Source organism: Triturus cristatus, chromosome 3_1, assembly GCF_964204655.1.
Source record: "Triturus cristatus chromosome 3_1, aTriCri1.1, whole genome shotgun sequence".
Classification (NCBI taxonomy): domain Eukaryota; kingdom Metazoa; phylum Chordata; class Amphibia; order Caudata; family Salamandridae; genus Triturus; species Triturus cristatus.
Window position 1 is genome coordinate 677,842,554 of NC_140583.1, and position 1,092,842 is coordinate 678,935,395.

Below are 1,092,842 nucleotides of genomic sequence, written 5' to 3' on the forward strand. Positions count from 1 at the left end.
TCGCTGCCTTGCATTGACTGTGGGACTTTTCAGGGCTGCTGTGGACCGTGAGTACGAGTGGTGCGAACTATGTTGTCTTTACGAACATTCTGCTGTGCTCTGGCACGTCAAAGTGCGTACAGATCGGATGGACCTGGTGCCTGTTGTTTTGTTGATGATTGCTAAGGGGGCACCGCACCACAAACTCGAGACTGCAATATTGGCGGGCACTGCTGACCTGAATGTGGCTCTAATAGGCCTGAGGGAATGGGAGATGCTGAACCAGATGTTGGGGGTTATGAGCAGCTCATTGGCGAGGGTCCTCTGATACATGTGGGGTCACGGGGTTGGCTGCAGGAATGTTATTGAGGTATTGCCCACCGACAAGCGGATTTGAACTGCTGTTGGGCCGTTGGCACCACTCGGTTCCCTGATTATTGTGCGATATGTCATACGACAGTAAGCTACCTGTACTGACATGGTAAAATCTAGGTCCCAACTCCTAATGTAATCCCGTCCACATACATTTAGTTGGATGGAGATGTGTGCTCTGGGCGATCCTCCGATGCGGGTGATCCCCGAACTCAGTTATTTTATGTTAACCTATTGTAATGGGGTGTGTCTTTGGCATGGTTGGGATGCTGAAGTGGGTGGGGGGAGGGGGAAAGGAGTTGTAAAGTTGGTTTGTTAGTCACAGTGCATGAGACGCATCGCTGAAATCCGAAAAATTGCACTAGGGAACAACGAGGTCCATGGGCGCTCAGATCCTCGCTGGAACGCGCTAACCGAATGCCTGTATTGGATCTGCCTCACTAGCACTATTGGTAAATGGGGGACGCAAGGGTAGGGGCCGGGTGCCTCAAATTGCTGACGTGGAATGTGCAGGGGCTTAATAACCCCCAAAAAATCAGACGGACACTAGCATACTTAGATAGGCTACACATAGATATTGCACTACTCCAGGAGACACACTGTGCGCCGGCGCATGGGTCTAGCATAGGGCGAAGGTGGGCTGAGTCGGTGCATCACTCTATGTACTCATCCTATGCCAGAGGGGTGTTAATACTGGTTAAAAGGGGACTGCAGTTTAAGATAGAAACTACGGTGACAGATGAAATGGGGCGCTTTGTGATTGTTACCGGTCTACTGCGGGGCAGCGACTGGCCATTGCGAGCACATATGGGCCGAATGTGGACGATCCTGTAATTCTACCATTCCCTATGGGGCAAGCTGAGGGACCTGCAGGCTACGCACTTGGTCTCGGGTGGAGATTTCAATATAGCACTATATGACGACCTAGACAGATCTGGGTCGACGACCGAGCCTCATAGACGGGTGTTACATGTATTGAGGATATAATGGTGGAGAGGGGACTTATTGATATTTGGAGACGTAGGAATCCTGAGGGGAGGGAGGCCACGCACGCATCGGCAGCACACAGTAGTTGGTCCCGCATCGACTACTGGTTAGTGTCTGGCGATATTGCCTTATGGACTCGGGAGGTTAGACATTTGCCACGGACACTGTCGGATCACAACCCAGTGCTCCTGTCCCTGGAATTCCCACGCTATATACCGCCCCCCTTCAGTTGGAGATTTAACGCAAAAGCCCTCTTAGATACACTGTATGTAGACGCTATTGGGCAGGCGATACAGGAATATTTTGACCACAATGCCCCTACTATGAAAGATCCCGGCGTACTGTGGGATGCTTTTAAAGCGACGGTCCGCGGCGTCTGTATAAGCACGAACGCCGGTATCCTAAAAGACATACGGCACCAGCTAACGGTGAGAGAAAACAAACTGCGACTACTGGAAGGGGAATATGAGAGAACACAAGATACTAAAGTATTGGGTGACATCAGAACAATACTGTCTGAGTACCAAAACCATGCGGAAGATGAAATTAAATACACGACGAAAAGGCAGATAGCGAGGGCTTATGGAGAGGGGGTTAGATCGGGCAGGCACCTGGCAGCTAAAATATGTGAAGGCCACGCACCGCAGACCATTCATGTGGTACGCACTAAACAGGGGGAAAAAAGATTTGGCGCGCAAGAAATCTTAAGCGAGTTTGTGACTGCATATGGTGAAACGTATGCCTCCAGACCGACGGCGGACTCGGCCGCAATAATGGAGTATCTAGAAGACGTGGCGATAGCGTGGCTGTCGGACACGCATAGGGAATATCTGTCTCTGCCTATCACGGTAGAAGAGGTCACGGAAGTGATCAAAACATTGCCAAATGGTAAAGCGCCAGGCCCCGATGGGTTTACATGTGAATTTTACAAGGCCTTTGTGGATCAGCTAGCACCTCGCCTGGTGGAGATGTATGGGAATGCCCATGAACAGCAGAGCCTGCCTCCGACTCTACGTGAGGCGCTCTTACTGGCCTTGCTCAAACCGCAGAAAGATCCAGAGGTCTGTGACTCGTACAGACCCTTGTCTCTTATAAATGTAGACAATAAGATACTGGCCAAATTGCTTGCTGCTCGACTCAACCCTTTAATGTCTAAGTTGATCTTGCCTGATCAATCGGGGTTCATCCCCTCGCGTTCCACTGCACACAACACGCGGACTCTATTTGCATTGTCACACTACCTGACACCCACGACTAAGGCCGCGGCGGTATTCCTAGACGCAGCCAAGGCCTTTGATTCGCTGGAATGGCCGTATTTAAATACAGTGCTACGGAGGATGGGCTTCCCGCCCATGTTTCTCCAATGGATACAATTGCTGTATGATGCGCTGGTGGCGCGAGTTCGGGTGAATAAATATATCTCCGAGCCCATTGATATCCGCAGGGGAACTAGACAGGGGTGCCCTTTGTCACCTCTACTGTTTGCTCTAGCGCTAGAGCCACTAGCATGCAAAATTAGGCAGGGACATCATTACTCAGCTCTGCAATTTCCACAAAGGCCGCTGCACATATCACTGTATGCCGATGGTATGTTATTATATGTGAAAGACCCAGGGGAAAATCTGAACCCATTACTAAGGGAATATATCAAGTTCGCACATCACTCAGGTATAACTATAAACTGGGCTAAAGCTTTGATTATTCCCTTGACGAACAGCACACAACCACACCCCATGGAGTACCCCTTGGAGTGGCAGACCGAGCCGGTGAAATATTTGGGTGTGTGGTATCACCGTGACCCAGAAATTGTCATTAGGACAAACTATGGGAGGGCGATCGATGCTTTGGAAGGGAGAATGCGGAGGTGGATTCAGCTGCCGCTATCTCTGGCGGACCGCATTGCCATTGTAAAAATGGTGATATTGCCTAAACTATTGTACCTTTTCAATACCATACCCATCCAGCCTCCCACGGAGGTTTTTCGTCTCATCACCTCGCTGGTCCTCCAGCTAATTTGGGCGGGAAAAACGGCTAGGGTTGACTTACAGACACTAACTTGCCATACTCCCAGGGAGGGTTCGGAGTTCCTGACTTTTTGCTGTACTACCTTTGTGCGCAAGCGCAATATGCGCATTTTTGGTATCACAAAGTCCCATACCTCACACATACGGCAATTGAGGAAGGGGACGCTCTGGCGATCCCGCTGGATACAATTATCACACATCGTAGGCCTCCATTACATAAGAATGACATCAACATGATCGATGCCACAAATAAAGCATGGCACCTTATGGCCAGAAAAGCAAATAAACTGCCGTTATATGCCCCGGCGCTTCGGCTCCACTGGCATCCAGAGATTTCGGTCACCCAAGAAGAGGTGGGGGTTGGATTGCTGAGACAGGTCGGTATAGACACTCTGGGGGACCTCTATGAAGATGGTAGTTTCAAAACGCTTGACAATCTGACATTCATTAGTAATAAGACATTACTGTTCCAATTTAATTATCACAGGATACAGAATGCTATTAAAAAACTGTACCCAACATACCCGGATGAACCCCCGGTACTGTCCGCTCTGCAGTGGATAATTACCACGCCGAAGGCAAAAAGCTTGGTGTCCATGCTGTATGCTAAACTACAAAGCGACATTGCGGCAAACACACATAAAGCCATGGAAAAATGGAATTGCTGTCTAGATGTTCCATTAACGGAGGACGACTGGGCTGTTGCTTGCACACTGACCGGTATGCTGACGCCTAATGGCAATCTACGCATACTCCACTTCAAGTACCTACACCAGACGTATTACACGCCTGCCAGATTGCACAGATATGGGCTACGCTCGGATTATAGGTGTGGCCGCTGCAATCAGGAAGGGGCGGATTTTATTCATTTAGCATGACGCTGGGAGATATGGTGGGTGGTGAGGTGGGCTGCACGGCTCGTATATGTTTGTTAGGTCTACTGCCTGGGGTGAAAGCTCAAAAGCGCAAATTTTGTGTGATTTCCCTACTTTTGGCTAAGCGGAGAGCATCGCTCTGCTGGAATGGCAGGAGGGCACCAAAACTTAAAGACTGGATTGCTGATTTAACGTATTGTAAGGATACACTAAAAACATATGAAGAAGAACTGCCTACCAGGTCGAAACCACGAGATTACTGGAAATACTTTACCAAATACCTGTTGCAGTCTCAGATGAACTAAATGCGTGTTCTCAATACAGTGATGTGCGGAGGGTGTGGAGGGCCTTTGATTAAGAATGCACAACGGATGATGGATGCTGTTGTACTGTGACCACATTGTTATGGTTGTCTTTACTTTGTATACCTTTTAAATGCTAATAAAAAAAAAAAGTATGTGAGGATGCCTTTTGGCTTAGGTTTGTATTCCAGAGGGGGATGGAAGAGGTTTTGAGGGGTGTAACAGGAGTCCAGACTTACCAGGATGATTTGTACATGTTTGGGAGCTCAAGAGTGGAGCACAATGAAAGATTATGTACTGTTCTTGCCAAGTTGGATGCTTGTGGGCTTACACTCAAAGTGTAGAAATGTAGGTTTAATGTAGCAAGCATAGAGTACTTAGGACATAGGATATCCTCCAATGGAATTTCTCCCAGGAGGAACTTGTGACGGCCATTAGTGGTATGTCCACTCCTGAAAAGAAAGAGGAGTTGATGAAATTCCTCAGGATGGTGGAATATTATGGAAAAGTTGTGGCTGGATTTGCAGAGCGAAGAATCAACATGAGTGCGCTGAGAAAAGAGGTAGAGTTCAAGTGGAGTAAGAATTGCAAAAGAGAAATCAAGACAATAAAATCTATGTTGAAGAACGCACCAAGTTTGTCATGTTTTGAACAAGGACAGGAGACTGTGCTGATGTCAGACGGCAGTTCAAAGGGTTCAGGTGCTGTACTGTTGCAGGTAGTGGATAGTGAGGGAAGGACCATATTGTTTGTATCTAGAAGTTTGAGATGGACAGAGAAAAACTACTCAGTTTTTGAGAAGGAGGTACTGGGTGTGTTTTGGGCAGTGAGGAAACTGCAGAGTTTTTTTATGGGGTAATACATTTTTGATCAAAATGGGCCACACACCTTTGAGAGAGAGTTTTATGTCTAAAGGGCTTGATGTGGTATTCTCTAGGATTGGTAAATTAGTAACCACACTGCAAGAATTCGATTTTGGCGATGAATATGTGCCTGCTCTTAGAAATATATTAGCAAACTCTGTGTCTCACATGTGTAATGATGAACTTGAAGCTGAGATGGACAATGACATTTTGGAAGGAGAGTGGTATGAGGACATAATAAAGATTTGTGAGGTTACTAGTGGTTAAATTCTTGAAGAAGAGTGGGTTAATGAGGCTAATAGTGACTGATCTTTACAAATGGTGAAGCAATGGATATTTACTGGTTGACCAAGAAGAGAGGTTTGTGGTGATGATATGAAAGGATATTGGGAGGTAAGAGAAGAGTTGAAGGTGTGTGGTGATTTGCTTTTGAGAGGTAATAAGTTAATTCCTCCTATGGCATTGGGGAATAGAATTATTTCCATGGGACACGAGAGTCAGTTGGGAATATTAAAGACCAAAATGAGGATCAGAATTGATTATTAGGGGCCTGGAATGGACGCGTTGACAGAACGGAAAGTACGGGATTGTGTTGAGTGCCTGGCTAGTGATATGATTTTGAAGATTAGGAGCAAGAATTTAGTGGTGAGGAAGAGGCCTTCTGTGCCTTGGGGGGAGATTCTTCTAAATAATGTTGGTCAAATCAGATCAGGAAGTGTTAATCAATATATTGTGAGTTGTATTGATTGGTACTTGCATTGACCAGAGGTGGCAGTTGTAAATTCAGTGGAGATGAAAGTTGTGATAAAATTCCTAGAGAAATTGTTTGATAAGAGGGGTGTCCTTTTGTGCTGTTGACTGATAAAGGGGTACAGTTGACGTTAAGGGAAATTGAAGAATTTCTCAGAGATAAGGGTGTAATTCACAAGAAGTCTGCCATTTATCACCCCGAATGCAACAGCATAATTGAAAGGTTCAACAAGGTCTTGAAATAAACCATATAGCATTCAAGGATGTCTGACAGGCAGTGGATGAAAGAGGTTCAGGATAAAGTGAGTATATATAGGTTTACACCACATTCAACTACAGGTATGGCTGGGTTTTAACTTTTCAGGGGAAGAAAGCCCAATGTTTTGTTATGTTATTTAAACTTGACGAGTGCACAAACACCCTGAGGTGTCTTGGCGCTAGATGGTGTGATGTGCCCCAGTTGGATAAAGAAGAGAAGGGAGATTGGTGTGAATGATGTGGTTTATGATGCCACGTGAAAGGGTAAAAAAGAAGGAAAAAATTAAAGAAATCTTTGCAATCGTAAATAAGTGAAGGTGACAAACATTTTGATTGGCAATTGGGTGAGAATTAAACAGCCTGGATCTTGTACTGGCATTTCAAAGTTTAGCGAGCCTATAAAGGTTTCAAATTATTTACTAATGCTGTAAAAACCGATGATCACATAATATGGAACTTGAGTGACTAAGTTCAACATGATGGATTTGGTGGGAAAGGAACTACCAAATTTGAAAATGACAAGAGTGGACAGAGATGTGAAGGTCAAAGAAACAATTCAAGATCTGTCATCAAGCCATCATATTTAAAAGACTTTGTAGAATAATGTACATATTGAAATGTAGTTGTTGTTATTTAGTAAGAAGGGCAGGTGTGTGGTATGTAGGGTTAGATCGTGCATGCAGGTGCTTGGCATGTTGCTAGGCAGGCGAAGGGTTCTTGGAATGTGGGTGTTGGAATTGGTGTTAGTTGGAGATCTGACTCTGTTAAACCTTTCTGATTTGAAAACCGGAGAATCTGTGGGGGAAAGTCTGCTGGCGCCATCCCTGACCTGCTGTTCCTGGGCGAATTAACACCGTGTCTCCCCTGCTGCCGCTTTACCATCGTGCGGCCGAAGAGCGGGGAGACTACATCCCCCAGGTGCCCTAGCGCCCGCCTCACGTAAAGCACGCGCCCGGAGGCGCTTAAGAGGACGAGGACCCCTCTGGGGAGCGGGAAACCTTTCTGATTTGAAAACCGGAGAATCTGTGGGGGAAAGTCTGCTGGCGCCATCCCTGACCTGCTGTTCCTGGGCGAATTAACACCGTGTCTCCCCTGCTGCCGCTTTACCATCGTGCGGCCGAAGAGCGGGGAGACTACATCCCCCAGGTGCCCTAGCGCCCGCCTCACGTAAAGCACGCGCCCGGAGGCGCTTAAGAGGACGAGGACCCCTCTGGGGAGCGGGAAACCTTTCTGATTTGAAAACCGGAGAATCTGTGGGGGAAAGTCTGCTGGCGCCATCCCTGACCTGCTGTTCCTGGGCGAATTAACACCGTGTCTCCCCTGCTGCCGCTTTACCATCGTGCGGCCGAAGAGCGGGGAGACTACATCCCCCAGGTGCCCTAGCGCCCGCCTCACGTAAAGCACGCGCCCGGAGGCGCTTAAGAGGACGAGGACCCCTCTGGGGAGCGGGAAACCTTTCTGATTTGAAAACCGGAGAATCTGTGGGGGAAAGTCTGCTGGCGCCATCCCTGACCTGCTGTTCCTGGGCGAATTAACACCGTGTCTCCCCTGCTGCCGCTTTACCATCGTGCGGCCGAAGAGCGGGGAGACTACATCCCCCAGGTGCCCTAGCGCCCGCCTCACGTAAAGCACGCGCCCGGAGGCGCTTAAGAGGACGAGGACCCCTCTGGGGAGCGGGAAACCTTTCTGATTTGAAAACCGGAGAATCTGTGGGGGAAAGTCTGCTGGCGCCATCCCTGACCTGCTGTTCCTGGGCGAATTAAGACCGTGTCTCCCCTGCTGCCGCTTTACCATCGTGCGGCCGAAGAGCGGGGAGACTACATCCCCCAGGTGCCCTAGCGCCCGCCTCACGTAAAGCACGCGCCCGGAGGCGCTTAAGAGGACGTGGATCCCCCCGCGTCGCGGGACGCGCGCGGGCGGCGCCGGGCTGAGCCCGGGCAGAGGGCGGGCCGTCCGGGGCCGACCAGGCCGGGCTGGGCTCTCCCCTTGATATTACGTTCCAAAAGTAAGCTGTTGCTGTTACAGTTCCCAGTTTATCGTCATTCGTGCAATCTCTGACTGCCGTTGCATAGAGGTCTGTGTATTTGTATTTGTTCTGGACTTTGCCCACAACCCGCTACAGGAGTAGCCTACCAACAAAACTGTTTACCTGCCCAAGGAGGAAGGAGTTCAACCAGCGTGGCCGTAGAGGAGGCGCGAGGCGCGGCCCCGGGACTGCGAGCCACAGCGTAAGTACCATCAGCTGTTTTCTCTTCCCGTGTGGGCCGCGCCCCCTCCCAGTGCCCTGCCCCCTTTCACCACTTACTGTCTTAAGCAAGGCTGCCAACGCGCATCGCGGGTCGACGCCCGGGCCAAGGGCGGGCCTGTTCAAGCCTGGGCAAGTCTGGTCTGGGCTAATCCATTGTCATCCCCACTAAATCCATCCTTATCCATCCCGTAGCGTGGCCCCGGTAAGATTATAATAACTATAATTATAGCTGCCACTATGACAACTAGGGCAATGAGGAATAAAACAGCACAAGGAGCGGGTCCCATAATTGGGCCGATCGATCAATTCATTAGTAAAGCTAATGACACGATCAATCAGGGGATAGTCCTCTTAGAGAGACGCGTCTCCCAGGACCTTGCAGCAGCACGTAGATCTTCAATGGGCCTTTTGGCCCTAGCTAAAACACCCACCCAGCAGGAAATAAATGTCCCATTACTGCGAGAAACCCGTGCTGAACTTCATACCATACCAACAAGCGTTGATCTATCTGTTACCCACTTATCACTTGAAGAAGATACCTTGGACGATCTCGAAAAAACACCAACTTTGATGATTAGCCCCACCCAAATCACCCAAAGTCAATCAGCAACTGCGATCGGGACACAATTCTTAACCCAGCCCTCACTTCTAATAGTAGCTCCTCCAACAACAACTGATAAGGAGATAAGGGAGGGTCCTTTTCCTAATGAAGATAGTACAAGACTAGTAGTCAAGAACAAGGTCAAGCAAAAAAATACACTAAGGCGCCTGAGGTCCAAAAAGACGACCCGTAATAATAACCGGAATAACACAAGCTATTCACCATCGGGAAACGCGGACGACCCCTCTGTTGCATCCGTACCGCCAGACGATCACAGGGGGTATGGCGCTACCAACTCGAACTATCTTGAGCTTAACTCACAAGTACTAGATGTAATTAAGGACCTCATAAAAACTCAACTAACACCAATAGAGCGAACCTTAAATAATATCGAAAAACAGATGGCAAGATTAATCAGCAACACTAGTCACCTTATGCCACCCATTACCACCTTAGCTCCTCTGGCTCCCACGACTTCCACCCATTCTAAGGTAGTTACAGTCAAGAAACCCATATCGACGTTAATAACCCTCCCGAAACAAAATTCTCACAGTAACAGTATAATTGCCGAAAGCAAATCTCCCACGCCCAATATAACATCACCTATCACTAAGTTAAACACTCAAACAGTCAACTTACAAATGGTAAGCACCTCTATACCATCCCAGAAAGGTTCACAGAAACCAGTGCAGAAACCTACACAACTAAATCAGCTTAAAGCAAAATCCCAGCAACCAAAGATACCATACGAACAACCATATAACTCTAGACAGATACCGGCACGCATTACCCTTCCACCTGAATGCGGAGCCTATGACCTTGTATTGGTAAATGTTCCAACACTCAAGCCAGAACAGAGTGAAACAACAACATCCCTGAAAAATAAGATACTTCATTGGCTAAGCCTGAATTGTAACTTCCCAATAGAATGTGTAGGGGAAATTTCCCACACGCAAAGAGTAGGTTGGATAGGCCCCTTACGGAAAAAATTCGAGGGGGATTGTGTAGTTATTACCTTCAGAAACCCCCAGTGGGCCGAAAAGACACTAGCCAAAGCACCACCACCCTCTACTTGGGAATTCAACACAACCCTTCTCCCATTAGGTTATTTCTACAGGCATTTACTAAATACAACCACCAATATCCCGCCTGCCCCTACTAATCCTTTTTTAGAAAGACATTATCCTATTACCTCTTACCCTTCCATCCCTCATCAGAACTCTAAAGTTCTATACCCAACAGGTTCGGTCCAGTGGCATCAGAGCCAAACGTCCATACCCCCACCTATCCATCCTTATCTCTCTGATACTTCCCATCAAGAGAATGGAGATAATCGGTGGAGGCAACCAGTTCCCCCGCTAGCTACTTCCTTTAACATCCCAATATATAACAGATTTAATGCCTTTTCTGGTTTAGATCTTAACGATTGACTTTTCAACCCTTACAATATTGGGGAATTCTCACAATCATCCAAAACGAACCCAACTTCAGCATCTAACACATATCCCACCTTTGTAATAACTCCTACGCATTTGCCTCTTCCTCTCATTAAACATGAGTGCTCAAAAAACAATTATGAAGTTGTTACAACTGCAACACCGATCCAAACTAATCAGGAAATCATCGAACGGAGGGCTAAAGCAGGCAAACCAGTTGACTCTATCTTAGATACTTTGCAGTTTCATTTTACCTACTGGAATATCGCAGGTCTCTCCGCAAAGAAAATTGACCCCGCCTTCCTAAGCCAGATCAATTTGAGCGGTTGTATCTGTCTTCAGGAGACGTGGGCCATAAGGCCTATACATATACTAGGCTTTAAAACTTTTTGGTCACCTGCGACGAAATCAACTTCTGGCAGAAATAGCGGAGGCTTAGTTATTTATTTCAAAAACACCCTTTCCGTGGATGAGATAATTCCCATAAATTTAGACACAAATTATCAGATCATAGCAGTTAAGGTCACCAAACAAAGACTTTACCTTATTATAAACTTCTATAATAACCTCTCCAACTCTGCTATGAACACGCTACTCCCAGAGATCTCCGCAATAATACAAAAGCAACGAACTATTCACATCAAAAAGGCATGCATAACAATTTGGGGCGGAGATTTCAACTTACATCTATGCAGTAATAGACAATAATAAATGTGGTATTAGTGATGAGTCCGATATAAACCTCACGCATTTTACACACTCTAATGGAGGGGAAAAAATGAATGAACTCATGGCTGAACTAGAACTAAACTTTGCTAATGAAACAAAGAACCCACCTGTTCAATTTCAGCCCACATTCAACGGAAGAGGCTTAACAAGTACAATTGATTTTATACTGATCTCATCACCCATAGGATCCTTCGTAGAAGATTTTAAGGTTTCTAACAACCCCTTAAGTGACCATTTTCCCATTATCATGGTCCTCGCTGAAAGAACAAAGAATAAGCCACATGACATTCTGACCGCTCTAAATCAAAGCGATCTAGAGCTAGGCTCTTTGAATGGCTTTACATTGAAGTGGGGTAATATTGATAAAGAAGCCACAATAAAAAAAATTGTCACAAATAACCAAACGGATATTATTAACTGCTTGGATTCCATCACTCACCCTAGTGAAATTATAGTAAGCTTTCTATTAATTACAACAACCATACAAAAAGAATTGACTAAAAAGCACAAACAAAGGCCCCAACTGAAGAAAGGGTGGTTTGATACAGCATGTACTAAAGCATCCACACGCCTAAAGGAAGCTCTGAACAGTAAACATAAGGACAGAGTCGAAATCATCAGACTTAGAAAAGAATATACAGCCGCCCTAAAAAACAGGAAAAAGGAAGTAAAAGCTGAACTATGGTCAAAACTGATCCAAAGCTCGGAACTTAACGATAGTGCTTTGTTCTGGCAGATAGTTCGTTCCCCACTCCTAACAGAGAAATCCAACCTTCCATCAATAGATGTATCTATAAGCCAACACGAATGGGTGAACCATTTTGCTAAAGTCTTTGCCATAGACCCGACCGAAGACACAGATCAGTCTGAACCTTTGCCACAAATTGTCTATCCGTTAAATCTTCACTTCTCCCATGAAGAGGTCCAAAAAGCTTTAAAATCTTCAAAAACAGCCAAAGCACCAGGCCCGGACGGCGTTCCGGTTGACGTTTTTAAACACCTTCCAGATCTTTGGACCCCACTACTAACTAATGTCCTGAACGCCACCACTGAAGTAGGTATCCTGGAATCCTGGAAAACATCAACCTTGGTACCTATCTTCAAGAAAGGAGATCGAAATAGTCCAACATGCTATAGGCCGATCTCCCTCCTGGACTCCCTAGGCAAAATGGCAGGACGAATATTACTTGACCGCCTCCAGGAGTGGGCCCTAGAACACAAAATTATTTCCGATCTACAATATGGCTTCCGGGAGGGACTAGGAACAACTGACCAGGCTCTAAACCTGTCCCTACTGGCGAGCAAATACCTGGACGCCAAAGGGTCCTCATTCCACATGGCCTATGTCGATCTCTCCGCAGCATTTGACTGCGTGTCACACTCAATGCTGTGGAATACAATCTTGAAAATGGGCGTTCCTACGCCAATTGTGGATTTCCTACGCGAACTATATACAGGCACCACTGGCAGGGTTAGATTTGGGACAAAGGGCGAGCTCACCAACTTCTTCAGGGTGGAAAAAGGGGTTAGGCAGGGGTGCGTATTGGCCCCCTTCTTATTCACCCTATACACGAATGGCCTAGAGGTGGCCATGCTACAAGGCAGTAAGGACCTCCCGGCAACAGGTCGTCGGCAGATACCAGCACTTCTATATGCCGACGATGCTGTTATCCTAGCAAGAACATCAAACGAATTACAAATGGCCCTGAACAGATATTGTGATTTTATGGCAAGTTTAAACTTGAAACTAAACGCAAAAAAAACGTACACAATGCACTCAGGGGAGCAAAGAAACGTGAAACACAGGAAGTTAATGGCGCAGGGCGAACACCTGGATAGGACTATAACCTATCCCTATTTAGGGATTGTCATTGACGAAAAATTCAAATGGACTCCAGCCATTAATACAAGAAAATTGATTTTCCTCCGAGAGACATCATCATTAAAAACCTTCTCGCAGAGATTGGGGCAGAGACCAATTAAAGAACTAGTGCAAATATATAACGCAAAATGTGTAAGCACTGCAACATATGGGGCGGGGATTTGGGGTTTCAAAAACGTGGACTCAATACAAACAATAGAGAACTCTTTCCTTAGATATTTGCTGGCGGTGCCCAAAACCTGCTCCACCTATGCCTGCCACTCTGAGCTGGGCATTGATTACATCACTGACATCATAAAACTACAACCAATAATGCTGTGGCGCAGAATATGGGTTACCGAGCAATGCCACTTGACCAGGACGATCATACAAGATATCTTAACGCTAGACCACGCTAAGAAAATCAAATGGCTGTCGTACGTCAAAGCGTTATTGACAGATCTTGGATATAGGAAATACTTTGACCATCCATCGCTGATAGAGGAAATCCCTAAAAAGACCTTAAAAATGGAGTGTTTAACTCATTTACGTCAGCTACGTTTATTATCCGAGGTCCACAAGCCATCAGTCCAACATTCCCTGCTAGTCCAGACTGCGTTTTCTGCTGAACCTTATCTAAATTTTAAAATAACACAGTTTGAAAGAATGCTGCTTACCCGCTTTAGACTTGATTTGTTCCATCTACTAGTTCTATTTCCTGAGCAAAATGTCAGGACTTCTACCATCTCTACATGCCCTTGTGACTTGGTATCGCCACAATCAACGATACACACAATGCTATTTTGCAAATTCTATAGCGAGCCCCGGAAGCGCTGGATACTCCCTATCTTGAAGTTCTGGGGTTTTCGTCAATGTCGCCCAGCGTATTTGGCACTACAATTTCTGGAAAATGAAAACTATGCGAAAGCGATTGTATCTTACCTTAAATTTTGTATACGCCACCGCACAAATTTATAACTTCGAACAACATTGCTTATACATATTAACGAAGGGACTGAGATAACAGAAAAACTGTACGTTTTTGCACATGTTGGAAAAATTTGCCCTAATGAAATTGTGATGCACTTTTTACTTCCATGTATTGCTGGCGGTGCCCAAAAATGTACATTTTAATAATCTTTTTAACTTCTTCTTTTATACAATTGTAACTGTGTTTTTATTCTATTTGAACTTTTATGGTGTTTTTTCAAAACTACCGAATAAAGTTGATATTGATTGATTGATTGATTGATTGATTGACTCTGTTAAGTCAGGCTGCACCAAGCTGGTTGGGGTGTTTGGATATAACGTAAATAAACCTGAGTAAAACAACTTACCTCAGTGTGTTGCTTCCCACTTCCACACCTGGTCATAAATGTTTAGGGAGTTTTGAAGTTGTTTGGATTTCTGTTTTCCCTTTGAGTAAACATCACATCTGGCCCGGTTAATTTTTACCACTGTTTCATTTTTGTAAATCATTAAGAATGCTGAAAATCATGTTAGTTACTGAAATGAGGGAAAAACAAAATGCCAGCTTCTTAAAGATGGGTTCTGCCTCAGCCCTGCCACACTTTCCAGAAACAAATGTGACTAGCTGCTCACTCCAGGAATTATTTTTCTTTGCAGTGCATACACGTTCCCAAATGCAAAGAGGAAGACAGGCCTCGACCAGCTACTTGGGATGGACTGTTCCTTTTGGAGAAGAAACCAAGAGTGACTTGCATTTGGCTGTCTCTTATATAAGGTGGCATGGTGGGCAAAAGAACGATGGGTTGGAATGTTACCCTGAGCGATTGTCAGTGGTTTGTCTTACTGCAAGCATTCCTCACATCACCTTTTGTGTGTTTGATGTAATGCCCTAAATGGCCAATGGCATGCCCAGATGTAGGTCCCTTGCTGAATGTAAATTGTAATAGTATTCATACATCGCTTACTACCCTTGATGAGGCACTGAATCGCTTTCCGATGAGTAGCAAGCTACACCAGAACCCAAGGTTAGCGGTTAATGTTTTTTGCGATTAGTCACATGCTCTCAATATACAGTTGCATAATTTACTCCAGTTATGTACTGATAGGTTATTATAATGTCAGTTAGGCTTGATCATTAGTGGGGGGGCTATGTGGTTTCAGGTGGATGGTTGGTAAAATATGCTGGCGGAGATTATGTATTGTTAAATTAACAGGGATTGGGTTTTAAAGAGCAGAGTTAGGATTTATGAAATGAGGTGTCAGCCAATTGCAGAATTACAATAAGGAGGATTAAGACTAAGAATACTCAGAAACCGAGGGCATGTAGGGGATGGAAGGTAAGAAGATGGGCACTCTGAAAAAAGAGTGGAATCAAGTGGAAGTAGGTTCAGATAATGTTTTTCTTGCAGGGTTTTAGGAGTATAGTGAGAGAAGGCTTTCTGAGATAGCAAGCAATAGGAGGATATAAATTGGACAAAAACAACATTTTACATAGTGCTCCATACCTACAGCAGACAGCTTAAACATGTGATTCCAAAGTGTACACATCATTTAACGATTCAGGCCCTCATTACGATGAGTGTCAGAAAGCCTCCGACCAAAGGTCAAAGGCTTTCCTAGCCTCATCACGGTATCAGTTTCGACCACCGCATTAAATGCAGGCAGTCGAAACTGAAACCAGACAGTCCTTCCAGCCCGTAGGCCAGTCGAAGACCAGCACGTAATCCCTATGGACGGCTTTTCCGCCGTAGGGATTACAATGTCGGTTTCCGACAGGCTTTCCATGTCGGGCTTTCTGACATGGAAAGCCTGTCGGAAACTGACATTGGGGGCCCCTAGCAGGGCCCTCTCCATCCTGCACCCACTGGTTGGGGGATGAGGGGGCGCCTATAGTACCCACATGTTAATCCTCGCACAGTGTGGCAGGCACATTGAGCTGTCTGCTACGCAATGCAGGGATGAACAGATTCTCCCAATTGTCTATGGGAGCTTGTGCTATGGACGTTTTACAGCCCTAGCAAAAGCTCCCATAGACAAATGGGAGTTTGCGACTGCAGCATGTGTGGTCGCATTGTAATTGTGCTATCTGGACCACTGACCGGAGGTCGGTTGGTCCCTAGACTGCAACAGAGTTGGGCAGATGTAAGTCCACCTGACATCATAATTAGGCCCTATGAGTCTTACCCTGATGTGTGACAAGCCCAGGACAGCACTATTAAACATAGTCTGGAGTATTCCAAGCTTGGTAGTGGGCCTGTAATTTGCACAGGGGGAGTTGGTGCCAAACAAAGTGAAGGTCTCATTAAAATCACCAACTTTCCTAAAAATTCAGAGCCTAACATTTGACCTCTGTCTTTGCACAGCAACTGTGACAATATAAAAACAAAACTTAAAGGCCTGTTTATTGCTCATTCTCTTCTTTACTCCAGCACAGGCATTTTGGGGGTGTTTTAGCACTCCCCACTAACCTACTGCCTCAATTTCCCACTCATGCCATAGGTGCTGAAAGAGGACTGTTTAAATTAAGCTCTTAATAAAGAGCACTGAGCAAAATAAACAAGCTCGTAGACAACATTGTTTTTCACTGGCATGCAAGATCGATGAACTTGGTAGTAGCAGAGATAAGTTGAACCAATCAGGCAGAAATATGGAAGGCAGGAAAACTTTTTAAAGAAATGCAGCACGTTTACTGCTTCCTGACATGGCATATAATGTGCCACTGGAACCAAGCTGCATCCAATTGGTAAACCCCAATCAAGGCAAAACCAGTTTTGCTTTGCTTGTCTTCCAGTGCAGGGACAATCTGGCATGGCCTTTTGGGCTGAACTGTTGCTATTGGAGCAGGGCCATGACTGATTTGGATATGGCTGGGTCTAGTCTGAGGTGGTGTAGTGGGCAAAAGAATGATGGGTTGGAATGATACCCTGAGTGATTACCAGTGATTAGACTTTTTGAAGGCATCAATAGTTAGACTTATTACAAGCATTCCTCCAATCACCTTTTACATGTTTGATGCAACGTATGCAAACACAGGTAAGCAGAAATTATGTTTATATGTGGTAGAGTATTAAAGGCAGAACTATTGGCTTTGCCAGTACTTGGTAGTGGTGGTATTCATGCTGGTTGTTTGGCTTTAGTAGTGGTTGTGTTTGCAGTAACTTTTGAAGTGATATTGGTGGTGTTATGGTATTGCTGGTGTCAGTGCTATTGTTGTGTTATGTTACGGTATGTTCATTGTTTTATAAAGCACACGTACACTGGATTGGTTTCATGGCGCTGCTCTAAGAGGTACCAGAGCCCTGGGGACTTATTCGTAGGCTTGTCTAAATAGCCAAGTCTTGAGGAGCCTCCTGAAGCTCAAGAGGTCTGTGCAGGATCGGATTTCAAAGGGGAGGGAATTCCAATATTTTGGAGCTAGAACGGCAAACCTAGTGCCGCCCAGACGCTTCAGTTTGAAGGAGGGAGTTGACAGTAGGTGCTTGTGGGCCGAGCGCATGTTGCACGTGGGTGAATACCTTTTGAATAAGGCTGTTCACAAATTTAGGGCTTCTTCCATTCAGTGATTTAAAGATGAGACCGCATACCTTAAAGGCACATCGCTGTGTAATAGGGAGCCAGTGCAGCTTTCTCATGAGGGGGGTGACCTGTTGTTGCCTAGGTTGCTGAAAAATCAATCTCGCTGCCTGGTTCTGTACCAGTTGCAGACGTTTGGTTAAGTGTAGTGAAATGCCAAAGTATAGGGAATTAGCGTAATCAATATGGGAAATAACCATGGCAAGAACCACCTGAGTCAGGGCTTCCTGGGTGAGAAATCTTCTGATCTTTCTTATTTTCCTCAACTAGTAGAAGCAAGTTGCTATCACTGACCCGATTTGGAACTTCATGGTAAGATCGCAGTTTGTTACCCCAAGACTTTTAGCTGAGGCGGATGGGGTGGGGGATTGGCCCAGTTCCCTTGGCCAAAGTGTGGGCTCCAAGGGCTATGGGTACCCCGTGTTAGGACTAGTTCAATCTTGTCAGGATTGAGTTTCAAATGATTGCTGTTCATCCACCCACTATTGAATAGTATGGTGGTCTGAAAATCACAGACCGAATCTGGGGGAGTTGCTGATGGAGAATATTAGTTGAAAGTCATCAGCGTAGTTGAATGTGCAGATTTTCCTCTCTTTCAAGGCTCGAATCAGTTGGAGGAGATAGAGGTTAAACAGAAGTGGGGATAGTGAGGAGCTCTGCGGGACTCCACATGTAGTCCTCATCTTAGGAGCTGTAAACTGAGCAATGCGAACTGACTGGGAGCTGTTTTCCAGGGAGGAACTGATCCAGCCGGGGGCTGATCCCTGGATCCCTGCGTCTCTGACACGATCAACCAATATACCATGGTCAACCGTGTCAAAAGCCACAGAGAGCTCAATCAGCACCAGGGTCTGCAGGCAGGTCCTGTCTGCCTCCTTCCGTAGAGTGTCCAATACCGTTAGTATGACGGCCTCTGTGGAATGTGCTGAGCGAAACCCTTCTTGATGGGGGTCGAGATATTCAGGCTGTTCCAAGAATACGGAGAGGCATCTAATTGATGTTTTACTATGGAGCGGGTATTTAGATCTAAGACTGATAACCTCTGAGGTCCATTTCTAGCCTGTAACTGGGAATGTCCTATTCTATGGATTGGGCGTAACAGTTCAGGGAAGGAGGTTCTGGTTACCATGATCTCATGCTTGACCAGGCTGGTGCAAGTGGAGGGATTGGGTATGACCTTGTCTGAGTGAAGCTGTTTAAGATCAGCTGAGGAGTAGGCTGTGATTTGGGCATAATAACTTACCCCTGGCCCCGGATGTCCGCGGACGGGCGCCGGCGGGCTTGCCTTTGGCTCGCCCACTTCGCTCTTGTGGTGCAACTGGCATTAAATGGCCGGTAGCAGCCTTAGCTCCACCCCCCTCCTCTGTGATTGGGTGCCCTGGTGGGCATCAGACCAGGAAGTAACTGGGGCCTGAGCTGATCCACAGGCGGATTCAGCGTTTAGCTGTGAGAAACACAACAAATTCAATACAGTGTAAGATTAATGCTTAAAAAGGGTTGAAAAGCTTTAAAAAGTCTTTCAAATTGTCCCGTAAGGCAGCAGCACTATCTCTGACTGGCTGCTCCCGCGCTGCAACCGAAATTAAATGGCCGGTAGCAGCCTTGGCTCCACCCCCCTCCTCTGCGATTGGGTGCCCTGGTGGGCATCAGACCAGGAAGTAAGGCCTGAGCCCGAGTTGTGGTACTGGTGCAGGTGATATTGGTTGTGTGTGGTATTGTTGGTGTGTTATATTTGTTGTGCTTTGGTTTGGTTGGTGATAGTATATGTGATGGTATTGCTACTATGGTAGTATTGGCAGTGTTGATTTAGTGGTTGTATTGGTATGGATGATACAGTATTGTGGTGTTTTCATCTAAAATCCTGGAAACATTTTAATGCATAACTGGATGTTTCCATCAGTCACGTTTGTTAGACTATTAACTAGAAAGTCGGGCTTTACAGTTAGACTGGGTTTGTATCTTAGCACATCAGTCTTTGGCTCAGCTCTACAAGGTTGTTTTCACACCCACTGGTGACAGTGTGAACCTAGTTCGTTGCACCAATGCTGAAATGTGAGAGAGTTTTTTTGTAGCCCGCCGAACTCCACTCGATACACAGTTGAATGGCGTCAATGTTTTTGGGTTACTAACAGTCCCTAAACAGGGATCAAGAGACACCACGGTGAATGGGGAAAAAACCTATTTCATTCTTCTCAATACCACACACCGAGACTGTACTAGGAAAAATAAACTTTAGCTGAAAAGCACGTTAATTTGAACAGGGTCACCCTGTTGCTTAGAATATCTAAAACAGAATATAAATAAAACTACACAAATTTATGTTGAGAACAACGAAAATAAAAAAGAACATTTATACCATGGTTAAAATATCATCTAATAAACCTAACATTCTAAAACCGACTTCCTTGCGCTACACTAGAATTGAATTGAGTAGTATAACCTGCATGTACAGTGTTTTTTAGGGAGAATTAGCACATTGCATACCTGTTTACAGCAAGACACTGTTGTTGTCAAAAGTCTGGGGAGACCATGAACCCTGCAAAAGGTTAACACACCTGGCATCAGCTCCTCTCCTCCTGGACTTGGGCTCGATATCCTCTTTCTGTAGAAAGTGTGATACGGCAGCATCTCTGGCAGTCGAGATGTTCTCTGGCAGTATCTTGCATGATGGTCTGGGGTTAAGGACCTCTCCTCACAAGTGGTCAAGTGCTGGGCCTTTTATACTGTATCTTATCTAAGAGGGGAATTTCCAACATCAGCTTGGGAATGTCAGGCATAACCAATGGACATCAAGATGGTAGTCTAAGACATAGTTTTATACACAAATAAGATAAAAATACGGCAATTTAGACTGTACTGTTTTGGCTATTGTCCTTGTTTGACCTTGAAATAGAGCTAACAAGACAATTGTTCCAGACTGTTGATGCATTAAGTGTCTAATCAATGTCATTTTCTGAGTAATTTGAGACTTTCACATGTTCTTGAGAAGATAAGGAGAGACAACACCTGCATCAAAGCAGACATTTTGATGGTTCTAAAAAAAAAAGAGAAAATGGAGTCTCATCCTGCTCAAAATGGATATAGATCTTATTGTGTTTACGTCCCCTGAAGCATGAACTTTGAAAATTGCTGTGCTCATAGAAGCTTCTTTCCTATGTATTGTTATTATTAGTAGTGTGGTATTGATGTTGTTGTATTTGTGGTTGTGCAGTTTATGGTGGTAGTGTTAAGGGAAACGGCCATTACCAAGCAGTTTTTACCACAAATTAGTTTTACCACGTAGCTTTACCACATATAGATCTTTACCACACATGGTCTTAGCACACGAGTCTTTACCACACATGCCTTTATCATGTGTATTGGTAAATATGGGTAATTAATTTCAATTCGCTTATAAATAACATTTTGGGTTTAATGTTTATTCAATATGTTATTTATTATTACATTTAATTATAAAAAAAAGTATAAGCCAATACTTGGGTATCCATTGTAAAAAAATTAAATATTATTAGACTCGTTGATAAATTAAATAGTGTGTAATAGGTCTTAGGCATGGGGTGCAGAAGAGATATAGGGGTATTGCGTCAGGGAGAGGAAGTGTATTACTACTCAGGTACTATGTAAAAGTACTCGGGTAGTTCTAAAATAATAGAATATTAGGTTATTGATTAAATATATTTAAATAATTTATAAACATTTTTAGGCATTGGGAGCAAGGGTTATTGGGGTATTGATGGGAAGTGTATTAATACTCAAGTAGTACCTATTAATAGTAGAGCAATAATTTCTAAGTTTAAATTAATACAAACGTTATTGCTTGGATAAACTAAATGCCAATGTACAATGACGTTTATGCATAGGATGAAGACATATAGGGTTATTTGGTGAGTAAGTATATTAATACTCAAGCATTGACTAGCAATAGATGTTTTTTTTTTTTGTCCTCATCTCACCAAGTAAGCGTCGGCAATTCTTGGATAGCCGCCCTTCCAACCTGTGCGCCCCGCGGCTGCTGCATTCGCTTTAGTCTGGTACCCAGAACCAGACCTGCCCCTTTGTTGGTGGCATGGTGTAATCATAGGACCAGGAGGTGTTACACAAAGCCCAGGCCTCTACCCCATACTAGAAAGGCCTGCCAGATATTTGAACAGTTGTCATTGTCACTTCCCTGGTCCAGTCTAGCCATATTGAAGGCAGCTTTAACCCAATCCTGGGGCTTGGGAGTCTTTCCACTTCAAACATATTTCCCTTCGAGCTATTAAAACAAGGTACAACAATAAGCCTCTATGTGTATGTCTCAACTTCTTGTTTAGTGTGCCGTCGTCTCCAAATAATACTATAGTCATATTTAGAATGATTTTCTCTCCAAAAATACCACATAAGGTTTCCTCAATACCCCTCCAGAAGGCAAAGAGTCTAGGACACTCGTAGAATATGTGTAGGTCATTGGCATGTATAAGATCACATCTAGGGCATTTGGGGTTGGAAAGAGGAGCAAACTTTACTATCATGGCTGGAGTGTAGTATAACCGATTAATGACAAAGAAGTGGTTCTTCCTGAGATTTGCCGATTTAACATACTTGTACAACAGCTTCAGAGAGGGTTCATAAAGATCTTCAGTGGCACATTCTAAGGGGACCTGATTCCATATAAGATGTGGTGGGGGGAGCTCTTTATCCTCTGCCTCTAAAAACATCTTATACCATTTTGTAATCTCCTTACGTTTAAGATTTATATCTTTGAAGGAATGTTCAACCTCCCATATCCCTTGTATTTCCCTCTTTTCTGCAACAAACCAATAAACTAACTGCATATATTTAAATCTGGAGAAGCCCCCTCCGATTCTAGCTCTTAGAACCTCCCATGGATGTACGCCCTCCAGAGATACCAAATCTGACCAGATGGTGATACCTGCTCTTTTGATTGGGATTGCCAGGCTATCCTTGAGGCATTCCGGTGTCCCAGGGGAGTCTCAGATTGGAGCATACTCGTCGTAATACCCTATCCCCCATCTAGTTCTGTCCTTCTACCACAAGCTAAGGGCATCCTTTAGTACTTTAAAATGGGCTTTTTTGAAGTACCTAGGTGCTCCGAATTTATATAGGAAACCTTCCCGCCCCCCTGCCTTACCATCTCTGCTTAAAGTCTGCCCCAAGTTGACTCATCTGGTTTCTAGAGCATCATCCGGACATTTTTAAATTGAAAGGCAAAACCATACCACTTAATATCCGGAAGAGCCAACCCCCCTTTAATCAGCCTACGCTTAGCTTCTTCCACGCCAGTCTGGCCCCTTTATGGGCCCAGATGAAGCTTGTGATCTTACTCTGGATTTTACCGATATCTAATTTTGGAAAGGTAAGGTGAATTGCATTAAAGAGATATGTTAGTTTAGGAAGAATACCCATTTTGACTAGGTTGACCCTGCCATAAATTGTCAAAAGGAGATTTTTCCACCTGGCTAATAATTGGTCAACTTCTTTTATAGTCCTGTTTAGGTTAATCTGCGTAATTTTCTCAATCTTTTTAATGATTGTGATGCCCTAGTATTTAAACTCTTGACTTATGCTACCCTCCCAATTATCTATATTCCAGAGCATCACCTCAGTTTTAGAGGTGATAGCAAGGTATCCTGAGAAAGCTCCAAATTCTTCTAACGCAGCTTTAATCCTAGGTATTGCCCCCGCTGGATTATCCGTATATAAAATCCGATCGCCCGCATTTAAAGCGACCTTGCTGCTGTGCTGATGGGATTTAAAGGTAGTGATCAGATCGTCTGCCCTGATTGTTTGAGCGAGGGGTTCTATATAGATTTTGAAGAGTAAGGGCGAAAGGGGACAGCCCTGTCTCGTCCCTCTTAAAACATCAAAGCTAGGTGTTAAGACCCCGTTTAGTAATATTTTGGCAGAGGCCCCCTGATAGCAATTTACCAGACTCTGAATAAAATTAGGCCAAAAGCCCATTGACCTTAACACCTCCCAAAGATAAACCCAACAAACTGTATTGAATGCCTTGGCCGCGTCTAATGCCGCTAAGGCCAAGGGTTCAGATCGGGCTATGGCAAGATCTATATTGCTGATTAGTTGTTGCGTTTGTTCTTGTATATATCTTTTAGGAATGAAATCTTTCTGGTCGGCGTTGATCAGCTGTGGGGCGATTTTGACGAAACTCCCTGCTAAAATGCTCATGAAGATCTTATAATCAGCATTCAGCAGGGAGATTGGTCTATAGGAGTCCACCCTTTGCAGATCCTTTCCGGGTTTCAGGATAAGCACAATAGTTTCCCCTTTCCAAGAGCTAGGTATCTTACCCTCTGACTGGTAGACTGAATTAAATAAAACTCCCAAAATCGGGACCAATTCTTCCTGCAGAAGTTTATATATCTCACTAAGAAGTGCATCCGTACCTGCAGCTTTGTTGTTTTACACTTCCCGATTTGTTCTTTAATCTCACCCTCAGTTATTGGGGCGTCTAGAAGGACACGGCTGTCCGTGGATAGAGTCGAGAGGGATTTCTCCCTCAACCAGATCTTAAGTGCCTCCGTATTAGGTGTAATTTCCTCTTTATACAACTCCGAGAATAGTGAAATGAGCCTCGCTTGCATGTCCACTGAATTATTCGAGGTATCCCCATTTTCATTGATAATGAATTCAGATATATGTTTTTTTACGCTATCCGCCTTGGCTTTCCATGCCAAAAGTGCTCCAGCCATCTCTCCATATTCAAAATTCTGCATGGATTTTGACATCCACTGTGCTTTGCATTTTTGATCAAGCCTTACTCTAAACTCCTGATGAGTATTATCGAGATCCCTCTGAACTTGCGATATTCTTTCGGATGCCCACTGATTGACCCGGATCCTTCTGCCTCTAACTGGGAGATTTTATCCTCCAGCTGTTGTAGATCTCGTGCTTCCTCCCTGTTCTTTGCACATATACGGCTATGTAGAAAGCCCCTCATTTTTGCTTTGAAGGCCTCCCATACAAAGTCCATAGAGGTTGAACCAATATTATCTACGAAATAATTTTGAGTTGCGAGTTTAAGATCTCTCGCAATCTCAGGGTCGGACAACATAGACCTTTTGAGTGTCCATCTGGGTCTTACATTATCTCGACTCCTTTTTAAATTGAATATAACAGAGGCATGATCTGATATGTGGCTAGGCTGGATGTCTATCGATGTCGTGTCCTCTACAATAGACCTGTCGATCAAAACATAGTCGATTCTAGAAAGATGTCCATATTTCTTGCTGTTGAAGGTATACCCTATCTTATTACCCTTCTTTGTCCTCCACAAATCCACAAGCTCTAGGTCATGCATCATGTTATTTTAGAGTCTGACATACCCGAGGTGCCCCCACATTATGACTCTGGTTAGATCTGTCCTTTAAAGGACCTAAAAGAACATTAAAGTCTCCACCAATTACTACAGACGAGACTACTTCCATCAAGATCCATTTTAGCTTACAAATCTATCTGGGGTCATCTGTGTTGGGACCATAAAAGGATACGCATACCAACTTCGATCCTCCAAAGTCTAATCTAGCCATTATCCATCTCCCCGTTTGATCATTTTTTATTGATTTAATTGTACACCCTGCCCCATGCTTAATCAAAATGGCCACTCCCTTACAGTGGACTATCTGTTCTGAGGCACAGTAGAATTGTATCCAAGGATACCTAGCAAATATTGTGCGACTCTCTATATGGCTCAAATGGGTCTCCTGAATTAAACCTATTTGGGCGGGACTTTGCTCTAGATACGTCAGCGCTAGTCTCTGTCTACGGGGGCAACGTAAACTATTAATATTCCACGAAAGGAATTTTAGATCTCCAACTCCCATTGCGGGGTCTCCACTATTAATGGGTCCCATCGAGTAATAGCTACACCTAATACCAGGAACCAAGGCAGACCATCAGATATTAAAATTGAGATAGAGGAATATTTTTTTATTTTCTCCCACTGCGCCCCCACCCGTGCTCCCTCCCCTCTTCCCACCCTCCCATCTCCCCCCGTGCCCCTCCCACCATCTGGGGAACCCTCCCTACTATTTAGGCTATGAACCTAATTGGTGTTGGGTACTTGGGTCAAATATCAAAAACGATCATTACCCAGTTTCCTTCCCAGTTCTTTCTAGTCATTGGGGCCTCCTTATTTCAGTATTCAACCTCCCTTGCACTTCCCCTCCTTTCTTAATTTTATCAATAAGATCATGGCGGCCGTCAGCTAAGCGGCCGCTGGCGAACAGTCCTCGGGTGCGTTCCCAATCTATCTGAGGGGCTTCGACAGAATATTGCATGAATTTGGCCTCCCCACCTCTCCCCGACCTGAATTTTGCCTCTGTACCTCGTTTCTTCCTCCTCCTTTCGCTCTGTTTCGCATTGACCGTTACATGGCTCCGGAGCTCCGGGAAAGTGCGCTGGTGCCTTGAGCTTCCCGTTTGGAGGGCGCAGCTCAGGAGTGGCGTCAGAGCAGCACTGCCTGTCTCCACTTCCAGGCCCGGGCGCACCGGAGGCAGTGCAGGACTGGTTCTGGGACGCGAGTGGCAGACTCCCTAGGTGGGGCGTAGGGGACTTGGACGGACATCGGAGTCTCTGGGTGGGACTGGAGAGGAAAGTAAGAGCCTTTGTGGATTCCTTTCCTGTGGACTTCCTTGTGGACTCCAAATTCAACAGTTCACTGTCGCTACTGCTGACTGCGAAGCAGGAGGAGGAGGGGAAGCCCCATATTATATGGAGTGGAGAGAAGGTTTGAAAGTAAAGGGTGCACCTTTATTAAAAACGTGCAGCTACACCTTTAGGACCAGGACTGCCCAACCCCCTTTGGATATTGGTCTATGTAATCAAGATACTTCTCCCCCCCAGCAATTGCAACCCTACCAATTACAGGAAAGGAGGGTAAGGAGGCGAGGGAGAGAAAGTAGAGAAGAAGGGGGTAAGGGCAGATTCTTCAGAGTGTATCAAAAGTGGACGGAGAGGCAGAGGTAGAGGTAAGAAACCATTGGCCCAAAAATAAAGATAACCCCTTCTTTGAAGTCATACTATAAGGTTCTTACTGCTCCCACTGTCTGCGTTCCTAGTAGGGAGGGCTCCAATACTACCGTAAGGATGGATCTGAAACAGCCTCAAAATAATTCACTACTGGTAGTTACACATTCCCCCCCTTATGCCTCTAGCCCCTGATAACATAACGGCAGTACTGCCTGCGGATATTTGTGGCCCCCTGACATCTGTTCACCCGTCAGTTTCTTTATCAAATCGTTTTGGTCTGTTGGAGGTGCAAGATAGTGAGCCGGGTCCTTGCCTAGATCCAACGCAACAAGTAACAACACTCCAACATTCTCAACATCTCTCTACCTCTAGCCCAGGGTCAGTGGCTGATATTCTTCTTGAACTTAAAGATGATATAGGGAGTAGATTCACTGTTTCTGAGAACAACCAAGCGGCAATACAGGCTTTGTGTGCTGTATTAGCTCAGAAATTGTAAGAGGTGTCTCTAAGAACTGACGCTCTCGAGCAGGAAATCCCGAAGATCAAGGAATCTATGATTGCTTCCTCAGCAGAAATGGCCAAACTAATAAGCCAGAATAAGGAAATGAAGGATGATCTAGAGCGGCTGGAGAACCGTTCCAGGAGAAATAATTTGAGACTGGTCAATGTCCCCGAAGCTTTAGAGGGTTCCGATCTTAAGGGGTTCATGATTTCACTATTAAGAGAGACCGTGTTAAAAAATCCCCCCAACAAAGACGTGGAACAAGAAATACAACGGGTGCTTCACGGCCCCTATTAATGGAATCCAGCAAAACAGAAGCACATAAAAAACGGATACATTTTCATACATACACTTTTACGGAGGTAATTCTATCAACAGCATTAAAGGAAGAGACACTTGCATCTAATGCCCTCTCTAGCTCCTTCTCATTTAATATCAGGTCTGACATATGTCATACCACTGCACAGAAACAGTGAGAGATGGGTAAGCGAATGGTGGAATTGAATAAATTGGGGGCTAGAGCACAATTGAAGTTCCCGGCATCTCTTCGTACCATGTGGGATAATCACATGTATACCTTCCGCTCGGTAGAAGCGGCAGATAGATGGGTTTTAAGGCATAAATTAATAATGCATAAATGTAGATACTATAAAACTAATAAAATCGTAAAATAGGAATAAATCACTCTAAATAATAAAAACGCGTGCAATTGATTAAAATATGTTTAGCATATAAACATTACAATATATAATAAATTTCATCAAAATGATTCTTTAATACTATATCTTTATTTAACAAAAGAAATTAGGAATGTATTACATTTATTACCACCCAGAGGGAGATGGAGACATTTTCTGTAGATGCAATGGGGTGTAGTAGAGTTGCCAGTTACAAAAAAAGCCATATGTTTAAAGTTAGCCCCTCCAATGGCTTTATATGCCCATTCCTTATATACCTTCCATAAAGGTACTTCTGTTCTTCATCCTGTGAAGACCTGGATCTTTTGAAGGGCTTTTGAAGGGCTATCTGGACTATCTTTACATAGAGTTGTTGCTGGAATATTTGGTACCAATGTCCTAACACCCTTGTGTAACTCATATAAAAAGCTTGACTAATCAAAGTTGGTAGGGTACCACTTGAAAGCTGTATATGCCGCATAAAGTTGAAAAAAAACAAGTGATGGAGCTCCGGATTACCCAATTTTAGTTGATCCCACGTATTCACAGCCCCCTCTATCAAAAGATCTCTAAACTGGTACTCCCCAACCTTATCCCAGTCGATAATACTCCTGTCATCTAAATGAAGATGTAGCACATTGCAGTGCCCTCTTCGGATTTCGGGGTGAAATGAAGTAAACTGATATTCTTTCTTCATTTGGAAAAACCTGTGAAGAATTATTTGCAAAACCATGTGTCTGCTGCGATTTGGAAGCTGTGGGATTTTAACGAATGGGACAAGCTGGATATTGCTTTCTAAGAGCATTTGCCTGGGGTAAAAGGTTCCTTCCAGGTCCTGAGGAAAGACTGCCCATCCACACCAATCCATGGAGGCAGCTTCATAATATTTTTTGAAATGTGGTAACGCAAGGCCGCTATCTTCTTTACACAACTGGAAGGTTTCTAATTTGGTATGGGGTTTCTTTCCTGACCATACAAATTTGCGCAGCATCTGGTCTATCTCTTTATAAAAGCTTTGGGAAACTGATTATTACATTTTAAAAAAATGAAAAGAAAAAGAGGGAGTATCATTAGTTTTATGAAAATTTCACACAATAATAGAAAGTGGCAAAGGCTGCCTCTGGCTTAAAATATTCTTAGTCTTAGAAAGTGTTGACACATAGTTAAGTTGGAAAAGCTGCAAAAATTAATGCAATACGAAAATGCTCAGGTATCTAATTGAACCTGATTTACAAACCTGAGTCCGCAGGTCTATGGGAAGGACTTGGTCCAAACAATTTCAGACTTAGTGTGAGTAATCATGTACCCCAATAAATCTGAAAAGGTTTTTATCTTGTTAAAAGTTCTGGTAACATTTTGTTCTTCTGCTACCAAGTACGGAATTAAATCATCGGCAAATAATTTGAGGTTGGGGACCCCCAATAAAGGTGCCCTAATTTGAGAGTCTTCTAATTTGTTCTTCTGACACCAAGTACGGAATTAAATCATCTGCAAATAATTTGAGGTTGGTAGCCCCCAATAAAGGTGCCCTAATTTGAGAGTCTTGATGCAGTAGCGAAGCTAATGGCTATATATATAGTGGGAACAGTACTAGGAACATGGGATACGCTTGACGAGTGCCACAATTAATTTGTAATGAACCTGCCATGTTGGAGTTAATTATAATTTGTGCTTCTGCTTTCCTATATAAAATCTTTAGGAGATTCACCCATTTTAGAGGAAAATTAAACCTCAGTAGAGTGGCAAACAGAATGTCCCACTGGACCAGATCAAAGGCTCTTTCAGTGTCTAATATTGGAATTATTTGCAATAGTTCTTACTGGCAGCAAGCCTTATTGCGCTCTCTCCAACATTTCATGTCCTGAGGGGGGTTATTCTTGAAGCCATGATTTTAGTAAATAAATTCTAGTCAATATTGAGTAACCTAAGGTCAAGAATCTCCCAGCATGCTCACATTGCTCGTAGAGTTGTTGGAAGCATATTCTGATTAACTACTGTCTGAGACTCACAATGTTTCTTTAAATCCTGTCTAGCTTCTTTCAATCTGGATTTGGTCGCTTGCGAGTAATGTTTTAAATGCATCTGGGTTGCTTGATCTAATTCCCACTGTAGTGCCATTGTAGTCTCCTTCCTAAACTCAAGCACATTTACTTTGTAAAATATTGCCTCCTCTTTTCCCAAACAGATAAAATTGAAGCTGATCCAATATTCGTCTTGAGAAATTCAGTGAGATGGGCTTGCATAGCCGTGACCCATCCATCGTCGGTTAGGCGAGTCATGTCTAATATCCCCAAGGACGCTAAATCGGATTAATCTTAATCCTAATTTTGGTCACCGGGAAGGAATAGTCCGATAATGGATTTGAAAGAATGAAGGACTTTCCTTTGTCCCATTGATAAGAGGTTAAAAAAAGTCTATCCTTGAGGCAGAATTAAATCTCTTGGATAAACATGTATACTCCTGTGATAGCAGGTGGTGAACTCCCCAGGGATCAATTAATGCCAGGTCTCAACATATTCTGTATGTTACTGTAAGTACCTCACATAAATTAAACCAAACGGGTGGGAAAACAGAAAGGAAAAAAAAAGCCTGCCGGTTATCAGCCACTTAGTCGTGGGGAAGGAGGCAAATTCTTTTTTTTGTATAACCCTCTCACATTCTAGTAGCGTCATGCTTCATCATCGGGTTCACCCTGACTCTTGAAGGTCAGGGTGGGCTCGACCGTATTTCAGGGGGCGCTTACAAGAATATGGCCAGGGGTTTAACGATTAAAACTCCTCCTGCAGATCCAGGAATCCCTTTATTAGTGGAACTGCAGGGGATTAAAAATTGAAAAGGTAAATGTGGGTCGTTAGGAGGTACTGGTCCTATGACCCTAGTGCCAACATGTTTCAGTCCGTAAAAATCATGGCCCAATTGGGTCCCGGACTTTCTTCAGGGCAAAAAATCTTGTCCTCCCTGGTTGCAATTTCACAGGAATTGTCCTATATTTATATGTGTAAGGGGCAGATAGCTGACATTTTCTTGAATATAATATTTCTCATATGAAGTGGTGATGTTACTTGCATACTGCCACTAATCCCAAGTAGGTAGTAGTGTGATTACTCATACTGTGCCTTAGCACCACACCCACAACCATCCATACCATTCACTACATCCATACTGCCTCGCAAATGAATCCTATGTCTTTGTAATCACCTCCTTACCCCAATTTGGAGGAATTCAATCTTCACAAGAGATCGCAGCACTGCGGGGGGGTAGCCCTGTAGTCACACTCTGAAAAAATGGGTCCGACAAAGGGGAAGGGAAGAAGGCGAAAAGGGGAATAGAAGCAAGAGACCACTCGTGATTTTAGATGTGAAGTCATTTTAGCTGAGCGCAGACGTACCTTTGTTGTAGTGATACCATGATCGATTGTGCCATGTACTTACTACATGAAGGGTCCTGACCCGCTGTTACACCTATTTGGTCTGCGTCTCCGGGCTCTCGCACGGTAAAGTGTCAGAGCCCGGTATTTATCTACTTGTTCTAAAAGCTGTGCCGGGTGGACGAGGAGCCAAAACGCTGGCCCTGGCGGCACGTCATGATGACATATGGCTTTGTTCATGCTACGTGAACTACAACGTGTTGGAGGAAACTTGGGATAGGTAGTTTATGAGCCTATTTTAGGTCCATGTAACAGATATTACTATGGTGATTCTCCAAAGTAAATAAAGCCGTCAGAAGCACTATTTCCGTGGGGTCTAAGGGGTATTAATTTACGTCGCCGGTTATTTTACAAGATAAATCGGAACCATAAGGGCAATGTTGGAAACCCTATGGACATGGTGTATAAATGTTAAATGCCGACCTCATGGAAACGTTATTCGGCGTGAGGACTAAGAGATACCCATTTAGTTTGCCGGACTTTGTACAATGTAAATTGTGACTGTAAGGGAAATGACGGAAGCCCTTTGGACACGCTTGTACTGATATTACATACCGACCTCATGGGAAATGCCACGTGTGTCAGTCCCCTGACTTTTTCAAGTTACAGGAAGGGGGTCCAGAAGGCTTATGGAGATGTAACATTCAGTGCGTCAGGGCCTAGCCTTATTTGGTAATTCACAGGTGGGAATGTGGGAACAAATCTCAGCCATGTTTTCAGGGAACCATGATGTCTTTCGAACCTAAGGTCCCTGGTTTATGTTGTATTTAGTGAGGTGCCAATATATTTCTCTCTCTCTACATCCAGGACCCTATACTGACTGTTTGTCTGTGTAGTAGAATACGATAGGGGCTCATGATATTGTGTGATTAAGGACACTGTTCATGTCATCTATAGTCAAGTTGATTCCAAGGAATGGAATCGGTCAATCCATTCACATGAGTCTTTAATCTATAGACCCAACTTTGCTCTCTTTCAAGTAGTCTCCTAGCCATATTTGCACATCCTTTGACTTTTTCTATGATGGTCCACTCCAAATCTTGGTCCGTATGTCCCTTCTCAAGATAATGGGCTGTCAATTTGGTGGCTGTGATGGAGAGTCTGATAGTGCTCCGGTGCTCACTTATTCCCACCTTGGCCTTTCTGGTAGTCATACCAATGTACCTAAGTTTGCATGGACACGTGATAAGGTAAACTACATTGTCTGTATTGCAATTTGTGTGGTCACGTTGCTCCCAGGGGTATCCAAGGCCTAGTTCTATCTGTTTTGTATGTGCTGTGAAAGGAAATACTACGCACGAACCACAGGGGAAAGGACCGTTGACTGGGGGTTGGTTCCACAAAGTCAGTTGATTTTTTTTGCTTGGGTTTGTAAACGTCTGTGTAAACCAATGTGTTTCTCAAGCTCTTATTCCGTTTAAAAGAGTACATTGGTTTTGCAAATGAGAGTTGATTAGAGGTCAAAATAGACCATTTGATATTTATGATCTTTTTTATGGCGTTGGAAAATGTTGTATGTGGTGACACATATGAGTGATTTTATTTCAGTTCCTGTATTTGTCTCTAGTAGGGCGGATCTCTGGGTGTTGCGGGATCTTTTGCAAGCCTGGTCTATGACCTTCCTAGGATAAGCTTTCTGTTGTAGTTTTTGGGTCAGTTTGTCAGCCTCCTGGCTGTAGCTGTTTAGGTCGGAGCAGTTTCTCCGGATCCTCAAGTAATGTCCAATGGGTAGATTTTCCTGTAGTGACCATGGATGGGCACTTTCAAAATGTAGTAGACTGTTCCTATCCGTCGGTTTGGTGTACAGTGTACTTTGCAGTCTTCCACCTCTTGCTACGATGTTGACATCTAAGAAACACACTGTTTCGTTGTGAGCTGACTTTGTAAACCGTAGAAAAGGGTACAACAGGTTAATCCATCTTGTGAATTCTTCTGTGCTTCCCTCATCACCTCTCCAGATGATGAGAATGTCGTCTATGTACCTGAACCATCTACATATCTTGTCCGAATATGGATTGTTGGACCAGATGTGTTCATCCTCAAAGTTGCTCATGTATAGACAAGCTATACTCTGAGCAAATGAGCTGCCCATGGAAGTCCCATGGACCTGTAGGAACAATTGGTCTTCAAATTTGAAAAAATTCTCCGTGAGGGCCAGATGCATCAAGGTCATAATCTACTTAAATATTGCTTCCTAAGGCCACTCTTGAGTCTGTAGTATGTCTTCAATTACTCAGAGGCTCTCCTCTTGAGGAATACTGGTATACCGTGTCTCCATATCCAGGCATATCATGGTATTCTCTCCGGGGTCATATTCCAATTCGGCCAGTAGGTTCAGCAGGTACTTCGTGTCCCTGACATAGGATTTTATCTTCACCACCAGGGGTCTCAGGAACCAATTAGTGTACTTGGACAAAGTCTCTAGTACTGACCTATCCCTGACACGATCAGTCTCTCTTGGGGAGGGATCTTGCCTTAATGGATTTTTGGAATGGTATAAAACGGGGGAATCCTGGGTTCCTCAGTGATGAGGAAGTCTCTCTCATTTTTGGTGCTCCAGTATTTCTCCACGGCTTCCTGGGTCAGCGTTGTTATGTTTTTTTGGAGACACGTAGTTGGTCTCTCTGTCTCTTCTTGTAGTGTCTCTCGTCTGCAAGAAGGGTAAGGCAGGCTTCCCTGTAGGTATTGGTATCTTGAATGACTGTGGCCCTACCTTTATCGGCCGGTTTGATCACAATGTTGTTCCTGGGACTTAGAGATTTCAATGCCCCTCGTTCTTTTTTTGCTCAAGTTGTTAAATGTATCCCTTCTGGGTTGAAGTTGCTCTACCTCGTTAGTGACCGCCTCTTCAAATGTCATCAACTCTGAAGGCATCATAGCAGATGGGGGACAGAACGTGGATTTGGGGCGGAGGGGTGTGTACCTGGTGTCCTTCTGTTGTTCCTCTTTATTCTCAAAAAATGTCTTCACCGTGATTTTTTTTCTGAAGGACTCACTGAGTTCACACCTAACTCATTCTGGCCAGATGCCTGGATGTTTTGGATTTATTTTGAGCTTTGGTCTTCCGATAGGAATCTAAACGTAGATTCTGTAAAATATTGAAATCCCCTCCTATGACTATGTAGCCAGGCAGTAGATGAGGCATGTTTTCAAGCCCGTCTAGGGCAGTTATATTGTCTTCAATTGGGCCATAGAAACTAACTATCTGAAGGATCTGATTACCAATTTCAGGCTTACTACTATACATCTAGCTCGAGTTTTCCTAGTGGTCTGAAAAACCTCCCCCTGGCTATGGCACATAAGTAGAACCGCAACCCACGTGACTGCTGCTCACATGGATGCAAAGAAGGCTTAGGAAATAAAATTTGGAAATCTGGGGGGAGTGGAATGTGTTTTAAAGTGTGTTTCCTGAAGCAAGGTTATTTGTGCTTGTGCAGACATGAACCACTGGAGTGTGAATTTAAGCTTAGTTTGGTTATTGGCCCCATTGATACTGCAAGAAGCTATCTGAGCAATTTGGTTATCTGTCATTTGAATTAGAATTGCTCCTTCTTCATAACTGCCCTTTTTCGAACTTTGCTGGCCTGTCCGCATTAAAACACTTGATTCCAGGCAAAGTCTCATAGGATATGCAAACTTGTATCTCAAAAAATCTTTAATTCCTCCCATCCCTTCTACCTGTGATTTCACTCCCCTTTATCCCATCTGCATCCCATGCTCCCTAACCCTACCTCCTCCCCTCACCGGAGCCCTACCATTCACAGGCTCACACCCCACCAATACCCCATTCCTCCACCCACGCTGCCCCCCCAACCTCTTGATGAGTACCTTGGTATGGTACTCTTTGGACTCTTTCCTGGAAGGTGCAGCAAGACAGTATTTAAATCTAACAAAACCTGATTAACCTAGTGTATGTAACTGTACCCTTTGAAATCTACAGAGCTGCATTAAGTCCGCTTTGCTTGATACAACAAGTATCATCATATGCCTGAAGGACTTATCTCACGAGATTGCTGCCTCTTCGCTACCCCTTCCCCGTGTCTGCAAGCGGAAACTCTTTAGCCTGGTCAACTGTCAAAAATATATGGGACCGGCTCTTAGAAAAACTTTCAGTTTGGATTGCTGTATAATGCCAGCTATAGCACCAAAATGTTTATGTTCATCAATCAATCCAACAAATTCTTTGCGTCTTCACGCTGCTAAAATTGACATGTTTGAATATATTTGGAATGAGAAATTGTCCGAGGTGGAGAAGGATTTATTTTTAATTGCCTGTGCTAAAACCTGTTCTTTAATCCGGAAATCACCAAAGTTGGCCAGAATTGTTAGTGGGTGCTTTGCGTTTGTGGGCCGGACCAACGGAACCAGATGTGCTCAAACGATGTTTAGATCTCTGCCCTCAGCTACTTTTTATGGAAGCATATGTTTGTGGATCAGATCTGATATCCGTTTTATAGCCAATTGGTGTGCCTCTCGTACCTCGGGTATACCAACAAATCTTAAATTGGTGTGCCAAGCTCGGTTTTCAACATCGTCTTTCTTTAATTGAAGATCTTGCAGCTCTGTTTGCATTTTTACGTAGATTCCTTCTTGTTTATTGCAAGAATCTTCCAGAGTGGATACCTTCAATTCCACCCGAGTCATGCGGGAGGTGAGATGTTGAATATTTTAGTTGATCTGTCCAAGCTGTTCATTAGTTTTGCGATGAGCATTTTTTTGTGAAAGCTTCATTTTGCAAAGCTCGCTTAAAATTTGATCTAATGTTGTCTTAAAAGAAGGAGGTTGGAAAGGCTTTGTTAAAGAGATCTGTGGTAATGTGAGCATTGGCTCAGAATGCCCAGACATTGGAATGTGTGATGAGGTCATGAGGGCACTGCATTCCGATTGTAAGCAGTTGCTCCAGGGCCCCTTCATGGTGAGACTTATCCTCTCCATTAAACATCCTCACACCTTCACAGACTGCTTGGAGTCTTCATTATCAAACTGGCGACGACCTGGGATGTCTCTGGATGCCACTACGCAACTTGGATAACGACAAGATAAAGAAGGGGCCAGAGAGCAAACCATTTACTGGCTTGTTTTTCTCACGACTGAATTCGTCTTTGTTCACAAGTAAGTGAACCACCAAGGTGAGAGATCCATTTTTCTGCCATCTGCTCATCGTCTCCTAGTTTTTTTTTGTGGCTTTCACATTGATTTTGCCCTTGAGCCCTGCCTCGCGCTTCAACTGCCACTGACTCTGTTTGCGCTACGTCTAGAAAGCTTTGCACTACTTCTTTGACAAATCTGTGGTGTGGTGTTTTGAGCGCTGTGTTATTCCTTTGATCGGCCTCAGCCTCATTATCGGACTGCCACTGATTTTCAACCCTGTACTTCGTCTCTGTACTTGCCAGCAACCTGTGAGGGGCGCGCGTTTCCCATCGCACGTTACGAACAGACAGTGTTGTCAGCCTCAGTACAACTGTCACGCTCTTCCTCACGAGCTTTATCGGACTACTACCAGCGCGTGTTTCCCATCACTTGATATAAACAGGGCTCGATACTAACAGCACATCTGTACTTTGCCTGCATTTTTCAGCATGTAACGCTACTTTTGGCAAGCGCATCAATCTACATTACTACGAAAGTTTCCTACCTGCTGCCCTCCTTGTCTCGCACTAATTTTGACTGTCTACCTCGTTTGTACCATCGAGTTGAGCATTTTGCCAGAGAACTATTGTGCTTTCACTGCCATCTAGTGGTTTCTTTTGACAATTTTTTTTTATTTCAGTAACTTGCACCACTATCAAGCACATCTCTATTAGGATCAAGCAGCAGTCCTTCAAACTTTAACATTTGTTCTCTGTACCAACGGAATTATTATTATTATTATTATTATTATTTTTTTTTCCTTCATATTCACCAGCAAAATCTGTGACATTTTATTCCAAGCAGCATTCTTTAAAACAAGCAGCTTCTTCCGTGATGTATTTTCAAACTCTACGTTGAGCATCATATGCAAATCTACATTTCAGTGACTTGCACACTGGATTTACATGCAAGTCTTCTCGTCTCATCTCAGTGCAGATCCACGTTTCAGTGATTCGCACACTATAAATTGTATTCAGAGTTTCTATGTTTCACATTCCAGTGCAAATCCACGTCTCAGTGATTTGCACACTTGAATTGAATGCCATGTTCATACATTTCGCACTTCAGAACAGATCCGCGTGCCAGTGATTTGCACACTTATTTACTCTGCAAATTTTTTTTTTATGCTGTGTGCAAATATTTTTTTTTCTTTCTCTTTATTTTTTTTATATATATATATTTTTCTGTGATCTCCTCACCTTATGTCTAATACCATTTCGCATTTCGCCTCCAGCACCCTTTCTACAAGAACCAGGCGAACCCATACTGGAATGGAAATTATGGATTCGTTCATTTAATGCATATTTAATAGCTATTGATGCCACAAAATTTAAACCGGATAGGAAAAAAGGTTTGTTGTACTACCACTTAGGAGTGGAAGGGCAAAACATCTTTGATCACTTACCTGACTATCCTGATCTAGATGAGACTGATTTGGACGAATATCAACTTGCTACTGCTCAATTAGATAAATATTTTTCAAAGTCCAAAAATCTTGTTGTTCACAGATTTAAATTTTTCACACGAGTACAAAAACCGACAGAAAGTATTGACTCCTATGTTACTGCTTTAAAAGTACTAGCAGCTACCTGTGAATTTGAAGATTTTACTTTCCAATTGATAAGGGACCAACTTGTAGTTAGATGTAATTCAAAAAAAATACAAGAACGTCTTCTCACTTGTAAAAATCCATCTTTAGACAAGGCTGTTGATATAGCGAAAAGTATTGAGGGTTCTTGCCAAGATGTGAAGTTTTTAGAAGAGTCTGTTAACAAAAGTTCAACTTCTGGTGCTGTCATCAACAAGTCTATTCCTAGTTTTGACAAAAGTAATTTAAAAAATAACAACATTTCTTCAAAATCCACTTTTCAAACCCTGCATTCTTTTTCGCAAAATCGCAAAATTATCTGTTTTAAATGTGGATCACCTAACCATGTTGCCACTTTCAAACATTGTCCTGCTCTTGGTCAACAATGCAAGAAATGTGGTAAAACAGGTCACTTTTCCAACGTTTGCAGAGCGATGTTGTGATTAAAGAGTTATCATTAGGTGTCAGATGCATCAAACAAGAGAATGTCTCTTCTATTGCTGATCCAGAAATTGAAGTTTGGATTGACAGCATTTCCATCAAGCTCTTAGTAGATACTGGAGCTCGCATCACTATTATAGATCAAATCAAGTACACACAATTCTGGAGTTCACATCATTTATTACCTCCAGATGTTATGCCTGTGGCTTTTGAAGGCAGTAAAGTAGACTTGTTGGTGTATTTTTGGTCTTCCATTAAAATATTTGATTCTTCTATCAATGGTAAAGTATATGTAGCATGCAAAGGTATCAATGTTCTAGGTCTTATTCATCAAGCAGAGTTCAATCTAACCATCAGACCTGGTTCAAATAATCCCATCACTATTGAGAGACATGATATTAATTTGGTTACCAATGTCAACATTGATTGGGAAAATAAGTTCCCTAAAGTTTTTCAGAACAGTTTAGGAAAAAATTCAAATTTTGTATATTCTGTAAAAGTGAAACAAGACATTGCACCTGTCAAACACAAATTACGCTATATACCTTTTAGTGTCAGGAAAGAATTATCGGATATGTTATCTGATATGTGCACACAAGGTATTATTGAAAAAGTAGAGGGCACATTATGGCTTTCTCCAATAGTTTTGGCAAAGAAAAAGACAGGTGAGCTAAGAATGTGTGTTGACTTAAGAAGTGTCAATGAGGCCATCTGGGTAGACAACTTTCCCTTGCCCAGGATTGAAGATTTAATTACTAAAATAGGTCAATCCAATTGGTTTACCAAATTAGATCTCAGATCAGCTTACCATCAGGTAGAATTGGACAAAGCTCCTCGTCACTTAACTGCTTTCATTACACCTGATGGTACTTTTCAATTTTGCAGAATGCCGTTCGGCATAGCTTCTGCAGCAGCTGTGTTTCAACGCTTGATGTCTGAAATGTTTATTGGTAATTCGCAAGTCACTGTTTTCCAAGATGACATTTTACTATTCACTAAGAGTGAGTCTGAACATGACCTCTTGATATCAAAAGTCCTAAACATACTTCAATCCAGAGGAGCTACTTTAAGAAAAGATAAATGCATTTTTAAAACCACAGAAATTGAGTATTTGGGTCATGTATTTTCAGCTCAAGGAGTCAAGCCTAAGCCTTGTCTTGTCAAAAGTATCACAGATGCACCGGCTCCTAAAAACAAAGATCAGTTACTTTCTTTTTCAGGTATGTGTGAATTTTATAGTAAATTTCTAAAGAACTTTGCCAATTTAACAGAATGTTTTAGGCCTTCATTAAAGAAAAATTCAGAATTTCTATGGTCAGACATTTGTGAACAATCCTTTAATAAAATTAAAGAAAGAATCGTGAACGTTCCTGCTTTACAACCTTTTCTTGAAGGCAGAACCACCATTGTAACTGTTGATGCCTGTGATTATGGCCTTGGGGCTGTTCTCACCCAAATGGATAATGGGCGTGAATTTACCATAGGGTTTGCGTCCAGAACTCTCAGACCTGTTGAACGCAAGTATTCAGTCATTGAGAAGGAACTTTTAGCTTGTGTTTGGAGTGTAGAAAAGTTCAAAGCCTATGTTTGGGGTAGACCTTTTATAATTAAAACTGATCATTGTCCTTTGGTAAATATTCTATCTGGCAAAAACATCAAGCGTACCACGGCTCGCATTTCAAGATTGCAAGCTAAACTTTTAGAATTCACTTTTTCTATCCAATACATTCCCGGTGGAAAGAATTCACGTGCTGAATGCCTCTCTAGACTTCCGATTGACAAACCTGAAAATCAAGAATGGGAAACAGAAATAGAAGAGTGCTTTATTGCATATATAGGGGATGCTTCATTTTGTGAAAAAGATTGGATTTTGGCTATCCAATCGGATCCCATTCTCAGTCAAGTTATCACATTTGTAAAATCTGGTTGGCCAAAAGAATCTGTGTTACAATATGATCTTCAAACATTTTGGAAGGTCTTGGATGAGTTGTCCCTTGAAGGTGACATCTTAGTCCGAGGAGATAAATTAGTAGCTCCGTTTTGTTTTCGTCAACGTTTAATCAGTTTAGCTCATGGTGGTCATTTGGGTTCAACCTTGACCAAGAGAAAAGTTAGAGAGCGATTTTGGTGGCCTCGTATGGATTCTGAGGTCGAAGAATTTGTATCCAACTGTACCAAATGCAAACTTAGTGACAACGTTTTAATAACTGAACCTCAAATTCAATCTGTCAATCTTTGTCCCGAAAAACCTTGGCAACGCATTGGGGTAGATTTTCTTGGTCCTTACCAGATTCTTCCCAACTACATGAGATACTTTGTTGTAATGGTGGATCATCTTTCTAGATGGGTTGAAGTTGAGGCAATGTCTGAACCCACTACTAAAAAAACAATTGAATGTTTTCAAAGAGAATTTTTAAGAGAAGGTCTCCCAGGTGAGATTCTCACGGATAATGGGGTTCAGTTCACGTCCTCTGAGATGTCTTCATTTTTAGAAAATTGTGCAATAAAACACTTGAGAACACCACTTTATCATCCCCAAACCAATGGTAAAGTTGAACGCTTTAACAAAGTACTTGTAGAATGCATTCCATCATCCATCAAAAGTAAGTCTTGTGTTGCCAAGTCAATACTTGAGTTAGTTTGGTCACATCGTACTACTCCACATTCAGTTACTGGGAAATCTCCTTTCGAATTGATGAGAGGTAGAGAACCATCCACTGAACTTTGTCCTTTTTGGACCACAAGAATTTCTCAAAAAGATGGAAATGTGGATGACTTGTGGAAATCAGCTGAATTTAATTCCAATTTTGCTAACTTGAAGAGGTTTACTAAAAGTATTCCCAGTTCAAAAAGAGTAACCAGATTAAAAATAGGTGACTGGGTACGTGTGAAGAATCCAATCCTTGTTAGCAAAGGCTTGTCCAAATTCAAAAATCCAGTTCAAGTTTGTGAACTAGGGAAAAATTCTCGAGTGGCACCTGTTCCCCACGATGATATGTCTAGAAAAACTGAGAAGTATTTTTCACAACGTTCCTATTTCCCTATAAAAGAGCATTCAAGAAATAATGTGACCATCAGGAAGAGTTCTCGCATTCCTGTACGACCTAAAAAAATGAATGATTTTATTTAACTTCATTTTTTTTTAATCTTTCTATTTCTCTTCTCTTTTTCGTTTTTTCTTTGTCTCTTCCTTTCCTTCTTTTCCTTCTTCTTCTTTTTTGTTCTTCCTTCTTTTCTCTTTCATCTTTTCCTTCGTTTATATACTTTGTTTGTTGAAAGGGGGTATGGGCACTATATTTAAAGTTTTAGGTTTAATATGTTTATCTTACTTCATACTTTGTATAAATGTATTGGTTCATACTTTGTTTTGTAAAAAGGGAGATGTGTGGTAATGTGAGCATTGGCTCAGAATGCCCAGACATTGGAATGCGTGATGAGGTCATGAGGGCACTGCATTCCGATTGTAAGCAGTTGCTCCAGGGCCCCTTCATGGTGAGACTTATCCTCTCCATTAAACATCCTCACACCTTCACAGACTACTTGGAGTCTTCATTATCAAAAGATCCCTAGTTGATTCTAATCTATAGTCACCGGGGATTCTCTATCCAAAGCTGCGGATGCGTCAGTTCTAGTTTGCAAATCCGCCCTTGCATTACTCAGCTCTGATCCACTTTCTCTTTGACATCTCTTGGAAACCCCCAGCATAAACAGTGGATATGCCTGCTTTTCTTTCTTTTTAGGTGGCTCCTCAAGTAGAGTACTCTCCCTGGCAATTCGGAGGTCCAAAGTAGCTGAGACAGAAGGTGAAATTACATCAGGGCTTGGGGTGGGGTCCATCTTGTTACCCACTTCCTGTGAAAGATCGTGCCAAAATCTATTGGGGAAAAGAGTCTGCTGACTTGATGCCTAAGAGTGATTTGGCTTGCCCTTTATTTTTTTGCCTGTTGGCAACATCCCCTATCTTCTTTGAGGTTTTTCTTGGCTGTACAAGTTTTCATTGAAGGATCTCTTAAAATGGGTGTTATTGAAGCACCAGATGAAATTCTCTGTGTGCAGTTGAATACCTGAGTTCCACTGATTGACTGGTGGAAGCCGGAGTTATCAAGGGTAGCAGCAAGCTGCATCTGTGCTACACAGACCACCTCTGCAACACCCTGCCGACTCTCCAACTGAGACAGGACTTAGAGTCCCACCACAAGCTGCTGCTACCCCTCCTTTATTCGGATGCAGATTTGAGGCCAGTCTGCAGTGATTATCCTTATTCGGTTTGGGCCAGGTTTTCCGCAAAAGGTTGTAGCTGACTTGGAGATGACTGCACTTTTCTATAAGAATGAGCCCCCCTCCCTCCAGTTGGTGTCTGCCTCTTTCATACCTGAATGCAGTGCAGGAAAGCTATAGGGCAGGTTGCAACAAACAGGGCATTGGTTGTGTTAGATTATGGTGCGTGGTGGGGAAGATTTTCAGACAAGTGCGGCTTTCCAAACGAAGCTGTCTCACCTCCGCATTGATTTTTGTGTTTTTTTTCCCTTCTCTTTTCCCTAGAGCTCGCGGATTCCTGCCTCCCAAGCTCACCCAACACACCTGTCAGAAAGTCTGGCAAGTGCGCTCTATGGGCTGGGAGAAAAGATAGCTAGCGGATGTGACTCACCGGGCGAGGGCCACCTAGAGTTGTGCTGTCTCAAAGGTGCTGTGGCGCGCCGCCCCATCGCCGCCTCTGTTACTGGCCTTCGCAGGATCACAAACCTCACATCCTCACATCCTCGCACCACAGGGAGTCCAGGAAGCACACTCCGCAGGTGGGGAACAGATATAACCCACTGGGCGAGGGCAAAGGCCACCTGTGGCAGCAGTTGTCACGAAGGCACTGCAGTGTGCTGCATCAAGCACTAGCGCCCTTCCCCCATTACCGACTCCATTGCCTCTCTGCACTGATCACCCATCATCCAAGGTGTACTCTGGTGCCCTTTTCCCTGACAGTGAGGCACTCTAGACTATCCACCGGCTATCTTGCTAACTCCCTGGAATTAGCTCAACCACGGAGCATGATGGGAGCTCTATGTCAGGTTATGTTCTTGCTTGTCCATCTCTTTCTACAGTCGGTGGGCTGTAGCGGCCAAGATCGGAAGCACAGAGGAACTGCAATCTTGTTAGATTGAGATTAACTTAATGTTTTTAAAAGTCAAGTTATATGTTAGGTACTTTATTGTAAGGAGAGAGGGAGGGAGGTAGCCAGTAGTAAAATGTTGTTTTGAACTGGAATTGATACTACTTAACATTCCTTTTTAATTGTTTTCACTATTACCAAGTATGCATGCTTTTTCGCAAAAGAGTACAAGAAGAGACCATCCCATGCCAGACCGCTTCCAGGGATAAGGAATCACAGCAGCACTTCTGGGGAGTGACGGTCACTCATGAGCATGCGCGATGATGCTGGGCCAAAGCTGGTAGAGGGAGGATCAGTGAGGAGAGTGATATGTTACTTTTAACCAGTTTTACATGTCCATACAGGTTGTTCTCATATGCGCATATTGGGATGGTTATTTATTTTTTTAATTTTATAAAGAGGGTAAAAATGTATATTTATTTAAATATCTAAATCTAGTTGTAAAAAAATTACGTTTTTTAGAGGTCTGGTTTTTATTTGGTGTTTAAAATTAAAAGACGTCCATGTCAATTGAGAAGATAGAAGACCGCTTTAGTAGAGTGGATTTAAATTACTTTAAAAAAAAATTTAAATCGGGATTACTTGTTTTCCACTTGGAACTTTTTGGGATACCTGTCGATTGAACTGAGATATTTTTTAGGAAATCAAAGAAGGCAAAGTGGTAAATGATTTGTGTTTTTCTAATAATATGTTTTTTGAGTTTTGAATTTTTGATATAAATTAATTATTGGATTAGCAGTGACTCTTGGTGAGAAATTTGTTAATAAATCACTAAGAGCTGGGGACAGGAGACAACTACAGGTAGGGAAAAAACATTAATTTTGTAAAAACTATTTTCAAAAATGCCAATTGAATTTAGAAAAATTGTCAAAACACAAGAATAATTTTTATAAAACGTAGTAGGATTTAGGAGTGTAAAATGTAAGCAATATTGTCTAGGTAGTCTGAAGCTACCAACAAAGGAAACAGTTGCATTTATGCCAATAGTCTCTCCAAAATCTCTTTACTTTTTTGGGAAATTTCAGCATTCAGGCTACCTGTCAATGACTGAGGCATTCTCATTTTCTGGAAACTTTGCTTCTTTTTCAAAATTTCCAGGAAATGATAGAGGTTAGGATGAATTTTACCAATATAACTGTTAAAAGAATTATGACAACCCTCAATGACTTTGTTCCCTGGGAGCATGTCAAGTATCGGGTACACCATTCAGTAGGAAAACTTGCTTTTCTTCTGTGACCTGACCTGATTTCCAATCCATGTGTCTTAAAAGTAGTTTAGAAGTGATTTCAAATTTTCTTCACTTTGTGCAAGATATTTTGATTGTATCATTTTGGTATGGAAATTACCCACACATTCGGGAGGTACAAAACATAAATCTGTTAGTTTTCTTGGTTCAAATTGAAGTTTACTGTTTGACATATAATTCTCAACTGAGGGTGTTTTTTTGAGTTTTTTTCCAATATGCCTGGAAAAAGTGAAAAAACATCCTTGAACTTGGAATGTTGGGTACATCTTAGTAATAATGTTAATTAATTGTAATTCAAAGTCAATTATGATTTTCCTAGGACTTTTATTTACAGTTTTACATTTTACTACTGATAAAAACAAGATCTATATATTTTGAGGAATGTTTGTCAGGCAGTGCAACGGTTGTGTTATTTATGCTAACATGTATAGTTTACATTTGGATGAATTTATGAGGCGTGGATTTAAATGCGCCCTCCATCATCTAAATTTCACTATTTTCAAGAGTAAAAGTCTGATGAAGTGTAGCAAAGATTAGTATAGATTTTGAGGGTTGTTATTGCAGAGAAGGAAAGGTTGAAGGGCTCCATTAGCTCAAGGGGAATGTTAATATCAGGAAAAGATTGAGAAGTTACTCTTTGGGGGTTACTCATCTGTTTTTGTCATTCAACCATTCTTTTTAAATTTGGAATTGTGTGTATACTACTAGCAACAAGAATGGGGATTTTCTGGGCTACCTCTCTCAAAACTGGGCCACATGGTTCATCAGAGTTGGCCACAAGTGATTTTATGTTAAACATTCTCTATAACTCCTGCCTCTGTTGCAGAGACCGAGTGGTTATGCTCAGTGCCTCTTCCTACTTTTTCTTCAAGGGTAAGCACTCTGCCTTTGCAACGGGTTGAGAATTATTCAGCACACTTCCAACGACTCCTGGGCTCAGTTAATCTTCCCTTACACTAAATGTACCCCCCATATTTCACAAGCCTATTATGCCTTTTGGGTAACATACACTGAACCTGACATGGATTTTCCATAGTTTGTCGATCAAAAAACCAGAAAAAGTAAAACCTAGTGTAAAACAAGTTATTTTTTTAAGTTGTTCAATCTGGGAAAAAGGCCATGTTAATTTACTATTTTAAAAGTAGAATGTGATTATTTATTACACACACATTTATTGTGAAGGCTTTTGCCTTGTAGTTGTTTCTTTAGGTTTTTGAAGACTTGTTTTCTTTGCTTTGAATCTGGAAGTTTTTGGAGGTATCAGTTCTGGTGTTTTTTGGTTTCTTTGTCGTGTTTATCTACAAAAGAAAATTGCAAATTAGTTTTGTTTCAATTCCTGCTTGGGTTTTAACTTTTGGTTATTAAAGTTTTTATTTCCAAATGTACATTTTGTACCTTTTTTTAAGGATGAACAGTTGCCGTTTTGTCTATTTTGGGAGTTGGTTGCTTTTGTTTTATAGGTCTTGATTTGTTTTTTCGTGTCCCAAATAAACAAAAAAAAGCTTTTGTATTTCAATAAAGTAACACATTTGTGTTGCTGAGGTAGTTAAAGTTGGGTTATTATTTACTTTTTATATAAATTAGTTAGTGTATCCTTGGTTGCAAAATAGGTTTTCTATATTTTTTTTAAAGTAATTTAAGCTACATGAAAGTTAAAATTGTAAATGTAAAATGGTAATTAAAATTTTCTCAATTTAGCATTTAATTAGATGTTTTATTTATCAAGTATGTCAAGTTGTATTTGGTTCGCACCTTCCCAAGCTGGCCCTATCTAGAGGTAAGAATTGTAAATCTGCCCCCTTCACTGTCCAGCACGTACTCTGAGTTGGCTCTGACTGGAGTTAGGTGTAGTAACTCTGGCCACCTCACTGTCCAGCATGTTACTGGAGTAAGAAAAAGTAAAATTGCCCCCTATCATTGTCAAATTCCTACCCTGATTTGGCCCCGACTGGAATAGTAAATCTGTCCCCACACTGTCCAGCACCTACCCCGAGTTGTCCCTGAATGTAGTTAGGAGTAGTAAATCTGCCCCTTCACTGTCCAGCCCCTTTTTCTGAAATCGTAATAGGTTAATAAATTCACTAATAATTTAAATTACTTTTGCTGCAAATTATCAATAGCTGTAAAATGTCTATGCTATCTGAGATATATATATATTTCTAACATTAAGGACTCCGTGTAGAGAGCGTAGACCTCTTCAGGGCGGCCTCAGCGGGCGACGGAGCACCCCACTCAAATCAAACACACGCTCCCTTGCAAACCTTCAAAGGAGCACGCCGCACACCAGACCTTCAAACAAAAGGTGCTTTATTAATGCATACCAGTGAACACAGCTTTTTTTCAGCCCTTTCAGTCCAGACACGTCTCGGCCTCCATTCAGTCTTGATCACAGGTGAGTTGTCATGTGACTGAGGTGTAACTTCCTGCTTTTGTACACCCATTGAGACTACTGAATCTCCATGTGGTCTCACTAGTACTACAGTTCCCAGAATGCACCTTGACAGTCTTTGTTTTCTTGCCATAAGTATGCAATTAGTTTTCCAATTATTTTATTTTCAATGGAACATTGCATGCAAGGCCATTTTCTTTACGAACTTCACAAGGAGCTGCTTTTCAAACCCTTTAAAAAAGACTAGCTGCCTCTTTAAAAAGTCTTTCTTGCAACATCTTCCAATCAAAAGTCCATGTGAAGGACCCCGTCTCTTCACTCTCCCTTGCCACGCCTCCACCTCTAATTCTGTGGTTGGGACAATCCCATACCAGTTCTTGGTGCAGTGTGGGCGGGTCAGGCTCTCCCAACAAACCATCCAACATTAAGGACTACGTATAGAGAGCGTAGACCTCTTCAGGACGGCCTTGGCCTGTGGGGATGGAGCACCCCACTCAAATCAAACACAACCTCCCTTGCAAACCTTCAAAGGAGCACGCCGCACACCAGACCTTCAAACAAAAGGTGCTTTATTACCGCATACCAGCAAAGACAACTTGTTTTCAGTCCTGACGCGTTTCGGCCTCCATTCAGCCTTGACAGGTGAGTTGTCAAGTGACTGCGGTGTAACTTCCTGCTTTTGTACACCCGTTGAGACTACTGAATCTCCATGTGGCCTCACTAGTACAATCATTCCAAGATGATAAACGCCCATATTGGGGTGATACATTTAAAAACGTTTTTTAAAAAATGTACGCAAATGCTCATTTTCAGAAAGGAGTGGTCCCATTGCAAGTTGCAGCTGTCGGCCCTCCTAATCAGTAATAGAAAGAAAAATGGGACTATTGAGGAACTATGGAACAGTGGGGATGAGCCCTAAAAAGAGTCTGCTTTCTGTATACAATGCATGTATGAGACAAAGAATTTAATGCAACATCAATTGTGATGGTTGAGTGGACTTTTTCGATCTCGGCTAGTCCCTTTAGTTTTTCAATGCATGTATTCCATAGGAGGTGCAATGATACAGCAAACAGCCAATAGGATGGCAGTATGAGAGCTATACTCATCCAGGCAGATCTAAGATGTGATTGTCAATGTCTCTAGCCAGTAGCTGAAAGTGGCTGATCATTTAGGCAAATGGCTGAAGTGGGCTTACACAAATGGGCTGATTTAGAGTTTGGCACAGAGGGTACTCCATCACAGCGGCACTAGAGTACCCTCTCTGTCAAACTCGTAGTCTGCACACCTGATCTAGAGGTGGGTGAACCAAAAATATGCTGCTGACGGACCCTACTCTGGCTCGTTCTTAGACTTACTCTTTCAATGGGCCAATGGAGTACAGTTACTCATCCGACCACAGGCCCATCAGCCTGGCTGATGGGGGTGTTACCCTGAAACCAGTCCCAGGATGCTTGTTTTCGGTCCAGGCAAGACCTGTCTTGGAAGTTTGGCCTGGACTGTTCCCATGAGGATCCGGGTCAAGACTGATTTGCATATTGCTGGGTCGGAACTGGGATGGCAAAGTTAGCTAACGAATGATCATGGATTCAACCCAGATCAGTAACTATGGGTGAGTCTCTGAAAAGTTTCAGCGCTCAGTCCATCATCTCCTTGTTTGCTTTTCCCATGCAATACCCATGGATTTTGATGCTGCCCCAGATTTACAAAATCATGTAAACCTAGGAAAGCGCCAAATCTGTACACCTCAAGGTGAGGCATTACGAGGAGAAATATTTTTATTCCTCCTAGCTTTTTCCACTTTCTAGGTGTGCTACATTGTGCAGCACACATAGAAAGAAGAAACTGTTCTTAGGATTGTTTCTGTATAGGAAGGTGCCTCTTCATGCACAAAAACAATCCTGCTTCCAATGGAGGCACCTTTGCACCACGATGCAGGGATGCCTATGTTGGCATAAGGCTGCTGAAATGGTGCCAGGGCAGTGAGAAAGGACAGGAATGCACTATATTGCATAAATACAGTGCATTCCTGTCCCTTTACTTTGGCGTAGGGCAGCTCAACAAGGTGCCTTGCTGTACTGTCCTACGTCAACATCCTGTAAATGAGGGCCTGTGTATATTGACCCAGATGTTATAATCAAGCACCTATACAGCTCCATCCTTACTCGTTAAACTTCAGCTCTCTAAAGTCCATATGCAGCTAGCTTAGCAAAGCCTTATAAACAACAGCAACACTAATCTGATTGCTGCTCCCACAAATGCATCAAATGGTTCAAAGGGGGACTGGCTAAATTAAAACAAAAAAATGTAATTTAATTGGGAACTTCTGTACCATGGTAAAATAAAACTCTGAAAATAAATCGAGCACTATAGAAATAGGATCCACAACACACAACCCTTTACACAATATTGTATTAATGTCTCAATCCCACATCAAGCATTTTAAAGTAGGCAAGGAATTTTGCAATCAGAAGGCACTGACTAAATCCATTGTCCTTCTCCGGACGATGTAGTAAACTTATAGAACACTATAGAACCAAAAGCCCATGAAACACAGATATTTCATCAGTTAACATCAATGGATGTCCTTTGTGGGTCGTCCTGGGTCCCAAATGCAACCCCTGGCTTCAGGTGCGTTCTCAAGGGTCCTGCAGTCCCTGTGATGTGTGGCAACCATTCAAGGGCCCTCATCCACCCCAAGACAAAAGCGTATCTGTGATAAATGGGAAGTTCAAGGGCCTCTAATCATATTTTGCAGAAGGGGGGGGGGGCATCAATTTGCATTACATGACTGCCTGGCTTGCCCCTCATGACCTCTGGCACTACTATTGCAATCCTTAGGCTCAAATTAGTGCCAAGAACACAGGGGTGGCTCTGCATTCCTTATTTTCTGTCTGTTTAGGTATGCTGCTGTTTGGTTTGCTAAACACATCTTGGGGACTTTCAGAAAGTTGACCTAGGAATATATTCCGCCCATTGCTCACGATTGACTTTGTGGTTTGTAACTCACATTTACTTGCTTTCTATTTGCTGGTTTTATTTTCTTTAGTCTGTCAGCTCGATTTCATCCCTCCCGTTGCCCAAATCTTGTTTACTGTATTGTTTCACGAACTCACTTTCTGTGAACAGGCCTTTAAATCTTGTTCTTATCCTATCACATTTGCTGTAAATTCAAAGACCTAGGTTAAACGTCGGGCTGTCATTTCCAGGAAGATTGGTGTTTATTTTTCTTTGGCTTCAAAGCAGGAGGATTTATGTGACAATCATGCTGGTTAATGGGAGACCGCTTGAGGAAGGCTGTACAATATATATATTTTTTCTTGCACACAATAACATTTAAATGACTGTAAATAAACTCTGCTGACTATCAAATCAATACATTTTGTGATGAAATTTCCACTCATTATCGTTTGTGTGCTATATACGTTTATTACTAAAATTGTATGTGAGTACAAATGTCCTGGTCATTTCAACTGGAGAAATGTTATCTGTAAAGGCAGTACGCTACCATACCATGCATACTGCATGTTACCCCACTCCACCCTGCACCACTCCACTCCTCACTGCGCTACTCCATGCAGGGTCACTGCACTCTTATCTGCACCCTCTTTGCCACTGCACTCTACAACACCACACTCTATGCCAATGCATTCTACTCTGCACCACTCCACTGTATGCCAGTGCGCTCTATGCCAATCCCCTCTACAACACTCTAATCTACTCTGCACCACTCTCATCTACTCTGCATCACTGCATTCTACTCTGAAACAATCTACTCTACACCAGTACACTCGGTGTCACTGCACTCAGCACCACTCCTCTCTAATCTGCACAACTGCATTCTATTCCAATGCACTTCACACCACTTTACTAATAACCAATGCACTCTACGCCAGTCTACTCTGTGCACTGCCCTCCATGCCACTATACTCTATGCCACTGCACTGTATGCCATTGTATTCTGTCACTGCACTCTACACCACCCTATTCTACTCTGCACCATTGTACGGTATGCCACTGCTCGCTACGCCACTCTACTATACACTGCTGCACTCTACGACTATATACTCTGCAACACTGCAGTATCTACCACATTTCTCTATGCCACTTTACTCTATGACACTGCATTTTACGCCACTGAATTCTACGCCCCTGAATTCTGTATTGCTCCAATCTACACCACTGTATTTTAAGCCAATCCACTCTAAGCCACACTAGTTTACTATGAACAACTGCACTCTGTCACTCTGCTCTATACCACTGCACTTTATGCCACTTCACTCTACTCTGAAACAATCAACTCTATTCTACTGCAATTTTCACCACTCTATTCAACTCTGCACCACTTTACACTATGCCACTTTATTCTACACCGCTGCACTGTATGCCACTGGTCTCTACACCACTTTACTCAAAACCAATACCGTCTACGGCACTGCACTCTATGACAATCTACTCTACACCACTCCTTTGTACGCCACTATACTCTATGCCACTGCACTGTACGTCACTCTACACCATTGCACTCTACGTCACTTTACTTTGCACCACTCTATGCCACTGCACTCTACAGCAATGCACTCTATGCCACTCTACTGCACTCTACGACACTCTCCTCTGCAGCACTGCACTTTCTGGTGTAGAGTGGCACAGAGTTCCATGGCAGAGAGCGCAGTCATGCAGAGAGGAGTGTCAGAGTGTAGTGGCGTAGAATACAGTGGCACAGAGGGCAGTAGAGTCACATAAAGTGATGCAGAGCAGAGTTCAGTGGAATAGAGTAAAGATGTGGAGAGTAGTGTACCACTGCACTCTGACACTCTACTCTGCATCACTGCTCTCTATACCACTACATTCTACTACTCTGCACCATTCAACTCTGCCATGCCACTGCACTCTTCTCTGCACCACTCTATGCCAATGCACTCTACCCTGCATTGCTCCACTCTACGCCACTGTACTCTACACCAGTCCACTCTAAGCTTCTCTGCACCACTGCACTCTACAGCACTCGACTCTACGCCACTGCAGTCTATGCCACTCTACTCCACACCACTCCACTCTATGCCACTCCACTTCACACTATGCCACACTATTCTACAATGCTGCACTCTACACCAGTGCTCTCTACACCCCTTTACTTTGTGGCAGTCTAAGCCACTGCACTCTACACCCCTTTACTCTGCACCACTCTATGCTACTGACTGCTCTCTACACCACTGCACTCTGACGCTCTACTCTGCAGCACTGCACCCTCTGCCACTCTACTCTATGCCACTCTACTCCATACCACTCTACTCTGCACCACTTTACTCTTTCTATGCCTCTGCACTCTACTCTGCACCACTCTACCCCACTCTACTGCACTGTAAGCCAATTCACTTTACATCAGTACACTCTGTGCCACTCTAATCTACTATACACCACGGCACTATGGCACTGCACTCTACAGAACTTCATTATATGCATTTCTACTTTACCCTACACCACTCTACACTATGCCAGTGCAATCTACCCTACTCTACAATGTTCCACTGCACTCTTTGCCACTGCACTCTTTGCCACTGCACTCTTTGCCACTGCACTCTTTGCCACTGCACTCTTTGCCACTGCACTCTTTGCCACTGCACTCTTTGCCACTGCACTCTTTGCCACTGCACTCTTTGCCACTGCACTCTTTGCCACTGCACTCTTTGCCACTGCACTCTTTGCCACTGCACTCTTTGCCACTGCACTCTTCGCCACTGCACTCTTCGCCACTGCACTCTATACCACTGCACTCTGCACTACTCCACTCCAAAACACTGCACTCTGTGCCAATGCACTCTACCCCACTACTCTATACCACTCCACTCTATACCACTTCACTTTACTCTGAAACAACCTACTCTACACCACTGCACTCTATGCCACTCTATTCCACTGTGCCACTTCATCTGCACCACTTCCCTCTACACCACTCCACACTGTGCCACTCCGCATTATGCCACTCAACACTAAGCCAGTCTGTTTTACAATGCTTCACTCTACGCCACTGCACTCTACACCACTTGCTCAAAAGCAATACCTTGTACGCCACTGCATCACTGCAATCACTGCTGCACCACTCTACACCACTGCAATATATGCCACTGCACTCTAACCTCCACCATTATACTCAACCATGCACAATTCCACTCAACTTCACTCTACTCTGAAACAATCTACTGTACACCACTGCACACTGCACCTTATGCTACTCTGCACCACTCCACACCACTGTACTCTACACTGCACCACTCTAAACCACTTCACTCTATGCCAATTCACTCTACACCACTTCACTCAAAACAAATGCTCCCTACGCCACTGCACCCACACCGACTACTTTGCACCACAGCACTTTACGCCACTATACTTTACATCATTCTATTCTATGCCACTCCACTCTACACAACTGCACGTTACGTCACTCTAAACCATTACACTCTGCCACTGCACTCTATGCCACACTATACTACTCTGCACCACTGTACTCCATCACTGATCTTTGCATGACTCTACTGTGTACCACTGGACGCAAGTGCACTCCATGCCACTGCACTCTACTACTCTGCACCACTTAACTCTGCCATGCCACTGCACTCTATGCCACTGCACTCTATGCCACTGCACTCAACACGACTGCACTCTACTCTGCATCAGTCCACTCTATGACCCTGAAGTCCACCCTGCACAACTCTACTCTATGCCACTTCACTCTACATCAGTCTACTCTACAACACTGTTCTCACCACCACTCTACTCTGCATTGCTTCACTCTATGCCACTGTACTCTACACCAATCCACTCTAAGCCATTCTAATCTACTCTGCACCACTGCACTCTTACACTGTACTCTATACCACTGCACTCTACGCCACTTCACTCTACTCTGAAACAAACTACTCTGCCACTGCAGTCCATGGCTCTCTATTCCAATCTGCGCCACACCACTCTATGCCACTCCACACTATTCTACATTGCTGCACTCTACGTCCCTGCTCTCTACACCAATGCTCTCTGCACCACTTAAAACCAATACACTCTACACTACTGCACTCTATGCCAATCTGCTCTGTACAGCTGCACTGAACGTCACTATACTCTGCTCGACATCACTGCACTCTGTCACTTTACTCTGCACCACTCTATGCCACTGCATTCTACACCAATGCACTCTACACCACTCTACTCTACTGCACTCTACAACACTTTACTCTGAAGCACTGCACACTCTTCCTCTGACCTATATGCCACTATACTCTATACCACTCTACTCTTCTTTACTCTATGCCACTGCACTCTACTCTGCATCACTCTATGCCACTTACTACACTTTAAACCAATGCACTCTGACACTACACGTCACTCTAATCTACTGTGCACTGCTCTCTACGCCACTTCCCTCAATGCCTCTCTGCTCTACTTTACACATTGTTACTGCCAGTGCACTCTACCCCACTCTACTATGCACCACTGCACTCTTTGCCACTGCACTCTACACCACTCCAGTCTAGACCACTCCACTCTGCCCCACTCCGCAACATTGCACTCTGTGCCAATGAACTCTATCCTACTACTCTATTTAAATAATTTAAACAAACAATTCTTTATTCGATGGAATTTCATCATAAAAGATGCAAAATAAGCAGTACAGTACAATATGTAAAGCTACCAGACATAAAATTTAGAATATAAACAACGGTTTTCATTGCCCCATTATAAAATAGACACTAAAAACATATCAGACAAAGTGGAAATCCTAGCCATGGACTTTTAGCTAATAGATGGACAAAGGGGAGGTTTTACAACGCCTCATACGGGACCGCCAAGCACTACCCAGGAATTTTGCAACTCCACAGACCATAGCAATGGAGGAAGTATCAGTGCTGAGTATCCGCAAGGCCATTCTATGGCATCTAAGACCCAACCCCTTACATAGCGGCTTTAACCAGATCCTCCTGGCTACCCTGTATGCTGGGCAAGCAAAGAAAAAATGCGCCACAGACTCTGTAGGGGCTGCGCAGCCAGGGCATGAATTCGATCGGCCATCTTGCTTTTTCCACCCCGAAGTGAAATCATTTACTGGGAGGATCCCAAACCTAACCTTCAGATAAAGAGCTCTGTCCAAGGGCAGCTCGATGTAGTCCAGAAGTGGTTCGAAACTCCTAACCCATTTAAATGACAAGAATCGCTCTGTTAGGGGGCCCCCTAGACTACTAGAGAGGGTCTCCTTCTGGACTAGATCCCAGTACAGCTGTTTAATCGCTAACTTGGGTGGAGGTGATTGGCTTTCCCAGGAGTCACTCAAACCCAGAAGGACTACCATCCGCTTCAGGTTGCTCAGCCACTTAATCCTATTGTTGGAATTAAGCTGGATTAGTTCATCTAGGGCGGCGGCATATTCCTGAAGCTCCCTTGTCCTTCGTAAGCGAACCCAAAAAAGTAACGGGCGCAAGCGCACTAGAGCCTTAAGAGGACGGCTACCCATATCTGCCCGTAGAGGGATTAGCGGGGTGGAAACTGGGAGGGCTACCGCATCTCTCAAGAACTTGTTTTCAGATCTATCTAGCCCTGTAGTATTTTCGAACCCCCATAGTTCAGAGCCATATAAGGCGGATGGGAGAACTTGGCCCTCATAGATAGTAAGGAGCGGTGATAAGGGCTTACTCTTAGATTTCCGGTGTTCTCTCATAACCGCCCCAGAAACTCTTTTATAGTTTAACAGCATTTTGGCCAAGTGGTCCTTCCAGCTCATGCGATTGTTGGCCCTAATACCCAAATAATCAAAGGAGTCTACCAACTCCAAGGGCTCCCCATTAAGTAAAAAATTATTCCTGAATCTGGTGGAAGGAGCCAAGGCCATGAGCTTGGTTTTTAGAGTGTTGATGATAAGGCCTCTGTCGCTACAGAATGTACTAAAATGATTCAAAAGCTTTTGCAGGCCTGACGGGGACTTGGAGATCAAGATGGTGTCATCCGCGAAGAGGAGTGTGGGGATTTTTTCACCTGCCAAGGATGGAGCATCAGCTGGTTCCCCTCTCAGATGGTCCACCACTCCATTCACAAAAAGAGAGAACAGCGTTGGAGCCATAACACATCCCTGGCGTACACCCCTCTTCACGGGTATCTTCTCAGTCAATTGCCCTTGAGTACCCCACCTGATCCTAGCATAGTTCCCCTCGTGGAGATGCACAATAAAACCCAAAAGGGGACCTGGGAACCCCATATTCTCCAGAACTTCCCACAACCTCTCACGAGGGACCAGGTCGAAGGCCATCCTGAGGTCTATGAAAGCCAGGTATAAACTACCTTTATTGATGGTAACCGTCTTCCAATAGATCGCAAAGAAGCGAAAGACCTGGTCCATCGTGCCCACCTTTTGGCGGAACCCCGCTTGCAGATGGGACAAAACATGCATCTCTTCCATCCAGATGCCTACCCTCATAATAATTACCCTGCCACCACCTTCTGTAACACATCAATCAAACTGATTGGTCTGTAGTTGGCAGGGTCGTCTCTGGCACCCTTCTTAAAGACCGTGATTACCTCCGCTCCCTTCCACGAGTCTGGAACGGGGTATCCGTTGGAAATCAGGTTCATTATTTTTGCAATAAGTTTGGCCCATAGCTCCGGTTCCTCCAAGAGGAGGTCTCCGGGAATCCCATCTGGGCCAGCTGCTTTCTTCGGGGTAAGATGTCTGATGGCCAGCACCACCTCAGAGGGCAGAAAGGGTTCCTTGACCGGATGCAGGGGAGGGAACCTGAAAGCATAGTCAGGGGGAGAAAGGGACACTTCTGACCCACCATACAGGGTGGAAAAATGAGATTCCCATTGCTGGCTGGTTATGTGACTATCTAGAGGGCGAGAGCTAATCAACCTAGCTTTGTTGATCAGATCCCAAAACAGCGATGAATTCTTTCTTTTAGAAGCTGCCTTGAGGTCTTGCCAGCGTTGTTCCTCCCACTCTCGTTTAGCTTGCTCCAGAGCCCTTGCATATTCTTTCCTGGCTGCACTAACCAGAGATTGACTCTTTTTTCGCAGGGCAGTTCTAATCTCATTTCTTTTAACCTTACAATGGGCCGAGTACCAGGGGTTGCTTGCTATAGTTGTGTTATTTTCCCTACTGCCTCCCCTGCCCTTATTGTTTCCAATTAAAAAGAATTTCCCTACTTTCTCTATGGTGTTTTTGTACGCCTGTACAAAAAACGTACCCTGGGCGGTCGCTGGTTCCTGGTCAAGCACCGCCAATTCTGTACTCAAGTCTTCAACATGCGCCCTAATCTTTACCAAGTTGTAAACCTGCGATTGAACTTTCTCCCATTTCAACCTACGATTTCCCTGGAATGGTGTCACCTCATTGGTGGACCTCGGGTAGGTTAACCTCCTGTTGTTGTTCCGCTTCCCCCATCTTATAGTCATACATAAAGGGTTGTGATCACTGTCCTGAGAAGGGGTCACCTCCATGTCTACTAAATCACACCACAGTGTCACATCTAACAAGATGTAATCAATTCTTGACGGGCTACTTAGCCTGTTAAAGGTCATTGCACCGTCGGGGTCGGAGGGAGTCCTACCATTAAGAGCTCTAAGGTTGTGTTCCACAATAAGGGAATTAATCTGTATAACCTTTGTTGACCATTTTTTAATTGGGGCCAAGGACAAGGTCGGAATAGACCATCTAAAGTCCGCCTCCTCAATACCCAAAGGATCGTCACCTTCGAGTGGTTCAAAGGTACAGTTAAAATCCCCTCCCACAATAGTTTTAGAGGAAGGGGGGCAGTTGGCTAATGCCTGATCTAAGATAGATACGGTGCTTGAGTTTGTATCCCCTGTGTTCCCTCTTGCATAGATATTGAATAGCTCTATCCTACTGCCCTTGTTTAATCCCTCGAATGAAATATGTTGGATGTCACAACACCCAGAATCATGAGTAGTTACTGCCCAGTTCAGGGCGGTCTTGATCCATACATGTAGACCCCCGGCTGGTCTACCCCTTCCACTACTCTGAGCTGGTATAAAAAAAAGTGGTATATCCTGATTTATGTAATGGAAGTATGCTCCAAGTTTCTTGGAACAAACATACATCAAATTTTTCGATGAAGAGATTGCATTCAGGTAGAGCCAACTTTCTTTGCAGACCAGCCACATTCCATGAGACCAGATGTATGATCTTATTATCTGTTAGGTACAATTCAGAGAGGACCCCCACGTTCATATCCGGGTCAGGCGAGGTTTGGGCACCTATAGAATCTACTTGGACTAGGGGGTCTAGCAACCTGGGGTCTGCAGCACTATAGCCCAAGGGTGCGAGTGAGTAGGAGGATACAGTCCCGCCAGTAGCAATTCCAATTGGCGGGGATAATCCTGTGATCACAGGGACAGCTCCAGAGTCTTCCAGACACATCTCGCGAGTGCCAACCTCAAGACTGGGTGAACCTACTCGTCCCTCTCGGCCCTGAGGAGACATTAACCTTCAATCACAGTCTACCAAGCTAGAGAGAGCTTCGAACCGGTTCACTGTCTCTAAAGGAGTGGAAGGCCTCAAATGGTCCCATCCTCTCTTGTAGTTCCTGGTGGATCTAGGGGGAATAAAGTTCCACCTTGTAGGGTCAACAACGTGGGTAGTATGTGAGGCGCGTGTCAAATAGCTGGGTATAGATGTACCTGTTGGAGTGGGGTACGATGAGACCTGCTTAGTTATACGGGAAGGGGGGAACACCAACGATCTGGGGTAAAAGTAGGTTAACGCACGTGGGATGATGCCATTATTACCGTTTTCGGGGGGCCAATCCAAGATGTGCTTAACTGCTCGTGGGTCTCTAAAGTTTACTACCACGATGTCTCCCTCGATGTTTTTACTTTTACCACCCAGCCATGGGAGACGTCTAACGTGTAATATCTCCCCGTTGATGTTCTCCTCAATTGGTCTATGACTACTAAGCCAATACATGGTTTTATTTTTTAGCTCAGTATACCCTTCTCTTTTATTATCCATCAAAGGTGGAACCCCCGTCAAAACAACCACCAAGGGCACAGCTTCGGGAGGCAGGTCAACTTGTGGCATGTTATTTATTACAGGCTTGTCAATACTGGAACTTTCCCTCTTGTCCCGCAAAGTGATTATGTGGGCGTTTATTCCCCCCCCCTCTAGATCATCCAATATGGTCGCTCCCTCGGTGCTCCCAGTCGTAGAGGGCAGTGACCCATAATGAGTCGCAACTAACTGGTTAGATGGCTGAACTATAGCCTTGGAAAAGTGGGGATTGGGGTTAGGTACCTCAGCTATAGGATCTAAGCCACTAGAAGCAACCGCCTTCCCCTGTCCTATAGTCAGTTCTATTTTCTTGCTTATAGCGGCTTCTAAGTCTGCAAGTCTTTTCTCGACTCTTAATAAACTTTCAATAAGCGGTGCAATAAGGGACTTAATCACCTGGCCCCAAACGTCCTGGTAGACAGCAGAAGGGGTAGCTGATGATAGTGAGTCAACAGAGATGAAACCTGACTCAATAGGGGGCACTTCCGGTTCAAGGGTGACTATTGAAGCTGGAAGAGGCGATTTAGGTGTATAATCGCTTCGACTGCTATCCCTTTTGCTAAGTTTATGGCCTTCAATGCATGTTTCCCAAAATCAGAGTGGTTGGTCTTAAGTTTAACTGAGACTCCCCCTTTCTTGCATCTTCTCTTGCTCGGAGGTGGACCATGAGTCTTAACTGCTTTAAGCGGCTTAGTATACTTCTTGGCCTGTTTACCAAGTGATGGCGTAGATTTATTTACAACTTGGGGAGAACTAGAAGAACCAGGGGCATGATTTTCATGAATGTCCTGCTCTTTAGGAGCAGACGGTATGAGGGCACGTTCCCTTAACGGGAGAGAATCACTCGACTGTATAAGAGGGTCAGCTATGGCATTAAAACTGTCACCAACACAAAAAGGGACCTGCAAGTTAGAGTTTTCAGGAGTCCTAAGCTTTAGATTTTCAATGGAGCGACGACGCTCAGTTCTACGTTTGGCCAAGGTATTGTCCTTTTCCTCCTCATGTAGCACCTTTTTGAAGTAGGTATCTAATGGGCCGGCTGACATAACCCCCGTCAATTTGTGTACAGCTTTAGTAGAGCTGTTGGTCATGGTAGGAGATTATCATAGGGTGTGCGCGTATGCAGGCACTACAAGATACTATCGGGTTTATAACCAAGCCCAGCCCGGCCTCACTCGGCCTCTGAGGGCCTAAGAGGGCCCACCCTTTGCCCAGGCTTCGCCCCGGGCTACGTCCCGCGCGCGTCCCGCTTGCGCGTGGAAACAAGGTTGAGCTATAAGGACTGGGGGAAGTAGGGGGAGGGGCCGGGAAGAGGAGGTAGCTGCAAACACCGCCAAGCAGCCTGGTCCTCGCAGTCTCGGATTGGAATGCACAAAGTTAAAACACCCCCCGATCAGCACAGCGTCCACGGCAATGTCCTCGGTGAGCCACGAAATCCAGCAGCAAGAGCCCAGGTATGTAGCGAGCAATGGCAAGCCTACGAGCGGCTCCCGCGAAGCGGGGGCCGCGAGACGTTAAGAGCCTACGGAGGGAGGGGCCGGGAAGAGGAGGCAGCTGCGAACACCGCCAAGCAGCCTGGTCCTCGCAGTCCCGGATTGGAATGCACAAAGTTAAAACACCCCCCGATCAGCACAGCGTCCACGGCAATGTCCTCGGTGAGCCACGAAATCCAGCAGCAAGAGCCCAGGTATGTAGCGAGCAATGGCAAGCCTACGAGCGGCTCCCGCGAAGCGGGGGCCGCGAGACGTTAAGAGCCTACGGAGGGAGGGGCCGGGAAGAGGAGGCAGCTGCGAACACCGCCAAGCAGCCTGGTCCTCGCAGTCCCGGATTGGAATGCACAAAGTTAAAACACCCCCCGATCAGCACAGCGTCCACGGCAATGTCCTCGGTGAGCCACGAAATCCAGCAGCAAGAGCCCAGGTATGTAGCGAGCAATGGCAAGCCTACGAGCGGCTCCCGCGAAGCGGGGGCCGCGAGGCGTTAAGAGCCTACGGAGGGAGGGGCCGGGAAGAGGAGGCAGCTGCGAACACCGCCAAGCAGCCTGGTCCTCGCAGTCCCGGATTGCAATGCACAAAGTTAAAACACGCCCCGATCAGCACAGCATCCACGGCAATGTCCTAGGTGAGCCACGAAATCCAGCATGCAAGAGCCCAGGTATGTAGCGAGCAATGGCAAGCCTACGAGCGGCACCCTACTCTATACGACTCCAATGTGCCCTGCACTACTCCACTCTAAGCAACTCTACTCTGAAACATTATACTCTAAGACACTGCACTCTATGCCATTGCACTTTAGGCTGCTCCACTCCACTCCACTATATGCCACTGCAATCAACACTAAGCCATGCTATGCCACTGCTCTCTATGCCATTACTCTATGCCACTGTATTCTACCCTGCACCAGTCAACTCTACCCCACTCTACTCTGAATCAATCTACTCTACGCTGCTGTACTCTATGCCACTCTACTCCACTCTGTCACTGCACTCCACACTGCATCACTCTATGCCTCCGCAGTCTAAGCTATGCCACTGTACTATAAACCACTGCACTCTACACCACTTTACTCAAAACGAATACACCCTAAGGCACAGCACCTACACCAACTACTTTGCATCACAGCACTTTACGTCACTATAATCTACAACATGCAACTCTACGCCCCTACACTCTGACAACTCCACTATATGACCACTGCACTCTGAGCCTGCACTCCATGAGCCTGCACTCTACAACACTGCACTCTGCATGTCTGCACTGTATGCCATTGCACTCCGACACTGCATTCTACTCTATACCAATGCACTTTACACCACTGCACTCTACACCACTACACTCTGCACCACTGTACTCTACATCACTATACTCCATGCCATTGCACTGTACACCACTGCACTCTACACCTCTCCACTATACCCTGCACTACTCCACTCTACCCTGCACACACCACTCTGCCACTTCACTCAACGCCACTCTACTTCACTCTGCGCCGCTCCACTCTATGCCATTGCACGCTATCCCACTGTAATCTACTCTGCACAGCTGTACTCTGTTACTGCACTCTATGCCAATCTACTCTGCACCACTGTACATTATGTCACTTCACTCTAGGCTTCTCTACTCTACTCCACTGTACAATACTTCATTCTCTGATGCCTACTCATTTAAACTCTGCTCCATTGACACTCTACTCTATGCCACTCCACTCTGAAACTCTATGCCACTACGCTCTAAGACACTCTATGCCACTCCACTTGATGCCACTCAACTGTACATCACTCTACTCCACTCTATACCACTCCACTCTGTGGCAATCTACTCTGCTCTCCGCCACTCTATAACACTCTGCTCCACTCTATGCAACACTCTCTATGCCTCTCCACTCTGCTCTACACCACTCCACAACACTCTATGCCACTCCACTCTACAACACCCTATTCAACTCTGACACTGTACTCCACACTACACCTTCCACTCTGACACTCTACTCCCTCCACAACCCTATATGCTATTCCATGAACACTCCACTTCACTCCGCTCCTCTCCTCTCCACACAACTCAACCCTAAGGTACACCACTCTATGCCACTCAATGCCACTCAATAACACTCCGATCTACTCCACTTTAAGACACAAAACTCCATGTAAATCTCCTTTACCCCACTAACATTTAGCCATGCTGAACAGTGACAACTCTGGTGAACAACATTGCTAAAACATATTGGCAAAGACAATAGCTCTTCCATAGACTAGACATAATGGCTTTTCCAATGCTTGTTTAATTAGCTACTCAACTCCCTTATTCCTCCTACCTCTCCAGGACAATATTGGGTTATGCATGAGTGCAAAAGTGAAGCAAACATGAGCAGATGCTCGAACATTCAATTACTGTTTCTCAATATTGTTAATCAAAAGATCTTAAATAGTGCCATCTTGAGGGGTGGGAAGAGGTTTGAAGTGGGGTGTGGGAGGACTGTCCCATCACCAGCACCAGATGAAAGTTGTAGCCAGCAAAAACAGATACTTCCCTCTCAGCTTGGAAACAGTAATATTGCTCCTGTTTACATTTCACGTTTTTTTTACTTTTGCATTACCTAACAGTATTTACATGTTAAAGGATGGTGCATTTCTGTAGACTTTTGTCATTCATCATATTACTCTTGCGTAGTGTGAACTGTTGACAGTCCCTTCAATAGTGTGAGTTCAGGTTGTGGGTGGGTGTTTATAACAGACTATGATTGAGAGCCAAGTTTATGCCAAAGGAAGTTTACATTTCTCACAGTGCCCGTCAATAGGTCATAAAGAGTCAGAATACATGCTCATCAATCCTTTGCTTCTCTGCAGAGCAATAGTCAGGTGTGCCATTTGTAATTGTGATTGTATGCGAAAGTGTGTGAAGGAGGTACACAGTGTCTAAAATATTGAAAGGGTTAAAGAAAATGCAGTGCTTACAGGTGAGTGGGTGTGTTGTGTTTGTGTGTGGGTATAGTGAAGGAGATGCAAAGCAATACATGCAGGGGGCAGTGAAAAGAGGGTGGTGACCAGTGGCGGTGCACCTATTAGGGCTCTAGGGCATCGCCCTCCCTGCTGCCAGTGCAGCAAACATGAAAAATAAAACTGCAATAATTTGGTTTGATTATCGGTTTTTTTTAAGTGTAGCCGGCCAGCTTGAGCCAAGTGTTAGGGCACAGCCAACACTGCTGACTGGCAGCAGGGGAAGAGTAATAGTGCACACCTAAAGTTTAAAGTGCGCATGTCACTTTGGCCTGCTGTCTTGCAACAGCCAGCCTGACATGCGCACTTTAAACTGCTTCACCCAAGCTGTCTTAGACAGCTGGATGGAGACCAGGCACAGGCCTCCAGTGCATGTAGGAGCACTGAGCCAGCCTGCTCCAGCTAGCCCTGGAGCTGCTGTCATACTTGTTAACAGGGCAGTTGCTTTTAGAGATAACTTGCTGCCAAACTGCGGGACGGAGAGGACTGAATTGAGTAAGTATGTTTTTTTTCTTTTAATTTATTGTCATGTTTAATTTATTTTGACAAACTGTGAGGCAGTGTGAGAAACGTGCTGCCTTCAACCTCAACTCCATAGCTCCTAATCGCGGCCCGTTATAAACACTGTTTATAATGAACCACAAGTGAGAGCTTTGGGGTTGCGCCAAAGGGCATTCTGGAGTGCCCACCAGATCGCCTCAGTACATTTAAAATCAATCAGCCGCCACGGTGGTGACGAACAAAGAGATGAAATGTGAGATACACAGTGGGGGGGGGGTTTCAAGAAAATATCAGAAGAAAAAGGATGTAAAGTATCTAACTGAGGGACTGCCGAAGAAAGTGGTGTGAAGAGGAGAATGGTGGTGATTGAGATACTCCAAAGCTAAGATCGCTATCAATTCCAGAGACCACAGTAATGTTTAATTCACAGTGTACTGTTTCAAATATTTACAGGGACGTTATAGTTGGATTCAGATTTTATTAGCACAAAACCATAGAAATTCAACAGTTTTAATTACACTTATCTCAAGAAACCATAACAAGTGCCCTAAGATAACTATAACTCGCGCCCCTGCCATGCACAGTTTCATCATCAATAATTTTATTGCAAATGTTGCACTTGTATTATGAATGATGTCATAGAAGATGTAATTACTGATGTAATATGTGGGGTAAGTAGTAGTGCATGGCGAGGGAGCGAGTTATAGTTTCCTTAAGGCACAAGTAATCTTTTCTTACGATAAATAAAACTGTTGAATTTCTACGGTTTTGTGCATGTACAATCTGACCCTAACTATAGCGTCCTTCTAAAGTTTGATTTTTCAAATTAGATTTCCTAACTATAACGTCCCTGCAAATTTAGTTTTGTTCTGTGAATTTCTAGGGTTTTTCACCATTAAATAATATTTAAGTACCTTCAATCAATCAATCAATCATGGCATTTGTAAAGCGCACTGTGTAGAGGCTGAGTCGGCTGTTGAGGTACGTTGAACCGGTGTTGTGGAGTGCCTAGTGTGCGTGGGTGAGGAGTTTGAAGCTTACCCTCTTGTTGACAGGGAGCCAGTGCAGGTTTCTCAGGTGGGGTGTGATGTGGCTGCGGCGAGGGATGTCGAGGATCAGGCGTGCGGAGGCGTTCTGGATGCGTTGAAGCCGTTTCAGGAGTTTGGCCGGGGCTCCTGCGTAGAGTGTGTTTCCGTAGTCCAGTCTACTGCTGACGAGGGCCTGGGTGACTGTCCTTCTTGTTTCGGTGGGGATCCACTTGAAGATCTTGCGAAGCATGCAGAGGGTGTTGAAGCAGGAGGAGAGGAGGAGGTCCAGTCCAGGGCCTTCTCTTGGATTCCGGGTTCCGAATTCTTCAGCCAGTTCCTCCACTGCCCTTACGGCCCTGTCTGGATCGCTTGTAATTATGGCGATGTCATCGGCGTAGGCGAGAGTCTTAGTATCCCACCCCTGTAGTGTAATGGGCACGACATCTTGTGAGACTTCTAACATTCTAATAAAAGGGTCAATAAATAGCGCGAACAGTAGGGGAGACATAGGGCAGCCCTGTCTTGTACCCCTCTCGATTACATGTTCATGATCTTGATGGTGTCGTCGTCGTTGATGTTGGTCCAGGTGATCAGGCGGTTGGTGCGAGGTGGTGGTCATGGGAGCGGGGGTCTCAGTTGTTGCCGGGCTGGTGATGGCATTGAAGCTGTCGTGGAGGTCTGCGATCTTGCGATGGAAGAAGGTGGCCAGCGAGTCGCACAGGTCTTGTGAAGGTGGGATGTCGTTGGTGTTGGAGCTGGGGTTGGAGAGTTCATTCACGATGTTGAAGAGCTCTTTGCTGTTGTGTGCGTTGTTGTCTAGGCGGTCTTTGAAGGAGGTCTTTTTGGCGGATGTGATGAGGTTTTGGTGTCTGCGGGTGGCGTTCTTGTGGGCTGTGTAGCTTTCCGGTGTTCGTTCACGGTTCCAGTTTTTTTCGAGTTTTTGGCAGGTTCGCTTGGAGGCCTGGAGGTCTTCGGTGAACCAGCTGGCTTTCTTGCTAGTGTGGGTGTTGGAGGGCTTCTTGAGCAGGGCGAGGGTGGTCGTTGATCCACTGTTTGAGGTTGCGAGCGGCGGTGTCAGGGTCGGTCGGATCTGCGGGTGGGCTCCGGGCGAGGGCGGTGGAAAGCTGGTCCTCAGTGACTTTGCTCCAGCAGTGGCGCAGCATCTGTTGGGTGCGGTGGTGCGTGGTGGGTTTCCGGAAGGTGAAGTGGACGCAGCGGTGATCGGTCAAGTGGAGCTCGGCGGTGTGGTTGAAGGAAACGTGGGAGCTTGCGTAGAAGATGGGGTCAAGCATGTGGCCGGCGGAGTGGGTGGGTGTAGTGACGAGTTGTCTGAGTCCGAGGTTGGCGAGGTTGTTGATCAGGGTGGAGGAGTTGGTGTCGTTGTTCTCGAGGTAGAAGTTCAGGTCCCCGAGGAGGATGTAGTCCGTGGAGGTGAGGGCGTGTGTGCTGACGAGGTCGGTGATGGAGTCGCTGAACTGTGCTCGTGGTCCAGGGGGTCTGTAGATGAGGGTTCCTCTAAGGTGGTGTTGGGATCGGTGTGGATCTGAATGTGCAGGTGTTCGGCGGTGCTGAGGGTGTCGTCGTGTTGGTTGAGACTTTGAGAGAGTTCCTGTGGACAATGGCGATTCCTCCTCCTACTCCATTGGTGCAGTCCCTGCGGGTGATCTTATAGCCTTTCGGGTGCCGAGGCGGGGGTCAGCCAGGTCTCCGTCAGGAAGGCGACGTCTGGGGTGTTGGAGTCCAGTAGGTCCCAGAGTTCCACGGCATGTTTGCGTGCGGAGCGGGTGTTGAAAAGGATGCATCTGAGGTGGTTGGGTTCTTTGGTAGGTGGGTTGGCAGGCTGGATGGTGGTGAAGCTGCAGCAGGAGAAGGGTCCTTGAGTGTGCTTCGGGGTGGCCAGGCAGCAGGTGTGTGATCGTCCAGTGTTGAGTGCGTGGAGGGTGCTGGAGTCGTAGCAGAGGCGGGTGTCGTGGCATTCGCGGGGGCCAGGGGTCCTGGCGCTGGGTGCAGTCCAGGCCCGGACGGTTGCAGACTGGCTTGCCTTTGGCGCGCCATCGGCAGGGCCGTGCAGCGGCCAGCATATATGGGGAGGTGGGAGGGAGGAGCAGCTGGGAGGCGGGAGGCAGGGGCAGCAAATGGACAGTCAGGGGGCGGGCTGCATGGGACGCAGCGGCGTGATCGGTGGGGGAGCGACGAAAGGAACAGAAAGCAAAAACGGGCACAGAGTCACAGGGGCAACGTCAGGAACAGAAGGCAAGACGGGCACAGAGTCACAGGGGCAACAAAAGAAACAGAAGGCAAAAAGGGCACAGAATCACAGGGGCAACGTAAGGAACAGAAAGCAAAAACGGGCAAAGAGTCACAGGGGCAACGTAAGGAACAGAAGGCAAGACAGGCTCAGAGTCACAGGGGCAACGAAAGGAACAGAAGGCAAAAAGGGCACAGAGTCACAGGGGCAACGTAAGAAACAGAAAGCAAAAAAACAGGCATAGAGTCACAGGGGCAACGTAAGGATCAGAAAGCAAAACGGGCACAGAGTTACAGGGGCAACGAAAGAAACAGAAGGCAAAATGGGCAGAGAAACACGGGGACAGTGAGGGGAACAGAAGAAAAGAAACAGGCACAGACCAAGTACAGGCAGCAGGGGAAAACAGACAGCAGTCACAGACATTGAGTTACAATAAGGCAATAAAATGGACAGAAGGAGATACATATCTACGGCCTACCACTGGCCACCAGGGATGAGGCGCAGGTGGTGGCCTGCGGGTGGTGGAGGGCCTCGAACTTCCTCAGCAGCAGCAGCTGGGGCAGGGACACACAGGCGGTGCTGTGCGGAGGGGGAGCGACCTACCTGGAAGGGTCAAGGGTCTCTCCTTGTGCTAATGTATGTATTTCTTGTAAAGCGCACTGCTGCCCTGAGGCGTCGTGGCGCTGTAGACCGCTGGGGAACCCGTCCTGGCTATCCCTGTGAGGTGGTCCCTCCTGGGTATCTCCAAGGTGATACCAGGCATCCCCGGCGAATGTGGGGGGCCATTGTGGAGATGAGGCAAGCTAATGCACAGAGTTGCCGAGTGTGATCCCTGGTTAGAGTAGGCACCGAGGCGAGAATTATCGAGTCCGCTGGCCATGGTCCGCGACCCTGCCGCGTCGGGAATTAAACCCTGGTCCCGGGCCGTCCTCTGCTTCCGGGTCTGCTGCCTCTAACCAGTGAGCCACACTAATCCAACACCCATCACGCACGGCCTTTGGCTATGCATTGCTGGGGTTTGCCTCAGGACCCTGCGACCAACTACCTGTAGGTACCCAACCCCATGCTAGACCTTCAGCCATGTGCAGTGGAGGTTGGCGGCCAACACCCTGCAGGCACTCAAAAAACTGCTGCTCCCTGCAGGTGGGAGCAATTTTTGTTTTCCTGCCTGCTTGACAGCGGGCAGGAAAACAGATGAAAAGTCTGGTCCCAGCGGACCTGACCCCTGGGAGGTGGCGGTCCCCAGAACTAAATTTAGCCTTGGTGAGGAGGGACCGCGTGCCCCCTGTCACCAATATACTTATATAGATCTGCCCCCTGGGGTGGGGCTACATTTGCTTTTTTTTTGCAGAGTTTCGCAGATCCTCCAGGTTTTTTGTGACAAAGATTAATAAAAAATGCCTTTTGACCCAGGCCTAGAGGGTCAGGGTATTTCTACCCTGCCCCCTTCTCTTTTTTTAATTTTTGTTTTGGTGCTAGGCTGTGTCAGAGTCCCAAAATGGCTGGAAACACTTTCTGGTTGAAGTACTGCCAGCCAATCAGATTTCCGCATGAGATCTACCGGATCCTCTGAGGATTCACGTCCCGAGATATCTATATTTCTTTTTTATTAAATAACTTTAAAACTACTGAAGGGATTCACACCAAATTAGAAAAGGACTCTTCCTCGATCCAGACCTAGCTTTCTGCCAAAATTGTTTAGCGGTTCGGGCTTTAGTCGTGTTTAAAATCCCTATGGGAAATTTATATGGGGAAACGTGTTTTGGGACCCCCCTTTTTCTCAGCCTCGCTTGACCAATCACCCCGAAAATTTCCACACAGAAGCTGAACCCCGGTGCATTGTGATTTTGAAAACGTTGTCTATATTCTTCAAATGGCACCATGGTTATTAGCAAAACAAAAAATACTTTCCCTTTGGAAACTAGGTCCTAACTATAAATACCGCTACTGGCGACACTGTGTCTGGGGCTTAGACAGATTAACTATTTCAAAGAAATTAACAATTGTCAAGCTTTGCTGCCTTGGAATATCTTCAACTTTTCAAAGAAGAACCACACTGACCAGAGTGCACTGGGAGGGCCATAGAGTCTGATTTGTTTGAGTCCCAGTCCTGTTTTGAGTTTGGCCACATGGAGGTTGTTTTGCATAAATGTGTTCCCAGGATCAATGACTTGCACCACAGTGGTATGACTCTTGCTGTCACAAATTGTTTGTTGGACAGTTGAGAAGACACTGATCTTTAAATGTTATGCAACAAAAAAGTTTGGCACTCAGTACTTCTAATTCAACACTAAATATCTCATGAAGAGTAAAACTTGTGTCTGGGGGTTGGAAAAAAAATATTTGAAAGAAGTTATCAAGCTTGGTACCTTTGAAAGAACTGCACTTTGCAAAGATGGACAGCACTGGGAGTGCACTGGCAGGGCTACTGAGTCCTGTTTCACTTGCAGACTTTATTTAAGATTTTTAATACAAGCAGTACATAACATAGGCTCAGCCGAGCAATACAATAAGTAGTCTGGGAAGGTGTCAATAAGGAGAGGATAGGATGGTAAAGCGCACTATACCCGAAGGTGTCAAGGCGCTTAGCAGACAGAAACAAAGAGTGAAGCTCTATCAGCTGATTATGAAGAGAATAGTCCTGTTTTCAGAAGTTTTATGAAGACCGAGAGAGAGTCTGCATTGGCAATGAAGGGGGACAACGAATTCCAAAGCTTGGTGGCGGCTACAGAGAATGAGCAGCCGCCCCATCTGGACCTGTGAAATCTGGGCAAGACCAGTTTTTTCTGTGTGGATGATCTCAAGGTCCTCCCAGGAGTGTGCCATTGAAGCATGGTTTTTAGCTGGGGTGACCCTTTACTATGCATAGCCTTTTTATACTGTGCTCAGGACCTTGAAGGAAATACGCTTCCTGATAAGGAGCCTGTGCATGGTTTGAATCCCCTCCCTGGTGGACTGATGTTTAGGAATGTTAAGGATCTGTCTTGCTGCTGCGTTCTGTACCACCTGGAGCTTATTCAGTGATACCGCATTGATATTAAGGTACAGGCCATTGCGGTAGTCAAGATGAAAGGTGATCAGTGCAATGATGGTGGACTGGTGCAATTCAGATGGAATATACGGCAGCACCTTTCTAAGAGTTTTTAGAATATAGAAACGGGTGCGGACGGTGCGGCTGACTTGGGCTTCAAAGGTTAACTCTTGTCAAAAAATGACCCCCAGACAGGAAGAGGCCCGCAGTCTGCAGGCCACCAGGCATAAGACCAGATGGAATTCTTTGAGCTGAATACTAGCACCTCAGTCTTGTCTGCATTGGTCTTTAATGAGTTGCCCATCATCCAGCAAATAATGCTTGACATACACTGATTAAACTTCTCTGCGACTGATTGCTAATCATTCGAGACGGAGACCATGATTTGTGTGTTGTCCGCATAGGAGAGCACCTGGAATCTGAAAGATCTCACCAGCTCGACCAGATGGGTCATATAGAGATTAAAAAGGGTAGGCTTAGTGGGGAACCCTGAGTTCTGAAGCCTCCGCAGCTAACGATATGCGTTCTGCCTGTCATAAAAGATTCGAGCAGCAGCAGGGCCTTTCCCATAACCCCAACTTCCCACAGGCGCTGAACCATGTGCACAGAGGAGACCGTGTCGAAGGCTGCCAACAGATTGAGCATGAACAACACTGCCGAACCACCCTGATCAACCTGCAACCAGATACAATCGGTAGCCACGATAAGAGCAGACTCGGTGCTGTGACCAGCGCGTATCCTGTTCTGGGAGCAATCTAGGATTTCCTGGGATTCAGTGTATTTCATCAGTTCGATGTTGATGAATTTCTTCAAGATTTTGGCAGGAGCGGAGAGAAGGGAATTAGGACGGACATTTTTAAGTTCTGAGGGGTCGGCATTGGGATTCTTGAGGAGCAGAGAAAAAATGGCTTAACTCCAAATAGCCGGGTAGCTACCGGATGAAAATATCCTGTTGAATAACTTGCACAGAAAGTTGGCTACTAGATCAGGTGCCAGTTTAAGTTTAGAGGGCATACAGGTGTCTGAGGGAGCCCCGGATTTTAGGCCAAGTAGGAGTGCTTTAGTTTGTTGAACCGAGGTTTGTGGAAAAGAGGAAAGGACATTCTTCCTGGTGACCTGTAGGAGTTTAACACCATCCTCCATGGCTTCCCCACTGACCGAATCATCATCTTCAGTAGGGGTAAACTCGTGCAAGATCTTAAGGACTTTGTTCTGAAAGTAGATTGCTACTTTGTCACAGGGACGGGTTAACCGCATATGCCGCAATTGGGAAACATGCCTTTTGAGATGCCATCATTCCTAATCCAGGGAGCCAATGAAAAGAGTTACAAGAAAAGGAAGGAAATGGCCAGGAAAGAGGGTTGGGGCGGAACCAAGGGCCCCAGTGCCCCTCCATGGAACGGGAACAATGACACCTATCCTGGACACAGCCCAAGCCCCAAGACACCCTCAGGCGACCGCCCCCTGCCCAATCATGCATCATCAGTGAGGAACGGGGCCCACAGCACAAGTGACGGAGGAGGCCAGGGCACTCCAACTTGGAGGGAGCACAATACCAACCTTGCACCAATTTAAAGAGGCAAAACTTTATTCTGGCCTCCCGCATGTCACTATCTAGAACCTCTAGGCCCAGTCCTCCTCATCATATTCCACCTGTAGCAGCACCTGCCACGATCCAGTGTAAGTGAGGTGGGGAGTATTTCTGATGAATGATCAAGTTGTACAGACCCAATATCACCCTGTGGTAATGGCTCCACACACCGAAGTACGCAACAACAGGGTAGGACCCCAGACCCCACAGAGGCACCACCACATGGCTATGAAGACAATTGTGGAGTTGTAAATATCACCAGTACTGGCACGTAGGCAGTTGAATCTCATCCCGGAGTGCCATAAAGGGCTTGAGGGAGCCATCATCAATCAACTGGGAGAGCATTCCTATGCCCAGCCACCTTAATTCAGGCCATTCGGGTGGGGAACCCCTATGTGAATGCCAGTGTTCCGCCACAGAGGGGCCTCAGCACAAACATCGGTATACTGAAATGAGGGCATGCACCCTTTTCTAGGCTATAAAAATTGTCCATAGCATGGGGTTAGTTAAGCACGCCTTGAGGGGGCGGTATACATGAAGCGGGGTAAATCTGGACTGACTATTGGAGAGGCTCTGTTCTCTCAAAACCCATGGGGGGTGTCCGCCACTCCCCACTGCATATAGGTGAATTACAACCGGTATTGAACAAAAGCATAATGTTCCAATGCGGAGAAAACCCAGCCCACCATGATTCCTATGGGCAACATATTTGGAGACCATCAGCCGCGCATCCCCCATATAAAGTCCTTGATTAAGCTAACCACGGAGTGAAGGAGCAAGATTGGAACCTGAAAGGGCAACGTATCCAAAACATACGTAAACCTGGGGAGGATAATCATCTTAACCACCTGGACGCACCCCCAAAGGGAAAGATTGAGGTGCATCTATTTAGCGAAGTCCGCCCAAGTCTGCTCTAGCGTGGGTTCCAGATTGTCAGATGTCATGCTTTCCAACCCCCTATTAACAAGAATCCCCAGATCCTTGAGGCAGATCCGCGTTTAGCGGAGTTAGGAGCTCAGGACCGAGGCTGCCATTGAAGAGGAAGAAAGGGGGAGGGCCTCACTCTTCTCCAAGTTGATCCTGTAGCCCGTTATCTATGCAAAATCATCTATGAGAGCAAAAAGAGCTGGAAGGGAATCGGGGACATCCGTAAGTGTGAGCAAAATAATATCTGTCTAAAGGGGGATGGAGGAGGGACCTCCATGAGTCAGAATGCCCATGATCCCTGGCGATTGACAGAGAGAGGAACGGCAAGATAGCACAACCCTGGCATGTCCAGGAATTGATGTAGAAGAGAGCAGATTGGATCCCCTTAATTCACCTGTACTGAGGGGTCATCATACAACAACTGGGCCCTGGAAATAAAGTCAACCCCCAAACCTCATCTAGTAGTTCCTTTGCCAGCCAGAGGACATGAGCCAGGGTCCATAAATGGTTACAGGCGGCCAGGTCCAGAACAAAGCCGGCCTTTGTGGAATGTATCAGAGAGGGTATGACCTTCTTGAGCTGAGTGGCCAGGACACTGGCTAGGATCTTGCCATCGCGATTTAGGAGTGTGATGTGACAGTAGGTGCCACAGGATAGTGGGTCCTTGCCTGCCTTGGGGAGCACTGTGATGAGGGCCTTTTTAGAAATCGGGCTGAGTCTACCCATCTCCTCCGCCTCGGCATAGACTGCTGCGAGGGATTCCACCACAGCTCCAGAAGACCATTTGTAAAGCTCCTCATGGAAGCCATTTTTCCATGGAGCCTTACTGTAAGGAGCAGCAGAGATGACCTGCCTGATCTCTTTTTCGGTGATCGGCCTCAAAAGCAGGGCCCAGCCATGGGACGTCGGTCACTTTCCTCGACATCAGAGGTTGCAGTAGCTGGGGGCCAGCAGCCGGCCAGCCTTCCGGCCCTGCTCATAATGTGTATTTGGAGTTTGTGGAGGGCATGTTCAACTTGAGCGTAAAACAAGCAGTTGAAGTCCAGTTTAGCTCCTGTTGTGAACGGCCGCATCCTGCATGAGTTGTCCCCTGATGGTGGCCTTCGCCTCAACCCAGAGTGTTATTGCGGATGCCACTAAACCCTTATTGTCATCAAGCTATGTTGTGAGATGAGACCAGAGAAGCTGCTTCCAATAAGGTATCCGGTATCTCTGTCTGCCTCCTGGGTAAGTTCTATAGCTGCCCTCATAACTCTGTACTTTCCACTGTGGGAGTGTGCAGCGAAAAGCTGCTTCTGTAACCTGTCTGAACTGTGCTGCTGGACCGGAGTCTTGCAGTGGGGCTGATCCCCTTCAGAGCAAGAAGGCGGTGCTGTCTCCATGTCAGAGTCTTGCAGACTGTCAAGACAGGCCATGAGATTGTCTGGGTCCAGGAAGTTCTTGGACCGGCCATCCATGGTGATCCACATATGAGCCGGCTCCAGCAGTCTGAATTTATGTAGCATTTGTGGAGGGCTGGGGGGCATGGCCAGGAAACCACAGCGCTTGTTGTTTGTGTCCCTAGTGAAGTACCCTGTGATGCATATCTCATGGCCCTCCTAATCATAGGGGCCATGGGAGCGGGCCGTAACTAGTATCTGCCGGCCTTGGGCGTGGTGCAAAAAAAAGTGATGAGCGGATGAGGCTTGCCAGCAGTCACCGGGTGGCGGGCACGGATCCTATGTGCCTGCTCGGCCTCCAGGGAAGATGTGAAGGAGAGCCCCATAAGTTGCTGGAGAAGGTCACAAAGGAAGTGCCCAGCGTCATCCTGCTCCACTTTCTGCAGAAATCCCAAAAAGTGTACTTTCTCTTGCTGGTTCCTATTTTTCAGGTCCGTGATCTTCTGGGAGAGGCACTAAAGTTCAGCCCCCAGGCTCGTGGTGCTTGCAACCTGCACCTCGAATGTAGTGAGGTAGGGCTCCATGCTCTCCCGGTGGTCCTGCAACACCCTGATCTTCATCCATATCGATTTCATATCAGTGGTAAGATCCGTGATCTTGGCATACATCAGTTCAAGCTTGTGATCCACTGCTGTGATTCTCTGCAGGCGATGATCCATCGGGTCATCTGAGTTGCCAGGCGGGGTCCACATGGGGCTTTGTAGAGTGCAATAGCTTTGGCAAGAGCATCGGACGAGATGCTTTCCCAGTGGCCATGGGCAGCAGCAGGTGGTAGCAATAGAGAAGTGAGCCTGGTATGGCCGGAACCTACTCCAGGAGCAATGGTCCATGAGAAGGCCGAATCCGAGAACAAGACGCACACACACTGCTTATCAGCACATAGGGTGCCCAAAGGGTGATAAAAGAGTCAGCAGAGGCCAAAGAAGGGACCCCAGAAATCAACAGTCTGATGGAGTGAGCCAGAGGTCCGGTTAGGCAGGTAAAATCAGTCCGTATGCAGCCCCACGGGCAGCAGGAGGAGTAGTACACCCTGCCTAGTCAGTTGTCCAGACCAGTGGGCGGCTAGAGCTGACAGATAGGGCCTGGACAGGCCAGGCACAGACCTGCCGGACAAGAGGAGGGGCAAGTGTGGGTCGGATCACCAAGAGATCACCAGCTCCTCAGTTGCTTACTTAATCCAGAAGGTGCCCCCAAGATGGGAGAGTGGGTCCCTGACACCCATGCAGTCACCGTAGGGCAGGCTCAAAGTCCCTGTGGCTGGATGCCCACACTCATCACGGAGGAAGAAAATGGGAAGCGAAGCACAAGCATGGGGGGCCCTAGTAGTTCCGACTGGTTTCACCCGTCAGCGATGGAAGGGAGTCCCTGAAAGGTGCGACCCCTCCATGGGACCCCAACAGTCCTGCACAGGTCCCCTCCCCAGGCAGCTGCACGAGGCCCGTGAATGTGGCCTGGTCCAAAGCAGCTAGCTGCTGGGGCCACAGTGGGCCACGCAGACCTCTCCACTGAGTGAGGGTGCCGCCCGGGCCTCTTGTTGATTAGAACCAGGGTGGTCAACAGTCCTGAACAGGCCCCCACCTTAGCAGGCAGTAGGAGGACTGGAAGCGGCCTCGGTCGGTGTAGCCAGGCTCTGCGAGGCAAGCACAGAGGCCGCAACAGGCCACAGAAATCCTCCATCTGGGTGTGGGGGCCACTCAGGCACTGCAACGAGCATGACAGGTGGGTCCCCCAAGGCCAGCCCCAGCAGTCCTATATGGTCCCTGTCGCAGCGGCCCAAATAGAGCCACAGGAACGGGTCCCACTTAAGTGAGGCGTGGCTGTATCTGAGGTCGATCCCTCGCAGTGGCCTAATCGGGCTGGAATAATCCCTGCTGAATGCAGGTGCTCCTAAGGCACCACACCGTCTGTGTCAACCCCCGTAGGAGATGGAGAAGCACTCTGCTCCAGGGCCAGGGGGAGGGTAACTCACCATGAGTGCACCATGGAATTGACATGCGCAGTCAAGCAGCACACAGTGATTGACTGTCAACAGACACTTAATCCATTAAAAAGACAATGGCGAAACAATTAAGAGAAAAGGAGATTAATATAAGATGTGTAAGGCAAATTTATAGCCATTTTCATATTGGGAGAAAAACACAACTTCTTCTGCCTGAGGTTTTTGACAATAACACATACTATAGAAACTCATATATCAATTACCCTTCACTAATAAATACACCAATGCACTCTGACAAGAGGTGCCAATCAATGATATTAGGAATGTACTGCTTGCATGTATACTCACTTATGAGAGTTGCCGTTCACTGATGAGATAAAATACACTGTGTGAGAGCAGTCATTCACTGATGAGAACATACACCCTCTGATGAGAATTGCTGGTCATTGATGAAAACATCAATATCTGATGAGAGATGCCCTTCACTGATGAGAATATCACTATTTGAGGGCAGGTTCCCTTCACTGAGGACAACGTGAATAGTCTGATGAGAGCTACGGTTTACTGATGAGAACATACAACGTCCCATGATAGATGCCCCTTATCGATGAGCACATACACTGCCTGATGAGAGATGCCCTTCACTGATGAAAACACACAATGTGAGATGAGATGTCCTTCACTAATTATAAGATTGGTTACACTCTGAGAAGAGGTTCCTCTGCAATGATGATAACGTACACTCTTGGATGAGATGTGGCTCTAGTTGATACTCAGGTCAGAGTTGCCCATCACTGATAAGGCTACATTTCCTCTGACAAGTAGTATCTATAAAAGATAACACTGTGTACATTGTGGCTAAATGTAACTCTTGAAGAGGCCATCCTGTGATTGATGTCATAAAATGTCTGAACCCAAGCTGATATCATCAAACAAAGGAACATTCTAGAATGCTTATTGCCGGTGATTGCTAGCAATGTAATACTGGCTAAAGAGAATTGTTCTTATTATCTTTCCTCGACGGCTCTTTTAACAATTATAACAATACTTTCACTCAGACAATAAGGTGCCTCTCATTGATGCCAGATACAATTTGTTGAGAGATACTGCTGTTGTAGGTGTCCCTCAACTCGTGTCATAGTACATGTCAACTTCGCCCCCCACTCCCTGATTTCCAGTTCCTCATATGCAATTACAAGTATGGGGCTAGTCTTTTGATCTATTTAGAAATTTACTGTTGGGTAAATTGATACCCCAAGCTTTATATAGTGCTGAATTGGTTTCATTAGACTTAAAGGTAGACTGGAAACATATTGGAAGTATTTGTCTTAAGAAACTACTCTTTGTTCCTCAGTGTTGCATGATTCACGCTACTTGATTGGTAACCTAGCTCCTGTCTTGGAACTTGCTTGCTAAAGCTATCTCCTTGTCGTGGTACTTAGATTGTCCATTCATTAAACAACTCATCTATTGAAGATGAGCTATCCGTATTTTCTTGCAGAGCCTTATTTGGCAGTTCAGATACATTCTTAAAGGCAATACAATCTGTAGTCCATCAAGCTGTTTTGGAAATTAATATACAAGATTATGATCGATCACTAACCATTCTTCTGGGTAGCAAATTTTAAATATTATATAAATCGATAGGAGAAATGACAGACCTATCCTGCCAGCCAAAAGCTCTGTCTGGAGCTTCCACATCTGGATCAGAGCCAATGGAATATTCCATTACCTAGACAGGGTTCCAAATAAATATATAAGGGAAATAATTCTGAGAGTTGGGATTGGCAACAATCTATTGTGTCAGATCAAAGGTATTAAACAAAGGATTGATGCGAACGGTAGTTACTGTTTTTGTCATTTAAATGTGATATAGTTCACTTTCTCCTGGACTGCAAATACTTTATGTTTGAAAGGAAAAAGTTGTTATAGCCAGTATTTTTAAGGTAAGGGTGCTATACTAGACTCAATGCATTAAAGTTTTATTCACATTAAAATCGCTTGAAATTAAATTTTACCTTACTTAATTACATTTAGTTAATTTAAGAATATTTGGCACATAGTTATCCCTGTTTTTTAAGTTGGTAATTTACATTTTATTCTCTTTATTACGGATCTATGTATTTTGAAGCTGTATTTTAATGCTTTGTTGAGTCTATTTTACATGTTTTAAATTTTTATGTGACAAAGGTATTTTATTCCTTGTTATGGAGGAGCTTGTATATTGCTAAACTCTAATTAATACCACATATAGCCACATTAATACCCATATTAATAGGTTTTTCATAATTTATGTGAGCATGTTTCTCAGATATTATTAAGCAATAATAATTATTCTTTGTACATAGTTATTTAACCTATGACTGTCTGGTTTTGTCTGTAGACATTTAGTCTCTTCTGTATCTCACTCAGATTTGGTAAAACCACATTTAAACATTTAGTTTAGCTAAAGGATTTACTCATTTTTGTCTGTAGAACAGTAATACAACTGAGAGGTCAATACTAATTTTTGTTGTGGACATATTGCTCAGCTGATGACAAGCTCAATATTTACTTGTAGACAATTATCCCAACTGATAGATTATGCAAGTTTGGGTCTAGACCAGAGGTGGCTGTTTCGATAAGGGTACCCTTATTGTACTTACCACCTGTGCAGCAGGAGCATTAGAATGTGATATTTATTACATATTTTCAAATACTCAGTTTGCCACTTCCTCAGAAGGTGTAGCTGGCCAAATTAGCAAACTACATGTTGGCCAGAATGGGTCATGAACTGTGCTCGATGGGTCTGATATACAATCTATCAAATTTCATGAGTCTGGGTCAGCAATGTGCTCCTGAAACTGTGATTTTCCCTGTGTTTACTTTCTTTAAAAAACTCTCATGTAGATAATAGTGCTATAAGCTTATTTTTCGTTTTGCAGAACTGTACATTTTTTAAAGTTGTACCATCTGAAACGTTTGATTTTCGTGTGTCACGTCTTTGAAAATAATGTTGCTACTTTAAAAGTATTTTAGGCTTTTATTTGGACCTAAAATCCCCTGTCTTTAGGCTACTATTATGGACCAAGTTTACCAAAGGTCAGTCAACAATTATGCCCTAACAGGATCGTTGATTTCTTTCTGTCAAGTTTATAGGTAAACTATATTAAACATAATGAAAAATAATGTAATAATGAAAATTAATAAAAAAGGAATCTGTTACTTACATTATTTATGGTCTCCCCTTGACTTGGTACAATTTCTTTATGTGCCAGATTCACAGCCTCCCACCCAAGTGTAAATGGAAACATTATTTAAAGTATTTCTACTCACATTGAGAGTCAAACTATTCAAAGAGTAGGACTCTAAGGGTAACAATGAGTAGCTAATGCACATAACATTCTAAGCCATGGCAAGGATGGCGATCCATGCTGTAAATAGTCTAACTGGAGGCTTTGAAGCAGTGCTAAATTTTTGTTGTTAGCTTCACAAATCAAGGGCCAACATTTTCATTGTCATTACTGACCAAAGTATACTCCACCGCTCTATTTCTGTAGGTGGGGGTTCATTCTTCCAGTTAGCTTCTATTACCTAGTTAACTGCTGAAGTCAAATGGAAAGTAAGGATCCAATCATTGTAGGACATGCACTCTGTTTTAACAAGTCGCAATTCTAGTATAACCACAGAAAGGTTGTATGGGATTGGATAATCTAAGGATACCCTGATCTGACTCAGCTTTTCTTTCCACAACACCTATAAGACTGCAAAAATACATGTTGTCTCTCTCAATCCCACATTTCTTTAACAGTTACCATCCATGTAACGGTTCATCTTTTTCAGGCTACGTGGGTTTAAACACCAACTAAGTATTATTTTATACCAGGTCTATCCTTTCTGCACACTGCAAGTGGACTGCAGGATATCATGCCATAACTTCTGCATTGATCTTGTTTTACCATGACTCCCATTGTCTTGTCCCATGTGTCAAAAATAGCCATGTTTTTGGATACAAGTCATTTGATAGAATCTTAAGATGTAAACATATGATCAAAAAGTTTAGCTCTTTTGATCCAGCCAGCCTGTTTGCAGAAAAAAAGTGCACAGTGCCTAAGTTGTAGATAGTAGGTAGTGGATCTAAAATATCCCTTTGTTGGGCACCTGGGGAATTTCTTGGTGCATCCTCTCTATAGACTCTGACTATGCCTACCAAGTAATACTCACTCTCCTGCCCATGATGGAATAGAACTACACAGAAGCCTCCAAACGCTCACCCTCTGGTGATTCATTTGTGTTTCTAATTCTTTTATTGTTGCAACAGGACTTCTCTTCTAGATCTTCATTTTTTTCTCTGTGGTCTTTCAGTTCCTCTTACATATTTGCAGTAGGAGAATGTTTTTTCATTCAGATTTTGCTCATTATCACTATAGCCTTTTAATTTGCATTTACATGATCCCTAGCAATGCTGGTTGCAATCGGCCTCAATTTGTCTTGCAATAAGTCTTCATTAGTTACTGGTGCAGGGTTGTTGTTTTTGTTAGCTATTGTAGGGCTTTACTGGGTAAGAGGATCCTCCTCTACATTGGCCATGGCATTATTTTTAGTTCCCCCTTTCCGCTAACATTGGTTAAGTTCACATTTAATTGCAAGCGTACCTGATCAGTAGCCAGAGAGGAGTTGATAAAACTTTGCAGTTTCAATTTAGGCAGACCCCAATGGGTCTCCCAACTAGCAAGATCTGTGACGAGGAATAGATTAGGAGTGGGTATAACTGGTTCTCTGAAGCATAATTTCTCATAATTTTGCATTATTGTGTGAGAACTGTAATTCAGCCTGAGGATGCAGTTTGTTCTAGGAAAATAGCACTAAATGCTACAGGAAGTGAACAGCAGGAGACAGAAGTCACTCGCTCGTTCTTTTTTTTTTTTTAATTTGTTTTTATTAGAAACCGTTAGCACACAATAAAAGACATACAAGGGCCTACAACCACCAGGCCGGCCGCTATAGAGCCCGTGGGCCCACAGTGTAACGCCATACATTCAAATGAACCAGCGGCAAAGCATCCGGCAGTCCGTAAGCACCTATAACAGACCATGGCCTTAGGCCAGGAGCGGTTTAAGACAACGGTTTCATTTTTTATTAAACATAAAACACACTCAAGGCAATGAGAGTCCATGATAGCAGCGTGCTCTTCCCAGGACGGGGAACAACATACAGTGTCCAAAGCGATTCTGGTCCAGAAGCGGTGAAGGGGGGCAATGGGAAAACAAAGCATGAAACACACATCACACACTCCCGCAGAATGCGCGGCTAGGGGGTCAAAGCAATATCGACCTCTAATGGCAAGGGCGGGGCGCAGACACAGCCTCGATATAAATTCCACAGACCCCATACCCTACTCCATTTCCCTGGCTTACCTCTCGCCATATACACCGTCTTTTCCCTAAACATACACCAGTCCATATTCTCCTTCCATACATCGACCGTGGGCGGCCTCGGGGAGCCCCATAGCTGTGCAATGTTACGCTTAGCCACCATATACCCCAAGGTCACCCACTGCGTCTGTGCCGCATTGCAATCATTCGGTTCCCAGACATTCAGCAAACACCTCCTAGCCTTTGGCAACAGGGCCACGTGCGTGACCCCCTCCAGTACGGTATGGATACCGTTCCAGAATCGCACAATCTCCGGACATTCCCACAATATATGAAGGAACGTGCCCGGCAGGCCACATCCACGCTTACACAATCCATCCATCGAATAACCCATACGCAGCAAACCGGGCCCTGTGACATACACTCTATGGAGGATCTTCAGCTGTACAAACCGGAGGCGGGCCGGGATCGCCACTTCCTTCGGGGAGGCCACCGCCGACACCCAGTCCTCATCATCCAGCTCTAAGCCATCGCCTGTCCATGCCTCCCTCAGACGGAGCAGCAAGTCCGCGCGATCGTTGATGAGTTTTTTGTAAATCAGAGAAATAGTGCTGTCGGGCACATAGCCATCCAACACTCTATCCTCCAGTGGGGAATACTCGGGGATGGCAGCAGCGTCCGGAAAAACCGAACACAGCGCATGGTGGACTTGAGCATATCGGAAGTACTCTCTATCATTCAATTTATATTCCTTTTTAAGCATTTCAAACGTTTTGAAAGCTCCCTTCACCCAAAGATCACCCACTTTACATATACCAATCATGTCCCATTTCTCGAAGCCTTTCGATCTCCACAAACAGCCCAACCGCCCAGAGGCATACAGCGGCGTCGCCCGAGTCAAGCGACCCCTCCACCCCATCGCAGCATTCGCCGCGTGCCACACACGCACCGCCACCCGCGTGGGTCCCGTCAGCCGCGTGTCCGGGGTCACCGAGTACAGCGCCCTATTATAATCCCCACCCGGGAGCAGGAATTTATCCATCTCGAACGCCGGGTTTAAGGCAGGACCATATATCCCATGGTTCACAGCCGCCAACTGAGACGCCCAATAGTATCGTTTGATATCAGGGAGTGCAACCCCCCCATCGTACCAAGGAAGCGTTAACTTGGCGAGAGCAATCCGCGGCCGCCCGTCCCAAAACAGTTGACGCTGAAGACCCTCAACCTCCCGGAAATAGCGGGCCGGTACGACATCCAGAGTATTTTGCAAAGTGTACAAAAAGCGAGGCAGCGACATCATTTTAAACAACGCCGCCTGTCCAAGCAGTGAAAGCGGGAGTCGTCGCCATCTTGCGATGTCGGCCTTCAGTCGCTGGAGGGGAGGGAGAAGGTTTCGCTCATAGCGGACCGCGGGATCCAGTGAGATAAAGATTCCCAAATATTTGAACCCCAGGGTAGCCACCGGAACAGGGCAGTCTTGCGGCAGGAGGGGGGCGTCCCCAGAGAGGACGTAGACGCACGACTTGGCCCAGTTGATAACCAGGCCGGAGTTGCGGCCAAAGGAAGTCAACACGTCCACCAATACCATTAGTGACTGTCGGGGGGAAGTGAGATATAAAAGGATGTCGTCCGCGTAAAGGGAGACACGGTCTTCGAACTCCGGCGTCCATCTAATGCCTCGCAACGACGTCTCCCAACGCAACCAGGCGGCGAGAGGCTCCAAAGAAAGCGCAAAGAGAAGGGGTGATAGCGGACATCCCTGTCGCGTACCCCTCCCCAGTGCGAAGGGAGCCGACACCCTACCATTCACCACCACCTGAGCCAGTGGGTCAGCGTATAGCAATTTTACCCAGCCAATAAACTCAGGGCCGAATCCAAATTTCGCCAGAACGGCCCAAATATATGACCACTCCAAAGTGTCGAACGCCATAGTAGCATCTAAAGATGCCAAGATGGCCGGCTCCCGTATAAACTCGGCTCTAGCCAGCACACCGTGCAACCGCCTCAAATTTAGGGCGGTATTCCTATGGGGTATAAAACCGGACTGATCCTGATGAATCAAGTCGCCCGCGACCCGAACCAGTCGGTTAGCCAACACCTTAGCCAGAATTTTGGGTTCCGCGTTCATTAGCGAAATGGGCCTATAGGAGGCGCAGCGGTCTCGCGGCTTCCCATCTTTATGTATCACCACTATGGTGGCGAGGCGTTGGTCAGGGGGAAGGAAGCCCGCCGCACGTGCCGCCGAAAACATGTCGCGAAGATACGGCGCTATCTTATCAGGACGTAACTTATATAGTTCAATGGGAAGACCATTAGGACCCACCGCCTTACCAGACGCGATCGAGCGAATGGCCAAAGCAATCTCATCTGACGACAACTTCGCCTCCATCAATGTTGCATCTGCCTCCGATAAGGTTGGCAGTGCGATGTCTCTAAGCAACAGATGAGAATCCTCCTCCGAACGCACGGAAACCGGAGAGTATACCCCGCGGAAGTGATCCGCGAAGCAGTCAACAATCTCCACAGGGTCAGTCACACGCACTCCATCCATTCTCTCCACAACGGGCACCACCCTGCTCGCTCTCTCCTTCTTATCCAACCAAGCAATCAACTTTCCGGCCTTATCCCCCACGTCATACAGACGCCCTTGCTGCTCTCTATACATCCCTTTAGCAGCTTCCGTGACTAGCGCTCTATAATCTGACTGTTTGAGGCTGAGAACATGCAATTTCTCATCAGTAACTCCACGCTCCAAGTCATCCTCCATTTCAGCTATTTCAGCCTCCAGGCGAACCACCTCAGCTCTCTCGCACCTCTTAGTATGGGAGATAAGGGACAAGGCCTGCCCCCTGACCACCACTTTATAAGCCTCCCATAGGGAGACGGCCGACGAGACCGACCCCACATTATCAGTGAAGTAGTGATCAGTGGACTTGACCAACTCCGCGCGGATCTTAGGGTTACGAAGATACCAGGGGCCAATAGGTGCCACTCTTCCCTCTGTGCCAGGGTCAACCCTCAATTGCAACCATATAGGGGAATGGTCAGAAATACCTCTGGCTACATGACGCACCTCCCCAATCATCCCGGCTTGGGTCGCCGGCATGAGCATATAGTCGAGTCTCGAGAGACTCCCATGGGCCCCCGAGTGAAAGGTATACTGCGCTTGTCCCGGGTGCATCATTCTCCAGCAATCTACCAGTCCCAAAGTGTCCAAAAAACTCCCCATCCAGGCCTGAGCCCTAGGGAGATCCCTGGGGGGTGACGGTCCTCCAATCCAGAGACCACGGCATTAAAGTCTCCACCCAACACCAAAACCCCCCCAGGGAGCCCCAGGACCAAACGCCCCAAGTCAGCAAATGTAGTCGTCTGCAACCCCGGGGGCACATACACAGCCACCAGTGAAATGGTTCTGCCCTCCCATCTCCCCACCAGCGCCACATATCGCCCCCTATCATCGTAAAGCACCTCGTCCACTGCCAATGGGAGGGAGGTCCTAACCAAAATGCCCACTCCCCTAGAGCCAGAAGTGAAACCAGAGTGAGCGGCAAGGCGATAGCCCCTCCTATTTAGGGCCTGGAAGGAGTTCCCAACCAAATGTGTCTCCTGCAGGAAAACGATGTCGGGCGAGAGCCGCTTCAAGAACTGTAACACCACCCCGCGCTTGATCCTGTCCCCCAGACCATTCACATTCCACGAAAGGATTCGCAATCCCCTATCCCCCATCCCACTCCCGCACATGATAACTCGCTCGTTCTTAGTTCATTGTTCCTGTCCTCCTTCAATATGAGTTTTGCCCCAAATCACTTTTAAGTACTCAATTAGGCGTAATAGCGAATTTCTTTTTGCAACACAACAGTAATGCACAATTACTGAAATACACTCCAATTACTCCTGCAACTTAATATTTCTCAAAGGCATAGAATAGAACTGTTGAACCAAGCAAACATATCATTTAAATTACTATTTAAATCAAACCCGTAAAGGTTCTAAAAGAAAAAAATTGAAGGATGGATTACATTTCTGGCCCCCCTTTTTAGGTCTCGCCTGAGCCAGCGCTTTAGCGCTGCTCTGGCGAGAGCTATAGAAAACGGGGATTTGGAAGTGCAAACGAGTGCTTTTCAGGCCCCCAACTACAGAGCATGTGCGCGCGCACCATTTGGCAGCCTGCGTGTACATTTCGCGGGCGCTTTGATGTTCTCAGTGAGCCGCGCGGCCACTGCGAACATCAAAGCGCCCGCGGAATGATTACTTTCACGAAATGATTACTTTCACTTTAGCGGCCGCACAAGTGAAACATACCCTCTAATTCTTCTTTGGGCCACACCTAACCAACCCTTTCATCCTTACAATCTAACGTTCGCACCTACTTGGCAGACTGGTTCTCTGTTGGTCTTTCCTCCTTTGCTCTCTCTCCTCAGACTCCGTCCCTCCCCCTGATGCAGCAGCTGGCATTACACGGGGGAGGGTGGCTCTTCGTGCCTACCAAAAAATTTATGTGTACGTGTATAACGTAACTGGTGCTCATGTAAAGTGCTCCAATACAGAGTTCGCGCTATATAAATTTGCAATAAATAAATATAATGTGGTCCATGGAGCTTTCGCCTTCAACGTGCCTGCCTGTTCGTCTGATTTGACCTGCCAGAGTGATTGACCACATCTGAGATCGCTCCCACACTCTGCTAAGAAAAACTCTGATTCCTTCCAGCTCGCATCACCCCCACCCACACACACTTATCCCTTTGAGGTGCACGAGATTATCTCTGTGCCCCCTTTTCTCTAACCCCTCTGTGGATGTGCAGTCAAGAGAAAGAACCCCCCCTACGAAGAATCCCAGGCCCCGTGACCTTTAACCACCCCCAGCACCAGCCTGGCTATCATTTACCCCCCTCACCCACCTCGCAAAGGGATGTCATTACTCACTACAGAGCATCAATTACAGAGGTGAGCCCTCATCACCCATCATCCCATTCGGCACAGGAGCGCTGAATGGAAAAACAGCCCACCTCATGTCCACCCTGCTGTGCCGATATGGAAGCCGCCAGGGGGCTGCCGTAGTGCAACCCCCCCAATCCACATCTGGGACAAGCAGGGGAGGGGGTCGCGCTGGGCTGGAAGCTGCAGCTTCATTGACTCACCTAGACTTTGGGCTTTACACTTACCCAAGGCAAGCAGATGAATTCCTGAAGACCAACTCCGCTGCAACCGCGCTAACCGCCTGAGCATCCTAACTGCGGATCATACATATACAGAGCAGGTGGGTTAGCACGGGAATCTGCAACTGGCACATCAGCCCAAGATCTCCGACACCCATTCAGCTATCTAACTGGGAATGTAACCTCTGGGCCCGCAGTTCATGTAGACTGTATGATGCCAAGGGGTCATTGATCCTGCCCCAGAATTTTCTTCTAAAGGGGTGATCTATTTATCGAATTGTATTCACCAGAATGCATTTGGTTATACAATTTAAACCCAAGACCCCAATTGGAGAGGATATGGCCTAACGGCCAGAGCTGCTGACATCGGAGCTGGGGAACCAGGTTCGAGCCCCGACGTCGGCTCAAAATCCTGGTATTCTGGACAAATCGATTAATCTCCCCGTGCCTCCCAAAATTAATGTGTCCGTGTGTAACGTAAGTGGCGCTCAAGTAAAAGCTCTTCAATACCTTCAGGGCGAGTACACGCTATGTAAAACCGCAAAACAGAAAAAAAACTAGAACATGGACTAGTCTGTAAACTGCAGCCATCCGGTAAACCTTAGGTATGCTTGACATATGGTCATTATTCCTGCCACCACCCCCGGAGTGTCTTCTCACGCTGCTTCTAATTGGATCCATATCATGTGAGACACCTCTTGCCAGTCCTGGATTTGAAATCAACTGCATGTGCATGCTTTTAGATCGAGTTACCTTATGCTTTACGGTTACGGTGACTTGTGACCAGGTGGTATAACGCTAGTGTGACACCACTTTTCCATTGCTGGACTTTGCCTTACATAATATTGTCATCAGCTGTGTTGGTCCAATTGAAATTAACCCAGACTACAACTCCCAGAATACAATGACCTGTAAAATGCCCAGGAATGCAAACGGGGTGTTCTCTGACATGGAGCTATCTGATCACCCTGGTAATGGTAACAAGCATTGGCATAGCCAATAGGTCTCGCTTTTGGGACCTTATAAGTGTTTAACTATGCAACAGTTGCATAACTAAATACTTATAAGGTCCCAAAAGCGAGACCTATTGGCTATGCCAATGCTAGTTATGTACTGTTACCAAACTGGCCACATTCCTATTTCTTGGACAGGAAGCATTGTGGGCCCTCTCTTCAAAAAAGGTTCCCGCCTTTGTCTAAGCAATTATCAACAAATTGCTCTCCTGGATGCCATAGGGAAGATCTTCACGCCCAGTGTACTGGACCATCTGAATGACTGGGCCACATCCAGGGGAGCAATTCCTGTGGTTCAAGCAGGCTTTCATCGAAACCACTCAGTGACAGACAATATTGCAACTCTACAAACTATAATTGACAAATATGTAACCAATAATTCTCATGTAGTTTAGAGCCTATTTGTAGATTTTTATATAGCCTTCGATAAGGTGGATAGGCCCTCTCTGTGGAGAAAACAAATTAAACTGGCATTCTTTTTAAGACCTGTAGCAGCTCTCCATTCATCCACATGGTGTAAAGTCCAGATGGGAGGAAACAAAGGTCTTACTCAGTAGATTCTCAAGCAGGGATGTCTTCTTGCTCTCCTTCTATTCTCACTATTACTTAGCGACTTATCGAATTTCTTTCAGGGGGTAAACAATTTCCCACCACAAATAGCAACTCAAAAAATCCATCTCTTAATGTACGCTTCCGCCGTGGTCATATTTGACCTCACTCCAATAGGTCTTCAGCGCAACATGGAGGCACTTTTTAATTATACAGAAATTAACTTTTTTTAAATAAATATCTCAAAAACTAAACTATTACTGTTTAAGGGTAGGAAAAAAGTTAAATCCTTCACCTGGAATTTAGGAGGAAAACCAGTCGAAGTAGTATCTACTTACACCTATCTGGGGAGAGTTTTTTCTCAGTCTTTTGGAACCTTACCACATTTCCAACGGACCAAATTAAAAGTAGAAGCCCATCTTAGTGCAATAAAAAGGTTCTATTAATCTTCGGGGAGGCGACATTTTTCAGCCCTTCTTGAAATTTATTGCAGAAAGATCACCCCTATATTGATTTATGAATGACTGAATGGATGAATTAATTACCTTTACTGCATATAGTTAATTAAAACCGTTTACATAATTCATATTTAAAAATCAAATTCCATAAAGTCACATCCAATTTTTTTAAATATGTAAAACGTAAGTTATTTTTAAAATTGGAGATTAAAAATTAAAAGGCTGATAAAGTCTTCTTGGTCTAATTGCCCTTGGCTTGTATACTTCTTTCATCTCAATCGGCCAGGCAGGTTCCCATTGCGCAAACTTCATCTATTTTATTGTCTACCATATTTAGAAACTTCACTAATTTGCAGTTCAACTGAGGGTAATCAGAGTTGAAGCACACAATCACAGCTTGCCGTCGTGTGCGAATCCCCCGGGCATTAAATTCAGGTGTAAGTAGCCACGCCCTTTCTTGCTTTGGGTGCAGACCAGTACAAAACAAATGAGCCATGCCCTCTGTCCTGTTTCTACACAGACGACAATTAGTTGTGGTTTGCCACCTCTGCCATGGAGGGAAGTGCAGGATGAATGGCAGCTTTCCTAGTCTGTGTTTGAGGAATGTTTCTTTTATGCACCAAGAGTACCCCAAGCTGAAATAAGATTGTAAACTGAGTGTTTTGTAGCTACTGATGGTCATCCATGCATGGCTCTGTTTGCAAAGGAGGCTTTGTCGTCTGTTAGCGAGAGGGTCTTGATTGTTCTGCGTACTACTTTTTTGGAGAGTGCATGTGAGGTTGGTATGGCCCAGAGCACGGAGAGCCATGTAGTTCCGAGACTGCTTTTCAGATGGCTGGCCTTTGTGAGCTAAGCTGGAATTCATTCCATAATAAATGGTTTAGGGAGTTATCAGGGGCATGTCATATTTTGTGACAGCTAGTTAGGTAAGACCCCTGTCTTGCTAGCTGTTGATTGGTGAGTCCGAATTCCAGTCTGATCTTGGCCGGCGATGTATAAGTTGGTATGTTGAAAAGGATCCTGTAAGCTGCTATGATGGTGCTGTCTAGAGTTTTAAAATCTCTCCCTCTAAGCAATGCTTCCGTATGAGATGGTTGGTAAGATTTTTGCTTGGACAACCTGAAGAAAGGGAGAGAGTCTAGGACCTGTCAGCTTAGTTTTCAGTTGTTGCTAAACCCAAACCTTTTCTTCTGATTGATTCGAGTTGGTTAATAAATTGACCGCTGTTATCAATGTTTATGCATAGATGTTAATAATTTTTAACATTCTTAATTCTGACATTTCCCAATATTTTCTTTATTAATGTTTGGATTGGAGTACATTTGTATAAAAAGGTGGTGCTTTTTAAATTACAAAGAAGGGAAACTCTTGCGTTTGATCACCTCTACTAGCCAAGCCACATCGGTACATGCACTTTGGCTAGAATTAGAGGTAGTTAGCGCATATACAAGAGCCTTGGCAAGCCTTATCAGATTGGCCTGTAACCTATTACATGCCCCTGTAAGCTCACTGAGAGCGTTCTTACGTCAGGAAACTTTTATGGCTGACTTAAGGAAAAATACCTTCAAAGAAAACCTGGAGACTGCCTTTGAGTACTTTCAGTGTTCTACTAAACTCCTGCAAGCTTGGTCTTCAGTACTCCTGAAGTTTATCCTGAAAAAATCTACACCGAGATTGAGCTTTGAAATGGATAAGTCTCATTGTCTGCGGCTATCTCATTATAAGCCGTTTTTAGCCAGAGTAGAATATAAAGTTAGTCCAAAATATTTTAGAGTTTTATTAAACCATAATGTTAGGCGTTGCATTTTGATGTTAAGACTGAGGACATTACCACTAACTGATGTAACTAAAAACTGGGGTGGCACTTTAGATAAATCTGGCCGCTGCGATCTTTGTAGTGGAGGTATCCAAGACTTAGTACATGTCCTATTCATCTGTCCCAACAAACTCCTGTTCGAAGCACGCAGCCGTTTCATAAAACCTTTATGTATAAAATATAATATTTCTTGAATTATGGATCTGATTGAGTGCTCCCTACATTTTTTTAAACTTTTTCCCCACTGTTGTAGAGATGTTTAATTTATTAACAATATTTCCTGTATTTATTGTGTTTTTAATATTGTGGATCTCAGATGAGGTCTATATCAATAAAACTTGAGTTCAGATTAAGTTAAGACATAGTGATCCTCTCTACCCTTGGTCAGTGACTTCATTGGGGGAACACAACCCAGCTGCCACCCATTTGTTCTAATAGGCAGTGCTTCACCCAGGGGCGTAATGCAGGCCTGTGCAGCACCTATCGCGCTTGCAGGTCCCCCAACTCTTCAGGGGGTCCCATTCAGCTCAAGGACAATGAATGTCTGAGATTTGCGGGGCCCCTCATCACATTCATTTTTCACTATGCCTCTGATGTCGCCCACTCTTCACACCCCCATTCACTGTTCCTTGACAAACTATAATGATCCCTTGGTTAAATGCAATTAAAACTGATCAAAGTCCGATCTCTTCTATTGGCTGTGACATTTGGAACAATGTTTGCATGTACTGTAAATTGACGGTCATTATTGCCTTTTCGGCACCCACTTTATTTAGTACCTGATTTTTGGAGAATCTTAATATTTTGTTGTGTTTCCAACTTGCTAAGTTACTAACGTGAAGGCTCTGCTCCTAACTGAATTGTATGACCCCTGTCAGTCTCCAAAGAAAACTGCACGCATTACAAGTTTCTAGTGACAATGGCCATGGACGTCCCAAGAGCGTCCTCACTTTATCTGCCTCAATGAGCCTAGAAAAGCACTCTCCACAAAGAAGTTATAGCTGTCACCTTTTGAACCGGATTTCTTCAAAAGTCTGCCATCAGGAAGTGAACTCTGACCTCTGTTGCATCTATTAAAGTGGTACATACAAAATGGCTGCCACAGCCAGAACCAAAGGCAATGTGGTCTCTTCGGTCATCCTAGGTTTGGGGAGAAACCCTGTGAGAGCAGATCAGCAGCAACATGTCCTCAGCAGCTGGCAGTGTAAGTTAGCAGTTCGGGCTGGACTGTTCCCATGATCCACAGGGGCAAGACTGATTTGCATATAGCTGTGTCGGAACTGAGGTGGCAAAGTGAGCTAAAGAACGATGATGGATTCAACCCAGGTCTGTGACTTGGGGTGAGTGTCTGAAAAGTTTCAGCGCTCCGTCCATCATCTCCTTGTGTTTGCTTTGTTCACCAATAGTTGGCAGGGTATGCCCAGACATGGGTTCCTTGTTCACTTTGCCACTGGATTCAAGCTATCCTGGCTGATGAGTGGTGTGACCCTGAATCCGGTCCCAGGATGCTTGTTTCCGGTTCAGAAAAGACATGGCTTGGCAGTTCGGGCTGGACGGTTCCCATGAGGCACAGGGTCAAGATTGATTTGCAGATAGCTGGGTCTGAACTGGGGTGGTAATTCAACTGAGATCTGTGACTGGGGGTGAGTGTCTGAAAAGTTTCAGCACTCTCGTCCATGAGCTCCTTGTGTTTGCAGTGTAAGTTAGCCGCCAACTGCAATAAGACTCCGCATGGCTACTCAGAAATTTAATGAAATACCCACGATCACCCCCGGTGAGATTCTTAGTGCCCGTAGCTGCTGCTCAATGAGGCCCAGATTTGTTGGATTGAGCACCAACTACTTTTCAGTACTAATGTGACAAGAAATTGTCACTAAATTGCCTTCTGATGGTGTGTGAGGTACTGATGTTCCTTTGGTTGCAAGGTGTCCCCTTATCCTTTTTATGAATGCAAGAGCCAACATATAGCTGGCACTCACTGAGCTAACAATATCACCCTACTCTTCTTAACAATATATCACTCTATGATGCCATATGGTACATCTGTCCAACTCCAACCCACCAGCCCTCAGGTAATCCGCGTTAAAGGGGTAGTCTGTAACCTCACAAGATGTCATATTCCAAGTCACCTTAGACACATTCTCGGGTGATGCACCAACTAATCCTCTCAGACAGTAGATACCTGAACTGGAAAAAACCTCTTTCTACACCCGCCTAACAGCAGTAGCAATTATAACTCATGTACAACAATATATACATGAAAGCACCACATTATTAGTGATTCAACTCATACTAATATAAACAGACTTTGATCAGAAAGCAAGGCGTTCATTTTCCACTGCTATGCTGTAAACACAAATTATTGCACAGTCACACAAGTACACGTGCTGCAAAATATATTGCCTGCAAACACGTTAGCAAAAGGAGAAATGTACCTTCCATTTAAGGGTCTATTACTGTTATTTTCTTCTGTAATTGATGCTTTGTGCCGGCTGTTTCAGCTTACATAAAGAACCTAATAAAGGAGAACTTTAAATTCACTAGAATGTAAGCCACGGTAGATTTATTACACTTGGCTGTCCTGTGCTTTAACATCACAGGGCACCCAAGCGTGTCCTGATAGAAGGACTTCAGTAACAAAATGATTGCTCTTCTGACATGTGCTACATATGTAAATATGTGCCCTGTGCAGAAGTTCAGGCATTGAGTTGGCTGTCCACCCGCTTTCCTGGTCATCTGTGAGCTCGTCACTGCCCTGCCTCATGGTTAGTGCCCATCATCTTTATGGATCCTGTCACATGATGTGCAGGACTATCTTCACTATGTGCTTTATGGGTCGTTAGCTGTCTCGTGGCAAAAGCCAATGTCTCTAACACATTATATACACACAGGGGGCCTTGCACATGATTGGATGGCTTTTTTTGTCTGACTTCCCTGCGTCTGATTTGATGTCTTTTCTCGCTCTTCCTATATTTGTCCTGTCCGGGAGCATTTCCCTCTCAGTGTTCTGATTGGATGAGTTGGCTTTTTCTACTGCATACCTGATGGATAGTGTTATTCTTATGTATTTAACGTTGGAGTGCGTTTCCTACCGTTCTCTATCCCACTCTCCCAGTGTACTCTGTTTTCACAATCCCTCTCCTTTTTTAGGTCTCGCCTGACCCAGCGCATGCGCTGTCCTGGCGAGACATTTTGTGAGGGCTCCAAAAAGTGCTACCAGGCCAGCCTAGAGCTTCAGTGCATGTGCGCGGGCACGCGCGCCGCGCTTGACAGAGCTTATTTTCACTTTCGCGGCCGCACGGCCGCTTGGCATAGCCAATAGGTCTCGCTTTTGGGACCTTATAAGTATTTAGTTATGCAACTGTTGCATGGCTAAACACTTATAAGGTCCCAAAGGAGAGACCTATTGGCTATGCCAATGCTTGTTGCTGTTTGCCCTGCTCCCCACTCTGCTTCTCAACTCCTCTTTGTTATAAGTATTTATTTGTGCGCGTTTTTTGCTGTGGACACGCAGTTGCAACATGCTGTTAATCCACTTGCTCCTTTTCTGTGCTGTACAATATTTGATTTACCAGTCTAACTTAGTTGTAAGACATGTTACATCACTACATTAACAAGCATTTACAATGCAATGGTCTCGGCATTGGTAAAGTTAGAGCTATTGGCATTGCTCATGACATTATTTTTGTTTATGTGTTTGTTTTTAAAACATTTAAAGAAACGGCATTGTCATGAGCAATGCCAATAGCTCTAACTTTAACAATGCCGAGACCGTTGCATTGTAAATGCTTGTTATAAATTAATCCCCGATTGTGGCTTTTCTTCAAAACTCTGGGTACCAGTTCACCATCAGCATCTTCGTGTATTCTTCAAGTGTGTGGGTCGGTTTTCGGCTACCTTCATGCATGTCCTCATATTTGCTGTGGAAACATGTCGGCCACCGTAGTCAGATCAGACTGTTCTCAAAGATGAAACATGAGGCCCTCGCTGAATGGATGCCAGAGATGAAAGGGAACATATTAGCATGCGTGTTCTGTTCTGCAAGTACTGCCCTGAATTTAGGGAAGATGGCTTGTCACTGATGCATTTTGGGCTTTCTCATAATGTGTCTCGCACTCTAACCTTCGTTTTTTTGCTCGGACATTGATTCATGCCTCAGCGGGTTTATGCTAAAAGCGTGCAGTTTATTTCGGGCATCTTCGCTCCTTAGTTCCGCTTGAACTTCCATCAGAACCCCTCTCCTTTGTTCTCCCCCATGGACGTCAGTGATAGGTCACGCTCGTTCAATGACGCATTCCATATTCTCCATTCAGGGGGAGGAGAGAGAGAGTTTTCTTAAATCAGTTTCTTTGATCTGCACTTACAGTCACTAAACAAGTCTAGCGTTGCCCAGCCCGCTCCTGCCTGCGGCATCCACCCCACTGCCACACACTATCAGCTACAACTTAACATTAATGTGCGCTCAGACAAACAAACCAGATGCATCTGTTCGGCACTTAGAACGTAACTTAGTACATTAAAATGAAGCTGCCTGTTGTTGAAAGATGCAGGCTGCAAGCTTCATGCGCTTTTAAACTAGTTGATTTTTTACAAAGTTAAATTTCACATAATTAAGGAATATAGTACCCTATTTTAGGGGTGTCACTTGTTTTTTGCGCAATTGTAAATGTAAAATGTTGTACTTATTAGCCCATTCGCATTCCCACTTTTATTTTTTACCAAGTTATTACAGTGCCATGAAGGTATGCAAACCATAATTTCTAAACAAAGACCAGGCACAGCAGCGTCGATCTAATGTGCAGGGCCTTATGAACACCTGCACAGCAGCAGATTTATGGAAGCAATATGTGTACGCTTTCATCACGACTTCTTTCGAGACTCAAGCGGCAGCCTCCATTAAAATATGAAAGCGAAATCATCTTGTTGTGGGTCCTTCCTTCGCGGGTAACTTTGCGGTATGATGTTGAACGGCTGGCTATATGTGTGTGTAATCCGATCTAATTGCTAATGCGAACTGATCCCAAGAACATCTATTTACTTGTGTGTCTAATTTAGTGACCGGAGAAAGCTAGCGCATAATATGATAGATTGCGGCGCATTCTCTTCAGTGCCCCTGGATACATGGGCTGCTGGGTCTGTGTCCGTTCTCCCGGGAACTGTAGAATGGGCCCTTGGAGGTGCAGGTCTGTTATTTTACAACGCCACAGAACCACATTTCTGAGGCACCAAGCGCTATATAAATTATTGTAGCAGTGTGTTGTATCAGTGAGCTTGACATATTTGAATCCGCGTTCCTCAGCAAAAGCCGTAAATACATTACTACCTGTTCGAAATCTCGCCCGCCCGTCGTTGAGCGCCTAGAGACGACTTCGAAGTCAGTGCGACATAAAGAAGAGCCCGTAAGGCTTAGTTTAGTAGATCTTCGTGTTCAGCTCGAGGTGAATGAACCTCGATCGACTGAATGGAGTTGTAAACTGCTTCCATTCAACCCGATAAAATTACTTCGTTGGCTTTGAGACGTGTAGGAAAACAACTAAAACAAATACAGTTACACCCAAAATAAAACATAACAGTAGGCGAATTGGGAAGTCAGAAAAGGCAGAATTCCAGTTAATTGCGGTATTGTTCATTTAATAATTTTAAAAAACCACAGCAGCAGATTTATGGAAGCAATATGTGTACGCTTTCATCACGACTTTCGTGTGTCTGAAAGCATGCTGCCTGGGAGCGCGTGAGCTCATGTGCGGCTTTACGATGCGCATACCGAAACTTGTTAAAACAAATGAAGAGCAAAAGGCAACGGACACAGCGCAGATAACGGGAGAAACTTCAAAGGCAGGAGGGGGGCTCATTAGCATACTCGACCGCTTCATGCGTGTCTGGCGAGGGGGGAAGGAGGGGAGGCAGGATGCACTATTGAAATCTGCTTCCCCAAGGCGGGCCGCGTGCACAATCAGGCGAGCTTTGACAAATCCTCTAGGTGGCACCTTTGGGACCTTTTGGCTGTGCCGTGACCGTGAGTTGTGGTGGGGGAGGTGGGGTGGGGGAAGACCTAACCACTGAAGGATAAGAAAGTTATCCGATTAGAAGCCTGAACAAGCCGAGGGCACCGGAAGACACCACCGCCTTTCTCCGAGGCAGAGCAGAAATGCCTCGGAGAAAGGCAGCGGCATTTTCGGATTCGGGGGCGTGTTTGTCTTTTCTCTCCTCCAGCCATTGGCTGGAGGAGAGAATGAGACTTCTTGCAAAAAACACGCCCCCCGATCCGAAAAGGACGGGGCCTGATGGGAATGACTGACCTCTTCTCCAATGGCTGGCCAGCATTCAAGAGGCCAGCCAATGGAGAACAGGGGAGAAGAGGGGCGGGTTCAAGCCCCTCTTCTCCAAGTCATTAAATCTCGCGAGCGAGACTGCGCAAGCGCAGCCTTCGCTAGCCGAGACCTAAAAATGGCTGCCTGCATCATGATGCATGTGTCACGATGCACGTGTAAAGCAAGCATCATGACACATGAAGAGCCTCATTGGCTAACTTGGAATAGATTCTTTAATCGATTAGTCATTCTAAAAGTCAAGGCAAACCTATAGTAAATGAACACTTTCTTTTAGGACCACAGCAGCACAACCTCTAGTTCCAGTATATTTTCCTTAGAGGTTGTCAAGAATAAGGAACACAAGGAGATCTCTGTAGCAAAATGTCTTATGGACCAATTTCGATTGCCCACCGAATAAACCCGATTTCTAGCATTGATATGAATACTTTTGAGAGCTCAACAATCATCTTCACCAGTCTTCATTTGGGTGCATGCAGACAATACTGGGATTCCCAGGAGATCCTGTGGTACTGTACCGGAATAGATAGTGATGTTTGTCCTTTCCTGGTGCAATTTTGTAATTACAGCAGAGTGCCAAATAAATTATGAGACGGCATGGACGTCAATTCACCAAAATGCCTGGGGTTGCGGAAGTGACTTCACGTGCCCCTTGACCTTCACTTTCACTCCCCCATACATAGGCTTATACATACACCTGCATTCACACATGCACACACATACACACGCACTCTGCCTACACATACACGCACTCTCACTTATATAAACACACTCAAAACTGCAAGCAAGCACACAACATACCTACATTTAAAAGCATTCTTTTTTACTTACCTCCGCTGCCAGGGAAAGTCATATTCCAGCAATTTGAACCACATTTTTAATTAAATTAATAGTAAATAATGTAATATTATTATAATTAAAAATTGACAAGAAACGAGGTGAGTGGCGCAGCAGTGACCCCTGGCTACCCCCATTCAGTGCTTATATACGAGTTACACCGATGCCAAACATACTTAACAACAAAACCTACTAGTTTCAACGTAAGCCATTCACCGCTACTCTTCGCCCTGACTGATCAAAATAGGCCTACGGGCAGGGAGAAGGGTGTAATGGACACCGAGACAGAACATACACAATGGAGAACCTATCTCCCTTAAAGAAAGATTGATTCCCATCAAGAGATTTCCTCGTAAAGGAGATATTGGTCCAACTATATCACAGGCACCTTCTTGAACCTCTTTTTGCAGAGAGGTAACGCTGCATTGCAAATCCATCAAATCGTAGTCTCAATTTGAAGATTCTTGATGAATTTCCTGACTGAATCCACCTGTGTGAACATGAATACCTTCCCTTCGTAGTTCACTCTGAACCTGGCAGACTATGTTTTATGTTCGACAGCATCCTAGAAAGTCAGTGAGGGATCCCGTCACCCAGGGCTTTAAGTGGGATGAAAAAACTGGGGGGTCTCTCAAAAGAGCATGACCAATGTAATTAAGGACGTGGCTTAAAACACTTAGTCTAAAATTCTGTGCTTAGCATAGTGTGCCACCTGACTGGTATTTTGCTGTTTCTGTCATTGCATCCAGATGTATGATACAACAAGCAACATTACACCTACAACAAGTCAGGACTATTGGCTTTGTCAATGGTTCTTAGTTGCTTAAGATAAATAAGCAGCAACTATGGCTTGTATATAATATTGAAAAATCTTCCACTTAAAGCCCTGGTGACCCCAAGACAATGTTGCTGCTCCTGAGTTTCAAAATGAGAAGGGAAATCCAGAGAGAAAATGATTTCCCTTCCCCTACAACGCTCACCTGGCATGAAGTCATGCCTGCAGTCACTGCAGTCTGGGAAAAAAAAGGACCGCCTGTGCCAGGGGACAAAACAGAGCCCGATAGAGACCCGTTTCGAGGCCCCCTTTAAAAAACTGCCGGTGCTCAGACCCGGTGCGACCCAGCCCACTTAAAGCTCTGCCGTCGCCCATGCATCTATGTTCTACCCAAAATCCATAGGGGGGGAACTTCCACCCAGGACGATCCATAATTTTGGGCATTGCCTCCCCACTGAATGGATTTCCGAGTATATTGACGTCTTTTTACAGGCATTCGTCTGTAATTTACCTGCTTACATACAAGACAGCAAGGATATACTGCACAAGTTTGAAGATGTGTATTGGTCAGAAGACCTGATGTTCATGACTATGAATGTGACGGGTCTATATACCAGCATCCAAAACATTTTGGATTGATGGCCGTTGAATCTTTTCTCCGTACCAGGACTGCAGATCATCTTCACCATACAGAAATGTTGATGGAAACTATTGAAACCATTCTTTCAAAAAACGTTTTCCTTCATGATGGAAACTGATACCACCGGATACTGGCCACGGCCATGGGTTCCAGATTTGCTCCCTCCTATGCCGGCCTCTTCATGGGGTGGTGGGAGCGCGAGCATGCTTGGGGCCGATATGCCTTGCCTTGGACGGACCCCATAGTTTTCTGGGGGAGATATATAGATGATATTATCATACTCTGGAAAGGCACTGTGGACCAATTAACTGACTTCCACTTCTTTTAAATGACAACCCCTATAACGTCAGATTGACACTAAATCCTAACAGGGAGCCGATTGAGTGCCTTCATCTACTTTTCTGTGTGGAGAATAATACCATACACAGCACCCTGTAAAAGAAACCCACTGCATGCAACAGTGTATTATATGCAACTAGCTCTCATCTGGTGTCTGTTATTAAGAATATACCATTTGCTGAGATGGTGCGTATCAGACGCAATTGTATCTCAAATGATACATTCTCAACCAACATCTCTAACATGAAGCAAAGATTCAGGAATGAAGGAAACGATGAAGGCACCCTAAACAAGGCAGAGAAAAGAATTGGATGGATCACCAGAAAGGACACATTAGCTTTGAGACCCAGTGATAAAATGAGAAAAGACATGTACATTAATCTCTTTTGTCACACAGTTTACTACACAAAGTGACAAATTGTATAGAATGTTAAGGAGACATTGGGGCATATTGACAGAGGTCCCTGAACTTTAAGAAAATATAACAAAAAACCCTATGGTCACCTACCGGAGAGGTAAAACCATACGAAACTGGCTTTATCCAAGTTATATAAAGACTACCAAAAAGAAAACATGGTTACCTCCAACAGTACATGGGTTTTATACGTGCAATGTGTGACAATTTGGCAAGAACATAACCAAACGTTTCAACTATAACACATCCGACATCATAATCAATTGTAAAACCAAGTTTGTTGTCTACGTTATTGGATGTGGATGCAATAAGATTTATGTGGGAAGCACGAATAGGCTCCTCAAGCTGCTCATACAGGAACATACACGTGCAATAAGAAACAACGATATGAGGTATCCAATAACTTACCATATGGGAGAACAGCATACGGATAATAGCAGAATACGGTTCCTCTGGATTGATCACATCCCATCTTACCCGAGGGGTGGGAATTGGGAATTGGCCTAATGACTAAGGAGGCTGCATGGAAATCTCGCTTACATAGTATAGAGAGGGGTCAGAATACTGATGATGAGTTACATTACTTTCTATGAGAAGGTACCAGACCATATATTTTGGACCATCTGTATATGGTCAGAGTTACCCCTACCTGTGCTTGTACCTATAATACACATTAATATTGTTTGCTGTAAACAAATAAGGGATACAACCATCGCCATGGGAGTACCCTCCTTTACATCTTAAATAGCTGCTATTTTCTTCCTTTTCCCCATTCCATCCCCGTGACTCTCTTATTTTATATGCGTCGCCTATACTCACATGCTCTCGACCTCCTACATGCCAGGATTAAGGGTGGGCGTAGTGGGGCTACGTGAAGCAGCACGTAGTGTGCCCAAATCTACGCACACTACGCGCTTCGCGTAGCCCCACTACGTGCCACCCACCTCCCGCCCGCCCTCCTTTTAAATAATATCAGCAATGTAAAATAAATTAAAGTAAAGCGACTTACCGTAAGCGCGGCGTCTCCGGGGCTCCCTCTTCTTCGTTTCTAATTTCTTCTGACAAATGCGCATGCGCGGACGCCCGCGCATGCGCATTTCTCGCAAGAAATGCGCATGCGCGGGTGTCCGCGCATGCGCATTTGCCAGAAGAAATTAGAAACGAGAAAGAGGGAGCCCCGGAGACGCCGCGCTTATGGTAAGTCGCTTTACTTTAATTTATTTTTCATTGCTGATATTATTAAAAGGAGGACAGGCGGGAGGTGGGTGGCGGGTGGCAAGCAGCTACGCTTCGCCCTCGGCGTGTGCGTAGCGCTGGCCTGCTTTGCCTACTTCGGAAAGTGCGAAGCAGGCAGCGCTACGTACACTACGTGGGCGAAGCGTAGTGCTACGCCCGGGGTTAGCCAGGATTCAACGGCATTGTGGCCTACGTTTTTCCAATTTTTCCTGGTCTGCTTAGTTGCAATGTAGATTAATACATTACTCCTATAACTGTGGTCATTTTGAGTCACTATGTATATAATCAATATTCCACGTTTTTAAAATGGCTGGCATGTTGCCACAACATATAACACTCTTTTCGTCCCTTATCCTAGAAGCAGAAGGGATTTCCCTCTTCTGAAAGTGGCGATAGAGTCCAAGACTGCAGAGGTCCAGGAATCGAAGTTCAGGATATCAGATTCCACATCCTCAGTCAGGTGTGAGCAGCTTTAATATTCAGCTTTCACCCTCGACCACGATATGGATGATCCAGAGAGGGTAACCGAATGCGGGAACGATTTTAGATTTTTACACTGACAAATAACTGGAAATGGATCATATCAGGAAAGTAGACGAGGTGAATTTACTGAGAGCAGGGGAGTAACTCACGCCCCTGCCGTCTCTGCAGAGTTGGGGGCTCCCAACACTTCAGGGGACCGAGCCTTGAAGGTGCCCCCAATCAGCCCAAGGCCAATGGATATCTACAAGATATGGGAAAAGTGTGAGCCCTCATCACATTCTGCGGGGGCACCATTTTGAGTTCCTCTACTGTGTGATACAAAGAGTCAGAGTTAGTGTAAGAGGCCAGAGAGTGAAAGGGAACGGGTCAAACCAAGATAATGTGAATCAGGAGAGAGGCAGGGAGGTAATGATAAGGGAAGACAGTGTAAGAGAATTAGATTCCCGGGAGACATAAGGGTGACTGGACAGAAAGGAGTAATGCATATATTGTAACAATAATAATAAAGTAATAAGTGAGTGAGAATGAAAATGAGTCAAAGAGGAAGAGTGACTTGAATACAATGAACAGGCTGTGGGCAGGAGTGTAACACAGGCACCCTCAGCCCCCGCACCGTGCGGGGCTTCCCAAGCTCCAGGGGGCCTCCTCAGCACAGCCTTCCGGACAGAGAGCTCCTGATTGCAGTGGCGGCTCCTTTATAGGGGACAAAAGGGCGGCGACTTTCCAAACCCTCATGCCTTACTCTGCACCTCATATTATGATATTAGAGCTTTTACATGAAAGAAATGATCTTACCGATCGTTTGTTTGCATTTAAAAGCTGTAATATCACCCTTCATCATAAGAGGGCTCCCCGGGGCTGTATTGTGAATGTCAGGCGAGGGCTGTTCCTGCCCATCCTTTCAGAGGCAATACATATCGGGAGATCTGCTGTACTAGCCTCAGGCAGTGCAGCATGTCAGGGAAGGGTGAATTGGGGCTTGTCCCTCATGCGTTCTTATGACCCATCAGAAGCCACGATAATGGAAAAGGACAGCCTTCCGTCCTATCTGAGCTTCTGAGTGGGCATAAGGGTGTGAGCATCGCTCTGGCGCACTTTACTGCATCTGGGCAGTTGGGAATCGTGATTTGTGAAGTGCATCTCAAGGACTGCCTTGGGTACGTTTCACCTTATGTGTATGTCTGAGAGCATGTACATATTGTTTCTATGTGTCTGCGAGCCTGCACCAGTGTATGTGTATTTGAATGTGTGTATGCGTGAGATAGTACAAAATTGTATCCGCATAAGTTTAAAAAATGGCCTTTGTTGCAATGCTACCTGCGTCGCTTCCCCTCGCCCTTTCACCCTGGCAGTGTAGTCTAGGTCCAAATAATAACTTCTTAGGAAGCTCCAAAAAACATTTCAAACGTTCCCCCACTCCCCCAAAAATATTCTGCCAATGCATGCACCACGGAGAACAGATAGTCAGTAGCAGTGTTAAGGGTCATACATATCCGGTTTATATGGAATGCTACAGACAGATAAATAGATTTCTTATGTGTAAAAGTGAAGTTTCACAATGTTTGTTATTTTCTGATCTATGGCACAGCTCCACATTAACAAGCAGCATTTGGAACAATTAAATCTGGTTGTAGTCCTGAGCAGAATCGGGGGCCTCAATGAAATGTAATGCTAGGTGACATAGCAAAACTCCATTTGCAGCCTCAACTTTAGTTTAAGGTGTCCGATGGGAATGGCCTTTGAGTTTACCAATCGTTGACTTTGGTGCTGCACATGGTTATAAAAATAGAACGTTATCACAGAATTGTTTGTGTATATAGGTTAGGATAAGAAAGGGCATTACAGCCCAGTGAAGCGTGGACTAGAAATTGGCCCAGACAGAAGGGCTGACAAAAACAGCAGATCCACGATGCGAAAATAGATACTGCGAAGGAGTGAAGTTACATATTCTGTGTCATAAATGTACATTAAAATGTATTGATGTGTGTGGGGGGAGCATCAGGAGGGAATTACGTTCATGGAGCACAAAAGATGTGTTAAAATAGCTGAAAACCAGTTGGAGAGGCTAGTCTTGTGATCAGCTTCTTCCTTTCCTTTGTTTCTCCCTCTCCCCTTATTCCTTTTCTCCGCTTTATGTTGTTTTGCCCTTTCTCTTCTCTTTCATGTTCCTTGTTGTGCCATTGTCCTCCCTTTTCTCTTTTTCTTTCTTGCTCTTTTCTTTCTCCACTTCAGTTTCTTGCTTTCAATCTCCTCTTTACTTTTTCTTTCATCTTCTAATCATTTCTTGTCCTCTTACAGCTCAGATTCGCATAACTCATCCTATTTCTAGTTCCCTCTTTTACTTTTTCTTTCCTCTCCTCATCTTTCCTCTGTCTTTCTCTCCCCTCATGTTTTCACACCCTCTCCTTTTTTTACGTGTTCTCTTCCCCATCTCCTTTCCTCATTCCATGTTCCCTTCTATATTCCCCTTATATTATTTTATTCTCACATTGTTTATTCTCATCTCCTTCTTGCTGTCTTCCCCATTTCCATTACCACACTTCACAATTTTATAATCTCACTATTAACTCTCTCCCTTTATCTCGCCTCTCCTTTTTGTTTGCTCTCCTCTTTCTTCACTTTCTTTACATGATCCTCATCTTTTCATTCCATCCACTTTTCTCCCACCTCTTTCATTCTGCTGTCCACCTTTCTCTACGTTTTTCTCCTCTACCCTTTCCCTTTTCATGTCTTCTGTCTTTTGCTCATCTTTCCTCTGCTCCCTAAATTTACTCCTAATGCACTTCTCATCTCTTTAACACAGAGCCTCACAGCAGATCTAGTTCAACACACCTAAATTCCTCGCATACCTGAAAGTAAATGGTCCACCATTCTAATATTATTGAGAATGTGGATATATCACAGCTTCACCGACAGCTCCCGCCCATCATCTGAAACCTTCTCTATTACACCACTCTCATGTCACTCTGCCCATCACTTCACTTCCTCATGCTAGCTCTTCTCATCTCCTCTCACATTTAACTACAAGGTGCCCCTTCCTCTCACCTCTTCACTCTTTTCAACTTTCCCTTCAGTTGTAAAACTCTTGTCCCCCTGTCTCCCTCCCCCACACTCCCCAATTCCCCCACCACCAATTACTATACATGGCTCCTGGCCATCTTCCACATCAGAGCTTCCCACACGACAATACACCCAACATTATACCATTTCCTATAATCTCACCTCACATAACCATACAATACTTCTGCATTTGGCTAATATACTCTCTACAGTGGATTCCTCACTTTCTCATGCTCTCTCTCCTGCCTCTCCCTGTCCTGCTCACTGTCCACACCTGTTCTAGACCATCACTTACTCAACAACATGCCACCACTAAAACTCAGTCTCCAAATGAAACTCACCGGCTACTTCATCCCTCGTCCCTACTTTGCCTTCTCTTCTTACTGTACCACAATATTCCATGGCATACAACCCAGGTCACACCATATCATACAAACTCCACATCTAGAACACTACCTGCCTTCACACTTAGGCACATGACACAACACTGCAGAGACATGGTCAACCGCATCACTTAATACATCTCACCATACACCACCAGGTCACTCTTGCCTTAACTCACTTCAGCATACCACTAGCCCCCCCCCAAACATAGACTATCTTGTCACTTGTGACTAACACATTTCAGTACACCAATCTATCACAGCCCTTTCAGTGGCCATTTTACTGATTAAAGACCAATACATAAAAGTCCTATGTAAAAGCATATTTACAGAGAGCGAACCTTGCCGTTGGACATAAGTGCTCTTCACCAAAGACAGGCCAATATCGATTTTTTGGCACAAGGAGATTTTCTGAGAATCAAAAATGCTTCCTAGTGTTGTATGAATAGCAGCTATACCCACTAGGCAACAACGCCTTCAACATTTACCCTCCCCATCAGACGTCAATGCCATTAGTCAACTTAAAGGGAAGTCTGTTGTAATGCCCACCTTATATATGCCCTGGCAATTTAGCTTATTCTCTTTGCTGTCTTGCTTAGTCAAAAATCAAAAACATTGTTTATGCCTCACCACTTTCTAATTCCACCAGCCGCTACTGCCTGATTGAGTCCGGAGGGGGCCCCTCCATGTACCTTGCAGGGGGCCACCTCAGGTTTCGTTACGCCACTGGCTGTGGGGAATTCTTCAGCGGGAACTATCATCCCTACACAGCTCCACACAGCCCTCTGTTCATTCCCCCAAAAAGTATGTCTAGCGTCATCACACAAACAACTTATTCCAATTGGAAAATAACCCGTCAACATATTTAGCTTTATGCAGGGCTTTAAGTGGGATGAAAAAACTTGGGGGTCTCTCAAAGGGGCATGTCTGATGTAATTTAAGGCGTGGCTTAAAAACAGATAAGCTTAAAATCTGTGCTTAGCATAGTGTGCCGCCCGACTGGTATTTTGCTGCTTCTGTCATTGCCTCCAGATATATAATTACAACAAGTAACATTACACCTATAACAAGTCAGGACTATTGGCTTTGACAATGGTTGTTAGATGCTTAAGATAAATAAGAAACAACTAATGGCTTTGTTATATAAAATATGGAAAATCCTTCAGTTCTGAAATGATTAGGCTGTGAAACAACTATAACGAAATTCTTTGAAGTTGCATCAAATGCAGTGAAGAGTGGTACTGCTGCAAAGCTAAGATTTTATTTCCACCTTGAGATGAGGCCAGGAAAAAAATGGAGAGCCCGACAGGGAACCGTCGCAGCACCTGCTTTTTAGAACTGCTCGTACTGAGTCCGGCAGGACCCGGCCCACTTAAAGCCTTGCATTATTTCAGTTTGCAAATCCACCGCTATTTCCCAATTGTTAATTTCTTTTCAGGTTTGTTGAGCTGCACCTGGCATAACTTCCCACAAGGGGGCAGATTGTGTCATGATGTTCAGTGATCACTCAGTGACAGAGTAGCAGCAGGTCTCTGCTTCGGAAATTCGGTTGTCTTTCTGCCAGGCCTCTCTTACTTCTCAAGCCATCCTCATGTTGCTTTTATGTGTCTTTTCATACTCACCCCCAGTGGCGTAGCTAGGGTGGGGCGGTGGGGCGGTCTGCCCCAGGCGGCACTATTTTGGGGGCGGACAAAGGCAATCCAGATAAGGCTCGGCTTGCTTTCGTGGACGTTCGGGGACGGGCAGAGAAGGAATAGGACTCGGGCAATGTCCTCTTCTTTTTTGTGCTTGCAGCTGTCCCCCCCCTCTCTTCCTATTATTCCCTCTCTTTCTGTCTTGCTCCTCACTTACTGAAAACCTTGACTTGAAGAAACAGTTCACAAACTCTCTTTCCTTCTTTCATTTAGTTGCTTCCCTGTGAAATGGATCCAAAAAAGAAAAACACTCTTGCGAGAAATGCCCTTTTTCTGACATTTTTCTATTCCAAAGTGAAGCAGGATGGAGAGAAACAGAAGGTTTTAAATATGAAAAATAAATACATAACTAAATAATGCAAGACAGAGTGGTTGCAAAGTGGCCAGATTGGTTTTATTTACATCCAAATACATCAGCATCACTTTACAGAGTTTGCCAGTGAAGCGCTTCTTTTGTTTTCTTGTCTTTCTTTGAACAGCATTGTTGTCCCCAGGTGGGAAAGTGCACCATTCCTGGAGGTATTGCAATACCTGGTTGATGGGTGGATTGGAAAACAAAATGTGTACCATGGCTCTGTGTTTATGGATGTGGCCTTTTTAAACCATACGGCTTACGTTTTGTAAGGATATAAGCAATGGACATTGAAACGGTTCCCTTCAGGGCCCTCTAGTCATGTCCTTAACTTTTCAGGTAAAACCACTCGCTGATTTCTGAATAGTGAGTGAGAGATCGTTAAGGTAACCATGTTGTTTCTGCTTACATTTCACATGCTTTACTTAATCTTGCATTCCCTATGAGTGGTTGCTTTTACTTTTATTTTTAGGCAGCATATTACTCTTATCAAGTGCATGATTTGAATTGAGCCACATCCAAGTGTTTATAGCGGGCACAATTAGGTTATAGCTGAAGGCAGTGCGAGTTTCTCTCAGTGGGGAAGTATGGTGTTCAGTGGGGGAGAGGATGTGGCACTATGGCCAGAGCTTTCAAATTTGGAACTGGGGAACCGGGTTCAGCCTTCATGACCAGTCCACCAGACCGCTCTACTGAGGGAGCTCATTCCCATGTTAGACCTTAGAAGGCCCTACTAGACCATAGAAGGCTTGATGTCTTAGCACAAGCAGGTGTACCCTAGTGGTGTCAATTGTGAGTTAACCTTGAAGGCCTGTCCACCACAATCCATACTGAAGTTCATCTCCAGTCTTGCGGGCAGGCCTACGAAGCAGCACACCCTAGAGCAACAGTGATCCAGTCGCTGTGACTCTGTCACTGAGGTCACATGATCCTTGAGCAGGTTAGGGCGATGCGAACGATGTGACCGCACTGGGTACCTATTTCGGGTGGGTGCGTAGTGTTTGCAAGTATATTATGGTTTAAAAAAACTTGCTGCCTCCTTCCTGGCCTCCAGCAATTTTCAGAAACAATAAAAATGTCATGATAACTTCGGTGATTAATGTTCTTCCTAGAGAGAGATCAGAGTTTTGTCTAGTGGAAGGGTTGACTCCTGGAAAGGTAGCACAGTGGGTTAATGTGCCTGCTGCAAAGAACATGTACCATGCAGATCACAAAGTGCACTGCTTTAATGGGGGGATCATGATGAATGGTCATGTAATGTCAGCTGTAGATGATGGATCCCTGAACAGTGTCATGTATGTGCATGTTTGCATTGTGCTGAGGGGATTACCAGGTAATTATTCACGCAGCTCTCTGATGGATGTCACATGCGGTTTTTCTGAGTCCCCAGATAGATCATGCAGTATGTGTGTTCTCTTTTGTACTGCCAGTCACCAGTGTATTCAACTGTGTAGCCTTGCACCGTGTCATGTATGTGCATGTAACTTGCATGATCGAGGTAACTATTAGCGGCGATACTACGTGTCTCTCGGACCTCTTTCAAGTGCTCGCCGTCCTTTTTCCCCAGCAACCCCCCCTCCCCAGGGGCGGCAATCTGAGAGATAGCCCCGGGCGCCACAAGCTCTAGCTACGCCTCTGCTCACCCCATGTCCCCACCCCCTTTGCTGCTAACCTTCCAAGGCTGTTACACCACCTTTATTATTCCTATAACAGGTTTCATAATCTCCGAAGAACCGTTCTTAAAAAATTATTGATTTCCTGTTATGGACTCAAAACAAAAGATCTGCTGCGCTTCAAGGAAGAGTAAAGGCTTTAAGCCGTGGCATAATGTAATGATGGGGGCTCCGATGCCATGAGGCTTGAAATCGACCCAAAGGTATTGAAGTGTGAGTAGCATTACACTAGGGCACATTCTTTCTATTTTTTTAGGCATCTGGAGATTAAGTGATCTGCCCAGAATCATAGGATGTTAAACCTACGCCGAGATTCGAACCTGGTTCCAAAGTTGCTATCTCAGTCTGGCCGTTACTAGCTGGGTATTGATACTTGAGGGGGCCGCCCCTGCAAACTGCATGGAGGTCCCCCGTTTTCGACCCCAGTCAGGAGCTCTCAGGCCAGGGGCTCCCGTCCGTGCACAGTGCCCTTGTACAGCCAAGGCCTGAACATGCTGTGTAAATCATACAACAAACCACATAAAATATGATAAGTCTTTTAAAAAATCAAATTCTTTTTATATCTTTAACATGTGGAAGCTTTGACATAAACATGTTACATTATAGCACTGCACAGAGAAGTACTCATTTAAACGTGACAGTTTTTAAACATGAACTTAAAACGATTCCTGGCCCAGTCTCTGCACAAGAGACAGTGCCATTAGTGAACCAACATGGCTAGGTAAAATACACTGTCATTTATAATGCCAATAACTCCAACTCCAACAAATGCGAGACCTATTGCATTTCCAATGCTTGTTTTCTCTATTTCTTTCACACACCAAGTTCATTCTCTGTCGCTCTCTTTTTGGCAGTTTCTCTTTGTTTGTGGCTGTCGGGGTATTTCTGCCTACACAGCGTCCTCTTAAGGCTTTTTGGGGCCCCGGGCAAGACATATTTTGGAGGCCCCTGTTCCTTACAACCTTGAATTTTAGAACCAATTTCTGCTTATTGAAGTCTGCATGATGCCGAACAAACGTTGTTTAGAAACCGGGTCATACAAATAGTTGAAATGTGTCTTTCTAGGGGCCCCACAAACCTTAAGATGACACTGGGCAAAGAAAGACCGAGTCGGAGGAAGCGGTCGCCAGAAAGGAGAAAGGTTGAGAAACCGAAATAGACAGATGTGAGCTAGAGATGGAGAAAGTTCCCTTTCTCAGGGGAGCTGGGGTGGCTGGAGCCTTGGTCAACGGGGGCCTTGGGCAAATTCCCACTTTGCCCATGCCTTAACGTCTCTGTGCCGACATGGCTCAGTTCTTTCCTTTCTGACCTTATTGCCATTTTGATCTTTTCTTTGTAACTATAACTATCTGTCACCATGTTCAAGCCGTTGTTGCCCGGTGCTCAGCACAGGAATGGATGCTTCCTGTGAGCAGCTCTGTCCCTGCCTGTGTTTCTCTGTGTAGCTGTGTGCATAAGTACCTTCGTTTGGCTATAGCTCGCTGGTCACAAGATATCATTTTATACATTCCCATGGGTATACCAGTGACATTTACCTTTTAAATAGTAAAAATTACAATAACTGTTCATCAAATCAATTCAATCTGACCCGTTCCCAGAGACACTGCTCAAACTTAGAATGCGCCTTCAGTATATGGCTTGGTTCTCATCAATGGCTTTCTCAGACAGGGATTAGTCCCACCATTATGGGCAAATTACTAACCTAATGCTCGAACTAAAGCAATGCAAAAATCATCATGGAACAACCGGAATGAAAACCATCTGCTAAACAGCTGGAAATCAAGAATGTTTCTGTTGTGTCTTGTATCCTAATTATGCATCCCTTCCCTTAGTTACCTGTTCCCTGCTGCTCAGCCAGTATGGATGTGGTGTGTGTTTGTGGGGAATGTAGGAATGCTTGATGAGGTCGTGAAATGCTGGAGGGCCTGGTGTGCTTGAGAGAGAGACAATTGGTGTGTGTGGGCTGAGCAGCAGGGATGCTGCTCCTGGTGGGGCTGAACTTATTATCCTACTGAACATCCTGTAGCTGAGCTTAATAAACCTCTTACTTATAACCTACTTCATGGCTACCTCTGGACTTCTTTTGGAGTGTAACAGTTTCCTAATCCCATAAGTTTAACTGCACTACTAGAAGTGTGTCATATCCTTCAACTAACTCTAGACATTAAATTAGTCAAAGTGGACGTTTCCACCCTATCTAAAACACTCAACCAAAAAACAAGAATCGCAGACGTAGGAATAATTCCTATCAATACTCTTATTAGCTGTCCATATGTGGACTGGTAAACCTACTGCCAAGAAGGACAGAGCAGCACCACAGTCTCACCCCTCTCGTTTTGAAGTCTGGCTTGACAGCTCAGCTCTCTGCAAACACTTTGTTAGCAATTCTTTAAAATATACATAGAAATGGTGTAAAGTCCTCTCATAAAGTGAAGCTGTCAGGAATAAACAGGCTGCAGGCATATGGAGAATTCAAGGTAAAGTGTTTAGATATGCACCTAAACGACCAACAGATCAGGAATAGAACGTACCACCTCAACCTTGGCTTCCCTTCTCATTCCAGAAGTCCTCTCTTCCATTCCATACAACCCCTCCATAAGACCCAGGCTACCAATCACCTTCCTATCGAGAGCATTTGCAAATATTTTATGTAGTAAGAGAAAAACGTAAGCGCAATAAATTCAAAGAAATAAACACCCAGGGAGTAAGCAACAACCACTGCAGCTAAGAAGAATGTTTACTTGATGGAACACTTCCTAGGCCCCAGTGAACAATAATAGAGAAATAACCCTTGGGGTTGTTCTGGACAGTGTAATAAATTTGAGGCATAGTTCTTGAGATACTCTGGTTTCCGGGAAATCTTTCTTCCTCTGAACTTCGTTGTTCCAGAAAGTTCCATTCCAACATGAACTTCACACTTTCCCAGCAACGAATTTGAGACAAATGCCAGAGTTTTCAGTTTTCCTACTCCACACTGATACTCTGCTCAAATGACAAATTCTTGCAGGCTCCGTTTTCACGGCATAGCAGACCAGTTTCACCAACATCAATGGTTTAATAAACTTTGACCACTTTTCTGCTTCTGATCTCTCTCTAAGTATTTTACTAATGCTTATCAAAATGTTCCTGGCACTTCTCTTCTTGTCATAGTAGATTTACATTTTCTTTTGCAATCCGTCATTCAAGCCATTGCACCAACTCTTACTCCAATCCATCCAAACAAGAAAAACAACTTGTCATGTTTTCATTATCCGAAGGGTTCAATTGGAGTTTACCTTTTTAACTCATGTGGTGACATCCTATAAGCTTCCAGCCTGTTTTGTAGCTGACACCAACAGTCCAAACTATTGACTTTGGCGAGTTGAATGGCCTTTTATGATCTTATTCAGCCTTTTGTCAACCCAATTGGTCTTCAGATGGTATAGTGCACACAATTTGTGCTCATTCCCATACGCCTTCAAACATTTTTCTACTTCCTTAGGAAAAAAATGAGCTTGTTGTCTGTCAATATCTGTCAGGGAAACCCTCCCTGTGAAATATACTTTCCAAATAACGTAATCACACTGTTTGAACTGGCATCACCTAAAGTTTAGATCAACCAGAACCCAAAAATTCCAATCGTCCCACCAAATTCACAGTGATTTCTTCCCGTGGCCTTGCAAGTAGCCTTCTAAAATACTTTAATGGAGTGTGTGTCTTTAAAACATTGCCACTCCTTTTACATTTCCAACTGTCCCTGATGTTTATCTCCACTCTAAGTCCATCCCAGACAATTGAACATTGTATTTAATCTCCTCTTTCATCTTCACTACCTCTAGGGGACCCTTGTGTGAAGGTTTGACAAGTGTTTTCCTCAACCCCACAAGATGAATTAACCCTGTGGTTCTTAACAGGAGATCATCTTTCTTTGAAAGCACGTTTCATATTAATAAAAACGGTTTCAAACAAATATCCTTCTCTTTGCCATTGAGCCTCATTTCCTAAACCATCTGCTCTAAATCTCCAAATTTCTTATCTCTAGACACTTCCTCCTTCCATTCCTATTCCTAAATAGACTGACCTGTGACAACACACACCTTCTCCAACCTGCCCTCATCTTCGTTTTCAACCGCTTCCTATGCTTCTCCATTCGTGACCAATCAAGAGAAGCAATTGGCCTCAGTATAATACTTCCCTGGAAAGTATCTCACATCAAACATGTATTCCTGCAGATTCACTGCACATTCCTTAATTCCCACGGAGATAACATATAGATCTATTTCCTTGAAAAAATCTCAAACAAAAGGCCTTGTGGTCAGTCGCTACCATTAGCACTGTGTCCCAACGGAAATTTCTGAATTTGCTCACTGCTAAAAATAACCACAAGCACTTCTCTTCAGTTATAATGCAGTTCTGGTCCGGTCAGAGGCGTTGATGAAAATGCTATAGTATTCGTTTACCCTTTAATCACCTGCTTCAACACTGCCCCAAGACCCTTTTAGTCCGCATCAGTAGCCAATACACACTCTCTGGTGCAAAAGCTTTAAGAGATCAGGCTCTTTTAGGATAACTTTAAATGCTGTCAAATTCCTTCTGACCTTTCTACCTCCATTCAAATTTCAGATGTCGACTCACATTAGCAGATTGCTCAGATACATTGTAATTGAACCCTCTTAAAACTTCAACATTACTATGAAAGATGACATTCCCTCCTTGTTACACCGGACCCCAAAATGTTTAGTAGTCTCTACTAGATCTTTCTTTGGCATTACACCATTTGCCATGATTTCATGTGTTAGATATTTTATTATCTCATTTGCAAACTGCATTAACTTGTTCTTGATGTTAATACTTACTCTTCAAATGTCTCGGGAACATATTTTACTCTAGTATTGTCTTCTTCCCGTGTGCTACCATATCGTGCCACTTCATCCTGGTAACCACAACCAATATAGATAACGTAGATTTCAGAAGGAATGACAGCCGCGGCCTAATCAGGTAAGAGCCGTGGGGCAGTGTGACCGGGTTGGGGGCATTTCGACAGACAGTGACACCCGGCCCTACCGCTCTTACCAGCACGGGCCGCGGCTGAGGATCGATGCAGTAGAAATTAGGCCAAAGGGCATCATGACAAATTTTTATCTCAGATCAGAATGACCTTTCACTTTGGTTATATATTTTCTTACAACTTTTAGTCAAAACAAGACTCTTAAAGAAAAGCTGTGCTCATCACCAACAGACACAAACATATTGTATTCATCCTCTTGATACATAAACCTTTAGACAAAGAAAGGCTCTCCTACGAAAAATGTGTACACATTAACGACAGACAATAACATTCTTCCTTCTTATTCTACCATTGCATGGAGTGCCTATCATTGACTGACAAAATAACCATTTCTTAGTCAACACCCCACTGCTGTTAATACCTTTTTCCCCACTTCAAATAGGTGATGCATACTTAGCTTACACATATCTCTGTTCAAACCCTGACCTCTGTATGAGACTCCATTCCAAAATCTCTTGTCATTCCTTGTAACAGTGTGCTTCACTGTCATTCATGTCTGAGGAAGCCTCTCATCTGCGCAGCACATCTTGCTGTGGTGCACAGTTGAAGGCGATGTCTTGCTGTTGTAGGTGACTTCCTCTCAGTTTTAGTCAGGCTGTCTTTTCTTCCAGATCAGTGCTTACTTGTGTGTGTGTTTTTTTTTGTGTCACCTACACGCTGATGTCACTTGTTTTTTTCCTTATGATTCAATGAAATGGTCTATAGATACGTTTTACTGCTTCTCCAAACTTGTAAATAGATCCTCTTCCTTCCCTTCATTAGCCTTCCAAGGATATTATTGTTATTTTCGGTTTACTTTCTTTTCTTCAGATCTCAATTTATTGTTTTCCTTTTGCTGACCTATTAAGGTGGAACACTTCTCGTTATTCATCTCCAGTGTAAATTTCTCTCATTATGGAGATGCCGTCAGGAATGAACAGGCCTCAGGTGTGTGGCAAATTCAAGGTAAGTCTATTGGATATGCACTTCCGCCACTGAAAGATCTACTGACCAGCAAGAGAATGTACCAGCTCAATCATGGCTTCCCAGTTTATTCCAGTATAAGGCTTCACCATACCAGAATGTACCCTCTGAAAGACTAATGTAACTTCAGGCAGGTTGGGCTTCACCTAGAGATGTATAATTTTTTCAGCTCATGCTATGGGCTGTTTGCTATTCTGTCTCCCAAGTAGCGCTGCCTTTAGAATGCATGAGGAACTATTTTACATCAGAAAAGTACTCATTCATCACTCTGTCGCCTTCAATTCCTCATCTCTTATATGAATTCTACACAGAAAGTAATCTTTTGTTCATATATATTTTCCCCCAACACTACTGCAAGCTTTAAAATGATAAACATATTTGCAGCATACAGTGTATGTAAACAGCATTGCTCCTTCTCATTTCTCACAGCCAGACTAGAAACGACATCCTGAAACACCTCAGAGCCTCCTCCTCCCTCATGGAATTCCCTTCTCAGCACCTGGATACCCTCACGGGTGATTAGCCGCTCTCTACAAATTCACATAACATAACATCTGTGGATGCTTGTGTTTACAAGTATTGACACATTAAAGTTGTCTGTTAGGATCAGTATACAACAACAGTTTGACAAAAGTTTGTTTATGTATGTTTCTCACTGACTGTCCCTGTTTCTCTTAGCACTATCACCTGCCTGTGTGTTTTTCCCATTTATTTTATGCTATGTTTCCATTACTGGGTGTAACTGGATACCTCTCTATGACTGTCTATGATGCTCTGTCTTTGTCCTTACTCTCTGGATAACTCTAGGGTTCAGGTTTTACATAATGCTGCACCACATTCAAATTTGCTGTGCTGTGTTGCAAGTAGGGGAAACTCAGTGCAGAGATATATCTGCTAAAATTGGCCTGCTGCTGGTGTCCTCTCTAGGTGCGGGCACTGAAACAAGGTAGCCTTGTGTGATGCACAACCTTGCATGAAGTTGCAGAGGTGAGTGTGCGCTGTCTTGCATAGGATTTGTATTGGATATACACTCTTCCAGTAGAAACTCTTTTGTGTAGACCAACTCAGAAGGTTCCCACGTAGTGACGGTTGGTGGATTATTAAAATAGTGGGGTCCAAAATCACTATCCATTACTCTGCCTAGGGCCTAGCTTGCCAAACTCTGGGCCAGACTTTCACATTGCACTCAAGCAGACATGCATACACATTCAGTTGCAGGCATGCACACAAAGACATTCGCACACTACACATGCACTCCCCAGCGCACACTTGCACTTTTAAACACAAAAACGTACCTGAGCAGGCCAACGATTTCCGACTACCGTCTGTTTGCAGCAGCCAGAAGCAAACCCCTGATCTTCCTCCCGATCAGAAGCTGGAATTAGGTTGAAGTTGCCATTTATGATTGGGCAGGAGGCTGTGTGATTGACAAGCCCAGAAGCTCCATTATCTGACATGCTGCTCTGCATGATGCTAGTGCAGCATGTCAGATATGTATTGTGTATGCGTGAAATGCGAAACTATCCACCCAGATCATTGGTCTTGATGGGGCCCCAACAAATAATCAAATTGTGGATACTTCATTAGGTGACAGCATAGAGATATGCCTGTGCTGGCATCACAGATCACCCCTGCGGCGGCTAATTTTATTCGAGCAGACTGATTCAAAGCCATTGCAAAGAGTTGAAGTGCCTGACATGACATAGAGACTATGGGCCTTGTTACGATGTCGGTCAGAAAGACCGTCCGACCAAGCAGTCGCGGATACATTACAACCGACTGGTCGACTATGTCTCCGACCGCCGTATTATGATGTATAGCAGGGAAAACTCCGACTGCATTGGTCGGAGACGATTCTGACCCTACTGCGTTGGTCCAAAACATGTCCGAACCTACAGCGTTGCTCGGAAAGCCTGTCACATAGGGATTCCATTTACGCTGAGCAGATTAGGATGCATCTGATGCAGTTGTGGAACCATGTCGTTTTGTGTGCCACATAGCAAGTGCAAAACAGAAAAACTCAGGTCAAACAACAGCAAGCATAGGCAGTGCCCAAAAACATTGTTTAAATAGTAGACACACCCACCAATCCACTTATATAAAGACCACAAAATTACCATGATCCTTTGCTCACGCGATACAGCTGCAAGAACTACGTAGAACATTTGCCAGTCACTGCTGTCAGCCCTGCACACACTCACAAACTTCATTCACACCACTACTTGCACATATCACTATTTTGTTCAGATTCCTTTTCTTAGACACACCCTCTAATTCACATTCACCATCACACTCACCCTCACCCTCACCATGCCCAAGAAGATGCAGCCACGTTTTAAAGATCAGGAGTCGATAGTGCTTGTTGATGAAATCCTTATGGTAGAGCCACATTTATTCAGGACCATAATCCAACAGACCCCCCCAATGAGCCAGACAAATAAGATGTGGGACAGGATAATCAACAAGGTGAATGCTGTAGTGCTTGTCTGGTGCACAATGGATTATCATCCAGGCGGTACGAAGAGAGAAGGAGGGTCAAACTATTGTGCAGCAAAGAACACGAGGCTGCACAACAAACTGGTGGTAGCCCTCCTGCACCACCTGTGCATTTTACTCCCTAGGAGGAGAAGGTGCGTGCCATCATTCCAGCGGTCAGCTTGTTGGTATACCTGAAGGAATGGAGTCTGGTAAGTAGGTACTTCACATTTCACACAAGTTAGCAATGACACTCCTGAAGCCATCTCTGTAATGGTCCCAGTTAGATAAATGAACGTTTTTTGATTGAAACAAACTAATAGTTAAAGACCATGTGATGAGTATGTAATACAGATAACCCACATACCTGCAATGCTGAAGAAAAGGCAAACAACGATTACCATGTACACACTTCTCCCAACTCCCATCAAGGACTTATTCTCCAAACACCAGTCACCAGTGACAGCCATCTTGCCAGTGCATTTCCACTCACTGTAAGGAAAGCAGAGTTTTAGGGGAGCTGGCTGGGCTGGGTGGGAAGGTGTGTGTAGGACAGAGCCTGATGGGAGATGCCGTTATAGCAAACACTCCTCCTCCCATGCATCCTAACCAGCCTACATAGAACTGTACTGGCCAGATAGCTGACACTGGTTCATGGTGTTTGAAACACAAGGCCTTAATGTGAGTTGTGGCCATCTTGCTAGTACACTTCCCCTCACTGTCAGGTAACCATTGACAACCATGTTCACTTTGTTGACTGTCCCAAATCTCTATTCCACATCTGATGGAGGGTCAAAGTTGGACTTCAGAGTTGAATAACTGTGGCTATGCTCTTTTAGATTTCGTCAGCAAATACTCTCAACTCCAATGTGCACTTTTTTTTATGAGCACACCACCATTGTGTGGCTTCCCTCATGCACTGTTTGTCTAAATAAAGCACTTTACACAGCAATACTAGCTGTTGTGACTTTGACTTCAAAATGAAAATATTGTCAGCACCTTCTTATCATAATGATGAAAGTGTTACCAACATAGGTAATCAAGTACTTGTAAGTAGTAAACTAAGTGCCAGTAAGTTAATGAACTTTTGCACAGCATGATAGATGTACATAACCAGGGTATCAGATAGACTGTAGTACATGGTACGTATTCACAGGAAGTCAATTGTATACACAACTATCACTATTTGCCAGCCCAATCAACAATCATTGTTAGCCAACTAGTTCATCATGGTCAAACTTTGATTAGAACTTGTTTGGATGTGTGATATCAGAAAAGGCACACCTCAATGTGGAACATATTTTTATTGGTCAGATACAACCTGGTGCCTGAACACAAACTATAATTCTGTCACACGGTACTGAAAGGCACTAATAACAACAACACCAGACTATTATGTCTGAAGGAATTGTGTGCCAGGGAGTTCAGCAATATTTACATGTGGGTGTTTGTCACAGCATCATATGCCTGGTGAGGTCACAACTCTGCAAGTCCACTCTGTAAATGACATGGCAAAGTACCCTGGTAAAAATGCCTAAAGAACAGAGTTTAGCAATCATAAATAATGTATCACAAGTCAGAGAAGTATGATATATCAACCACAACAATGGCATTGTTAACCCTAGCTAGGCTTCAATGAAACACTATACATGTAAACCTCAACATTTCAATAACCAGTCTCCAAAAATACTTCAGGAAACTTATCATACACTTTCAAGCATACCTACACATTGTCCACCAACTAACAATGGTGGTTAGTCACCTCCTCTCATTGCATATTTGTAGTCGCGTGAAAAAGTTGTGGAGAAGCTGTTGTGTCAAATCCACTCCATCATCATCATCATCACCACTGTCATTGTTTCCCAGTTCAGCATCCTCCATTGTTGGCACCGGCTGATCTTCTTCATACTCAATTGGAGGTATGTTCTTAGGTATTGCTACATTGTGTAGCATGCAGCAAGCCACAATTATCTGGCACACCCTTCATGGGGCATATTGGAGGGCTCCTCCCGTCTTAGCCAGACAGCGGAATCTTGACTTCAGGAGGCCAAACGTCCGCTCTACTATCCGTCTGGTCCGCACTTTTGCTGGGGTGACTGTGTTGCGCAGTGGTGTCAGTAACCATGGCTGTTTGGGGTATCCAGAGTCTCCTACAATGAACACAGAAAATAGTTCAGTTGTCAAACAACATATCACTATCTGACATACAACTAACACACAATACAACATTCATATACAACATCATGTACCAACAAGCCAGGACCGTTCAGGTTGCAGTTGACTCATCAAATGTGGGCCGATGCTGTTATGCAGGCTATATGCGTCATGTGCAGACCCTGGAAATCTGGCACAGAGGTGTGAAATGCACATTTTAGGCAAACATACCACCTGGATATTGATGGAGTGGAAGTGTTTCCTGTTGCGATACACTTGTTCATTGGCCTGTGGTGGTATCAAGACAACATGAGTGCCATCAATAGATCAAATTACATGGGGTATCCATCCTAATGCATAGAAATCACTCTTGAGGTCGGTCAATTCTCCAGGTTTCAGAAACTTGATATAGTGGTCCATGTGTTGGGTCAATGCCTGAAACACATCACAAAGAACATTACTGAACATGGGTTGGGACATTCCACCTGATGTTGCCACTGTGTATTGGAATGTTCCAGTGGCAAAGAAATGCAGTGCTGCCATCACCTTCACCTTGGGGGGTAGTACTCTTGGATAGGTGCGATGAGGCCACAAATAAGGTGACAACTGCTGGCACATCTCCTTAATTGTTGCCCTTTTGAGATGGTATTTCTTTATAATGTTTCGTTCTTCCAATGTTTGTAGGTCTGGAAAGGGCCTGTACACAGGAGGCTGTCTTACGGCTCCTCCACGTTACCTATGTGTAGAGTGTATACACAATTTACCAAGCAACATGCACTTAGACCAATAGCAAAGAAAAATTAAACACACATAACACTCAATGTCAGTGAAAAGCAAATTTCAATTAACAATGTTAACCTTAGATATATATCACAGCATACAGGTCATTGCTAAACAGGTTTGAAGGTTTTGGTGAAACAGCAATTAGAGTGCAGTAGTGTAATCTTCACTAGTGTCAGTTATTGTTCATGTAAATCAAGCAGGACATACTCCAAAACTCACAAGCCAAGAGCCTAGACTTATGTTTGTGAGATCAATTATATGGTTCATCTGTACACACAATAGGATCATGTTTAGCATGGCATCAGGGACACATCATACATCAAGCGTATCACAATGCAATATATGCACACTAATGTCACAGGGTGCACACTGTCTTGTTGTCATGTCTGCATTCCACAGACAATTACATACACAAACCATTTTAAATTGTAGAAGTGTCCCAAAATGCAGTTGTACACTTAAATGTAGCACACCAAGATACCCTAGAAACTCACACATCAGAGCTAAGCATATGTGGCTGCTAGTCATTCCTCTAGATGTGTGGTATCCAGGACTTGAAACACACACCACCTTTACAGATTGCACATGGGGTCACATCGTCCTGTAATGCACTAACTATGTTAAAACTGTACTTGGAATGCACCAAATACGCATATTGACTGTAATCAACCCTAAGAGGCAAAATGGAGTAGTTTTATTTCCTGTTGGGATTAGCCTCCTAATCAGTGTGTCATGTGTCCCTCAAGGTTAGGTCATCATGGGAGTGTGAGCATTTCAGTTAGATGTCCCTTTCACCAGAAAAAAATGCTGCTTCCAGCCATGGAATATCACAAACTGTCAACATTTACAAAAGTGTTTGCACCGCACACCCATTTTTCAAAGGTCGCGGTAGGCGCATCATAACGGAATTGGTCACAGCCATAGGCTGTTAGTAGTTATGGTGACCGTTGCGGCTCTCAGATTGTATCTGCATCGCATGTAAACTGACACGGTAAACTTCCATTAGTCATGTATCAAAGTTACTTGCGGAACGCTGATATTTTTCTACCTCGCGGTAGGCATGGGCAAGGGAATGCATTGGTTGGGTTCGGAAAACACGACCGACGCGGACCAATCTCTTTGGCTGCCTGGACTGCCTATGTGGTCTAAATAGAAGTCTGGTGGTTCCCTAGAGACTTCACTTGCCTGCACTAAATGCATTGTTTCAGGACCTCTCCATCTCTCTGCTGCTGTCCACATCCTCTGGGAGCTACAATGTCTCACTGTACAGGGCGCAGGGCCCCAGCCTTCACAGCTGAGGAGAAGAAGATGCTGCTGGACACGCTCCTGCCCCTGTACAGGCAGACCTATGGCACCCCAGAAGAGCAAGTGAGTGATGATCGGACAGCATTGTTAGTTTACATGCCCATTTAAACCAGATTTTTAAAATGTTAAACTAGCAAAGTGTGTATGTAACTGTTCTGGACCAGTACACTGCTCTAGATGTGTATATACTGGTGTTAACATCATATCACTGTTCTCATGGGAAAGAGTCATCACTGAACACTGGTGAAGTGCACAGAATACCACTTTGCTAACTTATAGATCGTGTGGGCAAGCTGTTCATGACCTATGTATACCACTATTTGTATATGTACATGTTGCATGTGAACTAAGGGCCTGTCATTATGTCATCCTTACAGGTCTACTCCCGTCAGAAGCTATACCTGTGGAGGAACATCGCCCGGAAGGTGTGCTCCGTGGGGGTCTCACATCAGCGTAGTGCCCACTGTAGTAAACGGTGGCAGGACTTGAGAGGCTGGAGCCGGCAGATCGCTAGAGTCCAGCTGGGCCTGTTACCTCCAGGCAAGAGAGGTGCTCATTGCACCCTGACCCCCATAAAGCTACGCAGCCTTGCAGAGGTCTTCCCTTACATGGATCGACAGTTGAGAGGCAGACCGCAGCAAAGAAGGGATGAGTACGTGCCTTCTTGCATAACATATTAACCCATGCATGTGAAAGTATTTGAGCCTGGCTGCCTCTTTTTTAAGTTGTGACACGCACAAAACCACTGTTCAGTGTTAAAAGATGCATCTGCACCAGAATTTGTAGATACATGGTTATGCCGCTTTCATCGGGGACATGTGAGGATAAAAGGGTCAAGGTATTGACAGTAGTGCCATGCTATTGTAATCTGAACGCATGAGAACAACATGTGCAAGGAGATATCCTTCAGTTCTCTTGGTAATGCTCAGCATAGGTCAGGAAATTAACAAATGTTTGACCACAACAATGATGTAAAGTAAATAGATGTTGGATCACTCAACTGTGAAATCCCATGCTATTCATCCAGGTAGCAGGTAATGTCTATGTTGAGGGCCTGGAGAGTAGTGAATGGTCAGTGTGCCAATGTTAGGTCTCAGCACTGGTGCCCATGGTACTCCAATGGTCAAATTACAGGTTTGGTAACTCATATCACCAGTCACAGTGGCCTTTCACTTGATTGAGTGTAAGATTCCATCCTCTCTATTCCAAAACTGAGTCTATGTTTCTGACTCTGTAATAGTGACACCACATGCCATTCAGTGGCTAACAAAGTAGGTCTGTGGTGGAAACAGAGTTTTAATTGAAAGGGATGATGTTAAAAACACATTCACAATGGCTCTCATGTGTGTAAATGCTCTAAACTGGTCATACGTGATGCTTTGTAAACCATGGTTTAGTTGCCTTACTGTTGCATTCAGAGATGTCACATGAGCATCATTCTGAAGTGCTTTAAAAATACTGTGATGAAAAGCAATAGCATTTAAACTGTAAATTGTGTGCACGATGCAAGAAATAAGTGATGGACATTCAGACTTGGCCTTTACAAATGTGGACTTCTGCAGTGTTGACACAATGCTAAGAAGTGTGGAATACACATATTCAAGTAAGATGTTCAGGATTAATAGTTTGTACAGAAAATGAATCCAGGTGGCCCAGTGGCATAGTGATCCACATGAAGCATAAGGAAGATGCAGTCATTGGACTTCGCAGTGTGCTGACCTGTTTTTGCATGGCAAACTGGTATAATATTTCCAATATGGATGGAAATCTGATCCATCTTTCTAACACAGTGCATAAATGACACAAGACTGTGTGCCAAATATCTTTCACCCTAGCTATGCCTACTACCTTAGTGTGCCCACGATAAAAGAAAGCCATGTGACCTGACAAACAACTACTTCTGCTACTGAACATATGAGCAAGTTAAATATGACCTGTGTGATATGGCCCTTTCAATGACTACACCTGCTATGACAATCAAGATATGTAACCTGTAACACTGGACCTGCTGGTTCCCAAGTTGATGAATAGGCATAGCAGAATGGATACCATGTCCAAAATCAATTGTGTGACTCATGTTCCCATTATGAGGTCTGTTAGACCTGGTTCTTTTGCGTGGGTCTCCCTTCCATTTTTTGCTGTTGTCTCATGTGTTTTTGCTGGTTATAAATGCTTTGGGCACTGCACCACTGCTGTCCAGTGCCATAGTGCAAGTGCCCTCTATGGTAAATTGATGTATGGATTAGTGACTCCCTGATTGGCTGGTTTGGTTTACTTGTCAGACCCTAGTACAGTGCACTGAGTGTGCCTAGGGCTTGTAAACCAAATGCTGCTGGCGGGCTTGCAGCACTGGTTGTGCCACCCACAGAAGCAGCCTGTAAAAATGTGTCTCAGGTCTGCCATTGCAGAGCCAGTCTGGTATTGCCATGTTGACTGGGCAAGTGCACCCACTTGCCAGTCCCTAAACCTTCCCTTTTCTTCATATCAGACACGCCTATGGTAGGCCCAAGGGCAGGGTGCATTGTAAGTATAAGGTAGGACATGCCCTGGTGTGTGTGGCATGTCCTAATAGTGAATTACAGCCATTTTCGCTTTTCACTATTACACGGCTACCTGTTCCCCATAGGCCAGAATGGGCAGTTTGATTATTACATTTTATAATCCTAACTGACTCAGGGAACTAGGTAGAAATTCGAGTTTAGTATGCCTGAACTCAGAATGATAAAATGCGTCTTTTAGTAAAGGTTGGTTTTAACATTCTGCGTTTGAAAATACCACTTTTAGAAAGTAGGTATTTTCTTATCTAACCATCCAAGCCTGCCTCTGCTAGGTTGTGTATTCCTTGTCTGGAGTTTGACAGGGGCTGGGGGATTCCAGGAGACAGGGTGAGTCAGCACAGGGCTGAATAGAGAGATCTGCATGGGTATGAGGGGTTGCACCTGGGACCTGAATAGGGCTGTGCCTCTCCTTCATAATTCTGGCTCCACCTCCTATGGTGCGTCTGATGTCCCTGGCCAGCACACTGAAAGGAAAGAAGGAGTCTTGTCAACAAAGTACTCCAGGACTGACCAGAACTGGTTTGGACTAGGCAAAGGCCTCTCTGCCTTCAGAGAACAAAGATAAACTGTGTATAAAAAGGGGGACCCAGACCCCAGAACTTTAGATCACTTTTGGGAAAGAAGAAGAAACCTTTGCTGAGGAGAGGAACCAGAAAGACTGAGGAGAGACTAAGCTTGAGGGATTGGCCTGCAGTGGTTGCCTGACTGACAAAGAGAGGAGAAAGGAACTTAGTGTGTACTTTATTCAATTTGTGAAGGATCTCCAAGGGCTTGAGATAGAGCTTGCCTCCTGCTGAAGTCTCAGGGACAACAGACTTCACCCACCAGCTCCCCAAGAGTTCTTTGTAAGTGCCTGCAGTTGTGTTGGGCTTTCTGAGGGACTGCGTGTCACAAGAAGCTGGAAGCGTGTTGCGTGAAGAAGTGTGTCGCCGAACTGCCGCTGACGCTTCACAACGTGAAACCGCCTTGCATCATCGGAGAAGCGCGTCGCAGTCTTGGCATCGCTGGGGAAGTGTGTCGCCGCTGCAGTTGTCGCATCGTTGCGGAATCGTCTCGCATCGCTGGAGAAGAGGATCGACGTCCCATCAGACGTCGCCGCATCACCGGGAAGCGTGTCGCAGGGCCTGTCGCGGCTCAGAAGAATGCACGTATCGTGTCGCATCAAGAGGAAGACCAATATAAATCAAGAAAGAAAACCCACCCTCACATATATATGGAAGGGCCTACAACATAGGTCCCTATGTCAAAAACACTAAATGTGAACTGAAACTGCAATCTGACTTACATAAGGTATTAAACAGAATAAAGAGTTACATAATATGACTGGATGCAAAGATATACATTTCTGATTTATTTTATTCTTTTTTAGTTTGCATACAATACAAAGTTAATGTAAACGAATACTTTTTGTACTTTTTTTAAATTGAAAACAAATACTGAAATTCAACAAATGGGAAAAAACAATACACAGTATTGATATATCAAAAATAGCAGCATGTCCCGCTCAACATTCAATACACACATACCCACAATCATTCATCACAACTCAATAAGCATAAAACAGTGGAGGTGGCACGATTCCAATACAAAGGTTGTATGAGAGATGAACAGATGTGTCATCCAGGTGGAACACATACAAGTGGAATACTGTAGTACCAGGAGTACAAGCGCCAACGCGCGTTTCGGTGTAAGACCACGAACCGGGGTCACACCTTCATCAGGGCGCAAATAGATAAGCAGAGGGGGACATGCGTGATACCTAGGTTCAATCAAAAGGGAGATATATAAAGATTACAAATATACGACAATAACAGACACATATGATACATAAAATCTAAGGTACAATTATCAGACATGAAACATTGTCAGTGAGGATCAGCTCAAATAGTGTACATAAATTGATGCCATATTTGAATCACGGGTCCGGTCGGTACCCATAGAGAACGAGTGTAAGAGAGTAACTCCGAATTAAGAATTTTATAAATCAATAAAAAAACAAGATTATAAGTTCCTAGGAGGTAACAAACAATGAGGAGATGGAAAGTGGTGGAGATAAGGGAACCAGTCTGAGATAGACAACAGACAACTTTATTGCTATTCACTGCAAGAAAAACACAAATAAGATAGGTATGGAAAGTCTTACGTGTTTTGATTGAAGCGTCGACCTCAACAATGGAGGTTTAAATATACGTCAATAAAAAGAGAGAGTGTGCCTCGATTGAGTAATTCTTCTCAGGGCCGGGACGGTCTATAAGGAGCGGGAAGCAACATAGACCGTTAGCAGTATCTATACTTTTTTTCTCCGTAAGATTTTACATGGAGCTGGGTGAGCAAGAGGTATGTCAATTATAAGGACGGAAAGGACCTACCAAATGACTGATTTCTGAAAGAAGTGCTCAAAAGACCACAGGGCAGGTCATGGCTGGTAGGCTTTAAGTTAGGTAGCAGACGCGAACTTGAACTCCCTTGATGGATGCTGGTATATCTACAGGGAAAGATGTAAATACACCTAGTCAGGATGGGGGGGTGTGTAGAGGACTAATTTGAAAGATGGGGACACAGGTCGTCTCCTGAGAATGAGAGAGCAAGATGTATATAAATGGGCAGTCAGGAGACGACCTGCTAGCCAGAAGCTCGTGCCATATATCTTTAGACCTTCCCTGTTTTGCTGAACACGCTTTGACTATCAAACAACAGTTTGATTTTAATACTACGACGACGCTCCTTATTAACAGGTTGGTCTGCGCAAATATCCTCTTGCTCTATGCGATAAATAATCTTGTGTCCCCATCTTTCAAAAAAAGTATAGATACTGCTAACGGTCTATTTTGCTTCCCGCTCCTTATAGACCGTCCCGGCCCTGAGAAGAATTACTCAATCGAGGCACACTCTCTCTTTTTATTTACGTATATTTAAACCTCCATTGTTGAGGGTGACGCTTCAATCAAAACACGTAAGACTATCCATACCTATCTTATTTGTGTTTTTCTTGCAGTGAATAGCAATAAAGTTGTCTGTTGTCTATCTCAGACTGGTTCTCTTATCTCCACCACTTTCCATCTCCTCATTGTTTGTTACCTCCTAGGAACTTATAATCTTGTTTTTTTATTGATTTATAAAATTCTTAATTCGGAGTTACTCTCTTACACTCGTTCTCTATGGGTACCGACCGGACCCGTGATTCAAATATGGCATCAATTTATGTACACTATTTGAGCTGATCCTCACTGACAATGTTTCATGTCTGATAATTGTACCTTAGATTTTATGTATCATATGTGTCTGTTATTGTCGTATATTTGTAATCTTTATATAGCTCCCTTTTGATTGAACCTAGGTATCGCGCATGTCCCCCTCTGCTTATCTATTTGCGCCCTGATGAAGGTGTGACCCCGGTTCGTGGTCTTACACCGAAACGCGCGTTGGCGCTTGTACTCCTGGTACTACAGTATTCCACTTGTATGTGTTCCACCTGGATGACACATCTGTTCATCTCGAAACAAAAACTTGAACACGTCAAGTAAAAAGAACCTGACCAAGGTAAAGAAGGTGGTGTCAGAAACCAAACTTGATCCTGAGGAACACCAAATGAAAAGAAAGGAAGAAATTATCTCTTTCTTGAGTCCCCTCACTCACCAGGGTTTCCCCACGGTGACATGCTTCATCATAGGGGTCCTCCCAGTCCTCTACGGACTGAGGCGTGCTACAACTTGCGAGATTACGTAGGAGCACTGAAAAAATAGGGTATGTGTAGTGCAAGTGAAGGAAGTGGTGGAGTGGGATGATTTAAAATGATCAGCTAATGGGCCAAAAATAAACTTTATTGATGCTCTAAGCTGAAAAATTAAAACGGGGTGATATGCTAGAGAACCTCACTATAATGAAAAGGTGTGCCTAGCATATGATCTGGTCAACTAGTTTTGAGCTTCCCCAGCTCTTCATCAGGACTGCACTGGGACCAGCCCAGTGCCGAGAAACTTGCCACTCCTAGTTAGCCTAAATAAGGTGCAATAAGTGTGATGCCGCAACTATAAGGCATGCGTTATGGGATACATACGTAATGTACGTCCGCAATTCATTTAGTAAATAGCAACAATGTGCTTCATGGTCAACGGAGGGGGTGCGACGATCTCGTACAATTGTACGTCGAAAGCCACACTCGTTACTACCTATTGGGAACCAAACCTCATGGACCTCAGGTATTTTTCCTGGAGGGTATTCACTTAGACATGTCTGCCCTACAGAGATCCAATCAGGCTCTAGCCTCCACATTGACTGTAGCATTGTCCTAAATTCAGCTATCCCACCCCCCTACTGCCTCTTCCACATCCACAGTCCTGAGTACCTTCCCTGACCAAAGCACACGTAAACATAAACCAGGATGCCTGCCATGGTGATAGCGCGCTCTATAAATGTTTTAAATAAATAAATAAAATAATAAATAAATAATAAACCTCAACATCCACATGCAGCACACAAACACACAGACGTCACACTCACTACCACAGACATGCCAACAGACACTCCACCAGCATCCACAGACATCCCACAGACATCACAAACCTCTGCCTCCACAGCCCCTACCCTTGCCTCTCCTTGAACCCACTCTGGCCAGAAACTCCACCTCATTGCCCTTGACCTCTTCCCTACCCAAACCTACCTGCCCTTTCCCAAAAAGAAGAAAATGGCTCACATACCCTTCAGACCCCCACCACCCACCCAAAAAAAACAAAAGATCCACCCAAGTTTCCTGCAAAAGAAAATCCCCCATTCAAAAAAGTCCCCACCCCCTCCTGAAACCTTAACTTCCACATCCCACAACAAAACCTTGACCCCAAAAAATCCCAGCCCAAAACAGCACCTGCCCTCCCTATTCCCATGCACACCCTTCACCACTACCCTATTTCCAAACTCCTGAAGCCCAGCCCATCCCCCCTCCATCTAGCCCTCCCACTACAGTTGTCCAACTCCCCTCCATCTAACCCTCCCACTGAAGTTGTCCCACCCCCTCCATCTAGCCCTTCCACTGCAGTTGTCCCTCCCCTCATCCCACCCCTCCCAAAGACCAACCCAGTTCTCCCTAGTCTTCTCCCTTTGGTGCCTGGGCTGCCCCCTAGATGACCTCCCAGGGGAGATGTCCCTTTGCAGGACAAGTGCAAGCAAGAGATGATGGGCAGGAACTTTGTGGCCCATAGGACTTGCCATTGGCCTTTTTCTCTTCATAAAACATACATGTTATGCTGAATAAAGCATGTTCCAATTTTTGTTTACAGATTTCTGTGTCCCCAAAATATATTTGTAGTTAACTGTAAATCATGTGTAATTAGTTATGTAAGTATACAATGATGGTAGTATGGCATGGATTGCATATGGTCCATGAGGTATGAGCACTCGGTTAGGATGTGGTATACATTCTTGTGCCAACATTAGCTGGGTGTCAATGTCTACATTAGTTTTAACCATGAGTGCGACGTTAAGTCACAAACCTTTGTTTTTGAAATTAGATTTCCTCATAATTTCTGCTTACACAAATGTCAACATAGTGCAAGTGTGGCAAAGTACAATAGTTATGGAGAAGCATGCTGCATATGTATGTAATGGCCTGAACGACAGCTGTCTTATCAATACACCTAGATACATATGGACTCTGCGTACATGGTAGTGACTTTGGGCACACATATGTACACAGAGTAGTGATGTATGTGACTTGATAGTGGTGGAGCAATGTCTATGCCTTCAATCGATCTGGTTAACTAGTTGCAGTAACAACATTGTCATAGGTGGCTTCTACTGCAGTCCAATACCCTTTCAAGTCAGGTAACCCATATTTCACATGTCCTGTGCCTATGGTGAGTGTGAGGTAGGTATTGTTCTCACAGTGTCCTGACCCTGTTACCTTCCAGGGCTCCCCTTCCTTCAGATATTCCTGTTAGGCAAGGTGTATATGGTCTGTATCCTAGAGTGCATTTTAAATTAGATGTTAGTCATTACATCCTGATATTTTTTGGGTACATCACGTGGATGGTGTGTGTATTCAGGACATGTCTCAGTAAGTTACAGTGTTTTTCTGTCCTTATAGAGACACAAGCGTTGTATATGTTAGTTGCATGTGGACCCAGTGTATGGTACATGAATTGTTCTCACACAATTGGAATGCTAGTGGTGACATGGTCAGATTGGAGATTTTTACAGTACCTAGACCTGTGATGTACCTATCATTATTGGCTTATGCCACAGTTAGAGTGTGAGAGTCTGGGCATTTTCCTATTCTGTGAACTGTTCCTAGGCCACATCATGCTTATGTGATGTTCCTTTGGATTGTGTATTGGTGCACACATGGCCCTGTGTTTGCTTATACACCCAGAGATATGATGCACCAGACCAGAGTATGGTAAGCAACAGGAATAGGGGGTATAAGGCCTATCCCAGGGCAATGTTATTTGCAATTTGTTGTCCAAGCTTTGCAATGAGTATTTGTGAGAGAAGTGAATTTGAGTGTGGATACATGGTCAGAGAGGATGTGACATGCTAACCGTGACCAAAACACAATGCGTGTGACTTATGAGTTGTGGTTTTGTGGTGTTGTCTACTTATTGTTTGCATTCTGACATGCTTTATGTTGTTCCTTAAATGAACCCTATTGGGTATTTCAGTTTGACAAGGGTTTGATTGTGTCGAGTCATGGGGATGTGTATCATGAGTATGTGGCTACCTTTTCCACCCAAATGGGCAACTTGCTAGTGCATTTCACATATCGGCACAAGTTCCAAATGTTGTCCTTTCAGGCTTATGATGATACTGAGATTGGATATAACACACCTAACATTGTACCGAAGGTGGCAAACCATTTGTATTTGGCAAAGGCTGTGATAGTCATCTCAGTTATGTGACACACATGTGACTTTGCTTCAATGAGATTTGACGTTTTCACGATACTGACAGGAGTGGACTGTGCTTGTTGTGTCCAAGATATGTAATCTGCTTGTTCTGGGACACTGGTGGGTGCTGCATGGTCTAAGAGTGTCAATTATGTTTCAGACATTTAGCCGACCTTTCTTAATTTTTAAGTGGTATTTTTTCTGTACATCAAATTGACCTGTTAGGAATGCTGGGCTATGTCTGCTAGGCTATGTCAAGCCCTGTTAGGACATTATGAGTGAACAATATTGGTCTGTGCTTGGTCATCCAATGCCTCTTCTATCCCCCTCACATGACACAGCTGTAGGTATACCTTTTCAGGATGAAAATGCACGGCAACTATCTCCTTCTTGGCTCAGTTCATGCAAGCAGACTGAACCTCAGTCGTTGGTAATAGGAGTGGTGTAGAGTATTTTTAGTTCAGGGTGGATGCTTTCTGCCCGTGGACAGCTGTCCACGACCTCATAAATGCTAATGACTACAGGGCCCGGCAAGCAGAGCACTGCCTTCAGTGGGCTGTCAGTGTTACGAGCTATAGGTGGTCAGCCCCCTCCCTTTGGGTTTTCAGCCATGGTGCAGCAGGGTGATGCAAAATAAACACACAACACCCCTCACCTGGGTCCCTTAGGAATGGGATAAGATGTCAATATGTTTGGCCCAAACAGCCTTTCAGTTTACAAACTTGAATGAGAATGTTCAATTTGAGTTTCTTTTCCTGCCAGACTTGCTTTGCTGTCACCCCTCACTCGGCGTACGCAATTTATCGGCATCATGACGTAGAGCCACATCGCTTGAGGGTGCTATGGATGTGAACGGCACTGGCCCCTGCTTGAATGAACATCGGGGAATCCTATGGGGCGCCCACACAACTTAAGTCTAACAGCCATTATGCCATTGTGGCACAATGCACACTACTCACCAGGGATGACGGCAGAGGAAGAAGAGTGGCGAATGGATGAGATTTGCATTTTGTTCACACTTTTCTACATACAAATCTTTTGTTTGTACAAGCTATGACTACACTATTTTACCCACACATCGTTTGGAATTGAGCATATGATAGATGTGTATGTAGTCATTTGTGTATTGAAAATAGTGGATGAGTTTTGAGAAATGCTCGATGCTGGTCCAGAGATACAACAATAGGGCGACCCACTCTTCCCCAAGGAATTGGGTATATTCAGTCAAAATACAAAAATAAACCTTGAGGATTTATTCACCATATATTAATTATTTAGATAGTCACCATAGTGAACACAATTTATAAGAACTCAAAACCAGTATTCAAAAAGACCAAAGTTAATTTTTTTGTATTATTTTATCAAAGTTTGAATCATTTGATAAATTTCAATATTATCATTCCTTAGAGTAATGCACATCAATCAATATCTCTTTTCATGAATGGCAACACAACACTACTGTCTCGCTTTAGATCACATATGCAGTAGTATATGACACTTTTTACACACAGAAATGAGCCATACACATTTGGTCATACAATGAAATCAATTAGTTCATACAGATGTAATTCTTAATAGCATCAAATGATAGTTGTATGTATGAAAGAAGTGTCGTAGCGTCGACGTTTCGGTCTCAATATTGTCAGACAAATCACCAAGACCATCTTCAGGACAAAAGTTACACCATGAATCTATCATAAAAACAATATACATATATTTAATAAACCAAATTTCAACATGTATAATCATCCGAGTTCAAAAATATTTTTGTATTATCTATACACAAAAGGAAAACAGGTGTGGTCTACTTCAACCACCCGAGATCAAGTGCCAATCTAATGATCTGTACAAATTTGGAAACACCCATGCTGTAATGTGAAACACAGAGAGACCAACAAATCACCCTCCTGTGAAAACCGCATTTTCCAAGTAAAAGCCAGAAACTCACTCCATCGTAATTTTAAAACTCTCCGACCTGTTTAATTGCTTTGCAACGACCTTCAATAAGGGAAGCACTAGAGCCTAATCAAGAAGTTACCAATTCAGTAGATCGGCTCACCACATTGAAGTGTACCATCAAGCATACACATCACCAATATGGGGAAACCGGCTGCTACTTACATATAAGACGGCAACGTTCGTCTGCACCACTTTAACCTGTAAGTTAAACATAATACAATCCATTCAGACCCGAGTTCTGTTCGATCATAGGAGTCAAATACCACTAACTCACAGATAACTTACTTTTTAATTCCTATACCCACGACTTGACTTTCGTGTGTTTCACTCACCACACAGACCGAGCAACAAACGCGTGCTGTCTGAGAGAATTTAAAGCTCCGCCCTGTCAGCGTACCAGCGTTAATGAGGCAACGTGTCGGCCATCTTAACACTATGCAGACATCTTATTCTCTCCGTAAACTGAAGTTTTCAGGTTAAAATCCCCCATTATGTTTATTTTCTCACCTATATATAGCCTTTTACTCATTGCGAAGTCTAAGTAATAAATAAAAAGCAAATTATAGAGATATAGATTTTGTGCATAGAACGGCCTAAGGTGTAGCGCAACTAACGGGTGATTAAAACCCATGATCCCCAAACAGTAGTATGGGTCCACAACCAGTAATGCCATCTATGATGATAAGAAAACAGTATCTTATTGTCATTGGTTGGTAAAGCATGAAATATCTTACTAGTCTCTATTATATCCAGTTAACTCAGATATATCGCCTTAGGATTCACTAAAGTTTTCAGAACGTCAGAAGGCAGATGTAACGCCATCATACCAAAGGTTCCAATAGTGTACACCAAATCCAATTAACTGCGCCCCCATGGCAGTCGTGTAGGTGCATAAAAGCCAACTAGACCAAGCAAGCTAGGAATTTACAAAGTGGCCAAAGTGTGCCATTCAACAAAGGAATTTAGTCCCTTTTCTACTGTTTTGGCTGACCAAATCCACCTGTTTTCCTTTAGTGTACGAAGACGGTCTACATTTTGCCTTCGTTAGGATTCTTTACAGTCTCCAACACAAACCATTTCATGTCTGAAAGACTATGCTCTTTTGCCAGATAATGTTCGACCATTGGTGCAGTTACAGTTCTACATCTGATACGTGATTGGCGTTGAATTATTCGTTTTTTAACTTCCTGTGTTGTTTTACCAATGTAATATAATGCACAAGGACATTCTATACAATAGATAACATTTTTGGTAAGACAATTTGAATGTTGTCGCAACGTCCATTCTTTCCCATTAAGCACGCATGATTTCACTACTGATGTAGTAGGGAAGGCAGTACACTGTCCACATGGATAGTGGCCAATTCTAGGTGGCATCCCCCACAAGTTTGTTATTGTATTGGGGACTGGTTCTTTATATACCTTCACTAGATGATCCCTTAGATTTCTAGCCCTCTTAAATGCAAAACGGGGTAATGCCATTTGTGGTTCAGTTTTCTGAATCAGATGCCAGTTCTTTTTCACTATCTTTATTATAGAGTTGGACTCAGTTCCAAACGTAGTTACACAAGTGATTAACTCATGTTTAGGTGCCAGGCCATCTTTACTCTGAAGTAGTGCCTTACGATCATAATACCAGTTTCTTTTTAAAGAGCGTTTAACCAGCCTGTACGGATACACTCTCATGACGAATTTCGTTTGCAAGGTTTTAGCCTCTTTAAAATAATCCTCCCGTCTGGTACAGTTTCGTTTGATACGTAAAAACTGGCCAAACGGAAGGTTATCGCGTAAATTACGTGGGTGATGACTTGTGTATTTAAGAAGAGTATTCCTTGCTGTTGATTTAGTGAAGAGACTTGTTGATAGCTTACCATCATCATTCCAGATTTGTAAATCTAGAAAGTTGATTAATTGCTCATCAAACTCCATAGTGAAGTTTGGATGGTTATTCTGTTGGTTTAGCCACAAATGAAATTCTTGTAGTCTAGATATAGATCCTTCCCAAACCAGAAATATGTCATCTATATATCTGAGGTACTTCTTTATATGATCTCCAAAGGGATTATTGTTGTAAATCACCTGTTCCTCAAATGCGGCCACATAAAGGTTCGCTATATCTGGAGCAAAAATTGCTCCCATGGCGACTCCCTTTATTTGGCCATAGAAGTCCCCATTAAAAATAAAGTAGTTCTGTTCCAGTGCAATTCTTGCGCACTTGGTAATGAAATCTGATGGTACCTGGTGAGGGCGTGATCTTTGTTCTAATATTTCATTGATCACTGTTAAGGCCTCCACCTGGGGTATGCTTGTATACAAGCTTTCTATGTCCATTGTTACAAGGATGTTACATTGTGTGTTATATGGTTGTCACTCCAACCCCACGATCACATGTGTACTGTCTCTAGTGTAAGATTTGGTCAAAGGCACGAATGGTTTTATGAAAAAATCAACATATTCTGCCAGTGGTTGTAAAATTGATTGACAACCTGCCACAATAGGTCTACCGGGGTTTTTTTTGTCATCCTTATGAATTTTCGGTAGCGTATAAAACGCTGGTATTGAAAAGTCATTTTTATTCAGATATTCAAATTCTTTTGGACTGAGCCATAGGCCATCCCGTCCCAAGCTGGTGAGATCTAAGATCTCTCTTCTGATCCTATCCGTGGGATCTCTCATTAACTTAGCATAGTGATTAGTATTACTTAGTTGTCTCAATGCCTCTGTGTCATAATCTGTTTTATCTTGTATGATAATGATCACACAGACATGAACTTGAAGGATTGTTAAGGCTAGTGGATTGCCCTGTGCTATATCGGTTCAGCCGAGTGGACTGTGAGTCCCCAGAAGTGTTGTGGGCCCGTCTGCTGTGCATGTGCTACAGCAGCCTGTGTTAACCCATACAATAGATTGACAGACAAGGGAGGAGGTGGGTGTTGAAATGTGAAGCATAGCTGCACATGCTGTTGGAGAGGTTAATGTTGGGCTAGATAAACAAGGTTAGAGGTGAGAGTGAGTTGTGTTGCCATTTTGTACATGAAGGTGTAGTGTAGTTCCTATATCCTTGATAGGCTCTGCGCATTGGAATAATATACACTATAGTTTTGACATAGGACTGAGGTCAGTATGTCTCTGTCGAGTACATTAAACTTAATTACTTGTGTGTGCCAGCTAACTCAGAGGTCACTAGAAAACTTCTCGAATAATCAAGAAGGGATTAGTTTCTGTCAACTGCATAAACATGACAACTTTGTTTCCCTTAGAAGCGGAACAATCTCAGAATCGTGGAAACAATAGATAACAGTTTCACTCAGTCAATCATGCATGCTTCGTTTCTACAGAGTTACACAGAAATAGATAGATGGGCGTTTCAATAAAAGGGGGTTTATTGAACAGTCTTATTTCTCGTGCAAGAGATATGAACTGCTACAATCGTAAGACAGAATGCGAAGTATAATATGTACAGTGTTAGCAGTAAGATAAAATAATACTGCAATAGCATGGTTTGTAGCTATGACAGATATTCATAAAAATACATACATAAATAACAGACTAAAATGCTAATACTCATTTGATGCTTCTAGCTAGTTCTACCCCAGTGTACCTAACCTAAGTGTAGTACGAGGTAAGAAGTAGATGCTGTTTGTCTATAGTCTAGTTTAGCTATAGTTGCCAAGATTTGCCAAAAGTCCCTCTAGGTTCTAGTCCGCTCCATTCCTTAGAATGAGTGTGGTTGGAATCTCTTTCCGAGACTCAATCTCTAACACCCCACAAGGGAAGTCAGAAACACTGGAGCTGGATTTTCTGCGAGGAGGATGACAGCGTCTGGTCAGTGCGTCAGGGGGGGACTTGACTTCCTTCCGAATTTGCTGTGGCGAGCCGCGTCGTGCAAGTAGGCAGCCGAACCGTGGTTTGCCATGGTAAGTGAAGGTATATTTATACCTTGAAGGTGTTTAGGAAGGCCAGTATTGACGTAAAAGTCAGGCAGAAGAACGTCATGAATGAACCCCTAAGGAATAGATGTTCATACATAATGAGTTCTTGGAGAAATCAATATCCAAGCAAGGGGAAGTCCTAAAGGCTTAAGAGTCTGGTTTTCCAAGAACTCGTTGTGACGTAGATGAACGGATGTAGGTGGCCATGCCTGTATTTGGTTAGCATGGATAATGCCTAAATAAGGGCAATGCGAATTGTGCCTATATAAGGACATACATCGGGAAACCTATATACGGTATCTAAATCGACACACAACAAAGGGGAGACTCAGATGTAATAGGGGCAGAACAAGTAACAATGTAGATAAGAGTGGAAGGATGGAGTTAAGGTCAAAGGCAGTGCTTGTATAGGATACGTAGAGTATCCTCATTATTACAATGGGTAATGTAGGGGTATCAGAGTGTAGGACCTTGAAAAACTGCTTAAAGCCTTGGTGAGGTATGCTAGGAATAGATAGATGTGATAGAGGTAGAACCAGTGTGACAAAGTTAGAGGTTAGCAGGAGATGAGAGCTAAAGGCTGTGGCACTACAGTTAAAGATGTCTGTGATAGAGGAAGATTCATTGAGAAAGATAGTTGTTTTTATGCAGAAGTTAATAGAGGTATGGAGCATGGAACTGAGATGTGGATGTAAGAGAGAGACAGTGAGACAAGGTTAAAGTTTTTTAGGGAAACAAAGTAGATAGGTGGATGTCACAGGGATACACCAGCTGTGTAAGTTAGGATGCTGGATGGAGAGATGCGAGGTGTTGGCCAGTTGATGAATGTTGTGTTTGAATATGTGGACACACTAGTTTGTCAAATACCTATTAGTAGGCCTTAAGCAGAGTAGAGTGAATGAAAGGTGAGAGGCTAATGAATAAGGCAAGATTCATTGAGCAATGTAAGTGTCGGGGTGAGAGATGTGGTGAGGTATTAAGGGTGAATGTAAGAGGTGGATATAATGGTGAATCATGTCAAAAAAGAGTTCCCCAAAGCCAATGAAAAGGGGAGAGATGGGGATGAGAGAGGTACATTTGACATGATACGGTGATCGTCTGCAGAGGAGGTGATGAGTACAGTACATTGTGTGTATATCATGAATGGGAGAGGTGTGTACATAGAGGTGAAGAGTGGTGCAGGGAATGTAGGTATGGATGTAAGAGGTGCAGCACCAGAATGAGAATGTGAGAGTCTGGGTAGAATAGTAAGAGTTCAAGGGTAGAGCCTGGAGGGGAGAGATGGTTTTAAGGATGACAGCACAAGAGGGTGATTGTAAAGAGCTTGTGGATGAAGGATAGATTGAGAGATGAGCCTGTACTTTGAGGTGGATGTGAGAGGGGTCAGACCGGCACAAGTAGAGAATAGGCAGGCCAAGAGGTAATGTGGAAAGGTACACATGGAGAGGATAGGTAGATGTAAGTATGCAAAAACAGTTGCCAGATGAAAGTTTGAGAGGTAGTTTTTGTTAACTGAGGCTTGCAGTCTGCCAGTGATTGTTCATCACAGATTGTCAGAATGTCTGCTAGGAGACCACTAGCATATGTGAAACCTATTGGCATCACAGAACATGTTGCCTGCACCCTGCATGCCTTGGCTAAGTTGTGTGTGGGCATGACTGATAGTTTTCCCTTTGTAGGTTGATGCTGTCCCTGATTGCTTAGTCTTCCCCTTGGATACTGCCCTGCAGATCCATTGAGTAGCAAGCCATCGAATAGGGCCCATAGCCCCCCCCAGGAAATACTCCAGGGTGTATGTTAATGGCCCCCCTTGGGGCAGAATTCTCCTGAAACCCTACCCCACACTTCCTAGTACACTATGCACACATGTATACTCCTGACATTATGACTTTGAATGTCAAAGTTATGGGGTCGACAAGGAAGAGACATGCATTGTGATGATATATCAAGATGCACAGGCATTAAACATTGCTCTGTTACAAGGGATCCATGTGACACGGGAGCAGGATACCTATTCCCAGAAGTGCTTGCATAATCATTCTTTTTGCATCCTCTACTCTTGTTTGGCAAGGGGAGCCCTTGTGTGGGTCCGTACGGGGGTTCCATTTAGCACCTCCAGGGAGCCTGAGGGCAATATGTCTTTGTAAAGGGGCTCCTAGATGTTTGCCAATATTATTGGGCAGTGTTGATGTGCAGAATGTGACCAAACCAAACTTCATTCTGCACCTATCCCTCATCCTCACAAGGTTGACCCATATCCCCTGGCTTCAGGATGGCAATTTCAATTGTGTCCAAGAGCCACAGTGCTTCTGGACGCAAAAAAACACCCTTAAAGTAGGCTCGATTGTGAAGAAGGCTTATGTAGAAAAGCAAGGTCTTGCTCATGCCAATATTATTCACTTCTTTGAGGCCCTAATGGAGAAGATATGTAATTTAACTTCTATATCTTCCGGACCTCGTTTGCCCAACCAGGGTACGTCCCCTCTGATACCTTTAAATCAAGCCATTAACCGTCTTTTCCAAAAACAGTACATACATTTCCTTACTGATCGGCAGCAGGAAATTAATCACCTTACGTGAGTAAGAAGACGCTGTATGCTTTGTGGAAAAAGAAGGGAGCTAGACGCTAAGTGAATTGGGCTGAGGGAAGCCGCAAGGGCCAAAGACTCTAGAAAGTACTGGCACCTGATCGCAGAATATTGTGATTCTAGGCATAGGGCTCTACCCATACCGATCCCAGAGAAGGACTGGGTGAACTACATCTCCCGATTATACAAAAATAACAGCCCAGTTTCTCCTGTGATAACTGGTGGGTTTAAATCCACTTTTATTGAATTTAATGAATTTGGCCACCCGTCAGGGGAGGAAGTGATAAGCTATATAAAGAATGCTAGAACTTCCGGCACACAAGGGCCGGATGGAATCCCGATTGCACTAATCAAAAAGGAGCCAGATGCATGGGCATGTTTTTATAGGAATAAAATCCCCCCCCCCCCGCCCTTGGAAGGGGAGTATTATAGTCCCACTGTATAAAAAGGGACCAAAAACTCTGCCTGCTAGCTTTAGACAGATTGCCCTGCTGGACGCCTCAGGCAACCTATTCGCAAAAAGTATATTATGTCATCTTCAACAATGGACGTATGATCAGAATATTCTACCACCGAAACAAGCTGGTTTTAGAATGAACCAATGCACCCTGGACAATATAGCGGTCGTTCAGACTATTGTGGAGAAATATGTTTTCTCACGGGGTATGTCAGTGTATACAGCCTTTATTGATTTCTCCATGGCGTTTGACAAAGTGGATCGCCAAACGCTGTGGAGAAAGCTCCTTCCCCTTGGCATACCACATCATCTTCTGGGCCTTATTATGGACTTGCATCCAGATACCTGGTGCCAAGTTCTGATGGGAGCTTCACAGGGGTTATCATGTAAAAATAGAACATAAAACGGGCTTAAGCAGGGTTGCCTACTAGCACCTCTTTTGTTTTCTTTGTATAGTGCTGATCTCCCCGGCGCTCTGAACTCTGTGAGGGGGATGCCCCCAGAATCGGTACAGTGCCCGTTGGCTCTCTATTATACGCAGATGATGTTGCAATATTTGATCTAACGCCCATTGGCCTGCAATGTCGTAAATATGCAGAGGCCCATTTCCTGAAAATTAATATTGCAAAGAGCAAGATTTTGGTCTTTCGCAAGAAGGGGCTTAGAATACAGAGATGTCTAAAATGGATGCTTGATTCCGAAAAACTGGAATTGGTCGACTCGTACCTATAGTTGGGGAAGCTTTTTTCTAAAACAGGCTGATATTTGGAGCACATTAAACACTGTGTTAGTAAGGTTGTCTTCCAGGCAAATGCATTAAACAGATTTTACAAAACTTGTGGGAGACGCCACTTTGGCCATGTTTTATCACTTTTTAAGGTCAAAATCCTTCCTTCACTAACATATGCCGCCTAGGTATTGGATATGAATTATTGGCTCTCCTTTGATAAGGCAGAAGGATGAATCCTGCGTCAAATTTAAACTCTTTGGCCGCCCCACATGTACTACGTCTTGAATTTGGATTAACCTCGTCTTTTATTTTATCCTTGGCAGAGGCTCTGCGGTGGGGCAACTCCCTCTCTTGGGGGGCAGAGGGTACACTTAGGGCTGCCCTGAGAACAGAATTTTCGACACACTAAAAGATCAATCAACGTTTTTTAGGTCCCCGCTTCTCCTATGCCTAAGTCTGTATTGAAACAACTTTTAAAGAAGTCCATACCCTCTATCAGTTTGGTGAGAGATGTTGCCTCAAGTCAGTCCAGGTCCAGTAATGAGGTGGTTAGTGGGAGTGCCTTGGAGAATAAACTACAGCCTTATTTATCTTAGAATATCCCTCACAGGACTAGAAGGTGAATACTCCTACTGAGACTTAATTTGCTGCCTCTAAGAGAAGTTACTGGTATCTGGGATAAAATACCAAGAGAGAAGAGAATCTGCGAAATATGCCAGTTACAAATCCAAGATCTAAATAATGTTTTATTTGTATGTACAAAGTTGCAAAGTGTTAGGCGGGTGTTTTTAAAGCCATTTTTTATCAAATGTAATATTCACTCTGCCCAGGAGGCCCGATCTCTGCTTCTGTCTCCTCCGAAGCAAATGGTTTTCATAAGATATATCAATTTTTAAAACATTTCTGTCTATTTATTTGGGCATTTTTAATATTACGTTTTTTTCCTATGTCATAATGTGTGTGGGTTGGATATTTGATTGTTTTATGTAATTATTGCACTATTTTCACATTATACAGCACGCTTGATATAAGAATTCCCCTTAGGAGGCAGCGATGTATAAAGGAAGAATTTTGTATTATATATAAAGTTTGTCTTTTTTAATCTGTTTATGTTTTTTTGTGGACCTCCGTCGGAGTTCCAAAACACAAAATAAATAAATACAAAATACACAGATTAACCATTCTCCACCCCCTGCCTCCTCTCAAGTGTTGGAAGCATGCCTTAAACAAGGGACTGCGCACTGGTTCTTCTGACACTGTTGGTGGATCCTACATCCTGAGACCCAGGAGTAATCCTACTACTTTGCAGTACACAATCTGCACATTCTGAATGGAAATATTTGTTATCAGCACACACTACAGCCTGAAGTGCTAGTTGCTGAATACCTGTGAAGAGCATTTTAAGAACATATAACCCTATACACATACACATTGGGTGTTGTGTGCAGCGACCCCCTGTTCACACATGGTACCTGCAGCCTGTGTTGTTGATGGCCCATGCTTTTTCTGAATTACTGAGGGTATCCATCTCTAATTATTTCACTGAAAACTGCGACACAGCCACTTCTAGGTTTTTGGAGTGGAAAGCACTGAAAGCAGTACTGAGTGGCAGATGCTTGGGGCTTTGGTGGGAACATGGCCAATATCCACAGGGCTTTGATGTAAACATTAGGTCAGCAGGAGACTGTGGTCCGGTTGCAGCCTGGGATGTTGCTCACGCTGACAGATGCTCAAACACATCATACCCATCTCATTGAGCAATTGCGTTGCTTTGACTTTGAAATATGACAATCTGAGATGCACGCGGAGGGAGATCAGTCAGGGCAACTCCTGGCCTGCCTACTCCACGGCATAACAACAACACAGCTCACAACAGTGATTAGGGATCACCTGCACAAGATGCGCACCTGTCAGCCAGTCATCCATGAATCCTTCACAGTGTATTATCATGGCCTATACATTCCGCCATAGTCTAAGCGTAAGGTAGATATTTCCTAATTCCTGACTGGATTGAATCTGCCTGTACTTGATCCGGATGCACATGCGGTGATCAACAACCCCTTGGCTGGAACCAGAGATACACAGAGTGATTATGCGCACCGCAACATTGACAACTCCATGGTTGGATGGCCCTTCATTAAAGCTCTACAAGGCTTATGAGCTTTTACTTGCCCCCAGATGACTGTAGCCACCTTTCGCGTTTGGAGACCACCACAATCCATGCGGAAGTCTTTGTTGGGATCATTGGTAAAACCCAACAGCTTACCAGATGGAACTGTCACCCTACCATCCATTGTCCATGCTAGCAATGGATTATGAAACCTTAGTGTGGTAGTGGTGCCTCTCCTACTGGTACACATGCTGCATCTTGTGCATGAGATTCAAAAGGTTTATATCCCTGATAGATCCACAACGCTTAATATTCAGAGGAAAAAGAGGGTGCTGGATCTGGTCCAGGGGAGGTGGCTCTAGGTAGCCTGCTTAGTGCTGGACTTAGTAAAGACATTCCATAACGTTGATTGTGAATACCTGTTTACCACTCTGTCAAAGGGCAGATGCAACAACACATATGTCTTTTTCCTACCAAGCGGACTGGCCAGGTTAGCTTTTGAAAAGACATGTCACCCTCTTTTAGATTGGGCAGGGGGACTGATCAGGTCTGTCTGTGTTCCCCACTGCCCTTGCAATGTAGCCACTAGCCCTGCAGCTTTGTCAGGGATGGTAAGCATGGGGAGTTCCACTAGGCGAAGAGGTACATGTCATATCTATTGATGCAGACAACATGCTGCTCTATATTCAATATAAATGCAGGGAAATTCCAGATATTTCTGAGACTATCAGATTTCCAGAGTGTCTCGGGTTTGGGTGTTAACTGAGCCAAGTCTTGTGTTTTTTCCCTCTGTGTGGACTATCCTCCGCAAGAGGAAATGGTGGGTGAGCAGAAGGTGATGCTGGAGCTTCAAGTGTTTTGGTACTTAGGGATATGTAACTGTCATGATGCAAATTATCTTATTTTGTAAATCTGACCAGGGGCATATCCTTCTTACATCCACAGATGGCTTTTTGTAGCATTCTCCCAGTTACAGCCCAAGGATGTATATCACTTTCCAAGATGGTAATGCCCCCCTGCATCTTGTATTTTTCCCATCACCTAGTGGTGGCTGTACCTGGTGCCAACTCCAGGAAGTTGGACACCATGCTGCAAGGGTTGATCTGCTATAGGGGCAGGATAAGTGTGGCTCTGCGGAGGCTGCAGCTGACGTGTGAAAGGGTGTCCAGGGTGTGTGGTTTTTATGAAATGTTAAGTGGCAGCACCGCTGCAATGGCCGGTGTGATGTTTGGCTAGGAGGCCGTTGTACAAAGTGGACGTGCTCCCAACATGCCTCGCACAGGAGATGGTAGGATCAATATTACTCCCCGGAGTGCATCTCCCCTGTGGGGCTGACAGCCTGGTGAAAGTAGCCTATTTGAGCTATAAGGGTCTGAGGCTTGTGCCGGACATAATCCCGTACTCTCCGTCTGTTGGTCTGTACTTCCTAGCGCTGTTCCACACAAGCATTGTTAGGGAAGGACTGACGATATGGAGGGACGCAGTATTGACCTCAGTGCGGGACCTATTCAGAGTCTAGGAGCATGTTACCTTTGGCCGGTTGCAGGAAGATCCTGACATTCTGGGGGGGCCATTTCTTGGCACATGGCATACTGATAGCTGAGATGGGACACCTGTGGAGAGTCACAGACACTGAAGCGGAGCATCACCCCCTAACCCACGCCTTCCACGTCATAGGTAGAGGTCAGAGACTAGTGACCTTGTTTTTTAATGGCTTGGCGCACACGAAGACTGACCCACTGTCAGACGTTCACTGGCTATGTGACAGTGATATGGGATGAGCCCTCATGGCCAAGTAGTGGGAACGCATTAGGCAATAATACATTCAATTTGACATCCAGCACAGGGCATGTCTCACCCCAGCTGTCCTACCCCGAAAGTTTGTGTCCTGCCCTCTGTGGCCACAATGTCATGCACCTAATTTGGATTTAATACCTACGTTCTGGTCATGGTTGTATGCTGCGAACCTGTGGTCCAGAGTCACAGATGTACTTGACACAGTGATGGGCGGGGTCAACCTCCTTCCATTGGAGGGGTGCAGCTAGGGATATTCATGCAGATTTGGTTTTAAAAGGTATCCAGTGAAATGTTAATGCTCATAGCACGCCAGGCCATTTGCATGCATTGCTTCGTCACTGCACTCCCAACACTGCAACACTTGGGTGCAGCGATTCTCTAATGGGGTAGGGCTGAGGCAACTGGGCTGCACATGGAGTAAGTAGTGTGCCTCCACAGGATTGTACTGTAAGACATCTTGTTACAGGACTTACAGGATACACAGGAAGAGCCACTGGATGGGCGAAGGACTATGAAGGGCCAAGCTCACGTGGTCATGGACCTACCAGAGGTGGTCCTGACACGGCTAGATGTAGCAGCTGCTCTGTCATGTGAGGCAGACTGGGTGCCGGGCATCTCCTCCTTCGATCACGTGGAGGGGGTTCTCTTAGAATCCACATATGCCACAATGTCAACTGTTAACAATGGCTATTGTACTAGAGGCATGGTCTCACTCCTCATGTCTGGACTGTGGGGTATGTGTGATGCTGACCTTCTAAATGCCCAGGATCCCTATGTGCTCGTCTATCTTTGTATGATTATCATGCATTTGAAGTTGTTCAACATTAAACCATATACTCTTGTTGTAGTATACTCAGTGATGAAAGAGCTACATTGCCGGCTTAACAAAAGATTATTTACATCCATCCCAATGTATTCCCAAGACATGGTCATGAGATGAAAGTAAGAGATTTGTTTGGATGTTGAAATATCTTGTGACTCAAGTGCAGCTACATGCATTGGTCCATATGCCACCAAATGCAATTCCCTTCCTCTTTATTTTGTATGTGAAAAAATGTCTTAGTTTTGAGATGTGTGTCTTCCTTTCCCAAGGTTTTGTATAATGAACCATCTGTAATGTGCTTGCAGAATTGACGCCTGCTCAGTGTGGACTCATTACTCTAGACTTTCCTGAGAACTGTAACTACAAGTGGGGTATTTTGAGACCATGTCCTGACTGGAAAGGTAGGGATCCTAGCTTATGCCCTGCTGGCTGGCCTCAGTGAAGAGTGGTGGGGGAATGCCGCAGTTCCACCAGGGACATGTAAACCTGGCCGAACAAAGCATACTGGGACCAAACATAGTTGTGGGCCAATGTACTGGAGTGAGATGTGCGTGCATGCAGACCCCCAGTTACAGCCCAAGGATGAATGATGCATGATATGGATTGTATGGAAGGAATTCACATGTCTGAGTCCTGCTCTGGTTATGTGCTGGAACCTTCAAATGTTGCTATTACTGACACATACAACATCCCATGCTGGCTGTGACTCCCTATAGTGACTTGGTGCTAGACCTGGCACCTTGGCGTGGGTCTCCCTTCTATTTTTTGCTGTTGCCTCATGTGTTTTTGCTGGTGTTACATGCTTTGGGCACGGTGCCACTGCTGTCCAGTGCCACAGTGCAAGTGCTCCCTGTTGTAAATTGCTGTATGGATTAGTGATTCCATGATTGGCTGATTTGGTTTACTTGTCAGACCCTAGTACAGTGCACCAGGAGTGCCCAGGGCTTGTAAATCCAAATGCTGCTGGTGGGCTTGCAGCACTGGTTGTGCCACCCACAGAAGCAGCCTGTAAAAGTGTGTCTAAGGCCTGCCATTGCAGAGCCTGTGTGCAGTCTGGTACTGTCATGCTGACTGCGCAAGTGCACCCACTTGCCAGTCCCTAAACCTTCCCTTCTCTTCATATCAGACACCCCTATGGTAGGCCCAAGGGCAGGGTGCATTGTAAGTAGAAGGTAGGACAAGACCTGATGTGTGTGGCATGTTCTAATAGTGAATTACAGCCATTATCGTTTTTCACTATTGCAAGGCTACCTGTTCCCCATAGGCCAGAATGGGCAGTTTGATTATTACATCTTATAATCCTAACTGACTCAGGGAACATGGTAGAAATTCGAGTTTAGTATGCCTGAACTCAGAATGATAAAATACATCTTTTTAGTGAAGTTGGTTTTAACATTCTGTGTTTCAAAATACCACTTTTAGAAAGTGGGTATTTTCTGGTCTAACCATCCAAACCTGCCTCTGCTAGGCTGTGTATTCCTTGTCTGGAGTTTGAGTGACAGGGGCTGGGGCTGGGGGATTCCAGGAGACAGGGTGAGTCAGCACAGGGCTGAATAGAGAGATCTGAATCTAGATGGTGGGAGGAGTTGCACCTGGGACCTGAATAGGGCTGTGCCTTCCCTCCACAATGCTGGCTCCACCTCCTGTGGTGCGTCTGATGTCTCTGCCCTGCACTCTGAAAGGAAAGAAGGAGTTTTGTCAACAAAGTGCTCCAGGACTGACCAGAACTGGTTTGGACTAGGCAAAGGCCTCTCTGCCTTCAGAGAACAAAAAGAAACTTAGTATAAATATTGGGACCCAAACCCAAGAACTTTAGATCACTTTGGGAAACAAGAAGAAACCTTTGCTGAGGAGTGGAATCAGAAGAAACTGAGGCAAGACTATCCCTAAGCTGAAGTGCTACTTGTGGGATTAGCCTGCAGTGGTTGCCTGACTGCCAAAGAAAGGAGAAATGACTTTATGTGCACTTTATTCAACTTGTGAAGGATCTCTAAGGGCTTGGAAAAGAGCTTGCCTCCTGCTGAAGTCTCAGGGACAACAGACTTCACCCACCAGCTCCCCAGAGTGCTTTGGAAGTGCCTGCTGTTTTGCGAGTCTTTCTGAGGGACTGCATGTCGCAAGGAGCTGGAAGCGCGACTTACAAATGAGAAGCGTGTCGCTGAACTGCCGCTTCACAACACGAAGCGCCTCGCATCACCGGAGAAGAGGATCGACGTCGCATTAGACTCCGCCGCATTACCAGGAAGCGTGTCGCAGAAGAATTGTTGAGGCATCGCAGGTCCACCGAAGCGCCTCGCATCGCCGGTGAAGAGGATTGACGTCGCATCAGACGCTGCCGCATCTCCGGGAAGCATGTCGCAGGGCCTGTCAGAGCTCATCGCCAGAGAAGAGGATCGACGTTGCATCAGGCGCCGCCGCATCGCCGGGAAGCGTGTCGCAGGGCCTGTCGCGGCTCGCATCGTTGTGGAAGCAACTCGCATCGCCAGGGGAGAGGATTGACGTCACAACAGACGCCGCCGCATCACTGGGAAGCGTGTCGCAGGGCCTGTCACGGCTCGCATCGCGAGGAAACATCTTGCATCGCCAGAGAAGAGGATCGATGTCGCAGCAGACCCCGCCGCATCACAGGGAAGCGTGTTGCATCAAGAAGAAAGCGCCATCTTTGTTTCTTTGCACCAGATCTTCAACGCATCACCGTCCTTGCAACACTTTTGTTGTCTTGCGTTATGCATCTTAAGGTACATTGAACACTGAGTGTCGCATTTACCATCTTAAGAGAACTAAGCTAATTCCACCATTTTAAAGTAACAGTATTATGGATTTGTGTCGTTTGTAGTCTTGTGATAAGTCTATATAAAGAATATTTATTTTTGATATAAAACTTGTGTGGTGTCCATCTGTATTGGTGTCACTTGATTACTGTATGTGTTCACAAATGCTTTACACACTGCCTCTGAGGTAAGCCAGTCTGCTCGTGCCAAGCTACCAAGGGGGTGAGCAGGGGTTATTTTAGGAGTGTACCCCCTTACCCTGACTAGACGCAGGGATCCCTATTTGTCACAGGTACCTACCTATGCCAACTAGAGACCCCCAAATCTAACACTTGGCTACCTGCCCTGCGGTGAGGCTGGGATCATGGAGAGCAGAGGCTTTGGTGGATACCTGCTCCGACACTGCTGTATTCATCAGGACACAGGATGAGGACTGCACAGTTGGGCTGATTGGGTAGTGGCAGGCCAAGTTGGACTATATTATTCAGTTTAGTGTTTAGAGTCGTATTGATCTGTCAACAATTGGTGCATCAGGTTTAGTAAGATGCGAGATTGTAAACAAGCTAAGCCTAGCTTTTGCATCCAATTGGGTGGATGTATTATATTGACACTTGACATATCTGCCATATATTTTGACACCATTCTATTGTGGTGTTTATACATATTGTTGGCCAATTTCCAGATATCCACACTTAATAGAGTACTTCTTGCAAAGCTGGTTGAACAATGGCAGGGTAAATATGTTAATTTGATGTTACTTCCTGTAATGTGACTTCCTATGACATGACATCTTATGGTATTTATATGTATTTCATATATTCAGGTTCTGCCAGGGTAAAAGATTAATCTAGAGCGGCCCTGGTGCCAGTTCATATGTTTCTGTGGGCATACTTTTGTGAGTGCATTGATGTTCTGTTGCCATGTAATATTGCTTTTTTGTGCTGTGGTGTATTCATTCATTCATGTAGGTATACATACATGATTGTAGCTATAGCCATTTCTGATCCAATCTTAAATTGGTGGTCTCGCAGTATTTGCCGGTCAGATGGTAGATACCTGATGATGACATTCCTTCTTTCGCCATGCTCAACATGCTACGGGACACTTTAAACTCACTTGATAATTCTGTTAATGTGTAGGGGTAAGTGTATTACTTACCAGTAGCAACGTCTGTGTCAGTTCTCATATTCATCGATGATGTATAGTAGAGGGATGACATGCGCAATGGACTCCATAGTTGCTCTGCAGATTTCATAGGAAGCATGTTGTGCCAATTTTCACACTTGATATACTCCCATTCCACCTGCTCTGATGAGTTGGTTGGACCGACAGAGACGGCAAGTCCTAAATGCGCATCGTAATAGGGCAGGCGGTTCCAGGGTCGGAAGTCGCTCCGATCGGCTCCATTCGGCGTTTATGAGAGCTTTCCGGTCGGAATTTGCAGTCGGAGAGACCAAGTCGGTCAGTAAGCAATGGTTTTTTGGGCATCATTATAGAGCGGTCGGAGCAACTGCATCTGAAGCGAGATGGGTCAGTTTGGCGGCCTCCGATAGGATGGTGGAGGCACTTTCAACCGACCTCGTAGTATGCGCCTACGTGTTAAATCATTTGTTAATGTACACTGCTCCGATTTTGTACTTTGAATGATATATAGATTGGAGGGGTGACTTTTGTTTGTGAATTGCCCTTCTTATGCGGTGTAGTCCCTTAGGTGTCTTGAATTAATCAAAAAGAATAAGGAAGCAAAAGTAACTAAATGTTTGAGTCATCGGTCAACATGACCCAGACTAGTCGCAGATCAAACATGTATTTGCAGTACACCACAATCGGATCATAGATGTACTTGCAGTACACGCAATTGCCATTCATAATGAATTGCACAATGCTTGACGTTGTTGTGTGTTTCCATAATCAATAGGTCCTGCGTCATTGTTCAATGGTACATAGGGGTACAATGCACCTAACAGGGACAAATCTCTCAAAGTGGCACAAGTATCAGAGTGACATTCAGCCATTGCTTGTGGTCAGCCTAAATCCTTTTTTATTTTTAACTTGTTAATCGCTTATTTACTTTCTATGAGGTCCCCTAGGGATGGATTTGAAACTACTGTTCCCCCAATAATCACAATTCTGATTGAAATACTCTATTGTCCACGGTATAGCGGGTTTGGCTATGTATCTGCTGCTTACCCCGGATTGAAAAAGCCCAAAGATGTGGGAAGGAACTGCTATCCATATGTAGTACCACCAGGTTAAACGAGGACACACCCAAGAGGGTCAATGGGACTGGGCAGAGGGCTGAAGTAATGTCTCCAATTGTGCAGTTAAAAGCAAGTGCTTGTCTGATGGGGGGGGGGGGAGAATTTAATGACAGAGGATTACTAATCTAGGTGGAAATAACATGAGATTCGCAGATATGAAACCTAAATTGGTGACAGGGTCTTAAGTTTAAAACAAACACCACCACATAACCGGGAAACCATTGACTCCCCTGTAGTTATTGCATTTTTAGTCAAGTGCTAAAAGGGTGCGCTTAATTAAGAAAAGAAATTAGTTGTGAACAATGGCCTAGAGTAGATTTGTGTGCCAGATAGCATCAGTGCATTGCTCGAATTGGTATGGCCCTCCCCAAACATAGGCCATTTTATAAGACTCATATCCAATTAGAGTCATGTAATGTTCCAAGAGGGATAACGGGTGTGCCTCCCCACCCAAAACCAGGTATTTGTGGGGCAGCAACTGTGATTTCTTCCCTCCAAGGTCCCGAAAAAGGTACCCCTAGAATTCTGCTCCTTTTCCTTCACGTATTGACTGGAAACCGATCACTTAAACTAAAACGCAATCTGTTGAGGCTGAGTCGCAGTGCTGATACTCAACACCCAATCGTGTGCAGCTCAGTGGAAAACTATGATGAGGTTATCGCCTAAATTCTGACGAGGCAAGGTTTGAGAAGGTTGGAACATGGAGTAAAATGTACCTGCGGTCCCCTAAACTATGGAAATGCATAATGTTTCCCAATAAATTGTATTGGCAAAGAAACAAACAAGTGCTACCAAAACAGAACCTCCAAACCCCCTAGGTGCATCTGCCCAATGGCTGGAAATTCACGTTTGTTTAGCTAATACCCAGTTTACTTTACTTGTCTGAGTTGTGAGGTGACCGCATTATTATGGCATGCATTTGGAGCCTCAAATGAGTCTTAAACCTGAGAAAATGCACTGCCCTCCAGCAACTATTGTGTGCCCAGTGCCTCCATACCCGTGCTATGCTCCACCTGCTTATGCTCAGTTGCATGACTGTGCATGTTAGACAGTCGGCGTGAACAATCCTCTTTTATCTCCTTTAGAAGCCTTCTTCACATTTACTCCTATTGACAGGTCCTTTCTTGATAACATCTGTGGGTGTTTGTTAAATTCGTGTATGATTTGTCTACCAGCAAGGATATGAAGAAGCACACATCCGCCACTTCTCTGTGAGGGACATTCATCTGTGCTCTGTCTCTTTCCTCGATTGCAACTGTGCATGTGATTCTTAACCTAAGGGTTACACTGCGGTGTGCCAAGTGCTGCATGGTATGTGGCAGCGCGTCATGCAATGTAAGCCTCTAATTGAGTCCTCAAGGTTGGACGTACACAGTGCAGGTTACCTAACCTCCTGCCTCACGAGCAGGATGCCTGCGAGTCGCATCCCTGCTTATAGCACCACAGAAAGTGCTGTCTTTCTTTATGAAAAGGTGGAATCTATGACGTACAAGCCGCCTGGAGTTCAAAGCTCACTAAGACTGAGCGTTGCTAAGAGCAGGGGCCATCCATGAAGCCCGGGCATGTAAACTTTTTTACAAGTGGAAAGAACTCTAATGAAGTGGTTTTAAAATGTTGTTCCCCTGTACTTTGATCCATGGCATCTTTTGTCACCTGTGAATTTTAGAAATATTGAGATTCCCTGGCTGGTCGGCTGTAATCAAGTGTGGCCTAGTCTTGCTGGAGGCAAAGATTGTTACTTTGGGCTTAATCTGACTGCATATGTGCCATTGGGATGCAGAAGGGTTTTTAAAACTCTTCCCCTGCCTTAGTGGTTGCTATTTATCCGCATTCAGCATAGGACTATTCCTTATAGTTCAAACCAGACTCGACACTGCTGGACTGGGTGCTCGCTCGCCCAGACAGTATGACCCATGCAGTTCCAGGGTATTTAAGGAGGACCCTGCCCCTTAAGTGGCTTCATTCTCAGGCTCAAGCACTTCCCTCTCAAGCCCTGAGCAGCAGGAGGTGTGCAGCCTGCAAGGGAATGCTGCATCGAGTTGCTGCCTGCCAGATTGTCGCCCTGCTTGTGACGTAGGCAGTGACAGGTGTGTTGAATTGCAATAATCAAGTCTAGAAGTAATACTAGCATGAATCATAAATGTTCTACTGGAAGAAGGCAACAACTCCAGGACCTTTCTAGGTGACTTCAACAAAGTAAAAGCAGAAAGCTGAGACAGCTGTGACATGTGATCTAAAAGGAAGATAATGGTCAAATTGGATTCTCAAACTTCTTGAAAGGCAGAGGAATCTTACCCAATTCGGATAGCCACCAAGCAGCTGACCAAATGGAACTTGCAGTGCCAAAGACCAGGATTTTCGTTTTCTAGGATATAGCTGGTATCTGCTTTCAGGACGCGACGAGATGCACTGCAGGCTTTGAGCGGGTCGTGGAGTCCAAGTGCGTGCTGAGCATGGTGAGCGGAGAGTGCAGCTTGGCCCCGATCCCATCTTTCCATATCCTGCATGCACCTCCCGTGGCCTCCATGGCCGCCCAACCCACGCCTGCCCCTTAATTCCTGGTCTTTCGGTGGGGCTTGCGCTCTTCATTTCTTAGTCGCTGCTTGGGTTAGCGACAGGACCGCAGGGGGTGCTTTGTTGGCCCCCTGGAGCAGGAGAGCCTTGCGGGGGACGTCTTGAGAAGGCCCTTTCAGCTGGAGCTGCATGCTGTGTGCTGCTTGGTGCATGAGGGAGTGCCATGGACCTACTCTGGAGCTGTGGTAAGTTGCAGGAGTTTATTAGAGTGGTCGCTTTGTGGCACCATACAGGGTTGAGCTCAGTCGCACGGAAGCGGCCTCTAGGTAGTCGTGTGGCCTGTGAGGTCTGTGCTCCCCCTCTACCCACTCTAACCCACTCTCTTCATCCAAATTACTGTCCGCCCAGACCTATTGCAATGCATTAGTGAAAGCTTGTCGCCTGCTGTCTGTGCTATTAATTTGTACTTCACCCAATTGATGGTCAATTTGAAGTCACAGAATCGAGCAAAATAACCCTTGACACCATTATAAGTCGATAAGGCTCTTTCTGGATCTCTATGAGCCCCGGGGCCAAAGATTGTACTGCGCTGAAAGACTGGGAGCCTGGTGAGAGATGCCAAGTGCTATATAGATGCCACAACGACGAGGGCAGAGGACGAAGCGTGCTGGGAACCAGAACCAAGCAATGTGCGCATCTACTCTCCCGCCTGTGGTGCTGGGGTGGGTGAAGGAGAGCATTTGTCAGGGGTGTCACAGCTCCCACAGTGGGGAAGATAGTTCCATCTATCCGCGGACTCATGGTGCTCTTGTGGACATTGTAGAGGCTCTGCTGTGCCGATTGCCCTAGTAAGGTGAGAGCCGGGGGTCACTATCACCAGCTTTACCCTACACTTGAAAAGCTAGGTGTGTCTGCTGGAGTGGGGTTTTCTTTTAAAATCATGTACCCTCTCCATTTTGCATGTTTAAATTAATATGATTAATTAATTAATAGTAATTATACTAATGGTTTGCTGTGTGAATTGATCAACATTACTAATATAAGAAATACACGTGGGAATTGCAATGGCATGGCCTAACTAATGACGTATACTAAATTTGTATGCATATTAATAATATATATTCAGAAATTGCATGATTGTATGTTGTTTTTGTGATGTATCTGTTATTTGTGCTTTATTAATGTGAATATAACCCGCATTAAGTGTTGCTTTTGCTAGATAAATACATACACATATGGGTGTTAGTAAGGGGATAACAGATTATTAGTCATTTCTATGTATTAATTACATTTTTGTGTTTTTTTGTTTAAGTTGACCACAAAATGGCCGACGTCCCTGTTAGACGGGAACAACTCCATTATGAGCATCTCTGGGTGAAGTGCGCATGCGTCGCCATCAGCTGCCGCGGCCTTTACACGACCACGACTCAACTGTGACAACCAAGGCTATACCCCGGGCTTTCGGCCAAGCTGCTCTGAAAGAAACAATGAAAAGATACTATTGCGTGGATTGGAACTATATCTTAAGACACATTATATGTATGGGAAAGAAGTCGAACTTTCCCCAACGGACCAATCAGACTTGTTCAAAATATCAAATGTTACACTTTGGAATGTGAATTTACTATAAAAATGGTAGATTAGAGAGGATGAGTGCCTTTGCCTTTCAATCGTTCGAGACCCTTCAGAAGATTTGCGATTTGCAGACGGAGAGGACGGTGACACTGCAGGACAGCTGTTTCCAAAGACTCTGACAGTATGAACTGATGACCAAGATTTTGACTTAGAGGGCGACTTTTAGCCAGAAAAGGTAACTATGATGATCTATTTGCTTGATTAAAACCCAGAGACTCGAAACTCAATTATTTAGATAAAATTTAATATTCATCACAAGAACTGTGTTGGGTCGTTATTATTTGAGGAAATGTATTTATGTAAATGATGTTATAGATTTTATTATCACTTCAACCTGCAGCTAGTAGATCCATGGCCTATACATGGGAGGAGTACTAAAGGTGAAGTTTAGATCTTTTTGAATAGGGTTATGTGAGTACTCTCTTCCATTACAGCGAGTGGGACAATCACCTCTTTGAAACAGGTTATTAGATGGGTGTATGTTGGTGTTATGGGCCCCACCAGCGAATGTAGTGTTTGTGTGTGATCTATGATCTGTGACGAAGAGAGGGATTTTGCATTCCGCGCTGCATCATGTCGCATTGCACTGTGTGGTTACTGTTGGCTCTGGGCGCTTCCCCTATTACACTCTAGTCAGAAATCCTATCCAGTTGTTGCCCAATTGACCAATTCCACAGGAAAAGGTAGTTTTTCTGAAAGACTGTGTATTAACTTCAAATGTTTTGAGCATGCGTTGTCTGTGGGTGGAGGCAGCGATCATTGTCATCTGGGGAGAAAAGGCCTTCTTTTTGCTATGATGATAAAAAAACATAAAAATCGTACTATTGCAATGAAGCGGCAAGGAACACTGCAAACAGTTGAGAGAGAAAAGAAAAAATCTGCGCATATTGTCGCATTAGAAGGTTTCATATCTATACCTACATTCTTTCCCAAATTACCCCAGGTTAAAGCAGGAAATGAAAATGTCACTAAAGACAGGAACACAGGGGTTGCTAAAACTTTGTCATTGCTGTAGAATGTGCGGGAGAACATGGCTGCCGCCAGTTGAGCTGCCGCTTGCCTCCGGAGGCACCTATGTCACGCGCCTAATGCGTAGGCGAGGCTGAGACCCGCAATCCGTGATCCTGTTCTCCTGTGGTTGTTTCTTTTTAGTGGATTCACTCACCTTATCTGCATGGGGCCCGTGGATTCTTCTCTTTGTGGGGGATGTGCGTTGGCGCACTTGTCGATCTTCCGCACTGGACTGTTGCCGCCCTGGAGTTGAGAAGGGGCCACAGAGCAGCGGCTCGCGGACTCCTCCGGGCCGATACCAGCAGAGGCAGCACTGGGCGACTTTCTTCCACCCTGGAGAGGGCTGCCAATTCGAAGCAGACTGGCGAGTATCTGCTTCCTGAGGGTGGTAAGCTCTTGCCACAGCAACAACAACTGGAGCAGGTGCACGGGGGCCAGGAAAGGGGGGGGGGCGTCCTAGTACAGCTTCTGTCAGTACCGCGCTTACAACTGAGGGCAGTAAGCTTGTGTCACTCTCCTCGCAGCAACAACAACCGGAGCAGATACTGGGGGGCAAGGAGGGGGGGGTCCTTCCTAGCTCAGCTCTTGTTAATACAGCGCTTACAACGAAAAGTGTAAGGAGAGGCAAGAAACGTGGTGGGGCGGCGCAGGGATTGGCAAGGGTGAAATCTGATGGGAAACATACCAAGCAGCCCCTGGATGGAAAATCTGTCTAAAATAACAGTGTAAAGTGGCAGGGGAAAGGAAGCGCTACCCCGGTTACAGTTGCTGATAGTAGCTGTTCAACTTTCCAGCGCTGTGAGGTCAAGGGCAGGAGCATAGAAGCAGGCAGAGCTAAAAGTAACCCTTTGGATTTGAAAATAAGGATTACCCCCTCATTGCGGTCATACTTTAAAGTTCAACCACTGGTGCTGGATATGGTCAAAGAGGGGGAGGCCCTCAGAAAGAGCTCAGTAGGGCAGTTGGAGTTAAGGCCCTTCTTGGAGATGATGGAGGCGCTGGTAGCCCTCTCCCTACTACACTAACTTTACCTGCAATTTTACCTGTAACTCCTGGACCGGCTACAACTACGGCTTTGGATAAAGGCAGTGGCTTTCTGGGAGGGGAAACCCTAGCCTGTCAAAGTATGGCAGCTAGCGGCTGCACAGAGGTGGACAAAGTCTCTGAAGATCGTGAAATCAGGGGGTCCTCAGTGGCATCTCTTGAGGCTCTTTTTTCCACCCTTTCAGTAGATATCAGAAAGGGTTTCTCTGCCTCTGAGGCAAATCAAGGATAGATCAGGCTCTTCTGCGAGTCGCTAGAGAAGAAAATTGACCTCCTAAATTCCAGGACAGTGGTTTTGGAAAACTCAGTGGGAGAACTTAGGGATGACTTGGGAGTGGCTAAAGCAGACATAACATTGCTCAAGAGGGAAGAGGTGGTGCTTCGGAACAGGCTTGAGATGTTAGAAAATAATTCTCTGAGAAATAATTTGCGTCTTTTGAATGTTCCGCAGGGGAGTGAGGGGGAAGATCTCAAGTCCTTTATCTCTACACGTGTAAAAGAATCAGTACAGGTTGAAGAATCTGAGGAGGACTTGAAGAAAGATATACAGAGGGTCCATAGGGACCCCTTCAGGAAACATCCCAACCGGACAAAACCTAGGAAGATTCTTATACATTTCCGTACTTTCTCCTTCAAGGAAAAGATCCTCAACAGGGCCTTGAAGCAGAAATCTCTGAAACCTAGAAATTTCTCTTATGAAATCTGCTCTGATCTGGCCCGAGTCACCCTGACAGACAATGGGAGCTGGGCAGGAAGCTGGACGACTTTAAGAAGCTTGGTGCGGTTGTCCAGCTTAAATTCCCTGCAACCTTGAAAATCATGCATAACAACAAGATGTACACCATCAAATCAGTGCAAGAGGTAGTTGAGCTTTTAGATAGTCTCGGCCAAGTTATGAAATAATAAACTATTAAGTATTTATACATGTCACTTGCATTAGGGTCCCCTGGGTTCCCAGGGGTGGGTTTAATCTATCATAGGGTTTGAGCTCCATGTGGTATCAGACATCAGAGAGATAAGCAGAAAATACAGGCTTATATACTCATACAGGGTTACTCTCGGAGAAGCGTAGTTTAGGGAAAGTGGAGGTGGGGTTCTAGCCTTCGCCTCGTCTAGTATTTGTATATAAAGGGACAGGGTAGGTTGCCCCGTGGGCAGATACTGGACTACATTAGTCCAGGTACATGGGGGAAGGGTTCTCCAGGGAGGGGTTGTGGGGGTGGGGAGATGGAGGGAAGGGGGATGCACGGGTGGGGAGCATTGGGTTAAAAAATACAATATTTCCTCATTCACCTTTTTACCTTTTAGTTTGGCCTGGTCACGTTTGGTCTGGAATCGGTTTTCTAGGAGACTCAGTCGACTTATGGTTCAGGTGTTTAAACCTACATGAGTAAGATCCAGTTTTTATCCTGGAAAGTTAATGGCCTGAAACCCAGGAGGGCCAACAGTTTGCAGTATTTAAAAGATTCTCCCGCGCAGGTCATTATCCTTTAGGAAACCCATCTTTTAAGAAAAGACATGGCTGTAATATTTAAAAATTTAAAGTGGGTGGCACATTTGATGAGCTCTAATCAGAGTACTAATATCAGGGGTGTTGCTATTCTGATTAAAAGGCAAGCAAATGCTCGCATCCTAGATTCTATGGTAGACTCAAGTGGCAGGTGGGTTATTGTGAAATTGTCCATTCTAGGCTTCTTGCTCACTGTGGTGGCCTATTATGGCCCAAACCAGGATGACCCCTCCTCTCTGAAAACCATCTTGTCAAATCTTTTTGAATTTCCAGACCCAGTTATCATGGCTGCGGACTTTAACATAGTCTTTAACCCCAAGTTGGACAAGTCCCCCAGTAGTAGAGCTAATGTGTTGTCCAGGTCTCGTATGTACCGTCAATCGATGATGGCGCAGACTGGACTCTGTGACATTTGGAGGGACAGGTTGGGTTCCCAGCCAGGAGTCTCATTCTACAACATCAAATATGGCCATAAGTCAAGAATTGATGACATTCTAGTCAGCCATAACCTCAGGGGCAAAGTCAAGGACATTGGTTATTTGACTCCCTATCTGTCAGATCATGCAGGTGTGTGGATGGATTTAGTTTTGGCAGAAAAAGTACAATCGAGGGTTTGGACGTTTAATTGATCTTTACTTCTTGATGAATCCGAGATTAAGTATTTGTTTCAGGAAACAGAGCTTTTCTGAATATAATACTTGGTTCGGCAGGGACTTCGGTGGTATGGGATGCGTTGAAGACTTTCCTAAGAGGTATAGCCATGAGCAGGGTATGATATAAAAACAGACATTACAGGGAGGAGGTGGCTCACATGGAGACCGATATGAGGGCATTAGAGCTGAGCTTGCATACAGAGACTGACCCTGAGAAGCGTCAAGAACATCTTGCCAAACTTGGTAATTTAAAGGACCAGTTGGATACTATCATCCAGGCGAGAATTACAAGTAGGTGGGAAGCAAGTAAGTTTGCCCACTTTGTGAATGGAGAGGGGGCCGGCAAGCTTTTGGCGTGGAAAGTTAAGTCAGATATGATGCGATATTTGATAAAACAAATCGATAGTGAAGATAGGAATACTGTGTTATCCACAGATGAAGAGATTGGGGATGCTTTTTTTCAGGAGTTCTATGAAGAGGACAGTGCAGTGGACAAAACCACGACTATGGAGTGGCTACGCAGGAGCAAGCTTATCTCTCAATTCCTATCAGCGAGGAGATCTGGAGCTAGATATATCTCAGCAAGAGGTTAGGAAGGCTATTTTTGCCTGTAATGGAGGGAAGGCTGCAGGGCCCGATGGGCTCCCAGCTGAACTTTATAGATCTTTGGGGGAGGCAATAATCCCGACTTTGACAGTACTCTTTAATGAGATACTATCCGAAGGTGCTAGGCTCCCGGATTCATGGGGAGAAGCCACTATTTAATTGATCTTGAAAGCAGAGAAAAATCAGGCGAATTGTGGGTCTTATAGAATCATCTCGCTGCTGAATGCAGATTACAAACATTTTGCGAGGATCCTGGCAGATAGGCTGGGAGCAGTGGCGGGAGATATGCTTCATCCGGATCAAAAGGGTTTTGTGAGAGGTAAGAATATAGCTGACCACACCCACGATTTTGTTGGTGCAATAGACTTGGCTACCACTTTTTCGCGTACCCTCGCAGCAATGACATTAGATTCTACCAAGGCCTTTGATCGGGTCAATTGGGCATTTCTCTTCTCTCGGCAGTCATGGAAAAAGTTTACTTTGGTGAAAAATTCTGCTGAGTTATTCAGCTTATATATCGGGATCCTTCGGCGAGACTCCTGGTAAATAGCAAATTGACCAACCCTTTTAAGATCACCAGGGGTACGAGACAGGGCTGCCCCCTCTCCCCGCTCCTCTTCAATCTATATATTGAGCCCTTTGCTCAGCGTTTAAGAGATGAACCTGGTATTCTACCATTCAAGTATGGGGCTTGCGAGAGGAAGGTAGCCCTGTATGCCTCTGACGTCTTGATTCTTTCTTTTGATTTAGAGATGTCTTTTCCTCAGGTCATCAGGTTGGCACAGGACTTTGGGCAGGTTTCCGGTTACGAGGTTAATGCGGAAAAAACAGAGATCGTGTCTTGCAACCTGCTGGAGTGCTGATACCAGATTAAGCGTGACACGAGGTACTTGGGGATCAGAATTGTTCAGGACTTAGATAAGATTTCAGGGACTAACTTGGCAAATTTTTCTAGGGATAGCCAGAAATTAATGAAATCATGGGCCCATCTCACATTGACAATTCTCGGGAGGATCAATCTGATTAAGATGGTAGTATTAACAAAAATTACCTTCTTTTTCAATACTATTCCTTTACATTTTGAAAAATAGGCAATAGATAAGCTTCAGCAAACAATTAATTCATTTGTATGGGCTTATAGGGCTACGAGGATCGCTTGGAAGAAGCTGAGGCGCAGGAGGGAGAAGGGGGGTCTTGCACTCCCTGACTTGCAGTACTACTCATGGGCATTTCAGTTGTCTCACTCGAGAATGCTGCTGAAAACTCCAGACCATACAGGGGTGGGGGCCATGTTCTCCACTATGCTTAAGGGTGTGGGTCTGTCGCAGGAGTGATTTCTTTTTTAATATGGAGAACAGAAGTTCTTCAAAAAGATCAAGTTGAAAGTCCTGCTGTGGATGGCTCGAGTATGGGCTAGAATCAAAAGGTATACTGGTCTTAACTATTTTTCTAGCTGGGCCCCCCAGGGGTTCCAGATTGCCTGAAAGACAAACTAGCTATACCACTTAGAACAGCGGGATTGAAGGTTTGGAGGGATTTGGCACCTGGCGGCTCACTTATATCATGGTTGTCACTACACAATAGGTTAGAAGAGTGCCTGTCCAGGTTTAAATATGTACAGCTGCAGAGTTGGGCTCAGAACGTAAAAAACTCATAGGCATAGGAAACACCCTTGAGGAGCAGCTAGTGGTAAGACTGACAGGGAAGAGAGAGGTTTCTTTCCTTTATTGGTCCATAGAGGAAGCTATTGATGGAGAGTTTAAATTAGCTGAAGAACTGTGGGGGGCCTCCATGCCAGATGAACAGTGGGAAGGCCTGTGGCAAATTTCCTTTAACATACTGTTTGTTGTTGTAAAACCAGCTTCGCTTAGGAGGAACCACTTATTCACTACCCACAGGGCCTATTTATCTATGTTAAGACTGTCCAAAATATCAAAGGGACTTCCAGTCAGTTGTAAGAAATGTGATTTAGAAAGTGCCTCTGACATCCACATGTTTAAAGAATGTCCAGCGATAACAGAATTTTGGGGAAAAGTAGGGGCAACCATTGCTGACATTTTGGGATTTCCAGTCCAAATCACTCTTGCTCTGATAATTTTTGGTATATCTAGTGAGATAACAGGCCCTGCTAGGGCGTTCCTTTTCTATGCAATCTTGCTGGCTAGGAGGGAAATCTGCAAAAGATGGGTAGAAGTCACACCCCCTACACATTCTGAGTTGCTGTCCTCTCTATTTAAAACATCCAAGACAGATTTGGGTAGATTGCAGAATAGTAAGAAGAAAGCACTATGGGATTGTTTATTAAGTTGGTATAAGGTTTAGTTTTGGGGATTATAATTCAGGGGTATGTGTTGTCACGTTTAAAATAATTTGGATCCTTTTAGTAGGCCTCTTTGAAATTCCCTGACTGTGTTGGACCCCCCAGTTTCATCCCTTTGCAGGCCAACATTAACAGTCATCGGCTATACTTAAACTGGAGGAGAGTGTGACCACTCCTTTCCAACATGGGACCAGTGACATTTTCAGGACTGTTGTGTACCGGTAGGCGGGGCGCATCCTCCTGGTCCCCTTTCGATAGCCTAAGTCTCCTTAAAACCAAGTAACGGTAACGATGCTCTATTCTGTCAACTGGGGTCTGAGGCGAATGAGGATTAAAAAAAAAGACAGGAACACAATGATCACTGCACATCAAAATGACATCTCAGTAACACATCTGAGAGATCCAGTACCTAAGAATTCTTTAGACGTAGAAATAAACAGTGTTACAAAGGTCCAGGTAAGCTTTATTCACCGTCTCCACTGCTCCACTCCTCACAGCCTAGAGGTGCCTCACAAGCCCATCATTCTAAGGTAGCCTTCAGAACCCACAGTGGGAACATTCTATTTGACAATGGAGAGGAGGGGGGAGAGGAAGGTACCAAGTGGGAAGAATGATATTACAACAAACAGCATTTGCTCTTTTACTGAAACCGTCATTCAGCAGATAGCCCTGAGGTTGTTTTACTCCACGCACCTATTATGGATTATACTTTACCAGATATAGATTTAAGTCAGTGACCACATACTGTGAGAAATTAACCATTGAAAGAGACATTAGAACTTTTCAATAGTTCACAAGAGTAATGCCTCTGAGATTGAGGTGGATTTATCCCGCTCGCCAGACTTTCCCCTTTGCCCTTTCATCATCATTCCATCCTACAAAAGATTATGCTAACATTTCTGAGTCCTTGCTGGTATTACAGAGGATACTTTAATCCATTTTAACACTAAAGGAAAAGGCAGCTTCTAATTCTGATCACTCACTAGAAATTCAAACTGCAATATTGAAATCTTTAACTAATCCAAATGTTTCTCTATCTACTGCAAGGAATCTGGAGACCAAATATGTAAGGAGCCTAACAGCACATAACTGTCATCAGATTGAAACTCTTAAAAAAAATGAAGTGCAACTCAAACAGGCAAGACAAATTAAAAGGAAGGAAGGAAGGAGAATGAGAAAGGAGCAGTTTACTCACTTCAAAAGTTATTCTCTGAACCATCTCCAAATCAAGAGCTGCATTCTGACTCAGCTCCCTTCCCTGCTATCCAATTTTTAACATTCACTAAAGCTCTAATGACAAAGGAAATTCCCCCATTTCATCTCAAGCCACTCCAACAGCAAATGAAGTTGCATCAAGAATGGATGCCAGTTTTAATGTAAAGGAAAAGAGCACCGTGAGGAAAAATAAAACAGGCAAATCACAGAACCACTAAAATAAGGTCTCGAAGAATAAAATTCTCACAGATAGGTGAATAGAGGTAGCTAGGCGGAAAAAAAAGAAAAAGTCAATTAATCAGGATGTACATGGATTTCCAATTTTTCCTCTTTTATCTGTAAAGGAAATACAAGCTCCATTAAATCCGCTTGCTCCTGAGTCCACTAGACCTAAACTCTCTATGGAAAGTAGGTTAACTGCTCATGTTGTTTTGCCAGTAAATTCCAACATTGAGTAAACAAAGGGAGAGCCTACTCCAATACCTTTCGGGTTCTCCAAATTATGGATATTTTGCCAATGGACATGATCCATTTGAAAAATGTTCTAAGGTTATTACATAACTATCTACAACTTCATTCTCCTTCATCCGAAATAAGGTTGGTCTGATATCCAAATAGACATGGTCCCTTAACCGTGCAAATAGAATTTTGATCAAATTTAATTCCCACAATAGTGCTACAGAACAGTGAAAGGTTTAATATAAATGATTTAGATTTTCTAAGAATACACCATAAATCTTCCTCATCTCAGAATCTAAGACAAGGACCAGACAGATAGTTCTCCCCTTGACATCCCCTTCTCATCCAAATGACCACGTGTACAGTAGAGGCTCTACAGCTACACTCACAGAATATATCGACCAAGGAGGAAGACGAATAAGAAACCAAAGCCAGCCCACGGTGGATAATAAAAACATTGATGTCTCCTGGTCCTGGCTTTCGAGGAATTTGTATGAAAATAAATACAACAGTATTTCTAAACTCCCCTTTTAGTGACAATTTGGAGCTTATCTCTTGGAATCTGGCTGGTCGGGAAATAGATACATAGAATAGATTGCTGAGATTCAACCCAGCAATTATTTGTCTCTAAGAGACTTGGTCGACAGCAAAATGTGACTGGGAAAGTTATTCTGAAATCAATGTTCCGGCTCTAAGGGTTGGGAATAGCCATGCCACGGCTGGCCTCTCTATCCTCCTCTCAGTTGAGATTCAGTGGGAATTTGAAATAATACACCCCCGTTCAGTAATATTAGGTGCTCTGCAGATATTTTATTTCTATTTAATATTTATGTTCAACCTGGACTGCAGTATAATTCACTGTTAAATGAGAGATTTGATTTAATAGAGTCTATCCTTAAGTCAGGAGAACATTCTCAAATGATAATAATGGGTGATTTCAATGCAAATAGTCAAATGCCTAATTAAAAGCACACAAAAATAAGGATCTGGATGAAGCTCATAACATCCCTGACCCAGTCTTTCTGCATAAGGCGAAGGTAAGCAAACGATGAAGAATGCTATTGGATTTACTGCATGGAATAAATGGTGGGATCTTAAATGGAAGAGCTGATGGATATGTCGGGGCAGCCTACGCAAGAATGGGGGTTACTGGTTCCTCTATTATGAATTAAAATATAACTATTATGATTTATTCCATAAATTCCCATTTTTTCATTCTGAATTTGTCCAAGGTAGCGATCATGCAATATTAAATATACAGTTTGAATTGCAACAACAAAGGCCTTCTTGGACTTTAACAGAAGGAAATGACATAGCTACTATACCCTAGAATCAAGTTCGAATCATCTGGAACTCTAACAACAAAATTCGGATGAATATAGTAGTCATGTCTTTGTGGATTCAACACACACTAAAGACAAGGAACCCCATCCAAATATTTGAAGGTATAGTTTCAGATGCTGTGCATCAGATTCAGAGGATGTGCAAACTTTGTAAGAAAAAAAAGGTATTTTCTACCAAATGTCCTAAGGATACTGAAATTTCACACAAGCTAAAAAAGCTAATTCAGCACTAGTTTATTAAATCTTCTGTCACTAGGGGGAAGAAATTCAAGCTCTTCGTAGGAAAAGGAGAAATATTCATTCAGCAATCAACAAAAAAATAATAGATAAGAATTGGGTGGATCTGCAACAAGCAGACTTACATTAAAAACATTAACTCCTTTGGCAGCTCAACACAAAATTCTCAGGCAAATGGAAAAATTATTCAGCGATACCCATCCCCCTGTATGAATGGATTGACTGTTTCTCTGAACTCTGAGGACAATTCAGTTCCAAATAACTGTGAGGATTCCTTAATTTCATCTGATGTGCTTGAATAGCAAATAATATCTCTGAAGGGAAAACAGATTGAGATGTACATAAGAAAAGCAATATCTTCTGCAGCAATGGCTCTAATAAGATCCACATAAAAGTAATGAAGAATGATCCAGAAGGCTGGAGTAAACGTCTTACCCCCCCTTTCCTCCTATTGTTTTGCTATGGGGCAAATTCCAAACTCATGGACAGGATGTATAGTTGTTCCCTTGCACAAAAAAGTTTCTTGTCTCCCTCCCAGTAATTATTGTCAAATTGCCCTATTAGATGCTAAAGGGAAGATCTTCGCTATGGGTATTCTGGACTATTTTAAGGAATGGGCATATTCAACGGGTGTGATTCTGTGAGTTCAGCTGGATTTAAGACCCAAACACTCAGTGATTGATAATATTGCAATAGTCCAAACTATCATTGATAAATAATGTGTTCTTTAAATCGCAAGTTATATACTCTGAATTTGTTGATTTATCTACAGCATTTGATAGGGTTGATAGAGCCACACTGTTCAATTTATCTTAGTGATATACTAGCTTGCTTTGTAATGTTACTAATTTTCCTCTCGGAATTGCACTTCAAAACTTGCATGTTTTATTGTACGCTGATGATGTAGTCATTTTTGGTCTTACTTCTATTGGTCTTCAGCGCAATCTTGATGTCCTATTTAACCCCTTTGCTGCTAGGCCTCCCCATTCAACCCCTGTGTTAAGCCTTTTTTGGGCTATTTGGGGTAGTTTGCACTTAGGTCCTTGCAACTTTTTGTCCACATACGGTATCCACGCCAATTTTGCGTCCTTTTCTTCCACCATCTTGAGGATTCTAAAGGTACCCAGGGTTTGTGGATTCCACTGGAAGGGACCCAGAAATTTACCAAAATACATCTAATTGTATTTCTTTTTTAAATGAGGAAAACGTTTTGCAGAAGAAAGTGTCGTTTTTTTCCCCCTGCAAATGGCATGAACAGAGACTTTATGGTGCTGAAATCACCATCTCCTCAGCTTTCAGGGACAGGAAGACTTTTGTCAGAAAACGGAAAAAAAATTACACCAGTTAATGGTAGAAATGTGTGTGAAAGAAATAACGGATCCTGGAGAGATATATACTTATAAAAGAAGACACAATTTTGAATTCAGCAAGGAGTCATTTGTGTAGGTCCTTCAAGGTTTTTTTTAATAGAAACTAACAGTTGAAAATAAAAAATATTGAAATTGAGTTGAAAAAAACAATCTTTTGTGCCAACATTTTCACCTGTACCTTCTTCTAAATATGACAGATTTTTTAAAGCAATATACCATTACATCTGTTGAACCTTCTGAATGCAGGGATATATAGGACTTGTAGGTTCACCAAGCACCCGAGGAACCCAGAGCCAATAAGTGAGCTGCGTCTTGCAATGGTTTTTCATTGTGTACCAGGTATTTAGCAATTCATTTGGTAAAATATAAAGAGTGAAAAATAGGTACATAAGAAACCTATATATTTCTGAAATGGGAACAACATATAGAGTTTGGAAGCAGTGGTTACTTGCACAGCTCCAAAATTGTGGGTACCCAAACAAACATGTGAATTAGAGGTCATTTTTCAAAAGGACTTCTTTCTTTCAAATTGTCTTATATTTGAAAAGCAGAAATGCAAAGAAAGTCAATTGGTAATAACACTTGTTTTACTATTCTGTGTTCCCTAAGTCTTTCAATAAAAATGCTACCTCACTTGTGTGGGTAGGTCAAGTGCCTGCGACAGGAAATGGCCCAACAATCAACATGGACACATCACATTTTTTCAGTGAAAACTAAGCCTTTTTTTTGCAATGTGCCTAGCTGTGGATTTCAAACCCTAGCTCTACAGGTACCTAGGGTAACCTAGTAAACCTATACATTTTTATTTAAACTAGACACCCAGGAAAATCCAGGATGGGGTGACTTGCGTGACTCTCACCAGGTTCTGTTACCCAGAATCCCTTGCAAACTTTGTAAAAAAAACCCATTTTACTCATATTTCTGTGATGGAAAGTTCTGGAATCTGCGTGGATCCACAACCTTCCACCCACCCAGCATTCCCCAAAGTTACCCGATAAACATGGTAACTCACTTGTGTCAGTAAGCCTAGTGCTCGCGACAGGAATCAGCCCAAAAACCAACGTCGGCCCATCACATTTTTTCCAGTGAAAACTGACCCTTTTTTTGCAATGTGCCTAGCTATGGATTTCGAACCCTAGCTCTGCCAGCACCTAAGGAATACTATCAAACCTATACATTTTTTAAAACTATACACCCAGAGGACTCCAAAATGTAGTGACTTGTGTGGCTCTCACCAGGTATTATTACCCAGAATCCATTGCAAACCTCAAACTTTGTTAAAAAAAAAACGCATTTTCCTCACCTTTCTGTGATGGAAAGTCCTGGAATTTGTGTGGATCCACAAACTTCCACCCATCCAGCATTTTCCCAAAGTCTCCCAATAAAAATGGTGCCTCACTTGTGTGGGTAGGCCTAGCGCCCGCAGCAGAGAAGGGTCCAAAACGTAGTATGGAGACTTCAAAATTACATATCACAAAACGACTTCGTTTTGCAAGGGGGTCACCTTTGTTTTTGGTCCCAGGCTCGGCGGCCATCTAGGGAAACCTACCTAACCAAGACATTTCTAATAACTAGACAGCCGGAGCAGTCCAGGGTGGCATGGCTTGCATGGATCCCCCAGCGGTTTCCTTCCCAGAGTCCCCTGCAAACCTCAAATGTAGCTGAAAAAATCTTATTTTCCTCACTTTTCTGTGAGAGAAAGTTTTGGAATCACTGGGCTGACACAAATTTCCTATCATCCAGCATTTCCCCAGGTCTCCCAATAAAAATGGCATTGCAATTGTGTTGGTGGGTCAAGTACCCGCGGCAGTGGAGGGCCCAAAACATATTGTGGAGACATCAAAATTACCTATCACAAAACAACCTGGTTTTGCAAGGGGGTTACCTACGTTTTTGGTCCGGGCTCAGCGGCCATCTAGGGAAACCTACCTAATTCAGACATTTATGAAAACTAGACAGCCGGAGCAGTCAAGGGAGTTATGGCTTGTGTGGATTCTCCCAATGTTTTCCTACCCAAAATCCCCTGGAAACGTCAAATTTAGCTAAACAAAAACACATTTTCAAATTTTTCTGTGTCAAAGTCGTGGGATCATGGGGCCGACACAAATTTCCCACCACCCAGTGTTCCCCTAGATCTTCCAATAAAAATGGTACCTCACTTGTGTGGGTGGGCCAAGTACCTGTTGCAGAGAAGAGCCCAAAACCTATTATGGAGACTTCAAAATTACATATCACAAAACGACCTAGCTGTGGAAGGGGGTCACCTGCATTTTTGGTCCCGGGCACGGCGACCATCTAGGAAAACCTACCTAACCCAGACATTTCTGAATAATAGACAGCCGGGGCAGTCAAGGGAGTTATGGCTTGTGTGGATCCCCCAACGTTTTCCTACCCAGATTCCCCTGTAAACCTCAAATTTAGCTAATCAAAACACATTTTCATTACATTTGTGTGTGGTATCACCCCGCCAGCACAAATGTCCTAAAACCCAGCGTGCCCCTTGTTCTCACGATAAAAATTATACTTCATTTCTGTGGGTGCCCAATGCAGAGTTAGTCAAAAATATATTAAAAAAATAGCACGTAGAGCTCGCGGTGCTATCCCCTCAATCCCTATGTTTTTCGCCCTTCCCTGTTGCAGGATCTTGCAAGGTATCATTTTACTCGGTAGACTAAGGGGAATGCTGGGTGTAGGACATTTGTCCCAGCAGGGTGATCCCACAGAAAAAAAGTGATTTTTTTAGCTAAATTTGAGGTTTGCAGGGTATTCTGGGTAGGAAAACGTTGCAAGCCAGACCTCCCTGCACTCCCCAAGCTATCTAGTTTTCAGTTTAGGTAGGTTTCCCTAGATGGCCGCAGAGCCCAGGACCAAAAATGCAGGTGACTCCACTGCCCATCTCTTCACACGCCTAACACAACAATCACACCTGCTGGCGGATTGTGTGGACTGGCGTTTGGCTACCATTGTGTGTAGTGACCAGCAGGAAGTCCACACTCATACACCACCAGCCAATCGCTAGTCCACGCACTCTGCCAGCCAACCACCAGTTCATGCACACCGCCAGCCAAGAGACAGTCCACGCACACCACCAGCCAATTGCCAGTCCACACACAGTGCCAGCCTTTGGCTAGTCCATGCACACTGCCAGCCAAGCACCAGTCCACTCAAACCGCCATCCAAAAGCCAGTCCACTAACACTCCTAACCAAGCGCCAGTCTTCGCACACCGCCAGCCAAGCGCCAGTCCACGCACACTGCCAGTCAAGCACCAGTCCACGCACACTACCAGCAAAGTGCCAGACCACGCACACCGCAGCCAGGCGCCAGCCTACACACACTGCCATCGCATTTAGGATTTCTGTAATACAAAAAAGAAAACTCAAACAATATCTAAGTAGATGCAAATCTGCAAACACAAAAGCTGAAACTAAATACATCCCACTAATGCGAACCTTGAAACTGAACAAAAAATATAAAACAATACAGACCATGCAGTTCACTTTACCACTCATGGATGTTCCGAACAATTACTTTGCGTGTGGTACATTCTAAAACAAGCAGGCACACATAGCGCAGGGTTAGAAGGACACTCTGGGCAGTACATACAAGTCTCCGTCCGTGTACCTCTTCGGCAACAGACTCTACATCTCCTACTGGGAAAGTCCTTTATGGACATGGGAGGGATGTGATCAGGAAAGTGGTGATCTTTTAATCGAGCCACATCCTCCACCACTCCAACTCTAAGTACACATGCCTGTTCCACTATAGCAAGGCTGACTATCACAGACTCCTGAAACAACAAAATTCATTGTTGGCTCAGGACAACAATCCTTAAATGCAACAAAAGCATTAAAGGTTGCTAAGTGGAAAAGATGGATAGCCAAATTCTTATACCAAATGTAAGCCTTACGAAGAGCAGTGTAAGGTTCCAACCTCTGATCTACTACACCTCCCAGGTGCCTCAGGTTTCAGCACATTTTTCCAAACATATCTACATGTCATCACAATACCCACAGAAATGTGAAACATTTTCTCACACAAGCGTGCATCATTCTTAAGGTTGCCATTTGATAAAAGCGGGGATGTGAACTGTTCTTGTGTAACAGCATGCATAAAGTGGGCTTTGGTTGATGTTGTAACTCCATGTATCTCAAAATAATGATTAAAAACTGGCATTGTATTTGGGTTTCAGGTATGCTGCTGAGGAAGGGACTTACTTGTCCCGAAATGCATCAGGCATGGAAGACACAGGATGTGAACTTTTGTATTATGTAAAATATTACAGTATAGCTTTGATGCTAAAAAAAGTTTAATGTAAACTTATGTTAGAGAATGCAATGTTTAGATGATGTACGAGGCATTGTAAATAATGTGAAGATAACGAACTAAGGTTGAAAATAAGGAATTAAAATCGAAGTAGAACAGAGAACTTTGTATATTGCTCTAAATTGATGAATTGTTTATCAGTGAACAGTGCACCCCGCGTTCGAGTCGATCGGCTCGTTATAGTAGCTTGACAGATGTTCTACGTGTTAACAGCACAGGTAGCGGAGTAGCACCCCTGGATTATTTTGTGTACATTGAAAAAATAAGTGAGCAACAGGAGGGCACCTCAAATCAAATCATCCCTTTCATACTCTCCCCATGTCGCGCCCTTTGCCGCCAACCTTCCGAGACTGGTGCGTCACCTTTATTATTTCAATAACAGGTTTAATAACCCCCGATGAACCGTTCGTCAAAAATTATTGATTTCCCGTTATGTACTCAAAACAAACAATCTGCTGTGCTTCAAGGAGGAGTGAAGGATTCAACCCATGGCATAACGTAATGACGGGGGCCCCGCTGCCAAGTGTATGAGGGTATTATTTTTTATTGCAGTTTTATGTAGTGCGAACTCGACCCGAAGGCATTGGGGCGTGAGTTACATCACACCAAGGACCCGTTCATTCTCATTTTTAGGCAAGGGGGGATTAGTCGCCATCTTGGGCCCTTACATCACATCCTCTCCAGAAGGAACGAGGATCAGCTGAGGCGAGTGGCATCTGTTGGTGCCACTGCAAACTAGCGCTGGCTGCTGTTCTGCCCCGCAGCCACTGCTTGATGCCCTGGGGGGCATCTGCAAAGTGTCCCTCTGTCCCCAGCCGATAGGATGCCGGATGCTGAGGTGTGGTTCACACAGGGTCTGAAGGTTTAAATATGTGAGGAACTATTAAGCTGTGGTGAGGCTAAATAGCACACTGTAGACATTCATAGATGTGCAAACAAAGCACCATTCAGTTGGTAAAATGCTCAGTTATTAATCACGGTGTTCAGAAAGTACAAATATAACATTTAGCACTATTTAACGCATATTTTGTATTATTGACCTGTGATAACTTTTAGGCACTAAACATTTTTGTCTTGACACCGTTGGCCGTGCCACACTCAGTGCTTAATTTGTAATAAGAATAAGTGCCAGTGTTCTTGTCAGGAGGCCCCTGCAGCTTGCACACAGATTGCCCCTGCCATGCTGCCAACGATCGTAACAACACAACTACTAACCATCCCACTCCGACAAGTGTGGCAACTCGGACTATTCCAGGTCCCCAAAGCAATAAGAATGGCTTGGACGGCAGGTAAAAGTATATTTTAATGTATATTGAATTAATAAATAACTGTTGTTGTGCTCATCTCTAAAATAGCCAGACAGCGCCACACTGTGGCAGACTGTCACACAAGCCAGTGAGGACAATTAAGTGCTAGTGCTGAGCACCAGAAAGAACTCGCTCAAATTAAGCACTGGACACTCCTATATAGCTTCCCTGCCATCTACAAAGAAATCCAAATAAGAATTATCTTTTCTAAATCAGGCGGTGTGTACGAATCTGAAGCTGACCTTGTTTTTCTTCTTACTTTTTCCCTATACCTGCATGTCATTATTTTTTTTTTAAGTGTTTTGAAATTTTATTTGCCTCTTGCCATTATTTGAAACATTGCAAAGAATTAGATATTCTGGCAATAGTATTTTGGCACCTTTTACATATTCTGCCAAACATCTTTGAGGGTCTCAAACTGTGCTCCAAATGTGCTGTTCCCAATGCTTCACCAGTTGCATTTTTCTCGTATATTGTTCTTAACAGTGATTCCATCCTCCTGTGATCAAGAAATGAACAAAATGAAGGTGGGTAGGAATACCAACTAATAATTGTATTCCATTCTGAGGCGAGGACTTTCGCATTACTATATGCAAAATGACAGTTTTTCTTTGGCACCCTCCAGCAACAAAGCCATTTGTTGCACTCTCGCTCCTTCTTGTGGCCTCTTGCAGTGGTAATCATAAGGCAGCAGTCTACAGTGGCCTTAATGTAGAATCAGTCTTGTTTTCTTTTTTATTTACTGAATGTTTAAATGTTTTTGATTTGCCGCATTATTATTCTAATGAGAACAAAATATAGAAAAGAAACCAAATTAAGAAAATGGCGGAATTTGAAAAACATGATTGTGGAAAAAGTTAGAAAGGAAGAGTGAGATACGTAAGCAATTTCAGAAGATTTGAACAAAAAGTGCTGAACAAATATCGAAGGAATGACACTTCAGAATTTAGGGGATATTCAGGCTAAAAGAGAGGAAACGAAAAAGGCTGAATTGAGCAGAGGAAGAAACATGAAGGACATGAGAAGTAGAACTGTTATATAGTGTTATTTTTCGTGGTACCACAGACAAAGGACAGAATGACAAGAGGATAATGCACTTTATATACTTTTACTATCCCTGCTGTGGTTACGGTTTTCTAATCGTCTGGTCACGGTGAGTCTCTGGCCATGCTTCCTTGTCACTTCCCAAAACTCTTTCCTCTCTTCCACCACCTGTTCCTTTTCTCTTTCCTATCAAGGTCAGGAAGTATTGTCCAGTCAGTGACATGTTCTGAACCGGATATCCTGCTTTCTGGTTGTTATAAACTCCACTTTATCAGACATGAGTGAGAAAAGTTGGAGAGGGAGACAAATTCACACATGAGGAGGAGCCAGGCTTTCGATATATTTGAAGACCAAATTAAAAAAATAAAAATTTGAACTGGAAAGGAGTAGCAACAAAGGTGGAAGGTGATATATTTGAGGCATAGAGGAGATAAATGACAAGGCAAACTCCAGCATTTTGAGAAAAAAAACTTGAAAGAGAGTACAGAGAAGGACATATTACAAGTATAAAACAAATGGGATTGAAAAAAGAGTTATGTGCTAGGGAAACAGATGAAAGCTCCGTTTATAACAAGGTTAAAAGCAACAAGAGCAGAAATGAGGGTATTTGTGAAGAAAAGGATAGAGTGGGGTTAAGGGTCATGCTGAGATTAGAAACAGAAGATGAAGGGCAGATCAGACAAGAAAGGACGAAAACATAAGAGCAATAGTGAAACAGGAGACCACAGAGGATAGCAAACTCTTTCGAATTTAGATGAGATGAGGTGCTTCGAGTAGTTGAGTGGCTACAGATACATAGCAGAGGAATCGAAATATATAAAATAGTGAAAAGATTGGGAATAGGAATGGAAAAAATATCTAGTAGTCATCAGCATAGACATGTAAAAAACAAAACAAAACAAAAGGGATAACAGAAGAGAGACAACGGTGGTCATCAAGAAAAGCAGGTGCCCAGTACTTTAACCTGAGCTGGTGGTTCCCAGTGCTCAGCACCGGCACTTAATTATCAACCCCAGCACTTAGAACAACTGCCACATAGTGCCACTGTTGTGTAATTTAGAGATAAGCAAAACAACAGTTGTTTATTCATTCAATCATATACTCTGCATTTGTTGATTTATGTACATCATTTGATGTGGTTGAGAGACCTACACTTTTAAATTTATCATAGTGATTTATCAGCTTGCTTTAGCAATGTTAATAGTTTTCCTCGACGAAATTCACTTCAAAACGTGCATGGTTTATAGTATGCTGATGATGTAGTCATTTTTGGTCTTTAGCGAAATCTTGACGTCCTATGTAAGTATGCAGGGGAGAACATTTTGAAAATAAATGTATCTAAGACCAATGTGCTGCCATCTAGAGGAAAGAGGCGGTTTCATCCTTTTAATTGGAGGTAATTTCTTTTACTATTATTAAAGTTATAGTTTTTATTACTTTTACATTAAAGGTTTCATGCCTTAGGAGGTCTCTTGCCTACCTATGCATGTAATAAATTATAAGCCCATGAAATAATAAGAGCATAAGGCCCATGTACCGGCACAAATGCGAGAAATAAAAAAGGGGGGACATGGAGTGTGAATTACCTGGATTGCTTAATGCGCAGCCTTGTGAACTAGTTGGTTCCGTTAGTGAGTAGGGTTCCCCTGTCCTTTCTCTTTTTACTCTACATATTTGGCAAATGTAATCAGATGGCCTTATAATTTATTACATGCATAGGTAGGCAAGAGACCTCCTAAGGCATGAAAACTTTAATGTAAAAGTAATAAAAACTATAACTTTACTAATAGTAAAAGTTGCAATGGAACAATTACAGTGTACGTTGTACATATGCAGATGTGGACACCAGCAAAACTTTGAGAAATCTCCACGCAACACAGTGCAGGCTCGCGAGGCTGCGCTGCTTTGCTTGACAGGGAGGGAGCAGGAGAGTGCCATATTTTTAAAGCTGTGGCTCTCTGCTCCCCTTTCCCTTGAGTTTAGCAAAGGTTTTGTACAGGAAGGGTACCGTACCTGTACAAAACACTATGCTTAGACACAAGGGAAAGCTTTTGCCACTTTGTATGCGTGCTGCACAGTGCAGCACACATGCAAAGTCGGAAAAGGAAGGAAAAATGAAAGCATTTCTCCTTCCTTGCACCTAGTTTAAAAAGGCGCAGTTTTCTCACGCTAAATTCAATCTTCTTCACTTAGTAAATTGGGATTAGCGAGAGATTGGGTGGTTGCATGGGAAGGCCCATGCCCAACCCTTGGTACGCCCCCATGGCCCAAAGTAATGCAAAGCAGCGCTATGTGCTGCTTCGTATTACTTTTCCGGTATTTCCAGTGCTAAACTTGTTTAGCGCTGGAAAGTAAATAGGGGAAAATAAATTGCGCCATTTTGTGTTACTTTTGTGATGCAAACCTGACACAAAATCTTAGTAAATCCCCCCCTGAGTGTTTTGAAAAAATGCTGCTGCTAGAAGAAGCTACACTAGTGGTGTCACTCATTGATAGCTGCTCGAAAAATGACCCAGTGTATCTTTCAAGCAGAATCAAGGACACTTAAAATGTTCATTAGAACATAGTGTCAAGACAGAGGGCAAGATGGCGTCCGCACGACTGGTCGTGTAGGCAGGGTGAGCTGGTCTCTGCTGAAAACCACGGCTTAATGGTAGACGGCCTCGTTACCTGTCTGGATACTCGGAGAAGGCTGGCCCCGGTCTCACTCACCTTTTGGTGAATGCAGCGAAGGCTACTTTCCCGGAGTTTTTTTTTTTCTGAGGCATCGGTCTCAGGGGAGAGGATGTCCACGGCCGCGCTGGCAGAGCTGAACGACTGACCGGCTGTTGTTCCTTTTCTGTATCGCGGAGAGCTCCAGAGCTCCAGAACACTGAGCACTGAGCCGAGCGGTTACACCCACACAGGTGCTGCGAATTGACGACGTGGCGCGCGGCCAGGGAGTACGGAGCAGACAGCCGGTGGAGAGCTGACGGCGTTCACCTCAGCGTTTGGTCGGGGAACAGAGAACAGACGACCGGAGGAGAGTTGTAATGGCCCCGAAACATACTCGGAAAGCCCGTTTGCAAGAACTTAAATCGGGACCCTCTATGGAGTTACAGTCTTCTAAGACAGGTGAGAAAGACCCTATAGTAAGCTCAAAATCCGGGGCTGTGGTAAAACCCAAGCAGGCTATAGCTACTTTATTTTTAGCAGCGGAACAAAAAAAACGTAAAGATATGGAATCAAACGAGCTTCAAACAGGACTGACAATGCCTCAGAGTGAAGCTCTGACTGCCGCTAATGAGATAACCGAAGGTCTAATAGAGATTAACAACCCAATAACTCCATCTCGTGCTAGACTATCTTCAGAGGGTGAAAAAATTATTGTAATGATGATCCCAGCTGGTTCGTCTGAACTTGAATCCGGGGATTTTTATTCGGTGTCAGAGAATTCGATCTCCTCTTCTGAGGAGCTGGCCATGCAGTGTGTAAAACAAATGACTTTTGAACATGAGTCTGAGTCCGATGCGGACGAAGTGAATGCTAGCGCCGAGTATGAGGAGGAGGATACTCCAGTTACAGTCAGGGATGCCTCTGAGGCATCTATGATGGAGGGTCCTATTGATATTCAAAATGTTCAGGATGTACAAGCCGGGGACATTACACTTGCTACAATTTATCAGACGATTCTGAGCCATATGGACAAAACGGCATTAGAGAGCCAAAAAATTCAAAATTCATGTCGTAAACTACAAGGCTCAATAAGAAGGCTGGTGAAAGTACAGTCAGATTTTGGAGAGCGCTTCACGGAGGCTGAAACTAGGATCTCTAATATTGAAGATGAACTGATTAAACAAAAATCGGTCACGGAGACTTTGAATAGCAATAAAGAGGATGTATTGTGGAAAATGGCCGAAATGGAAAATCGCTCTCGTCGGAATAATTTGAGATTAATGCAAATTCCGGAGGGTAATGAAGGGCAGGATCCACGGAAATTCGTTATAGATCTTTTTCAGAAGGCGTTTCCAAAACTGAATAAATGGGACTGGGAGCGTGAAATTGAAAGGGCTCATAGATTTCCGTTCAAGATTCAATCACGCCCTGGGCAGAACCCACCCAGACCTAGGCCACTTCTTGTTGCTTTCAACAGCTTTCGAGCTAGAGAGGATATCTTTCAGCAAACTCGGCCTAATACTCAAGCGATGGCTGATGGATTCACTTTTTTCTTTACACCGGACTTTTCAAAGTACACAATGGACGTTCGATGGCAGCTGCGACAGTTAGTGGACTTATTTAAAAAAAAGGGCGCCCAGGCGTATGTTATGAACCCTGCCAAACTTAAAGTGATACATAAGGACAAATCAAGATTCTTTACTAATGTAAATTCAGCCAAGGAGTATTTACAAGCATTGAAGGATACTTAATTAATGTATAATCATTGTAAATTTTTGTAACTCTCTGGTAATTCTAGTTGAACTAAAATGCCTAATATTTGGATAAGTGATCAGATAAGAAACCTATAGGGTACAGGGCAGGAAGGCCTTTGTAGTTTTTTCTTTTTCTTTTGAATTGCCGTGGGGTTTAGCAGCGATGGGATCACGCTCACATCCATCCATAGGACTGTGTCCTAAAGCCCGATTTCAGGGAAGGGAGGGTTGGCTCTTGCAGAGGTTGGGGGGTGGTTTGGGGTTTGGGAGGGGCAAGGGTCATTGGGTAAGGTGTAAGGTTTGGGAAGGGTTGGGGAGCAATGGTAAAAAAAAATTCATGACAGTAACATGGGAGAGTGTTGGCGATGAAAAGGTTATGTTTGTTTCACTTGTTGATAGTCAAGGTGTAAAACTGTTCAATTACTGGCTCAGCAGTGTCAATGACTATCCTCTGATTTTGGGGAAAAATAAAAAAAAAAAGTCTGTATGAAACGTAGTATTAAGATCTGCTCATTTAATGTCTCAGGGCTTAACTGTAGCAATAAAAGACGCAGAATAGCTGCAGAAATACGATATATTCGCCCCGATATTGTATGTCTACAAGAGACACATTTATCTTGGGACAGAAGGACATTGGTAACAGATTTGGGCTATACGCTGATGGTAGCTTCTCAACAAACTAATAATACCAGAGGGGTCATGATTCTTTCTAGAACTGGATATTGCACGGTGAGTCGTAAATTAGCGGATAAATGGGGTAGGTGGGCTTTATCAGAAATTATAGTATCTGGAATGGCTTTTACCATTTGTACAATTTACGGCTCCAATTTAGATGAGGCTGAAGTTTTGCAACAATTAAATATTGAACTTGCCGATTGGAAAACTCCGTTAATTTTATGTGGAGATCTCAATATTAATCTGAACACCTGCGAGCTAATGGCTGGTCTAGAACACTATAATGGACGCAAACCACGAGTATTTAAGGCCCTATATGATTTAGTAATTGATCATGGGTTGATTGATATATGGAGTAAATGGCACTCTACTCTCCCGGGATACACTTTCTACTCTGCACCTCATAAGAAATTTGTTCGGTTAGATTACTTTTTTACGTCCTCAACTATACAACATCAAACTAAGATACAAACCTTCCCCAGAGTCACCTCGGATCATTCCCCCATATTACTTGAATGCTCTATCTTAGGGGACTATAGAGATATAAGGAGCTTCTCATTTGATAGGAAGCTGTGCTTAGACGAACAATATAGAATTCATATGAGGGGATGGATGACAGAATTTTTTTAAATTAATTTAGGTACCGCCCACATTTCAATACTTTGGGACACTTTCAAGGCTTGTTTTAGAGGAGAAGCTATAAGTTTTGGTTTATATAACCAAAATAAATTACGGTCTCAAATGGGGGAGCTTTATGAATCATTAAAGACTGCAGAAGTAGAGCTTGCTAAAGCAATAAAAAGACCGGACAACGCATCACAGATCACTATAGCCGAAGCAAAAATTGCACAATGTAAGGCGATGATAACTGGGGTTTGGGCGGAAGAGATTGCTCGGAAATACTTAATAAATAAAAGACATATTCATGAATATGGTGAATCTATAGGTCGCTCATTAGCGTTAAGATTAAAAATGAAAACAACTTCTCGACTGATCCCCAAACTACAAGATCAATTCGGGATGGAACAAGAATCACCAACGGCTATATTAGATATCTTTCATCAATTCTACTCTGACCTTTATACTCAGCAATCAAAGTCTAATGTAGTTCAAATTCCGGATGTTTGTATAATAAATCAATTAACCGAAATAGAGGCAGAAGCCCTGGATAGCCCTTTTACTATGGCAGAACTAGAGATTGCAGTTAAGAATATTCCGAATGGCAAAGCTGCCGGTCCAGATTGCATCCCGGGGGAGGTTTATAAATGCTTTTTTGAGTCAATGAAGCCTGTGATGCTAGAAACATTTAGGATGGCACAAAAGGGAACTGCCCCAAACACATGGAATGAAGCATCCATAGTAGTGTTTAGTAAAAAGGGGAAACCACCAGAGCTACCTGGCTCGTATTGACCAATATCCCTACTTAATTGCGACAGTAAGCTTTACTCAAAGATGATTTCGAACCGTTTATCCAAAGTTATCTCGTCATTAGTCACAACTACCCAACACGGTTTTATACCTAAAAGAGGAACGGTTTCTCATATTAATAAGGTTATAACCTTATTTGATATTGCAGAAGCTGAAAAGAGAGACTTGGCATTGATACTGCTCGACGCGGAAAAAGCTTTTGACCGGGTAGAGTGGGATTATTTATGGGAAGTGATGAGAAGAATGGGATTTGGGAAAGCTATTCTAACTGCAATTCAAGTTTTATATAAAACTCCTAATGCGAGAATTGCTGCTATGGGTCTTAAATCCGATAAGATTAATATCACCAGAGGGACACGACAAGGGTGCCCTTGCTCACCTTTACTTTTTGCACTGTATATCCATCCTTTTATTATTAGTTTACAAAATTCGCTCCATATTAAACCGTTTGTAGCTTCAGGTATTCCTCATTCTGTATTTGCATATGCAGACGACATTGCAATAACGACAACTGATCCCAGGGAATCAATAGTGGAGATTGAACTTTTAGCTAGAACTTTTGGAGCTATATCAGGGTATAAACTAAACTCTGCTAAAACCCAAATACTATGTACAAAAAGCATACAGTTTAACGAACCGCGTGTAACAGAAGAGGTTACTTATTTAGGCATTAAGATCAGAACTCAAATGTTAGAGATAACTGACAGTAATTGGAAAGAAATTATACTTCAAATCAAACAATCATTAGATAGATGGAGCCGACTTCAACTATTAATAATTGGTAGAGGAAATATCATTAAGATGAGTGTTCTTGCCAAGATATTATATCTATTTCGTAGTATTCCACTTGAATTTTCTCATAAACAGATACAGCAATTACAAACTATTTGTGCAAAATTCTTCTGGGCTCCTGGTAAGGTTCGAAGAGGTATGAAATGGCTAACACTTCGAGAAGAAAGAGGTGGACGAAACCTGCCTGATTTTTTATATTACTATTATGTCTGCTTTCTGCAGAAAATGAGTTATATTTTGACTGGTGATCCACCGAAAAATGATGCGGAAGCTCCTTCTATTTTTTTTTTAATGCTGGGAGAGCATGCTAAAGGGTGCTTATTAAAGGAACTGGAAGGTCACTACTATAAGCATACTCGCTTTAAGGTATTGGTCTCAGCGTTTAGAGTGTGGAGAAATATTAAGAAATTGATTAATTTTGGTAGAATCTCATATTACACACCTTTCGATGCGGATAAAATACTCCCCTCAGTTTTTTGGGACAATAATGCGAAAATTTGGGTCAAAAAGGGGATCTCCAAAATTGGTGATCTATATGACAATAAAGCAATATTTTTAACATATGCTAAGCTGATAGAGAAATATCAGCTTTCTCAATCCTCATTTTTTAAATATCTCCAACTTCGAGACTTTTGTTTTAAAAATCAGATAGCGGCATCTTCTAATAATATATTAGAAGGGATTCGCCTTCAAAAAAGGATTGCTTCACTTTATCAGGCTTTGATGGAATACAGACATGATGATTTACATAAATATAATTTGTATTGGATAGAACATTTGGGAGACCCTCTAATTGATATATCTGAATCTTTAAAATTGTCAAAAGAAATTTGTCTTGCCGCTAATCTAAAAGCTCAAGTCTATAAGACGCTCTTTAGGTTATATTATACTCCTAAACGTATGGCAAGTTGGGGAAACAAATATGATGGAAAATGTTTTCGTTGTGGGGATCCGGACGCTGATATAGCGCATATTTTTTTTTATTGTATAAAACTCTCTGATTTTTTTAAGGGAATTGAATCATTTGTATCGTTGCTACTAGCATGTCCTTTTAAAATTTCGCCTACACTTATGTTACTGGGAACTTGTCATAAAACGGATAGTCACTTACTAGATCATAAGTATTTTCTATTTCTTGCAATGACTGTGGCACGTTTATGTATTGCTTCAGAATGGCTATCACCAGACGCTCCTACTTTTGAAATTTGGAGATCCAAGCTGTATCGTATTTATGAAATTGAGTGGAATTTATATGCATTGAGGGGAGCTAGGAAAAAACGCATCGGTTTATTAATTTGGGGAGCGTTAACAAATTTTTTAGAGAATGGTTGAAGTCGGAGATACGGGATTTATTTAGGTATTAAACATTTTGTATCCTTTCAATTAATGCTACTTTTCCACTCCCAAAATATGTATGTGATGTATGAATTTAAATGAACTGTCATGAATAATAAAAAAAAAAAAAAAAAAAAAAGAACATAGTGTCAAAAGTTTTTAACTTCTGTTAAGATTAGGTAATTTAAAGTTAAATAACTTCAAAAAACACGGTCCTGATGAAGGACATAAGACCGTAAGGTGTGATCTTTGCCATGGCGGGACTGAAGACATTATGCTGGCTCTTTTTCTTTGTCCTTGCGTGGCGGTAAAGGAAGCTAGGAATTGGTTTTTAAACTGGTGTGTCTTAAATATAAAATATTCAAAGCCAATGAATTGATTGCCCTGGCAATGTCGCCCCCAGTTAATTTCTTTGTCATAATCTGTGTACATTTTTTAAAAATCATTTTTACCAAGGCACTGATCCTTAAAGTTTGCACTGAGACTGCTAGGCCTTTTTTATCTTCTCTTTTTAATTGTACATGTTTATATCTGTAATTATTGGTGATCTCGGATGAGATCTTAATCAATAAAATGTGTTTGTGAGTGTGAGAGATTTAATCAGAAATAGAGACAATCAACTGTGTGTAATTGGCATAAAGACACCATAGAGAGCAATTAACACTATGACAATCTTTTTAGAAGGGTTAGACAACGAAGGCAATTTATCTACATAATATATGGTACGTGTTTTTATGATCGGCCTTGAGTGCTGTTGTGTCACTTTTCTTGCATTCCTGATTGTAAGTGGATCTCCACTTCCGCTCAAAAACTTTGCAATTCCTTTGTTTGCTCTCTTACAACCTCTAGGAACCAAGGAGCAGAAGGGATTTCCCACTTCTGAAAGTGGCGATCGAGTCCAAGACTGCAGAGGTCCAGGAAGCGAAGAACAAGATATCAGATTCCACATCCTCAGTCAGGTGTGAGCAGCTTTAATTTTCAGCTTTCACCCTGGACCACGCTATGGATGATCCAGAGAGAGTAACCGAAGGTGGGAACGATTTTAGATTTTTACACTGACAAGTAATTGAAAATCGATCATATCAGGAAAGTGGGAGAGGTGAATCTACTGAGAGCAAGGACGTAACAAAGGACCCTGCAGCCCCTGCGGAGCTGGGGGCTCCCAACACTTCAGGGGGCCCGAGCTTTCAAGGGGCCCCCAATCGCCCCCAGGCCAATAGATATCTACAAGATATGGGAGACACGGGGGCCCTCATCACATTTGCTAAGGGGTTGAGGGGGGCACCATTGGGTTCTGTAGTATCCGGTGGGATACATTCTAGTGTTTCACCCACACTGAACATCCACCCACCACAGGCGTCATCAGTCAGGTGACCCTGTCAATACAAGGGGACGGAGTGCACGTGCTCCAGGCCAGTTACCGTACACTACCACCTGGTGTCTGTGTTCTTTACTATCATCGTGTGGGCCTGAGGCCCGACATCACATTGGCGATGAGGCGGGTAGCTAACCCCGCGTGCCTGAGGCTCGGCGCTTCGTCGTCCATCGTGTCAAAGGAAATTAGCCTTATAGGCAGCACCCCCCACCGCGCTGTTCACGGCCATCAGGGGATGCAGTGGTTATCGGGAGCGACACCGCCCTCCACAGTCACGGAGCAACGACCGGACACTAGCCGTGCCTCACCCCCACTGATGTCAGAAGTGGGGAAGGGTGAACATGCAATCCCGGTGAGTGCGAGAGCCCCGCAATGCCAGCAATGCGCCCGCTGCCACGCTCACCGGTATGCCTGCAGGGCCCAGTGACCCGCAAGTGAAATCCCCGCCCTCCTTCCTCTCGCTGGTGCAGCTGGCATCCACCCAGCAGCTGCCCCATTGCAGGTGTCTACCGCTGCGGAGGAGGGGGAATGAAGCTGCAGTCACGGTGAAGCGGATAGAGCACGCGAGGGCACAGCTCACTGCACGGCATGGTCAGCCCACCCCAGCAGTGAAAGAAGCACACACCGGCAGCCCCCAGTCCGGCACTGTCTGCCGGTTCACCCCATCAAGGAAAAGAGAAAACTGCAGTGACGGAAAAGGGAGCCGCGATGTCTTAAGGCGACTGCCCGGCACCACACAAATTCACCCAGGGTGGAGGAGCCCGCCATCCATCGGTGCCGCCTGAGGGACGAGTACGAATGCCCCACACTGCTGCACTGCTGGAGCTGTAAGGCCCGGTGAACTGAGAGAGGTGACTTGAATGCGGTCGCCACAGCATCACCTGCTGGTTGCCTACCGCACCGGCATCCCTGCCAATGCCTGTTAGCGCAGCACCGTGCATACCTGGGTGGTATTGCGGCCCCCTGTGAGGCGCCCCACCACATGTACCTGTGTTGGTGCCAAGTAAGGAAGAGGGGCACGTCCGCACCACTCCGGAGCACTACCGATGACAGAGGCCACATTGGTAGAACAGTGCCGTCCCCACGTTGCTCTGCTTACCCTCGCAACTACAAATCCACTGTGGTATTCAGAAAGCTGCTGTGGCTGGTGGCACCACCTAGCTGTCATACGGAAGGACCGCCTCGAGAGTGCACGGCTCAGGACGAGGGCCTTGAAGACTCGGCAGTCCAGCACTGACTCCAGTATGGCGAGACCAACCCAAAAGAGCTGGAGATGTAGCATAATGAATCCTCGCAACAGCTAGCAATCCCTTTCTACCCAGGCATGAGCACCAAACGACCCGCAGCGCAAAAGGAGGCTCAAACAGCCACTCAAGGCAATGCACGGCCACCTAGTGGTCGCCGGTACCACAGCGGAAAATAAAACGGACAGATAACCAGAGCAAACTCCCAAAGTGCGAGGCGGACGGCCAGGGCCTCCAACTTCGAAAAGCAACATTACTAACTGCACAATCTAATGCCTCAGTGCTTCCCTTCATACAAAGACTACAGGAGAATCTCAACAACGCAGCGTCAGGAAAGCTGCTAGGACACATAACTACTGCTGCAGTGCCACCTGGTGGACAACTCCGGTTACTGCACCAGCAGGAAAGAAAAACACGGGAAGGCCAAGCAGTGTCCCTACCTAGTCAGAGACACCAAGACAGTACCCCCCAATGCCAAACCAAGGGAGGAGAAACAAGCCAACGGAGCACCTCATGCCTCCTGGTGACTGCTCTTCACTCGCTGCAAAAAGAAGGAATAAAGGAACTGCAGCACCAAGTGTCCCCGCTGCCATAGAGGGAACGTAGAGACCGTCTAGTGCCCACATAACCTGTAAGGCTTATGTAGAAAGGAAGATGGCCGAGACCCGAGTGCAGCACCACCTAGCGGTCGCAGACCTGCACCGCACCCAGAGAAACAAAGCAGCAACGAGAACATGTAGGCCCACGTGAACTGCTGCAGGCTGGACGTGAAAGAGACCCCAAGGCGCCCCAAGCTCCACCAGCGCAAACTGGAATCATATAGGCATAAGCACTGCCTGCCACCTCTGCAAGGTACAAGGAGAGGCTGACAAACCCCGCAAAGAGCTGCAAGAAACTCAGAGCTATGCACGGACAGCCACCACCAACAAGAGTGGACGACCAGCCAGAGCAGCAACGTCGCTGTCCCCGCTAACAGCTCAAGAGAAGCTTGTGACGAGCGCTCACCACATGCGGCTGCCCTACGCCACTGCTCGAGGAGAGATCGCATCACTCGCCCCTCCTAGTACACAGACCTAATTGCAAGCTACGCTACAGGCACATGAAGTGCCAGAAGAAAGCGTCCAGACAAAAGACACAGCACGCAAAGTCCAAGGCACGCAGGAGACTGCGCCAGTGCACCTGACAGCACGGGCAGGTGCCCGGGAGATCGAGACATCTCCACAAGGAAGCGCCGCTGAACGCAGCACAGAGAACGACCACGTCTCCACCACCCCAGCGAAGCCCCGCAGTGGGCCGAAGACCACACACAGTGTCCTCCCTCACACTGCCTCAAGACAAAGTCAGCAGGGACCCAAGACAGGCAAGGGAGGAATCGCACACTCCATGTGGCAGGCCGCCACAGCGACAGGTGATTCGACTGCACAGCGCCATGTGACCGGACGTCACAGCGCATAGTAACATAGGAGCCTATCACGCAGAGTGACCAGTCTGGATGAACGCACCGGAAGAAAGGAAGAAGCAGGTGCCATGACGGCACAGCCTCGGAGCTCAAGCAAGACGCCATTGAGTGAAGAGAAGTGGGACACCAAGAGATCCCTGAAGATGGGATGGTGCCAATGGAAGTCCCCAAGAAGCACATGCAGGTCCGACGGACGGGACAGGCCTGCAACAGGCCGACAAGAGAGAAGGGAAGACCGTCATAACATCGACGCGACCAGTGAGATGTCCATGTGAAGCAAACATGAGACAGGTGGCAGGGTGCCACATCCAAGGAAAAACCTGGTTGGAAGAAGAATAGCGTGGCGCGATGCCATTCCGCAAAGGAGGAAAGAACAGTGGCATGACGCCACAGGGCAGACAACCACCACAGGCGCGCAATATGGAACGGAGAAGAGCGACAGGACCAAGGACTCGCACCAGCACTGAGGAAGGTCTTCATCCACACAAGCCAGCCACCGGGGTGCAGAGACATCACTGGAGACAGCTCCGCCGGAGGACCTACCGTAAGCCGCTAGCCAGCAGGATCTGCGTCCTGGCCCCACGCTTTGCAGTTCGACCGTCCTCTCACCTGTCACCGGCTGCTTGGTATTGATAGCACCACACCTCGCAGTGCACCTGCCAGCAGACAACGGAGCAGTGCCACCAAGTCCCTCAAGTCCTCCTCACTCCCTAAGGTCATCCCGACAGAAGAGTGCCACCTGTCTGCCCCCTGAAGAAAACTAAAAATCCTGTTACTACCTTCCAGGTGCATCATCACCAAGGAGAATCGCACCACCTGAGTGAATCCACACACACCCTGAACAACCGGAGCTCAAGGAGGCGAATCACCCAGGAACAGTCTGTGCACCCCAGTCAATCTACAGCCTGCCGAAGTCGAGCACAGCCGGCCATTGGAAGATCCGCCCTTGGGGACTACACAAGACTCGGCCGTGGTCCTGTTGGGAGTTCTGCAGCAACCCCTAAGAGTGGCCTGCTCAATGTCCCACACAGCCCACGCGGTCACGTGGCAGTCCAGGGGACAAGGGCCTCGACGGAGTTCCCGTGAAGAGGGAGTCCGAACAGGAGAGATGGGTCGGCCGCAGCTCCACGTCAGGCACAGGAAACCCAAAGGTCATGGCTGAAGAAGAGTCACCCACAAGATCGCCAAAGGAAGGCGCAGAACCCGAGTCCAGACGGCGAGGACACCCAGACAACGACACCACCCTCGGAGGCTACGTGAGCGACTTGGCTGTGAGTCAGTTGGCAGTTCCCCTAGCGACGCCTTTGCGCGGCTCACACGAAGCCACGCACGGTCTACACGGTCCCATGGCAGCCAGCAGGAAAAGCCCTCCAAGAGGCTCCAGTGGCAGAGGAGTCCAAGCGAGTGAGGCAAGTCGAACGTCGCTCAGCCGTCAAGAGTAAGGAGTAAGGAGAGTCACCAAGCACGACACCCCCACAGGAAGGCCTCAATCACAGAGATTGTCTCCGACACCAAAGTGGATTTCACCACAGCTCCAGATGCATCGACAGGGAACTTGTATACATAAACTTCACCACCGCGAGACCAGGCTGGTCTACAGAACATCGCCAAGGCCGAAGAAGGCATCCTGACCATGCGGTCCAGAACTCTAACACTGCCGAGCAGACGGCCTGAAGAGACTCATTTGGTGGTGATTTTTGCTTATGTGTTGTCTTACAGGTTGGACTTTTGTTTGTTTCTTTTCATTGACATTTTGGAGGGATGTAGTATCCGGCAGGATACATTCTAGTGTTTCACCCACACTGAACATCCACCCACCACAGGCGTCACCAGTCAGGTGACCCTGTCAATAAAAGGTCCGGAGTGCACGTGCTCCAGGCCAGTTACCGTACACTACCACCTGGTGTCTGTGTTCTTTACTATCATCATGTGGGCCTGAGGCCCGACATCACAGGTTCCTCCACTGGGTGATAGAGAGTCAGAGAGAGTCTAAGAGGCCAGGGAGAGAAAAGGAACGGATGAGACCTTCAGAATGTGAAGCTGGAGAGAGGCAGGGAGGTAAGGATAGGGGAAGACAGTGAGAGTGATAGAATCCCGAGAGACAGAAGAGTGACTGGACAGAAAGGACTAATGCATATATTGTAACAATAATAATAAAGTAATAGGTGAATGACAGTGAAAATGAGTCAAAGGGGAAGAGTGCCATGAATACAATGAACATAATGTGGGAGCTATCATCACTACACAGCTCCACACAGCCCTCTGTTCCTTCAAAGAGAATGTCTAACGTCATTACACAAACTTGTTCTGATTGAAAAATACCGTCAACATATTTAGCGTTATTTCTGTTTGTAATGCCATCGCTATCTCCCAATTGTTAATGTATTTTCAGTTTTGTAAAGCTGCACTTGACATCATTTCCCACAAGGGGGCAGAACATGTCAAGATGTTCAGTCCTAGCACGGTGACCGAGTCTCAGCAGCAGCTCTCTGCTTTCGGTTATATTCGGTTTAAAATGTCCTTGTCTTTCTGCCAGGCCTCTCTTACTTCTCACGCCATCCTCCTGCTGCTTTCGTGTGCCCTTTCATACTCTCCCCATGCCGCGCCCCCTTTGCCGCCAACCTTCCAAGACTGGTGCGTCGCCGTTATTATTCCTATAACAGGTTTAATAACCCCCGATGAACCGTTCGTCAAAAATTATTGATTTCCCGTTATGTACTCAAAACAAACAATCTGCTGCGCTACAAGGAAGATAAGGATTCAACCCATGGCATAACGCAATGACGGGGGTTCCGCTGCCAAGTGTATGTGGGTATTATTTTTATTGCAGTTTTATGTAGTGCGAACTCGACCCGAGGGGCATTGGAGCGTGAGTTACAAAACTCAAGGAACCGTTCATTCTATTTTTTTAGGCAAGGGGAGATTAAGTGATTTGTCCAGAATCACAGGATGTTAAACCTGCGCCAAGGTTTGTGGTTCCAAAGTCGCCAGCTCTTGCCCTTATGTCACATCCTCTCTCGAATGAACGAAGGGCACCCAACGCTGGTGGCAACTGGCAAATGCTCACCCCTGTGTGTGCCGCCTCCAACTAACGCTGGCAGCTGTTCTGACCTGCTGCCACTGCCTGGTGCCTTGGGGGCAACGGCAAAGTGTCCCTCTGTCCCCAGCCGATAGGATGGTGACTTCAAAGTATGTCTGAAGGTTTAAATATGTGAGGAACTAATGATATGTGGTAAGGCTAAAACATAATTTAGCCATTCATGATTTCTAGATCGTCAAACAGAGCACCATTCAGTTGGTAAAATAAACCCTTATTATTCAGGGTGCTCAGAAAGGAAAAAGATAACATTAAGCACTCACTATATTGTGGCCTTGAGGAGCGGCCGACCGTGAGGGAGGCTCGCACCCCCGGGGATTTTGGGCCGGGTGGTGCAGTCTGGGCCCAGTTGGGCTCTTTTTGGACTCCGGGCCATTACGGGAGCCGTGTCACCATTTTTTAAGGTGACGCAGCGAACGTTTTTGTCAGCACAGGGAAATATTTTTGTCAGGCTTAGTGTAGCCAGGAGTAGTGAGGCAGTTCCGCAACTTCGAAATGGTGGACAATGACGCTCGAGTCCAGGAAGCTATGAGGCTCCTGGCGGAGGCCGGCCACATGGACCTCGTCCAAGGTCACGAGGGGAAATCATTCTGGCCGCAGCGTTGCGCGGCGGGGTTGTGGCCCCTGCAATACTAGCGTGTTCCCCGCAGCGGAGCGGGGCAAGGAAAAAAGCTGTGGATGTACATGGCGGGGGATGCACAGCGAGTGCTGCCCCTGAGAAGCGGAGAAAAATGGGGAGGGGCTCCACGAGGAGCCCGCCCCTGACATTTATGGAAGAGACGGGAGGGGCGGTGTGTGAAAATAAGGGCAATGAGTGTCCCGCGGCGGTGATGGCCGCGGGTGCCACAAACAAGCAGGGGCGTGTGCCAATGGGGGGTACTGCGGATTTGGAGGGCCAGAGGAAGTTTGTGGGGGAGGCCCACGGGGATACGCAGGTAGATCCAGATCTAGGGGCTGGGGAGGGGGTGGGGTGTCTAGGGAAGAAAAGGTGGTTGGGTAGGCAGGGGGACACACGAGGAAGGGAGGCTGGGGAACCCCAGGCGGTCAGTGAGGAGGAGGAAGAGGAGGGGGGCAGGGACGAGGCAGTTGCGGCGCTGGACATTAGAGGGTGGTTAGACAGGGTCCCTGGGGGGTGAGGGATAAGTGGTCGGCAGAGTGGTGGTAGGGACTACAGGGGGTCGGAGGGGGACCTGGGGGAGATTGATTGGAAAAAAGGGGTGTCCAGCCTGGCAGTGAGAAAGCTAGCTTCGTTGCTAGAATGGAGCGAGGAGGAGGGGCCCGGGGAAGGGGGGAGAGATCCCTGCCGAACCCGGGCATATGGGTGAAAGGGGAATAGGAGGGGGGTGGGCCTGGCAACAAGGGGGGGACACTCAGAAAGTCTAGGCAGGGGAGGGGTCAGCCAGGTGGGGGCTGGGGAGCACAGGGGGTTCACCCAGGCAGCCTTAGGTAATATAGGTGGTTGGACCCAGTGAGGACACCTACCTTGACGCCAGGTAAGAAAGGGGGTGGGGTAGGACGGGTAGCCCAAGGCGGAGGGTGTGCACAGGGACAGATGCCAGAGGTGACAAAGGTGACAGGGGGATCAAGTTATGCAAAGGACAATACGTTCGGGACACAGGGGTGGGTACAGAACGGCTGCTGGTGGGACAGGAGGTAGTAAAGGGCAAAGATGGGGGGCGACGGGTGACAAGGCGCAGAAGGACTCAACAGCGACAAAGGGCTCAGGGGAGGACAAGAGCGATGGGGGGACTGGTCAATCGACAGAGGGCAAAGAAAGTAAGGAGGTCAAATTGCCGAAATGCTATACATTGGCATGACAAAACCATTGGGGGCACACCTCATGTTAGCTACGAAAGAAAAAATCTGGAAGGGAGAGTATTTAGACATGTTGAAGCTCCTACATAGGGAATTGCGATCCACGGAGTGATCGAAAGAGGAGGAGCTAGAGTTATCTCGACGGCCCAGGTTGCCCATGACCATAGAGAATTGGACGGCAGCCTTTTTAATTTTTGCAAGTGTGTACTGCGAGAAATATCCAGATAGGTCCGTGGCTTTGTACAAATACGTAGATGTAGTTAGGAGGGCGCAACTGACATACAGGGGTTACGCGTAGTCACATTACGACGTGGAGTTCCGAACCAGACTAGCATGGGACCCTGAGACAAACTGGGGGGAGATCGACACAGATTTGTATCAATAGACGATGGGGGCATTTAAATTCGGGAAGACAACATAGACGGCCAGTGGGTTGCCTTTAGTCTATCACCCCTTTCAAAGTCGTCCCACCTCGATACACTCCGAAGTCGGCAGGGGGAGGATCAGGGTCCTGTTGGGACTATCACAAAGGCACCTGTGCCCGGGAATATTGCAGATTCCGGCACAAATGCTCAAAATGCGCAGGAAGGCACCCATTGGTACAGTATTTCGGGCCAGGGTACGCAGGGCCAGACAGGGGGGCAGGTTCTCCAACACCAGAATGCCAATAGCGGACAGCAGGGGATGGGAGGCAGGGGATGTCGAGGGGCACAGGGTTACATGGGCAAAGGCTCATACACCCATTAAGCTGGATTGCTTAGAGGCCTGGCTAGCACATTACCCACGAGAACAGGAAGCGCGAATACTGAGTGCAGGTTTTAGGGAAAGTTTTAAATTGGAATAACAGGGCCCGAGGTTGGCAAGATGGGCAGAGAACTTGAAGTCGGTGGCGGCTCACAAATCAGTTGTTTGGGAGAAATTGCAAAAATAGGTACAAGAAGGGCGCATTGAGGGGCCATTTGCATTTAGCCCAATAAAGGACTTGATTATTTCTCCTGTGCAGGTGGTGCCGAAAAAGGAGAGAGGCCAGAATTGTTTAATTCAGCATTTGTCGCGGCTGCAAGGGGGGGGTTAGTAAATGATTTCATTCCTGAAGACTTGACGTCAGTGTCGTACTCCTCAGTGGCCGTAGCCAGGGCCCTGGTGGAAAGGGTAGACAAAGGGGCCAAAATGGCAAAATGCAACTTCAAGGCCGCCTTTCGGCTGCTGCCAGTACACCTAGAGGATTTTCAGTTGCTGGGTATTCAAGTGGACAGGAGCATCTTTGTGGATAAGGCTTTACCCATGGGGTGTTCGATATCATGTGCACTGTTCGAAAAGTTCTGTTGATTCCTGCAATGGGTTTCCTCTTGGAAAATGGGAAAAGAGACAGTGACACACTACCTTGATGACTTTTTCATGGTGGGCGGCCTAGTTCGACAGACTGCCAGCAGCAGCTGAACAGTTTCCAAAAGTTCATGGGGACACTGGGTGTCCCTTTGGAGCCGGAGAAGACACAAGGTCCAAGCACGGTGTTGTCATTTCTAGGGATTGAACAAGACTCTGTTGCTATGGAGGCCAGGTTGCAGGAGGATAAAAAAACTGCAAATGCGGTTGTTGATTGATGACATCATAGCCAAAAAAGAAAGTGACAGTGAGGCTGGTAAGGTGTTACTTGGGCATTTGAACTTCGCATGCAGGGTAGTGAGGGCAGGATGGACATTTTGCAGGAGACTGGACAGGTCACTGACACGCCTCACACTGCCACACCACCACATGCGCCTGTCTGCAGGGACAAAGGAAGACTTAAGAATGTGGTGAAGGTTCCTGGAAGAATTCAATGGGATACTCATGTCCCCACTAGAGGAGGGGGAATGGGATGTTCAAATATTCTCGGACACCGCTGGATCATGCAGGTTCGGTCTGTACTGGCAGGGCAAATGGTGTGCGGAAGAGTGGCCGCATCATTGGAAGAGCGGGGGCAGGAGCATTGCCTTTTTCGAATTGTTTCCCCTAGTGGTAGTGGTCATGCTTTGTGGGCAAAGGCTAGCACACAAAAGGGTCACTTTCAGGGTAGACAACATGGCAGTGGTGCAGGTGGTCAACAGGCAGTCCGCAAGGGATGAGCTGGTCTTAAAGTTAATGAGAGTATTCATGCTAGGTTGCTTAAAGTAGGACATACAGTTCAGGGCAAAGCACGTCCTGGGTGTAGACAATGACATTGCGGATGCTTTGTCTCGTTTGCAGTGAGAGAGGTTCCATGGCTCGCCACGGAGGCGGAATCTCACAAGACGCCAGTGCCCGAAGGGATGTGGTCCGTAGGAGAAAAAGGATGCTGCAACTGGTGGTAGGGTCGTTAGCGGTTTCTACTAGACGGGCTTATGGACACGCGTGGCAGGGAGGTGTGAAAAGGAGGTCTGGTACGTGGGCCAGGGAAGAGGACGTCATTCAGTTAATTTTAGATCTGACTGAGAAGGGTTTGTTGAAGGTTACCGTAGCGGCAAAGATGGCAGGGATAGCGTTCATGGGCAAGTCAATGTGGGGATATGCTCCAACAGCAGGCGAGCTGGGGAAGCGGTTGCCAGAGGGTTGGGCCAGGGAAGCGGTAAGGGGACAGCGGTAAAGTAGGCATGCGTTGGCACACGTTTTTTTCCCTTTTAAATAAGTTACTTCATCGCCTTGTTTTTCCGGATGTGCTGATAATTTACTTGGGGAGAACGATCTAGTGGTGTGTTAGGGTTTGTCTCTTCTGAAACAGATGAAACGGGATTTGAAGGAGATTAGGAAGCGGTGGTCAGGGTGCTTTGTGGTGTGGAGTGAATTTATTCCCAGAAGGCATTAGAGGGGGGCGATAGGCCTGTCACCATTGATAAGGCCAGGAGTAAAGTAAACAGGGACATGAGGGTTTTTTGCAGAGAGACAGGTCTGGGCAGGGTAGAGCACCCAGACCTAAAGTATTCGGCAGTATATTTTTTCAGAGATGATGGGGTGCATTTGTCTTGCTTCGGGATGGAGCTGTACTTGATACAAATAAAGGAAGGGCTAGATGTAGCCCTGGATATACAACGGTATCCTAGAAGTGGCCTGGGGGGTAAGAAAAGTCATAGAGACTATTTTTTGGCCAGTTTTACTGTTTCATTTTATGGTTGGGTACAAGCAGGTAATGAGGTTAGGATAGGATATACTTAGTAGATAGATCTTTAGACAGGTAGATAACAGATAATAGGGTTTAAAGGGTTAACAGTTATTGATTGAGTAGATAGATTTTTAGACAGGTTGAGAAGAGGTTACAAGGTTTTAAAGGGGCAAAAGTTATTGATCAAGTTGGGGACTGTTAAATAAATTGCAATTATGTTTGGGGAAACCTTATGGGTGGGGGGAGGAGGATACATAGATGAAGCTTGTATAGCTAGTTATAGTTTTGTGAGGCAGAGGCCAAAGTTATGTTTTTGTAAGGTGCACCTGTCACACATCTGGAGAGTCAATTGTGGTCCGCTATGCGCCTTGTGGCCCAAAACGCATATTTTGTATTTTTGACCAGTGATGACTTTTAGGCGGTAACATTTTTAGTCTTGAAACTGTCAGCCCTGTCACACTCGGTTTACAGCTTCTCTGCAACCTACAAATAAAACCAAATAAAAAATGTGATTATCGTTTAATCAGGTGATTTGTACCAATCTGAAGCTGACTTTGTTTTTCTTCTTACTTTTTCCATATACCTGCATGCCATTGTTTTTTAAGTGTATACAATTTTATTTGTCTCTTGCCATTATTTAAAATGTGTGCATAGAATCAGATATTCTGGCATTTTTTTTATACGTGTTTTACATATTCTGCAAACATCTTTGAGGGTCTCAAACTGTGTTCCAATAGTACTGTTCCCAATGCTTCACGAATTGTATTTTTCTCGTATATTGTCCTTAACAGTGATTCAATCCTTATGTGGTCACGAAATGAACAAATTCAAGATGGGTAAGAATACCAGCTAATAATTGTATTTCACTCTGAGGTAAGAACTTTTGGCACTACATGCAAAATGACAGTTTCTCTTTGGCACCTCCCAGCAACAAAGTCACTTGTTGCAATCTGGCTCCCTCTTGTGGCCTCTTGCAGTGGTAATCATAAGGCAGCAGTCTACAGTGGCCTTAATGTAGAATCAGCCATTGTTTCGTTTTTTATCTACTGAATTTGTAACATTTTTCAATTTGCCATATTACTACTCTAATGAGAACCTAATATATGGAATAAACTAAATTAAGAAAATGGTGGAATTTGAAAAAAATGATTGTGTGGAAAGTTACAAAGAGTCAGTGAAAAGAAGAGTGAGGTATGTAAGCAATTTCTGGAGATTTGAACAAAAAGTGCTGGACAAATATCGAAGGAATGACACTTCAGAATTTAGGGGATATTCAGGCTGAAAGAGAGGAAACAAAAAAGGCTGAATTGAGCAGAGGAAGAAAGAAGGACATGAGAAGTAGGACAGTGATATAGTGTTATTTTTTGTGGTACCAAGGCGAATGACAAGAGGATAATGCACTTTATATACTTTTACTATCCCTGCTGTGGTTACGGTTCTCTAATCGTCTGGTCACAGTGGGTCTCTGACCATGCTTCCTTGTCACTTCCCAAAACTCTTTCCTCTCTTCCACCACGTGTTCCTTTTCTCTTTCCTCTCAAGGCCAGGAAGTATTGTCCAGACAGTGACATGTTCTGAACCGGATATCCTGCTTTCTGGTTGTTATTTACTGCACTTACTCAGACATAAGTGAGAAAAAAATCTGAGGAGAGGGAGACAAAGAAACACATAAGGAGGAGCCAGGGTTTCGATGTATTTGAAGACCAAATTTAAAAATAAAATTTTAAGGATAAAGAGGAGTAAAGACAATGGTGGAAGGGGATCTATTTGAGTCATAGAGGAGACAAATGACAAGGCAAACGTCTGCATTTCGAAAATAAAATGAAAGAGTACAGAGAAGGACATAATCTAAGTATGAAAGATCCGTTTATAACAAAGTTAAAAACAACTTGAGCAGAAAGTAGTGGCAATGTGTGAAGAAAAGGACAGAGTTGGGTTAAATGTCATGCTGAGATTAGAAACAGAAGATGAAGGGCAGATCAGACAGGAAAGAAAGAATATAAGAGCAATAGTGGAACAAGAGACCACAGAGGATAGCAAACTCTTTCAAATTTGAATGAGATGAGGTGCTGCAAGTAGTTGATTGGCTACAGACACATAGCAGAGGAAAAGAAATATATAAAATGGTGAAAAGATTGGGTATAGACATGGAAAGAATATCTAGTAGTCGTCAACATAGATGTAAAAAAAAGTCAACAAATGGGATAACAGAAGAAGACAGGGGGCAGTGCGTAATTGGAGCCGGTCGTTTCCGGTGCTCAGCTCCTGCACTTAGGACTGCTGCCACATAATGGCACTGTTTGTGTAATTTAGAGATAATCAGAACAACAGTTGTTTATTAATTCAATATAATTCATTAATACCTGATCCCAAGCCATTCTTATTGCTTTAGGGGCCTCGAACACTCTCAATTGTCACACTTGTAGGAGTGTGATGGTTAGTAGTTGTGTAGGTCCTGTCATTGGCAGCGCTACCGGCTGCAATGGGTGGTGCAGGCTGGTGTGGCCTCTTGATGAGGACCCAGGCACTTATTTTGTTTTTACAAATTAAGCACAGACATGGGCCCAGCACCGTTCACGAGGATGAGGGACCAGGTAGGTACGCAAATTTAAAGGAGTTAGTGAAGTAGGCGAATAGTAAAAAAGCAGCACCCCTATAGATACCCATACAAATAGAGTTCATTTTTGATCATTTTATAAAAGAAAATATATTTAACACTACTGCTATTTCAGAATTACAACCATACTTTGTCAAAGAGTTCACATAAACAAAGAGAAAAGAGAATGTTTTCAGGTAATTCTTATTATCCATAAATAACAGGATAATCAAAACACGTGCTGGAGGTTGCAGTGGATTTGGATGATCCACCTTACCAAAAGCAGAAGAAAGACTAAATATGAGCATGGAGAAGAGTTTAGTGTGAAGAAGAGTTTCTGTGGAGTAGACAGAGGAAGAAATAGAGGAGTCTGAAAGGACAAGGCAGAAGAATCCTAAGATGAAAATCAGCCAATAGGAAATGGTCAAGTGTGAGTTTCTCGAAGCGAGAAAGTGTCAATGCGCATATAAATCAAGGCAGATTGCCATTAATTTAAAATAGATTAAGGAAAGCAGTTACAATGGTAATAAGAGTTGACAAGCCAATAGGCCTGGGTTTTTGTTTGAGAGGTTTTTAAGTGTATTCCCCGGTTTTCCCAATTCAGTTCTGCGACCAGTACCTTAAGCCGAACTATATACCCTCCCAGAATTAACACGCCCAAGCAAGCAATTAGCTTGATTATGGGTTACTATAATGCTAGAATAATGGATACTTATCCGCATTACTTTAGTTACTTTTATAGTACGACTAGTTACAATAAGAAAATGTATCCTTCACCTCATGGCTTTATTTTACACCCTATAAAGTACGTTTAAATCCCTGTACACAGAAAGCCATATGGACAGATAATAGATAAACCGATAGAAACTAATTGATCTGACAGTCCTCATTAGACCTATAGATATTGAATGCTTTTCCGTTTCTTTTTTCCTTCCTGCTTCCCTCCTTTTCTTTCTTTATGTCTCCTATCTCCTATGTTTACAGAATTGTACAGAATCTCAGATCAAAGATATTTATTTGATGAACTACATATTTTTATTCAAAAAGGAATCTACCTACTATTTAAGAAGGTACATATTTGTAGGCCTGGGCCAAAATTCCGTTCCGTTCGCGGAAATTGCGATAATTTGGCATTTTCGCGTTCCACGGAAAGTGCGAAAATGTCAAAATTTCCGCATTCCGCAGCTAAGTGATAATTTGTTTCTTGCTCGCGCTGTAAAATAATACATTCTCGCGTGCGCGCGATCGCCTTACCTGAATCCCCGCGTTCGCCGACAAGTTTTCCCGATCCGATCGCGTTCTCCACGAGATGTTGGATTGTTGGTAGCCATTTGCGCTGTCTCGCGACAGTTCGCGCCCGCAGTAACGTCATGCGTCACGCGATCATGTCTTTCTTCCCACAATCATGCACCGCGAGACCAGTGAAAACAAGATGGCCGCGCCCGCGAGCAACCGCATGGGTAAGTTGGCGAACTGCGACCACGCAGAAAATACAGCGAACAGGCGGGAAAAAAACTTCCGCATCTTCACGATATTTCCGCGTGTTTGCGGAGATTTTTAACATTTTCGCGATAATTTGCGAAAGTGAATTTCGCAAATTCCGCCCACCCTACATATTTGGCTTTATTATCATGTTGTATAAGATATCTACTCACAGAATGTATTCACACATACTAATGGCTCAGTCTAACTTGACTATGTTAAGGTCTCTATGGACTTACCTTATCATCTAACATCACATTTAAAACTAACCTCCTTGCATGACTAATTGAAGAGACCCTAAAGTTCATTCGAAATTGGAATGTTCGGTGCAAAAACTGTTAACAATCGTAATATTTCTGTAATGTTCCACTGCCAACACTATAATACTGCATTCCTTTACGTTTATAATCTGACATTTCGTTTTTCTATTCGAATCATGGTTCTCTCCTCACTTCATGGTGTTCAATAACTTTTCACGTTTCTATTCAGAACCATATCTTGGACCCTTTAGAAACCTGCACTTTTAAATGTAGTTTTAAACTTTTTATATAGTCGCCACGTTCGCCTCCTTCACACTGTGCACTTGTGGGGTGTCCACACTCGGTTCCATAAATTACATTGACTAATACTGTTTTACAAAATTCTGTTACAGCCTTGAGAAAGCCCTGGTCCCACTGACCATATAGGATGAAACACGTGTCGGCTGCTACAGTACTAACAATGTATTCCAGATAACAATCTGAACAAATGAGGATGTAACGGACACAGTTTGTTCAAGATGAAAATACAAAAAGAATAATAAAATAAAAAACAATTTCTAAAAATTTATTTACACCAAGTGGGACTCATCTGTGGATTTCTCATAGAAAATGCTAATTAAAGAGGAGTAAATACTCAATTCATTACACATTTGTTATAATAGTATCTGTGTCACTTGTCCCAGTCTCTATTACATGACTTTGCAGGTTCCAAACTTCCCAAAACTGACTCAGCTTTTTATCCTCCTTAGGACAACAACATGGCCAACAACATGACAACTATTAGTTCAAGTTCAGTTTTATTATGCATAATTCATTCAAATCATTCAATATACATAGTACCTTTAGGAAATGAAATCAAAATCCCAAGTGAATATAAATAATGACATAAATCTCAGTGAAAATATACACCTTGGCAGTAGCGGCTGGTGTCAAGGAAATGTGGTGAGCAGTGCGGGGGGAGGACGGGGTGGGGGGTCAGTACGGGGGGCGTGGCTTTAACAAACAAAACAATAAAAAAAACTTAGCTGCTGGACTTCTGCTCGCCGGTCTTCTGCTCCTCTGGGCACAGGCTAGAGCTCCTAGCATACCCTACGGCCAATCCAGATGCTGCAGTCATACCCATGAGAGCAGTGTCGGGATTGGGCGGAGTTGGCTTGTTTTGCGCTCCATTAGGAGCTGGAAGCCTGTGCCTGCTGGTCGCTCCACTCAGCACCGCAGCTGGCTGGGAGAGATGTCAGTGCCCATGATGGTATGGCCATCCTAAGACGGTCGGCCAAACTGTCATGCACACTTACAGCAGTGCCCACCGCTCTTCCTCCCCCTGCTGCAGTGCTGTGGCCCGCCCCCCAAGACTCAGCCACAAGAAAAAAAATTAAATTATCTGCATTTTATTTTTCTTATGCCTCTGCAGGTACTGGGACTATGGCGGAGGAGCCGCTGCTGCACCTTAGCTAAGTACATTCTAAAATGTTTTGTCAAGTTGGCATAACAGAAATCGCATGCTTTGTTTTACCCATCTCTTCGGTCATGTATAGGTCCTATAAGTTTCTCTACACTGGACAGGAATTGTGTAAACCACCAATTGAAGGTGGCAAATAAGGGGTCAAAACAAGCAATTATTGCTTCCCGGCAGATGCAGATGTTTGACACGTTAAAATGTTTATTAATAGGTTGCTCTGAGTCTTCATAAGGGAGTGACAAATGCACACTAGATGGAATAGATCCTCTTTGTCAGTCCCGCATGGCCTGTACATCACATTCTCTGTTTTCTTTAGCCACAGTGGCAAATGGTCAAGTGACAATAGTTTTCTAAACCGGGAGTTTATAAACTTCTTTTTATAAAAAAGTTTGTCCAGCCGCCTAATATGGTTGTGGTTATAGCATCTTGTAATTATTTATAAGCACCCACGCATTTCTGCATTTGGACAGAGCAGGCCCATTGTAGGAAAGTGGATTACTGGTTGACGGGGGATGAAACCCTACCCGAGCAGCAGTCACAATCCCTGTCAGGATGAGACAAAAGGAAACCTCAAATTAACCTGTGCTCCTCCCCCTGGTAGTTTGGCACAGAGCAATCAGGCTTAACTTAGAGGCAATGTGTAAAGTATTTATGTAGCACTTCAAATAATAATAAAACCAAAACACCAAGCAAGAAAAATCCCATACCAACCTAGAAAAATAGAACAAAATGTAATAAATAAATCAAGACCAAAATGACAAAAATCCAATTGAAAGAACCGGAGAGGGGCAATTAAAAAAAAAAATCAGTGAAAATAGCGCCAAAAGCCTAAAGCGCTACTCTCGGCTACCTGGTTGTGCGAGACCCGGAGAAAGTCACAAGTTCAGGCCGACCGTGATGGAGCTCAGGTCAGATTTGGGGGTGAAGTTAGTCGAGCTGAAAAATTATCTTCTAAGCACATCCCAAATATTCCTGTTTGCGGTAGAGGGGCAGCGAGGAGAAGAGAAGCGTTGCTGATGGTTGTCAATGTAGCATGAAGAGCAGGCCTAGCTTTGCAGATGGTTGTTGCTGTAGCGCAAAGATCCTGTTGTTGTCACAAATGGACTGGTCTGTGCTTCACGGTGGCACTCTTTGCAAGTGGTCGATAATGTAGTGCTCAGGGTCAGGCTGATGGAACTTCGCGTTGGCGAGTGACAAGGTTTCAGTACCAATGTGCCCATTTGCAGTAAGAAAGATCCCAACAACTTCAGTTCAGCCCCTGTGAGGCCACACCAAGGGGCCAGGACCTGAGAGGCACCACATGGGGGTCAGGAACTTGCTCCACCAGCTGGATCTGAGTGGTGGTGCAGGTGGTTGGGAGCCTGTTATGTCCCATTGGCTCTGAACAGGAGGACAGCAGACTATGTCTAAGAATCCCTCTGGGAGTCCTGGGTTCAGGTGCAGGTCAAAATCTCTCTAACTCAGGCAGTAGTCTAGCATGTCAGTAATCCAGCAGAATGACAGCCGAACAGCTGTCATTCTTCTTGACAAGGTATCCTCAGGTCCAGAAGTGTACTAAAGAGTTAGTGTCTAAGGTCCAATATTTATACCTGGGCCTTCCTTTGAAGTGGGAAAAGCTTCTAGAGATCTCCTTTTAAAGCTCAGTGTGTCCAGCTTCTCCCTCACATCCTGCCAGGGATGGCCAATCAGGCACAACTAAGGTCTCTAGTGTGTGTTGCAGTCTAGGAGGAATACACAACACCCAACTGCCAGCTACACCCATTCATGTGACCCAGTGACAGGCTGCAGGCACTAATTGGCTAAGATAGGAAAATGCAACTTTCTAAAAGTTGCATTTTCAAAATTGAAATTTAAAATCAGTCTTTGCCATTAGAGAGGATTTTTCATAACAATTCCAAAGACACCAAACATGAACTGGGCACCTGTTCCCATTTGAAAGTTACTACCTATTAAACGTAATAAGGTAACTTCAATGTTATCCTATGGGAGAGACAGGCCTTGGAGTAGTGAAAAATGAATTTAAGAGCTTTTCACTACCAGGACATGTAATACTTAAAAGTACATGTCCTACTTTGTAAATACACTATATCCTGCCATCTGGGCTGTCCAAAGCTTACCTGAGAGGTGACTTAGATGTATTAAAAAGGAAGGTTTGGGCCTCGCAAAAGGTTTATTTTTCCAGTTCAACATGGCAGTTTCAACTGCATGCGCAGACTGCCCTGAGACATGTTTAAAGGGCTACTTAAGTGGGTGGCACAATCAGTGCTGCAGGCCCAATAGTAGCATTTATGATACATGGCCTAGGCATAGGTAGTGCCACTTTATTAGGGACTCACAAGTAAATTAGATATGCCAGTTGGTTATAAGCCTATTCTGCCATGTTTTAAGGCGAAAGCACAAGCATTTTTGCACGGATCAGCAGTGGTAAAGTGTGGGAGTCCTAAAGCCAGCAAAAACGAAGTAAGCAAAACAGGAGGGGTGAAGGCAAAAAGTTAGGGGGAAAACCACGCCAAGGATGCCAGGTCTAACACTTATCTTCTATTGGTTAGTGCTTTCTATTTACAATAGTCAGAATCTTGTTAAAAGAGGTATGCATGTCATGCATATCCCATAGAGTTCTTATGTCAAAGATGTCTAGGAAATCTTCCAGGTACTTCTTTGCTGGTTATTGTTCCAATCCATTTTCTATTTCAGATGGAACCCCTCCAAGAATCTGGGATTTACTCTCGTTGTAGGGCATCATCAAAAACATGTGCTAGTTTCATAGCCTGAAAAGTAGGGTTTGTCTGGTGGATAGCCTGTGGGATTCCGTTCGGGCCAGGCACCCTAATGTGGAGTCCTTCCTTTATAACTTTCATGACTTGAGTTGCTGTACATGACATAGCTTCTTAATTAACTGACCCTAATACTTACAAGAGAGTGTCCACGGCATGTGGTATCAGCGGGTCCGATCTATGGTTTGAACTTCCTCTGGGGTTGAACTTTTTCATCTGCCTTTGTTGGTTTGACCATAGTGGAGGAAGGCTATAATGAGCTTCAAGAAATGATTACCAAAGAGGTTATGAAATATATAGGAGTTGTTTACGCAGTGAGGTTACCTTTAAATACTGTTAATTGTATACCAAAAGTTCTTTGGGTTAAGATCTCTGCTTGCCTTATAATAAATGTACCCAAACGTTGCTCTTGTTTTACCTTTTTCCCTCCCAGAGGACTTTTTTACATCTCTTTGGATACAGTAGATGTCAATCAAGTTGTGGCTGGACTGGAATTTCTATATGAATCTCCAGGCTTTACTTATTCCTCTTTTTGCTGACATGGAAGTAGCAGACAGCGTTGTAACTCGTGAAAAAAAACCTAGATTTCCTGAAGCTGATAGAATTTGTTGTTTTGTGTTGAGAACATCAATATGATGATCTCTGAACCTTTTGCAGGACTGTAATGGAGATAGATTAGTACCTTGACACGCCTCTATTAAAGCCTCTGCAGCTGGTTCAATTGATGTTATGAGTTTTTGTTTTTTATAGAGCACAGTGTCAGTAGACCCAAGGGAGATGTCTGGAGGATGATGGAGCTGTGGGGTGGCAAGCTATCATATTTTTGTTGGAGGTGATCACTTTTATTGCCTCTTTTCTACTTTGGAAGATTTTATATTGTGCAGTTGAGTGTGGAGTGTGATGTTCTGGAGTGTTTTGTCCGGACAGGTGGGCTATCTACTAGAAACCCTCTGTTTAGGGCACTCAACCCTAACTGTTTGAGTTCTGTTATGTATGTATCTCCTTTTAGATCCTGCCTCTGCCCTTTGTTTGGGAATGTTCCATAATAAATCCTGCAATAGCCATTGCTCGCCTGCTTCGGGTGTGTTCCTCAAATTTAGGTTGAAAATCAGGATTTCAGCTTCAAAAATACGATTTTTAAGTTCAATAATGACTGAGAGCAGCTTCTCTGCAAGCTTGTATTTGCTTTTTGGATTAGGATACACTTAGATGGTAATTAATACCAAAGATGAATGATTTCCTGGTAATCAGCTGTCCAATTGTACCATCAGGATGCCTGTGTCTGTGAGTGGTAAAGCTTTAGTTTTTGCTTGAATGGCTGCAGGACTGTAAGTGTTAAGCCCCACACTTGGGGCTCATGCAGTTTGTTTGTGCTGGTTTGTACCGCTTCTTCTTTTTTACTGATGTGGCTCGGCCCGCTGCATTTCTAAGTACGGAGTACACAGATTTTTTATTTCTGCCACACCTTTAACTGTGTCCATGAGTGACGTTTATCAAGCCTCTTACAAAACACAATTCAAGGCACTATATATCAGTGTGGATAGGAAGCAGTCACGGCACATTACCCATAGATTCCGTAACTGTGCCGCATTGCATGGGAGAAGTAGTTGTATAGGATAGTAAGAGACTGTTATTATCCTGTACCGCTCTCATATGGCCCTTTCTCCAAAAAGGCTGGCTTTTTAATGAGGAGGATTCTGGGGTTCAGGACACACTGTCCACCACAGAGCACTGGAGGACAGGTGTCTACCCGTTGGGTCTCCCTGTAACACTTTCCAGTTTTGGTGTAGGTCTGTAATCGTGGGCAGGTTTTTTCAGACTTATTCAATGTATCGTGCACTAGCGCAGTCAATCTCTCATTGGCATAAAAAGACCAAACGTTCGTCCACCAGACATGAAGCGGGCGGCTAGTTCTTGATTCCAGAAGTGTGCCAGCGATAGCCGGCCAGCTAGAAACAAATGAGTATTGTCTTTGCCTGATGTGGTAGAGAGTGGGTATATTGAGTTCTCACCAGAGGCCACAAATAAGAGGATACAAGGTTCCAACAGGAGTTTTTTTCCTGTAAACGCCTTCATTGCACGTTTATCATGTCTCTCCTTCCCCGACATCTTCTCCAACACAGCTCCGAACCCCCGCCTTCGCCTTCAGGAGGGTTGGTGTGAGATACTGTCTGGTGAAGATCTTATCTGCATTTTCTCTATGCTGCACACATATAGAGGATTTTGCTCCGCTGACCCACACTTTCCAGGATTCCTCTGATATCTCCCTTCCCAAGTTTCCGTCCCAGGCCACAATGTAAGATGATTAGTTTATTGCTGTACTGTACATAGAAAGGAGGACCCCTTTTTCCTAGTCTTGTTATGAAATAGAGTCTCTGGTGGGGTCCTATCTCTATTGGCCTTTAATTGTATCGGTCTGTTGCTAACCTAGTACAACAGTTGGGTCATCCTGTACTCGTCTTGTGGTTGGTGGTGATATTGGCCCACAGGGCTGTCTCTACCTAAAGTCACTTAAGTGCAATGGATTCCCATCATTCCAACATGAGAAGCCCGGACCCATTACACCAGGCAGAATGTCTGGATTATTGCCAATCGGGGTCATGGGAGAGGGGAATGCGGTCACAGTTTGTTTTCAAGAGAGTGTCTCCCAATAGTCTAGTAAAATCTTGGTGGGGTGAAGTAAGGTGGTATGTTTTGGGCTGTGTTTACGTGGCAGCCACAACATGTGAGATAGAGGAATCCGGGATTGGGTTGCGCCACTTCTGAGTGGAGTGGAGTGTAGGGGTTTTGATGCCAATCCAGCACTGGTCGCAGTTGAGTCACCAGTGCATAACCAGCAATGTGTGGGAATCCCACTCTGCCATCTGCAGGCTTCCTAAAGAACATACGTCTGGATACTCTTGGAGATTTATTAACCCAAACAAAAACTAGAAGCTTATTTTCTATCTGTTTAAGTACTGTTTTGGTGCAACTAAGTGAGAGTGCATGGAAGGCATATAATAGATTGGTAAGGAAATTAATTTTTATACTGGCCAAATAACCTAACCATGAGATTTCCAGCTTCCCCATCCTATATAAATTCTTATATAATACATCAAGCAAGGGTGGAATATTGTCCTCATAAATGTGTTACATAAGGAGAAATTGCCCTTTGAAACCCAAAACAGGCAGAACTGGTTTGCACTACTGTTAGAAGGTGGTTCTGACACTATGGGCCGTCCGGATTGTTCGCTTTTTGAGCACCTGATTGTTGAGCTTTTACTGTGGGGGAGCCTCATAAGGAGGACCTCAGTGAACTCAGGATGTAAGAGACTGCATGGGGATTTTACTGGTGTCCCCCTGGCTTGACCAGGCCTCTGCGCAGCAGCTGGAGTATGGGGCACCGGGCTGGTTACATGCAGACACATGTGTACATGCGTGTGCACACGTGTACGGGCTGCGCAGGGGAGATTCCTAGCGTGCACAGTCCAGGAGCAGCTACAAAGTGAATGGTGTGGCAGGACTTATGCAGTATTGGGTGGTGACATGGAATAGGCTTTATACACTGGAAAGAAACACGCCAGGGAAAGTCAGTGTGTCTTACTGTTTTTTTACTTCATTATTCCCCTATGGGAATGTGAAGCTTATGGGCTAGACTAGACTTACTTCCATTAGGCCTACAGATTCCAGACACGCGCTTAAGTCCACTGTAGTGGATGTGAAAATAAGTATTCTGCAGACTCCAAAGTCATATTTGTACTGCTTTTGGGTCATCCAGAACTGTCATATTTCTCTGAGCCAGCCATGACCAGACCCAGGCTGAGGGCTGACCTCAGCTGGATGGATTGATAACCTTTCTTCCACAAGCGAGGGCCTCCTCTCCATGAAGAGATGATGGGTGGGGCTACAGGCTCAACCATCACTAGGTGCCAGGCACCAGGCTGCACCAAGGAGGGAAGGAGTTGTGTTTCAGAGGCCATGTGGCCAGAGACACTGGACAACGCCATTTTGAACAAACCCAGAGGCTGGACAAGAAGGAGGGAGCAGGGGCAGGGAAGTGATGTGTCGCTGTTTGATAGGACCAACAGAGACTTCCTGCCAGTCCCCTACTCAACTTTTAAAAAGGCCCCAGGGGCTGCCCCCAAGAAGAAGTAAAGCCGGGGAGCGCCGTCACGCTCCCCGTGAAGGTGCCCGGCATGGGGGCCAGGAGCCCACCCTGGCCCCCACTGAAGATGGAGGCGGGGGGAGCGCCGTCGTGCCCCCCTGCAAAGATGTGAGCCGGGGAGCGCCATCACGCTCCCTGTGAATGTGCCCCCGCCGAAAAGTGAAGACGGGGAGCGCCGTCGCGCTCCTGTGTAGGTTTGCAGGGGGTCCCAGGACCCCATCCCCGGGCACCGAAGCTGGAGGGAGGCGGGGGGAGTGCCGTTGCACTCCCCTGAGGTCCACCGGCACCAGCGGGAACCTCCGTGTCTGCCCGCCAGAGCAGGCAGACCAGAATGAAGATGCCGGCTCCCGCGGCCGCACACGGAGGTGCGGGCCATGCGGGGAGCTGGCGAAGTAGCCGGGGGTGGGCTCCCCGAGCTGCCATGAATCCCCTGGGGGTCCGGGTGGGACCGGGCCCCCAAACGAGAACAGGAGACACGGCGAAGCCACAGTGAGATCGTGGCTCCCTCCGAAGCAGTGGGGGAGCCGCTACTATAATATGCGGCAACACCCATAATACCTTGCAGGCCTGGACCGGCCTGCAAGGAAAAAACAGCTTTTTCTCGGCTCGTTGTGGCCCCAGGAGGACGGGGTCACCACCATGTGAGTGCAAAGGTGCTGGGGGAACTGCTGGAGGACCGCAGTCTCCCCCAGCAAGAAGAAAAGTCCCACCCTAAGTTTCCTGGGGGATTTGAAAGGAATAGCCCCTCAAGGGCTCAGTCTGCATTAAACATCTTCTGGGCTGGAACTTAAGTTCTACAGTTGAAGGTGACTTAAAAAGTGCATCCAGGAGTTAAAGGCTGAGTTGGGGCTGTCTTGAGAAGGGAATCCCCTAGAGGTGAAGAAATGGAATTGCACCAGAAATGCATTTACTAATGGTTATTTCTTTTAGAGGGACTGAAGTTCACGTCTTCAATGTGAAGTACTGGTGTAAGGTGATGTCATAAGCAAAGTGGGGTTATGTGGCCAGACTTTCCTGCTAGGGTGTCTGGCTGTATTTGTAATCCTGTGATTTCATCTGTGATGCCCTTAGGGCTGCAATACAGTCTAAAGATCCACAAATGTGCTGAGTACTGTCATTCTAAAGTGTGCGTAAACATGTATTCTTGCAGCTGCGCTTAGGTGAAGACCCCAGACTGCTAGCCCTTAAGATATAGAGGTGCATACTTTATGGTCAGTAGGAGATGCTCAGTCAGGGTCATGTGTCACCAAGGCAGGTGTACCCCTTTTTAATGCTTGTTGAGGTAGTGGGGTGGGTCGCCACTGGGAAGGTGCCAGTGTGCAGGGCCCTCGCTCCAGGTTATGTTCAACTAACTGCATTGGAGGCAAGATGATGTGCATATATGGGAGTGGTGGTACTAGACCCCACCCCCCCTGTGGGAGGGGTGGAGAGGTTATGCAATTTCACAAAGTAATTCCAACAGCTTATGTATATTTGTAAATTGGTGCATAGTATTGCGTAGTGTGTGTGTTTAATAAATGTACTCTACTTTTATAAAGCAAAGTACAGACTGGACAATCAATTATTGAGTGTTATTTCTGTGCACCTGCAAATGGTGACTACTAGCCCACACCACCTCCCTTGAGTAAGCCTCAGACTGCTCTGCAACGCTACCCTCTGAGAGTCAGGCGCTACAATTGGGTGTTTGGTTCCCAGTGAAGGACAAATGTTGTCATGTTATTTGTGCAGGCCTCACAGATGCTGCCTCGTTTTCCAACAACTGCCCTCTGGGGTCAGAAGAACCTATCGCAGAGGATTTCGAGTTATACACTTAAAATCTGGAGACCAGTGTGAGCTGCTCAAACTTCCAGACCAAGGCCTGCGCTGCCAAGTACCATGCATCAGGCGTTAGTTTAATGCATCTCAGTGTGGTGGTCCGCATCACCGCACTGAAATAAAAGCACACGAATGATAGCGCCACTCAACTCTACAAGATTCATCGGCGAGAGAAAGGACCACATAGATAATAAAAATTGGTAACATGTTTTAAACTCATGCAGCTTGAAAGGGACAGCAAGGTGTTAAATCGGTTACTGATGGTAGAATTGGGAAAAGCCCTTTCTGCTCCATCAGTTTTTGGTAGCAGACTTGATGGTTAGATTGACTAAATGGGCAATTGTTTAGGACAGAATTGATTATTTTTTGGTTATGCTTGGTTTTTAATAACTGTATCTCTGTTATATTTTGTGGTCCGTCGTTGACCTTAATGGAGTAACATGTCCAGAGTGGCCTAAGATCCCGGGACAATATTTAGCTTAAAGGATATTGCTTTGTCTGATGTCGATCCGGTATTAAACAATAGTTACATTGTTAGTATTGCACAGGGAACTTTGGAGTTAGTATAGTGAGGATTTACTTGGGTACCTTTAGAAAGCGCAGCTGAAGAAGTCCAGAGAATTTTCACTTGTTCGACGGTAGAATATCGCACGTCAATATTCTGATTGTAGCGAAAGAATTCTTAGAGTGATCGTATCTATTTTCCTGTAGTGGAGCAGACAAGCAGGTTTGTTTATATGTTATAATCTTGTTTGTCTCAAAATAAAATTGTTATGTTTACTGCCAATTATTTTTGTAAAGGGAGGGTCAGTCGCAGGTGTTATGCTAATGTCACACAGAGCCGTGCTGGCAGTGGTCAGCTAGTGTGAATCGTCACGAAAGGGTGCTGTGCTGACATTGGTTGGTTGGTGTGAGTCACGCTGGTATAGGTCACTGTGAACGAATAGCGTTTGTGGAATTACGGAAGAATTTCCTTTTGTTTGTTTGAGTTTTAGTGTAACAAACTAAATAAAATGAAGTTTTTGAAATTGTTGAAGACCTTGCTTAGAAAAGATAAGCGTATACCTACTAGAGAGGGTATTCCTATACCACCTGAGGGTATGCCTGCTTCTTTTATGTCCTTAGAACAAGGAAATTATACATGTACGTGGTTGGAAAATTGGGTGAAATATACAGAAAGCTATGGGAATATGGCTTTTCCAGAGTATGGTACTTTCAATGTAAGGATTTTAGAAAATCTGAGACATCAAATGAATGAATTTAGACCAAATCCTAGACCTATGCAGTATGAAGGGCTTGAAGGAATGGGAACATGAGGCTTACAAAAGAGACAGAGACAGGTCTGAGAATAAATACAGAAATACATTGAGTAGATATTCAGACGCAAAATGGGATGCTCAAAACAAGAAGTGGAGGTGAGATGTGAAAGCAGTTGGTGAAGGTTATATCCAGTTTGTTTTTAGTAGAGGATCAGGAAGGAGGAAAGTGTATAGAGAAAAAGAAAAATGTTGTGGAAACAGGTTCAGCTCCAAATAAGGTAGATGACGAGTTGTTGGATAAATTATTGTTTAACAGACCTCCACCATATGAGGAAGAACAAGAAATAATTATCCCAAGTGCTCCATTAATTCAGGTAGACGTTCCTCAGTATTCTCAAAGGAAAAATACAAATGTAGTAAATCAGGTGAAAGATAATTTGACGAAAAAGATTACTCAATTGAATTTGAATGCAGGGGCTTTTTTCAGTTCCTGTGACAATTGATCCTATAGTTCCATTGTATAGTGAGAGCCAGAATGTTTCACAAGAGCATGCATTAACAGTGCCTGTTAACAATAGAGCTAGTGGTGTTGCTAGTGCTGGTGAGACAGGATAATTGATTGACATTTCAGAGAGGTCAGTGGAAACACCAAAGCGTAATGTGCAAATAGAACTAAGGCGACTAGTGCAGAATGAGAGAGGAATGACACGAGGTTCAATAGGGCCGTCTCCAGAAGAATTAGATGAATAGATTAGAGGGATGGTGTCTAACAAAGTGGATACGAGCATGGATGTGAGCAGATTAAAAGCTGATTGTGGGTACGATTAGTCCTGAGAGATTGAGTAAATATCAGGAGGAAGAATTATTATTTTTATGTAAGAAGGTTACGATGAGAGCGAAGAGTCTGCATGAGAGATTTGCTGAAGTTGCACAGACCTATGGTGTTGACATAGAAAAATTGAAAGTTTTACAGAAAACATATAGATTGGATTTTAGTGACAAGGATTTGGAGAGTTTGAATGCTTCAGGAAAGCGATTGTAAATTAAGGAATTGATTATTACATTGAAATGATGGGTCGAATTGGAACGATGGAAAGGCAGATGGGCTAAAAAGAAAGAAGAAATGGTTGTAAATCAAGGGGCTTCATCAATGTTTCTGGTGAGAGATTCAGGTACAGAGACAATGACTGCAATGATATGTCCAATGAGAGAGGTGGATATTTTCATGTCCCTTGGTCAAGGCAAGATATACTGGGCCATATGTAGGTAAATTACATTTACCGATTCTTAAATACCGAATTTTACCGATTCGGTATTTATGAATCGGTAAATGTAATGTAGGTAAAAAAATACCGATTCGGTAAGTGTCGGTATTTTAGAATCGGTATTTACCGATTCGGTAATGGTAACCTGTATCTCATTGATTCCTATGGGCCAGGAGGCCCATAGGAATCAATGGGAAGCCAGTTACCATTACCGAATCGGTAAATACCGATTCGGTAATGGGGGGAGCTCAATCAAGGGTGGCAGGGTGTCACATTGACACCCTGTTGCACCCCTGATTCCTGCATGTGTGCACATGTGGCACACATACATGCCCTGAGGGCATGTGTGCCTGCCACATTGCACACATCTAAGGGCCAAATAATGCCTTAACTGCGACATTCGTCATTTACCACCAACTTTCAGTTGGTGGTAAATAACGAATCCCCACACCCACCACACACTCCCACTACATCTCATTTCTGTATTCGGTATTTACCGAATTGGTAAAATTACAGATTCGGTAATTTTACCGATTCGGTAAATTACCGAATACAGAAATGATCCCCCTACATATCAAAAGCCTTAATACCGGTCGGTAACGGTATATTTACCGAAAATCGGCCGTTACCGACCGGTATTGGGCTACCTACATGAGGCTAACTGTCTTTTATGAATGACTTTCCCAGATTGAGAGAAAAACCAGTTGAATGGTACAAGGACGTAGAGAGATTTGTAAAGGTTTCAGAGGTCTTTGGAAGGATTTAGATGGTTTGTTTGATATTGTGGTTCCAGCTGATTTGTGGGTTGAGTGTAACATTGTTATAGATTGGCAAAGAGAAGAATATCCCAGAGATGCAAAGACTGGAGCATCGACAGACTAAGTGATAAAAAAATATCAGGTCTTTACCTATTTGAAGGGAAAGATTTCACCAAAGGAAACAGATTGGGTAAAAATAGATAGAACGACTCAGGAAGCAAAAGAAACAGTGCGTGCTTATTATGAAAGGCTTCTGCAGGTATTTAAACAATATTGTGGTTTTGAGAACATTACTGATGAGGATATGGGACATTTTGTATATAGGTTTGTGTTTGGATTGAAGCCGGAGATTAGTAAAATGATTCAGCAACATTTGATTTGTTGGCAAAGCAAAAGCGTAGAGTTGATACTGCGGTATGCAAAATATTGCAGTGATAATATCGAAACAAGACACAAGAAGTTGAAAGAGAAATTAATGTGGGCTCAGATGAAAGTGGCTCAGAAAGGTAGCAATTTTGTAGATTTCTCTCAAATAGGTTTCCAAGGAAAGAGTCAGAATCAAAAGGTTTAGGATGGTCTGACTGACACAATGGGAGGTGTCATGGTGAATGGTGGTGTTTCTGCTCAAGGAAAAGGTAGAGGTAATAAAGAGGAGATGAAAAAAAAAAAATTTCTCATGCATGCAGCAAGTTGGGACACTGGAAGCGCAAGTGTAATGCTTTTATAGGGAATAATTAAATGAATCAGAACTTTAATGAGCAAATGCAGTTTCAGAAGAACAATAATCTACAGCCACAACAGGTGGTGACACAGGTTCAAATTCCATAAGCTCTGAAACCAAATGAAAATATGAATGGTCAGGTGCAAAGATCCGGTGCGAGAAGAAGGGGTGGACAAAGCTGATCAGGATTGTCCGGATGTGACTGAGCTGTGTACAAAACCAATGCCTGACATAAAAGATATACCATTGTCTGAATCAGATTGCGTGATGGTTGTGGATGGATCATGCTTGAGAGATGAAAAAGGCATCTTGTGTGCTTCATATGCAGTCTGTACAGTAGCCATGGTCCTCAAAGCTTCATGCTTGAAAGGAGTAAGCTCTGCACACATTTCTGAACTTGTTGCATTGACCAGAGCATGCATCATTGGCAAAAATTTGAGAATAACTATATTTACTGATAGTCAATATGATTTTGGAGTTGTCCATGATTTTGGACAATTGTGGTTGCAACCTGGATTTCTAACATCATCTGGTCTGGACATGGGAGGAGATTAGACAACTGCAGGAGGAAGCGATTGAATAAGAAAAAGAAATTTGGATCAAGGCAGGTTGTTCACATAGGGCTGAAGATGAAGTGTGGGTTTATACAGATGCAAGACCAATAATGCCAGCCAGCCTGTTGTCGCAAATGTCCAGAATTTACCATAGTTTAACACGTGTAAGAAAAGATTCAATGATTAGGTTATTTAAACAAACCTGGAACAACCCTAAATTCAGGATCATTGCAGAAAGTTTTTACCAAAGATGTATCACTTGCCAGCAGCAAAATACAGGAAGAAAGACTGTTGTCAGCTGGGGACGAATTGGAAAAGCAGCAGGTCCGTTTACTATATTGCAGGATGATTTTATTGAACTGCCTCCATGTAATGGACTAAAATGTGTTGGTGATGGTTTTTCTGTTTTCTCGTTGGGTAGAAGCTCATCCAACAAGAAGAAATGATAGCCTAACTGTTGCTATAGTGCTGTTGAGAGAGATTATACCACGATTTGGATTTCCAATCTCTTTAGATTTAGAGGTACACATTTTATCAATAAAATAATTCGGGTGATTTGTGAAGCATTGCAAAATTAAACAAAAATTACATTGTGCCTACCGACCAGAAGCCTCAGGTGTGGTCGAGCAAATAAACAGTACAATTAAATCAGGACTTTCAAAAGTGTGTGCATCAACAGCATTAAAATGGCCAGATGCTTTAGCCTTAGTTTTGATGAGTTTAAGAAATATCCCTGATAAAAAGACTGAATTATCGCTCCATGAAGTGATTATGGGCAAAGCAATGAGACAGCCAATAGTCCCAGCCAGTCAACTGATAAATATAACTGCTGATGTAGTGCTCAATTATTGAAAGGGATTGGCTGATGTAGTGCGTTCTGTGTTTCATCAGGTTGGAGAAGTTGCAACCACAACACAGCAAGAACAAGCGCATGACCTAAGTCCTGGAGAGTGGGTCTTAGTGAAGAAATATGTGAGAAAATCGTGTTTGGAACTATATTGGCATGGGCCATACCAGGTGATACTGGTGACAACGACAGCAGTGAAATGTGGTGGCTTACCGAACTGCAAGAACACACAAGTCACACAAGAAGAGTCCCAAGTCCACTTAAGAAGAATGGAAACAAATGAAGTTGAAGAAGAGATTGAAAGTCAAAGAGAGTCTGAACAGAATCAAGTAAAGTGGCACCAGTTACTGGGTCAGGTGAAACTATTGTCAACACAGAAAATAATTTAAATGAAAAGCAAGAGCAAACAAGATGAGACGAATCAAACAAAAGGAGTTTTGAATCAAGGCTTGAATCTGGTGACTTTGTGCAAGTGAAAAAAGCAAAAAACGAAGATATATGGCCAAACGAGTGAAAAGACTGAGATACACTCTGAATACGGGGTTTCAAATACAATAATAGAAGCATTAAGCCAATCTGAACAAAGAGACACAGAAGAAGATACAGTTCGGAGAACAAAAAGAGCGAGAGTTCCAAACAGAAAGTACAGAGCATCTATATGGACATAATTGGTGACTGAAGGTGTTGAACCTACAGATCATTGTGAGGGAAAGACTGATGCAGAATCGAGCTCCAGAAATAGTTACGAGCCACTCTAAATAAACTGTGTTAAAATTAGGGTGAAGAATAAATTGAAAAAGCTGCAGAAAATTAAGCTGGAACTCAGTTAAAGGCTGTAGAGAAGAGAAAAAAAGAAGGGAGAAGCAAGAAGGCTTTAAGAGGTGTTTAGATACACATATATTTACACATACTTTTTATGAGTAGTTTTTCGATTTTGTAGGATTTGTTTTAGTTTAGATTTTTTCTTTAATTCTTAGAGAAAATGGCTAGAGCAAAATACCAAGAGACTGGATATAAAAATCAGGGTTTCAAACATAGCTGTATAAATGATTGCTTTATAAGTCTTTTACTAATGATGTTTGTTTGCTTAACATTAATTGTTATTGTGCTTTATTTTATGTATCCTGTGAAGAATAATATTACTAATGATCTGGGGAGTGAAAAATTAGATATAAAAGATCTTTAATAAGAAGATCCACAGACTAACATTAGGAAATTAACTGGTTATAATTTTCACCAAGATAACTCTATTAATGATTTCTCGTTGAATGTTTTTACTAAGGTATTGTATGAGTATGTAGATACTATGGAAGCAAGAGATTGTTATGTGTGCATGCATTTACCATAGTCTGTGTCTGAAGGGCTAACCTATCATCACCTACCCTTGATGTATAGAATTTCGCATAGTGTACTAACAAGTCTGTTTGATGGAAAAGGTAGTTTACAGTATTTTTATTCAAATTTTGATTTAGTTTTTTCTGAAGTGCCCATCAGAAAGAATATGAATACGATAAGTAGTGCGAGAAACGCTGAATATTTTGGGGAATTTTTTCATACTACTACACCAATAGACACTGTGTATGCACATCGTAATAACTTAACCTGTAGTTTGCGCCAGGAAGAGATTTAATTCATAAATATAGTGGAAGATTGGAGACAAAGTTTCAAGAAAAAGGCTGTTGTGCAAAAGTCCCATATACCTCCTTGGGCTTTTAGAGAAGTAAATTACAAAAAGGGTGAGACATCTGCTGCAGTGGCTCTGGATTGGCATCATAGGGGAAAGCTTTGCTTACTTAGACAGAAAACTGACTATAGTAATGATTTCATTGGTTCTAGTGAATGTGACCATACTTTCCTGATTACAGGGGGTTGGGGAATAAAAGGTGGTACTGAGCCTGTTTTCCCTGGAATATATTATGTGTGATGTAAGAATGCCTATTATAGGTTGCTCGCACGTTGGTATGGGTGTTGTTATATGGCAATTGTTTTCCCTAAAATCTACCATGTAGACAAAAGTCATGGAACCAATTACATGAAGAGTGGACTAACATGACATAAAAGGGGAATAAGTGCTGCAGAAATCGTGAGTGACATTTTTGGAGCATTCAGTTGGAGTAATATTGAATTCGCATAAAATTTGAAAATTGTCCACAGTGGTTGATCGTTTATCAACAGACACTGCTGGTAGGTTCTTAATGATTGATACTGAAATGGTGGCTATGAGAGCAATGGTTTTACAAAATTGACTTGCTCTTGATGTATTATTGGCAAAAGAGGGCGGAGACTGTAGCATGTTGAAAATCCAACAATGTTGCACCTACATTCCTGACAAAAGTATGAACCTAGAGGGATATATTACTAATATTATGCATTTAAAGAAAGATGTACCCGAACTGAAGGTTGATGGTACTTGGGAGAAACTTGGTAAGGGTTTCTCTTGAGTGGGTAACTAGTTTACTGCTTTTGGTAATAGCTTGCTAGGGAAAATATTAACGCCAATAGTTGCTATTGCTACTGGAATATTGGCGCTGGTACAAATATATAAGTGTTGTAAGTGCAAGAGTCAAACAGTGGAGCGAAGAGCAAGAAAGAGAAAGAGAGAAGAAATGGAATTAGAAGATAGAAGAGGAAATTATTAGGAGATAGTAAAAGACATAGATGGAGTAAGGTTTAAACAGAAGAAAACGACTGCTTTCTAAGTAGTATCATATGATGATAATCAGATTTTTGGGTTTTTATGATGGCTTAAGTTGCCATCAAAGGGGGGATTGATGGAGCAGGGTATTTACGAAATGAAACCTGCTCGGATCAAACCTCTCATTGTGGAGTATTAACAGAAGTTGTGTGAAAATTACCAGTAATGAACAAAAAAGACGGGAAGAACATGGAATTGCGCAAATGTGTGCTGGAGAAAGATAAGTATTTCCAGTGCTATTTTAGTAGGCCGCAAATGTGAATGAGTTTTAAAAGAGACATTTTCTCTTTGCACTAACTGTCTAAACTGTGCACATAAAGGGTAGAGAAATACAAAGCATTAATAATGGAGTGTTGTTGTGTTATGATATTTACACCTGTGTTTGTTTTTCCTAGAGAAAAAGCAAGTTTTTACTGTTCTACAGAGAAGGCCTTAAAAGTCTTTTTAGGTTTAATTTGCTTTCTAAAACATAGGCTGCAAAGAAATGTATTTTGTCTATCGAGAGTTCCTTAAGATGACCATGGTTGTGCGGAGAAAGTAATGAATGTTAATAATGGAATTTCCTTGCCGACCGGAGAAAGTGTTCTTGTGGACAATCATGCTGAAGGAATTAGCAACAATTTTGCTAAGTGTTATGTGCAAGCTGCGAAAGAGATTGTTGGAGTTTCTTCTACTGAAGGACGATGATGAAAATGTCCTAAAGACAAAGGAACTGTTGAAAGTCAGGTGCTTTGGAAGTGGAGCAATTAGACGCCCCCTGCCCTAGTTCAATCAGAACTCTGGATTTGTTCGTGTTTTGATACATGGGGGGCTGGATCTTTAGTGAATGAGGGTATAGTTACTAGTGCTGGAATTTCAGAAGGGGCTCGAGATGTTGACTTTATGAGAGGAGAGGGCTGTGTTGCTGATTTCCTTACTTAACTAGCTGGCTGTTGTTCTTCTGGTCCTGACTCTTTAATTTTGCTCCTCATATCTTTGTGAGGGTGCCCAGCCTACTCTTCTGGCCAGACAGGGGCTTTCAGACTATTAGCATTCTGTGCTATAGGTATTTAGGGTACTTATGATATTTCAAATTTGCATTTATCTTATTGCAAATGTTCTTTTGTCTCTTTACCTATCCACTCACTCATGCATTGTTTGAAATGTATTATGAGTTTCTGCTTAATGATTCTGTGTGGTGATCTATGATTCGAGCTGTATTTTCACCTGCTAAGCATTCATAATCACTTTAAAATTAGATAAAAGCATATTGATAAGAAATCAGAGTCTGTAATTATTAATGTAAATTTGATCTTAGTGTTCGAATATTTTCTTGAGTAGGTCCTCATAAGGTTATGATTCTGCCAATCATTGCCAATCCCTGTCAACTTTACAAGACTCATCGAAGAAAGAGAGGACCACATAGATAATGGAAATTGGTAACACGTTTTAAACTCATGCAGCGTGAAAGGGACAGCAAGGTGTTAAATTGGTTACTGATGGCTGAATTGGGCAAAGCCCCTTTCCGCAGCATCAGCCTTAATGATCATTTTATACATAACTCACTGACCTAAGTATTTTTGAAATTTCGAGACATTAATGCAACTCACATGTAGCGGGCAGCGCGCCGGCCGCTCGCTTTAATCTATTTGTTTTGTAGTAATCTGTGACACTGTCTTTTTAAGCAATACAGCCTGCCTGGCTGTGACCACTGTGTGTGCCACAGCCTCTCCAAAGGCTTGACCAGTCATGCTGTCCTGACTGGGGTGGCTGGAGTCCACGAGTCAGCTGACTCGATAATGATTATGAGATAGGCTCTGCTGAGGCAGCTGATATTGGTATTGTGGCCTCTCAAATCTGTTACAGACTCAGCCGTGTCTCCATGTGGGTCAGCGAGAACGACCTGCAGTCCTGATGCTCGTCTGCTGCATTTATGATTGATTGCCAGGGAGCAGTCGGAGGACCACCCAGTGAGTCAGCGTACTAGGCAGGTTAAAGCTGGCAGGATTATTTGTTTAGGGTGTAATTTTTGATATTTAAATGTTTCCCTCGTCTTCAATGCTTGAGTTTGCTCACGAAGAAGTATCACTCAAAGCTGTTGAAACGTCACTCATACTTACAGGAACATTATGAAAATGTCACACATAGAAATATGAAACCTTGGCAGCAATGCAAGGCTGGGAAGATATTTCTAGCTTAGTTATAAATCCATTTTCTTTTCTTATGTTCTTATTACTTGCTATCAATATTTTTTCTGCAAATAGGTCGGGATTAGATAGACAACCATTAGGGGCAACCCGTATATCATAATACACAACACATTTATAGATAGAGAACATGAAATGTTGAAAGTACACATTGCACATGATAGATACAGTGAAACATGAAACAGAGATAAGTGTAGTAGAAGCACCATAAAAGCGTTTAAAATGTAGGATGAAGAAAACACAAACATAAGGTAATATTAATACACAAAAAATGTTGCTCTAATGATTTACTTATACACGTTTGGCTTATTAATCTATATTAATGAAGTTTTTATGCTAAGTAGAGTGGCCTAGTGTTTTGATGCTCTTTGCTAATGTGCATCAGGTCAGTGCAAAAATGTGAAAGCAATGAAGTACAACCTTGATATTTTATAGAAATGATATTAGAGACATTATAGTTTATGAAAACCGTCAAATGATATTAAAAACATGTTTTTTGAAAAATGTGCGGTTATATGAATAACGTGAAAATATGTGGTAGTAGGGTATATCTAACGTTAGTTATTTCTATGTAATAATATTTTGTGAAAGATTATACATGCTTTATTTGAATTGAATTAATTTAATTATATTTGAAGTAAAGTTAAAGCTTATTTTATCTAAATATGCAATGCTAACTTAAATACCTTTTCGGGATGCCTTTTCTCTAGTGTTGACCTTTCCCCTGATTTAATACAATGGATCTTTCTTTGCAAGAGTAATGTAACTTGTTTGTCCTGTACGCTTCCATCCCCTGACATATTTTCAATACTTTTTTCGACATTCACAGCAAAATATTCCTGTGGGAATAGAATTTTAGCGATGGCAATAAGTTGCAACTTTGTATTTCTACTCTACCAATGTTAGGCCTGTGTGGAATCGCAAAGTCTTGTTTCCCAAGACTAGCATGATAACCTGGCTCTATGTTTCAACCGTCTCAGGTGACTTGATGTGAGCATATGCATGTGATGGTCTTTAAATGGTGGTGTGATGCCATGCCACTGGCTTTAACAAAGAACGTATAAAAGATAAAGATGCAGATGCAAACAACATTGATGTTTGCCATTTGATGACCGCTATACAGATTTCCCTATTTGAGACCCAGATGCTATCCTGTTCAATTTTTAAACTCTTTGCTAACTTTGTACTGCCTGGTCGATGCTACAGTCAGTAGCAGATGGACTGAGCCTTCTTTGCTGAACCCTTTCCCATTTCTTTATTTCTGGTAATGCTAATGGACTTGCCCTAATCAACTTTAACTAAACCCTTCCCATCCTCTGAGAATCTGAACTGGTAGAAAACAAACTATCTTCCCGCCTGATTGATGGTAGGACTCTAACTCTGGGGCTATTGCTGATTTGAATGCCTGCTTAAATGCTTGGCACTGTTAAGAAATCTGTTATATTTTTGACTGAACTTTTTAAGCAGATGCTGGTTATGATGAATTTTGTATCTCTAATACATTAACCAAATTATTCAACTTCTGTCTGTGTCTATTATTGAGTCCTGTTGATTCTTCCATTTGACTGTGATTAATGATTTAAATGTGTTGTAGGGAGAATCAGCGAGCTCTGACAAAACACCAGGTGTAGTAGTTGCAGAGTTATTGGTTTGTATAATCCTTACTCATCTTAACTTTTTTAGGAGGGTGGGATGTCCTATTGCTATTGTTTATTTTACAGTGTGGTCTTGAGAGTGGCGGATATAAATCTGATTTCTAACCTGTGAGTTGGCTATAAAGGAATGGTCCTCATTGGACAGCCAACGTGAAGTTTGGACATCCTAATTTCCACCCCTCCTGTCGGTGGAGAAAGACTAATCCGAGGATCATTACTCCTGAGGTAAATTAATTTGACTTTGTTGTCTAATTGTAAAGAGGAGTAAATGAGAGTAAGCAAAAAAAATTATTTGTTATAACACTTTCACTGCATCAAATCGAAGTGGATCGGACAAATTCTATGTACTCATTGTCACTTGAACTAATATTTTATTACACTGGTGTAGATTGGAGCAGCGTTAATAAGTTTCATAGTTTAGTATATCATGCTATCCTTTTAATCAATATTCTGGTATGAGGAAGTTGTTTTTGCCTTTGTCAGCTGATTTGCTTTGTTGATATAAGGAATCCTTTTTTATATACCTCCTGTCATGATGTATTTCAAGTTTTCTTGTGCCTTTGTTATCTGATTTGCTCTTCTGATATAAGAAGGCCTTTTTTGTTACTTACTGTTCCATAAATGTATTTAGAAATCTTCATAATAATAAGAGGGTTTTATATTTTTCTGTGGTAAAGAATTTATGACAGTAACCCTAATTTCATTATTTTCGTTTTTTGTGATGTCTAAATTGAAATAGCCCTCTTTGTTATACCATTTAATGATGTTCGTGCTCTTTTGAATTTTATTGTGATGAAGTCTGCGCTGTATTTTTTTTTTACTCCTTTAGCAGCTCGTATTAGTTAGTTAGCATGGCTAATATTTGTAATATTAATAATGGCGATTTTAGGAAGGTTGTGATCAGGATTCCTTACTCAGATGATCAGTGAATTAAAGATCATTGGAAGAGTGCTTAACTTGTTTATCAAGAGAGATCAGAAACATAGCATTGTGTGCATTGCAGTCTCTTGCTGTGCTCACTTTATAAGGTTGTTAAGGTCTGCTAATTTTATGTCTATAAAAGAGATGAATAATGCCGGATGATTAAAAATTATACCTGAATGTTACATTTCTTAGATTGACAACTCATTGCATCGACTGTTGCCTGGAAACTTCTTAATAGTGCAACCCAAGTGTCTAACTGAGGACCGGTGGTTTCTTTTTCTATCAATATGATGGTGTTATTTATGTCAATGTGTTTGGCTGACCTCTGGTCTTTTTTAGAGAGAAGGAATCTGGAAAAAGCTTACTGATCATATTTGTCTGTACCTCCTCGTTTTCATGCATTTTGTCCAGGTAGGTATCATTTTTACAGCATCTTCCCTCAGACTGTTCCACATCCAAGTGATCTGCTATATCTCTCTTCTTCTGAAGTAGTAGCATGAATGTAGATACCCTACTAAATTTGACCAGGGGCTTTGACGACATTTCAACCTTTTGAGGTTAGTGGAAGTTTGAAGATGCCAGAGGGGTTGGGTCACTCGTGGTGGAGGGGGTGTCAGTAACTGTTGTAACATGACAGTGTTCATTTGTTTTTGTTCTATTTTTTCATCCAATAAAATGTTGCTTGCTTTTGACGTTAATTGATGGTGGGTTCCTATTGGCTCTCAGGGTAGTAGCAGGGTGCGAGTTAAAAGACAATCAGTCATCGAATCCTCCCCCTCATAAACCAAAATGTTATTTTGTTAAGTGTTTTTATCGGTGGAGCACTTGTTTGTTGCTGCAGGTAGGTGGTCTTCTGTCGTGCCCTCCTTCTTGATGTTAATAAGTGCAAGTTCATTGACGATTAGAGTCCTCTCATTGTTTGATTCAGGGTTCAGGAGTTCTGTGCATTAGGTGGACTTGCTGATGATAACCAGATTCTGGGCTTTGATGAGCTCTTATTGCTTCCTAGTGAATAATTTTTACTGGTCTCATTGTCTCTTAGGACATTGTCACTTATCAGAGTGGAAGTCAGAGGTCATAGCCCAATGTCTTCATCTGTCAGTTTTGGTTGAAGCAGCCCAGAGTCTGTAAAGAAGCTGAAGTTCAGTGGGCTGTCAATGTTTTTCTTGAACATACACCCAAGGTCTAGGGTGGCCTATGTGCCATCCTTTGTTGATTTTGTTTATACATTAGTGGACTAATCACTTATTGATTCTTTCACCAGCTATGGTTTATGTGAGGGAGAGCCCTTGTATTCTGTGATCTCATTTATTTCTTTACAGTATACTTTTTCTTAAATATCTTTTGCAGCTTCTTTTTCTCAACTTGAGGCTTACAGAAGTGATTATCCTGTGGCTGACTGTCTGGTTTGATGCCCCCCCTGCTGTACAATGATTTTTGTACACTTATTTCTTAGGTAAAATTATCTTTTTCTGCTGGTGAGCCGACTTGTGATGGGTGGCGACACTGTGTTTTTGATCAGGGAGAGCTGTGTGGGCAGGAAGTATGGGTGTATTCAGGATAGTTTCCATCGAGTATCCAAATCTGTCATAGTCCACATTGGTGCCACCTTCTCCTAGTAGGAGGCCCCTTATCCCTCCTTGGCGGTGCTCTTCTGTTTCCACCTGCCTGCTCTATCGATGATGTGAAAGTTACAACAGTGGTATGCAGTTTCCAGGCGCTAGATGACAATGACTGAGAAGTGGGTGGACACTGGAGGGAAGGGAAACAGCAGGGGTACAGCAGGCACCTGGGAAACACCAGGTAAGTTGATCAGTGTGTTGCTTGTCCTGAACTGTCCGGCTCCTGGTCACATGCAGAGTCTTGCACTTCTGCCTTCTGCTTCTCCAAAGTTACAAGACTGGAGAGGGAGGCAAGAATGGATGGTCTGGGCTTTGCCTATTTTTGATGCTGGAGAGTGGCGGTCCAGAAGTCTGTTTGCGGTTTCATGGAGCAAGCGGTAATTGTGTAGGGGGGCAGGGAATACTGTGGATGCAAGCCGCACCACCTCCTAGACTGGTCGCCTTTGCATACCAGCTGATGCTAAATAACCACCAGTGTGACTGACATGCAATTCCCCCCTCAAGGCTTCACACCCACCTCATGCATTGAGAAGAGGCACTGGCAGCGATGGAAGTGGAGGATGGCTCCAAATCCACCTCAAATGTAAAGAGGAGCGTGGGCTGCAATGAACCTGCAGCTGTTGACATTGCTCCTGCTCCTCTGCGCACTGACTTCCGGCTTCTGACTCCTAAAAGGCCTTATACATGGCTTCTGCACTCTTGAAGAAACCCTGTCTGCCCTTCGTTTGACTCAGTCACCACTACAGAATGGTCACTGACAACAATGATAGTGGGGAAAAAGCAGGTATGGGATAGAAGGACAGACCGCCACTAGTTGCTTATCTGTTTGGGTCATCTCAGGTGTGGGTATTCTTGCTCAGTGAATGTTTGTCATTACATCGCATAGTAATACCACGCATGCCATTACAACGCGGTATTACTACGCGATGTCAATGACATCGTATGCCATTACATCGCAAACTATTACCACGAATATGCCTTTACCAGGCATGCGTGGTGAAGCTATATTCGTGGTTAGTTTGTAAGGTAAATGTCTACCCTACCCCTACACAACCCTTCCCCGCCCCAGTCCTCTCCCTACAATTACATTACACTACACGACCCCCCAACATTACACAAACACTACTCTAAACCGTAAAACACTACACAAACACTACCACTCTACCCTAAACCCTAAAAAACTACACTATCATTTACCCTTAAAATACTACACAAACACTACTACACTACCCTAAACCCTAAAACACACTACCCTAAACCTTACAACACCACACTACACAAACACTACACTACCCTAAACCCTAAAACACTACACTACGCAAACACTACTACTCTACCCTAAACCCTAAAAAACACTACACTACTACACTACCCTAAACCCTAAAACACTAAATCAGTACACTACACAAACTCTACAACACTACCCTAAATCACTACAACACTACCCTAAACCCTAATACACTACATTACACTACAAAAACACACTAAAACATTAAAAAAACCACACAGAACACTACTTTTACACTACCCTAAACCCAAACAATTAACTACCACCCCAAGCGCAAACCCCCTTACCTCTCTCCTCTCCAGCGTCGCCGTGGGATCCTGCTTCCTCCTTCCTGCTTGCTTCACGTCGTTGTGAGAAAACAGCCTGAGTTTCCTCACAACGACTTGGATAGCCGCCACATTACATCGCATGCGTTGTAAAAGCGCATGCGATGTAATGGTATGCGTGGGTTTACCACGCGTTGTAACATCGCATGCGTTGTAACGCATGCGATGTAATAGCAACGTGTGGTAAAACCCGCGTTGTAATGGCTGTTCCCCTGCTCGGTTCAACAGGTGTCCTGACATTAACAGGGCTGCACCCCTGATGTGCCCACCTACACATAGTTGGAAAACTGTTAGGTACAATATTATATTAAACGGCAATAACCTATTCAGGTTGTGGTGTGTATTGTGTAGTAAGTGCTGTGTAAAGTTTTCATTTCACAAGCGTAGTCTTGCAGAGATACCATTATCGACCCATCTCTAGCTTGTGGAGTTTTCTGATTTTCCGGTGCCTACATACTTTTTTCTTGTGACTGTTAGATCAGGAGACAGTAGGAGCGCGTGGATGAACTGGTGGATTGTAGTTGAACATGTGTGCTACTCCCGGGGACCCCTGTGTGTCATGCATCCCAGGTGCAGTGCAGGCAGGGATGAGTCGCCGCTGACAGTGCTAGACAAGGACATCTTCACTGCGACACCGAACCCGCTTATGCCGCACACAGGGCTGTTGTAATTACCCCGGACTGGAGTCCCTTTTCCAGCCCTGCCCTCATGTCTCATTTCACCCCCATGGATATCATGAAGTTTACCTGTGTGCTGAGTAAACCAGGCACTGTGACCGAACTTTGGCCTAGCATTTCCAAGGTGGTGCAGAGCTTAGAGCTGTTGACAAACTTTCACAGAAGTTATCGGTTAATGCTGGATGTCAGATGCCATCATATTGGGACCTTGGGGGGCAGCTGACCACAGGGAGGTATGTCCCACCCCGGGAAGTTTGGGACATGGTGCAGCTTGGGCTGCATTGGCCTTCATTTGGGCTTTGCTTGGGCTTGTCTGTGTTGTCTTAGCGTACTTATCTACAGTGTGATGGAGGACCGCCAAGTACAAGAGGCCATGCTTCTGTTGGCCAATGCAGGTTGCATGGACTTGATAACGCTGGGCGAGCGTTACTTAGTGCGCCAGGCACTATGTGCAACAAGCAGGGTGGCGGCGGTTATCTTAGCCCGATCGCCTCCACAGACGAGGAAGTGCGCTGGTAAGTAGGTGGAGCCACTCAGGAGAGCAGCCTGAATGTGCGCATGGCTCATGCACTGGGAAAGGTCCAGTGCGTTGTCACACGCTTAATTTATAGAAGGCAAAAGAGGGCGGGGTCAGTGCCCGACCAGAGCAAGACAAGGAGGCACGGAAGTTTGGAGTAAAACAGTCAATGAAGGAAGCAAAAGGGGGAGATGAGCTGATGGGCCATGGGCATCAGACAGGGATGGGTGTGTTGGAGTGGGAGTAGAAGCCACATGAGCAGGCTGGGGAGCAGTAGATTGCAGGGAGGCCGGGGTGGGGAGTGGGTTGAATGGGGGTTGTGGAGGTGCCCCCAGTGTCATTAGAGGCTAAGGGGTGGCTCGACAGGGCCCAGAGTGTGATACAAGAGTTATTGAGCGAGGATACTGGCTGGGGGTAGGGGTTGGAGAGCAGCAAGGACAAAAAGAGGACCAGGGTGAGCTGGAGTCCTGGAAGGGGTGCCAACAGTATGTGACAGGCCTGGCCTCCACCTTGATTGTGGCAGCCCTGGAATGGAGTGATGAAGAAGGCAGGGAGGAGGAGGGTGGAAAGGATGGGGTATGGTAAGGCAAAGGGGTGTGAAACTCCCAGTGAGGACCTATACCATGAAAGGCCACGGGAGGGGGGTCGGCAAGGAGGGGCAGTCACATAGAATGCAGAGACAGGGAGTGAGGGGTGGAGCCAGGGTGTAGAAGAGCATAGGTCACAGGAGGGGAGTTGGGTGTGGGTGCCAGAACAAGGGGGAGAGCAAGGTGTGAAGGAGCTTAACAATGGCACACCAGACCTGCATTTTCAGGCTCAGTGTCAGGATGGACATGCTGACTTGCGAGAGTCTTATGCAGCTCAGACACCCCGAATAGAAGAGATGGCAGGGTCTCGGTCGGCCAGCAGGATGACAACACTGTCTCAAGAAGGTCTGGGGTGGCCTCTGCTGTATGCTGGCCAGGACCGGTCAATGAGGCCTCTCGGACATCAAAAATTGTGGAAGGCAGAGCGGGTTGGGGGTCCAGGCAGGATGGTGTATTTCAGCCCACTGTCTGCCCTCTGTATTGGTAAGCGGGTCACACATTGGGGGTACAAGAGGTGGAGCATTTAGGGCTGAAGGACCTAAAACACGTACAGGAACAACTGGACTATAATGAGGCTTCCTTAGAGGAAGGGGAAAATGTGGATGATACCCAAGAGGAAGAGGCTGAGTGTTGAGGGAGGGGCGGACAGGGGGGTTCATGTAACCCACTTGTTTGTAGTTTGTTTCAGTAACATCATGACGGACGTGGGACAAGTCAGACGAAAGCAGCAGGCGGTGACCCTTCACAACTGGTTGGGTGGATGGCTTCATGGTGAAGGCCGACCTTGACTCCAGGTAAGGGTGCTGCAATTACATGGACAGCTACACAGTGACAAGGCATGGTGCCAGTGGGGGTGGGGATGGCGGCGGGGTGAGTAGGATGGGGGGACATACATCTAAGGAAGGGGAGATATGTAAAGGACTCAGGCATGGCCTCACCTGCACAGAATGGGGTGGAGGATGGGACAATATCCCCGGTGGGGCAGGAGAAAATAGTGATGGGCAGCCCAGCGAATGAAGGAAAGAAAATGCCGCAGGGAACAGCAGATGGGGCAGGCACTCAGGAGAAGGTGGGGGGAGGACACGAAGATGAAGGAGAACAAGGAAGTAGAGATACAGAAATTGCCTTATGTGGGGATGGCTAATCCACTGGGTGCGCATTTCATGCCGGCAACAAAAGAAATAATAGGGAAAGGGGTATATGTGGAGATGCTAAAGCTCCAACATAGAGAATTGAGGGCAAAGGAGATTTCCAAGGAGGAGGAAGTGGAATTGGCTAGGAGGCCTAGTGTACCTACAACACTAGAGAACTGGACAGCGGCTTTTCTCCATTTTGCGAGCGTACATTGCGAGCAATATCCTGAGCGGTGCGTATCATTATAATCATGAATTCAGGGCAAGGATAGCATGAAACAGAGAGGTGAAATAGAGGGAGACTGACACTGACCTATACCAGCAGACGGTGGGATCAGTCAAGTTCGATAAGACAGTGGGTAACCGCTGGTATATCAGCCCTTTCTGCCCTGCCTCACTCGCAGGGGAATGGGGCTCATGGCCATAGCACAAGGTGGGGGAGTGGGGTCGATGGGGACATGCTGGGACTGAAACAAGGGTGCATGTACCAGGGATTATAGCAATTTCAAGCATAAATGCTTGAAGTACAGTGGGCTAGACATTCATTTGTCTAATGCTATGGGGCAGGAGGGAACATGCAGGCCAAGCAGTCAGGTCAGTGGAATCAGTATCATGTGGGGATAACAGAGAACAGTGTAATCTGGCGGTGACAAATAGAGGAGGACAAGGGGCACATGGCAATATGGGGAAAGGCTCAGTTTGTGATGTCACATTTCTGTATCTTACATTTGTATTCTTTTTAGATGCTGTAGCTGGGCCAGATGCCAGTGATTCGTCTATATAGATCGTTGGACATTCATTTGTTAACCTCTTCTGTGCCCATGACGAGATAGTCTCGTCATGGAGCACGGTCGCGCTGTGCCCATGCCGAGACTATCTCGTCATGAACCCCACCCACTAATGAAACGCCCGGCACAGGAGGGGGAAAGGGCGTGGCTTAGAAGGGGTTAAATGGGCAGAATTACATGAACGTCAAAAAGGCATAGGTGGTAATCTTGGGTTGAACAGACAGCTTTTTACAGTGCAATGGCATGGAAAAGGTGATATGCATTGACATGAAAAGTTGCCTTCTCTGAATCGGCTAATGCGGATACACAGAGGCCCTGACAATTTAGTTTTACATTTGAGAGAAAATTACTTGGTGATATGTAAGTGCCTGTCAATGTTGAAAGACAAGGAAAAAAGTTATGTTGGGAATTAGGAGGCAGTGATCAGGGACATACATTATGCGGCCGCAATTTGTTCCACAGCAGCACTGGAGAGGGGGGAGCAGGCCAGCTGCCATTAACAAGGCCAGGCGTAAGATTAACATGGATATGAAGGTTTTTGTAGGTTAGAGAGGTTCGGAAGGGTAGAGCATCCGGAGTTGAGGGGCCATTTTTCTTTAGTAAGGAAGGAGTGCATCTGTCACTGAACAGGTTAGAGTTATATTTGATTAACATAAGAGAGGCTCTGGATAAGGTACTTACAGGTAGTAGGTATGGAGGCAGTTGCTAGAAAAGGGGGCCAGAAAAGGGTTGGGGAATAGCCCTTTTCTGAATGGCGGTAGGCACTGCAGCTTACATGGTTATACCTTAAGATGATGGTTATGAAAATAGGGGAAGCTGGATAATGGGGGAGTAGTCATAAAGTTAAAACTGGGGGAAGGAAAAGTTAACAGTTACAATACTGAGATAGTCAAATGATAATAGATATAGGTTGAAGTGTTTACCGTTGTAAAGTCTGATAGTTCAATGCAGGGGTAAGAGTTGCAGTTGTAAGATAAGGATGTTACAAGGGGGGGTGGTACATTTATGGGTGAGGTAAGGGGGAAATTAGGTGAAGCAATGCATAGAGAGGCCTTTTTTTGAGAGGCAAATGCCAAGGGTAAAATGGTATGTGATGTGCATCTGTCTTCAATAAAGGGTCATATGTGGTCTGTGCTGCGACTTATGGCCCAATAGGGTTTGGGGGGGGCAGCTGACCGCAGGGAAGTGTGCCCCCTCCCCCCTGGAATTTGGGACATGGTGCAGCCGGGGCTGCATTGGACTTCATTTGGGCTTTGCTTGGGCTGGCCTGTGTTGGGCTTTATTGCCCATTATAGACATGGCAATTTTATATGCCCTGTCACCATTTTGTGGTGACATGCTGGCTGTCATTAACTGTGGGGACAATTTTCCCTCCAAACCTTACCTGGAATGAGGTTTTTTGGGGTTAGGTTTCTATAAAATAGGGTGCCTTTTTTGGGGGACTTTAAAGTTATTTTTGGTGGTAATTGTTGGGTACAGGTACACAGGGAATGGGCTTTTTGTAATCTGTTGTTGCTTGAAACAGGTGCAGGCGGTAGGCATTTCAGTTGACATGGTTATACTTTTAAGATTATGGTTGTGAACTTAGGATAAGAAGGACAATGCGGGGTCATTAAGTTAAGCCTAGAGGAAAGAAAAAGTTAACAGTTAGGATACTTAGATAGTTAGAGGATATTAGATGTAGGTCAAAGTGTTTACCATTGTAAAGGTTGTGAGTTCAATGCTGGGGAAAGAGTTACAGTTGCAAGATACGGATGCTAAAAGGGGGTGGTAAATTTAGGTAGGCAGGCGGAAATTAGGTGAAGCAATGTATAGTGAGGTCTAGTTTTGTGAGGCAAAGGCCTAGGGTAACATTATATGTGATGTGCACCTGTCCTCAATAAAGTGGGCTTTTTTGCACTAGAAGTGAGTATGTGATCTCTACTGCTCCTTTTGGCCCAAACCGAGCATTGGGCTGTATGGACTCTCTGGGCCTTTCGAGCTTGCTCCCGCTCCCTCCCAGCTCTCCTGGCTCATTTGTTTAGGCGCAGCCTGCTTTTATTAGTCTGCAGCATGTAGAGGTCCCTCACTTTTCTCGTGTCCACTCTGCATTCTGCACTCAACATGCTGCATAGCCTCATTGTAACTTGCTGTTGCTGCCACGTCCTCATTTGTCTTGGCGGCAGTGTTGTCAACTTTGGGCAGTCTTGTGTAGATTTGGGCATTTTTTCTGTGGCTTGCCTGTGTCTTACCACCCTTCATCCTAGTGGAGTTGAGTATGTGTCTGTAATTGAAGATTGAAAAGTAAACCTGGTGCATTTAAGAGCAGTGAATTAGCCTGCGAGTTATATTGTGAATGAACCAGCAGGAATCTGCAAGCATCAACAGGCCCTGCAGTACTGTAGAGGGCGGCCCAAAGGAGGTGCAGAGAGAAGAGATAAGAGAAAAGGAGTGGAAAGGAGTGAAGAGAGTGAAGGGAGAGGAAGGGGTACCTGGGCTGAACTCTTGCGAAAGGAAGTGAATCAGGGACAGTCCAGACATAGCTCCTTGTTCTGCATTGCTGCTATATTGGACTGGCTGTGGGTGGAGGCAGCGATTATTCTCGGAGATGAGGTAAGTTTTATTGCTTCTCTCTTGTTTGTACTCCACTCCCACAGGGTACAGTGCTGTAGGTCGATTTACCAAGAGCTTGCACTAATTCAGGCAGATCAGCCCACAGATAAGCCCACCTGTGCAATTGGTCTACTTCACTTTATACTCCGAATTCTGTGCTAGCACCTCTTTGTTATTGCCTCAGTCACAGATACTGTCTGATAGCCCATTTTCCTTGCTATCATGGGGAAGTGCAAGGCTGCTCCTCCTACTCGCAAACCAATTCCTCCTTGGGTGGCTTTATCAACCGAGTAGTAGGAGTCTTGAAAAAGAACTCGTCGAATGCTGCTTGTCTATCACAACCAAATCTGCTGCTTAATTACAAAATCTGGTGGAAGACATTCCGTCAGGAGCCTCATTTTATCCTAGCATGACAGTCCTAATCTCTGCTCCCCCCAGTCACAGGCACAGGTAGTGGGGTAGGCCAGCCACATGGAGGAGAGTGATGGCACTCCTCTTTCCTCTCCTCTAGTCACCAGGGAACAGGGATGGTGTCCTGGGCCCCATCAGCCTTAGCTGGGAGAACCAATGCAGGCCCATCCCTGGTACTGTGTGACAGCTGGGTGATTGATACAGACCATGCTGACCCAGCCCTTTCCTCCTCAGGAGCTTGGAGAAGTAGTGCTAATTGCTCCTATTGTGGGTGGGGGGCTTTGTTCCTGCTGCTGGAGAAAATGTAATTAACTGGGCACGGCAGGATGAGACAAGGCCTGGGCTCTGATCCTGAGCTGAGCCAGTAAAACTCACAAACTCTGTAGGAACCATAAGGTGTACAGGCATCATTTTGAAAGTTACATCATATTTAGTTTTCTCACACAAGTTACACTCCAATTGAAGACATCAATGGTCTCTGTAAGCCATGGGGAAGTGAAACTGCACTCTAAGGCAGTTCTCTCTCTGTGTTTATTAGGGTGCCACTACGGGCAAACCTGTAAAGCATGCTGACTTTCCTTGTTAGTGTACACAACCCTTATAAGGTCTATTCCATGTGAATACCCAATCCTACAGAGTCCCCATTGTGCCAGGCTCCCTGTGCGCTGTTATGAGGTTGTGCACGACAGTAGTCTCCCACGCACAGCCTGGACATGTGTGCACACCTGCTCATGCGTAACCAGCCAAATGCCCCTTACTCTTGCTGGGTCGCAGCAGCCTTATCTTAAAGGCAGACCCTGTTGGTAAACATGCACAGTCCATTTGCCAAGTGATTACCCTGAGTGAGACACAGGTAGTGAGACTCACCCACAGTAAAAAGTCTAAAACCGGGTGATCAGAAAAGCAAAAAACTCTGGGCATACTGAAGATGCAGAACCCAATTGCAACAGTGACAATCGGGGTATAGGAGGGGACTGGGGACGGTTGAACAATATGTCAACCTGGGCCTTCTAACAGGGAAATACACAAGGTCCAAGCCCTGCAACCTACATTTATGTTTTGTTAATCTGTCACACACCTTTGATTTGGTCGATCACACAATTTTGTTGCAGACCTTGTCCTCCGTGGGCACATCATCTGATATTGTCTCTTTACTATCTCTGCAATATAGGAACCTACTAGCAAGGGTGCGCTATGGATCTAATGGGGAATGTTCCCCACCATTGAATATTGAGAGAGGAGTCAGTCAGGGGTGTGTGTTGGTGACCATCCTGTTCTACCTGTATGTAAATGGAGTGGACAAATTGCTCTAGGGTGTGGCTGCCGACTCACCACGAGTTGTGGAAGGGCAGTCCCGGTCCTACTTTGTGCGTTTGATGCTGTCCTACTCTCTAAGAATCTAACGGCCTTCATCGTTTATTGGACAGTTTCTCTGAATTCATGGAGGCAAGAGAACCTAAAGTAAACCTGAAGGAAACTTATACAGTGATCTGTGGTGTGGGCCTGTGTAAATCACAAAGTCATCTATTAATGACACACAGATCACAAGAGTCTCCTACCTGGGTATTCTCCTCACTTCTAGCAGTTCCTGCACTAAGCACTTCGAAAACATGAGGCTAAGGATGGTGTGGGCCTGTGAGGGTATTTTTAGGTTTGCCTCCATACCTGGAAGAGCAACGATCAACAAAATTTGTTCAGCTGTGTCACTCTAATTTGTGCAAAGAGGGGGCTGTGTTCACAAAATAATCATAGTAGATTGTCGAAGACTAAATAAGGCGATGAGAATTCCATGGCTCTTGTGTATTTCTAGAGAGTTGGCCAAGCTCAATGACACTCCGTCTCTAGACAGTCCAGACAGTATATTGCATTTCAGTAAGAGAAAACTAAGCTTATGCTTCTCAACAAAAAGTCTGTTGTTAGACATGCTAATGTCTCCCTTAGGCTCTCTGTGGCTGTATATCTTTCCATGACACCAAACGAGGGGCTACAACAGTATCTATTCATTACAACCAACATCCAAAACTTTATTCTGACATGATTATGCCTGGGCACAGCCGTTTTTTGGTGGCTTTCCCCAAAATGCAGCACTGGCCGGAGAAAACAGTAAAATGCCTGTGTGTTGAAATATTGTCTCAATCCACTTTGCATTTCATTTTTTGTAGTTTGTATACTGATATGAGGAACTTTTATCTTAAACCAGTGTTTATAGAAAACAACATCAGGATGCCTTTTTGTTGCTATGTTCCGATGAAAGTCAAATACGTCTTTTCGAGTTGCCTCTTTTATATGGAGAGCAACTCCATGAAGCTATCTCCTCCTGAGGCACAGCCGGGAGTGTTGTCTAAGTAACTGCTGATTGTTTTAAACCTGTATTTTTGCTAATTTTAATACTCACTCACCCCTTACCTGTCACACGACTGCTGTGTGCAGGCACTTGTTCTCACGCTGAAACGAGCGTTGGGAAGGGCGAAAATCGCCGCTGTTGACAAACGCCATTCTCCTCACACGGAGTAGGACATGCCCACTACGAGGCCACGCCCCCCCTGTACAAACTCTATTTAAAGCGCGCTGAATCGCGAGGGCGCTGATGAAGCTATCTCCTCCTGAGGCACAGCCGGGATTGTTGTCTAAGTAACTGCTGATTGTTTTAAACCTGTATTTTTGCTAATTTTAATACTCACTCACCCCTTACCTGTCACACGACTGCTGTGTGCAGGCACTTGTTCTCACGCTGAAACGAGCGTTGGGAAGGGCGAAAATCGCCGCTGTTGACAAACACCATTCTCCTCACACGGAGTAGGACACGCCCACTACGAGGCCATGCCCCCTCTGCACTCCCTATCTATAAAGATGTGCATGTTTAGGAAGCGCAGCGGACGCGTGCAGCGGGCGCGACGATTGCGCGCCGAATGCGCGCATAAGGCAAGCTCGTCTGCGCTCGTCCGCGCCGAGTCCGGGCCCTGGGCCTCCCCCCCTACACTGCAAGTGTCAGAGCACAGATATTATAGTGCCGAATTCCTCTACAGCCTTAGGCCCGTTGCCAATATCTGTCCTCGGCATATCTATCACGCCGACGCCCTGCCACTTGTATGTCCTACATGCCATATCCCCCTTAACATTAAACCTAGCCGGAAACTTACCCATGACTACCGCATGTTCCTTCTGAACTGCCGCTCCCTGCCGAAACACAGTGCCGAAATGGCACTGTTAATAGAGGAACACAATCCAGATATTCTGTTTTTGACGGAAACTTGGCTGACTTCTGAGTCCGACCCTGCGGTTGTAGACACTCTCCCGCCAGGCTTCCAACTCAGTCGGCTAGACCGACCCAAAGGGAGAGGAGGAGGTCTGGCAATTATCTACAAAGAACAATATCACTGTAGAGTTATGCCGGTAAACATCCCGGACTGTGAGAGTCTTGCTTTTAATATCGAACTCTCATCCAACAGTTGCTTCTCAGGCACCCTTGTCTACCGCCCCCCAGGCCCCTCAAAGCAGTTCCACGCTAATCTACCATTAAATATGGCCGAACGAATCAACACCACGTCCAACCTCACTCTGCTTGGAGATCTCAATTTGCAATTTGACTCTTCACTGGACCACATGGCCGCTACCTTAGCAGATGATCTAGCAGCCCTGCAACTTACTCAGCGTGTTACCACCCCCACCCACGTGAAGGGTCACCTGCTGGACCCCATCTTCAGCAACTGCTCTGATCTCCAAGCCGGCCCATCTATCCCTTTGCCATGGACTGACCACTTCCTGGTTCCATTTAGCTGGACCACGGTCAAACCTCCATTGACCATACCCACTATCAAGGTCATGCGAGCTTGGTCCCGCCTTGCAGTGGATAACTGGGCTACCGAACTTGCTAGTACCCTACCCTGTGATCACGAGGATCCTGGCCTAGCCAACCAGGCCTATGTCAACTGGATCACGCAAACCCTAGATACCACACTCCCTATAAGGAAGACCACACTGAAACGTTCACAAAAAACGGCCCCTTGGTATACGAACTCTCTTAGGGACAAGAAACGTCTATGTAGAAGACTGGAAAGACGTTGGCGCTTGGACTATGCGGCGGACAATAAATCCCACTACCGCAAATCTCTCAGTGAATACAAAATGCAAGTAAAAACAGCCCAAGCCACATATTTCTCCAATAGTATAGTGATGGCCAAATCGAAACCAAAGGAGATTTTTCACATTATAAAACAACTAACGAAGCCTCCCCCCGCCGTGCAGGTCGATAAGTCCACCACCCACTGCAACAACGTTGCTGAATTCTTTTACCAAAAAGTAAATACCATCTACTCAGCCTTCCCCCCCTATCAAAAACAGTACCTTTCCGACCTATCCCGATAAAGCCATAGCATCTTACCCCCCCCCCCACTTCCCCAATCCACTTTGACTCACTTCCCCCTACTGGACCTCACAACTCTTGAATCCTTAGCAAAGAGAGTCAAATCCGGGTCCCCGGATGACCCAGCCCCCCCTGATATAATTTTGGCCGCCTCCCAGGTGACCCTACCTATAATTAGGGAGGTACTAAATGCTTCAATCATCTCTGGCATGGTCCCGGCCGTCTGGAAGCAGGCCATGGTCAGAGCTCTACTAAAAAAATCCACTTTAGACCCTTCTGACCTGGCCAATTATCGTCCCATCTCCCTATTACCCTGGGTGAGTAAAATCTTAGAGACTCATGTAAACCATCACCTAGTAAATTTTTTGGAGAGTTTTCACCTGCTAGACCCCACACAGACGGGCTTCAGACCAAAACATGGGACTGAGACCGCTCTCCTCATGGTCACCGAGGAAGCAAGTACAATCCTGGATCAAGGAGGATCAGTGGCAGTGATCCTCCTTGACCTAAGCGCAGCGTTCGATACGGTCAGCCATGACACTCTGCTGTACCGTATGTCCTGTGCTGGGATTAAGGACAAAGCCTGGTCATGGTTTAAGTCCTTTCTAGAGGACAGATCCTTTAGAGTCTTCGAGGGTGAGTCCATGTCTTCTAGTAGACCTCTGAAGTGTGGAGTCCCCCAGGGTTCCTCTCTGAGCCCCGCACTTTTCAATCTATACATGAGGCCACTGGCTGAGGTTGTCCGCCCTTTCGGGATTAAGATCATCTCGTATGCGGACGACACGCAGCTGGTGGTCTCACTGACGCAGGATGATAACCTTCCTGCGTCAGGCGGGCTCAGAGAGTGCCTTGAAGAGGTGAAGACTTGGATGTCCTCCTCATCCCTCAAGTTGAACGGGGACAAGTCGGAGCTGATGCTCCTAGGTCCCCCGGATCTTCGTCTCCCCGATGCCCTATGGCCCCCGTGTCTGGGTCCTCTACCATCTCCCAAAGAAAACATCAAGAGCCTCGGAGTTTGGCTGGACAGATCCCTATCATTCAATACACAGGCCACGAAGCTGTCAGCTACCTGTTTTGGCATCATGAGGATGTTAAAGAAAATCTTCCCCCTCCTCCCCATGGAAGCCAAACAGGTGGCTATACAAGGGCTTATACAATCACATCTTGATTTTAATAATGTGCTCTATCTCGGCGCCCCAGACTACGTTTTGCGCAGGCTGCAGACAGTGCAGAATTGCGCAGCCCGTTTATTGCTGGAGATTCCTCGTAGACACTCTGTAAGGGCCGGACTGGCTAGCCTTCACTGGCTACCAGTTCGCCAAAGAGTTCTTTTTAAGGCAATGTGCATTGCCCATCAAGCCTTCTGGGACACTGGTCCAATTATTGCTCGTAACCTAGTCACTCACTACACGCCCAATAGAAGTCTCCGCTCCAGCCAGACCTTTCTAGCTGTGATCCCTAGAATAAAACGATACAGGTGTGGCGGCAGGACCTTTGCCCACAATGCCTCCAGGACATGGAATGCCCTTCCACTTCACCTCAGAGCTGATTCTAACCTTACCTCATTCCGTAAACAGCTTAAAACCTTCCTTTTTAATTCACCCCTCTAACCTCGTTCCCCCCCCCTGTGTTTTCTGGCTGGTTCTGGCTATCATCAGCGCTTGGACGCCTCAGGGCAGCAATTTGCGCTCTACAAATATAAATACAATACAAATACAATACAACTCGCATTAGGAAACTAGGGGTGGGTGAAGAATTCCGCTCCACCAGCAGAGTTTGCGGAGTTCTACCCACTCTGCGCAGAGTTCTAAAAACTCCATGAAGTGACGGAAGCGGAGTTTTTTCTCTCAAATGGCTTGCCAATGTTAAGTTGGCAAGCGCTTGAGCGAAATAATCGCATACTAGACCTCCTACTGGCAAGATTTCTCAATGCGGGTGATCGCGGCAGGTCACAACCACTCATGTTGAGAAATCTGCCACTCACGTTGAGGAAGATACCACTTGAGTAGACTGTCTACTTAAGCCGCAGAAAGCAGCAGCGCACTCTGGTGCGATGCATAGTGCCGTTCGTGCTGATTTTACAGTGCAGGACAAACTCTTGGTGCTAAAAATAAGTGCGAGCAGCTTGACTTAACAGACTCCACAGCTGGCGGAACTCCGCAGAGCGTGGCAGAGTTTTTCCGGTACTTTGCGAAGTTCCACAGAGTAAAACTCTGCGAACTCGGCCCAAGCCTAAAGAAACACATGAGCACTATGTAATGAATGCTCCAGTTATAGCCTCAGTGTAGACCTCTGGATATTGTAATAGCATGCTAATCTCTACTTCACATTAACATACCGGACCCTAGTTAGAAGTTTTTGTTGTGGCAATGTAGAGGTTTTCCTGCCCATATTTTTGTTTTGAACTAACCCTGGGTGGAGACCTCCGCTCTCCCCGAGGAGATTTGCCTCCTCCGTGTTCCACAGAGAACGCAGACAAGGCAAGTCTCCGCACACTCGCAGCCGAGTGGAGTTGGGCAGCCCCTATATTAACAATTAATTGTACATATTTTAAAATGAAATTAAAACCACTTACCTGGCATGCGGCATCCCTGGGCATGCATGCGCATTTGTCGCAAGGAATGCGCATGGGCGGGCGCACGCGCATGCACACTTTTCTCAAGAATTACCTGGACGGCGAGGAAGAGGCGAAGGGCAGCCCAGAGACGCCGCATGCCAGGTAAGTGGTTTTAATTTCATTTTAAAACATGTAGAAGTAATTGTTAATAAAGGAGGGGGGAGGTGGGTGGCGTAGGGTAGCTAGTGGAAGTTCACAGAGTTTGTTCACAACTCCATGGACCTCCGTATAGCCCACTACGCACACTACACCCGGGTTTTTTTAAACACAATGAATCCATGGGAAAGGGTAAATAACAGCTGCCACAAGGGCTTTTAAGCACCTTGCACTTTATGGTGGCCCTTCTAGATTTAGCCTTTAGTTGCGTACCCAGGAGTTGGCTTTCTGCACAATATATACTGCACTTTCATCACTTTGTATACCACTTTTAGCTATTTGTATATTATTTTACCATCATGTTTAAGGCAAGTAATCTTTAGATACATAGCTAGCCGTGCTATATTTACATCATAGTTTTTAGTCAGTGTATGTGCATTAATAGTTACTTTTACCATCTAATGTACTTTGGCTTTCATAGCCGCCAGAAAAACTCTCCGGTCTGTTTGTCTTGATGTTTTTAATGCTGTAATTCTTATGGTGTTTTAATTCATTTTTTTTATTTCTCTAATTTTCTGTGTTCATTCGATTCTGTGATATGTATTTATTGATTGCTTGTTTTCCCTTTGTTACATGTATTTGCTTTTATGGCCTTCTTTGGCCGAATAAAGTTATTTGAATCGAATCGACTATTAGCTGGTCCCACTTAAGTCATGCATTTGTTTGTGAGAGTGCATTGAATGCTTAGATGTTTTATGCAACTAATCTGCAACAATCTTGCACCTATAACTTGAAAGCATTCTGAATGCAAGCTCAAGTCTAGAATAGCTTTTTCTTTTGAGTACTATGAAACCTGATGCACTGGTAACTCACAAGCACTTTTGGTCTGAAATCATTTTTAGAATGTTTTTACTTTTTCTTTTTTATGACATATTTAATTGTTTTCCTCTCACAACTGAACCAATAACAAACGAAACCCAGGCCCACATGGCCCATGTTCAAGTGCTGCGCATCACACAAGAAAACAATCCGTGCCATATATGCTATATACGTGCCAATGACTGGTGAGTACACACAACAACAGGAAGAGTGGGCTCCTCATGCATCCAGTTTCGCTATCAGTCCACAAGTCCCTTAAATCTAGTCCATGGGCAACAAATTTGCTCATATATCTGCTGAACCCCGGTGTCTTAAACGCCAGTTTTTCCATCGCTGCACAGCTATCCATGCACTGAACCTATTAGTGCAGAGGTGGCGCTTGCACGTCTCTCCAGTGTCTGGCCAGGCCTCGCTTGGCCACCGAATAAGCTGCAGCAATGAGGGTTTGCATGGCTTGTGACTCCCCCAGCTAGTCCATGATTCCCAGCAGTACAATCTTGGGGTCTAGAGCCAACGGCACGCCTTCCACCCACCCAATCCTCCAGCTGTTGACCTCACTCCAGTACTCTTGAGCTACTGGGCAGTCCCACATTACGCGATACAGGGTGCCCGCGGAGCAGCAACACAGCAGACACGCCCCATGTGGCACAGGCACACCGGAGAGTAGTAAATCCGATAAAAATCCTTAAACTGGTTTAGGCAGATGCGCATGGAGATGACCAACATTTTAGAGGTCATTTTAGCCTCAACCCACTCCTCATTTTCAATGGCCTCTACATCCTCCTCCCACCTTGCCCTCGAGGTCCGCAGGGGGTCCGGCATGTTAGCAATGAGATATTTATATAGCAAGGAAATCCCCCCTTGCCCAGCTTGTTGGATACCAACTTACATTCTAGCGGGGCAAAGTCCTGGAGAGTACCCTGTTTTTCCTTGAAGTCCTACGGAGCGTGGCGCAGTTGAATTTATTTATAGAACTGAGACGAGTGCAAATGGAATACATCCACCAAGTCCTGGAATGACCACATGTGCCTCTCCCTCAAGACATCTCCCAGAGTAGAGATGCCAATGAGGTCCCATGAACGAAACCCAGCAAGGCAGACGGTCTCCGACAACCACGTCCCATGCCAGAGGGAAATCAACCCTGAGAGAGTACCATACCATTAGAGATGCAGAGATCCAAATACCAGCAGCGGATAGGGATCTGTGTGATTGGTAGCAGAGAGTGGGGGGTGCCCTGCTGTACAGCAGAGGTATTAAGCTGCAGGGGTGCAACCGTTCTAGCTCCAGCCTGTGAGTGGAGATTCCTCTGTTCCTGCAGAACCAGTCATTGATCATAAGTAATTGTGAGGCCCAATAGTATAATCAAATGTCACCCACCCTAACCTCGACTCAAAAAGAGAGAACTGACACTTCTTAAAAGGATACTCTGGGCATTTATCCCGCCCACAAGAAACTGGTGAATTGTGCCTATAGGTCAGTAATGACACTAGGGATGGTCACCATCTTAAAAAGCGCACCATGGCCTGCTATTTAGAGCGGCATCTTAGACCATTCCTCCATATCCTGCCGTCCCCTAGCCAGCAGCAGGGCTATATTAAGTTACCAATTCCTCAGTGGGGTGAGGGCCATCATCATGCCTAACTAATAAAAACTGTCCTCAGCTACTCGCAAAGGAAGGTCCACACTACCCTGGTCTATCACCCCCTTAACGCACCAGCGCAACTTCCTCAGTTGACCCTGAGCCCCGTTGCCTCCCATAGATCTCCAGGATCTCCATAAGCCGAGGGAAAGTGTCACTAGGTCTCTGGAAGATGAAGAACATATCGTCAGCCTACAGAGAAACCAGTTCCTACGCTGCTCCCTCCATTCTAGCCGAGAAAAAAAAGGACAATGCATGACATCGAAGGCCCATTTAATATGTATCAGGTGGTGTGCAGCATCCCCCATCAGGTCATCGGCTCTGGGTAATGCCAAATGTAAGTGGCACAAGCAATACCTAGTACTCCTGGCAGGCATAAAGTCATTTTGGTCAGCATGCACCACCGATCGGATCACCGTGGCCAGGCACGCAGACAACACTTTGGCTAAGATTCTCATCTCCAAGTTGATTAGCAAGATGGGGCGACATGACCCACAGTCCTCCGGGGGCTTACTGGGATTGAGAATGGCTGTAATAGTCGCTCCACGGAGGTCAATGGGACTATCCCAAGGGTATAGGCGTCTTCATACAACGTCCGCAGGTGCGGGATTAACAAGGAGGACTATTTCTTATACAGTTTCATCGGAAACCTAGTTGGAGCTGGTGCCTTCCTGGCGTGCATCGAAAAGACCACCTGCTGTATCTCCTCAGTAGTAAGCGGAAGATCTAGGTCTCTGCATTCCAGGTCTGAAAGCGATCATATGGGGCAGGTCATATATAATGGGCCTGTCACACTCTGGAGTGGCGGGCACCCAGCAGGCATACAGGGGCCCGGAAGTGAGAAGTCAATTTCTGTGACAAGAGGTCCAACCCTCTCAGTATCTCACCCGCCCCAGTCTGCAGCTCGGCCACCAAAATAAGTACCTAAGCAAAGTAGCCCATCCCCTAGACCCTCTGGTGTAACCTGAATAGTAGACTCTTGAAAATCTGAACTGCCCCGGAAAGGAGCAGTTGGTCCCCAGGAGGTGCATTTCTTTGAGCATGAGGACCACAGGACGGTGGTGCCTGGCCTACGCCATAATCACCCAGCTCAATTTTTTCATTAAGGCCATTTACATACCAGGTGACTATTCTGTGTTCTCCTAATGGACCTGCCACTGTTTCCACAACCATTGTATTTGACACTGCAAAAGACACAAATGTGGGGAAACGGGATGAGGTTCTGCACCTCGAACATTTAAACAAGATAACACTCCTGCAAATTAAACAACAACCCACTCTGGCCCCTGCTGCTGGCAGAAGCCATATGCCCATCTCACCCCCACACTACACTTTTCCCCTTGAAGCATCTCCCAACCTAGTGAACACACAACTAAAGTCCATAAACAAACTAAACAATACCAGCTGGAAGATCTCCTACGGCTCCGGTCAGTTGCAATTATACAACATGCTGTGCCTGTGTAGTGATGACACCGGACACCAGAGGATTGAAGAACAGACGTTTATTCAAAGACAGCAGGTTCCTCAGAGCGACAAAGCGAGCGTGTTAATGTCACGCCAGCCAAACACCAACTGACGCTCGTGGAATGGAGCGGCACGAACATTCCAAACACAGGGAAACAGGGGACTGGATGCAGCTGTGTCCAAAAAGGTAATTATAACATCACTACACACCCCCCTCCCTTCACCCTAAAAAGAAAGGGGAGAGATAAAGAAAGGGGAAGGAAGCGGGAAGAGAAAAAGATGAATAAAAATCATGTAAGTACATAGTCAGCCAAATAACTTGGCGGTCTGTGGTCACGGCAGGGGCGTGAGGACTCACTCCGCACTGATGGAGAAGAGGTACCACCAAGAATGTTGTGAGCATTTCCGGAGTCACGTCCTCGACCTCCTTCACTCCCTCCATTCCCTTCATTTGTTCCGTTTCCAACATCACTCAAAAGCCAAAAATCGTTAGGACATTCTTCAGAACCTTTCACTTTTGCTCCCTCTACTTTGTGTGCATGCTCCTTTCCTTTATGGTACAAAGCGACTTTACGCTTGTTCCATTTGTTACCATTCTCAACGACCACATCGTTTTGGAATACTTGCTTAACTTTGAACGGTCCCCAAAACTTTGACAGGCTGCGGAATGTTCTACCATGTTTAATTTTAACTAAGTCACCCACACAGATACCTGATGCTTTATCGCTTAAGATGATGTCTTGATCGATATGTGCATCGAGTGACACGAGCCAAGCAGGTACGAGTTTAGTACCCGGTTTCTTATCACGCATTCTCTCAAAAGGGGAAACTCCAGTCACACTGTGCGCAGTTGTACGATGCGCCCACACCATTTCATTCACCAACTTTTTCACATTCTTCTTGCTCTGAACTGCCATTGAGATGGTACCTTTGACCAGCCGATTGGCTCGCTTGACCATGCCATTGGCCTGAGGATTGTACAAACTGGTGCGGTGGTGTGTGATTCCGCACATGTCTAGGAAAGCTCTCATTTCTTTCGAAACCAATTGCGTACCATTATCCGTGACAAGGATACGTGGAAGACCCTTCTCCTGAAAGACCATTTTGAGTTTCTCTATGGTACTGTGGGTAGTGACCTCGGGCATGAAATGCACAATCAACCACTTAGAGTGCATGTCTACCATAACCAACGCATTCTTAAGCTGTTCATCCACGCCATGCATGGGTCCTATGAAGTCCAAGCAAACTGTATTCCATGCATAACCTGGATCTTCAATATGGCCAACGTTGGTCTTTGGACCAGTCTTGAGCATCTTCTCGCTCTGGACACATACCTCGCAACTTACCACCCACTCATTGATCTCCTCATCCATACAGGGTCACCAAAAGATTTCTCTAACGCATTTCTTGGTAAAAGTTTGGCCAAGATGGCCCTCATGGGCCAATGCTATGACTTTGCCTCTGATAGAACCAGGTAGGACAAATTTGTCATTCCTCATAAGTACTTTAGACTCACTCATACTGAGTTTGTCCAGTATTTTGATAAAGGGTCGCACACTAGGCCCTACAGTACTTTCTCTTCTTGATCCCATGATCAACATGTGTTCGACCTCCTCGAGGATGGAATCTTGTTCTATAACCATTTTCCATTCCTCTGAAGTCACTGCTCCACAAACACAATCAGCCACATCACACAAGGATGCCACAGCTCCTTCTTGCTCCCATTCTTTGCTTATGCTCATCTCAACTCCCATGCATAAAGACAATCTAGATAGACAGTCAGCCTGTGCGTTTCTCCATCCAGGTATGTGAGTCACCTTATACCGATACTCTTGTAAGCGTGATGCCAGTCTTGCCGACCCTTTACCGGCACCGCCTGGGCTCAGCACTTTGACTAAGGGCTTGTGGTCTGTACGGATGCAGAATTCAATACCCCACAAAAGGTCCTGAAATGTTCCACTGCCCATGCGGCAGCAAGAGCTTCATGCTCAATTACTGAATAGTTACTTTCGCACTCTATCAGGGTACGTGATGCGAAAGCAACTGTTCTCTCCCGTCCCTTAAAGTTTTGAGACAGGACAGCCCCCAGTCCGCAAGCACTGGTGTCTACAGTGAGAAAAGTAGTACGTTTGGTGTCAAATGGTGCTAATACAACTGCTTCACAAATCTCTCTTTTTATTTGCTCGAAAGCAACCTGCTGCTCCTCCCCCCATGCAAAAGAACACCCCTTTTTCAACAATGTTCTAAGTGCTTCAGTCTTGGTGGCAAATGAGTTCACAAATTTAGCATAATACTCATAAAGGACCTCAATTTGTCTTTCGCATTAGGAACAGGAGCATCACGTATTGCTTCAATCAGGTCTATTTTTGGCCGTACACCTTTACCAGAGATGGAGTGACCAAGGTACTCTATCTCTTCCACCAAAAACCTACACTTTTCTTTTCTTAGGGTTAGGCCAGCCTCCCTCAGTCTACCCAAGACTTCTATCAGATATTTGTTGTGTTTATCAATTGACTCCCCGAACACGAGGATGTCATCTTGGAAAAACTTCACATTCTCAACGCCCTTCAACACCTCTGACATAATGCGTTGAAAAACACTAGCTGCGGAAGACAGCCCAAATGGCAGTCTCCTGAACCGAAAGGTTCCCTCCATGGTGATGAAAGACGTGAGATTCTTGCTCTCCTCATCAAGTTTGATCTGGTGGTAAGCACTTTTCAAATCTAGTTTTGAAAAGTACTTGCCTCCACCGAGCAACAATAACAATTCATTAATGTTGGGGAGGCGAAAAGTGTCAGTTACAATATGCTTGTTAAGACTGCGCAAGTCCACGCATAGTCTCAATTTTCCGTCACCCTTTTTACTGATAACAACAGGAGAAACCCATTCAGTCGCTTCCACCAGTTCAATTACGCCATCTTTCTGCATCTGAGCCAAGAGTTGTTTCACCTCCTCCCGCACTACAACAGGCACTCTTCTCAGTTTGTGCTTGTCGGGGGTGGTCCCCCTCTTCAAAACTATTGTGTGAGTGTATCCCTTGAGTTCACCAAGACCATCACTGAACACATCTTCCATTTCTCTCAAGATCCCCTCAGTAGACATGTCGGATAAACATAGTACTTGCCCCTCTGAGTGCGGGTCTATGATTATGTGCAAGTCGAATTGATGTCCCCACCCAAGAATGGGGGGCACGTCCTCCGCAACATAGACTTTGCCTGTAGTAGTGTAGTTTCCACAAGAACTCAAGTAAACGTGGTTTACAATCCAAGTTGATTTAATAATTAGATATCCATAAAATAGTATGCTGGTAGTAGGAGTAATCACAAAAGCGACATACACAGGTGGAAGCCAACCGCTATCTAACTTAAACCGAATCAACATGTATGACCTATCCTCGTTCTAATCTAGAATCATGTCACTTAAAGAAACAGTAGTGAATCACAAATGAATACACAATACTACATACCCTCCCCCATATAACAAAACAAAAGAAATTGTGAAAGTAATCAATATAATACATAATCATTCAATTTTAACGGAATCTTGCAAATGTGATGATCCCACATAGGTACCGCATCCAAGGAGATGGAAGATCGACTTGGAGAACTTACTGTTGAATCTAAAGCAGGGTTGACAATAACATTATCTGCATTAAGATTGTTAGCCAAATCAGGACCAAAGAGAAAACCATCATCCTCTTCATCACATCTGTTTGCATACATTTTGTTGAAAATCTCAACTTGTTTGTGAGAAACCTTCACAAAATTATTTTTATTCCACCAACCTCTGTTTCCTAAAAATACAGAGGATTTTGTAACTTTGACGACCTTGACTGGTAATGTAAACTTAAACTGACCTTTGCAAACTTTAAAAGGTTTTTTTATGATAGCCCAATCGTCAATATTGGGAGGTGGCACATGATGAGGGGACTCACCATCATAAAACTTCTTTTGTACAGACTGCTTATGAAAGATTCTAGTTTTAACCTCCTGTTGATCTGTCATGTTGTTCCTCTTTTCGAGTAAGGCTGAGCCTGCTTTCAATTCATTAAACCAATGCGGCATGAGTTTAGATCTAGCTTCCCTGCCTCTAAGTGCTTTAAATGGTGTGATTCCAGTTGTGGAATGGGTTGTTGTCAGATAGGCCCATACCTTTGTTTGTAGAAAGACTCCTATATCTACATTTGTTGCAACGGCACTCTGAACACCTTCTTTAATGAAACGATTTGCCCTCTCAACTAGACCATTTGAGGAAGGGCTGTATAAAGCAACACAACAGTGTTTTATCTCAGCACTCTCCAGAAAACTAGTGAAACATTGAGAAGTGAAATGTTGACCATTGTCCGTGACAACGTAGTTTGGAGTGCCTTCGATTTTGAAAATGTTATGAAGAAATGAGACCACATTATTCGAATTTGGTGTTTGAACAAATGAATAATATAACCATTTAGAATGGTAATCTATAGCAACTATGCAGTATCTTTTCTCTACAGGTAGTAAATTAAAAGGCCCTGAAAAATCTAGAGCAATCTTGTCCCATGGGAAATCTGGGAAAGGAACAGTAATCAAAGGTTTAGTGTGAACCTTCCAATGTTTGTCTGAGACAACACAAGTGGGACAATTATCTATGAATAATGTCACTTGCTTGTCCATGCCTGGCCACCAGTAAAAGCTCTTAAGAGCCTTAAGTGTTGCAGAAATTCCTAAATTACCATTATGTGCAATATTTATCAACTTTTCCCTTAGAGATATGGGTGGAACAAACAAATCATTTCTCACACATACTCCATTTTCAAATTATATCTGTTCACTAATTTGAGCAAAAGCCTTGATATCATTACTTAAACCTTTAATAGCTGGCCGTTTACTTTTGTTGAAAATTCCCACTTTTTTGAGAGTTTCATCATGCTCCATTGCTGAAGCCCATTCCTCTTGTGATATGCTGCCATTGCATTTAGAGACAGCATCTATGAGACCAACTAACTACACAATCTTTGTGAAAGTCTTCTTCACCTTCACTACAATCGGGCAAAGGTATGCGAGAAAGGCAGTCAGCACGGATATTTTTACCACCTTGAATATACTTGATGTTAAGAATATATTCTTGAAGTTTAGATAGAAGTCTAACTAACCTTACTGAAGATTTTCCCAGACCATTACCACATAACAACGAGATCAACGGTTTGTGATCTGTGAAAATATCACAAGTGCCCCAAATGTATGTTTTGATTTTTTGTACTGACCAGACGATGGCAAGTGCCTCTCGTTCAATTGTGCTGTAGTTGCACTCCGTTAAGGTTAGAGTGCGAGAGGCAAATGCTATGGTCTTTTCTTTGCCATCAATCCATTGTCCAAATACTGCGCCCAGTCCCTTTTGACTAGCATCTACTGATAGGAAAGATTTTGCATTTGAAACAAAAGGATGTAGTGCTGGGGCATTGATAACTAGTGATTTCACTTTTACAAAAACTTCACATAATGCATCATTCCACTCAAACTTTATACCTTTCTTAAGGAGTTGTCTTAATGGTTGGATGACTTGAGCATAACCTGGTACAAATCTGGCATAGTATTCGCATAAACCAAGAAATGAGCATAAAGCTTCTTTGTCTGCAGGAGATGGTGCATCGCGTATTGCTTCTATATTGCAAAACTTCGCTTTGATGCCGTCACTTGAGATATTGTGACCTAAATATTCCACATTATTTACCAACAATTTACATTTGTTTGCTTTGACTGTCATACCTTTATCTTGCAAAATAGATAGTACTTTTTTAAGAATTGTTATGTGTTCCTCTTCACTCTCAGTGTGGGTTAATACGTCATCCTGGTACGCCTGTACCTGTGGGATATCACCAAATAGGTCGTCCATTAATTTTTGGAATACACTTGCGGCTGATGCCAGCCCAAATGGCAATCTTAAATATTTATAAGCTCCAAAAGGAGTTACGAAAGCAGTGAGAGCTTGACAATCTTTGGAAACTTTAATTTGGTGATAGGCGGAGTGTAAATCGATGGTGGAAAAAAACTTTGATTTCCCTATTTTTGCTAGCATCTCTTGTATGAGGGGCAGAGGATGGCAATCTACCGGTATGTTCTGGTTTAAAGATCTTAAGTCTACACACAACCTAAGGTCCCCATTCCTTTTTTTCCGTAAAACAACCGGAGAAATCCATTCTGAGGGGTTGATAGGGGATATTATGCCTTCAGTTTGTAAATTGTTGAGTAAAGTTTTCAAATCTTCCCTGACAGTAAGTGGTACCGATCTGATTTTGTGTATTATTGGTGTTGCATTCTTTTTCAACATTATGGTGTGTTCGTATCCTTTTACCACCCCCACTGTGTTCTTGAATACATTTGGGAAAAAACTTATAATGTTTTCTACCTTTATGTTGGATTGAATACTTGCTACAATGTTGGAGGGAATATCACCAAGCACTACAGGGGGATCTTGTCCAGGGCGTAATATTATGCCCAGGAGGGCAAGATCTTTCCAACCTATGATGTCTCTTCCTCTTACGGCTACGTAGATCTTTGTCTTAACAGCTCTGCCAAGACACTCTACTTTATCCTAAAAGTAACCTAGGAGATCTATATCTTGCTCCCCGAAGGCTTTTGGGTTGATGTCAGGAGCTATCAGTGGCATTTCAATCTGCCAAAACTTATAGATTGTGCTATCTGCAAGAATGGTAACCGGCAACTAATGCTCATGGGTAGAAGTGGGGAAGGGCTGTGCAGGAGGAGGTGTGGGATGGAGGGTGCGTTCCTACACGTTCTCTGGGAATGCCCACTTAACCAAGACTTCTGGAAGAAAATCCTGAAATGTATGAGTACGGTTTGGGGGGTGCCTTTGCTGCCCGAAGCCAAGAGATGCCTGTTGAACATTTGGGAGCCCACAGACTTAAATGTGAAAGGGAGGATCTGGGCTACACTCGGGCAGATGATTGCCAAGCGCAATATAGCACAGTTATGGGGGGCCGCTGAACCACCGACAATGAAGAAATGGAAAGAGGACATGGATTGGTGTATGGCGAGAGAGAAAACAGTTTATGTAGCTTGGGGGTGTCCTAGGAAATGGATAGCAATTTGGACTAAATGGAATGTATATCGGGGGGGCTGTGTGAACCCCCTTTTATCCCCTCCCTCGATGAACACTGTACGGTGTAAAATCCACTGCATGGACTGTAGATGTAAATTCCATAACGAAAGTAGTGTACCGATGCCTGTTGAGAAAGTCTATCATGGAAATGTACGAAACGCATATCTGTATTGCATGACCACTGTTTTAAGTTTAATAAACAGAATTATAAAAAATAAAAAAATTTACAGCAAACTCACAGGAACAGAACGTGAGCGGCTGTTCATGGTGGTTTTGTTTTTACACAATTTTTTAGCACAAAATGCATTGTAAAGTCAAAAATTGACACAAAGGCATTTTGCACTAAACCATAGCGAGAATGATGGTTAGCATTTCGCATATTTGAGTGTAGTTTTGCCAAAATTTCACATAATTATGCGAGAACAAGTTACTATTGCCAGTATGTATTTGATTTATTTACTTAGCTCACATTTTAACTGCTTGACTGTTTATGAATTTAGGTCATTGTTTCGGACGTGCTTGATGTTGGTATGACATAGTCAGTCATAAAGACACCTTGCTATTCATTGAAAAAGAAAAAAAAAAAAATAATGGTAACCGGAGCTCCTGAATCGGCCATCGATAAAATTGTTTTCCCATCAATAATCATGTCGACTAAAGGACCTTTAATCTGTTTACCCAAAGACTCTGGCACTTCAATGGTGACCACGACATTTGCAAATTGTGAAGTGCAATCTTGTACCTCTTGACCCTCCAATGAAATACTAGATACTTTAACTTTGCTCAAATTAGCATTCATGTTACTTCTACAGGCTCCTTGAAAGTGGCCAACCTTCTGACATTTAGTGCATTTTTTCCCTAACGCAGGACAACTAGGATTGTTCCCTATGTGGCTTCTTGAACCACACCGAAAACAAACTAATCGACCTCTTGGAGGTTGGCTTTTGTAATTCCTATTACTGTAATATGTTTGCCTGTTATTAATAGCACATAAAGCACTGTCATCAGAAATCAAACTCACGTTTGAAGAACATGGAGATTGCATATTTGTCTGTGTAGGAAAGGTTACGGTTTGGTTAGATTGACTGGACAACACTTTGGACGTAACAATCGACCTCTCAATGCTTTTTGCTATGTCAATTGTTTCGGCCAAACTCGGATTGCGCAAGGTAAGTAACCATTCTTGAATCTTCTTGGAGAAACAATGAAATACAAATTGATCTCTAATATAACTATCAATATCAGGACCAAATTCACATTTTTCAGCTAACACTCTCAAGGTTGCTATATAATCTTCTACCGATTCTTCACAAGACTGCTTACACATTGCAAAATTAAATCTTTCCAATAAAACACTCGAGGTATCAGAATACTGTTTGGCCATACGTAACTTCCCTTCAACATAAACATTCCACACTATGTCCTCCGAAGTGGGAGCAGGATGTCTCGGTAAGTTATCAAAAACCCTTCTGCCTGCTGTGCCCAAATGATTAACTAATAAGGCTAATTTCCTTTCTGGCAAGTATTTGTCTGCATCAATGGCTGTCAAGTAATTTTCAAAGTCCCTAAGCCATTCTGCCTATTTAAGTTCAGGTTTACCTGGTTTTAATAAAAATGGTGCTGGCTGGATGACGCCCTGACTTGAAGCCGTATGTAATGAAGGAGTAAAACCTTGTCTCTCCTGTTTAAAGCAACATGATTGGCTTAGTTCTCTTTGACTGGTTTGCAACAAAATTTGTTGTTCAAAAATAAATGTCAAACAATTTCAGAATTAATTAAATGAATGAGTTCTGAATGGGTTCTGTCTATCAGTACATCGCTAAATTCTCTCTGCCAAAATAAGAAGATAAGGTGTGTGAATCACCGTGTGTCACACTAGCAGGAACGTTGTACCTTTTCCTTTGCCATGACTGTGAACGAGTAATTGATCGATGTCTTCATTGCGGCGTTTCGTTGAGGCTCTAATTTGAAGTTATTGATGTTCACGAAGTCGCGCAGCGTAGAAACAAAATCTTTCCCCAACTTAAGATGGCCGCCATCGTGCGTGTACGGTAAGACGTCACGACGTCTCCCAGGATGCAATGCGGCAACGAGGAGGAAAGGAAAGAACACAGAACGCATGAACTAACGCTGGAACACTGGAGTCAGAACCACCGCCTCGTGTCGTCTTCAGAATACGGCCTCGAGGTAAGCAGCGTCGCTCGTTGAGCATTCAAACAATGCTAGTCAGCAACAGTCCTTCATTTAAGCCAGTATAACTCAACAAAAAATAAAAAATAATTTGTGATTTACTCCAACTTGCCTCGCTTGGTCCTCCCGCACTCCAGAGATCAAAATCTAGCTCGCGATCCTTGCGCGCAGAAGTAGGACAGATCAAGGAACCACCAATCTGCTGAAAAGTGTGGATACGGCAGACGAATTCTTATAATTCAAAACTTCCGAACATACCAGTCTCCGTAAAAATGGTCCGATAAAGTTTTCCTGATACTGTCACCATGGAAACCACAAATCTTCCAGAGATTGAAGTCGGACCCCACTCCTGGTACCAAATTGTAGTAGTGTAGTTTCCACAAGAACTCCAGTAAACGTGGTTTACAATCCAAGTTGATTTAATAATTAGATATCCATAAAATAGTATGCTGGTAGTAGGAGTAATCACAAAAGCGACATACACAGGTGGAAGCCAACCGCTAACTAACTTAAACCGAATCAACATGTATGACCTATCCTCGTTCTAATCTAGAATCATGTCACTTAAAGAAACAGTAGTGAATCACAAATGAATACACAATACTACATTGCCCACTGTGCATCTTGACTAAACATTATGGGTGCAATGAAGAAGCCAAGAACATCGATCCTCTCTCCTTGGTATCCTCTAGGATCAATGTCCCTAGGTTCCAGCTCAACGTCCGGCCACTCCTTCTTCCAAGTCCACTTTGGTACAATGGTGTACAAAGATCCACAGTCCACCATCAGTTCTACTTATTTGCTATTCATTTTAAATTCAGCTTTAGGGCGTTTTCTTTTCCCTTCCATTCCGCAGCCAGGTAGGACCATCAATACACGTTCTTCGTCTTCTCCATCTGAACTTGATGCTTCTGCAACCCCATGAACGTTCTGTTGTCTTGCACATCCTTGCATAGTGCACCCTACTTCTGCACTTTCTGCAGTCTTGTTTACTTGCAAAACACCACTTGGAGTCGCTTGTGTGAATTACACTTCCACATCTCGTACACACCTTTTGCTTCTTGCCTATGTCCCATTTCTCATTGGTTTTGTTTGACGTTGTCTATATTTGCTGAACCTTCCGCCTGATGGCTGCGACTTCTTCAGATGCAGCATTCTTTTTGCTCATGACCAACACACATTTCTCGGACTCTTCAACCACTTTAGCGATTGCCAGCGCATCTTTCAATGTGGGATTTTTAGCAACCCACAATCTCTCTTGTGCTTTTCTGCTGTGGCACTGCACAATGAATTGGTCGCGAATAAGGTCATCAGTCATCTGTCCAAAGTTGCACTTAATGGACAACTCTCTCAAAACTGACACGAACTCCTCCATTGTCTCATCTTGCTTCTGCGGCCTGGTATAGAATTTGTACCTTGATAGCACGACGTTCTCTTCCTTAACGAACCGTTTCTCTAGACGTTGCTTTGCTTCCAAGATTACATCCTCCAGTGGTTGATTATTAGTACCTAACATCTGTGGTAAATATTTAAAAATGCGATGGGCTTCCTTTCCTATTGTGCCCAGTAGGAGCACTTTTTTTCTCTCAGGTGAGAACTCTGCCCCATCTAATGCTATGATGTAATTCTCAAACAGGTCGATACATTCCTCCCAAGGCATTGAAGTTTGTCCCGGTTGTGCCATGAATGCCTGTGGGATTACGACAGATGAAGCTGCCATGACCTTTCTTTGTTACTGGTACCCTAAAAACACTTCTTACTTTAAATGGAAGTTCGTGTGTAATACACACAGTACCACAAGATGCCTCACTCCTGCTGTTGATTTGTCCGTGATAACCAACTTACACCGTCGATGTACTTCAAAGAATTCCGACTTGGAATCAGCCAGAAATCACAAATTGTAAATGTAGCCCAAAAATAGTTCTCATACACGGTGATGGAAGAAGAGCGCATACGTGACTATCCAGAGGCGCAACGAGAGCCAAATTTCGGGGGGGGGGGGGCTGACCAAAAATTTCGGGGGGGGGCTGAACTTTAAGCAATAGGCAGAGTGGAGCTGCAGGGGCTCTTAGAAGGGGGTGAAACAACAGCAAGGCCTCATTAACATGCAAATGGTCTTTTAAAGACCTGTGAAGTGCTCGGGTGCGGCTGCTTTTTTGCCCGGGAAGGTGTCTCATCCCGGGCTGCCACACACGACGGGGGGGGCTGAAGCCCTTTGAGTCCAATGGGTGTTGCGCGCCTGTGACTATCGGCGCTCACTCCTGTCACATTCTACTCATAATCCTGCTTACACAGCTTCCTGCGCCTCACTGACGATGCGCGTCGTGTGAATAGAATCTTCCTCATACATTGAACTCTCTGTAATGTAGAGGGTTGCCCTGGGGGGAAGTGTATTCTGCCAATTCCTGCCCCACAAACTACCAAGACACCGTAGGTATATGCAACTGCGTTTATTCTCGTACAGAGAAGAGCTCCGGGCACAACGCGGACCTCGCGGCTGAATCGCGGTCCTCGCGCATGCGCAGTCGCTCCGAATCACGCGTTCCCGCGCGCTGCGTCATCACGCAACGCTCGGGAACTAGAGCGCGACACTACATATCTCCCTTCTTTTCCAAACAAAACACAAAACAAAAGTCTTACTGTGTCCCCGACAGTTCAGCTGCTCCCCAGTTCATAGTCTCTGAAGCGGCTGGGTCTTACCACGGCTCTGCCTGCCCTGGTACGCCTTGCCGGAGCGGGGCTGCTCTCTGGGGTGCTCTCCCCCTCCGGGCTCCCTGCTTGGCCTCTCCGCGTGCTCGTTCCTCCTCCCCTCGGGGTTCTGCCTTCTTCTCTGCTTGGCCCCACGGAGGTAGGGGACGGTTGCCCCTGCGGCACTTCACTGCTCTCTTCTCCGCGTCCTCCTGCCTCTTCTGCTGTGTTGTTACCTTCTTCTTCTCTGGTGCTTGCTTCCTGAGTCTCTCCACCTGTCTCCTCCTGGGGCCAACCTACAATGCGGTTGCACTTGGACATCCGATCTTGCGACCACACTTTTCCGTCGCTGAGCAGCGCTGCTCTGTCGTACACCTCCTTCACCTGTAGGGGAGGGCTGTACTTGCTGTCTCCCTTCCTTTTCTTCATTGCCGATCTGACTCTCACCCATTCCCCTCTCTCCAGGGTGGTGGGCTTCAATCTCCTCCTTTGGTTATAATATTCAGTGTAGATTTGCTGGGCCCTCGCCAGGTTATGTTGTACCACGGCTGGCGACCACTTGCTGGTTACAGTCTTCTCTCTCCACACTACATTGTCCCTGGTGAAAGGATGCCTCCCCCTTAGGATTTGGAAAGGGCTGTACCCCGTGCCAGTGGGGGCGATGCGGTACGCCCATATCATCTTCTGCACCTCTTTCTCCCAGTCCTTGCCCATCATGATCGCTGCTTGGATGGAACCCATGATGACTCGATTGAACCGTTCCACCTGTCCGTTGCTCGCTGGATGGTACACGGACGTGTGTTCCACCTTGATACCGTTCCTTTCAGCATACTGGTACCATTTGTCGGACGTGAATTGTGGTCCGTTGTCACTCAAGATGACCCTGGGGATCCCTTCCCGAAGGAATACCGACGTCGCGAACTTGATCACTGCCTCCGTGTCCATTGTTTCTCGTGTGTCTATCTCTGGCCATTTGGAGTACTTGTCCACCAGGACACACAGGTATTTGGGCGTCCCTTGGCTGTCCAATACTGGACCCAGAATGTCAATCGCCACTTCTTCCCACGGATCCTTTGGTAACGGGAATCTCCCCAGTTCCGGCCGTAGCGGATGTAGTGTCTTGTCTGCTCTCTGGCATTGGTCGCATTCCCGGACATGCCGTTCTACTTGTTTGTCCATTCCCGGCCACCAGTACATGTGTTTCGCTCTCAGCTTTGTTTTCACTATCCCCATGTGTCCTTCATGCAGCATATTGACTAGGCGGGCCACCAACGCAGCTGGGGGAATGACTCTCTCACTTCTGTACAGGAAGATGCCTTCGTCTCCCACTGACAACTCTTCACTGACCTCATAAAACTTCCTGAGCTCCTCCCTCAGTCGCCGTTTCTCTGGCCAGCCGTGGACAATGTGGTCCTTGACCTCCTGTATTTCGTGGTCCCCTTCATATGCTTCGGTCCATTCTTGCCTGCTTATGACCTTTTCGAGGTCCTCCAACACCGCCACCATTTCTTCCTCTCCTGCTGTTTCCTCGGGGGCCCTCTCCATTGCTGCCGCCCTGCTTAGGTAGTCTGCGACCTTGTTCAGCGTCCCCGGTATGTATTCCACCTCATACCGGTATTCTAGCAACTTCAGCGTCATCTTGGCTATGCGTGGCGTGGCGCTGGCATGTCCACTAGAGGTAAGTACCTTTACCAACGGTTTGTGGTCCGTCTTGAGTGTGAACATCGTGCCCCATAGAAATTGGCGGAATCTTCCCATGGCCCATACCACCGCCAGCATTTCCTTTTCGATCACACTGTATCTTTGTTCCGTAGGTGACAGTGATCTGGACGCAAAGCAGAGAGTTTCCGTCGTGCCTCCCTTCCTCTCTTGCATGAGGACTGCTCCCAATCCTCTCTCGCTGGCGTCCGTAGTCAGTATAGATTTCCCTTGCGGGTCGTAACCTTGGAGGGGCACCGCTTGGCTGATGTCCCGCTTCAGCTCTTCGAATTCCTTCTGTGCGTCCTCTGTCCACCTAAACGCCGTCTTGTTCCGCATTAACAGTCTCAGATGGTGTGTTTTGGAAGCGAAGCGTTGGACGAATTTGCTGTAGTACTCCGCCATACCTAAGAACGATCTTACTTCTTCTTTGGTGGACGGAGCCGTGGCGTTGCAGATGGCGTTCACGTTTTCTCGCTTGGGAGTGATACCATGGCCCCCTATTTCGTGTCCCAGGTAGGTGACTGACCTCATCCCTAGGCGGCACTTCTCCCATTCTGCTGTCAAGCCCTTGGCTTCCAACACCCGAAGCACCTTGTCCAATTTCCTGTCGTGGTCTTCCCTGTCCGACCCCATCACCAGAATGTCGTCTTGGAAATATTGGAGGCCGTCGATGTCTTTGAGGAGGCGATGCATCAATTTTTGAAATACTGCCGCGGCGGAAGCCAGGCCAAACGGCATCCTGCGGAATTGGTAACATCCGAACGGCGTTATGAAGGAAGTCAATTTCCTGCTGGTCGGGTGTAGGTCGATTTGGTGGTACACAGAGGTAAGGTCAATGGTGGAGAACCACTGTATGCCTTTTGTTTTCAACAGCATCTCCTCAATGCGTGGCAACGGGAATTTCTCCACTACCACACACTTGTTGAGTTCACGAAGGTCCACACACAACCGAACCTTGCCATTGGGTTTGGCTGGTACTACCAAGGGGGCCAGCCACTCCGAGCTGTCAATTGGTTCAATGATACCATTTTCCTCCAACCTTCGAAGTTCAGTCTGGACCGCCTCTCTGACGGCTAGCGGGATATTGCGTACCTTATGCGATACTGGTCTCGAATTTTCCTTCAGTATTATTTTGTGGGTGAACTTCTCCAACTTCCCCACTGTCCCTCTGAAGACTTTCGGAAATTTCCGTCTCATTTCTCCCAAGTCTGGCCAGCTCCCTTGCGCCGTAAGTAGGACTTGTACTACTCCTCCAGGGTCTAGCTTAATCCCGAGGTCTCCTTGGTCCATCCACCCCAGGACGGACGGGCCTCTTTACGCCACGTACAGCTTGCACTCTGCACATCTTCCATTGAATTCAAAGTTTAACTTTCTGTATCCCACCATGGGAATGGGTTCTCCCGTGTATGACACCGGACGTATGTCTGGTGGAGCCAGATTCGATCCCAGGCTGGGCTCAAAGTCTTCCTTCCACACTGCTCTTTGCACTATGGTATACGGCGATCCCGAGTCTGCTACAATCTGTATTGGCACGCCGCCAATTCGCATGTCGCAGAAAGGTTTGCGGGAACGCTTTTGCCCCACACTCAATACAGGTTCGTCGACGCACAATATCTCGTCTTCCTCCTCTTGTCCATCTTCTTCCTCTGGTTGTTCGTGCATCACATACTTCACTATCTGTTTCTTCGTCTTCCTGCGGCACACCTTTTCGTAGTGCCCCACAACTCCGCAAAACGTGTGCTTAGCCCGGAAGTCTGGACATCGCCTGTCTTGCGCGAAATGCGTCGAACTTCCACATCTGTAACAGCCTGTGCTGGCCTCCCCGCTCGGCCTCCATGTCTTCCCTGGATTCCCTTTCCACTTATTCTGTCCTTTCCCTTCCGGCACCGTGGTTTTGTTCCGCCCCTGTGGTCCTGCATCATCCGCCTTGTTCACCATGGTGCGCTGACTGGTTTCCTTTTTGGCCGCTTCTGCGCACCTTTTTGACATCTACGCCTTTTTCACTAAGGCTATCACTTCCTTCAGCGACGCTTCACTGTTCGCCCACAGTTTGTCCTGTACGTTTTTGTTGGTGGTGTGCATGACTATCTGGTCCTTTATGAACTCCTCCGTCAGTGCTCCATACTTGCACATTATCGCCAGCTTCCTCAGTGCCGACACGTAGTCGTCGATGGATTCGCCTGGCTCCTGATTCCTTTGCTGGAAGTTGTATCTGTCAATGGAGACACTTACTGCGGATCGATAATGGTTATCGAGATCTTCTAGTGCATGGTTGAACACGTCCGTGTCCGCACTCTGTCTGACTGCGGGTACCAGGGTCTGATAGACCCTTATCCCTTCTGGGCCCAAATTATGCAGCAAGATCCGTTTCTTTCGCGCGCTGGAAAAGGCTCCCCCATTTTCATCTTCTAACGCCTCCACGTAGTTCTTGAAGTACTCCCTCCAATCTTCCCACTTCATTTGGGGTTCTCCCGGTTTCGGTAGAAACGGGATTGGATTGGTAAGCGCGGATGCTTGTGCATTCATTCTGGCGCCTGCCACTGGCGCTGCTCCCGGGCCTCTCGGGCTGCCTGGCGCGTTCGCGCTCTCACCTTGCGGACGGTCTTGCCGTTGGGGTTCGTGCGCTCTCCTGTCCCTGTGCGCTGCTGCGTCCGCCAGGGTCCTCCTTGGGTTTGACAGGTCCCCGCCTTCTTGCACTTGCTTGTGCTTGTTTCCTGGGAGCACCTTCCGTCTCACCACTGCCTCTGCCATGCTCTCCTCTTGTTGTGTTCCCAGAGGGTGTTTTTTCTCCCTCCTGAGGCCTTCACTGGTGTCCTTCTTGCTCTTCACCATTCCACGTGGTGTGTCTTTCTCTGGGTCCCCCTGTTGGTCCTTCCTGCATGCAGGTCCCACGCTCGTCGCCACTGTAATGTAGAGGGTTGCCCTGGGGGGAAGTGTATTCTGCCAATTCCTGCCCCACAAACTACCAAGACACCGTAGGTATATGCAACTGCGTTTATTCTCGTACAGAGAAGAGCGCCGGGCGCAACGCGGACCTCGCGGCTGAATCGCGGTCCTCGCGCATGCGCAGTCGCTCCAAATCACGCGTTCCCGCGCGCTGCGTCATCACGCAGCGCTCGGGAACTAGAGCGCGACACTACACTCTCCTTCACAAAAGTAAAAATACCACTGTCCCAGCTGAAAAAATTACTTAGCGATAGCCTTTTATAGATCTTGCACGCATGTGCCTTGAGTGCTTTCAGAAACCGCTGGTAAAATGATCACAAGCACTTTACTCCCAAACTGCCTCATAACGTTTCTTTTTTTGTAATTTCCTCAGCGAGCACATTCAGCCTATCAATTGCGTCCGAGAATTTCTTCACAGCTGTTGGAGATCACTTGCGCTGAATGAGAATATTTCCGTTTCTGTCACGCAGCCACTGACCCAGTCCAACAAGCAGAATGTCTCGCTCTCCTCTCAAGCTATAAATTATTCCAGCATCCGCTTTAATTTTTTTTTTTAAATCACAGTAAGAAAAAAAAATTTCCTCTTCTTACTTTTGTTTTGCTGAGAGTTGCTCCGTCATCTTCAATTGCTTTCTCCACATCGCCTCAGGCAGAAGACTTCAAACGCGCTGACTCGGGCTCCCGCAGCCCGTTTCGTAGCTCCCCCTACTGACCATTAAAGGGGTGCCTCAAACTCTGCCATCCACGCTCCTTGTCGCTCAGGTGTCACTACAAATGGCTGGCGCTCGTCGCCAAGAAATGTAGTGATGACATCGGACACCAGAGGATTGAAGAACAGACGTTTATTCAAAGACAGCAGGTTCCTCAGAGCGACAAAGCGAGCGTGTTAATGCCACGCCAGCCAAACACCAACTGACGCTCGTGGAATGGAGCGGCATGAACATTCCAAACACAGGGAAATAGAGGACTGGACGCAGCCGAGTCCAAAAAGGTAATTATAACATCACTACAGCCTGCCAGGATGGTGTCTCTTAGAACCCAGAATGTCTCGAATAGGCCTACAATTCTCCATCTCCGACAGTTCCGGGGCAGTTCCCCATTGAAGCTGATCTCAGGTGCTTCAGGCGGTATGGCATCGCCTCCTCAGACCTATGCTGCCATCCCTTCTTCCTGGTCTGCAGAGGCAACTGCCTCAAGGGAATGTCAGCCGGGTCCTTACGGTAGTGGATGGCAACCCACGTTCCGCAGGCCAGAGGACCAGAATGCGGTCATTGTGGATCACTTTGAAGCGCGTCAGAAATTGCAACATGTGCTTGATCTGAATGGCACAAAGCTTCTCCTTTACAGCCTGGAATGTGCGTCGCTGCTGCACGACCTTCAGCCTGTAGTCAGGGAAGAGCATTACCCCCCAAAGTGCAGCTCACCCAGCATCGTGGCAAATCTGAGCATAGCGTCCCTGTCTACAAATTTAAGGAGCCGGTCTTGTGGGCGGCCTGGCAGCAAGGGATCTATGGGTTCACTCCACCACAAAACAGCTTGATAAGGACTCCCCTGGCATCCATAAAAGGATCAAGTCCACAATAAAGATGGAGGGCCAGGGCCCCTCTGCCCCTTCTCCTAAACTCTTGCTATATGGACTTGCTCTTTCAAGACCAGCCCTTGACGTCCTCAGCTGTGCTCTCCAGGAGGCTCACTCTGCATTGCAGGGCAGCCAGCTTGACTTGAAAAGTCTTAGTAGTGTTGTGAAATGAAATGAAATGAAATGAAAAGGGGTTTTATTAAGCGCGACTGCTGCCCAAGGGTGTCCAGGCGCTGAGACAGAAAAAGATAGTACCTCGTGGTGCAGTAGCTTCGGGGGTAGTTCTTTAGTGAAGAGGAATGTTTTAAGCTTCTTACGGAAAGATAGCAGATAGTGTTGTCAACCTCTCACAGCCTCCCTTCCGCCTCCGACACCCTTGCCATCCTGTAGTGAAGATCTTGGTGGAGAAGGGACAGGTCAACGCTAAGTTCTCCTATTTTACCCTGCAGTGATGCTCGGGATTCAGTGATGGCTTGAAGAATGAAGGCTGTAGAATTTGGCGGAGTACCACCCAGCAGATTCTCATCTCCACCTCACTCCCTCTGGTCCGCTAAAGGTCTGGTGAACTTGTCGATCTTCTGCTGGGCAGGGGCTGTCGCCATGTACTTTCCCATCACGCTTCGTCAGCACACCTCGTCTGGCTATGATAGAGTAAGCGGCCACAAGGTCTCAATTCTCTGCCAACAGAGCAAGGGGGAAGGCCCAAATAAGGATGCTCCAGCACCACTGTGCCGCCCACCCAGTCTCCAGGGCAGCCTAGTCACTCAGTCCAACGACTGTCTCCAAGATCCCAGCCCTGCTGTCCAGCCTCCAAGCCCATGGTGCCCTTCTCTGCCACCAGACCGTCGCCCGCCTCCAAACCCTCTAGGAGCCCAGACGCTGATGAAAGGCTGTTGCTCTGAATGCACACCATCCCGGACCAGACCAACAGGGTGAATCTGCCTGCCTTGGGGGGGCCCACCGCCCTGCTGGATGGTGCTCCAAACTTCCTTGTGTCTTCCACTGACTCTCAAGCCCATGGGTCAGGGCCTCATGGCAGTGGCAGCTGCTATGTAATGTGGGTGGTAGGGTAGAGGGTAGGCGGGAGGTTGTAAATGAAAACAAATAACAAAAAAGCACTTACCTTCAGGCCGGCCAGCCGGCCGCTGCCTCTCGATCCGCTTGGCACCACCTCTTGCTCCTCGAAAGAAGGAACCAGGAAGCACCCAGGCTCCTGACTCCCCTATCCAATCACGACTGGTCTGAGCGCCATGGTTCAGCGCTCAGACGGAGATTGGCGGCCTGGGCAAAATCTCCACCCAGGCTGTATTGCAGCCTGGGTGCAGTACATGCAAAGTGCGCATGACTGTTTGGCCAGCCCAAGAGGGCCGGCCAAACAGTTAGGCGCCCTCTAGAGTGGAGCAACCACTCCTCCTCCTGTCCACTGCTCTGGCAGTCCAGCCCCGCCCCGCACCAGGAAAAAAAACCTAAAATGATTATAACACTGGTTATTATCATTTTAGTTTTCCTTTAAGTACTGCTCGCAGAGCAGTGGGGCAATGCTCCTCCCCCATAGCAGAGGAGAGCCACTGCCTCACGGGCCTCCACGCCATGATGCCAGGCCCGCAACCTCTACAGCACTAGTGTTGGTGGACTCACCTTCACGCTGCCTCCCAGCCCCTCACTCTAGGGCCAGCACCCTCGCTTGGCAGTGTGGCACCCACTCACCAGGCCTTCGAATGGGGACTGTCACTGGCCTCGCGGCCTCGGACACGCTCCCAGCGCCTCCGTTCCACCCTGAGCCCCGCGTGGGCCCTATGGAACCAAGCATTTTCTTATTTATCAACTTAATTGTATGTCATGAGCATTTTATGTTAAAATACATACATTGCTTACTTGTTGCTTGCAAGTGACTCAACAGAAATGCTTGCAAGTGTCCGGATTTTCGAACAGGAGCTCTCCCTGCACCCACCCTCAGGTACTGTGTGTGAGTTTTGCTAGAATTACATGTACTTCACAAGAAATAACTAAAAGATTTTGCATAGCCATAGTGTGCATTCTATATTAAGGGTGAGTATGGCTTACGCCTATGTTATGTTTTGTTAAATTAGATCTGTTGGGAATGTCTCTGCTTTAACGATATAAAGTTTCAAACTAATCAGGATGCTACATTTGTAGCAGTAGATAAAATGATTAACATAAAGGAGGAGCGTTCAAGAGCATTCTTGATAGATTAGCACAGACCAGCAACTCTGACAGAAATATAAAGCTAGGGCAAAGTCTGTTACATGCCTGGCTTAGTGTGGGGTTAACTTACAAAGGAACAGTTGAACCACCGCTCAACTTGGGACTGGAGAAAGGCTTACTGTAGATTTAGGCTCGTACCTCGGAAGACTTTCACAGAGTGGTTATTGCTTTATCCAGAAAGGGGCACTTTAGGAAAGTGGATTAACACCTTAGCGGAAGAGCTGCTTCAATCTTAAAATAGGATGCGGGTGAGTTCTCAGTTAGATGACGTCATGATCTGTGGCTTACCTTACAGCACTTGAAGGGTGCCTAAGTGCAATACCCCACACTCACAAGCGCAATGTTTATTCAGGGGAATAAGAAGGCTCCAAGTGGTCCCGGAGAGTTGGCGTTGCTTTGCATAAGGCTTGGCATCTCTGGAGGACGCACTGCGTATTGGTATGTGCCCACTGCTTCATTTGTAAAATAATAAGTGCCAGGGCCCTGACTGGGAGGCCACTGCCTGCAATTGCGATTATTCCAGGTCTCCAAAGCCAACGGAACGGCTGAGGAGGCAGGTGTTAGCATTTTTTTAATGTATGTTGCATTCATAAACAACCTTTGTTCTGCTCCTCTTTAAATTAGATGAGCAGTGCCACAATGTGGCAGAGTGGCATAAGTGTGGTGATGACAATTAAGGGCCAAGCATCGGAAACGAATTAAATGCCGGTGCCGAGCACTGGAAACCACCAGCTCAAATTGATCGCTGTATGTGCCTGAATGTAAATTTCATTTCCCATCCATCCACTGAACTATCACATTGTTTGAAAATGGCAAAGGCCATTTAGAAGTTGTCGTTGTTAGTCTCCTCATGATTCACAGAGTCCTTGTTAGGCAAACTCCTTTTTCTGCAGCCGCAGCTAAGGTATTTTTCCTATAACTTATGCAAAGTTTCCATAGCTTTTGTTTTACTTTGAGGGCATGTTATGGCATCCTACTTAACATAAAGAAATGGAAAGGATCCTCTTCACTTTTGAAGACTGCTGAAATATTCATGAGGCAGGGGGGTGCTAGAGGGTGCACGGCAAGATGTCTGCGCTATAGTGCAGCTCCGCTGTCCGAACACTCTATCCGCCTAATATCCTGCTCAAAGTCTGACATCCGAGGCCCGGGGGAGGCCCTTGCTGAGAGCTAGTGAGCAGAGTTGCCGCGTGGCGCTGCATGGGCCTGTGTAGGCCGAGGGCAGCTGTGAGAGGATAACCCTACCGGACGCCCGCTGAGAACAGGTCTGCCGGTGTGACTCGCTGCAGCCGGGTGGTCATCACCTGCGGAGACAAGTCGACGGGGTACGATACTATATTTTGATCCTTGCGGTGCATTTCACCTATGCCATGAACCCGCGTCCTGGAGGGAGCCTGGTACAGCGCTGCGGCAGGGAGACTGTGGTAAAGTGTGAGACTACGAAATCATCATTGCGGTAAGGGAGAATTCCCTGCTGGGTGGCCAGACCCAATGCACGGGATAACTGTGGCCATACAAGATTGTATGCAGAATCAAGCAAACTGGAGCTAAGTTCAATGTTGCTAAGTTTGCTCCGCTAGGGACCCCGCAACGCTTTCGATTTTTACCCAGGGCCAGTGTGAAGACGGATACAAAGCAGGCACTGCTGCAGGCCTGTGGAGCTGAATGCAGCGATTTGTCTAAGCTAAGTTGGTGGTGGGCCTCACTCCAGTGACATGCTCAACGTGAGGTATGCCACGGTCCCCTGTCTCCCAGTGAGGAAACGCTAAAGTCAAATTTCTGCACATCGACACAATAGGTATCACATGTTTCTTTGGAATTCAACGTGCATTGAGGCACATAGCTAAAGGGAAGACACTGAAATGTCTCTAGCACAACACACGCACCAGCAAACTGCAGTAGCGGCCTATAGAGCCTGCGAGGGATCCACTGTGCTCGGCGGAGTATCCTGGTGTGGCGTGAGTTCCTTTGGGGCTGGGAGCAAGTGGAGTGTACAGCCGGCCGGCGTGACATAATCCATACAGATGGCCGTGGCCTATTCGGACTAAATGGGCAAAACAGACAAGAATCAATCTCATCTCACCTTCGAGCTGCGGAAACCTGGCAAGTCGCAGCAGAGGGCAACCTCAGACTCAGAGCTTGATGAGGGCACGCCGTCATTTGAAGCAACCCTCCTTGCCATGTAAAGTAGCCTGCAATCCATTGATGGAAAAATTGATGCTCTTAATCTGAGAATAAATCACATGTCAGCGAAACTTGATAAGCAGGGCGCCATGCTGGGAGAAGTTGAAAAGCGTATTTCTAAAGCAGAGGACAGTCTACAAAGCGTTTCATTCAAAACCCTCAACATGGAAAAGGTGTTTGCAGTTATCCGGCTAAGAATGAGGACCTTGAAGCTAGGTTGAGGTGCAATAACCTGCGGATCACAGGCCTGCCGGAGTCGACCAACACAGGGAAATTGGAGCCCTACGTTGAGGAAATGCTCAAAGAGATTTTTGGAGCAGAAAATCTGTTGACGATGCTGGTTGTAGAGACAGCCCATCAATCACTGGCTGCCCGCCCACCTCTGGGCACTCCGCCGAGGCCAATCATTGCATGACTATTAAATTATAGGGACCGTGACTCAGTCCTGTGCATGTCCCATGAGAAAGGTACCATGAACTTTTGGGGAAATTACCTGGCTTTCTACTGAAGTACTGGGTTTTTAGAACCCAGCGGTGCAGGGGAACACACCCTAAGACTTCGGATTCTTCCTGTTTCAGACCCACAGAAACACAGAGTCTTCTAGGTGAAATCAAAGATCGTGTTTATTGGCTGCAGACCAATCACAGATATCCGAGACGTACACCACGATGTATGTTCTCAGGAGACTGCTCCCGAACCAAAAACCATTCTTTACTTATATACACAAAATTACACTTGGGGGCAACACCGCCCCTGTTTTACAAGTGGTCATTCACATATTTTAGTTTCAAAGAAACAACAGAGCCATAACGACAATCCCACATTTCAGTTCATTAAGCTTACAGTCATTTTACCCAGCAAGGCTCAGAACCCTCATCAGATAACAGCGGATCCCAATAAAACGGGCACCTCCTGCTCGTAAAACAAGCCATAAAGTAGGAAACAGAGTCAGGTGTGAAATAGCTTAGTCAGAGATCGTGTGCGAACAAGGACTTTATGATGGGTCGCGCCCTGATGCTAATCACATTAGGCCACGAGGAAAGGAACCGGCCGGACAGGATTGACCTCGGGCAGCGGAGTCAGTTTGCACAGGTCAGAGAGAAGTCACAGAGGGTGTACGTGTCCTTTTAGGCCTAGGCCGGGCCTTAGTGCACAGCCTATGTGAGGGCAACCACAAAATGGCTACTATTCTAAAATGGAACCCAAAGGGCTCAATATGTGGTATTGTATGCACGGTGCTTCATTAGTGAAACATGACGAAAACACTCATACCTACCGCGTTACTCATTTGCGGTTCGCTGATACCAAAATTCGCATGGTGGGACCATACCACCTACACGGTTCCGAATTTTAAAGTACCACAGACCCTCCTTTTGCCCTTACATAGGCAAGAACTATACTAGTCTGAATCCAGGTCTATATTCATAAAGTCATGGAGATGTTGCTGTAGCATCATCCTGTTACTTAGCTCGTCCCTTGATACGGGCTTCCTTACACATGATGTAGCACAGAGGCTACACATTACAGGAGCACACTGTATACATAGACAGAACAGGAAAAGAATGGCTAAGATCATCCCAATGACTATTAGAATCTTCCATCCCCAAGCTGATATCAGTCCCCAGAACCACCCCATCATTGACCAATCTCCTTTATCCACGTGAATGGATTCGGAAATCTTATGTAGTTTGGAAATGGCCTGGTAGACTGTAGGAGCGTTATCTGGTATGAAAATACAACAGCTCGATTGGATAACCTTGCATACCCCACCAAGGTCTGCAAGTATAACATCTAGAACCATACGGTTCTGCAACGTCATCAGGCGATCCGCTTGAAGCTCAGCTGTCAAGTTACCAAGGGCACCGGCCGTTACATTAACAGTGGATTCAACTACACGAGTCAGTTGTCTCAGGTTCCGACTATTGACCATTGGTCCCCAAAACGGCAGGAAACCCAGGAAAAAGTCTCCCGCTTCCTGACCGGCAGTATCTTCCTTACTAACAACGCCTCTCACAACTCTGGTCTTGTGATAATCAGAGGCGGCAGTAAATGTTGGCGGTAGTAAATTCGCAACATAACATGTGCCAGAGAAATCAGGGGGCAACCATGTATATGCTCGATCATTGCAGACAAAGTACGTACCCTTGGCAGCCAAAAACGCAGGGGAAAACTGTGATGGGAAAGTGTATGTTTCAGTACAGTTAGTCTTCCCTAGTTGAACTCTTGGATTCTGTCCATTGCCTTGTAAACAAAGGCGACCCATGTGTGGTACAACCCAAATTGGGGATGAACTTTTGCGCTGTTTTTCGCCCAAACTAATGCTATACCCTGTCGCGTTCCAACCTACATAAGCTCGCAACTCATCCTTAGGAATAGATGTATATACATCGATATCTCTACTCATATCTGCAACTCCTCTCATCAAGGCTTTATTGTTCTAGTTAGGTCTAGTGGAACGCGGTGGTCGCAGGGAGTAGGTTTCCAGCGCAAAAAGAAACATGGTCTGGAATGCCCATGATGAACCATTATAGCTAAATGGCAGTACTAGATATGGGATGCCCTTATTAATGGTATGCGGGATCAAACCACATACCCAGCAGTTCGTTGTATTCATAACTAGTTGGTGCTGGTGCAGGAGTTGGATGAATGAATTGTTTACAAATTCAGCACGTCTAGCTTGTTCGTGTTCTGGCAGAGGGTGGAAAGAGTGTGGAAAAACAGTAGGAAGAGGTGTGGGCTGTACAGTGGGTGCAAATGACACTTGGAAAGACAATAATACACAACCTACAGAAAACATCATTATGCTAGATAGCACAAACAGACATAATACTACGAAACATTTGCTAGTCATTATTTTACATATTCTGCTCTTGAAATTTATTTCCTCGGTGGGCCTCTTCATCCTGAGAAACTCCATCCTCTAATCGTGCTGCTCGCGGTGGATGAGTATCTTCTGCTAAGGAGTACACCTGTCAGTCCAGGGAACGCCCTAGACCAACCAGAACCATTGACCTAGCGTCTTCGGCTTGTACCCCAAAGTCTTGGCACCGCGACCCTGCAGCTGAAACCGGATGGTGGTTCGAAAAACAAAAAGTCAAAAAGTTTCTCAGATGAGAGAGCTGCACTTTTGAAAATATCAAAGGAAAATAATTTTTATTTGTCCATAGTCCTTGGCCTCAAATTATACCTGTTTTTCCCAGGTACTGTCTGGTCTTGAAACAAGAGTTCAGGCTCTGCGGTGTCCAATCGAATTGATGGCGATATAGCTTCTTGCAGAATGTCGTCACTTTCTTGCTCTGTGATTGTCCCCTTTACACGTGCATCGCTAAAAGGCACAAAACGAGGCACAGTCTCAGCCTCGGAGTCAGCGATCCCCTCCTGGACCCACCGATTATACGGTAGGGGCAAAGGGATCCTCTTGCAATGTATGCCATGTATCCAATTCTTCTTCCCTTTCACTCGAACCGCTGATCTTGTCGATAGCAGGACTAGGTGGGGGCCGATCCAACGGGGCTCATCATTTTTCGTACGTTGAAAATTCTTAATCCGCACCCACGTTCCAGGATTAATAGGGTGTCCTGGAGCTTCAGAGGCCTGGGGCAGAGTATCGTGAACCTGTTGGTGTAAGACACGCAATTTAGCCGTCAATTCATACAGATAATCAAGCAGTATTAGATGTTCGATTTCGCTGAACTTTGTCGGCCTTGGCACTCCCCATACATTGGCCGGACGGCCAAACACAATTTCATACGGACTAAGTCCCACTCGTGAATGCACAGTCATTCTTGTTGATAGGAGTGCTAAGGGCAGAGCGTCAGGCCATTTAAGATTGGAGCTCGCCTGAATTTTGGCCAACTTAAGTTTCAAGGTGCCATTATAGCACTCCACTAATCCAGCTGATTGGGGGTGATTTGCAGCGTGGAACTTCTGCTTAATGCCTAGTCCCTCACACACATCCTTCATCACTCGACCTACAAATTCACTCCCGTTATCACTCCATACCATCCTTGGCATTCCGAACCTAGGGAAAAATTCTTTGACAAGGGCTTTAGCTGTGGATAAGGCCGTATTGCCTTTTAGGGGATATGCTTCTATCCATCTTGAAAAAGCACAAACAACAACCAGTACATATTTCAAATTGTTGCACCTTTCCATGTGGATGAAATCTAGTTGCAGAACCTCAAAGGGATATGATGGAGGCGCAAAATGGCCAGCTGGAGTTGGGGTTCCCCTACCAGGATTGTATTTCAAACATACCATGCAATTTTTGACCACATTCTCTGCAGATTTAGGGATTCCAGCATTCTGCCATACTGGAGCCAACAACTTACAAATCCCTTTCACACTGATATGTGCCATTCCATGTGCCATCGTAACCACTGGAAGCACATATGCATCAGGTAACAACCATCGCCGGTGTTCTGACAAATCAATCCAACAACCATTTTCATCTAATTTACCCTTACTTTCTTCCCACATACTCAACTTTTTCTCTGTGGCTTCAGCTTGAAGGGACTTCACACTCTCTATCGTGTCTTCACACATTCCAACATCACCAACCCATCTTGCAGGGCCTGCAACATACATTCGGGTTGTCACATCTTTTGCTGTTTCTTTCGCGGTTTCGTCAGCAAATGCATTACCACGCCCAACATCATCGGTAACCTTCTTGTGTGCGCTGCATTTCACAATTGCGACTTGTAACGGCAAGGTCAGTGACTCAAGGAGATCATTCACTAACTGGCCATTCTGAATCTTAGCTCCATGCGAGGTCAGGAAACCACGTTCTTTCCACAAACGCCCAAAACTATGGGCCACACCAAAAGCATACTGACTGTCAGTATATATGTTCACTTTCATGCCTTTCGACAACACGCATGCTCTTGTAAGTGCAATTAATTCTGCTGCTTGGGCTGAATTATGTGGTACGCGTGCAGTTTCAACAATCGTGTGCAGAGTCGTGACAGCATATGCAGCAGTCGTATCACCATTCGGAAGCTTGAAGCACGAACCATCCACCCATAAAGTACCATCACATTCAACCAGGGGAGTATCTTTAAGATCCACTCTCCCTTTTGTTTCTTCTTCTGTTCTGAACAGACAATCATGCTGTTCAACCTCATCTGTGTCCGCTGAAATTGGCAATAATGTGGCTGGATTCAACGTATTGCACCTCTTTATGTGCACATGACTCGCTAGCAGCGTCAACTCGTAACTTGACAATCGAGCATTAGTTAAATGCTGTGTCTTGGTCCTGTTTAACAATGTGTCCACTGCATGAGGAACCATTACGATCAATGTTTTATTCATCACTAATCCAGCAGACTGTCGAATAGACACAGCTGCTGCCGCTGTGGCTCTTAAACAACTTGGCAATGCCCTCGCTACAGGGTCCAAAGTCGACGAAAAATACGCGCATGGACGCGGTCTGTCTCCAAAAGGCTGTGTTAGCACTGACAATGCGCAACCGTCCTTTTCATAAACATACAAGGTAAAAGGTTTACTATAGTCGGGGGTATCCAACACAGGAGCTGAACATAATGCCTTGCGTAATTCCACAAAACTTTTTTGACACTCTTCAGACCATGGGACAGGATTCGGTATATCTTTGTATGTTAATGCTAGCAATGGTTTTGCCAGCAAAGAAAAACTCGGGATCCAATGCCTACAGTATGAAGTAATGCCCAGGAAAGCACGCACTTCTCTCTTTGTCCTTGGCACGCTTAATTGTGCAATGGCTTGGATTCTTTCTGGGGTCAGCTTCCTTCCCTCCTTCGATAAGAGATGACCTAAATAGGTCACTTCTTGTCGACAATATTGCAGTTTTGAGAGAGACACTTTGTGATGAAAGGCAGACAAATGACGCAACAATGATGATGTAGCTCCTTTACAAATCTCCTCAGTATCTGCGGCGATTAGTAAATCGTCAACATACTGTATAAGGGTAGCACCATTAGGTAAAACAAGGGCATCAAGCTGCGCTTTTAAAGCCTGACTGTATATTGATGGACTTTCACAGTAGCCCTGTGGAGCGCGTTTAAAACGGAAGCTCCGACCTCCTAAACAAAAGCCAAAAATATCCCTGCTTTCCTCTGCAATCGGGATACTAAAGAAAGCATTCTTTAAATCGATCACTGAGAACCAAGCAGCGGAAGCTGGGATCATAGTCAACAAGGCAGTTATATCAGGGATGACTGGAAACTGTGGCACAACTACCTTATTGACCTCTCTAAGATCGATCACAAATCTGTAAACAGGTGGCTGAGAAGGGTCAGTACGTTTTAAAACAGGCAAAACCGGACTATTGCAAGCGTTGCCTCTTGTCTCTTCAATTACATCCTTCTCAATTAAATCATAGATAATTGCTAACAACGCTTTTTCACCTTCCCTAGAGATCTTGTACTGGGGAATGGGTGGCAATTTAACATTGGCTTTCAAAGTGACAACATACGGCGGTATTTCCAAAAGGCCCACATCATTAGGGCCAGTGACCCAAAGGGCATCAGGAAGAGACGACAATTCAGCTGGCAGTTTATTCTTCGACAAATACATGGGAGAAATCACTTCCTTACCCAGCGTAAGTTGTACTCCCGAGGGGGAACAATATAATGTCGCATGTAATCTCTTTAACAGATCCAATCCTAACAGGTTTTTACCACATCCTGTCGTTAGGATAAGGGGCGCCTTCAGCTCGCAAGGTCCAACAGAAAGGGCCATAGGACTTGAGATCGGGTTCCTAACCTGGGCGCCAGAAAAACCTACTGAAACATTCATTTCGCCAGACAAAGGCGCGCCAGGGAGTTTTGAGCGCATAATAGAACTCTTTGCAGCACCAGTATCCAGCAGAAAGGGCTCTGTTACACCCGCTGTGGTCACCTTAACATACGGTCCGTTCTGATCCACTGGCACTGAAACAACTCCCTCTCTCTGTCTATGGCTGTCCTAGTAATCATTACCTTCCGTATTATCATCTTCTGCATAATAGTCGTTATTATAGTACTGCGCTGTCTTGCCAGTTGCATTGGCTTGCTGATCAAAACTATTCATCGTATTTTGAGGCGGAAGAGGACGCGCGTTCTGGGGAACATTTCCACGCCCTCTACCTCTTGGGGCTTGCTGGCCACCTCTACCTTTTGCGCCATAAGCATTATTTGTGCGCTGCAACAATCTAAGACAATTATTTTTAAAATGACCTTCCTCCTTGCAATATGAACACTGATTGGGACCGATAGGGACACGTGGTTGCTAATACCCATACATTTGCTGATTATTCTGAAACTGTTGGGGTTGCTGATAGATACCCTGGGTTTGTCTATAATAATTCTGACCTTCACGTGGCGGATAAGCCTGCTGTAAAAGAACCTTCGTTTTCAACTCTTTCGTTTTCTTGTCTGTTCTATCCTTCTCATCTTTATCCCTATTTTCGTAATACTGTGCAGTAGCCAGTATTTGTGCTGAAGAGGAAACGGCCCAAGAACTCTCCGAATCTTTTAATTTTTTACACAACTCAGGAAGCAAATTATGCACAAATTTATCAACAAATAACCGTTGACCACCTTCTGTACTCATGTCTTGACCACTGTGGTCGATAAATGTTTCTTCAAACCTGGTGAAGAAATCGGACACTGTTTCATCTTTCTTCTGTTTGCATGCGGATAATGTATCCCAATTTACACGTATTGCGCGGAATTAAAGTTTTCATATAGTTAATTATTCTACCAGGGAGTTCTGCTACCGCGGGCTCAGGCTTGGCACCACCAACCTGTCTATTGTCTGCATTAATGATATTAGCCCATGTGTCACCTAGTTCTGCAGCATGATCTGCATTACGAATCAATCCCCACAAAGGCTGTGGAACAACATTTCCAAACAACATATCTATGTCAGCTAGATTCATGACACATGATTCTGCAGTCTGTGATAACTCCTTATAATACCCTGCAGGGTTCTTACGGGGGTCAGGCAATGTCTGCTTAAGCGCTAAAACTTCAGATCGTTTCCAGAGAACATGTACCCAAACGTGCTGAAAATGTGGCAGAACAGGTGGATTAGCCTGTGCATCACCAGGTCTCCAGACTGGAGGAACCTCACGCATCTGGTATTGTCGCGCTTTTACCTGTTTCCTTTCAGGGAATTCCTGTTCAAACAACGACTGCTGACAATCCCCATTCCTGAAAGACAGCAGTGTCGCAACTGCTTTCTCAACATCAGAACCCACAATCGTACCTTTTCCAAATTCAAATCGCACTTGGCACAACTCTTGCGGACTTGAGTCTAAATCATTATCTTCCAATTCCTCACATAGGATTTCACACTTTTTCTCAAAAACGTCTCTCTGTTGTGGTGCGTCCCACTGATGAAAAACATTCACAACAGACTCTACATCATATCTAGAAGGATAAACAATCCATCTACGTGCCATGCGGTCTAGTTCTTCTTTTTCTCTAGAACCAGGTAATTGACTACGTAACTGCTTACGTTGTGGACCAGGGGTCGTACTAGATGACCCAAAGAGGGGTGATATAAGACTAGTGACTGCACTAGCTATCCGTTGTCGTGTAGTAGGAGAAGTTGGGGCAAGAACCGGGGGAAAAACAGAGGGAAGAAAAACGGGTGTAGATACAGATACAGGGGAAGTAGCAGGTAGGGCACCAAGGGAGGCAGCTGATGTGCCAGGTAAAGTCGCAGGGAGCGCAGAAGTGGTAGGTAGCAAAATCGGCGTCCCTTGGGAAGGCTGTGCTACCGGGATAGGAGCCGGCTGAGGAGGAGCTGGCGGCTGCGGGAAAGCTTGCGGTGCATTAGCTGGAGGCTGTACATTTAAGGGTTGTGGAGGCGCTGTAGCATTTTGCGCATACGGGGGTGGCGAACTTAGCAAATGTGACATTAGGGAATCTTTCTCTTTCTCTTTTGACTCATCTTGTTGAAGGGGTGGCAAAACTGGGTAACATTTATCAATGACTAGTTTGCGTTGCTTGTGCAACTGCTCATTCATTTGGTCCTCTTCATTATCTTTAAACTGCACAGCTGCTTGCATCATCGACATACCTCTCTCTCTTTTATTTTTCTTTGCTAATTTAATTTCTTTTTGTTTGGCTTCCTTTCGCCATAGGCGGAAAGAATCAAACATCGCCGGCCGGGCTTTCTTCTTGAATAATTTAACTTCTAGGTTATCTAGGATCTCTGTGTCGAAACTACCATTTTGGGGCCATTTTAAAACACCATCCTTCCTGGTGTATCGGACCCATACTTCATTATACGTAATGGGGCCCACGCCATGTTTCACATAAAGCTCATAAGTTGGAGTTCCAATTGGAGGAACCGGACACGAATCCTCCAATCGGGAATCCCTTTTACAACCAAAACAAAACAAATTTCCAAATATACTAGAACCAGGCATCTCCGCTCACTAGTCTAGTTTCAAACTTCAAAGGATTATCGAATACGATAGTCTCGTGAAAACACGAGTCCTCTGGCTTTGGCACTTGCAAGGTCCAAATCAAAGCGATCCCGAAGGATACCAAAATCCCGAAAGATACCAAACAAACTGGGAGACGCTCCACTTATACTTAACTGAGGTATCGATGACTTCACCAGAAGACTCTCTCAATTGTTTCGCTCTACCAAATTGTCAAGGGTCCAAAACAGGGCGATTAATCAGGGCAGCAGTCCTTCGTAGCCGTCGGGACGCGGAGAACCTCGCAGAAAAGACTTTCGGACCACATCGACATGCAGGGGTCGATGAAGTGGCGGCCTTCCTCCAGAATTTCCACACGAAGCTCCTCACGAACCTCTGGCTTGGACCGGTACCGCTGAAATCGCCCCGAGTTGGGCGCCAACTGAAGTACTGGGTTTTTAGAACCCAGCGGTGCAGGGGAACACACCCTAAGACTTCGGATTCTTCCTGTTTCAGACCCACAGAAACACAGAGTCTTCTAGGTGAAATCAAAGATCGTGTTTATTGGCTGCAGACCAATCACAGATATCCGAGAAGTACACCACGATGTATGTTCTCAGGAGACTGCTCCCGAACCAAAAACCAGTCTTTACTTATATACACAAAATTACACTTGGGGGCAACACCGTCCCTGTTTTACAAGTGGTCATTCACATATTTTAGTTTCAAAGAAACAACAGAGCCATAACGACAATCCCACATTTCAGTTCATTAAGCATACAGTCATTTTACCCAGCTAGGCTCAGAACCCTCATCAGATAACAGCGGACCCCAATAAAACGGGCACCTCCTGCTCGTAAAACAAGCCATAAAGTAGGAAACAGAGTCAGGTGTGAAATAGCTTAGTCAGAGATCGTGTGCGAACAAGGACTTTATGATGGGTCGAGCCCTGATGCTAATCACATTAGGCCGCGAGGAAAGGAACCGGCCGAACAGGATTGACCTCGGGCAGCGGAGTCAGTTTGCACAGGTCAGAGAGAAGTCACAGAGGGTGTACGTGTCCTTTTAGGCCTAGGCCGGGCCTTAGTGCGCAGCCTATGTGAGGGCAACCACAAAATGGCTACTATTCTAAAATGGAACCCAAAGGGCTCAATATGTGGTATCGTATGCACGGTGCTTCATTAGTGAAACATGACGAAAACACTCATACATACCGCGTTACTCATTTGCGGTTCGCTGATACCAAAATTCGCATGGTGGGACCATACCACCTACACGGTTCCGAATTTGAAAGTACCACACTACCTGGATTTCACTGCAATGGTCCAGGCAGCGAGGCGGGAATTCCAGCCTGTCAAGAAACTGCTAATGGCAGAGAACATCCCGTATGCCATGCTATATCCTGCCCGGTTACAAATTGGAACAGAAGTCAAAGCCAGAATATATGAAAGCTCAAAATCTGCCATCGTGGAATATGCAAAAATACTCAAACGAAGCAGACTCAACGCTTCCGGAGCCCCAGAGGATGAGTAGGACTGAGGGTCGTTGCTCTGCAGTAACTCTTGTGCTGATCTTGGACCTTCATCCAGTGTTACAAGGGTGGGAAAAGTTGCTGTGGGCCGAGACTGATGGTTGGCATTTGATAGGGGAAATCAAATATTGTCGGTTCCTCATGGTCACTGATCGTAATCCTGCCCATTGGTGCGTAAGTGATTGTAATGATATTGTTGTTAACGACCCCATGCATATGGCCCCCCTTGTGGACATATACAAATCTAATGAGCAGTATTACTGTGTATGTTTGGCCACCTCTCTTTCACCTGGGAGGTTGATAACACTCTGGTGTCCCCCATGGGTGTACCCCACATCTATTTGGGGATAATGTTTTGTAAGTGGGTTATGTTCTCTTGTTTTTGGGATGGCTTTAGCATGTTGTGGGTGCTGAAGTGGGTGGGGGTGGGATGTTTGTTTATGTTTTGATTACTTGTTTAGTCGAGGTATTACTGCACAGACATGCACAATGGTCCGGACCACTCACTCCAGCTATTATATATAGAGTACACTGGCAGTACACTATGAAGAGACACTATGGCACGGTTTGATGGCAGTGTAAACTTTATCACATGGAATGTGAGAGGCCTTAAAAACCCCTGCAAAGTTAGGTTAGTCGTGTAATACCTGGACAGACACAATATTCATGTAGCTCTCTTGCAGGAGACGCACCTTGGTGGGCGTTCAGACAACACTATAGGCACCAGGTGGGCGACCTGTCATTTGGCCTCCTCGTACTCCACATATTTGCAGGGGGTCCTGCTACTGATCAAGTGCAGGATTCCCTTTGCACTCACATCCCACCAAGTAGATGATCAAGGTAGGCTTGTAATTGCACGAGGAAAGTCAGCAATACCTATGCAAATATAGATGATACAAAGTTCTTTTCAGATGTCTGGCGATGAGTACATGCTGTTTCACCTACACACATTATTTGGGTGGGAGGTCGTAACACATATTTAAATTCTGTAATGGATCACTCAATTGACACAGAGTGGCGGGGCAAACAGACAGCCAAGGTATTACGAGGCAGGCTGTATGATTACAGCCTGGAATATGCCTTGCATTTGAGGCACCCGACAACGAGGGAAGGTACATATGTTTCCACAGTCCATGGAACGTGGTCAAGACTAAACTATTGGCTACTCTCTACTGAGGCATGGCAATGGGTGGATGAAGTGCCAAACCTCCCTAGGACAATATTCGATCATGCGCCAGTCCTGTTACAACTAAAGGTTCCAAGTGTAGCCCTTGCCCCGTTTGTCTGGCATTTCCACCCGGCAGCGCTCTTGGATGCAGTGTTTAAGGAGGAAGTGCTCAAGGAAATAGAAGATTATTTTGCATTAAACATAGGTTCAGTGATTAGTCAGAGCTCACTGTGGGAAGCTTTTAAAGTTTTAAAGTTACACTCAGAGGGAAATGTATAAGCACACAAACAGGGGTACTGAGAAGTACCAGAACACAACTCAATAAGGCGGAGGATAAGCTCAACACTTTAGGAAGAGAGTTTGAACGCCACCCAAAGGAGGCTATCCTAGCGTCTATTAGAGAGCAGCTGTCGGATTATGAATCCCTGGAAGATGAAGAGGCTTGCCTTACGTCAAAACGACATGTGGCCTGTGTGTATGGTGAGGGCGGGAGACCTGGGCGTATCCTTGCACAAAAGCTTAGATCACAAAAAGGTCCAGAAGCCATAATCCATGTAGTGGATGAGGGAGGTACAGCGTGCTATTCAAACAAAACAATACTTCAAGCATTTAAATCATTCTATGCAAAACAGTATGGATTTAAAAGCACAGTATCACTAATTGAACTAAACCAATATCTAGAGGATGTGGCACTGGCATGGCTGCCGCCAGGACAAAGAGAGTATCTGTCACAGCCGGTGACAGTTGATGAGGTGAGGGAGGCGATCAATACATTGCCGAATGGTAAGGCCCCGGGACTGGACGGCTTCACTGGGGAATTCTACAAATAATTTTCTGACCTTCTAGTCCCACAGCTGCATGCAGTTTATGAGGAGGCATGCTGCCACCTTCATGGAACGAGTCACTCATAATAACATTGCTGAAACCAGACAATGCGCCAGAGAGGTGTGAATCCTATAGACCTCTATCTCTTATAAATATGTATGCGAAGATCCTGGCTAAGATACTTGCTAAATGGCTACAACCGCTGATGTCCAAGCTAGTATTACCTGATCAATCTGGTTCCATATCCACACGGTCCACAACACACAATCTCCAAACCATATTTACATTGCTGCACCAAATGGAGCCTACCCTCCCAGCAAAAGCTTTTGATTCAATTGCATGGACATATATGATCACTGTACTGGCACGCATGGGATGCCAGAGGCATTCTTAAAATGGATTAAATTATTGTATGAATCTCCAACTGTGCCCATCAGTAATAATACATCAGATGTCTTTAGGGTGCATAGGGGGACAAGAAAGGGCTGTCATCTGTCGCCTCTTATATTCGCACTCCTTATGGAGCCATTAGCCTGCATTATTAGGCAAAAACATGGAGCTGCGGCGCTCGGTTTTCACTTGCGGCCACTGATCATCTCATTATATGCCGACGATATGACACTTTATGTTAGGGATCCAGTCGTCAATCTAGGTCCGGTACTCCGAGAATATATCAAATTTGAGCACTTCTCTGGTTTGTGTATAAATTGGGCAAAATCAATTATCCTTCCGCTTGCATCGGGGACACAACCACATGACACTGAATTTCCACTGGAATGGGCATCAGGCCCTGTCAAGTATCTAGGAGTGTGGGTGCACAGCGACCCCAGTGTAGTACTGCAGGAAAATCACGGGAGAGTGATGTACAAGCTTGAAGACCGAGTTGCACACTGTATTAAATATTCATGAGGCACATAGTGGATTTAGGATAGCGGTAGGTGGTATGGGAACACATTAACTAGTGTCAGGGAAAGCAATATAATTCTGATGAAAGTTTGTTATAGTTCAGTTTTAAGAATGACAACCACTAATGTACACCGGTACCAGAGAGTGTGTGCTCACAAAATTAGAAGGTAGCCGCTATGTTAGAGGAGAACGCATGATTATCTTAATGGGTGAATAGCACTGATAACATAGATTTCATTTATGTTCCACTATTCAGGAAAACCAATGTTCCACTTCACCACAGAGGGTCTGAGAAATAGAGATATTCTGAAGGTGTATCATTTCCATTTAAAGTGATGCGTGATTATAGTGAGCAGGTACTCAAAGGTACTCACAGATATCACCTGTGACCCGTAGGCTTCAGTCTCAGTACAGCGAGGAGTCCGAGTGATGGTATCCCATGTCTGTGTTTTCTCTCTCATCCCACTCCCCTCCCCTGTGTCTAGAGTTAACCAGAATATTGCTACTGTGAAGGGTGGACTTGGGATATAGAAAAGTGCAGATGTGTTCATCGCTCCCCTTGGATCCGGTCTGCAAGGTTCGTGTTTTCTGAAAATTAAATCATTTCAAGCCTAGAAAATAAAACGTTGTTCTGTGAGGAATCTTGGGTCTACTTGTGTCTTAAGCAACAGGATTTTCTAAAATATGGTATATGTAAGGTATTCTAGCAGCATCAAGAAATACATTAGATAAGATACCCAAGCCATTTTAAAGGAACTAATTGATAATTAAATCGGCACCAAAATGACTACACTCAACTAAGGCTATCAGGAAGTATACATATTTAAAGAAAAAAATCATTCTAGTCCATGGAAAACAAGGAGGCGCTCATAAGATAGTCTATTGGACATGGGGAAACAGGTCAAAAGGCCCTTTTTTAGCCAAGAGCGATGGAAGGAGGGTCGAAAGTCAACAGTATTATCTTTTGAATTTTGGCCTTATTTAGCATTTGGGGGAGAAAGAGCCCCTTTAGAAAGTGACGGGGTCCTGCCCTTCCAGACTAGCAGTTCACTTCCCTGGTTTCTAACAGTGGTGCCTCAACTGGCTACACCGTCGGAAATGTTTGACCCAGTGGCCAATTCTTCACAGGAGAACTGGCTCATAGAAACAGATGTCTTACCCCTTTTCAAGATGGGGCTTCTGGCTTTTTTTCATGCCTGGGATCTTCAAGCAATGTGTGGCTATCCCTGGCAGAAAAATGGCCTTGACAGGGACATACTTATCTCGTTCTGCAGAAAGATCTTCATGCGTTTTGGATTTCTTTCTTCAGAACAAAGAAGAATGTTGAGAAGGCTGCATCAATTATCATGACATGCCCCCCATTCAGTTTTGCTGAAGGTCCAGCAATCACTCTAACAAATAAACGTTTGGCATTACGAGCCTGCCAGGCAGGCTGCTTTCAATCAATTTGGCAAGAGAGCTTCCATCGGGAAAGAGGAGGCAAAGGCCTCTGTCACCCCGGCAGGCTAGCACACCAGCCACCAAGAACTTAATATGGCCTACAGATTTCTTTTTCAGCATCCAAGAACCTCTAGTCGGGCAAGGCAGGCGCTGTGGCCAACATAGGCTCCACGAGGTTGTGCGTGTCAAACTTGCAATCTTGCTAAACCCTTATAGTTTGAGGCCAAAAGATCCAAATATAACATACTTAAAATTGTATCCATCAGCGTGCCTTCACCACCAGGGTCACTTTGTTGCCTTTTCCTGCTCTTGTGCATCATGTTGGGAAATTAGGTCCTGATGCAGAGTTTGCTGGATAAGAGGCAGTCGCTAAAAATAAAAACAGGCAGCTGTCCCTTCTGCTTTATTTAGGAATACACTCTAAATAGGGTGAACAAGACATCCACCTAATTTTGGTTAATATCATCCACCAAACTCTATATCAGGGCTTTAGTTACTTTTTCAAATTTTTGAGTTCTTCAGTGGATCAAGAGGGCAGTCCACAGCCAGGAGATGCCTAGTTTCCGCAGTCAGGCAAGAACCTCAGACTTTGATGGCGAAAGGTCAAAGTTGGAATATCCATGAAATGTTACCCACCAGGAGAGCACCTTGGACTTTGGACAGGTAGCCACAGCACCTCGTGCCAAGGAGCTGGAAAATGTTGAAACCTGTACATTACAAAAGGCACAATATCTCCTTCCTTGTCACTCCTACTATTCACAAACCTTCGCTAAGCGTTGCCAGAGTACCAGACCACAGATTGCAGTGTTATACAGGCTTCTCAACCACACCCCTCAGAAGGTCTCCATCCAAAATCCAGTGGCACGGGCCTGCTGATTCTTCTTTCCAGATTTGCCTCTCTCTGGACTTCATATCACCTCCCCAGCCCTAGTGAGAATGGTTTTAACAACTCGCTGCCCTTATATATTTCAGGTGGTGGAGATAGTGATTTTGTGTACCAAACTGTGATTTAGGACAAACTTTAAACCTATTACTAAAAGATGACACTGTATTTCGGCTGCTGTTGCTATACATCCTTTGCTTCAAGACAAAACCTGTCCGGCAAAGCACAATTTCAGGATGGAAGAGGGGATGCGTGGGTCTGTTCAGCTGCTGGTCTCATTGAGCTGCCCTCTGGGCATTCCCATTTGATGCAGATAAAACCCTCTCCCCATTAAAAATGACCCCACTCAGACTGGCCATCTATAAGGTGTCCACCCCTTCGGAGTAAGGTTCCAGTGGTCCATGAAAAGGCCTGCTCCAGGGGCTGTTTCCCATTCTGTACTGTCTCTGGAATGTGAATGAGACCCAGGGGCCTTCCTTCCTTTGTGTGGATCATCTGCCCAAACTTCGCCTTCTCCAAGCGACTGTTAACTTCTGTGATCATATTTCATTGTCCTGCTATTAGTGAGTGAACAGCAGGGACTGCAGAGCCCAAATGACAATTGTTGCCCCGTAGGAGCGCTTAGGGCCTGGCTTAGAGTCTGCCGAACGGGTTACTCCATCACAAACATGACGGATATTACGTCTGCTATATTACAACTCTACATCAGGCCCTTAAATACAAGAACTCATGGCCGGGGAGAAGTCTGATTACAGTCACTGTAGGAAGTCACTGGGCTGCCTGATTGGGTTTCATGTCTGTCGACTGGTGGTAAAATATAGCAACCTTTCTAGAAATGTTTGTACTATGCATCCAGGTTCACCACTAAATTGGGTTTTTAACAGTGGGTAAAATGTTGCAGGAATGAAATCTCTATACTGTTCCTAACCCATAATATAGAAATCCTACCAGGCAGCGAGAGCGACTGTCCTTCAGGTTGCACCGTAGACATTGCAAACAGGGGTGTCTTGAGGCAGAAGGTGTAGCATTCATTCAAAGAAAAGGAGCAATAACGATGAATAGGTGAGCCCATGTTTTCCACAGGGTTTGCCTGCGTTAGTACCCATTTCCGTCACTATTTTCCAATAGTAGCTTTTTCACTGCCTCTGTGGAACCCAGTGCAGTGCACAATAAACTGCATATGTGAGCAAATACTAAAGTGGTTGCAAATACTAGTTACAACATTTATATCACTTTCTGACATGTTTAATTGTCTTTCTTTATAGTTTAGTACGCCCCAGGGCCTCCAAAATACTGAGTACACCTTTGCAAAAATATACAAATAATGAAAACAACCGCATTCCCTTACTTATATATAGTTAAATGTATTCGATCATTATATATTGTTATCATGTTGGCAGTCACTCAATGCCAATCACTCTTTTCTTTTTTTTTTTGTTATATTTTTATTTTATTTCACTTATTTTTGGATAGTGCAAACAAGTTCCAAGAGCATCAAGGCATTTTTTGCATATATGCCATATTTCACAAGTCAGAAAGAGCAATCCTAATTCTACTAATGATGTATACACATAAATAAGCATGCATGCAAAAACATATGGAGATGAGATGGAAACAAATAAATACAGCAGATCAGGAACATCTTTGTCGATTCACATATAACGAATACTATAATAGGACTCAGCTAAAAAAAGAAGTGTGTATACACCATACTAGTCAAGGCATATACATAATGAGGCTTAACATATCGAACAATATCAAGGAACCTCAACTGACCCTGACTAAGCATGTCCTATAGAAGTTGTGATATCTGCAGATTCTGAAAACCGGATTGTATAATGTGGGAAATCTGTCCACCTGTCCGTCTACATGGAGGGTTACCTAGGACGCACCCGAAAACAACTTCAGAAATGGTTACAACGAAGTAACTAGAGTGAGTTTAAGAAGGTTTCGTTCCAGTGCTTTTTTGAAGGAGGGGAAATAGCGATTGGTGCAGACAGACCAGTGAATGGAGTACTTTTGTGAGCATACAAAATCCTCTAAAACCATTCAACGAATCATTGGTACTGTAAGTGACATATCTACTATGCAAATTGTCCGATTGCCTGGGCACAGCTTAGCATACAAAATATCCTCCCGTATTTTGCAGCACACTGTTCTTTCTTTCGTGATTGAAGCAACACCATGCCAGCGGTTAATGCATGAATCAACACCCTTCTGACAAACTTGTATTGAGTCAAGAGTTTCTTCTGCCCTTTCTGTGTGTAGGATCTTTGGCCTCCAGGACTGGATACTTGGAGTCATCTGATCTACTTGACTGCCTCCTGTGGTTGCCCCCAGGCTCCCTTGGAAAAAGTTAGCCTGGTGGCCTTTTTAGGTCTCGCCTAGCGTTGCAGTGCATATGCGCTTCTCGCTCTGCGAGATATATTGTGGATGAGGGGTTTTCAGAAGGGGACTTGAAGCCCCGCCCCTCAATTTCAGTGGCTGGAGTCATCATTTATTTAAAACGCTGGCCTCGGCTTTGAACTGAGCCTTTATTGTTGCCGCCCCTTCCCCTTTTCGTCCGGTCCATCAGCACTGGATCGTCTGCTTCACGGTTGTCGTGAAGCAATTTCTTATCTTTAGGGGGCCATCTGTTTTCACTAAGCCGTGTGTTTATTTTTGCATCGCGCTTTCACTTAAAGTGAAAGTGAAAGCGCGATACAAATATAAACAAGCGGCTGCCTTCTCACAATGGCAAGCGCTTTTCTTTTTACATGTGTGTCTGTAAACAATATATTTCTAGTGCTAGGATGCACCACACCCGTACACCCTTCCGGGGGGTTTCCGCTCTTCAATCTAGTTAAAACACGTGCTTTATTCAATCTAGGTGGCCAATCTCAAACCAACTGTTTTCGTTCACTGCTGGCTGGACAGCTAAGGTGGCAAAAGCCTCTGTGCACCTGTCTAGCTCCCACGATAAACATGTCTTCTCTTTTAGTATCTAGGAGTTCACGTGTGCAACAACTGACCATCCCCCATGTAGGTTTTAAAACGCTGCTGGCCGCCGAGTTAAGTGTAAAGTGCATGAAAGAGTTTGCCCTCCCCAAGGGATAGCCCACCACTCCCCGCAAAACTATCCACTCCGGTCGAATGTGAGTAGCATCCCATCCCCTCTCCCTTGATGAACCACTGTACCCTTCGGCGGAACATCTAAAATAACCTGTCCTGTTTCAAATCGGTTCACTACCACCGCCTCGCACCCTCTCACAAGGCCGTTGCTCTCCCGCACCCCCCTGGCGGCTCAGAACAGAAAGGGGGAGGAGGAGGCGGAGGAAGGAGTGAGGGAGGTGCTGCCCAGAGAGAGGTTAGACGCACACAGCACGTTTATCTACCACGCCAAAAGCCCCACGCTCGCTACTGTGTGTGCTTCCCGCGGCCCAGAACTCCGTCAGGTCGCACCAGCCGCCACCGCCATGGCTCTCTGCAATCGAGACACCTCCAAGGTCAGTCAGGGAGCGGGAGCACGGGGCAAGAGATTCACTCACAATGTTTAGGAGCATGGCCTGATGACTCCTTAATGGCCGGATAAGGCCTGTCAACCAAGATTGGCTTTTTATTAATGTGGCACATTTAGTGGAGGTGTTGTACTGCATTCTGGGACTTGTAGTCCCACCTGGTTTAATAATCGACTCAAGAGCACTACAAACCCCAGAACTGATGGAAACGGCTGAACTGGGTGAGCCACTCACTGACAAACTTAGGAACTCACTCACATACCAAGACGGACAGAGAGACACACTGACAGAACCCCTGATATGCATGGATGACGCACATAATGATAAGAAACACATGCTGCTAAACCCACTGATAGACACGGGGATAGTGACACACACACACACACTGATAGAGAAACAAGCGGATAGTAATGCACACTGATAGACACACACGCACTCACACCCCACACACCCCTCTCCCTCCCCACACACACACACTGATGGACTGCCACAGTGATAGACACACACACTGATGCAGACACACTGATAGAGAGACACACGGATAGTAACTCACACTGAGAGAGACCCTCACAGATGCACTCACACTAATGACAGTGAATGACACACACACTGATAGACGTTCAGCAATAGAGAGGCACGTGGATAGTAACACACTGATGGGCAGTCACACTGACGGGCAGTCACACTGATAGGCAAACACACTGATAGAGACGCACACGGATAGAAACTGTGGCCCCACGTCACATTCTGCAGGGGACCCCATCATCATGCGCCACTGGTGAAACAGCACTTAATTATGTGGCAGGGTTGCCAAAGGCATGCAGCAAGGGGAACGTGACTTATTTGGGAACTATTAAGGAAGTGTGTCACATAATATGCCAATGCAGGCCGAGTATGCAGCACGTTCTGAGGCGTTGGTGTCTTTTTGACATTTTATCACTCACATGGGTGCAAACCTAGGATTGCCGCCTCACTCCATGGCCACTGGGCGCTGTTTCCAGTACTAGGCATTCATTTTTCAACCTAATGCATTATGGGCGTTGTAGTCCAGGCTTGCCTCCAAACACCGACTTAAACCGGGAAAGCCTAGCCGTGGAAATGGGGTGTGTTCATGGCACAGAGCGAGTGGACCGCCCCAGACAACATAAAGTCAAACATTACAAAAAATGAATATATCTTAAATCTCAAACTCTGCATATTCCGCAGATGGCAAATGAAACTATTTCCCCCAGCAATTAGTGTTTTTCTCTTGCATAGAAGGACAGCAGCAACACTGTGTATTAACAGATTCCCAGAGTAAAGCACAAGCCGTGTTACCCTCTGCAGAGAACAGACGTATGTCTGCACACTTCTTGTGATAATAAAAGGTGCACCTCTTTTATTCTGCCTGCGGTGGTGTTTTACACCGTGACTGTTGATCATTTTTTTATTTTGCAAACACAAGCGATTGCAAATGCCTTATAGAAATGATAAGATTAGCCCCGGATAAAGTGTGGGGAGCCCCTGGCAGAGCGGCATTGGCACTGCCGAGCTGGGTGCAGCACTCAAGGCGCTCTCCAGTGAGTCACCACAGGGCTCTGCCCCACAACACACTCCTTTTTTTAATTTTTTTTTTTTACTTTAATAAGCACGGCGCCGTATTCACGGACACCGCTCTATGCAATGCATTAGGTGTTACTTTTGGTATTGTAAATAACAATGCCTTTTAATTTTTTTAAAGACATTGCCATTTACAATGTCTATAGCTAAAAATAATGTCATTGCGAGACCTACTGCATTGTACATGGTTGTTTTAGTTATAATCTAGAGGGTTCAGCCCCATTCATGACTACTCGTGTGTGTACTTGGGGAGTGTGCACTGTTTTGTACTACCATCCCCGGGTGACTATCTTGGCCCCCGAGTACATTGATATAAACATTCCCCAGATAATAAGGGCTGGTCCCATCTCCTTCTCTGGTTTGCCTGGCATTTCCCCTTGGTTTTCCCTTCTCACAGCGCACTGAAGAAGGTGGTCCGTATTTTGGTGTTTCACTGAAAACGCAAGTCGACGTAGCTGCAACCCAGATATAACCCAGAGCAAATGACTACAGATTATGTCAAGGATAACTAGTGTGTTACAATTATCAAAAAAAGGTTTTAAGTGTGTGTTCTATAGATGGCAACTTCTTTTCATGTTCAGTTGTGCAATTAGATTGTACTCAGCAAAATACTAGACAATTCATTCTGTACTTTAGGACATGATTTGGTTGGTAAAAATGTCATCGTTTGAATGTGCTTTGGCGTGAATGAGGTAGAGTGAATGAAGTTTGATAGATCACAGTATGGATATGACATTTTTGCATGCGTGGAGTGTTGGGTGTTCTGTTACAAATCTATCTTTTTTTTAAATACTCGTAAGTATGTCTTGGACAAATTGAATCTGTGATTCATACTATTCTGATATGAATTCTGACTTTTTTTTGCTTTACAAAATATAAAAATGAAATGTTATATAAAAAGAAAACTTTCTTTAACAATAAATGAATTTTGAGAATGTCTGATTCATGAATATATGTTATTGAACGAAATAACTAGAGTGATATCTATGTGAAACGTGTGGAGTTAGCAAAGTCTGTTCTTCTGTGTTCTTCTTTCCCCTGGTATTGCCTACTCTAAATCCTTTTTTCAGGGGCCTTTGTATGTTTAGTAGATTGTAGCATTTGGGCCAGATCACAAAGTACTTTTGACTGGTGCTATTTCATATCCTTGGTGGTGAGCTAAGGCATTGCTTGGTGCGACCACCTTTCACCACTGTCTTATGAAAGAGGTTTTCTGAAGGTGGTAGTGTTTCAGCATATTTGTTGTGGTGATGATGTTGTTTTCGTGCCGCTGTAATTTTGCGGTGCATTATTGAAATTTGATGAGATTGTGTTGTACTATGATCACGTTGCATTGGTCTTTGACTGATTTGTTGTGTTGTGCTTTTGTTGTGCTGCTTTGTGTATGTTATTGTGTTATATTCTGTTGTTTACTTTAGTTATGTCAACACACTTGTTACATTTGCAGCAAAAGAAATACATGCCTTTAAATTTGAGCACCCTGTGATTCTGGGCAAATCACTTAATCTCTACCTGCTTAAAAAAACTAAACAAAAATGAATGTGCTCTTGTGTAATGTAGCTGGTGCTCATATTTAGCGCTCCTATACCTTCGGTCAAGTTTGCGCTATATAAAGCTGCTAAAAAAGAAGAAAAAAATCCCTTGATAAGCAAACATTTTCCACTAAGGTGATAAAATACGGAAGCTCCAGTTCTTCAACTATTTATGACTCCTGCCAGCCGGAAATAGTGGCAGAGAAGTGATTTAAAGTAGATGTTGGAGTGCTCACTTTAAGTGACGCAGAACTTTATTTGTAAAATGGATGGGCCCCTGAGTAGGGCCTACTGAACTTTTTGTTCATGACATTATTTGCAGTAATATCATTTGGGATACTGTATATACTTTTTCAATCAGTCATTTAATGAATCCACTATTTACTTCTCACTCCCACTAATCTTCGCTTTATACCCGGGCTCGAACACCCGCTTTAGACACTTGTATTCAAAGCACATACCTGGTTTCCATAGACATTTGCTTATGGCCGTCCCTTCTAGAGACGTCTGTCTGCCAGATGCAGACGATTAGTCCGCGTGCTGCTGGTAAGGTCGCACAGCAAGCTCTGTGGTTCTTCTGATGGAAAGCATGCTAACAAGAAGATGCCGGTCTAATGCTCTGCAGCGTCACTAGAACCCCCTCCAGGAAGAACAGTGTATACAGATCTCCGAGAGGTAAGGACAGCCGGTACAAAGGGTGAGGCCCAAGGATGGAAACTTTATCGTGTTGAGCACAATTGGATGCGCTTACGTTGTGTTATAATATAGTTATTATTTGTGGTTGTTATAGCGCATAGTGGCCCTTTAGAATGCAATCTCGGAGCTTTCCTCGGAGCGAGAATGCCTTTACAGCCAGTCCCGAGGTTACAATCGCCGTCCCGAACTTGAAAAGGTTTGTGGATGTGCTGTCACTAAGGCGAATGAATGTACTTCCTTTGTGGCACTGTCAGCAGCGATTGCCACATCCACCGCTTCTTGGCACTTTAGCACAAACATAATTCTGGCATTATTTTTTTATTTGTAACTTTTTTCCCCAAGGCTTGCTGGAGCACTGATTAACCCAATCTATGCACTACTGTTGTGCCTTTGGTGGAGATGCGACTAGATAGCTCCGGGTAGCGAGTTTCTTTGGCGCCAACATTGACAGCAATACGGCAGGAGAAGGCCTGGCAGAAGTTCTCATTGTATAGAATGTACACATCTTGTTGGAATATGCCCAACCAATGAATGCCATTAATACCCAGGTTTATTGAGAGTAATGCAGGTGTGGCGCAAAGGGACGCAAAACTCTGCGTTGTTTTACTTCACGTTATTAACGCCTGCGGGCGCAGCGCACAATTCCACTGCGCATGGGCAACAACCCTTAGCAAATTATCCCTGTGTTACAGGAGAATCAGCCTTTTTCGACATTGCCCATTATTCAAACTCCAAAGTCCAAATAACCTGCAGCAGAAGTCCAAAATCTCTGATTCTCTTGTTCCATCTTTGGGCTCAAAACAGGAACCTCCAGCGATACTCTTACCAAAGGAATACATTGAACGTCCATAGTTATCATTGAGAACCGACTTCCCTTCCAAGCTTTGTGTAACCTAAAGGCGGTGTGACATCATCTACACTATTTGTCTAAGTTATTCACCGCCAAAGAAACAAAAAATGGTTATGGACTGCATCCTCATCTAAAGAGCGCCCTGAAGAAGCTTAGGGTGGCACCAAGCACTACAAAGAGCCACACATGCGATCAGTGCTAGGGATCCTTACTGTGTGCACTAGCGCAGGGAGAGGCAGAATCTGACCCCCCCTCCCCCCACACACATTTCAGAGCTCTGCTGTCTGCAGCTCATGCACTAACTGGGAGAAGTTAAGAGTAGGCACTCCAGACAGTGCAATGGCTTTAAAAAGGCGCCAAGCTCTGATCTGCTCCAGTGCACCTGTTCATGGTGCGCCCTTAGGGCCTAATCTATGGCATTTTGGCATAGGGCTGTGCAGCAAGGCACCTTGCCCTATGGCAAAGTGAAAGGGCATGAATGCACCGTACTTAAGCAATACGGTGCATTCCTGTACTTTCTGCCTGCGCTGGCGCTATTTTGACAGCCTAGCGCCAACATAGGCACCATGGACGTCAATTCACTGAAAGGCCAGGGGTAGCGGAAGTGACATCACACGCCCTTTGACCTCCACTTTCAGTCACACACACATACTTACACATCCACCCAAATTCACACATATACACTCTCACCTGCAAGCACGCACACACCATAATGTTTTTATTTAACTTCATTTATTCAGTTTTTGAACAACAGTAACTGAGCAGTTGCACACAGTATAGACATATATCATTCCAATAATTTCCATATGGTGACAGAGTCCAGCGACATATCAATCAAACATGTATATCTGCAAGAAAATATGGCCTTAAACGCATGCTTTACATTGGACACGTATGTAATATCGATCACACAGCATTACAGTATAACACAGCTCTTATCTTTATGGTTCACTATTACTATCAGAAACCTCAGTCTGACCATTCCTGTTGGGTTAAGAAGCTCCCTGCATAATTCCCTCCAGAGTGTGATGTCCTCCGCTAATTTGTCATCCTTTCTACTGGTTTCCATGTGCAACTCCTCTGCAAGAGACCATTCGCCCACATCTCTTGTCCAACTCTCTAATGTCGGGGCTAGAGCGCTCATCCAGCACATAGCTACCCTACGTTTGGCCAGCACCAATGCTAACTGTAGCAATTTGTCAGCCACTTTTCGTTTCTTGGGTTTTGGTGTCAGCCCCACGAGACAGTGCTCTGGTGTAGCCTCCACTCGGATACCCACCACCTCTCTGACCTTTGCTACCATTTTAATCCAATACTGCTGCACCTCTGAACAATCCCATGCTAAATGCAAAAACCCTGTTTGGGCCCTGTTACATCTAGAGCATTCATGGGGAGGAGTCATGACCATTTCATGTAGTCTCACGGGGTTAAGTACACCCGCTGCAGAAAGTTATAATGCAACAGTTTTAGGCCGGCATTACTGGATACTTTACATGTTAATGTACATGCCCTCACCCAGCTTTTCTCTGGCAATGGTGACTGTAAATCCTCATTCCAAACGTCCTGTGCCTTAATGGCTAGAGACCCTGAGTCCGCCTTCATGGCTTTATATAACATTGAAACCATCCTGCGCCCACTATCGCAGTTCAGCATCACGTCCAGAGTCTCAGACACCTGAGGTATACTTGAATACATAGGCCATGTAAACCTGACCAGCTCCATCAAGCCCACATATTGTATATACTGCCCCTGCCCCAGGTCGAAACCCTCTCGCGCCTGTTCAAATGTGAGAAAGGTGCCATTTACGTACAGATCTGCCAAGACCAGACATCCGCCCTCCCTCCAAGCCTGGAAGAACATATTCTCTGCCATTCTTTGTACTGGGGTCAATTGCCAGATCTTTAACTCCTGGTGAAATGTTGCACGCACGAGTACCGGTTCCACAACTTTTTGACATATGACTGCCATTTGTTTAATGACATATGGCAACTCTGTACTTGCACCTGTCCCCTCCATCAGTATAATAGGCAGGTTCTCTGGCTGCACTTGGCCACTAAGTAGATGCTTTTCCCAATTACCTTCCTCATCCAACCACCGCGCTGTGTGTTGAAGATGAGCTGCATAATAGTATAGATCTAACCTGGGTGCCTCCAGCCCCCCCTCCTCATAACGCTTCGAGAGGATCTGCAGTGCCACTCTGAAATGGTTACAACAAAGTAACTAGAGTGAGTTTAAGAAGGTTTCGTTCCAGTGCTTTTTTGAAGGAGGGGAAATAGCGATTGGTGCAGACAGACCAGTGAATGGAGTACTTTTGTGAGCATACAAAATCCTCTAAAACCATTCAACGAATCATTGGTACTGTAAGTGACATTTCTACTATGCAAATTGTCCGATTGCCTGGGCACGGCTTAGCATACAAAATATCCTCCCGTATTTTGCATCACACTGTTCTTTCTTTCATGATTTAAGCAACACCATGCCAGCGGTTAATGCGTGAATCAGCACCCTTCGGACAAACTTCTATTGAGTCGAGTTTCTTCTGCCCTTTCTGTGTGGAGGATCTTCGGCCTCCAGGACTGGATACTTGGAGTCATCTGATCTACTTCACTGCCTCCTGTGGTTGCCCCCAGGCTCCCTTGGAAAAAGTTAGCCTGGTGGCCTTTTTAGGTCTCGCCTAGCGTTGCAGTGCGCATGCGCTTCTCGCTCTGCGAGATATATTGTGGATGAGGGGTTTTCAGAAGGGGACTTGAAGCCCTGCCCCTCAATTTCAATGGCTGGAGTCATCATTTATTTAAAACGCTGGCCTTGGCTTTGAACTGAGCCTTTATTTTTGCCGTCCCTTCCCCTTTTCGTCCGGCCCATCAGGACTGGATCAGGACTGGATCGTCTGCTTCACAGTTGTCATGAAGCAATTTCTTATCTTTAGGGGGCCATCTGTTTTCACTTAGCCGTGTGTTTATTTTTGCATCGCGCTTTCACTTAAAGTGAAAGTGAAAGCACGATACAAATATAAACAAGCGGCTGCCTTCCCGCAATGGCAAGCGCTTTTTTTTTACATGTGTGTCTGTAAACAATATATTTCTAGTGCTAGGACGCACCACACCCGTACACCCTTCCGGGGTGTTTCCGCTCTTCAATCTAGTTAAAACATGTGCTTTATTCCATCTAGGTGGCCAATCTCAAACCATGTGTTTTCGTTCACTGCTGGCTGGACAGCTAAGGTGGCAAAAGCCTCTGTGAACGTGTCTAGCGCCCACGATAAACATGTCTTCTCTTTTAGTATCTAGGAGTTCACGTGTGCAACAACTGACCATCCCCCATGTAGGTTTTAAAACGCTGCTGTCCGCCGAGTTAAGTGTAAAGCGCCTGAAAGAGTTTGCCCTCCCCAAGGGATAGCCCACCACTCCCCGCGAAACTATCCACTCCGGTCGAATGTGAGTAGCATCCCATCCCCTCTCACTGTACCCTTCGGCGGAACATCTAAAATAACCTGTCCCGTTTCAAATCGGTTCACTACCACCGCCTCGCGCCCTCTCACGAGGCCGTTGCTCTCCCGCACCCCCCTGGCGGCTCACGACAGAAAGGGGGAGGAGGAGGCGGATGAAGGAGTGAGGGAGGTGCTGCCCAGAGAGAGGTTAGACGCACACAGCACGTTTATCTCCCACGCCAAAAGCCCCACGCTCGCTACTGTGTGTGCTCCCCGCGGCCCAGAACTCCGTCAGGTCGCACCAGCCGCCACCGCCATGGCTCTCTGCAATCGAGACACCTCCAAGGTCAGTCAGGGAGCGGGAGCACGGGGCAAGAGATTCACACGCAATGTTTAGGAGCCTGGCCTGATGACTCCGTAATGCCCAGATAAGGCCTGTCAACCAAGATTGGCTTTTTATTAATGTGGCGCATTTAGTGGAGGTGTTGTGCTGCATTCTGGGACTTGTAGTCCCACCTGGTTTAATAATCGACTCAAGAGCACTACAAACCCCAGAACTGATGGAAACGGCTGAACTGGGTGAGCCACTCACTGAAAAACATAGGAACTCACTCACATACCCAGACAGACAGAGAGACACACTGACAGAACCCCTTATATGCATGGATGACGCACATAACTATAAACACATGCTGCTAAACCCACTGATAGACACGGGGATAGTGACACACACACACACTGATAGAGAAACAAGCGGATAGTAATACACACTGATAGACACACACGCACTCACACCCCACACACCCCTCTCCCTCCCCACACACACACTGATGGACAGCCACAGTGATAGACACACACACTGATGCAGACACACTGATAGAGAGACACACGGATAGTAACTCACACTGAGAGAGACCCTCACAGATGCACTCACACTAATGACAGTGAATGACACACACACTGATAGACGTTCAGTAATAGAGAGGCACGTGGATAGTAACACACTGATGGGCAGTCACATTGACGGGCAGTCACACTGATAGGCAAACACACTGATAGAGACACACACGGATAGAAACTGTGGCCCCTCGTCACATTCTGCAGGGGGCCCCATCATCATGCGCCACTGGTGAAACAGCACTAAATTATGTGGCAGGGTCGCCAAAGGCATGCAGCAAGGGGAATGTGAATTATTTGGGAACTATTAAGGAAGTGTGTCACATAATATGCCAATGCAGGCCGAGTATGCAGCACTTTCTGAGGCGTTGGTGTCTTTTTGACATTCCATCACTCACATGGGTGCAAACCTAGGATTGCCGCCTCACTCCATGGCCACTGGGCGCTGTTTTCAGTACTAGGCGTTCATTTTACAACCTAATGCATTATGGGCGTTGTAGTCCAGGCTTGCCTCCAAACACAGACTTAAACCGGGAAAGCCTAGCCGTGGAAATAGGGTGTGTTCATGGCACAGAGCGAGTGGACCACCCCAGACAACATAAAGTCAAACATTATAAAAAATGAATATATCTTAAATCTCAAACTCTGCATATTCAGCAGATGGCAAATGAAACTATTTTCCACAGCAATTAATGTTTTTCTCTTGCATAGAAGGACAGCAGCAACACTGTGTATTAACAGATTCCCAGAGTAAAGCACACGCCGTGTGACCCTCGGCAGAGAACAGACCTATGTCTGCACGTTTCTTGTGATAATAAAAGGTGCGCCTCTTTTATTCTGCCTGTGGTGGTGTTTTAAACCGTGACTGTTGATCATTTTTTTATTTTGCAAACACAAGCAATTGCAAATGCCTTATAGAAATGATAAGATTAGCCCCGGATAAAGTGCGGGGAGCCCCTGGCAGAGCGGCATTGGAACTGCCGAGCTTAGCGCAGCACTCAAGGCGCTCACCAGTGAGTCACCACAGGGCTCTGCCCCACAACACACTCCTTTTTATTTTTTTTACTTTAATAAGCACGGCGCCTTATTCACGGACACCGCGCTATGCAATGCATTAGGTGTTACTTTTGGTATTGTAAATAACAATGCCTTTTAATTTTTTTTAAGACATTGCCATTTACAATGTCAATAGCTCAAAATAATGTCATTGCGAGACCTATTGCATTGTAAATGGTAGTTTTAGTTATAATCTAGAGGGTTCAGCCCCATTCATGACTACTCGTGTGTGTACTTGGGGAGTGTGCACTGTTTTGTACTACCATCCCCGGGTGACTATCTTGGCCCCCGAGGACATTGATATAAACATTCCCCAGAAAATAAGGGCAGGTCCCATCTCCTTCTCTTGTTTACCTGGCATTTTCCCTTGGTTTTCCCTTCTCACAGCACACTGAAGAAGGTCCGTATTTTGGTGTTTCACTGAAACGCAAGTCGACGCAGCTGCAACCCAGATATAACCCAGAGCAAATGACTACAGATTATGTCAAGGATAACTAGTGTGTTACAATTATCAAAAAAAGGTTTTAAGTGTGTGTTCTATAGATGGCAACTTCTTTTCATGTTCAGTTGTGTAATTAGATTGTACTCAGCAAAATACTAGACAATTCATTCTGTACTTTAGGACATGATTTGGTTGGTAAAAATGTCATCGTTTGAATGTGCTTTGGCGTGAATGAGGTAGAGTGAATGAAGTTTGATAGATCACAGTATGGATGTGACATTTTTGCATGCGTGGAGTGTTGGGTGTTCTGTTACAAATCTATCTTTTTTTTAAATACTCGTAAGTATGTCTTTGACAAATTGAATCTGTGATTCATGCTATTCTGATATGAATTCTGACTTTTTTTTGCTTTACAAAATATAAAAATGAAATGTTATATAAAAAGAAAACTTTCTCTAACAATAAATGAATTTTGTGTGATATCTATGTGAAACGTGTGGAGTTAGCAAAGTCTGTTCTTCTGTGTTCTTCTTTCCCCTGGTATTGCCTACTCTAAATCCTTTTTTCAGGGGCCTTTGTATGTTTAGTAGATTGTAGCATTTGGGCCAGATCACAAAGTACTTTTGACTGGTGCTATTTCATATCCTTGGTGGTGAGCTAAGGCATTGCTTGGTGCGACCACCTTTCACCACTGTCTTATGAAAGAGGTTTTCTGAAGGTCGTAATGTTTCAGCATATTTGTTGTGGTGATGATGTTGTTTTCGTGCCGCTGTAATTTTGCGGTGCATTATTGAAATTTGATGAGATTGTGTTGTACTATGATCGAATTGCATTGGTCTTGGACTGATTTGTTGTGTTGTGCTCTTGTTGTACTGCTTTGTGTATGTTATTGTGTTATATTCTGTTGTTTACTTTAGTTATGTCATCACACCTGTTACATTTGCAGCAAAAGAAACACATGCCTTTAAATTTGAGCACCCTGGGATTCTGGGCAAATCACTTAATCTCTACCTGCTTAAAAAAACTAAACAAAAATGAATGTGCTCTTGTGTAATGTAGCTGGTCCTCATATTTAGCGCTCCTATACCTTCGGTCAAGTTTGCGCTATATAAAGCTGCTAAAAAAGAAAAAAAAAATCCCTTGATAAGCTAACATTTTCCACTAAGGTGATAAAATACGGAAGCTCCAGTTCTTCAACTATTTATGACTCCTGCCAGCCGGAAATAGTGGCAGAGAAGTGATTTAAAGTAGATGTTGGAGTGCTCACTTTAAGTGACGCAGAACTTTATTTGTAAAATGGATGGGCCCCTGAGTAGGGCCTACTGAACTTTTTGTTCATGACATTATTTGCAGTAATATCATTTGGGATACTGTATATACGTTTTCAATCAGTCATTTAATGAATCCACTATTTACTTCTCACTCCCACTAATCTTCGCTTTATACCCGGGCTCGAACACCCGCTTTAGACACTTGTATTCAAAGCACATACCTGGTTTCCATAGACATTTGCTTATGGCCGTCCCTTCTAGAGACACCTGCCAGATGCAGACGATTAGTCCGCGTGCTGCTGGTAAGGTCGCACAGCAAGCTCTCTGGTTCTTCTGATGGAAAGCATGCTAACAAGAAGATGCCGGTCTAATGCTCTGCAGCGTCACTAGAACCCCCTCCAGGAAGAACAGTGTATACAGATCTCCGAGAGGTAAGGACAGCCGGTACAAAGGGTGAGGCCCAAGGATGGAAACTTTATCGTGTTGAGCACAATTGGATGCGCTTACGTTGTGTTATAATATAGTTATTATTTGTGGTTGTTATAGCGCATAGTGGCCCTTTAGAATGCAATCTCGGAGCTTTCCTCGGAGCGGGAATGCCTTTACAGCCAGTCCCGAGGTTACAATCGCAGTCCCGAACTTGAAAAGGTTTGTGGATGTGCTGTCACTAAGGCGAATGAATGTACTTCCTTTGTGGCACTGTCAGCAGCGATTGCCACATCCACCGCTTCTTGGCACTTTAGCACAAACATAATTCTGGCATTATTTTTTTATTTGTAACTTTTTTCCCCAAGGCTTGCTGGAGCACTGATTAACCCAACCTATGCACTACTGTTGTGCCTTTGGTGGAGATGCGACTAGATAGCTCCGGGTAGCGAGTTTCTTTGGCGCCAACATTGACAGCAATACGGCAGGAGAAGGCCTGGCAGAAGTTCTCATTGTATAGAATGTACACATCTTGTTGGAATATGCCCAACCAATGAATGCCATTAATACCCAGGTTTATTGAGAGTAATGCAGGTGTGGCGCAAAGGGACGCAATGCTCTGCGTTGTTTTACTTCACGTTATTAACGCCTGCGGGCGCAGCGCACAATTCCACTGCGCATGGGCAACAACCCTTAGCAAATTATCCCTGTGTTACAGGAGAATCAGCCTTTTTCGACATTGCCCATTATTCAAACTCCAAAGTCCAAATAACCTGCAGCAGAAGTCCAAAATCTCTGATTCTCTTGTTCCATCTTTGGGCTCAAAACAGGAACCTCCAGCGATACTCTTACCAAAGGAATACATTGAACGTCCATAGTTATCATTGAGAACCGACTTCCCTTCCAAGCTTTGTGTAACCTAAAGGCGGTGTGACGTCATCCACACTATTTGTCGAAGTTATTCTCCTCCAAAGAAACAAAAAATGGTTATGGACTGCATCCTCATCTAAAGAGCGCCCTGAAGAAGCTTAGGGTGGCACCAAGCACTACAAAGAGCCACACATGCGATCAGTGCTAGGGATCCTTACTGTGTGCACTAGCGCAGGGAGAGGCAGAATCTGACCCCCCCTCCCCCACACACATTTCAGAGCTCTGCTGTCTGCAGCTCATGCACTAACTGGGAGAAGTTAAGAGTAGGCACTCCAGACAGTGCAATGGCTTTAAAAAGGCGCCAAGCTCTGATCTGCTCCAGTGCACCTGTTCATGGTGCGCCCTTAGGGCCTAATCTATGGCATTTTGGCATAGGGCTGTGCAGCAAGGCACCTTGCCCTATGGCAAAGTGAAAGGGCATGAATGCACCGTACTTAAGCAATACGGTGCATTCCTGTACTTTCTGCCTGCGCTGGCGCTATTTTGACAGCCTAGCGCCAACATAGGCACCATGGACGTCAATTCACTGAAAGGCCAGGGGTAGCGGAAGTGACATCACACGCCCTTTGACCTCCACTTTCAGTCACACACACATACTTACACATCCACCCAAATTCACACATATACACTCTCACCTGCAAGCACGCACACACCATAATGTTTTTATTTAACTTCATTTATTCAGTTTTTGAACAACAGTAACTGAGCAGTTGCACACAGTATAGACATATATCATTCCAATAATTTCCATATGGTGACAGAGTCCAGCGACATATCAATCAAACATGTATATCTGCAAGAAAATATGGCCTTAAACGCATGCTTTACATTGGACACGTATGTAATATCGATCACACAGCATTACAGTATAACACAGCTCTTATCTTTATGGTTCACTATTACTATCAGAAACCTCAGTCTGACCATTCCTGTTGGGTTAAGAAGCTCCCTGCATAATTCCCTCCAGAGTGTGATGTCCTCCGCTAATTTGTCATCCTTTCTACTGGTTTCCATGTGCAACTCCTCTGCAAGAGACCATTCGCCCACATCTCTTGTCCAACTCTCTAATGTCGGGGCTAGAGCGCTCATCCAGCACATAGCTACCCTACGTTTGGCCAGCACCAATGCTAACTGTAGCAATTTGTCAGCCACTTTTCGTTTCTTGGGTTTTGGTGTCAGCCCCACGAGACAGTGCTCTGGTGTAGCCTCCACTCGGATACCCACCACCTCTCTGACCTTTGCTACCATTTTAATCCAATACTGCTGCACCTCTGAACAATCCCATGCTAAATGCAAAAACCCTGTTTGGGCCCTGTTACATCTAGAGCATTCATGGGGAGGAGTCATGACCATTTCATGTAGTCTCACGGGGTTAAGTACACCCGCTGCAGAAAGTTATAATGCAACAGTTTTAGGCCGGCATTACTGGATACTTTACATGTTAATGTACATGCCCTCACCCAGCTTTTCTCTGGCAATGGTGACTGTAAATCCTCATTCCAAGCGTCCTGTGCCTTAATGGCTAGAGACCCTGAGTCCGCCTTCATGGCTTTATATAACATTGAAACCATCCTGCGCCCACTATCGCAGTTCAGCATCACGTCCAGAGTCTCAGACACCTGAGGTATACTTGAATACATAGGCCATGTAAACCTGACCAGCTCCATCAAGCCCACATATTGTATATACTGCCCCTGCCCCAGGTCGAAACCCTCTCGCGCCTGTTCAAATGTGAGAAAGGTGCCATTTACGTACAGATCTGCCAAGACCAGACATCCGCCCTCCCTCCAAGCCTGGAAGAACATATTCTCTGCCATTCTTCGTACTGGGGTCAATTGCCAGATCTTTAACTCCTGGTGAAATGTTGCACGCACGAGTACCGGTTCCACAACTTTTTGACATATGACTGCCATTTGTTTAATGACATATGGCAACTCTGTACTTGCACCTGTCCCCTCCATCAGTATAATAGGCAGGTTCTCTGGCTGCACTTGGCCACTAAGTAGATGCTTTTCCCAATTACCTTCCTCATCCAACCACCGCGCTGTGTGTTGAAGATGAGCTGCATAATAGTATAGATCTAACCTGGGTGCCTCCAGCCCCCCCTCCTCATAACGCTTCGAGAGGATCTGCAGTGCCACTCTGCTATGTTTTCCTGCCCAATAAAGGGATATTAAAATTGATCTCAATTGTCTAAATACCGACATGGAAATATTGCACAGCGAATTTTGCAGGGCAGAAAGGCATTGGGGCAGGACCACCATTTTTGCCACAGCTATTCACCCATTAACGACAGTGGCAACGTGTTCCAAAATACTACTGAACGCTTCAGGGACTCAATTACCTTATTCATATTTAATTGGAGCAAATGTGGCTCCCCGTATGCTACCTGTATTCCCAGGTACCAGAAGTGGTACATCTCTCATCTCAATCCCAAACTGGGCAAATCCTCTGTTTTATGATCCTTCAGCCCTGCCAGTGGGAACACCAACGACTGGCCTATTTAGGCACAATCCTGAAATTCTTGCAATATGATCTAACAGCTGCAGGAGTTTGGGACCTGCCTTACTGGGGGATGCAACATAAATCAGTGCATCATCCGCATATAGCGAGACAAGGTGGGTGCCATCTCATATTTGTATTCCCCAGCAGTCGAGATCTCGCCTAACGCATACCGCCATGGGTTCTATGGTTTGGGCAAATAGCAAGGGGACAGAGGGCATCCCTGCCACGTGCCTCTCCCAACAACCACTGCGCAGATCTAATCTGACCCAATCGGACCCTGACACTTGGTTCCGTGTACAATATCCTAACCCACTTATGAAAACACAGTCTGAACCCTGATACCCTGAGCACCTCCAGAAGGTATCCCCAGTCTACTGTATCGAACGCCTTTTCAATGTCGATGGATACCAGTGCCATCTCTTCGTTGGTTGCCTGTGTCTCGTGCATTATGTGTGCTAGGCGCTGAATGTTCATAGACATGCTACAGCCCTGGATAAATCCGCACTGGTCTTCATGAGCCGAAAACCACATATACGGGGCTAAATCGTTAGGCCAGTACCTTGCAGAGTATTTTTACGTCAGTGTTCATCATTGTGAGCGGAGGATATGCCGCCAGGTCCTGACTGTCTCCGCCAGGTTTAGGAAGCATACAGATTACACAACATAAATTTAAAAACATTTTTTAATTACCTCAGCTGCCATGGAAGGGCTTATTCCAGTTTATTGTACTCCATTTTTATTACACTATTAGTGAATAATATATTTTATCTCTTCACTATTAATGTAATAAATAATTAACAGAAAATAAAGAAAGTGGGGCCCCAGCTGCTTCTGTGTTCCTTGCACAGAATTTGCCACCTCTGAGGCCAGGGGTCGCAAAGGCAGTGCTAGGGGTAGCATCGGGCAAGCCAAGGGTCACAGCTGCGACCCCTAAATGACATCCATGGTAGGAACCCTGGGTGTAAAGGTACCTTCGTTGCAGGCAGGATTGTTTTTGTGCAGGAGGAGGGCCCTTCCTGCAAAAAAAACCATCCAAAGAGGCGTTTTCCTCTTACTGGTAAGGGCTGAACAATTTATACCATCCTTAATATATGTCTTTAAAGGCACTATTTAATGGCCCTTGTTTTCTTTTGTAGAATTTTGATTTGCACCATGATGGTTCCTCATTAAAACATTCTCCATATTCCATTGGCTGTGTGGCATACGCAGGTCAGCACGCTTTGCAACCGTGACTCGCATATCCGGTCTATAGTATTGATAGACATTCTTTAGTGATACAACCAGTATGTATCTGTTATCTCATTCTCTTACTCTACTAATTTTGTCTTCAGCCTTACCACTAATTATTGCTACCTCTTCATTAGGGTCGAAACGTCGTCGACATCAATAGGAGATGGACCATATTTGTGTAGAATGACACACTGTATTTTCCTTGTGTGCTGCATAATCTAATGCAGGACCGGATGTCTCCTTAAAGAAACCAATGTACTTTTACCTTTTTTATTCACCCAAAAGATTACCTTCTTTTTCTCTGGTTCTGGTTTTCACTTTGGGCTTTTTTTCTCAATCTTTTCACTTTATCATAAATACAATGGGATGTACTTTTTCATGTGTTTCATTATAATAAAAAGTTTGGTTTAGCTGAATCAATTTGTATTAAGAAATATTGGAATACTGGTTGTCACATTATTCTAGCTTTTGATAGGATTCAGTTCTTGCAAAATACATGAATGCTTTGCTGTCGTTTGCTTTTCACAGATTTACCCTGCACAGAAGTCTGTGTATTTGCATTTGCATTTAAAATGAGTTCCAGGTGAACACCTGTTCGTAGTTGCTATATTAGTACCCAAGTTCACGTGGACATATTGGGTTGCTCTTATTTCTTTACATGTACTGATTTGAAGTTTGGCAGGCAGAGAATGTCCTTCAAATGATGGAGGACATTACCTCCACCTTCTCGAGGGTACTTCACCTGCCTGATTTAGAAATGACTGCCGGCCCTGCAGTCATGCCAGTATAATTAAAAAAAACTCCATTATGGGGGTTCCTTTCAATGTGCTACAAGTTTGCTGTATGGTTGCCATCGGTTTAGACTGCCATACACCAAACTATTGAAATTTGTTTGTTTTTCAAAAACACTTTTGAAAAAAATTTTATTTGCCTTCACCTGGGAGATCTCTCCAGAGTGTGGAGGTTATTATTGTTTTTTTCCTGTCCCTCACTGCCAGGCTTTTCCTGGCAGTGACAGCCTGGAAAATAAAAGCATTACACCTTTCACCCTAAATAGGGTGGATGGTGTAGTGTCCTTCCTGTAATAGCCCCCTAATTCCTCGGGCCATCAGGGAAAGTATTCCATTGATAGACCCAACTGGTGCTCCATCGACAGAATGCTTAAAGTCTGCCCATCTCTAAATGAGGCAGGTGGACTAAGGGTTGTGTGGGCAAAGTACTCCACTGTGTTTGGCGCTTTATTTTTCTTTTTGCCTCTTCTATTGGTTTTAGCCAAAACTTTATTGTGCATGAAAGTGTACTAACACCAAAACTGTTTTTATCATAAGTACATTTTAAGGAATGATAGTAACACTTTAAATACATATTTGTACCTATGAAATAATGCACACCTTGTAAATGTATTATATTGTATCTTTTATATAGTGAAAAGGGAAAAGATCCTTTGGGCAAAACTGTATTACCTAAGGGTACTTCAATATCTACACTTCAATCCAGCCTACAGTCCCCGCAGTGGACCTACCAATGGAACTAACCTAACAAATCATGAGCAACTACTTAAACTTTATAATTTAAAGAAAAAACGTATCCGCACTGAGCTACATGCAGAGTTTCTCATCGAATACCTAAAAGCAGGTGTAATACCAATTGGGCTTCAAATCAGAAATGAGCCGGGACTGTTCATTGAACACAAACAATTTCTAGAAACTTGGTCACATATAGCGAATCGTTGCAGCCGCGATTGGCTGATTCTTATTATAGAAACAGCCCGAGAGGTAATAATAATTGAAAAACAAGCAATTGAGGAACTAGAGAGCAAAATTAAAGATACTACAATGATAGAGGAAATTAAGAAAAGACTAGAAGAAATGAAACAGGAAACCGAGGTCTATAGAGACTATTTAGTGAACAAAAAGACTAATAAATTGAGAAAGGACATAGAGAAATTTAGCGCTGAGAGAATATATCCCTATTTAGGGAAAGATTCTTATAATGCCAAAAGAGACCAGAGATGGGAAAAACAAAATTATCAAAAACCAATATATTCCAGAGGTGGAAACAAAACGATCACCTTTTCCAATACCTCTTGTTCTAGCACGGATGAAGAAGATCAACATCCTGATACTAGGGGTCGGATGGGATTTAATCAAGATCCGGAGTCTCTATTAGGGCAACGCCACAAACGAGAACAGGGAAACTTGAGGAACCCCAATCGAGCGGAACCGGCAAGGAGCTATCATCCTTAGGCATATCTAAAGACGAGGAACCGCCGCTATTGGCGATAGATAAAATTCCTATTGTCAACCTTTCTTCTAAGCTATTAAAAACAGCAGAAATTGAGATTCTAGAGATAGGTTTCAGTTTCGCACCTAATGCAGCTCCTAATATTCTCTATATAAAAAATATATGTAATTTATTGACAAAATCACAAATAAAATAGGACAATAAATTCATGGACATTATACCTTGCAATAATCCTAAAAAAAGTTAATTTATACAATCCAATTGCAAAAGACAAAATCAGTAATAGATAAAAAGAGAGAATGTAAGACAGACAAACAAAATATGTCTTTAAGATTTACATATCCGTGATGTAACAGTGCATAGGGCGTGGAACTTGGTATTTTATGATTTCTACTCTTTCACCACCACCCGTGTTCACAAATGATGTAGTTAGTAGGGTGTCGACGCATTTTGATGGATACAACATTTTTCCATCTTTTACAAGACCAAACGATAAACTCTCTTAAATTGTTTCAAAGGCTTGTAAAAACGACCAGTAACAACCTGTGTAATAAAGCACAACATCAGTCCATTATTCCTAATCTGTACAGGGTTATAACTGATATTCGCATTTAGTGCTAACAATTGTCGTGTCCAGCGGTTGCAAATTTTTTTTTTTCCTATTACATAAAGAACATTAGTACATATAGGAGTAATTAATAAAACATACAGTATTCACAGAATACATTCAATTATAATATAAATATTCCAGCTGTATGCACCTCTAATTCAATGTAGATGAGACATGGAATTTAATCCTTAAGAGGGCAGTTCATAATAAATTATCTCTAAATATATATATAGTTCAATCTTCTCACCAATTGTACAAATTTAACGTAAAATGACAAGTAGGGAAAACACTCTACTACCAGGCAGGATGTACTCATACCTACATACTTCACAAAGGCCCAGAGTGGCACCAACAGTAACATACACTCCAATCACAAATGAATCATATTCATACCTACATCTAGTCATGTGGCACTTCCTAGATGAACCTCACCTATTATTGGTGACGTGCTCTGCACTCTGTTTTGGGGTCGAGAAGTTGTCACATGACTTCCCCGAAAGTATATCTGTAGGAATAGAGTTATAGTCATAGTAAAATAGGCCTCAGAAGGATATCCAAAACTAGCCTGACTATAGGCAAGAAATGAGAAAGTCTCACCTTCGGTATTTTTTAAAATGGTTGCTTTTGACAAAATACTTAGGGCCAATATATGTAGTAGCGGTCCCATTCAAGATTAAAAATAGTAGGTTCTATAAAGCACAAAATGTCAAAATCAATATTCGCTAGCTCAATAGTCCAATATCTCAAAGAAAAATGATAAATTGCTAGTATTTACCGTAAATATGGGCAACTATAGCTTGGATATGGTCTCTATAGTTTCTTTAAGACGTGTCGTAGTTGCTGTGGAGGCTGTTCAAATGATCATAGCCTGCAAGTGCTCCCATATAGATATACTGCCGCTAGTTTAAGTTATTACGTTAAGAGCCCCAATACAGCTCGTAGTGCTGCCTTTCTATAAACAGATACTCTAGTTAGATATGCCACCACTTACTTCAATGGATGCACGCTTCCGCGTGGAATCAGTCGGGGAATGGTAGAGGAGTAAAGATTACCTGATGTATTTATACTTTTGGAGGTTCACGAGCACGCCTAATTCTTGTAATTGATGTCACTCCCACTAATGTGACGCCGTGATCTAATGCATACTACCACTTTCGGGTTCGACTCAACCATAGAGTCTAAGCTGTGGGTGAAAGTACACGTTTTTCACTATGGGTGCCATCTTTGCCTGTTTTGAATATTTCCCATAAGACTACTCACGCTTCACGATTACAATAAACAATCGTATGTCTGAATCTGCCTCAAGATAAATCTCTATACAATATTCTTGAGCGATATTGGCCTCCTGAATCTCTAGATGGAGAACGATTTATCTTCTCCAAAAGAGGTTACAAATCTACAAGAGAGCGGGGAATAGAAAGCGCCATCTTGGAAAGGACTAAGTTCGATTAAGTTCTCTATAGTAATAGGTGAAAGGTTTAGACGGGGTACTTCCCTATGGTGTATTAACCCGTTATAATTAACGGAATGGCAGCCTATTGAACTAAGATTTGCATTGGAGAAAATATAATTCCTTTATTTTTTAATAAAAGAATAGTCCGCTAATTAAATATAGAACTTCAGTAATAAAATAGAGGGCTAGAGAGTCCACAAATGGAGAAGGATCGTTTTCACTTCCTAAAGTGTTTTAAGCACAGAAACCTATTCCTTCTCTCCCTCCACACGCTGATCTACCTACGCAATAAATGCCATCCAGTCTTCCCTAGAATTAAGGCCCTTAGTGATCGTATCTAATTTGCACATAAACCATTGTTCCCTCATTTTTCTCAGCTTGTCTACGTTACCACCACATCTATTATATTTGATTTTTCCAGTATGAGCCACTTGAGATCCTCGCACTTGTAATTATTCTGGAGAAAATGTGCTGTCAGTGGTGCATTTTCTTTTGAGGTCCGTTTAGCAGACTTATGTTCGGTTAGTCTGAACCGTAGTTCACGTCCTGTCTCACCCACGTAGCCAAGGCCACATGGGCAAACCACAAAGTAAACCACGTTTTTGGTTCTACAGTTGGTCAAATATTTTGATAAGTAGGTATTACCTCGATACTCTATCTTCTTGTAAACTATCCATTGTTCACAGACTGAACAAGTTCCACATTTATTGTTTCCTATTGCTCTAGTTTGGAACATAGTGGTTTGGATATTCTGTTCATTATCCATATAAGAATGAACTAAGGAATTGCGAAGGTTTGTGTTACGCTTGAAAGCAAACAAAGGTTTTTCAAAAGGTTCTTCTCTCTCATCATTGATGATTTTCCAATTCCTATTAATTATGTTTTTAGGTCTCGCCTGACCAGCGCTTTAGCGCTGGCTCTGGCGAGACTTATAGTAAGCGCGTTTTGGAAGTGCAAACAGTGGCTTTGCAGGCCTCCAACTACAGTGCATGTGACCCGTCCGGGCGCGCGCACCATTTGGAGTCCTGCAACCACTTGTTTGCTTTCACTTTAGCCGTGATTCATCGCACCATTTGGCAGCCTGCGTGCCCGCCCCCACTCCCCCTCCCACTCCGTCAGCTTCAGTGCGCGCTTGTTTGTATTTTTTGCATTCCTTCATGCTTGTGGCCACGATCGATGCACGTCTGTGTCATCCTCCCCTCGTCGTCACCCCCCACCGCCACCCGCCCTCTGTGTCGCCCCCACACTCCCCAGTGCCACCCGCCCCTCGTTCCTTATTTGGTTTCACTGTGCAGTGTTCTCGTAGCTCAGCTGAGCGCCCACTTAATGGATGTCGTTCTTTCAATTTTATATCTCTGCACCACACACACCTTCATGTATATTAGCTCAGGAGTGCTGCTATGAAGGAGACGGGCATACTTTTTGCTTTAACTTTATTTAATATCGGCGCCTGTGCGCTAATTGGCAGCAGTTCGCCATTGCCCGCTTTTCTTACATGACCACGGCTGTTGTGTTGCCTGGATGTAGGTAGCACCGACATCCCTGGAGCCCCTGCTCACTTTAGCCGTGATTCATCGCACCATTTGGCAGCCTGCGTGCCCGCCCCCACTCCCCCTCCCACTCCGTCAGCTTCAGTGCGCGCTTGTTTGTATTTTTTGCATTCCTTCATGCTTGTGGCCACGATCGATGCACGTCTGTGTCATCCTCCCCTCGTCGTCACCCCCCACCGCCACCCGCCCTCTGTGTCGCCCCCACACTCCCCAGTGCCACCCGCCCCTCGTTCCTTATTTGGTTTCACTGTGCAGTGTTCTCGTAGCTCAGCTGAGCGCCCACTTAATGGATGTCGTTCTTTCAATTTTATATCTCTGCACCACACACACCTTCATGTATATTAGCTCAGGAGTGCTGCTATGAAGGAGACGGGCATACTTTTTGCTTTAACTTTATTTAATATCGGCGCCTGTGCGCTAATTGGCAGCAGTTCGCCATTGCCCGCTTTTCTTACATGACCACGGCTGTTGTGTTGCCTGGATGTAGGTAGCACCGACATCCCTGGAGCCCCTGCACACATCACGGACAGAGGCAGATGGTTTGTTTACTTTAGCTGATCCTATCATCAGAACCTCTCTCTGAAAGCATGTTGCTCATGTTTGGGATTCCTTGTGGCAGCTTAAATGCATTGTCTTTCAGGCCATCTGTCTTATGCGCAGCAGTGTTTTTCACTTTAACCTCTATGACCCCTTCTGTTTCTTCGCCATTGCGATACATTCCTTAGTAAAGTTGTTTGTAAAAAAAAAAAAAAATTGCTTTGGCAAAACAGTTTTGAATGGGCACAGCATGCGCACCTCTGCATTAGTATGGGCACCGGGTGCACACTTCTGCACTGGTAGGGGCACAGCGTGCGCACCTTTGCACTAGTACGGCACCGGTTGCACACCTCCGTGGACTTGCAGGACCCCGTGTGAACACCCGTGGACTTCCGGCCTCGAGGTAAGGAAGGCTTTGGAATTTCAATAAAGTTTTAAGGAAGAAGCGCGAGTCAGATTTTAAGACCCTCTGCTGCCTGCTCGAAACCTCCAGAAAGTACATGTATTTTGTTTGTAAATGTTCGTATTATTGTTGATGAAGCGACAGCACTAGTTCATACATAGCAAGGATTAATAAAAACAACAAGCAAGTCCCTGGATTCCGTTAGGTTTTTACCAATACACGAGTTTTAAAGGTATTCATGTTAAATTGTTTTGCTTAAAATAGCAGGTAATGTATGAGAGCTCTGCTTGGGAAGGGAGGGGCTCAGGGGGAGTAAGGGTCACTGATAACAGCAGAGGAATGATTGGCGCAAATGAGGCATCAGTGCTGCAGTGATATCAGAAGTCCCTCCGAGGAAGGGGGTCAGTCTGAGGAAGTCCCCCACTCCTTACAAGCACAGGCTGTTTCCACAAACCCCTCAGCCTCTCAAGCACCCTTCATTTCTTCCTGCTGCACACCCCGAGGAGGTCAGCCGCAGGTACTATGCTGAGCTCTGTTTATTCATGCTTTTCGGTATAGCGCCGTATACCACGCGGGAATTTCATAGCACTGATCTCGCCACTGTGTTTCAATGAAGCATAATAATATTTCATATTTGCAATGCACACATCAAAGCTAATCTGTCCTTACCTGCCAGAACAAAAGGTCTTATAATTATCTAACACGCTGGCCCTAATTTATCCACTCCTTGACGGATTCGAACCTGTGATTAGGAGGTTACAAACAGCTCTTCATCAAGTGAGTATCACCGCTAAGGAATCTAAACAACTCTTTCGCCCATTGGCAGATAGGAATGGCAGCAAGGATATTTTTTATTTTTGTTTTATACAGCGCAAACTCGACCCAAATGTATTATAGCGCTTTATATCAGCACCAGTTGCGTTACAGTCGGACACATTCATTTTGTTAAGCACCTGGACATTAGGTAATTTGCCCACAATGTATACATACAGGTTTATTTTTGTTTCCTTTCCTTCCCTCCATAAACAATAGTCAGTGCCTAAAAATGGACCTGAGGATACCTTGTTGTTAGGTGAACCTAGAGACCTTTCTCCTCACCTCGACTTGCCCTCAGCTCCGCTCTAATCAAATCCTGCTTTGTGTGATCTTGTCTCAAAAGTGCCTCAGGCACCTGCCTGTTTTATTAAGAGCTCCGCGTGCTCCAGGTGTTCATGTGCACTAAGCACGTTGTGTGTAAAACGCTGCACTGTCTGTTTCAGAATGTTCAGGGGTGCAGCAGATCGATCAATTAACAAGTATTTGAAATGCTATAGGTCTCACATTTGCAAGAGTTTGAGCTATTGGTATTGTGAATGGCAATGCCTTTTATTTCGGTGTTTTGTAAACCTGCAGGCGGTGCAAAAACATGCACTTTGTACTTATAGTCGTTCCTTAGGAGAAGCAAAGCTGGCAGTAAAAGAGGTGCAGTTACTGCCAGCCTTACTTCTCATAAGCAACAACTATAAGTACAAAGTGCATGTTTTCGCACCGCCCGCAGATTTTCGAAACACATAAAAAGGCATTGCCATTTATAATGCCAATAGCTCAAAGTCTCGCAAATGCGAGACCTATTGCATTGCAAATGCTTGTTTATTTGGTTGCTCACTTGTGAGAACTTACTAACGAACACAATCTTTTCGGTGGTTTTGTTGTTCTCTTTCTTTCTTTTTATGTCAAGCATGGCCTCCCTATCATAGAACCTAGCTCTTTTAAAATAATTTTTAATCAATTTTTTGGGGTAACCCCTATCCGCTAATTTCTTTTTCAGATTATCAGAATGAACATAAAAGTCTTCTAAATTAGTGCAGTTCCTGCGCAATCGTAGGAATTCTCCAAAGGGAATGTTATCCTATTGTGCCTTGGGGTGATGACACTTATAGTGTAATAAAGTGTTTTTGTCTGTTGGTTTACTATATAACTCAACCTTTAATGTGTTATTACTATTTTTGATACAGATGACTAAAAAATTTACATGTGAGTTACTCCACTGTGAGGTAAAGTTGAGATTGGGGTCACCTAGATTGAACCAGGCTATAAATTCTTCCAGTTGGTCACTGGAACCGCTCCATATGAAAATGATATCATCAATGAAGCGGTACCAGTGATTGATGTTTTCGAAAAACTGAGCTAATTCATTGAACACATGATTCTGTTCAAAGTTGCTCACATAAAGACAGGCCAGACTTGGGGCGCAGATTGCGCCCATGCTTGTCCCTTTGATTTGGTGGTATAAATCCTTCTTATATAAAAAAAGGTTGTTCTTCAATACCATGCTTACGCAACTCCTTATAAAATCAATATTGCCTCCCCCTAGATCTTCTGCTTGAAGCATAGTTCCTACTGTTTTAACAGTATCATCTTGGGGAATATTGGTATACAAAGCTTCGATATCTAGGGTCACCAAAAATTGGGTCACCCCATTGAAGTTCAATCCCTCAAATGTTGCAATAGCATGCGCTGAGTCTCTCAAATAAGATCTCTGTCTGGCAAAGTCAGCATATTTGCTTAGAGGTTCTAAGATAGAACCTATGCTGCTAACAATGGGTCGCATCGGGGGATTCTTAATATCCTTGTGGATCTTGGGTAATCCATATATTGCTGGAGTAATTGGATCTAAATTGCATAAAAATGTATATTCATCATCACTAATCCAATCTTCTTGGGTGGCTATATCTAACAGTTCAAACACATCTTTTATAAGTTGGATATTTTTTGAATGGGACACCAGTTGGTAATGTTCTCTCACATTGAGTAGGCTCATCATTTTTGTATCATACTCATCTTGATCGAAGATAACAACCCCTCTGCCTTTATTGGCAGGTTTAATAATAATATTAGTGTCCTCTTTAAGTTCTTTAAGTGCCTTCCTGTGTTCAAATGGAAGGGTATTGTTAAATATATAAGGTCGATCCAATAGATTTTTTATCTCTACCTCTACAGTTTTTTCAAAGACAGCTATATTAGTTTTCACTTGTCCTAAATTGGGAGTGAAGGAGGATTTGCCCCGAAGGCCCGTGACGTTAATACTAGGGCGACTCTCCTTTCCTGCAAAGAAATCCTTTAATCTATGCTTTCTAAAAAAGAGTGTAAGATCCTTATCAAATTTAAATTTATTAGGAGCTTCTGTAGGTGCGAAACTGAAACCTTTCGCTAGAACCTCAATTTCTGCTGTTTTTAATAGCTTAGGAGAAAGGTTGACAATAGGAATTTTATCTATCGCCAAAACCAGCGGTTCCTCTTCTTTAGATATTTCTGAGGATGATAGTTCCTTGCCGGTTCCGCTCGATTGGGGTTCCTCAAGTTTCCCTGTTCTCGTTTGTGGCGTTGCCCTAAAAAAGACTCCGGATCTTGATTAAGTCCTATCTGACCCCTAGTGTCAGGATGTTGATCTTCTTCATCCGTGCTAGAACAAGAGGTATCGGAAAAGGTGATTGTTTTGTTCCCACCTCTAGAATATATTGGTTTTTGATAATTTGGTTTTTCCCATCTCTGGTCTCCTTTGGCATTATAATATTCTTTCCATAAATAGGGATATATTCTCTTGGCGCTAAATTTCTCTATGTCCTTTCTCAATTTATTAGTCTTTTTGTTCACTAAATAGTCTCTATAGACCTCGGTTTCCTGTTTCATTTCTTCTAGTCTTTTCTTAATTTCCTCTATCATTATAGTATCTTTAATTTAGCTCTCTAGTTCCTTCAATTGCTTGTTTTTCAATTATTATTACCTCTTGGGCTGTTTCTATAATAAGAATCAGCCAATCGCGGCTGCAACGATTCGCTATATGTGACCAAGTTTCTAGAAAATCTTTTGTGTTCTATGAACAGTCCCGGCTCATTTCTGATTTGAAGCCCAATTGGTATCACACCTGCTTTTAGGTATTCGATGAGAAACTCTGCATGTAGCTCAGTGCGGATAAGTTTTTTCTTAAAATTATAAAGTTTAAGTAGTTGCTCATGATTTGTTAGGTTAGTTCCATTGGTAGGTCCACTGTGGGGAACTTGATTGTTGAGTTTGTTGAATTGCTCTTCTGAAAAACTTTACGTTTTAAAATTGTCCATGTTTTTGGTGGTATAAATATACTACCACGTCTTGGGTGCAACAAGCTACCCAGCCAAATAGCCGTCGCTACCTATTCAGCCACAAGGGCTGTACTAACAGCTGTCAGAAAGAAGAAGAGGGGCCCCTTAGAACCAAAGGAGTAGGGCACTATTCAGTGAAAAGTGAAAAGATCCTTTGGGCAAAACTGTATTACCTAAGCGTACTTCAATGTCTAAACTTCAATCCAGCCTACACCATTACCATTCTATCTCACTCATTCATCCTAGAGAAGATTGAACCATATATAATCAACAGATGAACAAAGTAAAATAAAATTCTCTATATAAAAAATATATGTAATGTATTGACAAAATCACAAATAAAATAGGACAATAAATTCATGGACATTATACCTTGCAATAATCATAAAAAAGTTCATTTATACAATCCAATTGCAAAAGACAAAAACAGTAATAGATAAAAAGAGAGAATGTAAGACAGACAAACAAAATATGTCTTCAAGATTTACATATCCATGATGTAACAGTGCATAGGGCGTGGTACTTGGTATTTTATGATTTCTACTCTTTCATCACCGCCCGTGTTCATGAATTATGTAGTTAGTAGGGCGTCGAAGCCTTTTCAAGGATGTAAAATGTTTCCATCTTTTTCAAGACCAAACGATAAACTCTCTTAAATTGTTTAAAAGGCTTGTAAAAATGACCAGTAACATCCTGTGCAATAAAGCACAAACATCAGTCCATTATTCCTAATCTGTACAGGGTTATAATTGATATTCGGTTTTAGTGCTAACAATTGTCATGTCCAGCGGTTGCAATTTTTTTTATTTTCCTATTACATAAACAACATTAGTACATATAGGAGTAATTAATAAAACATACAGTATTCACAGAATACATTCTATTGTAATATAAATATTCCAGCTGTATGCACCTCTAATTCAATGTAGAAGAGACATGGAATTAAATCCTTAAAAGGGCAGTTCATAAAAAATTATCTCTAAATATATATAGTTCAATCTTCTCACCAATTGTACAAATATAACATAAAATGACAAGTAGGGAAAACACTCTACTACCAGGCAGGATGTACTCATACCTACATACTTCACAAAGGCCCAGAGTGGCACCAACAGTAACATACACTCCAATCACAAATGAATCATAGTCATACCTACATCCAGTCATGTGGCACTTCGTAGATGAACCTCACCTATTATTGGTGACGTGCTCTGCACTCTGTATTGGGGTCGAGAAGTTGTCACACGGCTTCCTCAAAAGGTCTCTATGTCAATTATAAATGGCCACGCAGAATATCTGTAGGAATAGAGGTATAGTCATAGTAAAATAGGCCTCAGAAGGATATCCAAAACTAGCCTGACTATAGGCAAGAAAGGAGAAAGTTTCACCTTCGGTATTTTTTAAAATGGTTGCTTTTGATAAAATACTTAGGGCCAATATATGTAGTAGCGGTCCCATTCAAGATTAAAAATAGTAGGTTCTGTAAAGCACAAAATGTCAAAATCAAAATTTGCTAGCTCAGTAGCCCAATATCTCAAAGAAAAATGATAAACTGCTAGTATTTACCTTAAATATGGGCAACTATAGCTTGTATATGGTCTATATAGTTTCTTTAAGACGTGTCGTAGTTGCTGTGGAGGCTGTTCAAATGATCATAGCCTTCAAGTGCTCCCGTATAGATTAAAAAGGGTCTGTGGAGCGAAAGAGAGGGACGAAAGACAGATATGAATATTGGCTTCTAGGTGCCTCTAACTACTCTCGAAAGCCAGCAAAATATGGCTAAAAATGCAAAGACTTTCCTGTATAATAGACAACCCCCTTATTTATGTGCTCAAAGATATTAAATAACGCACGGAGAGAAGGGAGAGCCTGAGTTCCTGCGAAGTCTACACGCAGATCCGAATCTCATCCGCTGATCTCTCTGAGATGGTCATATGAGCCCCTTTAAAAACTACTACGGCTCATGTATTAAATACCCCGGTTTGGCTGATGTGGCTGCCCGAATGTACTGGAACAGGCTCCTGACAGATATATTGCAGCTAGTTTAAGTTATTACGTTAAGAGCCCCAATTCGGCTCGTAGTGCTGCCTTTCTATGAACGTATACTCTAGTTAGATATGCTGCCACTTACTTCAATGGATGCACGCTTCCGCGTGGAATCAGTCGGGGAATAGTAGAGGAGTAAAGATTACCTGATGTATTTATACTTTTGGAGGTTCACGGGCACGCCTAATTCTTGTAATTGATGTCACTCCCACAAATGTGATGCCGTGACCTAATGCGTACTACCACTTCCGGGTTCGACTTAACCATAGAGTCTAAGCTGTGGGTGAAAGTACACGTTTTTCACTATGGGTGCCATTTTTGCCTGTTTTGAATATTTCCCATAAGACTACTCGCGCTTCACGATTACAATAAACAATCGTATGTCTGAATCTGCCTCAAGTTAAAACTCTATATAATATTCTTGAGCGATATTGGCCTCCTGAATCTCTAGATGGAGAACGGTTTAACTTCTCCAAAAGAGGGTACCAATCTACAAGAGAGCGGGGAATAGAAAGCGCCATCTTGGAATGGATTAAGTTCGATTAAGTTCTCTATAGTAATAGGTGAAAGGTTTAGACAGGGGACTTCCCTATGGTGTATTAACCGTTATAATTAACGGAATGGCTGCCTATTGAACTAAGACTTGCATTGGAGAAAATATAATTTCTTTATTTTTAAATAAAAGAATAGTCCTCTAATTAGATATAGAACTTCAGTAATAAAATAGAGGGCTAGAGAGTCCACAACTGTAGAAGGATCGTTTTCACTTCCAAAAGTGTTTTAAGCACAGAAACCTATTCCTTCTCTCCCGCCACACACTGATCTATCTACGCAATAAATGCCATTAAGTCTTCCCTAGAGTTAAGGCCCTTAGTGATCGTATCTAATTTGCACATAACCCATTGTTCCCTAATTTTTCTCAGCTTGTCTACGTTACCACCACGTCTATTATATTTGATTTTTCCAGTATGAACCACTTGAGATCCTCGCACTTGTGGTTATTCTGGAGAAAATGTGCTGTCAGTGGTGCATTTTCTTTTGAGGTCCGTATAGCAGACTTATGTTTGGTTAGTCTGAACTGTAGTTCATATCCTGTCTCGCCCACGTGGCCAAGGCCACATGGGTAAACCACGAAGTAAACCACGATTTTGGTTCTACAGTTGGTCAAATCTTTTGATAAGTAGGTATTACCTCTATACTCTATACTCTATCTTCTTATCAACTATGCATTGTTCACAGACTAAACAAGTTCCACATTTATTGTTTCCTATTGCTCTAGTTTGGAACATAGTGGTTTGGATATTCTGTTCATTATCCATATAAGTATGAACTAAGGAATTGCGAAGGTTTAATGTCCATGAATTTATTGTCCTATTTTATTTGTTATTTTTCAATAAATTACATATATTTTTTATATAGAGAATTTTATTTTACTTTGTTCATCTGTTGATTATAGATGGTTCAATCTACTCTAGGGTGAATGAGTGAGATAGAATGGTAATGGTGTAGGCTGGATTGAAGTGTAGACATTGAGGTACGCTTAGGTAATACAGTTTTGCCCAAAGGATCTTTTCCCTTTTCACTGAATAGTGCCCTACTCCTTTGGCTCCAAGGGGCCCCTCTTCTTCTTTCTGATAATTTATATAGTGCCTCATAACCTGTAATGAGGCACCGAAGTGTATTATCAGACAGGTAGTACAATACATTGTGGCGGGAGTGGATGTTTGATAGTGTTCTGTTTGCTGTGATTCTATGTTGGAGGCATTTTACTGACATTCATGAGTCACAGAGGTGCTCTTATGTTCTCTTGGGTGCAGCGTGTAGCTGTGTAATTGAGTAGGCGGTGTGAAAGGTAGGCATGCAAAGGGGGGAGACATGGGAAAGAGACAGGTAAAAGGGGCTGCAATCTAACTAGATGGTCTACATTATGGGTAGTCCAGTTTGGGGTCAGAAGGACTAAAGCATCTAGACAGCTACTCAGCACCAAGTCACAGGTGCCACAGGGTGCTGTGTGAGTGTACACCAAAAAGGGGGCAACCAGAGAAGGTCTAGTAATACATAAGCCAACAGGTCTAGGGCTCAGATGCTGTCACATGAGTAAAATGATGCCAAATGTGCAAACATGGAAGTTGGAAACACGAGCAGTAGCCATGATCCTTTTTAACAGCAGCTACAATACCTATTGCTGTACAAGTACACCTTGTAAGCTCAGAAAGAAGATGGAGGCTATTCAAGCTGGCCCAGATTTCACCTACTACTTCTAAGTCAAAGAATGCCAAAATTGTGAGCATTTTGTGCTCTGAGCACCTCTCAAGCTTTTCCATGGCACTGGAATGCCGCACACCCTCCCTAGTCTGCCACCATGCACATTTGAGGATGCAAAACAAAGTGCTTGGTAGGTTGGTGCCTTAACAGCACAAGGTTGAATCTGCCCACCCCAGGTTACCCTTCTGCCCTTGTCTTTCCATGCTTTTTCTGAGATCCCAGAGACTTTTGCTTTATTTAGCTCACCTGAGTAGGAATCCTTTTTAAAATTTCCTTCTAGAAAACTTCCACTTTCATTATTAGAAAGGAATGACATTTCAGTGTAAAAACAGATAATGTGGTAAAAGGAGACTATGTGGTAAATGGAGACTTACCATGCTTCCATTGTTTCAGCAAGGACAGCTGCATGGTATAGATTGGGTATTTTGCCTTTTGTTTATTAGTAGCGCAGCTCTTCTCTATTCTGTGAGGCTGGTGAAATACAGCTTTTTAAAAAATAAATGTCTCCACAAGCTTACTTTCATACCAATCTCCTCTGCTTGGTTGCTTTTCATTGTGCCTCATCCCCTTATTAACTCTGCTCTCAGAGGTTTTTGTTCCAAAAATAATAGTATGCAAAACAGGTGTCATACCTTGTTCTTGACAACTGCTAATTCAGCCTCTTTTAATGCTGGCTTCAGTCACCGTAGTATGTTAATTGAGTCTGCTGGACACTGCAGCTCATGTTTGGCCTGAGGAAAAGAGCTTTTTGATCACCTGTAGTGTTGTACTGTATTGTAAACACAAGGAGATAATGGACGGAGCGCTGAAACTTTTCAACCACTGACCCCCAGTCACAGATCTGGGTTGAATCCGTTATCGTTCTTTAGCTCACTTCGCCACCCCAGTTCAGACCCAGCCATATGGAAACCAGTCTTGACCCTGTCCCTCATGGGAACAGTCCAGCCCGAACTGCCAAGCCATGTCTTCCCTGGACCTGAAACAAGCATCCTGGGACCGGTTTCAGGGTAACACCGCTCAACAGCACCTGCCAACTTAGGACGTACAAAGCAAACACAAGGAGATGATGGACGAAGTGCTGAAACGTTTCAGATACTCACCCCCAGTCACAGATCTGGGTTAAATCCATCAGCATTATTTAGCTCACTTCTGCACCCAATTTCAGACCCAGCCATATGCAAATCAGTCTTGACCCTCTTCCTCATGGGACCAGTCCAGCCCGAACTGCCAAGCCATGTCTTCTCTGGACCGGAAACAAGCATCCTGGGTCCGGTTTCGGGTTCATAACCCTCATCAGCCAGGCTATCTTGAATCCAGTGGCAAAGTGAGCAAGGGACCCACGTCTGGGCATACCCTGCCAACTAAGGGCGAACAAAGCGATACCAAAGGGAATGATGGACTGAGCGTTTGAGCAAATCAAACACTCACCCCCAGTCAACTGATCTGGGTTTGATCCATCATCATTCTTTAGCTCACTCCACCACCTCAGTTCAGACATGGCCATATGCAAATCAGTCGTGACCCTGTTCCTCATGGTAACAGTCCAGCCTGAACTGGCAAGCCATGCCTTTCCTATACCGGAAACAAGCATCCTGGGACCGGTTTCAGGGTAACACCCTTCAACAGCACCTGCCAACTTAGGGCGAACAAAGCAAACACAAGGAGATGATGGATAGAGCGCTGAAACGTTTCGGACACTCACCCCCAGTCACAGATCTGAGTTGAGTCCATCATTGTTCTGATGCAAATCAGCCTTAATCCTGTTCCTCATGTGAACAGTCCAGCCTGAACTGCCAAGCCATTCAGCACTCCGTCCATCATCTCCTTGTGTTCGCTCTGTACTGTAGTGGTGCATTTACGTAGATATCATGCTATGCCAGGGGAAGTTGCCAGAGGGTTGTGTTTGTTGTGAACCTAGGTGGTGTATAGACAGCGGAGCTATCTATGAGGTCACACAGGTCTTGCAGGTAGCGTGTAAAGACAGCAAAGCTATTGCTCATGTCTCAACAATCATGCTGTTAGAGTGTAAAGACAGGAGAGCTATTGCTCAAGTAACACTGGCATTGCAGGCGAAATATAGAGACATCAGAGATACGGCTCAGCCTATAGAGGATTTGCAGGTGGGGTGTTAAGGCAGCAGAGCTATTTCTCTGGTTGCAGAAGTCTTGCAGGTAGAGTGTAAAGATAGCAGTGCCATTGCTAAGATCACACAGGTTCTACAGGTAGAGTGCAAAGATGAGAAAGCTATCTCTCAGGTCGCATCTGTCTTGCAGGTGGGGTGTAAAAAAAGAGTTATTGCTAAGCTCATACCACTCTTTCAGGTAGAGTGTAAGTGCAGCACAGCTATCACTCATACTCTACCTGAAAGAAAGGTATGACCTAAGTACAGCACAGCTATCACTCAGGTCATACCTTTCTTTCAGGTAGAGTATTAGTACAGCACAGCTATCCCTCAGGTCATACCTTTCTTTCAGGTAGAGTATAAGTACAGCACAGCTATCACTCAGGTCATTCCGGTCTTTCAGGTAGAGTGTACAGACTGCAGAGCTATTGCTCTGGTCACACAGGTCTTGCGTGTTAAATGTTCTGATAGCAGAGCATTCACGCAGGTAGAGTGGAAATACAGCAGAGCTATCACACAGATTGCACAAGCCCTGCAGGTATGGTTTAAAGACTGCAGAGCACCCTCTCAGGCCGCACCAATCCTTCAGGTAGCATGAAAAGACAGCAGTGCTATCGTTCAGGTCATACTGGTCTTGCAATTAAAGTGTACAGATAGCAGAGCTATCACTCGGGTCACAGATATCTTTCAGATATGGTGTTAAGACAGTAGAGCTACCACGTAGGTCCTAGAGGTTTTACAGATAGGGTGTGAAGACAGCAGAGCTATCGTTCAGGTCACAAAGAACTTGCAGGTAAAGTGTTAAGACAGCAGACCTATTGCTCAGCCCACCCAGATATTGCAGGTAGGATGTAAAGACTGCGTTGCTATCAGTGAAGACGCACTTGTCCTGCAAGTAGGGGATAAAGACAGCAAAGTTATAGCTCAAGTCATATTAGTCTTTCAGGTAGAGTGTAAAGTCAGCAGAGCTATCATCCAGGTCTCACAGGTCTTGCATGTATTGTGTACTGACAGTAGACAGGTCTTGCAGGTTGGGTGTAAAGTTAAAGACAGCAGAGATATCTCTCAGGTCTTACCAGTTTTGCAGGTATGGTGTAAAGACAGCAAAGCTAATGTAAGGTCATACTAGTCTTTCAGGTTTAATGTAAAGACAGCAGAGCTATCACTCCGGTCATACACGTGTTGTGTGTAAAGCTAACGGACAGCAGAGCTTTCACTCAGGTCACAGAGGTCTTGTAGGCAGAGGATAAATGCACTAGAGACATATTTCAGATCACACAAATCTTGCAAGTAAAGTGTAAAGACAGCAGAGCTATCTCTCCGGTCATATACGTGTTGTGTGTAAAGCTAACAGACAGCAGAGCTTTCACTCAGGTCACAGAGGTCTTGTAGGCAGAGAATAAATGCACTAGAGACATATTTCAGATCACACAAATCTTGCAAGTAAAGTGTAAAGACAGCAGAGCTATGGCTCAGGTCACACAGTTATTGAAGACGAAGAGTAAAGAAAGCAGAGCTATCACTTGTGAGAAGTTGGCCTGGCATATGCTGGTCACTAGTTATAGTGGCCACCTTGCACCAGTCCAGTTCGACTCTTATGGTAGATAGGTTTAAGACAATCTTTTAAAGAAAGCTATCCTAGTGGTAGCTGTGGAGAGCAGCCTTCAGGCTAAGTCTCTGAGGAATGTAAAGCAGCTTGTTTTACCTTATAATCTCTTGAATTACCAAATGAAAAGGACACCACACAGGTATATATATATCAAATATATATGTATTTATTTCTAGATACACTCTACTAATCTCTTCATGAGATTAGAACCCAGATACACATTCAAATGTCAACAGTTCTCAATAAATTAAGCACAAATATGGCTGGAGCCCTAGGGGCGTACAAGACCATATACTAAAAAAATGGGTTAACAAAGTCGACTTGCAAAATGACAAAGCCTAGGACCTTGGGAATCGCTGGGGCTTAACTACTACAGTGTTAGCAGGTAAGTAACAAGCCCACGGGAGACGCGTGCAGTGTCTAAACACAGCCGCGGGTTTCCTATAGGTTACAATGGAGCAAGTTGCGGTTTGTATTTTAAAGTTTTAGGGCACTTCGAAGAAGTCAACAAGCAAGCCACTTACAAGGTAAGTATTTTGAGGGCCAACGCACACTTGGGCACCAGAGTGCACGAGTTACCTCACCCAGGGAAGCCGGGTGCATAGGTCTCTTTTGGTGTCGGGTCGCGATGCTGTTTTCAATGGAGACCAATGAAGACTTGCTGCTTGAGACGACTGAAGAGGTGTCCGCTGGAATCTGAAGGTGTATTGAAGATGAAGAGGACCTGAAAATTGAGGGGACAGTGTTCAAAGTCACTTGCCAGTGACCGGTGGCCAGCAGGATGGATGACCACTGATGTTGCGTCGTTTCAGGTCATCGATGGTGATTTGTCTCTTCGCTCACGAGGTCCAGGAGGGATCAATGATGACCAGCAGCTGGATTCGGAGTGTCCCACAACGTCTGCAGCTGATGGCGGTGTTGACAACCGAATTGGAGCCAACAAGCCTTGGCAACTGCAAGTCTTGTGTGAACTGAAGATAGTCGGTGATGCAGACCAGCAAGGTCTGATGGACTTACCCAGCAAAAGTAAGTGAGGGCAGGTCCGAAGCAACCAGGAGAGCCCTTGAAGTTGATGAGAAAGTCTTTGGGTGAGTCACTAGCCAACAGGCAAGTAACCGCAAAGACGCCTTTGCAGGAAAAGTTTCACAGGAGCCCACGGTCACTCGGGACGGGATAGGCTGCTGATTTTCCGAACCAGATCTGCTAGGGACTTGGACTACAAATGGTCCAAAGCACAAGTTCATAGAACGTTGTTTAGGGTTTGCACTCGAAATCAGTGCACGGTTCCCTGGTATTGCTGTTCCTCGTCACTCGTGGGGTCCAGATGCCACAGCTTCACTGGGGACTAAAAATGGCCGTCGAGAGGTCAGGAAATCTGCTTCAGGGGATGCAGGGACTTCGGACTACGGCGGGAGCGGTGAAGTTTGCAACTGTCGATTGAAGTTACAGGTGCCTGCCAAGCAGGGGAGTCACTCCTTGACTCCAAGGGAGATTCTTCAGTCTTCCAGAGGTAGTGGAGCATCGAAGGTTGAAGGGCCAGGATTCTTCTTTGTAGAGCGTCGTCCGGAGTAATCTGAATTGCATTGGCAATGCTTGCCATCTTATAGTGAAGATAGGGGAGGGACTAGCTCTATGACTACTCCTCTAGGAGGGTCAGGTTAGTGGGTGTTTACACCCACTTCCCTTTGTCCAGTTTCACGCCAGAGCAGGGGCAGGTAGCCCCTGTACCGGTTTGAGCTGGCATATGCACAGAGGAGCCTACTGGTCCCCCAGTGCAGGACCTCAAAGCACTCTAAGAGTGCACCCACCCAGCTCCAATACACTAAATCCTGTCTGGGTGGTGGTGACACCTCCCTGTGACAGGATACCTTTTGTTGGGCTTCCTCCACTGCGAGTTTCGGTCAGCAGCAGGAGGGCATCCCAGTGTCTGTGCTGGTGGCATCCATTTTGTGATGCCAGGGCTCTAGAAGATTTCTACCGTTTAGTACAGTGGGTACATGTCATCCCCTCTAGAAGGGTGGGATCTTACTCCCACACCAGTTACTGGTGTGGGGGTATGATTCCAAGTTATTTGACACCAAACACGACATGTTTTGATGCAGTCATTCCAAAGTTAGCATTTACCGCGAGGTTATAATGCACTTAAGAGTATATGGTTTAACCGCATCCACAAACAGCAGCAGAGAATAGACTCTGCCAGCTACAGAGGGGTCCTGCTCATGCAGAAGCACCCCCTCACATAGTAAACCAAGCACCCTGCTTTCTGGATTGTTAGGGCCTGCAAGAGGGGTGGCTGATAGGTTTATATGTGTGTGTATGGTGAGATATAGGAACCTATACCTCAGTGAGGAGTGCTAACACTACCTCACACAGGCTGCAGTAGCAGGCCTGTGGTGTCAGATTGTGAATGCTTCCCAGGGGTGGCATAATACATGCTGCAGCCCCTGGTAGGCCTGTGAAATACCAATGCCCTAGGTACCTAAGGTACCATATAGTAGGGGCTCATAAGGTACCACAGTATCCAATCACTAGTGCACACCAAGTTGTTTAGAGAGATCAGTGAGACTGGGGCCCTGATTAGCAGGGGCCCAGCCAGACTATAGTCAGAAACCAGTGTATACATCAGAAAAAAAGCGGGGGCAACATAAGTGCAGATCCTACTCTCCTACATCACTCATGCAATGGAGGTTTAGCAAATAGTTGTTAAGGCAGCAGAGCTATAGATCAGGTCACTGAGGACTTGCAGGTAGAGAGTAAAGACAGCAGAACTATCACTCAAGCCACCGAGGTTTTCCAGGTGGATGTTAAGGCAGCAGACCTTTGCATGTTTACGTTTACATAGTGCTACGTTCCCGCTGTGAGACATGTATACCATCCAATGGAGCTGATAATAAACAAAAACAAAAAATCATCTCTGCGCACGCGCGTTTATCAGTACCCAATGTGAATTTCAATGGATTTTGCAGTTTTCACTTCCTGGAAACACTTTTACGAGACATTGAAAGATTGAGTAGGTTTTAGGGGCTTTTTTTAGTTCTAAACAACAGGTGACAGAACCATTACAGCAATATATATTCAGCCTGTTGCAGAGGAAAGTGACAAGAAACATTTAACACTGTCTTGTCCAGCAGGATGTCTCCCGGGGGGACACATGCGCTATTAAAACAAATCTCTGCAGCAATTGATTAGACGTCACATCATATTTTTAGAGATATGTCGCCTCATGTACCAAGCTAGTATTTGCCTCTTGTTCACTCCTGCAATGCTGAAACCCACAGGCTGCCACACATATTAATAGCAGCATGGTAAATGCGTTTCTGTTGTCATTACTGACGACCTTAGTGACTCCGGAATACCTCAAAATGGCCTCCTGTCTGCGATTAGTAACGGTCTTATGTTTTGCACAGCACAAAAATCATTTGTGATCATCTATATCCCTAATAGGTGGCCTTTGAGACCCAAGCTCTTTATTTCTTGCAACAATTGCATTTGCTATCAATAATGCTGGACTGCGAAGAAACATTAAGAATTTTAGCAAACATTGAAAGAATTTTATATGCAATTTCGAAATATCATTGTACATTTTTTATATTGAACCAAGCAAGGTTTAGGTGCCTGTTATAAATTATGTATGTTTTACAGGGAATATAGTTTTTTTATGTAGCCTATTGTCTCATTTTTAATTAACTAATGCATGGTCATAATTAAATGTCAACTGTTGACATTACAAAGGAAGTGTAATTCCAATTTGTTTTTGTTACTTTTATTAATGCTATGCCGGGAACACATAACGTTTCTAGGTTACTAAATACTAGCATTTTGCAAGATAAACCCTTTAAAATAAAACTGCCAGAATGTGCTTGCAGTGGCTAGAGGAGGTTTTGCAATATGTTACTGTTCAATCAGTCAAATTGTGAAGAAGCCAGGCATATATCTGCATATTCACTAGTGACGGAACAAAGAAGTTTATGTGCAATGTGGTTGTGAAACAGCTTCTCCTCTCACAGAATTCGCTTGAAAAGAACCTCAGTATGCAATTGCGAGAATGACCTCAAGTTGTCCCTCTGGCACAAACTTCCCACTGTGTGACTTGCCATTTGGGTAAGGGTGAAGTTCAGGTTCATGACACACATTCATGCCAATCGGGGTCTGAAGCTGCGGTTTGTTCTTGCATCCCTCTTTGCCTGTATTCTGCTGACCCAGGCGTTGGTTTGGGAAAAACGACCCAGGTCGAAAAGAAAGACTTTCCTAGAGTCATTCTGAAGTTATCTGATGACTCCAGCATGGCTATTTCATCAATGATATACTGAAGTCATTCGAAACCATCCTGAAGTGGTTGTGTGACAGAAGCACGCATGGCTAACCCATACATGCCTCAACAACGAATGCATCTTAACCACGCATTCCTTTCCCATGCATGTCTTTACAATGAATTTCATTATAAAGGCATGATTGCTAAAGGGATTTGTGTGGTAAATAACCATTTCCCAAACCCCCCTCCTCGCCCTGAGCCATAATATCCTTCCCCCTACCTTGGTCCCTGCGCCCTGAGCCCTAAAACTGACCGCTCTGCCCCTAAAAATACCCCTTCCCCTCCCCCGCTCTGAGGTCTAAAACCCTTCCCTCTACCAAAAACGACCCTGACCCCAGCACCCCTCCCTGAGCCCTAACTTATAACTACCCCTTCCCTTCCCTCTGTCCTGAAGCCTAAAACCCTGCCCCCTGCCAAAATCTACCCCAACCCCAGTACCCTTGCCCTGAGCCCTAAAACTTACCCCACCCCTCAAAACTGCCCCTCCCTGAGAAATAAAACCTGGCCCCAGCCCTTAAAACTATCCCGATCCCCCCTGCCCTGAGCCTTAAAACCCTGCCCCCTTCCAAAATACCCTGCCCCCCACCCTGTGACCTAAAACGGACCCCCACCACAAAAAACTACCCCCCCACCCGGCCCGAGTCCCACTTATCTGTTAGTGTCCAGTTCCTGTTCCGACGCTTCCTGTTCCTTTCCCCACCCATCCGGACATCTGTACCGATATTAACCTTAACCACGCTTATGCACTGTCAATATTTGGATGGCACCTCTTTTTCACTTAAATGAGAACTAGTTTTGAGGATATGGTCAGTGGTGATGAGGCACGAGGATATAAGGTCATATAATGATAAATGGCATGGATGCTCTAAGTAGCTTTGAGTGGTGGTTTATTTGGGAGGAGGTATGGGAACATTGGACTTTATGAACTAATAATCTGGTTTACAAATCTGTTGCAATTTGAGTCCAAATTTTTGAGAGCCGACCTATGTATAACTAGGTCAGTTCACAAAATATGGAATCTGAATGGGTAACAATCTAATCTACCACCTTAATATTAATGAGATAGGTTACAAATTGTGACTGACTCCGATTAGCGCCCATCACTGATATCAGCAGACCACCATGTCTGTGATCCCCATTGAATGAAAAGCTTTTTTTTTTTAATACAGCTGTTTTCCTTAAAGGAATTGGAGCTGCATGTAGGAATTTTCTTTTCACTTTTTGTTTGATAGTTTGTTTACGAGTTGGCAGCGGTCTATGGGACCGCTGCCTATTACCCACCAAACTTTTCTTTTCCATTCCACTGTGGACTCCTTCCCTTTTGTGAATGGGTTACCAGCCCAGCTCGGGACACAGTAACCTTTGAATGTTTTGTAACCAGGTTACAAATGCAAATATTGATACATTGCATACCAAAATATTTTGAAGTGACGCCCCCACCAAGCATGTTTGAAATAAAGATTTGGTATTCAGGTTGCTATCCGATTTTAGGAGTCAGTAAATATTACCAACTCCTAAAGTGGTATTAGTAAACAGGAAAAAACATTTTTCCTGTTGCGCATTCTAAATCAGAATGCAGTGGCGGCTAGCACGGATCAGGGGTAGTGGGCAGAGGGTGAGGGGGAAGGGGCTAAGCCGCCTCTCTCCACATTGTCAATCATCGTCGTCCTTCCACTCCGATTGGAAGAGGAAGCACCCAGGCTCCCCTAAGCCAATCACAGTGCTGCAATCCAGTGTTATGATTGGTCTGGCCAGGGAATGGGAGCCTGTGCATGTTCTCCACCTAGGCTGTAATACAGCCTGGGTGGAGAACATGCACAGTGTGCATGACTGTTTAACCGTCCGGAGCTGGCCGGCCAAACATTCATGTACACTTTACAGTGTCCACCACTCCTCCCCCTGCTCTGAGAGCAGAGCAGCCCTGCCCTGCAAAGCTGCAGCAGCAGGAATAAATAGAATGATAATACCAACAAGTTATTATCATTTTATTTTTCCTTTATTTCTTCTGCTGAAAGCAGTGAGGTGACGCTTCTCTGACTTAGTGGAGGAGCCGCCACTGTCAGAGTGTTTGTGACCATAAAAAGGATTTGCATACCTGATCGATAGCGTGCCAGAAAATAATATGTGAGCCATTGAGATTGAGGGAACTGTAAATGAGTGGGTGTAGGTGAACATTTGCAAACAAAGGTCACTGTGAGTAGCAAGGTGGCTGAAGGTGATTGACTGTGGGAAGCTGTGATTGGTGGAGTGTCTGTATGAGAATAGATGGTATTCTATAGATGACTGATGGAGTGACAGGAAGTTGTGATTGTTTGTTTGACTAGAAGAAATACTAAGGTCCTGGGAAGTTGAGTGGAAATGGATACGTTAATAGGCAAGCTATTGGGATAAAAAAAGCTGAGTGAGTTGTTCTGTATCAATATAATTGTGAGTGGTGGAAAAGGGAAGCTGAGAGCCACAGTTAGGTGATGAGAAAGTGTGTTAACGTACAAGTGGTTCTAGAAACGAATGCATGAGTAAGGACTTCTATAAGTGACTGCATTTAGGGTTGGGAAAACTGTAGCTGGCTTGGCAATTGAGGGAATTGATGATTTTAATGACTGTATGTAAGTGAAAATATGTACATATGTAATTGACATGTTCAAGTTGAGTTGCTAAGGGTAGGGAAAACATTTAATATATGAAACGTATACGATGCTATGAATGAATTGGTATTGCTTTGTGAGCATTCAAGGATAATGAAATCTATAATTCAGATGAGACAGGGGACAGAGGAAAGGAAAGATGAGTTAGTGGCCAAGTGTATATTGGTTAGGCAATTTAGGGTTGACAGCTATGAAAAGATGAGCAGCTATAGATGAGCAGGTCACAAAATGGGAATTTGTGAGCAGTCAAATTCCTGCTGAGTAGGTGGGTGATTGAGGGCAGTAGAAGATGCAGGTAGTTGAATGTAACTAGAGGGCAATTTAGGGTAAGGTAAGCTGGGAGTTCATGTGGCCAGGTGCCAGCAACTTAACCCATTAACTTTTGCATTATGTTTACTGTTGTTGTTTTCTCCATTACACAACATGGCTTCAAATACCACAAAGAAAAGAAAAAACACATATAGATGAACTTTTCAAAATTGTCATGTTTTGTGTATTGAGAGTGAAAGTTCAGAGCCTGTGTTCTTTACCAGGTTGAGGGTACAGAGACAATGTTCAGTGCTAGGAGTTGTAGGCCAGGGCCTGTGTTATTTATAGGGGTGAGTGTCCAGAGTAGTCTGGGTTGAGTGTCAGTACTGAGAGACCCTTTGTTGTAGGGAAGGACCTGGTGCCCATGACCTGTGTAATTTATTGGAATCTAAGGCTGCTGTTTAATGCCAAGGCAAGAGCACAAGTCCTTTGTTTTCTGTTGGGGTGGATGTACAGGACCAGTGTTGTGTGTAAGAGTGGGGGGTTCAGGGTCTCCGTGCAATGGTGGTGAAAGTCCAGGGACTGTGCTCTGTCTTGTGGGTGACAGTCCAGGGTATAGGTTGAGCAGCAGGAATGGGAGCCAATGGCTTGCATTGTGTACTGGGGAGTATGTTAGTCCATGGCTGGTGTTGAGTCATGGTGAGAGTCGAAATCCAGTTGAACGTGTTGCAGTTAGTATTCAGGGTCAGTTTTGAGTGTCTGGCGTGTGTTCTGTGCCAGGAGAAAGAGTAATTGGCGTGTAATATGTCAATGGCAAGAGTGCAAAGCCCTTGAAGTGAAGAACATTTTTGAGGGATTGCCTCAATCAAAATAGTCCAGCACGATAACACTCGATGTACAACTTTGTGAAACTCTGTGCTTCATTGCACAAAGGGGAGACAGCAGTGCAGAGCCATATTTATTAACAAGCACTGGTAAAGCCAATAGGTCCCTTCTTTGGGACCTATTGGCTTTGCCAATGTGTTTTAGAAATTCTCAGAAGTGTCAGGCTTTTTCCTGATGTTGTGCAGCATCATCAAAAAGAAAATGTGCGATGCCACGACCACCACTTTCCATTTGCTTTAACTTTTTATTTACTGATTCAAGATGATGGAAACCACTTTAATTGGTAACTAGAAAAATGTAAGATTTTTAGCACAAAGGCGAAAATATAAAAAAGACAACCTCAGGGGTTGGGTAACAAGAGTGAATAGGGGGAGCACCTGGAGCATTGCATGAGGGAGAGAGTAACATGGTGGTGGGCAGAAGAGTACACACGAAGAGAAGAACTTGGAGTACGGGTGGGGGAGCACATGAGAGAGCATGACAACTCAAAAGTGACAGCATATGAGGAGCATATGGAGTTGAGTACAACATGGCGCAGGGAGTGTCAGATGGATCAGTACACAAGAGTGAAACAAGGAGCGTGTATATTTTGGGGTAGTGAACTGGGAAAGATGGAGAGACCGGGAAGACACATACATCCTCATGGAGTGCTTAAGTTAAAAGAAAAAAGTAGTTCCCTAGAAGTAAGCAGTGGAAGGATAGAAGCCAGCCAAACAGAAATGGCTATTCTGTAAGAGAGGTAAAGACACCAGACTGCTGACACGCTGGGGAAAGGAAAGCCATCAGCTAAGAATGATGCAAATGAGTTACAATAATGCTAACCAATGGCAAGCAATGCAAGGGCTGTAAACCCCTGTAAGTTCTTGGCCAGCCCACAATTCCAGACCATTTGTGCTGCCTAGCAGGTAACCTACCAAGTATTAGCAAAGCCAATAGGTCTTCTCTCAGATTGATCCGGAGCCCGGCACCATCATGGCCGCTCAGAGGTGTTGCTCTGTAGCGATCCCTTGTTTCAACTTCCTGACCAGCATTCCGCTGCCTTACTTTTTCGCCTAAATCATCGATTCCACCACCAGAATTCAGGCGGATCCCCTGGAGACCAACCTTGTCCGATTAGCACTGAGGAGATTTCTGTGCTGACGGCAAATCAGCCCCACCTGGGATCGCTTGTCCCGAGAAGGCGGAGCAACCGGAGCGCAGCACCACCCACTCACAGCTAGAGCAGCGGCCCACCAAGAGAGTCAAGGCGGGGCACTGTTTGAAGCCTGCAGGTAGATTGGGGATGCTCCCAATGCGGGAATGAGTAAAAAATGTTCCCTTGAAGTCCACGTCCGCCATTGCTGACACCCACCGCGAGACGGAAGACGGTGAGCTGGGGGCATTTTCGTCATCACCGGAAGCACCAGGAGATCCGTTGACGAACCCGGGTGGCGGGGGGCTCCTGATTATGCTCTTCTAACACCCTTTGGGCATAGCCAGTAGTTTTTCTTCGAGTGTCCCTTCTGAAACGCGCTTGGTTTCAAAATGGCGCCCGCTGCCGATCGTCGCTGGGGGTCAAAGCAACACCCCAAGGGATGCCCCACGCCTGCTTCCTCAGCTTAAAGGCCGCAAAATTGATTGAAACCGCAATCACTGGTTTAGCCCTATTGGGTAGAACCTGATCAGCCTGAGGAACAAGCGAGAAGAACTCTGGAGGCGCCCCGTCTGACCCGAAAATGGAGGCCTTCTCTCCTAGTTTCGGATTTTAATTGACTACACTCGCCCACTAGGAGACTTACGGACACTGGCTCTTCCCTCATGCCACACTTCTGCATAACAAGCACCCTATTTTAATGAGTCATAGATAATAATTAGAACTAACTGTATTGGAACAGCAAAGACTTAACCTCCTTGCCTGACCACAAGATGGCCGCCACAGTGGACCTCACCACAATGTACTTCTACTCCTGGTCAATAAAACAACTGGTCATCGACCAGACCTTGATCATAGCCCTCATCCGACCTGGACCCTGCTCACCCTTCAGGATATTTACCCTGTGAACTTTCCCTCGACCGCTGAGACCTTGCTACCTGACCAATGCCCGGTGGAGCTACCTCGATAGCTATAGGGGAGATGGGCTGTGGATTCCCTCCTTGGCCGTCACCTACCCAGCCGGTCATTGGGCAGACCTTCTTTCGTCTCGCCTGCCGTTATCTGCCACCTCCCCCTTCACTCTACCCCTTACGCCCTCTCCGCACTATTATTTCTCGTCTTACCAGACCCTGATCATAGGCCTCATCCGACATTGATCAGAACCCCCATCCTGCTCACCCATCAAGACATTTATTCTGCGATCCTGCCCTCGACTGGTGAGACCTAGCTTTTTGACCGTTGCGCTAACTCGATAGCTATAGGGGTGATGGACTGTGGACCCCCTCCACGGCCGTCACCTACCCAGCTGGTCATTGGACAGACTTTCCTTCGTCTCTCCTGCCGGTATTTCCCTCCTTCCCCCTACACCCTTCCCGCCCTATTTCTCCTTCCTCTATGCTCCTTTAATGTGTTTCATATAATTGATGTAACTTGTAACTGTTATAACTGTGTAACAATGTGAAACCTAAATGTAAAGCGCTCTGATACCCACGGGTCTAGCCAGTGCTATATAAATCTCATTAAATAAATAAATAAATTGCCTGTGCGAGAGCTATTGGCTTTGCCAATGTGTTTTAGCCCTGTTCGGGGCCACTGGAATTATGCAGCAGGCGAGGGCCAGATTTTGCGATTGTATTACTTTATTATTGCCAACGCTGTCTGGGCATTGGTTGCAACCCATTAGTATCAGTTTAACACCCAAATATAGCAATAAACAACAGAAAGGTGACCAGTTAATCTTTGCAAAGGGCCCTACACTGTTTTTTGATAAAATCTGCAGGTTATGCAGCAGATGATGGATTATGTGGCAAATACAGCAAATCCATAATTATGCGAAAAACGCCAGCGTGATACAGTGATTGGAACAACCCCAACCTTGGTGCGGGTTTAGGGAAAAGTATTGCTTAGTGCGGAGAAATGTTTTACCTGTGGAGAAAAAAGCCCCCCAAAAATGGTTTCGCCTGGTGCAAAATTCCACTGTGTTTACAGATCATCTTCGGAAAAATAACTATAAGCAAGCAGTATTCATTGAAAATTGCTACTGGTTCAGCACCAGAAATGGAGAGCACTCTCCAGTCTCCACGCTTATGGTGGCCATTGACGTACTCACTCACTGTCATACCCATTCTTTATGAACTCATTTATACATTCATATGCTTTTTATTTATTCAAACAATTGACTTTGTATTCACTCACCCATTCACTTTCTCATCCACTCTTTGACTTGTTTTGACCTTATACCACTCAATAATTAATGTAAATATACACACAAAAGCGCCAATCACGGAAGATCGCTTTGTTTGCAAACTAGACAAGCCCAATAAATTAGCTTTACCAGCCAGCTGAGTGAGCACTCCATCTGGTACTGCAATCACTCCAAACAGTTGAGCCAGGGAAACATACCATTAAATGAAGAGGGCATTGAGTGGTCACGTACAAAATAAATAAAAAAAGATTAACCTTGAAAGCCACCCTGGACTAAATTATACAACTGCTGGCCAATCCCAGCTGCCATCAAAAAGCAAAACTAAAAACGTTATTGAAAGGCACTTTCTCTCCCCTGTGGGATTTTCCAAAATGTGGTTGTCACATCCAAGCAGCCCCTCCCACCCCCAGAAAACTTTGCAGCAGCAAGAATATTTTCTTGCTTGCAAAAAGAGCTGCTGCAGAAACTATTTTTTTTAACCTTGTAGAATCACATTTGGCAAAGTTAAAAAAGAAATCCAGGGTTGCAAATCACCTGAATCTGCAACTTTACTTGCCATTAGTGGAAATGTCAACATAGCAAAATAACTTAGAATGTACTGCATAACATGCAATCTTAGTTTGCAAAAGTTGTATTTCCCTGCTGCATAACTGTCTGTCCTGCTTCATAAATTCAGACTTCTTTGCCTCTTAATTTCAGCTGCACTGCCTAGAGTGCTCCATTTGCTTTATCATTGTTATAATGTTTTGAGTATTTTAAACAAGATATTTTCTCTTACCAATTATAAACGAAAATTTAGAAATTAAAACAATAAATATATGAACTAGTGACTTTTTGTTACACACAGTTCATTGAAGCAGGTGCCTTGCTTATTTGCACAGAAAAGAAAACTAATGTAATACTTAATGTGCTAATTTTGCAGGAAACAGCAAACAACTATGAAATCAACCAGCAGTTAACTTCTCCCAACAAAAATGAAACCAAAATGGTGGCCATGCTCTGAAGTAATCAGTAAATCATTGTCGAATAATCAAGAGCAACTCATCTTAGAAAGTCGTTGGATACTCATTTTCAATCATCCTGAAATCATCAGGAACAGCTGGACCTTGTGAAGGCATCAGATACTCATTTTCATTTCATCCTCAAATCATCAGGTACAAGTTTCTAAGCTTCACTGATGACTTCAGGAGCATGATGGTGTCTGATGGTGTGAAAATGACTTCCAATGTAGTTGGATGATCATCTAATGACTCTAGGATGGCTATTAGAGTCATTCTGTTTGGCAGGGTAGACCTTCCCACCATCACTTTCGCGTGCTCCACTGTGAAGCAATACAGTAATAATCAACCATACTCACTTTCCCTTACTAAGAGCACTGACAGGACTAGAATGCTCACAATAGATTAAAGATAAACATAAATAAAAAAAATCCTTAATCTTTTGCAAGAGGACAAAGGTCTGGAGTGACCAGCAAGATCTGCATGCCTCAACCTGTAATTCACTTGGCATCTGGTTAAATGCCCCCAAGATTTCATTCCACTTTATATAAAACCAAGTAAAGCACCATCCTTGACTATTGCATTGCGCAGATTATAGCTAATTAGTTTATCTGCAAAGCACGTCCTAGAGGTCATTCAATGCAAATTGATCTGACTTTATGGTATGAGACGGAGGTGTATCCAGGAGGACGGACAGATGCTTTGATCTAGCGGTAGGGGTCACATACTAAAGCACATTTCGTTTTCAGACATCCACTTACTAGATGCAAATAAGGCTAGAATTTGGTGCAATGGGGCAGGCCCTACTACCTGATGCCCAGCTTGTAGAAGCAGAAACCCTAAAAGAAGGAGTCTTTGATACTGCGAGCCGGGCTAGTAGAGGCACGGACTATTGCCCTTGTGTACTGCATGCAGTGGAGGCATGCATTACTACTGCTTGCACAGTTCCTGCATTGTGCGTTTGAATGTGTGCTTGTGTGTCAATGCAACGCAAGTATGTTTGTACTTCTGCTGTTCATACCTTGCATGTTCTGTGCGTCTGTGTGTAACTTCCCCAGATGATGCTTGTGCGGTACCTCTTATATGTATGTGAGAAAAGCATGTGCCGGTGCTTTTTGTACTCAACCAGTTCTTCTGTGTGAGGAAAGTGTGCATCGCTGTCAATGAAGCTGGACATGTGGTGTGTGTGAGGGAAGCTTGACATGCTAATACATGTACTGACTTCTGTAAACATGTGTGTCGGTATTTGTGTAAAGCAAGCTTTTCTTCGGTCTGTGTGTATGTGTGTGTGAGTAAAACATGATTTTTCTACTGCCTGTGCAGTCTGCACGGCTATTATTGTAGCTAGATATGTTGTGTGCGTGAGGGAAACTTGATCCCCTTCTATAAGTGCTGTCATCTGTTTGTGTGTATGTAAAACATGCTTTGCTTCTGCATGTGTGTTTGTAAAACATGATTTGTTACTGCCTGTACAATTTGCATGGCTTTTAGTGGAGTATGTCTTGTTGTGTGTTTGAAGGAAGCTTGACCCGTTAATATCTGTGCTGTCTTCTGTATGTCTGTGGGTCTGTATTTGTGTAAAACATGCCTTGCCGCTGTATATGTGTGTGTAAAACATGATTTTGTATTGCCTGTGCAGTCTGCATGGCTGTTAGTGGAGCTACACGTGTGTGTGTGTGAGGGAAGCGTAAACCAATTATATACGTGTTGCTTCTTGTTTGTGTATTTGTCTGTGTAAAACACGTTTTGCTGCTGTGTGTGTGTGTAAAACCTGACTTGCTGCTGCCTGTGCAGTCCCAATGGTTGTTAGAGAAACTGGATGTGTGTGTGTGATTGAGCTGTATCTGTGCTGTCTTCTATATGTGTCTGTGTAAAACATGCCTTGCTGCTACCTCTGCAGTCTGTATGGCTGTTAGTGGAGCTAGACCTGTTGTGTGTGTGAGGGAATCTTGACCTGCCTATATCTGTGTTGTCTTTAGTGTTTATGTGTGTATGTGCATCAAGCAGGCTTGCTGCTGTGTGTGTGTGTGTGTGTGTGTAGAACGTGCTTTGCTGCTGCATGTACAATACCTGTGTGTGTATGAAGGACCTGACTCTGCTGTTACTTGTGCTTCCCAAGCTTTGTTTATGTGAGGGGAGAGGGCATTGGTTTTGCCCGTGTTGTATCTGGTCTCTGCATGACAGAAGCGTCCACTGCTGCCTCTATGCACGATCTGTGTTGTGTTAAAGGTACGTTTCTACTGGTGCTGCCCATGCGGAGGGACGTTTCTCTGCTGCTGCTTCCGGTATGTGTTTGTTCTCAGCACTGTTGCTGTTCATGCTGTAACTATTATCTGTGTATATTCTTACATTGTTGCTGCTTAATGTGTAAAAAACATAAGTGCCAGGGCCCTCGTCAAGAAGCCACCACGGCTTGCACCACACAGTGCCCCTGCCAGCGCTGCTAATGACAGCATCTACACAACTACTAACCATCACACTGCTACAAGTGTGACAATTCAGACTGTTTAACCCCTTCGCCGCGGCACGAATTTTGCCGCGGCACTGGGAAGGTTCGAGGTGAGCGCGGCGCCGCCATGCTCGTGACGGAACCACTCCGTCATGAGCCACGGGCGCGCTGTGCTCATGACGGAGTGGTTCCGTCACGACTCCGCCCACTTGCATTATTCGCACGCACAGGCGGGGAATCAGCGCCGCATGGGCGGAGCGGCCGCAACGGCCGCAGCATGACGGAACCACTCCGTCATGAGCACACGGCGCCCGTGGCTCATGACGGAGTGGTTCCGTCATGAGCAGGCAAGGGGTTAAGAGCCCCAAAGCAATAGGAATTGCTTGGGATCAGGTATTAGTTGTTTTTCATGTATATTGAATTAATAAACAACTGTTGTTCTGTTCATCTTTTAATTGCAAAAACCTGTGGCAGCTATCATAAGTCCCGGTATTGACAATTAAGTGCTGGTGCCGAGCACTGGAAACCTCCCACTCAAATTAAGCACTGCTGTGGTATGGATGCTTCCCATTGCTGCTGCCCATGTGTTACCTTTCCCATGTGTCTTTTTGCAGCAGTGAAACATATTTTCAAAACTAAAACTTCAAACTTGTGTTCTGCTGTTTGCACTCCTCTATTTAGAACATGCAATTGAAAATTTCAAATAGAAATGAAAAGAAAATATGCACAGGCAAAGCCATCTCGCTTCTTAAATTGATAGAATTTTTGCAAAATGAGTTATTTCCTACGCCAAAAAATAAAGTCCTGCTCTCGCTTTGAAGGGCTGGAAATTGTAGTGGTAATCTTTAGGTAACAGCTCACATTTGTGGTGGCTTCTCATATATAAATATATATGTGTTTTTAGTTTTTGTTTTTGTTCTATTAGTCATCCAGAATCACAGTAAAGTCATATCAACAGTTAAACATCGCAGATGATTATCCTAAAAAATTCAACATTTTCTTTCAAGGATAAGACATGTACTTAAATAATATCTTGCATTATTGTAACAGATCATCGTGTCTGGATATAACATCATTGTCTCAAGGAAATATTTCATAACAGTTAACTCGTAACAACCCCCCTGACCCCCAGAGTCGCATAAAGGAAGCTCCTCCTCATACCATACATCCCAGGTCAGACTACGTCCCTCTGTCATATGTGTCGACTACATTCTCGGACTGTGGTTGCCCCCAGACGGTGCCGCCACCCTCGAGTCAGCTAGGTCATCCTGAGTCTCCGCTATCTCTTGCGAGGTGGAGACTTCTCTCATGGGAACTTCTGTGATCATGCTATTCCAGGACCTCGCAGCATTTTCCAACTTTTCTTCTCTCCTAACTTGCCTCATGCGGACTAGCTCCGCTGTAGCCCATTCCCGCAAATCTTTAGCCCAACTCTCCATCGTGTGGGGCACCAAGCTCATCCATTTGATTGCAAAAATCCGTTTGGCTAATACCAACCCCAACTGGAGGAACCTCCTCAGTAAGTTTTTGCCCTCTAGGTCAAGGAAGGAGTCCCAGAAGTATCTCCTTAATGGAGTGTGGCAGCCTCAACTCAGTAATCTTTTGTGGGCTATCTAGCACTGACCTACAGAATAACACCAGTTCCGGACAGTCCCAGGTCATGTGTAAGAAATGGGCATCCCTATATTCACACTTGGGGCAGTGGTCAGGGCAGTCTGGGAATATTTTATGTAGGACTCGTGGGGTCAGGAAAGTCTGATGGACAATGTTGTATTGGGTGAGCTTAAATCTGGCGTTGGAGCTAATTTGCTTGACCCCCTCGTGTACACTCTTCAATTCCAAGTCTGTTCATCTATTATCGCATCCCATTTAGCCTGTATTAAGAGGTAGTAAGTAGTAATGTCCCCCCTGAGCATCCTATAGATGTGGGAAACCAGCCTGTGTCCCCCTGCCAATGTCGAGAGAGCCAGTAGTGTAGCAAATATGGGTGGCTCTGGTGGAAACGTCGGCCACAATTCACGGGCCACTGCAGAGATTTTCGCATATTGAAGGTACTGCCCCCTCCCCAACTCAAACATCATTTCTGTCTCCTCCCTGGTGAGGAACTGCTAGTCAGAATACAAATCCCCCACCATACGGCATCCTCCTTCCTTCCATTTAGTAATAGACATAGTATGAGTTATACGTTTAGACGGTACCACTGCCCACAGCGGGGCATCCGGGGCATAAGGCACCTGTTTCACCACAAATTTGAGGGCATAAGGCACCCGTTTCACCACATATTTGATTGTGGATTCCCATGTTATGGCCACATGTCGAACAAGCATCCTAGGACGGGTTTTGGTGTTCTGCATTCTGTCCATCAATAGTTCTTTTTGCATTTGTCACCCTGAGTGGGACGGGTATTCTCAGACATGAGTCCCGTGCTCTCCATGCCACTGGAATCAAGCTATCCGGGCTGAAGAGGGGTGCAAGCCCGAAACCGGTCCTAGGAGGCTTGTTTCCAGTCCAGGGAGGACCTGGCCTGGCAGTTCGGGCTGGACTGTTCCCATTGGGCACAGGGTCAAGACTGATTTGCATATGGCTGGGTCCACGATGGATTTAGGCCCAGATCTCTGTACTGGGGTGAATGTATGACATTGTTCTGCATTCTGTCCATCAATAGTTCTTTTTGCATTTACAAAATGAAATGGGCATCTTTGAGAAAAGTTTTTTTTCTTTTATTCTTGAGTGATGCTGCACAGCCTAAAAACCATGTCACAGCCAAAAGGTCCTAAAGGCGAGGCCCACTGACTTGGCAAATGCTTGTTTTGAACTTGTTGACTCTTCTTTTAGCTAGGAGATTTTTACCCTAGAGTGATAAAGCGCTCTATAGAAGTCCCAAAACGAGATAGAAAAAAATAAATACCCTTCCGTAACAATTTAACTCGTCATATATTGGGAAGACGCCATCGATAAAGGTCGCTATTGTCATGTCCTCTTTAGCTTCTTTTCCATAGAGCCGCCATTTCGCATTACATGCCGCCCGAATGCTGTATTTTCAGAACTCCTCATTTCTTTGGTAAATGAGCTTGTTAGACTTGCAAACAAATTCCTATAAGCCCTGGCTGAAGGAGAAAACGAGGTTGCCAGAGCAGGGGGTTAAGCAAATGTGCACCGAATTCAAATAGCAGGGTGTTTTGCTTGCCCTGCTCTGGGGCTGGCGCTAAGGATGGCAGAGCCGGCCTTGCATATTTGCATTAGCATTTTGTACACAATAGATCATCTTGACATGACACTTTCTCATCGTTGTCCACAGGGCACGTGTAGATCTGCTGTTCGAAAGGCTCAGCTCCCTGGGGAACGCCTGTGGACACAGGCAGGCTCTTGTTACAGAATGTACTTTCTTTTGTCTTAATAGTTTGAAAGAACATTTTTCGTGAGGTTGAGCTCAGGAGTAGAAAGCCCGTCACTGTCAAAGGTGTTTCCTTTTCGGCAGCACATTGGGTCCTAGACAGAGGCCTAAGGCCTAGGAGAATTTGGAGTCTGATCAGCTTTAACATCCAATGGCATAAAATTCGAGGAAAATCTTCGCGTGGCCTTAACAATTACATCTTGTGCATGTCAGTCGTCCTATTCCTGGTTTCTTTTAAGTGAACTAGTAATATATATGAATGTGCTGTACTTGTCGTTTTGCACTTAATGTTGCAAATTCAGGACCTTAAATGCCAGAATACAGTGAAAAAATACTTCAACTCATTGAAGTTCTTACAGTTACAATTGCTATCTGTTGTTATATTTATCATCATATTATTTGGAACTAAGACGAATCTTTACCATAAGCTACATGCATTGACTCCCAACATGCCCACAAGATTCTTTAACTACATTGTTCAATGTATTTCTAGGTTATTAGTCGCAGTTACAGGACTCAGTAGGACATGACATTGTGATTACAGTGTCACCCAATGTCAGGAGGACGCCATGTATTCAATCCAGGTATTCCTTTTACAAATCTGTTTTAGGCCCTCATTATCAGTGACCCTGTGTTTGGGTATATATAAATGGCACCCAGTGAAATCCGACACTACTGGGTCGCAATACTTCAGGTGTACTCAATAGCACCCAATTTCGAGTTTGACCCGATAATGGGGAATAACATGTAGATTTTGGTGCTTACTGAACCTAATAGATATGTGCCAGTTATTATCAGTCATTTTTCCCTTGATGAATTTAGAAACATTTTCCCTGCTTACATTTTTCTGGAAAAACTGCAGGAGTGCGGTAAGGGTCGCCAAACTCATAATTCCGGTATGTGCAGTGTTAGACCTGGTACCATTGGCGTGGGTCTCCCTTCCACTTTTCGCTGTTTTCTACCATGTTTTTGCTACATGTATTGCTGGTCTAGATGCTTTGGGCACTTTGCCACTGCTAATCAGTGCCAAAGTGCAAGTGCTCCCTATTGTAAAGTATTGTAATGGATTAGTGACTCCATGATTGGCTTATTTGGTTTACCTGTCAGACCATAGTACTGTGCACCGCGTGTGCCCAGGGCCTGTAAATCAAATACTGCTGGTGGACTTGCAGTACTGATTGTGCTACCCACCAGAGCAGCTTGTAAACTATGGCTCAGGCCTGCCATCGCAGAGCCTGTGTGCAGTCCAGTACTGCTACGATGACTTGGAAAGTGCACCCACTTACCAGTCCCTCAACCTTCCCTTTTATACATGTTAGCCACCCCTAAGGTAGGCCCAAGGGCAGAGTGCATTGTATGTGAAAGGTAGGACATGCCCTGATGTGTGTGGCATGTCCTGATAGTGAATTACAGCCATATTTGTTTTTCACTATTGCAAGGCTACATGTCCCCATAGGCCAGAATTGGCAGTTTGATTATAACATCTTATAATCCTACCTGACCCAGGGAACATGGTAGAAAAACAAATTTGCCTGAACTCAGAATGATAAAATACATATTTTAGTAAAGTTGGTTTTAACATTCTGTGTTTGAAAATACCACTTTTAGAAAGTAGGTATTTTCTTACCTAACCATCCAGCCTGCCTCTACTAGGTTGTGTATTGCATGTCTGGTTTGTGAGTGACAGGGGCTGGGGTGGCTCCAGTAGACAGGGTGAGTCAGCACTAGGCTGAATAGACCTACCTGCATTGGGAGTGGTGGGAGGAGTAGCACCTGGGCCTGAATAGGGCCGTGACTGCCTTCCGCAATGCTTGCTCCACCTCCTGTTGTGCATCTGATGACCCTGGCCCACACTGACAAAGGAAGAAGTTGTGCACTGGCAGAGTGCACCCAGAAGTGGTTTGGACTAGGTACAGACACTCTCTGCCTTTAGAGACAAAGGATTTGTGTGTATAAAAGGGGGACCCAGACCCTAGAACTTTAGATCACTTCTGGGGAATCAAGACAAACCTCTGCTGAGGAGAAGAACCAGGAAGCTGAAGGAGGAGACTACCCCTATGCTGTGTGCTGTTTGGGGGTTGGCCTGCAGTGGTTGCTTCATTGCCAAAGAAAGGAGAAAAAGGACTGAGTGTGCTTTCATCCTCTTGAAGAAGAATCTCCGAGGGCTTGAACTGTGCTTGCCTCCTGCCTGAAGTCTCAGGGATACAAGACTTCACCACCAGCTCCCCCCTGAATTCCCTTGCTGGGAATTGAAGTGCCTGCTGTTGTGCTGGGCTGCATGTTGTTGTATCACCGAGTAGGCGTGCTGCCACTGCCGCTGTCGCCATCGCATCACCGAGGGGTGTCGCATCGCCGGAGAAGCGTGCCGCCACCGCAGAGGTCGTCGTCACATCCCGGAGAAGCGTGTCTCAGGGCCTGTCGCAGCTCAGAAGTTCGTCAAGTCGCCACACGTCCGTCAGCGTGCACACATTGCATCTACTATGTCGCACCATAACCAAGACGCCATTTTGTAGCATCGCACCGGAGCGTCATCGGATCACAGTAAGAAACCGGCGTGTCAACTCCCCACACAGTAAGGAAGCGAGCCTCAACTCCCCTGCGCAGCGGTAAGGAACCGACGCATCCACTCCCCTGAGTGTTAGGAACAGCGCTTCACCTTCCCTGCGACCCTTTTGTTTGTTTTGTGTTACACATTCCAGGTATTTGAGAGTAAAGTGTCACATTTACAATCTAAAGTAAACTGAGCTATTTGGACCATTTTAAAGACTTATTTTGATTACAGTATTGTGGGTTTTTGTTGTTTGGTCTTGTGTTAAGTCTAGTAAAGGTTACTTATTTTTCTAAACTGGTGTGGTGTCCATTTGTAGTATTTTCACTGTATTACTGTATGTGTTCACAAATGCTTTACACACTGCCTCTGAGATAAGCCTGTCTGCTCTTGCCAAGCTACCAAGGGGGTGAGCAGGGGTTATTTTAGAAGTGTAGCCCCTTACCCTGACTAGAAGCAACGGTCCCTATTTGGACAAAGGTGTATACCATTGCCAACTAGAGACCCCCATTTCTAACATGCAGATGCATCAGTTTCCACACATTATGTGGGCCACTTGTAATGAGGGCCTTCATGTTAAAGAGAAGATTACACGTACTGCACATTTTGTGAAACAGGCACATGTTGCCATGTGAATGATAAGCCATGTGTGAGCTCTGCTCGGTCACAGAAAAACCCTCTTCATTGGGCTGAAGTCTCTATGCCTGGATCTGTCTGTGTGCAGCCACGAAGCGCTGAAGAGCGTGTACAGCCACAGCACTAAGAACATAGCCCCCTTGCCCGAATACATATGAAATGAAACAAATTGACAGGGGTCACTAAATTCAACAGGAGTGACACAAAATGTTTGTGTCAGGTTGATGGTATTGGACTAGTTGAAGGTGATACCAACGTGGAGTCCTCACCCAGACTGACAGACTGGTGTCCACAAGCGTCAGGAGTGGTACCACATAGTTCCTGTCAGAAAATCATGTCACCTCTCGAGTTGTGGGTCACACATTTCAGACAAGTTTGGACCATGTGGTGTTGGAATTGAGGTCAAAAAACCGTTATGCAGATGGAGGCTTCTTTGGTTGATCACAACAAGAGCTATTATTTAATGTAAGAGACATTCCAGGTGATCAAAGTGGCTCACATGGCTGACCACCATTGCACTCTTGATGGTGGTAATTACTAACGGTGCAGTTTGAAAGGGCATGTGAAAGTTGCACCAGGTTGACAAATGAGGATTTGATTTACTTGGAAATTTGAATGCTTATCCTGTCATGTCTGGATGATTGTCACTTTACAGTGCAGTGTTTTACAATGAGTGAAGTTGTGGTTGAACACTGCTTGACTCCACGAAGAGTGCTCCCAGATGGTACTACTTTAGGACTGTTCAGCCAGTGTATCTATTGGTAACCCTCCGGTGGAGGAGTGAAGTTACTCTATCATTCAGTGGTCCACTGCCAATTCAGAGAGCGCTCCTTGCTTGTCAGCAAAGTGCAGCATTTACTCGTGAGTTCTCATCAAGTGTTACCCTTTTACATTGGTGTGTGGTCATGTGGCATGAAGTCCCAGTGGGTGAATCCCCTCTCATCGAGGTATTGTTCAAGTTATTGGTCTTGGAAAGGAAGCCTGATATTTTTATTTTCATTGGTATCCCATGAGTGGAGCTCGTTTTTCTCTATTTTCAGAATGACAGACCTTTGATTTGGCAGTTTCCAACAATTCAGTGGCCGGGTATTATGGTTTCACATCTGCCATGACCAGGACATGATGGCCATCATGGACGGCGCAGAGCTTGTGCCTACTGTGCCAATGGCTTCTCACTGGAAGGCTAAGAGTCTTTGGACGCCGGGCTGTTCATTGCCCTCAAGTCTGGCACATGGCAGACTAACTTTGATCGGTACAAAGCCAAACTCTCCATTATACACACTTTGGTTTTTATTGCATCTGAATTCCAGTTTATGTCAGTTTCACAATCTAGTCAATGAGAGTAACAGGGAGCATCAATGTTATGCCTTCGAGTACAAGCTCTCCCTTGTGCCATGCAGACTACGCTGGCTTTAGGCTAGGTGTACTCTAAACAAATGCCACATACATACATATATACATACATATATACATGCATACACACATTAATTAGGCCAGTGTTTCACGTGTCTGTTGTTCCCAACAATGTCTTGTACTGGTGTGCTAGTGTGATGGCCTCCAGCCATTGAGCAGCCACTGTTTCCCCAGATATTTCTACCAAAATGAAGTCTGTAGAATGGTTTCTAACAGAGCCTACACATGCTGTTCTTTATTTCCTGTTTCTATTTTGTTCCATGAATTATTTGCAGGTGTCTCGAGATGCAGTCAGCCACATTACATTATCAAGTTGAGTCATTATTTAAGCATTATCTACTATTCTTGTGACTGGTGCACCAACTTTTAAATGTGAGGTGGTGAAGGTTTATCTGATACTATGAAGAGGGCCACAGAGTGCTCAAAATGAGATGGTTTGCTAGAACTCAGAACTGGAACTCATTTTATACCACCATGACTTCTTCTCACTGCAAATGTCTGGTTTTCTAGCAAAGTTTTTAGGTATAGGATTAATGCAGTGCTATCCTCACCGAGCTAGAAAGTGACAAAGTTGTTTGCCTTTTTTACAACAACATTTTGTAAGCATAGGATTAGCTAGTGCCATCCATGGCAAGCTGAACAAGCAATGGGAAATGCTTTAGGTTTCGCCTATGGGATTATTAATAAGTTAATTTAGGAGCAGTGTATGAGTACAATGATAATGGTGTGAGTGCTCTCTGTGCAGCAGCACAATTCACAAGACTTCCAACAAAACAGAAAGGAGGTGAGGAAGCAACAATATACGATGAATGTTAAAATATAACTTTTGCACCCAGAAGTTTTTGTAGTTTAGTTAAGAAAAGATATGTTAGCAGCTCCTGTTAAAGGGAGAAGGATAAAATGCATTATGCAATGTAGTTGCGCATGGATGAAGAATAAATAAAGGGGAGGTGTTCGCCATACACTGTGAAGACAATGGACAGGGGGTGACATATATATTTGCATCTAACTGAGGACATATTTACTTAGAGTACCTGGAGGAGAACGGTTTCATAAAATGTTAGTATAACTTGGACAAAGGGATGCGTTGCTGAAAAAGTAGAAGGACTGTGAAGGTGGCTTGGTGTTCCTTGCTACACATTGATCTGTGTGTTTTATTCATCATTACATCATGGAAGTATAATGTCAAATTTATGTCAATAGCAGTTTAACAACAGGCACAGAAAGTCTTGTGAAAGAGCCAAATGTAATGTGAAAGAGTGTTATACAGGGCTCTGTAGCCTGGGGCCTCTAATGACAAACTAAATAGTTGTGGGGCATTTGAGAATATGTAAATGTGTGAAGTCCTGGAAGAAGGTCTTTTATTGTAATTACATTTATAATGTTTACTACCCCTGACGTATCTCTTCTTCAAGAAAGTATTCCAGTTGGACCTTTTGACTTAGATACCACAGACCTACAGCATTGTTAGTGACTGATTACCTTCTAAAAGTAGCAGAAGTCGCCTGTCCCTAAAAGAAAGTCACTGAATTATGCAGTTTAGTTCAGAGGTTTTATAAAGAACTCCAACAGCCAGCAGGCTCTTCCTCTCATCAATGGTATCGCCAGCTATAGTCGTTAGGAAGTAATATATCACCCTTAACTACATACTTGCTCCCACCCATGCAAAGGGGCTCTTCATGGCTTCGACGCAAGGGTGAAGACTTATATAAATTATACAGTGATGAAGACACTAGTAGCCCAGGAGCACTGCACTGCCCGCAGGCCAGTTTCTAAAGTCATACCACATACACTACAATGAAAGCGGCTGTAACACTCATGGTGGGCAGGAATAAGATGACAAGTGCCTGAATAACCCACATGCTCTACTTCAATGCACTACAGCTGTACCCGGCCCTTTGTTTACCCAATACCCTGTCCACCACTGTCCTTACACTGTGATATGGGCATTATAGTGGTGGTGCTGCCAGAGCCAATGCAGAGGTAGTAGCAGAGAACAGAAGGACGCCTGGGCTGCGGTGCAGAAGCCGAACCCATGGGCCAGACAGCCCCAGTATCTCTGAGGCCAGCAGCACGCACACTAGGCTAGATCCCCCTGCCTGTAAGCACGGGCAGCTAATGATAAAAATCCCCCCAAAAACTGTAGCAACTGAACAGTACTGCTTCCTGTCTTCTGTCAGGCAAGCCGCTAGAGCACTAACGCCAAGATGGTAGCTGTATATGCCACTGAGAGTCTCCCGAGGCTCAGTTATCCCAAGCAGAAAAGTTTAGAGATGGCGGGTCGGACCTGGGTGCAGTCCCTCATCTGAAGGTACCAGCTACTACTGCCCACCGTGCTGCTGATACCACAAAGAGTGGGGCAGAGGGACTTTAGAGGCATGCACTCTCTTAAGAGTGCATGCAAAGAAGTAAATAAGCGAGAGTGGGAGGAGGGCGGGAGTGTAGAGTACATGCTCGCTCATAAATGAAAGAAGTTCTGCAGATAAAAAGGAGTACTTGGGCTTCGGGAAACTGACAAGAGCCAATACACAAGGAACACCAGGAAATAGCATACTACAGCCAATAGAAGCGGAGGGAAATTAAGTGGCAAGCACAGGAAGCAAGGAAAAGCAAGGAAAGCAAAGGGGCAGGATGTAAGCCCATTTTAAGATATATTTAATACAATAGATTTCACATGCAGAGCACAAGCGCTGTGCAGACCTAAAAATGACAAAAGCCCTTTACCACTCCAGGCACAGTATTGCAGCTTTAGATTGGTAAGATACGGTCCAAGCTGACCTGGAATGAATAATAGCAACCCCTGACCTGTGTTGTGCTTAAAATGATTGCATCCATAACATTTGAATTTTGAAAATGTATTTATATTTCATTACTTAAAATTATTACATAAGTTAATAATCATTAAAAAACGTGTCCATGGTTGCACTCCTTGTGCAGTAGCTTATAGTTACGTTTTTGCACAAAAGAACTACTGCTACCACAGAAAACAAGCAGTGACACCAGTGGCAAATAAAGCCTCTGCCAGGTCCTACCACACCCTCAAGCACAGAGGGTGCCTAGATCATCTCTCATTGACTGACTTGGGTCAGCGAGGGCAAACCTGGCACTATATTACTGAACCTTTCAGTGGTGTGGGTCCAACTGACTGGTCTGGCAGCCACATGACCAGATTTAGAGACCCAGGCAAAACAAATGAAAGTTTTCAAGTTGACCTATGTCAGGCAAGTCACCTATCTACTCGTTAAGTAAAAAATGTTACCTTAATGCTTAGGAAACGTACATTTGCATAAACTTATAAATATCATGTAATATTCCATACTTTTCCTTAGAAACATTCGGGTGTCAAAGTAACTTTTGCATACGGGCAGCTGAGTAGGATACAGGGACATTTGCCCTGTAGACCAGGGAATTTCACCAGGCTTTTTTGTCATGTGCTCAACTCTGTTCCAGCCCTAGCAGTCAACCAGAAGCTGTGAGCTACTTAATGGACAGGAAAGTCCTCTGGTGCATAATACTTCAGTTTAAAGGTAGAAGGAGGATCATTTTGTACATGAAATAGGTGAGACTATAACTCCACATTAGGAGTCAAGTCTGCTGACCTCGTAGATGACACAATGGGTGGACAAGAACATCTTTTCGACCTATTCTTCTCTGCTCCTTCCTAAACACTAGACACTTGGTAAAAGTAATTTAGCAGACTGGTTTTTTAAAATGGATATAGAAGTTAGGTACATAGAAAAGTGACAATTCTAGAAAGTAAATATTCTTGAAGCCTTCTATCTTCATTTCAACTGTGCAGAATACCAATGCACGATCTTTTGATTTTTAAGAGCTTCTCCCTTGATTTCTTGAAGTTCAGGTTGGCAATACCCCTTCTGAGAGTGGCCGTTTTAAAAAAGCATGACTAGTGGTTCTGAGGATATTAATTTGTTGCATTCATTAAATGTGTGTGTTGTGAATGGTAGAAAAGTATTTTAGCTTCCATGAGCGATCTTACTATTCAACCAATCAAATGTTTGCTGTTCAGTGGGATCGTACTGCACTGGAAAAGCTCCTCCTTCTTGAACTCCATCCCTCTCCACCTGGGGCCTGAGGGATTGAACTTTAACTCAGGAGGCCTAATCAATTTTATGTCATGTAATCCCTATTGGGCAAACAAGTCCAAAGCTCCCAATATGCGCATTTGGTGGGCCTAGAAGTTGGGGTGATGCCTTAGAGAAAGAGAGAGATGCCTCGAATTTGATCACAAACACAAGATGTGCACTGATCAAAGGATGTACATCTACAGATCCCAAAGAACATATTACATCTTGCAAACAGCAGGAAACCCTATTATGTTTTGTGAAGATTACCCCGTTCACAAACATCAGGTAGATCAAAAAGTAAAATGAACAGAGAACGGTGCATTTTTTGCATTTCTGCGGCATGCTTGAGTACAAGCTGGCACATCCGCAATAGCGGAGATCTCCCTACGGTAAAGTATAGAGAAAAATGAAAATGTTTATAAACTTGTAAAAAATGAGTAAAAATATGTTTGTTTAATATTGATTTAAATTAATTGGATATATGTTTTCTAAATGTAGAGCAATATTGAAAATGCTATACTTAACATAACATGATTTTGAATTAGATATTTTTTATTTTAAATATGTTAAATTGACATTCTTAAAGATATATTTAAAAAACTCCCACCTAAAGCAAACTATGTATACTTATTTACATATTAAAATTAGTAAAGGTTATATGTAGAAATTTAAATGTAATAACTGTCTAAAAAATGTTAAATTTACATTTATTTTTAAGTTAAAAATGCCATTAAAATATTGTATAATAAAGTCATTTTTACTTTTTAATCAAGTTTACATTGTTAATACAAAAATATTTACTTTTATAGATCTCTCTCTCTCTCTCTCTCTCCTTCTCTCTCTCTCTCTCTCTCTATATATATATATATATATATATATACATATTACCTACTGGCGGTCGCCAGTAGGTAGTTATAGTTAGGACCACGTTTCCATAGGAAAACCTCAACATTCTATTTTGAATAACTTTGGCGCCGGTCGACGAATCCTCGCGAATTTCTCAAAATAGGTGGGGCGCTACGCTCCGCTCCTACCCTGAAAGTCTCGGGGGGATTCGTCAAGCGGGGGCTGAGATAAAAGGGGGGTCCCAAAACGCGTTTTTCCCATGCATTTTTCCATAGGACCTTTAGAACGAGCTACAGCCCGAACGGCTGAACAGAATTACTAGAAATTTGGCAGAGAGGTAGTCCCTAGGTCAAGGAAGTGCCTTTTGTAGGTTTGGTGTAAATCTGTTCAGTAGATTCTGAGAAAATAGCCTTTAAATCAATATATATATCTGAGCCCGCTTACGGTACGCTTACCGTACGCTTACCGTACGCTTACCGTAAGCTTACGGTGGCGTGCGCGAGCGCGATTCTGATTGGCTCTTAGATCTTAGTAAACATTCGAATCGGCCGAAACCAGGAAGCGGCGTCCGCCATTTTGTCTCTCGCACTGAGTGTTGTTTATCAAACATGATGGCCAAAAACATGTTACGGGGCTGTTTTGACAACTCCCTCCCACATAGTCATGTTGAGGGAGTCCCCAAACATCCCCCAAGAGCAAAAACGGTTTTATTTTTTTTTCGGCAATTTCGCGGGGTACGCTTACCGTACGCTTACCGTACGCTTACCGTAAGCTTACCGTACGCTTACGGTAAAAAAATAAAAATAAAAAAAACACTATCCACACTTACCCCACCCCCTGTGCTTTTGGTGGCCGCAGGCCACCAAATGTGCAGGGCTTATTAATAGAGAAAAAAAACGTAATTTTGGCAACATGAAATTATAAAATCGAAATAAAAAAAACACTATCCACATTGACCTCACCCCCTGTGCTTTTGGTGGCCGAAGGCCACCAAATGTACAGGGCTTATTAAAGTTGATAAAAACCGTGCACGGAACGAACTGCGTTAAGTGGGCGCGCACGCCACAAATGGCGTAAAGTAACTTAGCATTTAAAAAACCGTACAAATTCACTGAAAAAACCATAGGTTTCACACACGTTATAGTTAGGAAATAGCATTTAAAAAACCTTGCTAATTCACTGAAAAAACCATAGGTTTCACACATGTTATAGTTAGCTGGACATTTTACTGATAAAAAACCAATGAAATTCCCCCGTTATAGTTACTGTAGGCAACTATAACTCACGCGACCGTAATCCTCTGCTGATGACATATGTGTCTTTATGAAAAAAAAATATTTGTAATATATGTATAGCTAAAATTTAATGGAAGAAGATATGGGCAAATAAGTGTCTAAATACAGTATTAGCATCAGCAGAGGATTGCGGTCGCGTGAGTTATAGTTGCCTACAGTAACTATAACGGGGGAATTTCATTGGTTTTTTATCAGTAAAATGTCCAGCTAACTATAACATGTGTGAAACCTATGGTTTTTTCAGTGAATATATATATATATATATATATATATATATACCTTACTGGAAGTCACCAGTAGGTAGTTGTAGTTAGGACCTAGTTTGAAAAGGAAGAGCATTTGGTGTCGTTTGCCAAAGCCTTGCGAAATTTTCAAAACTAATATGATGCTCACTTCAGCTACTGTCTTGAACGTTTTGTGGTGATTCGGCAAGTGGGGGCAGAGAAAAAGTGGGAGGTCCCAAAACACTTTTCCTCATGTTAATTCCCATAGGAACTTTAGACACAGCTGTAACCCGAACCGCTGAACGGAATTAAACCACATTTGGCAGAAAGGAAGCTGGTGGTCCAGAGAAGTGCCTTTTATTCTGATCGGGTGTAAATCCATTCAGTAGTTGTGGAGTTATTCAAATAAATTCTAATTTGTATATAGGGACTCAAAGGTGCCAGGAACCTTGCCAATCTTGTGCTGAGATCTCATTGGCTGCTAACACTTCACACCAGGAAGTGTTGGCAGCCACCTTGAGACTCTGCTTGAGCTGAGCCCCACAAAAATGTTTTAAAAAATGGAAGAGGACAGGGTAGAAATACCCTGACCTCCAAGGCCTCTTGGGAGCGGGGGCTCCCATGCTTCTGTAAGGTTTTTCCCCCAGGTCAGGTCCTGGGGGCATGTGGGAAGTAAAAATAGGGGGGCACACAGGGTCACCCACTTGGGCTTAAGTATGCCATAGGGACCACCACCATCCCGGGACTAATATATTTAATGTTGTGGGGGGCCTACGTGGACCCCCCTGGGCCCCGGGACCACCACCTCCCCTGGGCTGTTTTAAAAATGAGGTGGTGGGAGCCGGGCAGACCCCCCAGCCTATACGAATCGGCACCTCCCCAGGACTATTTGTTACATTTAGCAGGGGACCTGCCGGACCCCCTGTGCCCCAGGGACCACCACCTCTCTAGGGCTTTCTGTATTTTAAGAAGAAGGTTCTCAGCCTCAGGATGCACCACCTCCCCAGGGCAGCCCGTTCTGAAGACAGGAGGGGGGCACGTGGCGGCCCTCCTAGAGCCACAGATGGTGTTGTGGACCGCCACCCCCCAAGGCCGGCTCCGGCTATGTCCCAGGGTGCCCACACCTAGGACATAGCTTTTTTTGCTGTGACTTGGTGGTAGCTATAAACGCTCCCACCACAGCAAACGCTCCTCTTCCACCAAGTGAGAGCGGAGAAATGCTCTCGCTTGCTGGAAGCTGAACATTTGTCGGTTTCCCTGCCCATTAACAAGCAAGCAGGGAAACAGACAAATTGTTTTCACACACAGGGAGCTGGATGTTTAATAGCTCACTGTGTGTGAAAGCAATGCCAGCTCCCACAGGATGTGGGGAGATGGCTTGGACAGCAGGGGCCTTGAGGCTCCCTGCGCTGTCCCCGGGAAGAACAGAAAGAGGCTAAATATAGGTCATAAATGAGCAGAAAGAAGCAGAATAAAGGTCAGAAAGAGGCAAGATAAAGGTGAGAAATGAGCAGAAAGAGGCAGAATAAAGGTCAGAAATAGGGAGCAATTGGCAGAATAAAGATGGAAAACCAGCAGAAAGAGACAGATTAAAGGTCATTCACAAGTAGAAATTGGGAGAATAATGTTCAGCAATGAGCAGAAAGAGGCTAAAGGTGAGAAACAAGTAGCAAGAGGCAGAATAGAGGTCAGAAATGAGTAGCAAGAAGCAGAATACAGGTCAGAAAAGAGAAGAATGTGGCAGAATAAAGGTCAGAAACAAGCAGCAAGAGGCAGAATAGAGGTCAGAAACAAGCAGAAAAAGGCAGAATAGGGGTCAGAAACGAGCAGAAAGAGGCAGAATAAAGGTTGTAAACTAGCAGAAAGTGGCAAAATAGAGATCAGAGACAAGCAGAAAGAGGCAAAATAAAGGTCAGAAACGAATAGCAAGAGGCAAAATAAAGGTCAGAAACTAGCAGAAACAGTCAAAATAAAGGACCGAAACGAGCAGCAAGAGCAGTCAGAAATGAACAGAAAAAGCAGAATAAAGGTCAGAAATGAGCAGGAAGAGGAAATATAGAGGTCAGAAAAGGGGCAAAAAGAGGCAGAATAAAGGTCAGAAAGGAGCAAAAAGAGGTGGAGTAAAGGTTATAAACAAGCAGAAAGAGGCATAATAAAAGTCATAAACGAGCAGAAAGAGGCAAAATAAAGGTCAGAAATGAGCTTGCTGAGAATTGCTGAGACCTCGTCGGAGGCCCTGCCTCCTTTTTCAACCACTCATCACAGGGGCCTCCTGAGGTACTACTGGTTGGGGGATGAACTCCCCTTGGCTGCTGAGGGTCATTGGGGGCCAAGAACCCCTATTGTTGTGATAAGTAAGTCTCCCGCAGCTGATTTGTTGAGATGTCTTTGGAGGCCTGTCCTCTTTTTTAACTACTCTGCACAGGGGCCACCTAACGTACTACTGGTTGAGGGGTGAACTCCCATTGGCTGCTGAGGGTCGTTGGGGGCCAAGAATCCCCATTGTTGTGATAAGTAAGTCCCCCAATGCTAGATCGCTGAGATGTTGTTGGAGACACTGCCCCTTTTATCAACCACGCTGCTCAGGGACCGTCTGGCATACTACTGGTTGCGGGATGAACTTTCTTTGGCTGCTGAGGGTCATTGGGGGCTAAGATCCCTATTGTTGCAACAAGTAAGTCTCCACAGATAAAATGCTGAGATCTAATCGGAGAACCCGCCCCCTTTCTCAACCACTCTGCAAAGAGGCCTAATGGCGCACTACTGGTTGGGGGATGAGGTTTGTCTGGCTGCTGGCGAGTGCCCGTGAAGTCTCATCACGCTTCCTGCACAAGCATAATGATGTGACAAGCGCACCAACGGAAAAAAAAGTTATGCGTGGTTGCGGAGTGTGGAGTTTATTGGTAACTCCGCATTCTCCATGGAAAGCAGAGTTGCCAAATACTGCAAACTCCACGAGCGGGGCAGAATTTTATGCCGAGGCCTAGAAAAAAACAAAGGTTACAGGGACGTTACAGTTAGGAAATAGAATTACTTTTTTTTTATAAATTCACTGAAAAAAACAAAGGTTAAACGGATGTTATAGTTAGGCTCACATTTCACTGGTACAAACCAGTGAAATTCAGCAGTTATAAAGTCCCCCAGGAGGGATGAAACGCGTAATGGCCATCTTGTTTGTCTGAGTTCTCTGAATAAACAAGCAGATATTTGACAAGAATCCCGTGGTCCGTGCTCCCTTGTACTCAGCTGGTTTGACACGAGTGAGGAGAGTTCTTTGCTGATATATATATACATATATATATATATATAAATTATATATATATTCACTTAAAAAACCATAGGTTTTACAGACGTTATAATTAGGAATTAGCATGTAAAAAACCTTTGAAATTCACTCAAAAAAACATAGGATTCAGGGACGTTATAGTTAGTTGGACATTTGACTCATATAAAACCAGAGAAATTTGCCTGTTATAGTTAGTTGAGCTAACTATAACTTGCGCGCCTTCAATGAACTGCTGATGATGTCACATATTACATCACTCATGACATGGTCAGTGACATCACTGATGACATCACTGATGACATCTCAAATGACACATCAAATGACATCATGCGTACCGATGTGATCTCTGACCTCATTCAGTTACATCTCGGTCTCATTTTAAGGACCTGCTGGACCGTACTGTAGGCCTGAGCCAGCGGGAAGCGCTGCCCTACAGACACGTGGCGTTGGCTTTTGGGGCACTGAAGTGAGCTGATTACCAAGTGTACATGCACACAGGCTTGTGCCACTGCATTACACACGCACATTATACTTCTAGCATGCGCTCTGTTCCTTTGTATGTGAATGTTGGCATAACATATTATTATTTAACCTTGTGTATTCTCGTGCACTCCAACTCCTCTTTGAACCACGATTACCACTGACAGTTTGATGATCGTACTTCAAGAAGGAAGGATGCACTCAATTGGTGTTCTCTATTAACGCTGAAAGAAACCTTCATTTACCTCAAGACGTTTCCAACATTATATTTTTCCCCCTTTTCGGACACTGGGTTAGTGGAGCCAAAATGGGCGGAGCGGGTGCTCACCCCGTGATGATGCCCTGGGCATTCTGACGCCTTCCACCGTGGTATCAAGACACCGTCCCCGACCGGAGACCTGCTGGGCCACCCTGATAGCGGCACCCCAGAGTTGGAACTCACACCGGCATGTCCTTGCACACACCGGTTGTGGCAGGTGAGCAGTCAAGCCTCGGCGCGCAGGAGCTGCAATTGAGCACAGTGCGGGGGAAGGGGCTGGGGAGCAACAGCCTGGGTCAGCCACAACCCGTATAAGGCGTGCTAGCGGGACGGTGACGTAGGGCGGGGGAGGGGCAGGGTGGGGGGTTGTAAAATGTGGCATACGGACGATTTCAGGACGGACGATTTCAGGTAAGTAACGAAAAAAATCGGCCGTATGCCGCATTCCACAACCTCCCACTCTGCCCCTCCCCCGCCCTACCTCACCGCCCCGCTAGCACGCCCTATACGGGCCGTGGCTGGCCTGGGTGCACAGGTGCACGCAAGCGATGTTGCCATAGATAATAATGTAATCTCTGGCCTCATTCATATCTCTGTTTCATTTTAAGGACTTGCTGGACCGCACTCTTTCTCGCGGACCCCACCGTCTCAGACGGGAGGTGAACAGTGAGGGCTGGGTGCAGTAGGCCGGCGCTCTGTCTCCTCCTCCCTCTGTTCTTTTCACTCTCCCCCCTTCTCCCTTCCACCCACTCACTCTCTGTCCCATTCTCACTTTCCTCCGTTCATTCTCACTACCTTTCTTTTTCTCTTAGACATGGCACACATACTTATGTTTCTTTTTTGTCTTGCAGGTTTTGTACGCTGCTTCTGGAGGAGTCCCACCTACTTCTTTCATGTTTTACTGTTGTTCTAATAAAGTTACATTTCCATTTATTTGTGTTGTATTAATAAAATTATTTTTTTTTTACCAATAAATAACTGAGTGTATGGGTCTTCTTTTTCTGTAGTTTATTGTGAAAATCGGCGGTTGATAGACGGTTATAAAGGAAATTTTGTTTAACTTTCTGGTGCACCTACCAAATATAAACCAACACACTATTACACAAATGAAGCCTGGGTAATTGTACAACGGCAAGAGTTCTATGAGTGTATCACTTTATAACACCATGAGTACTGCCCGTGTGATTTCAGAACCAATAAGGCACTGCCTAGGACCACGAGGCTTCAAGGACTGACAAGGCCCACCCTCCATATTTAAATAAAGCCCCGGAGGTTGCCGGTCCCTGGTCTTGAGTTGGCCTCGAAGCCCCCCGAACAATTCGTAAACAATATCCAGCGAGGTGTCGATCCCCTAGTCTGCAAAACGTCTCTGTGCCCTCCAGCGTCTAATTTACATGTGAGATTAAGATCCCCAGTGCTGCAGAGACCCCGCAATATAATAATAGGATTGGCCCCGGAACATTACCCACCAGTGTGCTCATTTAAATGAACGGGTGAGACCCAGTTTTATTTTTTTTCTCCATTTTTACCATCCGGTTCCGCTTTATTGAAACAATACGAGGTTTTCCTCCTCTCGCTTTAACGAGGCAAACAAGAATTTACTATCACAGGGTGCAAGCAATGCTCCCGCCCTGTAATAGCAAACATAAATGTCCCACGCTTGCACACCCCGGGACATTGTATGACCTGCGCCTGGGAGGTGGCGCTCCATGGGACCATGATGCTTTGTTTAATGCATAACTACAGAATTAGTATAAACACATACTAACACTACTTGCACACGTGTGGTACAGCAACCAGAGTGTAGTGAAGAGGTAGAGGAAGCCCAAAATCAAAATATATATAAATCCTACCACAGGTAGCATTGCATAGTTCGATCAGCCGACAACCTGTGATGAGTAGAAACAGATTCACCAAGAAAACGGGTATTCAGCACAACGCAAGCAAGCGCAAAATCTTGGTGAGTGCTGCCTTCACTTCACCTTCTCCCGCTCGTCGCCAAATTTATGTAGTGAACAGGAAGACAGCAGTGGATCCAATAAGTAGATTTATTGCAGGAAAAGAAGACAGCTTAAACAGCCACCAACAGGACCAGACACCAAGGCATCCGTCTTTTCCAGCACCGTGTACAAACTGTACAACCGTGTACAAACTCCCCAAGATTCCCCTCATGACAGTCCTACATTCTAACATTACATACTTACATTATAGTATCATTACATACTAACATTGTACTATGACTTACATTGAAATAGTACACAGAGCACATCACTTTACAGCAATGAGCTCACGGTTTAATCCCCGAGTCTTCAGGCCAGTAGGGGTGAGTAGTTCGCTTCCCATTCCCAGTATAGTAAACACATACTAACACTACTTACAGTTATACTACAGCGGCCAGTATGCTACAGCGCCCACAGCCCATCACTTTACAACAATAAGCTTGGTTTGATCCCCGAGTCTTCACACCTTTAGGCGTAGTACTTCGCTTCCCACTTCCGGTATAGTATAAATACACAGTAGAGTTCAGTAGTTCACTTCCCACTCCCTGTATGGTATAAACCCCTACTAACACTACTTCCACAGGTATCCTACAAACACCAGAGCACATCACTTTACAGCAATGACCTCCCGGTTTAGGCTCTAGGTTTCATAACCGACTGTAGCACCATCTCATCTCAGCATCATGTCACTCTGAGCAACACCGCACTTTCAGACCGGTAGGTGTGACTACTTCGCTTCGCACTCCCCCACTGAGTTTACAGTGCTCCTATCCTCCTGTTTCCTACTCTTTTCACCCTTTTTCCCCATTACTCGCTTCAATGGAATCACAAAATGGTGGCCAACACTTCCTAGTTGCAACCACTCGCAGCGCTCACAACCAATAAGCAGCAAGCTCGTGCTCATAATGCCTCAGTCAATCAGATGGCAGAATTCCCAAATATCGATATCTGTAAATTTCGATATTTCTCCAAAACTACTGAATGGATTTACACCAAATAAACTAAAGCGTGCTTTCCAGTCCAAGACCCTTCTCCCTGGCAAATTTTGGGCAATTCCGTTCACCCGTTCGACCTGTAGCCTTGTCTAAAGTTTCCTATGGAAATTAACTTGGAGAAAACACGTTTTGGGACCCCCCCTTTTTTCTCAGGCCCCCTTGACGAATCACCCCCAAACTTCCCACATAGGAGCTGATATGAACAAAGAATTCGTTTGGAAAATTTCATGAAGATTCACCAAACGAAGCCAAAGTTATAAGCAAAACAAAAAAGTTTTCTTCCTATGGAAACTTGGTCCTAACTATAACTACCTACTGGCGACCGCCAGTAGGTAATATATAGATAGATAGATAGATAGATAGATAGATAGATAGATAGATAGATAGATAGATAGATAGATAGATAGATAGATAGATAGATAGATAGATAGATATTTTTATATATATTTTAATGTAGCTCTCCAGTGGGCCTCAGTAGTGCAATCCGTTTTTTAATTATGAATCTGCCATCCTGTATTCAGGCTCAGCATAATTCCAAGCCCCTGCGGCCTCACATGATGTTACGACGGTGGTGCAGTCCTCCACTGCTGGACTGCTGTGATTAATATTTTCCCAATTTGCCCTGAAAATGAGAACACACTCGAAGGCAGATGACTCTTCCGAATCCACCACTGCTTCTAAATTTGACCCAGAAGTTCCTTGGGCCACCATCTATTTTTGGGAAGCTTATGTCTGGGCACTCAGGAAATTGCTGACAAGTGTGCAGGAGGGAGAACACTTCTTGCTGGTGTGAGCACAATTAGCAATACCACGAGGTATCAACAAGCTCAAACTGGTATATCAGAGAATTAACAGTCTTCAAATGAATTTTGAATCCAACTTTTAGATGTTTTAATGTTCATTCAATGCATTAATCAAGCATGGATTATCCATTGTAATTCACCGTCCAAAGTCCAATCAGTCACATATTGATAAGCCCAATGCATTTCAGGTCGTCCATTGACCCTTCATCAGGGGTCCCTCAGGAAATTGACCATCGTGGTCTGTAACAGACACCTTATCCATACCACCACAGGAAGACTGAACACCACAAACACCATGTTCTTGTTTTTAGTGTATGTAGCCTGTTTTTTTTAAAAATGGATACCAAGATCTCCTAGCAACTCTGTAAGACTGATTTTTGACAAAAGGCTGGAAAACTGTACCCAGGTTGAAGGCTGGAATACTGCGCCAAGAACCCCTGTTACAGGTCCTTTTTTGTAGTGTTTTCTGTGTATATTTTCTATGTGACTTACTTATGAGTAAGGCTCCCTGGTTTCCGTTTTTACTGATTTTTACAGATAAATACAGACAGAAAACCATTTATTTTCTTGTCTGTATTTATTTTTAAATGTGGATAAAAACGGAAATTGGGTGCTTTTTGAGTGATTCTAAATGCACTTTGCTATGACTGCCAGGCTAATAACTGTGTGGATTGAGAGGTAAGGGGGTTAAAAAAGAGGAATTTTGTAAAGAGGCTTTAACAGCAGTAGATATGCACAAGGCTGATACTGATATGTGCATATTTTCATATAAGTACATTGATTTATCTTTTGCGGGTGTTCATATCACTGAAACCTGGCAGGCATTCAAGCATGACTGCATATTTATTGGTTAAATAAATGTGGAAATATACCAGTTTCAGCTTTATTTTTTTCATAAAACACATGATAAATATGGATAAATACAGATAAAATTGACAAAAAATAAATATGGATAAATACAGACGGAAATGTCTAAAAAATAAATACCAGAAAACCGGGAGCCCTACTTATGAGCAGTGCAATCCCAATTTTGGTTGATTTGCTGGATTTTAGGTAAAGATTTGACTTTAAGTTAAGGCGCCGTTTATCTATGAATGTATTAATTACTTGCACTTTAAAAAAAAAACACTAGATGCATTTATGCAAAACCGAAAGTTGTTTTCCTTTATGTTGGACAAGTGCAAACTTAAGGTCCAAGTTCGGGCCTTATGATGATGGCGGTCGGACGAGCATCTGACCGCCATCCTGTCGGGAACGGGAACGGCTGACAGGGAGTCAGCGGTCCGCCAGACAGATTATGATCCGACCGCCGTAGAGGCGGTCAGAAGCATGCCTCTTAGCATTGAGGCTTGTGCTGTCGCCCACAAAAGGGCTGCAGCCCAAGCCTCACTGCTAAGATGCATGTTTGTAAACATCCCTGCACCTGGTGACAGGCGCCATGTAGTGAGTGCCCCACGGTCCAGGGATGTAGCTGAGGGCTAGGGAGGAAAGGGGGCCTGCTAGAGGCCCCCAAAGTCCCTTTCCGCCTGCCTTTTCATGGCGGGCAGTCCGCCATGAAATGGCATGCAGAAAGGACATTGTAATCCCTGCTGCGGTGCCTGAGCAGGCGCTCCCACTATTGTAGAGATTGCATCCCTCCGACTGTCCGACGAGCTTCTTGAGCCTGTCGGATGCGTGGCAGATGGACTTGAGGCTCCCTGCGCTGTCCCCGGGAAGAACAGAAAGATGCTTCATCCTAAATCCGTGGGTGGTCCTGCAGGGGACTGTGGCGGTGGGAGCACCACCGATGGCCTGACGGTGGAGGTCCCACCACCATCGTAATCAGGCCCTTAGTCTCTGTCTGTCCAGTGTGCTAGAAGTTGATGGCCCTCATTACAAACGGCCTGTAAAAAAAATCACTGTTAGTTCCCTCCTCACATTTACCATTTCTAGGGGTCCTGGTGATTTTGGAGGTGAGGAAATAATGGGGATTATGAGTTTTAGGCAATTACATGTGGAAATTGGACTTTCTGTGCTGATTTCCGCAGGTTTTTTTTCCGGTTCTCCACACAGAGCTGTCACCTGCTTGTAAGAGGTGCTATTGCCAGGTGGAATATCACTGGGCAGCGGTATTCCACCCAAACTCATCATTTCAATGGGCCCAGTAACTCCTGCTGCCTGGCTCATCAGAATTAATAAGTCACTCGTAATGAGAGCAGATGTGAGCAAATATTCCTATCAAAATCTACTTAAACTCACTTTACCAATCTGCAATAATAATTCCAGGATCAAACTTACTGGCAAATTTACGTTTTTTGGTAGGCATACTGCATGGTGCAGATTCTTTAAATACGGTTTATAACACATCTGTGTTTGTCCATTTAAAGGTTTTTGGGCTACTCAAAGTAAACCAAATGTACGTGGAACAAAAGCATTAGTTAAAAAAACCTTAATTAACTAATAACTCTTTGTAGTAATGACATTTGATAGTCATTGCAAATCAATTAGGAACACACAATGTATCGGTTTGAAACAATTAAACTTATTGTAAAGTAGTATAATCACAATTTTCATTTTTTGCAGATATTCTTTTCTTCAAGACTTGAAAGAAAAGAAGAAATATCAAGATGGACCTGCCATTGAAAATGTACGTACATATTCATTGAATGCTGTCAACTAGCCTACACTGCTAATACAAGATAAGAAAATGAAGTAAAATGTACCATAAAGTATGGTCACGTGACAGATTTTCACAGGCATCCTAATCTGCTAATTGCAGTTTGAACTCTGACATATATTGAAACCTGCTATCCATCAACGCAAGTGCTAGAAACCCACTAGAATATCTTTAGGGGCGTGACCAGAGCCACACTTGACATCCAGAGCTCACCACAACTATTCCTCACTCCAATGGCTGTCGGACTTTCAGAAAAGAACGAAGGGCCTAATGATGATGATGTAGGTCGGGCCGCCACCGACAAGCAGTGGGTGTCAGTCCAACCGACTGACAGCCCTTCGGTCTGGCTGCCGCAATATGATGCAGGCGGTTGGACCCTCAGTGGTTGGGGGGAAGACCGCCGCCACCGACAGATCCTGTCAGGCGGCGGTTGGAATAGTATCCCTTGAATGGCAGCGGCGCAAGGCAGGCACTGCCGTCGGTATTACGATACCCCTTTCCGACATCCTTTTCATGTCGGATAGACCGCCATGAAAAGGATGTCAGAAAGGGGCTTTGTGTGCCACAGACAGGGCCCCATTCATCGTAGGCCACTATAGAGTGGTGCAAGGGGCACATTTAGAGCCCCCGTGCACCTCCATTCACCGTGTGTCTCCTGACAGGTGGGATAGCGGTCGGTGGTCTGTCCAACCACTATCCTAATCGGGCCCTAAGAATTGCTTTTATACCACTTTTCCGTCAATTTTATGTGCTGTAAATGGCAGGTATTACTATTACCAAATAATGTATTGGAACTCAAGTAACTGATCTCAGAAGGATGGAAGTCGGTGGTGGCCTTGCTATGCTTCAAACTGATGATCTGCCGATCACGCAAATCACTGACCCACCCTGGTGGCTATATTTGTATCACCGCTGTGGTGTCGGGCTGATGTACTGATATTGATAGGTTTTCAGGATGGCTTGATATAATAAATCTCAATATAACGTTTTCTATGTCAGCGGTTCACCCAACAGTACACTTTTAAGTCTGGCTTGATTCAGATTGATGTCTCCCAGAGCTTATTTCATCACAATGCACAGAAAGGTGCTCAGTGTCAACCTCCTCTGTCATCGTTTGAATTGTCTTGTCACATTTGCATCAGCCCATCGAAGCATTGCACAGTAATACATTTTGTTATGGTGAATGGGAAAGGGTTCCAAGTTATCTTGTGGGAAATGCGTCTTTTCACTGGCCCGCCCTTTCCAGCTTCTCGATGTCCAAGTGCCTGAGACCCACTCCCAGCGGGGGAGAAGCATGCCGGCCCCACCCACAGCCGCAGCATGGGAGACACATGGGAGTGTTCGTAGACTGCAACTGAGGGCACCCAGGATACCCCAAACTGCAGAGACAGCCCCGGACAAAGAACACTATGGCAAGTACAGGCCATCTGGGCACCACAAAAACAGAGACTGCAGGTCACTGTAGCGCAGCATGGAGCACGCTGATGAGCTCTGATGGTAGCTGTGGCCCAGAAATTGCTATTCCTTGCCACCTTTCTATATGTGCCCCTCGGACCAACCCTAACAACTTGTTATTATGAAGGAGAGACAGTAGTAGTGGTTGCCAAGTGCCAAAATGCTGACAGCATGTAAATGTTGCTGCTCCCCACGGTGCAGCCTGCGAGACGTCCCCCCCTCCTCCACAGCTTCGCCAGTTCCCCATTCCCAGTAGCGGAGGAGCCTCCTCTGGGCTGGCCCTACTGCTGTGCTTCCGCTTCAGCTCGTCTCCTCCTTCTCGCCCAATATGATCGTTATCCAATGAGATTCTTGCTCCATCTACCTGTGTTCATCAGCAGGTGAGTGGGGTCTTCCTCCTGTCTATCTTGAGCATCAAGAAGACATCTCCAGTGGCCCACTGAGTGCAGATCCTCAGCCACCGCAGAGCCCGAGACAAAAGAATGGAGCCCAGGTCCACCTGATGGGGTGACCCTCGCCTCTGCGGCTTGTCTACTCTTGCCTTCCAGTCCTCTTTTATGCTGTTCTCCTCATTCCCTGCCACTTTCTTGTCTGCTTTATCCAGTCATTCATCTATGCCTACACATCCTTCTTTACATCTCTGTATTTTGCCTTTCACAGCCTTCCTTTTCTTTCCCCAGTCTTTCCCACCTCTTCCTCTTCTTTTCTTGTCTTCTCTCTTGATCCTCCCGCATTCAGCCCTTGCTCATTCTTCCTCCCCCACCTCCCTCTCTTTCACTGGGACTTCCTTTCCACTAACGTAATCATGAGCTTAAGATACAAAAGCCTTCTGTCATAGAAGAGACAAACTTCAAAGAAGTAGCCGTCTCCCACTTCCGCTCCTACGACTGTCCAAGACGGACGCACCAAGCAAATACTGAGCAAAGTGACACGTAGTGAGGAGACTGGCCTAGGGCTGCATCGTGAATGGGGGCATCTGAAAGCATTGCCTGAAGTTCCAGCAACCACTGGAAAAGCTGCTCTTCTCTCAAATCAGTGTTCCAAGTTTCAAAGCAAAGACCTACACGTTAAACACAAAGCAAAGATCTCCAATGAAGAAAACAAAGATGATGAACAAAGTATGCACATCTGTCATCGGTACTGGGGGGTTCAATGTGCTATGCAGAACTTTCCAGTACCATTATTAACTCTTTAATTTTCCTTATGATATAAACGTATATGTCAAAAATGCATTCGTATACTTCAAAACCTTGGCAAATTAAGGGTTAAGGACGCTGTATTGAAACCTTAACCAGCATTGGCAAAGCTGACAGATTGACAGACACTCCTGAGGCGGAAAGCCGGGAGCACGAATCTTGTGTAATTGATTTTAAAAATTTGAGTGTCACCTTATTCTTGTACTTTTAATTCACTCACCTTCTGCTCCTTTAAACTGCTGTTTGCAAACCTCATTCGCCCAGACCACCCGTGCAGCGGATTTAGCGTTGCCACGGTTGTTGGTACCGGGACACTCTTGGCGCCATTTCCGGCGCTTGCCGCGGCCACGCCCCTTTTCGAGGCCACGCCCTCTTTCCAGCCCTTAAAAGGCGTTGAATACGAACGCCTAGGCAGATTGACAGACACTCCTGAGGCGGAAAGCCGGGAACACGAATCTTGTGTAATTGATTTAAAAATTTGAGTGTTACCTTATTCTTGTACTTTTAATTCACTCACCTTCTGCTCCTTTAAACTGCTGCTTGCAGACCTCATTCGCCCAGACCACCCGTGCAGCGGATTTAGCGTTGCCACGGTTGTTGGTACCGGGACACTCTTGGCGCCATTTCCGGCGCTTGCCGCGGCCACGCCCCTTTTCGAGGCCACGCCCTCTTTCCAGCCCTTAAAAGGCGTTGAATACGAACGCCTAGGCAGATTGACAGACACTCCTGAGGCGGAAAGCCGGGAGCACGAATCTTGTGTAATTGATTTTAAAAATTTGAGTGTCACCTTATTCTTGTACTTTTAATTCACTCACCTTCTGCTCCTTTAAACTGCTGCTTGCAGACCTCATTCGCCCAGACCACCCGTGCAGCGGATTTAGCGTTGCCACTCTTTGCGCCATTTACGGCGCTTGCCGCGGCCACGCCTCCCCCGCCCGCCCCCTCTTACAGATCCATAAATCATGTGTAGATTTCGGACGCGCAGCGGACGAGCGCAGCGGGCGCGTCGATTGCGCGCCGAAGGCGTGCCTAAGGCAAACCCGTCTGCGCCCGTCCGCGGCCGACCGGGGCTAGGGGCATGTCACTCTGCTCAAGTCATCACTTACTCTTCCTCACAACTCCACAGTCTCCATGGCCCCTGGCCTCTCCCCGCTTCCACTTGCTCTCTCATATCTTCACATGACCTGTCCCCCTTTCCTTCATCTTCCAACCCTCTCACTCCCCCCACTCCTTCTCACTCTCCCAGAGAAGACGCCAGCCCAGTTTCACTTAGGGCTCTTTCTGCCTATTATCTCAACACCCGGTCAGCAGTGGCCCACTCACACGAACTGTCGGTACTGCTAGACCTCCACGCACCTGATCTCCTCTTCCTAACAGAGACTTGGTTCAGTGAGGACTCTCTCCCTACCTTACTGGCCACTCTTCCCGCTCCATACTATGCTCTTCGAGCAGATCGTTCCAATGATAGGAATGGGGGCGGCGTAGCGGTCATCGCCCGGACCGACCTCCTCTTCCAACGTCTACCTCTGCCAGATATTGCTACAACAGAGTACCTCGCCATTTGCACTACTTCTACCTCTCCCCCTCTTACTTGTGTTCTCACTTACCGCCCCCCTCAATCACCCTTATCTTTTCTGCCTGACTTTCAGGAGGTACTTTCCACACTGACGGTCAATAACTCTTCCATCTTATTACTGGGAGATTTTAACTTTTGGCCTTCAGATCTAGCGGAATGTCCGTCCTCTAGAGAATTCTCAGATACACTCCAAGCCCTCAATTTCGTATCACATGTTCATTCTCCTACTCACGTCAAAGGACACATCTTAGATAAAATTTGGTCCTTGAACTGTCCGGTAGACTCTCTGTCCATCCTGACATGCACCTGGTCCGACCATCACCTGATTTCGTTTACCCTTCCCATCAATCCCACTGTCAGGCCCCCGCTTCCAAAAAATGTTTGGGTCCGCTCATGGAGCCGGGTAGACCCGGAGAATCTATCTGCATTACTAGCCTCCTCCTACCCTACCTTACAAGGCCTTTCCACCCATTCCCAGGCCGTTGCCATTGAACACTGGCTCTCCTCTAGCTGTGACTCCATCGCCCCGCTGAAGCGGGTGACCTCTAAACGGGAGAAAGACGCCAACTTGTGGTTTAATGAGAATCTTAAAACCACCAAACTTGCAGTACGCCGTGCCGAGCGTGCCTGGAGGAGGAACTATTCTCCCTCACTCAGAGCTGAGTTTACCACTCTCCTAGCTCAATATAATAAGGCCATCCTGGTTGCAAAAACGGCTTATTTTTCATCTAAGATTCTTGCAGCTGAGAATCAACCGAGGGAAATCTTCTCGATTGTCCACAATCTGGCATTTTCCGACAGGACATCTCTCAAGCCTTCCCCGTCCCAGGACCTTTGTCACTCTTTAAATAACTTCTTTATCGAGAAGATTACTACTATCAAAGCCAATATCCCCTCACCACCCCGACTTTTGTTGACCCTCAGTGTCCTCCACCTAATGGACAACTCAATGCCTTTCCTCCTCTGACTAAAGATTCTTTGACCTCAATAATTCCTCTTGTTAAATCCGGATCCCCATTGGACACTTGCCCTGCGCATATCCTCCGCCACATTTATACAACCTGTCCAGACCCCCCCCTTCACTTCCTTAACAGTTCCCTTTCCCAGGGGGTTGTTGCCACTCCACTGAAAGCCGCTGTTATTGTCCCCATTTTAAAAAAACCTGGCGCAGACCCTTCGATCCCCGCCAACTACCGCCCTATCTTCCTACTACCATTTCTGGCTAAAGTGCTCGAACGCCATGTCACCAGGTCCCTGAGCACCTTTGTGGAGGAGTATGGGATTTTGGCTCCCCGCCAGGCTGGCTTCCGCCCCGCACACTCTACGGAGTCCGTAGTTCTCCTGGTCCTAGACAACCTCAGGGAGGGAATGGATACCAACCAGGCCCAGGCCTTGGTTCTCCTCGATCTCTCAGCCGCCTTCGACACGGTTGACCACACCATCTTACTCTCCCGTATCAGGGCGGCGGGGATCGGGGGTACCGCTCTAGTATGGCTATCCTCCTTCCTGAGGGACCGCACCCAGGCTGTTCGCCTGGGTGTCTTTTCGGCGGACTTCCGGAAAGTTCAGTGCGGGGTTCCCCAAGGTTCCTCCCTTTCACCCCTCTTGTTTAACCTTTATATTGCCCCCCTTATCTTTTCACTACAGCAAATGGATGTCAGCATATACAATTATGCGGACGATCTTCAACTTGTTTTCAATTTGTCTTCCCCTGCTTCCATCTCAAACTTCCAGTCTATTATGATCTTTATCCAGGACTGGATGAACTCCAACCACCTGAAACTCAACCCAGATAAGACCGAGCTGGTGTTGACAGGTGGCTGCACCAGTCCCTGGTCCTCACTTTTCTGGCCCCCCTCCCTAGGTTCATCCCCGGTCCCCTCTACCTCAGTTAAAACTCTAGGTATCAAACTCAACTCTCAGCTCACTCTTCACTCCCAGGTTAGTTCTGTGGTGTCCTCCTCCTTCCTGTCACTACGCACCATTCGCAAGGTATCCCGCTTTTTTACCTTCGATGCCTTGAAAATTATCATTTTGGCGATGGTCATCTCCCGCCTGGATTATGGCAACGCCTTATATGCGGGTATTCCTGCATATAGTCTACGGCGTTTGCAGCTGATCCAGAACCATAAAAAGAACTACAGGAGCATAACCCGTAAACCTCGTTGAGATAGGGTAATAATGTAAGAAAAAACAACAACTCTCAACTGGTATCATTCGACCAAGACAAATGATTTGCATGTAAAAAACATTACAAAGGAGATAAGGAAGACTCAAGAAGAGAATGATTTAAGAAAAATACTGTATTTGATTAGGAAAAAATTGCCTACATAAAAACATGTATAAATTTGAAAGGTCCAAAAAATGAAGCAGTAATAGCAGCACTGTACATACAATTAATATATCATAAAGACAACCCGGACTTGTACTTGGTGCTTAAAGTGTATGTGACACGAAGACGGCGACGCAAGTGACAAGGTGAGATCAGCAAGGGACGGCGCAACGTGAAGTGAAAGTGAATAGTGGAATGATAATTACAAGGTTCTGAATTCAATTTTCGACATTAGAGAATTATTTTTACATCAATTTGAGGAACCATAAAGCCATCAGTTAAGCTGAAAAGGTCGACGGCGTTTCGATCCTGATTAAATTGGGATCATCGTCAGGACAGGGTTGAATTATTCATCACAGTGCTAAATGGATGAAGGTTCAAGGTTAAGGAACGGTGGAGAGAAAGGGTCCAGAGTAATTCTGGGGCTGGGTGACAAAGGGCGGGGCGCTGGATCCAGAGGAGCAATGAAAGTCAGCAGGTCTGGGTCGGCGAGAATGAACTCGTGGCCGTAAGGCGAATTGGCTGATCAGGTGTCAACAATTAATTAATTGGTATTCGTTTCAGACACAACGACTAGGGGCTTGAAACAGAAAGTAGTTGGTCACGAGGAATCCATGATCATAATCGACTGGAGCGGAGAGGATCAGAGTGAGGGACTTCGAAGTAATCACCCTTGCTGGAATCCTGGTTACTGAGACACCCCCCGGACGTCATATTCATTAGGCAGTCCTGACCGCCCCAATCCGCTGAAATTTCCTTCCGGACACCGCATTCATTAGGTTGTCCTGGCCGCCCCTCCCCCTCACTCTGATCCTCTCCGCTCCAGTCGATTATGATCATGGATTCCTCGTGACCAACTACTTTCTGTTTCAAGCCCCTAGTCGTTGTGTCTGAAACGAATACCAATTAATTAATTGTTGACACCTGATCAGCCAATTCGCCTTACGGCCACGAGTTCATTCTCGCCGACCCAGACCTGCTGACTTTCATTGCTCCTCTGGATCCAGCGCCCCGCCCTTTGTCACCCAGCCCCAGAATTACTCTGGACCCTTTCTCTCCACCGTTCCTTAACCTTGAACCTTCATCCATTTAGCACTGTGATGAATAATCCAACCCTGTCCTGACGATGATCCCAATTTAATCAGGATCGAAACGCCGTCGACCTTTTCAGCTTAACTGATGGCTTTATGGTTCCTCAAATTGATGTAAAAATAATTCTCTAATGTCGAAAATTGAATTCAGAACCTTGTAATTATCATTCCACTATTCACTTTCACTTCACGTTGCGCCGTCCCTTGCTGATCTCACCTTGTCACTTGCGTCGCCGTCTTCGTGTCACATACACTTTAAGCACCAAGTACAAGTCCGGGTTGTCTTTATGATATATTAATTGTATGTACAGTGCTGCTATTACTGCTTCATTTTTTGGACCTTTCAAATTTATACATGTTTTTATGTAGGCAATTTTTTCCTAATCAAATACAGTATTTTTCTTAAATCATTCTCTTCTTGAGTCTTCCTTATCTCCTTTGTAATGTTTTTTACATGCAAATCATTTGTCTTGGTCGAATGATACCAGTTGAGAGTTGTTGTTTTTTCTTACTCTGATCCAGAACCAGGCGGCACGACTGGTATTCAATCTTCCGAAATCCCACCACGTAACTCCCCTTCTCAAATCCCTACACTGGCTTCCTGTCCGTGAACGCGTCCAGTTTAAGCTTGCCTCTATCACCTTTCAAGCACGACTGGGCGCAGCTCCGGCCTTTATAACATCTGAGATTGTTCCCTATGTTCCTACCAGGGAACTGTGCTCCTCCACGCAATCCCTGCTGTCAGCCCCCCGTTTTCGGAGAAAGAAATGGGGAGGATCAAAGTTCGCTACTCATGCCCCACTCCTGTGGAATTCCCTTCCTTTTGAGCTCAGATCTTTAACTCTGTACCCTCAATTTTGGAAGAAACTTAAAGCCCACTTATTTGCCAAATGTTTTAACTAGACCACTTAATTTTCTCTCCTTTCTATTCTGCTTTCCTTACTCCTACTCTGAGAATCTGTCTGTTGCAGCGCCATGAAACCGCCGGTGAAAGTGCGCTATACAAATATTTTAAACTCAAACTCAAACCCCAAAAGGTCAGGCTTTAATGTACTAATTAGTGTAAAAGCAGGCAATGCAAATGCTGTTTGCATGGGCTAGCACATTGAAACCAGATGTCCTGGTGTTGCCAATGCTTGGCTGTACACATAATTTACTTCTGTACAGAGATATTATGTATTTAAAGTTTTATGTTAAGACTACTGGCAGTAATAGCATGTTACATGCCTCTGTGGTTCAACAAAGTGCTACTGTTCATTGGGTTAGCCTTTCTTCAGTTTATCTGTTTAAGATGGTATATATCTGAAGAGAGGGTGTTTGGATAGAGAACTACGGAGATGTACGTCATCTTAAAGATATTGGGGGTACCAGGCAATACAAGAACATGGCTGTGACTCCCTTTAAGAGAGATCAGAATATTATAAATATACCGGTTGAGACGTGTGTGCTGTCAACAACCTCTCTCAAGATGTCCTTGAGCAAATGACAGGCGGCACAGCTCCTCGTTTGCCATATCTGTACTGGGAAAAAGTCGCACTAAACAGTGAGAGTAGGGCTTTTGAGTGCTGCATAAAATGCCCTAATTTATGCTGGAGAAAAGTGCGACAAAGCAGCATTAATGCAGGATGAAATGACGTGGGCCACGAAGGCAAAGTCGGACCCAATAGAGGTCCTCAGGGAACGCCAAATGGTGGTGGGAGCAACCGAGAAAAACAAAAGAAGCCCATGAAAAATACGTGCCTGGATTGGGCGTGTCCTTTGAAACTGCCAATAAGAAGAAGGAGGGCGGAGCAGGCTATGAGGCCAAAAGGCGAGCATGGGCCCCCCTTTGACCACAAAGAATCTCTCCTTCCCCTAGGTACCCACACTGAAAAAAGGTGGTTGTCGCAGCGCAAAGACGAGGGACAGGTGGGGCTGAGGCAGCACAGAAAGATACCCAGAGGAAAGAGTAACCTAGGTACAAGAGCTGCTCAAACAGTGACCTTGGGATGCCTCACGGCAGCGACACGGGGGAAAGGGGACAGATGACAGCACACAATGATGGCCAGAGTAGAAGAGCGGCTCAGACAGTGTCCTTGGGATGCCACACGGCAGGGGCACTCGGAGCAGGGGAGTGGTCAGCAAGGGTCCAGGGTAAGCGGAACAGCACTTGCAGTCGGGGCTTAGTCTGACGGCCGCCCACAAAGTTGCCAGTAAGTGAAGCCTAGAATCCGCAATACACTGAGACACCTGCAAAAAAGGGCTCTCGTGCAGGGCCAGTGCTGTCAACCAGAGACAGAAACACACCATTGTATCTATGTTTGCAATGATAAATGCGATGTGGAATATACGGGTTTTTGAATGACCAACCAGAACGTGAGAAATTTATGATCCATGATTGTTGAAAATAAACTGTGGCCTTTGATGCACCATAATACGTTGTCCCTGAGAGATTCAAGGGGGAGGAGGCTGCATGGTAAGGCCAGCAAGGAGGTGGCGAACTTGTATGCCTAGGAGGGGTTTTAGAAGTCCCCAGTATTGCTGCCAGACATACCCTTTCAAAATCCCAGGGTCCAGTGTCAGAGGTAGTGAAATAAAGCGGTACAAAAGGGGGTGGTGATGGACGGAGCATCTGAACCAATCAAACACACACACATTTAGATTCAATGCTTGAATCTAAAGCTGATAATTGATAAGTATAATGTTGCTCGCTCAAGCCCTATCTACCTCGCATTCATGGATCTCTCATCCGCCTTCGACCTAGTTAATAGATCTAAACTGTGGGCTATGCTTCTTAACTATGGTCTGGATGAGGCTCTTGTAAATCTTCTGGCTTATCTTCACACCGACCTTAAATCACAAGTTAGGATTGGGCATGATGGCGATGTATCTGGCCCAATAAAAATAGGCAGGGGGGTTAGACAGGGGTGCGTTTTAGCACCCCTGTTATTTATTATTTACATCAATGGTCTTGCCAAAGTCCTGAAACTAGTAACAGGAGATGTTCCAACTATTCAGGGGAATCCACTACCAGTTTTATTATACGCACTCCTAATGCTCTCCGTCTGCTCGTTGGAACTTTTGTACAACATATGGAGTCATTAGACCTGCGTGTAAATTTTAAAAAATCTTTTATTATGTCTTGTGGACCTGGGAAAAGGAAGCTTAATACTATAAAGGTAGGTCCGGACAATTTAGAATCCGTAACCTCTTTTCCATATTTAGGGATGGTTTTCGCTGCGAACGGCTCATGGAGTGGGCATCTCGCCCACGCCATGGGCAAGTTCTCGAAAGCCACCAACTCTATAATGAGCCTCCCACGCCCAAAGAGAATAGGTGCCACTAGAGCTATTTACATTTTTTTAAAACTACAGTGCATTCCTGTAGCCACATACGGTGCTGAGGTCTGGGGATCGGGGAGAAACTTAGGGATTCAGCGTGTGGAAAACCGCTTCTGTAGGAAAATATTGGGCGCACCTTTCTCCGCTTCGGAATTCATTTGTCATAAAGAATTAAATCTCCCCTATGTTTGTGATTTTATCAGAGCCAGACCAGCACTGTTTTGGATCAGGATTTGGACAAATAACTCAGCAAAATTAACAAAAAATATTATAAAAGATTGCCTAAAATGTGACCACGGCCTGCAAATACCTTGGTTTGCTGAAGTTCTTAACACACTGCGTGCCGTGGATAAAGGCGACCTTTTTTCCGATCCAACAAGAATTGAGCCTATAGAGAAGGCTGTGGTTAAACAAGCACTTTATGCACTTTTTAACTCAGAAAGAATGGGGAGGGAATCGTCCAAATCTTCTGTTGTTACATACACGGGGAATGATTTATGTAGGTATCCATTACCACTCTACCTCACTCTCCCCATGTCTAACTGGGAACGATCTTTGCTTTTTCGTTTGAGGGCCGGCTCTATAAAATTTTTGCTGGCCTTCCCCCTGGGCTACCACCACTCAATAGAATATAATCCATTCCCATGCGATGGTATTAGTAAACAGGACGATATCCACTTCCTATTCTTCTGCAAGTTTTATTTAAAATATATCAATTGGTTTTTAACTCCTTATTTTAGAAAACTAAGACCCCTTTCCTTGGGGGATTCTTGTTTACTACTATCCTCCCTGGATACAGATGAATTGATCTTTCGCACTAGCACTTTTTTGAGATTAACAGTACGCGCACGTAAAATGATGGATAACCCCTAAAAACAGTCTTATGAGAGTTAGATTTTTGATAATGAATTGTTCTTATTGTGATGTTTTTATGGATTTTATTGTTAATGTGTAATTGAATTATGTTTTTTATGTACTTTTATGGATTTTATGAAACCCGAATAAAGGTCTTTTGAATTGAATTGAATTGAATTGAACACTCATACCCAGTCAACAGATCTGGGTTTGATCCATCACCATTCTTTAGCCCACTCTGCCACCCCAGTTCAGACATGGCCATATGCAAATCAGTCTGACCCTGTGCCTCATGGGAACAGACCAGACCGAACTGCCAAGCCATGCCTTCCCTGGACCGGAAACAAGCTTCCTAGGACCGGTTTCTGGCATTTCAGCCGTCTTCAGCCAGGCTTGCTTGAATCCAGTGGCAAAGTGAGCAAGGGACTCACGTCTGAGCATACCCTGCCAACGATGGATTTAGGCCCAGATCTCTGTACTGGGGTGAATGTATGACATTGTTCTGCATTCTGTCCATCAATTGTTGTTTTTGCAGAGGTAGTGAAATGACACAACAGAGAGGGCTACAGGCAGCAAGTGCTATACAGTAGTGCATGCCTGACACGCATCAGCTTGTAGGCATGAATTAACCTAAATTCTCCTGTATTGTACTGGTTCAGTACTTACGTGTGAGATGTATCCAGGATGTCGAAATGTGAGAAACAGACCTTTGAGGTTTGACTGCCATCTAGTGGTTACTATTCAAACCTGGCTACAGACAGCTAAGAGCACCTGTTGTGCAGGTGCTCTTTCTTACACAACAGAAAGTAAAAGGAAAACGGGCGTGGCTTACCCTCTTCAGACATTGGTTGTTTCAGGTCAGTCCCCTTCAGACATTGCTTGTTTGAAGTGTGTAACAGCCCAGAGATATATTGTGCAGGTTTACATCTTGCATTGGTGATAGGCTAGGGTGACCAGACGTCCCGAATTGTTCCGGACAGTCCCGGTTTTTAGAGGACTGTCCCAGTGTCCCGACACTTTTCTCAATTTTTGGTAAATTCACGGTTTTTGTAACACAGGTCAGATCATTTCGGTTTTTGTAACAAAGGTCAGGTCATTCTACAAAGCAGAATTAAAAGTTATACCTCCATTCACAGGCTCCCCTGAAGACTAAAAAGTTAAGTAATGTATCTGTTTATGGCTGCCTGCTTCCAGCAGAGACAAAGAGGGGCGGAGGACATGGGGAGTTCAGGGTGGGGGATTCCTGCCACAGACATATACACACACACATGTACAAGCATGTGTGTGCATGTGTGTGTGTGTGTGTCTATACAAACACTATGCATTGACAAGCTTATTTTGTGTGTGTGTGTGTGAAGCTATGCAAAATACGGGACAGGCCAGACTAAAGGCTTTAGTCCTACTTTTATGTCTAGCCTGTCCCGGTTTTTGCTTCTCAAAATCTGGCAGGCAGGCAGGCGCGCAATGCCCATAGGGCTCAAAGGGTTTCCGTCCCCCACCCCCGGTCTTGTGTGTCAGCCCGGGCTGAGACAGCTTTCCGGGCACCAACACAGACAGTTCTTGAGCTGCTGTAGTAGGCTGGCTGGTCTGGCCTCGGTTTTATTAAAGCCGCACCTGAGTACTTCACAGGTCTTTAAAAGACCATTTATTTGTTAACGATGCCTTGTTGTTTTTACCTCTTCTTAGAGCCCCTGCATCTCCACTCTGCCTATTACTGGAAGAATTATCCTCACCCCTGAGATTTCAGTTAGCTCCCCCCCCCCCTCAAATTTGGCGCTAGTTGCGCCTCTGATGACAGGCAAGGACGAATGGCACTGGTGCAGCCTGCCGCACTCATAAGCAAACCTGCAGTGGCGTAACAAAACTTGAGAGGTCCCCCCTGCAAAGGTACATTGAGGGGCCCCCTCCCTCCGGACACATTCAGGACCTCACCAGTCAAGGTGCTGTTGAGGAGGCCCTGGAGCTTGGGGCTGCGGTGGGCCTATGTTACACCACTGCACACCCAGCTCTCAGCAGCTGCAGGGCGGAGGGGCCTGTGGCGTCTCGGATCTCTGTTCCTCCCTGGGGGTATCCTCCACCCATCAGTGCAGCATTCTCCGCTGACTGAGGCTGCCTTCATCGTAACCTGCTGTTGAACTTTGCCGTGCGAGCTTCCTCCCTCTGGCCGGCAAACCTTGATTGAATTGTGAGGGGAATCCCGTCATCTCAGATTGTTATGACCCCCGAACTTTTGAACATTGACCTCTGACGCTTTGTCATTTATTATGCATGTTCAGGGATGCTTCATTTCAAGTTATAGGTTGCTTTATTATACTCTTAAACTAGATTCAGTATTTAAGATTAATTTTTATAAAACTATTAATACATTTACAATTTAGTAATTCAATGCAGTTTTCCATTCACGTATTAAACATCATTATTATTTTATATAGGATGCAGTACGCTTTTAAAATACAGTTTTTTCGTTTTTCATTGCTTGCCAAGTAAATGACCTTCAGCAAACCACAAAGAACAGTTGATTCAGGCTCCCTGGTGCTTGCCAAGTAAATGAACTTAAGCGGAGGGGCTGTCCCCGTGGCATTTGTAACCGGAAGGTGACTAGATCTGACATTGTTGAATGAACAGTTTTCTAGCTTCTTAAGCTAGTGCATATAAACCCCATGATTCATTTTAAGGAAGGAGAAGAGAGAACGACAAACAGACGCATAAAGAGAGAGAGTAATGTATAGCGCACCAAATAGTAAAAAGAAGAGAAGAAAATACTCTGCTATGAGAAGGTCAACAGCTGACTCACAAGGAAACCGCTTCTTGCATTGCTGCTGTAGAATGCTTGGATGAGGCAGAGGTATGGCTGCAGAAACTCTTGTGACACGTAATTACCAATTTTAATACATGGCACTATGTCGCGTAAACGATTCTCCCATTCGGGCAGGGCCGGACTGGGAACCAAAACTGGCCCTGGCAAAGTGCTCAGCTGCACCCCCGGCAGGGGGGGTTGCGGGTGCCGCCGAGCTCTTTGCCAGGACCCGTTTTCGGCCGATTTTGTTACAGGGCCGATTTTGCAGCTATGCTGCAAAAACGGCCCTGTAACAAAAACGGCCCCCAGGGGGCCAAAACCGGCCCCCACCCGTGCAGCGCACCGGGGGATTGCCCGGTGCCCGCTACTGCGAGTCCGGCCCTGCATTCGGGGAGAAGCACAGGTCGACATTGTAGTTTAAAACTGCATACACAGACTCTACAATGGCAGGCCTGACACGTATTTAAAGGGCTTCTTAATGGGTGGCAAAATCAGTGCTGCAGGTCCACTAGTAGCATTTAATTTGCACAGGTAGCGCACATTACTAGGGTCTTATGAGTGAATTAAATATGCCAGTTGTGGATAAGCCAATGTTATCATGTTTTAGGAAAAGAGCACAATAACTTTAGCACTGGTTAGCAGTCTGGGTGGTTTGAAGGGTAAATGTTTCAGCCACAGAAGACAAAGGTAAATCTTTCTGACTTATAACTACAATAAGCGTGTTTAATTTATCAAAGCACGTATTTATCATGTTTATTTTTGCTCATGAAGAAATGTCAAAAACCTTGTTTGGGGTAGGATAAAATGTAATACACAAAATTGTTCTCTTATTTGAACAGTAGAACAATTAACAAAAAATGAAGGCCCCTAGACCAACATACAACAGGATTTATAAAGACAAAGCAGCACCAACGACGGACCACAGTTAAGCACTTAAATTCCAAAAGTTTTTCTTATATAGTATGTACAATTTATATGTGTGGTGCAACAACTTCCAAAATCCGTCGTTGTTAGATGTAAAATAAATCCAGACATTTTTTACATAACGGAAGGTGCACTCAAAAAGAAGTCCAAGTTGATATATATATTTTCCAAGATTGCTTTATCTTCCTTTATTTTTAACACAGGAACTTCTTCAGGGCGTATTAGTAGTTGTATGAATATATACTCAATCCATAGAGTTTAGGTATGATTCAAAACTGTTCACAAATCAATGTGGTGTATCAAAGATTCAAAAACGTCTTCAAGTGCGAAGGTCTAGATATTGCCCCTAACAGGAGGTTAGAGATGTTTAACAGAGAATAATCCCTCAGATGAATAACAAGTCCTATGTTGGACCAAAGAATCTCCAAATTCAGCATGTAACGGACGGCATGATAACCAGCAGCAAAACAACACGTTCATACAACTACTAATACACCCTGAAGAAGTTCCTGTGTTAAGGGAACGAAACGTGTTGGCTGTCCGCTATCTCTAAAAATAAAGGAAGATAAAGCAATCTTGGAAAATATATATATCAACTTGGACTTCTTTTTGAGTGCACCTTCCGTTATGTAAAAAATACAACAGGATTTATTTGTTTGAATTATTTAGAAACCAGTTCCTAAAAGCGTTTGATAAGGAGCAATAAAAGAAGCATGTTTCGCAGGGAGTTTAAAACAAGGTGATGCTTCAAAGGTGTACAAGGGCTGTGCATATGAATAGAATCTCAAAGAAGTGAAAGTCCTCGTGGATTATTACGTGAAAAAAACGGAAGTGTCTTTTGTTGTCAAGCAATGGTGCTTGAAAGGAAATTTAAATACATATTGAAGAAATGTATTACACATTCTTTCATACTGCTCAAGAAACCTCAGTCATAGAAGAAAATGACTGTGATGGGCAAGGAAATTACTCCATGTAGAGCCACATTATATATGGATCTTTAGCAACAGAAACATTAGTTCTCTATATTTGTTCAATTGAGAGAAGATTGTATGATATGTCTTTTTTAGATATTGTTATCTTGAAGTAAGATTGTAAGGGAGAAAGATGGCAGACTTGTTTAAGAGCGATATAGTGTTTGTTGGATCCATTTCAGTGGTGCTTGCCCATGCTGCAAATAATTTGAATCTTTCTGTAAAAAACGTAAAGTGGAGGAGGTGATTGTGTATATGTATTTAGTCTGAAACGCTCTGCAGTGACTTTGAAAGTGGTTTGCATTATTTCTAGGCCTGGAAGGAATGTCAATTACGCTGGAGTAATTGGAGTATTTTTTGCAATTCCGCATTGTTCTTCCATGTGGATTTCCCAATAATAACATGATTACGCCCACTCGCATAGTTAGGAGTAATTTGGGGGGAAAAAATCATACCACAAAGGCACATTTAGCAAGTGACTGTTTGCACTGCTGTTTACGTTCTGTTGCATTTAGCACTATTTTCTTAGTGCAAAATGTATCCTTGCGTTCATTTGGATGTGATGGGGCATTTTAGCACTATGAAAATAGTGCTAAATGCAGAATTATTCTTCTCAGGTAATTCTACTTGATCTCATGGACCTTTTGGGTAATGCTGCATGATATCGCTACACAGATTTACCCTAGCTACTCCCACTGCTAATTATTTCCCTATCAGCTTCCCTAATACTTTCTGCAACTTCTCTTTCAGAGTATGCCTTAATTTCTTTTATGCAAAAACAACAATTGATAGACAGAATGCAGAACAATGTCATACATTCACCCCAGTACAGAGATCTGGGCCTAAATCCATTGTTTTTTTGTTCACCATGCTATTCCAGTTTGAACCCAGCCATATGCAAATCAGTCTTGACCCTGTGCCCAATGCGTATGATATTGTTCTGAATTTTGTCCATCAATTTTTGTTTTTGTATCTTTCACCCCGACTTGGGACGGGTATGCCCAGACGTGGGCCCCGTGCTCTCCATGCCACTGGAGTCATGCTATTATGGCTGAAGAGCCCGAAACCGGTCCTAGGATGCTTTTTTCCAGTTCAGGGAGGACCTGGACTGGCAGTTCGGGCTGGACTGTTCCCATTGGGCACAGGATCAAGACTAATTTGCATATGGCTGGGTCCAAACTGGAATGGCATGGTGAGCAAAAAAACGATGGATTTAGGCCTCGATCTCTGAACTGGGGTGAATGTATGACATAGTTCTGCATTCTTTCCATCAATTGTTCTTTTTGCATTAATTTCTTTTTTAGCAGCATAAGACATAGTAACTACAAACCATCTAATCTTTAAAGGATGTGGTCCCAAAAGACAATCACTTAAATCCATGAGTTCACTGAGCTTCGACATATGCTTCTTTACAGTACTCAATGCAGATTGGGTGAGCCATCTTTGGTACAACTTCCCTACAAAATAGTTATATTGATAGAGAAATATTTGTTGCAACTAGGATCAGGTCTACTTTCTAATTGACCAGTAGCTTTAAACTGAAACCTGCGCATACAAGTATGACAAGGAAAGAACGTTTGGCTGGTTTTGACTTTCCGAGACTTCGTCTACCAGTGGTAAGGAGGACCCATTCTAGTAACCACAATGACACCGACACTGGACCGCGCCCAGCATGTAACCTTTTCGGTAGGATCCACAGGGAGGAAAAAGCCAGCGGGTAAAAACCTCCAGAGTAATTCCACAGCAAGAACTTCAGAACAGGAGGCAGCAGAAAATGAATGGAACCACGGAAGAAGATGGACGACAACCCAGGAGGCAGCAGTAGGTGAGTGAAACTTCAGAAGCAGAGGGACGTCAACCCAGGAGGCAGCAGTAGGTGAGTGAAACTTCAGAAGCAGAGGGACGTCAACCCAGGTGGCAGCAGTAGTCTGATGGTACTTCTGTAACAGATGGCATGGTGTGCACAACTAGCTGTAATGCCAGGAACTAGACTGGAGTTGAAGTAGCTGTCAGGCAGTGAGGAATATTATGAAACAATATATGAAAGCATCGCAAAGCTGGGAAGAACAGAAAGGCTCCCCCTTTTATTGGGAAGGAAAAATGAGGCTATACCACAATTTCTTGTCCACCATATTATTTAGAGAAGACTCCCTTTGTGATTGCTGGTATTTGGCCATATTGGCTAGTGATCCACAAACTCCCTCCCTAAAGGCACCTATTGTGAAACTCTGAGGAGAAGAATCAGAAAGGAGCAACCCCAGCCTGAAATGCAGGGTGGTTCAGATCAAAGAGATCCACTCTCAGGGAGAAGGCGGCCAGGAAAACAGCCCGCAATAGTGGGCTGGTAGTCACCTGGTAAGTGGTGTTTTGTAACTCGGTGTCAAGCTGACCCTCACCGCCACGCAGAAAACAACCAGTGCCCCAATTGTCTCCATTGGATTCTTAACAGGATGCTGGATCAGATGGGCAAGATGCCCAAGAGAAAGCTAAAGCAGGGCATATCAGTGCCTGTTGGCCATAAGGTTCCACCTTCTAAACCAAACAATGTTAAATTGTTCCATTCTGCACAATTTAATTTAAATCATTATCAGTGATGTTTTCTCTCCATTTCTAACCTATAAAGTATGTTGAATTAATTTTAGTAATTGATGCTGATATTAAATCTTTAAGAGGCACAAAGCTCATGGATGTTCTTTGCTGCACAGTCTTGTTAAAGAAAATGAATTGTGGTTGCTCAAGGTATCAATTCTCCAAAATTGCCCAATTTAGTCCCTCAAACACTTTGTTTTAGTAATATTCTCCTTCAAATATACATTACCTGTTCTAGACCTTGTTCTAAAAACAAAATAATGAACTGTGACAAATACATTTATGACTGGTAATTCAAACATTTTTCTACTTTTCAGTCTCTTGAAAATAACACAGTGTAGATGGGTCCAATTGATCATTACTGTTAAAATAAGAAAGTCTTTTCTGAAACCTTTTGGGACTGTTAATGAGAGGAATATTGCTGTGAGCCCACATTGTTTAATTATATATTTCCCTCAGGTTACCAGATGGATGAATGTAATGCTGCCTATATCTGATATTTAAAAGTGGAGCATGTGCAAAATTAAAATAGGCAAGTTCCTCCTTTGGCTAGGCCTTAACAGCTATTTTCACTAACAGGGCTGTAGCTAATTCATAGAAACTGTCAAAGTCCAGATTACAAACTTTAACCTGTAACTTTTGAAACTAACAGAATCCAAAATTCATTCACGGATTATGTTTGATATTTCATAAAGGCCCAATTCATTGGTGAAGTCAGATTGTAGTGTAGTTCCTATTTCCCTAATAGGATCTGCGCATTGGAATAATATACCCTATAGATTTGGCATAGGACTGAGGTCAGTATGCCCCTATAAAGTATATTAAACTTAATTAATTTGTACCAGTTAACACTAGAAACTCCTTGTAAACAAGAAGGGATTAGTTTCTGGCAACCGCATAAACATGACAATTTTGTTTCCCTTTAGAATCGGAACACTCTCAGAATCGTGGAAACAACAGATAAACGTTTCACGCATATAACCGTGCATGCTTAGTTTCTTCAGAGTTACACAGAAAGAATAGACGGGCGTTTCAATAAAAGGATTTATTGAACAGTCTTGTTGCTCATGTAAGAGGTTTGAGCTGTTACAATCATAAGACAGTATGCGAGATATATTATGTACAGCGTAAACAGTAGAAAGAAATAATACTGCGCTAGCATTATCTTTTAGCTATGACACATATATTCATATACATAAATAACATAAGCTAAAAATGCGAGTACTCATGAGATGCTTCTCTAACTATTTCTACCCCAGTGTACCTAACCTAAGTGTATTACAAGGTGAGAAGTAGGTGCTGTTTGCTGTAGTCTGGTATGCTAAGTCTGGTATGCTAAGTCTGGTATGGCAAGATCCCTCTAGGTTCTAGTCAGCTCAATACCTTCAGAATGAAAGGGATGGGACCATCTTTCCGGGTCTCGAACTCTAACACCCCACAAAGGGCGTCAGAACACTGGAAGCTGGATTCTCTGCGAGCAGGGTTGACAGCGTCTCTTGTCAGTGCATCAGGCCGGGACACGGGCTCCTCTAAAGTCGAGGTCTCCTCCTACTTGCTTGGGCAAGGGAAGGTATATTTATACCCGGTAGGTGCCTTGGAATGTTAGCATTGACGTAAAGTCGGGCAGAGGAAGACGTCAGGAATGAACCCTTAAGAAATAGCGGTTCATGCATAATGAGTTCTTGGAGAAATCAATAATCCTGTGCTAGGGGAATTCCCAAGAGCTTAAGGGTCTGGTTTCTAAGAACTCGTTGTGACGTTTAGGTGGACGGATGTAGGTGACCATGCCTGTATTTGGATTGCATGGATAATGCCTAAATAAGGACTGGGATCTTATGCCTATATAAGGGCAATGTGAATTGTGCCTATATAAGGACATGTATCAATAAAACCTATATACAGACACCTAAAGCAGAATACAACACCCACTTCACTTTGGAATGAATGATAATACTAAATGCTATACATAAAATGCTAAACATGCAACGGAATACCACATGTTGCTAAAAACATTTGTAAAAGCATACTAAAAGAAGTTTTAAAAAACTGTTGCTAAACATATAATGCAAAGGCACTGTACATTTTAAAGCAGTTTTTCATTCTAAGCATATATCGGAAATTAATGCAATATGAATGAATAGAATATATACATATGACGAAATGGTCGACAAGTATTCAGAAAATCAAAGCCATTTCATAACATGGTACTAAATGAAATTGTGGTAAATAAGGTGACAATGTGTCCCTGGAAGTATTCAAAGAAGTCCGTTCTATATGAATAGTTTTACTGTAAGCAGATTGATTTTCCATGTATTTTAAAATTTAGAAAAAAGTTAATTTTAGGAATAGTTCCAAGTTCTGTTATGTTATATTCTGAAAATATGGAGGCCACATTCATTGCTTTCCTGGTACACTGTGAGCCAAATCAAAAGTCAGTGTATGGATCTGGTGAAAACATGAAATCATTAACTCTTGTAGACAAAAGATCGTCTACCGATGTCAGTGACAGTTGGAACACATCGTTTAGAAGGTTAACTGGACAGAGATGTGAAGCATCGCCTTCAGCATGGGATGCCGCAGCAATGTTCGCGTCCGTTGTTACCTGTGTGTCTGTTGATCCATCTTGTACCTCAGCAGCAGCAGAAAGCATCTGTGAGATCTCAACGAATGCCGTCATCAGGATTGGTAGCCCCTGGGGACAACACAGAGCATGGGCTGTTATCGGGTCCAGCAGAGTATCGATATCCGTCATGACTGATGGGAGTGTTAGACATATGTCTAGCACGCATTCTTCACCGGAAAGCAGGCAGCAAAGAACAGGTAAGATGCAATCTTGCCAGATTGGTCTAAATGACAGAAACCATGTTGTATTAAGTTCTCGTAGATGAGGTATGCCCAAAAGTTGCACTATGCAGTCACAAAACTTCCGTTCTAGGAGAGCTTTCTCCAAGTTGCTGGGAGTGACGCCGGTGGATAGGCTTGCCATAGCGTAGCAGTAGGAATAGAAACAGTATTCCTGAAAGGAGCGCTAGAACTGATGGCAGACCACCAAACACAGAATGCACGAAGTTTGGAATGATTCCGATGACTGCCTGAAAAGGTGTTAACAGTCCTGAACATATGGTCTTAAATACATGTACAACCCCGCTCGTATCAGACATGTTTAAGACACGTCCCATCATTTCTACGAAATGTATAGGGCAATTTGTACGTATTAAAGCTTGTATCTCAGCCGAAGTCCTTGCAATTTGTAGATCATAGGTTTCTTTGGCCGAGGTCAAAGGCACGGTCTGTTGCAAAAGCATGGCTTTCATTCTGCTTAAAGTATCTAAACGTATAAAAGAAACATTCAATGAAGGCCATAGAGGCAACTCCCTGACTGTGTCTATTTGGGGGAACAATACTTGCATACAACAAGTAACCCTGGAGCTAACCGTTACCAGATATGGGATTCCTGGAAACATGCCACAGCAACTTTGATCATTCAACATGAGGTAACTCCCGTTAGAAAGTTGGCCAAACGTTGGATTAATCACAGCAGCTGGTGTACCCTGCAGGTGGCAGGACAAGTTTGCCACAGAACCATTACAAGCCCCGTGTAAAGAAATGTCCTGACATATGAGAGATCCATTTTCACAGTGTGTACTGCTTAGAAACACTTCACGACCCCCACTCCAACATCTGTATTTGTAAGGTAAAACCCAGAATGTCTTAATGTATTCTTTACCCAACCTTTCATATTTGCCTGCTTGCATTTGTTTGAGGCAATACTGAAAATGAAAAGTAGTGACAGGCAGAGTTATTTTGCCATGGATAAGCCATTCTGTAGCTGGTTTTTCTGGTACCTTAAATGGTAATTTTTCCAGTTTTTCAATGCTCAGCACTGTATACTTTGCTCCCTTTGTGCCAGTTTGACTTGTTTATCCGTGAGATTGTATTCTGAAAACAGAGATGATGTCTTGATAAAATGCCAAGGCACATAGCCTGCATGCAAGGATTGCAGCGTCCAGCCTTATAACATAATAGAACGTAACTGAGATTGGCCTTGTTGTAACATGGCTAAATCTTGTTCCAGTATGTCAATTGCAGAGGATGCAATGTTGTCCAGTGAATATATTCTGGATGACAAAGTTGTTAACTCATTGTCGACCACAGTGAGAGATTTCTCTAAGTTAATACGATCAAGATCACATATTCTGGAGGAGGAGCCTAGCGCTTGACCAAGATGGCCGCGTGAGCTCCGAGCTCCCGAGACCCTCGCGCCCTCCGTCGACTATCCTGTCTCTAATCCTGTCGGTATGCATGGCATCGTGTGTATGACCTGTCAGGGAGGCGATTGATGCTACCCGCGGTCGGATCGCCCACCGGGAACCGGACTTATGCCTGACGGAAGATTGCGGCCTATCTCCGAGGGATGCCAGGAGCTAGAGTTGGCAGGATGCCCGACTTCTAGTTGAACAACAACGGCCAGGCGAGGTGTGAACTGTCGGACGGAGGTCCCCGTCCTTTCACTTTCGCTTTCTCTCCCTTTGTCAGCCCTGCCCCTGGAGAGCTCTTGGTGGCTTTATTATCCTATGGACGCTCTGCAGGCTACTCTGGTGGCCCACTGCAGAACTGATCACCCCTGATTCCTTTCTTTGAGAGGGACCCGTCTTATCGGAACCGACCTGCTTGGTATCAACCATGTCGGGCAAAGCAGAGGTGGATCGGCTGAAGGCTAAGTCTACCAGGCGGGGAGCTTATACCCAAGTCAATAGTATGGACCGCTATGCTCTGCAGAAGGGATCACCGAGTGGGTCAAGCCAGTCGCCGGATACCCAGAAGGAGGCCTCGCCTTTGGCCCCGGAGCTCTCACTACAGGATGTCATGGGCGCGCTCGAAGGGATGCAGACCTCGATTGGGAGACAGTTTGATGCCCTGGCGCATAAGGTGGATGCCATCTTGGTGGATGTTAATCTGATCCGTGCGGACTTGGGCAAAACGAATGAACGGGTTAGGACCCTGGACCTCAAGACCACGGGCCTCACCGATGATGTCACGGAACTGCAGATCGAGGTTCGTAATCTGAGGACCGAGAGTGATCTCGCCGCCCGCCGGCTGGAGGATTTTGAGAGCCGGGCCAGGCGCAACAACGTGCGCGTCATCGGGGTCCCGGAGTCCTCGGATGAGGCTTCGGTTGACCTGCTTGTCGAGGACTTGGTGCTTAATCATCTTGAGGAAATATGAATTTTGTGATCAGTTATGTCCCCTATCGTAGACCCCAACGGCTCCATGTGCATGCTACAAGTACATGTATGTTCCCTCCAGTTCCAGTTATGAAGACGCAAATACATGTGCGTCCACCGTCAACATGTCCTCTTTCAGATTCGCCATGAATGGGTCAGATATTCCATTCCTAAGTATGAAAGGCCACCGACTTTATGTGGTTCACTTTCCACATTTTACAGATTCAGGCGAGTAGGCCCTGAATTCTGCCATCAAGCCTTTTCCTGCCTTCTGCCTCTGAAAGATCCAGTCCGAGCCTGCATCTGTATCCATGAACTTTGTCCTACTCCCTGCGCGGCTAACGGTGCCTGATCCAGCCTGTTGCCTGCCAAAAACTGTATTTCACCTTCAAGATTATCTGCTCCGCTCCTCATCCGATGCATTCCTGTCTAGTAGTTTAGGTAAACATTCCTCCAGCTACCGAGCAAAGGGCCAGGCCTCACTGTTCTCATGCAAGTAATTCATAGCCCCTGTTACCATGGAAGATTTCTGCCCCCTCGCATCTCATGTAGACACTTAGACGCTTGTACACGCACTAACAGTCAGTATAGAATAGATTCTGTCCGAGAGACCTTTCCTTTTGGATAATACAGTTCTTTAAACATAAGATATTAGATATGATTTGGGATTAGGTTGACATGACCCCTCAGACTTCTGTCTCCACATGTAGAGCTAAATGTCAAGTCCCCTTCACCCTCTAGTTGCACGTCAATCACACGTCATGCGGCTGCGCGCGCATCTCTGCAAAATATTTTCTGCTGACATTGCAGGATTCTCTTATGGATCCACCCACTTGTGACATCATGTTTAATGACGTTTTTAGTTACGCCTATGTTTACGCCTTTTTTCATTACGTATGTGTGTCATTATCTGTATTATCAGCTGTTACGCCTCTTGCATCTGTCTTAATGTAATACTTTTCATATAAATATCATTACTTGTCAATAATGTATTGCCTTCCCTTCCTGAACCTTCGTGGTGATGGAATTTTAAGCCTACAGTTCGAACTGTAATTCCTTTGTAGAGGAATAAAGCCTTTTAGAACCTCTAATACCACGGATTCTGCCTCTTATATTTACTGAGTTATTCTTACTAGACTTTACCGCATAAAAATTGTACCGGTAATGAAATATTTACCACATAAATTGGCGCCCGAATAGGGACACTTTCTCATCTCACGCGCCGGAGGTGCGTTGCAGGCCCGGTCTCCTGCCACAGCTGAACGGACAAAAACGCGTACCTGCAGGATTTCCTGTATCTCCCTTCGGCCAAGCGGGGGCGACTGAGGCTGCGATCAACACCCAGACGAGGCGGTGAGAAGTGCGAAGTATCCCGACCAGAGCCTAGCTGAGAGAGCAAGATCCGAGGTATACAGAGGCCCACCAGGTTCCGAAGTTCCGAGTCCAGTCGAGTCGAGTCCAGTCCGGTCCAGTCCAGTTCAGTTCCGAGGCCTTCCGTTCCGCGCTACCCGGTGAGTACCATTGCCGGGGAGGCATTTAAACGTGCACATAGGTTGTGCCGGTCAAGACGGGTTTGGGTACACAAATCCGGTCTGCACTGTTTCAGCAGTGTATCTATACTGTTTAGCAGTATATCTAGTATGTCTTGCATATAATTCAGTATTATCTAGTGTCAGTATTATGTCAGTAACTAGTTTTCTATTAGTTATCATCGTTCGTTAAAACTGTTAAATGTTAAATGTTTTAATACGTTCTACATATTGTGGTGTGAATGATTGTTCATTATTGTGTTTATTGTATTAAGTGTGTTCAAGTAATAAGGTCTAAAAATGCCGCTCTTTTCAAAACTAAGACAGATCAAAACCAGAAAAGGGGTACTCGAAGAAGCTGTTCCCATTCCACCTAGGGACACTCCAGGATACTTTATGTATCATAAGCATGGCCTAGATGCCGTGTTATTTCTTGATTTATGGGTGGACTACACCAAAGAGTTGCCAGAAAGTCAGAGGTGGCCCGCAGCTGGGACCTGGGATGCAGATTGCATCATGAGAGTAGAAGAAGAATTATGGAAAAAGAAAGCCAGACAGTCACAGAAGGATGCCATTGAATCATGGCGTAAAGAATCATATAGACGTACAGAAAAAGCACTCAGACAGGAAGAGAAAAGTAAGGAGAATTCAAATAAAGCCCGAGAAAATCTATTAATTGAGGAAGGTACCCGAGTAAAATCAGAACAAGTAGATAGACAAATAAATACCCTTATGAATGGTATGTATCCTCCTCTGGCCGAAGGGTTACCTAAGGCTACCCCGGAAATACCAAAAGACTTGCCACCTCCATTGCTCCCGACAAAAGCACATCCCAAAACGCATCCTAAAACAGCAAAAGATGTTTTCCTTTCCTCCTATTTAGATGACGTAGCTCCCGAGTATGCTAATGCCACACCGCACACACCGCATGACGATGGTGTTCAACGTCAAGATCATCCGTCTGTATCCCCGCAACAACAAACTCCTACACAAGTTCCCACAGGTCCGTCCGTTTCTACTGTTTTTCCCGCATCTACAATTTCTATCTTACGTCCAACGAATCCTTTCTTGCCCAGCACCTCAGATGGTGCTACAGGAGGTACGACAGACATGTTTGCCACACCGCCGCGAAATAAACAGACCCTTAGAGATTTAGCACTCCAACGTACACCCCAACTAGCGACATCCGACATGTTTAAAGAACATCTTGTGGATTGTAGATACGATCCAGTGCCAGGTAAACAGGACAGATTGCTACTATCATCACTACGTATACGACGAGCTACATTGTATTTAATGACGATACCAGGAATGGTTGAACACCTAGACAATATATATCACTTTGTCCAAACAGGGCGAGGCCCAGAAAGTATTAACGAAGCTATGGAATACCAGAAAGTGGATGTACAAAGACAACTACTACGTTTTTTCATAAACTGCGTGATCAGGAACCAAGACAGGCCTGAGGCAGATCATGATACCATGCAAAAACTTGCCAAATGGGGTCAGAACATATCAGACGAGAAACATGATAGACAGGCGTGTATAATCGCCATGTATCGAAAGATCCGCAAGGAAGTAGAACGAATACATAAAGAAAGACGAGAAGCAGACAGAATTGAATCAGAGGGAGAGGAGGAGCAAGAATCAGAACAATTAGAAACGATAGCTTACGTAGGTAGAGGAAGACCCCATAATAATACTAGAGGCTTTAATGATCCGATACGTCCGATACGCCCAGAATGTAACAGAAATTCCCAGACCCCTATAATAAATGTAAGGTCTCCTGAACACTTATTCCAAGCTGCTGAAAAATTACTCCGAGACCGAAGGGGGTACCATATGCTCGATTCCATGGATGAACAAGAATTAGCCAGGTCAGCAGTACAATGGGCTGACAGTCCCAGCAAATACAGTGATGATGCACTAGCACACACGTTTCTGAATCTTGCCCCAGACGAACAGCGTTTAGCTAGTATATACATGATTCAACACCTCCTTATATTATATAAAAGCCAACACTCCGATCCTGGACCCTTACCTGACATATTGACAGAATTACTCACGAATAAATGGAGAGGGTCAGGTACTGATTTAATTAAAGAAATTCTAGAATTTCGAAATCAGTATATAATTTTCGTATGCCCAGAACACGTTCCAGTTCCCACTATGGGAAGAAAAATGTATCACATAGATAGACAGAATCCGTTACGCGAAGTACACCCAATCAAAGGTGAAGATAATAACTTTACACGCGTGTTTGTGTACACGCCTATAACTAAAATTGAATTATTAGAAATGAAGAAAGTAGTACCCAGCCATGACAAGGATCCAGCAGGTTTCCACCGTGAGATAAAAGACATGTTACTCATGGGAGAGTATACCTACCCCGACATCATGAAAATATTGAAAGTGTTAATGCCTGCCGGTGTTTACGAGAAACTCAAAGAAAAGGAATGGGAGGTGGGAGACCAAAAGATAGATTGGACAGCATTAGAAAACGAAGAAAAGGCCCGAGCTGCAGGATCAGGGCTTGGGGAAAAGACTACAGCACTACCAGGATTACTAGTGCAGGTACTGCCACGTTTATTAACTACGAAAAAGGAGGACTGGGGTGCAATCTCAGCCTGTAAACAAAAGCAAGATGAAGACACTAGTGATTTCTATTCCCGATTTGAAAAATGTTTTGGTATCAATAGTGGCATAAAAGCAAGTAGCGAGTCATATCCACATCTGTTTGTGACAAAATTAGTTGAAAATTCCCTGCCGCAAGTTAAGAATAGAGTATTGAAATTTGAGAGTACCTGGCAAGGTAACACCCCGTCACAGATGTTACAGATGTTACAATATCACCACAATAGAATTAGAGAAGAACAAGAACATGAACAAAGACGTATGAAAGATACGAAAATGAAAATGCTTGTTGCCCAGTCAGTTCCAGCTGATGGTCATAAAAAGGGTGATGCCACAGGTCCGGCGAAAGGGACATGCAACTATTGTAAACAACAAGGTCATTATATACACGATTGTCCAGTTCTGAAACATAATATCGCCACGGGTAGAACCCAGGAAAGACCACGTCCACCTAGACAGGATCAGAATCAACAACAAATCCCTCAGCATGCACAATCTAGGCCAGCTCCGCAACAACTAGCTCCGCAACAGACAGCTCCACAACAGACCGTAGCACCACCACAAGCGCAGCCTATTGCTGCCACACAAGCAACAACACAACAGATGTACCAGTATGCACAAAATGACTATCCCGATTATCAGCGATACACATGAAATAGCCTAGAGAGGGAAGTTGGCTTACCCCTTATCGAGGTTCCTGTAGATCAAGAGGGACCTTATGTACATAGTGAACTATTAGGGGAAGACAGAAAGTTTTTACTTGACACAGGGGCAAGCAGAACAACTATACGACGCAGTGAAGTTCCAGGGGCACCCCTCTCAGGCTCACAGAATATTTCCCTTGGATTCTCAGGAAAGCCTATCATTAATGAAGTAACGCAACCCCTTCCACTTACGGTTGGTCCATTGACACGTACTACAGATTTATTGCTTACTAAATCATGTCCAGAAAACTTGTTAGGTATAAAAACATTGAAAGCTCTAGGAGCCATAATATGATGTTCTCCGGAAGGAGTACGACTATTTCTACGTGACTTCAAGGGTCACTACGTGTCCAGAGACATGGATCACCGGCTGCAGAATTTACCTACACATTTATGGGCGCAAGGCCCCACTGATGTTGGTTGCATGAACATTACACCATACCGAGTCACACTAAAAACAGGAGTGGTACTACCACGAATGCGACAATACAAGTTACCCCCAGATGCTGTTGTGGCTTTGCTGCAAATCATTGACGAGCTCATTGCACAAGGAGTGGTTGTCGAAACCGACTCCAATGTATGTAATTCCCCGATAATTCCGATTCTTAAGAGAACGGATCCAAAAGCATCACCAGTATATCGATTAGTTATTGATCTGCGCGAATTAAATAAATGTATTGTACCACAATACCCTGTGGTCCCAGATATCTCTTCATTACTAACAGCTATTGACTCAGAAGCAACGTTCTTCACTGTAATTGATCTCAAGAATGCTTTCTTTAGCGTCCCAATAGATCCGGAAAGTCAATATTTGTTCGGATTCAGTTTAAATGGACGAAGTTTTAAATTCACACGCGCTCCTCAAGGATTCACAGAAAGTCCCAGCATCTATAGCCAAGCACTGAAACGAGAACTTGACAGTATCCACATGCCAGTCAACACTGCCTTGCTTCAATATGTCGATGATCTGCTGATCACCGCCCAAAGCGAACCTGAATGTGAAAAAGCGTCATTGACGGTTTTAAAATTTCTGGCCGACAAGGGGCACAAGGTGTCCCCTTCTAAGCTGCAATTCTGTGTCCAGCAAGTTGTTTACCTTGGGCACTCGCTGTCCAAGGAGGGAAGACAGCTTACACCCGACCGCATCCAGTTAATTGCTAACATGTCACCACCAAAGACACAAAAGGAGGTGCGGGCTTTTATAGGTCTCACTTCATACTGTAGGCAGTGGATCCCTCAATATGCATTTCTAGCAAAACCACTCATCCAGTTGACAACACAGGAGGCAGCCACATCGACTGTCCTCCCTTGGACTCAAGAACATACACATGCCTTTGAAAGCTTAAAGAAAGCTTTATGCCAAGCACCTGTTTTAGCAACACCATGTTACAGTAAGCCTTTTACACTCTTTGTTACAGAACGCGAAGGTACTGCCTTGTCAGTACTCACGCAGGAACAAGCAGGATCACACAAACCATGTGCTTATTTCTCTAGTACATTAGATCCTGTAGCTCAGGCTCTTCCTGCGTGCCTGAAATCAGTGGCAGCAACAGCTTTAGCAATCAGACAAAGCGATGCCATAGTGTTAGGACATCAATTGACAGTACAAGTACCACACACAGTAGAGGTTCTCTTGAACCGCACACAAACGCAACACTTGACTATAGCAAGACTCACAGGTTATGAATTAACATTGTTTCAGCCACACATAGAAATCAGACGTTGTAATACGTTAAATCCTGCCACACTTTTGCCAGTAAACGGAACAGATCCATTAGCACATGATTGTATTGAAGTCATTACTATCACGACGAAACCCAGACAAGACTTGACAGATATCCCTTTATCAGATCCGGACCTGACATTGTATGTAGATGGTTCATGTATGAGAGCAAGTACAGGAGAGTTAGTGGCCGCTTACGCAGTCACAACAGACACTGAAGTCATTGAAACAAATTGTATTAACACTTTGTCAGCTCAAGCAGCAGAGCTCATCGCTCTGACACAAGCCTGTATTCAAGCCAAAAATAAGAAAGTCAACATATACACAGATTCACGTTATGCATTCGGAGTCGTCCATGACTTCGGCGTGCTGTGGCGAGAGAGAGGTTATTTAACTTCTCACGGTGCCCACATCCAACACGGACCCCTCATTCAAGCCCTATTAGACGCGATTCATCTACCTACTGCAATATCGATTATGAAATGCAAAGCCCATACAAAAGTTACCGATATCATTTCTCAGGGTAATGACCTAGCTGACAGAACAGCTAAACAGACTGCTCAGAACCAGACTCATACAACTGACACGACAAAGACAATAGTTTCGACACCAACACATTGCATGACAGTTAAGGATCCCGCCCTTGATGTAATTGACATACAGACACATGCTACACCAGAAGAAATAAAGAAATGGACTGAATTAGGAGGGATCCAAACGGATCAAGGATGGATGACGAAGGAAAAATCTATATGGTTTCTTCCCGACTCCATGGTTCAAGTCATCATTAACACAATACATAGTCCAGCGCACCTAGGAGAAAAAGCTATGCTAGACAGCATTCAACACATTTGGTTCAACAAACACTTGCGAGCAGCAGCCAAACAGAAAGTACGTACCTGTATGATATGTTGTCAGTTTAATCCAGGTAAAAGCATCCCCGTAGAGCAGGGTGGATTTCAACCTCCCAATCATGCTTTTGAAGTCCTCCATATGGATTATATCCAGATGGAACGATGTCGAGGATTCAAATATGTTCTCGTAGTTGTCTGTGCTCTTTCCCGTTGGACAGAAGCCTACCCGGTTTCAGATTACACTGCCCCGACTACTGCCAAACAGTTAGTTCGAGAATTTTTCCCACGATTCGGTTTACCACGTGTTGTATACTCAGATAACGGCCAGCCATTCTCATCCGAACTAATGAAACACGTTTCACTTCTGTTAGGTTACCAATGGAAATTCCACTGTGTTCGACATCCCGAGGCAGCAGGTCTCGTGGAACGCCATAATCAAACTCTGAAAATCAGATTGTCCAAAATATGTAGAGAAAAAGGTGTCGATTGGATAGTAGCCTTACCAGTTGCGCTCTTTTACATGAGAATGGTAGCACATTCTCGAACAGGGCTATCCCCGTACGAGGTGATCTTCGGTAGACCACCAAATATGTGGGGGACGCCTATACCTCGCAAAATCACTGATGTTGACTGTAATATGCTGACAGATTACCTGGCTTCCTTGATGTCTGCACTACAATCTTGTCGTTCACAGGTAGCTGCCGCTTTTCCCGATAACACTGAGGTGAAGCCCCATGACGTGGTTCCAGGTGATCTGGTTCTGGTGCGGAATTTCGACCGGAAGACCCAACTGGAGCCTAGGTGGCAATCGCCTAAACTCGTTTTGCTGACAACAAGGACAGCCGTGAAGGTTGAGGGACGTAAAGGGTGGTTACACTCGAGTCATATCAAGAAATTTTATGGACTACCATCTGATGTGAACACTCAGCCCTGTATTCCCTCACAGACAGACTCAAAGCTCCCCTTGGTTGAACAAACAAAAAACGAACTCTATAAACTGAAACTAAGGTCTAGCAAGTCAGACAATTTGATTGTTTAAGTCCTCTCCAAGGTGAATCGGTTGAATTTGTCTCTGACATGTATCCTCTAGACCGAAATAGAGAGAGAAATAGACAGATAAAGCTTAAAAGACATGCGTACTGTAAATCGCTTCGTAGTCACTGCACAGTTACATTATTAATTTTGTTTTTTCTAAGTCTTCTGATCATCATTTCTAGTATATTGCTACATATGTATTACCCTATTTCTAAGCGTGCTTACAATGTTACTGCTGAACATTCTTTTAGCGAATTACCTCCGCATGAGTTGTCCTATAGATTTGCGCTGCGCAACAACACTTTCATTAGTATGTTACATCATTCCCATCAGACCAGTAATGCTACCAATTGTTGGATATGTGGCCGACTCCCTCCCTATCAGAACTATAAGGGAGTTTTGCCCCTCTTTCCGTATCCGTTCACACACAATGGCTCCTGTGGAGCATGGTTTAGTTTGATTAATTCCCTAGATTTAAACTCAGTAGTTTATCAAGACAACTGGGTATGGGGAAACCTGAACCTAGTTTTGCTTAAAGTCTGCTACCCTAACAAGGAGGGACTTCCCAAAAGAACAGGAACTGATCTAGAAAATGAAGTATATGGATTAGGTAATTTTACACTTAACCTCATGATTCTGAATGTTGAATCCGAAGCTACGCCAATCTTATCCGCTATGTCAGTATTCCCAGTTAAAGGGGAATTATGTGTAAGAAAGAATGGTTCCATACACATGGGCAATAGTAAATGCACCACTGTAATAAAATTCAGTGATCAAGGCAAGTCTACATTCAGAGCTTCCCGTCATTCCTACTTCATATGTGGCCAGACAGCATATATACGTCTACCTCTAGATTGGGATGGTACCTGTTACATAGCATTCCTTCTGCCACCTGTTTTCCTAGCCCCTCCTGACTATCACAGGAATACCCATTTAGTACACAATAGACAGCAGAGAGATCTCCCGATTGTCGATTACACTGAAACGGCATGGGAGCAATACACAGATTTCAATAAAGGTTTCTTTCCCTATATAGGTACAGTCACTAATAGTAAGCTGATACGTAGATTAACTAGAACCCTTGAAGCAGTAGTGAACGAGACTACTTCCGCCTTAGGCAATTTAACAGAAGAGCAGTCTGCTATGCGGATTGTTGTGCTTCAAAATCGTCTTGTCCTTGACGTCATCCTGGCCGATAGGGGCGGAGCTTGTAGGGTCATCGGATCAAGTTGCTGTGTTTTCATACCAGAAAACTCGCCGTCAGTATATAAAGCCATAACTCGCCTTCATAAGATTATAAGCCAGATACACCAGAGTCCAGGCACCTGGACTTGGTCCGGTTGGTTCTGGAGCGTGTTGTCGGCCTGGGGATGGAGGATCCTATCCTTCCTAGGTATTGGCTTTCTCATACTATTCAGTTGCTGCTTATGTCTACAATGTGGGCCAGCGATTTGTGGCCTGTGTGCCACATCATGTATCCCGCATCCAAGTTTTCGTTCAAGATCCCGGAAGAAGAAAGAAGAACAAATGATGCTATATGAACAGATCCATGGATTGATGAAGATCGATATCTCCTGAGGGTCCGTAGGCGACAAGGAGGGAATGAGGAAATATGAATTTTGTGATCAGTTATGTCCCCTATCGTAGACCCCAACGGCTCCATGTGCATGCTACAAGTACATGTATGTTCCCTCCAGTTCCAGTTATGAAGACGCAAATACATGTGCGTCCACCGTCAACATGTCCTCTTTCAGATTCGCCATGAATGGGTCAGATATTCCATTCCTAAGTATGAAAGGCCACCGACTTTATGTGGTTCACTTTCCACATTTTACAGATTCAGGCGAGTAGGCCCTGAATTCTGCCATCAAGCCTTTTCCTGCCTTCTGCCTCTGAAAGCTCAAGTCCGAGCCTGCATCTGTATCCATGAACTTTGTCCTACTCCCTGCGTGGCTAACGGTGCCTGATCCAGCCTGTTGCCTGCCAAAAACTGTATTTCACCTTCAAGATTATCTGCTCCGCTCCTCATCCGATGCATTCCTGTCTAGTAGTTTAGGTAAACATTCCTCCAGCTACCGAGCAAAGGGCCAGGCCTCACTGTTCTCATGCAAGTAATTCATAGCCCCTGTTACCATGGAAGATTTCTGCCCCCTCGCATCTCATGTAGACACTTAGACGCTTGTACACGCACTAACAGTCAGTATAGAATAGATTCTGTCCGAGAGACCTTTCCTTTTGGATAATACAGTTCTTTAAACATAAGATATTAGATATGATTTGGGATTAGGTTGACATGACCCCTCAGACTTCTGTCTCCACATGTAGAGCTAAATGTCAAGTCCCCTTCACCCTCTAGTTGCACGTCAATCACACGTCATGCGGCTGCGCGCGCATCTCTGCCAAATATTTTCTGCTGACATTGCAGGATTCTCTTATGGATCCACCCACTTGTGACATCATGTTTAATGACGTTTTTAGTTACGCCTATGTTTACGCCTTTTTTCATTACGTATGTGTGTCATTATCTGTATTATCAGCTGTTACGCCTCTTGCATCTGTCTTAATGTAATACTTTTCATATAAATATCATTACTTGTCAATAATGTATTGCCTTCCCTTCCTGAACCTTCGTGGTGATGGAATTTGAAGCCTACAGTTCGAACTGTAATTCCTTTGTAGAGGAATAAAGCCTTTTAGAACCTCTAATACCACGGATTCTGCCTCTTATATTTACTGAGTTATTCTTACTAGACTTTACCGCATAAAAATTGTACCGGTAATGAAATATTTACCACAATCTGAAGCCTAAAGGTCTTGGAAAGTTCTTTGCGGTTGAAAGGGCCCATAGAGTGCCGGGTGGAAGGCCCAAGGTGGGTGCCCCACCGAGGCCGATCGTCGCTCGGCTCTTTCATTTTCGAGATCGGGACGCTATCCTGCAAGCATCAAGGGTGACGGGCCCGGTCCCCTTCCAGAACGCGTCGGTGAATTACTACCCGGACTTCACCCAGCAGGTGCAGAGGCAGAGACAGGGCTTTCTGGGGGTGAAGAGGCGGCTTCGGGAGAGGGATCTGAAGTACGCCATGCTCTTCCCTGCCAGACTACGTGTGGTGCACGAAGATCGGACATTTTTCTTTGACTCTCCTGTTATGGCCGATGAATGGCTGGACGCTTTGCCCCGACGACGGACGGGGGAGGACATTGCCGAGGATGGGGACAGTGGCCGGGATGGGCAGGGCTGATTTTTCTGAGCCGGTCTGACTCGATTTGGCTATATTTGAAGACTTGAATAGAGTGTAGTCAATGCGGAGGGCGGCGGGAGGACGAGGGGTGCTCTTTTCCTCCCTTAGGGTACTTTTTGTAGATTTTTGGGGTTTTTGTAGGGCGACAGGCACACTGCAAGTTGGGGGGGCTCTGTAAGCTGCCGCAGGGGTGCAGGGTGGGGGGGTTTTTGGGATTTTGGGTTTGTTGTTGGGGGGTTTATTTCTGCAAGGCATGATGATTCTTTCCAGGACTGTTCCATGGTGGCTCTTCGGGAGTGGGGTGGGCCTCTTTACGTTTGAGGATGGGGGGTAGGGGTTTAAGTGTTATAAGCTGGAATGTTAATGGTTTGGGGGATCGCATTAAGCGTGGGATTGTTTTGCAATTCTTGAAACGGTCAATGCCGGATGTCGCCTTGCTGCAGGAGACGCACCTTATTGGTAATACGTGCAATGCTCTGAATAGGAAGGGTTATAAATTCATAGCACATTCGGGATTCTCCTCTGGGTCCAGGGGTGTGGGCATCCTAGTCAGAGCCTCGCTACCATTTGAGGTGGACTCCACCATTGTTGATGATAGGGGGAGGTTTGTGGCGGTGGCGGGGCGGTGGGAAGGAAGAACTTTGGTTTTAGTTTCGGTTTATGTCCCGCCGGCCCTGCAGGCCTCCAGGTTCACAGATCTGGGTAGGGCCCTGCTGGATCTCCCGGGGGGTATGCTTGTGGTGGGAGGTGATTTCAACGCTGTTGGCTCCGGCCTGCTGGATAGATACCCGCCCAGAGACACAGGGGGGGCTCAGAGGTGGCTCCCAGACTTCCTAAACACGTTTGGCCTGATAGACTGCTGGAGGCTCCGGCACCCCACACAGAGCCAATACACGTTCCACTCCGGGGCACATGGTAGTCTCTCCAGGATTGATTACCTACTCATTCTGGCTGCGCATGCCTCATTGGTCTCCGAGGCGAGGCACATGGCGCGTGGTATATCTGACCATTCGCCAGTGTGGATCCGGCTGGATCTAGGTCGGGAGGGAGGAGGAAGGGTGGCCCCTATCAACCCGTGGTATTTCCGAGACCCCAAGATGCGCAGCGCGCTGGTAAAGAAAGTTGATAATTTTTTCAAGGATAATCAGGGATCCGTGGACTCGGCAGTGTCGCTGTGGGAAGCATTTAAGACCGTGCTCCGAGGGGAAGCTCTCTCCCTAGTAGTAGCTGCCAAGCGGCGGAGAGATGGCGAGGTTCTGCAGGTTGAGGAGGAGATCGTGGCTCTGGAGGGAGCGCTGGAGGAGGAGGTTACAGAGTCCTCACTGCATGAGCTTTGCTTGAAGCAAGCTGAGTATAAGGACCTGGTGACGAACGCCGCTAAGACCCTCAGTAGGGAGCAGCAGGGCCGATTGTATGATGTTGGTGACAAGGCAGGGAAACTCCTGGCTTGGCTGGACAAAAAAGAACGGGTCAATAGAGTTGTGCCAGAGTTGACGGGAGAGAGGGGAGAGGCGATTGTGGAACCTGAGAGGATTGTACAGTGTTTCTCGGACTATTTTTGTAGGGTTTATGCTTCAGTGTCGGATAGGCCGCCCGAGGACTCGTCTGACCTCCTCCGTGATCTCGAGTTGCCTTCTCTCTCTGACATAGATAGGGACGATCTAGATGGTGACATAACGGTTGACGAGGTGGCGGGGGCTATCCGCGCGTTAAACTCGGGTAAGGCCTCGGGCCCGAACGGTTTGCTGGTCGATTTGTACAAGCTATTTCCGGATAGGGTCGCCCCTCACCTGCGCGCCATGTTTATGGAGGCGCGGGGGAGTGGGACCCTCCCGTTGGACCAGCGACTGGCGTCGATTGTGGTTATACACAAAGAGGGCAAACCCCGAGATAAGTGCGCCTCATATAGGCCTATCTCACTTCTTAACGCAGAGCCGAAAATTCTGGCTAAAATCCTGGCGACCCGATTGATTAGGGTACTCGGCGACTTGGTCCACCCGGATCAATCCGGCTTCATCCCGCACCGAAACACAGCGTTAAATCTCCGGCGCCTTCATGGTGTAATCGCCAGGGCGGACACACTGCGTGAACCAGCTATTGTGGCGTCTCTTGACGCCACGATGGCATTCGACACGGTGGAATGGGCATATTTGTGGGCCGTGCTGACCAAGTTCGGCTTTGGCCACGGTTTTGTGAGTTGGGTGAGGTTGCTGTATGAGGGGCCACTTGCGAGTGTGGTGGTGAATGGTCGGGCGTCGACTCCGTTTCAGCTTGGGAGGGGTACCCGGCAGGGTTGTCCCCTGTCGCCTTTGTTGTTCGCCCTCGCCCTTGAGCCGCTGGCTGCGTGGATACGTTGGCACCCGGATATACGGGGCCTTAGATGGTCGCCTGAACACGAGGACCGTATTTCGCTCTATGCCGATGATATCCTGCTGTATCTTGCCTCACCCAAGAAATCACTTATAGTGGTCTGTGACGTACTCACATCATTTGGTAGGAACTCGGGTCTTGTTATCAACTGGAGTAAATCATATTTGTATGTACTTAGTGGCGAGGTTCCCCCGATCCCTAGAACATGTTCGATACAGGTCGCTCAGCAGGGCTTCGTGTATTTGGGGATCTTTATCTCCATGGACCCTGCTGTGCGATATGAGAAGAACCTGCTCCCCCCCTGGCACGCCTGAGGCGGGATGTTGAAGGCTGGCGGAGGCTGCCGCTCTCCCTCGTTGGGCGTGCGGCCCTGTTCAAAATGATGTCGCTTCCCCGCTTTCTCTACGCACTGCAGAATACTTTGGACTGGGTTCCGGCCAAATACTTTCGGGAGGTCGAAGGCCTCCAACGAACGTTGCTTTGGGATGGGCGGCCGCGAATAGCTATTGCAAAGTTGACGCTTCCATGGTACGACGGGGGCATTGCGCTCCCAGACATCCGACGGTACTATTGGGCCACCCAGCTGAGTGCGATTAATCATGGGTTTTATGGCCCTGCCCTCAGCCCTGGGTATGCCATGGACAGGTGGTTGCTGCGTGGTGGTAACTATTACAGGGCGTTGTATTCACGGTCCTTGGACTCGACCCTCACGGGGCCTACTGCTGTGGCGGTGCGAGTGTGGAAGATGGCAACTGACTCGCTGGGCTGGAAGGATAGGCTCACCCTCGCTACCCCGCTATTTGAATCTGAGAGACTGGGTAGGCTTTGGCACACAAAAGGCTTTGACAAATGGGACTTGATCGGCATCTCCAGGGTCGGAGATGTCCTGATTAAGGGGAGGGTGAAGTCCTTTGAAGAGTTGCAGAAGGAGTACGAGCTGGGGCCGTCTGAGTTTTTCCGCTATATTCAGGTGCGTCACGCCCTCCGGTCGGTCCTCATAGAGGGTGAGAAGGTGCCTGAGTCCTCTCCTTTGGAGGACCGGGTTCTTGATGGCCATATGCCCGAGAGCACGATCTCGCTCATCTATAAGAAACTGATCAACGTCCGGGCGGATATGCTTCTGGGGTTGAGGGACCAGTGGGCTAGGGATGGCCTCGAGTTGGATGACGAGGATTGGCAGTCTGCCGTTTCCTCTCCTAAGGAGGTGGCGATCCCGTCGCGTCTGAGGCTGGTGCAGCTTAAAGTACTGCATCGAGTGTATGTGACGGGGCCAAGGCTGGTTCACATGGGATTCTCGGAGGACGGCCTATGCAGGAGGGGTTGTGGTATGGTGGGTACTTTCCTGCATATCATTTGGGAATGTGGTGTCATCACGGAATTTTGGAGGAGAGTCCATGCAGTGATGGGGGAGGTGACGGGCATTGCTATGCAGCCGGAAGCGCGGTGTTGTCTACTGAATGTCTGGGGGCCCACTGATCATAATGTGGCGCAGACCCAATGGGTGACTCTGGGCAACATGGTCGCTAAGAGAGATATCGCGCGATTGTGGGGCTCCGCGGGGCCCCCCACATTGACCGCGTGGAAAGAAAATATGGACTGGAGTATGTTAAGGGAAAAGACGGTCTATTGCGCTAGAGGTCGCCCCCGGAAGTGGCACGCCATATGGGGGCGGTGGAATCAATACAGGGGGGGAATATGTCTTGCCCCGGATCTGGATCCTCCCGAGGAACAGCTTTCCTCCTAACCCTCTTTCCAGCTCAGTATGGTTTATGGACTCTTTGGCCTCTACAGTCCCTCTTCTTCCTCTTAACTTTGTACTGTAACTGTTAGATGAGTGGGGTCCGGCCTCCCCTGTGGGGCTCATCATGGGCTTTCAGTGTTCTTGCCTTGCTGGGGTTTGTTGTGCGTTTTTTGTATTTAATTAAAATTGAACCTTTGCACTTCTCCTTTCATGGTACTGGGGACGCATCTCTGTTTTTATATATCGATGCTGCCGAACCTCCGGGTTGTCGGCTGAATAGCTGTGTCCTGACTTTTGAAAATAAAGGTTTTAAAAAAAAAAAAAAAAAGAAAAAAAAAAAAAAAGATCACATATTCTTTCTGCGGCCTCTGCCTGTGAAACCTTCCATATTTCATTATAAGCAGCATAAATGCCAGCATATATGAAACGTTTTTGACGTGGTTTTCTTGGTCCTAGCAAGAAATCCGTACGGTCTGCGTCTTCTTTAAATAAAGATAAGTGTTGTTTCACATCCTCAAGTGTAGATTTTTGTAGCCAGTCTAGGCACAATTTTCCCACACTGTATGTGGTTACTACCCCTGGATGCTGTCGTTGAACATAATGTGGGTCTGGCATATGGAGAGGAAAGCCTTGTATTCTATTCAGGAATCTTTCTTGACAGATTTTTGTGTCTGTTGTCCAGAGCAACCATTTTTCCCAATCAGGATCTGATCTGTTGGTTTGTAGTATTGTGTCTACTGTGACCGCTCCCTGTGTAGTGCTATTACTTGCAGGTGTTGGTACAGAAGGTGTGTTCATATCTTTGATCTTGGCTAATCCAAGGCAAGACGTTTGTTGCACAGTGTCATTCAAAAACATTATTTGCAGTGGGACGATACAGGCTCTAAACAAAACTTCGATCCCCTACACTTGCCAATCTTTAAAACCCCAGACAGATTTTTTGTCGATTGTGTCTTTCCAAAAGTCAAATCCTTGTCTAGTCAGTTGGGCAATAAAGACTGCAGAATAAATCTGTTTTGTATTAGTTAACATATTTTTCTGTCCTGTTTTGTTTACATTTCTATAAAAGAATGTTTCTGGATCAGATGTATTGTACCCTAAAAAATATGGAAACTTATTTGCAAACCTTTTTGAACTACCCTTTGGTGGTGAATGACAATGTTCCCATTAGTTAAACATAAACACATTTCTAGGGGTTGCAGATTTATACAAGAAATGATGACCATAGTGGTTGTAACAATAAAGCTGTTTGTAGTCTGAGGAACCCTCTAAGTTTTCATTGTTAGAGAACGCAGTAGAACTTTCTAGATCAGACATCATGTTATTAACAGTCTCAAAGTCCTAATCATCAGAATAGGTAGTGGAGGTAATAAAGTCACTTAATGAAATTTTAAATAAATGTGGAATCTTCAAAAGTTCTGTCGGGTCGAATATGTCGAAATCGGTTTTGTCCCAAACTATACCATCCTGTATAGGAACGGCTGTGATGTTTACTGCTGACAAGTCTCTTGCTTCACGATGGGAAGATTGGTGTGGTTTTAAAAGTAAGTTCACATTTTTACTTTCAGTATCCATACAAATGTATCTGCCATTCATAAGCACGCTAAGAGCCATTATAAAAGCTAGCTAAAGCAGAAAGAAAAATATTCCAGAAATAATCCATGCTTCAATCCAGAAAAGATAACTGTCTTTGAGAAAACGAAAAAATTCTTGTACTTGTTGTTTGAAAGGTTTTAGGGCTGGCGTAGTTTCATGCTAACTTAGATCCTCAGAAAACGTATCAAAGTTAATGAAGTAGCCAGAAGCAGTTCTGTCAATTGTTGGAATTGCATCAGGATTTGCTGAAATCGCTGGAACCAGTTGATCACGTGTTATGTATGTGTAGACAGGTGTATCTGGACGAACTGTTACTTGAGTTTTAAGAGGGATGAGTTCCATCGCATTGTTGCTTAGTCCTTCATCTCTTGCTGCTAAATTCTCAATGGTTATGAGTCTTTCAGTCTGAACCTCTTGGATAGTAGCGAGAGGAGGGCGTCTGCTACTAGGTCGGAGTCCACGAGGCCTACTATTTAGTATCAGCCACATAGTGTGGTTTGATGAGGTCGATTGACACAAATATTTCCAGCAATGGGCAGCAGAAGTACTGTTCTTGTTCTGTGGACAGCTAGGACAGGTACTGGTTGTCTGTAAAAAGGTCCAAATTCCTTCTTGTCCGCAATCTTCTCTCTGACACGATCCCCAACTTTTGGGATCCAGACAGGCCTTGCTGGGACTGCCGGATTTTCCCCAGTGGTGGTTGGCTTCAGGAACACGTTGCTTTGTTTCGATCTTAGTTCATTTAGATCCTGTAAAACAGCCAAACGATCTTTGATATCAAAGAGTTTATTTTCCACCACTGTGCCTTTACAGTCGAGATCAGGAACCCACATTCTTGTCCCAAATAGGACCTCATATGGAGTGACCCCCCCAGAGAACTTCTTGGCAAATTATTTAATGAGCGTTGGACCCCATAAAGATGTTTGACCCACCCATCACCCAAACCTAATACTCTAGCTGTTATAGACTGCTTTATGTCCCAGTTTTTCCTTTCACAACAGAATTTCCCTCAGGATGAAACGGAGAGGAGTACCGCAATGCTGCGCCCAAACTAGCCATGGCTTCTTTGTATGCTCGAGAGCTAAACGCAGGGCCCTGGTCGTAGTGTGCCAATTGCGTATGTGCCGATAAAGAGTCGCAAATCTTTTATAACAGTTCGAGCGTCAGCCGAGCGCTATGGCCACATCCATAGGAACCTTAAGTTAGTGTTTGTGGGATTACATTTGTCATAAAGGACACATGCTCGTAGATAGTCTAATGCTGTCTAACAATGGTGTCTGTACTGGGCAGGCTACTTCATAGTGTGGGTCTGATGCTTTCTGCATTACGCTGTCTATTACAGTTTCTGCAGTCATCGATGAAGATGTGAATCAGTGTATTCATTCCAGGCCACCAGTACATCTCTTTTAATGTCAATATAGTTTTAGAGATCCCCTGATGTGACAAACCCTCCCCAAGATGTGCTTCATAAATCAAAGCTGCTCTACGTTCCATGTTTGGAATCACCCTATCCCCCACTCCAAGGATTCGAGCAAAAGGAACGGTGTTCGCATCAATTACATACAGTACTTGAGTGGGAATTTATTTGGTAACGCTGCACCACTGCCTTTGCTTGAAGCATTGATAGCCAACAATATTTCACTGTCTATTCTCGTTTTTGAACGAGTGATCGCAGCCGTTTGAATAGCCCTTTTTGCGGCTTCATCAGCCAATGAATTCCCTGCAACGTGAATGCCATCACGTTGATGACTCAGCATGTGTTGTGTGTCTCACATGAGCTTTTGGTAGTTCGTTTCTCAACTGAACGACTTGTTCCCAAAGCGTTTTATGCTTTATTGTGCCTCCTTTTGCATCGTTGAATCCGTTTTGAAGCCAGTTCTGTAAATATTAATTATATGACTGGACACATTAAAAAGGAATCGCACACTATAAGTGTGGGGAATTCGAGATCTGTATTCTCAAGTGCCAGTTTGAATGCTTGTAGTTCAGCTCGCTGAGCTGTACAATCTCCTGAGTTTTAGTGACCATTGGTCGGATGTTACCATCTTGCATGCGACCGTTAACGATTGCGCACGCCGCACTGTAAGCTTGCTTACTCCCTGTAGCAGGTTGTGCTGATCCGTCAGTATAAATTATAAATTCGTACTGATCGAGAGGCAGAATTTCAGTGGGCAGAGGACATTCATGTTCATAATGCAGGAACGCTTGTGTTTTTAAATCAGGATCAAAAACATATTCAACATCTGTTGCAGCAAGAGAATTAACCCATTGTATCCATCGAGGATGTAAAGCTTTTGCATTTGGAATGCTCGCTTTTGTAACCGCCTCTAAGCCTGGTACTGGAGTCACAACTATTATGCGTTTCCCCTGAGCTAGAGCTCTTTCTTTTGCTACAGCGGTTTGAACTGCTGTCAGTATCTTTTCTGTTGAAGTGAAGCGCATTTCTGCTTGTGTATACAAATGTGATATGTATGCTATTGGTACTTTTTCACCCTCATTAAATGTTAAATAGGTTAATCCGCATTGACCCGAAATTATTCGGATCACTAAATTGCGTTTATTTATGCGTGTTTGTAAGTGATTTGTTGTGAACATGTTAGCTTGGAGTGAACGCAGGATGTCTGTGTGTTCCTCTGTCCAATGTTTTGTTGAAAAATCAGGTTTGATTGATTCGTGGAGAGGTTTAACCCTTTCTGCGTAATTTAGAATGTAAGTTCTTCCAAAATGTAGGAAACCCAAGATGGATTGTAAATTTTTCAGCGTTTTTGGAGATTGGAGCAGCGCACACTTTTCTAAAAAGTTAGCTCCCAGGCTCTTGCCTTCATTTGAAAGCTCATATATTAGGAAAAGGAAATTGAGATGGGCAAATCTGGATTTTTTTAAAGTTAAATTTATAGCCCTCAGAGGAGAAGCCCAATATAATGGTACTCACCCTGTTCAAGTGCCTATCCTAGGTCATCGTCTGTCAGATAGATGTCATCGACAAATGACAATGCCTCGTTATCATAAATTTGAGTAACTCTGTTACCCTTACTGAGAATAACCCCAGGCTGTTTTTGAACCCTTGTGGGAGTCTACAAAATTGAGGTTGTGTCCCCATTATTGAGAAAGCTTTTAAGAATCTGCTGTCAGGTGCTATGTGTTTACAAAAGAAACCATTTGAAATGTCTAATGTGGTTTTATATTTTTTACGCAATGTTATTCATTAATGCTGTACTAAGTGCATTTTGCACTGCAAATGTTTTGGAACAAGTGTTCAAGTGTCTGTAATTCAAAACTAGATGATATGTATTGTCTGGTTTGGATACAGGAAACAAAGGATTGTTCATTGAGGAGGTGCATGTTTCAATCACCCCTTGGTATTCAAGTTGATCTAAGATCTCCCTGACCTGTTTTTTTAGCTTCTTGCTTTATTGGGTACTGCCTTTGTGCAGTAGGTTGATTTCTTAGCTGTATTTTGTGTCCTCATCCCATCCTACATGATTTTTGGCTAGTGCTGGGGCCTGGGCTACTGGCACAAGTATATTTTAGGTGAATTGGAATATGGTTGGAGAAGGCTGGCATAATGATGTCCTTGCCATGTGGGCACTCCCTAACACATTTTGGTGGCCAGTCCTGTTCTGCTAGAAGTCTATCATAACCCCTTGAAAGTTTCTCCCAAAAGAGTGCTTTCACTTTTCTTGGTATGTCTCCCTCCATTTGGAATGTTATTTCATATAACTTTTGTGGAGTACTAACCCTGGAGTCTCTACTGTGATGTACTCATTCAAGTTCACTATCTCCAGATGTTCCTTCAGGTTCTGGCGAGCTATTGTTACTTCTGCTGCACTGTCCAGCATTGTCTGAGCCCATTCTCCATTCTTGAGCTGTGTTCTCAGTATTCTCGGCATGTCTGATCTTCAGACCGGCTACTTTCTTTTTTGTGAATTGAGTTTTTTTTTGTTTCTGAACATGTTGATCGTCATTGGACTTCACGCGTTCTTCTTTGTGATCTGACCGTCCTCTTCTTTCTGATGTCTGTGACGATATTTGAAAGGTACAAGAGGAATGTGTATCAGTATCTTGATACCTGTCAGGTTTTCTTAAATTATCCCTATTCCTGAGGTTATACCTCCTTTCAGAGGGCTCCTTTTGAGGAGACCTACCTCGGGATTGAGAACGTGTCTCTTTTGGATTTTGTTTATTAGTTTCCCACTTCTTTTTAGAAGATGTAGGATTTTAAATATTAGAGTCCTTCTCAGGACCTTCAAAAAGTTTTGGCTTCAAAGTTTTCCACCCAAACTGTCTCTTCCTAATTCTGCATAAGATTTTCTATTATTCTGTGTAGTTCATGTTGATGTTCTGTTACATCAAATTCCCTTAAGCGTTGGCGGATCGCCACTGATGCTGCCTCCCCTTTAATATTAGATAATATTATTGTTTTTCAGTAATTTCATACCTAAATTCAGAGCAGGCTCTGCCCCGTATTTGTTTTGAATTTGTTTCAGGACATCTGGTATAATTGCAATTGACGGAACACCATGTGTTTTAGAATAGATGGCAGCAAAGACTGTGCCCCAAATGGTGCAGCCTTCCAGTTGTGGCGTGATCCCCATTGGCAAACAGATTGTTAGGATTCTGTGTTTCTCATAAGGGCTAGTATTTGGAAATACTGCTTCGATTTGAGTAATTTTTTGAGCTATCCAGAATGGAATTTGTTCACGTTTTGTGGGCATTTTACCCATGACTGCGTGTAAAGTCTGTGGAGTAATTTTTAGTATATACCCTTGTTTAGGGGTTTGATTTGGAATGCTTATTGGTGGTTAGACTGTGAAAGTCTGCATGACATATTGGACTAATTGTCTAAATTTTTATTAACTCTTGTAGTTCAGTAAGTAATTCTTCGTCTGACATTTCTTCGAAGTCAGGATGAGGTGTGTAGTCTGCTAGAATTGGCCATGTTGCTTCTGGTCTACCCAGTGGACCGAGCCTGGTAATGTTTTTGTGATGTTTTAGAGTGCCTTTAAACCAGAGATTATGCTCCTGGTATGTGAGTGGAATTTCAATATCCTCGAAAGGAATATATTCCTCAGGTGGTTCATCGTCTTTAAAGAAGTGAAATACTTTTGTTACTGGATTTGATTCTGGGAATACAATCCATGAATAGAAGGGCTCTGTCTGAAAGGATTAGTGTGCCTCTATCATGAAAACTGCTCTACGACCTCTTGGTGTTAGGTCGTGTTTTATAAGTTTTAGAGCGATGGCGCTCCTTAAGTTTGGAGGGATGTTTATAACACACTCATCGTTTTCATTTAAACCTGTAAAGTTAAAAGCTGTTACAACTGGGTCAGCTGCAGCTACACTGTTCTCAGTGTTAGTATCCCCGTTCAGGGACATTGTTTAATGAAAAATGTAGAACAAGTTTCAAGAAAACAAAGATAAGGTGCACAATATTTTTGGAACACTGTATCCTTCAACGTTGAACAAACCAAACAGCTAATATATAGGATTTGTGTCCAATTCAGCTTTGGTGGATACTTAACCCTACCCACTCCAGACGTCTTATGGAGTATGTGAGTAAGGATCTCTGAGAAAAGCACAACTGAGTTACTCAGTATCTAGCGTTAAATTAGTGCCTTACCAAACATTGGGTGCCATGTAGTGTGGTTCCTATTTCCCTAATAGGCTCTCCGCATTGGAATAACCGTATAGATTTGGCATAGGACTGATGTCAGTATGCCCCTATCGAGTATATTAAACTTAATTAATTTGGACCAGCTAACTCAGAGGCAACTAGAAACTCCTTGTAAACAAGAAGGGATTAGTTTCTGTCAACCGCATAAACATGAGAACTTTGTTTCCCTTTAGAATCGGAACACTCTCAGAATCGTGGCACAACAGATAACCGTTTCACTCAGCTAATCGTGCATGCTTAGTTTCTGCAGAGTTACACAGAAAGAATAGACGGGCGTCTCAATAAAAGGATTTCTTGAACAGTCTTGTTTCTTGTGTAAGAGATATGAGCTGTTACAATCGTAAGACAGTATGCGAGATATATTATGTACAGCGTAAGCAGTAGAAAGAAATAATACTGCGCTAGCATTATCTTTTAACTATGACACATATATTCATATACATAAATAACATAATCTAAAAATGTGAGTACTCATGAGATAATTCTCTAACTATTTCTACCCCAGTGTACCTATCCTAAGTGTAGTACAAGGTAAGAAGTAGGTGTGTATACTATAGTCTGGTATGCCAAGTCTGCTATGCCAAAAGTCCCTCTAGGTTCTAGTCAGCTCCATACCTTGAGAATGAGAGAGATGGGAATCTCTTTCGGGTCTTGAACTGTAACACCCCGCGAAGGGAGTCAGAACACTGGAAGCTGGATTCTCTACGAGCAGGGATGACAGCGTCTCTTGTCAGTGCGTCAAGCCGGGACACGGGCACCTCTAAAGTCGAGGTCTCCTCCTACTTGCTTGGGCAAGGGAAGGTATATTTATACCCGGTAGGTGCCTTGGAATGTTCGCATTGACGTAAAGTCAGGCAGAGGAAGACGTCAGGAATGAACCCTTAAGGAATAGCGGTTTATGCATAATAACTGACATAAGGGCAATTCGAATTGTGCCCATATAAGGACATGTATCAGGAAAACCTATATATGGACACCTAAAGCGGAATACAACAAGATGTTTAATAAATATTTAGGATGAGTAACTTTTAGAACTTCCAAGACCTCTGAAGCCATCAGGAAAAGCTTGCGGCAAAGGTGTCCGATTTCGATGCAACTTAAATAGATACAGCTTCAGACTTGCCCCACTGGAGGATTTTTAGCTCCATTAAATAGACTGAGACAGAAGGTAAAATCTTTAACCTTATTAAACCCTCTTGGAATATTCAACCCACAATGTATCATGGTCTGCCTGATATCAGGCCTATTTCCCGGTCTACTATATTCATAGTTGCTTAATGCTTTTTTGCACTATTTTTACTTAAAACTTAACAATTTCAGATCTCTAGTTCACCTTATTGGATTTTTGTCATTGTAGTCCTTAAAATACACTCTACTTTTTGACGTTTTAGGTTGAGATTTTTATTGTTTGGTTTTTTGACTTTATTACTGTTTTGCTAACGGAATTTTACTTTACACATTGCATTAAGTAAGCTTGTAGGCTCTGTGCCATAGCTGTCAGGAGGTTGAGCTCAGGTTAATTTAGTGATTTAGGGTTCACTATGACAAGTTAATATTATTATTCCTTGAGGTGGTTGACCATCCACCCCAAATAATAATCCACTCTCTTACAGGGGAGGATGAGTTCATGATTAGTTTAGTTAGTGTATGTTTGTGTTTGTTAGCATTTTGTTTATTGTTAGAAATGACTTGGTAGTGAAGTTTGATATAGGCTTCAATCTATTGGAGTTACAGGTTGATTGTGTGTTAGTGACTTTGGGCCAGATTACGAGTCTGGCCGTCTTGGTACTCACCTGCTAGTTGTCAGACAATCGTCTCGCAATGCTTTCGGTTACATAGACGAAAGAATCCCACCACCAGGAAATTGCTACCCTGGAGGTGGCGGGATAGACCAATGCGTCTGTCAGAGGACAGGCTGCCAGTGTAACGGTCCAACCACCACATCTAAGATGGCGGAAAGGAAGGTATATAAGGCCGAAACTCACCTGTACAGACCTCCACACATCATGTGCTGCCATGGAGCCTATCGTACACGTCATGCCTCTTCTGTACTTGCTTGATGATGTCCAAAAAAAGACACAGTCGCGGACGAAACCAAAAGTAAACTATACTCTTACCTGTTTCCATTGACTTCTCAGCAAATAGATGCCCCGCTATGGACCTGGCAAGGGGTTTGGGGTACCTGGGCCAAACATATTTTGCAGGCCCATGTTTGAATGGTTTTCAATGTATGACCCAATTACAGCTCTATGATGAACTCTTTGACCAGATCACTTGCATTGCACAGGCACACTTTACACAAATAGACATGTGTTTACATCTCATAATCAGTGATAGTGATGTATGAATTAAATTCATGCACAACAGCACCTCCTCATCAGTATCACACCAATTAATCCTTGTGACACCCTCATATTTCCCACATCCTAAGTCCTGTTGTGATATCAAAGGTATGTCTGTATGGATGTATCATGAAACTGAAACACACCTTCTCTGCACATCTCAGTATTGGACTCTCACACATCACACTCATTGAAAGGTAATGTCAGTAAATGGGATCACAAATAATCAGTGTGAGAAGTATTCAAATGGCACAATGTAAACACACTGCAGAATAGGTATGCCTCTACCAGGGGGAACCTTGAAAAGTTGGGGCCCTGGCCCACAGTCCACTTTGCACATGTCTTAAAACCTTTATGTGCACAGAACCCCTGTGGATTGAAGTCTATCAGGACAACCAATAGTATAACCAAGTGCAACGCCTGTGTAGGAAATGTGTAAGTGCATAAAAGCAAACCTGATCCCATAACCTGGAAGACAAGGTCATGAGTATGCTAGTCGCTACCGAGCACCTTGCATCATCTTTGTCATGCCGATCGTGAAAATAGACCGACGGCCTCTAATCCTAATATTCCCCACTTCGCCCAACACCTCAAAGATGAGTTGTTTGATGGCATCACAATCGACAGGGGGTTATCTTACTTAGGAGAAATTACCATATTCCCTCATTTGAACTGATCAGAATTTTGACGAACAAAATTGCATCAACTGGTTATCAAAGACTTGTCATTTGAGAAGATTTTATCCAGCATCCTGGCAAAGGTGCTCCATGGTCCCCAGGATGTCCTGAAGAGACCCTTCCATTGCAAGTAGGGTCAAAACGTTGTCGGCAGCACATAAGGATAGTCGAGTAAAGCACCAGAGAACAATCTGCTCCTTCATCTGGAATATTGAAATAGAACCACACGGACATCCTAAGACATACCAATAACCTGCTGTTTGATTTTAAGTCAGTATATGTCCTTTTAAATATATGGTTGGTTATGATCACTTCACTTGGGTCCCAGTTGTCACTGTTTTCCTTTTTTTTTAAAAACCTACTAAACACTGTTTTTTGTGCATTGTATTAAAAATATACATATGTCTAACTAATGAATAAATGTATTACTCATTTTGGCTGAATTGAGTACAAATTACAATATCCCTTTGCCTACTTTCTTCTCAAAACAAATAACTATAATTTATTACTGTAATTGATGTATGGCAGATAGAGTCTGCCTTATTGATAATTTTCAAACTTTTTTGTCTATGGCTTTTAGACCTGGCATTTTTTGGCATGCTTCCCCTGTCTTTTTGCTTTCTGACCTCCCGGTTTTGATTCTGTTTTTGCTGGTAGTGTCTCTGCGCACTTTCTCACTCCTGTTCAGTGTTAAAGTGCAAGTGCTCCTGTTGTAAATTGTTATTATGGTTTGGTGTTTCCATGATTGACATATTTGATTTACTGGTAAGCCCCTAGTAAAGTGCACTGAGTGTGCTAGGGTCTGTAAATCAAATGCTTCTAGTGGGTCCGCAGCACTGATTGTGCAAACCACATGGGTAGCTCTGAAAAGGTATCTCAGACCTGCCACTACAGGGTCTGCGGGAAGTTTGTAAACTGCCATGTCAACCTGGCAGGTGCACCCACTTTTCCTCCACATAATTCACCTCTAAGGTGAACCCAAGGTACCCCTGTGGGCAGGGTGCTGTGTATGTTAAAGGCAGGACATGTACTGGTGTGTGTGACATGTCCTGGTGGTGAATTACAGTGTATTCCGTTTTTCACCACTGCAAGGTTATGTGTCCCATAGGAAAGAATGGGAGTTCCCAAAGTCTGATAAACTGCACAGAGACTGGGTGGAAAAGGTGATTCACAGCAGTGTACCAGGGAGCGATGCTCCGGACTCAGGACCCACACACAAATGTTGAGTAGCGATCCTCATACGTAAATATCTGCCACCCACTGTGACAGGGACATGGACGGACCCGAGTGGACGACATGCGTTCGCCAAGCTGCAACTAGGGAAGACCCATATTTGCGTAGGTTCAGTCTATGCCCCAACAGGAGTGAAAAAAATCGGTCCCTCTCCAACTGAACCACCTAATGGTGGAGATAGGCAACTCACAATTCCTTATCGGCACAGACTGGAATCTGGTAAGAGACCCAGTTCTGGACAGGACAGGCCCCTTCGACAGAGGTAATGCCGTGGACAGGGCCCTGATGGACGAAAAACTGTCAGACAATGGTCTGGTGGACCACTGGCGTCTTTGTCATCCGGCCGACTCAGAGTTTACCTCCACTTCGTCGACCCATGGCATGCTTTCTCCCTTGGATTATTTCTTGGTTTCTCAAAGGATGGTCCAACATGTCTGAGATTCCCGCATCCAAGAGGCAGCACTCTCTCGATCACTCCCCAGTCCTCCTATCAATAGAGGTAGGGATGGCTAGCCCGAGCTGCAAGCCCTGGCGCATGAATATACAGCGTCACCGGACCCCTAAGGGCAAATCTCAGCTGCAAGCGCACCTCCAAGTGTACCTCTCTAACAACCAGGGGTCCGTAGACTCTGGCAGGACCATATGGGCAGCAGCAAAGGCGACCATTCAGGGCCAACTCATGCGGGATGCAGCGGAAGCCAATAGACTAATAGCGACCCAGCAAAAAGACCTACAAAAAGACATTCTGTCCTATATCCGCCTATACATTGCACAACCTACCCTACAGCATCGTAGGGCCCTGGAACAGGCCCATATGGCACTAAGTGGTCTCTTTACCTCGAAGGCGGAATATGCCCTACAGAGGATGAAAGGGAGACATTATGAGAAGGGGGAAAAGGCAGGGAGCCTACTGGCGGCGCAGCTTCGCCAACGAGAGGTGGCTGTGGCCATATCGGCCATTCAGTCTTTAATGATGTTGGAACGTGGTTACCATACATGTACATGGTTGGAGAATTGGGTAGGATATACGGAAGATGACGGTGTTTTGGCTTTCCGGGAGCATGGTACATTTAATGTAAGGATTTTGGAGAATTTGAGAAGGCAAATGAACTCACTAGTGCCAAAACCTAGACCTACACAGTATGAAGCGTTAGAGGAATGGGAACATGAGGCATATAAACAAGAAAAATACAGCAATGGAAATAGATACAGGAATATGATGTCTAGGTATGCAGAGGCAAGATGGGATGATCACATGAAAAGATGGAGGAGAGCTGTAAAAGCGGATGGTTTGTACCCAGTTTCTGTTGCTGATGAGTCGACTGGAGGCTAATGTAAAGAGAATAAGAAAAATATAGAGACATGAGGATTACATTTTGACCTGAGTGAATCGGTTGATGAATTGTTAGATGATATCTTGACTAACAGATCTCCACCATATCAATTCAAGTAAAATAGTTCCATATGCACCTTTAATGGGAACTCCACTAATTTCGCAGGTTCCACATGTTCCGGTGGTTACTAGAGCAGTACAAGAGAGTGAAATGGACATGTTGAATAAAGCAAGAGAGGAGTTCATTCAGAAAACTAATCAGTTCAGTCTGAATGCGGAAGCATTAACAGTGCCGGTGACAATTGGTCCCATAGTACCATTGTTTGGAGAAAAACAGAATATATTGAGCATACATGCATTGACAGTTCCAATGAATAGTGTCAGGAATGAAGTGGTAACTGGAGCTGATCAGGCTGGACAAACTGAAACAAGTACCTCATTGATTGATATTCCAGTTAGTGAGTTGATAACTGAAACCCCTAAGAGAGGTGCCCAAAAATATCCGAGGAGAATATTGCAGAATGTTACTCCAGCATCGGGGAGTTCAATGGGTCCTTCCCCAGATGAATTAGATGATTGGATAAGGGGGATGGAAAAAACGGAAACCCCAGCCACAGAGTATAGATTTGAGTAAGTTGAGAGTGGATTTGGAAGAAATGATTATTGGTACAATAAGTCCAGATAGATTGAGTACTTATTTAGATGAAGAGTTGTTATTCTTGTGCAAAAATATTACCTGGAAAGCAAGAAATCTTCATGAGAAATTAACAGAGGCTGCTTGTGAATATGGAGTAGATATAGAGAAGCCAAAGGTGTTACAGAAAACCTATAGATTTGATTTGACTGAAAAGGATTTGGAGAGTTGGAATGTGTCTGGCAAAAGATTGCAAGTAAAAGAATTGATGAGTATTCTGAAGAAATGGGGAGATGTAGAATGGTAGAAAGGTAGATGGGTGAAAAAGAAAGAAGAAATGATTGCCGACAAAAATACATCTTTGTTTCCATTGAGGGAGACAGGACAGGCTGAAATGGTGCGTCCAATGAGAGAAGTTCCAGGTAGTGGATATGTTCACGTTCCCTGGACAAAACACGGTATATTATCCTTTACACATGACATCCCCAGGTTGAGGGAGAAACCTATCGAGTGGTACAAACAGGTAGAGAGGTTTGTGAAAGTTTCAAAAGTTTTGTTAAAAGATGGTTTGTTTGAGATTGTTGTTCCAGCTGATTTATGGACTGAATGTAACATTACTGTTGATTGGCCTTAAGAAGAATATCCTAGAGATCCGAAAACAGGAGCACATTCAGATGAGGTGATGAAAAAATATAATTAGGTAATTAGGTGATTACTTATCTGAAAGGTAAGATTTTCCCAAAGGAAACAGATTGGGTTAAAATAGACAGGACAACACAAGAACCAAAAGAGTCGGTACATGCTTACTATGAAAGGTTGCTACAGGTGTTCAAACAGTACAGTGGGTTTGAGAATATCGGAGATAAAGATATGGGACATTTTGTGTATTGTTTTGTATTTGAATTGAAACCAGAAGTTAGTAATATGGTTCAGCAACATTTGATTTGTTGGCAGAGTAAGATGGTAGACGAGATTTTGAGGTATGCTAAATATTGTATTGAAGATATTGAGTAAAAACACAAAAAGTTAAAAGAGAAAATTATGTGGGCACAAGTGAAAGTGGCAGAACAGCAAGAAGGAAACAGTGGTTCCCAAACAATTTATCAGATGAAAGTTCAGAATCAAAATGGTCAAGTTTTCAATGAAGGTAGAGGTAAAATGAATAAAGATGAGATTAAAAAGAAATATCCTTGGGGAGGAGCCTAGCGCGCATCCAAGATGGTCGCATGAGCACAGGGCTCCCCGGACCCTTGCTGCTCCTTGGAATTTATCCTGAGAATATCCTGATGTGGTTTATGGAATCTGGCAGATGAAGACCGGCTGAGCACGTATCTCTTTTCAGAACTCGAATCGGACCTGGGAATCCTGAGTTGTCGTTGTTCGAACTTTTGGGACCCACCCGACGGAGGTGCCCGGGGCGAAGGTGAACCGTGGAGCCGTGTCGTAATTGAACAACAGCGGCTGCAGTGCGGTGCCAGTGGCCGCTCTACCACTTTCGGTTTCACTTTCGGACTTCAAGGGGCTGGCCTGCGAACGCACTTGATGTGGCGGGGTGTTTCCTTGGCCTCTGCACGAGGCCTTGTCTCCACCTGCCACTAGTGTGCCCATCGCCTTGGGTCCCCCCGCACCGCTATATTGTGGTCCCTGGTGAGGCGCTGGTCTGCGGTGCCGGTGCCCCTACGACTCTTGATCGGCGGTCCCCTTCGGTGTCCGTGACCACATGGGGGGCAAGGGGGGGCCCGAGGGGCGTAAGACTAAGGCCTCCCTCCGCGGGGGACCGGTCCAGGCCAACAACATGGACCGCTACACTCAGGGCAGAGGGTCCCCTGGAGCGACCGCCCCCCCCCGGATGCCGCCGGCGGTGGCACGACCGTCTCTCCGGAGCTTTCCCTGCAGGACATCATGGGTGCCATTGATGGCATCAGGGAAACCATCGCCACGCAATACGAGGCCCTGGCCCGTAAAATCGACACGGTGGCAATCGATGTCACCTTAATTCGGGCAGATCTCTCCAAAACTAACGAGAGGGTTCAGGCTCTCGATGCGCGGACCTCCACCCTTGGTGCGGATGTGTCGGACCTGCAGGCCGCGCTGGGTGACATTAAGGCGGTCAACGATCAGATGGCTCGGCGGCTGGAGGACTTCGAGGGACGGGCCCGACGCAACAACATCCGTGTCATAGGCGTACCGGAGTCCTCCGACAACCGCCCGGCTGACCTCCTGGTCGAGGAACTCATCCTCCAGCAGTTGGCCCCTGCAGGCCTAAGCAAGTTCTTTGCCGTGGAGCGGGCCCATCGAGTTCCGGGCGGTCGGCCGCGGCCGGGGGCCCCCCCGAGGCCTATCGTGGCCAAACTGTTCCACTATAGAGACCGAGATGCGATTCTGCAGGCCTCACGGGTCCACGGCCCGGTTCGTCATGAGAACTCATCCATTAACTTTTATCCGGACTTTACCCAACTTGTCCAGAAACAGCGGATGGGATTCCAGGGGGTGAAGCGTCGTCTCCGTGAACTGGGCCTACAGTACTCTATGCTCTACCCTGCAAAACTCCGAGTGGAACATGAGGATCGGACTGCCTTTTTTGACTCTCCTGTGGCCGTGAGTGACTGGCTGGACTCGCTGCCGGACAGAGGTGGCCGTCCCGGGCCCTCTGCAGGCGCCGAAGGTGACGGATCCCCTTTGGAGTGACTTTTGGTCCTTGATTTTGCCATTTTGCACTGTTCAGCTGGGTTTTACTTCTTTTGTTCATTTTGTCTCACTAGGACCTGTGTGGGGGGCGGGCGGGGACGGGTCCCTTTCCTCCTCCGGGGTCTTCTCGTAGAATGGGGTTAGGAGGGCGACAGGCACACTGCAAGTTGGGGGGGTTTTCTGGCCCGCAGGGGTGCAGGGTGGGGGGAGTTGGATTTGGGGGGGGGGTTGGGGGGAGGGAGGGGTTGTTTTGCTGTGTGTTTTTTGTTTGCAGGGCGAGGTACTGATTTTTGTCCAGATTCGGGAACTGTGCTACTGAATGGGGGGCCTTTGATCTATTGTAGGGGATGGGGGGGGACGGGTTGAGGCTGATGTCATGGAACGTCAATGGGTTGGGGGACCGTATCAAACGGGGTGTAGTACTGCAGTATTTGCGCCGTCTGACTCCTGATGTGGTGTTTATCCAGGAGACGCATCTGGTTGGTAATGTTTGTCATGCAATGAACAGGGGGGGATACCGCCTCGTGGCCCATTCTGGTTTCACAACTGGTTCCAGGGGGGTGGGCATTCTCCTGCGATCCTCACTTCCGTTGGATATCACCAGGGTAATCTCGGATGACAGAGGGCGCTATGTGTGTCTGACTGGGAGGTGGGAGGGGCAGCCCCTTTCCCTGGTCACAGTTTACGTCCCCCCGGGCCTCCAGAACTCCACCTTTGCGGACTTGGGTCGAATGCTGCTTGAACTTCCGGATAGTCTTTTGCTTATGGGCGGGGACTTTAATTCGGTAGTCTCGGGTGACCTGGATCGTCACCCACCCAGGGCCCTCCCCGCTGCCCAGGCATGGCTTGGTGGACTGCTGGAGACCTTCGGTCTGGTAGATAGTTGGAGATTAATGCATCCGACCCAATGTCAGTACACCTTTCACTCTGGGGCGCATGGGAGTCTTTCTAGGTTAGACTATTTCCTTATGCCCGCGGCACAGACTGGTCGGATACGAGAGGTTAGGCACCTGGCGCGGGGTATCTCCGATCATTCCCCGCTGTGGCTGCTCTTTGACACCGAGTCGCGGTCTGCAGGGCGGATCGCCCCCATCAACCCGTGGTACCTGCGAGACCCTACGACTCGCGACAGTCTGGTTAAGGCTATGGACCAATACTTCCTTGAAAACGAGGGGTCGGTGTCGTCCGCAAGGTCCCTGTGGGAAGCCTTTAAAACCGTAATCCGCGGACACGCCCTCTCCCAGATAGTGGTGGCTAAGAAGCATAAGAGTGAGGCAGTGGTGAAGCTGGAGACTGACATCTCGGGGCTGGAGTCGGCCTTGGAGACGGGTGTCACTCCGGACGGGCTCCATGCCCTCAGCCTGAAACAGTTTGAATACAGGTCTCTTGTCACTGACGCTGCCAAAACGATGTATAGGGAGCAGCAGGGTCGATTGTATGATGCCGGGGACAAGGCGGGAAAGTTGATTGCGTGGCTGGATAAGAAGGAGAGAGTGAATCGTGTGGTCCCGGAGCTGCGTGTCTCGGATGGAGTGTGTGTGACTGAGCCTGGTGAGATTGTGGAATGTTTTGCTGACCACCTCCGGGCCGTGTACTCCCCGGTGACTGATAGGGATGAGGAAGACTCTTGCCTTCTGCTGAGGGATATTGCTTTGCCCTGCCTGTCCGTCGAAGACCGTGAGCAGCTGGACGCCCCCTTGTCTGTAGATGAAATTGCATCTGCGATTCGGTCCCTTCGTTCGGGCAAGGCAATGGGTCCCAACGGTCTGCCTATTGAATTATATAAGTTGCGCCCGGATAAACTCGCGCCCTTCCTCCGTCGTATGTTTCAGGAGTCCCGTGAGGCAGGCTCCCTTCCTGACGACCAGCGTCTGGCTACGATAGTCGTTATCCCCAAGGACGGTAAGCCACGAGACCGCTGTGCCTCCTATAGGCCTATTTCACTGCTAAACGCAGAGCCTAAAATCCTGGCCAAAGTCCTTGCCAATCGTTTGTTGAGCGTCATCTGCGATCTGATTCATCCTGATCAATGCGGCTTCATCCCTCACCGTAACACCGCCCTTAACTTGCGGCGTCTTCACGGCGCCCTCGCCAGGGCGGAGTACCTCTCCGAACCGGCCGTGCTGGTTTCTTTAGACGCCACGATGGCCTTTGACACCATCGAGTGGCCATTCCTCTGGGCTGTCTTGACCAAATTCGGCTTTGGGGAAGGATTTCTTGGCTGGGTGAAGCTTCTTTACACGGGACCCATGGCTCAGGTGGTGGTTAATGGTCGGGTCTCTCGGCCCTTCGCTCTCGGTAGGGGTACGAGGCAGGGGTGCCCGTTGTCCCCTCTGCTCTTTACTCTTGCCCTGGAGCCGCTCGCTGCTTGGCTCCGCTGGGAGCCCTCGATCAGAGGGATCCGGTGGGCCCCGGGCTTCGAGGATCGGGTCTCGTTGTATGCGGACGATATTCTCCTGTATCTCACCTCGCCGCGGCAGTCGCTTAATGTTCTCTTTGATGTTCTGACTTCCTTTGGGAGAAATTCGGGTCTAACGACCAACTGGTCTAAATCCTGTGTCTATCCTATCTCCGGCGACCCTCCTCTCTTGCCGCCTCGGCTTCCGATCCAATTATCTCTGTCCGGCTTTAAATACTTGGGAATATACGTCTCGATGGACCCGGTGGCTCGCTATGAGCAGAATCTCCTGCTTCCACTTCGGTGTTTGAGGGAGGACACGGCTCGGTGGTGTAAGCTGCCCTTGTCCCCGCTGGGTCGGGCAGCACTGTTTAAAATGATGTCCCTTCCCAGATTCCTCTATGCACTTCAGAACTCCTTCGATGTCATTCCTGTGTCCTACTTTCGGGAGGTGGAGAGCCTGCAGAGGAGACTGGTGTGGGACGGACGGGCTCGTATCGCTCTGGCAAAGCTTACTCTCCCCTGGTACGACGGGGGCATCGCGCTTCCCGACATTCGCAGGTATTATTGGGCCTCACAGCTATCGGCCATTAACCATGCCACGTATGCGCCTGGCTTGAATCCGGCGTATGAGATGGATAAATTCCTGCTTCCCGGCGGAAACTATAACAGGGCACTTTACTCCAGCTCGGCTGGACGGACCCTTACGGGCCCTACTAAGATTGCGGTACGGATCTGGAAGGCGGCCAATGTAGCCATGGGCTGGAGTGAGCGATTAACATGTGCTACTCCCCTGTTTGCCTCCGACCGACTGGGAAGCCTCTGGACAACGAAGGGGTTTGAACGTTGGGACACGATTGGTATTAGTAGAGTGGGAGACTTATGGATTAAGGGTACGGTTAAAACATTCGCGGCGCTCCAGAGCGAATACGAACTTACGGAAAGGGAGTTCTTTCGCTACGCCCAGGTTCGGCATGCCCTGCTCTCTGTTTTTGGGGAGGGGACCAAGATCCCGGCTTCTTCGCCCCTCGAGGACCGCATACTCGATGGTCATGTCCCCGACAGTACTATCTCTTTAATTTATAAAAAACTTATCAATAATCGGGCTGACCTCTTGGTGCGCCTCCGGGAGGCGTGGACGGGGGATGGGGTGGAACTGGACGACGAGGACTGGCAGTCCGCACTGTCGTCCCCCAAGGAAGTGGCCATTCCAGCCCGTCTCCGCCTGGTCCAGCTTAAGATTCTCCACCGGGTGTATGCGACGGGTCCCCGTTTGGTCTCGATGGGATTTTCTGAAGACGGGCTCTGTAAGCGGGGATGTGGGCTCAGTGCCACCTTTCTCCATATCCTTTGGGAGTGCCGCGAGGTGGCTGAATACTGGCGCCGGGTTCATGTGGTCATGGGACAAGTCACCGGGGTTGCGCTGTTGCCGGAGGTGCGTCGCTGTGTCCTGAATGTGTGGGAGCCCAATGATTATAACGCGGCTCAGACTCGGTGGGCGGCCCTGGGGAACATGATTGCCAAGAGAGATATAGCGCAGCTATGGGGTTCCCAGAGGCCTCCCACCGTGTCCGTATGGAAGGAGAACATGGACTGGTGCATGTTCAGGGAGAAGACTGTGTATGTGGCTCGTGGTAAACCGGGGGCATGGGGTAGAATCTGGGGGCAATGGAACGCGTATCGTGGGGGTATCTGTACTCCCCCCCTAGTGGACACCGATATTGCTTTGTCCCCCTGACCCTTGATGGTTCCTTGCGACTTTTGGAATAACCGAATATAGACGTTCCTCTCCCGTGACCCCCCCCCGACCTATCAGTACTCCTTCCTCTTGATAGCTATTTGAAGGTCTGAAGTAGAGTCCCCCGGAGGTAGCCTGACCCACACTTTTTGCCCTTATGCCTCGCCTTTTGTTTTTATTTGTTATTTATGTTAAACCTATGTATCCTGCTTCCCTAGGACTATCCGGAGCCACGTACGGGGCTGGGCCCCGGGAGTCGACTACTGCCTTAATAACTGTATGATCCTTTCTGAATCTAGCGGCCGGCCCTGGTGGTTGTAGGCCCATGCTTTTAATTGATTTATTGTTCAATAAAATTTTCAAAAAAAAAAAAACAAAAAAGAAATATCCTTGTCATGCGTGCGGAAAGTTTGGACATTGGAAGAACGAGTGTAGATCTGTTCAGAAGAATAATGGGATGAATCAAAATTTAAATCCGCAGATGCAGAATAATGTGAATGCTCAAGTGCAGAAGTACAGTGCAAACACTGGATTTCACGGAGGTGAACAAGTTGGTAAGAATCAAAATGTGCAAATGGTTTTGCAATATTTGTTGCAGTGCAATGAGAGTGATTCAGACTCATCTCACTGACGGTGCCTGAGGGGGGAGGAAGAGTGCGTGCTTGGAGTATCTCTAGAGGTAGATCAGTCAGGTCCATTTGTTGATGGATAAGTGGAAGGTAATGATATTACATTCCTAGTGGATACCGGTGCTACCCGTTCTACTGTGAGAGCAGCAGAAATTCTAAACCTACCCTTCTCGGGAGAAACTATCCAAGTTGTAGGAGTCTCAAATAAGCATATCAAAACTCAAATCATAAAGCCAATAGAAGTTCATATTGGAAGATTCAGAGACATGCATCATTTCGTGGTATGTGATACGAGTCCGGTGAATATTTTAGGGAGAGATTTACTTTGCAAAATGAATTGCACCATCTATTGTACACCTGATGTTATTGCTTTCCAAACCCCAGATGAGGATGTTGCTTTTAAAATTATGTTAGCGAAGCAAGGGACAGAAGTGGATGAGTTGTATTCAATGCTTACAGAAAATGATTTGCCTGTAGAATTGAGAGATACAGTAAAGTATGATGTATGGTATTTTACAAGAAAAGAGATTGGTCTGATGAGGTGTGGATCCTATTCAGGTTACAGTGAAAAGGGATGCAACATATCGAAATACACCTCAGTACAAGATGAGTCCTGAAATAACAGCAGGAGTTATTCCTGTGATTGATCGAATGATTGAGCAGGGTATTTTAAAAGAAAGCAGTCCTTGTAATTCGTCTATAATGGGAATTAAAAAGCCAAGTAGAAAATATAGAATAGTGCAAGATTTACGAAAAATTTATAAGATTGTGGTACCCTGTTGTCCAATAGTGCCAAATCCAGCATTGATTCTTTATCAAATTCCCTGTGATACAGAATGGTACACAGTAATTTATCTGTGTTATCTGTGTTAAGCATTTTCTCGATTCCTTTACATCCGTATAGTCAGTATTTGTTTGCTTTCCGGTTCTGAGACTGTGTTTTGGCATGGTGCCGAGTTCCTCAAGGGTACACGGAGAGTCCTTCGATTTTTAATCAGATCTTGAAATAGTATTTGGAGACTTTAGTCATGCCAGAAAATTCAGTATTGGTTCAGTACATTGATAACCTACTGGTGGCATCAAAAACACAAGAGACATGTGTGTCAGATAAAATTGCCTTACTGAATCATTTGGCCGAAGGTGGACACAAAGTATTACCAGCAAAATTACAATTTTGTAAAAAGGAGGTCCAATATTTGGGACACAAAATAGAGAAGGGAGTCAGGAAGGTGACACAGGGACGGATCAATGTGATTCAGCAAATGAGCCCTCCAAAGACTCAGAAGGAAGTTTGAATGTTTTTGGGAATGGTTGGATACTGCAGACTGTATATCAGTTGTTTTTCACTGATTGCAAAACCTCTACAGAGGTTGACACACAAAGATGTGACTGATCCGATTGAAGTGGATGAAGAAAGCTTTTATTGAGTTACAGGACAGTCTTTGTCGAGCACCTGCATTAGGAATGCCAGATTATGCAAAGGACTTTGCATTGTATTGTTGCGAGAGAGATGGGTGTGCACTTTCAGTTTTAACTCAATGACATGGAATGACCCGACGTCCAGTGGCATATTTTTCTGCTACTTTGAATTCAGTGGCTGCAGCATTACCAGGCTGTTTGAAAGCAGTAGATGCTACTTGGGTGAGTCTGGAACAGAGTGAAGCGATTGTGATGGGACATCCAGTCAAAGTATATGTGCCACACTCAGTTGAGATTCTTTTAACAAGAACTCAAACACAACACATGACCTATAGTCGGCTGACTAGGTATGAAAGAGTGATTTTGGGTGCTGAGAATGGGACTGTGGTGAGATGCATGACAATAAATCCGGTAACCCTGTTGCCTAGTCTATTTTGTAAAGAAGTGAAAGATGAAACAGATCATGATTGTTTGGATGTGACAGAATTGTGCACAAAACCTAGTTTGTTGATGGATCATGTCTGAGAAATGAAAGAGGTGAATTGAGTTCTGTCTATGCAGTATGGACAGTGGCGGCAGTCCTAGAAGCATCATGTCTAAAAGGGGTAAAATCTGCACAAATTGCTGCGTTGGTAGCTCTAATTAGAGCATGCAAAATTGCTAAAACTTTGGCAGTAACCATATTTACTGACAGTCAATATGGTTTCGGGGTGGTTCACGATTTCGGTCAGTTATGGATGCAAAGGGGATTTCTAACTTCTTCAGGTTCTCCAATCAGGAATAGCAAAAATGTGAAAGATTTATTGGACGCTTTGCAATTGTCCAAAAGATTGCAGTGGTCAAATGTTCTACACATAAGTCAGGAAATGATTATGTGATGAATGGTAACAGATACACTGATCAAGTAGCGCGTTTCTGTGCACCAAATGCAATTGCCATCAACAGAGGGGTGGAGATGAAAAATACTAATTGCCACCTGATGTTTTCCTCTTTGGAAACTTGGGATGAAATCAGACAGTTGCAGGAAGAGGCAAGTGATGAAGAAAAATAACTTTGGATAAAATCAGATTTAAAAAGAGAGCAGAGGATGAAGTGTGGGTTTACACAGATGAAAGACCAGTCATGCCAGATTGTGTACTTTCTCAGATGGCAAAGGTATACCACGGAATTGCACATGTTGGAAGAGATGCAATGATCAGGCTCTTCAAGCAGTCATGGTACAACCCTAAATTCAGAGTCATTGCAGAGAGTTTATGCCAAAGGTGTGTTATATGTCAGCAGCAAAATCCAGGCAGAAAGACAGTTGTTAGTTGAGGACGAATTGGAAAAGCAGCAGGACCATTTACGAGGCTCCAGCTCGATTTTATTGAGCTTCACCCATGTAATGGACTAAAATATGTGTTTGTTGTTGTTTGTTTTCTTGTTGGGTAGAGGCCTATCCAACAAGAAGGAATGACATTCTTACAGTTGCAAAACTGCTTCTGAAAGAATTAATACCAAGGTTTGGTTTTCCAGTCACTTTAGAAATAGATAGGGGATAACATTTTAATAGTGAGATAATTTGGATGATTTGTGCAGCATCACAAATTGAGCAAAAGCTGCATTGTGCCTATTGACCCGAAGCATCTGGAGTGGTCGAGCAAATCAATGGCACTTTAAAATCTAGACTGGGAAAGGTGTGTGCATCCACAACACTGAAATGGCCTGACGCTTTACCCCTGGTATTGATGAGTGTTAGACGTATTCCTGATAAAAAGACTGGATTGAGTCCTCATAAAGTTCTGATGGGAAGAGCAATGAGACATGTGATTGTACCAGCAAACAAACTGAGGAATATTTCTGAAGATCTGGTGCTTGATTATTGCAAGGGATTGGCTGATCTGGTGCGTTCTGGCTCTCATTAGGTTTGTTATATTGCAACCACAATACAGCCGGATCAAGCACATGATCTGAGTCCAGGAGAGTGGGTTCTTGTCAAGAAACACGTGAGGAAGTTGTGTTTAGAACCCAGGTGGCATGGACCATATCAGATTATTTTGGTGACAACAACAGCAGTGAAGTGTGGTGGCTTGCCAAACTGGATTCACGCAAGTCATACAAGAAGAGTCCCAAGTCCGCTTGAAAGACAAGAAGAGCAGCAACCGGTAAAGCAAAGAAAAGAATCAGAAGCTGAAGGTTGTGAAGCTAAAGAATCTAAAGTGACAGATTCTGATGAGCATGCAGATGATGAACAACCAAGCATAAGTCTAGTAGAGTGGGCACCAGCTACTGGGTCTCGTAAGACTGCTGTTGAGAAGAAAGAAGAGAAAGTTACCGAAAATCAAGAGCAAGTACAACTAAGAGAACGGCCAAATAAAAGAACTTGTGAACCAGAAAAAGAGGGTGAAGAAGTGGTTCAAGTTAAGAGAGCGAAAAAGGGTGACAAATGGCCAAGTGGAGTGAAAAAACTAAAATACACTCTTGAAAAGAGAAAACCAGAGCAAATATATGAAGTTTCAAGCCAAACTGAACAAAAACATTTAGAAGAGGAATTAGTGCAAAAAACAAAGAGAATAAGAATTCCGAACAATTAATACACAGCTCCAGAATGGACATATGTCATTTTGGAAGAAATTGAAAGCACAGATCTAATAAAGAGAGAAGTTGGTACTGGTACTGAACAAAGTTGATGAAAGCAAATTGAAATCGCCTTAAAAAGAACTGTGAAAAGTTAAGGTGATACAACTACAGACAAAATAAATTGAAAAAGTACAGAAGATTTGAAGAAGACTCTTTTAAAAAAAAAAGGGGGGGGGGGGTAAAGAAGAAAGCCTTGAAGTGTAGGATACATTATTTTCCGGTGGATTTAGGACAAGTTTTGAGTTGTTAGATTTTTATTTTTTATAGTATATAAAATGACAGCAGCTACAGTGACTGGACAACAAAAACCTAGTCTAAAACGTAGATGTATTAAAGCTTGCTTATGTTGTGTCCTACTCCTAATGTTGATGTGGTTAATGTTGGCTATCATTGTGCCTGTTTTAATGGTAATTAATAACAAAAACAATACTAATAATGTAATAAGTGTAAGAGTGGATTCTGTTACTGAAGAGACACCTAATACTAATATAGAACAAATAGATTTGACAGTGTGCTGTGAAAATAACGTGCAAAAACACGAATACATAGGGAAATGCTTTGCACATACATCACTAATGTGAAAACGAATGCATGAAAGACTAGGCCGCATTTGCGTTTTGCTTTGAAATAAATAAAAATAATGCCACTTTGCACATTAATGCTTTTGCTAGGAATGTAATGTGTGATGTGGGTAGTAAACAGTGAGAAGTACATTTAGTCAAATTAATAATGTCTGTGTTTTTGTTCATCGTTGTGAAGCAAGTATGGGCCGACAATTCTGCATGCAAGTTGAGGGTTAAAAAGAATAACAATGAATAAATAAGCTGAAAATCGAGCTCTGAGAGAGAGTGAAGGAATGGAAAGGCTGATAACCTTCAAGAAAGTATTGTATGTCTGCTAAGTAACGGAAGGATGGCCGTGAAATCGAATGGAAGTGTACAAACTTCTTCCGCAGGACAGCAAAGGCGAACAATGGAAGTGCAGAGACTTGCAACATGATACTTATTGAAGGAAATGTGTATTCATGAATCATGGTTAATGTAATATGAATTGTGAAGAACAAAGAACGCTGTGAAAATTATGAACGTGACATGGTGGTGTGATAGAACACCCCCTAAATCAGCCTACGAGAGTTTTCGTAAATGTTTCAACAACTGTGGGTTGGACATGTAGGTTTTAGGGTATAATTGAGGTGCCCTGGGGGATGTGAAATTATGAAGTGCTGAACTTAGAGAGAAGGGGAGATCGTCGCTGTCCATCGTTTGCTGCTAGAGGCCTACCTGTTCCTGTTCCTGTTCCTGTTCCTGTCCTGTATCCAGTATCCTGATCTAATCTTTGTTCCCTGACTCTATCTCAAGAGACCCCCGCTATCCCTGTGGCCATGGGGTGGTATTTCTCAGAATTACTTGGGTTAGTATAGCTAAATGATCCGTACTTTGCATAATTATTTGCAAATGTATTTTGTCTCTGAAACTATTGTCTCTTCGCCTATCCACTCTTTCATTTGCATTTTGTTCATTTGATATGAGTTTGATACTGTTTGCATTGCTAATGTTCTCTCTCTCTCTGCAAATTATTCTTTGTTTGCCTTGTAAACCTGTACATGATGAGCATTTTATCTTCACATTATTTTTTGATAAACATTGTTAACCTTACACTGAGTTTGTGATTATTTAGATAGATAGATAGATAGATAGATAGATAGATAGATAGATAGATAGATAGATAGATAGATAGATAGATAGATAGATAGATAGATAGATAGATAGATAGATAGATAGATAGATAGATAGATAGATAGATAGATAGATAGATAGATAGATAGATAGATAGATAGATAGATAGTACTAATTATTGCCATCAACTTCTCAACTGTAGGTCCATTGACCAGAGGAAAGAAAGTTGATATACAGGTTCAGTTATGTATTTAGTGTGATGGATAAGAGTCTGTATTATGAACAACTGATTTTTATTCAGACTTGAATCTCAGCGTCGATACAGGGATTTTTATTTTGAGCTGGGTAAATGAATATGGGCCTGTATGTGTGTTGTTATTGACTATCGATCCCTGATTGGCGCTGGATTATGTGTCATTCAAGATTACTTAAGGATCGGTACCACGTTGGGCTCAATTGATATGCTCATATACAAAATACGGCCCAACCTTAGGTTTTCTAGTCAAAGGACAGGGTGGGGCTGTCCATTCAGGCAACAAGCTGTGACACCCCTACTGCATAACAGTCCCAACAGTCTTTCAGACGAGGCTACCCTCAATCTGTCCCGGGGAAGCACAAAGCTCATAAAACACCAGGGAAAAACAATGAAAAAACAGACCAGGTAGATTACCCAGGCATCAGGCTGTACCATCATCCCATACAAAAATCTGCCATCTTTTTGTCTCCTCTGGACATCTTGGAGGGGATAAATCCTGACATACCAGCTCCTTGGGGAAAGAAAGACCACCATATGCCAGAGATTAAATGTTAAAAAAATTATCAGAATCAGGGCTCACCCTCTCCCCTAAGGCCCCCTACAATCTTTCCCCCAGTAGGTTAAAAAGCCCACCAGACACCAAAGATTATTATAATTTTTTTTAAGGAAAACAATATTGGGTGGGAACGGACTAACCCATGAACTAGAAATAGATCACAATGAAAGTAGATTAACTTTATATGGTCACAGTTTCTATCTGTTGCTTCCTTGGGTGTTAGGCACAACCACACGAGGGGTACAGTTTTTACTGGGAGAAGTGTGGGAACTCTGGCTGGAAGGAAATTTGTGAATTCCCACAGATTCCAGAACTTTCCCTCCTTAATAGGAGGAACATGTGTGATTTTAGCAAAAGACTGATGCTTCCAGGCCATTCAGGATAAGAATACCTATTGGCAATTCACACGCCCTGGACTCCTCTTAGTGTTTAGTATTACAGAAATGTGAGGAAAATGCATTAAGGTTTGCAGGGCATTCTTGCTATGAAGACCTAATAGGATCCACACAAGTCCCATCATCCTGGACCCTTTTAGGATCTAAATTTCAGAAATGTCTGTGTTTACTAGGGTTTTCCGGGTCGCGTATGAGCCAGGGTCCAAATATGCAACTTTTTAAATTACCAAAATGGGACAATTCTGGATAAAAAAACATAGTGGGATCCATTCATGTAACCCTAGAGTGGGAGCCCTTAGGTGTATAGTTTTCAAAAATGTCTGGGTTTGGTTTTCATGGGTGGTAGCTGAGATCAGCTTATAATACAACAACTACCCACTTTGGGTCAATTTTCAAGTCAAATCTTGATGTTTCCTCTTGTGTTTTAGGGTCTTTCCAGCTGTTGGCTATAGGTCCAGTGACACAAGTGGGGTACTGTTTACACCACACAAAGTGTGGGAACACAGAATAGTAGAAAATGTGTTATTACCAGTTGATGTTCTTTATCTGTAGTTTTGGATTTCAAATATAAACCAGCATGCAATAACAAATTTTGCAAACTTTCTTCTGATTCACAGGATAGTAAGGGTAACCCCTAATTCAGAGTTGGACAAAAATCCACGAATGCATTGATGCATGGTTAGTACACAATGAAACGTCATTCTAAACTGCAGCTTCATTTTTGGTTCTGGGTATGGCATGTATTTGGACATCCCTGGGACCAGAAAGGTCTGATTGACATAATGGTATGTCACTTTTGTAATTAGGCCATTGGGGGCACATATTATAGATGAAAATGTTGTCACCTTTTTCTATTTTCTTCTACTTATTATCATTATTTTTTCCACCACAAACTAAAAGTAGGTAGAAACCAAAGCAAACTAAGAAAAATCGGCTACCACTTAGAAAAATGCAAACAGTGGTACAAACTTGTTTTTGATACAGCTCTGCCTGTTCCTGAAAGATGGGGATATGATATGGTGATCTTAACACAGTAAATCCTTTTTTGATGCCATTTTTACAAATATGTATGCTTTCTTGCCATTTTTCATGCCAAACCTCCTAAAGTTTGCTATATGTTGGCTATTTTCTTCGTTCTCTCCAGGGGACTCCACAATCCTTGGGTGCCATTAAAATTTAAGTTCAGTCTCTTCAGTTCACATATCTCCAATATTTTAATTTTCAACATCCCATTGATATGCTCTGAAAACCCCAAGGAGTTAGGATGATATTCACAATCAAAATGTTGTTGTACTCCTACGACAGATTGGAGCGAGCCCACCTTCAACAGCCAGTCATCGAGATAGGGGAAGACTGGAACCCCTGACCTGCGCAGATGAGCTGAGGTCACCGCCATCACGTTTGTGAACACCCGTGGGGCACTGGTAATGCCAAAAGGAAGCATGGTGAACTGAAAGTGCTCATGGCCTACCGTGAACCGTAGGTAATGCCTGTCTGGGGGCTGGCAGGATGAGGATATGGAAATATGCGTGCTGCAAGTCCAACACCTCCAGTGACTAAAGTGAGCATTTTGAACTTCTCCTTCCAAAGGAAGAGGTTCAGGGCCAGGAGTTCTAGGATAGGAAGCAGGCCTTTGTCCTTCTTGGGTACCAGAAAATAGTGGGAATAACAACCAGAAGCTACTTCTGGCACAGGGACCCTCTCTATGGCGCCCTTGGCCAGGAGAGCCGATACTTCCTTGCAAAGAATTGTCAAATAATCCAGTGACATGCAACCGTAAGAAGATGGTATGAAAGGAGGTATAGTCTCATACAAAATAATCCTGGGTTGATTCATGGTTCTCCATCTATTCCTCTGGTGTAACCAGTGATTTGCACCTGTCTCCGTGGCTTTCATTGTCAGATTCAAATAGCTCTTCCAACCAGCCCATTTAAAGCCTGCCATAATCTACAGCGTAGCAATTGCGTCCATGTGAAGGTCCATGTCAAAAGTCAACTCTTCAACCCAAGTGCAGAGGTCGGTTTTAGAACCTGCTCATCACCAAAACGGTTGTCAATTGCAGAGGACTGCCTAGTGGAGCCGTACATTGCACTGCATTGCAAGTGGACCACAGAACCAACAAAACAAAGAAATGCTTCACCTGCTAACAAAGATCTCCTGCCCCTTCTTCCACACAGAGGAGATATGGTGATAATGCAGCATCTCCTCCACCCAGCAACTCTGACCTGTGACCCTTGTAGTGAGGAATTCTTTGCTACCTGATCCCTCTTTAGCCATACAGTACATCTGAAGTACAGCAAGCAACAGCGTTTCAACCAAACAAAGGTACAGTCCGCCAAGACACTTGCCAAGTCATAATTACGCTCCGGCAAACAGAGGCACATTCACTTTATAAACTTAGAAAAGGACTATACAGACAATGCAGTTGAGACTCTCTAGATTTTATAGAGTGTGAAATACTTTTTTCTTCCTATTCAAATAATATAAGTGTAAAACAAGGTTTGAATGATTTTTAATGATGGAAGTTTGAATATTGTGAGTTTTAATTAACTGTACAATAAAGTTATTCTTCTTCTATTCTGATCCCTCTTTAGATCTGGTCAGCTCTCTTCAATACAAGCCCATTTGTTTGGTTTATTGTGTGGCTGTTTCAGGGTGATGTGGGGTGGATAAAATCAATCGCACAGAGCAACACTGCCCTCCGCAAGAACAAATGATCAGGAAGATGTGTTGTTCATCTGAAGCTGTGTCTCTGATCGATCTGGAACATACTATGGGGAAGATTTAGAAGCCCCGTACGCCACATTTGCACCGCCGTCACAACACTTTTGTGACGCAGTGGCGGCGCAAAGCCAGCGCCATGCTGCGGAGTATTTACCACATGACGCATCTAGAGAGATGCGTCACGTTGTAAAGCCCTGCGCCACTTGTGGGCATTCCGGCACAGGGGGGGGGGGGGGCGCAGGAACGCCTCCTAAAAGTGGCTGAGTGAAATCTACAAGATTTTTTCACTTTTACGGCCATGCTGTGTCAAAACCCTGCGCCTGCTTGAAGCAGGTGTAAGGATTGACGCAGCATATTAGGCATAGGGGCACCCCGAGCCTTGCCGAGCAATGCTTCACCTTTACGGCAGCAGATGCGTCACGCATCTGTCTATTCTTGCCCCATGGTTCGCCGTATTGTAAATGCGGCGCAACCATGGTGGCGCAAGAGGTGTCTGCCGTGACACAAAATAACTGGCGCATCCCTGATGATATGCAGGGATGCGCCAGTTATTGTAAATCTGCCCCATAGTTTGGGGAAACTGAGCATATGTGTGGTTACTCAGAGAATGGTCTGGGTTTCCCTGGTTAGTTATTGCCAGCTACCAGACACATAGCCCCACTTCCAGCTGCCATGCACTGGAAAAAGAAACAAGCCTGCATGATTCTTTGCTGTCCTGTTTGCAAGCTGTGAAATGGCCCTATCCACTAACTACTTAGCTGCTGAGGCATTTTCATCCGCAGTGCTGAGACCTTTTTTTGATGTTTGGGGTGGTTTGTGCTTCAGCATTCATAGCTTTTTCCCCAAAAAGGTATTCAAGCCAATTTTGAGTCCTTTTCTCCCCGCATACTGTGGACTGGAGGTTTTCGGGTAAGTCAGGGAACACAAGAAGAAGTCGAAGAAGAACAGGCGTTCTTTGACTTCACCCAGCCGTTGGCCAATGCAACGCAGGACTCCGAGCGTCGCGTTGGCCAACGACCAACAGCCTATTTTTCTTATTTTAAGCCAACAGCTTATTTTACTCTACTTGTTAGGACAAGCAGTCATCGGCCCAAGTGCTAAGGTCATGGTGTCGTGCCCTTTATGTTCAGTCTCTTCAGTTCATATATCTCTAATATATTATTTTCCAACATCCCAATAACATGCTCTAAAAACCCCAAGGAGATGGGGTGATATTCACATTCTAAATTGTGTTGGACTCCTTGTGCTTTGCACTGTTCCTGGACTACTAGTGAACACAAATTAGGTTCCTCTGTCACTTCCAATCTTAATCAGGAGACTGAACCCGGGGACAAAACTTCAGCTCAGTCTTTTGCTTATGTTAATGTCATTCGCCCAGGTAAAAGGGTAGGCTTCTACCATCCTGAAACATACAGATCACAATTAAAACAAAGACATACGAGCAACATAGAGGTATGTTGATGAAATCTATTTATCCATGTACACAAATACCTGATGGAGCAGCATTGACAGCACCGGTGGTTTTGAAGCTCTTACCAAACATTTTAGGCTTAACGAATGGCACGTGTATGGCAATTTTGCTAAGAGATGGAAGTAAAAGGCAGTGCAAAGCAATTTGTGTTTGCAACACAGATCATACCTTCTCACCTGACATGCTCAATAGCATGATACAAACATGTTGAATGGAGTTATATTATCAATTCAACATGTTTGTTTCTCAAGGGAGCAACCATTTTACCATCCGTGTATGCCAGAGACCCTACACGTATCCGTGATGTGTCCAAAGTGTCTCTGGTGTCTGTTCCTTCACTATGCAAGATCTGGTAGTATTGGCATGAGGGGTTCAGCAATAGGGTATACATAAGAGTTGCATCAAAATTGGCAGTCGGTATCATTTAAAAAAATATATATCTTTATTGGTTTTATACAGTAATGATGAACAGCGCAGGTCTGTACCCGAATAAAGATAACATTTGTGTCGTTTTAAAACAATAGCTTATTTGCATATTTTTGCATATTTGGTACGGAGACGACTATCCTTACATATTCATTAGTACATAAACGTTTTGGCGACGCAAACATATCAAAGTTAGGCTTGTGAGCGTGCAAGGCAGTTTTATGGTAATAGAGATGGCAATTGACATCAAAATAGAACTGGTGCTGACGTCGGCAATTAGGTCTTATGCCAGGAGCGCCGGTCGGTCAGGTGCACTGTGTGTGGTCATTTCTATTGTGATTTTAACAAGTGTGTGGGACATCTGGCGCGTGGATACAATATGTACTGTTTACAGCTGTACCTGTCAAGGAGCCCTGTTGTCATTTTTAGCTTCACGTTTCGTGACACACATGGACAGGGCATCGTTTTTAGCAGCATTATCAGCAAAAACATTCCCAAACCATGTATGGAACAGGGGTAGAACCATATACAGACACAAACGAGGCAAAATCTTTCTTACGCACTTATGAAAATATAGAAAGTGGCCATGTTTAGCCTGTCCGGAAGCTGAGTGCACATTATTTGAGAGCCACCAAGTGAGTACAGTGAAATTAACTTGCTGTCAGAATGCATAGGAATAAAAAAGAAAGTACAACATAAATTAACAACCATAAAATAGGTTGCTGTGGGCGGAATACATGAAACAATAGTATCTGGGTTTGATGCAAAAGGAAACTGGACAAAATGACAGCATTATTGGCTTGCAAGTCCCACACAAAACACTAAGGGGTATATTTACAAGAACCTGTGATAACTACCGCAAGAGTAGCTTAACGCAACTCTCAACATCGCAACCTATCGCGGGAAAATTTCGCTGTTCCAACCAAGTGTTCAGAACGCGGCGGTAGCATGCGATAGTCACCCGATAACGGGTCAAATGTCAGCGTAAAAATCAATGCCATGCTGCAAAAATGCGAAACGCAAACGCAAAAAATCATGCAATGAGGCCAATCACCGTCCAAAAATCAGCGAAAAGCAGACACAGACCTGCATATCCCATGCGTCTGGCGGGAAAATGCACTATAAAAGAATAAAAAAACCTAAACCAAAACAAACTGTGTAGCACCATGGATGCACCCGGATCGAGAGCAGAGGACAAGCCAAACCCCACAAGCCCCACAGAGGGCCAGCCAGGAACCCCGTGTTTGGGGAAGGGCAAGGAGAAATGGAAGAGGAAGACGGGGTTCAGTCCGCAGGAAGACCGGATCATAGTCACGGAGGTGACAGAACACCATCAACAACTGTTCGGCACCTCCACTGCATCACTGGCAACCCAAACAGAAATATGGCAGGCCATCATCACCAACGTCAATGCAGTCGGAGTGTCGAGGAGGTCAATGGAGGAGGTCAAGAGGCGCTGGCATGAAGTGCACAGCCAAACCAAAAAGAAACTCGCCACCAACAGGAAGGTAGCAACGGCGACTGGAGGTGGGAGTCCTGCGACACAGGAGGAGCAGGAGGAAATGGTGGCCACAGTAGGCAGTGTGGAGACGGTGGCAGGATTTGTGGCACTGGACACAGCTTGATACGACCTGACCCAACAGCAACAGGGTGAGTAACGACCAGGGACTGGGGGACGGGGGGAGATGGGCACAATGGCACACATGCACAATTATGTGTAGCACACTGCACACCCACAATGATCGTGGAACATGTCCCTGATAGCCATGGCACACTGCAGCACACATAGAAACACCAAGTAGGCCCCCGTCCACAATGTGCACAAAGGGGCCCCCCTCCCTATCACCAATATCACAACCGACCCATGCACATGTGCTGAATCCAGCAAAGCAGCGGCTCTGTGACCCACACTGACTATGCAAGTGACACTGCATGCCCGATAGCATGGCAGCAGCCCTAAAACATGATATGGCCCACGATTCGACATGGAGGTGGCCCAGTGTGGATCACATCCGTAAACGAGCAGGTCACACTCTGACATAGCCACGTGCACCCACAACACATGCCGTACAATACACGCAGCAGACGAACAATGCACCATGCCACAGAATCTGTCCGAGAGCACATATGACCCAAGTCATAAACAAATCAGCCCCCGAACATCACACAATTCCAAGTCACCCAGCTTCAAAGGGAGAAGGCTACACAAAATCAGAGTTGCAGGGGCAATTCCCCCACAATGCAGTACACACACATAGCAATCACAGAACATCAGCAATGACGGCAATGTGGCACAAAGTGCAACACCAACACCACAGGACAGGGGCCACAACAGGTTCCGCACGTGCATAGTAAACATCCACTCACATCTGGCATTGCCTGACACTGTGTGATGACAATGTATGGGTACTATGACACATCCGTCATGTCGTCGAAAAACACACTTACTGCCATCAAATAGCCAGCTCCACCAAAACAGTCACAATGTAAATTGGCATGCAGCCTGAATGTAAACATCTTCAACATACATGTGTAACTCTGTTAACCTGCATCTCCCCTTTACATTGCAGAGGGAAAAACAACACCTCCTGCAGAGCACACCACACTTCCCATCATTGATGATGAAGAGGACAACCTGCACATATGTCAAGACACCCTCCAACAGATATTGGACAGCCTCCGCACCCCATCCCCAAGAGAAGGGCAGGCCACCTGCCCTGAGGTGACCCCACCACCTACACAGACCTCACAGCAGGCAACACACACCACCAAGACTGTCTCCCAGGAAATGAAGTTCCAACAGCGTGTGTGGGCTTGCCAGGTGGATTTGGCTGAACAGCTGCGGGTGGGTTTTGAACTCTTGGCAGCCAGACTCGATGCCATTCGTGGGTGTCTGAGTCCCATCAGGGACCACGTACAGTCACTATCGGATAGCACCTGTACACACCATGCTCCACCACAGACCTTGGCAAACCTCGCTGGGGCCATCAATCGAATATAAGTACTGTCTGGTCAGACAGGCACCCGCGATGACAGCACAGAGTTGGCACAGATGCGGAAGTCAATGGAGACCATGGAGCAGATGCTGGCTGGAAGCATGGCTGCCACAACTGGACACCAGCGAGTAGTAGCTAGCTGGGAACTTCAGTGCCCTGCGGTTCATCATCTTGCCATTGCTGCCACTGAGCCTGTACCAGATGACTGAAGTGGGAACATCGACACACATCTCTGACCCCTGACGTGTCAGTGGCACACAGTGATGCAGCCATCACCCTGCCACACACACCGGACACACCGGACACAGAACCCGTATCAGGGGAGTAAGATGGGGATGGTAATTACTGTGTGAGGAAGGAGGCAGCAGCATCCATCACCGCCAAATGGCCTGTCCCTGCCTGGTTGTGCCCTATGCATCATGCCCTGGGACAATACCTCCCACTGACCCCCTGAACACTCTGCGACATTCCCCCGGACCCCGACACGGACGGCCATATCTTCACTTGAGGAACTTCGATTTTCGATCACGATCGAATCGACCCACCATTTTGTGACCCGCCGCCATTTTGTGTTGCCATCACTCAGGCAGCACGGCGAACGAAGTCCATTCTGCTTTTCCCGTAGCTCGGTGTCGAAATACGTCCTCAGCCTTATTTGCGAAGCTGGTGTTTGGACAAGCCGAGTACACTAATCCTTGTCTGGCTTTCCTAATCCCTGTTTCAACTATCTGTAGGCTCACACTATTCTTTCCTGATCATATCTTATCAACTGGCCTTCACTGTCTCCTGCTAGCATTCTCTCGTGTCACGACTGTCCTCTAACACACACAAGCGTATCTCACCACCTGCAAGTCTGTTAATGAATTAGTTCGGGGGTGGGATGACAAACACAGTTGGAGGAGAGGTCTCTTCGAGTCATCTGATATTTCTGTTTTCGAACCTTTCTTATTGGTTCCGCTTTGTTTTTCCACTTACCCTATTGGCTCTTTTCTTATATGCTTGGGGAGTGTGTCTCGTTAATAATTATGTATTGTATAGTATTTAATCTGATGCGCCACAGAGTGAAGTGGCAGTCTCCTGAGAACCTACTTTGTGTACTTCTAGGATAACTGTACTAGCTGCAGCTAAATAAATCCAATCTTCTAACGCCGACAGAGTGTCCCGTGTCTCTGTGTAGTGAAGCAGGTGAACTCCGAGGACAGAGGGCGTACCCTGCGCTGCCAGGCCCAAAAGGTTCTGGTTCTTCAATTGGCGCCCAACGTGGGGCGGCTTCAGTGGTACCGGTTCTGCTCGAAGGTCGTGAGGAACCCCGCAGGAAAATTCCGGAGGGTTCGCGAGCCACACTAAGCGACCCCTGTATGTCGAAAGTGGTCCGAAGGTCTTTTGCAGCGCGGTTACTCCTTCCTGACGGCTACTGACGACCGCTGCCCTGACTGCCGTCCTGCTTTGGCCCATTCCTATGATGATGTATGGTAAGGCGAGACGATAGACGGGCCTCTGTTGGTGGAAGAAGACGTCCTTAGTTAAGTATTTTCGTGGGTCGCGCCCACAATTTGGTTCTTTGTTTTATGTTCTTAGGTTTCTTAGATTTAGCATTTGCAAAGGCTAAAACCGAGGGTAAGTGCATTTGTGCTGCGTAAACTGAGTTTTACTCCCTTGAAGTTTGTGAACAGTCCGGAGACATCTCGAGATGCCTGGTCTGACTAAGTTTGGAAGAATTTGTTGTCTTGGTTGTAATAGGGACTCCCGACTTGAGGACTCTTGTCCGATTCCTTCGGTTGGAACTCCCACATATGAGCTCTATTCGAAACATGGTATCGGCCCCATTGCCTTTAACGAGACATGGACTCGATACACGAAGAAAGATGGTGTTCTCAAATGGCCAGAGAATGGTAGTTTTGACCCTGATGTGCTAGACAATTTGGAAGCAGTATTATTCAAAAGAAAAGCCCGGCCGGCAATGTTTGACTCTTTCCGCCTTTGGCGTAAGGAAGCCAAACAGAAAGAAATTAAACAAGCAAAACGAGATAGGAAAGCACAGGGTATGACAATTATACAGGGTGCCCAACAGTTCAAAAATGATGAAATTGACAATACGACTGAAATTTCAGAAAGACAACATTGTATGGCGATAGATAAATGCTATCCGGTGTTGCCTGTTTCTCCTTCTGATAATAAGAAAGATATAGAAGAGGATCCCCTAATGTCTCATTTACTAAGGTTGCCTCCACCCTATGCGCAAAATGCCAATATACCTCAGCCATTACAGCCTGCTCAGCTGCTGGTGGTACCTCCGCCGGTTCCGGCTCTTCAGCATTTGCCTCCTCCAGTATTACCGCCCTTGCCGGTTTTACCATTAGTCTCAACTTCTTTGCCTTCATCTCCTGATCTTAGCTCTCCTTTGCCTTCTGCTCCTCCTGCAATCTCCAGTCCTTCTCCTGTTAGTTCTCCTAATACTCTGTCTCCAGTTTTAATGTCAAATTCACCGTCTGTGCGTAAACGTCTCACAGATTCTGTCACTAGTATTCTATCTCCTTTCTTTGGAGCTTTTAATGTGTCTCCGGCTTTTGCTCGAAGACAATCTCGTAGTCAGTTTCCAGATTTTGAGGAACGAGAGAAGCTAGACTCTCTTGCACGAAGATGGATCAAGAAGGGTCCACAATATAGTGTACTTGATATCTTGCCTACCTTTTTGCAATGGAATGCGCCTACGCAGAGATATGTTTTTAATGTAATGTGCGACATTCTCATTAAAGAATGGGAAGATGTGAGTTCGAGTCCGATCTCACAAGATCTGTTAGATGTTCAAGCCGATTTTGAAAAAGGTCTTACTGTAGGTTCCAAAGTCGAGGAAGTTGTAAGGACACTTATCTCTCATAGATCCTTATTGTTTTCTCAGATTTTTCTTGATTCCGATCTGTCGGTTAAACTGACGTTGAAAAATTATCCTATGAGAGAGGTTCCTCCAGTATGGAAGGAAGAGGTTGCGGGTGTAGGTGCTAATCCAGCTATTCCTGCTCATTTTCAACGTATATGGGTACATGTGCCATGGAAGAGATCTGAAGTTTTGGCTCTTAAGCAGACTCTACCCGATCCTCGTAAGAACCCTGCAGGTTATTACAAAGAATTATCGCAGACAATCGATGCTTGTATTATGAACCTACCAGATATCGATATGTTGATGGGTAATGTCGTCCCACAGACAATATGGGCTAAGATTTGTAGAGAGGATCACGCACAGGAACTAGGTGCTACTTGGAATGTTATAGCTGATACAGATAGAGACCAAGTGGGTGGCGCAAAGCCTGATGCTTTGATCTCCTGGTAGAATCATTACGTTAATGAAAACTATGATGCCTGCACTGAGAGTTAATTGGGATAAGCTAGCAGCATGCAAGCAAAAGAAAGATTAAAGTGTCTCTGACTTCTTTACTCGTTTTGAGGAGACATTTATCGATCACAATGGTCAGGACATGGCTACCGAGGGTGGACAGCGATTATTCGTGGATAAATTTGTATTCAATTTGCTTCCCGAGCTGTCACACAAATTAAAAGATTCAGAAAGTTCTTGGGCTGTTTCCTCTTCTGCTCAGATATTGGCTACTGCACAATATTATGAGAATAGGGATAAAGAAGAAAAAGAAAAGCAAGAGAAAAAGACAAAAGATTTAAAAACGAAGGTTCTCTTGCAGCAAGCCTATCCGCCACGTTATGTTCAGCCTCAGACTCAGCAGCCACCGCAGTTTCAGAGATTGTATCAGAAACCTGAGCCATACATTCCGCGACCTTTGTTAGGTCCTAATCAATGTGCCTATTGTAGAGAGGAAGGTCATTTTAAGAGTGGTTGTCCGGTTTTATTGCAGCGCAATGGAGCGTTATCTGCTCCACGAGGTCGTGCTGGCCTCCAGTCAGCAAACAGAGGTAGAGGTCGAGGTGTGTTAACTCAAGAACAGCGTGCCCTTCTCCCAATTCCATGAACTACTTTGATCAGCAGAATGTGAGATCTACTCAGTATTATAATGAAGACCATTATGTTGAAGGCGAGAATGAGAGTCTTCATGCCAACTAGGACAGCCATGGACAAAGTAGAGGAGTTGTGCCAATCCCAGTAGATCAAAATGGTCCTTATGTTAACGTCACTACAATGGGTGTATCAGAGCCATTTCTTCTAAATACTGGAGCAATGAGAAGTTCTATCATTCATTCTAAACACCCTGGGGCACCTTTGTCTGGCTTAACGAATGTTTCTGTAGGATTCTCTGGCGCCACTGTTCACAATCCAGTTTCTTGCCCTTTGCCTATTTCAGTTGGTCCCTATGATTTGGAAGCTCCACTTCTGTTGACGAATGGTTGCGGTGAGAATCTGTTGGGTCTAGACCTATTGAAAAGAATGCATGCTACAATATATTGTTCTCCTTCTGGCGTACATCTCACTCTAGGTCAGAAGTTGATCTCCCCAATGTATTTGTCCAAAGATCAGTTTCCTCCTGAGTTGCTTTCTCTTCCAACAGCACTTTGGGCCACGGGTCCGAACGATGTGGGTTGTCTTGAGATACCGCCTTATGTTGTCACTCTCAAGCCCAATGTCGAATTACCACGTATCCCACAATATAGAATTTCTGCTGAAGGTGAAAAAGCACTTTTGGAAATCATTCATGACCTAATTCGGAAGGATGTGGTTGAAGAAACGAGAGGTAACACATGCAATAGTCCTATTCTTCCTGTTCTTAAACGTACTGATCCTTCTCAGCCTCCTGTGTACCGGTTTGTGATTGATCTGCGAGAAGTAAACAAAATTGTGTTTCTACAATTCCCTGTTGTTCCAGATATCACTGCTTTGTTGACTATGATACCTTCCACAGCGACTTGGTTTTCTGTTATCGATCTAAAGAATGCTTTCTTCAGTATTCCTATTGCAGAAGAGAGTAGGGACATTTTTGGTTTTTCTCTTGGAGGCCGAAGCTTCCGATTTAAGCGCGCACCCCAAGGCTATTGTGAAAGTCCCTCCATTTATAGCCAAGATTTGAAATGTCATCTTGATACTTTTCACTTGCCGATTGGTGCTGCTCTTATTCAATACATGGACGACTTATTAGTCGCTGCCGATACAAAAGATATCTGCAAAGATGTCACTGTTGCACTGTTACGCCACTTGTTTAAACTGAATCACAAGGTTTCACCTTCCAAACTACAGTATGTTTGTCGAGAGGTTACCTACTTGGGTCATCTCCTATCAAAGGAGGGACGACGATTGACACCAGAACGAATTCAAGCGATGGCACGAATGTCTGTAACATCCACACAAAGGGAAGTACATGCCTTTCTGGGTATCACTTCTTATTGTAGACAGTGGATCCCTAACTTCTCTTTGATCGCCAAACCTATGTTGGCACTCACTTTAAAAGATACGCCTCAGCCCCTTCCTTGGACTAATGAGTGCCAAAAGAGTTTCACTGATTTACGCACTGCTCTCTGTTCTGCTCCTGTACTAGGCACCCCAGATTACACTAAGCCTTTTACGCTGTATGTTCATGAGAGAGAAGGTTGTGCGTTGTCAGTCTTGACACAGCAATTTGGAGACAGACAGCGACCATGTGCTTATTTTTCGGCTACATTAGATCCCGTAGCTAAAGCATTGCCCAGTTGTCTCAAAGCCACAGCAGCCGCAGCAATTTCTATCTGACAGTCTGCTGGAATGGTGTTGGATAACACTCTCATTGTCAATGTGCCACATGCAGTGAATACTTTGCTAAACAGAACGAAAACACAGCATCTTACGAGTGCACGTCTAACTGGTTACGAGCTGACGCTTTTGGCTAGTCACGTACACATCAAACGATGTAATACCCTGAATCCAGCTACTTTGCTGCCCCTTCCAAATGAGGAGAGTGTTGAGGATCAGCATGATTGTTTCTTCCGTACTGAGGAAGAGACAAAAGGAAGAATTGACCTGAGAGACACACCACTAGAGAATCCGGATGGAACTCTATGGGTAGACGGTTCCTGTTTTAAAATGCCTAATGGAGATACGGTTTCAGCCTATGCTGTAACCACCTTACATACGATTGTGGAAACTGCACGCATTAGACACAATTCAGCGCAAGCAGCAGAGTTGATAGCACTGACGAGAGCTTGTGTATTATCGAAAGGGAAAAGAGTGAACGTGTACACTGACAGTCAGTATGCCTTTGGTGTAGCGTTCAGTTTTGGGCGTCTCTGGAAGGAAAGGGGATTCCTAACTTCACAGGGCACCAAAATACAGCATGGTCAGTTAGTGATTGATCTCTTTGAGTCACTTGCTTTACCCATCCAAATAGCGATAGTGAAGTGTAGTGCACACAAGAAGATTACGGATGATGTTGGTCGAGGAAATGCATTTGCTGATGAAATAGCAAAGAAAACAGCGAGCGATTCAACGAGTCGAATGTATATGGCAGGTCCTGCGAATTGGGTCAGAGAGAGAGGAATGTGTGAGAATACAGTGGAAAGCGTGAAAGCGATTCAGAAAGAGGCTTCAGAAAGAGAGTTGAGCAAGTGGAGAGAAAGTACGGGAATGTTAGATGAGAAAGGTTGTTGGGTAGAATTATCCGAACATCAACGTTGGTTGTTACCAGATGCTTATGTACTCCCACTGGTTACTATGGCTCATGGTCCAGCTCACCTAAGTGCAAAAGGCATTTGTAAACTTTTGCCCCCAGTGTGGCAAAACGAGAACATCCCAAAATGTGCAGACAATATGGTAAAGCATTGTATTGTTTGTCTGATGTATAATCCAGGAAAGGGAACCCCAACTCGAGCAGGTCACTTTGCTCCTCCGACATACCCATTTGAAGTGTTGTAAATCGATTACATTCATATGGATCGATGCAACAACCTCAAATATGCTCTGGAGGTAGTATGTGCCTTTTCGAGGTGGATAGAAGCATACCCTTTGAAAGATAATACAGCTTTGTCCACAGCTAAAATCCTACTAAAAGAGTTCTTTCCCAGGTTTGGTTTGCCGCGCATTGTCTGGAGTGACAATGGGAGTGAATTTGTTGGCCAAGTCATGCAGAAAGTTTGTGCAGTCTTGGAATCAAGCAAAAGTTCCACGCGGCAAATCATCCACAATCAGCGGGTTTAGTAGAATGTTACAATGGAACTCTGAAGTTGAAATTAGCAAAGGTTCAAGCAAGTACGGGACTTAATTGGCCTGATGCTTTGCCGTTAGCTCTGCTATCCACCAGAACTGCAGTACACTATCGTTTGGGACTTAGCCCTTACGAAGTGGTATTTGGCCGTCCAGCCAACGTATGGGGAATACCTCGCCCTAAGAAATTCTCAGACTTGCCCTATCCAATGTTGATTGACTATCTGCATGACCTTACAACTAAATTGCGTGTTCATCATCAACAGGTTCAGAGTGCTCTCCGACCAGGTGACTGGGTCTGTGTGAAGAATTTTCAAAAGTCGAATAGTCTGCAGCCCAGGTGGCGTGAGCCTTGAGTGGTGTTACTTACCACAAGAACAGCCGTCAAAGTTGAAGGAAAAAAGAACTGGATTCACGGTGTGCATTGCAAGAAAGTACCTTTGCCTTTGCCTTTTGATCAGTGGGTTCGTAGAGGGGTTGGTGACTGTGAAGGCGAAACAGTTCCATGATTTGTATCCTTTAGCGATGCACACCTGAATGGGACATTGTCTGAGAAAGAGGATGACGACATTTTACAAGAAGCAATTCCATCGCATCGTCGCTTGAATACGACTGAACCAAGAACATTGTTTCGAGATCAGGGTTTTGCGGGGAAGGAACATTATAACCTTAGGCCCAGACAAAAGAACAATTGAGACTTTCTTCTCCCTTGTGTAGTGTTCTGTTTTGGTTGCAGGGTCACGGTAGGAGTCTAGGTCACGACCTGAGTAGTGACAATAGGTCTGCAGGATCCTCAGTGTCATAGGACGGTAGAGCATCGTGACTTCAGTGATTGAGAAAGATTGCCGTGAGCATCCACTAGTAAAAATGGAAACTACACCAAGTAATAAAGAGAGAAGAGATGGAGTGAAGAAAGCATCTTGTAAAATAATGTACAGTCGTTATAGTATAACTCTATGTGTTTCTATATCATTATGTATAGCTTTGGCGATTATTGGTTGGATAATTTATATTTTGCAGCCAAGAAACACCTCCCCTTCTTCCTCTTTGTCTTCTTCTACTATCTCTCCACACCTCTTTCATACTTTTCCTTCACATGAACTTGTCAGAAGAACCGAGTATTACAAAAATTCCTTTATCCAACTATTACACCAGCATCAATTAGTGGTTAACACAACTGATTGTTGGGTATGTGGTCTTATGCCACATACCACCGAGAAAGGAATGCCATATCTAGTTCTTCCTTTTTCTTATGAGGGTTCTGCTTGGGCATTCTTCGTCATTTTCTCCAATGCTTATCAAAGCAAATTCAGACGGTCTGTTACTTCACAAATTAATTATCCGGATTTTAGTCATAGTTCCTTAATTAAGGGTATGGTAGTTATGGCAAAAATCATGGAGAACAGCAAAATTTCCATTGACGAAAGGAAAGCATACACCAATTGGAACGTCACCCAATATACGTCGAGTCTTAATAATAAAGTGGGAAAGGGAAAGTCCTCGCCAATCTGGACTATACCGCATCAAGGTAACTTCTGTTTAAAAATAAACGATCGTTCTTCTGACACTGCACAAAAGAGTAACTGTTCCTACACATACATTTATTCTTCTCCAAACTCGCCTCCTCTAGTACCGTCTCAAGGCACCTATTTCATCTGCTATGATAGAGCTTATACTTGGTTACCAACGGGTTTCTCTGGTACTTGCTACATAGCCTTCCTTCTTCCTCCTACTTACACTGCTTCTGCCAATTATCACCGAACCCGTTTCAGCTGAGGAATTATTGATTCAAAAGACACCACAGGACAAGAGGGGGGAGATTTCCTTAAAGGTTTTCTTCCCTTCTGGGATCCAATGGCCAACAGCAGAAATATAAGGCAACTGGTCCGTGTCGTAGAGACTACAATACACATCACTGTAGGAGCCTTAAGTAATATCACGGCAGAACTACAGGCGGATCGTCTTATGACCTTACAAAACCGAGTTGCCTTAGACTTTATTCTTGCCGATCGTGGTGGAGTGTGTAAATTGATCGGGTCAAGCTGCTGTATTTTCATTCCTAATGACGTTCCAACAGTATACCAAGCTATCTCCAAGTTGCACATAATCTCCGAGTTTATTCATCAGGACGAAGGAGATTGGTCTTTAACGGAATGGTTTTGGGAACTACTGTCCAAATGGGTTTGGAAAGCATTGACATTCCTTGGAATAATCTTGACCATTGTATTTTCTTGTTGCCTTTGTATGCACTGTGGTCCCGCTATCTGTGATCTTTGTGCTACTATGTGCATCCCAAAACCCAAACCACAAGTAACGGAAAACATAAGAATGATGTTACAGCAACAGCTCGATGACCTCATGGCTATTGACGTGGACTCAGATTAACGTGAGTCTATCTTGTCTGAGTTCTGGCAAAAGGAGGGTCTGAGGAACTTCGATTTTCGATCACGATCGAATCGACCCGCCATTTTGTGACCCACCGCCATTTTGTGTTGCCATCACTCAGGCAGCACGGTGAACGAAGTCTATTCTGCTTTTCCCGTAGCTCGGTGTCGAAATACGTCCTCGGCCTTATTTGCGAAGCTGGTGTTTGGACTAGCCGAGTACACTAATCCTTGTCTGGCTTTCCTAATCCCTGTTTCAACTATCTGTAGGCTCACTCTATTCTTTCCTGATCATATCTTATCAACTGGCCTTCACTGTCTCCTGCTAGCATTCTCTCGTGTCACGACTGTCCTCTAACACACACAAGCGCATCTCACCACCTGCAAGTCTGTTAATGAATTAGTTTGGGGGTGGGATGACAAACACAGTTGGAGGAGAGGTCTCTTCGAGTCATCTGATATTTCTGTTTTCGAACCTTTCTTATTGGTTCCACTTTGTTTTTCCACTTACCCTATTGGCTCTTTTCTTATATGCTTGGGGAGTGTGTCTCGTTAATAATTATGTATTGTATAGTATTTAATCTGATGCGCCACAGAGTGAAGTGGCAGTCTCCTGAGAACCTACTTTGTGTACTTCTAGGATAACTGTACTAGCTGCAGCTAAATAAATCCAATCTTCTAACGCCGACAGAGTGTCCCGTGTCTCTGTGTAGCGAAGCAGGTGAACTCCGAGGACAGAGGGCGTACCCTGCGCCGCCAGGCCCAAAAGGTTCTGGTTCTTCACACTGCTGGACAATTACACAGCAATCCTGCTGCGGACTGCACTCCCCCTCTTCCTAATCACTTTTCAATCCCCAACGGACTCTGGTTGGCCCACCACTGGGCTTCCATGTAATGTGGGCTTGGATGGCCATGTACAGCTCCGTCAATCACCTGAATGTGAATAAAACATTCTAAATCACACAGATGTATCATGACTATGTTCACTCACATATGGAAGTATGGCTGGATGTAGGGACAATGATTGCACATGAAGGTACACCCTGGTAATTGACATCTATGTGCATGTGTATCCCTGAGACACATAGCCAATTGGATGACTGTGAAGGTGTGTACTAGCTATGTCCCCATTGCACATCAACAACAAACTAACAACCCCCCAACGTAGGCACACGTCCATGTGTTGAATAGGGCTGTGTGTAGGAATGACCGAATCGGTAGCAGGCCAGGAGTGCTGTCCTACATCACATGTGACAACATTGCTCCACATGGTCAGAGGTTGGACATCATATTCACATTGCTGAAGTAACGCAAGTGCACAGGTCGGCCAGCAACTATCCCAAAACAATGTCTGGCTCACAGAGGTGGAGCTTGCAAAATGGAGCCACCCCCATTGTACATGCGTCAGTCAGTTCCTCCCTGTGTAGGGACGATGCTCATTGTGGCACACAAGTGGGCAATCTAATCAACACACATCACAGTTAGACACCAGTAGAGTGGCATAGACTTTATTGGCATGTGCGTGTCAGTACGGACGTGGCTACAGCCACAACAGACAGGGACATGCTTAAGACACTTACACGCAGCATGGGAACATGTCGAGGTTCAGAAAATGGTAAGTCAAAAATGGACAACAATCATCACGGATGGCAACGGTCTCAGCCCACCTTGCCTTGCTGGATGAGTCATGTGTTGTTTGGCGTCTGCCCGTTGCCCTGTGTGAGGGGGCATGACTCACTGCCCATGGGATCTGCATAGTGCTCTGCCACCGGACTGCACCGATTGTCTGCTCTGCTGACAGTGATCAGGTGAAAGGGTCCGACAGGTTCATATGTCGCGCTACAGTGCCATGTGTGTACTCTCCCCCCAGCAGTGTGTCTGAATTGGTAATGTTGCCAAACGATGCTGTGTTGCTCCGACATGGACCTGCATCACCTTGCACAGGTGTGTGTACACACGCACAGTTCCACACACATGCATCCAGAGTCCTGATGAAGACAGACATGTCCTCTGTTGTGGTGGGATATGTGAGCATTCCCCACTATGCAACAAGTTGTTGGGACCTGTGCTGTGGGTGACAATCTGATGTGGCTGCAGGAACGAAGTTACTCGTCCATGAATGCCTGTGCAGCTTCTTGTGCAATGTGTTCCAATAGTACATCATTGTCGTGTTCAAGGAACACCAGGGTGAGCCAATCCATTAACTGGTCTGGGCAGGTGTGCTCAGTCCACGCTGTTTCACCAATCTGCAACACAGCCCAATAGGGGAGCGCCTCGATGTGGTCACTGCACACAAGGAATTGTGCAATCTCCCATGCGCAACTGCCAATACATACGCAGTATGTCAAGGCATCCCATGCACGGCTGTCTCGGTTACACTCCTGTTCATGATCCAACAGGGGGCGCAGACACAATTCATAATCCAATTCATCTACGGTTGTGTTGGATAGGCAGACATCCATGGGATCCTTAAATGTGCATGCTCGGCAGTGGAACCAGGGCTGGGCGCAGGTGACGTAGGCAAAGCATCCCATGCACGGCTGTCTCGGTAACACTCCTATTCATGATCCAACAGGGGGCGCAGACACAAGTCATAATCCAATTAATCTATGGTTGTGTTGGATAGGCAGACATCCATGGGACACTCAAATGTGCATGTTCGGCAGTGGAACCAGGGCTGGATGCAGGTGACGTAGGCAAGGCGGAAGGTCAGCCGGTAACTGATCCGCGCCAGTGGCAGTGCTCCCAGTAAATGCAGCATACGTGCACGGTACTGTTCCACGTGACAGGGGTTGTTCATGTGCCCGGAATGACCTGTCATTGCGTTAGTGCGTCTCGTGTAACCGGCACTCTGCTGGACTGCGGAAGTTGTGTGGAAGGTAGGCCACAGCTCTGGGCAATGATTTGAATGTGTGTGCAACGCTGGGGAGAATGGTTTGCTGTTTCCGTGAGTGTCATGGGCATCCCATGCGGGGGTACCTCAGGCAGGGGCTTCTGTGTGTGGGGTGTGGATAAGTCGAATAGTTCATTGGCGCAATGCGTGGTGTGGGAGTCATCCCCATCTGCCATGGCATCTCTCTCAGGGTGTTCCAGCTGCATCCTGGACTAAGGTCGGAGGTGCAGTTGTCCTCCCGCCTTCTGCATTGGAACAATGAAGCTTTCATCCCTGATGTTTGTTTGACTGCTACTTGCATTTTCGGAATGTGATGTGGCTTTTGCGCTGAGATTCAGACAAGGCCTTGGGCTCATGGTGTACCGATGGCAATACACACACACAAGTTGGCATGCGGAGCCAGGTGCCCGAAAGGCCTTGCGCTGCTTGTGCAATCTCACTCTGTCTCTCTTCCTCGCTGTCTTCCTCCCTCTCTCCGTCTCTTTCCTTTGTTGGGCGCATGGCACACCTTCTGCTCTTGGATTTTGTCTTCCAGGCTGTGTCCTACAGATTGTCCAGTGAGGACACGCTAGGACTCATCGGAATGGTTGTTTTGGCTTTTGTTTGAATGGTGTTTTGTGTTGATGATTGCATTGATGTATGACTAATTCTCCATTTTCAGCCACGCATGTATGTTGATGTTCCTGCTTGTGCGACATCAGGCAAAATATTTGTTTTGGGATTCGTGGTGTTAGTGTGCAGTTTCTTTTTCCGGGGTTGGAGGGGTCCGGGGGGGTGTTGCGGGCACTGGGTTGTGTCTGTGGGTTTTGAGGCCCTCTTGGGTGACCATGCTGTATGTTCAGTGGCTCGGGGGCATCTGTTGTTCTTCATGTGTGGCTATGGGCTGTGTTCCCTTGTCTGGTGCAGGTTGTGGTACGGCTTTGCACCAGGTCTGAGCAGGTGTTAATTTCCTGGTGCTAACGCGCCTTATCGCCTGTTTTGTGTTCCTATTGTAGATCTGTCTGGTTGTTGAGAATGTTGCGGAGTGATGTTGTTGCTGATTTCGGCTCGGGAACGCCTACTCTGCATCTCATTAGCGATTGTTGCCGGGGTCATCCGTGGCGATGTTTGTTGCGGATGCTAACGCGGGAAAAGTGGTGCTGCTGGCTGTTTGCACCGGCTTGTGAATGGGGAGGTAAATTTATTACAACTTTGGCTGCGCTAAAGTGCCGTTAAATCGGAGATAGATCCTTGTGAATATCCCCCTAACTTTCCTGGCCAGGCTGTTTAATTTTAAAATAGAAGTATTGCAAATATTACCAGCGGGAATCAAAATCTTTTGCCTTAGTAGGGCAGCAATGGCTGGCCAGGTTCCCTCCTCTGTTTCAGGTTGAAGGAGGTATTATGGCATGCTGGGAAATGTAATGTGAAATCTAATCTGTTAAAAATATTAGCAGTCAAAATGCATCCTACATACAGAGATTAACAAAAAAACGACCAATACAATTAAACAAGTGGTTGTCATGCAGCAATGGAGTTAGTAAAGAGGCGGGTGGAGGGAGGGCTTCATTGTGTATTTCAGCTTCAAATCCAGCGATAACATGCTGCTAGTGACACTATCAGGATGTGGAGAAACAGAACGATCCTCTTCCTAGTGCGGCGCAGACACAATAGGGGCCAGCCGCGGCCCGTGGAGGGAGTTCCGTGGGGGCGGGAGGGGCAGGGGGGGTTCTAAAAACCGGAATATGGACAATTGCAGGTAAGTAAACAATTAAATAAATAAAACGAATTTCGTAGCGCGCGCTGCATCGCTCGTGCACCGGCCCGTTCCTCACCTTTAATTGTTGGTGCCGCTTCTACCGGCTATCTTGACTCCAGCTGTTGTTCACCAGGCTCCCCATGAGCCTCTACTCAGTGCGGCACTATCGGGCCACCCATGATAGCATAAACCCAATCACTCACTGCTGTTGCCGGTAACTCACCGGAGCTCCGCCTCAGTCATCTCAGGGTTGATGTGTAGTTGACTGAATCAGAAATTCACGTTTCGCTTCTCAAATCCCGCGCATATAGAACTTAGCTGTCAGTTAACACAGAACTGGGAGAAACGTCATCCATCGTCCCCCCATCGACCCCCCATCATCCGCCCGCCTCCAGAGAGACTTCACGGTCAACAAGCAGCCGTCCATGGACGGCAGCATTTACAAAGGATAAAGACACAAGCCAATGAAAAATATGGGCAGTGGAGTGGGCGGGGCTTCTCTTCCGTACTGAACTTCCACAGATCTTTGCAGAGCAGCACTTGCGAGCTGGCTCAGGCTCGACCTAAAAATGTTGCCCCTGCAAAAAACTCCTGTTAGCACAGGGATATAATATAGCTGTGAACTTAAGGCCATATGTGGCACAGACCAGTTACAATAGAAGCAGGATTATGAAGTGGACTTAAATGTATGATATTTGTAAAAAGCAAAGAACATTAGAGGTGTTTTTGGCTGGAACTCATGTAGTAGTGGTGACTAGCCACAAATACCCGGGCTGACCTTAGGTTATGCTCTTAATTGAAAGCAAGACTGCAATGATTTGAAAAGGTTTGGGATCAGCAATAAAGATGTACTTCGATCCAATAGTGCATGGTGGATCAACGTTAAGGACACATGAAGGGCCTATATAGCAAATCTGCTTGGTTTAATGAGGTCTGGCGAATCAATATGGAGAACTAAAGAAATTAAATTTTGGTTTGCTTGAGGGGGCCAGTTTAAAGAAAGCTGTTAGTTTTCCAGCTTCCACCCCAATCTAGGCTGTTCCACTTCGAAGAGGTATTATATAGACCAATATGGTGGCCATTCAATCCCTTTTGATGAACAGTTGTGATTTAAAGGTATCTATGCCAGGAACTTAATTGATTCTGATAGCCCAAATAGCGAGCTAAAAAATAGAAAAATGCTTGGGGAAAAAAGCAGACGGCTGACATTTGGCTGAAATTCCTTAGGTGCACTTGCTAAAATTACTAAATCTAAATGTAAGCCCAGAATAAAGCAGATATTGACACAAGTGCATGAGAGGTCTGATATAGAACATTTAGGAGGGCTATCCTCGCATAGAACATATGTGTAGCACTACAAAAAGGGTTTAAATTGTAGCAAATCACTCCTGGAAGACAAAAAATAATGTGGCTGTTCAAAATTAATTAATTTCCTTTCTTTGAAACTATATACCTGCAATGTAAGATTATGTTGAATGTATACAAAGTAAATAGAACGTATCGTATAAGAGTGTGACACTTTAAACCAGAGATACTGGGATTTTTTAATATGGATTTAGCTCTTGCTTGGATTTGTTTATTTATTCTTATTTACTTTGAAACTTTTAAGAAAAATGTTGACTTTTGTCACATTGAAAACTGACATTGTTTTAAATGAAATGTGTAGAATCAAGTTTAGGACGATTGAAATCATTTTATAAACAATGTATTAAATTTAGATTTTATTTTGTCAAATTTGATTCGGTTAACAACAAACAAGTCAAATAAGTCCAAAAATGGCAGGTATCAGGCATATAAAGCAACATCCATCAAATATTTCAGCCCGGGGTTTGTGGAGAAACTTGGTGCCACCCAAAGGTGGAAAGGTATTGGTTTGTTAAATATTTTCCTACCAAATGACAAACTTATGTATTTTTATAGTGGTGAAGATGCCTGTTCCAGTATTCAGATGGTTTCAGAGAAAGAGGATGCAGAGATGGCGTATCATAACTTAGATAAAGTCCAAACAGATATGAGAGACTTCCAGTATATCACTGGCGAAATTGACTTTATGAATTTTGGAAATAAATGTGCCAAGGTATGTAAAATTTCAATTTTAATATGGGTTTGTGGTGACATCATTCTAGCGATCTATATAATCTCTGCTTTAAAATATGTTTGTTACTATTGTGTTTCCCAAGATATGAGTTTTAGTGCTATCATTAATTACCAAATTAATACCATCCAATGTAAATATGATTAAACAGTTAGAGTAGTCAGAGGCAACGTGAATACACACTTACATTTAAGTCTAACACAAAATATGGCAACAGTAAGTGCAGAGCATGTAGATAAAGGAGGTTTCTGTCAGGAACGCTCCCATCTCATCTGGTTCTGTTGCTAGAGTGTGAGGCAACCCCAGTCCAGGCAGCGTAGTTTATCCTTTTGAGCTCTCGAAAGTTGGCTGTGTAGAAAATGTTGTGATATATATTGTGGTTCCTTATTCAAGCATGTGTGATGGCATCCACACATTAGATCTATTTTTAAGAACCACCTTGTGCTGTATATTTCTGTGTTTATGTCATTTACAGTGGGTATTAGGTGGCATTATCAAAGCATGACTTTCTTCAGCATTTTCATATCCATGCAAATACGGAATGCTCCCAGCTGTTTTGCCTTCTTTGCTACTACGATATGTGGCACTCATGTAGTGGGTGCTTCTGCTTTCTATATGATTCTTGCTCTCTCGAAGTTCTTTAAATGTTGCTCTACGTGCATGTGTACATGGAACAGGATTTGTTTATGATGAAGAGCCACTGACTGAATTGTGCGTTCTATGTGGATCTTCACTAATGTCCCCTTTAACATCAAACGCCACAGAATGTCTTTGAACTCTCCTAACTTCAGTGCAATGCTCTGTTGTTGCGCCCCAAAAGTTAATGAGATGAGTTCCAGCAATTCAGCCACACTTCAGCAACACGGTCCCTTTATATTTAGTTTCAAAGAAGTGAGCAGAGTAGTGTCCTATGTTTATGGTGAATACTCCAACTAAGTCTATGGGTGCAGCTGCCATATGCATGCATATATTCTCGTCGAGTAAGGCCAGCGTCAGGCACAGTTTATGACAGTCCATCTTTGACATGACAGGCAGTGGCTCCAGTGTCTCTGAGCCACTGGAGTCACTAACTGTGATCTCTTTCTAGGCAGTGCCAGATTGTCAGTGGCCAATGCCAGGTTTCTGTTATTCTGTCTCATTCAAATCCTTTGGCGGTTGTATGCTACTCTCCTTGGTCTTAGGTCCTCTCACTGTAGACTAAGGTGCCGATTACGATCCGTTAAAAACCGCGTACGAACCGTCGGTCGGAGCGAATTCCCCGTCCGACTCGTACCCGGTTGTAAAACTTTACAAACATGGAATTACGATTCGCACGGAAACACCATTTCCGTACGAATCGTAAAAAACACCGACCGACGAAAATATACATACGAATGTGATCCGGGAATGCTGCGACGTGACGTCGGGACGCTTTCAGGCAGCGTTTCACGAACCAGGAATTACGATTCGAACCGACAGCAGTCCGGACGGCAATATTTTCACGGCACCCAAAAAGTGCCGCAAAAGCGAAGTACGGCGCGAATCGACCAGAGTAGGTGGCCCGGTACGCGCCGACCCCCCCCCCAGCCCCCGTTGGTACGCGCCGACCCCCCCCAGCCCCCGTAGGTACGCGCCGACCCCCCCCCAGCCCCCGTAGGTACGCGCCGACCCCCCCCAGCCCCCGTAGGTACGCGCCGACCCCCCCCCAGCCCCCGTAGGTACGCGCCGACCCCCCCCAGCCCCCGTAGGTACGTGCCGACCCCCCCTGTGTGTACACCCGTGTACGGTGCGTACCCCCCCGTGTACGCTCGAGTCGAACCCCCCCGTGTACGCTCGAGTCGAACCCCCCGTGTACGTTCGAGTCGTACCCCCACCCGTGTATGTACGGTGCGTACCCCCCCGTGTACGCTCGAGTCGAACCCCCCCGTGTACGCTCGAGTCGAACCCCCCCGTGTACGTTCGAGTCGTACCCCCACCCGTGTATGTACGGTGCGTACCCCCCCGTGTACGCTCGAGTCGAACCCCCCCGTGTACGTTCGGGGTACGCACCGTACATACACGGGTGGGGGTACGACTCGAACGTACACGGGGGGGTCCGACTCGAGCGTACACGGGGGGGTTCGACTCGAGCGTACACGGGGGGGTACGCACCGTACATACACGGGTGGGGGTACGACTCGAACGTACACGGGGGGGTCCGACTCGAGCGTACACGGGGGGGTTCGACTCGAGCGTACACGGGGGGGTTCGACTCGAGCGTACACGGGGGGGTTCGACTCGAGCGTACACGGGGGAGTACGCACCGTACATACACGGGTGGGGGTACGACTCGAACGTACACGGGGGGTCCGACTCGAGCGTACACGGGGGGGTCCGACTCGAGCGTACACGGGGGGGTTCGACTCGAGCGTACACGGGGGGGTTCGACTTGAGCGTACACGGGGGGGTTCGACTCGAGCGTACACGGGGGGGTACGCACCGTACATACACGGGTGGGGGTACGACTCGAACGTACACGGGGGGGTACGCACCGTACACGGGTGTACACACAGGGGGGGTCGGCACGTACCTACGGGGGCTGGGGGGGGTCGGCACGTACCTACGGGGGCTGGGGGGGGTCGGCGCGTACCTACGGGGGCTGGGGGGGATCAGCGCGTACCAACGGGGGCTGGGGGGGGGTCGGCACGTACCTACGGGGGCTGGGGGGGGTCGGCGCATACCTACGGGGGCTGGGGGGGGGTCGGCGCGTACCTACAGGGGCTGGGGGGGGTCGGCGCGTACCTATGGGGGCTGGGGGGGGGTCGGCGCATACCTACGGGGGCTGGGGGGTGGTCGGTGCGTACCAACGGGGGCTGGGGGGGGGGTCGGCACGTACCTACGGGGGCTGGGGGGGGGGTCGGCGCGTACCTACGGGGGCTGGGGGGGGGGTCAGCGCGTACCTACGGGGGCTGGGGGGGGTCGGCGCGTACCTACGGGGGCTGGGGGGGGTCAGCGCGTACCTACGGGGGCTGGGGGGGGGGTCAGCGCGTACCTACGGGGGCTGGGGGGGGTACGGCACGAACGTACACGGGGGGGTACGCACCGTACACGGGTGTACACACAGGGGGGGTCGGCACGTACCTACGGGGGCTGGGGGGGGTCGGCGCGTACCTACGGGGGCTGGGGGGGGTCGGCGCGTACCTACGGGGGCTGGGGGGGGGTCAGCGCGTACCAACGGGGGCTGGGGGGGGGTCGGCACGTACCTACGGGGGCTGGGGGGGGTCGGCGCGTACCTACGGGGGCTGGGGGGGGTCGGCGCGTACCTACAGGGGCTGGGGGGGGTCGGCGCGTACCTATGGGGGCTGGGGGGGGGTCGGCGCATACCTACGGGGGCTGGGGGGTGGTCGGTGCGTACCAACGGGGGCTGGGGGGGGGTCGGCACGTACCTACGGGGGCTGGGGGGGGGGTCAGCGCGTACCTACGGGGGCTGGGGGGGGGTCAGCGCGTACCTACGGGGGCTGGGGGGGGTCGGCGCGTACCTACGGGGGCTGGGGGGGGTCAGCGCGTACCTACGGGGGCTGGGGGGGGGTCAGCGCGTACCTACGGGGGCTGGGGGGGGTACGGCACGTACCGGGCACCTGTTTGGACGTCTCCATGGTTGTTATGGGAGTTCGGTGCGGACGGTCTTTTCACCATACGGTTGTACATTCGGACGCCCGGGATGGATCGTGATTCCCCGGTCGGAGTTCACCTTTCACGTTTGTACGGTGAATCGTACGAGGACGTGTCGGACACATTTTCCGACCCGAGGACGTGTGGGGAAATATTCCCAGTGCGGTTCGTATGGACTTTTTACCATGCGAATCGTGATTGCCAGTTCGTACGGCACTTGTACGATTCGTACGGTAAAAAGACCCGATACGAGTCGTACGGGGACATTTTTTACCGGATCGTGATCGGCACCTTAGTCTTCCCTGACAGTCTTTCGATAATTGGTTGTGTTGGATTCACTGACCTACAGCCCTTTGCAAAGTGATTTACTTTGCCGCAGATGGATCAGGCTTTGTCTTTGGCTGGACACTGGAACCCTCAGTGTTGGAGATTGCCAAAGTTTTCACAGAGTTTGTCTAGCTAGCGTGGTGGTCAGAAGCAATCTCACCTTTCTTAGGGTTTCCTTTAATATATCAGATGAGTGGCAATCCTGAATGAGTTGGGCTCGTAGTTCTTCGTTGACATATGTAAACATGGACATGAGCATTGAAGGCATCAATAGATTATTTTAACCTTGTCTCAGGATGCTGCGGGTTTGCCTGTATGTTAAATGGTAGGTTCATGGTGGTCACTGCCACAGCATAGTCCTTGTCTTAGCCAAAATCTGGGATGGTGAGGAAAATTGTGTGCACTCTCCCACTAAGTGGCGCAGGATGGGCCTTTTTGTTTCGGGGTCAATCTCATTTGTAGCTGATAAGTAATTTTCAAATCTGATGACCATTACCTTCAATGTGGCTGCCATTGACGATAGAGCAGACAGCATGTCGACACATCCCACGTACTCACAGTGAATCCAAGTAGCACCACAAAACATTCAAGGTGTGTGCTCGATTAAATTGAAAACTGTACTTCCGCCTATTCAGCTCCAGAAACTTTGTGAACACACACCAGGTATATTTTTAAGTCATGCAGGGCACCCAGGCTGAGGCTCTTAACTGAAGTGGCTACTAAGCTGGTGAAACTCAGTCACCCAGATGAAACTGTCAAACTTTAATCGTGCACATTAATTATACACACTTGCCTTGGCGGTGCACAGACATAATGTCGAGTTTTTTATTTCGACCTACATAAATATCGAGTTTTAAATACCGTAGGGACAGAATATCAACATCAAGAATATCGGTGACCAGAATATTGAACTGAAGGTAAGAAATATCGTTTTTGTTGATATCGAAGTTAGTAATATCGATAGCAAAAATATCGATGTTGATAATATCGATGTTTATGTTAGTGATATGTATTTTAGTATGTATTTTTTATGTATGTGTTTCACATGTTTTGTTATGTTTTGTATTTTTTTTTAAATATATGTATTAAATGTTTAGAAGTTAGTAATTTATTTTAAAGTAAAATTTGGGTTTTAGTACCGTAGCAGGTTGTCGGTTTATAGGGAAGTAGGGTGGGAAGTAATTTAATTATAATAAATTAAATCATAATTTTTAAAAAATATTTTGAATTAAATTTTGCATTTTAGTTCCGTAGCGGGTTGTGGGTTTATAGGGGAATAGGGTGGTAAGTAATTTAATTGTAATTCAGTAATGATTAATTTTTATTTATTTGAGTGATAATTAATTTATTGTTAATTCATTATTAATTGGTAATGAATTTTTTATAATTGATTAATTGATAATTATATTAATTGTGTTAATTTTATATTGGAGTGGGTTGTGGGTTTATAGGGGACTAGGGTGGAAAGTAAATTAAGTATAAAAACTGAATTAATAATATTTATTTTTTGGTATTGATAATTAATTTATTGTTTATTAATTGTTAATTGTTAATTAATTGTTATTAATTGATTAATTGAGGAATATCTGAATTGTGTTAATTTAGTTTAGGAGCGGGTTGTGTTTTTATAGGGGACTAGGGTGGGAAGTAATTTATTATAATTAAGTAATTATTAATTAATATTTGTTGGTATTGATAATTAATTTATTGTTAATCAATTATTAATTGGTAATTATTTATTAATTATAATGTATTGGTATTGATAATTAATTTATTGTTAATTAAATATTAATTGGTAAATAATTTTTATTAATTGATTATAATATTAATTGTGTTAATTTTTATGCGGAGCAGGTTGGGGGTTTATTGAGGAATAGGGTGGGAAGTAAGTTAATGTTATTAAAGTAATTATTAATTTTATTTTATAGGTATTTATCTATAAATTATTGTTAATTTATTATTAATTCATTATTTAATATCTTATTTTTAACCCCTACACTATCCAACACTTTCCCTACGGTTGCACTCTCTGGAGTGGGAATAGTAATTTTTACCCACCCTATCCAACACTTTCCCTACTGTTGCACTCTCTGGAGTTGGAATAGCAATTATAACCCCTAAGCTATCCAACACTTTCCCTCCAGTTGCACTCACTGGAGTGGGAATAGTAATTTTTAACCCTACACTATCCAACACTTTCCCTACTGTTGTACGCACTGGAGTGAGAATAGTAATTTTTACCCCTACACTATCCAACACTTTCCCTACTGTTGCACTCTCTGGAGTTGGAATAGCAATTATAACCCCTAAGCTATCCAACACTTTCCCTCCAGTTGCACTCACTGGAGTGGGAATAGTAATTTTTAACCCTACACTATCCAAAACTTTCCCTACTGTTGCACTCTTTGGAGTGGGAATAGTAATTTTAGCCCCTACACTATCCAACACTTTCCCTACTGTTGCAATAATTGGAGTGGGATAGTATTTATAACCTCTTCGCTATCCAACACTTTCCCTACTGTTGCACTCACTGGAGTGGGAATAGTAATTTTAAACCCCTACGCTATCCAACACTTTCCCTACTGTTGCACTCTCTGGAGTGGGAATAGTAATTTTTACCCCTATGCTATCCAACACTTTCCCTACTGTTGCACACACTGGAGTGGGAATAGTAATTTCTACTCCTATGCTATCCAACACTTTCCCCACTGTTGCACTCATTGGAGTGGGAATAGTAATTTCTACCCCTACGCTATCCAACACTTTCCCTACTGTTGCACTCTTTGGAGTGGGAATAGTAATTTTAGCCCCTACACTATCCAACACTTTCCCTACTGTTGCAATAATTGGAGTGGGATAGTATTTATAACCTCTTCGCTATCCAACACTTTCCCTACGTTGCACTCACTGGAGTGGGAATAGTAATTTTAAACCCCTACGCTATCCAACACTTTCCCTACTGTTGCACTCTCTGGAGTGGGAATAGTAATTTTTACCCCTATGCTATCCAACACTTTCCCTACTGTTGCACACACTGGAGTGGGAATGGTAATTTCTACTCCTATGCTATCCAACACTTTCCCCACTGTTGCACTCACTGGAGTGGGAATAGTAATTTCTACCCCTACGCTATCCAACACTTTCCCTACTGTTGCACTCACTGGAGTGGGAATAATAATTTTTACCCCTACGCTATCCAACACTTTTCCTACTGTTGCACTCACTAGAGTGGGAATAGTAATTTTTACCCCTACGCTATCCAACACTTTCCCTACTGTTGCACTCTTTGGAGTGGGAATAGTAAATTTAACCCCTACACTATCCAACACTTTCCCTACTGTTGTACACACTGGAGTGAGAATAGTAATTTTTACCCCTACCCTATCCAACACTTTCCCTACTGTTGCACTCTCTGGAGTTGGAATAGCAATTATAACCCCTAAGCTATCCAACACTTTCCCTCCAGTTGCACTCACTGGAGTGGGAATAGTAATTTCTACCCCTACGCTATCCAACACTTTCCCTACTGTTGCACTCTCTGGTGTTGGAATAGTAATTTTATTCCCTCCGCTATCCAATATTTTTCTGTATTCTTTTAGTTAATTTTTGGTAAGTATGCTAGACAGATGATTGTACAAAAGTTCTTCCTCTCTGTCTAAATCCTGGACAGGCCTCAGGCTAGTTTGGCAGGTCAGGTGATAAAATCAGCTCTGTTCAATAGGTATGAAGTGGCTCTCACGAAAGAATCTCTGGGAGCAGGAGGCTTGCTCACAGCGTTCTGGCACGAAGGGAAAGGAAAGTTAATTAAAAGGATATCCACTCCTAATTTTCTAGGAATATGAGGGGACAGGAATGCACATATAATCACAAAGAACATGCAGGGAACTTCGTAATGACTTGCTTATTCTAAATAGGATTCTGGATTGAATTTGTGTTTGAGGTAGGGCTGCCTCACAGACCCCATGGCTCCAGTCACTGCATGAGATGACCTGTTGTCAAGATTCAGGCTTGACTCAGAAATGGGATCAGGCATAGTGCTTATGGGGGGGCTAGATATTGTGGAGAATGATACTATGGGAATTGAAGAGATTTGAACACTAGACAGGAAAACAGACTTGTACATAGGCACACTCACTTTCTAGGTTATAGTGTGCTTTCAATAAATAAGGGATGAAAAAGGGGTAGAGTCAATATTTAAGGCCACAGTGAAATGGAGTCGTCTCAGTTAGTTATTGTTGCTCTCCACTACTCCCTGACATTTCTTGTTTTTCTCCTTCTCAATTTCCTCACATTCAACATTCCCTCTGTTTTTCTCCATCATTGTGCTTGTTGTTCTGCTTAATACCTTTGCACATCCTATATCATTCTTAACTCTTCAGATCCTGCCCTGCTTGGTTGATCCTGGGGTTCCCATTTGATACCTTGATCTAACCTGGGCGAGACACAGCAATATCTACTGCCGATGCCCCCGGACCAGTGACTTAGGTTACCCAGTGCCATTAGCAACCCCTTCCCAGAGCACGATCCAGTTCAGTGTTTCTCTTTCACTCCCTTTCCCTGTTTCTCCCTCAATTCCTACAGGTTGTTTTGTTCCCTTCACTCACTTGCATACATGTTCAGGGAAGGCAGGGGCTTTCAGCAGCTCTACTCTCCCGGAACCTTGCACCAGTCCCCAGTGCAGAAGCTGCAATGCCAGCATATTGTGGCCTCTGACAGCAGTTTCCACGGATCCCTGGCGGTAGCAGCAGTCCTTTGGCGGTCTGACTGCCAAAGTCATAATACGGCGGTCAGACCGCTGGTGGGGCACTTGCCACGCCACCACCGTGGACTGCCAAACTCACAATCAGGCCCTCAGTCGTTTTTGGAGCTAAGATTACACCAGTGACCAAGGCAGTTAGCTGTGTTCGGGAAGATTGCCATGAAGATGGATAGGCTTGCCATCTCAATCCACTGAACTGGCTTTTCTGTCTGGAAAAAAACTAAAGACTGTTCTCCTCATAGGACTGCCATAGCCTTTCATGGTACGGTCACGCCAACATTGCATTTCTACATGTCCCACTTTTAAACACTAGGCAATTTACCTTGTGGGTTTCAAATCATATCTAGGGGTGTCTTATTGATAATTGAAAGAAAGGTTTTTTCTCCTGTCAAAAGGTTTATTTTGACCGGTCCAACTACACGTTTAAACTTCAGCAGGCAAGCTATATTGGTAGGCCTTAAGCAATGTTTTCCTTGTTACACTAGTGGATGACACAATGATTGCTGCAGTCCACAGGAAGTATTTAACTCTCTATGCTATGTGTAGGTTGTACATTCGGACGCCCGGGATGGATCGTGATTCCCCGGTCGGAGTTCACCTTTCACGTTTGTACGGTGAATCGTACGAGGACGTGTCGGACACATTTTCCGACCCGAGGACGTGTGGGGAAATATTCCCAGTGCGGTTCGTATGGAATTTTTACCATGCGAATCGTGATTGCCAGTTCGTACGGCACTTGTACGATTCGTACGGTAAAAAGACCCGATACGAGTCGTACGGGGACATTTTTTACCGGATCGTGATCGGCACCTTAGTCTTCCCTGACAGTCTTTCGATAATTGGTTGTGTTGGATTCACTGACCTACAGCCCTTTGCAAAGTGATTTACTTTGCCGCAGATGGATCAGGCTTTGTCTTTGGCTGGACACTGGAACCCTCAGTGTTGGAGATTGCCAAAGTTTTCACAGAGTTTGTCTAGCTAGCGTGGTGGTCAGAAGCAATCTCACCTTTCTTAGGGTTTCCTTTAATATATCAGATGAGTGGCAATCCTGAATGAGTTGGGCTCGTAGTTCTTCGTTGACATATGTAAACATGGACATGAGCATTGAAGGCATCAATAGATTATTTTAACCTTGTCTCAGGATGCTGCGGGTTTGCCTGTATGTTAAATGGTAGGTTCATGGTGGTCACTGCCACAGCATAGTCCTTGTCTTAGCCAAAATCTGGGATGGTGAGGAAAATTGTGTGCACTCTCCCACTAAGTGGCGCAGGATGGGCCTTTTTGTTTCGGGGTCAATCTCATTTGTAGCTGATAAGTAATTTTCAAATCTGATGACCATTACCTTCAATGTGGCTGCCATTGACGATAGAGCAGACAGCATGTCGACACATCCCACGTACTCACAGTGAATCCAAGTAGCACCACAAAACATTCAAGGTGTGTGCTCGATTAAATTGAAAACTGTACTTCCGCCTATTCAGCTCCAGAAACTTTGTGAACACACACCAGGTATATTTTTAAGTCATGCAGGGCACCCAGGCTGAGGCTCTTAACTGAAGTGGCTACTAAGCTGGTGAAACTCAGTCACCCAGATGAAACTGTCAAACTTTAATCGTGCACATTAATTATACACACTTGCCTTGGCGGTGCACAGACTAGGGTGCCAATTCCGATCCGGTAAAAACCGGGTACGAACCGTCGGACGGAGCCTTTTCTCCGTCCGACTCGTACCCGGTGCGAAATCCATCCGAAAATGCAAGTACGATTCATACGGAAACACCATTTCCGTACGATTCGAACAAAACACCGACCGAACAGAAACTAAACACAATTCCGATCCTGAAAGGAGCCGACGTGACGTCGGTACGCATCCAGCCTACGTTTCACGAACCAGGAAGTACGATTCGAACCGACGTCATCCCGCACGGAAAATATTTACCGGCTGCCAAAAACTGCCGGGAAATCAGGACGACACACGCAAGGAGCAGCTGGACGCGACGAACAGACATGGACCCGAACCTACGTGCCATCCCTGCCCTCCTAGCAGTCCACCTGGCGTACAGGAACCGACGCAGACGCCGCAGAAGGTCAGCACAACAACCAGGGGCAAAGGGGGGGGCAGGGGCAGGACACACAACACCAACACATGGTACCAAATCACACATGGCCTGGACATACCTGACCATCAGGGCCTGGTCACTTCCAGGGGGTGGGGGCAAGGCCAGCAACGCAAGCGTCCGCCACAACGGAAGTGGATGGTCACGCGAACCGGTACGTACCCTACCCAGGCCGCAAGAGCGTGGGTACGGAACGTACCACGCGTCCCCCTACGTCACTCCAACAATAGCGGTACGGCCCGTACCCACGTCAGAAAGGCCTTGGTACAGCTCGTACCAGCATTGCTGGGGTCATGTAGGGGTACGCGTGGTACGACCCGTAGCCACGCCCCCAAGGCCTGTGTACGGTGCGGACCCCACGGCCCGCAACAATGGTGGGACGCACCGTACCCACACACCAAAGGCATGGGTACGGCCCGTACCCAGGCACGCAGAGCGTGGGCAGGGGTATGTACGGACCGTACCCCCACCCGTGGAAGTACGGCCCGTACCCCCACCCGTGCATGTACGCCCCGAACCCCCACTCGTGTATGTACGCCCCGAACCCCCACCCGTGTATGTACGCCCCGAACCGCCACCCGTGTATGTACGCACCCAAGCGCCACCCGTGTATGTACGCCCCGAACCCCCACCCCACCCTGGTATGTACGCCCCGAACCCCCACCCGTGTATGTACGCACCCAAGCGCCACCCGTGCATGTACGCCCCGAACCCCCACCCCAGCAGAGTATGTACGCCCCGAACCCCCACCCGTGTATGTACGGACCGAACCCCCACCCCAGCCGTGTATGTACGCACCAAACCACCACCCGTGTATGTACGCACCAAACCACCACCCTGGTGGTTCGGTGCGTACATACACGGCTGGGGGGGGTTCGGGGGCGTACATACACGGCTGGTGGTTCGGTGCGTACATACACGGCTGGGGGGGGTTCGGGGGCGTACATACACGGGTGGGTGTTTGGTGCGTACATACACGGCTGGTGGTTCGGTGCGTACATACACGGCTGGGGGGGGTTCGGGGGCGTACATACACGGGTGGGTGTTTGGTGCGTACATACACGGCTGGTGGTTCGGTCCGTACATACACGGCTGGGGGGGGTTCGGGGGCGTACATACACGGCTGGTGGTTCGGTGCGTACATACAGGGCTGGGGGGGGGGTTTGGTGCGTACATACACGGCTGGTGGTTCGGTGCGTACATACACGGCTGGGGGGGGTTCGGGGGCGTACATACACGGCTGGTGGTTCGGTGCGTACATACACGGCTGGGGGGGGTTCGGGGGCGTACATACACGGGTGGGTGTTTGGTGCGTACATACACGGGTGGGGGTTCGGGGCGTACATACGCGGGCGGGGGGTGGTGGGGTGTTCGGCGCGTATGCGGGCACATGTCTCCATGGTTGCTATGGGAGTTCGGTTCGGACGGTGTTTTTTGCGTACGGTTGTGAAATGGGGAGGACGGGAGGGATCGTACTTGCGCAGTCGGACTTTATTTTTCCGCACGGTGGGTTTCTCGCCCGGGGACGTGTCGGTGACTTTTCCCGACCCGAGGACGTGTGGGGAAATCTTCCCAATGCGATTCGTATGGACTTTTTTCCGTTCGAATCGTACTTGGCAGTTTGTACGCTACTTTGACGATTCGGACGGAAAAAAATCCGGATACGAGTCGGACGGGGAATTTTTTTACCGGATCGGAATTGGCACCATAATGTCGAGTTTTTTATTTCGACCTACATAAATATCGAGTTTTAAATACCGTAGGGACAGAATATCAACATCAAGAATATCGGTGACCAGAATATTGAACTGAAGGTAAGAAATATCGTTTTTGTTGATATCGAAGTTAGTAATATCGATAGCAAAAATATCGATGTTGATAATATCGATGTTTATGTTAGTGATATGTATTTTAGTATGTATTTTTTATGTATGTGTTTCACATGTTTTGTTATGTTTTGTATTTTTTTTTAAATATATGTATTAAATGTTTAGAAGTTAGTAATTTATTTTAAAGTAAAATTTGGGTTTTAGTACCGTAGCAGGTTGTCGGTTTATAGGGGAATAGGGTGGGAAGTAATTTAATTATAATAAATTAAATCATAATTTTTAAAAAATATTTTGAATTAAATTTTGCATTTTAGTTCCGTAGCGGGTTGTGGGTTTATAGGGGAATAGGGTGGTAAGTAATTTAATTGTAATTCAGTAATGATTAATTTTTATTTATTTGAGTGATAATTAATTTATTGTTAATTCATTATTAATTGGTAATGAATTTTTTATAATTGATTAATTGATAATTATATTAATTGTGTTAATTTTATATTGGAGTGGGTTGTGGGTTTATAGGGGACTAGGGTGGAAAGTAAATTAAGTATAAAAACTGAATTAATAATATTTATTTTTTGGTATTGATAATTAATTTATTGTTTATTAATTGTTAATTGTTAATTAATTGTTATTAATTGATTAATTGATGAATATCTGAATTGTGTTAATTTAGTTTAGGAGCGGGTTGTGTTTTTATAGGGGACTAGGGTGGGAAGTAATTTATTATAATTAAGTAATTATTAATTAATATTTGTTGGTATTGATAATTAATTTATTGTTAATCAATTATTAATTGGTAATTATTTATTAATTATAATGTATTGGTATTGATAATTAATTTATTGTTAATTAAATATTAATTGGTAAATAATTTTTATTAATTGATTATAATATTAATTGTGTTAATTTTTATGCGGAGCAGGTTGGGGGTTTATTGAGGAATAGGGTGGGAAGTAAGTTAATGTTATTAAAGTAATTATTAATTTTATTTTATAGGTATTTATCTATAAATTATTGTTAATTTATTATTCATTCATTATTTAATATCTTATTTTTAACCCCTACACTATCCAACACTTTCCCTACGGTTGCACTCTCTGGAGTGGGAATAGTAATTTTTACCCACCCTATCCAACACTTTCCCTACTGTTGCACTCTCTGGAGTTGGAATAGCAATTATAACCCCTAAGCTATCCAACACTTTCCCTCCAGTTGCACTCACTGGAGTGGGAATAGTAATTTTTAACCCTACACTATCCAACACTTTCCCTACTGTTGTACGCACTGGAGTGAGAATAGTAATTTTTACCCCTACACTATCCAACACTTTCCCTACTGTTGCACTCTCTGGAGTTGGAATAGCAATTATAACCCCTAAGCTATCCAACACTTTCCCTCCAGTTGCACTCACTGGAGTGGGAATAGTAATTTTTAACCCTATACTATCCAAAACTTTCCCTACTGTTGCACTCTTTGGAGTGGGAATAGTAATTTTAGCCCCTACACTATCCAACACTTTCCCTACTGTTGCAATAATTGGAGTGGGATAGTATTTATAACCTCTTCGCTATCCAACACTTTCCCTACTGTTGCACTCACTGGAGTGGGAATAGTAATTTTAAACCCCTACGCTATCCAACACTTTCCCTACTGTTGCACTCTCTGGAGTGGGAATAGTAATTTTTACCCCTATGCTATCCAACACTTTCCCTACTGTTGCACACACTGGAGTGGGAATAGTAATTTCTACTCCTATGCTATCCAACACTTTCCCCACTGTTGCACTCATTGGAGTGGGAATAGTAATTTCTACCCCTACGCTATCCAACACTTTCCCTACTGTTGCACTCTTTGGAGTGGGAATAGTAATTTTAGCCCCTACACTATCCAACACTTTCCCTACTGTTGCAATAATTGGAGTGGGATAGTATTTATAACCTCTTCGCTATCCAACACTTTCCCTACGTTGCACTCACTGGAGTGGGAATAGTAATTTTAAACCCCTACGCTATCCAACACTTTCCCTACTGTTGCACTCTCTGGAGTGGGAATAGTAATTTTTACCCCTATGCTATCCAACACTTTCCCTACTGTTGCACACACTGGAGTGGGAATGGTAATTTCTACTCCTATGCTATCCAACACTTTCCCCACTGTTGCACTCACTGGAGTGGGAATAGTAATTTCTACCCCTACGCTATCCAACACTTTCCCTACTGTTGCACTCACTGGAGTGGGAATAATAATTTTTACCCCTACGCTATCCAACACTTTTCCTACTGTTGCACTCACTAGAGTGGGAATAGTAATTTTTACCCCTACGCTATCCAACACTTTCCCTACTGTTGCACTCTTTGGAGTGGGAATAGTAAATTTAACCCCTACACTATCCAACACTTTCCCTACTGTTGTACACACTGGAGTGAGAATAGTAATTTTTACCCCTACCCTATCCAACACTTTCCCTACTGTTGCACTCTCTGGAGTTGGAATAGCAATTATAACCCCTAAGCTATCCAACACTTTCCCTCCAGTTGCACTCACTGGAGTGGGAATAGTAATTTCTACCCCTACGCTATCCAACACTTTCCCTACTGTTGCACTCTCTGGTGTTGGAATAGTAATTTTATTCCCTCCGCTATCCAATATTTTTCTGTATTCTTTTAGTTAATTTTTGGTAAGTATGCTAGACAGATGATTGTACAAAAGTTCTTCCTCTCTGTCTAAATCCTGGACAGGCCTCAGGCTAGTTTGGCAGGTCAGGTGATAAAATCAGCTCTGTTCAATAGGTATGAAGTGGCTCTCACGAAAGAATCTCTGGGAGCAGGAGGCTTGCTCACAGCGTTCTGGCACGAAGGGAAAGGAAAGTTAATTAAAAGGATATCCACTCCTAATTTTCTAGGAATATGAGGGGACAGGAATGCACATATAATCACAAAGAACATGCAGGGAACTTCGTAATGACTTGCTTATTCTAAATAGGATTCTGGATTGAATTTGTGTTTGAGGTAGGGCTGCCTCACAGACCCCATGGCTCCAGTCACTGCATGAGATGACCTGTTGTCAAGATTCAGGCTTGACTCAGAAATGGGATCAGGCATAGTGCTTATGGGGGGGCTAGATATTGTGGAGAATGATACTATGGGAATTGAAGAGATTTGAACACTAGACAGGAAAACAGACTTGTACATAGGCACACTCACTTTCTAGGTTATAGTGTGCTTTCAATAAATAAGGGATGAAAAAGGGGTAGAGTCAATATTTAAGGCCACAGTGAAATGGAGTCGTCTCAGTTAGTTATTGTTGCTCTCCACTACTCCCTGACATTTATTGTTTTTCTCCTTCTCAATTTCCTCACATTCAACATTCCCTCTGTTTTTCTCCATCATTGTGCTTGTTGTTCTGCTTAATACCTTTGCACATCCTATATCATTCTTAACTCTTCAGATCCTGCCCTGCTTGGTTGATCCTGGGGTTCCCATTTGATACCTTGATCTAACCTGGGCGAGACACAGCAATATCTACTGCCGATGCCCCCGGACCAGTGACTTAGGTTACCCAGTGCCATTAGCAACCCCTTCCCAGAGCACGATCCAGTTCAGTGTTTCTCTTTCACTCCCTTTCCCTGTTTCTCCCTCAATTCCTACAGGTTGTTTTGTTCCCTTCACTCACTTGCATACATGTTCAGGGAAGGCAGGGGCTTTCAGCAGCTCTACTCTCCCGGAACCTTGCACCAGTCCCCAGTGCAGAAGCTGCAATGCCAGCATATTGTGGCCTCTGACAGCAGTTTCCACGGATCCCTGGCGGTAGCAGCAGTCCTTTGGCGGTCTGACTGCCAAAGTCATAATACGGCGGTCAGACCGCTGGTGGGGCACTTGCCACGCCACCACCGTGGACTGCCAAACTCACAATCAGGCCCTCAGTCGTTTTTGGAGCTAAGATTACACCAGTGACCAAGGCAGTTAGCTGTGTTCGGGAAGATTGCCATGAAGATGGATAGGCTTGCCATCTCAATCCACTGAACTGGCTTTTCTGTCTGGAAAAAAACTAAAGACTGTTCTCCTCATAGGACTGCCATAGCCTTTCATGGTACGGTCACGCCAACATTGCATTTCTACATGTCCCACTTTTAAACACTAGGCAATTTACCTTGTGGGTTTCAAATCATATCTAGGGGTGTCTTATTGATAATTGAAAGAAAGGTTTTTTCTCCTGTCAAAAGGTTTATTTTGACCGGTCCAACTACACGTTTAAACTTCAGCAGGCAAGCTATATTGGTAGGCCTTAAGCAATGTTTTCCTTGTTACACTAGTGGATGACACAATGATTGCTGCAGTCCACAGGAAGTATTTAACTCTCTATGCTATGTGTAGGTTGTACATTCGGACGCCCGGGATGGATCGTGATTCCCCGGTCGGAGTTCACCTTTCACGTTTGTACGGTGAATCGTACGAGGACGTGTCGGACACATTTTCCGACCCGAGGACGTGTGGGGAAATATTCCCAGTGCGGTTCGTATGGAATTTTTACCATGCGAATCGTGATTGCCAGTTCGTACGGCACTTGTACGATTCGTACGGTAAAAAGACCCGATACGAGTCGTACGGGGACATTTTTTACCGGATCGTGATCGGCACCTTAGTCTTCCCTGACAGTCTTTCGATAATTGGTTGTGTTGGATTCACTGACCTACAGCCCTTTGCAAAGTGATTTACTTTGCCGCAGATGGATCAGGCTTTGTCTTTGGCTGGACACTGGAACCCTCAGTGTTGGAGATTGCCAAAGTTTTCACAGAGTTTGTCTAGCTAGCGTGGTGGTCAGAAGCAATCTCACCTTTCTTAGGGTTTCCTTTAATATATCAGATGAGTGGCAATCCTGAATGAGTTGGGCTCGTAGTTCTTCGTTGACATATGTAAACATGGACATGAGCATTGAAGGCATCAATAGATTATTTTAACCTTGTCTCAGGATGCTGCGGGTTTGCCTGTATGTTAAATGGTAGGTTCATGGTGGTCACTGCCACAGCATAGTCCTTGTCTTAGCCAAAATCTGGGATGGTGAGGAAAATTGTGTGCACTCTCCCACTAAGTGGCGCAGGATGGGCCTTTTTGTTTCGGGGTCAATCTCATTTGTAGCTGATAAGTAATTTTCAAATCTGATGACCATTACCTTCAATGTGGCTGCCATTGACGATAGAGCAGACAGCATGTCGACACATCCCACGTACTCACAGTGAATCCAAGTAGCACCACAAAACATTCAAGGTGTGTGCTCGATTAAATTGAAAACTGTACTTCCGCCTATTCAGCTCCAGAAACTTTGTGAACACACACCAGGTATATTTTTAAGTCATGCAGGGCACCCAGGCTGAGGCTCTTAACTGAAGTGGCTACTAAGCTGGTGAAACTCAGTCACCCAGATGAAACTGTCAAACTTTAATCGTGCACATTAATTATACACACTTGCCTTGGCGGTGCACAGACATAATGTCGAGTTTTTTATTTCGACCTACATAAATATCGAGTTTTAAATACCGTAGGGACAGAATATCAACATCAAGAATATCGGTGACCAGAATATTGAACTGAAGGTAAGAAATATCGTTTTTGTTGATATCGAAGTTAGTAATATCGATAGCAAAAATATCGATGTTGATAATATCGATGTTTATGTTAGTGATATGTATTTTAGTATGTATTTTTTATGTATGTGTTTCACATGTTTTGTTATGTTTTGTATTTTTTTTTAAATATATGTATTAAATGTTTAGAAGTTAGTAATTTATTTTAAAGTAAAATTTGGGTTTTAGTACCGTAGCAGGTTGTCGGTTTATAGGGGAATAGGGTGGGAAGTAATTTAATTATAATAAATTAAATCATAATTTTTAAAAAATATTTTGAATTAAATTTTGCATTTTAGTTCCGTAGCGGGTTGTGGGTTTATAGGGGAATAGGGTGGTAAGTAATTTAATTGTAATTCAGTAATGATTAATTTTTATTTATTTGAGTGATAATTAATTTATTGTTAATTCATTATTAATTGGTAATGAATTTTTTATAATTGATTAATTGATAATTATATTAATTGTGTTAATTTTATATTGGAGTGGGTTGTGGGTTTATAGGGGACTAGGGTGGAAAGTAAATTAAGTATAAAAACTGAATTAATAATATTTATTTTTTGGTATTGATAATTAATTTATTGTTTATTAATTGTTAATTGTTAATTAATTGTTATTAATTGATTAATTGATGAATATCTGAATTGTGTTAATTTAGTTTAGGAGCGGGTTGTGTTTTTATAGGGGACTAGGGTGGGAAGTGATTTATTATAATTAAGTAATTATTAATTAATATTTGTTGGTATTGATAATTAATTTATTGTTAATCAATTATTAATTGGTAATTATTTATTAATTATAATGTATTGGTATTGATAATTAATTTATTGTTAATTAAATATTAATTGGTAAATACTTTTTATTAATTGATTATAATATTAATTGTGTTAATTTTTATGCGGAGCAGGTTGGGGGTTTATTGAGGAATAGGGTGGGAAGTAAGTTAATGTTATTAAAGTAATTATTAATTTTATTTTATAGGTATTTATCTATAAATTATTGTTAATTTATTATTCATTCATTATTTAATATCTTATTTTTAACCCCTACACTATCCAACACTTTCCCTACGGTTGCACTCTCTGGAGTGGGAATAGTAATTTTTACCCACCCTATCCAACACTTTCCCTACTGTTGCACTCTCTGGAGTTGGAATAGCAATTATAACCCCTAAGCTATCCAACACTTTCCCTCCAGTTGCACTCACTGGAGTGGGAATAGTAATTTTTAACCCTACACTATCCAACACTTTCCCTACTGTTGTACGCACTGGAGTGAGAATAGTAATTTTTACCCCTACACTATCCAACACTTTCCCTACTGTTGCACTCTCTGGAGTTGGAATAGCAATTATAACCCCTAAGCTATCCAACACTTTCCCTCCAGTTGCACTCACTGGAGTGGGAATAGTAATTTTTAACCCTATACTATCCAAAACTTTCCCTACTGTTGCACTCTTTGGAGTGGGAATAGTAATTTTAGCCCCTACACTATCCAACACTTTCCCTACTGTTGCAATAATTGGAGTGGGATAGTATTTATAACCTCTTCGCTATCCAACACTTTCCCTACTGTTGCACTCACTGGAGTGGGAATAGTAATTTTAAACCCCTACGCTATCCAACACTTTCCCTACTGTTGCACTCTCTGGAGTGGGAATAGTAATTTTTACCCCTATGCTATCCAACACTTTCCCTACTGTTGCACACACTGGAGTGGGAATAGTAATTTCTACTCCTATGCTATCCAACACTTTCCCCACTGTTGCACTCATTGGAGTGGGAATAGTAATTTCTACCCCTACGCTATCCAACACTTTCCCTACTGTTGCACTCTTTGGAGTGGGAATAGTAATTTTAGCCCCTACACTATCCAACACTTTCCCTACTGTTGCAATAATTGGAGTGGGATAGTATTTATAACCTCTTCGCTATCCAACACTTTCCCTACGTTGCACTCACTGGAGTGGGAATAGTAATTTTAAACCCCTACGCTATCCAACACTTTCCCTACTGTTGCACTCTCTGGAGTGGGAATAGTAATTTTTACCCCTATGCTATCCAACACTTTCCCTACTGTTGCACACACTGGAGTGGGAATGGTAATTTCTACTCCTATGCTATCCAACACTTTCCCCACTGTTGCACTCACTGGAGTGGGAATAGTAATTTCTACCCCTACGCTATCCAACACTTTCCCTACTGTTGCACTCACTGGAGTGGGAATAATAATTTTTACCCCTACGCTATCCAACACTTTTCCTACTGTTGCACTCACTAGAGTGGGAATAGTAATTTTTACCCCTACGCTATCCAACACTTTCCCTACTGTTGCACTCTTTGGAGTGGGAATAGTAAATTTAACCCCTACACTATCCAACACTTTCCCTACTGTTGTACACACTGGAGTGAGAATAGTAATTTTTACCCCTACCCTATCCAACACTTTCCCTACTGTTGCACTCTCTGGAGTTGGAATAGCAATTATAACCCCTAAGCTATCCAACACTTTCCCTCCAGTTGCACTCACTGGAGTGGGAATAGTAATTTCTACCCCTACGCTATCCAACACTTTCCCTACTGTTGCACTCTCTGGTGTTGGAATAGTAATTTTATTCCCTCCGCTATCCAATATTTTTCTGTATTCTTTTAGTTAATTTTTGGTAAGTATGCTAGACAGATGATTGTACAAAAGTTCTTCCTCTCTGTCTAAATCCTGGACAGGCCTCAGGCTAGTTTGGCAGGTCAGGTGATAAAATCAGCTCTGTTCAATAGGTATGAAGTGGCTCTCACGAAAGAATCTCTGGGAGCAGGAGGCTTGCTCACAGCGTTCTGGCACGAAGGGAAAGGAAAGTTAATTAAAAGGATATCCACTCCTAATTTTCTAGGAATATGAGGGGACAGGAATGCACATATAATCACAAAGAACATGCAGGGAACTTCGTAATGACTTGCTTATTCTAAATAGGATTCTGGATTGAATTTGTGTTTGAGGTAGGGCTGCCTCACAGACCCCATGGCTCCAGTCACTGCATGAGATGACCTGTTGTCAAGATTCAGGCTTGACTCAGAAATGGGATCAGGCATAGTGCTTATGGGGGGGCTAGATATTGTGGAGAATGATACTATGGGAATTGAAGAGATTTGAACACTAGACAGGAAAACAGACTTGTACATAGGCACACTCACTTTCTAGGTTATAGTGTGCTTTCAATAAATAAGGGATGAAAAAGGGGTAGAGTCAATATTTAAGGCCACAGTGAAATGGAGTCGTCTCAGTTAGTTATTGTTGCTCTCCACTACTCCCTGACATTTATTGTTTTTCTCCTTCTCAATTTCCTCACATTCAACATTCCCTCTGTTTTTCTCCATCATTGTGCTTGTTGTTCTGCTTAATACCTTTGCACATCCTATATCATTCTTAACTCTTCAGATCCTGCCCTGCTTGGTTGATCCTGGGGTTCCCATTTGATACCTTGATCTAACCTGGGCGAGACACAGCAATATCTACTGCCGATGCCCCCGGACCAGTGACTTAGGTTACCCAGTGCCATTAGCAACCCCTTCCCAGAGCACGATCCAGTTCAGTGTTTCTCTTTCACTCCCTTTCCCTGTTTCTCCCTCAATTCCTACAGGTTGTTTTGTTCCCTTCACTCACTTGCATACATGTTCAGGGAAGGCAGGGGCTTTCAGCAGCTCTACTCTCCCGGAACCTTGCACCAGTCCCCAGTGCAGAAGCTGCAATGCCAGCATATTGTGGCCTCTGACAGCAGTTTCCACGGATCCCTGGCGGTAGCAGCAGTCCTTTGGCGGTCTGACTGCCAAAGTCATAATACGGCGGTCAGACCGCTGGTGGGGCACTTGCCACGCCACCACCGTGGACTGCCAAACTCACAATCAGGCCCTCAGTCGTTTTTGGAGCTAAGATTACACCAGTGACCAAGGCAGTTAGCTGTGTTCGGAAAGATTGCCATGAAGATGGATAGGCTTGCCATCTCAATCCACTGAACTGGCTTTTCTGTCTGGAAAAAAACTAAAGACTGCTCCTTGGGTTGATTATTATTGACGTCCTCCAGTGATGTGTAAAAAAACTAAAGACTGCTCCTTGGGTTGATTATTATTGACGTCCTCCAGTGGTGTGTAAGTCCAAAACTTTTCTTAATACTACATTTTTTCAGGAATTTCAGAATAAATCTTTCTGGATACCATCTCTCAATACCCCAGGGACAGCATTTAGGCGTCAGGACTTAGTCCAGCAGAAGGGGCCTCCAACAAGGTCCAGTCCTCTTCCACTTGCAACTCGCTACTGACCACTCTTGCCACTTTTGATGTCCCTATAGCCACACAGTAAATGAGCCAACTGACCCTTGGAGTCCAATTCTTATTCCCGGGTACATGTGGAAGCAGGTCCAGCCAATGAGGTCTCCTCAGGGATTTCAAACAGCAGGTACAATCCTCCTCTGTTCTTCCACAGGTCCAGTAAGTGTTCTGAGGAGTAGGTGGTGAGGTTCATTTTTCTACAGTTCAGTAGCCAGTGGGTGCAGGCGACTCCTAGACACTTCCTAGCTAATTCAGAAAAATGTTCCCATGGGTAAACCTAAACACTTTTACAGCACATCCCATTTGACCTACTGCTAACTATCCCAGTGTGCACTATTCTATGTGGAAATCAAAGATGGCACAGGCCTTCTGCCTCTGAGGGGATCCTGTGGGTCAGCCTTAGTGTGTTTAGGTAAATAAGCAGTTCCCATGTTTTAAGGTACAGCAAACTGGTTCTGGTACCAACTCCCCGTCTCACAGGGCTGGATCCCAACTGGCTACAGAGGGTGAAAGAAAAAAGGCCTTCCCTTCCTTGGGTTTCCCATTACATTTACCTGTGCATGGGCAGGCCTCACCCTTACCCTTTGAAGTAAATTAAAATCCTGAATCCTTCCAGCTGTTTTTCCTGGTCCGACAGGTGTCCCATACCACACCCCAGCCTATCCTGTCACTAGGCTAAGCCATTGTCTCTGCTAATGCAAATTAGGTTCTAGGAGCTTCAGCCATGGAAAAGGTAATTTTCTAATAGTTACTTTTGCTAAATATTCATTAAGAATTTAACTTCACCATTGTAGTGTATTTTTCACAAATATTTAAAATAATGTTGGAACCATTTCTCCAGCTTGTCCCAAACCTGAGATAGCACGATTAATAGATTAATCTATATGCTAGTTCTCCTCATAGGACTGCCATAGCCTTTCATGGTACGGTCACGCCAACATTGCATTTCTACATGTCCCACTTTTAAACACTAGGCAATTTACCTTGTGGGTTTCAAATCATATCTAGGGGTGTCTTATTAATAATTGAAAGAAAGGTTTTTTCTCCTGTCAAAAGGTTTATTTTGACCGGTCCAACTACAAGTTTAAACTTCAGCAGGCAAGCTATATTGGTAGGCCTTAAGCAATGTTTTCCTTGTTACACTAGTGGATGACACAATGATTGCTGCAGTCCACAGGAAGTATTTAACTCTCTATGCTATGTGTAGGTTGTTTATTAGGGGTCAGAGCACATACACTGGTCAGTGGATGGCAGCGCCCCAGTGTGCAAAGTCAAACACCTAGCATAAAATTCAGCAGAAAACAGGGCATTTTCTCACAATGTATTTATTTTTAATTTTTGGTGTAAAAGCGTTTTATGGGAGTTGCCTTTGGTAAAGCATGTAGACAAATATTTACTTTTACATCCCCATTGTTTCCTATCAATGCTTTGTGTCAGGTTATGAACCACTTTCTTCTTTTATTAAAGCATTAAAAATACATGACAGCTCGCAAAGACCCAAAGCATTCTGTAGCAAAGTGATGGTTGGAAGGATGGAAATTGCAGGCTGGATATATTGGGAAGTGGAAGAGACAAAAGTATTAAACCACTGACATTTGAAAATGCTAAAATGTGCTATAATATATAGATGTGATACAAGTCTTATATGATCAAAGATATGGTCAAATGCCATCAGCAGAGTTAGATAAACTGACCATTGTCAAACTTTACCTTATGCTGAAAAGTTGGTAAACTGTTGTTTGAGATCAACAGGCTCAAATTTCTCTTCCACTTCTGTCTCTAAATAACCTTGTTCTTGAACTGGATTCCACCATTAATGCATGTCCCAACTATTGTAGAGCCCTTTGTATCGGCCTGCCTAAGAATCTCCAGATCAGTCAATATTGAGCCAGAACGCTTCTGTTTGGGCCATCGGCATCCTTCAGAGATCATCTAACCTCAGCCAACAAACCTTTCCACTGGCTGGGAGATTACTACCACACAGTGGTGCTGGAACAATTTTTAAGAGTAGGGTTGCTGCCATCAATGTTACTTATAACAATCGACAATGTCTCAACGGGTAATGTTTAAGAAAATTCACAAAGTAAAACACGCAAATTACAATTGCGCAAGAAAAAGGGAGACTCTCAAGACTTGTCTGAATTATGAACAGTGATCTGTATTTAGAAAGTCAAATTCAATATACATAAATAGTTCAGCACTATTTTCAATGTATGTGGGTGTACCCCAAACAAATGTGTCCACATACATGCTTGAGCAAAAAGTGATCAGTGCAGGTGACACGTGACATAATGTGAAAAACAGCAAGGAAAACAGCAATTAAGCCACTGTTTTATGGAACCATAGAAGCGCCAAGAGATGCGATGAATGCTCGACAGCGTTTCAACCTGTAATTACTTCAAGTTGTCATCAGGACCGGGTTACAATCAAGTGCCCCTCATCAGCAGAGAATCCAGGATTCTACTCATATTTCTTGAAGAGATTTCTTGAAGGGGATACAAGCTCTGTCCGCAGTTTCCCTAGGAGGAAGCCGCCTCCATATTAGGAAAATCTCTGATTCCAATGGTTGTAAATTTAGATGTTTAATGGACATCCAGTAACTCATTGCAATAGAATGTTAGCTAGATCTGTCACCATGGTACTTTAAACTTAGAGCCAATTGTGTGTTGATAATGCAAAAGTAGATCTCCAAAGATGTGTTACAGGAGGAAATTGACACCAAGGTTATTCTCATCCATAATGAACTTTTTAATAAGCTTAAGGGCTTTTTTATAACCAATGTAAAAACATCTAAGAAAAAACATGGCCCAATGGTGGATACATGGTATGGGAAATCATGTAGGGAAGCTTACATAGCATTAGCCAGGACCATAAGATCTAAGAATAGGGACAGCATCAAAAGAGCGAGGGTGGAGTACAAGCTTGTACAATATAAAGCTAAAAGGGACTGGGACAAGCAATATTGGGACGAAATTTTCAAAGCCAGTAAAGATAGAAATATGGCTACATTCTGGCATTTGGTGAAGTGGGAAATTAAGTCAAATTCCCAGTAATCATGTAGCACCCGAATTGTGGGTATCCCATTTCAAGACCCAGTTTGCTATTGCAGACCATGATCCAGATCATGATCATGAACCATTCCTGATTCCAGCAGGTATTCCCCCTTGCACTTTACTAGGCGGGAGGTAGATCAAGCACTAAAAACAGTCCAGAGAGGTAGAGCGCCTGGGTTGGACTGTGTACCTGCTGATCTGTTCTTACAAAATAAGGCTACATGGGCAATTTATATTCAGTCCCTAACGAATGCTATTGCCAGTGGCTCCCCAATACCAGACTCATGGCAGGGAGCCGAGATCCTTCCAATATTTAAAAAGGGGGATCGTTCAAATCCTGGTAATTATAGGCCTATAAGCTTAATTGATTGCCTACAGAAAGTGACTGCCAGGCTTGTGTTGAGTCGTATCCAGGTCTGGATAGATGATTATGATATCCTCTCTCCATTGAAGGCTGGGTTCCGCTTACACGCGAGCACTATCAACCAGGTTTTTAGGTTTGTTTTAATTTACTGGCGCGTGGTTATCTTAAGAGGTGGCACACTGTATGCTGCTTTTGTAGATCTAAAGGCGGCTTTTGACCTAGTTCCACGTGCAGAGATATGGAAAGTATTAGCGGAACAGGGCATGCCTTTGGATCTTCTGGCCTTTTTAATCAAACTTCACACTCCTAATTTTGCACAGGTTCGTTGGGGTCAGCAGGGGAGGGTGACAGATAGGTTTCCGATTGCCAGAGGGATTCGTCAGGGGTGCGTTTTGGCTCCAACTCTTTTTTCTTTGTATATAAATAGGGTGATTCTGTATTTTATTAATCATCTAACCGATTCCCCCACTCTTGCTGGCATGAAGATCCCCCTGCTTATGTTCGCAGATGATACTCTGTTAATTTCCCAAACCCAGAAAGGTTTGCAGATGGCGATCAATAGATTTGAGGAGTTCATCCGGGACTAAGGCCTTATAGTCAATGTGGATAAGACCAAGTTCATGGTGCTACATAAACATAAGATCATAAAAGGGAGAGTAGCCATGAATGAAGCCACTTTAGAGCAGACTCAAGTTTTTACATACCTGGGTATAACTTTGGGTAGTAAACTTAATTGGAAACCGCATATAGATCAGTTGATCCTTAAACATGCACAATTGTCTGGTGCATTATTAAAGGAACAGCGTCTCTCACACACTAAGCCTCTCTCCCCCGCGTTAAAAATTTATAATTCAAAAATTAGTGCTTCTGTCCTGTATGGGGCCGAATTATGGGGTTTTAGCAACATAGCACCACTGACAATTTCCCAAAATAAATTTTTTAGGGGTTTAACTGGGCTTCCACAATCTACACCACTTTTGCCCCTTTACTTAGATTTGGGTTGTCATCTTTTCGAGAATGTGGCATGTTATAGACCAGTGGCTTACTGGAGAAGGCTCTGGGTTACCCCTGAGCTTTCCCAGTATGCACAGGCTCTCCTCGAAGTAAGGGATGCTGACAGTGCGTGCTGGCTGAGGCAGTCAAAGGTTATTTTTAGTGCCATGGGGTTGAGTCGATTGTGGGAAAATCCTGTAGACAATGTTTTTCCTTCTAGAAAGGATTTTAAGGAGACCTACTGGAGTATGGTTACCATGAAGCATTATTCGTCTCTATCCAGGCCGTCTCTAACGAGGGAGTTTATGGAGATAAAACATGTTACCGAATATGAAGGATACTGGGATTTTATTACGGTTTCTATAGACAGTAAACGTTACCACCAATTTCGGGTGGGCACACTCCCAGGTAATTCCTTTGTTGGTAAGAGGTGTTCTACGACCAGCACCAAATGTCCATTCTGCCCGACTCAGACTGAATCTATAGTGCATATCTTATTTATTTGCCCAGCCTACAAAAAACCGAGGCACAAATGGATTAAATCAATCTGTTTGTCAAAGGGTATTAACACTGGCAGTGAAGCATTTAGGATGCTAAAAATAGATACAAGTTTTATATTACATGTTGTAATGGTATGTTTTAATATTAAATGTAAATGTCTTTTATGATTTTTGTTAAATCGAAATAAAGACTTATCGAATCGAATCGTGTCACCCTAATTCATGAGAAACTGCGCTGCAATGGGCTAGAGTCATTTGAAGATAAGGTGTATAAAATAATGGGGAGTTGAAAGAGCCGCCGTTTTTCAAGGCATTTTTAAGTTGAGACAGGTTGACATATTGGCACTAAGCCTCGAGTCGCACATGTCGGACGTGGTAAAAGAAGCAATAACATCAAAGCGCTTGCACTGCCCTCATTCAGTTCCACCCTTAATTCTTCCAAGATCTATAAAGCCAGAGCTTACGTGCTCGTCAAAGGCTAGAACGGTTGTGGTATTGGTGCAAGGTGGTTATGGTCTCAAAGTATTCCTGCGATTGCTGTGTGGTAGGTCTTTCTAATAGTTTGAGTGGAAACAACAGCACAGAACCCTCCAAGTAGGATGTAAAGTAGTTGCTTTTTTAGCAAAGGTTTAACAATTGCCTTACAAAGTACCAAATCCGAAGAGCTCAAGATTTAAAATAGAAGGTGGTCAAGCAACCAAAGGCTTTATGAACATAACCATTTTTCAAGTCACAAATGTTTAGAAAATGAAACAGTGAAAGTCCTGGTGCAGGGTTCGCTTAAAAGTGCACATCAAAAAGAAGTTAGGAGTGGAAGCCCGTTCGAGCAATAGAGCTATTTTTATGTTATATACTTTCACATGAAAGCAAATAGTGAAGTCATTGCAAAATGCAGAAGAATCAGTAATCTGGATGGATGGATGGATGGATGGATGGATGGATGGACAATGTTGGCGTTTCGAGAACATTGTTGTAGACTAGAGAAATTGTGCATTTTGAGAGAATCCAAAAATCAATACATGAAAATGTTGGCCATATATTTATTTCTATGTATCGCCTTACAATTTTGGGTATATGTTAATGTTTTATCCGTGATAATGTGCATAAATGCTCAATTGACATTCTATTGTTTGCACATAGTTTGTTAAGGTGCCATCGACCATCGACCCTGAAGTCTTGTTCGATCTTATGATCAACGAATGGAACCTGCCTGCTCCAAACCTAGTTGTTTCTCTTGTTGGTGGTGATGAAAACTTTCAAATGAAATCATGGCTGCGAGACATCATGAGGAAGGGGCTTGTAAAAGCAGCACAAAGCACAGGTTTGTTTGGAAACAGCTCACACCATTCTTCTTAGCCTCACGTGTGGTTTGAGAATGTGATGTTATGAAGCCACAGCATCCATGTTGTGAAAACTGTAGCTTGCAATTTCCTAACAGGTGACACCTCGTTGTTGATCCCAAATGTCTATATCCACAAAAGAAATATTTAATTCCAGTTATACCATGGTTGAAACTCCCAATCAATCTTGACATGCTAATGCTAAGGTACAACACAAACCTGACACTTTACTTATGATGTTACATATGTACAGCAGGGTGAGCATGCACAAAAATGACTGAAACATATATCTTCAGAATGGTATTTGTTTGCACTGATTCCCATGTGTGTTTTGTTACAATTGCACAGTTTGCAAGCTAAGAAGAAGTAGATTGAACCCTGCTGAGGTTTCCTTAACCACAAGAGCACACTAACACTCTTGTACTGGCTTTGAAATCCTATCTGTAAAGACATGCCTATTTATTTGTAATGCACATCTGTAAGGAGGAAATGAGCAGATTCCATCTTTTTTTACCTCATTCATTGGTACTGGCTGAAGAAAGGGGACAATAAATACATATTAATGTCCTTTATCATAATGTCTGGGTACCACAATCGTCCCACTCACATCAGTTGAGACAATTAGGCCTGAATGGAAAACATAATAAAATGTCGAAAACATAATAAAATGTCGAAAACATAATAAAATATCTCGTGCCTCCCGTATTACTATTTGTACACCTGAACACAGTCTTACTATTAGGCACTTAGGGGCACATGTAGCAAGCATTTTTTAACACAAAAATTGCTTTTCCAATGCAGCAAACCTAATTTTGCAATTCGGTAACCTGTTCCCGAATCGCAAAATGGGTTTGCAATTCGGTATTAGGAAGGGGTGTGTTTAGGGTGTTCCTTCCTAATACCGAATTGCATCAGTATGTATGAATATTTTGTGACAGCAAATGCGGTCGCAAAACATTTCGAATTTTAGGTGGTAACCCATTCGCAAATGGGACGGGGTTCCTGAGGGACCCCTTCCCCTTTGTGAATGTATGTAAAACTATTTTTAAGAGCAGGCAGTGGTCCCACGGACATCTGCCTGCTCTTCAAAAATGAAAAGAACATTTTCATTTTTCGTTTTGTAAAGCATCTCATTTTCCTTTAAGGAAAGCGGCTGCTTTACAAAAAAAAAAGATTGCTTTATTAAGAAGCAATCACGAACATGGTTTTCTGCTGATCTCAGCAGGCTGCCATCCCTGTGATTTTTGTGATTCCAAGGGGGTCGCAAATTGCGACCTACCTCATTAATATTCATGAGGTAGGTCATTTACGACCCCTTAGGAATCACAAAAGGTGTACTATACACCTTCATACATTGCATTTTGCTATTTCTTAATTGCGAATCCTTGTGATTCGCAATTAGGGAATAGCAAATTGTGAGCTACATACATCTGGCCCTTTGTTTGTTGTACCACAATATCACAGTCGAAATATTGACCTGCAGATAAAGTGTAACAATAATATATGCTTACAATATAGTATCACAGTAAAGTTAATAATAGTAAATCTACACGGACCTCAATGCACACTGTATTCCGAATGAACCTTCAATACTTGAAAGGCAGAGTGCTTGATCCTTAGGGAATTCAGGGCCACATGTACAAAAGGCTTCAGCGGCCGTAAACGGAGAATCTGGCAGTTAGCAACTGCTAAATAGCCTTTTGGCATGTACTAACCCTATTTTGTGTGTCGGTAACCTATTACTGACTCTCAAAATAGGGTTTGCGAGTCGTTATGAGTAAGGGGTGTGTCAAGGGTGTCCCTTCCTAACAGAGGGTGACAAGGGGATGTATGAATATTTTGCAGCTGGAATGCAGTTGGAAAACATTCGCAGTTTACCGCATACTCAAGTAGGTGGTAAGCCAGTCTCAAACAGGAAGGGGTTTCTAGGAGACCTCTTTGTTTTCTTTTGTGAATGGTGCGAAAATGTTTTTTAAGAGCAGGGACTCTTTTTGAGACATAGCCCATTTTACTTTGAGGAAAACGGTCTGTATTTTAAAAATAAAAAGTTGCTTTATTTAAAAGCAAACACAAACATGGTGCTCTGCTGTCCCCAGCAAACCACCATCTCAGTGATTTTTGTGATTCACAATGGATCGCAAATTGCGACCTCCCTCATGAATATTGATGAGGGAGGTCAATTGTAACCACATTAGGAATCGCTAACTGTGTCTGGGACACACTAGTACATCGCAATTTGTGGTTTCCTAATTGTGAGTCACAGAAAGTTGCAATTAGGAACTCGCAAAATGAAGCAATCATACATGTTGGCCTCAGTGTCCTAACTTTGAAATGCACAAAATCCAAACCCGAGAGCTAAATGAAACTACATGCAATGCAGAAAGCAATGTGAAACTGAACTCATCAAAGTTGCCTAAAAGTAAACATTAATTAGAAAAAGCATTAGAAAAGACTATAGCTTTTGCCTAATCAAGATCTATTGACTATGCCAATTTTTGTTAGAAATGTTACACAGCAGCGCGTGTTGCTGCACAACATGGCATAATGTAAAGAAAAAAGCGCTATGATGCAACCAGCATAGTGGTTGTTTTCTTCACTTTAAAGCATGTTGCACTACAGCCCACGCTGCTGTGCAATATGTCTACAAAGACATTGACAAAGCCAAATAGTTGTTAACTATGTGAGTGCTATTTGGCTTTGTTAACGTTTTTTGTGGTGGATAGTAAGGTTGGAAGGGGCAAACAGGACCAGGTTCGGGGGTCAGCAACATTACAGACAGTAGGAGTGGCAAGCAACACGATGGAGGGGCAGGAGAGAGAGTAGGGCAAGAACATGGATGATGGGAGGACGGGTGAGAACGAGGGGAGCTAGTAAAATCACGGACAGCGGGGGTGGATGGTCGGACTGCAGACACATGTACTCTTATAGTGTGCATGAAGAAAAGTTTTAAAAAAAAGGTACCTGCAGAAGCACACAGCCAGTGGAAGGACATTGTCCGCAGACAGACAGCTTTACTTCTCCATCCTGCCAGACAGGGGCACACACTCAAGCCCCAGGAGGAATCAGAAAGCCAGCAGGAGGTGCTGACCAATAGGAAGCAAGGTAAAGAGAGCGGCATCGAAGCTGAGAAGTTATGCTACGTAGTGGGTGAACTCTAAGGTGCCGATCACGATCCGGCAAAAACCGGGTACGAACCGTCGGACGGAGCATATTCTCCGTCCGACGCGTACCCGGTCGTCAAAATATACAAACATGGAATTACGATTCGCACGGGTACACCATTACCGTACGAATCGTAAAAAAGACCGACCGAACAAAAAACACCTACCAATGCGATCCGGGAAAGCGCCGACCTGACGTCGGGACGCACGCAGCCAGCCATTCACGACCCAGGAATCACGATTCGCACCGACGTCACCCCGCACGGTGAATATTTTGCGGCAGCCAAAAACTGCCGGGAAATCAGGACGACGCGAACAAGGACCACCAGTACGCGACGGACAGACGGCGACGCGAACAAGGAGGACCAGTACGTGACGGACACACAGGACGACGCCACCAAGGAGGACCCGTACGCGACAGGACGACGCGATCAAGGAGGACCCGTACGCGACAGGACGACGCGAGCAAGGAGTACCAGTACGCGACGGACAGACATGGACCCGAACCTACGAGTCATCCCTGCCCTCATAGCAGTACACCTCCTCTACAGGTTACGACGCAGACGCCGCAGAAGGTCAGAATAACTAAGGGAGGGGGGAAAGTGGGGTGGGGTGGGGGTGGCACGACCAGGGCAGGCCACAAAACAACCACATGAGTGACACACTACACATGGCCTGGACATACCTGACTCCCATGCCCTGGTCACCACGAGGGGGTGGGGGCGTGTCCTGATAATCCAGCGACCGCCACAACGGAAGTCCGTCACCACGCGAACCGGCAACACAACCAGACAGGTACGTCCCGTACCCACGCCTGAAGAGCGTGGGTACGAGTCGGACCACGCCCACACACGTCACCCCAACAATGGCGGGACGGATCGCACCCACGTGGCAAAGGCCTGGGTACGGGCCGCACAAACATCACATAGCGTGGGGACGGATATGTACGGACCCTACCCCCACCCCGTATGCAAGGAGCGTACCCCCCAGCCCAACAGTGCAAGTACGACCCGTACCCCCACCCGCGAATGCAAGGAGCGTACCCCCCTGCCCAACAGTGTAAGTACGACCCGTACCCCCACCCGCGTATGCATGGAGCGTACCCCCCATGCCAACAGTGTAAGTACGACTCGAACCCCCACCCACGAATGCAAGGAGCGTACCCCCCTGCCCAACAGTGTAAGTACGACCCGTACCCACACCCGCGGACGTACGGAGCGTACCCCCAGCCCAACAGTGTAAGTACGACCCGTACCCCCACCCGCGGACGTACGGAGCGTACCCCCAGCCCAACAGTGTAAGTACGACCCGTACCCCCACCCGCGGACGTACGGAGCGTACCCCCAGCCCAACAGTGTAAGTACGACCCGTACCCCCACCCGCGGACGTACGGAGCGTACCCCCAGCCCAACAGTGTAAGTACGACCCGTACCCCCACCCGCGGACGCACGGAGCGTACCCCCAGCCCAACAGTGTAAGTACGACCCGTACCCCCACCCGCGGACGTACGGAGCGTACCCCCAGCCCAACAGTGTAAGTACGACCCGTACCCCCACCCGCGAATGCAAGGAGCGTACCCCCCTGCCCAACAGTGTAAGTACGACCCGTACCCCCACCCGCGTATGCATGGAGCGTACCCCCCATGCCAACAGTGTAAGTACGACTCGAACCCCCACCCACGAATGCAAGGAGCGTACCCCCCTGCCCAACAGTGTAAGTACGACCCGTACCCACACCCGCGGACGTACGGAGCGTACCCCCAGCCCAACAGTGTAAGTACGACCCGTACCCCCACCCGCGAATGCAAGGAGCGTACCCCCCTGCCCAACAGTGTAAGTACGACCCGTACCCCCACCCGCGTATGCATGGAGCGTACCCCCCATGCCAACAGTGTAAGTACGACTCGAACCCCCACCCACGAATGCAAGGAGCGTACCCCCCTGCCCAACAGTGTAAGTACGACCCGTACCCACACCCGCGGACGTACGGAGCGTACCCCCACCACACCAGTGTCAGTAGACACGTACCCTCACCTCTAATGCAGTGTGCGTAACCCCACCGTGTATGTGCCAAGCGCACATATCCAGTAATCGGAGGTGTGTGTGCAGAGTCCACCCAGCAGTGTCCAGACCCAGGAGGGGTGGGTGCAGAGACCTCCCAGCAGTGCCCTGAGACAGGAGGGGTGGGTGGTGAGTCCTCCCAGCAGTGCCCAGAGACAGGAGGGGTGGGTGCAGAGTCCTCCCAGCAGTGTCCAGACCCAGGAGGGGTGGGTGGTGAGTCCTCCCAGCAGTGCCCAGAGACAGGAGGGGTGTGTGCAGAGTCCTCCCAGCAGTGTCCAGACCCAGGAGGGGTGTGTGCAGAGTCCTCCCAGCAGTGTCCAGACCCAGGAGGGGTGGGTGCAGAGTCCTCCCAGCAGTGTCCACACCCAGGAGGGGTGTAACACATGTGTGTGATGCCACAATTACCCACATCCATACTGCCTACAAGGGAACATGTCCCCATGAACTCATGTCAACTGACTCCACACACAAGTACAGTGATCACCAAGGATGCCACGATTGTTGCAGGTGGAGACATGGCCATGCATGCATGGCCAAAGTAGAAGGGCTCCGTCACACACACAGCTCATGTACACACAGCTCTGCGCTAAACATTGGGAACACCCTGCAGGGAAGAAACTGGGTACACAGAGTAAGGAATACACCCTGGGACAATTGAACCATGCAGTAACTGCTGACATGACCTAAGGAAGTTAGCCAACACCTTGTGATGGCACACAGATCCTAGGGTGGCCCCAAAGAGCAGAACACTACTACAAATCCCACACACCCAAAGCCTTAAACACCACCCAAAACAATGTAGCAGCCCCACCAACACCAATACCACCATAGCAGGAGTGTGATAATGAAAAAAAAAATAAGCTTTAATCAGCATGAGCACAATGTCCGTGGATCAACGGCAGTTCAAAGTCAACAAAGGCCATAGGGCAGTCAATTATTCCCAGCTGCATGGGGGACACAGTGGGATGTGTGTCCCCTACCTTGCCTGCACAGTCAAATGCCATCGTCTTCCATACTGGTGAGGGCATCAGGGGGGGGGAAGCAACAGGCACCGCAGGGACATCAGGGCAAAGGGGCGGCGTTGTGGGTGCAGGGATGGAGGACTCAACCACAGGGGGTGTGTCATGGCCAAAGGCGGAGGCCAGGATGGCACTACACACCTTAGCAAGGTCCTCCAGGGAGTCCCCTGCACCCGAAGTGACCTCAGGCCCCAAGGAGGGGGGGGGTTCAGAGGGATGGGTTGCAGCGCCACCGGGGGAGGGTGGAGACAGGGGGGGAGACTCAACCACCCTGACCGAGGACTTCCTTGACCGCTTGCGTGGTGGCGTAACTGTGGGGCTCAGGGACAGAGCGGCCATGAAGGAGTCCTTGGGGGAGATGTGGCCAGGAGAGCTGAGGGGAGGGGATTTGGAGGGAGTGGATTGTGTGGAATGCGGACTCCCACTCTGGCTGCGTGTCACACGTTTGCCCCCCGACCCAGTGGGTGTGCCTATCTCACCCTGTGTGTGCGTGTCAGGAGGAGTGCGGTGGACCTTCCCTGCTGGTGTGGTGCCTGTGTCTGTTGTGGTGGGTGCATGCCGACGTCTGGGTGTACGTGGGACAGGCATGGAAGTGGGAAGTGTGGATGGGGCAGGGGTAGGTGGGGGGAGGTCGCGCTGCAGGAGACCCACTGCTGCAGTCAGTGTGGAGTCTAGGGACCTCAGCAAGTTGCGTTGGTCAGCCTGCAAAGAATGAATGCCCTCCAAGAATGCCTCGATGTTGGTGAGGGTTTTCCCGTGGGAATGGAGGACATTCAGGATCGCAGCCTGACCAACCTGCATTTGCCGCTGGATGTCCATAGACTCAGCATTGGCGGCAGCAGTGGAGACAGGGGCAGGGGGTGCGGTGCCTGGCAGGAAGGAGACATGCGGTGACCGGGCACGCTGGGAAGGGACACGAGCAAGTGGGAGGCGGTTGGTGGGAACTGAGGGGGCGGTGGCAGGTGTTGTTCCACTGTCAGCTGCTGGTGCAGCCTCCGCCAACCCTGAGACATCCTCCTCGGACCTGTCAGCTTCGTAGTCTGATGTGCCAGTCGACAGGTCCTCGGCCACACTATCCTCCGCCTCTGTCCCACTCGATGTGCCAGCCCCGATGTCACGGCTGCCACTGGTGCTCGGTCCCTCCGCCTGGTCCGTGTCCATGTCTCCCTCTGTGTCCCCCGACGATGCTGTGGGCAGGGTGGAGAGACAGAAATTAATCAGACACCTGTACACATCTGTCACATGAGTCCAATCTACATAGTCAACATTGCATAGCCTGAAGAGGCAGATCCCTAACATCTGCAAAACAAGGTACCGATGTAGGGCATGAAACACAGTTGGTTGAGCCACCATGCCACTGAAATACCATGGAGAGCATGAGACAATAGCTGATGACAGGAAACGGAGTCTGACATAGCACCCAGGCCCTGGGGACAATCCTGCACTGCCTCTGCACCACACAGCGTTTGTGAAAATACCTATGACCAGGGACAATATCCATGAACTTGAGACACATGCTGCATAGGTAATGCTGCAAACATGCCCAACATAACTCGGTCACTGCACCTTGCGTGTGTGTCCAGTAACATCACACACTGTCCAGACCCAGCAATTAGGAATCAGGATTTGACACATAGGCATTGCCCGCCCCAAGCAACCCCCACACGATGCTAATTGCTGAGACCCAGGTGGCACCAACATCTCATAGTCTGGGTGATAAACACAGTGGCAGGCAAAAGGCAAGATTGGACGCAAAACAGCAAAGGTGCGCCTGTACAAATAATGAGGTACCAGTGCCCATCCTCAGATGAGTATAACAAGACACACAGGCACTGGCAACTGTGAGTATGAAGAGGGACAATCAGGTCAGGCTGCACAGTGGACACCTGTACATAATAGCACGTCTATATACATGGTGACAGGGGACAATGGCACAGAGCACAACCTACGCTGTAGACAGTGAGAGTGTCCACGTTGATGATGACACAAACAACACTGAGGATAAGGTGCCCCAGGGGACAGTATTGGGCACGCAACTACATGCTACTGAATGGGAATGACTGCTACACACGTCACCATCCCTGCACTATGCGTAGCGCACACTCATGCACATCATGTCACAGGCCACTACATAGGACATGCGCGCTGTAAGGCATGACACATGAGAGACCAACTCCCATGTCTGGAGCCAGCATCAGTGCCAACTGACATGGAACCCACATGCAGTGAACTTGACAGTTCACAGGCAAGGTCCCACAACCTGTTACCCACCACCACCACCCATGATGCTACAGTCATTGTTCTCGTGGACAAAGCGCCAGCCTACATTACCTTGTGAAGGAGTGACTACACACAGACCAGGGAACACATTGCAAGGAGGGGAAGGGTGGCAGGGGCGCTGCGCTACACTTGGGCAAACTGGATGGGCACAGCACCTTTAAACCCTGCCAGTGAATTAATGCCACTGTGCCCTTACAAATGCCGGTGACACACAACAAACGCACATGTACCTACCCCCTTCCGCCTGCTGCATCGCCTGTAAGCGCCTCTCCAGGTCTGGAAAGACCACCGGCAGCACACGCCTGTGGAGGTGGGTCAGACGGCGGCGGCCGCGGTTCTTGTGGCTCTCAGGTGAGTCCCCCAGCAGGAGCCGTGCAATCCTCCGCGTCCAGCACCGGATATCCTGCCAGCGTTTCCTCACCTGGGACAGGCTCCGCCTCCGACCATCCACACGCCTCACGGCACTGACGGCGGTCAGCCAGATCTGCTCCTTGGCAGAGGCGCCTACCTGTGAGGAAGTACAAGTGACACCACATCAATACACCAGCCACATGTCACAGAGAGACATATGTGAAGATAATAGCTGGTTACTACATGGCATGTAATGCAGCCAACGCATTGCACCTCTGTCATAGGGACATCATCCTCTGGTGAGGGAAAAGGCAGTACGTGCCATAGTGGGTACTCAGGTGGAATGATGGCAATGTCACAATCAATGATCAAGGCTCACACTGTGCATCACACCCACACCTCCTGTCTCAGGGCACTGCTGGGAGGACTCTGCACACACACCTCCTGTCTCAGGGCACTGCTGGGAGGACTCTGCACACACCCCTCCTGTCTCAGGGCACTGCTGGGAGACATCAGGCACCCCCCCCCTGGTACCCCCCCGACAGTACATGGCATGTGTGTCACACCGGGTCACAATGCCTGAAGACACAGTCACAACATAGGGACAGTCTGTGGCAGTGGCCTATGCACTCACCTGATACCCTGGTCGCCCATACAGCATGGGGTACTGTGGGAGGATCACATCCAGCAGAGCCATGTTCTCCTCCAGGGTGAATGGCTGTGTCCTCTCCACAGCCCTTGACATGGTTCCAGGGAATCAGTAGCAGCAGCTTGGTCGACAAATGCAAAGATGTGCAGGCAAGTAATCCCTCATGGGACCTGGCTGCCTTATATGTGGCCTTCTGCCCAGTCTCATGCACAGGAGTACAGAGTGATTGGTCACTCACATTTGCATCCTATGTTTCCACCAATCCCTTCAAACCTAGCAGTCTGTGGGTTCTCTATCGGTTTCATTCTCCTGCATGATGTCAGCCCCACAAACACATTGCAACAAAGTAGAAGAATTCCAACTGACTTCTGCTGTGCACCTTCCAGAACAAAATCGAAATTTGAAACTGGTCGCCATGACAACCAGCATGCATGTAGGCCTTAATACTTGTCCCCTATGTAATTAGGAGAATCACACACAGGTACGGTGCGTTTCCGGGCCCTAGGGCACCCCAAATGCATGGCAACGGCCCGTACATGCATGCCTACGTTCAAAATCACTATGGTTCTGCACGCGTATGCGTACTCGTTGTGGTACGGACCGTACAAATGCCTGTACGCTCACTATCACTATGGGTCTGTGTACCCGTAGTGATAGTGAGCGTACATGCGAGTGTACGGTCCGTACCACTACGTGTACGCATACGTGTGCAGAACCATAGTGATAGTGAGCGTAGATGCGAGTGTACGGTCCGTACCACTACGTGTACGCATACGCGTGCAGAACCATAGTGATAGTGAGCGTACAGGCATTTGTACGGTCCGTACCACTACGTGTACGCATACGCGTGCAGACCCATAGTGAGAGGGCCGTACACTCGCATGTACGCTCACTATCACTATGGGTCTGCACGCGTATGCGTACTCGTTGTGGTACGGACCGTACAAATGCCTGTACGCTCACTATCACTATGGTTCTGCACGCGTATGCGTACTCATTGTGGTACGGACCGTACAAATGCCTGTACGCTCACTATCACTATGGGTCTGTGTACCCGTAGTGATAGTGAGCGTACATGCGAGTGTACGGTCCGTACCACTACGTGTACGCATACGCGTGCAGAACCATAGTGATAGTGAGCGTAGATGCGAGTGTACGGTCCGTACCACTACGTGTACGCATACGCGTGCAGAACCATAGTGATAGTGAGCGTACAGGCATTTGTACGGTCCGTACCACTACGTGTACGCATACGCGTGCAGACCCATAGTGAGAGGGCCGTACACTCGCATGTACGCTCACTATCACTATGGGTCTGCACGCGTATGCGTACTCGTTGTGGTACGGACCGTACAAATGCCTGTACGCTCGCCATCACGATGGGTACACATACGGCAGCACTCCCACAGTGATTGGGGAACATACACAGGCCCTCTTAGCAGCAGTACGCCGGTTTGTACACATCACTGTGGTGATAGTCGACACACAGGTAGGAATAGGGCGGACATACTTGTCCATGGATGGACATACTTGTCCAGGAATGGACATCAAGGCATCGTCTGTGCATTACTACATGTGTGGGGCACAGGTGTGACAGGCTGTGATGTGGAACATGCCTCCTGAGTGGAGGAGGCACCAGATGTATGATGAGATGTGTACAGGTGTACTGTGTGAGGGTGCAATGTGTGCCAGGCATGCCCTTGACTCCTTTGACATGTGTGCATGTCGTACTGCGCACTTGGGGTGAGCGTCACTGGCATGGCACGGACACCAACACACGGAAGTGTCCCATGATGCCCGGTACAGGGGTCATGACACCTGACTTGTCACTACCCACAGTGCACAATGTGACTATGTCATTTATGTGTCCGGGATTTACATCAGGTTGATGTTGTAGCACCCTCAAAAGCTGCAGCCGTTGCAGCAACCAACATGTGTCTGTGTGTAGATTGTCATTGCACACTGTTCCGCACACCATGCCACATGTGGTATCTGATGTGAGGTGCACATGTATGCATGGGACACGGAGTAGCGTGACAAGGCCATGTCAGCATCCTCACAAGGAATGTGTGGTGAGTCATGACATGTGCACCTTCATGGCAAGGTGTGTGGGCAGGCCTAGTGTAATGTCATGTGACCTGTGGCTCCGGTGTTCCGCTACCAGTCTCTACAATCGGCATCCTACTTCTGCTGATGTGTGGGTGTATGTCACTTCTGTCTTGCGTCGGGCTGTTCACTTGCACTGGGACACAGCTATTCCCATGGCGTGGCATGGGGAGGTTCTCAATCACCGTGTGTAGCTGGGTCTTGGAAGGAGTGTCACCTTGCATCCATACGTGTCCTGGGCATGTAGCACATGCCTGACTCCCTATGTGGCATGTGTGTATTGGCAGATTTACATGTGCTCAGTAGACATGAGTTGTTCTCGTAGTGCACTCACTCTTCCTTGTCACTTCCAAATTACTGCAGAGCGCCTCCTGTTGCCCGAAGAATTCCAGACTTGGCCACCATGCAGGAGAATGACAGGATCCGGCTCTACCGCTTCACCCAACCGTTGATTCTGGAGCTGACGGCGAGACTGGCACCACACCTGCAACCGCAGCACAGGTATCCTACGGCACTGACACCCCAGCTGAAGGTAATGGCTGCCCTACATTTCCTTGCCACGGGTACCTTCCAATATACCATAGCTCATGTTGGTGGCATGTCCCAGAGCATGTTCAGCGGTGTGCTGCATGATTTCTTGGAGGCCATGTTGATTCACCTGGATGACTTCATCAAGTTCCCAACCCCTGAACAGATGACTGAGGTCAAACGTGGTTTCTATGCCCTGGGAGGGATGCCCCATGTCATTGGGTCCATAGATGGGACACATGTAGGTTTGGTACCACCACACGCACGGGAGGTGGCGTACCGCAATCGGAAGCACTACCACTCCATCAATGCCCTTGTGGTGTGTCTGTCCAACATGGTGATTTCACATGTCTGTGCTCATTTTCCAGGATCAGCACACGATGCCTACATCAGGAGGCGTAGCGGGATGCCTGATATGATGATGCAGCTGCGCAACGAACGTGCATGTGTTGTTGGTGGGTACAGTCTGTCTGTCCTGTATTCTGTTTGGCCGAGCAGCACTACCGCTTCGCCTGTTCTAACGATATCCATGTGCTTTCCATTTAGGGGACGCTGGCTATCCCAACATGCCTTGGCTGCTGACACCTCTCCGCAACCCCATCACGCCGGCCCAGCTCCGCTACAACACCGCCCATGGCCGGACAAGGCGAGTGATAGAGAGGACGTTTGGCATGCTGAAGAGCCGATTCCGGTGCCTCCACAAGACCGGCGGCGCACTCCCATATGCCCCGGCGAAGGTCTGCAAGATCTTCATGGTCTGCTGCATGCTGCACAACATGGCAGTTGAAAGAGCTGTGCCCCTCATCCTGGATCAAGATGACGAGGACCATCCACCCGTGGAGGACGAAGGGCTTGGCAATGGGGCTAGTGATGTGGAGGATGTGGAGCCGCAAGAGGACATCCGGACTCGGCTCATACGCGACTTCTTTGCTTAGTGGTGAGTACCAGGGTCTGAGTGTGCACGCATTGGTCCCCGTGTGGCATGCGTTGTGATGTGTGTCTCCACCTGCATGTATGGCACGTGGGTCAGAGGTGTGTGTGGGTGTGTCACTGGAGTGATGGTGGCAGTGATGGTAGTATTTCCCCAGACATAATTGTGACCTAGCATGTTGTCATACATACATGTGTCGAGTACATGCACATGCAAGTGGCTGTGCTTCTTGTGGCTGACTTCTTGTGTGTCTCTCTTCCCCAGGTACCTGCGCATGCCGTTTGCTGGTTGCATTGTTGTGGCACTGCTATTCCTCATGGACATGGCATCGTGGGCTGACTCAGCGTTACAGGCACGGACACGTTTGGAAGTCTCCATGGGGTAAGGGATGCATCTGGGGTGTATTGGGTGTGGCAGTTGTTCACGATGTGTGCACACTGCCCCGGTCGGGGTTTGGGTCCTCTGCAGACATGTGGCATCCCCATGGGACACGACATGCAGCTGGGTACACCTGAATAGATGGCCTGCCTGGTTGTCAGTCATCAGTGATGGGATGGTGGATTGTGATGAAGGCATCAATGTGTGTGACACTGCCCTCGGACACATACGGTTAACATTGTCTTGACATGGCGTGGGACTTCCACATCAGCGGATGTATGGTGTATGGCAGGCTCTCCGTGAGCAGCTGTGGGTATTTAGCTATTATCCGACACTTGTGTGCCAGTTCCATGGCTATCACGCATTTGTGCTGCAGAAGGGGGGTGCCAGTGTTGGAGCCACATGTTACTCCACATGATGTGTTCATGTGTACTTCAAGTTGCCTCTGCAATCCCAAACACATGACTATTAAAGGTGTCCCTATGCCTCCAAGGTGCCTCTTCTCAGTCAATGCTGGTGTGTTGGCACGGTGCATCCTGCATGTCTGGCATGGTATTCCCTGATTGTGGCTATGTGTCAATGTGTCGAGTGGCAAGATGCAAGCTGTGTGTGTGTGCTGAGACTGTGTAATGGGCATGATGTCCATGACTGTGTGGGTATTGTGACATGTGCCATCCCCATGCATCCAACGTTGTCCATGACCCCATTCTCTGCATCCACCGGACTCAAGCTTGCAGGACATGGTTCTGCCACCTGTCTACACGTACCTGGGTGCCCCCCAGGACACGGGCCAGGATCCCTGACCTCTGCGCATGACTGTTGCTGTACTCAATGTGTCTGTCAGCACGGTTGTTCGGCCACCCCCTCAGCTGGTTCTGACCATCACGGGTGTGTATGGTGCTCCATGTCTGTCTTGCCTAGAAAACTGTGACCCATGTGTCCTGTGCCAGACTCAGGCCCCAGGGTGTGGATGGTTGAAGTGAACAGATGACTCAGGCATGTTTAGACTGTACAAGACACATGTTAGGTAATAATGCTACCAGCAGGCATCTACTCTTAATAGTGTGATTTATTATTGGGGGGGGGGGGCCAAGTGAGGGCCTTTCCGGGATTAGGGAATCCAAAGTTCAGTAGGGGAGTTGGTGTCCTTGCCATTGGAAATCCTCAGAGTCCATGCCACAGTCTTTGTCAACATTGGTCAGCCAGTGACCAGCAGGGCCATGTGGCAGAGAATGTCTCTTGATGCTGTGATGCTGTTGCTCCAGTGGGCCAGGTGCCAGGCCAGGTGTCCTGGGAGATGGTGATGTGGCAGCCACCCTCACGGTCCTTTCCGTGGACGACCCGGCTTCCTGCGGGGAACCTCAGCAGCAGGCCGTGACGACGTCTGGGATGCTCCGTCGGATGTTTCCTCCTCCTCCTCATGATCCCTCCCTGTGGGTGGTGATGTTCTCCGCCTTCTGGCACAGGGAGGGTCGGCCATGGTGTCGGCCATCCGACGGAGTTCAGCGTGAATCCCCTGGGACGCCGTCACTTGCTCAGCCTGTCTGTCCTCCATCCTCCTATGGTGTAGCTGTAGACAGGCTATTAGCTCCGCATGTTGCTGGGCCTGCTGGACCTTGATCCCCTCGAGGACGGACACAACCTGGGCCATGCCCGTGGTGTCCTGCCGGTATGAGTCCAGGATGTTACGGACATGGGAAAATACCGGATCCCCAGCCAACTGGTCAGGCTCGCGCCTCCGCCGCTCTCCACTCCCACCACCCCTGCCCACTTGCGTCTGGCCTGCACTTGTGGGCACATGGGGTCTCCGGGACCCCTGAGGGGTGGCATTGGCGTTGTCGCCTGCCTCCTCCTGGGTGCCCGGGACACCGTGTCCCTCCTGGCGAGCCTGGCTGCATTGTGGTGTTGGGGCAGGGATCCTGGGTGTCTCCTGGGATGTGGCAGGAGTGGGGGTGGTGGTTGGCACGGTTGTACCTGACGCAGGTGCTGCAGGTGGTTGGACACCAGAGGGGCCAGGTCGGTCGGGGTCGTCCGCAGAGTGGTGAGAGTGGTCGCTGCCGGTGGGATCGGTCTCCTGCAGATCCGGGTCCTGTGAGTGTTCCCCCCCAGTGTTGGGGGGTGCAGCACGACGTTGACCTGTGTGTGAGAGAGACAATGTTACTTTTGATCCATGCAACATCCATGTTGCATCCGTTACAAAGTTGGCACATTTCCTCTTGGAATTAGGATCTGTCTTGCATTCCACTCACAGTGCACTTGTGCATGTGTGTGTCCCTTGGGCACCAATTTGGCCCCTTTAACTATGTGTGGCACAGTCTTACTTGCTGCGTCAAGTGTGACTGCAGTCAGCAGTGGAGTGTGCATGTGTGCCGAGCTATGCGTTTGCGCCTTCCTTGTAGCACTGTACATGTGCACATGGAGTGGATCCACACACTCATATGATGCAGGTGGCTGTCCTTGTGCTCGTGTACAGGTTGTAACATGGCCCTGCGTTTTGCCATGATGAAGAGGGGGGGTTCTGGCACTGGGCACCCTTGTCTACATGCACGCAGTCCACCTGCTGACGAGCAGACATTCCCACACACCAAAGGACTGATTTGCTCTCCCTGTGTCTCCCTCCTTCTCTGTCCCCCTCTCCCTCCCTCTCTGTCCCCCTCTCCCTCCCTCTCTGTCCCCCTCTCCCTCCCTCTCTGTCCCCCTCTCCCTCCCTCTGTGTGTCAGCCTCCTCCCTCTGTCCATCTTCCTGTGTCTCCCTCCCTCTCTGTCCCCCTCTCCCTCCCTCTCTGTCCCCCTCTCCCTCCCTCTGTGTCCCCCTCTCCCTCCCTCTGTGTCCCCCTCTCCCTCCCTCTGTGTCCCCCTCTCCCTCCCTCTGTGTGTCAGCCTCCTCCCTCTGTCCATCTTCCTGTGTCTCCCTCCCTCTGTGTCCCCCTCTCCCTCCCTCTGTGTGTCAGCCTCCTCCCTCTGTCCATCTTCCTGTGTCCCCCTCCCTCTCTGTCCCCCTCTCCCTCCCTCTCTGTCCCCCTCTCCCTCCCTCTGTGTGTCAGCCTCCTCCCTCTGTCCATCTTCCTGTGTCTCCCTCCCTCTCAGTCCCCCTCTCCCTCCCTCTGTGTCCCCCTCTCCCTCCCTCTGTGTCCCCCTCTCCCTCCCTCTCTGTCCCCCTCTCCCTCCCTCTGTGTCCCCCTCTCCCTCCCTCTGTGTCCCCCTCTCCCTCCCTCTGTGTCCCCCTCTCCCTCCCTCTCTGTCCCCCTCTCCCTCCCTCTCTGTCCCCCTCTCCCTCCCTCTGTGTGTCAGCCTCCTCCCTCTGTCCATCTTCCTGTGTCTCCCTCCCTCTCAGTCCCCCTCTCCCTCCCTCTGTGTCCCCCTCTCCCTCCCTCTGTGTCCCCCTCTCCCTCCCTCTCTGTCCCCCTCTCCCTCCCTCTGTGTGTCAGCCTCCTCCCTCTGTCCATCTTCCTGTGTCCCCCTCCCTCTCTGTCCCCCTCTCCCTCCCTCTCTGTCCCCCTCTCCCTCCCTCTGTGTGTCAGCCTCCTCCCTCTGTCCATCTTCCTGTGTCTCCCTCCCTCTCAGTCCCCCTCTCCCTCCCTCTGTGTCCCCCTCTCCCTCCCTCCGTGTGTCACCCTCTGTCACCTTGGCCCAGCTTCCTGGGCACACACTGTTAGCAGATCTTTGAGTGGCCCTTGGCCTGTTGATGTGAGTTTGTTTCTGATCTCCAGGCACCCATTTTGTCTGCTGTGTGTCTGTGCGCTGCTGCTGTGGTGGTGTGTGCTGCCACTCTTTCACACTGTTGGCTGTTCATTAGCTGCTGGCATGTGCAAAACAGTGCCTTCACCCCCATGTGTTGATGCAAGGCATCCGCCATTTGCTGGCAAGTCATTCCTGTGTTGGGACACAGTGTTTGTCTGGCTGTGACCTAGGCCATATGGGCAGAGGGCATTGTTGTCTGCTTTGGAGTCGCACTATGTGATTCTTGTGCCCACACTCCCGCCATCCGGGTTACCGTGTCATGTGTTGTTGTCTTCTGTGGCCTGTGACTTGACATTGTCCAGCTGGGTGCATGGGGCATGGTGGCAGCAGTGGCATGTGCCTGCTCATGGAGTGTGGTTGAGTAATGCGATGGCTTGTGGTGTTTGCGTGCCTGTTATTAATTTTGGTTGTGGTTGCAGTTCCCCCCATGTGAGGTGCGTTGTTTGTGTACTCACCCGGGTCTCGGAGTCCTTCTACTCCTTCAACTGCCTCCACCGGCAGTATGGCCATCACCCTCTCCTCCCAGGGATGGTACTGTACGGGTCTGCGGGAGGGCCCTCCTCCGGTGGCGTTGGCCTGGTCGTGTTCCTCCTGTCTCTTGGCTCTGACCCTCCTCCGCAGATCGTACCACCTGTTCTGGCAATCCTGCTTGGTCCTCCTGGTGTCCGCAACAGCATTCACAGCATCGACGATGGTCTGCCACATGGCTGTTTTGGCTGCCTGGCTGGTGCTTCTGACCAATGTTCCAAAGATCTGTGGCTCGACTCTGAGGATTTGATCAACAAGGACCTCCAACTCTCGGTGACTGAACTTTGGATTCTTGGTAGTGGGCATGGTGAGGGGTGTGGGTGGGGATGGTGTGGGTGTGGGGGGTGTGTGGATGTTGGGGGGGGGTGTGGATGGTTGTGTGTGTGTGTGAATGTGATGAGAGGGTGTTTGTGAGGGTGGTCGTGTGAAGGTGTGCAAGTGTAAGATGTGGTGACGCTTGTAGTCTGGTTCTGTGGTGTCTGGCAGCAGTGGGTCTGTTGCAAAGGCTCATGGTTTGTGTGTGTGGGCCCTTTTTATTGGTCCATGGGTGGGTGTGGCAGTGTTTGAATTTTGGGTGGGTGTGTTATAAGGAGTGGTGGTGTATTGGGCCTCTGTTTGTTTTTGACAGTTGCAGGTCAGTGATTGTGTTATTTTAGTGGTTGTTGGCCATGTTTAGTGGCTGTGTGCCTTTCGAATGGTGTATTGTTGAGTTGTTTTGTTTTGTCCTTGTTGTGTACGTGCGTTTTGAGCGTGTGTACGGTGTGTACATGGGCCATTTGGTTGTACGATTTGGTCCTTGTGTGTGGCTTTGTACGACTCGTACATGCGGTTGTGATGTTGGGGCATGGGGTGCGCTCCGTACTTAGGAGGTTGTGTTGGGGGTGCGCCAGGAACGTACTGGGGTTGGGGTACGACTGGAACGTACTGGGGTGTACATAGACGGTGGTACGACACGTACAGGGGTGGGGGGGTGTACATAGACGGTGGTACGACACGTACAGGGGTGGGGGGTGTACATTGACGGTGGTACGACACGTACAGGGGTGGGGGGGTGTACATTGACGGTGGTACGACACGTACAGGGGTGGGGGGGTGTACATTGACGGTGGTACGACACGTACAGGGGTGGGGGGGTGTACATTGACGTCGGTACGACACGTACTGGGGTGTAGGTACACGGGGGTATGACACGTACTGGGGTGGGGGTGGGGCTCGAACGTACTGGGGTGTAGGTTCACGGTGGTACGACACGTACTGGGGCGGGGGTACGACTGGAACGTACTGGGGTGTACATAGACGGTGGTACGACACGTACAGGGGTGGGGGGGTGTACATTGACGGTGGTACGACACGTACAGGGGTGGGGGGGTGTACATTGACGGTGGTACGACACGTACTGGGGTGGGGGTACGACTGGAACGTACTGGGGTGTACATGGACGGTGGTACGACACGTACAGGGGTGGGGGGGTGTACATGGACGGTGGTACGACACGTACAGGGGTGGGGGGGTGTACATTGACGGTGGTACGACACGTACAGGGGTGGGGGGGTGTACATTGACGGTGGTACGACACGTACTGGGGTGGGGGTACGACTGGAACGTACTGGGGTGTACATGGACGCTGGTACGACACGTACAGGGGTGGGGGGGTGTACATAGACGGTGGTACGACACGTACAGGGGTGGGGGGGTGTACATAGACGGTGGTACGACACGTACAGGGGTGGGGGGTGTACATTGACGGTGGTACGACACGTACAGGGGTGGGGGGGTGTACATTGACGGTGGTACGACACGTACTGGGGTGGGGGTACGACTGGAACGTACTGGGGTGTACATGGACGGTGGTACGACACGTACAGGGGTGGGGGGGTGTACATTGACGGTGGTACGACACGTACAGGGGTGGGGGGGTGTACATTGACGGTGGTACGACACGTACTGGGGTGGGGGTACGACTCAAACGTACTGGGGTGTACATGGACGGTGGTACGACACGTACAGGGGTGGGGGGGTGTACATTGATGGTGGTACGACACGTACTGGGTGGGGGTACGACTGGAACGTACTGGGGTGTACATGGACGGTGGTACGACACGTACAGGGGTGGGGGGGTGTACATTGACGTCGGTACGACACGTACTGGGGTGTAGGTACACGGGGGTATGACACGTACTGGGGTGGGGGTGGGGCTCGAACGTACTGGGGTGTAGGTTCACGGTGGTACGACACGTACTGGGGCGGGGGTACGACTGGAACGTACTGGGGTGTACATAGACGGTGGTACGACACGTACAGGGGTGGGGGGGTGTACATTGACGGTGGTACGACACGTACAGGGGTGGGGGGGTGTACATTGACGGTGGTACGACACGTACTGGGGTGGGGGTACGACTGGAACGTACTGGGGTGTACAAGGACGGTGGTACGACACGTACAGGGGTGGGGGGGTGTACATAGACGGTGGTACGACACGTACAGGGGTGGGGGGGTGTACATAGACGGTGGTACGACACGTACAGGGGTGGGGGGGTGTACATTGACGGTGGTACGACACGTACAGGGGTGGGGGGGTGTACATTGACGGTGGTACGACACGTACTGGGGTGGGGGTACGACTGGAACGTACTGGGGTGTACATGGACGGTGGTACGACACGTACAGGGGTGGGGGGGTGTACATTGACGTCGGTACGACACGTACTGGGGTGTAGGTACACGGGGGTATGACACGTACTGGGGTGGGGGTGGGGCTCGAACGTACTGGGGTGTAGGTTCACGGTGGTACGACACGTACTGGGGCGGGGGTACGACTGGAACGTACTGGGGTGTACATAGACGGTGGTACGACACGTACAGGGGTGGGGGGGTGTACATTGACGGTGGTACGACACGTACAGGGGTGGGGGGGTGTACATTGACGGTGGTACGACACGTACTGGGGTGGGGGTACGACTGGAACGTACTGGGGTGTACATAGACGGTGGTACGACACGTACAGGGGTGGGGGGGTGTACATTGACGGTGGTACGACACGTACAGGGGTGGGGGGGTTTACATTGACGGTGGTACGACACGTACTGGGGTGGGGGTTCGACTGGAACGTACTGGGGTGTACCTAGACGGGTGGGGGTATACATATACGGGGGGTACGTGTCGGACGTACGGGGGCTGGGGGGAGTGTTGGGCGCGTATGCGGGCACATGTCTCCATGGTTGCTATTGGTGTTCGGTGCGGACGGTGTTTTTTCCATACGGTTGTAGGCTCGGACGCACGGGATGGATCGTGATTCCTCGGTCGGACTTGGATTTTTACGTTTGTAAGGTAAATCGTCCGAGGACGTGTCGGACACATTTTCCGACCCGAGGACGTGTGGGGAATGATTCCCGGTGCGGGTCGTATGGACTTTTTACCATGCGAATCGTGATTGCCAGTTCGTACGGCACTTGTACGATTCGTACGGTAAAAAGACCCGATACGAGTCGCACGGGGGAATTTTTTACCGGATCGTGATCGGCACCTAAGCCTTTAAGCTTACAAAAGATTTTGCTGCATGCCCTGTCTCAGGCGCAACCTAAAATAGGGTCATGAATGAAGAACATCAGGCAAGGATCCACCTCACCCATCACACTCTACCTAACCACATATTTGACTGATGCTGATGTTTCGTGATAAGACTGTAATTATTATTTAAGTGACTGACAGTATGGCATGTCGGCATTGATAAAACTCCTAAGTAAATAAATTGTGTCTTCAACTGCTCTTTTTGCCTGTGGAGCGTACTTTTGTTGGGTTTTCATGTTTCAAATAATTTCATTTAGATAAATCACAGGTCAACCCAGGAAGAGAATACATGTCTAAAATAAGGCTTGCTGGGACTATTAAGAAACATGAAAGGCAACATTATTTGATGTCTTAGAGATTAATGTATGTGCCGCAGTCAAATGCATTACAGATCTGGGAAGTTGTATATGTAGGATCATAATTATTAACCATATTCTCCTTGTGATGAAGCGAGATCACATTTGTTTATTAATGATTTTTAGCTGGAGTTGTTCATGTACCAATGTGAAAAGTTCAAATGATCAATTTGACACACTATATGCAGCATACATGTACTAACAAGCAAAATATACAGCATTCATAATTGTGACGACTTTGTTTGTGCAGCAAATACTGCTAGCCACATCAGTAAGTATGTAAATGTGGAAGGGAATTGTTAGATTTGGGGTACTCTAATTGGCACAGGTAGGTACTTGTAACAAATAGGGACCCTCGCCTCTAGTCAGGGTAAGGGGGTACACTCCTAAAATAACCCCTGCTCACACCCTTGGTAGCTTGGCACGAGCAGACAGGCTTATCTCAGAGGCAGTGTGTAAAGCATTTGTGACTACATACAGTAATCCAGTGACAACACTACATATGGACAACACACAGGTTTTATTTAAAAAATAAGTATACTTTATAAAGATTTACCACAAGACCATAAACGACAAAAATACATAATACTATTACTTTTTGATGGTAGTTTTAGCTTAGTTCAGTTCAGTTCTTAAGATGCGACACTTTGCGTCAATGTACCTTGCGATGCGTTGCGCTTCCACGACAGGCAATGTCGTAGCGATAGAAATGCGGCAAAGTTCTGGTGCAAAGAAATAAAGACGTGAAGATCCTCCAGATGTGGCACGCTTTTCCGGGGATGCGAGAAGTTCTCGGTTCGATGCGTGGACACCCTTGTTCAGAAGTGCGAGGGCAACAGCTTCAGCTTGACACTCTTCTCCCAGTTTGCGTGAAGCTTCCACACAATGCGACAACTACAGCGGCGACATCCTTGTTCAGAAATGCGATGGCAGCAGCTCCGACGGCGGCACGCTTCTCTTGGGATGCGAGGTGCTTTCCTCGATGCGGTGCAATGTGACAGTTCCAGCGGCAACACCCTTGTTCAGAAGTGCGACGGCAGCAACAGCGACGGCAACACGCTTCTTCCTTGTTGTGAGACCCTTCTCTCGATGCGGTGCAGTACGACAACTCCTGCGGCGACACCTTTGTTCAGAAGTGCGACGGCAGCAGCAGCGACGGCGACACGCTTCGGCTTCGTTGAGTCGCGCTTCCAGCTCCTTGCGACACGCAGTCCCTTAGAAGGACCAAAACAGCAGCAGGCACTTCCAAAGAACGCTGGGGAGCTGGGGGTTGAAGTCTGTTGTCCCTGAGACTTCAACAGGAGGCAAGCTCTGTTCCAAGCCCTTGGAGATCCTTACAAGTTGAAATAAGCACACAAAGTCTCTTCTCCTTCCTTTGGCAGTCAGGCAAACCACTGCAGGCCAATCCCCCAAGCAGCAGTTCAGCTTAGGGATAGTCTCTCCTCAGTTTCTTCAAGTTCCGCTCCTCAGTAAAGGTTTCTTCTTGTTCCAAAAGTGATCGAAATTCTTGGGATCAGGGTCCCACTACTTATACCCCAAAATCCTTTGTTCTCTGAGGGGAGAGGGGCCTTTGCCTGGTAACAAACCAGTTCCTGAGCACTCTATTTACCAGACTTCTCCTTTCCTTTCACAGTGTAGGGCAGAAACATCAGACGCCCCACAGGAGGTGGAGACAGCATTGTGGAAGGCAAGTACAGCCCTGGAGCACTTTGTTGACAGGATCCCTTCTCTTCATTCACTGTACAGGGCAGAGACATCAGCCGCTCCACAGGGGGTGGAGCCAGCACTGTGGGGGGGCAGGCACTGTCCTATTCAGGTCCCAGGTGCAACTCCTCCCTCCCATCTAGATGCAGATCTCTCTATTCACAACTGGGCGGATTCATCGTGTCTCCTGGAATTCCCCAACCCTGTCACTCACAGAAACCAGACAAAGGAATACACAACCTAGCAGAGGCAGGCTTGAAAGGTTAGGCAAGAAAATACCTACCTTCTAAAAGTGGTATTTTCAAACACAGAATGTTCAAACCACCTTCACTAAAAGGTGTATTTTATCATTCTGAGTTCAGGCATACTAAACTCGAATTTCTACCATGTTCTCTGAGTCAGTTAAGATTATAAACATGTAATAATCTAACAGCCCATTCTGGCCTATGGAGAACAAGTAGCCTTGCAATAGTGAAAAACGAAAATGGCTGTAATTCACTATTAGGACATGCCACACACACCAGGGCATGTCCTACCTTATCCTTACAATGCCCCTTCCCTTGGACCTACCATATGGGTGTCTGATTTGAAGAAAAGGGAAGGTTTAGGGACTGGCAAGTGGGTGCATTTGCCCAGTCAGCATGACAGTACCTGACTGCACACAGGCTCTGCAATGGCAGACCTTAGACACATTTTACAAGGCTGCTTCTGTGGATGGCACAACCAGTGCTGCAAGCCCACCAGCAGCATTTGGATCTACAAGCCCTGGGCACTCATGATGCATTGTACTAGGGTCTGACAGGTAAACCAAACTAACCAATCATGGAATCACAATTTCATACATTAATTTACAATAGGGAGAGCATATGCACTTTAGCACTGATCAGCAGTGGTAAAGTGCCCAGAGTCATAAAACAGCCAACAACAGGTCAGAAAAAATATAGGAGGAAGGCAAAAAGTTCAGGGATGACCCTTCAAAAAGGGCCAAATCCAACAGTAATATTGCATGAGGACTTTAAAGAACATATTTATTCTGTGTGTCTAGGTCTCTTTTTAATTCTGCGTGTCCAGGTCTATCTCACTTTTTACGTTTCGCGCGTTATTTAATTCACAAAGCTTTGTTCAAGGTCTTTGAAACGGTTAAACAGTATAATCCACAAAATAATACAGTCTCCTTCGCACTGAGAAAGATGCAAAAAATACTGATTACACAATCAATGATGTCAGAAACATATGCCTTAAGGAACCCTTTAATATGTAGACAGAAGGTCTTCCCCTTCGTGAGCCCCGGGTAGACAAATGTCCTCTGGTTACCAGATTTTGGCTTTTCCACCTCACTGGTGGAGCATTTGCATATTCTTACCAAGATTTGGTTAGAGTATTTAAGTGCTTATTTGGTGGTGCTATCTTGATGGGGCCCATCACTTACCCTTGCTCTTGGTAACGAGTTAGGTTTGGGTTAATGCTTTCTGTGATTGTGATGGAAAGTCTGCACAGGCAAAAGGGCACTGAGGGGTATATTCTCAAGAACATGTGATAACTACCGCAAGAGTCGCTCATTGCAACTCACCACATCGCAGTCCATCGTGGGAAAATAACTCTGTGTCAACGTGGTATTCCCAAGCCGGCGGCAACATGCGATAGTCCCACTACAACGCGTCAAACCAACGCATATAAACCAACGTGATGCAGCAAAAATGCGAAACACCAATGCGAAAAAAGCGGTGATGTTGCAAACGCGATACAAATATCAGCGAAAAACAGCCACAGACCTGCAATCCCCACGCGACATGCGGTAAAATGCACTACAAAAGGTGAAAAAAACACATACAAAAGCCAAACAACAGCGAAGCACAATGGAGTCAGCCGCAGCAAGTGCAGAGGACAACCAGAACCCCACAAGCCCCCCAAAGGACCAGCCAGGGGCTTCGGGGTCAGGGAAGGCCAAGGAGAAGAAGAGTAGGAAGAAAAGGTTCAGTCCACAGGAAAACAGGATCCTGATAACGGAGGTGATAGAACACCATCAACTACTGTTCGTCACCTCCACTGTGTAACTGGGAACTAAAAATGGAATATGGCAGACCAGCGTGGACAAGGTGAATGCAGTCGGAGTGCTGAAGAGGACAATGGACGAGGTCAAAAGGCGCTGGAATGATGTCAAGCGCAAAACCAAGCAGAAGCTTGCAAACAACCGGAAGGCAGCAATGCAGACTGGAGGTGGCAGTCCAGCGCCACAGGAGTAGCTGAACGAGATGGTGGAAATGGTGTCCACAGTCATCAGTGGGGAGATGGAGGCAGGAGTTGGGGGCCCGGACACTGCTCAACAGGACTGGACACAACAGCAACAGGGTGAGTAACGACCAGGGACTGGGGGGACGCGGGAGATGAGCACATTGGCACACATGCACAAGTAAGCACAGCACATCATCAGACAAACCATGCCCACCCCCAACTGCCACCAAGATAACAATGCTCCCACGAATGCCACATACCAGCACTGTATAAACACAGAAGGCAGAGGCACATTGCATGTAAGGGCCAAGGGGCAGCCAGCTCAGAGCTGCAGGGGCGACTCCCCCAAAATGCGGCACACACATCACATGCAGAGCAACACAACAATGACAACAACGTGGCACAATTCGCAACACATCCACACCAGAACAGGGGACACTGGTCCCGCTTGTGTGCAGTAACTGGCCAATCACACATGGCATCGCAGGGAAATGTGAGTTGACAATGTACAAGTACAAACACACATACGTGAAGTGGTCGAAATGTTTACTGTACCACATCACATAGGCATCTCTCCACAAGCAGTCACAATGTACACTGTCATTCAGTCTGCATGTAAACATGTTCAATGCATCAACATACATGTGAACACAATGTTAAACTGCATCTCCCCTTCACACTGCAGAGGGAGATACAACACCACGTACAGAGCAGTCCCAACCTCTTGAAGTACTCCAATTTTTGAGACCCCAGAGGTGCTAGGGGTAGCACCCTATGACTTCGAGTACTTCCTGATGTGGTATTATAAAATTCTGCATATCTTGATAATATCACAAAGAACTTGGCAATAGAAGCTGAAATATGAAAAGACATCTTTATTAAACTCAAATGAGTGAGACTACGTCGCACAGAAGCCTTAGCAACTGAATGAGGCAGTCTACAGAACAAAAAACAGTCTTCCCTTATATACAGATTCTTGTGCTTCAGGCACACATTCTTCAGTTTATGGTATGGTCATTCAAAAGTATATATTACAAACGAAAGAGCAGAGTCATGATGACCATCCCACATTCCAGTTAAGCCAGCCCGCAATTATTTACCCAGCAAGGCTCAGATCCCACATCAGATATCAACAGGCCCTAGTTGAACATGGGCATCTCCTGTTTAGAAAAACAGGCCATAAAGCAGGAACAGTCAGGTGTGAAAGAGATTAGCCGGAGGCTTGTGTGGGATGAAAAAGGTTTTATGGTGTGTCATGCCCTGATGCTAATCACAGGTGGCCGGAGGATGGGGAGCTCGTGAGACCGGACTGACCTGGGGCAGCGGAGACCAGCTGCCCAGGTCATGGAGAAGTCAAGCAGAAAGTACATGTATTCTAAAGGCCCGTACTTGCTTATAATGTGTTTGTCTATGTGAGGGCAACTATTAAGATGGCCACCGCTCCAAGATGGAACCCACGGAGTCAATGTATAATAACGTATACATAGTGCATTTGGCAATGGGACGTTATGCAAAGCGCTTGTAAATACCGCATTGACCAATCGCGGTTTGCTAATACATGAATAAAACAGGGGTAGGGCCCTGTCTCCTACGCGGTCCCAAATATCAAAGTACGACAGATCCTCCTTTTGCCCTTACATAGGCAATCACTATACTCATACTGATCTTAGTCCAGGTCTACAGACATGAAGTCATGGAGATGTTGCTGTAGCATCATCCTATTACTTAGCGACTCTCACGGGACACATGTAGTAGCACAAAGGCCACATATGGCAGGACAAAATAAGGAATACCTCTATCTAGGTGGCATAAGATCACACCCCCAACAATTAGTGATGTTTACTACTAACTAGTGTCGATGCAGAAGCTGTATAGAAGAATTGCTTACGAATTCTGATCTTTTAACCTGCTCATGTTCAGGAAAAGGGTGAAAAGAGTGCAAAGAAACAGTAGTGGGAAAAGACATAGGTTGGGCAGAGGGTGCAGAAGTCAATGAGTAGAGAAAATCAATCCCACCCATAAATGACAACGTCATGTTTAAAAAACACTAGAAAACACGTTATTAAGAATATATAGACAACGGGAGAAAGTAGCGACCACTATTACAAATGAAATAATAATTTTTATGTTCAGGTGAAACAGTGGTGACCCTCATCAATGCTCTGAGGTGAAAAGGGGGCACCTTTCCACAGAAAATGGATTTTATTCTGCTTATACTAGACAATGCCAGCAAAACAAACAGTCTTCTAACACCTAGTCTATACAATCACACGGAAACCTCTCGTGAAACCACCTATGCCCAGAGTCCGTTCAAAAAGCCTCTCTGGCAGGCTTCTATTGTCCATCAAATCTTCTTCTGTTGTTTTCTTTTGCATGGGCCTCTTCTTTCAAGCCTTTCATGAGAAAAGAAAGTACTGCTCAGTTGGAGTGCCCTCCTGGCAAACACTCACAGCTCACTCGAGGGTCTCAATGTTTCAAGGCAGTGCACCTGTGTCTTTCCTCTGCTGCAGACACTACAAATAATATGCTCTCCATTGGTCATGGGCACAGATCATCTTGTGCAGACCCGGGACCATTCTCAGGATCCAACACTCGTCACTCAGTGTCAGAGGACGCTCAGGCTGCTCTTCCATGGGCACTGGAATGTAGTGCCTTCTGTCAATCTTGGATCCGCCGGTGCACTGCACTTCCATTGGAGCAAAGGGAAAAGAGGGCGTGTGTGTGGCCAAAAACTCAGGCCCAGGGGCTCAAGGGACTGCAGAGGTTACCAGCACATGACAGGCGCTCTTTTGCACTGGAATTCTGGTTCTGTGGCAAAACCAGCTCCCCTTCTTTTCTGATGTTGAACGCCTTCTGATGAAGCAAGTGCGATGCTTTAAACAGTTCGTTGTATAACAAGGGGACTGTAAACAGGTGGCCTGCGGTCCTTCAAAGGAGTGGCCACACGCCATGGGACAATTTTGGTCCAGAATACACTGTCTTTCTCAGGAAGCAATACAAATAAAAAGGCAGTAGGCAAAACAGTGCCTCTAAGCTTTTCAATTGGGTTTCCGTGTGAGAGCCTCCATCATCTAAGGGTAGATAACTACACGAGAATTCTATCTAAAATGGATGTCTTCACATATGGTGGCATTGTCTAATAGGGCAAACACATTTTTTTTCCTGAATGATTACATATAAGTGTTTCTAAATTCTTATCTAGGACATTTCAATAGAGAAATCACATGGTACAGATTATCATAGGCATGTAGAAACCTTTCATATCAGGTGCACTAGGCAATACACAGGCTAATAGTCAGATATGAAAACAAAAGACAAGAACTAGAGGGTCCTGATATTTGCATGATTAGAAACTTCTGATCCCACCGAAAATTAAAGCAGCAGGAACAAAAAGGGTAAAAACCACATTAAAAATAGACATTGAGAATTCGTCATGTTCAAAAGGGTAAACGCAAGATATCTCCTATTGGTATGGAAAACTTGTCTTACTATAATATTGAGTCAGTTAGCCAGTCTATCGCTATCCTGACAGTCAGGCTGGAAAACATTGAAGCAGGCCTAAGGAAAATTCTTGGAAACCAGTCTGGTCATGCAAAAAGGGAATTTGTACATAATATGGGGGTTCCTGGTGCATCACTGCAGTCTGGAAGTATGTACCTGAACAATACACCTACAATAATAAATGGGCTGACTGGTGAAAGGAATACGGAAAAGGGAATTGGAACTAGGACACAACTGAAATCCCCAATCACTAAGCATAATGCGACATTGGGCAGGGAAGAAACAAAAACAATAAAAAATAAAAATCTATAGGAAGGACAAGAATTTACTTGGGTGGTAGTCAGGCATGTGACATCACCAAGAGTACGGGTGATACACAAAAGGCCAAAGTCACATACGTTTTAACTCTACCGCTGGCGACTACACCATATACGGTAATCTTAGCTAATGTTCCAGTTCCTTCTGCAGGGAAAAATGAAAACCTAGTTTCCTTTTAAGAAGCAAAGGCCATATGCTACTTAGGAGACAGGACACCATTACCTAATGTAATATAGAAATTAGGCCACCTTGAGTCACAGATCTATAATTTCATCCTTAGGTCCAATCAAGGATACATAAATGTAGGGCTGCCTGTTCCTTTAAGGGAAGGGCAGTATAACGTGACAGGTGACAGGTGACACACTTTGATCCTGTAGATCTCTTTTAGTTTTCTGTAATACCATTATAGCCAATTTAGACATGCACTGGTGAAGTGTTGTCTCTCATGCTCACAGCATGAAAATATCATTAGCTGTGGAATTTAGTAACCAGAACAAGTTCAACCAACTGTTGCGTAGCGATGGGCATCGTCATGACCATCCCCTTCACAACACAGGTAAACTTGTAATAGTATAAAAAGCAGCAACAAAAACAACGAAAACATGCAAAAAATAATAAAAACGCACAAAACATCAAGCCATCAGATATACTTGCTGTATATCAAGCACAAAAAAGCATAGACAAAACAATAGCATATGTAAAAAGCGGTGACACACAACACCATGTCATGTACTTTATGCGCTGTAAAACTGCAGCCCAAAACCCAATATTTGGGCCTGTTTAATTTCTCAGGTTTAAAATACTTACCCTCCTTTTTGACAGTAGATCACCAGGCAATGGAAATCTGCTGTCAAACATAACTCTACTGTTTCTCTTCTAACATACCGGACCAGCAAGAACAATTCATGATAGCAATTCGTTCACATTTAGGCATGTAGCCTTAAAAAAAACATTTTAGAATCTTTTTGTCTGTCTAAGACTTAATGCAACACTTCGTTTTCTGTTAAAGAAGAGCAACTATAGCATGCATCATTCTATTTTCTTTTTTAGAGCACCAATGTATCAGCAAAGCATTTAACATGATGTTTGGACTTTCAAAGAAAACCCCTTTGCTATATTTTCCCGGTGGAATTAAGTTCTTTAGTTTTAGTGATGCTATGGAGAAACCAGAAACCCCACCTTTAGAGGCCCGTGTAGCAAGGGCATTCTGCATTCCACAGAGGCAAGGCCCTAATTTAAAAGGTCATAAATGTCAACTCCATTGTTTACGGGAAAGATAGCATCTCAGCAGCGTGACCGAGCCAGCCTCTGCAGCTCTCCCAACCCCCAGCTCTGACACCCTGAATTCGTCAAAGCCAGAAGGCCTTCCTAATTCCTCCTAACTTGCAATAATTCGCTCTATTTTGAAAAATAATTTCTCCTTGTTAGGCGCTAAAAAATTATCCCTATTCCCAGATTGTTAAACTACATGTACTGTGAAAAATTCACAGAACTTAATAACACACATACCGGTTTTTAGAATAAATGCTTGTTGCAATCCTATGCAATGGTATACATTTCATCAACCTTAAATGAATGAACGTCTCAGTAGGCCCAGCTAAAGTTAGACTGAACTCCAGCAAGTGAGACCGCTTTCTGCCCCAGTCCACTGGCACTGTGAATTGTATTCGCAATGAGTTTTGATATTTTCTTCATCATTTAGTCATTTGCCTTTATTCAAGCTCTGTTTGTCGCTTTCATATTAGCATATGAAACTCAGTGCCTCCCGCCAGGTAATTACAATATGTTCACCCCTACTGCTAGGACCTGCAATCTCATCTTTCCCCTCCTACTTACTCAAACCGGTACCACATTCCTCTTTATTCCCTTCGTCAATACAACCTTCCTCACGCTACTCTTCATGTCTTTATTACTCCCCTTCATCATCTCTCTTCCCTCCACGGCATTCTATTTTCCCAATTGTTCTTCTCCTTCCTATGTATTACCTAGCTCCTATAACCGTAATTCTACATTTCTCCACCCCTCTATCATTACTGACTTCATCACGTACCTGCTCACAAACATCCTCTATTTCCTTCATCAAAAAACAATTCTCCATTTCTCTTTCTCTGTGTGGGTGCTAACTTCATTAAGGCCGTTTTTTATTAACATCAAATAGTTGCGGGTTGCGACACCATATTTTATTTAATTTCCCCAAGTTTTTAAAAAGGAAGCGTGTTCAGTAGTATCGTGACAGACACAGCTAAAGTTAGAACCTTCAACCCTGATATTAAAACAAGCCTTTGTACTGGCACATTGACTCATTGAATCAAAAGAAGGCACAACCTGTAAATATATATCAAAACCTAAACGTATGCATTTACTGAAGCCTGAGACACTTTAAACAGTACTCTGAATGAAAGAAAATGCAATTGAAACAGTTTTTTTTACCCAAATTCGACTTTGATATTTTAAGCATTAAAAAATGAATATCCTACAATTTTCTTGCATAATATGCATTACCAGAATGTCTATTACATAACCCATGAGTCAGGCATTGGAAATAATAACTTATACTTTATAAAAATGAGCTTGTTTGCGCCTGCGCCAAGGGAAAATTGTACGCGCGAATGCTTGTCATTTTAGTGATGCAACACAACTTAAATCAAATTTTAATGCTAGGAGGTCATAGTATGAGTATTAAGCTTTATAAATATCAAAAAACGATTTTGAAAAGCACTTATTTTTTTAAAATAATTTTTCCCCTGATTAATAATTTTCTTTTAAAAAATCCCAATTATTCGTTTTTGTGATAATTCCATGTATAAAAAACAAGCTGCATCCCTTGCCTATCATTTTGGCCACATTTAACTCACAAGCCTAAGTGCATAAGCCCAATTTGAAACGCGTCACATTTTTGCGCCACTTTCATTTAAAAGGACAGTTCTGCCAAATTCCACCCGTGTTTAACTGGGAAAGTGCTGGCTGAAGGAGCATTCCTATCAAATATACTGCAGCTGAAAAGTTTGCCTGTGAACAGCTAATACAATGCATCTAAGGAAAATGATGTAACAATTCATTTACTTTTGCAAAAATAGATAATTTCGTTTTTGGGGGCCTGATTTATATCTATTGAATGTGTTTCTAATTTTATCCTTTAAGCATTTAACGGCAGTTTTGTATATGTGCACAATTGCTCATTCTATAAATTAAAGAGCACCATATAGCTATTTTAGCACATCACATGGTTCATTTCTGGATTCCTTTTCTAAGTTTGTACTTGATATTAATTAACCAACAATTTGCTCAACAGACTGGAAACATCAGAAGACCCACAAACACATATTGAGCTCATTTCAGACATAAACAGAAAGGGGTTAAACAGACAATACAGCGCGCTTTAGCCATTTTTCATAAATAGCGCCGTCGCAATTTACTTACAGAAGTTGCACTAATGATAAAAAAAACCACAGACATTTAAACACACAGTTGACTTACAAATCAATACGCATGACAGAAAGAAAAAACAGCTCACAGACTATACTTGAAACAAACCATTTGCAAATACTGGTTGTAGGTCATATTTACAAGCAACGCTTTTCAATAGTGTTCCAAAAGGCTGCATGAACAGCCCCACAGACAGATGCATGTCCAAGAAGTAGTGAATGCGCTCAATTCACTAGCTCTGCCAAGAAGAACACCACACAAAATCGTTGTGCATATCTTCATTCGTGAAACTGCGCAGAACGAAGGATCCTTGTTTTGTATTATGTCATATTTTAATTCCCTGGGGATACAAAATCACCAAGGAAGAAATATGTTTTTAAATCTAACCTATTTAGATATTTCCCACACTATGGTACCTTTTAAAACAAAAAGCAACACATTTTTCCATGTGAGCTTACAAACAGGCATGCCAAAAATACTGCGGAAAACGCAAGTATTATAATCAAAACCAAATGGAGAAATATCTCCTCATTACCTGCCTACACAAATTGCAATTCGCATATCCAAACCTATACAAACCAAAAGCTACATTTCCCAATTTGCTAAGATCAGGCATCTTATAGCTCACTAATCTAGCTTCAAACTTCAAGGGTTTATCTCTACCAATAAACTCGCAAATATGCGAGACCCTCTGTTTTGGTAATTGCAATGACCAAATCAGAAACCAAGAAACCAACCCCTCGGCTTTGGTAATTGCGATAACCAAATTAAAGACCCAAAGAACCAAAGGACTTGGAGCGACCCACTTTTACTTAATTCTTATTCTTAATAATCAAAAGGTTATCCAGATTCTAATTGTCAAGTTCTACATGACCAAACGTCTTTTATAATACTCACGCCAAAAGGGTTCTTTTTCTCACCTTTTGAGTGACATCATGTGGAGGATCAAAATCAGGAAGAGCAGAAATATACCGGACTACATAATCAAAGAATCTCCAGAATCCCTGTGCACAGAGTACCTTGTGGTAGAATCCCGTTCTGTCCTTCCAGTAGATTTCAGTCTCCCGACAAGATCACTCCCACAGAAAGTCACTTCTCTGATGAGGCCCAGCTGGTGGGCGCCAAACTGAAGTACTCCAATTTTTGAGACCCCAGAGGTGCTAGGGGTAGCACCCTATGACTTCGAGTACTTCCTGATGTGGTATTATAAAATTCTGCATATCTTGATAATATCACAAAGAACTTGGCAACAGAAGCTGAAATATGAAAAGACATCTATATTAAACTCAAATGAGTGAGACTACGTCGCACAGAAGCCTTAGCAACTGAATGAGGCAGTCTACAGAACAAAAAACAGTCTTCCCTTATATACAGATTCTTGTGCTTCAGGCACACATTCTTCAGTTTATGGTATGGTCATTCAAAAGTATATATTACAAACGAAAGAGCAGAGTCATGATGACCATCCCACATTCCAGTTAAGCCAGCCCGCAATTATTTACCCAGCAAGGCTCAGATCCCACATCAGATATCAACAGGCCCTAGTTGAACACGGGCATCTCCTGTTTAGAAAAACAGGCCATAAAGCAGGAACAGTCAGGTGTGAAAGAGATTAGCCGGAGGCTTGTGTGGGATGAAAAAGGTTTTATGGTGTGTCATGCCCTGATGCTAATCACAGGTGGCCGGAGGATGGGGAGCTCGTGAGACCGGACTGACCTGGGGCAGCGGAGACCAGCTGCCCAGGTCATGGAGAAGTCAAGCAGAAAGTACATGTATTCTAAAGGCCCATACTTGCTTATAATGTGTTTGTCTATGTGAGGGCAACTATTAAGATGGCCACCGCTCCAAGATAGAACCCACGGAGTCAATGTATAATAACGTATACATAGTGCATTTGGCAATGGGACGTTATGCAAAGCGCTTGTAAATACCGCATTGACCAATCGCGGTTTGCTAATACATGAATAAAACAGGGGTAGGGCCCTGTCTCCTACGCGGTCCCAAATATCAAAGTACGACACTCTCTTCTCTGATGACGAAGAGGACAACCAGACCTTCTACCCCGATGCCCTCCATCAGCTCGTGGACAGCCTCTGCACCCCACCTCAAGGAGCAGCACAGCCCAGCTGCTACGAGGAGAGCCCACCCCCTACACAGTACACACAGCAGGCAGCACCCACCACCACAGCTGACTCACAGGACCCACACGAGCAGCACATAGCCTTCCAACTCCGTGTGTTGGGGTGCCAGGAGAAGCTGGCCGAACAGGTGCTGGTGGGGTTCGACCGCATGGCAGACAAACTAGACGCCATACGTGGGTGTCTAAGTGCCATCAGGGACCACGCACAGTCCTTAACGGACACCGACAGTCCGCTCCATGCTCTCCAATGAACAATGTCCGACATCGCCAAGGTCCTGAATCAGAGGCAAGAACGACTGTCCAATCATAGGGGCTCCAGCGAGCTTGCCCGGGAGTTGGGACTCATGCAGAGGCTCGTGGAGGACAGAAAGCATTAGCGTGTGGAAACAGTGGCTGACACGGCTGCACACCAGCAAGAGTTGACTAGGTCCCTCAATGCCATCAAGACCATCCTCATGGCATTGCTGCCACAAGGCCTGGCGCCAATGGATTCTGCTGCTACCACTCCATCCACATCTCCAGCCAATGATGTGTTAGTGCCACCCAGTGCGGCAGACATTCCACCTCCGGCCCCTGCGGTGTCACTGCCACACAGTGCTGGAGACAGAACACCACCACCCACATGTGAGGCACCTGAAACAGCAGAGGACGAAGATGCGGATGAATCTGGCCTCGTGGTCATAAGGAAGCGGTAGCATCCATGTCCGCCATATGGACTGTTAATGCTTGGTTCTGCCCCCAGCATCATCCTCTTCCAGTGTCCCCCGATGCATTCTGCGACACTCACCTTGGACCTCGACATGGACTGCCATATTCTGTCTGGTCACCCATGAAACAGATATCAGACTGTGGACTAAACTCCTCCACTACTGAGGAACATGTCATTCACAGAAGATCTCTGAATGGCCCGCCATGGCCCGACGCTGCAAGGTGGGCTTTGCATGGACCTGTACTGCTCCGCATACAACACTCCATTGAATGTGCATTAAACAATCAATTTTCACAAAAATGTGTCATGTCTATGATCTTGCAAGTGTGGAGGCATGAATGCATGTAGGGTCATTGATTGCACCTTACGTCCATGTTGCCTATGTTGTGGGACTTGGGTCATGGGTGACACATTGCCGATTGCATGCCGGGTGGTGCCGACACTCGAAGGGGAAACACGCATTTGTTACTTCCTTGTCCAGGCCAGAACGGAAGCACACACACAGCCCTGGGGTCATTGTTCTCACACCTACACTGGACTGGCATACGCCAGGCCAGTCCTCTTTGCTCACGCTCACAGGGAGGGATGATAACGCTACATGTCCCAGGTCTGCCCTCTATTGATCTGCTGATCACAGGTCTAGTTGTCAGCATTGTAGGAGAGTAGGATCTGCTGCACATGGGTACCCCCACTTTTTGCTGGTGTTTCACTGTTTTTCGAACTTAGTCTGGCTGTACCCTGCTAATCAAGACCACAGCCTAGCTGCTTCCTCTCTAAAATGGTTCCCATGTACATTAGGTACATATCTAATTGGATTCTGGATTGCCTTCTAAGCCCCTAGTATATGGTATACTATGTACCTAGGGCATAGGTACCTCAGAGACCTACCAGGGGCTGCAGCATATATTATGCCACCCCTGGGAAGCACTCCAAAATGACACCACAGGTCTGCTACTGCAGCCCGGGTAAGGGTGTGCTTGCAGCCCTTACTGTGGTATAGGCTACCTATATCACTACCCTATACAGACACATATAAACCTATAAGCCACTCCTATGGCAGGCCTTGACAATCCTGAAGGCAGAGTGCTTGGTTTTATGTGAGAGGGTGCCCAAGCATGAGCTGAGCCGCTCTGCAGCTTTCGGAAATACTTCCTTATGGCTGTTCTGTGATACATAATTCTGTGTAAGATAGCGCACACCAAATTTCGAAAAACTGTAGTCAATGGAGTTAATTATCAATAAATGAAGCGTGCAACTCAGACACGAGGTATCCCTCCTCGTAACTCAACAGGAAACTGCTGGTGTGTGTACACCAGTATACTGAGTGCACTGCTGAATGAATGTACTGCACAATTACGACATATTAACTGCTATAAAAACAAAACTTAACCAAAGCAATGAACGGTCTGAATAATGTGACAGTTTGACAGTCCGTTAAATCACGGTAATTTATAATAAAGCTATATTTGTCATTCAATCACATAAGAGACATAGAGATATACAAGACAATGATTGAAAAGTAGCTCAAAAAGAAATCCACATGAATGAAATCAGAATATCTGCACTAAGGCAGAGAACTTAGTTGTCAGTTCGCGAGAAAACCCAATGCATTTCGGGATGTTGTACATCCCTTCTTCAGGGGCAGCTGTTGAAAAAATACAGGAATACATTTCAAACCTTGGAATTCAAGACATGACTGAATGATACATGAATAGATAACAATACAATACAGGGTGCAACAAGGCTGTATCCAAAGCGGAAACACTACTGGTCTGTTTCAAACTGGAGCAATATAAGAAATAAACCCAGTGTCATGCTAGTTGTGCTTTAAAAAACTTCCAAAAAAGTGAAAAGGAACTGAAATGGAACAAAAAGTGGTTCAGATAGTCAAACGCCTAATCACCAGAGTCAACCACCAAGTGCATGAGTGGAAAGGAAACGATGTGACGAGATAAATGATAGCGAGAATAAGCTGATAAAAACCTGGAAGGTTCTGGCCAGATGAATTGAACGACTGTATCAAAATCGGAATGCACAGGATAGGATGAGAGGGCTGAACTGGGGCTGTGTGCCTGAAGCGGGAAAGCACAGGGAAAATGAGAGTCGAAAAAAATTAAATTGAAGCTCAAAGTGAAAACAAGTGTAACGGTAAAAAAGGAAGCTTACTGAAAATAATTGCGGTGAGAACAAACCGCTGGAATGGATGGATACTGTGGCCCGAATATTCAGGGAGCTGGGGAAGGGTTCAGTGGCTTGCGAAGAAAGCCATCGTGTAACGGAAAGCTGCGCGAACTCTGCAATCAAAATGAGGAGAACCATTGAAAAAACAAATGGAAATGATTTAAAAACAACGTGCAGGGAACTGTGAAAGCTGCTTACCCCGTATACTGTAACCGCAAAGAAAAGGCAAACGGTCGTGGCTCCTGTGTACATCCGGAAAGGTGTGTATCCGAGGCGCGTTCTACCCGGAAGTTGTTGCACCCTGTATTGTATTGTTATCTATTCATGTATCATTCAGTCATGTCTTGAATTCCAAGGTTTGAAATGTATTCCTGTATTTTTTCAACAGCTGCCCCTGAAGAAGGGATGTACAACATCCCGAAATGCATTGGGTTTTCTCGCGAACTGACGACTAAGTTCTCTGCCTTAGTGCAGATATTCTGATTTCATTCATGTGTATTTCTTTTTGAGCTACTTTTCAATCATTGTCTTGTATATCTCTATGTCTCTTATGTGATTGAATGACAAATATAGCTTTATTATAAATTACCGTGATTTAACGGACTGTCAAACTGTCACATTATTCAGACCGTTCATTGCTTTGGTTAAGTTTTGTTTTTATAGCAGTTAATATGTCGTAATTGTGCAGTACATTCATTCAGCAGTGCACTCAGTATACTGGTGTACACACACCAGCAGTTTCCTGTTCTGTGATACAGCCATACCATATACTATTAAGTGCATTATAACCTCGCGGTAAATGCTACCTTTGGGATGGCTGCATCAAACCATGTTGTGTTTGGTGTCAAACGCTTTGGAATACTACCCCCCCCCCACCAGTTCTGGCGACTGGGTAGCATTCCACCCTTCTAGAGGGAGAGACATGTTCACACTGGCTAAACCCGGTAGGACTTTCCTGTGCCCTGGCATCACAAAATGGATCCCTCTGCCACAGACACGGCTCTGGCCTCCTGCTGCTTATCGAAACTCCGGCAGGGGAGACCTGGACAATAGGTTTCCTGTCGAAGGGAGGTGTGACCACCTCCCCAGACAGGCTGATGTGTATTGGGGCTGGGCGGGAGCACTCTCTGGTGCTTTGAAGTCCTGCACTGGGGGCACGTTTGCTGTCCCTGTGCATAGCCCAGTTCAAACCGGTTGCAGGGGCTACCTGCGCCTGCTCTGGCGCGAAACTAGACAAAGGAAATGGGTGTAACCACCCCTCTTTCCAGGCCCACCCATAGGTGGGGCCTTAGAGTTAGTCCATCCCCTAAACTTACTATAAGTATAGGAATCCAGTCCCTAGGACTTTAGATTACACTGGACGAAACTCTGCAATGTACATCCTGGACCTTCGACGTTCTATCCTGACTAGAAGAATGAAGAGATCTCCCTTGGGGTCAAGGAGTGACTCCCCTGCTTGGCAGGCACCAAAGAAGCAACTGACCAGTCTGAATCGCTGAAGCTCCCGCTGGACACCGAAGTCTTTGCATCACCAGAGGTGGATTTCCAGACTTCCCCGATGCTACCCTGAGTCCACAGGAAAGCTGAGGCCCATGGCTATCGTGGGTGATGTGGAACCGTGACCCCTGGACACCGTGAACTTTTGCAGCAACACTATCTTCCTGGTCCTCCTTGAAGTTGTGCTTTGGGCTCTGAGTAGCCCCAGCCTTGAGCACCTCCTGCACTGAAGATTGTTGGCCTCCACTCCACGAGTGACCCGTGGGCCAGCTTCAAGTGCGACCGCTCAAGGCTCCTTCGCGATCACTAGCCCATTGGCTAGCAGGTCCCCACGAAGGCAACTCTTTTTCTGACTGAGCGTTCCTGGTTGCTCCAGACGTGCCCTGACTTACCCTTGCAGGGTGAGTCCCTCAGACCTTGCTGGTCTGCACCGCAGTCCTTTCTCTAAAATTCCAGTGACTTGCCGTTGCCAAGGCTTGTTGGGTCCTTTCTGGTCGCCAACACCGCAGTACTCGACAGACTTCATTGGACAGTTCAAATCCGGCTCATGGACTTCGTTTACGCCTCCTGGACCTCGTGGCTGAAGAGTCAAGACACCCATCAACTCACCTGAAGCACCCAACATCTGTGGGCATTGGTCCATCCTGCCCTTGGTCACTGGCTAGTGACCCAGACTCTGTCCCCTCTGCTTTCAGGTTCCTAAAATCCTAGATCCAGGCTTGGATCTCTCCGGACACTTCTCCTCTTCCCGGCAGCAGCAGTTCTTTGCAGGCTCCCATTGAAATCGACGACGCGACCCGACACCAAAAGACACCTATGCACCCGGCTTCCCTGGGTGAAGTAACTCGAGTACTCCAGTGCTCATGTGGGTGCTAGCCCTCGAACTTCTTCAGTCCAAAAGGGTTTGGTCCCGACTCGATTAGAAGTGTCCCTAATCTTTACATTTCCAACCGCGACATTGCCATAGAAGATAACGGGTACCCGCGGTTCTGTTTACACACTGCCTACAGTCCCCGTGGGTCCCCTGTGTCACTACCTTTGGTGGTTCCTTGGGGTCCCAGCGATTCTAGAGGCTATAGGCCTAGTGTCTATCCCAGTCGTGGTTCTTATACCACTTTTTTGGTTTATGGTTTGGTACGCCCCTAGGGCCCAAACGTGTATTTGTGCTATTACTGATAATTGCTGACTTGTAAACTAAGTACTTCAAACTCCAGTCTCATAAAGAGACTAGAGGGGTGTGTGTTAACCTAAATACATATATTTTAAATATATACCTGGTGTGGCTGTCTATTCATTTGATCATTCAAGAGATTGTAGACTGGGAAAACAAGCTGCTTTACATTCCTTCAAGACTTAGCCTGAAGGCTGCTCTCCATAGCTACCACTAGGATAGCTTTCACATAAGGTTGTCTTTAACCATTCACCATAAGGGGTTGTTTGGACTGATACAAGGTGCCCACTAGAACTAGTGGACAGCATATATCAGGCCACCCTCTCACAAGCATGCCACAGCCACTCCCTCACGGCTGGTTCACACCCATACCACACCAATTCGGCACCGGCATCACAGGACATGTGACCGTACCAATAAAAATGGCCTGGCGCATGTGCTGGATGCCATTTCCACTCTCCAAATGGGTGTCTCCGTGTGGGTATCCTTTATGCATGAGGGCCTAGGGCCCTGCCACGTCACATTGCTCAGTGCCAGTGGTGACATGATGGCATTCGCACCATGGAACTCAATCATAAAGGGTCCATGGCTAGCGGTGCACAGACTTGGTGGCACTGGATGCACTATGACAGGCACAGGCACACCACCACGAGACGGTGTCTTTCGGTGCACTGAGATAGGGGCACCTTCAGTGCTGAGCGGGTATGCAGCCTGCGATGATGCGCCATCCGGGCGTTCCGGAATGGTGGCATTGGTGTGAGCCCTACTGGACCGAAGTATTGACCTGAGCCAGCGGGCAGTGCGTGCCTCCCGCCACGTGGCGTTGCCTCACAGTTCACAGAGTTAGTGGTACCTATTGGGCTGAGCAGGTGTGCAACCTGCGATGATGCCCTGTGCACTGATGTGTTCTCTGCCATTGTGTAATGAAGACCCAGAATCATGTGTGTGACCTGGTGGCCCGCGGTGCATGGCTGCATGATGTGGAGGGTGCCATGGTCGCGGGCCACGGGCTTGAAGATCCAACCGGCACGTGGTGGGCCCTCTTGGAGACACGCCGGTGGCGGAAGGTGAGCAGTGAGGCCTGGTCGAGCAGGGGCAGGCAGTCTCCGCTGGGCGGCGGGAGTGGCTGGGGTACAACAGCCTGTGTGTACTACTGAAGTAAAAGCAGGGTTGGACTCATGTAGCTTGGGAAAGGCCCCAGGACCCGATGGAGTCCCAATAGATCTCTTTCAGAACAACCCGGACTTATGGATCCCACTACTAACAAACGTTTTAAATAGTATAGCATTAGGAGCTCCACCCCCTTCGTGGTCCACAGGGGTGATAGTACCCATTTATAAAAAAGACCCAAAAAACTACAGACCTATCTTCCTGCTGGACACAACATCAAAGCTTATGGGCTGCCTTCTCCTTTCTCGCTTAGAGTATTGGGGAAGAGAAAATAAGATCTTGATACACGCCCAGTACGGCTTCCAGCAGTGAAGGGGGACTGTAGATCAGTGTCTAAACTTAGCACTGACAATAGAAAAGTACACCAGAATGAAGAACGGCAAACTGTACATGGCCTTCATGGACCTCAGCGCAGCATTTGATTGCGTGGCCCATGATAAGCTATGGTCCATAATGGAGAGGATGGGGGTTGAACCTGCCATATTAGATTTTATCGGGCAATCATATGCAAACGCAACGGCTTCAGTGCGTTATACCAAAAATGGAGAAGGCACGTGTTCTTTTAGAATCTCCTGTGGTGTAAGACAGGGGTGTGTATTGGCCCCTTTTCTTTCTTCCCTATATACAAATGGAGTAGAAAAGGCATTGACATTGGCTACTAGGGACATTTCGCTTTTCGATAACCAAATGCTACCTCTATTGGCCTACGCAGATGATGCGGTTTTAATCGCCAGAACAGGGATTGGGCTACAAAGGCTGATTACTGCATATGTCTCCTTTATGGATTCTCTTAAGCTAAAAGTGAACCAATCCAAGTCGTTTGTATTAATAGCAGGGGCCACAAAGAAATAAAAGGTACTGCACTTCTGTGCAGAGGGCGCAAAAAATCGAGATAGTCAACCCTATTTGGGTATCCTTTTTGACAAAGATCTACTGTGGGCAAAACTAATGGAGGGTAGAAAGATGGTGATGGAGAGGGGTATCGTTGCCTTAAAAGGTTTTGCTCGAAAATTGGGGGCCACACCATTAATACTGATAAAAAATATATATCAGGCTAGAGTTAAAGCAGCAGCGTCTTATGGAGCTGGTGTGTGGGGTAGGGCAGTAACGACACCACTACAAACTATTGAAAATGTATTTTTTAAATCGGTAGGGGGTTTACCCTCCTCCTTTCCAAATGGTATTTTACACTTGGAATTGGACATACCTTATATTTCAGATTATATCCAGCTAGCCCCACTCCTCCTTTGGCACTCAATTTGGAGGTGAGATACAGTTCCATTGAATCAGTCAATACTAAGGAGCTGTTTGGCAATGGACAAGTGGAAGAGGTCAAAGTGGCTCAACTATGTAGTCACGGCTAAGGGAGATTGGTCTCCACGAACTTTTTAAAGACCCCTTAGCATGTAAGAAGGTCTCCAAACAGAGAGTGAGTGATATATTTATGTTGAAGACCAACCAAAAACGAAGAGTACAACAAAATGAGAAATATGCAGCTCGGGCATATAGCCTCAACCCACGTCCAACTGGGGGACACTTTTCCTATTTAACTAATGTAAACAGGATGCAACATAGATTTATATTATTAAGGTTTCGTACTAATCTGATACCTTTAATGATAGGCTATCCGGAAAAAACATATAACCACACTGACTTAAGTTTGTGTCCCTGTGATAATTTATCACCTCAAACAGAATTGCATATTTTCTTATTCTGCAGCCTATACGAGAAGGAAAGAACTGTCTACCTTAAACCAATTTTAAAGAAAATGAATTTTAAGCAATGTCGGGTAGCATTATATTTTCTGAAAACACTTCCCAACCCCCTGGTGTGCTATTTAGTTGCGTCATTTCTGTGGGCTTGCATGAGGAAGAGGAAAGGGTCAGCGTCCAGGCCACTGAGTATGTAAAAATGATAACACAAGCACCCAGAGTTAGTACACGAAAAGGCTAATCTCCCCTTTTTAAATATTTTATGTACTTTTGGGTTTATTGTAGAAATTGTGAAATTAGTTTTAAATGTGATTTATTTATTTTTTATATGATCGAATAAAGATGAAATGAATGAATGAATGAATAAAATTACTATTGTACTTTGTTGAACATTTATTCTGGCATCACGTGTCAGTCATTTTTACCCTCTTATTGTAAGTGCACATTCTTCACTACAACCAAAAAGGGACGCAGGAGATAAATGTATCTTTATCCACTATCTGAAATACACACACAATCCTGAGTTCGGCAGGCACGCTGACCAATCCCACGCTGAAGCACTTCACGCACCTCTGTTAACTTTAACCATTTAGGGAGCAAGAGGTGTCCCCCAGAAGACGGCATCACTCACTTAACTCAACCATGCATGACCTTTACTGACAGACTGCACTGAAAAGCTTCAATCACCCTGTGATGCTCCGATGCCTCATGGACTTCAGTTGCTATTTCTTTTGACATTGAGTGCCAAATCTCTGCTTGTGAAGTGAATGTAAAAAAACATTCCACCGCGATATAGGCATCCTGATCTGACTCATGATTCACAAGTGACAAATAATGAATAATACAGTTCACATAATCATTGAGATTGTTTGAATCCATGGTTACTTCCTGCCGAATGATAAAATCTCTAAGACAGTTGACAGTGTAATAATACATCCTCACGCTACATCGCACGAATACTCCCGGACCCTTAATATACACTCTGGTTAATCAGAAAAGTTTTCTTGAAATGTAACAACCCTTTCAATATTTTTCTTTCCAATTTGCCTTATAAATACAGTTTTTTCTTCATTCATAATTCTGTGAGGAACAATATATTTTTGACGTAAGTTTTGTTTCCTAGACCCTAATTCATGTTCCTTCTACCCAAGGCTGTTTAGAATTTCCTAAATATCCACCCCCACGAGCAATCTTGCAGAGACTCTGATGTGGTCTGGAACTTCCACTTGATTACTACGGAATGAGCCCTCGCTAAACCGTCGAATACATTATGGGCCAGATGTACGACCTGCCAAATAGTGCCTCGCAAATTGAGTCGCATTTGCGAGGCACTATTTGGCATCTACAACAGTGTGTTTAACACTGTTTGCGATTCCCAATGGGGTCGCAAATTGCGAGGTTCATGAATATTAACACCTTCCATATGTCGGATGGCCCCCGGCCGTCTGATGTAATGGTGGGCGTGTGCATCGGACGGCTGGGGGCCGTCCAATTTCCGCACGCGTAAATTCCGCCCGCACAGCAGGGGAATTTGCGCCGCAGCCAATGGGCTAATGACCCTCTCACAATTTGCGAGCCCATTGGGAATGACAGGCCCTCCCAGGGATGGTGGCCTGATGGGCTTAGCAGACCACCATGTCAGGGACTGCTTTTAAATAAAGCAGCTTTTTTTTTTTTTAAATGCAGCCCGTTTTCCTTTAAAGGAAAACGGGATGCATTTAACAAAAAAAAAGAAATGAAACGTTTTCATTTCATTTTTTTCAGGGGAGGCAGTGGTCCTTAGGACCACTGCCTGCCCATAAAAAATAATATTGCATGCATTTGCAAAGAGGAAGGGGTTCCCTGGGGACCCCTTCCCATTTGCGAATGCATTACCACCTACTTAAAGTAGGTGGTAATTTGCGAGTGTTTTGAGACCCCAATTGCGGTTGCAAAACATTGGTACAGAGCTTTGCAGTCGCTATTAGGAAGGGAACGCCCCTTCCTAATAGCAACTCGCAGAACAGTATTTTACGAGTCGCAATTTATTTGCAACTCCCAAAATACTGTTTGTACATAGGCCCACGCTTTTTATCTTGCGCAAACGGGTCTAAGACCCGTTTACGCACGCTAAAAAGCGTTGTGCATCTGGCCCTTAGCTCCTTTTTGAGCCCAATCTAGGTAATATGAAGCACAATGTCATTTGCAAACTTGGGTGTGTGAAGCCTGTTTCCCAACCAGAGGGCATTTTCCGACTTCATTGAAGATCTAAGCATAATCCTGCAGAAATAGTTAAAATGCATGGTTTAAGGGATCTCTCTGCTCCTATTACTACTTTGGTCCAAGTATCAGTATGAGTGCTATCAACAATTTCAATAGCCCCAATCAGATTTCAAGTGTATTCAATTTCACTCAAAGCACAGATCTGTCTGTACCATAACAAATGTGCTACAGTCAATGATGTCAGCATAAATACATAATCGTTTTTTAATGCAGTTTTAGTTCTTAAGAAATAATTGTAACATGGTTATGTTATGAAACATTCAGTAGTTTGCTCATAACCGTGATTGTGCTAACGAAAATTTACAGACTACCTTCTTGTCTTGCTTGAATCCAGAACAGCATCTCTCTCACATTAGCATCAATAGGTAGCAAAGAGAGGCCCATGCCTCAAAAGTGGAAACCATTCTATAACCTGACGAAACAGTAATAGAGAATAAACCATCGTTCTCTCTCTTTTTTCACTGTCTTTTTTCACTCTCTCTATTACTTTTTTCTCTCACTCCACCCTTCTATCTCTAATATTCAGTCACACTGCCTCACCAGGAGACTTGGATAAAATGCCCTGAAGTATAGAGAGTGATTACCAGTGGCTGAGATTAATTCAAGCATTCCATCCATTACTTTTTTGTATACTTTCGTGTGTCACCCTAAGTGACCTGAGTGTGCGCAGATGTGGGTCCCGAGCACAGTGTGTCACTGGAACCATGTTATATCTAGCTGAAGAGCCCTAACTAGGGTGAAATCTGTCTTGTAATGCTTGTGTTCTGGGTCAGGGAGGACCTGGTGTGGCAGATCGTGCTGGACTCTTCCTGTTGAAACAGGATCAAGACTGATTTGGGTATGGTTGTGTGCAAGCTGAGGTGGCATGGTGTGCAAAAAACGATGGACTGGGATGTGGCCCAAGTGATTACCAGTGGTGGAGATTATTTCAAGCATGCTATCCATCACTTTTTGTATATTTTAGTGTGTCGCGCTAAGTGCCTCGGGTATGCCCATGCGTGGGTTTCGTGCACACTGTGTCACTGGAACCAAACTATACCTGGCTGATGAGCCCTAATTAAGGCAAAACTGGTTCTTGATTGCTTGTGTTCCAGTTCATTGAAGACCTGGTAGTTTGGGCTACACTATTCCCATTGGAGCAAGATCAAGACTGATTACATGTAGGTGGGTCCAAACTGAGGTGGCATGGTGTGCAAAAAAAACAACGGATGCTGCCCCTCGTGATTACCAATAACTGAGATTAATTCAAGCATTCCATTCATCACTATTTTTGTATACGTTGGATTAAATGCCCAACACCATCTAATGCACACAGAGCAAGACCTTCCATAAAAATACATTGTTCAACCTGAGAACATAGACTTAATTCAATTATTGTTGGTTTCAATTCCTAACTACTTAAGGAATGGTTGTTGAGTAGAGCAATCATGCATTCAACCTCAGTGCTTGTTTGGAAAACTAGTAAAGGCAATGAGGCCTTCTATTCAGACCAACTAACCCTTAGCATTTCAGATGGGTATGGAAAAGTTGAGTTCCGCCTTACATCTCCACACATGGAATAATGAAAAGAAACTGCACTCCAATGTTAATAATACACATCATCTGAGGATTCTATTCCGCAACAACTTCACTGACCAAGATAGAAGGAACATTCCTCCTAAATAGATCCTCTACCTGGAAAGGTGTACTGAAAAACGATCTCAATATGGAAGATATCAGGGAGTCCATAAGTAGTGGAGCAGGCCGTTTTCATTTGTCTCGCCTGGTGAATCCCCTGCTGCACCAGGACTGGTCATTCCAAAATACTTAAGGAAAGCAAAAGAGTTCCATTAAGAAAATAATTCAATCCTTACAGTTGTTGAAAAACTGCTATATTTAAATTTGCACTCTGCAATAACATTTTCCAGTGCTACTTCAGCCAACATCACACTGATTAGAACAAACTCCTAATTAAGTGACACATTGCTTCTAATAGAAAATTCCTAGAAATAATTTGCTGGGGAATAAATGGAAATACGTATCTACGATCTCATTGTAGATTTTGAAGCAAAAACGGAAATTACCCAATAACAGATGATGATATTTCTCTAGAAAAATAAATGTGTGTGTGGGTTGTTCACCTAGAATAAACCCCACTATAGGAATGATGAAGTCAAAAAGTGAATAAATGCCTTGTTAACAATAGGGGTGGGCGGAATTTGCGGAATTGCGTTACGCAAATCTCCGCGAAACGGTAAAAATCCCCGCGAACACGCAGAAATTCCGCAAACACGCGGAATTGCTTGTTCGCGATGCTTTTTTCCTGTTCACAATTGCTGTTTGCGTGCTCGGGGAGAAATATCTCGCGAACACGCATTTTGAGAACGCGAACAAGCAAAAATTTCGCGAAATCGCGGAAAGCAGACTTTTGAGCAATTTCGCTTTCTCCGCGGAACGCGAAATTACGCAAATTCCGCGAGCGGAACGGAATTTACCGCCCAGGCCTAGTTAACAATCAATGGCCTAATATCATAGAATAGAAGATTCCTGAGAGATATGGCAGCTGGAAACACATTTTGTGGTTTGGTATGGATGGTTTTATAGACTATGCTTGCATATAGTTGCAAATTTGGTGTGTTGTAATAGGTTTCCAGATACCAAACAGAATAGAAAACGATCATGACCCACTGGTGTGAGACATATAGAAGTATGTTTTAACCAATTGTAGCTAGCTTCTGTGGTGTTGCAGCAGGAGCAATAAACCGGGGTTTTGCTCCAGCACTGGGCCCAGGCAAGTAACTGGTTTTACTAAGATTCTATACTTTACCTCAGAGGTGATGGTCCTCTGATAGATCTTTCTTCGTCATAGTGAGGGATGAGAAATCAGGATGTCCCACTGTCAGCCACCTAATGAGGACCATTGATCAGTAGCCAACTCTCAAGTTGGAAATCAGGTTCAAATATATTACTCTTAGAACCATGCTTTAAACATAGAGTATTGGAAGACCCAACCTCCTGAAGAAGTTTAGTCTGGCAAAAATCATACAAACCAAGAGGTTTGCTACACAGCACAAGAGCAAAAGATCCTGATGTTCGGAAAATCATCATTATTAGGCAGTTAAAAAAATCTGATAATTGTAGGCATAGTTTCTGTGGAAAGAACTTCAAGACACAATAAAAGACTCAGACAAATTTAGATAATTTGGTTATTGTATTAAAGATCCAAAATCAATGCATTTAAGTAACATTTTAAGGAGCTCAGTCATGAATCTAGCTAAAGTAAATCTCTTGCTAAATACAGGCATCCATAAGAGGATGGTTTCAATCGTTAGAGATTCCTACCACCAACAAAGGCAGCAGGATGGTTTCACAAGGGTACTCTTAGCATGGGCAAAGGGATCAAGGTAAAGTCATCTAGGAAAAGTCCATGGGTGAGGGGAATGGAGCATAAATCAGGAAAGTTCAAGTCTGGTCTCTCACCAAACTGCTCCAAATCGTCCAACAGGCAAGTTCATCAGTAAGGGCAAAAAGGCAAAGGGCATAAAAGAGAAAGTCCAGCATTCAGGCAGGGAGCAAGGAGAGGGCGAATGAAGAAGCCAGAGCTGCCTCCTCTTTGGAAAGTCACTTTTTATCTCTCCATATTGTCCATGGTGACATCAATATTCACCCCCATGATGATCTGATCATCGTGTGATCATTCTTTCGTTCTCTGGGTACAAATTGATATTCTACCATACTTTCCCATGCTTATCATGAGTAACGACTGTCCATTCCATCCTCACAGGTTAGTTGACAAAAGCTTATTTACTTTGTTGCTTTCCATGGATATAGTCCAAACGTACGTTTCCCACCATTCATACACAAAGAGTTGCTGTAAGAAAGTATCTTGTCACTTAAAGAATGTGGCATGAACAAGAACAAATAAAGCAACATTTGAGGAAACGTATCAAAGTCCATTGTACAAGGCTATGAAATAATGCAGCAAAAGAAGAAAATCAATTCAAATGCTTTTTAAAATTTACATTTCTCATTTAGTAAAATAAACTCCTTATTAAGTAGAAGCCTAATGAAATAATTCAAACATATCACACATGAGCTATATAATTTGTCAGTGATTGTTATTCAGAAATGTTCAACTCTAATTGTGGCCTACTACCACAATTTCAAAAGTAGCAACATTAAAACTATTTCTAAAAATCATCAAAATAAAATTGTTTCTATGAATAAATTATCTTAATAATGTTAAGCACTTATACTGTAAGTTTCAATCAGCTAACATATTGCGTGCAGGAATTACACCACTGTCTAGTTTGATATGGCGCTCTACACTGAAGTTAATTAAATTGGTAAGTTTCATTTATTTTTTTAACATCTTTGTTAGGAATATCATGTAATCAATCACTAAACATCTTAAATTCACAATTTGATTAATCCTACTTTTTCTACCTAAACAAGCAAACTTTTACAGTGCTGGTACTTCAACGTTTCTCAGTTTCAGTGCCATTTTCTAAATGTGTGCAAAGTGCACACTTGTGTTTTCGTTGCCAAGATTTGTTTATGTGTAGTGAAAAGCACGATCAGCTTTTATGCTGCATCAGTGCATACCATGTAATTGTGAATAAAAGAAATGGAATAATTTTAGTGAAACTAATTCATCATGATGAGGTTATGGTATGTTTATTTTTAAAGCACACGATCACCCGCATGGGTATCCTGGCACAGAGCAGATTATGTGCCTGGCTCCGCTATGGTAGGTTGGTTAATTGAGCCAGTGTAGTTCCCTGATTTGTGGTGTAAGGTGAGTTCTGTGTCGGAGGTTGAGGATGAGTCTGGCCGGTGAGTTTTGGATGGTTTGTAGTCTTTTAGTGAGTTGCTTGGTGATACCGGCGTAAAATGGGTTCCCATAGTCCAACTTGCTGGTGACTAGGGCCTGAGAAACAGTTTTTCTAGAGCTCCTTGAGAGCCATTTGAGGATCTTCCTCAGCATATTCAGGGTGTAGAAGCAGAATGCAGAGACAGCATTGACTTATGCGGTCATGTCCAGTTTGCTGTTAATAATTATTCCTAGGTCCTGGCAAGGGTTCTATATGTGGGTGTTGGTCTGAGTTCAGCCAGCAACCAGTTGGAGTCAGATGGTGAGGTGTTCATGCCAAAGATCACTACTTCTGTCATGTTGGCGTTGATCTTGAGACAGATGGCTTTCATCCAATTGCTGACTTTGACCACACAGGTAGTGAACTTGTTTTTTTGTATTGGGACTCTTTTCCAATTGGGAGAGTGTGAGTTGCATTTTGTCTGCATAGGAGAGGATGTTACTGTTGTGTGTATGGATTACGTTGGTCAGAGGGATCATGTATGTATTGAAGAGAGTAGGGCTGAGTGATGAGCCCTGCGTTACTCTGCAGATCAGTTTGCAGGCTTCCGAGAAGTAAGTTGCCAGGCTGACATCTTGTGTTCTATTGGTTAGGAACGAGCAAATTCAATGGAGAGCAGGTCCTTCATTCCAATCCTGTGCAGGTGTCTAATGAGGATGGGGTGTATGACCGTGTCAAATGCTGCAGAGAGATTCAGGAGAATGAGGGTTGCTGTGTCTCCTCTGTCAAGGATCATGCGGCTGTCGACTGTGGTGGCAATGAGTGCTGTTACTATTCTCTGGTTGGGCCTGAGTCTGGACTATGTGGAGTAGAAGAGCTGGTGGGGGCTGAGGTGATCATGAAGTGTCAGTTGATTAGCTTCTCTAAGACCTTTGCTGGTCATGATACTAGGCAGACAGGTCTGTAGTTGGAAAGTGTGGCTGGGTCAGCAGATGATTTCATGAGCAGAAACACAATGGTGGAATGTTTCCAGGTGTCCAGGATTGTGGCCTAGTCGATGGAGGCGTTGAGGTTGGGTGTTAGTGCTTTACTGATCTATAGGAGTCCTTTGGTAAAGGGTTGGTGTTGCAAGGGTCAGATGGAGCCCCTGAGTGGATGGTCTTCATGGTAGCAGTGATTTCGATGATGGTGACAGAAGGCAACAAGTTCAGGGCTTGTACATCGTTTGTGATGGGAAGTTGAATTGTGAGACTGACAGGGTATAGTTGAGGGTCCCAGTTGCTGTATTTGATGGTGATTTTGTTACAGAAGAATTCCATGCTCGGAGAGGCCGGAAGCCCATTCTTCTTCTAAGATGCTTTTCCAGTTGCAACAGGCTGGTGCAGTGGTTGTAGGTCTGGGATGGTCCAGGATGGGTATGCTGAAACTAATGAAGGCAAGGTCTGTCCAATTCATACTTGCTGGCTTGTTAACTTTAATGTTGCTGATTGAGGAAAAAATCAGCTCCAATAGCTGTTTGGTGGTGTGGGTGGGTTCAGTCACGTTCTGGGTGAGAACAAGATTTCCAAGTTTTTCTTGAAGGGCTACAGAGTTTGGGTCGGTGCGGTCTACTAGGTGAAAGGTATGCTCTCCAAGGAGCTTGCGTTGATGATAAGTATCACTATGAAGTCCGTAATGTCACTGGCAAAATTGGTGCAGGGTCCTGGTGGTCTGTATACAAGGGTGCTGCCCAAAGAGAAGCTGGCTGTGATGCATATCTTGAATGTGAGGTGTTTCAAGTAGCTGGTGTGAGCATATATGTAGGTGTTGCAGATCATGATGTCTTTGAATATGATGGAAATTCCACCTCCTGGTTTGTGCTGATGGTCATACCTAACGATCTTGTAACCAGTGAGGATGACTGTAGCGATATCTGGTGCCAAGGTTGGTTTATCCATGTTTCCGTGAGAAACAGCAGGTCTGGAGCATGGTCGTACAGTAGGTCCCATAGCTCTGTGGCATGTCTGGTGAGCAAGATGGTGTTGAGGATCATGAATGTGAGTGTAGCATGCTGTTAGGCCTCTGTTTGGTCTGTGTGAGGTTGTGCGACTGCCTGGTTTGTGTGAGTGAGTGGGGAGCTGGATGCTGTTGGCACAGCAGTGTTGGGTATAAGGTGTGGGAGAGTGCATGAGAATTTGCAGGAGGTGCATGTGAACGCTCCTTCTGTGTCATGTTGTGCATTGTGGCTGCAGCGCAGTGTGCAGGGGCTGGGCTTAAGATCATGGAGGAGCCCAGCTGGGTATCAGTGGGTAGGGGAGAACCAGGGTTCCTGGCACTGGGCATGGTTCAAGTGTGGAGGGGTGCAGACGGGCTTGCCTTAAGCACTGCAGCCGGGTTAAAAAGGTCCTGGGAGGACAAGGGAGTCAGGGTACAGAAGGCAGGAAAACAGTCATGTCTATTCCTAGGAAGATGGTTGATGGGAAATCTAGTGATGTTTCTTCTTGTACAGATGGATGATGGGAAATCCAGTCATGTCACTTCCTGTGTAGATTGATGATGGGAAATCCAGTGATGTCACTTCCTGTGAAGATTGATGATGAGAGATTTAGTGATGCGCTTACTGTGCAGATGGATAATGAGAAATCCAGTAATCCCTTTCTGTGCAGATGAGCAATGACAAATAAAGTCCTTGTCACATTTCACTCCATACGCTCTCGTGTGCAGCACCACGGTCCTGCCTGTGGGACTCCCCAGTGTTCTAATAAGCTTCCGGACCTTCCACTGTATGCATTTTTTGTTTAACTTTGTTTTTTTTGTTTTTCAACAAATTTGCAGTTTGCAATGCATTTTTTGACCACTGTGATTAATACAATTCAGATCATAGCTTTACAGAAATAAAACACTTATGTCATTTGACATGTTGGCCAGCATCGTCTGCTACAGGTTTCTTGTATCATCGATTAGCTTAATAGCGTAGCGTATAGTTTTAACTCACATATTGCTTAATCAACAACATAACATGAAACATTGTACCCTACACCTGAAGTACTTACAGCAGAACTATACATTACCTCGCGTGGCACATCCGTGACTCCCCGCCGCCTTTGCGATTGACCTAGCATACCTTCTCGCCTATGTGTTGTGTGTTTCTAGTCTCCCATACCTTCCAATGTACAGTAATTACAATTCAGCTGGCGTACCATGTTGTGTGGGGGCTAAATATATGCATGGGAGTGGAGGCCGAGAAAGCACTCATGAACTTGGGCAGGTCATCTTGGCAAGGTGCTGATCACTACCCTTCATTCCCTGCATTATGACCCTCGTGTGTCCGTCGGCAATCGTGGATGTTCCCGTCAGTGACTGAGAGCGGTCACTCCAGGCTATGCGAAAATCTGATAATATTGCGTCCCATGCCGCAGCCATCGGTTGTTTACGCGACCCTCTGGAGTCCTCCCAGTGAAGTGCCATGCTTTCGGCCTGCGCCCAGCATAGCAGGGATTGGTACCAGGCTGCTACTATGGGGGGTCAGGAGACTTCCATCGGCACGTTAACAGACGCTTGGCGACTATGAGTCCCAGATCTATGTACCTGGAAGTCACTTTGTGTCTTTTGGATCTAGGGTACAGCCCCAAGAAGCACAATTCCCACGTCCAGTCCAGAACCCAGTCTGTGCACTGAGCTAAGCAACTGGTGACTGCGCGCCAGTATGCTTGAATGGCAGCACTTGACCACAACATATGTATTAGGTCTGCGCCAACTTTGTCGCATCTCGCACATTTGCCATCAGTGCGACTATAATACCTATTTATGCGTTCCGGTGTTAGATACGCTCTGTAAATGATATAATATTGAATGAGCTGGAACCGGACGTTACGAGGTATTCCCACAGGGCTCTCGAGAATATTTTCACAGTCCCGGTCCGTAGTGGGCCGCCGCAGCGCCGTGTCCCATCGGGCTCAAAGGGAAAGCAGCTGTGGTGACGTGTGCATTCGGAGAGATTCCGCAAACCACTTCGTTAAATGAAGGCCTGTGCCCAGCTCATGGAAGTTCTGTATAGTTAGATGAGTGGAAGGTTCCTCTGCTATATTTCTCCACGGTGCACTAAGTGTATGAACTATTGCAGCGTGTAGTAGGAATTGACCCAGTGACAATTCCAAGTCCACGGCTAGATCTGTTAACGGGAGGAGGAGCCCATCGTGATATAGCTCAGTCACCGTTTGCACACCGGCTTCTTCCCAGTGTGCAAGCTCTGCACTGGTTATTGCACTGAGCCTTCTAGGAGGACCCAGTATTGGGAGTGATGGCGCATATGGTATGACATGTCAGGTAATGTAAAGACTGCGCCATTAGCATAGATATGCCACCCTCACCAGGAGCTGCCTGTCCAACCCGGATGGAACAGCATCACGATCTGGGTATGTGCGAGCTCAGGCGCCTGTGTTGCTGTGTCCACCAGTTGGCGCGTGCCAAGCCAACGTGCCACCCATTGGAGCTGCACAGCTAAGTAGTATTGTTTAAGCCCGGGCGTAGTGCTCCGCTCCCCCCACGGAGTGTACGTAGCGCTGCCTGCTTCGCGGTTTACGAAGTAGGCATAGCAGGCAGCGCTACGCACATGCCAGGGCGAAGCAGAGCTGCCCACCACCCGCCGTCTGCCCGCCCTCATTTTAAAATAATTTAAAGAATTTTAAACTAAGTAAAATGCCTTACTTGCGGTGCGGCGACCCGGGGCTCCCTTTTCCTGGTTGGCGGCAACTTCTTCTCACAAAAGCGCAGGCGCGGACGCCCGCGCATGCGCATTTCTCGCATTTGTGAGAAGAAGTTGCCGTCAACCAGGAAGAGGGAGCCCCGGGACGCCGCACCACAGGTAAGTCATTTTCTCTTATTTTTAAAATACTTTAACTTATTTAAAAATGGGGGCGGGCGGGGCGTAGTGGGGCTACGCGGAGCGCGTGAGTGTGCATAGATTTGGCCACACTACGCGATGCTCCACGTAGCCCCACTACGCCCACTATGCCCAGGGTTAGTATTGTTCCATGTTGGGCAGTGAGAGTCCGCCTTGGGTGGTTGGCTGGTACATTTTAGCTAGTAACACTCTGCTTCGTGTCCCATCCCATATGAATTGCCGCATGTCTGATTCCAAATTTATTTTAAACGGCGGTCGAAGGTGTAATGGCAAATTTGTGAAGTAGTACAGGAGGCGCAGCAGTACTACCATTTTTAGCAACGCAATCCTGCCCATAACCGCCAGCGGCAAGCGGCACCAGAATGACATCTGCGCTCTTATCGCTTTGTCAGCTCGGGTCAGGTTTCCCTCAAGGAGATCCTGTGAGTCCCTATATATCAAGATCCCCAGACACCGGAACGCTTCGATCTGCCCATGGACACCCCTGTCATTGATGGTCAGGTGTGAGTCGGGGTTAAAGTCGGTGAACGGATATAAGCATGAATTTTCCCAGTTCACCCTTAATCCCGACACTAAAGCGAACTCAAGGAGTTTGGCCTCAATTGCTCCATGCACCTGCCATACATCCATGAGATATATCAATAGGTCGGCTGCATATAAGGAGACTGCAGGCATACCATCCCCAAACGGTATTCCCTATTTATCTTGCGTAGAGCGAAGTGCCTGAGCCAATGGTTAAATGGCAAGCACAAATAACAAGGGGGGCAGCGGGCAGCCTTGTCTAGTACCACGTTCTACGGGAACATGCCCCGAGCCTTACAGGCCTTTCTTGACTCTGGCCGTGGGATGCGTGTAGAGCAACTTGACGAGATCCAGAAATACATCCCCTAGGTCGTAGCATGCGGTCAGTCGTTCCCGGAATAATGCACCACGCGGAAGTAGCGCCGCATGTTTAACGATGTACAGCACGCAGGCACAAAGCCATTCTGGTCCGCATGTACCAATTGTGGCACCAATGGGCCAAACCTGTTCACTAGTATTTTAGCGAGTATCTTATAAGCTGTGTTGAGTAGTGCCAGCAGGCGGTTTGATCCCATGAGTTGTGCATTCCTGTGTGGTTTGGGCAAGTATACCAGCAGGGACTCGCGAAGTGTGTCAGGGAGCAGGCCTATCGCCTGCGTGTTTTGGTACAATTCAAGTAGGCGCGGTGCCAGGACCTGTTGATAGCACTATAATATTCAGCTGGGTAGCCGTCCGGTCCCGGCACTTTGCTGGTAGCTAATGAGCTCATGGCCATTTGCACTTCCGACAATGTGAGCGGTTCACTTAACTCATTACTTTTGTGTACTGTGACCTGACTCAGAGGTAACGGGGCAAGGAATGCGTCTATGTCCACCGGTGTTGCATGATTTAACAATTGGTACACTCTGGTGTAAAGGAATCAACAGCAGAGGAAGGGAACAAAAAAGGGAACGCTCCTATTCCCCTCAAATAAGTCAAACAATCAACAGAGGAGTGTATTAAAGTAATACCAAAATAGAAGAGCAAACATGCAGATAGTCGCAGTAAATTATCACTGTTGAAAAAAACACTCGTTTTTTAAAAAAAGCCATCACTCACCAACCAGGTTGGTGACATGCTTCATCATTGGGCCCCACCAGGAGTGGCCGAGTGCCACCCTAGTGTGCTGCGACGCCAGTTTACTGCGGAGCTGGTAAAAAACTGGGAAAGTGAAGGTGAATTAGGTGAAATTTAAAAATGTCCAATTGTGTCAAAAAAACACTTTATTAATTTTGCCAATCAAACACGGGTTAAAATATGTGTGTGGGACAACGAACTGACATTAGAAGTTCATATATTATCCCTGAAGGAGCGGTCAACATGTTTCTGCCTACATGAATATTAATCAGGCTTTCATCAGGACCAAAGGTGTGAAGTGTGAAAAACCCGGCGGTATGGGCGCACTAAGGCCCACCCTGACCAAGGGTTTGCAAGTGTTAAAAATATCAGAAAACACTTAAAGTAGATTCCGTCAGGCGTAGAGAGGAACCGAGTTTATTCTAGCCAAAAAAGTATGGTTGTGACAAACAGAGACGTACAACATAGAGAAACACAAAAGACAAACAAAATTGCGTCAGTATGCTTCTAGAGAATGTCACAATTGAGAGACATGCATACGTGCTCTTCAAGGTGCACTTATGGTAGCAATAACAAGAACTCAAGTGTTGCTATCCGTGGACTACTGCAACTGAAAAGGACTGCAAATGGAGTCCTCTTGGGAAAATATGAAGAAAGCGATCCCTAACTGATTAAAGGAGGGGGGTCCAGGTGCCCAGGTAGCGTTATATACTAGCAAGTGAACTAGGCCAACACGTAAGCGGCCAAACATCAAAATGCTACTGGGCAAAACAAATGTACATAAGAAAACGTAATATTCTTACAGAAGGTGCAAAGGTTCGAAGCACCATGGGTCACGTGAGGGGGGTGGTGGCGAAATGGCACACCCTAGGCAAGAGAAGGACACAGAAAAATAACAAGACAAAGGAAAGTGAATGCCGAGACTAAATGTGGCAAGGATAAATACTTAGCTGCTGATCGGAGAATAACTCACGCCTGCAGCGCCAGGCACCCGTTATGGACCTAAGCACTCCCTTGTCAGAACCGGACCCCGACGATAAGAAGTCGGCGGTCCTGTGAGGAAATATAGAGCCAGGTAGGACGGAGACGCGGTCACGTGGTAGCGCGGGTCGTACAGCACAGGTCGGTACTAAGGCTGGGCCAATCAACAGGTAGTATCTAAAGACGCATCAGAATGACGCTGGGAAGCTAAGCCAATAGTGAGTTGCAGCAGGGGCTGAGATCCGCCTAGCTGGTTGTCATGGGGAAATACCCAAACAAAAAGGAACGGGTTCAATTCCCGAATAAATGAAAAAACGAAGACTGGATGTGCATACCCAAAGGCACAGAATTTGTACCCTGGAATCGCATCTCAATGAAATAAGAGTGCCAAAGTGTTCACTGCAACGATCGAGTCAGAACGAATGCAGGGGGGAAGGAAAAGAGAGGAAAGAGGGGGGAGAGAGAAAGACAGAACACATGGATGGTGGTAAGCAAAGATTGACTGGATAGTCAATACTATAATATGTTAAAAATAAAGTAGCCACAATATGAAGCTCAGAACAAAGTGGCAGTTACAGCGCCAAACTATGGTTGAGAAAAGACTGGGTTAAAACAAAAATTTAGTAAGATTGTTAGGACAGCGAAAAGGTTAAGGGAGCAACACAGGAGATGGGAACGACCTATAAAATGGTGGCCCATGGAATATTATCATTCAGTCCATTGTGATGTGTCCCAAGGCGGTAAACCCATCTCTGCTCCTTTTCGTAAAGTATTTTCTGGGTGTTCTTGCGAGTGGAAACCTGTTCAATTACTGTCCGTCTCATGTCGTTGGTTGTGTGATTGGATTGTAAAAAGTGTTCACTCAATTTGGTGGTGGCCCGACCACACCTGATGTTACTTCGGTGTTCGCATATACGTAGTTTGACTTTGCGAGTGGTCATCCCTACGTATCGCAGATCACAGGGGCAGGTTATCAAATTCACCACATTCGTAGAGTTACAGTTAGTATGGACCCTCTGCGTCCATACTTTGCCTGCTTCAAGAGTCAAGGTTTTTGTATGGGATGTAAGATGGCAGATGCTGCAATTTGAGCAGGGAAAATGCCCTGTGATTTTGGGTAGGCCCCAGGCTTCAGTAATGGATGGAGGCCCCGTAGTGGGTGCCTCTATTGGGCGAGTGTTCACCAAAGAGTCACGAAGACTGCGTCCTTTCTTGAAGGAGAAAAGGGTTTTTTCCCATTCTCTATTGTTGCTGTTGATAATGCGCCAATGTTTGTTAATGGTCTTCTTCACTATGTCAGACGCAGAGCTGAAAGTGGTGACACATGTCAAGGGAATGACATTTGGCTCTTTAGGATGTTCTTCAAGAAGAGCTTCTCTAGGCTGATTTCTTTCTCTTTTGAAACCTTTATTCAGAATTGAGGTAGGGTAACCTCGATTCTTGAGTTTGGTGGTCAAATCTGATGATTGCTTGCGGAAATCTTCCAAATGGCTACAGTTTCTTCTTAGCCTCAGGTATTGACCGTAAGGAAGATTTTCCCACAAGGGTCTAGGATGAAAGCTTGTGAATTCCAAAAGGTTATTCTTAGCCGTAGTTTTGTAATGTGTTTTTGTGGTAAACATTGGCGCATTATCAACAGCAACAATAGAGAATGGGAAAAACCCTTTTCTCCTTCAAGAAAGGACGCAGTCTTCGTGACTCTTTGGTGAACACTCGCCCAATAGAGGCACCCACTACGGGGCCTCCATCCATTACTGATGCCTGGGGTCTACCCAAAATCACAGGGCATTTTCCCTGCTCAAATTGCAGCATCTGCCATCTTACGTCCCATACAAAAACCTTGACTCTTGAAGCAGGCAAAGTATGGACGCAGGGGGTCCATACTAACTGAAACTCTACGAATGTGGTGTATTTGATAACCTGTCCCTGTGATCTGCGATTCGTAGGGATGACCAATCGCAAAGTCAAACTACGTATATGTGAACACCGAAGTAACATCAGGTGCGGTCGGGCCACCACCAAATTGAGTAAACACTTTTTACAATCCAATCACACAACCAACGACATGAGATGGACAGTAATTGAACAGGTTTCCACTCGCAAGAACACCCAGAAAATACTTTACGAAAAGGAGCAGAGATGGGTTTACCGCCTTGGGACACATCACAATGGACTGAATGATAATATTCCATGGGCCACCATTTTATAGGTCGTTCCAATCTCCTGTGTTGCTCCCTTAACCTTTTCGCTGTCCTAACAATCTTACTCAATTTTTGTTTTAACCCAGTCTTTTCTCAACCATAGTTTGGCGCTGTAACTGCCACTTTGTTCTGAGCTTCATATTGTGGCTACTTTATTTTTAACATATTATGCTATTGACTATCCAGTCAATCTTTGCTTACCACCATCCATGTGTTCTGTATTTCTTTCCCCCCTCTTTCCTCTCTTTTCCTTCCCCCCTGCATTCATTCTGACTCGATCGTTGCAGTGAACACTTTGGCACACTTATTTAATTGAGATGCGATTCCAGGGTACAAATTCTGTGCAACCCGCTATTGGCTTAGCTCCCCAGAGTCATTCTGACGCGTCTTTAGATACTACCTGTTGATTGGCCCATCCTTAGTACCGGCCTGTGCTGTACGGCCCGCACTACCAGGACGTTACGTGACGTCCCACGTGACCGCGTCTCCTTCCTACCTGGCTCTATATTTCCTCACATGACCGCTGAGGGTCCGGTTCTGACGAGGGAGTGCTTAGGTCCATAACGGGTGCCTGGCGCTGCAGGCGTGAGTTATTCCCCGATCAGCAGCTAAGTATTTATCCTTGCCACATTTAGTCTCGGCATTCACTTTCCTTTTTCTTATTTTTCTGTTTCCTTCTCTTGCCTAGGGTGTGCCATTTCACCACCACCCCCTCACGTGACCCATGATGCTTCGAACCTTTGCACCTTCTGTAAGAATATTACGTTTTCTTATGTACATTTGTTTTACCCAGTAGCATTTTGACGTTTGGCCGCTTACGTGTTGGCCTAGTTCACTTGCTAGTATATAGCGTTACTTGGGCACCTGGACCCCCCCCCCCTTTTAATCAGTGAGGGATCACTTTCTTCTTATTTTCTAAAGAGGACTCCCTTTGTAGTCCTTTTCAGTTGCAGTAGTCCACGGATAGCAACACTTAAGTTCTTGTTATTGCTACCATAAGTGCACCTTGAAGAGCACGTATGCATGTCTCTCAATTGTGACATTCTCTAGAAGCATACTGACGCAATTTTGTTTGTCTTTTGTGTTTCTCTATGTTGTATGTCTCTGTTTGTCACAACCATACTTTTGTGGCTAGAATAAACTCGGTTCCTCTCTACGCCTGACAGAATCTACTTTGTTTTATGATCTTTTTAACACTTGCGAACCCTTGGTCAGGGTGGGCCTTAGTGCGCCCATACCGCCGAGTTTTTCACACTTCACACCTTTGGTCCTGATGAAAGCCTGATTAATATTCATGTAGGCAGAAACATGTTGACCGCACCTTCAGGGATAACATATGAACTTCTAATGTCAGTTCGTTATCCCACACACATATTTTTACCCATGTCTGATTGGCAAAATGAATAAAGTGTTTTTTTGACACAATTGGACATTTTTACATTTCACCTAATTCACCTTCACTTTACACGTTTTTTACCAGCTCCGCAGTAAACTGGCGTCGCAGCACACTAGGGTGGCACTCGGCCACTCCTGGTGGGGCCCAATGATGAAGCATGTCACCAACCTGGTTGGTGAGTGAGGGCTTTTTTTAAAAAACAAGTGTTTTTTTCAACAGTGATAATTTACTGCGACTATCTGCATGTTTGCTCTTCTATTTTGGTATTACTTTAATACACTCCCCTGTTGATTGTTTTACACTCTGGTGTAATACATGGTGAACGCCTCATGTATGTCATGTTGTGCAGTGAGCACCACTCCCTCCGTAGACCGAAGCCTCAGTATAGGCGTCTGTGTGGTCTCCTGTCAGATCATGCGCACCAGCAGCCTGTCCGCCCTGTCCACCGCCGCGTGTGTGCACACAGGATGCAATGCATAATTCAAACAGCATAATTGTTCCATCATCTCAGTATGTGTAGCCTGCTGTGTGTTTATGTCTTGTTGTACATCATTGCCCTGCGCTAATTCAGCCTCGCGCCTAGTCAAGGCGTCGTCAATGTGCTTTACTTCTTCATCCAGTTGTTTCCTAATGCTCCTACTTAACTCCATGCTGCGGCCTCTAACTACTGCCTTGCCTGCATCCCACAGTGTACCCATATCCACAATGGATCCTTCATTAAGTTCAAAATATGGTTCTATTGTTGCATGTACCGCCTCTCTAAATGGTGGGTCTCCAATGCCAGGGGCTGTAGTCACCACAGGTGAGTAGTGGGTCCCCCAGCCTCACCCTGCAATGTCATTAAATGCGGGTTGTGGTCCGAGTGTGTCTTGCCGAGGTATTCCGCATTAGTGCACTGCGGTAGAACCAGTCTGCTTGCAACAAAGCGATCAATGCGTACATGTAGTCTATGTGGATGTGAGTAATATGAGTATCTACGTGTCTGCGGATGAAGAACCCTCCATACATCAGTTAGGTCCCACCTATGCAGCCATTCCCCTAAAGTTCTGGCATTGGTTGTTGCAACTGTCTGCAGCAGTGGTGGGAATAACCTATCCAGTGTCGTGTCCAGCACCGCATTAAAGTCCCCTCTCAGGAGCCAGGGAATGTCGCACCAGCGTGAGAGTAGGCCAGTCAATATGTGCCAAAAAGGCCCCTCCTCTGTGTTCGGAGCATAGATGGAGCCCAGTACTACCTGCATTCCATTCAGTCGGCCTTTTACTAGCACATATCTACCATAAAGGTCTGTGTCGGTGTCTTCAGATATGAAGTGGGTGCCTGGGCGTATCCATACCAGTGCTCCCCTGGCATATGCTGAGTATCCTGTGGCAAAAATCTGTCCTCCCCACCTCTGCTGCAGCTTACGAATCTCTGGCTGTGAAATGTGTGTTTCCTGGAGGAGTGCCACGTGTGGGGCATGACGCTTTAGATATGAATATGTACCGTATCAGCGGGCTGGCATGTGAAGCCCCCTAACATTCCAGGTAACTACGTTTGTGGAAGGCATAGGGTATGTTGTTAATGGGCTAACCTTTGCGGGTCACCGGCAGTGTCAGGAGCACAGAGGCAGCACCCGTAGGCTCTAGGCTTTACTGAATGTGACTGCAGTGTCCAGAGGTGTAGGGATTTAAAAAACCCAAACAGGGAGTGTGGGGTCAACCCTAGTGTGGTTCAACTGGGGTAGAGCAGATAAACAACACATCTCCGCCCAAACTATTAAGAATGCCATGAGGCAACACACGGCTAGATACGCCGCTTAGATCCTACTGAGAGGTGGAGTGGGCTAAAGCTAACAGTGAAGGAGAGGCATGTTGGTGGATCTGCCCTATGCATATAGGTGTGTGCGTCACCATGCTACGCACATCATGTCTCAACAGTTTGTTGTCTATTATGTATCCGAAAATACAGTGGCCCACCAAACCACTGTAATCCAATTAATGAAACAGGGCAACCCACATGTGAATCATATTTGTGGTGCGAGTGTGTCATTGGCATGTAGCTTCTCTATCTAATACTACGTGCCCCAGGATTGCACCACACTGTTGCATCAAATCATCCGCAGTCTGTGCATTACATCTGGAAGTGGCTGTGAGTCATCGTGAATTGGCCACACAGCCTGTGAGCCGTCTTCACTCAGTGACTGGTCAGAAGAGGCGTCAGCGTCCCTGCTGCTCCGACTGTTTCTCAAGTCCGCTACTGCTTACAGTGCGTCCCTCCTCTCACAGAGCACCTGTTCAAGGTTGAGGGCAGCCGCCGATTGCACGGACGCCCCTGCCGCTCGTAGTCCACGCCTGGCCTTACGCCCTCTTCGAGTGCCTGCCTGTGGATTCGTGCTGCTGTCTCTTTGGCTCGACAAGGTGTTGTGACCTTTGGATTAAAGCCATTCCCATGCGTCTTCTGCTGTGTCAAAGAAGTCCGTGGAGACATCCGCTACCACGCGCAGCCTGGCTGGGAATATGAGGGAGTGTTTCAGGTTTAGGTCTCGCATTCCTCGCTTGACGGTGAGGAAGGTACTCTCCTGCCATTGCACACCCAGGGCATAGTCCGGGAAGAAGAGAACTTGCGAGTTGTTAACCTTTATCGCCTCCTTTTTTCTGGCCTCGTGGAGCACAGTGTCTCTATCTTTAAAGTTCATAAGGCAAATCAAGAAAGGCCGCGGCCCGGCACCCGGCGGCGGCTGGTGCGACGGCACTCTACGTGCCCCTTCCACCACGAAAAATAGAGAGAGCACACCCTCAGGCAGCAGCGATTTCAGCCAGTCTTCAGTGTACGCAACTGCATCGGTACCTTCCGTGCCCTCCAGCAGACCCTCTAGGCATACATTATTTCGCTGTGAGCGGCCTTCTGTGTTGTTCATTCTACTCTCTAGGCAGGTCATGTACTTCCGTGGACACCGACGTGGCCACTGGGGTGATCTCTTTCATCTCATTCTCCAGCTCATGGACCTTCCCAGACAGCTTACTGTGGTCAGCCTGTAGGAGCGTGAAGTTCGATGAGACCTTGTCGATATGGCCCTCGAGAGATGTGCGGGTTCGCATCAACGCTTCACTGATCTGCGGTACGGCCTGTAGCACCGAGTCTATCTTTAATTCCAAACTGGTGGCTCTGGGTGCACCCGGCATTTGAGATTTTTGGTCCGACTAGGTTGGTCCTGATGTCAAGCGTGTGGGCGCTGTTCATACTCCCGTGCGTTGTCTGCCCATCTTACTGTGAACGCAATGCCCCTTGCACATGGGGAATGAGGTAATGTTCCGTGCTTCACCCCCTTAGCCACTCTCCAAGGTTGTTTCTCCTGTGTTGTCCAGTGGCCAAGCACGTGCCTGGCACAACTTCATTTTTCACTTGGTTTCTGAGTCAACTCAGTCCATAATGTAGGCCTGTGCTCCCCCTTTGTCAGTCCCGGGCAGACAAGCTGTTTGCAGGCACTTAAGTTCACCTCAGGCCACGCACACATGCTCAGGAGTCATCTATACCCTCGTCACTGTTCTCGGCGAGCCTTCCTGCGGCCCCCGGTTCCCCTACAGTGCAGCAACTGTTCTCTGTGCTGTGAGTATGCTCCCACTAGGTGCCGGAGTTATGTGGCATCCGGTTTACTCACGGTAGAGGTCCTCACTTTCCAATATGATGTTGGTGTCTCGCGGATTAATAGGGGTGCCCATGTCATCCACATACCGCCTACACTGCCATGCAAAAACTACCACAGGTAGTGTTGTTTTGCCGGCCTCTGTGTTTCTTAGTGCTGCAGCACAAACTCTGACTATGTGCGGATTGTGCGGGGGGCTCCCCAGAGCCTCAGTACAGTCAGCAGTCACTCAGGCAGCTCATACCTTGTTAAGTGGAGCCTTGCTCATGCTTCTTACTCCTTTTACATGTTAGAGTTAGGGAGGGAAGCGCAGGCCTCAATCACGCCCATCTCCTCAGTGTCTGCTGGTATTCACAGTGCCTTTTGCATGCAGGAGCCCCGCAGGGAGCAAATCGATATCGCCCGGGGCAGCCCCAACCCCCACTGCAGTGCTCGGTCCTTGATGCTGCACTCCGCCACCCAGGGTCTTCTCCTGCCGCTCAAGACCAGTCATCCACAGTTAGGATGCCCCGCAACTCAGTGAGACATCACCCGGCTAATCACGTCTTCCGGGGGGTCCCACGCTCCGCACCAGTCTCCCGCAGTGGTACCCCGTCTGTCCGGCTGGATCTCATCCCTGCATCGCTCAGGGCTAAGCCACGCTCCTCATCACCTGTTCGCCAGTCTCTCTATGCAGCGCCATCTCCTCGCAGGTGGCCCTACCGGGACGAAGACGACAGTCAGCAGTCTCAAATTAGCCAATTGCGCTCTCTCAGCCAGGAGGCAATAAGCGACACAATGGTGTTGCTACATGCAGGATAAGTATCGGATCTGCAGGTTGTGGGACGGAGCATCGTTAGAGTGCGTCCGACATCTTGGCTAGCTAGCCACTCTTCCCCCTTCCATTGTATGCATATACTGATATCCAGGCTCTTGGACACTATTTGGAAATTCCCATCCAGTTGCGATCCAAGCCGGGTTTCATAGAAGTCAGTCTACTCATGCTAAAAACTCCATTACCTTGAACTCCCTATTCACTGCTTGATCCCCACTCCTGCTGGCCAAGACTGGGTGGAGGAATTCAGCACACCTGTAGCTGGCAGGTGCTAACCTGCTCACACCCGAAGCATCTGATCTCAGTGAGCTTTTTTAAGCCCCAATTCCTTTCAGTCCAGCGTTGGAAATTGTAGCAGTTGTCCTGTTACACCGCCTCTTTGTTTCCTAAGTTCCTGAGCATTTGATAGCATTTGTATGATATCCTTCGTCCTTGATTCCTGATCTGTAGCTAACCCTTGTTCCTGAACTACCAATGCCTGCAGTCACATCTTTGCCATTTGAAATTTAACAACCCTGTACTGCCTTTCGGCTAAGTTCATGTTATACAAATACCACCTACATTCATACATACATATGTATATATGACTGTGATGGGGTGAGGATTACAGCTACACTACATCGTTTGCTATTCTACTATCCTTAAGAGCCACCAAGTATTAGGCATATGAGGCAGGTATATGAGGAAAATTGTTATTGCCTTTTTACCAGACTTTTAAACCTTGAATATGAGAGTTACAACAAACACTGCTTGAGTTATGCACTTCAGTGAATGTGATTTGGCTCTTCTTTTCTCAAACAGTTTTCATTTTATGAACGAACAGACAAATTTGCATTTGGGGGGATACGCATTGTAAATAATAGTGCACAATTGACAGCATACTGGAACATTCAGATTTAGAAGTGGATTGATACTGAAACGTTAGTCATGTGTGACTGGGCTATTCTTTATCTAGTTAACTTAGGGCCAGATGTAGGTGGCTAAATACCGGTCGGTAACGCTGAAATTCGGCAAATTTCAGCGTTACCGACCAGTATTTAGCCATTCCTAATGTAGGTAAGGAATCGGTAAGTACGATTCCTTATTGCTCTTGCATTTAAGGAATCGGTAATACCGATTCCTTATATGCAATGTAGGAAGCACATTAAAGAGTGCTTTTGAGCCTTAAGAAATTGGTAATTAACACCAACTTCAAGTTGGTGGTAATTACCGATTTCCTTTAAAAAAATCACTTTTTTGTTTTTTGTTAAGTGCCATGTGGCACACATTCATGCTCTTAGGGCATGTATGTGCGCCACATGTGCACACATGCACATTTCAGGGGTGCAACAGGGTGTCCTTTTGACACCCTGGCACCCTTGAAAGTGCTCCCGCTATTAGCTATTCGGTAATACCGAATCGCTAATAGTGAATGTCTTCACATTCATTCCTATGGGCCTCAAAGCCCATAGAAATGAATGGGTAGGTATTCCTTATTACCGAATATCAATTACCGATTCGGTAATAAGGAATATTAAGGATTCAGTATTTTTTACCAAATATTTACCTACACAGGAAAGAAATATTTCTTAATAGCGAATCGGTAAAATCCGCTATTATGAAATCGGTATTTCAGATTTACCTACATCTGGCCCTAAGTATCTAATCAAGCATGGAGGCATTATCTATATCAATCTAAACTTCATGCTCTTCAATGCTACCTCTAGTCTTTATCTGAGCTTATGTTAAAGATCTTTCTTTTTATCTACTAAGCTCACTTTTAAGTATACTGGTAAAGATCTTATTCAAGGTAATCTATGGTAGGGCAATTGAATGGGCAAAAGGGTAGTGAAGATTAAGTGACAAATGTGTATTTTCTGTTAGCAATAGCTGTTAATGGCAAGGATGAAAACATGTGCCTCACCTTTATTGATATGCAAGCGACATTGGACGTAATCATTTGATCTACTGTGTGAGGAAGGTGAAATCCAAAAAGGTTTTTCCATGCCAGGTGTGTCTCTTGCAGCAGTATGATGTCTGGGTCGCGTCTTTTCTAGTATTTGAACGCTAGGACCCTCTTAAGTGTGCTGATCATGCTGTTCACGTTCCAGGACAATTATTTAAGGGTCAGCCTCTCTGTGGGGTGATACGTCCTGGATGTCAGCAAGATTTCCATCTCAATATGGTTATAAGCTCATCAAGTGGTACTGTTTTGCCTACATATAGTAACCTGTGGACCACCGTCCTCTGCGTCCTCCCAACTCCCACTCCCCACATCCTCCTGCTGCAGGTTCACAACTACCTGCTTCCCCATTGCCCGGAGGTGTCTGTCAACTCCCCACATCAAAAATCTGTAGTGTGAACAAAGAATAAAATGCTAGTACTAAAAGGAAGGGGTTATGACTCAATGAACAGTTTTCATACCCCGACGATACCCACCCTTTGGAGTCAGCATCCTTCTCCATCCTGCATGGACATCCGATCTCCCCCTCGAAGGGTACAAGCTGGGTGTAGGGCCTCCCCCATCAGTTTAGCTCCTCTTCTGTAATTGGGGTGACCCTTGGTGGGAAAAATGCAGTGGGGCTCCCTTCTCTGTTGGCAATCCCTTCTTCAGAGTCTCCGAAGACTTCCACCCGAACGGACCAATTCTGCGTCAAAATCCACTGGTCATTGATAGATATCTGGAATCACCTTGGTCCACTCCAATTCAACCTAGTCTAAAGTGGTAGACATCCACTGTCTACAGCGGGTTCGTCGACTACCCGGAGTCCAGGAGCAATCGCTGTCACTCGGTCTGGAATGTCCTAGGGCCTCCAGCCAATCCAACACCTCTTGTGCTGCTGAGAAGAAATGTGATTCTCTGTTGTCTATAATGTGTAACTTTGCAGGGAACAACAGGTTGCAACGGAGATTCAGTGTCCATAAATACTGTTTCACTCCTAGAAAGGTTTCTCTTTGGCACTGCACCGTGGGCATATAGTCTGGGTGGATATTCACCGTCCTGGCCTCCATTATCCGTGGGCCACAAATAATGGCTTCATGCAGAATTATGTTGCAATCATGGACAATTAGTAGTCTGGCCACCACTGCTCTTGGTGGAGCCCTCAGCAATGATGGTTTCCCGGGGACCTTATGACCATGTTCAACTGTAAACCATTTTGAGGTTTCACCAGACAGCACTGTGGAGGAAAACCACTCCTTCAGGAACAGTTTCATACTAGGGCCCTCAGCCCTCGCCGCAATGCCCACCAAACGGCCGCTGTTCCTGCACGATCGCCCTTCAGCATCATTTAACTTCTCTGTCAGTGTGGCCACTGCCTTCTTCAAGGGTTTTAGTTTGGTGGCATGATTGGAGGTTATGGGGCCTAACCAGGTTAGGGTGGTCTCTGCTTCCATTACCCTGTTCTTCTATTTCCTGTAGTATTTACTCAGAAAATTGATGTCCTGGGCCACTGTGTCTATTGTCAGTTCCATGGTCATTTTGGTATACCAGATGTCAACCAGGATAGTCACTGTGTGTGCTGCCAAGCCTCCAGCAGCCCCCTCTGATGTGATTTCCCCTCTCCCATCCTCGGTCCCAGCCGTCATTTCTGCTGGGATGGGCTTGGCTGGTTTTTGTCGCACCATCGTTGTTGCGCTATTTCGTACCCAGGCCGACCCCAACATATGTAACCCCAGGCACAGGGGAAGCCTGCCATCAGTCAGTGTTTTACTGCTGCCCATGGGTTTAGCATACCCCAGCATTTCCTGGTAGCCCACTAACAGGGATCCTGGGCCTGGGAGGACAAACTCTGGGGCATATTAACAAGGAACGGGGAAAATTAACGCTAAGGGTGCTTAGCGTTAATTTTTTTAACGCCCGCTATCGCGGGATAATATCGCCTGGTTATCGCGTTATTAACAACGCTAACCGCCTAGGCGATAAAAAAATCCAGCGATAGCGGCATTTTGGGAGGTTATCGCTGGTAATGCAGCGATAAAACTACAAGGATAGGGATATCCTTATTGATAGCCCATGGTGGATTTAGCCATGTCATCCACCTTCCATTGGATTACATGGCTAAGTTTGAAAATTAGCAGACGTAAAAAAGCCGCGTTACCCGTGGTTAGCGCTACTTTTTTTGTCTCTAACAGGGTTAACGTGAAGCTTGATAACAGGAGAAATGTCGCTTAGCGACATTTCTCCTATTATTTTGCTCTGGAACGCCCACTTTGCATCTCATTAGAGATGCAAAGGGAAGCGTAGTGAAAAAGGGTGCTAACATGCGATTTTGCATGTTAGCACGCTGTTGTTGATAGGTCGATAGTTCTATCTCCGTTTCTTTGGCTATTAAAGCCAAAAAAACGGAGATAAAGCCATTGTTAATATGCCCCTCTGTCCGGGGCCGTTCAGGTGGCAGTACAAATCTGGTAGCTCCTCACGGAGTATCAGGCTGGTGGTGCGCCTCTTTTATCCCAGAGGCAGCGGCACTGAGGGTTCCTGTTGAGCCTCGCTCTGTTCCCCTCCCAGGGGATCTGTCTCCGGTCTTGGCCTCTCACACCTCTGCCAGCCTCATTAATGGCACCATGTTCATGGGCCCTCGTGTCTTGTGGTGGTTGTGGGCTATATTAACTAATCACTCCGGGGGGGAAATACCTCTCAACCAGCCGCTTCTCTCCAGCGCTGCCTCTCTTTGGGGTGGGGGGCTTCTCCCCCTATGGTTCCTGTTGCACTGCATCTGGGCCCGCTGTCTACTCACAGTTCCTGGCTGCCTAGGACTGCCTTACCACAGCACTCCTGTCACAGCAGAACTCCCCCTTTCCTGCTCTCTCAGCCGCCCCAGATCTGTGCAGCGAGCGGTTGCTGCCCACGAGTCTGCCCCTCTCCGATGCGGGCTGATGGCTCTCCAAGCAACGTCAAGCCCATTCTGCTATCATGTATTCCTCGGCTTGACACTGTGTCTCCAAACTCTCATCTCCCTGGTGCCACAGGGAAGGGCTCCGGCAACCTCTCACAACTCCACTGCCAACCCCACCAACGAGGACAGCAGGGAGCTATTATTTTGCGGGTCCAAGGCAGGGGGAGAATGATTGTCTCTGGGAGCTCAGGACACGGGAGTGAAGAATTCCGATTAAATGCCACCCCTCTCTTTTTGGTGTTGGCTCATTTATTACGTTTTACTCTATATTTTGTAATTCAGTTTAAGGCTTGCCATTGTTTTGCATTTTGACTTTATTACAGTTTTGGTATGCGCAAATATTTTACACATTGCCCTAAATTTAGCCTGTCTGCTCTGAGCCATATTTACCAGGGGGTTGAGCTCAGGTTAATTTATTGACTTTGAGGGTTCACTCTGATAAAAGTTGTGATTATACCTTGAGGTGGGTCGTCACCCACCCCAAATAATAATCCAATTTCTTACAGCATGTGAGACAAACAAAGGCCTTATTTCGATGTCGGTCAGAAAACCTCCGACCGACATGGAAGGTTTACATTCCGACTGCCGAAGTCGGAGGTCGCAGTGTAAATTGGCCGGGGAAACCGACTCAGTTCCGATGGACTCAAGGAGCCATAGAGAAATGGGAGTTTGTGACCGCACCATGTGTGGTCACATCCTAATTCGGTGTGTGGAACCACCGACCTATGGTGGGACGGTTCGCACACCAAGACATCGTAATGAGTCCCTAAGTAATCCTATTGGGGTCAGGTAAAAATGATAACACCATCCAGAGGACACATAAATTAGCTATATTTTATTTATAAACAACAATTAATACAGATGTCCTCTGTAAATTATATACTTCCTTAATCGTGCAGTAAGGTTAAGAACATGAATAAGAATTTAATTTAGAACTTAACTTATATTTGTAGGTAGGATTGACAAGATTGAGAGCCTAGCCAGCACAAAGGAATATGTTCTGTTTTCTGCCAAACAGAACAGAATTTCAGAGGATTATCATAAATGCTTTGCCCTGAGACATTGCATTAGAACTTTATCAGTAAATTATAATTATAAATGCATTGTATTGTTTAAATATGTTTCAAGGTTTTTACGGCTTTCCGTCTGAAAAAAATATATAATTGAGTTGAATAATAGCACATACACAATGTGAGTCTCCATCGTCTATCTTAGCTCTTTTACTGCGTAAAATATTAGCTAGTATAGGTGGCCTTTCTGTTTAGAAGTGTATTGGAAACTCAATGTGCATGAAATAAGTATTTTCTTTCAATACTATGATAAAATGTTTCAATGAAGTGTCCCATAAGAGTAGAAAAGTGTTATAGAAGAATGTTTTTCCCTTCACATGTCACTATTGAGGCTGTACCTCTTATCTGTCACTGTAGAATCTCCTCAAAGTCATAAGTCTTTTCACAACCAATGTCCTTTTGTATACATTCTCTGTCTAGAAAACGTAAAGCCAGCAGTGATTATCTGCTTTCATTAAACCATAATATGATGATGATCATACCCTAAGAAGAAATTATTGTTAAATGATTCAATGGCATTTTATAAAAATGATGTAATATGATGAGTAAGATAATGATAATAAATAAAAGAGTCCATTTTGCTGAAGACGCTTTCAGAATTAGATAAAGCACTGTTTTATTAGATAAAGCAAAGTTTTGTTATTATGGATAATGTTCAATCTGTTTTTTAACAGGTGCTTGGATCTTTACCAGTGGTCTTCGTGATGGAATTACAAGACATGTTGGAGAAGCGGTTCGAGATCACTCTTTGGCAAGCACATCCTCCAAAGTAAGAGTGGTAGCCATAGGCATTGCATCGCTTGGCATGATTCAACAAGGGGACATTTTTGAAAATCTAAAGGTATCTCTTTTCATATGAATGTATAAATAGATATTGTCTGGTGAACTGATATTTCCGGATCGGGAGTAGATGTAGGCAACATTTGTGGCAAAGGAAGCTTTCATCTGCATAAAGAATGACAGTGTAAGAAACTGATCTTTTAATCTATTCAATATGGTTGAAACCCAAATTGCTGCAGACTCCACAAAGATTTTCTCCATGTGATAATTTCATGCAGAGACTTTCACCATTTCTTCTTGAATAAGACTGACCTTATCCAAAGATAAATGTATGCTCGAGTAAATCTACACACATGTGTAAATTTACTCCTACTCTTTTGTAGTAAATGTACTCATTTTGGCTATTCACTATTTGCTGGTATAACTTTACTCCAAATTGTAGAGTTGCAGGTCCCCACCCCCAGAAACCACAGGATGGAGGCAATTTGTTTTTTAGTTACTCTTAGTAACTTTTCACCGGGGTGTAGTTAACCCTATGTTAAAATATATGGACCTTTTAATGAGTAGATTAAACATTAAAAAAATATAAGTAATAACATTTTTAGGTTAAATAGTAATGTAAATTAATTTTATATTTAGTTTAAAAGTAGAAAAAAAGAAATAATATTAGACCTTTAATATATTTGAAATAGACAATTAAATTAAATATATTAAATTAAGATTATTTTTTAAAGATGTATTTAGAAAAAGAAATCCCACCTAAACAAAATGTTTATATTGAACTATTATGTACTAAAATACCTGAAAGTTACATATTGAATTAATTTAAATACATTTTATTTTTTACAAAAAAATTATATTTATTTGCAAACTAAAAAAATTTAAATAGTTTAAAATAAAACAATATTAATTTGTATTTATATATTTTTTTGCATGAAATTACATTCATATAGTTATAAAAATCAAATACATTATTTGTTTTTAACAATTAGTTTCTGAGGGCTGTATCCATTTTATTCTAGGTGAGGATGTTGCAATTTCACTGATTGACTATGCTTGGTGTTGCAATGACTCCAGGTCAGAGCTGAAGTATATTTACCACTGTCTGGGGACCTTTTGGCTGTAGTAGTTTTATAAGTGCAGGTAGTGAATAGGAATGGGCCTACTTATTTTTTCATGGGTGCAAGTCCTTATCTAAACTTCCCATTGGCCCTCCATTAACCCATCCTTAGTCCTTCCTAATCCTCACCTCTTTAGTAATAAGTATTCACCATTTTACTGCCACTCCTTTCCTGCCCCTCCCATGATATTTACTATAAAATATATCCGCAAATATCCCTACAGGCAGGGCAGAACCTTCCGCACCTAAAAGATAGGAGAGATGGAGGTGGAGACATGTAGGTTTGTGAACAGCATTGTGAGTCCGAGAGCATCAGTGTTGTAGTACTACAAACTACAGTTTGTCAATAGGCCCCAATTGATGAAAACAATACTTTTTCAGTCAGTTTTGAGGTTTAGGTATCCCTTGTTTTGAGAGATACCATTTTTACATTCCGACCTCATTTAACTGACCTGGGGATGGCCTTGGCTATATTTAAATTGGACCAAAACTCTTACACACTTGAAAAGGCAGCTAAAGAGCAGGCGTGGCAGGAACTCTTAGAGTTTCACTCTGTGGAATTCTGTAGTCTTACATGAAAACTCAGCGAGAATCCATGGAATTCCGGAAGCAGGTGCAATTACGCACAGCACGATGGTCATGCTGATGTTTAGCACCGGGAGCTCATTTAGCTCTGAAAAATCTGCGCGAATGGCACCACGCAGCACGCCAGAGATCGCTGCTTCTCAAATTCAATTTGCTGCCGCTCAAGCAGATTTCTCTAAATTCTCTACTCGAGCAGCAGCTTTCTGACTAAGAACAGTCATGACATCCTGTCACTGCTTGTGTTACGGAAATCTCGCTCGGTGCCCTCCTAGCGACTGAAAATCAAATTATGGGACGCCAAATCTTGCTCTCGATCACCAACTTACCATTGTTGAGGTGCGCAATTTGGCGGAACTCCTTGTTACATGTGTATTGCGGAGTAGCCAAAACTCTGCCAAATAGGCTGGCGGAGCAAAATTTATCGGCCAAATAGGCTGGCGGAGCAGAATTTATCGCCCACCCCTACTCAAGAGGCGGTCATTATAATACAGAAGCCACAACATAGTTTAGCTCCTAATTAAGAATTGTAAAATGGAGGAGATCAGTAAGTGAGTCTTTCACATCTATACGCACCACCCCTAGTCTCCAGCTATATTTATTAATGTCTTTTAAATCTACATGAATTCATGACAAAGTTTTCTTCATATGAGGAATCTTTTAACATGCACTGTTTAGTAGTTTTGTAATTAGGAATGCATGATTGGGAATGTTTAATGTGCCAATGTTGTTTAAGTTTTATTGTTTCTCCCCTAGAATGACGATCTTGTCTACTACAGAAACGAAGAGCCTTCGCTGTGTCTTCTACCTGCCTTGGACAATAATCACACTCACTTTATTTTGGTGGATCATTCTAATGACGATAAATCAAATCAAACCACCAAGCTGAGGCTGACCTTAGAAAAGCACATTTCAGAACAACGTACTGGTTATGGAGGTAGGCACTTAAGAAAGTAGAAAAGCTTGGCATGCCTGAGTAGTTCTCTGCTGTTTGTGACAATCTACTTTGCCAAATTGTACAGTCGGTGCCCCTTGGAAGAACCAGATCTTTCAAGTTCCACACGCTCACTCACCTTCATATCCTTAGACTCACTCATCTTCATATCCCCAGACCATAGCAACACAGAGAAATATCATTGTGTTTTCTGATTAATAATTCACATTTTAAATGACACCTCTCATTGCTGTTTTTGCAACCTCTCACTGGTAAAGGTATGGATAGGCTGAAGGTTTCCTGGCAATGTTCAGCAGAAACATTTGAACACATTCTTTGTAGAAACAGTGTTGAGGTGCTGTTTTGTCTTATCTTTTACTTTACCAGTGAAAGTAGTAAACTGACTGCACTAATAATTCACATTTCAGAGTCAGGTGCTGCATCGCTAACAGCAAGGGAGGAGCGAAACCACACATAAATCGGCTTCCATAGCTATAGATTTTGCAAGTTTGATCTAAATTAAGGTATGACAGGCTATTCTCCACGCTCCTTTCTGGATTGGTAAATATACTGATTAGAGTATCATACAAGCTATGTTAAACAAGCATTGGCAATGCCAATAGTTCTGACATTTGTACTGCTTGCTATTTACTTTGTCAATGTCTGTGCACTGGGGAGCAAGTGCAGACAAAAACATGCAAAAAACTGATGCTACAGAAAAAAGGTGCTCTCTTATCTGAAGCATCCATTTTTCAGATGCATATCTCAACACTTGCTTCCTGGAGCCGGCATGCGACATTTAATTACAAATATGGTGGCCATCTTTGAACAGTAAAATGATAATAGAGTATGTAGAATACCCTTCAATGGATGTGGAGCCCTTAAGTAAGAATGGGGAGGGACTAAAAAGAACAACACTACGAGGCTCACAGTTGCATAGGTACTGGGCGTATTTCAATACAACTCCAATATTGTGCAAGGACAGGGGAAATGTATTTCCTCTGAACAAGCACTATAGTTTCTCTAATTGTGGGAGTATTTTGTTTATCCCCTGTCTTGCCTATAGATTAGGTTGAATATTTTGCTCCTCTACGTCCCTACCCAGAGTGGCAAACTGGGGTGGGTAATTTAACAAAACCCCTGCCCTTAGGGAATGTACCTTAGGCAAGAAAAGGCTACACACCACCTTCTACTGTAAGAGAAGTTTGTAAACTATCCCATACTCTTGGACATGGTTTGAGGTAAAATATGTCAAAAGCTGAAGGGCGGAAAATATTTCCCCGGCCCTTGAGCAGAAAAGTGAAATCAATATACCACTTTCACTATTTGGCAAAGTGGAGGGTTGCACAACACCCCACGTTTGTGCAAAGGCATGTGTGTGCAAGAAAATTACTCATCACCTTTGGAAATACCTTAGGAAAAATGCAGCAAATGCTCTTCATCCCCACCTTTGGGCAACATCAGCACTGGAAATATGCCCCCGCCCCCCCTCCATGTCTTTCCAAGGCAGAGGGAGAAACAGTGGCAACTGGCATGTACCATGGTTGGGGATGCAGTGGGGGTGCACTCAAAACATTTAAAATAAATAAATAAATAACACACCTACCTTTCTTCGCAGCCAACGTCCTCCTCCCTCAGATGTCTTCTAGAAAGCTCTGGATGCAGGAAACTGCACTACCCAAACACAATACTGGTGCAGCTTTCACAGCATGAAATCAGCTCTAGGATTTGATAGAGCAGGCTTTTCCAGTGCTCCTAAGAGCCCTGGAGGCCTGCACTTTCTCTAACCTAACTGTGAGAACATTAAAATGTGCATGTCTGGCAGGCCGTCCAAAGACGGCCGGCCAAAGGGACATGCACATTTTTTTTTTGTTTAAATCACATTTATTAACTTTTTCTTTTGTTTTTGCACATTGGTCAATAAAACATACAGTCAGAATAGCACTCATGTAACAGATGAGAAAGGAACAGTGTGCAGCTGAGTTGATAGCTACACAGCAATTACGTCAAAACTTGCGGCAATATCTCAGGAAAGACAGAGTGGTGTTGACAAGTCGCTACATCGAGTAATGTGTGAGTAATGTAGGAGCAGTGCAGTTCAAACGTAACCGGGGACATAGGACACAACAAAATGAGGGCAACGAAAGCGGACGAAGGATAGGATAGAGTCGCGCAAGACCTGCCGACATAGTTAAATTTGCTGGAGGGCCTCAAAACTCCCCTAAGGCTCAGCGGCAGCGGGGTGTCACGACAGAAGGGTAATGGCAGTCTGGGAATATGTGTCAGGCCTGAGTCGCGTCGGTGGAGGGGGCACCCTGAGTGGTAGCCCTCTGTGATGCAGGCAGGGATCCCGTGTCTGTGTCTGCCCCCGAACGCTTGGAGACCATTGCATCCCACTGAGGCGCCAGGGGGAACATACGAATGCCAAGCAGATCTTCTCTGCGCAGCACCGCACCCTCCGCCCTCGTCCAATTGGAGAAGGACCGGTGCCATGCAAGAGGGTGAGGTGGTAGGGGGGATTTCCAGCGCTTGGTGTGCAGGCGCTTGGCTGTTATTAGGCCTAGGTCAAGAAACCGTGTGGCAGCTCTATATTTCTTGTTCCTGATAAAGAGGTGCAGTATATGAGCTTCCCATGTCGGGGGAATGGTGCGGGCTGTGCAGCTTATGAGAGTGGTTGTCACGGTGCGCCAGTAGTCAGTCAGGACCGAGCATCCCCAAAGCATATGTATCAAGTCGGCATCCAATTGTCGGCAGTGGGGGCAAGCCGCATCTATGCGGAGGAAGTACCTGTTTATTTGGGCTGGGGTAAGGTAGGCTTGGTGCAGTATGAAAAATGGTATCTGTCGGAACCGTTGATTCCGTGGGATGCGGGTCGGACCGCTACGGGCAGCTAGCCATTCCCTATCAGTAAACGCTCTACCCAGGGCCCCCTCCCAGTGAAGCCGAAGACGAGTGAGATCTGCTTCCGTATGTTGTCGAAGTGAGGATGCGAACCAGCACGTAAGATGTTTCCCCCTCCCCATCACGTGAAGGTACTGCAAGGTATGATTATGGGAGGCTCCTGGGCGAGCGCACCCCATTTGGACGCTAATGAGGCTATGACTGCTCTGTGTAATAAGAACTGCCCTGGAGGTATATTTCCTCCTACTATGGAATAAGAGCGCCTTCTTGAAAGAGGTCCCCCACATCCTGTACCCCCTCTGAGGTCCAGTGATGTAACTCCGCTGCCGTCGTGTAGGTGTCCCCCTGTGGAGTTCGCAAAAGAGGGATGGCAGGTGCGTATGGAATGGTGGCTCTAGTGAGAAAAAGGCACCTGCGAAAGCATTTGTGTGCTACAGTGAGGAGGAAAATATCCGGAGGCCTAAATGAGGAGCAGGGGTGGAAAATCTGAAGTAAGGTTTTTAGTAGTAGCGGGGGTCGCAGAGAGGCCGTGTCTGGTAGATAACGGGAGGACATCCACCTGGTGACCCACTGCAGCTGAGAGGCCAGGTAGTAATGCTCAAAGTTGGGCACCGCGAGTCCGCCCAGCTCGGCAGGTAGATAAAGCTTTCCCATGGACACTCTATGGCGTGAAGTCCCCCATATGAAATCTCGTACTACCCTATCCCACTGCTTAAAGAAGGGGGGGAGATAATGAGGGGTAGCATGGCAAAATAATAAAGGAGGCAGGGGAGGACCACCATTTTAACAAGCGCGACCCTACCAGAGATTGCCAACGGGAGATTCTTCCAGAAGCTCATCTGAGATCGGATCGCCGTGGTAGCTCGGACCACATTCCAGTCAAAGAGGTCAGCTTCGGTGAGATAAACCTGAACACCCAAGTAACGAAAAGGGTCAGTGCACCAGGCTACTGGTGTTCCCCCGAGTGTGAAGCCTGGATCAGGTGTATCCCCCAGGAACGGGGAGAGTATGGACTTCGTCGGGTTGACTCTCAACCCGGAGGCTTGCGCAAAGTGGCTAAGGGCTCGATCAAGGGAGGGAGAAATATCATGAAGATCCCTGGCGTATATTAACAAGTCATCAGCATAGAGCGAAATGGTGTGAATGCCATCGCCTAGTTCTATTCCCATATCAACGTGCTTGCGGATATGAGCCGCCAGCGGCTCCACCGCTAACGCAAACAGTAGCGGGGATAGCGGGCATCCCTGCCGGGTCCCACGCCGCACTCAAATCGGATCAGAAATATATGGGCCCGTCCGAACCCGAACCGACAGTTCACAGTATAGCAATCGCACCAAGCTGAGGAAATAGGGTCCGACTCCAAAACGAACCAGGGCAGCAAATAGAAAGTTCCAGGCCAGCGAGTCGAAAGCCTTCTCGAGATCTAATACCATACAACCGGAACGCGACCAGGTGGTTGGGGCATATTCCGCCACTCGAAAGTAGCGGCGTAGGCTCAGGGCCGTGTTACGCTGTGGAACAAAGCCATTCTGATCAGAGTGTACCAGATCAGGGACTAACGGAGCCAGTCTATTGGCGAGGATTTTTGCCAGGATCTTATAATCTGAATTTAATATGGCAATCGGTCGGTATGAACCAGGTGATGTGGGGTCCTTACCAGGTTTCAATAAAGACACCACATTAGCGGTACGAATGGTGGGAGGCAAGGTCCCTTCCGAGATTGCCTCCAAAAACATCAAGTGCAGCTGTGGTACCAGATGTTCCACGTAGGCCTTAAACAATTCCGTCGGAAGACCGTCCAGCCCTGGAGTTTTACCCAAGGACAAGGCCCGTAATGCATCCCGCACTTCGTCTTCCACTATAGGGGAGTCCAGCTCCAGGGACTGATCCACCGTCAGAGTGGGTAACTCCACTGTATCCAAGAAGGATCCCACGTCTTGGGCATTACCTGTTAGTTGAGTGTCATACAGACAGGTGTAGTGCTCAGTCATCAGTGCATGAATGTCGCCCTGGGTGCTGCGCTCCCGACCAAGGTCGTCTAGTAAGAAATGTATGGGGCGTTGGGGGTGTTCCTGCCTAATCAAATAGGCCAGTAGTCTCCCGGCTTTGTCCGCGGTCGAGTGGGAGCGGATCGAGTGTGCTAAAAAGTTATGGCAGCGCAGGCAGTCTAGAAGTACCGCACGCTCGGCGTGGGCAGCATCAAGATGCCGCTGCCTTGTCGGGCTGGTGACAACTTGTGACTCTTCAATGAGGGTCAACGAGGTGTCTAGTTGTCTGCGAATACTCCAAGTCTGCCCCAGACAATGGCCCCTAACCACCACCTTAAAGGCCTCCCATTCAGTGAGGACCAAGCCTGCGGAGCCGGTATTAACCGAGAAATAGTTAGCTATTGCTGCCTCCAGTGAGCCTCGGAAGAGGGAGTCCTCCAGGGCTGCAGTCTGCAGGCGCCAGGTCGGGACCGGCGGAGGTGGCGCCTCCCAAGCCAGGTGCATCAACAAGGGGTTATGATCGGAGTGCGTCCGACCGAGATAGCCCATCGCTTGTATCAAGGGGAGGAGGGCTGCGGATACGAGTATTCGATATTGGTGTACGTGTAGCTTATGGACTGGGGAATAGAAAGAGTATATCCTGGAATGAGGATGACGTTCCCGCCAAACATCTGAAAGCGCCCAGTGTCCTAGCAATGTGTTTAAAAGGTGAGTGTTGGAGGAAGCCGTAGTACTAGTGAAGGGACATGCGCATTTTAAAGTGCACAGCTCCCTGCTGCTGCCACTCAGCATCGCTGGCCTGCCCCATCCTGACACTTAGTTCAGGACAGGCTACTGAAAAATCAAATGGGAATAATCTTTATTACAATTGTATTTTTTAGCCCAGGGGCTTGTGGGACGACTCTCCTCCGCTCAAATGGAGGAGCCGCCCCTGGATACCCTCAGCCTTAGCCAATTTCAATTTAATACATAATACAATATGATGCAGCATCTTGCAATTTGTGACTTAATGAAGTAGAGAAATGTAGTTTGTGATTTGTACATCATGTCGTTTTTCTGCAGGTACAGGCAGTATTGAAATTCCTGTTCTTTGCTTACTGATGAATGGAGGACCAAAAACTCTTGAGGTAGGAAAACATCTAAAGTTCATCATGCCAAACATAGGTTCAAGCAATGTCTAGGCCTATCAGTCAACATTTGTGTTTGTGTGTCATGCATGTGTATGCCTGTGTGTATGGGTGGTCTGACCACAAATGGGGAGAGGGGGTCCTTCAATAATGGTTACAAGTCACAAGGCCAGACATAGTAACACTAAATTCCTCATTGTTAGTGGCATGGTAAATATACTGGGTTTGTCCCACCCCGAAGTTACTGAAACTGGGGTTAGCGGTAAATCCAGAGATGGAGGAAATCCAACCCATTACAATTGGACTGTGAGGGCCCACTAAGAAATGATGAAATATCAAGGGAATCAGTGTTTGACCTGACCCTTTTTGCAGGGTCATCCCAAACGATTTACCTTCCTTTGCTGAACTCACTTTTGGTAGCTGTTAGAAATCTGTGCACTTTTTCCCTGCTATACAGTGGTAAAGTGCTAAACTTGGTATAAATATTTTAAACCTGGTATAAATGGTATATCCCTGATTGGTTCATTTAATTAAGTCCCTAGTATATGGTACTACATGTACCCAGGGCCTGTAAACTAAATGGTAATATTGGAACTTTAACACACTCATTGTTCCACCCACTAGAGAGCCTTATAAAACATGCCGACAAAAATGCAACTGCAGCCAGTGTGTGCAGGTTTCAACTGCTATGTTGACATGCCTAAACTTCCTTTGTAATATGTAAAAGTCAGCCCTACGGGGAAGAACTGACCAAAACCAGTTTTGGTGATAGATCAGGGAGTCCCCCCACACAACGGCTGGCCCCAGGTATAAATAATGAAACTCCAGAACTGCTCATCAAAACTCTACTGGACATTTGCAAGATATAGAAGAAGGACTGCCCTGCTGCTAGAGGACTGCCTTGCTGTCTGAGAAGGAAGATTGAATCTGCTTGCCTTCATTTCAGGATTACCTAAAGTGGGACCAGGAGTCAATTGACTGACCTCCTGTGTGAAGAAGAAGAGCAGTGGGTGCTAAGTTCAAGCAGTCCCAATAATTCTAAAATGAAGAACACAACACAATAAACTTCTCAAACCAATTTAGCCAAACAGAGGAAGATTTATTTAGCAACTTATACCACAATCATCATAATGTGTTAAGGGGAACAAAAGATATGAATTTTCTGTTTTAGGGCAAAGAGTGGAAAGAAAAAGTAAAGCACCATGTAATGTTCGCAGTTGAGAGGGATCTAGGTGCGATATCAGGCCGACTGCCATGCAGCAGAGGTCAGACAAGCCAAATGGGGGTATGGTTAAGATTTTGAGACACGGACAACTCAAATATATATACCTTGATGAAGTTTATGTCATGAAGGTACATGGATGTGGAGTTAAATTATGTTGAGTTTGGCAGATGGGTACTCTGTCACCGCATTGACAGATATCCTGTTTGGCTCATTACAAATGCATTATTATTAATGCACTTATTATAAGGTGGATGGTATACCTGTCATGTTTGTCATTAAACACCTATCCGCCATACTCTAAATCAGGCCTGTAGTCTGTTTTTATGGAAGTTGAAATCTTCCAGCAGGGCATAGTGCAAGGTTGTGGCCAGCAAGGATTTCTTGAACTCTGATATGTCATTATTGAGTTCCTGCTGAAGGCATTTGGTGCCAAAAGCTCCAAGTAGGACTTCAATTTTGTCAAGGACGAGGTTGTTTTAGGGGTCTGAAAGAAATGCCACCACACCTAGGACCAAATCTTTACCTTCGGACTTGTTGACTTTTTTGCTAGTTGAAATCCTCCAGTGGGGCAAGGCTGTAAGGCCGGGCATGGTTCTACAAGGCCAGATACCTTTGCAGTGCTGCCTCACTGAAACAACTTTCAGCATGGCAAATTGCTCTGACTGGTTCAAACCTTATTTTCTTGACCGCTTTGGGGTGACCTTCCTGGAAACACTTCAGCGCCATGTCGAGGTCCTCCAGAGGTCAAAAAAGTCCCAACTTTTTCAAGGTTCCCAGAACATTCTTCCTAGTGAATCCTATAACCCTCAGTTCCTCATGGCAGACTTCTAAGTACCAGGTCTTTCTTACGCTAGTTCTCCTTTAGGGTCTGGTCCTCAGTAGCCATCTGGAGCTTCTTAGGATCAGGCGTTCTTCTGATTATTATTTTTGGTCCCTGAAGCAGGAAAACAGGAGGCTAACTACTTGTCAATTGTAGAGCATTTCCAGTCTGTGGGTGCCAGCAGGAGTAAGGAATCCTTGTGTTCTTGTGAGTCCCTTTATTTCAGTAAAATTCAGAAGTCAGGAGTGTCATTCCAGCAGGGCCTACTTCTTCAGGTGGAGGGTTTCAAGGTCCAAAAATGTTCTGGGGAGGTGGTGGTGGATGTGTCAGAATTTTCCTGTGTACCAACCAGTGACAGGAGAAATGTATCTACCTAATTCTCAGTATTTGCTTGCAGTTCTTCATCACCTTTACTGTCACTTCCTTTTTGCCTTCCTGTAAAATGCCCAGGGGTCCATGTTTCCAGACAGCAATCCCCAGCTGTCACCAAGCATGCCTTTCTTCAGCTCCTAAGCAATGCTCACAGTTCTGGCTCAGGCAGCCTAAAGTACATTTTCTTAAAGTATCTCTTCTGATTAAGTTATCAAAAATATGATTTCATCATTAAATCTGATTTTAAAAGCCAAGCAGGAAATAATAATGAAGCATTTCCAGAGCTATTTCATAAATGGAAAAAGAGAGTTTTGATTTTAATCTAAACTTACTTAGGAAAAAGCCTAGCAAGGCTTACACAGTAAAATAGTTTCTGATTTCACTGTAAATAGATATATGGATTTTCTGAATTGGATTGGAGGTATACCGTGAAAAGCAGATTATGTGATGGGCATTATAGATGCGGTCTCACTTTATACCTCCATAAAACACGAAGATGGTATAAAAGCAAGTGAGTTATTTTTGAGGACACCATCCCTATGTTTGCTAAAGCACACAAGAATGCTCTTGGATATGATGCAATTTTGTTTGACCAACAATGTGTTAATCTTTGACAAAAAGTTTTATAAGCAGAGCAGAGGAAATGCAATGGGGTCTCTTTTGCACCGACCTATTCCAATCTGACTATGGGCTTCTGGGAGGCCGAACATGTTTGGACACAAAAGAATAAAGAATAATGGAGAAAGTGATTTTTTGGCCACATTATATGATGACCTGTTTTTAATTTGGGAAGGAGCGATGGAAGAACTGGTGGATTTTTTTAAATCTCTTAACAACAATGCTCTCCAACTAAAATTCACCTATACCGTGAACAAACAAGAGATAGATTATTTGGACATACTTGTGTTAATTGAGAAGAATAAAATCTGTACCACTCTGTTCTGAACATCAACGTCTTGCAATAGTTCCTTGATGCGAATAGTGACCATCCTAAGCCCCTAAAATGAAGTGTACCATATGGAAAATTTCTGTGGGCTCGCAGAAATTGCTCAGAAGATACTGAATTTCTAAAACACCTGGACGAGATGTATGCCAGATTCATAAGACGAGGTTATCCAGTGACTGTATTTGACAATGCCAAGCTCAGAGCTATGAAACAGATGGAACACTTATTGCATCCCAGGAATCGAGAGAATAAAGATCAGATTGGCCTTGTATTTATTACGCAATACATAAATGAACATGCATGCACTTTGCGTAGGTCTATCTGTTTCTAAATGCACATGTACTTTGCTGGTGCAAAAATGAAAATAAAATAAAAACTACAAACCTTGCTTTCGTGGCTGCTTCTGTGCCGTCTTCTTGAGTTTGTCTGTGGATACTGCAGAGACGAGTGTGAAGGGCAGTAACCGGAAACACATTGAGCGGGGCATCAGGGATGCCATGCAAAATCACTGGAGATTTCTCAGGAAAGATGAAGATTTAAGGGAAAGTACTAATGACCATCTGAGCATAACATTTAGTAAGGCACCATCCTTGAGTGATCTACTGACACAGAGTTATTTCCATAAACCAGGTCAAGGAGAGAGAAGATCGGACTGGCTCAAGATGAAGGGGTTTATCAAGTGTCACAAATGCAAAGCGTGTCAGTATGAACAACATTGCAAGGATATTGTAACACTCAGTGGGGAGAAGAAGATCATCAGAGACAGGATACTGTGTGAGACAACACATGTGGTGTATGTTTTAGAGTTCAGCTGTGGGAAGAAATATATTCGCAGTACTATCAACAAGTTAAAACTGCGCATTCCACAACATATGAGAGCAATTGCCAAGAGAGACTATACATATGCTATGTCCAAACATTTGTGGAAGGATCACAGGGGTAACTTGAGTAATTTTTCCTTCTATGGCACTGCACATATCCCTTTGAGAATCAAAGGGGGTGATCGAGAATTGACATTAAGAAAAGCGGAATCCAAATGGATTATAATAATTGGGACTGAGATCCCATGGGGTCTCACACTGATGCGAAATTACATAAATTTCTGTCATCCATTGGACAATGCGTTAATTCTATATAATCATACATGTCTTCTGCTTTCTTCTCCCCCCTTATTCATTCTTTCTTTCTTTCTTTCTTTCTTTCTTTCTTTCTTTCTTTCTTTCTTTCATTCTTTCTTTCTTTCTTTCTTTTTTTCTGTTTGATCCCTCCACCTTTATTCCTCTTGGTCATATTTTCAATCAGTGAACCAGTAAAATGCATAACATCTGTTTTTGCTGATATATAGAGGAGTTTACTATGTGTAGTCTACCCATTGAATGGTATGTATAATGCCATCTAAATAAGTGCTGAACAAGAGTGGAGGTATTGAGATATTTAACTAAAGTTCAAGATTTGGGAGATCACTTCAGACGATTAACTTTAGATGAATTTTAATTATCTGGTTTTGTATTGAAACTTTGATAATGAAGGGATTAACCATTGTGATGTTTGGTTGTTTTGGCAATTGGATAACAGGAGGAAAAGAGCGTGAGTGACCAAATCCACGACCCAGCCAAAGTTTAAATCGGTCCCCTTACTCTTTTAATATATTTATGGGTAGCGCATTGCACTTGCACTTTTTATAGATAGATCTTTTGCAACTTTTGCACAGCCATGTACAGTACATTGCTTTTGCACTTTCATTACAATGGAACACATCTGGAAGTCTTTATACAATGTACAGCACTTTAAATAATGCACATTTAAACATTGCAAGTATTGCACAATGAAATCATTTGACTATATATTGTAATTGTATGTCAAGTAAAATATGCTATTTTATGCAGGTCTTGCACAATTGATAATAATTGAATGGTGCGATTATAAGTCCTGTTGCTTTTTTTAAATATAAATTCAGGACAGCAATATGAAAATATACCAACCTTGTGTGTGAGATTGACTTATAATTCCTTACATAACATATAGCATGGTAATGAGGACTGACTGAATATAGAGAGCTCTATTTATCAGTATCAAAATTAGGATATATAGGACTTTTTACATAATGGAAAACACTGTAAACACGTAAAGAACATAAATACAAGAGGCTCCGATTACGACATCTTAAGGACTTTTTATTGTATTTTCATTGTATTCTGAATTTTACTTGTATTTATAATTCTATAAAGTGCAAGTATTGTGATTATGCAAATGTGATGTGATTTGAAGATCTATAGGAGATGACAACATTGAGTTTTAGGAGGATGACGTTCTGATACTTTACCATACTCCCAGTAGTATAGTAATTATTGCCAATGCACCTTTAATCAGAATAGTCTCATGCATATTGTACATAATTTTGTACTTTATCATATTTATAACATCGCATGAAGTTCTGTTTATATAGGTTTATATATCTTTTCATCTTTTTAATCGAAGTGGTGTCAAGAATATTGTTGAGGTTTATCTACTACAAATGTAAAATAATGTGGACTTGTTTCTTTAAATTTTGATTTCACAGGTTTAGGGAGGGACTGGTCAGTCCATTTAAAATACACACTCTGCACTCTAAGCCCCATGACACAGACGAAGGCCTTTGGCAGAAATGCATAGGTCTATCTGTTTCTAAATGCACATGCACTTTGCTGGGGCAAAAATGAAAATAAAATAAAAACTACAAACCTTGCTTTCGTGGCTGCTTCTCAGAAGGGCAGTAACCGGAAACTTTGTATCATATACATATATATATTATGTATGTATGTATGTATGTGTGTGTGTATATATATATATATATATATATATATACACCTGGTTTTATATATATATATACATATAACCAGGTCCCCTTCTCCAGAAAAGAACGTGTCCACACGGGTTCTACAGGAAAGCAGGCTTTTAATGAACATCAGGGCATGACGCGTTTCATCTGAGATAGACATTTTCAAATGCCACAAAGATTAAAATGTTCACAGGTGTCCATTTTTAAACACAGGCACCCCAATATGATTGGTTGAAGCACTGAGCTGGCGGTAGGGGGTGTGTCCTGAAGCCGGCACTCAGAGATTCAGCGAGGCAGTCCATGCGTAGGTACTTCCCAAGTGGGCGGTGACTGCCTACTTCCCTCTTTCGCAAGAAATTCTTTTGACATAAAGCAGCTGTCCTGGACCCTCACTCCACCGCAACTTTAGAAAACCAACAACTACCACTTCGTCAGAAGAAAGTGTAGCGACTGAGTCTGATACAACGATGACTAGACCACCAGCGCAAAGCCAAATAACAAGCTCAGCAACTCCCAAAGACAACACTGAAAGTTCTACAACCTCAAGTTCCACTCATTTTTTATCCAAGGACCAAGACTCCAGTCAACCACCAGGCCCATCAAAAACCGGAAGACCAGGAGAAGTCATCGCAAAACCAGGACGAACCCGGAGTCAGAAACAAACCTAGTAGTGAACATCTCGTCCAAAGAGTTCACCCCATCACAGATTCAAATTCTAAACAAAGGTTTGGGCTTTGTCCCTACATATGACACCAACATACTTGAATGTGAACTAGCTCTTTTCAAGTTTATAAGAATTCTGAGACTTAGACATTTTTTTACCAATGTGTTACCACCCAAGAAAGAAGAAGAGGCAACAGAATTCTTGGAATTCCGTCCAAAATCCAAATTTCAAGCACCCATCTCTCTCAAAATACTGGACTCATTTGAGAACCTAGTGAAAAAAGATTTTCAACAGATGCATTTTCACAAAACTAAGAAAACCAACTTAACTAGACACGAAACTTACACGTTACGATCAATTCAGAATAACGCTGACGTACAGATACAAAGAGCTGATAAATGAGGCGCCATTGTCATAATGGACCGCTCTTTTTACTTCAATGCAGTTCAAGAACATGTAGCAGATTCTCAAACATACCTGATGCTTGATAAAGACCCCATCATTGATCTTAAAACAACTTTAGGGAGTATTTTAGAACATGCCCTAGAGATGGGCTGGATAACCGTTGCTACAAAACAATTTCTCACTGTGGATTACCCTCGGAAACCTACACTATATATGTTACCAAAAATCCACAAAGATTTGCACAACCCTCCTATGCGACCAATAGTAACCGGATGTGGTACCATTTTTGAACCCCTCGGTCATTACATAGATTACTTCCTGCAACCTTTTGTCCAAGGATGGAACTCCTACATAAAAGACACTAAGGACTTCATACAAAAACTGGAGGCAGTAGTTCCCACAGAAGAGATTATATTTTGCACGATTGATGTCAAATCACTGTACACCTCCATACCACACATAGTAGGCATGGAATCAGTAGAGTGGGCACTACTGCGTCAATCCTCACTCAGAGCTGACAAAGTTTTCATACTTGAACTCCTACATTTTTGTTTATATCACAGTTATTTTCACTGGAATAATAACTTTTTCCTTCAACAACAAGGAACTTCAATGGGCTTTGCAGGGGCGCCTGCATACACCAATACCTTTATGGCCAAATTTGAATCGGATCACATATACAATGATGTTGAATGGACAAGGAATTCCCTACTATATTGTAGGTTCATAGATGATATTTTTATCCTATGGACGAACACCCAGAATTTACTTGAAGAAAAAATCAGTAATCTGAATCAAATAGATGAACATATCCAATTCACTCATTTAATCAGCAACACCAAGATTTCTTATCTAGATGTGACTCTTACTAATAGAGGAGGCCGCATTCAGACTGAAGTACACAGGAAAACAACCGATGTCAACAGTGCGCTGCACTTTCAGAGTTTTCACCCCACCAGTCTTAAACATAACCTACCATTTTCCCAATTTTTACGGATTAAAAGAATTTGTTCAGAACCTGAGGACATGGAAAAACACTCTTCATACCAGCAACAGATGTATTCACAAAGAGGATATCCACATGAAGTGATAGAATAAGCTAAACAACGCACCTCTAAATATACAAGAGAGAGTTTGCTACAACGTCAACCTCGCAGACAAACATCTCGACAAGTGTTCGTTTCAAAGTACTCAACAAGCTCCGTAAAACTTAAAAAGATCATCAATAAGAGATGGGAAATGTTACAGAATGAATCAGATTTCAACAACATCTTTAAAGATCCACCTATGTTCGCATACAAGTGTTCCAAAAATATAAAAGAATTTATCAACACACCCAAACGGCAACTTGGCATCAACTATAAAGGCATGAATAAATGCCAGAATTGCGTTCAATGCAATAATGTTATAGTGGGGAATGTATTACACCATCCTACTACAGGAGTAGTGATTAAACTGTATCACAACTCGGACTGTAATTCAAGTAAACTCATTTATTACATCAAGTGCCTGTGTGGAAAACTTTATAAAGGAAAAACAGAACGGAAAATAAAAGTGCGAATATCTGAGCACAAAAGTACAATAAGAACTCAGAATAAAAACAGCAGTCTAGCTACTCATTGGATTGAGGAGAGACACAGTATCGCCCAACTAAAGTTCTCTGTGTTAGAAAGGGTTGTACAACATTCAGACACGGATCTCACCAGAGGCCTTTTACAAAGAGAGACGTACTGGATAAAACGTCTAGACACCCTGATCGATAGGGGAATCAATGACAGAATAGATTATGCATGTTATCTATGAGAATGTATTTAAATACTGTTACAGGATGGTACAGCATGATTTATATGCGCTGTTTTCAAATGAAAAAAATGACGACCTTTCAAGGGGGTTTTCTCATGTTTTTATTCTATTTCCCCTTGATTTTCACTTTTATTTTCACATTTCTTAGAATAGCTCTTTAATCCATACATCTTTAGGACCAGAGAAACAGTTATTCACACCTGAAGACGACATGATATTTAGCGACTATTCTTTTTTATAGTCCTTAAACAGTCACCGTTTTTATAGTAGTCATCTCCACTTTATCCAATCTTGACCATAGATTTCCAGCGTGTTAAGTTTGTGAACCGAACTTGTATCCCCACATATATGGTTTAAAGGCTTCTCAAGACGGCGACATTTTTTAGACTAGAGGTCCACTGTCTGTTTCTAGTTTGTTATCGCGAGATTAGTCCATTTTCTATTGTTACACCGGACGTTCACCATTGCGCCAAGCAACTACGAAACCCTAAGCTTTTGCATGGAGTAGACTCACAGCAGAATTGCCCGTAAACAGTCACCGTTTCTATAGTAGTCATCTCCACTTTATCCTATCTTGACCATAGACTTCCAACGTGTTCAGTCCGTGAATCGAACGTATCCCCACATATATGACTAAAAGCCTTCACAAGATGGCGAAATTTTTTAGACTAGAGGTTCACTGTCTGTCTCTAGTCTCTTAGGAGAGATTGTTATCGCGAGATCAGTTCATTTTTTATTGTTACACCGGACGCTCACCATTGCGCTAAGCTACTACGAAACCCTAAGCTTTTGCACGGAGAATACTCACGGCAGAATTGCCCCGAATTCGCCACGCTACTACTGAGGATTGTGGCTTAGAACCCTTCAGTTTTTTCAGCACGGTAAGATCCCTCAGTTGTTCCTGTCAGTAGACATTCAGAGGAGCTCGATTTAGAACTCCTTTAACTTTCTTTCACTCTAAAACCGTCATCCTCGTTTTTTACAGATCGCGTTTGTCCCAAACTTCCACGTCGTGCTTAAAACATTAGGACCAAGGTATTTATTTTTCTACACCATGTCTAGTACGCTAGCTATCATGTGACAGTTGATTCACAGGTTTAAGCAAATTATTCAATTTGAATAGTGTCACCCTTTGGTGGAGGGCTTTCTGTTTACCCCAATGTCGTTTTTAAACAAAGACTCATCAACAACTCTTATTGTTTGAGATAAATGAAGTATAAACTGCTTTGGATTTAATGACGCTAGTACACCAACCATTGTAAAGCATGGTTTTTTTGTTTATGTTGTAGAATTTGAGCCCCTGAAGAAGAGCCAGTTCAGGCTCGAAATGCATTGGGCAGCAAGATAATTATTTGAATATCCTATTCATTTATGTACTCGGAATGAACAAGATGAATATATGGACATCCAATGAATTAAAATAAAATTTGGAATGGATTCATAATAATGTTTTGGAATCGTTGAATTTTGCAGTGCATTTTATGTTTATGTAAAGTATACAATGTTTTCTACTAAAAATATTGTGATAATAACAATGTTCTAAACAGTTAGGTATTTTTACCTGTCAGTCACAGTGCGCAGAGGTCGGGTCTCAGTGACCCTTAAATTGTTGAGCATAGTTGGCATTCATGACTGTTGCGTGCCTCCTCTGCAGCACGCTTTTATTTAAAAAGGTTTAAGATAGAACAAACACATTATCCCTTAAAGTCAAAACCAGTGTGTGCCTCTCCTAAAAATATTGTTGTGACAATCATGAGTAACACAAAAAAATAGAATATCACTATACTGCCTATTGTCTGTTATTAGCAAACAAAAAACATTAGCAGGGAATCGGACATAAATATGTACAAGCAAATCACCTTTTAAATTGGAGACTCTCCCAGAATTATATAAAGGAAATAACTGCTCCCTGATTCCTTGTAAATGCTCTAGGTGGAGCTATTCATCTGTGCTTCCCCGTTTTCTTATTAATTCATCGAAATGCACCATAAAAGGAAAATAATAAAAACTAGATAACCAGCGATAACAGCAAATAGTCTGATGTTCTGAATGACCTTAACTTGCTCACCTAAACATTACCTCTGATGCGTAGTTTAGACAAATATTAAGTAAGTCCCCCATACAGTCTGGAAAAGGATTCTCTTCTACTCTTTTCTTTTGTATTCCGGAACACGATCAAAATACAGCATAAACAAGCATTGGCATACCCAATAGGTCTCGCTATTGGGACCTTATACGCATTTAGTTATGCAGCACAATATCCTTGGTGCAACAACATCAACTGTTGCATGGCTAAACACTTATAAGGTCCCAAAAGTGAGACCTATTGGCTATGCCAATGCTTGTTTACATAGTAACTGTATTTGTGTGGTAGAATTGAGTGACATGGTGAATAGATAGTGGTGAGAGCTGCAGAAAGTAGGAATGAAAGGGATAGGTAGTTTGTGGGAACAGCAATATTGTGTGAGAAAGATAGAAAGAAGGTGCCTGAATTGCTATAAGTATATAAAGTTATAATTGAAACAATTCACAATGGATGCAAAAGAAAAGGATGGGAGATTATGCTTACATCAAGGTCTAAAAATTACTATAACGATCTGCTATAGAAAGAATTAAAGAAATGCAAGCAGTATCATAAGAGGATGTCATGAGGCACATAATTTTACTGAGACTGGGCAGGAAACCAGTGTAACGTCAGACAAACGATAGGGGAATAAAACCAAATCATTTGCTTTTATCATTGCAAAATATTAAATACGAGCAAAACTACCTGCAGTATGAGAGTTCAAAACTGCGGGATCGAAATCTATAGTGGTAAACATACCATAATGGAACTACAGCAGTAGAGCTCTCAAGTATGCTAAAACCTGATGGAACACTCGATAGCATACTAAGCTCTAAGATATATATGTGTGTGCGGCAGGGCATCTGAACGGATGCTCATAAGGAACTCTGTATCAGAGGTAGAAGCCGTACAATAAAGTGATGCAACGATAAAATCTATGTGAGGCAATAACTAGACGCTGGCTAATCATAGAACTTACTTTACAGTTGCAGCATATGCATCGTATGGGGTGATCCTGCTCATGCTTCGATAGTACGTGCAGATTAACCGAAGCTTAGATGGCTTCCGCGTTATAACATCATTCTATGTGTCACGTGTTAAAAGGTGGCCAATCCGGGCTAATCTCTATGATTTCAACCGATGCTTTAATGATTCCGTGCTGGCGAACACGAACAGTCATTAACTGCAAGTAAAATACCCGGGACGGAATATATCACCCTCAGCGATATGAAAGAGAACCCGTGTGCGTTTCAAAAGGAATTCTGAACGGTACTGGTAAAAGTTTTTTTTTTTTGTTTTCTCTATGGTAATGGCCGGCTTCGGTTGAGTGCTTGCAGACAGTGGGAGGATAAGACGTTGTGCGTTTTATCAAAGGCAAGCAGTAAGGAGAGGCAAGCAGTAAGGAGAGGCCCAGTTATTGGGAGGGAGCACTTGCTGCATGATCGGGAATTCATGCAGGGACTCGTACCAGCATCTTCCCGGCAATGACTGTAGCAGCGGCGCTGGGCAGCAAGATGGGCGGGCTCTGCATGTGTCTGCGGCCGGTTAAATGAGTCCCATTACATTGGATAATAGTAACAAGTGTTACTCATAGTGCTTAGAGGCAGCAAAACTACTATACAAAGCACTACATAAAAACAAGCCCAAGTCCGCAAGTGGTGAGAGCAGCAAAAGGAAATTTTAAAAAGCATTGGAGTGGTGCGCGCGCAGAAGCGGCAAAAGTGAAAGCGATGGCGCTCCAGATGGCGCCTCGGGCGCGGAAAGTTAACGGCTGCGAGCGTGCACTCGCGCGTACCCGCACGTCGAAGGCCAGCAAAAGCCTCTGGTAGCATTTTCTAAAACCCCACTTACAAAATGTCTCGCAGGGCAGCGCATGCGCTGGCTCAGGCGAGACCTAAAAAGCAAGCACAAATGTTTGTTAAGTAAATACACTTAGCTGGAGTCCACGTTAGTCCAGGAAGTCCTCCAGGATTTAGTTGCTTAGCAACCTTGAAGAGTCATCAGGACGAGGAATCCGGAAGAAAAAGCCAAGCAGGCTGCTCCGGTGAGCTGGCTTTTCATACCTGCTGACTATGAAGATAGTTGCTGTACACGTGGTCCACAGCGCCAGAGACGACTGCTCGTGATCAGGGGAGTTTTGTAGAATGTGCGGTCATCATGCAAACAATGTCAGTAACCATGCTGGTGCATGGGAAGTTTTCCAACCAGCATTGCTAACACCACTACAAAGGCTGTCTTGGCACACATATGGAAATGAGCAATCATTGCGATAAAACCATAAAACAAGCATTTGCAATGCAATCGGTCTCGTCTTTGGGACCTTATATGTACTTAGCTATGCAGCACATTAGCCTGGGTGCTGAAACATCTACTGTTCTTTAACATGGAGGGAAAGTAAGCACCAAACTGTGTGACACGCCAGGTATGGGAACATACCTGTAAATAGTTAACCAGTCTTCTCCGGCTCCAAGGGGTGAATCTTCCACCGCGGGTTGCTATTTACATTTATAAACATTACCCTCTCCAGCCCCCACCTCAACCAAACCACACGCAGAAAGAGGGGAAAAAAGTCATGCATTAAACATGCAATTTATTGTCTTCTGGAAGCTTGTTGTTTCACTCAACGCCATTAACTCGACCTTCAAACATACAGATCTCTGATAGAAGAGGAAAGCTGGCCCACTGAGCACAATGGAAATTAAAATATTTGCAACTGTAGGACCGTACGAACCCAATAATAATAATATTTCAGATTAATCGCTTTTACTCTCGTTATCATTTTACGTCAAATTACAATTAGATGAAAATGGCCAAAAAACCCAGAGGGAAATAATAGGAAACATTTCCGCTTCACTGAATGAACTCCTGTGACCCTCCCCTTCACCCCCACCCACCCCACCCCTGTAATTCCGGCCCACCCATGTTTCTTCATATTTTCTCAATCTCCGGCCCTAAAACTGGTCCTAGCGTGTAACAGCAAATTACAAATCTTGGTCTGATCACCTCTCCTGGATCGGACTAGCATGTGCACAGCTACACTTTGTAACAGTGGCAGTGCAAACACACACTTACATTTCACACATGCAAGTAAGTGGTGCTTGTAAGAATCCTCACTGCAAATGTGTTTAACATACAACCTTGCAGATGCAATGCAAAATGTACACTTTTAAAATTTCGAGGATTTATGAAAATCCTTACACGAAACTGCTCCTACTAAATGTTGATATTTATCTATAGCGCCTAGATTTGGAGTTGTTGGCACGCTATAAATCCATTACTAGTGTACCCATAAGCGGTTCACTAAAAGTGCGCACAAATGCAGCGAACAGTACGTAATATATGCGATGTTAGGTTTTAGCATGCAGAGTTACATTATAATATTTATCTGCAGACTATCAAAAGTCCAGCGTTTAGAGGATGGATGTGTGTTATAATAAAACTACCAGGGTAATATAAAACGATCACAACAAAATACAAAAATATATATATGAGGATCGTAGCTAATAAAGGTTAACGGATCTTTTCTCGCTCCCCCAGGTTGGTATGAACTCTGGCGGATATCAGCCCCTGGCAGTGTCCCCACGACCCCTGAAGAATCTTGACCCGCAGACCATCCGCTCATGGGTCTATTTTAGAATGTCGGAAATCAAAGATGGCTGGAGGTCAGGGAGGCAACAGAGGTCCCAGGGCGATGGCGATCTGAGGGTGCCCATAACCCTAAAAGGAAAACGTATAGACTGTGGGTGGGGGTTCAGGGTGCTTGCTATGGGGGCGCCTCAGCGCAGAGTCTAAGTTTATAAAAGAAGCTATCCGCCCAGAGTCTACCCCCTAAATGTACAGTGTCCACCCAGATCCCGAGGTCAGCAGCGAGCAGCAGCGCACCGTGACAGAAGTACCCGTGCTCTCACCAAACCACTCTTCACACGTACTTGCAATAAAAATAAAATAGCGGTCCCTTTAACTCCCCTCATAACACAATGCCATGCAGATTTTTTGTAACACTTAGGGGCTCATTATCATTATGATGGCGGTAGGCCACCGCCGGGCTGGCCATGATGGTCCTTCCGCATTCATACAGAAAATTCCCACCGCCAAATTAGGATGGCGGTGGGAATCACAATTGTTCTGCGGCTGACCGAAAGTCCGTCCGCCATGGTTGCGCAAGGCGGTCCTTTTCTGGCCACCTTGCAGAACCCGGAACCAGGGCAACATTGCAGCAGTGCCATGCAGGCACCGCCGTAGGGATTACGGTATCCCTTTCCGCCTGTCTTTTTGCGGCTGATATCCCACCGCAAAAAGACAGGCGGAGACTGGCTTTGGGAGTCCGTTGTGGACCCCCTCTGTATGTGGGGGGTGCACTGCAGTTCCATGCACCAGGTGGCAGGTACCGCGTGGTGCCTGCCACGTGGTGCAGGGCAATGCGGTGCAAGCACCTTTAACATTGTGGACGGTGCTGCAGCCAACAGCACCACCCGCAATGTTAAAGGCCCAGGATGCACTCGCCAGTATGGCGGGCGCATCCTAATAGCAGTGATGGCACCGCCGAATGTCTGGCGGGCAGTCCCAAACACGGCTATGGTGGCGGGCGGACCAAGCAGCCCGCCGTCATAATGAGCCCCTCAGTTTGTATGAACACATTGTTTCCAAATAATAGCACATTTACACTAAATTCAAAATAATAGTAAAATACGGTATAGTGCAGGGGTTAGTTTTGAAGTCATGATCCTGGAAACCCTCGAGCTCTGATAAACTGTATAAAGTGGCCCCATGCCACCTGAACGCATCCACAGTTCCAGTTGCCGTGCCCATACTCATCCCCTGCGGCATGCTCCGGTGCCTCGGAGTGTAGGTGCTGTGGCTTGGCCTGCTAGCACCTGGACATGATGCTTCCAGCCGCATCGGGAGCTGCCCCCAAGCAGCAGCACTGCCCCGGCTCATAGCTGCAGATTTCACGAGTTGGGAAGTCGCCCCCTTCACCGGGACCGCGCATGTCAGACTAATTATGATTATCAATAATGCATTGTGATTTATCACGGCTCCCTGACAGCTGATTGGCCTGGCTCCAGGAGCTTCCCTTGATTATTCAAAAGAGGTGATTATTCAAAAGAGGTGCCATTCATTGATCCGCCGCAGGGCGCGCTGGGAATTGTAGTTGTATCTGGGATCGAAGTGACCAGGCGGCCTGTGAACTTCGTGCTCCCGTGGTCTGTCCTATAATCAGAGCGAGCGGACAGGACTGTGATCGGAAGTCCCCCCAGCAGGAAAAGCCTTTCTTTATTAAGGGGGCATCATGAACTGAGAGGCTCCTCCCAGCCAACCACCCACTGCACTCAATGTATTTACCGGTCATAGGTGAGATGCAACTGTATTAACAATAATTTAGACAAGTATCATTTCCATTCCTGTAAAGCATTAAAACACAGTTTAATGTAATTACTACACCAGTTGTAATTGCGTTTAGTTATTAATTATACAGTTGGCATTTGTAAAACACACTTCCGTTCGTTTATATTAAAATTCATCATATAAACACACGATTCTTTATCTTTTCCTGGCGGCGTTTCAAACTAAAATATTGATGTTACCAATTTTTCCAGTTAATTAAAATCGCAGTTTTTAAAATCAATTGATACAGCAGAGACTAAAATTGATAACACTTTATACATGTAAGAGATTCAAGTTATTCAATTCCGTCATTAAGCAACTAGAGCTCAAATCCAAGGGAAAAGAAATCCCGCTTATTGTTCCCCGCACTCTATTAAGGTACTGCCACCCACCGGGAATTTCGGCGTTTGTTGACCCTGCAAGTTGAAACTATGATCCCAAAACTGTGCTTTAAATGCAATGTATTTTAGACTGTTTCGGCGGGAAAACAACGAATAGTGTAAGTTTAATGTCAATATGGCTGTTGATCAACTTACCTGTTGGTTCCTAGGAAACGGGTTCTGGGCTCAGGCAGCCTGGAGATGTAGCATCGCCATTCACTCTGTTATTTATTACAGTGCAGCGCTGAGCTGGAGGGGGGGATTCTCCTCTCCCCCACTGCCCAGACGCTACAATTACAACCCGATTGTAAACAATGTGCAGAGATCCTATCAGCTGAGCTCTTTAATCACAGTCCCCACGGCAGATGAACTAAGGAAGTATTACAATGTTGCATCTCTGCTGACGCCACATCTCTATCTGCTTGCCAGCACATGCACTCACAACCAAATATAATGGGCAGTGTATTTTTTTTTCTTTGCAGCAAAGCCATGATTTATCGATGAGAATTCACAGTCGCGGTAAACACCACCCAAATTAGGCAGTTTCGGGTGGAGCTATAAAGCACACACTTCGCAGCACACTACGCAACGCTCGCAGTAAAGTCAAACTGTCTGGCGAAGCCTTTCTGAACATACAGTTGCTCTGGGGCACGCCTTCCACACACGGACTGTAGGGGAGGGGCACAGACTTTGTTAGAACAATTGTGCAATTTCTCGCATAAATTTGTAAAAAGCCGTGAAGGGCCGGCGCCACCGGCAGCTGAGTAAGTGAAATGCGCTGTGTGGGGCTGGCGAGTGAGAAGGCATCAGACTGCGGGAAGAAAGTAGTCTGTGCAGTAGAGGGGCAAGCCATGGAAGGACACAAATGACGACATGGCCTTCATAAGGAGGGACTAACAAGCCTACAACCAATCAGAAGGCAGCATTTCAGACACAAGCCAATGAAAATGATGGGCAGAAAGTGGGCGGAGCTTCCACAAAGCTACCACGCTATACTGAATACTGCATACCTCGCAAAGCGAGCAGCACATGCGCTGCAACGCTAGCCGAGCCCTAAAAAAAACAAATAGATAGGCATACCATATAGAAATTAGTGGTCCTAACAACTAAGACTCAAAGGCTACGTTTCACCATTGCTTAAGGCACATATACTGCAATATGACTGATGCGGGGTCCCTGCGGATGATGACAAATTAAGCAGTGTTTGGTTAGAGAGGGCAGGCAGTACCAGGTGTGGGCTGCATTTGCCAGTGGCAGGGCAGGCATCTTCAGAAGTCATAAAGGAGGTGGCCTTAGCCCTCAAGCTACCCTTTGAAGCTCAGGAAGGGCTGAGCACAACCCCCAAGGCCATCCTGCTCAGGAGAGGAACAGCCTTCCGCAGACCTAAGGCCATTTTGTCCACTGTCTGGAAGGATTACACTGCAAACCATTGGAGAGCCATAAAAAGTCATGTGACTTTGGACACTGGCAGAGAGGTACATTTGGTTGAAGTAGGAAAATGCCTTCTTCTAAAAGTGGCATTTTCAGAATAGTAATCTAAAACCCACCTTTACCAGTAATGGTGCTTTTAAAGTACAATTCAAATGAACGCAATAAGTATATCTCTACCTGCTCCCAAACGGAAGTAGCAGATTGTTATTCTATGGGGCAGGTAGCCTGCTACAGTGAAAAAAGACTTTGGGAGCTTTTCACCACCAGGACATGTAAAACTTAAGTACACATGTCCTACTTTTTAAATAACAAGCACACTTTCTTTCCTACATTAAGGGTGACTTAGAAGTATAAAAAAGGAATGTTTAGACAGGGCACAGTGGCAGGCCTGACTCATGTTTTACAGTGCTACTTTACTGGGTGGCACAATAAATGATGCAGCCCACTAGTATCATATAATGTCCCTGCCTGTGTACCTGTAGTAACATATATTAGGAACTTATAAGTAAATTAACTATACATTCAGGTGCATACCAATTTTGCCATGAACAGAAGGGAGAGTACAAGCACTTTACCCTGGTTAGCAGAAGTAAAGTGTGCAGAGTCCTAAAACACAATATATATGCTAAAAGGCTTTGGGCAGGCGATTCAAGGCGATTTTATTTTTCAAAAGCACACTAACGCATTTCAGCCAGAGCCTTTCTCAAAGTGCGATATATATATCAAGTGAAGCTAACTCGCTGCGTGCGGGCTTTCTTTTCTTGTTAATAACACAGGAATGGCTTTCAAACAAAGGTTACAGGGATGTTAATAGTTAGGCTCATATTTTACTCATACAAAACCATTGTGAAAACAGCCTGAGAAGGGGGCTCTCCTCCCTTTTTACAAATTGGCCAAGACCCAAGGAGGTGGTGGTCTTTGGACTGACTATGGCTCGAGAGGGGGGCCACATGGGAGCCTACCCACAGCACTATGGGACCGCAGGGAGAGCCTCAAGGCCCCAGCTGTCCCAGCTGGCTCTCCGCCATCTCCCGGAGCCGGCTTTGCTCTCGCACACAGGGAGCTGCTGGAAATGCACCTCCCTGTGTGCAAGGACAATCTTTCATCTGTTTTCCTGCCCTCATGACAGCGGGCAGAAAAAACAGATGAAAACTCTGCTTTCAGCAAGTGGGAGCTCGTTAAAGTGTTGGCAGCCAATCAAATATCAGCACGAGATAAGGAGGGTTCGCAGAGCCTTTGCGTCCCTAGATATACAAATTTGAGTTTCCCTTAATATCTCAAAAACCACATAAATGGATTTACACCCATTTACAAAAAGATTGCTTTCTGGACCAAGAGCTACTTTTGTGCCAAATGTGGTGTGATTCCGTTCAGCGGTTTGGGCGGCAGTTGGGTCTAAAAACCCTATGGGAATTTGCATTGGGAAAACCCCCACTTCTTTAGACCCCCACTTGACAAATCTCCCTGAAACTTTACTTTCAACACAGCAGCTGAACCTACTAATTTAGAAAATGTCATGAAGATTCATCAAATGGCACCAAAGATATTGGCTAAACAAAAACGCTTCTCCTATGGAAACTACGTCCTACCTACTGCCACTAGGTAATATATATATATATATAAATAGATTCGGGGTTCTGTCAGATCTGAACGACTGCGATTGACTTGATGGGAATGTTAGACTCGAGGATATTGCATCAACTTTGCACGATACTTTATCTATCCCTATAGTGTCAGCCAGTTGCAAAGACAGTATTGAAATAAGCAACCCCAGTTTTACCCAGCCCATTGTAAAGGAACTCTATAGATCAACATCACCCATCCATTTGGGATCTGGAGATATTGTACCCCAGGCACCAATAAATGAATTATTAGGCATCCCACGCAGTAGTGTTGATCATGTGAACAGGATTGGTGGTGAAACTCAAAGCTCACCAACGTTAAATGAGTTTACTAGTCCTTTCAAACCCGAGTCACGTCTGTCCGTCTTATCCTGGAATCTTGCAGGAATTGGCAATAAAATGCACTGCCCCGAGTGGCACATTTTTGTCGACCAGTTCGACATAATCTTATTCCAAGAGTCATGGTCAACGGACCCGGTTTATCGTCTGGGTTTCCTTAACTTCTATGTACCTGCTACTAAAAAAACTAAAGGTCGTCCCTCAGGAGGCTTGATAATTTGGATCCGCCAATCCCTACGCTGTAAGATTGACCAACATAGTCTTCAATCTAGCGACATTCTGTCATTAAATATCACTTGGCCCAATGACCAGGGAGTGGTTATAACAAATATCTATGCTAGAGGGACGGTTGGAGGCACCTCATCTGATGTGATATCCGCCTTAGACCATCACCTTTCTGTATTACCATCGGAGAAGCTTATTGTAGTGGGTGGTGACTTTAACACGACGTTCGAGCCTCTTGGCTCGGAGGATCAGTTTCTAGCAGAAGAAGAGGATAGTAGGTGGGGGGTTCCCCAGCTGGATCTACCCCCGGTTAAGAGGTGGACTGCCGCGGCCATCCAACTCAAAGCACTCTGTTTAGAGAGAGGGCTCAGAGCTGCTAATGGACGTACCCGGTCAGATCGCCAGGGCGCAAACACGTTTGACAATGGCAGATCCACTAGTCGTATTGATTATTTTCTAGTGGATATAAGGATTTGGGCTAGATTGAACGATATGACCATAATCGCACGAGGAGATAGTGATCATAACGCCCTGTGCTTGGAACTACAAACCCCCAATGAGCCCACAGAACCTGAAATTGATGGAGGGAAAATCAGCCTGGATGTTGTCGCATCAAACAACATGAGGCATGTTAAATGGGGTAGATTCATAGAGAAGCCTGAGGAATTAGAAGATCTTAAAAAAGTGGTAACCGATGAAGTGGCTAAATTGAATACCCAAACGACTGGCAATAAAATTTTTTCATCTATGGATGAGGTCCATACCACCTTTTTTCTAAACCTCCAAAAATTCTTCATAAAACCCCTAGAGGGTAAGAAATCTAATAAAGGCAAACAACTTATGGCGGGATGGTTCAATAAATCCTGTAGAACAGCTCGCCAGAGTTTAAGTTTGGCCCTTAGATCGAAAAATGTGGAAAATGTGAGATCTGCTAGAAAGCTATATAAACACACACAGCTAGTGGCAAAGAAGGAATGGGACGAGGATCATTGGTAGGATTTGAAAACTGCTTGTTTGTCCAAGGACCAAAAGAAGTTTTGGGCAATAGTGAAGTGGGATAGAGGCGGGGTTGCACCATCTCCCCAAAATAATGTGGCAATAAACCAGTGGGTTGATTTTTTCAAACCACAATATGCTTCAGTCTCGCAACAAGGTGAGCACCCACCCCCTCCGGCTATTTATTTCCATACGCAGGTGTTCACGATCAAAGATGTAAATCTAGCATTAGATTGTATAACCAGGGGCCGTGCCCCCGGGATGGACGGGATACCTGCGGATGTATTTTTAACTGATAGATCATCCTGGTGTCAGTACTTTCAATACCTAGCAAATTCTATAGCTATGGGGGCGCCCGTACCCCCCTCATGGAAAGGGGCTGAAATAATCCCAGTTTTTAAAAAAGGGGACAAATCATTACCCAGTAACTATAGACCTATCAGTCTCATTGATTCTGCTCAGAAACTGATAGGTCGATTAGTACAAAATAAACTAAATACCTGGATTGAAGAAAACAATATTTTGTCCCCATTCCAGGCTGGGTTTAGACCATGTACTAGCTCGGTTGACCAGGTATTTTACTTTCTAGCACTCTATTGGAGGAACGTAAAGCTAACTAATGGGACCCTTTATGCGGTTTTTATAGACTTAAAATCCGCATTTGATCTAGTGCCCCGCACCAAACTATGGAGGGTTCTCGATGAAGCAGGGATAGCACCGGAACTGCTAACATTACTCGTCCGCTTGCACGAGAACAACTATGCACGAATTAGGTGGGGAACACAGGGGGAGGTTACTGACACATTCCCTGTAGAGCGTGGTGTTCGGCAGGGATGTGTCTTGGCACCCACGTTGTTCTCCCTGTTTATTAATGGCATTGTAGAATATCTGAGCCGTTCCCCCACAGACGCTCCTGTATTGGCTGGGTCTCGCGTGCCTGTTTTCATGTTCGCGGACGACACGCTGATAGTCTCACGGACACCTAGCGGCCTGCAGAAGGCGCTAAATGCATTCGGTGACTTTTGTCGAGAACGTGGTCTTGAAATAAACACCTCCAAAACAAAGTTCTTGTGCTTAAACAAGCGACAAAATTTTAGAGGTGTTATTAAATTCAACGGCACCCCGCTGGAACAAGTAGAGGCATTCACATATTTAGGGATATCCCTTCAGAACAATATGAAATGGACAAACCATATTGATATGGCTGTCCTAAAATTTCACCAGTTAGCGGGAGCAATTGTTTCGAAATATAAACTATCCTTGACTAAACCCATCACTCCAGCCTTAGAGATTTACAATATGAAGGCTATTAGTGCTGTACTATATGGATCGGAATTATGGGGCTTTGGCAACCTGAAACAACTAAGATTAGCCGAAAATAAGTTCTTACGTTGTTTAACGGGAGTTCCTCGAAGTACCCCAATGATTCCACTAGCATATGATCTTGGTAGGAAAAGAGTTGAGGATTTGGCACGATTGCGCCCACTCCTTTATTGGCGACGCATCATGGTCACACCGGAACTTGCGCATTATGCTACTGCCCTAAAAGACATTATCAGGGCTGACCATTTTCACTCAATAGCATGGCTTAAAGAAATCAGAGACTTGTTAATAAAACTAGACCTGGGGCATCTATGGAATGATCCAAATGGGTTAAAATTTCCTTCAAAGCCTGTACTTAAAAAAATGTACTGGGACATGACTTTAACATCTGCTTTTAGCTCTGGCCAGAATTCCAATCTAACAGGACGATACCTTGACATTAAATGTATTCCATCTTGTGAGGCATTTTGGGATTACATAGAGAGGCCCACTGATAGAAAACTGTATTTTCAGTTTATAATTGGGTCTCTCCCTGTCAAAGCATTTACCCAAAATTGGTTACCTAATCATGATAATAGTTGTCCTCACTGTCGAGATTTAATTGAAGATGCTGGCCATCTATTGTTTGTCTGTCCATTGTATGTTATTCCACGTCAAAGGTGGATAAAACCAGTATGTATAAATTTGGGAATACGTAGATACAAGGATGCCCTAAGGATACTCGAATCTGATTGTACCCCATGCTTGGTTATTGCTGTAGCAAAATTCTTGGGGTGGGCCTGGGTAATACGTTCGCGTACCCTAAAAATGCTAGAAGCTGGACAATGAGTATCTGACACTAAGGTTATTGTTCTACTTTTATTATCAAGGTTTGATTTTTAAATTGATTGTATTAATTCATCGGAACTATTCGCCAGCATCATGGTTTAATGTAATTTTAAAAATTGTATATTGTTTTTAAAAATAGTATTTATATTTATGATATTGTTAGGATGTAAACATGCTTTTATGACATGCTGTCGAATAAAGCTTTGATACACGCAATATATATATATATATATATATATATATATGTATATATATATATATTCCATTCACTTTTTGTTTCAAAATGAAGATGCACTCACTTTCAGGTTGCTACATTTAATGCGGGTAACAACTCTAGTGATGCACATTAAAGGCAATTACTTTGCCTGATTAGTTTCGGACCTCCCCGGTCCTTATTTATAGGCTGCATATTTAGTCAATCACAAAGAACTTCTACAATGCCCAAATCAACAATATCATCCTTTCATGGGCATTTCAAGTCAAAACAGTGCATCCTGGGAAAAGAAGTACCAAAATCCAATAGCTACCCCACCAAAGGGTTCACGATGCCAAACATGTAAATAACAATGCCTCTCTTATACCTGCCAATGTTGCATACCAGAGCTATTATGTTAAAAACAATGCTGCCGATCCTGCCACTCCTTGTGAGACTCTGAAATGTTTGTGGCTCAAACCCACTTTCAATGTTTGCGGTGGTGCAATTTTCCCGGCCTTTACCAGCCATAACATTCCTATTCACAGTTTGTCCCAAAATGAAGATGCACTCACTTTCAGGTAGCTGTATTTATTGCGGCTAACAACTTTGGTGATACACATTAACGGCAATTATAGTTAGGACCATATTTCCCTAGGAAAGTGATGCTTTGGTTTGGACAAATCTTCACAAAAGTTTCCCCAAAAAATCTCATCTACCTCAGCTCTTTCCTAGAAAGTTTTTGAGTGATCCTTTTTGAGCAGGGGCTTAGAAAAAGAGGGGGTCCCAAAACATGTTCTCCTATGCAATTTCCCATGGAAAAATTAGACACAGCTACAGCCGAAGTGGCTGAACGTTATTACACCAAATTTGGCAGAAAGCTAGATCTTTTTCCAGAAAGCGCACTTTTTGTGATTTAGTGTAAATCCATTCAGTAGTTTTTGAGAAATGAAGGTTACATTTTATATATATATTTCAGGCCACAGAGGATCCTTTGACCTGACAAATCAAAAGATATGATATGATCGGCTGCCACAAGATCAGCAAAGATGTTGCAGTATACATTTTAGGACTCGGGGACTCAATCCCCTGTCCTGAGTAAATTAATGTAGAAAACATACATGGGGGCAGAGTAGGGATACCCTGGCCCCTTGGCCTGGTGGAAGAATCTTAGAGGAACACCCTGCCAAAAGTGTAATCAAAAAATTATTAAAGCAGATCCAAGCTCTTGCCATGCACTGTTTGTTCCTTCACATATTACATCACACGTGAAATGTTCAATGGCTGCATTGATAACATTCCTCATGACATCTGAAATGACATAATTGATAACAACACAGTAAATGACAAGAGCCCAAGTTATAGTTACTTTAGGGCATGAGTTCTAGTTATTTGCAACTGGTGAATTTCAGTGGTTTTGTTAGTTTTAAACATTTACTTTTAACTCCCACTTTCATCTAACTATACCATTCCTTTAACCCTTGTGTTTTTTAGTGAATATTTACTGAAAAAAGCAAAGGTTAAAATAGTTAGGTGAATATGTCAGTGACAACATTGATGTTTTGAACTAACAAAACACAGCAGCAGAGCTAACTATAACTTACGCCCCTGCAATGTACTGCTTATGACCTCTCATAGTACATCACTCATGACATGTTCTATGACATCACTGATGACATCTCAAATGACATTATTGATAATACTGTGGCAAAAATTGCTGGGTTTTTTCCCTAGTGGGAGCAGGGTATCCCTACCCAACACCGTTATATTTTTATCAATCTTCTGGACAGCCGACTAAGTCCTCGAGTCCTGTAATACCTGCATTTTTCTGATGTAGCTGGCAGCCCATCTGAGCGCTCGCTCGCACAGGAGTTCGACTCCAGCATGAGCGAATTGGCCGAAGGGAAATAAAGATCCCTGGGCCAATCAGAGCACTCTATTTTTTAACTGGCTTTCCCGTGAGAATCAATCGAGCCTGTCGCAGACCCAACCGCCCAGATATACAAATATTGTTTAACTTTAGTTTCTAGAAAACTACTAAACAGATTTACAGCAAATCACAAAAAGCACAATCTGCTGACTAAGAGCTAGCTTTATGCCAAATTTGGTGTAATTCTGTTCAGCAGTCATTGCTGCAGCGTTGCATAAAGACGTCTATGGGAAATCCACAGGATTTAGAGTTTTGGGACCCCTTTAATCTCAGCCCCTGCTAGATGGATCATCCTGAGACATTCCACCCACAAACTAGTAACAAATTAGCACCTTTTATGAAAGTTTCGTGGAGATTCATCAAATGAGGCCAAAGTTAATAGCAACACAAACAACGCTTTTCCTATGGAACAGCTGACCTAGCTATAACTACCCAGTGGCACAAACATACATTAAGCAATGTTATGGTTAAGTAATTTAAAATGACTTTAAACCTCTTTCCATTAGAGTTTGACCGGAAATCTTTATATTTTCAGTTTTGAAGATAACCATAACTGATGAGAATTCATAGACGTTTGTTTTGTTTAACGTGACCTAACCTTAATGTTCTCGGATTTATGTTTGGAGTTTTTCTTTGTGAATCGAGCAACAAATCTCGAACTAATTATAATGAATTTGAGAATCAGAATATGTTTTTTATTACATGCCTGCACACTTTATACCCATACAACATGCATCTTTATGCTAAATGAATGTATACACAATTGATTATTTAATTGATGAAATATCAAGTTGTGTTTGCAAACCCTTTTCACAAATATAGTTGCAGTGTGCTAAGAATTGCTGAGTGCTGTACCTAAGCTTTTCGTTGTACATGTCTGTGATGATGAAAAAACATGTTTACTATAAACTATTAACTATTAACTTGTACACTTTCAAAAATGTTCAACAAGTTCATGCAGGAGACGCCAACATGACTAAACAAGGGGAAATGCTGGATTTACCTTTGAGGTATGATTAACGTGCAGTAGCTTGGCTCCTTTTCCTTTTATTTTTGCAGCGCATCTATAAGGGCTTGGAAAACTCAGCTCCTTTGCTCATCGTGGAAGGGTCAGGCGGCACAGCAGACATTCTAGCAGCCCTGATGAGTGAATCTCACCTCGCTCTCCCAGACGTTGTTGAAAAACAGTTGAAGGATAAGTTTCCAAAGGAAAGCTTTTTCTGGGACGACATTCTCAGGTGGACTGCAATAGTAAGATATTTCTGGGATTGTGTTGATTACAAGCTGGTCCAGCCAAATGTTCTGCTGGTTTTAATTGTGCTTTTTTTTGGTACACTGATCTGTAAATTCCACATTCATAATTAAATCTTTTTATTTTTTTGCATTCGCCTACAGACGCAAATAGCAGTACTAAATACTATCAATTGATACGTACATTTCTCCCTTGAAGTCAGAAGTTCAAATCAAAGTTTTATAACATTCAAATATGAAAATGTTTTGCATTGACTTTAAGGTTTGTTAAACTGCGCTAGGAGCAAAAGTACGAAACAGAGACATTTCCGCCCTCATTGCGAGTGCTCTGCATAATTCTGATATGTGTGGTAACTCCTTGTACTATGCATATTGGGATTATGAGTTGTGAGCATTCTATCGCACTATATATAGGTATAGGATGATAGCAGTGGTATATGAAATCACACCTCCTTTTAGAACACAATTTAGTGGGTGAGTCAGTGCTGTAGGAAAGTAGCGTAGTTGGTGCTATATCTCAATATCAGGACACCCTACTACCAACGGTGTGAATGACACTGGATCGAAGAGGCAGTAAAGTTACTCAAAAGATATCACAGCAGCCATAATGCAGTCCAATGAGCAGTCTATTCATCCTTTAAGTAACGATTCCAGTAAGTTCAATCCAATTTGGTTTATTGTCTACAAAATACAGTCTTCAAAAGCATGAGATAAGTGACCTCATGATGCACAGCCAACACGTGTTTTGTCACACAAGTGACTTCTTCAAAGCTGGAAAGATTTACAATACTAAAACAAGAAATCAAAATATTTTGTACAAATTCTAAGTCACAGCACATATGCCAATGGCAGGAACAGATAAAAGCTTCAAAGTACAGCAACACGAATAGTAAGGAGATTAATACATCCCGATCCCCGTACGTAAGAGTGCACAAAGGGTGATCACCCAATTTGTCACTGTGACAGATCAAAGGTGAAACAGGGGAGAAGAAGAAATACAAGAATAAGTGAGTTACATGTTCCTGGTAAAAAAGGGCGGCCAGTCATCTTTGCGGTGAAGTCAATGACCAAATGTCTCTAAAGATAATCAATGCATGGCGCAGTAAATACCAGGTGCAATAAAATCCGCATCCTTGAGACAAATTGCTGCTGATCAAAGAGAAGTATACCTGCCGGGGGGAATTTCCTAGAAAATGCATGAACATTTGGATTTTGGTGCAGTAAGCACCAAAGTCCACCTGATATGGGCCAGTTTGTGGGGGGAAACATGTAATATGTGACAATTATCATATCTGAAAAAATCCTAACACCAGAGCAATGACAATAGGCGCAAATTACCTAGGCAGATATATAAAATGCTCCCTGCAAAGGATTACCTTGGTCTGATCTCAGCAATTCACCAAAAGAAGCAGTGAGATAGAAAAGGTAGTGAAACTGGGGAAGGATAGACCAACAGGAAAAGTGTTATAATAGACAACAGAGCACTGCCCGTCGCATGATGGCAATAGAATCAGATTCAACACCTCTTAGAGAAGTAGAACAATCTGGGTTTTTTTTAGAAAAAGTACCCAAAGATGTGCAAAGTAGGAGTAGTGCAGCTCTGTGAGGATGTAGAACACCGCAACTTAATTCGAAAGCAGCCCAGGACCTTTGAGGAGATATTTACAAGCTGAATGAAGTGCTTGGACACAGGAAATGTATGTTTGCGGACAGACGTTGTTTCCTCTTCTCCACAGCAAAAGGTATGCTGATTTAGACATGATTTGTGTCATCTATGCTTGTATTTAAATTGATAGAACACCACCATGATCTATTGTTAATTGTTAAATGAATGGAATTTACACTCACAAATAATGTTTTCTCGTTACACCGTCATTCTGCCAATCTGCAAGAAACATAAATGGAGCTGAGGCCCTGATCTGTGTGGGGATCAACCTTTTTTGCATGTTGTCCTTTTCACAGATTATCTAACTATAGCTGCTGGTTGCTCTATAGCTAACACACCAGCCTTTGAAGTTAATAACTTTGCAGAAATAAAGTAGATCCCATCCAAAACATTCCACTCGCATACTATGCTTCATAGCCCCTTCTTCTGACTTAGACTTTGTCTTAATCAGAATAAAACTCGAAAGAAGATGCCAATAACGTTGATTCAAAGACTTACTGGCCAAAAATGTGATTTGCACAGTTCTCCTATGGTGTAATCTATCCAGTTTGCATCCGGTGCCTATAAAATAGGTAGAATAGAACAGTTCACATTATCTCTAACAACAACACCTCACTTAACTACCTGGTAATTAATATTGGATTCAAAAGCCTGATGCCAAACAAAAAAAAACATGAATCTGACTTCAAACTGAATGATCAATTAAGAAGGTGTTATCAGGTATACATTGTCAAAAAGATTGTTCCTGGTGCTTCTACCAGATGTCAAACTTGCTCTGAATCAACAAAGACATATCCCTTTGTGTTTCGTGAAACTCTAAATGAATTATCTAAATATAAGTGGAAAATAATTCCATATGAAGATGGCTACAGCACAAAATCTTCAGTATCCACACATGACATGCTAGGGGTATTGTCCCTTTGGGGTTGAAAATTTGAAGTTTTCCTAGGTACATTACCACTTAGTATACTATCATGTAGAAAGAATGACCGCCTAAGGTTCTACAGCACATTTTTTCAGCCCCATTACGAGCAAGTTTTTTCAGCGAAAGATGAAAAAAAGAGGAAAATGACAACAAAAGCCATACCGGCATCAAAACTGAATATATATACTAGTGGAGGATCTATTCATCCTAGCCCCATTACAAAGTCTGGAAGACAGCACATCAGTTGGAGTAGAACTACAGGATCAACTACTATTGGCCAACTACTATTGGATGAATCATAGATAACAAATGTGAGTGCAGGACTAAGTGCAAAAAGAAACAGTTCACAGTATTGCCCTATACTTCACTGGGTAACAAAATAAACATTCTACCTTAAACTGGTGATAAGAGATCTGGAAACAATGAAACAGTGAAAAAAACCATAACATGTAGCAGTTTACCGGGTAAAGAATAAATTGCTTGAAAGATGACAACACCATAGACATAAAAACATCTGCCAAAGGAGGTAACATTATCCTTAAAAAGACAAAGTGAATTGCATATCAGAGGCAAGAAGGCAATTACTAGACAAAAAATATTATCAAAAAAGAACAGTAAATCCAGTGAAAGGAAAAATGGAGAACCATGAAACAAAACAGATGAAACGTTAAGACTGAGATCTAACAGACAATAAATAACACATATTCCTAAACGTAAAAAAAAGTCTTCTTGTGTTGACTATTTTCTAGCTCCATTAGACCTAAGCTCATGTTTGTGACACTCAGGGGATCTCTACAAACACTTACAAAACACTCCATTGAATCAAAATTACAAACTGATAACACTAGCCATAGTTCATGGTATGTCAGCATAGGGCATGAAATCAAAATAAATCATGGAAATATTTTTTGGGATAAGAAAATTATTCATTTCTGTCAATATAACAATAAGCTACTGGAATTAATAGAAATGTGTCGGTACAATAGCATCTGCTTATTCAACAGGCAAATATTTAGAAAAAAACATACAAGAGCACTGAGATTTTCATTTTCACCCAGCTACGCTAACCTAATGATGGGCGAGTGAGAAAAATAAATGGCATGCGCTGAAGAATATGAAAGCCGTCAACAAAGTGGTTATGTGGTTGCACTTCATTGGTTAACTTCCTGGTTGAAGTGGTGGCAGCCAATCAGATCTCATTTTGAGATCTCTGGGATCAGCGGACCCTCCATGTTCCATCTAGAAATATTTTTAGTTTAATAATTCCAAAACTACTCTCGGACCTACCCAGGCTCTGGGAAGCACCACTTCCCTGTGGCCATGATACATTTGTAGTGGGGGTGCCTCAGGTACCCCCCCGTGTCCTGGGGACCACAACCTCCCTACGGCCAAGTTCATTTAAAAAAATGGTAGGGGGCCACGTGGCTTCCCTCCTGGTTAGTACTTGGACCCGGGGCCTGCCACCTCCCGGGGGCAGGCCCTACAAGAATAAAGGAGGAGGGGCATGTGGTCACCCTCCTGGAGCCATAGATGGCCCTGGGGACCCCCCAATGACTGGCTCCTGTTATGTCCCAGGGTGCTCACCCCCAGGACACAGCTATTTGCTGTGGCTTGGGGGGCGATTTACCGCTCCCGCCAAGCCACAGCAAATGCTCTGCTTCCAGCAAGCTAAAGCATTGAACATGCTCTAGCTTGCTGGAAGCAAAGCAGAATTGTTTTCAGACAGAGGGAGCTGCATGTTCTGCAGCTCCCTATGTCTGAAAACAATGCCAGCTCCTGCATGAGGGGAAAGCTGGCAGGGACCGTGGGGGCCGTCAGGCTTCCCCCACGCCCCCTCCCATTCTAAAAAGGCCTGGCCCTGGAGGAATGGGTCCCCAGGCCCAAAATCAGCCCAGGTAAAGGGGACCACGTGGCCCCCTTCCCTGATAAAAACAATTTTTTTTAAAGGCCGACCTAGGAGATGTTGCCAGAGGCCCTGACCTCTTTCTCAACCACTCTGCAAACGTGCCTCCTGGCGCACAACTGGTTGGGGGATGAAGTCCCCTTGGCTGCTGAAGGTCCTCGGGGCCCAACAACCCCTCCTGTTACCTCTAGTAAGTCCCACACAGAGGAATTAGTGAGAGCTGGTCGGGAGCTACACCCCCTTTTTCCACCACTCTGCAAACGCGACTGCTAGTTAAAAAAACATAGAAATTCACTTAAAAAAACAAAGGTTACAGGGACATTATAGTTAGGAAAGAGAACTATAAAACCTTAAAATTTCACTGAAAAAAACAAAGGTTACAGGGGCTCAGATTTCACTCGTACAAAACCAGTGAAATTCAGCAGTTATAGTTTCCTGTGCTAACTATAACTTATGCCCCCACAATGCCTTTCTTATGATCTCACATATTGCATCACTTGTGACATGGTCAGTGACATCACTAGTGACATCACTGATGACATCTCAAATGACATCTCTGATGACATCACTGATGATATCATCCACAGAACCACTCACACACCCACTCACACCCCATACTGCCTCTCGCACACTCACTCAGACACCCAGCCAACCAGTCACATACCCATTCACATAACCAATTAAAAGTACTCATACATCCACTTACTCATCCATAGAGCCACTCACACACCTGCTCACTCACTCAAACAGCCACTCACACAACCATTCACTCACCCATACAGATACTCATACAACCAGTCACTCACCCACACAGCCACTCACAGCCATACACTCACCCATACATCTACTCACACACAGAAGTATTCACTTCTACAGCCACTCACACACCCACTAACACACCCATACATCAACTCAACACAGTCACCCACTTACCCATACAAGCACGAACTCAGACAAACAATTATTATCCATTCACACATCCATGCAGGCCCTTCCATATCTGATCACTCACCCATACCGTCATTCACACATACACTCACTCTCCTATTCACACACTAACTCACTTAACCTCCCACTCACTCAAACAGCCACTCACTCACCCATACAGCCACATACACATCCAGTCACTCACCCATACAGCTGCATACACACCCAGGCACTCGCTCACACAGCCACACACTCACATATACAGCCACTGACACACCCACTCACTCTGCAACCTAATCACTCACACACCCACGCACACATCCACACAGCTACTCATATACCTACCTATACACCCATACAGCCACTCACATGCCCGAACAGCCACCCACAAAACCACTCATTGACATACTCACTCATACAGCCACTCAGATACTCACTCACACACCCATGCAACCACTGACATAACCTCTCACACACCTACAGACCTAGTCAGAAATCCACTCACTGACCCATACAGTCACTCATGCATGCACCCACTCACCCATACAGGCACTCATACACCCACTCACACACTGATACAAACAGACACCCACTCAGATCACACATGTTAAAAATAGTATCACTCATAAGTATTACAACTAGTATACTAATCTAACTTTTGTAGTAGGTTAGTATATATGTTTAGCACCCATAAACTCTTAAAAACACTTAAACTCACTTGATATCATCAGTGATGTCATCAGTGATGTCATTTGAGATGTCATCAGTGATATATTCAGTGATGTCACTGATCATGTCATGAGTGATGTAATATGTGAGGTCATAAGCAGGGCATTGAGGCGGTGTAAGTTATAGTTAGCTCATGAACGATGTGCTTTTGTACAAGTAAAATCTGAACCTAACGATAACATCCCTGTAATCTTTGGGTTATTCAGTGAATATATATATATATATACACACAAATATATGTCCGAATTAAAAAATTAGAAGACAAAAAATAAGCAAGAAGTATATTAACAGATGTGCTACCCTCTACAGTACTGAGATGCACCAATTCAACTATGCTATTCACATCCCACAATTTATGGCTTGGGGGTCATTTATAGTTTGGAAGAAAAAGGGAATCCCGCCAAACATCCAGTCAGTTCTGACACCTCATTTAAAGTTGAGGAAACCAATGTGTTTTCAAAAGATGGAGCATCAGCTGGCTTTACTATCATAAACTCTTGACCTGGTAGCCTATCTGCCCCTGGGCAATAAGGTAATAGTGCGGGTGGTGTGACCATTCCAGGATTTCCTGGTCTGACGTACAGATCCAGGTAGGGAACTCAAGTAATATCCTCACAATGCTAGAGAAAACTCCCTGAGTGTCAGGGACAATTATTTTTTATGTATCATTATTAAGCACCCACTTTTGGGATTATTATGGTAAAACAAACAGTTTTCCAGGGTGAGCGAAGCAAACATGGCATCTGCTCGGTAAAGTTCTCTGTCTTAAGTGCAACTGCTTCACCACCAGCTGTATTGAAGGCTTCAGGTATCTCAGCTCGGGAGGTAGAGTTCTCTAAATCGGGAGGTCAGTCCACCGTCCAACAAGCGCAGGCAATAGACTCCTCTGATCTGGCTGGCTTAAAAGAGTCCTCAGACTTAGCATTCCTGTTCTACTAGGTCATTTCAGTCATAAGGCCGACGAGGGGAGAGTCACCATCAAATGTGAAGTACTTAAGAAAGCTTATAAAAAAGTCGATTTGAAAGCAGAAGTTCGTGGATACAAATCTAAAGGCAGTGCAGCAGTATTTTACCTAGAAATAAACTTCTCATACAATATTGGAATTCCCCATTAATGCAACTTAGTTCCATCCATCAAATATTTCTAGCACTCCTAACATGAAACCCCTGCCAAAGTCCTGTAACAAAAACTATAAGAAACACACTTGAGCACTCCTTCCTTTTCTGAAATATATGTTGATGCATATTGTTATTCCATTTTATAAAAATGTTATTATTTATCCAAAATTTGGAGATATAAATAAAAACGTATTTTGGAGATATTGATCATATTTTGGAGATATTAATAAAAACGTACAATATAATCAATTGCATGTTTGTTTTCTAGATACATAGCATAATTTCCCAACAGCACTTGCTAACGTTACATGATTTTGAGCAAGAAAGTTCGGAGGAATTGAGCACAGTTATTCTGAAAGCACTTGTCAAAGGTAGGACATAGCTTAGTTTATAAAAATGAATATATTCACTTTTAATGTCAAAATCCTAATTAAGGCTTAAAAGTGTTACACACTGTTTGAAGAATAATATTATTCTCTAGGAGCTGTAGTGGAAAGAATGGCATATGTGTTTATTTGTACATCAACCTCAGAATCATTTTTTATAGGAACATGTTGGGAGAGTAAATGTTGATAATATGCCTATTATTTCACGTACTATTTTATCATGTTATATTTTCTATCTGGAAAGTGGAGAAGAGACCCTGAATGGTAATGTTTAGGAGTAGAAGAGTGACGATTGTGTGTTAGGTTAAGAATGAGATAAATAAGCCTGGGCGAAGCACTACGCTACGCTCGCGTAGTTTGCGAAGTTCGCGCTACTTCGCACTACACGAACTGCACGTAGCACAGTGCGAACACGCGTAGCGTAGTGTTGCGTAGTGCTGCGGTCATTTTTTGCTTGCTCGCGGTCCTCAACGTCAAGTTGGCGACCGCGAGCAAGCAAAATGACATCCCGGCGAGACTTTTTCCTTGTTCGCGATTAGCAACATCAAGTTGGAGATCGCGAGCATGGAAAATAAACCTCCCGGCGAGATTCCCAACGCGAGGAGGTCAGGTTTCTCATTGCGAGGGGTCGGGTATGCTTGTGACCGCCCGCGATGAGAAACTACCAGTTCGCGTTGAGAAAGCTGCCGCTCGAGTAAAAATCTACTCGAGCAGCAGAAAACTACAGCTCCCACTGTGCAAGATGCCATTTTCAATGATTGCACAGTGCCGGTTGCTTGTCCGCACTGTGCAATCATTGAAAACAACATCTTGCACAGTGCAAACATGTTACTACGCAGTTCGCGAAGTGCTACGCGTAGCTCGCGTAGTGCGAACTTCACTTTGCGTAGCTTCGCGAAGTGCCACTTCGCGAACTACGCCCACCCTTAGAGATAAAACCCGAGGATTCACCTATTGCCGACATGGGCTGCATGAGATAAAGAAAACAACTGGTTGAAAAGGGATTAAGCCTTTGTGCCCCACCGAGCTCCCACACCACGCCTCCTAGCCTCTTTGCCTCTTGCCTTCTTCTGAAAGAGGTGAGGGTGCAGTATGTGTAAGGGGGGTGGGGTATGGGGGGTACAACGTGCTGATTTGACTTCATTCCACATTGCCTGACCATAGGTGGCTGCTGACGATGAAGCTCCTCAAAGGAGAAATAGGTTTCCTAGTGACAAAGGATGATCCATGGGGAAGATGGAGAACCAATATGGCTTAACGTGTGGGTCCCTGCCAAGGGGATGAGGAACCCTAGATGTAAATCAGGGGGGGTCTCTAATAGAGCAGATGCGGGCAGGGCTGGAATTCAGGAATGAAAAGTGTTACAGTGAGTGATAGTAGAGTTGTGCTGACAGGAAGTGGCTTAAGCTTGGCTGCTGTGCTGCTTTACGTAAGAAGGGGAGAACAGGAAAAGTGCCATATCTACTAAAATATGACACTCTCTTGTTCTCTCCATTACGCTGGCGCACAACTAGGCTGCCTAGTGGCATGCACACAACTGTACAATGATGTGTACAGGATGTCTAGTATAAGTTAACATTTTGGAGGTATGCTGCACAGTGCAGAACACATGCAAAGTTTGAAAAGTTTGGAGAAATAAAAGCATTTCCATAGGTGGCTGCGTGGAATGTCCCCCTTGACGCAAAGTAATACAAAGAAGTACATAGCAGTTGCTAGACTTAGCATCCTCGGCGTGATTCTCACCTAAAAGTTTGCCTTCAATCCTCCTGTTTTGCTGACTTTAGGACTCTGCGCACTTTACCACTGCTAACCAGTGCTAAAGTGCTTGTGCTCTCTCCTTTAAACGTGGTAGGATTGGCTTACACCCAATTCGCATATTTTTTAATTACTTGTAAGTCCCCAGTAAAGGGGCACTACACTTACCCAGGGCCTGTAAACTAAATGCTACTAATGGGTCTGCGGTATCATACAACACTGTCTCACAGGGTAACATTAACACAATTAATTATGAACAACTTACTTATAATGAAAAAAGACACTGGAAATTGGTATTTTCAAAATATTTAACAACAGCTTGAATGCAGCATCAGAACTAATTCAGGACTGTATATTATGTGCATGGTGAACATAAGTTAAGTTAAGTTAAGTTAAGTTAAGTTAAGTTAAGTTAAGTTTATTATGCATAGTTAATTAAAACCAGTGCAAACATTTTACAAAACACATTTTTTTTTTTTTAAATAGCATAAAATTTGGTCATTATAATCTTCCAGATAAAGCACAGGGTAATTGTCCAGCAACATTTTTTCCCTGATGCAGGGCAGCATGTTCCTTGACGTTCTTATGACCTCCTACTTGTTCTCTGTGTAGTTGGTCTCTGGTTATAGTAAATTTGACAGTCTGTGCTCGGTCATTGCAAGGAACTTAACAAATCTGCAGTTCAGTTTCGTATTTGCAGGGTTCATACAGGCAAGGACTGCTTGCCTTCTAGTGCTAGTCCCTAACTGCTTGAACTGGTCCTTTAGGAGGTGTTGACGAGCTGGCCGAAGCTCTTCACAGAGGCAAGTCAGGTGGAGGATATCGCCCTTTTCTTGATTGCAGAGCGGACAGGCTTCTTGGCCCTTGCTCCTGAGCCATGGTGGAAGATGCTCTCTACTCGGCAAAACCCCTAATCTCATTTTCAGGAACCGCAGTTTTGTGGCCTTGGGATAGCCCTGACTAAAGTATGGTTGTGGTGTCAGGGTTTTATATGAGTTTAGGGTCATCCATGCGTGGCTTCTTTTTGTAAATGCAGCCTTATCCTCTAGTAAGGAGAGAGACTTTACGTTTTTCCAGACCAATTTTTTAAAAGTGTTGTGCCCAAGTTGCATATCCCAGATCGTAGTTTGTTTGGTGACCCCCAGGGCTGCCTTCAAGTAAGATCTTGCTTGAGATTCATCCCTGCTTTGGATGTCTTGCCATAGCAGCGAATTTAAGGTATTAGCCATGGCCAAGCGAAGTTTGTGGCAGCAGATGATGTAGGCTCCCTGTCTGGCAAGGTCTTGTTTTAGCAAACCAAACTCTATTCTTATTTGGGCTGGCGAGGTGTAGTGCGGGAGTGAGAACATTATTCTATAGGCTTTTGTTTGAATTATGTCCAAGTTCTTAGAATCTCTGCCTCGTAGTGCCTCACTGCCATAGCAAATGGAAGGAACTAATTTAGCCTGGATGACCTTCAAGTAAGGAGTCAAAATTGGCCCCATCAGATGATTGGCTACATTTTTTAATGAAATGGCTATGCAGATCCCTCTCCTTTTTATTTCTTGTTTATGCAGTACAAATGTGCCATCTTTGTCAAAGATGACTCCAAGATATTTATACTCAGACACATGCTCTATTTTTTGGTCGCCTAGTGCCCATGGCTTCTGGTATTTATTCTTGATGTTGATTGACATGGTTCGGGTCTTACTCAAGTTTATTTTTAGATTGTTATCCGTTGCATAACTATGCATTTGAATCAGAAGCTGCTGAAGGCCTATATGAGTGTGACTGAGTAATACGACGTCATCCGCGTACAAAAGGTTGCTCAGAGCTTTTCCTCCCAGCCTCGGGGAGTGGGAGTTGCATGTATTGAGTAGACTTGGGAGGTCAGCCATATACAGGTTGAACAATATTGGGGCAAGCACACACCCTTGTTTGAGGCCTTTTGTGGTGCGAACCTTAGATGACAGGTGTGTGCCGCCTCCTAGCTTCACTTGTACCCAGGTGTCAGAGTGGAGGAGCTTCAGCATGTTGAGTGTCGGCTGTGGTATGCCCCATTGCTCCAATTTCCCCCAAAGTCTGCCTCTCTCGATGTTATCAAATGCTGCACTGAAGTCGATGTAGCACAGGTGTAGCGGAAGTTTTTTGATTTTTGCAGCATCTATAATCAGGGAGATAGCCAGAATGTTAGTTGATGTTCCTGTTTTTTTCCTAAAACCAGTCTGATTCAGTGGAATGATCTGGTTAGCTTCCGCCCATTGCACAATCTCTTCTAGGATTATTCCCGCAAAGTATTTTGCCTCATTATCAAGGAGGGCTACTAGGCGATAGTTGTTGGGGTCCGTTTTATTGCCTTTTTTGTATATGGGGACGATTGTCGACCCTCTCCAGGATTCTGGGATTCTATTTAGTAGTCTGGCTTCCGAGAATATTGGTTGCAGAATGGTTGCCCATTCTGTGTTTTTTTCCTTGAATAGGGCTGGCGGGATGCCGTTGGGTCCTGGTGCGCCTTCTTTCCTGCCCTTACAAATCAGCTTTTTTATTGCAGCTATTTGCTGAGCGGCTGAGAGCTCCAAGTAGTTTTTGATTTGGCCTTGCTCTCTCTTGATCGGAGGGCCCAGCGTTAGTGTAGTGGAGTCTGCCTCGGTGTTGTTAACATTTTGTGCTCCTGTATATTCCAGTTGGTCGTTAAAGTGGCTGTAAAGGTAGTTGATCCATGTCTCTTCCATGATATGCGATCCTAGATCTTTATGTTGTGGGCGCAAGATCCTGTTCATTGATTGCCAGAAGCGGGCGCTATTGCTGCTTTTAGTATCAAATAGTAATTTTGCCCATGTCTCGTTTTCAGCGTCTTTTTTTATGGTCCATTTTATGCGCTTGAGCTCAGCCCTTTATTTTCTCAGCTCTATTCGAAGATGTGCATTGTTGGGAGTTGATCTTAGATTCCGTAGGGTCAAGATGACTTTTCTTTTGTGTGACCTTACTTGAGCTCTCGGACCTATTTTTAAATTACTTTTGCTATCTTCTTTAAGGAAGTTACTTTTTGAGGTGTTCTTAGTTGCCAGTTCTTTTAGCAGAAATCCTGTGTATTGCTCCCAGTGGGAGATGTGCCCAGCTGCATCTGATTTATATGTGTTGTACATAAGGAGTGCAGTTTCCGCCAAGATGGTTAAGTTAGTTGGCATCCATTTGATCCTTTTCAGATTGATCGAATAGATTTCCCCTAGCATATTGTCAGGCTTAATTGCAGTATCCATCTTAGATGTCAGATGGCATTCCTGGGGACGGTGGTCACTTTCACCCTTGTCCCCCATTCTGAACCCCCGGATATATGGAAATAATGCCAAACTGGCAAAGGTGTGTAATCCAGGATGGAGCTGGAGGTTTGTGAGTAGAAAGTTTCTACTGGGGGAGAATCAGTCGGAAATCTTCCATTTAAGGCCCGAAGATTTTGATGTTCTAGATCTTTAAGTACGGCGTTATTTTGATTTTTTCTCCTACTTTGCGAGGAGCTTTGTGGTGGAATGGTATAGATTTTGTTGAGGGCTAAAGCCTCTTCTTCTGCTGATGAACCAAGTAAGTTTTGGTTGAAGTCCCCTGACAAGAGGAAGAGAGGCTTATCCATCTGAGTTGCATACTCCATCAGTTGGTTACAGATTATGTTAGAGTCTTTGGCTCTGTGTTTGGGGTGGACGTATGCGTTGACAAGGCATATCTCCTCTTCTTTATTGGCTAACTGTATTTTTATCTTCACAGTTAGCGTAGTGGATGTGGATGAGTCCATAAGCACTGCCGAAGGTATTGTTGTAGTGGATATGTATGTAGCCAAGCCTCCAGATTGATGACCGAATCTGTTAGTTCTGATCGCTGCTGTAGAATAACAGGTATAGCCCATGATATGTTGTGTGGTTGTGAGCCAGGTTTCTTGCAGCATTATTATGTCAAATGAAGAGATGTATTTGCGAAAATCCAGGTCGTCCATTTTTGAGTTTAGGCCATTTATGTTCCAAGAACATATGCCTATGGTTGGTAACCTTCCCTTTTTCTCGTTGCTGGTTTGTTGATAGCGTCAGATCTCTTCGGAACAAGTGAAGATCGTGCGAGATAGTATTTCTCTTGTTAGTGCTTGATTCGAATACGATACTCCCCTTGCACAAGCTACTGTACGTCCCCGTGGGCTATATGTATGTTTTTTTGGCGGACTTCCTCGCGGGGGCTTAGTGACAGTAAGAGTCCGAGGCTGGTAATCCTTTGATGCTGTGCCCCGCCAGCTCATTCTGAGAGCCGGCTCGGATCCGGCTGTCTCCTTCGGCCTGTCATTTAATTGTTGCCAGGGGCTAACCACTCTTGTTTTGGGCGAGCTTCCCAAAGCGCCTCTGAGGACGCTGTGGGTATTTGCCTGATGTGGCTCTGGTTCCGGTCTTATCCTCCTCTGAAGTGGTGAGGGGTACGCTGGTCTTTGTAAAGGGACTAGCTTGATGCCCCAAATCTTAAATTGCTCTGCTTCTGCTGCAATTGAATCAGCGACTTTGCTTGAGCACCAGGTAGTCTTGGTCGCCTCTGGAGAATTTGAGTTTGTGGCGGGTAAAAATTCAACCGAGATCAAGTCCTTAGTGCTTATGCCCCCCAGATTGGGGATGCATTCCATGAGTTTGAGGATATTGCCGCGATTTAGTGTGTCATGCTGCCCTTGTGACTTATATTCTGGGTAGAAAACCAAGGTCTCTGTTGATTGTTTTTTGTTTAATTCCTCCAGGCAAGCTGGTAAACCATGGCCTAGAAGCTCTTTGTGAGATGCCAGGTTAGTGCCTTTGCCTGGGATATTGGCCATGAGTGATATTACTTTGGTTGGAGTTGTTTGATTTGGTATTATTCCTGTTGCAGATATCCAGGTTGTTTGTGAGAGCTCTGGTTGAATTGAAGCGAAGGTGAACATAGAGTGCCTGTGAAGGAACAGTGAACGGTGCAGGTGAAACACATGGATATAAATGAGACTACATTACTCCAATACCTGTCCCGTTAGATACCTTGGGATTCACTTCTCACTAAATTTCACAGACCACCACCCTTAACAAGGTGTGTGGGTTACTACTCCAATGGCATTCTTTGCCTCCTACATTTATAGAACATATAGCAGTAGTTAAGATGGCTATTCTTCCACTATTTGTATTTATTTTTTCAAATATCTTGATCAAAATTCACCAATATTGCTTTAATGCAATTGACCAAATGCTACACCATTTTTGATGGCAGGGGAAGAAGGCTCGCACTAATTTGCTGATACCACAGTAAAATGCATATTCGCGGGAAAAACATGCGCGCTAAAGAATGCGTGGCAAAGGCATGCAAAGTAATTGCCTGCGTTGTACCATCGTACAACCATCAAACAGCCTTCCTTGATTGGCTTGTCTGTGCTGCAACAATGAACAATCATTCGGGTTGTTTTTATCTTCAGCAGATGTTGTGAGAGGCAGACATCCGGCTTTCTATAATTTTTTAGAAGTACTAAAACTGCCTAAACGTACTGGATACAAGATACCTCACATATTGACTTTTAGTTACGCGAAACTAAAAGATGAATTCCAAATTTCCCGGTTTCATCCCCGCATCTACATAAGAGTGCTCTCGGTTAGGAATACAATTAGAAACCGTAGCTACTAGGGAATGGGAAAGGGCAGTTTTCACAGGCTATGTGATTTTTTGCTGACTGGCAGTGAAGTCTTGGGAACAACTGACAGCCAATAATTTCGCCACCTCCCCCCTCCCCCCAACCCCTGAATTGGCATTCTCCTATTTGCACATTACTAATTTTCTTAAGTAGCAATCAACAAGCATTTAATACATTTACCATGGATATATTAGCAAAGCTTACCTCGTGACTTATCTCATAGGAATAGGCAATTGGCATCGTCTATTACATCAGCCATTACATTAGGCAGTGGTTTCCTCATTTTTTAATTAAAGTTAGGGCCTCCACAGAACGCGTGTCTGACCCACGCTCATGGGCCTTAAAAGCCATTCGTTGAGCAAATTACAAAGCGATGGCTTTTTTGCTGCAGATAAATGCTGCAATATAGTCCTATCGAATACGAGAAAATGCATTCCACCAACCAGTAGCATGTTTTAGATGTGGTCATGTTAAGGGCGACTGGTCACATATTTATTTTACATGCCCAGCTCTTCACCGCTTTTAGTAAAAGATATTTCAGTTTATGAACGATAAGTTGCAGGTACACATCAGTCCGGACTCCCTTCGGGGCCATATTTGGCATTTGTGTTACACATAGGCTAATTAGTCTACGACAGCAACAATTTCATTTTATTGCCACGCTGATTGCCAAAATCTCTAATTTTGAAAAAATCGAGATTCTCTGAGGTCCCTATCTGTAGCCTATGAAGCGGGTTAAACAATTTGAAGAGCAGCAAGCACAAAGAAGAGGTGCTGTTAAAAAATTAAGGGCGATAAGGCGCAACATGCTGGATTGAGCCACAACAACATGCATTTAACTGTTATCTTAGATGCGCAGGTGTATAAATCCTGCGTGTAATTTTTGGATGATTAACCTTTAATGAGAGGTATTTATTTTCTTTTTGTGTATTTATGCTGAATATATGTAAAACTTTTTGTGTGCATATATTTATGAATTCCTGAATCATAATGGATATTTGTAATCAACTTTTCTACCTGAGTAATAATAAAAAAAAATTATTAAACATGACTGGAATTACAGCTGGGTCTCACAGTAGTGAAACATGAATGTAGGTCTTTTTCACTATCAGAACATGTGAAACTTAAAAGGACATGTCCTACCTTTTAGTCACACATCACTATGGGCTATCTAGGGCATGCCTTAGTGGTGATGTATTTGTAATAAATGTGGAGTTTATGTCTTGGCAAGGGGTTTTAAATGCAACATCGACATGGCAGGTTAAACCGCCCTCACTGGCTTTGGAGTGGCAGGCCTGAGACATGTTTAAAGGGCTACTCGTGTGGGTGGCACAATCAGTGATGCAGGCCCACTAGTAGCATTTAATTTACAGTCCCTGGGCACAGGTAGTGCACTCTACCAGGGACACATTGATAAATCAATCATACTAATTGTGGATAAGTCAATGAAACCATGTTTAGGGTAGAAGCACATGCACTTTAGCCATGGTTGGCAGTGGTAAATTGTTCAGCGTCCTAAGGCCAACAAAAAGAAAACAGCAAAAAGGTAAGCAGGCAAAATGTTTGAGAAAAGCCAAAGGCTGTCAGGTGTAATATGGATGTTTCCTTTCATTGCTGTTCACTTTCAGAGACTTTTCTAATGTTCAAATGGATCCTGACATATGCGTCAATAACATTCTCAGACAATTCTACTTCCATGATGTACTACGGAACTTATTTAATGCATGTGCTTCTATCTTATTTATACATTATCAAGAAGCTCAGAAGCATTTTGGCCCATATCATGTTAACGTTAATGTGTATATCACACAGTCTGCACTATGGTTAATTTAAGGGGCAGGTAAATTAATGGCTTTCAAAAAGCTGCGGTAGAGATCTCTGTAGTAGGTTTCTAAAATGCACAGTTAAGGAGCTCAGTTGTCAGCATCCTTCAGAGGCTCAAGTGATCCTGATACCATTGGATCTTTTGCAGCTCAGCATTCTAGAGTGTGGCCTAAAACATGGTTAGCAGGGTGAGGTTGCATCCTACAATAAACTTTAACATACTACCTGTTTGATGTCTACTGTTCATAAGTGCATTTATAGAATAATTATGTTGGACCATTTTAGCTGCAAATTGCAGCTTTTACTCACTTATGTGATTTGTGATATCAATATTTCACCGTAGCAAAAGCAGTGGAGCTTACAAAATTGTTTCTGGGCAAGCAAAAGGAATGCAGGAAGGAGGCAGTGTTCGCAGTTCTAGGATATCTCTATTTTACCCTTTTAGCTCAGTGTTCTTTCTCTCATCCAACAATTTCTGTCCTGTTGACACCTCTGAGGATTAGAATTTCTGTACAATGTGTATGAGTGTTTTTTGCTGCATGTGAAATGGCACATTGTGAAATCATATGATTGAAACTACATATAGCTGGAAACTTATCTTTCTTAAAACACCATACATATTTAATTTCAATGGAGGTTTAATTTCGACGGATTTAATAAATACATATATAAATCGTATAAAAATAAGAATATGTATCACTCCTTATTTAATCCCTCCGCACAAACTGTTTGGAGGGACCACTTCCCCTTTGAAATTAGTTACAACCTCAATTGAGGAGTCAGTAACCTATCATAAAACCTACTGGTTTAGTGACCGAAATTGAGTCACAACTCATTGATACATAACATTACGAATAGGAATTGGGAAGGAACGTCCTACACACACCCTTCCAAATTGCAATTCGCAATGCATTTCGAAACCCATTTTGCAATTCAGTAACCAGTTACCGAATCACAAAATGAGTGGAGTACATTCGTAAAAGCCATTTATCGTAACACCTGTCATTTAGTGGCTCACAGGCTTTGGGACCGTTATGTGGTTTTGTAAATTTGGCCCCAACCCCCTATATTTTTAACATATATTTTGTGCCACATGAAGGGTTACAATAATAATAAGAATAAAACAGAAGATGGGACTGACATTATATCCTGTAGTGGGGAAGAAATGTTTTTATGACGCAGTGGAATGAAAAAGCAAAAATATTTTGTGAACTGGCCCTGGATATGGCTGTTGATGGGAGCACATTTCTAATTCATATGAGGTTTTGTGTGCATACTTCTTCGATAACAAGAGAACATGGCGGGTATACTTTTGTATGTCTGAAAGAGAGATGTTTTAGCTGATGGGGCTCTTAGTTTAGCACATGGACTACACCGTTGGCACCTTCAATACACATACAACCGGTTAGCAAAATAAAAAGTGCATAAACTGAGCGTACTCGTGATTACATTTTCTACAACATACCTTTCTCCAAGATACTGGGATTATTGCCATTATTTTATAGTTTTCAATCATGTAATTTCACTTGATCAATACAATATTTGCTTATTAAATATATATTGGACATTTGTTTTCAATAGCTTGCAGGAGTCAAAGCCAAGAAGCTCAGGAATATCTTGATGAACTTAAACTTGCCGTGGCTTGGAACAGAGTGGACATTGCAAAAAGTGAAATTTTTAATGGAGATGTAGAGTGGAAAGTAAGTAAAATACATTTCTTTCTGCATACATCAATTTATTACAATCCTTGCCAAGTAGCAAAAAACAACGGGGGATATCAACAACAACCGGCGATAATTATCTCTAAGCGCACTTAGCGCTAGGATAATTATCGCCAGCTAGCGTGAATTTATATCGCTGAGATAGCGTGCTATTAGCAACGCTTATCTCAATAGCGATAAAAATCCTCACGCTAACAGGCTAACATGAGATTATCGCTGGAAACCCAGCGATAATCTCACGTTACCTTGTTGATAGGGACAGGCAAATTTAGCCATGAGATCCTCCTTCCATAGGATATCATGGCTAAATCAGAAAAATACCAGACGTAAAAAAGCAGCGTTAACCGCGGTTAGCGCTGCTTTTTTTGTCTCCAACATGGTTAGCGACATTCTTGATAATAGGAGAAATGTCGCTTAGCGACATTTCTCCTATTATTTTACTCTGGAACGCCCCCTTGCATCTCATTAGAAATGCAAGGGGAAGCGTAGAGTACAAGGGTGCTAACATGCAAATATGCATGTTAGCACCCTGTTGTTGATAGGGCGCTAGTTTTATCTCTCGTTTTTTGGCTTTTAAAGCCAAAAAAGCAGAGATAATGCCCTTGTTGATATGCCCCAACATTCTTTAAAGTATAGCCTTCAGTTACACTCTTATGGACATTAATATGATGTAAACGTCAAAACTTAAAAAAAAATAATTCTTTTTATTAAACAGTAGCTGGTCACAGCTTTGACATTAACATACTTGAATGATACCATTATGCCGACATGACAGTAAACATTTCCTGTAGCACCTTTACATTAAGACATGATGAGTTATTATAGTTACGGTGACGTTGGATCGTCTTGGGAAGGAAGGACAGGAGGCTCACATATATACCCACGATATGCATTCCATTTGTCCCAGATAGCAATACATTTTTTAGGGCAGCCTCGTGCAACGTAAACAGTTTTCTCCCTGGTCATGCACCAGTCCATATCCGCCTTCCAGGCTGTAATCTCCAGCGGTATTGCTGCCCCCCGTAGTCGTGCAATATTTCTTTTTGCTATCATTTGACCCAGGGTTGCCCATAGTTTATCTTTACTATTGAGATCTGTGGGTTCCCACACATTTAAGAGACACCTCTTTGTTTCAGGCATAATCACCGTTCCCAATACTTCGCTCATACAGTCATGCACCTTCTTCAAATATTTCTGGATATACCCACACTCCCATATAATGTGCATAAATGAGCCCTCTAGGCCGGACCGCCTCTTACATTGTCTGTCAATCGCCCTGCCCATCTGCGCCAATCGGGGTCCGGATACATATACTCTGTGTAAAAATTTTAGTTGGACAAGGCATAGTCTGGATGAAATCGCTGCTTCCCGTGGGGAGGCTACTGCCTCCTGCCACTCCTCTTCATCCTTGGCAGTTCAGGCTGGACTGTTCCATGAGGCACAGGGTCAAGACTGATTTGCAAATGGCCAGGTCTAAACTGGGATGGCATGGTGAGCAAAATAATGATGGATGTTTTGATTTGTTCTGCATTCCGTCCATCAATTGTGTGTCTTTTGACTCCTCTTCATCCAGCTCTAATCCATCCCTCTCCCATCGCTCCCGCAGTGTAACCAGGGGATCTGCGACGTTGTTGATGAGTTTTTTGTAGGTAAGGGAAATTACTTTATCCGGTAGGTAACTGTCTAGCAATCTGTCCTCTAAGGGAGAGGATTCTGGGGGAGAGGTACCTTCTGACAGATTTGATTGGAGGGAGTGTCGAACTTGCAAATATCTGAAATATTCAGTGTCTGCCAGTTGGTGTGTACGCTGGAGTGAAGCAAACGCTACCACTGTGCCTGCATCCCATAAGTCGCCGATCTGTGATATCCCTATGAGATCCAACTTGTCGAATCCCTTTGACCTCCCCAGGGTGCCCAGTTGTTCCAAGTCCCACAATGGGGTGGCTAGTGTAAGTTTGTATTCCCATCCTAAGCTACTGTTTACTGCGTGCCAGACTTGGACTGAGTGTTTTGTTGGTCCCGTTAGGAGGTATCTGCGAGGTTTAGAGTAGAGCGTTCTGTTAAAGTTCCCACCAGGGAGTATCTACCTATCCATTCTATACCCAGGGTCATCTCCGAAATGGTAAGGTCAGTGGTTTACAGCTGCTAAGTGGGTACCTCAGTAGTACTTTCTAATATCTGGTAGCCCGATACCTCCGTCATACCACCAAGTGTGAGTTTGTGTAAAGCAATGCGGGGTCTACCATCCCACAGCAGCTCCCCCTGAATGCTCTCTATTTCTTTAAAGTATTTAGCCGGAACCAGATCAGGGGTGTGTAAATGTCAAAATTTGATTTAAAGACTTGCTCTTTACGGACACCTCGTCTCCTACTCAGTTATAGGGGCATAAAGGCTGGCGAAATGTGTATCCACGGGCCACAAATGGGGATCTCAGATGTGCCCAAACTAGGCGGCAAGGGTCAATATGAATAAAATGAGCATTTACATGCACCATCTAGCTGCAGCTATTCAGCTTTATAGGCTGCAGTCATATCTCTTTGCAGGTGATATGCAGGTCTGTGTGTCTCTAGAAGCTATGGAGTTGGAAGGGTTTACTTACTACTCATCAAACATCATGATTGGATGCCTCAAAACAATTCAAGGTTGGATGCAAATGAGTTAAGTTACCCTGAGAAGCACTGGCAACGAAAGTATCAGGGCATCATTTAAGGTTGGTGGAGCAGAAGAAGCAAAGCAAGTTGTCTGCCCACCTGCCACACCAGCTGTTTCCCTGCCTCATTTAGAGGTGGGGTCACTGCCTGGTTTCTGAAGGCAGACACTCATCAGTCTGTACCCAACGTTAAGCCGGCGGTCCATGAGCTAGTGAGTGTGGGAAAGCCTTCTCTACTTAGGCCAAGCCTTCTGATGTTTATTATTTTGAGCCCAGGCATAGCAATCACAACAGAAATGGGCATCACATGTTGTGAGAAAACTCTAGTGAGTCAGGTCCCTTGTTATTTGTCCTAAGAAACAAACCCACCAGTTTTTTTTGTTTTGGGGGGGTGGGGGAGTGCTTCTGTGAAACAAAAAGGAAATGCAGAGTGGGCCACCTCGACTCTGGGACCAACCTGGAATTTCATTTTTTATGCAACTGCTCCTGCCGTGTTGGTGAAACCACTTTCTTCGTAAATGCTCTGGCCTGCGGAAGTGGTAGGCAAGACATGACAGGTGTGATGCTGCGGGGTGGCAGAGGCAGGGCCTTCATGCCCAGTTTGTGGGCCGGCCTGCAATATACTAAGTTGCCATCTTAGTGTATCGTCCTGGCACCCTGCTACAGTACCTTCCAAATGGGCTCCTAGAAATCATGCTTGACAATGATTTACTTAGTAAATATTAAACAAATGCATTTGTCAAAACAAAGCAAAAACCAAAGGAAATTATGGACGGAGTGTTGAACATTGCAAGCACTCACCCCCAGTCAACTGATCTGGGTTTAATCCATCACCGTTCTTTAGCCCACTCTGCCACCCCAGTTCAGACATGGCCATATGCAAATCAGTCTGACCCTGTGCCTCATGGGAACAGTCCAGCCCGAACTGCCAAGCCATGTCTTCCCTGGACCGGAAACAAGCTTCCTAGGACCGGTTTCTGGCATTTCAGCCGTCTTCAGCCAGGCTTGCTTGAATCCAGTGGCAAAGTGAGCAAGGGACTCATGTCTGAGCATACCCTGCCAACTTATGGCGAACAAAGCAAAAACCAAGACGTGAGTCCCTTGCTCACTTTGCCACTGGATTCAAGCAAGCCTGGCTGAAGACGGCTGAAATGCCAGAAACCGGTCCTAGGAAGCTTGTTTCCGGTCCAGGGAAGACATGGCTTGGCAGTTCGGGCTGGACTGTTCCCATGAGGCACAGGGTCAGACTGATTTGCATATGGCCATGTCTGAACTGGGGTGGCAGAGTGGGCTAAAGAACAGTGATGGATTAAACCCAGATCAGTTGACTGGGGGTGAGTGTTTGCAATGTTCAACACTCCGTCCATCATTTCCTTTGGTTTTTGCTTTGTCAAAACAAGACATTTATAATTATCCGACTCTGATATGAATTGCTGATCCCAAAAACTGACAATTTTTGGCAAGAGATCTGATGTTTTCTAAAATCAGTGATTACAAATCATATGGATGGGGCAGTAGCGGCGGGCAAGTTCACATAGTGGTAAGGCAGGGGGAGGTGGGGAGGTGGGTGGGAACGAGGAGGTGGGGAACAGGGACGGGGGGAGCTCCTCGCTTCTCCAGGCACAGGCTCCAGAGTGCACTGCGTCCAATCCTGATGCTGCTTCCATGCTGCTGAAAGCAGTGTCAGGATTAGGCTGAGCGCCAATGATTTGCTCTCTCACACAGACCTTGTGTCTGGTCTTTCCAACCCAACAATGCATCTGTGGTTGGAGAGAGGTTCACTGTGCATGTGGGTTTGGCCGGCCTGAGGCAGCTGGCCAAACCCACATGCGCAGTGAAGGCAGTGCCCAACAGTCCCCTCCAGCATGTCACCACCCTCGCCCCGACCCCAAGCCTCGGCTCCAAGAGAAAAATAAAACGATATTAAACAAGAGTTTATTATCGTTTTTTTTTTCATTGTTTCAGCTGCTGGCAGGTGGGCAACACTCCTCCACCATAGCGGAGTAGCCGCTGCTGTATATGGGAATTTCTAAGATAGCGATTAGATAGTATGCATTAGTACAACACAAGAGTACTAGGTTAATATTTAAAATATGTTATATAGATGAGTTTTAGGTCTGGAGAGCAGCTGCCTGCAGGACCTAATGTTAGCAGTACTTTAACATGTAGAAAGAAAACTGGGGACTTACATAACCACATATAGAGGTATTACCTTATTTCCATCTAGAGACAGGAAATGAAAGAGGCCCACATTTAGATACTTAGTCTGGCTCACTCAGCGCACATTCTTTAACAATGGTGGTTAGGCAATGGCTCAGTAATTAATATGATGAATTTACAGATGACAAAATATCATCCTCATTGGTTGGACAGAGATGAACATTGGAGGATACCCATTCAGAGTCCCAGTTATACGGCATGGGAGTGGCAGATCTACATTGCAAAACAGATTTATGCAACAATATTTTGTTACAGCAAATTGTTTCTCTGACAATTTAGATTTTATTTGCTAGGAACTCTTCAGTTTCCTATTAGAGCCAGAAGAGGCATCTCAGCTGTTTTCCTAAATTGGGTGATTGCAGCTCATAGAGACTGGAGAACATATCTGTATCATTTTGCAGCTATGTTGAGGGTAGTTAATTAACCGGATGTAGGGTAGAAGGCCCTACCTGTTATTAGTCATAACCCTTTTTATTGTGGGTCCCAATTCAAAGGTCAGTTTTCTGTGCCTATAGACCCAATAAAGTGACACTATAATACGTTTAATCCCTATAAATGACACAGCTTGTTAAAGTGTTTGTGCGTATAAACCAGATAAAGTGACAGTACGGTTCAGTTAGCATATAAAGTGCATAATGATGTAACAGTAATGCCTGGAGCCCCTGCATGATCTTTTCATTTATAGTTCTTATTTGTATTGGATTGGTTCCCAATATCATGTGGACATATTGATGTTCAGAAGAAATATCCCCTTTTTTTTATCTTGCAAACCCCCACAAAATCCCAATACCCTCTAACCTAGAATCCCCAGTGAGACCCCCCCCTGTAGAAAATGTGGGAGAATGGCCCACTTCTCCTCCCAACCCCCTACTAGTGTGCTGGGAGCCATAGTGTTGCACCCCTTGGTGCGCCTCCCTTCTGCCGGGCGTAAATGTTGCCTGGTGCCTGCCCCCCCCCGAAAGTAAAAAGGAAGGAACAAAGAATAAGAGAGAAAAAGAAGAAAGAGAAAAACATAATCACTTTGAAACTAGCTGAAGCAATTCTTGCGCCTTTGCTACATTGTCCTGTAGATGGAGTTTGCCATTTTCGAGAACCTTCAACTTTGATAACTGGACAATAGTTGCCTGCGCCCCCTGTGATTTGAACAAATCAATCATCCGGATAAACTATTTCTGCCTTTTAGCTGACATGTCTGAAAACATCTTGAATTGTGGAATTTCTTGTGTTGACAAATTTCTTTTTGCAATAGCCTCAGAGAGAATTTTTTCCTTAATACGAAAGTCAGCAAAATGTAATAGAATAGTACGAGGATATTCTGCATTGTTGGAGCGATGGAAAGGGTACCCCGTGAGCTCTTGTGATCGTAAGGTCTCATGATAGTTCTGGAATGGCTTTTTTTTAACAGAGATTTAACCCAGTCCCGGAACTGAGATCCCTCTACTGTTTCCGGGATCCCTAAAAGGCATTGATTTGACCGCCTATTATAGTTTTCCATGTCTTGCAGTTTTCATTCTAATGTCTCCATATTTTGTCTGATTTGTTCTAGTTCCTGCTCACAAATGATCGCCTTATCCTCTAGACTGGAGACTTGTTGCTCAGCTTCAGCTAGTCACTCTGGGACTTTTCTATTTGTGACAGTCTCATGTGCAACAAGGCAAGCTATTGTGATTGTGTCATTCGTAGTTTTTTAAACTCTGATAAAATCAGATCGAACATGGCCTTGATCAAGACATTAGGATCTTCTCCATCCCTAACCTCCAGGGAGAATTCCTCATTAGCTACTATGCGTTTCCTGCACCTCAGACTGTTACTTAACTTTCATAGTATGGTTCAGGGTATTCCAGAAGCCGAAATACCCAAGGGGTTCCCCCCAAGTTTTTGTCACTTGAAAACGCATTGAATGCATACTATCTAGCAGTAGATTCTCGGTTGGCATGCAGTGATAATCTTGTTTCGGCATGGACGCTGTTCAACTCTTGCAAAGAGTTGAAAGCCATAAAAGGATACTCAAAGGATACTTCTTTTATCCGTTTTTTAGCATTGACCACAAAATCATTGTAAAATGTCCCTGGCCTATGCCCTGGACAGACTATTATTAGATCCCTTTCATGCTTGATAAGTATGCGCCCACGACTGGGATTAAATAGACTCCAAGAATCGATTGTAGATGGTCTAAGCTGGATCCAGTGGAATGGAATTCGTCCCAAGACTTGACCAAATCTACATTAGGAGAAAACCCTGATTCCACCAACACAAAATTCGAAGAATGGATCACACAGTTCCTGATGAAAATATCCCAGTAACAAAGATCAAAAGAGGTCAAAAGGAAAAAAATGCATCCTGGTTTACCTCCTATCTTGCTTCCTTGAAAAAACGAATGTAAAAACTTGAAAGGAAATTGAGACAAAACCATGAGGATCACCTTAAAACAGCCCATCGAACTGCAATTAAGAACTATCATATAGAAATTAAAAAGGCCCAAGTGTCCTACTAAGAATCTAAAATAAGACAGGCATCGAACACCTGAGGGAAGATTTTAAAGTTGTGAAACTTTGACTACTGGAAAAATTCTCCCCACCCCCTCAATAGCATGCTGCAACAAATTGGCAGAGTTCTTTCAGGACGAAATAGCCAATATGTATCTGGCTCTACAAAAGAATTGAATTCGTCAGGGAAATGTATACCCAACACATCCCATATTGACCTGCTTCTCTCCCCCCAACACGCTCTTAACAGCAAGGTCAAATCAGGATCCCCGCTTGACCCAGCACCCACAGACACTGTTACAAGAATCTCCGGCCACCTTCTGCATTATATTAGAACTCCTTAACTTGTCCCTATCCGCTAGAAGAGTGCCATCTAAGTGGAAACTTGCGGTGGTCAAACACTTACTAAAAAAAAGCACAGTCTTGACCCAAAAGATCCGGGAAACTATAGGCCAATCTCCCTTCTCCCAGTCATAGGCAAGGTGCTAGAGAAACATGTCAACCCAACACTGTCTACATACCATGAAGAAAATCATCTACTGCACACTTCCCGTATGGGATTCCATACATAACACAGTATGGAAACTGCCCTCCTTGCAGTAACAGCGGAATTAAAGATGCTGGTAAACCAAGGAGAAACAGCTGCTTTCATACTCCTGGACCTCAGTGCAGCGCTCGACACAGCTGACTATGAGAGACTTACATACAGAATGCTGGAATAAAGAGCTTTGCTCTTAATTAGCTCACCTCCTTTTTGAAGGACAGACCTTTTCAAATGTATGAGAATTCATGCTATTCTGCCGTCCTTCCATTGAACCCCACAGGGTTTGGCCCTCAGCCCCACACTTTTTAACCTGTACCTTCGCCCATTGGCAGATATTGTTCAGGAGTTTGGGCTTTCAATAGTATCATATGCCGACGACATACAGTTGATCATCTCCCTCGTCCCTTGAAAAGGCTCACAGTCCCATCAGCTGTCTCCCTGCAAGGAAAAATTATCTAAGTGTATGGTGAACTGCTGCTTAAAACTGAACAGGGAAAAATCTGAGCTGATGATTCTGGTAAACAGACCTGACCTCCAAACACCTCTCGACTGGCCAGATAGTTTGGGCAATGCACCCATTCCCTCCTCAAACGCCTTGGGATGTGGCAGGACAAGTGCCTTTCCATGGATACACAGGCCCAAAAACATGTGTCAACTTGTTTTGAAAACCTCAGAACAACCCATAAAATCCTATACATTATCCTAGGAGGGCCAGACGAATTGTGGTCTAATCCATTGTTCTCTCCCTGTTGGACTACAGGAACTCTCTGTATATGTCATCAGAATACTCCAGGCTGTCCAAAATGCAGCAGCAAGGATCCTGTACAAGGTCCCAAAATTTGCTTCAGCAAACCATGCTTCAGCTTCTCTGAACTGACTTCCCATTGAAGCAAGAATAACATTTATAATACTCTTTCTGGCACATAGAGGGCTTAATCTAAAGGACCCACTATGATAAGGGCACTCTTGACACCCTACTCCCACAGTAGGGCTTTACGATCCTCAACAGGTCGATTCTTGAAGGTAACTAGAATTCACAAGGCGATATAGTGCGGTATGTCCTTTTCACATCTCATTCCCATAGAATTAAGATGCCTAAACAATGAATCACAGTTCAGAAAAACAAGACACTTATACACAGAGCTCATTTCAAATCCACAGAGTGGTAAGTTTGCAGAAACAGGAGAATTATTTTGAATGAACAGCAATAGATTGATGCTATTGCTATTTGTTTAATTTGAGAGTGCATATTAAACATATGTATCTTATTGACCCCCTCAGGCCTTTTGCGACTTGTCTGAGGACATACACTAGCTTAATGGACACCCAAAGGAGAGGTACTTGGGATCTAGTTCTTCCTGCATAAGGGTTCCAGATAGGGCAGGATAAACTAGTTCCTAATAATAATATATTAATATCAATCTAACACAAATCTTTCATCATAAAAGCAATTGATAAGCAGCTCATTAAAAACTTGTGGTATTGTATTTTTCATATGTGCTGTCGAGGATTACTTTATATTTGGAATCATATGTAGGCTGATAAGCATACTAAAGTGGTATGGGGAACCCATAACATTGTATTTTTGCAATTTGTAAAGGAAATTAATGCTCATTTTTTGCTCTGTGCCTACAGCCCTGCGATCTAGAGGAGGTTCTGATGGATGCTCTGGTGAATGATAAACCTGAATTTGTGAAGCTATTCATCGATAATGGGGCAAATATGTACGACTTTCTAACGTATGGCCGACTGCAAGATCTCTACTGCACTGTGTCTCAGAAGTCGCTCCTCTATGAGCTCTTATTAAAGAAACATGAAGAGCATAAACCAACGATAGGAGGTCTGTGTAACCAGCACAAGGACTCCACGGGTGTTCAGCCAGTCTTCACTCTTTATGAGGTATCAAGAGTTCTCAAGGATTTTCTCCACGATGCCTGCAAAGGCTTTTATCATGAAATTAAGCCAGGAGGAAAGCAGAGACATGTAAGTTATAAAGATTATTTTATTTCTCCTCTGTCACACTTATGACTGTAAATTGATTTATTTGATATTATTGTGTTTATATTTTCCTCTGCATTGTGCTAAACAACCTCTATTGTAAGGTTAGAATGAGTGCCTTTAATGTATATGATATTTTGGATCAATTGAATATTATGTTTGCATTAAGAACGGTTTATTCCAATCCATAAGTTCATCTCTTAATAAACGTGCATGCTGTGACCAAAATACGAAGCTAAAATATTCTCCACTTTACAGTTAAATAGTCAATGAAAATACAAACCCATGCTTGTACACAGAGAGAATGAAAGGATTGGAAAAGTTTGAACATAATGATACTGTGATACGATAATGTTCTAAAATTCGAAATATGTAGAAAAACATACACTTATGTGTTATAAATTAATACATTAGCTCTGTGTTGAACTTATAAGGGGCCAATTTAGAGTTGGGTGATAATGGAAAATGCTCTGTTGTCCTCTGAACTTATTTTAGCTTGTTAAGTTTCGGGCAGGTTAGTCAAAAAGTTCAATCATCATAAGAGCGCGTGGTCGGGTAGAGGACCCACAAAAAATGGGCTTTTCCATGTAACAACAAAATTGGAACAGGGTACTTTCTGTGGGAAAAACTCAAAATGCCTTGTACCAAAGTGCGCAAATGTTGCATCCAGAGAGTGCCCGTATAATATCAGGAAAGAGATAGCGCTTCCGGCTTTTCTCCATGCATGAAGCACTTCAAAAAGTGGACCAAAATCAATCGATTATTGAAATGTAATTCTGAATTCACGGTATACTGCTTGGAGTGCCCATGCCCTAAATGATACGTGGGCAGCACCGTCCACCCTGCAAAAAAACGCATCTTAGAACACATGCGTGCAATCTCGAAGAAAGACGCTACATACCCTGTAGCACGTCACTTCGAGATTGCTCATAACAGTAACCAAGACTTGGTTAAATTCTTCTGTATTGACCAGGTCCCCAAAGACGAGAGAGGTGGGGATAGAGTTAGAACTTTAGGAATAATGGAATCCAAATACATAATTGATCTGAATACTATGGCACCGACAGACCTAAATAATGAAGAAGAATTATGCGTTCCTCTAGATTAATATTATGTCACCATCTAATTATTACTGCTGTCTGTACTTTGACCATCCAAATTCCTTTCTTGATATGAAATAAAAACTGCCGATCATATGAATCTATCAGCCAGAATGCCCATTTAGGGCTCTTTCTTTTCTCCCTAATTGGTGAAACTTGCCTGTTAGCACACTATAAAAAAGAAAATCAAGAAAATGGGGAACCCAATAGACCCTTGTCAGCTTGGGCAGTTCACAATGAGCAGGTAAATACGCCTACAAGGGATTTATTTCAGTAACTCTTCAAAAATGTAAAATAATTTTCAGGTAAGTTCTTATTCAAGTAACTTACATAAAGATCAATCAGAGAGAAAAAAGAGAAATAACATTTACATATCAATGAATAAATCATCAAAGAAGATAAAACAAGAAAAAAAGGAAAAACACGGGTATGTATATTCAAACTAAATTTAGTATCAATTCAAAATTCATTTGTATAGGGTACATAAAGACAACAACACAATGTAACCAGAAGTAGTGATAACATGAACTGAAAAATCCTTCACAGTCACACTTGTAAACACCTTTTCACAGAAATCTATTTCAGGCAATCTAAGAAGTTTCTACAAAACTAATATTGCCTCTCTTTCATTAGAGCAGGAAATAGGTGTAGAAGTCCACATTTCGGTCTAAATATGGCTTTGTTCATTAGACCATCTTCAGGACGTAGAAAATGTTGGTTAAAAAGACGCTTTTCATTAAGTGGGAATCTTATTGATATTTCATAACCGTAAAATTGATCAGCAGGCGGTTGGATAAACCCAGCTTTGAAAATGTATGTATGCTGAAGGCAGGGATCAGTTATTTACGGTCTATTGATGTGAGAGCCAGTAACATTATTTACGGTATCTTAGTGTAAAAACCAGTGACGAATCTGTAAGTCGATATCAAGAGATTTCCTCACCACCCGCACACATCATAGTCACCGAAGAGAGGCAATATTAGTTTTGTATAAACTTCTTCTCGAAATTATTTAAAAAAGCATTTTTTTGGCCTGGGGGTCCTTGTGGGACCCCTTGAGTAGGCCTAGGGGGTCAGGGTGTTTCTACCCTGCCCCCTTTTCTTGTTTTTTACCTTTTATTTACATGTTTCTTGTGACTTGTTTATAGAGTCACAAGATGGCTGCCAACACTTCCTTGTTTGGAGTGTTGGCAGCCAATCAGAAGTCAGCTCGTGCTCGGGAGGAGTCGCGACTCTTTCTCGACTCAGATATATCCATTTTAATTTTTTCAATTTCCCAGGAACTACTGAACAGATTTACACCATTTAAAAAAAAAAGGTCACTTTCTGAACCTAGAGCTACCTTTCTGCCAAATTTGGTGTAATTTCGTTCAGCAGTTCGGGCTGTAGCCTGTTCCAAATTTTCCTATAGAAATTAACATGGGGAAAACACGCTCTGGGCCCCCCCTTTTTTCTCAGCCGCCTCCTAATGAATCACCCCGAAACTTCCAAGACAGGAGCTGACCAGAGCATCCTATTAGTTTTGAAAATTTCGTGAAGATTTGTCAAACGGCGCCAAAGATATTGGCAAAAGAAAAAACGCTTTTTGAATGGAAACAAGGTCCTAACTATATCTACCTACTGGCGACCGTCAGTAGGTAATATGGGTGTATATATATATATATATATATATATTCCTCCTTTGTCCCCACCGGGATTCCTCGCGCACTCACGAGACCAGAGGCAGGTGTGCAGTGAATCAGTTATATTTTTATTTCATATTCAGCAAGCCAGTACTCAGAAAAACTCTACGCGTTTCGGTTTCCCCTGAAACCTTGCTCACGAGTTCTAACAGTTTTCAAACAGCATTTTTTCTCTTTATAAAAAAACAAAAAACACACCCATGTGATACATTGTGTCACTTCCTGTGCTACACAGCTGAGCATTGTGGTACATGTAGTACGTTTTAATTCTCCATTAAAGAGGTCACATTATAATCTCGTGTTGCCAATCTGAATTCATCTGATCGATTAATCCATGGCGATATTTCCATTACAATCATTGATACAATTGCAAGAGGAAAACGACATTATCCTACCAATATTATCCAGGCCACGCCTAATTATTACCAGATAACGCCCTCCAGCGGGCACACATTTCTGTCTGTATTGATATTACATCTTGGCCTCATATGGTACATTGAAACCCTCTAGTGGGTCTACCAATCATAAAGGGAGGTATATGTCGATTGTAACCAATATATGAACACACTTCCTCATAATCACCTCATATAGCGTTCAAGCCCTCTAGTGGGCCTTCACCTCATCTGGGAAAAAAGTTTTGACAAGATTTACTGTTTCGTTTTTCTCGTGACTACCTATTGTCACTCATCTTACCATCGTATCTTACAGGAAGGTTTGTTGCAAAGAACTTTCATTTAGAACGGTGTTGTTTAAAACATGAAGGGGTGTGAAACGTGAATATAGTAACAATTGTGCTAAAGGGAGACAAATTATAGCAGCTCTGCTGGGCATTTTACATTAGTCTCATCATGGAGCATATTACAAGCAGTTCATAGATGATAATGGAGTTCCTCATCCTGGTTTAAGCCATCCGGCATAAGTGTTCGAAAATTTAGAATGTGGCGTGATTCCTTCTGTCTTAGGATCCTTTCACGATCCCCACCTCTTGGGTGTATTCCTACTGTCTCTAACGCATAAAATTTAAACTTTTTCCAGTCTCCACCATGCTCCTTCTCCATATGCTTGGCTACAGCATTGCTTCTATCTGAGTTGATGGTAGCTCGCACATGTTCTAAAATGCGTTTCTTCAATTCGCATTTTGTGCTGCCGATGTATTTTAAGGCACAGGGACATTCCATTGCATATATTGCGAATTGACTTTTACAGTTGATTAGTTGGTCAATCCTCCACATCCGTTTGTTTGCCATCATCACCTCCTTCTTATTTTGTGCAATTAAACAGACCTTACAGCTGGTGCATTTGAAAAATCCTTTCGGGTTGAGCCATATGTCCGATTTCTTTTGGTGTTGGAAGTGACTATGCATTAATTGATCTCGCAAATTTTTAGCTCGTCTGTAGGTGATGTTCGGATGATCTCCCACTATTTCAGATACTATGGGGTCCATATGTAATACATGCCAATTCTTGCGCAGTATTCTCATCAGTTGTAGGTTTTCAGTGCTGTATGTTGTTATAAGCCTAATTTTGTTATTTTCCTCGTCTGAACTTTGTTTTTCTTTTATCAGATCAGTTCTTCTCACTTTACTGGTGCGTTGCAGTGCATCTTGGATAGTTTTCAAATTGTATTTTCTCTTTCTGAATCTCAGTGTAGCCTTGCCCTGATGTTGTATCCATTCTTCTTCTTGGGAGCATATTCTTTTAATTCTGAGGAATTCCCCGTATGGGATGTTCTTAATCAAACTTGTTTGATGAAAACTTTCTGCATGTAATACAGCGTTTGTCGCTGTATTTTTGCGATGAAGAGTGGTATGGACTGTCTCATTTGCAATGTAGATCTCTGTGTCAAGAAACACCACCCGTTCACTGCTGATGTTATATGTGAACTTAAGGTTGAAGTCAGAGTTGTTCAAAATTTCAAAATATTCATCGAATTCATTCTTAGTCCCATCCCATATTAGGAGCAAATCGTCGATGTATCTGAGCCATGTAATGGTCTTATTTACATACCGATCGTTTTCACTTTTCCATGCCCAGGTCTTCTCCCACCATCCCATGGTCAGGCAGGCGTAACTAGGACTAAATGAAAAACCCATGGCCGTACCTTTCACTTGGCGGTAGATCTCTTCACCGAACAAAAATGTGTTTTGCTCCAAGCAGGTATTGATCATTTGCAAAAGCATTTTGTTGTGGTCTGTATATTGTATGTTTCTTTCTTGCAAGAAATGTTCGCATGCTTTCATCCCAATGTCATTGCGGATGTTTGAATATAGCGATACCACATCCATTGTGATCAATTTGTATGTTTTTTGCCATGGGGTTTCTTGTAAATGTCTTAGAAGATCCCCTGTGTCCTGAAGGTACGACGTTAGGTTTTTAACGTATGGTAATAAAAATACATCTAGGAAATTGGCCATAGGTTCCAATAGTGCTCCTTTAGCAGATATTATAGGCCTCCCTGGGGGCTTCGTGGGATTTTTATGAATCTTCGGTAGAAAATATATTGTCGCCATTTTAGGATGTGGCATTTTAAGATATTTCACTTCTTCCTCATCGAGCAGATTTTGTTGCTTCCATAGATCTAATCTTGCGTCCAATTCCTCTTTCCATTTTTTTGTAGGATTAGATTTTAGTTTCTCATAATATTCAGGGTTTCTCAGCTGTGAATATGCTTCCCGCATATATGCCTCTTTTTCCAGGATAATGATGTTACCTCCCTTATCAGCCATCTTTATTTCAATAGTCTCATCCTTTTTCAATTTCATCAGCGATTTGCGCTCCTCAAAGGTTAGATTGTCCTTTTTCTTAGAATAGTCTAGTTTGTAAAGATCTTTTATTACACACTCGTGGAATACATCGATTTTGTTGCCTGGTGTCAATTGCGGGTAAAATTTAGATTGGGGTTTCTTTGAGCTGCACCCCGCCCCCAGTTGGGTACAGTATGCTCGCAAGTCTTGCTTTTCTTGTTCAGGGCTGTGTTCCAACTCCATCAGTGTGACAAAATGTTCAGCATCTTTTGCTGTTAGTTCCATGTCAGGGGTTGCACTTTTTTTGCCATATTGAGCCATTTTTTAATTTTCCTTGAAAAGTTTGGCTAGTTTGATTTTACGGACGTATTTGTAAAGATCTATTCTTGTTTTCGCCAGATCCATGGTGTTGGTAGGGCAGAAGTTCAGACCCCGTTTTAAGAGTTGCAATTCTGTTTCGGTAAGGACTTTTTTGGATAGGTTGATTACTTCCAAATCTTGGGTCTCGTTATCCGTATTTTCAATTAGTGTTGTTCCCACCCGGTTTGTACTGGAACTTGGATTTGATGTTCCGCTTGCCTCGTCTCGTTGGTTTCTTTGGGTGTTGCCTCGCCCTCTGCCTCTTCCCCGATTGCTTCTTACTGGGGACCCCATGGTTTTCTCCCAATTCTTTTGTTGGAGGGCCAACCTCATTTCTCCTAAAAAAGAGCATTGTGGTCTCGTGCTTCCCTGCTCTCCTTCTCCATCGCTGGGCTCAGTCGAGGCGAGCGACGATAGGCTACTTGTGTTTGTTGCCAAATCCAATTGTTCCTCTTGTTGGAATCTATCGTATTTCCTGGCATAGGTGAAGATACGTCCTTCCGAGTAGTCCTCCTTATCTCTCAAAAATTTGGATTGTTTCCTAAGTCTTACTGTTACTTCATGTTTCTCAATATAATGCTCCAATTCCTCCTTGAATTTCTTTAATTCCGGGGTCATCTCCAATGTGGCCAGTTCCTTTTCCATATTTTTTAATTGCGCTGTAGTTTTTTCCAGGGCCATTTCAATATGTTTGACTAAGATTTCCATAAGTCCCAATGATGATTTTAGAATGTACTCCCCCCATTCATTGAGTAGTTCATTACTCGTATCCTGATGGTTGGGTAACAAATGGATGCGTAATCCCCGTGGGACTCGTTTTACTTCTATGTATTTTTTTAGGGATGCAACCTCCCACCATTTGTTAATTTCTATTTTGGACAATTTTTCCCAAGTGCGTAATTTGTTTTTGGCATCTGGTTTAAATGAGCTGCTCGGTGCTCCACTCTCAGTTGTTGTGTCCTGTTCAAAAAATGTCTCAATCAGAGCATTTCTATTCGCCTCCCTTTTATCCATACTAGAGCCGGCTAGATTATTGAATGCTGAATTTTTCTTATTGAATAAGTTCGTCACCTTTTCACAGCCTGCCCCACACCTCGTCTCTTCGTACCGCTATATAATCCAATAATTTTAGCAAAGACAGAGTTCCCCGAGTTACTTAACTCGATTCGATTTCTGGTTAAGCATTACGAGTCTTGAGACCAACCGGTGCCTTCCACAATAGATACATTGTTACATATGATGTTGCAGTTGCTCGCTCACCCTTGTGAAGAATTTCAAGTTCCGCGCTCCCCTCCGGTTCCGCTTTCCTTGATTCTCCTCTTCGGGCTTTCTCCGCAATCTGCTCCACTTTTACGGATATATCCACCGGCGTTCACCCGAGCCTGAGTGAAATTTGGTTCACTGTCATACAACCATGAAGTCCATAAACATCAAATATTGTGAGGAAGGAACACCATAAAAAAAGTCCATGAACTCTAGTCTTCTGTCTTCTAAATTTCTTTATTTATCACAAACGTGGTATCTTCAATTGATGATGATTCAATAATTCACAAAATATTGGTCTTCCAAATACATTTCACAAAGCTTTATCAACCTCTTAGCCCTTGTTAAGCCAACGTGTTTCGTCCTACCCTTAGGACTTCCTCAGGGCTGTAAAGAGTACAAAAGAAACAGAAAAACAAGTTTTTACAAAATAATATGAACAATACAAAAACAATTTTTCTTTTTCAAATACATGAATTCACTCTATTCTCACTTGATTTTACTATATCACAACAACTTTGTTGAACCCATAATTTATATTGCACTAGAAAACACCTATCGACTATACATCTTCTACTTCCTAATTCACCTGAAGCTTTTCAACCTCAAACAATTTTTAATATCAAACCTCAGATTTTACTGATTTAGAGTTCAAGAGGACGCACATATGCCAATCTTACAGACAATTCTTGGACCATGTGAGTACTGAAATTATTACCCCCAGCTTTTTCTTGTTGCATCCACGTTTCTTCAACTATTGGATCCATCTTCCCACCAGTGTTATCTATATACAAGTTAGACAGCAACATTTGTATGTTGAACTTCTCTCTCTCCATGACTTCCCCATGCAACCATAGCCCTAGGTGATCTATACTCACCAAAAACTATCATGGATATCGATACGATATGTGAAAAACAGTCCTTGTCTCAGAAATTATAACCAATCTATAGAAAAAAAAAATATCAATCATTCTCCACCTATTTTTAACTTATTAAAATTATTATTATTATTATTATTTTTTTTTTTAAAACACAAGACAGTCATCATGAATTAAGAACAAGGTACCTTTCTCAGCGTAAGTTAAATGCCTCTAATAAAAGGCAAAATTCATCCAAAATGCCAACAACTTCCGAATATAATCGTAGCTAAAATAATAATAAAAAAAATTGGTGCAATATTGGGTGTTACTATATTACGAATATGTGGTGGTGCTGGGTCCAAGGGTGAGCCAGACTTCACCGTCTCCAATAAAACTTCTAGATCCTTCTGCTCCATATTGGGAAAATTGGTGATAACCTGTTGTGACAGAGCTAATTTGTGGTCTTTTTCCCACTCTATTGTGTGCTCTCCATCCGTTTTAAAGCAACTATAAATATCCGTTACTTAAGAGAGGAAGTATGAGGCCAGTTTATTACACCTCTCCTCTGACGATTTGGAAGGACCACTATTAGTCGGTGGGTTAGTCAGGGTCTTGATTATCGTGAATAATTCCCTTGATGAATTCTGGGCCCCAGAATTTTTTTCCTCAAAAAACTTTGCTTGGCTCAGTTTAATATTGTTGTGATAGTTTCTAATGGCTGCTTTGTACTTCATTTTGGGGATCATAACTTTTCCTCCACTCTCTTTCAATTTTTTTACAATTTTTCTTTAACGCCATCCTTCTACTTTAGTTCTGGTTTTGGGCTTTTGAGCAACCTTAGAGGCTACTGTATCTAGGGATTGCGTGATCCATGATTCCCATCACGAATATCCTTCTTCGGCTGACCCTAGAGTCTCTGAAAACAGGCTTGCGGTGTCTGTTAAGACGTCCCCCCAAGAACCCGTATTGATCTTATCCCAACACCTTTTCATTATTGTAGCCTTAGAAGTGGCTTCTCTGTCCTCATTTCCTAACTTTCGTACCTTGAACCGGGATAAAGTGGTGGTCCGACCACGGTACAGGAACAGGAATGGCTGCTGTCAGGTTGGGATCATTAGAGATTACCACATCTGAAGTGTGCCCTTTAGCATGTGTGGCTGTTGCTACCAGCTGAGTCAGTTGTAGGCTTTCTAGGTCTGAGGTAAGTCTCTTTACACCTGGATGGTTTTTATCCTCCATGTATAGATTTAAATCTCCAAGTATAGTAATATGAGATTTCTTAAGTAAGAGGCTAGCCATCCTTTCGGGTAATTCTTCTAGGAACTCCCCATATGGTCCTGGTGGTCGATAGATTAAAATGCCTGATAGAGTGATGGTGGGAGATAACAGAATTGAAAAGAGAAGACATTCACATCCATCCACAACTTCATTTCTCTATTTTGTCCCAATGGAAAGGTATGCTTGTAAGAGGTTACAAAGCAACTCCCATGTTAGCCTATGGGACAGACAGCCTTGCAATAGTGAAAAACGGAATGCACAGAATTTCACTATCAGGACATGTAATAAACACAGTACATGTTCTATTTTTCCCCCACACTGCACCCTGCCAACAGGTTTACCCTGGGGCCTACCTTTTGGGTGTCTTATATCGGAGAAAATAGATGGTTAGGACCTGGCAAGTAGTGCACTTGTCAGGTCGACATGGCAGTTCAAAACTGTGCGCAGACACTGCAGTGGCAGGTCTGAAAACCCTTTGAAAGGCTACTTGTGTGGATGGCACAATCAGTGCTGCAGGCCCACTAGCAGTATTTGGTTTACATGCACTGGGCACACACAATGCACAGTACTAGGGACTTAGTAGTAAATCAAATACTCCATTCAAGGAAACCTAATCATAACACAATATACACGGAGAGCATGTGCACTTTAGCACTTAATAGCAGTGGTAAACTGCCCAGAGTCCTAAAACAAACAAAAACAAGGTCAAAAACAGGAGGCCAAAATGCAAAAGGTCTGGGAGTAAAGCCACTGAAAAAGCCAAGTCCAACACCCCCATATTCTGGTGAATGGCCTACTACGCTCCTAACATGTCAAAAATCCACTGTATGCTACCAAGTTCAGGGAATCCTTATCACATATATACACATGACCAGATACACATAGACATACATGTTCATTAACATGCGCTCCTACACACACACATGCACTTAGGTGCACCCAGGCTCATATACACATGTGCACAAACATACTTGCTCGCTTCCATCCCTTTCACTTTAATATTGGTGGGGATCTGCCTCTCTTCCACAGTAATGTGAAGAGACATAATGCCCTGCCACTGGTATTGCATTTGCGATCAGGGGATGCTGCTCTAGAAATTCAGGACTTGCAGCAAGACCCACCTTCAGCACGAGGACTGTGAGGAGGTAAGGGCAGAAGGGAGAGGCATCAGCTGAGTGACTGCTTCTACCTCCACCTCACTGCCTCATCTCTTCAGTGGCTCAGGTCCAGATGTTTAACACATTTTACTGGTCGCAAACGACCCACCGATAACATTTATTTACCAAATGTACCAACCCTATTTTGCAAGTTGGTAACCTATTACAGACTCGCAAAATAGGGTTTGCGAGTCGCTATTACGAAGGGGCGTGCCAAGGGTTTCCCTTCCTAATAGCGAGTCGCACTGGCATATAGGAATGTTTCCCGACCATGAATGCGGTTGCAAAACATTCGCAGTTTACCACCAATTTCAAATTGGTGGTAAGCCATTCACAAACAGGAAGGGGTCCCTGTGCGAACCCTTCAGCTTTCTTAATGGTGATGCCAACATTTTTCAGGGCGACCACTGCCCACTCCGAAAACATTAAAAGAAAACATTTCATTTTTATTTTTGAAAAGCATCCCGTTTTCGTTTAAGGAAAATAGGCCGCATTTAAAAAAAGAAACCAACAAAAAAAACTGCTTTATTTAAAAAAGCAGTTACAGACATGGTGGTCCCTGTGAGTGCCGGCCATTCGCAATGGCTCGCAACTTGCGACCGGCCTCATGAATATTAATGAGGCAGGTCCCTTGCAATCCCTTTGGGAATTGCAAACAGTGTCTCAGACACTGTTGTACATCAGGTTTTGTGACTCGCAAATTGCGCGTTGCCAAAAATCGTAAAACCTGATGGTCGTACATCTGGCCTTGAGTCTACAAAGGTCCAATAATCAAGAGAGAAGGTGGGGCTATTGGTTGGACTGCGCCAGTGCTGCGAGTGCATTCACTCTCTGTGGTGCAACACACACACGTACTCTCTCTCCTTCTCTTTCTTTCTCTCTCTCTCTCACACACACTCTCATGGATTTGGAGGTACTGGATGTAACTTATGTGTTGGTCAATGTTGATTTCTGATTATGCATTTTTAATTTAATTGAAAAGCTTTTAAAAACCAATTCGAATTTTACAGTTATTGTTCCACGTTTCTGGCAGGATAAAATGAATAAAAAGCGATTAGGTGGACAGAAATTGATTTTGGATATGAACCAGAGAAGCGATAATCCTTGGAGAGACCTGTTTTTATGGGCAGTTCTTCAAAATCGACAGAAAATGGCCACTTACTTCTGGACTATGGTGAGCATTATGACTTACAATTGTTTGCTGAGCAGTTTTAGTAAGTGTTACACTGTTCTAGCTACCTATCTCTCTTTGCCTGTCAATGTGCTTGTCTTTCTGTTAGTGTGCCTGTCAGTCAGTGCATTTTTCTGTTTGCATCCTTGCCTGTCCCTTACATTATCTGTATATCAATTTGTTTCCATGCCCCTCTACATTTCTTACTGCTTGTCTGTAATCCCGCTCAAGCTTGTTTCGACATCCCAATTAGATGGTTTTACACCACTTATGACAACTTCCATCGTTATATCACTGGAGTAGGACTGGTATATTCCTACCCTAAGAAGGAACTCTAGTATCCACACTGCTTAAGAAATGGTCTTAGAAATTCTGCATTGCATAGCGGTGCACATGTTTCCCCCAAAATGTACTGGTAAACCTGTTGCCTGCCAGGGTCCAGTTTTTGGGCTCCAAAACCACAGTTTGGTCTTCCTTCATTCAAGATTTTGGGCTGAGTCGGCTCTGCTCGATATTTATAATTGTATATTATGGGCAGTTAGAGATTGACATGAAGACATCTTGGTCATTCTCAGCTTATTTACAACGTTTGACGCTGTTCATCCTCCGATTCTAAAGGCAGCTGCCCGTGCCAAGGAGATCACCTTACAGTGATTCAGTAATGACCATGGTAGCCAATCTCAAACTATCAAAATAAGCACATTTCTTTCTACCCTAGCCTTACTACCGTCACAAAAGGTCCCCACTATAACCACTCACTTACATGGCACCTCTAGGAAGAAAATATTTATTAATGTTAAAATGCTCCTCTACTGGATGAAAAGTTTATTCAATCAATCAATCAGGGTTGGTGGTGCGCAAATACCCCTCGTGAGGGTCTCTTGGTGCTGGGGCAGGGAGTAGGAGGGGGCAGCTCCGTTGAGTACTGGGGTCATCCGAAGATCCATGTCCTGAGGTCCTTCCTGAACTGAGCAATGTGGGAGATTGTCAGAGGTGGAGGGGGGTGTTCCAGGCTTTGGCTGTGAGGTAGGAGAAGGACTTTCCTCCCATTCTGGTCTTGTTGATACGTGAGACAGTGGCCAGATAGAGCTGGGCTGATCGGAGGTGACTTTTTGCTGCTTGGAAGGAGAGGCGGCAGTTCAAGTTTGCATGTACAGTGTTATAAAGGGCCTTGTATGCATGGGTGAGGAGTTTGAAGGTTATTCTTCTTTTGACTGGAAGCCATTAGAGATCACAGAGGTGTTGGGTGAAGTGATTGCGACAGAGGATGTCGAGGATCAGTCTGGCTGCGGCGTTCTGGACAGTCTGGAGTTTGTGAAGGAGTTCCTTGTTGTTTCCGGCACAGAGAGTGTTGCCGTAGTCCAGCCTGATGCTGATAAATGTGTGCGTGACAGTTTTTCTGGATTCAGTTGGATTCAGTTCAGTCTTTCGAACCATGCGGAGGGTGTTGAAGTAGGTCGAGGATACAGCATTGATTTGGCAGTTAATTGTGAGCGATAAATCTAGTATGATGCCAAGGTTTCGTGCATGGTCTGTAGAAGTGGGGGGATTTCCAAGGGCGGAGGGCCACCTGGAGTCGTTCCATGTAGTGTGGCTGGAGCCAAGGATGAGGACTTCTGTCTTTTCTGGGGTGCGTTTCAGGCAGCTGTTCTTCATCCAGGTGGCAATGGCTTTCATCTTTTCTTGAAAGTTGTGTTTGGTGATGTTGGGTTCTTTGGTGAGGGAGAGGTTCAGCTGGATGTCGTCGGCATAAGAGACGATGTTGAGCCTGTGGTTCCTGATGATGGTTGTGAGGGGGGCCATGCAGATGTTGAAGAGGGCGAGGCTGAGGGAGGAGGCTTGGGGCACTTCACAGTTGGTCTCTGTTGATTCAGAGAGGTAGGGAGGAAGTCTGACCGGCTGAGTTCTGCTGGTGAGGAAGGAGCGTATTCAGTCAAGGGCCTTACCATGGATGTCATGGAGTATGGTGGCTAGGGTACAGTGGGAGACATTGTAGAATGCAGCCAAGAGGTCCAGGAGGATGAGGGCTGCTGTTTCACCCTGATCAAGGAGGGAGCTGATGCCGTCGGTGACGGCGATTAGGGTGGTCTCGGTGCTGTGGTTGCTTCGGAATCCAGATTGGGAGAAGTTCAGGACGTTGTTGGCTTCAATGAAGTTTGCTAGCTGGGTGTTGACGGCCTTTTCGATTACCTTGGCTGCGAATGGAAACAGGGAGATGGGCCTGAAGTTCTCGAGGTCCATTGGGTCCGCAGAATGTTTCTTCATGAGGGCGTTGACTTTGGCATGTTTCCAGGCATCGGGGAAGGTGGCAGTCACAAAGGAACAGTTGATCGTCCGATGTAGTTCGAGTGCAATGGCAGAGGCGGCTCTGTGGAAGATGTGGTGTGGCCAGGGGTCTGAGGGTGCTCCGGCGTGGACGCTTTTCATGGTCTTTAAGGTGCTTTCTGTCGTTAGCGGGATCCATTTGAGCAGGGTCTGTTGGTTTAAGTCGCATGAGGGGGGAGCCAGAATGGAGAGGTGGTCTGGTCTTGGTTGTCAAAGTTGACATAGATCATCTTAATCATGTGGTGGAAGAAGGTGCTGAGTCTGTTGCAGAGGTCTTCGGAGGGTGTGATGTCTGTTGTTTTGCTGCAGGGTTTGGCGAATTTCTTGATGAGGGAGAAGAGCTCTTTGGTGCAGTGTGCTTTTGTGAGGATTCTCTCTTAGAGTGGTTTCTTCCTTTTGGATTTGATGAGTTGGTGGTGTGCGGATGTGGCTGCTTTGTAGCTGGTGCGTATTTCTGGGGTTTTGTTGTTCCTCCATGTCTTTTTGGGTCATATGCAGGAGCGTCTGGCTTCTCTGAGTGCAGGGATGAACCCGCTTGCTTTCTTAATGTGTCTTCCAGTGGCTTTCTTGAGAGGGGAGAGTGTGTCAGCGCAGTTCATGATCCAGCGGTGGAGGTTGCGTGCTGCAGTGTTTGTGTCTGACGTAGTCATTGTGGGGTGCTGATGAAGGAGGAGGTGAGCTGGTCTTCTGTGACTTTGTTTCAGCTTCTGTGGGGGAAGTGGTGGGCGTGCTTGTGTACAGTGGTTTCTTTGAAGGAGAAGTGGATGCAGTGGTGATCTGTCTAGAGGGATTCCGGGGTGTGACTGTAGGAGACGCTGTTTCCTCCGGTGAAGACGGGGTCAAGTGTGTAACCCGCTGTGTTTGTGGGGTTGGTGACTAGTTGTTTCAGTCCTATGTTGGCGAGGTTCTCTAGAAGGGAGGCGGTGTTTCAGTCATCGTGGTTATCCAGGTGGAAGTTTAGGTCTCCAAGTAGGATGGAATCTGTGAATGCAAGGGCATGGGGTGTGATGAGGTCAGTGATGGCGCTGGTAAAGGGAGTGCGGGGGCCAAGTGGCCTGTAGATGAGGGTTCAGCGGAGAGTCATTTTGTGGTTGGTCTGGATCTGTAAGTGAAGGTGCTCCATATGGGTCTTTTGTGTCGTCCGTGAGGGTGGTCATGCGGAGGGTGCTTTTGTGAACGACGCTGATGGGATGGGGTGGTCCTTGCACAAGATCTTGTATACGCCGGGAATGGCCTTGGCAATGGTGGGTGCAGAGTTGGCGTTGGTCCAGGTTTCCGTGAGGAAGGCAACTTCAGACGAGTAGGTGTTGAGGAGGTCTCAGATTTCAATGGCGTGCTTGTGTAGGGAATGGAAGTTGAGGAGGATGCAGCTGAGTGGTTTTTGGGCCATGATGTCTGGTAGGTTGGGAGATGCTGTTGGAGTACGGGGGTGGGTGAAGTTGCGGCAGTAGTGTAGACAGGAGAGAGGGCCGCAGGATGTTGGTTTGCGTCGAGACCTGGCATTTGTTGTTGTGTCCGGGGTTGAGATCAGGGAGGGTGCTGGAGTTGTAGCGGAGGCTGGTCAGAAGAACAGGGCCCCTGGTGCTGGTCACAGTTGGGTCACGGTCAGGTCGCGGACGGACGCAGACGGGCTTGCCTTTGGCATGCCTTCGGTGTGCCAGCGGCACGGCCGCGCACCAGCTGCCATTTAGTAGGGATAGGGGAGGGTGAGTCTGCTCGGAGGCGGGATTGGGAGCGGGAAGGACACACTAGAGGGAGGAGGGGTCACGGGGACGGCAGCAGCTGGGGAAAACGAAGGAAAGAGTGAGAAGTGAAAAGGAGAAAGGTTACAGAAGGGCAGAACGAAGGAAAGAGGAAAAGGGGCACAAAGGAAAGAGGCAAGAGAGGCAGAGCAGCAGAAGAGCAGAGTGCTCTCCCACTGGACCACCAGGGATGAGGTGCAGGCAGGAGCCTACGGATGGAGGACGGCCTCGAACACCCTGCAAGAAGAGCTCAATGAGCAGCATTTAGTGGTGGATCTGTGCGGGGGGGAGAGCAGTCACACTGACCAGGTTTTCCACAGGAAAAGTAAATAATCTCAGATTTCTCAATAAAGATCGAAATGTTGTAGTGACTAGGTTCAGATGTTATGTAGTAGAAAGCTGCAATTCCATATTCATATTTTTTACTTCTTTTTATGAATGACATTCCATATACAATGTACCTACACCTGTCTACACACTTAAATCGCTTTTGTTAAGGCTAATTGAAACATATATAGTCAAATGTTGCACCTATTGGTCTAGACACGCACAAGAGGTACATTGACTGTGATTTTATGGCACTTTCTTTTGTTCTGCACATTTTTGGGAGACAGACACAGTGCTCCTCTGAATATCGTCATGTCGGCTCTAAAACTTCCTATGTTTTCAGGGACAGGAAGGTGTCGCTGCCGCACTGGCAGCCAGCAAAATTGTCAAAGAGATGGTGCGGCTTGAAACAGAAACGGAAACTGCGAGGAGCATGAAGGAAGCTCAGTATGAACACCTTGCTTTAGGTGAGCAATTGGAATCCCCTCCACAGGGCACTTCAGAATAGGAGTGGACATTATAAAGCCTTCTAGAGACTGAGCTGTGGTTCAAAACTTTAATGTAATATTAGGGCTTAATTTTACAGGTTGTTCAAATCTGCCATAAGGTTTGGGGCGTCCGTTTCCCCAGCATCATGTTAGGTCCTTGTGGGACCCCTCCCTGGTGCACAAGGCCCTCCCTCAAAAGGAAAGCAAAGTCTGTGTGCACCATAAGTTAGCGCCATCTAGTGGTCCCTGACATTAACTGCCTCATCATGAATATATAAGGAAAGCAGGCTGCTTTCTATTTACAATGTAAATTTAGCAGTGGCGCTGCGGGCCACTGCAAAGCGCAGCCCTGGCTGTTCCCCTCCCATGACTGCCCTCTGTTTGAAGAATATATGGGGCATATCAGCAACGAGGCGATAGAAAATTTTACGCCTAATTAGCAAGGTCACGCTAATGCGTGGAAACCTTGCTATAGCGCACGGAATCCTAACGCCCAGCTTTGCATCTCTAATGAGATGCAAAGTGGGCGTTCCTGACCTAACATGACAGGAGAAATGTCGCTAAGTGTCATTTCTCCTATCATCAAGCTCCACGCTATGAAGCATAGCGGCAAGAAAAGTAGCGATAATCCCTGCTATCGCTACTTTCCTTACGCCTGCTTCAGGACTGACTTAGCCATGATATCCTATGGAAAGTGGATATCATGGCTAAGTTTGTGAGGCCCTATCAACAAGCTAACACCACATTTCGTGAGATTATCTCTGGGTTTCCAGCGATAATCTCATGTTAGGCAGTTTGCGCTAGGATTTTTATCGCTTTTGAGATAAGTGTTGCTAATAGCATGCTATCTCAGCGATAAAAATCCATGCTAGCCGGCGATAATTATCCTAGCGCTGTGTGCTTTGCGATAATTATCGCCGGTTGTTGTTGATATGCTCCTATATTTCTAGAAATAAATATGTTCAGGGACATTCAGCCACCTAAGATTAAGGCGGAACAAGTACCACAATCGGGCCACCCTGGACACAGTGCTGACGTTGAATGACACACCCAGCAGAGCCAGGGAACCTGCATAAGCCATATGTATATAATGGAATGCCCCAGGAAAATAGGAACTAAAGTGGGTGATATTTGGATGGGAGGTGAACGACGGAGTTGCCAAGGCAAGACTTTAATTTACTGGCAGTTGTGTATGGGTTAGGCCACGATCCCATGAAACCACGGCCTGCGTCCTCATGGTCCGTCCCTCACACCAGTGCTTTAAATGGGCCGGTACTCACCGGTACTGAGTACCAGCACTTCTTAAATTTATCGCTCTGAGGACCGGCACTTCTCTACTGCCCTAGAGAGTACCGGTACTCATGAAAAGGTAGGCTCATTAGCTGTGCTGGTGAGCAGGAGTGGGACGTGTCTGTAGCCCAGATCTGAGCCCCAGCTGAGCTATTCAGCAGAATTCATTTGAATAATGTCCGGGTACTCACTATCACGCTGTACTTGACAGAGCAGGGTCGAGAATCATTGTACCTGCTAGTGTGCTCGTGTGAATTTCAAAGCACAGCACTTCAGGTAGTGAAATGTCAGTGCAGGGTAATATTTTAAACAGAGAAATGTTATCAGGGGCAAGGGCGGCGGATTCTCACACTTCCCATACTTTCTCTCTATTGGAGGGTTAATGCCCAGACAATGCCATCGAAGAGGCCCCTGGAGCGCTTGTGCTTTCTGCTCTGAGGCACCTACTTTCCTGACTCTCTGAAGAAGAGACAGGCTAGCGATACCGGCGGTGCCGCGCCAGCAGCTCTTCTCGGTGGATCGTTCTGACAGCTATAAAGAGATTCAGGTCAATCAGATATTAATTCAATAATTTCCTGCTGCTGACATTTAAAATGTTTGTTACGGAAATGATTAGGGGGCTCCAGCATGGTATACGGCCTTGCGAATGGGCACACTAGAGTTGTCTGTCTGAGCTAAAAATGCGCTACGTTTTGTCTAATCTAGCAGTTTTGATGATTTATTAGTAGTTCAAAGTGTTTAACATCCCTGCTCGACAGTGCACCACGAAGCAGCAGCCTTTCTTTTCCCAGCACAGTTAGACTTGCCCAGTCAGAGACAAGTCATGTGATTATTGTTCCCGCTGGAGAGAGGTCAGTTTTTTCTCTACTGGCAGTTTTCACTCTCAGCATTAAGTAGCGTAGAGGGTTAATATGCCTCCTTCAAAAAAGCATATAGTGTTGTACTATATTGTATGTGGATAGCTCAGTGAGTTGCTATTTTTGTCACAGAGATCTCTTTGTTTCATGTGGTTTGGCCGCACCTGAAGCTGAGGTTGGAGTGGAGGGTGCTGAGTTTTTTTAGAAATTAAATAATAGCTTCAAAAGCACCTGCTGCAGAGTTTGACTTCCTTGTTGCTCAAATGAGTGTGATTTCTGATATTTGTCTATTTCCATTGACTTCATTCCATGATTTTGGTCGCAAGAAAGTGCCACTCTAAGTGTTACACATCTAGTTGTTGCCTGACTCACGTAAATCCACTGAATCTATGAAAATGTCACACATTAGCAATATGAAACATTAGCAGCTATACTCAAATGGGTGTCATTTCTGATATTTATACGATTCCTTCGTCTTCATTGCTTAATTTTGCTAGCGAGAAAGTGTCACTCATAGTCGTTGAAATGTCACTCATAATTGCAATGAAAATATGAAAATGTCACCCATAGCAATCTGAAAACTTGGCAGCTATGGGGTCCATTCAGGCCCTGTGCTGTCAATCACATTGACACTATCCTCTGCATTTGCACAAACACAGGAATCATTGCAGTCCCCAGGCAGTGGCAATTAAAAAAGCCATGGTGAAGAGTATAACATGGCTTTTAACATATCAGAGTCTTTTGTGTGTCTGCTTATGTTTGTGTGTTTGCCTGCATTTGTATGCCTGTATTTGTAAGAAAAAAGCAAGAGAGAATCAAGACACTCTCAGGAGGTATTTTTAAAGAAAATGGGTGGCACTTTGTGTGTACATAACTGCTCGGCGACAAAGGTTCATAAATAATGTAGTAGGGAGGGTCGGTGGGTGAGTGAGTGAGTGGATGGATGAGTGAGCAAGGGTGGGTGTATAGATGGATGAATGGATGGATGAGTGAATGAATGAATAGATGGATGGATGAGTGAATGAATGGATGGATGAGTGAATGGATGGATGGGTGAAAGAGGGTGGATGAGTGTATAAAAGGGCGGATGATGGGTGGATAAGTGAAAGATTGGATGGATGAATGAAAGGGAGGGAGGATGGATGAAAGGGTGGGTGGTATAAAGGGGTGAAAGGGTAAAACTGAATGATGGATGAAAGACTGAATAGACAATAGAGTGTAAAGGTTAAATGGCGGACATCAGCAGGTAAATGGTAGGATGAAAGGATGAATGGATAGATCGATGGAAGAGACAAGAGATATCTTCTGGGGAGGGTCGTGATGATTTGTTTCATTTGCTTTGTGCCATAAGAGCTTTGGTTCGAAGTGGGGTTATTTTCAGTTTCTTCCTACTCATGTGCTCAAAAATATATAGTATTGTGCCAAACAACAGCAACTAACAGTATGGCATTAACAAGGTGCAACTATTGCAAAAAAAGGAAATGTTAACATATTATCGCATTTCTCTTTCATTTTGTGTAATGAGTTAACCTGCTTTGTTTATATAGACACATTTATCATGTGTTTTGGTGTGTGCTGCAACTATAATAGAAATTGTTAAGTATCATCATGTCTTGCTCTTAGCCCCGCCCCTAGCCCCGCCCACTCACCACACCTCTAGCTCATTTTAATGAGTACCTGCACTTATTTTTTTCCATTTAAAGCACTGCCTCACACTCGCTAAAAACCACCAAACCCCGTACATTCTCAGGAGACAGGGTAAATTCCTATACCTGCCCATAAGATCATAACTGAAGTATCTGACATTGGAGGCTTCACGCCCCATATAAAGGCCGGTCCTAGGCCTGGGCAGAGTTAACGGAACTCTGCGTGGTACGCAGAGTGGTAAAAACCCTCCGCAAACTCCGCGAGCTGAGCAGAATTTCATGCCCAGGCCTAGGCAGATGCAGGAACATGTTGACACTCGATGTCTCTATGCCCCTCTCCTTGATTTTTCTGGTGTCAGTCCTAATTTTAAAACACGTATTCTGAAAAAAAGCAAAGTTTATCACAAATTAATGTGATATCACTAGTGATATCACTATTTAAAGGCATTAGGACTCCGCTTCCCATTAACTAAAGTAAGGATATTTTCCTACGGAGCCCGAAATCCTACAAAGTTTAGCTGATCTTTTAAAATGCGATCAAATATGTATTTATTTTCAGGTGCAGATCTAATAGTTTACAAGATATGCGTTATATGACATCTATCAGTTTGAATGATGTTGTCTTACACTGCCTATAGAATACTGTGCATTACATGTGAATTTTTACATGGGCCTACATAGCTTGCTACATCATCCAGTGGTATAGTTTGTGTTTATCAGCTGTGTTCAGCATAACAAGAAATTAGATGAAGTTTTTTGTGACATATATGGATGCCGTGGATAACATATTCAGTACACACACCAAGTACTCTCCTTCAAAAATTCCCATTATATACTCTTGAATGATAAAGAAACTGTGTTAATCCTAAAACAGAAGGTAAACTGCTTGTTTATGCTGAGTAGGACCCAGGTAACCTCTCCATTGCACTTCTCTGCACAGTCTGTGCCCAGCACTGCCCCTGTGGCTTTGTTTTGCTATGTTAATTCCGAGCTCATAGACCCACCGGATGAAGCAGTTTCTAAGTGGCTCGAGAAAGCTTTAGATAAGGCAGCTCCTATCAGGCTGAGAGGTCCCCAAAAAAGAGAATCGAGTCTGCCCCTTGAAAGACACTCCCCGGTTATTGGAGGAATTGAGAGAACTTAGGCAGCTCTGCCGTAGGCAGGAGAGGAAATGGCACACCAAATTAGATATTAAGGAGCAGAACAAACACAGAGCTCTTCTTGACACATTCAAGGCCGTGATTTTCAAAGCTAAATCCACCTATTTTACAGCTCAAATCACTTTAGCAAAAAACTATACTTAGGAGTTTTTCAAACTGATTAAGAACGTATCTAATCCCCCAGTAAGCAAGAGACCAATGTCTCACAAGCTTTCTGTGACTTTCTGGCTACATTATTTAGAGATAAGATTCTCAACATTTACGCTGAATTTAACTCGGTCATGACCCATGTGGAGGACGGTTTCAGCCACAACTTACCTGGTGATGCTGCTCAGCTGCTGTCATTCCCATCTATGCAAAAAGAACAGATGATGCTGAACAAATCAAACATTCACCCCAGTCACAGATCTGGGTTAAATCCATGTTTTATTGCTCGCCATACCATTGCAAATTGGACCCAGCCATATGCAAATCAGTCTTCACCATGCTCCCCATGGGAACTGTCCAGCCCGATCTGCCAAGCCAGGCCCTCCCTGGAACAGAAACAAGCATCCTGAGACAAGTTTTGCGGTATCACCCTCTTCAGCCAAGTTACCTTGAATCTGGTGGAGTAGCGAACATGGAACCCATGTATGGGCATACCCTTCCCACTTTGGCGACAAATTCAAAAAGAACAGTTGATGGACAAACCCCCGAACAAATCAAACATTCACCCTCAGGCACAGATCTGTATTAAATCCATCATTTTTTTTGCTCGCAATGCCTCTTCAGTTTGGACCCAGTCATGTGTAAATGAGTTTTGACCCTGCTCCCCATGGGAGCATTCCAGGCAAAATTCTCAGCCAGGTCCTTCCTGGACCACAAACAAGCATCCTGGACTGGTTTCAGGGTAATACCCCATGGCAGTCAGGCTAGCTTGAATCTGGTGGCATATCAAGTGTAGGATCCGATTCTGGGCATACCCTTCCCACTTCGGGCGACTAATGAAAAAAGAACAGTTGATGGGCAAACTGCTGAACAAATCAAACATTCACCCCCAGTCACAGATCTGTGTTAAATCTATTGTTTATTTTGCTTGTCATCCCAATCCAGTTTGGACCCAGCCAAATACAAATCAGTCTTGACCCTGCCCCCCATGGGAACATTCCAGCCTGAACTGCCAAGCCAGGTCGTCCCTGAACCAGAAACATGCTTCCTGGGACCGGTTTTTGGGTATCACCCCTCATCAGCCAGTCTAGCTTAATTCGGTTGCATAGCAAGCACAGGACCCACGTCTGGGCATGGCCTTTCCACTTCGGGCGACAAATTAAAAGAGAACAGTTGATGGAAGAAATGCTAACAAATCAAACATTCACCCCCAGTCACTGATCTGTGTTAAATCCATAGTTTTTGTGCTTGCCATGCCACTCCAGTTTGGACCCAGCCATCTGTAAATCAGTCTTGACCCTGCTTCCCATGGAAACACTAGAGCTCGAACATCCAACCCAGGTCCTTCCTGGACCAGAAACAAGCATCCTTGGACCGGTTTCAGTGTATCACTCCTCATCAGTCAGGCGAGCTTTAATTTGGTGCCAAAGCAAGCACGGGACCCACATCTGGGCACACCCTTCCCACTTAGGGTGACAAATTCAAAGAGAACAGTTGTTGGACAAAATGTTGAAGAAATCAAACATTCACCCCCCGGCACCGATCTATGTTAAATCCATCATTTTTTGCTCACCTTGCCATTCCAGTTTGGAACCAGCCATATGCACCTCAGTCTTAACCCTGCTCCCCATGTGAGTATACCAGCTTGAACTGCCAAGCCAAGTCCTCCCTGGGCCAGAAGAAAGCATCCTGGTCCCGGTTTCGCATTATCACCCCTCGTCAGCCAGGCTAGCTTGAATCCGGTGGCATAGCAAGCACAGGACCCATGTCCAGGCATACCCTTCCCGCTTATGGCGACAAATGCGAAAAGAACAGAAGATGGACGGAATGCTGATCAAATCAAACATTGACCCCAGTCATATGTTTAGGTTAAATCCATTGCCTTTTTGTTCGCCATGCCATTCCAATTTGAACCCAGCTAGATGCAAATCAGTCTTGACCCTGCTCATCATGGGAATAGTCCAGCCTGAACTTCTGAGCCAGGTCTTCTTTGCACCATAAACAAGCGTCCTGGTACCAGTTTTGGGGTAGCACCCCTCATCAGTCAAGCTAGCTTGAATCTGGTGGCATAGCAAGCACAGGACCCATGTCTGGGTGTACCCTTCCCACTTAGGGGGGCAAATGCAAAAAGAACAGATAAAGGACAGAATGCTGAACAAATCAAACATTCACCTTCAGTCACAGATCTGTGTTAAATCCATTTTTTTTTCAACTTGCCATTCCAGTTTGGACCCAGCTGTATGCACCTCAGTCTTGACCCTGCTACCCATGTGAATAGTCCAGCTTACACTGCCAAGCCAAGTCCTCCCTGGGCCAGAAGCAAGCATCCTGGGACTGGTTTCGTGTTTCCACCCTTAATCAGCCAGGCTAGCTTGAATCTGGTGGCATAGCGAGTACAGGAACCATGTCTGGGCATACCCTTCCCACTTAGGGCGACAAATGCGAAAAGAACAGAAGGTGGACGGACTGCTGAACAAATCAAACATTCACCCCCAGCCACATGTTTGGGTTAAATCCATTGTTTTTTTGTTTGCCATGCCATTCCAGTTTGAACCCAGCTAGATGCAAATCAGTCTTGACTCTGCTCACCATAGAAACAGTCCAGCCCGAACTGCCAAGCCAGGTTCTTTCGTGAACCAGAAACAAGCATCCCGGGACCAGTTTCAGGGTATCACCCACTCATCAGGTAGGCTAGCTTGAATCTGGTGGCAAAGCAGGCACAGGACCCATGTCTGGGCATACCCTTCCCGCTTAGGGTGGCAAATGCAAAAAGAACAGATGAAGGACGGAATACTGAACAAATCAAACATTCACTTTCAGTCACAGATCTGGGCTAGATCCATAGTTTTTTTGCTCGCCATGCCATTCCAGTTTGGACCCTGCCATATGCAAATCAGTCTTGATCCTGCTCCCCATGTGAACTGTCTAGCCTGAACTACCAAGGCAAGTACTCCCTGGGCCAGAAACAAGCTCCCTGCGACTGGTTTCGGGGTATCACCCCCTCATCAGCCAGGCTCGCTTAAATTCGGTGGCATATCGAGCATGGGGCCCACGTCTGGGATCCTGGTAAAATCCATTGTGTTTTTTGTGCTCGCCATGCCATGCAATTCCAGTTAGTTTCCATCTATGCTAGCGCTTCAGGGGAAATAAATCCTTATGGGGATGAAATCAGGTTCTCCCAGTGACCTGTGCCCTATAAAAGTCTTGCAGTTGGCTCCCGATCCTGTGGCTGAGTTCTTGGAAATTATTTTTAATTAAGCTTTAAGACGTGGCATTTTGCCTGAGGGATGGAAGGAAGCTATAGTTATCCCACTCCCCAAAAAGCCTAACATAGATCAGGATGAATTGAAGAATTGCCACCCAATCTCTCTTCTTCTCATCCCTGTGAAAAATCCTTGAGAAACACCTGAATAAAAAGCTAGTCAAGTTCCTTACTGACCATGATCTCCAGGACCTTCTCAAAATGGCTTCAGAAGTGGCCATAGTACGAAGTCAGCTCTCATCGCCACTACTGATGTGATGATAATACAGGAGGCCAGGGTGGGACTGCCATCTTAGTCCTACTGGACTTGTCAGCAGCCTTTGGCACCATGTCTCCCTAGCATATGGTTGGGCAGCTTTAGCAGGTATGGCTGGGCGACAAAGCGTTGAAATTGATGTAACCTTTCTGATTGAGAGACGTCAGATTGGTAGCTGCAGTCAGTTCAGGGCTAAGGCTTTCAATATCCCTTGTGGAGTCCCACAGGACTCCAAACTTAACCCCACTCTTTTCAATTTGTATGTCACGCTATTGGCAGCCCTGGTGAAATATCATGCACCAATGCTACTCAAATCATTGTGTCCTTCACCGATAATCTTTCTGAAACAGCTGAAAGCTTTAAACGCTGCATGACTGGGGTGATCTGCTGGATGAAGGAGAACTTCCTTAAACTAATTGCTAACAAGACTGGAGTGATGGTCTTTGGAGTCCAGCCTTCTGTCTGGTGACAGCTTTAGTGGCTGGAGTGATGTTGGGCCCCTCCCCTCCCCTTCAGATTTTGTTAATACCCTTGGTGTTAACTTGAATACTTCTCTTAATTTCAATCTACAGGTAAGTTGCACCACCACCAGCTACTTTCTTATTAATAGTGTCCACTAGAAGATCTTTCCATTTATTCCTGAGGGACTTCTCAAAGTAATGGTTATCGCATTGATCACCCCACGTCTTCACTATTGTAATGCTATGTATCTGAATACCAGTAGTGACTCATTGAATAAACTTAAGACGGTGCACAATGTGGCTGCGCAGCTCATCCTCAACATCCGTCAACATCTTTCCATGATAGAAGGTCTTTGAAATCTTGACTGACTGCCAATTAGAAAGTGCATGATTTTCAAGGCACTTAATATAGTGCATCTTGTGCTTCATGATAAGGGAGCATTGGCAACAAGGTCCACCGTTCATTGGAACAAGCCAACCAGGCATTTGAGATCAGCCTCTGGCAAGAACGTTGTACTCCCGAAATTTTGAAAGACAAGATGGGGTGCTCGCTCCTTCTCTTTGTTAGCTGCAAAATTATGGAATACCTTGCCTAAATAAATCTCAGAGACTGAATCCATGCCGCCTTTTGAAAACATTTAATAAGCCTGGCTTTTCATGTTGTAGACTTGCATTTTTGGACTTATTAGATTAGTTGTTCCTTCCTTTTTTTTTGTGTAGTTTAGGGCTCTTTTATTCCTTTTCCTTTCTGAGGCTTCCCAGATAGGGCTTTGGGGTTCCTTAGGTGAAGCACCTTAAAACCTGCAGTTTAATGGTGCTTTATAAATCCCTTTTCATTCATTCATTCATAGACTCATGGGTCTTTTGTACCAGTGATTCCTCGATGGGACTGAAGTGCCTGCCGGAGAGTTGTCCATGTGTTTCCCTCACTGGAGGATCAGGGCCTTTGCGGGAGCATGACAGACTGCCAAGCATTCCTGGTGCTCCCACGAGTTGCGATAAGCTTGGCATGTAGTACCCTCAAACATCTGGAGTGGTCCATTTTGCAAAGTCAGAGCCGTACCATGGGAGTTATTTAGCTCCAACCAACATATCTACCTACAGAAACCAACTAGGGAAGCTTAAGGGCCATGGAAGGTAACTCAAATGACAACAAAAGAGCTGCTATAAAAATGTTGGCTTCTACATTTGGTGACCTGGTTACTGCCTATACTTATCACTGCCTGGAAACCAGCTTTGGTGTAGGCACTACATAAGTATTTCTGAACTTGGACTTTGGACCTGGAAACATAAAACTTTTACAAGAAAACTCTCCTTTTTCTATCTGGTTGCAGCCCTCACTGTCGGTGAAACATCCAAAAGGGTAACACCATAAAGGGCTTTTGCTTTGCGGACATTGGTTTAGTTACACAAATTGATTCATTAATCTCACACTCCGGTACCATGAGGGCTACCATTTCAATCTTCCATTTCTCAGCAGCAACATTAGACTGCTCCAGGCAGGTTCGGTGGAAGATGCTAGGGATAAGTAGGGCTTCCTCTTGGATTATTATTTAGGGAGTCTTGGAATATAAGTAAGTGTGTGGCTGATCCATAAATAGTAATAATAATATATTTATGTTGAGATTTTTTGTAAGCACTACTAATTAGAACGATTTATATGATGCTTATCACTAGTTGAGCAGTAGGAGTGAAAAAGAAAAAGGGGTTTGAGTGAAAAGGAGTTATAATGAGGAAAAAGAAAAACACTAAAAGAACGCACCCCCCAAATTACTTTAGTAACAGGACACAACTAGCCCCATTCACTTTCTCACTAAACTGAGTGACTTACTAGAGAACTGATGATGGAGCCAATTATACCCCATTTTCACTTTCCTTATCAGAAGGGTAGGGGTAGGTGCTGTGCTGGGACATTGCTTGGTTCAGAAGTTGCCCCTCGCAGCAGGTTTCCCATGATGGAGCTCTGATTGTGAGGGCATTGTACGGTACTGGACAGGAAAGCTCCCCTCTTCGTGACGTCTGACTGTGGTACCTGTTTTGTTGTTAGATTTGTTCAGTGAGTGTTACAGCAACAGCGAGGACAGAGCTTTTGCTTTGATCGTTAGAAGGACCAAGTACTGGGGCAAGTCCACATGTCTGCAGCTGGCCACCGAAGCAGATGCCAAATCTTTCTTTGCACACGATGGTGTCCAGGTAAGCCTCATGACACGTTTACCTCAATTCAGAGCTTGAATTATCTGTGTACGATTTTACTTAAAAAAATATACCATGTGCCATTGTTCCAACTTTGTAAGAATGTGTTTTGCTGCATAAAGTATCCGGGATTTAGAACACTTTATATATGTGCCTTCAAGACTATGGAGACCATGTAAACCACCCGGCTTGATGGAAACCCTGCCCTCCTCCACCGTCTCAGAGAGAGGAGTATGGCTTGATGAATGTATGGCAGGCGAGGGAGTAGGACTAGGAGTAATGCCATTATCAGAAGTAATTGACGCATTTTAGTGAAGCTGTGCCTACCAAACCGATGGAACGCTTTCATCAAAAGAGACTTCCCAAGCACCTGCCATGTCATGGCGCTGGTCAGTATCTTTTTGGTATCAGTAACCAATACTCGAAGTGGGAGTTGCTTCTGGAATAAACAAAAGAATTAGCCCTGACGTGCAGGGAGCATTCTTCCTCACTTGGGGGCATGTGCCCAGCTCCGTACCGGGCAGGAAAAATGTACATTAGAAAATACACCCTAAATAGGATGCGCCTTTCAGCGTACAGACCTGGCAGTCTGTGGAAGATGTGCTGTGAGGGCATAGGATTCCGAAGGTGGACTCAGCTGTGACGTCACTTTCTGAAACTTAGTATTTCCTCCACCTCTAAGTGAGGTGATTAAACAGATTTAACAGCTTCTGCTCCGCCCAACCCTAAATAAAAATCTAAGCCTGTATTTTATTTGATTTCAATGTTCGTAAAATAAACATGTGGATAATCTACCGATGGCACATCTGCAGTGCAGCAATGTTTTGCAGTCTTTACTTGAGCCCCCTTGAATGTAGCATACATATTGGCAGGCGCTACATATTTCTGAGAACAATTCTGCACATAGTGGAGCTGGTAGATGCAGTCTGATGGGATGATACAGACTCCCTCCAGAGAATCCCTGGAAACCCACTTAGCATTTCATATTGATCGATCAGTCAGCTAATCTGGCAAGCCGTATACGCAGTCACACACGTGTGGTGAGCTATGTATCATTTCCTTTAACACTAGATAAAGACAGAGAAGCCGTATAAGTGGCTGTTCCTAATCAACACTACTATTAGTCGCACAGGGCTCACTAACACGAAGACCGCTACCCATCCAGTTTCCTAATACAACCATACAGAATGCTCAAGAATCCACATCGATTTGCCGTGTGTGATGCCCAACCTGTGGTTCATTGCTTATAATAAGTGTCCTGGTGAACATGGAAATATCGATTAATATCTGTGCCCCTATAGGTGAGTCCTTCACTGTCTCTTCACACTTGTACAACATTGACATTCTCTTACAACAGCACGCACTTAAATGACACATCAGTTGAAGCCATGGTTGATGCCTCCCTACTAAACTCCTGCCACAGGTAGTAGAGGAAGGGTGGAAATGGAGCCGGGTGCCATCTAGGCATGATGCTCTATCGAGAGTCTTTTGTCGTGTAGTTCTTATAAACCTATAGAGGATCTGCGTATTTAGACAACTTACACTACGGGATTGGTGTCCAAACTGATTCCCGACACCCCCACCAAGTATGTTAGCCTGTATACGAGCTAGCTCACAGTGCCACTGTAAACCCCTCTTACCAAGGAGTGAATAGTTCTTGGCAACTATCGAACATGACAACTCTGTCCCGTCAGGGACTGTGGAAATAGTACAGTACTTTTCGCTCAGTCACTCGTGCTCAATTTTTCTTAGAGAAATACTCAGAATAAATGGTGGGGACATTTTTCAATTAGCATTTATTGAACCATCGTCATTCTAAGGTAAAATAGGTGTGCTGAAACAACCATAAGACAGAAACAGATATAAATGATCGTAAGCACCAATAAAGTAAAAGGATGGTAGATTTCTACCATAGTGCTAAAACAATGAATACAGGCAAGTATCTAAAATACATGGTAGTAATGAATGAGTACTCCATTGATGCAACCCTAACTAGATGTACCTAAGTGTACCTAACATGTATGTAGGTGTAGAGCCAAGAATCCCTCTAGGATAAAGTCAACCCCATTACCTGAAGTGATAGACTGTGGGCCCCCATCTTGGTCTCGAAATGGACACCCCGCGAGGGATGTCAGACCACTGCGAGCTGGAGTGTCTGCATGCAGGAACCTCAGCGTCTTGCATCAGTGTGTCAGCATGGAAGTCCTTATCTCCTCTCCTGCCTCAGCAAAGATATGGTGTTTATATACCCAAAGCGGTACCCCCAGGGGATATACCTTGCTGTCATGTCTGACTAGGATGACGGAAGGAATGACCCTTATACGTAGTTATTATGCAGGAGATAGTAGTCCTGCTGTGATTCCAAGAATCCTCATGCATATTGAATGAGGCTAGTTTTTCAGAGAAAACCCCATGTAATTTTAGGCATTGCCATAACTAGGTAAAGGTCAGTACTTAGATCCGTTATGTAGTGTAACTGCACGGTAAATATAGGTGAAAGATTTAGTTACTACCTGAGCCGATATTGTGGTACCTATATGAAACAACACTTTGGGGTACTAAAATGCTGCTTCATATCTCTGCATTAAGTGCCAGCAAAGGTACATCACAAGGACTATGCTCCTTTTTGTTTGCTCAATAAATGTAGACACATTTGTAGGAGATTACTAAGATTTGGCAGGAGTCCATTTTAGTGCTCAGAGACAGCACATATTGACCAGTCAGACCTCAGGACGCAAAACGCAACATACCTACAAAAGGGTATTTTGTGGTGGGGGGTGGCCATGCAATGTGCCTGGTAGGAGCATATTCAAGATGCCCTCCAGATCCCTGATGTCCCTCAGACTAAATTTTATTTATCAAATTTTGAAAGCACCAGAGACCATGGGAAAAACATCAAAATCTTATATGGCCCTTGTTGGCAAGAAAGTGCTGAAAATGGTGGCTCTGAGACTCTGGAAACCTTGCTGTTATAGAAGATCTAGGCATCACCATTGTGGTGCATTGTAAAATTGGATTTAGAGTTGCAGCCATAATCTATGTTTTTAGCCTGGTCCTGGAGCAAAGAAGGAATGCTTAGCTGAAGGAATATCAGAGGTAGGAAGAATCGATAGTTAACTTCAGACTGTATGTTCTCAATGGAGCGGATCCCCACTGTGCACATTGAGGAAGGGGGGAGGGGGTGCTTAGCATGGATACAGAGGTACAACCAGTAGCGGAAAATTAGGTTTCAGATTTTATTAAACACTTTCACCTCAGCAGAGTCTTTCACGAACAGGAGGCTGTAGATGACTGTTGGGTCTATAAACCTGAACTACGAAGCTAGCTGTAAGGCACTCAAACTCACCCATTTAGTGCCTAAAGTCCCCAAACTCCAAGAGATTATGAAGCTGTTTGTGAGCAACATGCATTAGAAACTACGGTCAGATTAAACTCATAACATGGCAGCCATCTTCCTTTTCAATTTGTATACTGAAAGAGCATCTATGTTACCAATATACCAGTGAACATGCAGGCTATCCTTTGAGGAACAAAGGTCGGGAATGTTGGAGAGGCAAATAACAATGTAGATAGATAGGCCAACTGGCCACTATAAACAACTAAACGGGATTAAAAAATGGCAAACAAGGGGGTAACAATGGAAAAAAATAATGATGCTATTGCAACATTTATAACAATAGATTAACTTGTGTGTTTGTGTGCATAAGATGCCAAACCTCACTTTGCCAGGCAAAGACATTAATAATACTTGTGTAGCATACTATGGGACTTGTTGAGGTGTGGAAAGAATACACTGATATCTACAGAGCAGCCAACAGCCAAAGGCAGTGAAGCTATTGTAATAATCCTAATTGTGTTTCACTGTTCATATAACTAAGTAAAACCCCACATCTTCAGCAGTCACCCACTATCAGGGAACTATGTATTTCCTGGGGGTTCCATGAAACAAACCCTGCCCACCGTGATCGACAAATGAGATCTAACATCAAAGACAGCAGAAGATGAACTGAATAACCAAGTGTCGGCAACACAAGGTGGGGTATGTTGGTTCTGTTGTGGTAAATTAAAATTCATTTCTTTAAAAATATGTTAAATAAAAATATGTTAAATAAGGCCTAGTGTTTATTCTTAATACAATCTTGGTGATGCAGGGACGCATCTGTAGCTGGAAAATGGAAAAGTACAGGAAGAAATGATGTCCAATATTGAGGAGTTGAAAGCATAACAGAGGTACTCACCTGAAAAGCTAGAGAACACTTAAACATGTCCAAGAAGAACAATTTAAACATTAGAGAAATACCGAAGAACATTGGAGTACAATATCTAAAAACCTATTTTAAGAAACGCTTTGATTATAAATTGCTGCAGGCACCCAACAACTCAGACATACTGTTGGATGAGATTTAAAGGGTATTGTCAAAATTACAGGAAACAGTTTCCTGAGTCAAAGTGAAGGAAGAGAGCCTCAATTGAGAAATAAGGTGCCCTGATCTAATCTCCCTAGAATAGAAGATCACCACCCTTCTGGGTGTAACACAAAATACCCTGCTGAAAATGTTTTACACAAGATTGACAATATCATTCTCATAATAAGTAGTTGCATACAAAGGAAGCTTCCTATTAAAGCTCAAGATATATTCTAAATGTTAGCCATGTCATCATCTCAGGATGAAGGCAACTCACATCTGGGTATGCAGCAAGAAGCCAAGCTTCAAACGATTGAGATTCACAATGGTCTAAACTAAGACTGATGGATAGGGTGGGCTAGGGTTTTCCATTACAAAGGCAGCACAGTACCTTGTTTGCCATACACTCAGTCCCCCCGCCTCATTTAGAAACAGGTGGACTGTAAGGTTTCTACTGAATGAGTCCCCATTGGATCTGTTGATGAAAAGCTTATTCTGAAAGCCCAACAGAGTACATTTGAAAGTTCATTAATTGGCTTGGTTTATTATATTGACTAAATAAGCAGATAATTGTATGGGTTGCTCATGATCCCATCTAGAGGGGACCTGGCCTGTCGCCTTGGACTTGACTCTCCCTTTTGGAGCTGGACCAAAGTTGCTTTGAATTGGCTAAGCTCTGTCTAGAGTGGCAAGGTGGGCATGGCATGGAGCCTCTTAAGAATGTCACAATATGTGTTTCTTCTGCTGTAGACAATAATTTCTGAATTATTTCCAGGCTTTTCTGACAAAGATTTGGTGGGGAGACATGTCAAAAGACACCCGCATCCTGAAGCTAATATGTGGATTCTGGTGTCCATTGTTAATCTACACTAATTTAATAGTATTCAGGTATGGACATGTTTAAATTTTTATGGAAAAATGTACCTTTTGAAATTCTTAAGATGGGATTTAAGGTGGAGATGTGCATCTATGTATTGTAACTACCAAACCAAACCTGAATAGTATGAGGTGGGTTGCATATGTGTGTCGAAGAAATTGAAATTGTTGAAATGCATGGGACTACAAGCAAAAGTTACCTGTCTACGTTGTTTATTATGGGGGTGCCTACATACCGCCACAAAAAATATTTATTTAGATTTAGATGTAATTATAAATAGATCGGTCCATGGGTCTTCAAGCAAATGTAAAAGCCCAATGAATGCCCAGTGAAGCAAATTCTAACTGTAATGCTGCATGGCTGGAAAAGAGCATGGCACAGTCTTGGGAAAACTTTGGGCCTGCTTTAGAGTCCGAAGTACAGGTTACTACGTCACAAACGTGACAGATATCACATCCGCCGTATTACAAGTGCTTTGGGTATAATGCACATGTAATGCGGCGGACAGATATCCGTCACATTTGTGACTGAGAAAGCCATCTGTTCAACTCCAAATCAGGCCCTTTTTGTCCACTGTTTCAGCTCACATAATGATAGATCTCATTGCACTTAACCCTCTTTCATGGTGAAATCCAGTGCTACACACTGCAATCGAGAATGAAATAAAAGAACAACACTCATGTTGAACCCATAGAGAATGGTTTTCTGCTAGCACATCCCTACATGGCAAGTTCTTGCATGTAGTTTTCACAGTGCAAGCCGATAGGATGCAGTACGCAGGTGTCACGTGTTAGTGACTTTAATATTTACGCAGTGCATAATTGGACCCGGGGCCCAAAGGCTCGCAGCCCGTACTACAAATATTGGGGCTGCTGAATACCAAGGCTGCGAAGTCTTGATTTTTTAAATAAAATTACTTTATTGGCATATAGGGATATCACATTGACAATGTCGAGCATATGTATAGCATAAGGAGTCCAACTATAAGCTTCCCTCGTCCCTCCCATCCTGCCCCCATAGAAATAGATGATCTAAATGATCAACATCATTGGGGACATAGACATTATTAAAATTAATCTCCCAACCCTCAAATGTCCCATGTGCAACAACCTACCATCCCTACAGATATACAGCATGATTCATATGCTTAAAATGGACCCCTGGAGCCAACCAAATAAGTGTCCTTCATGCAAACACAGAATAGGAGGTAGCATAAATTTGTTCTCTCCATCGCTTCCTCTGGCATAGGATGCAGTCACCCCAGATGTGCGTTGCTTGCAGGAATACCACAGCCACTCTATAGCACTTCAGATAGACAAACACTCTCCATCATTTCACAAAGGTGGCTCGGCCTCGGACATTCTAAGGGATTAATTTGTTCATGGAGGCATCCATTCCTCACGTAACTTCATCACTGACACAGCACCGGCAGGGGAAACCAGTCAGTGCTCCAGGCATGGCCATTTGACGCAGTAGCAGAACTAACATCCCAATCCAAACCAGAATATATAAAGCATACCCCACCCACAACTCCCCACACCCTATTGGCAGTACCACCCTCCCACCCCATCCTCACTCAAGTTGGGAGTCAGCGAATGCTGCCCCAGACCTCAGTGTTCATAAGAAAAAGATAAATTAAAGAAATTAAAGAAACCAACAAAACAATATTCCCTCATCCTTCCGCTATGCAAATTTGTGCTTTGCAAGAGGGTATATAGCCAGGAAGGGCACAAGTCTTGTGATTTCCAGCTCCTTTCTTGCGGCCATCCACCTCTAGGGGGATAAAGCCCTCCCACTAACTCAGGTCACAAATCTATGAGTGGGAATCCCCTTCTTTCCCACATATGTTCATACATAACAGTTTTTTTGAGCATATGCAAAACAAGGGAAAGCATAACACATTATATGTCATGTACACAGGCTTACTTTGCCTCCCCTCAAACCATCTTAGTCTCCTCAGCCATCTTCTTCATAGCATCTCAGGTCTGGGTCCAGTGGAGACCGCTGAATCACTCCAAAAGTTATCAAAACCGCACCACAGCCTCAAACTGATGTGTTCTGTTTGGTCCCTGTCCTCCCAGCCGTTCCTGGAGAGCCCCATCTGAACCCAGGACCACATCAGTGGCTTGCAAAGTACTATCTGGACAAAACTGGATCCTCTCTGATCCCGCATTAGTCTCTTGATTCATCCTCCAGCTCTGTTATCTTGGGCAACGTCCAGACCAGCCCGATGTTGACTGTTGAGCGTACTCCATCTGTTACACTAGCTAGTCGCAGGAGTTTCCTCTAAGGTCCACCCAGTCATTGACCACTTCAGCTAAAAAATGAAAAAAATACTTTTCCTTGATTTTCAACCCTGAGTTTGGCAGGGAAGAGGAGGTTGTATTTAACATTAAGGTCCCGAAGATGCTTTTTCACTGATAGGAAGGTTTTCAAGAACAACAAAGGCCCCCGTATTTGAGTGGTTTGTAGTATTGCATCTCTATCCCGGAAGTTGAACAGCTGTGCTATAATTGCTCAGAGTGGGGCACCTGGTCTGAGCAGAGGCGCAAGAGCCCTGTACACTCGTTCAGTAGTAAAGAATTTAGAGAGGCGTTTGGGCGCCAGAGTGGTAGTGATCTAGTCTTCCAAGAAGAGTTCAGCAGATTGCCCCTCAGCCTTCTCCTGGAATCCCACAAAGCGCACATTATTTCTGTGAGACCTTCCCTCAGAGTCCTCCATCGAAAGTATCATATCATGCATGCTGATTTCTCATCTTTAATTTCCAAATCGCACCGAGATCAGGTGGTGCTATTCATGAAATCTCTCTGTTCCGAAAAGAATTACTGATGACAGAAGAGTGGAAAAAACCCTCAGTAGTAACCGATATTGCTTTCATGTTACTTGTGAATCCTGTTGTTGTTATTTTATTCATAGCAATAGATAAATATTGAAATAGTAGATTTGCAACTGCAGGAGCAAATGGTTGCAACCCGTTTAAGAATTAATTGATTTATGAGTCGACTTACCTATTGAACTAATTAAGACATATAGGAGATTAGCAAAAAAGGAATAGTAATATGAGGAGTAGGTGGATGTGCAATTACAGACATTTCAACAAGGTATGCACTTTCATAAAATGGCAACAGCAAGTAACCAAGGATTTTGTAAGTAATGTAAGTTTTTAGGGTTATATCACTTGTGTAATCTTACTTCATCTACTGAAAGTAAATTGTTACGCATGAGCATTAATGCACTTTTCTTTAATCTTCCTTCTAGCGGAGAACATTCAAAAGGAGCACCTAATACTTTTGAAGAACTTGACAGCCTGGACACAGAAAAAGATTTGCTTTTCAGTAGTACAAGCAGGTGAGTAAACGTATATATCCAAAGCTGTAATACTGTGGCTGGAGTGGTAAAAGGCTTTTGTCATTTTACAGCTCGGCGTGGAGAGCACTGCGCTAATCCTATGCTTAAAGGCTTTGCTGTAAAAATGGCAAAAGGCTTTGTTCCTTTCTAACTCTGTGTGGTTGGCACTGTGCTAATCCTATACTTAAAGACTTTGCTAGGAAAACACACATTTGAGGTGAGCAGATTTAGAGTGTTGCTGGTCTTGTAGCGTGCTCTGTATAGGAGCTGCTCTCCATCTACTCTTGGGAACTGCCCAGAGTTCCCTGCTTCCTTTTTTGCATCTATCTATCTATCTATCTATCTATCTATCTATCTATCTATCTATCTATCTATCTATCTATCTATCTATCTATCTATCTATCTATCTATCTATCTATCTATCTATCTATCTATCTATCTATCTATCTATCTATCTATCTATCTATCTATCTATCTATCTATCTATCTATCGCCACAGTACTCCAAAATTGACATGAAAAAACACTAATTACTATCTCACACACTGCATGGAAATATTATTTAACATGTGGATACAACTCCAAATAACTGACTAATATCCACCACTCAACTCCCAACTTGTCTGAGTGAGGATGGGGTGGAAGGGTGGTACTGGCAATGGGGTGTGGGGAGTTGTGGGTGGGGTATGCTTTATATATTCTGGTTTGAGTGGTGGATATTAGTCAGTTATTTGGAGTTAGAAGGGTAACGGAGGGATAAAAGGAGGAGAAAGGTTTGCATTCATATAGCGTTTGTTACCCCTGAAGGGGTGTGAACCGCTTTTCAGGCGAGTAGCACGCTACTCCGGAACCCATAAAAGGATTAGTGTTGAAAATGAGTATAGTAAAATACGAAGTAATTTGAGTGGTGGATATGTTATGAAGTTATTTGGATAGAGAAGGGTAGCGACAGGATAGAAGAGGGAAAGAGGTTTGTATTTATATAGCGCTTGCTTTTTTTGATGAGTAGCACGCTACTCTGGAACGCATAAGGATTAGCATAGTAAAACATGAAAGTAATTTGAATGGTGGGTATGTTAGTCAGTTATTTGGTTTGAGAAGGGTTAGGGAGGGGTAGAAAAGGGAAAAGGTTTGCATTTATATAGCGCTTGTAACCCTGATGGGGTGTTGAAGCTCTTTATTGGCGAATAGCACGCTACTCCGAAACCCATAAAGGATTATTGTTGAATATTAGTATAGTGAAATATGAAAGTAGTTTGAGTGGTGGATGTGTTATTCAGTTGGATAGAGAAAGGTAGCAGAGGGATAGAAGAGGGAAAAATGTTTACATTTATATAATGCTTGCTTACCACTGATGAGATGTTGAAGCTCTTTTTTGGCGAGAAGCACGCTACTCTGGGACCCACAAAGGATTAGTGGTAAATTAGTATAGTGGAATATGAAGTTTGAGAAGTTAACATGTTATTCTGTTATTTTGATTGAAAAGGATAGCGGAGGGATAGGAGAGTGAACGATTTTCTTTTTGGAGGTCATAGCAGTAGGAGGAGGCTTTTGGATGATTAAAAAGGAGTTGTGGAGGGGAAGAGTCAGAGGGAAGAGTTCAGAAATGTTTGTTTTGGGGATCGGTATAGTAAAAGAGGGATCAGATGATGCACGGAGGGGTAGAGTAAGGGAGAGTCTAGAAAGGGTTATTTTGGGGATCATAGTAGTGGTATGAGGTTTGGGATGAATGAGAGAGTGGGTGTAGAGGATATATTGATTGATGTATAGGGTGAGAAATAGGGTAGTGCATTGGATATGCTAAATTAGAAGAAAGTGATAAATATATAAATACATAAGTACATTAAGCATATATAAATGCATAAAGGAGGTAGGTATATGTAGATTAAAGATATTGATAGAGGTACAGGATGAGAAATAGGGTAGTGCATTGGATATGTTTTTCAGGAGGAAAGTAACAAACACACAGTTCCAAGTACATGGAAGGTACATAGATGCACAATGGAAGAAGTAGGTGTAGACTAAAGATGCACCAGATAAACTCCGGTTTGCAAGTGTTATTGTACTTGAATTATTATTTTTTTGTAACATAATTATTCTACATGTTTATACAAAGCAATACACACAGATAGGTACATATCTATAGTAAAAATAAATGATTATATACAGAGGGATATGCTGTAAATTTCTGTTTGGGTATGGTGCTTATGTGGGGAAGAGCCAATTCTTGAGCAGTTTTCTGAAGATCAGGTGGCTGTCCATGGATCTTATGGTGTCGATTCCGATCCTGGAAAAACCGGGTACGAATCGTCGGACGGAGCGTTTTCTCCGTCCGACTCGTACCCGGGAAAAATACCTTACAAACATGCAAGTACGATTCGTACGGAAACACCATTTCCGTACGAATCGTAAAAAACACCGACTGGCAAAAAAATGCATACAAATCGGATCCGCAACACGGCGTACGCGACATTCGCACGGAGTCAGGCAGCGTTTTACGGATCAGCAAGTACGATTCGTACCCACAGCACATCGCATGGCAAAATTTTCACGGGACCCAAAAAGTGCCAGAAAAGCTAAGTACGCCGCGATGCATGATGAAAAGGGGGCCCGGTGCGCACCGTACCCCCATCCCTACACGTCCGCACCGTACCCGCAGCCCACCCGTACGTCCGGAGCATACCCCCAGCCCACCCCCGTAGGTACGCGCCGTACCCCCAGTCCACCCCCGTAGGTACAGTGTGGACCCCCACCCCCGTAGGTATGGTGCGGACCCCCACTCCCGTAGGTATGGTGCGGACCCCCACCACTGTAGGTACGGAGCGTACCCCCAGCCCCATAGGTACGGTGCGGACCCCCACCCCCGTAGGTGCGGAGCATACCCCCAGCCCCATATGTACGGCATGTACCCCCACCCGTGTATGTACGGCATGTACCCCCACCCGTGTATGTACGGCACGTCCCCCCACCCATGTATGTACGGCACGTACCCCCACCCCCGTAGGTATGGTGCGGACCTCCAGCGTGTAGCGCTGGGGGTCCGCACCGTACCTACGGGGGTGGGGGTACGTGCCGTACATACACGGGGTGGGGGTCCATGCCGTACCTACGGGGGTGGGGGTACGTGCCGTACATACACGGGTGGGGGTCCGCGCCGTACCTACGGGGGTGGGGGTACGTGCCGTACATACACGGGTGGGGGTACGTGCCGTACATACACAGGTGGGGGTATGTGCCGTACATACACGGGTGGGGGTACGTGCCGTACCTATGGGGGTGGGGGTACGTGCCGTACATACACGGGTGGGGGTACGTGCCGTACCTACGGGGGTGGGGGTACGGCACGTCCATCCGCGGGGGGGCTGGGGGTACGGCGCGTCCATCCGCGGGGCTGGGGGGGGACGGTGCATACATACGGGGGGGCTAGGGGGGACGGCGCGTACATCCGCGGGGCTGGGGGGGGACGGCGCGTACATGCGGGGGGCTGGGGGGGTGACGGCGCATCCCGGGCCCTCTATTCCGCTCGCATCGCGGCGTCCTTCGCTTTTCCGGCACTTTTTGGGTGCCGTAAAAATATTGCCGTCCGGACTGCTGTCGGTACGAATCGTACTTGCTGGGACGTAAAAACATGCCTAACTCCGTCCGGACGTCACGTCCGCCTTGTCCCGGATCACATTCGTATGGATTTTGCTGTCGGTCGGTGTTTTTTCCGACTCGTACGGAAATGGTGTTTCCGTACGAATCGTACTTGCAAGTTTGTATGGTGTTTTTACCGGGTACGAGTCGGACGGAGAAAACGCTCCGACCGACGGTTCGTACCCGGTTTTTCCAGGATCGGAATCGGCCCCATAATATTTAATCATATTTAATTCACAATTAATAATTGATCAACAACAAATTATTTTTCATAACCAAAATTGTATAATTTAAAATATTTACCAATTAATAATTAATGTCCAATTAATTAATTATCAACACCCAACAGCAAATTTAATAATTACTTAATAAGATTTCAATTACTTCCAAGACTATTCCCCTATAAACGCACAACACACTCCAATAATAAAATAATACACTTAACATAATTATCAATTAATCAATTAATAAAAACAAATTACCAATTAAAAATGAATTACCAATTAATACTTAATTAACAATAATATAATTATCAATACCAATAAATGAAAAAAAATTATTACTTAATTACAATTAAATTACTTCCCACCCTATTCTCCTATAAACCCACAACCCGCTACAGAACTTAAACGCAAAAATTAATTACAAATAATTAATAATTCCTAAAAATGTATAATTATTTTCATATAATTAAATTACTTCCCACCCTAGTCCCCTATGAACCCACAACCCGCTACAGTACTAAAACACAAAATTGACTTAAAAAACCATTATTAACATATAAAAATTGTATACATATATTTTAAAACCAGTAAAACACTCAACAAAAAACATATAACACATGCATATTAAATACATAATAAAATACATAACAATAATATAAATATCGATATTAGTAACATCAATATTAGTAACATCGATATATTTGATATCGATATTACTAACTTCGATATTACTAACATCGATATAAAAATACTGACCTTAGGGTCGATATTCTGTCCATAGATATTATTGACATCGATATTCTGTACCTTCGATATTTAAAACTCGATATTAGTGTAGGTTGAAATTTTATTTTCGATATTTTGACTGCTTACCTTTTAGAGTGGAGGTTCCTTTGTTGAATGTGTTTGGTGATTTTATTGCTGATGAAGAGCGGTCCCATTCCATGTATTGCTTTGTGGGTGATACAAAGCAGCTTGAACGTGGCTGTTCTGGCAACCGGTAACCAATGCAGGGCTTTCAAGGCAGTTGAGATGTGTTCTCGCGGTTTGATATGGAAGAGTAGTCTGGCAGCCGAGTTCTGAATCCGTTGTAGTCTTTTCATGGTCGTTAAAGGTGATCCCTGGTAGAGGCTATTGGCGTAATTGAGTTTGGACAGAACAAGGGAGATGGTAGCTTGGACCTTGTGTGGAAATCCCAAATGAGGGAAAATTCGTTGCAGCGTTTTTATAGTGACAAAGCTTGATCTTGCTAGTTTGTCCATTTGGGCATTCATTGACAGCTTGGAGTCCATGGTCATTTCGAGGTTTCTTACTTCCTTTGATACTTTTGGTGGTTCATCAGGCCAGGCAGCAAGCGGGTCATAATGTTTCCAATTGTCACACGTGAGGATTTTTGTTTTGGAAGCATTTAATTTGAGGTGGCTTGAAGTCATCAACTGATCCACGGCTCTGAGACAACTGAAAATTGGGGTGTTTTCAATATCTTTGGGGCATTTCAGTTGGGGGAGTATTTGTGTGTCATCTGCATAGTTATAGCACGTGAGGTGAAATTGATTGATCAGTACCAGTAATTACTTCATGTAGATGTTGAAAAGCATTGGCGAGATGATAGAGCCTTGATGGAACCCTGCTTTTGTGGAGTAATGGTTTGGATGAGAAAGGTGGGGTATGGATGACATTAGTTCTGTTTCGAAGGTAGGACGCGATTCAGTCTAAAGCAGTGCCCTCTATGCCGGCTTCATAGGGTCTTTGTTTCAGAGTGTCATGGTCAACAGTGTCAAAGGCAGCCGAGAGGTCCAAGAGGAGAAGCGCCGCAACCCCGTTGCGGTCTATTGCGTTCTTCAGGTCATCCCAGACGGCAAGGAGGGCAGAATCTGTGCCTCTTCCCGGACGTAAATCTGTTTGGAAGTCTGAAAGTATGTCATTCTCTTTAATGAAATGCGACATCTGGGCGAACGCTGCTCTTTCTATTAATTTGCCCAGGAAAGGTCCATTTGTAATGGGTCTGTAGTTGTCAGGGTTCAGCAGGTCCAAGTTTTTTTTCTTCAGTACAGGGCATATGTATGACTTTTTGAGGGCTTCTGGAAATATTTCGGTAGTTAAGGAATCGTTGATGATTCTTCTTACTAGAGTGGCAACAGAGATTGTTGATTTGATTGATTTGATTTCAGATTTGTAAAGCGCGTAGCTACCCTGGGGCGTCCCAGCGCTGTCAGTCAACCTGTAGCATTCAGAGAGGGGGAGCTGTATGGAGGGTTTTATTCGAAGAGCCAGGTCTTTAATTGCCTACGGAAGGCCAGTAGGTTGTGTTCTCTTCGGATGGGGAGTGGGAGGGAATTCCACAGCTTTGGAGCATTATATGAGAACAGTCGCCCCCCTGAGCGAGCCTTTCTTATTCTTTATCCTTGTTAAAGGAATAGTCTTTTTTTTTTTTTTTTTGAAACCGTTTATTACAAGTCTTAAGAGTATACAAGTATGGGCCTACAACCTTCCGGCCGGCCGCTAGCAATGATAAGAACATACGACATACATTTATGGAACACGTGGTGTTACGGAGGAGCATTTCTCAGGAGGTAACAACGTCAAAAGCCACATCATCCAGACCCCATTATGCGGTTTCATTTTAAATTAAGAACAACAAGAAAACCACACCCACAAGGCAACCCACAATCGGAAATAGCAGCACATGCTCCCCTAGAGGGGGGATCCCAACTATCCACAGAAGTCTAAAGAGGGGGAAGAGAACAGAGCGAGGACTGGGGGAACCCAATGTCCGGCGGCGGGGGAATGAGTCGGCTAAGGGGATGGGGCTGGCGAGGTATCAGGCAGCAACGGTGGTGCACAGATACCCCCGCGGTAGGCGTTCCAGGGGCCCCATACTTTCACCCATGTTGCAGGCTTACCCCTCGCCACATACACCACCTTTTCTCGAAACATGCACCAGTCCATGTGTTCTTTCCAGGCCGAGACCGTCGGGGGCCTCTGGGATCCCCACAGTTGAGCAATATCACGCTTGGCTATCATATATCCCAGAGTCACCCACCACGTCTGTGGCGCCGAGTAATCAGTCGGTTCCCACACGTTCAGCAGGCATCTCCTCGCTTCAGGCAACAGCGCCACATGCGTAACCAGTCGCAGCACCTCATGTACACCACGCCAGAACCGCTCCACCTCCGGGCACTCCCATAAAATATACAGAAAGGTCCCCAAAGCACCACACCCACGCTTACACAACCCATCTCCAGCATAGCCCATACGCAGAAGCTTTGGCCCCGTCATGTAGACCCGGTGGAGTATCTTGAGCTGGACGAAGCGAAGGCGAGCCGGTATGGCCACCTCCTTCGGGGAGGCCACCGCGGAGGTCCAGTCCTCGTCGTCCAACTCCAGCCCGTCGGCAACCCAAGCCGCACGAAGGGCAGTCAACAGGCCCGAGCGGTCGTTTATCAGCTTCTTGTATATCAGTGAGATCGTGCTGTCCGGGACGTGCCCATCCAGCATTCTATCCTCCAGGGGGGAATATTCCGGGATGGAGGCAACGTCCGAGAAGACGGAGCCCAGCGCATGACGGACCTGCAAATACCGAAAGTATTCACTGCCCTGCAACTGAAATTCCGTCTGCAGCATATCGAACGTTTTAAATCCTCCCCTCGTCCAGAGATCCCCCACTTTACTGATACCTATTATGTCCCACTTCTCAAAGCCCTTAGAGGTCCACAGGGAACCTAACCGCTCAGACGCGTATAGTGGTGACGCCCGGGTCAAAAGGTCCTTCCACCCCATAGCTGCATTGGCCGCGTGCCACACCTGCACCATGACACGCGTGGGGCCCGTCAGACGAGCGTCGGGCGCGCTAGAATAGAGCGCTCGATTGTAGTCGCCACCTGACAGGAGCATCTTGTCCATTTCGAATGCCGGGTTTAAGGCGGGCCCGTATAGGCCATGGTTAATTGCAGCGAGCTGGGAGGCCCAATAGTACCGTTTAATATCCGGGAGGGCAATCCCCCCGTCATACCATGAGAGCGTCAGCTTCGCCAGGGCAATACGCGGCCTCCCGTCCCAGAACAGGCGGCGTTGCAGACTCTCCACCTCACGGAAGTAGCGCGCCGGGACTAAGTCCATAGTGTTCTGCAAAGCGTACAGGAAACGCGGCAGAGACATCATCTTGAACAATGCCGCCCGGCCGAGCGGCGAAAGCGGCAGGCGCCGCCAGCGCGCGACATCTACCCGCAGGCGCTGGAGGGGGGGAAGCAGGTTCCGTTCATACCGGGCCTCCGGGTCCAGAGTAATGAAGACACCCAGGTACCGAGATCCCTGCGGGGCGATCTGGATCGGACAGCCCCGCGGGAGAATAGGAGCCTCCCCAGAGAGAACATACGCGCACGATTTAGCCCAGTTGATGACGAGACCGGAGTTACGACCAAATGAATGTAAAACATCAACCAGCACTATAAGTGATTTACGTGGGGAGGCTAGGTACAGAAGGATGTCATCAGCGTATAGGGATACGCGGTCCTCATACTCGGGGGTCCAACGGAGACCACGGATGGAAGGCTCCCACCGCAGCCACTCCGCCAGGGGCTCCAAGGCAAGCGCAAAAAGAAGCGGCGACAAGGGACAGCCCTGTCGCGTGCCCCGGCCCAGCTCAAACGGGGCCGATACTCTTCCGTTCACCACCACCTGCGCCAACGGGCCCGAATACAACAATTTGACCCAACTGATGAATCCTGGGCCAAATCCAAACTTCGCAAGCATCGCCCAGATGTATGGCCACTCAAGCGTGTCAAACGCCATGGTGGCGTCCAAGGACGCCAAAATGGCTGGTTCCCGTATAAATGGGACGCGTGCGAGCACCCCATGCAAACGCCGCAGGTTAAGGGCTGTGTTGCGATGGGGAATAAAGCCGGACTGGTCCTGATGAACCAGATCTCCCACCACACCGACCAGCCGATTGGCCAGTACCTTGGCGAGAATTTTGGGTTCCGCATTCAGTAGCGAGATAGGCCGATAAGAAGTAACCCGGTCCCGGGGTCTCCCTTCCTTGTGGATCACCACGATTGTAGCCAGACGCTGGTCAAGCGGGAGGGAGCCCAGCGAGTGGGCCGCCAGGAACATTGCGCGGAGGTGAGGCGCCAATGTATCAGGTCGCAGCTTATACAACTCGATAGGGATACCATTCGGGCCCATGGCCTTGCCAGAAGCGACCGAGCGTATGGCGAGGGCTATTTCGTCGGAGGTGGGAGCGGCGTCCAGTGACACCCTGTCCTCCCCAGAAAGGGAAGGCAGCGCGATATCCCTGAGCAGGGCACGGGAATCCTCTTCAGAGCAAGAAGAGACCAGGGAATACACCTCGCGGAAATAATCCGCGAAACAGGAGACAATTTCTTCTGGCTCAGTTACACACACACCATTCGTTTTCTCAATCAGCGGGACCACACGATTCGCTCTCTCCTTTTTATCCAACCACGCTATCAGTTTACCAGCCTTATCACCCACATCATACAGTCGCCCCTGTTGCTCTCTACTAAGGCCCCTGGCCGCCTCCGTGACGAGGGCCCTATAAGCCGCTTGTTTGAGTTGTAGGACATGTAGTGCAGCATCCGTCACCCCATCTTCTAGATTACCCTCCAACTCAGCTATTTCAGCCTCCACCCGGGACACCTCCTCCCGCTCGCGCCTCAGGGCGTGGGAAATAAGGGATAGGGCCTCCCCTCTGAGTACTGTTTTGAAGGCCTCCCACAGGGAGATAGCCGAAGGCACTGACCCCACATTCTCATCAAAATAGCGCTGGAGGGATTTAATCAAGTCAGCGCGAATGGCGGGGTCGCGCAGGTACCAGGAATTGATTGGGAACACCCTGCTCTCACCCCTCGGAAAGACATCGAAATGTAACAGAAGCGGGGAGTGGTCCGAGATACCCCGTGCCAAATGGCACACCTCCCCCACCCTCCCGACATAGGCCGCCGGGACAAGGACATAATCAAGCCCTGAGAGACTACCATGGGCCCCCGAGTGGAAAGTGTACTGCAGCTGCGTGGGATGTTTTAAGCGCCAGCAGTCCACCAATCCCAGTGTCTCCAAGAGGCCGGATAGCCACGCCTGTGCCCGGGGGAGGTCCCTAGGGGGGTGACGATCCACAGTCCCAGAAACCACCGCGTTGAAACCCCCCCCACCACCAGAAGCCCCCCCGGAAGGCCAAGGAGGAGGCGCCCCAGGTCTGCAAAGGTGGTCGACTGCAACCCCGGTGGGACGTACACTGACACAAACACAACCACTTTGCCCTCCATTCTCCCCACCAAGACAGTGTAACGTCCCCTATCATCGTGGAGCACCTCATCAATTTCTAACGGGAGCGAGTTCTTTACCATGATACCCACACCCCTTGAGCCTGACGTGAAGCCCGAGTGGGCCACGAGGCGGTAGCCACGCCGATTCATGGCACAGAAGGAATTGCCAATAAGGTGTGTCTCCTGCAGAAAGACTACATCGGGCGAGAGTCGCTTCAGAAACTGCAGGACCACACCTCGTTTGATCCTGTCCCCCAGCCCATTAACGTTCCAAGACAACAAAGTTAATTCCCTACCCCCCATCATACACAGAAACCATCATTCGTCCCCCCGAGAGCACAGTAGAACCAACACAAAAAAAGGGTTGCCTTGTGATAATAACAAACAACACCCCATCCCTGCCCACCCACCCCAACAGAACTCCCCCCTCCCTGCACCCCTGCATGAGCCCAGACAGCCCCCCCAACGTGCAGTGTGCCTGTCGCCCCATAGATAGTTAAACTAACTAGACCCCCAGAGGAGGAGGGAGAACCCCCAAGAGACCCCACACAACCTCCATAGGAGGGGAACTTAAGCGAACAGACGTATGGCCAAAAGTGGCATCATTTTTGTCCCGAGCGAGGCTTAATATTAGTCCCTCAGTCTTGATCCAACGAGCCCTCTCCCCCGGCCGCTCCCCCCCCGCCACCCCGATCCCGATCCCCAGACAGAGTATCCAGCCAGTCCCGCCGCTTCGGGACGATCAAAAAAGTGCGTGCGACCATCCACCTCCACTCGCAGCTTAGCTGGGAAAAGCATGGCGTATTTGAGGTTTAGGTCCCGAAGACGGCGTTTGACACCGAGGAAGCTCAGTCTCTGCTTCTGGACCGCAGGGGTGAAATCAGGATAAAAATTAATGTCCATATTGTCAAGTCTAATCGGTCCCTGTAGCCTGGAGGATTGCAGGATAGCGTCTCTGTCCCGAAAATTAAAAATCCGGGCAATGAGAAGTCTCGGAGCGGCTCCGACCTTAGGCCTTCCCCCGGGAACCCTGTGGGCCCTCTCCACAGCAAAGAATTTACTCAGCCCCCGTGGCTGGAGATGGGTAACAATCAGGTCTTCCACGAAAAGGTCCGCCGCAGCCTCCTCACGTCCCTCAGGCACCCCGATGATACGGATGTTGTTCCTCCGGGCCCGACTCTCGGAGTCCTCCAGGCGGCGATCCATCAGCGCACTCGCCCGAGCAAGCCGGCGCACCTCCGTTTGTAGGGCCGCCACATCTGTCGTAAGGCCCGATGTGGTGTGGGCCAAAGAGTCGACTCGGTCGTTGGTCTTGGAGAGATCGGCCCTTATCAGGCCAACATCCACGAGGACCGAGTCGATCTTCTGCGCCAGTGTATCAAAACGCTGGCCCACATAGGCCTTCATCTCGGCGATGGCGCCCATGACATCCCGCAGAGTCAGATCCGTGGGCAGATCGGGGGCATCAGTAGGGCCCTCAGGGGACCCGCGTGGCACCTCGGGAGATCCCTTCTGGAGGGTATATCGGTCCATGCTGTTGGACTGATGGGCTGCGCCACGCCGGGCCGATTTTATCTTTGTCCGGTCACCATCTTGTTTCGTGGCCATGGTCCCAGTCTCCCGGTCGCACCAGCCCCGTCGTGAAGGGCAGCCAAGCCGGTCCACGGGCTCCGGGGGGGTGCCACCCCAGATCTGCGGGGCGGATCACAGCCGGCGGGCAGGCAGGGTCCCTCGGCGAGGCCACACCAACACACAAAGCCCCGCGAGCCAACCTCGCAGAGACAGCAAGGGGGGTGCGAAAGCGAAAGTGAAAGTGCGGGGTACGCGAGCCACCAAGCCCTGCCCGCCGCTGTTGTTCACTTTGTCACTGGATCGCCCCACAGCGCAAATCCGGGGTTCGGCTAGGAGAAGGCCGCAAACCTCAATCGGTGCTAAAGCCGGTGTCCGGGGTCCGATTTGGAAGCGGAAAACGGGTGCCACCTCAGCTCAGGCTCACCAACACAGTCCCCTCATCTGAGACAGGATATGTTCAGGATAGTCATAGGAGGTCGCGGAGGTCCTCGGGAGCCTCGCACCTACGCGGCCATCTTGGTTGCGCGCTAGGCTCCTCCAGGAATAGTCTTGAAAGTTTGTGGTGGACATGAGTCAGAAGGGCTGCCAGCAGGCCTGCTTGCTTTGATCAGGTCCATAAATTCATCATGTGAGATGTGTTGGAAGGAATGGAGAGGTTGGGTTAGAGTTTTCTTGGGTTGTTGTTTTGTCAAAGGGTTAGTGCTGGTGCTTTATCTCTGTCTTAAGTATGAGTCCAACGTATCTGCTTTGTCAGTGTAATGATTTGCCAGTTTGTCTGTGAAATCTTGAGTAACAGGATGAGTTCCTTGGAGGCAATTTGGTTTGCGAAATTCATTGAGTATTTTATAGAATTCTTTATTTGCACATTTAGCATTTTGAATTCTGTCTGAATAGTACCTTTTCTTAGCTTTTTTGATAGATGACTTGTATAATCTGTTAATTTTCTGTAGGTGAAGTTTTTCTTGTTTGTTTTGAGCCAGGTACGTTGCAGCTTTCTAATTTGTTTTTTTATGTCTTATATCTCTATGTTTCTCCAAGGCGCTTTTTTTCTTTTGTTCTGTTGTGTGGTTTTGAGTGGTATCAGGATGTCAAAAGCTTCCTGTAGCCACTCATATAGTTTTTGAACAGAATTTATTGTTTCTATATTTGTACTGGATGATAGTTGTCTTTCTAAGTATTCCAAATTGAGTTTGTTCCATGGTCGATAGGTGGATGGATGTAAAGTAGTTTTAGGTGAGTCGCTTAGTGTTGTTTTATGTTTGAATGCAAGCAAGTGGTGGTCTGACCATGTGACTGGAGTTATAGTTTGAAAGGTAACTAGTTCGGTATTAGCAAAAAAGACATGTAAGATACGTCCAACGATGTGTGTGGGTTTGTGGACAATCTGATGCAGGTTTTGTGCGTCAAGTCCAGTGATTATTGTTTTTGGATGGGTCATATTGGGTTTGTCAAACCAAATGTTGCGGTCACCCAGAACGCATAGGTTGGAGTGTATTGTTATCAGGTTTGAAACTGTGTCTTGAAGTGCGTCTGGCAATGTCACCTTGGAGGTCTGTAAAGGAGCAGGAAATTACAGGAGGAAGACGGTGTAGGATTGCATCTGGTGAGAAGAGCCTCACAATTCTATATGGTGATGTTGTCAACTTTAGTGATATGTAATGTTTGCCTGAACACAACAGCTAGACCACCTCCTTTTTTGCCTATACTATTTTGGATGATCATTTGATAGCCTAGAGGAATGGCTTCATGCAGGACTGGAGCCATACCATCTTCCAACCATGATTCAGTTACGAATAGTATGTCTGGTTTTGCATCGGTGAGAAGGTCGTAGATGTGATGTTTGTTTTTAGAGTGGTATCGAGCATTTATTAGTAGACAGTTTAGAGAATGGGCTTTGGTGATAGTGAGACCTTGTTTTGTAGAAAAGTGATTAGTATTGTGTGGGTTTGTAGCAGGTGTGTTTTTAGTGCTGGTATTAGCTGTGTTAGGATAGCAATCGTGTAGCTGTTCTGTATCATGTTCCTCATCCAGCATGCTAAGAAGGCATTTTGATTGGTCTGCGTGTGTAGGTGGTGGAGACGGTGTTTGAGAGTGAGTTGGTGTGCTGTGTTGTTTTCGTGGTGTATTAGCTGTGTTAGGATAGCAATCGTGTAGCTGTTCTGTATAATGTTCCTCATCCAGCATGCTAAGAAGGCATTTTGATGGGTCTGCGTTGGTAGGTGGTGGAGACAGTGTTTGAAAGTGAGTTGGTGTGCTGTGTTGTTTTCATGGTGTAACATAGTTGTGCAGTAGACATGGGTAAGCGAAGTTTTGAGGTTTGGCACGTCGCTTATATTGTTTGCATGTGTTTAGGGCAGAAGATGTATGAGTCAGGGGTGGTGGTGCAGCACATGGGTCATGTAGTAAGTTTCTAAATTGTCCAATGGATGAGAGGCATTTGGAAGAGAGTTGCTGTGTTGCTGTATCTGTGTTAGATGTGTGGAAGAGAGAAAGCTTGGCATTGGTGTTTGTTCCTTTGTGTGGTTTGAAAGGTGAGTGTATGTTTGTATTTTGTGATGGTAAGTATTCTGAGGTGTTGCGCTTGGAAGATCTCGTTGTGTTGGTGTGCGTGATATGTTTTGTTTTTGAGGAGTAGTGTAAAGAGGTGCTGGTGTATTTGTTTCATGCGATGGATTTGTTTGCATAGTATTGTTTGTGAGAGTAGGTTGTAAGGTAGAGTGGGTGGTGATGTGTTTATGAGTAGAGTGTATGTTGTGTGTAGGAGGGAATGAAGTAGAGGTAAGAGTGTTTGTCTTAGACTGGTTTGTTGCAAGAGTTAAAAAGTATAGTGTCGTGCAGTGTATGTGTTGTGCGTTTGTGTTATTATGGTAGAAGGAAGAGGAGGGTGTTGGTTGGACAAATGATGGATGGCTGATTATATGTTTGTTAGTGATAAAAAGTGGTCTGTTACGAGTAATTAGAGCAGGAAGTGTGTGTCTGGATGGGATGTAGATAAGTATGGTGTGGAATATGGTTGTGTTAGTGATGGATGGATTAGTTTGCGGTATAGGATAGAGTTGAGTATTGTTTGTAGTTGATGGCGGAAATGTGTGGTATCTGGGATAGAAGGGTTTATAGGTGTGGTTTGTGTGGTTTTGTAGTAGGCGCAGAGGCATGGATTTGTGCATAGTGTTGGTTTGTAGTAAGTGTGTGGTGTACATTTGGTGTGCTGAGTGTGTTGCTCTGTTTGTGGATGTTGATGGTGTGGGCTGAGTATTACTGAATGGGAAAATGGGCAGCATTTCTGGCCCTAGTCCTGACCAGTCTCAAACAGGCAACTGCCCTTGTCCTCTCTGCCCTTAGCCTCTCTGCCCGGGCTGAAATGCCCTAAGCCTTGGTCTTTTATAGCCCTATTAATCAGGTGACCCCTTCAGCCAATGGGAACCCTAGTCCTAACACAATCCAATCACAACACTAGCCCTAAAATCTAGAACCAATCGCAAACCAGGACCTTACAGCCAATCTTAGCCCTAGTCCAAGCACCCAATCAGTTTTAAAAACCCTTATCTCTATGTCCAATAGAGGCTCTAGCCCTACCAGTAGTCCCAACCCAAGTCCAAGCAACCAATGACACAGGAAGCCCTAGTCCCTACTTCCAATAGAAATCCTAACTCTACTCTTAGTCCCACACCAAGTCCAGCAACCAATCACACCAGAAGCCCTAATAGCTACTTCCAATTAGAGGCCTAACCCTAGTCCCAACCTTAGTCCCAACAACTTACCACACAGGAAGCCCTAGTCTCAACCCTACATTGATTGAGTCACAGGCCCAGAAACCAATCAGAACCCTCAAATACCCAACCAATGAGGACACTAACCCTAATCCAATAGAAACACCAGATACAACCACCAATCAGTGTACCCATGTACCAACCAATAGCAGACTATATAAGGTCCCAGCGACCTCAGACAAGGCTTGCTGGCCAGGGAGTTGGAAGCTGCTCCTCTATTCAGAAATCTCCTAGGAGACAGACAAGCTCAATCCACACTTTGGATTTCTGCAGGTAAGGGCCTAACAAACTTGTCCTCTAACACTACTGTGTGTATAAAACTTTACTCCATCTTCTGGCTAAAAAACAAAGTGCACAGTCCCTATTAAACACAGCTTAAACATCAGATTACTACTGTCTCAGAGCACCCTCTGTTCTCTCCCTGATGTAGAAATATCCCTGTTGCTAGGCGGGGAAGGGGGGCTGGTTTCACTCACTTACTAACACAAAATGGGAGCTGGGGGTGGACTACTTAAAATACAGGTCTTAGCACAGAGCAAGGGAGAAAAACTGAGGGAAAAAACTTATAGTCACAGGGAATGAGAGGGAAAAAACTACAGAGTTAGGACTGCAAATCCCACAATTCAACAGGTTAAATGGAGACAGTCACAAGCAAGGAATAACCACAACTTTAAACACAAAACAGGTGATAAAGTATGCAAATACGGGCAGGTTAAAACTACAATTTTAAACCGTAATAACCACAGGTAAAGACAGTTAAAGAAAATTAAAAAAAATTATGCAATCACAGGTAGGGAAAATCGTTTTTTAAATTGTTAGCTGGAGACAGCATTAGTCTGTCTCCCTACCACTTCCTGAACTCTGCTGCTTCACTGCAATCTGGGGCACAGGTAGACTGCAACTCATGACGCCTTCCCACACTGAGCAATGGTAATAAATAACGTATTACTTTATACATGGAAACAGCTCTCCTAATAGTTACAAGGCTTCTGCAATGCTATTTATCTTGTAACACCAACTTAAATCCTTGCATCCTGGTTTAGGTCAAATATATTTTTTTCAAGCAAATACATATGCTACCAAACTGAAATAAACACAGTTAAAAACTGATTTATAGTTCATGCTCAAAAACGACAAACTACTAGAATTTGCCAATTATGGTTACTTACACACACAACATATGCCATAACGTGCTACTGGCCCTGTTTTGCCTCTGTTGGCTCTTTTGTTTTGGTATCTTTTGCAAATTGGAGTTTTAAATATAGCATTTGAAGCAGGTTATGGGATGTGTTGTGTTCGTTGGCAAGTAAGAGCAAGTGCAAGTGAGTCAGAGTGAGAAGAAGTAAGATAGAAGAGGAAGTGCAAGTGAGAGTGACTGAGTGAGGATGAATGTAAGAGAGTGCAAGCAAGACTGAGTAAGTGTAAAAATTGGTTCATGTGACTGAGTGAAAAAGTGTGAGTAAGAGTGTTGATTAGTACAAGTGTGAATCAGACTGAGTGTTATTGATAGAATGAAACTAAATGAGAATGAATGACAGTAAGAGTGAGTGCAGACGAGTGGGAGAGTGAGTGAGTGCAAGCAAGTGACAGTGAGTGAATAAGTGAAAGAAGAGTAAGAGTCAGGAGAATGAGTGAGTCAGATTGTTAGTGAATGAACGCAAGATGAGTGAGAATGTGATGTGCTTATGAGTCTGTAAATCTCGCTGACATCCTGAATGTAATTCTTGTCATATATAGATCCCAGTGGAAAAATACTGATGCTGGCACAATGGGGGCAATTGATCAAATATTGGCACTGTCATATTAGAGGTAATGCATGATTCTGGCATACTAAAGGTAATGCTTGGTACTAGCATAGTAGTGGCAATACTTGGCACTGAGATATTAGAGGTAATCTTGGTTATATGGGACACCCATATAGGATGCAGCCTTACGGCTAAAGAGGTTGATATCGAAGCTGGGGAACCGCGTTCGAGTCTCGGCAACATCGCTCAACATCCTGTGATTCTGGGCAAATCACTTAATCTCCCAGTACCCAACAAAAATGAATGTGTCCTTGTGTAACGCAACTGATGCTATGTAAAGCGCTCTGATACCCGATATCTTCGGGTCTAGTTCGTGCTATATAAAACATTAAAAAAAAAAAATACAGGTGCTGGCATCCTGTAAGTAATTCCTTGTAGAACTGCACAACTTACCACATACTGGCCCTGGCATACTGGAAGTAATACTTAGTACTGAAGTCGTAGAGGCAATACTTGGCTTCTCTGTGGTACTGGAATACTAGAGGTAATCTTGGCATATTGAGCACCTATGGCAACATGCTGGAACTAGCATACTGAAACATCAGAACAACAGCCACCCCTAGCAAAATAGTGACATACCAGGAGGTAATTCTGGGCATATGGTACACCTGTGAAAAAATGCTTGGGCTAACATACTGAATGCAGTTCTTGGTATATGGGGCACCTGAGGCAAATTGCTAGTGCTGACAAATTGGTGGCAATTCTTGTCATATGGAAGAAAACTATTACATGTGGAATGGAGCCCGTCCTGTTAAATGATGGTCTTGATATATTATAGGTACTTTTTGACAAAAGGTGTCACTCATGGTATATGGACAGCATCAAAGTAAAACCTCTGGCACTAGCAAATTGTTTATATTTTTAGCATAAGGGGCTACCCATATCATAATAGGCAGTCCTGGCAAAATGCTGGCACAATGAAGGTAACTATTGACATATGAGGGTTCCCATAACATATACAAAAAATTGAGCAAATTCCTGGGGAACCTTAGGTTTCACTGGTTTAGCACACCAATAAAGGACTTACATATTTAGGGGCCGATTCCGATCCTGGAAAAACCGGGTACGTTTTCTCCGTCCGACTCGTACCCTGGAAAAATACCTTACAAACATGCAAGTACGATTCGTACGGAAACACCATTTCCGTACGAATCGTAAAAAACACCGACCGGCTAAAATATACCCGCAATTCCGATCCGGGACACCGTGTACGCGACATTCGCACGGAGTCAGGCAGCGTTTTACGGACCAGCAAGTACGATTCGTACCCACAGCACTTCGCACAGCAATATTTTTACGGGACCCAAAAAGTGCCGGAAAAGCTAAGTATGCCACGATGCATGGCGAAAAGGGGGCCCGGTACGCACTGTACCCCCATCCCTACACGTCCGCACCGTAGCCCCAGCCCCCCCATGTCTGCGCCGTACCCCAGCACCCACCCCATGTCCGCGCCGTACCCCCACCCCCGTATGTATGGTGCGTACCCCCACCCCCGTATGTACGGTGTGTACCCCAACCCCCGTATGCGCTGGGGGTACGCACCGTACATACGGGGGAATGGGGGTACGCACCGTACATACGAGGGGTACGCACCGTACATACAGGGGGTGGGGGTACGCTCCGTACCTACAGGGGGTACGCACCGTACATACGGGGGGTGGGGGTACGCACCGTACATACGAGGGGTACGCACCATACCTACACAGGGTGGGGGTACACTCCGTACCTACACAGGGTGGGGGTACACTCCATACCTACACGGGGTGGGGGTACGCTCCGTACCTACACGGGGTGGGGGTATGCTCCGTGCCTACGGGGGTGGGGTGGGGTACGGCGCGTACATGAGGGGGCTGGGGGTACGGCACGTACTTGGGGGGGTGGGCTGGGGGGGTGTTCGGCGCATATGCGGGCACATGTTTGGACGTCTCCATGGTTGCTATGGGAGTTTGCTCCGTACGGTGTTTTTTCCATACGGTTGTGCATTCGGACGGACGGCATGGATCGTACTTGCACGCTCGGACTTCATTTTCCCGATACGTACGTAAAAATGTCCGGGGACGTGTCGGACACTTTTTCCGACCCGAGGACGAGTCGGGGAATTTTCCCAATGCGATTCGTATGGATTTTTTAACATACGAATCGTACTTGCCAGTTTGTACGGGACTTGTACGATTCGTACGTGAAAAAATCCGGATACGATTCGTACGGGGAATATTTTTAACGGATCGGAATCGGCACCTTAATGTCTGCTCTTTCAGAGATTGTCGTAGAGTGAATTTATGTAAAAATGGGTTTTTAAATGCCCTATTTGATCACATTCATTAAAAATTTCCTCGGGGAGAACCCCAAACCTCCCTACAACGTCCTGGAGTAAGTGGGGCTTGCTATCTTTAGTTAGTCACTCGAATTTGACCAATATTATGCTCCACCACTTCCAAAGATTGCCAACCACCACTGGGGGAGGTTGGTGCTCTAGGCGCTGGGGGCCGTCGGGAAGATTAAGCAAGCTATTGCCCAGAGTCACATGGTGCTGGGCTAATCTGCCGCTGGCGAGCGAACCGTGATCCCCAGATTCCGGAGTCAGACGCCCTGGCCGCGGCGCCACACCACAGAGAGAGAGAGAGAGAAGGGGGGGGGGAGAGAGAGAGAGAGAGAGAGAGAGAGAGAGCGAGCGAGAGAGAGAGAGAGAGAGAGAGAGAGAGAGAGAGAGAGAGAGAGAGAGACTATGTCTGAAGTAACATTAGGAAGTGGTCAAGGCTGGAGTGTCCATGGATTAGGTTAGGGAGACATTTTACAAGATTGCCAACAGGGGAAAGCAAAAAGTACAGTATTGCAGCTGGCACTTGCGAAGATGGTCCTTTTGCTACAGAAGGAATTGCCTTAGGCCCAAACGAATTTTTGCATGTGGTGTCGATAATCTCTGCACCATTGCCTGAAGAAAGATGTGATGACTTAACCTGAGTAGTCTGGAAGATAGTAACACAGTTTGATGAACTACTGCATCACCCACAACAGAATTAAAATCATGCTGCAATTTCTTAAAAGCTACTACACGATGTTGCTCAAATGAGGCAAATAATAACTTTACCAATCACATTATGTTTTTAAAGGGATGAAAATAAAACAGGAAAGCAGAGACCATCTGAAAACAACTTATGTGGACAATTTATACTTCCAAGATGGCAGAAGTTTTGGAGCGCACCAGTGACCGTATTTTTAGGAAACGTTATAATGTATTTTGCCTTTTTATTCCTGTTTGCTTTTGTCCTTTTGCTGGACTTCAAGCCACCGCCACCAGAGGGGCCTTCTGTCAAGGAGGTTATCCTTTACTTTTGGGTGTTCACATTAGTCCTGGAAGAAATACGCCAGGTGAGTACTTTTCACATATTGTATGTTTATTGTTTCTTTGAATATCAACAAGGAGCATGGATGGCAAGAAATAGAACGAACAAGAAGCAAACTTTAAGCATTTTTAATACGAAAGAAAATTCAGATACAGATTAGTTTCTGTCTAAACTCGGGGTCCATATACACCGGTTTCATCAGTGTTCTGAGGCACCACTTTAGAAAGTTATGCTGTAGCCATCTACAATAGCTATATTGTAAACATTATTTCACTTTAATATTTACCCTTCTGCAATTTTAATCATGGGCTTTCTAACAAAAATCATGAAAAATAATTATTGGAGGAACAGAACACATGTATAAGGTATTTCAGATTTGATAAATATACTATCTTATTCTTTTTTTTCTCTGCATAGTAGAAGACCATAGTTTGTACAATTGTTCGTTGCTGGTGGGCATGAGCACGAATTTTCGAACTAGAACTTATTTGACATCATTACACTATAACCCATAAAATAAGAGAGAAAAGCAGAAATGGGTGAAAGGAAGGAGCGAAAGCTATGGAACTAGTTACAAAGAGCAAAAGTATTCATAAACAAGTATTGGCAAAGCCAATAAATCTTGCCTTTTTGACTTATTGGCTTAGCCAATGGCTTTTGGCGATGCTGTGCAAAACATGTGTGGTGATGTGGCACGTGCATACGCAACATTTCATTCAGTAGGCACATGCATGTGTGATGAAAAATGCACGCACATGCGTCACCATGCTTGCATGGGCCTACTGTTTTTTATGAGCAACATTTTCTTTATTTTTCACTTGCTAATCCAAGATGCCACTTGGAGTGATAAACAAAAACTTTTCAAAGACAGAGCTCCTTGGCACAAATGGTAGCTGCCAGACCCTCCAATAAACCATGTATTTATCCATAACATATTCATATCTATATTCACTGAAAAAAACAAAGTTTACAGGGACATTATAGTTAGGCTCATATTTCACACGTACAAAACCATAGAACTTAAGCAGTTACGGTTACCTGACCTAACTATAAATTACCCCACCACAATGCACTGCTTATGAGCTCACATATTACATCACTCATGACATGGTCAGGGCATCACTGATGATATCTCAAATGACATGACTGATGACATCATCCAGTGAGTGTAAGTGTTTTGTAAATATTTCTGAGACTTAAAGATAGATACTAAGCTACTGCATATGTTACATTACCATTCTTTCTGTACTACTAATGAGTGATGCTCTTTCTAACATATGTCATCTGAGTGGCTGTGTGACTGTCTTATCAGTGTGTAAGTGGGTGCATGGGTGTGTGAGTGGCTGTATGGATCTGTCAGTGAGTGTGTGAGTGGCTGTATGGGTCTGGGAATGGGGTTGTGAGTAGTTTTCTGGGTGAGTGAATGGCTGTGTGAATGGTTGTATGGGTGTGGGAGTCGGTGTGTGAGTAGCTGTATGGGTGTGTGAGAGCTTGTATGGAAGTGTGAGTAGGTGAGTAGCTATGTGGGTGTGTGAGTGGGTGTGTGAGTGGTTGCATGAGTGTGTGAGGGGTTTTATTAGTGTGCAAGTGGGCGTGTGAGTGGTTGTGTGAGTGGTTTTGTGGGTGTGTGAGTTGTGATGATGTGTGAGTGGTTTTGTGTATGAATAGGTGCATGAGTGCTTTTGTGTGTGTTTGTGAGCCAGCAGGTACCACAGGCATTAATGCACCCCCTGTGGCTCCCAACACTGCACACTGGGTGAGGCCAGGGTGCCAGAATCAAGTGACTCTGCTTAGGGGAATGAGGAGCCCGGAGCCGAAAACAGCCTGGGAAGGGGGATGCATGGTCCCCCTTCCTCATGCATGCAGTATAGTGATCTTAATGAAGGTTTGGAGAGGTTTTCTCCTGTCTCATCTCCTTTGTGAACCAGGGTGTAGTGGACCAAGATAGTAGGTCCATTTCTTGTTTTAGAATAGCAATACTATCAAAGCTTGATATAAGGATTTATTGAATTGGGGACCTTTTGGTAAGCTGTCCATCATTCTGGCAAAAGGTGTGAAGAAATTTGCATACTATTAAGGTGGTTGGGCGGGGCCAAACAGGTGAGGCTTCCAGGTTATTTTGCACATTTGCATACTCATAATAATATAACGAGTGAAACATAGGCTGTGCTCTCACCAGGAGGGGGCAAGAAAGAACCCACTCATCACAGTCACCAAAGATTGCGCTCTAAAAGATCAAGCTGCATGCGGCAGGGGGACCATGCGTCCCCCTTCCCAGGCTGATTTTGGCCCCAGGAACACCATCCCCCGGAGCTGGCTGCTTGATACTGAGTGCCCTGGTCCCACCCAGAGCACCGAGTGTGCAGTGTTGGGGACTTAAGGTGGAGCCGTAATGCCCCTGTGGTCCCTACCAGCTCCCTACCTCCAGTGGGAGCCAGCATTGCTCCTGCATGCAGGGAGCAGCCAAAAATGCTGCTCTGTGTGTGTGGAATCAATCTTTTCATCTGTTTTCCTGCCCCTGGACAGTGGGCAGGAAAACAGATGAAAAGTCTGCTCCCGTTTTCCTGCTTTTGCCTGCACGGAGTGGACTTACTGTTTATTCTCACTTGGCAGGGGCTGTCAAAGCTCCAGTCTAGGGAAAGCAAACAGCTATGTGTGGTGGGGGGCACCCCAGGTCATAGGGAGCCTACCCAGGGGGGTGGCTGTCTCTAGGGCCTTTAATGCTTCCAAGAGAGGGGCCCTCATGGCTCCATTCATTTGTTATATTAGGACCACGACCTCGGGAGGTGGTGGTCCCTGGGACCGTAAACAGCCCTAGAGGGAGGCCTCATGGCCCTCCTCCCCTTTCAAGAGATAGGCAAGCCCCAGAGAGGTTGTGGTCTCCGGGGCCATAAATGGCCTGGGGGGGTGCATGGCATGGCCCCCTCCCCCTTTATGTTCAATCAGCCTTGCCCCGGGGAGTTGTCGGTCCCCAGGGCAATAAAAGGCCTACAGAGAGGGGGCCACTCTTCCCCCATCTCATATTAGTTCATTGACCTGGCCGAAGGGAGGTGGCGGTCGCCGGGGCCTTTATCATCCATGGAGAGTGGTGCCGCTTGTGCCCCCTCCCCATAATATATATTAAAATAAGCCCCCAGGACCTGGCCCACCCGGGGGCTGAAATGCAAACAAGCGTGGGAGGCTGCACTTGATTTTTAATTTTTATGCGGATTCGCAAATCTGCCGAGATTTTCTCAGCAAATGTGTCTTTAAAAATCCTTTTTGGTTCCGGTAGATTCCATGGGGGACCCCAGCACTGACTGGACCTAGGGAGTCAGGGTTTTCGTAACCTGCTCCCCTCTCTCTCTCTTTTTTTTTTACCTGCTTGGGACTCGCCTGAGTCTGAGACCCAAAATGGTTTTCAACACTTCCTGGTTGTTGTTGGCAGCCAATTAGATCTCTTGGATTCACTGAGGGACCACGCCTCTAGATATACAAATTAGGTTTTCCTTTAATTTCTCAAAAACTACTGAACAGATTTACACCACATCACATTAAGCACTCTTCCTGGACCAACATCTAGCATACAACTCACTTCAGCTGCTGTCTGGAAAGTTTCAGGGTGATCTATTAAGTGGGCGCTGAGAAAAAGGGGAGGTCACAAAATGCGCTTTCCCCATGCAACATCCTAGAAGGATTTGAGACACGACTACAGCTCGACCTGCTGAACGGAATTTCACAAATTTGACAGAAAGCTCAATCTTGGTCCATAAAGATCTCTTTTTGTAATTTCAGTAGATTTGGAGTTATTAAAGAAAAAAGAAATATACATATTTAGGGATGCAGATTCTCTGCGGCTACAACAGACCTCGTGGTGAGATCTGATTGCCTGTCAAAACTTTAACCAGGAAGTGCTGGCAGCCATCTTGAGACTTGGGACTGACCCTGACCCTGAGTCACAAACAAAACGCAAAAAAACTCAAAAGGGAGCAGGGTACTAATACCCTGACCCCCCAAGGCCCTATTTTTTTTTATTTTACCACAAGTTTGTGGAGTAAAAAAAAGTCTGGTCTCCCATGCTTCTTTTGTATATACCCCCGGGTGGGCCAGGTCCTGAGGGGTGGGTTAATAATAATAATGGGGGTAGAGTCATGTGTGGCCCCCCTCCCCAGGGCAACTTCAGCCCAAGGACATCATCCCCTGGGGCCTGAGCGAATAGAAGGAGGGGGAGCAGGGCAGCACGACCCCCCTTCTGGCCTGATTTTGGCATGGAACCACCACCCTGGAGCCTGTCTGTGCCATTGAAGAGGGGGGGGGGCGCACGGACCCCCTTCCTGGGATATTATTAGCCTTCGGGATCCCATCCCCTAGGGCCAGGCTCTTGCTATGTCCCGGGGTGTCCAACTCCAGTAGATAGTTGTTTCCCCAAACCTCTGTTTGCTCTCGCTTTGTGGGAGCAATTTAAAGCTCTCGCCAAGAGAGAGCAGACAGTAAGTCTGCTCCCAGCAGGCCAGAGCATGAAAAATGCTCATACCCGTTGGGAGCAGACTTTTCATCCATTTACCTGTCTGATATGAAGCGGTTAGAGAAACGTATGAAAAACATTGCTCCCATTTTTAGCTGCCACTTGCGGGCGGGAACAATGCCGGTTCCCGCTGGAGGTGGGGAGCTGGTAAGAGCTGCAGGGGCATTGGGGCTCCCCCCACGGCCTTCAACAAAAAGGTAGTGGGTGCCCTGTGTGGGCTCCAGGGCACAGACAATTTACTTGACGGGCCCCGGGGTATGGGGTTCTCGGCACCAATATGAGCCCGGGAAGGGGGCTGTGTGCTCCTCCCTCCCTTTACATCCTGGCTAGGATCTCTGGGATGGGGTCTCGGGCCAATATTGGCCCAGGGGGGGGGGTGGGAATGCATACTCCCCTCCCTCTTAAGAATAAGGCCGGGCCCCAGGAGATGGGATACTTGGTGCCAAAATTGGCCAGAGGAGGGGGTTGCATGCCCCCTCCCCCTTTTAGATATGAAATGGGTGCCCAGGGTGGGCTCCTGAGCACACAGCATTTACTGAGCTCACTCCGGGGGATGAGGTTTCTGGGGCCAATATTGGCAAGGAAAAGGGGCTGCATGCGCCCTTCACATGTTATATACTGGCCAGGCACAGGGGAATGGGGCATCCAGGGCAAATATTGGCCTTGGGAATGGGGGTGCATGCCCTCCTCCCCCTTAAGAATAAGGCAGGGCTCTGTGGGTTGGGGTCCCTAGGGCCAAAATCAGGCCCAGAGGGGGAGCAGCATGGCCCTCCCACTTTTAAATATGAATTGGGTGCCCTGGGTGAGCTCCAGGCACCCACAATTTACTGTTTGGTCTCCAGGGATAGGGTCCCCGGAGCCAATATTGGCCTGGGAATGGGGTCTGCGTGCCCCCCTTTATAATAAGACCAGGCCCCAGGAGATAGTGTTCTCAGGGTTGAAATTGGGGGCTACATGCCTCCCTCTTCCATAATTAAATTAATAGGCACTGAGAAATGGGGTCCTTGGGAACGAAATTGGCCCGGGGAGGAGGGCTACGTACCCCCTCTACAAAATTGTGGCAGGGTACGAGGGATTGGTTTCCCTGGGCCCAAATTGGCCCGGGGAGTGGGCCTCAATGCCCCCCTCCCAGGTTGACTAACTTTGTGGATTTGGCCACAGGGCCTGGTCATAGCCCTGTGGCCAACCCAACACTGCGCCCAACCAAAGGACGTGCACGGCATGTGGTTGGATGCATGCAGGCGGTTGACCGCAGGCCGTGCACAGCAGAGGTTGGATTAACGTATGTAATTAAACATGACTTTTTGTTAAAAAAACATAGAAATAAACCTTAGAAATTCACAAAACAAGCATAGGTTACAGGGACGTTATAGTTAGCTTCAAAACCCTAGGAATTCAACAGTTATAGTTATATTAAGTAACTATAACTCGTGCTGGAAGGTAACTAGAATTTGTGCCCTCGCCATGCACTGCTAATTCCCCACATAATACATCACTCATTAAATCTATGACATCACTGACAATATCAGTGCAACATTTGCTGTAAAATTATTAATGAGAAAACTGTGCATGAAGGGGGTGTGAGTTATAATTACCTTAGGGCACGATATATAGATATCTGGATGGATTGGTTTGAGGGACTCTTACGAGGGTCACTTGAGCCAAATTAAAAAAAATAAAGCTTTCTGATTGACCCAGGGACCTTTTTTCCCTTAGACCAATTTGCTCCCACAGGGGTCGGACTCATGCTGGAGCTAGTACTCAGATTGGCTGCCAGGTACATGAGAAAAATATTGCTGGCAGCCATTACCGGACTCAGTGACTTAGTCCCCGGTCCTGATGTTAAAAAAAAATAACATAAGGGGGCAGGGTAGGGATACCATGCCCCCTTATACCCCATCAGGGGGACCCAGAAAAATCCTCTCGTTGGGGCCAAAATGAAAAATAAATCAGCATTTTTTGCAGCAATCCCACACGACTCCCATAGGGAGGGAGCCCGCAAAGACCCTTCCTGAGCAATTATAGGCCAAGAATTGCCCACCCGCAGGGCCGAAAAGTTGAGGTGGCTGCATAACCCCGCTCTCTGAACCTTCAAAGGCCCTGAAGACCACATCCCCAGAGCTGATTAAGTTAATAAAGGGAGAGGATCCACTAGCCCCTCTCTCCAAGCTTTCTGTGACCCTGGGGAGTCCACCCTCAAGGCCATGAAACCCACCACCCGGGACACAACAATTTGCAGCAGAGAAAATTGTTTTGCTCCCTCCTGGCGGTAGCATTTTCAAAACTCCTGCCAAACGGGAGCAAACATTGATTCTGCTCCCAGCGGGCGGGAGTTTTGAAAATGCTGCCGCCTGGGGGGGGGGGACAGAATTTTGATCTGGTTCCCTGCCCACACTGATGCAGGCAGAGAAACAGATCAAGAGATTGCTCCTGCCAAAGAGAGCAGAATAAATAGCTGCTCCCTCCAGGTGGGAGCAATGCCAGCTCCCAAAGCATGCAGGGAGCGTGCTCAGGCTACAGGTGCCCTGGGGCTTCCCTTGTGGCTCCCAGCGAGGTGCATCCACTCTCATGAAAGGTAGGCTCCGGGGCCCCTGGGGCCATAATAGGCTAGGGTGGAGGGCTGTACAGGTGATGACTTGTGTCCAGTATTTTCCACACATATCTTTTGGTTCTGCAGAAAAAGTGTCCAACAGGGCAAAGATTTTACGTAGTAGATACTAAGATACTTATTTACAAGCCCATTGCACCGCTGGTGTGTCCCTTTTTTTGATGCACTCAGGCGCAGAATGCAGACCCATATCTACGAGGCTATGCCAAGCCACTTTGTGTGGCTTTTCATGGCCTCGTAAATATGGAGTAAGGCAAAGCAGCGCAGGTGGCTGCTTTGCCTTACTCTGCGTCAAAAAGGTGTTCCATGGGCAATGCAGTGGGTGTTTCCAATGAATACCCATGGATTTTAATGCATTCCCAGATTTACAAGGACTTGTAAACCTGGGAATGTGTCAAAAGCCTACGTCTCCCAGGGGTGGCGTAACGAGGAGAAATAACTTTATTTCTATTCTTTGTTTCCTATTTCTTTGTGTGCTGCATTCTGCAGTACATTTTGAAGGAGGAAAACACTTCCATTTATTGTTTTTGTGCAGAAAGGTATGCCTTGCTGCACAAAAACAATCATTCCTACACACGAGGGAGAGAGTAAATGAGGGAGCAACACAGAGCAATCAGCACTCCAGGAGAGTGGTTAAGGGACTTGAAGGTAGGAACTAGCACACAGGGGAAAGAACCTAAAAAAATATGCCATTTCATGGAGTGTTAAAAGAACCAGAAAATGTTAGTTTCCTAAATGTGAGCAGTGGAAAGATACAAGTCAGCCAAACAAAAGGATGATGAAGAGGCTGTACTCCAGGGAAGGGAGAAACACAAGAAGAGGAACAGACATCATTAAACAATAAGGAAGCAAATAAAAGTCACAATAAACCCAACCAATAGTAAGCACTTTATGTTTTTGCTATGGTCCACAAGATAGTCTTGCAGCCAGATACCCAGACAGCTAAATGCTACCAGATGAGGCCTAAAAAGACCCCAAAAAAGTGAGCAATAGAGACTGGACACCTATGATAGTGAAATAAAGAGTCTGCATGCAGATTCAAAGTTAGGCAGTCTTGGTATTTGCCATCCCCATCATTCAACAGCAGGCTCCTAAATTTGTTTCCCATGTCCTTGTTAAAAATAAATAAACATTGCATCATAGGTCCTCCTTTCCATTTTCTCGTTCCCTCCCTGTTTTTAAGACTTGCCTACAGACAGCTTTAACTGTCTGGAGGAAGTTCCTGTCATTACTAAGCACACACACCGCACAACATGACAAACACACGATGTAAAAAAAAAACAGACACATAGAAATACCCATACATACATATACAGAAAGGAGCTTTTAACACCCCTTTTCACCCATTAACTACTGTGATACAGCTGGTTTTAGGTATCGGTTAACAGGGTTGCGCATCAGCATTGGAATTAGCCCACAGAAAGAAAAGTAGTTCACTCACACAGATGCACGAATACCATTTTTACCCCACCTGCACTTTAGCCTTTCCACTCCCTAGACCTGTTCTCCCACCAGCTTATCTGTATCCCCACTGCGGTTAGTGGTGACCGGCTTAACATGGTGGCCACTGAGAAAGTGTACACATCGCCAAGGAAACTGTATGGAGCAAGGCACAAGTGCACTGGAAGAATCATGATCATCAAATCTATAAATTGACAGATGCTGCCTGTGCACCCCATGTTAATGGGCCCACAATATGCTCTGACAGCGTTTAGCTTCGAATAGCGATTGGGTGAGCATTCAGTGTGTGATTCATTCTGGCACATTAATGTTATAATTTCAGGTGTGAGGTTTCATCCCCAGGAGTTTCCTTTTATATTTGGTAATGAGCAAGTCCAAAATGGCTGTCTCTAGGCAAGCATCCATGTTGACTTCACAACAGTATGGCGTTCCGGAAGTAGTGTGACCATCAATCGTGAGATGCTTCCAGTGCATCAGTGTGTTCATGGGCCCACACTGTACTGTGATAATGTTTGGTAGGTTCAAGACACAGAGCAGCGCTTGATTGAGCAATCAGTGACTGATTCATCTCAGAACTGCTGCCTAAGTATTAGCATTTTAGCAGCTGGAGCATACTCCAGGATGCCATTGGTAATATCAGTCCACCTGGACTGTTCATTTGTTTTTGATAGTGCCTCAACTAGAGGCTGGTATTGACCAGGCCGTCTGCAGCAAGAGAGGCAACAACAGAAATCCAAGGTGCACTCAGGGAACAGGAGCTCAGACCTCCACACTTCAAGGAAATGTGGCAGACCCACCAGAGCATACATTAATGATGCCCCCCTGGGATCCAACAATGGCATTGAAGACCATGTGGCTGCCTAGCGTGATCCCTTTGTCCATTAAAGAAAAGATATGACACAATAATAATAATACCAGCATTTGTAAAGCACGCAGCTATCTCAGGCGAGGTGTCCCAGCGCTGGGGGCCGTCAGGAAGATTAAGCGAGCTATTGCCCAAAGTCGCAAGGTGCTGGGCTAACCTTCCTCCGGGGATTGAACCATGAGCCCCTGTGTTCTGGAGTCAGTCACCTTGTCCGCTGCACCACACCTCTTCCAGGCACAAGGAGTATATAAATATATTCTTGCTTGAAGTGCAACAGGAAAAAGAAGATCTGCTGCAACATGATAAGAAGGAAGAACAGAAAAGAGATACATGCTGGGTCAGAAAGAAAACAACCATAGAGAGTTGGCTGCTTATAATAATGGCATAGTATAATTATAGGGAAAAACCACAGGAGTATAACCCATAAACCTAGTTGAGATCTGGGTAGGTACAGTACAAATATACAACAATATCTCAACCGGATTCATTGAAAATAATTATACTTATATGTGCAAGATATTACAGTAGAGGTACAAAGTCAAGAGACTCCAAATTATTCGTTGAATGTGCTCTTTGGCATCATATATTTACAAGACTGGTAGATACACAACAGTTGTAACAGCACTGTTTAGGATGGATGCAGAGGCAACCCTAAAGAAATAAGTGCACATTGTGCTCGTGACAGGACGTGACGGCGCAAGTGACAACCTGAGAAAAAACACAGCGCAGGGCGCAAGGTGAAACGTAATATACAATATATACAGGATTGATGGTTCACATAATGATTATTTCGAGTAGGTAAGCTATAATTTTTCAGCGATTTAAAGAACCAATGTACGGTGTGCGCCTAAAGAATTTTTTGCTGGTGGGTGAGGGTCGACGGCTTTTTGAACCTTTCAAGTTAGGATCATCATCAGGACCGGGTAGCCATATAGGTGAGTGCTGTGTGGAAAAGAGGTAAGTATCAGAGCGGCTGGGGACGGAAGAATCACAGGGAGGAAAGGTAGGAGTGAGAGCTGCCTACCTGTGGCACGAAGGGATCAGTGCCCACGGAAGGGAGGGCTGACTATGGATGCCTAGGCGGCATCGCAGGACGTCAGCTGCAGAGGGCTGATCGTGAGAGTGGAATCTGTGAAGAGAGGCAGGGCGCGATGAGAGCAAGTACGGGGGGGTTGGAGATGGAGACGGTAAATGGATGAGCAGGGATGTGGAAAACTCACCGTCCGGTGACAGAAAAAGGGGGGGTTTGTTGCAGGGTCGGAGTCCTGATCCACTGCTCAGGAAACAGGTGGAGACCTATTTAGAGAGGGAGTGTAGAGTGGTTAGTAGTCCGCGAGTCGGTACTAATTAAGACCAAGGGATCCGGATTTCAAAGCGGACGGGGCTTACCTTGGTAGGGTGTTCGTATCAAGGGATTAAATCCAGAAAAATCCAGGGGATGAGTAGCACCGCGCCACCACAGGTGTGTGCGGGTTTCAGCCGGTGTCTCGTGGGTGTGTGGTTGACGCTGCGTTAAAAACCAATACTCCGGAGAAAGACAAACAAGAAACAAGTTCTACCGATGGTGACCCCAACAGTAGCTACCTCCACTGACCCCCATAGTGACACCAACACAGACTTGTATCCTATCACCCCTGACCATCCTACCTCCACCTTCAACCCACCTTCCTGTACCATGCCTCCTGAAATACTCTCCTTCGAATGCATAGTCCTAAGCGAGGTCGCAGATGTTCAAAATCAATTAGAATACGTCCCCTACAATCTGCCACTCGCTGAAAAACAGACTCCAATCAATCTCAAAGCGAGAACTGACTTAACCATAAAACCGGCAGACAAAGGTGGTGGGATCGTTGTCATGGACAATGACAAATACGACCTTGAGATCAAAAGACAACTATTGAACGCTCTCCATTACCACAAACTCACCAAAGATCCCCTTCCTGACCTGAGAAACAAAATCCAACGCATCGAGTGAGTTTGTGTGGATCTGGCATGAAATAAACAAAAAGAGGTAGTAGTCAGGAAAGGAGTTAGCAAGAGTGAGATGCTCTTTTTGTAGCCCCCCTTCAAAGGCCAACATGCGAGACATTGAGGCAGGGGCAAGAATTCCCAAGAGAGCAAGGGTTACACAGGGACAGCCACAATTTGTTGGAAGTTTAGAAGCCAGATTACAATTGGCGGCCATCATGCAAGTTTGAACATGTGGAGTGAATGCAGAGGTTGCCAACCAGGCAGAGAATGAAGGAAACATAGAGGATAGCCTGAGAGCAGAGATGTCAGAAAAAAGCAAGGAAAAGAAGACAGGTCTTCCCACCCAGTACAGGCAGTGTTGGCCCAGAGGGCACAGGAGAAGGGCCAGGCTGGGTAGATGTTGGCACAGGGGTTCCTCAGCTAGCACAAGTGCTGATTGCAGCAGTGATATTGACATAGGAGTTGCTGGATGAGGAAAGACTGCAGATGGAAAGGAGTGATTAAATATTGGTGAACTAGTAGGATTTCCTGAAGTGTAATTGGTATTACTTTGATGCCATCTACCTCAGACCTCCTGCAGCCACAGAGAGCTGTGCTGACAGTGCTCAGCAGGGGCGGCCTAGATTACTGTCTTTCATTCATTCTTTTCTTCACGGTAGACCTACTACTAAGTCTGAACATGTTTTACTTGTTCTTTGAACTGAAAGAATACAATCTCGTAGGGAGGATGTGATCACCTGTAATTTGTCTTCTTCTATACGTTTCCCAAATAAGACTTAGTGCCAGACTTAGGGTCAAGTGTACAAAGTTTTTTTGCAGGTTGCAAACTTCCTGATTCTGGGAACCGGGTCGTTTGTTACCTAGAAAAATGCTTTTTCAAATGTACAAAATGCAAAATGTTACCAAGTCGCAATTTGCATTTGCAATTCGGTATTAGGAAGGGGCGTGTTTGGGGCATCTCTTCCAAATACCGAATTGGTATGGTATGTATTTTTATTTTTTAGACCTTATTCTGGTGGCAAAACAGTAAAATGTTACCACCATTTTAAAAGTGGTAGTAACACATCACAATTGGGAAGGGGTCCCTCTTAAATAATTTTTAAGAGCAGGCAGTGGTCCCATGGACCACTGCCTACTCTCAAAAAATGTAACTTCAAAGTTTCATTTTTTTCTTTTTATCCGCATCCCGTTTCCCTTTAAGAAAACGGGCTGCATTTAAAAAAAAAATGCTTAATTAAAAAGCAATCACAGACATGGTGATCTGCTGACGCCAGCAGGCCACCATCCCTGTGATGGCTGTGATTCCTAATGGCTCGCAAATTGACACCTGCCTCATCAATATTCATGAGGTAAGTCGATTTGCGACTTCCTAGGAATCTCTATTTACAAATAAAAAGGTTCATACATCAGCAATTACAAAATCTCTATTCCTAATGTTGGCACATCTGGCCCTTAATCCTGTACTTTGTATTTCTTCATTTTCATGTTTATAGTGCATTGTATAATGCTAAAATGTTGCTTTCCTTCATCTTAGAGCGCTGTGTTGTAATTGGGCTTGGGTAAATTGCTATATATGTATGCACTGACTGCGAATCTCTATAAGCAACTGCCAGGTTTGAAGTAAATAACCTGGAAAGCTTGTCCCACCTGTTCATCCTTCTGATGCAGGTATATGGAGTACCCTTTTTGTTGGGTTTTCCTTTAGATGGTGAGATATTGCAAATCAGTAGTAGGAGATGCTGTATCAAAAGGCATGCACAAATGTGTGCTTTTGCATTTTTTTGCACTTTGTAGCCAGACCTAGTGACATTGCCAAGGCTTGTTTTTTATTATTAGTCATTTCTTTTACATCACGCCCTTCTCTTTATTTCTGCATTTTGTTCTTTTTAGTATTCTAAATAGACTGTCTGCTATGTTGGAATGGTAAAGTGAAACAAAAAACAAAATGACCACTGGTATGTCATGACACATGTCCATTCCAAGAAACATTACAGAGAACTTTCAAGATGGCTGCCATGTGTTTACATTCATGGCTTGCATCCCTCTAGCAAGCATTTTTGCATTTTAGCAGGTTTCGGCCTGAACTTACCGTGGGTTTTGAGTTGGCCAATTATCATCAGTTGGCTTCCTAGTCAGTCTCATTTGCTTGCCTCTCATTCAATGGCATTGTTACTTTTGTCCCTAGCTTGGAATATAGCTTCTTTACAGTATTTTCGATTGGATGACTTCTTTCTTTCCTTCAATCGCTCACAGTCAGTATTCTATGGGAGTGCACGTGTTTTCTTGCTCTCTTCTGGAGTGCTGCTCCCCCTCCCAACTCTGCTCACCCCTGTGATTTATGTATTCCTGTCCCATTTTGTCCCTTGATTATCCCCTCCATTCCCCGTGCCAAGTCGCTCTTTTCTGAAAAGGCACTTTAACAAACATGTTGTTCACTTTTTTAACCGCTCCAAGATGCTGTTTGTTTCCCGCCAATGTTCAGCGTCAGCAAGAACGTTTTTTTTCATCATGCTTGTGGTGTTTCGGGCCTAAGGCCTACGGCCGGATGAATGAGGGACACGGACACATGGTATGGTGGTACAGTAACTGGCCCAGGGCTCGAGCGCCCGGCCCCTTTTATTGGCAGGATCACCTGACTGGTGACGCCTGTAGTGGGTGTGTGTAAAGTGTGTCTTACATCACAGGTGGAACGCTAGAGCGTGCCTAGCTAGACACTACATCCCCCCCCACCTTTAATGAAAAGAAAACATAACAGTCCAACCTGGAACAAAATAAACAAACAACGGATAGTACTGAATCAGTTTATTCAGGCCATCAGCCAGGCGGTGCTGGGGCCTTGGACGGCATGGTCATGATGTTTTTGTTGTCCGTGGCAAGGTGTTTAGGCCGTTCGGGTCTCGCAGCATCGAAGTCCCTGTATGAAGGTCCAGCATCGGTGCATTGAGAGCTGTGGTGAGGTCGACTCTGGAAGATCTCTGTATGTGAAGCCTTTATCTGGAGGCGGCGTGGTTGATGGTCTTCTTTGCTTCTGATCGCCAAGCTACTTCCAGTTTGCCTCTCTCACTCACACTCTTCTCCCATTGGAGTCTCCTGGAGAGTCTTCCCGCTGGGCTGCCCTGGAGCCGTGTGGACCATGAGTGTGCTCTACTTCGGGTTGCTGCAGGTTAACAGTGGCACACAGACGGGTCCTGGGTGGCTCGCCTCGTGGAACTCCGGTGATTGTTCTTCAGTTGGGCCGCAGGCGGCGGTCTGATCTTGTGAAGCGAGGACTGGAAGGGCTTCGCATTTTGCCTTTATCTTGCTGAGACTGTCCGTCACCCGTGGCATCTGCGGCGAGATGCAGGGATGTCATGTGACTCGGGCCGCCGATGTTTGGGACTGACTACTTGCTGAGACTGTCCGTCACCCGTGGCATCTGCGGTGAGATGCAGGGATGTCATGTGACTCGGGCCGCCGATGTTTGGGACTGACTAGTCGGGCGGGGAGGCCTTGGAGAGATACTCGCTTCACGCTAGTTGCGGCTTGCGTTTGGTACTTCTCCGTGGGCTGTCTCCCGGGACGTCGGTCTGGCGAGTGGCTGTCTGGTGTCTCGGGGGCGCTCATATTGTGGTGATATGAGCCCTCTGCCCTGTCGCTCTGTTCCTTTTCTCCTGCTCGCCCGTGATGGTTATCTGCCCTGTGGCACTTAGTTGCTGTTCCTTCTCCTTTCGTGGAGTGGCTGGCGTTATGCCACTCTCTTCTCCTCCCTTCGATCAGGATCCCACGTGGAGGTGATATCCTGCCAGACGTCTCATGTTGACGTCACATGGACACCTCGCTGGCCGCGTCGTCGTCCAGACAGTTTCACCTTCCCTGTGGGCCTGTCTCAGGTCTGTCCTGTCAGTAGGACTTGTACTTCCTCTCTTCCTCAATTCTGCCCTCTTCGGGGTCTTCTTCAATTCTGCCCTCCTCGGGGTCTTCTTCAATTCTGCCCTCTTCGGGGTCTTCTTCAATTCTGACCTCTTCGGGGTCTTCTTCAATTCTGCCCTCTTCGGGGTCTTCTTCAATTCTGCCCTCTTCGGGGTCCTCTTCAATTCTGCCCTCCTCGGGGTCTTCTTCAATTCTGCCCTCCTCGGGTCTTCTTCAATTCTGCCCTCTTCGGGGTCTTCTTCAATTCTGCCCTCTTCGGGGTCTTCTTCAATTCTGCCCTCTTCGGGGTCTTCTTCAATTCTGCCCTCTTCGGGGTCTTCTTCAATTCTGCCCTCCTCGGGGTCTTCTTCAATTCTGTCCTTCTTATCTCTGCAGTCGCATCGCTTTGGCACGCTTCTGATTGTGGCCTTCCGTCCCTTCAGTGGCTTGCTGCTTTGGGCTATTGTCTTGTGCACAAGCGTTGTTGCAAACAGGGGGAGCACTTGCAGACGGCTCGTGGTAGGTGCTGCCTGCCCCTCAATCTGTGGCTCTGAGTGCAGGATACCCCAGTCAGTCCTCCCTCTCTGATTTCATCAACCTTTGTAACATCCGAGTTGCTGGCACTTCCTCCGTTGCAAAGCTGATCCTTCTGCACAATGCCCATCTTTCATGTGTGCAATACTATGAATGGCCACACGATGGCAGTGTCTTCTTTATTTCACGACGCACACGCTTCAGCAGGTTCTCAGCAATGCAGGCTCGTGGATTCTTCTGGATCTATCCCCGACTCACACGGGCCTGCCTCGGGACTCCTAATGGTGTTACACACGCTGCCTCCTAAGCGGGCACCCCCAGATGGCCCCTCTCCCGGGACACCCGAGAGGCTACCGAAAGTTCACAGGAGGTTTCCTTAGTTTCCCCAGTAAGTCAATTTTTTTTTTTTTTTTTAAATGTATTTAATTAACTATAATCAGGGCCCTCGTTGCCTGCTGCACAGCTGCCCTCATAACGCCTCTAACGCTGCACGTGCGGTATTCCCTACGAGACTCTCTTCACTGCCGCTTTCACCTTGCGGCTTCTTCTCCCCTTTGGCTGGCCTCCCGGTGCTGCTCACACTCGCGGAGAAGGCAGTCACTTTGCCTGCTCGGCCGCACTGCGGGTGAGCTCCGCTTTCGTTATTGGCACCCTCACGCTTGCCGGGCTGTGTGGGGGACTTGTGTTGCTGCGGGTGGGCTCCGCTTTCGTTATTGGCCGACACTCACTCGGCATCAGTCTGCCAGGCCTCGGCAGCTCTACACATGCTGCAAGGCCGGCCTGCTCAGTCTTTTCTCTGCGGGCCATCATCACTCCCGGGTGCTCTCATGCTGCTGACCCGGCGCTATCTCCTCTTTCTCCAACGCGCCGCCGCAGCTTCACTCACTTCATACGCTACTCGGGGGCGGGAACTGGAGTTGGTGTTGTCGTCTCTTTCCATAGGGTGCGCGCTGGAGCTGGAGTCACCGCCAGTGTCTCTCCAGGGCCTCTCTCACTGCACCCGCGCGGGCTCACCTCATGCCCCACGGGCTTTCACATTGTTCAGATGCGGGGGCTCTTCACATGCCCCGCAGGCCTTTAGGCGGGCGGCGCGCCTTCTCACAGGGGTTGCCTTTCACACGGCAGCTCTCTCCCCTTTTCTCCCATCTGCTGGGCTGCTGCACGCACAGGCACATCCCACCCTCGTCGCCAGTGTGGTGTTTCGGGCCTAAGGCCTACGGCCGGATGAATGAGGGACACGGACACATGGTATGGTGGTACAGTAACTGGCCCAGGGCTCGAGCGCCCGGCCCCTTTTATTGGCAGGATCACCTGACTGGTGACGCCTGTAGTGGGTGTGTGTAAAGTGTGTCTTACATCACAGGTGGAACGCTAGAGCGTGCCTAGCTAGACACTACAATGCTGAAGAGCAAAGGCAAAAAACACTGACAAACCCAACAGGTCTGCATTGTAAAGTCAAATGGCGAAACCCATTAGTTTTGCCGCTGCTAGCTCTCGACTTGAATGAAGCTCATTATCTCATCTATCTTTTTCTGCCTCTGCTAGTCCTTGTCTTGTCTGCCAATATATCTTTATCTCAATGTTCCATAAAGCTTCAACATGTCAAAGAAGATATACTGGACCCCACAAACGAGCTTTGAAGATGCAAGTCAGGGGTGAAGATGTGCCAGAGCTTTTTTGATTTCGTTAGAAATAATGCAGGTCGGTCGTGAAAAGTACCAGAGCTTTTCAGATTCCCCTGGAGAACCTGCAATTTCGGCTCATCGACAATTTGGCACCCCTGTACTTTTCTTTTTGTTTTTCTAACGACCCATTATTATGTTATGATAATTGTGCACTGAAGCTGCAGCAATGTCACTTTGGCGCTCCAAGAGGGTTGATGGTGAGATGTGTCCTTTTCTTGGGTTTGTGGCTGTGAAAAGAGATTGAAGTTTTCCTCCAGAAATCCCCCTTTAAAGGGGCCGCGACTCTGAAACTGACGAGGCACTAAGAGGATCTTTCAAGAGCACAATCATTGTTACAATGAAAAACGAGGAAACAGGTGAAGCCTAATATCTGGTAACTCACAATTGTCAGTATAGAAGTCCCCATCTGTATTTGCTAGTGTCCTCCTTAATGCCAGGGTTGCCTATTACAAAGGCCGCCTAGTATTGATTTCATCTCATATTTTTCCCCCAACCCTAAAATGTAAGCAAGTTTTGAGGATTTTTTTTAGGAATCTTTTTGTAACAATTTTTTTAATTGATACAATAAAAAAATTCACTTTCACTTTCAGTTCTCAATTGCAAAATAAAGATTGACGTGCCAAAAGCCCCAGCTCAGAAGCCCGCGACTGGTGCAATTAAATGTCTGTGTACCTAATACCAAGGCTGCCTAATCTTGAATGCTCTTCTTTTTAATCAACCAACATGGACTCCCTTAGTCTTTATTGCACTCCTGCAGGTTCCTGATTTCTCCCTTTGTGACGTTTTATTTGCCTTATTTTTTCTCTGTCTCTCCGTTTTAAGTTGTTTTCCCCTCTTGCTCCTGGGTAATGGCTGAAGCAGAAAATAAATGTGGGCCACCCAAAATAGCTACCGTGGTCTCAACCTGCAACCAACCATAGGCTCAAAAAAACATTGCATCCTACACTTCCTGTCTCTTTTTCATCCTTACTTTCTCTCCTTGTCACTGTTTTTCTTTTTATTCATTTTTCTTGCTCCCTTTTCTACCTTTCTCTGTCTTGATGTGGGTCATAGTCAGATGATGAAAAAACATGAGTGCTGGTGCCCACCACCTACAACCACTGGCACAAATTAAGCACTGGTTTGGTGCACCAGTGCACACACTTTAAGGATCCCAAGAGGTTAGTATGTGAGATTTTCAGATCCATAATAATAATTAATTGTGGGTCTTGTAAGAAATTCTGAAGTTTAGCAGCTTTTATAATGGTCACCTGGTGTTTACCCAATAGCAAACTAATGTACATTAAATAACAGCCACGGCCCGTGCAGGTAAGAGCGGTAGGGCCGGGTTGGGGGAGAATTCAACAGACGACCACAAGGGAAAATTAAATAAATAATACATTTTCCCTTGTCTGTCAAAACCCTCCCCACCCCCTACAACCCAGCCACACCGCTCTTACCTGCACGGGCGCGGCTGTTAAATAATGTATAGCACTGATGTGGGTAGTTCAGCACAGCCACAAACCTGCTCTGATGAAAGGCATGACAAACTGCTCCATGATAAGGACAGCACACCCTTTCAACCTATTAGATTTTAAAGATGAAAATCAATAAATGCATTGAGGTGTGGGAAGACAGATCATTTTTGGAATCTTGGGGACTAATGGAAGCATCACCATCAGCAGAGGTATCTAGGAGCGATCCCATTAAAATATTTGTTTCCAATGTTCTTCATTTTTGCTGTCCAAACTGCTGAATATGTATGGTTAATTTACAAGCATTTACATTTTGTGGAGCATAACAGAAATGACATCCTAGAGCCTTTCCATTCACACTGCTGTACCCCAGAAAGATTGTCACATAATTCACATTACTTTTCTTTTTCTGACTGCAAAGTGAGAGAAGTTTATGAACACCAATCCTCACGTTAAAAAATATAAGAAGCAATTTAACAGAAGATAGAGCCTGGCATTTGACTTCTGTCTTTGAAGTGTAGAAAATATGACAAGATAAATACGTAACTTAGTCATCTTTATTTATTGGTTGGACTTTCATGACAAACCAAAAATCAGCTTACGGCCCAATGTTTGGGAAACCCTGTCTTAGAGTATTTATCGGCAAAAAATTACGTAATGACTTATGTATAATAGAATTATATTATACAGAAGTCATTACGTAATTTTTTATGTGATATGATGTATTAACTGATTTTAATACTCTAAAGATTTTGAGCATATGAGCTTCATAAGTTTAGCATTTATTTTTAGGGACTGCAGACAAGGCTGTCAAAGTTTTGATAAATGTATGTTTGGGATAATGTGGTAACATATAAAAACATATTCTGAAAGGTGTCTTTCTTTTGTAGTACATTGACATTTTAGAGCAGGATTAGCACAACATATAAAGAAAGAAAGAAAATAAAGTGCAAAGCGGGGCAGGGTAATATTCTGCAGATATGTTTCTGAGCTTTACAAAGTTTATTTTCGTAGACTGATGAGGATCCATTGGTCATGCTTGCATCAAGGATTTGCCTGCAAGGGAAGCCTCCTCAGGTGTGCCGAATATGTTTTTAATTTCCTTACAATGTGCTTGCATTTAGAATCAGGCCTATAATTAGATACATTGTTGCACAAAACACATTTTATATGTTACCACATTATCCCAAACATACATTTATCAAAACTTTGACAGCCTTGTCTGCAGTCCCAAAAAATAAATGCTAAACTTATAAAGCTCATATGCTCAAAATCTTTAGAGTACTAAAATCAGTTAATACATCATATCACATATCAAATATATATATATATATATTACCTACTGGCGGTCGCCAGTAGGTAGTTATAGTTAGGACCACGTTTCCATAGGAAATCCGCAACATTCTATTTTGAATAACTTTGGCGCCGGTTGACGAATCCTCGCGAATTTTTCAAAATAGGTGGGGCGCTACGCTCCGCTCCTACCCTGAAAGTCTCGGGGGGATTCGTCAAGCGGGGGCTGAGATAAAAGGGGGGTCCCAAAACGTGTTTTTCTCATGCATTTTTCCATAGGACCTTTAGACACAGCTACAGCCCGAACGGCTGAACAGAATTACTTGAAATTTGGCAGAGAGGTAGTCCTCAGGTCAAGGAAGTGCCTTTTGTAGGTTTGGTGTAAATCTGTTCAGTAGATTCTGAGAAAATAGCCTTTAAATCAATATATATATCTGAGCCAGCTTACGGTGTGCTTACAGTGCGCTTACCGTACGCGTACGGTGGCGTGCGCGAGCGCGATTCTGATTGGCCCTTAGATCTTAGTAAACATTCGAATCGGTCGAAACCAGGAAGCGGCGGCCGCCATTTTCTCTCTCGCACTCTGACAAGGGGTTGAAAAACAAAGTGCAAATCATGTAAAGGGGCTGTTTACACAGCTCCCAAGCACCTAGCCATGTCGAGGGAGTCCCCAACGATCCCCCAAGTGAAAAAAGGCAATTTTAATTTTTTCGAAAATTTCGCCGATTATGCTTACCGTACGCGGACGGTAAGAAATAATAAAAAAAAAATATATATATCCACATTCTCCCCACCCCGTGTGCAAAAGGTGCCCGAAGGGCACCTTTTGTGCATGGCTCATCAGAGATAAACAAAACATATATTTTACCTGTCACAACGATGCTCATCATATGACCTCCATGTGCGCACGGTGCGCGAAGCGCATCGTGCGTTCATGGCCCATCTAGCGTAACGTGGGCACGCGGTGCGCGAAGCGCGCACTGCGTGCTCACTGTGCGCGCACGGTGCGCGAAGCGCACCGTGCGCGCACGGAACAAACTGCGTTAAGTGGGCGCGCACGCCACAAATGGCGTAAAGTAACTTAGCATTTAAAAAACCGTACAAATTCACTGAAAAAACCATAGGTTTCACACACGTTATAGTTAGGAATTAGCATTTAAAAAACCTTGCAAATTCACTGAAAAAACCATAGGTTTCACACATGTTATAGTTAGCTGGACATTTTACTGATAAAAAACCAATGAAATTCCCCCGTTATAGTTACTGTAGGCAACTATAACTCACGCGACCGTAATCCTCTGCTGATGACATATGTGTCTTTATGAAAAAAAAATATTTGTAATATATGTATAGCTAAAATTTAATGGAAGAAGACATGGGCAAATAAGTGTCTAAATACAGTATTAGCATCAGCAGAGGATTACGGTCGCGTGAGTTATAGTTGCCTACAGTAACTATAACGGGGGAATTTCATTGGTTTTTTATCAGTAAAATGTCCAGCTAACTATAACATGTGTGAAACCTATGGTTTTTTCAGTAAATATATATATATATATATATATACAAAGAAAATACTGCGATTGCTGCAGAAAAGTCTAGCCACTCCGGTTTGCAGTAGTAAATATGTAAATATTGCGGGTTTATTCAGCAGACAAACGACGCGTTTCGATCTCGGCCGAGATCTTGGTCACATGACCTCAAGTGAGTTCCACACATACTTAAAGGTGCAGTGTAAAGGCACGGTGCAGCGTGCACAACAACATAAAAGAAATACTTTGAATGTGGCATCAAGTGTTGTTCAATTGAAATTATAAATAAAGTTCAAGACAAATGTTATTTTCACAATTGTTCCTCTTAGTTAACTAGTGCACTGTACAAGGTTAAAAATTAATTTAGGAATGATTCTGTTGCAGGGGAAGAAATCAATGTATAGTACATTATCCCTGCTGCCCTTATACAGTAGGGACTTAACCCCTTCTGTGCCATGCCCTTTACCACTCCTGTGCCGGGCATTGTATTAGTGGGTGGGGTTCATGACGAGATAGTCTCGTCATGGGCACAGCGCGACCGTGCTCCATGACGAGACTATCTCGTCATGGGCACTGAAGAGGTTAAGTGTCTATGGGTTGCTGGGTGCCATGTGACTGAAGAGATGATGGAAAATTAGGGGTGTAGTACCCTGTGATGCGTCCCATTCTGATGTTTTATGGGTTGTTTAAGGATCTAAAGTGCAGGTGAGGTGATGTCACTAGTGGTATTGGTCAAAGTAGGGGGACTGTAACGCTCAAAGTACAGAAAAGGGGTGCTTTAGAGATTACAGTTCATATGAACATGCTGGATCTCATGTGCTCTTAACCATAATTCAGTGGCTATTCTTCTCTCGTATTGCATTACAAATCTGTCAAAATATAAAATACAAATCATTAAAAACGTTGTCAATCTTTATTACCTTACCTATATATATATCAACTTCCATCGACATTAATCACGAGGCAATTCAGTATAAAGCACTTAGACATTGATAAATGTTTCCTGTGTTATATCACAACAGTGCACTACTGTTACATTAGTCAATTGGCAATATCAAATGTATTAAGTATCCACAAATAAGGCTGAACAACACAAAATAAAAACAAAATTAATAAGACAAGTGAGTTTAAAATTTATTATTGAAGCTCAAATAGTTATAAAAACTGTGAACTCATGAATTGGTTGGCAGTAAGCGTCTAGATATTTATAAATGCACATATAATTCTTCATCATTATTCATGCCTGTAGGGGACATGCTACCGGCTAGCAAAATCAGTCTTGACTCTAGTCGGCGTAGGGCCTGAACTCGGTTTCCTCCTCTGGGATATCTATATATATATATATATATATTTCATCATTTCACAACAGGATTCGTTTCCGGGATCCATCTCCCATAGTCAGGTGGCGTGTTGTACTCGGCCAATCCCACCGCCGAGTTTAGATTCAATAAAGTTTTCAGCTCCAGTAAGCAAAACACGCACTCAGAAAGGTACAGCTCGTTGGCGATTTATTCACAAGGTAACGCTACGCGTTTCAGCACAGAAGTGCCTTGATCACACGTGTGATCAAGGCACTTCTGTGCTGAAACGCGTAGCGTTACCTTGTGAATAAATCGCCAACGAGCTGTACCTTTCTGAGTGCGTGTTTTGCTTACTGGATATATATATATATATATATATTACCTACTGGCGGTCGCCAGTAGGTAGTTATAGTTAGGACCACGTTTCCATAGGAAATCCGCAACATTCTATTTTGAATAACTTTGGCGCCGGTCGACGAATCCTCGCGAATTTTTCAAAATAGGTGGGGCGCTACGCTCCGCTCCTTCCCTGAAAGTCTCGGGGGGATTCGTCAAGCAGGGGCTGAGATAAAAGGGGGGTCCCAAAACGCGTTTTTCCCATGCATTTTTCCATAGGACCTTTAGACAGGGCTACAGCCCGAACGGCTGAACAGAATTACTAGAAATTTGGCAGAGAGGTAGTCCTCAGGTCAAGGAAGTGCCTTTTGTAGGTTTGGTGTAAATCTGTTCAGTAGATTCTGAGAAAATAGCCTTTAAATCAATATATATATCTGAGCCAGCTTACGGTGCGCTTACGGTGCCCTTACCATACGCGTACGGTGGCGTGCGCGAGCGCGATTCTGATTGGCTCTTAGATCTTAGTAAACATTCGAATCGGTCGAAACCAGGAAGCGGCGGCCGCCATTTTGTGTGTTTCACTCAGAAAAAAAAGAGTGATAACAAGAAAAGGGGGCAAGGCGGAGAGTTACAGACCCCCTAACATTTGTAAGGGGGTCAAAGAAGGACAGAAAAGTACAAAGAAAACATTTATTGATTTTAAAAAAAATCACGGGGTACGCGTACGGTAAGCGTACGGTAAAAAATAAAAATAAAAAAAGAAATGAAATGCAGATTTAAGTGTTTAGATATTAGGGGGCTCTAAAAAGAGCCGTTGTGTTTATGAAGTGATTTTTTTAGTGGTACCTACAAGTAAGTACCGATGCAGAGTCTAAGGTTCAAGAGGAAGACTCTGTTCCCTTCATCAGTGAAGTGCACACCATCTCCTCTATAAATGTCTTGCATGTCGTAACGCAAGTTGTTGTGGTAAATGGAACCCATACCATAGTCACGGAGGAAAGCAGAAACAGATTTGTTGACGTGCTTTCTTGCTTTGTCAATCTGCGGACAGAAATGATTGGACCAGTTCCATTTTTGCCTTTGGCATATGTTAGAAAAGACAAAGGCAGTTTTAGGGAAAAGTGAAAACAGTTGTGCAAAGGTGTCCTTCATAAGCATTTCCAGACCTACCCCAGTCAAAGTGCCTAGGTCATTGCCACCACAGTGCACTATTATGAGGTCAGGGTGTTGGATTTGCATGAAGGATTTCACCAATGGCATCAATTGGTGCCACTTTAACCCTCTCTGACCAATTCATTTAATGTCTACATTTGGCAAAGCAAGGTCTCTCACCATACCTGTTTTCTCTGCAAACTTTTCACTTCAGAAGACATAGCTGTGCCCTACAATCCACACTGTGAACATCTTCAAAGGAGAACTGGATGCACTCAGGAGGTGTAATTCAGTAGAATGGTAAAAAGAAATGAAAGACAGTTTGGAAATGGAGGCATACATATTTTTTTCATAAAAAAAAGAACTGATTGGCTGTGTCATACCATTCTAGAATAAAAACTAGGCTGTATGTGTAAATTAATAGAAGCATGTTTTGTATTGGTACAGAAAAATGTGTTACCAAAGAACAGTACTATGGATTTGCTGTTAGGTTTGAAAAGTCAAGCACTCTTGCTCTGTGGAATTGAAACATTGTTTGGCGAACTTCTGACCTAACTCCACACAGCAGTGTTCCATGAGCTGTTGCTATGGTAGCAGGCAGAAGTCAAGTTGGGGGAAGGGTACTAGGCAGAAGTCAAGTTGGGGGAAGGGTACTTTTGGAAAAGGGTTGGTTTTCAACCAATAGAAATGTGTGATTACATTTGAAAAAAAGGGGGAAGCACTGAGATTTGAAATTAACATGTTATATATGTGGAAAAAGAGAGGGAAAGTTTGCCATTATCTGGTTCTGCTGAGAGGAGAGAGGTGTAAAGAACAGAGATCCTGGCTCTGATAATCTGCTGTTTGAGTGCCACATTTCTTTCACAACTAACTAATTTTAAAGGTGAGTTTAGAGTTTGAGAGGGGATGTATATGGTAAATTAAGAAATGAATAATAGAAATGCAATTCTTTTTGTTGAAGTTGTGTTTATTATTTTCTGTTTTGGGAGAAATTTAAATGTGAGGAAAAAGTAAAATAATATGGACTATGTTTTCACAATAAATTAAGGTGTACTGGTATAAAAAAAGAATAGTTTAAGGGTTTGAGGTTGGACTCAGTAATGCAAATACATTCAGCATCACTAAGGCTGGTTGCCCTTGCTGGAGTGTAGGCAGTCACCCAGGTTACAAATAGTGCTGGTCTGAAAAAGCAGTTTGGACATGTGCTTTTTAAAAAATCTGAAAAGTGGATTCATAATGTGTCAGTCTGTAAAAGTGTTTATCACTTGCCAAAAAAAAGAGCAGTAAGTGTGCTTTCAAATTGGCAAAGAAATTTCGTTTTGTGACTAATGTGAAAACATGACTCTGTGTGCAAAGAGGAATTATAGGCAGAGATTTATTGCGTATTGCTCTGGTGATTTCACAGTTGCATTAGATGGAAAGGGGGAGCCATTTTTTGGTGCAGAAGCAGACTCTTAGCACACACCCAGCTGCTTACTATGTGGAATCATGCACAGTATTCACAAGCGAGTGGGGTTTGAGGTTTCAGTCAGTAATGCAAATACATTCAGCATCACTAAGGCTGGTTGCCCTTGCTGGAGTGTAGGCAGTCACCCAGGTTACAAATGGTGCTGGTCTGAAAAAGCAGTTTGGACATGTGCTTTTTAAAAAATCTGAAAAGTGGATTCATAATGTGTCAGTCTGTAAAAATGTTTATCACTTGCCAAAAAAAAGAGCAGTAAGTGTGCTTTCAAATTGGCAAAGAAATTTCGTTTTGTGACTAATGTGAAAACATGACTCTGTGTTCAAATAGGAATTACAGGCAGAGATTTATTGCGTATTGCTCTGGTGATTTCACAGTTGCATTAGATGGAAAGGGGGAGCCATTTTTTGGTGCAGAAGCAGACTCTTAGCACACACCCAGCTGCTTACCATGTGGAATCATGCACAGTATTCACAAGCGAGTGGGGTTTGAGGTTTCAGTCAGTAATGCAAATACATTCAGCATCACTAAGGCTGGTTGCCCTTGCTGGAGTGTAGGCAGTCACCCAGGTTACAAATGGTGCTGGTCTGAAAAAGCAGTTTGGATATGTGCTTTTTAAAAAATCTGAAAAGTGGATTCATAATGTGTCAGTCTGTAAAAGTGTTTATCACTTGCCAAAAAAAAGAGCAGTAAGTGTGCTTTCAAATTGGCAAAGAAATTTCGTTTTGTGACTAATGTGAAAACATGACTCTGTGTGCAAATAGGAATTACAGGCAGAGATTTATTGCGTATTGCTCTGGTGATTTCACAGTTGCATTAGATGGAAAGGGGGAGCCATTTTTTGGTGCAGAAGCAGACTCTTAGCACACAGCCAGCTGCTTACCATGTGGAATCATGCACAGTATTCACAAGCGAGTGGGGTTTGAGGTTTCAGTCAGTAATGCAAATACATTCAGCATCACTAAGGCTGGTTGCCCTTGCTGGAGTGTAGGCAGCCATCCAGGTTACAAATGGTGCTGGTCTGAAAAAGCAGTTTGGACATGTGCTTTTTAAAAAATCTGAAAAGTGGATTCATAATGTGTCAGTCTGTAAAAGTGTTTATCACTTGCCAAAAAAAGAGCAGTAAGTGTGCTTTCAAATTGGCAAAGAAATTTCGTTTTGTGACTAATGTGAAAACATGACTCTGTGTGCAAATAGGAATTACAGGCAGAGATTTATTGTGTATTGCTCTGGTGATTTCACAGTTGCATTAGATGGAAAGGGGGAGCCATTTTTTGGTGCAGAAGCAGACTCTTAGCACACAGCCAGCTGCTTACCATGTGGAATCATGCACAGTATTCACAAGCGAGTGGGGTTTGAGGTTTCAGTCAGTAATGCAAACACATTCAGCATCACTAAGGCTGTTTGCCCTTGCGTGAGTGTAGGCAGTCACCCAGGTTACAAATGGTGCTGGTCTGAAAAAGCAGTTTGGACATGTGCTTTTTAAAAAATCTGAAAAGTGGATTCATAATATGTCAGTCTGTAAAAGTGTTTATCACTTGCCAAAAAAAAGAGCAGTAAGTGTGCTTTCAAATTGGCAAAGAAATTTCGTTTTGTGACTAATGTGAAAACATGACTCTGTGTGCAAATAGGAATTACAGGCAGAGATTTATTGTGTATTGCTCTGGTGATTTCACAGTTGCATTAGATGGAAAGGGGGAGCCATTTTTTGGTGCAGAAGCAGACTCTTAGCACACACCCAGCTGCTTACCATGTGGAATCATGCACAGTATTCACAAGCGAGTGGGGTTTGAGGTTTCAGTCAGTAATGCAAACACATTCAGCATCACTAAGGCTGTTTGCCCTTGCTGGAGTGTAGGCAGTCACCCAGGTTACAAATGGTGCTGGTCTGAAAAAGCAGTTTGGACATGTGCTTTTTAAAAAATCTGAAAAGTGGATTCATAATGTGTCAGTCTGTAAATGTGTTTGTCACTTGCCAAAAAAAAGAGCAGTAAGTGTGCTTTCAAATTGGCAAAGAAATTTCGTTTAAGGGCCTAATGTGAAAACATGACTCTGTGTGCAAATAGGAATTACAGGCAGAGATTTATTGCGTATTGCTCTGGTGATTTCACAGTTGCATTAGATGGAAAGGGGGAGCCATTTTTTGGTGCAGAAGCAGACTCTTAGCACACAGCCAGCTGCTTACCATGTGGAATCATGCACAGTATTCACAAGCGAGTGGGGTTTGAGGTTTCAGTCAGTAATGCAAATACATTCAGCATCACTAAGGCTGGTTGCCCTTGCTGGAGTGTAGGCAGTCACCCAGGTTACAAATGGTGCTGGTCTGAAAAAGCAGTTTGGACATGTGCTTTTTAAAAAATCTGAAAAGTGGATTCATAATGTGTCAGTCTGTAAAAGTGATTATCACTTGCCAAAAAAAAGAGCAGTAAGTGTGCTTTCAAATTGGCAAAGAAATTTCGTTTTGTGACTAATGTGAAAACATGACTCTGTGTGCAAATAGGAATTACAGGCAGAGATTTATTGCGTATTGCTCTGGTGATTTCACAGTTGCATTAGATGGAAAGGGGGAGCCATTTTTTGGTGCAGAAGCAGACTCTTAGCACACACCCAGCTGGTTACCATGTGGAATCATGGACAGTATTCACAAGCGAGTGGGGTTTGAGGTTTCAGTCAGTAATGCAAATACATTCAGCATCACTAAGGCTGTTTGCCCTTGCTGGAGTGTAGGCAGTCACCCAGGTTACAAATGGTGCTGGTCTGAAAAAGCAGTTTGGACATGTGCTTTTTAAAAAATCTGAAAAGTGGATTCATAATGTGTCAGTCTGTAAAAGTGTTTTATCACTTGCCAAAAAAAAGAGCAGTAAGTGTGCTTTTAAATTGGCAAAGAAATTTCGTTTAAGGGCCTAATGTGAAAACATGACTCTGTGTGCAAATAGGAATTACAGGCAGAGATTTATTGCGTATTGCTCTGGTGATTTCACAGTTGCATTAGATGGAAAGGGGGAGCCATTTTTTGGTGCAGAAGCAGACTCTTAGCACACACCCAGCTGCTTACCATGTGGAATCATGGACAGTATTCACAAGCGAGTGGGGTTTGAGGTTTCAGTCAGTAATGCAAATACATTCAGCATCACTAAGGCTGTTTGCCCTTGCTGGAGTGTAGGCAGTCACCCAGGTTACAAATGGTGCTGGCCTGAAAAAGCAGTTTGGACATGTGCTTTTTAAAAAATCTGAAAAGTGGATTCATAATGTGTCAGTCTGTAAAAGTGATTATCACTTGCCAAAAAAAAGAGTAGTAAGGGTGCTTTCAAATTGGCAAAGAAATTTCGTTTTGTGACTAATGTGAAAACAAATGTAGTAATATATTTAAATAAAATAAAGGATTTTTTTTTTAGTTTTTTTCAGGTATTGCTGAAGAGCAGTGAACAAAATTTAAGATGCCTACAAAATCCAGAGTAAAAAAAGACCACAAAAAAACCTATATTTGAAGACAACTGGAGGACCTAAGTTAGTTGAAGATGCTCATGTTGGGAAGAAGAAAAAATCTTCTGGTAAGCAGACAAAAAATTTTCTAAAGAACATATTCAAAAAAAGGAAAAATGTACAAAATGTCTGTACTGGAAAGAATGATTTCAATCGAAAAGCACAGGAAAAAATTGAGAATTTAGTTAATGCAAATATACCTTCTGCAACTAAAAAGATTAACTTAAACAGAAAAACAGCGTTTAAAGAGATACATAGAAAAATGTTTCAGAGAAGAGTTATGTCCAATTTGATAAAGGATGTGAAGAAATATAAGCAAAAGGCTAAGTTTTATAAGAGAAAAAAAGAAATTGAAGCCATTGCAGCAAAGGCATTAGAATTAAAAAGGAAACTATTCATTTTAATTTTGAATAGGATGCGTACATTAGACAAAATGGTTAATGTACTGAAATCACATAGCAAAAGGAAAAGAGTAGTGAACAGAACAAACTTTTCTAAAGTGTTTTTAGGAAAATGGATGCAAGAAAAGTTTGCATTAGACACCCATCATTTTTTTAAATACCTGCAGGTCCGCAGTTGCCTTTCCAAACTTCTATCCAATACCCCAACATTATTTTGCAGGAATACACTCATGGATTTAATTTTTAAAAATTCACGAATTGGACCAATTTATAGAAATCTACTTTCAGTTTTTCCCGATGACATATTGAAATCTAAAGCTAAATTGGAAGCTAAATTTGGCAAGCAGGATATTGATATAGTTCAGGCATTAGAACTCTCTGGCAAGGTTCTAACTTCTGGGAGTTTGCGCTCCCAAAGTTATATGGCCTTATATGACCTTTATTACACCCCAGCCAAAATTTATAAATGGGGAGGTAGGGGTGGCCACAGCTGTCCTAGATGCGGCACAATAGCAGCCGATGATGTCCATATGTTTTTTTCATGTCCCAAATTGGCCCAATTTCTCCAAGAAGTTCAAACATTTATTACTGACTGCCTCAAAATCCCCTTGGTTTTATCAGCTGAATTAGTTATAATGGGTTGTGAAACTGATATCTCTATGAATAGATCGAGTCATGTCACTGCTCTAATATATATTGCAATGTCGCAAATCAGAGTATGTATTACATCAGAATGGATAAACCCTGTCGCCCCAACTTTTATGATCTGGAGAGCAAGGATCTTAGCCCTCCACAGGTTGGAGTCAGCCGTTCTCTCAAGGGGGGGCAGTAGAAGGCGGGAAAGAGGTACACTAATATGGGCCCCATTTACACAATGGTTGGAAGGCTAAGCGGTATTTAACTGGCTCTTATAAATCTATTCTGATTCAGCTCTATTTTTAGTAATATTGCCAATGTAATAATTAATGATATGTCTTTTTTGCTTTCTAAGTAATAGGTGAATGCATGACTGTAATATATGTAATAGATCCTATGTTACTCAACAAGACTATATAAATTGCCTGTGTTTTTCAAGCTGTCAATAAAAAAAAAATTAAAAAAAAAAAAAAAGGAAAATGGATGCATAGTTCAAGTAGTGAACCTTTTTTTAATGAAGAGAGTTATTTTCAAAGTAATAGTTTGCTGCATGCAGTTGACACCAGAGGTCGTGCTTATGAAGTGAAAAATGGTTGCATAATGGAGAAGGAGATAATGGTTCCAAGAGATGAGGTACAAGTGATGGCGGATGAGGCTATGGGGAGACGTCCTAAAGCCCCAGTGTACACTTGGAATTGTAGTAGTATTTGCACTGTGCGTCAGGAATCTATTGATAAATTTCGTGAGTTTCTAAGAGAATATAGTAAAAAAAGTGTAAAACAGAAGATTAAGGTGCTTCAAAGTTTGGATCCATGCAGAGTGAGAGAGAATACTGGTTTGCAGGGTCATTCTCTGGCTTGTCTATCTAGAAAAGTGTGTAATAGTGTTTTCCATCATTTTAGGATGCTGGCTGTTCATCATACTGAAATGAGAAAGTTTGTGAGACGGTTGTATTTTGCTAAAAGTCCAGCAATAAAGTTAGATGAATTGAATAGGGCTCTGTTCCGTGGAACGGTATCAGATGTAGAGAAGGTTGTTGATGAAATTCAGTTTTGTTACTTTGGTCCTGAACAAAACAGTGCAGAGAAGGACACAGTAAATGAGGAAGAAGTGGAAGAGAATGTAGAACCCTCTGTAAGTAAGACATTTAATGATCACATAACAAAATTTGCAATAATCTCTAATGAAAGACCAAATATTACTTGTATTTGTTGCCGCAGAACTCATTATAGAAAACAAACCAGGTATGTTGATCTCTACAGAAAGAGTGAAAATGAAGATAATTATAAGTGGAAGGATTTTGCCACATATATATTTCTTGAAAATTGTTTTGAATTGGGTGAAGTTCAGCGTATTTGTAAATACTGTTACAACAAGTTAGAGGAAAATAGAATGCCGACCAGAGCTGTACATAATAATTTAGAATTGGATGCTATTCCTGCTGAACTTTCTGAATTAAATACATATGAGTCTATACTCATTCAATGTGTTCATCCGTTCCAGACCATAGTACGTATGGAGCCCAAAACTGGTAAATTACCTCCTTCAGATTTACTGAGAGGTTTAAAAGGTAGAGTGGTGTATTTGCCCTTGGATTTGAAAAAAAATATGGAAACTATTGATGCGGATACTTTGGAAACTGAACCATTAATTATTCTGGTTAATGGTGTACCTACAAAGAATAAGAAGATTTGGCAGGAGCTGGTAGATGTACGGAAAGTACAAAGAACAAATTTGTATTTGAAAAGGAATAACAAATTGTATGAATCAATTTATATAGAAGAAGAAGAAGAAGAAGATTTACAAGAAGACACAGAAACACCAACTGGACAAATTGAAAAAGTGGACAAGTCAAAGGAAGAAGAAATTTATGAACATTTTAGCATACATCCTCTTCATTCAAAAGAAGTTATGGGAGACAATATTGATCTATTTCAGATGAAGAAAGCAAAAGGAACTCCCGTGAGTGTATGGGAGGAGAGCTTGGAAGCTCGATGTTTTCCCCAGCTGTTTCCTAAAGGAAAAGGAGGACGATACGATGAACGTCCGGAACAGATTCCAGCTTCTGAGTATCGGACTACAAGACTATAGGGCCTCATGTAGGTAGCGAAATACCGGTCGGTAACGGCCGATTTTCGGTAAATATGCCGTTACCGACCGGTATTCAGACAAGTGAGATGTAGGAGTCCAAAAACCACTTTTCGGTAAATATGAGGCGGTAAATACCGATTCATAGTTACCGAATTCTAAAATACCGATTCATATTTACCGAATACACATTTAACGAATCGGTAAATATGAAGTGGTAAATATGAAGTGGTAAAAATTTAAAATGACATGTAGGAGCAGTCGGTAATTAAGAAATCCTGGAAAATCGGTAAATAAGAGTCGGTAATTAACACGGATGGAAAGCAGGTGGTAACCATCAACAATGCACATAAGCAATCCCAAAATGCAACAGCGTGGACAACATGGCCGCCATGTACGTCATTGCAAGGCGCCTACGTCTACAGGCAGCAGGACTGAGGGTGTGGCGACGGGAGGAACAAATCTACAGACAGCGCATCACACTATTCCAGCTGACTGATGCAGAGATACATGAGAGGTACAGGCTACACCCCGAAACCATCATGGACCTGATAAGGGACCTGCACCCACTCCTGGACCAGCCAACAAGAAGGGCGCACGCCATACCACCACATGTGCAGGTGCTCTGCAGCCTACATCTACTGGCATCCGGCAGTTATCAGGTGGTGACAGCTGCGGTGGGTGGTGTATCCCAGAGTTGCCTGTCCCGTTTCTTCAGGAAGTTCCTGGATGCCATGATGCAGAGAATGCACCACTACATAAGCTTCCCAAACACACAGGCTGCACTGCAGAAAACAAAAACAGACTTTTATCACATGGCACAGTTCCCCCATGTCATCGGCTGTATTGATGGTACACACATCCCAATCTGTCCACCAGCTGATACAGAGCACATCTACAGGAACAGGAAGTCCACCCACTCCATCAATGTGCAGGTGATCTGTGATGCAGGGAACATCATCACAGATATTGTTGCAAAGTTTCCTGGGAGCACCCACGACTCTTACATCTTCCAGAATAGTGGGATCTACACACGACTGAGTGCCGGAGAATTCCGAGAGGGATACCTGCTGGGTAAGTAACAGTGACGCCCCTTGAAACCTGCAAATCAGAGTGTATAGAGGCATGTACCTGATGGTTCCCTTTTACTCATCCAGGCGACAGTGCATATGCATGCCGTTCATTCATCCTCACTCCCTACCTACACCCAGCAACCCAGAGTGAGAGACGATACAACGTGGCCCACAAAACAACACGCAATGTGGTGGAGCGCATGTTTGGACTACTGAAGAGCAGGTTCCGCTGCCTCCACAAGAGCGGAGGCGCACACCAGTACAAACCCATCACCTGCTGCAAGATAATTGCCACTTGTGCAATGCTGCACAACCTTGCCACGAAAAAAGGTACAGATGTGGAACTAACATATTTTGAGGACAACGAGGATGAGTCAGGCCAGCCAGAGGGCAGCGCAGCTAGAGTGCCAACTGCAATCGATGGGAGAGAGAGACGGGCAGAGATCACATGCAACTATTTCTGAGTAAGTGAGGGGACACAGCGAGTTGTGAGAAGTCATGACGTAGTTTAATGTGGCACCACGCCATGAACACATGAACAGGCCAATCTGGCAATATGCCATCTATACAATGAGTATGTCCAGGGTTACGTCACCCAATGGCAAGTGGATAAGCAGGGCCACATCAATGTTTGCGCATACGCGCTGCAGTGGTGGATTGCACGGCCTGTGCATCCTCACTAGAGCCAACCCCAAGCCGCCTGCTGCTCCTGCGTGCTTCGGGGACGGGGGGTGTGATGCTGCTGCTGGTGTCGATGCTCTCCGCAGCATCCCCTGCAGCAGTTGTCGACGCCTGACTAGTCAATAGCACCCCTAGTGCACTTGTCACCTGCACCATCCCCCGAGACAGGTCGCTGCAGCACTGTGTTAGGCCCTCCTGCATCGTCACAGAGCGCCGGCACAGTAGAGAAGTCGCAGTTGCCAGACGGTTGAGTGCCCTGCTGGTAGTGTCCCTTCTCTGGCGTTCCCGGCGCCGTGCTTCGATGTCAGCATCTATTTTGCTGCACAACTGCTGGATTGACTTTGACATGTCCCGAATGCCCGCAGCCATGCCGCCAATGTTTGTGTCCATGTTGACTAAGCTTGTCTTCATCACCCGCATGTGCCTCTGGACTGACATAACTGCCTTTGATTGCAGGCGCTGTTGCTTCAACATTTGGCCCTCGAGCCCCAAGAAGACACCATGGCCGTCAGTGGGTGCTGGTGGACTCTGGACACGCGACCTGCGGCGCCCTCTTGCTCCCGTCTGTGCTGCCTGTGAGGTGTGGGGCACAGTGGGATGGCTCCCTTCCTGGGGCCCGGTGCGGTCTTCTGGGCCCATGCTGTCGTCTGACGAGGTGTCTAAGGCTCGTAGCCTGGCTGCTGGACGCCTCCTCATTCTCACACCTGCAAGCGGAGATGTGGCCGGTGAATCGAACATGAGTGGCGATGCTGGCTCTGGTGGTGGTGATGCTGGCTCTCGGTGAGGTGATGCTGGCTCTGTGTGCGGCGAGGCTGGCTGCGTAGGTGGTGCGGCTGCAAGTGGGCCTGCTCCCTGGTCAGAACTCGTGCTGGCTAGAGGTGATTTTTGTGGCCGGTGTGCCGTCTCCCCTGCAGCATGCCCTGTACTGCATGATGTCACATCTGTGGACAGAAAAACAACATTGGCTCAGTGTCCCCGAAGGGCTGCATTGCAAGCGTCACAATAAATCATTTCACATTCCAATCTGTCCTCTGTCTCCTTGTGCCTCGAGTGCGTGACATGCCTTGTTGCCCTGTAACATTTACGTCATGGTTAGTGTTGCCCTGACTACATCTCCCGGAATGCATTGCCTGTCTGCACTGACACGTGTGGACTGCAGTGTGATTCTCGTTTCACAATGGGGGATGTGGGATAGGGGTAGGGGAGGCTACATTGCTGTGCTTTCGTCTTACCTTGGTGTGTTGCGGCTCTGGCAGAGCTGTCGGCGTCCCCAAGACCCACGACGCTCTCTTGCTCGAGTGTGGCCGCCACCAGCTCCTCCAGTTCGGTGAGGGCAGGTGCCCTGTTGGTTCCACCTCCGGTCTGGCTGGCCTCCTTCTGGATGTCGCCCATCTTCCTCTTGGTCACAATCCTCAGGTCATACCAGTGCTTTTTGAGGACCTCAATGTCCCTGTGGGTCACTCCCACAGCATTGACCTGCGCCTGGATGGCCAGCCATATGTTGCGCTTTTCGGCCTCAGGCACTTGCAGGGATTGCCTCCCAAACAGCTTCTGGTGCTGCTTCGCCACCTCCTCCACCAGCACCTGGAGTTCCTTGGGGCTGAATTTGAGCTTCCTCCTCCTTTCCCCTCCGTCTTTCTGTGTTCTCTGGCTGGACATGCTGTTCGTTTCCCGCTCGCACATGCAACTGCTCCCTGCCTCTCCTCTGCACTCCAAGCCTCTCCAGGGTCGGCTAATTATGTACACCTGCCTGGGTGTGGCCACTTCGGCTAATTGTGTACACCTGCCTGGGTGTGGGCAGTTCCTGGTTGGGTGGGCTGTCGTTGCACAGGATTAGCTGTTTCGTCAAGTCATGTGATGTTATTTACCGAATCCGTACGTACCGATTCGGTATTTTCCGATTCGGTAGATACCACCTCGGTATTTTCCGATTCGGTAGATACCACCTCGGTATTTACCGATTCGGTGGATACCACCTCGGTATTTACCGATTCGGTGAATTCCGATTCGTATTTACCGACTGTTACCGAATCGGTAACTGTTACCGAATTTTTACCTACATATAACTTACCGGTTCTAATTTACCGATTCGGTACGGCTCGGTATTTAAGAACCGGTAAAATTTATTTACCTACATGAGGCCCAATATGCTGAAGATCCCAGATTTCGACAAAGTATTCCTTATTTGTTCCATCTTTTATTTGAAAGCGACTTGTCTGCATTGTCTTATGCAGTAAATCACATTTTAAAAAGTGGAGTACATTTGCAAAATGTGTCTGCTAAGGATTTTATGGAGAAAGTGCAGCACCGAGATGATCATTTGGAAACACAACTGATCAATCTGATGGCTTGTCAGCGTGGGACAAATGAATATTGGTACCGACGCCATGGTGAATTAAAATGCATGTTACGGAATTTAGGAACACCAACATGGTTCGTTACCCTAAGCTGTGCGGAGTACGCTTGGGATGATTTACTGGATTTTCTACGAGAGGCAAATTCAAACATTAAAAACATCGAATACAAGACAGCAGGAGAACTGTGCTCATTGGATCCGGTTAATGTTTGCAGATATTTCAATCATAGATTTGAGGCTATGATGTCATTCATCTGCAATAAAAAAAATCCACCTCTAGGAGAAGTAGTGGATTTCTTTTGGAGAAAAGAGTACCAGGCAAGAGGTGCTCCTCATATTCATATGCTGTTGTGGATCAAGGATGCCCCAAAGTTTGGAACAGATACTGATGAAGCAATGTTATCTTACATTGAAGAATATGCAACATGTGCTATACCAAAAAGCACAGAAGAGAAAAAGTTAAAGGAGCAAGTTTTACGTTTCCAAAGTCATCGGTGTGGAAAATACTGTCGACGGAAATACAAGAGCAAAGATAAATACTACACTAAATGTCGATTTGGATTTCCTAGACCTGTTCTTTCAAATGGAAGAGTTAACAGTTTTATGTCATCTGTGAGACATACTATCACAAGAAAATCACCTAAGAATACCTACAACCTTAAAAGAAAAGAAGAATCAAAAAATATAAATGACTACAACCCAGTGATTTTATCCATGTGGAACGCTAACATGGATATACAGTATGTAGCTGACAATTCCATTGCTGTTGCTCGATATGTAACGTCTTACATTACGAAATCAGAAAAAACAGAATTGAAGGAAATGTGGGAAGAGATTTCTCACGAGAAAACTGTCAGTAAGAAGCTGTACAGTTTCAGTTTGAAGATGTTATCGCATCGAGAAATTGGATCCTACGAATGTTCAGATAGGTTATCTTCTGCAAGTCTCTACTCGAAATCAAGAAGAATAATTTGGGCAAGTTTAGGCCTTGCAGCAATGAGAAATCGGGTACTGAAATCTGTTGGAGAAATTGAATATTTGGCCGAGAATGACCCAGAAAGTACAGATATTTTGAAATCAAACATGTTGGACACATATTATCCCAAGAGAAGTCATCATCTGGAGAACATGTGTCTCTATGAAGTGCTGCAGAACTACATTTATTCACGGAAAGCCGCAGAAGACATCAACAGTGGAAAATATAAAGTCATTGGTGAGGAAGGATGTTTGGTGAAGCAAACAAAAGGAAGTTTGATAAATCACCGGAAGCTGAGTTGCGACACTACTGACAAAAAGGAATTTTACTACTTGGCTCTTTTACAGCTGTTTAAACCATGGCGTACAGAGGATGAACTACTGGGAGAATTTCAAAGCTATGAAGATTCTTTTAATGCTTGCAAAGACAGCATACAATGCAATACATTCACAACTTATCTGCAAATGTTAAATGAAGAAATTGAACAGGAAACTACAATTGCAGCAGAAATAGCTAGAGACAGTTCTCAGGACAGCCAAAGTTCAGGAACACTCAGTCAAGATCCCCTAGGACAACCAATCGTTGAAAATGAAGCATCAATAGCCATGAATGAAGTGGAAACGGCTATGAATCAAGCTCAAGGAGAATTTATAGACTTACAAAATTTGGAAAGACAACTGAACGAAGAGCAGCAACAAATTTATGAAGAGATCAGAAAAAAAATTGATCACGGATTTCTACATGAAAAAAAAGAGTGCTCATGCACATCATTTCATCCAATCAGGATGTATGTAAGCGGACAAGCTGGAACTGGAAAAAGTTTCCTAATAAAAGTCATCAGAAGCTACCTACAGCAAAAAACGGATTCTACTTTGTCTTGTGTGGTTACTGCTCCAACTGGGTTAGCAGCATATAACATAAAAGGAATCACTTTACATCGTTTGCTAATGTTACCAGTGGAGCATGAGAACAAAATACAATACAACAAGCTAACTGGAGAAGCATGCTTGGAAGTTTCAAGAGTATTGAAGAAGATGCAAGTTCTCATTATTGATGAGGTGAGCATGGTATCAAACTTAATGCTTGCCTTTGTGCATTTAAGAATGCAGCAAATTCTGAAGACAGACTATGACGTGTTATTTGGAGGAAAACACGTCATAGTTTTTGGAGATCTTTTGCAACTTACTCCAGTTAAAGGACAACCAGTGTTTAATACTGTGACACATGAAGACACGAAGAAGTCATTGGGAAGCATCGGTAATACAAATATTTGGTCCTTCTTTGAGTACAAGGAACTTACTACTAATATGAGGCAAGCAAACGATGAAGAATATGGAAGTATTCTGAAAGATATCAGGATTGGACTACTCACAGAAGCTGGCAAAAAAGCATTACAGAGTCGGCTGCTACATAATTTATTTCCAAAGGAAGAAATAGTTGCAGAGAAGATATACAAGAACATTGCAGAAAACAAAAGTGTCATCTGCTTAATGCCAACTCTACGTGAATGCTCAATATTCAATGAGGAGCTTTTGAAATTGGAAAAGGAAGATATCAGGAAATTGGAAGCAGTGGACAAAATTGAGGATGGAAGAATTACTGTCACATTAACAGGCACACTGAAAAATAAATTGGATTCACTAGAGAAGAACATTTCCAAAACAGCTGGATTAGAAAAAAATCTATATGTTTGCATGAACTGTAGAGTATTTTTAAGGAGAAATTTGGATGTTGAAAAAGGTTTAGTTAATGGAGCTATGGGAAGAGTTGTGGGTTTTATTAATTATCAGAAAAAAGATGGAATTGAATGTTTAAAAATAAAATTTGATCAGATAGAAGAAGTTAAAGACATTTGTCGTTGTTCAGTTCGTTTCATGCTTGTGAAAGACTTATATGTACGTAGGAAGCAGTTTCCGTTTTCGCTAGCATATGCTGTAACTATTCACAAGTCTCAAGGATTGACTATAGATTGTGCATTTGTGAACATTGGTTCAACTGTGTTCAAAGAAGGTATGGCATATGTTGCTTTGTCACGAGTGAAAACATTATCAGGTTTATTCATGATAGACTTTGATGATTCAAAAGTTAGTGCTGATACAAATTGTGTAAAGGAGTATAATAGATTAAGAAGAAGCTATGCTCCTCATTTAGGTCAGTATCCTGTGTTGGAGAAACGTGTAGTTTCTCGTAAAAGGAGAAATGAGAATATCTGTAATGAAGATGTAGAGAGGAGGAAAAAAAAGAGGAGTGATGTAATTGCAAGCAAAAAGAATAAGGAAAATGAAGAACAGGTTGTAGGATGTTATTTTGAAAATAGCTCTGGTGTCAACTGCTACGCTAATGTAGTGCTGAATGTTGCATTTTATCTGGAAAGTTTGCAAGAGCAGATAATAGTAAATCAGGGAAAAAGATTCTGTTCTGTGCTGAGTCTCCTTTTTGAAAAGCTGAGTAATGATAAAACTCAAATAGAAAGTGCTACTGAAATTAGAAAAGTTTTAGATGTATGTTCAGGACGAACACAGTTTTCTCAAAATGTACAGCAAGACGCACAGGAATTCTTGATTTATTTTCTTCAGATACTGGAAGAAGAAGGGGTTCCCATTGAAAATGTATTTGGTCTCTCTTATAAATGGGAACATAGTTGTGAAAACTAATTTACGTAAATGGGTCGCGACACTGCTCGTCATGCTGCAAATAACCCCAAAGGATTCTGGATAGTGTAGTGGCTACGGTGAGTACGCCTACGCCACGAGTATATAGAAATATAATGCCATCCCTGGACACGTGTTTCGAGGTAATTGCCTCTCGTCAGCAGGGAGCAGGTAGGTATGCGGGGTGCCGATGACTGCCATATATATAGGTAAAATACCTTCCAAGGCGCGCAGGTGCAGACACCGGGCTCGTCAGCCAAAGTCGCTCGAATGAGCTATTAGTAATTTACGTAAATGGGTCGCGACACTGCTCGTCATGCTGCAAATAACCCCAAAGGATTCTGGATAGTGTAGTGGCTACGGTGAGTACGCCTACGCCACGAGTATATAGAAATATAATGCCATCCCTGGACACGTGTTTCGAGGTAATTGCCTCTCGTCAGCAGGGAGCAGGTAGGTATGCGGGGTGCCGATGACTGCCATATATATAGGTAAAATACCTTCCAAGGCGCGCAGGTGCAGACACCGGGCTCGTCAGCCAAAGTCGCTCGAATGAGCTATTAGTAATTTACGTAAATGGGTCGCGACACTGCTCGTCATGCTGCAAATAACCCCAAAGGATTCTGGATAGTGTAGTGGCTACGGTGAGTACGCCTACGCCACGAGTATATAGAAATATAATGCCATCCCTGGACACGTGTTTCGAGGTAATTGCCTCTCGTCAGCAGGGAGCAGGTAGGTATGCGGGGTGCCGATGACTGCCATATATATAGGTAAAATACCTTCCAAGGCGCGCAGGTGCAGACACCGGGCTCGTCAGCCAAAGTCGCTCGAATGAGCTATTAGTAATTTACGTAAATGGAGAAACGTGTAGTTTCTCGTAAAAGGAGAAATGAGAATATCTGTAATGAAGATGTAGAGAGGAGGAAAAAAAAGAGGAGTGATGTAATTGCAAGCAAAAAGAATAAGGAAAATGAAGAACAGGTTGTAGGATGTTATTTTGAAAATAGCTCTGGTGTCAACTGCTACGCTAATGTAGTGCTGAATGTTGCATTTTATCTGGAAAGTTTGCAAGAGCAGATAATAGTAAATCAGGGAAAAAGATTCTGTTCTGTGCTGAGTCTCCTTTTTGAAAAGCTGAGTAATGATAAAACTCAAATAGAAAGTGCTACTGAAATTAGAAAAGTTTTAGATGTATGTTCAGGACGAACACAGTTTTCTCAAAATGTACAGCAAGACGCACAGGAATTCTTGATTTATTTTCTTCAGATACTGGAAGAAGAAGGGGTTCCCATTGAAAATGTATTTGGTCTCTCTTATAAATGGGAACATAGTTGTGAAAACTGTTATAATATATGTGGCTCTAATGTTGATTCTGAAAGGTTTATTTATTTAACATTGCCAGAGAGTAAAACAGTCACTTTTGCTAAATTAGTTAAAGATGCTAATCATAGCATGCAATGCGGTGAGTGTAAATCTGACATGTTTTCAACGTTAATTTTAAAGGAATACAGACAGTATGTAATTTTAATGATGCAACGATGTAGAGCTGATGGTTCAAAATTGGATACTTTAATAAAGAAGTTTACAGGACAGCAATTATCAATTTCAGGAAAAACTTTTGTAACAGTTGCAATAATTTTCCATGATGGACCTACTGTAACTTCTGGTCATTACACAGTTTATCTTAAATGTGAAAAAGGCTGGACACTGTGTAATGATTCCCAATTGATTTTTAAGCAACGTTTGCCTTTTGATTTAGCAAATTCCTATCTAATCTTCCTGAAACCTAAATTTTAGAGAGATTTGGCAACATCTGGACAAAACAATTTTACCGTTTTATTGGATTACCATTTGGAATTTACAAATAAAAAGATTTGACAAATTATCATTTGGCCTAATGGAAAGGTAACCAATTGTAATGTGGAATTTTTCCATTTTTTAAGGAAACTTTGGAAAACCAAAAATTTTGAAAAAATCGGTAACATCTGCACAATTTAAATTTTGGAATGTTATTGGATTGCCATTGGAAATTTTTTCAAAAAAGATTTTTAAAATTACTATTTGGCCATCAGGAAAAGTAAACAATTGTATTGTGGACTTATTTAATTATTAATTAATCTTTCGGAAACCAAAATGTTACAGAGAATCGGTGACATCTGTACAATTTAAACTTTAGATTTTTATTGGATTACCATTGGAAATTTAACAAAAAAAGAATTTTAAAATTACTATTTGGCCTAAAGGAAATGGAACCCGATGTATTGTGGAGTTATTTGAGATATATTATTGTGATTATACTTCTGAAACAAAAATATCAGACGGTATTTTAAAGAAATAAGTATTGATATTAGATGATATTTTTTAAGAATATTATGCATTTCTATAAAGTTATGTTTATGCAAAAAGAGATTGTGGGCTTTTTTAAAACAATCTTTGAGATAGTTAATTTTTTTTTTGCCTGCTGTTAAATGATGAATGCAATTGCTTTCACAATTTATAGTGAAATGCAATATTTTCTGAAAACAGCAAAAAAAAGGCAAAAATATTTTTTGAAAAATATGTAAATATGTGTACTGTATTATAAAATGTTTTATTAAATATTAATACTTTTTTCTTTTTTTTCAGATTGAGATAGAAAATTTTCGAAAACTAGAACCATTTTTAAAGCAATTAAATTTTTTTTTATATGAATAAATCTTTTTTTGAGTGGGTATGGTAAGTCAATAATATCATGGTCCCTTTTTTCCACTTCTCTACAATCACATTTTCAGTTTTTAATTGTAGTCTCTCAAGGACCTTGTAATGTGATAATTGATTTTTAGTGTTTTTTTAAAAAAAAAATAATAATTACGCGTACCGTACGCGTACGGTAAAAAAAAAAAAAAATTTTTTAAAAACATATATAAAAAATAGATGAAAGGTAAGGTTGGCTCTTAAAAGAGCTGTTGTGTTCATGCAGGGACAGAGGAAAGAAAGATTGGGAATATTAGACGGTACGACAAGTGTGCTGATCTATTTTACAGTTCACTAGGGAAATACTGGTCTCCCTATAAGTAATTAGATCATGACAAGTGGCGCACCGTACTTCAACCCTCGCAAACCGAGGGTTAATTTCCAGAGGACCAGAAAAAGGAGATGCTCCCCCCACAGATGAAGGGCTCACCTGACCTGCAGAAGAAGGACTCGGCCCTGCAGATGATGGTCCAGGCTGAGCTGCTGTGGATGTGCTTGGTTGATTTACTGAAGGGTTACCTTCAGTAAGTCGAGCATGTGTCCTTCTGTGTACATCCTTAAGGTGTCTCATCATGGTGTGATTCCCAAAGGAATACTTCCTGTCAGGATTCCCTCTTGAAAGTACACGCTTACACAGCTTACAAGTCACTAAGGGTGCATTTACCTTTTGCTGGCCTTCTGGAAAAGTAAAATACTCCCATACGTAAGAGGTCTTTTGTTTCCTCGCTCTCTGCCTCAAGGTAGTGCTGCTAGCCTCACTCTCAGAAGAGCTCTGCTGTTCTGCCATCGTATCACAAAGACAACCCAGCTCCTTCTCCTAAGGGATCACAAGCAGAAATGAGGGGAATGGGTGTGGTGTAGGAGAGTTCTAGAACTGAAAGTAGTTTCAACCAATCAAAAGTTGTGTTTCATGATCACATGACCCACCGTACGCTTACGGTGCGCTTACGGCAAAAGTACGCATGCGCGTAAAAAAGACACGCGTTCGCGCGCATGCGCATAACAGTCACTCCCCAACACTTCCGCATAACGTGCGCGTGTAGCGTACACGCGTACGCGCCCCAAGCGGAGTACGCGCGGCTACGCAAATTGCGTAACTATACGCAAACAGCGTAGATAAATTACGGACATTGCGTAAACCGTACGCTTACCGTAAACTTACCGTACGCGCACTAAAAAAATTTTTTACAAAAAGGAAAAAATGTATTGCTAATAAATTGTACCTGTTTATTTTATTAAAAATGTAAAATAAAAACATATTGTGGAATTTTAAAAATTTAACCATAGTCTTTAAAAAAGGATAGAAAATTAAAAAAAAAATATGTAAAAAAAAAAAGAAGAAAAAAAAAATAATTAGCATTTAAAAAACCTTTGAAATTCACTGAAAAAACCATGGGTTTCACACACGTTATAGTTAGGAATTAGCATTTAAAAAACCTTTGAAATTCACTGAAAAAACCATGGGTTTCACACACGTTATAGTTAGGAATTAGCATTTAAAAAACCATAGAAATTCAGTGAAAAAACCAAAGGTTTCACACATGTTATAGTTAGCTGGACATTTCACTCGTAAAAAACCAATGAAATTCCCCCGTTATAGTTAGTTCAGCTAACTATAACTCGCGCGCCCGCAATGCACTACTGATGACGTCACATATTACATCACTCATGACATGGTCAGTGACATCACTCATGACATCACTGATGACATCTCAAATGACATCACTGATGACATTATCCTTGTGACAGAGTGGTAGACCTCCTCTCACCCTAATATAACCTTTGATACAAACATTCAAAAATAGAGACTGAAATTTTCAAAAAAATGGACATACCAATAACAGTTACAACAACCTATTCAGTAATTCTAAGATCCACAAACACATCCACTCATCCACCAACAATCCTATACAGTCACTCATACATGTACTCACACATCATATGTACTCATACACCTAAACATCCTGTAACACAATGCCACTCATCCATAGAGTTACTCACACATAGTCACTCATGCTAATAAAGAATCAAACATCCATTTACTTGCATATACAGTTATACACACACCACCACACTTACTTTTACAGAAACTTACACATACTTAGTCTTTTAAACAATCACTTATAGAAACACATACTTATTCATACAGGAAGTCTACCAATCTCTCACTCTCACATATACTCCCTTATAAACACCAATAGTCACATATACTAGTTTAAAACATATGTAGTTACTTATGAAGACACTATTGAGACAGTCATTCACTCACTAACACACCCATGCACACACTCATCCACCCATACAGTCCTGCACACATGCTGTCTTCAACACATACAAACAGTGAGTCACTCATTCATGCATCTATGCACTACGTAATACCCCCCACCGCACCATGAAGACACTCAGACACTCATACTGATACTCAAAAAACCAACTAATAACCTATATAGACACTCATGTAGCTACTCACCAACCCATGCAGCCACTTATATACAAAGTGAGAGACTGATACAGGTATTTACACATTTAAACATTACTCACTTAGCCATGTATTCAAAAAGATACACTTAATCAGTCAGTAATACAATCAATTTTTCAAAAACAAATCATCAATTTAGACACTTATATACTCATTTATTCTTCCATCGACCTTGAGATATACATATATAAAACATATTTAATTTTCAGAAAAACACACATTCACTGGATGATGTCATCAGTGATGTCATTTGAGATGTCATCAGTGATGTCATGAGTGATGTCACTGACCATGTCATGAGTGATGTAATATGTGACGTCATCAGTAGTGCATTGCGGGCGCGCAAGTTATAGTTAGCTGAACTAACTATAACGGGGGAATTTCATTGGTTTTTTACGAGTGAAATGTCCAGCTAACTATAACATGTGTGAAACCTTTGGTTTTTTCACTGAATTTCTATGGTTTTTTAAATGCTAATTCCTAACTATAACGTGTGTGAAACCCATGGTTTTTTCAGTGAATATATATATATATATATATATATATCGGACTAAAAAGGAAATCAAGAACTTGTCCCCAGATGCCATATGACGCCGTAGACGTTTTTAATGATGCCTTGATTAAAGACCTAAAGAATCTTCAACAGCAAACGAATCTTGAAAAGCATTATAACATCTCTCAGAAACAATGGCAAGCTATTCAAAATCTTAAACAGGATGAATGAATCAATAGTAGTGAAACCTTCTGACAAGGGGGGCAACATTGTGGTTTTTCCAAAGCAACAATATATTAGAGAAGCCCTGAACCAACTGGAAGATCGAGAGTGTTACTTGCCCACGACCAGAAGAGAATATTCTAATTGCATTGAGACTTTCCAACAAAATGTACGAGTATGGATGGATGAGGGAATGTTGGAAACTAATGAATTTCATTTTTTGCTATGTGAATATCCTATGTTGCCTACCTTCTATCACCTTCCAAAGGTCCATAAAGATTTACATTGGCCACCTGGAAGACCAATAGTTGCCTTGAGAACTGTTCTAATTATTTGGATTTCTTTTTGGCACCGTGGGTTAAGAATCTTAGCTCCTATATTGGAGATACGCAAGACTTTCTGAGGTTAATTGAAGTTGTCAAGTGGAAGCCTGACATGCTGCTCATTACACTGGATATTACCAGCTTGTATACCTGTATAAACGATGACCAGGGAATTGCGTCGGTCAAGTGGTTTTTAGATAAGTGCCATCTTAAGTTTAAAAAATATGAGATGCTTCTTAAAATGTTGGCATTTTGCTTAGAAAACAACATATTTATATTTACAGGGCAGCTTTACAGGCAACAACGCGGTACCGCGATGGGCACGTGCTTCGCCCCCAGATATGCAAATCTTTTCGTTGGCTGGTGGGAGGAGCACGTGGCCTGGCGGGAAGTACCAGAAAAATGGATAGACAAGGTCACATTTTGAACCCGTAATATCGACGATCTTTTCATCGTATATGGAAGGGTTCGCACAACTTGGCTGAGGAGTTTATAACATTTCTGAATTCCAACAACCTAAACCTGGTATTTAGTGGACATATAAGCAACACACAGGTCTTCTACTTAGACCTAGAAGTCTACGTTAATAACGCAGAGATCCTGACCCGATTGTATAGGAAAACCTACGGCTGGCAACGCTTTGCTTCACGCAAAAAGCTTTCATCCAAAAAGTATGATTAATAATATCCCTTATGGAGAGCTTTTGCGTGTGAAGCGAAACTGTTCCACTGAAGAGGACTGCATTATAGCGAAGAACAAAACATGCATTCGTTTTAAAGCCAGGGGTTACTCAAATAATTCCCTTGGTGTAGCAGTAAAAAAAATTGAAAGGATATCTAGAGAAAAGCTTTTAGCTCCTAAAATTGTTAGTGGAAGTAACACCTCTCACACTACAGAACCTACACGTATGATCACACGTTTTAACACACAGTCTTCTAAAATAGTCCAGATTTTCCGAAAACATTGGCACATTCTTAAAACAGACAACATTCTTAGAATTCATATTCCCAGTCAGCCTCTGATAACATATAGAAGATCCAAATCCAAAGAGCCCATAACTGGGTTCTTTCCGTGCCTGAAATGCAAGGCATGCAAATATAGCCATAAAAAGACCACTTATGAGACTCTAGGTTAAAACTCTAAATCGTCTAGAAACATCAATAAATTACTTAATTGTAACTCTTATTTCACCATATACTGTCTGGAATGTCCTTGTAAGAAAAGATATATTGGCAGCACATTACACCCTGGCAAGAAGCGTGTGTTGGAACACATACCGGCGATTGCAAAAAAGGACAGCAGTTACCCCGTGGCTCGCCACTTTGAGGACATCCACAAAAGTAACAGGGATGTTTTAACCTTTTATTGTTTGGATCAGATTCCGAAAAACGAAAGAGGGGGAGACAGAGTTCAGAGATTACGTTCCCTAGAGTCCAAGTATATCATTGAGCTCGGTACCATGGCGCCTCAGGGTTTGAATAACGACGAGGAGCTATGGGCCCATTTAGATTGAGGTCCAAACATCAGGGGCTATCAGATGGTAAATTCAATTTTTGGCTGTATATACAATATACATCATTTTTAGGGATTAGAGCTGAGATGAGCTAAAGATAGATGTCTGTTGCCATTCTCTACATCCTCCTTTTACATATCATTTATGTTATATTTCGATATAAATGCTTTTGTCTTTTGATAATCTTACGTATAGGATTGTTATATAGTGTAGGCCCTTTGTCTTGATGAAGAAATATCTGTGTGCTTTCCTTATCTGTTTGGATGAGTCATGTGACCATTAAGTAGAAGGTAATGTTCATTCATGAACTGAAGGTCACATAGCCTTTACTCGCCTTTATTTTCTTTTGTACTAGAGATCCTCTAGCTTGGATTATGAATGCCCATTCAGGGCTAAATTGTTTGGTGTAACAGCTACAATTCCCACACATAAACATTTTAAGCATGACAAGTAAAGTATAGGATTTTATAGATGTTATTAACATTGAAGAAAGAAAATATATTTGTCTTTCTTCATAAATTGGTTATATGCAATTTTCTATATACTTTACGTCCTCTCTATGTATGAAACATGTGAGCATTGCTAAAATTCTGGAATTGTGACACTAGGTTTTACAAACTTAGAGGCTGTACTAGTAGATTACCATTGCTTAAAGTAAAGCCGCATAGAATGATAAGATGTCTGACACAAAAACAGTATTATGCATATATTGGTCTGTCTTTTATGTTTACCATTTTCTACACTTTTTTTCACTTTAAAATGGTGGTATTTTGTTAAACAAACTGATATTGACAACGCCAGAGTGGCAAAACGCGTCTGTCAGCGCCGAGGGGGGCTCTGTACGAATAAAGAAAATACTCACAGACTTGAGTGTGCTCCTGTTTTGTGTCAACTGACACAATTCTGGTCCCTGACTGTGTGTGTAGCGAAACGCGGCTCACCACCGCGATAGGAGGCACCCAGGGCGTGTGGTTGCGACGACGGTGAATTTCAGTGTTGCATTTATATATATATTTATATATATATATATATATATATATATATATATATATAGGTGGCATTTATAAACCAATGTAAGTGATTGCTTGAATGCCCAGAGAGCGACCATTGTCTGTCTGCATGTCCATTATATAAACCTACAATTTTAGTGTATGGGCCTGGAGTGTTAATGCACAAATCTTCATAATGTTAAGCACACATTTATGTAAAATTAAAATCAAGTCATAGAAGTCAATTAGGATGCAGAGATGTTAACTATGCACTCTTCTTAATGTTGAATATTCTTTAGTTAATCACATCATGTCTGAAACGGGCAACTTCCATAAAAGAGTTAAAAGCTTGTGAATTCCAACTACGGGCCCAATTACGATGCGGTAAGAAATGGCTCCGACCTTCAGTCAGAGCCATTCTTACCGCATTGTAATCTTCTGTTTGGAATGATTTCCAACGGACCCATTTTGATGGAGTCAGTCGGAAAAAATTCCAAACAGAAGTTCCGAATGGCTTACGACGGGTTCGGAGAGCCTGTCAGCAATTTGGAGGGTTTTCAGCAATCCCTCGGTCTATGGGGGCCCCCAGCAGGGCCCCCATGGGTGCAAGGCTGCTGAATGGCAGCCTAGGAGGCACCTATGGTGCCGCCCTGTTGATCCCTGCAAATGGCGGCAGGCTCCATGAGGTGCCTGCCACGGGGTGCAGGGAAGAACTGCGCCTCTGCTCTTTGCTATGAGAGCATGCATTCAGTTCAGAATTCATGCTCCCATAGCAAAGTATATGGTTGGTTGCATCCTAATAGCTGGGCTGGAACCGACGACAGGAGGTACTTCGGTTCCATTTCCAGAGCGATGTTGGATGGACTCCAGTCCGTCCGACATCGCAATCAGGCCATTAGACTGTTATACTGACAGTGGTACTGCCATCAGATGACAAGGCGAGTCTTGTTGACTCAGCAAGCTAGGCTGGTTCTGAGAGCACACTTCTAGAAGCATCAAAAGGGACGGTAAAATTTAAATTGTGGCCTAACTTAACTTTCAGAGGATAGACTAATAACTGTTAATGGATAGGTACAACCTGTGCCGTCCCAGTCACCATTTAGATCCAACATTTTGGTTGCTTCGTCTAGAGTGGCGCAATCGACATATAATATTATTGAGTTCAAGCCTTTCTTCCTGTTGTAATTTGTTTTCAGTTTTCCTGTTTAGTACATGGTGTCAATTGTTGTTGAATATTCCCAATAGCTTCAGTGCCCAAGTTATTTTTGTGATGCATGTTGGTTCCACAGTGTTTGTAGTCAAATCACGCACAATGTATTGTATATGAAGATTAATAGTAAATGTTGTTGTTTTGTATATGCGTAGTTATTGGAGCTATTTCATTTTGCAAACCACGCTAATTTGTATTTGCTTACTTAGGGTTTTTTCACTGATGGAGGAACGAATTTAATAAAAAAATTGAAACTCTACATGGAGGATTCCTGGAATCAGTGTGATTTGGTGGCCATCCTCCTATTTACATTTGGGCTGTCTTGCAGGTCAGTAGCTCTGCTTTATCTAGAATTTATATGGTGTCCAATGTCCCAACACTTCATATTAGTCGGGGATTACAAATGAAAAGGCAGGTTGTGATCATGTGATAGAAAAAATAGAAATCAAAAGATTCAAAACACAAAAAAACTAAAATCATGATTTTGATTCTTTGAATGCACTAAAATACTGCATTTCAGAAAAATGTGTGTTTTAATTGCACAATGTGTAAGGGGCCCGGTGGGAATATGGCAATAAGAATTGAACAATACATAGGAGAAAAGCGCAGGAAAGACTTTAAGGAAATGCTGATGAACTAAAAAGGGAGGCAACTAGGAGAAATGATAAAGTGGAGAGATGGAGGACAACCTCTTTAAAAAAGAAAAAAACAAGTGATATATCTATACTATTTTCACTGGGAAAATTGTATCTTTGTTTAGTAAACATTTCTATCCTATCAGGCAGTGTATAGCTTGGGATAAAATCATCAACTTTAATATGCAACAAAGTTTACTTAATCAGTGAGCCATTAAAAAACGGAAACAAAGCATTACCAGTTTAAAATCTTTCCTGAAAGTTTACAGTACTATTTGTCAAGACAACAATACAGCTGATTCCTTGATGAAATAATGGTGCACCGCTGAGAATCTTATGCATGTATCGAGAGCCCAAATAGTTGGATCGAGTGGTTTATGATGAATAATGACAAGGCCATGGGGTGTTCCTCCTGCTTTTGACATCCATTGCTTGACCCATGGGTTTTCCTGTGACAATAAGAGAACCCCCTTTGTTGCTATGGAATTATGTTATTCCAATTGTTCTTCTTCTGACATGACCAATTGAGTTGGAGTGATGATGTGGCATGACGTTGCTTTTAGTTAAATTTAGTACATTGCTGCTGGTGGATGGGGTCCCTTGTTAGATCTCACTCAACCTCTTGATAGGAGGAGGTATTTGTGGGAAAAGGTATCTTTTCATTCTCCTTATCTCAACCAATTTCCATCTAGCTATCTACCAGCCCTAAGAACCGCCTCTAATCTTTTTGCGCAATTATCTGGCCCAATCTTTGGCCCAGTCCATTATAATGTACTTCTAATAGGGTCTATGTGAAATGCCCGAATGCTCCCTCTGGGGCAAGTGGGCTGTACAAAACAGTTACCTAACAATAAAATACATTATGTTTTAAATATTTGTCCTGATGAAGAAAGCAAATTAATTTCTAGACCAGCAAAGTCAACGTGCCTACATTTTTCTTAATTGTTTATCAACTCAAAAATGGGGATCTCTATTAATTCTGGATGCAAAAGACTGGCGTTTGCTCATTGTCAGAACTAATAGTAGCCAGATCGAAGAGGAGGTTGATAATTCTGACTTTCTTGGATATAGATTGGGAGGAGTGTTTGAGGACGTTGCATCGGAATGCAAGATTCTGTAAAATGATGTAAGATTTGGAATTAGTATCGCCCCAATCAAGACTCAAATCTCAGAGAAAGATGTTATTGATTGATAGCAGATTACACAGATTACATATTCATGAACTGTAGGACTTCACGGGGACAGTATTGTAAACTGGCAAGTTGTAGTGATGTTCCCTCTCCCTCCCCAAAAAGGGATTTAATGCTGCTTCTGTCAGGAGTAAGTAGGATGGGGATGTGCAGAGTCTGTGTGCACACCCCAGGGCGGGAACACGGACACTGCACAAGCAGGAGTGGCCACTGGTACTGTAAAGTGGTGGGGCAGGGGGAGGGGGAACACAATAAATAAAAATAAATAAAATGGCACTTACCTGCTTTGCCGGCCGCCGCCTTTCTCCCAATCCTCACGTCCATGTCAGGAACCTGGTGCACACTGCGCAAGCTCCCAGCTCCTAATCCCAGCGCTGCTCACATGCTGGTAATCCTATTCCCAGCATTGTGAGCAGCACTGGGATTGGTCTGAGCGCCTCTGTTCAGTGCTCTTTTCTAGAGTGGGAGCCTGTGTGGGTGTCTCCACCCAGCTGTGCAACTCAACTAGACGGAGAAAGGTTAAGTGCACATGACGGTTTGGCCCGCCCTCTGGGGCCGACCAAACCATCATGCGCATTTAGCAGAGCGCACCACTCTCCCCTTCTCCCTCGTGCTGCAGCTGCAGAGTCACTGTGGCTGTCCTCGCCCCTCCCTGGGCTCGGCTGACAGGACGCAAAATAAAATGTTAATAAAAACGTTTTATATAATTGTATTTGTTCTTGCCTACACTGGCTTTCAGTAGGGGGGAGCGATGGCCCCCCTCCATGACGGAGGAGCCGCCACCGTGCACAAGGGAGAATGGGTTTTCCTTACCTTAAAGTTTAGCAGTCCAATGCATTGTGGCATTGTTGCAGTAAGACAAAGAGGAACAGCTGAAAAAATTGTACCATTATACCATACACCAACATTTTATCATTTTACTAAAGCGTCCTGTGTGGAGCCTGGCTCGGGTGCTACGCCAACAGTTTTGAACCTGAATCTGTCAATAAGATGCCCCAATTACCACTGCTGACTGATAATTGGCTGACTGCACCCCATAAGTAAGCTTCTTGTTTGAACACATTTCTGGTAGTTAGTGGGCGCAAAGGTTAATCCCGTTCTAGAAGCCTTGAACATTATTGATTGTTTCCCTGGGGTATTTTCCATGGACATGCAATAATTAAGAATAACAAATATTGTGATCTGCCAATGAACGCGTCCAGAATGTTTAATGCATTAGGAAAGCTATTATTTCTAATGAAAAGCACGTTGTTTTCTTTTTCAGATTCAGTTTTACCAAAATCCAAAACTTCAGAGGCAACCATGGCTAATTCAGAACTAAATTAAGACTGCCCAAAATCATAACATAACGTGTATTTGTAAAGCGCACGCTCACCCAGAAGGGCATCTGGGCGCTAAATGATAGATGTTTATTGTCACCCAACTCAATGGTACTCATGTTATCGACCTCAGAAGTATGAAAGGCTGTGTGGACCCACAGGGATTTGAACCAATGACCATGAGGTCAAACACAGGCCTCTATAGTGGACGTATTAGTTCACTACATCACCAAATCCGGAAACCAAAATTCCACCCTTTTTAGCAACATCTGAGACTGAAGCCTCATCCATCAATATCATCTTTTACATTTTTAAATAGGACTATTTTGCAACTGGTTTTTTTAAGGTCTTCAGCCTTAATCACCATCCCTTTTTTGCATCTATCATCCCAACTCATCCCCTCTTTTCCAGCTTCACCAATACCACCCCTACCTCACTCTTATCTTAATGTATAATTTGGCATTCCCAACTATTTACTAGGCAGTCATTGGAATCCATTGCCAGCCAAATATTCTTGGATAAATATATAAAAATCAATAAACAATTAAATGAATAGCAGAAATCTGGACCCTTTGTTAAAATGTTTCACAATAAAAAGGTTGAAATTGAATTGTCTGTCATATTAGCCACATCTCTTGAAGCGTCTGTAGTTAAAAAAAACAAATTAGTGATTGTGTAAGAACCTGAATATAAAGTGCATACCAATACTTTAAACAGGGTATTTATGTAAGTAGTATTACAAGGAGAGTGGGCTTTGGGTCAGCCCTCGTCCGCTATTGGCTTTCAAGTGTTTTTTTAAGGTTCGTCATTGCTTGGATGGGCTATCCTTAAAGGCCATGGCAGTTCGTGAAGGGTTGCTGTAAGAAATGGGGTTATTATTTGAGGGGGTGACTATTCACCTCAAGGTGTAATCCTTGTCAGGGTGGATCTTCAAGGTTACTAAATTAACCTGAGACAACCCCCTGGAGCCATTGGCACAGAGCAGTCAGACTTCAGTTAGGGCAATGTGTAAATCATTTCTTAGTACCAAAGCAGTAATAAACTCAAAACACAACACAAGAAAAATCTTAAAAACAGAGAACATTTTAATAAATAACATAACACCAAAATGACAAAACTCCAATAAGGGGAACCATAAGTATGAACAAAAAGTGTTAAGTGCCAACTGCGGTCAACTGGTCGCGGTACACCAGCACCTAAACACGATTTGGAGCCAATCCCAATGGAACGAAGCTTGGATTCAGTAACCAGTTTCGACCCGGTTGGAGGTTTTACCTTCGGACTTTTCTCAAAAATGGAAGTATAATTTCTTCAGTGGGGCAATTCAGCAGGCTGTAGCCCAAGAAGGCGCCAGGATGCTGTATCAACATTGGAAATGGTCCCAGTCAAACAATAGGTTTTGATGGGAAATGCTCTGAGCTCAACAAATCCAAATTTCACACCCAGAGAAGCCCTCTCACCATATGGATACTTTTGGTGTCTTTGCCTGGTCAACCTTCCTATGTTCATACTGAGTCTCTTTTTCGGAGCTCGGAATCCTTCAGCGGGGCAAAGCTGTAGCCGATGAGGGCTCCAGAAGGCTGGATACCTTCTCTGCAATGTCGGCTGAATTGAATTTGCTCCTGTGGAGAAGGTCAGAGTAGGAGAAGTCTAAATCTTTAGTCTAGCTACAACGCTCCTTGGGCAGTTTGGCTTGGCAGGTTGGTTGCAGTCCTCCAGTGGTCTTGAAGTTGAAAATGCTTTTCAGGCCAAGGTTTTCAGGGGTGGTAGGAGAAGTCCAGCCAGACACAGCCAAGGGTTCCAGAACCTCAGGAACAGCACATGGTGATCAGGGACTACTCCAGCAGAAGCCAACAGCAGAGTCTAGGGCATGCCCAGCTGGAACTAGTCATCTGGGCAGTTGAAGGAAAAGGCCTCTTGTAATGATAATAATAATAGACATTTATAGAGCGCACAGCTACCTCAAAAGAGGTGTTCCAGCGGTAGCAGCAAACTAACGAAAGGATCGGCCAGGAGGCTATGCCTGAGTAAAGAGCCTGGTTTTTAAAGTCTTCCTGAACTCTAGTTCTGTATGAATCCGGTACAGGTGGACCGGCAGAGTATTCCAGAGTTTTAATATTCTTACCAAGAAGAACCTGCCACCTAGCTTGCTGTTTCCCTGTAGCTTCAACAGAAGGTCAGCCTTATGACTCCTGGAGTCCACTCCACTGTCCTGGGTACAAAAAGGAGCAAGTACAGTCCTTCAGCACTCCTCTCAGTTCTCAGTTGTGTTTATTAGTTTGAAATAGATGTTAACACTAATGATTTGAAGGTCGTAATTTGTGTATATAATTCATCTGCTTCTATCATTGTGTTTTCGTTATCACATTGTGTACCCCTCTTTTGTTTATCCACATTAAATGAACAACAATTGTTTAGAAACACACACCTGTGTTTGAAATTGCTTTGTACATATTAATTATGATGTAAATGAGCTAATTGTTGTTTTGATTTTTCAAAAGTTACTCACCAGTAGGGGCTTAACCACAGAATAAGTTGAACAAGTAGCATTGAGTATTTTAAATGAAATCCCTTGTAGGCAGAATTAACTATTACTACTTACAATTCCCAAGCCTCCAAGAGTAGATTGGGTTTCCCTCTGTTCTTTTTACTGTGGTCCACCAGGGCATTTAACTTCCAGGCCCTGAGTATACTTTGTACCATATACTAGTCACGTTTAGGCAAGTTAAGAGTGGCAATTAAAAGTGTATCAATTCAACCATGTTAAAAGGGAGAGTACAGACACTTTACTGCTGGTTAGTAGAGTTATACAGCCAGCAAAAACAAATAGGGCAAATATCTGGGGGTACAAGATGGTCCTTTAAAACAGTGAAATTGTCCTAAGACTTCAAAGGCAGTGTTTCACTACCTTGCTCCCTGTCATCCTCTGGTACTCACTTGTGATGCTGTCATTCGGTTTGCTAGTCTGCCTCACTCCCTTTTGTTTTCATTTTCTGCCATTCTCCTGCATTGGTTGTTTTTTATTTTTTATGCTCCTGGGGGCTTCTATGACGTGCTCCCAGGGAAGTGCATTGTCTTTAGTTCCTCACACTCCAACCTCCCTGTCATGGCTTACGTCTCTGTTGATCCGTTTTCCTTCCCTCTGCCCCCATCATTATTTGCCCCCTCCCCACTCCCCTTCCTTCCCCCTGCTTGGTTACTCTCACCAGGCTGCTCCAGACTCAGAGTGACTGTCACTTCTCTAGGCTCTCTCGCTGCTGCCCAAGTGCTCCTTTCACTTAGAAGAGTACACAGGTGGCAGTGTGATCGACTGTGCGTGAATCAGAGTGCTTGAAACACACAGTTGTGGTTGGCAAGATGCACACATGGCATATTGTCCCTCACAACATGCTGACTTGCTGCGTGCGCAGATGTCAATGCCTTCTGCCCCAGTAGTCTCACCTTGGTAGCATGTGAGTCAATGCTCCATCAGGCATGGCTGTGCCACCTTCCTTCCTTCCTCAGCCCCTTGTGTTTACTCATCTGGCGCATGAAGCCCTGCAGCTCATCTGTTCCCTTTTATGTGTCTCACCCAGTGTGGGCCAAATACAGCCAGCTCTACTGATCAGCATGGCCAGCGAGTGATGGCATACCTGCATCAACTCAGAGCCAGCAAGTGTGCCAGCAATCATTCACTTATTTTGTATAAGGTAACTTTTTAAGCAAATCAGTAAGTTTCCTTTTCTTTCCTCATAATTACAATTGGTCAGACCACATATAATCTAATTCCAAACACTTTCAGCAGTTCAGTGAAATCTGGACTTCGGAGCATCCACTTACCTGCAAGTAGTTGTGACACCCTTTGGGTGTAAATCAGAAATCCCTCTTCTGTGAAGTTGTTCAAAGCTGTTATTCCAATCCACTGTGGTTCACCTATTTGTTACTTATGGTAAGCCAGTCTAAATGTTTGCTGAGAAGCCCCAAGTGAACCCATGACCAATAGCACAGGTTCTCACACTTCCAAGCAAGGAGACCTACAGGTGCTTCAGGAAGTCATGGAAAAATGGGTACTTGATCCATCTGATTTACCTTCATGGGCACCAGTCCCTAGTGGTCACACTACTCTGAGGAGTTCAGTCAGTCAGTCAGTCAGAATACTTTATTTCGATAAATCAATATCATAAAAAGACATAGGAACAAAATGTTTACACTCAATCGTCAAAAACAATAAATACATAATAAAAGCGCAATATATTTGCATACTAATACTGCTTACATATAAATACAAAAATAAATACTTTCTCTAAAATCCATTCCTAAAAATACATTTAAAAAAGAGGTCAGTAAAGATAAAACAAACTGTACACATCGTTAACGAAGAACTCATCAGTATAAGAATAATTCGAGGGGTGACCAATACTAATAGGCAATATACAATTCATCTTTCTATTGGACCATGTTCGTCGGATTAACAGGCACCATCCTTTTCTTGGCCCTGATGGCCCCCACAAGGAAGTTGGCAACATGGAATATTATCCTTGGGGTTTGTAATAACTGAAGGAACAATAATGCTGGCTTGACCTGTATGAACCCTGCCTCTTTAAGAATCGGTCTCAGAAATTTCCTTCTTAAAGCCGTAAAGTGGTCACAGAACATCAAAAAATGCAGAGTGTTCTGGGTCGAAAAGTTGTCACACTTACATGGCGGAGCATTCTCCGGAGAACACCAACTTGGAAAATGACCCAAAAATAAGTGGATCAGGTTCAACCGAAACCTAGTTAACAGGAAGCGATGATAGGGCAAGTTAACAATAGTCAAATATGGTTCTGGGCCCACGTGGGTACACAAAATAATGCCAGGCCTTACCGTGGGTTTCTCGAGCTCCAATTGTTCCCTGTCTAGGCATAACATATCTCTCATCATGCCTTTAATTAGAACTATATCTTTCACGGTTATTATGGAAGGGGTTAAAAAGAGATCCGCTCTCCCTAACTTGGCGAGGCTATCTTTAATGTAAGCTATCCATGGTATTTTGCTTGCCCTGTCTAACTGCAGACAATCTTTTAAAATGATATGGTTGAGGGGAATTTCCTTGTTCAGCCAGATCCTAAGCCAGGCCAAGACAGGGGCTGTTTTAATCAAATCAGAAATGTACCCCATGCTTAATTCGGAATCAACAATATATGTAGAGGTTGACTGGGGTACAGAAAGAACTGACCTGAAAAACTTGTTTTCGGTAATCTGAATATTATCTGTGGAACAGTAGCCCCAGATGGCGCTGCCATATGTGGCAACAGCCAGACTTTTGGCTTTATAAAGTTGTAGCAAAGTAACTATTGGCCTTGCCCCCAGTTTTTTTTATGAAACTATGAAGGGCTGAGGAGGATCTAGCGAGAGCAAGATTTCTATTTTTTATCTGGGGATCCCAGGATCCTCTCTGATCAAAGGTAATCCCTAAATAGGGGAAAGTAGCTACTCTACAAAGCTCTTGTTTCCCACATGTAAATGTTTTCGATGACTTAATGTTTTTACCCTAACCCAGTATCATGATTTGGGATTTTTTGACATTAATCTTTAAATCCAAAGAACCCATGAAAACTTCAAATGCATCCAGTAGCCGTTGAAGGCCCACACCAGAACGAGAGAGCAAAACAGCGTCGTCCGCGTACAGGAGGACTGGAATGCCAAGTTCGCCTATACGCGGAACATCCAGGGTTGCCGTTTTTAAGGAAGATTCCAGTGCATTTATGTAAACGGTAAAGAGGAGGGGAGCCAAAATGCACCCCTGCCTCACCCCTCTTTCAGACTTAAAATGACTAGTACAGCGACCTTCCGAGGTAACTCTAATCGCAGCTGTTAGGTCAGAATGAAGGTCAGCTAAAAGACAGACGAGGGCCCTATCCAATCCTATTTCAAGCAGGATATTCCACAGCTTGGAGCGATTTACAAGGTCGAAAGCAGACGAGAGGTCCATGAACCCCAGATACATGGACCCCTCCCTAGCTCTAGTATATTTTTCGACCAGTAAATGCAAGTTAAGGCCCTGATCGATTGTGCTTCTTTTAGGCCTGAAACCATACTGCACATTAGATAGTACCCCTTTCTCAAGTAGCCAGTCATTCAGTCTAGATAGAATGACCCTCCCCAGTATTTTCACCGATGAGTCGATTAGAGAAATCGGTCTATAACAGGATGGGTCTAGCCTGTTGCCCTTTTTAAAAACCGGTATAATAATAGATTTCTTCCATGAATCCGGAATTTTATCAGTTAAGAGGACATTGAAAACATTACATAAGATTTTGGACCAAAACTTGGGTGCGTGTTTAAAAACATCGCCAGGCACCCCATCAGGGCCTGGAGCTTTATTTTTCGGAGTCAATTCTATTGCCCGTTCCACTTCAGCTGCAACAAAGACAACGGTGGCCTTAGCGGGGCTTAATTCGCCATCTGGCTCTTCTGTAAGGGCGGCAGTGATAACAGTGCTATTGGATTCTGAGTATATCTCACTGAAGTGTTTAATCCAGCCCTCATCAGGGATGTTTGCCTCTAGAGGTGTGTTGGAATCCTCTGCGAAAAGTGGCTGGTTTATTATTTTCCAAAATAGGCCACTGTTTTTTAAAGTATCAGGATCTAAGAGTTGCGCTAGAGCAGAATCTTTCAAGACCCTCTTTCTTTCTAAAATTGTTCTTTTATACATGGTCCTTGCACTCGTTATATCCGCACGGATTTTGGGAATGGCTTTCAGGGTTTTTAGTAGTTCGCTGTGAGCCCTTGAGCAATTCTTGTCAAACCATCTTTTACCGTCTAACAGCTTTAAACTCGATTTATTCAGGAGGCTATGTTCGATTTCAATACAAATAAGATCGAAAGCCGTTATAACCTCGTTTCTCTGGGTTCTGTTAGATAGACAAATTGCAACTTCATCCTCAGTCCTAGACAGAACCTCCTGTAGGAAGGTTTCAGGGACTATTTTTGTCCATTTTAACCGGCGATTTTGATCTTTTGCCGTAAGATTAGTACCCCCTTTATATTTCACAGATTTTAAAGTAGAACAGGGTTGTGATCACTAAAAACTGAAACCTCTGTATAATATTTAATCACATAATTTAACAAAAAAGAAGTAAAAAAAATGTAATCTATAATGCTACCCATGTCATTTCCTTTAAACGTAGGGGCTCTATCTTTCCCATCCCCACAAGCAGATTCGTGTAGGTTCCAACTAGCTAAGAAGATTTCAAGAAGTTCACCACGCCTAGTATGTTCTAGGTGCACTAAGGAAGAAAAGGGGGGAACTTCGACATCCTGGCTAGGGCATGGTAGGGAACATGGGTGTATGTTAAAATCCCCTAATAATATTAATTCAAAAGTATGTACATTAGTGCTGTAGACTGACAAAAATTTGTCCAGTAATTCTAAGTTTTGACTGGTACAATCATTAGCATTAGAATTATAAAAATTGACAAAGAGAATCTTAGCCCCATCTTGCAAAGCGAGTTCAACAATCAAACAATGATCGGAGCCAGATAAGCATTGAGTAAGTTTACCCTTTATATCCAATTTAAATAAACTTAGCAGGCCTCCCTTGGATCGGCCTGCCACACTGCTGATGGCTGGAATACAAGAGTGGCTATAGCCATCCAAGGAAAAACTGTTCGTCTGGTCCCAGGTCTCTTGTAAGGCGATAATGTCAAAAGCTTTAAGTGTCAATAGCCATTCCGGGTTCCCAATTTTGTTCTTTATGCTCGCAATGTTCCAGGTGGCAATTTTGAGAGAAGGGGATGTGGCAAGTGGCTGAGTGGGGTTCCTCGTGATGTCGGGAAGTCAGTCATTTTCCTCCAATGAGGATAAAGCAGTGTAACGATTTTGGAGGGGAAGGGGATTAAACCTCTGCCTGTTCACTGGCTGATACCCATGAGGGTCTCCTCCGATTTGGGACAGAGATGCATTCAACGGCCTAGTAATATTAAACATCTCCCTGTTGACTGGCTGATACCCATGAGGATCTCCTCCAATTTGGGACAAAGATGCATTCAACGGCCGGATAGGGAAAGAACCAGCCATTCCCCTTACAGAGGCATTTCCACAATACTCTGGCTGATGAGATAGTGGTGATTGAGTATTGGCCAAGTGACTATAAAAATAACCAAGTGGTCTAGCACATACAGAGTTATCCTGAAGGGGTAAAGAGGCAGCTCTAAGGAGGACAGTAGCAACGTGTTGTGGATATTTAAAATTGACAATAATACAATCCCCCCCGGTGACTTTCCTACCATGGCCAATCCAACCAACTCTACGAGTGGATAAAATGTCGTTTGAGAAGGCCACCGGAAAGCCGCAGTTCTTGTTCAACCAGGCGAGTGTTTTATTTTTTAAAGCATCATGGGTTTCCAACCTGGGATTAGACATGCAGGAGTCAACCTCAGGAACATTAGTTAGTACCACAGTGTAAGGAACACACTGTGGTGGGAGGTTGACAACATTTTTCCTCATGGATTTACTATACCCCGTATCATCACCCCTTACTACACTCTTCGAGGCAATCTGGCGGCTGTTTTGTACTATCTGGGGTTGTCGTATTGATGAAGCTAATACTACTTTAAGACCTACAGGTGATTGTGATGGTAAGATAGTAGTCAAGGCATTTGCGGCCTGGAGTACCTGATTATTACCCCCAGAGCCATTCTCCCTAGTATTGTCAGAAGTGTGTAAGGCGGGATCCAAAAGGCTAGGTCCAGTGGGGCATGAAGGAGCAGAATGGGTGGAAGTTAGTCGGGAGGACCCAGTCAGGTTAGGGTCTAAGAGACCCTTAAGTCTGGTAACCTCTAATGCGACTGAGTCTAACTTTGCCAACAATGGACTAATCAGGGCCTCAAGTTTAGACTCTAAAATGGTTGCCAGAAGTTCAATGTGTGCTGGAAAAAGGGGGCTGCCCTCAATGTTATTTATAGGCTCTGGGACTTTGTTTAAGGGTTCGGAGGTAACCCCCCCAGTCGATGGTACTGAACCTTGTTTTTTGGGCTTACGGGTCACTGCCCTCTTAACCTGGATCTTCCTACAGGCACGCACTGTTCTCCGAACGGGAGATGGGTTTTGTGTGACCTTAGTGGGAGATGCCGTGCTCTGGCTAAGACTAAGAACATTTGTGGTTGCCCCCTCTACTATGTTGGCTAAAGTAGTCGCAACCATGTTTATATCTACATTATGAGTGTTAACACTTCCTCTGTCTGGGGATAGCGTTGGGGTGGTAGACATAGTAGTCCTTAATGGTGATGACTCAGGACTTAATCTACCAAAAGAAAGTCTCCTATCTTGATTAATCTTGTTAACCACTTTAACAAGATAGCTGTCCATTGTCCTAGTTTCATTTATGCCGGCAGATTTTACTGACCTAATGATTGACTACAGTATACAATTAAACAACAATATTTATCTGAGCTATGTACACTGTAATAGGGGTAATGCGCCCACCTGGGCTTACACGCGTGCACCAAAATGCTATCAAGAAAACTAACACCTACTTACAGGTCCATGACAAAAAGTAAAGCCAAAGTCCGTGGCCCTGCCCGGCCTCCTCTGGCCCCTGATGGCCACAGACGGTCCCGCCCTTGTCCCGGGCTTCTCCCGGCGCTGCCCGCACGCGATCCCGCGACGCGGGGTGTGATGGCGATTTTAAAGCGCCTCCGGGCGCAATTCCGGTGAGGCTGCTTCACAGGTGGGCCCGGGGATCCTGGGTAGTGTAGTCCCCTGCACACCCTCCCTCCACGCTGTGGCCACGGAAGATTGAGATGCGGCGGCGGGAGAGGGGGAAAGGACAAAGCAGCAGCAGGATGCTCCGGGACAATGTCGACTGGCCCCCAGGTATGAGCAGGCACAGCAAAGGGTCAGCTTAGGAAAACACCCGCTCCACCGGGTGTGATGGCGATTTTAAAGCGCCTCCGGGCGCAATTCCGGTGAGGCTGCTTCACAGGTGGGCCCGGGGATCCTGGGTAGTGTAGTCCCCTGCACACCCTCCCTCCACGCTGTGGCCACGGAAGATTGAGATGCGGCGGCGGGAGGGGGGGGAAAGGACAAAGCAGCAGCAGGATGCTCCGGGACAATGTCGACCGACCCCCAGGTATGAGCAGGCACAGCAAAGGGTCAGCTTAGGAAAACACCCGCTCCACCGGGTGTGATGGCGATTTTAAAGCGCCTCCGGGCGCAATTCCGGTGAGGCTGCTTCACAGGTGGGCCCGGGGATCCTGGGTAGTGTAGTCCCCTGCACACCCTGCCTCCACGCTGTGGCCACGGAAGATTGAGATGCGGCGGCGGGAGGGGGGGGGGGAAAGGACAAAGCAGCAGCAGGATGCTCCGGGACAATGTCGACCGGCCCCCAGGTATGAGCAGGCACAGCAAAGGGTCAGCTTAGGAAAACACCCGCTCCACCGGGTGTGATGGCGATTTTAAAGCGCCTCCGGGCGCAATTCCGGTGAGGCTGCTTCACAGGTGGGCCCGGGGATCCTGGGTAGTGTAGTCCCCTGCACACCCTCCCTCCACGCTGTGGCCACGGAAGATTGAGATGCGGCGGCGGGAGGGGGGGGAAGGACAAAGCAGCAGCAGGATGCTCCGGGACAATGTCGACCGGCCCCCAGGTATGAGCAGGCACAGCAAAGGGTCAGCTTAGGAAAACACCCGCTCCACCGGGTGTGATGGCGATTTTAAAGCGCCTCCGGGCGCAATTCCGGTGAGGCTGCTTCACAGGTGTGCCCGGGGATCCTGGGTAGTGTAGTCCCCTGCACACCCTCCCTCCACGCTGTGGCCACGGAAGATTGAGATGCGGCGGCGGGAGGGGGGGGAAAGGACAAAGCAGCAGCAGGATGCTCCGGGACAATGTCGACCGGCCCCCAGGTATGAGCAGGCACAGCAAAGGGTCAGCTTAGGAAAACCTTGGTAGCATGTGAGTCAATGCTCCATCAGGCATGGCTGTGCCACCTTCCTTCCTTCCTCAGCCCCTTGTGTTTACTCATCTGGCGCATAAAGCCCTGCAGCTCATCTGTTCCCTTTTATGTGTCTCACCCAGTGTGGGCCAAATACAGCCAGCTCTACTGATCAGCATGGCCAGCGAGTGATGGCTTACCTGCATCAACTCAGAGCCAGCAAGTGTGCCAGCAATCATTCACTTATTTTGTATAAGGTAACTTTTTAAGCAAATCAGTAAGTTTCCTTTTCTTTCCTCATAATTACAATTGGTCAGACCACATATAATCTAATTCCAAACACTTTCAGCAGTTCAGTGAAATCTGGACTTCGGAGCATCCACTTACCTGCAAGTAGTTGTGACACCCTTTGGGTGTAAATCAGAAATCCCTCTTCTGTGAAGTTGTTCAAAGCTGTTATTCCAATCCACTGTGGTTCACCTATTTGTTACTTATGGTAAGCCAGTCTAAATGTTTGCTGAGAAGCCCCAAGTGAACCCATGACCAATAGCACAGGTTCTCACACTTCCAAGCAAGGAGACCTACAGGTGCTTCAGGAAGTCATGGAAAAATGGGTACTTGATCCATCTGATTTACCTTCATGGGCACCAGTCCCTAGTGGTCACACTACTCTGAGGAGTTCAATTGTACACTGCCACCCACAAAAAATTAGGGACCCCGAGCCACTTCAGTCATATTTCATCCTTCCACATCATCTGCAGAGCCCAGCTCTATCAGCCGTTATCCCCTGGTGTTCCCCCACAACACCTAGCACAGAGACCGAATATACATAAACATGATTCCAGGGATAATGATCATTTTAAGAGTTGTCTGGGTATAATTATTTTGGTCATTGCTGCTTCTGAGGGTTAAACATATTTACACAACTTGTAAAAATATATTGTGATCATCAAAGCAAGTCTAATTAGTAGACTGTCCTGTTTTCAGTATTTATTTTTTGTGGCTTTCAGTGGGTTTTTCTCAGTGTTGTCCAAACCTTTTGAAAACAGTGCTTATCATTCATTATTCAGCTGAATGTTGTATTTTTTGCAGTGAGAGTTATAAAGCATATATTTAATTTAAAGGAGAAGTAATGCAGCTATGTAGTGTCCTTTATTGGCTTAGTACCCAACGGACCTATATTAGACTGTTTTAAGCATAGAACGTCTGAGTATTGCACTCTCACTCATATCTCATTAACCTCTCTCACAGCACATTACCTCTCACACTGTCAGGACTCTGTTTGATTTACAGGACTAATAATGGATTAACCCCTTCGCTGCGGCGGGAATTCCGCCGCAGCGCTGGAGGGTGCGGGGGGGCAGCGCGGTGGCGCTGTGCTCATGACGGAGCCACTCCGTCATGAGCCACGGTTGAGCTGTGCTCATGACGGAGCGGTTCCGTCATGACTCCGCCCAGTTGCGTTGTCCCCCCGCACAGGTGGGGCAACAGCGCCGCGTGGGCGGAGCGGCCGCCAACGGTCGTGGCATGACGGAACCGCTCCGTCATGAGCACACGGCAACCGTGGCTCATGACGGAGCGGTTCCGTCATGTTTGAATAAAACACATTCCTGGACAGAGTAGAAGGTAATTCACCTACTCCTTACTGAATAGGATATTGTAATGGTGGTTGGCCCTGCCAACAGCATAGTACCACTGCTTTGCTGCACTCTTTGCATGCCTACATTAAAGTGGTGCGGCTTTGGAGTGGATATTCATGACTGCCAAATGTACCCTAGGAAAATGTCTAGTTTCAAGTCAGTCTTGGCCTTTTAAATGACATTAAATTGTATTACCGAACTTGACATTTTGCTCTTAACACTGTAACTATGGGTTCAAAAACCCTGGTTGAAAAGGGAGGATTAGCTGAAGGTATCACACATAACAAAGTGATACCTTGCATGTATTTGGTATGTGGAAAGTCTTGTGTGATGTTTTCACCATTATCCCATGTATATGATGGCAGCAGTCTTTTCACAGGTACCTGCCACTATGCCTTGCATTGAATGTTTAAATCTTGGAGTGTTTGGCAGGTTACCTGCTATGAATGCTGACTTTACACGTTCTTTCTCACTTTCCTTTCTTTGAATGACATTTTAGTTTGTGGTTGTGCAAGTGTTTAATTTATAGGTTTAAACCTAAACAGGATAGCCAACTAATAATTACTTAACCATGCATTTTCATGTCATATATAAGAACTTTACTTCTAAGCAATATCAAATAAGCATGCTATGCAGGGTGTATCAAGACTTAAACTACACCTACACCAGCTATGTTGTACTTCACAATTACAAATGTGCTTCTCTCTACTCTCTAATTACAGTTATATAGAACTTCAAGCAGATGGAATTCCACTTTTGTGCCCTTCAAAACTACAGATACACAGCACATTATCCTAAGAAAATCCTGGCTCTATCCACTCCAAAACCATAATGTTACATCACACACACACATCTCACAAAGAATCAATCGAGCACTATTGGCACTACTAACATTCCTTTTTATTAATTACCAATTGACTTGAAACTACTGATAGCATTCTTATATCCTTTATAGAGTAGCAGTCACAACAATAGAAACACTCTTATACCCCTTACAGACTCTTGACTTATTGACTACTTCCGCCACTTCCACACCCATCAGAGTGGTAGTCACACACTACCACAGGCACTTCCACCTATCACAGGCTAGCAGTCAGCCACTATGGGTATTATTATTGAATCCCTCACAGGCTTACATCAAAGGCAATAGGTTGGGTTTCTAATCCATTAATAGTCCTGAACCCTGACAAGGTGAGTTTGAGAGGTAATGTGATGTGAGAGAGGGTAATGAGTGCAATATACAGAATTTTTTTGCTTAAAGAGATAATCGATGGGCGAGTGGGTCAATGCAAAAATGAGTTAATTTGTGGATGAACTAATGCATGGGAGTAAGGATGAATTATTAAATGCATAGATAAAAGGATAAATATCTGTCTGGATGAGACCATCCAGGCACTTTTAGTTTTAAGACAGACATATTGGGTTTAGCAATTCTTGTTTAAAAAAAGTGAGAGCTATTGTTTTTTGGGGAAATACTTGCTCTGTTAGCTTTTCAATCAAAGACATGATTATTTTTCTAATCTTTGGTTTGCTTTTCAGAATGTTTGTCTACACATTTGAAGCAGGCCGTACAATACTCGCTGTTGATTTCATGGTGTTTACCCTTAGACTTATACACATCTTTGCTATTCACAAACAACTTGGACCGAAAATTATCATTGTTGAAAGAATGGTAAGAGTGGATTAAGCTATTTCTTAATCAATGTTCATTTGAAAATATTTTTGCTGTTTAGTCCAATATCACTTTACATTGACCTATGTTTAGCTCATTCCTTGCAACAAGATTGGCCCAATTCAGAAGTCCTTTTGTAGCCATAAACCTAGGTTTACATCCAGAATGGCTGCATTTACACTAAACAGCCTTATAGAGAAGAATAACTGTCCAGTGTAAATGATGTTAATACTGTGTAATCATTTGCTATGACTGTGTATGATTACAAAGTAGTAAATCATCTTTAGAGTTCGTGAATCTCTTGGCAGTGACAAAATCCTCCTCAACCCCTTTTGACCCTGTGATGGCCAGAGGGTTCGATCAGAAAAGAGCTGGAATAAATGTTGTTCCAGGCTGAGAATGGGGTATGGAACACCCCCAAACCTCAGGAGGGGAATGCAGGGAAAAGGGTTGTCCACAAAAAAAGTCATTTTCCAGTAGAGAAGTAAGGAAAAAAAATGTACATCTGCACATTGGTCTGTCTTTCTCCAATGCCTATGCTTCCACACAGGGGAAATAGTAGATGTCAAATTAGAACCTCAGTAGAACTCTTGAAAAGCTGTGGCTAGCATACTTTTTGAAATGTTTGTGGATTCTCAAAGGTTGTGTGGTGACAGGCGTGCGTTGAATTATGTCTGCAGATGTAAATGTTCTACATTTCATCATGAATCAGGCCACAAAGTTTATTTCCAAACCAAAGAAAACGTCTTCCATGGTGTACCAAAAAAGTGAAAATGTATGTGCTTTGTGTCTTCTTTGTCTCATAGGAATGACAGTGCATTGTACAGCTTTGCGTACTACAAATTATATCCATATATTGATTGATTGCCCATATTTCACTGGCTTCAAGTAGAAGCCTGGATCAACTTTAAGGTTCTTTGCACCATTCAGAAAGTCTACTGGGGCAAAGCCCCTCAACATCTGGAGATATGGGCTCATCACCCCAGATAGAAACTTCAAATCACCATTTTCATTTTCTGCACATTTCATTAACCAATGATCATTCAAGAGTATGAAACATGGAGGCAGATCTCTGGGTGTTTTTAGAGCCCCAGCCGGGGTCACAATTCTAACCCGAAAGTGAGATCATATCTGATAGCTTGCTATTTAGGAAAATCCTAAAAGTGGAACTGTTCAGGCTTTTTTCATTATTTCTGACATAAGGTTAAATAGAGCATACTTCCACAGCAGGAATAGTAAACATAGTACCAATGAGTTGACCAAAATCATGTAAGCAAATCAAGGGAGGACAGTGACTCCTAAAGCATCACCCTAAAACAAGCATCCCTGATGAATATGCTCCTTTCACAATCATTCTCTGTGCTTTAAAAAATTATTCATACTGTGCATATTCATGTTAGAGCTTCATTATCAGTATTGCGGAATTTGGTATGGGGGTACCGGGAATCTAGAATGTAAGTTTCTGGCCGGTATCCCCACACCAATTTCTGGTAAATATTTTGGTGTACAAATCAACATCCTGTTTGGTCTCTGTGACATAGACACATGTCCCCAAAAACTTTATTGGAAATCAGTGCTGATTTCAAATTTACGTCAAATACTAATATTTGGGAGGGATAATCCTCCATCAGCGAAAGGATAATTTAAAGTGCCAAGGGCTAATCTTGGTACCTTATTTATCCATAAAAAAGTAGAAAACATACTGTCTATTTCTTTGAAAAAAGTTGTCTGTATTGCACAAGGAGCTGCACTAAAAAGGAAATTGAAAAGTGGAAGAATGGACATTCTAATTAGCGCAACCCTTCCGATTATTGACAATGGAAACTGGTTCCATCGTTTTAACTGAGATTGTACCTTTCCTAACAATGGAGTATAATTTAGGGAGAAAAGATCTTCTACTCTCTGAGTTACATAAATTCATAAATATCTCTTCGGACGGGTATTATATATCTGTCTAAATTCCAGTAAAAGAGAGTTCACTTCACAATTACATAAAATAATTTCTGTTTTAGACTTATTAATTTTATAGCCCCCTATCTTTTCAAATTCTGCACTTTAAATTATCCTTTCGCTGATGGAGGATTATCCCTCCCAAATATTAGAAATTATTATTATGCGACATTTGCACATCACAGTTTTAGATTTTTCTTTTTAGACCCTCAAGAGGTGGATAACTTTTTTATGAATAAGACTTAAGGGAGTGTAATATAATAGATCCAACGAGAGTGACTAAATATCCCAAAAAAAGTCCGGTATAAGACCCTACAATGGCTATTGAGACAAAAAACTCAGTTGTTAGCGCACTATGATATTTTTAGAATTAATATTTCAACAAGGCTTTCAAACATACATACAGGGGAAACATGTCTTTTAGAGAGTAATATACTAAAGCTCTGGGAAGAAAATGGATATGTTCGAATCCAGGATTTTATTCGGGGGAATTGTTGGAAAAATTGGGTGGAAATCGAAGGAGGACTCCAACATTCAAATACAATTTTGAAATGGTCATTCATTAAATTGAAATCCATATTGGAAAATTTAGATATGAAAAGCTTGCGTTATAAAATTAGTATTAGCGAAGCCCTTAATTCCACCACACAACGGAAAATTAATAACTGGATTAAGATCTTTGATGAAAATAAATCCCTATCACTATACGAAAAAGCCAGGGATAGATGGAAGAAAAGGGAAGATATGGAGATTCTTAAATCAACCTGGAATAGGATCAACAAATTTAATACAGTTATCTTTAGAGGGGCAAATTTTAAACGCATGCAATATTATACGAAATGGTTGATATATAGAACACCCTCTTTTCTTCATAAAATATACCCGCAAATAGAAGATAAATGCTTTCGTTGCACAGAGAAAGGAACCTGGACACATATCATCTGGGAATGCCCCAAAATCCAGAGTTTCTGGGAGGAGATCGAGAAATATCTTAAATTTATAATTGATCCGTGCATTGCATTTGACAAGTCAACAGTGGTTTTGGGCTGCTCTCCTGATACCTCTGCACATCAGGAAGGTCTGTTTGTCGCAGTCTCAATAGCAAGATCTTTAATTTTGCAAACATGGAGAACAGAGAAGATACCCATTTTTAATGCATGGAGGGCAAAGTTGTCTAGGATACAAGAACTGGAAAAAAAATATGCATTAAGATCAGGAACTGTAAGAAAATATAAGAAATATTGGAGTGTGTTTGAGATATAGAATAACAACTTGTAGTGGACATAAAAAGAGAGAATATATATTTGAGTATATGTTCGGTTACAGCACTCTGCACTTTAGACTATGTTGATTTATTGCACTGTTGCACTTTAAATTACTAGGTCCTCTTCCTGTATTATAGAAATATTGTGTTTGCATTATAGAGTATTTTTTGATATGGATATTTATCATACTGTAATACTTTGAACTTTAGATTTAATTAATTTTTCGATTTTTATCTCAATATTGCAAAATATGTATTTATATATGATATTGTTGTATGCTGATTAAGTCTATGAACTCTCAATAAAAATATAAAAAAATCAACAACAAAAAATTTACGTCAAATACTGTGATTCATTTACAGTGATTCCAACTTCTTATAGCTTGCCGTCCGGTTTCAATCAGGTGTAACATATAGCATATATACATTGAATATATTCTTTACCTTTAGCAAATACTGGTAAGATCTCAGTGTGAATGCATTTTGTAGGAAATATTCTCCATATAGAGTGGTTAAACTGGAGGACAACATGATGATTATACATGTATGTTTATAAATACATCTTTTATGCATTGTCACCCCAGATTTTCACCATTTTCTGGCCCTATTTATGTTGACTTTAGAACTCTGTGCCTTGTACCATCGCTAAACAGGAGTAAAGTGCCTTTGCTGCTCCTCTAACATTTGCTCTACTTCGGAACTCCCTATTTGGCATATTTAACTTACCTAAAAGTCCATTGTAAATGCTGTCTAACGTATACTTATGGCATGGGAAGCTAGATGCCTTATGTGGAAAGCACTGTGTAGTTACACCACATATATGACAATAATATATGCCTGCCAGGAGCACCACTATGCTTTGGTTAGGCTGCAATTAAAATGCACTGCAGAGATCCATAGCAGGTAAATGCATGTACCATGTAGGAAAAGCCTATTTTTTTATATTTGTAAGTCTCCCTTGAAGTGTGTCTTCGGCACACTGCATATTGGGTTGAGTGTGCCCTCACAGTGAAATAAAATCCAAAAGCTGTTTCACTGTGTAGGCCTTATAGACATCAGGGGTGGCTCCTCCTCAGGAGTGGAGAAGCATCACCCATTCTGCTGCAAGCACAGCAGGCAATCACAAATAAATAAATTGGCATGTGAATGCCATTTTATTTATTTGCCACTGCACCAGCTCATGCTGTGTACAAAGCGAGGGTGGTGCGGGCTGAATCCTGCAAATGCAGGATGACAGCACTGGTCTACAGTGCGTATGTTGGATTGGCCAGCCATTTTGCGACTGCCATCCTGACATGCGCACTCTAGACCCAGCCATTCAAAGGCTGAGAAACAGCCTGGTTATTACTGGAAGAGGCCCCCAGCCTCAAATAAATCCTGGGTAAGCCTGCTCCCACCAGTCCTGGAGCTACTTTCACAGCACTCGAGCAGCTTCCAGGATTGATTGGAGTTGGTTCCACAAGCAGGAAGGAAGTCCTTCTTTTCCTGCTTGTGGAAACCTAAGAGAAGTGTCACACAGATCGTTCTCCCAAATTTATGGTGAGTCATGCTCCACCATTTTTTATTGAAGGTAGCTGCCACTGGTAGACATATCCCTAAGCACGATTTGATGGATTAAAATCTTAATTCTCTACCTCTGCTTAGAAAAAGGCTACACAATTCTTCAGAGTTATTTCCTGCTTGGTTTTAAGGATGAAATCAGATTTTGATAACTTAAGCAGAAAAGTACATTTATAAAAATGCACATTAGGCTGTCTGAGCCAGAACATGCTTAAAACAAGTTTTTCCACTCATATCTTATTCAGAACTGGAATACACATCTTTGTCAAAGAAAGTTAACAATGGCCTGCATCTTAGCCCAGAGATGGCCAATAGGTGTTAGCTGCTAACAATGTAACAAGGGTTAGCTATCTAGAAATGGACAGGAACAGCTGGAAGAGCAAAGAGCAGCTCCAGCACTACATTTTGTGACTTTGAAATGCCACTGAGGGTTTCTATTATTTCCCCAAACCCAATTAGATAGCTAGGCAACAGTCACAGTAGGAGGGGCAAAACTGTTGTGCACCTGGTGGGACACAATAGAGGATACAATAGAGTAGTGGCTTTGGAGCTGAAGACAGGTATGCCTGATGGCAACTGAGTGTCTGCATCTTGAAACAAGGGCTCCTGTATAATTATACATTATGACAAAGAGGAAGTGATGCAAAAGTAGGTTGAGTGTTGCAAGAAAATTGTAAGGATAGGACTTATACAACAATTTAAAAACTCATAGACTCCTAACTTCTGCTGGTACCCATGGTGCCCAGGGCATCAAGGGTCAAGTGATTGGCCACCTGTTTTCCTGCTTAAGGGACACAAAACCCAGATGAACTCCTGATTGAGTTTTGCAGGAGACCTGGTTGGAGATACCAGGTGCCTTGAAGCCTCCTCAGAGGAATTGGGGACTGCAGGACTGACCAGGAGGAACTTCCCCAGGAAAAAGTTGGGACTAAGTCATTTCTTTGACATCCAGAAGACTAGAAATTAGTTGCTTAAGTGTACTCAGGGAGGTCACACCACAAATTTTGTTATGCTCAAAACTGGTTCAGCTGGCCCTCACAGCCAAGGTATTCAGCATCCTTGAACCCTCCTCAGCTACGGCTTTCAGTATTGCCTAACTGGAGACTTTTGACTTTCAAAAAAGTGACTAAACCCTCCTCAGCTACAGCTTCCTGGATTGCCTCACTGGAGGATTTTGACTTTCAAAAGAGTGACTAAGGCCGAAGTTATCAGTTTTGGACCAGGGAGAAGTAGCCAATCTATTCAATCTGCAAAACAACCTTGCTGGCAACAAAATCAAGCTTTATCCAATTCATAGCTTTCAGGCACCAAAACCAACGACTTCAGCTGGCATGATGTCAGCGATTATATATCTGACTTTGAGGGACCCCTACCAGGCATAGCCGTGGCTCTTGCCCCACTGGAAATCTGACTTCTATAAAAAAGGCTTAGGGCCTGATTTATATCATGCGGTATGGATACTCCATCGCAAAGGTGGCAGAGAATCCACACCGTCAAGACAGTAGTCTGCCATGAACCTTTGGTTTACTCACAGCAGAGACTACTCCGTCTCTGCTGTGATTAAATCCGGTGAATAAACCCAGCCGATGGCCGGATGGAATAAGGGCCGCCGGAGGTTGTCCTCTAATTCCCGCCACCTAATTTACATGACAAGTATTAGAAGTCAATATTCATTGCCTGTCACCACCAGGAAAACCTTTCAAATGAAAATCCCGAATCAGAAAATAAATTAAAAAAAACACTGCTCCCCTCAACATGTGAGCCGTCTACCATGGGGAGGTGGGTATTTTGTATTTTTCAATGCCCCTTGCGCCCAGGGTTTCAACAAAACAGGAGAGGTAAAGGCAACAAATTTAGGGGAATACTATGCCAAGGATGCCAGGTCTAACAATGATGCTGTATTTTATACTTCCAAAATATTGTTACTTCCCAAACTTAGCATGCAGTTCTCTGGGCATTGTGTGTTACTTATGCCATAGCTACCATGGGTTGAACAGAGCTTCTGTTGGAATTGTGTTTTTACTTAACCGTAGTTGGCTTATTTAGTTGGTATTGGTAACCCCTTGTCAAATGAATAACCCCATTGTTGAAAGTATACTTCTTTTATTTTTGAACTATTAGCCCTGACATTCTTGGTGTGGTATTACCCCCAAATGTTTTACCTTCACCTCTCCTCTTTTGCTAAAATTGCTTTTGTTGGCTTTAGGACTGTTCACTTTACCAATGCAAATTAGTGCTAAAGTGAATGTGCCTTTTCCTCCAAACATGGTAAAATTGGCCTACATTTAATTGCCACATTTAATTTATTTGTATCTCCCTGGTAAATGGCACTTATTATACCCAAGCCTGTAAATTAAATGCTATAAGTGGGCCTGAAGCACTTATTGTGCCACCCACTAAAGTAGCCTTTTAAAACATGTCTCAGACCTGCCACTGTAGCCTGTAGTACAGTTTTGAACTGTCATTCCAACCTGGCAAAATAAAACTTTTGCCAGACCCAAACCTTCCTTTTAAATACTTATAATCCACCCCTATTGTAGGCCCTTACAGCTCCCAGGGCAGGGTGGCAGGTATTTAAAAAGTAAGACATGTGGGTTGAGTTTTTATCTTTCCTGACAGTGACAACCTCCTAAAGTTTATTTCACAGTTTTAAGGCCTATCTCTCCCATTGACCAACACTGGGTTACCTTATTACATTTAATGAGTGTTAACATTTGTTTGGGAGCAGATAGAGATATGCTGTTCACACTTTTATGAATCGTAATTTAAACTTATTTTTAATGGTAAAGTCGGATTTTAAGTCACAGTTTTGAAAAAGCCACTTTTAGAAAGTTGCCATTTTCTTGTCCCAAACATGTGTGCCTTCTAATAGTGTCCTGGGTCACATTACTGTGAATGGCTCTGCTGTTGGGGTTTGTGTATTGCGCTCGGGCAGGAACACAAATGGGGCTTAGGTGTGGACAGGATGTGCCACCCTGGCAAAATGATTGGGGAGGGGCTGTACCCTGCCCAACTTACACTTCAGAGGGCTTTGCCTCCGGCGCACACAAAGGAACCTGACATAATGCCAGCCCTGCCATTTTTCTTCCCCAGACAGTTTGGGGGAAGACCGTTCCAGAACCAGGTGTGGGGGTAGGACAGGGATTTCCCCACACAAAGACTGGCACCAGTTATAAATATTTGACCTCTAGAGTCAGTCATCAAATACTCCTGGACCTGTGGAAGTTGCAGGAGTAGGACTGTCTTGCTGCCAGAGGACTGCCCTGCTGCTTGAAGGACTGACTTGCTGTCTGAGAAGGAAGACTGAACCTGCTTGCCTTCATCGCAGGCTACTCAGAGTGACTCCAGGAATCAGTTGGTTGACCTCCTGTGTGAGATACAGGGACACGCTTCAAAGGCATCCCTGCAACTGTCCAGCTGACCTGCTTCAACTTGACCTGCCTGGACCTGCAATTAGACCTGCCTGATTCCTGCTGGCCTCTGTTGGAGTGAGTCCCTGATCCCCAAGACTTGCTTTCCCAGGTCCTGGACCCTTGGCTGGAATTCGCCCTGTGCAGAATTTCAGTTACGCCAGAGTAATTCTAGTAATTCCACTTTACTCTATGACGTGGAATTACTGATAACTATGCAATTACTCCTCCTTGCATAATTAGGAGTAATTTGGGGGGAAATTATACCGCAAGAGCACATTTAGCGAGTGCCCACTCTCCCTCATTATTTATGTTCTGCTGCATTTAGCACTGTTTCTTAGCGCAAAATGCAGTCTCACATCCATTTTAGGTGCAAGGGTGCATTTTGTGCTAAGAAAATATTTTTAAATGCCAGTAGTAAATTGAGGAAAAGTCTGTCCCAAGACCTTATTTAATGAGCTCTAGCAGTTGCATTTGGAGCTATTTCTAAGAGCGAAATGGATCCTCTTGTCTATTTTGGATACCAGGAGGAATTTATGCACTAAGAAATAGCACTAAATGCAGAATTACTCTTTTCGTGCAATTCATGCTTAATCTTGCAGAACTTTTAGGTAATTCCACGTGATTACATTACACAGAATTACACGAGTTACACCCATCCCTATTTCCAATCAGAGGGTTCAAACTCCAGCAAAGGCTACCAGCAGGGTCCAGGTGAGGTTCATATGGAACTGCTCATCATGGAATCAACAGGTATGTCCTCTTGTAATTTATGTCCTTGTAGCTTGAACAGGAGGTCGGTCTTATGACACTTGGAGTTCAATTCTTTTTCTTGGGTACAAGAGGGAGAAGGTTCAGTCCTTCTACGCCCTCTCAGGTCTCAAGCAACAGGTTCAGTTCTTTTATGATCTTTTTCAGCTCCAGTAGTGTTCTGAGGAGGGTAATAGAGGTGTCACATTTATGCCAGGCAGCAGCTTGTGGGTAGAAATGACTCCTCCCTAACCAATGGGGTAAACATTCCCAGAAGTTACACTCCCTACTTTTGCAGCATTTCCTATGTGCCCTACTTCAAGCAATCTTATAGTGCCGCTTTCTGCCTCAATCCAAGATGGTGAAACCCTTCTCGCCCTTGGGCAGTGCCTGTGTTCCTACCCCAGAGATGTAACCAGGGAATTCACCAGCCCCTCTTCTGTGGTAACTCTAAACCAGTTCTGTGCAGGTGTCATCTGACATCTGCTTGTGACATGGGAAGCCCCTTTTGAAGTAAATTAAGTTCCTTGGCTGTGTCCAAATGGTCATCCTGCCCGAGAAACAAAACCCCTGTCTACACCAAACCATTTGTCTGTGCTTATTCGAGAAGTTCTCACACCTCATTCAGGGCTTGAGCATCCAGACGATTGTGGCTTAAAGCTAAAGCCAAGGGGCTTGAAGCAGGGAAATTATTTTTGAATATCTAAAAGTACATTTTCCTTAATATTTATTGAAAATCAGACTAATAAATATTTTAAAAGACAGTTTTGGCTTGTCAAAAGAATATATTTTGGCAGGTAGAATTTTAAATTTTACACTGTTACAGTCAGGCTACAATGGTAGGCTTGAAGCCATGTTGACACTGTCACTGTAGTAGATGTCGCCATATTTGCTGCAGTCCACTGGTAACATTTAACCTACAGGTCCTGGGTACAATATGTACTATATATTAGGGACTTATAGGTAAGCTAAATAGGTTAATTAGGAGTATACCTATTCAACCCATCTTAAAAGGGGTAGCACAGTCACTTTACTTCTGATTAACAGGGTAAAGTCTTTAGAGTTCAGCCAGTCTTTATTGCCGACTGCGAGGAAACGAGGCCGGGCAGATTAATCACAGTAGCTGGGAAGGGGAACACAAATGGTTCCTTGTTAGCCTCTCAGCGCATTAATTGATTTAAACCTTAATATTTCTGTACTCTAGAAAGAGCATGCTCCTCTTAAGGTTTTTTGTGGATTTATTGTGCTCTCAGTCCCCAAGGCTTTTGGGAGTACCATGTGAGCTTCCCGCTTGTCCAGGTGTTCCCCCTCCACATACTCAGTGGCTAACCATGAGGTCTTAGGGCAAAGCGCCCCTGTTGCTCTTTGATTCTTCTTTGGGCTTCCTCCCTCGGACGTCCTTGCAGGTTGGGATGTACTCTGTTCTGGGCTCCCCACTCAGTTGTTTCCTCAGGAGGGGGGGTGGGCACTAAGGTGTCTTTGGCGGCCCCACCCTCTGCCCAGAGTGTTGACAAGGGCCTGCCCTGCCCACCCAGGTGCCTTCCCAGCACCAGCTGCAAACTCCTCTGGTTCAACCTCTCAAACCCCCTGACTGCATTATATGGCAGCTCTCCTTTCCTCTGCCATGAGAGTTAGATGGCATTCCATCCCTGGCTCCGTGGCCTTTGGTCTCTACCACTATGCTACCACCCCCACCTTCCCCTTGTTGTCTGCCAACCAGTGGTCTTTAGGGGCGGCGTGCCGACATCTTGGGCTTACTGATGGCCTGGGTGTTGCCACTGGAGTCTTCAACTACCCCAGGGGCTCAACCGAGCCCTGTCAGGGCCAGCATGATGCAAATTCCTCTGTTGCTGGCATTCCCCACAGGCTGGTTGCCACCATCTAAGGCTCCACTGGCGTCGAGGACTCCTCCTTTCCGATGTTCAGGGTGTCTCCCTCAGACCGATCATGAAGTCCTCCCATGGCCCCCGGGGACTCCATCAATCCCACTCTGGAATGGATTACTGCGCCTGCAGGTCTCACAGCTGCGGAGCTTAACATTGCACATCCTCCACCATTGCCAATCAAGCCACGCTCCCTGTAATTTCTTTCTTGACTGAAATGTAAGTTCTAGTTTTCCAATCGAGGAAGACCTCTTGCAACAAAACACAGAATACAGTGTTTATCATTATGTCTTCAAACACATATATTGATTTAGAGTCAAGGGCCTCCGCCATGCAATTGATGAACAAAAGGGTGCACTGTTTTTAATCTGTTTTTAATCTGGAGTAGAAGATGCAATCAGGAAACTCATCAAGAAGAAGGAAAGAACCACTCTTTAGAGTAATTCTATACAAACGTTTAACACAGTCAGTGTTGTGGCTAACTTTGGTCTAACTTAGTTCTATTACGCAGCCACACAAGTGCTGCTAAACGAAACAAAACCAGGTACCTATACACCCACAAAACGGTATGATTTACAAAAGGTTACTGTCCCACACAGTATATATGAAAAAGGTGGGCACGGCACAAACATCAATAAAAAGCTTTCGTAAAGTGGCTCACTTTGGAGCAACAGCAGGGATAACTGCAATTACAAATTTCTTCACAATTACTCAGAAAATCGGGAATTTATCAGCTCCAATTGAGTAGGGAGGCTTCCAAGAATCAATTAACGCTATGGATAAAGCAGCCGTACATATGGAGAACTCGATGGCTTACACTGACCTATAGAAGGAAGTAGCTTACATAAGTAAACAGACCTTACAAAATTTTAGAGTCTATGGCGCCCTTGGAGATCATGGAATTTATGGCAGTGCGAGAGCATTCCCCTCAAATCACCATAACAGAACAGCTGGAGGAGCCTCCACAAATTCCAGCTACTGACTTCATTCTCCCGGATATAGACCATTTGCCGCCTCTCCAACCTGCCTCTATAGAATCTTTAAAAGATCCACTACACTTGCTCTCTAACACACTGAGTAATCTTATTGATGCTGTGCAAAGTCTCTCACAATCTTCAGAATTCCAGTCATTCATTAAGCAACAATCTTCAAATAGGCAAGACCCCATTTCAAGCACCATCTTGTCTCTGCAGGGAATCATGGAATCTATATAATCACATGGAAAATACCGACCAGATATTGGAAACTCAAACAGGAATATTGCAATACCTCATGGACAAAAAGAGGAAAAAATAATCTACTCAAGATGTCCAAATCCTACTCACAAACTCAGAGACCGACAAGGACAGAGAAGACAAGTATCTCTATATTCTTCCAGTGTCTAGTAATTCTTCTATTAAAAAAAAGCAGAAGGTGACTCAGACGAGGGGGAGGGGCTCTCAATTTAAATAGAAAAATAACAATCTTAACGGCGAAAAAATCTATTCCCTCGAAAATTATTCAAGGAACCCCTGCCAGAGAGTACTCACCTGAGTACTCCCCAAATTACCACCTCTTTGTTCCCAATTTTACCTCAAAAAGATCTACAAAGAGGTTTCAATCTCCCACCTCAAAAAGATGAAAAGGTCTTCGGGTGAGCATTAAATTCAAATAAACCAAACAGAGTTTACAACTCTGCTAATTAAAAAAGGGAAACACAATCAGGAGAAAATTAACAAAAATAATAACAAGAAGAGAAGAGCCAAGCGAAGAATATCGAGAAGATCCTCAAGAAAAGTAATGTTTCCAAAATTCTGCTCCACAGAGCAGGCAGACAAAGAAATTTGCTGCGACATGAAGCTTTAAATTCAACTCAAATCATAGTCAAGCAGCCTGCTCCACTTGAAACCCAAGACAACTATAAAGTTTTAAACCATTTTGCACCAAATTTTGTGCCAAATTTGTAAAGCATGCTAACCCTGATACTGTAAAACACTTGGCCAATCAGAACACGCAGGTCAGTGGGAAACAACCAGTATCAAGTGCCCTGTAATTAACAGATTTATTTCCCAGTGACAATATTCCACTAAACCACTGGAGAATAGTAAACCTATTACATAAAATTCGTGCACTTCAATCACTCACCACTGCAGAAATAAAATTAGTCTCTTTCCCAAATAATCTCCTCTTTTCGGTGGCAATTGTCAAGTTTTGGTCCAATGTAGTTTCTTCTATAATTATTAAAGAAAGAGACAAACTTCATAAAAACAGATTTGATATATCCGTAGTTGAAGGAATCAACACTCTTTACAAATATCCAAAAGAGACAGAAGGAGATGAGGTCCCCTTCAATAATAACAGCCAGCAACTCATGGCCCACTAAACATCGAGGAACATTCAGGATGGCGCTCTGATGATCTCACTTAAAGACGGAGTGCGCTGGAGCTGGAATCGCTCTGAAACAAAAAAGTTGCCCCATCCTGATGAAAATACCTGGGCATGGATTGCTGGCTCTTTAAATAGCAATAAATTGGGCAAAAACTTAAAACTTTCTTTTTAGGGGTAACTTAAAAATAGTATCATGGAATATAGCCGGAAAAAGTTATCTTTTATTTTGGAAAACACACCATCCATTGTGTTGCTGCAAGAAACTTGGTCCCTGGCCCCTTTCTGTTAAAAATATTACTTTGTGTTTGTTACTGCAGCAAAGCCCACACGAAGAGGCTGTGCAAAAGGAGGCCTCACAATTCTACTAAAAGTAGAAATTGATTGGGATCCTGAAGAAATAGAGCTCTCTTTCCAGAACCTGCAATGTGTCAACATCAAGTGGCGGAAAGAAAGTACGGAGCCTGTCCTAGATCTACTACTCTTTAATATATATATTCCACCCGGTTCTTCAAATGACCCCCTCTTGGAAAAATCCTTCACGAAAATCGATCAAACTCTAGAATCCAAGGGGTTTCCTCCGACGATAATAGCTGGGGACTTCAATGGAAAAATCTCAAACGCCTTATTGAATAACGGGGGGAAGTCAGTACAAGAGGCAGCCTGTTCAATTCCAACCCCCATATACCCTCATAAGATAAGAGCAGACAAACGAGGGAAACTGCTTCTGTCTCATATTTAGGCAATTAATAGCGTCATTCTAAATATAAGAGCAGAAGGTGATATCCCGGCCACATTCACTAGAATGGGTACTTGTAGTTCTTCTAGTTTAGATTATGTAGTTTGCAGTATAGATCTTTTTACAAAAGTTACCTCATTAATCATTCAGTACACACACGATAGTGATCATGCATAGTTGACTATGGAATTGAAATTTTAACACAGTCTACTTCCCCATGGTCTTTATGTTCATTAAATGGTCGGGCAGATGTAAACCAAAAATCAGGCAGGATCCACTGGAATTCCAAAGCAATCAATTAAATGAATACTGCAATTTCTTCCTTTTTGTCAGCCCTTCTAAGTGGAGAAGGTGATCCCATATGCAGATACGAAGATATAGTACAATCTGTTGTGGCTACCCTCCAGGCAAATATAACTAGCCAAGATAAAGGCAAAACAGAAAGCAAACAGATCATATGTCACTACACGTAAATAATCTGACCAGAAGGAAATTTCAATCTTTCTGTGCCACAAAACAAAGAGAAATAAGAAAGTTAAAAAAACTTTGCCAATGAAAAAAAGAGAAAGCAAAGCAAGACCAAAAAACACATCCTCAAATTATATAAATCTAACATTCAAAATCAAGCCTCTCCCAGCCAGTGCCCCTTTCGAAAGGGCCAATCTGATAATGACATGTTAGCCATATCGTCTACACAGATATCTGTTTTTATTAAATCTGCCAGATATCTGCAGCAATGGGTCCAGACAACACCCCGGTCAGAGTTCTACAATCAAACCCTGAAGACTGGAGTACATTTTTAACCTACCTTTTCCAATATTGAAACTGGGAAAATACAAAAAACCTGGTGGGGGAGCATCGTGGTCCCCATTTTCAAAAAAGGCTTGCGATCGAATCCAACCAATTACAGACAGATTAGCCTCCTAGATGCCACTGGTAAGATCTACGCAGCATGCGTATTGGACCATCTAAAAGATTGGGCATTCTCGAATGATGTGATTCCTATGACACAGGCTGGCTTCCTCTCAAAACGTTCAGTTAGGGACAATATTGCTATCCTCCACACTGTCCTTGAAAAGTATGTAATGTTAAAATCACAAATAGTTTCCTGCGCTTTTATTTATTTGTGGACCGCTTTTGACAGCGTGGATAGACCAACATTATGGAAAAAGCTAGAGAGTCTTGGGATTCCCCACGATCTCCTTACAATAATCATTTCTTTGCATACAGCAACATGGTGTAGAGTTCAAATGGGGGGAGAAAAAGGCTTAACCTATCCAATCCCCACGATGAATGGACTGAAACAAGGTTGCCTTATCGCCCCCATGTTATTTTCCATTTACATAAGTGACCTACCGGGATACTTTTCCCAATTTAATAATTTTCCACCAAAATTAGCACAAAGCGATATCATATGCTTAATGTATGCTGATGACATCGTTATACTCGATCTTACCCCAATTGGCCTACAAAGAAACCTAAACGAATTAAAGTTGATACGTAAATAAAAATTCGATGGTTCCTAACATATCTAAAAGCAAAATTTTACCATTTAGAGGAAGAAGGAAATCTCTGCCGTTCACATGGTCAATGGGAGGTAATCCTATCGAGATAGTGAAAGAATAAGTTTAATCTTTTCGTACAATTTACAAAATGCTCCCCATCTTCAATATCTTGGGTGAAAGACAGACTCCCATGTCGGGGCATTACAGAGATTTTACTGCTCAACTGGGAATAGACATTTTAAATCTCTGTTGGAGGTTTACAGTATGAAAATCCCACCTATTTTATTTTATGCCTTGGAATATATACAGATTAAAACCTGGCAACCAGTAAAAATGAAAGAAGGGATTATTCTACTGATACTGCTAAAAGTAACCCAATCAGTCCCTGTACAAGCCTTACGTCTCGAGCTTTCTTTAACGAGCATATATGCTCGAGCTGTCTCCAACATTATAAGATGGGCCTTTAACCTTTTACATGCAGTCCCTGGTGACCCCAGATGCATTTTAAAATTGGAGACTTTTAGAGTTTAATCGGCACAGCATACTTTCAATAGAATCTTAAAATAACCCTCGAGGCATCCCAATGCACCGTAGTACATTTGTAGGTTTTGTCTCCAGCGCATCTGAAGCTCTTTTTAAGACATATGACGCTATGAATAAGTTTTGAATTAGATAAGGAATATTGTATCCAATTCAATATTATAAATAGAATTGCGGAAAACATAGGTTATAAAACCCCCAAGCACTATCTACAGTTCCAGTTAGAGCATAGAATAAGGCGCTGTATCCTTCTTCTGTGATTAGGAATTCTCCCTTTAAAAGTATATTCCTCCAGATAGAACTCCACTGAAAATCCCTCAGGTAATTGTGATTTGTGTAATGGTGGAACACAAGATCTTTTTCACGTATTACTAATCTGTCCAAATCCGATTTTGGTAGAGGCTCGGCAACAAATTATAAAGCCTATTTGCTTAAGATACAATGCTATTTTAACTCGAGATTTAATTACGACGTGCAAGTCTCCCCCAAATGAATTTGTCTGCTATAACTTGTTGAAGTATTTCAAACGTTTTTTAAAACTGTTTTAAAAGCGCACAAATGTCACAGTCTCAAACTCATGTATTTTGTACTTGCCAAACCCAAATTGCTATAACAAGTTTAAGCTTACAATGCGTTTTTAAAGTCGCTTTTAAAAGTACAAATATAACTGTTCTATATATTTATGTATTTGTTGACCTCAGTTGAGGTCTGAATCAAATAAAATGTACATTATTAGTGTTATTATTTAGAGTTTTCTGCTTTGGTTGGAGAAGACATACCATTTTTTATTGCATGAAGCATTTGGTTTCAGTTAAACTGAAGTTGCAATTGGTGTAGCCAGTTTCAATTAAGGATCAGACACTGGTATGTCAAGGCGCTGTACTGTCTTAGATTGCTGTCTATCAAAAGTGTCTTAGATTTCAGACAGGCAGGTGTCATAGGGTTGGCCAGCTTCAAATCAGGATCAATGACTGGAATGTCCAGAAATCTTTTTGACCAAAATCAGAGATGAAAATAGGAAGCACAGTAGAAGCTAGAATTAAATCAAAATCAGTGATTGCATTTGTCCCAAATTCTTTGAGGAGAATCGATCTGCAAGCTGAGTCAAGGGCTAGTTCTATAGACTAACAGCTGTAATAGAGGCAGAAACAGTGGCCAGTATATTAGAAAGTGGAGCAGCCTCTTGACCATCATCACTAGGACGGAAAAGCTGATCTTTTGAGGGCTTTTGGAGGGGCATTAGTAGTGGCTCATGCAGGAGCAAGATTTTTTGCCAGGATTGCTCCTTTAGAGTTTGTATTTTTTATTGTTTATAAAACTACACATCAGAAACTGGGTTACCAGGGCTAGAAGGTGTTGAGACTGGAGTACTGATTTTCAGACTGATAGGGACATCAGTCATGGTGAAGCTAATGATTCCCGCAGAGTTTAATGATCCCTCAGACAGAGAATTTATCATGCTGAAGTGAGAGCTCTGAATGACTTGTAAGGTTTTAGAAGAGGGAGTAGCAGACTCGGGGTACTTATCAGCTAATCAGGTTTGCCTAGAGTACACAACAGAACACCAAGGAATCCCTGGTATGTTAACTTATGCTGTGTATTCTTGTATGTGTGAAGAGGTTTTTGTCATACCTGAGTCTTGGAACTGAACACTGGGTATACTAGCTGGTGGCAAGGAATTTGCTGGTTTATACTGAGGCTGGAGCTCTACTTTGACTGCTTTCGCTTTTTTAATATCAGCTGTCACTCACTACAAAATCATTCAATATTTTACATTTTTGAATTGACGTGGTCCGAGCGCCGTTTTCTCAACTGAAACCTGACTTGATGAGGTCTAAGTGCAAGACATCATACCTGCGCTGGGCTTTGAATACCGCATACTTATTACAATTATTTAAAAACATAATATGTATGCAAAATGGACTCTTGATACTAACTTGTGAGGACTTGTTGTTCTCCCTGTCCTTAAGTGAGAATTTCACCATGTCTGGCACCCTAATTTATCGCCATCCTGGACCTGCGGGTAATTGGAGTACCTTCATTTCAGAGGTTCTCTCCCTGTTTATCTTAAAATATGCCACCTTTACCATTCTTGGTGGTTTTAACATTCACCTTGACATTCTGCCCTTTAAAACTGCCTCCTCTCTGATAGAGGGCTTTATGGCCCGGATGCCCAGCTCATTACAACACGCCCACTCATGAGGCTGGACATCTGCTTGACCCCTTATTTTCCGACTTGAAGAGCCTGCATGCAAATCAGTCAATTCCTTTATCTTGGTCCTATCACTTCGCTGTACCTTTTCCCTCTATATCCCTTTGGTGCCCCAGACGTTGAAGGACCAGCAAGTCTCCTTTGGTAGGGGCTGGTCAAAACTCAATGTTTCTGCTTTGAATTCCACCTTAGAGTCAAATTGCTCAACCACGAGCAACTCCGTGGAATGCGACTCACCCATCATTGATAATTGGCTTCAGTCCTCACTTGACTCTTTAATTCCTATAAAGCACAGGAAGCATCACAGAACCCTTCCTGCAGCACCATAATTTCATGATGCCCTGAGCAAAAATAAAAAGATCTGTAAATTCTTGGAGTCTGTCATAAGTCCTACAGTGAAGAAGACCAACGGAAGCACAAATAAGTTTTAAAGAACTATCATAAAAAGTGCTGCTCAACTAGAGCCACTCTTTATTCTGAAAAAATTACTTTGGGTAAAAATTGCCCTAAAACACTTTTCAAGTAGTGAAAACATTGTTGCCCCCCCGCATCGCCACCTCAGTGTGACAAATTAGGTAGCTATTTCTCAAAAAAGGTTGTGAATATTCATGCTTCTTCTTCCTCTACTCTTCACTCTAATTGTTGTCAGTTACAACCTGTCCTGCCTTTCTCACTGAACTCCTTTCAGCCTTTGGACATCCCGACTTTTTCATCGTTTCTTACCGCCACAAGTCAGGCTCACCTTTGGACCCCTGTCTATCTTTGGTGATTCGCAAACTCGCCCACAATCTCTGGATCTGCTTACTAAGCCTCTGAATGCATCACTCTTAGAAGGCATTGTCCCTTAAACTTGAAAACACACTATGGTCATGTCCCTGCTGAAAAAGCTGAGCCTTGACCCTTTCACCTGGTCCAATTATAGGCCAACCTCCTTTTTGCCTACTTTGGCTAAAGTTCTGGAAAAAAACGTAAATAGACAGCTTACAGTGCATATGGAACTGAAAGGCCTGCTCCATCCCGCACAATCAGGCTTCAGAGCAGGCCATAGCTCATGGCTAGACTGCCGGCTTTGGAGCTGGGTTGACTCCACATCCTGTGATTCTGGGCAAATCACTTAATCTCCACGTGCCTACCAAAAAAAAATGAATGTGTCCTTGTGTAACGTAACTGGTGCTCATGTAAAGAGCTCCAATACATTCGGGTCGAGTTTGTGCTGAAGAAAAAAAAATAGCATAGAGTCAGTTCTTCTTGGCGTCACTGAATATCTAAGGCACCAGCTAGATAATGGTCGTATGGCTGCGTTGATTCTCTTAGGTCTTAGTGTTGTGTTTGACACGGTTAACTATAATACTCTTCTCCAAAGATTAGAGGAGATGGGTATGCAGGGAAAGGCCTTGTCCTTGTTAGGTTCCTTCCTGCAGGACCATGTCTTCCAGGTGCACACTCATCAGCATCACTCAAAGCCTTTATCATCTGGTGTACCTCAGGGCTCCACCCTCATTTCGACTCTTTTCAAACTTTATGTAAGGCCACTTGCAGATATTGTGGAAAGCTGTGGTCTCACACTCATTTGATATGATGACAACACCCATATTGTGTTTTCTCTGTCATCTAAAGAGAATCAGAGGCTTTGAATATCTACCTGACTCAAGTTTCATCTTGGATGAACTCCAACTCCCTTAAGCTGAATGGGGATAAGACTGAGACCACCTTTGGGGGCTCCATCTGTGGCCTGAGGCAATGGGAAATTCTCCTACTTCAGTACCTGTGTTAAGAATCTTGGGGGCTTATCAACAACAACCGGCGATAATTATCTCTAAGCGCACTTAGCGCTAGGATAATTATCACCGGCTAGCGTGAATTTTTATCGCTGAGATAGAGTGCTATCAGTAACGCTTATCTCAATAGCGATCAAAATCCTCACGCTAACAGGCTAGCATGAGATTATCGCTGGAAACCCAGCGATAATCTCACGTTACCTTGTTGATAGGGACAGGCAAACTTAGCCATGATATCCTCCTTCCATAGGATATCATGGCTAAGTCTGAAAAATACCAGACGTAAAAAAGCAGCGTTAACCGCGGTTAGCGCTGCTTTTTTTGTCTCTAACAGGGTTAGCGACATTCTTGATAATAGGAGAAATGTCGCTTAGCGACATTTCTCCTATTATTTTAGTCTGGAACGCCCCCTTTGCATCTCATTAGAGATGCAAGGGGAAGCGTAGAGTAAAAGGGTGCTAACATGCAAATTTGCATGTTAGCACCCTGTTGTTGATAGAGCGCTAGTTTTATCTCTCCTTTTTTGGCTTTTAAAGCCAAAAAAGCAGAGATACAGCCCTTGTTGATATGCCCCTTGGTGTTTGGCCTGATGAGAGGTTTTCTATGAGTCATCATATTACCAAGGCTACTTCCACCTGTTTTGGCATCCTAAGATAGCTCATGAAAATTCTTGGATGTCTCTCTGTCTAAGCCCAAAGCACTGTAAGACAGGCCTCGATTATCTCCAGGCTGGACTATGGTAATATTCTCTACCTAGGCATTTCGAAGGTCCTGCTTAAATGGCTTCAGATAGTGCAAAATGCCACTGCAAGACTTTTAATACACCTCCCCAAATTTATGTCCAAAGCTAGCCTTCTCCATGAACTTCATTGGCTACCAATTGAAGGACAAGTGCAATTTAAAGCACTATACTACATGCATAAATGTTTATATAATGCTGGCCCCATCTATCTCATATCCTTGGTGTCATTGTATTAACCTAATCGTTCTCTGTGCTCAAGTTTTTCATTAGACTAAGGGTTCCATTAGAGACTTTCAGATGATGCTTAGTTTTGGAGAGGAGTGCCTTAACACAATAGGAAAACATTTTGGGTCTGTGTGTGCTTTTCTGGCCAGTGGAGCTTTAAACTTGGACTTATGCAGTCTGTCAAGGACTCCGGGTGGAGCACCACTGAAAGTCAAGGAATATATGCCTATGGAACAGTGTACTGATGCAGAGGAGCAGGCAAAGGTATATGCCAGAAAACAACAGACATAAACAGCATACAGCAAATGAACAGGATAGAGAACGTGAAGCAACCTTAATGTGAACAAACAGTGAAACAAACCAATAAGGGACAAATACAGTAGGCTACTAGGGAGGGGTAAGACTCAGAACTTCTCACAGCAACAGGAAAAGTCACTGTCTTTGTGCAGCCTACTCTTACAGATAGACACCCTGAAAGCAATGAAGGGCTGGGAGAACTCTGCAGCAAGCCGGACAGGAAAAGGACACAGGCTCTTGTTAAAGCAAAGCAGGAACTGGGCAGAGAAATCCCACACATGGAGGCTCAAACTTCAATGCATGAAAAAGGACCTTCAGGCAATGGGAGCATATAAGCAAGCCCAGGAGAGAGTCACATTATTGTTATTATTGAGCACCACAAAACTCGTCACAGCTGGGTGCAATTCCCTGCTCTCACAAGTCCTGGAGGAAAGAGTCCAGTTCTGAGGAACATCAGGACTACTCACATTGAAAGAAATATGCAGTGGATGCGGATCCTATTGAATATTTGTCAGTTCATCATGGAACGTGTAGCCCATGGAAGCAAAGTAGTTTTTTACCTTGTGCAAGATTGATGTGGAAAGTGGGCAGACACCATACAGGAACTTTGGAAAAGTTTTGGTGGTGATTTCCAGGCTGTAGTTGGTCCATGTACAGTGCTTCATCACAATAGAATCATAGCATGCAAACTCTCACAAACTATTGATGTGGGATTTACTTTCCTGCCCAAAAATGGAAAAAAGCCTTAGAATAATGCAAAATAGTGCTAGAACTGCTTTGCATTACTTTGCATCAAGGAGGAATACTATGAATGGTACACAGGTGTTCCCATGCAATCACATATGGCTCTTCGCACAAACCTCTATCTACTAACATTTATAGACAGAGCACTGCATCAAAAATAATGCCTCTTTGAGACTGGCCTTACCTTGGGGTAATGTTTTTACGGTATTCTGTAATGGAATGACATTCTCTCAGCACAAAACCCATACTTGACATCACTCGTACCCCTGAACTTGGGCACAAGGGACTTTGGTGCTGCCTTAAGTGCACCAGCATATGGAGAGAGACAAAACCATCACTTGGCAGATATGGCACTGTTTTGTTCTCTCCCTTTCAGGCAGCACAGCAACATTGGTTATTGTGGTGCGTTGCATAAAAAATGAGTCTCCCTCTATGATTTTTATTTGTGCAAGGAAAAGGCAAAATCAGCTTACAAATGGATGTCTAAAAAGGGGATACATAATGAAAAAGAAATAAATTGGTTAAAATTTACAACAAGAGCTCTAGCATAGAACTGCACTTCTTTATAGGTACGTGTCCATATGTGATCAGGAAAAATGTTGTAACTCACAGTGCAACAAGAGACATGGGTTGGTGGAAGCAAAATGTGAATGATTGTTGAGCAGACCAGTGGATGAAGAAGGCTGACCCAAACTTCTGTACATAGGTATGTATTTTTTATTCATGAATTTATTGAGGCTTGTGAGGCCGTACAAGGTCTTTAGGATAGTCCGGAAAAAACAATAGTAATGTGTATGGTGGGCAGTCAATGTCTGTGAAGACAGTGTCGGGCTGTTTGCAACCGGGTGTAGGACTTGGCCCTTTTCGGCTAATGTACCTATACATTTTTGCTTTCCCCCTAGACATTTTTTCTGACATGTTGTTGCCAACTTAGATGCTTTGGACACTTTGCCACTGCTAAACCGTGTGAAAGTGTAAATGTTCCCTGTATAAAGTAATGGTAATTGGTTGTCCATGATTGGTATGTTTGCCTTACTAGTAAAGTCCCTAGTACAGTGCACGATGTGTGCAAGGGCTGGTAAGGCAAATGCTACTAGTGGGCCTGCAGCACCATTTGAGCCACCTGCTGTGTGCGGGTGCGTTGTGCACCGGGAGACCTTTGTGAGGATTTGCCTTGTTTACGTGTGCACCAGAGTAAAGGGAGTCTCAGCAACGCTGTGCGCGTGATCTTCATGCCCAGTGATCGTGCACCCGGAGTGAAGGAAGACTTAGCGACACTGTGTGCGTGTGCTTTGTGGCAGCCTGAGATCTGAAGCAGCCCGAACCGGCATTGCCATTTCGCAAAGCTGCATTGGAGGCCCAGCCACTGGACGCAGAGAGGAGAGTGGGTTCGCGCTCCCTAGGTAATGTGTGTCAACTCCTGGGGCGGGGCGCGTGTTCAGAGGGAGACGCTCTTGACCTCTCTCTTGTGTTGGCAGCGCGAGCCTCTGCTTCGGCTCATATCAGGGCCCGTATTGCCAAGGGAGTGGCGGTACAGGGGCAGGAGTGCGAAGCTGCATTTTGGGATTACATCGTACTGTGTTGGGGGCAACTGTGAGAGGCTGACTGCAAGTCAGAAGGAGAGGCGGAGAGACTGCCTAAGGCCCGGTGATCGGGGCCTGAGTGTACTACGTAGTATTCCATTCCTGCAGAATGGAGTACCTGACTGGCGTACATTGCATCATTTCTGCATAACGGAGTACCTGATTAGAGTAGTGCGCATTGCATTATTCCTGCATAACAAACTACCTGATTAGTGTATGACACATGGCATTTGTTTCTGCATAACAAACAACCTGATTAGCGTATTGCGCATTGCATTATTCCTGCATAACGAATTACCCGATTAGTGTATACGCATTGCATTATTTTTGCAGAACTACATATCTGGTGGTTGCAGTACGCGTTGCATTATTTTACCTTGCAAAGTGCCTGATTGTTGTGTTACGCATTGCATTCTTTTCATTGCAGAGTATCTGATTGCTACGTTACGCATTACAGTATTTTTACATTGCAAAAGTGGCTGATTCTAGCATTACAAACTGTATGACATGATATTAGGAGTACAGGAGAATGTTAAGAAGTGGTCATTGACATCGCCAGAACTTACAAGGGCTGGCTGGCCTAACAACCGGCCAGGAGAAATATTACACAACCTCCTATGTTGGTTTTATATCGTGTGTTCTTATCGTATATCTTTTTACATAAAGTTTATACTTGTTTTATTAAGCTTGTGTGGAGTCTATTTGTGGTGTCATCATTGGATTATTGTGAGCATGGTTGCAAATACTTTACACATTTGACTTGAAGATAAGCCTGGCTGCTCGTGCCAAGCTACCAAGGGGGTGAGCGGGGCTATCTAAGAAGGTGACCTTCCTTTCCATGACGTTGTAACGCGGGTCCCAACTTGGCCTAAGGTACCTACCTCAGCCAACCAGGGATCCCGGGTCTAACATTTGGTGGTCAGCGGTGTGGGATTTGAATGTGTATTTTCAAATTTATTCACAGGGATTGGTGTACATCATAAATAGCGCATACCACGACACAACCACATATTGTGTTCTTGATCTGTTGGTTCTAGTTGGTTTTGTTTTGAGCAACCTTTAAGCCACACATCATGTCTCGGAGGAGTCAAGGAGCCAGTTAGGCTGCAGAATGAGAGTTCAACATTGAGGCATTGCTTACCTACAAGGTTGATCAATTGAGGCAATTCTGCAGAGGTTTGGGATGTCCCATGAAAAGTAGCGCCAAGAAGGAGGGGCTGCAAGTGGCCTTGAGGGCCTGGTGGGAAGCCAAAGAGACTCAGGAGGCGGGTGATGTTGAGGTGGATGAGGATGACCCAGGCAATTGATTTGGTCCACAGGATTTGCCAGTGGAGGGACCAGCTTCAGGGGCTGGTAGCAGCCATTCAGGGAGGAGTTTTTCACCAGAGGAGTTGGAGGAAAACCAAAGGGTCAGAGAGCATGAGTTGGAGGTGTTGAAACTTAAAACTCAGGCAGAGGAGAAGCAGCTGCTCATTGAAAGTAAAAGCAAGCAGAGGAGAGTAGGAATGCTCTCGCCTTGGAAGAGAAAAAGATTCTCTTAGCTCATGAGTTAAGCATGAGGGAACTGGACATTAAGGATAAGCAGGCAGAGTCAGGTTTGAATGGTGGCAGAATACAGCCAGTGGCAGGTGTGGATGAGGACAAGCGTGCACTGGATGACTGGGTGTTGGTGAGCATGGCAAATGATTTGAAGGGGGTGCTCAACCTTACCCCTAGGGAGCCTAGGCTCAGTAATTATTTTCCAGGATTTCGCCAACCCATGTTAGGGTGCGAGCCCTTTGATTCCCGGGACCTGGCACAATATCCGGACGCCAGGTCATGGGTCCAAGGGCCTGAAAAGGCCCTAGAGAGAGAAGAGAGGTGAAGTAGAACTGGTAGGTCCCAGAGTAGTGGGGGTGGGGCATGTGGGCTAGCGCCTAGTGCCTACTTGCCAGCTGTGCGAGGAAGAACACCTAGAGTCAGCTGTGTACAGCCAGTAGGGCTGGGTACCCTAGGAGTGACCAGGGTACACCCACATCTAATATGGAGGACAGGATAACTGGGAATAGTGTCCTGACTGATGGGTCTTCTAGGGATATCGCTCTAGGTGGAAGTTGGCAAGGAGCCAGCACCCGTAGAGAGGCCCCAGCTGTCTGGAAGCACCCATGGAGAGGCCTATTTGGCCCAGGGAGTAGTGACCAAGAGAATCCCCTGGGGTCAGAAAGGCATAGAACCGTAGGTTGTCCCTGTGGTAGCGGGCCTGCGTCCGTGTTCTATCGCCCTAAGCAGGGAAGTCCATCAAGGTAGTTGATTAGTCTACCCTGGCTTTTGGCTGGGAGGGGGTTGTGTAGGACTTGGGCCTTTTTGGCTAAAGTCCCTAAACTTTTTGCTTTCCCCCTAAACTTTTTTTCTGACATGGTGTTGCCAACTTAGATGCTTTGGACACTTTGCCACTTCTAAACAGTGTCAAAGTGTAAGTGTTCCCAGTATAAAGTAATGGTAGTTGGTTGTCCATGATTGGTATGTTTGCCTTACTATTAAAGTCCCTAGCACAGTACACTATGTGTGCCAGGGCTGGTAATGCAAATGCTACTAGTGGGCCTGCAGCACTATTTCTGCCACCCACACAAGTAGCCTTAAAAAGGGCACTCAAGCCTGCCATTACAGGGCCTGCGCACAGTTTGTTAAACTGCCATGTTGTTCTGTCAAGTGCACTCACTTGACAGACCATACCCTTCACTTTCTAGGCACATCAGACACCCCTATGGTAGTTCTCGGGTACTCCCTGGACAGGGTGCAGTGCATGTGAAAGGTAGGACATGTACTAAGGTGTATGTCATGTCTTGACAGTGAAATAATCTCCATTTTCGTTTTTCACTGTTGAAAGACCATCTTGCCCATAGGACAGAATGGGAAGGCTGTATAATATGTTTTCCAGCCTATATTCCCAAAGGCTTAAGATGAAAAGATGAGGTTTAATATGCCTGAACTCACAATGTAATAACACATCTTTTTATGTAGGTGGTTTTTGCACTGTGTGTTCAGAAGCCACTCTTTTAGAAGTGGCTGCGTTTTTGTGCTCTGACTTTCTGTGTGTCTCTGCTTGGCTGTGGTGGATTGACTGTCTGGATTTGAAAGAGATAGGATCTGGGGAATGTCTTGACCCAGGGGAGGAGGTGAGACAGCAACAGGCTGACCTGCATATGGAGTGTAGAAGGGGGGGGGGGGTGAGCCCCTAGAGGTGAAGAGGCCTGGGTTGCTGCTCTAAAACAATTGGCTCATCTCCTGCTGAGTGATTGAGAATCCAGACCCCCACTAATCAAAGGAAGAAAGGTGTCACTGGCAGGGAGGCACCCAGAACTTGTTTGAACCTGGGTCAGTGGTCCCTGAAACACAAAAACTTCAAAGCCATTGAGGGATATAACTATGAGCGCTGATCCCCCTGAACTTTGGAGAATGGCTTGATCAAGTGTGAACAAGGCTGGAGCTACTTCGTGGTCAAGAGGACCTTTGCCAAGGAAGAAACAACTGAAGAGACTGAAGAATAGGACTGACCCTTGCTGTGTAATCTAAGGCTTGGCTGCAGCTTGCTGTTTCAACCAAGGAAATGCTAAAGGGACTTTACTGTGTGCTGTGTCCCCCTGCTTGAAAGACTTTGCTTTGTACTGTGTCCTGAAGTAACTTATCCCCAAGGGCCTGAGGTGAGCTGGCTCCCTGTTCGTAAACACAGGAACACAAAAGTTTGCAAGAGAGTCTCAGCAGCGCTGTGTGAGCGTGCCTGTTGCAGTCTGAGACCCTCGTAAGAACTGCCCTGTGATCGTGGGCACCTGGAGTCTAAGTGAGTCTCAGCGATGCTGTGTGCTTGTGCTTTGTGCAGCCTGAAATCTTCATGAGGATCGACCTGTGATCGTGGGTACCTGGAATCCAAGCACGGATCAGCGACGCGGTGTGCGTGTGCTTTGTGCAGCCTGAACCCCTTTGTGAGGATTGTCCAGTGATCGTGTGCACCGGAATCCAAGTGAGTCTTAACGCCGCTGTGTGCAGGTGTGTTGTGCACCGGGAGACCTTCGTGAGGATTTGTCTTGTTATCGTGTGCACCGGAATCCAACTGAGTCTCATCGACTCTGTGAGCATGTGCTTTGTGCACTGTTAGACCTTCCTGAGGATTTGCCTTGTTATCGTGTGCACCGGAATCCAAGTGAATCTCATCGCCGGTGTGTGCAGGTACGTTGTGCAAGGGAGACCTTCGTGAGGATTTGCCTTGTTATCATGTGCACCAGAGTAAAGCGAGTCTCAGCGACGCTGTGCGCATGATCTTCGTGCAGCCTGAGACCTGTGTGTTGAATGCACAGTGATCGTGCACCCAGAGTAAAGGAGGACTCATCGACGCTGTGTGCATGTGCTTTTTGGCAGCCTGAGATCTTTGTAACTGAAGCGGCCTGGACCGTCAGTCCTGACAAAGCTGAATTGCCGCCCGAGCCGCCATTGCCATTTCACAAAGCTGCATTGGAGGCCCAGCCGCTGGAAGAAGAGAGGAGAGTGGGTTCGCGCCTCCCAGGTAACGTGTGTCGACTCCTGGGGCGGGGCGCGGGCTCAGAGGGAGACGCTCTCGGCCTCTCTCTCGTGTTGGCAGCGCAAGCCTCTGCTTTGGCTCGTATCGCAGCCCGTATTGCCAACTGAGTGGTGGTACAGGAGCCGGAGTGCGAAGCTGAACTTTGGGATTACATCGTACTGTGTTGGGGGCAACTGTGAGAGGCTGACTGCAAGTCAAAAGGAGGGGCGGAGAGACCGCCTAACCCCCGGTGATCGGGGCCTGAGTGTACTACGTAGTATTCCATTCCTGCAGAACGGAGTACCTGACTGTCGTATTTCACTTTGCATCATTTCTGCATAACGGAGTACCTGAGTAGAGTAGTACGCATTGCATTATTCCTGCATAACGAACTACCTGATTAGTGTATGACGCATGGTATTTGTATCTGCATAACAAACTACCTGATTGTCGTATGACGCATTGCTTTGTTTCTTCAGAACGAACTACCTGATTGGCGTATTGTGCATTGCATTATTCCTGCATAACGAATTACCTGATTAGTGTATACGCATTGCCTTCTTTTTGCAGAACAACATATTTGGTGGTTGTATTACGCATTGCATTACTTTACCTTGCAAAGTGCCTGATTGTTGCGTTACGCATTACATTCTTTTCATTGCAGAGTGTCTGATTGCTACGTTACGCATTACAGTATTTTTACATTGCAAAAGTGCCTGATTCTAGCATTACAAACTGTATGACATGCTATTAGGAGTACAGGAGAATGTTTAGAAGTGCTCATTGACATTGCCAGAACTTACAAGGGCTGGCTAGCCTAACAACCGGCCAGGAGAAATATTACACAACCTCATATGTTGGTTTTATATTGTGTGGTTTTATCGTATATCTTTTTACATAAAGTTTATACTTGTTATATAAAACTCGTGTGAAGTCTTATTGCGGTGTCATTATTGGATTATTGTGAGCTTGGTTGCGAATACTTTACACATTTGCCTCGAAGATAAGCCTGGCTGCTCGTGCCAAGCTACCAAGGGGGTGAGCGGGGCTATCTAAGAAGATGACCTTCCTTTCCCTGACGTTGGAGCGCGGATCCCTACTTGGTCTAAGGTATCTTCCTCATCCAACCAGGGATCCCGGTTCTAACATCAGGAAAGTGCTTTTTCTAATGTACAAAATGCAAAATGCAATTCGGTAACTTCTTACCGGATTGCAATTTCCATTTGCGATTCGGTATTTAGATTTTGCATGTTTTGGTCGTCCGTTCCAAATATCGAATTAGTATTGTATGTGTTGCAACTGAGTTCTGGTCGCAAAATAGTAATAATTTACCACATTTTAAAAGTGGTGGTATCTCATTCACAAATGAGGAGGATCCCCTTGGGACTCCTTCCTTTTTGAAAATGTTTAAAAAAATATTTTTAAGAGCACGCAGTTGTCCTATTGGCCACTGCCTGCTCTTGAAAAATGACACTTCAAAGTTTCAATTTTTTCTTTTTAAATGCATCCCGGTTTCGTTTAAGGAGAATGGGCTGCATTAGAAAAAAAAAAAAGATTGCTTTATTAAAAAGCAATCACTGACATTGTGGTCTGCTGACCTCAGCAGGCCACCATCCCTGGGATGTCTGTGATTCCTAATGGGTCCCAATCACCAAATAGCAATTCGGAAAAAATAGATATTTGGGATCATTATTCTAAACATACATATATCTGGTCCGTAGTTTTTACTTCCCTTACCCATTCTGACGATGGTGATCTAACACGAGTTTATTGGTCTGATCGGAAACAAATGCTAAGAATAAACAGATCTCATTTCGGTGCACTGTACGTCTTAATCATTTATATATATATATGATCTGCAGCACAGGTAATTTACATGCTTCTTACGTAACCTGTTTAGTAGATTTTGTCGAGATAAAGTATTTTCTCACGTCCAAAAAAGAAGGAAAAATGCAGATAGCAATGCAGAAAAATCCTTAATACACGATGCTTTGTTAAGTAGTGATGTCTTGTTCCTGGGCAGGTTATTACAATGACTAGGACCTTTTCTTCCTAGATGAAGGATGTGTTCTTCTTCCTGTTCTTCCTGAGTGTGTGGCTCATTGCCTACGGTGTGACGACTCAAGCCTTGCTCCACCCTCATGACTCTCGAGTGGAGTGGATATTCAGAAGAGTTCTCTACCGTCCCTATCTTCAGATATTTGGACAGATCCCACTGGATGAAATAGATGGTAAGTACCGTAAACCTTTAATACGTTTGTGAACATGTGTGATGAGTGGCAGATGACGTATCTTCGCTTTCCACTCTTCTGTAGTGCAGTGGTGCTAACAGGTCTTAAATACACATGCAATAATGTTGGACAATCATCGACCTCTTAGTGTAGTCCTGCAAGGTAGGATGACACTTGTAATGGTTGTGCAGAAGGAAGCAATGCAAAAGTATTAAATTGCTTTAAAAAATTGTAGCTGGTAAAAGCTTTGATGATATCCATATTACTACTTCTCAAAAACTGGGAATTTACAATGAAAATATCCACGAACAATTGGGTGATAAAATGATAAAAAAGATTTTGTCCGGGCAAGTCTGGAAGACTTTTTCATAGTCTTCAAAAATTGTTGTTAAAAGTGTTGAATAAGTTACTGGTCACGTATGATTAATTTTTTAATTTGTAGTATTAATAAGACATCCGTGCTTTGCAGTGTTGTAGATTGCTTTAATTTGTGTGATGACTGTGATCGTATTTCTTCACCAGTCAGTTATTGCGTTTTTGGTGTACGCTGTAAAATGTTTGTGAACAAATCCTTTGTTGCACTCTGACCTTAGGATATATTGCACAGAATTTTCACTTCTAATAAGAATCTATTTTACCTCGAAAACAAGCATGGACAAACTGACAAAGCCGACCAGTCTGGGTTTAACCTGACAATGCATGCAAACGCAGGCATGACGAAATGAGGCTTGCGGGAGGTAGCACATGAAAGCTAAATCAATTGGCTGTACTGTGCCATGGATACACTCCAGTAACACAAAGAGGTCTATTCACAGAGTCAAATCTACATGACTATATTTACTCACATGCATATTTACTACTGCAAACATGTATCGCTCTACTCTTTTTTTGCAATTAACTATTCGAAGTGTAGATTTATATCTAGGAGTACACTTGCATGCTTTCACCATATCAAATCAGAGAGTGGAGCCTTCGTCAACAGGATTTATCAGTGTAAAGTAGGCCTGGGTGGAATTTTTCAATTTGCTGGAGAAATCAGAGAAATTTTGTAATTCTGCATTACTCTTGTTGCTCGGAATTAGTGATAAATGCCTCAGCTCCGCCAGCGAAATTAATCTGCGGTGATTGTTTTTATCTAAAGCAAGGCTGGAAGAAGGAGAAGTCCCTCAATGTTTAAAACTCACTGCAGATTAAAGTTTAATCTACAGTGGTTTTTTAACATAGAGGGGCTGCTTCCCCTTGCGGCCATGTTTAGAAACCAAACCGCCGCAGTGCACGCCCCTCAGCACCCTTACATACTCTGCAAATTACTGCAGAGTAAGTCACCTTCTCTGCAGTATGGATAATGCAATCACTGCCGATGTTTGTGCATGAGGCCAAAGAGTTACAGAAATGAATTTTGGTGGTCGCAGTGGGGAAAAGGAGCTTGTGTCTATATAGATCTACGCGGTCCAACCCTGTAACAGAAAGCGATGTGAATGTCAATTTTTTAAATATTTTTTTTTAAACTGCATTACACCAAATCTAAGATAGGATGCTGCAGAATTCTTTAGTCAGAGCCACTGGAATTAGGGTTGACAAAATTATGCAAGAATAAAAGGCACATTTTGTGGAATAATGTGGCATCGTTTCTACAGTATTACTTCATTATTTTGTACTTTTTTCACATGGTAATACTGTTTGGGAAAATATTTTACCTTGTTAGTACCAGTTTAGCAACCAAATACAGAAATCAGCAAATGTAAGGTGACAATTTAACCTCTGTCAAGGGACTTCCATTGCATAGGACTACATGTCGCCACATTTTAGGATTTTGCTATCTATTTTAGCTAGAATTATTTTTTTCTAAAATCTGCATCTGATGCACCAGATGATGGATTATGTGTCCAATGTGGCAGATCCATAATTATCCAAAAATCACATAATTTCGGTGGCTCTGGGCTTAGTGTTTAAGACAAAACAAGCACTTTACATATTCAGTAATAGGTAATCAGACTGTACCTAATCTAAGCATTTTTGTAAGTATCCATTAAAAGGACACTTTACAGAGCTCAACACTCTTATGTCGCGTGTCATCATGAAACTTCCAGTGATTCCATCAATTAAAGCTTATACTGGATCGCAAGCAACCCTTACATTTGGTAATTAACCAATTGCACACATTTACATTTCTTTCTGGTAGCAGGCACCTTGGTGAGAAGGTCTAGTTCTTCTTTACCTCGGTTCTGCCCTCTCAACACTTGAGAGTCCCACCCCCTCCCTTTTCACTTTCACCTAGATCCACTGCAAGGTCCACATTAACCTTTCAGGGATGGCTGTTTCTTTTTTGTTAAAAAAAAAAGTATGGGAACTTGTTTTGTGAAGTGAAAAAAAACATAGGCACGTCTGTCCCCACAAATCCTGCCCACCTCAACAGGCAGATATCCTTTCTGGTAAATTGAAGGGCAGTTTACAGGGCCACATTCAGAAGCAGAGCCTTGATCATCCAGACCACTGCGGCTTCAGAGTGATGGCCAAGGAGAAAGAGTAATAGAGCGAGATCCATGCATTACATCAAAGACATGGCCCATCGGAGGGGTGCTATCTATGGTCTAATTTTTCCATTAACAAATGGACAGACATTTAGGAAGCATATGGGGGCTGTTTTGTTTGATGAAAGGGCCAGCACTACTATTAATGTAGCAAGTGCAGTGGCACTGGGACCAAGAGTGTGAGGGGGCCACTACACTCCAATTATGACTGTAGCGTGGAGTGAAGGCCCATTTTCCTTGATAGTATTAGGGCCCAAGCCCCCTTGTTGCTAAGGGAACAGGGCCCCAACATTGGGAGGGGGAGATGTGGGACTTTGTTCCCTTTTTTTTAATTCCACAAAGGGGCAGACAGTCTACTCTGAGGCTCAGGCCTATGAGTAATATCTCTGCGTAGCGGGCTTAGAACAAAGCCTGTTTCCTAGGGCTGTAAGTATCATTGGTGCTGCTGGTGCAGTGGCACTGAGGCCCAGTGGTGTGAGAGGCCAACTAAACCACAATTATGGCTCTTTTACTATTCTTCCTTGTTTGCAATAGGCCCCAGTGCACCCTTGCTGTGCCAGTATGTTTGACCTCATACCGATGGCCCAAGGGAGGTGAATGTTGACGCAGAGGAGACAGCTTACCTTGGGCCTCAAAGGGATGACAGAAGAGGTATGATGCAATATCGGGCCTGTGTTTTTAACAAAGAGCCGATGAGACTGTCTGTTTCGCAAGGCAGTAGCCATCATTAGTGCAGCAGGTAAAGTGGCACTGGATGCTAGGAGGTTGAGGGGCCTACTGCATCAGAATCATGACTGTCTTACTCTGCAAAAGAGGCATGGAGCCTTGCTAGCATTAGAACTGCGGTAACCATTGATTCAAACTGTGGGGGGGGGGACACGTGGGGGCTCATCTTTGTCTGAAAGGATCAGAGAGTCTGTGTCAGGGCTGGAAGGACGGCCAGGCATGATAGGGAAATGGAGATTGCTACTCAAGGCTGCAGCTATCATTAATCCCGCAGGCACATCTGCAAAGGGGTCCAGAAAAATGAGGGGCTCACAACACCCTAATTGTGTGAGGCAGAGTTTTTGGGGTCAGATAAGTACCCTTGAAATTATCTCATACTCCTAGCCCCCTGCGCTCAGCCGGGGGGCCCGACTTCAAAACAATTTCCTTAGGGGGCCTCAGAGCAAAAGGTTTGAAGACCTCTGATGTAAGGGCGTCTTGTCCTTGTGTCACTGCAGACTTTCACGATCTTTGAAGACTGCTCAGATTGTACCCATGAGTATATTGTTGGAGCAAAAACTTACCCCAAACTTTTACCTCATACAATTCTCCTACTGGAAATAAATGTGTAAAAAGGCACCTCACCTAACATCAGTTTAGCAGAGTATCATAATGAATAACTCAGACTACTCAATAACTGAGTTCTAGAACAGAGGAAAGTTAAAGGGCGTTATTACAGACATCTCAAAATTAAGTGGTACAGTTTAAATGCTATGAAAGCTCAAAGTGCAAACCTAATACAGAGTAGTCATAAAAATCAGAAATCAAACTAAGTCCCAAATATGCAGCAAAATCAAGAATAGGTCAGACAGCATCCCTAAAAGAATGCGATGGAATGGGATGGAAAGTCTCTCTCATCACCAGAATCAAGGGGTCCGATTCAGAAAGGTAAAGTGAGATGAAAGTCTAATTTTACAACTACTCGTAAATGCCCTTTGTCAATACCTAAAGTCGAACTTTACGACTTTCAGTATTCACAAATGGCATTTACAAGTAGCAAATTCCCTTTGTGAATACCGAAAGTTGTAAAGTTTGACTTTCCTCTCAGTTTTCCTTTGTGAATTGGGGCCAAGGGCTCTTGTACACAATTCTCGCATAGAAAATTAGCTAAAAGCATTGATTTAGCAAGGCATGATCCCATGTAGCAATTCTTTGGTGAATCAGAGTAATTCACATCAATTACATTATACGTTAACACTATCCCAGTTTCTAAAAAAGCAACCTGTTTTCTTTGATACTGTCATCTGGAGATGTTTTGAACACAATATTCAACATTAAACAAAGGCAATTCATGAATGTGCAAAATATAAAAACAGCAGAATAACATTTGAATTTTTAAACCTATCAAGTACACTAAATATTTCATTACTAAGCCTTTACATTACAGCTCTCTTCGCTTTGACAGAGCATGTTGGTTGAGAAGATGCACAGAGTAACCTTTTGGGAGGGGGTGAATGCAGGAGTAGAAAACAGAAAGAAACAGCATCCATTTTATTTAACATGGTGTTTTCACCAAAATGTGGCATAACTAAATCATGTTTATAAACTCACTTCTAAACCCCATATTAAACTTGTTTTAATGGCATACAAACTAAGTTATTATGTGCATACTGGATCCAACATAGAAATCATTAATACTCAATATTATTTGTCACACAAAATATGTGGACTTCAAAAATACTCTGACAATATCAGGAGATGTAACTTCTCCGTGTTGTGAAATTGGTCCTTCACAGGACCATGTTGGCATGGTTTCACACTTCTGACATATAGACTGGGATTGGAGGGATAGGTCAGGGGGCACACAGGGGTGGAGGTACTTTTGCAGCCCACCAGGGGTTTGCCGGGTCCATTCACTCGCAATATATCAAACAGCTTCTCCCCAATGCTGCTATATCTAAATCACATTACCCAGAGGTACCTTTGGGTGTAATGTGGTTGTCTTAGAAGGTTTCCTACTCTTGCAGCTGATCACTATATTCAAGTAAGGTGGTAAAACCCTGCTCCCAACACTGCATCTCTTGCACCCTGCAAGGTTTTTTCCATTGCTTCTATGGTATATCCCCAGTTTCTGGAGATGACAGCGACTGTGGACTACGATTACAAGAATTACAACAGTGAGTGATTATTTCTTTCCCTCCATCATTTACATTATCCTATGATGATTTTGTAACCTTTAATAACGAAGATAATTGATGCAGTGTTAACTTTTTACACAACCTGTATCATCTATTCATGACAATCCTGTCTTTTTACCTTTGGCCACAAAGGTTTGTGAACACAAGCCCAGAATTCTAGGCAGAGTTCTGACATATGAAGGTTTAGTGAGCACAGAATCTAAACCATTAAGCCCAGCCCTTTTAGATCAAGGCAGAAAGAGCATGGAATGGATCACTAGACCCTGTATTCCCTTATGAAAATTGAGTTAGAATGCAGCCTGTGCCATTAAGTTGAGTCTTCTTGTATCAAGGTATAGAGAGAGGAGACTATTATTTACTAGGCTTGGCCCTCCAATTCCACCTCTCAACACATCTGTCTTATAAAGATTCTGCATAAGGATAGACTTAAACCTCTTTTACTAAATCGCCTGTACAATGACTAAGTTAGGACAAAGCATGAGTCATTAGCTGTGCCCTGACTTCCTCATGCTTTATTACTAATTCAACCAAGAACCCTGAAATAGGACATAATAAAGACTTCTGTGTTCGAGAAACACAAAGTCAGAGACAAAGCCTTTAATTCTTCTTATCTGAATGGTCATTCTGTATTTTTCACCTGTTGCTGGATCCCATATTTTTGCTGGTGTTAGACCTCTCTGCACTTTAGCTCTACTAATCACTTGTAAAATGCCTCTGCTTCTCCTTTTACCATGGTCAAATTGATAATTTCCTAATAGGTATATTTAACCTACTTACAAGCCCCTAGTATGTGGCTCAAAATGTACCCAGTACTTATAAGTTAAATGTAACAAGTGGGCTGCAGCACCTATTGTGCCATCCACTATAGTGAAAGTGTAAAACATGGCTCCAGGCTTCCCCTAAGTAACCTGGCTGTAGCACTGTAAAAACTGCAATTAAAAATAAACCTTTTAACAGGTCAAAACATCCTTTTATATATTAATAAGTCATATTATTAAGTCATCTTGATGCAGGCCTTATCACCTACAAGGCAGGGTGCATGGTATTTAAAAGTATGACATATAGAAATTTAATGTTAACATGTCCTTAAAGTGACCAGCACCTAAAAGCTATTTTTCACTGCTGCATCCCTAGCTGTCCTATGTAGAAAACAAGAGTACACATTAAAAATCCTAATTCTGTATCTCTGTAATGGGACCGACTTGCAACCATTTTTACTAGTTATTTAAAATCCAATTCAATGGTGAAGTCGGATTGTATTGAACATTAAGGAAAACTAACTTTTAGAAAGCTATCTTTTCACTGCCTGAAGTTCCTGCAGGCTAATATATATTGGCTCTCAAATTTCTCCCAGCCACTAATTACTGTTTGGTTTGAGTAGATGTGAAAAGGGTGTAAAAAACACAAGTGTGACCTGAATGGGCAGAAACAACTTCTTAGAACCTCCTAGAATGGGGGCTGTGAGCATCCTTTTCGACATAACAGGATTAAGTCCTGATTGACTGTCAAACCCTCCTTGACAGGTCTGCTGGGTCTATATAAATGCTTTGGGCAGCACTTGAAAGTAACAGAAACAGGATGCCGAAGTAAGTCTTGTGTATCTACTGTCTGGTTGCCGGAAAACCCCATTTTTTTTCTACCAAACTTCTGTCTCTAGGTTTTACATATAATAGTTTGGCGTGCACTTAAAAGGAAGGGACACAAGATGCCTAAACAATTCCTCTGTTTCCGCAGTCTGGTTGATTGAAAGCTCTACTTTTGTTGTAGCAGATGTCTGTCTCTCAGTTTATTTTGGGTACAGTGGCTTCCCCAAAATGGATTTCAGTGTTAGATGTGAAAGGACATTAGCATTGCCATAGTGTACTCCCCACAAACACCACCAGCAATCAGAACCCAACTTTCTTGTGGCTGAAGACTTTCTCCATCTTGAAAATGCCCAAAGTGGGTAGTACTGGCTCGGTAAGATTTATTCCATTGGTAAGGGCATGCCCCACACTCATTCCCACCTACTAGCTAGTGCTAGGCATAACTGTGGCACCTCCAAGGACCCACTTAAGTTCACTCCCAGATCCGAGGAAGAACAGAAGAGGACTGCACCTGCTCTCTGTGACCTGAGAGGAGTCCTGAAGGACTGGACCTGCTTCATTTTGAACCTATGACAAGGAAGTGGGCTCCTGTTAAAGCTACAGGGGCACAACAAGCTACAAAAGGCAGTTTTCAGCAACTGCCCAGGTGATTAGTGACACTTAGACCTTGACTAGATCTTGCAGTTGGGCTCTGCCTGACACCCTGTCAGTCTCTAAGTGCCTTCGCTGAGGTCCTAGGAAGCTTTAGAAGTGTACTCCTGTGGTGGATTGGGACTTAAAGGACTAAAGTCAGAAGGTAAAATCTGTGACCACAATAAACCTGGTTGGTGTTTCCAAACTGCTCCATTGTGGCCAGTGTCAAATTGTGCCTAGGTCCCAGTCTAGTGCAGCTATTGACTATTACTGGCACTTTGTGCTCCGTTGCGCTATTCATACTTAAAACTTAAAAAACTAATCTCGTTGGTTCACCTTTTTGGATTTTTTTCACCGTGTTGTCATTTTGTTTATTAGGTTTCACTCTATTTTTCTAATTTAGTTTAGGTTTTCTATTGTTTTGCATTTCGACTTTATTACTGTTTTGGTACTGCATAAATATTTTACACATTGCTCTAAGTTAAGCCTGTCTGCTCAGGCTACAGCTACCAGGGAGGTGAGCTGACGTTAATTTAGTGACTTTAAGGCTTCATCCTACAAGGGTTGTGATTATTCCTTCAGAAGGATAGTCACCCACCGCAATTAATAATCCAATTTCTTACATTACTCTATGTCGCATATTTACTATGAGGGCACTGAGGCCAGGTAAGCAAAGAGCACAAAGTCGCTAATGACAACATGGCAGGCCAGAGATGCGGCTGGTGGTTCCTACTGGATATAAACATAAATCCAGATGATGTACAGATAACTTTATATATACTGTTTATTTGTTCACTCCTTCACTACTTGTATTAACTTTACAATGATGTAAAGAGAACTCAGGGCCCGATTCACAGAACTAACTTAAGACAAAATCTTAAACTTACTACTTTTGGTATTCACAGATGTTAGGATTTTGTCTTAAGTTTGTCTTAAGACAAACTTAAGACAGACTTAAGACAGACTTAAGACAGACTTAATACAAATTTAAGACAAACTTAAGACAGACTTAAAACAGACTTAAGACAAACTCAAGTTAGGATTTTGTCTTAAGTCTTTCTTAAGTCTGTCTTAAGTCTGTCTTAAGTCTGTCTTAAGTTTGTCTTAAGACAAACTTAAGACAAAATCCTAACTTCTGTGAATACCAAAAGTAGTAAGTTTAGGATTCTGTCTTAAGTTAGTTCTGTGAATCGGCCCCTCAATACCCACAATTGTTTGTTAAAAGGACACTAATACGTCATTTATAGATATGCTGGTGGGTTGAATGTGGGGTGATTAATGCTGGGGAGGTGAGTTATTAGAGCTGAAATATAACAGATAAAAGGCCACAACATTTACAACTTTTTAGAATTAAATGTTCCTTAACCTACCAGAGAAAAGCACTGGTCACTTTGCTGGAATGATTTAAGACACACTTAGATGACTCTGACTCATGACAGACATTTAATAGCAGATTCCTCAACCCTTAAGCTTTGAATTTGACATTCACACAGCCTATGAAGAATTTGTTAACAACTGACTATATAAGTATATACTGTAATAGGGCACTTCACACTTCTCTAACGATAAATCACATGCCTCTGTTTTTTAGGCTAGACTACCTTGGAGGCAGGGTTGGGTGGGTAAGAAGCTGTTTGGGAAATGGTTACTGTTTTACTGTTTGTACTTTCCATTGCATTGTACGCTGACTACAACTTGTTGACGAACACACTACACTCATCTTCTCAATGGCATTATAATACATGCAACTCTTCTAGATACACCACAGTGTAAGATATATCCTGTATCTAAAATCAATCCTTATGTTTGTAAAATGGAATAAAATATGCTTGCGGAAAAAAAAACTACCCGAGGTGGTAACTGTATTTCCACTTTTGATCAGAGTTGAACAGGTGCCTTTCCAGGAGAGATTGTGTTCACTTTCCTGGGGCATAGCCTAAAAAATCAGTTACATTTTGTGAGGGCACCTTACCCAACAATCTATTATGTTGAAGCATTAGTGTAGTGCTTCATACCTTTGAGGAGGCCACATGGAGCTCAATTTTGCATCAGGGGTACAATAGTGTTGTAAAACTCTTTCTCTGGAAAACACTGAATCGTGCCTGAACAGGGGTTTGCTGTCACTTTCAGACATAAAGTCTTTTTAGCAAACTTATGTAAAACTTGTGCTGGAAGAAAGACTATCTTAATATATTTTTTTCCCCAAAATTTGGGGGAAAACTGCCAGCCCGCCCAAACGTCCTTTGAGGAAGTAGAGCACGTTGGTTTCGCTCGCTTAATGTAATGTGGACCAGGTATTGTGTCTGACCACTTTCATAAGCCAGCACTGTTTGTCAGTTATGTAAAGATATGATCTGTTCTTTAAACTAGCAGCATGAAATTCAAGTTTGAGAAAACAATTAAAGCATCCCTTTAGACAGACACCCTTGGTATCACCTTCTCCAGCCGAATAGCTTGTGGGGCATGCGTAGTGAGACCACCAATGTCATTAGATATTGACTTCAGGTAGAGTGGCACCAGTAGTGGAAGTGGGCAGTGCCACTGGTGAAACCTTGAGCATCGGCAACTATTATTTTTCAATTTATGTACTGTGAGTAGCAAAATCTCTGTGGGTCATTCTGTTATCTTCATACTTTTAACTTTAACTGTGACAAGAAGAAAGAAATATTGGCAAAGATAAAAAAACAAAAGTGGCTTAGAGATAGGACCACCTGCTGTGTAGTACTGTAAGTGTCAAAGTCTTGTATAATACTATTTTAGAAAATTTGCATCGTTTGTTGTGGAAATGGGAGCCTATTTCATTTACTGATGCTCAGTGCTTTATATGAAAAATGATAACTGTCGGTGCACAGTGGTTAGGTTTCTTCTGAACAGTGCATGCAGCACATGCAATGTTATTGCGAAACCCCTTGTAAACAAAAAACAACTTATAAGGGGCTTAGAGCCTGCCTCGTACTTTTTATGACTAAGCATTGGCTGGCATACATGTTGCTCTTGTTTCCTTGCTTCTTATTGGTCAGCGGCTTCCTGGGCTTGCTGCTTCCTTTTGGGTTTCAAAATTCAGACCCTGCTGTGAAGCATAGATCAACTACAGTTTCCTGTCTGCGGCAAGTGTCTTTCCACCTGCCACAGGCTCCTGCAGGTACTTTTTTTTTATTTTGGACATGCACTCTCGAAAAGTACATGTGTCTGAAATGCATGTACTGCCCTTCCCCGGCTCCCCAGTTTAGCTTTCCCCACCACCCCTCCTCCCACTGTCCATTGTTGGTGTTCCCACATAAACCCCACTCCCCCGTACTGTCAGTTGTCGCTCACTGCTCTCGCAGAGCTATTTGACTTTCAAATTTTTTTTTTTACAGATGTTGCACAGCAGTGCAGGCTGCTATGCAACATGGCTTAAAGTAAGCAAAAAAGGCACTATGATGCAGTCAATGTTGGCCACACCATAGCACTTTGTTTTTATTTACTTTAATTCATTATTGCACAGCATGCCTAAAGAACATTGACAATGTCAATAGATTTTGCATAGCAAAAACCTATCGGTTTTTACCAATGCTTGTTTCGTCAGAAGCCTCAAGTAGATGCTGACGAATGTCGGGATTGCAGTATACACAAGATGAGTAGTCTGGAATCCAGCTCATCACGGTTTCGTAACTGACCATACACTTCCTGCACCTTTATTTCACTCGGTCTGGTTCTTTTTCATCCCTGCCTTCTGCCTTTGTCACTGTTTTTCAGTTTCTCTTCTTGTTCTTTCTCTTGCTCTGGATTGGCCTCACCTACAACCACCGGCTCAAATTAAGCACTGCTGGTGCTATCAATAAAGTCGCTGCTCTTTATGGAGGCAAGCACAATTGTGTCAGGAAACACAGGTTCTGACTGCAGTCTGAACTTAAAGAGTGCAGCCGGTTTAGTATGAAGGCAGGATGGTCGTGAGCTAATCAGTTGTATATCTGGAATTGTCTTTTCACAACTCGGTTAGTTTGGCAAAAGAAAATCCACATAGAATTCAGCCTTTTTTAATTGTATTGTGTCTTTTAGCGTCTCGCATGCAGTATACTAACTGCACGACCAACCCATTCAAGATTCTGCTGGAGGACGTCCCATCATGTCCCAACATATATGCCAACTGGCTTGTTATTCTTTTATTGGTGATATTCCTATTAGTCACCAATGTCCTTCTCATGAACCTTCTGATTGCCATGTTCAGGTATGTAAAATAAAAAGCAACCCACCTGTGTGTAATTGTGTACTTTCTTAGACAAACATATAACCTCTTTGTTTTATTCATTCATTTCTTTATTAAATGTGTTTATTTTATTTACTAAAAGAGACACTTGACACTATAGATAATAACCACTGTTAAAGTCAATAAGGCTGGCCCTGCTATACAGCGAAAACACACAGACACAAAATACAGGCAACCATTCACAGACACACTCACACAAAAACCTCCCACAACGCTGAAGCATGCACACGTACCATTTACACATAACTATTTTCATAGAAAGGCAAAAACAGTCTGCACATGGAATACAAATACAGTCATGGACCATATGTGAGCAGGTTGACTTTCACACACAGGCAGAAGGTAATTGCTTAGAATGGGATTCCTGGTTGGCTGAGGTATGCGCACACACACACAGTAACACAATAAATACACCACAAAAAGACTCTACACAGATTTAGAAAAATTGTGAATCTTTATCTAAGCAAAGTATGACCAAACAACAAAAATCCATTTAGTAGAAGTCAAAATATGAATTTTTAAAGATTGGATGCAAAAACAGTGCCTAGAAGTCACTAGAGCTAAATGGTTACTTGGGGTTGCGCTAGACCGGAGTATATCCAAAGTTCAGGCCGACTCTAATCGAGGCCAGGCTGGCTACTGGACTCAGATAGGTTCCACTGACAAAGTATCTTTAATGGAGCAAAGTGTCGACGTCGAAAGCTCGAAGAGGTGCCGCATCGTCGTCGATCCTGGGATGGAGGCGTGCGTTGGTGCCAATATGCGCCATCGATGGAAGCTTTGGTGTTGAATCTCTTTGCAATGCTGGTGCTGGGTTGGTGTTGAGCTGAGCTGTCCATTGGCATTGAGCCACACGAGCTGTAGAATTGCTGTTGTCAGGTGGCCGCTGCTTCAGCGTTGAAGGTGATGCGACGGTTCCAATCGGCGCAAAGTCACTGTTACGTCAATGTGGAAAAAGCAGCAAGAACCCACTTCTGAGGCCCAGAACATGGAGAGGGTACCTCAGGCAAGGGTAGGACTCACAAAGGCAGAGTCCAGCAGCACCAGCAGAATTGCAGTAAGTCGTTTGTGTTCCTGAGACTTCAGAAAACAGTCTGCAAGCCCTTGGAGATCACTTGAAGGGAAAGCAGAGTCCAGCTCTTCTTCAGCAGGCTCAGGGAGCAGCAGGCAGCAGGGCAAACAAGCCGAAAAGCAGTACTTCCAGCAAAGCAGTCCAGTTGAGTCCTTTAAGCAGCACAGAAGTCCTTCTGACAGAGGTTCAATTCGAGATCCAGAAGTGCCTGATCTCAGGGGTCAATGACCCAGTATTTACACCCAAAAGTGCCTTTGATGTAGGGGGTCACTTCAAAGCAGCTCTCTGAAGTGCACAAGAATCTCTTTCAACCCAGTCCTGTCTGCCAGGCTATCTGTGGGGGATAAATAAGTGCTTTGTATGTGTACAGGACACAACCTATTGAAGTATAGGTGTCAGCCTCCCTCATTCCTTCATGCCTAGGAAGACCCATCCGAATGCAGATAATGCACCGAATGCAGAGGAGCCTCATCTTGTTTTGTTTTATGGCTATCAAGAGGGAATGCACAAAGACTAGCTATCACCCACCCCAGACGCGTATTGGAGACAGGCTTCCAGGCACATAGAGCAGTATGAGCAGAGAAATGTGGCATTTTCTAACATTTCTAACACAGTAATGTTTAAAATAACTTTACAAATAAGGAGGATTTATCATTGCCATTCCAAAGATATGAAACATGAAAAAGCTACTCCTCTCTGATCAGGAATGATAGCTTAAAAGTGTATTAAGAAATTCCCAATGCTAGCCTACAAGAGGTGTAGGCCTCACAGTAGCAAAAAATGAAATAGGCTGTTTGTCACTATCAGGACATGCCAAACACAAAAGTACATGTCCTACCTTTTACTTAAATGGCATCCTGCCCTTAGGGTCACTTAGGGCCTACCTCAGGGGTGACTTATATGTAATAAAAGGGGAGTTTAAGGCCTGGAAAGTAGTTTTAAATGCCATTGTGAAGTGGCTGTAAACTGCACACACAGGCACTGCAGTGGCAGGCCTGAGACTTGTTTGAAAGGCTACGTCTTTGGATGACACAATCTGTGCTGCAGCCCACTAGTAGCATTTGAAGTATAGGCCCTGGGTATATGGTATACAACTTTATAAGGGACTTACCAGTACAAAAAACATGCTAATCAGGTATACACCAATGTCATAATGTTTTAAGAGAAAAGCACATGCACTTTAGCACCGGTTAGCAGTGGCAAAATGCTCAGAGTCCTAAAGCCAACAAAAATAATCAGCAAACATGGGAGACAATAGGCAAAAAGTCTGGAGAAAGACCACCCTAAGAATGACAAGTCTAACAGTAATGCATTGGTGTGTGAGTGAGTTGGGAGTGAGATACCTGATGCCAGTGATAGACGTTCCTTCTAGAGGTAAGAGCAGTTCTGGTGGAAATAAAGCACACTCCTGAGCTGTGAAAAGGGAGTGTTACCTTGTACACAAACCCCATGGACCAGTTATATTTGCCTTGTGCTAACAGACTGTGCAGAACTTAAAGCAGATGGTGACAACAGTGAGGATGAAAGGAACACTCCTGCACCAACCCACACAAGTGAAAATCAAAGGACCATCCAAGATCTGTTGCTAAACTCGGCTGTAATGAATATGTAAAGTGTGGCCCCATCAGCCATGAAGGTCAATAGCTCCTATAGTGGGGAGCTTACCTAAACCAGCAGCATGCTCACGCAGGGAGCCTAGCACTGGCCAGCTGCCAGGGTCCACCCCTGAGGCAAAGCAACTCTTGGTGTTAATAAGCTCTGCATGTTGTGCATGGAGGCCTTTGTATCGGTACCACAGGTGGTATTTGAGGGCTGTATTCGGCATCTATCATTATTACCTATATTATAGAAATTCAGACAGCATTTCTGACGTTAATGGGTGCTGTAAGTAACACACAATTCTGTTACCCAGGTTATTGCACCAACAACGATGGGAGGTTGAGCCAGCCTTGCTAAGATTCGAGGTCATGACATGATGTAGTAAGTGCTAAGCGCTCAACTCACTGCAACATCCTGTAGGGTAATAATATCTGAAAACAGTTGCCAGTATAGTTGTAGTGGTAGTGGTATAAGATATTTAAAAATATCATTAAATATAGAACCACTGTGAATGGAGGGGGTCGGAGTGGATTATATTTATTATCACTGATAATGATGAGCATTAATATTATTAATATGGATGGTAAGTTATTTGCTTTGCCTTCTTACTTCTTGAGCACAATACGAAAAATTTGTAACCAAAATTCTACAGGAGGAGAGAATCCCCTATACCCAAACTCGAGAACTAAGGGGCAGATTTACAAGCCCCGTACGCCACATTTGCGCTGCAGTTGCATCACTTTTGTGATGCAGCGGCGGCGCAAAGCCAGCGCCATGCTGCGGGGTATTTACAACGTGACGCATCTGGGAGCTGCGTCACGTTGTAAAGCCCTGCTCCACATTTGGGCGGTCTGGCACAGGGGGGGGCGTTCCGGCACAGGAACGCCTCGGAAAAGTGGCTGAGTGAAATCTACAAGATTTCACTCAGTCACTTTTACGGCCATGCTGCGTCAAAACCCGGCTTGAAGCAGGCGTAAGGATTTACACAGAATGTAGGCATAGGGGCACCCCGAGCCTTGCTGGAGCTGCGTCGCGCTTGCGACGCGACTCCAGCAATGCGCCGCCTTTCTTCCGGGGGATGCGACACGCATCTGCCCATCCGTGCGCCACGGTGTACCGCATTGTAAATGCGGCGCATCAGTGGTGGCGCACGGGTGGTTTGGCATGTCGCAGCTGTGCTGGCACATCCCTGCTGATTAGCAGAGGTGCGCCAGAAGTTGTAAATCTGCCCCTAAGTCCTTTTTGAAGGAGCAATCAGACAGCGCTACATGGTCCTGCTCAATCTACTCAATTGAGCCTTTGCAACTCAAGACACTAAATGCAAAAGAAAGGCAAATAGATAGCAAGCTAAATCAGAAGTGGCTGCAGGAGGGCTTGTGATGTGGTGAGAATAAAGTGCTGAATGTGATGTGACAAATGTGACAGCAGTAAGTGCGATGTGTTAGTTGACGGCCGTGAGTGTGGTGTGTTTAGTGCGACGGCAGTGAGTGTGATGGGTAATTTTATGCTGCAAATGTGATGTAGTAGTAAGTCCAGTGCAGTGAGTGAGATGTAATGTGTGTGAAGGTTTTGAATACATTATTTACAGTTATCTTCATTACCCTGAATCTTAGTCCTCCTCGACCCAGTCCTTACTTTGTTGAGGCTCGCCTGTTTCGTATCTAAATAATAAGGGGCATATTAACAAGGGCCGGCAATAAATATTGCAAAGTGCGCTTAGCGCTTGCATATTTATCGCCGGCTATCTCTGGAATTTATGGCCCGGTTAGCGCGTTATCAACAATGCGCATCGCCGAGGTGATAAAAATTCCAGAGATAGTGTGGAAATCGCCGTTTTCCATGGTAGAAAATGGCGATATCCTAGATGATAGGGCCTGTGGTCTTAGCCACAGAATCCACCCCCCATGTTAAGTATGCCTTAGTCAGGAATTTAACACACATTAAATAATCGCTACCCTTCCTTGTTAATATTGCGAAGCTGCCTTCGCAATATTTACCCGGGGTTGGTTTCACAGCAACGCCTACTTTGCATCTCATTAGCGATGCAAAGTTAGGCATGCTGGAAACGGGCGCTAAGTCAGCAAAACACGCGATAAGGCGATAAAACTATTGCCGCTTTTCGGCCAAAAACGGCCGCAAAAGCGGCGATAATTTTATAGCGCCGCCTTGTTAATATGCCCCCTAAAGTTTGAAAAAGAAAAACTATAGTCCCTTTTCTATTCCCAATAAACTAGCCAAGTAATACCTACCCCTCCTTTCCCTTCCTCCTCTTACTAACAAACTGATGCAAGGAGGAGCAAATCAAGGGACTGGAGGGTGGAATTGTTAACCTGGGACAAGGATGACTAAGTTTCAGTGTAATGAAGATTACCAGTAATTAATGTATTATTTATAATGATTCACAAAAGTTTATGTTGATGACCATGTTGCTGCCCTGCATAGCTCACCGGGAGATGCTGCCCAGCTTCTGCCCAGATAGCTGAAATAGATCTTGTAGACCTACCCTGGATGTCAATGGTGGATGCATCTGCCCTTATCGGTATGCTTGGATTATTGACAGCGTAGCCCAGTGTAGATGTAAATTCTTTTCCTTTTATTACCAATTCCAAAATAGACAAAAAGGGAGATGGAAACCCCAAAAGGTTGCGTACGGTCCAAATAGATCAACAGAGGCCAACAGGAGTCTAAGCAGGATGGTTTACTGGGATGTACCTTCAAAGAAAAAAATGGGAGAACAATCTCTTGAGATAAATTACATTTCGAATGATCTTTTGGCACAAACTTGGGGTCTGTCCCGAAAAGACCTCAAGAAGGGTTGGGTGATAACTTGGGAACATAATTCTTCCAATCAACTCACAGAGGCGATAGCTATGAGAAAAGCAACCTTAGTCCACAGCCATGAAAACTTTGCCAATTTTAAGGGCTCAAGGGGGCTTCCTGAAGACCCTCCAGAATGACTGAAATATCCCACGTTTGAATCAGACAAGGAAGTACTGGCTGTCTGAGTCTAAAGATTTTAATGACTCTAATAACAAAGGTACCACGCTGAGATGTAGCAAAAGGAGAACAAAAAGCTCTAATTGCTGACCACTGGGCTGATAAAGGTGTTGGGGCCAAACCCTTTAAAAAACCCTCTTGCAAATATTCCAGAATCTGATATTGGTCAATAGAATTGGGTTTTAAAAGCTTAGCCTAACACCAAGATTACCAAACCCTCCAATGTTTGGAGAAGGACTTCAAAGTAGATAGTTTCCGAGAGGATTAGATATCTATTGCCACCCAATGATATCACCCTGACTTTTCTGGTCCTGTACTCTCAAATTCCAGGCTTCTAAACTCAGACGTAGCTAGTTGCAGCAGGTGGGAAAACCCTCCCTGGCCAAACGGGGTCAATCAGAATCACTGTATGCTTGTCTTCTTGAATCTTCTGTAGCACCCTCAGGAGGAGGAGATGAATTTAAGGAAATGCATACAGAATGGCCTTGGGCCAGGGAAAAGAAAATGCCTCCACTGCCAGAACTGGAGGAGTTGGAATCGCTAAACAAAAGTGTAGATGCATTGCATTCTATGGTGATGCAAAGAGGAAGATTTCAGGATTCCTGAAATGAGCACAGACCAGATTGAAGTGAAACTGTGAAATGTGATAATTGACTGATGGTGGTAGACCGCGGCTGATGAGTGAGCTCTCCTCGAATTAAACTGCTTTCAAAGATAAGAGATGTCTCTCTGGCCAGCGGAAAATCTCCTTTGACAATTTGTTTAGCTTCCAATTCTTTGTCCCCCCTTGCCGGGTTAGCTAACATCTGACCATGATATTCTCTGTCGTCACCAATAGATTTGTCCCTTCTAACTGAGAGTGGAAAGTTTGATAGGCCTTCCAAATCGCCGCCAATTCTCTCCAATTGGAAGAGTGCGACCTCTACTCTTCGAATCACTGACCCCTCACCTCCTGAAGTTGGAAAACTGCTCCTCATCCCCAAAAGCTCGCATCTGTAGTGAGAAGCAGTGGAGTGGGCAGGTGAAAAGGTATGTTCTTCATTAGGTTCTCCTCCAACAACCACCATTGGAGATCCTAAACCATCTGAGGACTGACAGGTATTTCCTGTCCTAGCTAAGAAAGCAATTGACAACTCTAACATCCTATACACATGCTTTCTAGACCTCAAAGCTGCTTTTGATAAAGTGCCAAGATCTAAACTATGGTCTAAAATGAAAGCTTGGGGCGCCCCTCCCAACTTATTGGGAGCAATTATCAACTTATATTCGCATTACTGGGTCCAAATAAAAAAAGGGGATGGTTGGCGCCTAACAAAGAAATTTCCAACAATTAACGGGCTAAAGCAAGGATGTGTGCTGGCCCCTAGCGCCTTGAGACCCTCCGGGTGAGTAGTGCGCTATACAAATGCTTTGATTGATTGATTGATTGATTTAACATCTACACCGCCGACCTAGAGAGCGACCTACACACAATCCAGGGTGACCCACCGAAATTGAGACAAACACCCATAGCGAGTCTGCAATACGCGGATGATATTGTGCTTCTCTCACAAACTCCACTTCGTTTACAACGGCTGATCTCACAACTTGCGTTGTACATCTCAAATGCACAATTAACAATAAACCTTAAAAAATCGAATGTCCTATGCTTCTCCAGCACTCGTAAAAAATGACCAAAATTTGTTTGGAGGATAAATTCTAGTACTTTAACCCAGGTGGATGAATACAAATATGTGGGCATCCTACTAGATCGCCAATTAAACTACAAACATCATTTAGACCTCGGGAACACAAAATCAAAACAACTTCAATTTGCTTTCAAAACCATACAAAAAAACTAAGCGTAAGTTCCACCGGTCACTTGCTAAAGGTTGTAGCAACAAAATTTCTGCCTTCAATCACATATGGCTCGGAAAGGATGGCCACCAAGGACTCTAAAATGGTAAACCTTGCCCAATCAAGATTGTTTAAAAAACTCTTCTCAATTCCGCGACATATTTCCCAAGCGCAAATACGCTTGGAATACGGATCAACCAACCAGATACCGGCCAGACAAGGGGTCCTGGCTAAATATTACTGGAGCATGAGGGACGCTGAAGATAACACGCTTGCCCATCTCTGTTGGGAAGAGGTCGAAAAACAGGCTAGGTAGACCAACTCCACATGCAAGCCTCTTAGGCAAGCGCTTCTGTCGCTAAATATGGAAGAGGTTTGGCATTCACAAATGTCATACTCTGCTTTTAAACAAACCACCATCAAAGCCGTCAAACAAGCATCGTTGCAAATAGACAAAGCATTAGTGGCTGGTAAAAGTCATGCCTGGATCGTGATGCCAACATAGAAACAACTGAAACAACAATCCTATTTACAAGAATGTTTCAGGGATTACTATAAGAGGAAACTAAGTTTACTGAGGTTGGGGTGGTTTCCGAGCAAAGACCTTACCCCAAAATGGTTACGGACCTGGCCAACTCTGGATTGTCGCCTCTGTGACAAGGGAGTAGAGTCATTATTGCATCTATTATGTATCTGCCCGGCCTTACAAAATCTAAGGAAGATCCTTCTGAGGCCATTCCTAAGAGAAACACAAGTCAGGACCGGCAGGGCGGCTGTGATAAAATGCCTCAGTGGGTGTTCGATACAACTTTCCTGTAAAACGATAAAATTCCTGACATTTGCTGCTTAAGACCTCGAATAAAAGGTAGCAGCAAAAGAGGAACTGGGAAATATGGACACCTTGCAGCCGGACCCAGATCCTCTTTCATTCTCTTTATAGCCACGCTCCTCCCCCTCCCCTTCTCGTTTATTTTAAGACACTGCAAGCATTTTATTTGAGACAAGAGGGGACAGTTACATCTAATCAAAAATTAGCCCTTATGTGTGCAGCACCCCCTGTTATAACAATCATTTGTTGGCCCCAATCTTTTAATGAGAGGGTCATTGCCTTATAAAAGTGCTACCCCTGTTTCTTTTTACCTTTGTACATTTAAATACGCTCTCCCTGTTTTTACTTATCATGTATATCTGTGCAAAGTCGCCCAGGACTCGGGGGCATGTTTTTTGCTGTTTTACGCTGATTCAATACGTTGATGTTTATCATATGGTGGTAAGTTCCACCCTTTTATGATTTTAACAAATCAAAATAAAAGTATTTATGCTATGCTGACTGACAGGGATTTATACATCTTGGGGGCATATCAACAACAACCGGCGATAATTATCGCTGAGCGCACTTAGCGCTCGGATAATTATCGCCGATTTTTATCGCTGAGATAGCGTGCTATTAGCAACGCTTATCTCATCAGCGATAAAAATCCTAGCGCTAACTGGCTAACGTGAGATTATCGCTGGAAACCCAGTGATAATCTCACATTAGCTAGTTGATTGGGACTCACAAACTTAGCCATGATATCCACCTTCCATAGGATATCATGGCCAAGTCAGTCCTGAAGCAGGTGTTAGGAAAGTAGCGATAACAGGTGTTATCGCTACTTTTCCTAACGCTATGCTTCATAGCGTGGGGCTTGATGATAGGAGAAATGTCGCTTAGCGACATTTCTCCTATCATGTCAGGTCAGGAACGCCCACTTTGCATCTCATTAGAGATGCAAAGCTGGGCGTTAGACATTCCCACGCTAAAGCAAGGTTTCACGTGTTAGCGTGGCCTTGCTAATATAGCGATAAAATTATCGCCGCTTTTCGGCCGAAAACGGCCGCCAAAGCGTCGAAATTTTTTTATCGCCTCGTTGTAAATATGCCCCAAAGTCCTTTGATGCCTGTTGTCAATGCTGAAGAAGATGATTCAATCAATCCATCAATCAGGGAATTTTAAAGCGCGCTCTTCCTGAAGGTGTGCAGAGTAGGGGAGTGTCTGATGTTGACTGGGAGCTCGTTCCAGGCCTTGGCCGCCATGTAGGAGAAGGCTCTTCCACCCACTCTGGTTCTGCGGGTGCGCGGGGTTTCTGCTAGGGCAAGGTCGGCGGAGCAGAAGTTTCTTTTGGGTACATGGAAGGAGACTCTTTCGCTGAGGTATTTAGGTACGGTGTTGTGGAGGGATTTGTAGGCGTGGGTGAGTAGCTTGAAGGTTACTCCCTTCTCGACGGGGAGCCAGTGGAGGTCTCGCAGGTGTTGGGTGATGTGCTCATGTTGTGGGATACAGCCTAACACAGACAACAACAGGCCCTCAAAACGCAGGAGGTTAGGCCTAGGGAGGATCAGCAGAGTGAGAATGCAGACCACCCCACACATCGTTCCAACCAGAACAGTCAGTCAGGTCACCAGGGGGACGAGATAACATCAGTTATTTTACCTAGCACTCAGGGAGGGAGAAAGGTCAATCAGATCTCCTGGAACGTGGCAGGATTAGCTTCAAAATTCAAAGATGATAATTGAATTGAATGTATTTATTGCACTTGAGCTCCGCTGGTCCGTGAAACAACTGAATTGGAACTCTGCAGTGGCACAAGGTTTAAAGTTGGTGATCGGGAGAACGCTACGGTTAACAATAGTCAACTTCTATAATGCTAAAAATAGCAATATGGGCCTAACAAGTTTGAAGGAGCTAGCCGGTCTCTTAGATCAGATACAGGGGGACGATTTACCACAGGGTAAGCTTATCTTTCTAGGTGATTTTAATTGTCATCTATGCCCAGAAATTGGACAAAGTACGAGGTCTACTTCTATGTGCATGGCAGGAGAAGATTGGCATATGGAGCACTCTGTAGATGGCTGCGAATTAAATGCTCTCTTAAACACCTATGACAACGTTTACCTTACAAAACTCAGCAATGCCCCCTAATAGTTTCCTCCCCCCTACCTATAAAGGAAGGGGCTGCGCTACATCCATAGACTTTATTTTTGTATCATCATCGTTTGGTCTCACCATATCTTTCTTTAGGACTCTAGATAGTCCCTACATTGATCATATCCCGTTGACTCTGGGGTTGAGGGTACTGGGTCCCAAGTTATACAAGGCAGTAGGATGGGGGGGACAATTAGGCTAACTGATATGGGGAGGCGTCTGCGGTGGGCCCAGGTGGATAGTAACGCTTTTATTTTATCACTTTTTGAAGCGAGGCAACAGGAGATTCTGAAGTGCCTAGATATATCACCAACAGAGGAAGATGTACTTAATTCTTTTGAGGCTATAGCGAAGTCAGTGGCTGCCCTTTTACCTGTTCCAGGGGCCACTCCCCAGATGGATAGACCGAGGTGGTTCGACAGTGAGTTCTCTCAGGTACTGAGGAAACTTCAAATGGGTTTGAAAGAGATTCCTCACAATAGATCTATGGTAGAAACTGGCCGTCACAATTATAAAAAAGCACTCAAGAAACGGAGGGCCGCATTACAAAAAGGTTTGGGATGAACTGGTTCTGGCTAGCGCACTAAAAGATAGTTCCTTATTCTGGAAAGTCATCAATAGTTCTTGTTTTTCTGATCCGAACAAACCAACCATATGCCATCATATCACACAGCAGCAGTGGAAGAATCATTTCATGGCGGTCTATAATTATGGGGACGGAGATCAATATAACAATGTTTGGGTGCTCTTCCCATGTGATTCTTGGATCAATTTCCAGTTAGACGAGGTAAAAATAGGTGTAGAGGGATTGACCAAGAATAAGGCTCCGGGCCCATATGGGATTCCTCCGGACTTGTTCCGGAGTAACATTGATGTGAGGGCCCCAATTTTGACTAGGGTTCTGAATGCGCCAGTGTCATCTCTTATGTCCCAGTCTTGGCCCACTGCTTTATCGTCCCTATCTATAAGAAGGGGGATAGGGACAATCCCAACTGCTACCGATCCCAATCCTTGATAGATTCGACTGTCAACGTAATGGGGCGGGTCATATTATATAGGTTAGTGGAGTGGGCTGATAAAAACCAAATTATTTCAGAGTTCCAATTTGGCTTCCGTCAGCCATTGTGAAAATGGGGTGACCCACTTCAAGTCTTGGACCAGGGCGTACATCGATATAGAAAAACAATGGTCCTAGACCTTGGTTTAAACAAGTATGAATCAAAAATAGATTATTCTTTCAACAGTTCTGAGCGTATAAACTTATCAGCTCCAGGTAATCAAAACCCCAATCACAAATAGTAATGTGCAACAACCCAAGGGATTTCAAAAACACATTTTATTTTCCATAATTTTTGAGCAGCAGTAAATGTCGTGCTGTGTTAAAGCCATGAATTTAAGGAGAATTGGAAAGAGTGGTTGCTCCACGGGAAGGTGCAAGGTGTGCTCAGGTGAAGGTGCTCAGGAAAAGGGAGTTGAGATAGTTCAAACAGTTAGACTGATAACAAATTCTCACTTAGTTAGCCTAGCCACACTTTGTCAGGTTACATGCAAGATGAGCAACAAAACAATAGATTTAGGCCCAGATTTCTATACTTGGGTGAATGTTTGACATTGTTCAACATTCCGTCCATCAATTTTTCTTTCTGCATTAGTCGCCATAAGTGGGATGGGTATGCCCATGCCACTGGAGTCAAGCTAGCCTGGCGAAGGAGGGGTGATACCCCGAAGCTGGTCCCAGGATGCTTGTTTCCAGTCCAGAGAGGACATGACCTGGCAGTTCGAGCTTGACTGTTCCCAGGGGAGCAAGGTCAAGACTGATTTGCATATGGCTGGGTCCAAACTGGAATGGCGAGCAAAAAAAATGATGGATTTAGGTCCAGATCTCTGTACTGACGGTAAATGTTTGAAATTTTTCAGCTTTCCATCCATCAATTGTTCTTTTAGCAGGTGTCAGTATGAATGCAGTGTGTGTGATGTGTCAATGTGAAGACAGTTAGTGTGATGATGGGGCTTTAAATGTATGATGGTGAGTACAATGTGGTATGATTGCAACAAGAGTGATGGTGTTGGTGTGATGGCAGTGAGTGATCGTGAGAGTATAATGCTGGCGGAGGCATAATGGAGGCCCCCTTGGGCTGGGCAGCTGCAAACATATAAAACACTAAGAAACAGCAAGGCAGTTAGGGAATGGGTAATTAGGGCCCCCCTCACCTCACCTCACCTTAAGTGGGGGCCCTGAGGTTTTGTTTTACGTCAGTGAATGCTGAGTATGATGTGGCATTATAACAACAAGTGGCAGTCAGCCTGAAAGTGTGTGGAGATAGTTTAATGGAAGGGTGATATGCTGAGCAAGTGTCGTCTGGAGACACTGCTCACACAGTCCAGAAAAGAGCCCCCATAATTCTAGGCTCCCATAATACAAGGGCCTTGAAAATCGGCCCCTTATTTTTAGACATCTGCCAAGTTTCCCAGGCCCATGCATGAACAGCTTCATAAACCCTGTTGAATCTGCATGCCAGGTCTTGTAGCCCTGAATTTTTAATGGGATAAATGTGATTAAAAGTCCCAGAACACAAAAAAAAGCATTGTCTGAGCCAATAGGTCTCATTTAATATTGGCTTTGGCAATGTTTTGTAGCCCTGTTGTACAGCAATGAGGATGGTTTGCAGTGTGGCTAACAGTAATTTAAATAAGCACTATGATGCAGCCAGGACTAATGTGTATGTACTTTTAAATGCATTAGTGCTTGAGGCATTCAGACCCTCCAGGATTTCGCGATTTCGCGGTTTGCCGCAAAATCGGCACTTTTGTAAAAATGCCGCGATTTTTACAAAAGTGCCCGCGAAATCGGCACTTTTGAAAAAATGCCGCAATTTTTACAAAAGTGCCTGCGGAATCGGCAATGTACAACCCCTGGACCTAATCCCATAGTTGATGATGTTCTGCCCCCACAGGCAGAGGCGCAACTAGAGCCAATTGTCGAACATAGTTCTTTATGAGGATGACAGAATGAAATATACATTTTTATAGAAAATGCTTTTGTGAAGCCCAGACTGTAGTAGCTGGTTTTCGGGTTGCCAGCTCGCTTACTAATTCTTATATAAGGTCCCTCTCAACTTTGATCTGTGACTGGCAGCTCTCCAAACACAAACTAATAAATGGTACTGAAATGGAATCCTATGAGAAAGTTCTGGGAAGAGGACAGTAGAGTTGCATCAGTGCTTATCAGAGTGAAGAGAAAAAGAGAAATTACGAGAATTTCAAAGAGAAAAGATGTGAGAGCTGCAACTGGAATGAGAACTTGGAAGGAAAGAGATTAAATTAAAGGGGGATAATGTAAGAAAAGATGGAAGAGAGGAAGGAAAGAAGGAAATGAGAACAAATGGAAGAAATGATGGAAGGAAATATGGCTGGAGAGGTAAAATAATGGAAGAATAGGAGGAAAGATAGAAGAATAGAAGGAAATATGGAAGATAGGAAAGAACAATGAAAGGAAATAAGAAAGGTTAGATCTAGAATAAACAGAACAATGCAAAGAATGACGGAAGGAAAGGAGGAATATGAAATGGAAGAAGAATGAATGGTGGAAGGAAAGATGCGAGGGCAGATGTGGCACTGGAGTAATGAAGGAAAGATAAGAGGAATTACTGAACAATGGAAAGAAGAACAGAAAATGAGTAGATGGACGAGAAGATGTAAGTAGGGACGCAGTGATGAACAAATAATGGAAAGAAGGGACGAAGGATGAAGTGTCTAAAGGACTATAAGTTATAGTCCTTTAGACATTTTTTATGATTATTTTTAGCCATACTGCCCAGCAGCCACACTGCTATACAGCATGGTTACAGATCATTTGCAAAGTCAGCAATGCCCGTGCTGTACAGCAGGACCAACATACAATGACTGAGACAGTAGTCTCAAAGACGAGACATACTAGCTTTGTGTTTAAAAGACGGACACTGGGTAAGTTTCAAGTAGTTTATTGCGATACTTTGTCAGAATGCCGTTTGGTTTAGCCTCGGCAGCGGCATGTTTCCAGCGTGCCATGAATATGATTCTTGGTTATATGTCCAACATATTGTTCTTCCAGGACGATATTTTGATTTATGGTAAAGATGACAGTGAACATGACACCATGTTGAGGAAAGTTCTCATAAAATTGTCAGACAAAGGACTCGCTGTCAACAAATAGAAATGTAGGATTGGTGTGTCCTCTGTCATTTACATAGGCCATGTTATCTCGGGGGAGGGTATCCAACCTAAATTGGAATAGGCCAAGAGCATTGTTAACGCCCCTGCTCCCACTGATAAGGAACATGTGAGGTCTTTTCTTGAGATTGCTGAGTTCTATTCTAAGTTTGTCAAGGGTTTTGCAACCATTGTGGAGCCCATTAGAACTCTGCTCAAGAAGGGAACCCAATTTGTTTGGCCAGATGACTGCAGTGTTGCTTTTTGCTCTGTTAAACTCGCTATTAGTGAAATGCCCACCCTTGGTCATTTTGTTACAAGAAAGAAGACAGTGCTCACTACTGATTCTAGTCTCTCTGGACTGGGTGCAGTCCTTTCTCAATTGGATGGGGGGGTTCAGAAAGTGGTTGAATTCACATCCAGGGCATTGAAAAAAGCTGAGCAACAATATTCCTGCCTTGAAAGAGAGGCACTTGCCATTGCTTGGGCCATTAGGCATTTAAAATTTTATTTGTGGGGGATTCCTTTTGTTGTGAGGTCTGACCACCGTATTTGGTGCAAGTATTCTCTGTGAGAGTGAGAGATTGACGGACTCCCAGGTTGAAGCGATGGAGTGAAGATCTAGAGGAGTTTAATTTCCAAGTGCAATACCTCCCAGGTTACCTTTTGAGGACTGTGATGACTTTTGTGATGCTGAAACCATGAGAATTTGTTGGGTCAAAGAGCCTGCTATCACAGAAAGTGAGTGGGCTGAAGCCAAATCTCAAGATGTACTTATGCCTGTTGTTATGGACTTTGTGGTTAAAGGGTGGCCTGGGTGCAAGAATGTTGACGCTGAATTGGTACCTTTCTGGTCCATTAGAAATGAGCTAACATTACTGCAAGGTGAGTTAATGCGTGGGGAAAGGTTAGTACCTCCTTGTAACTTGAGACCCAAACTTGTCAATCTTGCACATGAGGGGCACTTAGGAAGGATTCTCACTAAGGCCCGGCTCCATGAGAGGTATTGGTGGCCAGGTATGGACTATCAAGTAGAGGAGGTAGTCAAAGAATGATACCAATGTGCCAAGAATGGCAAAACTCGAGTCACCAGTTCTGCTCCTCTATCTCCAGTGAGGTCCCACGTGAACCATGGACTAAGCTGGATTTAGACCTTATGTGTCCATTTGAGTTGTTGGAGCCTTCTGAGAGAATTGTCATTATTTTGGTGGACTACTCTTCAAAGTGGGTTTTCATTCTTTAGGCAGACTACTCTTCAAAGTGGGTTTCCAATAGGTGCGTGAGCACTGCCAGTACTAACGTGATTCTAGACATCCTCATGGAAACCTGAAACATTCAGCATGAGCTAGAACGCTCCATAAAGCAGGGCCTGACAATACCAGCTATTACAACACTTTCTCAATGCTTGTCAGGTCTCAGCACAACATCCCTGTGATTCTAAGCAAACCAGTTATCCCCCCAGGCTTGAAAAAAAAATATGACACTGTACAAAGAATCCTATCACATAAAGAAGGCAATTGAGTGCACGTCTATCTCTTAGAGAAAATACATTTGAAAGCAGAAAAAATCTGTTGCTAGAATAAAAGCAGATAACATATGTTGTCACAATTAACATCCATTTCAAAGGAGAAAAGACCTTCTTTGAAGTACTCGTGGAATTGTAAAAACATGGCTGCAAATGGCAAGAGGTTTAACAAGGATGACAGGAAAGAAAAAAAAAGAAAAGTAGTACCTCACTCACAGCGTGATCAGCGGATGGACAGCAATCAAGCTGATAAAATCAGTACTTGGTCCATGCTCTTGCCGAAAAAAGAGGAAGTGAAGGCAGCAAGCGCTGGCCAAGTAGAAGGCATCAAATAATAGTGACAGTGAAGCCAATAAATGTTAAGCAGTGGACCGTCTGGAAGCCCCTTTTTGTGTACAATAAATCTAGCAAGCGAGCAATAGCAAGAGCATTTAAGGGGTTCATTTGGGTGCACAGGGTGAGGTACACCAGACTCAGGGCTGGACTGGCTGTAGCAGGCATCCCTGGGAGGCTGGAAGGGTGGGGGTTGGGTTTACAGTGGTGGGGGCTGGTTGTGTTACTGGGGGCAAGTTTTTCAGCAGTGCAGCAATATTACCTCCCAGTAACAAAAGCAGCAGTGGAATAGGACATTTTACCCCGAACACTTTTACTCCGCTTCCCATTACCCCGCAGTTTTTACCACGCAAAATCTTTTACAACGCAGGGCTTTACAACGCAATCCATTACAACGCATTGTCCATTACAACGCAAATTACTATTCTAACTCCACGGGGGCGTTACTTTGGGGAATGTGTTGTAATAGTTTGCAGTGTGAAGCCCTGCATTGTAAAAGATTTTGTGCTGCTGCTTTGCTTTTCTTTTTTACATTTCTTAGTCTGCATATAGTTATGTCTGGGCTGCCGGAGGGTGAGAGCCACCAGAGATGGGGAGCTAGTCTGCAATATTAGTAGAGGTGTTGGTTGTGATGACTTTGTGAATGATGCTGCTAGTTATAAAGATGATGCAGGCCCTGAGATGGAGGCAATGGAGTTCCATAATTTTGTAGGTGATATGATCATATTTCTTCAGACTGTGGATGAGATGTACTGCAGAATGTAGGATGTGATGTAAACTCAGGGTTGATATTTAATGATAAGGTACATCTTTTTCAGGCTTATAATTTTGGTAATTGGAACATATTGTCAAACATTTGTGGAGTTGATTGAGGACTGAAATAATTGGTCATGGTCAGATTTCCGGAGGATTATTCGTGGACACCTATTGAGTAAAAGCATATCTACTAGGTCCCACAGTGATGACACCATTTATGTTAATTGTGTTTAATTGTTTTATTGTGTTAACGTTAAAATCCAGTTATAGTGCCCTGATGCTTTTGGCCAGGAAAGCTTTAAAATGTACTACTCCCACTCTTCAGAGAGATTGTCTTGCATAACCCCTACCATTGCTTAGTGGACCAACAGCAACCCTACCTACGAAGTTATCTTTAATAAAATCCTCAAATCATAATTAATTGAACCACGTGCAATTTACCAATATTTCCCTAAACAATTAATGGAAATTACCCCAAATCTACTGTAAAGTCATAATTAAATTATATCACATTTTGATTAATCTGATCACTCTAATCTGTTCTATGCAACATGCACACAAACTATCACAAATCTCCCGCATGAGAGACCCTCTATTCTCCTATAAAATGTTCTTTAAATCATATTCAGTTTTGTGTAAGGTTGTCAGCTAATGTGCTTAAGTTGTGCACGAAAATTTCTATTAATCTTTCGAAATATCTACAGCCCACTGTTAACATTGTGCCACTCATTTCCTCCAAACACCCTCGGGGATCATACTGTAGCAAAATATACAAAAGAAAAATAAACTGTTTGTTTTCAAATATCACCAAAATTAAAGACTTTTTTAAAACAGTTTCTGCAGATAGAAACCTTTACTTCCCACCAGAACCATCTCTTGTCCTTATGTCAGTCCATGGCCCTCAAAACTTATATTTCTGGTTACGGGTCTGGCTGTGATAATTTGTTTTCTATATTTATGTAGTTGCGTGAACTTGAACATTCAGGGTTACACACATGACATTGTAATGCTATTAAAGTGGCTTAGATAACTAGATAATGTATGTTGTTTTTCTCTGGCAGCGGCAAAGGTAAGAGGTGGGCAGTCATTCACCTACATGGATCTTTGCTACATTCACCTGACCTTTAAACCTACAGCAATATTATTCTGCAGGTCTTTTCTGCCAAACAAATACATATCTATTCCCGTGCTATTTACTTGTAATGCTCCACATTCCCTTACAACATTTCTTTACAGTCAGACCTATTGGCATTTCCAGTGCTTGTTTCTGTATTTGTGTTAACGAGAAGCATCTGATATTTCTTTAATCTGTTGTGTTTACTAAAATAAAATAAACCTTTTGTTTAAAAAAGGAAAAATGCATTCTATGAAATGAGTTTAGCACTTGAGGATGATTTTGATTAGACGTTAATATTTATGGTTTTAAAAACTCTTTCCATTGTTTTTTATTATAATATATTTTTTATGTGGGAAATACTATCTGTCATTGATAGAATTATTGTCACGAGCCTTGCTGCAAAGTTACCTTGTGTTATTTTAGTTATACATTCCAGGTTGTTCAGGGAAATGCCGATATCTTCTGGAAATTTCAGCGTTACAATCTGATTGTCGAATATCATAGCCGACCAGCATTAGCCCCACCGTTTATCATCATCAGTCATTTGAACCTGATCTTGAGGAAAATCTTTAAAAAGATGGAACACAAAAAAGAGCATTTAGGTAAGTTGTTGAAAGATTGGAACAGGGACATTTGCATACACAACATATGAAAATTACACTTGCCGTTACAACTCAGTTGGGTGAGGCCAAATTTTGTTGAACTGAATGAAGATGTAGACCAGTGCTTATTTTGTGCCAGTATTTTCAGCAGCAGCACTTATTTGTAAGCACCAGTCGCGGCTGCTGCCTGGAAGCAGCAGTGGTACAGGTGGAAGGGAAGTGGCGGGGGGATTACTATTAAAAAAACATCACTTACCTCCCGGACGGAGAAGGGGAAATGTGCGCATGACTGGTTTGGGTGACCCTGGCGGGCTGACCAAACAGTCATTGTGCACTTAGGAGGGTTGCACCACTCTTCCCCTGCTCTTTAGCCCTGCCCGCCCCCTCACACAAGCTGCCGCAGAAGGAGAACAAAATAAAATGATAATAACATTAGTTATTATCATTTCTTTTCCAGCTCCGAGGCAGTGGGGCCATGCTCCTCCGCCTTAGCGAAGGAGCCGCCTTTGGTAAGCATGGTACATATTTATGAGAAACCACCACATGGTGGCGCTGTGTGTGAATGTTTAAGCAACTTTCATTAGTGAAGAAATAAACTATTTTAATATAGCTTTAAAAAATTATAAAACTGCAGTTAAAAAGAGATGAGGATTGTGTCGGCTGCAACGGATCCAGTGAATACTACCTTAGGCCCTGGCCCTTAATTTTTTACAAATCAAGTACTGATGTGGACGTGTTGAACTACACCAGTAAAGTAAGGCTATACCCTATTTCCTACGTTTCATTTGGGAAGTGTTTGAAAGCTACATTGTGGTGTCTTGTCCATCACCCTCCGCCACTGGAATGTCATGCTGACCTGGCTTCACTTTGTGGCATTTTAGCGGTGGGTCTTTGGCCCAATTAATGAATTGCTTGTGTGAAGTGGCTAACCACTGTATATGCGACTGTGTCTACAATCCTTCATGGGGCTACAAGATTTCTCGGGTTCTCCCTCATCACTTCCACCCACAAATAGAAGTCGCACCCACCACAGCATATACAGACAATGAGCGGATTAGTCTGAACCCATTTATAACCCAAGGTTATCAGAACTTTGGCTTCACATAACACACTTTCACTTGAAGGTTGGTGGGTTCTTATTGGTGCTTCTTTGGAGGCTAGCTCAAGATTTGGCTCAGGAGTGATCTTGGAGTGTTTATTTCCAGCAAACAACATCCGACTGGAGACTCGGGACAGGTGCCTCCTCAAACCATTGTATATCTACATGTGTACTGAGCGTATAATGTGTGACTATTTTTACCAGCCACACATAAGAGGCGATTTCTGATGGTACTGTGAAGGATTCCATTGTTTTCACTCTAATGTGAGAGGATCCATGATCTAATATTTTTCTGTTTCTCTCAACTTGCTACACTCATACATTTTACATCCTTGACTTTAGTTAAAGGCAGTGATGTGCCCTGCAAATTCTATCCAAATAATGGAAACAATTCAAGCTGTTACTTCTCTCGAAGTGGTGAATATGACAATGAAAGAAGCGGAAAAGCTGCTTGAGCCCCAACAGACAGGAAATTGAAACCACCACATTCTCTTACTGCCCTCAAGATGTACCGCTTTGTTGCCGATCCCAATGATTTGTCCTTGGTCTAGTGTTATAGATATATAGAGGAGGATTGCTCAGCAATTAAATTAAGTTTTTCTAATCTGAATTTCCATTCTCCAAATATGACTGCACTACCCACACAATGTCCAGTTTAAAGTAGACTGGTGATGAGAGGTTGCCCTTATAGGTTAGCAGAACCAATACTCACTTCTTCACTCTCTAAAAAGAGATGCAAATGTTTATCTACGCATGCACCACAAGTCAGTAATATGCTCTGCATGGAGGATAATACCTTACAAAGTAGTGTCCGATTGTCATCAAGTTTGGAATGAAGAAAGGTATTTGAAAGAAGTGGCCCACAGTCCACACAAAGATAGGCAGGGCCATTAGGAATATTCAACCACATCCCTTTGAAGCAGGCCTTCCTATAGGCTCTCCCAGGTGGTGTACAATAGGGAGAGGACCGGCTTGTGTAGGTTTCCACTGGTGGGGAGTGGGTTGTATGCTATTTTATAAGCAAGCAGATGAGCAGGGTTGAGGAGTTCATGCAGATGAGTTAGCTTTCTGCCATCTTGGAAAAACTAAGAACAGTGCTTTCTGTGACAGCTTTGGAAATGAAGAAAAATGTGTGAGGTGAAACATGGGATTTTCCAAGAATAGGGTCATGGATTTCCATCAACAACCACTGTGATACCCCATAACTTGGAGCTCCCACCTCGAAATGAGAAAACTCTGGACAAAAGTTCAAACAAGACTAAAGTCAGAATAGTTCTGTCTGCCAGAAGAAGAACTCAGAACTTGCATCCTGCTTTCTCTTGAACCCAAAGTTTGAAGATGATTCTCAATGGTCAGAGAAGCTAGCCTCTTTAAGAAAAAGAGACGAAAAAAGCAGCAAATTGACTTTAGCAGCTTAGGTGGTGACAGATTTCAATATTGTCCCACTCGGATAGTTTTTTGCCAAAACTTGAGGCCTCAGTAGAACCTGCATTAACAGGTCTGTCCTTGTCTTGGACCCTACTTTCCACAGCATCCTGTCTTGTGGCTGTGGAGTATTGTATCTTCCATTTCATAAGCTAAATCTGAAGTTAAAATGGTTTCATTGTGGTTGACTTAAAAAAGTTGCTTATAACGCAGTCGCCTGCGCTCAACAGATTATAGACTGTGGTAAATTTCTAAGATCCCAATTTATTTCTCTGGGCGCTTTTTTCTTTTTCTTTAAAGTTTGATAACTCCTAATCGACCCCCTTCCTTTTTAGGTCTCGCCTGAGACAGCGCTTTAGCGCTGCTCTGGCGAGACTTATAGTAAGCGAGTTTTGGCAGTGCAAACAGTGGCTTTTCAGGCCTCCAAATACAGTGCATGTGCCCCGGGCGCACGCACCATTTGGCAGCCTGAAAAGCACTGCCTGATCACTTGCTTTGATGTCCTCAGTGAGCCGCGCGGCCACTGAGGACATCAAAGTGCACACCATTTGCCACCCCCTTGTTTTTTCCTTTGATCCCTATCTTTCCCTTCCTCAATCTCACCCTCTCCCTGCCTTTTACAACTGCGGCCCGCACCACTGCGCCCGCCCCCACTCCCCCCTCCCACTCCCTCCTCGTCAGCTTCAGTGCGCTCTTGTTCTCTGTCTCCCAAACATCATCCAGCAACGATGCCATGGCTGGCTTCACTTTCTTTCTTGGACCCTTCCCCGGTTCCCTCTTAAATCCTACCCCAGCATCCTCCCTTTCAAGCCAGTTGTCACATAACATTTATTTTTCCAGTAATTTTCACTATATTGAGAAATGCGGTGGGTGGAGTTCACAGTGTGGGGGAAGGGCTTTAACCTCGTGCTGGATTCCGCAATGGAGTGCTCCGGCGCACGTCACATACACAACACCGAATCAGTGGAGGCGCTGAGAGATCTTATGGAGTCTTATGGGTGACAGGGCGTGTGGCAACACGAGACTCTCAGAGATTGGCATCACGGATGAGTAAGGTTGTGCGCCATCCCTGGACTCATGGAGTTGTGCTGAGTGTCGTCGGGTCGGGTCCGCGCAGCTGGCGTCCCTCTCAGTCTGATAGTGAGAGTACGCTGCTGCCTGCACAGGATGGGGCAATTTAATAATATTAACCCGGCCGCGGCGCATGGTTGGACCGGTGGGAGTCTGGCACAGCATCGACCTCACCTCCCGGACAGTGACTCTCTCAGGGTCAGTCAGTAGGTCCGAAAGCATAATGGCCGCACGGTATCATGAGAGGCTCCGCATCGGGCGCTGCGGGGAGACTGCACGACGCAGTGCTGCACAGCTGTGCGCCCGCGACCACCTACTCCGTGCAGCTCAGTCACGGTGCGCTGCGGCCGCTGGACACCCCCGGCGCTCAGAGAGACAGTGCCTCCTGCCTGACTGGAGTAAAGTTCACAATAACAATCAGCAAGTAAGTACTTTCTGGTCAGTCTGCCACAGTACTGACTTTACAGTACTGTTACCTTAATGTCACACAGCACCACACGCACTGCTGATTTGATCATGCCGCTGCCCTGCGACCGGCCTGGTCACAGACGAGAGGTTGCACTGACTGTCATCATGGAGCGGCTACTGCGTGGCTCACTGATGTATTGATAGTTTTTATACTTTACAGCCTGTCGCTCTGCTCACTGTAGTGCCGCGGCGGGCTAGGCTCCATTCAGCGGACTGTTGATTTAAAGCACTGACTAAACTTTAAATATAATTTCAGGCCCTGACAGAGGGGCCTCCAGTCCATGCGCGACTTGTCAGTGCTACTCTGCTGTGCAGGAAACCACACTCACACTGGCACCAGGCAGCGGTATTTTTAAGTCCTGCTGTGCCCCCCTGCTGCCTGAGCCTCACCAGCCCTGGCCCCAGGTAGAGATTTCCATCGTCTGGGCAGGCCTGTGATGTAACGCATTCTTCACCTGCCCTGGCTCCATGTGTGACCTATAGGTGGGCCGGCGGCGGTACGGGAGCGAAGCACTACCATGCAGTTTCAAACCGCATAATGGAGGCTGCCTCAGTTGATAGCCTGCACTGGAGTCGGCGCCTGTATTTGTAAGAGTGATCACTATCTATAGTGAGCTGTGCGTAGTCATCAACCACGGGCGGCAGCATGAGCACTTTAATAACATTTATACATTTTATTTCAAGGTGGTATGTCGTGATTATATTACAAGTGGTGGCGTAGGTGGCTGAATCAACTTACAAGCGTTCATGCTGTGGTGCCTCCCTGATGGTATATGCTGGCGGGGATTGAGCCACAGGCCAGCAGTGATGCACGTGCGCTAAAGAGAAGGCAGCCGGATAACATATACCTACTCTGCTCCCTGGTTCGCAGCTCTCTGCAGGCCTCGCTGTTTGCTAACACCTGCCTGCAGTGCTTCACTGACTATGTAAGTTAGTTGCTAAGTGCGGTAGAAGTGGTAGGAGGATTACCCTAACCAGCCCTCTCAACAACTCTAGAAAAGGCTTCTGCTAGACCCCATCCTCCCAGACAGAAGAAAGTTGGCTGCACTGTAGAGCCTGGGAGACCGCGCAGCCCAGGCCAGTGTGAGGATGCGACCAGCTAGTTTCAGTTGCGTCTGTTAACAAACATAACTCAATTATCCTGCACTGCACGTCAAGTTGGCGGATGTAAAAAGTGCATTACCATGAAGCCAGAAGATCAAATGGACAGTTATATCTGAATGTGCAAGTAAACAATACAGCACAATCAGAAAAATGAAAAAATGAAATTTCAAATTATAAAATAACAATACAACTGTAGAAACGTGGAGTTAAAAGTTTAATCTTCTCGCCACGTAAAAAAGTTAATTAGATTTCACATCGGGTAAGACAGATCTACAAAGGCAAGCTAATAGTGCTGTAAACCTACTGTATTTTCTTTCACGCTGTGCGGATTGTCAACATACGTGGTCATAATAGGCACTTTAAAGATGGTGGACGAAGAGCCATACCCTTGTAGTACTGAATCAACAAAAGGGATCTCATTTTGAATAAATCGCACTAAACACTGTGAAGGCTTACGCCAAGTTTTTCAAAGATTTGTAAACAGGGCAGAGGAGAATCTGTACAGGGAACACTTTGGGCATGCACTCCCTGCCTCCTAGGCAACAACTCATCTCAGACGTCATCCGGTGGGATATAGAGTTTTCCTGTATACAAGTGCTTTAACACGTCATTGTGCTTTCAGAGGCGTGATATACTGAGGGCACTCATGGTCACAAAAACACTGACTGATAAGACCTTACAAAAGTGCATATTGTGAAAGCTGGCCTATAACTTGTTACCTCATCTCGTCAACCAAGATTATCCCAGTTTCTCGTATAGTCCATGGGCCTAATTCGCCCTCCCTGTCAAATCATTATTTTTTGTATGCAATTTTATATAACGCAAACACGACCCAAAGGGGTTCTAGGGCTTTACATGAGCACCGGCTACATTACACAAGGTCATATTAGTCTCTTTTATACACTGAATTGTGCAGGATCACAGAATGTTAAGCCAATGCTGCTGAGACTCAAACATGGTTCACCAGTTTCAAAGTTGGTAACTCTGGCCCTAGCGCATTCCAAGTCAACAGCAATTTAAAGCCTGAAAAGATCACTGGATGCAGACTGCGCCTCGCTCTTCGCTGGCTTATGAAGACAGCAAACATTCAACCCCACATAAATCAACACAGCGCTACACAATTAAGTGGCACGCAATGTCACAACACAAAAATGCACACCACAAAATTCAACTTTTGACCTTCGCATAATTTCACACAACACAAATCAACACAATTCAACTCCACATCATTCGACATGCCACATAAATACCATCCATCAAATTCAACTCCACACATTTCCACTCTGCTCCATGCCACATAATTCCACTTCACATAACACCGCTCCATGCAAAATAATTCCATTACACTCCACGCAACACAATTCAACTCCAGATAATTCCCCTCCACCTAATTACACTTCAGCCTACATACTTACACTTCACACCACATAATTACACTCCACATATATCCACTCAGCTCCAAACCACATAATTACACTCAACAAAATTCAACTCCAGCATGCCCTGTATTTACACTCCACATAATTCCACACCATACCACACAATTCCACACAATGCCACGCCACACAATTCAATGCAGCACAATTCCATACCACATAGAATAATAACACTCTACTCCATACCACACAATTACACTCCACATAAATCTACTCCATGCCACATAGCAACACTCCACATAAATACACTCCACACCATGCCACATGATTTCGCTCAACATAATTTCACTCAATGCCACACAATTCCACACAACACAATTCAACTCCACACAATTCCATTCCACAACACTAAATTCTACTCCACAACACATAATTTAACTAGATACTACATACATCCAATCCACACCACAGAATCCACATCATGCCACATAATTCTACATCATACTACATAATTCCACTCAATACATGCCACTTTACGACACACAATACCACTAGATATAAGCCCACTAAACTTAATACTGCATAATTAATATCCACATAATTCTATAGCACACCATACCACATAACTCCACCTCACATAACTCCACTCAATGCCACACAATTCCAAAACAAACAATGCCACTCCAACCCATATCATTTCACACCACATGATTGCAATCCACAGAATATAACTCAACATCACGCCACATAATTCAACTTCACTACATACCACTCCACGCCAAACAATGCCACTCCATGTAAATCCACATCATGCAAACTATTTACGCTCCATATAAGTCCACTCCACACCTTGCCACATATTTACACTGCACATATTTCATCACCACCCCACATAAATCCACTCTACTTAATAAAACATGGCTAAAGACATTGACAATGCCAATTGCTCTCAGAGTGCTGTCTACATTATTTAATGTATGCAATAAAAGTCTAGCAAATAAAAAATTATCACTCTATAATAAACACATACGGTATGGTGCTGTGTTCTTTTGTTCACTGTTTAGCAAAAGTTGATTATTCGGAGGCAGTGAGTTGCAGTTATCAAAAAGTGGTCTCAAACACTGCCAAACTGCTGTTCTTTGGGGGAGTATTTCACGTACTGGTATCAGCAAAGCATCCTACAATGTCATAGTTTACTATTTAAGTGTGGTAGCAGATAACGTTGATTATTATTTCAATTGGAAAATTTAAAACAAATGTACTGTTATCAAAGATGAATCATTAACATACTTTTAACTCCCAGAACATAAACGTCCATGCCTTTCTCCCAGTAAAACTCTGTTTTATTACTTTGGTGATTTGAGTATCACTTATGGCATACTGCAATGCAATTTGGTCCCACACACCGCAAATTAACTCCAGAAACTAATCCACATATTTAAATACATAACACACTATCTCATTCTATATAATTCCACTACAGTTCATACCATTTAATTTCTATCCACATAATGCCACATCACACCAGGCAACATGTTTTCACTACACAACTCCACAACAAACAATTTAAATACAACCCATCTCTACATTGCACTTCAAAAAACCTTATCTTTCCCACACAAGCACACTGCCCCTCTCATTCCCTCCCACTACCACTAACACCTCTCATCTCACAATTCCACTGCCCTTTCACATCCCTCCCTCAAACTACCTATGTCCTATCTAAACTGCCTGCTCACACATGCTCCCTTCATATACATCATCATACTGAGTACAGGTCCACTTCTCACCCCCCCTTAGTGCCCCTCCCCATACTATCTCTATCTCTATCTCTAGCTCTATCTCTATCTCTCTCACTCCTCTCTATCGCACGCACGAATCCAGCAATTCTCATATTCCTTCACTTCAAGTCTTTCAGCACAGTTTCTTTACCATAACTTTTTTTTAAATCCAAACCACAAACACACACTCTCCTCCTCTTCTTTGTGCATCTATAACCTTCTCTCTCCTTCATTCTTGCTTTCTCACACACTCTTTCTACTACTCTATCTAGTTTATTACGCTGTGTGCTTTTATCATTGGCTGCTCACGGGGAAGGGTGGGGGCACTGGGTCACGTCGGTGGTGGAAAAATAACAGTAAAAAAACAAGCATTTGCAATACAATAGGTCTCGCATTACTGAATGTTTGAGCTATTGGTGTTGCATTATTATTAGCAATGCCAATAGCTCAAACTTTAATAATGCGAGACCTATTGCATTGCAAATGCTTGTTTGTCATGTTGCTGTTTTGGAGTGATCTGAATCATCATATTTGTTTGTATTTCACCAAATTGGTATGGGAATTGTATCTGTGCTATTTCTTAACTTTAATGATGTTTCGGTGCTGGCAAAATATTTATCATGCATTTTGTGGGAGAGAAGTCTGATGCTTTGAATCACAAGTAAGCCTACGATTCCTCATTGAACTCTGCTTTTAATCTCTAGGAAATAGATTGTTTACAATTGTGGGAATTCAACTACTGTTCTCCATATTTAGTTACCATTCAGTATTCTGCATGTGTCGCTGTCCAGCACTCAGTTGTGTTATATCTAGGTTATCTCTATACAAATCCTAACATTTAGATGCATAAGGGTCAAATCAGTAAAAGGCTAGCTTGCCTCATATATACCACCAAGGAGATACGTTCTTTGTCGAAACCCTGTCAAATAATTGTATGTAACTAGCCAAAGTGTCAAGATTGAACCCTTTGCTATGCCTGAAAAGTAAAGGTAGGAGAGAGTCAAAGTTAAAGATAGCGGCAATTAGCTAGACTGGAGGTTTGAAATCACAGCAGTCAAGATCGGGAATTTTCAAACTAAGTGTATGGGTGCACATGGATACATATTGATCCCCCATATTTTGTCACCTGCTTAAGAGTCAGCATCTCAACCTCAGTCTGGCGTTCCATCCTTGACTTTGATGTCTTTGCAATCCATGACAATCTCTTCTAAAATTGCACCAGTGTAAACATTTCAAGCACTCCTTGAATTTCTGCAGCCCGAGAGATCACTGAGCAAAAATTGACACTTTTTATCAATTTCTCTTCCTTCTAAAGGCAGGTGTCATCAAAGATTCCTTCACAGATTTGTTCGTACCAGCAGATTTATTGAACAAAGTTGTTTTAAAAATGTTTCATTCCACGTATGCATGTTCTGAATGACTTTCCTGTATCCACTGGGACTTATCATTTAATTTAGGCTTTTCATTTAGGAAAGAGCTGAAGACACACCTCTTTAAAGAATACTGCATCGCTCTACATTAGCCACTCCACTTCGCCCCTCAGAACCCCGCACCCTATGCCCTGATTCTCTGTCATTATATCTCTGCCTTCTATTCTGCACACTGCTCCACTGCCTTTCAGCTAGGTTTACAATATACAGCTACTGCATACATACATAGGCATTCACACAATGCTGAACAAAAATAATTCCGTGTAAAAAGGGTTTAATAAATACTTGATTTTTTGCATAAACTGATGTACAGTCGCGGCCGGCATGTCTTGCGGGTAGGGGGGTCACTCAGTGAGGGGGGTCACGCGGGGAGGGAGGTGTAGTTTAATAATACATTTAAAAAAATGTACCTTTCCGCCAGCCGAGTCCCACATCTTGTCGGATCCTGAACCTGCTCTCCTGCCTCCATCAGGAACAGGAAGCAGGCAGCAAGACTGCCTCCCCTAAGACAATCATAATGCTGCAAGCAGCATTGTGATTGGTGGGATTGGCGGAGACGCCACCCAGCCAGGTCCTACGGGGGGCCATGTTCAAAGCAGCCTGCATGGAGAAGGGCAGAGTGCTCATGACTGGTTTGGGTGGCCCGAGAGGGCCATCCAAACAGTCTTTACACACTCAGGAGTGGGCACACTACTCCTTCCCTGCCCTGCCTGCTCGCAGAGCAGCCCCGCCCACCCGCAACCAAACATAAAATGGTAATAACGGAAAGTTATTACCATTTTATGTTTCTGCTTCTCGCACTGCGAGAAAGCAGTGGGGTGATGCTCCTCCGCCTTAGTGGAGGAGCTGCCCCTGCTGATGTATGGATGTATTTCAAATTTCTCCTATGGTAATAAAGTTCATTTGCTTTGTAGTATTGATTTACCTTGATAACGGCAATACAAATATATATTAATAAACAACTTGCATTGCCCTGAAATGACTGCATGCTCGAAGTATTTAAAATGTATGTATGACAGAACCACGCATGTGATTAACATGCATGTTTTTACAGTGCCGTCTTGACAACACATGAGTCTTTACCACACATTCTTTTGCATGAAAATGTATGTATTTTACAGATAAGTATAAACCCTTTCTATGTATATATGTATAAACCCTTTACATGTATATGTAAAGGGTTTATACTTACCTGTAAAATACATAAATGTTTGTGGTAAAGGCATGCATGGTATAGGCATATGCATGGTAAAAACTTTACAGGCAAGTATAAACTCTATTAATATATATATATATATATATATATATATATATATATATATATATATATATATATATATATATATATATATATATATAGAGCTCCAGAGACTTCACTCAGAGAATGAAGGGGACCGCACACAGCAAGGTTTCTCGATGCGATTCTTTATTGCATTGTATCGAGATAGCAGCAGTAACACCAGGACGCGTTTCGGCGTTCGCGCCTTTTTCGACTGAGTTACAATGTGCAGGTTACGTGAGCAGTATTATATCCGGTTCACATGATCTAGTTCCGGTTCACTTTAACATAAACATAGCTGTCGGACTTGCTGTTTGCTGCTGGCTTTTCTTTGGACCCTCCACCACTCCTTGCGGAACCCGCTTCGCGGGTCCCGCTGCGGCGTGAGAGCCGCTTGTGCAAAACCTGCGGACAGTTTCAGTGAGGGACTGGGCGAGTGTAGGGCTGCGAGCGGCGGGACAGGACTACGTCTCCCAGCAGTCCTGTTAACCCGCGCCTCCTGTCACCTGGCCGCTCTCCCTGCAAGCCCCGCCCCACTCACAGCCTGAAAAAGCACCTCTGAGCTCCACTGCCCTGGGATACCTGTCGGACTTGCTGTTTGCTGCTGGCTTTTCTTTGGACCCTCCACCACTCCTTGCGGAACCCGCTTCGCGGGTCCCGCTGCGGTTTGAGAGCCGCTTGTGCAAAACCTGCGGACAGTTTCAGTGAGGGACTGGGCGAGTGTAGGGCTGCGAGCGGCGGGACAGGACTACGTCTCCCAGCAGTCCTGTTAACCCACGCCTCCTGTCACCTGGCCGCTCTCCCTGCAAGCCCCGCCCCACTCACAGCCTGAAAAAGCACCTCTGAGCTCCACTGCCCTGGGATACCTGTCGGACTTGCTGTTTGCTGCTGGCTTTTCTTTGGACCCTCCACCACTCCTTGCGGAACCCGCTTCGCGGGTCCCGCTGCGGCGTGAGAGCCGCTTGTGCAAAACCTGCGGACAGTTTCAGTGAGGGACTGGGCGAGTGTAGGGCTGCGAGCGGCGGGACAGGACTACGTCTCCCAGCAGTCCTGTTAACCCGCGCCTCCTGTCACCTGGCCGCTCTCCCTGCAAGCCCCGCCCCACTCACAGCCTGAAAAAGCACCTCTGAGCTCCACTGCCCTGGGATACCTGTCGGACTTGCTGTTTGCTGCTGGCTTTTCTTTGGACCCTCCACCACTCCTCGCGGAACCCGCTTCGCGGATCCCGCTGCGGCGTGAGAGCCGCTTGTGCAAAACCTGCGGACAGTTTCAGTGAGGGACTGGGCGAGTGTAGGGCTGCGAGCGGCGGGACAGGACTACGTCTCCCAGCAGTCCTGTTAACCCGCGCCTCCTGTCACCTGGCCGCTCTCCCTGCAAGCCCCGCCCCACTCACAGCCTGAAAAAGCACCTCTGAGCTCCACTGCCCTGGGATACCTGTCGGACTTGCTGTTTGCTGCTGGCTTTTCTTTGGACCCTCCAACACTCCTTGCGGAACCCGCTTCGCGGGTCCCGCTGCGGTTTGAGAGCCGCTTGTGCAAAACCTGCGGACAGTTTCAGTGAGGGACTGGGCGAGTGTAGGGCTGCGAGCGGCGGGACAGGACTACGTCTCCCAGCAGTCCTGTTAACCCGCGCCTCCTGTCACCTGGCCGCTCTCCCTGCAAGCCCCGCCCCACTTACAGCTTAACTCTCCTCCTATAAATTCAAACAGCTACTCCCGCGTCGCGGGAGCGCGCGGGAGCGCCCGGGGATAAGCCCGGGACAAGGGCGGGACCGTCTGTGGCCGTCAGGGGCCGCAGGAGGCTGGGCTGGGCCCACTCTTTTTCACCTGCATTTCCTTGATCCTATGTGGTTTGTGAAATAGGTTCTGGTTATGCCATCATCGGCCCTAGGTGGAACACCAGCGAAGGAGGGGGGAGGCAACACCGGGACTCTGGACAATTACTTTAAATCGGTAAAGGGTGATGGGGGAAACGAAACCTCTCTGGAGATGCGTAGGGCAGAGCGTCGTCGCTCGATTGAACACATGAAAAATAGGCCCCTCAGTGACATAACTCCCTATCCTATCTCCCAAGAGGAAGGTTCCCTTAATGGCAGCCAGGATCTTTCATCCCAAGAAGACGTTCCCCTATTACTTCGGGATAGTTCTCCCATTCCTGGCCCACCTCCTAAACAAACTACGGACACCACTCCACTACTAGTTGCCAGTAGTTCGGTAGTTGACTTACTCACCCAAACACACACCAGAACTAAAATCAAGATTAATAAGCCAAAGCAAACTGTGGTGGCAGAGGTGCATGACCTACCACCAAATAAGCGCAGAAGGAAGATGAGGGGTGGTCAGGGGAAGACAAAGATCCCCCACTCTGATTTTGGAAAGTCACTCAAGTCCGTACCTATGTTGGATAGGCCTTTAGTTAATGTGCATAAGGCTACTCCCCCCAAGGGTACTAACATTATTACCACTGCTTCCATTAGCGACAAAGGGAAGAGCCCACTTAACACATTACTTCCCGGCAGCTCTTTGGGGAGCATTGAATCTCTAATTAGATCACTCTTGTTGCCCATTAGCGAGAGCTTGCAGAAAATAGAACTCAGGCTGACCACTCTGGAGGCAACCTTAACCACCCTGAAAATTTCGGACAACAAACAGAGTAGAACCACTGAGTCCAATCTACCAATAGGAACCTTCCCCAATATACAAAACCCACCGATCCACACGGGGCCTCCCTTGGGCACCACTGCCGCTCCCCTTTTACAGCCACTTATGGCTATCCCAGTTCCAATTCCACCTAGCAATCCTAACATCCTACCACCACAGACAGATGGCCCAGCTCTCCAACGTATAGTCACTGGCACAAATCCTCGGGTCCTACCTAATGCTGGTATTGCTCCCCTACTCCCTGGTAAGCCTGCCCCTAGACCACGGGGACCCGACTTACCACCAGAGGCGAACAGCCTCATGGTGGTTTTGGCTGGTGTTCCCTCTCTAGAATTGGGTGAAAATGAGAACTATCACTCACTCAAGAGGAAAACCATTAAATGGTTGAATTGGAACAGACCTCTTCCAGCCCACCTCAACAATGAGATCATTATGGTTAGAAGGGTACCATGGTTGGGGAAGTCGGGGAAATCAATAGCAGGGGACTGTATCATTGTGTCTTTTCGAGACCCTGGAACAGTACTATACATTTGTGCTGGGTCAAATAGATCACTGGATTCTACCATACAGACTTTGCCAGTTTCTTTCTTTTTCCCTCCCATTCGTATGCACCATGATTTTTCACACGGTAACTGGACAAGGGTGGAACGAAGATCTAGATACAGGGGATATGCTCCACGTCCAGTTTATCGACCTTCGGAGACTCCCTTTTTGGACCACAATCGTTTTAACTGTTTGAACGGTCTGGATGGTGTGGACTGACTGCCCCCAAACCCGGACTCAAATCCTGTGACCTTGGATAACTGTCCCAGTAAACTTCCTGATCCAGCTGAACCCACCTCTGAAAATGACCCTGTTAGAGCAATTGGTGTAGTTTCTGGCTCTGGTACTGGCTTTTCCCCCCACTCCACCTCTGCAATCTGTTCTGTGGCTTCTCCAGCGCACATGAGACTAATTTGGTGGAATGTGGCTGGCTTAGCCAGCAAACTGGGCACCCAAGATTGGATAACTTACATTGAGTCCGGGGATGTTTGCATGTTCCAAGAGACTTGGGCAAGGGAAGATTACAACCATCAAGGTTACGAGTCATTTTCCATCCCGGCTAGGTGGGAGGGTAAGGGCCGCCCCTCTGGTGGACTCACAACTTGGGTGGCATCCCACTTAGGATGCCAGGCTTCACGCCTACTGGTGCCATCAGATGATATCCTAGTGGTTTTATTAGCCTGGCCGAACCTAGCGAAACTTGCCCTGATAAATATTTACTCCAGGCCAGTGGGAGCTTCGCGTGAATCTCCCACTATAGAGGAGCTTTCAGTATATTTAGCGGAAATGCCAAGAGATATCCCTTACATAGTGGGAGGGGATTTAAATTCCCATTTCGAGCCGCTGGTCGGCCTCGTAGAGGGATTTCCCATGGAAGAAGAGTTCAGGTGGTCAGTACCCTCTGTTGTAGCACCTTCCCCAAAGGCATGGACGCCTGTGGCATTGCAGATTACTGCCCTCACCCTAAAGCATGGAATTAGAGCCTGCAATGGACGTATTAAGTCTGATGTACCAAGCAAAACCACGTACAACAGAGTGGGAAGAGAGTCCCGCTTGGACTATGCCCTTGTACAGATAGTGAACTGGTCTTCTATCCTGGACTTTAGGGTTGTGGAGAGACTGGATAGTGACCATAACGCCCTTGAACTCGATCTTAGCCATCCAGGGCCAAAGGCCTCCATAACAACCATGGAGGAGTTCAAACCTGAACTACTATTAGATAATAACAGGAGAAGAATCAGGTGGGATAAACTAGCTACGAGCCAAGTGAAACTTTCGAAGCTCTACGCAGGTTTAATCCCTATTTTGGAAAAAGTGGGAGAGCTAGCCAACGATGTGGGCAATATAGTCCACCATGAGAAATTATATCAGGCTCATGAGGACCTTATAAAGGGAGCGGCCTCTGAGCTTTTTACCAGGGTCCAGAATCAGAAGAGGATCCAGCAACATAAGTCCTTATGGTATAATGCAGCCTGCAGGAAGGCAAAGGGAAAACTCCTCAGAAGCATCAAGGAGGGAACAGGCAGAGAGAAGCTGCGAGAAAGTAGACGGGCTTATAAAAAACTGGTCATCCATGCTAAAACCGAATGGGAGGAGAACCAGTGGGAGGAGCTCACCACTTCCCTCGCAACAAGAGACCACCGAATGTTTTGGAGAGTAGTAAACGGGGGGTCGGGGAACCTCCATTCGGCAATAGAGCCAAATATTGCAGCAGGGGTGTGGCAGGCACACTTCCAGTCTCTCTACAGTTCTGAGCTGGGAGAAACTAAGATTGACTTCGGTACTGGACTGGCAGAGTATGGCGGGGATTTGATAACAGTGGGGGAGGTGAAGGTAGCATTAATGGGACTTAAAGGTGGAAAGGCGCCAGGACTGGATGGCCTGCCCGGGGACCTGTTCAAGCAGGAGCCCGGTGTTTGGGCCCCCTATCTGGCTGCTGTGTTTAATGGAGTTTTGTGTGGCATGGAAATTCCGAGTACTTGGCTGGGGGCAGAGGTGGTTCCTATATTTAAAAAGGGCTCGCCCCTGCTCCCAGCCAACTACAGACCAATCAGTTTAATTGACGTGTCACAGAAGCTGTTTGGCAGGATACTGCTGAATCGGCTTCAGGACTGGGTGGAGGAAACGGGCGCCCTCAGTCCGTACCAGGCGGGATTTAGAAAGGGAGTTTCTACAGTGGACCAGGTTTTTCGTCTGAACGTTATCTATTGGAGGGCAGCAATATTGGAAGGGGGTAGTTTATACACTATATTTGTGGACCTGAGGGCTGCGTTTGACCTCGTGCCCAGAGGGAAACTCTGGAGTGTTCTGGCTGAGATGGGGGTCCCCCCAGACATCCTGATAATTTTAAAGAGATTGCACCATAATAACTATGCCCGGGTCAGGTGCGGGAAACTTGGGGAATTAACGGACAGATTCCCCGTTGACAGGGGGGTTAGACAGGGCTGTGTACTGGCACCGACCCTGTTCTGCCTCTTCGTCAACGGGGTAATCGCCCATCTCAATGGAACTGAATACACTGATGCCCCAAAATTGAATGGCAGCAGGGTGCCTGCAATCATGTTTGCAGATGACACCCTGCTGCTGTCCAAAACCCCCATGGGGATACAGAGGATCCTTGATTCTTTTGTGGCTTTCTGCACAGATAGGGGGTTAGAAATCAATGCTAACAAAACCAAGTTTATGGTCCTGAACCCAACCCCAAGATCACGCCCGAACCCATTACTGGGAGCATCACGTTTAGAGAGAGTCTCCACCTTTGAATATCTAGGTGTAACGTTGAATGAAACCATGTCTTGGGGAACTCACCAGACTAGGGTTAATCTCAAATTAGTGCAGACCACTGGCGGCATTGCTCGGTTGATGAAAAGCTCCTCATATCGACCGCTGGGGCCGCTTATCCAGATATACAAGGCACAGGCTAGAGGAGCTCTGATGTACGGGGCGGAACTGTGGGGTCACACAGCTTCCTGCAGCTTGTCTATAACTGAGAACAACTTCATTAGACAGATAGTAGCACTCCCGTCCAGTACCCCGCTCCTCCCCCTGAGGATGGACCTGGGTCTGAGACCAATAGCAGACGAACTAGGTCTCAGACCCATAGTCTTCTGGCGAAGGCTATGGAGCAGCGAAGAACTTTCTTGTTATAGGGCGGAACTGAGGGAGTTTCTAACCCACCCCAAAGCTCTACAGATCCCGTGGATAAAATATATAAAAAAGTCCTGTATGGGATTGGGGCTCCCTGACCTGTGGTCGGATCCAGCGAACGCCTCACTAAGGATCCCACGAAGAGCTTTGGTCAGTGCTTACCACGAGCAGAAATTAGCTATGGCCCTAGACTGCAAGAATGAGGGGTCATTAACATTTGTATTCGCGCAAAGCAAGGACTCATACCGGCTGGAGAGGGTTCTGGACGCTATGTCTCCTGTGTTGGCCAGGAAGCTATTTCTCCAATGGAGATATGGCACATTGCCTCTGCGATCTTACACCTGCTCCTGGTCAACACTGCCATCTACCAAGCTATGTCCGACATGTGTGGGAGCAGAGGAAAGCGATCTGCATGTGGTCTTGTTTTGTCCAACATACAAGGCCGCCAGGAAATATTGGCTCCTACCACTTATTAGAAACCTTGGTTTTAGGGAGTACCTCCCGGTGTATAGAATTTTAAAAACTGACGTTTCAGGTCCAATTGTGTTTGCACTAGCCAAATTTCTTACTAATGTCTGGTATATTCGTACCCGTATTTTAAAGTCGCAGGCTCCCACCTAATTTTAAGTTCTAATTTTAATTGTATGGTCTTTTATCTGATGTGTTTCCTGATTTTTTTTCTTTGACGGTTTTACATGTTCATATGTGTTTCTTGTGTATATCTTTTATGGCCAAATTGGCCAAAATAAAGATTAAATATATATATATAAACATAGTGAAAAGACTAAAAATACAGTTTAGATCGAACTTTTTGCTCACTTGAAGAAATACTATATATTTTACATCACCAGTACATAATTCTTAATTCATTATTACAAGTGAGAAAAGCATTTTGGAACCAATAAAATAAATAATTATTCAGCTCCAGGGGGAATGTCCAACAGTAGGGCCGCACTCCAACACAAACCAGCCTTTCCCCAAGCAGCTTTCTCTGGTACAAAACTGTCCAGCTTTCCAATAACTTTAAAAGCATCAGACTGCTGCCCGACGCGTTTTGGGAGTTCCCTTCTTCAGTGGCAGTGCAGTCTCACAGCGCGTGTCAGACAATGCCTCCTTCTTTAGCCATATCATACGCCAGTGATTGGACCAGAGAAAGCTGTTTGGGGAAAGGCTGGCTCGTGTTGGAGTGCGGCCCTACTGTTGGCAGCCATCTTGTGCCTCAGTAGAACCGAGGCACAAGAAACCATGGGAACAAACGCGTAAAACAAGAAAAGGGGGCAGGGTAGAAACACCCTGACTCCCTAGGCCTGCTTAGGGGGTCCCACAAGGACCCCCAGGTCCACAAAAAGCTTTTTTTTTTTTTTAAATCGCCGAGATGCATGGAGGATCTGCGGATCCGGCCACGAAAATAAAAAAAAACGAAGCGCGGGCTTCCGCCCTTTGTTATTAATTAGGTCCCGGAGGCATGTAAAAAAATGTGTGGGGAGGCCCAACCCACCACACTGCCCCGGGGACCGCCACCCCCGGGGCTTTGCACAAATATTTGCATGGGGCACATGGCCCCCCCGCAGCCCCGGGGACCGCAACCCCCCCGGGGCTTTGTTTTTTTATGTGTGGGGGCCTCCAAGCCCCCCCAAGCCCCAGGGGACCACCACCCCGGGCTTTCATTAATACATTTGCGGGGCACATGGCCCCCACGCTGCCCCAGGGACCGCCACCCCCGGGGCTCTTATTTTTTTAATAATACCTGTGTGTGGGGGGGCTCGAGCCCCCCACACGCCCCGGGGACCGCCACTTCCCTGGGTTTCTAATTATTAAAATTTGGGGGTCTGTGATGAACCCCCAAGCCCCGGGGACCACCACCTCCCCGGGGCTTTGCCAATGGTGGGAGAGGGGCCGCGCGGCCCCCTCCTGGAGCCAGTGATGGCCCTGGGGACTGCCACCCCCCAGGGCCGGCTCCTGCAGTGTCCCAGGGTGCCCACCCCAGGACACTGCTGTTTGCAATGACAGGGCAGGAGCCTCACAGCTCCCGCCCTGTCACTGTAAACTGCTTTGCTTCATTAAAGCGAGAGCAGGAAAACCTGCTCTCGCTTCAATGAAGCAAAGCAGAATTTGCTTTGCCACACGGGGAGCTCCATGTCAGCAGCTTCCCATGTGGAAAAGCAATGCCGGTTCCCGCAGGACGCGGGGAGCCGGCGGGACCGTGGGGGCATTGGGACGGTGAGATGTCATCAGTGATGTCATCAATGATGTCACTTACCATGTCATGAGTGATGTAATATGTGACGTCATCAGCAGTGCATCCTTGAATTAAAATGTGAATGCTATACTTACCCGTGGTGGGCTCCTCTGTTGAAGGTAAAACTTTTGCGGATTTATGTGAACGGTCGTTGCCTGGCCGTAGAGGGGTCCCACTGCGTTCTTGCAGACCTGAGTGGCACCATCTGGCTGACATCATCAACAGGACGGGAGCAATGTAATCAAGGCATCGAGGTGCATCCGTGAAGTTAAGAACGATGCAGAGCAACCCACTGGGGTTTTTATTTTTACTTTATCGTGGCTTTTCAGGACAGCTCACTTGAGAAACAATAGGTGACACTTCAAGTACCTTAATGCTGTGCAAGCGGCTACGCCCACTGGGGCGGGATACTTAATATAATTCAGGTGCACCGTTTGTGTTGAAATTGCCAGTGTGAATGAGCCTATGGAAAAAGGGCAGGAGCCCGAAACGCGTCGGCTGGAGAGACATGCTATCTGACATCTTTCTACTCACGCTGCAGCCTTGAATTAAAATGTGAATGCTATACTTACCCGTGGTGGGCTCCTCTGTTGAAGGTGAAACTTTTGCGGATTCATGTGAACGGTCGTTGCCTGGCCGTAGAGGAGTCCCACTGCGTTCTTGCAGACCTGGGTGGTGCCATCTGGGGGTGCTTCGTCAAGCGGGGGCTGAGAAAAAAGGGGGGTCCCAAAACGCATTTTCCCCATGCATTTTCCCATAGGACCTTTAGTCGAAGGTACAGCCCGAACGGCTGAACAGAATTACTTGAAATTTGGCAAAGAGGTAGTCCTCAGGTCAGGCATGTGCCTTTTGCATATATGGTGTCAATCTGTTCAGTAGTTCCTGAGAAAATTGCAGTTAAAAGTACATAAATATCTATAAGCGCACGGTGCCGTGCGCGAGCGTAATTCTGATTGGTGGTTACATGTCAGTCGACATTCAAATCGGTCGAAATCAGGAAGTGTTGGCCGCCATTTTGTGTGTTTTGTGTGTGACAGTGAAAAAGAAAGGTGGAGAACGTGAAAAGGGGGCAGGGTAGAGAGTTCCTGACCCCCTAGCCTTTGTCAGGGGGTCCCTGAAGGACCCCGAAGGGTGAAAAAAACATTTTATTTTTTTTCAAAAAATCGCGGGGTGCGCGCACGGTGAAAAACCTTAAAAATAACAAAAACATTTTAAACGAGCCATTCCATATTACAGGATACAGTCAATCTATAACTATATACATAGGTAGCTTATTCTAAAATAAATATATAAAAAATATAATAAAACATACATAACTTAGCATTTAAAAAACCTTACAAATTCACTTAAAAAACCATAGGTTTCACACACGTTATAGTTAGGAATTAGCATTTAAAAAACCTTGCAAATTCACTTAAAAAACCATAGGTTTCACACATGTCATAGTTAGCTGGACATTTCACTCGTAAAAAACCATTGAAATTCCCCCGTTATAGTTAGTTCAGATAACTATAACTCGCGCGACCGCCACTCTATCACAAGGATGATGTCATCAGTGATGTCATGAGTGATGCCACTGACCATGTCATGCGTGATGTAATATGTGACGTCATGAGCAGTGGATTGCGGGCGCGCGAGTTATAGTTATCTGAACTAACTATAACGGGGGAATTTCAATGTTTTTTTACGAGTGAAATGTCCAGCTAACTATAACATGTGTGAAACCTATGGTTTTTTAAGTGAATATATATTTACATGTACATGATACACGTATACCTTAGTAACCCACAACCCTCAAAAATAGAAACTAACAAAAAATAGAAACTAACATTTTACAAAACAATGGACATACCAATACCACTTACAGCACACCTATTCAGTAATTCCAAGATGAAGGGGAATTATTTCCCCAACTTAAAACGCGCCACAGGGCGTGTTTGCACACGTCACCTCAGTCCCCGTCCCCTCCCTTCACCACTGTGTAAACACGCCCTGTGGCCATTTTAAGATGGGCGATTAAGTCCCCTGGAATCCTGAGGGTCCCTAGGGTCCAACTAGCCCACTAGGTACCTCCAGTAAGCGCCACAGTGCTGCGTTGCAGAGAGGTCTAAAAAGGGGCACGGCCTGGACCACCTCTCTGCAACGCAGCGCAGTTGCGCTTACTGGAAGCACCTGATGGGCCAGTTGGCTCCCAGGGGCCCTCAGGATTGAAGAGGAATTATTTCCCCAACTGAAAATGCGCCACAGGACGTGTTTGCACACGTCACCTCAGGCCCCGTCCCCTCCCTTCACCACTGTGTAAACACGCCCTGTAGCCGTTTTAAGTTGGGAGATTAAGTCCCCTTGAATCCTGAGATCCCTAGAGTCCAACTAGCCCACTAGGTACCTCCAGTAAACGCCACAGAGCTGTGTTGCAGAGAGGTGTTAAAAGGTGCACGGCCCAGACCACCTCTCTGCAATGCAGCGCAGTTGCGCTTACTGGAAGCACCTGGTGGGCTAGTTGGCCCCCAGGGGCTCTCAGGATTGAAGGGGGATTATTTCCCCAACTGAAAACGCGCCACAGGGTGTGTTTGCACAATGTCACCTCAGGCCCCGTCCCCTCCCTTCACCACTGTGTAAACACGCCCTGTGGCCGTTTTAAGTTGGGAGATAAAGTCCCCTTGAATCATGATGGTCCCTGGGATCCAACTAGCTCACCAGGTACCTCCAGTAAGCGCCACAGAGCTGTGTTGCAGAGAGGTGTAAAAAGGGGCATGGCCTCTGAACACCTTCTGCAACGCAGCTCCCTGGCGCATACTGGAGGTACCTGGTAGGCTAGTTGGCCCCCAGGGACCCTTAGTATTCAAGGGGAATTAATTCCCCAACTTACAACTCGCCAGGGGGCGAGTTTGCACAATGGTGAAGGAAGGGGGCGGGGCCTGAGGTGACATGTTTGCAAACACGCCCTGTGGCATGTTTTAAGTTGGGGAATTAATTCCTCTTCAATCCTGAGGGTCCCTGGGAGCCAACTAGCCCACTAGGTACCTCCAGTATGCACCAGGGAGCTGCATTGTAGAGAAGTGTTCAGAGGCCACACCTCTTTTTACAACACTCTGCTACGCAGCTCCGTGACACTTACTGGAAGTACCTGGTGGGCTAGTTAGCCCCCAGGGGACCTCAGGATTGAAGAGGAATTAATTCCCCAACTTAAAATGCGCCACAGGGCGTGTTTGCAAACGTCACCTCAGGCCCCGCCCCCTCCCTTCACCACTGTGCAAACACGCCCTGTGGTGTGTTTTAAGTTGGGGGATTAACTCCCCTTGAATCCTGAGGGTCCCTGGGGTGCAACTAGCCCACCAGGTACCTCCATTAAGTGCCACAGAGCTGCGTTGCAGAGAGGTGTAAAAAGGGGCATGGCCTCTGAACACCTCTCTGCAACGCAGCTCCCTGGGGCATACTGGAGTTTCCTGGTGGGCTAGTTGGCCCCCAGGGACCCCCAGTATTCAAGGGGAATTAGTTCCCCATCTGCAAACTCGCCAGCGGGTTCGTTTGCAGAGTGCTGCAGGGAGGGGGCGGGGCCTCCGGCGCGATGCCGGTCTTTTTTTTTATTATTTATTTTTTTAAGAAGGAGCTGTGTGGCCCTCCTTCTTTTCCTATTTTACTGGCCCTGGGGACCGCATCCCCCAGGGTCTGACTCCAATTTTATTTTTTAATAAATTGGAGGGGGCCGCGCTGCCCCCCGCCTCAGACCATTTATGGCCCCGGGGACCACAGTTAAAAACATGGCTTTTTGACGAGACTCGCGGATGAAGACATCCTTTCTCTCTCTCTCTCTCTACCAGCGCCAAGACGCTCCGGCATACGTATGCGCTCTATAAATGACCATCCTATCCTATCCTATCCTATCCCCCAAGGCTGGCCTTTGTTTTTTTTTGTTTTTGTTTTGAGGAGGGGGGCCATGTGGCCCCCTCCCAGGCCACTTCTGGCCCGGGGACCTCATCCCCCGGAGCCGGCCCTATCCATTGGGGTCTGTGGGGGGTCCCCAATCCCCCCACGGTCCCACCGGCTCCCTGCATCCAGCGGGAGCCGGCATTGCTTTCCCACATGGGGTGCTGATAAGATGCAGCTCCCCATGTGGAAAAGCAATCGGCTTTGGTTTTTGGAAGAGAGAGCAGGTTTCCTGCTCTCTCTTCCAAAAACCAAAGCAGAGTTTGCTATGGCAGGGTGGGAGCCGCGAGGCTCCCGCCCTGCCATAGCAAACTGCAGTGTCCCGGGGTGGGCACCCCGGGACACTGCAGGAGCTGGCCCTGGGGGTAGCTGTCCCCAGGGCCATCGAGGGCTCCAGGAGGGTGGCCCCGCGGTCCCCCTCCCACCATTTACAAAGAGCCGGGAAGGTGGTGGTCCCCGGGGCTGGGGGTTCATAACTGACCCCCCAATTTGCATACTTCAGGTGGCGGTCCCCGGGAAGTGTGGGGGGGCTCGAGCCTCGGGGGGTGGCGGTCCCCGGGGCTGCGGGGGGCCATGTGCCCCCGCAAATATTTTAGAACAGCCCGGGGGTGGCAGTCCTTGGGGCTAGGGGGAGCCTTTGAGCCCCCACCCATTTAATACACAAGCCCCGGGGGTGGCGGTCCCCAGGGCTTGGGGAGCCTTTGAGCCCCCCCACCCATTTAATTCACAAGCCCTGGGGGTGGTGGTCCCCGGGGCTGCGGGGGACCGTGAGCCCCCCACAAATATTTTTGAAAAGCCCCAGGGGGTGGCAGTCCCTGGGGCTGGGGGGCCCTTTTGGGCCCCCCATTACAATATAAAGATTGCCCCCGGGACTTGGCCCACCCGGGGGCTAAATAATAACAAAGAGCGAGAGCCCGCGCTTCGTTTTTTTTCTCGCGGCCGGATCCGCGGTTCCTCCGCGCATCCCGCGATATAAAAAAAATACAATGTTTTTGGGCCCTGAGCAGTCCTAGGGGGTCAGAGTGTTTCTACCCTGCCCCTCTTCGTGTTTTGTGCATTTGTTTTTCTCTTTTCTTGTGCCTCGGTTCTACTGAGGCACAAGATGGCTGCCAACACTTCCTGGTTTGGAGTGTTGACAGCCAATTAGCATGAAGCTCGTGATCGGGAGGGTGCGCGGATCCTCCACGGCTATAGATATCACTATCTTTATTTATAAATTTCTCAAAAACTACTGAACGGATTTACACCATTTTTTAGAAAGGTCGCTTTCTGCGCCAAGCAGTACCTTTTTTGCCAAATTTGATGTAATTCAGTTCAGCAGTTTTTGCTATAACAGTGTCTAAAGTTTCCTGTGGGAAAATGATTTTTTCACCACTATTTTTTGAATTTCTCAGTAACTACTGAACGGATTTACATCATTTAAAAAAAAGGGCGCTTTCTGAACCAAGGGCTACCTCTTTGCAAAATTTGGTGTAATTCCATTCAGCAGTTCGGGCTGTAGCCGTGTCTAAAGTTTCATATGGGAAATAACATGGGGAAAATGCATTTTGGGACCCCCCTTTTTTCTCGGCCCCCGCTTGACGAATCACCCCCAGGATAGGAGATGACCGGAACGGGCCATTAGTTTTGAAAATTTTGCAAAGATTCGTCAATCGGCGCCAAACTTATTGGGAATAGAATGTTACGATTTTCCTATGGATAATAGGTCCTAACTATAACTACCTACTGGCCAGTAGGTAATATATATATATATATATATATATATATATATATATATATATATATATATATATATATATATATATATATATATATATATATGCATATATATATATATATATCCCAAAATTGTAAAACAATCCAAGTGCGCTCTCAGGAGAAAAACCACAGACACGGAAATGAAAGGAAGGGTTGTTTAATCCACAACGCGTTTCAGCTCGGAAGCCTTGTTCACGTGGAAGATCGTGTGAGACAAGGTAACTGATAAAGTTGTAATTCAAGAACATTGACATAGGACTAAAGGTAGAGCCCGTGGACACAGATATAGACTGTGGCAGACATATTGGAATATGCAATGCTGAATAGCATATGTCTGGGTTTAAATCAAAGGTAGCCATGAAGCTTGTTCAAAATAAACAATGCAAGTAAAGTAAACGGGCGTAAATACCTGGATGCCACACATAAAAACATCATTTGGTGTCACAATCGCTACATCACAATCTAATGGTGACAAAATTGAGTGTTCAAATGTAAAACGAATTGTAGCGCTGTTTCAAATGGTGCATGCAAACTGAATAAAGGTGCTAGTGCCTAACAGTTTACTTATGGAAACACAAGTGGCAGACATATTGGAATATGCAATGCTGAATAGCATACATCTGGGTTTGAATCAAAGGTAGCCATGAAGCTTGTTCAAAATAAACAATGCAAGTAAAGGGGCGTAAATACCTGGATGCCACACATAAAAACATCATTTGGTGTCACAATCGCTACATCACAATGTAAGGGTAACAAAATTGAGTGTTCAAATGTAAAACGAATTGTAGCGCTGTTTCAAATGAATGCATAGTGCATGCAAACTGAATAAAGGTGCTAGTGCCTAACAGTTTACTTATGGAAAAATAAGTAGACTAAATGACCCAAGTGGGTTATTGTAGCGGAGTGCAGCAACGTGTGCATCAGGCAGAATGGCCAATGTGTTTGTGACACACAATAAGGTCAATTACCCAAGGATGAAGGTAAAGTACATGTGTGCCACGGACATCCAATAGTAATGGAAAAGAAGCGGAATGCATCAGTTACCGTGATCGAAAAAGTGAAGGAACGGAAGGAAGGGTAGGTGGCCCATGTGAGGTGAGTGCCAGTGAGAGGGCACCTTCCTTTCTTCCTAAAATGAAAGAAACAAAAAGAAACAATGTTAAAATTGCAGAAGCAAATACTTAAAAAAGTACATGGTACACAATCTGATGAGGAGAAGAAAATCAACCTATGGTCCAATAGACATCATAAGAAGAAAAGGAAAAGGAAGGGCAAGGTAACAGAACCACATATGTTGAGCATGATGTCACACAATTGAAAACATGATTATTCCTTTAAATGAACAGAAAGTTCCTCATCGTGGTTGAGGCCCCCCGGATGTTTGGTTTGAAATTCAACTATGTATTTGGATTCGCGCTGCCTTAATTTGAGTACCCTGTTGCCTCCTCTGAAATTTATTGTGGTCTGTTCTAGAATGAAAAAAGTGAGGAGTTCAGGGTTGGAAAAATGTATGTCTTTGAAATGTCGAGCCACAGGATATTTCTCGTCTTTGTGAATTATGGCTCTGTAGTGCTCAAGGACGCGTTTTTTGGCAGGAAGGGTGGTGCTGCCAATGTACCATAACAGGCAGGGGCACTCGATTACATAAATGACAAAAGTGGTACTGCATGTTAAGAATTCTCTGATTTCTTTGGTAATGCCATTGTAATTGAGTTTATTGCGGAACTTGCTGTTCTTACAGGCTTTACAATGGCCGCAAGGGTAGAATCCCTCAAGGCCATGTTGCTGTCTGGTAGGATAAATAGTGACATCGCTTCTCACTACCATGTCCCTGATACTCCTGCCTTTACGGTAAGTAATACTGGGTCTGTTGGGTATGGTCTCACCAATGATGTTGTCGCACTTGAGCATATCCCAATTTTTGGCTATGACTTTGTGTATATTGTTGGAATCAGAGTTAAAAGTCATAATCATCCTGGTAGTGTCATTTATGTCGTCAGTGGTTTCAATGGGTTTGTCAGCAATGGTAAGATCCCTGGGTATGGCGTCTGCTCTTTCTTTGGCTCTCCGGAGAACCCAGTTAGGGTAACCCCTGAGCTTGAAACGTGACAACATCTCCCTACTGGTATTTTCATACGTCACTGGGGTGCTGCAATTTCTCTTTGCCCTCAACAGTTCACCGTAAGGGATACTCCATTTGAGTGTCTCAGGGTGACTGCTGAGGGCATGCAAGACACTGTTGCCTGCAGTTGCTTTTCTGAACAGGGCAGTCTGTATGGAATTGTCAACGATCTCTACCTTGACGTCTAGAAATTCCACACTGTCTTTGCTGATATGACTAGTCAAGACAATGTTATTGTCATTGACATTGAGTTTGTCAATGAACTTGATGGCTTGTTCTTCATCGCCATTCCATATGACGAACAAGTCATCAATGTAGCGCATCCATGTGGTGATTTGGTCGAGATCTTGTTTGTAATCAGGGTTTGAGAATACTTGTTCCTCCCACAATCCCATAAAGAGATTGGCCAGACTCGGGGCAAAGCAAGAACCCATAGCGATCCCGACCACCTGTCTATATATTTCACCATTGAACAGGAAAATATTGTTAGTGAGACAATAATGGATCATCTCAATAATCATGGCACTGTGGTCTCTGAGGCGTAGGGGTCTGGTTTTGAGATAGTACTCGCACGCCTCTATGCCCTGACGGTGGTCAATAAAGGTGTAAAGTGACTGTACGTCCAGAGTGATGAGACAAGAGTTGGTCTCCCATGTGATGTTATCAAGTTTTTTAAGGAAATCTTTCGTGTCCCTGATGTAACTGGGTAGATTGCTGACATAGTCTCTGAGAAAGTGATCAATGTATTTAGAGACGCGTTCTGATACACTGCCTCTGGAGGATACAATGGGGCGCCCAGGGGGATTAATGGGGTCCTTATGCAATTTGGGTAGAAGGTATAGGGCAGGAAGGATGGGATGATCATTCTTCAAATAGGTATATTCCTCCCACTCAAGTAAGCCCTTCTCTCTCCACATGATGAGCTTGTCCCACAAAGTAGTGATACTAGTGTTGTATTTGTCCACCTTGATATGTTCATAATATCTGGTGTCAGAAAGTTGTCTGATAGCTTCAGTGATGTAACTGTCCCTATCCAAGATGACAACATTGCCGCCCTTGTCCGCAGGGCGGATGATGATATTGTTGTCCTCAGTCAATGATTTTAGTGACTGTCTTTGTGTGTATGTTAAATTGTTGCAATAGTTTTTCTTCTTGCTGTGTCTTAAAGTGCACAGTGACTTGGTAACGCAATCATGAAATGTGTCGATGGGATCATAAAGAGATATGGGGAAGAAAGTGGATTTAGGTTTAAAGCCTGAAGATGCATGATTATCAGTAGTGAGACCGGCTATATCTGCAACTTGTGTTGTGCTAAGCTGTTCTTCACTGCTGGTGCCCTCAGTTCCAAAACTGCAATCCTGATCAAGATTAATCATGTCGGTCAGTATGTCAATGTCACCTAATGTGATGTTATCCAGGTGATGCGATATATCGGACAAGTTCTTTCTGGGGTTGCTCAATCTTTTGAGTTTGTGCCATTTTTTTTTTTTTATTTAAGTTTTCTCACAAACTTAAAAAGGTCAATTCTGGTATCAGTGAAGTTGAAAGGGGCAGAAGGGCAAAATGAAAGGCCTAGGCATAAAGTCGCTTTTTCAGTCTCATTGATGTCTCTCTGAGATAAGTTAACAACTGTCTTATTTACCGTGATGGAATCCATTAATAGTTTTTTCTTGGGCGAGTTCTTGTTCCCATGGTGCCCCTGGCTCTGCCTCTTCTGCCATCGCTGCTGAAGTCTCTTGTTCCTGTTTCGTCGTTTCCTCGGCCTCTGCCGCGACCTCTCCCCCTCTGTCCCCGTGTTCTGGTTGCCGGAGTGTCTTGTTTCGTCCTCCTGCTCCGGCGCAGATGGCGATACTCCTCTAAAAAATTCACGGGTCTGTTGTTGATGTCAGTAATTGGGGCTGCTTCTGTTGATATATCAGACTCTGTTTCACTGGCTGTAGAGGTGGATGCTGTTGAGATGATAAGTTTCTCACTTGTAGGTACGGTGTTTATTTCTTTGGTGTTATACAGATGGTCAAATTTCTTGCTGAATGAGGATCCTCCCGCTGTCATAGTCATTATAATCCCTATTCAGCTTGCGTTCTTTGCGCGCTTTGATCTCCTCTTCGTGCTTAGCCAGGCGCTCTTTCATGGTGATGATAGAACTCTCTACAGTCGCAGTGTCAGGATATTTTTGTAAATCTTCTGTTAGTTCTTGTATCTGTTTGAGGATGTTGTCTCTATCAATCCACGCGTATTTGATCAAGATTTCCAACATTCTTTTTGAACTGATAGCCGAATTCTCAGACCATTCAGTTAGCATGTTGGGATTTGGTGTCTCATAAGTCGGGGTTATAAATATACGCAGGCCCCTTGGAACCATATTTTGATCCACATAGTTCTGAAGTGAAGTCGCCTCCCACCACTTGGAGATCTCAGATCTTTTGAGTTTTTCAAGAGTTTTCATTTCTTCATCTATTGAAGAGATATGACTCACTGTAGGTTCAGTGGTGATCTTGCCTCTCGGTTTCCTAGAAAACATCGCTTGGGCAGCTGCCCTTCTTTCTTCTTCCTCATTCATGGTAACTGATGCATTCCGCTTCTTTTCCATTACTATTGGATGTCCGTGGCACACATGTACTTTACCTTCATCCTTGGGTAATTGACCTTATTGTGTGTCACAAACACATTGGCCATTCTGCCTGATGCACACGTTGCTGCACTCCGCTACAATAACCCACTTGGGTCATTTAGTCTACTTATTTTTCCATAAGTAAACTGTTAGGCACTAGCACCTTTATTCAGTTTGCATGCACTATGCATTCATTTGAAACAGCGCTACAATTCGTTTTACATTTGAACACTCAATTTTGTTACCCTTACATTGTGATGTAGCGATTGTGACACCAAATGATGTTTTTATGTGTGGCATCCAGGTATTTACGCCCCTTTACTTGCATTGTTTATTTTGAACAAGCTTCATGGCTACCTTTGATTCAAACCCAGATGTATGCTATTCAGCATTGCATATTCCAATATGTCTGCCACTTGTGTTTCCATAAGTAAACTGTTAGGCACTAGCACCTTTATTCAGTTTGCATGCACCATTTGAAACAGCGCTACAATTCGTTTTACATTTGAACACTCAATTTTGTCACCATTAGATTGTGATGTAGCGATTGTGACACCAAATGATGTTTTTATGTGTGGCATCCAGGTATTTACGCCCGTTTACTTTACTTGCATTGTTTATTTTGAACAAGCTTCATGGCTACCTTTGATTTAAACCCAGACATATGCTATTCAGCATTGCATATTCCAATATGTCTGCCACAGTCTATCTCTGTGTCCACGGGCTCTACCTTTAGTCCTATGTCTATGTTCTTGAATTACAACTTTATCAGTTACCTTGTCTCACACGATCTTCCACGTGAACAAGGCTTCCGAGCTGAAACGCGTTGTGGATTAAACAACCCTTCCTTTCATTTCCGTGTCTGTGGTTTTGATCCTGAGAGCGCACTTGGATTGTTTTACAATTTTGGGACTGAATTTACCGGCACGCTCCGCCGGAGTGTGCGCCACCTCCCCCTGGGTCGCTGCAGTCAGAAGGAGCAATTTTGAGCCTGTTCATATATATATATATATACACATACATACATACATACATACATATTTATATATATATATTCACTAAAAAAAACATAGGTTTCAGGGACGTTATAGTTAGTTGGACATTTGACTCATATAAAACCAGAGAAAGTCGCCTGTTATAGTTAGTTGAGCTAACTATAACTCGCGCGTCCGCAATACACTGGTGGTGACGTCACATATTACATCACTCATGACATGGTCAGTGACATCACTGATGACATCACTGATGACATCACTGATGACATCATCCAGTGAATGTGTGTTTCTGTAAAGTTTAAATATTTTTCATATATATCTATGCCAAGGTGTATTGAAGAATGAGTGGATTTACAAGTGCCTGAATGGATTATTTAGTAGGTGCATGACTGACTGTATAAGTGAGTGATTGAACGTATCTTACTGAATGCATGGGTTAGTGACTAAACTGTGTGAAAGTCTGTATTAGTCTCTCAGTTGGTGTGCAAGCAGCTGCATGGGTTGGTGAGCAGCTACATGAGTGTCTATATGGGTTATTGATTTGTTGTCTGATTATCTGTATGGGGGCCTGAGTGTCTGTGTGGGAGGGTGGGGAGTGTGTGACTCTGTGTATAGATGTCTGAGTGGGTGATTCACTGGTTGTATGGATTCAAAAGTGCATCTGGGAAGGGCTTTATGGGTGAGTTAATGTGTGTATGGGTGTGTTGGTGAGCGAATGAATGTCTCAGTGGTATATGTGTGAGTAACTCAATATATGTTTTAAGGCAGTATATGTGAGTGTTAGAGTATGTGAATGACTATACGTGACAGTAAGTTATTTGAAGAGTGGGTGTATAAATGAGTGTCTGCTTATATCAGTGATTGTTTAACAAAGTAAGTATGTGTTAGTATCTGCATAAATAAGTGATGTGGTGTGTGTATAAATAACGGAGTTGGTGTGTATAACTATATACATGAGTAAATGGGTATGTGATTGATTCTTTCCATGACTGACTACGTGTGTGAGTAACTATAGATGAGTGGCAGAGTGTGACTGTATGTACAGGTATATGAGTGCATATTATAGTACTGTATTGATGAGGAACTGCATGTATAAGTGACTGGATGTGTGTTTAGACCTAGGAAATAGTGGATGGTATGTAGTATCTAGCATTTTTATGTGTATGGTTTCAAAAATAGTAGTCTGTATTTTAGAGTGCGTGTATCAAAGTTTATATTAGGGCATCAGTATGTGCATCAGATTATCACGTGGATGATGTCATCAGTGATGTCATCAGTGATGTCATTTGAGATGTCATCAGTGATGTTATCAGTGATGTCACTGACCACGTCATGAGTGATGTAATATGTGACGTCATCACCAGTGCACTGCGGGCGCGCGAGTTATAGTTAGTCCCTGAAACCTATGTTTTTTTCAGTGAATTTAGAAGGTTTTCTAAATGTTAATTTCATATTTTAATATTTATAAAACCTATATTTTTTCAATTTTCTTTTGTAATATTTTGGAACTCTATTATCCTTTTTTTTATTTTAAAAATTATGTAATGTTTTATATCTTCAAAAAAAAGTATTTACAACTTTTTAATTTTTTTATTTAGAAAACTGGAGTCCCGTACCGGTAGTGTACCAAGCTCCATCAGCGCGCGAATCCTATCCGCCATATTGCTAAACTCGTAAAGGATGTGCATTTTTTGTGGCACCGCGTCCTGCCTAACATCATATACGTATGAGGTCGCGCCAGCTGCTAGATTGGTATGCGACGGGTGCGCGGTACCAATCCGCGCATTACGTCATATATGTATGGGGGCGTGCCAGCTGCGCGTTCCGTATGCGATGAGTGCACGCTGCCAGGCCCTGTGTTACGTCTTAGATGTGTGGTGTCACGCTGGGTACGCCATTCTCTCATTTTTAGGTTTCGCCTAGGCAGCGCATGTGCTGTCTCGGTGAGAGATGCTGTATACAGTATTGTGGGGGAAGCTCTGCCCACATTATGCCCATGCTTTAGATTGGCGCAAATCTGAAATGCTGCATTCTCATTGGCTGCCGGCGTATTAGTCCCGCCTTCTTACTGCCATGACATTATTTTTATCCTTCCATGGCTATCAGCCCCTTTACTTCAGCAACGCTTTTGTTCCCCTGCCTCCCCCTGTTCCCTCTCAAAGTCCGTGAATTCTCTGACCACCACCCCCACCCACTCCCATTCCTGCCTTCTTCAGCGCCCGCATTTTTGTTTACAATGCAATAGGACTCGCGTAAATATGAGTACTATTGCATTTGTAAATGCTTGTTTTTTCATATGATTGGCTGCCTGCATTCTCACTTTCTTTTGCCTGATCTGTCCAGACTCTCGCATGCGCGCGATTCTTTACATCGTGCGCATGCACGCCAAAAGTGTTACTCTGTAGTGCAGCGGCTGCCTCTGGCTCGGCACGCAGTGACTCGAACCGCGCTCGGCTGGCTGGCTGCAGGGTGCAGGCGTGTTTGCCTCACTTCTCTTCAAAGAGGGGGCCGAGGCCCTGTGAACGAGCCTCTGTATAACCAGCCGTTCTTTGACACCCGACACTCAACCCGACTGTGCAAACAGAGGTTTAATGTCTCTCGCATGGGCGGAGGCCGCTGGTGACGGATAAGAGATCTGAAAAGGTGGCTGGAGGGGTTAGTTTGGGGACAGCAGGGCCCGGCTCTTGTGATAAGAGAAGTAAATAGGTCCAGTGAAAGGTGTCACCTCTTCAAACAAGTGTTAGCTGCCATCTCTTATTGGGTCTTCAGTTAAAGGACAGACCCCCACCTCTGAACAGAATAACAAAGTTAACAGCCCCCTTATATTTATTAATGTAATATCTTATGTAGCATCGACTCCACCCAGTGGGGCTTCATAGCGCAGTACGACGCACTCTTAAACACGGGCGGTCAACCATTTATTGATTGCTGTAAACATGCTACTAATGCAGTTGAAATCAGTTTTGCCTTTCTTTTAAGAAATACGTCCTAAACGCTGACAGTGTTCTAGTTTCTATATGTCTCAAAACTATATCTAAATATCTTTAAAGTGTATATGAGAGCAAGCGATAATCTAAAATATTTTAAACAATTATATATTTCTAACTGTAATAAACTTATAATATGGTAAATATATTTTCTCAAAATCGCGTTGTGTGTGGTCCCCTTGCGCGCTGGGTGCGCGATTGCCATGTGACCTTAAAGAAAAGCATTTGATTAGTTCATAACATTTCCCATTGTAGCAGTTGGAGAACGCCACTCATTTCAGTCATTCTCTCTACACCATTTTATGAGACACACCTCTTCTGCTTAGAGAGCTTTTTTAAAAACATTTTGCTATGTACACATATCTTACACTACACACAATATGCAACCATCATCTTCATCAATATTCATGGTCTGTAAAGTAGCCTTCCACCTGTGATAGCCATGCACCTAAAAGTTACATAACCAAAGTTTTCCCCACTGCCAGAGGTAACATGGTTGCATACGCTGTCCACAGCACAATGTAATGTGGTACGGCCCAGGGGTAGTATCATGCATAGGTAATGAACACACGGACACAGATAGATAGTGGAAGTGGGTATGGGCACGTGCGCTCGACTCCTTTTTATTACCAGGGTCACATATCCAGTGATGTCTGTGCTGAATGCGTGTGGGGTGAGTCTAAACCAGCCCTCAGGGAATGGTTGCTGCTAGCATCAACTACAACAGTAATCATTGGATCACACACAGAGATTCAATAATAAAAGGGTCAATAGTTTGTGCTGCAGTAAGGTAGGGACAGTAGATGTGAAATAATACACAAAAGATTCTATCGTAAAAGAACCATAACTTGTAGTATACTGAGATATACCAAAAGATTGTATCATAAAGGGTCTGACAGGACCGGATTCTTTCCTACCTGATTATCTCCAAGAATCCTCTCAAGTCGCCAGGATCTTTTTATCTGCTAAATAGTGTAGAGGGGAGAAAATTCAAATCTCAATACATAATAACCAGAATCAAATCTCATTTAGGAAGGACCACTGACTCCGAATCTAACATTTGTAGGATTTTATTACAACCAAAACTAACTGCACATACAGACACCTTAGCACAAGGTGTAAAAGATAAATGAGCACTAAAACAAATGCAAGTCTACGTAAGAGTCTCATACGACTCAAAACAAAAAGAATAACAATCTCTAGAAGCATAAGAAATGCAATGGTCAATCCAATTTCTACATTAGTAATCATTAGACTAAAAGAAAATCAGTTGAGAATATAAAGGTATCAGAAGTGAAGACTTCCTAAGAAGTACATTCACTTAGTCAGTGCTCATTCTAAGATGCTCCTTCTAGCTTCCCATCTAAACCTCATCTGCTCCACCCTCGGGGCACTGTCCCTAATACAAAATCCCAAAAACGTAGAACACGCCCTTCTGCACACCTCTTCAGCCAGGTCTTCTCCCAGTACTTTTCCAGTAAAACTTGTATTCCATCCAACGACGGATAGCTTGACCTTGGGTCCCAGGCACCTTCTCCGCACATTCCAATGTACTCCCCTGTTGGCTTCTCGTACCATCCTAACTCCTAAAACAAAGACCTAGTCTCACTAACGAGCTAAATGTCCTTGCACCTGCAACAGAAACATGGGAACAAAAAACTTTTCTCTTCTCTGAGATTTTCCACCATGCTGTAACCCAAAGCCTTTACCAAGGGAAATCATTTTCGGCCTACAACGTTTAGCTAACATAAGAAAATGAACATGCCTTTCTCTTTAGACGTATATGTGATCAGGCCTTTACACTGTTAAACCCATTACTAAATCACACTCTAAGCATTAGTTCATTACTTTTTATACGTAAATTAGCAAACTTGCACGTGCAACTTTAACATGGCACACGTTTCTAACACATTGCATTACGTGAAAATCAAACATTATGCATTTACTAAAATACATTCACAGTGATCTGCAGCATTACTTATCATGGAAAGCATGGTTACATTTCTAATTACACCTAAGTTAAACGATTCTAATAATACATTTCTATGGCACACTTAACCTACATCGATTAATATGTGGGTGCTGACTAACAGTGAATATGATGTACCCCTACAAACTTCAGAATAACTTGATGCTCTATCAGGTCCATCAGTTCTAGTGCACTCAGATAGCCACATCAAAAGCATTCAGCATGTGCACAGCCAGCAATGATCCGTGCTGCGGGCGGGCCGTACTAGGAGCAATGTCTGTTGCCTACAGGACTGCATCATCTGCAATAGCAACTCGATCTAAATTGTGAACACTGCTGTCTACAGTGTAGGTCAGAGAGAGCGGTCAGCAAGGGCCCACAGCCATGTGGCGTTGACTTGAGCTGTCCTGTTTGTAGTAAACGAAGCAACAAAAAGCGTATCCGGTGCCTACGATGATGCGTATGCGTAGTGCGGACAGAGCGCACTGGAGCAATGTCTTTTGCCTACAGGACTGCGTCATCTAGAATAGCGACTCGATCTGAATTGTGAACACTGCTGTCTGCAGTGTAAATTGAAGGCAGTAGTCACCATAGACATCCATGAATACTTTTTCTCACTTCCTCTTCACAAAATACAACAACATAACTTACAAAAAACTCTGCAATAAATCAATCAAAATAATTCGAATTGCGATCTCTGCTGTACACAGTGTAGACTGTTACTCAGTGTTATTTTCTACTACCAAGAAGAATTTGGTCATTGTACTAAACCTATAACTCATCTAAAAAAGTTCTTCAAGCAAGTATACTAAAAGGATATTGTGTATATTTCAATAGACGTTGTAGTTAGTTGCCTACTGGATTCCGTAATTTAAGAATCACCACTCGATCTGAATTGTGAGCCCTGCTAACCACAGTGTAGGCCAGAGGCAGTGGTCATTAATGCCTCACAGGCACGTGCCGTTGGATTCGGAAGCACGGAGTTGGTTGCACCTGATCAGAGGGGGTACACAGAAATCATCACAGACTTTAACTTCTGACCTCCTCAATCATAGAATCAAGACACCGTTTCACTGTTCGGACCTGCTGTACTGCGGTGTAGTCCAGCAACTACAGTCAACTAAGCCCAATAATAAAGTGCAGCAGTTAGCTACGGAAGCACAGAGTGTGATGCACCTCAACGGAGGAAGTTCTGTGAAAACCAAGCAGCAGGTAATATCGGGCATCGTCCATTGTGGGATCAAGACACCGTTCCACTGTTGGGACCTAGAGTTGGTTGCACCTGGTCGAAGGGAGTACCTTCATCTCCACTCTCAGATGCAGTGCTAACATCGTCCATTGTGGGATCAAGACACCGTTCCACTGTTGGTACCTGTTGGACTAATGTGTTAGTAGTATACAGAGCACTCCACGGTGCTGGGCCTCAGGCTGGGCGCTGTGTGCCTGTGTTGCAGTAGCCAGCGTTGATCTCAGAAGCCTTTCCAGCTCGCAGACCTCGGCCCAGGAGCTTCTGCCGGCACGTGGTGGGCCCTCTTTCACGTACGACGGTGTCGAAAGGTGAACTGTGGGGCTTATGTGCGTCGCAGCGGCCATGACGGTTTCTGGGTACCAGCAGGCTGAGAGCATCATTCACGCTTCTACCTTCGCTCACGGCGTCAGCCTCATGGCGGTGTAAGCTTCGCAGACCTGGCAGACACGTTCGGCATTCCGGAAGAGAACCACACCCAGAGAAACGTGCCTTTTATTCATACCCCTATGCTAGCCTTACGTACACCGAGCCAGCCCACTACGCTAAAGATTTGGGGGTGGGGGGGTACGTACGCACTATGTTTTCGTAATCTTCCCTACTGACTGTACTATCATGGTTGTGTCCACTGTCCAATTCACTCAATAGACCATCAGTGTATGTTGACATGTACATGTCTGTGCTCTGCATACTCCGGTCTCTCCGGCACAGCCCCTCAACACTTTGCATTGTATACTTTTATAATCGAGAATCACTTGCCACCTTCGCACATACTTTGCTCCCATCTCTGCCCGCATTCTGCATTGTGTGGCAGAGGTGCCATGCCATGTTTGGTTTGTGTACATGGCTAGCCACGGTTCCCACAGTACGTAGTGTCATTGTGTCTGCTAGGTGTACATGTTGTTTGTCATGTTATATGTGATTATATAAGGTAGCGCGTTTATTCACGAGCAGTGGTTTCTCCCATTTACATATCGCTGTCTTAAAGAGGATACAGAAGTTTTTCTCACAGGTGAAAAGTGCGACCACAATGGCAGTCATTCATTACTATGCAAGAATGTCCAACTGCACGACGCTTCCAAGCTTACAGCCCCCAATCTTGCGTGCTTTCTTAAAAGCACGCCAACTCCCACAATCAGACCAACATTCACACAGCTTTCTAACAGCAGTTATCTGGTTCTTAATAACATGGACTGCTACGGAATGTGAGCTGGTATACCGTATGTCCTTACTGTTTCAAACCGAGTAACTTCCTGTGGCAATGTCTATTCCCACCCACACAAAGTAACTCCCACAGTTCAACTTGGCCTTCAATACCTACTTTGAAAACAGATTTCATTAAACTGAGCAAACTGAAAGCGCTTTTGTTTCAAACAGAAGTGTCCTTCACTTCTGCAAAATAAATTTATCGACAGCAGATAGCACAAACTTCAAGTAAAATACAGTCCCTTTTAAATACGAACCATGCACAATTTTCAACACATCTGACAACCAAGGTCTGGCACATTTTTTTAACACTGTCTCCTCCGGCCTTGTCACAGGCTTTCAAACTGTTTTTGGTATATTACCAGACTTCATTAATTCGATCATCTCTGGAATAACAGGAACAGTGCCAATAATTCTCGCTCTGTTTGCGGCCATCCTGCTACTATTGTTGCTTGTAAAAAATGGCTGCGCTCCCTGTGGTAACAATCATGTCCGACAGAATACGCATCTACGCGAAGATACATTAATACCGTGAAAAAATGGAACAACCTTTCGGCTGCCTGCCTCTATCTATTATCGGAGCCAGCTACAACATGACAATTATTTACACATATGCAATCTGCGTTCAACCATCTTTTTATTGCAAAACTTGCCCTGTCGACTGGCGAATGGATCTATGTCTTGCCGACATCCCAACAATCGCTCCCGATATCCAGCAGGTAATGGAGTATCTTGAAAACCATGAACTTGATTGTTTGGCCAGTGGAGCAATGGCGAATACAACGCAAAAAGGTATCCTGGCGGAATGGGATTTCTGCACAGCCGCTTAAGATCTCATGCAATGTGTGACCTTTGACAACATCGCAGATTGCCTGCCAATTCAAATTGCCGCTCCAACATTCGAGGAACATTACTGTCCCTTAGAGGATATGAATTGGATCGCTTCGCTTTTCTCACACGATGGCAACAATCGCCTCTTGGAACATTACACATCTCAAGCCGCTGAAGAACTTCCGGACTGCAGTCTCCAAGACTTGTAAGAAATTCATGTTATCCTCGGATTGATTTTTTCCAACTTTTTGACTTTTTCCTATACATTTTTTTAATACACTTCAATTGATCTATTTTCATATAATAACTTTCTAAGTATACTCAGGCATTTGAACTCTGTTTTCATTATTGCCCCTTATGTCTCCAGCCTAACCAGGGATGGGTGATGTATGGCCTATGCAAATAAGCTATGTACTTGCTAAATTAGCCTAAACCCGACATCCATTTTGAAACCATATCTATTCTTTGTGCACACGTCTCTCTGCCTGCCTGTTATCCACAAAGCACTTTCACACAAATTAGCTCACCCTCAGCCTCTGCTCACAAGCTGGCGATCAAGATAAAAAAACATGACATTGTTTAGGAACTAGTTGGCACAGTCTGGTAATCGTATCCTACCTTTATTTTCATTATAGAATTCACTAATTCATGTCTAATAGCTATTGTTTATGTCACATGGAACTGTAACATGTAATGTGCAATTCACTGATGCAGCAGCTTAGGTTTGAATACAGCAGAAGCAGTTGGAGTTTGCCTCAGCTCGATGCCTTAGCTCTTGCACAAGAATGTTTTTTGAAAGGGCTGAAGACAATAATGTATGGTTTGACGAGAAGGGTACCGAATATGCTTCTGAGAAGCGCAATGTTTGTGTTCCTCCTCAAAGTTCCGATGTGAGTAGAACTATTATCAATTCTGACACGCACCAGATTGAATCTACTGTAGAAGAGATTGCTGACTGTTCTGCTGTTGATAATTTTGTGTTACAAAAAAGGAGTACCAGGGTACCTCAGAAGTTTAATGATTACATTTTGGAATTGTTTTTTTTTTGTTTTCTTAAAGGATACATGTGGTAATCGTATCCTACCTTTATTTTCATTATAGAATTTTGAGTCATTCATATCAAATAGGTATTGTGTATGTCACATGGAACTGTAACATGTAATGTGGAATTCACTGATTCAGGAGCTTAGGTTTGAATACAGCAGAAGCGGTTGGAGTTTGCCTCAGCTGGATGCCTTAGCTCTTGCACCAGTGGGTCCATTTATTGCACTTAAATAAAGACACTTTTTATATAACTTGCAGACTCCATCGCTTTATTACACACAGCCACATTCTTAGACACACCTGATTTCACCATTTGTCTTATGTGGCATTGCAACATTCTGCATTATATTCTTCACGATTATTTCTTTATTCCTGCTTGCTAAAACACTGCATACGAGTCTTCACACCGGTAGGGGTGAGTAGTTCGCTTCCCACTCCCTGTATAGTATAAACGCATACTAACACTACTTACACAGGTATGCTACAGCAGCCAGTATCCTACAGCGCCCACAGCACATCACTTTACAGCAATCAGCTCACGGTTTAGGCTCACGGTTTGATCCCCGAATCTTCAGACCGGTAGGAGTGAGTAGTTTGCTTCCCACTCCCACTATAGTCTAAACGAATACTAACACCACTTGCATAGCTATGCTACAGCGCCCAGAGCACATCAGTGTACAGCAATCAGCTCACGGTTTGGGTGCACGGTTTCATCCCCGAGTGTACCGGCACCTCACCTCAGCACCATCTCACTCTAGGCAAAACAGCACTTTCACACCGATAGGGGTGAATACTTTGCTTCACACTCCCTGTATAGCGCATCCTAACCACCCCACAGAGCTCACAGCGCTCCTACCCTCCTCTTTCCTACTCTTTTTGCCCTTTTTTCCCCTTACTCGCTTCAACGGAATCACAAAATGGCTGCCAACACTTCCTAGTTGCAACCATTTGCAGCCAATAACCAGCAAGCTCGTGCTCGTAACGCCTCAGCCAATCAGATGGCAGAATTCCCAATATCGTTATCTGTAAATTTAGATATTTCTCCAAAACTACTGAACGGATTTACACCAAATAAACAAAAGCATGCTTTCTCGACCAAGACCTTTCTCCCTGCCAAATTTGGGGTAATTTCATTTGCCCGTTCGACCTGTAGCCTTGTCTAAAGTTTCCTATGGAAATTGCATGGAGAAAACACGTTTTGGGATCCCCCTTTTTTCTCGGCCCCCCCTTGACGAATCACCCCCAAACTTTCAACATAGGAGCTATATATTCCAAACGAACGCCTGATGTGAGGAGCGCCACAGCCTTTCGGGTCGGGGCTCACCCAGGACCCAGGTGCGTCAGACATCTATAATATTCCAAAAGAAAACATGTACAATTTAGTAATATGATGCAGGCCACACCAACAGTGCTTCATAAAATCCTTTATTTCAAGGCAAACAGAAGGCATAACACGTTTCAACTCATGCGAGTCTTTGTCAAATGCTCATATTTATTGGGCAAGTTCATTGGTTCTTTTAAATATTCAAAGCTGGAAACATTGATAACGGACTGATAGCTCACATATTGGATTTAAAGCAGCAGTGAGTAACATTTCTCGAGTTTTTGATGAATTCATTTTGGCCTTGATGGAAAGTATTCTTTTCAATTTTGTTTACAAGTTCATCCTTTATAAATATATATGCCTTAAATTTCTTTGTTTAACAGTCATCTCGACCACAACTACCATAATGCTCCATTCCTGCTGCTCATGCATCTTCAGTCATTTAAAATGTGTTCTCAATTCAACTTTAAGCTTGTTTTCAATTTGTGCCTTGTGGTTTTCATCATGAATTCACGTAAAAGTTCCATATACTGGCAATGGTCACAGTCATAACGAAAACTGAACCGTTCCAACTCAGTTCCTAATGAATTCATACTTGCCTTGAAAATAATGTTCATTGAAGCCCTGCGTGCAAATGAATTCCATACTCCCAACACAAGGCAAGTATGAATTCATTAAGAACTGAGTTGGAGCGGTTCTGTTTTCGTTATGACTGTTTCAGGCATGTAATGATGGTAAATTGAAAATACTATATTTATATATTTATTTTCTCCCATGGGAGATAGAAGTTTGCTTTCGCTTGGTGGGAGCGTTGACGGCAGTAGCGGCTCGCATAGGGCGTGCAGCAGGGTGAGGCAGAGGAGTGGCAGGGTGGGGTCATCAAACACGGACATAGGACGGAACGGAGGAAACCCTGCCCCTCCTTGCCTCGCCTCACCACCCCACAGCTCGCCCTATGCGAGCCGCTACTGGTTGACGGTGCCTGCCAAGCGAGAGCAAACAGTAAGCGGGCGGGAGAATCAAAACTGCCCCAGTGCTGGAAGCAGAGTTTTATCTGCTTCCCTGCCTGCTGTCGCTGTCAAGCAGGCAGGGAAACAGATGAAAGGATTGCTCCCACACACAGGGAGCTGCATATTTAGCAGCTCCCTGTGTGCAAGAGCAATGCCGGCTCTCGCTGGAGGTGGGGAGCCAGCTGGGGCCGTGGGGGGATAGGAGCTCTCACTTCAGCCTCTTTGTAGTCTCATTATCATCTTTATAGAAGTATTAATGTTCACACAGATTTCAAGATAAAGACACACGAGAAACAATCTCATCACCGAAATGGATAAAAGGTTGCTGGAGATATTTCCTCAGGTTCATTGTGCAGCTATATTGTGACATTACACACCAGACTTTTACCCAGCTAGGTAGCACTTATTAATTAACCAATAGAAACTACTCCAGTTGGGTAGACTTTTTGTGCAAAACTGTGGACTCTTGTTGGATAAATGGGCAGGTGAGGTTCAGTTCTGACCCTGATGCTCATTTCACAGAAATTAAATCTCAACAGGGAGCACTTACAAATATAAACATAGCAGGTGCCCCAGTTGAAGCTCGACTTCTGTAAAGCACAAATGATCCTAATTTCTTGAACTTGGCAAAGGCAAAGCAAGTGTGTTTTCTCGACTGTTACACATTTAAAAATGATCTAAAATCCTTGGTAAAGGTAAATGCATTGTTGGTCTATCAGAGGCAATCTGTAGTGACTGTAACTAGTGGATTATTTCTTGGCCTCCACTGGTGAGAGCAGAGTCCATGGTTCTTCCTTTGTTTTACTAGAAGTATGCAAATATGCAAATCACTTGGAAGCATCACACGTTTGGCCCCACTCACCTTAGTATTATCTTCCTTTTGCCAGGATGATGGACAGCTTAAAAAGAGGCCCCCAGCACGTTTCCCACCAATTTTGGTGATGTGTTCTTGATGCCTAGGAATATTAGGACATCTCTATGAAACAAAGAAGCACTTGCTTCATATAGTTAGGAAGAAGTACTCTTGTTTGGTGGAGATTTACCTCTTTGTATTCTTGTCGTCTTCTGTATACGAGGATTCATGTTATCACAGATTTCTGGATGAAGACGCATGAGAAACAATCACATTACCAAAACACATACAAGGTCACTGGAAACATTTCTGCATGGTCCATTACGTAGCTGTAGTGTAGAATATGCACATTTACCCAATGAGGTAGCACTTGCTAATTAACCAGTAGAAAGTACTTGAGTTGGGTAGACATTTGGTGCAAAGCTGTGGACTCTTGTTGGCTAAAGGAGCAGGTAAAGTTCCGTTCTAGTGCAGTCACTTAAACACCTATTGACCCATACAGATACTCAAACACCCACTTAAACACACATTCTGACATTCTCACATCTACTCACAGACCCAAAACAGTCACTCTCACTCACTCACTGACCCCTACAGCCACTCATACACCCAATCACCAACCTATACAGTCACTCACACACCCACTTTCAAAGATTACAGGGTTCAATATAGTTAGGAAATAACATTTATAAAAACACAGAAATTCACTGAAAAAAACAAAAGTTGCAGGGATGTTATAGTTAGGACATAGAATAAAAAAATCTTAATAAATTATCTGAAAAAAATAAAGGTTACAGGAAGGTTGTACTTAGGTTTAGATTTCAATCAGACAAAATCAATGAAATTCAGCAGTTATAGTTACCTGATCTAACCATAACTTGCGCCCCCGAAATTCAATGCTTATGACCTCACATATTACATCACTTATGAAGCGGTCAGAGACATCACTGGTGACATCTCAAAATGACATCACTGATGACATCATCCACAGAACCCCTCACACTTCCACGTCCCCACAACCAGCCATACACCCACTCCACACACCCTTATTCGCCCATACACCCACTCACACACCCACTCACTCACCCATACGGCATCTCAACACAGACACTCACCCATACAACAGCTCACCTCATATTTCAACACTATTTTTGGAAGAGGGCCTTTGGCATACAAAACGTGTCTCATCTGTCAGAAAAATGACATTTCAAAAACAGTGGTGGGTTGCTCAGAACGGGGGTGGTGAGGTGGGTGGGAGGAGTTGGGGGATTAAACAAAAATAAAAATAAAAAACTTACCTTCTCTGCCGCATGCCTCTCCCGCTGCCTCACGCCTCTCCTCCGCTGTTGGAAGCACCGGAAGCACTCAAGCTTCTGGGCTCTCCCAGCCAATCTCAACGCTGAAGGACCAGCATCGTGATTGGTCTAAGTGTCCTGTTTAGACGCTTAGACAGTGCCTAGGGAGGCTGGGCATGTTCTCCATGGGGCTGTGCAACCTCAGCCCAATGGAGGACATGCCAAGTGCGCATGACAGAAAGGGCAAGCCAAACTGTCATTAGAGGAGTGTAAATCACTCCTCCCCACTCTCGTGTCTGGGAGCCAGTCCCGCCCTGACTCCCGAAATAAAAGAAAATGATAATGTCTTCTTATTAAAGTTTTCTTTTTCTTTCTTTCGCTGCTGCAATAGCAGTGGGGCGACGCCTTAGGGGAGGAGCTGCCACTGGTAAAATATAACATTCTTGCATCTCCTGTACAAATGATTGATTCCTCACTAAGCGTGAAACACAACGCTTCAGCGACAAATGTCACACATGCAGATAATGTGATCTTGTAATGGATGTTGCGTCCACAACTATGCAGAGGCAGAAAATATGACGCAAAACGTTAAAACGTGTTGCTTCCATACAGAAAATGATGCAGAGACTCAGCCATGCTGCAAACCAGGAAGTACACAGTTACTTTCTCTTTCAGTTACTATTCCTAGGACTGTGCTTGGTTTTGGAGTCTATTGTGTGGAGCTGAGAGTTTTGAGTTGAATACTATTGTCTAATTTGTCTGTTTATTGCCCTGTTTAATAAATTATCTTGAACAAATTGTTGTGTTGTTGGGTGTGTGTGCATTTTTTGGGGATCAGTAGCTGTAGGGTACAGTTAAGGTTGGGTTATAAGTTTCTGTTATCATTTTTTATTTTCATTATATAACATTCATAGTGATGTCAGGCAGGTCCAAAAACCTGTCGCCCAACGACTTTGGGGGTCTACTTTGGCTGATTTAACATTTATATCCAAATATGATTGGCACTGGTGGCTGTGTGCACAAGGGTTACCACAGGAATGGAGACAAAAGTGGGAAAGGGCCCAGCAGCAGATGGCCAGGATCTATGACGTTAACAGAACGGTCCACCAGTCGAAGCACCGCTGGCAGGATGTCATCTGGAGAGAGGCAGGACTGCTGGACCATCTCGGACTTGAAGTCGCTGTCCCTCTTGGTAAGTCAATACATACCTAAACACCCATAGCTAAACTCACACATACATATGCACTGTATAGTCAGTGAGTCACTATGAGCCTCATGTGTGAAAAGTGGCACATTTGTAGTGAAAAACAGCAGTGCAAATCTTTCAACAGCGCAACTACTGGTGGAACTGTATTTATCTTATGGAGCTCCATGGCACAGTGAATCGACAGATACATCTGTAATCCAGACTAATTTGTTGGCACAATGATCAAGCATTTTTGGAGTGTCTAGTGTAACATTTGCAACTCCAGTAATGTGCCTTTACACAAGAGTGATTCCCATGTGTGAAGCCCTACATTACTCCTTATGCTTGAAGCATGAGTAAGGATTGTGACAGAGTGAAGGTGTATGAGTGGTGCTGAGAAAGGTTACCATTATGTGTGTGAAAGTAACGCAGTGTGGTGCCGCAAGACATATGTATGAGATGTGCAGCATTACTTTCAGAGCACAGACAGCTGTCATATTTACATCTATATGACAGAGGCCAGTGCTCTCCCTTGTGCTGGCATACAATTATCTGCCATGCACCAACACAGGCATAGTTGCATATGGTGCAGGGGTGACTGTGTTGCATGGATGTTTGTCTTGGTGCAGGAAGGTTTCCCTTCCTGCACAAATAGAATCACATGAGGGGTATTGCTATTACTATGTGCGCTGCAGAGTGCAGCACAGGTATAACTTGTAAAAAAAATGTGAAATAAATATATTTCTCATCGTTGTGCCTCCCTTACTCCTCCCTTGGGGAGGCATACTTTTTTGCACTGTATCATATAAATGATTGCACAAAAATCTGGGGCACTGTCAAAATGCCACACCCCTTGAACACAGAAAACTGCATTAATGCGATCAATATTTACGACGCAGCATTAAACCAAAAAAGAAAAAAGCTCAGTGCTGCCTTGTAAATATGGAGCATGCTCCTGCCCCAATGAACATCATAAAAAAGTGTGCTTCCAGCAGTGCAAAAGCACTCATAAAACAGGGCCTTTATGTGTTGTGGATCTCATTGTGTCATACAACAAGGAACATGTGAACAGTGTGATGTATCTCTTAAATGTGATCACATGTAAGTATGTGATCAACCATTGTTGCCACATGTGCAACTGAAAAAAACACTCTCCACACAGCCCAGACATCTGTACAACTGTCACCCATGTAGGTAGCCATGCTACATCTACCTGCACTGAACGCAGTTCTCCAATGGGCTGATATAGCCACTATGTACTGGCATGATTGCATATTGACATACCAATTTCTATAACTCTTGTGTCACAACATGGCTTGCCTAACAAAAGACATTGTATGTCAATTCCATGCTTGTGTAATGTCTATGTACTGTGCTCAATGCATTCACTGTACACATGGCCAGCATTCACAGGTCAATGTACCTCTGTTTATGGCTCATAGGTGGACCACAGGCATACATACGAGGGCAGGTGGACTTGTTCCAGGACCCAAATACTACCACTGAGTATCAAGTCTCAATATGTTTGATCCAGAAAGATACCAATGATAATTTCCATGGACTGTTAACAATCACATGTGCCACAACGGACAGCAGAATGTGCCTGTAAATAGTACCATATTTGTGCCCTGACATGCTATCTTGCTAGGTGTCACATCAAAGTATACATCTGTGTAAAATGTATCAATTCACATTGCATGCCATCAATCCGCAATGATGTCAAAATTCACAATGAGTCAATATCCCCATTACATCCCTGTGTCAAACGTTCTGCTGGCATTGACTCCTTTACATGATTCACAAGTTAATGGAAAAACCAGCCTACATTGCCACATGCCACCTTGTAGATAATGCCACTATTCATGCACCATTTATCGTGGTTGGTCTGTGCAATGGTTGTCGCTTGGAAATTTTACTTCAACACCTATTGCTGGATTTATACAGCCCCATATTTTCAAGGCGTGGCTCAGGTCCCAAAATGTACACTGAGCAATCATGTACTTCAACAAGCATTCCTTGAAGTTACAATAATTTCACTATGCAGAATGCTCTTACCACATGTGCTACATTCTGCAGCACACATAGCAAGATGAAAATCCCATCACACAATTTGGCTGAGGTGGAGGGTGTACCTACCCACACTAACACAAAGTTGACTACAATGCAGACACCCTTACATCATTGTGCACGCTTGACAGCATGCCACATGGCAGATTCTTGTTCCATTGTAACGTGAACAATTATACATTTTGTAGGTTCATGTGGCCTAATGAAAGTGCCACATGGATGAGTCCTCATGTAAGAGTACTTTTTGATGGAAATGTCTGGGACCTAACATGATCTGTATGTGAGGACAATTCATGTATGTAGCTTTGGCCAGTGCTGAAAGCTGTGTGAGTACCAACTCCAAACCTACTTTGCTTTTCCAAATGCATCCATGGAGTCACTTGTAGCAGTGTGCTGAGCAGATTTAGTGATTCTTGCTTCCTGTGTGTGGATTGACTATCAAGGCAATGGCTGCTTAGTATGTCAACCTCAAACATGTAGTTGGATTTGGAGCATTTGCTCTAACGTTAGAATTTTCATTCATTTGTATGTTCATCACTTACCATGAGCTGTCATTGCACTGTATGTGAGCATCCAGGACAGCTACGGGAAAAACTGCCATCATCATCACATGGTGAAAAATATGGTCTGGTACATCCTGGAAATCTCATATGTTTGGGTGAAGTGCCACTGTACCTATCATAGCTGATAGCAACAAATAAGCCTAGTACAACTAGTACATCACAGATATCTGTGAATGCCTGACTCCATTGTGGCATGTCATAATCTCATTGGTGTCCTTTTTATGCACATGTTCAATTTGTGTATTGCTGATCTCAACCTACATCAGGGTTGCCTGCACAGCCTTCTGAGTCCTGCCTGTGGGTAACATGTGATCGTGTAGAGCATCAGCCTGAGGCCTATTGTGCTGGCCCCAAAAACAATTGCACAGAAGATGTGAGTGTATGGATAGGATGTAATTGCCCGAACAGGTGAACAAATAGGATTTATTGAATGGTGAGCAATAATGTGTCCCAGTTAGGGACATGTGTAACTACATCCTTAACACATAAGTTGTTTCCCTTTGCTGGTATGGTCTCGCAAGCCTCATATCCTTCCCCATGGAGTACCTAGCTTGTTCCTGGGTGGGCATTGTATGTACATGTTTCTACACACTATTTCAAACACTAAATTCTGGTTTTGAGTTTATCATGGCTCAGTGTGACTTTTGACAGTCACTTCCATTTCATCTGATCACAAGCCAATTTAAAGGATGTTTATGTGATGCCACAGGATGTGACGAACAACCTGAATGGGTACTTTTGTAGTGTGTTTCTACCACAGCAATCAGATGTTTGGCACTAGTTAGGAGTCAGCCTCTACAATGTTCTCATGCATTGAACAGCAGAGAGTAGTGTCATCTATAAACACGTCTGAAACATGTGTCATTGTTCTCCAACAGGCAACATGAGTGCAGAGGAGAAACAAGCATTTAGAATACGAAAAACAAGATACAGCCACATCTGCTGTATTTCCAAGGGTTTCTAGAAAATGTCCAGGAGACAGGACATGGAGAAGACAGCAAAGACCTGGATTTCTTCTCTTCCTGCAAAAGTTCCAGCTAACAAAAAGGAAACTAGGGCTTCCAAGGGATGGGCAATGAAGGAGGGCAGGATCAGCAGGCAGGCCCTTCATCGGCAGCAACACCAGGACCAGGACAAGCTACGCAGTCTAGTGCTGGGCAATCGGTGGTCAGGGGGTGACTACCCCAGATGTTTACCTTTTTAAATAAAGTTGGCCGGACTGGAGCTGCAGATGGCCCAATGCTTAAAAAGGTGGACACGAAGCAGCAGCCAGTGGACCGTATGCTGGATCAGCTGGAGTTAAGAGTTGTTGAAAACAGTTTTATTACATATTATTTTAGCTTTAGTGATAGTTATAGTGTTTGTATAGTATAGGTTGGATGAGGTAGGTTTAGATAGTTGTAGTTGTAGTTTTAGCAGGTATGTAGGTAGTTTTAATGTTACATTTCTGTGTTATTAGATTTAGGGTGGGTGGCGAGTGGGCTCAGTTTTATGTTTCATACATGTATAAAGAAAATATATATATTATATATAAATGATTGTGTTGGCTTGAATGTCTAGTTAGTTTGTGTATAGTTTAAGTATATGTATGTCCATTGTGCATTGATGTGTTAAGGGGGTAGGGGCAGATGGTTTAGTAGTCTTATGTGTTACTAGAGAACCATAGAATAAGTGAAGGTTAGTTAGCTAGTTTTTTAGTAAATTAGAATAGGTTAGTTTTTGTTAGATATTTTAGGTGCAGGTCAATTTTATTACAATAAGTACATTTTATGCATTTCTTTTGAAATTCATTTTTATACTTTATAGGTAATAAAAAAATAGTTGTGCCATATATACTCTTGTGCATTGTTGGGCAGCATTACAGTAAACATATATGCTTTTGGATGGTTGTGCCCATGCAGTGTCATTTGAATGTGTTAATGTGTATAGAACATTTGTTATGGACCATCGTCACTTGTCTGACTTATTACATGTGATTTCCACACTTGTGACACAACAGTTTAACTCATACACTGGTGGGAGTTGTCCTAACTGATCAAATAATGTGTTAGGGTGGGCGGAATTTGCCTAGTCGCGCTACGCAAAGCTCTGCGAAACGGTAAAAAATCTCCGCGAGCACGCAGAATTCCGCGAACACGTGGAATAGCTTGTTCCGCCCGTTTGCAATGCTTTTTTTCCTGTTTGCGAACGCTGTTTGCATGCTCGGGGGGAAATATCTCACAAACACTCATTTGAAAGCGAGAACAAGCAAAAAATTCTGCGGTGTCGCTGATCGCGGAATTTACCATGCAGGCCTAATCATTTGGCACCTTGCAGTTCTAAGTGCATGGGCATGTGGCGGCAAAATATTTTGGGAGATTAATTGGCGGCTATTAGATTCGTATCATCAGGTGTTGGTTCAGTCACGGCCGGCATGACTCGCGGGAGGAGGGTGCGGGGGGGGGAAGGAGGGTCACTCGGGTAGGGGGTCACGCGGGGCGGTTAACTTAAATTTTTTTTTAACTTCGCCGGCCCAGTCTGGTCCGGCATCGTCTCTGCTTCTCTCCTCAACAGGAAGCAGGCAGCTTCCCTCCCCTCCTGTAAGTCGATCACAACGCTGCAATGGCAGCGTTGTGATTGGCCGGGATGCCGACCAGCCTGGCATCTATGGGTAGGCCATTTTCTCCATGTAGGCTGCATGCAGCCTACATGGAGAAAAGGGAGAGTGCACAGAGGGCCGACCAAACAGTCAGGGCCCACAGAATTGGGCAAGCTACTCCTCTCCTGCTCTCATTCAGACCCACCCGCCCCCAATCAAACCCTTCTGCTTTCTCGAAGTGCGAGAAGCAGATACATAAAATGGTATTATAAATACCATTTTATGTTTCTGCTTCTCGCAATGCGAGAAAGCAGTAGGGCGACTCTCCTCCGCTGCCTCTGTGTTGGTTCATACACAGATGGAAACCACATACACATTCCACATTGGCACGCTATGTCTTGTTTAACCTTTTTTTAGTGCAAGGTCAACATGATAGTGCTCAACAAATGGTAAATTCATGCCACTGCTCATTAGGGGTGGGCGGAATTTGCGAAAGCGACTTTCGCAAATTATCGCAAAAATGTTACAAATCTCCGCAAACGCGGAAATATCGCGAAGATGCGGAAGTTTTTTTCCCGCCCGTTCGCGGTATTTTCTGCGTGGTCGCGGCTCGCCAACTTACCCATGAGGTTGCTCGCGGGCGCGGCCATCTTGTTTTCACTCTTCTCGCGGTGCATGATCGCGAGAAGAAAGACGTGATCGCGCGACGCATGATGTTACTGCGGGCGCGAACTGTCGCGAGACAGCGCAAATGGCTACCAACAATCCAACATCTCGTGGAGAACGCGACCGGATCGGGAAAACTTGTCGGCGAACGCGGGGATTCAGGTAAGGCGATTTTACAGCGCGAGCAAGAAACAAATTATCGCTAAGCTGCGGAATGCGGAAATTTTGACATTTTCGCACTCTCCGCGGAACGCGAAAATATCAAATTATCGCAATTTCCGCGAGCGGAACGGAAATTTAGCCCAGGCCTACTGCTCATCACAATAGCTGCAAGGAAAACATGTTGCCTAGCAGGAATGGAACCTGGTGTTCAACAGAACTACTTGGCATGCATTGTGGGTTCTGATGTGACTGCTTACTCTCACTGTGACTATGTTGCTTAATGAACATGGCTGTTGTTGTACACAGTGTAGCTGCAAGCATAGTGTATCAGTCCTTTCAAGACACATGTACAGTCATTCCAAACACTGGCACAGGCACAGGTGTTCATCTTTATTTACATGTCTCACAGTACTCAAAACAATCATACATGAATCTGGAAGCAAGACTTTGGATGTGCAGTCATGTTTCCAGGCTGGAGATATGTGAAAACACATGTGGTCAAGTAGTGTTCTAGTGAGGATGTGAATGAAAGTGGCACACTGTGATTTTCTATGGGGAAAAGGAATGCTAGACACAAGTTACACAATGATTACAAATTATTAATTTCAGGCAACACAGAAAAAGTCATGCATGAACTAATGTGCATTAATACAGATGCACAAACATGACCATTTTGTTTGATTGTATAAATTTATCAAAACTCTTTATTAAAATTTTCTATTTTTTTTCTGTACTGAGACTATTGATAGTATCTAAACATATTTCAGATAATTTGTTAAAAATATTAATACATAAAACACAATACAACACAATCACATATCCATGAGAGACATATATACAACCATATATAGTACATGAAATCAACCGATTAACTTCATTATATATTAAACACAAATGAGAAAAAGCAGATGAGCTGTAGACAATGGGAAGGCTGGCGGTAGATGGAAGCTATGCGCATATCGGCTGCAAAGCCTTTATGGGGGAGGGTCTCAACTTTCTATATTCATTTGTCACTGGAGGGTTCTTGAGTCAAGAGTGAACCGTTCTTTAGTAGCCTAGTCATGGAAGGAGCCTGTAATTAATTTGAAAAGACTGTTCTTCAAGGAGACATAGACTTAATGTATCGTCTGTGCATTGTTTTAGATTCACTCTCCCGGACCGGTTATGCAGTGTCCCTATACTCCAGAGTAATGAGGTGACTTGGCAATAACATTAATTTTGGAAACCAAATATGTCTTATATTCTTGGAAAAATCCTTAAGGTAGATGCTTCAAAGTTACTTCTGTATGGTTTGGATTGACTTTTTTTATGTATAAGGCTCTGCGGTCCGTACTAGGACAGGTTAAATCGAAAACCAGAGTATTTCAGGTGGACTGACGCTTGTTTACAAATTCGAGATAGTAAAGTCAAGTGGCATGAATGTGTGCCATGATGATTTCGGAAAAACGTCTCTCAGTGACCGATACAACAATGGGACAACATTGGTGGAGTGTGACATGTGGAAAAAGCAAGAGGACAGCATCTCCTTATTTCATACAGGCACATTTATAAACAAAGTTCAAATGTTTCATATCACACATGACAGGAAAATGTCAGTGGGCAGTCTTACACTGTAATTGTGTCTCAGACAAATCCTTTTCCTCAGATGTATGATTCTGTTGGTTACTCTGTTGGAGCTGTAGTAGGTGACTGGGTTGGACAAGTTACACCAATAGCAGGGACTGAGGATGTTGAAGCCATGGCTGCAGCAGCATTTCCCTGTGACAACAGGTGAGGCATCAGTGCATTTAGGACAGCTACTACATCCCTGCGGTATGCAGCCATTGTGGCGAGGTAAGTATCCTGCTTCCCCTGCATTATCCTTAGGATGTCACATATTTCCACAAGATGTTTCCCCACCTCACTGGTGCCACTTTGGTAGGGCATTTGTTCATAACTTTGTCTCATGACACCACCGATGGTAGACAGGGATTGAACAAGGCCAGGGGGTGGAGGGTAGTTACCTTGTGCATCCTCAAGGTTATCATCATTGGAGTTGAGGCATCCATGGATGGCCCATAGGCTACCTACCATGGTATCCATCCCCACATGCACCTCTTGGACAAACTCACGCTGGAGTCCAATGGCTTCTGCAGCATTGATAGATTTTAAAGAAATTGTAAAGCTGGGAATGCTTCAGTAGGCTCCACCTCCCCAGGGGAGGCGTATGGATGCACAACTAGGAGATTTTTTTGCATTTCCACTAGTTTTTTTCTCTTTCCATGCATGCTGCTCTTCTGCACCACACATAGGAAGAGGGAAACACCAATTGTGATTTTTCTTGTGCAGGAAGGTGTCCCTTCCTGCACAAAATCAATCTGTCCCGCTACGCAGGCACCCTTACACCATGGTGCAAGGACCCATGCATTGATGCACAGCCGCCCATTGTACGCTGGCTCTGGGGCAAAGGACAGGAATGCCCTGTTTTACATAAATATGGCACACTCCTGCCCTTTTTCGTTCGACATAGGGCACTGCAACTGGATTACTTGTGGCTGCCCTATGTCAAAAGGTCATAATTGAAGCCTACAGTGCCTTTTGACTCAGCACTTTGCATGAAAGAGAAGTTTCATGGATGTTGCTGTGCGTGTTCACACACAACATACATGTATTCATCAGCATTCACTTGTTTTCAACGTTTCGTGAACATAGGAGTGCATCCAAAACATGAACCTACACAAAGGAGGTGTAAGGAGGCACAATGAGGAGTTATACTTTGTTATCTTATCATTTGAATGGGCCTCATTGATGAGTTTTTGTCGTGGGGCATCTCCACGCACCTTCCTGCTGTGCTGCCCTACGGCATGAGAAAAGGGAAGGACTGCGCCATATCTCTCTGATATAATGCATTCATGACCTTTACCCCTACTCTGAGGCACAATGGGCTGCCAAGTGCAAACACAGGCACCTTGGTGCAAGTGTGCCTGCTTCGGCGCATAGCATTCGATTATTCACAGATGCAGGGAAGAGGTCAGGAAGACGTCATATTGTTGTTAAGATGACGCATCGTCTTGCTTTTGCAGTAACGCAGCATGGCGCTGCATAGCTTTCTTTGAAATGCATTGTAGTCAGATACTTGTATAAATGGTTTCCATGTTGTACATTTAACGACAGGAGGCAGTTGGCCAAGTGGGACATGGACTGCTGTTGAACTTTGGACATGGCAGGTAGGGGCATGACAGAGCTGATTTGACCTGTGCAATTTGAAATTGGCCTGTGTCATTTACTTTATGTGTAGATACATGGAACAAGGGCCTGAACCCAAAACATCAAGATTCACACTGCACACTGGGGCACAGGTACATATCTAGCTATAATCAACCCCATGACACACATATTTGCACTTGTTGTGACTTACCCAATGACTCTTGTTGGTTCTCATGTGCTGCGCTGTCCTGAGAATTGAATCAACAACTCAGCTGAGATGACAGCTGCTACCCGCTCCTCCAGGGCATCCAACACCTCCTGGTCTGCTGGGCTTCTTCCTCCAGTCTGCAATGCTGCCTTGAGGTTTGATGCTAATTTGGCCTTTGTTCTGAACTTATAATCGTGTCAGCTAGTTTTGCAGTCGGTAACTATCCTCTTTGCTTGGCGGACACAGTTTATTTTCTGCACGATGGACTGCCATATCGTCTCTTTTTCCATATTGACAACTTTGAGATCACAAACCTCTGATATTTATGATTGGTCACCTCAGTGACCAGTATCTCCTTTTCCTCATCACTGAAGTATGACTTTCTCTTCCTCTTTCTCTGGCTGTCTGGGTGTGCATCTGGCCTGTTGTTGGGGTTGGTTGGTTGGGTATCTTGAGTACTGCAGTGTGCTCCCTGCTCCACTGCAGAGTCCTCTAAAGTCCCTCAAATGTTTTTTTGGGGAGATGCGTAGTTTATGCTGGTATTTTTTGCTGCTTGACACAGTGGGGACTGTTGCGGGGTGTTTGTACTCGAGTTACGTGACGCCTTCCGTCACTTTTCTGACAATTGCGTCAGGTTCACTTGGGGCTATTTGGTGGTACCTAAGTCATTTTTTCTAACGCAAGATACCGCATTGCACTGCGGTCTGCCAAATTGTAAATATGGGGCAACCATGGCTTTATGCATTGTCGCATTTCTTTTTGATGCATCACTGCATTGTGCCAGCGATGCATCACATATTGTAAATAAGGCACTAAATGGTTAAATAGTAGCTATTCCTCGTATATTAATTGCTGCAGTTCAAGCTCCTGAAATAAAGAATTTCTTTAATCCAGTTTAAAGGAATTGTTTTGATATATTTGTTTTTTTTTAAATGACCTTTATGACACACCCTTTTACTAAAATGTATGTAGCACAAACTATTTCTTTTGGTTAATTGGTCCTACCAAACATTTACAAACCCAATAATGCTGGCATGTTGAAAGTGTGACTTGGTATTTTAAAAAGACTCATTTAAATTGGGTATTTTGGAGTAGGGGTGCCCCGGCTGTACTGAGCAGCTATTAAAGTTGGTTTATATGCCTGGCGAAGGCTGGAGGAGGGGGGGAAGGCACTCGATTTAGAAGCATTTGTGGTGGCCGTGTTCTCTAATATCCTGGGTGATGATCATCCTGAGATGGTAACCACGCCAGAGACATTTTAGCCAAGCCACACTCCTTCAACACTAAGGAGAAGATTCTTCTGGAGGCCCGCAAACGAGATGCAGTACTGTTCCAGGGAGCATCCTGCTCCCTGTTCCAGGATGTGGCGACTGCCACCCTGGCGAGAAGAATGCAAGGTAAACTGATCGCTGATCATCTCCGAAATCAACATATGAAATAAATATGGACATATTTGTTTGTCATAGCCTTTGAATTTAAAAACAAATCGCATCACTTCACCGAGTTGGAGGGAGTGGTGGCACTGCTAGGTTTGTATATCTCTGCCCCACAGGAGAAGAATGGAGCACAGAGAGAACCTTCCACGGACCGGCCCCACGCCAAGGCAGGTGGACACTGGCAACAATAGCGCAGAGGACAGCGCTCTGGCAAATTAGGAGACAATGACAAACCCCACTTAGAACTTGGCTGCCAACTCCCCGGATGGGTGCCTTGGGGCCAGAGACTCACTGGCCTTGATCCGGACCAGGGTACCTTGTCCTTCCAGGCGCACAATCCAGGTTGAATGGCCACTCCAGCATGGAGGATTGATTGAGTCATTGCTCCCTGAGGCAGGCGCCCGTGGGAGATGATGGACACTAATTCTTTTTTCAAGTAGAGCTTGTGATCTTCAGCTCACTAACTGACCCTGCACAGTGAATCTGCGGAAATGGACCAAAGTCTCCAGTTAAGTTTCAACATAATCTTTGGCTCCTAAGTTCTATAGTATTAATAAGCTATGTTTTGTTCTTGAATGCATGTCCAAAGATAATCAATGAGATGGTTGGAGAGGACGGGATGGGTTAGGGGCTAGCGGGGATATAGGGGGGCTCACAGAGGTACTTATTGGCTTCAGCACACATAACAGACTAACCTGACTGCATAGAGCAGTGCCAAGCCAAGTGAACCCGTGGCGGTCAACCTAGGCACCTTGAATATTAAAGGCCTTAATTTCCCACACAAATGGTGCAAATTAAGGAAATATATTTTAGACTGTAGGTTTGGGATAGTGGCCCTGCAGGAAACCCAGCTAAAACGCACTGAGGAACACAGGTTAAAACACAAATCCTATCCACTGATTACAGGTAGTCGGCAAGTTCTAAACATAATGTGGTAGCCCTGCTATTTCACTCTTCTCTTAAATTTCAAACAACCAACATTAAAACCGACATGGAAGGGAGGATGCTGATCGTCAAAGGTTTACCACATGGTTGCAAATGCACAATAGCCAAGATCTTTGCACCAAACTTAAATCAGACAGATTTCTCCCCTCCTTTTTCAGCCAGCGAGGGGTTTTTGCAGAGGGCGAGATAATGGTACTGGGAGATTTTAATCTCATTTGGTAGATCACAAACACAGGCACCTTCTCCTAACCCACAAAGCAAAAATTAACACAATTTAGGCTCTAAGGCATTCATTCCACCCCACCACCAAAAATGTACCTTTTTTTCACGTTCTCATAGAACACACTCCAGTCTCGACCATGTCTTTATGAGCCAAACACTACAGCCAGCCATTGTGGTTGCTAATATTCACCCCATAATGATTGCTGACTGTGCTATGGTGGAGGTTACTTTAGACTGTCTGTCCTGAAATCCTCCTCCCGTAGATGTTTTTTTTTCCAAACCCATTGGCACTAGGTATGCCATGACTTGGGACACCTTCAAGGCGGTGTTAACGGGGACATGCATATCGCTTATGACAACTCTTGTGAGACAGAGGACCAAGAGGCGCTTGGCACTGGAAGAAGAACTTCTCCAAGTGGAAAGAGCTCACTAAGAATCCCCCACACTTATTCTCCAAGGGAAAATGCCTGCGCTGAGTTGTAAACTCAGTCATGTATTCCAACAGAGCAGAACTCACTCTTTTGTGCCTCAGACAGACCACGTACGACAGGGGGAATAAGGTGGGCACCCATCTGGCCCGACAGTTAAGGTTGAAACAGGAAAAAGACTGTATAGGCCCGATTCTGGAATCAAATAGGGCTTTGACCTATACAAAGGAGGGGAATGTGTAGACCTTCTGAGCTTTTTATAAAACTGTATACACAAAAGACCCAGTGCACACCCACATGTAACTAGATTATTTGGTGGATACCACGCTCCCTTAAAGTTTGCCAGACCAACAGGAACTCCTAGATAAGCCCTTTTAAGCAGAAGAGGTCCATGAGGTGATTGACTCCCTAAAACTACACAAATACCCAGGCCCGGACGGGCTCACATCCCAGTTCTACAAAACATTTGGCACCAACCTGGCTCCCCATCTGACCGCTCTCTTTAGTTCCTTTGCTGAGACATGAGCTGTAACCCCTTCCATGGGAGAAGCCCTTGCAATGGTAATCGCAAAGCTGGGGTAAGACTCTAGTAAATATCAGTCATACTGGAAGATTGGACTGTTAAATCTTGATGCGAAGATGTACATTAAAATACTAGCTAGTCATGTAAATACCTTTTTATCTTTATTTGCTACACATTAGTAGCTGCTTATTTTTGTGTATTGCGTATGAGGCGATAGTGCATCGATATTGCGTATGAGGCGATAGTGCATCGATAACATAGTTACATTATGCCTTCTCGCCTTAGCAAAGCCAGGAATTCCTTGGTGGGGGGTTCTGTTAGGGGGACACTAGATCATTTTATTACTAGGGCCGCCACAGTGCTGGAGCAAGAGATAGCTATTACAGAGCGCCGTTTGTCTTTGGACCCCTGTACCATAAGCGCTCGTCTTTAGGCCACATACAGCATGTACTTTCACCCCCAACGCCTAACATGGGCACCGACCTCGCACATGAAATTGGCTCCCCTCCGCAACTGCAAGATTTAACAGACATATCTGAAACACCAAGGGCTATTAACATACATACCCTAAACACACAATCAACATTAGATATCTCTTCGGAGGATCCGATTCCAACAAAAACCGCCAAAAACAACAAGAGAAAGGCTGTAAGAAATAAAACCACAGTCTCAGAGCCCCTAGTTAAAAAAAGATTGCGTCAGAAAAAAGTGAGGAAAGATAGTCACCCTGAGACCTCCAAAGTTGCACCCCACATTCCGCTGACTTCAATACCTGCGAAGCCCCCAAAAGACTGTTCCCAGCCACCAACATCGTTTCCCTCCAACCTAATGGGCGACATAGAGCATTTAGTAAAATCACTACTTCTGCCTTTAGTGGAGAGGGTCAAAAACATTGCAGCCCAGTTAACGTCCTTAGAAGCTTCAACTGCTATAAACATTGCATAAATAGGGAATTGAATACTTGCTTGCTGAAAAAGTCTACCCTTACCACTGAAGTCGGGCCCCACACACTCAACCAAACAGCCAGTCAGGCCTTGCTACCCGCCCACTTGGAGAATACACACGCTGTCACGTTTACAACAGAGGAGAGAACTACTTGTGAAAGGGATAGAAGAGGCGACCAACCCCATAAGCCTGTAGACTCCCATCGAAATAGTGCTAATATGCAGGTACCCTTGAATAATAGGAAGGCAACGATTCATCACATCGATCTACCCCCGGAAGCAGCTCCTTACGTAGTGATACTTACAGGCGTCCCGGAACTTGCCCCTGGCAAAATAGAAAGACATCAGGAACTTAAAAACAAGGTAGTATAATGGCTATATCAAAATAGGCCACTTCCCTCCGATATTGACGGCGAAATACTCCATGTGAGAAGATTAGGTTGGTTGGGATCCAGACCAAAGGACATTCAGGGAGATGTTATTATCATCAATTTTAGGGATCGCAGGGAATTACCTCACATAGTGGATTGGTACACCGTGAGAAGGGGTGCGGGGATCTAGACGCATGACCTAAGTTATTTTTATCCCCGCTCCCTTTTGTCAAACCCCTCAAAACCCTATTTACAACACACGGATAACACAGAGGGCCACCATCTTAATTTTCCTGTTTCAAATCGATTTGCCACTTTTTCCTGTCTGGATGACTTAGACTGACTTTTAAACCTTGAGAATGAGGCTGGCGACCCCCCTAAAACGAGACCTTCGCAAGCCATATTAGACCCTGACTATGTTAATCAGAAGATAAACCTCATGAACCCTAGCAATCTAGAGACGAAGTTAAACTCTGCCTCTGATTGTCTCCTTCCAACTCTTGAAATTGACAGACCATCTGGTCCATCTAGCGATATCTCGCTTTCTTTAACCCCCCTTTTATCTCAGGAAACTGATGAGATTCAGGAGGACACTAAGAATGGCAACACCTGTAAAAAAAAGTCCACACTGGGGGACAGTTTATTATCCTGGAATGTGGCGGGTCTTCTTGACAAATTGACAAATCCTTTATGGGTCCAAACTGTGTCTCGTCATAGTATTATCTGCCTACAGGAAACTTGGTCCATTAATGAGCTTCATCTTTTGGGGTATAAGACCTTACATACCCCAGCTTTTCCTAGCCCACATGGCAGAAATAAGGGGGGGCTTTCGACATATATTTCTGTCGAATGTGGGCTGACACAAGTAAATTTTACTTGGACTGAAAATTATCAAATTATTGCCCTTACAGGGGGAGCTTTTAAAAACATCATCCTGGTTAATTTTTATAATAACATCCCAAGCCCCCTTTATGAATCGGTCCTCAATAGCTTAAAGGCTGATTTAATAAAAATAGGGGATCAGCTTTTCTGGGTGGGGGATTTTAATTGCCCCCTGTGCACACAGAGCAATAAGGGCACTTGTGGCCTGGATATCGGCAGGGATGACCCACTTACCCATTTTTTGCATACTAAATTAGGGGACTTATTAAATGGTTTAACATCTCATTTTAACTTATCATATGCGAATGAGTTGTGTTGCCCACCTAAGTGTTTTAAACCGACTTATAACGGGAGAGGTTGCCACTCTATAATTGATTATACCTTATTATCTTCTAGGTATTCAGGGATTATACTCAACTGGGAGACCCTTGATACTGCTCTCAGTGACCATTACCCTATTGTGGTGACCTTAAAATTAAAGCCATATGTTACCTCCAACGTAAGGAAGAATCCTCCTCATACCCCGCCACATAAGTTGGCAACTATAAATGGGTTTCATTTAAAATGGGATAAAGTATCCCCCATAGTTTTCCTCCAATCACTGGTTAAAAAACACCTATGCCCATATTCAGACATGTCTTTCAACAACAGAAAACCCCCAGGCAATTAGTCATTCCTTCTCTATAATCACGCTGGAGATCAAAAGATTACTCGCACGGGCCCCAAGGAAAGTTCTACCGTGTAGCCAAGGCTGGTTTAACAGGACCTGTACTAAAGCTCTGAAACTTTTAAAAACGGCCCTTCATACCAACCCAAGAAACCAGACAGAAATACGGCAAGCTAGACAAAACTATCGCGCAGCTCGACTAGCTAGGAAAAACCAGTTGAAAACAGAGGCCTGGCTAGTCTTACAGGAGGCTTCAAACAAAAGGGACAATACTTCCTTTTGGAAGGCAGTAAATGCCCCTTTCTTGCAGTGCACCCAGCCCCCCAAGATTGATTCAGCCATACCTGCCGAAACCTGGGTTAGACATTTTGGCACCTTATATAATATATCAGACCCCAAAGAACCGGCGGGTGTATTGAAGAGTTATCTCAACCCTCAGCTAGAGTCAAACATTTCTAGTCTTTTTCCTCTAGACATCCTTTTCGAATGTGAAGAGGTACTTGTGGCATTGAAGGAAAGCCCCTCTGGGAAGGCTCCCAGTCTGGACTGCGTACCAATAGATGTAATTAAATCACAGCCGGACCTGTGGGCTCCCTTGCTTACCAACGTCCTAAATTCCTTGAATGTCAAGGGTTTCATTTCCACCTGGCCTGAGGCGGTCGTAGTGCCGATTTTTAAAAAAGATGACAGGAACAATCCCTCCAATTACCGCCTAATTTCGCTGCTCGACTCCCTGATGAAAGTTGCAGGGAGAATCATTTTAAATAGAATCCAGGACCAGATAAGTGAGGGAAATATTATTTCCAATCTACAATATGGCTTTAGACATGGCAAAGGCACTATTGAACAAGGCTTGAATTTGGCCCTTATAATTGCCAAATACACTCAGGCTAAAAAGGGAAATCTCTTTGTGACTTTCGTAGATCTCAGTTCTGCGTTCGACTGCGTTGATCATGAGCTGCTCTGGGAATCTCTCGCAGAGATCGGCCTAGAGCCCCCTATCCTTACATTCATCAAGGAACTCTATAGGGGAGCATCAGCCCGCGTTAGATATGGTAGATGAGGAGAATGCTCTGATAAGTTTTATATTCGGAGAGGTGTAAGACAGGGCTGTATACTAGCCCCTTTACTTTTTACACTCTATATAAACTCTGTTGGTCACCATCTTAATAAAACTTACCATGACTACCCCACCATAAACGGGAAATCGATACCGATACTCCTCTACGCAGACGATGCAGCAATCATGTCACAGACTTGTATGGGGCTACAAAGGGCAGTAGGAGAATTCACCGACTTTATGTCACAAAGAGGCTTAAACGTTAACGCCTCCAAAACCTTTACCATGTCTTGTGGCTCAGGGATCAGAAAGAAACAACGCTCCATTTTTTTAAACGGCAGAAAGTTGGAAAGCACTGATAGGTTCCCCTACCTGGGCATTATCTTCGATAAGAGGGGCTCCTGGCTGGCTGCCGCCCAAGCTAGGGGAATTGCGTTTTCTAAAGCTATAGGTGCATTGACTAACTTCTCGAAAAAGTTAGGGGGACGTCCGATTAATCCCTTATTACAGATCTACAAGGCCAAGTGCATTTCGACTGGCATTTATGGATCTGGGATTTGGGGAATTGAGCATGCCAACCATATTCAACGCTCTGAGAACTCTTTTTTACGTTACCTCCTGGCTGTCCCACGCGGTACATCTACATACGTGGTACATGATGAACTTGGTCTTACATACATCACGGACATCATAAATTCTTCCCCCATCATCCTATGGCATAAAGTCTGGACCAACCAGGAGACCAATCTAAATAGGGAAATCATCACAGATTGCCTTAGCCTGAACGAGGCTGATAATAACAAGTGGTTGAAATATGTAAGAAACCTGTCATTTGACTTAGGGCATCCTGAATTTTTTTCTGATCCATCAACTCTGAATAAAATATCTAGAGTTACACTAAACAACTAGTCCTAAGCCACCTGATTAGCCGACGATGGTCATCTGAAAAACATAAGAGCATGGTAGTTGATCACCAACATTCTACCACTACACAAGGGACCCAGCAGTATTTATTTTTAATACCATCTCCTTTTATTCGCATGCCTGTAACTCGTTTTCGCACTGACACTTTCTTCAGACTATTAACATTCCCTAATCAAAACTGTTGGTCCAGCAACCTGGAGAAATGCCCTTGCGATGGTCTCTCAACACAATCTAACATCCATTGCATTTTGTTTTGTAGGTTTTATCAATTGCCGAGGGCAACCTACCTGAAACCCTTACTTAAATCATGGGGATTACAATCTTGTAGAGCGGCCTATTATAAATTAAAAACATTGGACAATCCCTTAGCCATTGCTGTTGTTTCCTCTTACCTAAAAGTGATCGTGAGAGTGAGGGCTTCAATGCAACCTTAGATGACACAAGATTCAACGCTTGCTGTGTATTTCTTACTTAAATGACTGCATGATGGTTTTTTAAATTATTGTAATTATGCCTATTTGTACTCTTCTGAATATGTTTTTAACATTTTTATATGTGCCTTCACGGTATTTTATTATTCTACTTTATTTCTTTTAATATACGTGTACTTTTGTGATATTGTTTTTTACATATCGAATAAAGTTTATAATTGATTGATTGAATTGATACTAGCTAGTCAACTGGAGGATGTCATGCCAGATCTCATCCACCCAGATCAGCCTGGCTTCAGTAAAGGGCAACAGACACATGATAATCTTTGTTGAGTGGTCCACTTAATAGAAAAAAGCCACCAAGAAAAGGATGCCCACAGTGCTTGATGACCTTTCCTTGCTCATACACCCCTATTCACCCTGAACAAAGCTTTCCCAACTGCACTGGCCTGGGCCCCTTTGACTTTTGGTGGAAGGGGGGTTGTCTCACTAGCTCTGATTTGTTTCACGGCTGGGACATATATTTGACAATTGCCATCATGACTTCAATCTACCTACTACAGAGATATTCCATTAAACCCAACTCAAACACTGGGTAATACAACCTGAGATAAGACAGGCAGCCACAAGAGACTTGATCCCCATAGAGAAATTTGTGAGTAAACTGGAGGACTTCAGGCGGAGTATCTCGTTCCTAGTTTCTCTCCTGACCTCATTGGCCGATGTCCCTACGGATGGCCTCTGGGACCAGATCTGGGGGACAACCATTACCGTAGAGCAACGGCGGAAATTAGGGGGAGACATCCTGAGGTTTAACTGATCGTTAGGCCTAAGAGAAGCCCACTATAAAATGTTTTATGACTAGTATCTGCACCCCGCTAAGCTCCACAAAATACATAGCCGGAAACATCTAACATATGCTGGAGGGGTTGTGATCTCCTGGGTGATTTTCGCCACATATGGTGAGATTGCCACATGATTAGACCCTATTGTAACGAGATTCTAACTCAGATGAAGGACATCCTAGGTTACCCCTTACCTCAAATGCCTGACTACATCCAGCTGGGGCTGCATGGCCCTTCTCTTAAACACCAAACAGTAGGGGATAGATCCATTATATGACTCTGTTTAGAGGCAGCCAAGATGGCCCTGGCAGCCACCTGGAAGAAGCCAACAGACACCTCCATGTCCCAGTGGCATGCTCGCCTGACAAAGTCACAGACTCCCAAAATAGATTTGACTACATATAGAGGCCTCTGGTGAGGTATCTGTCCATCGGTCTCTCCCTATTCTCCTGCCCCACACGCACTAGGGCACTCCACCTGTTCCTTACTTGAGTCCTCCCCCTCACCGAAGCCCCTCAACTCCAGCTTTTTGGGCTGTCCATCGAAGACAGTTCATGGCCCCCACTCCCATCTACCACATATTAGTCGATACCTTTATTGCTCTGTACATGCAAGGTTTTTTTGGTTGCATTTTAAGTTCTCTCCCTGTTTCAGGGAAGTTGGGGGGAGGGATTATATATTGGGCTCCATCATAGTCCTTTTGTAATGAACCGCAAGACAACGTTGTTTGAAAGAAACTTACAGTGATTATCTATGTGCATAACCACTATGTATAACACAGATCTGTATTAATGCAATGCTCCCTGTGATTTTCTGAGATGTTATGTTGTAATGCTTACTTTGTATGCCGAAGAAACTAATAAAGACAGTTTGATAAGGAGAAAAACTAAATTAACAACAGTGAATTACTGCTACTGGATAAATTTATGAAGAGTAATCTTCCTGTTATGGGAAATGTGGTCACACTTCAAAATTCTGCACATCTAATTAGCCCTGTTTGAATTTCACAGAAAGGGATTTGCCCGAGGACCTTGATAAAAAAATCATTGCATGGGAAGCAGTACAGAAAGAAATATATCTTGCAAATCTGGAAAAAAAGAAAAATGAAAGTAATGAAGAAAGACTTAAGAAAACATCTTACAAGTAAGCCAGATGTTTTGCGTAATTCTAAGTTTATAAAGGGGTTGCAAATGCCATGGATTTCATTTCTCAGCATCAAAGTCATTTTAATGAACTAATGCAGCCATTTTACACACTATGCCTCACAACATAGGTAGGCATAAGGGGAAAAAATAAGTAAACCAGCAGCACATTATTACAATGCAATTTCCATAGTACACTTGAAAAGGGCAATTTATGATTTGCAGTAGTTGAATGCTTAATTGTATTTTTACTTTGTTTTATTTGTAATACAGCCATTTTCACAATTAAAATGATTGAAATGATTACAAGATTGATACTACTGTACACGGATGGTGGGAGTAGACTAATTTTGAAAGGAAAGCAGTGTGAGAACTAGACTACAGTGAACGATTCAACACTTCAGATTATTTGTAGCCCTGTTTCATGCAAGCGTACATCTTTAAGTCAAGAGGTAATGACTATGGTTATTGGAGAAAGTTACAATAAAAGCTCTTTAGTTAGAGAAAAACTTTTTGAAGCAGAGAGTGTTATCAGGTTTGTTGGTTGTGGCCTTGAGGGTTGATAAATACATTTGTAGAAGCACAAACCTACATCATTCAGCAGTTGAATGATTGGTTGAAGGAAGAACCATTTTTTCCATCAGTAGATGAATGATCGGCTTTTTTTTCAGAAGGTGGGACATTGAAGTTTTCTTCCTTGAATGGATATCGGGGGATATATCCACACTTCTCTGGGATTTATTTCTCTTCTGTGATCATGTCAAGGGACTCTTCCAAAAGCTTTGAACTATAATGCCAAGCATGAGGATATGTACTATGGCCCCATACAGCCTATGAGCAGCTACCTTTGAATGAAAATCAGCTCTTCAGCAATGTGGGCACCAAACATTTACCATATAACAGAATTCCTATTTACTTTTACCACATTAGTTCTGTCCTTGCAGTTGGTAACAACTGAGATGAGGGGTTTCTTCAGAGCATTGGTTGCTCTGGCTAAGACCACAGAATTATTAGCGTACAGAGAAGGATTTTCATCACCTCAAGTAGGAACGAGGTGGCAACTCTGCTTTATAACACATTAAAAAGGGTAGGAGTGAGAAGGTAACTCTTTTTTCATCACGAGGTTGGTGGTGAACTGCCCTGTTAGCTAATTTTTCATGTCAAACCATACTTGAGATGATGAATTTTACTGTTGTTTGGAAAGAGAATTTACCACTTGAGGTTGGAGGGTTTCCTTCCTTAGTTTCCACCACAGTGGGTTGCTATCCTTGTGATTCAATAACTGCTAAATAAATGAAATACATAAAGTAGGGTAACAGAGTTGTAGCTTGTAGGGTTTCATACCTTTGCTTTTTGTAAATGTGGGTTAGTATGCTGTCTCTCCAGGACTTAGACTGAGTCCATGTACGTTCAATCAGTTAGAAGACCACCAAAGACTTGGAATAAACAACTGTTGAGCAGCCTTCTTTAAATTCACAATGAACTACTGATAGGATGGTGATGTCTTGCATATAGCTTTGCAAAATTAGCAAGACTATTTTTGTGAAAATCTTCAACCTGTTAGCAAACAATTCATTGGAGACAACACTTACTGGATGAATGTCTATCAGGCTTCAGAGAAGGTTGCAGCACAGAATCAGTTGTTTTCCAATTAACTGATGATTCACTTCACATAGTAGAATATGATGAGTTATGCCTTATTATACCCATGCACCTGTCAGCAGCTTTTGGTACAGTAAACAAGAAATAATAGTTTTAGAAGGCAGTGTTTTAAACTGGTTCATATACTACCTAGATAACAGAGGGCAAAGAGTTCAAAGCTTGAACTCTCTTTCAAACATCTCTTGGGTAAATCAAGGAGTACCCGAAGGTTCCATACTGTCACCATCATGTTATAACCTATATATGGAACCTTAGCTAAAATACTCACCAACTCAAAATGTTCATACCATTTCTATGCTCATGATAACTAGCTGCATGAAAATCCATCATTGAACTGCATCTTGTCACTATTGCAAACACTGAGGGAAAGTCAACCATGGACAACAAAAAATCACCTTAATCTGAACTACCTCTAAGTGGAATTTCTCCCAGGAATAGCACCATCCTGGCCCAACAATGGCTCAACACCTTTAGAACAGTAGACCAAAATATGTAAATTGTAAATTGTGCAAAATCGCTTGGCTTCCATCTGAAAATGCCTCACCTATTATCTCCCATAAGTACACTAGCTAAAGGGGCCCATACGCAACAGAAACTACCAAGAGGAAATAAATCTCAGATTAGCAGAACGTTTCAAACAAATGGCTTGCTCTAACTCATGATGCTTTCACAATCAAGCTTGAGATGCCGAGATTCTTCAGGAAAATCAGACTCAAGTGCTATTTCAGCAAAAACACGTACAACCCCATGGCAGCTGCTACACCTTTCAGGCCCCCTTCTACTTTCACACTGGGGACTTACCTGATAAGTCAGAAGATACTGGCCTATGAACAGATCGTCCTGCAGAAAACTATGGAACTACTGGGAGAGCGACGATACATAAGACATAATATCAGTAAAGATGAAAAATCGGCATTACATTCTTTACGTAACAACAAAGCAATTGCCATCAAAGCGGCCGCTAAGGGTGGTGCTATAGTTGTACAGAATACCACGGATTATGTGGATGAAATTGAACAACAGTTGGGTGTACAAGAGAGCTACCTCCCAATACCAAGGGACCCCACAACAGAGATCAAGTCTCTCATAGAAAAGCTAACGATGGACGGAGTGAGAGAGGGTTTCCTGAGTCAACCTGAGAATGACTTTTTGAATAAAAGAGAAACAAGAATTCCAACCATATACACTCTTCCCAAGGTGCTCAAACGCTTAGAAAAGCCTCCTGGGAGACCAATCGTCTCTGGTCCTTGAACCGCTTAACCAATTCATTGATCATTCTTTACAACCTTGGGTCCCAGAGACTAAGTCATATGTAAGGGACACGATGCACATCATCCAATTACTGGAAGTCCAACCATTCGACATCAAAACACAACTACTTGTGACTCTGGACGTTTCATCGCTTTATACGTCCATCCCACAGGCCAAGGCTTTAAACGTGGTGAGACTCACTCTGGACAAACGCCCGAGACCACACTGGATACCGACTTCCATGCTGGAAATCGCAATGAAGAAGAACTACTTTGTCTTCAGAAACCAGTTCTATTTCCAATGCAAAGGTGGTGCGATGGGAGCTACTCATGCACCTAGTCTGGCTAACATCTTCATGGATGACTATGAAGAAGAATATCTGTACAGCCATGACAATCCCTATATTGAGTATATTGAAGTGTGGAAACACTATATAGACGACGTGATAATGGTTTGGTCAGGTACCGAAGACGACCTCAAGAAGTTTAGGGACTGGCTGAACAACAGAACAAGAGACATCCAGTTCACCATGGCCTACGACAATGCAGCCAATGACTTCTTGGACCTCAAATTTTGAGTGGATGAGGGTGTCCTATACTGTGATCTCTACCAGAAGCCTCCAGAAAGAAACACACTCCTCAAGTATGAATCGCATCATCCACGAAGCCTGAGGGACAACTTACCATATGGTCAATACCTCAGGCTCAGAAGGAACTGCACACGAAGAGTGGATTTCTTTAGAGAAACTGAAACCCTCTCGACTCGCTTAAGAGAAAGAGGCTACCCTAAAGGATTACTCAAACGAGCCCGAAAATGGGCTTGGTATTGCCCACGGGACGAGTTACTTCAAATAAAACAGAAACAGACGGAAAACATTGTTTGTGTGACCACATTCAACTCCAGAAGCAATGACATCAGAAAAGATTGTCAACAAGTATTGGAATTTGGTCACTAGTAAACTGAACACCACAGAAAACCCAATGTTCGCTTTCAAGAGAGGCAGGAACGTCAAGGAAAATGTAGTTAAAGCCTACCTCAAGCCGGCAAAGCAACCCGACTTGAGGAGCCAACTGGGCCTACCACCAGTAACTGGACACCACAAATGTGGGCAGTGCAAAGCGTGCCCCTTGACCTTTGAAGGAGCTACCTTTATACATAACAATCGAACACACAAGTTAGCTCTATTAACCAACTGCAATAGTACCAACATGGTCTATACCATCTGCTGTCCATGTAACTTACTTTATGTAGAACAGACCACACAGAAGGTAAAAGCAAGAATACTGCAACACATGAGCCGAGTCAGGTGTAAAGTACAGGGAGCCCTCTAGTGGAGCATTTCATAACTCACAACCACCCCCCCCCCCCCATAGCATCCGTTGGTGTGTGCTTGAAAAAATCTGCCCTCATCCTAGAGGCGGGTCAGTGGCTGCGACCCTAAATTACAAGGAGTGTAGATGGATCCACTCCTTAAACTCGGTGACAGAGGGTCTCAACGAGCTTGAGGAGACCGCAAAACAAATGGGCCAATTGTAGTGCAATTTGTCCATCATGACTGTACTGCAATTACCTGTGATGTTCCATTTTTCTGTTGGATGTCATTCGTACCAATGATTTACCATGCCCTATGTGATCACCAAATTTTGTAATTGAATGTGTAATATATATGTTGTGTGAAGTGATATCTTTTGCTCTGACTTGCAATTACGATAATTTGGGTTGCAACTAGCCGTTGTGTATGAGAGACAAATGGCGTCCCTGGACATCAACCATGCCCTATGTGATCACATATGTAAACTGTACAATTACCTAGTTTTGTAAAGTGAATGCACTTACTTTCGTAGTTTTAAATTATCAAATGTTCTGTGCGTCACTTAGGATCATAATTGGCCTTCAATATTGCTTATTTTATTCATAAGTGTGTATGCAATGCTTTCTCAGGATGTGCATGTAACACACGCATGGTTTAAAGCTAACATCGCGCATGTAAGTCCTATGTTAATTCACTTCCCATGACGTTGTGCCCCACTCCTCCATCGATTAGGTAGACACGGTCGTTTCCCTGGCAACCAGGCCAGACAACATCTAGCTGCTGCCTTCAGTAGCGCGACGTACACGCTATCATTACGTGCGTACCTTCACTTTAAATTCCGGTCCAACGTCAAAGGGAAATTCTTCTGACGAACCACAGCGGTTCTACAGGACACATGCCTTGTCAAGTTTGCTACGTGAGTGCACCGCTGAAGTTCAACTGAAGAAAATAATTCTATACCAGCGGAGGCAGCACGCCTTGAAGATTTACTCCGGAGCTGGCCTTGACAAAAACGGATGCATTAAAAGCAATGTCTACAGACTATTACACTCACTAAAGCTTTTTGCAATTTCTGCCTGAAAAGTCTTTACAACAACAGAGGACTACCAAAAGCTCACAATCTATACTTTTTGGACATGAGCAGTGGATTTTTCCACACAATGTTAGAGCTATTCTGGTCCTGAAGAGAACCCCATGAGAAGTGGGTTCGAAACGCGTCGACCTTGCGTTATTTTGCCAAACAAACTTGTATTTAACCATTTTGCTTTCATGCACTTTAAATTTGATGCAAATCTAAAGGGTTATATATTTTGTGTAGGAGAGCACTGGAAAGACTATTGTCTAAACGTTTTGTGTTGTTTGGTTGATACCCCTGGTGTTTCAAAATATTAAATAGGTTCAGATAACCAGGAAGAGTTTGTGGTGTATGACTGGAGTCGTGTGTGGGTTATAAGTGTTTGTGAATGGGGACTGTGAGTTGTATGAAAGAGATGATAGAAAGAGATTGTGGTGAGTTTGTATTAAAAATGGTGTGAGTTTTTTTGTACAAACAGTGCGTCTTAAAGTCATGTTTTCTATAAAGTTTTGATGATAATTTAAAAGAAGCTTCTCTGAGCCAAAAAGAAAAAAAGCATTTTGAAATACATTTTTAAAATTTACCTGTGAAATAAGGCTGTCATGGACTTCATTTCAATGCACCTTTGAAGTGATGTTGGATGAGATATCAGTATTGGCATTTCTTGTTGTTCTGTATATTAGAGGCTCAGCCTTACTGACTCGAGCCAAGACCCGTTGTTGTTTTTTTGTATCCGCTTAGCAGCACCTGAATCCTCCATTGCTGTGTCATCCAAAACATCGAGGTAAGCGCACAATTTTGTGCACACATAAACGGACCTGTTTGTATGACCAACCATTCACCATTATTTTTTAAATCGACCTCCGGTTCTCTCTCTTTTTAATTCGCAGACTCTCCGCACAGATTCTTCCACTCGGTGAGTTTGTATATCCTTCACCCTGCCCTTATTATATTGTTGCGAGCACCTGGCCCCATATTTGTATCTAGGGGCTTGAAGCTTTTTTCTCGTTTGGGTATCATTTACATGATTTTTCATATCACGCCGGTTGCTGTTTGCCTCGGCGGCTGTAGCTTCAATCCTCGTGGGTCAGATTAATTTTCACTGTTGAACTGTGCTCCCCTCTTCATGCCCTTTGTTGATCACCCCTGACAGCAGCTAGCAGGGTACAGGCGCATGCAGTCCTCCGGCTGCTGTTTTTACTTAATAACACTGAGCCTTTTTTAAGCATGCTGGGTTCGTTTTTTTAAATAAATGGAGCCACACTTGAACTAGGCGCCCTTCATTTCGTTCGATCCTGCTATTAATCAGTAGGGTCGCGCCCCAGCTTCATGCCCAATTCCCCATTAATCAACAGGGCTTAGGTGTAGGCTCTCTTCTTTCATTGTTAGACATTGTACGACAGCTTGATACACAGAAGGGTTCACATTGACGCCCCTTCTCTTTTAGATTCACGTCGCCTAGTCTAATTAATTGGATCTCACTACCAGGATCTACCAAGATGTATGAATAACCAGGAGTCACTCTGGTTATCTTTGGGTGAGTACTGATACCACCCCACTCCACATACGCTTCTCGTCCAGACCCAGCTAGGGAACACGCTTAATTCGTGTTTTCTTCATTTATAGGCTGTCACCCCTTACCTTCGTTCTTTGTCCTGATGAAGACCCCTCTTGACTACCTAATGGAGCAAAGTTTGGGTTGAAACGTCGATGACCTCGCATGGTCCAGATTGACCAAGGCTCTGTGTGATTAAGAGTATTCAATATATAGCAGAGTCATTGTTCCCTAAAATGCTGGCCTATTCTTTCCTGTGTACATATTTTAAGCACACTGTATATATTTCACACTAAACACCAGCACTGAGCACAAATGTCACTTGATCACTTATCATCTACAAACCTCACCTCGTGTTGACTGCCTCGTTTACAACTGTGTAAATATATATGAAAGACTTATTATATATAAAACGAGTGATTAGACAGCATTTTTGTGTCACGCATGTTACTATCTGCTACGTGTTCTATCTTGTCTGGACAATTGAGATACTTATGCTTATGATTACAGAATAACGCATTAACACTAGGTGTTCATATAAGAAATAATTGGAAAACCCGACAGAACCATTGTTTTTTGTTTACTTATCCAAACCCAGGTTCTGAGGGACACAGGGTCGCCCCATTATTGTTTAACTAACTCATGATTGGGCTATGGCAACTCTCTGCTAAGTGAGATCTATCCATGCAGCTAATCTTTGGGGTGAGAAACTTTAATCACATTACTTCCCTTGTGATAAACCACAAATGGTTGTCAATCAAAACAAAAACAAATTCAAACGATCCTGTGTGATCTACTAAACTCTACACATGCGAATACTAGGATATCTGGCATACACACTGCACATATGAAGAGGGCAATAAGAGGTGTGGGTACTCTTTTACTCAAAACACCAGCCATTAAGAAACTAAAAACTATCAGACAATCATCTTCAAGAAATCAATCAATCAATCAGGTGTTTGTTAAGCGCGACTACTCACCCCTAAGGGTCTCAAGACGCTGGGGGGATGGGGGGTTGCAGGTTCCAGTCCATCAAGGAGGGGTTCTATCGAAGAACCAGGTTTTGAGGTTTCTTGCGAAGATGGGGAGCAATGTTATCTGTCTGAGGTGGAGCGGAAGTTCGTTCCAAGCTCTGGCCGCGCGGTAGGAGAAGGAGCTGCCTCCCGATCTGGTCTTTCTGGTGCAGGGGACCATGGTGTAGGACAGCTGGGCTGATCGTAGGGTCCTTTGGGATGCGTGGAATTTGAGTCGGCTGTTCAGGTATGCTGGTCCGGTGTCGTGGAGGGCCTTGTGAATGTGGTTTAGCATCTTGAAGGTGACTCTAGCTTCGATGGGGAGCCAGTGGAGTGTGCGCAGGTGCTGGGAGATGTGGCAGTTTCTTGGCAGGTTGAGGACCAGTCTTGCGGCGGCGTTTTGGATGTTCTGTAGCTTGCGGGTGAGGTTTTTGCTTATTCTGGTCAAGCTTGCTGGTGACCAGGGCATGAGTGATGGTCTTTATGTGTTTGAGGGGGATCCATTTGAAGGTCTTACGTAGGAGGCGGAGGGTGTGGAAGCAGGAGTACGAGATGGAGTTGATCTGGCGATCTATTTTGAGCTCTGCGTCCAGGATGATTCCCAGGTTGCGTGCGTGGTCCGTGGGGGTGGGCAGGCTTCCGAAGGCGGGGGGGCCACCAGGTTTCGTTCCAGGCGTTGGGGGTTAGGCCCATGATGAGTACTTCTGTTTTGTTGGTGTTTAGTTGTAGGCAGCTGTTTTTCATCCATTTGGTGACGGCTTCCATGCCTTCTCGAAAGTTGTGTCTGCCGGTGTAGGGTTAATTGGATAGGGAGAAGATGAGTTGGGTGTCGTCTGCGTATGACACAATGTTAGGTCCAAAGGTTCTGACAATGGGGGCGAGCGTAGCCTAATATTTGGACCTCCATACTACCGTTAGTCAGAATGCTTCCCAAGCCTGCATCTTTCAAAAAGTTGCTACTGTCCCAACCCAACTTCTCCATAAAAGGACCTTCCAACAATTCGAATGAGGAAAGACTCACAAGAATGGTGACTGTTTGCCACCGATTCTGCCCACTTATATCGCTGTTAATTGAAACATTTGAACTTACTGTTTCAAGTCAAGTCAAAAAAGTCTTTATTGCGAATATTTCATCATAAAAGACGTTCCTACATTTCATCATATACAATTTAAAAATAATACAGATATAAATTGACACAATAGGCATAAAAACCAGTTAAATAAATATCACAATTAAAAACAGCAATAATAAAAAGATATTAAATGTGCAATTTTACAACGACTTGAATCTATTAAGACCTGTACCATGATAGTCTCAGCATTATTTGGGGCCAGATAATTAAGGACTAATCCTCCGGTTCCGTAAGAGCCATGCCCAACTAATAAATTTAGCCACACCAGTAACCACAAGACTTGATGTATCAGACTTCTATATTCTGCTGGCAGCCTGCGCTGATCTAACTCCCAGTTCGCGGCATACAGGGCGCAACCACAGCCGTCTTGGTTGGATATACACTGGGCAAACAAAGAGAAAGTGATCGACTGTTTCTATCATATCCTCACATTGGGGAAATTTATCATTACCAGATGTATTCCAACTTTTTGTAAAACAACGTAACGGAAGGGTGCCAAGTCTAAACTGATGATAGAGTTTTCGATCCTGCAGCTTTGTTATTATGTCCCAATACAGTTCAAAAAAGGAATCATCCTTGATAGCCAAATATGTTATGGTCAAAGAACTACCAGTTAAGGAAGCAAGGCGCTTAACTTTAACCCATTGCCAATAAGTATCCCTGAAGATCTTTTTCGGGGGGAAAACAGCCGTCTCAGGGTTGGTCCACAACTCTCCCATAACCATGTCAATCAGAGTAATTTTGATTTCAGACAGCCAACTGATTCTATGAGAACCCCCTAGGGCTTTAACTTCTAACAGTGCCTTGGCATATAGGGACAATTCTGGGATAGTCCACAGGCGTCGCCATAGCGCCAGCGGCCTATACCGCACGTTATCCTCAACAGGCTGACAGCCTAGGTCATATAGGAGGGGTATGCGTGGGGATGATTGTGGTAACCCTACTGCAGACCTAAGAAATTTATTTTGTGCCACCCTCAGGGAATCCAAATTGCTAAACCCCCATAATTCAGCACCATATATTACCGCTGGAAGAATTTTACACCCATATATTTTAATCAGTGGAGCCATAGGTTTAGTTATGGAATGCCTATGTTCTTTAAGTAGGGCTCCACCTAATTGAATGTGCTTAAGGGTGTAGAGATCAATCTGGGACTTCCAACTTAGGTTGTCACAAAAAGTGACCCCCAAGTAGGTAAAGGTAGATGTCTGTTCCAGAGTGGCTCCTCCCATTTCGACCCTAGCCTTTACTGGTCTAGCACCACGAAGGACCATAAACTTGGTCTTCCCCACATTTACCTCAAGCTCATGTTCGCGGCAAAACAACTCAAAACGGGACAGAGCTAACTGTAGCCCCTGTCGCGTCTTTGAAATTAAAAGAGTGTCATCCGCGAACATGAGCAGGGGGACCTTCATACCAGCTAAAGTCTGTCGGGAAATTTGAAAAATAATTAATAACCCCATTAATAAACAAGGAAAACAGGGTGGGGGCCAGTACGCATCCTTGTCTTACCCCCTTGGACACCTCAAATCTTGCTGTCACCTCCCCTGGTTTTCCCCAACGAACCTGGGCATGTGTGTGTTCATGTAAATTAATCAACAGCCTCAATAGTTCTGGTGGCATGGTCATCGCTCGGAGGACTTCCCACAGTTTGAGCCTTGGGACAGAATCGAATGCAGACCTTAGGTCCACAAAGGCTGCAAAAAGCATGCCACCCCCAAGACGTACTTCCTTCCAATATAAAAGGGTAAACCTGAAAGCTTGGTCAATGGTTCCGACATGCGTCCGAAAGCCCACCTGTAAAGGTGTTAAAATGTCAGTTTCGGAAATCCAACTCTGGATACGATTCTATAACAGACGAGCTATAATTTTTTGAGCAGCGTATATAAGGCTGATCGGGCGATAGTTGGCCGGGGCAGAGCGATCACCTTTCTTATAGATCGGCAATATCTCTGCCCCGAACCAAGAATCCGGAACCGTTGCTCCACCAGCCAGGGCATTAGCTAGAATGGTCAGATAGGAGACCCATAGATCCTGCTCCTGCTTAAATATGTCTGTGGGAATACAGTCAGGTCCCGGGGCTTTACCACTCGGAAGAGATTTCAAGATTGCCTTTACCTCACTGAGGAGCAAACTGTAAAACTTCTTCACCGCTACATGACCAAGTAACACTTTCTAGCCTATCCCTGGACTTAAACTGGTTTTCGAAAAAGCTGACCCACTGTTCAGGTTCAACATGAGTTACCGGGGTCATATCCTGCGGGTTCCTGCCCCATTTGAGGAGGTGCCAAAATTGGCACATGTTTCTACCCTCCCATGCCTCGTATAACTCGCTCCAACGAGTTTCATCCCATTTTTTCTTGACTTTTGTTTGGGCAGATTTATACGCAACTCTACAACTCCTAATGCTATCTGGTAGCCTAGATTTGATAGCTATTAATAAGGCTTTACGAGACTCTCTACAACTTACATCATACCAGAAATTTTCCCTCAGAGGTTTGGTTTTACCATTGGCAGGGATGCTTTTAATAAAAGGGGATTTGAGCCCCACAAATAGTTCTCTATGAATACCCGGGATGCTACACTTAATCCCTTCCTCCGACTCACATCTAGTCAGTTCATTCATAGCTATACTAACCAAATTCCTAATAGCAGCCCGTGCATTAGCATTAGAAGCAATCTTTGGCCAACGAACCCTTCTCTCGTCATTAGTCAGCATAGCATGCGCTTGCACGATACTACCATCATCAATAGGGGAGCCAGTGAAGCTACTATCTGATAATAGCAACGTCAAGGGGTTGTGGTCACTTTCTAACCTGTCAGTCACCACCATATCTGTAACAGCCGGCCACAACTCACAATTAACCAAGATATAATCTATTCTGCTCCCACTTCTACCATTGTTAAAAGTCATCTTCCCAGACCTGTCCGATTTTGTTCTGCCATTGGCAGCCCTCAAACCCTTTTCAAGGCATAGACCCTTCAAATATAAGGCTGCTTGGGTCCATTTCCTTATGGGATTTAATTCCAGCTGGGGGATTCCCCACAAGGAGTCCTCAACCTCAGACAGTTTCCCGTCATCATCACCCAGGGGCTCGAAACATGTATTGAAATCACCTGCCACCACCCTATGACCATCTATTGGCACTGTACAAAGTTATTGTTCCAAAAGAAGAACTGTCGGGGAACATTTACCACCTGGAAGACCCCTCACATAGATATTTATAATGAGGATATTAAGGCCCCTTGTGGAGGTAACCCTGATGGCCAGAATATCAGGGTTTTCAATCGGAACTTCCACAGCTGAAATGCCCTCGCATTGACGTACCCATATAGCCAGGCCTCCCACCGGTCTACCTCTAGGGCCCTTAACGGCTGGTTTGAAGAAGTTCACAAACCCTACACGGAATATGGGATCTCCGACCAGGTCTCCTGGAAACACCATATGTCTGCCTGGTCGGCAAAAACCACCCAATCGGGTACAGCCAATCTAGAATGTAATCCGGCTATATTCCAAGAGGAAATGATAACATTATGGGAGCCAATTTTTTTGTTCACCGCCTGGTTCGCCAAATTAGAATGGGAAACAGGACAGGCACTGGGTAAACCTTCATATGTGGGGCTTAAAATTAAAACAGATTCTTCTCCTTGAGCCAATGTTTTTTTTTGGACTAATGACTCCCGACATGATGGTACTAAACCCCCTGTTACCCCAGACCAAGGGAGAGCATTACTATCCCTCAGTCAGTCAATATCCTCCAGGGTAGATAGGGCGGTGAAACGATTGTGTAACATAATAGACTCAATAGGCTGCGAGCCCTGCTGGGGAGCATTATGCGGGGCACGGTACTGTCTGTTAAGCATGGCCTTTGCTGGTCTGTAAAAGTAATCTAGGGGTAAAATCATGATCTCATTGGGGGTAGGAGCATAATGGGAGGCCATCTCTAAAATATGTTCTACCAATAGCGGGGACCTAAAACTCAATACCACACAATCCCCTGCCATAGACTTATGAGAGTGGCCAACCCATTTTACCCGCCTAACCATTTTAAATTCCTCAAACAAACTTTTACTAGCCCCGAATTTGTTCCCAAGACAGTACAGAGCTTTATTTTTGAGATTAGACCAATGCTCCCTAGACCCTTCTGGAAGTGTTGGAACATTAGCTAGAATAACTGTGTAGGGTGTAGCTTCCGGAGGAAGATGTAAACTTATTAACGCATCAGGATCCTCTGTTTCTTGGGCAACAGGCCTTAGCGTATTCCCCCTTGACTGCTGTTCGGTCAAAGGCCTACTAACAGTATTGGGAGGGGCCATAGACCGATTTGAGTGATCCCTGGTTACTGTGGGATCGTGGGAATTAACTACTTGAGAACTTAGGTCATAATGGCCATCAAGAGCCCCTTCACCTACGTGGCTAGCCACTTCCTTAAGATTCTGTTCGGGTAGTGATACGGCTAATGAATGTTTACTTATCAGATTAGCTTCGATGCAATTAAGCCTGACCACCACTGATTCTAACTTTTCTAGGACAGGTTGAATAAGAGATGCTAACTGTTCCCTAAGAAGAGAACATAGTAGCTCAAAATTCTGCTGGGCCATAGGTTGCAATGGTGAGGTGCTTACAGAGGCAGTAGAATTCCCACAGGATTGAGCCCCTGTGTTACCAGGAACAGCCTTAGGAGCACTTAACTTACTAGGGCCCCGTCCTTTCCTTTTCTTACAGGGCGGTTCTCTGGCTTTGGGACCAGTAACTTTATGTTTCGCCCGAGTTGTTACCATAACTGGGCTAGAAGGGCTACTTACAATTAACGAAGGATCTGTGAACCCGGACCTAGATGTTAATCATACTGGATCCACCAGGGAACAATTTCCAGACCCAATATTCTTAGTGTTAACCTGCACATCAAGAGGCTGTGCAGGAGGTAACATTGGGGCTGGTTCTAAAGATAGTCTTCGCTCCACGGCTAATATCTTGTGATTAATTACTGTCTCTGCCCTTGTTAGGTAATCATCAAGAGTCCCCACCAACCTACCCTCGGCCTTCCTCTTACTCATGTTAATAAGTAGTTTAACACCTGTTGCGCTTATAATGGAGGCAAGCAAAAACAGAATACAAAATATAAAAGATACCCCACAATTAATACTGAATAACTTCGTACAACCCAACAACGTCCACACTGAATACCGGAACCAGGAGCACAGGGAGAGAGCCCAGCCCGGCCTCAAACGGTCACTGATGGGCCCGCCCTTGGCCCGGGCTTCGCCCGGGCGCCGCCCGCGCGCATTCCGCGCTGCGGGGCACAGGGAGCGACTTTCAGCAACCCCGGCGCAGCCTGCTGTCGTCAATGGCACGTGCCGCGGGGCTGCTGGGGGATGTAGTCTACGTTGGCCGTTCCCCTAACGGCGGGTTAAGGAGTGCGGGAGCAGGGCAGCTGGACCCCCTTGCTGACTATTCCTTCAATAGTTTGAACAATTCTTTGTGGATCATATTTGAACTTGCTTGTTTGCTGCCTTTAGATCTGTGATATCGAGCTGGATGACATCTGCAGAATTTTTTTTGATTGCCAATATTTGATCCAATGAAGGAATATGCTTCTTCTTCTTTGCAGGTATATTTGCTTACAACATGACTTTAGTTCTCCTGTGTGGCTCATGGCCAAGGTCCACCTTTTCACTCTGTGAGAATGTGACTGGGTCCTTGATAATTCTTGCTGTGCATGAGTAGCCAAATTGAAAAATGTTGTTTACATTTTTCTATTCTACTTTGACTGATAGTCCAACCGTCTCCCTAAAACCAATGGGAGAACCCCAGGCTGACATGTATGTAACCCGTTGCTTTAGAAAAAGCTGAGAGAGAGCCACTGAATAATGAGAGTATTTCTTCATCCATTCATTAAGGTAAAAGGCAGCACCCGATCCTGCCGGGCTACCCATTTGCACACACAACGCTGGAGGAACATTGGGATCTGGCCAGTCACAGAATCCTTCTTTTGTAGGCCTATAATGTTAGACACAGCCAGCATTCTGAGTGGCTGGCCTGCTCCCAGTGATTCATCCATGCTAATGTTGATTAACTATTTATAATGTAGACTCCATAACCCACTTATACTTTTCAAAAGTTTTATATGAATTTCAATAGAGACTGCTTAAAGAGCATGCTGTAGACCCCAAATGGTTTGAGCAAGCACTGGCATGCTGTCAACAAGGTGAACAAAGGTTTTCTCGGTGAGTCAGTCCTTAGGGTTACACATCTAACTCCAAGCTAAATTGGAGAGCAGATAAATATAGATTAACTAGCATGGTCAAAGTCAACAGGAGTTGGCTCTGAAAGGTCAAACTATTGACTAGGCCAAAGCTTTTTCAACTGACTGTCAGGCACACACACGTATCATGATGCATGAACACACATGGATAGCAATCTTGCAATGTGTGTTGATCAAACTAAACCCATTTTAAAATGGCTGCTGATGCATATCCTTGCATCACAACGTACATGTGCACATGCATCACACTGCACTGCGGCCATTTGCTCATTTTTAATTTACCAATCTAAAATGGTGGCTGGCCATTTCAACATGGTAAAATAAAAGTAAAAAACACAAAAAGGAAGCGGACAGCCTGGCAGCATTTTCCAGCAGCTGAGCCCTAGTTAAAAAAACAAGAAATTTCAAATAGGAAACATGAGTAAAAACATTGGGGAATGGGGGGAAAGTACAAAGAGATCAGGTGGAGTGAAGAAGAATGAGCGTGGATGGAAAGGAAACACATGCACTATGAAAGGCAGGTCTCTTAAGCCTTACATTTTGTTGAATAGGTTTGTCTGTCCCTAAAGAAGCTTTGTTGAAATTCCAAAAGCTCTTGAATCATGTACTTCTGGTCTTGTATAACAAAACCATTCTTGAAGGCCTCTAAAAATCCAGAGTAGTTATTAAGTAAATGGATTCCTGGGAAACTAAGGGCATGGCCTAAATGAAGGCACTTCTAATTTTGGAGCCACTATGGCTGTGTCAGAAGCATAAATATGGAGCTAAGTGGCTCATTTATGGGGATTTGGCATAGGGCAGCGCAGCAAGTCACCTTGCTGCGCTGCACTATGTCAAAGTGAAAAGGCGGGAATGCAACAAATTTGCCCAATACAGTGCATTCCTGTCCTTTCCCCCTGCGCTGGTGCCATTTTGGCAGCCTAGCGCCAACGTAAACACCCTTCCACCATGGTGCAAGGGTTCCTGTGTTGTCGGTAGGATTATTTTTGTGCAGGAAGGGGCACCTTCCTGCACAAAAACAGTCCTGGGAGGCATTTTCCTCTTTCCATGTGTTCTGCAGAATGCAGGACACATGGAAAGAGGAACCAACGAGGAGAAATAAAGTTATTTCTACTAGTTGTGCCTTTCCCTGGAGAGGCACAAGGTTTTGGTGCATCCCTAAGTTTACATGGTTTTGTAAATCTGGGGAAGCATCAAAATCTATGGGTGTTGCTTGGGAACACCCACCACAATGACCATGGAGCGCCTCCCCAGAGCATAATAAGGCAATGCAGTGATTTGTGCTGTCTTGCCTTACTCCATATCTATGGGGCTATTGAAAGCCACGCAAAGGGGCTATTTAAAGCCACGCAAAGTGGCTTTGTGTGACCACATGAATATGATTTTGTAGTGTGTCCCGCCAGAGCATCAGAAAAAGTGACATGCTGGTAGGGCAAGGGGTTCATAAATATGCCCCTAAGAATGCTTTTGGCTTTCTTGAATTCCCATCACATTTTTGTTCCATCAAATTGGCTAAAGGAGGATCCACAAATTCTTTCAGGGAAAATTGCTAGTGACTGATGCAAGGAACAGTTAGATTAGTTACTGCAGTAAGAAGGTCTTGAACTTGATTCGATTTGTGGGTAAAATTCAGCAGAGGTGCAACCTGCAAAGGTGCAGGTCTCTTTGGTGAAGTGGGATGGCTCTTCTTAAAATTCAAATAAGGCCTGGTGCTTTCAGGAGCCATGCCAGCATCCACTTTGGTTATAGGCCAGGGAGTTACTAAAAAAGCAGACTGCTGAAAACGTCTGAACGAAGAGGAAAAAAATGAATTCTCAGAAAAAAGCCCTGTAGTAATAGGCAGACCAAGAAGAGCTAGACCAGAACCATGACGAACATTCTGGAACTGGAATAGTAGCTGAAGAATAGAAGCTGACTGAATCACAGGAGCAAGGAAAAAGCTGTAAAACTCAACATTGTGACAGTCCCTACTAATGATACTGCCGCCTTATATATGCTGAAGGTAGAATCGAAGTGGAATAGGAAGTAACATGCAACAGGCAAGGCTATTTCCCCAATACACCTTGGTAGAAAGAACCAAGGTCTAGTAAGTGATTAATGCATCCTCTCTGTTGCTGCCCTTTACCTTGCTGCTCAGTCTATGTGATGTCATCAGAATGTTGAGAGTGTTTGAGTGGAAGGAGGAATCAGTTGGTGTGGAAGGGCTGAGCGGCAAGGAGGCTGCCTCTGGTGGGGCATAGCACGAGACATAACTTGGATCCTATCTGAAGAATAAAGCTGTGATCCTAATATACATCTCTGGACTACGTATCTTTCTTTTCCTTGCAACACTGACGACGATTTTAAAGAACCTGCGTGCTACTTCAATGGAGATTGGACTTTTGAAACTGAAGAAACTACAACCTGTGGATTTGAACAAACCTGGCACCCCTAATGTCCCACCAGTGACCATTTCATCGGTCGCCCCAACCAGTAAGTGCCAGTTTGTCTTAGACTTTCCTTCATTGTCTTGAAGCCTGCCTGTCTTTGCTGAACTGTTCCTGTCATGTAACATGTTGACAGAGAACATCATCTTTGACCTGGACATTATTTGCCTGTACTAGAGTGTACTGTACATTTGGATTACTGCTTGTTCCTGCTGCCATTTTACCACTGAACAAAGGTGCCATTTCCTACCTGCACTGCTCCCTGTTGGACTTTATCTCTTCCAGCTCTGTTGTTTAGGGAGAGTCTGTTACCCTTGACTGAAGAGGAGTTTCCCTGGTGTGAACTCTGTACCACTCTGCTGTGTTACTGACTACCACTCTCTTGCCTGGTAAGAGTTTTGCGACATTTTGTACTTTTCTGTGCTGCAGCTGGAAAGAGAACACCCTGGCTTTGAGTGACCAGTGCCTGCCTTTGAGAGCAGTGTTTGCATTGAGCTACTTCATTCTACATCTTTTGGGACAATTTGGTCAAAAAGGATGGATTTCCTTTACTCCCTGGATTAAGGGCATCCTGTGTGCTGCAGAGTTTCCCCCCCAAACTTACTGCAAATTGCCGATTGTACTTTGTTGTCTTATTATTGGTCTTATACACAGACAATACCTGTCACACCATGGTTGTGACAGTTTAACTGTGGTGTGGCATTTAAAAATGAGGCGCGTACAGTCTTACTTGCTTATTTTGCTCCCTGATGTCTCCATGGATCCTCTCCGAAATTCTGCACTGTGCATTGTGGATTTCGAAGCCTGCATGCAGTGGTGTGCCGTGAGCCAGCCGGCACGATGCTGAAAACGTGCCGCCATCTTGTGGCTGGCTCCCATATTTTCCTTTGGTTATTGCCTGCACTCCTGTTTTGCCAACCACGTGGTTTTTTTCACTTCGGCGAACAATAATGTTTATTACAGCCTTGTCGTTCACCAGCCCTTCCCGCATCTGCCTCCGTGGTGTTACTCTTTTGGTCATCTGGTTCCTGTGCCTCCCGCATGTTGTTTCTGCCATCTACGTTTGTCTTTGAAGTCATTTCAAGAGTTCCTCATCTGCAGCAATGTCGACCTGTTTATCTGCTCATTTTTTTTCACTGGAATACTTTATGCAGTTTTCTCTTATCTTCTGGTGAGACTCTGGTGCAATGCTGCTTACAACATCTTAAAGGAACGAAGGTACTGTTTTCTTGGTTTGTGGCTCACATGTTCCAGACTTTGGCTGTTTACTGACAACGGTGACTACCTTCTTTATTTTAGCTTGTTATTATTTTTTTGGGGGACACTGCATTTTTCAAAATATTGTTGTCATGGGTGTTTCTTATGTAATGACTGGACCATTTGCTGGTACCTGATCCTGTTTTTGTATGAAAGGAGGTGAGAGAGTGTAGTGTCCTTGTTTTGTATCTGTATGAACAGAGGGAGAGAGGGTGTAGTGTTTTTGGTCATGTTAGTTTACGCCTTTGAGTAAGTTTTGTCTATTGTGTGGTGTTTGGACTGTGCGTGTGGGTTCGCACATGAGAAGACTCCTTTTGAAGCTTCTCTGACTTGCCTGTTTGGTTTTACCATCTGAATTGGTTGTTACCTCATGTGAGGTATTGGATTGTGTGTTACGGGTGTGCACATGAGAGGTCTACCTTTTGAGTAGCTTCTCTGATTTGCCTGTTTGGTTTTACCCTCTGTATTGCTTGTTACCTCGTGTGAGGAGTTGGACTGTGCGTTACGGGTGCGCCCGAGAGAAGACTATTTCCTTTTTAGCTTCTCTGGATTTACCCTTGTTTTGGAAAGATGAGAATGCTCTTTAGCTTCTCTGGATTTAACCTTGTTTGGAAACAAGAGAATGCTTTTTAGTTTCTCTGGATTTACTCTTGTTTTGGTTGAAGTATTTGTATCATCCTGTTGTTAGGGGTTGCAAAATTACCCTTTAGTGTTACGTCTTGAAGCTTTGTGTTATTCTTGAAGCTCGTTGACTTTTTGTGTGTGTGTATTTCCATCACCGCACATTTTATTTATAATTAGTTTTATTGCATGTATGTACATTGATCTTGCATGCTTGTATTTTTACAATTCTGATGAGGGGGGATGTGTTATAATCTAGTAAGTGATTAATGCATCCTCTCTGCTGCTGCCCTTTGCCTTGCTGCTCAGACTATGTGATGCCATCAGAATGTTGAGAGTGTTTGAGTAGAAGGAGGAATCAGTTGGTGTGGAAGGGCTGAGCGGCAAGGAGGCTGCTCCTGGTGGGGCATAGCACGAGACATAACTTGGATCCTATCTGAAGAATAAAACTGTGATCCTAATATACATCTCTGGACTACGTATCTTTCTTTTCCTTGCAACAAACTGACCCAAAACTGACGAAATAGACACAATCCAATTTCCCAACTAGGTATCCACACAGGTATTGGAACTTACAAGGTTTAAGGATTCTGGGTCACAGAGAGCTCATTCTCTGGTAACCTCGGGCCCAGTTCTCAAAATGGCATCCTCTGCACACTACACGAAAACGCCTACTCCAGACTGAGCACTCCCATTACTGCGATATGGCCTCCAGGCTATGGAAGCAGAGGAAGCCGGCAGTGAGAGGAATCGCACAGTCATAAGTAAACTGGCTAGCAAAAAGTGAACCGGAATGGAGGTATTAAGTAGATCTTAGTTACCTGCTGCCTTTCCTAATCATAAATATTCGATAACTATTGACTTTCTGAATTGTGATCTTGCCTCAATTTAAAGGCCCATGCAAGATCAGACCAATATGTGTGACATGCAATCTGAGGGACTGCTAAATAATAAAGCAAAAATGAGTCCTGTGAGGTAAGCAGTAGAAGGATAAAACTCATCCAATAAGATCACTATGAAGCTCCTGGACATGATATATAAAAGAATAGGAAGGAAAGCTATCAAATCAAGAGCAGACACTTGAGCTAGACAGCAAAGTCATCAAATCATTTGGAAGGGACTAACCCAAAGCCCACTCTAAGTATATGTAATGTTCTGTATCAATTGGACCTTATAATAAATATATATTGTTATTATATAGCTTTACCTTACCTCAACCTAAACCTACTGAGGAAGGCAACATTAGATCGTATTGTGAGGGACACTGGAGCTAATTGACAATTAAAGTGGTATATTTACACTTGCAAATTTACACCTGAATCTAGATTTACTACTTTCTGGAATTCCCAAAATGTCAAGGAATCTGCATGGAAAGCTGCACCAGATGTAGGTTTTTTATGTGGATTAAAAGGAAGGCATGAGCTTTTCCAATTGGTATCTCATTTTAGTTTGCAATACTAACTTTAAGGTAGTCATTTCTGTCGTTGAAGGCTCTACACCTTGATTGAGGGGATGGGGATCATACATCTTATGACTAGGTGATGATTTCTTTCCTAAATTGAGGAATACCATCCAGATGGAGCTCTCCATCAAGGAATTAAGGTCAGGACAGCGAAGATGTGCATACATGTTTTAGCCCCATTAACATATACTCAGATTTGGACACATTGAGCTATACATAATTGGAGTTCAGCAATATTTGTGAGGCCTATGTTTGTGGTGTGAAAGTTATCCAAGAGCCCAGCAACCCAAAGGAAAATCTGGTTATCCTCTGATACTTCTGTTTTGTGGCCGTCACACCAAATTACATTGAGAAATGGTCTTAGGGAAATATTGGAAAGAATAGATAACACCACCTAACCTGAGGCACTCAGAAATAAAGAAGAACTATGACCATTAATTGACAGATGTATCCCTGATCTATAGGAAATATGCAAACAAACACAGTGACTGTTCAAAGATTATGATAAGGCCCTTCGATCTCTCTAAGGGTAGCAAGTGGATGATGTTTGAAGCCACAGAGAGATCCAACTTTACCAGACAGACCCATCTCATCTGATGCAGCCGTCAAGCTATCAGAAAACTCCACAAGAGCAGTTTGGGGACCAAGTCTTGGTCTTCAAAAGGATCGAAACTGATCTAAGATTGCATGCTCCTTTAGAAAGGCCTACAATTAAATGTAGACTGTTTTTGCAACCATTTTTCACAGCCATTGCTGGCTAGCATTTGGATGATATTTGCTAAAGTCTCCTGGGTTCATGTAGAACTTTTTTTAAAGATGCTGTTTTAGTGTCATCCTTCAGATTATCAGGACTATGATACCTGAATATCAACCCAAAGCGGTGAAACTGGTGGAAACTCTTTATTTGATGTACAGGCATAATGCATTTCGGCCGCATATCGGCCTTCCTCAGATGCCATCAATGTTTCTGGAGGCTCCTTCACCCGTTTAAAATCACCCTGCCACTGTTCCATTGGATGGAAATCGCCACACCCCCTCGTAAGATACTTGCTGACTGCTTGTAGTTCATGGGAGTTCATTGCCCAGGTAAGTGCTGCACCGGGTGTGTCCGTATGGATTTGCGATGTGCGGGAAGGTCACGCTGTAAATCAAGTCAATATCCAGTAATTAAGATCACTCAGTGCTTCCTTCAGTCCCCAAACATTCCAGCCCCCCAGAAACAGATGTCAGCCGGGCAGGGGTCAGGAAGACAATACATTCCGATCCTCCATATAATCACGGACCGCGCTGCAGCCGCCCTGGATTCCATTGTGTAGAGAGGCGGGCTATTCTAATACCTTGGATATGAAGAAAGCCGCCGAAGCAAAGACCAGATGAGCCCGGGCCACTTTGAAGAACGGGGCCCCTGTAGCGTGTTTCTGGAAATATATATATATGGGTGTGGGTGTGTTGCATATGGTATGCTTAGAGTGTTGTACTTGTAATGTTTACTAATATTTCTTTAATAATGTTTTTTCATGTGTTTCCTATTTTATGTTTTTTTAGTTCTTAACTTTTAAATTATTTTTATTCAAAGTTGTTAGTTATAGGAGTCTCTTGCTAACATACCTGAAAACAAGCCACTCGGGGAAACAAATTCTTATGGACTGGGAAAAAGGGGTGATATTCCAGATCTATAAGACACTTGTTATTAATTCACCTGATCTAAGGCAGGGACTGAAGACATGCTGGGAGGGGTGGCTGGGCTCCCTAGTGCCAAGGGTGTTGTGAACCCCCCACTTTAGCAACTACAACAGGGGTGGAGTTCTTGATAGGTCTCTCCTGTCTGCAAATCGGCAGCCAAATGCTCATAATTACCGTGAAAGGGGGAAGTGTGGGTAAGTGAGTGGAAGGAAGGATGGATGTATGTGTCAGTGAAAGCATGGATGGGTGGGTGCATGAAAGGGTGGTTGGAAAGCTGGATGAATGAATGTGCGAAAGGATCGATGTAAGGAGGGATACGTGAAATAGAGGGTGGATGAATGAATGAAGGGGTGGATGGGTGGATAAGGGAAAGGGTGAACATATAGATGTATAATTGAAAGGGTGGATGCATGTTGACAGGAAGGATGGATGGAGGAGTGAGTGAAAGTATATGTGGATGGATAGATGGATGAATGAGTTAAACGTAAATAGATGGATGGAGGGGTGATAAGGTGGATGGATGAGTGAAAGGATGGATAACTGAGCGAAAAAGTCGATGTATGGATGGATAAGTGGAGGGTGGATTGGTGGATAATTGAAAGGGTGGATTGGTGGATGATTGAAAGGGTGGATTGATGGATGGAGTGGATTGATGGATGGATAAGTGAAGGGATAGATGGATGGATGAAAAGATGAATGTAAGGCTGAATGAGTGAAAGAATGGATAGATGAGTGAAAGGCACAGTGGAAGGATGGGTGGATGGGTGGAGTTAAGGCTGGATGGATGGGTGGATGAAGTGAAAAGGTGAATGGATGGAGTGAAAGGGTGGATGGGTGAGCAAAAGGATGGATGAGTGGAAGGGTGGGCAGATGAGTGAAAAGGTGAATGGTTAATGGAGCAATGGGTTTGATAGGTTTGGAGATGGATGATAGGTTTGGAGATTGATGGGTGGGCGGCTGGACAGACGGATGAAATGATGAAAGATTGAATGATGAAAGAATGAAAGGATGATTTAATGTAAAGGTGAAATGGTGATATCAGCAAGTGGATTGAAGGATGAAAGGCTGAATGGATATATGCTTTGGTGAAGCAACAAGAGTGCTCTTCTGGGGAGGGGCGCTATAACTTGTTTTGCCTTATTTGTGCCAGGAGGGCTTTAGTTCAAATGGGGTGGGTATTTTAATGTCTTGGCTTTTCTCTTGCCTGGAGCCAATGCCCTAAATTAGCCTGTCGGACAGAGGATTTTAATGGATGAACACTGAGTTAAGACCGAACCAGTGGGGCCAGACTTCTTTTGCTGTCTCTCACCTTACCCACATTTCCCTTGGAATGAGGGCTGCACCTAGAGTTTCCCCATCAGTTTTCTCTTCAGGCAGAGGGTAGCTGATTGTTTATGGCAGTCTTTGCCACAACCTTGTTTACTAAACCTGGCTTGTGACAGTTGGTTTTGAGTTTTATCTTTCTCCAAACATGGTTGAATTTGCCTTAGAATAGTAAATCCCACCCCTTTTGTTTATGCACGTTTCTTCAATTTTAGTTAGATTGCAGTTAGATTAGGAAATCCCACCCCTCTGATCAATGAGCATTCCACAATGTTTGGAAGAATGGAACTAGAATAGTAAATCTCACCCACTCTCATGTATGCACTTTTTCCAATTAATGTTGGAGTGGAGCTAGAATGGTAAATTTGGCTCTCTTTTATTTGTACACTTTTCCCTATTTTACTTTGATTAGAGTTGAAACAGTAAATATCATCTCCTGCCATACACCCTGGTCTATGCACTTTGCCACATGTTTGTAGGACTGGATTTCGAATATAAATCTTACCCTTTTCCTTTGTCCCTTTAATTGAAACAACTTCTCAAGTTATTATTGCACTGGAGTTAGACTAGCAAAGCTTACCCCTTCGATTTATGCACTTTCCCAGATTTCAATTGGATTGATTTAGAATAGGGAATCTAACCAATTTTCTTTATGCACTTTTCCTCAATTTGGGTTAGAATAGTAAATATCACACCATTGATTAGTGCAATTCGCAATGTTTTTGAGACTGAACTTAAATAGTATATCTCACCTCCATAAATGTAGGCATTTCCTCCAGTTCTTGCACGGCCCAAATTAGAAGATCAAGTTACAACTCTTTTACTTCTGCAAATTCCCCAGTTTTAATTGGATTGGAGTTACAATAGTAACTCTCTCCATCCCCCAATAATTATTTGCAGGATTGTAAAGAATAACTAATATTTCAAAATTGTTTTCTTTGATTTGTTAAATGTTTGTTGTTGTTTGACTTTTATAGTTATTTTATAGATGTCAATATCATTGTTGAAAGAACGTTTGATATTTAATAAATAATTACATTATTTAAATGACGAAATGATCATTGAGTATGTGTTGTAAGATATATTTAAAACAATAAGATGATTTAATGTTGGTTTTATTTTTAGAAATGTTATGATCATGTTATTTTCTTTTTACTTAATGTTGTAAACTTAATATTGTAAAGAGAAATAAATGTGTTAAAATATATGCACGTTTGCTAAATAAATTTAATTTGTAATGTATTTTTTAATTATGAAAGATATTTACTTTTTATACTTTTGTAAAATGTAAATCTAGTTCGTTTTTATGTTTGTATAGACTTTTTCATATATAAATATATATATATATATATATATAGATATATATCTCAATCAAAGCTCCAAGGTTCCCACCTGTGGAGACGCACTCTGACATCCACTGCAGCAACCTTCATGAGGATCGGCGGGCGGGTCCAGTTTACAGCATGCCTGTTGCCTGACGCATTTCGTGCTCATTGCACTCTTCAGAGGCGCGACAGTCATTTTGGCATAGAGACCACACCTCCCACTTAAAAATATGATCCCTCCAATGGGCGACTCGAATGAGTCCGCATTGGTTTGTGGGTCTTGTAGTGTGTGCCTCAGTTGTGTGCCACTGTCTGAGACATTTCAAGCCCACAGATGGGCCTCCACTCGCACATCCGGCTTGTCAATCCTCCATGGATGCCTCCACATTGAGACTCCGTGATTCGGAGCTCCGTGGCCCCAAATTTCCGGGTGGTGCATCTCCCTCGGTTGGGAGGCCGCGTAAAAATCAAAGCTCCAAGGTTCCCACGACAGGCATGCTGTAAACTGGATCCGCCCGCCGATCCGGCTTTTACCTCATGAAGGTTGCTGCAGTGGATGTCAGAGTGCGTCTCCACAGGTGGGAACCTTGGAGCTCTGATTCATACATTTTATATATATATATATATATATATATATATATATATATATATATATATATATATATATATATATATATATATATATGTTAAAGTACTTCCAGTTTTATTTTACATTCATTTAGTAATGAACACTTGTTTTTTTTGGGGGGTTTTAGGTTTTCTAACACTTTTTTTGTATAGTAGACATTTTTGTTACATGTATCACTATTTTTAAGTACCGTATTTTTGTAGAATATATTAGTAATTACTATCTGTTGGTAAATACTATATGTTTGCAACAGTTATATTTATAAAAATTATATATTTACTGCTGATATTTTTGTAGTAGATGTATTTGTCATTTACATCCTCGGTATAAAATCCGATATTTTGAGTGCAATATTTTTTCATGTACATGTTTTTGACTTACAACCCTATCAGGAAATAACATTCACTCTTTTCCCAAGAGAACTTTGCACCCAAGAGACTATGGTAATACAAGGCATTTTTTCAAGTGGAGAGCATGAAGGGATGATCATAATTGCCCTGCAAGGTTTGTTCACCCACAATGAATAGTTACAATATGGCGGTTCCCTTCCTGAAAACAACAAAAAAACAACACTGTAAGCCTTGATGCCACCAAGATAGTGGCACAACACTCTGCTGAATGGCCTCACCAGTTCCACACTGGCGCCTCTGAAAGGCACCCTACATGCTGCAACATGTCTCATCAAATGGTTGAACATTTTCCCCATATCAACACAAAAGTGAAGCAACTACACTGACTCCCCCAGTTGACAACAGCATTATCTTAAAAACCAGCTGCATAACCTACGAAGCAATCAAATGTGACACCCTGGCTTATTAGACTGCGAATGCAGCCACTTCAGACAGTGGGCGCCATGCCATGTATCAGGACATTGCAAAACTGAGGAGAAGAAATGAAAGGAGAAAAAGACCAGAAGGCAGGCTTCCTTTCACCTATGCTTTCTGGATCTTGAACACATGTGCCCTCATTGACATCAGGATGACACCTATCCTATTGCAATGTAGAAAGAAAGGGAAGACACAAACTAAAAAATATCACCACCCTTCACAATTAGAACATACAATGTACCTGCCAAATTGTAAACACCCCGTATCGTACCTCTGATCTTGCTTTTAATTTTCAGTACTTCAGACCTTCTTAGCAAGATTTGCACTAAATAATACTTACCCACATACATTTTCCAGAACTTAATGTATTTACTTTGCGTGATGATAGCCTAATAAATTTGAAATTACAAGTTGTCACCTAGTTGTGATTGAACTTAGCCATAATAAACATATTGGCCCCGACTCACAAAGAAAGTTGAAAAATTACGTGCGGAGAGCTCCGCCCCCTCGATGTAAATGTTCTAACTTTATGTCACTCACAAATATTCCCAATGAATAATTAGAAAGCTGCGCCAAGTGCAGGTTTCCAGGCATATGTCTGGGAAGGTCATGTGACATTGCCATCGGGATCCTATTTCTGTTGAACGAGTTGTCCATAGCTCAGGCTTTGCAGAAGGGAGACGGGATCTCCTGTGCAAAAGCACGTTTTTATTGTTCCTTGGAAATATTGAAATGTTTTTGCCCATTAAGAAACCGCCCCCACCAAAACAAGCAGTGATCCAATCACCTTCCCTCGTGTGGACAGGAACTGGCTGGATTAAAGATCCTATCGTTTCCAAGAAGGAACCAGCAATGAGAGAAGTTTATGACTCCTCACAAACATGCATCATTGTCTATGTTCACTTACTCGCAATGCTAAACATGCCTTGGTAAGTCCATTTTCCCATCCGTTGAGTGTGATTTACATGTGCAGAGAACTCAGGGACAGAGCTCCCCACACACTTAGATAGGTTCACGCCTCCCAGAAATCCCCTTTGGCGATTCCTGGCAGACATAAAAAGGTCAACTCTGTCAGGAAATTATATTTAGGATTAAATATTCTTTTGTGAAGCGAATCCCTTATGCATTTTGTAAAAGATTCACTGCATATTCCAAAACCCCTTAAAGATACGACTATGTAGCTTGAGGGGATAGCAAAATACCAAAATGGGGAATAGTAGGTAGGAACAAAAAACACAGACTCTGGTGAACAGCTCAACAGCAGGGTTCTCACTGGGCTAGCTGTTGAAGCAGGGAAATATACATGGCAGTGGAATTTTGTTTGGCATCAGGGTTAGCAGGAGTAATGGCTTTACGTTACCTCGAAGAATGCAGAGAGGGTCTAGAACAACAAGGATAAAAAGTAATTAGTAATGTAGTCCTGAGAGTTATTTAGTGAAACGAGTTGTGTATACCAAGCACTAAAACTGAACTCTATTTAATGTTTTAATAGGGTCGATTGCCTGCTAAAATACTTCAAAGGTCTAAAAGAGGAGGAAAAACAGCTTGTATCTTTGCAATCACAGGTAAGAGGAATTTTGGTATCAACATTTAATTTATGTATTGTATTTTAGTCCCATTTGAAAGCATGGATGACCTAATGGACTGAATAATTATGATTTTTATGACCCAATTTGATGGTACTCAGTTTAGCACGCTTGTAAATGATAAAGGACTAAACTGGCCTTTAGTGGACCTTGAACACAGAGCAAACATTCACACCACATTTCAACACGAAGTGTCTACCCCTTTGAGCAATCTTTAATAAGGTGAGATTGGAGAGTATGCTGTTGGAGTTGATATAATTTATTGTCCAATCAATCAATGTAGAAAAAGCCAGAGTTTATTATATTTTAGGGTAAATGTGTATCTTCTTAATGCCCACAAACTGACCATGTGGTGCTCCATACAAAGTGATATGAATCATACTGTACCTGAAGACATCCATATTGTTAAGGTAAAACGTCCAACTCATTTGAACCATGCTGTTATATATTGCAGACATGCTTAGCATCAGATTGGATTAGCTGAAGTGCCCAGTCCACTCACTGGTTTCACAACACCTTTTGGGTTCTTTAGGTACAAGAGAATGCCATTTGGCTTTACATTTGCGGCATCCATCTCTCAATGGGCAATGGACCATTTGCATAGTGTCTTGGATGACAAGGTCAACTGTTTCCAGATGATATTCTGGTGTTCAGAAAAACATGAAGGAAGGTTCTGATGGGCTATATGTTGTATGATCCAGGTTAACGGCCAAGAGTCTATTTCTTTCTCCTGAGAAGTGTCAAATGTTCAAAACACAAGTCGAGTATTTGGGGTACACCATCTCCAAGCAAGGGGCCACTCCCAAGGAATCCTTGGTCCATGTCATAAGGGACACGCCATCCCCAGACAGTAAGAAATAAACTTTTGTCCATTATGAACAGGCGCCCCCCCGTCTAGGGGTGGGGCGCCCTTAGTTGCGCCGTGGGGCTGAGCCTCCTCCATGGATCAGAGAAGGAGGTGGGGTTGGCTGGAATGAAAGGCTGGCAGTGGGGAAAAACGAAACTTAACAGAAACGAAACTCAACTGAGGTATTTAAGGCTGTGCTCCAGGGGTTTCGTTCTCTTTGTCTGCCCGGACCACAGCCTGGCTACCGGAGCGGCGTCGACCACCAACCCACCCGGCTGAAGCCCAAGGCTTCATGAGGCGGAGCGCTGACACAACAATGGCGGTACAGCCTTTCGATGGACCCCTGGTAGGGATAGATTCCACGAGTGCTGTGGGTAGGCAGGGAGAAGGGACTGGCCTGCCGGTAGTCCTGGACTCTACTGCCTTAACCCACCATGTATGGACCGAGTAGAATCTTGGGGAGGATGTCTGTGTTCAGGTGCCCCGGTGGGCCAGTGCGGTATGCGGTGCCCTGGATGTCAAGTAATGTAACTTTTGGCTGTAGCGCGTTGGGGCCTGCCGGCGCAATGTGCGCAGCCGAGTTGGGGATTGTGGGGAAGATGCCTGCGTTCAGGTACCCCGGTGGGCCGGTGCAGTATGCAGTGCCCTCGATGTCAAGTTATGTAACTGTTGGCTGTAGCACATTGGGGCCTGCCGGTGCAATGTGTGCAGGCGAGTGGAAGATTGGTGGCCTAGACGGCCAAGTTCAAATGTACGGCCAAGTTCTTGTGTACGGCCGAGTTTAAAGTTAAAGTGTAAGTTCGAAATGTACGGACAAAGTTGTTCTAGTGTACGGCAGAGATAAATGTTATAGTGTAATGTTGTACCTAATTTCCTTACTGCCGTTAACATGTTGATGCAGATAAAGTGTGAGACTGTGAATAGTTCTTATATATAGAAGTAGGATACTTTTATTTGGCAATGGACTATGATGATTTACTTGGATTGATGTGAATAAAAGGCTACGCCGTAGACAACATGTCCTGATTCCGAGAGTTCTTGGGTGTAGCGGGCGGTAAGGGGAAGGAATTTGGGAGGAGGGAATGTCCCATGGTGCGCATACTATAGGCCTGTGTGAGTATTATTCCAACTTTGTGAGAGACTTTGCTACTATAATAGAACCCCTGAGAAACTTTTATGCAAGAGGGTGAATGTATTTGGACATGGAACTAAAGGAAGCACTTCTCCACATTAAGGAACAGATTGGTATTTCTCACCCCTTAAAACAACTTTCTGGTGGAAAAGCTTGTGTCATTTGTGTAGATGTGAGTTCTTATGGGTTGAGGTTGGTCCCTTCCCAAAGATCTGTAAGTAATGAGCGGGTAGTAGCATTTTTCTCTCGGACACTGAGTGATACAGAAAGACAAAATGCCATAATAGAACAAGCACTTCTATTCTGTCTCTAGACTATCAATTATTTTAGACAATTCATTTAGGGCAACACGTTTACTTTACAAACTGATCACAATTCTCTTGTCCATACTTTATCCACTGAAGATGGTTTGCCTTCAACTGCCTGCATAACAAGATTGTGATCCAAATTGCCTAGGGACTTCCTTTGATGTCTTATGTGTTCCTGGAAATAGAAACCATATTGCAGAGTGTTTGTCTCGATTTCCCTGGTCGAATGATGACATGGATGGGTTTTGTGAAGATGAGTTGGAGGCTGTGTTGAGTATGTTTGTACTCTACCAAGTAGTACACTAGTGAACGGAAGACATGGAAGATGAAGTACTCAATCAGGATATGAAACATGTTTGTGAAAGATGGCCATCGGAAAGAATTCTTGTAGTGGCCCTGCATTCACTTTCCCAAGTATTCTCAGAACTGAATGTGGCTGATAACATTGTTTTCCACAAGGATGAATGTGTCCCTTTAAAAGGTGTATAGGACCGAATATTGAAGGTGTGCCATCATTGACCATTGACATCTATGCATGCCTGCATTGAGGATTTTGTTGAGAACCAATTTATGGTGCTCCAGTATGGATGCGGAGGCTGAACGTTTTGTTAGGGAATGTGATGTGAATGCTATATGTGACAAGAATTTTAGAAACAATGTTTCCCCATGCACATGGTCAGCTTCAAAATGCTCAGCAAAGATATGTCTTCCTATTTTGCCCTTGTTTTGATAGACTACCCTTCTAAATGGCTAGAAGTCAAGTTTGTATTAGCTGCTACTACTTCTGAAGTGCTAGATTTTCTTATGAATGTGTCTAGTAAGAACGGTTTTCCTGTATTACTTGTCACCATCAATTGGATGCGATTCACTTCCAGTGACATCTCTGATTTCCTGGTGGTACATGGTGTTGAACATTTTACCACAGCACTTTATGACTCCCAGTGAAATGGCCAGGTTAAGCGGTTCAATCATTATCTTAAGAGCAGTGTCCACCTTGCCCTATAAAACTATAAGCCTGTGGCCCTAACCATAAGGGAAAGATTAGGGGAATATATGATCTCCCCTAACTTGGTGACTAGAGTAAGCCCCTTTCTGCTTCTGAAAAGAAGATTCCCAGTCAGTAGAAGCCTGGTTGACGTAGGTGAAGTCAGTAGCAGGTTGAAATCTCAGGAGGATAAGACCAAATGATGCTATGATAATGCAAACAAGACTAAGGCTCAGATTTGGAGTTTGGTGGAGAGGGGACTCCGTCGCAAATATGACATAGTACGCTCTCCTCCAAACTGAAGTTCCACCTGCTTCGTTTACAGCCAGGCGGAACTTCAGTATGTCAGAGATGGAGAATATTAGGTTTTTGCCATATACCTTCAAAGCTCTGACGGAGTAAGGCCAGTCGGAGGTTTGGCCATTGGTACTTCCGCCCGAGTTACAGTTGTTGGTCAGATTCATTGCACAACTCCTCAAGGGATGAATCTGTGGCTGAATGTGTACAATTCTATGTGAATGTAAGGACACCTTCTTGGAAAATAAATCAGGACTAGACTATATTTTGTTTTTTTGTCTCTTCTGCCTTTTCCTTCCCTCTTTCCCTACCCACTTTGTTATCAATTGTTTGTCATATAAAAGTAGAAGATGTGTTAATATATAGGAGTATATATTACTTCAACACCCCCCATGTTATTGTCATTCTGGGAGCTTACCTGTACAATATTGATTACAAACATTATTTTTCTGACACTTGGGGCAGTTGGACTGTATTGCGATGTGTCTGCTTGAGTTCAATAAAATGTTATGTCGGCCTTCAGTCTCCTGTCATTTTAACATATGCTGTTTCCCTGGTGGTGACTCCTGGCCCTTTGGAGCCAGCATTTGTCCCTGTTGTCCGCATGCCTCTTACTGGCCAGTCAGGAACATGCCTCCTGTAAGGTTCTGCTGTCAGAAGAGTCAAGCATCCATATTCTCTGAAAAAACACTGGTCCCTTGACTATGACGCCTGGATCTTTGCAGCCAACACACAGACCAAGTGCATATGTACTCTCCAGTTGTTCACCCCAGCTGCTCTGTCTTTCACAAATACACTGCCCCCACGACAGCTGCATGTTTGTGGCTTCCCTGGGTACAGCATATTATCTGTACTAGAGTGCACTGCTTCTGTTTGCACTGTGGCACAAACAGGCACATGCACCCTCTACATAATGCGGTACCAGAAGTCCACATTCATCCTCAAGAACTTTATCCTAGTTCAGAGCCCCCTCTACACTGCTGTCAGGGGCTTAGGAAGAAGTTTATGACTGATTGGGCTGTGACAGAATTTGGTTGGGCTGCAAAGGCAGACATTTTCTCTAGCCTGACAGAAATTACCAGCATCATTTTAAAGAGCTGCAATTCCAGCAGACCCAGTGTCATGTGTGCCACCTTCAGCCAGTCATGCCATTTTAGTCAACTTTTGCATCAAGGATATTGTTTGATTTGTTTATTTTTCATTAAACGTATGTGCTTAAGAATGGCAGAATATAAAGTGTGGTTGTCTAAAAACTTTGTCTGCAGAGTCACACATGACATGGAGTTACTTGTCAGCTATGTTTTCAGGGCTAAATGAGGGTTCCTCTCAAAAACTGTGTCAGTAAAACTCCTGGTGAAAGGGGCATTTCAGGCACATTGTTGGTTAAAACTGTGTAGGTATTAAATAAACGTTTCTAGAACCTGGGGTGGCACATAGTGCATTTCCATAAGGAATTGTAAATACTAAACCAATAACATTGATCACAATTGGATGGGATTTAAAAACAACTTTACAGTAGTACCAGGAATCCCTTCCTTGAGTGAACTCATATTTTTCTGCAGTCTTAAAGTGAAGTGGGCCCACTCTAGCCTAAAAACACTGAAGTGGGCATGTCGTCAAACTGAAATAATCAGTTGCGACTCTCAAGAAGACCATGACCTCACCTATCTTGAAAAAACAAGGCATTGTAACAAAAGGCTTTAAACTTGGCGAAACAAATGTTGATTTATCCTAAATCCAAGATTTAAGATCTGAGATTAAGATGCTTAAAATAAACATGGAGCACTCTGCTTGACTTTACAGAGCTTCCTCTCACTTGTCAGCATTGCACCAACCACCTCATCAACCTCCAGGCACAGCTCAACTTAGCCTCCACCATCGCATGTCCAGGTTGATGCCATCTCCACCACTCTGTCCAAAGAACATACCAGCATTCGAGACACATTTTTGACAGACTTTAGGAACTGCCCCATGCCCAGTCTGTTAAAGATTCAGTATGAACTACTCCTATAACCAACAATCCTCCACACCACACCATCTGTTGGAAGTATCAACTAGGTTTCCCTGGCAGATTTTCCACCAGGAGGATCTCCACTGTGAGTCTAAGTGAGGAATGTGCTCTGCTTCTACCAAGCATTTTAAAAAGTGCCCACAACATCTAAATACATCTCAATTACTTTAGAGATAGTTCCAGTATTCTGAGTCCATTCTTCCTTGTACTGTCATTACAGTTATGAGGTGAGAAGACAGGCACTCTGTTGCCCTATTTCCCCTTCCGCAAGAAAAAAATAGCTTCATCCTCACCTTCCAATAGGTAAATGTAAGACATCCTGTATTTCCCCCAAACTCCCAGAACTGCCAGATGCAACGAATGCGTGAGAGGAAGAGAGGGACTTAATGAGTGTAATGAGGAAGAAAGGAGTGATTAAATTACTGGTAAATAATTAAACATTACCTCTTCATCAACGTTCTCGTTACGGTCTTTACAGCTATGCCACGAGGGCTACCAAAGCAATTCCTAAGACTAGCTGACTAGACCCACTATGAGACTAAACCAACGTCAAGAGAGAGCGATCGAATGCCAGACACGTGCACCATCTACAGCAAAACACATCATCTGAGAATGAACCACCATTCCAATATGGCTAGATCAAATCCCCTATAACTGGAAAGCAGAAGTCTGACAAACATGGAAAAAAAATCCAAGTAGCCATCCCATCAATACCCAAACAGAAATAACATGAGTTGCCACCCAGGAAGCATAGAAGCCTGTAAAGGAACTTCTTTGAACCAATGAAATAACTGCTGAATGTAGTAAGCACTACGTAAGACAGAGATGGAAAAAATCACCTTGACAAGCCTGAGTAGTAGGGGCAAGAAACACTCAAATGCAGTAGGAAAGTGAAATGTGAACCGGTGGTCATACCACCACGTGTTCGAGATGAGTTGACTGAGCAGAATCTAATTCCAAGAAAGGCCCCAACCTGAGCTGGAGACAACCTGTACTCAAGCCTAGTAGACCGACAGTATATCATAGAAGATTCTATGGGCATATCAGCAACAACCGGCGAAAATTATCGCTAAGCGCACTAAGCACTAGGATAATTATCGCTGGCTAACATGGATTTTTATCGCTGAGATAGCGTGCTATTAGCAACGCTTATCTCAAAAGCGATAAAAATCCTTGCGCTAACTGCCAAACGTGAGATTATCGCTGGAAACCCAGCGATAATCTCATGAAGATTGGCGTTAGCTTGATGATAGGGCCTCACATACTTAGCCTTCCATAGGATATCATGGCTAAGTCAGTCCTGAAGCAGATGTAAGGAAAGTAGCGATAACAGGGGTTATCGCCACTTTTCTTGCCGCCATGCTTCATAGCGTGGGGCTTGATGATAGGAGAAATGTCGCTTGGCGACATTTCTCCAGTCTTGTCAGGTCAGGAATGCCCACTTTGCATCTCATTAGATATGGAAAGCTGGGCGTTAAGAATCCGGACGCTAATGCAAGGTTTCACGCGATAGCGTGACCTTGCTAATTAGGCAATAAAATTATCGCCGCTTTTCGCCCGAAAACGGACGCAAAAGCGGCAATAATTTTATATCACCTCGTTGCTGATATGCCCCCTAGTATCTGATAGGAAGGCCAACACCAACCATTGGCCAGAATAAAGAATATCTCAGAGAGAGAAATGAACAGTTTCTTGTCCAAGAAGGGACAATAAAATACACCCTTCAGAAAAGCCCTAATCCATAGCAAACCACAAGGAGCCTAATGGAACCCAAAGACAAAATAGTTACTGAAGGTAAAATACGTGCGCACAAACAAACCTCAAGAATAGCCAAAAAAAAGCCATGAAAAACCCTGCACAGAGATAGGATGGAACACAATCTGGAAACCTAGTGGACTCAAAATCTTTCCTTGATGAGTCAATGAAGAGCCACTGCAGGGTCCCTTGATGCTGGAAGCAATGCCCCAAACTGGACCAATTCATAAATTTCTATTTTGACATTAAGGGTCCGTTTTATTTTCTGGTGGCTGGCAGGTTCCTCCACCAGGCAACGGAAAGTGACTGGTGGAGGGACCGCAAACCAGATTCCTAAAAGAATACCAAGCTTTCGTCATTTATAAAGCATTAGCAGGAACCGGTGTCACTGTGGTTGCTGTCAATAAATGTTTTTGTTTGGTGCAGGGCTCCGTCAACATGACAGAGCCTTGCACCAAACAGTTTTATTTTTTTTTTGTCAAAAAGAAAATCCCAAACCTCTGCCTTGATGTTGTTAAGTTTGATAAAATAAAAAGATTTAAAAAAAAAAAAAAAAGAAAATCCCAAAATTAGATTTTCTTTTTGAAAATAAACAAAATAATATCCCACAAGCTATGGGATATAGATGGCGAGAGGGTCATTTTTCTTTTTTTACGGATAGCGTTTGCTTGGAGCTGACGGACAGTAAACAAAATGGCTATATGTATGCCCAGTTCTCCGACTGCCTTATTCTGTGAAGCCGTCAAAGAAGACTGGCCTCAGCGGTCAAGGGTTATCACCACAGTGACCAAACTCAAGGTCTGCCCACATCAAAATCAGGCGGGCGGACCACTGTGTTGGCGACGGAGTTCCCTCTCTGCCAACATATTAATCGGGGCACAGCACAGAGAACAAAAGGCTGGGGCAGGGATTGACAGCTAAATCTTTTGTCAACATTTAAGACCCTCCTGAACCGAAATCCAAGTCTTAAAGGAGACTGTCATAAAGGAAGCTAGGGTATTACTTTTGGTGGTTTGTGGCACACCATTCAATAACAAAAGAAATACCAGAAACTGGCACACGAAAGGAAACAGAGTGACAGAAACCTCCCAGAACGTTCAGACTGAAATCCCCATACCTGTAAATAACCGCAAACCCCATAGAACTGCACTACACCAGAAGCATGGACTGCTTCACTGTTGATGTCAATGTGCCCCAAAGAACCAGAACGAAAACAAAATAGTAGCTCAGAAACCGAGCTACCTACAATCTACCTTGCCGTGTTGGATATAGGTGAGCCTGTGAATGTCTGCTGCGTATCTGCTGAATGCAGCAGCCAGCCAAGCTGAAGCACTCAGCTCAGTCCAGGAAAACCAAGACAAAGAAGGGGTTTTGCATCCACAATACAGCATGTCTTCCGGAGTGGAGCTCCTTACCTTCATCTATTAGAAGGTGCGGGTGGAGCTATTTTTTCTTGTAGAAAGAAAAATCAGGCAACAAAGTGCCTGCATGGAGAGGTGGAGTTAACTCATGGCTGTAGTGACTGTAATGAGGAAGTGGGTGAGCAGGCAATAGCGCTTTAACTTGCATTCCTTATACAACAGCAAATAGGCTTCTGCATTGAGGAATATGCATATTGTAAAGTTTATGGCCTTTTCAGTCCCAGGGTGATATTTGCACACTGTATTAGTGTTTCTTCCAAGATCATCATTCCAAAGGCCATTTCCAATTATTCCTCAAAATGCAGTAGTCTGAACAAAAGAAAAGGATGCATGGTTGAATATCCCTGGTACAGCCATTCCAGGCCTCAGTAGTCGCTGTTTTTCATCACCAAGTAGAGAGAGCAGGTCTGACTTATTTTCTTCGCTCTTCTTCAGTCCCATCAATCCTTCCTCGCCTCTGTTTTCATTCATCCCTTACAACTGCTCTTGGTCTCTTGAGTCCTATTAACTATGATTAAACCCTATGGGGCTTTTGACTTCGTCATTTATGTCTGTTACTGACATTATAGTTATTTACATCTATTTATCAACCATTTCAGAAATCGAATTTGCAGTATTTTCATGAGCCCTATATATGTATTCAGCTTGAAGCTACTTTACTTCCTCAAGTCAAAATCAAAGGCAGACTTCAATGTGTGTGCTAAAACACTGGGTTCTTCCAAGTCGAGTCGATGACAGGCTTTTTTGCCATGGGCTGCTTTTTCTTGCCATACAAGTTTATCTCACGTGCCTTCTTTTGAAGCTCTCATTGTATGGCAGGTCTAGATGAGGGTGCCCTGCCTTGGTACGGTTTGTTTCATGAAGTTTCATAAAGTTTCTTGGTTACCCAGACTTCCTTTTCATGTTTTTCCTAGGTGATTTTATGAAGTCGATTTTTATCCTGAGAGTGGTTCAGTAGTAATGTTAACTTTTTATTTTAATGTTTTTTTATAGTTATAACTTCCGGGATTGCCCATTTATCTTTTCATTGATCCAGGATTAGGGATTTTGTAAGGTGCCTTGTCGGGTACCTTAACAAGAAGTTTTTTTATAAATCTGTCCCAGAGTTTGGTTGAATTATTCGTGCTTTAGTTAGATGCATATAAAAACGCCATGCCGTGATCTGCAATTTCTGGGTGTATCTCATAGACGCCATGCAATGATCTGCGAATTCTGGTTGTGTCTCATAAACTCCATGCTGTGATTTGCAATTTCTGGGAGTGTGGCTTTATTCCATTTTAACGGTTTTAAATTTTCAGTGTGTACTCCAGCCATTCTGGTGTTGGAAGGTGTGAACAGAAGGACTCTGGTTGAGAGCTTGGTGACTTGTCGATAATAGTTACTTTCAGAACGTTGATCTATGCTGAATTGGAGAATGTTTTAAACATAGTGTGGTTTGCCAATGTAACATCTAGATGGGAAGTGGAATTTTGAGATATTCGAGTTCAAGAGGGTGGCTTGTCCTAGATAAATCTGCCTTTTATTATACCTTTAGTCCCACCAAGGCACACTGTGCAGGCAGCCTTTCACCAAGTTTATCACCGCGCCTTCTCGGAGGGAGCACACGGGCACCTGGTCTGGGATCTCTGAGTAGGTATACCGATTGTGCTGTTGTTCATCTTGGTTATGAGTATGAAACAAACTGAGAATAAAATCTCAGTTAAAAAGATGTAAAAGTCTCTAAATTGGGCCTTAATTTCCACAAAGGTTTGGTGTAGTGTGACCGCCATTAATCTTTTTACCTTTGAGTTAGGATTGATGGAGATGTTTATAAAAATCAATGGGGGATTGTGGTCAGTAGATCATCCTTCAATTTTTACTGCTACTATTCAGGCCTCTGGTATAGGAAACTGATTGATTCATGAATTTAAATGAGAGCTAATGGAGATGGATAAGCCCCCCGGGATGTTCTTGATGCTTAACCTTCATCGCGAGGTTTGAGTATTCTACGAATCCTATTAGCGGGATTGAAGTTTACGTCCAGATCTCTTGCAGTGCAATGATTGGACATTGCTGCTAATATCTCACTACATGGCTGTTGTCACTCACGTGGCTCAGGCCCCTCAGATTACATGAGTAGATGCTCATTTTGCATACATTTCTTTTTATAGGCGCTGGCTTAGCTATAGTTCAGTCCTTGGGATTTATTACAAGGGCACCTGGCATCCAGCTCCAGTCTATTTTTTGCATGAGCGACTGCCTTTTTTTGCCAGATTCACCCTGAACTGGGAACAAATCAGTGATGTTGCCACATTTCCAATCATTCTGCTTGAGGCTATTGGTGGTCCAACAGCACATATGAGAACTGAAGATGGAATGTGTGTTTTTCTCGATGGGGAGTCTAACCTTGTTGGTATCTATTGGTATGCATTCTTGCAATAGATAGCTCATTTTATGCCCCAATGTATGAGAAAGTTGGTGAGCTGTTGTGAAGTGAATGTGACTAACGTGGGCTCTTTAGGCTGGGTTCTGCGTGGCTGTATGAATTCAATGGATAATATATCTACTGACATAATTTGGAAGAGATCTGGAAATTGTTTGATGATTTTCAGGATGTTACCACAATTTAGTATGTCATGCTTTCCTCTTATTGGATATTTTGGGGTCAAACAGTATCTTGGTGGGCGTTTATGCTACCATTGTTAAATGCAATCTCTTTGAGGGACTGATCCAGTGTGTCAAAATGTATGTTACTCACACATATTGTTATGCCTGTCCACTCATTTGCATGTGAGGACTTTTTCCTCTTATTCGATATTCTAGGGTCTGGGTTCCTTCCTGCACATAAACAATGCAGAATGCAGCACACATAGAAAAAGCAAAAATGAGGTGAAATAAAAGTATTTCTCCTTGTTTCACCATTCTAAATCCTGCTCTTGCATGGGGTTAGTTTTTGGTGCTGCCTCAGATTTACACATACTTGTAAATCTAGGGCATTGTCAAAAAGTAATGGGTGTTGCGGTGGATTAGCCACAGCAACACCCATTTCATACCACTTTCACACAGATACCTACGTGAAACTGTACCATATTTATGAAGCTGCGTTAAACTATAAAAAGTGGCTTAACGCCAATTTGTAAGTATGGGGTAGGGCATTGCACCACAGGAACATCATTAAAAGTGATGTTCCTGTAGCACAATGACTTTGTAAAATGTGCCCCTAAATGCAGAGATCTGCCATGGCATTTGCGAATAGAGTTATGGAAAGTCTTAAGGAGAACTTCCACTGTTCATTTCACCTACTTCTCAATAAAACACCAATATTTGGGGAAGGGGTAACTTGTTAACTGTTTCATGCTACCCATCTGTGAGGACTATTTTTTTGCAGTTTTATATAGCACAAACTCGGCCCAAGGGCATTGGAACACTTTACATGAGCGCCAGTTACATTACACACAGTCAGATTCTTTTTATGCACTGGGAGGTGAAGTAATTTGCCCAGAATCACATCATGTTGAGCCAACCCGAGAATCTTGCCCCTTGCCCTGTTCCAAAGTTGGCACCTCTGACGTAACGCCACATCCATGACTGTGGTTATGTCACAAGCCACTGTATGTAGGCACTGTGTATGTAGACATGTAACATTAATAACACCCTTGAAGCTGTCAAATAATAGGCAAATACGATGTTACAATTGAAATGAAGGACTGGGACTGTATTTGAGCTAAAGATACCAATCCATAATTATTGCACCAGCTGTGGTGCCTGCATGCCTAACTAAAAATTACACAAAGGCAATTTATTTCCAAAGAGGCTGATGTTGGCACCACCGAAGATATAGGATCTGCTGGGAACACCTTCAATTATTTTGAAACTTGGGCCCAGATTCACTACCATTTTGCATCAGATTTGCTTTACATTAGTATAACAAACCTGGGGGAAGATTTACAAGCCCCTTGCGCCGCCGGTGAATCACGTTGCCTGATACACGGTGGCGCAGGCTGCTGAGTGATATTTACAAGCACAGGTAAAGTCCCCCAACCTGTGCTTGTAAATATTGCCCCTGTTCACACAACACTTTGCGTTTTAGGGGCGTGACATGGGTGTTGATGTGGGTATTCCCATGCAACACCCATGTCCACTGATGCATTTCCAGATTTACGAGAAATCGTAAATCTGGAAGTGCGTCAGAATGCTACGCCACCCTAGGGGTGGCGTAGCGAGGTGCAACGAGGAGAAATGTTTTAATTTCTCCTAGTTTTTTTCCTCTTTCAATGCGTGCTGCATTCTACAGCACACATTGGAAGAGGAAATCACCACAATTGATTGTTTTTGTGCAGGAAGGTGCCTCTTCCTGCACAAAACAATCTCCCCAGGACGTAGGCATCCTTGCACCATGGTGCAAGGGTGCCTGCGCCGGTGCATGGCAGCGGTTTGTGCGCCAGCGCAGGGGGAAGCACAGAGATGCAACATGTTACTGTAAATATGTTGCATCCCTGTGCTTTGAAACAAACGCAGCGCGGAGCCGCAAAATGACTTGCGGCACCGCGCTGCGTTCGATTCTTGTAGATCTGCCCTCTGGTGTAAAGCACTTTGGCGGGATATACTTTCCAACGCAAATCATGATTCGCGTTGGAAAGTGTCCTAAAGTAAGGCAAAATAGCCCTCTGCCCTGCTTTGTGCTACTTTGCAGCAATCGGGAGCACCATCGCTGGTATACTTTATCATCTGTGCATGTGTGCTACACAGTACAGGACTTATTCAAAGTCAGGAAAGTATTAAAGTATAGTTTTTATACCAGTAGAGTCCCCTTCCAGTACAAAACCTATGCTTGACAGAATGCACACACCCATGCCCTATGGTGCAAGGGGGTGTGCGTTGATGAATGCCAGCCTAAAGTGCTATGTGCTGTATTGCTCTCTGTCTTTCACACAAGGCAGCAGAGCAACTTTGGTTGCTGCACTGTGTGAAATGTTAGTAAAGCTGCCCCCTGTTGTGTACTCAGTATTTCACAGTTTCAGGGCCATCAGTAATTTTACAATTTTGACTGAATAGAAAAATGAGCCTTAAATATATCTATTTATCTGGAAATGACCATTCCGTCGGTGCCTTGTAATGAGCTGGTTAGGTAGAGAGTCCATAACCAGACAGGAACTTGATGCGGTTTGAGAAGTGTGGAAGATATGAAAGTGGAAGATGCTTTCTCTTATTTGTAGTTTTTTATTAGTTGTGTCTCTTGTTATTTCACTTTCCAAAAGCATAGTGGACTTTGGCAATCCCAGTTGCGATGTGTCTTTACTTGAGGGACTGAGGGCCAGATGTATGGCCGTTTTTAGCAGTCACAAACGGAAAATCAGGCTGTTTGTGACAGCTAAAAAGGACTGTACCATGTACAAACCCTATTTTGTGAGTTGGTAACCAATTACCAACTCGCAAAATAGGGTTTGAGAATTGCTATTAGGAAGGGGCGTGCCAAGGGTATCCCTTCCTAATAGCGAGTGGCAGAGGTCTGTAAGATTGTTTTGCGACAGCAAATGGGTTCACAAAAACATTCGCAGTTACCACCAATTTCAAATTGGTGGTAAGCCAGTCGCAAACAGGAAGGGGTCTCCAGGGGACCCCTTTCCCTTTGTGTTTTGCAGCAAAAATATTTTTAAGAGCAGGCAGTGGACCCGGGGACCACTCCCTGCCTCAAAAAATGAACGAAAAATGTTCATTTTTTTCTTTTAAATGCATCGCATTTTCCATTAAGGAAAAAGGCCTGCATTTGAAAAAAAAATGTTGCTCTATTTAAAAAAGAAAACATAGGCATGGTGGTCTGCTGTCCCAAGCAGGCCACCATCCTTGTATTATTGCTCATTCGCAATGGGTTGCAAATTGCAACTTGCCTCATGAATATTGATGAGGCAGGTCATTTGCCGACCCTATTGGGAATCGCGAATGTGTCTGAGACACATTAGTGCATTTCATTTTGCGATTCTCTAATTGTGAGTCACAACAAGTCACAGCCAGAGACTCGCAAAATGATATCTTCGTACATCTGGTCCTGAGTTTCGAGTCTAGTGCGATGTCTATGACACCCGGGTCACTTGTGCAGGTTATTCCACTTGTGACAGGAGGGTTCTGGGGCTCAGTGATTTTAAAGAAATCAGATATCTTTGGATGGGTGAATGGCTTTGCATCACCTTACATTTCCTGAGGGCCGGGTGGCCATCATATTGGTAGTGGCACGTCAGCTTTCATCCTTTGCTCCTGACAGGGCAGGAACTCTACTTCTGCTTGACCTCATAATCATACAGCTGATGTATGAGTTTGGACTGTACTCCCTCAGATGGTGCAGTTTCTTCTTTTCATAGTCACTTACTCAAGTTTCTCGGCCTTAATGTGATGATTTTATAATGGCCTTCTGGTGTGACTCTGACTCTCTGTTTAGTGGCCCCTCCCTAAGGGTCATAAGCCTTTCTAAGGACACCTTCACCTCCATTGGACCTTGTCACTCTGACTGCCACCCCCAACCCTCCCAAGTGACCTGGGATGGCTCCCCCCTGCCCCCGCGATCCCTACAAGCTACCTTCACAGCTAGGGGGACCCAGGCAGCAGCAGAGAGGACCCAGCCACACAGATCGTCATAAATGGAAGCACGTGGACTCACATAATGAGGTTTCAGAAACTCTGAGACTGGCATAGGCAGCCCAGTCACTTCTGCAACATCCACTACCACAGTCTTCATGACTGGCCAAACAACTCTGGGGCATCCAACATTGGGAGATGTAGGAAGGGGTAGGGGGCAGACTTCAGATCTCAAGTCCAGAGGATTCCTGGGTCCAGGTAGCTTCGCCAATCTGGTCGACCCCACTGTTTTCCTGACCTGCGTGGGTGTACTGCTTGCCCGCTCACCTGCACAGGGCCTCAAGTGGCCTGCCCAAAGGAGCACAAGCTGCATTATTCCAGGTGCCCTCTTGCAGGACACCTGGAACACCAACCCTACCACAAAAGGACATGGCCCAGACCCCTTCTTCTAGTAGGTCAGCAATTGGTGAGCAGGCAGCTGCTCCTCCACTGAAGTGAGCTGGCACCATGAGGTGATCAGCGGGTGGCAGGTAATGGATAGCCTCCCGATGCAGGCGGGAATGGCCAGAGATGGCAAGTGGGCACAAGCAAGCTCTGGGATCTTTGGGGGAACTTAATGAATGCCTGGTGGTTGTTAGCGCCGAAGGGGGGCAGAGCCCTTCTTATTTCTTGAGGCCTCTACTTCTTGGGCTACGAGCTACAACCCTACAGTGATCCAAGGCAGGAGCTGCCGCAATGCAGGGAGGCGTCGCATTGCAATGTGCGTCAATCAATTTAACAGCTAAAACACAGGAGTTTATTTATGCCAGCCCTGCATCACTTTTGCACCACATAAAGTGGTACATGCATGACGCAGGGCACTCGTAAAGATTTATGAAGCCACACAAAGCCACGCTGCGTGACTTTTGAGTGGACTCATAAATCATGAGTAAGGTAACGCAGTGCAAATTGCTGAATAGCCTTACTCTGCTCCCGCGAGGCGTTCCATGGGTGCAGAATGGTACCCCTTCCTGCACAAATATAATCCTGCCTGCAACGGAGGCATTCTTGCACCATGGGGCAAGGGTGCCTACATTGACACTAGGCTGCCAAAATGGCACCGCCACAGGCAGGAAGGACCAGGAATGCACCATATTGCTAAAATATTTTGCATTCCTGCCCTTTCACTTTGACATAGGGCAGCGCAGCAAGGTAACTTGCTGCGCTGCCCTATTTAAATGCCATACAAGAGACCCACAGTTTTTTGCTTCTACTGCTTCCCAAGTACCATAGTGTTAAAGTCAAAATCATTTAGATGTCCCTTACAGGCTTTGACATTCGTCGCTGTCTCCTCCCTCCTTTTGAGGGTGGACCTACGCTTAGCCTGGTCTTTGCTATTGCCCAGCTCTTCTTTTCATTGTCTTCCACTAAAGGCAAGGAACTTGCCTAAAACCCAAGTAGAACACAGAGTCATGGATTCCCATCCTTACAACTCACTAGGAGCGTGTGGCCTCCCATGCAGGTAAAGAATAATAAAAACTCTCTCCAAGCAAGCCGTATGGGTTGGATCAACAGGCTTCAAGATAACCTTCTGTCTGGGATCTAGTGTACCTCTCAGTATCTCTCATAGGAAGACTATGCACAGCCACACACATGAAGAACTCAGCCCTTTCTCAGGCAGGTCATGAGCCAAAAGGTGGCAGGGCAGTGGTTGTCAATGGACTATAGTCAGTTTCCTTGTGCCTCACACGGAGCTAGCATCCTCCTGTGCAAATTAACTCAAACCTACCTTAAGAAGGTGAGATGGCATTAGTGCAATCTTGGACATTGAGGAGCCTATTTACAAGAAATGATGCATCACTGCACCAGGGCTGCGATGCATCAAAATTGTTTGCACCTGCGTGAAAAATCCTTACAACACCATGGATGTGCTGTATTTGCAGTATGGTGCTCCATGACACAAGGTCCCAAGGATGCGTTGGAAATTCTGACATATCCGTAGGAATGATGCTGCAAGACATCCAGCCCAAAAGTGGTGCATTGCTGTAGTTGGTCATAAAACTGACTCAACTACAGCAGAGTGTCAGAAAACAGAGGCTATGTGTCAGTTCTGAGTGACCCATGTAGCCTACTGTATGGAGACCAATGTAATAGAGTGTCAAAAGGTGAAAACCTCACCTGGCACCTGTTGAGGGGATGTTACTTGATTGCAGATTGCACTGTTTAAAGCCACTACAGCTGGTCAAATTCCTCTGAAACGGCCAATGCATTATTCTTACACCTGGGTTTTACAGGCGTAGGAATTTTGACGCATCTCAAGCTCAGCGGTCTACCTACTGAAGATGTACCTTATTGGGAAAAAGTCATAATACCACTGTGTCCGTTTTACAGGGGATTTTAGGTGGGAACACGTACCTTGCATATATTAGAAACTAACGTGATGCAACCAATCCCAACAAAGGAAAAAACGACGCAGGCCGACGAAAAGTGACACATCAGCCTAGATGCATCACCATGCAAATATGGATCAAGGACAGCCCCAGCGCAGTGTTAAAAAAAGTAATGCAGCGGCTGCACAAGCTCCTTGTAAATATGCCCAAGTCTCCTTCCTTATGTGTCACGCATATGTGGACCAGGGGTGACTCCTCAGCTAATGTGGAGGAGTGCCGCCTCACTGCTTTAAGAGCAGTGCAGAGGAAAAAGAAAATGAAAGTAATAAAACTTTATTACCATTTTCTTCTTCTGTTCCTAGGTGCAGGGCTGGCCAGTGAAGGGGTCGGGGGGAAAGTGGTGAGCACACTCATAGTGCGCATGAATGTTTGACAGTCTGTCTTTGGCCAGCAAAACATTCATGCGCACTTTGCATGTTTTCCACCTGCTGCATTACACAACCTGGTAGGGGAACAATCACAGGCTCCCTGTCCCCGTCTGAGCGCCGAACCATGGCTCTCAGACCAATCACAATTCTGTAATGCAGCATTGTGGTTGGCTATGGGGAACTTAGAGAAACCAATTGCAAAAATGTATTGCAACGTTGTCATTGTCATAAGGATCCCAGGTGCTTCCTGCGAAGAAGAAAGGCAGCAGAGAGGCGGCGGCTGATGGCGCAACCAGCGGATAAGATTTTTTTTTCTTTATTTCCTACCCGGCTCCACTTCACCCCCCGCTACCATTCCCTACCAGCCGCTACTGGATATGTGTTTTGTCCCACGCAGAACCTGGCCCCATTCCAGGCATATCACAGAGGACGGGCAAGCAAACAACAAGACATTGGTGCTGTCTTGGACCTGGATTCCCGCATTTATGCCTACTTCAATATGCCATTTTCAGGGCTTGAATAGTGCTTCAGTGTCTTAAACTGTGGGTCCACTGATATTCCGTGGAGAAGGAAGTTCAATTTTTGCCTCTAGAGTAATTAGTGATTTTCTCACCCGAGGCTGTGATCTTTAACCAAGTCACATTTATAAAAATAAGCGTTATCAACTTTATTATATTCAGAAAACAAATATTACGGATTGTCCAACAAATTTACCTCTGAAAGTGAATTTTTTTTCTAGCCTGTGCTTCACATCATCTTTCAGTAGTTAGTTGACTGAGGTAAGTCACTTCGGCTTCAAGTACATGCTTGCTTATGCCCGTCTCCGGCTTTACTGCTGTTGTTATCTTATTACAAGTTTTCCGATGTCTAAGTTTCGCCTCATTAAATAAAATCTCTGCATGGGTGTTTGTTACTCCAAAGTAAACAACAGTAAGGTGAGGATTTTCCAAAAACTTTTCCTCCACCCAGCCAGTGTAATAGTTGGAAGTGCCACTCTCTACGTCAATACAGAAAATCCTGTCCACTTCCATTTTTTTTTTTTTACCATTTGCTGAGTTATGCATTTCTGTTTGCGCCGAGATGGAACGGTTGCTTCAGAGAGGTAGGTCCTTTCCTCACCTAGGCATTTACTAGGAAATTGCCCACAAACCACTGACAGTGCTTTGTAAAATTAAAGTTAGGCATTGGAGATTCTTCAACACGTCAGGTATATGTCTGAGGGCCTCACACGGATCCACAAGGGAAAGATAGGGGTTGCCGAGTCAGCAAGAATCCTGAACCGGCAGAAATACAGAGCGCGAGTGTCATACATACTCCTGTTTGTTACTTTAGGGACTTTCAGAAAGGTGAATGGTAAGTGCACAGGCTGACTTTCCCACACACACCTGTTTTTCTGCTCCCTCTACACAACTTCACGTACTCAGGAAAGTCAACCCTCAATCCGATACTCTTCCTTTAAACTCCGAAGTATACCGGACTTAACTTCCTTTAAGACAGTCCTGAATGGCTGCTTATTTAGGTGACTTCTGATGATTCGTGTCAGACATATACCTGACTTAACTTCCTTAAAGATAGCCCTCAAGACCTGCTTATTTTGGTGACTTCTGATGATCCATGTCAGACGTATACCTGACTTCCTTTAAGTAAGCCCTCAAGACCTGTTTATTTTGGTGACTTCTGATGAACCGAGTCAGACGTATACCTGACATTAGAAACCCCTCATGACCTGCTTATTTAGGTGACTTCTGATGATTCGTGTCAGACATATACCTGACTTAACTTCCTTAAAGATAGCCCTCAAGACCTGCTTATTTTGGTGACTTCTGATGATCCATGTCAGACGTATACCTGACTTCCTTTAAGTAAGCCCTCAAGACCTGTTTATTTTGGTGACTTCTGATGAACCGAGTCAGACGTATACCTGACATTAGAAACCCCTCATGACCTGCTTATTTAGGTGACTTCTGATGACCAGTGTCGAGACCCCTTTGGATAGTGTGCATAAATGTCAATTCATAAACTCAGTTGTTCCTAGTGCCTGCATAAACGGTCCCCAAAGAGTCTTATTGAGCAGTTGAATTATGTTTTAAATCTCTAGTGGCATCATAACACACATGGCTGGCACATAAAGTAGTGTGAACCTATATTTCTGTCAAAGTAGATCCTCTACTGGTGTATTCTTGGTAAAAAATGGCCTAATTCGAGAGGGGAAATTCTGAATGCAAAAGGGAATCCCACCTGTTCCTGCACAGGTCCATTTATTACTGGGTACTGGCAAAACTAGTAGGGCTTTCTCATGTATAGTTTATTAACAAAAAACACAGCATGCAGGCATGCATGTACACACACCCATACACACACACACACCATATAGCCAGCAAACAGCAAAGCACATAAAGATCTCCATTAACATACACAAATGAACATACATGCATGCACAAATACAAGCTCCAAAGCACATTGGATTAGGGTAAATCAAACCCCAGAATTGGAATACCCTTTAGGGCGAAGGGTCAGGATCACAGCAGTGCAGTTCAAGGACAAGTGTACCAAAAACAGATCAAAGTTATGCTTACCTTTGCACAGAGGAGCACTACCTTTCTTTGTTACACCTGCTCCATACATGTAAAACTGGTAAAAGTGTTACCTTCCCCTTCACAGCTAGCAATGTCAGCTGCAGGAAAGCCAAAAGCAGATGAACTCCTCTAAAAACTCATGCAATTCTAGTTACATACCTGCCCACTTTAAAACGCACCTCAGCCTTGTGACAGTTTTTTCATTTGTGGGTGTCTCTGTCTAAAGATGATTTGAAAAGCAAAATATTGCATCTGTCTTCGAAAAGACCTGCGGTGGATATATTCCCCAGAGCTTGCCTGAGACGAGGATAGGGGTGAAAGGTCACATCAAACTTTAGGGGACGCTACTTTTTGGTGTGTAGAGGCCAGAGGTTTTCTAAACCCCTCCCAGGAGCGAGTCCTCCTCACTCCCCCTGCCTACACAACTGTGTCCCTTTTACCTTTTAATTACTCAACTGACAACATGATTTGGTGCCTTAAAAGGTCGTAGTTTATTAAAACATAACATGGTTGTACATTTCGCAATTTATATGGTCATTCATAAACATCCATGTTATTGTATACCTTCATAGTCTTTGTACATTCATTGTCTGCTCCCAGAGAGTATATTTTGCGAGGTGCCCCTTCTGCTGGGCCTTTGTGTCTGCGGTTCCAGGCTTCACCTTGCTACCGAATTCTGTGGGCGTCCGTAAGGACCTGCCCGGGCTGCAAGTGCCATTCCCCTTGCCCTGGACCCTACGTTGGCCACTCGCCTGCTCCTCAGGGACCCTGCCGTGCGGCATCCCAAGGACCCTGTGTGAGCATTTCATCTACTCTGCCTGTGGCTGCATCCTGTCATTTAGATCCCTCAGTGCCCCTGCAAAGAGGCATCCCAAGGATACTGTGTGAGCCTTCCATCTATCGCTGGTAATTTTTCTCTCCTTTGTGTATCTTTCCTAGGTTTCTTCCGCCACGCTACCTACGGTTTGACGATCGGAGGGAGCTCCCCCTGTTCTCCCTTCCCCTCCTTCCCAACGAGAAACCCATTTGCTCTAGAACGCCTACAAAGTTAAGCAAGAACATGTCCATCCCCACCCCGGTCTGGTGTACCCCGGCGTCCTAATGATAACCCGGGGACCTTAAGTTGATGGAACCGTGTTTCACAAAACCCCATTGGCCCTGTATATATTTGCCATGGTGGTATTTAATTGCGTCTGGATTTTTCCACCGACCCCAAATCAATGGTCCCCCTCCACTCTTTGCACACTATGACCTCTGAAAAAATCACTTCGGCCGGGCGGACTAGTCTTGCTATAGCTGTGAGGCCTGCATACATTTTCTACAATAGGCCCCTCCTCCCAACCGTCCCCAGGTCATTCTCTCCCAGATGGACCACCACTGCATCCGGCCTGCCACTCGCCCCAGCGCCTCCTGCACTGCAGGGAGCAGTTGGTCCCATTTCATCCCTGATCATCCCAGCCAGATTACGTTTCGCTGCCTCCCACCGTTGTGCCTGCATTATGTATGAGTGTCCCACCATCTAGACCTTCTTGCGCCGCTCCACCGGACCTAGACCCCCTATCATTTTGATTTGGTCTGCCCCCAAACCTAGGTCTGCTGCAGTGGTGGCCGCCTCAATTCGGAATGAGTGGGACCCGAACTCCCTTGCAGGGAGCCCGACCTTCTCTAGCGCTTTCCTCATCACTGCTATTAATGGAACCGGCTCAGGTACGACCCATTCTCGTGTGCTAGCAATGGCCCCAGCTTGCACCCCTCGTGTCCCATGTAAGCCCGAATGAGGCATACTGGCCAGCATGTCTTTTCCCTGATGCAGTCAATCCTGGTCCACTTCTCACTGCCTGCCTGGTCCTTTTTCAACCGACGCAGGTGGACATTCATAAATCCTGCCCCCAATTCCACGTCTGCCCGGTGTTTGCAGGCCGCTCCTGGGTTATCTATTGGGGAGCCACTATCTCGTAGATCCTGTATTCCTCAAAGAATTCCAGCTCAAACGCTGCCCTAAATAGTGTAGCCTCCCGCTCCGTGGTGCATACCTCGTCCAGTGCCCATATTATTTTCCATAGTACTGCAAAGTCAATGCGCTGCCGTCTATCCCCTTTTGTTTGCTGCAACCTGCCCCAGCCTTTAAAAGCCATTCTGCACCAGAAGGACCTTGTTGGATCCCTCCCTGCTGCTATCTTTGTGTAGTATGCTACAGCGTTCAAGTGTGCTTGGGCCCATGATCTCGTTTTTCCCTTCAGAAATGCCCATTCTAGGAAACCTAAGACCTTTTCCTGCCTGCCAGCCGGCGCCCCACGACACCCATTATGTTGGCAAACATAGCCCAGCACTTACGGTAGCGGTTCTCCATCTTGGGGGCCAGTGCGTTATCCAGCATTTTTTTCAACCCGGGTCCACCCATGCCCATGCTTCTACCGGCACCGGGGTCATCACTTGGTCCATGTCTGGGGCGAGCCCCACTGAAAACGAGAAATGGCATCCGCAATTGAGTTGTCTACTACCGGGATGTGCCGTGCCATAAGCGCAATATTTGCTTTTAGCTGGCGGTCGACTAGTCTCCGCAGTAAGCTGACCACTGCCGGGCATTTAGCTGTTCCTGTGTTGATTGCCTGCACTAGCGCGTGGTTGTCTGACCAGAGAATTATTTGTTTGTTGGCCAGCCTGTCGCCCCATATGTGGAATGCCGCCACAATGGGGAATAACTCTAGTAGGGAGATGTTGGCTGTGAATCCTTTCTTTTGCCAGCTGGCCGGCCATGCCCCTGCAATCCATGCTGTTTCTAGGTTGGCCTGAAGCCGTAGCTTCCTGCCAAGTACGTGAAAAGCTTGAGTTGGTTAGCGTGTACCCATGGCTCTCGCCACATGAGGGTGCCATTGAACTTGGTCAGGAAGGTCTCCCACTGCCTCAGGTCCTCTTTTACTCCCTGCGTCAGGCGAATCCTGTGGTGTTTCTGTGTCATGCCCCTAGTTAGCCAGGCCAAGTGTCTGGCGAAAGGGCGTCCTGCAGGGACTACTCTAGTGGTGAAGTTCAACTTTCCCAGCAGCTGCTGTACCTCGCCTTGTGTTGCCTTCTTTTGTTGCCTTAGCCTTCCAATGATTTGCCGTAGCTCAGCCACCTTCTCAGGCAGCAGTTTTCATGTCACGGCTACAGAGTCCAGCTCTATCCCAACGAAGGATAGTTTTGTGGTTGGGCCCTCCGTTTTGTCCTAAGCTAAAGGGACCCCCAATTCCTACCGATGATGAGAAAGTCATCCAAGTAATAGACCCCCCCCAACCGGAGAGCGTAGTTCCAAGAACCCACTAAAGGCCACAAAGTATGCACAGGATATGGAGCAGCCCATTGGCAGGCATTTGTTGTAGTAGTATTGGCCATCGAGCTGGAAACCTAGCAAGTGGTAGCTATCTGGCTGTACTGGCAGGAGTCGGAAGGCCGATTCTATGTATGTCTTAGCCAACAGGGCCCTCTTCCCTGCTTGTCTTATTAGATCTACTGCATCATCCAACAATGCAAATGCTACTGAGCAACTTCCTTGCTCCAGCCTGTCGTTGATGGAGTCCCCCTGGGGGTGTGACAGATGGTGTATTAACCTGAACTTGCCTGCCTCCTTCTTGGATACCACGCCCAATGGAGATACCATCAAATGTTTTGGCGGGGGAACGTGAATGGGCCAGCAACTCTCCCCAGCTGTACGTCTTTGTATTGACTTCAGGTTTCAGCTTTCTCGTGTACCCACAGGTCCCTTGTATGGGATGGGAAACCATCCTGCTAATGTTTGTCTGTCTGATGTTTTGGGATAATGACTTAATACATATAGTAGTCTGCTTGTTTTTATGGAGGAGGGTAGTAGATGTCCCCCGCCCACCCTCCCTTTGCCCCTGGCTGTTGCAACCTGTCCATAATTTCTTCGTGCTGCCCTTTTCCTTATTGGCCCCCACCCCTGGGGCCTGTCTGCAGCGTACGGCAGGATCGTTTCCTCCGCAGGTCCCACAGGCATGCTTGAACCTGCAGGCGGTCCCCCACTTACATTCATCCTTGTCGTATTTCCAACATGACTTTCCTGACTTCCTACTGTATTGATTGTTTCCCCTGAAAGACTTTCCCTGACCTTCGTATTTTCCTTTGGCCCCATGGGGACAAAAATTGCGCTCTGGTGTGCTGAGCCTTTCTCTGGCTGCTACCATGTGTGTAGTGAACCCCTCCATATCTTGGCAGTCCCATTCGATCACTGGCCAGGTCTGCACCTTTTTCTTAAAATCTTCATCATACCTTAACCAAGCGTCACCCTGGTATTTTAGTTGTGCACCTTCTGCGCATATCAGCGCTGCTGCACTCTGGGGGAACTTCTCTATGAACACACATGCTGGAGTCCTGAACGCTCTTAGCCAATTCTCAAATGACCTTTCCACCCTGGGCTTGCGTCTGTCCCTCCTGTCCACGTCTTTTTTGTCCTGCGTTGTCAGGTCCAAGCCTGCCTTACGCACCTCTAGCAATGAGAAAACATCTATAAACTCTTTTCTCCAAATCCTTTCCATTACAGTCAGCCTGATGAGGTTGGCCAGGCCTAGGAGTTTTGTGGTGGTAGAGGGGTCTCCCGGGATGGGGCGTATGTATTTGCTGGCCAGTTTCCCCGCTGGGTCCGAGCCCTCCCCTGCTCTTCTTTTTCCCGCGTTGTTGCCCGCAGGAGCTGCCCACCTCTGCGTGGTATCCTCATCCCCTCTCTCTCCTATTCCATTTCTCCTGCTGGTTTACCATTGTCATTGTCTGTCTCGATGCTCCGCCAATTGCGTGGTTCTCGTGGGGCCGTCGTGCTGGTCACAGACCCCTCATTGCTGCTGCTCCCATCCGTGTCCGAGCCGGACAGCACCTCCGGGGATGATGTTGCTCTGGCACTGACACGGGCTCTGTTCCTGTCCCTGGTGTTTTTTGCTTTTTCAGCCGCTGTACCCCTTGCTCCTGTCTTGTTCGGCTTCTTGGGGGCTGCCATTTTGGCTGCATGCCCCTTGCCTCCTGGTTGCTTGGGATGGTGTGGGAGGGGAGGCCCGCCTTGGCTTCTTCCCCTTTCTGTTGGGCCCCTCCCCGATGTCCTGGTACATCCACGACTTCCCTTACAGGTCCACCAAAGCCCTGGCTTTCTCCAGCATGGCCAGTAGGTCCACATCCAGCTCCGGCCTGCATCCCCTCGTGGACTCTTCTGCCCTTTCTGGGGGGCCTTCGTGCCTCCCCTGCTTCTCCCTGAAGCGTGCTGGCAGCCGTGTCTCCCTGCCAGCTGCCCCTCATTTTCCGTTTGATTACTCCTTTATCTTTCACCCCAATGACTGATTTCAAAAGCCTACAGCCACCGCTGCTCACTGGCCTCCTCACAGGTGATTACTCCTTTATCTTTCACCCCAAAAACTGATTTCGAAAGCCTGCAACCAACGCTGCTCGCTGCCTTCCTCGCAGGTGCCGCAGGAAAAAACGTCTCGTGCCCCTTTAAGGCTTGCTCACAAGGCCCGCCAAGCCTTTCTGTTTCCTGGCCTTTGTTGCCGCCCCCGGCCGCAGCTTCCATGGTGCTCTCTCTCCGCTGCCCCAGGTGACTCCTCTCGCTTCCCTTGGTTGTGCCGGAGGCTCCTGGGGGAATCACTCACCTTACTGTTCACCGCTCTTCCAGCCTCTCTGTTGACCGCTCCTTCACGACCGGTTCCCGCCGGATGGAGCCTGATCCCCGCCACTGCTCCCGATCACTCCCAGTGCCGCCTTCTGCCTCGGCAGCCGGGTCCATGCCACCTGCTTGCCAATCACTGGCCTCCCCGTCACACACTCTGCCAACTGCAGTTTCCCGTCGCTGCTCCCGATCACTCCCGGCGCCGCCTCGATGCCTCCTCCAGCCTCAACAGCCTGGTTCATGCCTCCAGCTTGCCGTTGCCCTCAGTCCAGTCCTTGCTCCATAAGTAACTCCCTTCAGCAGCAATTCCGTATTCTTCTTGCGGGGGGTGTTGCATGCTAGCTTTGTGCCGTGTGCCCCTATTTAACCCCCCAACTGCTTACCACCATGCCCCCTGATTGGGGGGCCATCAGCTACCTTGGGTCAAGCAATGCTGATCGCCCCCTCTTTTGCGTGCTTCTGCGACGGGGGGAGGGCTTCCCGCCTCCGGGTGGCGTTTGCCCCGGGCCACCATTGGGTCCAGATGCACCTTTCCCGGCTCAGGTTTCCAGTCTATTCTCAAACGGCAAAATGGGATAAACCTTTTTTGCAGAAATTGAGAGTCCCAAACTGCTTCCAAAACTATGTCGCCTTATAAAGTGACCGCAAACTCGGCAGATTCCGGCCCATGCTGTCTTTCCTGTTTTTCCCCTTTAAGTCCTTATAATTACATTACAACGAGGACACAGGTCCTCTTACAGTTTGACATAAAACACACATCCTACTCAGAGCTAACTTAACAGCATTATAGGCCCCAGGCCAACCACAGCACTGGGCCCTGCCTATACAACCACTCACAGGAATAAAACTGTTTAAAGGAAAATTTGTGTCAAATTCTGGTCTGCATGGGGCCCCTATGCTCGAGGGCGCCCGGGGCAACTGCCCAGCGTGCCCATGCGCTAAGACTGCTCTGACCCTACTTTTTAGATTTGCTAACATTTCGTCAATGCCATTTTCATGGAAAGCGCATATCTGTCCAGGTTTGAGGGTGCGAAAAGATATATATGTACGTTGTGGAAGAGGAAGCAGAATGTATGTCCCTCAATTTACGAATCTAAATGACTACCAAATGAGGACTTCATAAATATAAGTATTTGCCCAGGTCATGATATGTGACTGATTCAGTATGAATCGCCATTGCAAAATAAGAAACTGCTGTTTGCAAATTGGATTACATTTCAGATTGCAGCTGTGGCACAGGAAGCAGACACAGAGCTGCAGCTGCAGTCTGCAGTGCACGAGACGTGCACAGGACCTGCAAAAAGCATAGGCAATGGATGTCAAGCCAGACAACGAGAGGAGCAAAATAAAGGGAAGGTTCACTGACAATAAACTGGAAATACTGGTTGAGGAAAGTGTCAGTGAAAATGACATGCGCTTTGCAAAGTTTCTCAAGCTGTGCCAGGGGACACAACAAAGAAATCGCACCAACATCCAGCGGCCGGTCGTGCCGCTGGAGTTGCAGGCAGGGCTGTGGATGAGATGCTAGACTTGCGTTGTACAGATGCGGAAGAGGTGGTACAACCTGCAGTCACTCACCAAGGAAAAAGTAACCACCAGAAGGTGGGGAGTTTAAGAAACAGGCAGTGGCTCCAGCACACAACCACTCTCTGCCCCGTGGAGGAGCTCATTTAGGGCTTTGCTGAAGAACGCAGAGTCACAGTAAGTGCTCCCATTCATCAGAAGCAATGAGAACAGAAGGCAGAAGATTCACTTTACACCTCTCATGGAAACATGTCCAATACAGGAATGTCACAGGCAGTGTGCTCAGACACAGACCTGGCACCATCAGGTCCATTACCGTGCATAAGTGGATCTCTCATTCTGGGCATTTCTAGTAGAGGGGATCTTCCCGCAAATATGGAAGGGAACAGTAGTCAAACCTTTGCAAAAAAAACTTTGCTGAATCCTTCTGATTTCATTTTCCATCCCACCGGCCCTTTGCTACTTCTGGGCTAAATTTTTGTTTTGAGAAACTGCTTCTATCACAGTTGCACGCTTTTGGCCAGTACATAGGACCAAACTGGTAGTGCTCTCCGACTTATGATAACTGAGATAGCTTATCGATGATGGTGGTGGTGTCAGGGCGATGATCTTGTTAGACCTTTCAGTGGTTTTCAACATCCTCGATCATGATATTCTACCCCAAACCCAAAGAGAAGGTGCAATATCCAGGATGGCACACAAGTGGATCAAATTATCCCTGTGAGAAGGTGGGAATCAGTGGCAATGCCACCGTTGACATCTGAAGAGATAGCCCTGACTTGTGAGTTTAGTAGGATTCCATCTTGTTGCTATTCCTGTCCAATCTTAATTTCCACCTCATTGCATGCACACTGATGATGCACAACTTAGTTTTTGGACCCTCACACTACAGTGACACGGTGTCATCACAGCAGAACAAGGGTCTCTTTCAGTGTGCTGATGAATGACCATTGATTATCTGAATTAAATTCCAGCCAAATCCGAGATCCTCCTGACATCACTGCCATTTGGCTGATATAATGAGTACCTCCAGTAATGGATCCGTAGCGGTCCCCAGGAAAGGAATTTTTCAACATCAGATTCTTCATAGACTCAGACTTTTCTCTGAATTTGCAAGTTGAATGACTTGAATGTCTGCTACGTCCAATTATGAACCTCTGAGAAAAATCCTTCCATACAATGATCTTACCTTTCAAGGACTAGTAATGGATGCTCTGATGCAATCCAGATTGGATCATACTAATGCCATATATCTAGCAATGCCAGAAAGATTGCTTCAGTGGCTACAGGACAGGCAACACCACTGAGGAACTTACAGACATGTACATGTTTTGTCAAAACTTGATGCCCACCCTTGGATACCAATCCACCCCAGGATGTTAATTAAAGCCCTTGTGGTTGATCAGAAAGCCATGCACAAAATGGCACCAGGTTTATTTTCCAACCAATTTCAAGCCTTACAGGCCTCTCCTGTAGCTACCCTGGCAAAACTTTTGCTGCTTTACATACCCCAGGGCAAGAAGAGTGACCTTGGGAGAGGGGTTCTTCTCCATTGCCAGGACGAGACTGGGGCAGTCCATCCCACCTACTATGCAAGCTGGAACTAACTCAGCCCTGTTCAGAATATGTCTGAAGTTTAACCAATAATGTCACAGACCATGCCCCCCCCCCTGCTCACCCACCCACCCGTAACTTGCTTTCCCCTGTCAATGTATTTCAAGCAATTCCTGTGATGCTTATGTTTTTAGTATGTTGTGTACATGCACTTTAAACATTTAATAATATAACATTAACATGTAGTTGCACAATCAGGTCTCTTATTGGGAGAGACAATTGCTGCTTTATAGAAGTCACACAAAATCACAAGGACATAACAAGTCTCTACCCATAAACGTGTTTACATTTTGAGAGCATAATGTTTCACCATGCTTCATAATATGGATAAGTCTGCTGTCAAATCAGCATGCCTTTTCTACCCTTGCAGTGTGACTGTAATGCCCTTTGGCATATCCACAATGCTCTCCCTCTGCCACTAGATCTTACTAGTCAAGCAGCTAATGATGCAGATATTATACACCCTGAACAAGGTCAAGGCATTGTCACAGAAGGAAGATGTTTGCATGCCTACTGGAAGGCAATTCAGGTAGCTTAAACAGTCAATGCTACGAGTAACTGGTGAAAACTACTGAGGTGCTACCTAGTATGGTAAATCTTCTCAACTCTACTGTGACAAATGATTTGCAAAACCTCACACAATATGCTTGACGTGTAAAGATGTCACTTAACTGTTTGTGGCTGTACATGCCCCGGTTACTTACCGGTAATCTTCATTACTCTGAGTATATTCTTCCTCGCCACATGATTTACTTAGTGAGCTTCAGCTTCCCAACAGAACCCTCCAAGCAATTTTACGCTCTAGTCCTCCCATCCCTCCCCAACATGGCCGACCTCCTTCACCCTTGACCTAGTACAAGAGAAAGCATGACCAACCCACTTCCTGTTCAACTACCAAGCCCGGTAATCAACCACATGAAGCCGATAGGCAAACAGGGAGGGAGGGATGGGAATGCACGTGGTGAGGAAGACTATACTCTGAGTAATGAAGATTACCGGTAAGTAACCGGGGCATAACCTCCTACCTCGCCACATGATTTACCCAGTGTGCATATACCAAAGCCAAGCGGCTTCATGCTCACCAACAAGAAACTAAAGTGTGAGGCAAACACCAATTTCAATCCAAACAACAAAACAGAGGAAAAAACAAACATCCACCTTACAGGTGGGGCGCCAATCAAGAGCAGGCAGAGACAGGCTGTAGAACAGCCTTAGCAAAAAACCCAGAAGAAGGACCACTTAACACCACTCGATAGTCGCCCATGAACATGTGAGGAGAGGCCCACGTTGTGGAATTTTAGATATCCTCAATTGAGAACTCATTGAAAGAGGCCCAGGAGACAGAAATACCCCAGGTAGACCCACCCTGAATCCGGGCAGACACCTTTGACCCCTGGGAACCGTTGGCAAGAAGGATCATCTGCTTAATTCACCTACTCTGGGTGGACAGAGAAGGCTTATGACCCGATCTCACCGGGTGAAAAGTGACAAACAGATTATCACACTTGCAAAATGCCAGTGTCTGCTCCTGATTAACCAACACCACTCACCTGACATCCAGCAGTGGGAGACCAGCATCTACCCCAGATCCAGGCAACAGGGAGAAGGTGGGCAGAACAACCTCCCTGGAATGACTGGCAGAAGCGGGGCACCTGAGCATTGTCCCTGGCCGCAAACAAGTCCACTGTCGGACACCCAAACTTCGTTTGCAATGCATGGAACACCACCCCTGACAGAGAAATCAAATATATGTGGGGAAAAACCCTGCTAAGGCGGTCCGCCACACAATTCTCTCTCCCCTAGAGATACACCGCCCACAGAGGCAACACAGTGCCCTCCGCCCAGGCCAGAATCTCTTGAGTCGAGAGCCACAAGGACTGTACCTTGCAGCCCCCCTGGTGATTGTGGTAACCCATCACAACCTGATTTTCCATCCAGAACAGAATGCCCCCGAAGGGCCAAGGCAAACTCCAGACAAGACATCTGAACCGCCTTCAGTTCCTGGAAATTGGATGAGCTCCAGGTGACCCTTGATAAGCACCAACTCCTGGGTGGGAACCAGATGCAACTTTTTGTGGTTGAACAGGGGATCGTAGATCTCCAGAATCTTGCACACCATCTGGACATGAAGAGTTCCCTTGGAAAAAGAAGAGGCAGAACTCAGCCAGTAATCAAGGTATGGGAATACCCGAATTCCCTCCCTATGGATGACCCCAACCAAGGGAGCCAGGACCTTAGTGAAGACCCTCGGGCAGAGTACAAACCAAAAGGCAATACCTGGAACTGGAAATGCTCAGGCCCCACCCAGAACCTGAGGAACTGCTGGGATGCAGGGTAAATGGGCAGGTGGATGTAGGCATCGAGCAGATCCAAGGAAGCCACCGCGTCTCCCTGAACCAGTAAGGGAAGGATCTTCTGCAAAGACAGCATCTTAAACTTAATATGAGGGACAAATGAGTTCAACCTTTTCAAACCCAGCACAGGACAGAAGTCTCCTGAAACATTCCTTACCAGGAAAACAATGGAGTAGACCCCTTGACCCCTTTGACAGGCCAAAACAGGACAAATGGTCCCTTTTGCGAGAAGATCCTGAACACACACCAAAAGCACCTCTCTGTTTTGCGCAGCTGATGGCAGGGGAGTGAAAACAAAAAATTGTGGAGGTGGAGAGTATAAGACAATCGAGTAACACTCCCGGACAATTCGCAGGACCCACTAGTCGGAGACCGACCTTTCCCATGTCTCCAAGAAAGTAATCAACCGACCCCCCACAGGGAGCCGACCCGCAGGGCCCCACATATAGTCAGGACTTCGAAGAGGGGACGCAACAACCATCCAACTGCTAAGACTGGGCTTTGTGAAGGAAAAGGGCGCACTGGCTGCAACCACTCCCCCAAAAGGGCAAGCTCCACCTAGGAGCAGAAGAAGAACTGAAGGCCCTCTTGGTAGCAAAGAATCTCCCCTAGAAGAAAAAAGGAATCTTCATCAGAAAGGACTTTTGTGCCACTTCGGCCTTCCAATGGCGCAACCAGTATTTGCGCCATGCCTGAATAACAGCGCCCCCTCAAAGCAGCCGTGCACCCAAGGTATCAAAAGAAATATCTGACAACAGTCTCGTCTGCTGCTCCATGACCACCAGGGTAGGCATGATGTCAGCCCCCTGCTCCATAAATTTGGCGAGAGACTGATAGTCCATCAAAAGAGACTGGATGGTGTAGGAGAGGTAAGCAGATGCCCTAATGGAGAAGTTGGATGTGGCATAAGAACTCTTCAGTGCCGCCATCACACTTTTGCCCACGGTGTCTGAAGGAGAAGCATCCTCTGAAATTATGGACCCATGAGGAGAAAACCCAGCCATCAGAGACTCTACCTTCATAGCAGCGGGAAAGTCCTTAGCCAAATCCTGAATAGCATAGCGTTTAGAGAGATAGCGCAGGAAAGACTTTTTGTCCACCTCCTGCCACTCATTGTCAATCACCTTCCTGATAGATGGGTGCAAAGGCAGAGACTCAGGTTCATCTGCATCCTTCTGAACCAGAGGTACTGAAAAAGTCAGGCTATCCTTAATGTGTTGCAGGTCCTCCTTCAACTCCTGCCCCTGCACATATCTGCCTCGGTGCTCATCCTCCTTCCTATCAGCCTCTTCACTGGTGGAAGGCTCAAGGCGCTGCTTTTTAGGGGATGGTGGGCCCTCACGCTCCTGAAATGCTGCAGCCACAGCAGCCTGAATCATCTGCTGGATGGCCTGCAAGGAGGGCACCTCCGTAGAATCCTGCATGTTAGGGCCTGTCTCTATGTGGGGCTCCTCACCAGGCTAAATCCTGCCACAAACTGAGAGGAAAAGAAAACTCCCCCATTGACCAGGAATAAGAAGTACATCATGTGTTAAAACCCCCCAAAAACACACAACCCAAAATCCTGCAGGTTGCCAAGCAATCCCACACCAACAGCTGCATGCTTGCTGACACTGGGATGCCGCGTCCACATTTCCAGGCAAATCGCCAGTATGGCAGGAGTGCGTAACGCATCATGTCAGTAGTAGAGCCGGGCCGTTGTAAAACAGCCAACCTCCCTACCACAGCCCAGAAAACAAAAGCAGAAGGCGCGCTCCGACCCGCAGTACAGCCGGACCAGCAGCACATTCCCAGAAGTGCCCTCACGAAATGGAAGCAGGAGTAGGGGCAGAGCCACACCGTACCAGCGGCTACGATGAATGTCTGCACCGCCCAGAATGAGCCCGCTGAAGCAGGGCCTCCACCACCAATGAACAGCTCGCTCCGCTGAGCCTCACATAAAAATCCCCATCAGAAAAGGTAAAGGTGCGAGCAAGAGCCCGCTTCACAGGGCCTCCATTACTGGCATCAGGGCTGGCTACAGCACGACCTCGCCCCACTTACCTGAATATCACGCTCGGATAGTCTGCAGCGCAGAACAAAAAAAACAGGAAGTGGGTGGGTTGTGCCACCTGTGGTACTGAATCAAGCGTGAAGGAGGTCGGGCATGTTGGGGAGGGATGGGAGGACTAGAGCGTAAAATTGCTTGACGGGTTCTGTTGGGGAGTGAAGCTCACGGATTAAATGATGTGGAGAGGAAGACTTACGAGGAGGTAATGCAGAAATCGGAGCACAGACGTGTCTGCCACACGATCTGCAACTTGAGAGCATTGCTTGGTCTAGGAACAGGCTGGTCACAGCAATCACTAACCAGACGTAAAGTCAAAAGTGTGCAATACCGTGGTGTTGCCTCTCTGGTACAAATGCAGATCACATCAACACTGTCATTGCTGAAGAGGAGTATAACTGAAGGGTTAGCAGCACATCTGTGTAGGGGGAGTCAAACTGTACAACATACTAAGAACCGTAGTGGGGACGGTGCAGGCACAATTACCAGAGCTACTACTGGTTGGGGGGAAGGGGGTCAAATGTGGACAGAGGAGATAAAAATACTCTTCTTGTCATATGATGACTATGTTATGGTTTTGTTGGCTGCAGTATTTAATTTGTCTTGTGAGCTCACCTATTGTTATCTGAGTACTGGTCAGGGGTGACACCTTTTAATATGTTTTTAGAACCCTGTGACTAATAAGGGACATGCATTTGCAAACAAACTTGATACATGTCCTTTTTTATTAAATCACCTTTCGTTTGCTAATATTAAAAATAGTTGTTGGTCACATCATTCATTCATGCCATACCCCCTGCCGATCACTCTATATCTTGGTCCAGGTGTAGTGTGTGATGGGGGTCCTCATCTTCAGAATCATCAGACTTTTCCTGGTTGCAATGTCACACAGCATTGCACATTTAAGTATGATTTTGTACCATTTCTCTGAGTCACACACTAGTGCTCCCCTTTTGTGCAATTCAGAGTAATCTGCATTTTACTGTGCCCACCACTTGATCCACCACATATCTGGTCTGTTTGTGTGCAGTGATATACCTCAGTTCACTCAGTGTGTGTGGGCTCAGGTTTGGCGTCATGATCCTTGGTCATTTGGCAGACACAATATCACTTACAAAACGAATAAGTGGGAGAGATTAAAAGGGGTTACACATGTACTGGGTGTGTGTCAGACTACTTAGTAGGTATAAAGTAGTAATCTCCTATTTAACAACCACACATCACCTAGCAATCAACTTGTAAGTCAGTCATGTATGACACAGTGACTGTATGTTTATGCCCCCCACACACTGTGCAGGTTTGCAAGCACCAAGGTATGTGCCCTCAGCTGTTCATACTATATATATTGAGTTCCAAGAGCTTGCAGTGGATTATGCCTCTTGCCATTGAGGCCAGGTCCCTCATTTTGCCCCTTGCCATTGAGGCTGTGGATCCATGTGCCCTAATCTTTTAACAGTGTTCATAAGCACCACACTCCATGCACTGGCCATCTATGTACCACCAAGTCCTCACAATCTATGTACCTTTCACAACTCACATTGTTAATGGACACAAAACACCTCCTTTTCTAACTGGCCATGCACCTGAAGCACTTCACTCTGTCTATACCGCAGCTCCTCACACAACCTTGCCCATATGTCAAAAACATCTAATTCTGTCCACTAGCCCCCAGATTTACCCACTGACTATGTGCTCCATAACCCTCTCTGTGCTAGGGAAGTGAAAGGCTTCTTATGTTTAGCACAATAGCTTTCCTCGAATCAAAGTGGTGCACAATGAGAAACAGAACACAGGTGCTCCATTTTAGCATTAGAATTGTGCTAACATACAGAACCAGCCAGATTGTTCAATGTCACAAATAGCCCTTGGTTTTCTCTGAATAGCCCTTCTCCAGCGCTATTATAGGTCTGTCACTGGAAATACAGCATTCTGAGTGTCTGATTTTCCTGTCACAGACATGACTCAAACAAGGTCTAGTAGTGCCCCTTCTGCTGGCACTGAGTCAAGAAATGGCAATAATGACACGAACAATGAAATGCATCAGAGGACAGAGATTTTTTTATGGCATGGCAAAGTGGACAACTTACCCACGGGAGTAAACTAGATGATAGACATGTGTACTTCCTGTTACAGTATACCGACTATGACCGGCAGCGGACAAGGACCCTACTAGCAACTATTCACCACTTTCTGGAGAAAAGAGTAGGTTGCATTGCATGAAATGGCGAATGGAAATGCTTGGAAATGAGTACCGCCCCTGAACATCAGTGTTGATTGCTGAATCTGCATTAAAAGGCCACAGCGGAAAGTTGCACATCAGCTAGAATTAGATCAAGATTTTTCTGGTCTTTGTGCATTGGCAGAACTCTGGGTTTCACTGATATACCTGGCAACTCACACTGTGCCGCAGTGTGACACACAGTTTCAGCTCTCATCACAGGGTCTCGCAGTGGTGAGCCGATATCACACGGTGGTAGGGAAAAGAGCTGAAAACTACTTTAAATAGTGGGGTTTCCAGCTCATTTTCTGGGGCTTTGAAATGCTGATGTCCATTAAGGGGTGAACCAGCAAGGTTTTTTCTTTTTTGGGGGAGGAGAGCTCTTGGGGGGGGTGGGGGGGGGGGTTCAAAAGTGCCTCATATGTACTTCTCAGCACAAGCCTGCTCCCACCAAGACACCGCCCTCTTCTCACACAGTGAGATTGTTCTTCAAGTTGGCAGGTATACACTATATACCGTGTTCTGTGAATAGGCCCACTGCCCACGAGGCACAGCCCAGTCCATCCAGTACAGACATTTCCAAAAAGGGAATCACTAGAGCACAGTGGCAACAGAGTGGGTTGCCAAGAAGGCCCACTAGTCTATAACCCCTGCATATTACTTTCAGTGCTTAATTTGAGCTGTGATTTCTGGTGCTCAACACCGGTACTTAATTGGCAATACCGGCACTGATGACAGTCTACCACATGGTGGAGCGGTTTGTCTACTTCAGCAAAGCGACAGTTGTTACTTAATTCAATATATTTTAACAATGAATCGTAAAGGGCAATGGGTGGTGGAAGCGGTAGCGGCCTCACGAGGAAGGCCCTGGCATTTTCTTTTTCTTTACAATTTAAGTACTGATTACTTTCCTGTAAATCTAGTTTGCACAGGGTTAATGGAGCAGAACAATCTGACTGCAATCTCACATTTCAAATGCACCAATACCTTTATTTTCCGCTCAAGGCGATGGACCTTTTACACCGTGTGATGACCAAGAAGACACCTACATAAAAATTAGCATGTCAAATGGAAATACACATTTAATCAATAATGAGAGTAGCGAGTAGTTTTAAAGTTATCTATTTCCAATCAAAATATAAAGTTTCTCTTACTCATCATTCATTATTCAGATTTAAATCAGGGCACTGAATTGAAAATAGAATCAATACAGAGCATATCATAAATTACAATTTAGAGCGTTCCATAAAGGAAGAAATCCCTATTCTATGGAAAAATGAGGCATAGATTATTTCAGTCAGAACTTATGAAGAGTTCAAGAAATACAAAGCAAGAGTAAGCTTAGCATGAAGCTAAATCAATAATTAATAATTGCAAAATCTCCCATAAAGAGAAAATTAGAATAAAACAAATAAGTCTTGGCAAAGACAGTTAGTCAAAGCATAAAGCTTGGGGTTTTTCAGAAAAAAGCCTGCATCTAAATCTGCCCTCATTCTCTTACAGCCGATTCCCTCTCCTCTAGCTGAGCTACCTCTCTGTCTGAGTCTCTCTGTCTCTCCCGCCAGAGGCTGCCCACAGCACCCTCTTTCCTCTGCAGAGCTCAGAATCCTTCTAAAAAAAGATAGAGAAAAAGGCCCCCATCTCTCAGCTAGCAACACGTAAAAACTTCAGCAAAATTGTTTCAAAAACATGTGACTTTGGTCTTCCAATTGAAGTGCAGAAAACATCGACACCCCTGGGCTTACTGCTCACGTCATTTGGAATTTGCTCTAAATGATTTCATCGCCTAACATCCTGCTAAAGAAACATTCAGTGTTCAACTAAACAGAAAACTTTTACTCCAACTAGAAATTATTATTTAGGCCAGAAACTGTGAATACATTTTACAATAATAAGAAGAAAATGCGGGCTTTGCAGTTTCACTCTACCTTATGAAATGAATGAGGCTTTGTTTAAATAACTGAATACTGAAAAAAGCAAGCTACATTATAAGAAACGACTTTCTTTCATAGAGAACAGGAAAAGGCAGACATTCCATTCTTATCTCAAGGACAGTGCTGAGGCTTTCAAGCAAACTAAATCACAGCTATATTTCAGCTTTCCTCTACTTTAAAATGCATGTTAATTCTGTACAAATATATATGCTACTTTGCAAGTTCAAAACACATTTTGTAGCTTAAATCTACATTCTACAGTGAGGTCAAATCTAAACTAAACTGATTTAAGGCAACCATGAATTAATTGTGCATGGTTTTACATCATTCATTAAACTGAAAGCATCTGACCAGCTTGTCAGCTAAGGCCTCATGTTCCCATTTTTTTTTCCAGCACCAATGTGTGCGTACCACTTTTTAAACTCAGTTTTATGTCTGATTGTCATTAGTAATGCTTAAATCTATAGGAGATATTTACGAGCTCAAAAATCTCACCCTTTGATGATTATTGAATCATGACACCTTAAATGATTTGTAAATCATCACACTTATTTAATTTCACATGTGACATTGGTTCTCAGAACACTCTCACCATTCGTTGAGTCAAATATGTTTTCTCTACCTAAAATATTGCTACCCATCTTTAGTGTATGTAGACATGGTAATTTAATAAGCAAACCTAATTTATATCAAATATAAAAAGAAAACCCTACTAAAACTGGTATGTTCAGTATCACTTGTTATTACAAAACTGAGCACACAGCAATTTTACAGCTATTTCTAAGGCAACACAAGTGTTGTCTGTAATCAGATCATATATAGTCGAGCTCAAAATTTCAGTGCAGAGTTCTGTAGGTAGCTTCTTGAAACTGTTAGTTTTCTGCAAAATAAATAACTAAAAAAATAAAAATCCAACAGAACAGTTCTTTTTTTTTTCTCTCATCATTCAATATGGTTTTATTTTCACCTCTTGATAATTGTCAGTTATTGTGTCAGCATTTCCTGGCTCTTTTTGTCTCAAGCTTGCAATCATGGTGTCTCATACAGGTGACGTCTTGCATCATACAGTTCATCCAATGTGGCATTCTGTACTTTTTCCATGCAATTTGATCACTCAGGTGCTGAAAAACTCTGACAGAGCACCATCAATTCTTTGCACTTTTTCAATACAAGCCTTCCACTTGTTCAGATTCAAATGTTTCAGCTATGGGTGCAAATGATTTTTCAGGGGACCACTATAGACATTTTGGATACCCCTTTAGCCAGCTTATTTCCACCTCCATTCCTGGGCCTACAGCACTAGTTCCTTCTTCAGAGGCTGGACCTGACTCATTCACCATTATGACACCACTTTCATCTGAGCCAGTTTCCACTTTTTGCTTTTCCAGCACCACCTCAGATTTCTGTAGTGCTGCTTCAAACTTGGTTTGTTCCCTTACAGCTTGACTGACCCTCTTCTTTGGCCTTTTGACCACTGCTGGCATCTCTTCCAGAAGAGGAGCAGTTTTATCAAGGGGTCACAGGACCCTACATGTATGAGAGGCATGCACCTAATTTGGAAGGCAACCACACTCCATAACAGTTATCATGCTAGGATCACTTGGAACAGGCCTTTCCATCTTGGATTCAACCAAATCTTCAGATCGTGCTTTTTGCTCACAGCACTATCTCTCAGATCAAAGTTGTTGCACCGTCCACTATGCAGATCTTGTGTAGCAGCTTTAATCTGGTGAGAAACTGCACGCTCCATATCAGCCAATCCTTCGCAGCAATGGCTTTTCTTTTCATCTGTTGTTTTCACAAGGGCATTTGCATGTACATATTCAAGCCACTTTAGTGATGTTGAGACACAAACTTTTTCAAAGCGAGACTCTGTGGTGTCTTTGTGTCGCTTTATTATGCTTAAACTCCAGGCAGGTAACTACAATGCAATCTTTGTCCAATCTGTAGATATGCACACATAATCTTTAAGGCCTCATTGATAAAGTGTTTTTTTTAATCTGATTTTAGAGAAACTGACAATCTATACCTGGACATTCGTTTTTGCAATAACACATTTGCTACTTTGCAGTTGTCATTTTTCTCAAATTCTTTTCTGTTCCAACCTTGTTGTTCTGCCTCTGAAACATTTTCTTGTACCTCCTTTAACTCTTTCCCAGTGTAAGTTATTAACATCGACATTAGATAGACTGTGTCCTTCTCAGATTCACATGTGAAAATTCCATTGAATGTATAGGCGAACAGGACACAATATTGTGCAACTGAATTAGCATCTCTATTTCCCATGAAAATAGTGGCTCCCATTTGTGCGGTTAGACTGCATGCTATGGTAAGGGTAATCAATTTTGGATTCTGTGCTGGGATAACTTCTGGAAGCCATGAAGCTTTGACAACATAATGTATAGGGAACACAGCATGTGCTGCTCCTAATGTGCCATTGCTACCTTTCAAACATGGGCCACCTACAAAATGGACATGGTTGGGCTCAATCAGGGGCTTATCATTCAAGTCTAACGTTGGCTTCATGCATAGATTTGTGACATCTAGACATTCATGTTCAGTTTCATCACAAACAATTTCACTGGCTGGCAGTAGACTCAATACACTTGAATTTAGACATGTTTTGATGACAATATTTTTCAATAGCAACTCCACAAAGTAAGGGACCATTTCAGTTACTGGACATTCCATCATTATATTCGCACTCTCTTTATGACTGACATCTAGCGCAGTTGCTAAGTTAAGGCAGCTGGGCATTTCTGTGACGATGGGGTCAAGGGTTATTGTGAAATAGGTCACAGACTTTTGAATATCTTTATGTTTTTGAACAGGCACTGAGAGAACTCAGCCCTCACTCTCACTGCAAATTGGAGTAATTTGTTTTAAATAAACTTGAATCCCTAGTACCAGGGCACGACACATCTTCTCTTTCAACTCTAGGAATGTTTTTGTGCAAGTGTTGTCCAATGGAAGCGGATCAGACACATCCTCAGTAAAGGCTTAGCCACTAGGGAAAGGTTTGGCATCCACTGTCTGCAGCAGCCAACCATTCCCAAAAGCATCCTGACTTCTTTCTGAATTTGAGATGGATTTATCTTGTGAATTGCTTCCACTCTCTCTGGTGACACCTTTCTAGCTCCTTTTCCAATTATGTGTCCCAGATATTGATCTTCTTTTTGACAGTAGTACTGATTATCCTCATGCAATAGCACTGTGATATAAAACTGTCAAAAATCAATAACAGTAAGCCATTCTTCAGTACATGGAATGTGAAAAAATATGTTGGCTGGATTCGGTACCATAGGACAACATGGAACAATTATGCTGTTAATCTCCTGCATTATTCTGTTCTTCTCATTTAATTTCTGTAAACCTGTAATCAGAAAGGTACATGAACTTCCAATCATTTGCCTTTGCTCAGTTTATTTTCAATTATGTGTGGAATTCCTGCAACTGCCACTTGTATTAAATTGTATGATGGTGTTCTTGAATACATGTCCTCTGGTTTTAATTTGACTAAAACTGGTTCTGCACATTTTATTAATCTGGCATCTTTCTCTGTGAACTCCCATACTTCTGAGTTTACGGTTTCTTTCAAATCAGAGGGTACTTTTTCAACTGTGATTTCTGAAAACAATCATATAGCTCTCTCTTGTTGGGCAATTTTAAACTGTACATCCTCATCAGGAATCTGACATTTAATATTATCCAGTGTACAGTAAACTGTGCTATTTAATTTGCAAAACAAATGTTTTCCTGTCAGGCCTTCAGTGCTTGAGTCACAAACAACAAATTGGTAACTTTTCTCAAATGAACCTATTTTCGTTGCAACCTTCTCTAAAACTATGTTTGTAACAGTGGCGGCTCGCACAGAAAAAAGCTGTGGGGCGGCGAGGCGGGCGGGGCCGGGTGGGGGAGGTTAGTGGAGTACAAGATCCGACGGGAAAGTGGAATGGAAATAAATAAATAAAACCACTTACCTTGTGCTGGCCGCATCTCAGACTCGGCGATGCGGACAGCACAATTTAAGTAGTTTTAATTATTTATTTCACTTAACATTTCCCTTAATCTATCAATAATTTGCAATTGAAAAGGACCATATTTTGTAAAACTCAACAGACCCTCTTTCTCAGTAATCTTGCACCATTGGTGAACCCACAAACATGAATTTTGTCCCAAATTTGTAGACATAAAATGCACAGGCATTCTCTCAGGAGCATTACCAATCAAAATAAAATTGTTCACATTACCTCCCAACAGTTTCCTAAAGCCTTTAAACAATTTCATTTCTGCAATAATTCAAATGCAATGTTTTTTTTAATTCAATTCTGTAAATGCCAAAATGTCTTTCCTTCAATCCTGTCACAGTTTTAAAATTCTTGAAATCTTTCAACCAATCTCAATATGGTAACACACAATAGAACTTTCACAGTACAGCACACTCTGATATTATTCAACTCCCTGCACCAACTGCCCCTCACTTACAATTTCAGTTTCTTCTTCTTTCTCAACACGACTTAACACAAAGCAAGACAAAATAACTTTGTCTGCTCCACTAAAAGAATTCTAGATCTTCACACAATCAGAAAATTTCAATCACTCCAAGTAAAATCTCGGCCAGCGCGATTTCATCCTTTGAGTAAAAATCTTTAGAATTCCTCCTGGTGCACTAGAAGAAACCTCTATAAATGTAACTCCTCACACTTTTAAAAGTTCCCTTCCTAGGCACTGGCAAGGACGTCTCATGTACAGAACCCACATAACAGCAGACAAACACACTTTGTGTATGCCACACTAAGACTGCCTGTAGGCTTATCCTGGGGTCTTAGGCCATTCAATTAGGCCTCGACGTACCCAATACTCAATTTCAATACAACAACAAACCTAGTCTACATAAAACACAAACATTTCTCTGCACATTAACAATATTTCACAACCCTATTGATACTCACACCACATCCAGCAATCACCTTCTCGCATTACCTTCCAGTACCGCTCTGCCAGTCTTCAAGTTCTGGGCATTGGAATCAGGAATCAGGACCTTTTGAGGATTTGGACTTTTATCTAACTTTGGCAATTATTTTGTAGCTCCATTCAGGGCATTAACCTAAACTCTGCTCCTTGTGGTCAAGGTGTATAACCATCCTCTGCCACCAACTGATGTAGCGTAAAATCTTATGGTGATCTCTCATTGCAAAAGTACCACTACCTTTATTTTCCACTCTAGGCGATGGACCTTTTCCACCGTGTGATGACCAAGAGGACTCCTACATAAACATGAGCATGTCAAATGCAAATAAATATTAAGTCAATAATGAGAGTTGTGAGTAGTTTTAAAGGGATTTATTTTCTAATCAAAATGTAAAGTTTCTCTGACTCATCATTCATTACTCAGATTTCAATCAGGTTACAGAATTGAAAATAGAAAAAATAGAATCAATACAGAGTACATCATGAATTGCAACTTAGAGCGTTCTATAAAGGAAGAAATCCCTATTCTATGAAAAAATGAGGCATAAATGATGTCAGTCAGAACTCATGAAGAGTTCAAGAAATACAAAGCAAAAGTGAGCATAGCATGAAGCTAAATCAATAATAAATAATTGCAAAATCTCCCATAAAGAGAAAGTTAGCATAAAACAAATAAGTCTTGGTAAAGCCAGTTAGTTAAAGCATAAAGCTTGGGGTTTTTCATCAAAAAGCCTACAACTAAATCTGTCCTCGTTTTCTTACAACTGATTCCCACTCCTCTCGCTGAGCTACATCTCTGTCTGAGCCTCTCTGTCTCTCCCCCCAGAGGCTGCCAACTGCACCCTCCTTCCTCTGCAGAGCTCAAAATCCTTCTAACAAAAGAGAAAAGGGCCCCCACCTCTTAGCTAACAAAATGTATATATTCAGCAAAATTGTTTAAAAAACATGACTTCGGTCTTCCAATTGAAGTGCAGAAAACATCGACACACCTGGGCTGACTGCTCACGTCATCCATCAGGTGTTCTTGTAACACATTTGAATCTTTCTCTAAATGATTTCATCTCCTAACATTCTGCTAAAGAAACATTCATTTTTCAACTAAACAGAAAACATTTACTCCAACAACTCCAATTAGGCCGGAAACTGTGAATACATTTTACAGTAATACGATTAAAATGTGCAGTTTCACTCTTGTTATGAAATTAATGAGGCTTTGTTTAAACAACTGAAACTAATAAAAGCAAGCTACAGGCTGTAAATAATAAGAAACTTCTGTCTTTCAAGGAGAGCAGGAAAAGGCAGACATTACATTCTTATCTCAAGGACAGCGCTGAGGCTTTCAAGCAAACTAAATCACAGCTGTATTTCAGCTTTTCTCTAGTTTAAAATGCATGTTAATTCAGTACAAATATATATGCTACTTTGCAAGTTCAAAACAGGTTTTGCAAATCAAATCTGCATTCTACTGTGAAGTCAAATCTAAACTAAACACATTTAAGGCAACCATGAATTAATTGTGCATGGTTTTACATTATTCATTAAACTAAAAGTATCTGACCAGCATGTCAGGTAAGGCCTCATGTTCTCATTTCTTTTTTTCCAGCACCTATGTCTGCGTGCCACTTTTTAAATACAGTTTTATGTCTGAAGCTCCAGGCAGGTTTTGTCATTACTAATGCTTACAGCTATAGGAGATATTTATGCGCTCACAGGGTTTAATGTCTAGTGGTATTATACAACATTCAGGCAGTCGGACTGTTTTCTTATGTAAAGAGGCACTAGGTTCAATATTCTGGTGAGATTTTAAGGGTATATCACATACAAATACCACTCACCTGTCATTGACTGCAAAGGTAACAAGCATTGGCATAGCCAATAGGTCTCACCTTTGGGACCTTATAAGTGTTTAGTCATACAACAGTTGATGCTGTTGTACCAATGATATTGTGCTGCATAACTAAATACTTATAAGGTTCCAAAGGCGAGACCTATTGGCTATGCCAGTGCTTGTTTATTCTGCTCTCCCATCATCATTGTTGTTGCTTGATTCCCCACTCTCTCTCTCACGTTGTTGCTTGTCCTCCCTCCACATTATTGCCTTTCAATACCTTAAGGCAGATGCGTGTGAGGTGTGTGTTATAGAAGTGGCAAATATTTCCATAGCAGCAGTTGTGAATTCTCTAAAAGAACATTCCAGCGCTTGCAGCAGAAGGACACAAATTAAAGCAACTAGTACTTCGTCCATGCTCCACGGAAGAGAGAAACAAATGAAGGGAAAGTTAAATCAGCAAACAAGGGTGACAATGAAGCCTGCAAAGGGTAAGCACTGAGTGAGGTCATAGCCCACTTTAAGTTACCAAACGTCTTGCAAGCAATGCGCGGTCTCCAGCAAGACTTAAAAAGAGTGCTTGGGCTCCCCTGGTGCTCAGCGCTGGCTGCAGGGTAGGCGAGTGTCCTTAATGGTGCCCCACTACTGCAGGAGGAGAGCGCTGTCTCAGAGCAGGCCTGGCAGGTTGCTCCAGCGCAAAAGCCAGACTCCGTCCCGTAGGCATCATCAGGTAGCTACAAGGGATTAAAGACCAACTGGGATGAGGAGTTGCAAGCCTCGCACCTCTTACTGGGAAATGGAAAGAACAGCATGGACTGTGCTCGGCAGCTGACATGGTTCAGTTACTGCACAATTATGAAGGTAAGAAAATGGAGGGCATGGATTTGGGGGGCAGTTATGCATATGCTTGGGGCAGGGGAAAGAGATTATAACAGAGGAGGGTGCGGGGAATGAAGTATTCAAGTAAAAGGTAGCACACAGTACAGGGCAGTAGGCATAGTGGACGCAACCTGACAGCAATATATAAAGGGCTGGCCCGATGCACAGCATATCTGGGTTGAAAGGCAGTCAGGTGAGAGGTAGCAAGGTGTATGAAGGGAATGGAGTTGTAGAAGGTAGAAGGTAGAAGCAGGCAGATGAGTGGGCAGGCAGGTCCTAAGGAGCGATAAGTGTGGGTTATGGCAGAGGAAGAAGAAAGTCTATAGGGAGTAAGGGTTCAGTAAAGTGATATACCATGTAATTTGCTTTGAGGACTAACACAGTTTCAACCAGGAACTCTTTTTTGATATGCACCAGTTTCATTAAAGCAGCTTTTTTCACACCAAAGATGGCGTGGTTCTTCATGTAGCACAATCTAATCTTGCCCTATAAAATAAGCAAACACTTTGCTGGGCCTTTAATGGCAGGAGAACAAACATGCTTGGTGCCCTGGATGAAGCAAGAAACAGCCTCTTGTTTCATACGTCTTTCACAATTCAGGTAAGAGGCCCAACTGAAGAAACTATACTTCTACACACTTTACTCAGTATCTGTAGTAAGAACTGAATTGCAAGTAGAGGGTCTTTCGCACAACTTGCTTCACAAAAGCAGCCATTTGTCAACTCAGTAACAGGGGGCAGCGCTGCCTTTGAAATGAGCATGCATGAAATGGAGATAGCTCCATTGGAAAACCGACAATGTAACTTGAGAGAGACTGATCCACTGTCCGAGGCATGACCCTGTTAGTTTCCTGGGAGGTAGCCTGTACATATTATTTGGGTATCTGCTCACGTTAGCAGCAGTGCATTAAGGTAGCCCGACCAGGAAAATAATGTCAGTGCATGTTATAAAAAAAACGTATTAACCAAGCTTGTTTTTTGTAAATCAGGAAGTACATATAAATGCGTATATAAATAAGCAATCGATTAAGACGCAACTTCAAGCCGACGTATTGGTTTTGTTGGAGATGCAGTCAGTGTGCAGTGGAGCACAGCCCAGGTCTGGTTACAGCACGAAAATATATTTTTAACATACACAGCTGCATGGTTTGTATACCTCTTTGGTAACATACAGTAACAACTTGTTTTTATATAGCACTTCATACTGCGATTTTGCTATTTCTAAGCACTGTAAGTATCCTGTCGCCATCTAATCCAATAACCTTAACACAAATAAATCTACTGGGAAAAGAAAGCAGAGATTACTAACATATTACCTATTTGCCGCTAACCTTGGGTTCCGGAGTAGCGTCCTACTCGCAGCAAAAGCCTAGTCAGTGGGTAGTAAGAGCTACATAAATACAGTTTAGAATTACATTTTAAAGGACGCAGTGCCTGCTGACCCACTCTTTCTCCCAAGGTTAGCCCCGAAGCAGACTGGAGGAATGCAGCCAGTGGAAGGGATGAGACTACTGCATTAAGTGTGCGACAGAGGTTGAACATGCATCCGGCCCCATTCTGCCACTGCGCACAGCCAGGGCTGCCATAAAGGACATTCCTGGGAGGTTCCAAGGACACTGAGCCAGTCACCATGCAGCACCCATCGGCCAAACACCATAATAATGTGAAACTTCAGCAGACTATAATTATTCGCAGTTTATCTATGGTCAAACCTGCAATTTTAATCAATCACTCATTCAGTCCTCGCCAAACCCTCCATAAAACAAAATAGTATGCGGCCCTGCTGGATTCCACACTCCTGGGAGTGAAGGGTAGGCTACGCTTCACAGCACTGGCGCCGTGCGAGGGGTACAAGTGTCGGGGTGTCTGCTAAATTAAACATCGTGAAGTGCGTGAGGAGGTGGAGATTTGGTCGAGGTGACATTTCACACTTGGGGGCATGAAAGGAGTCTGCAGAGCAGCAACAGATCTCCTCAGTGAACGCAGTTTGACACCTAAAGAGACACGAATCATGAGGGTTGCTTAATTGATATTTTACCTAAATGGCAGTCGTTTACCAGCAAAGGCACCCTCTCAGACAATGATGGCAAACGCTGGCCAGGTCAGTTGTCATAACACGATAGCCAGGTAGACACAGGCAGCGGGGCCTGCAGACGGTGAACTCACCGACAAAAGTATGTGTATCACAGGTGAGCAAGCGCGGGCAAACACTCTGCAATGGGTAAGAACTGCGGGAGAGAGGGTGAGGGGATTTAAACTGATATAGAGAGAGTTACAGAAATACAGAGATAGATTGACAGAAAGAGGCTACAAGGAAGGAAGACAAAAGGGGATAGAGAGAGAGTGGAGAGATAAAGGAGAGAGGAAATTTAATAAGTAGCCAAAGAGAGTTAGAAGAAAAAGAAACAGAGATAATCCGACAGATAGGAAGAGCATGATGGAGTGATGTCGGGCGAGAGAGAGATAATGGGGAGGAGGCGAGCAAAAGAGTGAACATGAACAGAACAAGAGCGCGCGCGGCAGCATGGGGAGAGAGGAGGGGGGCCTGCGCGATTCACTTGTGGGAGCGAGAGGCTGGCGCCGTGATAATTGATAACATATGGCGCCAGCCGCTCGCTCCCGCAAGTGAATCGCCACACGTGCACGCATTGCCATTGAAGGCAATGGAACGCGTGCACGTTTTTGGCCTCAAAGCTGTCCGATGACTAAAGGTCTGTCCTATGCAGCGCATGCGCGCTGCCTAGGTGAGACCTAAAAAAGAACCATCACACCACTGCCTCACTCACATTATAGTATCTGAATTTAGTTTGTGTCCTTTTCATATTGCCCCAAACCTGATTTTCCTAGTCTGCAAGTATTTAGATTAGCTTTTCCAGTTTATAAAAGTGAAGTTGAGAGAATGATGCCTGGTTTGGAACTTTCACAAATACAGTTCCACAGTATATTCTAAATGCTCATCACAGGGCATAAGTAAATGCAAGTATCAATTGTTTCTTTACAGATTGACTATTGTTCTGCAGTTATTTCCTGGTTGGCAGATATGTTAACAAAAAACAACCTCCTGCACAACAGACCAGCACCAACATATTCAAGTAAGTAGTAATATTATTATGTTGGAAATGTCTGTGTACAGCCTTATTTTGAAAAATCAGTATTAAACAATTAAGATATAAGAAACTGATTGCGCTGTCATGTCTTCATCTGAGTGAACTAATTGTAAATTGCATATATTTATGTGAGCTTAAAACAGTGTATCAAAAGGCGTGCCTGCAGATGTCTGAAATCATGTCCATTATTAATATGGTAACAAGAGATCAGCTTTTGTGATGGTATGAGTTATTGGGGCCTTCCTGGTATTCCATTATAACAGTGATCCCTGGACCAAACCATTATTTATGGGCCAAAGGGGTGAATTTTAGGTTTAGATTCTGTGATGCCATTGAGGGACGCTCAGGACAAACATTTTTAAAGGGTCTATCCAGTGAATAACCTACTAACACATCTCAGAATCCAAGCAGACATCGTCAAATAATGCATCATTGTAGAATGTCTTTTGCTGGTGATTGGCAGCATGCCGGATTGGGTAAAGAGAATTGCTATAGCGCTACACTGGATGGACCCTGCAAACACTGCACCAGATTTATGTTTTTACCTTGATAATCTTCCTTGTCAACTCTCCATTTGTTAGGCTTCAGAGGAAGTGGTGTATGTCTGAATCGATTCTGTTATAGTACTGATCTATGAACCCCCTAGAAAGCTGTACAGATACCACTAACAACTGGGTGCCAGATTTATCATTGGATTGTCTTGCCCTTGCGTCATGCATTTATCACAAGGGCAACTCAATCCTTAAGTCAGATAGACCAAGCCACGCAAGGCCACCTTGCATGGGCCTGCGTTACTTGGTAAATCTGGAGTAACGCAAAGCATCACAAGTTGCAGCGTTCCGTTTTCCTACATCGGAAAGGCATTACATGGATTGAGTGTGAGTGTTCACAAGCATAGACCCATGTATTTTGGCACATTTCTAGATTTACCAAGACTGGTAAACCTGAGAATGCATCAAAACTGTACACCTTCACGATAGAGGTGCAATGAGGAGAAATATCTGTAGTCCTCCTCCTTGTTTCCTCTTTCTAAGTGTACTGCATTCTGCAGCACCCTTAGAAAGAGGGAAAAGCCTCCAAGTAATGTGTTTGTGCAGGAAGGAGTACCTTCTTGCACAAAACAATCCTCCCTGCAACACAAGCACCCTTGCACCTTGGCACAGGGGGGGCTTGTATTGGTGCTAGGCAGGCACAAGTGTGTCAGCACAAGGCAAGAGCAAGAATGAGCCATATCTTCATAGATATAGCACATTCCTGTCCCTCTCCATTTGACACAGCACAACTCAGCAAGTTGTCTTGCTTTGTTGCGCTGCTTCAAAGTTGTATAAATCTGCCACTGGATCTTCATTATACAGTGTTAATAAATGGCTTATTAGTTGGGGAGGATGCAAGTCCTTCCCAAGTAATAAATCCATATTCCTGTTGGGTCCAAGTTCAGTAAATAAGCCTGCGCTCAACCCCTGCTAGCTATAGGACAGAGCTACTAGCAGGGACGTATTGACAGCATTTTAGGCCCCCATACAAAGCAGTGCACTGCCCCTACCTACACAAACACTAACAGGAATAAAAATGTTTAACGGAAGATTTGTGTTAAATTCTGTTCTGCATGGTGCCCCTATGCTCGTGGGGCCCCCCGGGCAACTTCCCAGCGTGCCCATGCGTTAAGAGGGCACTGGCTACTAGGCTGAACAGTGTGCAAAGTATTTAGCAGGACCAAAACAATTACAATCAAAACACAGCACAATAAAAACCTTAAAGTACATTTCTGAGCTCTAAACTCGTTGTGTGCCTTGGGGGGGGGGGCGGAGCTTGCCTGGCTTGAAGATGGCCGCAGCCTAACTAAGCTCCGCAAGCCATCAAGACTATCCGGCAGGAATCCTGACTCTTCCGTGCACTAGTTGCTCTTTTCTAGAAGGTGCTGAGAGCGCTCGGGTGGGCTTTCACCCGCGGCCGGTATCGAAGTGAACTGAGGATTTAAAGTGAAATAATGACGCAGAGGACATCACGGCCTACTAGGAAAGCGTTCTGAGGCCCACTAAAGCGGAGAGTGTCCGTAGCCCAGAGTGAAGCGGAGATTCACTGGGGCCGACTATACTGCACAGCACTACAGCAGCACATGTGGTTGACTGCCTGCCATTCCCCGGGTGGGCCTGGTGAACCGGGGGGGCGGAGGGGGTCGCGTCTGCGCCCTGCATAGGAGCACGCTCTGAGGCCCGCACGAGTCACCGCATAGCAAAGACCTGTGGCCTACAGGGGGACTGCGGTGAGGGCCTCTGTTGTGGAGAACCGGCCAGCATCTGGGGAATACTGTCGGACTCCGGGGCCTGACACGAGGAGCCGCACAACTGTCGAAAATGTTGCAGATCGGCTAGATAAGAGCAGTGAGCGGCAGAGAATTCAGGTTGGAGAAGTACCGCAGTGCATACAGGCAAGCCTCACGTGGACTGAGACCGGAGACCTGGCAAATCGCAAGGGCTGGGCCCAACTCGCAGCTTGGGCGTGAGACTGGATGAAGGTAAGGCCCGTAGAGGACACTGCAATTGTTATTGAACTATTTTAAAGGAGAGGGGAGTCCCAGGCCCTTAGTGAGACTGGTGCGGAGGATGCACTAGACCTATTCAAGTAGCGACCAGTGGAGAGAGCTGCAGGTCATAAGTTACCAGAGGGACTGCGGGGCCTCTCAGTGATCGGGTGTGGCGGGGGTACACACGGGATTACATGCCTTCTTTCGCTGGCAGGCCTGCAAGGCATATGCATTGCTCCTCAGACAGATGCGGTGGTCGGAATAGCGGTTTGAGATTACTTAAGTGCTCCCAGTGTACGGCCTGCGGAATACGACCGTAGAAGATGTAGGCACTACTGACTGTGGTGTGCAGCTTTCCTTTGTGGCAGATACGATGAGGCTCTATCGCAGTGCCCTGAGGGATCTGGTGGCCGGATCCACAGCAATCATGGGTAAGGTCAACAAGTCGCAGTCTAAGCTGCAGTTCAAACAGCGGAAAACGTGACACAGAGATGATGATGCCTCTCAGGCCGCTGCAGACCAGCGCTACAACACTGAAGAGCCAGAGAAAGACATTCATCAGATATTGTCTGCAATGCAGAAGAGCCTATCAACTATAGATGGAAAAATGTATTCTTTAGCCTACAGGATGGATCAGATGTCGGAGCGCATTGATTAGCACGCGGAGCCCCTTGACATGGCGGAATGGAGAGTACCTAGGGTGAAAGACACTCAAATGGAGACCGATAATGCGCAAAAAAAGATGGGGAAACTGCTCACAGCCTTGCAGGACAAACCAGAGGCTTTGGAGGCAAGGTCGAGGCGGAGCAACATTTGCATTACCGGGCTGCCTGAAACACTGAGGATGGGAAATATGGAGGTCTTCGTTGAAAAGTTGCCAGTGACTCTACTGGGCTGGGATACTTTCTCCGACATGTTTATTGTCAAACTAGCTCATCGTTCCTTGGGGCCTAAGCCCCTGCCTGGTGCCCCTCCCCGACCGGTAATTGCTAAATTATTGAATTATAGAGAGAGATACTGCACTGAAGCGAGCTAGGGATTTACGGGAACTGCAATACGAGGGATCTTCCCTCACACTATTCCCCTATTTCACCGTGAAAGTTCAGGAAGCGAGGAGACAGTTTGCACCCCTGAAACGTCAGCTGCGAGACCTTGGGTTTGACAGCGCCATTCTGTATCTGGCCAGACTTAGGGTTATGATGAACGAACATCAAGAATCTACATGGACCTCATGTAAATACAGAAGGCCTTCTAGGATTGTAAAAAACCCAAGATGGACAAGGGAGTGGTGCAGGAGCGGCTGGAGACATCAAGAGGTGACTTGAAGGAATAGACAAACTGGTCTGGTGAGCTGGCCTGCTTACAGTTACCACAAGCATGTATGTCATTTAATATGCTTTGACTGGTTTGCCTAAAAGGAGAGAGTAGTTGCCAAGCGGAGAGGATTTGCACTGGCGTCCCAGCGGCGACTATGGACAGTTGTTACTGTTAGAAGCTGGGACATTTACTGGGACATAATTGTTGTTGATAATTGCAGTGGACATACTCTGAACCAGATGTGGGACTGATGGGACCGCTGGTGATATCCAGCCCTGTATTAAAAGCATCCATTGTGTTGACTTTCTTGGGAGTGTATAATGGAGGTAGATGGCTAAGAGTATACATACTGTTGCAAACGCACTTAAGGGTTTGGCTGGCAATATCCGCCCTCGTGTGTTGCCCACCACATGATATTAGACTGTGATAGTTCTTCAAATTCTGTAATTGATGCTAATTTGCAAAGGGGTTTTGGGAGGGAGGGATATTATCGCTCATGCCTAGTTTGGGTCAGCATGATGTGGGGGGGGATATGTTGTTGTTCTCTGTGAATATGTGATATGTGCACAGTGTGTATTCGGTGTTCAAGAGTTGACAACCTGCCTAAAAGAAAAATTGTGGAGCAGGATAGATTTGGTCAGCATAGCTATGATAGAGATACAGAGCCAGGATGCAGTTTAGCAGCAGCAGAATTTGTCTGTGCAATTGGACTATTAGAGGCCTGAACTATTTTAGGAAGCTGCAAAGGGTGGTTGCATACTTGGTAAGACACGAGATAGACATAGCGCTGCTACAAAAGTCCCACCTCTCGATGAAAAGTAACATGCTTACACATAGACGTCTACGTGGCCAATACCATGTGGCAGGGTTCACGTCCCATGCCAGGGGGGTGCTCACCTAGGTCAACCCTAAATTGGGTATTACGCTAAAAGCGCTCGCAGCTGACACTGGAGGTAGATATAGGATTTCTAGATCTACTGGGAAGGGCATTGATTGGTACATAGTTAACGTGTATGGACCCAACTATGATTGCCCACAGTTTTATCAAGGGTTACTAGACCACATGAAAACAAAGGTTGGCCTGCTGATTGTTTGGGGGATCTAAATTGCATTCTTGAGCCCTCGTTAGATCGCTCTGGAGGACCGTCGCGGTGAGTGTCGCGTGCTGCCAGAGCGATATATGATATTGCAATGCAGCTGGAGCTACTGGATTCCTGGAGGGAGCGCTCCTCAGGAGCAGGGGATTCACACACTATTCAGCCCCACACAGCTTACATGCCAGAATTGAATATTGGTTTGTCTCAAGGACCTTGTTTCAAAAGGTACGAGACTGCAGGGTACTCCCCCGATCTCTATCTGACCACTCCCCAATAATGTTAGATATAGATAGCTTGAGAAAAAAGGCGGCACCATTCACATAGCACTTCCCCCATACTCTTTGTTGGATAGTGTGTTTTGCTCTGAATTAGCCGAAGCAGTGGAAGGTTTTTTTGATAGCAATATTGGTTCTATACAAAGGTTTTCCACAGTCTGGGAAATGTTCAAAGTATACATCAGGGGGTGGCCATGTCCAAACACTCTGGGGTCCTACGCTTGACACAACAGCGCCTGCTACAATTGGAAGCGCGACTGGCAGAGTAAGAGAAGGAAGTCCTAGAAGGCGACAACCCTAGGGTAGCCGACAACCTCAAATAGACGCTAACAGAGTATCATGAAACTGCAGACAGTGAAATAAAGCACTTGGGGAAGTATGCTGTAGATAAAGAGTATGGAGAAGGTGAGCACCCGGGCGCGGTGCTAGCTCCCTTACTGCAAGATTAAAGAGAGAAGGGAAACGTGACGGAGCTGCAAGCTGCGAATAGGGAGCTCCTCATTGACCCTACAGAGACTGCAGGTAGATTTAGCCAATATCCCTTGGCGCTATACCGTACAAGAGAGACTTCGGAAGCAACAGCAATCTCGGAATATTTAGAGCATTTACAATTGCCCTGCTAAACTGATGAATATAGGGACCATTTAATGAAACCTTTAGATCCCCAGGAGTTACTGATAGCGTTAAGTTCGATGAGGGTGGGTGGCATGCCTGCGGTTCAAGGAAATGGGTGAGGAGGGGAAGATGCCACCCTCAGTGAGAGAAGCCCTTATTGTTACTATATTAAAGCCTGACAAATCCCTGGACGAGTGCTTGTCTTTTCAGCCCCTATCACTCCTAAATGTCGATACTAAGCTCTATGCGAAGATATTGGCTAACCGGCTTGCCCCCTTGGTACCACTGTTGGTTGGCCCGGAGCAGTCAGGATTTGTCTCAGAGCGAAATTTGTCCTATAACCTTAGAACAGTCTTTGGCGCCGTACAACACATTAAGCCTGAAGTTAAAGCAGCAGCTGCCTTTTTAGATGCAGAAAAAGCTTTTGATTCTGTGGAATGGAACTTTATGCACACAGTACTGAGACACATGGGAGTAGGGGACATCTACCTTAGACTCGTGGGTATTTTTTTACAGCTCCCCTACTGGTAGGATACAAATTGGGGACAACGTTACTCCTCTGGTTGGAGTGTCGAGAGGCAATCAGCAGGGATGTCCGCTCTCCCCTTTGCTATATGCCTTGGTGGCTGAGCCCCTCGCATGTTCCCTGAGGGAATACCACAGTCATAGGGGGATAGGATTTCCGAATTATAAAGTCATCATATTGACCTATGCGGATGATACTCTGTTGTATGTCAGGGATCCAGAGACTAATCGGACTACGATCCTAGATGAGGTAGTAAGATATGGTGAAATGTCCGGGCTTAAAATCAACTGGGCTAAGTCGACTATGTTCCCTTTGTCCTCAGCTATAATCCCTGCAAGCTTAGACTACCCCCTAAAGTGGACATTGGAGCAGGTCCGCTACTTAGGCAAACGCGTGCACACGGATTTGAATCTGGTGCTCAGTGAAAACTACGGCAGGGCGATCACCAGATTAGAGGACAAAGTTGACAGGTGGATCCGCCTCCCACTGTCCTTGTCGGAGCGCATATCATTAATGAAGATGGTGGTGCTGCCCAGATTCTTGTTTCTATTCCTAAACATACCGATACTGTTCCCCGCACATATCTTTAAGACACTTTGTTCACTATTGACGAGACTGGCCGGGGCGGGGAAGCAGCCGTGGGTTAAATTGAACATGCTCACTCTTCCATACTCTATGGGCAGACTGGGGCCCCAGACTTGGAGTTATATTATAGAACGGCAAAGGGGTCTCAAGCTTTCCACTGGTTTCAGGAGGACATGCGTCCACCCCATATATCAATTGAAAAGGTGGCTACGGCACCCGATTCACTGTCAAGGGCGCTGTTCGGGCCCCTCTCAGATGTACTGGAACCCTATACACTGTTAATTCGGTAGTTTATGCGTGGCATAATTTGCTGAAATGGCAGGCAGGCACGATTCTGTACTGCCCCTTGACCGCGATTGCATGGTGTGACTGGCTGCCGCTAAGCCATGAAATGGGGGTAGTGCAGGTTCTTGAGAAGCTTGGCATCACCAAGATAGGTGACCTATTCTTGGAAGGCAAGGCCATGGGCTGGGAGGAGCTCAAAGTTGAAGATAGGGAAGCTACACCTCTTGCTCGCTTCCACTTTCATAAAGTGAGACACGCGCTCAGTGAGCAGTTGGGAGATGAAATGCTGGAGCCACCGGAGCTAGGGGCGCTCTCACATCTAATGCGCTGCATGACCCCCAGAAGGTGCATCTCTATTGTCTATGATATAATGCAGGATGAGAGAAAAAAACACTACACTAAGACCATACTGGAATGGCAGACGGATCTGGGGGTAGCACTGAAAGACATTGTCTGTAGATCTTGTTGTGAGATTACACAGCAGGTGTCTCTGAATGGCAGACATCGCCCGATTCATTTTAAATTCCTTAACAGAGTTTACTATACACCTACACGACTACTTAGGTACGGATTACGAGACACTGCAGGTTGTGAGAGATGTGGGACTGCCTCTGCAGGGTTTCTGCATGTTGCTTAGGCGTGCCCAGGGATAGCGAGATTCTGGGAGCAGATTTTCCAAGTGTTTAATGAAATCACTAGTTTGAAGCTTACATTAGACCCGCTGTATGCTTTGCTGGTGTATAAGGGGAAGCTGCAGAAGGAGGTGTGAAAACTGGTAGGTATGGGATTGCTGCTTGCCAAAAGAAGAATTGCTATGCGGTGGGCGCGGGGACCTGTACCTACGGTACCAGAGTGGTCCAAAGATTTGGTATACTAGAACACACAGTCTACATTGTATAATGATTTGTTACCGCCGCAGAGCCGCCTGAGGAAATATGAATTTTTATGGTCAATTGTGTCCCCTATCTTAGACCCCAACGACTCCATGTACATGCTACAAGTACATGTATGTTCCCTCCAGTTCCAGCTATGAAGACGCAAATACATGTGCGTCCAACGTCAACATGTCCTCTTTCAGATCCGCCATGAATGGGTCGAATATTCCATTCCTAAGTATGATTGGCCACCGACTTTATATGGTTCACTTTTCTAGTTTTACAGTTCAGGCGAGTAGGCCCTGAATTCTGCCATCAAGCCTTTTCCTGCTTCTGCCTCTGAAATGCTCCAGCCTGGACCTGCATCGGTATCCATGAACTTTGTCCTACTCCCTGCGCGGCTCACGGTGCCTGTTGCCTGCCAAAAACTGTATTCAGTCTTCAAGTTATCTGCTCCGCTCCTCATCCAATGCATTCCTGTCTAGTAGTTTAGGTAAACATCCTTCCAGCTACCGAGCAAAGGGCTCGGCCTCGCTGTCTTTATGCAAGTAATTCATAGCCCCTGTTACCATGGAAGATTCCTGCCCCCTCGCATCTCATGTAGACACATAGACGCTTGTACATGCACTAACAGTCAGTATAGAATAGATTTTGCCCGAGAGACCTTTCCTTTTGGATAAAACGGTTCCTTAAACAAAGATATTAGATACGATTTGGGATTAGGTTGACCTGACCCCCCAGACTTCTGTCTCCACATGTAGAGCTAAATGTCAATTCCCCTTCACCCTCTAGTTGCACGTCAATCACACGTCATGCGGCTGCGCGCGCATCTCTGCCAAATATTTCTGCTGACACTGCAGGATTCTCTTATGGATCCACCCACTTGTGACATCATTCTAAATGACGTTTCTAGTGTACGCCTATTACCACGCCTATTTTCATTACGTATGTGTATTCTTATCTGTATTATCAGCTGTTACGCCTCCTGCATCTGTCTTAATGCAATGCTTTTCATATATATATATTTACTTGTCAATAATGTATTGCCTATCCCTTCCTGAACCTTCGTGGTGATGGAATAAGATTGCCTGGTTCGAACCATAATTCCTTTGTAAGGAATAAAGCCCTTTTCAGAACCTCTAATACCACGGATTTTGCCTCTTATTTTGACTGAGTTATTCTTACTAGACTTTACCGCATAAAAAATAGTACAGGTAATTTAAATATTTACCACATAAATTGGCGCCCGAACAGGGACACTTTCTCATCTCACGCGCCGGAGGTGCGTTGCAGGCCCGGTCTCCTGCCACATCCAGACGGACAAAAACGCGTACCCGCAGGATTTCCTGTATCTCCCTCCGGCCAAGCGGGGGTGACTGAGGCTGCGATCAACACCCAGACGAGGCGGTGAGAAGTGCGAAGTATCCCGACCAGAGCCTAGCTGAGAGAGCAAGATCCGAGGTATACAGAGGCCCACCAGGTTCCGAAGTTTCCGAGTCCAGTCGAGTCCAGTCCGGTCCAGTTCAGTTCAGTTCCGAGGCCTTCCGTTCCGTGCTACCCGGTGAGTACCGTTGCTGGGGAGGCATTTAGACGTGCACATTGGTTTGTGCCGGTCCTGACGGGTTTGGGTACACAGATCCGGTCTGCACTGTTTTAGCAGTGTATCTGTACTGTTTAGCAGTATATCCAGTATGTTCATGTATATAATCCAGTATTATCTAGTATTAGTATTATGTCAGTAGTTAGTTTTCTCTTAATTATCATTGTTCGTTAAATGTTAAATGTTAAATGTTTTAATGTGTTTAAAGATTGTGGTATGAATGAGTGTTCATTATAGTGTTTGTCGTATTAATTGTGTTCAAGTCCAGTTTGAGTAAGAATCAAGTAGCAAGGTTTAAAGATGCCGTTCTTTTCAAAATTGAGACAGATCAAAACTAGAAAAGGAGTACTCGAAGAAGCTGTTCCCATTCCACCTAGGGACACTCCAGGGTATTTTATGTATCATAAACATGGCCTAGATGCCGTACTATATCTTGACTTATGGGTGGACTACACCAAGGATCTAGCAGAAAGTCAGAGGTGGCCCGCAGCTGGGACATGGGATGCAGATTGCATCATGAGAGTAGAAGAAGAATTATGGAAAAAGAAAGCCAGACAGTCACAGAAAGATGCCATTGAATTATGGCGTAAAGAATCGCATAGGCGCGCAGAGAAAGCGCTCAGACTGGAAGAGAAAAGTAGGGAGAACTCAAATAAAGCCCGAGAAAACGTATTAGTTGAGGAAGGTATCCGAGTAAAAACAGAACAAGTAGACAGACAACGAAACACTCTTATGAATGGTATGTATCCTCTTTTGGCCGAAGGTTTACCTAAGGCCACCCCGGAAATACCGAAAGATTTGCCACCCCCATTACTCCCGATTAAGGCACATCCCAAGACCGCAAAAGATATTTTCCTTTCCTCCTATTTAGACGATGTAGCTCCCGAATATGTTAATGTTCCACCACACACGCCACCTGTCGATGGTGCTCAACCCCGAGATCATCCGCCCCCAACTCCGCAACCACAAACTCCTCCGCATATTCCAATAGGTCCATCTGTTTCCACCGCTTTTCCCGCATCCACAGTTTCTACCTTACACCCCACAAATCCTTTCGTGCCTAGCACCTCAGAAGGTGCGACAGGAGGTGCGGCAGCAATTTTTGCCACGCCACCATCACGAAGTAAATCGTCTCTTAGAGATTTAGCAAACCAACGTACACCCCAAATAGCAACGTCCGACATGTTTAAGGAACATCTTGTAGATTGTAGATATGATCCAGTGCCCGGTAAAAATGACAGAATGCTGCTATCATCACTACGTATACGACGAGCTTCAATGTATTTAACGACGCTACCAGGAATGATTAAACATTTAGACGATATATATCGCTTTGTCCAAACAGGGCAAGGCCCTGAAAGTATTGACGAAGCCATGGAATACCAGAAAGTGGATATACAGAGACTACTGTTACGTTTCTTCATAAACTGCTTGATCAGAGACAGAGATAGGTCCGAGGTAGATCAGGATGAAATGCAAGTACTTACCAGATGGGGTCAGAATATATCTGAGGGAAAACATGATAAACAGACGTGTATAGTAGCTATGTGCCGAAAGATCCGCAAAGAAGTAGAACGAATACATAAAGCCAGATTGGAGGCAGACAAAACTGAATCCGAGGGAGAGGAGGAGGAAGAATCAGAAATGCCCACAGGACAATTAGAAACGATAGCCTATGTAGGTAGGGGAAGACCTTGTAACAATACCAGATACTTTAATGACCCGATACGTCCGATACGTCCAGAATGTAACAGACATTTTCAAGCCCCTATGCTAAATACGAAGTCCCCTGAACACTTATTCCAGGCTGCTGATAAATTACTCCGAGACCGAAGGGGGTATCATATGCTCGATTCTATGGATGAACAAGAATTAGCCAGGTCAGCAGTACAATGGGCTGACAGTTCTGAAAAATACAGTGATGATGCGTTAGCACACACGTTTTTGAATCTTACCCCAGACGAACAGCGTTTAGCTGGTATAAACATGATACAGCACCTCGTTATATTATATAGAAGCCAACACTCCGATCCTGGTCCCCTACCTGATATACTGATAGAATTACTCCCGAATAAATGGAGAGGTTCAGGTACTGATTTAATTAAAGAAATTCTAGAATATCGACACCAGTACATTGTCTTCGTATGCCCAGAACATGTTTCAGTTCCCCCCAAGTTGGAAAGAAAAACGTATCACATTGACAGACAGAATCCTTTACGCGAAGTACACCCAATCAGAGGTGAAGACAATACTTTTAAACGCGTGTTTGTGTACACGCCCATAACTAAAATTGAATTATTAGAAATGAAGAAAGTAGTACCTAGCCATGACAAAGACCCAGCAGGTTTCCACCGTGAGATAAAAGACATGTTACTCATGGGAGAGTATACTTATCCTGACATTATGAAAATATTAAAAGTTTTATTGCCTGCCGGTATTTACGAGAAACTCAAAGAAAAGGAATGGGAGGTGGGAGACCAAAAGATAGAGTGGACAGCATTAGAAAACGAAGAAAAAGCCCGAGCTGCAGGTTCAGGGCTTGGGGAAAAGACTACAGCATTACCAGGATTATTAGTGCAGGTACTACCACGTTTATTGACTACGAAAAAGGAAGACTGGGGTGCAATTTCAGCCTGTAAGCAAAAACAAGATGAAGACACTAGTGATTTCTATTCCCGATTTGAAAAATGTTTTGGTATTAATAGTGGCATAAAAGCAAGTAGTGAGTCGTATCCACATCTGTTTGTGACAAAATTAGTTGAGAATTCCCTGCCCCAAGTTAAGAATAGGGTATTAAAATTCGAGAGTACCTGGCAAGGTAACACACCGTCACAGATGTTACAAATGTTACAATATCATCACAATAGAATTAGAGAAGAACAAGAACACGAACAAAGACGTATGAAAGACACGAAAATGAAAATGCTTGTTGCTCAGTCAGTTCCAGCTGACGGTCATAAAAAGGGTACGACGCAGTCCAATGATTCAGCGGGTCCTGTTAGAGGGACATGCAACTATTGTAAACAGCCAGGTCATTATATACACGATTGCGCAGTTCTAAAACATAATATCTCTACGGGTATAACGAAGGAGAGACCACGTCCGCCTAGACAGGATCAGATCCAACAACAAGTACCTCAGCATGCGCAACCTATGCCAGTTCCACAACAGACCGCACCACAACCACAACAACAACAACAACAACAGCCACAGCCTATTGCTGCAACACAAAACACGACACAACAGATGTATCAGTATGCACAAAATGACTATCCAGAGTATCAGCGCTACACATGAAATAGCCTAGAGAGGGAAGTTGGCCTACCCCTTATTGAGGTTCCTGTAGATCAAGAGGGTCCCTATGTGCAGAGTCAAGTATTAGGGAAAGACAGAAAGTTTCTACTCGATACAGGGGCAAGCAGAACCACTATCAGTCACAGCGAAGTCCCAGGGGTACCCCTCTCAGGCTCACAAAATATTTCCCTTGGTTTTTCAGGAAAGCCCACTATTAACGACGTATCACAACCACTTGCATTCACAGTCGGTTCATTAACACGGACTACAGATCTATTGCTTACAAAATCATGCCCAGAAAACTTGTTAGGTATCAAAACATTGAAGGCTCTAGGAGCTATAATATGTTGTTCTCCGGAAGGAGTACGACTATTTTTGCGTGACTTTAAAGGTCACTACGTGTCTAGAGACATGGATCACCGGTTACAGAATCTACCTGCACATTTATGGGCACAAGGCCCCACTGATGTAGGTTGTATGCACATCACACCATATCGAGTCACACTTAAAACAGGAGTAGTATTACCACGAATACGACAATACAAGTTACCACCAGATGCTGTTGTGGCTTTACTGCAAATCATTGACGAGCTCATTGCACAAGGAGTGGTTGTAGAAACGGACTCCAATATATGTAATTCCCCGATAATTCCGATTCTTAAACGAACTGATCCAAAAGCACCACCAGTATATCGATTAGTTATTGATCTGCGAGAATTAAATAAATGCATTGTACCACAATACCCCGTGGTCCCAGATATCTCTTCATTGCTAACAGCCATAGATTCAGAAGCAACGTTCTTTACTGTAATTGACCTCAAGAACGCTTTCTTTAGCGTCCCAATCGATCCGGAAAGCCAATATTTGTTCGGATTCAGTTTAAATGGACGAAGTTTTAAATTCGCACGCGCACCTCAAGGATTCACAGAAAGCCCCAGCATCTATAGCCAAGCACTGAAAAGAGAACTTGACAGTATCCACATGCCAGTTAACACTGCCCTGCTTCAATATGTCGATGATCTGCTGATCACCGCCCGAAGCGAACCTGAATGTGAAAAAGCATCACTGACGGTTTTACATTTCTTAGCCGACAAGGGGCACAAAGTGTCCCCTTCAAAGCTGCAATTCTGTGTCCAGCAAGTTGTGTACCTTGGGCACTTGCTGTCCAAGGGGGGAAGACAGCTTACACCCGACCGTATCCAGTTAATTATTAACATGCCGCCACCCAAGACACAAAAGGAGGTACGGGCATTCATAGGCCTCACTTCGTACTGTAGGCAGTGGATCCCTCAATATGCATTTCTAGCAAAACCACTCATTCAGTTGACAACACAGGAGGCAGCGACATCGACTGTCCTCCCTTGGACTCAGGAACATACGCAAGCTTTTGAAAGCTTAAAGAAAGCTTTATGCCAAGCACCTGTTTTAGCAACACCATGTTACAGCAAACGTTTTACACTTTTCGTTACAGAACGTGAAGGTACTGCTTTATCAGTACTCACGCAGGAACAAGCAGGATCACACAAGCCATGTGCCTATTTCTCCAGTACATTAGATCCCGTAGCCCAGGCTCTTCCTGCGTGCCTGAAATCAGTCGCAGCAACAGCTTTAGCAATCAGACAAAGCGATGCCATAGTGTTAGGACATCAATTAACAGTACAAGTACCACACGCAGTAGAGGTTCTCTTGAACCGGACCCAAACACAACACTGACTATAGCAAGACTATGGGTTATGAATTGACATTGTTCCAGCCACACATAGAAATCAGACGTTGTAGTACATTAAATCCTGCCACACTTTTGCCATTAAGTGGAACAGACCCACTGGCACATGATTGTATTGAAGTCATTACTATTACGACGAAACCCAGACAAGACTTGACAGATATTCCATTATCAGATCCAGACCTGACATTGTATGTAGATGGTTCATGTATGAGAACAAGTACAGGAGAGTTAGTGGCCGCTTATGCAGTCACAACAGACACTGAAGTTATTGAAACAAATTGTATCGATACCTTGTCAGCTCAAGCAGCAGAGCTCATCGCTCTGACACAAGCCTGTATTCAAGCCAAAAATAAAAAAGTCAACATATACACAGACTCACGTTATGCATTCGGAGTTGTCCATGACTTCGGCGTGCTTTGGCGAGAGAGAGGTTATTTAACTTCTCACGGTGCCCACATCCAGCACGGTCCCCTTATTCAAGCTCTGTTAGATGCAATACATCTGCCTACTGCAATATCGATTATGAAGTGCAAGGCCCATACGAAAGTGACTGACATTATTTCTCAGGGTAACGACCTAGCTGACAGAACAGCTAAACAAACTGCTCAGAATCAGACTCATCCAACTGACACGACAAAGACAATAGTCCCGACACCAACACATTGCATGACAGTTAAGGATCCCGCCCTTGATGTAATTGACATACAGACACATGCTACACCAGAAGAAATAAAGAGATGGACTGAATTAGGAGGGATCCAAACGGATCAAGGATGGATGACGAAGGGAAAATCTATATGGTTTCTCCCCGACTCAATGGTTCAAGTCATCATTAACACGATACATAGTCCAGCGCACCTAGGAGAGAAAGCTATGCTAGACAGTATTCAACACATTTGGTTCAATAAACACTTGCGAGCAGCAGCTAAACAGAAAGTACGTACCTGCATGATTTGTTGTCAGTTCAATCCAGGAAAAGGCGTACCTGTAGAGCAGGGTGGATTTCAACCTCCCGATCATCCTTTTGAAGTCCTCCAGATGGATTATATCCAGATGGAACGATGTCGAGGATTCAAATATGTCCTTGTAGTTGTATGCGCTCTTTCCCGGTGGACAGAGGCGTATCCCGTCTCAGATTACACTGCCCCGACTACTGCCAAACAGTTAGTTCGAGAATTCTTCCCACGGTATGGTTTGCCCCGTGTTGTGTACTCAGATAATGGCCAGCCATTCTCATCCGAGCTAATGAAACATGTTTCACTTCTGTTAGGCTATCAATGGAAATTCCACTGTGTCCGACAACCCAAGGCAGCAGGACTCGTGGAGCGACATAATCAAACTCTGAAAATTAGATTGTCCAAAGTATGTAGAGAAAAAGGTGTCGACTGGATAGTAGCTTTACCAGTTGCGCTCTTTTACATGAGAATGGTAGCACACTCTCGAACAGGGCTATCCCCGTATGAGGTGATCTTCGGTAGACCACCAAATATGTGGGGGGACGCCTATACCCCGTAAAATAACTGATGTTGATTGTAATATGCTGACAGATTACCTGGCTTCCTTGATGTCTGCACTACAATCTTGTCGTTCACAGGTAGCTGCAGCTTTTCCCGATAACACTGAGGTGAAGCCCCATGACGTGGTTCCGGGAGATCATGTACTTGTAAGGAACTTCGACAGAAGGAACCCGCTGGAGCCTCGCTGGCAGTCGCCTAAACTCGTCTTATTGACCACGAGGACAGCTGTGAAGATTGAGGGACGTAAAGGGTGGTTGCACTCGAGCCATATCAAAAAATTTCATGGACTATCATCCGACTTGAATTATCAGCCCTGCATTCCCTCACAGACTGACTCAAAACTCCCCCTGGTTGCTGAGCCAGAAAAAGAAAACTATAAACTGAAACTAAGGTCTAGCAAGTCAGACAATTTGATTGTTTAAGTCCTCTCCAAGGTGAATCGGTTGAATTTGTCTCTGACATGTATCCTCTAGACCGAAATAGAGAGAGAAATAGACAGAAACAGCTCAAGAAATATGCGTACTGTAAATCACTTCGTAGTCACTGCATAGTGACATTGTTAATTATGTTTTTCCTAAGTCTTCTTATTATTATTGTCAGTATATTATTACACATGTATTACCCTATTTCCAAGCGTGCTTTCAATGCTACTGCCGAACATTCTTTTAGCGAATTACCCCCGCATGAGTTGTCCTATAGATTTGCGCTGCGCAACAATACATTCATTAGTATGTTACATCATTCTCATCAGACCAGCAATGCTACAAATTGTTGGATATGTGGACGACTCCCTCCCTATCAGAAATACAAGGGAGTTCTGCCCCTCTTTCCGTATCCATTCACACACAATGGCTCCTGTGGAGCATAGTTTAGTTTGATTAATTCCTTAGATTCAAACTCAGTAGTTTATCAAGACAACTGGGTTTGGGGAAACCTGAACCTAGTTTTACTTAAAGTCTGCTACCCTAACAAGGAGGGACTTCCCAAAAGAACAGGAACTGATCTAGAAAATGAAGTATATGGATTAGGTAACTTTACACTTAATCTCATGATCCTGAATGTTGAATCCGAAGCTACACCAATCTTGCCCGCTATGTCAGTATTTCCAGTTAGAGGCGAATTATGTGTAAGAAAGAATGGTTCAATACACATGGGCCATAGTAAATGTACCACTGTAATAGAATTCAGTGATAAAGGCAAGTCTACATTTAGAGCTTCTCGTCACTCCTACTTCATCTGTGGTCACACCGCATACATGTGCCTACCCCTAGATTGGGATGGTACCTGTTACATTGCATTCCTTCTGCCACCTGTTTTCCTAGCCCCGCCTGATTACCATAGGAATACCCATTTAGTACACAATAGACAGCAGAGAGATCTCCCGATTGTCGACTACACTGAAACAGCATGGGAGCAATATACAGATTTCAATAAAGGTTTCTTTCCCTACATAGGTACAGTCACTAATAGTAAGCTGATACGTAGATTAACTAGAACCCTTGAAGCAGTAGTGAATGAAACTACTTCCGCCTTAGGCAACTTAACAGAGGAGCAGTCTGCGATGCGGATTGTTGTTCTTCAAAATCGTCTTGTTCTTGACGTCATCCTGGCCGATAGGGGCGGAGCTTGTAGGGTCATCGGATCAAGTTGCTGTGTTTTCATACCAGAAAACACGCCGTCAGTATATAAAGCCATAACTCGACTTCATAAGATCGTAAGCCAGATGCACCAGAATCCAGGCACCTGGACTTGGTCCGGTTGGTTCTGGAGCGTGTTGTCAGCCTGGGGATGGAGGATCCTATCCTTCCTAGGTATTGGCTTTCTCATTCTATTCAGTTGCTGCTTGTGTCTACAATGTGGGCCAGCGATTTGTGGTCTGTGTGCCACATCGTGTATCCCACCTTCAAATTTTCATTCAAGATCCCGGAAGAAGAAAGAAGAACAAATGATGCTATATGAACAGATTGATGGATTGATGAAGATAGATATTTCATAAGGGTCTGTAGGGGACAAGGAGGGAATGAGGAAATATGAATTTTTATGGTCAATTGTGTCCCCTATCTTAGACCCCAACGACTCCATGTACATGCTACAAGTACATGTATGTTCCCTCCAGTTCCAGCTATGAAGACGCAAATACATGTGCGTCCAACGTCAACATGTCCTCTTTCAGATCCGCCATGAATGGGTCGAATATTCCATTCCTAAGTATGATTGGCCACCGACTTTATATGGTTCACTTTTCTAGTTTTACAGTTCAGGCGAGTAGGCCCTGAATTCTGCCATCAAGCCTTTTCCTGCTTCTGCCTCTGAAATGCTCCAGCCTGGACCTGCATCGGTATCCATGAACTTTGTCCTACTCCCTGCGCGGCTCACGGTGCCTGTTGCCTGCCAAAAACTGTATTCAGCCTTCAAGTTATCTGCTCCGCTCCTCATCCAATGCATTCCTGTCTAGTAGTTTAGGTAAACATCCTTCCAGCTACCGAGCAAAGGGCTCGGCCTCGCTGTCTTTATGCAAGTAATTCATAGCCCCTGTTACCATGGAAGATTCCTGCCCCCTCGCATCTCATGTAGACACATAGACGCTTGTACATGCACTAACAGTCAGTATAGAATAGATTTTGCCCGAGAGACCTTTCCTTTTGGATAAAACGGTTCCTTAAACAAAGATATTAGATACGATTTGGGATTAGGTTGACCTGACCCCCCAGACTTCTGTCTCCACATGTAGAGCTAAATGTCAATTCCCCTTCACCCTCTAGTTGCACGTCAATCACACGTCATGCGGCTGCGCGCGCATCTCTGCCAAATATTTCTGCTGACACTGCAGGATTCTCTTATGGATCCACCCACTTGTGACATCATTCTAAATGACGTTTCTAGTTTACGCCTATTACCACGCCTATTTTCATTACGTATGTGTATTCTTATCTGTATTATCAGCTGTTACGCCTCCTGCATCTGTCTTAATGCAATGCTTTTCATATATATATATTTACTTGTCAATAATGTATTGCCTATCCCTTCCTGAACCTTCGTGGTGATGGAATAAGATTGCCTGGTTCGAACCATAATTCCTTTGTAAGGAATAAAGCCCTTTTCAGAACCTCTAATACCACGGATTTTGCCTCTTATTTTGACTGAGTTATTCTTACTAGACTTTACCGCATAAAAAATAGTACAGGTAATTTAAATATTTACCACACGCCCTAGAAACTTTTGGGGACTGTACCAGCAGTATTTGATTGGGAAGGAAACGGGTGAGGCGGAGGGTGCAGACCCTGTTTAAATATGGCGTGAATGGAGGGCATTTTGAGGTATGATCGAGGCCTGTTCCTGCTTGTTGAGCCCCTGAGTATGGTGGTAGTAATTCAGCTGCATGATGCGACGGGAGCTGGTTTTGGGGGATGGACCCTGGGCTGACTACGCTGCTATAAATGGGAGGTGATGTCATAAGCTAGTGTCTCACGAGAGGCGACTTCTCTGTAATTTGCCATGATGTTTACACACTGTAACTATCCATAGACGACATTCAAAGACTCAACGACACTCTTCGAGAAGTCGAACACTGGCTACCACTAAATCACCTGAAACTCAACCAAGACAAAATGGAATTCCTCCTCATTTCTAACAAAGAGGAGAACCCCCAAATAGTAGAATGGCTAAAAGCTATTGATGCTCTCAACGGCAATCTCACCCTGGCTAACTCAGTAAAATCTCTGGAATCACCCTCGACCCAAAACTAGACATGGCCAAACACATCAAGAACACCGCAAAAAGCGCCTTCCTCAACCTGAAGTTACTCAACAAAATAAAACTCCTCATCCCGCTCAAGGACCTCAAACAAGCTACTCAATCCCTGGTGCTGTCCTGACTCGACCACGGGAATGCAGCCCTCACATGTACAGCTAAATCCCACTTAGCTCCCGTCAGAACAACTATCAGTGCAGCAGCTAGAATGGTCACAGGAGTAAAGAAATATGAACACATCTCACCCGCACTCAGAGCTAAAATGGCCCCCAGTCGAAATGCGTGCCAACTTCAGAACTTCCTGCCTCACGCACAAAGCCCTGCACAGAGGGAAACCCGCCTACCTGGCCTCCAAACTTAAGAAGGCCGGTCAGACAAGGAGCCTCGGAAGTTCCAACACTCTTCTCCTCATACCGCCGAAAACTCGCAAACAAGAAACCGCAGCCTGTTCCTTCTCTGGAAGTGCGCCCAAAATCTGGAACTCCATCCTAGTCCATATCAGGACTACCCCCCCCCCCCTTTTCAAAATTCAAAAGGCAGCTCAAAGAACTCTTCCTCAATCGTTCTCCTCCGAATCGATAGCTGCCGCCGAAGCACACAAGCTTGCTCATTGCAGCATACTGATACTTTGACATTAAGATTTCTACCTCCTCCACCTCCCCGACCCCTCTCTCTACCCCCCTCCCCCTCCCCCCCCCGAAGGAGGTTCGGCTCGAGTCAACGTGCACACTACTAGAATTCTGCAGGACTTCCTTGCCTTAATGCTGTACAGCGCACTGAGACCTCCGAAGCTCCATGAGCCATTATGTATACTACTGCTTTATTGTGTGATTTCCGTGTTACGAATGTTGTAAAGCGCTCCGATACCCTCGGATCTGGCCAGTGCTATATAAAACTCTTTAGTAAATACATAAATAAATAGCCATTGTATGTATTTGACTTGTTTTTTTTTCAATAAAAAGTTATTTAAAAAAAAAAAAAAAAAAACTCGTTGTGTGCCTTGGTGCTTGGCTCCAGGACACACTGGAGGTTGGGGGGAGCACAACTGGGCATTTCACCAAAGACAGCTATAAAACACTGGGCATGCAACTGAAACGTCAGACTTCTGCCGTTTGTGGGCCGGCTGGAGAGATTGGAGGAAGGGGTTTTAACACTTGGCCACTGGAGCCGGATCAGGGCACCACTATAGATAAAGATCTTCTTTTCACTGCATCATTGCAGACAGGACTGAAACTTAGGGGAGACATGTGTGGGTCAAATGGAGACACTTTGAACCACCCCCAACTTCAAACACACACTCCAGTATATACTACTGGTGGCAAGTACTTTGTGCACATTGCCAGAGGACTCTGTTATGCACATGGGGGATTACTGCCATTGAAAGGGACTGCTTGCCCTTCCTGAATAGGAGCTGGCTTGGGTTGATTACCTGCTGCTGTGTGGCACCCTGAAGTGTGCTATTTAAGGGCTTGTTGAGCTGGTCTCCTGTTCTTTCTGAGGTCTCAGGGATATCAAAGATCTTTTAAGAGGGACTCACCCCATTTACCTCGGACACCTGACGGTGCCTTCTCAAGTGCCCACATCATATGTTGTATTCCAACTGGTAGTGCAGCCTGGGCGTTGAACTAAGAATTGTGCCTGAAGACCGGATTGTCTTGTGCGTTGCCCTGAATGCTGGGCCGCATCTAAGAAATGTGGCTCCTGCATCTTGGGGAACCCTGGCACGCATAAGCATCTTGTTGGTGGTGAACGGATCACTGGTTGCTAGATCCAGTGTGGCCCGCTTCGTCGATCGTGCCACAGCTCTCTCGTGCTACACTCCAACTGCATGCTCATTGCGAGCGGTGTACAATTCACAGGTTGTGATCCTCAGAGGTGGGAGCGTAGTCGTAGTAGTGCCTCATTATACTTCGCGACACATTGCTGAACTTGCACCTGTGTGTTTGACCAGAACTGTCTGGTGCGATCAATATCAATGTGCACCGGACGTTGTGCCTCATTTCCAGGGAGGCACGGAATTTGAGACTCTTAGTTGTGTGTGTGTCCAGAGCTGTCTGGTGAGGCCAAAATTGACACGCACCAGACGTTGTGCCTCATTTCCAAGGACGTACAGATTTTGCAACTCTTCGTAGTGTGTGATCGGAACAGTCTAGTGCGACCTGTATCATCACGCACCGGACGTTGCACCTGGATGCGAGTCAGATCATTGTGTACCTGAAGGAGTGCTCAGAATTACCCTTACAACTAATACATTGCACGTGTTGCTAAGCCATTACGTATCAACAAGCTTTTTTACTGTGATACAAAAAACATACTTTATACTAGGGGTGGGCGGAATTTGCGGAATCGCGTTACGCAAATCTCCGCGAAACGGTAAAAAATCTCCGCGAACACGCAGAAATTCCGCGAACACGCGGAATTGCTTGTTCGCGATACTTTTTTCCTGTTCGCGATCGCTGTTTGCGTGCTCGGAGTGAAATATCTCGTGAACACGCATATTGAGAACGCAAACAAGCAAAAAATTTCGCGAAGTCGCGGAACGCAGATTTTTGGGCAATTTCGCGTTCTCCGCGGAACGCGAAATTACCCAAATTCCGCAAATTACGCGAACGGAACGGAATTTACCGCCCAGGCCTACTTTATACCCACCCTGGCATTCGTCAGAGGAAACAAGTGACATACTTTTTTCATGAAGTCTCCTGGGCTATTGACTTTCCAAATTTCTTTTCCAATGTACTTCTCTTGTAATGTTACTTCCATGTTCATACATATGGATTTTCAGTTTTATTTTACTCCTTTCTATGTAATCAGTCCGCATGGGCATTTAATCCTATATTACAACTCGTGGATTCGTGTAGAAAGCGGATGTCTTTTTTATGTTTTCCGCTACATGCATGTGATGTGGCATCTGCAAGAGTTATGTTTTTTCAGCGTCCACAGTTATATAACGAACGGTTCCTTTTTGACTTTCTGTTGTTCTATAATGGTAGGTCTGGAATTGCAGCACACTGTGTGTTTGAAATGTTTAGACAGTTTGTATGGAAATATAGGAGGTTGTTCCAATATATATTTGAAATCTGGTGCAGGGTTATAAAATGTTCAGGGCCCTGGGATTGTTTTCCCAACAACTTTTACTTCATTTAGATGATACCGCTCCTGGGTATTCAGGTTTGTGTTTCTTCGTCACTAAAACACTTCTCTTATATGTGTGGTTTCTCTCGGTTTTGCTTTTTCTAGCGTTTCGTTGGGGTATTCTCTTTATATATATTGGGAATCATGTGCTCTCTCTCCTTGTACTCGTTGAGGGTAGGTACAATTTGTTTAGCTTTCAAAAGCTGAATCTGCGGTAAGTGGTAATTGAGAGGTGTCGAGTGAAAACCGGTGTATTTAATACGTCTCTCGTAGTGTTTGGCTTTGTTGCATGCAGAATTTCTGGTTTCTCCTTTTTCTATAACTAGGTAGACGTCCATAAAATGTTTTTGCGCTTTCTTGTTTATCATAGGTGAGGCTTATATTGGTTGGTTCATAGAACCATTCTCTCTTATGGATGGGTTCTGGTTGTAAAGTCCTTAATTCACTGACTCTCCCAGAAAAGTATTTTCTAGTGGCTGGATTCACATAGGCTTTTGACAGGTTGGGACAGGGCCATTTTTAGCTCCCGTTTCACTGGCAGAAAGGTCTCTACAACCTCCATGAACTGCAATATCTGTCAATAGCGGACACATGGACTGGCACTGAACTGTACTTGAGCCGCAATTGGGCTACATGTGGTAAGTTTGGTAGTATTTGTGAGGCTGAGACACACTCATGGTATAAGGATGAGGCAACATGGTTCCTGCTTGATCTTGCTGGTGCTATTTGGGATGAAGGGAAGTGGTGGGAAGGCAAGTGCAAAAGTCCTGTGACATGCATTTGAAATGTACTCCCTTCCACCTGGGTTTCCAGTGCGCGCTGGCATAAAAGTGACATTGTGTGTTAATTTCACAGGTAAAGAGATCTAGTTCGGGCTTGCCCCAGTTGCATATGGTCCAGTTCCTATTTGTGACACTCTTGTTGATATGCTGGGTGCCTCAGCCCAATCCCCCTTTACACCTGGCAGATTCTCTACCTTCAGTGTGATTTTGGGCTGAATGACCCAATTCCAGAGTGTCTGGACCTCCTCCATTAGAACAGGTTACCTTGTTTCATTTTAGGAAGTAGTTGTTAGTGCTGGTTTGCATTGACGGACACTGGATCCGGAGGAAAAGAGTGACTGTAGTCCTCTTTTGATGGCTCTCGGCTCCAGAACTTTTACGTGCAGATGCTTTCCTTGACATGTCCACCAGCCTTTTTTGCAGACATCTCCTGCAGGTGGGCTTCCCAGCCTTCCATTGACTAGGCCGTTTTCATAAAAAAAAAAAAAAAGGAGAGCCCCGCAGGCAGAACTGCAGCACCACCCAAATGTTGCATCATAGACAACCAAAGGTTTTTCATTTGGGGCATGGCACGATCTGGTCATTGAAGGAGCCCGTGTTCATTGGGTATCCAATTCCCCCTGCATTGGTTGCATCTGGCTTGGCATTTTGGGCTGGACTGTTCCCATGAGGCCCAGGGTCAAGAATGATTTGCATATGGCCAGGTCTAAACTGGGGTGGCATGGTGAGCAAAAGAATGATGGCTTTCACCCAGATCTCATGACTGGGGGTGAAGGTTATGATTTGTTCTGCATTCCGTACATCGTGTGTCTTTTGCTTGGTTGCATCTGGAGGCATCAGTAAGGGAAAAGGGGAATGTCAAATGACAATCTTCACAAGCAATTTGCTCAATATACTGTTGTAGACTACAGTTTTTGGAACTGGTAATCCTTGGACTGAATTCAGTGGATGTGTTCTTCTGAACACAGGGCGTTCCCTCATGGTCATATTTAGGATGCCACCCAGGCACTGGATGCAGTGAACGATGGGTCTTCCTCATTCTGCGTGAGACCCAACCTGTCGAAGAGCCAAAGGTAGGCATTTTTGGAGGCCATAGCTTTGAGAAGCCAGTCATTGAGGTAAGGGTAGACTAGATCACCCTGCTGTCTAGGGAAGGCTGTCATCGGTGCCATACTCTTTATGAAGATTCATAGCGGAGAATTTAGGCTGGAGGGTAAAATTTTAAATTGAAGCAGCCAGCTTCCTCATATTACAGTAACATGAGATGTTATGAAAGTAAACCTCTTCTAAGTTCAATGACGTCAAGAATTCTTCTTGAAGCAATTGGAAGACCGACTGGGGGGTGATCAATTCAACTGACAAACTTGCAAGTGAATGCCAGTCTCCCTTTTTTTGACAATAAAAATCATTGAATGGAAAACCTTGTTTCACCGTGATTTGAGGATGGGCTTCACAGCCCTTTTCAGTTGCATTAAGAGGATTTTGGCATGCAGCAGAGGAGGATGTTGCTGGTTTGTTTTCTGTGTCAGAAGACCTTTGAAGAAATGTAAGGGTATGACCCAATGTGATGGAACATTAGCCCAGGGCTTAGGCAGAATTCCTCCATTCATAACCACCAGTAGGCCGTGGGAATGAGGGTATGGTAATCTGTGCCAGTGAAACGTTCGTCCAGAGGATTAGAATGGCCAGTGCCTTTTCTTCTAGCATGGTGTCCAGAGTTCAATGAGTTCTGATTATCATCTGTCTTTGCTCCGACACATGGTAATCCTTCCACTCCATATAATGATTTTGTGATTATTACGCTTTGTTTTAGTTCCAGGGCTGTTAGCCCCTGTGAAAAGATGTCAACTATGGCTTTAAGTACCCTGAAACTATTGCTGGTACCGACATAGCTGTGCTCCTTGACATCTGTCAGTTTAAGTATCTACCTTGATGTGCTTCCTTGTGTTGTTGCTCACATGGTAACTGACAGCACTTCACCATTAAACAGCATAGCCTGTATTCTGCTTTGCACCTCCAGTCTAATGCAGCAACAAGAAGGTCTATCTTGACTCTAGTACATAGCACCCCTCATTCGTCTGAAGCCATTGTTGGCTACGTCTAGTCAGGCAACAATGAGGGGTGCTGAAGCGCGTTCCCTTGCAGGATATCATTCGATGGGCCAGGCTGCTACTGATGGACCGAACACAATGCTAATGACTAAGTAATGCATAGGGCCACTTTATAACAGGTCATTCCTAGGGTCTGGTCACAATTTCAATAATTCTTAGTTGTCAATCCAGTGGTAATCTTAAATGCAACGCAAGGGTAGTTGGGCTGCGTGATGCTACAGGTGATTGGGTATTCCAATAGACTACAGAATACAGTGGAACCAAAATACCAAGGCCAAAATAATGGGGACCAAAATATTGTGAAGGTAAGTATACATGCAAGTATAGGTTTATATACATAACTCGGTACAAAAGGGGGTGGTGATGGACGGAGCGTCAGAACCAATCAAACACTCACACCCAGTCAACAGATCTGGGTTTGATCCATCACCGTTCTTTAGCCCACTCTGCCACCCCAGTTCAGACATGGCCATATGCAAATCAGTCTGACCCTGTGCCTCATGGGAACAGTCCAGCCCGAACTGCCAAGCCAATTGTGTGTCTTTTGCTTATATACATAACTCAACATATTAGTGATATATATCTGAAAATATATGTGAAGTTAAGAGTAGATCATCTATACGTACCTTTACATTACTTTGGTCCTCTATATTTAGGCTCCAGACCTTGCAAGGCTGCGGGCACTTTAAGAACAGGGCAAGCACTTGGGCACTCATGAGGGGGTCACACAGGACTAAGTCCTGGTGGAATGCCCCATCGGTTCCCGTCTGAGAGAAGTAGGGGAGGACAGGCGGCAGTGGTGACGGCCACTTGCTGCAGTTTGCCTCCTTGTGATGATTTTAAACCGGCAAACAAAAATAATGTGGCAGTTCGTCTGTCCATGAACACATTTTCTTTCTGAAGTGCTACATATTAAAACTATTAGTGTTCTGCTCGTATTCTACACCAATTGGTGTTCAGCTCTGCTCATATCATATCATATGGCCTTGTTTGTTTCGATTGCACATTTATATTAGTTTTGTTCTGCTGCATCATTTTAATGAGGTAAACAATTCTACACTATAACAATGGAGATGGTCTCTTTAGCCACCACTTCCACTTCCATCCGCACACCTCCCTTGCCTGGTCTGCAATAATGCTTATTCACACAGCTGCAGAGGAGAAGGCATTCCTCTAGTTTCCCGACAGGTAACTAATTCCCAATGGAGTGTGTCAGTCATTGCCAGAGATGCTATATACATTTGTGTTACTCTGGTCAGTAAAATACTATACAATGCAAGCCTGATAACAATGGCAGTGATTTTTCTCTAATCTTTTTTTCTCTTCTACTGTTAGGTTTCAAGGATAAGGACCGGAACCAAACGAGCTCTCAAGAAAGAAGCAAAGACCCTGACCAGAAGAAGCACTTGAAAAAACAATAATGTGCAAAACAATCGTTTGGGATTGCGCTTATATGTCATTTGTGCGCCCTACAAAATGTCGTGTTTGAATCCTCCGTTTTTTCATCAGCCATGCATGACAATCCATCAATCAGCGGTGCAACAATTTCACGAAGAACTGCTGTAGCACTTTTCTGTACGTGAAACGCAATACAGAATGCTAGTCAGGGCATTATTTATAAGAACAACGTGTTTTAAAAAAGTGAATATGGCTACATCAGATTCCCTAACACATGGGCGTCATTCTTAGTTTGTAAGGTGTAGCATCTGCTACCCCTTCCACTGCCTTGCTTCCCCAATTCTCAGGGGTCCTAAAGATGGCGAGTTGGAAAGAAAGGGAAAGTAAACTGGGTTCAAAACCCCTATTTACTTTCTGTAATCTCCTTTCCTCTAGTAAAACTGCAGCAGGTGCAAATAGGTGGCTGTTGATGGGGTCCATCTAGGACAAGGGTTCCCCCTTGATGCAATTGGAAAGTCAAAGGGACAGTGATGTCACTTCCGCCACCACTGCTACTTTGAAGAATTGATGTCCACGCTCTTTCACAGTACAGACTAAAAGGGCTATTCACAAAGGTAACTTGCACTCGTGAGCAATTTACACATATAGTTTACTCATACACTTTTGAGTAACATTATTACTTTTGGCTGTTCACAAATTCGGAGTGTAAAGTTACTCAAAAGTGTAGATTTACACACCACTCCCTACAAAAGTGTAACTTCTTACTGACAAAATGAAATAGTAGTAAGTCTAGCGCTGCACGTGGCCAATCACTGATTGATACTGCAACACGCTGCTTTTAAAATAATGGAGGCAGGGACTTTACTTTTTTTTTTTTAAATAAGATAAAACTACTTTTAATTATTTCTAAACATTACTTTTAATAATTATTCATGCATAATAAAAACAATTATTTTGTTTACTTTTTTGACAATTAATATTTTTATTTTAACTTATGAAAAATAATATATTTTGATATACTTACATTATTTAAATATTTAATTCAAAATTATTAGTTCTATAACATTTTTTCTTTTGTTGTACATTTAAAAGAATTATTTTAAACTATTTGACAATAATATTTACCATACACATATTTGTACTAATTTACTATAAAGTTTAATTTAAAAAAGTATTTTTCCATCTACTTTACCATAGGGGTATCTCAACATTGACTATAGAGTGAAGTATAGGGAAAAGTTTTTAAAAAAACTGTACTAAAATGTTTGTAACATTTTTATAATTAAGTAATACATGTTTTATTTATAGATTATTTTGTAACAGTAACTTATATGTATTTATATTTTAATTATGTTATTAATAATTTAACATTTTAAGACCCAACCTCCATTATTTTCTAAGCAAGGGTGTTGCAGTACTAGTGGTTGGCTATGTGTGGTGCTGGACTTACTCCAGCTCTGAGCTTGAGTAATTTACTACTGTTCTGGGCCCCTTTGTGGCTGTAGTAACATTAGACGTGTAATTTGTGAATAGCAATGGGCTTACATTTTTGTGGGTAGGAGCAGGTTCGTTCCTAAACCCCTCCCTAGCACTCCCTAAACCTCCTCCTTATTCCTCCTCATACTCCTTCCATTCAGTAGCAAGTATGCCCCTTTATTCCAGCCACTCCCCCAGTCCCTTCCACATTTACTACAAAGTAGTAAACTTGCATGTGTGAGGATCTCACCATACAAAAAGATAGGAGAGTGGGGGTGGAATTTACAATGGTAGGTTTGTGACTACTATTTTGTAGTACTATACGAGGACTGCTAAATGCACTACAAAATGCAATTTGTGAATAGCCTCTTAATATGTTCTCATTCACTTAGTCAAGTTATCTGAGAGATTCATGCAATCAGTTCATTTTATATAAGCATATATGTAACCCCTTGATTGCTTAGCAGTGGAATTGATTTACAGAAGTGCACTATAATTTTCACTATGTTTGTTGAGTGCTTTTGTCACTTATTTTTCAATACATTCTTCCTATACAATTCAAGGAGTATATGTTTAACTTTATTCTTAGTTTGAAAATGTGAATGCGACTTTTTATTGCATTTCTCATTGTGTCCATTTAGCCAATGCAATGCCCTGTCTTCAGAATTCTGTATGTACTTACTGTCAAATGCACCTCTGGTGATCTCCAGCTCCCTCACCTCTCTAGTGAGTGAGGTAGTAGACCTGCATGAAAATGGAATACTTATGAACGGCGCTGTACTAGAAAGTGACCCCACTATGGATCAAACAAAGAATGGGCTAGAAGTATGAGCGACCTATCGTTAACTCAAAAGTGCCTCAAAGTTCTATGCAGAGGACACTGCCAAGTTTAGGGCCTACAATGTTCATCGGATGACAGGTTGATTTTGATTTCTGTTCTTACTGCCCTCCTGGTGCCGACACTTTTGAATGAGAATAGATCTACATTTGCCCTCTGATAAATGAGAAAACGTCCGGCACCTGGATTCCATGGTATGACCCCCACTCAACACATGGACAAACTTCAGGAGGTGGGCGAAAAGCCCTGTCAGAAAGAATGAGGGAGGAGTTAATTGTGGTGATCCCAAAAGCAGGGAGGGATTCCTTGGAGATATGTTCATATCACCCTGGATCCACGATTAGTACGGACACTAAAATTATTAGCAAGCTCCAGGACCATCGGCTGACACGAACTATGTCACCACTAATACACAAAGATCAAACAGGGTTCATGTGCAACAGAAGCACTATCTTCAGCCTCCGCAGGCTGGTGACGGTAGAGTATTATCAACGCACACAAGGTTTAGAATATGCAGTGTCTTCACTCGACCTTGTGTAAGCTTTCGATACCAAAGGGTGGTAATATATGTTCAAGCTATTGGAAAAGATTAACTTTGGTCTATACTTTTTACACTGGATACCATTATTTTATACCTGCCCTGAAACCAGAGTAAGGACTTGGAATTTGGTGTCGTCAAAGGGGGAACTGGGTAGAGGTATGCACAGGGGTGCTCATTGTCTCCACTGCTGTTTGCCTTAGCTGAGGAACCATTGGCTAACATATTGCGACTATAAAAGGCAGACTGGGTTATTAAAATAGGCCTCATAACCCATGCATTGTCATTATAAGCTTAGTCCCTCCAGATTTGGAATATTGCTACACAGCATCGCAGATGCAGCACCTTCCATTATGGATGGACGAATGTGTTAACAGATAGGGGAACCTAGTGGTGGGATGTTACCCCTCATATGCCTGGGCATGGCACGCTTAATGCTGAGAAGAGAGAGTCAGGGCACACCTTATTTAATAAAATTGATTTCTCAGATATGTGAGGGTTCTGCAGCCATGTAGTGAGAGGGACTCCTTTTGTGTCTGACATGCAAATATGGAACTACCCAGGCTTTCATGCAGTGAAACGGAAGGCAGAGACAGCTGAGTGCATTTGGGAAGGGTGTCAGGAATTGATTGATTTATATGAAGGTGAGGTGTTTATTACATTTGAGGAGGCACAGCAAAGGTTTTTAAGTGTGGTGTTTGGGGGATTTATGGGGGGGGCGGGGGGGAGGTGTTCCTAGAGCACCCCCGAGAATCGATCACAATAAAAGTCCATGCTGAGATCACCTGTGGAAGAAGGCGGGTATTTTTAATATATAGGCCATATAAGAGCAGGAGTTTGGGATTTGAGGTCCTATTTGCGGACTCAGACTTGGGCAAGGTGTTGATGTAACACAGGATGGTGTCTGGCAATGAAGAGTTCTGTCTTGCTCAATTTAAGATATTGCATCAGGGCTATCTCACTCTACGAAACCTTAGCAAGATAAACCCAGTGCCTAGATGAGCGTCCACACTGCCAACACGACGCAGTGGATTTTTTACTTTTGATGTAGAGGGACCTGCCCTGTGGTCTGTGAGTACTGGAGGAGTGTGGTAGGCGCTCTGTTGTCAGTACCTGCGAGCGGATGGATTGGTATTTAGCACATTGTATAGAGGGCTTTTACCCGAAACCCACAAAGGCAAAACTCACAAACAGTTTGTGTCATTAGTGTTACTGTTTGCAAAATATAGGATAATGATATTTTGGATACAACCCAAGCCAATTGTGTCTTACAGAGGCCTGTGAATGGCTGCTAGCTGAAGAAATTCGAATGAAAATGGTGCGGAAAGTTGAAAGGTTGCAAGCATATTTCCAAGAATGGCAGGAATTGACTCGGAGTGACGGCTAGATAGATAGTCGGGGGTCTCCACTCCACAGGCCCTCCACATTTTACGAACTTAAGACTGCCCATCATATCGAGTAATATGAAAACATAAATTGTAGTCTATGCTTGCTTTTCAAAGTGCCAACACTTTTACTTAATATGTTATGAAGGCGTGGGGTTTTCTGTGACTGTATTGAAGGTCTTTGGTGTTGAAATAAAACAAATAAAATGTGTTTGAAAAGAAAAAAAAAATGATAACAGAAAGCCCCAAAATATGATTTTCTGTGCCATGTAACAAAAAAACACAATACCTCTGTATTCGGGCTCTGAAAACAAAACCCTCTTAGGCAGGGTTTGTTATTTTCAATGATGTGTGATAGAGGTTTACCGTGATTTAGTTTGTCTTTCCTCCGCTTGTACCCTTGTAACTGTTCATAGTGGGGTGAGAGCCAGTTGGACTTCAGAAAAGAAGCAGAGAGAAAGAGGGTGAGTTAGTAGCACAAAAAAGGGGGCAAGACCAAGAGAGATACATTGAACGAAAGAGCTGTTAAGCCATCAAAGTCGAGCAGTGACCAGAGAAGAGGGCGACTCCCAAGGATACTCGATGAGAATTTGTACTGATGTTTTGGATATACTTATGAGTCAGTTACGTTTTTTCGGATGTGAGGGAACCTAACTCCAGTTTTTTTAGCTGGTAAAAAAAGCCAGAGTAATCGCATGAAACTTTGGTTGTAGTAGCAGCCAAGTCTCATTTCTTTTTTCAGACCAGGGGTAGAATTCAATGCACCAGAAAATACTAACCCTTTACCTGCCCTACTCGCCCCACCCTCTCCCCTCATCCCAGATCCAGGCTCAGGCATACTCTTAAATGTATTCGATAAAACCCCATGGAATGGCAAATCCCATATGGTTTTATGAAACTGCCTTGCATGGTAAATCTCCACTCCATGGAATTTTACTAGTAACTGAATGGAGCTGTTGCAAAATTATTGCACGGTAATTGTAAAATTGCATGCCATTTTATCTTTACCCCAGTTGCATGCAACTTCTAATTAGGACTTTGGATTAACAAGCATTGGCAAAGCCAATAGGTCTCGCTTTTGCAAGAGTTAGAGCTATTGGCTTTTTAAATGCAAACGTCTTTTATACATGTGTTATGGAGTGGAGTGAATTTATGTGGTGTGGAGTGGAAATATGTGGGTTGTATTGGAACTGTTAGCTGTGTAATTGTGTGGCATGGAATATTGTGGTGTGGAGTGGATTTGTGAAGTGAAATTATGTGGTATGGTGTGCGGTGGAATTGTGTGGATATAAATAATGTGGTGTTCAGAGTACTGGGATTATGTGGAGTGGGATTGTGTGTCCCTATGGGATTGTAATTATAGGTAATGGTATTTTGCGTTGTGGACTGGTATGTAGTAAAGTTTAATTATGTGATGTACTGTTGAATTTTGTGGCATGATGTGGTATTCTGTGGTGTGGGTTGGATATATGTGGTGCGTTTTGTAAGTGTTCAGTTTAATTATATGGTTTGTTGTCGAATTATGTGTTTTAGAATGGAAATATGTAGAGTTTAATTGTGTGGCATGGAACTGTGTAGCATTGAGTGAAATCTGCGGATTGGAATTATGTGGCCTGGTGTGGTGCGTATTTATGTGGTTTGTTGCTATTTTTAAAACACCATAGACCAGGTGAGGCAGTAAAGAACAAGTTACTAACCTTCGGTAACGATGTATCTGTAAGAAACATTAGTTAGTTAGATTCCTCACCTTAGAATATCCCCAGGCGTCAGACTGGATCCGGAAGATTTTTCGTCAGCAATACCCCTTGCGCGTCGCTAGGCGTCGTCTGCGGCTCCGCATCCGTCGTCGGCGTCGTGCGCCGGGATGACGTCGGAGTACTTAGACGCCGCCCTCGCGCGCTGACGTCAGTTCTTGTACATAGCCTTCCGCGCCAGGAACGCAGAGCCATGCAAAGACCGACACTGGTGCCAAAAATAAAATCTAGGGGCCTGAAAGGACAACCTTAACCCTAGATGTCAGTTCGCAGAACGGGGAGGATGGGAGGGTCGGTGAGGAATCTAACTAACTAATGTTTCTTACAGATACATCGTTACCGAAGGTTAGTAACTTGTTCATCTGAAAGAAACACGTTAGTTAGATTCCTCACCTTAGAATAGATACCCAAGCAATACCATCCCCGGTGGTGGGTCTGCGAACCAAGATCACACCAGAAAGTCCTGGAGGACAGAACGGCCAAAGAAGCCATCCCTCCGGACTTGGCTGTCAAGGCAATAATGCCTGGCAAACGTGTGTAGCGAAGCCCACGTCGCCGCCTGACAGATGTCCTGCAAAGGGACTCCCCGTCCCAAGGCAGTAGTAGCCGCCGTGGCCCGAGTAGAATGGGCGCGCAGCCCAACAGGAGGGTCCTTTTTTGCCAAAGAGTAACAAATTTTGATGCACAAAACGACCCACCGAGAGATGGTCCGTTTGTGCACAGCTTTCCCCTTCTTAGCGCCCACGTACCCAACAAAAAGCTGGTCGTCCACCCGGAACTGTTTTGTGCGGTCCAGATAAAAGGAGAGCGCACGTTTTGGGTCCAGACGGTGGAGCCTCTCTTCCTCTTTGGAAGGATGCGGAGGCGGAAAGAAGGTGGGCAAGGTGACAGACTGCCCAAGGTGAAATGGAGTCACCACTTTAGGAAGAAAGGAGGGACGAGGCCGAAGGACAACCTTGTCCGGATGAACAGATAGAAAAGGAGGCTTTGAAGATAAAGCCTGGAGCTCACTCACCCGTCTAGCCGAGGTGATGGCTACCAGAAAAGCAGTCTTTAGAGTTAGAAGACGAAGAGGGCAATTGTGAAGAGGCTCGAAGGGAGCGCACATCAGGAATGTCAAAACCAGATTCAAGTCCCACTGAGGCATTACAAAAGGGACAGGAGGGAACGTGTGTGTAATGCCTTTGAGAAAGCGTGTAACCACAGGGGACTTGAAAAGAGAAGGCTGATCAGGAAGCCACAAGAAGGCGGAGATGGCAGCAAGATAACCTTTCAGGGTGCCCAGGGCAGAGCCCTGCCGGGCCAGAGAAAGAAGGAAGAGGAGAACCTCAGAAAGAGGGGCGGAAAGGGGATCCACAGCCTTTGCTGTGCACCATGCCACAAATTTGTTCCACCGGCAGGCGTATACCGACTTTGTGGAGGGACGCCTGGCTGCCAGAATGATATCACAGACTTCAGGAGGCAAGTCAAATGGCATCAACTGCCGCCGCTCAATCTCCACGCATGGAGGTGGAGGCTGGACAGGTTCGGGTGGAGGACCGTCCCCTGCTGCTGCGACAGAAGATCCTCCCGAAGGGGCAGACGTATCGGGGGATCGGTCAACAGACTGAGTAGCTCGGGATACCAGTATCTTCGTGCCCAATCCGGAGCCACCAAGATGACTTGGGCCCGGTCGCGCCTGATCTTCTTCAGCACTCTGGGCAGAAGTGGTATAGGCGGAAAGGCGTACAACAGACCGCAACTCCACTCGTGACGAAAAGCGTCGCCGAGCGAGTGCCGCCTTGGAAATTCCAACGCGCAGAACTGCTGACATTGCGCGTTCTCTTCGGTGGCGAATAGATCTAACCAAGGCTCTCCCCACTGCTGAAAGAGACCTTGCGCCACTTCGGAGTTCAGACGCCATTCGTGATCCATCATGCACCGGCGGCTGAGTTCGTCTGCTCTGGCGTTCAGAGAGCCCGCCAGATGTTGAACCACCAGGGTGACGCCCTGGTGTTCCAGCCATGTCCAGAGGCGCAGAGCCTCCTGACAAAGGGTCCACGACCCCACCCCGCCCTGTTTGTTGCAGTACCACATGGCGGTGGTGTTGTCCGTGAACACCTGCACGACACTTCCCCTGACAGAGGGAAGGAAGGCTTTCAGTGCAAGCCGGATCGCTCTCAACTCCAACAGGTTGATGTGGAGACGAGACTCCGCCGGAGACCAGAGGCCTCTGATCTCCGCCTCTCCCATATGACCACCCCATCCCAGGAGGGACGCATCCGTCACTACGACATGCTCCGGTTGGGGAAGGGAGAGGCTCTTGCCCTTGACCCACTCGCGGTCCGTGAGCCACCACTGCAACTGCTGTGCAGTGCCCTCCGAGATCAAGACATGGTCGGACAGGTTGCCGTGATGCTGGGCCCACTGAAACTTCAGGTCCCACTGCAGAGCCCGCATGCGCCGCCTGGCGTGATGCACTAGTAGGATGCAGGAGGCCATCAGCCCCAGGAGCCGCAACACTAGCCTGACCGAAACCCGGGATAGAGGCCGAAAGATGGGAATCAGGGCCTGTATATCCCGGACCCGCTGTTCCGGTGGATGGACCCGGAACTGCGCCGAATCGAGAACCGCTCCGATGAAGAGGAGCTTCTGAGAGGGACTCAAGTGTGACTTCGGCACGTTGATGGAAAACCCCAGCAAATGCAGGAGATCCGCCGTAGTCTGGAGGTGGGAGACGACTGCCTGGGGCGAGCCCGCCTTCAACAACCAGTCGTCGAGATAGGGGAAGACTGGGACCCCTGATCTGCGCAGATGAGCTGCGACCACCGCCATCACTTTCGTGAACACCCGAGGGGCACTGGTGAGGCCGAAGGGGAGCACGGTAAACTGAAAGTGCTCTTGGCCCACCGTGAACCGCAGGTAACGCCGGTGGCCCGGCAGGACGGGGATATGGAAATATGCGTCCTGCAAGTCCAACGCTACCATCCAGTCTCCAGGGTCTAGGGCAGCTAAAACCTGAGCCAACGTTAGCATCTTGAACCTTTCCTTTCGGAGGAAGGCATTGACGTTCCGGAGGTCCAAGATAGGGCGCAGGCCCCCCTTGCCCTTCTTGGGAACCAGAAAGTAGTGGGAATAACAACCACGACCTACTTCTGGACTCGGAACGCGCTCGACGGCCCCCTTGGCCAAGAGAGCCGAAACTTCCTCGCGGAGAAGATCCAAATGATCCCCCGAGATACGGTGGTGCTGCGGTGGCATGGCTGGAGGGGTCGTCTCGAAGGGGAGGGAGTAGCCCCTTCGGACGATTTGCAGCACCCACCTGTCCGATGTTATGGACCGCCAGTGGAGCAGGTGATGGCGAACTCTGCCGCCCACTGGCGTGGTATGGGCCTGAAAGCTCGGACTAGGAAGGCTTTGAGGCGGATGCTGCCGGGGTGGATGTGGGCTGACCACGTCGGCCTCCATTTCCGCCACGGCGGAAGCCACGTCCGCGACCGCGCGCAGGTTGGTTCTGCGGCTGGTGGCTTTGCGGACGTGAGGAGGCGCCCCTTCCTTGGCCACGAAAGGGGCGAAAAGCGGAGGTGTGCGCCCGCGGAGCCGAGAGGCCCAAGGACTTGGCCGTAGCCCGGGAGTCCTTAAAGCGGTTCAGCGCACTGTCCGCCTTCTCACCAAACAGGCGAGTGCCATCAAAGGGCATGTCCATGAGGGTGTTCTGGACATCCCCGGAAAATGACGTGGACCGCATCCAGGCGTGGCGGCGGAGCGCCACCGTGGTGGAAATCGCCCGACCTAGCGAGTCCGTGGTGTCAAGCCCACATCGTATGGCGTGCCGTGCTGCATCCCTCCCATCGGCCAAAGCCTGGGTAAGACGCGGCCGGACCTCCTCCGGACACAGGGGCAGCACGTCCTCCACCGTATCCCACAGGGAATGGGAATAACGGTCCAAGAGACAGGCGGTATTTAAGGACCGCAGGCCCAAACTAAGGGACGAGAACAGTTTCTTGCCAAACTGCTCGAGTCTCTTGGAATCCCGGTCCGGCGGAGCGGTCGGGAAGGAGGATTGGGAAGTAGAGGCCTGGATAACCAGACTCTCGGGGGTGGGGTGTTGTGACAGGAAACTGGGGTCGCCCGGAGCCGGGCGGTGGCGCCTGGCAACGTTCCTATCCACAGGAGGAACTGTGGAGGGCTTGGACCAGGTGCCCTGCAGAACGTCAGTGAGGGCCTCGTTGAAAGGCAGCAGAGGCTCAGTGGAGCTTGCTGAGGTTTGAAGCACCTCAGTGAGGATGTTGGTCCTCACAGCCACGGCAGGCAACTCGAGCCCAAGGGCCTCAGCCGCCTTGCGCAGCACCACGGAAAATGCTGCACCCTCCTCCGAAGCCACGGTCGGAGGAGAAGTGAATCCAGCGTCTGGCGAGGTGTCCAGCCCGCTGGCCTCCCCCAGTTCATCTGCCCAGTCCTGAGAAAGCTGTGACTGAACAGCCAGAGGGTCCTCGAACCCCTCCCAGTCGCCCCCTTCTTCCGATTCCTGATAAACAGGAGGAATGATCGGAACCGGACTGTAGAGATGGTAGGTCTCAAGCGGCGTCGGATGCGGCGTCGGCGGACGCCGTGCCGGCGTCGGGTCCGGATGAGGGCTAAACCGGGGCGTCGGCGTCACAGGCGTCGGCGTCGGTGGCGCCGGTGACGGCGTCGGTGGTTCAGGCGTCGGCGCCGGTGGAGGAGTGACAAGGTCAACCGGCGTCGACTGGGGCCCAGGCAAGGGCCCCGCGGGGACCTGCGGCGTCGAGACCGGAGTCGTCGACGGCGCCGGGGCCGGAGCCGCCGGCACGCGAGGTCGCCCAGTCGAGTCCGCGGGGCCCGAAGGCGCACCAGCGGGCGTCGACGGCGGGGCCAGGCTCCTCATGGCCGAGAGGAAGGCACTGATCTCCGCCGGCGCCGCGTCAGCCCCAGGGACCGGAAGGTATGGGGGCGGACGCGGCGCCTGCGGCTCCGCCGGAGCCGCGGGGGTGGAACCACTTGGACCCTCGGCCGAGTCGCGCGACCGGCGAAGGGAGTCCGAAGAGCGATGTCGCCGCTTGGACTTCTTAGAGTGTTTGGACTTACCCGACGACTTGGAGCCCGACGATCGATGGTGGCGTCGGCTAGGGCTCCGCGAGCGATCCTTGGACCTCCTCCTGGACCGGGATCGCGCACGACGCGGAGCCGAGTGGCGGAGCTCGAGAAGCTTGCGGGACCGCTCCCGCCTAGCCTTCGAAGTCAGGGCCTGACAGTCGTTGCACGACTCCGCATCGTGGTCGAGGCCTAAGCAGTAGAGGCACCGGCGGTGGTGATCGGTCACCGACATCAGTCGATGACAATCTTCACAAGCCTTGAACCCAGGCATCCTACCGGCACCAGATGTCGACAGACAAGGATCAAAAATGATCAAAAAAGATTTAGTCAAAAAAGACTAAAAGGGGTAGCTCTCCCGGATCTGCGCTTACTGGCGCGGAAAAAAGAAGAACTGACGTCAGCGCGCGAGGGTGGCGTCTAAGTACTCCGACGACGTCATCCCGGCGCACGACGCCGACGACGGACGCGGAGCCGCAGACGACGCCTAGCGACGCGCAAGGGGTATTGCTGACGAAAAATCTTCCGGATCCAGTCTGACGCCTGGGGATATTCTAAGGTGAGGAATCTAACTAACGTGTTTCTTTCAGATATCAAAGTGGCACTTGGGAATGCCCTAAACGGAAGACAACACTGACTAAGAAGATAGAATAAAAATGCAAAAGCAGAAACCATAGAAGAAAGGAAGGGAACACAGGGTCATTTATATTAATATCTGGTCGCAAAATACTGGTCGCATTTCATGACCTGTATATTTTAAACCAGTATAGGTTTTTATGAACCAACCTATGTACTAATAGGTTGATTCTTAAAAATCTGAATCATAGTAGGTTAGAATCTGACCTACCTCATTAATATTAATGAGGTAGGTTGCAAATTGCGAACACTACGATTTTTTGCATCACTGGAATGATGGTTTGCTGGGATCAGCAGACCACCATGTCTGTGAATGCTTTTAAATAAAGCAATTTTTTTTTAATGTAGATCATTTACCTTAAAGAAAAACGATTGAAAAAGTTTTGCTTATGCCTAAAAAATTCTTTTTTGACCACTTACACAGGAGGGTTCCCTTAGGACACCTTTTCTTTTGAGAATGACTTTTCAGTAGTCGGTGAAATACACATTTTTTATGACTGGATTTCGGTTATAACACATTAATACATACAATACGGAATTGGGATTTTATAAGGGCATCCTAAACACGCACCTTCCGAATATTAATTCAGTATGGTTTCTTAACCCTAATTAGCGATTTGGTAAACTGTTACTGCATCAACTAAATGTGTTTAGTACATTCAAAAAGCGCATTTACTGGTTGCAAACCCTCCAATTCAGTGAACCGCTGGGGCTTGTGACCAGTATATGTATTCCTAAATCTGGCCCATAGTGAAACAAGAAGCCAGTAAATGTTTTTTTTTGATTTCAAATGTGTTCCATAGACATCTAAAGAAACAAATCACGCAGGCTCATGGTGTGCATTTACCACATATTTAAGCACTAAAGTATTTAACTGTAGCATTAAATCAAAAAAACATGGCTGTATAAGGGACTATAGCATGAGAAGAAGCGCAAGGCTCCAGAGTTACGGATCTCCCTACCCTTCACTTTCAGACTAGATCACTTTTTGAACCACTTTAGGGGTGCCTGAAGAATCATCTTCTACAGAAATGCCTTGCTGCTCCCCCCTAGTCTCATGTGACACAAAGTCGGCTTGAAATTGAAATAGGTAGTATAATTACTGAGCCCAAATTATGCTTTAAAATGCTTTAATCCATGACAATCTAAGCTCTGGAAATAAACTTCTGAAATGTTGCGAAATTCTTTTAGTCAGCCAACAAAATCTCACCTGAATTATTTTGTATGAACACTAATTATCCGTAAGGATGGCTTCCATTAATGCCAGTTCCATACATTATGTAGGCTATTAGATTGATATAAATGTGAATATTAGCTCCTGAAAAGCTGCGTAGACGATGATGTAAACTCAAACTCATCTGTCTTCTCTTCAAACAGACGTGAGCCATCAAAGGTATTGTTTATAAGTGAGTGGTTCTCAACCAGCTGTGGTGCCTAAGGGCGGCCCTTAGGTGCCACACCTGGTTGAGAAGCGAGTGGTTCCAGAGATGCAAGTGGTTCCAGAGATGCAAGTGGTTTACAAACAGGCGTTGCACCTAAGGGCCAGGGATGATGAAATCACTCTGCCAGCAAGTCTGTCATTTCCAGCCACATCTTATGGTGAACTTAGCTGCATCTCTCCCATCAGCATCTGCTTGAGAAACGATGTCTCGGGCCTCCTCCGAAACCATGGGCAGCAATTGCACAACCGAGTCCCAGATTGTATGGGAGTATCAGCCAAGAGGTATGCAGTGCTCATCAACCTCGGTGCTAGGCTGGCAGAAGAGAACATCATCTTCTCGAAGGTATCCAGTCTTCTGGATTCCCAATCCACTGAGTGGCAGGGAATGTTCTGAGGGTTGATTTGGAGGTGGAAGCCTAGACCAGCAGGCTCTCTGGGGTGGGTTGCTGGGTGAGAAAACTGGAGTCCCCTGGTAGGGGCGATGGTGGAGGACAATTGTCCTATTCATAGGAACTTCTGTGCAGGCTTAGACCAGACCAGAGTAGGACGTTGGTAAGGGCTTCTTTAAATGGGATTAATGGTTTGGTTGGGGCAACTCTGAGCTGAAGCACCTCTGTCAAGAATGCTGCCGTGACAGCCACTGAGGGTAGTGCTAAATCCAAGAAGAATCTTCCTCCGTAGCCATGGCGAAGGAGAGATCAGGCTAGTGTCTGGCAGATGCCAGTGGAATGGACAGCTCCCCAGGTACTCATTCCAGGTGGAACTTCTAAGGGCTGGTATCCAGAAGGGTCTCCAGACCCCGCCAAATCATCACCCAATTCAGGACTGTCACAGAAATAAGTCACCAGCTCCAACATAGGGAGTCTGTCCCCCGTCAGCGCTGGAGCTAGCATTGGATGACTTCCATCCATCTCCGTGGTGGAGTCAGGTATGATAGGGTGCTGGGGTTGACGGTAATGGAGCAGGCGCCGGAGAAGTTTGAGGTCATTCAATAGGTGCCGCTCTGGACCCATCCCTGGATCACGACTGTCTGTGGGAGGGCAAGCCCACCCATGGGAGACCAGTATGGGCTCCTCCTGGACCCGTGGGCACTGTAGAAAGGGTCGGACTGCCCAAAGATGAGGTGCATGGCCACAAAATAATCTCTTCCTGTGCATCTTAACGCGGACACCCAAAATTTGCCCTACAGCCCCAAATTCACTCTTTTTCTCCAACTGTCTCAGCCATCAGCCACAGTTTAGCCATTAGACATAAGCTCAAGACCTCTAAAATAGAAATTATCTGCTTTTCTGAAATGTCAAAATCTACCTTCTTTTCTTATCATACCCACTCCCCAATTTGTTACCTCCTACACCCTGAACAAATCAACCTTACTATATACTTCAACACATCCCGAGCATGGACTAATTCCTATCTAAAACATCTACAGCAGGCAATACTGAACATACAAAAACCTGTTTGTACATTTCCTCGGCCACAGCCAAGAACCCTTTCCTGTCCACAGCAAACCTGAATATAGCGACTGCCTTTTGGTTGGCTTTCACCTTTACTCTTTTTCCATTACACAGTTTTTTTTTTGTAAACTCTTTTTTATTGAAGTAGCCAGTACAGCATATATCCATATAGACAAAACAGCTTACATCAGATAGAGCAGTTATACTTCCCATACCCGTTCGTCACCCTGCGGTCTCTCACCACCCCCATTCATCAGCGATGGCATCTGCAAAGTGTATTGACCATGGTGGACCACTTCCCGGAAGGGGAAGTACAAATGTTGCCCCTATGTATGTTCCATTTCCCCCATACCCGATACCACTCCTTGGGGCATCCAGTATTCATGTAGACCGCCTTTTCAGCAAACATGCACCAGTCCATATCCCACTCCCAACTCTCTTGGGTTGGTGGCTCGGGCACACCCCACTTACGGGCAATGTTTCGCTTAGCGATTATAAAACTAATAGCAATCCAGAGTTGATCCATGCGGGTCAGGTCAGTGTCCTCCCACACATTGAGCAGACAAACTTTGGGTGACAGAGGCAGGGTATCGCCACTCACCCCCCTTCACTTCTGCAGTTACTGTGTTCCAGTATGTCTGGATAGCCAGGCATTCCCAGAGTGTGTGATAAAAGGTGTCAATCCCCCCGCCCCCCACATTCCTTCTACACTTTGCGTCGCTACATCAACCCATCTTGACCAGTTATGTACATGAAATATATGTTCTGTGGAGAACCTTTAGTTGGATTATCCTCAACCTGGATGATATGGCAACTTCTCGGGGGAGGGGTGGGGGGGGGGGGGGGGGGAGGGCAGGATAGCGTGTCGCGCCAGTCCTGTTTCTCTAGGTGCACCAGATCCGTCTGCCAGCGCTCATATAGGCGTCTCAAGGGGTCATGAGAATTGTTAGTTATCTTCCGATAAGTGAGTGATATTATCATGCTGTCTATGTATTCCGTGAGCAGCCTATCCTCCAGAGGTGAGGCCTCCGGTATTTCACCTTCTTCTCAGAGTGTTGTATTTGCAAGTATCTGAATGATTCCCACGCGGACAACGGGTATTCTTGTGGTAAGTCGGCAAATGCGAGTATTTTCCTTTTTTTAGGTCTCGCCTGAGCCAGCGCTTTAGCGCTGCTCTGGCGAGAGCTATAGAAAGTGGGATTTGGAAGTGCAAACTAGTGCTTTTCAGGCCCCCAACTACAGTGCATGTGCGCCGGACGCGCGCACCATTTGGCAGCCTGCTGATCACTTTCCCGGCCGCTTTGATGTTCTCAGTGAGCTGCGTGGCCACTGAGAACATCAAAGCGGCCGCGAAAGTGCACACCATTTACCACCCCCTCCCTTATCCCACTTCTTGCTTGTTTTATTGGAGTTTCGATCTGCCTTCATTCCCCACTAGCACTGCGCTCTAACGCGAGACGTGTGACACCAGGGAGACTCTCGATTCCATATTTAAAGGCATGGTGCGGGATGACTTCACAGGCACCTCAAAGTGTCAGTGTGTGTGTGTCAGGGTTCCAAAAACTTTCAGGGCCAGTGACTCAGGCACTCTCACTGGAATGCCATTGGCACAGGGCACTTGCTACGTTTTATTACTATCTTTACCCTCAATGGTTTAATAATAGCATGACTGGTCTATTTTTATTAAACTTTTTTTGAAAAATTATGCATGCACATACTTTCTAGATGGAATGTTACTGTCAAATTTACCGTGCACCTTTTATAATTGCAGCCCCCTGCCCCAATCGTTTACATTCCCTATTCCTTGTTCTCACCCTGCAGTGAGAGCCGGGCTCGCTGCCACCTGGGCGATGGCCCATCGACCCCCCCCTCTCTCCTTCCCCTTAAACACATCACATGGACGAGTTCGCAAACTTCGAGAGGGAAAAGTGCTCAGTGTTTGTCAAGCTCGGAAGGCAAACAGCAGCCGCCGCATCCTGGGATCCTCGGCTGCACAGCCGCACACAACCTTGGACCGCTTCCGGGAGGCGGAGCCAGAGCCGGGGCTAAGACACATGATGGGCCAAACTGCGCAAGTCACCACAGGCGGTCACTGCACAAGAGGGGCGCTTTATGTTTCAGAGATACAAGCTCACACACGCTGCAAACCCGCCTTGTCGTTTTACAGACCAGAGCCCTTCCTAGATGGCCATCAACCTCTTCATCTGGCAAGCCACCTGACTGACACCGTAGCTCCAAGTCCACACTTTGTACCAGCCGACTGCCTCTTCTCTCCATCAAGCTACCTCCCTGCCCTCACCCCTGGGCTTGCAAGTCCCGCAGGACCTAGAGTGCTTAATTTGAGCCGGTGGTTTGTGTGCTCAACACCAGCTTTTAATTGTCAACACCGATGCTTATGAGAGTCAGTCGCCTGGTGGGGCGGTCTCTCTTATTTACAACAACTGTTGTTTATTAATTCAATATACATTAATAATGACCAATACCTGCTGCCCATGCCATTCTTATGGCTCTGGGGGCTTGCTAGTAATTGTGCTGGCACTGTCATTGGCAGAGATGGCAGGGGCAATGAATGGGTAAGTGCACGTTGCAAAGGGCTCGTGAGGAGTGCCCTGGCACTTTTTAACAAATCAAAACACTGCCGAGTACATTACAGCCACAGACTCTCGAGTACCATGCTCGCACTGGAAACAAGGCCAGCTTTGCACCCCACATAATGAGCATTTAGCATGAGGTGACCGGATTTTCAGAATGAAACAACCTGGACGGCCGCCGACATAGAAATAGGACTGTTTTGGTCGGGCCGGATTACGGTTTCAAAAGGACTGCACCAAAAATATTTAAGGTCACTTTCCCATATGCATATATTTCATAGCTCTTGTATTTATTCATTACGATACAGTTAATTGAAACCATTACATGATTATAGAACGCGCAGTGAAAAATACAAAAGCACACGCTAAACACCAGACTCCTTCAATAATTGTCCTTAATGCGACCAACGAGCTCGCGCGACGCAGATGAGAATGAAGCAGATGTCACCGGTATAGAAACGGTTAAAAGCTACAAAATCGTACTGATGGCAAGTGGACTCCTGAGTCATTACTTTCTGAATGTCTGGTGCAATTAAGGACAAAGTGCCAGTGCATGGAAATAATGAGTGAGTAAATATTACATATACACATGTGTGAGGAGACCCAGGGGCGGGCTGCTATTGAGTCTGGCTTGGGCTGATGGGACACGGAGTCGCCCCCTCATTACATCCTGCTGTGCTGCCTGGGAAAGGCAAGGCAGAGGGTGGCTTTTAAACCGCTCCGCTCATGTTCCTGTGTTGAGAGAGCCGGAGAAAACGTGCGCCTGCCCTGTACCACACTGCGATAATGTGCGTCCTCATCCGACCCGCTCTCAACAAGCATTGGCATAGCCAATAGGTCTCGCTTTTGGGACCTTATAAGTGTTTAGCCATGCAACAGTTGCATAACTAAATACTTATAAGGTCCCAAAAGCGAGACCTATTGGCTATGCCAATGCTTGTTTAACCAAGTCTCCTACCTACTTGTGATAGGCCACTGGAATCCCATTTGTTGAACCCTTGATATCTGCTTAAATTCCCCAATATCTCTACATGCCATAGGGGTGTTTTTAGCGTCACTTTATTATACCAGCCTAATTTTTTCGTAGTGGTGTGCTATAGGGCAACTGTGAGGGTCATTGGGCTGGTGAGATACTGCCTATTTGGCTTCGTATATAATGCTTCTCAGAATCCCCCCATTGCCCATCAGCCACTTATCCATGCGGCAAGCTGGTTCCTGCTGCGCGCAGTATATCCATTTATTAATGATCGACAGGTGTGCTGCCCAATAGTAGACTCGAATATCTGGTAAGGCTATCCCCCCCAACATACCATCCCCGAACCAGCTTGAGGGCTGCAATGCAGGGTGGCTTCCCATCCCAGAGCAGTGTTCTGACTTCGCCATCTATCGATTCGAAGTAAGTTTCAGGGACGCTGTACTGCGTATTTTGTAGGGCGTTTAGGAAACTGGGGAGGCCATCATTATGTATTATGCCGCTCGCCCCAGCAGGGATAGTGGTAATGCACGCCAATGCCGGACATTGCCTTGTAGATGAGTTAGAGGGCCTTGAAGATTTTGTTCGTAAAAAGTTTTGGATTAGCCGTCACAAATATTCCTAGATATCAAAACATGACTGTCACTACAGTTGCTCCGCATTCCGCCGGCAGGACCGTTGCGGGTCTGAGGAGCAAATATATTACCGATTAAGACCAATTGATGGTGTATCCCGAGTACCTCTCCAAGTTGGAACAGAGCTGGAGTATCCGGCTAATTGGGGCTCGAGGGACGCCACATATATCAAAATGTTGTCAGCGTAAAGCGAGATTCTATCTTCCTACTCATTTGCCCACTTTAACCCACGTATCAAAGGGTCCTATCGTATCCAGCGTGCCAAAGGCACGAGAATTAGTGCAAATATAATTGAGTACAAAGGGCAACCCTGTCTTGTCCCTAGGTGCAAAGCAAAGGTCTTTGACGTATGCCCATTCACCACCTGTATGAGAGGTTCTGCATATAAAAGTTGGATCCACTCGACATAGGATTTCCCCAGACCCACACGCTGCAGGACAACAAACATAGGGCCATTCTACGGTGTCAATGGCCATATGAGCATCCAAGGACAGTATGGTGGCGCTTTCCTGAATTGTGTCTTTTCTAGCGAGCACACCGTTCAGTCGCCGCAGATTTAATGCAGTATTTTGGCCGGCATAAATCCGGACTGATCCGGGTGCACAAGCTTTGTTACAACTGGGAGAAGCCTCGTCACTATGTTATACACCATTTACAAGGACGGAAGCTTCTGATGGGAAGTTCGCAATCTGGAATGGGATTATACGGGCAAGCAGAGGAGACCAACATTTGCTGTATTTGCTGTACATGGACAAACGGCCACATGATCAGAATTTTAGCCAGCAGAATTACATCAATGTGTACCCACTGGATCCATGAGAAGGACTGACAACTTATTAGTTATAAAATGCTGCATCTACTGATATTGGTGAACTTCGACACAAGGTATCACATGCCACTGTGCAGCGGTCTCCAGCGTTGCTTACAAGGAACGGAAGGGTTCTTTATCTGTATTGCATTCTCTATTATGCTAACATTTGCTTATTCTTTTTTTTAATTAAACTTAAAAGGAACTTACATCATGCCTCCTCTTTTTACTGGCTTCTCATTGGTTTCTGTATGTGCCAATTCCTTTCCCTCAATTTCTATTGGCTGTAGCATATTTTCCTGCATTTAACAATGCTTGTTCCTCGTCTGCTTCTATTATCAGTTTCCCGTTGCCGAAATACTGTTAACGTCCGCTTTGGTATAACTATTTTTTCACGTCCTCTCCCCTCCTGCGATACTGTTTTTTCCTGCTTTGGCGGTTGAGCAAACCATGATAAGAAAAAAAACTATTTGTTTACATATTTCCTATTGCAATTCCCGATTATGCATTGGTGCTTCAAACTACTTTTTTGTTAACGCTGTATACCATTTACTTTCACGGGCACTGTGTTACCATTGGCTTTGTGTGCCTTTGTTTACATGGTTATTATTGCAATGCCAGATTATTTTCTTTATTCTTAAATGGTTTATGTATTTTTTTTCCCCACAAGAGCGGTAAATGCATTATGTTCTACCTCATTCCTATTTGCGCTTTACATCGATACCAGACTTTCTGTATATAGTTTCCCCATTGAAATTTGCACTTTGTCCTATTATCACCTATCTCCAATAAGGCCCACGCATAACTGGGATAGCATTGGGGGCCTTCCCGTTCTAGTCCCTCGTTGATTTCCATACCTCTCTATGTGGATGCCACCCTCACATTGGTTGAATGCTTGCTCACCCAGTTCCCGCATGGTGCACATCATAAGCTTTATTGTCAGCCACTACATACATAGTCCTGTGGGCTGTTCCTTAGGAATGATCACTAGCCCTTTTGTGTGTTTCTTGTAGGGCATAATTTAATTTACTCCTGTCATACCAAGGATGAGGTAATTGTTCGGGGCACGATATGCAGTACTGACATTAATAATTGTATGCAGTACATTTAGCTTACATTGGGTAGGTGCAGCATTTTTTGTAAATGTCTCATATAGCGCTATATTGGCCCCACTTATTGATTCTATTTTCCTCTCCTTTGATTGGTTCCATGGTGCAGTAGTAGCTTTGGACACGGAATGATGTAGCAACCTTTTACATTGTGTGCCGTACCTTGGCATGTAGTTCGCCCTAATATATTAGGTAGGCGCAGCACTTTTGTGTTTATACTTTTTCTTTTTTGCAGTTTTATATAAAACCAACATGAACCGAAGGTATTGGAGCGCATTACATGAGCATCAGTTACACTGCACAAGCCCACAATTTTCGGAAGGAATGGGGAAGAATAGTTGATTTGTCCATACTCAAAGGATGATGGTTTCCCCAGCTCCAAGGTCGGCAGCTAAAATTGCGCTCCTCTTGATTTACCCCAATTCCCTCCCTTCTTTGTTTATATGGCGCCTACGTCCTCTTGACAGCACTGATGGTTAGGATTTCGCCCTAATACTTTGGACGGGAGTAGCAATTTTATGCCTTTTTATATAGCTCCTTAATGATTTCTTCATTTTGGTTATTTACAAAGATTCTGTGTGTCCCTGGCCCATGATCCTGGACATCATCATTTATTCATTCATTGACTATGACTGGTTGCTATATGTAGCCATCGGCTATCGTGAAGGTTGGTGTTTGGGCTCTGGCAGACACCTGCATTGTCTATGCTGGGCCTGATTTTCCTTTTTGCCTATGATCTTCCAATAATATCTTGGTTACGCATGTGCTGACTAATTTATTGATTCACTTTTCAGTAATCTGATTTTGAAGCCCTTCGACTGAGAAGGCTGATCCCCTGGCTTTGGGCGATCAGATACTTGCAGTCCTTCAACCCCTTTGAAAAGCCTTCATTTGAAGTGGTTTTCTATTCCAATCTTGGTACCCGGCATTCCATTTATGTGGCAGTATCGCATTGTGCATCTTGCATTTGGTAAAGTGGCTAGCTTTAGGTTGCACGCACAGTATGATAACCTTGGTGGCATGCAACATCGCATGATATGTTTGAGAGATTACAGTGATAATCACCTTTTTGTTCTCCACAATTGATTGTTCATTGAGTTCTCACCTTTCTACATGCTTCTCATGTTTATAGACTAGACTTATTGCAGACTGGTCTACCAGAGTCATGCGTTTTTCTTTTCCACTCACCATATGGAATTTGAGCATGTCCTTGTCAAGGTTGAATCATGGCTGATTCGACTGAGAACCCAAGCGTATTATCAGAGCTAATTCTTCCTCCCACCTTTTTCCTCCCCCCCTTTTTTTTCTCTCTTCCATTAAAATATTTTTAAATATCTGTAGTCATAATGATGCTCAGCCATACTTTGAACAATGACCGTTTCTAAACTCCATTAATAGGAGTGAGCCCACACCAACGGCCATCCTCCCACTCAGAAAGTTGTTTCAGCTCTATTGATGGGCACTGCTGAAGACTACTTCTGAGCTGCAGATTCAATGCAGCACAGTGACATTTGAACCGGGAAAGCTAGTGTGACGATTTTTAAAATTTAATTATACTGCATTTTTTCCACATTTCTTTTTCCCCGTGCATTCTTTTTCTGTTCCTCTCTACACCCTTTCTTTGTTTTTGTGTGATTTGTGATTGATTTGTTTCTGTTTGCGGATCCTCGTTCTGAACCTCCGAGGGGCTACTCTGTGTGCTTCCATTTGTCTGGTCTGTCCTGATCTTAGGCACCTGAACTACTGGGAGGCCTTTCTTTTCTTTAGTTTATTGCACCCTTGACTGCTGGCTCCACTCCCTAATCATGTTACATTGTGCACAGCCTATTGTCATTCTACTGTGAATACATATAACCATTCCTACCAATGAGTCAGAAGGAGGACCTCTCCTTTTCTTCTTCCCCTTCTGCATCCTGGCCTACTAACCACCGTACCTCACCCTCGGTCCCCCTCTTACAAAACCCTCGCAACCCCCAGCAGAGCCGTCTTCTATAAACACATAATCTATGAATAACAATCACCTTAACTGGGTTTGACTAGCCTTCATTTCTAAAATCTGCCTCGAAGACTATCCATTACCCATACTTTACAAGGATTTTACACCCACACAGGGAATCCTCAACCCAAGAAAACTGGACAAGCACTAGCAGTTGTTTTCCATCACTCCTTAATGACCTCAAGCTTGCCAATCTCGAATAAGAATAATTTTTTGTCAGCTGCTTACTTACCCAAACTATCACATTCTCATTGCTCATGATTGAAAGCACTCCTTCAAATCTCAGAGCATTTGCAGATGGCTTCCTTCACACTACCACCAGCATCATCATCATCAAAACACACAACAATCTCTGCATCTGGGAATCCTTAAACATTTGCTCTCAACTTGATTCAAGTGGTCTCTGGACTGAAATACTCACACCATTGAGCAACTTGTCTCCCTAGTATGACACACCATAGTGAAGGAATATCCCTCCATCAGCTAGAGCCAACACATCTCTTTCTATGCCAACCTCACTGCAAGCGCCGTCCCTGATCCATCTGTCATGTACACATTACTTATGAAGTTTGTCTCTAATTAAACACAGTAAATTTTATGGCAGGTCACTGCCTATTATTTCTATTAGGCAATTGTAAGGTATAAAACTTTAACAAAGTTTCAGTAACTTATATTACACAACTGCTCACCAAGCTACAACTTAACAAAAAAAAAACGCGTATTATTAATAACAGATGCGAAACCTAATGCATTTACCAATGCTTGTTGACATTTCTGTTATCTCATGAATTACTGTTGCTATCAATTAAACTTCATTAGACCTTCATTTGGATTGGTTGTTTCGAGTTATTTCTAAGTCACTTTTAATTACACTTGCCCGCATCTAAACATACTGTTTCAGGACTTGCTAACTCTGCACACCTGTCCAAGACACCGGGACACTAAATTAGTCAGCCAAGTTCCCTTGCCTATGAAGTCTGAACAGTACTCCACAAAGGGTACACTGATCATCACTGACCCGAGAAAAGGTTTTTGCATTTCTAGAAGACCGGAAGAAAGTTATACACAGTCCGTTGTTTGACCTGTATACAATTTAATGTATTTACCATTTATTCAAATTTTTAATTCCTGCCTGTGCATTCTTTTTACCAGTTAACTATAATAGCGTTTCATTTTTTATGGCCCACTTTAATGTTAATAATGAATACTTACAAAATACTTTGGCTTCTCAGAACAAAGAGCACGATACCAAATGTATTCTGAAGTCTCTCCTGCATGCCCGATATACTCTTTATTGGTCCGCTCTTCTGCACTATGTTCACTCTTGGATTGGGTATATATTATAACTTTTGGCTCTAGTCGAGCACAGACGAAATGTCGGGACTATTGGAAACTATAAATAAAGTCCTGTATAAAATGTCATCTACCCATTGAGATTAACATAGAATTAGGAGCAGGATCTGAATGGTATCCAAGTCAATTCAATAAACAGAACATGAAATTCAAAACTGCTAATGAAGGCAAAATGAGCTGGATTTGAGACACAACCAATTTAACAATGGTTTTTACTTTAAAAACATTTTAATATCCTGAGGTCTGTGCTTCGTACTAGGGGGGAGTTTCACAATAGGAATTAGTACGGATGGTAGCACAAAGCGTAGTGCATTATTATCTTTCTTTGTTCATTAAGGTACATAAAAGGTGCAATCTTGATCTATGATAAATCAAGCCCTTATCAAAACTACAACAGGAAGATATACACTCAAAATATACAAATGAAACAATTCATAGAATATTCTATTTCAAGTTCAAGTAAAATAAGTTCTAAATTGCAGAGGGAAACGTATTACTGGTTTAGAAATACTGAGTAATGTTCATCTTGCTTCCGACTGTCATTTTTAGTGCTTTTCCTCTGATATTAGCCCCATTCCAGTGTAAGTTCAAGAGATAAAGTGAAAGCAGAGAAGCAAGTCAAACTGAATTAGTCCCGAAAGTCTGAGCAGGAGCAGAGGACCATGTATTTGGCTCTGCAGCCAATTGACCTTTGACAATATATATTTGGATCTGTTGGCATTCAGTCTGTTATTCAATTTTCAGAGAATCTTTTTTTTCATACTGTTTATATTTTCACGATCAAAAATGTCACAATCTGCATCTCCATTACACAACGGTGTCTCTTTAGTGTGTGTACTTTCTTGCTTCTGTCTTCTGATTTCTTTATATCGCAATGTGATATCTCTAGAATAATAAAAAAAAAAATAAAAAAAAATCTGTAAATTTTAAAGTATTTATTTGAAAGTTAATAAACAAAAACATTATTCACCATATGACGTAGGCTTTTGCAAGGTAACACTAAACAGCTATGTTATGCCATGCATAAGGACCAGATTCAATACTTTGTACTCTCATGCAATGGTTACATGTCTATCAAATACGCCACGTTACTTACCTTCTATAATGCTTTATCTGGTAGAGATTATCAAGCAGCATATTCCTTACTTTAGAATTATCCCCAGACTGAATCTGGAAAATTTTGTGAGCAGTACTCCTGCGTGCCGGAAGGTAGCGTCATTTGACTCTGCGTGGCATTGTCGTCCGCAGTGGAGGTGACTTGCGCGGTTGCTTATATATGCACCACTGGACAGCACTGACGTCAGCTATATTTCGTGACTTTCCATGTCACTAGCACTGAGTCACGAAGAATACTGACCACTGGTGTGGAAAACTAGGGCCTTAAATGGGGGAAAGCCCTATCCCTAGCAATCAGATAGCAGAGCGGGAAGGATGTGTGTGTCAGTAAAGAATTTGCGGCTAGGTAGATTCTCTACCAGATAAGGTGTTACCAAAGGTACATAACTTGTCCATCTGATAGAGACTTCTAGCAGCAGATTCCTCAGGGAGGTGGTTCGTACCAAAAAGTAGTGGAGGACCGAATGGCCAAAGTGCCCATCCCGACGGACCGGACTGTGCAGGCAGTAGTGTTTTGTGAACAAGTGCAAGTAAACCTACGATGCTGCCTGGCAGATGTCTAGAACCGTGAATCCGCATGCCAATGCAGCGGTTGCAATCTTGGCCCTGGTAGAATGAGCAGGCAAACCCTCAGGGAGCTGGTTCTTGGCCAATGCGTAGAAGATATTAATACAAAACACGATCAGACAGGAGACTGTGCGCTTCTGCGCAGCCTTTCCATTTTACTGTCCGACATACCCACATGACGAGTTTGTTGTCTATCCAGAACTCTTTTGTGCCGTCAAGGTAGAACGACAATGCTCATTTTGGGTCCCAACAGTGAAGTCACTCCTCTTCCTTGGAGGGATGTGGCAGAGCGTAAAAACGTAGGCAGAGTGATGGACTGCCCTGCATGAAAGGGAGAGACAACTTTCACCCAAAATGAAGCTCTAGCTAATAAAACCAGCTTGTCTGGGTAGATGCTCAGGCATGGAGGCTATCTTGAGAAGGCCTAAAGCTCACATACACTCTGTGCAGATGTTATAGCAACCAGGAAGGCCGTCTTGATGGTAATGATTCCGAGAGGACCGTTGTGAAAGGGCTCATAGGGATCGCACATCAAACGCCTGGACGAGATTAAGGACCCACTGAGGCATGATAAAGGCAGAAGGAGGAAACTTATGTTGCAAATCCTTCAAGAACCTACGTACAATAAAAGATTTGAAGAGGGGTGGCTGGTTAGGCAAACACAGAAATGCGAAGATAGTACAAATATAACTATTTAATGTGCCCAGAGCAGAGCCCTGCTAGGTAAGGTAAAGAATAAAGAGCTATTTAAAGTGCTTAATGGTTTTTAAACCCTGGATCTTGCTCTCAAGAAATACATGCGTCAGAAGCACTTTGTGATTCTCTGGCCAATCACTTTGAAGACAAAATCAAAGTGATCTATCAGAACTACCCTAGACCGTCTAAACAAGCACGTGAATAGATACATTTTAACCCAGCCCCCCGCCCCCCTCTGACAGTGCCACTAGTTTAGGAAAGTTTAATGCTTTTTCACCTGAGACAATTCAGAAAGTGCTTGCATTAGCCAAATCAGGCTTTCCTTTAGATATCTGTCCTCCTATGATCTCTTATGCTCATCTATCCGTCAACATCAGTAAAACACCACCAACCTGGAAGGCGGCTCTGAACATGCCGATTCAAAAAAGGCCAACGTGGCACTGGCTAACCTCACCAACTACTATCTTTTCTTGTTGCTTCCTTTATTGGGCAAGCTGCTGGGAGGACTAATAAATAAACAACTCATGGGGTACCTAGAGGTCAATAAGATTCTGGACCCGTCCAAATCTGGCTTCAGCCCATCACACAACACAGAGACAGCCTGGTAGCAGTCACTGACCACATTAGATGCTCTCTCAATGGTAATTTACCATCCATGCTTGTGCTGCTGGACCTGTCTGCAGCGTTTGATACTGTCTCATCCTAGGCTACTCCACAGGCTGCAGCGCTACACTGGCTTGCTGATTTCCTTTCCAACAGAACTCAAACCATGACTGGGTTCATGTAATTCTCACACCATGATGTTGGACAAGGGGGTGCACCAGGGAATTTGTCTCAGCCTCATGCTTTTTACCATATATGTAACACCCCTGCCAAGGCTATTAAAGATTTTGATTTCAAAATAATAAAATTTTACTCTGATGATACGCAGCTAATAATCTCTTCTGACAAAGCTCTGGTCAAAGCAAAATAATTTTACTCAGCTTGGATGAAAGCAATTGTTGCCTGGATGACAGAGAACTGTCTCCAGCTGAATGCAAGAAAAACAGAAATTTTACAGTTTGGCAAGGCCGAAGAGCTTTGGGCCTCTGATTGGTGGCCTTCTGGACTTGGTACAGCTTCAACAACCAAACAGGTAGTCAAGAACTTGGAAGTCCATGTTGACCAACCAATTAGCATGAAAGAGCAGGTTTTGTCCATCATATGTTCCTGCTTTCAAACAATGTGTCTGCTGAGACGAGCTTTCGCTTTCTTCCCACTCACAGCGAGGACAACTTTGGTTCAGGCTCTTGTTATTAGTCATGTCGATTATGGCAATGCCCTATTGGTCTCAGCAAATGTGACGTTGTCAAAACTACAAGTTGTGCAGAACACCTCCACCCATTTTATTTGCAATATTCCATCCAGGGTGGCATCCACTCCCCTCTTGCGTTCCCTACATTGTCTACTGGTCCGGATAAGAGTTCTTTTTAAAATCTGCTGCCTAACTCACAATGCTCTGACAGGGAAAGTTCCCAACTACCTATCTTTTTTTTTTTTTTTATAAAAAATTTATTGTGCAGAGAAAAAGGGTACAAGCACGGGCCTACAACCTCCTGGGCCGGCCGCTAGTATGCAGAAATGATCGAGCAGTTCAAAAACAATGACTGGCCCGCAGGGGCTCCGCTAAATGACAGGAGATCAAGCTGCACATAAAGGAAGTCAGGATACACCCTTTTTACATAACTATCAACCAAAGTAAAGAAAAACAAAAAGCAAGGCGAAAAACATTGAAAGGGCGTCTAACCATAGCAGAGGAACTCCACATAGGACCACCCTAGGGTGGTCAATAAAAGGGGGGTCTGAGAGGGAGGGGGGGGGGCACGGGAAAACCAAATCTATACTCAGATGAACAGAGTAAGCAAGGAACCCTCAAGGATCAGGGGGACAAGGCAACCTCAGACGTATCCACCAGGGGGGGAGAACAGATAGTCCCTCGATACACATTCCACTGACCCCAGATTCTACCCCACGCCCCCGGTTTACCACGAGCCACATACACCGTCTTCTCCCTGAACATGCACCAGTCCATGTACTCCTTCCATACGGACACGGTGGGAGGCCGTTGGGAACCCCAAAGCTGCGCGATATCTCTCTTTGCGATCATGTTCCTAAGGGCCGCCCACCGAGCCTGAGCCGCATTATAGTCACTGGGCTCCCACACATTCAGAACACATCGGCGCACCTCCGGCAGCAGAGCGACCCCAGTGACTCGTTTCATAACATCATGCACCTGGCGCCAATATTCCGCCACCTCGCGGCACTCCCAGAGGATGTGGAGAAAGGCGGCACTGAGCCCGCAGCCACGCTTACAGAGCCCGTCATCAGAAAACCCCATCGAGACCAAACGGGGACCCGTCACATAGACACGATGGAGAATCTTAAGCTGGACCAGACGGAGACGGGCCGGGATGGCAACCTCCTTAGGGGATGACAGCGCAGACTGCCAGTCCTCGTCGTCCAACTCCACCCCATCTCCCGTCCATGCCTCCCGAAGACGCACCAAGAGATCAGCCCGATTATTTATTAGTTTTTTATAAATCAGGGAGATAGTACTGTCGGGGACGTGTCCGTCGAGTATACGGTCCTCTAGAGGCGAAGAGACAGGGACCGTGGTCCCCTCCCCAAAGACCGAGAGTTAGGGCGTGCCGAACCTGGGCATAGCGGAAGAACTCCCTTTCACTAAGCTCGTACTCGCTCTGAAGCGCCGCGAAGGATTTAACCGCGCCTTTAACCCATAGGTCCCCCACTCTGCTAATGCCGATCGTATCCCAGTGCTCAAAGCCTTTCGTTGTCCAGAGGCTTCCCAAGCGCTCAGAGGCGAATAGAGGAGTAGCACACGTTAACCGCCCACTCCAGCCCACAGCTACATTCGCCGCCTTCCACACACGTACCGCAATCCTAGTAGGGCCCGTGAGGGTCCTTCCGGCAGATCGAGAGTAAAGCGCTCTGTTATAGTTACCGCCGGGAAGCAGGAATTTATCCATCTCATATGCCGGGTTCGAGCCAGGAGCGTACGTAGCATGGTTAATGGCAGACAGCTGGGAGGCCCAATAGTACCTTCTAATGTCAGGAAGCGCGATGCCCCCGTCATACCAGGGAAGAGTCAGCTTTGCCAAAGCGATACGCGCACGACCGCCCCAAACCAGTTTCCTCTGCAAACTCTCCACTTCCCTAAAGTAGGCCGCCGGAATGATATCGAAGGAGTTCTGGAGAGCGTAAAGAAATCTGGGAAGGGACATCATTTTAAACAGTGCTGCGCGACCAAGTGGAGACAAGGGCAACTTACACCACCGAGCCGTGTCCGCCCTCAAACGCCGGAGGGGAGACAGGAGATTCTGCTCATAGCGGACCGCCGGATCCAACGAAACGTATACCCCCAAGTATTTAAAGCCGGATTGAGACGTTTGGATCGGAAGCCGAGGCGGCAAGAGAGGAAGGCCACCGGAGATAGGATACACGCAAGATTTGGACCAGTTAATTATCAAACCCGAATTTCTCCCGAAGGAAGTAAGGACATCAAAAAGCACATTGAGCGACTTCCGCGGCGAGGTGAGGTACAGAAGAATATCGTCCGCGTACAACGAGACCCGATCCTCGAAGCCCGGGGCCCACCGGATCCCTCTGATCGAGGGCTCCCAGCGGATCCAGGCAGCGAGCGGTTCCAAGGCGAGAGCAAAGAGCAGAGGGGACAACGGGCACCCCTGCCTAGTACCCCTCCCGAGCGCGAAGGGCCGAGAAACCCGCCCATTGACAACCACCTGAGCCATTGGACCAGCATAGAGGAGCTTCACCCAACCAATAAATCCCTCCCCAAAGCCAAACTTCGCCAATACGGCCCAAAGGAATGGCCACTCGATGGTATCAAAGGCCATCGTGGCGTCTAAGGAAACCAATATGGCCGGTTCAGAGAAGTACTCCGCCCTAGCGAGGACGCCATGTAGACGCCGCAAGTTGAGAGCGGTATTACGATGAGGGATAAAGCCGCATTGATCCGGATGTATCAAATCACAGATAACTCCCAGCAAGCGATTAGCGAGAACCTTGGCAAGGATTTTCGGTTCGGCATTTAGTAGGGAGATAGGCCTATATGAGGCACAGCGGTCTCGTGGCTTACCGTCCTTGGGAATAACAACTATAGTAGCCAGACGCTGGTCGTCGGGAAGGGAACCCCGCTCGAGCGACTCCAGAAACATACGACGGAGGAAGGGCGCGATTTTATCCGGGCGTAGTTTATACAGTTCAATCGGCAGTCCGTTGGGGCCCATAGCCTTGCCAGAGCGAAGGGAACGAATCGCGGTAGCAATCTCGGCGACAGACAGGGAGGCATCCATCTGCTCACGGTCCTCGACGGATAGGCCGGGCAAGGCAATATCCCGCAGCAAGAGACTAGAGTCATCCTCATCTCTATCAGACACCGGGGAGTACACCGCCCGGAGGTGGTCAGCAAAACACTCCACAATCTCACCAGGGTCAGTCACACACACTCCATCCGAAACCCGAAGCTCCGGGACCACACGATTCACTCTCTCCTTCTTATCCAACCAAGCAATCAGTTTACCCGCCTTGTCCCCGGCATCATACAACCTACCCTGTTGCTCCCTATACATGCTCTTGGCAGCGTCAGTGACAAGAGACTTATATTCAAACTGCTTCAAGCTGAGGGCATGAAGCCCATCCTGAGTGACACCCGTCTCCAAAGCCGCCTCCAGCCCCGATATTTCAGTCTCCAGCTTCACCACCTCCTCATTCTTAACCCTCTTGGCCTCCACTATCTGGGATAGGGCATGCCCGCGGAGCACTGTTTTGAAGGCTTCCCACAGGGACACTGAGGACAACACCGACCCCTCATTCTCGAGAAAATACTGATCAATCGACTTAACAAGGCTATCACGAATCTTGGGGTCGCGCAAGTACCAAGGGTTAATAGGGGCAATCCGCCCAGCGGACCGCATCCCGGTGTCGAAAAGCAACCACAGTGGGGAATGATCAGAGATACCCCGGGCCAAGTGCTTGACCTCTCGAATCCGGGCAGTCTGGGCCGCGGGCATAAGAAAATAATCCAATCTGGAGAGACTCCCATGGGCCCCAGAGTGAAATGTGTACTGACACTGTGTCGGATGCATTAACCTCCAACAATCCACCAGACCGAAGGTATCCAAGAGTCCGCCGAGCCACGCCTGGGCAGCAGGGAGGGCCCTGGGCGGGTGGCGATCCAAATCACCCGAAACAACCGAATTAAAATCCCCACCCATAAGCAAAAGACTGTCAGGAAGCTCAAGCAGCATACGACCCAAGTCTGAGAAAGTGGAGTTCTGGAGGCCCGGGGGAACATAAACCGAAACCAATGAAAGGGACTGTCCCTCCCACCTCCCAATCAGAGCCACATAGCGCCCTCTATCGTCTAGGACAACCCTGGTGATCTCTAGCGGAAGTGAAGATCGTAGGAGAATGCCCACCCCTCTAGAGCCAGTGGTGAAACCGGAATGGGCCACAAGTCGGTATCCCCCCCCTGTTCATGGCATGACAAACATTACCAACCAGATGCGTCTTCTGTAAGAATACCACATCAGGAGTCAAACGACGCAAATACTGCAGCACAACACCCCGTTTGATACGATCCCCCAATCCGTTGACGTTCCAAGACATCAGTCTCAACCCGTCCCCCCCATCCCCTCCAATAGATCAAAGGTCCCCCAGCAAATAGCGCGACACCTGAAACTGAAACAGAGCCAATACCTCGCCTTGAAAACAAAAAACACAAATCCAAACAACCCCTCCCACCCACCAACCCCCCCCAAATTCAACTCCCCCCACCCTGCACCCCTGCGGTCCAGAAAACCACCCCAACTTGTAGTGTGCCTGTCGCCCTACAAACCCCATTCTACGAAAAGACCCCGGAGGAGGAAAGGGATCCGTCCCTGCCCGCCCCCAACATAGATCATAATTAAACAAAATGTACAAAAGAAGTAGAACCCAGCCGAACAAAACAAAATGTCAAAGTCAAGGACCAAAAGTCACTCCGAAGGAGGCCCGCCACCCTCGGCACCACCAGAAGGCCCAGGCCGGTCACCCCGGTCCGGCAGAGAATCCAGCCAGTCACTCACAGTCGCAGGACAGTCAAAAAAGGTAGCCCGGTCTTCGTATTCCACTCGGAGCTTAGCAGGAAAAAGCATTGAGTACTTAAGACCCAGGTCCCGGAGACGGCGCTTCACCCCCTGGAAACCCATCCGCTGTTTCTGGACCAGTTGGGTGAAGTCCGGGAAAAAGTTAACGGATGAGTTCCCATATCGGACCGGGCCATGTACCCGTGAGGCCTGCAGAATCGCATCTCGGTCTCTGTAGTGAAAAAGTTTTGCGACAATAGGCCTCGGGGGAGCTCCCGGTCGCGGCCGACCGCCTGGGACTCGATGGGCCCGCTCCACAGCAAAGAACTTACTCAGGCCAGCGGGGGCAAGCTGTTTGAGGATGAGTTCCTCAACCATAAGATCCACCGGGCGATTGTCGGAGGTCTCCGGAACACCTATGAGGCGGATGTTATTGCGTCGAGCCCGTCCCTCGAAGTCCTCCAGCCGCCGGGCCATCAGGTCGTTGGTCGACTTGAGGTCGCCGAGAGCAGTCTGCAGGTCCGACACATCCGTACCAAGGGTGGACGTCCGCAAATCCAGCGACTGGACCCTCTCATTGGTCTTAGAGAGATCTGCCCGAATTAGCGTAACATCAATGGCCACCGTGTCGATTTTACGGGCCAAGGCCTCGTACTGCTGAGCGATGGTCTCCTTGATGCCATTAATGGCGCCCATGATGTCCTGCAGGGACAAATCCGGAGGGGCGGACGGAACACCCCCAGCGTCATCCGGGAGAACACTGGCCGTCCCAGGGGACCCTTTACCCTGAGTGTAGCGGTCCATGTTGTTGGTCTGGACCGGTCCCCCACGTAGGGATGTCTTGGTCTTACGCCTCTCGGGATCCCCTCTGCCTCCCATGTGGAACCACGCTCGCCGAAGGGGACCACCGAGCAAGCGTCAAAGTGGCACGGGCGAAGCCGACACGAGCCGTACCAGGGACCGCAATGTGGCGGTGCGAGAGGATCAAAATCAATGGGCACACTGGGTTCAGGCGGAGGCAAAGGCACGAAGCGAAGGCCGAGTAAAAACCCAGCCGCACAAAGCAACTCCACTGTCCAGCCACTCAGAGATCCAAAAGTGAAACCGAAAGTGATGAGACGGCCGCCGGCACAGCCCCGATGCCGTTGTTGTTCAACTATGCCCCGGCTCCACAGTTCACCTTCGCACCGGGCACAGCCATCAGTTGGGCTTCAAAAGTTCAAACCACCATAGATCAGGTCTCCCAGGTCCGATTTGGTTTCTGAAAAGAGTTTAGGGTTCAGCCAACGTTCATCTTCCAGAATCCGTCAACCAAGTCAGGATAGAGTCAGGATAAGTTCCGAGGAGCAGCGAGGGTCCGGGGAGCCCTGTGCTCACGCGACCATCTTGGATGCGTGCTAGGCTCCTCCCCCCCAACTACCTATCTTTGAAGCGTATTCATTATCACCCTTTCAGACTCCTAGGATTCGGTGAAAGCTTTCCTCACTGTTTCATCAGATCAGAAAGCGCTGCTCGGGTCATGTTCTTACCTAGACCCTCTTTACTGGAACGAGCTGCTGTTTCACATTCAAACATGTACTGACCACTTTCTATTCAGGAAAGCAATTCAGACATTACTGTTATAGCTTAACTGCCTCCTCTTGACTATGACCTGTTGTTGCACGGAGATACCCCTCCTCGGGTGATTTGTGCACGGTATAAATTAAAACATAACAAGAACCTGAGAAAGAGGAGCAGAAGGGGGGAGGGGGATTGAGAGGGGTCAACCTGTTTTCCTTGCACACAATGCCATTAACTTGCCCCAATGGCAGGCGTATACAATTTTGTTGGAGGGGCACCTGACTACCAAAATAACATCACAGACTTCACAGAAGGTCGAAGGCGGTCAACTGTCAATGCTCAATCTGCACACAAGAAGGAAAAGTGTTACAGGTTTGGGCAGAGAACCCTCCCCTGCTGCTGCAACAGAAGATCCTCCCGAAGGGTCAGCCTGATCGGAAGACTGATAGCCATGTTCAAAAACTCTGACCTACTTAAGAACTCTGGGCAGGAGTTATATGGGTGGAGAGGCGCAAGGCGGCTGAACCTCAACTCAAGACGAAAAGCATCTCCATGTGAGAACATCCAGCGCGCAAAACTGCTGACATTGTGCGATCTCTGCAGTGGCAAACAGATCTAACACCACAGGAGGGAGACGCTATTCGTGATCTGCAAGGCATCTTCTGGAGTTTGTTTACCCTGGTGTTCAAAGCCCTCCAGGTGGTGAACCACAAGGGAATTGCCATGCTGTTCCAGCCATGTCCAGAGATACAGGGCCTCTTGAAAAAGGGTTCACAGCTCCACCCCGCCTGGTTTGTTGCAGTACCACATGGCGGTGGTGTTGTCTGTGAACACCTGCAACTAATCTTCCCTTGATGGGAAGGCTTTTAATTCCAACCATATCACCCTGTGCTCCAGAATGTTGAAGTGGAATCCTCTGATCTCCACCTCTCCCAGATGACTGCCCCATCCCAGGAGTGACACATCTGTCACTACTGTTAGATCTGGTTGGGGAAGGGGTCTGCTGCTGACTCAATCATGGTTTGTTAACCACTACTGCCGCTCTTGTATATTAACCTCAGAGATCTGGACCATACCAGAGGGATTTCCCTGATGCTGTGCCCACTAGAACGAAGGTACCACTGCGGAGCCCGTATATGCTAGTGGTCATGTGTCACAAGCAGGATGCAGGAGGCAATGAGGCCCAGCAGCCTCAGAGTCAGTCCCACTGAAATCCAGGATAGAGGCGGAAGGAAAATGCTACTTACCCAGTATGCATCTGTTCTTGGCATATAGAGCTGTAGAGTCATATGCTATGCATAGATCGCTATCTAGTGTTGGGTCCGGATGTTTGCACTTTGTTTTTCTTCGAAGAAGTCCCAGTCACGAGGTAGGTGACTCCTCTTTTCGGTGATAGTGCGCATGGGCATCGACTCCATTGTTAAATTGTTTTCCCGCAGAGGGTGATACTGGAGATAGTAGGAGTAGTAAAAGGAGATGTGCATGAATGCATGCATCTAAGTAAGATGCTACTGCAACAGGTATAGGTATCAGGGGAGGTGGGTGGGCGCATATGACTCTACAGCTCTATATGCCAAGAACAGATGTATACTGGGTAAGTAGCATTTTCCGTTCGAGGCATATAAGCTGTAGATCATATGCTATGCATAGACTACATAGCAGTTATCTCCCAAAGCAGTGGCTATCCTGTATCCGTTGCAGTGGTCTGAAATAGTGTACGGAAAACAACCTGGCCCACTCTAGCTTGTTGTCTTGCTAACACATCTACACAATAGTGCTTTGTGAATGTGTAAGGTGTAGACCATGTTGCAGCTTTGCATATGTCATCTATGGGTATATTTCCTAAAAATGCCATAGAAGCCTCCATTTTGCGTGTAGGGTGTGCTCTAGGGGGGACTGTTAATGTTATTTTTGCTTTTGCGTAGCAGATTTGAATGCACTTGACTAGCCACCTAGCAATTCCTGATTTTGATATGGGATTGCCTTTGTGTGGTGGAGCAAAAGCGACAAAAAGTTGATTTGTGTTACGGAAAGGTTTTTTCCTTTCTATGTAATACAGCAATGCTCTTTTTACATGTGTGTAGGGCAAGTTCTGCTAATGAATCTGGATGAGGGAAGAACACGGGTAACTCAACAGATTGATTGATATGAAACACAGAAATGACTTTAGGAAGAAATTTAGGATTAGTCCGAAGAAGTACTTTAATTTGGAGCATTTGTAAAAAAAAAAAAAGGTTCTTCTATAGTTAATGCCTGAAGTTCACTCACTCTTCTGAGTGATGTGATAGCCAGTTTTCCATGTGAGAAATTGCAGTTTTCATTTGTGCAATGGCTCAAAGGGTGGACCCATTAGTCTGGTGAGATTCCATATTGGAGCAGGAGGACGTCTCCGGGGAATAACTCGAGTCCTTCCATAAACGCTTTAACGACAGATACTCTAAAAAGAGATAGATGTTGTCTATTTTGTAGGTATGCAGCTATTGCAGCTAGATGTAAACTTATTGTATGCTAAATTGGAAAGTTGTAGATGTAATGTGACAGCCCAGCAGCCGAGCCGCATCCAGAGTGCCCCGGGGGCGCTCCCACGTCCCGACTGGTGCTGACGCTGCCGCCAGGAAGGGGGCGGAGCCTACATGCGTATGAAAACCCGGAAGAGGAAGGAGGTGGGTGTGGAGGCGAGGAGACGGAGGAATCCACAGGAGACGGCGTGACGGAGAACGAGGAAGCAGACGAGGGTGACCAGAGCATCGGGACGGAGACGAGGGAAGAGGAGGTCGGCACCCGGACGCCCAGCGGACGCCGAGAGGAAGCGGACACGAGGACGCAGGCGAGCCCCGAGGAGGACGCGCTGGACGAGGCGACCGGGTCCCTGTCAGCGGGCTCCGGTTTCAGGCGAGTAGTGGGAAACTCTGGGAAATCTGTGATTGGGTGGTGGACAAGGGAGGCAGGTTTCTCCGGTCTGTAGCAGGGTGGGTTGCGGTACCTGGGACGAACGGGAGAGCTTTGGAGACCCTCAACACCCCGACCCGAACCCTGACTTGAGTGACAGCCCCAAGGGGGAGGAAAGACGCGGGGAGGCAGACAGAGACAATTGGGAAAACCCTGAAGGAAGGGCCCAGGAAGGAAAGGGGAGTATACCCTTGACAGTGCAAGAACCCACCTACACCTAGGGAGAAGTATCCCTGAGTAAGCATAGGCAGTACAGGGCGAGAATAGGCCACAACACAGGTTATCCTAACCGCCTGTCCTTTTCTTTCTCCGAGGGGACGCCTGGAGACGCCAGCCCCACGGGACAACCAGTGGAAGGACCGAGAACCCAAAGGGACGATCGACGGAGAGAAGGGACCACTTGGACCTACGGGAAAGCTTCATCCTGCTATTTCTGTCCTATGTTGGGTTTAATAAAGCCTTTTTTCCGCATCAAGTAGTCCTTTGCCTCTGTGGTCGTTCACAGTGGTGTCAGAAGTGGGATTTCTTCTATCCATACGCCATGACGCAACCCATCGGATTGGACGAGATGCTAACGCAGTTGGCAGAAGGACAGCGACACTTACAACTGGTGATGGAGGCGCAGTCCACGGAAGCCAAACGCGACAGAGAACACCTACAGGAGGCGCTCCAAACCCAGGCCGGTCTCATGGTGCAAAATCAAGTTGTCCAGGACACGGCCATCCAGAAACTAACGGATACCATTGCAAGCACCAAAGTTCATCCCAATGTCCCTAGCTCTGTCCTGCAGAAGTACCGGGCAGGAGAAGACCCGGACTTCTTTTTTACCAACTTCGAGCGAGTAGCCAGTACTGCCCAATGGCCTGTGGAAAGGTGGGGCCAGTATGTCGCCCCTTTGTTGTCCGGGGACCTACAGACGGCGTATCAGGCGGCCAACCCGGGAGGCCAAACACCCTACGACACGATAAAGAAAACGATCCTGGAGAGATTAGGGTGTGACCCGGAACACTATCGTGCCCGGTTTCGGAGGGAAAAGTGGCAAGCACAGGACAATCCCCGGGCTTTCTACTATCGCATCCAAGACCTCGGGACTAGGTGGCTACAGCCTCACTCCTCCAGCATGGACGACGTCATGGAGAAAATACTCCTTGAACAGTTCATCGAAGGTCTCCCGACACCCACCCGGCTCTGGGTCCGGCAACACCCCAACCTCACGGTGGCCTCTGCCATCGAACTTGCCTGTGCGTATCAAAGGAACCCTGAAGCAAGATCCTTCACACCCCGGCTCCCGACCGCTCTCGTCCATCGCTGGAGAGCAAACCCCCCTAGTCCCTCCACTCCTGCCCCTCGTCCCCTCATCGACCCCCGGTTCTTGCCTCGTCCAACCCCTAAAGAAGGGCTACAGGGGCCCCAATGTTTTCATTGTGCGGAATGGGGTCACATCTCCCGCAATTGTCCACAGAAACAGGGCAGCACTGAACCCATGGACGTAGGGTACACAAAGGGGAGGATACTCTGGGCAGGGGACGGGAAAAAGGCATACCACCTGATCCTACGAATCAATGACGTAGACACCAAGGTCCTCATAGACTCAGGATGTAGACACTCGGTCATCTCCAGCGAACGGATACAACCCTACCAGTGGCGGACGGGAGAGACCGTTTCCATCACTTGTGTCCATGGGGATCAGAAAAACTACCCCGTCGCGGAGGTTTGTCTCGGCCAGGGAGAAACCAAGGAAGGGATTAAGGTGGGAGCCATCCCACAGATGGTGGAGGAGATGATCATAGGGACTGACTACGCGCATTTCCCCTCCCTGCTCACGAGAGCCATCACAGAGAAGGACACCCGAGGCTGGTTACAAGACGCCCCTCTTTACAACACCGAGTTACAGGCAGGTAGGTGTAGAACAAAGAAAACCCGCAAAGAAAAACGAGAACAGAGTAGGCTTATGGTCCTGAACGGTCTGTCTAACACAGCCTCTTCCTCCTCCCTAGGCACCGACTCCCCTCCCCGACCCCCGCTCAGCTTTAGGGCTGAGCAACGAGAAGATCCGGCGTTGGGACAAGCCTGGGCCCGAGCAGCAGCCGGCGAAGAGAATCAGGTAGGCCCTTCTTTTCTTATCCGAAAAGGACTGTTATACAGAGTTGTTACAAAAACCGGAGACACGGTCAGGCAGCTCCTGGTCCCTGTCTCATTTTGTGACCAGGTGCTCTATTTGGCCCACAACCAAGCCGGAGGGGGCCACTATGGGAGGGAGAAAACTGAGGAATACCTATTGCGGCGGTTCTACTGGCCCGGGGTTTTTTCTGACATTAGGAGATATTGCACTGCTTGTCCCACCTGTCAAATGACCAACCCTCCTCATATCCCCAAAGCTCCACTGCAGCCCCTTCCAATCATTGATGTACCCTTCACCCGTGTTGGCATGGACCTGGTAGGCCCTTTGCTCGCGTCGGCACGAGGATATAGGTACATCCTAGTATTAGTCGACTACGCGACCCGCTACCCAGAGGCCATCCCTCTCACAAGCATGACCACCAGTAGCGTAGCCCAAGCCATGATTACCTTCTTTAGCCATGTGGGGTTTCCCCGGGAACTCCTCACCGACCAGGGAACGCCCTTCATGTCTCGCCTGATGGCCCAGATATGTACCCTACTGGGGGTGCGCCAGATCCGCACCTCCGTCTATCACCCCCAGACGGACGGCCTCGTTGAGAGGTATAACCACACGGTAAAACTCATCCTAAGGAAAACCATTTCCGAGACAGGAAGAGACTGGGACAGACAACTACCTTTAACCTTGTTCGCCATACGAACACACACAATCCTCTACAGGATTTAGCCCATTTGAATTGGTGTTCGGGAGAAAGCCTAGAACCCTGGTGGATATGGCAGCCGAACAGTGGGAGGAGGAAGAAGACGAGGGAAAACCTCTCCTCGTGTATACCACACAGCTAAAAACCCGTTTATCGACTCTCTGGAACCAAGTGAGGGAGAACCTCGACGGGGCTCAGCACAGGCAAAAAACGGTCTATGACCGAAACACCACCCTTAGACACTTTAACGTGGGGGATAAAGTCCTGCTCCTTCTGCCCTCCTCAGATAACAAGCTCTTGGCTCGTTGGCAAGGTCCGTACTCAGTCCTAGCCCAAATCACTCCTGTCACCTACAGAGTAGCCGTCCCACACAGCGGCGAAAAAGGGCAGATATACCATGTGAACCTGTTAAAACTGTGGGTAGATAACACAGACGGCCCACGTAAGCCAGCCCCCGCCCTACTCGTCACGGACAGCACACCGTTGGAAATTCCCTTCCCCTCCCTGGGCAACGCACCGGTCCTCAACACCATACCCAAGGGGCCCCACTTGAACCCCGAGCAGAACCAGGCCCTCCTACAACTCCTTCGGCGCTATCAGGACGTGTTCTCCACCAAGCCCGGGAGGACAACACTCGTACACCACGAGATACGGACTGATGGGGCAACACCGATAAGACAATGACCCTATCGTATCCCAGAGGCCAGGCGACAGATCGTAGAATCAGAAGTGCAGGACATGCTCGCAGCGGGTATCATTCAGCCCTCCTGTAGCCCTTGGTGCTCACCCATCGTATTGGTACCCAAACCCAACGGCACTGTCCGCTTCTGCATCGATTATCGGCGCTTAAACGCCGTATCCAGATTTGATTCCTATCCAATGCCCCGGGTCGACGAAATGCTCGACCGCTTGGGAACAGCACGATACATGACAACGCTGGACCTAACGAAGGGCTACTGGCAGATAGCCCTAGCACCAGACGCCCGTGAAAAAACAGCCTTCGCCACACCTTCGGGTTTGTACCACTTCCGGGTGCTTCCCTTTGGGTTGCACGGAGCCCCTGCCACCTTCCAGCGGTTGATGGACGTAGTACTAAAACCTCACCATGAGTATGCAACCGCCTATCTTGACGACATAGTCATCTTTAGCACAACCTGGGAAGGACATCTAACCCATATCGAGGCCGTTCTCAGTGGTCTTCGGGACGCCGGCCTCACTGCCAACCCGGACAAGTGCATGATCGCCACAGACAACATAAAATTCCTGGGTTACCACGTACACCAAGGACATATCAGACCGCAAGTGGACAAGGTACATGCCATCCAAACCCTGAGCAGACCGACTACGAAACGAGGTATCCGGGCGTTCTTGGGGCTTGTGGGGTACTATCGTTGTTTCATCCCCCGGTTCTCCGAAGAGGCCGCCCCTCTCACGGACATGCTAAAAAAGACAACCCAACACAATCCGTACATGGACCCTCGAACAGAGCCGCAGTTTCGACACCTTGAAAACCCGGTTATGTAACGGTCCCCTCCTGGTCTGTCCGGACTTCACCCGCCCGTTTACACTCCAAACGGACGCCTCTGACAGGGGCTTGGGAGCGGTCCTTTCTCAGGTTGCCGCCTCAGGGGATTCTTATCCCGTGGTCTACCTGAGACGCAAACTTCTTCCCCGGGAGGCGCACTATTCCACGGTGGAGAAGGAATGTTTGGCGATCCGGTGGGCGGTACAAGCGCTGCAGTACTACCTCCTGGGTCGCCCTTTTACCCTATTGACTGATCATGCCCCGCTAGTGTGGTTGGCAACACACAAGGACACCAACCCCCGGGTTCTGCGATGGTTCTTAGCACTCCAACCTTTTTCCTTTCAGGTGGCCCACCGGCCGGGTCGTCAGCAGCTCAACGTGGACTTCCTCTCCCGCTGCCAGGAGTCCTCATGGCCCGAGCGGCCATGCCGGGAGGGGATGCACTGTGACAGCCCAGCAGCCGAGCCGCATCCAGAGTGCCCCGGGGGCGCTCCCACGTCCCGACTGGTGCCGACGCTGCCGCCAGGAAGGGGGCGGAGCCTACATGCGTATGAAAACCCGGAAGAGGAAGGAGGTGGGTGTGGAGGCGAGGAGACGGAGGAATCCACAGGAGACGGCGTGACGGAGAACGAGGAAGCAGACGAGGGTGACCAGAGCATCGGGACGGAGACGAGGGAAGAGGAGGTCGGCACCCGGACGCCGAGAGGAAGCGGACACGAGGACGCAGGCGAGCCCCGAGGAGGACGCGCTGGACGAGGCGACCGGGTGCCTGTCAGCGGGCTCCGGTTTCAGGCGAGTAGTGGGAAACTCTGGGAAATCGGTGATTGGGTGGTGGACAAGGGAGGCGGGTTTCTCCGGTCTGTAGCAGGGTGGGTTGCGGTACCTGGGACGAACGGGAGAGCTTTGGAGACCCTCAACACCCCGACCCGAACCCTGACTTGAGTGACAGCCCCAAGGGGGAGGAAAGACGCGGGGAGGCGGACAGAGACAATTGGGAAAACCCTGAAGGAAGGGCCCAGGAAGGAAAGGGGAGTATACCCTTGACAGTGCAAGAACCTCCTACACCTAGGGAGAAGTATCCCTGAGTAAGCATAGGCAGTACAGGGCGAGAATAGGCCACAACACAGGTTATCCTAACCGCCTGTCCTTTTCTTTCTCCGAGGGGACGCCTGGAGACGCCAGCCCCACGGGACAACCAGTGGAAGGACCGAGAACCCAAAGGGACGATCGACGGAGAGAAGGGACCACTTGGACCTACGGGAAAGCTTCATCCTGCTATTTCTGTCCTATGTTGGGTTTAATAAAGCCTTTTTTCCGCATCAAGTAGTCCTTTGCCTCTGTGGTCGTTCACATGTAACAAATCGCATATAATGTTTTGGACAGAAGCATCAAGCGGGTTGATGTGGTGGTTATTACAGTAAATCACAAACCGCTTTACTTTGCTTCATAGCAGGCTCTTGTGGTAGTACGTCTAGCTTCCTTGATAATATTCATACAGTCGGGCCGTGGTTAAGATAGCCAAGCTCTAAGACTTCAGGTGCCAGATTGAGTTGATTGAGGTCTGGGTGTTTTATGTCTGCATGGCTCTGTGTGAGGAGATTTGGTGTAAGACATAGTTTTTAATGAGGAACTACCAAGAGTTCCAACAGGGTTGTGAACCATGGTTGACCTGCCCATGTGGGAGCAACCAGGATTAGTGTCAGGGACGCTTGTTTGAGTTGCCGAACCACTAATGGAATGAGTGGGAGAGGTGGAAAAGTGTAAGCAAATATCCCTGACCAGTTCATCCATAGTGCATTGCCTTTGGACAATGGATGTGGATACCTGGACGCGAAGTTTGGGCATTTTGCGTTTAGGTGCGTGGCAAACAGGTCTAGGTCTGGAAAGCCCCACATATGAAAGAATGGGAGGAGAATTGAGGGTGTAGTTCCCATTCGTGGATTTTCTGTGTCTGGCGACTTAGCAGATCTGCCATCTGATCTACTCCTGGGAGGTAATTCTGCTAGGAGATAGATTTTGTGATGAATGGCCCACCTCCAGATGTCCTGGGCAAGGTGGGACAGTTGGAGGGAGCGTGTTCCCCCTGTTTTTGTATGTAATACATAGCTGTCATGTTGTTGGTACGAACCAGGACAGCTTTGCCCGCTAGATGGGTTTGAAAAGGTTTGAGGGCTAGAAATATGGCCATGAGCTCTAGATGGTTGTTGTGGAGCCTCCACAGGCCTTGTATTGTGTGTTGCTGTAGAGGAGCACGCCAGTTAGTTAGAGACGCGTCTGCTGTTAGTACTGTCTGTGGAACCAGGTCTATGACGGGCCTTCCTTTTGACAGACTTTGTGTGTTCCACCACTACAGAGAGTGATGGGTACGGCCGCTTACCAACATTACATCGGTTAATAGACCATGGGACTGGTTCCACTGACTGGCTAAGCAATCCTGAAGCGGACGCATGTGGAGCCTGGCATATGGGACGATCATTGTAGGAGAGTAGGATCTGCTTCACATGTTTACCCCCGCGTTTTGCTGGTGTTTCACCGTTTTTCGACTTTAGTGTGGCTGGGACCCTGCTATCCAGGGTCCCAGCCTAGCTGCTTCTCCTCTAAAATGATGCCATGTACTTTAGGTACAGTTCAGATTGGATATGAGGTGCTCTTATCAGTCCCTAGTATATGGTATACTATGTACCCAGGGCATAGGTACCCCAGAAGCCTACCAGGGGCTGAAGCATGTATTATGCCACCCCTGGAAAGCCACCCAAAATGACACCACAGGTCTGCTACTGCAGCCTGGGTAAGGTGGTGCATGAACCCCTTACTGTGATATAAGATATATATATATATATATATATATATATATATATATATATATATATATATATTTACACATACATTCAAGTTCCCAATTGCCCAAGCATAGGATGCACTCGTCCAACAGCAATAATATCAGGCTGCAGCACAAACGCAAACTCAGTTTTCAATCAATAATGCCTGACGCGTTTCAGACTTCCATCGTCCTTGTTCACAGGCAGAGTTCTCGCTAAAAAATGAAGCCAAACCACTGATTAGTAACACCTCTGTATTTATTGCCCCAGTGGGCCTCCTGATAAAGCACTATGCATTCTGGGATCGGTGGTTCAGAAATCGTTTCACAGTTCATAGTAAATACTGCTTACAATTCAAAATATCCAGTGCGATGCCTCTCACATATTTGAAATAATCCAGCCATTAGTGGGCTAACACTGAACTGTTGTTTGCGTGCAAATTCAATCTTACGCCATGCTGCTGGTCCGGAAAGAGCCTCGTACTCACAAGGCAGCCGGCCCGCTGTTCAATCAAGCGATGGTTCAACCTCACGGCTGGATATTTTGAATTGTAAGCAGTATTTACTATGAACTGTGACACGATTTCTGAACCACCGATCCCAGAATGCATAGTGCTTTATCAGGAGGCCCACTGGGGCAATAAATACAGAGGTGTTACTAATCAGTGGTTTGGCTTCATTTTTTAGCGAGAACTCTGCCTCTGAACAAGGACGATGGAAGTCTGAAACGCGTCAGGCATTATTGATTGAACACTGAGTTTGCGTTTGTGCTGCAGCCTGATATTATTGCTGTTGGACGAGTGCATCCTATGCTTGGGCAATTGGGAACTTGAATATACACATACATACATACATACAGACACACACACAGACACACACATATAAACCTAGAAGTCACACCTATGGCAGGCCTTATCAATCCTGAAGGCGGGGTGCTTGGTTCTTATGTGAGAGGGTGCCCCTGCATGAGCAGAGCCCCTCTGCAGCATTCGGAGACCCTTCTCTGATGCCGTTTGTAGTGCAGCCTGACCATATACTCTTAAGTGCATTATAACCAAACGGTAAAGGCTAACTTTGGACTGGCTGCACGGAAACATGTTGTGTTTGGTGTCAAACACCTTGCAATCATACCCCCACACCTGTAACCTTCTAGAAGGCGAGACATGGCAGCACTAGTATACCCGGTAGAACCGTAATAGAGCCCTGGCATCACAAAATGGATGCTGCAGCCACAGACACAAGTCTGGCCTCCTACTGCTGACCGAAACTCCGGCAGGGGAGGCCTGGAAGATAGGTTTCCTGTCACAGGGAGGTGTAACCACCTCTCAGACAGAATTATGTGTATTGGTCGCTGGGTGGAAGCACTCTGAGTGCTCTGAAGTCCTGCACTGGGGGCACATTTGGTGTCCCTGTGCATAGTCCAGCTCAGACCGGTTCAGGGGCATCCAGCCCCTGCTCTGGCGCGAAACTGGACAAAGGAAATGGGTTAGCCACCCCTCTTTCCAAACCCTCCCATAGGTGGGTTCCCAGAGCTAGTCCAACCCCTTCCTTAGGTATAAGTAAGGAACCTCTGTAACCAGAACTTTAAATTACCCTGGACGAAACTCTGAAGTCAAATCCTGGACCTTCGACGCTCTGTTAAAGACCAGAGGACTGAAGAAATCTTCCTTGGGGTCAAGGAGTGACTCCCCTGCTTTCAGGCACCAACGAAGCAATTTGCCGGTCTGCATTATCGAAGCTCCCGCCGGACTCCGAAGTATTTGCAGCCCAGGAAGAGGATTTCCAGACATCTCAGAGGCCACCCAGAGTCCCCAGCAAAGCTGAGACCCGCAGCCCTCGTGAGCAGCGTGGGACCGGAACTCCTGGTAACCGTGCATTTCTTCTTGACGTCTCTTGAAGTCGTGCTTGGGCTGACTTGTAGCCCCCCACCTCGAGCACTGAATCCACTGAAGATTGTTGGCCTGGTCATTCCGAGTGACCCGTGGGCCGCCATTTTGTGTTTCATCTCAAGGTTCCTTCGCGATCCCTGGTCCGTTGACTGGTGGGTCCCTGAGGGGGTAACTTTTGAATTTCCTTGGGTTTCCCTGGTTGCTCCAGATGTGCCCCGACTCCCTACCAAGTGGTGAGTCCCACAGACCTTGCTGGTCTGCACCAAAGCATCTTTCTCGTTGCTGCGTGGGTTGCTGTTGCCAAGGCTTGGCGAGTCCAATCCGGACCCCGACACCGTAGCACTCGACATCCTTCGTGGGACAACTCGAATCCAGCTCATGGTCATCCTCGACGCCTCCTGGTCCTCGTGGCTGAAGAGTCAAGCTTCACCTCTTTCACCTGAAATCAGCCGACATCGGTGGGCATCTGTCCATTGCCTTCCTGGTCACTGGCCAGTGACCCAGACTCTGTCCCCTCTGCTTTCAGGTTCTTCTCATCTTCGATCCAGGCTTGGATCTCTTCGGACACTTCGCATCTTCACAGCAGCAGTACTTCTTCGCCAGCTCTCACTGAAATCGACGACGTGACCAGACACCAAAAGACACCTATGCACCCGGCTTCCCTGGGTGAGGTAACACAAATACTCTGGTGCTCCCGTGGGTGCTAGCCCTAGAACTTCCTAAGTCCAAAAGGGTTTGGTCCCGACTCATTTCTAAGTGTCCCTAATCTTTAAAAATCTAACCGCGACTTTCCGCATAGAAGCTAACGGGAGCTCGCGGCTGTGTTCACACACTGCACACGGTCCCCGTGGGTCCCCTGTGTCACTACCTTGGGTGGTTCCTTGGGATATACACACAAAACAAGAACTGGGGGTCTAATGACAGACAGCACAAAAATGATGAGAGAAACTGAACCAAAGTGCAACAAACCAAAACTAGCCAAGAGCAGAGCATGGATTACCATCAATCTTACTCAAAGGACAGAGCAAATAGTGAGAGAAAAGTAGCTCTCATGATCAATTAATATCATCTGGTGATCCAACTATTGGCAGAGGTGTGTCCCTTGATCATGGGGACTGCCTCGCTAGTTTGAAGCTCTATTGCTCAATCAGACTGGTTAGTGTTAACCAGCGAAACACCAGGTGTAGAAAGTTATAATGAACAAGGATAATAATCCTGTGATGTGCAGTGCAAAGAAAAGGAAACGGTGAAAGCTAAAAAAGGTTGTGTAGAGAGGATAAACCTTAATATTACAAGTACTCTGCACACCTTGATTAAAAGGGTGTAACAAGGTTATAGCAGTACTAACAAGTGACTGCTATGTAAAGGTCAACATGTTTCAGCCATCCGGGTTTTGCTGCCCACGGCTTTCGTCAGGACCTATGTTGCACTAAAACATGCTACTGGAAAAAATACACTTCTAAGCGTGAAAGTGACCACACATATCTACCATGTATGGGGTTAAATAAGATTGAAGATAATACAACCTGGAACAATCTAAATCCTCTAGATCGCAAGGTGTAGTCATCACCTAAAAAATAAACCAATTATTGCACAAAGCCCAAGCGCACACACACCAAAAAATGCTGTCAATAAGGCAAGAATCTGTCTTTGCATTAATACAAAGCATATATAAATTGCTTACCCCACGTAATCTGGGATTGTACCTCACCTACACTGGAACCTCGCTCGGGTGTAGGGGGCCCCGCTCTATATCGTGGGAGACAAAGGAAAAAACGAAAACAGATTTGCTAAGTTTTAGCTTTTTAAGTTTCTGTTATTTGTTAAATGTTTTTTATCATGGTTTTGTAATTCTTTTTTTCTAAAAATTATTTTTTGATTTATTTTATTTCTTTAATTACGAGGAATCTACTAGTATGCCCCGCTGTAATTCTAGCTTAACGCTCAAGAGTAAAAAACGCTAGACTCTCACTCGAGTCCGATCCCCCTAAAAAACAATACAGCCTGCCAGGCTCTCATCACTAATTTAAACAAAATCTCTATGTCGAGGCTATGGTCCCAGCAAGCTTAGGTCTCAGCCGACTCGCTCTGTGATTAAGCAATGTGAACACAAAACAAGTCAGTGTGTGTTCTCTATGCTGGGGCAAGAACACGAGGAAAAACTAGGCCCCATCGGAGAACTACCCAAGTTAGAACTAGTGGTAAATTTGAGTAAACAGACTTTAACCAAAGCGGAACAGTCCGTTCTCAATAGGGGTCTTGGTTTTGTTACCACCTCAGGAGGTGACCCTTTTCGGATTCAATGTGAACTAGCACAGTTCTTTAGAAAATTACGGCTCCACCATTTCTTCAGGGACAAACCGCTTACGGATACTCCTGAGTATGAGTTAAATACTGGTCTTAGACCTAAATCGACTTTTAATCCTCCTACGCATTTGGTCCCATCTCAGGTTTTGACCTTTGAGAAAGCCGTGACTAGTGAGGTCACTGCCATGTGCAAACAAAAGCAACCGAGGTTCAATAACTTACCACGATGTGAGCAACTGGCCCTTACCGCTTTGGCTAAAGATAATGATATCACTATCAAACCTGCGGATAAGGGGGGTTCCATTGTCATTCTGGATACCACCGATTACAGGGCAGAATGCCTCCGACAGTTGAGTGATCAGAATTCTTATAGAGTTCTGACTCAGGATGCCACTGAACGATTACAACATACCATTGGGCAATATACCGAAGAGGCACTGAGGGAGGGTTGGATAACAACACGAGAAGCACAGTTTTTACAAACCAAGTTTCCTGTTATCCCCTATTTTTACGTCTTACCCAAAGTGCACAAGCCCACAAGACCACCTCCTGGGAGACCAATTATCTCGGGTCAAGGTTCCCTGTTGGAACCATTGTCTACCTTTGTGGATTATTTTTTAAGACCTATTGTCCAAAAGATGCCAACGTATCTACAGGATACCAAAGATTTCCTGCGACTGCTTCCACAAATTGAATTCGACGCGGAGACAGATTTTTTAGTCTCCTTTGACGTCGAATCCTTGTATACATCAATCCCTCAAAATGAGACACTTGACACAGTATGCTCTATCTTGGAAGCCACGGATTTGCATTCCATTACACCTGTACACTTCATCATGTCATTGGCACGACTAGCGATGAAAGAAAATTTCTTTAAGTTTGAGAGTACCATCTATTTGCAGATCTCAGGTACCAGCATGGGCAGCGTTTTCGCGCCCAGCTTAGCGAACCTATATGTCCATTCTTTTGAGCAGGAACACGTGTTGGCCCCCACTAACCTCTTCCTCACATCTATTCGCTTATGGAAGCGGTATATAGATGATGTTTTGGTAGTATGGCGGGGTGACCAACAGTCAATTGGCCTATTTCATTAGTGGCTAAATACACGCAATGACTACTTAAAATTTACAGTAGAGAGTGATAAGATGCGCCTGGCCTTTTTGGATTTATCTATCTTTGTAACACCACAGGGTCTTGCGAGCGAACTGTACCGGAAACCCATGGCGCGCAATTCGCTCTTACGATATGACAGCCAGCATCCGAAAGCCCTCAGGGATAACTTGCCCTATGGCCAGTTTTTAAGGGTTCGGAGGAACTGCTCCACCACAGAGGGGTTTGCAAGACATTCTAGCCTCTTAACAGAACAACTGAAAGAGAGACTCTACCCACACAAATTGATCAAACGGTCTTACAAGAGAGCTTCGACTAACAACCGTGAAGCTCTGTTAGACCTACGTGTACCTAAACCACCTCTTGAACGGTTGACGTTTGTAAACACTTTCAGTACTCTATCCAACAACATCAAGAAGAGTATTAAGAAACATTGGCGGATCCTAAACAGCTGCAATGAGAAAATTGCTCTGCCTTTGTTCGCTTTTAAAAGATCAGGCAACCCGAGAGACAGATTGGTTCATACACGCCCCCAGGTGGGCCTCACCAGGCCAGTGGGGACATTATGGGATTTACCGCCAGTTACCGGACACCATCCATGCGGGGGATGTTCTGTTTGCCCACAAACCACTCACACCACAACAATTGACAAAGGATCCAACAGTCCATGGATCCAAACCCAGTTTACTAATTGCAATAGCAGTAATCTAATTTATCTACTCACGTGCCCATGTCACACCCGATATGTGGGAATGACAACCCGGAAAGTGAGGGCACGGATGCTTGAACACAAAAGCACGTTCAGGTGCAAAAAATTTACAACTAGACTCACTAGACACTTTGTGGAGGCTAATCACGCCGCAGAAGATTTCCAGTGGACAGTACTAGAAAAACCGATTATACCTCCGCACACGAGTGATATTTCCAGATACCTGTTTATTAAAGAACAAAAATGGGTACACAAGCTGCAGAGTGACACTCTAGGTCTAAATGATGACATACCCTGGAACAATTTGTAGATAATTGGTATGCAATTCGATTTAGGTGTGATTCAGAACCAGAAAGGGTTCCCTCCATGATCGAACCTGTTGCTGTCCAGTGTTATTATACACTATCCTAGTTGACTGCTTCTGCACGACACACTGATAAGTTCCGGCCACTATAAACAGACCGCTTCATGATTGTCAACTGGAGGTGCCATTATATTACACTGAAAAGCTTTTTATTCCTAGTAAAACCACCTTTTGGGAGCGTGCGCGACCGCTGTACGGTCTGCCACGGTGTCTAGCACACACATTATGGTCCGTGTGCAGGCGCACCTCGATGGGGATGTTTGTCCTGCCCCTTCCATGTTAGTGTCGAGGTTTCGGACTTTTGAGTTGGAGGGACGCATTGTACGTGTGCTAATTTGGACTAGGCTAAGGAATAACGATAAGCATTAGCCTTTATTAGCCCAATGGTAATGTGGCACATGACTTGATCCATCTGACTAAGATTCCTATTAAAACTACAACTCTACTCTGTATGACATCATCTTGTAGTTTCTTTGATTTGGGCAGATAACTGGCGAGTGCGCGACTATATATGTGGTCGTCATACTACCCCAATGGATTATCTTTGCTCTATGATATTGAGCATTGTAGATATTACTTTATACCGGACCAGCAAATACCGGGTTGTTGGAGACTTTGTTGGAGACTTTGTGATATTTACAACTTTTTTTACACACTGTGATACCGTTTAAACTACACTTCCCATGCAGGATGACATCATCCTGTAGTTCTAAGCAGATGCCGCGTGTACGCAGCGGCGGGCGACCTCAATGGGCGTGGCTTTTACTGCTGACTGCTTTCAGCTGAGGTACACGGCATGATTTAAGCGCACGTTCCGGTACAGTCGTTGTCTCCCATCCAGCTCGATTAGCCCTGGGGCAACTACGGATAGGTAAGCGCTACTGTCCTTGCGAGATTGTACATAAGAGTGTATTTAAGTTCTTTTTGAGTCTAACTGATGTGTTCTTGGCCCAGCATAGAGAACACACACTGACTTGTTTTGTGTTCACATTGCTTAATCACAAATAGAGCGAGTCGGCTGAGACCTAAGCTTGCTGGGACCATAGCCTCGACAGAGATTTTGTTTAAATGAGTGATGAGAGCCTGGCAGGCTGTATTGTTTTTTAGGGGGATCGGACTCGAGTGAGAGTCTAGCGTTTTTTACTCTGAGCGTTAAGCTAGAATTACAGCGGGTCATACTAGTAGATTCCTCGTAATTAAAGAAATAAAATAAATCAAAAAATAATTTTTAGAAAAAAAGAATTACAAAACCATGATAAAAAACATTTAACAAATAACAGAAACTTAAAAAGCTAAAACTTAGCAAATCTGTTGTTTTCGTTTTTTCCTTTGTCTCCCACGATATAGAGCGGGGCCCCCTACACCCGAGCGAGGTTCCAGGGTAGGTGAGGTACAATCCCAGATTACGTGGGGTAAGCAATTTATATATGCTTTGTATTAATGCAAAGACAGACTCTTGCCTTATTGACAGCATTTTCTGGTGTGTGTGCTTGGGCTTTGTGCAATAATTGGTTTATTTTTTAGGTGATGACTACACCTTGCGATCTAGAGGATTTAGATTGTTCCAGGTTGTATTATCTTCAATCTTATTTAACCCCATACATGGTCGATATGTGTGGTCACTTTCACGCTTAGAAGTGTATTTTTTGCAGTAGCATGTTTTAGTGCAACATAGGTCCTGACGAAAGCCGTGGGCAGCAAAACCCGGATGGCTGAAACATGTTGACCTTTACATAGCAGTCACTTGTTAGTACTGCTATAACCTTGTTACACCCTTTTAATCAAGGTGTGCTGAGTACTTGGAATATTAAGGTTTATCCTCTCTACACAACCTTTTTTAGCTTTCACCGTTTCCTTTTCTTTGCACTGCACATTACAGGATTATTATCCTTGTTCATTATAACTTTCTACACCTGGTGTTTCGCTGGTTAACACTAACCAGTCTGATTGAGCAATAGAGCTTCAAACTAGCGAGGCAGTCCCCATGATCAAGGGACACACCTCTGCCAATAGTTGGATCACCAGATGATATTAATTGATCATGAGAGCTACTTTTTTCTCACTATTTGCTCTGTCCTTTGACTAAGATTGATGGTAATCCATGCTCTGCTCTTGGCTAGTTTTGGTTTGTTGCACTTTGGTTCAGTTTCTCTCATCATTTTTGTGCTGTCTGTCATTAGACCCCCAGTTCTTGTTTTGTGTGTATAGTTTAGCAATAGGGGATTGGAACTTGGGCAGGTCTATAAATACTTCTTTCCCTTAGACCCTATTTTCTCACTAGGATTATTGTGGTTCCTTGGGGTCCCAGCGATTCTACAGGCTCTAGGCCTTGTGTCAAGTTAAGTCGTGGTTCTTATACCACTATTTTAGTATATGGTTTGGCTCGCCCCTAGGGACTGACGTGTATTTGTGCTATTTTACTGTGATTATTGAAGTGTAACTTATGTGTTTTGACCTCTAGTCCCATAAAGAGATTAAGAGGGTGTGTTTAGTAATAAATACATATATTTTATATATATACCTGGTGTGGATATCTTTCATTTAGTTACTCAAGAGATTGTAGACTGGTAAAACAAGCTGCTTTACATTCCTTCAAGATTTAGCCTGAAGGCTGCTCTCCATAGCTACCACTAGGATAGCTTTCAATAAAGATTGTCTTTAACCTATAACCAATAAGGGGTTGTTTGGACTAATACAAGGTGCCCACTATAACTAGTGGACAGCATATAACAGGCCAACTTCTCACAATCATGATGCAAGATGCCATCATTCCCAGCATTGCATGTAAGCCAGAGTTGGAAAAGATTGATTGGATTGAAACTGAAGAGCCAAAGCCTGAATGTTGCGAATTCTGGCTGCGTTGGGAAACGCCAGAGCCTTTTGAGTATCTAAAGTGGCTCCTAGGTAGTTCTGAATATTGGCTGGCTGAAGATGAGACTTTGGCACATTGACTGTGAACCCTAGTCGATGTAGTAACTTGAAGGTTATGGAAGTGTGTTTGAGACACTTGGTAAGGGCTGGCTTTGATGAGCCAGTCGTCTAAGTATGGGAAGATTTAGATGCTTTGTTTTCTGAGATGAGCCTCTACTACTGCCAGACATTTTGTGAAGACTCTGGGGGCAGTGGCGACTCCGAAAGGGAGTACCTTGAACTGGTAATGTTTGCCCGCTAACACAAACCTAAGAAATTTGCAATGAGCAGGGTGGATTGGAATATGAAAGTATGCGTCCTTTAAGTCTAGAGTAGACAGAAAGTCGCCCTTTTGCAAAAGAGGTAGTACCTGTTGAAGTGTTACCATGTGAAAATGGTCTGACTGTATGTAAAAATTGAGTTCTCTGAGATCTAAGATTGGTCTGAGAGACCTGTCCTTTTTTGGTATTAGGAAGTAAAAGGAGTACATGCCCAACCCTTGGTGTTGTAGCGGTATGGGGTCTATAGCTCCTTTTAGAAGCAGAGACTGTAACTCTTTTTTGAGGAGGTGTAGATGATCCGGTGAGAGTTTGTGCGACTTTGGGGGAATGTTTGGAGGAGTGTTGATGAACTCCAGGCAGTAACTAGAACGGATAATTTGTAGAACCCACTTGTCTGTTATTGACTGCCAAACTGGTAAGAAATTTGACAGTCTTCCCCCGACAGGTGTTGGGTAGTCGGGGGAAGGAGAGATGAGTCACTGTTTTGTATTGGAGGGGAAGGTACTTATGTTTAAACCTCTACCTCTTCCCTCATTGTTATTTCCTCTGTAACCCCTCGAGTATTTCGCGTGGCACCGAGGGCAGAATTTAAATGGAGTTCATTCGATCGACAGCGAGTGGAACGGACACGGGTAGGCCAGACGGCCTACCACAGGCTCTCCGATCAAAAGAGTTTTTTTTGTCAGTAAACACGACACGCGAAGAATGGAATATGCGATTGGAAACAATACCGTCTAAGTAGAATGTCTTGCGCACCGAGAGAAACCGAAGAAACGGTGTCGAACCGGAGCGCATCGACTAACATCCGAACCCGATGGCGGAAAAAAACTATCTAACTATGGAGTCGATGCACATGCCCACTATCACCGAAAGGAGTCACCACCTACCTTGTGACTGGAAAGACTTCTTCGAAGAAAAACAAAGTGCAAACATACAGACCCTACACTATGTTTGCCCAATAATTGGCCCAAGACTGCACCGTTAACAGAACACCTTGGTGAACACTCATAGGGTGCTGTTGAGGCCAAAAGGGAGTACAGCGAACTGAAAGTAACACTGTGGGCAGGCAGGATGGGAATGTGGAAATATGCGTCCAACGCTACCATCCAGTCTCCCTGGTCCAGGACAGACAAGTCTTGAACAAGTGTCCGCATTTTGAGCTTCTTCTTGAGGAAGAAATTGAACAGGCCCAGGTCTAGGATAGGAGGAAGGCCTCTGTCCTTCTTGGGTACCAGAAAGTTGTGGGAATATCAACCACAACCTACTTCTGGAATTGGAATCCTCTCTATGGCCCCACTGGACAAGAGAGCCTCATGGAGCAGGGAAAGATGGTCCTCTGTCAGCCTGTCGCAGGCAGGGGTGGAGGAGTAGTCTCAAAGGGGAGGGAGTAACTCCTCCGGACAAACTGTAAAACCCATTGGTCCGAGGTGATAGACCACCAGTGGTGCAGGTGATGGCAGATCCTGCCACCCACTGGTTGCCCATGATGATAAGGGGGCAGACTATAAGGGTTTTGAGGCTGCGGCGAAGTGGTGAACTGGTTCGATCCTGGCTGCCCAACCCACGAGGTCTGTGGCAACTGCATCCTCTGCCACGCAGAGGCTGTGAAGCTTGCATGCCATAGTGGCTGGGTGGGTACAGATGCGCTGCAAGCCCCTTCCATGGCTGCCAAAGGCAGATTGGGGGAGACAAGGGGTCATGGAAAGGCCCAAGGTCCTAGCCATAGCCCTGCTGTGCTTGAAGCACTCCAGTGCTGAATCCGCCTGGTCTCTGAAGAGCCACCAAAGGGCATGTCCATAAGTGATGCTTGTACATCCCCAGAAAAGCCAGTTGTCCTCGAACGGGTGTGGTGCCGTAAGGCCACTGCTGATGAAACTACTCTGTCCAGTGAGTTGGTGATGTCCAGTCCACGATGCATGTTGAACTTGGCTGTAACATCCTGGGAGAGGACAGCCAGGGCCTCCTAGGGTACCAATGGCAGCACCTGCGCAAGTATGACCCACAGAGCGCACGAGCAGCCGCCAAAATGGCACATGGTGTTCACAGACCTCAGCGTCAAACTGGTGAAAGAAAACATCTTCCCTAAGGTGTCCAGCCTCACCAACTCATAAGAGTGTAAGGGAAAGCGCCAGGTAGTGTTGCATGAGAAAATTGGGGATTTTCTGGAGCAGGGGTAGGAAATCATTCTGTTCACAGGAACCCCTATCCTGGCTGGCTGGCTTGGACAATGTCCCAAGAAAGAAGTCAGTAAGGGCTTTATTAAAGGGGAGAAGTAGTTCTTAGGGGGACACTCTGGGTCGAAGCACCTCTCTCAAGAGGTTAGTATTGACTGCCAAAGAGGGCAGTTTAAGGTCTAGGTCCTTGGCCGTGCTCCTCACCACAATAGCAAAGGACGCTCCCTTGTCCATAGCCACGGTAGAGGAAGAAAGCATGACGATATCAGGAGACATGCCCATTCCGCTGGCTTCTGCCAAATACTCACACTGGGCCACATTAAGGTCAAAGGGCTGCTATTCTTCAAGATCCTGCAACCCCTCCCAATACTCCCCGAGTCCTAGCCCATAGGAACAGGGCTCAGGATCCAGCTGGAAGGCATGGCTTCAGTCAGCTCCAGAGCGGCACCAGGAGAAGCCCATCCGGCTTCGTGTCAGAATGGGTATGCACCACCGGCAGCAGCGGCATCAGGACCGGAGTTTGGGAAGGTTGCAGGGGCACAACCAGTTCTGGTATGAATCCATTTGTGGATCCAAGTGGCCCCACTGGCGATGGAGCAGACAGAGTGAATCCAGCAGGGACCCTACTGAATCTATGGAGCTTGAAGGTGCACCAGCGTGAGCAGGCCCCTCAAATATGAGGCGCATGTCCTCATAAAACTAAGTTGGGCAGTGTTTAAATCTGCTCTCGGAAACTCAGGGAAGCGCACAGTGGACCCAGGCCAGGCGCAACTGTGGAGCCATGCCTCAAATAACGACGCTCTCTCGTCTCACCAGCCATCCTAGAGGTGAAGTCGAAGAACTCTAACTTCTTGCTTTTCTTCTTACGATGGGACTTACTGGAGTAGCCCAACAACTTTAAGTGCGATGGAGATTTCAGGCTCCGCAACTGCTCCCTTTCTCTCGCCCTGCAACGAGATTATCGCAGTGTCACATGTCGAGAACCAGGAACTTGAGGGATCGCTCCCTTAAGGCCTTCAGGTTCATGGGGCAGCAATCTGACCAGGCCTTCAGATCGTGGTCGCACTCAAGGCATCAGAGGCATACAAGATGCGGGTCTGTCACCAACATTGGTTGAAGCTGGCCTTCCGGGAAGACATCCCGGCAACACCAGGGAAAATCTAAAAAAAACACTTAAAAGTTTAGACAAAAAATGACTAAGGGGTACCTTTCTTCAGATCTGCGCTGACCGGCACGGTAAGGAATGACATCATCGCTGGGGTGGTATCTATAAAGGCACAGCGCAAATCCCTTCTGGCACGGACAACGTAACGCAGAGTCGATATACACCACCTACTTCCGTGCAGAGGTACTGTTTACGAAATTGTTCCGGATCTAGTCAATGCCTGGGGATAATTCTAAGGTAAGGAATCCGTAGCTATAAGTATCAGATTATCCAAGATTTAAGCTAATATAGCTGCATGAGCACCATATTCTGAAGTTTCGGAACATGGTTAAAGAGCATCAATAGACTTCATAATTCACTTTAATTGATACCAGAGGGCTTTTACTAAACCAGAATGAAGCCTACAAGCATTGGCCACGCAAGCTGCAAAGTTTGTCTATATTTTGGTTTTGCAAACCTGTGTAATATGCATTAAGAGTGTAACAATATTAGAAAGTAAGAATGCTGTGGTCTGAATGTGGCATGCGTGCTAAAATTATAAAATGCCCCTTAGCATAAAAAATGTAAACAAAAAACAAGAAGTTAAAACAGAAATAGAAGAGCTTGGACTACCATCTTTAGCACCGAAGTGGACTACATTTTAGGAAGGAGGTGCACATGTTAAGAAAAATGCTGTAACTCAAGGTGAAAACAGACAAAGATTGAAACAGGTTGACCCACTGCCCTATACAGCATTTTGTGATGGGTGGAAGCAAAACTAGAATAACAGCTGAATATACTAACAGATAAAGAGGGCTGACTGAATGCACCTTTCTGTACATATGTATTTCTGTATATATGCAAGTAAAATTGTCGCTAAGCAAGACCTAAAATAGAATATTTTAACTGTGTGACCAGAAACCATTAAAACTGCCTTGCTACAGAGACCAGAAAGCCATGATGAAGATAAAGGAACTGGGAGTACAAGTCCAGGTGATAGGAATACAACAACCTGGTTTTTTTTCTTGTTCGTTGCGGTCTGTTTATCTCTGGAACTGAAAACAGTTGTCTAAATCCACATACTACTATCAGGGAATACCTAAAGAATAGCCATTCCGTTTAGAAAACTTAACTAATGGTCTCCCGGAAATACCAAATAAAATATATTTTACACACCAGTATCTGTTTTTAAAGGTTTTGGAAATGGAAAAGGCATTGAGCAGCAGCATTAGAATCTATACAACTCATCTCAATGATACGGTTGGGCCACCTAACAACGTCAAGCCTCTCCAATGAAAGAAACAGACCTCAAGAGATAATGTGTAAAAGTATTGCTCAGGCTGTTTTATACCAGCAGTGGCACAAAATTTGTCATAAAAGTTCATAATCAGAGGGAATATGCTACTTACCAGTATGCATCTGTTCTTGGCATGTAGAGCTGCAGATCTGTACACTTTTGCATAGGTCGCCATCTGGTGTTGGGTCCGGATGTTTGCAGTTTGTTTTTCTTCTTGGACAGTCTTTGGAAGTCACGAGTTCGGTGACTCCTCCTTCGGTCCGTACTGCGCATGGGCTTCGGCTCCATCCTCAGATTGTTTTTCGCCAGCAGGGAAAAGATGGAGCGTAGTGATAACAGTAAGAAACCCATGTGTGTTGTATCTAAATAAGACAGACTGGAACGGATACAGGTAGCCGGGGAGGCGGGTGGGCGTGTACAGATCTGCAGCTCTACATGCCAAGAACAGATGCATACTGGTAAGTAGCATATTCCGTTCGAGGCATATGAGCTGCAGATTGTACACTTTTGCATAGATTATATAGCAGTACCCAGCCCTAGCGGCGACCACCGGTATCCGTTGCAGCGGTTTGAAATAGTGTCTTTAGTACAGCCTGGCCCACACTAGCTTGTTGCTTGGAATGCACGTCTACACAGTAATGTTTTGTGAAGGTGTGCGGAGTTGATCATGTGGCTGCTTTGCAGATGTCATCTAAGGGTATGTTCCCTAGAAAAGCCATAGAAGCCCCTATCTTTCTTGTAGAGTGGGCTTTAGGTGGAACAGATAATGTTCTTTTTGCTTTGTGATAGCAAATTTGTATGCACTTTACAATCCACCTAGCTATCCCTGATTTAGAGATGGGGTTGCCTTTATGCGGTGGAGAGAAGGAGACCAACAATTGTTTGGTCTTCCTGAAAGGTTGCGTTCTTTGTATGTAGTACAACAAAGCCCTTTTAACATCAAGTGTATGTAGAGCCCTTTCCGCAACAGATTGAGGTTGCGAGAAAAAAAACGGTAACTCCACCGATTGATTAAGATGGAAGGGGGAAATGACCTTGGGCAGAAATTTTGGGTTTGTACGAAGTATCACCTTGCTGTGATGTATCTGTAAAAAGGGTTCTTGTATAGTGAACGCTTGTATTTCACTAACCCTTCTAAGGGAAGTGATAGCTATGAGGAAAGCTGTTTTCCAGGTGAGGAACTGTAGCTCACATTTATGCATTGGTTCGAAAGGCGGACCCATTAGCCGTGTAAGAACTACGTTTAGATTCCATACAGGGGAAGGTGGTGCCCTGGGTGGAATTACTCGTTTTAGGCCTTACATAAAGGCTTTAATAGCGGGCACTCTGAACAGTGATAAATGCTGTCTGTTTTGCAGGTAAGCAGCAATTGCTGCTAGGTGTAGACGTATGGATGAATATGCCAGGTTACACCTTTGAAGATGGAGCAGATAGCATATGATGTGCTGTATGGATGCATCTAAAGGGTTGATTGTATTGTTACGGCAGTAAACAACAAATCTCTTCCACTTTGCGGCATAGCATGCTCGAGTGGTAGGACGTCTGGCTTCCTTGATAATGTTCATGCAATCAGGGGGAAGGTTAAGGTATCCAAATTCTAAGATTTCAGGAGCCAGATCGCAAGGTTGAGCTGAGCTGGGTCCGGGTGCCTGATTTCTCCATGGTTCTGTGTTAGGAGGCATGGGGACAGGTGCAGTTTTTGATGTGGTACTACCGATAGCTGTAGTAGTGTGGTGTACCACGGCTGCCTGGCCCATGTTGGGGCTACCAGAATGAGTGTGAGGGAGTGCTGTTGTAGCTTCCTTACCACTAATGGAATTAGCGGGAGAGGTGGAAAGGCGTATGCAAATTTGCCTGACCAGTTTATCCATATCGCATTGCCTTTGGACAATGGGTGTGGGTATCTGGCGGCGAAGCTTGGGCATTTTTTGTTTTCGTGGGTGGCACAGAGGTCTATCTGAGGATGCCCCCACTTGTGGAAGAATGGGCGAAGAACTTGTGGATGCAGTTCCCATTCGTGCATTTGCTGCGTTTGTCTGCTGAGCAGATCTGCCATGGTGTTTTGTATGCCTGGGACGTGCTGTGCCAGGAGAAAGATTTTTTGTGGAATTGCCCATCTCCATATGCTCTGTGCTAAGCGGGAGAGCTGGGGAGAGTGTCCCCCCCACTGTTTTTGAATATAATACATCGCAGTCATATTGTCTGTGCGAATGAGGACTGCTTTGGCTGAAATTTGTTTCTGAAAGGATTTCAGGGCTAGAAAGATCGCCAATAACTCCAGATGGTTGATGTGGAGTAATTTTTGCTGTGGCGTCCATAGACCTTGCACTGTGAGGTGTAGAAGGTGCGCTCCCCAGCCGGAGAGCGATGCGTCCGTTGTTAGAATCACCTGAGGAACCGGGTCCAGGAACGGCCGCCCTTTGGAAAGGTTTGTGGTGTTCCACCACTGCAGAGAGTGATGGGTGCGGCCGTCCACCAACACCAGATCCGTCAGCTGTCCCTGGGCCTGGTTCCACTGCCGTGCTAGGCACTCTTGGAGTGGACGCATGTGGAGTCTTGCATGGGGCACTATGAAGATGCAAGATGCCATCATCCCTATTAGCTTCATAAACACTCGTGCTGGGAGAGAGTGTTGAAGAGTGAATGTTTGGCGCAAGGCTTGTATGCTTGCGATTCTGGCTGAATTGGGATAGGCTATAGCCTTGGAGGTGTCTATAGTGGCCCCGAGATATTGCTTTGTGTGAGATGGTATGAGGTGGGACTTTTGATGGTTCACCGTGAAGCCTAGCCGGTGGAGCAGTTGGATGGTGCTGTTTGTATGTTGCACACATTGGCCGTAGGACGCGGCTTTTATGAGCCAGTCGTCCAAGTAAGGGAAGACGTGAATGTGTTGTCTTCTGAGGTGAGCTGCTACTACCGCTAGGCATTTGGTAAACACCCGTGGTGCGGTTGTGACCTCGAAGGGGAGAACCTTGAATTGGTAATGCTGACCGTCCACCACAAACCTGAGGTACTTCCCGTGAGAAGGGTGTATTGGAATATGAAAGTATGCGTCTTTCAAGTCCAGTTTATATGTATATGGTTTTTATAATGGTTTCACATGTCTGTATATTTTTATATTTGTATGTGCTTTTTAAGATATCTTTTTTATCGAAATAAAGCTTATTTCAATTTCAATTTCAAGTCCAGTGTAGTGAGAAAGTCTCCCTGACAGAGGAGTGGGAGAACTTGTTGGAGGGTGACCATGTGGAAATGGTCCGAATGTATGTTGTGGAAATGTGGATTTTCCTGGTCAGTTATGTCCCCTATCTTGGACCCCAACGGTTACATGAGCATGTCACAAGTACATGTATGTTCCCTCCAGTTCCAGTTATGAAGACGCAAATACATGTGCGTCCACCGTCAACATGTCCTCTTTCAGATCCGCCATGAATATGTCGGATATTCCATTCCTAAATATGAAAGGCCACCGGCTTTATATGGTTCACTTATGCCATTTTTCAGTCCAAGGCAAGTAGGCCCTGATTCTGTCATCGAACTCCTTTTGCCTTCTGCCTCTGAAAGCTCCAGTCTGAGCCTGCATCTGTGACCATGAACTCTGTCTCATTCTCTGCGCGGCTCACGAAGCCTGACATCAGCCTATTCTCTGCCAAGAGCTGTATTTCACCTTCGAATTATCTGCTTCCCCCTCAGCCGATGCATTCCTGCCTAGTAGCTTAAGTAAACATTCTTCCAGTTACCAAGTAAGAGGCCCGGCTTCTCTGCCCTCATGCAAGTAATTCATAGCCCTGTCACCATGGAATATTCCCATCCCAATATTATGTATCGCTAAAAACCTGGACATCCACATTTGAAAGGTTGGGGGGGAAAGATCTTTCCATCCTGTTGAAATAAGAATACGTAACACAGCAACCGATACAAAAACCAATGCTTCAGCAGAGTTAGACAAATCTGCTTTGCTATCTACACCTACCAACACCTGCGTAGAAGATAGTACAATTCTGCATTTTAACAATCCAGCCAAAAAATCAGAAATTTCTCTCAGTATCAGGGATAGCTTATCACAATCGAAAAACATATGTAATAAATCTGCTGGGCCAGTCTGACACCTAGGGCACTTATCATTCTCCACCAATCCCCACGAAAACAATTTGGCTGGTGTAAAGTACAAATTAAACAGTGTTTTAAAATGCTGTGCCCTTAAATTAGATGAACGTAGCCATTTTTTATTTAATATAAGCGCTAAATCGAGGTCCACATCCGGATTGTCTAACTTAATGGATAATGCATGTTCGGTTTTTTCCATATCATCCTGTACCCCCTCCATGAGATGATTATAAATATATTTGATTTTATTTCCCCCTTTCCCTATTGAGTCTTGTCTATATGATCAAAAGGGGGGGAAAATAAGGGAAATGGGGAGAAATATGTGGGCTCCTCTTGAAAGCTGGAGAAGATCAAACTGATGACTAATGTTGTGGTAACTTTTTGATTTTGTATTATGTAATTTTTTTTTTTTTTTTTTTTTTTTTTTTCCTTCTTAATTAATTCGGTTGGAGGAGAATGTTTATATATTCTACCATTGGTTTATCTGTAATGACTGATTCGATTACTATGTACACCAGGCAAATTCTCAATAAAAAAAAAAAAAAAAAAAGGAATATTCCCATCCCCTCGCATTCAGTGTAGACACTTAGACGCTTGTACACACACGCACAGTCAGTATAGAATAGATTCTGTCCGAGAGTCCTTCTTTATGGATAACATAGTTCTTTAAACATAGGATGTTAGATATGATTTGGGATTAGGTTGATCTGACCCCCAGACTTTTCGTCTCCACATGTAGAGCTAATGTCAAGTTCCCTTCACCCCCTAGTTACACGTCAATTACACGTCATGATGCTGCGCGCGCATCTATGTCAAGTATTATCTTATAGATCCACCTATGCATGATATCATAACCAATCATGTGTCTTTTTATTCCTTGTAAACACCCATTTTCGGTTACGCAGGTACCACGTCAAGTTCCTTATCAATTATTACGCCTACTGTATTTGCTTCATTATAACGTATGTACTATAAAAGTTACTTCTTGTCAATAAAGTATGCACTTCACTTCCTGAACCCCGTGGTGATGGAACTTGAAGCATCCGATTATAATCGATTATTGGAATAAAGCCCATTCAGAAACTCTAATATCACGGATTCTGCCTCTCATTTTACTGAGCTATTTTATTATGATTATGTATCAAATTCAGTCCCGGTAAAGGAATTTTTATTTACCACATGATGGCGCCCGAACAGGGACACTTTCTCATCTCACGCGCCGGCGGTGAGTTGTAGGCCCGGTCTCCTGCCACAGCTGGACGGACAATTACGCGTACCAGCAGGATTTCCTGTATCTCCCTCCGGTCAAGCGGGGGCGACTGAGACTACGATCAACACCCAGACGAGGCGGTGAGAAGTGCGAAGTATCCCGACCAGAGCCTAGCTGAGAGAGCAAGATCCGAGGTATATCGAGACCCACCAGTTCGAAGTCTAGCCCAGTTCCTGACGAGTCGAGTCGAGTCCAGTCCGGTTCAAGTTCAAGTTACTGAGGCCTTCCGTTTCCGAAGCTACCCGGTGAGTACCATTTCTGGGGAGGCATTTCTGACGTGCACATAGGTTGTGCCGGTCAAGACGGGTTTGGGTACACAAATCCGGTCTGCACTGTTTTAGCAGTGTATCTGTACTGTTTAGCAGTATATCAAGTATTCCGAAGTGTCTAGTAAGTGTCAAGAATTAAGCATGGTGATTTAGTTATGCAGACGATCATCATTGTTGTTTCAGTTAAAGGTTTAATGTTTTAATGTTAAATGTGTTAAACGTCTTGCATATTGTGGTATGAATGGTTGTTCATTATTGTGCTTTTGTATTAAGCGTGTTCAAGATTAGGTATCAGATCAGTTGTCAATATGCCGCTCTTTTCGAAATTAAGACAGATCACTACTAGAAAAGGGGTACTTGAAGAAGCCGTCCCTATTCCTCCTAGGGATACTCCAGGGCACTTCATGTACCACAAACATGGCTTAGACGCTATATTGTTTCTTGATTTATGGGTAGATTACACCAAGGGATTACCAGAAAGTCAGAGATGGCCCGCAGCGGGGACCTGGGATGCAGAGTGCATCATGAAAGTCGAGGAAGAATTATGGAAGAGAAAAGTCAGACAGTCACAGAAAGACGCTGTTGAGTTATGGCGTAAAGAATCTCATAGACGTACAGAAAAAGCACGTAGACAGGAAGAGAAGAGTAAAGAAAGTTCAAATAAAGTTCAAGAAAATCTATTAATTGAGGAAGGTATCCGAGTGAAATCGGAACAAGTAGATAGACAAAGAAATGCCCTTATGAATGGTATGTATCCTCTTCTAGCCGAAGGATTACCTAAGGCTGCTCCAGAGATGCCAAAAGACTTGCCACCCCCATTATTTCCAATCAAGGTACATCCTAAGGGACATCCCAGAACCGCAGAAGATGTTTTTCTTTCCTCATATCTAGATGACGCAGCTCCCGAGTATGCTAACCCCGCACCACATAGACCGTCTGGCGGGGGGGTTCGACGTCAGGATCAGGTATCTGTCCCTGTGCAACAGCAAGTCCCGACACTAGCTTCGGCAAGCACATCTGTTTCCGCATCTGTCTCCACAGTCGATTCTACAGTGGTGTCCACACCTATAGTTGCTGTGTCACGTTCGACGAATCCTTTCACACCCGACGCCCCAGATGGGGCCACGGGAGGTGCTAGCAATACTTTTACGCCACCTAGAATAAATAAACTTGTTTTTCAAGAGTCAGCGCATTCACGTACACCCAAATTCGTAAGTGAACGTGCGCTTAAGGAACTTCTTATAGATTGTAGATATGACCCGGTGGTCGGTAAAGAGGACGAAATGGTCCTGGCATCATTACGTATCAGACGAGCCGCAGGGTATTTAGCGAGGTTACCAGGAATGACTGCGCATCTAGATAAAATATATCATTTTGTTCAAACAGGGCGAGATCCAGAATGTATTAACAGAGCTATGGAATTCCAGAAAGTAGAGATACAAGGGGAACTGCTACGTTTCCTCATAAACTGTGTGATCAGAAATCAAGACCGACCGGGGGTAGACCCGGATGCAATGCATATTCTTACAAAATGGAGCCAGAATATATCAGAAGGAAGACACGATAAGCAAAATTGTATAATAGCCATGTGCCGAAAGATCCGTAAAGAAATAGAACGGATACACGAAGAGAGATTACAGACCGACGAGTTCGAACAAAGCGAAGAAGAAGGGTCAGGACCACCCGCAGGACAGTTGGACACCATAGCCTATGTAGGTAGAGGAAGATCTTGTCATAGGGATCAGACTAGATGTCATATTGACTCAATACGTCCGATATGTCCAGATAATAACAGGAATTTCCAAATACCTATAATTAATATAAGGTCTAACGAGCATTCGTTCCAAACTGCTGACAAACTACTCCGAGAACGAAGGGGTTATCATTTACTCGATTCTATGGATGAACAAGATTTAGCCAGGGCAGCTGTCCACTGGGTGGACAGTCCCGGAAAATATAGTGATGCTACAGTAGTACGCACATTCTTGAATCTCACCCCAGATGAACAGAGGTTGGCTGGGATTTATATGATTCAACAACTCATTATACTATATCGGAGTCAGCATTCGGACCCTGGTCCGTTACCTGACATATTGACTGAATTGCTTACAAATAAATGGAGAGGTCCAGGTACTGAATTAATTAAAGAAATTCTAATGTCAAGAAAACAGTATATTCTTTTTATATGCTCAGAGCATACCTCATTGCCCAGCAAGGAAAGAACAATGTATCACATGGATAAACAGAATCCCTTACGAGAAGTACACCCAATAAAAGGCGAGGGCGACGAGTTTAGGCGCGTATTTGTATATACGCCCATATCAAAAATAGAACTGTTAGAAATGAAGAAAGTGGTACCTAGTCATGACAAAGACCCAGCGGGTTTTCACCGAGAAATTAAAGACATGTTACTCATGGGAGAGTATACCTATCCCGACATTATGACGATATTAAAGGTGTTGATGCCTGCTGGCATTTATGAGAAACTCAAGGAAAAAGAGTGGGAGGTAGGAGACCAAAAGATAGAATGGTCAGTGTTAGAAGCGGAAGAAAAGGCCCGAACTGCAGGAGCAGGACTCGGGGATAAAACTAAAGCACTACCAGGTTTGCTAGTACAGGTACTGCCACGTTTATTAACTACGAAAAAGGAAGATTGGGGTACAATTTCAGCCTGTAAACAGAAGCAAGATGAAGACACTAGTGATTACTATGCCCGATTTGAGAAATGTTTTGGTATAAATAGTGGCATAAAAGCAAGTAGCGAATCATACCCGCATCTGTTTGTAACAAAATTAGTAGAAAATGCTCTGTCCCCGGTAAAGAATAGAGTATTAAAATTCGAGAGTACCTGGCAAGGTAACACTCCAACACAAATGTTACAAATGTTACAGTACCATCACAATAGAATTAAAGAGGAACAGGAACATGAACACAGACGCATGAAAGACACAAAAATGAAAATGCTAGTTGCCCAGACAGTACCAGCTGAAGGACATAAAAAGGGTATGACACATTCCGATTCAGCAGGACCGGTAAAAGGGACATGCAATTATTGTAAGAAGCCAGGTCATTACGTACACGATTGTCCAGTTTTAAAACATAATATCGCCATAGGTAAAACACAAGAAAGATCACGGCCACTCAGACAGGATCAGAATGAACAAGGAGCTATGCAGCATGCCCAGGCCATGCCAGCCGCACAACAGCCAATACAGTTTGTGCCAGCTGCACCACCGTTGCCCGCTGCTGCCACACAGACAACAACACGACAAATGTATCAGACTGCACAGTATGAATACCCTGAGTATCAACGTTACGCATGAACTAGCCTAGAGAGGGAAGTTGACTTACCCCTTATCGAGATTCCTGTAGATCAAGAAGGACCTTATGTACATAGTGAATTATTAGGTCAAGATAGAAAATTTTTACTCGATACAGGGGCAAGTCGAACAACTATAAAACGTAGTGAAGTTCCAGGGGCACCCCTCTCAGGCTCTCAGAATATCTCCCTTGGTTTTTCAGGAAAACCTATTGTTAATGAAGTATCACAGCCTCTTCCACTTACGATAGGACCTTTGACACGAACTACAGATTTATTGCTTACTAAATCATGCCCAGAAAATCTGTTAGGAATTAAAACTCTGAAAGCCCTAGGAGCCATAATATGTTGTTCTCCGGAAGGAGTAAGGTTGTTTTTACGTGATTTTAAAGGTCACTATGTGTCTAGAGACATGGATCCCCGACTACAGACTTTACCTACACATCTATGGGCACAAGGCCCTACTGATGTTGGTTGCATGAATATTACACCATATCGAGTCACACTCAAGGCAGGAGTGGTGCTACCACGAATGCGACAATACAAGTTACCACCAGATGCTGTAGTGGCTTTACTACAAATCATTGACGAGCTTATTGCCCAAGGAGTAGTTGTAGAAACAGACTCCAATGTATGTAATTCACCGATAATTCCGATTCTTAAACGAACAGATCCTACAGCCCCGCCGGTATATCGATTGGTTATTGATCTGCGCGAGTTAAACAAATGCATTGTGCCACAATTCCCTGTGGTCCCAGATATCTCGTCATTATTGACAGCTATTGATTCCGAAGCAACATTCTTTACTGTAATTGATCTCAAAAATGCCTTTTTCAGCGTCCCAATAGATCCGGAAAGTCAATATTTGTTCGGATTCAGTTTAAATGGGCGTAGCTTTAAATTCTCACGCGCACCTCAAGGATTTACAGAAAGTCCCAGCATCTATAGCCAAGCACTGAAACGAGAACTTGACAGTATCCACATGCCAGTTAACACCGCTCTGCTTCAATATGTCGATGATCTGCTGATCACCGCAAGAAGCGAACCTGAATGTGAAAAAGCATCGCTGACAGTTTTACAATTCCTAGCCGAAAAGGGGCACAAGGTGTCCCCTTCTAAGCTGCAATTCTGTGTCCAGCGAGTTGTTTACCTTGGACACTCGCTGTCCAAGGAGGGAAGGCAGCTTACACCCGACCGCATTCAGTTAATAGCTAACATGCCAATACCCAAGACACAAAAGGAAGTACGAGCTTTCATAGGCCTCACTTCATATTGTAGGCAGTGGATCCCTCAATATGCATTTCTAGCAAAACCACTCATTCAGTTAACCACACAGGAGGCAGCCACATCGACTGTTCTCCCTTGGACTCAGGAACACACACAAGCTTTTGAAAGCTTAAAGAAAGCTTTATGTCAAGCACCCGTTTTAGCAACGCCATGTTACAGAAAACAGTTTACACTCTTTGTTACAGAACGCGAAGGTACTGCCTTGTCAGTACTCACACAGGAACAAGCAGGATCACACAAACCATGTGCTTATTTTTCTAGTACATTAGATCCCGTAGCTCAGGCTCTGCCTGCGTGCCTGAAATCAGTAGCAGCGACAGCTTTAGCAATCAGACAAAGCGATGCCATAGTGTTAGGACATCCATTGACAGTTCAAGTACCACACGCAGTAGAGGTTCTTGTGAATAGAACGCAAACACAACACTTGACCATAGCAAGACTTACAGGATATGAACTTACATTGTTTCAGCCACATATAGAAATCAGACGCTGTAACACATTGAATCCTGCCACACTTCTACCTGTAATAGGAACAGACCCACTAGCCCATGACTGTATTGAAGTTATTACGATAACAACGAAACCCAGACAAGACTTAACCGATGTCCCATTATCAGACCCAGACCTGACGTATGTAGACGGTTCATGCATGAGAACAAGTACAGGAGAGTTAGTAGCTGCTTACGCAGTTACAACAGATACTGAAGTCATTGAAACTAATCGTATAAATACTTTGTCAGCTCAAGCCGCAGAGCTCATCGCTCTGACACAAGCCTGTATTCAAGCCACGAATAAAAAAGTCAACATATACACTGACTCACGTTATGCATTCGGAGTTGTACACGACTTCGGCGTGCTGTGGCGAGAGAGAGGTTATTTAACTTCCCACGGTGCCCACATTCAGCACGGACCCCTCATTCATGCCTTATTAGATGCAATACATCTACCCACTGCAATATCAATCATGAAATGTAAAGCTCATACGAAGGTTACTGATATCATTTCTCAAGGCAATGATCTAGCCGACAGAACAGCTAAACAGACTGCTCAAACTCAAATCCCCGACGTGACAAAGACAATAGTCCTGACACCGACACATTGTATGACAGTTAAAGATCCTACTCTTGACGTAATTGACATACAGACACATGCTACACCAGACGAAATAAAGAAATGGACTGAATTAGGAGGGATCCAAACGGACCAAGGATGGATGATGAAGGAAAAGTCTGTATGGTTCCTTCCTGATTCAATGGTCCAAGTTATAATTAACACTATACATAGTCCAGCACATCTAGGAGAAAAAGCTATGCTAGACAGCATTCAACACATTTGGTTCAACAAACATTTACGAGCAGCAGCAAAACAAAAGGTCCGTACCTGTATGATCTGTTGTCAGTTCAACCCAGGAAAAAGCGTCCCCGTAGAACAGGGTGGATTTCATACTCCTAATCATCCTTTTGAAGTACTCCAGATGGACTATATCCAGATGGAACGATGTCGAGGATTCAAATATGTTCTTGTAGTTGTCTGCGCTCTGTCCCGTTGGACGGAGGCATACCCGGTTTCAGATTACACTGCCCCGACTACTGCCAAACAGTTGGTTCGAGAATTCTTCCCACGATACGGTTTACCACGTGCTGTTTACTCAGATAACGGCCAGCCGTTCTCATCAGAATTAATGAAACATGTTTCACTTCTGTTAGGATATCAGTGGAAATTCCACTGTGTCCGACACCCCGAGGCAGCAGGTCTCGTAGAAAGACATAACCAGATCCTGAAAATCAGAATGTCCAAAATATGCAGAGAAAAAGGTGTCGACTGGGTAGTAGCGCTACCCGTTGCACTCTTTTACATGAGAATGGTAGCACACTCTCGAACAGGGCTATCCCCGTATGAGGTGATCTTCGGCAGACCACCGAATATGTGGGGGACGCCTATACCTCGCAAAATAACTGATGTTGACTGTAATATGCTGACAGATTACTTGGCTTCCTTGATGTCTGCACTACAATCTTGTCGTTCACAGGTAGCTGCAGCTTTTCCCGACAACACCGAGGTGAAACCCCATGACGTTGTTCCGGGTGATTTGGTGTTTGTGAGGAATTTCGACCGAAAGACCCAGCTGGAGCCCAGGTGGAAAGCACCCAAGTTGGTCCTGTTGACCACGAGGACAGCCGTGAAGATCGAGGGCCGTAAGGGCTGGATTCATTCAAGCCACGTCAAGAAATTTCATGGACTATCCTCGGATATAGACACTGTGCCCTGCACTATCTCACAGACTGATACAAAGCTTCCTTTTGTTGAACTGAACAATTCTGAAAAGTACAAACTAAAGCTTAGGCCCAACCAGTCGAGCAATTTGATTGTTTAAGTCCTCTCCAAGGTGAAGCGGTTGAATTGTCTCTGACATGTATCCCTTGGACCTGAGTAGAGGAAATACCCGGAAAATGTTGAAACGACAGGCGCATTGTAAATCACTGCGTAGCCACTGTATAGTGACATTATTAATTTTGTTTTTATTAAGTCTTTTAATAATTATTACAAGTATGTTGTTGCACATATATTACCCTATTTCTAGACATGTTTATAATGTTGCTGCTGAACATTCTTTTAGTGACTTACCTCCGCATGAATTATCTTATAGACTTGCGCTGCGCAATAACACATTCATTAGTATGTTACATCATTCCCATCAGACTAGTAATGCCACCAATTGTTGGGTGTGTGGCCGACTCCCTCCCTATCAGAATTATGAAGGAGTCCTGCCTTTCTTTCCACATCCATTCACACATAATGGCTCCTGTGGAGCATGGTTTAGTTTAATCAATTCCATAGACACAGCAGTTTACCAAGATCATTGGATATGGGGAAACCTGAACCTAGTCTTACTCAAGGTCTGCTACCCTGACAAGGAGGGTCGCCCCAAAAGAACAGGAACTGATCTGGAAAATGAAGTATATGGATTAGGAAATTTTACACCTAATCTCATGATTCTAAATGTCGTATCCGAAGTTGAACTAGCCTTGCCCACCATGTCAGTATTCCCAGCGAAGGGTGAATTGTGTGTAAGAAAGGTTGGTTCCATACCTATGGGCCATAGTAAATGCAATACTATAGTAGAATTCCGTGATCAAGGCAAATCTTCATTTAGAGCTTCTCGCCACTCCTACTTCATATGTGGTCAGACTGCATATATGCGTCTACCTCCAGATTGGGATGGTACCTGCTACATTGCATTCCTTTTGCCACCTGTTTTTCTAGCTCCTCCTGATTACTACAGAAATATTCATTTAGTACACAACAGAAAGCGGAGAGATCTCCCCATTGTCGATTACACTGAAACGGCATGGGACAAGTATGTAGATTTTAATAAAGGCATCTTTCCCTATATAGGTACTGTTACTAATAGTAAGCTGATACGTAGATTAACTAGAACCCTTGAAGCAGTAGTGAATGAGACTATTTCCGCCTTAGGCAATTTAACGGAAGAGCAGTCTGCTATGCGGATTGTTGTGCTTCAAAATCGTCTTGTCCTTGACGTCATCCTGGCTGATAGGGGCGGAGCTTGTAGGGTCATCGGATCAAGTTGCTGCGTATTCATACCAGAAAATTCGCCATCTGTATATAAAGCCATCACTCGCCTTCATAAGATTGTAAACCAGATACACCAGAACCCAGGCACTTGGACTTGGTCCAGTTGGTTTTGGAGTGTGATATCAGCCTGGGGATGGAGAGTTTTATCCTTCCTAGGTATTGGCTTTCTCATACTATTCAGTTGCTGTCTATGTCTACAATGTGGACCAGCGATTTGTGGTCTGTGTGCCACATCGTGTATTCCACCACCAAGATTTCATTCAAGATCCCGGAAGAAGAAAGAAGAACAAATGATGCTATATGAACAGATCGATGGATTGATGAAGATCGATATCTCTTGAAGGGCAAGTAGGGGGACAAGGAGGGAATGTGGAAATGTGGATTTTCCTGGTCAGTTATGTCCCCTATCTTGGACCCCAACGGTTACATGAGCATGTCACAAGTACATGTATGTTCCCTCCAGTTCCAGTTATGAAGACGCAAATACATGTGCGTCCACCGTCAACATGTCCTCTGTCAGATCCGCCATGAATATGTCGGATATTCCATTCCTAAATATGAAAGGCCACCGGCTTTATATGGTTCACTTATGCCATTTTTCAGTCCAAGGCAAGTAGGCCCTGATTCTGTCATCGAACTCCTTTTGCCTTCTGCCTCTGAAAGCTCCAGTCTGAGCCTGCATCTGTGACCATGAACTCTGTCTCATTCTCTGCGCGGCTCACGAAGCCTGACATCAGCCTATTCTCTGCCAAGAGCTGTATTTCACCTTCGAATTATCTGCTTCCCCCTCAGCCGATGCATTCCTGCCTAGTAGCTTAAGTAAACATTCTTCCAGTTACCAAGTAAGAGGCCCGGCTTCTCTGCCCTCATGCAAGTAATTCATAGCCCTGTCACCATGGAATATTCCCATCCCCTCGCATTCAGTGTAGACACTTAGACGCTTGTACACACACGCACAGTCAGTATAGAATAGATTCTGTCCGAGAGTCCTTCTTTATGGATAACATAGTTCTTTAAACATAGGATGTTAGATATGATTTGGGATTAGGTTGATCTGACCCCCAGACTTTTCGTCTCCACATGTAGAGCTAATGTCAAGTTCCCTTCACCCCCTAGTTACACGTCAATTACACGTCATGATGCTGCGCGCGCATCTATGTCAAGTATTATCTTATAGATCCACCTATGCATGATATCATAACCAATCATGTGTCTTTTTATTCCTTGTAAACACCCATTTTCGGTTACGCAGGTACCACGTCAAGTTCCTTATCAATTATTACGCCTACTGTATTTGCTTCATTATAACGTATGTACTATAAAAGTTACTTCTTGTCAATAAAGTATGCACTTCACTTCCTGAACCCCGTGGTGATGGAACTTGAAGCATCCGATTATAATCGATTATTGGAATAAAGCCCATTCAGAAACTCTAATATCACGGATTCTGCCTCTCATTTTACTGAGCTATTTTATTATGATTATGTATCAAATTCAGTCCCGGTAAAGGAATTTTTATTTACCACAATGTATGCATTTAGAGGCCGGAGGTCTAGAATGGGCCGTAGGGTCTCGTCTCTCTTTGGGATTAGAAAATACAGAGAGAAGACCCCTAGATTTTGCTGATTGACTGGGACCTGCTCTATAGCTTGTTTTTGGAGGAGGGAGATTACCTCCTGTTTGAGCAGTATGGTGTGTTCTTGTGACATTGTACGGTGCCTGGGTGGAATATTGGGTGGGGTAGATGTTAGTTCGAGACAGTAGCCTGACTGAACAATTTGTGTCACCCATTTGCCTGATGTTATGGTCTCCCAGGTGTGAAGAAAATGTTGTAGCCTGCCCCCGACTGGAGTGGAATGGTCTGGGGGAAGCGGGGGAAAGTCATTGGGCGGGTGGTGTGGCAGAACGGGTGTTGTTGGTTTTGCCCCTGCCTTTATTATTGTTTCCTCTATAACCACCTCTCTGATAGCCCTTTGAGAAGGTATTCTGAGGAGGGGACTTGTAGGAAGTAGAGGCGTTATCAGCAGAGTAACCTCTGCCTGTGCCCCGAAAGGAGGAACAACGAAATTAACGTCTAGGGGTATGGGATTGTAATGCCCCCATAGACTTTGCCGTATCGTGTCCTTTTTCATTTTCTCCAATGCTTCGTCCACCTTTGGACCAAATAGGTGTTGTTGGTCAAAGGGGTGATTTAATATAGATGCCTGGACTTCTGGCTTAAACCCTGAGATTCTGAGCCAGGCATGACGACGAAGCAAAACACTGGTGTTTATCGCTCTAGAAGCTGTGTCTGCTGCGTCGAGGGCACATTTAATTGAGGTATTGGTGATGAGCTTTCCCTCCTGTATTAGCTCCTGAGCCCTGTGTTTATGTTTGTCTGGGAGGTGTTGCATGATAGCCTCCAGTTCATCGTAATGTGCTCTATCATAACGTGCAAGCAGAGCTTGTGTGTTGGCAATGCGCCACATATTTGCGGCTTGCGAGGCAGTGCGTTTACCAGACGCATCTAAGAGCTTTGACTCCTTATCTGGTGGCGGAGCCTCCCCTGAGGATTGAGAGTTAGACCGCTTCCTAGCTGTGGATACCACCAAAGAGTCCAAGGGAGCAGGTCCTTTAATATATGCAGGATCTGTGTGGGCTGCTTTATATTTCTCTATCCTGGGGTTTAGTACCCTAGCTCTGACTGGGTCCTTGAACACCTCTGCAGCATGTTTGGTTACCCCTTTTAGCATGGGCAATATTGCTGAGGCCTTATCTTGTATGTCAAAAGTGTCCAGTAGGAAATCGTCCTCAACTGGCTCGCTATGTAATTCTACCCCATGGTAGTGTGCCGCCCGCTGTATTAAGTGGTGGAACCCCAGGGAGTCCTCTGGAGGAGACGGCCTGGATGGATAAATGTCATCCTGAGGCACATCTGGTACATCGGGGTTGTGGTAATCCTCCCATGGGTCTGGTGTCCCTGGAGGTGTGGGGTCTATTGGGGTGTCTGCCGGGTCATAATCTGGATCTCCATAATCAGGGTCTGGAGATGGGGTTGGAGAGCGGTGAGGCAAAGGTGGTGGAGATATGGGAGGTGGAGGAGGTGGAGAAGGTGGAGGAGGTGGAGGAGGTGGAGGAGGTGGTGGGGAGGGTACTCTGAAGGGGGATGTGGCAGAGTCCTTCCGTTTTGGCGGTGGAGGAGGATCTGGCTTGTGTAAATGTCTTTTTTTGGAAGACAAAGTTAAATGACCAGTCTTTGGATCCTTTGTTAAAGTTTTTTGATAAGGATCAGGTGTAAATAGTTCTTCTGGCACCGAATCGTCTGTTGGTGCCGATGTTTTCGGAGCCGAGGGCTTCGATGGTTTCTCCATGCCATGCTTTTTCGGGGTCTCCGATTTCTTCAGTGCCGAGGCGGGCTTCGGCGCCGGAGCGTCGGTGCTGAGGGGCTTATGCTTTATCGGCACCGAGAGTGCAGGTTTCGAGCCTGATGACTTCGGAGCCGAACTGGGCGTGGTTTTCTTCGGTGCCGAACGGTGTTTTTCGGCACCAGGAGTAGGCTGGCTCGAGCCCGAGCCGCCGGGAGACTTATGATGCTTCGACACCGGGCCCGAAGGTGGGTTGATAGAAGCTGTATGTTTGGTTTTCCCTAGGCCCGGAGGCAAAGGTGTAACCGGAGTCTCTTTCGGTGTGGGTACGGGAGTGGGAGGGGGTAAAGTACTCACGACGCTCTGCGCCGGTGTTATCTCCTCCAGGTCAGAGTCGTCGGCCTCGGAAGCGCTGACGAGTTCTTCCTCCTGCTCTGTGTGCTGCTGCCCCGAGGCTCCGGTGTCGTCTCCGAAGATGTCGGGTGGAGCCGAAGTCGATGAGTGCACCATGGTGCATCGAGCTCTTCGATCCCGGATGGTCTTTTTCGATCGAAAAGACTTGCAGGCGGGGCAGTCTCGAGCCTCGTGTTCGGGAGAGAGGCAGAAGTTACACACCTGATGGAGGTCACTGTGGGGAAATTTAGACCCACATTTTGGACACTTTTTGAAGGGAGTCCTTTCCATCGGCCGAGACCGGAGTCGAGGGAGGCCCTTAGGCCGGTGCCGATGTCTGGAATCGAAAAGTGCCGCCGAGAGAGATGAAGAAGATGATTTTTCTTAAGAATCTCGATGGACGAGGATTTTCCGTCGAAGGTCGAACTGGAAAGGTTCGAAGCCGGAGCACGAAGTATCACATCCGAGCCCGATGGCGGAAAAAAACAATCTGAGGATGGAGCCGAAGCCCATGCGCAGTACGGACCGAAGGAGGAGTCACCGAACTCGTGACTTCCAAAGACTGTCCAAGAAGAAAAACAAACTGCAAACATCCGGGCCCAACACCAGATGGCGATCTATGCAAAAGTGTACAATCTGCAGCTCATATGCCTCGAACATAGCTTTCCTTTCACAGTATATGGTTTCTGGAAGAAAACAATGAAAAGGAAAAGTGCTACCTTGCAAAATGGATTGACATTATCATGTTGCAAGATCGCGGGGAAAGCAAAAGGCTTCAAAGAAAGATTTTAAAAAAATCATAATTTGTTACCTTTACACTTTTCAGCACAGTTATAAAAGAAGAGAATTTAATGCAACATGTCTAAAAAGTTTAGTTTTTTCTCCTGGTTTTTGCGGATTCACTTTTCGTGGCCATAGACTCTGGACATTTTCTCACTACAATGCAATGGGAAAGTGCGTGCACCCTTTATTCACATGCTAGGAAGTGGTGCTTACCTGATTGTTTAGGTGTTGTACCTGTGGGTGCCCTATAAAAAGGTACACTACATACCCAGCTGCACTGGCTCATGGTGGGATCCACCAGAATATATTCCAAACATGTATCCAGCCTGCAATTGCAGGCCTGTGGATGATCGGTTGCATCTATTCTCATGCTGGCATTTTTATTTTACTCATTAGCCAACCCAGAGTGGGCCTTCCACCACCACTAGAGCACCCCTAGGTTAAGCCCCGAGGGATGAAGCAAGTCGTAGGCAAAAGGAAGGCAGGTACACGAGTGTCCTCTGCTAAAGTAGTGAAGAACCCCCATGTGGGTTTTTCCTACCTAGGTGGTCGACTGCTCCCATGGGGAAAAAGGGTTGCACAGCTCCTCTTTTAGCGGCCTTAGGGCTCTGGGCACTTTCTCACTGTAATGCAGTGTGTAAGTGGGCACGTCCTCCCTACATGTGTTAGGAAGAGGTGCTTAACTGATATTTTTAAACATATCTCCAGCCCTTGCCCTATGGCGCCCTTCCACCTATGGTGTTTAAACATGCGTCATGCCTGCCATTGCAGGTCTCTGGATGTTCCAATTCACTTATGATCAGGTTTGCCTTTCTAATCTATTGGTCAAGGCTGAGGGCGCCTTTCACTAACACTAGAGCACCCATAGGGTAAGTCTTAAGTGGTGAAGCAAGTGGTAGGCGAAAGGCAGGGCAGGTACAGGTGTGTTCCCTGCCCTGATAGTAAAGAATACCCATGTGTGTTTTTACTACCTATGACGTGTGCTCTTCCCATACGTTAACATGGAGGAGCAGCTGAAATTATTCCAAGCTGCAATTATGGCTTACAGTGAAGCACGCTCATGTTTCCTATAATAGGATTCACAAAGGCAACCCCTCTTCTGTGGTAAAGAGGGATATGTCATTAATAGTTTAGAAATGCTACTTCTAGAAAGTGCAAAAAAACGATGATGCATTCAACCCAGCTCTGTGACTGGGGGTGAGTGTCTGAAAAGTGTCAGCACTCCGTCCATCATCTCCTTGTGTTTACTTCTAGAAAGTGGGCATTTCTCTGCTCTAAAACTCTTTTTGTGCAGTTTAGTTTGACTCTAGAATTGTCACACTTGCAGGAGTGTGATGGTTAGTAGCTGCTTTGGTACTGCCATTGGCAGCGCTGGATGGGGCAATGGGTGGTGTAGGATGCAGTGGCCTCCTGATGAGGGCCTTAGCACTTCATTTTTTAAGCACTGGTGCATTCCTCAGAGACAGCTTTAAACATTGGGCATGCAACTGGAACAACAGACCGTTGCCATTTGAGGGCCTGGCTGGATAGGTTGGAGGAGGAGGTTTTGACACTTGACCTCTGGGAGTGAGATCATGGCCCCACTAAAGATTAAGATCTGCATCTCATGGCTCCCTGGTAGACAGGACTGAAATATAGGGGCGAAACCTGTGGTTTAAAGGTAAAACCCTCTGAGCCACCCCCACTTCAAAGGCACACTACAGTATAACTACTGGTGCCATACTTCAGCAGGGTAGAGATACAGCTGTGGGTAAGTGGGACCGGATATCAAGGAACTGCGCGGTGCACACTGCCAGAGGAATCTGCTGTAAACAAGGAGGATTCCTGTTATTGGAAGGGACCATGCACCCTTCCTGAATAGTGACTGGCCTCGGCTTACTACCTGCTGCTGTGTAGCACCCTGAAGTGTGCTCTCCAAGGTCTTGTTGACTTGCCCTCTGTTCTCTTGAGCAGGTCTCAGGGTAATTAAAAGCCCTCCCACGAGGGACCCACACCATCCACCTGTGACAGCTGGAAAGTGGTGCTCTCTTAAGTGCCCACATCATCTGCTGGATTCCCACTGGTGGTGCGGCATGAACATGGAACTAAGTAGTGTGCCTGAGGACCGGATTGCCTGGTGTGGAGCCCCAGAAGCACCATCCGCATCTCAGAAGTGTGGCCCCTGCATTGTAGGGTCTCAATACACATAAGCGTCTTGTTGGTGGTGAGCGGATAAATTTGTTGCGGAACCCCACGTGACCTGCTAAGTCGATCATGCCGCATCGCTCTTGTGACATGCAGAATGCATGCTCATTGCATGCAGTGTCTGTTTCACAGGTTACGACCCTCGGAGGTGGGGGCGTACACATAGCAGTTCCTCATTCTACATTGAGTGGCGCCACTGAACTTGAGCCTGTGTTTATGATCGGATTTGTTAGGTGCGACTCAAATCAGCGTGCACCAGACAATGTACCTCATTTCCAGGGAGGAGTGGAATATGCAACTCTTCATTGAATGTGACCGGAATGGTCTGGTGCGACTCAGCTCAACGCCCACCAGATGTTGAGCCTCATTTCCAGGGAGGTATGGAATTAATAACTCTTCACTGTGTGTGATCGGAATTGTCTGGTCCGACCGAGCTCAACACACACCAGACGGTGTGCCTCATTTTCAGGGAGGTGCTGAGTTAGTGACTCTGCATTGTGTGTGACCAGAATTGTCTGGAGCGACTCGTATCAAAACACAATAGATGTTGTGCCTCATTTTCAGGGAGGCAGGGATTTGTGTTACGGAGTGCCCGGATTCCCTGAGCACTACTTGGAGGGACGTCTGGCCTACTGGGTGCCTCCTTCTTTCGAGAGGTTCCCCTGCTTCATCCCACATTCAATTGCTTATTTTTGTGACCTCAGTAAGACGAACATACTGCCGTCTTCTCACCTGGCCCAACAACTGTGTTGCCAGGTAGTAATGCCCAGATAGTGTGAGCTTTTGGCTGGGCTATGGAACGCTTCTGAGATCGATCGGAAGCACAAGAGACTGTGTGACCCCCTGAGCTTCGCAGAACTGGGCTGTTGCCTGAAGGCACAGTGTAGAATCCTTTGATTGAACTTCCTGAGTAGTGGTCAAACCTCCATTTGTTGACTGCCACCTAATTAGCCTGTTACCTACCCCCACCTTTTTCCCCCAGGACCCTAAGTGTGCCTGTGGGTATAGGATAGTCAGGGTCAGCTGAGGGTGGAGGAAGGCCTACGCCACGTGGTCAAATGACCTGCCGGTTATCAGTGCACCATTAGGGTGCTGTGTGTGTGTGAGCTCTATATGGACCTGCCTGATATCCGTAGCATATCTTATCAGTGCTGAGTGAGTGTGTGGGAGTGAAAGCCTGTGGCTAATTAAACCACACAGCGGTGTTGCCATACACATTATTTCCTTGCCAAAAGAATATTAAGTTTGACATTGGTTTTCGCCCGTGCGGCCTAGGCCCATGGGATTATTTAAAAGTGTTGTAATCATCTGTATGGGCACATTTCTGATATCGTTGTGAACTGGGGTGCACCCTATAACTGTGTGGTATTGAATTAGAATAGGTGCCAGGGTGGGCCTTGTTCTGACACTGTTTAGCACCGCTAGATCGTGCTTGGGAGGTAAAGTAGGCTTCTTCTCAAGTGTATAATACTGGTTGGGCCTAGTGCTGCTAGTGAGATTTCTGAATATGATTCATGCCCAGAACTATGCGATGTACATGTCATGTTAACGTGTGTGAGGAATACACATTTTATTTACATACATCATGTGTGATCTCTTTTGTGACGCTCAGAGTATTTATTTTGTGAGAGTGCTGTGCCAATTTACACATTGCCTCCGTGATAAGCATGACTGTTCAGTGGCAAACTACCCAAGGGTGAGCGCAGGTTATACAGTGAGTGTAATCACCCGCCCCTGACGGAAGTGCTAGGTTCTTCCTAGACAGCATCACATGGTAACTAAATTGCATGCCACTTCACATAGGCAAAGTGTTATTTTGTTACCTAAGGTGTTCTTGAAGGACAGACTGACCTCGTGGGTCAGTTATTTTTGGCCTCACAAATCTCTAATTGTGCTCACACTAGTTTGCCATAATGCCTGGGGTCCTACCTAAGGGGGTCTTGTTTGAGTTCGCTGATTTGGACATGTATACGGTGATGCAGCTCGAAGGGTTTTACCAGGAGAGATGGGGTACTTGACAGGGGTAGTGCCACGATGGCAGATCTTTAGAAAACCATGCAAGCATGGACAGAGGCCCACCCAGAACGGTCAGTGACTGGTGGGGGAGATCTTGAGTGTGGGGAGGGATTAGAGCTGACATAGGGGTTCCCTAATCTCAGCCAATCAAAACATGCCAGTTCCAACAAAGATGAATGGAAAGTGATGGAGAACTTGTTCTGGAAATCGATGGAGGTTTTGATGGAGTTTTTCAAATCGATGTCAGTGTCTAAAACATCAAACAGGGTGACGTCGAAGGATGCTGCGACAGTGAGCACAGGGGTTATTTCAGTGCTGAAAGTCTGGCACCGGTTGACGAATCTTCGCGAAATTTCCCAAACTTTTGGCCAGCTCTGGTCCGCTCCTATCCTGAAAGTTGCGTGGTGATTCGTCAAGCGGGGGTTGAGAAAAAAGGGAGGTCCCAAAACGCGTTTTCCCCATGCAATTTCCCATAGGACCTGTTGACGCAGCTACAGCCCGAACTGCTGATCGGAATTACACCAAATTTGGCAAAGAGGTAGTCCTCAGTTCAGACTCGTGCCTTTTGCATAAATGGTGTAAATCCGTTCAGTAGTTCTTGAGAAAATTAGACTAAAAAAGATAGATATATCTATGGCCTCGGAGGATCCGTGCACCCTCCTCGCACCCTAAACGCACCCTCTGCGAACCGAGCGCGCACCCTCCCGATCACGCGCTGAATGCTAATTGGCTGTCAAGTGTCTGTCTACATTCGAAACCAGGAACTGTGGGCAGCCATTTTGTGCCTCGGTAGAAGCAAGGCTGATTAAGTAAGGGAAATAAGTGTGTGAAAGATATAAAGGGGGCAGGGAAAAAATTCTCTGACCCTCTAGTGTTGCTTAGGGGGTCCCAGAAGGACCCCCTGGGGCCCTCTTTAAAAAAAAACAAAAAAAAACGGTGAAATGCACGCAGGGTGCGCGGATCCGGCCCCGGCGTTAATAATTAGCCCCCGGGTGGGCCAAATCCCGGGGGCAACATCTTTATAAATTAATGGGGAGGGGGGCTGTGTGGCCCCCCTCCTGGGGCCCTCGAGGGCCCTGGGGATCACCACCCCCCAGGGCCGGCTCCTACAGTGTCCTGGGGTGCCCACCCCCAGGACACTGTTGTTTGCTATGAGAGGGCGGGAGTCTCCTGCCCTCCCATAGCAAACTTCGTTAGGATTTTGAAAGAGAGAGCAGGGAAACCTGCTCTCTCTTTCAAAATCCAAACGATATTGCTTTTCCACACGGTCAGCAGCTCCCCATGTGGAAAAGCAATGCCGGCTCCCGAAGGGCGTTGGGGCTCCCCCCACGGTGTCCAACGTTTTTTTATAAGCCCCGGGGGATGGGGTACTCGGGGATAATAAAAATTAGTGATAGGGGCTATTTTTTTTTTTTTACTGTAAAATTAGGAGTCGCGCATCCTAACGTGTTGTGTGCACGATTTCTCTCGCATTGGGTGCGCGGATCCTAATGCGTTGGGTGCGCGGATCCAAGGAAAAAAAACTGAAGTTTTTGGGAGATAAACATCAAGCTTAACTGTTTTGTTCTTGAGTGTACCAGTCACATTGCAATCGCGCACCAAACACGTACCCACTATATACCGCACGCGGATGCTTTCGCGCAGGGCTCGAGAACGGTGCGCCTAGGATGCACGAATCCCAAAAAAAAAAAAAAAGGAATAAAAAAATAATAATAAAGTATTGGAAATATAGTTTAAAAAACATTTTAAAAAATATTTTTAAATAAAATTACTTTTTTTTCCAAAAAACATTAGAAACATAATATTTTTGAATTTTAAAAGAATTGTAAAAATAAGTTTAAAAAATGGTGAGAAAAAAGTATTTTAAAAAAACATAATTAAAGGAATTGACACACTGAATTAGAAACATTTATAAATCCAATGAAAATCATTAAACATCATAGCTTTAGAGATAAGTTATAGATAGGAATTAGCATTTAAAAAACCTTTGAAATTCACTGAAAAAACCATAGGTTTCAAGGGCGTTATAGTTAGCTGGACATTTCCCTCGTACAAAACCCTAGAAATTCCCCCGTTATAGTTAGTTCAGCTAACTATAACTCGCGCCCCCGCAATGCACTGCTGATGATGTCACATATTACATCACTCATGACATGGTCAGTGACATCACTGATGACCTCTCAAATGACATCACTGATGACATCATCCATGTGATAAATTAGTGCATCTTCTCACACCCTTATATAACCTTTGATACACCGACTCAAAATTTCAGATGGCCATTCTCAAAAACAGATACTCCAATACCAATAACTACATACCCACTCATTGACTCTTAGGTCTACACACACCTCCACTCACTCACCTGTACCTGTACAGTCACTCATACTTACAGTCACTCAGTACAGGACTATCATATGCATTTATACACCTATATAGACACTCAGACACCGACAATCATCCATAGAGGTATCCATAGAGGTACCTCACACACCTAGTCAGCCATGCAAATAATTAATCACACTCCAATTTACTCACCTATACAGTTATACACACACAAGTTCACTTACTCATAAAAATACTACCACATTCTTACACTCTTATACAATTACTGATACAAGCACACACTCATCCATACAGCCACTCTCACAATCACACACTCTCACATATAGCCAGTTATATACTCTTACACACATATATACTGCCTTTCACATATGTAGTTACTCGCACACGTACCACTGATATACATTCAATCACTAACACACCCATACATACACTCACCCAACCATACAGTCCATCACAGATGCACTCTTAAAACCATGCACCCATAGAATCACCCACTCACACATCTATGCACAGTCACACACACCCTACCCATAAACACACTCAGGCACCCATACAGATACTCCGACAACTAATCAATAACCCATATAGACACTCATATAGCTATTCACAAAACCATGCAGCCACTTATACACCAACAGACAGACATATACAGACATTCACACAGTTTAGTCACCAGTCTGCAGTAAGATACATTTAATGACTCACTTATACAGTCAGTCACGCACCTACAAAATCATCCATTCACAAACTTATACACCCACTCATTCTTCCATAGGCCTTTCCCTATATATATTAAACATATTAAAACTTAACAGAAACACAGACTCACTGGACGATGTTATCAGTGATGTCATTTGAGATGTCATCAGTGATGTCATGAGTGATGTCACTGACCATGTCATGAGTGATGTAATATGTGACATCATCAGCAGTGCATTGCGGGGGCGCGAGCTATAGTTAGCTGAACTAACTATAACGGGGGAATTTCTAGGGTTTTGTACGAGGGGAATGTCCAGCTAACTATAACACCCCTGAAACCTATGTTTTTTTTCAGTGAATTTCAAAGGTTTTTTAAATGCCAATTCCTAACTATAACGTGCACGAAACCTATGTTTTTTTTCTGTGAATATATATATATATATTCAACTCATGCTGATTTTCCCGTTCATGAGAAACCAAGACAGCAACCACGGACACTTTTGATCAAAATGCGCTGTTTAATTGTGCAAAAAGTGGCCACTCGACGCGTTTCGGGACAAATCCCTTGATCACGAGTGATCAAGGGATTTGTCCCGAAACGCGTCGAGTGGCCACTTTTTGCACAATTAAACAGCGCATTTTGATCAAAAGTGTCCGTGGTTGCTGTCTTGGTTTCTCATGAACGGGAAAATCAGCATGAGTTGAATGTTTTGAGGTTCGCTTCCTCTCCACGGACCGCCATCGCAAGGGAAAGGCGATTGTTTGGTTGCTTCCAGCGCCAACTTGTGAGAATTGGATATATATATATATATATATATATATATATATATATATATATATATATATATATATATATATACATATATATATATACATATATATATATATATATATATATATATATATTTGTGTGTGTGTATGTGTTTTTAAAGTGCTCTGGGACACCACACGAGGGCAAGACTATTCAGTGATTAGGCCTATGAAAAGGATCCCCGGGAGGAGAACAGTAGTCGCAACCGTTCAAAAAACAGAAGGTGACCTAGAGAAGACTAAACGGTCTCTCATAGGGACTAGGCAAAACGAGTACATCTTGGAAGTAGGGTAATTTGGTTGAATAGTTAAAAAATAAATTGTCCATGCATGTGCATACATCGCGAGGTATTTCTGCACACATCAGAACTGGAATGCTTTTTCTTTCCATTACAAGATTGCCTAAGTGTATGTGCATGTTATGTGGCCCATCAGCAGCCACTTTAGCTTACTTTACAATTGCAACATGGCCGATGGCTGTTTTAGAACTGTAAGGTAATAAAATATAAAATGTGCAGCAACAGCAATGCAATAAAGCACTGGCAAAGTCAACAGGTCAGCATTCACATTTTAAACGCAAGACCCATTGTCTTTGCCAATGCATTTTTAAGCTGAGAATTGAGGTTTCTTTCTTTGAAAGTTTAGCAGAAAATTCAGAGCCTTCTACAGAAAAAGAAAAAAGAGGAAAGGTTTTGAAAAATTGAGAATGACAATTGTCAGAATATTCAGCACCCTTCTGTCTCTAGTTACACTTTGCCATTCTTTAGCATGATTTGTGTATTTCTCCCCATTGGGGTGACGTACAGGGCAGTAGGAAAGTCAATGTCGGTTATATTGATGCTTTCTGGCCGTCAGGAACCCCAGCCTCTTGAAGGCTACCTCTGATGACACTGTAGAGTTGTTGAAGTTGTTTCTGAGTCTGGTGGATTCATTAACTAATGCATCCAATTAAGGAGTCAGAGTTTGGCCTCATGGCCACTGGTTTTTTCCTTGCAGATCTACTCAACCTTTCAGCCATCTGAGGTTGATAAAACGAGTACCTCTGAGGGTAAAAATAAGCAACAGTTATTCAGTGCCCTGGTGACCCAGGGGATAACACAAACTAGGTTATTCTGCTAAGTATGCTAAAAGAGGTTCTGAATACGAAGGATGGTACAGATGTAACTCTGTGTCTGTACTGGTACCTACAGTAGCTTTCCATGAGATCCAGTGTCTGCAGAATTTCTGTGTTTGGCATCCTCAACTCTTCTTTATGTAATGTGGAGTCAATTTACTTCTGTTCTTTAAATTCTAGGATATATCTTGTAGTTGAATGGTACAAAGATCTCCATCTCAGTGTCTGTATTGTACAGCAAACATGTCATGAGTGTGCTAATCTTTTATGGTGGGCCCAGCACCCATGTTTGGAGGGACAATGATTTTTATGCCGCCTCCTCTATCAGGCTCTCCTGGTAAACCTTAAGAGTTTGGTAAAAAGGGCAGACTTTCACAGTGTTGGAACCCAGTCGACAGACCATACGTGAGCCATTGGCAGCTTTATTCTTTCCACAACCTGGGCACTTAGAAGGACATGATCATATTCTCTCCCAAAGCAAAGCAGTCCCAGTAATGGCGGCGTTCCCAAAACAATCTCCTTCAAGAGATGCCTTTTCATCAGAAGGCATCTGTCCCTCTCAGAGATTAGGGACAGATGACTGTCAGCTGTAGGAGTGCATATGATCAGATTTAAATCCAGGGAACATTGTCTCCAAAGGAAATGACTTATGACATCAATCTTTTCCAGCTAAGAGCAGTTCACCTAGCGTTGATGGCTTTTCTCTCGTACTTCTAGACGGAATCCCTGCTGATTCAGAAAGACGTCGTGCATAGCATTTTCAGCATGAGGGGCACTCCCCACATAGATTTATTTGTCACACCCGAAAAATAAAAGGAAAATTTTACATACCAGTAAGCATCTGTTATGTAGAGCTGTAGATTCACATGCTTTGCATACTCCTGCCATCTAGTGTTGGGTCTGGATGTTTGCAAGTTGTTTTTCTTCGAAGATGTCTTTCCAGTCACAAGGTAAGGGGATTCCTTTCGGTGATGGTGCGCACGGGCATCGACTCCATTGTTAGATTGTTTTCCCGCAGAGAGTGAGAATGGAGTTAGTGAGTGTAGTATAGAGATGTCCATGCGTATGAATGTAAATTGAGAACTACAACTATTACAGGAGACCGGGGAGGCATGTGGGCGCATGTGAATCTACAGCTCTACATGCAAAGAACAGATGCTTACTGGGTAAGTAACGTATTCCGTTTGAGGCATGTGAGCTGTAGATCACATGCTGTGCATAGCCTATATAGCAGTATACTCCCAAAAAGATTGCTAACCTATGGTGGTTGTAGTTGTTTGAAACAGTGTTTTAAGTACTGCTTGGCTTACATTTGCTTATTGTCTCGCAAACACATCTACACAATAGCACTTGGTGAATGTGTGCGGTGTAGACCATGTTGCTGCCTTACAGATGTCGGCTAGATGAATATTCCCAAAGAAGGCCTATTTTGCGAGTGGAATGTGCTCTAGGGGGTATTTTTAAAGTTTTTTTTGCTTTGGCGTAACATGTTTGGATACATTTTACAATCCATCTTGCAATACTTGACTTCGATATGGGATTGCTTTTGTATGGTGGAAAATAAGCAACAAATAGTTGCTTTGTTTTTCGAAATGCTTTGGTTCTTTCTATATAGTATAGTATAGCTCGTTTAACATCAAGTGAGTGTAGAGCTCGCTCTGCTACAGAATCAGGTTGAGGAAAAAACACAGGTAACTCAACTGATTGATATGAAAGCAGAAACTACTTTAGGGATACATTTAGGCTTGGTTCAAAGAACCACTTTATCTTTATGAAGGAAAGGCTCTTGTATAGTTAATGCCTAAAAGTTCACCAACTCTTCTTAATGAGGTTACCGCTATGAGGAAAGTAACCTTCCTTAATAGGAATTGCAACTGACATTTGTTCAAAAGGTGGACCCATTTGCCTGGTCAGGACTATGTTAAGGTTCCACTCTGGTGCAGGGGGAACTCTTGGTGGTATCAGAGGAGGGGGCCAGTGAGTCTGGGGCCAGTGTCAGGGGGCTAGGAGGGAGGGGACAGTGTGGGGCAGGAGGGAGGGAGGGGACCAGCGCATAGGGGGCCAGCACTGGGTGGGTGGGAAGGAGGGGGGCCAATGCTGGGCAGGGTGGGAGGGGGACCAGTGCAGGGCAGGGTGGGCCAGCGATATGGGCACCAGCGCTTGGCGGGTGGGATCGAGGGGGCCGGCGCTGAGGGGGCCGGCACTATGGGGGCCAGCGCTGGGCGGATGGGATGGAGTGGGTCAGTGCTATGGGGGCCAGCAATGGGCGGGAGGGAGGGGGCCAGCCCTGGGTGGGATGGAGGTGGCCAGTGTACAAGGAGGCCAGCGCTGGGCAGGAGGGAGGGGGAGGGGGCCAGCGCTGGGTGGGAGGGTGGGGGCCAGCTCTGGGCGGGAAGGAGGGGGCCAGCGCTGGGCAGAAGGGAGGGAGTGAGGGGGGCAGCTGGGCAGGAGTCAGCGCTGGGCGGGAGGGAGAAAGGGAGGAAGCCAGCGCCGGGAGGGAGGGAGCCAGCGCTGGGTGGGAGGGAGGGAGGGAGGGAGCCAGCGCTGGGCGGGAGGGAGGGAGGGAGCCAGCGCTGGACAGGAGGGAGGAAGGGAGCCAGCGCTGGGCAGAAGGGAGGGAGTGAGGGGGGCAGCTGGGCAGGAGTCAGCGCTGGGCGGGAGGGAGAAAGGGAGGAAGCCAGCGCCCGGAGGGAGGGAGCCAACGCTGGGAGGGAGGGAGGGAGGGAGGGAGGGAGCCAGCGCTGGGCGGGAGGGAGGGAGGGAGCCAGCGCTGGACAGGAGGGAGGAAGGGAGCCAGCGCTGGGCAGGAGGGAGGGAGGGAGGGAGCCAGTGCTGGGTGGGAGGGGGCCAGCGCTGGGCAGGAGGATGGGAGGGGGCCAGCATTGGGCAGGAGGGAGGGAGGGGGCCAGTGCTGGGAGGGAGCCAGTGCTGGGAGGGAGGGGGCCAGTGCTGGGAGGGAGAGGGCCAGTGCTGGGAGGGAGAGGGCCAGTGCTGGGAGGGAGAGGGCCAGTGCTGGGAGGGAGAGGGCCAGTGCTGGGAGGGAGAGGGCCAGTGCTGGGAGGGAGAGGGCCAGTGCTGGGAGGGAGAGGGCCAGTGCTGGGAGGGAGAGGGCCAGTGCTGGGAGGGAGAGGGCCAGTGCTGGGAGGGAGAGGGCCAGTGCTGGGAGGGAGAGGGCCAGTGCTGGGAGGGAGGGGGCCAGTGCTGGGAGGGAGGGGGCCAGTGCTGGGAGGGAGGGGGCCAGTGCTGGGGGGCAGCGCTGGGAGGGAGCCAGCGCTGGGAGGGAGGGAGGGAGGGAGCCAGCGCTGGGAGGGAGGGAGGGAGGGAGCCAGCACCAGGGAGCCAGCGCTGGGAGGGAGGGAGCCAGCGCTGGGATGGAGGGAGGGAGCCAGCGCTGGGATGGAGGGAGGGAGCCAGGGCTGGGCGGGAGGGATGGAGGGAGGGAGGGAGCCTGGGCTGGGCGGGAGGGAGGGAGCCAGGGTGGGCGGGAGGGAGGGAGCCAGGGCTGGGCGGGAGGGAGGGAGGGAGCCTGGGCTGGGTGGGAGGGAGGGAGCCAGGGCTGGGCGGGAGGGAGGGAGCCAGGGCTGGGCGGGAGGGAGGGAGGGAGCCAGGGCTGGGCGGGAGGGAGGGAGAGAGCCAGGGCTGGGCGGGAGGGAGGGAGGGAGCCAGGGCTGGGCGGGAGGGAGGAAGGGAGGGAGGGAGGGAGGGAGCCAGGGCTGGGAGGGAGGGAGCCAGGGCTGGGCGGGAGGGAGGGAGGAAGGGAGGGAGGGAGCCAGGGCTGGGCGGGAGGGAGGGAGGGAGCCAGGGCTGGGCGGGAGGGAGGGAGGGAGGGAGCCAGGGCTGGCTGGGAGGGAGGGAGCCAGGGCTGGGCGGAGAGAGGGAGCCAGGGATGGGCGGAGAGAGGGAGCTAGGGATGGGCGGAGAGAGGGAGCTAGGGATGGGCGGGAGGGAGGGAGCCAGGGCTGGGCGGGAGGGAGGGAGGGAGGGAGCCAGGGTTGGGCGGGAGGGAGGGAGGGAGGGAGCCAGGGCTGGGCGGGAGGGAGGGAGGGAGGGAGCCAGGGCTGGGCGGGAGGGAGGGAGGGAGGGAGCCAGGGCTGGGCGGGAGGGAGGGAGGGAGCCAGGGCTGGGCGGGAGGGAGGGAGCCAGGGCTGGGCGGGAGGGAGGGAGGGAGGGAGCCAGGGCTGGGCGGGAGGGAGGGAGGGAGAGAGGGAGCCAGGGCTGGGCGGGAGGGAGGGAGGGAGAGAGGGAGCCAGGGCTGGGCGGGAGGGAGGGAGGGAGAGAGGGAGCCAGGGCTGGGCGGGAGGGAGGGAGGGAGAGAGGGAGCCAGGGCTGGGGGGGAGGGAGGGAGGGAGAGAGGGAGCCAGGGCTGGGCGGGAGGGAGGGAGCCAGGGCTGGGAGGGAGGGAGGGAACCAGGGCTGGGCGGGAGGGAGGGAGGGAGCCAGGGCTGGGCGGGAGGGAGGGAGGGAGCCAGGGCTGGGCGGGAGGGAGGGAGCCAGGGCTGGGCGGGAGGGAGGGAGGGAGAGAGGGAGCCAGGGCTGGGCGGGAGGGAGGGAGGGAGAGAGGGAGCCAGGGCTGGGCGGGAGGGAGGGAGGGAGAGAGGGAGCCAGGGCTGGGCGGGATGGAGGGAGGGAGAGAGGGAGCCAGGGCTGGGGGGGAGGGAGGGAGGGAGAGAGGGAGCCAGGGCTGGGCGGGAGGGAGGGAGGCAGGGCTGGGCGGGAGGGAGGGAGGGAGCCAGGGCTGGGCGGGAGGGAGGGAGGGAGCCAGGGCTGGGAGGGAGGGAGGGAGGGAGCCAGGGCTGGGCGGGAGGGAGGGAGGGAGCCAGGGCTGGGCGGGAGGGAGGGAGGGATCCAGGGCTGGGCGGGAGGGAGGGAGGGATCCAGGGCTGGGCGGGAGGGAGGGAGGGAGGGAGCCAGGGCTGGGCGGGAGGGAGCCAGGGCTGGGCGGGAGGGAGCCAGGGCTGGGCGGGAGGGAGGGAGGGAGCCAGGGCTGGGCGGGAAGGAGGGAGCCAGGGCTGGGCGGGAAGGAGGGAGCCAGGGCTGGGCGGGAAGGAGGGAGCCAGGGCTGGGCGGGAGGGAGGGAGCCAGGGCTGGACGGGAGGGAGGGAGAGAGGGAGCCAGGGCTGGACGGGAGGGAGGGAGAGAGGGAGCCAGGGCTGGACGGGAGGGAGGGAGAGAGGGAGCCAGGGATGGGTGGGAGGGAGCCAGGACTGGGCGGGAGGGAGGGAGGGAGGGAGGGAGGGAGCCAGGGCTGGGCGGGAGGGAGCCAGGGCTGGGCGGGAGGGAGGGAGGGAGCCAGGGCTGGGCGGGAGAGAGGGAGGGAGGGAGCCAGGGCTGGGCGGGAGAGAGGGAGGGAGGGAGCCAGGGCTGGGCGGGAGAGAGGGAGGGAGGGAGGGAGGGAGGGAGGGAGGGAGGGAGGGAGGGAGGGAGGGAGGGAGGAAGCCAGGGCTGGGCGGGAGGGAGGGAGGGAGCCAGGGCTGGGCGGGAGGGAGGGAGGGAGCCAGGGCTGGGCGGAAGGGAGGGAGGGAGCCAGGGCTGGGCGGGAGGGAGGGAGGGAGCCAGGGCTGGGCGGGAGGGAGGGAGGGAGCCAGGGCTGGGTGGGAGGGAGGGAGCCAGGGCTGGGCGGAAGGGAGCCAGGGCTGGGCGGGAGGGAGGAAGGGAGGGAGCCAGGGCTGGGAGGGAGGGAAGGAGCCAGGGCTGGGCGGGAGGGAGGGAGGGAGGGAGCCAGGGCTGGGCGGGAGGGAGGGAGGGAGCCAGGGCTGGGCGGGAGGGAGGGAGGGAGCCAGGGCTGGGCGGGAGGGAGGGAGCCAGGGCTGGGCGGGAGGGAGGGAGCCAGGGCTGGGCGGAAGGGAGGGAGCCAGGGCTGGGCGGAAGGGAGGGAGCCAGGGCTGGGCGGGAGGGAGGGAGGAAGGGAGGGAGCCAGGGCTGGGCGGGAGGGCGGAAGGGAGGGAGCCAGGGCTGGGCGGGAGGGAGGGAAGGAGCCAGGGCTGGGCGGGAGGGAGGGAGAGAGGGAGCCAGGGCTGGGCGGGATGGAGGGAGAGAGGGAGCCAGGGCTGGGCGGGATGGAGGGAGAGAGGGAGCCAGGGCTGGGCGGGATGGAGGGAGAGAGGGAGCCAGGGCTGGGCGGGATGGAGGGAGAGAGGGAGCCAGGGCTGGGCGGGATGGAGGGAGAGAGGGAGCCAGCGCTGGGAGGGAGGGAGCCAGCGCTGGACAGGAGGGAGGAAGGGAGCCAGCGCTGGGCAGAAGGGAGGGAGTGAGGGGGGCAGCTGGGCAGGAGTCAGCGCTGGGCGGGAGGGAGAAAGGGAGGAAGCCAGCGCCGGGAGGGAGCCAGCGCTGGGCGGGAGGGAGGGAGCCAGCGCTGGGCGGGAGGGAGGGAGGGAGCCAGCGCTGGGCGGGAGGGAGGGAGGGAGCCAGCGCTGGGCAGGAGGGAGGGAGGGAGGGAGGGAGGGAGGGAGGGAGCGAGCTAGTGCTGGGTGGGAGGGGGCCAGCGCTGGGCAGGAGGATGGGAGGGGGCCAGCATTGGGCGGGAGGGAGGGAGGGGGCCAGTGCTGGGAGGGAGGGGGCCAGTGCTGGGAGGGAGAGGGCCAGTGCTGGGAGGGAGAGGGCCAGTGCTGGGAGGGAGAGGGCCAGTGCTGGGAGGGAGAGGGCCAGTGCTGGGAGGGAGAGGGCCAGTGCTGGGAGGGAGAGGGCCAGTGCTGGGAGGGAGAGGGCCAGTGCTGGGAGGGAGAGGGCCAGTGCTGGGAGGGAGAGGGCCAGTGCTGGGGGGCAGCGCTGGGAGGGAGCCAGCGCTGGGAGGGAGCCAGCGCTGGGAGGGAGGGAGGGAGCCAGCGCTGGGAGGGAGGGAGGGAGGGAGCCAGCGCTGGGAGGGAGGGAGGGAGGGAGGGAGCCAGCGCTGGGAGGGAGGGAGGGAGCCAGCGCTGGGAGGGAGGGAGGGAGGGAGCCAGCACCAGGGAGCCAGCGCTGGGAGGGAGGGAGCCAGCGCTGGGATGGAGGGAGGGAGCCAGCGCTGGGATGGAGGGAGGGAGCCAGGGCTGGGCGGGAGGGATGGAGGGAGGGAGCCTGGGCTGGGCGGGAGGGAGGGAGCCAGGGCTGGGCGGGAGGGAGGGAGCCAGAGCTGGGCGGGAGGGAGGGAGGGAGCCAGAGCTGGGCGGGAGGGAGGGAGGGAGCCAGAGCTGGGCGGGAGGGAGGGAGAGAGAGAGCCAGGGCTGGGTGGGAGGGAGGGAGGGAGGGAGGGAGCCAGGGCTGGGTGGGAGGGAGGGAGGGAGCCAGGGCTGGGAGGGAGGGAGGGAGCCAGGGCTGGGTGGGAGGGAGGGAGGGAGCCAGGGCTGGGTGGGAGGGAGGGAGGGAGCCAGGGCTGAGTGGGAGGGAGGGAGGGAGCCAGGGCTGGGCGGGAGGGAGGAAGGGAGCCAGGGCTGGGCGGGAGGGAGGAAGGGAGCCAGGGCTGGGCGGGAGGGAGGAAGGGAGGGAGGGAGCCAGGGCTGGGCGGGAGGGAGGGAGGAAGGGAGGGAGGGAGGAAGGGAGGAAGGGAGGGAGCCAGGGCTGGGCGGGAGGGAGGGAGGGAGCCAGGGCTGGGCGGGCGGGAGGGAGGGAGGGAGCCAGGGCTGGGCGGGCGGGAGGGAGGGAGGGAGCCAGGGCTGGCTGGGAGGGAGGGAGGGAGCCAGGGCTGGGCGGGAGGGAGGGAGCCAGGGCTGGGCGGAGAGAGGGAGCTAGGGATGGGCGGGAGGGAGGGAGCCAGGGCTGGGCGGGAGGGAGGGAGGGAGGGAGGGAGCCAGGGCTGGGCGGGAGGGAGGGAGGGAGCCAGGGCTGGGCGGGAGGGAGGGAGGGAGCCAGGGATGGGCGGGAGGGAGGGAGCCAGGGATGGGCGGGAGGGAGGGAGCCAGGGATGGGCGGGAGGGAGCCAGGGCTGGGCGGGAGGGAGGGAGGGAGGGACAGAGGGAGCCAGGGCTGGGCGGGAGGGAGGGAGGGAGAGAGGGAGCCAGGGCTGGGGGGGAGGGAGGGAGAGAGGGAGCCAGGGCTGGGGGGGAGGGAGGGAGAGAGGGAGCCAGGGCTGGGGGGGAGGGAGGGAGGGAGAGAGGGAGCCAGGGCTGGGGGGGAGGGAGGGAGGGAGGGAGCCAGGGCTGGGAGGGAGCCAGGGCTGGGCGGGCGGGAGGGAGGGAGGGAGCCAGGGCCGGGAGGGAGCCAGCGCTGGGCGGGAGGGAGGGAGGCAGCGCTGGGCGGGAGGGAGGGAGGGAGCCAGCGCTGGACAGGAGGGAGGAAGGGAGCCAGCGCTGGACAGGAGGGAGGGAGGGAGCTAGTGCTGGGTGGGAGGGGGCCAGCGCTGGGCAGGAGGATGGGAGGGGGCCAGCATTGGGCGGGAGGGAGGGAGGGGGCCAGTGCTGGGAGGGAGCCAGTGCTGGGAGGGAGGGGGCCAGTGCTGGGAGGGAGAGGGCCAGTGCTGGGAGGGAGAGGGCCAGTGCTGGGAGGGAGAGGGCCAGTGCTGGGAGGGAGAGGGCCAGTGCTGGGAGGGAGAGGGCCAGTGCTGGGAGGGAGAGGGCCAGTGCTGGGAGGGAGAGGGCCAGTGCTGGGAGGGAGAGGGCCAGTGCTGGGAGGGAGAGGGCCAGTGCTGGGAGGGAGAGGGCCAGTGCTGGGAGGGAGGGGGCCAGTGCTGGGAGGGAGCCAGCGCTGGGAGGGAGGGTGGGAGGGAGCCAGCGCTGGGAGGGAGGGAGGGAGGGAGCCAGCGCTGGGAGGGAGGGAGGGAGGGAGCCAGCGCTGGGAGGGAGGGAGGGAGGGAGGGAGGGAGGGAGCCAGCGCTGGGAGGGAGGGAGCCAGCACCAGGGAGCCAGCGCTGGGAGGGAGGGAGCCAGCGCTGGAATGGAGGGAGGGAGCCAGCGCTGGGATGGAGGGAGGGAGCCAGGGCTGGGCGGGAGGGATGGAGGGAGGGAGCCTGGGCTGGGCGGGAGGGAGGGAGCCTGGGCTGGGCGGGAGGGAGGGAGCCAGGGCTGGGCGGGAGGAAGGGAGCCAGGGCTGGGCGGGAGGGAGGGAGAGAGCCAGGGCTGGGCGGGAGGGAGGGAGAGAGCCAGGGCTGGGCGGGAGGGAGGGAGGGAGCCAGGGCTGGGTGGGAGGGAGGGAGGGAGCCAGGGCTGGGCGGGAGGGAGGGAGGGAGCCAGGGCTGGGCGGGAGGGAGGGAGGGAGCCAGGGCTGGGCGGGAGGGAGGAAGGGAGCCAGGGCTGGGCGGGAGGGAGGAAGGGAGGGAGGGAGCCAGGGCTGGGCGGGAGGGAGGGAGGAAGGGAGGAAGGGAGGGAGGGAGCCAGGGCTGGGCGGGAGGGAGGGAGGGAGCCAGGGCTGGGCGGGCGGGCGGGAGGGAGGGAGGGAGGGAGGGAGCCAGGGCTGGGCGGGAGGGAGGGAGGGAGCCAGGGCTGGCTGGGAGGGAGGGAGGGAGCCAGGGCTGGGCGGGAGGGAGGGAGGGAGCCAGGGCTGGGCGGGAGGGAGCCAGGGCTGGGCGGGAGGGAGCCAGGGCTGGGCGGGAGGGAGGGAGGGACAGAGGGAGCCAGGGCTGGGCGGGAGGGAGGGAGGGACAGAGGGAGCCAGGGCTGGGCGGGAGGGAGGGAGGGAGAGAGGGAGCCAGGGCTGGGCGGGAGGGAGAGAGGGAGCCAGGGCTGGGGGGGAGGGAGGGAGGGAGAGAGGGAGCCAGGGCTGGGGGGGAGGGAGGGAGGGAGGGCTGGGAGGGAGCCAGGGCTGGGCGGGAGGGAGGGAGGGAGCCAGGGCTGGGCGGGAGGGAGGGAGCCAGGGCTGGGCGGGAGGGAGGGAGGGAGCCAGGGCTGGGAGGGAGGGAGGGAGGGAACCAGGGCTGGGCGGGAGGGAGGGAGGGATCCAGGGCTGGGCGGGAGGGAGGGAGGGAGTGAGGGATCCAGGGCTGGGCGGGAGGGAGGGAGCCAGGGCTGGGCGGGAGGGAGGGAGCCAGGGCTGGGCGGGAAGGAGGGAGCCAGGGCTGGGCGGGAAGGAGGGAGCCAGGGCTGGGTGGGAAGGAGGGAGCCAGGGCTGGGCGGGAGGGAGGGAGCCAGGGCTGGACGGGAGGGAGGGAGAGAGGGAGCCAGGGATGGGTGGGAGGGAGCCAGGGCTGGGCGGGAGGGAGGGAGGGAGGGAGCCAGGGCTGGGCGGGAGGGAGGGAGCCAGGGCTGGGCGGGAGGGAGCCAGGGCTGGGCGGGAGGGAGGGAGGGAGCCAGGGCTGGGCGGGAGGGAGGGAGGGAGCCAGGGCTGGGCGGGAGGGAGGGAGGGAGCCAGGGCTGGGCGGGAGAGAGGGAGGGACGGAGGGAGGGAGGGAGGGAGCCAGGGCTGGGCGGGAAGGAGGGAGGGAGCCAGGGCTGGGCGGGAGGGAGGGAGCCAGGGCTGGGCGGAAGGGAGGGAGCCAGGGCTGGGCGGGAGGGAGGGAGCCAGGGCTGGGCGGAAGGGAGGGAGCCAGGGCTGGGCGGGAGGGAGGAAGGGAGGGAGCCAGGGCTGGGCGGGAGGGAGGAAGGGAGGGAGCCAGGGCTGGGCGGGAGGGAGGGAGGGAGCCAGCGCTGGACAGGAGGGAGGAAGGGAGCCAGCGCTGGACAGGAGGGAGGAAGGGAGCCAGCGCTGGGCAGGAGGGAGGGAGGGAGGGAGGGAGGGAGCCAGTGCTGGGTGGGAGGGGGCCAGCGCTGGGCAGGAGGATGGGAGGGGGCCAGCGCTGGGCGGGAGGGAGGGAGGGGGCCAGTGCTGGGAGGGAGCCAGTGCTGGGAGGGAGGGAGGGGGCCAGTGCTGGGAGGGAGAGGGCCAGTGCTGGGAGGGAGAGGGCCAGTGCTGGGAGGGAGAGGGCCAGTGCTGGGAGGGAGAGGGCCAGTGCTGGGAGGGAGAGGGCCAGTGCTGGGAGGGAGAGGGCCAGTGCTGGGAGGGAGAGGGCCAGTGCTGGGAAGGAGAGGGCCAGTGCTGGGAGGGAGAGGGCCAGTGCTGGGAGGGAGGGGGCCAGTGCTGGGGGGCAGCGCTGGGAGGGAGCCAGCGCTGGAAGGGAGGGAGGGAGGGAGCCAGCGCTGGGAGGGAGGGAGGGAGGGAGCCAGCGCTGGGAGGGAGGGAGGGAGGGAGCCAGCGCTGGAAGGGAGGGAGGGAGGGAGCCAGCACCAGGGAGCCAGCGCTGGGAGGGAGGGAGCCAGCGCTGGGATGGAGGGAGGGAGCCAGCGCTGGGATGGAGGGAGGGAGCCAGCGCTGGGATGGAGGGAGGGAGCCAGGGCTGGGCGGGAGGGATGGAGGGAGGGAGCCTGGGCGGGAGGGAGGGAGCCAGGGCTGGGCGGGAGGGAGGGAGCCAGGGCTGGGCGGGAGGGAGGGAGCCAGGGCTGGGCGGGAGGGAGGGAGCCAGGGCTGGGCGGAAGGGAGGGAGCCTGGGCTGGGCGGGAGGGAGGGAGGGAGCCAGGGCTGGGTGGGAGGGAGGGAGCCAGGGCTGGGCGGGAGGGAGGGAGAGAGCCAGGCCTGGGTGGGAGGGAGGGAGGGAGCCAGGGCTGGGCGGGAGGGAGGAAGGGAGGGAGGGAGCCAGGGCTGGGCGGGAGGGAGGAAGGGAGGGAGGGAGCCAGGGCTGGGCGGGAGGGAGGGAGGGAGGAAGGGAGGGAGGGAGCCAGGGCTGGGCGGGAGGGAGGGAGGGAGGGAGCCAGGGCTGGGCGGGAGGGAGGGAGCCAGGGCTGGCTGGGAGGGAGGGAGGGAGCCAGGGCTGGCTGGGAGGGAGGGAGGGAGCCAGGGCTGGGCGGGAGGGAGGAAGCCAGGGCTGGGCGGAGAGAGGGAGCTAGGGATGGGCGGGAGAGAGGGAGCTAGGGATGGGCGGGAGGGAGGGAGGGAGCCAGGGCTGGGCGGGAGGGAGGGAGGGAGGGAGCCAGGGCTGGGTGGGAGGGAGGGAGGGAGCCAGGGCTGGGAGGGAGGGAGGGAGGGAGCCAGGGCTGGGCGGGAGGGAGGGAGGGAGGGAGGGAGCCAGGGCTGGGCGGGAGGGAGGGAGGGAGGGAGGGAGGGAGGGAGCCAGGGCTGGGCGGGAGGGAGGGAGGGAGGGAGCCAGGGCTGGGCGGGAGGGAGGGAGCCAGGGCTGGGCGGGAGGGAGGGAGGGAGGGAGCCAGGGCTGGGCGGGAGGGAGCCAGGGATGGGCGGGAGGGAGGGAGCCAGGGCTGGGCGGGAGGGAGCCAGGGCTGGGCGGGAGGGAGGGAGGGAGCCAGGGCTGGGCGGGAGGGAGGGAGGGAGGGAGCCAGGGCTGGGCGGGAGGGAGGGAGGGAGGGAGGGAGCCAGGGCTGGGCGGGAGGGAGGGAGGGAGGGAGGGAGCCAGGGCTGGGCGGGAGGGAGGGAGGGAGCCAAGGCTGGGCGGGAGGGAGGGAGCCAGGGATGGGCGGGAGGGAGGGAGCCAGGGATGGGCGGGAGGGAGGGAGCCAGGGCTGGGCGGGAGGGAGGGAGGGAGGGAGCCAGGGGAGGGAGGGAGGGAGGGAGGGAGCCAGGGCTGGGCGGGAGGGAGGGAGGGAGCCAGGGCTGGGCGGGAGGGAGGGAGGGAGGGAGGGAGCCAGGGCTGGGCGGGAGGGAGGGAGGGAGAGAGGGAGCCAGGGCTGGGGGGGAGGGAGGGAGGGAGAGAGGGAGCCAGGGCTGGGCGGGAGGGAGGGAGGGAGAGAGGGAGCCAGGGCTGGGCGGGAGGGAGGGAGGGAGCCAGGGCTGGGAGGGAGGGATGGAGGGAGCCAGGGCTGGGCGGGAGGGAGGGAGGGAGCCAGGGCTGGGAGGGAGGGAGCCAGGGCTGGGAGGGAGGGAGGGAGGGAACCAGGGCTGGGCGGGAGGGAGGGAGGGAACCAGGGCTGGGCGAGAGGGAGGGAGGGAACCAGGGCTGGGCGGGAGGGAGGGAACCAGGGCTGGGCGGGAGGGAGGGAACGAGGGCTGGGCGGGAGGGAGGGAGGGATCGAGGGCTGGGCGGGAGGGAGGGAGGGATCGAGGGCTGGGCGGGAGGGAGGGAGGGATCGAGGGCTGGGCGGGAGGGAGGGAACCAGGGCTGGGCGGGAGGGAGGGAACCAGGGCTGGGCGGGAGGGAGGGATCGAGGGCTGGGCGGGAGGGAGGGAGGGATCCAGGGCTGGGCGGGAGGGAGGGAGGGAGGGAGGGATCCAGGGCTGGGCGGGAGGGAGGGAGGGAGGGATCCAGGGCTGGGCGGGAGGGAGGGAGGGAGGGAGCCAGGGCTGGGCGGGAGGGAGGGAGGGAGGGAGCCAGGGCTGGGCGGGAGGGAGGGAGGGAGGGAGCCAGGGCTGGGCGGGAGGGAGGGAGCCAGGGCTGGGCGGGAGGGAGGGAGCCAGGGCTGGGCGGGAAGGAGGGAGCCAGGGCTGGGCGGGAGGGAGGGAGCCAGGGCTGGGCGGGAGGGAGGGAGCCAGGGCTGGGCGGGAGGGAGGGAGCCAGGGCTGGGCGGGAGGGAGGGAGCCAGGGCTGGGCGGGAGGGAGGGAGCCAGGGCTGGACGGGAGGGAGGGAGCCAGGGCTGGACGGGAGGGAGGGAGCCAGGGCTGGACGGGAGGGAGGGAGCCAGGGCTGGACGGGAGGGAGGGAGCCAGGGCTGGACGGGAGGGAGGGAGAGAGGGAGCCAGGGCTGGACGGGAGGGAGGGAGAGAGGGAGCCAGGGATGGGTGGGAGGGAGCCAGGGATGGGTGGGAGGGAGCCAGGGCTGGGCGGGAGGGAGGGAGGGAGCCAGGGCTGGGCGGGAGGGAGCCAGGGCTGTGCGGGAGGGAGGATCGGGAGCCAGGGCTGGGCGGGAGAGAGGGAGGGAGGGAGGGAGGTCGGGAGGGAGCCAGGGCTGGGAGGGAGGGAGGGAGCCAGGGCTGGGCGGGAGGGAGGGAGGGAGCCAGGGCTGGGCGGGAGGGAGGGAGGGAGCCAGGGCTGGGCGGGAGGGAGGGAGGGAGCCAGGGCTGGGCGGGAGGGAGGGAGGGAGCCAGGGCTGGGCGGGAGGGAGGGAGGGAGCCAGGGCTGGGTGGGAGGGAGGGAGCCAGGGCTGGGTGGGAGGGAGGGAGGGAGCCAGGGCTGGGTGGGAGGGAGGGAGGGAGCCAGGGCTGGGTGGGAGGGAGGGAGGGAGCCAGGGCTGGGTGGGAGGGAGGGAGCCAGGGCTGGGTGGGAGGGAGGGAGGGAGCCAGGGCTGGGTGGGAGGGAGGGAGGGAGCCAGGGCTGGGTGGGAGGGAGGGAGCCAGGGCTGGGCGGAAGGGAGGGAGCCAGGGCTGGGCGGAAGGGAGGGAGCCAGGGCTGGGCGGAAGGGAGGGAGCCAGGGCTGGGCGGAAGGGAGGGAGCCAGGGCTGGGCGGAAGGGAGGGAGCCAGGGCTGGGCGGGAGGGAGGAAGGGAGGGAGCCAGGGCTGGGCGGAAGGGAGGGAGCCAGGGCTGGGCGGGAGGGAGGGAAGGAGCCAGGGCTGGGCGGGAGGGAGGGAAGGAGCCAGGGCTGGGCGGGAGGGAGGGAAGGAGCCAGGGCTGGGCGGGAGGGAGGGTGGGCGGGAGGGAGGGAGGGAGAGAGGGAGCCAGGGCTGGGCGGGATGGAGGTTGAGAGGGAGAGAGGGAGTGAGGGAGCCAGGGCTGGGCAGGAGGGAGGGAGGGAGCCAGGGCTGGGCGGGAGGGAGGGAGGGAGCCAGGGCTGGGCGGGAGGGAGGGAGGGAGCCAATGCTGGGCGGGAGGGAGGGAGGGAGCCAGGGCTGGGAGGGAGGGAGCCAGGGCTGGGCGGGAGGGAGGGAGGGAGCCAGGGCTGGGCGGGAGGGAGGGAGGGAGCCAGGGCTGGGCGGGAGGGAGGGAGCCAGGGCTGGGCGGGAGGGAGGGAGCCAGGGCTGGGCGGGAGGGAGGGAGCCAGGGCTGGGCGGAAGGGAGGGAGCCAGGGCTGGGCGGAAGGGAGGGAGCCAGGGCTGGGCGGGAGGGAGGAAGGGAGGGAGCCAGGGCTGGGCGGGAGGGAGGGAGCCAGGGCTGGGCGGGAGGGAGGGAGGGAAGGAGCCAGGGCTGGGCGGGAGGGAGGGAGAGAGGGAGCCAGGGCTGGGCGGGAGGGAGGGAGAGAGGGAGCCAGGGCTGGGCGGGATGGAGGGAGAGAGGGAGCCAGGGCTGGGCGGGAGAGAGGGAGCCAGGGCTGGGCGGGAGGGAGGGAGAGAGGGAGCCAAGCCGGACCTGGAGGGAGCAGGGCTGGGCGGGAGGGAGGGAGGGAGGGAGCCAGGGTTGGGCGGGAGGGAGGAAGGGAGCCAGGGCTGGGTGGGAAGGAGGAAGGGAGCCAGGGCTGGGCGGGAGGGAGGGAGCCAGGGCTGGGCGGGAGGGAGGGAGCCAGGGCTGGGCGGGAGGGAGGGAGGGAGCCAGGGCTGGGAGGGAGGGAGCCAGGGCTGGGCGGGAGGGAGCCAGGGCTGGGCAGGAGGGAGGGAGCCAGGGCTGGGCGGGAGGGAGGGAGAGAGGAGCCAGGGATGGGCGGGAGGGAGGGAGAGAGGAGCCAGGGATGGGCGGGAGGGAGGGAGAGAGGGAGCCAGGGATGGGCGGGAGGGAGGGAGAGAGGGAGCCAGGGATGGGCGGGAGGGAGGGAGGGAGCCAGGGATGGGCGGGAGGGAGCCAGGGCTGGGCGGGAGGGAGGGAGGGAGCCAGGGCTGGGCGGCAGGGAGCCAGGGCTGGGCGGGAGGGAGGGAGGGAGGGAGCCAGGGCTGGGTGGGGTGGGAGGGAGCCAGGGCTGGGCGGGAGGGAGGAAGGGAGGGAGGGAGCCAGGGCTGGGCGGGAGGGAGGAAGGGAGGGAGGGAGCCAGGGCTGGGCGGGAGGGAGGAAGGGAGGGAGCCAGGGCTGGGCGGGAGGGAGGGAGCCAGGGCTGGGCGGGAGGGAGGGAGCCAGGGCTGGGCGGGAGGGAGGGAGGGAGGGAGGGAGCCAGGGCTGGGCGGGAGGGAGGGAGCCAGGGCTGGGCGGGAGGGAGGGAGCCTGGGCTGGGCGGGCGGGAAGGAGGGAGCCAGGGCTGGGTGGGCAGGAAGGAGGGAGCCAGGGCTGGGTGGGAGGGAAGGAGGGAGCCAGGGCTGGGTGGGAGGGAGGGAGGGAGCCAGGGCTGGGTGGGAGGGAGGGAGGGAGCCAGGGCTTAGGGAGGGAGCCAGGGCTCAGGGAGGGAGCCAGGGATGGGTGGGCGGGAGGGAGGGAGGGAGGGAGCCAGGGATGGGTGGGCGGGAGGGAGGGAGGGAGGGAGCCAGGGCTGGGTGGGCGGGAGGGAGGGAGGGAGCCAGGGCTGGGTGGGCGGGAGGGAGGGAGGGAGCCAGGGCTGGGCGGGAGGGGGGAGGGAGCTAGGGCTGGACGGGTGGGAGGGAGGGAGCTAGGGCTGGGCAGGAGGGAGGGAGCTAGGGCTGGGCGGGCGGTAGTGAGGGAGCCAGCGCTGGGCGGGAGGGAGGGGGCCAGCGCTGGGCGGGAGGGAGGGGGCCAGTGCTGGGCGGGAGGGAGGGGGCCAGTGCTGGGCGGGAGGGAGGGAGGGGGCCAGTGCTGGGCGGGAGGGAGGGAGGGGGCCAGTGCTGGGTGGGAAGGGGCCAGTGCTGGGAGGGAGGGAGGGCGGGAGGGAGTGGGCCAGTGCTGGGAGGGAGGGAGGGAGGGAGGGAGAAAGGGAGGGAGGGGGCCAGTGCTGGGAGGGAGGGGGCCAGTGCTGGGAGGGAGGGGGCCAGTGCTGGGCGGGAGGGAGGGGAGGGGGCAGGGCTGGCCGGTAGGGAGGGAGGGGGCCAGCGCTAGGTTTGCCAGCGCATAGGGGGCCAGCACCATGGGAGGGGTCTGCACTAGGGAGTTTTCAATTCATTGGTAGTGCTGGTAAAATAGGAGTTGTGTGGCAACCTACGCTCAAAACAAGGCAACAGGCAGGATATTTCAGACTCACAGAGATAAACACAGCTTAGCTTTGCGAGGCAGAGGAGGTACTTAAATAGAGAAAGGACTTGAATGAAGACACTGCCACTTAAGACATGGAAATAGGAGATCGTGCCACACAGCAAAGCAATAATTAACTAGATGGATCAGAAAAGTTATTTACTTCCAGTATCATCTTTCTGGTGGATACCCTACCTGTAGATTCTTCAACTCTGAATATCCTCGACACAAGACTGGAGCCGAAAAACATCTGCAATAGCTCTCTGGCGCTGCCACAACATTAGTTCTTCTCTCTTTTTGCTGCACTTTTTGAGGCATATTTGAGAAGACTTGTACCTTAGTGAAGTGCGTAACCAACGTGACATCTTATTGAAAGAGAGGGATAGTAACACTTTCTTCAGAAGAGGGGATGGTCGGTGGGGAATCTGTATGTAGATAGAGTATGCGCCAGAAAGAATGATACGGTAGGTAAGTAAGTAAATTTTTCTTCTGATGGAGATTCCTCATCTTTGATTAATTACCAAGCAATCATCAAAGAAGGAGGGTCTGGAGAAATCATTTCGACTAAAAAAGCCTTGAAATGCAGAAGCAGGAAAAGTGACAGTCTCTTTTTACTTCAGGATCCGAACAATGCTTGGTAAAAGTGTGAAGAGAAGACAGTGTAGCTGCCTTGCTTATGTCTGCCACAGACATGCCTCTAGCTAATGCTGCTGTGCAAGAGTTCTATCTGGTAGAATGAGCTATTATTCATTCAGGTGGGCCTTGCTTAGCCAAAGCTTAGCAGATTTTTATACACAGGACAAACCATCCTGAGATTGTTTGTTTCTTTGGTTACACTGGTTGTCAAAAGGGGTAACAATGAAGAGCTAGTCATCTGATCTTGGGTCCTTAGAGAGGTTAATGTAAAAGATCACCATCCTTCTAGGGTCTAACGTGTGTAGCCTTTCTTCTTCCTTCAAAAGATGTGGAAACAGGTCATTTGTCAGTAATGTGATGAACTGTTCCAGAAGGAAAGGGGACACCAAGTTAGGCAGGTAAGCATCCTTAATTTGCATCAACTTGTGTGGGCAGAACAAAGTGTGCTAACTTGTCAAAAAGCTGGCTTTAGGGGATCAAAAGGAGTGCCCATAAAAAAAGCAAAAATCAGGTTAAAGTCCCATTGTGGCATAATGAATTGAACCAATAGATTCATGCTTGTCAGGAAATCTCTCAGAAATCTTAAAGCCACCAGAGATTTGAACTGGGTGACGGGGTTAGTCTGACAGAAAAAAGGAATGATACTGAGCTACCCTTGGCCATAACTACCAGACAGCCTTGATCAGCCACATATAGTGTAGTCTGTAGTACAGGGGACAGGGATACTTACAAAAGGATCAGCTCCTAAGCCAGGCCACCAGGAAAGAAAATTGTCCCATGTTCCTGAATACACCGAGTTAGTGGAGGGGCGACGTGCTGAAAGGATCACATCTACGAATTCTCGTGGAAGTTCAAAATGTGCTCAGATTGCGCTGCTTATCTCCACAAATGAAGGTGTAGGCTTTAAAAATTGGGGTGCAGATTCTGCCCTCCGGTTTGGGACAACTGATTCTCTCTGAACAGAAGAAGAAGAGGGGCTGTTACATGGAGGTCACTTAGGTCTATATACCACACTCTCCGCAGCCAGCCAGAGGTGATAAGAACTACTTGAGCCTGGTCTTGGCGGATCTTCTTCAGACTATGAGGAATCCAGGGTATGGAAGGAAAAGCCTAGAGTAGCAGAAGTTTCTATGTCAGCTGAAAGGAACTCCCCAAAAGCACAGAATTTATGGCAGTAAGTGCTGCTGTGAGCTGCGAATAGGTCCTCCTGAGGTACACCCTGAAGGGCAAAGAAATCTTGGACTACTTCTGGGTGAAAAGGCCAGTCATGGTTGGCAAGATGGCACCGACTCAGGCTGTCCGCTCTGGTGTTTAAGGATCATGTTATGTTACTGGCCACCAGCCAGAGGCCATGTCGATGCGACCAGGTCTAGAGGCTCAGGGTTTTCGACAGATATCTTAGACTCCATTTCTTCTGGTTTGTTTCACATCGTGGTCACATAGTGGATAGAGTCTGGGCTGGCTGATCTCAAAGGGAAGCCTTGACCGGCAGCTGGATAGCCCTCAATTTCATAAGGTTAATATACAACCTCTGCTCCACTGAAGACTAATGGCCTCTGGTCTCCAGGTCATCCAGGTGTGCATCCCACCCGAACGTGGATGCATACGTCACTACCGCGTTCACAACTGAAGGGGAACAGAAGGGTCTCCCTCAAGTCAGGTTGTCCTCTTGCCTCCACCAGCTCAACACTGATGCAGCATCCCTGGAGATCACAATAGATTCCATCAAGTCTCCCTGATATTGGTACCACTGCCTGCAAAGGCATCACTGAAGAGCCCTCAATTAGCAGCGTGAATGTGTGACCAAGAGGACAAAAGAAGCCAACAGACCGGGCCAATAAAGGAGCTTCAGTACCAGTACTTGAGTTCCTGTATGAAATACTGACACCATGTCTTGAATGTCCCGAAAATGCTGTGGAGGAGGGAGAGCTCAAAGCAGGATGGTATTCAGTAATGTACGAATGAACAGAAGGCGGTGGGAGGGTTCTAGGTGAGTTTTGAGAAAACTGATTGAAAATCCTAAGGCGAACAGAAGTGCAGGCAACCACAGAAAATGGTGAGAGACCAACTCAGCTTTGATGAGCCAGTCATTTAGATGTCTGTATACTACAATCTCCGTTCATCTGAAATGGACAGCCACCACTGCTTCACCTTTACAAGGAGTTGAGGTGCTGTAGTCAATCCAAACAGTAATAATGTAAACCAACCACAACAAGAATGTACTTCCTCTGGGCCTGCATGATCGAAATGTATACAATATCCAGTCTTCAGAGTCGTCCAATACCTCTAAATCCAGAGCCAAGGACAGTATCCAGAACTTGGCCTTTCGTAGCAGCCAATTCAAGAACCTGAAGTCAAGGATGGGACAAAGACTGCTGTCCTTCTTGTGAACTAGTGTAGTGTAGTTCCTATTTCCCTAAAAGGCTCTGCGCATTGGAATAATATAACTGTTAGAAGGTAATTCTGACACTATGGTCCGCCCGGATTTTTTGCTTTTTTGAGCACCTAATTGTTGAGCTTTTACTGTGGGGGAGCCTCATAAGTTGGGACTCACCCACGGTGAACTCAGGATGTAAGAGACTACATGGGGATTTTACTGGTTTCCCCCTGGCCTGACCAGGCAACTGCGCAGCAGCTGGAGCAAGGGACACCGGGCTGGTTACATGCAGACATGTGCACATGTGTGTGCACACGTGTACGGGCTGTGCAGGGGAGATTCCTAGCGTGCGCATCCAGGAGCAGCTACAAAGTGAATGGTGTGGCAGGACTTGTGCAGTATTGGGTGGTGACATGGAATAGGCTTTATACACTTTCAAGAAACATGCCAGGGAAAGTCAGTGTCTTACTGTTTTTTTACTTTATTATTCCCCTATGGGAATGTGGAGCCCATAGGCTAGATTAACTTCCATTAGGCCTACAGATTCCAGACATGCACTTAAGTCCACTGTAGCGGATGTGAAAAGAAGTATTCTGCAGAGTCCAAAGTAATATTTGCACTGCTTTTGGGTCATCCAGAACTGTCATATTTCTCTGAGCCAGCCATGACCAGACCCAGGCTGAGGGCTGACCTCAGCTGGATGGATTGATAACCTTTCTTCCACAAGCTAGGGCCTCCTCTCCACAAAGAGAAGATGGGTGGGGCTACAGGCTCATCCATTAGCAGCTGTCACTGGGTGCCAGGCACCAGGCTGCACCAAGGAGGAAAGGCAGCGTGGGGGGGAGGGACTTCAGAGACATGTGGCCAGAGACCCTGGCCAACGCCATTTTGAACAAGCCCAGAGGCTGGACAAGGAGGGAGCAGGGGCAGGAAGTGATGTGTTGCTGTTTGATAGGACCAACAGAGACTTCGTGCCAGCGCCCTACTCAACTTTAAAAAAGTGCTTGCACAGGAAGAGAAGCTCTCTCTGGGGTGTGGTCTGCTGAGGCTGAAAGTGCTGGAGCCTGGCGCAATGGGCAGTTGGAAGTAGAGACCCCCCTGACTGCCCCCAGGACCCTATCAGCACCAGAAGAAGAGCCCAGGACCAGTGCGCAGAAGCAGTGGCCTCTGCGCAGGGAGAAGTGAGGCCAAGGAGGAGAGCCAGGCGAAAGGCTGGCGCAGGAGCCGGTAAAGACAGCTCTCTGCTGAATCCACCCTCTTGGAGACCCGGAGGGCAAATATGATGGCTCACAGTGGCTGAGGGGCGCCACCAGGAGCAAGAAGACGCGGAAATGGAGAAGATCGGACCACTGGGGGCGGAGATATGCCCCCCAGAAGGTACACAACCTTTGACCTCCAAGAAGACCGATGACGAAGCGCGTGGATCTCCGCCACCGGTCTCAGAGATGCCCCCGGGGTGGGTCAGGTCCCGGGGGCTGTCCCCAGAAGAAGGGAAACTGGGGAGCGCCGTCGCGCTCCCCGTGGAAGTGCCCAAGAGGGGGCCAGGAACCCACCCTGGCCCCCACCGAAGATGGAGGCGGGGGAGCGCCATCGCACCCTCCCCCGCGAAGATGGAAAGCGGGGAGCGCAGTCGCACTCCCCGCGAAGGGTGCAGGGAGAGGTGCCCGGGACCCTATCCCCAGGCCCCAAAGAAGTGAGGAGGAGGTAGGGGGAGTGCCATCGCACTCCCCCCGAAGCACCGCCAGCCAAGGAGCAGCCTCCGCGTCTGCCCGCCGGAGCGGGCAGACCAGAATACACCCGCCGGCTCCCGCGGCAGCACACAAGGGTGCAGGCCGGGAGGGAGCCGGCAGGGGCAGCCGGGGGTGGGCTCCCCTGCACTCAGCAGTCCACGCGGGGTGCCCGGGTGGGACCGTGACCCCGCCAGCAAAAGGAGGAGCGACAGGGGCCTGGGTGGGACCGGGCCCCCATCACCCAGTGGAGCGGCCGGAGGTGGGCTCCCCGAGCCACAGATGGACTCACCTTGGGGGTCCGGGCCCCCCCACCGAGGGCTGAAGATGCAGCGAAGCCGCCATTGTTTCAGCGTGGTTCTCCCCGGCACAGCAGGAGAGCCGCTCATCAGTTATGCAGGAAAAGGAGCCTGAAGCGCTCCATAATGCCTTGCAAGGCATGTGGAAATACAGCGTTTTTGGTGCCTAGTGGCCCCCAGAAGAGGGGGGTCACCCTCAATTGTGAAAAGGTGCTGGCGGGAGCTGCTGGAGAAGCGCAGTCTGCCCCCCCAGCACAAAAAATGAGTTCCACCCTAAGTCTCATGGGGACTTGGAAAGAATAACCCCTCAAGGGCTCAGCAAGCATTTAACACCTTCTAGGCTGGAACTTTTGTTCTACAGCGGACGGTGAATGAGGAATTACACCAAGGAGTGAAGGGATGAGTTAGGGATGCCTGGAGAAGGCCATCCCCTGGAGGTGGAGAGGTGTAATTGAACTAGAAATGCATTTACGCTGGTTATTTCTTTTTAGGTGGACTGAAACTCACATGTGTAAAGTGAAGTACCTGTGTAAGGTGATGTTAAGCTAAATGGAGTTATGTTGCTGGGCTTTCCTGCTAGGGGATCTGGCTGTATTTACGTAATCCCATGCTTTTACCTGTGATTCCTTTTAAAGTGAAGAGGCGCACTGCAGGAGAAGTGTAGTTGCCAGGAGTACTTCTTTTGAAGGGACTGTAAGTCACAGGTGTAAGGAGATGTCATAAGCCAAGTGGGGTTATGTTGCCAGACAGTCCTGCTAGGGTGTCTGGCTGTATATGCGTAATCCCGCGATTTCATCTGTGATGCCTTTAGGGGCTGTAATTGCAATGAATTCAAATGATCCACCAAGGTGATGAGTACTGTCATTCCAAAGTGTGCGTAAACATGGATTCTCGCTGCTGCGCTTAGGTGAAGACCCCAGACTGCTAGCCTTTAAGATAAAGAGGTGCATACTTTATGGTCAGTAGGAGATGCTCAGTAAGGGTCATGTGTCACCAAGGCAGGCTTACCCCTTTTTAATGCTTGTTGAGGTAATGGGGTGGGTCGCCACTGGGATGGTGCCAGTGCGCAGGGCCCTCGCTCCAGGTTATGTTTAACTACCTGCACTGGGGGCAAGATGATGTGCATACATGGGGGTGGAGGTACTAGACCTCACCCCCCCTGCGGGAGGGGTGGAGAGGTTATGCAATGTCACAAAGTAATTCCAACAGCTTATGTATATTTGTAAATTGGTGCATAGTATTGAGTAGTGTGGGTGTTTAATAAATGTACTCTTAATTTCATAAAGCAAAGTACAGACTGGACAATCAATTATTGAGTGTTATTTTTGCGCACCTGCAAATGGCGATTACTAGCCCACACCACCTCCCTTGAGTAAGCCTCAGACTGCTCTGCAATGCTAACTTCAGAGTCAGGCGCTACAATTGGGTGTTTGGTTCCCAGTGAAGGACAAATGTGGTCATGTTATTTGTGCAGGCCTCACAGATGCTGCCTCATTTTCCAACAATGAGGTACATATTTGGCATAGGACTGAGGTCAGTATGCCCCTATCGAGTATATTAAACTTAATTACTTTGTGGCAGGCCACTAGAAACTCCTTGTAAACAAGAAGGGAGTAGTTTCTGGCAACCGCATAAACATGACAACTTTGTTTCCATTTAGAATCTGAACACTCTCAAAATCGTGGAATCAGATAACAGTTTAATCGTGCATGCTTAGTTTCTTCAGAGTTACACAGAAAGAATAGATGGGTGTTTCAATAAAAGGATTTATAGAACAGTCTTGTTTCTCGTGTAAGAGATATGAGCTGTTACAATCATAAGACAGTATGCGAGATATATTATGTACAGCGTAAGCAGTAGAAAGAAATAATACTGCGCTAGCATGATCTTTTAGCTACGACACATATTCATATACATAAATAACATAAGCTAAAAATGCGAGTACTCATGAGATGCTTCTCTAACTAGTTCTACCCCAGTGTACCTAACCTAAGTGTAGTACAAGGTAAGAAGTAGGTGATGTATTCCATAGTATGGTATGCTAAGTCTGGTATGCCAAGAGTCCCTCTAGGTTCTAGTCAGCTACATACCTTGAGAATGAGAGAGGTGGGAATCTCTTTCCGGGTCTCGAACTCGAACACCCTGCGAAGGGAGTCAGAACAATGGAAGCTGGATTCTCTGCGAGCAGGGATGACAGCGTCTTGTCAGTGCGTCCGGCCGGGACACGGGCTCCACTAAAGTCGAGGTCTCCTCCTACTTGCTTGGGCAACAGAAGGTATATTTATACCTGGTCGGTGCCTTGGAATGTTAGTTGTGAGTGTTAGTAGTGATGTAAAGTCGGGCTGAGGAAGATGTCCGGAATGAACCCTTCAGGAATAGCGGTTCATGCATAGTAAATGAGTTCTTGGAGAAATCAATAATCCTGTGCTAGGGGAACTCCCAAGAGCTTAAGGGTCTGGTTTCTAAGAACTCGCTGTGGCGTTGGGGTGGACGGATGTAGAGGACCATGCCTGTATTTGGATAGCATGGCTAATGCCTAGATAAGGACTGGGATCTTATGCCTATAAAAGGGCAATGTGAATTGTGCCTATATAAGGACATGTTTCAGGAAAACCTATATACAGACATCTAAAGCGGAATACAACACTAGGAAGTACAGACGGCACCGCCCCTGCTCAATATCCTACATTGCCACTAGCTCCACTGCTCCTTTATGCAGAAGGACTACCACTTCCTCCTGTGAGATGCCCCAATGGTCATAGGGATTGAGGGAGAAATGGAAGGACAACAGGGGGTTGGTGGCAGAAGGATAGAATGTCCTCCTTTTTCACGAGATGAAGGACCCAGGTGTCTGAACTAATAGCCTTCAAGACCTCTCAGTTGGATTATGCCAACAGTCTATGTGGGGTTTCCTGCCTACCTGATTTACAGGTTACAAATAATTCCGAATTCGGCGGCGAGGTTAATTCAACGGGTACCCTGCCAGCAACATCTCCCCTTATTTGAGGCAGTTACATTTGCTCCCAGTGGCCAGGAGGATAGAGTTTAAGGCTCTGACTTTTGCCTTTAGAGCCACAAGGGGCTTTGGCCCATGCTATCTTAAGCAGAGGCTTAGTCTTTATCAACAGGAGCAGACCATGAGATCCAACCACCGGCGACTCCTTTGCGTCCCACGATATTTCAAAATCCGTCAAGGTGGCAGTTCCTTCTCGGTAAGGACTGCTAAACTCTGGAATGCACTACCTGTCCACCTGCGCCTGATCGAGACAGAACAGGAGTGTAGGAAGGCCTTAAAATCCTGGCTCTTTAATCAGGTGTAGACTGCTGGTTGGTCTTTTCCTTTAGTCTTGGTATTAGCGCCGGGACAACTCCTCAAGGTAGCTGTGCGCTCTACAAATGACTGATTGATTGACCTACAGAAAAAGGGACACTCTCTCACATAGGTGTAATGTGCACCTTCATAGTCGAGCTATTGCTGCTTCCCTGATGGTGCTGGGGAAGTAGAGGAGGGAAATGGAAATTGCCCGGCACATCCTTTTCCTCGTCCTCTGTAGTACTGAACGAAAGGGTTTCGCTGCTGATTCCAACCCGGAGCTTAGACTTGGCATTGTTTCTAAAAATGTCTGGCAAAGGAGACTAGTTTTCTAAAAAGCGCAAAAGCAGCCAGTCAAAGATTGTAGGCCTAGTGATCTGGTGGCGGCACAGACTTCTTTTGAATATCAGTTGTAAACAAAACAATTAGGAAATTGGTAACAAACGTGGACCTAAGGTTTACATAAACTGTCTACATTCACCCAAATGTTAGGTAAAACATTTTTTTTATCTTAATATAAATAGTAAAAAGGAGAAAGAAGAGAAAACATTTTCCCCTGAGTGCAATATCTCAATGTGCACAATAGTGATGTATTCAGTACATTTCGCTACATTGGATGTCCATGTTTCTTAAGGTGAATATTCAGTCACGCTAATACATTCACACTGTGCCTAATAGTACACAATATTGCATGTAAACAGGTCATTCAAATATTTTTTTATATAGAAAAAGAGAAACATGGATTATACAAAACAGATCACTTCAATTCATTGAAGGACAATCATCTTTGGCATGGCTCTTGAAAGTTCAGTGTCCTACGCGCGTTTAGCCTCGTAAATATTACTAATGAAACCTAAACAGGGTTTTTTTTTTCTTTGTCTCTTACAGTACAGGCATTGTCTTACATCTTCCTTTCCTTTGCCTGCTCATCTGTATCTGCGTTAGCGGATCACCATCGTACTATATACCGTAGCACTTGGTCAATTGACTGTTCAATTTTATACGTGTCACCGGCTACCACAACCACAGGTTAAGACACAATTGTCTATATAAATAAATAATAAAAAATATTTTTGTTACGTAACACTTGGGTGGTTATAGACTGTTTATGTAAACCTTAGGTCCACGTTTGTAATCAATTTCCTAATTGTTTTATTTACAACCCATTAGGGTTTACTGGACATATGAGGAGAATTCCCTAGATCGAAGCCAGGCATGTCCACATAAGTTAATGAACGAATCCATAGCCCTGATTACAAAGACAGCAGAGTCGAGGTCTGCTTTTATAATATGCCTGCATGCATACTGCCCATCTTTTATCATTCCCATAAAGTGGTCTAGTCAGTACCACTGTAGGTTGTGCGCGACTAAAGCTACCATATCCCAAAGGACATGTGAGTAGCAACTAAGCAAACAAGCTGCATTTAGAGATCTGAGGGCTACACGTCCCAACAAAAAGGATTTCTTACCCCTTGACCGTTCGTTTTTTCGATTCTTTACCCAGATGTTGTATAGGGAGGGCACATGGGTTAAGTCTCGAGGTGGAAGAGATTTGGACCACCAAATTTTCTAGGGATGGGTGCGAAAAGAGGAAGGCTTGGTGCCTCAGAGCCTGTCTGTTCAGGCAAGTGATGGTTCTGTGGACTGCTGGAGACGATGGTCTCATACAGCGCTCCTTGATTGCCATAATGTCTCATTGACTTCACTTGCGACCTCTACCTCAACCATGACCATAATCTTGTTTGTTGACCACTCCTACGACTGTCTTTGGAACACAAGTTTCCTTAGTGAAAGTCTTGCGCCGGAGATAATCAAAGGAAAGGAATCTGCAGGTAGAAATAGCCACCAGAAAATGGCCATATAATAAGTTCCATTAGTGTTGTTGCAGTCGATTTTAGCAAATGTGTGCTCTCTTTAGAGAGTACTGAAGGTGTACTGCTGTTCTGTTCAGGTTTTAATACCAATGAAGCCCTATTTGGGTAAAGCCTCGTATTGAAAATACTCCCAAAGAATATTTACTACAGGTGTAAGAAGTCTTCGGTTCTGTTCATGTACTAAACCAATACACTCACTGATTCAATGGTTGGAGCACTGATTCTACTACAGTCGACAAGCATTTTGGAGTACATTTGGCATGATTGTGGCTTGCATAGCAAGAGTGCGAGCCATGGCTTGCCCAGCAAAAATTTCATTTAATTTCACTTCAACTGTTTTTTTAAGTCATTTTGAAGTTGTTTTTTAAAATATGTATTCTCATGATCAGAAGAAACCACAACTTACAATGAACAGTTACAAAATTAATGCTTCAACTTACCTTATGAAGAAACGCCACAAAGTCCAGGTGAATAAAAGTATGATTCCAAGTATCCAACACTGAGTGACGTAGAAAGGAAGGGGGAGGGTTATTGTATAGGGATCATATTTCACAACAATAAGAAACTCTGTAACTGTAATAGCAGCAACCATCCATGCTTGTTGCCCAAGCTTATGATGGAATTTTCTGAAACAAATGAAAATAAGGTATTAGTACGCATACATTGCAGGACGAAAGATGTGCATTCTAAAATAACAACAGGCATCATTTGAGGATAATTTGGGATCAAATTTGAAATACATTTGCAGGAAAACTTGAAGACGCTTTGTGTGTGGATAGAACAGCATTGTTCATTATTATCTTACAATCAAAGCATACTTCGTAGAAACCAAATAAGTAACTGAACAAACAGCTTCACGGCTGATAAAAAGTGCACTGTAACCTCCCAAGGGTTCAAGATTGCCAACAAGAACTTCTTTCTGTAGGCTAATGTTTTCTCATTCACGGGCAGGTTGTTGTTTTATATAGTGCAGGACACAGCAGAGTTGAAAAACTGACTCAGAGAACAGACTTTGTGACCAGCAAATGGCTGAGGTATGTGAATAACTCTTTTCTCAAAAGGAGAGGGCTATCATTACAGAATCATTCTCTGGAAGCCAACTGATGCTGAAAGATAATATTTTCTTTTGTAGTGGATACTCCCCATTATAAAGCCAAGATAAAGCCAATGGTGTGACCTAAATAGGATTATTGTGTAGGAATTCTGCAAGTCCACTGCTGATTATAAATAACCGTGCTGAACTCATTTCATTATGTGTGCCATTGTGAAAATATTTAAAGGTACAACAGAAACGTACAGAAGTGGAAGTCGCCCATAAGTGCATAAAGACTCCTGATTTCTTGTCTACACCAAACAAAATTCATCTCGGAATTCCAACTCTGAAATGTGCTCCTGTGCACAAAGCATGCAGTTTCTTCCTATAAAAGGCGTTTGACTGAGCTTGATTAATTGAAGACAGAAAGGTGGTGGGGAGATGATAGGAACACGAAAACTCAGATATCAGGGCAACTTATCTTACTGCTTTTTGTGGTAGGCAAACCTTCTCTACCCTAAGACATCTTGCAGCACACGACATACATAGAGGGTACACATTATAGCAAAAAAAAAAAAAGGAACTGTTGACACTGTAGTCTTCCCCAGAGCAATTTATCAAGACAGTGAGTTTGCTCATTTACATATATCTTAACACGCTTTTCATTCAGCTGCTTTAGCATTTTAACCTGCTTGTTATTCTAATGCAAGATTTATTCATGGCATAGCCTGAATACATTAGAAATTAATTTTAGGTTTGGGAACTACAAGTCCCAAGAACACATGCAAAGCTACCCTTCTGAAACTTTAATATGTAGTGAGCCAGTTCCTGTCCAGACTGCTTTTTGGTGATTTACTTACTGAAGTGACAGGAAACTTTTGTGAGGTACGGCTTTTCAGCACTGGGTTGGGCCAATAAAAGCCTTAACATTTAAATGGCATCTACTTCTTTGTGCTTCCCTAACCCATCATGTTACTTCTCTATGGCTATTAGAACCAATGACACCAAGATGTTGTGCTCATCTCAAAGGTTATGAAATATAGGTCTGTTTCCTTCAGTATAACTGCCTTTCTTTGTGGTGACGAAAAATGGGTTTTCTTTCTTAAAGTAGAGGGCAAAAACATAACTTTAGTCATTCATAACTGATGCAAATACGACCATGTAAGTGTCACTGAATAGCACACTTCAAGCCATTTATTTCTGTTACTGTACTTCTATGTTACAACTATTACAATTTCTGTCGAATATAAACTCTTTTTCTGATGAAAACATGAGCGCAGCCAATGAATCATAAAGAAGGGCAATGCTGTCTGTGCTAGGTGAGGGATACATTATTTAAAAATGAGCATTCACTGGAATACTATAGGCTTGATAAATCCATTCTCAGAAACAGGGAAACATAAAATGTGTCATTCGGCTTTAATGAAATTTGAACTGGTACTTCTTTTAATAATCAAATAGAACTTAATTTCTCAAAAGGCTCTCTCAATTTTAAAGATAAAAATAGTCATTTGTGTTCCTGGATAACCCTTAAGAACGAATCAAGGTGCTTCAATTAAACAGCAAACTGACCTCCATCCCATCATCAAAGCCATCAGACATGTGAATAAACAGCAAGTACTGCTACCCTACCTTTATTTTCCTGATTGGGATTATCACCTTCTAAGATTGCAAATACATGTACTAAACAATTTATATACTATAAAAGTGTTCTCAGCCAACCACACTTTAGTGTAGATGTCCGTTTTACTCAGATCACCAGTTATGGCATGCAATACACAATGAACACCACACAATGTTTTGCTCTGTGCTTTTTTTTTTTAATAATAGCATGCCATGGAATGTTAGGTGTACTGAGAATGGCCAAAATGTACAGCATTCACCAGCCATATTATCAGTACATAGCTTTCGGCAAGACCCTGCACAAGTTGTTACAGGGTAATATTTTCTGGTGGCAGCACAAATGCTCTGCGTAGATTATAAATCAGTACCTCTGGTGGAATAGCTAGAAGATGATGAAAATGTATGAAAAATAGTTCTTAATACAACATGGCCAACTAAAGCGTAACAACGTGCTACTAAGCCTACAGAGTAGTGCTTGGTAAAAGTGTGAAGTGTTGACCAAGTGAACAAGTGTTTTACCTTTGGTAATGGTTTTTCTGGTGGATACTTGATCTAACTGCAGATTCCTCACCTTGTGAATATCTCCAGGCAGCAGACTAGATCCAGACACTTGAAAAATAGTGCTTCTATGCACCGGTAGGTGGTGCTATGCGGCTCCGCACCGAAGTTGTTATGCTATAGGAGTGATGAATGGAGTTGCATAAAAGATAAGTTGTTCTTCTGATGGCTACTTTTAACTGCAGGTTCACATCAACAACTTTAGAAGAAAGGCATAAACTGCTGCCGCTCATTCACTATGCCTGGAGGAGTAGAGCAGCAGCCTGCTCGGAGTACATACTCTCAGGCCCAGACATTCTGGGTTCCACACTCTCCATACCAAATATGAGGATAACTTGGGCTTGTTGTTCCTGAGCCTCTTCAGAAATCAGGGCAGGAGAAGGAGCCGCGGCAAGGCGTACAGTAATCCAGTGCTCAACAGCACAAGGGATGCCCCTCCAAGGGACAGCCTTCTTGGGACATTCAATGTGAATCATTGTTGACACTAAACATTCTTGGTGATGGCAAAGAGATCAAGCCAGGATTCTCCCAATTGCTGGAATACACCTCACACCACCTCTGGGTGTAACCGCTATTCACAATCTGCTGGTGTTGATGGCTGAACTCGTCTGTCCTGGCATTTAAAGATCTCGCCAGGTGGTGTGCCCTAAGGTAAGTGCAGCAATACCTCAGACGGCTCCAAAGGCGCGGAGCCTTCTGGAACAGGACCAGAGACCCCACCTGTCCGATGTTCTGCAGTACGAAATGCCGGTGGTATCGTTCATGATAACCTGAATTAGCCTGCCCTTAATGGTTAGCAGGAAGGACTTCCATGTGAACCAAATCACCTGCATCTCTAACTAATTTATATGGAGGCGGGTCTCCACCAGAGACTTGAGTTCTCTAATCTCCACCTCTTTCCAGAGGATGTCCTCAAACAGTGGTGATGGGTGCGTCACCAGAGTCAAGTGTAGGTGGGGTAGGGAGAGGCGTTTACTGCTTCTTAATAGCAGATGGGCAGCCACCACTGCAGATCTCTTTCTGTCTCCTTCGTCACCTCAATGGAACCCAAATGGCTTTCCTGGTGCTGGGCCCACTGAAACTTCAGATCCTACTGCAGAGCACGCAAATGCCATCGGGCATGGTTGGCAAGCATGATACAGGAGGCAAGCAGGCCAATAAGCCCCCGGAGTCATCCTCATTGAGACCCAGGACAGAGATTGAAACATCAGGATCATAGCTCAAATGTCCTGGACTCGTTGGCCAGGAGGAAAGGTCTGAAAATGCACCATATCCAGGCTGGGTTTGATGAAGGGAAGCCTCTACAAGGCAGCCACTTGTGAGTTCACCAAGTTGTTTGCAAACCCCTATGATGTCAAGAGATTCGCCATCATGTGGAGGTGGTCTGTGACTGACTTGTAGCCTTCAACAGCGATTCGCTGAGGTAGGAGAAGACCAGTACGTCAGACGACTGGTAGCGACCACCGTTATCACCTAGGGGGGCACTGGTGAAGCTCAAACAATGCACAGCAAATTAAAAATAATTGTGGCTCACCCTGAACTGCAGGCACCACATGTGGCCCTGCAGAACAGGGATGTGAAAATTGGCATCCTGTAGGTCCAGTGACGCCATCCAGCTTCTGGGATCCTGGGTAGAAAGAGGTTGGGCCAGCACAAGCATCTTGAATTTGTCCTTGCGCTGGAAGACATTGAGAAGGTGAAGGTCTAAGATAGGAATAAGGCATCCGTTCTTCGATACTAGAAAGTAGCAGGAATAACATCCAGTCCCTACTTCTTAGGCTGGAATCCTCTCCATGCCTGGTATCG

At 45.1% G+C, this 1,092,842-nt stretch overlaps 3 protein-coding genes across 4 annotated transcripts in view; 2 read left to right on the forward strand and 1 right to left on the reverse strand.

The window, feature by feature from the left end:
• Positions 1–413,536: 413,536 nt before the first annotated feature.
• On the forward strand, positions 413,537–974,928 carry TRPM5 (transient receptor potential cation channel subfamily M member 5). The gene is made up of 25 exons (XM_085646171.1): positions 413,537–414,024; positions 452,084–452,240; positions 480,910–481,090; positions 553,735–553,901; positions 556,299–556,479; positions 562,428–562,492; positions 589,322–589,513; positions 597,051–597,153; positions 607,979–608,097; positions 617,654–618,001; positions 629,493–629,633; positions 634,368–634,491; positions 645,639–645,784; positions 650,966–651,078; positions 654,326–654,415; positions 674,816–675,074; positions 725,612–725,730; positions 742,618–742,750; positions 772,884–773,058; positions 784,753–784,921; positions 803,772–803,950; positions 870,054–870,186; positions 898,497–898,569; positions 947,282–947,372; positions 974,737–974,928. The coding sequence occupies exons 1-25, from the start codon at positions 413,537–413,539 to the stop codon at positions 974,820–974,822; spliced, it is 4,032 nt and encodes a 1,343-aa protein (XP_085502297.1). The 3' UTR covers positions 974,823–974,928.
• A 24,158-nt stretch (positions 974,929–999,086) lies between these two features.
• PTDSS2 (phosphatidylserine synthase 2) overlaps positions 999,087–1,092,842 on the reverse strand; it is a 426,270-nt gene continuing 332,514 nt past the window's right edge. For both annotated transcript variants that reach the window (XM_085644752.1, XM_085644754.1), the window contains 2 exons: positions 1,088,263–1,088,448; positions 999,087–999,762 (listed from right to left, as the gene is read on the reverse strand). In XM_085644752.1, coding sequence (XP_085500878.1) covers positions 999,618–999,762; positions 1,088,263–1,088,448 — 331 coding nt within the window. In that variant the 3' untranslated portion in view covers positions 999,087–999,617. The remainder of the gene's footprint in view (positions 999,763–1,088,262; positions 1,088,449–1,092,842) is intronic.
• Positions 1,012,453–1,017,197, forward strand: LOC146860794 (uncharacterized). The gene is made up of 4 exons (XM_085646470.1): positions 1,012,453–1,013,195; positions 1,013,241–1,013,809; positions 1,013,909–1,014,015; positions 1,016,601–1,017,197. The coding sequence occupies exons 1-4, from the start codon at positions 1,012,453–1,012,455 to the stop codon at positions 1,017,195–1,017,197; spliced, it is 2,016 nt and encodes a 671-aa protein (XP_085502596.1).

What these genes read in the sequence shown, in the direction of transcription:
- TRPM5 (XM_085646171.1), top strand. Translation starts at nt 413,537, where the DNA reads ATGGGAACTCCACTAATTTCGCAGGTTCCACATGTTCCGGTGGTTACT. An exon ending in TTGGAAATAAATGTGCCAAG is followed by an intron (nt 452,241 to 480,909) that starts GTATGTAAAATT and finishes GTTTGCACATAG; the next exon opens with TTTGTTAAGGTGCCATCGAC. An exon ending in GTATGAACACCTTGCTTTAG is followed by an intron (nt 634,492 to 645,638) that starts GTGAGCAATTGG and finishes TTTTGTTGTTAG; the next exon opens with ATTTGTTCAGTGAGTGTTAC.
- LOC146860794 (XM_085646470.1), top strand. Translation starts at nt 1,012,453, where the DNA reads ATGACGCAACCCATCGGATTGGACGAGATGCTAACGCAGTTGGCAGAA. An exon ending in GCAAGATCCTTCACACCCCG is followed by an intron (nt 1,013,196 to 1,013,240) that starts GCTCCCGACCGC and finishes AAACCCCCCTAG; the next exon opens with TCCCTCCACTCCTGCCCCTC. An exon ending in CAACACCGAGTTACAGGCAG is followed by an intron (nt 1,013,810 to 1,013,908) that starts GTAGGTGTAGAA and finishes CCTCCTCCCTAG; the next exon opens with GCACCGACTCCCCTCCCCGA.